At 42.0% G+C, this 881,719-nt stretch overlaps 2 protein-coding genes across 3 annotated transcripts; one reads left to right on the forward strand and one right to left on the reverse strand.

The window, feature by feature from the left end:
• Positions 1-188,462: 188,462 nt before the first annotated feature.
• On the reverse strand, positions 188,463-854,191 carry IMMP2L (inner mitochondrial membrane peptidase subunit 2). 2 transcript variants are annotated; one of them, XM_054989415.1, is made up of 6 exons: positions 854,123-854,191; positions 840,333-840,470; positions 822,988-823,091; positions 428,745-428,810; positions 320,627-320,729; positions 188,463-189,021 (listed from the first exon to the last, which is right to left on the reverse strand). In XM_054989415.1, exons 2-6 carry the CDS (start codon positions 840,465-840,467, stop codon positions 188,902-188,904), a joined length of 528 nt encoding a protein of 175 aa, XP_054845390.1. In that variant the 5' UTR covers positions 840,468-840,470; positions 854,123-854,191; the 3' UTR covers positions 188,463-188,901. The 2 variants fall into 2 exon arrangements, with proteins under 2 accessions (XP_054845390.1, XP_054845389.1); XM_054989414.1 differs by lacking the exon at positions 854,123-854,191 and adding an exon at positions 853,339-853,421.
• Positions 560,541-630,599, forward strand: LRRN3 (leucine rich repeat neuronal 3). The gene is made up of 2 exons (XM_054989413.1): positions 560,541-560,612; positions 627,605-630,599. The coding sequence occupies exon 2, from the start codon at positions 627,973-627,975 to the stop codon at positions 630,097-630,099; it is 2,127 nt and encodes a 708-aa protein (XP_054845388.1). The 5' UTR covers positions 560,541-560,612; positions 627,605-627,972; the 3' UTR covers positions 630,100-630,599.
• Positions 854,192-881,719: the final 27,528 nt, after the last annotated feature.

An 881,719-nucleotide genomic window follows, 5' to 3' on the forward strand; every position in this document is an offset into this window, starting at 1 on the left:
TTGAACCACACAAAGAAAAGTGCAGAATCCACGGTAAGACAGTTTCAAAGTATATTTTGTGTAGAGGTGCCACTACTAAGCCATCTCCACTCCTATTAAAATTTCACATCTATTTCCATCTTTATGTTCTTTCATATCCCAAATCAACTTCCCTTTGACCATAGTTGCTACAGTAGAACAGGTAGGGGCAATATTAAACTCAGTATGCAACTGTGAATATATCTTTTGCGATATACTTTACTAAATTGTGAAATTCTGTAAAGTGATGGCTACTAGAACAGATGCCTTTAAAATGGGATTAGTGAAATTTACGCAGGGCTCGTCAATCAAGAGCTATTTGCCATAATAACTACGGGGAACCTCAATGTTCAGAGGCATTAAACTTCTAAATAGCACCAGCGCCAGAAGCATCATCAGGGAATGGCCTTGTTCTCTTTGCCTTTGGGCCCTCTAGAGCAACTGGCTGGCCATTGTGTGAAACAGGTTGCTGCTGGAATAGATGGACCACTTGCCTGATCCAGCAAACAACCCCTTATGTTCTTGTGCACTCCAATTACACGCATACCAAACACACACATATATTCTGTTTTAACATTTATCCTTTTAATTCCACACTGACACAATATTACATGCCACGCATTAGGTGGCAGCCATTTCTTACCAGAACAGGAAGCTCATTAGATGACTCATCATTTTCAAAAGTCAGTCAAAAGCAAAACTGTCTTCCAAACTGCTTTTTGTGAAAATGTGTAATATTGCTATAAATAAAACATGAAGACTCAACCAATAACTTGCAGTCAATATCAAGAAGTTTTTTTTTACAGTGTTCTCTAAATCTCTGAACAGGCAGGCATCCTTGACAATTAAGAGGAGGAGAAGTCTACTTTACCACTATAGATAGGCACAAAACTACATGCCTCACTTTTTCCTACAGCCTACAACTAGGGAAGAATGGGGAGAAAGACTGAAAATGTAATTCCAAAAATAGCAAAAATGCAATATGTATTTGCTTTTGGAGTTGGTCCCTCTTGCAGAATTTCCCTCTCAGGGATTGGACTTTAATTCTTTTGAGTACCTGGCAGTTTCATACTATGAATTGATTTTATCTGTAAAATTGGAAAATGGTCAAATTTATAAAGACTTGTAGCCTGGGAACTCTTACATTCATTTTAAACTGCACTGTCTTTTAATGTTGTGGCTGGACTTTTAATCATGGATTCTAATTAATAACTTCTAATACTTTATGTTTTTATTATGTTTTATTTTGTCAGCTGCCTCAGGCAGGTTCCTTGAAAGGCCGCATTAAAAAATTCTAAATAAATAAATAAAGCAACTAAATAAATATAGCTTGTTTTGGCCATTTCCAAAGTGCAATGAATCTTTAGAAATGTAGTTCACTGATATCCTAATATCAGGTGCTCTGAGAATTGCATTTTGGAGGGTTATTGTGCCTTGGACAATGCTAGAATAGTGTTCAGGACAAGGATGAAGAAAGAGAGAGAGATGCAGAGAAACTCTCTTTCTGACTTCTCTCCCTCCCTCCCCCTCTCTTTCTTTTTGCAGTCAGAAAAGCCACAGCAAAAATGGAGAAAGGCATAAAGGATGGTAAAGGGGACAACTCAAGCCAAGAAAAATTCTAGGATCATAATTAGGGGTGTGCACTGAGAAAATTTTTGTTTCATTTTTGAATCGTGGGCTTTCAAATGAACTATACTCCATTCTTGGTGTTTTCCAGGTGGGGTGTTGCTGGTTCAGCTCAAATCCATTTTTTTTATTATCATGAATTTTGGCCCCATTCTTTGCAATGAGACCTTCAAGGCTTTGGGGGGCAACTATTTTTGCAGTTAACGGAACCAAAATCTTACGGAACACAGCTCTAAACCATCAATCTACCAAGTCTGAGAACACCAAAATCTTACGGAACACAGCTCTAAACCATCAATCTACCAAGTCTGAGAGCACATACAATAATGAGGTTCGGTGTTTGCAGAACTTGAAGAATGCTTGGAGAAGGCATCGAGTTGAGTGATGGCTGCACATGTGCATACTGTTATTTTCAGGGGGTGGAGAAAAGAGGCTCTGGAACAGAGGCTTTCACTCTTAACCAAAAACTGCATTGACCATTAGTCCCCCTCCTTCTAAACCACTAATCCACCTAGTTGTTCATCAAGTACACTACACAGATACAAAACAGACCTTGAAGAAGATGAGGTGCATCCTCTGGTGGGAAACTGGCAAAATGGTAGCAGGGCAGCAGTGGTGGCAGTGGAGCCCAAGCAAGAGAATACTCCAACCACTGCAGTAGCATTAAAAAAAATTCTGCTTTATGTTCACGTTTTTCTTTTCCTGTGTGATGAGAGTGCTAATAAATTATTGCCTTTGCATCCTGCTGTTGCCTGTTGATGCCATGTTTCCTTGTACTTTCCAGTTTCATTCCCGCAATGAAGGGTGAATCCGTCCTTTGATGCTCAGTGTTTTGCTGCAAAGCAGGGTGTATGTGTGTTCTTGCATTAATCACCACCAATCTTCATCATTCAAGTGCAGGCAAGTAGGCAGGCAGCATGATTGTCTGATTTCCCCTCCCCTAATGAACTATATTTTGTCTTTAAATTGTTTAAATTGTTTTCGAAAAGATGGCGTAGATGTTGGGGAAAAGGGTTAAATAGCTTTAAATCAGAGGTGCAATGGATCTTGAATCAATAGAGAGTCAGCACACAAGTTTAGCTTTTAAAATCATTTTACTTCTAAAGGGAAAAGGGTCACAGGATTGCTACAAAATAACAAATGCCTAGAGCTACATTCTTACTACTTGTTACAAACAAAGAGCTGGGATAACTGAATGGAGAATCTTCTTCCTCCTCCTTCTTCTTGACCCTATAAAGAAAGTCACCTGACCTGTTGACCAATAACAGTTTACAAACACACTTCAGTTTCCCAGGCTTGCAGATTATTGGCTCTGTGCCAGGTTCCCTTTCCAGGTCAATCTAAACAATAACATGGTAGGTAAACACATTAACCCCACAATGACTGAATGTCAGACCTTGCAACACACATATATTCCAACAGTAGACCAGTGGCTTGACTAAAGCTTAATGTACAGATTTTGTTTTTAAATAATGTTTTGGCAGATGCTGGATAATAGGCAATATAAGGGCTCTGTCTCCCCTTGGGATCCAAATGGTGAATGCCAATAACGACAAGATGCTCCCATGTCAGCCCGGTGCCTGCCTACTGCTGCTGTGCTATAAGAACCAAAATGAAACACACAAACTTTTCGGTGGAAGAATGTTGTTATAACTTGGTTTCCCAGATTTGGTTCACTGTTCCGGAAACTGCTTTAATGAAACAAAACAGCTACTTCTATATGTATTTTCTGCTTATTTGTTTTGTTTTGCACACCTCTAGTTGTAATGCTAACCCTGGATTGGACAGGAGCAATCCAAGACACCAAAAATCATACCCTGAGGCTAAGAATTACAAAAGTCGGTGGCATTGCTAATAACAAATAGTTTATGCCACCTCTAGTTTAGCCAATCATTTCAAATACATGAAATAAAATGTCTTGTCTTAGAGTAAAATCTTAAGCATGTTTACACAACCTCACTATACTTATTTCAGTTTACTGTCTAAATATTCTTATTGTAGCTGCTTGGCTAACACAGGTTAACAATATTAAACTTGATGGTGGTGGAAAGTGCTGTCAAATCATTAAATAAATATATGGCAACCCCAGCTGGGGTTTTCAATGCAAGAAACTAACAGAGGAGGTTTGCCATTGCCTGCCTCTTCAACCTGAGTCGTCTTTGGAGGTCCCCCGTCCAGTTACTAACCCAGGCTGCTCCTGCTTAGCTTCTGATGGGCTATTCAGGTGAGGGCAACCTTAAACTTGTTAAACCCAAATTGATATGCATTAGATCACCCTCAAAACAATTAAACATTGAACTAGGCAAGTATCATAATTTACTGAAGATTTTCCTTTCTGAAAAATAACAGATAGAGCACAAACAGAATGCTTCTCTTGAATGGCAGCTTATAGTATACTGCAGTGAAAACCCACAAACCACAAAACTTAGTCAAGTTTTATTTCCCCTCACAAGGCAACATAATTAACTCCTGTAAGGCTTCTAGGACTGAAGTCTATGGAGTATCACCATCTGCCATTGGCAGAATTATTTTAATAGAAATAGAACCCTTTACACTCAGTATTTCATTAATTTGTACCTTGCTAGCATCAGCAAATATTCCCCAGGATATATGCTTTCTGTAATTTGCGGAAAATAAAAAAAAAATACGCTGAATTTATTTGGGGAGAGGTAGTTTTAATATTTGATAGGAATAAGCAGAACTCTGGAGAAATTTCACTACAGTTCTCAAAACATTCTTTGCTTTCCCTTGAATTTCCTCATGTTTTGCATCTGGTGTAATGCCTAAATTGGCTTCAGAGTTTGCTTTAAGCAAAATACAGATGTGCAGAAGCATCTTGAGAAATGTAGCTAGCTGTACTGAAGCTCTTTCAGCTTTCCTTAGACTTCATTTGACACTGTCCAGAGATGCAAAGGGGCTATGCTGAGGATCCAGGGTGGCAAAATGGTTAACACGCCAAACTAGAGGGCTGGGGAGCCCTGGTTGAAACGCTGCTCATAAGGCTCAGTGGATGATCTTGAGTAGGTCAGTCTCTTTTGACCTGGCAAAACAAAACAGGTATCAGCAATTCCAGGCTTTCATCCAACAGTGTACAGTATCTGGACCATACGGGTGCGGCCTTAAAGTAGATTCATATGTGTCATATGTTTGATAGGATGAGAAAGTGGGGAGTCATGAATCATCCCCTGCCCTTCCTGCTCAACAGCTGATTAATAAGATTCTTCTAAGGACTGCATGTTCAGCTGTTGCGTTATGCTCACCAGTCTCATGTGCAACGCCAATTCATGTGTTTGGTTCTGAGGATGCATATGCAGAAGCCTGCTTCCATTTGCATATAGGCTTTGCATCTAAAAATGAGACAAGGATTTCACGCCAACTCTGTGTGTTCAGAACACTTTTCAAAACTGCGGCTGTCACGGTGAGACAAGATCCACATCACCTTGTTTCGCATGTAACTTTAAAAAAAATGGGAGTACAATAACAAGAGTGATTTGTATTTATGCATCCCTGCATTTGCCATTAGGTATTCATTAGCATAGAGAGCCAGTTACGTTAATGGAAGTAGATTCTTATCATAAAAGGTTATCTTTTTTGAGTCTTCTTGCTATTGAATTGTCCTTCAGACTACAACAATAAAATCATGGTATTTGTGTGCGCTGCATCTGTCAGTTTGTATTGCATTGACTAATTTATTTTTATGGCTTTTATTTTAGATAGTCCATCTGTTTCTAGGAAAGAATATTGTCTTGTTAACTGCAGTGTACATTTTGAAAGGGAAGGAACTGAAGAAGTAGATCGTGGAATCTGGTCACCGGGGAATAACTTCCGTATAGAGGTCAAATCTGTCATCCCAAAGAAAAGCTGTATTAGTCTGGCAGCTACAGTCAAACACAACTGTCATTAGAAGGAAGTATTGTGACCTTTTGAGAAAAAATATACATAGTGGTCACAAAAATAGCATCTGAATATGAATCAAAATCTGATCTGAATGCACCTTGTTTGTTAACCTTCAAAGACAATATAAAATATTGGCATGAGGCCAACCATTCTCAGACTTCAACAGCACTTTTCTCATTCCTCTTCCCTCTGCAGCTACTGAGGTCCCCCAAAATTTCTTCCTAGGGATCAGCAGACCTTTAGGAACAGCATAGGGGTCAAAGTGGGGATATGCCAAAGGATGAAGGAATGGGTTGAAAAACCACTACAGCCAGTTCTGCCAATTGAAATGCCATAGACTCGTTTCTGATAGTGCTGTGATGTCTGAAGCTGTGCTCTGCTTTCAGTTTCTATTCCCCTGCACCATCTTTAAATTTCTATTTCTATCATCTGACAAGTGGCAGGGGAGGGGCAATGAGGGTTGAGAATGACTCAGCAGAGATGTTTGTGCCAGGCAGGGATGTTGTCTGATCAGAATGATTAACCCAGGTTGGCATCAAACAGGATCATTCCAAATGACAATATGTGCACAGCAAGTATTTTTTCCTTCACTAAACCAGAGTTTTCTTTCTCAACAAGGCATGTTTGCTTGAACTGTTTGGTTAATATGGGCTTTACTTGTGCTAGGAAGGCTCACACTCTCTCTTTTTCACATACACATAGATGTGAGAGAAATCAATAATGATCATGAGATTTGTTTATTTACTTCATTTGTACTCCACCTTTCTTCTCAAAGTAGCTGACTTCATATGTTCTCTCTCTAAGTGATGGAGAAACGCAGATCAGAATATATCTCCCAGATGTCTTCTTAAATAGTAATTAAAAGAAGCAGCTGTGGTGACTCAATGTACACCTATCTGTTCATGGGTAAAGCAGAAATCTATTTATTTTTTAAAAAGTGGACAGCACAGAGAGATAAAACCCTTCTCATGTGTGGAATGTGTGGAAGTGGGTAGCAGAAGATTCTAATGGCATAAATAACATTATCTGGTAAACAACCTCACATTAAACCTGTGTAAAAGGGACAGGATTTTTTTTCTCCAGGCCATTGGCAATCCTATATCCATCCCCTCACACACACACATCTCAGCTTTCTGTATTGAGACAGTCTGGCTATTGGAGCATTTTTCCTCTCAGTCTGATCTGCAAGTGAGAATTTTAATTGCCTCCCAAATAGAAAGGTCTTCTACCTGCCTGAAGATTAGGAGGAGAGGAAGGATTTATTTACCTCATTTATATCCCCAACTTTTCCCACAATGGGGAAAAGCGGCTTACATGGTTCTCCTCCATTTTATCCTCACAACAATTCTGTAAGGTAGGTTAGGCTAAGAGTGTGTGACTGGGCCAAGGTGATCTACTACGTTTCCATGGTAGATTAAGGATTTGAATTTGGGTGTCTCAGATTCTAGTCTGAAACACTTAAATCACTACATCACACTGGCTCTCAGCTGAGGGCATAATCCCTGAGAATTTCCTTCCAATTGATTGGTGACCACAATATTACAAGTAAAAATGTTTCCTCTGAAGCCAGACTTCATCTGAACATAACGATGTCTCTGAACTCATAAAGAGATAAAAGAATATGGACATCCTTTTAATGAACAAAATGAGATAAATTAGGGCCAAACAATAGTTCAAAGCACATGCAAATGGTCACAAAATTAAAAGGTAAAGCAATATAAAATGGAGTACATATTGGCCGTTTCCACACTACTCACCTTCATCCAGAACGGGGCGCAACATCACGAAAAAACCACGGAAGACAGCATCTTCTCGCGCGAGTTTTGCATGACATAGTGCAAAACTCGCGCGAGAAGATGCTATCTTCCGTGGTTTATTCGTGACGTTGCGCCCCGTTCTGGATGAAGGTGAGTAGTGTGGAAACGGCCATTAAAAGAATATCTAGCAGTGCAGAGTGAGTTACTCCAGACTGAGCTAATGTCAGTGTCGTAGTTTTGTGTTTGATTGCATTATAACAAGAACAATGCAGCAAAGCAGGAGAAGAGATGTTCTTATAGCCAGTGGTTAAAGTGAGTTCTAGAGTACTGGCTAACAAAAATCTGATTCTATGCTGACATCGTTTACAACAGCATTGGTCAGAAGGAAGGTTGAACAGAGATAGGAAGGAAAACGAGGAGACAGAGTTCTTCAGTACGGGAGAACAGATATTTTAGTAGTCAAGAGAAAAAATACAAATGATAATTGAAAAAGGGAAAAGCATGTCGGAATTTATGAATAGAAATGTGCACTGAAAACATTTCTGTTTCAGTTTCAGATCTAGGTTTTCCAAAGAACTATGTACTATTATCAGGGTTTTTTTTCTGGATGGGGCTTTGCAGGCTCAGATCTAATCCATTCGGTTTTTTTTCATTATCATGAGTTTTAGCTGTGTTCTCTGCCATGAGGGCTTCCATGCTCTTTGGAGCATCTGTTTTTCCACTTAATGGCACCAAAATCACACAGAACACAGTCCTCCCTCTAAACCATCAATCTATTGAATTTTTTCTCAGTTACACTATGCAACACACAACAACGGACCCTGGAAAGGGTGAGTGTTGGCAGGTGTGAACTATGGTGGGAAACTGGCTGGCAAAGGAGTATCAGGATGGCAGCAGCAGCAGCATTAAAACAATCCTGCTTTATGTTCACTTTTTTCTTTTTCTATAGTGCCATTAAATTATTACCTTTGCATCCTGCTGTTGCCTGTTGGCGCCATGTCTCCTTGCGATTTGCAGTTTTCTTCCCACAACGAGGGGTATTTTTGCATTAATCGCTACCAATATCCTCCAAGTGCAGGCAGGCAGCATGGTTGTCTGAATCCGCCACACACGCACACACCCCAGCTTAAAAGGACCTGCATTTTTTCGTAAGTTTTCCTTTAGCTGTGTGCAGGCAGGATTGCTTTTGAAAGGGCAGAGTAATCAAATGGCTCGCAGAATGGGGGGAGCCTAAATAGGTCTACTCAGATGTAAGGCCTATGTTCTTCAATAGTGCTTAGTCCCAGGGAAGTGTCTTTAGAATTGCAGCCTGCACACAGCTCTTCTAGGGATTTTATCAAATCTGACTATTTGAACAGACCACTTGCACACACACACCAGCAGCTCTCACTGACACATTTCCCAGTTAGTGTATTTGAAAGACCACATTTCCTGATACTATTATTTATTATTATTTATGTAATTTATAGTCTGCCTTTCGAACTGAGACTCAAGGAGGATTACATAGTGTGAGAATAGTACAGTCCGTATCAAGGTCATTTCAATAAACAATGCCATAGGGTAAATAAATGCAAGTTTACAAAGACATAATATTAGCAAAAATCCAATACAGAGTTGAAGAAATGCTGAAACAGAGCCTAAGCAATTCTAGGACTGACATTAGGCAACATAGACTACCCAGTGGGGTCATCTTTAAAGTGATAGGTAGGAAATAGGAGCACATACTTAAGGCAACAGATAGAAAAGGCCACATAGTGCTGAAGTCTGTCATCCCTAATTCATTAGTGAAGCATCTCTTTGAGACCACCTCCCTACAATATAGCCCTCATATCTAAGTAAAAAGCCCTTTTGAACAATTCAGATTTGTATTGTTTGTGGAAAGCCAGGTGAGTGGGGGCTCTCATGACCTCCTCAGGCAGGCTGTTCCACAGGGTAGGGACCACCACAGAGACTCCCCACATATGGGCAGCTGTTGACTTTACCCATATCCAGGGTGGCGTCTCCAGGAGACCCTGTTCAAATGAATGAAACTGCCATTGAAGAACATAGGGAGGGAGGCAGTCTCATGAGTATGCTGGACCAAGGCTGTGAAGAGCTTTGTAAGTGATGATAACCAATACCTTGAACTGAGCATGGTAACTGATAGGTAGCCAATGGAGTGACTGCAGGATGGAAGTGATGTTCATGTTTCTGCTTGCTCCTGGTAACAGCCGAGTCAGTATTTTGCACCAATTGGAGCCTCCTAGTTAACTTAGACAGGAGACCTATGTATAGTGCATTACAATAGTCAAGTCTTGATGTTACCATAGCATGAATCCAGGTGGCCCGATTAGACCTCCAGCCCAGGTCTCCTGTAGGGAAGTAAGGCCAAGCATTGCTGACAGAAATGCTTAGTGGGGGTGGTATTAGTGTGCCATGATGGGGGATCCAGAGGGCAGGGAAGAGACTCATCGCATCATCAGTAAGATAATCGCTGTAGATGGTTGAGGATTTTGGCTTCTGGAGGCTGCTGCAAGAATTCTGTTGGTACACACCCTCTGCTCACACCACACTCAGCAGGGCTGTGGTGCCTTCCCTTTAAAGGGCTGCAAAGGAGTATGTGAGGACACAGTTGTCCTGTGCTGCTGAGAGAAATATACATTGGACAACTGGACCTGACCTCAGTAGCAGCATGCATTCCTCTTGCTGACTGCACACTGGTGGCAACCCAACAAACTTCTGGGTGGGGATAAGATAGCCGGTGTCAGGCAGGATGAGGGCCACAGGGCCAGCTCCCACTAGGCCTTGCTCCACACCAAGGTTCTCAATGAGGCGCACATGGCGGACAACATCACTGTCACCTTTGAGAGGCAATTAGTGGGATAGATAAGCAGGAACATCACCATGGGATACATGGTGACTGTTGGCAGCAAAAACATCTGGGCAGCAACAGCAAAAGTGGACCTCAAACATATTTACTGTGACTCAAAAACTTCACCTCATAGTGAAGGACACACTTGTTCTGGGTTCTTCCAAGGAACCCAGACTGGACTCTGAGACTCAAGAGTTCCAGCATCTCATCCTGAGATGCTGGTGCATTGTGGGTCACTTCCTGCACTCTGTGAAATCAACTTAGCAACTGCACCCAAAGCAGGTCCTAGCAGGTGTCCTGGAGCATTGCCTGATTAGTGACATAAGCACTTGCTGGAACTCCATCCATGCCCTGCTTGAGTGTTTGGTGGAGCAGCAGGCCAATGTGGCTGTCAGAGAGCAACTCTTGGGGGGTGCAGAGTCACTTCAACCAAGAAGACTGTCTAACCATCTCTCAGATGGTGAATAGCCATAGACTTTTTAAGAACTTCATTGTCATGGCGTCATGACAATGCAACTCTGGGTCTGGTCATTCCTCTGATCCTCACATTTCAGATGGAAGATACCTCCTTCCTGGATCCAGGAGCAGGACACGCAGACCTTGCTTCAGCAGTGCATGTGAGAAGGCTGCAAGGGGGCATCAATTCCAATCTGCAACCTTTCACCAAGGAGTCGTACATGTTGGTGATGATGTGTGATCTGCACATTAAGGGCAGCATCACCAGGAAGCTCGCCAGCTTGAGAGACCATATCTCTCAGTGATTGCAGCACATGCACGCCAAAGAGGGCACACTGCCAGCAGACAGGGAGGAGTGGGAGACTAATGCTGCTGTTCCCCATACTTCCCCATCTTGGCGGGGTTCCCCCATGGCCACTCCCAAGATGTCCATGGAGATGGTAGCCATTGGAGAGGCACCCAGCCCCTCTGAGAACATGAGGCACAAGAGCCAGGATTCAACAGAAGTAATGAGCAGGGGATACTTCTCAGAACCTGGCAAATTGTTACCACCTGTCTTCTGAGCTACTGAGTGAAGAAAGTGGTTCTCATGGTTCTGAAGCTCTCATCATGTTTTCTGATTATAGTGTGTCTTCTCCTATTTGAGCAACATTGTCAGCCCTCATCGCACATGCTTGCTCCTCAGGAGAGTTGAACAGTTGGTCTTCCTCATGGTCAACTTGTTGCTCTTCAATTCCCTGACTCTGGACTTTCAAAATGAGTGAAGTGAGCATACCTTGTGCCTGCATCCTCTATCAGTCTGTGTTGGGGAGGATGGCTAAAGCACTATTCCCAAAGTTAACTCGGGTAGAAAATCAGCAGGATGCTTTATCCAGTTAGCATGGCACACTATATAAAATGCATACTCCAACTTGGAATCTCCCCACACCAAAAAACATCAGCCCAGCCAGCACATTCCTTGGATCTTGGCACAATTCCACAATTCTGTGCAGAAAATTAAGAAAAGCAATACCAAAAATTGTTGTTCTCTTGGCACTAGAACAGGAAAAGAAGTGTAAGGGAAAGTAGAGAAATGAACATGTCAACAAACAAGCAGAAGCAAACCCACAAAAGCACCAAAAATGAAGCTAGTACAAAATGCTATTGAGCTGTTAACTAAACTTTCTTCTTTGCAGGGGTGGGAGGGAACAGGAGGGCCAGTGAAGAAGGGAGCTTCTGCAGCTCTGTCTCAACGTTCCTCTGAGCCAGTGAGTGATAGTGTTGGCTGCAGACAGATAGCAGAGAGAGGAGAACTTAAGTTAACCAAAATTACCGCCCTGTCTCACTTTCTGAGGCCTTCCTTGGGAGAGGGATCCATCTTATACTAAAGTTAAAGCCATTGCCAGGGCTGAGTATTTGTGCAGGGCTGGTGGTTCTGCTGCAGTGCGGTTGGTGTGCTGGTACTTAGATCTGTTCTGTGGTGTGGCCTAGGGTTCTGCCTGGCTTCTGTGAGTGGCACGGTCTCTTTTGAGGTTGCAGCAGTGTCTCTTGTTTCACTTTGGTTCTATTGGGATTCTCTAGTTTGACAGTTCTGCTGGGATTCTCTGATTTGATGTTGGTTCTGCTGGGATTTTTTTGGTTCAGCTTGCATTAGAACACTGGGACTTTGCCCATTTTCTGCCTTGCCCCTGTGTGTTTTTTCCTTAAAGCCAGCGTGGAATTCTCCCCTCCCCCCCCAGGAATAATGGAGACCACGGAGGGCAGTTTGTTCAGGGGACTCTAGAATTGGATCCCTAGGTCCAATCTTATTAAAACTTGTGAAATCTCAGGACTAGGTTCTCTGCAATTTTAATGGACGTTCCTTTTAAAATGTTCCCCTAGCCCCCTGATAGTTTCTTCCACAGGGAACCATGGCCAAATATATTTGGGATACCCATATAAAACTGGATCTAGATACCATACCGGTATATTTGGACCTGAATATATGGGATACCAAATATTTATGGTATTCTAGATACTCAGATCCAAATAATACCTTTTTTTGGTGTACATCCCTAGTAACTTCTAAAATATGACCACTGCATTGCTCTGTAATAACTATCATTTGGCATTCTTCATCAAGCAGAAATGAAAGAATCATGTTCCAAAAAATGTTTTAACTTTATGGTTTTTCCATGGTTTTAAGTATTCAATTGTCTTAATTATTAGAATAAGTAATAGAAACACTATTTCAACTCATCATTTTAACATATAAAAATCTAAAGGAGGATTTTTTTAAAAAAGAGCTATTTGTGCCATTCTGGTTTCACTACTAATATCATTTTATTAAAAAAATATAACCAATTTAATCGACAAATTGATGAGCCAAAGTATATGGACATCAGCCAATTAGATTTGTGACCCTCTGTACACTTAATTAGAAATGTCTTTAAACTGACTGAAATTTAGTTTAAAGTAAGATTACATTCTTAATTGCATTGCTGGTTTCAAAACTGATGTAATGGCAATGTTCAGACATAATGCAAACCATGGTTCAGTGAAACTAAAGAAGGTTAGTAAAAGGTTTTGAACACAGATCACTCTGCTAACTATGGTTAGTTTGGATCCATCAAACCAGGATCTAAAACTGTGGTTTGATATTTGTTTATTGTCCTTTGTTTTCATTATAGTTTCATGAGATTTATGAATGTAGAAATCTTGGGTTGTTCCTTGGTGTTGCACTCATTTACTCTCTAGCTATAGAGATGACCAGTCAAAGGAAAAGTAACTAAAGCAACATTTTTCAAAGTCAATCAGGATCTGAGTGACCATTTGCAAACTGAAGCCTGGTTTCATACACTAAACATAGTTTACATAAGTTATTACATTATTTCTGAGCCAATGACTTCATTGTGACGGGGGTTGAACTTGGAATGCAGGATGTATATTGACCATTTGACTCCAGATCTGATTGTTCAGATGGAGGGATGAAAACAGCTGCGGACTGTATTTTGTTTACTGGTAACTACAAAATGGGCATAAATATCAATATATTAATACTATTATGCAGTGTGTGGGGATAAAAAGGGTAAGACTAAGCAGGTCTACTCATAAGTAAAACCCATTTATTCAGTGAGGTTAACTCCCAGGAAAAGGTCCTTAGGATTGCAGCCTAGGTAGCTTTTTTTCTAACCTGCAAGTCTGGTCATTCTTTTATTATGTAGATGACTTGAAATGATTGGTTGCTGTCTTCTTGGATAAAATTAGGATCTCCAGGAAGGAAAAGGATTTATTCTGCAGTTTGGAAACATTTTGTTCATTTTGTGATTGCAAACTTTACTACTTCATAGATTATCTTATCCTCAGGGCTCATTTCAAGGGGGAATGCACGGGAACACCGTTCTGGCAGTTCCCCAAAGAGGTCACATGTCAGGTGGGTGGGGGCTCTCGGCCATTTTGGGCCCGTTTTGGCCTGGATTGGTGCTGAAACGGCCCGGATATGGCCTCTGACGGGTGCTGGATCACTCTCCCGCTCAGCAGTGGCCTGACCCTGAACATTTTGGGCCCCTTTTCGGCAATTTTCAGCCCCTTTTTTGCCATTTGGGGCCCAATTTTGGCCCTGAATAGCCAGGATTGGGTCCAAAACAGCCAGGATTGGTGATGTCAGGAAGTGTGGCATATGCAAATCAGTTATGCTAATGACACAGTTCTGGTGACTTGTCCCTTACCTGTCAACCCATGACTTAGGCCGATTCCAGACGGCCCTCTGCAATCCAAAACGTTGCACGTTGTCGCGCGTCATCGCACGGAAAATGCGAAATATCACGTTTTCTCGTGCGAGTTTTGCGTGAGGTCACGCAAAACTCGCACGAGAAAACACGATATTTCGCATTTTCCGTGCGACGACGTGCGACAACGCGCAACGTTTCGGATTGCAGAGGGCCGTCTGGAATCGGTCTTAACTACAGTGATCCAAGCAATGGTCATCTCTAGGCTAGATTACTGTAACTCGCTCTATGCAGGGCTGCCTTTGAGCCTGACCCTGAGATTACAGCTGGTACAAAATGCAGTGGCACGTGTTATTAAGAGAGTGCCAAATAAGGTGCATATAACACCATTCTTACGCGAGCTGCATTGGTTGCCAGTGGAGTACTGAATCAGATTCAAGGTTCTGGTATTGACCTATAAGGCCCTGTGTGGACTGGGACCAGAGTATCTATGGGACCATCTCTCCCCATATATTCCCCAGAGGACACTCTGATTAGGGGACAAACAGCTGTTGGTGGTCCCTGGCCCCAAGGAGGCCCGCCTAGCCTCGACTAGAGCCAGGGCCTTTTCGGTCCTGGCTCCCACCTGGTGGAATGATCTGTCTGCTGAAATCAGGGCCCGGCAGGACTTACTATCTTTTCGCTGGGCCTGCAAGACAGAGTTGTTCTGCCAGGCATATGGCTGAGGCCGGGCCTCCGCCGGCCTGGGAAAAAGGGGTGTATAAAACCCTCCCTGTGAAGGCTGTCCACCATCTTGTTTTAAATGTGTTGTTTTAAATGAATATGAATTTTTAACTGTATTTTAATTGTATTTTAATATATTGTTATCCACCCTGAGCCCGCTTGCGGGGAGGGTGGAATACAAATTTGAAATAAATAAATAAATAAAAATAAAGGGACATGGCATATCCTAATGAGTTTTGCTAATGAGTTATGCTAATGAGTTCCTCCAGCTCTTTTTTAATGAAATGACCCCTGCTTATCCTTATGCCACAACTCCTAAATTCTTGGTTTTGATAAAGATAATTTTGGCCTCACTATATTTGAGAATTCTTTGAGCAGTAAGCAAGCGTGGAGATTAAAAAAATAGCTTTTATAACCTACAGTTCTGCTGGCTGATCCCTGATAGGATCTCCAGACATTCTTTATCTTTAATGTAAAAGCAGCAGTGAAGCTGAGGAGAGAGATGATGCTACGGGCTGATTGACAACAGGAGGAAGAAGAACTTTGGAGACTAACTGGTAATAATCAGGTCCAAATCCCCACTCTGCCAGTGAGAGGTTTTGTCTTCTGCTCGTTCGACTACCATCTCTGTAATCAGACAGCCTCCAAGGGTGGGGCAAGAACTCAAATGACTGTTTGCAAACAGGCTCACAAGCAAGCTTCAAACTATTATCTGTGATTTTGGTTCAGTGCCTAGTCTCAAGACATCCTTTGTTGTTTGGATAAAATGTTGCTACATCTGAACTGTGATAATTATAAAGAAAACTATAGAACTCCAGCAGTTGTCTAGCACTAGGTCTACACAGGCAGGAAAGAGATGAGAGATTCTTTCCTCAGTGTTTCTGTTTTTCAACACAAAGTAATCAGAACAAGATACCAGGCAAACCCCCTTTCATTTGGATCCTTTTTCAAATCAAAATTACCCACCCCACATAATTTTTACACTCTCAGGGAACTGGACAGTCCATTTACCTTAACCTGTATCTTTCTTCCTGAAGGTAAAAAAAGAACAATTTAGGGAGGGTAATTTTGATATGGGAGGGTAATTTTGATATGAAAAAAGACTAAAAGGAAAGAGCTAAGCATCCCCCACCTATCTGCCACTCTTTCTCTCAGATGCAGCCAGATTTTATAAAAAACCCTTTAGGTACACCCTATACAACTATATCTTTGTTTGTGGATAAAAGGTATCTTTTGTCTGTGCAAGCACAGAGTCATTAGTGTCCCATGGGGGACGACACATCATGATGTATGCTTTATATAGGTTAGAGAGAAACTGCAAACATACCTTAGCATGGATATGTTTTGTGAATCTGATAGGTTGAAAGAGTTTAGATAGAATCCTTTCACCAGTGACACCAAGAATACTCCATCTAATGGTTTCTGTTTTGTTCATGTTGTACTTGTGGATATGCTAATGTCTAATGTAAATAGCAAACAACTTGAATTCAAATGACAGTCCTAGAAATATTGGAGTACTGGTATTCACCTATGAATGACTGCCATCTGTATTTCTCAGGGTTGCACTAATTATAAGATGGAAGAGACAGAGCCATGTAGCTCTGAGCTCATTGGAGGAAAACTAGGATAAAAATGAAAGAGATCTTGTTTTACTAGCCACAGGCACCTAGTGACTTATTCTAAACAGATACACTGTTTGAGTTCTCCTACAGGAAAAATGTTCTCTCCAATAGCCTAATAATAATAATAATAATAATAATAATAATAATAATAACATTCGATTTATAATACCGCCCTTCAGGACAACTTAATGCCCACTCAGAGCGGTTTACAAAGTGTTATTATTAAGGGTGTGAATGGTTTTTCTAACATCCCCAAAATAATTCTTAAGCATGGTTGTAATATTTTAAGTATTTTGCATTTTATTTCTGTGTATGCAACTGTGAGGTGGGAAACCGCATGGGTGATACCTGTGTGTGTACTGTGTACTGTGACTGGATGGTAACTGTACCCTAGGGAGTGGAGTGAATGGCAGCTTTTAGTCTGAGTGCTGAGGGAAAGTGTTCAGGCAAACTGGGTGGAAGCCTAAGAGGGTCTATGTTGGTGAAAGAATTATTCTGTGTGTGAAGAACTGTGTGGAAGACTATTCTTTGTGACTAGGTCTATGAATGTAAGTTTAAGAATATATAACTATTCTGAATCCACTATGCTTATGGACTTATTCTGAAACCAATACACTTAATCAATACTCTGTAACCATCACACATATTTACTTATAAAAAAATCTACTTCTGGTTAAGCAAAACACCTGCTTCATTTGGAATATGGGATTCCCTTCTTTTACCTTCCAGCCACTCCCATTCACTGACCATTGTAATCTGTAAAAGCCTACCTATAAAACAGGACAAAATGAAGGAGATTTAAGGTGAAAGCCTTTGGTGGCAGCAGAAACCTTGTGGGAACACTGAGGAAGTCATGAAGGCAACAATAGATAGGTCACACAAAGGAGTCTTAAAGCCACAGGTGGTATTAGTGGTGAGATTCAAATCCTAAAGGGAATGTGTTCTTGAGGTAAAAAGCCTGGGTAAAGTAGAGAATGCCTGAAACTTTGGGGGGGGGGGTGTTTGTTGTGACAAGCAGGGCTTTTTTTCAGCAGGAACATGGGGGAACGGAGTTCTGGAACCTCTTGAAAATGGTCACATGGCTGGTGGCCTCGCCCCCTGATCTCCAGACAGAGGGGAGTTGAGATTGCCCTCTGCACCGCCGAGAGGCACGGAGGGCAATCTAAACTCTCCTCTGTCTGGAGATCAGGGGACGGAGCCACCAGCCATGTGACCATTTTCTCTGAGGGCAGCACACTGAGTTCCACCACCTCTTTTCCCAGAAAAAAAGCCCTGGTGACAAGAACCCTCTTGGGGTAAAAGTTTAACGAAATGTAAGAAGGAGCTATAATAATGGTCCAAGGAAGATTAAAGAGAAATACCACAACCTGCAATATAGGTTACTATCATAATTATGCAGGTGCAAGAAATGAAAAGTTTTGTGAAGGTGGCTTTACAGTTGGTGGTATTGGAGGGCATATTTCTTTTACATGTATCTCCTGATCTGAAAATTTTGAAGTCATTGCAGCATTGGAAGCAATGTTGTTAAGAGAATAGAAGCAACAGCTTGGCAGAAACCAAAAGCTTTCTATTAGGAGAGGTTAAAAAAAACAAAACACCAGAGCAGTGAAACAAATAGGATGACTTGGGAGCCAACTGTCACAGAAGTGACTGCATGGTATGAGCTGCTTGGATGTCTGTGGTAAACAGAATTCAATTACTGTTTGGATATGATCAATTATTGCCAAAGGGCTTGCCAAGTCTATTTATTTTGCTGGCACAAATGCAGCCACTCCTCCTCAGAAAGGTTATCAAATGTTTCTGGGATGATGAGAAAAAAAGGAGAGGAAAGCAAACAATATCAAGAAAGACTATTGAAAACATAGTTTTTAAGTTTATTCCAGTCCAGAGAAGCCCATAATTTTGTAATGTAAAAACCACAACGTGTGGCGAGGAAAGCACCAGCACAGAGACTCCCAGATGGTCCCAGAAAATTGATCAGCTGTGCTTCACAAATACTTAACAGCACCAAAAAAAAAAATCCCACAAAAAACATGCAGCTGCTCAATGGAGGAACCACAATAATATTTAGTGTGAAAATGTCATTGGCATCACTATAGCTATTGCTACAATTTACACAAACTCTAGTCTTTATTTTTTTTCAATTAAGCCAAGGAAGTGAAGCCAGCTGCCTGTGGAGGGAAAAGCAATATATGCAGCGATGCCTTTTGACTTTGAACGGAGATGCAAGGTGGGCTGAGAGGTTGCTTGCTCATGCAAACGGGCTTTCATCGTTCACTGTCAAGCGACAGTGTAACCAATATCTACAGGCAAACAGTGTTAAAGAATCATTTAGAAATCATTTGGAGGCTTCTCTCTAATTAACTACCAGAGCAGTGGGGGATTTATCATCATCACAGGCAATGATGACCTTGTGTGAATATGATCATCCCCCCACACAGTAGCCTTGAACTAGGATGTAAGATCACCTTCCTCCAGTTAGAGGAATGAAAGCAGGGGCAGGGGAGCTGATGGTGTAAATATTGTGTGGATTGTGCAGGGCAACAGTGGGTTGCAGTGACACCTCCATCCTTGAAAGAGCCTCATTTATTTGTTGAATTATAGTTCAACAAAATACTGCTGTTCTTCAAAACAGCCTTTGTTAGCAGAACATGGCAACAGCTGCTGAGTTCTATGTTTTTGTTTGCTAGTTAATTTGAGTGATTCATGGCTGCTAATATGAGTCTAAACATATAAACTAGGTTCAGCTTCTAGAGTTGACTTGGATATGGTATGAATGCACAGAAAGCATGAAGATCAGACACCTCAAGCTTCCTATCTGATTATTTTTATCTCTGCCATTTCCAAATAAGAATTTTTGTTCATCTTTACCATCTAAGAGAATACTGACTAAAGAAACTGCATGAAAATCCTAGGCCAGGGAAATGCAAATATATGCTTTTTGGAGATGATGGGTTGGATCTGGTTCAAATAAGGTGCCGTTTACACAATTTACACTGATCCCCACCACCACCTGCAGCATTTAAAAGGCTGTCACTTAGAAAAGGAAAAGGAGCTGTTTCTTTTGGCAACAGAGTACAGGACTCGAAACAATGGGTTTAAACTACAGGAAGGAAGGTACCAGCTGGATGTGAGGAAAAACTTCTTCATGTTAAGAGTAATTCAGCAGTAGAATCAGCTGCCTAGGGATGTGGTGGGTTCCCCCTCATTGGCAGTCTTCAAGGAATGGCTGGATGAATACTTGTTGTGGATGCTTTACTCTATTCCTGCATTGGGCAGGGGATTGGACTAGATGGTCAGTAAGACCCCTTCCAACTCTATGATTCTATGCAATTGGCAGATATGAAAAGGGGTCAGACTTGGCTCTGTCTGTCATAGTAAACATGCTTCTTTTTAAAAAGTTCTGGAAAACTCAAAAGAACTCCTATTCCTCTAAGACTGAGACAGCCATAGGCCTGTAAGCCATTGGCCTGTAAGATGTTCAGCCAGACCTGTGGTTGAGGCATCGGTGAACTACCCACCTGGCCTTCCTGCTGTAGCCTTTCAGGCTGCTCTGCTTAGCTGGCTCAATCGTGGTGACCTGCTGTATCCCACCGCACTGTGCTTGAGTGTACTGATTGAGTAATATTAAGCTCCGCATCCTCGAATAGTTGGTTTTTAACCATCTTTGTACTGTATTTGATTATATTTATTGTATGTTTTTATCTTTCTATTTCATTGTGGATTTGATGTTGTGTGACCCGCCCTGAGCCGGCTTGTGAGCAGGTGGGCTGAAAGTCTAATAAATCGAATAAAAAAAAAATAAAAACCCTCTGCATGAACAATTAAATGCAACCCCAAACTGGGAGAAGCCAACAAGCATCCCTCAAATGTGAAGCCCAAACAAACAGGCCCAAGTGGGAAACATGAAAAAACTAAATGGAAACAATTGCAAATATGAAAGGCCAAACAGAACCAATGGTAAATGTGATTTTCGATCAATTTCAATTTCCATTTGATTTTAATTTAAACATTTAATTTTAATTAAAAATGAAAAAAAAATACAAAATACAAAACCAACCAAACTAAAGCAATGCTCAAAAGTCTAAAAACCACACCAAAATAAAAGGCAACCTACCCAGGAAGAGATTAAAGAATCAACTCCCCTCCCAACACAGCAAATTGATAAAGCAAATCTACAAAACAAAACCAAACACCAGGCTTCCCCCATCCCACTCCCACCTATCAACTCCCCAAAGAAAAAGGAAAACCTAGCTTTTAAAATCCTGTATCAATAAAACTTTGTCTAGGGCAAACAAGGGTCCAGGTCCAGAAAAGGCTGCAATCTCCAAATATTTCCCAAGAGAATGCACACAGGTGTGCTCTCTGGAAAATGGCTGGGCAGGTGTCAAGCCATCCAGAGTTTCCTCCTAGACCTCTCTCTGCCCTAGAGGATTGTCTGATTGGCCGTGTGCAGCTCTCTTCTTCCTTTTCCGGGATCAGATTGCCTATGCAAGCTCTTTTCCTCTTGCCCTTTCCTTTTTGTTTCCCAGTAACCAGGTAAATAAAAGACCAAACTGCAGGAAGGTTGCAGAACTGCAGAAAGGCCTCCCAGGATGATTCCAGATAGTTTCCAAAACTATGAAAAGTGAAAATACCCAAACTAGAAAATGTTGAGAGTGCCTTTCGCAGTATTGGATATTGCCACTATACCATAAATAGTGAACATTTTATTGGGTTAGCAATATCCAGTTGCACTGCAAATGCAAAACTACCACTGAACTACAGCCCTTCTAGAACTATAGCCTTCCTATCACTCTAGGTAGAAGTGGCGGCACTTCCGGATGCCTCTGCACTTGCATCTTATCCAGTCATCATTTACATATGAATTTGCGTATGCAGATACGTACTTTCAGGTGTAGGATTGCAACTTCAGTTGATTAGTACAGCATTTGAAGAAGCTATCAGTACAGACCAAAAAAAATTAGCTTGCTGCTAATTTATTTTATTATTATTAATTACTTACTGCAAAAGCACTTGCATTGTGTTAAACATTAAACAAACACAATGAAGGCCTAATCCCAACGAGCCAGCATTCATCAAATATAAAAAGAAAAAGGAATTGAAGTTAGAAAAAAGGAGAACTTTGGAAAGGAACTCTGAAGTAATTGGGTATCCTGGAAAAGGATTTGTTGTGTAATGTGGTTAAGCTGTTTAGGTAATGCTAACAGGGCCGGTGTGCCCATTGAGGCCAGGTAGGTGGTTGCCTCAGGGCATGGGGTGCCGGAGGGGGTGCCAGAGGAGGCGCTGGGGGCAGGAGCGCGCACCACAGAGCTGCAGCCTCCCAGCCCTCTCGCTCCGCGCTGTCGCCGCTGCCAGCACATGCCTCGGGCTGGGCACAGCAGCCGCGGGCAGGCGTCTGGGGCGGCACAGGGCAACCGAGTGGGAGAGCTGGGACGCCACCCACATGCCATCTCAGCCACCCGCCACAGCAATCGGGCTGGCTCATGCGCACGCCTGTGATGATGTCACGCGTGACATCATCACGCAGGCTGGTGGTCGCAGGCTGGCCGCAGGCGCTGGAAATCCTGGCACTGCTCCTGAATGCTAAGGACATGGATGATTTCCACAAGAACACATAAAGTAATATAACCTCTCGTAGAGTTATTTAAAGACATATAAAAATGGGAAAGGTCTGTTTTTAAGAATATTGCATAGATCTGAGGCAGTTACAACACGCAAGAACATATGAGCCTCATGGATCTCAGCTGCAAAAGAAGCATATATGCAGCTCATCTTGGACACCATCACTGCAGAAAGTATTGGCAGGTAGAAATTATACCTTCTGCTTCCTCCCACATTGCAGCCCCCTGCCCCAAGTATCTGGGTCATTTGGGCAGTGACCCGGCTTTGACAGCAATGGAAGTAGATGGCAGATTTTCCTAGCATAAAGCTATAGTTATGTTATAAATTTAGCATGGATTATGGTGAAATGTTTTCCATACATATCCTTTCCTGTCTATTTTCATAATTGCTTCTGTCCCAAGTCAGAACTCTCAGCCTTATCCCACAAATAGCTGTGCACAGTCCAGACCACAGGAAGGGCTTATATGAAATACTCCAAGAAATGTCAAAAGATGAAAGATGAAGAAAAGGATTGCTAGCTAATCAAACGAAAATTGAATTCCTCTTAATCAAACCTCCAATACAAACAACCCATCATCATGAACAAGAGCAGTTCATGATCTTACATTTCCAGATCTTACATTTCTAGATCTTACATTTCAATGCCTTTATGTCCAAAGTTGCTTACTGTGACCATATGACCATTTCAAGTAACCATATGATCAGGCCAGTGACCTCTAATCTGGCCCTGTAAAATAAGAAAATTTAATATTAAGCAACAAGATTTTTTAAAGGATAAACACTGCAAGATGTCCAAGGGGACTCAGCTGATACTGCACTGAATAGTAGGTTAAAGGATAGTTAAAGAATGGTGCAAAAGTGTGAGCAAAAGCATGCAGAAGCTATATAACCACATTATTGTCATATTTTAAAGTCAGGGCCTGCCAGACTCTGCTTCTAGGTTCATACCCAAGAGAACAAATGCTTGTGATAATGTTTGGTGTATATTAAGGTTTAACTTGATATTATAAGCAGGGTGGCTACATAGCAAAATCAAGCAAAGATATTTATTTATTTATTTATTTATTTACTTAAATTTATAGTCCGCCCTCCCCAACCAAGTGAGCTCAGGGCGGATAGGGAGACATTCCACCGTGAAGACTAAGAGATGCTAACTGGCACTCCTCTTGAGATGTCACTCCATAAGGTGAATTGCTGATCACATGTCTACCTCATTTCCTGTCAGCCAGTGAGATCCAAGGGCCTTGAGGCTCCCCTAACTTTTTAAAAGTTGCTTCAGCATAATTGCATGCAAGCACCGACAGCTATCCATGGGATGGTTACTCACAGGCAGGCTGTTGATTATCTTCAGTATGCTCTATAAGTATATAGTAACTGGATAGGAATTGGCAATGCAGCCCTGAAACCTGAGATAGAGTGGAAGAGGGAAAATAGAGAAAATGTATGTAGATTTCCCAGGTCTCTATACCCTCCCAAAGGGAGCAGGGGATCTGGGACTTACCTGTTTCGATCTCCTCACACATGCGTGAAGTGTGTGCTCCCAGTGAGGTGCAATGATGGCTCCAGCAAAACACAGGAGCATGCCAGCAGCTGGCACAACAGGGGTGCACCCACTGCATGCTTTCCCAGATTGCCTGCCAGTAGCAGGCAATCTCTGGGGGGCTTGCATCAGCGGACAATGGGGCAAAACCCTGGAAGATTGCCTGACGCCAGTGGGTAACTGGAAAGGCTGAAAAGATTCCCTATCTCCTTGCCATATAATGCTCTTCCACATGTAAACCCACTACAGTTATTTATTTACTGCCAAGCCCTGATCCAAATCTGATTTCGGGATTATCACCAGCTGCCCATCACATACCTAATGATGATGATGATGATAACATTTGATTTATATGCCGCCCTTCAGGACAACTTAACGCCCACTCAGAGCAGTTTACAAAGTATACTATTATCCCCACAACAATAATCACCCTGTGAGGTGGGTGGGGCTGAGAAAGCTCCTAGTATCTGTGACTCACCCAAGGTCACCCCGTTGGCTTCAAGTGGAGGAGTGGGGAATCAAACCCGGTTCTCCAAATTACAGTGCCACACTCTTAACCTCTACACCAAACTGGTTTTTGTAATGTCTTTTCTACTCTCCAAAGAAGCAGCAGAACATTCACTGAACATTGATATGTATCCTGGGAAGGAGATATTCAAGGTCCTCCTCTGAGAGCTTAAGAATATAAGAGGTACCCTGCTGACAATTCATTCTAGCCCAGCATTCTCTTTTACACAGTGGCCAAGTTGCCCTGAGGATAAGCAGGCTGTAAGAGCCAGTGCCAGTGCTCTGATGGATGTTCTGCTCATGATTCTGGTTGTCAATCATGGCACATAAGTGTGCATCTATCGGTCCTGAGCATCAGAAGCATTCTGTGCCTGCGATTGTACTTTGTACTCTGCTTGGACTCTGAACTTCATAAAATATTTAATTTTCATTATTGGATGAACCTCGTAAAATATTTAATTTTCATTATTGGATTAATATCCATATTTCCAATAAGGCACTCTAAAAGTTTTCCATGTGTTTATCCTAACTCTGAGCCACAGCTACATAGAGGCAATGGCGCCTCATATTGTGCTGCGCAATAGCCAGCATACAGCATATTTGTTTACCACAATCACATTTCTCTCTGGCATCTCTCTGTACAGTATCTCTTTTTATGATACCTTTGGAAGTGGTAATAATAGGTTCACTGTCTGTAATTCCAGATGGGGAGTTACTGAACACAGCTGCAGTATAGTTTACACCCCAGGAAACCTACTTTATAAATTCCTTATATGGGATAATATAAAACATCACTGCTGGAGCTGATAAATATGCTATTTTAGATTAAGATGCTTGGTGTCATTAAGAACATATTTTTAGTGAACCTGGATTGACTGAAAGTGTAAATAATCTAGAATTTTATACTTCTGTTTTTACATGCTGAATTTACTGTTCAGCAAGCACTGAATTCCATCAAACGTCAGATTCTAAGAAGTACGTTTCTTGGAGCTGGCTTTTAAAAAGTAAAAGGAAATTGCATCTTGTTGAGCAGGATACCATCATTAATTTGTTTATAGACTGTCACCATGATCAAGAGTCCTGTGTACGTTCAAAGAACAGTTTCTATGCAAAAGAATAAATGGACATAATTCTAACATTAAAAATCACAACATTCAAAAACCAGTGAGAGAACATTTTAATCTTCCAAGTCATTCCATTGCTAACCTAAGTGCAGCAGTCCTCAAACAAGGAAGCTTCTAGGGGAGACTAAAGTGTGAAATTGCTGGCCTTGAGTTCATTCACAAATTCAGAACAAAGGACCCACTCAGGTTTAGTAGGATTCTTATCTCACTACAGATGCTAACTTTCTGCATTACCTATCCCTAAGTATTTCTCCCCTGCTCTAATCAAGCTGATTACATTTTGCATTGTACCTTTGAATCCTGACTCCTTTCTCTGTAGCACCCCTCCCACCTTCTGACTTGGAATATAAAGGCACAGGGATCTCCATTCCTAGTTGTAGCTGATGAAGGAAGTTTTGGCTCTCAAAACCTTATACCCTGGAAATCTTGTTGGTCCTTAAGGTTCTACTAGACTTGAATCTTTCTTGTCTACTGCAGACCAACATGGACACCCACCTGAAACATTCATAGAATCATAGAAACATAGAGTAGGAATGCACACTAAAGGTCATCTATTCAACCCCCCTGTATAATGTAGGAAATTCACAGCTACTTCCCCCTCTCAGCTGCTTTAGTGACCTGTGCTCTATGCCCAGAGGAAGGCAAAAAAAAAAACAAAAGACAGGATCTTTGAGCCAACCTAACATGGAGGAAAAGCCCTTTCTGACCCCCAAAGTAGCGATCAGTAAGTCTGAACATATAAGAAAGGGCCTAGCACCAGCAAATCTTCTCATGCTGTTTATATTAGTAATAGAATCAAGATTGCTGATAGATGATCAGTTAGCCTATTCTTAAATACCTCCATGGAAGGAGAGCCCACCACCTCCCAAGGAAGCCTGTTCCATTGAGGAACTGCTCTGTCAGGAATTTCTGCCTAATGTTTGGCCAGAAACCATTTTGCTTTCATTTTAACCCACTGGTGCTGGTCCAGCCTTCTGGGGCAACAGAAAACAATTCTGCTCCATCTTCTATGTGACAGCCCTTCAAACACTTGATGGTAGCTATCCTATCGCCTCTCAGTAATTTCCTCTCCAGGCTAAACATAACCAGCACTTTCAACCTTTCCTCATAGGACTTTGTCTGCAGACCCCTCGCCATCCTTGTTGCTCTGCTTTGGACCCGTTCTAGCTTGCCAACATCCTTCTTAAACTGTGGTGCCTAAAACTGAACACAGCACTCCTGTGAGGTCTAACCAGAGCAGAGTATATACTGAGCTCCTTTGGGGGGCCTAAGTGTGGGAGTGTCAGAGGTCAGACCTGCTCTCATGATATTGGAGATTGTTAAGAATATGGCTATATCATAAGTCTGTCCCCTCATGCGTTTTAAACACAAGCAAGCTGCCTAGCGAGGCAGAAAATGGAAAATTACTGGAAATGTGAGCTGTTAGGTGAAACCAGCTTTCAGCCCCCACTCCTGGATATGGGCAGAACTGAAGAACAAAAATCTCTCCAGAAGCTTGAGTAAATCTCGTTATCCACCCTGATGATCTTTCCTGATCCCATTTCCCCACTTGAATCACTCAGGGATTGATAAACCTCACTCATCTAGCCATCAGGAGTCGCCAATCATCTTTTTACACCTTTAGTTCCTCTCAGGAAGGCACAACCAAACTCTTCCAGTCCTATTGTCCCATCTCCAGAGATAGCCATCAAGCCATTGTTTTAGGAAAGAGACTTGCAGTCCTGCCTCAAGACATGTTTCACAGTATATCTGAAGAGTGTCCTGTCATGTGCTCAGTATATGTTCTGGAATCTCCCTCATGCACACTCAGACTATGACCGAGACCCTTCTCTCCCCTTTCATGAGACGTTGGCCATCCATGCTGCTCCTCCATGGAGCCTTCTTTGCTCTCCAAAGCTTTCCTGGAACTGGTAAATAGCATCCAACCCTTGAACTTCTATTCCCACTTTCTTCACAGTTTCTCTAGTTAGCTCTGTGTGTTTTATGTGTATATTTGCTGTGCATATTTTATGCCATTGATCTTTATTATCTTATGAATTAAAAAAGCACTTTTCGTTGAACATCTGTCTGTTTATTAAAGAGCTCTCTAGAGGAAGGGACCCTTGTATACATAAGTGGAAGGGTCCCTTGTATACATAAGTTACCTACCCCTCACAGGCTCTCCTTGCACGCTAATTCCTGCAACTCACAAGGGGACCTCCTCATTGGGTAACAGGAGGGGAGGGGTGTCTGGGATCCTGCCCTAGGCATGAAACTCATCCGAGCCAATGTAGTGTAGTGGTTAGAGTGTTGGATTAAGGAGTTTTGAAGCCCAGGTTTGACTCCTCATTCTGCCATGGAAGCTTGCTGGGTGACTGACCAGTCACACACTTGGAGCCTAACCTACTTCACAGGGCTGTTGAAAGGATAAAAGTAAGGAGGAGAGACCATTTTAAGACACTTTGTGTGCCTTTTGGGGTGAAAAGTGGGGTATAAATGAAATAATTTAAAAAAGATAAAAGTAATATAGCATATTTAACATATATTCTTTCAGAAATAAAAAAATCTTTCATGACTTATGAAAGTGCATGCATGGGAAAGGATCATGCTGTGTATGAGATCTGTATTACAAGTTTGTATCAAACTTAGAGAAATGATATTTGAACCTGATCATATGCACATGGCATCCCCATTGATTTTTCTGTGTGCTCACTGATAGACAAGGAAGCTGCTTCTATAAACAGAGGGGAAAGTTCCCCATTCTGAGCTGTTTAACTACTCCATCGCATGCACACACACACGTAGAGTTTTATCATTTGCAATTCTTTCTCCAGCCTGTTCTTAGCCCTGGAAGGGAAAAAATAACAGACAGGCAGAGTGTGGCTATCTTTTGTCCTTTCCAAGGCTAATTACAACCTGCCTGGATCAGTTTTCCATCAGTGAAACCATGCAGGAACTGTTACACCCTTTCTTCCACAGAATCAGAGCTCCTGCCACAGTAATTTACTGTAAAAAAATGTAAGGAGGATCTAATTGTGGATCTTCCAGCATCATATCTAGTTTGGCCCTGAGAGAGAGAGAGAGAAGAATTTACTAGTCTCAGCCTGTATTGTAGCGAAACAGCCTTAGGAGTCAGCCTGAGAGTTCTGGAAGTTAAATGGAGGTTGGTGGAGACATAAAACAATCACAATTTTATTATAAATGTGGGTAATCGCTTGTAAGTTTCCAAAGCTGTATGAAGGGGAATTCAGCTGCACAATTCTCACACCTGCTCTGAAAATTTACTCCTTGGAGTATAATTTTGTAGCATTCAATAAATAACAACCTTGAGGTTTATAGCCTGCTATATACTATTTGTTGCCTCTGTTTCATCTTGCTTTTTCAGCTGATGGGAATTAATTTACAACAGAAACACTTGCTAAACAATATCTTTTTTTTCTTGGCCCACAGTGTATTTAGAAACCACAAAAAGCTTTTTACCACTCTGTATACTATGTGGTTGTATTGTTACCCCCATTATTATTATTTTCTTTTAAAAATGGGGGAACAATAAGATCATGAAGCTAGGCTCATCATCTTTTCTTTGGCCAGAGTGCATTGAACAACTGGATGAAAACAATTCTAGCACGTACAGAAAGAGCTGAAACGTTGCATTTGCTAACCACACAAAATATCTATGATAAAAGGACAGACAATTGTAACCAAATTCTGATAGATAGAAAGCGTAAGATCCCTACTGGATTAGAATAGTGGGCCGTCTAAGCCAGCATACTATTTCATACAGCTGTCAACCATTTATCCCTGAGGGCTGACAGACACAGCATGGAGGCCAAATATTCCTCTGAAGCTGCCTCCAAGCACCAGGTCTGCCACCTCTGACTACAGAGATTCCCTTTGACCACCATGGCTAGGTTCCTTCAAAGTATAGAAGGAATCTTTCCACTGTTTTCTTTTGAGCATCACATCATAAAGTGGCTTTATTCACCCAATTATGGCACTCCCTTCTACTGTTCTCGTGTTCTAGACACGAATGGAACACAGAAGTCCTTTTTTAATATCATTATATATATATATATATATATATATATATATATATATATATATATATATATATATATATATATATATACACACACACTAGCTTGATACCCGTGCTTCGCCACAGTATTTATCTGCTTTAAATCCAGTTATAATCCTTACAGGTATGTAACATTTTTTGATTTGTGTTTTTTTAAAAGTTGGTTTTGTAGTATAATAACATAGTACCTGAGCTTCACAAAGGTGTTTGAATAAAGCAAAACATGTTGAGGGGATGAGGTGTGGAATGTTGTGAGCCCCAATGAGCCCACATATGCAAATGACCTTGAAAGGCTGGCCCAATCAGAGAAGATTGGCCAAGCTGGCAGTGGGCAGGGGTGCAAGCAGGCAGCAGCCTTCCAGCCACACAAGGAAGCTGTATTCTTTTGGGGAAACACATTTTACTTCTTTTTACCCCCTTAGGGGGCAAAGTTCTTAAAATCCATTCTTAGTGGATGTTTACATCATAAAAGGAATGTTCTCCCCAAATTTCATGTTTCTAGGTTTGGGCTGGGCGTTGAAGAGTAGACATGGGCACGAACAGCATTACGAACGGAAAAAAACCACAAACAGCCCCTTCGTCTGATCGTGAACAAGCTGTTTGTGAGGCCCCATGGTAAACGAACAAGAGGTCATCACAAGCCTTGTTTGTTGCCTTCTTCAGCCATTCATCAAGCCAGACAGTCTGGCAACTGCAATCAGTTCCCTTGGCTACCGTAGGCAGGGACTGAACTCTGTCTGAACTCCTTCTGGCTTTAACCCTTCTAAGTACTTCCAGCAGAGAGTCCTGTTTTTTCCACTGTGAAGAGAAAATGACAGCAAAGGGGGGGACCCATGCATCGTGCCCTTCCCGGGGTGCAATCTCTCTGAAACTTGAGGAGTCTTCAGAGGAGAGTGAGGACTATGTTCCCTGCAAATTTGGTGGGTATTGAACATTGAGAAGGTCAGTTTGTAACCCCTCAAAGTAGTTTCCAGCAGAGAGTCCCATTTTTGCCATTGTGAAGAGAAAATGACAACAAAGGGGGAGGACCCATGCATCGTGCCTATCCCGGGGTGCAATCTCTCTGAAACTTGGGGGGTCTTCAGAGGACAGTGAGGACTATGTCCCCTGCAAATTTGATGGTATTGGACATTGGGAAGGTCAGTTTCTTGCACATGGCAAGAAAGGGCCCTTTAAACTATCAGCTGGCTGGTGGCAGGGGGGGAATCCCCCTGATAGTTTAAAGGGATCTTTAAAAGGCCACAAACAACGAACATGTTTTTGAACAGGGTCACATTCATTACTGTTCATTGTTTTTCGTTGTTCAAAATCTCTTGTATTGGTGTATAGATTCCCACCATCAAGATTTTACTCCCATTCAGTATAACCTCAACCCCCACAAATCTACCCTGGTTATCTGAAATAACAAGTTATGGTTTCAATATAGGCTTTAAATACAATACCACTCCGTTTTTCTTTTTGTTACCTGCAGAGACAAATTCCACCACCCCCAAAATTTGTAATCTAAATATTTGATATCTTTTTTCCTGATATGAGTTTCTTGTAAGCAGATTATATCAACTCTCAACTTTTTCAGACTTGACTACAGTGGTCCAAGCAATGGTCACCTCTAGGTTGGATTACTGTAACGCGCTCTATGCTGGGCTTCCCATGGGCCTGATTCGGCGGTTACAGCTGGTACAGAATGCAGCAGCATGGGTCATTGCTGGAGCACCGGTGTGGGAGCATATTACACCGGTGCTACGCCAGCTGCATTGGCTGCCAGTGGAGTACCGAATCAGGTTCAAGGTTTTGGTGTTAACCTACAAAGCCCTATGCGGACTGGGACCGACGTATCTGAGGGACCATCTCTCACCATATGAGCCCCGGAGGACTCTCCGCTCTGGTGGAAAACATCTTTTAAGTGTCCCTGGCCCTAGGGAGGCCTGCCTGGCGTCGACCAGGGCCAGGGCCTTTTCAGTCCTGGCCCCGACCGAGTGGAATGCTCTGTCTTGTGAGACAAGGGCCCGGCATGATTTGCTTGCATTTCGCCGGGCCTGTAAGACAGAGCTATTCCTCCAGGCGTATGGCTGACGCCGGGCAGTGCCCGCCCCCCCCCCCCGTGAAGGGGGGTTAAGCCATCGCCCCTATGCGAACACAGAGGCATGTATGAACCACTATGCAGCATGAATTGTAATATTTAATGTTTTTAAATGTATTATTTAATGTTTTTAAATGTTTTTAATGATGTTTGTATTTGTTATCCGCCCTGAGCCTGCAAAAGCGGGGAGGGCGGAATATAAATATAATAAATTAAATTAAATTAATTAAATTAATAATGAAATATTTTCTGTCTTTTTTGAGGAGCATTTACTCCATTTATATTCCACATTATGCATTTGTAATCCATGCTTGAAATGTTAGTTATTGTCAGAGTCCATATCATCTTTTTCTTTCTAATCCGGTACAAGTTGTTTTGAATCTTCTGGCGATTCTTCTAGGTCTTTCTTGTATCTTTCCATAAATTCTCTTGCCTTTGGAATTGAATTCAGCCTAAATCTCTGTTGTTTAAAGTTAAAAATCACTCCTTCCAGTTTGTCCCATGTAAATTGGATTTTCTTCTGTTTCAGCTTTTCAGTTAAAAAGATATAGTCCTTGCATTTCCTCAGAATTCTGAGTGGTATATCCTTTAACACAATGACTGGAACTTCCTGTATGATCAATTTCTTCATGCAGTGTCATTGTAAAATTTGATTTTTTATTGACTTTCTGACAAAATGCACCATGATGAGATTATTCTGTGTTGCATATTTGGTGGAAATTCTATATACTTTATCTAGTTCCATCTCTACTTTTGGGATGCCCCACTGCATAAATTCTGCCAAGGCTTCTACCACCCTGTATTGAACATCTTCATCTTGTGTCTCCGCCACACTTCTCAGGCAGAGCACATATTCTTTCTCCCTTAATTCCAGTAACTCTTTATCCAGCACTGCTTTTTTACAGTCCAAAGTCTGCACCTGATTATTCAGCTCTTTTACCTCCTCAGAGGTTTTCTTGACAACACCTTCAATATTTTTACTTTGCTCAGTTAAGTCTGTTTTGAATTTTGTAAAATGATCTTCCATTTTCTTCTCAAAAGAATCTAGTTTATCATTTAATTGGTCAAGAAATTTTTGCATTAAATCTGTGGATGAGGAAATTTCAATTTATTAACTTGGTCCTTTATGGACAAGCTAAGTCACTTTTGCCTGCGAGGGGGAGATCTTTACTAGTTTGGACTGGAAAGATGCCTTTAACAGAGAACAAAAGATGCCAAACAGCCAGTTCATAAAGTTGTAAAATTTATTCAGATCAAGTTCTTCACAAATCATAGAACAAAGCCTTTTTCAAAAATCATGGTACAGAGCTCTAAGAAGCCAGACTATAATATAGGGAGACATAGGAATTACATAGGTTCTAGCAAGATATAGCAAAGCATAGGAAAGCATGGTAAATTGTCTTACCAATTCAAGATGTCTGTATTGATGGAGAGAGAGAGAGAGAGATTCACCTTTCCTTCTGGACCTGTAAACAAAGGAGACGTGGAGGAAAGTGTAGGCACTTTCCTTCCCCCTCCTTCTTGGTTCTTATGCCTTTTTAGGTTCTTGGTTCTTATGCCTTTATACTCTTTTTGGGAGCATCTGCCAATCTTTTTCAACCAATCAGATCTCCTAGAGTCATCTTCTGGCAGGAAAACCCCAAATTTTCGTAAAATCTGCAAAATGTTTGGGTCAACTCAATCCATTTCAATATTTGCTGTTATTGCCCAAATTACAATAATTCATTTCAACATACATCAGCAAAAATCCCCTGGGTTGTCCTGACCCATTTCTTAAAGCAACCATGCCCCATTGCAACATGTGATTGACTCCATTTTGCTTACTTTATTATCCTAACAGCTTATGGTTAGGGTTGTCCTGACCCATTTCTTAAAGCAACCATGTCCCATTGCAACATGTGATTGACTCCATTTTGCTTACTTTATTATCCTAACAGCTTATGGTTATCTGACTATAGTTATATATGGATGGATACATGATTATGGATGTATGATGTACAATTACTGTGCAATTATTGTAGGATTCTGTGTTAATAGGCATATGTAAATGTGTAAATGTGTAACTGAATGTTAGTACTTGTATGGTATTAATGAACTTGCAGAATGACTACACAACTAACTAAAGAATAGACTCTTATATAGCTATTCTAAATAAAGCTTGGTAAATTATAGAAGGAGGAAAGAGAAAACTTCAAAGAGAAAGGAACTTAAACTAGTTTTATCAGGAGAAGATGGTTTCTGTGCTTTTGTAGCTTTCCTTTAGCTATTCCACTCTCTTCTTATGGATGTGTGTGTCAGCAAACAAAAGTTGGGCATTTCCAATGAAATGAATTGAACATTTTCCCATGCCTTGTGACATTGCTCCACTAGATGGCTCTGTAAGACCTTTAGTTAAACTGTTATGCCAAGTATCAAATTCTTTCTCTTTCAGACAGCATTTGTTTTTCCTTTTGTTTTTGTTTGTTTACATTTCAGGAAGTTTTCAAGGTCATAAATTCAGGCTTAGTTTCTAGTACAGAAGTTTTAATCAATCCAGCAAATACGGCAAATATACTTTCTTCAAATTTCAGTTCACAAATTACTGAGACAAACAAAGCTTTTGGATCCCCTTTAGTCTGCTGAAAACTTTCCTTCTTATATACACTTCAAAGGCTTCCTGATGACACTATACTTCTACTACTCAATTCCAAAGAAAGAAGAAGAAAGACAGAGACATCCAGGAAAGCAGTTTATCCTCTCAACACTCAGTAATTGTGTCGTAGAGCTAATTAGTTCTTTTAAAGTAAACAGAAGATTTAGACTTGAGAGTTGCTTACCTTTAGATCCAATGCAGCCGGGAGTTGATGGAAATTTCCATTTCTCCAGGCAACCCTAAACTTCCTTCCACCACCCAGATTAAAATCTGCATAGTAAAACTTTCAGTAAGGGTGCCAGACAGAGTCCATATGGATTAACTCACGATCTCTCTTTCCTCCAGAGTGATTTATCAACTGGAGAGCTTCTCCAGTCATTAATTAAAGCTGCATTACCTCTCCCCTGCTGGGAAAGCTTCAGGCAGCCATGCCCTGAGGTCATGTGTGCCCTGCAGCTGCATTTCTATATGAGTGGAACATTGTCACTGATATTGCTATAGTTAACATCTGAGCCATCTTCAGCAACATTTATGACTTTGACCATTGTCAAAATGTCAGTGAACCAGGCATGCTTCAGCTGCCAAATACAGCTTCCACAATCACGGAGCACTTTTTTCCTAGCTGTCGTGGTGACACAAATAACATGATCTGTGTGTGTCTGTGTCCTTGAGAACAGCTCGGGCTTCTTATTCATTGATTTATCAAATTTCTATATCATCTCTTCATTAAACTTCTAAAAGAAAGAAAGAAATGAAAATTCAATATAAAGCAAATCAAAAGAAAACTCAAACAGCAAAAGTAATCCAGAATCCAATGAAACCAACGATATCCAGGAGCCAGAATAGCATTAAAACAGCCTAAAAGCAGGCTGAAGTTCGCTCACATCAAAGTGGAAAGGAGCATAAAACCATAAAATATATTAAAATAGCCAACTAAAAGGTAGGATAAAACTCAATTATGAAAGCCTAGACAAACAAGAATTGCCTGAATGGCATCAGATCAAGCACCAAGTAAACTTCTAGGGGGACAGCATTCCAGAGCTGAGGTACCACCACTGACAAAGCTCTATCTCAACCCCATGAGAGGGGCACAGAGAACAGATTTCATCTGGTGAGCAGAACAATATGGAAGCTCACATGTGCTATGAGCTGCGCCATAACCACACAGAGGCAGGGCGGGACTGATACACTATGCTTGCTTTCCCTCACTACACATTTGGTCAACACATGGAGAGGATATGTGCTGGAGGGGTTTAGTCAGAAAGAGAAGGATTCGCTTAACATAGGTGTGGTTTAAAAATCTGTAAAGATATCAGATGTTTGGTTCAGTTTCCTTGTGTGGGGAACTGAAGTGCTACAGTAGGCCAACAGGGTTTGTTGGTTTTAGTATGTAACTTAGTTGCAGCAAAGTGCTGTATTTGTGTGTTATAAACCTGCTTGAGAGAAGGTTTTCATGAGGCATGTTTTCTGGGGGTAGCCTAGGGAAAACAGGGCATCATGTGTAATTAGAAAGCAAATTATAACAGCAGCACCAATGCTCATTTTCATGTTCCAAAGAGCGAAGTTTGCTTATGTTTTTCATGCCCACTTTTCCTTGGTGTTGGTCTAGCAATCTAACAGCAGCCCTCAAACTACTGCTTGTTCAACACATTTCAGTTTCTGGAAAGAAATTGTGCTAAGTGCCAGTCTATTCAAAATCTGTTGACACAACACTTAAAGGCCTGCAGGTTTGCTAGAGAAATCCTGAATAACTACTTTCTCAGATTTGCATACATAAACAGTCCCCAGTCCTTAGCTCATGTCACATTGCTAACCAGAGCATATAAGCCTGGTACTTTCGTTAGACATCTGACTAGTGCTCAAAACTAGTCACTGCCAATTCTTTTGAGATTTCTGGCATTTTTCACTCCCCAAGGCTCTGTCTATTGTGACCTTTTGGCCACCATTATGCACAAGAACATGATGGAAAGCCTCATTTACATGCATGTTTCTCAGAAACTCAATATAATCCTCATTCTTTCCTTAGCTTTAGCTCCTTTTACACTCTTTTCCTCAGCTACAAGTGGAAAGATCCTTTAAATCAAAGATATTGTATTTCAGGTAATGCTATTTCTTATTTATATAGACACCATATTACTGTCTTTATTTTTCTAACTCATGGCAATACATATTTATCAAGATGCCACATGAAAGTACTCCTTGCAGTAAATTTTGTGTTTGGTTAGATTAAAAAATATTTATTTCCTTTAGTCATTTGATATGTTTTTAGAGCTCACTTGTTCTGCAAGTCCAGGTGCACCTGAGAGATGAAATTTTAGTTTCTTACATTATTTTTGGCTGTTTCATACAAAATGAGCAGCATGTTATTCCATGAATTCTCCTAGTTCAATGTGGGTTGTTGTTTTCCCCCCTCTCATTAAATCTTACTGAGAACTGCTAGAAAAGAATGGCCATTATATACTGGCAATCCTATATAGTAGGATTGCTAGTCCCTTGCAGGCAACTCAGGTAAGTGCCTGGTCTCCAGCCTCCCACTAGAAGGGTACTTGGCAACCCTACTACATAGAGACATCATATTATACTAATTTGATGCTAGAAAACCCAGGATGGAAATACATTTGGCTTAATGTACTCAGGAGAGACTCAGCTATATGTGATGTTAAGTATTCCATGATTCAATTGTTTTAAATTTAATTTTCAGGCACACGAGGGCCCATTTTGGATCAGGACTATAGAGGAAGGAGAGGAGAAATTTTAAGCCTCCTTCACTCTGACTTTCCAGTCTCAGTAGCCCCAAGAAACTACTATTTGCCCCGTAGAGGTAAATATGTAAGTACTGAGGGTTCATCTATATGATACAGGTGATACAAGCCATACCAGAGGTCCCTGCCTAGTCTCATAGTCACACACAGTCTCAGGGACTCACCGTTAAAAATCGCTTGATTGCTCAGCATGTCTCCAAGCACTACAAAGAAGGGGAGGGGCTTCTACCTTTCCCGCCTGTGTTATTTTTCCTAGAGGAAATGGCTGTTTTCCCCTTCCTTGAGTTTTGTGCTCAGTTGCATAATCCCAGGACATACGGAGCTCAAGGGGTATGCAAACAGCCCCCCACACAACCATTTCTGTTAGGGAAAATGGCATGGGAGGGAAGGTAGAAGACCCTCCTTCCCCACTCACAGTGATTGGAGCCACACTGGGGGTCCCTGAGAATCTGTGTGACTTTGAGATGGGTCAGGGGACCCTCAATGCATCTTGCACACTAGTATCATTTAGTTGCACCCTGATATGGATAACTGTACCTGTACGAGTACCTGAATGTTTAGCACAATAGGGCAAATATTCCATACCTGGGTCTGTTTCAGATTAGGAAAATGACACAGAAGAATGCCTAACATACTACACACATGCATGTGCACACACATGCACATGCACGCAGACACACACATGACAGTGCCAACTAAAACCAGCCCTTTTCTCATGCCTAAAAATCAAATGACCTCTGTCCACAAAACTCACAGCATAAGGTATAGTTGAACTTGTAACGATTTGCAAAAACAGTGATATGCAGGAAGGAGGTGCTGAAGGCAACCTAGGTGAAAAGGCCCTTGCCTCTTTCCAGAGGATGGTGCAAGGCAACAGTGAAGTCAGAGAGCATCCATGCTGGTGCCCAGCTACTCACTGACTGGGTGTACCCCGATGGACTGTGGGTACTAGTGACCCAGAGTGGGCATGCATGGCTAATGAAGCAGCCTTTCATCTGCATGATATGCCACAGTTTTGCCACAATATACTCTAGTAAGGATGCAAAGGTCCCCTTCCTTAGATTGTGCCTCTTCCAATGTGCTTGCTGCAGATTACACTTGAATGCAACATAATTGTGTCCTGGGTTATTACATAGCATTGTAGAGTTTTATTTGTCAAAGGTTATTTTTATTTAGCAAACTGATTCAGTCTCTATGGATCTGATTGCTGTCATGCATAAAGAGGAAAGACAGATAATGGTTTGAATGACTTTCATATTGAGCTTCAAAATTCTTTTCTCAAAATTATTTGGAAAAACACAGATAAAAATTAAAACGTAATTCACTCTTTTCTTCCACATCACTTCTAAATAGCCCCATTGTTCGTTTAGCCTCTGTTGTTCTCACAGTAAGTAGTTCTAGGTCAGCGCTTCAGGGAGCTGATTTTTAAGACATTGATCCTAACATGCACAATTACTTGCCTGGTGGGGGGGGAAACCTTTTTTGCCAATAATAGACTAAGCATTATTATTACTATTAATGCATTTTTATCCAAAATCATTCCCCCAGCAATAGAACTTCTGCTATGATTTATACAAAAATAACTTTAAGTTATTCACTGTGACACAAGAAAACCTAACAATTCAATGTAGCCAGAGTCACACCTTGTTTGCCAACTGGTCTGGAGAAAATATCCTGCCTCTTTAATGGAAGTTTAATATGTGGGGAAAGACTCTTTTAAGTTTTTCATGGAATAGAGATAAATAGTATCACTTGGTAAATAACATCCTGTTTTAAAAATACAGGACATTTTCTCCAGGTCAGTTGGCAATCCAAAACAAAACAGTTGTGATTAAAAAAACAAGCCATAGAAATCACAGTGTGTTGTGTTCCTTTCATTCTCTTCTCATGCATCAATCCGAGACAGAAGACTTACTAATAAGTTTCTAAAATAACCGTAATTCGTTGTCACTTTTGAATTGGACAGTCATTTGATTCTTGTCTAAAGATCAGATTTCTAAACTGTAGGTTAATCCTTTGTGATTTAGTAAGAGCTAATATTGGCCATTTCCACACTGCTTACCTTCCCTCCGAACAACCCGAAACGTTGCGCAAAAACGCAGAAGATTGCGTTTTCACGCGAGAGATTTGTGCGATGTCGCCATTATATAGTGAAGTCTTCCCAATCCAGAAAGTGTTCAGTCTCAGCACAATGTGTTTTGGGAGGAAGAAGAGGCTGCACAACCTTAGAACTTTTGAATCACCAAAAATATGTGTTTTTCATGATGTCTGAATATAATCTTAGTGTTTCATGGGAGAGCAACTATTTCTCATACAGCAAATCTGCAAATGCTTTTTTTTCCAGGAAGCAAATACACAATTCATCTGAATTTTGCAGGTCACATTCTGCCTGGAATAACCACCCAAGGAAAAGAAAGCTTGCAGACTTACCACGGGCTGTGTTGCAACTGAGGATGAGGCTGAAGTGGAGGTAAAGGTCAGCTCCAGAAGAGAAGAAGTGTAGGAGAGACCCTCTTCCACAGGAAACATAATCAGTGTCATTCCAACAGATCCACTGCAGGAACAGGATGCTTTCCTGCCCACTTACTGCTTGCTAAGGGATAGTCAGTGGGCTAGTCACAATGCTTTTGAGGCACTGAGCCAGATTCTTAGGGGGTGAGCAGTGCTGGTGGCAGAACACCACTTGCCACCACAGTTGCCAGCATCATGGCTGGGGAACAACACATCAAACAGCAAAAGGCCTTTTGATGTCAGGGAATCCACTGACCATATGCCTTGCCAATGCTCCAAAGGACTGTAATTAATAAAGTTGTGGCCATTTCAACCAAATGAGAAGTGTCTGTGTATCATTCAATAGAACCCAGCCAGCATATAACACATAGGCTACAACACCAGTGGGGACAACATGTCCAAAGAGTTCCTGGCCCCTCTCCAAGGAAAGGAGATTATACATTAAAGTATTTCCCCTTTATTTTATATGCATGCCAAGGAACATTTCTCTTGCTAAACATTCATGCACCAAGCTATACAGGAGCCAGACCTGTAAAACCAGTAACAACCCTACATGGCAGACACAGTCTGTGGAAGCAGTCACATCGCAATATCTTTGTTGAGACAGTTTTATACTCTAACATTAAAAGAAAAAGGAGCACTCCTTATTAGAGATGAACAAATTTCCTCTATTCTATTCTGCTACTGTTCCATGATTCATCGTGCCCTGAATTCCATTCTCCTGGTTAACTAGGAGTATTTCTAAAATTGATTTTAGAATCAGCACATGCTCAGTTTATACCAGTTCTCAATTTGCATTTTTTTTTGCTATTATGAGTTACCAATGTGCACCAGCACATGTGTATTGATTGTCACAGCACAAAAAGGAATCTTGATGCAATCCCATCAAGGTACCTTTATGAACTGTGATTTAACTATCAATATCTCTGCTGCTGCTGATACACATGAGTATCCTGTAGATGCAAACAGAAAGCTGCAACAGACTTCACATGTGGAGCTAATGCAGAAAGATTGTAGGTAGCTGAGCTGCTTTATTGGGGGGGGACAAAATAGTTGTAGGATGTATTTTTATTAGAACTGATCAAAATATCACAACACAACGAGCAAGCTTTTGAGTTCATCGGAACACTTTAACAATCTTAATGACAAAACGGTTATGGCAACAGATAAAATCATGTTTAAGGGTATGATGTCAACAATCCACAGTGCTTTCTCAACTGGGGCTGTGACAAACTGAACAGCTGAAGGACTGTGAAGGTTTAATTCTTCACAGAAACAGAGAGCCTTGAGTGACAGGCTAGGCTACTCCAAGGAATCTGACTGGGTAGCATATGGTGAACAGACAAAGACTTCTGAACTGGATGCTAGAGGAGAAAGGAGTCTCATTTCAGCCCTAGCTGAGAGGAGTCACATAGCAACAGTTTGGAGATTCAGCCCTGACTGAGAGCAGTTTAACAGAGACAGGACTGGGGGAAAGTTGGCAAGGAAGTTTGGAAAGTAGGTGAAGACTCCCATTCGGTCCAAAGAAAGGGGATAGAATTTCCCAACCCAATTAAATGGGGAGTTAGTCTTGAAGAGTGAAGAGATCCCTGGTCTGGTGTGGTTAGAAACTGCCTTTGGAGACCTTAAGAGTCAGTTAAAATTGATGATGACTACTGGTGTTCTAAGAGAAGGGGTTTGGGTACTGGGAAGAGAGTACCAGCCTTCTGGAAACCAAAAGAGTAAAAGAATAATCAAAGAAAGAGTACTAGAGTGATTGGGAAACCACTGGAACAAAATCCTCTCAACATAAAGACTTTTTTTTTTTTTTGAAAAATTTTTATTGGGTTAGAATCCATTATTTCCACATTTACATTCAATTTTCCCCAATTTTTTCATCTCTAACCCCCTCCCTTTCCCCCCCCTTTTTGTTGACTTCCAACAGCTTTCCAACCCTTTGTCCCCTTTCCCTTAATTTTATTAGCTTCCTCTATCTAAAACAAATATATATTCTCCATTATTCTAAGCAGTACATCCTTAACTATTTTTAACATTATATGCCCAAACTGTAAGCCTTTGTTTCTATCTTAGATAAACAATTTATCCCAATTTTTCAATTTCAGGTATTTCTATATATCATAAACCATATAGATCATACATTCGTTTATATCAAACAATTTGACTTATTCTCTATATATATTACTCATTCTATCTTTTTATAATAGTTCTATATATCTCTCCTCACGTAGTCAATCAATTTGACCCATCTATATCTTCAGACATTCAGTTTGGTACAAAACTTGTCAGAAAAAAAAGAAAATATTGTTAGTTAATCGCTCCTTATATTTAGTCCTTATAATTAATTATTTTCTCTATGTTCTGTTTGTTAACCTATATATATCTATATATATGTCAATCTATTAATCTGACTGCTTATTAATTCACATTTATCTCTTCTCCCCCCGGTAAAGTCTCCCCCCTCTACTTCAATACTTCAGTAGTTCTCAAACTGCCACAGTTTTCCTCCCACCTCCCATTTCTTCTCCAGGTATTGTTTCAGCTTCTCCCAGTCTGTGTTGAACTGCCCTGAGTCCAGATCTCTCAATTTTCTTGTCATCTTGTCCATTTCAGCCATATACAGCAATTTGTAAGTCCAATCTTCAATAGTTGGCACTTCTTGTACTTTCCTTCTCAACATAAAGACTTAAGTAACTGTGAAGGGCTTGAGAATCTCTAATAGTCTGAAACATAAGAATTAACATCTGTGCATGTACAGATTTTACTTCAGAGTTATCTATATTGAGTTACCTCTGAAATTTTCAACCCTGATTTCAGCTGACCTTTCCCCTCTATGTTAAATAAAATATTTTATTTTTGAATTTAAAAATGCCTCTAGCGCCATTTGAGTTAAGTAAAAAAAAAACCAGGCAGGGTGTCAGAAGTGCTCATACGGGCAATCTTCAGATCTTGTGACTATTCAGAACTTTGGAGGGCAAACTGGGAGAATTGGGGATTTAGGCAATCCTTTTTCCCCACTTGGCCTCTTCTATGTAAAAATATAGTTGTTTTTTAACTGCTCACCTTCCCCTGAGGATCAGAGATTTCCCCCTCAGGTTCTTCAAAAAGTGGCACACAGCAAATAGGAATGAAACTTAACCTTATACAGTTGGATAGTGACCATCAGGATTTCAGTGAATGACTGTCTGAGATCTGAATATTGTATACATAAATCTCATCAATATATCTAATTCTCAACATGGCCCTGTAGCTCAGTGGTTAAAGTGGTTCAGCTGCAAATCAGCACTCTACTGGCTCAAATCCCACTCCTGCCATGAGCTCAGTAAGTGGCCTTCAGTAATCCACTCCTCTCAGACCCAGCTTCCCAGCTGTATTGTGGGGATAATAATAACTAACTTGTTCACCGCTCTGAGTGAAGCACTAATCTGTCTAGAAGAGCAGTATATAAGCATAGTTACTACTACTACTACTACTACTACTACTACTTAAATCCAGAGATTGGGACCATGGACAGACAAGACAGCTCTTCCTACAATCCTCAGAAAATCCCCAGTTTTGCAGAAAAACCTGAAAACGTTTTTTAAAAAATACATTGGGAGTGAGTTGGGCTGCCAGTCACCTGGTGAGAGCAGGGGATACCCTGCTCCCAGCCTCTGCCACCTACTGCCATTCACCTGGCTGGTGTGGGGGGGGGGAGGACCGGGGAACAGGCCTAGAAGGCAAAAAAACCTCTCAGGCCAGCGCATAGCAGGTTCGCTCCCAGTGTGCATGACAAGTGATGTCATTGAACCCACCAGGAGCATGCATGGGCAAGGTCATCACACCCAATAACTGTCCATTCCCCCCTCCCAACGAAAGGGTAAAGAGACCTGGCAACCATAAAACCCTCCAAAATGATACAAGAAACAAGTGCTCTCAGTGGCCATTGCTAGGCAACCACAACAAGGCCTTCAAGCCTATCAGAAAAAGAGAGGGGAAGGGTAGGGACTAGACATGGGCACGAACCAAAAAAATTTAATGAACCAGCAGTTCACGGTTCACTGCCGATGACGATCCCGAAGTCATGAGCCGCAATGAACATTTTCCATTGCCAAACCGGTTTGTGGTTTGCGGTTTGTTGGGCGCGGAATGGCCTCCATGGCACTTAGAGAGCCCATATTCCCAGGGAGTCTTTTGCAGGCTCTCCTACAGCCATCACCCAAGTTTGGACAAGATTGCAAAAGGGATCTTGGAGTTATACCCTCTCCAATCCAAGGCCCCCAGGAAACTCCCACAAAAATCCAAGCTCAATTATACTCTCAGTCTCTCTCCCCAAAGGCTAACAAGTGGCAAGCAAGAGCTCTGTCCCACTCCACTGCTCACTGAAAGTGAAACTCAGCCTGGGAGCCCATGGCTATTTATGAGCAAAGGTCCCATTGAGCAACGCAGGAGGTCTGTGTTTGGCCATCAGAGCTGCCTATCAGGGTTTGCAGGGATGAGATTGGAGTGCCCATGGCTCAGAACACCCCCTTCCCCCTCCCTCCCCTGGGTGTCTTCTCCCAACTTGTAACCGCTTTGCAGCTCCATGGTTGGAAGGAAGACCTGCCAATCAAGGTAAGCTGGGCTTCCATTCGGGTTTCCAGGGCAACAGAAGGAGCGCAGACAGAGTTCAGGCATCCCCCTGGCTCCGTTTCCAGAGGAATTGATTGCTGGCGCCTGAGTATCTGCCTTCCCGAACCGCGGCTGAACTCACCAAACCAGGCCTTTCCCGAATGCTGGTTCGTTGGTCGTGGACAATCATGAACCGCCGGATCGTGGTCACACGATTGCCAATTTCGTGGGTTTTTGAAGTTCGTAATGTGGTTTGTGCCCATCTCTAGTAGGGACTGTTGTGACCTTTGAGAGAGGATTCATCATGACTAGGCTGGCAGCAACCACTGGACAACATGATGGCCCAACCTGGCTACTTCTCCTTTGAGATTATGAAAGCAAGCAGTTAATGATCTCTACCCAACACAGAGATCTTCGTAAGGCAGAGGGCAGAAGAAAAATGAAATAGTTTTTTATAATCAAACTGGGAGTTTATTTGTAAGTGTGTTCTAAGTGTGTTCTAATCTACAAAAGCTAAACTGTGTAATATTACCTATTGATTGGAGGGCAAGCAACTTCCATAAGCAGTCTCATTTAAGATAATCTTCCTGCAGTTGGAATATTCCTCCTTCAAAATGGGGAAGGGAGAGAAAAGAATTGCTTCTTCTCATTATTTCGAGGGAGACTGTTGGCTTTTTGTATTCTCAAAGACAGAGGGGCCATTGGTGCTTCTTTGCCCCGTTGCCTCTGAAGCATCTGGAAACCTGTTCTGCACCTTGCATCCAATTAAGTCTGCATCACATCATGTATTCTGTTTTAAGACTCAACATATGCAGTCTAGGGGCTCCATCATAATGCCCTGAACCATCTTTTTCTCTTCTCCCATTGATACTTTGGTTGATTCTAATGAAAAGGAATCACATGACCTATTTTTAGCAGATGAGGAGAATTTTATATATATCCCTGTTCCTCATGCATAATGCACCCTTACCTCCAAAACAGCTTAGATCCTATTGGTAGTAGCAACGGGTGGCTTGCTTTGCTAGGACAAGAACTAGCATTTGTCAGACTGCAGATTTTAAAATAAGGTCACAGAAATACAAATTAGAATACAGGTATTAGGAGAAGGCTAGGTAAATGATTCTCTTCTGCAAAGAAGCCTTCAGTCAGATTTGTCTGCACAGTCAAAAATGTCCAACTGAAAGGCTGAGAGATTGTTCTTGGAGTACAAAGAGACTCTTGTGTTTCTCTCTCCTGAACAAATTATCAATCAGAAAGAGAATGAAGTTTCAGGTCTTACTGTAGATATCAGTGGTTTAAAACAATATAATACGCCCAATTGTCATATGAATTTCATATACTGAGCACCACTTCTTCCAAGATTTATTGCTGTATTAGACAAAATGGAAATGTGTTTGTATATTTAGTATTTTAAAAAACCCACAATAATTCAACTGAAATTCTGAATTTGAAGAGGAAATAGCTGTTGGTTGTCATCGGTATACTTACTGACATATTGTTCATGGAAGTGCTCATTTTAGGAGAAACTCCTTCAAGCAGTTTTTCTCCATTCTCCTAGTTGCCACAGGAGACCTGTAATTGCTAGAAAGAGAGAAAGGAGACATTTTAATTTCCATACTGTATGTCTTTCTTTCACAATAATACTATGTAGAAATCTGTACCACAATCTTCAGTTGAAGATAAAAGCTTTTTCAACAGTTACATTTCTGTCACTGTAATCACATGTATGGTGTAAGCATGCTGCAGGTAGAGCTGCTGTAGCACAGTGGTTAAGTAGTTTGGCTGCAAATCAGCACTCTACTGGTTTGAATCCCACTACTTCCATGAGCTCAGTAGGTGGCCTTGGGTAAGCCACTCCTCTCAGCCCCAGCTCCCCAGCTGTATTTTGGGGATAATAATAACACTAACTTGTTCACTGCTCTGGGTGAGACACTAATCTGTCTAGAAGAGCGGTATATAAGTGCAGTTATTATTAATATTATTATTAGATCCTCCCGATACATGCAACTGTCATTTTTCTAAAAGGACAGCATGGGAATTTTGTGCCTTTGCACTTGTGTTTTGGAGCTGGAATATATACATGTTGTCCCTTTGAGAAGAAATGGTAATCAGATCGGGTCTAGCCCATTTGTCCTGTATATGCAGTCACACATAACAACTAAAAAGGGCTAAAAGTTCACAGGAAGGTCAAAAAATAACAGAAATCTATGTTTATCCTGACCTGTTCAAACTACTGGACAAAGCAGATGATAATAACAACAACACTAATCTGTTTTATACAGATTAGTGCCCCAATCAGAGTGACAAAGTGAGTGTTATTATTATCCCCCCAAGGCCACCTACTGAGCTCATGGCAATCTAGGAACAGAGATCTCAAAATCACACTATTGAACAACATCAGTTCTCACGCAGCTTGGGAATGCAGCAAATGGGCGAATATAATTTCTGACAATGCCTTTGTAGAAGTAATTATAAGTTGCTGATTTATAGGCCATTTGGGGGTATGCTGATTCAAGTAACAAGTTAACAGAAGTACATAACAAGAAACCTCTTCCATAAATACATTTCTTAAAAAATAAGTGGTATTGTTTTCACTGGTATGAATCCACTGGAGCATTTCCATAGAAGGAAAGATGGGCAATTTTCACTGATTCCCTCACCCACTGTGAGTTCCTGGATATTTTGGGAGTGAAGCCTGGGAGAGGGTAGAATTTGGGTCAGAGAAGGACCTCGGTGGTGTATAATGCCATATAGTCTACCTTCCAAGGCATCTGACGAAGAGAACGTGATTCTCGAAAGCTTATGCTACAATAAATTTGGTTAGTCTTAAAGGTGCTACTGGACTCTTTTTGATTTTCCCTCATACTGTTTCTAGGGGCACTGGTCCCCCAGAAGCAGCCCTTGGGGGAAGGGCATTTGGGCGTCAACACAATGAGAGAGTGAGGAAGTTATATTCAGTGGACAGAGATTCCTTCTTTTCATGGAAATTGCCAGCAGAGCCGATTCATCACCTTTAACAGTTAAAACAAACCAGTGAGCTACTATAAACCGATGGAAAACTGGTGGGCTACTATAAACATCATAACATATAGCACAACCCTTGGTAAGCAGAATTAATTAATCTTGAGTTAAGAACAAGTCACGTCTTGTAAAAAAAAACCCAAAACATTGACAACTCAAACACAGCGCAAGGTTTTATTCTTGTAGCACTTTAAAGACCAACAAGACTTTCCAGGGTATATGTTTTCTAGGGTCAAGGTCCCTTTGTCATATACAAGTAAGAACGAAGATCCCTGAGTTTTTATATCCCACTCAGAAGGTGGAAGGGTGTTGCAAAGAAGAGATTTGTGATGTAATCAGCTTGATTAGAACAGGAAATAGCAGAAAATAGCATTTGTGGTGAGAAAAGAATCCTTTGTCCCTATTCATCTGGGGAGGGGTGGGTCCATGGATGTAAATTTGTGAAAGAACTCAATAGCAGTCCTCAAACCAAGAAAATTCAAGGGGAGATTCAACTCAATTGAACTCAAGGGGAAATTCGACTCAAGATTGCTGAAATTGTGTTCTTTTACAAATTCAGAACAATGGACACCCACAGAGATGAATAGGGACATAAGATTCTACATTTGCTAATTTTCCGCATTTCATGCTTTCCCTAATAATCCTGACTAGAGATGGGCACGATCGGCATTACGATCAAAAAATGCCCACGATAATGGCGATCGCGCGATCGGGACCCGGCGGATCAGTGCCGTCCACGGCGACCGATCCAGCATTCAGGGGGGTGCTTGATCGGGGCGATCAGGCTCGGATCAAGACACCCAGACACATAAGTGCCAGCAATCTATTCCCCTGGCAACGGAGCCAGGGGAATGCCTGAGCTCTGTTTGCCCTCCTTCTGTCGCCCTGGAAACCCGAATGGAAGCCCAGCTTGCCTTGACCAGCAGGGCTTCCTTCCAACCACGGAGCAGCAAAGCACTCACCAGTTGGGAGAAGACACCCAGGGGAGGGAGGGGGAAGGGGGTGTTCTGTAGCCATGGGCACTCCAATCTCATCCCTGCAAACCCTGATAGGCAGCTCTGATGGCCAAACACAGACCTCCTGTGTTGCTGAATGGGACCCATGCCATGGGCTTCCAGGCTGGGTTTCACTTTCTGCGAGCAGTGGAGTGGGACAGAGCTCTTGCTTGCTATTTGCTAGCCTTTGGAGAGAGAGAGAGAGACTGAGAGAGTCAGCCGCTGCCACCACCCACCTTCCCACATAGCTGGGAACAGCGGGGCGCCCCTCCACTTTGGCCTCCCCGATCCACGATCCATGGATCAGAAACGGGAGATGATCGGTGTGGATCGCTAGTTCGGGATCGTCACTGGCGCCGATCCATGATCAGCTTGATCGGTAATTTTTTTTGGATCATGCCCACCTCTAATCCTGACTCCCTTCTTCACAACACCCCTCCCACTTCCTGACTGAGATATAAAGTCTCAGGGATCTCCACTCCTTGTATCTGATGAAGGGAATTTTGTCTCTCAAAAGCTTATACTCAGGAAAATCTTGCTGGTCTTTAAGGTGCTACTGGACTCAAAACTTGCTCTTCTTCTGCAAACCAGCTTGGCTACCCTCCTGAAACTCAAAAGTTTTCCTACAGGGCCAGTACAGGATTTTCCATTCAGTTCAGTTTCAGAGTGGCTTCGTATCTCCACTGGAGATGTATGCATGGATCTAACTATTCAAGAACACTTCCATCCTAAAAAGAATTACATCTTTCTAAGCCTGCAGACTTCAGAGGTATAATTCTGTTAGGATTGCACTGTAAATTGGTGATTTAATGAACTTTCATAACACTTCATTTAAGATTACACTGGATGGCATTTTACTTTTCTGCCCAGTTTAAGATGCTTGGGTTAGGCTTTAAAGGCCTTCATGACCTGAGACTAGAGATGGGCACAAACCGGGGGGGGGGGGGGACGAACCGTGAGGTTCATGGTTCGCCGCATTTCAGGAACCACAAACCACAAACTTTCACCAACCTGCCCCGGTTCGTGAACCAGTTTGTTTGGTTTGTGAAAACATCACATCCACGTCAGCAAATCGTCACTTCCTGGCCAGCAGAAGGCCACTTCTGGGTCAGCAGAAGGTCTGCAGGAAGTCCATCCCCTGTTGCCTAGGAAACTGATTGATTGGCACCAGGCTGTCTGCAGTGACGAAGCAAAAAATGAACCAGCCTAAAATTCATGGTGATTTGTCAGAAATGGGCTCTGATGAAACCGCCAGTTTGCAAACCACAAACTGGCCTGGTTCGTCATGAACTTTGGTTCATATTTTGGTTCATGCCCATCTCTACCTGGGACCATAATATATGATAGACCACCTCCTCCCATATGTGGTCATAAGGCAGCTCTGATCATTGGACCAGGATTTATTAACTGTTCCCCTGCTTAAGTCTTTCTCTGCTCAGGCATCTTCCTTTGTGGCTGCAAATAAGAATGTGAAGAAGGCAAAGGTAAGCAACTATCAGGAAGGTGGTCTTCCATGGTGTCCTACTTTTAGAGCTTCAAACATACCTCCTTCAGTAAATTGAGCTTGCTAGTCTCCCAAAGTGGAAATGCACAAGGTTCCATTTACCTGTAACTGTAATGCCTTGCTAAGATCCTACCCAAATCAGCAACTCATAGAGCCACTTTCATAGTATGTTTTCTACTGTGGCAGGAAAAAGGACTTTTTGCATTTCTTAAAATTGATCATTGCTATAGTGCTGGAATAATCTATTATGCTCCAAGGAAGGAGGTTTTCACAACTGGTTGGTCACACAGCTCTGATTCTGAAAAATCTGAAAGGGGTACTCTCTATCCCTCTGTGTCTATGGTACCCCTTTCAAAGTAGTAGCCTCTAAAACTTCTTTAAGCAGCTTGCAGCAGTGTACAGGATAAGAAACCTCCACCGTTCCAAAGGAAGGGTTTTTAAAAAATCCTTTATGTCATGCAATGCTGATGAATATTTGCAATAATCAGCAATATTGCCAGACATCATGTCATCATAAGTTCTAGACCAGACCCTAGATAGTAAGAGAACAAAGAAAGAATTACATTCTGTCGTTATCTCAGCCTCAAGTTTAAAGCCTTGTGGAGGGAAATACGTATCAGAGAAATACATATTTCCCTCCACAGAAATACGTATCAGAGAAAATATTATAATATTAGAAATAGGCATTTTCTCCATTTTAGTGTATGCTGAAGGTTTTGATTTTTTTTGCTTCTGTCTGATTTTGACTAAAGCAGACAACACAAGATGATTAGAATGTACGGATATATAACTTATGAACAGTTTAGAACAATCAACCCACCAACTACAATATTAGGTGCTTAGTTTGAGGTCCAGCAGCAATTTATTTTTCTCTTAGGCAATGGGTCTTTAATTTAGGTTTAAAATTAAATATATCATTTTTCTATCTAGAATGGGATTACAGATGTGACCAAGGATTCAGTGAATATAAGTACTTGCAGTCAAATTCCACTGGCATTAACAGATATGGCTATATTTGCATGCATCATTTTTTTCCTGAGATTAATCGCATCCAACTTTTGCTACCATGGCAACTGCTTTGTTTCTGCTTCTTTGCACATACATTGTCAATTGAATGTACATACTTACATCTTGGACAACTGTGATCTTGATACACTTTAACTTTGCCAGTACTTTCATATACCATAACACAGGGTTCAGTCTAAGAGAGGTTTTTACCATAAATTCTGTAGAGGCAAGTAAATCTTGGTGTGACAAAAAGGCTTTCGTCATGCCAGCTAGTCTAACAAATGCCTAGTCTTTTTCACATGCTGCAGTGAACTCTGCTGTAAGCAGGCATTTTGCAGTATTGTAATATAAGCTGTTTCACTGGGCCTCCAAATGTTCGTTACAATCATCATTATACACGTCTGATGAAGGAAGCTCTGGGTCTCAAAGGCTCATACCCTGGAAATCTAGTTGATCTCTAAAAAGCTACTGGACCTGAAACTTGTTCTTCTACTACAGACCAACATGGCTACCCACTTGAAACGTTATACACATGTAACCAAATGCATTTTGTCCATGAGGCCTTCCTCAATGGTTTTTATTTGTTTGGTATAGTGGTTAAGAGCGTAGGACTCTAATATGAAGAACCGGGTTTGGTTCTTCACTCCTCCACTTGAAGCCAGCCGGGTAACCTTGGGCTAGACACGGCTCTCTAGAGCTCTCTCAGCCCCACCCACCTCACAGGGTGTTTTGTTGTGGGGATAATAATAACATACTTTTTAAACTGCTTTGAGTAGGCGTTAAGTCATCCTGAAGGGCGGTATATAAATCAAATGTTATTATTATTATATTATTATAAAAAGCATATATTATAGGATGCCTGACCAAGCACTAAATGAACCTAAAAGGAGGAAAGAGAAAGTAAAGGGGAAAACCCATATGATTATTGTATGATCGTCTTCTGGTAAAAAGTAAAAATTAACTTTCTTTCTTTACGCGTCAGGTTGCCAAGTCTTTGAGAATTGGTTCATTTGGAGCCAGTTTCACCCCTAAATGAAGGGCGGGAAAATTCTCATGGCTGGTGCAATGATAACACTTTCAGAAGTAACATTGTCACGTCCGCTGGGAGCACGCACACTGTGTATGTTCCCCTGGTGCCTGCTGGTGGTGGGTGATATCTGGGCAGTCAAAAACCTCCCACTGATTGCAAGTAGGTAAACCGCCATCAGTTGGCGCCTGGGATCCCTACTCATGTGACCAAAATGCATTTGATTACATGTGTATAATGATGATTGTAACAGTACCTGATCATTTTTTAAATGCCTGTAAATAAATGACATCCCCATGTGTATGGGTGCAATTGTTTAAGAATGTGAGGATATTGTTTTAATCGTATAGTTTTAATTCTTGGAATTTTATTAAAGATTTTTGTACTTATTTGTTGTTGTTTTGGCATTGGTCTTGGCACTTATGTAAAAGTTGTTTTCTTTCAACCTTAAAATTCCTGTCAGCCTGGGTGACTTTCAGCCAGACACTCTCTCTCAGTCCAATTTACCTCACGAGGTTGTTCAAAGGACAAAATGGGGTAGTTGAGAGATCCTTGTAAACCACCTCAATCTCCTTGGAAAAACTGTGGACTAAAAATATAACAAACAAATAAAAAGTGTCATTGGTTTCGCTGTGTGTGCAGTTTCTTTCCCAATCACCCTTTTAAATGTTTTCTGTCCACCTCTCTCAATAGTTATTTAAATTTAATTTAGTCTCCTCCGCCACCTCCCACCCCTGAGTAAGTGATAAAAGATAAACTATCCAGAAACGTATGGACATGCCATCTGAGCATTGTATATGTTTATGGAAAATGTTTAAGACCATACGTAACATATATAAATGCAGGGTGCTTATGTGTACATGACACATAGACATGCAAGCAAAACTAGGTATTTAGAAAAGAAATGTACTTATTGCAGAAATTGTTTGCAGGAGGAGAATCAAGCAAGGAAAAGAAGGAACTGTAGTTCTTTATCTTTGATTCTGTAACTTTACTTCCATTATGGAATCAAAGTTTCCATGATGAAATATGACCCAGTTCCAAAGATTAGAAAATAGTTTTGTCCTCCCAAAATATAGAGGCTGAATGGAGAGACACCACAACATATATCTCTAATGCACTTGCTGAAAAGTTGAAAGACAAGTATCCTGTATACCAGTCCCCTTAGCATAACCCCTTCTCAATATTACACTCTGTGCTCTCAGGCTTAAGAAATTGAGTGAATCGAGTTATTTAGGTATTTGCAATTGTTGTGCAATTTATTTTTAGATTGTGCCAGAGGGGGAAAAAGCTGTGTGGGGGCGGGGGAGAAAGTGCGAAGCAAGCAGCTAACTGAGGGTCCATGGATGTGTGAAATTTTAGACTATTTGAGACAAAGTGAAAATTAAAAATGAGCTAAGCAATCCCCTCTGGACCAAATTTGCAGGTTCCATTCTCTTACCACAAAATGATTATAACAAAGCACCTTGTCATAGCACTAATTCCCTGGAGTGTTCACCTCCTTAAAAGATTTCTAAACTGGAGCAAACAAAGTTCTCTGGCTTTTAGTACTGAGTAACAGTACTGATTTAATACTGATTAATAACTTTTAAGTCACAGAAATATCAGTAGGAGAGATTTTAAGCACAGTTTATATCAATAGCTTCCATTCATTCATTTCTCACAGATGAGGAAATTAGGGTTGTATTAAGTTTCATTAAGATGTCGGGACAAGGTAGGATGAAATTAACTCTGGCTTAATACATACCAGCCCCGCTAAGCTTTATTACAACAACATTTCAAGGAGATGTGTGCTTCTAGATAAAATGAAAAATATATGGAATTTTGGAAGAGGCAAAGAGAGTTCATATAATTTAGCAAGTGATAGGTCAAATTCTCCTAGATATTCATCCTAGTTATTAATTTACTTTTTCTGGACTTTTTAAGGTAATTCTTAGAAAAAGCTGCAAGCTCTTTAGGCTTTTTCTGAAAAAGTTTAGAAAAAACAATATTGAAGTTACTTGCCCTCAAGTCTTTTTCTCTCCCTTTCCCAAACAATTTTAAGGTGTCCTTTCAAATAGACACTGGTGATATGTTTGTCTTAAATTTGTCTTGGTCTTGTTTTGCTAGATGTAATTATGTTGGTATTTTGTATATGTCAAACATGTTGAAAGTGGAAAAATACCAAACGGTAACATGAAAGAGAGAAAAGCTCTTCCCCGAACCACTTTCTACATACCCAGCATCTCATTTAAACTGGGCCGCTCCCATGCTTTATTATCACACCGCTGCTGAAATATTTGCTGGAAGACACTAAGAAGACTGTAACCTCGGCAGTAGCAAAATCTTGCTTTTTGGCTATAAACGAGCAGAAGTTTTTAACAAAAGGAGAGACTGAAGATAGCTTGATTTTTTAGGATATATTATCTGCAGAGTATGAATATAGTTTTAACTAGATCTCTTGTGTACATAGGAATTGTGGTTTGCATTTGTGATCCTTTCCTTTTATTGTTATTGCTGGTCAATTGACCGTAATAAATTTGAATTTGAATTTATTAGCACACCAGAACAAAACTCACTTGGGCTATGAATATGGAAGCCACTTAGGCACTTCCAGTGGGAGGGCTCCCTATGATCCTTTCCAATACCCCTTCGCTTCTTTAATGAACATCAGGAGACAATGAGGAGGGGAAAATGGCATTGTGTGATGTCACTTCTAGCCAAAAAAAAGGAAGTGATGTCACCGCATTGAAGTGATAGAATAGGAATACAACAACCCTCTATGGTGCCAGTTTGGAGTAGTGGTTAAGAGCGCAGGACTCTAATTTGGAGAGCCAGGTTTGATTCCCCACTCCTCCACTTGAAGCCAGCTGGGTGACCTTGGGCTAGTCACAGCTCTCTGGAGCTATCTCAGCCCCACCCACCTCACAGGGAGTTTTGTTGTGGGGATAATGATAACATACTATGTAAACTGCTCTGAGTGGGCATTAAGTTGTCCTGAAGGGCGGTATATAAATCAAATGTTGTTGTTCTTGTTGTTGTTATTAAAACCACAGAGATCAGCTGGATTCCTACAGCATCACTACATCATTTTTGGATTTTTTTGCCTGGAACTGGTGTTTCATATCATGCATCTCTGTAGTCTGGAGATCAGTTGCAATTCTGAGAGATCTCCGGGTACCACCTGGAAACTGGCAACCGCAGTGATGGCCTTTATCTGTTGCTTGTCCCAATGATCTGGCATTCAGAGCTTTTTGGAGAGAGGCTGCCTTTGAACATGAAGTTTCTGTTTAGCTATCACTGTATCTCTTATATGGTGTAAATTCTGTTCTAAACCAAACTAACACTCAAGAAAAAGCTAGAAGCCCCCCACCTCCCCGCCTGCCCCTAAGCCCAGTTAGTCTCCTGCCTGTCATACTAAGAATATATTGTTCCTTTGCACAGATGCTAGCTCATTCTGAACAATGCATTTGGTGCATGCAAAGTGGTACAGAAAGAAGATTTTCTCTCACCAGCATTATGCCTTATTCTTAGCAGTGGGAAAAAACCAATACTGTGGAGGGCTCGCTGCAGGTTATCAAAGTCTCATCTTTATTTCTTCCTCAGCTTCATTGGTTATGTAGTTTTCTGTACCTCTAGTTGGAAGAGAATGGAAGGTACAAACTTGTTGCCCTCAGGCAAGAAATGATAGTTCTGAACATGTTCACAAGCATCCAAATCCCAAGAATATGACCACTGAGGTCTTTTCTATCTGCAGCTATAGTAATATTCATCATTTTGCAAAGTACATTTGTTTGGGAAAGGAGGGACAAATACATATGAAGCCCAAACTTTGAAAGTTATTTAAGACCAAATTCAGGGCAGAATTTCTGAATTATGGGAATTCAGTTTTCAAATCCTCCCAATTTTGAATGCACTCCATCATTAAAAAAATTTCATAAAGATTCTGCTAAGTGGTTTATTGTCAATCCCCAATGACTTGCTATTATTATTATTATTTGTCAGTCCATGCTCAGTGTGGTGATGAATTGCATGTAAAAGCAAACAATTCATTAATGTAATACTTCATTTAATTTAGTGCTTCTGTGTGGACAACCATTTTTAAGTGTTTTTAGTGGTGTAATGAACTGGGATTTTAGCAAACAGTGGAGCATTCAAACTTCTTCACAATATCCATGGAGAATATAGTGAATTGAAGGCAGCGCCGGATCTAGGGTTGCCCACACCCGGGGCAACCCTAGGCTGGTGACCTCGCGTGTGTGCACAGCGTGCGCGTGCTCCCCACACTGCGTGATGACGTCACTTAGGTGACGTCATCACAGAGGGCGGAACAGAGGCAGCGTGTGGGGCTGGGAAGCCACCCGCGCCATTCGCCTCCCAGCAAATGGCGCAGGCGGCTTCCCAGCCCTCCGCGCTGCTTTCACCTGCCCCACAGGACAGGGGGCGGCCGGTTTGCCGCACACCCCCTGCCCTGCAGGGCAGGCAAAAAGCAGCGCAGGGGGCTGTGAGGCCACCCGTGCCATTCACCTGCCCCGCAGGACAGGGGGCAGCCAGCTTGCCACGCACCCCCTTCCCTGCTAGGGCAAGCAAAAGGCAACACGGGGGGCTGCGGGGCTGCCTGCGCCCTCTGGCAGCTGCTCCCGGTGCCCCTTCCCTGGGGGCGCCAGGGGCAGACTACCCCCCCTGCCCCAACCTCGATCCGGCCCTGATTGAAGGGAGGGGCACCTGGAACTGAAAATGCATGTCAAGCTCGAGAATATATTTCTTTACTTTCTTCTTGTATGTGGAGTGAGGATTTGTAGATATTCATAAAGTTAGTATTAACATGCTCAGTCTAGATAGATTAACTACTCTGGCAAATTGCACAAACATCCATACTAAAATCAGCAAGTTCAATGGACCTGTTTCCTTTGTTTATCCATTCCTGGTTTTTTTCCCCTCTTCAGTTCCTTTCTTTGACCTCTTCACATTCCCCTGTGAGCAAAAATACATCTGAAGGTGCATTTTGGGGCTGATACATCCATCTTTTCATTGCTTAAAGGCTATCACTAAAATCAGTTTATCCTTTGGAAGTACTCAGAGGATCTGCATGGAATGATGGTCAAAGTAAGCAACAGCTGTTGCTCTTGAGGGAACAGCCTTTTGTGGAGGAAGCCAATGCATTAAATAAAAGATCTTCTGTGCTGACGCATTCCAAGGTACTTTTGCTTGGCTTTTTATGCTTTGCTGTTGATTCCACAATACTATTGCTTGTGCATTAACTCTTAAAGTTTTTGTAAAGAAAAAAAATGATTCATGCCACAATTCTAGAAAAGACAATAGGGATGTGCCATGGAATGCTGGATCATCTATGTGTGACAATTTTATGCAAGGAAGGCGGGGAGAGCATTCACATGTATGAACAAGATGTTAGACTTGAAGTAGAAACACACAGCACATAATACAATCAGTGGCACTGACAAAGTTTTCAAATAATTAGTGAAATACAAATATCAGACACCCTCAAGTTCTTATTTAATTTTTAATTAATAATGATAATTACTTCCAAGAAATATTCTGCTTTTCCATTTCTACAGCAGTGCTACGGTGGATAAAATTCAGGATGTCCGGACAGGACATTCCCTTCTGCACAGTCTATTAAACTGTGCTGGGCAGCTGGGAGGCATGATTTGTAAGCAAGGACTGAATAAAGAAGTGTTAACCATTCCTTGAGCGTCAGAGGAGTTCTTGCAAAGGATGGAGTCCAGACCACCCCCAGTCTGTTGTGCGTCCCTCCACTGCATGTGGCTCAGGGAGCTGCAGTGACACCACACCATCCCTCCACTATCCTTGAACTTTATGCCAAACAGCCAGGTTCTGGAATAATATACAGATATGAAGAGTACTAGATGTGATTAATAATATTGTATATGCCTCTACTGTATTTTTTCATATGTCAATAAATAATTGTGCAGCCCTATTTTGTGTGGTAGACCCCTACTAGAAATTTTGAAATCCTGCAGCTTTCATTCTTGTTTTAGGGGTAAGTGTGATCAGTGGCATAGCATGGGGAGGGCCAGGGGGCAGACACCCCGGGTGCAAAATTTTGAGGGCATGCCACATCCACAGCTCCTTCAGGAGTGCCCCTGCTCACCTCCTCGTTCCTTTGCTGCTGCCGCCAGATCAGTGCCCAGTGAGCCGGGTGCCCTGGCAGCCCACCTTCCCGCTCGTCTCCTGATCCTCCCCGGTCCCACGGTTCGGGCTCCTTGCATCCCCCACCCCTTACCTCTTTGCTGCAGCCACTCATGCAGCTGCCGTCAGCTTAGTGCCCAGCGGTGGCACAGGCAGCTGCGGCAAGGAGGTAGAGGGGCGGTGAGGCGAGCATCCTGAACTGTGGGAGCACTCGGGGGGGCATGCACCTGTGACCCACCTCCCCACTCTTTCGCCACAGCCACTTGCACCACTGCCACCAGCTCAGCTCCCAGCAAGCTGGGCACCCTGGCAGTGCAGCAGGCAGAGCGACAGGCGGCCTGCCACCCTTGCCTTCCTGCCCCTTACCTCTTCGCTGCAGCTGCCCACACCACCACAAGCAGCTTGGCACTGAGTGGTGGCATGGGCAGCTGTGGCGAAGAGGTGAGGCAAGCCTCCCAAACTGTGGGAGCACTCTTGGGCGGGCAGGGGCACACCCTTGTGCGATGATGTCATGGAACCAACACAGCTTCCTATCATTTGATGAACTGGGTTTGTTTTGAATTGTAAAGCTTCCCCTCAGTTGCTAGATGTTCTTATGGTAGCAAGTGTAAAAGCTCTGGGCACACCACTGTGATATAAAATTTGTATTGATCACAGAGGGGAACAAGATCACATAAGCAGGAGGTTTACCTAAACAACAAAGATTTACTGGTTGGTTTTAAAGAACAGATCAGCAGCCCAGGTCTCCCAGTATTCAATGGGGGAACCTGGCTTAATTTGAACAAGTTAAACTTAGTAATAATAATATTCCATTTATACACCACCCTTCAGGACAAGTTAATGCCCACTCAGAGCAATTTACAAAGTATGTTATTATTATCCTCATGATAATCACCCTTTGAGGTTGGTGGGGTTGAGAGAGCTCCTAGAAGCTGTGATTGATCCAAGGTCACCCAGCTGGCTTGAGCAAGTTATGGCTTCAGGTTATAGCTTGAGTTCTCTTTAATGCTTGTGGTTACAAACAGGCTTTCACTGCCTAGCCATCAAGTTAAATCACACACATGGGATTCCACCCACACCAACCTGCTCTTTCTCAAGAGGCATAAAGAGTATAAGAGCTTCTCATCACCAGAGATAGTCCTCACAACTCTGTCTTCTCCGGGGGTAGAGCTGAATCATTCTGCCACACTACCAGGCAGAACTACAGCTGAAACTATCTACTATCTTGCTGTGGCAGCCCTGAATGGAACTGCTGCTGTGTTTCTGTCCAACATTCCATCCCCCTCTGAAAGATGATTGGATACTGGGGCAGCGCTCCCATAGGCTCAGGGAAGAAACAGTTGAGTACCTGTTTTACCTTTCCAGGGGCAAGACAGCCTCCTGCCCATCAGAGCAAGTCTCTAGTCCTTATGATCTTCACTAGATTCCAATTTTTGATTATATGGCTGAATTGCTCACAGACACAGGGCATTGTTCTGTAAATTAAATGGGTACAGACATAATTTAAGGTGCCAGAGCTAACTTTCAAAGATTAAAATGGTCTGGACCAAGGTATGTGAACTTACCCAGTTGCAGAGTGGCAGCCTTTTTCCAGGTGCTTCTATCCTAAGAGGTTATTTGAGTACTACGCCAGGTGCTTCTATCCTAAGAGATCCACAATTGAAGCAGAGGTAGTGGAGTGAAATATTTGTATTTCCCCCTAGCCTCCTAAAATTTTGTTCCTGAAGGCCAGAATATGAATAGTGAAGAGGGTGAACTGGGGATTTACTGTGGAAGGGAGGATCACTCCCTCCCCCCACTTTCCAACAATGGAAGTGCCCTTTTCTCATAGGGTGTTTTAAAACCAGGTGATAAAGGTTTTTATTAACGTAATTGTTTTTATTGATTTTGATTGTGGTTTATTAATGGTATGCTGCTTTGATTACTTTATATATTTTATATTTATTTTATGCCTTGGGGAAAGCTGGACTATTTTGAGCTTTTAAAAGAAAAGAGGTATACTTATATGTTAAATAAATAAATATTTCACAACCCCAAGAAGCATAATTACTGAAAACACTATAATCACTTGTCACGGCCACTTCCCTGCACTATTCCTTGGACAAATTCTACAAATGCACTTAGATCTCCCAGTACAATTGTGCCAATAATTTTGTATAGCAGAGAGACACTTTCTTTTGCCAACGACCTCATAATAAGACCAAATATATGCATAGCATGCCTGGAGTTTACGTCCCTGAAATTATTTTCCAGGCCAATAAAATTATAATTTACAAAGCAGATAAAGAGAAAATAAGAATAGTTTCCAACCCACAAAATAAGAAGGTTATAAAAATGCATAAAACCATTTATGCCTAGGATGACATTTCGATATATAAAATTAACCCATTTTAGAAAAATCTATAGGCGTGGAATGGATAGAATGGGGGGAAATTATGCTGTCTTGTACCTGAAGTTTAACTTTCCATTAGTTTTCTTTGATGATTAAATTATGCTGATCTGAGGGTTATTGTGCCCTTGAGCCGAAAGTTTAACAGTCCACTTACAGGCTCATAATAAAAGACATTTAAGGAATGATGATTCTGTCCTATTGCAACATTTGGAAAGGATATACCTGGATGTCTGTGCACATACAAATGTATTTAAAATGAAATTTATAGCATATCCATCAGCCACTGGAACACATTTAAGCTATTCTGTCACTTTGCATGGCAAATTTATGTTAAAGCTATAAATATAGTAAATAGCCGCCCTGGAATCAATGTTAACGAAATAACAGTGGGGAGAGCTGACACTTTCCTTTTTTTGGCTACCTTACAGTAATCCATGACAAATCAGTCTATGTCATCAGAATTGCTGTACTTTACCTAACTGTAAGATGGGATTTTTACCATCAGAAAGGCTTTCAGAAATGTCCAATGAACTCTTTAAGTACAGAAACATCAGCACTCCTTGGGAAGATGCACACAAGATTTTCTTTCTCTCACCAGTTTTCTCTTTCTTCAAAACCTATTTACTACATACAATACCCAGAAGGCTCTAAACAAATTGCCACACATTATATAAAGGTTAAAGCACAACTTTAGTTATAAATACACCTTGGCACTTAGGATTTTTTTTTCTTAGCTTCAAGCTTTGTTCCAACCATGTCAACCCCCTTGAGATGGAGATTTACTGAATGCAACATCACCAGTGCAGAAGATCAGATGTCACTAAACAACTGAGATCAACCTAGGCCTTTCTCTGACTATGCTGTGAACGGGCTGGTGATTTCACTCTCTTTACCTGACCAATATTTGCCCACTTCTTGGCAAATGATCTATATTAATACAAGATCTAAAGACAATGGAATGAGACATCTTTTTTCTTACCTCCCCTCCCTTTAAAAAAATACAGTGTGGTGAAAAGTTTGGATAACTTAAGAGCTTGCACACTGTTATGTGTCACTCTGATTTGTCTTAATACGATACATTGTGCAAGCTTTTGTTTTAAATAAAAATGGTTGACCATCAGAAAAGGAAACTTACAGAAAGCGACTCATCATAGTAAAGAAAATCCTCGTCATCATTAAACTGTGTATTTCAGTGTTTTCAGAGCAAGAGATGGAGGGAAAGTTAGATTTGGTCTATACCTATGGACATAGACTAACTGCTGAAGTTGGTGGTGTATCATAATTTTTTGCTGTATTTTGAAAGGAAAACAAAAAATAGAGTAGTTTGGCTACAACAAATAAGATTTGGCTACCACCAATAAGATATGGCAAACCAGAGAAGGGCCATTTCCCCATGGCCTAAAAATAGTGCTATACTCATGGAACGCTGCTGGCTTCCTCATGCGATTTCTGACATTTTGCAATGGGTGATGTCAGAAATTGTGTTTTGTAAACGGGAAACGTCAGAAATCACAAGAGGAAGCCAGCAGCAATCCATGAGTATCGCATGATTTGTAGACCATGCGGAACCAGCCAAGGTCAGGATTAGAGATGGGCATGAACCGAAATACGAACCAAAATTCAGCACGAACCAGGCCAGTTTGTGGTTCGTGAACCAGTGGTTCATCAGAGCCCATTTCTGATGAACCACCACAAACTTTAGGCTGGTTCATTTGATTCGTTTTTTGGTTCATCGCTGCAGACAGCCTGGCGCCAATCAGTTTCCTAGGCAAGGGGATGAACTTCCTGCAGACCTTCTGCTGACCCGGAAGTGGTCTTATGCTGGCCCGTAAGTGACCTGCTGGCCTGGAAATGATGATTTGCTGGCTCTGAAGTCACATTTTCTCAAACCAAAATGAACCGACTCATGAACCGGGGCAGGTTCGTGAAAGTTCATGGTTCGTGAAATGTGACGAACCACGAACCACACGGTTTGTTTTTTTTCCGGTTTGTGCCCATCTCTAGTCAGGATCCTTGATGAAACCTTTTTGGACTACTGTAATGATGTCCTATTCCCTCTATAGCAGTCTATGAGAAAAGTAGTCTTCAAGAAAGTGCAGCATCTTAATCATCTAGCAGATGTAATCTCCCTCAGTCATATCCAACTGTTAACAAAGTTATATTGTATCATTTGCCATATCCATGATGTTGATGGTGTACTATATTTCTCCATTTCCATCAGTCTACTTCATAACTTGATCCAGTTTATCCTGCATTACTTTATAAAGAATTTCTGACAATATCCTTAGGCATAACCTCATTTCTATGAAACAAAATACTTCAGGATTTGTTTATTTAAAAAATGCATAGATTTTGTGAACCTCATAAAGCAAAAATCTTCCAGAAAGTTGTGATGATATTTTTTGTAGAATTAATACGCATAATAATCCTTGCTGCAATTGCTAGCCACGGAGAGCAGTATAAAGAAAAGGAGATTTTGGAATTTGTATAGAAGGATCAGTTGTACAGTGACTTCTTGCCAGATGGATGGGGGGAAAGAAAATGCCACAGAAAATTGGCAGGAAAACATCCATATTAACTGTGAAAATTAAAGCTTTATACCACTGTCTTTAAAAGGGATGTTACTTTCTTTATTATGAAGATGTTAATGACTATCTAAGTATCAGAATAAATGTGAATCTAATGATTAAATACACAAAGCAACCCCTTTGCTCAGAAATAGCTTAACTGCAAGCTGAGAGGTTTATAAAAGAAACAAAATTATAGCTATTGATTGTGATGCATTTACCCTTTTTAAAATACATGCATAATGGTAGATTAAAATGATTTATATGTTTCCAAAGTAGCTACCCCTGAACTTTTTATATACTGCTCTTAATTATTCACATAAGGCCACTATACTAATTACCCAGTATAGTGCCCCAACAACATAATGAGAACGTAAGCAGAATCAGATCAAGGGTCCTTTCAGTCCAGCACTCTGTTCCCAGCATTTGATAGCCATATAGATTTGCTTTTTGAATGCTAGTACAGCAAGCATTATAGTTTGTGTAAAACTACTATTGCTAGGATCGTTTAAAGGCAACAGTGAGTTATTCGCTATATGGAATATAAAGAGACAGAGCTGCTCCTCCACCTAAGCAATTGTTTGGAATAGCACAACAAGAAGGGTGCCATGTGTCAGGTCCAGTGTATACCTAAACTGTACTGACTCCATTTTCTAATGCTTTTAGTGTCTAAGTGCTTTCTCCCCAGGTGCACCAGTTCCCAGGCAGCATTCCCACCGGAGGAGACTGTTTTGACTAACACCGTTCCACCAAGCATTGGCCTTGAAGGAGAGCAGCTTCCCAGGACTGAGAGATGTTGTTTTGAGAACTGTGGGGGGGAGGCTAATCCAGATGGGTATTGTTACTCTGTACCTTATGCTTGCTCTTCATTGGTAACAATGATCATGTACCATCCTGAGTCTCCTATTCAGGACAGTGGACTATAATGGACCTTTTCTGCAGTAAAGTTTCCTTTTTCAAACAATGGACTTGTGTTTGCTTCTAAAGGGAACCCTGTAGTGAGAGCCTTATTTAGCCACAGTCTGACATTTTGTTACCAATCATGTCTGAGTCGGGCCCAGCGGAATCCAAGGTAGTCCCGGACAGGGATCCTTTGTTTGATCCGTATGCGTCTCCCGACAATCAACCTGTGCAAGCCCGAGACTCCCAGGAGCTGGGAGCAGCCGGGAACGGGACCGGAGCCTCCACTTCTACCCCGCCTCTCATCGACCTCGGTGCTCGGGACGAGACCGAAGGCGACCTTGGGGCAAGGCCGAAAGCGACCGCTCTCCCCTTGATCTCGGTACCCACCCCGTCGGAGTGGGGAGCCAGACCCCGAGAAACGAGAGAGCGCCGGGCAGGTGGACTACATCCGCGAGCTTCGATGGACGGACGCCGAAGCCTAGAAACCGTCCCTGAGCTAGATAGCAGCCAACCATGGCGATATTGGAACAGGACGTTCGAGCAGACGGAGGGGGACACGTCCCGCCGCGGCGCCCTGAGCTGGGATTATTCCGAACTTGCTCCGTGGAAAGAGCCAACGGAAGTTCCTGAACAAAGTTGGGAGCAGATACAAGGTCGCACCTATGCGGTAGATACCAGCATCTCGGCAGTGACGGGTATGGCCAAGGGAATCCTAGCTGCGAGATCGCGAGTCGTTCAAGGGGACCCTCCTCCTTGGGGCCCCTTTTCCCCGGTGAGTGCAACGAATGGAGGTTCCATGAGCGAGCAACCGGGGCCAAGTCGGATGCAACAGTTAGAAGCTAAGCTGATGGATATGGAAGAAAGTTTGGCTCATGCCATTCATTTAATTTCTGCAATGGGAGCAGGAGAGAGACTGTCTCCTGAAGAGATGGCGATACAGATAGCTACCCTCCAAAGTGTCATCTCCTATCCGGTGGAGGAAGTCCAGCAACGGTCGTCACCTACCGGCGAGGGGGGCACCTACTCTGGCGAATCGGGAGAACAACCCAAGGAATTTCCCAAACAGCAGGAAATTCCACCGAGAAGGGATAACCCGGTTGAGCCACCCGGAGAGACTCCCACCGAACCTCCTAACTCGGGAGGGGATGTGCCGCCAGACGAGACTCCCGTTGAGGGGCCTACGGAAGGGGAAGAAAAGCCAAGTGATACACCGGTGATACCCCCCCGTGCTTCTTCTATAACGGTCCGGCCGGACCAATCGGGAGCACACGCGGCTCCACCCGAGGAGGAAGCCCCTCGTCAACCGCGAGAAACTGTTCCCGTCGGGCAACCTTCGGGAGACGGTCTACCAGCGCCACGAAGCCAGTCTTTGCTTCCCAGAATAACGACGCCCGGAGGGGCAAGCCCGCGCGGACTTCCACCCGTCCGACCCTCGCCGCTGCGGCCCCTCTCACCTCGACCGCAATTCATACCGTTGCAGCAGCCACAGGACCAGCCCGCCTTACCACCCCCGAATCAACCGGGAAGGCCTGCACCACTACGACACCTCCAACCCCCTCCTCAGCGGCCGATCTCCACTCAACCACCCCAGCCTCCTCCACCTCGACAGCTACCGCCAACGCCTCCCGTGTTACCAGCCCGACCAAGACTGCCGCCACCTGCTCGCCCGCCACTGCAGCCTCCGGCCCAACCGAGACCACCCCCGGCAGCTCAACCACGGCAACCTCCGCCGGCACCGCCGGTTCAACCGCCGCCAGTACAGCCGCCACCGTTGCCCCAACCGAGACTCCAGTTACCTCCTCCCGCGCCCCAGGCGCAATTAAGACTGCCGATGGACTTCTACCCAGCACCTGCTCCGAGACAAGAACTCCCGATGGGCTGGGTGAAACTGGAAGCCACCTTCGATGGGGATCCCTCCAAACTGGGATTTTTCTTGGTGCAAGTGGTACAGTTTTTCAACCGGTGGGGACACCTTTTCGGCAGTGAGGCCAGTCAAATTGAACATCTTGGATCTCGCTTACAGGGCAAGGCAGCAGATTGGTATGTAGGACTATACAACGTTGGGGCCCCAGAACTCGATACTCTCCAGGGGTTAGTGGATGCTATCCGAGCACAATATGAAGACCCCTTAGAAGAAACCCGGGCCCGAACCGAATTACAAGCCATCAAACAAGGCAGCATGTCAGCAAGAGACTATGTCACAAAATTCCGGCAATTAGCAGCCAAGTGCCCTAGGTGTGAGGAGTCTACCAAGATTATTCTGTTCAAACAAGGACTTAACCCGAGACTTTTGGACAGAGCCCTCATGCAAGATAATCCCCCCACGCTGTTGGGTTGGATCCAACTTGTTTGCGAAGTGGAGAATCGCATTTTGGAAGTCCGTTTGGTTGAACAACAACAACAAACGGGACAAAGAAAACCATTGACTTTACAGAAGGGAGGACGGGGAGCTGGCTACGCCACCCGTGGAGCGAGAGATGCTAGATGGCAACAAGGGCTGTGTTTGCAATGCGGACAAGCTGGTCACTTTGCAGCACAATGCCCCTACCGGCCTGTGCAAAGACCTCCGCTTCAACTACGGCGTCCAACCCTTGCTCCGTTTCCTAATCTCCAACGCCCGATTCCCGCACCACGAGCGAATAGAGGCCGCGGCGCTTCCCAAAGGCCAGCCTCAGAGAGAGGGCTAGAAGCGGAAGAAGTTATGGAATACGACCCCGCTTCCCCAACCGCAGAAGTCAATCCAGAAAGTCCCCAGTCGGGAAACGAGAGGGATCTGTCGTAAAAGGGCCCAAACGACAGATCCGCCCCGAGCCAGTCCCTGCACGGAACCGGCCGCCTGGGTCCATCTTATTCATGCCAGTGACTCTAATCAACCCAGAGAGGAAGATGCACATACGGGTGCAAGCTCTTATTGACTCAGGCTGTTCGAGAGACATCATCGCCCCAGCTCTAGTCAATGGACTAGTTTTACCAACTCGGGATTTACAAAATCCAGTAATCTTTGAGCAAATGGATGGTACCAGCATGAACCCTGTCATGACTGAAACCATCCCAGTGATTACAGGCATGGGACCACATTGGGAGAAGAGGTCCTTCGTCATCAGCTCTACTGCCAAGTACCCGTTAATTCTAGGCAGCAAATGGCTATGTGATCACAATCCCTACATAGACTGGGCACAAGGATGTATTACCTTCAGTCATGCCAACTGTACAAATCACCGTTGGAATCAAAACTGGGGCGAAGATCCAACTCATAATGAAAAGGCCCTTCTCACCCAAGAAGAAGTCAACCAAATACCCGAACCGTACTGGCCTTTTCTAAATGCTTTCTCTGAGGAGGAAGCTGATACTCTACCCCCGCACCGACGAACGGACTGTGCGGTGGAAATTTTACCCGGAGCCTCACTGCCTAAAGGACGACTCTATCCCATGAGTCTCCATGAACGCGAAGAGCTCCGGAAATTCATCGACATCAACCTCCAACGAGGGTTCATCCGTCCAGCCACTAGCCCCCACGCCGCTCCAGTTCTCTTCGTAAAAAAGAAGGATGGGGGACTCCGACTGTGCACGGATTTCCGAGGACTGAATGCAGTGTCCACCAACAACGCCTATCCTATACCGCTCATCCGAGACCTTCTCAATGTCGTGGCCCAAGGTAAGATCTTTACGAAATTAGATCTAAAAGATGCTTACTTCCACGTTCGTATCAAGGCAGGGGATGAGTGGAAAACCGCGTTTAATACGCCCCTCGGACAATATGAATACTTAGTTATGCCTTTTGGATTGACGGGAGCCCCGTCTGTATTCATGTCCATGATAAACGAAGTTCTACACGAATTTCTGTACAAAGGGGTGGTGGTGTACCTTGATGATGTTTTAATTTATTCGGATACCGAGGAAGAACATATTCAAATGGTACAAAAAGTCCTGGCCACCTTGATGAAGAATAAACTGCCCATCAAGTTGTCCAAATGTGAATTCCATAAAACCGAACTCACTTACCTCGGGTATTGTATCTCCCAAGAGGGTCTAAAAATGGATCCAGCCAAAATACAAGCGATCCAAGACTGGCAAACACCCACCACCCGTAAAGAACTGCAATCCTTCCTGGGTTTTGCCAACTTCTATAGAGACTTCATAGCAAACTTCGCCCAAATCACACTCCCCTTAACAGAATTGCTGAAAACAAAAGATAAAGGGGACCAAGCTAAAAAACCCTCCTCCAAACTGCAATGGACCCCCGATTGCCAAACTGCCTTTGAATGCCTAAAAAAGCAATTTGTAACGGAACCCGTCCTCTCCCACCCCAACGAACAATCCCCTTTCGTAGTCCAAGTCGACGCCAGCGATACGGCGATAGGGGGGGTTTTACTACAGAAGGGGGAGGATGGAAGATTGCGGCCTTGTGCGTTTTTGTCTAGAAAATTTTCGGAGGCGGAAAGGAATTGGAATGTGTGGGAGAAGGAGGCTTTTGCAGTAAAAGCAGCCCTTAGTAACTGGAGACATTGGCTGGAGGGGGCGCGATACCCTTTCGAGGTTTGGACAGATCATAAAAATCTAGAGGCCCTCCGAAGCCCACGCAGACTGAATGCCAAGCAATTGCGATGGGCGGAATTCTTTTCCAAATTCAACTTCACTCTAAATTATCTCCCGGGCAAAACTAACTTTTTGGCGGACGCCCTATCGCGCATGCCCCAACATAAGAGCAAACGGGAGGAGACTGTCGACACGGTCTTCTCGCCTACGCAACTTGGGGGCGTGGTGACTACTCGCAGTCGTGCCAAGCCGCCCCTCCCGGCCAACCAGGAGTGGAAATCGAAACTTAAAACTGAAGTGGAGAAGGAGGGGGACAAAGCTCCGCGAAATAAACTGACCCAATCCTCACACAGGGATTGGCTAGCTGGGAGCAAATTTTATGTCCCAGACAGCCTCAGGCTGGAGGTCTTGCAACGCTGTCATGATGCTCCCACTGCCGGTCATTATGGGTATCTGAAAACTTTGCACCTAATCCAAAGGCAATTCTGGTGGCCGGGCATGCGCAAAGACATTTCCCAATATGTTAGTTCCTGCCCCGTTTGCCTCAGCGCCAAAACCAGGAAAGGAAAACCTCCAGGTCTCCTGCAACCATTGGAAACGCCAAACAGACCCTGGGAAATAATATCTATGGACTTTATCACTGATCTACCCATTTCCAAAGGACATAATTGTATTTTAGTTGTGGTAGATCTGTTCTCCAAACAAGCTCATTTTATCCCCTGTACTGCTATACCCTCCGCTCGAAAACTAGCGGATTTATTTTTAAAACACATCGTAAAATTACATTCTTTTCCGTCCAAGGTGATTTCGGATCGCGGCGGACAGTTCGTTGCCAACTTCTGGCGGGAGCTTTTGAAAATGTTGAATATTGAGCAAGGTATCAGCTCAAGCCACCACCCACAAACCGACGGACAATCCGAAAAAACAAACCAGATACTAGAACAGTTCCTTCGTTGCTACATTAATTTTCAACAAGATAATTGGGTGGACCTTCTCCCTCTAGCCGAATTCTCATATAACAACAGTGTACACGCATCAACGGGAGAGGCCCCGTTCAAAATTGTCTATGGAACCCACTTCAATCCCTTCCCGTTGGACGCTCCCCCTCTCCATTCCTCCAAATTGCCAGATGTGTCTTCATGGTGGGGGGAGGCGGCGCATCAGTGGTCTCTTATTAAGAAACACCTTGAAAAAGCCAAACTGGATTACAAAAAATACGCTGATCGCCATCGTGTGGCCGAATGGGAATTACAACCTGGAGATCATGTATATATTTCCACAAAGAACCTGAAACTAGCTCAAACAAGCCGCAAACTCGCTCTGAAGTTCCTGGGACCTTTTCCTGTGCGCAAGATAATAAATAAAGTGACTGTTGCTGTAACTTTACCCAAGAACCTGCGCCATGTGCATGATACGTTCCATGTCAGTCTTTTAAAGAGGGCTCCCACCGACAACAAATGGCACCTCAAAGCTCCACCCATTCCAACTTTAATTGACGACCAAATACACTATGAGGTACAACAAATTTTGGACTCTAAACTCAAGCGAAATCAGCTTTTTTACCTCATTAGATGGAAGGACTTTGATTCTGGTTACGATGAATGGGTGAACTCTGCACATGTTCATGCTCCTAGATTAACCAAAGCTTTTCATACTCGCTACCCATATAAACCAGGGGGGGATCTGTTTTAAGGGGGGCAGAATGTCAGGTCCAGTGTATACCTAAACTGTACTGACTCCATTTTCTAATGCTTTTAGTGTCTAAGTGCTTTCTCCCCAGGTGCACCAGTTCCCAGGCAGCATTCCCACCGGAGGAGACTGTTTTGACTAACACCGTTCCACCAAGCATTGGCCTTGAAGGAGAGCAGCTTCCCAGGACTGAGAGATGTTGTTTTGAGAACTGTGGGGGGGAGGCTAATCCAGATGGGTATTGTTACTCTGTACCTTATGCTTGCTCTTCATTGGTAACAATGATCATGTACCATCCTGAGTCTCCTATTCAGGACAGTGGACTATAATGGACCTTTTCTGCAGTAAAGTTTCCTTTTTCAAACAATGGACTTGTGTTTGCTTCTAAAGGGAACCCTGTAGTGAGAGCCTTATTTAGCCACAGTCTGACACCATGGAGGCACCAAATTGGACTCAAGCTCTTCTAGCCATCAGCAACATAGCCACAGGAAAGAATTTGCTTAAGCCTTGCTCTGGCTTTGGAAATTTCTGGAAATTTGGGAACAGTGCCTTGGAAGGGCAGATTTGTGGATGGGATGGGATGCCATAGCCACAGAATTCACCCTCTGAATAAGGAAGCCAAGTCTTCTGCTTTGTTGGGAGACCTGCCCTTTGCCGACTCTCTCCACCACTGTTCATCTGGGTGATGGTGGGGAAATGATGAAGGAAATGAGGAATGATTGGCCAGTTTGGTGTAGTGGTTAAGAGCAGCAGGGCTCTAATCTGGAGAGCTGGGTTTGATTCCCCACTCCTCCACTGGAAGCCAGCTGGGTGACCTTGGATCAGTCACAGCTTCTCAGAGCTCTCTCAGCCACACCCGCCTCACAGGGTGATTGTTGTGAGGATAGTAATAACATACTTTGTAAACCACTCTGCATGGATGTTCAGTTATCCTGAAAAGCGGTATATAAACTGAATGTTGTTGTTGTTGTGTCCCTTCTGGTGTGACATCATTGTGTCAGTAAGTGATGCTTCCTGGTCATACCAGAAATGACATTATCATATTGCCAGTGATCTCATGACATTCCTGGCACAGGCCTCCTCCAAGACCAGGCTGGCAACCTTATCTCTGAAGCCGGCATTTTGTGCAGGGGAACTGAACTCTATAATCTGGAGAACACGCATAATTATAGGAGAACTCCAGGCCCCATCTTGAAGTTTGTAACCCCTAGCATGGACTCAGTCAGAGGTGGTTTGGGCCCAAAGAGGATGCATGTTTCACTTGATGTGACAAATATGGGCCGATTCCACACCACCTTGTTTTAGCGCCAGTTTTTCGCTGCCGCAGTGCTACACATTCCTCTGTTCACACGTTTTTTTAAAAAAATCATAATGGTATCGCTACGGCATCGCAGCAGACCACCGTGATTTCCGCTGATCTACTATTAAAAATCAGTTCAAATTTGCCCGCCTAAACAGGGGACCAATCACTGCAAACTGTCGATGGTGGGAGGATAATGAGCCAATCACAGCCAATTAATGGGGTGTCATTTCGACAGGACAGGATAGTATCTTGTCGATATACCGACCAATTGAAGATTTTTTTTTAAAAAAAAAGGTCACAAGACTTTTCACAGCCCAACCATGCCCCCTCTCCCGTTCATTGTGGGTTTTATTGAGTGGATGTGATCGTGGCATCGCGCAAGAGAAATGGGAGTCAGAAGGTGATGTGGACAGGCAGCTGGATATTGCGCCCTCACACGTGACGCAATCATTCCGAAAAAAACGCGGGAGGTAAGGTGGTGTGGAATCGGCCATGATGAACTGCCCATGTAGAAGTGAAGCAGGCCTGCAATCTACAATCAAAAGGATAGAAGAAGCGGACAACAAGATGAGGAATCAAAGGCAGAAGATGAAAGCCAAAGAGAACCAAAAATAGGCTCTTTGCTGACTTGGACTATCTTTGAGAAAACTGGTCCATGCAGAATATGATTGGCTGAGAAGTGGATTGTAGCAGAAGAGGAAGATAGCATATGAGAGAAAGAAATTGACCAACAGCCATTGACTTTTGGATACTGGAGGTGTAGAGGAGAGTGGTGGTAGAGATTGCTGTCAAGTCATAATTAACTTATGGCAACCCCTGGCAGGGTTTACATGGCAAGAGACTAACAGAGGTGGTTTGCCATTGTCTGCCTCTGCAGCCCTGGTCTTTGTTGGAAGTCTCCCATCCAATTACTAACAAAGACCAGCCCTGCTTAGCTTCTGAGATCTGATGAGATCAGGCACACCAGGTCTATCCAGGTCAGGGTGTAGAGGAGAGTAGTGGCTGGTAAAAGCAACACATCTTCAGATGAGCTGTTAGAATTCTTTTCTTTTGCCAGTGCCTTTGTCCATACCCTTTGTTCTTTTTTTAGCAGTCTTGACAAAGATAGACACAGAAACTGGGACAAGACAAAATGAAGAAAATACATTTAACACTGAACACTCACAAAGACTGATATTCCCTTTCCCGGCCGGCGTCCCTGATGCAGCTCAGGGCTGTGCAGAGAACAGTTTTGTTTAAAAAACCCAGCTGGCCAATCAGAACAATCAGGTCCTCCCTTCTAATTCTTAAAGGGGAGCTGGCCGGGGTAAGCTGTCGTTGGGCTCCAAACAACAATCCCTCCCACCCACAGCATTTGTGTTTGGTTTTAGATTCAGGTATCATTCACATTGTACTTACAATTGTTAATTCAAGTTTTTGCATAAAGGTTCTGGCTACTGGTTAGTTGTATTCATGTCACAACTTTGGGGTGATAGTGTGTTTTCTACTTGTTGGAGCACAGTGTTGTACTGGGGTTGATTACTGTAATATCTTGTCACAATCATGTTTGGTGGTTTGGGCATTGGGCACAGATCCCCTTTGGGGAAACAGGGCCTGCACGCACAGTTTCCCCATAGATGGGGGTCCTCATAAGGGACCTTGGACCAAGCATGGGCAGTGGCAAGCTCAACTCGGGGGCTGCCAGAGCATGCCTGCCTCCAGGTGACAGGGGAACCACGCAGAGGCTGCCGCCCTTTGTGGGTCCAATAACTGCCATCCTGTAGTTTCCTTTTTGGCAGGTGGGCTGAAGGGTGAGGGGTCATCAGCTGGCAGGTGGTTCAGCCGATGCTGGGATCCCTGGCCTACGCTGGGCCAATGCTCCAATCACTGTAACCAATAAAGTTGTGGCCTTTTTTCTTCCACACAATATGTTGTATTTGTTTACTGTCCAAACACCCTAAACCCTTAGAGCTGGCCCCGCAAATTCCAGTCAGATGAAGTGCTTATGCAAGTTAATATGAGCCACTTTGTATATTCATCTATGAAATGATAACACACTTCTATAGAAAAAGTGGTTTAGTCAGACAGATTTGACTTGTACCCATTTTCTCTTTCTTCCATATGCCCCTCCTACTGTAGCTATATATGCTTGTATGACAAGAGAATGAGGAGAGTGGTTTGTTTAGCCAAAGTAATTTTGTCTGTGTCGGTTTGCTTCAACTGCTTCAACCGGAAGAGACCTCATCTCCATGAAGAGAAGCGTGCTCAGCTTGACCTAGCACACAAACTTTTTTCAAGCCATTCTCACATGTGCTTTATGAAGTAATATGTTTTATTTATTTTAAATTGGCCCCATCATGAGCTATTTCTAAGAATAAAAATAGATTCTTAGTGGGAACTGGCGGGTGTTATATGTTTTTTCTAATGCTTTTCACCATTTCCAGCTTTAATTTACAAGTTATCCTGCTCTCCAGGTGACCAGCTCTTATAACTTCAAATTTAGTGTCAAAATGCTGTTGTCTTTTGCTAAGAAGCTGAAGTGGGATTTTGTTCTTGTGTTTTACTCTTGGTAGGATTACTGTTTAAGTACTGAACTGCCATTCTTGTCTGAAAAGAAAAGGGCATACTTGAAATTCTAAGATTCCTTGGAATTCCAAGATTTCTTAATGGGTTTTTCATATATATTTTGCTTTGATTTAATGGTATTGTGAATATTTTGGAAATAAAAAAGTTTTAAAAACACAAACGGAAATAATAATATAATGAATACAAATGAAATGAAGTGATACGTAAAAGAAAATTCTCATAAATCCACCAGAGTTGGTGGTGGCTGCCAGTACCTCGATCAGTGCCTGGTACCAGGCATAGTATTTTCTGCAGTAGAAGATCCCTTGTGGGCAGATAGTATGTGGAGCCCCAGGGTGTGCTGTGAGTCCTTGGGACAGCAGATACAGATTCCAGCTTTGGCTGCCATGGAAAACATTCAGCAACAAAATACTAGTCAAGAGGCTCTAGGCAGGCATTGAAACTAGTTAGTGCCATTGCCACATGCCTGGCAACGTATGTTGCATGGATTAGTGAACAGTCGCCCAGGGCATCTATGTGGCCAAGTGTGGGCACCAACTGCACCAAGTGGTAGGGAACAAAACAGACTAGGAAGACACCTAGAACCACCAGCACCATCCATTGTGCCTTGCATCTCGCAGTACATGAACCAGCTTCATCTCTGTTGTTGCCAGCAGCCACCAAGCAATTAAGGCATTCACCAGGAAGACATTGGCTGGAGCACTGGCTGACATGGTCCAAAGGAAGTAGCCCAGCACAAACAAGTTCCCAGCCAGGTCCAGCACAAAGACCAAGCTATAGACTACAGGGAAGAGGATGTACTGGAAGTCAGCACTCTTTGAGCAGTTAGAGGGGCTCTTATTGCTGTTCCACATGGTGCCACCAGGAACTAGCATTGACAGGTTCTGCTGGGTGACCAGGTAGAATACTGAGTCAGACAGATGTTCCAAGAGGGTCACAAGAACAAAGCCTTCTTCGCTTCTTTCTTAACTGCCCCCAATGTTCATCAATCAACAGGGCTTTGTCTCTCTGCATGGACACAATACAACTGCAGTCTGGATCCTCCACCCCAGAAGCACCTCCCCCAGCAGCTGCCTGGTGCATCTGGACCCTTTGTCTGGTGCATCTGGACCCTTTTTGTCAGAGAGCTTTGAAATACTATTAAGAGTTTTGATATTGATTGGGATTTTCTTGCACTTTGTACTTTCACTGATATATTAAATTTATACTTTATATACAGTGGTCTCTTAGGACTGTGTCTTTGTACAGGGTCCTCCATGTAAAATTGCTGCATCTGGACCATCACCTGCTTGTCCCCAGCCCCACAGTGAATTCTTCCACCTCCACCTGGGCAAGCCCCATGTGACACAAGCAGGCTGTGGCAGAGCCGCCCGTGCCTTCTCTCAAGTTTTTGAGTAGAGATCAGCTCATTCCTGGTTTTTCTATCTCTTCTTAGCAAAGTTATTTCATTCTTTGGTTGTTCGAAAGAAAACATGGATCCATCTATGCAAACATGATGAGATAGCAGTCAGGACTGAATGAGCAGCAGCAACTAGAGATCCTATTTCTGCAGGGGAGGTAGGAGATCCCCTGCTCCCAGCCTCCACTTCCCATCACTGCATACCTGGTCGGCAGGTGGAGAAAGGTACAAGAAATGGGCCTAGGTGTCCTGCAGTGCACTCCTGCACACTCTGGAGCACTTTTTATCAAGTCAACCCTGTGTACAACCCTCCACTTACATGTTGTGACATCATTCCCAGCATGACAAAAAAGTGAAGGGCCCCTGTACGGAGCTGATTTGCTAAAAATTGTCCCCCAACACTAGTTTGGGGGGGAAAATTTATCAAATCAACCCTGTGCACAACCCTCCACTTATTTGTCATCCCAGGAATGATATCATTTCCAGCACAATGCAGAAGTGCTCCGGAGCATAAGTTCCCCCAGTGCATCCCACTCCTGGAAACCTCCCCCCCATCCCCCAGTTTGGAAGACTTGGCAACCGTCAGGTTGTCAAAGCAGTAAATAAAGGTCCTTTAACAATTCATGCTGGAATGGAAAATAATGACAGAAATACAATTCTGAAGCACCAATTAAAAGTATCAGTTTGACTAAAGATAACAGGCCCTCACTTAAGACCAGATTATATTTCCACTTTTGGCTCAAGAAGCTGTTTCTCTCACCTTCCATACTGTCATAAGGAAACCTAGCAGCAAAATTTAATCTCCTGGGTAACTCCACTATGCACTTGGATATCTGGTGTGAAATAATTACCTTGTGCAATGCATTCCCTTATAACCTGTCACCTCCTCCAGGTCATTTCCATTTCAAAGCATCATTTGCATAAGATCTAGGTTTTCTTCTTCCAAACAAATTGTGAATTTTTGTCCACCATAGTCCCAGCATCTCTGAATTGCTAAACATCAACCTTGGGAATTTTTTGAAGTCCAGATCTGTGAAGAAATGTATGTTTTATAGAGATTTGAATTATATTGCATGACATTCTTTTGTAAAAGCTCAGATGAGAAGTGAAATCCCTCCTGATTTTTCCTCTAAAAATACTGGCAAAATGTCTGGTTTCTCTACAGTAAAGGAAAGAGCAGTGCCAACTGTTGTCAGGTCAGACCAAGGTGCAATGAGGATGGGAATCTCCTGAGCTGTATCATACCAATATTTTTCAGAATCTTCTTTCAAACAATTGGAATGCTGCTAAAGTCACATGAAGATATGAAGGTGAAACACATGAAGATGTGTCCTACACGTGTACTTAGAAATGTTTTCTATGATATTTTGGGTAAAAGTCTTATAACTTGTGTTGTGGACAGACAGGTATGGCCAGGGCCGGTGCCCCCATTAAGCTGGTGAGGTGGGTGCCGTGGGTGCTACAGGGCAGAGGGGGCGCCGGAGGGGGTGCCAGGGACAGAGGCGTACCACGGAGCTGGCGTGCCTGACTCGCAGCTGCTGCTGCAGCCGGCCAGCCCTGCACCGTCACCGCTGCCACTGCTGCATGCCCCCGGCCAAGCGCAGCAGCTGCACGGCAGGCGGCTGGGGTGGTGTGCAGAGCACGGGCAGCCTCCTCAGGCCTCCCCAGCCACTCGCCGGCCAATGGGCCCTGCTTTGCTGCGTGATGATGTCATCATGTGATGATGTCATCACGCAGTCCGGGGGCGTGCATACGCGTGCTGCGCACACATGCATGAGAGGGTGGCTGCAGGTGCCAGAAACCCTGGCGCTGGCGGTGGGTATGGCATCAGCTTACATAACAAGGAAGTAACCAGCATTTGTAGCAAAACATTTATAAAGTTATTTCTTCTTTGTTGCAAAAAGAGTCCAGGTGAGACATAAGACAGAGTATAAAGTATTAATTAGAAAGTGAGAACAAACAAAAGTGTTTGTTACAAGAATTTATCCATCTGTTTAAATGGAAGTAAAATACAGTATTTCAGATCTCTCAAGGGAGGATACCAACACATTCAGCTGCAGTGAGATGTTTAACACAGATGTGAACTCGGGAGAACAATTAAGTGCCTGCAAACTCACTTGAATAAGTTTACCTCCTAAAGAGAGTTACTGAAAGTGAGAGAAAATTGCAAGTCTTTAATCCAATTACAGCACCTCTTCAATTGCTCCTTAGGTACTTGTGATAAAGCAAGCAAGCGGCATCCATCTCACTTCTGCCACCTAATTCTCTTGTTTCATCTTCATATTTTCCTAGCCTATATAGTTGAGAGAATGGTGATGATAACATTTGTGGATGTGTTTGAAAAATGTGACTCATGATTTAGTCATAAATAGGGAAGCCGTTGACACCAGCCAAAGGTGGGGAAAGACCTTTTATATCCTTGTTGGAAACTTGTAAGACATCTTCCAAATATTTACTTTGTCCCAAATGTATTAATGTAAAGATATGAATGTTTTTGCAATGTATTGTTAGCTCTTTCCAGTCATTATGAACACATGTACAGTAGGAGCCCAGCAACTGCATGTATCGGGAGAGTTCGCTAAACATGATCCCTCCTCAAGTCACACCCTGGGATTCTGGTATCCATGTACCAAGGATGAAAATATGCATATTAACCCTTCCAGTCAAAATGGCAGCCATGTACATTGGGAAGATCCTGCGTAGCATATAGTAAAAGATAGCAACTGAAAAGGTCTATTGCAAAAGAAGGATTCATATGCCAGGAACCCAGTCGTAATCCTCAGTCCCTTGGTATCTGTTAGAATCTGGTTGGCTGATCAGCTTGCAAGCTATCAGCCACTGGAAACTGAAAGGAAGGTGCACAAAGTGGTCGGGTAGGCAGATTTAAAATTGTGGAACTCAAGAACACATAGAAAAGGTTTTCCTATCCACAGGCACTGACTAGATCCTGGCTGCCCTTCTGAATAACATACTGTCAGACCACACCCTGTGACATAACATAGCCCTCCAGTAAAAATCATATGTTTGCTGTGCTCTAGCAGTGTGAATGAACTATTGCAAACAAATATACATATATATATATTCTTGGTAAAGAAATTTGATAGAAGCTGAACCTTTGAGGCAATGGGTTTCACTGCCAGCATGGTGTAGTGGTTAGAGTGTCAGTCTAGGATCTGGGAGACCCAGGTTCTAATCCCCACTCTTCCTTGGAAACTTGCAGGCTGACCTTGGGCCAGTCAAACACTTTCAGCCTAACCAACCTCACAGGGTTGTTGTGGAAATAAAATGGAGGAGAGGAGAATTATGTATGCCACTTTGGGTCACCATTGGGGAGAAAAGTGAGGTATAAATAAAGTAAAAAATATAAAATGTAAGTCCTAGTAAACTCTATGCTCGAGGCTGAACAACTTGTTTTAAAGCTTTTGAGCATATCTGAACTTTTGTAATATGATGCGTCAGATTCCTGCTTGTTGTATGATGTTTCACATCCCAAGGATGACATCTTAAGTGGTCTTTCCCTTCAAGGCTTCAGAAGCAATCATTCAGTCCTCATAAATGTGGTGCGAGGGTGAGAACAGAAATGAGGAACTTATAAGTCAAGACACTCTCTGTTCTTAGAAGTTGGCTTAAACAGATGTTGAAGAAAAACACTGTCTTGCTTGTTTGTGATGCTAACAAGATGGCAAATGACAGCCTGTCAGTCAAAAAGTGTTCCTCCTAAGTAGAAAAGTTCTGCCATTGCAGCTGGCAGGCATATCTTAGATGGCTGTTCCCAAGAGAAAACACAGTACACATTATGCACCTTCAAAACACCTCAGCTAACAAACAATTACTCTGAGGTATTGACAGAGCACTACTATCATGATAAACTGTCACACATTCTGGAAAACAAACATATTGTGGTATGAGTCAAAGTGAAAAAGGATAGACGAGCAGGCATTTTCAAACCAGCATCTAATCTGCCATTAAATTTTTATACATGGAGGATCAAATTTATTCATGAAAAATGTGTGTGAGAATTGCTGAACACCATGACCTTTCCGAGTCTTGGGTCATGCTAAACTCACATGACGCATGTGTGCCTAGGATCACCCACAGAAAAAGTAAAAAGGCCTAGAACCTTCTCTAATTGAGAGAGATTGGTTTCCTCTTGGGGAGGGAAGCAACTCCAAGGAAACTTTTTATTGAGCTAACCCTGCCATTGTTTCCTTCATATAAATTGGTCATAAATAAATGTGTTTCAATAAAATCCTACGTCTAAATAGTCTTTAGTGATGACAGCGGCTGCTGATCAGTTTGGATCAGTAGCATCTTTGTACACAGGCAGTTTTACAAAAACCCAATGGAAACCATATTAGCAGGCATTTGAGGCAGTTCAGTGTGAACTGAACAGGTTGGGTGATCAACTCACATCTGATTGACACCTTCAAACATTGTGAGCAGTCTGCTTAGCTCTCTGCCATTTTAATATCTGATCTAAATGGATTAAATCAATAAATAATGCATACATTACAATAATATAGTAATGGCATCACAGATTATACACTGGATGTTTAGTTTCTTGTGTGAGTCTCTAGCTGTGTCTGAATATATATATATTAGACAATATATTAGGCAATATCTGAAGAATATTGTTCCATCTTTGACTCTCGTAAGCTCTTGAAAAATCTTGTTAGTCTTTAAGGTAGTCTTTAAGGAAATCATGATTTCAATAGGTCGGTCTAGCATGTCGGTCTAGCATGTGTGCCACTTGCATACAACTGCTTTTCTTGGAGTAAAGCAAATTAAAAACACTATGTTCTTAAGATCTAAATGACTAATTTTTTCTGTACACCTTGAATTTGGCAGGTACAAAGTTGCTTAACTTAATATGGTCAACTAAAGGAAGATGAATATTATTTAGGGGAATAAAAGACCACAAAATAGCAATTTGGCTTATTAAATATTCTTTATCAGTCTCCCCTTTTGCCTAATTTATATGCTATTACTTCACTTCAGAAGGATTGAGAGATGCACCAGGTAATATTAATGTTCTTACAAGAGGGCTAGAGTATAGTGAGAACATTGATCTGGGGGGATTTCAGTTATCACCTAAGAGATTGACTGGAACACTAATTGTAAAATCATTAAGTTAAGGTTTTTCTCCTAGAAGTGCTAAAAGCCCACTTCTTTTCCAGTTCATTGAGCAATCAACCTTGAGTCAGAGTCAGGCTGAACATAGTAATTCAAGTTGAAAAAAGGACCTGGTGGGCAAAGGTAAAGTAAGCAAGACAATAAAAAAGAGTATAGAAAATTTGTGGGAGAGAAGAGCGAGTTTGGGATAACCAGTCATAAAACTACATTAGATCTGAAATGAAAGTTGTAGTAATATAATAGAGACATAAAGAAGGACTAATAAAACAGATAGTCATGGTGGTCTACTTACTTGTACACATCTTTTCATCAATAATATAAAAGGGGTCAGCTGCAAATGAACTAAGGAAAACAGCAGCATGCTGTACAAACTCCAATTCCAGAGCTAATCTTAGAAACTATCCTAATTAAACCAGGATAAGGGTGAGTGGGAAAAGCACAGAGTGAAGTTCTGGAAGAATCAAGTAATGAAATGAGGGAGATCTTCTCGGCTCTATTTTTAAATTCCATTTTGTTCAATGGGAGATATCCAGTATATGTCTTACTTCTCTATCAAGAATGTATAGTGCAATCCTAAGAAGAGACTCCAGTAAGCACACTGAAATCAACATGTATATGAAGGATAGCTTAAAATGTTTCTACACTCTCCCTTTCTCCCCGGAAACAGTTGTCCTAGATAAGAAAAATATTAAAAACCATATAAAATCTCAGAAAGTTTCAAACATCAAACTACTAGAAAAGCTCACAGAAACCATAAAAATAACTTCTACGAGACTCCTGCCCTTAAGAACTAAGAAGACTGTTGCCTGCTGTGTGTGTAATATGCAGCAACAGTAAAGTTTCTGATTCTCTTTCAATGACAAATTATGTATGATTTACCCCTTTCTCTGCCGTTGTCCTTATGCAGTTACTCTTATTCTTGAAATGTCTGAGTCAGCTTAGTTTTCACCTTGCTCTATGACTAGATCCATTATATCCCTTTCCTTACTCTAAATTCATACTATGAGTGAATTACTGCACACTTTTAAAAGTATGTCTCATCTTTGATGCTAAGGACATAGCTCCCTTCGGAGGACAAAAATGCAATGGGTTTGTTTCCCTTTGATGGAGAGAGAGAGAGAGAACACTGAAAAATTGCTTCATTTACAAAATATTCAGCTTAGGTACAGCCAAAGAGGCGTTCCTATAACACATCAGAACCATCACTACAACTCGGATCTAGAGAGGAAGGGGGGAGATAGACATCATGTATCTAAAGTCCTTCAGCTAACTTACTGTAGTCTTTACCTGCCTTTCCCTGAGCTAAAGTACAAGAGATGAATTACACGCGGACGCTCATGTAAAGGGAGTCACAATGTTTACTGGGAATCTGAGTACAGATTGGAATGCATTGTCCCCTCTCTATAGAACTAGCAAAGATCACTTCTCAGAGGGTTTGTTAATTTCCTCTTCACCTCCTGAAGGCTCTGTCAGTTTCACCTCCCCTTCTAGGGGAGGAAGAGGAAATAAACAAACCCTCTGAGGAGTGATCCTTGCTGGCTCTGTAGAGAGGGGAAATTGACAGAGCCTTCCGATCTGTCTTTTAAAACTCAGCTTGCCGGCTAACATTGCGATTCCCTTCATGTGAGCGACCTCGTGTAATTCATCTCTTGCAGTTTAGCTCCCTGTTTCTTCTGAAATCAAAACCCATGGTTTCTTTACACACTTGCATGCATGCACTCACTAACCTGGCTCCTCCCCAGGCATAGGAGAGGGTCAGCTTCTCTAAACTCTAATAGATAAATGGACCAGTAACACAGCTTAACCAACATCACGTGACAATAAAATGGAGTCAAGCAGAACAGTATAAGGAACTTTACATTCTTTTTATTTATTTATTTAACATATTTTATCTCTCACCTTTCTGCCCTTAAAAGGGTCTCTAAGGCAGCTAACAAATTTAAACATATATAATAAAATCACATTATAAAAAGTTAAAAACAACAACACAGCAGCAACACATCATTAAAACAATTAAAACCGGAGCTGAAATCATATAAAGACATTTAAAAAAACTAAAAAATTAAAACAATTAGAAACATTGGGCATGTAGTAGGGAACAGTAAATGAAACAAAAACAGCCTTCACCCTCTGGCAGAAGATGGCAACAGAAGGGCACAGGCAAATGAAGTAAGATATATAGTGCAATCCTAAACAGAGTTACTCCAGAATTACCCCAGTTACCCATTGATTTCAATGGGCTTAGACTGGAGTAATTCTACATAGGATTGCCCTGTAAGACGAAGTAAGACGAAATGAAGTAAGTAAGTAAAGGAACTATCTCCTAACATTTAGGAAATATTAGCTGACTATTAAGTCTTCATCTAAGGGCCAGTCAGTATCTAGAACATTAGATTAAAAAAAATAAAGATCAAAAATAAAAATAAAGACCCAAACCCTGACAAGAGGCCAAAATGTTGATGGCAATTTTTCTGTTGAATTTCAGTCCCATGGCCACAAAATGGCCACCAGCATAATGAAAAAAAATAATTGGCCTCCCTATTTGAGATGAATAGGATGTAAAGTAAACATCCTTACCTCTGGCTGGATTGAGCCCCCAGTGTTTAAAAGACCTCTGGCTATAATGCAAATACATATTTCCCATTTAAGCTTGTGGCAAGAAACACAGAAGTAATCTTGTTTCTTCATTTAGAATGGTCTTCCCAGGAGGTTTTATGTTTAAAGACAAATTGTGTGTTCTCGTGTCCTTGTAATACTGTCCTATCAATGTGCTACACGAAGCTTACTGCAGTATCATTAGTAATGTGCCCATCTGTATTAGATTATTTTGTCCCCTTATAGCTCTTTAATGTTTTAGAAAAATGAGAGCCTTACTAGTCCAGGATTGGAAATGTGCTTTATTTTATACAGGTGACCATTCCCGAGTAATGTCCTTTCGCATTGCAGATTGAAGGGTTTTTTTAAAATCCACATTAATTTATTAATGGTATTAATGCACTTCATGGGATGTTGGCAGGGAACTGTTCTGAAAGCATCATATGGATGGGTTTTATGCAGAATGCATGGGGCTTCCTCATGATTTTGGATTACTACTGGTGTGAAAAACAGACGCTATCAGATATTAAAGTTTTAAAGATGCATTTTTAGAAACTATTTAATGTGTTCCAGAAAGCTGCTTCCGGTCAACTAGGATGGAGAGCATGTGTAATGGGAGGGGGGAATCAGGGGGCATTCAGATGAAACAAAAGAAGTAAGGCAGATATTAATCCTCGTAAAACAGTGGTGGCAGAATCATCAAACAAAGGGATTATGACAAAATGAAAATGTGTCATGTCTTTAACTGATGGCATAAAATGAATGAGAAAATGTCAAAGGTTTTAGAGGACGCACACACCTGGGAACAACAAAAAAACCAGATGCACATTTATATTTCATCAAACAAGCTCTAATATTAATCTTTGAATGTGATTTCTAGCAATCAAGTATGGCAGAGAAAATTTCGGTGCTATCTGTGTGAGTGCTTCTACAGCCTGAGGCTCCATCCTGACCCTCGGCTGATTCAGGCTCCTTGTTTCTTGAAAAAAGTCCAGTAGCACCTTTAAGACTAACCAACTTTACTGTAGCATAAGCTTTTGAGAAGCACAGTTCTCTTCATCAGATGCATCTATTTTGCTACTACAGGCTAACATGGCTAACTCTTCTGGATATATTATCTTGTTTCTTGAGTTGCCCACAAATTGTAATATCATATTGAAATAGCCTTGCATTTTTTAACTTTCCACTATACTTCAGAACAGGAGCTGAGGGTACAGAGAAAGATCCCAGATAATATCCTCAGCGTCTTCATGCGAGGACGTGATTTTTTAGTAGGCTTTAAAAGGTCAAAACGAGTTCTGTGAACTGGTCCTGGAAACTAACTTTCAGCTAGTAAATATACTTAAGCAATATTGGAATTTTTACAATAAGAGAGACACCAACCATAGGAAAAAGAACCTAGGAAGTTTCACTAGCTAACACTACCACAATCCTGCTTGTTCTGTTTCCAACCAGATGGCTTCATGTTCCCAGATTGCTAGATACCAGCCACACCCTGTGTCCACCAAAGTCAACAAAATATTCTGCACAGGATGCTAACAAAGAGGCATTACTATCATGGCTTAAGATCTTTTTCTCTTCTATCTCTTTTTTAACATCTAGCCTGATAAAAGCTTCTATAAAACTTGAAAGCTTGTACACTGAGATTGGTCTTATTAAAAGGTATCACAAGACTGTTATTTTTAGCAATATGAATATAAATTAAGGCATGCAAAACTGTAACAGGAGCCCATCTATCCTGGAATTGGGGTTGTCAGCCTCCAGGTGTGGCCCTGAGTTCTCTCAGATTACAACTGATCTCCAGACTACAGAAGTCAGTTCCCTTAGAGAACATGGCAGGTTCAGAGGCAGAGGTGGGCATGAACAGGGGGGAAAAATGAACACGATGTTCATTGTTCATTGCCATCCATGAACAGGGAATCATGAACAATCATGAACATGACCCTGTTCATGAACATTTTCGTGGTTGGCTGTTCATGAGAGGGAGTGGGGAGACTTGGAAAGGAAGAAAGTTCCCTGTGCCGCTTGCAAACAGCATGGGGAACCACCATTTGCAAATGGTGTGGGGAACCTCCTTCCCTTCAAAGTCTCCCTCCAGCCAGCTGGCTGGAGGGAGGGGGGAGATTTTGTCAGGAAACCTCTGACAAGTGGTTGAGTCGGGGGTGAAGTTCCCCTCTCTCTGCTGCTGTGCAGCAGCAGGGAGAAGGGCATTTCACCCCGGCAGGGGTTTCCCTGACAAGCAGCTAAGAGGGGGATTTAAATGTCCCTCTTCCTGTGCTGCACAGTAGCAGGGAGAGGAAAATTTAAACCCTGGCAGGCTGCAATCAGCCCTTGTCAGGGTTTTCCCTGACAAGGGTTTAAATCAGGGGTGAAGTGCCCCTGGGCTTAGATTGGGTTTCCAGGGCAACAGGAGTTCAGACAGAGTTCATAAAGTCCGTGACTACTGTTGCCAAGGGAATTGATTGAAAGGCAGCAGACTGTCTGGCTTGACGAAGGGCTGATGAACACCAGGAACAGGGCTGGGAATGGGGCCTCCCAAACAGCTTGCTCACAAACAGTTCATGGCTTTTTTTTGTTCGTATTGCTGTTCGTGCCCACCTCTATTCAGAGGGTGTACATTATTCCTACTGAGCTTTCTCCCTTCCTAAAACTCCACCCTCCCAGGCTCCACCCAGTAATTTCACAACCTGGAGTTGCAACCCTACTAGGAACAAACACAGTAGGTTATCGCGAGATGTTCATTGGGAACAAACATGCCAGTCATCCCAGATTTCCAGTCCTTCCATTTCATCCACTATCTAATTGAAGTCAGCTTAAATAAGATGAAAATATATTTAAAACTAAAATTGATTACAGAATTTCTTAACCTTGAAAGAAAGCATAAGACAGTGTCTTACCACATCTCTGAAAGATACTTTGAATTCAGTGAGATGCAAGTAAAACCATGTTGGGAGGAGAGGAATGGAAATGGAAATTCCCCCCCCCCCCTTTTATGGCAAATCCATGTAGTGAACATGTTCCATGTTTAGCTCATAACAATAAGAATGAAATAAAAATGGAATAAAATAACGAGACTATTCCAATTTATTATACCAGCCTTGTAGAAGTTTTCAGCTGCTGGGGTGGAATGACTCATCATCATTAGCAATTCTACAGCTAGTCAGTCTATCAATCAAGAAAGTGTCTTCAGTGAAAAGTGGAAGAGTTAATAAGAAAATACAGAATTACAATTGATGCCAGAAATAAAATTACTGACATTGGAAGCCATCACAATGATTATGCAAGAGGTTATACAAAGTCTGCAAAGACCCTTTGTCTGGGTGTCTGAGATACAAATACAAGTCCTCCTCCCTCAACACACCAATTTGATGATTTCTGTTTCTTCAACAGATATATGAACTTACTAATACGAAAGCATGTCCTGTCAAAATGACAATGCACATTGGTTCTACCTATCTAGATGCCTTTGACAGGAGAGCTTATCTAAAACTTTAGAAAATTGTGCTACCCATCGGCATGATTTCATCAATAAATAAAGAAGCTTTTCATACAGAAAGGCTGTTTCCTTAACATAAAATCTAATTTTCACAGTTAACTATTAAATAAATGTAACCTTAATAAATATTGCAACAATGATGACTCACAGGAGTGAAAAATTAGAATAAATTATCAGCCATATAATGTGTTGTAGAAACATTTTTTTTAAAAAAAATCTAGAAATGCCACTTTCTGATCCTCTTTGAGAATCAGTTCAAAAGTTTGTTGGAACACTAATTCATCTAGGGATCATCTTTTAAGGAGAGGCAAGCAAACATCATACTAAACTGCAGCCCATTTACAACTCCATCAGTTCCAATCCACACTGTGACCCCTGCCCCCACTCCCCCCCATTCCCACTGTCACTTGCCCTTGAAGGAAGAGCTGGTTTGGACCGCCATAATGTGTAAAGCCATTTTCTTGCTTTGATTATAACATAACATAACATTTGATTTATATACCACCCTTCAGGACAACTTAATGCCCACTCAGAGTGGTTTACAAAGTATGTCAATATTATCCCCACAACAAAACACCCTGTGAGGTGGGTGGGGCTGAGAGAGCTCCAGAGAGCTGTGACTAGCCCAAGGTCACCCAGCTGGCTTCAAGGGGAGGAGTGGGTGAGCCACCTGCATCATTTCTAGCATATATGACGGACTATGCATATGAATCAGACTTTCTCCATACTGCTCCAGAACATGCTTATCTGTGAAGCAGTAGAGTGCATAGTTGTTGTTTTCAAAATACCCATATACTGCTTAAATTGCTCTCCTTGGGTCTGGTTGCATGCCTTACAGCACAAATCCCGTGAAATGTTTTACACTACAGCACAAAAAAAGTAGTTTAAGTCACACAGTTTAGTTAATGTATGTCTATTACGGGTCTATGTATGTATGTCTAATGTATGGGTCTATTTGCCATAACTTGTCCTCTCTGAAGAAGACAGTGGTTTGCATTTCTATTTCCATCTGTTGGGTCAATAAATACCCCATATAGAAAACTATAATCAGCATGAAAGAGTCAATATCCAGCACTAAAGTAAGGGAAACTTGCTCATTTATGCTGGCACCAGAATCTTTCTGTACATTTGATCACAAGAAAAATTATGCTAATGCCAGGATCCATATGATTCAGCTACTACGCTTCATATAAAACCTATACATCCCTGAGTGAAGTATATATCAGAGATGCAACATTCCTATATATGTATGACACCCCATCTTCTTTTTGATTTAAACAGCTTAAATGGCACTAGAGGTGTTTTTAAATTCAAAACAACAAAATATTTTATTTAACATAGAGGGGAAAGGTCAGCTGAAATTGGGATTGAAAATTTCTGCGGTAACTCAATATAGATAACTCTGAGGTAAAATCAGTACAGGCAAAAACTTAAGGTCTTATGTTTCAGACTAATTAAGCTCTTCACAGCGACTTCAATCTTTATGTTAAGAAGCTTTTGTTCCAGGGTTCTCCCAAACACTCAAGTACACTTTCTTTGAGTATTCTCTTACTCTTTTGGTTTACAGAAGGCTGGTATCCTCTTTCCAATACGCAACTCCCTTCTCTTGAAACGCCCATAGTCATCTTCAGTTTTTAACTGACTCTTAAGGTCTCCAAAAGCAGTTTCTAACTGCACCAGATAAGGGATCTCTTCACTCTTCAGAGTTAACTCCCTGTTTGACTGGGAAGGGAAATTCTCCTCTCACTAGAAGATCTATCCCCTTTGTTAGGCCCAAATGGGAGTCTGCGCCTACTTCCTAAACTTCCTTGCCAACTTTCCCCCAGTTCTCCTGTCAGTGTCAAATTACTCTTAGTCAGGGTTGACTCTCAAAATTGCCAGTATTCAGCTAGGACTGAAATCAGACTATATCTTGCAGCAGTGAATTTTATAAATTAATGAGGAGAGTGAGTGAAGAAGCAGTTTCTTTTGTCTGTGTTGAATCAAACTTCTCATTAAGGCCAGTGGGTGTCCTGATTCTAGAAGCATAGTAGAGGAAGACGGGTCATTTCGTAGAAAAAGAGCTAGAGGAACTAATTAGCATAACCTATTAGCATAACTCATTAGCATATGCCACGCCCCTTGACATCACCAGAAGTGTGTCATTAGCATGACTGATATGTATATGCCACATCCCCTGACATCACCTATCCCAGCTGTTTTGGACCCAATCCTGGCCATTCAGAGCCGAAATTGGGCCCAAAATGGCAAAAAGGAGCTGAAAATGGCCAGAAAGAGGCCCAAAATGGTCAGGATCGAGCCACTGAGTGGGAGAGTGATCCACCACCCATCAGATGCCCAATCCGGGCTGTTTCGGCCTCAATACAGGCCGAAATGGGCCCAAAATGGCTGAGAGGTGGACAGGGCCACCTGACGTGTGACCTCTTTGGGGAACTACCGGAACTGCGTTCCTGCGCATTCCCCCTCAAAATGAGCCCTGGAGGAAGAAAACATTATATCAACTTTCTGTGTTTTGCATAATCTTACATACTTTACTCATTTCCCACTTTGTATTCTTTTACTAATTTTGTTGCTTATGGTAAAATCGACCTTAAGAACGTTCATTTAATGTTTTAGATAAAAATCTAAACCATAAGTTAGCTATGTTTGCCTCTGCTGAGTAAACAGAGAGGTATTCCTGATTCAAATCTTATTTCAGACATGAACTTACTAGATTGTCTCAGGGAAACTATTATCTTTTCCTCATCCAGAATACAGGGATAATCACAATTTAACTGGTTGTTGTGATTAATGTGACAAGATATGTAAAGCCCATTAAAATTAATCAAGGTCCATACGATTAAAAGCACTATAAAATACACTGTACTTACACTAAAATATAATGTCCATAACAGTAGAAATGTTAAGATAACTAGCAGTGCAAAGCTACACCCTTCTAAGGCCATTGAAATCAATGGTATGAAACTGACTAGCAAAGTTCCTTAATTAATGACTGATTCCATAATTCATAGATCTGGTACATGAAGGAGAAGCTGACACAGCTGTTTTGGAGGCTCCAGGAAATGAATTACACCAATTGGAAGATAATCATGGTGTATCAGTAGTAGCATCGGAAGGTGCTTTGGATGCTGACATCAATTCTCCCAGGACAGAAGAGTACATAAGGCCCCCTATGGGGCATTCAAGGTGGAGAAAAGGTCTGTTATTCAGTACCTTGGGAGGAACTGGCTCTACTCTCACTGAGAGCTGAGAAGATGGAACACAGGCCAGTGCCCTAGAAGGCATAGGCTTAGCACCCAACAGGCAAGAAATTATTTGCTCATTCAGAGTAAATGAACTCATCATGAAGGCACCTTTATGACATATTCTTAACTCATCATGGCAGTAGGCAATGGATCTCCTCTCCACAGCAAGAAGGACCCATGATGAAATAAGCTCCCTGCTCATTAAGGAAAATTTACCAGCAGGTTTTCATTTCAGGGCTGACTGTACTCTCTCAAGTTTTCCAAGAAGGCAGGATCTGTCGCTTTCACCACAGAAGGTAGCTTGCATGGAAGGTAGCTTGTCTTCATTTGCACTTTGATACAAATGTCTTGAAAATGAATATAAATACTAACTAAAGCAGTGGATCATAGAGTAGAGGTGGTCAAGGAAAAAAGGAAGAGTTGTGGCTTTTTAAAAGATGGGAGGAAAGTTTATGAAAGATTAAAATGGAGGAGAGGAGAATGATGTAAACCTTTTTTGGCTCTCCACTGGGGAGAAAGGTGGCATAAAAATAAATAAATAAATAAATAAATAAATAAATAAATAAATAATAACTAACTATTGAAAGCAAAGATTAAAAGATTGAAGCTTTCATTTAAAAAATTAAGATGATGACAGAACATGGAAGTTTTAAAAACTGCAAGACTGACTGATGGATGATTTGTCAATTAATTTCAAAAGTTAAGGTGGTTTTGGAAAAAAATTACCACAAACCTGAACTTTCCTGTGAATTTCAAGAACTGAACTCTATAAAAAGAGCTGGAGTGAAGCAATGATGCCTAGTAGGAATTATTTACGTTTATAGCCTGAGCATAAATATTATGTTGCTTAAGTCTGATGTAAGACTTGTGTTCATTAATTCTTTGTTGAAGGGACTGGCCAGTTTGTCCAATGTAGAGGATGGAAGGGCATTGCTGACATGTGATGGCATAAATCACATTTGAGAATGAGCAGGAATATGAACCCAAGATGGCATGGCTGATGCTGTCGGGTCCACTGGTGTTGCTCAGATCTATATGAGGGCAAAGTTCGCTTCTTGGTTTGTTGCAAGCCTTGGTACCAGAGTCCATGCTAGTGTTAAGTAATTTATCAACTACTCACCTACAATGATAAACTACTGAACACTAACATGGACTCTGGTACCAAGGCATACAACAAACCATATCTAGGCCTGTATTCATTAACTTCTCAGGTAGTACCTGTTTTCTCAAAGGGATATGCATGAATAGCTCTAAATTGCCTCCTATACCACCATTTGAGCAAGCAGAAATGTGAATTTTATGCAGACTGGAAATGAGTGTTCATGGTACTGGGTGAAATAATAATCTCAAGAGACAATGTTCTGAGGTCAATTTCTATATACCCATTAGTTTCGGCTTACAGCATATTTTAAAAGGACAAGAAAAATGGGCAATACTTTAGAAACTTTGTCAAAATTATGCACAGTCCCCTTTCTTTAGCTCAGGCAACTGAACATTCATAACTAATGCAATCAAGCATTTCCCGTAATAACCTAAATGAGCATATTGAAGGATGACAGCATTTCCATTATTTGCTGTTTTGTGGCCATTTGTGACTAAGCTTGTGCTTCATCCTTGGCCATTTCTGCACTGGCTACTCTCAGCACAGTTCCTGTAATAGCTTGGTGCATATGTCAATACAAAAGGCTTCTGCTTGCGCTGCACTTTGTTATGGGGGTGCATTCCTCTGACGCTTGGCGGCTTCTAGCCCATTGACAGACACCGCTTTTGTGCGAGCAGAAGGTTCTAAAGTGAGAGGGATGTACTTCTTGCCAGAGGACCCAATGCAAAAAGGACACAGAGCAAGCAGAAGCAATGGTCTAAGCTGGAGATCCAAGCTAGAGATCTATAACTCCAAAACATTACCTTGAAGACTGAGAATGTGCACGTGGCCTACCCTGAGCTCCCTGAAAGGAGGGCAGGATAAAAATGCAATTGAGAGATTTTTTAAAAAATAGGTATTGCTATTTTACAATGGCTGCTACTGCTATATGATAATTCAATTAAGTAGCTTTATGATAGCAATAAAGTTTGGAATCGCTGCCACCTCTTACATACAGCCATGAAATTAACCGGTGTTATCACTACATCAAGGTTAAAGCAATTAGATTTTGAGAAAGACTTTGTTATTAAAGATTAATTTTCTTTCATTCCAGAAGCAACATAAGCTGTTACTCAAATTATACTTCTCACTGCTCAGAACATGTTTTTCATTGACACTTTTGTAACTGTGATCTATAGTTTCTGAGTACACGGTACACTTCCCATAACCAACTGTTTTATTTACTTGTATCCTCTCCCTCTGCCACATAAAGAGTATCTGAGTGAGTGCTTCAATATGTGTTACAACGTACCTATTGATATTGAGGCATTTGCACTAAGAATTTACCTAAGAATTAATACTCCTTATTTAACTTTTTAAAAATTGTTTATATTTTTGCCAGCCATTTCAGTTCTCTTCTTTGTGCTATCGGTTTTTTAGAATCATTTATCTTGTTCATGCATGAAGTATAGTTTTTATATGCAACTGGTATGCATAATAAGCAACATTCATATTTAATATACATATATTGTGTAATGTCAATTAACTGATGGACAAATAATGTTGGGAAAGTGCATAACATTTATAATAAAAATTAGTTCAAGGAAACAACATCTGTGAAAAAATAAAACATCACAGATTCAATTTGCAAAAAGGGAAATTCAATCGAAATGAAGCTGAAATAGTAGGGATAAATCTATGTCTTCCCTGCACTTTGAGTTTATACAATGAAATAACCAGCTAAGTATACAAGAAGTTTTGCTGTGTACCAAACTTTCTGAGATACATCAAATTTTGCAGGCTGGAGGAGTGATCAAAGCCAAGCTTATTTTCTTTTTTTCTTCCTTCCCCCAACTGTTAGTGTGGGCTTGTTGACAAAAGTGGATCCCTCTTGTTCCCCATAGGCTAACCTCTCAGCTATACACTTGTGTTGCATGGGAGAGAAACAATCTCTTTCTCCTCTCCCATTTGCAATGGGGAGAGAAGCATTGCTGCTGTCTCCTCCCCACCGTCCCCTTCCTGCTCCAAAGGATGGAGAAAAGGGAACAAAATCTGCTTCTCCTCTCACTTTTACAGTGGGTAGCTGATCACGTCTGCTGTCCTATTTCTCCTCTACCTTTTTCATGGGGGAGATCAGCACCAATCATTTCTGATCTTCCACTTGATCAGAAACCAATCCCCAGTTGATCCATTACCAAAATTTAGATTTGTATTTTGGATTCAGGATTGTGATGCTCTACATTGAAAACTCAGATTTTTTTAAAAAATGGACTTCCTAAGCATTAGAATTCTAAAAATGTCAATGGGAAACAGCATTTCACACTTCAAAACAAGACAAACCCATTTTTGAGAGTTCCGTTCAGCCCATACCACTTTCTCAATACTTGTGCTTGAGTAGATGTGGCAAACACACAACAGTTCTCTGTATAAATCTGCCTAGCAAACCTATTAAGCCTATTATACCCCCATAAACCCTAATTACATTAAAAATTCTCTTGTCAATTTACAATCTAATTTTATAGTCCACCTTTCTCACTGAGACTCAAGGCAGATTACACAGTGTGAGATTACTACACCAAAAACATTTCCATAAACAATGCCATAGGGTAAACAAAAGCAACTTTACAAAGACATAGCATTAGTAAGAATCCAGTACAGAGTTGAAGAAATGCTGAAATAGAAGCAATTCTAGGGCTGACATTAGACATCATGAAGCACAGGTAACTCATAGGAGCACGTATTTAAAGCAAAGTAAGGCAACATAGTGAAGTCCATGAACCTACTAATCGTAAATCTTATTTCTAAGTATTAAACAAAACCATATACTAAGAGGTAAAGTGGGACTCAAATGTAATGTGATAGGCTTGTGAAAGAACAGGAGAGCTGTTTCGGCATGCAGAGCATGGCCATTTTCACACATCTTACCGGCTGCGCAAAATCACGCAAAATTCTTGGAACGACAGCATCTTCCTGGCGCGATTTCCCGTCATGACTCCGGTTTGTGGTGTGAATTGCGCCACAAACCGGAGTCATGATGGGAAAACGCACCAGGAAGATGCCATCATTCCGGTAGTTTTGCATGATTTTGCACGGCCGGTAAGACGTGAAAACGGCCCATCAGTCAGCATTAAATGGTCAGGGAACTGCAGGGGGAATTATAAAGCAGCTATGTCTACTTTTCAGTTGGAAAGGACTGATATGAGAGTCTTTCTGTTACCTGTGCCTGCTTTGGGATTCCTTACAAGTGCAGACGGAATTCAGCCACTGGCTTTGTCCTCATCCCATCCTACCACAGTAAAAGCCATGGGAACACCAATCAGGGAAAACTAAGCTCACTTTTCTAGGAAATGTGTTTTACTTTCATATCTCAGACAGCTGAGTTGAGGATGTCTTGGGAATATGTTTCACTTTCTTTCCCAAGGCAGCCAGATTTACTTTCTACAAGAACCAATGGGATTCAGAATATATTATTATTATTCCAAATATACAGAATTATATTTAAAAATGGATTCAAAAGTATTCAGAATATTCCAAATGACATTGTTTCATGGATTCCAAATATTTCAGAATCTGAATTGCACATTCCTACTGTAGTATAATTTCAAAATGAAATTTAAATTGAACCAAGAAAAGAAGACTGCTGTTACATTTTCAAAGACCCAAACTACATGTTACACTATTTTAAGAAGAATATTGCTGTTTAAAAATAGCCACAAGGTCCTGGCACAGCAGCACTATATGATCTTGTCCCCCATGCCCCTTTTCAAGAGCTAAACGAAATTCTCCTCTAAAATGGCATTAGTGGCCATGGGCTGGGCCTGTGGCCACCATAACATGTAGTTTGGCTAGTTTGGCAAGGTAAAAGTATTTTAATAAATTAATTAATAAAATATTGACATACAGTAGAGATTACACAAGATAAAGAACAGAAGGTAGAGAAGTTTGAAAAATGTTCCAGGAAAGGCAAGCAACAGAGGGATGTAATGAGCAGGCATGCCATAGTTTTAGCTGCAACCAAAGAGAGAAGAAGGAAATGTATATATTCCAAGATTTAGTCAAGATTTAGTCATTGAGTGGAACTGGCTATGATAATGTTGAGCTTAAGAGATGACAGAATAGGTAGTCTAAACTTAGAGGGGGGGAAGTAAGTGGGCGAAAGACAGCAGGAACTCAGTTGATCAGAATTCAGTTTTAAGAAATGAGAAGTCAGCCAAGAAGAAACAGCAGAGCAAGAATCAGAAGTCCAAATTAAGGAAGGAAGTATGAGATCTGGCACTTGAGCTGAAACTCATCACCATAGAAATGAAATTCCCTTGCAACAAGATTCCTTCTGCCCCTTCCTATGGTAGTGAAGAAGTAATAGGAATAGGAAGAGGTGCATTTTAGTCCACTGTCAACCTGGTGAGTTCTGTTGTAGATGAATATTTCATCTTCTATCTGTTTGGAGAGCAGGCCTTCTATGTCTTGAGAGGTATGGCATTCTCCACATCATCTCAAATGACTGTCAGGAATATGTGGGAGGGGGGAAACACATACACAGTCTACTATGCATACTATGGATCCTATCAAGATAGCTAATGCATTGTCTTCCCTTTGCTTGGCAGCCTCCTGATTCCCCTCAAAACACTAGTGACAGCTGGAGAACTCTCCAGAATAGGGTAGAGACGGGCACGAACAGCAATATGAACAAAAAAAAGCCACGAACAGCCCAATCTGCTGTTCGCGAACAAGCTGTTCGTGAGGCCCCATTCTAAATGAACAGGTGGTCATTGCAAGCCTTGTTCATTGCTGTCCGTTGCTGTTCATCAAGCCAGACAGTCTGGCACCTGCAATCAATTCCCTTGGCAACTTAGGCAGGGATTGTCTGAACTCTGTCTGAACTCCTGCTGTTGCCCTGGAAACCCCAATCTAAGCCCAATTTAGCTTGATAGGCAGGTCTTCCTTTCAAGTGTGGAGCTCCAAATTTGTTACAACCAGGGAGCAAAGACCATGGGGGAGGGGGGCTCCCAGCTCTGACTTTGCAGACAGTGGAGAGACAGTCGCTGTTGGCATTTTGAAAGAGAGAGTGCATTGGAGCTTGAATTTTCTTTGTGTGTGGTGGGATAGGGATCTACACTTTCCAGGGCTGCTGCCAGGCTCTGGACTATTATTTATTATTGGTACCTTTCCTGCTGCCTGCTCAGGTAAGGTTTCTGGGAGTAGTGCGGTATGGCTCTTGACTTGGATGATGGCTGGAGGAGAGCCTGCTGGCCCCCACAAACAGCCAACCGTGAACATGTTCGTGAACAAGGCCATGTTCATGGTTGTTCGTGAGTCCCTGTTCGTGGATGGCAACGAACAACAAACATCATGTTCAGTTTTTTTCCTGTTCACGCCCATCTCTAGAATAAGGTAGAGGGAAATGTAGTAGAAAGAAGTCTTCTGGAATTTCCCACCCTCATAGTTGCCCAAATGCATTTGAGGTTTGCTCCATTCATGCAAAAGGAAGAGAGGGCAATTCTGGCTGAGTCCTCCCCATACTAAAGTCCCCTGTGCTGCATTGCAGCCTGTTCTGGAACTCCTTAGCCCTAAGCAGGAGCATGACAAGAAGTGGTTGATGGTAAAAGTGTTTTAAAGAACACTTCAGTAGACTTGATCTGTTTGTGCAGCATATAATCCAGGTCTCTGTGAGGGGGTTCTAAACATGGGTGCAAACATACTCATACTCTCTTTACCTCTTCTTTTTCTACAGTACACATACAAGACCAGAGTTACTCAAGATGGTAGTGTTGTCATAGCATTTTAGCATCTATAAATAAAAACGAACAGCGCTAATCTCAAACATGAAAACCCTTGGCAAAAAGAATTGTGTTTTTATTTTTATACTTAGCAAAAGAGAATGTGTAATTAAAAGAGTATATACATATACTCCATATGTTCCTATTTACCAGATCCAATTCCAGTAAATAGTTCACATCTCTGTTCCTAGAAAAACTCTGTCCTTATTTTTTTTATTACAGACTTGGCCACTTAACATACCATATTACACACATTGCCCCATATACTATAGGCCTAGGCAACCAAAGGTGTAGGCAAAGGCCTTTTCAGTCTAGCATTTTGACTGCAGTTTCAGTTAGAATGGCACTGTAAACCCACTCAGCAAGATGAGGATTGAACTGGTCACTTTCTGGCTCACGCGCTCAGCTACTATACTACACCTGCAAGAGATGGACTCAACATTCCCAATTCCCACCTACATTTTGCCCATTTAGACCATTGTAAATAAGCTTGCTTCCCCCAAACAATTCTGGAACCTGGGTTGATCTGCTGAAGATGCTGATTTCTTTCATTTCATACAGATGGCATTTTCTACCTTTATTCTAAAAAGGTATACTATAACATTTTTTGTACCAACTTTCTTTTCTTCACGGAACTTGTTAGTGATGATGTCTGGTTTGAATGTGTGAGATCTTTACACCAAGAAAATAAAAAATGGTTTTGTTTACCTAGCGAAAGATGTGGTCTATCACCGGATAAAACAATACCGCATGAGTGCTAACTAAATGTCCACTTTCTACAGCATCTCTTTCCAGCTGTGGATGGTTCTGCGGATGGTTCTGAGGATAATGAAAAGCTTGATCACACTCACAGGCCTGCCCAACAGAGCAAAGGATTCTGAACCAGTTTCACCCTGGCAACTTTATTAGCACCCAAATGATTGGGATAGTAATGGGTGGTAGTAGGACTTGAAGCCATTTATAAAAGTTGCTTCAGTAAGAGATATTTACTCTTGCTATGTGATCACTAGGTTTCTAATCTTACTTTTCTAAAAGCAAAGGTTAAAAAAGAAAACCTTGTGGCTCTGGCACTGTAGATTGTTCAGACTGACTTGCTAGCCATATCACACTTTTCACCAACATCACTTAAACTGACTGGAAACACAGGTTGCTTACCTGTAACCATGGTCACCTGGGCATACTCACTCTGATGAGGTTCATGCCTGTACCAGAAACTGGTATTTGGAACCTTCTAGAGCTCGCTTTTTATTATGAAGACCTTCCCCTCAGGAATGCAGCTTTGGACCACACATGTCCCAAAGTAGGGGAAGCATAATATCTGGCTCAAATGTCTTTCATCTTCTGCAGTGGCTACAGCATTTGGGAACTTCTCTATATTGCTTTTTCTTCGGAGCTACTTTCTCATCAGCTTTTTCTTGTAAATAGTTCTTGTTTTGATCTTTGAAAGCATTTGGTATACTTGGTAGCCCTCTTCTAGTATCCTGTTGGCACTGAGTGCTTAAGCTTGCATGGCTGGAACTTTCTGGAGTGAAATATTGCCTAAAATACCTAAAATAGTCATGTTATGTAGACCAGTATTACCACGCCCCAATTACATAAAGGCAATGGAGAGTGATGTGTTTAAAGACACCTGCTGAGTTCATGGAGAGATGAGATTTGAACAGGGGACAACACAGATTCGTTCTCTAGTTGTTGTGCTACATTGGTATGTGAGGTACAACTATGTTAACCTAACTTTGTTCAAGGTTTACTTTGTCTTCTGAATCTACATAGATTTATTTCATATGCATTTTTAAAAATAATTTCTCGAATGTATGTGAATTGTTCCTTATTTGAATTAAGCCACGAATACTGCTATTTTTCCAGAATTTTTCAGCAGTGTCTGAAAAACTCCCTCTCTGTTGAACTTTTTGGCGATGGCTGCAAAAATGTTCATCAATTGATTAATATTGCCCTCTTTTGCTCTCTTTCTCAATTGCAGAATCAGTAACCAGGAGCAATACTGGCAAGAGGAAAAAATGATACTGGTAAAAAAAAAATCTAAAATTTTCACGATTCGAGTTTTTAAAGAAATATTTCTATTCCTATCCCCTATCACGTTTCAGACTGAAAACTGAACTGGGTGAATATTCAGGTCTTGCATGTTATGAGCAACTCTGTTTCGCCTGTTTTCCCATTTCATGTTGATGTTCATTTGTTTCACACGTACACCTCAGTTTCTCCGATGGTTATAAAGAGGGGATCCCAAGACAATGGCATCCTTCTCTGTAGTTCATTGCCCATTTTATTTTCACCATTTTACATTCCTTCCAAAAGGATCCTGCAGTTCCTAATCATTATCAGCAGTGTTTGGTTATGCCTTCAAATTCAGTTAAGCCTATCCGAACAGCTGCTTTCATTTCATAAGGACAACAACAAAGAAAAGAACATAATTTTGAAACTCTGGCATTTGAAAATTAATTTTCACTTGCTCATAATGTCTGCTGTCCTTCAAGTCAAGCACATCACATGGTTGTTGTAATGATTTCTTTAAAGTTTAAAATGTGCAGTGGTTTTATATCCACATGGGCATAGGCAGCATGGGCGAATGACTGGGGAGCTTGGATGTGCCCCAGGGCCACCATGGACAGGTCATATATCATTTAAAATAGGTTACCATTTGAATATATGAGCAGCATTTGCATTGTCACACCGACTCAATTTGGCTTCCCTCATGATTTTTTGAAATGGATTCAAATTCTTTATTTGCGCCCCCCCCCCCCCCCGATCGAGGGTGAGACCAATGGTATTTTTTCTGCACCTTTTCCTCTTGAAAAGGATACTAGACCAGGTTGTCCTCTTTCTCCTCTTATTTTTGATTTTAATGATGTACATGCCTTTATACACAACTCTTTAGAATTGAAAATTGTTTTATATGCAGATGATCTGCTATTATTTATTTCAGCACCTCAGTCTTCCATTCCCATTTTAATGAGCTTGATTAAGAATTTTGGTGATTTTTCTGGTTATTTAATGGATTTGACAAAATCAGAGTTGATACCACTGGGAGACAATGTATCGCAGAGTGTAATTATTGATGGACATTTTCAATGTACCCTGATGTCATTACTTATTTTGGAATATTGATTCCAAGAAATATTAAGTACATGATTACACTGAATTTTAATGAGTTGATTGCTGATATATCCTTGGATTTGTACAGATCGGCAGCTTTAAATGTGTCATTATGAGGTAAATACACTCATTATGGGGTAAAGTAAATACATTCAAAATGAATATTGTACAGTTTACAGCAAATATTTCAATGGGAAAAGTTGTTTCCCATAAAAATATTTGCATCTTTAATCTCAAATAACTCACTCCTTGCCTTTGACAACTCAAGTGGCATACCGGATCAATCCATTTGGCACACCCCTGTCTCCAAGGCTTAAAAAAATTAATTTTTTAATCTGACTGCCTCTCTATAACTGGAGCCAAAATCCCTAATCACCCTTAGACTTCAGTATTTGGCTTCATTGTACTCTGCCCCGAATGTTTCTCTGCACAACACAACAATGTGTATGTTAATGAATGTAGGCATGATATGTACTGCTAATATTTGAGTTTGTAAAATCTGAAGGTAATTGGCCATTTCAGGCCGATTTGGACTGCTGCGGAGCCCGGAAGCACTCCTGGGGCAGTGCAACAGGACCTGGTGTGCTCTTATGCCCCACAGCGGGCAGAATCTAGCCCGTTTCAGGCTGAAATCAGCTACTATCAGGGATCACACCCCAGGAGGCACATTCCCCTGCCCTTTCCCCCATTGTCCAAGTAAATGGGGGCAGGGGATGGAGGGTGGGAGTGGGGGATCCTCTCTCCCAACAGGGAACTGGCAACCCTACTCAGGTGGCAGGGAAGCCCAACACAGCAGTGCAGCTCTCTCAAAGCCCTGCAGCGGCCACGCTGCCATGCTGGGCCTTCCTGCCACCATGGCAGCCTCCTTGGGGCCTCCAAGGCAAGGCATGTTGCCAACAACTCACCTTTTATCCTCATGGAGAGCAGCGCGAGTGTGCCTGCATGGGGATAAAAAGTGAGTCATCACCAATACAGCTTGTTTTTTATATAGTGGGATGTATTTATATTATATTTTATTTAATTCTTTTAAGCATTTTATATATTGGTATTTTAAATGCTTTTTAATGCCTGTAGAGTTTTAATAGAGTTGGTTTGTTTTAGTGTTCTAACATTCACCACCTTGAGTGGAAAGTCTGCATGGAGATCTTTTAAATACATACATACATACATACATACATACATACATACATACATACATACATACATACATACATACATACAAGCCTGTGAGAGGCCACCAAATGAGTTTCATCAGTACTGGAAATAAATGATTCAAACCCAGTTTTCTAGTCCCAACCACACCACAATAACCTTTATGAGTATGTCACTTGTCAAGTGTATGGCGGTATGAGTTGGCCACTGAAACAATCCTGAATTCATTGGTGATAGTCTTCTCCACCTTATATATGCTGAAATATTTCACAGATGATTTCACACATTCCTATACACACCTGGGCAGGGCCAGGGACAGAATCCAGGAACCCAGGGGCACATTTAGGGTCATGGTCCAATGAAGAACTGTGTCCTACGTGACAACTAGTCATACAGGGCACAAAAGAAATGGGAAGAAATCACCCATTTACTACTGTAACAGAGATAAATGTGGTAAATAGAGTAACCATAATGATTAGCCATGGCCAGCAGCCATGCTCTCAGATAATTGAATACTGCATGCAATAAGGATTCGTACTTATATAGAAAACGGTCCCAAAGCTTGAAATTGTGTGATCATTGGAAGAAAGTAGAAAATGTAGCAGACAGAAAGGTCAACTGGGATGATTCTGTTTATCAGAAACAATTGCTAATTGTTTTGATTCTTGTTCTATCCTCTCAGGCATGGATTTGCTAAGTCACTTCCTATCCTTGCTGACCTAGGAAACTGCAACTAAACAGGGAAGTGCCAAAGTAACTGAGATCTATTTCCAATCATAACGTAGTATCAGAAATTAGTATTAATTGGTTATATTAAATGTATTAAAGAGTAGATATGATTTGAGTCATTCTGACCTGGATGATCCAAGCTAGCCTGATCTCATCAGATCTCAGAAGCTAGCAGAGTCTGTCCCAGGGAGACCACCAGGGAAGTCCAGGGTCACTACCCAGAGGCAGGCAATCTCTTGCCTTGAAAACCCCGCAGAGGTAACCATGGCTATTTTCACACTGCTTACCAGCCACGGAACATTGCACCGAGCTTGCTGAGCGAAATCGCACCAGGAAGCCGCTGTCATTCCGGGAGCTCAGCACGATGTTCCATGGCCGGTAAGCAGTGTGAAAATGGCCCATAAGTCTGCTGTGACTTGACAGCACTTTACTCACACACAATTTGGGACAAAACTTGACTGGTTATGATCCAACTGCAAACCCCTTTAATTGCAAACATTCTTAACATGTAACAATAGCTTTAAAAATTGTAAAAGTCCTTTTCTGGCTTTATAGAAAGCAAAGGGGGAAATGATCTAAACAACAGTCCCTGCAGCAGCAAATGAAGGGAAAGATGTTTGTGGGGGATTGCTTGTTTGTTTTGCTATCTTGTTATATTTTGCTATACTTCTAAAAGAAGTATGTGGTACTTCTTTTAAAGTACCACATAGTCCTCAACATAACCACATGGAAATATATACTGTTGAGATCAATACACCTGGTTAACATTGTGTTGAAAGCTATCTAGATAACTAACTGCTGAGCTTGCTTTGCCACAGGATACACAGTTGTCACCTTTCGATTTTTAATATAGTCTAGTTACTTGGATGCTGTTGTCCAAGCTGTTTGCAGCTACAGTTCACAAGAAACAATCAAACTTGGTGCTATGAGCACAAACGGGTGAAAAGGAATTTGACTGTAAATTGCCCCCATTTAACAAAGTAGCAAGGAAAGGATTAAATGTCATGGGGGTGCAGCTGAAATTGCAGAGATCTTCACAGTCCATGTCCCATCGCCGTAAATATCTATTAATACTCAATAGCAAGTGACTTTTTCCCTTTTAAAAGGCAAGCAGCCCCCTCCCCTTCTTTTTCTACCCCCCTTCCATTATTTGCAGTTAGCACTAAGAATGGGGGGGGGGGTGAGTATTTAAAGTGGAAGGAGTAGCAATACTAGCCTTTGAAAGAATACACATTTTTTTGTTGCTTGTACTTCAGTGAGATTTTATTTGATCACCACAAACTGAAATATATTACAATTTCCTAGGTCTATATGGCTTTCTGCAGAGGACCCCAAATTGCCAAAAATCCATTTCTGAGATAAGAAGATAGTCATACATGAGTCAAAATGTGCTGCAAACACTACAAAGAATCCTCCAGAATTTTACAATGATATATTTCATATTCATGACTGGCAATTTGAGAACTAGTATTGTATAATGGTTAGACTGTTGGTCTCAGACCCAAGAAACCTGTTTTCAAATTCTCACTCATCCATTGAAGCTCACTTTATCACTCTATCTTAGCCTAAAACATCTCACAGAGTTGTTGTAAAGATGAAACAGAGATGGGAAGAACTATACATGTCCTGAGGTCTTTGAAAGACGAACCACTTATATGTTGGCCTTGCTACTATCTAGTTGCTTCTTAACATTCACTTTTGAGTCACAAGTGCAAAAAAAAAGCATTGTAAATAATCCAGTCCCCTATTGGTGGAGAAGAGTGCTTTTTGAAATACCAGTAGAACTCACCCACCTTCTGCGAGCCACTCACTGCCTGAAGAACAGGAGGCAGGGGCAATGAGCTGTGTGGTGATACACGCTTGACTCTAGAGGCATGAGGGTGCGGGATGGACCCAGGGCCCCCTCCATCCTTTACAGTCTGCCACATCCATCTCCCATGGGTCAAGCTGCAGCTATGCCTACACATAGCACATGCTGTTTCTCCTTCTCACCCACTGCATTACCTTTGGAGTTGGGCAGCAACAGCTCAGGCAATCAGCTGTACCCCCCCCCCCCAGTGGCTGCCTGATGTTGTAGCAACACAGAGGGACGCCCCCTCTTTCATTTCCTTTTGAGTTGTGGGAGGTGATGGCCGCTCAAGCTGCAAAACTCAGCCGCAACTCAGCTGCTGCTTTGTCATCCTCAGCAGTAGCAACACAGCATAGCCCCCGCTCTCTCCTGAGGAGATATGGGATGAGCCTGGTAGAAGAAGAGAAGGCAGGGTAGGGCTTAGGATGGACAGCCTCCAAAGGCACTCCCCAGCCAAGCTTGCAGCATTGTTCATGTGCCTCCCTTAAGGTACTTGCTCTCAGGCAGAGGCTTCTCTTAGGCCTTGGCCAAGATTTATCCCTCTTTTCTCCTAGTGCCTGGCAGACTCAGACCTTCAGAGCCAGTTTGGTGTAGTGGTTAAGAGCGCAGGAGTCTAATCTGGAGAGCTGGGTTTGATTCCCCACTCCTCCACTTGAAGCCAGCTGGGTGACCTTGGGTCAATCACAGCTCTATGAGAGCTCTCTCAGCCCCACCCACCTCACATGGTGTTTTGTGGGGGGATAATAATGGCTTACTTTATAAACTGCTCTGAGTGGGCATTAAGTTGTCCTGGAGGGCAGTATATAAACTGAATGTTGTTGTTGTTGTTATTCATTCTCCAAAACAGTCCTAAACCAGCACCCTGGAAGGGGTCACAAGACTCTGGCTTGGCTGCCCAGCTGGACTCTGTTACCCATCCCCCATGCTTGGGGCTTCCTCCCTCTCTGATTAAGCCACCCATACAGAGTTTCAAGGCTGACTGTGTGCTCTTCCAGAAGAACTGTCTTCCTCCCTCTGGCCCAGGGAGGAAATAGAATGGTATACTGAGAGCAAAAGTTGGGTGGGTGGGACTTCCTGGAGATGACCAAGGAGAGGCAGCAGCCCTAGATGCCCTATGGGGATAACAGCAAACTTAAATTGGCCCATCACACTCAAAACCACCCAATCTCTCTCTTTCCAACATGTTTGTATCATGGGCTAGATCATAATGATGGATTCCCCTGCCTCCACCACACACACCTTAGAGATCAGGGAGAAAGGAGGTGGGAAAATGCAAGACCCAGATCCCAGGATGAACAGGCGATGTCTGCCCTCCCTCCACCAGGGGACATGAAATGGATCCTTCTGGTTATTGCTGCTGTCTATGGCTGCCATGCTGGAAAAGCAGAGAAGGTGTGCCTCATGTACCCAGACTTTGTCTCAATTACCTAAATGGCCCTGAGATAGTGGTGGGCAGGAGTAGCAAAGAAAAGGGGCCAGGATCAGCCCCACAGTCCAGATTCAGCACCAAAATTCTCTCATAACAAAGGGAGCATGAAGGAGCAACACAGCCAAGGAAGAGGTCTGGCAGGACGGGAATGAGGGAAAAGCCATAGAAGTATTTTTAAAAGGGCATTCATTGTGGAAACTGGGGTCTTGGTTCTTTAGAATGGGTTTGGTGGGAATAAAACAATTGGGGGGCTATCCTTGACTTTTGCCCAGGGTCCCAGAATCATTTAGAGGTTAATTGGAGGGCAGCTAGTGGTGCTCTTGAAGGTATCGCCATTTTAAAATAGTTCTGACACTTTCACAGTTCCTCAGGATATGAAATCAGATTGTATCATGTCGCCTTCTTTTTTTTGTGAAGATATTCCCCCTCCCCTTTCTCTATTCAATGCAGGCTTTGTGCCAAAGTTGTCTTTGAACATCTGCTATGCCAGATGTCACCTTTTTTTGCCCTTTTGCTCTATCGGCAGATTTTCTTTTAAACTCAGCTGAAGCCTCCATTAGTAAAGAGGCTTTTTTATTTAGTAAAAGAGCTCTTACAAATAACATCTTTTGTATACTTGAATAACAACCAGAAACTCCAGAGTGATGCATGCAACTACAGTGTATCTAAGGCAAGATTACTCTTAAGTCTTTTGCAGTACAGTTCTCCTCCTTTGAGAAGAATTAACTCCTTTTCTAAATTTGTTCTGATGGTATTCTATTTGCTAGCAGTTTTTAAGACAGAAGCATTCCAAAATGCCCGGTCAACAGATAAGTGAGTCAGCGCTATTGCTATGAGTGCCTTCTGTCAATGTCTGCTGAGACATACTATCTGAGATGAGTCAGTCACCATCTAATTCTCCTGCATGAGTGAAGCAGGTCTGAGTTGAACTCTTGCAGACACTTGTCACTGCCCAAGGTCAAAATGAGCAAGGAAACGAGCCACCTCTCGCCTGGGGGAAAGGTGCAGGGAATCAGTCTGGGAGGCAAAAAACCTCCAGGGCAAGCATGCAGCAGGTGTGCTCCTGGTGGGGTGCAATGACATCAGTTCCTCAAGTGATGATGTCATCGCACCCATGGCAGTCATGCTCCTGCGCTTCACAGGGGGTAACTTTGGCCCCCAACAGGCTGCATTGGCCCTGTGCAAAGCATGGGAGCATGCCTGCCACCAGCACAATGACATCACTTTTGGAAGATCCTCCTGGAAAGTACCAGATCCCACCCTCCAACCAGGAGGGTATAGGGACCTGGCAACCCTAATGAGTACCCACTAGTCAGAAGCTGTTAGCCTTTTTTACCTTGAACAGTTTGGGTGTTTGTGTGAGCAGTCAAGCCAGTTTGGTAGGCGATTTTCCACATATTTAAATATATGGTATAGTGAACTGGCAGCATTTCATGCATGTGTGTTCTGATGGGTGATCAATTCACACATCCACTTTGACCTGTCTTTACTATCCACGGCTCTACAACCTATTGTTTTTAAAAGGGGATCAAACCAGCCAGATATTTATAAATAAAAATTGGGATTTTCTTAAGTCTTGTGCTTGTCTTAGCCTGCATTACAACATTATTTCATGCATGCATGTTCACACAGCCTTATGAGAGTTTTAGCTACACACACAAACACACCAGTGTCATTAATTACCCAATAACCCATAACCCTGGGGGATAATTAATTCCCAGAAATGTTGGGAAGGAATAATATTCTTCTCAACATTTTTCAACTTTTAGTCATTTTTTTAAATTCTGTCTTGTCAAGAGTTTGTTGAACCAGAGTAGACAGAAGAACACGCTGAAGTTCTTTAAAAAAAACAGTTCTGTTTATTATTATTGAAATGTACTTGCTGTGTGGTGTAGCTACTGCTGAGGGACTCGTTTATATCTATGAAAATGACTTCTCTGCAGCAGCCATCTTAGCATGATCATACAATCAGCAGTAAGTTCCCTTAAGGTATGCATAGCACTGAAAGAAGCTAATAAATACGGTGAGTAAAACAGTACATATATTGATTTTTTAAACATTAAACTCTCTTTATAGTTTTAGATAGAGAATATTTTATATACTCTTGTAAAATATGCTTCTATATAAAAAGCAAGTGGTAAGGCCTATCATAATGGAAAGGAAACCCCAGTGAATACTATACCTTTTCATGATTGTCCAAGATGCTTAGTTGATTGCTTGCCAAATGGCAAATCTAGAGCTCATTATTAGGTTTGGGAACTCATTATTTTGTCCACAGAAATGAATTCAGCGCTTCAGCAGCACAAATTAAGACTGAATGAAACAGTTGTATAGCTTGATTTGGGTTTCTATCCAAATTCAGTTTGGTTCAATCATTGCATATGATGTTTATTTACATCAAGTAAGGATATCAAGAAAACTACCACAATCCACACAAACACTATAGAATTATGACCCTTCCATATTCAACCCACTTTGACTTCTGAAGGCAAACAGATTTTTAAAAAATAGTTTCACACATCATAAAAATATAGCACCATTGTTCATGGGCGGCGGTGGTGGTTGTTAGTCCACCTTTCTCACTGAGATCCAAGATGGATTACAACAGTGCAAGTGAAAATAAAATATAATCTACAGCGAGGACATTCACTAAGCAAAGTACAATAATGAACAACTTAGGACATTCAGCGAAAGGTTTACAGAAATTTGAAAAACATAAAGCCAAGTACAGAGATGAAATCTTTCCCAAACAAAGCATAACTAATGTACATGACATGTTTAGGAACATGGAAACTCCCTAGAAGGCACATGTCTATGTCAGGAAACACTACACAACTGAGAAGTATATAGTATGCCTGACCCTACTAAGGCATCTCTCTGAACTACTTCTTACAACACTGCCCTATCATTTGGGTACAAAGCCCTCCTGATTAATTCAGTTTTGCATCATTCGAGGAAAGCCAAGACAGTGGGAGTTTTCCTGACCTTCTCAAGCAGGACATTCCATAACGTGGGGGCTACCACGGAGAAAGCCCATGTGACAGCAGTTGTTGATTTTGCCCAACTGCAGGGCAGTATCTTTAGAAGGCCCTGTCCAGATAAGTGGGGCTGCCATGGTGGAACATAGGGGAAGTGATGGTCACACAGATATCAGGGGCCAAGGCCATGAAGAACTTTGAATGTGATAGTCATGACCTTGAATTGAGCCCACTAGCTGATGGGAAGCCAATGGAGTGACTGCAAAACAGGAGTGATACGCATGCTCCATCTAGCTCCTGAGAGTAAATGAGCTGCAGCATCCTGCACCTCTTAGTCAACTTTGGGAGGTGGCCTAGAGCATTACAGTAACTTAGTCTCAATGTAACTATGGCATGACTCTAGGTGGCCAGATTGGCCATGTCAAGGAAGGGGGGGGGGCATCTTCCAGGCTACTCTGAGTTCTGAGAAGGCTTTTTTTGCAGCTGCATTTCATCACTTCTCTAGCAGCAGTGGTGGATCTAGTATAACACCATGGCTTTTAAATGAGTTAGCAAGGGTCAGCTGAACCCCATCAAAGGTCAGAAGTACTATGTCCTCCAAGACCTCTGCCTTTCTAACCAGCATCACTTCTGTCTTGTTTGGATTCAATTTCAATTTGTTTGATTTCAGCCAGTTGACAATAGCTGTCAAACAGAAACTCTACTGCATTGCCAGGGCATTTGGATAAGCAAGATAGGAGCTGGCTGTCATCTGAATATTGATGGCATCCAATTCCATAGCTACAAATGAGTTCTCCTAAAGGCTTTACATTGAGGTTGAATAGCATGGAGAATAATATTGCATTATCTTGTAGAATCGCACAAGATAATTCCCACACTGAAGATAGCTGGTCTCCAACAGCAACCCTTTGAATTTGTCCCATGAGGAATGATTTAAATCAGTCCAAGGCACATCCCCCTGATACCTACTTCTGCATCCAAATGCCTCAGTAGGATGGTGTTGTATACTGTGTCAAAGGTAGATAAATCTAGGAGGAGAAGCAATGAAGCATGGCCTTTGTCTACGTTCAGGTGGGAGCCATCAAATAGAGCCACTAGAGTCATTTCTGTCTCATAGCCTGGCCTAAAACCAGACTGAAAAGGGTCCAAAGCACAAGAGTTGTCCAAGAGGTCCTGGTCACCCTCTGATCTCTCAACCACTTTGCCCAGAAAGGGTAGATTAGAGACTGAGTGATAGTTGGCTACATAATTTTTGTCTAAAGATGGTTTTTTAAGTAGTAGGTAGATGATCACTTCTTTGAAAGGTTGAGGGAAGATACCTTGAGTTAGTGACTGATTTATGAAATACATCAAGGGCTCCTTTATGTGGTCTTTACAAGATTTTAGCAGCCAGGATGGGCAAGGATCCAGTGCACAAGTAGTGGCCTTCATAGATGCTAGAATCCTGTCAATATTAATCACTGTGACTGGGTCAAAATCTTTCAGAAACAGGCAGGACAGTGTGTTAAGCATTACTTCTGGCTCACCTATAGTACTGGAGGCCTCCACATCAGAGTATATTCAAGCTATTTTATCAACAAAAAAACGTTGCAAAGGTGTCACAGCTAATTGTTCTTGAACTAGCAAAAATTCAGACTTAATCCAGATTTTTCAAAAACTGTTGTGATCCAGCGTTTTTCTTTTGTTGTGCTTTATCTTTTAGGTGTCTGAAACCTTTTTATAAATCTTGTATTCAAAAATCAATTTGAATTTAAAGAGCTTCTATGAAAGGGACATTGCTATGATCTTACAATGCAGGATTGGAAAGAGGAAGGGGAAATAGACCTACTGTTTTGAATACGTGTCACCAAACTAACCTTGTTTAGTAACCATTGCATATACATAGTCTTTGTAGCTTTTGGTATTACAGGCCTGGTTCTCTACATGTTTATGAAGTTGCTGGTTGTGTTCCCAAGACTCCCATGTTGCCTTCTAATAGCAATAGTAGTATATTCCAGATCCACTCTTGGTGCTTAAAAGTATGAACTTTTATAATGCAATCTTTCCTGGGAGTAAGTCTAATTTAATAGGCTTAAGAAGGGTTCTGATCAGACCTTTTAAAGTGTCTGTAGTCTGTTGTCGAGCAGACTTCCCCTTGTGCTTAAAGGGAAAGGAAGAAGAGGTAGAACGGGAAAAAATGATAGGAAAAAATGATGGGACAGAGCCTGTAGGAAGTCTAGAAGAATAAACTTGAGAATTCCTCCTCTAAATTCTCTCTCTCTCCCCTCCCCTCAACTCTTTAGCTGATGGTTAATGGTTCCACCTGTCTTCTGGAGGGTAATGGGCATGTTTGGTCATGTTTGGTCCTTATCAGGTCATGGGAGGATGTCCCAAGAATGCAGAACCCTCTACGTTTTTAGGGATGGCTCCACCTTCTCATCCTTCTGATTGGCACAACACCATGGACTAGAGGGAATGCATAGGAGTACATGCATCGGTGATTTATCAGTATTGGTATTGTCTATCCTGGCTGACAGTGGCTTGAGCCTTGCAGCTGGAGATGCTACATTGAACTTGGATGCAATGCTCTCCCATTGAGCCATCCCCTCCCCAAGAGGACAAATATGACAACCACCACTTCTATCGTATTAGCAGGAAGAAATGAATTTTGGTTAAAGCATGAACAGGAGTTGGGCGACCAAAGCCAGTAAGTTGGCTTTGGTTATATTAGCAAACCATATTTTATTTCTGTTGATGTAGATAGAACCTATGACCAACTAAGAACACATTCCACTAGCTCAAAGCTGATGGGTTATGTTGAATGATATATGAACCTATGAAGATGCTTTAAACTACCACACACTAGCACAAGCACACTGTTATTTACTCTGTCTGACAGTCCTTTAACAAGTGACGTTGGGACAGCTGGTCACAGTCAATAGTTGGTACCTCAGATCCTTTAGCTACATGTCCTGGGGATTTAATTTGGGACCTTCTGTATGCGCCTTTCTCTACCACTGACCCAAAGGTACACTCCTTTCCGTATCAGTGGAAAGGAAAACAATGAGCTGAAAAGACTGAAGAGGAAAAGCAAGATAAAATGATAAAAAATAACAAAATAATAAAGATAGATGGCTTAAATTAAATACTATAAAGGGGAAAAGAATGAGTTTCAAATCCACAGGTACATTGAATGATTAGGATAGAAAGAGCAGGCTGACGTATTTAAAATGTTTAAACATACTGTTATTCTATAATGAAGACTTCTATATGGAGATTGGGTATCTGACCCCCTCCCTTATCAAATATTAAAAATAAAATGGTTCAAATAAATATCCTGAATCCATCTGTAGGTTCCCACAGAAGTGAGAAAGGCAGGCTATAAATGGCATAAGCAAACAAACAAACAAACAAACTTCTGCTAGACTCAATTGGAAAATTATACAAAGTCATGTCCTGATATTGCTTACCACATCCACTCCAATTTCATTTTAATGCTATCCCTACACAAAATATGCAGGTTAGCCGTGTCCCTGGGGCCCACATGTTTCCTGTTTGGCTGCCACTCTGTTCATTATGAAAATTAATGTAACATTAAACCTTTTCAGGAGGGATGCAGACTCGTTTTTTACCTTGTAACTTCTGCAGCTAATCTTTGAATTCATGTTGTCAAGCAAGCAGATCAGCTTCGGAGAGTACGAAGTCACAGCAAGTGTTTCGCCAAAGGTCAGGGCATTTTTGACCACGTCTTGTTCCTTCATAGGAGAAATTGTAAAAGAATATGAAATATATTGTACTATTTACCTTGCCAAGAATAAATGTCAGAGAGATATTTAAAAGACAGAACACTGAGCTTTATTTTTCATTGATGGGCAACTTCTAAAATGCAAATTAACACTTGCAAAGAAACGTTGGGCCATTTCATTTACTATGAGCCATGCAAATATGATTTCAGGACTGATGGGAAGTAAAGAAACAATAACTTATTTATTACTAATTATATAACTGCATAAGGAGCAATGGCTGTATATCCCTTTCCATTGAAACACTGGAGCAGCTTCACTAATCTGCACCAATAATATTCAAAAGCCTGCCTGCCTATCTATATGACTGTCTATACAATAATTTTATCCTGCCTTTCCTCCAAGGAATTCCAGTGGGTATGCCCAGTTCTTCCGGCCAAAAGTTTACCAAAAGTTATTAATGGACATTGGAATTCAAATTTACCAATATCCCCTTCATCTGTTTGGTGGCAGACTACCATCTTATAGCAACTGAACCAGTGATCTCCAGCACAGTAACCAGGGGCACTGTGTTGCCTGCCAATGTGTTTCCTGGTGCCCCCATACTTCTTTGGAACAAAATCTGTATGGGACAGAAATAAGCTAGCTAAGTGACTAGTAAGACAAGGAACTCATCCTAGGCAGGTGCATACCTTCAGCTTGGCCATAAACATTGACTGTCTTATGGTTTTGTTTTTTTGGAATCACTCTAGCTTTACAAGGAGCAAATCTGCCCTGTCAAAAAGTCCAGGAGCCCAGACAACACCAGTCTTGAAGCAATTCTACTGGGTTCTTGCTACCAAGTTTAATTCTTACATTCTGATATTCTTCCCTTAATGACCTGGGAATAGGGTTGCCAATCTTCAGGTGAGGGAGTTCTCTGAGAATTACTATTGACTAGATAGATCCATTCCTGTGGAGAAAATGGCAGCTTTGTAGGGTAGGCTCTAGGGCATAACATCCCTGCTGACCTGCTTCCTGCCCCCCCAACTCAGGTCCAAGCTACACATGACGAATGACACTTGAACGGCAAGTGGATTGAGTGGAGGGCAAGTGAACAGGGAGAAATACACTTGCCATTCAAGTGTCATTCGTCAGGTGTAGCTTGGCCCTCTGTCTTTCCAAGGCTCCACCCAAATCTCCAGGAATTTCCCTACCCAGAATTGTTAACCCTACCTAGGACCTACTTCTATGTGTGTATTCAACCTCTATACCAACTGTACCTCGTGCAGTAGTTTTTCCTTTGTACATTCTACCTCTATTTTCACCTGCTTTTCCTGTCTCAGAGGAAGCATGGAAAGTAGCAAAATTGGATGCATTCCCTGCAGAGAGTCTTTTGTGAGGGCAGATTTTATACTGAAAGTATATTCACATTTTCTGGCAGCTGATTAGTCTGATATTGCTTCCTTTGAAAGCCCTGTAACTTTGTGGTGTGGATTTGTTTTATTTTTATCTACACTATTTGGCCTAGCATCATATTGGTGCACAATCTTGTTGTGTTATGTGCCATCAAGTTGCTTCCAATTTATGGTGACCCTACGAATTAACAATTCCAAAACATTCTGTCATTAAGAGTCTTGCTCAGATCTCAAACTGGAGGCTGTGGCTTCCTTTATTGAGTCAAGCCATCTCATGTTAGGTCTTCTTGTTTTCCTACTGCCTTCCACCTTTCCTAGCATTATTGTCTTTCCAGTGAGTCTTTTCATGATGCGACTAATGTATAAGCCTCCATTTCATCATTTTAGCTTCTAGGGAGAATTCAGGCTTGATTTGAACTTATTCATCTTTTTGGTAGCGATGGGCACAAACCTAAATACGACCCAAAAAAACCCATGAACCAGGCTGGTTCAGGCTACGCGAACCAGAGTTCATGGAAGCTCCTTTTCATGGAACTTCCACGAACTGTATACTGGTTCATTGGGTCATATTTACAGGGGCAGTTTAAATGGCCATTTCCCCAGGGGCATTTAAACTGCCCCTTTAAGGGACTTGCAAGGGCTGGTCCCTTTAAATTATCAGCTGGCAGGTGGCAGGGGGGATCCCCCCTGCCAGCTGATAGTTTAAAGGCACCTGCTGTGGCGGGTCCCTTTAAACTGCCCAGGCCCCAGACCCCCAACCCCACCACCCCCCAGCCCCAGCCCCACAGTTACCTTCTCCTATGGCGCAGTGTCCTTCATCTCCTCCTCGTAACTTGGCCTCTTCTGCTGCCCTGTGGGCCCACAGGGTGGCGGCAGAGGCCAAAAATGGCCTCCTTGCCCCTCAAATGGCCATGCAGGATGGCAAAGTAGTCTGAAAATGGCCTCCCTGCCCCTCAAATGGCCATGCAGGATGGCGAAGGAGTCCAAAAACGGCCTCCCTGCCCCTCAAATGGCCATGCAGGATGGCAAAGGAGTCCAAAATGGCCTCTTCCACCATCCCGCAGGCCCCCAGGGTGGCGGAAGAGGCCAAAAACGGCCTTCCTGCCCCTCCCGGGAGGAGAGGAAAGACGCCATGCCACAGGGGAAGGTAAGTGTGGGGCTGGAGCTGGGGCTGGGTGGTGAGTGGTAGAGGAGTGAGAGGGAACCCCCCTGCTGCCTGCCAGCTGATAGTTTAAAGGGACCTGCCACTTGCAAGGCAGGAAAGGGTCCTTTCCCTGCCACGGTTAAGGCTGGAAAGGGGCATTTTAGCCCCACGAACCATGAATTGGTTCATAACTGGTTCAGTTCTGTGGTTCATGGTTTGTGAAACCCATGAACCACGAACCTCCTGGTTCATTTTTTTTATTTGTTCCATGCCCATCTCTACTTTTTGGTCATCCATGGTTTCCATAAAGCTCTCCTTACATTTCAAATGTTAGCCTTCTTCATTGTCCAGCTTTCATATTCATCATAGTAATGATGAATTATCTTGATCTTGGTTCCCAGTGACATATCCATGTCCTTAAGGGTCTTTTCAAGTTCCTTCATGACTGCCCTTGCAAGTCTCAGTCTCCTTCCAATTTCTTGGTTTCAGTCTCCCTTTTGGATGATGACTGAGCCAAGGAATAGAACTTAAACAATTTCAATTTCTTCACTGACTACCTTAAGATTGTGCAGTCATTACTTTTGTCTTTTTAATATTTAGCTGTAATCCTGCTTTGGCACTTTCTCCATTAACCTTTATTAGTAGTCGTTTTAAGTCTTCACTATTTCTCCCAATAATATGGTATCATCTGAATATTTCAAATTATTAATGTACCTTCTACCAATGGTCACTCCATCTTCATCTAAATCTAATCCTGTATGTTCTACATATAGGTTGAACAGATAGATATATAATATACATTCTTGTCTGACATCTTTACCAATTGGAAACCGTTCTGTTCCCCCATATTCTGTCCTAACAGTGAACAAAGTATACCATGTAATCATACAGAATACATTTTATTATGCATTACAAAGGTGAACAACTTAATAAAGGGTTGTCATTTTCTACAACAGCCCTGGTATATCGCAATATTCAATTCCAGTCATATACAACATTTTTCTACTTCTTTTCTTATCCTTTGGCAACAAATTGAATAAAATAAATAAAATAAATAAATAAATAAGAACTTGTCATCTGTGCTGCGGTCAGCAACAATGTAACTACATTTAACGTCAGTATTTTTAGTACTTCTGCATCTCCTTCTGCTCCTCCATTCATCTTCTTTATATTAAAGGATGGGAGTTATGTAAGAAAGGCAGCACTGCATGTGCTGCCTTTGCGTATCACAGTTACATTAATGCACATTTGCTAAAGACTCCAGGGACTCTCTTTCAGGCAGTTTTTTTCCACAAATCATTCATAGTAGCATCATAGATGTGAACATGTCTTGGACTTCTTTCTATATAATAATTGTCTTCAGATACAGTACATCTTTAAAAAAAATTCTTTAACACTTTGAACGGCATGCCGATTTATCAGAAACTATCCTTCTAAAACGGGTCATGTCCTTAACATCATTTACAACTATTATCAGTGTCTGAAAATAATTCTGAATTATGTATGCAAAGCATATTTGGATATTGCCTACATCTGTCTGATACAGAAGGTTAACATTTGTAACATTCTCTGATACAGTTAGACTATATTTCTTTATTACGATAATTAGTAAGCAGATATTACATTCAGCTGCTCATAATATTCATTCATGCTCAGTCCTCTGAAATCCTCCTTCCTAAAATGCAAGCCAATAAAGTCTAATTTAGATCTTCATCAAAAGACATATTATTTTAATAACCACCAAAAATTCGTATTTCTCAATATTCTCATTTCCTATTATGCTATCACCTTTGTTTATAACGTTCATCATTTAATCATCAAACTTATGTTCTAGCTTTGCTAAAAATGTAGTTGAAGTTTAATTAAGCTTTATGCTGCTCTGAAATGGGGAGGAAAGAACTCATTATCTTTATAGAGAAGAAGAAATGGGTCCCATGGGAGATTTAAGGGAAATTAAACTTATGAAGCAATTTGACTACTCATTTAATAAGTTGTTCCAAAACATTATTAAATATATACTGGTAAAGTTTCATAGTGTAATACATGCCACTGTTTATAGAGAAGAGACATAGAGAAATAAGCCAACCTAAGCCAAACAAATCTTATTTAATTACTCTGTGAAGACTAGGGGTGTGGAATCCAGTATTGATATATACCATAATAATGGCTAAATCAGCATTATACAGGTATACTGAATCAAATTAGAGAATCCCAAATAAAATCAGGATACTGAGTATATTAATACTGGATAAAACCAAACATATTTGTCTGGTTTTACCTGTCAAACACCGTTCATCCAGTTTAAAACTGGTCAACTGCTTCTGCAAGCTGTTTTTGTTATTTTGTTTCAGGAGGAGTGAGTGAGCAGCCAATGCATGTACTTTGAGGAGACAGTTTTTTGCTGGTTGTGTTAATTTAAAAACAAGAGTTGCTTACTGTGTGCTTGCTAGTGTTTCTTTATATATTATTAAGAGTTGCTCTTGTTGGGGGGAGTTGCTTAAGTAGTTGCTTGCTGTTTACTTGTTGCTTCTTCTGGAGTGGGAAATTGCTTAAGTGGTTGCTTGTTTGCTTGCTTGCTTTAGTTTTGATTTGGGTGAGATTCTCTGGTTTGATGTTGGTTCCCTTGCTTTAGTTTGGTTCTGTTGAGCTTTGTTGGTTCATCTTGGATTGGGATTGGGACTTGCATTGGGACTGGCTTTTGGAATGTTTTCCCCCATAGGAAAAAATGGAGAGTGGCTGGGGGCAACTTGTTCAGGGGCCCATAGGAAGGAATATGTTCCTGGCAAATGTGGTGGCGTTTCCTTGAAAAATGTCTCCCCAGCCCCTCCCCTCAGATAGTATCTCCCCATATGGAATAATGGCCAAATATAGTCAGGATTCTCTAATAAAAACAAATGTGAATAAAGATTCTGACCGAGCTGTCAGAAATACCAAATATGGTATTCCTGATATCTGGATCCAAATTTTACCACAAAAAAAAGTTTACACTCCTAGTGAAGATACAAGCAAAAGCCCTACATCCTGCAAGAGACATTTCCTACAAGTTATGTACACCTTCATTCCAGATTTCATTTCCATACCCTGTTTCTGTCAATAGGCAATAATATTTCAGAAAAAGACACACACAACCCAATGAAAGTCCACACAGAAAAAAATAGCATATCAAGGTGACAAAAATGATCTCATCACACAATTTAGGTGTGTTTTAGATTTTTAAATATGTGTTTTATCTTTTATAATGAATACCAAGTCCACTCACTTGAAATGGTAAAACGAGTTGTGGAATGATGGTTGGAGAAATGCTGGATGGGAGATTTGTTAGTTACAGGGTGCTTGCTAGACATGAATAGGACAGAGTTATGAAGTGTAGGCACTGCAGTTGGCCGCATAAAAGTTTTTTTTATTATTAAGGCGTGGCATTTAACAGAAACACAATTAACACAATATGTTAAGCTGTGTTATACTATATTAACCTATCAATATAGTTATACAGACTATTACAGGCCAACACGTCAACTCACCTGAAACTGTTTCCTATGTAATGTACTACATCTTCTTTATTGGGAAGTTTTAAAATGGGACCAAATGCATTCTTGATACTGCTCTGGAAAGCAGCTTCAGCTATGTGACTTAACCAGATTGCGCAATAAGATGCAAAATAGCAGCGGTGGCTGTTTTCAAACATTTTAAGAAAGAGATGAACAGGGGGACATGTTCCAACCCCTCTGTGTGGTTGCCAAAAGCACAGATATGGTATTTTCCTCTAACCTGACAGTGTCTCATCTTTTGTAGATTACTTTTGTGAGCCTAACTCATAAGAAATGCCATGCAGCGAGGCAGAAGTAATCTAAATTAGAACATGAGTTATCCATACATTTATTGACTGGTAGCTGAAAGCCACAATGAGGCTTCCCTGCATGAAATGCTTTCAAACTTCAAAGTTCAGAGTGGAAAATTAAAACTGTGATACAAACAGGAAAAAATCTGATTGTTGTTTGCTTTCAGAGAAACAAGCAGTTATATTTTTGCGCAGATTTCCCCCCCCTACAGTATTCTCCATTTCTCCCTCCCTGCTATTATGTTTGGTACTTTTGTATTTTCCTGTTTTTGAGGGTGGGGAGCAGAATTTAATCATACAGTGGTGAAATGCCAAGTTGCAAATTGAAGCATTCCTTAATAGTAAGAAACGATCAATTATATACAGTGCCTTTTAACTGTTGTGCCAAACTTAGTTGTAAGCACATTTTCTAGTATTATCCCAGTTGGAATGACTTTTAAAATACAAAAGTGAGATGAATAATTTAACACCATGCTGGGAGATCTTTATTAATTAAGAACGTCTTCTGGAGGTGTTATTTGCAACCCACACCCCCACATTGGATATGACTGTTCTTCTTAAACTGCAGAAAGAAAAGAATGCGTCTCCAGAATCATAAGTCTTTTCACTGTGCCAAGCAGCTAAATATTCCAAAAGAACAAATGCTTACAACTGAATTAAAGAGTCCATTTTCAGAGGAAACTATCTTGGTGGATGTAATTCTTATAGAAAATCAAATGGATCCTGGTGCCAAAAAACCATTTTTAACTCAAAATGTTTTTCAGTATTGCAACCAACATAAAGCAGAAATGACCTCGCCTTCCACATTTGTTGTGACAAAATAAGTGTGTGTTTGGGGTTGCAAAAACCGGCTACATCATCACAACTTGAATTGTTGCACCAACAACATAATGCTGGTATAGTGCAGTATGAGCCTAAAAGCAGCTGACGCTGAGAGATGTTACCCAATGGTGTCCATGACTCAATTCACATATTACTTTGATAGTATGGGAGATGTAGTAAGGCTAGATAACATGAGAAACCAAGGACCGAGCAGGAAGAACACATGCTGCAGCTCCTCGCTACACCAACAATAACCAAGAAGTGAAAACTCTGGGCTTCTCTGGAAGGCCACAACCCTTGCTTTGCAATCATGTTTCAGGTCTAGCCCATAGACCTTGGATAACTCATCTAGTCCATGGATGTATGGATAACTCATGTTCAGTTAAAGGATCTCAGGTAGATTTCCAGGGTATAAGCTTTCACAAATCAAGCGCCTTTTGTCAGATCTGACAAAGAAAGCTTTAATTTAATTTAATTTATTCAATTTATAGTCCACCCTCCCCACACCAGTGGGCTCAGGGCAGATCACAACAAAGCTTAAAAACATACTACACAATTAATCAACATTACCATTAAAAACATAAATAGTACATATCATTCATTTAAAAATATACTCCATCTATATAAGTATAAAAACAGAGTGCATAGCAGCATGTTAGACGCTCACATTCCACCATCTATAGAGCATTTTTCAGCAAAATACATGAGAGATGGGAGGTGACATTGAATGGGAGGGCATATAGTTTAACCCCCCACTGGGGGGGGCACCGCCTAGCATCAACCATATGCCTGGCGGAACAGCTCCGTCTTGCAGGCCCGGCGAAATACTAACAGGTTCTGCTGGGCCCTGGTCTTGTAAGACAGAGCGTTCCACCAGGCTGGGGCCAGGGCCGAAAAATCCCTGGCCCTGGTCGACACCAGGAGGGCCTCCCTAGGGCCAGGGATCTTTAATAGATGTTTATCTCTCGAGCAAAGGGTCCTCTGGGGTTCATATGGGGAGTGGCTTATATTCAAAAGATTATATTCGCAAAATATTGTTGGTCTTTGAGATAATACTGGACTTGAATCTTCCTATGTACTAGATGTGCTTCCTCAAATGGTTACAATTAGATTATAAGGGGCAAGTATGCCATGATAGATTTGTTCCACTTTCCTTACATAGGTGTAAGCAGTCGGCCCGGCCTCCACCATCTTTAATAGCCAGTTAATATGGCTACCTGTGAGACAAAATCACAAGGCCTCTGGATTTAAAATGGCAGTTTGGTTTGCAATCAGGGGAATTCCAGCTAACAGTTGCTGAATCCCACCCGGGAGACCCAGGCATGAATGGAATGCTGCATGTAAATGTGGAGAGACTAGTGGTGATTAGTTTTGCAGTCTCCCCAGCCCCTAAAGGAATGCAGCACAACAAAGGTCTTGCAGAGTCACCCCACTTAACACATTCCTTTCCCTCCTTCCATGATGACACCTCCTGTCCATGATTGAGGAGGAAATCAACTAGCATTAATAAGTATTTATAATTCATTCCTGGAAGGTACATTCCCCAACTAAATTCATCAACTTAGCTCTGGTGGACTTCATTAACAAACTGTCCCTTTGTGCAGTGTCAGGGCAAATTTTGCATTCTCTTTCACACACCCCGGCAGCTACCAATCAAGGTAGTCAAACCTTTTGTTACTCCCAGGAGCTGACCATTGGAGTCTGTTCTAGTGGCTAGGTGGGCTACCCTACCTCAGGGCACATTTTACCCTATAAAATAGGGGTCCTAGCCCCATTCAAATTGTGCATACTTATTGGATCTGAAGTGCTGCTCCCCTGAGGTTGCTCCAAGCCTCTTGCTCTCCTGGCTGAGAACACTGGTGTTTGACGCTCTTCCTCCACAGACTTCCCTGCTCTTCAGATAGGTAATTATTGCATTGCAATCCTTCAAATCTATTCCACCTTCACCACTGCTTTTCCTAGGCCTCTTGTGTGCTTGCGTGCAATCTTGTGTGTGTGTATGCATCCCTTGAATAAAATTACCCTTTAATTAAGAACACCAGCTTTGTGTGTATCTTTGGGATAGGATCCCGTAAATTATTGGTGGAGATCCTGTTGTTACTGCCTCTCACTTAGCTCTCTTCCTTGCTGCTAATTCCCCCCCCCCCCACTTACTTGCAAGGAGACTCATTCCAGGTAACATAGGATGCCCCTTGAAATCATTAGTGGAAAACAGTAGCCCACTTCATATGGTACTATGCTGCCACGAAAATGTCTTGATGTAAGAGTGGACACACCTATTCACATAACATGGCTGAGGTGGATGCACCATCCTGAAGCCCAATGTGAACAATTCTTCCTTCTCAAAAGGGAACACTCATGTTGAATTATGCACTAGAGAGGAGGAGGGAACCTGTTCTTCCACCACATGAAGAGAATAATCAGTTTTGTACATGAAGGAAACAAGCATTTGAAACTATACATATTTCAGAATTTTAATATTGGGTGAAAAATGATTAAATTCATTAATAAAATGGATGCCACCATATAAAACAGCATAAAAATCAAGCTCTTGCTTATAATACAGTCCTGCTCATTTTAAAAAATCTCTTTGTTTACTTTAAAAATGTCCTCTAGGGTACCTGAATAAAAATTTTTTGAAGCCAATGACAAAAATGGCTTTCGTTTTTTTAAACTACAGTAAAACATAAATGTTACATATTATAGTATTCAAATGGCTTGTAACTACTGGCTTTCACCAATGTTGCAATAATCATGCACAAAGTGTGAGTCACAGCTGCTTCTTATCCACCCACTGCCTCTCCAAACTCTAACAAGAATAGAAATATCTAGCAAGCAAGGATTATCTTACACTGCTATTTTGTTTGTTTGCCTACAGATCCTCTCAAAAACATATGTGTTTACCTTCTAAAATAAACCACAGTGCACTCCCCTTGTACCATCCAGAGTTTCTAAGAACAACTCTCCATGCTAATCCAAAATTTTTAACCATCTGCTGAAGCTGGCAAAGACAAAGGTTACATCTCACACTGTCCACATTATGTGCTGGACAAAATTAAAAAGAAAAGAGGTACTGTTATTTCTGTTGTGTTGTTGACCTTGTTGTACAGACGTGTTCCCCCTTCCCTAACCATGACCCATACATGGAGACCCAAGAAAATGTTGCAATTTCCCTTTGGTCTTACACCAGGCAAATACCTACATCAAAAATGATTAAATAAATTGGGGGTGGGGTGTAAAATAAGGGACTGTGATCCTCATGTTCTGGATTCTATTCTTCAATGTAGAAATCTGATCTTGCTTGAATCAAACAGCCAGCATTACTCATTTTAAAAAATCTATTTGTTTACTTTAAAAATGTCCTCGAGGATACCTGAATAAATACTTTTTGAAGCCAATGACAAAAACAGCTTTCTTTTTTTACAAGGCTGTATTCTCACGGTATATCTAAGCTGTAGCTGAAGTGAGAATCTACTAGGAAGACCCATACAAGTATAACAAAATACGAAGTCAGATGACAACAGTCTCAAGATAAATGTAATTAAAAAATCACTTGGGCAACAGATGACTCTATAAATGTATATAATTTGATGCAAGGTTTTGTATTTCATTGTGACCATAATATGGTGCCTTGGAAAGAATACTGTGCTTGTAGACTGTAAAATGGTCTACATAAGACCGAAGCCCAAGGTGTTAAAACATAAAAGGCACTGAGTGTAGTCCATCTTGAATCCATTGAGTTGTTTAGTAAAAGTTCCTCAGGCTCTCCAAAGAAGACTTAGCACTTGGATCATGAAAAATCCAGCCCCTTATGATTTTCATTACTTTAAAAAAAACAAAACCATAGAGCGTATTGATCTGTTGCTTTGCAAGAATGGTTTCCTTTTATAGTAGGTGTAGAAACTCAGTGGTAGTTTACAGTGTCCTCCTAAGCAGAATTAGATCATTCTAAGCAGTGCTTTTATGTGACAAAAAGGCATCATACTCATATATCAGATTGTTCCAATTTCTACCAATTCCCCTCAGGACTTGGAAAAGCAAAAGAAGCTCGTACTTAGTACCAGTAAGTATCACCACAAAGAAGCTCTGATAGTAAGTTCATGGATTTCTAAGCCCATTGATCCAAACTGAAATAATTGAGAATGGATGTTGAGTAAACCCATGTAAAGCTGAGATGCAAAAAAGAAGTCATGTGATTTGGGGGCCTTGCAACTCAGCACCACTTGACCCATGGTCAGCAGATTTGTAACAGTGATCTAAAGGTGAATTAAGTTACAAATTGCACCCTGGCAAAGAAATCTGATGTTGCAATTGTAATGTCCAAGTTGTATCCGTTTATTCTTTGGGTCCAAAATAAGGAGCAGAAAGGCATTGTTGATACATGATGACATACATTATATGGGAAAACATGTAAGTGGAGGACCCCCAAGATAGTACATCTGATGTTCTCTGGTCCCCAAATGGTACTGCCTGAGGATACAGAGGACAAAGTTGCAATTTAGGTTTGGTGCAGGGTCTGGTTCCCAAGTTTGTCTCTGTTGGGCTGTCCATTGTTGATGACAAACTGTTTTAGGTTGGGGGCTTACTGTCTGTTAAGTGTGCGAAAGCCTACCGCCCAACGCCTGTGAAAGAAAACTATCCTTATCCAGAATGGGCTGAAATTCATGGATGTTGCATTGGAGTGGAGCGAGCAGCTTGTGAGACTCAGAGGCTGACCTTTTTCCTTAAGAACCAAACAACACAACGGCACCTGAAAGTAAAACGTAAACAGCTTTGAAGACATTCACATTAAGTGCTAGATTTCCTCTGATCCTGGGTTTCTCACTCAGTCTTTCATTGGAAAGAGCTTGAAGAGCTGGCATTCACAAAGCCCTGTGTATTGCTGGTTTTTTCCCTTAATCCAGCAAAGCGGACTTTTCTAAACTCATCAGCACATTAATCTTTTTTTTTTTTGCATCAAAGCACTTTAATCTTTGGCAAAGTAACATTCAATAGTTATATTAGAAATCTTATCTTACTAAGACCAGCAACACCAGGAATCAATAAGTGAGAGTCTGCCCACGTTATATCCAAAGATGTCTGTCCTTTTGTCGTAAGAAGACAGAGGAAATCCTAAATCTGAAGATGCCTCTAAGTGGAAAAAACGGCTGAGATTAGATCACAACATATGAATATTTCGGGCTGGAAACGTCTTCAGGGGTCTTTCTGGGCAGACGAATAATCTGCTCACTTTCTGATCATTGTCAGTAATATCTAAGTTTCACTTTGTCAAAGTAGCTTTTTAACTGAGCCATAGCCAACAAGCAAACTAAGCAAGGCAAATGCTAGATATGTGCCAGGCACCACCAACCTAGTAGGACTGGGATAGGCAAGAAAAACATCTCAGTTCATATTGTTTTTTATTGGGTGCTGGCCAATTAGGGACAAGGAGAGTTCTGAAAAGCAGTGTGAGAATACATATGCACAAAGCATCTTTTCCCTCTCCTCCTCCTCACTTGCCTTCTTCTCCTTCTATGGAAATACCCATGAAACTGCCTTACACTGAGTCAGACCATTGGTCTATCCTAGTCAGCAGGGCTTTTTTTCTGGGAAAAGAGGTGGTGGAACTCAGTGGGTTGCCCTCGGAGAAAATGGTCACATGGCTGGTGGCCCGCCCCCTGATCTCCAGACAGAGGGGAGTTTAGATTGCCCTCTGCACCGCTCAGTGACACAGAGGGCAATCTAAACTTCCTTCTGTCTGGAGATCAGGGGGCGGGGCCACCAGCCATGTGACCATTTTCAAGAGGTTCCAGAACTCCGTTCCACTGCGTTCCAGCTGAAAAAAGGCCCTGCTAGTCAGAATTGTCTACTTCCTTTCAACTTGCTTTCTCCTTCTTTCTACCATCTTTGCCTGCAGGTCTGCTTGCTGTTATACCTTTCTCTGGCCCCACCCCTTCTCTCACCTGTAGCTCTGCCCTCTTCTTCCCTGTCTGCCAAGTATTTTTTCAGTGTCATTCTTGTCCTACCCCATCTGAGGTTGCGAGCCCCCAGAGTTTGGGAACCATGATGCTAGACCCCACCCCTAGTAACAAAAATCATAGAATCATAGGATTGGAAGGGACCTCTAGGGTCAAATGGTGTTAGCGGGTAGATTCCAATCCCTTCTGAGAAGTGGCTCTACACATAGAAAGAATGATTGGGCCTTTGGCTTTTAGTTCCATCTCTAGCTTCCACCCATCAAATGCTTAGATATACATGAAATCAGTGTACATATGTCATAATATGTCTACATTCCTATATAAGTGAACTAGTATTTGGAACTCTCTTCGGAAAAAGAGGGTTCCAAATTGCACACACATGACCCTATGCATGTTCAAGGGAACACATGCAAATGGGAGCATTAAATGCTTTGAGCTTGGGACAAAGGGGCAAGCATGATCACTGCCTAAAGGAGTTCAATGAACAGGTTTCAAGGATGGCTACTATAGTGATACTCAACCAGTGGATCTGGGACATAGAACTCATGCCTAGGCAAAGCAGGACACTGAAGGAAGTGAGCCAGCTTGACCACATATCTATTCACTGCACATATCATCATAAAAAATAGGATATCAGTAAAAGACTTAACCATTGATCACACACACCTAACATATTCTCCCTCGAGCTGCTGCGGAGGAAAATGCCACTGTCGTCCATCTGCCAAGAGGAAGCCATACCAAGATGCTGTGCCTAGCACCATCACTTCTGTGTTTTAAATTGAAACTACACCACACAAACACAAGAGCTTCCGGGGCTTCCCTCCCCATGATACCCAATATGAATGCATAAACATAAGAAATACATGTGGCAAACCTGTAGTAAGGGATGAAAAACTCTACTGATCTACTAGTGATTCTTATGTAGCTTTACTTGAAATTTCTTCTTCTGAAAAGAAACACATTTGCTTTGAAATTTACTTTAAGCAAAATTTAATAGTGAGTCGACTATGAAGTAATGAGGAAATGTTTGGATCCTTGCCAGGAAGTGACATCATTATGTACAAAGTTATTATCATGACATCCTGAGTAGGCCACACTTCTGCATGCCAAGTGCTGCCTTCTTAAATAACACATACTTTGGGGAACATGGGGGTAAAAGTCAGATTTGTATTTTGTTCTTATGTCATTTAAAAAAACCTGAGTTGGACTTCTAAAACTATAAGAGTTAATGCATGTCATATTAGGAACTCAATCCTGCAGCTGCTACCATTGGTTTGAATGGGAAACAGATTTCTAGTTTTAACTTCCCCAATGCTTATCTATTAGAATGATGTCATCCCCATCCTCAGAAACCGAACATCCCCTGAGGGATGCTCTCTGCCAAATGTTAGGGAGAATGAGGAAAGCATCCCCGTGCTATGTACAAGATGCAGGTGTGTCCCTGCTTGGGGCTGGAGAACAGTGCCCCAAGAACTAATGCCTACTACTGGGCCTGTCATTGGGCAAGGGGGGCTGGCAAAGCCTCAGAATCAACAGGGAGGCAGTTGTAAGCAGTATACTCTTTAGGGTTGCCAGGTGTCCAGTTCTGAACTAGACAGTCCAGTATTTTCCCCTTCTGTCCAGTAAAAAAGCTGAGAAATTATTGCCCATATAAATGGGACAGTATCTGAAGAAGTGAGCTGTGACTCATGAAAGCTCATACCCTACTACTAGTTTGTTAGCCTTATAGGTACTACTGGGCTCTTTTCCACTGCCACAGACAGACTAACATGGCTACCCATCTTGATCTGTCCCTATAAATGTTCATTATTTTCTTGTTGAGGAAGCCTGCAGCCGTTGAGGCCAAGCTTCATGCATGAACTCATTAGGTGGCCTTGGGTAAGCCACTCCTTTCAGCCCCAGCTCCCCAGCTGTATTGTGGGGATGATAATAACACTAACTTGTTCACCGCTCTGGGTGAGGCACTGATCTGTCTAGAAGATAGTAATTTCAGTGGAAGAGTTAAGCACAGGGCTTTTTTGTGGCGATACTCACCAGTACCTTTGGGAGCAGCTTTTCCAAGTTCTGAGGGGAGAACTGGTAGGAATTAGTGCAACCTTTATATGAATACCAGCACCTTTTTAAAAAAAACAAAAAAGCACAGGTTAAGCTTATGCTGTTTCCCTTTTTGGACAATGGGGATTTTAAAATGCTTAGCTTTGGATGGATTGTGTCTGTTATTATGCCCCTTTTATAATATATAAAATATAATTCGCTAGACTGTATAATCCTATGCAAGTTTACTCCTTTCTAATTATTTCACTGATTTCAATAGGCTTAGATTGAAAGTAACTGCATAGGATTGAACTATACATCATGTTAAATATAATCATGATGTTAGAAATGTTAATTATTTTACATTTAGAAATTTGTAACTACAATAGATTTTTTTTAGGTTTTAAGGTGCCTAGTTCTCTGGCCTAGTTCTCAATGGTATGGTAAACCTGGGTCTGGACTATTACTTTCAGATTCAAAATGGAACATTCATATTAAACACACACACACACACACACACAAATACAGAGAGCCACTTTGTTATAGTGGTCAGAGAACTGGACCAGGATCTTGGATACCCAGGTTCCAATCCCCCTTCTGTCACTGAAGCTTGCTGGATGGCCTTGGACCAATCACATATTCTCAGCCTAACCCGCCTCACACGATTGTTGTGAGGATAAAATGGAGGAGTAGAGAATGATGCGAACCACTTTGGGTCCCCCATGGGGAGAAAAGTGAGGATAAATAAAATAAGATAAATCCTTCTGCACATAGAAAACTGGATGCCAAGGAGAAGAACTCCAGCTTAGACTTTTCCATTGCATGCTAGTTTTCTATGTCTGCTATGTGTAAAGAGCTCTACACAGATGCTGGTGCCATGTTATACCCCCCAAAGGCTGAATAAAGCTGGGGGCAGGGGGAGCTCAAAGAAACTGAGAGAAGCTAACATGAACCAGCAGCTGTGGCAAAAGATGTGCAACAATTAAATATATGTTTACATTTTATTACTTTTCCCCTTGAGTCCATGATATAATCAGGAATGCAGTAGTTTTGCTTTTGAGAAAATATGAAATAGCAATATAAAGAAAACTTTAGTTAGTTTTATAGTTTTAGCTATAGTTAGCTCTGTCTTTTGAATTTTTACCTGATGCACAACCATTTTAAAACCAGAAAACTCTGCATGCATTTTTATTGTATATATTAAATGGAGGGGGGATGTAGTACAATAGAGTTTAGCATGACAACTAGGATCAGATAGATCCTGGTTAGGTTTGCCAACTGCCTGGAGAAAAATGTTTTGACCAACTAATAGATGCTTAATAGGATTCTATTTACCTCCATACCCTTACAGGCTTCAATGGCTCATTTGCCCACATCAGCCTTTATTACAGGGACAGGGTGTTGTTCTTTTTTATCGTGTGTGCATGCATGCACACATGTTGGTCAATAAATTTTTATCAAGTGTGTCCAGTATTTTTATTGAAACTACTTACTAATCCCCCTCCACTACTTGGGCCTCTCCCAGTGGCCGGGAGCAGCCCCAAGCTCTTCCTTCCCGCCTGGCTTTTCAGCCCTTCTTTTAAAGCCCCTGTCCAGGCACACCCTTTTAGCATCTCAGCTCCCTCAAGGGAATTTCCACACCCCTGTGAGAGTCTCAAAGTAGAGCTGGCTATTCTCCTACAAACCCCACCTCTTTCCCAAGCCTGCAAGTCTTGTTTTCTTGCAAGCAGCTCTTCAGTAGCTTCATGCAGCTCTCCTCACTCTGCCCCTGTCGAGCTGAAAGGCAATGAAGTGCAACTCCACCCACTCCGCCTTGGCTGCCTGTTCTGGGTTAGTGGGGGTCTTGCAGTTCCTGCAATGAAGGGAAAGGAGTCTGGATGGCCAGCCCAGTTGGAGTTGGGGCTGGGACTAGAGATGGGCACAAAGCGAAATATGAACCAAAATTAAGCATGAACCACGCTGGTTCGTGGTTCACGAACCAGCAGTTCATCAGATCCCATTTCTGACGAACCTCCACGAACTTTAGGCTGGTTCATTTGGTTCATTTTTTGGTTCATCACCGCAGACAGCCTGGTGCCAATCAATCCGTTTCCTAGGCAACTGGGGATGGACTTCCTGCAGACCTTCTGCTGACCCAGAAGTGAACTTCTGCTGACCCGGAAGTGATTGTTTTTTGATCTGGCTGTGAAATTTTCATGAACCAAATGAACTGGTTCGCAAACCAGGGGCAGGTTCATGAAAGTCCGTGGTTCATAAAATTTAACGAACCATGAACTACATGGTTCAGGTTTTTTCCGGTTCGTGACCATCTCTAGCCAATACTAGACTTGGCACCTGATATGATGCACAATTAAAATGCTCACTTGTGCAAAGATCAGTGGGAAGCCTGAACTGTAACAAGAGTGAGCTTTTCCCTCCTTTCCTGGGAACTTTAATCAGTTAGGAGAAGGGCATCAATTTTTTATAAAAATGGAAGTATGCTGGTGAGGGGAGCTCAACTATATTTCCCTGTGTTGCTTCACTGCTCCATATCTTTTTTCTTCCTGTCTCCACTATTGTAAATCAAGGGGACTGGGGAGAAATGCTGAAAGCTCTGGGAAAAGACCTGGGACGGGGCAGCGCTTAGTTCCCTTAACAGGCAGTCTCAAGAACAGTAAAATTGACTGTCTTTTTCCTTTATTGGGGCTAACAAGGGAAGGGAGAGGTTTTGTATTGGAGAAAAAGTGCTGCTTAATGTTTAGAGGTCTTAGCTCCTGATTCTATGGTTCTTTCATACTTAGAAGATCTGATCTTTCCTTATCACCAATATCTGACATCTTTTCTAATTGGTATTGGTGTGTTTCCTGTTAAGAGGAAAAGCCTTAGCCTGTTTATATCAAGTCTGCAGTGCCTTTATCTCCTCCCGTATTCTTCAGCCCTGCCTGACACTTAAAAAAAAAAGCCTTCATCTCGATCCTCTGCAAAACAGGTGGGTGGACTGTGCCTGCCTGCCTGTTGTACGTGTGTGTGTGCACATCTGTGTTTGCTTGCCTATACTCTTCAGGAAGTATACTGTTTCGGTAGGACAATACTTATTGCTTTGCTATGAAAGCAGTGAATTGCCAGATTTTGAAAAATTAAAATCTTACTAGCAAAAGCTTGCAATCTGATACTCTTATATGGTCATCACAATTAATGTTGGTGTCTAGGTTACCAGCACAGCTGTGGGATTTAGTAAACTTGGCAAAGAGATTACAATTAATACTGAAATCATTTTCTGAGCAGGCTCACCCCACCCAAACACACATTATTGAGATTGTGAGTCACCGACAGCTGTGTCACTGCTTCAGCACCAGGATTCTGCCAAGGGGTGACAGGATCAATCGCCTGACTCAAGTATTTGCTACTCAGAGTCCACCTATACTTATGGCTGTTGCAGCATCCAATAGCAGAAGGTTTCTTGGGAGGAGGGGGCAATTCTGCCCAATGAAGGCAAAATATCATGTTCTGTTTCAGCAAAACCAAGTCTAATCAAAAAAGGGCATTGAAACGGGATCATTCCCACCTCCGCCAGGGCTAGGCAAGGAAACTCCGATCGCCTTTGCATTACAAGTGCTGCAACCTTGTCAACTAATAAATAACATTTGGTGTTTTTTCCTTTCTTCACTTGTTTTTAAATTAATTTCTGTGCAAGTGATAATATGCTCCCAGGTAAATAGATGGAAAATGAGAAAAAGGCAAAATACGAACATCGATCAATTGCAAGTTCTCTGTGACTGTGAAAATGGGGAAAAGAAAAAGTAATACACGCAATCATGGACACAGAGAACTTGCTTTAAAGGAAGCTTGCTGACTTACCAGCAGGCAAGGTTGCAGCCGGGGACAAGGCTGGGGCGGAGGCAGAGAGATGTGCTAGGGCTGCAGAGGGAGAAGTGCAGGTGTGGTCGGGCTCCTCCTCTATAGCCTGCATGGTTGCCACCATTGTCCAGGTGGCAGAAGAGGCAACAGGACACTTCTTCCCCTTCTCTGGTAAGTGGCTGGAGGAAGGGGCCCATTTGCCCATTGTGAGCAACTGGTATGCTGGGGGGGGGGGGGGCATCCAAATAGAGGCCTTGTCTAGCAGATGTGGCCTCCCCCCATTTTTATTCCCTGCGTGGGGCCGGGATGGTGGAGGCATGCTTCACTGAAAATGCACAGAGGTGAATAAGATGGCATGGGGGGGGGGTGTCCTTCTCCTCTGCTCTGCTCCATTCTTCCTTGTCACCTCACGGCAGTGGGCATGCTGATGGAACATTTCTTGCCAGGTTCCAATTCATCTCCATGTTGAGGGTGGGATTGGAGGCTACCAGTTTCAGCCCCAGGGAAGTCCGGTCCCACTCCTTCAGGATTGAAGCAGCCACCTGTGCAATGGAAGCAAGGTTGCCCATGTCTCACATACAATTCATTGGGCACTGGGCCTCAATGATGCACAAGGGATGAAGCAGGTCTGGTGCTATCAGTTTTTTGTTCTAGTTGCAGGCAATTCCTTACTGTTCTTTTAAGAACTTAGTGATGAGCTGCTGAAAAGGAGTGGGTGTAATCTTCTTCACGGTAATTGACCGTCATTTCTTCCCAACCTGGTAACTTAAAATTGAACAAACAATGGGATTTTTTAAGTAGGGAACTTCAAACTGATTATATCACTTTTCTTGCTATTGTAAATAATAATGAAAACAGAGAATCTATTTGTTTAATTAAAGATATGTTTTATTATAATTCATTTTTATAGTGTCAGTCATATTTAATGTAAGCCTTTGAGAAAGCCTTGAGTGAAACAGGAGGAAATGTGCGAGCAAAGCCCATCAGGCTCTGCTAATTAACACTGTTGATTGACATGTGCATTTTGGACTGTATCATCTTTTTTTGTTCCATTGAGTTCCTGGAAAAAGATAAAAATGGAAAGCTTCAAATAACAGAACTTGGATATATGCAGCATGAATTAGTACTCACCTTGTGGTCTTCCTTGGAAACTCTACACCAGTTGGACTTTTGTATAAATTAATGATTTTGTATATCAATGGGATATTTTTGTATAATGTTATGCAATATTTATGGTATATTATATTTATTAATTATAGTATGCACCTGGTGAGTGGTTATGGCAATGGGGGCAGCAATAAGGCTGATGGGGGCTGTTTGTGCTTGGTCAGGGGCCAGTTCCCTGGGTGGTTGTGGCTTGGTTTCCCAGGGCTGTTTGTGCCGGTTGCCCTGAAGGGGACCAGGAAGGATTGTTTACCAACAGGGCCAGATTGGCCAGAGTCCCTAGGGGTTTTTTTCACCTTCCTCCAGGCATCATTGCTGGGATCCACCTGGGGTAAGTGGGAGGAGCTCCAACTTAGCTGCAGCCATTGGAGCGTTGGTGGGAGTTGAAGCTCTGCAGCCCTCCTATGGTGGTTTTAAGACATTGGGCTGGATCCACTGGGGTCGATGGTATGGAGTGGGTAGCTCACCCCACCTCTTTCAGGGTCCCCTTAAGGGATCTGGTGTGAAGCCAAAGGGTATGCACCTAAGCAAGCCATTGCAGGCATTACCCTGGGTGTCAGGGGCCATCTGGCTATGCTGGGACAGTTGTACATCACCTGCCATCCCTCAGTGCCCAGTAGGTGTGCTGGGGGAAGATGACATCAAATGGTGGTAGCTGTTCGATGCTGTGAATCCATTGCCCTATGCCTTGCCAGTGCTCCAATGGCTGTAATCAATAAAGTTGTGGCTCATTACATCCCATCATGCTGTGTGCTGTGTATTCTTTGTCAGGGAACCAGCCTCATCATCACCCATACAGATGCAACTTACATAACAAGTAGTGTACAGCATCATAGAACCTGGAGGTCTTACTGACCTTCCTTATAAGGCTGCAGAGAGAGAAATGATTTTTGGCATTGCAGCATGTGGAGGTGAAGACACTGCCCAAGGCTTCATCTCTTTCAAAAACATGTGTGGCGTCAACATGTTGTAGGAACAAAAACTCCTTGCATTCTGTAGGAATAAAATTCACAATGCCAGCTGGAGCCAACAGCTTCACCCAGACTGCTTCTGACCACTGTGCAAATACAAACAGACCTCTTTGACAATTGAGGATTTTCTTAATGCTGTCAGACTGGATGTAGTTCTTCTGTGTAGTATTAAAACTGCTGGAAATTTTGGAATGGCCACAGTGATGATGATATCGCTAGGGAGGAATGCCGCAAATATTGGGGCAAACATGTTTGAAAAACAATTATGGTATGCTTGTTAGCTAGGATCACTCATGAGTGAATTCTCTGATCTGTTTGGTTCCCCCAATCACCCTCAAACTGCAACTGAACAACCTTGCAGTTATGCAGTCACTGCAATATTTCAGTTTTCTTTCCTTCTGCCTTGCAAAGCTGTTTTTGCACCTCCATGGTAGGTGGAATCCATTCTTCCTGAGGGATATTAATGGACATTTCAGATAATAAAAGGATAGGGTGGAAGTATGACTCTAATAAGACTGTGAAAATGTGAATGCATGAAAAAAAAACTTTATGTGACAATCCCACAAGGCCCCAGAGTAAGGGCACTTATTTCAAGTGTCTGCCACTAAAGGTCATCGTTGGCCACCTCTTGGTGTGCTCCTCACTTCCAGCATCACCTGTACTACCTCCACCTGTGAGATTAGGAGATGCCAGGGACCTTCAGTCAGGCTACCCCCTCCAAGTGTTATGTCCACAGCTCATGAGAGTGGGTTGAGAGTTCCCCTGGGATGGCTCTGCCTCTCCTGGCCCTCTACTGACAGGTCCTGGCGAACTTTGTAAACTGCTCTGAGTGGACATTAAGTTGTCCTGAAGGGCAGTATATAAATCGAATGTTGTTGTTATAACTATGCCTCCTGTGCCTTAGGCCCTCAGTCCTATGTGGTGCCTTGGCCTCCTCCAGCCTCCACATAAGGCCCAGGTCCTTGGAGGCCTCCTCCTGGCACTTTTGTGCCAGTGGTTCCTATCAGATGCTCCCTGCTCCAGCTTGGCTGCTGCCTCCATGCAGGATAGCTGCTGTGCCTTTCTCCCAACTTCTGCTGCTGTGATCTCCATCACCTTTCCTCCTGCTGCTGCTGTTTCCTGCCGTTCCTAGCCTCCTCCAGCCACATGACCCCTTTTAAAGCACATGCCTCCTGGACCCGGCTCTGCCCCTACGGGGGTGTTTCATCACCTTCCCCAGCCCAGCCATGTTCACTTCCAGCCTGGTCATTGGAGACTCAGCAGTGTTGCTCAGACCCTGCAGGCCTGGCACTGGGGGACACGATGGGTACAGTGCCACCACACTTTGATGATAGCATGGACTTAAACTCCAAAATGTATTTAAGTGCATTTTTATATTTAAGCACATTTAATTGCATTGGCGGACCAATTAATTTACTCATTTTTTCATGTCAATTGATTACCAGGTGATGAGCAGCAGTAACAAGTGTGTGTGGAGGGGAGGAAAACTAGGACTCCCATTGGTCTGCTCAGATCCTCTTCTTTAAATTCCTCCAGCTGGGAAAATATATCCACATAGAACCCAGTCTGAGCCTGGTGAGAAGTATAAATTGAACTGTTTTTGTTTGGGCAGTATTACCTCTTTTGATAGGAAAATTCACGTCTTATTAACATTATATGAATTATATAGATATTCACTCATGTATTATAATAAAATTTAATATTATCTGGTAAGCATTTTATTTGCAACAGTCAAGTAACAAGATCCAGTGTGACTTTTTATAAAAGGTTACTTGAACTTGTTACTTGATCAGGAAATTAAATATGAGGAAGGAGTGCAATATTATCTTTAACACTGATTCTTATAATTAACTATTTTATAAATGGTACATTATAAAATTAATAGTTTTCTATATAGACATAAGACTGTCATCTGAGTTCATCTCCATTGTCTTTTTCTACCTGGCATCCACTGTTCCAAACAGTAACTTCAACAGTACAGAGGGGGGAAATACTAACTTGCCCAGTGGTTCTCCTGTATATCCAAATCCCCCTGTACACTCCACTGATAATGACCCTGGGCATAAGAAAGAATATAACCTTCTGCTAATTAAGGAAGTCAAAGGTGTGGATCCAGCAGAGGATTTCCATGGACAGAAGAGTGGGCAATTTTTACTAATTTTCCCGTCTCACTGCAGATCTCTGACTCCACCCAATGAGGGTCCTCTGTCCCAAGAGGCAGCATCTGTAGGACTTCTGGGCTGCAGCAGAAGTGGAGTGGAAATGACAAAGACACAGAACATACCAGTTAATTCAAGCCACTGCCTCTCCTCCCTTCCTCCTTGTCCCTGAGTACTCATAGAAAACAGAAGTTGTTTGGGTCAGACTTCAAAATCATCCCTGTAAAAAACACAGTATGTATGTTCAGAAGATTCACCTTGAGTCCCTTTGTGTAAGAAAAGTAGTTGAAAATGCTCCAAATGAAGAAACTGTAGCTTTGGGTACAGGCATCCTATAGGGGAGAATAAATACAAGTGAGGAGGAAGTAATATTGTGGCATCAGACTTTACTCCCAACCTATGCATTTTAAGTGTGTATAAATTGGGGCCTGAAGATCTCCTGAAATTACGACTGATCTGCGTAGACCAGTTCCCCTGGAGAACATGGCTGCTTTGAGGGTGAACTCTATGGCATTATACTCGGTTGAGATCCTTCCTCAAACCCTGCCCTCTTCAGGCTCCATCCTCAAATCTCCAGGAATTTCACAACCTGGAGTTGGCAACCCTAGTATAAGATGATTGTATACATGTCCACACTAGCTGACCAGTAAGTACCCCTCTCACCTCTTCATTCTCAATTTATTCAGATAATCTGTGTAACAATTTTTTCTGGTCTTTGATCTAATCTGGAGAGCAAGATTAGCTTATTTTTTTCCTGATCATTGAAGAATAATGCCCATATCACAATACTCTCTCACTCTATAGCTTATGTTAATCATTGGAGTCCATCAAAACCCTTCAAGGTACATCTGCATTGGTGCCAGTCATGTTTCCATCTCATGTTTAAACTCAGTCCACAGCCATTTTATCTGTCACCTTCAGTTATGGTCACTGCCTGCAGTTTATCTGTACTGGTGCCATTTTGGTTCGTGTTCCTGCCTTTCTTTCAGTTGATAAGTCTTACCTCTCTCCATTGTGGGGGAAAGCAGTTTTTTTCTTATTTTTATTTCTGATTATTCTTATCCATCATATTTAATGGACTTCTTCAGTAATCTTTTTCTTTTTACAAACACTGGCTATTCTTTATGCAGCTTGGATCTGAAATGATGTTAGCTAGACAGAATGTTTGTTTTTAGGATGAACCTTCTTGAAATGGGAACCTGAAAGTGTCTCTTTGCATTCTATCCATTTTAGTTGGCATTTTTTTCCTCGTCAGACTTTGAATCTGACCAAGGCTACTCCTCCACCTGGCCTTACCTGGCCTTTTGGCATCAGTGCTCTCCTTATGAATGCAGGCATAGGGAGAGTATCTCTACATGGGACTTGACTTGACTTGAAAAGATCTGTCCACCACCCTATATATATCTATAGATATGGATATATGGGCCATGTCTGAAATGAAGTAACTCTTCCATCGCCATCTGAGAAGTTTTTATTGTATGTCGTGTTTTAAATTTTATTTCAATGTTTTATCTGCTTTTATGTGTTTTTATGTAAATTAAAATGTTGTGCTCCATCCTGAGCCTGCTCAGCGGGAAGGGCGGACTAAAAATCTAATATAATAAATAAATAAACAAACAAACGAATGAATGGTGCCTTCCCCATGTCCTAGGGTGTTATAAGGGTCTAGATGTTTGAAGAGATTCTAGGCTAACAAGTAATACCAGTAAAAAAAGGGATGGCTGTTCCCAGGAATTTGGTTGCAATTTGAAATTTTTCACCTTTTTTTATATTAATATAACCTAAACACATGTAAATTGCACTTGGTTATTCCACAGCATTGCCAAAGAAATTATTCTGTTTGTTTAAGATGGTTATAGACACTCTCTCCATTTTTTCCTGTACTATACATACTTTTCAAAGTTTTTTTCTACTATGTACTGCTGAATCCAAGAATTTCCACATTCTTGTGTTGTTTTCACTTCACTAACATTTTTGGAAATATTCATTCAGCACCCGTCTGCATTATTCAAATTAAGCCATGAATTATGCATGCACATACGTTTCTCAATGTTACATCTTATGTGGATTGATGTTTTAAATCTTTCCCAAGTTCTGAAGATTTTTAAATGACTACGGTATATGTTACCGTTAGTCTGTCAAACGTATTAGAATTATTTACAATATCGAACAATTGGAATCCCACACACTTTTAAAGTACACCATGAGTTTTCCAGTCCATTTTTGATAACAGCAGCTCTAATACAATACAGTAGCAGAAAAGTAAATTATAGACAGAAAAAAATCCATTTCCATGCTAATGGAGTGTGCTGCAGACACTGTTAGCATCCTCCCAAAGAGCAAATAGATGCTGTTTAAAAAACCCTCTTCTCAGAAAAAGGAGTATATTAAAATTACTCTTGGTAAGGCATCTAGCGAGCTAAAAATATCTCTTTGCTGTTAAATAAAATTGCTTATTTTTGATCAAAACCCTGGGACAAGTGTTCAATGACCAACCAAATCAAAGTGACTTTCTTCAACACTGAAATGGGTAAGCCTTATAATTTTCCCATAGGAATGTTTCTAAATTGTATCAAATTCTGTGCATAGCAAATGACAGCAGTTTTCTTTACTGAAAGAGAATGACATTCATGATAAAGAAGGTTAAAGAAAATTTCTGCAAAAATTGTGGAATTCATGTGATTTAGGCATAGTGCAATTGCATATATGGCATTAAAGGGGGAGGAGGGTGACAGGTTCATGGGGGATAGAGGCCTCAATGGCACTAGCCACTAGCCATGACAAAAGGAGCCTCTGTCTCTAGGCGCAAGGTATTTCTGAAGCGCATTACTAGGAGACCATGGGCCATTTGCACACGCCTATTAACAGCTCTAGAAAATCGTGCAAATCTCGTGGCACAATGGCCTCTTCATAGCGTGATTTCCTGTTTAATGGTGCAATTTCTGATGTCATCGTGCCATTAAATGAGAAATTGCGCTATGAAGACGCTGTCATGCCGTGAGTGCACAATTTTCTGGAGGTTAACAGGCATATGAAAACGGCCTATATTGGGGAAACCTCGGCCTCTGTTTTTTATTATTTTTTTTATTTGAAAGTAAAGAAAAACAATAAGCAACAAAAACAGTAAACAATGGATAAAATCTTATAAGCAAAATATATAACAATACACTAAAACAATAAAACCAATATATAACAGCCTATTATACGACAAAAATATTTCTCCTCTTCATTCCCTTACTTCCATACACTCAATATTTATAATTAAAGTTTTAAAATGTTAATTTTACAGTTGGTCTACTTTAATAATAGCTATTCTTTATTTTCAGCTACATAGTCAAAAAAGTCTTTCCATTTTTTTCTGAAATTATAAGATTGAGGTATTATGTATATAAGAAGCTAATTTGGCCATAGACACGTATTTATACAATTTATTCATCCACTCAGTCACATCTGGGTGAGATTCTGTCTTCTGTTTTACTGCATGTACTACTCTCACTGCTGTCACCATATATTTAAAAAGTTTACTGTGTGTTCTTATAATGTTATTAGGTAAAATATTTAATAACATTTTTGGGATTCAACTCAAAGCAAAACTTTAATATCTTTTGCATCTCTTCAGGTATTTTTGTGCTATTTTTGTCCTATTTGTTAACTCTCTAAGACTGCTAGCTGGAAACAGAAGGCTGGACAAGATATGCCACTGGTCAGATCTAACAGGGCCTTAATTAAGTCCCTTCTATTCTTTCCTTGCATTTTTAAAGATTTTTTTTTCTGTTTGAAACTGCCACAGAAAGTCATCTTTGACACTAATCAGCTATTATATGCAAACAATTTTCATATTTAAAATTTTTGAGGAAGAGGAATATGCCACTGGTTTTACAGAAGATGTATTGAGACTAAACTTTCTCTACCAAGTTATTTGTTCTAACTGGTGCTGAGATACTTGGAGAGGCATATTATTTCCCACTCAGATTCCAGGTTGTCACATTTTCCAAAAGTTGGTTCTCCATGTTCACAATGTTTGTGGAAGGATATCAAGAAACAGGAATCACACACTGGGTTGATCTTCAATATATGTAATTCCTGAATTGACTGTTAGTTACAGTGGAATACACTCTCAAATAAGCCAACCTTCATGGCTATCTTTTACCTTACACTCAGCTAGGGCTTCTCAACCATAGAATGTTCCAGAGTCACTATTATGTAAGTTATTGGTTTTGCATATACTATTGTTTTTCTTTTCTTTCTTTTTGCCCAGTAACCTGTTATGACCGACACAAAGAGGAGGCTCCTTCAGAAAAGGAGCTGTGCTGTCTAGGCATGTTTGACACCCAGAGTGTGTAAAAATCTCGCTGTGTCATCCTGAGGTTTCAGAAAGAAGATGGGTTGGACAATGTCTTGGTTCATGTGAAAAGCGGAGATGACCTTTGGCAGAAAAGAGAAGTTTGGATAGAGAACAACCGTATCTGAGAACATCTTAAATGAAAGAAGGGTCGGATCTAAGGGCTTGCAATTCTCTCAACCTCCTAGCTGCAATTATGGCAACCAGGAAAGCTATTGTAGCTACCAGCATCTTGAAGGGGAAGGTAGCTAGAGGCTCAAAGGGTTTGCGCATGATTGAGGTGAGATCCAAGGGGCGACTTCACTGGGGAATAGGCCTGGATGCTGGAGGAAATAAGTTAGCTAGACCTCTAAGGAAGGACTTGCATTCCAATGGAGAAAAGAGGGATTTTCCATTTATGTTGTTATGGTAGGCAGACATGGTTGTCAAATGGACCTTAATAGAGGAATTAGTCAAACCCTGATTCTTTAACTGGACCGAATAGTGTAAAACTGAAGGTAATGAGGAAGAGATGGGGTTCAGTTTGTTATCTTTGGCATAAAGAGAAAATCTTCTCCATTTGGCTAGATATGATTTCCTGGTGGACAGTTTCCTAGCCTCCAACAGGACCTTTTGGACTGTGGAGGAAAAAACTAATTCAGGGGAGAGACAAACCAGACTGTTAGTTTCAAAGTGCCCAGGCCATGGTGGAGAATTACATTGTCCTGAAGTAGATCTGGGCTTACGGGGAAATAGTGGATTCTGCCCTCTGTTATCTGAAACAGAGTGGCAAATCAGGCCTGCCTCAGCCAGTAAGAGGCTATTATAATTGCTGAGGAACCTTCCCTTCTTACCTTGCTCCGTGTTAGAGTCATAAGGGTCACGGGGGGAAATGCATACAAGAGGTTACCTGAACAAAGAATCTGAAAAGCATCCCTGAGAGATGTCTTCCCTTTTCCTGCCATTGAACAGTACCATGCACACTTCTTGAAGCTCAAGAACTTCATGCGTATAGACCATTTGTAATTTGGGTTTCTCACCAACTCACAGCATCTGCCAGAACATCGTCCTTGCCTGCTATGTGTATGGCAGAGAAACTGACTCAGTGTTCTATATCCTATTTCCATATTAGTGAGGTGGATTACTGGGAAAGAGCTAGGGAAGCTGTATCCCCATATGTACAAATAATGCATGGAAATTCTATTGTCTGTGCATATCTGAACAATTTTTCCCTCTACTAGGCGTACAAAAGCTTTCAGAGTATACCTTATCACCCTGACTTCAAAGAGGTTGATATGCACAGACAATTTGTGAGAGGACCATGCATCCTTTACCTGGTTGATTCTAGAACAAGCCCCCCCCAACCTGACAGAGAGGTGTCTGTGTTGATCAGGATTTGTATTGGGGAAGAACCAAAGAGGTACCAATTAGGAGGTTCTGCTTGTTGTGCTATTGCTTCAGGGACCTGTGGATGAGACATGGGATAGAGAACAGCTTGTATGGGTTCTGGTTGTGTGGGTGGAACACACTGATGAACCAGTTCTGGGCATGATGAAGTCTCTGTCTGGCAAATGGAACTGTCAGAGTCAGAGAGGCCATAAAAACTAACAATCTTTGTAGTTGTTTTGTGCTTTGGTGCCTGTATGAAAGGATCTTTTTCAGGACAAGGAAGAATTTTGTTATCCTGTCCAGAATAGGGAAGGCAAGGGCTTGGGAGGAGTCTAGGACTGCCCCCACAAAAACCACTCAATATTGTGGAACCAGGGATGGTTTTTCCATATTGACCCTGAGATCCAGTTGGTCCAGGCCAGTCAGAACCATGGATGTGCACTGAGGCAGTGACTTTCTGTTTTGGTCCACAAGAAGCCAGTCATCGAGATAGAGGGAAATGGTACATCCTTTTTCTCTGAGGTGGCTTACCACCACTGCCATGACCTTTGTAAAGATATGAGTGGCAGAGGAGATACCAAAAGGGGAGAACCTTGTATTAGTAGTTTTTGGAGCCACATTGGAAGCAAAAGACGTTTCTGAAGTGACTATTTATTGGGACATGAAAATAAGCATCATTTAAATCTACAGTAGTGAACCAAACTTGAATTTCAACAGGGGTAGAACACCTCTTAACGACAACATTCGAAACTATGAACTTGTTCAGAGAATGGAGGTCTAAAATGAAATGCAAGCCCACTGACTTTTTGTTCATAATGAATTATCAGGAAAACACTTGGATGGAATTGAGTCTATGGCTCCTTTTTCCAGCAATGACTGCACTTCCTCTATGAGCAATGTGAGAGAAGGTGAAGGGTTGAACAGAGGTGGAATATTTGGAGGAGTTGTCTTGAGTTCCAGGCAACAGCCTTGACTGACAATGGACAAAAACCAAGTCTCTTCAGTGATAGACTCCCAGGCCTGTAGAGGGAGTGAGGGGATGCATGGCAGGACAAGAGGTGGTCTGGCATCAAAAACTCCGCTTATTCAGACCAGATTGGTCTTTCAGAGATCAACAACCATCTTTCAACTTGGTTCTGAAATGCCTTCTATGATGGCTGGACAGAGGTAGAGCAGGAAGGCTGTTGAGAACCTTTGGTTGTTGGGTGCATCAGCTGAGAATTTAAGTGATGGTACCTGCTATAAGGAAGGTAAGATTAAGGGGGATACCTTTGCCTGAACCAATTTGGGTAGAGAGGTGTGATACTGAGGGATCTCGCTGTGACCTTATCATCTTTGATCTTCTTCAGTTCATGATCTGTAGTAGACGAGAACAGGTCTGAGCCTTCAAAGGAAAGGTCTTCTACCCTCTTCCTATGGTGGTGGGCAAGTGCTGAAGTTCTAAGCCATACATGCCTAGGAATGACTATAGCAGAGGATATTACCCTGGATGAGCAATCACCAACATGTCTGGCTGTGTTGATGAGTTGTTTCATAAGTTTTAGGGCTTCTCCCTGTAATATCTTAGCTAGCCTTTGTTTGTCATTGGGTATTAGATTTACATATGAGCCTATTTTTCCCATAAGAACAACTGGTAGTGAGTCCTAATAGCCTCATAATTCTTAATTCGAAAGGTTAGTTCTACAGAGGCATACACTTTCCTGCCTAGTATGTTGTGCTTCTTCCTCTCTTTATCAACTGGAACAGAGTGAGCCATGCTTTTCTGGACACATTTCCCTTGGAGGGACTCCATAACAATGGAATTAGCCAGGGGGTGAGTAAAAAGAAAACCTGACCCTTCTTGCTTGGTTTTATACGTATTATCCAGCTTTCTAGATGTTGCTGAAATAGAAGCTGGTTTGGATAAAACATCTTTTTTTACATCAAGCATTCTCTGCATGATCAGAAATGTTACAGGACCAGTGGCTTCCAAGTACATCACCTTGAAGACCTGATCCAAGCAGTTCCGATCAGAGCAGTTCATTTAAATTTCTAAGGACCTCGCCATGCAAACTGTTTGGTGTAAATTCAAAGGTCTTCACTCAGAGTAGAGTCATCTGTAAGGAATTCTGTGGGGATGGTTCTAACACAAAATTGGAACTGACATTGGAGTCATTATCCAATTGGGTGGCTGGAACCATATTGGGAACTGACGAAGATTTTGATTTTAACTTTGGTTCCAAGTGGACATGAATATATGGAACTTCCTCATGGAGGAAATAATGAGGCAGATATAGTCCTGGTGAACTTTCATATTCATAACCATAATAATGACGGTAGGGTGAACCATACTGTGAGTAATGGAACTGATGATGACTTCGGTGGTGAGCCAGTTCCAGTTAGATGTTATTGTCAGACGGAACCAAGGAATCTCTATGGATCTTGGATGTGTGTACAGGAAATGGAAGTAGCAGAAAAATAGCCATGTATGGTTTAATGACCTTGGTAATTGCCCCTTCAGAAAAGGATAGAACTGAAGGGGAACCAAGTCTTAGTGTCAGCCTCGCTGAGGTGAAAAGTATGCAAAGTATGAGGTGAAAAGTATGAAAAGTATGCAAATCTCAAGCCTCAGCCTCGCCAAGTCTCAGCCTCACTGAGGTGAAAAGTATGCAAATACACTAGATAAGGGTCTTGCGCCTCCTAGAGCTTCAGAAAGTCCACGACTGGTATGTGCACATGCAGATCCCATGTGAGACTGCACAGAAGACATGACAATGAACAAGCCATCCACACATGGACTTGACTTGTCTTTCACTGAAATCAGAGCAAAGACCATGTGCGCGGGAGCTCCTTGTCTTCTTTGTATTTTGCAAGGAACCCCAAAGTACAGTATATATCTATATCTACTTATTTTTCTGTTTCAGCCCCTTTTACTTCTACCTATACAAGAAAACACCAAGATTATTTTTTTTTTTTAGAAAAATTTTTATTGGGTTAGAATATTATTATTTTTACATTACATTCAATTTTCCCCAAATTTTTCATTTCTAACCCCCTCCCTTTCCCCCCCTTTTGTTGACTTCCAACAGCTTTCCCCCCCTCTGTCCCTTTTCCCTTACTTCTATTAAATTCCTCTATCTAAAACTGATATACATTCTCCATTATATTAAGCAGTACATCTTTAACTCCTTTACTTACTATACACCCAAACTGTACGTCCTTGGATAAACAATTTATCCCCTTTTCCCATTTTGAATATTTCTATATATCATAAACCTATATATCATAAACCATAAAAATTTCCCACATTTAAATCAAACAAATCAAACAATTTGATTTGTTCTCTATATGTTACTCATTTCATCTTTTTATGGTAATTCTATATAGCTCATCACATAGTCAATCAATTTAACTCTTCTGTACATTCAGTTTGGTGCATATAAATCTTATCAAAGAAAGAAAATATTGTTAGTTACTCAATCCTCATGTTTAAACCTTATCATTAATTATTCTCTATCAATGTTCTATCAATTAACCTATACATATCTATATATATATATCAATCTATTAATCTAACTGCTTATAAGTTCACTTTTCTCTTCCTCCCCCGGTAAAGTCACCCCTCTCTTTTATACTTATATTATACTTCAGTAGTTCTCAAACTGCCACAGTTTTCCTCCCACCTCCCATTTCTTCTCCAGATGTTGTTTCAGCTTCTCCCAGTCCGTGTTAAACTGCCCTGAGTCCAGATCTCTCAATTTTCTCGTCATCTTGTCCATTTCAGCCATATACAGCAATTTGTAGATCCAATCTTCAATAGTTGGCACTTCTTGTACTTTCCATTTTTGCGCATACAAAAGTCTAGCTGCTGCTGTCATATAAAATATCAACGTCCTATGATGGGCTGGAATTCCCTCCATTCCCAAGTTTAGTAGCAGGAGTTCTGGGTTCTTATTTATTTGAAACTGTAAAATTTCACTCATTTCTCTTATTATTTCCCCCCAGTACTGCCTAGCTACCTCACACGACCACCACATGTGGTAGAGGGAGCCCTCATGTTTCTTACATTTCCAGCATTTATTAGAAGTATTCAAGTTCCCTAGCGCAATCTTCTTTGGTGTCATGTACCAACGATAAATCATTTTGTAAATGTTCTCTTTAATATTAGTACATGTCGTTATCTTCATTGTAGTTTTCCACAAGTATTCCCATGCCTCCATTGTTATTTCTTTATTAAAATTTATAGCCCATTTCACCATCTGTGTTTTAACTGTCTCGTCCTCAGTATACCATTTCAGCAGTACTTGGTATACCTTGGATATTCTTTTCTTATCTTCTTTAAGAAGGGTCTGCTCTAGTTCCGAGTTCTCTGTTCGTATGCCCCCTTTTGCAGAGTCCGAATTGTATAAGTCTCTGATCTGCCTATACTGGAACCAATCATAGTTAGGTGATAGTTCCTCTTGCGTCTTTATTCTAAGTTTAGATACTTCAATTTTAGTTATTTCTTTGTACGTTAAGCATTGTTGTTCATTATCAACAGCTCTCGGGTCTATCACCTCATATGGAACCACCCACAAGGGGGTTCCTTCTTGTAGATAAATTCTGTACTTCTTCCAGATTGTATATAAACTTCTCCTTACAAAATGATGCAGGAACATCGAGTTGACCTTCACTTTGTCATGCCATAGGTATGCGTGCCATCCAAAAATTAAGAAAACACCAAGATTATGATTGGTTGACTCTTCAGTGCAACCTCTTTAAGTACTCTCTCCCTCTTTTTCTCTGTCCCTTCATGCATCTTTATCTTTTTTTTAAAAAAACACACAGAGAGAGACTTGAACAGATAATTACTGACATCTTTGCTGTTTACTCACAACTGATGTCTTTTAATATTTTATCTCTAGAAGTAATCCTGGAATAATAGCAACTTTTCTTCTACGTGCTACGTGACAACATGCGGACACATTTCCACCCTCTCTTTCACTGTCCTTAGACTGCTTTGAATATCACTTTTATCCCCCTCCCCCTCATCTTGGTTAAACTAAGACATCAATAATACATTTATTTTATCTATTACTTCCTGGAAACTGCCTACTAATATGTCCCATGACAATATTTTCAGTATACTAAGTTCTACATACTGTTTTCATCAGCATTAATATCTGCTCATTTGTAACTTATCTGATGACTTCATGCCTTTTAGTTCAGCTCTCTTTTTGCATAAATTACCTTATGCTAAAGGTCATACTGTCTGTATTGGCAAAACTAAGAACCAAGTTTCTGAAGCCGCATTAGCAGTGATGTTTTGTAACTATAGACACTGTAATCTGAGGTTAAAATGCCGTACAATGAAACACGGAGGAAAATGTTTTTACTCAAACTTACGATTTATATATAGCTTCAAATATTTGCATGAACTTGCAAATGAGGCTAATGTAGTATTTAAAGCAAGAACTATCACTTTGTAGTTTGACCATATAAATCCTCAGTCACATGATTAACTGTTTGAAAAGATCTGGTGTGAAATACACATTCTTCTTTTCCTGCAATTATGACTGTGCTTTTTTAGGTTATAGATCTCCATGTTTGGCAATACAGAATAGTATTTGGGATACAGTTGGCAACCTGATGACTTTCACCTGGTGGGAGACTGGAGGTGCAAGGGCTTGGGGTAGAGCCATCACATTAATGGTAGGATGTCACTTCCTTCACCCCCCAAATACCATTCAACTGTCAATGCAATGGTGACTTTTGCTACCCTGCCAAGCAGTTGTGGGGTTTGGGGGCTGCCAGCAAGATCTCCCACTGTTTTGGGTTAATGCTTCTCCCCTAAAACTACTTAGAGTCGTATTCCTTAGGTGCAAATGTTAATATTTAAACATGCATAACTGTATGATAAGGTCATGGTACAAATGCAAGAAGAGGGAAGAAGGAAGAAAGAAGCAGCAAGTTCAGTGACACTCAGCAGCTCAGTGATCCTGTTTGATATGGCACCTGTGACTCTTTTGAGCACTATTCCCCAATGTGGCACCCACCTCATGTTTTTTAAAAATGGACAAGGCCCTTGACTGCATGGACTTGCATTTGGCAGGTGGTTGCCACCTTAAAGCTGCTGCTGCCAGAGGAACCAGAAAGCTGCAAGCCTCCTTGAGGAACAGGCTTTATTCCAGAGATGGAAGTAAATGTCACCATAGAGTTTTTGCCCAAATATAAAAGTGGTTCTGGCAGGCTGGCAACCTGATATCAATGGTGGCATAATTGTGTCTCTGGCAAGCACAACCCTCAGCAGGTAAATCCCACCCCCACCCTTGCAGTCAGACCCTTCCACAGCTTGCCAAGGGGGACCAAGCAACCCTGGGGCTTGCCAACATAATGTCTGCAGATGGCGGCTAAGACATTGCATTGACTACCAATATGCTTTGAGACTCACTTCAAGCTGCTGGTGCATAACTTCCCCAAATTTTTCTGTTTCCATACCCTATTTATCTCTTTCACTGAATTCTGAACCTCTGTCCATTATTGGGCTTTGCCCAATAATCATCGATTATATTGTATTTTCACTTGCAATTGTGTAATCTACCTTTGATCCTATGTGAAGCTCTCCAGATTTTTGGAAGAACACAGAAAAGTACCTTTGCGGAATCATCTCTGTGGAATTTGTTCTATGGAGTACTATTCAAGCACTATACTTCTACAGTATTGTTCAACATTTACACAAAACCATTGATCGAGCTAGCAGACCCTCTTGGTTATTCTCTCCAAGGAGGTCAACTAAAATCAATGAAGGTCAGAAACACTGAGGGTTTGTTTTTTGGTAATCTCACCCATTCTTCGGGGGGGAAAACTCCCCAAAGAAGTAACAAAAGCTATTTTATTCCTCTCTTTTGGAGAAAGTGTAATGCCTTGGGCATTTAGCTGAACAGCTGATACGAAATAATCTTCTAGAGCTGCAGAGTTGGGAGCTAATATGCTAACTGACCCATTATGCCTCTGCATCAAGACTGACTTTCAGCCAACTATAATCAATGAGGGCCAGAAACAGTAATCTCACTCAGTTCTTTGGAACCAGGTCCTGGAAGAGATAAAGACGATTTCCTTTCTGTCTTCTGGAAACAGTGTAAAATCTTTTTTATCAGGTATTTAGGAAAATGGGTGATATTTTAAATATGGAGAGAATTAGCCCACTGATGGCTTTCAATCTGTGACTGTGATACTAGCTTTTGATGTTGCTGTATTTTAAATTTTCTTGATTGGATATGTTTGCTACTGTCTTCTTGTGTAATTATCTTTTATTGTCTTGTTTGAATTCTGGGAATGTGCTTTAGAACTCTTTCAAATAAATAAAAAACCTTGATAACTTTTGGCCACATCAACCTCACTAGAACATCTTCCCCTCACAACTGCAAAAAATAAAAATTAGAAACACATTCTAAAGTACTTATTTATCTATTGCACCAAGAAAGAATACATTAGCCTCTGTGGAGCCTGGGAAAGAGCTGAATTTGTGAAACCTTTATTATCTTGCTCATTTCTCCTGTTTAATTGACCAAATCTATCTGGAGGGAGTACATTAAAAACTACAGTACATTTGCTTTATGTAGGACAGAAGTGTACCCTTTCACTTCTATAGCTTGAGGTACAGCTGACAGGTTTAATTATTCCCACTCTCAGTGCTTCTCATTAGTTTACATTCAGCTCAGGGTGCATTATGACAGGTAAATTGCTTGCCACAGTGTATTATTTCCAGAGTGGTTCCTTCCAACACCACTGCTTTAAAAAAAGTCTAACACCCTTAGTCGACCGACTGTTGTAACCTACCCATGGTGAATAAATATTGGTATCAAATTGAAAACTATAAATAACTTGAAATACAATGATAACCCGGCTCTGGGTCCAATTGGCTCCCTACTGCGCATGCAAGAGCAGCCCTAAGCAATTCTACTCAGAATCCTACTCAGATTTATTCAGCAGGGCTTATTTCCAGGAAGGAAATGGCATCGCAAGCCTTCTATACAGGCAGGGCTTTTTTCAGCTGGAACGCTGGAGTTACAGAACCTCTTGAAAATGGTCACATGGCTGGTGGCCCTGCCCCCTGATCTCCAGACAGAGGGGAGTTTCAATTGCCCTCCGTGCTGCTCAGCAGCATGGAGGGAAATCTAAACTCCCCTCTGTCTGGAGATCAGGGGGTGGGGCCACCAGCCATGTGACCATTTTCTCCAAGGGAAACTGCAATCCACTGAGTTCCACCACCTCTTTTCCCAGAAAAAGCCCTGTATACAGGAATGCTCATTCACATTACTAAGTCGTCTCTTCTGTATGAAATGATAAAGTTCCTTTAATAAACTATGATCACATGTCAAAATGAAACAAAGAGGCTCAGGCCAAGATTACTTAAGCCTCACTTGTGGAAATGACCATTATTTTACCATGTAGGCTTTCTCAGGTCAACCAACATTACTGCAGCACTGATGCCGTTTCGATGATTGCTTTATGCCAATTTTGGATTGATCATTCATTAGCACTGAGGCTGAACTGAAGCAAGAGATATTGGCTGCAACTCTGTAGCTCCAGTGTACACATGGAGCTCCTTAGCCACAGCAACTTCCCCATTCACATACACCCCTTAGAAGAGAATACAAAGCCCTGGGCACATGGGAATTTGACTCATGGCTACAGAAGTCAAGTATACCCATTTAAAGCCAGTGATGGAGCAACCACAGTTATTCTTTACTTTAGAAATATGGTGGAAGCCCTCCACCTAACTTCTACATGAGAAATCAAGATGGCGAGATGCTGAGCACTCATGAAAAGATAAGAGCTGTGAGATGATGAATGGTGCCTGAATCATAATGAAAAGTAGTGAGTGTGTTGCCCCATTCAGAATAATTTTATTTACACCATTCATTCATTCATTCATTCATTCATTCATTCATTCATTCATTCATTCATTCATTCATTCATTCATTGTTCACCTTTCTCACAGAGTCTCATGATGAATAACACAGTGTAAGTCAATATAATCAACGGTTGGGACATTCAATAATCAATGCAATAGGTACATAAATGCAAAATTTGCAGTAATTTGAAAACAAGAAGAAATCCAATCTAGAGCTGAAACAATGCATATATAACTAAACTTGGACATATTAAACAGTGCAGAAATTACCCAATAGGAATATATGTTCAGCAACAGACCGTATACTGTAGTATAGTATAGTCTACGCCCTCAATGCATCTCTTTGAAACATTTCTTTACACTGCAGCCCTTCTACTCTGAAAAAAAGCCCTCCTGAATAATTTAGTTTTGCCCAGTTTGTAGAAAACCAGGACAGTGGGGGCTATCCAACTAAGTTTATCAGGCTTACCATTTCTGGAAGGCAGATATGTGAAAAAATTAGAGATGCCCCTCAGTTTCTATTCCCTGTGCTCAGAATACAAGCTGTAAGTGAATCATAACCCTCACCTTCAGTTGAACATTCAGGGGTTTGCCATGGATGGGGGAATGAAGAAATCACCCCTTTCTTCCTTTTCCTCTCCCCAAATCAAATTTGCCTGAATGTTGGTGGCTGTGGCAGGTCAGCTAGACATCTGATGATTGGGCATATAGGAAGACAGACACTTCCTGCTCCTGACTGTACCTCCTGCTTCTCCAGCTGCCTGAAATAGCAGCTCTCTTCCCACCTAGATCTCTTTTGGCTTGGTGGACAGCTTGCCACTGCCATGTACTACAACTGCTGGCACCAACAAAGCAATGAGGGGAAATAGGAAGAGGGAAGGTAAACCGGGTTTGAGAGTTTAGATTTGTGCTTTTAATTTACGTTTGTTCTTTTACTTTTCAGGGATAGAAATTCTCTAAAAATAAAAAGCCAAATAAATTTTTAAAATAAAAAACTACCACTAGTTGTATTCTCTTTGCTTTATTTGCAATTTGATCTTTGATCTAATCTTGTAAACAGGAGATTATTTTAATGGTAAGGCACAGTAAACATTCTTTAAATGAATGTACACAACCATTGTGGTCATCTTTGTGGGGTTTCTTTCAGAATATAGACTTTAAACAGTTTTTTTAATGTTTAGTTGTAGAAGGGAACGAATGTATTACTTTAGGACACTGAGGAAATGATTATTCAAAATGTGTACACATTGTTGATTTTTTGTAAAGTTTGTCATGATTAGACATGAGCACGATCGGAATTACAGTCTGAAAATTGCCCCGATTTTGGCGTTTGCACCATCGGGACCGGGCTGATCGGTTCTGTCCACGGCTCCCGGTTCAGCAGTTGGGTGGGGCGCTCTATCGGGTCTCGATTGGATCGATTGATTTACGTTCGGGATTGTAGTCTGCAGACAGTCTGGCGCTAGCCATCTGTTCCCGAGGGAACAGAGCCCCGTGGAAACAGAGCCTGGGGAATGCCGGAGCTGTTTGCCCTCCTTCTGTCGCCCTGGAAACGCGAATGGAAGCCCAGCTTTCCTTGATCAGCAGGACTTCCTTCCAACCACGGAGCAGCCAGAAAAGTGCGCGCCTGTCTCGTCCATTTGGAAGAAGAGAGGGGAGGGCGGGGGAAGGGGGTGTTCTTCTGTAGCCATGGGCACTCGAATCTCATCCCTGCAAAGCCTGAGAGGCAGCTCTTACGGCCAAACACAGCCCTCCTGTGTAGCAGACCCAGGCTTTATAAATAGCCATGTGCTGTGCAACAAAGTTTCACTTTCTGCTCGCGGGTGGAGTGGGACAGAGGCGAGCTCTCACTTGCTGCTTTTGGAGAGAGAAAGTGCAAGAGAGATAGAGAGGGAGCTTTAGTTTTGGGCTTCAGCGGATAGGGAATTAGGGAATAGGGAGCTATCTCCTCTGGTTCCAGGGCTGCTGCCTAGCTCTGGGGCCAAGCTTGGTGGGCACCTCGGCTGAGGGCTCAGGTCTGGGGGAGAGTGTTGCAGCTGGGGTTGGGCTCTATTCCTATTCTCTCTCTCTGCTTCCAGGGCTGCCGTCTAGCTCTGGGGCCAAGCTCAGTGGGCACCTCCTTGGCTGAGGGCTCACACAGTATTACACACTCTAGTGCCTGGTCACTCTGGTCTGGGGGAGTGTTGGTGGTGGGGCGCCCTCCCGCGTCGGCCTTCCCGATTCCCGATTCCCGATTCTTTATCGGAAACGGGACTTGATCGGCGAGGTTTGGGTACCTGGGTTCGACGCCGCCGCGGAATCATGATCAGCTAAATCGGGATTATTTTTTGGATCCTGCCCATGTCTAGTCAGGATACATAGTGCTTTTGTTATGTCATTCTTTGCTATACCCTATGAGGTAGTTTAACTGAATATTGTCTTCAGTCACCCAGACTCCACACACCTTCTATTGCAACACTATGGATAAAGAGAAACTCTGATGAGAGGAAACAACTTTCCATGCGCACAAAGTAATTGTTTGAGGTTGCCTTCCCTGGCTCTGTACTCACCAACTCAAGGGAGTCCAGGAGAAGCAATGGTGACAGCAGCCACAACTATAGGACAGCCAACAGAGCTACCTTGTCGGGGCTCAGCTGGGACCAGAGAGAGGATCACACCAACAGAAGAGCTCCCTTCACCATCAATGTTGACCCACAGGTGCAATCCATCACTATCCACGATGACAGGGTGGAGTTGCCTCTGACTGCAGTCTTTCAGCAGCTAGCCCAGCAATGGGAGAGAAGATCCCTGGAGCAGACAGCCTCACAGAGCAGTAAAAGGCCCTGGGGCCAGGCCTGAGGGGAGGGGTAGGGCAGGGCAGGGCTGAAGAAGGTGAAGCCAGAGGCAGATGTTCCCCAGAGCCAACAGCTACTGGCAGGGGAAAAGGGCAGGGAGGAGTGGTCTAGAGAAAACCAACCCGGAAGTAGGTCCCAGGGGAGGGAGGGTAGGAAGGGTCATTGCCTTCTCTTCCTATCATGATACAAAGAACCATTGACAGAAGGAACTGGACAGATGAGCTCAGAGTTGTCCCTCCCCTAGAAGTTCCTGCACAGGCACAGGCAGAGGCTAGGGAGGAAGAGGTAAGTGTGAAATGACAGAGTGCTGGAGAGAGTGAGGGAACAACCCCCCCCCTCTTCTCGCATTTCTGAGGTCTCTTCCTTTGCAGCCAGGCTGGATTAGGGTCTGAGGACGGGGGGTGACAGGCTATTACCAACAGTAATATCAAGAAATTTACTTCCATTTTGTAAATAACATCTGCTGGGGCTTTCTAGATGGCCCTCTTTGGATCTTATACTCATGGAATGGCAGATGATCTGTGTTCAGGTTTTCTAGTGATCAGGACCCTGCTTACTGTATCGTCACACATGAGCCATAATCTTCAAACATCTATCTTTTACATATTCCAGTTTCATATGGCATGGGCTTCTATCAGTGCTAAATTTTCTATGTTAGCATATCCTCTACAAGTAAGGGAAACAAGCCAGTTTCTGATCTAAGGTGCCCAGAATGCAATCAAGAGATCTTGCTAGCATAGTTGCTATTAGAGACAGCATATCAGGATGACTAAGGGTAATATCTGCATAGAGCTTTTTTCTAAGGGATTCTGGACGCACTTGCAAGCCCTTCAACACACAGTCACCAAGATGCTAGTAAAGCATTAGTCGTTCACCTCTTCCTGGCAGTCTGCACCACAAAAGGGAATTCTGCTGGTGGCAGCCTTCGACCATGCAGCTGGTGAGAATGAATTCATGATATCAAAGTATTCAGTAGGAACTTGGTTTAATAAAATACTCTTTCTGTGCATATGATGTGCTTTATGATCTAAGAGAGAAGTCAAAATCCAATTAATATAAAAGTACATATGAGTAACCATTAAACATCAAAGTATCAGAAATATTGTATGTGATGTCAGTGCATTTAAAGTATAAGTTAACCTGAATATATTTCATTCCACTTAACTTTCACATGAGTGGATTTAACAAATGCAACATTTTCAATTATCAGTTATGTCTTACAATAGGCTTCTTGCTGACAGTAGAGAAACTATTATGACCCCTGTAAGATGTAAGGCAATTTTCTTCCCACTGAGATATATTGCACAATTTATTCTCATCTGTAACATGGTTGTGTCTCTGAATTTCTAGGGCCTTCAACTGAAATCAGAAAGGGTAGTTCTAATAAATTGAACCACAATTATCATTTCTCTAATGTACCTGAAGATATAGAACTTCACCTTTCCAAGGATTCCCATGAGTTTTTGAACATTCTAGGGAACACTTCAAAGTGTAATTATTTTGGAGGGTACTTGAATAGTTCTGTTGCTCAAGAAAAGCTTTTTTTGCAGCAGTTTGTCAATATTAACTACACACGATCACCACAGCTGTCATCATTTAAAGGTATATGTAGTTATGATTTTATAATTAGCACTGTTATATTAATCAAGTTTAAAATTCCAGTTTGTGTAACACACTCAGATTTCTAGAGCATACCCACTACATTGTGTTTTGTGTAATTGCTTGCAAAATATGACACTGACCTTCTCCAAAGAAGTACAGATGTCAGGGGAGATAGGAGCTCTATACCGCCACCTAACCAGCAAGGTAATTTGTGTGTGTGTGCGTGCATGTGCATGCATACGCACACACGTGCTGCTGTCTTTTGAGTGGCTGAGGAAGCAGTTATTATGCTGAGCTTTCCCCATCAGGGGAAACAGTGTTGCTACAAAGTGGGAGAATTATCCTCCCTTTCAAAAGGTTTAATTGTTCTCATGTAAAGAAATATAAGAGAATGCCAATTGTATGTTACCTTCTCATTTTATCTGGACTGTTTTCACACTGCTTACTGGCCATGGAACATCGTACCAAGCTCCCGGAATGACAGCGTCTTTCTGGCATAATTTCTGGCGTTCTCGCACAAAATTGCGCCAGAAAGACACTGTCATTCCGGGAGCTTGGTGTGATGTTCCGTGGCCGGTAAGCAGTGTGAAAATGGCCCTAGTCTATACTGAGAGAAAAATATAATTCTGACGCCTATCAAGATATGCTATTGAAACAAGATTCTGAGTTATTAATTACTTTGCTCAGCATGTTATTTTTTTATATTATTATCTTGGTGAAGGCAGAGCTACCAAAAGCTTCCGTGAAATTATTTCTAGGCCTGCCCTCAAAACACCTAGGTTTAAACCAAGCATCATAGGAAAATATGTCCAGCTCACCGGGCCACCAAGATTGACTGGACCCCCCAGAATGTTGTTCACTAGTCCCTCTTTCTCAACACCAATGGCAAAGGCATAGAAAAAGTGAGAAAAACAGTAACAAGAAGTACCAAAAAGAAGAGGGCAAAAGAAGGAGGGAGGGCAGAGGAGTGTTTTTGTGAAAAGCTAACAGTGAGATTAAATTATGAACTAATATAAACCATCTCATCAGGCCCTGGGCTGATTTATTTCAGTGCTGAGATGCAATGCAAATTCCTTGTTAAAGTAGTCAAAGAAATAAAACAGAAGTTATAACTTCTTTCTTGTTACTTATACTCACTTCTCAACTAAGAACTGGGTCACCTTTCAGAAAAGACTAATTGTAACTTGATATCAATGTATTTACATTTTCTGCAAGTTTTCCCCTAGAAAAAACGTTCCCGTTTGAAAGCCCGAATGTTCTCCTTACACTTGGGATTCTTTTCTTGCAGAACTGGATTCTTAGACCTGCTGTTTTTCTTTTAGTTTCTCTTTCCTGTTTAGGTTTCAACTGAGTGCCACAAACTGAAACACCAACGGGTTTATTATCTAAATTACGCTTGCAGATGTCCCTTGAACTGAAGAGGGCCTGGAAAGGTAAAATAAGATCAAATATCATCAACTATTTGAAAGTGTTCTATCCCAGCCCTCTACAAATGTGTAATCAAGAAGCCTTACAGCATATGAACTAAAAATAACCAGTTATCTAAAGCGCCCCCCTTGGAAGTTGACAGAACAACATAATAATATAGATGAGATTTTTTAAAAGAGTAAAAACATGTCTAATTAAAAAGTTGGAAACAGAGGGTCCTGAAGCTGGCATTAAAAGCCTAAAATTACTGCAAAAGTAACCCACAGCTCACTATGGAAAAACACTTACATGAATCTTGCATTTCAAATTACACTAAGGTTCACCTTGAGCTCCATTTATATATTACAATACCCCATTCCTGTGTAGTCTTCAAGCCAGGACTTTCAGATTTATGAGCAAGCAGTGGACATATAAACTATGCTAGTAAGCATCTTCAACAAATTAAGACCATGAACTTCATGTTGTGCATGTAGAGTTAGAAATTAAGATACAGGAGTTTTAAAACTGGAATCTAATAATGATAATAATAACTGAGCCTATATACTGCTCTTCTAGACAGATTAGTATCCCACTCAGAGCAATGAACAAGTTAGTGCTATTATTATCCCCACAGTACAGCTGGGGCTGAGAGGAGTGACTTATCCAAGGCTACCTACTGAGCTCATGGAAGTAGCAGGATTCAAACCAGCAGAGTGCTGATTTGCAGCCGGCCTACTTAACCAGTGTGCTACAGCAGCTCTCTGAGAGGTCTGCTTGCCAAAAATCAAGAATTGCTTAAAGATTGTCCTAAAGATTCATATCAACCCCTCATAAATTCTGTGGTTCTTATCTCATAGACTTTCTTCCCATCTTACAAGACTTCCATTTTTACTATCTGAAATTTCACAGTTAACAGCCGTTTTGAATACAGTGAGAATAGGATATAAATATCTAAATAAAATCACATGATTTCTCTCACAAGCTATTCCGGGACGGGTAACTCCACATCTCCACACACATACACATGTGTGTACCATCAAGTTGCAACTGACATATAGTGACAAGTGAGGAGCAGAAGTGGTTTGCCGTTGCCTTCTTCTTCAGAAAGAGCTGTATTGTTTGATAGAACTTCCCAATATACTCCAAGAGGAGATTTTAGCCCTTTTCTTGAAAGACACTACCTTGGTCTTCTTGTAAATTGATGGTAAGGGCTTCTTCTTTGCAATAACTTCCTAGTTGGTGCATAGGTCAATTTTAGTTAAAGAAACTAGGGCCATGTCATCAGTGTCTAACACGATGGAAATTTTTTGCTGGTCCAACATGGGGGGAACAAATTGCAGGCTGGTAAGGCTCTCCACTATATTGTTGGTACACAGATTAAATAGTAACAGAGTCAACACACAGCCCTGTTTCACTCCCTTCCCTGTGGGAATTCTATCTGTCAGAGTGCCAGTGGTATCCACCCTAACTTTAGCAAAAGTGTCATTATGTAACTCTTGCAACAAAAATAACAACCTTTTGTCTATGCCCATTCCTGCCAGCTTTAACCACAGTCGGGTTATCTCAGCAAGTGCAAAGCATAGCTCAGCTCAGCAAACTCCATTACAACTTGCGCAAGCAAGGGGCTCGGGTCTGCAAGAGAGGCCTGTGCAGAAGAGAAATTTGAATTCTAGGGTACTTGAGCAAGCCAAGGTTTTTCTGCTCTACAAGTGGGAAAAAATCGTCAGCCCCCAAGGAGGGAAGAAGCAGGGGCAAAGGGGAGAAGGATAATGGCAGCTCTCTGTAGTTTGGATTGGCTGGGAGTACTCTTTGCTCCTCTCTTGCAAGGGTTTGATTGGAAGGGGGAAATGCCATTTCCAGGAAATTGATACAGAGAAAAAATGTGCTCATGTTGCCTGACTGGTAAGCATCAAAACTTGAAAAAGCCAGAGTTGGACGTGAAGATTCCAGGGAACCTGATGCCTGAATTAAGGAAACAAGCTCTCTGGGAAAACTACAGACTTCATCACTACAAATATTGCCACCATCAGAGAATAAATAAAAATGTATGCCTCGTCTCTAAGATGTACTAATCAGTCCTGGAGCCAAGAACCCCCAGGTCTGTACACTATCACCCTGCAACAGGGAGGATGTATGACAAGTCAAGAAAGAGCAAAACTAACGTGGCTTTCCCCTCTTATCATGTATATAGGATGCTGATTCAGCCGTGCAAGGTATCGCCACATTTCAGCTAATGATTCGTTGGATCAATTTTGAAAGGATAAAAGAACAGAAATATTGAAGACTTAGAATTGTATAAATTCCTAGTTTTTTTATTAAGCCTGTGGCTGTTTGTTTCTGTTTTACTTTGTTATAATATAGGTCATAATCTAAACACACCACTTAGAACTATTCTTAATCTCACAGTTTTAGTCAACCTTGCAGTTACAACTCCTCCACGACTTTCTTCTTAGCTGTTGAAAAATCACTTCTCAACTCATATTTCACACTCCAGCGGTGTACATGAAACACATAGCTCAGTGTCATCTTTAACTTCAGTCAGTGACCTTTTAAAGTTTTGCCTCCATCACTGCCTGAAATACAGGAGCTCTAAGTCCATTCTTTTCTTATTGTCAGAATTTATGGCACCAAACTTCATGACACTTAAATTAGTGGAGGGGGCAGTTCTGAAAATGAAATGAAAAATATGGCCAGCTTTGTATTATAATTTTGAGTGGACTCACTGATTTATTGCTGGCCTCTTTTCCCACTGCTTGGCTTGTCTCTGTGCATCAGACAGGGACCAAAGCTAATGCCTTAATTAATGACACAAAATATTGAAAAAGAAAAGGAACCAAAAGATCCTACTTAAACATAAAACATCCTTTCATTTCATGCCAGGCTGATTACCAGCCAGGTCAGAAGTGGCATAGCACCATGTGCTGTCTTGGGCATTTCAGAGCTGCTCCTGGAGTGACTTGATATGATACAGAGATCTATGGGAATTTCACCTTGGAAAAGTTCACAGACACACACCTGTCACTGTTGAGCTTGAGGTAGCACACTTGGTTCTCCTCCACCATGGTGTCCTCACAACAACCCTATGAGGCAGGTTAAGGTAATAGATTTAATGGCAGCAGAGGGAACAACAAGAAGAACAAAACAGAGATACCGTCATCATAATATCTAGGTTCAAAAATAATGTGTCAGTGCAATGGTTCACATCGAACAAAGCATGGAAGTAACAATTGTCCTTTCGTAATGCCAAGTTGCAAAGACCAGTTCCTATAGAACATTTGGACTTACCTCAGAAGAATGCTTCCGGTGCCATAGGGAAATGCAGCAATTAGCAAAACAGATCTGTGAGAACCAGCCCACCTACTTACAACTGGACTACTTAAAGTCTTTTAAGATAACACCTTTATTCCAAAACAAGTGTCATTAACCTGATACTAGAAAACACAGAAATCTGTTCAACTGAGAATAATATACAAAAGATGAAGCAGTATCTGTATACTGGTGAAACAAAATTCAATCCATAATCCAGTTAAATCAAAGAGTGTTTAAAAGGAATGGCACAAAATCAGTTTACTCAATCTAAACTAGGCACATATTAACCTAAATGTTTCCAAAGTATAAGTATTTGTCATTTATTAGTGGAAGAGCTTCTCTTTCCATTTAGGATTCTTGATATCTGATTCACAAAGTCACATCATCTTAATGGTACCATCCTTCTTCTGCACTTTTATAATTGCAATGAAACATCACAATCTGCTTATCCAGTGAATTGTAACAGAAAATAGGAGGTCCTGCTTACATTATTATTTTTGGTCCAAAAACATCTAGTATTATTTCAAAGTATGCTATGGCAGATCAAAGCAAATAACATTTATTAAATGAAGTTATGTAATTTCTTTGGGGTATAATTTGTACATGTTTTCCTGTAATGGATTTTCCCCATAATAATTCCAATCCTTATATTATACAATAATTCCATTAAAAATTAGTGAAACAATTGCTAGAATAGATTACCATACAGTCTGAGTGAGCATGTCAAAATTAGTCTACCACAGAATACTATTAAAATTTTATCATTTTGAAAAATAGGTTTTGAACTATAATTTTAACTTAAAATGAAATTTGAGGTGAAAATTTATTTTATATGGTTCAGTCAAAACACCTGTACAAATTTCAAGTAGAAGAACTGTATTAAATGTATTAAACATCTGCTTAGGAAAGCACTGAGAGTCTATTTAGGTTTGCCACATGCCTGCTGGGGGCAGGAGATCTTCCACCCCCATGGGCTTTTCCCACCAGCACTCCAGCAGCTGGCGGGATATAGACAAAATTTAAAAATGGCCATCAGTGATAGAGTGATATCACTTCCAGCCATATTATTTTTGATGATTACTAGAGAGTAGAGGTGAGTACGAACCGGAATACGAACCAAAGTTCATCACAAACCAGAGCAGTTCACGGTTCGTGAACCGGCAGTTCGTGGGAGCTCCTTTCTCACGAACTGTGATGAATTTTAGCCCAGTTCATTTGATTTGTATTTTGGTTCGTCACTGTAGACAGCCTGGACTTTCTGGACTTTCATGCGCTTTCACTCTCTGCCAGTTCAAATGGTAATGCTGATGAACAGCAGATCCAGAAACATCATTCCATGTGTTCTGTTGCTTCTGCATTTGTCGACTCCAGAAACATCATTCCATGTGCTCTGTTGCTTCTGCATTTGTCAACTCCAAAAACATCATTCCATGTGCTCTGTTGCTTCTGCATTTGTCGACTCCTTCCTGCTCCCTCTTCCACTCACCAAGGAAGACCAAGAAGAACCTCGTCTCCCATCCACAACGTTCATTAGCAGATTTATGCTATCCACCCCACCTCCAACAATAAGTCCATGAGTTCAATGGCCTTTCATGGAACCATGGCCAGCAGCAGACAAAATTGCTTGCCTCCAGTGCTTTCTTTCTCCTTATGGCACCACAATCTCGCTTGTTTGGTTGGGTGTGCCTCCCGGAAGCAGGAAATTGTGATGAAAACATCACAGAGTGCTGTGGTCTCCAGGAAAGAAGATGGGAGTGGAGTAAGCTAAACACCTGGTCTCCTCCTCCGTCAGTGTACTTGGATGGTCATGAAGCACAATCACTGCAAGGAAAAGTGATGCTGGCCAGGGTCAGTGTAACTTTGTGGTCGATCAATTTTCTGGTAAAGTCCAGAAAGACTTCCTAATCATAGTCTTTCCAGGCTTTTCTCTCACTGAGTAAAATGGCAAACCTGCACCCCAATGAAACTTCCACCTTTCTCTATCATAATCCAAGAACTCTGCCTCCCATCCAACCTTCACAAACAGAATAAGGGGTAAAATCATGGTACAGATGCCATTGATTCCAACATCCCTTGTCATTTGTGCCCTTTCAAAAAGGGGTATCATCATGCCCTGCCATGCAACTGAAGGTTAATGTGCAATTTGTGTACACAAATCTACACATGTAGATTTCCCTCATGTTTTCAGTGTCTGTGATTTGAAGATTTCATTGTGAAGATTTTGCTGCATAAGAACAGATTGCATTTCTGCTTGAGGGAAAACAGAACCAGGAGAAAGGCATTATAGGAACTCTTATGGAAAGCTAAAATAAAAAGCACAATGAGAGATCAATGTATTGAAGCAAGTATCACTTTCAAAAACAGGAAAAAGTTATATGAGTCTATTATTTTAAGCAACTATATTTCATGAAACGATTTTGCAAAGAACGTTCTTAAACTGATTAAAAAGATAGAGTAAACAAAGGTGTACAGAAACTCTTGATCATAACAGCACAGCAACAGCTCTGCTGAAATACTTCTTATTTTTCAACATACACATTCTAATTGTTCATGTCACCTCATGGATAGGTTACAGAATGATGACAACTGTTATATGTATTTTCAATATGTTTATGTAGAGCAGAGTTGCACCTAGTCCACACATGGCAACTAACCATACCCCCCCACACACACCTTTGGTTATCTATCTATGGTAAATGAGAGCTACTGGTGTAGTGTGATGGGCCAGGATCTGGGCAAGGTTCTGTCGTGGAAGCTTATTGAATGACCTTGGGCCAGTCACATACTCTCCCTCTCAGGATTTGTTGTGAGGAAAAAATGGAGGCTTTGGGTCCCTTTGGGGGGGGGGGAGTGGGATATCGATGAAGTCAAAACAAAATAAAACCCTGTTCCTATTTTTGTCTCTTTTTAGGATGGCCTGTTAAAATATTACTGATGTCAGTCACTATCATTGTCCTTTGCTAGAATTCAGCATCCTCAAAAATAAATGAGTATTCTAATACAAAATTAATATGAGTAATGACTGAATAACTGGACATGTCCAAAGCATATGCAGATGGACTTTCATGACCATATTGGACACTGTTCCTTCCCATTTATAATCACAAGAAATTCCTGTTTGTGAACAAATTAGCACAGATCACAGCCAGTATTTTCAAGCATTGTCGGTAACATCAAAGAATAAATAGTAAAAATAGCCTTTTTTCCCTAGAAGGCACATGCAACTACCTTATACTGGTGGTCTGTCAAGGTTGATATTGTCTACTCTGACTGGTCGCAGTGTCTCCCATATCACCTGCTACCCTGTCCTTTTAACTGGAGACGCTGAGGATTGAACCTAGGAACTTCTACAAAAGAAGCAGACATTCTACCATTTAGCCACAGCCCCTCTCCCACCATCAAGCCCCTCCAATGAAAAAACCTCTGTGATAATATAGTAAATACAGGGCTTTTTTTCAGCGGGAACGCGGTGGAATGGAGTTCCGGAACCTCTTGAAAATGGTCACATAGCTGGTGGCCCCGCCCCCTGATCTCCAGACAAAGGGGAGGTTAGACTGCCTCTGCGCCAGCAGTCTCCTGTCTGGAGATCAGAGGGCGGGGCCACCAGCCATGTGACCATTTTCCCCGAGGGCAACCCACTGAGTTCCACCACCTCTTTTCCCAGAAAAAAAGCCCTGAGTAAATAACATTATTAAGACTTCTCACATGCCAGGTGATGCTATAACATTTGTAGCAGCTTTTCTTATTTAGCAGTCTGAAACCTCCTCCAAACTGGGGAAAAAATTCCATCATTATATAACTCTCTAGAGGACAGAAGCTCCTCTAAGTGGAACTTAAAAGGAACAGAAGCATAAGATCATCAGAGGCATTCTTTTTTATTTATTATACATTCTCTGAGAGTGGAAAATTGACTTGCTAAGCATGTATAATAGAATTACTTACTAAGTGATACTATTTCTCTGGTAAGATATAAATGGGAATTTCTGCATATTGAAAATAAACATCATCATTTCTTCTCGCCAAAAGAAAAAGGATCTTGTTCTATTTCCCTTGCAGCCTGCTACTTTCTACATAGAATATTAACAATCTACATCAATTAAGGGAATTACATAATTCCTGTTTGAGCATTGGCAGGCCTTGTAAAGTGTGATGCTTTCGATCAGGCCCATCGACTTTGATTGGAGTGTTACATTGCACATTTCCCTATGCTAGTTAATTATCTTCATTCATATAGTCACCTTTCATCCATGCAGGTGGAAATGGGTAAAAGATGCATTTTTAAATCCTTCCAAATGCTTAGGGGCCATATTATGGTAAACAAACACTGCTCATCAACTGTCCAATATATAGTCAATTTAGGAAATGGGTTGCTCTTCAAAGAGCTGGAGCAGAAATGCTGCTGAATATGGACTTCCTTCATTATCTGTAATTTTAAACCTTTCAACCTATAATTAAACATTTTGACTCCATACACTGCTTTACTCTGTGGATAGTTCCCTTTGTTTGTCTCCTGCTTGTAATAAGCTTGCCAGCCGAGTAAAGAACCCTTCAGAATACCAGAACTCGAGAGATTCAAAGAGAAAGTGCCAATTAACTTGAAGAAATGGCATATAGACAAGGTATATCGGCTGTCTCCTCAATGTTTCAAAGATGAAGAAATCTGCTATTTTGGGATTCACACAGGGAGCTGACCAGGAAACTGGGGTGAGAGGAGGAAAGAACGGACAGAACATCCAAACGAGAAGGAGGTGCCTCGGAGCACCACCGTCTAAGCAACCACAAATTAATTGCATTAAACCACCTTGAGGATCATTCTAGATCAAAGCACACAACACAACATCTGGAACCTTACATAATAATGCAACCCATTTAGCAGTGAAATAGATGAAGACTATATGTTACTCAGATGGATTGATATTTCATTGTCTTCCTTTAAATTTCTCTATTTTTCTTCCGCAGTACCTTTCCTGAGCCGCTGGAGTCTTCAATGGCATTCATTTCCTAATATATAACCATGGTCAGCAGGATATCAAGCAGATTCTTTTAGGCTCCTTCCGTATGGGGATTTTTCCCAGCATGGAAGAGTGAAAGCCTCCAGATTAAAGGAGAATATCCACATGATAACACATTCATTCTAAATATGAATTGAGCAATCCACAAGGCTTTCTCCTTTCAACCACAAAAACAAACAATGCTGTGTTCCCTTGGTTTAAAAGAGCGTCTGCAGAGTGGCATCAGAGACTGTGGCTGTGTGGACACTCCACTAAGGGGAGGGGGTGGAGCTAAGCTCTGTTTTCAAAATGGGGTGAGGTAGCTCACTGTCCTTTGCTAGTCCCTCCTTTAGCTGTCCTTTGCCAGTCCTCTTTTAAGGGCGTGTTTCCTTTTTCCTGCCATGCCATATGGTACTGTTACAGTGTAGATCAATAGGGAAAGGAAAATTGAGAAGGGGAGGTTTCAGGGCTGGGGGATGTGAGGAGCAGGGCTGGGGGCAGTGGCATCAGCAAGCAGCCTGGGATGGGTTGTGTCTGGACACCCTTCATACCCGCTGCCATGCAGCTTGCAGCTGCTGCCCTGAGAGAGGCAAGTTTTCACACACCCCTCTGGAAGCAGCCTTTATTGACACTGCAAGCCCCAAACCTACATTTATCATTCACTCATTGGATTTTTTACCAACACGCATATCAATGCTGTTTAATTAGGATATTGAGCTGTTGCTGAACACTGTTGTGAAATTAAAGGGTTTGTTTTTATTAATCGAGAACTGAAATTTCAAAAGGAGAACTGGAAAACGTTCAAAAAAGCTAAACTGAAATGCTTATGGTTTTTTCCATGTTTGGAATCCATATGATTTCATCTCTAATTCCACACCACTTGACTGGCTATGCTTTCCTCTAGATGACCCACAATAAATCCGTGATCACTCCCACCATATACCATAAGATTTCTATGAGGAGCAATTCTACCTTTATGCTACAAACACACATGCATGCATGCACAAACACACACAAACATAACAGCTTGTACAAATGTTGTTGAAGTTCATGAACAGTGTTGGGCTCCACCATCTGGGGGTTGGAGTCTAGGGAAGGTTCACCCTCCAGGATGCCCTTCCTATCAGGACTGCTGATGGGTAGGACTCCCAAAAGGAGGGGGGTTACAGCACCTACTCACCCTCTACTCACCCTTGGAGCAGCTGGGCTGCTTCTCTTTGGTTCCCGTCAGTGCTGTCTCCAGATTCCTCCCTGGCCTCCCTCGCCTGCCTCCTTTTTATAGGGACCTGCTGGGCATGGCCCCATCCTCCATCCTCCGTTCTCTCCCAGGGCTGTTCCTCCTTCCTCCTGGGGTCAAGCAGCACTCCTGGAAGGCTATCCCAGGGCATTGGAGCCTCCTTCCTGTTGCCCTGCAGTCATTCCTGGCTTCCCACCAGGGTGGGACTGGCTGGCCCCTTCTACATGATGCAGGCAACATGCTAAGCCTGTGTTGGCTTGTCACCTCTCTCCAGTGCCTTGCCAGGCCAGCACTGCTTGAGTCCTTCCTGTGACCTGCCAGGTCTTGCCTTCCTCCTTGGATGGATTGGTTAGCTCACCCATCCCTGTTGAGGTGGCCCTGCAGTGTAGACAAGCTGATTGAGGCCAGCATTGTCCCTGAGCTCTTCTGGCTGCCACAATGGCAAGGGTCTCCTTGCTTCCACAGCATCTGGAGCTGTGTTGACTGGCTAGCCAGATGAGTCATCTCCTAGCCCCTCCCAGTCGGGAGTAGAGCTGCCCCAAGAAGCCAGCGTTGTTCTGGAGCTCTTCTGGCTGCCACCATGGCATGGGTCTCCTTGCTTCTGCAGCACCTGGAGCTGTGTTGGCTGGCTAGCCAGATGAGTCATCTCCTGTCCCCACCCCCAGCTGGTAAGTAGAGCTGTCCCAAGAAGCTGGAGGCTTCCCCTCCAACGCTAGACAAACAGGTTGGAGTGCAACTTTGTTCACCTGGTAACATGTGGAAGATCCTAACCATCAACTTTTATTCTTGATATAACTCTCGATGATTGTCATGATCTTAGTGACCAAACCCAACTTTTGCTTCCTGAATCTCTTTTCACTATTTGCATTTTGACACAGTAACTGGTCTCCATTTGAATGAAAAGCCCTCTCTTGATCCTAAGTATATTTCTTTTTGACAGTGGGGGAAGTGCTTAAATTCCTGTGGCTGGTGCTGAGAATTCTACATGGGATTGCACTATAAATGTTTTAAATTCCGTGGGATGCTAACCCTTGATAACCCTGGGACAGACGTAATCCAAGCAAGTCAATCAATGTGAGCATATGTCAAGAAAGGCCATCCACCATACTAAATGCCACCAACAGCATAGACACAAGTACAGCAACAACAACAACAACAACATGTGTTTATTAGCCAGAGGCCATCACATTCTCAATACTAATTCAAAATTACAAACGATTAAACATCAGCAAGGTGCATGCCATATAAAACAAACAATTAAACAAGCTACGTATTTCAGCGAATTACATACATTTAAAATTTACTTAATAAATCAATCTTAAAAGCACAATTAATCAATCCTAAAAGGATAATTATTCAGTCGACAATATATACTTTAAAATATATCCAGACAATTAGTAAAATTGTACTATAATTTACATCCAATTTCGATTCTTTTATACGCAGACAATGCTCTCCTTATCTCCAAAACAGAATTAGGCTTAAAATAACCAATTAACGCATTTATCACATATTGTAATAATGAGGAACTTAAAGTTAATTATGCTAAATCAAAAGTCCTGAGATTTTCCAGGTCCTTCCATAACGGCTCCAAATTGATAAGAGTACTGGGAGGGGCTTTGGAGAGAGTCCCCTCCTTTAGTTATCTTGGTATCACTTTTAATTACAATCTATCATGGAAACCACATATTTAGACTGCTCTGAAGACCGCAAACATTTCATCAATGGCAATTAAAAAATTCTTTTACTCCGGATTCGGTTTCGTTTTCCCGGCCATGTTGGACGCTCCTCTCCGCAGGTCCGGGAGGAAGCGCCCGAGCAGCCTGACCGGGTGGTTGACCTGCGAGGGTTAACCCCCAGGACTCCCAGTGAGGGGGTCAGGGTCTGGAGTGCTGTGGGAAGAGCCCCCTGAAGTCGATGCAGGGGGTAAATTGCCCGTTTGCTCCAACGGAGGCCGGCAGACTTGCGCAGCACATCGCGTGCTGCCGGGCCATGGAGAACGGCAACAAACAGATTTAAGGTGAAAACCTGTAAGTAAGCGAATCTCTTGTCATTCCAAGCGTATGCAAAGGATTGGTGGGAGTTGAAGCTAAGAAGGTTCGGATATCTTCCCCTTCTTTGAGTTTTGGAACTTAGTTGGTGGACTCCCCCCCCCTAAGATGGCGACGAAAAAGCAGAGCCCTGCTGTGGGCAAATCTGTTTCGGCTGCATTGCTGGGGAAAGGAGAGTCTCTTGAAGAGGTGGTTAAACGGTCGGTAGTTGAAGCTATTTGTTGATAAGCTTTTTTGTTGATAAGCTATTTGTTGATAAGCTAAATGAAATCGGTCAAAGTTTTGACTCAGTTGAGAATGAAGTGAAAACCATTAAAGACGTAGCGTCAGGGGCAGAGCAGTCTGCTCGGGAAAACGCAGTACTCATGAAAACAACAAACAAAGAAATAAAGCTTTTGGAGAATCAATTGATAGGGCTACAAGTGGATTGTGCTCAGACGATATTGCGTCTTCGGAAAGTGAAAATTTAAAGGATTTGGTGTCGGAACTTTTGGCGTCATACGCAAAGGCAACTAAAGAAGAGTTAAAAAGCGATATTCTGGAAGTCCGCCGGACATCTTCAAAATATGCAATGAAGTGTCAGTTGCCTCGCGAGATTATTATTGATTTTTCATCTAAGAAGACTCGGGACACCATCTTATATAATTCGTATAATGTGGACTTGGACTTTCTGGGTAATAAGGTTAAGATATTGAAGGACGTTCCATTTTTAGCTCAGAAAAGAAGATTCAAATATAAAAGGTTTGCAGCTCTTCTGAGGAAGCGTGAAATAAAATACAAATGGTTATTTCTGGAAGGCATCTGGTTCAGTTATAAAGACCAAGCCTACAAGATAACATCGGAAGCACAGCTGAGGGACTTTGTGTTTAAACATCAAGAGTTTCAACAAGGAGAAGATTTAGAATCTGAAGGGGAGAATGGGGAGGAGGGAGTGAGTGCAGCTACTGTAGCTGTTCAGAGAGAGCTGCGACCAAGACGCAGGGGGCGGGGGGAAGAATACCTGATCCTGATTGTAGTTCGTATTTTATAAGATCTACCAATCTAATAGCATATTAGAAAGTTTAACTTTAAATAACTGTATTATGAAGGGAATGCAAAACTTGTAGTTGTTGTGTGTTTTCTGTATGTTGTTTCTTCCCTTTCCCCCTGTTCCCTTTTTTCCTTTTTTGTAGTTTTTGTAGTAATTAAAAATAAAAATTTATTAAAAAAAAATTCTTTTACTCCAAAGGAGCAAAACATATACCAGCAGCCATTAGGATTTTTAATGCTAAGGTTATCCCACAGATATTTTATGGGTGTGGAGTGTGGATTGAAGGTGTATCCGACAACCTTGACACCCCTCTACACACATTTTTGAGGGAGATAGCAGCAGTCCCGAGATGCGTAGCAGGTACTGCACTTAGGGTGGAATTCGCCCAACCCTCAATTGAGAAGAGAGCATGGATTACAGCCTTTAAGTTGTTCTTGAACAAGGAAATTTACAAGGACAATTCAGGGAAAGTAGGTTTTGCACATTTGATCTCGCAGGATACCTATAAGAGTAGCCGAACTAATTTAATTAACCAGAAACTAAAAATTCTGGATATTGATATAACATCTTTACAGACAAATGAGGCCCTCAGAGTTATAAAATTAAAACTAAAGGATCTCGATTACAGCAGTAATCTCCAGGGAGCCAGACGTACATGTTCGGGCTTATCCCTGGGACTTTCACCCCCAGAGGCTATTCCATCTTATTGCTATTCTTTAAAGATTCCAGCTCAACGCAGAGCCCTCACATTGGCTAGACTTAACTCCTTCCCCTCTAAAGTGCTTTCTGTTTGTTTCTCTGGACTCCCTTATTCTGAATGAGTTTGTGACTGTGGACAAGGAAAGTTAGAGACCTTGGATCATATAATAGTTTTTTGCCCTAAGTGGAGTAAGGAAGGAGAGAGATTTATTATTCCTATTATGTTAAAAGAAAAGCTTCCCTTCCTTCCTTGGGCAATCTCAGTGTTATTGTCCGACAACTTTCCTGACAATCAAACCTCTGCTATAGTGGCTTCCTTTTTAGCCACGGTGATAAAGAAACAAGATTTTCATGAGTTTAGATAGTTTAAAGTGATAATGATGAGTTATGTCTATGTGAATTGGGTATGTTCAAGTGTACAGTTCATATTTTGTTGGTGTTTGTATGGCTTATGGCTTCGGCCAGAAAAGCAATAAACGTATTATTATTATTATATAATTTACATACTATAAAGTGCATAGAATTCAAATTACCATATATTATCAAATTATATCGATATTTATCTAGGGTTCACTATTCATAACATTCCTCATTCTAAATTAGTATCTGAGACTTTGGGAAATATAATTTTCTCACAGCACAGATGAGGTCTGACCAGTGTGGAGGAGAATGGACTATTATTTCCCATTTCTTGGAATCTATGCTTATATTAGTTTAGCCTAAAATCACATTAGGGGTTTTTTTTGCCACTGTATCACACTTCTGACTCATGCTCAGTTTATGATCAATTGGAATCTTAAGATTCTTTTTGCAGGTATCCCCAGTCTCCTGCCTAGTCTTTTTGCCTAAATTTTCCATTTGTCTCTGCTGAATTTTATAATAGACTTGATCAGGGCTTTTTTTCTGGGAAAAGAGGTGGTGGAACTCAGGGCCAAACTACAAGTGACGAATGACACTTGAACAGCAAATGTATTCCGCCCTGTTCACTTGCCCTCCACTTGCTCTCCACTCAATCCACTTGCCGTTCAAGTGCCATTTGTCACTTGTAGCTTGGCCCTCAGTGGGTTGCCCTCAGAGAAAATGGTCACATGGCTGGTGGCCCTGCCCCCTGATCTCCAGACAGAGGGGAGTTTAGATTGCCCTCCGTGCTGCTCAGTGGCGCAGAGGGCAATCTAAACTCCCCTCTGTCTGGACATCAGGAGGCCGGGCCACCAGCCATGTGACCATTTTCAAGAGGTTCCGGAACTCCGTTCCACCGCATTCCAGCTGAAAAAAAGCCCTGGATTTGATACATGATATATCAGTGACATAAAGGCTGTCTGAAACTGCTTCAGCATGGTGGGTCTTCAAGCACATCTCTTCCTCCCACGCACAACAGTCCATTAACATTAGAAACAGTTGATGGTCACCAGCTGACCAATCACAAGGCATGGAAATGAACATGAAACAACTTACCACATGGAATAGTTGCCACTGAGAAACAATTTTGAACAGCCTTCATGTGGCAATCTTAGATTAAGCCCTGACACTGACATGCATTATCCCACAGCTCATAACAGTTCTTCATTTAATTTCTTCATCTCCCTTGAACCCAATCAGCATTACAAGGCAAATCTTATGCAAACAGAGAAGTTTCTAATAGCCGTGCCTCTGCCCCTCACACTATGAGACCACAGCCCTCATATAAAAAACAACGGGCAAACATTAACCTCTGATCTGATGTCTCATCAAACAACTGATAAGCACAGACAGAAAAATAAACAACCCAGACTCCTCTTGCTACTGAAAGAGCAAAGGTGATGTATTCACACAGGGGGAGCATCACTCAGGCAAAGGAAATTATTATTATTTTTCTTCAAATCCTACTATTTAGTACTTCATTATTTGCTTATAACGTTAATGGCTACTTCCCAAAAGCTGTTGAATGGAATGGTAAATATAATTAACCAAACGGGACTGGTAACTGCATCTTAAGAGATGTGGAGAAAAGAATTAGGAGGCTCAAGAGAAAATTTAAAAGAAGGGCTAGGAACAAATAGCTTCATTGCAGGCATCTTGATTTTCCCATTGCATTATTTACATAAGAGAATAGCAGCCCAGCGTATGGTAAATTAGTTTAAATGTGCAATTCTAACCCAGCACTACAATCCATTTGTTGCCATTCCCAGCAATCTACCCTTCCACCCTTCCTCCAAGAAATTCAGGTTGGAATGTATGTTTCTCTACTCCATTCTGCCTTCACAATAAACCTGTGAGGCTCGATAAAGTGTGACTGACCCACAGTTGTCCAATATGTTTCATAGCAGTGTGGGGATTTCAGCTCAGGTCTCCTTGAACCTAGTCCCACACTCTAACCACTCAACTACACCAGTTTACATAGGTTTGCCTTCTAGGCTGGCCTTCGAAGTTTCTACTGAGTTCCACTCCCTTTCTTTCAACAATAGCTCCCATGTTATTGCTGTGGTGGAGTAGTACTTAAGTTCCAAACATAGGCCTATTTGGAAGCCAGAGCAAGTCACCAGCAGGCTTTCTGGCTTCCCATACAGCTTTCTGGAAGGCATGCTCCTTTAAGGCCAAGCAAACAGAGTGAGTCTGCAGTTGATTAGAGGTGATCGAACCTGAGTTTGCTCACAGTTGATGGAATACCATGCAATGTATGACCAAAGACATACAATACAAGTTACATCTTCTTGTGATCCAGAACTCTGCCTTCATACTGAAAACATATTTCAGAGCTAAGACCTAAGGAATCTTGTGCCCTAAATTAAGGCACCCAAGCTATACAATAGAAGATTGGAGGAATCTGCTGTTAATTTTACTGCATTTTATGAATCAACATAACCCCAGATATATTGTACAAATGGAAACCATCAACATTTACAAAATGGTTTTAAACTTCTCTCTTTTTCTGCATGTATAACCTGTGCCTGTGTGGGTTCACTGGGGCTACATCAAGAACTGAACTTGCAATATAAATGAATGGAAAACAGAATTTCTTTAACTCAAAAACTTCCACCATATAGGACAATGCAATAAAGATTTTATGACTAAACACATATGCAGAACAGTGAAGAGAAACAGATAGTCCCTCAAACCACAGCTTGACACTCTAACCATGTATCATGCTGTCTCCTTGCTTGAGCTTTCCCCTATTAAAGCCCCCCTTGGGGTGTGGCTGTAATCACTTCCTCGTTTTAGACAGGCTCATTTGCTTGCACATTACTAACTATGACATTACACATGCCTGGCATATTGTAACTTGAAGGACACTTTTTTCATGCAAATTTATCTTTCTACAAACCACATTGACTCAAGTTTGCTACAAGATCTGAACAAGTTGCCTAGAATGGGATTTTATTACATTGTTTTACGCTCTGAGCCAGTGTAATGTAGAGGCTAGAGTGTCAGATTAAAATCGTGTTAATAACGTAATAACATTCGATTTATATACCATTCTTGAGGACAACTTAATGTCCACTCAGAGTGGTTTACACAGCGTTATTATTCTCCTCACGACAATCACACTGTGAGGTGTGTGGAGCTGAGAGAACTTCACGAAGCTATGACTGACCCAAGGTCACCCAGCTGGCTGGGTGGACTGGGGGTGGAGTGGTTTACAGAGCATTATTATTCTCCTCACAACAATCACACTGTGAGGTGTGTGGAGCTGAGAGAACTTCATGAAGCTATGACTGACCCAAGGTCACCCAGCTGGCGGAGGAGTGGGGAATCAAATCCAGTTTTCCAGATTAGCGTCCTGCCGCTCTTAACCACAGCATAAAACTGGCTCTGGTTTGAATTATGTCTCAGACATAAAGTTCACTTGGTTGACCTTGGGTCAGTAATTCTTTCTTTTAGCTTGACCTACCTCCGAGGGTTGTTGTGAGGTTAAAATGGACACAGGGAGAACCATGTAATCTGCTCTGAGATCCTTGGATAAAAATGGAAGACAAAACATTTTGCTTGCAACAGCTCACAGATCCATTTTACACAGAACAGTGGAGATTGTTTCAGATGTTACAGCCCACAGTTTTAGTCTTTGCTAAACGGAGAATAGCGTGAGAAGCATTTAGGTTTGGAACCATCTCAGAATTGTAAACCATACTGAGATACGGTAATACCTGTTGAAAAGATGCAATTAAGAAATTGTTTAAAAGCAAGGCATTTAATCTACTTTTTAAAAAGCTTTCAAAATCCTCCAACACAACTCACTTACTTGGCTTTCACTTACTTGGCTTTCGGAACACCTGTTAACTCCTACACAGCCTGTTTGCCTTTTCAGGTTGTCTGAAAGAATAGACAATGAATATTTGTGGGCAAAGATTTATTTGAAAAAATGAGATTTGTTTGCTGGAAAAGATCAGTCTGTCCCAGGGCTTTTTTCTGGGAAAAGAGGTGGTGGAACTCAGTGGGTTGCCCTTGGAGAAAATGGTCACATGGCCGGTGGCCCCGCCCCCTGATCTCCAGACAGAGGGGAGTTTAGATTGCCCTCCGCACTGCAGCGTGGAGGGCAATCTAAACTCCCTTCTGTCTGGAGATCAGGGGACTGGGCCACCGGCCATGTGACCATTTTCAAGAGGTTCCGGAACTCCATTCCACTGCATTCCTGCTGAAAAAAAAGCCCTGTTGTCCTGAAAATTACTTTTCAGATAATCCCAAAAAGAGAGGGGGAAAGATTGCCTCAGTTATGCAGTCCCCGAAAGTAGAAATTAAAGGAATGAAAGCTGATTTTCCAAACTAGAATCTTTATTTTCCTATACTGAGAAGTTCAAATGAGAGCTCTGTGGTTCCTATGAGTATGACAAAAGGTTGCAAGAATAAGCCAGCAGATGGTGAGTGGCTGCCTTAAGTTTTTCAGTCCTTTTGACAGAACCTGGATTATTTTCTCTGGTATGAAAACCTCATTTTTAGCAAATGTACTCTGGGGCTTTGGATAACTTCATGCAATAGATCTGTCTGCCTGATAACCAACTAGTGAGTTCCTATTAAAAATGGTCTCATTTTCCTTCCAGTGGCAGAGAATACACCATTGGCTGGCCTGCACAGAAACTAAAAGCATATGTGATGATCATCCCACTCCGGGGTGGCTTCCTCTCCATCTCTGTGGTGCCCCAGATCCCCCAGGTACTCAATCGGGGAAAGTATCTGTATGATAGAAATTGGTGAGCCTGAACAAAATGTGAGCAGAGTACCCCAAGCCCTGGAGACGTCTGTCACCATATTACTGGGGCTTTTCACGCACTATGTAGCATGGGTGAAAGAATGAATGTGTGTTTGTCTCGGTTTTGTACCCAAGGAGAAGAACCCTGAAAATTCAGGTTCCAGATTACACAGAAGTACATGATGAACTGTATGGTGGTAAAAGTGTCTTGTACCCATAATGAGTTGAATCCAGCCAGGTTTTTCATTCAGTCTCACCCAATTCTTCTCTCTGATTCTCAGCACAGCTTTTTTGGATGATCCGAGAGGCCTCCTCCTTCCATTATTTTTACCAGCAGAAAAGCCTGTTGGCAAAAATTTAGTTGCTGTTGTGAATGCAAGGAAATAAATTATGCATCAGTCATATTATAATTATTTCCCCAAATTGTCAAGTGTATAGAATGGCTTTTAAAAGAAGTAATATGATAAAAAGCATAGTTCATGGTTCTTTTACACATTTTTCAAGAATACTTTATAGGATTTTTTTTAAAAAATAGTGATTTATTTGTTGGCAGTTTTTATATGCTGGACATCTCAGAATAATTACAGAAAGAAAAAACAATGATTGTTTGGATAGACAGTTTGGTGTAGTGGTTAAGCGCGGGGGACACTAATCTGGAGAACTGGGTTTGATTCCCCACTCCTCCGCTTGAAGCCAGCTGGGTGACCTTGGGTCAGTCACAGCCTCTAGAAGCTCTCTCAGCCCCACCCACCTCACAGGGTATTTTGTTGTGGGGATAATAATGACATACTTTGTAAACTGCTCTGAGTGGGTGTTAAGTTGTCCTGAAGGGCGGCATATAAATTAAATGTTGTTGTTGTTGTTATTATTAAAGTCATTCCTAAATGCTTCAGAGCAGAACTCTGGCTCAGACTTTTGCCTAAATCACAGCTTGGAGAAGCCAGCTTGAATGTAAAAGAACAGTGTTCTCCATTAACTTTGATGGGGCTGAATTGACTTCAATCAAAGTGCTTCACTTTAAGAGAATTTTGGGTTGCGTAGTTGGAGAGCTTATTGATTTAAAGTTTTTCAATTTTCTGTTTTTTTAGATTGCTTTCCCCTTTTTCTTTGGGGGAGGGGATATAACAGCTTTCTTTATCCTGAGAAATGGGGTCTCATAACTGTCATTCTGATGCAAGAGATTGGCTCTGTCATAGTAATCTTGCCTCATGTATGCAAGTAATCCTTCCCCATATCTAGCAGGGGAAAGTGCATCAGGTATTGATTATACTCCATCAGCCATAGTTAGGAATGGAATCCTCATGCTTGTCAGTGGCGGTCTGGATTGCAGCCATGTTGTCCATGACATTGGTATTGACTTTGCTAGTTACATCCAGGGAATAATCTGGCATTCTGTTAATGTTTAATACTGATTATAGAGTACCTTGGCCACATACCAACATTTTTCAGAGGACTAAGTGACATAAAATATTTCATATTTCCCAGAGCAAAGAGGTTATAGACCACAGCATATGTTAAGTTATTTCACATCTTTGCCTGGACATTAGAACAGTGTTGTGCATGCAGCCCGCTTGCGGCACTAACATCAAGGTTGCAATGTCAGTCCTCTTTCCCCTCCCCGCCCAAGACATTCTGCTTCTGCTGATCAGACTTTTTTCCTGAAAAATTTCTAATTTCATAATGGAAGGCATACAAATCGTATTTTTCAGGATTTCCTGCAAGTGATGTACAGACTGTTTAATATTTATTGACATCTGGAGATGACTGAAGGTTAGCTATTGAATCTTTCTCTCACTTTGGTTTCTATGAGTTGTCATCTTAATTCCAAAATTCTCACTATGCATTTACTTTTATATTTACCCTTCTGTTCTGTTACTTTATAACACAACAAGAATGAGAAAATAATATAAATGATAATAAAAGATATTTATACTGCACTCCTAAGAACAGATGCATTGAAAAGTGCATCTAGATTTTTTTTGTTATGGTTTTGTATCTGGAGCTGTTAAGTGAAATGTTTAAAGTGATTAGGTAGTTTTCTAGTGGGGCGTTGCCAGGTCAGAAATCAAAATTTATTCTTTCCCATTCTCATTATATTTGCAGCTGTTTCTTTCACTAGGAAGGGGACCAATTCGAGGCTCTGGGGCTGCTGTTTTTGCACTTAACAACACCACTGTTACACAGAACACAGTCCTCCAACGAATCTGAGGAATTGTCAAGTTTCAAGCCAATTGAACAAAGAGGGTGGAGGAATTTTACAAACCTCCATAGTAGGTCTCTCTCTCTTTCTGCATAGCCACACTAAGTTCTAATGCTTAAAATGACTATCAAGCAACAGCCAGCAGGAAAGCTTCAGCCAGCCACCAGCATTTTAAAAAACAAAGGCCTGCTTGCATTCATTTCATTTCCTACTGTTACAGTAAGTGACAATAAAAAAAAAGATTCCCACTGAAAACTCTGCATTTACCTTCCTTCTCTGTTGTGATTTGTTGTTTCTTTCCTTTCAGAAAATGAAGAAACCTTCCATTGCAGCCCTGCCCCCACCCCAGCCATCATTGCACTTTCATTATTCCATATGGGGGACTTTCAGGGGGGCTGGAGTCATCGTTTTTCAAATAAGTGTCACCAAAATTGCTTCTGAGTGCCTTCTGCCTATCCTTCAAAGAATCCCCAAGTTTCAATGAAATTGGGCAAAGAGTTTGAATTCTACGGTCCCTGAGCAAATCAAGGATTTTCTCTCTCCAGTCCACAAGGTGGGTTGAAGGCGGAAAGTGAGGAAGTGGGGGAAGGTGAATGGCAGCTGGGAATGCTTTTTGTTCCTCTGCAACAATCTGATTGGAAGGGAGACGTTCTTCAGGAAATTAGTTCAAAGTTAAATATAAGCTCATGCTGCATTGCTGGTAAACACCGAAATTTGGCATTTTTTCAGGGAGGGGTTTTTATAACTACAAAGCAGCCAGGACTATTGTTTCCATTCTAGAGAGTCACAAGTATGGCCCAGAAACAGTTATCTTAGTGATTTTTATGGCTTGTGATTTTCATTATGCACACCCCTATTCAGAGACCTGTTTAGGATGACATACTTTTTAAAAAATATATTTTTATTAAGAATTTTCAATTATTTACACAGGGGAGTGGTGCAATAATACTGCAAAGTGATATTCTTATATAACTTGATTATACATCCGATATAATAACTAATATAAGTTTCATGATATAATATACTTGGTTGTCAAATTCAGCCTGACATATATGTCTTTCCATCTTACAAAAGTTTTGTTATTTTCTAAATTCAGAATTGAGGTAAGTCTGTCCATTTCTATACAATGTAACAACTTCTCTATTGATTTTTTCTCATCAGGTACGCACTTTTGTTTCCAGACCTGTGCATATACCAGTCTTGCAGCAGTAATAATATGTTGCAATAAGTATTTTTGTTCCTTTGGAAACTTGCTATCAAACATAAACAATAAAAATATCGTGGGATCTAGGGTAATATGCAAATCCAACATTTTCTTTATGAACAATGAGACCATATTCCAGAATTCCTTAGCTTTTTTACATGTCCACCAAGAATGAAAAAAGGTACCTCTTTCTACACCACATTTCCAACATCTATCGGAACAAGCATACATTTCTGCTAGCTTAGCTGGAGAGATATACCATCGATAATACATTTTAGAGTGGTTTTCTCTGTATGCAGTTGATTTAAAATTTTTAATATCTCTCCATACCCCTTGCCATCTATCTAGAGAGATCTGATACCCTATATTCTGTGCCCATTTAATCAAACAGTCTTTAACTTGTTCGTCAGCCATTTTATAGTTCAGAAGATATTTATAAATTTTACTTAAAAGCTTTTGATTGCTAGATAGGAGGATTTTGTCAAATTGGTTTAAATCTTTGTGGATTCCAAATTTTTTTTTGTCAGAGTTGAACCTTGATTAAATCTGGATATATTGCCACCAGTTCAAGTTGTATCCTTCCAGCTTTAGTTGACTTGATGACTTTAGTATCTCTGCATTTATGAGGAGATCTCTGTATGTGAATGTAGTTTTATATTGTAGTGCATCCTTAGATATGGCTTCCTGAGGAGAGAACCACGGTGGGATCTCAGTGTATAATGACGGTCTTTTTATCTTCCATGTTCTTATTAGGCATTTTCTGATCCAATGTTCCGTAAAGGCTTTTGGTGTTTTATTTGTATATGTCCATAAATAGAAGTGCCATCCTGAGGGGAGGTCATGACCTTTAAGAGTTAGCATTCTTTCGTCTGACAGAGTTATCCATTCTTAGGATGACATAGATACTTAAGATAAAACCCCACAGACTCCCTGAAGTTTAGTGGACACCCAAATTCCCACATAATCATAAAACCAGTGAAGTTTTTATATCACTTCAAATATATGCAAATAATCAGGCTTTGGTGGTGTCTGGGGCTGTCAAGACCCCTAGTGCCAACTGGAGGTTGATGCAAGTTTGAGGATAATATGCCACCACAACACCTGACTGATGGCATCTCAAAGTAGTCTCTGTGGAAGTCTAGGCTTGTGCACAGCTACAGTGATTGTTGGAAAGGTTCTTTTCCTTTCACAAGGAGGTGTGTTCTCAGGGGAGGCCAGGAGAAAGGATTGGGCATGTGTGACTTGCCATGCTGTTTTTAAAACAGTGCATGTGGATGTCAAATAACAAATGTCTGGCTACTTCTCTTCAGGCTGTGCAGGAGGGAAACAATGAAAGGAAGAGAAGGAACAGGATGCCCATAACTTCCCTCCCTCTCAATGTGATGACACTGTAGGAATTGAGCCAGACTCCTAGGAAACATGTTGGAGGCCACAACACCCCACAGGTGCTTTTCAAGAAGGGTGGAAAGTTCCAAAAATGTTAATTGGAATGTAATTTTGTCACTCCGTAATTACCACAAAGGATGCCCGGACGAAACGGTCAAAAAGATTTTTATTTTATATAAAAATGTATCTAGAAAAGGGTATTTGATACACTTGACTTATAAGTTGATGGTAAAACATGTTCATATTTAAAGGAACACTACTGGAAACCACGACGGTGAACCACTCCCACTCTAGGGCAGATCTCCCTGCTCTGAATAAGTAGCAATCTCAAAAATATGAATTCAAAAATAACAATCAGTCAGTGCAATCCTAAACAGAGTTTTACCTTTCTAAGTCCATTGACTTAAATGGACTTAGAAAGGTGTAACTTTGCTTAGGATAGCAGTGTACATTATGTCAGTACCTAAGGTCAATGCTGGAGAGGGCTGCACAAGAACGGAGCAAAGAACAAAAAACAATGATGCAGTGGAAAAAGAGGTTTTTTATTTGGATATAATGCAACTATGCATCCCTTCTTTGAAAAAAAATGTTACTGTGAGAATTCTATGATACTATTATATAGCTCCCTCTGAAGAAGCATAAGCAAACTATTGTATAGTTCAACCAAACCATCAATAATGAATTTACCCACACTCCCTAGACATTAGAAATGTATATTTGAATATTAATTAATCAAAACTGAACTGAAAAAAATCCAGTTGTTAACATCGTTAATACAAGTAAACTTCTTTTTAAAAAAGCACACACAACAAAATATCAAATAATATTTGTAATATTTGTATCTATTCCCTGTTCTAAAACCTGGTTGTCCATTGGAGAGGTCATGAAAGTTGCAGAGAGAGAAAAGGAAATGATCCAAGTGATGTAGAAGTTTCCCCTTTCCCTCCTCACTTCCTGTGGAGGCTAGGACTTAAGGTTAGGTTGCTGCTGCCCAACCCAGCGAGTCAGCTTCTCTCTTCCCACTCCGTACTGTGCCATCTAACTATCTTAAAAAAAACAAATCAACCCATAAGCAGGCCAGTCTGATAAGGGTATGCTTGGTATATGGCAGAGTCCCCAGGGTTATTGTTGACATTTTTGGAAATATATTGAACCCAAATTCAAGCTGCTTTCAACTTGTGGCAACCCTATGCATTATTTTTTTTTTTTGAAAAAATTTTTATTGGGTTAGAATCCGTTATTTTTACATTTACATTCAATTTTCCCCAAATTTTTCATTTCTAACCCCCTCCCTTTCCCCCCCTTTTGTTGACTTCCAACAGTTTTCCAACCCTTTGTCCCTTTTCCCTTACTTCTATTAAATTTCTCTATCTAAAACAAATACATATTCTCCATTATACTAAGCAGTACATCCTTAACTACTTTTCTTATTATATACCCAAACTGTAAGTCTTTGTTTCCATCTTAGATAAACAATTTATCCCTTTTTCCAATTTTAAATATTTCTATATTTCTATATCATAAACCTATATATCATAAACCATAAAAATCTTACACATTTAAATCAAACAATTTGACTTATTCTCTATGTATTACTCATTCTATCTTTTTATGGTAATTCTATATAACTCTCGTCACATAGTCAATCAATTTGACTCGTCTATACATTCAGTTTGGTGCATTATACAAATCTTATCAAAGAAAGAAAATATTGTTGGTTACTCAATCCGTATATTTAATCCTTATCCTTAATTATTTTCTATCAATATTCTATTTATTAACCAATATATATCTATATATATATCAATCTGTTAATCTAACTGCTTATAAATTCACATTTATCTCTTCCCCCCCCCGGTAAAGTCACCCCCCTCTACATTTTATTATACTTCAGTAGTTCTCAAACTGCCACAGCAACCCTATGCTGGGGGGGGGGGCAACCCTATGCATTATTGATCACTTCTACACATAAAATACAATTTGAAAAGTATGTTTAACATATACTTCGAGAGCTGAGGCAGAGATACTACAAGGTTATAGATTGAGTTTTGAGCGACATCACACTGATGTGGTCATCTTTTCTGTCCTGGCTTTGCTCATTCTCTTCAGATCAGATTTGCCCCTTTTTCCTCTAGATGGATAGTTTCCAGATATGTTATCTGTGGCATGATTACCATGAAAGATAAACTTTTGGGGGGTTCTCTACAATGACTCCCTTCTAATAAATTGGATCCAGTGACTCCCTTCTGCTAAAACTTCTTCTGTTGGAGTAAGTTTTGCCACACTGGAGGAAGCTTCAGCAGAAGAGAGTTGTCAGGTCCAATAAAGGCAGCATCCAGTGATGGCTGGACTTTGCTCTTTCATTGGTACTATTGTTATCATTCGTCTCCTGGGTTGTCTTGTCTACAATGGAAAATAAAGTTGAGAAAGATGGCTATAGCACAATGATAGTGAAATCTCCAGTGACATGTGGATGCAGACTGTATGGAAAATACGCAATAGATCCAACCCAATTCTTACTGAGCACCTTCATAGTATACTATCAGTATTGCTTTTATGATATGGGCCCCATAAGGAAAAGTAATACACAGGCCATGTAATCCATTTTGATTACAGAGCCTTTGCTCTCATTAATTATTTGCTAATACAGCATGTGATTATATCAGCCTCATTTGCCACTGTATCATCCTGGGAGCCTTTGTCTAGCTAAACATAAAAAGCCTAATGTGCTCAAAGAAGAAAATGATTCATTTATAAAAGGCAGATTGTGAACAACTGAAAGAGAAAAAGACAAGACTGTATTTATTTATTTTTTGTTTAGAATTATTTATAACCCTGTTTCTTTAGATCTTCATGGGCCACCAAAGCATTTAACAAAACATTAAAAACTCAATTTAACAGCAACAAAATTTTAAAACCATGACAGAAACAAAGGACAAAAATTAAAAGACAGCAAGCATAGACATAATTCAGTCAGTGCTACTCTTCTCTCCATGTAGATCCAAGACCATCTGGAATAAAAATAAATTTAACTTGATCAGGAAGGACTGTTGGGATGCTGCTAATTTCATCTTCAAAGAGACTCTAGTGTATTTGTTTACTTTATTTATACCCCAGTTTTTTCTTTTTCTTACACCCAAGTGGCTTACAACAATACAACATTCTTCCCATCTTCATTTTATCATCACAACAAGAGGTAGGTTAGGATGATGATGTATGATTGGCTCAAGGTCATCCGGAAAGTTTCCATGGCAGAGCAGGAATTTGAACTTGGATTTCCTTGATCCTAGTCCAGCTCTGTAACCACTGCGTTGCATTTGGGAAAATGGTTACCTCTTGGAAAAGGAAGAAATTTGATGGGATAAAAGAAATTGCCTAAGATTTAGAGAATCAGGCTTTTTGGATGGAAATGTTGACTTGTTAAATGTGGATCTTTCCTCCAGCACTAGGAATCTTCCTTTGGAAGAAGAGCCACAGGCAGAAGGCTGTTTACACCAAAGGAAATCACCATCCACTTAGCTGAGAAGATGAAGCAGTAAGAAACAATCCATTACTGAAGTTGGTAATGTTGCTCTGTATCGGGAACTTCAATAATAATAGATACTGAAGATCATAATCAAAAAGAGTCCAGTAGCACCTTTAAGACTAACCAACTTTATTGTAGCATAAGCTTTCGAGAATCACAATTCTCTTCATCAGATGCATGGAGGGCAAGAAGAAACTGGTCAGATATAGAGGAGGAGAGGGGAGGGAGGAGTAGATGCAAACAGCTCCTTCTGATATGGAGATCAGTTTGCTTCTGTAAAGGAAATCAGTTACTTTTGATAATGAGATAACCATTCATAGTCCCTATTCAGTCTCAGCTTGACAGAGTCAAATTTACATATGAATTCCAATTCAGCAGCTTCCCGTTGGATTTTGTTTTTGAAAGGTTTCTGTTGAACTACAGTGACCTTTAAGTCTTTGATGGAATGTCCTGGTAGATTGAAGTGTTCCCCCACTGGTTTCTGGACAAACCAGCCAACCTCTACGCAAAAGAATAAAAGGAGACAAATCTGACATTAGAAATGGCAACATCCAGAAACCAGTAGGAGAACACTTCAATCTATCAGGACATTCCATCAAAGACTTAAAGGTCACTGTAGTTCAACAGAAACCTTTCAAAAACAAAATCCACCGGGAAGCTGCTGAATTGGAATTCATATGTAAATTTAACTCTGTCAAGCTGGGACTGAATAGGGACTATGAATGGTTATCTCATTATCAAAAGTAACTGATTTCCTTTACAGAAGCAAACTGATCTCCATATCAGAAGGAGCTGTTTGCATCTACTCCTCCCTCCCCTCTCCTCCTCTATATCTGAACAGTTTCTTCTTGCCCTCCATGCATCTGATGAAGAGAATTGTGATTCTCGAAAGCTTATGCTACAATAAAGTTGGTTAGTCTTAAAGGTGCTACTGTACTCTTTTTGATTTTGCTACTACAGACTAACACGGCTAACTCCTCTGGATTTATGAAGATCATAAATAACACTAACATTAAAAAAAATCTGGACCTAAAGCTTTTTATACCAACTTACTACTCAGCATCTTATGGTGCAGCCTGGGTCACCATTGTTGTTGCTGCTGAGCAAAATCTTTACACACTGATCTGAGTCAGTAAGAACTGTCCAACTGCAGTAGTGTTCAAAAGGATCACAAAGATGGCCAAGTCACTGAGAACATTCAAGTTGCTCCCTAAATCTATTCATGTATGAGTAAAGCCATCTTGGATGGGCACCTACCGAGGATCTTCTGGAGAATTAACTTGAATTCTCCCTACTTAGAGTGATGCTTGGCAGATTAAGTTTGGGGTATGTGTAACAGGAGACCGGGCTGGTCATGAGGGAGAGGCTTAAGTAGCCCTTCTTTTCCCATCACAAAGGTCTTCCCACTTAAATCACAGCCATTGTGGCTGTCTTGTGTAAAATAAAAAGTCTTTTAAAAATACTGAATGCACCCAAAGAAATGGATAAAATGAGGTACTTATACTTAATCTGGCTAAAATACACACAATGCTTTATGACTTGAAAAGAAGGCAAATACTTTTAATATTATCACTTTATTTTTAAATCTTAGCTGTGGCGTTTCATTAACAAGTTGTTCATAAACAACTACAGAGGCCTCTAGTGCTCTCTGATCATCTCACATCACAGAACACAATGACCAAACTTATTATCAAATTTCCTTTCGAAAAACATTTTTTTACCACTAGCTGTGCTGCTAACAGTGCAATCCTGTGCAGAGACACTCTGGTCCAAGCCTGTTGAAAGCATCATGCGTAGACCGGAGCAATTCTCTATAGGATCACACTTTAAATCACTGAGAAAAGAGAAAAAAACCCTTGTACTTTCTCTTACTTGATGCTGTGAACTCTACTAACTGCTTTAGGTTATACACACAACGGCTATCAAGAAGCATTGGATTAAATTATGCAAGGTAATGCTTTCATTTTCCAGTGGTGGTTATGTTAAAAAAACAGCATATTTGGCATTAAAATATTGAAATATCCTGACAGATAGTGTCTGATTCTTTCAGATCCATTTTTTTTTGTTTTTTAACTATCCTCCAATGTATAGCCAAGACCTGACAAAGATAATGGATCTCCATTTATCTGTGAAAGGCAGGCAAATTGAAGAAAGTGCATTCCCAGTTTGGATTGGAACACATGGAGGAAAAGCAAGGGGTTAGCCCTTTAACCCTCATGTAGTTATGGCAATCCAAAGCTCTTCTCCTTTATATATGCTGTTGTTAACATTTTAAAAGCAAAAAAAAGACATACTTTTTAAAAAATGTATATTCTTGCTTCAAACAATGAATGACAGTGAAGGGGAGCTAGCTTCAAATAGCAAAACCAACCAAGGGTTAGCTTCTTCTCCCTCTTGGGAAGACATACCATGTCTCAAGATTTGTATAGCACTTACACATACTAGCGAATTAGGTGGTAATCCACAGAGGTGATGTGTGTCTAGAGTGTGCATGTTCATAGTAAACAGTTTTACCAAAACATTGCAAAAACTTAAGCAATAAGCATCACAGTGTGTAGCAGGGAAAGAATAAATGTGTCTAATATACTACTAAAAGAGAACCTGTCTTTGGGAAATACTAGTAGGTGAATTCCTAGAGTGCAGCTCTTCAAGTATACTGTATATAAATTATATAACCTATGTGAGTCATTCCTTTCACAGTTTATTCCAAGACCAAATGAGGAATGCTTGCAAGAAACTTGTGTTCAATTTGAGTTACTGCAAAGAAAGAAAGAAAGAAAGAAAGAAAGAAAGAAAGAAAGAAAGAAAGAAAGAAAGAAAGAAAGAAAGAAAGAAAGAAAGAAAGAAAGAAAGAAAGAAAGAAAGAAAGAAAGAAAGAAAGAAAGAAAGAAAGAAAGAAAGAAAGAAAGAAAACCAATCTTAAAAGGAAACTGTGACTAGCAAACTCAACATCATAAACATATTGGTTAATCCATTATAAATTTTACTCAACAGCTTGTAATAAATATGTTTTAATTGACCAATTATAGCATGCTACTGACTTTGGGAAGCAGTAATAGCATTGTGGATGATGATGATTTTTTCAAGTGTCAAATACTGGTAACTTGGACTGAAAAAGACCTGGTATTTCTAGGTTGGGTTTGTTAATGTGATACTGCTTTCTGTGGTACTCTTCTGTACCTCTGGGTTATGGAATCTTGAAATGCACAACCAAGATGCTCATTTTCATATACAGAATGATCCTCCATCATACAGAAATGGAAAATGTAACAGAGAAACTTTTGACTGAATACCTGGAAAACAAGATACTTTGAAGAGGCTCTTGAAATGCTGGTTAATTCTGGTGTCCCTGACTCATCATCACTCCTTTTTATGCTCTTCCAAACTCTTCTTTATGATGTAATTGTGCACAGATGTATTACTGTAAATTCTTCTTCAGATAATCCTATGAATGTTTCGCTAATAACGCTGCTGTGAGGTCAGTGCTGGGTCAAATATTCAAGGGTGAACAATGTTACACTGTGTAAATTTAAAAGCACTTATCCATTGTGTACCTAGTAACCTTAGAATCAGAACGTAGTTGCTTCCCTGGGACTGCTGAAAAGGTTTTGTCTTGCACATTGACTAGAATGTGAGACATAATGGGAAATGATCCTTCCTAATCAAGCAAGAAATCTGGGACAGATCAAACAACATTTTCATCACATCTATAAATCAAAGTTGAATTGGTAACCTTCAAATGAAAAATTATTTTGACTGAAATCTTACCATCTTTGAACTATTCAGTAACTCAAATGCATATACAAACAAACGAATAATCTCAGGGCTATCAAATGCTGGATAAAAAATACTGAACCAAAAATCCATATTTTGACAATTATGGAAATTGTGGGGAAGGACTGGAAAAAGAATTCAATTACATAAAAGCTGGCTCCATAAACATGAGAAGTATACTATTAAAAATTATATATTATATAGCACTTCATGGTACTTATCATATGCATCCACAGTATCCCGAAATATGTTACAGAGAATATAGGAGAAATGGGCTTTGTCTAAAGGCACTAAGGTTCTGGGGCAGGTTAATTACAGTAATTTCAATGGGCTTAGATTGAATTACCTCTGCATAGGATTGCACTGTTAGTTACACTGCAAAACAACAATTTACATAATGACCAATTCCCTATTTGCAATTATCTTAGAGAATGTAGAAGACCTCTATAGTACAAAGATTCCACAAGGAATTAATAGCAATCCTGCTCTTAGGTTAAAAAATGCAAAATTTTAGGGATGCTACAAAGTTTGCCACAAACATGTTCAACAGTCCAATTTCCATGCTCAAAGGCATTGGGCAGACATGATCTGATCCCCTAGTCTGTTCAGTTCATGTTGAACAGCCACAGATGCCTGCCGGACAGGTTGCAGCTGGTTTTTGCAAAACTGCATGTGCAAAGATGCTGCCAATTCAAACTGATCAGCAGCCAGTAGGCTCCATAGTGACTACTTAGGCGATCACCAAAGGGTAGCATTTTATTAAAACACAGCCCTTATTAATGACCGATTTATATGATTTGTGACTGGTTTGTCTATTTAAACAATTGCATGCTGAATGGAGCAGTAACACAATAAGGACAGATTGGTAGTAGAACTTAATTGGGCTGTGTGAGAATGTAAATGTGCAAAAAGCCAATTGTGCTGTACTGAATGGTTAGGAAGGAACATAATAAAGCAACCAGCCAAGCCTCCATGAATGGGCTGACAGACAGTTGAACTGATCATTGAAAAATCAGCTCCTTGTTCATGACCTGCAAACAGGACATGAGACAAACTGGAGGGTGCTTGAGTGTCCCTACAAATAGCTGAACTTCAGTAAAGCAAACTTATACCTGCTATAAATATACTTTGTATGATATGACATGGGAATTTTAATAACTGAAAAAACAACACAAAGCCACACAAAATTCCTGTTATATAAATAACTATATAAAAACATTTTCCCTTTTTATCATTTGGATAGCGAGTGGCTCTCACTAGAGAAATCCTTGGATTTTGTGTGGACCAATATGGCTGTGCAACTTTTTTCTCACACAGGCTAATAACAGCTACCAAAGAAATTAAAGGTAAAGCTAGGGTTCTTGGGAACTATAGAAATAAAATGCAAGGGGTTGGATCCAGCAGTATTTTTCGCTGATTCCTCAATACTACTACAGATCCCCCAATTCACTCTGAACGCTGTTTTTGAGGGTCCCTGGTCCTTTGGGAGCAACATTTCAGGGAGCTCAGAGGGCTGGAGCAGGAATGTGGAGACAAAACTCCACCTTGTGATGGAAATACCTGTGATGGAAATACCACTAGTCCAATACAATGTGTGCACATGCGAATCAATGTCCAAGATTTTCAGTGCCTGAGGATAAAATTGCATATATGTTGTTACAAATAAATGTCCTGAATAAAACACCAAGATTTTGAAAAGTTACTATAAATTCATGAAACAATAAAAAGGGGGAACTTGCTGTGTAAAATGTTACATAACAAAACCACACAGAATAAGAACTACATAAGATCCATGCTGGATCAGACCAACAGTTCACATAGTCCATGATCTATTTCTCACAGTAGCAATCAGAAATCCTGGAGAGCCTTCATGCAAGGCGGGGGGGGGGGGGAGGGGGGCAGGCTCTATCCCCGTTCTTGCATTCAGAAGTATACTACCTCTGACCACGGAGGGCTAATGGTTATTGATGATCTATCTATGCTCTATGAATGTTTCTAATCCTATTTTACAGCCATCGGAACTAGAGGTCATCACTTTAATAAGAAAAAGAGCGCAAGACTGCTGTCTTTGAACAAGAGCCAGGAACATTGACCCTTCAAGTGATTAGAACTTCAGCGAACAACAGCAATAAAAAATACCAAGTCGGTTATCATTTTAGAAAGCAAACAATGAGCACTTATGCAAGCGTGTGGATATTTGTTTATTTAAAATATGTATAATCCCCACTCTTCATCAAAATCACCCTCAGGTGTTTCTGGTTTGGTTAATCCGTTGGTACATAAGCAACATATTTCTCACTTGTGAATCGAAGTGCTCAATGTCACTTTTCAGCAGAAATGTCCACAGAACGTGCCTCCTTAGCACAAAGGAATGTGTGATTGAAAAGAAAATATATCTGCTGCAAATGAAAATTTGTCAACTCTCCTCCACTAGTAAGAAACGTCATTTTGTATACCAGAGCGAAGTATTTATAGAATTAGAAGAGCCCTCAAAGAAATGGGGCAATTATTATCAACTATGATTATACTTAACTCTGATTAAAGTGCAGTTACAGGAATACTGTAGTGGATCTTATGTTTCAGTTGGAAATCTATTCCATTAGTAATGGTATACCAGAAGTATTTATAAAAACATTAATGAAACACAAATGTATGTTCAATTTAATTATCAAACCACTAATATACAAGCAAGGAAAAGCATTTAATAAAAGATGCATTTTTATTTCATTTACGACTGATTTTACAGAAAGACTTCCTCTTTCAGAAATGCTATCCATTCAATACAAACAATTATTCTGCAGTTCAAAACATTATAGCACATATTCCATTTCAGCAATAATGATGAACTTATATGGCTGAATTCCAATTTTCACAACTCAATATTAATTTTAAGATCTGCCACATTGCTGAAGTAAACTAGACCTCATTTCATATCTACAGAGGTATACAGGACTTCAAGCACTTTAGACTGCTTGGAAAGATGATATAGATGATATTTCAAATCAAGACACAATTGCTTCAGAATAACTTACATTCCCTTTAATGTGATTAAGTGAAATCTCTATTTGTGGTTGCATTTGAACAGATCTTTGATTAGTGGAGGTGTGCCATCAATTCCTTTTCCAGTCACTGGTCATTCATTCCCCACCATATACATAGAGGTCATACTTGCTCCTTCTGAAGAGGCTGTCTTTCCGGAGGGAGCTTAGGAGGCAATTTCTGCCAGCGTTCTGGAGGCCAGAGGATATGGGTAGCACGAGCATGCAAGAGTCCAAGGGAGACCTGAAACAGCAATCAAAACACAGATATAATGTGATGTAAGAAGAAATCGCTCAGAGACATGATATCATATGGCATTTTATTAAAAAATGTGAGCTAATTCCCACTGACAGATAGCATTGTATTGGCAATTGGGATTAACCTTTTCTCAAGGGGTGATTTTATTCCAGACAGTCTCTTACTTTCTTATCTAAAATAAAAAGAGGCATCTAAAATAACTTGAGAGAAATAACTTGGTGGAAAGTGACAGTGTTGAAGAAAACTAACTTCATACTGTTTCAAAGACTCGTGTCAAATCTTGAATGCATGACAAATCTAAAATGTTAACAATTCACTTTAGCATCCTCCTAAAACCCACATTATTTGGCCAAGGATTACCATTTGCTCAGCATGCAGCTGTCCCAAAATATTGCCAATTGTTGGCCAACTGGTACTAGCAGAGCAGGCTTGAGAAGAGCCATCAAGCAGCCTTAATTCATTCCAACATGGAGCAGGAACCTGGAGTTTACCAGATGCAAGACTGTTTATTAGAACTGCCATATTTTCATGACTATATTGAAATCTCTGAAAGATTCTAAGTCACATTGATTTATGCATTGAAATTTGTGAGTCAATTTATTGGGAAACAAAGCTAACTAGATTCAGTGATCATTTTTCAAGGTCTTTTTTCAAGAAAAACAAAATTCAACAAGGAAAACTAAAACTCTTAATTCAGATATTTAGGAGATTCATTGCTGGCTCACAAGAGTTGGTAGCCCCCAAGGATGCTGTGGGAGTACAAAGGAGTATAGCCATGGAACATGTGGAGGCATACTTTGTGCCATAATTTGAGAGAATTGTTTTTTGAGTTGCTGCTATCAAGCACATGGGCAATGTAGACAATTCTGATATGGAGGCACATTAGCCTTCCCATGCACTTCTGAAAAATTTATACGGGAGAAGCCAGTTTATGTGAAGCTATCCTCAGATGAGTAGGATCCAAATAACTGAACATAACTTAAGAAGAGCCCTGCTGGCTCAGACCAGTTGTCCATCTAGTCTGGCATCCTGTGTTACACAGTGGCCAACCAGTTACTACGGAGGAACGACAACATGGCATTGAGGTCAATGTCCTTCTCTGATGTTGTCTCCTGGCATTGGCATGAAGAGGTTTATTGCCTCTGAATGTGGAGGTTCTTAGTCCCCATGGAGTAGCCACTGATAGACCTGTCCTCCTTCAGTTGGGACAACTGCAACAAATCCTGCAACAAATCTAAAATTGGTCTCTCCATATAAAACAAAACAAAATATGAGAAATGTTAGACTTGTTTTCATCAAATTCCCATCACTCTTACTTTTCCAACATACAAAATTAAAAGCTAATACTATAACATTTTCTTGTGAAACAACTATTATCAGCAAATTTTCACTTCATTTTCCACAGGGGATGCATCTGTTACATTGCCTATAAAACCACAGTCAGAATTCATTCCAGTCAAATTATGTTACAGATGAAAGTATTTTATCTCCTGGCTCCATCCCGGTTTTGCATGTGCCAGTTAGATTACACATACTCTCTGGGCAGATTTGCCTGCAGATAATATAGATGGCACCACATGTATATATATAGGCTAAGAAACTTTCAATTCTTACTGATCCTATATTGAACTGCTAAATGACAGCATAAATATTTATTTTAGTAATACTTATCTAACTGTTGAAAGTATAACATTACAAAACTGTTTCATTTGTATATATTCAAAGATTTCAATAGATCAAGTACCGCTTCCAAATGCAGAATACAAGAACCCTACAGCCCATTCCCTCCTTTTGTAGGTACGCTGTCTTATAAAGTTTATTTAAGGCGTGCATAAACTAAGGTGAATTTCATGGAATTAAGTTAGTAGTCACTTTTTCTTCTGTTTCCTTTATAATCATAGCCAGAATACTGCTGTAAGATATCTGATGCGAGCTTAAATTAGTAGAACTTTTGCACATATGTCAACATGGCAGAAAAGTCCTATTTCCTTAAGGAGAAGTTGAGATAAATTTCACTCTTAGTGAAAAAAAACCACAAGGCAACCCTACTGAAGGTATGCAATGAATATCTGTTGTTTTGAAATATTGAGACAGGGGTCATCGACCTTTTATTTACTGAGAGCTATTTCTGAGTAATAAAAATTAACCTGTGTGTCTTCCTCCCCACACATTACCCCACATGTTTTGTTCTGTCTTAGAATACAGACTAAAAAAATCAAGCTATTAGCACGGGTGGGAGGGGGGAGGGGCGGAAATTGTTTGTTTTTTAAAAGCACCCTCAAACAGGTCTTTTTTCAATCATTCCCTGGGTCTTCTGGGGGTACACAGCTCCTCTATAGCAGCCGGGAAGCTACTGGTTGCTCACAAAGTACCTGTTGGAGATGCCTGCACTAAGGCAAGCATCATCTATTGACAGTTATATACAACAGTAGGGATGTGCGTTTCGGCATTCAGAATGCCGAAAGAATGCCGAAACAAAAGTGTTTCGGCTTCTTTCGGGGAATGCCGAAACGTTTCGGGGAATGCCGAAACGTTTCGGGTAGCCGAAAGAAAAAAGCCGAAACGTTTCGGGATTCTTTCGGCTTTCTTTCGGCTTTTCTATGGGAAAATGCCTCCGTCTTCCCGGACGTCTGGGGGAGGCATTTTCCCACCGAATAAGCCCAAAATTGGTGGGGACCTTCCTCTAACCCTTCTCTAACAACCACCCAAGTTTCAGACAGATTGGACTTTGGGGGGCCATGTTATGGCCCCCCAAAGCAGGTCCCCCCATCCTCCCATAAGAAAGCGAAGGAGCAGCATATTGTTAGCATGCTGCTGCTCATCTTTCTTCATTATTTCCTATGGGGAAAAAATGAAGAGGCAGGCTTCCTTTGCCAGGGGTGGCATTTTGCATGCAAAATGCCCCCTCACCCTCAGGGGCCCTTCTCCCACCCCTCCTCCCACCCCCCACCAAGGCTCAGCCTGCTCCCACTTGGGGGGGCCATTTCATGGCCTCCCCAAGTAGGTGCTCTAATCTCTACCACTGACAGCTGGGGGAGGCTTGTGTTGCCAGGGGTGGCATTTTGCATGCAAAATGCCCCCAAGCCCTCAGGGGCCCTTCTCCCACCCTTCCCCCCACCCCCCACCCAGGCTCAGACTGCTCCCACTTGGGGGGGGCCATTTCATGGCCTCCCCAAGTAGGTGCTCTTTTCTCTACCACTGACAGCTGGGGAAGGCTTGTCTTGCCAGGGGTGGCATTTTGCATGCAAAATGCCCCCCAGCCCTCTGGGGCCCTTCTCCCACCCTTCCTCCCACCCCCCACCAAGGCTCAGACTGCTCCCACTTAGGGGAGGCATTTCATGGCCTCCCCAAGTAGGTCCTCTCAGCCCCTAAAGTCCATCCCTTACAGCCCCACACAAACCCAATTCCCCCCCAGCTGCCACACACAGACCCAAATCCCCACATTAGCCCCTCACAGACCCAAATCCACCCCCACCTGCCCCACACCCATAACCCCAGGAACAGGCTGGCAAAGGCCAGCCCTCTCCCTTTGTTCCCTATGCTGGGAACTTCTAAACTCTCTTTCCCTGGGCAATTCTGCACAGCCCAGGGGTGCCACAATGGTGGGCACACTTCTGAGTGCCAGCTGGTCCCTGTGAAAGAGCACCTGAACCACAGACACCCTCCCTCAAATTCCCCCACCACCTACAGAGATGGCTGGCCGGCCAGCCCCATTGTTCCCTATGATGGGAACCAACTGCACAACAAAGAATAAAACAAGAACAACACAAAATAAAGTTTTAAATTTTTTTTTCTCCCTTCCAAAGTACAAGTAGGCAAAGCATTATGACACATTACACCAGCAGTCCCCCACACAGAAAAATTAAAACAAAACTCACTTAACATCAGAGAATCACAAAGCACGATTCCTGTCAAAAACACTTTATTTCTTGAACAGCTTTAGGTTACACAGCAGGGGGGAACACCAAAGGGCATGGCAGCACTATCTTACAAAAAAATAACACAACTCACTTAACATCAGAGAATCACAAAAACACAATTCCTGTCAAAAACACTTTATTTCTTGAACAGCTTTAGGTTACACAGTAGGAGGGCACAACAGGACATGATAGCAATGTACTACAAAAAATAATACAACCCACTTCACCGTTTTTGACAGCAATTGTGTTTGTGTGATTCTCTGATGTGAAGTGAGTTGTGTTATTTTTGTGTAGTACACTGCTTTCCTTTTCTGTGGTGCCTTCCTACTGTGTAACCTAAAGCAGTTACAGAAATAAAGTGCTTTTGACAGCAATTATTTGGGGTGATTCTTTAATGTGAAGTGAGTTGTGTTATTTTTGTGTAAGATACTGCTTCCATGCCCTTTGGTGTTCCCCCCCTGCTGTGTAGCCTAAAGCTGTTCAAGAAATAAAGTGTTTTTGACAGGAATTGTGCTTTTGTGATTCTCTGATGTTAAGTGAGTTGTGTTATTTTTGTGTAAGATAGTGCTGCCATGCCCTTTGGTGTTCTCCCCTGCTGTGTAACCTAAAGCTGTTCAAGAAATAAAGTGTTTTTGACAGGAATCGTGTTTTGTGATTCTCTGATGTTAAGTGAGTTTTGTTTTAATTTTTCTGTGTGGGGGACTGCTGGTGTAATGTGTCATAATGCTTTGCCTACTTGTACTTTGGAAGGGAGAAAATAATTTTTTTACAACTTTATTTTGTGTTGTTCTTGTTTTATTCTTTGTTGTGCAGTTGGTTCCCATCATAGGGAACAATGGGGCTGGCTGGCCAGCCATCTCTGTAGGTGGTGGGGGAATTTGAGGGAGGGTGTCTGTGGTTCAGGTGCTCTTTCACAGGGACCAGCTGGCACTCAGAAGTGTGCCCACCATTATGGCACCCCTGGGCTGTGCAGAATTGCCCAGGGAAAGAGAGTTTAGAAGTTCCCAGCATAGGGAACAAAGGGAGAGGGCTGGCCTTTGCCAGCCTGTTCCTGGGGTTATGGGTGTGGGGCAGGTGGGGGTGGATTTGGGTCTGTGAGGGGCTAATGTGGGGATTTGGGTCTGTGTGTGGCAGCTGGGGGGGAATTGGGTTTGTGTGGGGCTGTAAGGGGTGGACTTTAGGGGCTGAGAGGACCTACTTGGGGAGGCCATGAAATGCCCCCCCAAGTGGGAGCAGTCTGAGCCTTGGTGGGGGGTGGGAGGAAGGGTGGGAGAAGGGCCCCAGAGGGCTGGGGGGCATTTTGCATGCAAAATGCCACCCCTGGCAACACAAGCCTCCCCCAGCTGTCAGTGGTAGAGATGAGAGCAGAGCACCTACTTGGGGAGGCCATGAAATGGCCCCCCCCAAGTGGGAGCAGGCTGAGCCTTGGTGGGGGGTGGGAGGAGGGGTGGGAGAAGGGCCCCAGAGGGTTGGGGGGCATTTTGCATGCAAAATGCCACCCCTGGCAACACAAGCCTCCCCCAGCTGTCAGTGGTAGAGATTAGAGCACCTACTTGGGGAGGCCATGAAATGGCCCCTCCAAGTGGGAGCAGGCTGAGCCTTGGTGGGGGGTGGGAGGAGGGGTGGGAGAAGGGCCCCTGAGGGCTGGGGGGCATTTTGCATGCAAAATGCCACCCCTGGCAAAGGAAGCCTGCCTCTTCATTTTTTCCCCATAGGAAATAATGAAGAAAGATGAGCAGCAGCATGCTAACAATATGCTGCTCCTTCGCTTTCTTATGGGAGGATGGGGGGACCTGCTTTGGGGGGCCATAACATGGCCCCCCAAAGTCCAATCTGTCTGAAACTTGGGTGGTTGTTAGAGAAGGGTTAGAGGAAGGTCCCCACCAATTTTGGGCTTATTCGGTGGGAAAATGCCTCCTCCAGGCGTCCTGGAAGACGGAGGCATTTTCCCATAGAAAAGCCGAAAGAATGCCGAAATAATGCCGAAAGAATCCCGAAAGTCGAAAGCCGAAAGAGATTCTTGTTTCGGCTTTCGGCTTTAACGATAGAGAATCTTCTTTCGGCTTTCTACTTTCGGCTATAGCCGAAAATTTTTGGCTTGCACACCCCTATACAACAGTCAAGATTATACTCCCCCATTGCCACAGCCAAGTAAGTTTAGGTAAAGTGAATGATGAATAGGGGTGTGCAAGCCAAAAATTTTCGGCTATAGCCGAAAGTAGAAAGCCGAAAGAAGATTCTCTATCGTTAAAGCCGAAAGCCGAAACAAGAATCTCTTTCGGCTTTCGGCTTTCGGGATTCTTTCGGCATTATTTCGGCATTATTTCGGCTTTTTTCTATGGGAAAATGCCTCTGTCTTCCAGGACGCCTGGAGGAGGCATTTTCCCTCCAAATAAGCCCAAAATTGGTGGGGACCTTCCTCTAACCCTTCTCTAACAACCACCCAAGTTTCAGACAGATTGAACTTTGGGGGGCCATGTTATGGCCCCCCCAAAGCAGGTCCCCCCATCCTCCCATAAGAAAGCGAAGGAGCAGCATATTGTTAGCATGCTGCTGCTCATCTTTCTTCATTATTTCCTATGGGGGAAAAATGAAGAGGCAGGCTTCCTTTGCCAGGGGTGGTATTTTGCATGCAAAATGCCCCCTTACCCTCAGGGGCCCTTCTCCCACCCCTCCTCCCACCCCCCACCAAGGCTCAGCCTGCTCCCACTTGGGGGGGGCATTTCATGGCCTCCCCAAGTAGGTGCTCTAATCTCTACCACTGACAGCTGGGGGAGGCTTGTGTTGCCAGGGGTGGCATTTTGCATGCAAAATGCCCCCCAACCCTCTGGGGCCCTTCTCCCACCCCTCCTCCCACCCCCCACCAAGGCTCAGCCTGCTCCCACTTGGGGGGGCCATTTCATGGCCTCCCCAAGTAGGTGCTCTGCTCTCATCTCTACCACTGACAGCTGGGGGAGGCTTGTCTTGCCAGGGGTGGTATTTTGCATGCAAAATGCCCCCCAGCCCTCTGGGGCCCTTCTCCCACCCTTCCTCCCACCCCCCCACCAAGGCTCAGACTGCTCCCACTTGGGGGGGCCATTTCATGGCCTCCCCAAGTAGGTCCTCTCAGCCCCTAAAGTCCACCCCTTACAGCCCCACACAAACCCAATTCCCCCCAGCTGCCACACACAGACCCAAATCCCCACATTAGCCCCTCACAGACCCAAATCCACCCCCACCTGCCCCACACCCAAAACCCCAGGAACAGGCTGGCAAAGGCCAGCCCTCTCCCTTTGTTCCCTATGCTGGGAACTTCTAAACTCTCTTTCCCAGGGCAATTCTGCACAGCCCAGGGGTGCCACAATGGTGGGCACACTTCTGAGTGCCAGCTGGTCCCTGTGAAAGAGCACCTGAACCACAGACACCCTCCCTCAAATTCCCCCACCACCTACAGAGATGGCTGGCCAGCCAGCCCCATTGTTCCCTATGATGGGAACCAACTGCACAACAAAGAATAAAACAAGAACAACACAAAATAAAGTTTTAAATTTTTTTTTCTCCCTTCCAAAGTACAAGTAGGCAAAGCATTATGACACATTACACCAGCAGTCCCCCACACAGAAAAATAACACAACTCACTTAACATCAGAGAATCACAAAGCACGATTCCTGTCAAAAACACTTTATTTCTTGAACAGCTTTAGGCTACACAGCAGGGGGGGAACACCAAAGGGCATGGAAGCACTATCTTAAACAAAAATAACACAACTCACTTCACATTAAAGAATCACCCCAAAAAATTGCTGTCAAAAGCACTTTATTTCTGTAACTGCTTTAGGTTACACAGTAGGAAGGCACCACAGAGCAGGAAAGCAGTGTACTACACAAAAATAACACAACTCACTTCACATCAGAGAATCACACAAACACAATTGCTGTCAAAAACGGTGAAGTGGGTTGTATTATTTTTTGTAGTACATTGCTATCATGCCCTGTTGTGCCCTCCTACTGTGTAACCTAAAGCTGTTCAAGAAATAAAGTGTTTTTGCCAGGAATTGTGTTTTTGTGATTCTCTGATGTTAAGTGAGTTGTGTTATTTTTGTGTAAGATAGTGCTGCCATGCCCTTTGGTGTTCCCCCCTGCTGTGTAACCTAAAGCTGTTCAAGAAATAAAGTGTTTTTGACAGGAATTGTGCTTTGTGATTCTCTGATGTTAAGTGAGTTGTGTTATTTTTGTGTAAGATAGTGCTGCCATGCCCTTTGGTGTTCCCCCCTGCTGTGTAACCTAAAGCTGTTCAAGAAATAAAGTCTTTTTGACAGGAATCATGCTTTGTGATTCTCTGATGTTAAGTGAGTTGTGTTATTTTTCTGTGTGGGGGACTGCTGGTGTAATGTGTCATAATGCTTTGCCTACTTGTACTTTGGAAGGGAGAAAAAAAATTTAAAACTTTATTTTGTGTTGTTCTTGTTTTATTCTTTGTTGTGCAGTTGGTTCCCATCATAGGGAACAATGGGGCTGGCCGGCCAGCCATCTCTGTAGGTGGTGGGGGAATTTGAGGGAGGGTGTCTGTGGTTCAGGTGCTCTTTCACAGGGACCAGCTGGCACTCAGAAGTGTGCCCACCATTGTGGCACCCCTGGGCTGTGCAGAATTGCCCAGGGAAAGAGAGTTTAGAAGTTCCCAGCACAGGGAACAAAGGGAGAGGGCTGGCCTTTGCCAGCCTGTTCCTGGGGTTATGGGTGTGGGGCAGGTGGGGGTGGATTTGGGTCTGTGAGGGGCTAATGTGGGGATTTGGGTCTGTGTGTGGCAGCTGGGGGGGAATTGGGTTTGTGTGGGGCTGTAAGGGGTGGACTTTAGGGGCTGAGAGGACCTACTTGGGGACGCCATGAAATGCCCCCCCCAAGTGGGAGCAGTCTGAGCCTTGGTGGGGGGTGGGAGGAAGGGTGGGAGAAGGGCCCCAGAGGGCTGGGGGGCATTTTGCATGCAAAATGCCACCCCTGGCAAGACAAGCCTTCCCCAGCTGTCAGTGGTAGAGAAAAGAGCACCTACTTGGGGAGGCCATGAAATGGCCCCCCCAAGTGGGAGCAGGCTGAGCCTTGGTGGGGGGTGGGAGGAGGGGTGGGAGAAGGGCCCCTGAGGGTGAGGGGGCATTTTGCATGCAAAATGCCACCCCTGGCAAAGGAAGCCTGCTTCTTCATTTTTCCCCCATAGGAAATAATGAAGAAGATGAGTAGCAGCATGCTAACAATATGCTGCTCCTTCGCTTTCTTATGGGAGGATGGGGGACCTGCTTTGGGGGGCCATAACATGGCCCCCCAAAGTCCAATCTGTCTGAAACTTGGGTGGTTGTTAGAGAAGGGTTAGAGGAAGGTCCCCACCAATTTTGGGCTTATTCGGTGGGAAAATGCCTCGCCCAGACGTCCGGGAAGACGGAGGCATTTTCCCATTGAAAAGCCGAAAGAAAACCGAAAGAATCCCGAAACGTTTCGGCTTTTTTCTTTCGGCTACCCGAAACGTTTCGGCATTCCCCGAAACGTTTCGGCATTCCCCAAAAGAAGCCAAAACACTTTTGTTTCGGCATTCTTTCGGCATTCTGAATGCCGAAACGCACATCCCTAATGATGAAGTTTTGGTCAAGAGGTTCAGAGTAGTGGCCAAATCTACAACAATTTCAACTTCAGGCCCAGATTACATTGGCAAACAGTTGGAGAACATTCAGCAACAGAACTCTCAATCCCAATTATTTCTAGTGCATACAGAAATGGAGACACCCATTGCTACATGAAATTGTTCAACTAAAAAGAAAGTGTTAGTGTTCAGAACACAGTTACGATAAAATTATTTTTAAAATATGTTTCCCACATATTCATGATTTAGGCCTAACTGCCAAAAGCTTCTTATCATTTCAGTCAGAATATGAGAAATCCGGTTTTAAAAGGTTTGAATGTATGTACCTGATATGGATATTGTCTGGGCATTTATTATGGATATTAATTGGCCAGAGCATCTTTGAGGGCCATTTTGCATCTTGATTAAGAGGTCATGCTGTAAAGCTGAGTATTACATGATTTTAGATGGAAGTTCCTGATGATCCTCTCTCTAACATCACCCAACGCTCATTGGCTGCCCTGGAGGCATCCTGGGGAGGCTCCCCCCACAGGCCTCAGAATGGGTGACTGCAAAGCCACATCTAGCTTCCTCCCTGGTCCACTCCTACAGCCTCTTGTAGGCCTCTGGTCTCTCCTCCTTTTCCCTATCTAACAATTCCGGCCCTCCTGTCAGGAAGGCAAGGAGAGCTGTCTTTGGCTGGCTGGCCGCCTGTCAGTCACTGCAACAACCACCCCTGAGGAGATGTTGCTGACTGGTATGGGGCAGAAGTCTCTTTCTAGACCTGCCCCAGCTTCCCCAGCCCACCCTGGCTGGGTTCCCACCTCCCTCCTGAGTCCATCCCTAGGGGTTATTCCCTTACTTTCCCTGTTGGCTTGTCTCCACGCTGCAGGACAGGCTGTACAGCAAGCTGAACTGGTGTGGTTATCAGGTAGGTGCTAGTGGATGAGTCACTGTAGGTGTGGCCAGGGGAGGCTGGGTTTCAACTGCAACTACTTCAAGTTTCTTCCCCAGCTCAGCCATGCCCAGCTCTTCTCCTCCAAGCCTGGTGCTGCTTTCTCCTTCTCTCCTACAGGTAAGCCGGGCCAGGGAGATACTATTTCTTTCTTCAGCCACTAGAAGGGGTTTGCAATCACTAGTGGTGGGAAAGCTGTCCTCAGCTCAGGTGGCGACCACACAGCAAGTCCAAGCTGGGCATCAACCCCAACATGATGGCTCTCTGCAGTTTCCAAGGACTGCATGGATACTTGAAGACATTTGTCTCATTATAAGTTCACATCTACATAATACTATTTTTAGTCATGGTAAAACGCTACACATTAAAGCTTCAGAGTCTCTCTATGCAAGACATCTTACACAGGGACACTCAAGTGAAAGATCTTACACTTGTTCTCCCATTGTGGATACACATGCACTGTTAGGGAGACAGAGTACGCTTGAATATAAGATCACACAGAAAGAAAGTCACTTGACTGTCCCCATGTAAGATGTCTTGTGTTGAAAGACTCTCAGTTATTTTATCATTCTTCATTATTATGGAGGTCTACAAAAGTGAAAAGCTTAAAATTCTATGCTAATGGACATCAACTACCCCCCTAGGAATAAAATTAGCTAATTCTCATGATGATTTAATTTCCCAGGAATCATGAGCATGCATCCAGTCTCTCTTCTTCAGAATCTAATCACTGAAGTTGAAGTGGTCTGTACCTAATTTAATATTTTTAGCTTGATTAAACAGGTGCTGAATTCCTTGAATATAATTTGGTTTGTTAACAATGCATACTAGATCATTTTGGTTGCCTAATGTATACTGTGGTTTGGATTCTACTGTAAAAGTGGATTTATGTCAGCCTCCCCACCCTCACCCTCCAACTTCAGCCCAAAATTGTCCCTGAAATGCTGCTTCTGTGACACAGACAAGGGAAGTCTATAGTGGAAAGTGGGAATATTATCATCCCTTCCATTAATTGCACATAGAGCTATGTTCACATTTGAGGCTGATCAACGCTGCAACTCTAAACATTTTCACTAGAGATGGGCATGAACCGGAAAAAACCAAACCATGCGATTCATGATTCGTCGCATTTCACGAACCACAAACTTTCACGAACCTGCCCTGGTTCACAAACCGGTTTGTTTGGTTTGTGAAAACGTCACATCCAGGTCAGCAAACTGTCACTTTTGGGTCAGCAGAAGGTTACTTCTGAGCCAGCAGAAGACCACTTCTGGGTCAGCAGATGGTCTGCAGGAAGTCCATCCCCTGTTGCCTAGGAAAGCGATTGATTGGCACCAAGCTGTCTGCAGTGATGAACCAAAAAACGAACCAAACGAACTGGCCTAAAGTTTGTGGCAGTTCATCAGAAATGGGCTCTGACAAACCACTGGTTTGCGAACCACGAACTGGCCCGCTTTGTCATGAACTTTGGTTTGTATATCGGTCCGTGCCCATCTTTAATTTTCACTAATTTATGTGCCTAAAATGATCCCAAATGATCCATTTTTAAGACAGCAGCTGCATTCAGATGTAACAGATAATCATGGTGTGTCATGACAGGAATGAGCACTGTCCTGAAGCTCAGTTGTTACCCTCATGCACAAGCTGAAAATGGAATTCTTCCATATTCCCAATGAATTATAGTTGGCAAGTCATCCAAACTGGCTAAAATGAGAAATTATAGCCTGTTCTTTTGCCCACAAACTAAGATTCCAAACTGCGATTTAATTAGGGTTGCCAACCTCCAGGTAGAGTTTGGAGATCTCCTGGAATTACAATGGAATTACAGATCTCATGGAGAAAATGGCTATTTGGAGGGTGGATTCTATGGCATTATACCCCCTGAGGTCCCTCCCCTTCTGAAACCCTGCCCTCTCCAGGCTCCACTCTCAAATCTCCAGGAATTTTCCCAACCCAATGTTGACAACCCTAGATTTAATGCTGGTTTGTATTCAAGAGTACACACAACAGTTTGTCACTTCATCTTATTCATCTGACAAACCATGGTGTCTGAATGTGTTATGTTAATTCAATGGTCTGCATGCTCTGTCCAAAGTCAGTGAGAACTTTCTACTGGGTGATATAGACGTCTGATCAACTATTTGTAAATGTATTATGTACAATTTAAAAAGTAAGTTTATCCTTGCAAAATAATAGCACATAAACCACATAGACTCCACCAAATATAAACTACCTACATACATAGGGTACAGAGAAATATAAAAAACAGAGCCACCCCAACAAAAAATCAGCCTGATGTAAGAATATACTGGAAAGTTTAAGACAACTGAATGCATGATCCTAAAATGAGCTAAGGCTCTGACTGCAGCAATAACCCAAAAAAGTGTAGATGAAAACCTGCTGGGTCAAATTAGATTGCTTGTCTTTTAGAAAGGCTATTACAATGGATTATGATACTCAGTTGTCAGTGCAAAACTGTTTTATACAGAATTATCTGCCTATATCGCTCTCTTTAAAAATAGTCTGTAGTTTAACTAATGGTAAGCATATTTGCTTTGCTGAACATTGCTAAAATGAGAATGTACCAAGAGCAAGGCAAAAAATAATGTTTCTTCAAGAGGGACCAACATACCCATTAGTAGGGGTGTGCAATCCAGAACCAGGATTCAGGAGCAAACTGGATTTTTGTCAATTCAGACAAATCTGGCTTTCCCAAATCAAATAAGAGAATCTTGGTTCTGTCTCAGGAACCTGGATCCAGACTCCTGGATAAATCCAGGTAAATTTGGGAAATGTGGATTTAGGCTCTGGCTGGCTCCTTCCGGGGCTTCTCGCCATTTTTTCCAAGAGGGGATGGAGAGACAGGAGGGAGGGAGTGGCCAATCTGTGTAGGAACTCTTCTTGTATACCTGGCTTTTGTGAGTTCAGGTGGGCTAAGTTGCAGCAGCTTCCCTTGCTGCAGTTTGGCTTGGGTGGAATTCTTGGTTTTGATATGATTCTTTGGTTTGATGTTGATCCCTTTGATTCACTTTGGTTCTGTTGGGCTCCCTCTTGCATTCAGGAGTGTGCCTTTGGCCACTGGCAGTCTTGCCCCTGAGTGTTTCTGCCTGAGAGCTTGCCTGGAAATGCTTCCCCCTAGGAAACAATGGCTGGGGGTGCTTCAGGGACCCATAGAACTGGATCGGGGGAAGAGGAGGAGGTCCAATCCTCCTGAAACTTTGGAGGTCTTTAGAGGACAGTCTAGAGTTGGTTTTTTGCCAAATTGGTGCACTTTTCTTGAAAAGTGCCACCCCCAGCCCCTTGGATAGCTTCCAGATTGTTTCTCCCATAGAGAGTGGTTGGGGGCACCTTCTTCAGGGGCCCATAGAACTGGACTCATTATTGACACCAAGGTCTGTAGATGTCAGACTTGGCTGTGATTTTAATGCTACCAAGGTGATCCTCCTGATTTTCCCTTTCCTACAAGAAAAAATATACAGTTGTGACAACAGTCATTATTGACCAAAAACTGCAATAGGGCATGTGGTGGAATGACACTTTATCCACAGATGTTTATAAAAATTACAGCTTTGCAAAGTAAATGTTTAATGTGACTCCTCACATTACAAACTAAACATTTACCTTACAAACCATTTTTTATAACAAAAAGCAAGTTTGTCCTTATGATTACATTGAAAATCTAAAATTGTGTTGTTAGATGTTGTTAAAACAGAACATTGTCAAAGTCTTGGTGGGAATTTTAGTGATCCCCAACTCCTGCTGTTGCCCTGGAAACCCCAATCTAAGCCCAATTTAGCTTGATAGGCAGGTCTTCCTTTCAAGTGTGGAGCTCCAAATTTGTTACAACAAGGGAGCAAAGACCAGGGGGGAGGGGGGCTCCCAGCTCTGACTTTGCAGACTGTGGAGAGGAAGAGAGTTGCTGTTGGGATTTTGATAGAGAGAGTACATTGGAGCTTGAATTTTCTTTGTGTGCGGTGGGATAGGGATCTACCCCTTCAAGTTCCAGGGCTGCTGCCAGTCTCTGGGGACAAGATATTATTTATTATTGGTACTTTTCCTGCTGCTTGCTCAGGTAAGGTTTCTGGGAGTGGTGCAATAGGGATCTTGACTTGGATGATGGCTGGAGGAGAGCCTGCTGGCCCCCATGAACAGCCAACCACGAACATGTTTGTGAACAGGGCCATGTTCATGGTTGTCCGTGAGTCCCTGTTCGTGGATGGCAACGAACAACGAACATCATGTTCATTTTTTTTCCTGTTCGTACCCATCTCTAGTTATGGTAATAGAATACTTATTTGATACTGATTTTTAAACACAGAATTTCTTAGCTCTGGCAAGCAGTTCAGCAACTTTCCACAGTACACATTTATAAAATGACAGTAACTTGATGTCTCATTAGTATTACTGCTGCATCTCCAGTTACAGAACAAACCTAAGGTTCGTTCCATTAATTACATAGCATTAGTTTTGCAAGAAAGTTCTTAATTTTGTGCTTGAAAGCTTGCTTGCATCAATGTTCAAAGTATGCAGATTATGGAGCAGAAATTGGGTTACATAAGGTACTTTTGCAAAGATTGTCAACTAGACACAGTTACTGAATTAGAGTCTCCAACTTCTGATTATTTTAGAAATAATGCAGATAACTGACAATTTCAGCTTCTACATCTAGAGGCCCTTTCCATTAATTGAACAGAGAAATCTGACAACTACTCCAGGCATTTAAAAAAATTACAAAGAAAATGCAAGCGAGAAAAAAGTAAACAATGTTTAAAAACAAACTAAAATATGTTTCTGCTAATATTATAAATGTTGTAAGTAACATCCATAACACCTACAATATACTTTATATATTATATATAATAAAAAGACAAATCGATGGATATCATATTGATAGTTATTTTTTCACCAATCAATACATACTGCATTTTTCAACAAATTTATCTGCCAATACATAATTATTTGGAAAGATGCCAATTAAGCCATGAGGGCAATTGATCATCTTCTTCTTCACCAATCATTCAATGAGGATGAGTCAGCAGCTTTTGAAGAGGAAATAACGCTAATCTTACATGTGGTAAACAGATTCAAAACTAATTCACAGCCGACATAATCCACTGCATCTTTCAAACTGCCAAGTAAAATCACCTTCAGATTAAGAGTCAAGGCAGATCCTGTTAATTACGGCAGAATTTCCTCCCAAAATACCTTAATCCTTGGAGTCAGCCTTAAAATATGTTGTAAAAACTCAGAATGTTGGTTTCCGCATTGCCAGTGGTATCTCATGTATTAAGGGAGATTTGACTCAGTCTGCGAGGTGTAACTACTAGAGATGGGCACAAACCTAAATATGAACAAAAAACCCCTCATGAACCAGCCCAGTTCGGGGTTCACGAACCAGAGTTCATGGAAGCTTGTTTCCACAAACTGCCACGAACTGGAAGTTCAATCTGCAGCATAAGACTCACAATGAAGGAGCAGTTTCTTAACCTATTGTAAGACACCAAGAAGGGAATTAGACGAAAAGAAGAAAAGTCCATCAATGGCTACTAGTTGAGGTGAGTAAAGGGAGTCTCCACAGACAGAGGCAGCAAACCTCTGAATGCCAGTACTAGGAGGCAGCATCAAGGGAAGACCTCTATGACCCATATGTTGTCCCTCCAAGCAAAATGGTTTGACGTTGTGCAAAACAGAATGCTGGAGTAGATGGCCATTGGTTTGATCCAGTAAGACTCTTGTTATATTCTTATGTTCTTAACTTGTGTCACATGCAGTTGTTTGGTAGTTTTTTAAAAAAATCTCAGCAACTAGGTATATAAACATTAACTAAGTCAAGTGTTTTAATGTTTCTGATGATGTACTGTTTAATCTATGGGTGGCCCAAAAGATGACAGATGCAAAGCCAAATACTTCAGGGAATGGGTAATCTTCTATTGGCTAATATCCTTATGGTCAGCCTAGTATGAACTGGGTGCATCTGATATGATGGACATCATTATAGATTTATTCATTGTAGCCAGGTTGGTTATCTTACTTCAGAGATATCAGCATGCAAAGGAGTTCAGCAGGGATGTGTGTTAACTCCCGTTATTTAATTTGTACATAAGTGACGTAACTCAAATATTTCAAGCAGACAACATATATGGTCTTAAAATGGGTAGTGAAAGAATCTATACAGATGACATGATAATTATTTCACCAACGAAAGTGGGATTAAAAAGAGATTTTCAGGCATTGTTTAAGTATTGTTCTGATAATCAAATGTCTATAAATACTAATAAAACCAAAATTATTTCTTTTGGTAACTGCCACTTGCCCTCTAAATAGTTGGGAGATAGGGGAATATAAACAAAACTAGTTTGGTTATCTAGGATTTATTTTTGATGATGGGGGAGGGGAGGTAGCATGGTATAGCCTGAACACGTTAGATCTTGGAAGTTAAGCAGGGTCAGTACTTGGATGGGGGAGTGCCAAAGAAGACTCTGCTGAGGAAGGTGATGGCAAACCCCCTCTGCTTCTCACTTTTCACAGCCATAAGTCAGTTGTGTCAATGGCACTTTACACACACATTTTTGATGATAAATTAAGTTGGAAGTTGTATATCGAAATAATTGTAGTTAAAGCCAAAAGGGAAAGTGGGTAATTGTAAAATGTTTCTTTATAACAGGAATACAGTAGTTCCTGCAGTACTTCATGTGTTTACTACAAAGATATTAAATCAGTTTTTTATATGTGGCACGAGTTTGGGGGCAAGTGATTGCTCCTTCTATTGAATTAATTCAATTAAAATTCTTGAGAACAATTTTTGATAGATGTGCACCTTCCATGGCCTTAGATTAGAAACTGGCCTTATGTCATTTACAAATTTGGAAGGCTATCAGCCTTCATATATAAAGTTTGACTTGATCAGAACAATTTTCTTTATAACCTAATATTGGATCCTCATACCCAGGGCCGGAGCGCCCATTGAGGCCAGGTAGGCGGTGGCCTCAGGCGTGAGGTGCCGGAGGGAGTGCCGGAGGAGGCGCGGGGGTCGGGAGCGCACACCACAGAGCTGCAGCCTCCTATCTCTCCCGCCCTGCGCCGCCAACAGCACACACCCCAGGCCAGGCGCAGCCGCTGCAGGTAGGCATCTACGGTGGCACAGGCAACCGAGCGGGAGAGCTCGGAGGCCACCTGTGCACCATCACAGCTGCCTGCCACAGCGATTGGGCTGGCGGCAGCACACGCTCTCTCGTGATGACATCATGTGTGACATCATCACGCAGGCTGGTGTGCGCGCGCTTGTGCGTGTGCAGGAGGGTGCCCGGCTGGCTGGCCGTGAGTGCCGAAAATGCTTGCACCACCCAATCTTGGTTTAACCTAACAGATAAGAAATTGGCCAACTTGGGATTTTCAATTTCCTTTTTTAAATCATTGGGGCCAAGCCAAGCTACTTTAGCAATTAACATCCTTGTAAAGAATCCTTCCAAGGAAAACTGACTAAAGCTCATGATGTGTGTTCTCCTCTTATTTTTGATTTAGCTCCAGTAATCCCATAGCAATACATGTGTTGAATATCATTACTAACTGTCCCAAGATATCGTTATGCGTTTATGCTGGCCATGTTTAACATGCTTCCATCGGCATTGCTGACAAGGAGATATCAAAGTATTTTATTTATTTATTTGATTTTTATATCACCTCTCCCTTGAACAAGGCCTGAATGGGTTTACAACATTAAAAACAATTAAAAACAATAAGGGGATATATTAAAACTAGAAAAAAAACTAAAAAAAAACTTTAAAAGGGGATCCCATAAATATAACCAATAGTAAAAAAAATCCTTCTAATCATATATATTGCTGCTGTTCTAATAAAGTGGTTGTTGAGTCATTAGTTCATGTGTTATTTCATTGTATATTTTATGCCCAAGCTTGCATACTTTTTCTAGAACTGGTGCTTGGTGATAAACAATGGTATTCAGAACAGAGGATGCTTAAAATGCTATTGGCGAAAGTCGACTACAGAATTATAGTCTTTGTAGCCAAGTTTTTGCTTCTGCAATGAAAATACAAGCTGAGTTAATGTCTCATGTGTAATTTGTTTAGGTTTTAATTTTGAAAATGTGATTATGGATTTGGATGAATGTTGTAAGTGGGATTTGTGTGGGTTATTAATTGTTGATAGTTTTTTGTGTTTGTATGGCTTGTAGGCTGCAATAAAGATTGAGAAATTAAATTTAACTATAGATTTAGTCAAACTAAAATTAATCCCTCTTTAAGTAAAGCATTGTTGGCATGGAGAAAGCAAAAAATAAAACTAAAGAAACCCTACACCCAATAGTTCAGATGTCTATGAGATAAATTTCCAAATAATGTAAAGTGATTACTCATAAATAATTTATGACCAGCTCCTCAAGCAATATCAAAATTTGTCATCAGGTGACAGCTTAAGCTGTTTTAGTCCTGATGAGTTGTCCTGACTAATAAACAAACTGACATTTGTATTATTTGTTGACTTGCCAAATCTATCTCAAAAATGTTATTAAGGTAAACTTGTTTCCAACCCATAATCATTTTGAGCCACTCTAAGCATAAAAAGTTTAAATTTAAAATAAGAAATAATGGTTATCCATATTAGCTTGGTTATTCGTATTAGCTTGGATCAACTGGAGATTTCTGTGGGTGGAAGAGATTTCTGTCCATGGAGTGGAACTTCCCTGTCTCTCCCTCCTGCTGTAGCCCAAATTAGCCCGTGAAATACTGTTCCAGGAAAAAATGGGAGCATAGGAATAGTAACCCTGACCTGTGTGGCCCGGGCTAGCCTGCTCTCATCAGATCTTGAAAGCTATGCAGGGTTGGCTCTGGATAGTACTTGGATGGGAGACCACCAAAGAAGTCCAGGGTTGCTATGTCGAGGCAGACAATGGCCAACCATCCCTGTTAGTCTCTTACTTTGAAAATCCAATGTCAGGTCCGGCTAGGGGATTCTCTCAGACTCTCCACATCATCAGTCACAGGTGAATGAGTTAAAGGTCTTTATTAGACATTTGCTCCCTAGAAGTACACTGTACATAGCAATTGCCTGGAATGCCAAAGCAAAGTCCTCCCAGAAAAGTTATACCTCAGTCTCCTCCCCGCCTCCCCAAATGGCAGTCAGTTGAAGAAGCGTGAGAATCCTGGCAGAGATGCAAAGCCAAGCTTCTCAAGGTCGGTCTGTTCCCAGACGCTCAGTTTCAGCGGCACTGATAACACTGCTCAGCTCAAATGGCAACCAAGCCTAGCAAAGACAGAGAAGCAAGAAACTACACTACTACCCATTCCCCCCACAGTCACTAGACATTCACAGGTATGGCAGGCTGGTATGGCGGGCAGGCTGGCTTGCCTGTCTGACACCCTATAAGGTTTCCAGAAGTTAGATGGGACTTGATGGCACTTGTCACTACCAGGAATAGCATAGGGAGGGAAGTCTAACATTTGTAATGGAAAGGGGAAATGAGGGGAAATCAATCCCACAAAAACCCTCTGTGGTAGCTAAGGCATTACTTTTATCACTATAGATGTCTCCTTACAACTTATCCTTATATCTTTATCATTACAATCTGTGCAGTGATGGGAAAAGAGAGAATGCTTCAGTGAAAGTGAAAACTCACAGTCATCAACTACAATAGCTGCAGTCACATGGCAAGGCACCTTCACTCAGTTCAGAAAAAAAAAAACCTCAGCAACACAGAAGCCAATGAGAGATGGGCTTCATGATGAGCCAATAGGAACTGTGAGCTGGGGAGCAAAGGTCAGGTTTTTTATAGTTGAGCTTTGTCAGCTAAAAGTTGGAAGTTGGGAATGAAAGAGGAAAGTTTGCCCAGTCTTCGTGTAACAGAAGACTGGGCTAAGGAGGACAGAGTCATTTAACTGTCCTGGAGTCGGACCCAGAGTGTTACTGAATTACTCAAAGCTGGATGCTGTGGATTAAATGCAACATTTTCACAATATGTCAGTCCCTAGCAAAATCCAAAAACAAAGCCATGGAACATCTTTTATTAGGATGAGCCAAAATAACACAAACCAACATGCTCTAAAATTCAGGGTCTATCTCAACTGGTTAATTGCAAAATATATAAAAATCTGAGTTAGAATAGATAATATGTGCTGGCCCAGAAATGGGCTGTTAATAATAGTGTTCATGGTGCCCTTGCATGACCAAGTTTAGAGCAAGCAACCATCATCACCATCTATGACCAGTCCTACCACCCACTATTTTCAAAACACTTTTTATAAATCAGGTGGGGATTGATGGGTTTCAGATTTCAACTTCTCATTTATTTTTAGGGTTTTCAGCCACAGTCCAACAAAGTTTTCTGAAACATCACTGGCTATAATGGCCCCCATACTATGTGGCATATTGCTTTATGTCTAGTATATTTACCAAGGGAGCTGCTGGGAGAAAGGGAAGGTGAAAAGATTTTTTTCCCCCACAGTTAAAAGCTTGAATCCAACACATGGCGGAAGAAAATAAGAAGAATGAAAAACATACATAAAGCCATTATCATTTCCTCTTTTGTCTTTTTCTGCTTTAAGACATGAATTGCAGTACCCCTGCTTCATTAGTTGCTTTTTAAATGTGCTTTCGCTAAATAAGTAAATTAAATAAGATTTATAGGGGACTTAAAATGTATCTGTCAAACCAAGTCACTGTATTTCTGGCACTTTCCATAAATACCCAGGACACAGCAATATGAATAAGACTTAATAGCTGCTCTACCAAAGATGAGCTTGTAAGAAGACTTCTTTATGGTGTTTTGTTTCTGATGAGGGTGATTATTTCCTATGGCTGTAGCATAGCAAAACCACAACCTGCTCAACTTCATCAGAGAAACATGACATTTATTTATTCAAAAACTTTATATCTCCACCTTTCTTTTGGTCATCTCAAGACCCAAGAACGATAACAATATAAAAACAGTATAGAAACAATTCGATAAACCAACACACCTTAAAAATACATATATATATAAAATACACTGACACCAATATGAAAACATGCCCCATTTGCAGGATAGTCCCCTGTGACCAGACTCAGGCTGCCTCAAAATAACTCATTTTGCAGCCTCCCCAGAAAGCCAGGACAGTAGAAGTTCCCTCTTTCTGGAGGCTATTGCACAAGCATGAGCCCTGCAATGCTGAAAAATCTTGAGCCTGGGCCACAGCAGCATGTACCTTCGACAAAGAGGATGCTAACAATAGACATTACTGGGAAGAACAAAGCTGCTGCTTGGGAATATACAAGAAAAGGTGGTCCTTCGAGTATGTGGGCTTTAGGTCATGAAGAGCTTTAAAGCAGTTAGTGAATGGACCAGACCTCAAACTAGAAGTAACAGAGTCCTGCTGGCAAGCCCCCCAAAACAAATGGGCTATCACATTTGGTACTAGCCGTAGTTTCTAAATAGGTTACAAGAGCAGCCTCACATAAAGCCTCCAGCAATCCAGCCATGAGGTTCCTAAAGCGTGGACTAGCATGGCTAGATTAGGAGTCTGCAAACAGGCTGACAACTTCCTAAATAAATGTAGCTGGGGAGGGAGGATCATTTTTTTACTGTCATAGACACCTGTTTATCCAGCAGGAGACCAAGATCCAGCAAGACTCCAAAGCTCTTAACAGACTCTGTCAGCATATGCTGCCCATCATGAATAGTAGGAATCCCATTTAAAGCAGTAGCCCTTTCCAGCTAGCATCACCTCCATCATATCTAGATGCAAGTTCAGTTTGTTCTCCCTCTGCCACTTGACCACCACATTCAGACACCAGCCTCAAAAATCTTAAGAGCCGTAGAAATGGATAACCACATGTCAGTGATCTATGTGGAGATTTTATGTACTGATATTTTCTTAACTGGCAGCTCTATACATGGCTGACAAGGCCTGGCAAGAAGAGAGAGAGGTAGAATCCAAGAAGTTCTAGAATTTTGAAAGCTTAGGGAATTGTTCGGCATTAGAGATGGGCACGAACCAGGAGAAATCCGAACGGCATGGTTCATGGTTCGTCATGTTTCACAAACCATGAACTTTCACAAACTTGCCCCAGTTCGTGAACTGGTTCATTCAGTTCATGGTTCATCATTTCCTGAAGCCCTGGAATGGCCTCCTTCACAGTCAGAGATGCCAAACTCACAGGGAGTCTTCACCAGGCTCTCCTCCAGCCACTCTCCAAGTTTGGCAAAGATTGCTTTTTGGATGTTCAAGATATACACCCCTAAGCAAGTGCCCCTAAGAAAGTTCCATTTGATATAATGGGAGCCAGCCACGAATGCCAGTTAACTTGTGCCAGGCTCCTGGATGGGTTCATTGGACCCTAGGTCCCTCCAGGTTGGCCTTGGCAGTGCCTACGGCTCAAGGAAAGCCTCAGATATGGAGGGGGATTTGGAGACACCCTGGATCCCTCTCTCCCTCCGCTGGGACTCTTGTCACGCTCTCTCATCTCTCCAACTCACTCGCTCACTCCTAACTACTCATCACTGGCTTCTTGTCCCTGCCCATCTTCATAGGCCTGCCTTGGCACCCTCCCCCAGTCAAGGAGATGTTCTTGGGGACACAGGAATATTCTTTTCAAGGAGTGGAGGACAGAGACAATCTATGAGAGGAGATTAATCTTGGAGGAAGGAGAAGATAATCTTTGGGGAGACAGGATAATTTTGGACAGGAAAGGACAGAGGTGATCCATGACGGGAGGTTAATCCTGGGGGGAAGGAGACCTTGAAGGAACAGCATTGCAATCCATAATGAGGAGCCCCTGGGCCTGGCAGTGTCCCAGAGACTGGTATGGGGTTGGAGCCATGATACCTCCAGAGAGTTGGGGGGGGGCAAGGTTCACTTCCAAGGTAGGGGAACCTGGATCTTCAATCCCTAAGTCCCACTGAGGGGTAGCCCAGCAGGTGGAGGTTGACCTTTATGAAGTCCAATTGATCCACCAGGGCCGGGTCCAGGGGTGAGCAGTGGGCAGAGAGCAGGTCTCCCAGGTGGCAGAATACCCACTCACTCTGGACACTGGTGGGGGGAGCAGGAGAGGAAGTTCATGGCCACAGGTGACAAGTCAGGCCAGATGTCAGCTTTGTGTGCCCAGTACTACAGGGGATTGGAGTCGGGGGACTGGGGGGGGGCTCGGCAAGGTACTCTTGTACCGTCATCTCCACCAAGTCCTCCACAAAGGCATGCATGGGCTCCCCGCTGCCTCCAACCTCCCAGCTCACCACTGAGGAACAGTAGGAGGGGGACTTCTTGGGTGGGCTTGCACGGCCTGGGGCACTGGACTGATCTGCCTCCTCTTCCTCCACTACTGCCAATGATCCCTCTTGCATGCCCTCTTCCCTCTGGCCAGATCGTTTTGCCTGGAACCAGCACACCTCTCCATGGAGGTCCTGCATCCATAGCTGGAGCTCAGCATTGTGCATGGTGACACTGCCCTTTATACAGACATTGCAGATGCAAGCTAGTCTGTACACCCTCTCTTGGTAGAAAGGATGCAAGTGGGTGGCCATGCTTGCCTGCCAGCTCCTCACCAAGTCCTCTACCCTGGGGAGAAGGGCTTCTCCCTATTTCAGTCCTTTGGCCAGCACTTGGTGCAGCCCGTGTATCAGGGGGATGGTTTGCCCCAGACTGAGGAGGTTAGTGGTTTCCTGAAATGGCTTCAGGACACAGACTACTTGGGAGGGGGCTAGCCAGTCCATGGAGCTAATGCTGAACTCCTCTCCCTCCAGCAAAATGGGCACAGAGGACATGATATCCTGCACCACATTTCTTTGCTCCAACAGATGAGTCATCATTATGTCAGTGGAGTTCTAATGGGTGGGCATGCCTTCGAAGAGCTGGTGCTCAGGATGCACCTCCTTCCCCTGCCACTCATACAGCTGGAAGGAAGAATGGATGCTGCAGGAAAAGTGGGCAGCCAGATGCTGGCAGCAGTTCAACAAGACATACGTGTCCAACATTTCCTGGTCTCAGCTGGCCTTGATGGTACTACCCAGCCTAAGAGCATCCCTCATGACCAGGTCAAGCTTGTGTGCCAGGCAGACAATGCCCTTCAGGAAAGTGTCATTCAGGGCTACCACCATGTTTCTACCTGAGTACATGACCAGGTAGCCACAGACAACATCACCCATGGGCACCCACTCCATCAGTCCAGCCTTGATCGTGGTGGCAGTGTTCCTCCCCATGTGGTCCTCATCCATCCTCTGCACCTGGAGCAGAACCACTCTGTCGCCCAGCAGCAGGGTTGACCCCGCCTCCCCAAGCCCTGATTTTTACCCCGGTAGTCTGGAGGTCCTCTGGTTGCCACCAGTGGGCAGTGAGGGCAAGGTAGCCATGCTGATGGAAACTCCTCAGGTCTGCCATGAAGTGCACGGTTTGCCCTTGTGCACTGGACAGCTCATTACAAACCAGCTCTACTACAGAGCAGTAGACGGATGGCAAGACTCGCCGACCAACTGTCCTCTGCGAGGGCATGATATACGAGAGAGCGAAATGACACAGCACCCACCAAAAGCCCACACCCTCCACAACAGATAAAGGTAGTCCATCCAGGGCAATAATCTCTGCCACCATGCAAGTGCTCCTGTGCCCTCCCACTATTTCTTTTAGTTGGCAGTGCCACCAACCCTGAGGAAACAACCTCCTGAAGGGTAGCCTGGCTGGAAGTTCCACTCCCACCTACAGCACCCTCAGTGCGAATACGAGTCTTCTTCCTCGGTGTGGACTCCTGTTCCCCTCCCCCTTCTCCTTGCTCAGAAGCCCTCTTTGTCCCCCCGCTGGATGGTCCTTCTTGCTCCAGAGACAACAGACTCATGTGGTGCCTCTGCAGATGCCTGTGGAGGGCAGTGGATGACAAGTGCTTGTGGTCCAAGCCCCTACACACCAGGACATCGCAGGCCTAGCAACACACCACACGGGTTGTTGCAGAGGGTTAGGAATTGCTGTCAAAGTGTGGGCCTGAAACTGGGACTGGAATGGGTGTGACTGGGCCAGGAGGATGGAGTGAGGGGTGGACTGCAGGCAGGGGCAGCCCCAAGAGGTTGGGATGTGGAAGAGCTGGATGTTTCTCCAAGATACCCTGATGCACCATGAGATTCCCCCTCTCCCTTCTCCTCCTCCTGAAAAAGTTTTAGTGGCTGCTCTGGCAATGCTGACAACTCTTCTGCCTCCTCCTCCATCCCCACAAGTGGATCTTGAAAAAGAGGCTCTGATTCTAAGACCTCCCCATTACTGCTGGGCACCAGTGGGCCAGCAGGATGAGCTTGGGACTTCTCCCCCCCACAACCACCCTTGCCCCTCAGTCTAACCTTCATGGAGCTAATAAGAAGAGCACTCAGCCAAGGAAACTACTAAGCTTGGCCCCAGAGCCTGGCAGCGGCCCTGAGACTGGGGTGGGAGGAAAGATCCCTAACCCACCGCCCAGACACCTTCCCAGGTGGGACAAATACACAAAATAAGAACAAAAAAAGAGTTCTGTGAGCACTCAGCAGAGGAACCCACTAAGTTTGGCCCCAGAGCCTAGCAGTAGTCCTGGGACTAGGGTAGGGGAAAAGGCCCCTAACCCACCACACAAAACACCTTCCCAGCTAGGAAAGGTGCTCTAAATACAAAAGAAACAGTTTATTAGTCTCTTTTAAAGCAGCAATTCCATCAAACCCCTCCAAAATATGCCCTTTCTCACTCCAACTCCCAACAGCAGTTCCTCCCTCCCTCTCTGTCTGCCTGCTGGAAAGTGAAACAACGCACCTGAGAGCTGGGAGTTATATACTCCTTGCTTTCGTAGAACAGAATGGGAGCTCTCTGGTTGGCAGGGAGAGCTGCCTATCAAGGTTTTGAGGGCTAAGATTGGTGTTTCCACAGCTGCAGAAGATCTGCAATGTTCATCCCCTCTATTGCCTAGGGAATTAATGGATCAACACCAGGCTGTCTGGCTTCACAAACTGATTACGAACCAAATGAATCAGCCTAAAAAGTCATGGCGGTTCGTGAAAAAGGGGTCCCACAAACCACCGGTTTGCAACTGTCGAACTGGCCTGGTTCGTGCCAAACTTTGGTTCATAATTTGGTTCATGCTCACCTCTATTAGGCATTCTTAAACTTAGCTGTATAATTCCTTTATCGAAAGGTCTAAGATTCTGAACTACACTAGACACATAGGTGATACTAGGATGTGCTCAATAAGGATAGATAATCCTTTGTGCGACCACAGTACATGTGCAGATGAGACCTCCTTGAATGTGCCAATCACTCAGTAAGTGCAGTCACAGTTAAAGGGGAAAAAATAAAATATATACAATTTGAAAGTTAGTTTCATGTCTTGGAACAAAGAACTTAGAATATTATCAGAACAATTCATGGTGGCCTTGTTACCACCAGAATTCTATTTAATTAATATTTCCACTTTGGGTTGCTTAGCATGTAGCTACAGCATCAAGGAGTAGCTAGGATGGGTAAGCCATCATCAACTTTTAATATTCTTCTTTTCCCAAGACGCTCAGGTGATGTACATGCAACCTCCCATTTTATCACAACAACCCCCCGAGGTAGGTTAGTCTGAAAGAGTATGACAAAGTTTGCAGCTGACAGAGATGAGTTCCTGTAAAGAGGGTGGGCTGTATGGCATTATACCTGCTGAAGTCCCTCCCCAAACCCTGCCCTCTCCAGGTCCCAACCCCAGAATCTCCAGGAATTTCTAAATTTGGAGCTGGCAACTCCAGCCAAGGCTAAGACAATGCAATCAAAAATCAAATATATCTTGGCTGCAACTAGGATATTGCTTATTTTCCTCAGTAAATGTATTAAATTACTTCTTTTTCATTGCAGTATTAAAAGAAAATGATAGCACTCCTGAGAGGATTAGCATGGCAAGGTTATGGAAAGTGTTTGAAATTGTTGTGACCTTGGCTTGAGTAAAATCTGCTTCCAAAAACAATTCATTAAATTCTATTATACTATACAACAATACTGACAGTGAGGGAGTCTGGAAATACTAAAGCCACACTCCCTTGAGGCAGCATGATATAATGAAGTGGAGCTTGTCTAAACACTGTATTTGCCCTAGCTAGAGATGTAATTTGAAAACCCTTTGCTCAGGAAACTACTTGGGTCAACAGCAGAACTCAGTCCAACTCATCTGACACCAGAGAGGCACTGAGCTGAATCTTTCTATGGCACATACCAGGTGAGTACCATTAGAAATAAAAATCAGTATAGGAAGCAAAAAGAAAAGAGAAACTTCACCACACTAAATCCCTTTGAAGGCTAAAGAAGTTATGGGTCATGATAAATACCCTATATGCGGAGTTTGCCAGCCCACCCTGCAGTTCTGCACACACCCCAGCCCCGTGTCATTCCCCGCCAAAACCTGCTCCCATCCCCAAGGCTCTGAAACCCCAAAGGCAGAGAGTCCTGAGGGCAACCAGGAGCTGGGACCAGCTGAGTTTTGCCTGCAATGCAGGCAGTGTGACTGCAGCTGACATAGAAAGCTGTGGTGCTATTGAGGCAGCCATAGCCCCGCCCTGGCAACGGTAAGCCCTCAAGAGCCACAAATGAGCGGGCATGATCGGCCAAGCCTCCCAGCCACACCTAGCCCTGGGTGGCTCAGAGGGGAATATGAGAGGCCACCAATCCAGCAGAAACCCAGCCACTGGGCTGGGCAGGAGAGGGGAGGGGGAGGTCAGAGAATGGCTGGGTTATTTAAGGTTCTTTTGAGCCCAGCTGAGGAGGACGCACTGGGGAATGCTCTCTACTGGCGAGTGGTCACAGAGAGAGTGGCAGACAAGGACAGCCCTAAGAGGAGAGGAAGAGGAACAGGGTGACTTGAACCCTCCTCCCCTCCCCATTCTGAGGCCACAGCAGGCTGAGAGGACCAGGAGCCAGAGTGCCTGGCAGCCCCACAAACCTCCAAGAGAAGGAGTAGAAGCTGAAGGATCATGACGCCCCAGCTGGCCACCTGCAGAGTCACCGCCTCCTCACACCCTAAATATCATTTTAACAGATGGACCACACTTTTGTTAATTGTTTCCTTTTAAGGAAAAGGAATGTCTATTACAAAAACATAATTTAAAGTGATGACTGCAGTTTAAACATACGATGGCTGCATGCATTTGCATTTAACATGTAGTTTGACCCTGCTTGTAAAACCCGCTTTTGCATTAGCTAGAACATGAACTCTCCTTTTCCTATGGATCCTGAACGAGTAATATTGTAAGGCAGAGCCACATCTGGTTTCTCCTAGATGGCCACAGGATCCAGACAAAAGCCTGGACGCCGGAGGGACAGATAACTGAGTAGCCTCTGAGACCTCCACTGCAGACACGCCACTAGGCTGCCTCAGCTGATGAGGGTTCCAAACTCAGGCCAGTAGAAGGCTCCTTTATATGTTCAAATCCAGTCTGGCTGCTTTCCCAAGCAGTGTGGCTTATAAACCTGACCTCCCATTGCATCAACTGGGGAGAAGGATGCTTTACTTTATTAAGGACGCCTCAAGTTATGGGTTTGGGTATTGGGAAAACACACACATCCTCCCTGCCTCTGTTCTCCAGGCTACGATCTTCCTACTGATGAACAATTAAGATGTTGCAGAATAAAAGCAACCCAGTTCCATCGCTTGCAAAGCATTCACATGCCCAACGCCTGCCCAGAATCATGCAGCCACTAGAAAGTATGGAAATAAACAAGTGAGCAAGTATGTCAAAAGCCTCTCTCTCCATCAAAATAAAACAAATTTCACAGAAATTTTGAAAGAAGCTGTAGGAGTCAGTAAAAGACTGGCTTGAACGTATCCGTCTTTGAAGTGAAATGCTGTTCCGCTGATTTGCAGTTACCCTGAATCCTTGCATTTTTGTCGCAGTGATTTAAACACTGCTAGACAGTCTCCGGCATGTCTGTTCGGCAGCTGCCTGCACTCTTGACTATGTGCTATAGCTCACAATGAGAAATGTGTGAAGTGTCGCTAGATAAAGTGCTTTTTTTCCTAAGGGTACAAACAGCAGGAAGTTTGTATCTAATTTGCACAGCCCCCGTTGATCATAGAAATTGTACATATCACCTCTGTATATGAGCGTGAGACTTATGCAGATGGAAGTTGTGTGCTTGGTGTTCCAAGAACTAAATGACCTCCTTGAAAACATCCAATGCCTGAATTGCTGGCTTGGTCTTCAAATTAATATCATGGAGTCAATTCATACTAGTAATTAAAGTGTAATTATAATTAAAACTAGGACGAGCAAGCATGATTGAATGTTCTCTGTTTACATATTTGTTTACATGTTTCTGTTGTATACATATGAGGGACATTTTTATGGTCAATTTACATGGCATTTATAAAATAATGTACATAATGCCTCAGCATAAACTACATATAATGCACAACTAACATTGAGCAATGCATATATTTTATGGGGGGGGGGGATCAGTGCAAGGAAACAGAAAATGGTGTGAAAAGAAAGATGCGTATGTTTGATTTATACAAGGGAAAAACAAAATCAAAATAATTTTTTGGTTGAAAAGGGAGAGATAAGAAACCTGAATCTTTAGAAGGACCCATATGGACTGTCCCATCAATCAGTATGCAATGATTGATTTTTTCACTGTTTATATTAATCTAGCTTCAGTCAGTAACCCCATCCCCATTACCTATCCACAGAAGTTGTTCTATTTCATACACAAAGAACTTCTCACATAATTATGGAAATTAAGTACTACAAGTGGAGACCCAGAAGTCTCATTGGAGGAGTCAATCCCATCCACTACAAACCACCTGCGCTGGACCAACCACTTGCCAGGCAGTTTGCTGCCTTCACCCAGCAATCAAGAAACTCATGGGGAAATTTTGCTTGACCGTTCCCCTCTCTGCCACCCTCCCCACATGCCTGCCTGTCCCCATGCTTGGTTGTGGGGTGATGGAAGGGATGATGGAGGCTCGCCTCCTCCTAGCCCACCTCCCTGCACACCTTCAGCAAGGCTGCCCAAGTGGTTGTCCATCCATCCACCTGTCTGTCCTCCTCATCACCACTTGGTGCTCATGAGTAGAGATGGGCACGAACAGAAAAAAAACGAACATGATGTTCGTTGTTCATTGCCATCCACTAACAGGGAGTCATGAACAACCATGAACATGGCCCTGTTCATGAACATGTTCGTGGTTGGCTGTTCGTGGGGGTCAGCAGGCTCTCCTCCAGCCATCATCCAAGTCAAGATCCCTACTGCACCACTCCCAGAAACCTTACCTGAGCAGGCACCAGGAAAGGTAGCAACAATAAATAATAGCTTGGCCCAGAGCCTAGCAGCAGCCCTGGAACTTGAAGGGGTAGATCCCTATCCCACCACACACAAAGAAAATTCAAGCTCCAATGTACTGTCTCTATCAAAATGACAACAGCAGCTGTCTCTCTCCCTCTCCACTGTCTGCAAAGTCAGAGCTGGGAGCCCCCCTCCCCTGTGCTCTTTGCTCCCTTGTTGTAACAAATTTGGAGCTCCACATTTGAAAGGAAGACCTGCCTATCAAGCTAAATTGGGCTTAGATTGGGGTTTCCAGGGCAACAGCAGGAGTTCAGACAGAGTTCAGACAATCCCTGCCTAAATTGCCAAGGGAATTGATTGCAGGTGCCAGGCTTGATGAACAGCAACGAATGAGGCTTGTAATGACCACTTGTTCGTTTAGAATGGGGCCTCGCGAACAGCGTGTTTGCGAACAGCAGACTGGGCTGTTCGTGACTTTTTTGTTGTTGTTCGTATTGCTGTTTGTGCCCATCTATACTCATGAGCTCCCTCAGCCATCCACCTAAAGCGGGATGTGGGCAGGTGGCAACAGCTCCTGCTCCTCCACACAAACCTGCAGCACTGCCACCATGTCAATGTGGAGTAATAGCTCCTACTTTTCCTCTGCACCTACTAGCTGACCTCCAGAAGACAGGCATCAGGGTGTGTGGTGTTGCCTGGCTCTTCCTTCTCTCTCCACAGCTGGTAAGCTGATATTGTGTGTGCTTGGGTAGACAATGTGTTCCTCTGTTTTAGGGATTTATAAACCCCTCTCCTTAAAAAAACCTCTTCTGGAAACCTTATGGGTCTCCCAAGTTTGTCAAAAAAAAATCTCTTCTCTCTACATAGCCCTGATCCAAAAATTCTGCTGATGGAGCCATATTGACTATTAGATATACTGGTGACTTGTTGGATTTTAAAGATGACAAATATGGGGCAAAACATTGTATTTTAGGCCTTTCACTTTGGAAAATCACAAACTAAAGTCTGATTCACACATTACAGAGCCCTTGTAGCTGCCAAGATGACTTTGGATCACTCATGTACTGAGAATTCCATGCTTCCAAGGAAAGCATGGGTCCAATTCTAATTGGGACGATGGTACATATGGAAAAGAGACTTCACCCACCCCGTTTTCCAGATCTGAAATGGCCCCAGGGAGCTTGCTCTGATGGCAAGTGCAAGTTTCCCAAAGTAGCAAATAGTGACTCTCCTTCAAAGGGAGATGCCAGTATGAAACTGCTGACTTAGGATTTCTCAAGTTTAACACAATCTTTTTTCAGGGACTAAGACTTGGGTTTCCTTAATTATCACAACTGTTCTTAGTACTAGCTTAGCAAAACTAAAGAAATTGCCTATTTCTGATATTGTTAATAATCTCTGTACTTGTTTTGATTATATTTGAATTTTACATTACTTTTTCATTCTATTCTTCCAGCTTTCCAAGGCCTAGACACAGTTTAATTATTTTTTACACCTGATGTATAAATATCTTCCTGGTGAGGGCCCCACCATGTTGTCTTTGACGAAGCACTCTCATTCACAAAAAATGATGCTGGAAAAAAAATCTTGTTAGTATTTAAAGTATTACTAACCTACTGATTAAGGTTGTTGTTATCCTATACAAGTTTAAAAACAAAAGCCACGCAATACCTTTTATCAGGACTTACCAAAAGAACACAAACCGATGTGCAAGCTTTCAATTTATCCATAATGTTCATCAGGCTGGATATTAAAACACAAAAAAGGAAGAGGAAAAACTGAAATCTCAGGTTATGGATTGCAAGGGCTTTTTTCTCATATGAATCTGCTGCAGATCCTTCCACGTCCCTGCAGGTGAAGCTTCACCGACGCGGCCGCTTTCTCCACAGCAGCTCCCCGGGAGCAGGCAGCCCGCTGGATGCCCTTGGAGAAAGTAGCAGCTGCCCGCTCCCAAACGAAGCCCTCTTGTGGCTCTTCAGGCAGCGATTCTCACAGAGAGGGGAAGGACCACTCGGACTTCACTTCCCAGGTAACCTTGCGAGAAAAATCTAGTGTTCTCCATGTGAAGTAAGTCACTTGTAGTCACACTGCTAGATGATACGTTTTTTAAAAAAAATATTCAGGACTTGTACTCTTAACTGAAAAGTAATAAAGCACTAGGAGAGAAAAATTGCTCTTTATTTCTTCTTTTTTTTACCAATAACTGTTTCCGGACTTGTATTGCTACGCATATTAATTTCATTACTTGAACCATTTTCTTACTTAGTGTGTCCTTAGGCTGTAAACTTGTATTCTGTGTGATGTTCAGGCTCTTCAGCACATGCAGCTACATGTGAATGAGTCTCAATAAAATTAATGGCTGTAAGGAAGATTGCTACATTAATGGTTAAATGTAATTGTTAGATGTAGACTTAGATCAAAAAAGACTAAAAGAGTTTAACATTATTTCCCCTTAATAAACATCACTAGCCTTTTTGTAAAGCCTAGAAGTTAGAATGCTACATTTCACATTAATTCTGCTATAGGCAAGAAGCGGTAGCTATTAAGCTGGAGAATTCATAAAATAGTGGTGCCAGACATTTTATCAAGCTCTGTAAAAACAAGCACATTTTATTTTTATATTCAAATTACTATACAGAATAAATGTTGGGTTTTTTTCCTCCATTCAATTGCAGCCAGTATTTGGCTTGTTAAGGAAAGGTAGGTAAACAGAAATTAAATGTCACAGGCCTAGCATCCATAACATTTATTTATAGAGCTACAGAATGGTGTCCATTTAGAATGGATTAAGTCAAAAAATGGTTCTCCTAAACAATACTAGTGAATTAAAGTTGTGTGTGTGTGTGCGCGCGCGTATGGGGGGCATGCACACTATTTTATTTGTAATGATTATATTTCTATATAAGGGCATAGAACTTCCCTACCCAAATACCAAAAATACCAGTATCTTTGAATTAAAGTTCACACAAAACAACCTATCCATAGTCACTACTGAAGGCAGGAAGGGTCAGGAACTTATGGCTTACCACATCATTGCATAGGCAAATACACATTTTGTCATGCAACAGGAACTCCTCTGGGTAGCCATATTTGTCTGTTGCAGCAAAAATAAAAGGAGCCTTGTGGCCCCTCAAGGACAAATAAAATTATCTTCAGCATAAGCATTCACTGACTAGAGCCCACTGGCCAGGGTAGCCATAGTTAAAAGCATGAACCCAGCTACCTTGCATTCACTTTCCTAACATCTATTGGAGGATACTGCCACACTTGTATCACAGTTTTATTTAGACCATGTTACACCTGTCCTAAACTCCTTACACTGGCTTCCTGTCTGTTCCTGCTCTTCGACCTTACATGACCTTGCCTGATATACCCTTGCCCATGATCTTTCCTTCTCCAGCTGTACTTTTGCTCTTTTTCAGTGATGGAACGAAAATGGTTTCCCACAGGAAAGGTTATTTCTCTTGATAAATGGATTTCATGTATATTGAGAAGAAAAGAGGGAGCAGTCAATTGGTTCGTAGGGGTCAGTCATAGATCAGTTGCCAAGTATGTGCTGTACATGTGAGGTCTCAAGGGAACTTTCAGTCATCGCCAACCAATCATTTTGGGTAGAAGGACTGTGTGCACTTTGATACACAGAACAAACATTGGCATTCAAGGCCGTGGGCCAATGCAGAACAGCAGAAGGATGTTTAGAAACCCTCTTATCTTCCAGAATTCTATAAACTCAGGGGCTTCAGTATGTTAATTTCCCCTTCTCCTCTTAACTGACTCTTGAATGATCTCAATATTCTGTTCCTCCTGAACATGCTCATAGAGTCATTTTGGGTTTTCTTCTTCTTTTTCTCCAGTTAATAAAAATAATTATATATAAAATTATATTTTTCTGCACATTTCCTGAATATGCAGAATACTCTAGCTGGTCTGTGTTTTCCAGTTTTGTTGTCTTTGTGATCAGAGCAGAGTGTAGCTACTTCAGTATTCGAAGAAACAAGCTGGGGCACACAGAGAATTGTGGCAGGGAAAGCAAAATCGACCCTCTTCACTTCCCAAACTCTTTTCCTCCGGGATTCTATAAGCTCTAAGAGGCTTCAACAAGCCACCCTTCTTTCTCTTTTTCCTTCTGATAATCATCTTCTCTCACATTCCGTTTCTTCTGGAACATATTCAGTGCTTATTTATCAGGTTGGAATTTTGGGGGGAGGAGGTCTTTTTGTGTTAATTTACCAACTCATCTTTTTCTGCATAGTCCCTTGAGTAGTTAGTCACCCTTAGCTTGTCTGTTACTGGTTCAGTTTTTCTGCTTTCATTATCATGATGGGGACCGATCTGTTTGCCATTAGGAGCTATGATGGTATTCATTTAGGCAAATCAATATAAACGACTTTCTTATAGCCCCAGGATTTTTATAACAACAACATAGAGGGTTACCCTTTATATGATTCACTCATGTAACAAATGAATCCACTTTTTTGCAGGGGGGAAGAGTCAAATAATTAGCATAAAGAAGTTCATTCAGTGGAGGTAATAAGGTGCACTACTCTAAAAGTTTAAGACTTGGTGCTAATTTATACTTTAGTGGGTGCATGATACCCTCCTATTTTACTTAAAATAACAAAAATAATGGTAATAAAAACTCATTTCTAACCTCACAAAAACTGATGCAAAAAGCTTAAACATCTTAGCATAATTTTAAATGTATATTTACTTGCATTTAAAACCTAATTAAGAGGTTTTTTTGGTCATTTATGTCCTTTGTCCCTTACATGATGCAGCACTTCAAATGAATTGCACAAAACCATTCCCTAGCCACCACTATAAGGCATAATGGTTTAACATACATGTAATTTATACTTAGATTCTCTTTGACTTATATAGCCCAGGATATTGACATCTTTTTTTCATATTCTACAGTACTAATTAGCTAGGCTGAGAATAATTAGCTCACAAAAAGGTAATATGAGTTAGGATAGAGAACTGCTGTAGTTAGTGAAAATAATATCTTAGGAAATAAATGCCATAAATGAGAACCAAGCAATTATTATGCTTACATAAATACAAAGCTGTCAGCTGGCTGAGGTATTAGAGAAAACTTGGCTGTAATACGTAAACTTGATTGGAAAAATTGTAAGGTTAACGGATGAGCCACAAATGAAACTGTACCCCAGTGGATTAAACTAAACACCATCAAACTGATTGACCTAAAAAGAACAGGCTTTAATGCCCAATTAATTTGGAATTAACAGAACCTACTGTTATAAGGGCCACTTCTCACAGGAGATTTTGCACTCAGGCATGGACACCCAAGTACAAAATGCATGTCCTCCTGTGTGCATGCACTTAATTTGGCATTTTTCACAGCAAAAGACAGAATGAAACTCCACTCCTGTAAGATAGAAAGTAAAGAAGTAATTTTTTAAAAAACTCTTCAAAATTAGTTCTTTCTGCACCAAAAACCATTTAAAGCCCGTAACAAGCTAGTTTTGATGGGGCTTTCATCTTGTGAGTGAGGAGTCGTGATGATTAGAGTAGTTCAATAAAAACCTTTATTTGGTTAAGCTGCATCAACATGTCTTCACCCCCAGGACTTCTGCTCGGACCATTGCTAGCTCCCTGTACACACTCAGAGGCTCACCAGCTCCCCCCAACAGTTTGGGGTGGTGGCACGCTATCAGGAAGAATCTGTGATAGAGACGAAGGAGGCATGACACCTTGGATACCTGAATCTCAGCATCACAGAAGTACACACATAGGATTTTTAAAAATCCCTGCTGTTCATAGATGATAGAGAAACGGAGGTATGCTTCTTAAAGAGCCACAAAATTCAGTGGGGAATCACTGGAGCAAACACTCCGAGGCAAAGAGAGCACTGTAATTGCTATGACGTGTCCTGGGAGGAGTCTTTTTTAAAACTTTGTTTCACGCTTCATTTCAAAGCAAACCCTGCTCTAACTCAGTAACATTTTTTACTCTCAATTCTCACACCTTATCATCTTTTCCCCTATACACTATTCCTCTATATACCCCACTGTTCATAGATCAACCTCCCCACTGACCACTCATCTCCCAACTTATTCTAAGCTGTCAGATCACAACTGACTGGACTTCCCAGCACTCAGCTTCCATTGGTCCTCTGGAGCTCTGCTTTCATTAGTTTCTGTGTTGTTAGGTGGTTTTTACCCCACTGGCTATCACAATCACAATCAGAATGAAACTGGGAAAATCCACTCATCCCTCTTATTTAACAAACCTTCCATAATCCATCTTGAACTCTTGCATCCCCACTCTTGAAAGTGGTACCTGTATTTTGAGATACAGATATTTCATCTGCATCCACTTGCTCTCTTCGTCAGGTAATTGGATCTCTGTTTGCCTGACTTGAATCCCAAACACTTAGCACTTCTGCATACCAGATATACAGCTCTGCTGTTGTTTGCATGATTCCCAACATGAAAGAGAAACCAAGGAACTCTGATTTATGAAGGATTCTATTCCTTTCTTTCATCTCATATTGAACTCTTATACATCATCAGAGAGGAAAATTGTAAACTTGAAGATGAGAGCTAAGAACTTATTGCCCCAGACATGAATCACTGAGCAACCCTCAGAATTATGCAAAATCTAGTAGGTATTGAATGCACTGAACCTCTGTCAGGTAAAAAAATAGGACTGCTGGTATAAAGTAATGTGGGGGAGGGAGTCTTAAATTTTCAAAGTCTATGGCGCACATAATACAGCCACACTCCTTTGTGGGACAATCAAGACAATACATTAGATATAAACATTGAAGCATGGGATTAGATCCAAGGGCTGCGTGTTAATGTAGCATTTCTCTTTTTCCAAATTCTGCATCCATACCTTGCCCCAGACCTCAAAGCTGACTCTCAGTGCTGAAAGCCAAGTCAATAGGCATGTGGACACTGGAACCTCCTCCTAAGGGACTACACATCTCAGGGGCTTTGCTGTGTTTTGTGTTTGAGCCAAAATGCAGCAGAAAAATTTCTGGTGTGCCTCCAACTTAAGCAGTCACCGAATACCCATGACTGTCAATCATCTTTTAATAAAGAGTGTATGAATGTCATTCAATTGATTGTCTTTTGCTGATTAATTATACCTCCAGGATTCTGGCGGTTATGGAATGTTTAACTCCATGGCACCTTAATGATTGTGGTCCAGTGTTTCTCCTAAGTGGGTCTGGAGGGATATACATCATTTAATAACACAAATATTAGAAGAACAAGATTCAAGTCCAGGAGCACAATAATGACCAACTAGATTTGCTGGGTACGAGTTTTTGAGAGTCAAAGCTCCCTTTACTTATATCAGCAAATAATAAATAAATACTATATATGTGAGTGCGTGTATAGTATAAATATATATAGTATAGTATATATAGTATAATAAATAAATACATATATGCAAACTAAAGGTATGTAAGTAAAAAGATGCTTTCCTTTAAATAATGCTTTACAAACCTTTTTTTTTTTGCCTTTTCTTAATCTTATTTACTCAAGGCATCAATTTTTTTCTCAAACCTTCTACCCTCAAATCTTAAATATATTCTCCAGCCATGCAAGATTTAAAAGCCTGTAGGAAATAAGATGAAACAACAGCCGAAAGACATAAAGGAGAAAACGAGAAATGCAACCTAAGTAACAGAAAAACAAATCAGTTGTAATATTAAAAAAGTGTTTCGTACCCAAAGACATTATGTATAAAACATTACAAAAGATTTAATTTAAATGTCCTTGAAAAAAATCATAAATTACAGCAGTATCTATAACCTCTATAAGTATGGGGGAGTTGGATTTGAGTCATCTGTCCTTTGGGCCTCACCGGAGGAAAAAACAGCCGGCTTTATGAGAACTGACCAACTGAGCCACATTCATTGATCTTTTTCTTTTAGTTAGTATTTATGGTAAATGAAGCATTTCAGTATAATCTGTCACTTTATCCAAAGAGTGTATAAGCAGAAGTAGGGGTTGATAAGACATCACCCATCAATTTCAGCCCTGGCCAAAATTTTATTACAGAAAACAGTATTCTCAGACTCAGTTACAATTCCAACAGCCATGCACTTAATCCAGCGGTGCACACATTTTTACAAAATTTGAGAGGCAGAGAATCTTTGGGTCGAACTAGGATCTGGGTTAGTATAGAAGGAGAATTTGGGGGATGGCAATAAGGTATTAAGTCCATAGAGTTTTGAGTGAATCCTAGATACAATGATGTCACTCCCAGGTTTGTGAAGTTGCATGTTGGTATGACATCAAATCACCCTCCCCATTTTCCCCTTGCAATCTTGCCAAGCAGCTGTGGGGAATGGGGGGCTCAGGTGAGGAGATCTCGAGGAGGTCTCCCACTACAACTGATCCTCCTAATCTGGGGCTATAATTTAGTAAGGAAGAGTGTACTGGAGATCCATTCACAGCACTTTCAGACTTCCTGTGAGGTCCAATACAGGTAGACAAACCTGCTGCCTGACCTCTTCACCCAGGTGAAGATCTCCAGTTGCCATTGAGTGGCTGGATTTTTCCATGCCTGTCTTTGTATATCCACTAATTTACAGTGTTACTATATTGCAAGGCATGTATCTTATATGAAATTCTCTGTCTTGAGAATCTGATTTATTTCAGAAACAAGTCTCTAATCTTTATGGCTACAGGGTTGAACTTGGAAGTGTTAAGTATGTGGCTGTAAAACTGCAGAGTACAAACATGCAGAAGCTGAGAAGAAGGAATAATGGCCAGTAGCTCTCATTTTTCTGCCCCACAGAAGCATTCTGCATATTTTTGCTAGCTTGAAAAACACAACCTGAATTTGCGGACTCTACGGTATGTATGTACAGCTCCATCAATTCCCTGAAAATCACTAAGTAGGAGAGGGCAGTTAGGTTTATTATTTATACTATTTGTGTGTGTGTGTGTGTGTAGATGCAGCCCACTAGTGAGCTCTTGACTCACAGCTTTAGTTACAAATGCTAACACAAGGTATATAAAAGTTGTATTTATGCATTACATAAAATACACTGGTACTTTGGTGGTTTCAACATGGGGATAGGCTTATGTGGTTTCCCTTTTGCTGGTGTACCTACTGATAAAGTGCAGCAGCAACTGGGCTTCCACATGGCAGGTTGCTCTGCAGTTTCCCTGTCCCAGTAGCGATAGGGTTGCCAGTTGCCTATATCCTCCCAGCGAGAGAAGGGACCTGCCACTCATTTGGTTGATGATCCCTGCATGCGTGCTCTCTCCCACTCCTGATGCGATGATGTCACTTCCAGAAGTAACATCATCACATCAGCTGAGAGTGCGCATTGTACTTGTGCCCAAGGTGCCTACCAGTGGTGGGTGATCACCGAGTGACTTGAAACTCCTTGCCAGTTGCCAGAGACTGGTGGGCAAGTGGCAAACTGCCATGAAGCTGCCCATCACTGGTGGGCACCTGGGATCCAATTGCAGCAACCATCCCCCCTCCCTGGGGCCATTGGAGTTTCTGCAATTTTTTTTAAAAAAATAACTGCCCCTAGACTATAGATATATCGATATAATATATCAATATGTTTACCAAGTATTCTGAATTCCCAGATTTTATTTTAAAAAGACTAACAGTGAAATCCCAAACCAGAGTCACTCCAGTATAAGCCCACTGAAATCAATGGACTTAGACTGGAGTAACTCTGCTTAGGATTTCACTGTAAATTTCTAGCCCCTTCCATTACAGCGATATAAGGGGAATAGCATATTTCCAACACCAAAAGGGATAGATACTTTTTTAAAAAGAAAGCTGGGAATTCAGAAAACCAGGTACATAAATGGGTATAATGTTATATTGATATACAAATATTCTAAATCTTTTTTTAAAAAAAATATAAAACCCAAGGAGGCAGGGAGAAAAAAGGCCACCATGGGACAGAATGAGAGAAAATGGCTACCATGTGGGTGGAAAAATCTGAATTTTCCTACCCACATAGTAGCCATTCAGGCTTTACTGTAAGCAAACCAGTTTGAGAAAGACTGGAGAAAAGCCAGGGAAAAACACAAGAGGTGAACAAGTGCCCAACGGGGAAGGGGAAAAAATCCACTCCCCACCAGCACTGAATCAGCAGATAACCCTTCTGGAAATGGCCTTCATGTACTGAAAATGATTTAAGAAACAGAAAACAGTAAGAGTCCAGCGGCACCTATAAGACTAACATTTATGGTAGGGTATGAACTTTCATGAGTCACTGCTAGAGATGGGCACGATCCAAAAAAAATAACGATCCAGCTGATCATGGATCGGCGCCGGCAACGATCTCGAATTAACAATCCACACCAATCATCTCGCGTTCCCGAGCCGTGGATCGTGGATCGAGGATGCCAAAGCAGGGCACGCTGGTATTCCCAGCTATGTGGGAAGGTGGGTTGTGGTGGCGGCCGACTCAGTCTCTCTCTCTCTCGCCAAAGGCTAGCAAGGAGCAAGCAAGAGCTCTGTCCCACTCCACTGCTCGCAGAAAGTGAAACCCAGCCTGGGAGACCACGGCTATTTATAAGCATGGGTCCCATTCAGCAACACAGGAGGTCTGTGTTTGGCTGTCGGAGCTGCCTATCAGGGTTTGCAGGGATGAGATTGGAGTGCCCATGGCTACAGAACACCCCCTTCCCTCCCCCCGGGTGTCTTCTCCCAACTTGTGACTACTTTGCTGCTCCGTGGTTGGAAGGAAGCCCTGCTGATCAAGGAAAGCTGGGCTTCCATTTGGGTTTCCAGGGCGACAGAAGGAGGGCAAACAGAGCTCAGGCATTCCCCTGGCTCCGTTGCCAGGGGAATAGATTGCTGGCGCCTGAGTGTCTGGATCCCCAAACCGAGCCCGATCGCCCCAATCCAAGCCTCTCCCAACCGCTGGATCATTGGGCGTGGCCGATCACAGTCCGCTGGGTCACGATTGCGCAATCGCCATTATCGTGAGTTTTTTTCATTTGTAATGCGGATCGTGCCCATCTCTAGTCACTGCTCACTTCTTCAGCACTGAAGAAGTGCTACTAGACTCTTGCTCTTTGCTACTGCTACAGAAAGACTAACACAGCTACCCATCTTGATTTAAGAATGACATCCAAACCAACATTAAGCAAATTAACAAATTGTTTAAAAGTTGTATGAAAGTGTTACAATTATAACATGATTTCATACAAGTCCATTAATCCATGGCCATTTTCACACGGCCAGGCACCGGGGAAGATCGCATGAAACCCACGCCATAAAAGCGTCTTCCTAGTGCAATTTCTCAGCACAGTCCCGTTTAATGGCCCTTTTTCTGATGTCATTGGGTCATTAAAGGGGATCGTGCCGGGAGATCATGCTAGGAAGATGCTTCATGCTGTGAATTTGCACGATCTCCTGGGGCGCGTGTGAAAATGGCCCATTTTGAAAGTTCCTAAGCAGAGCAAAGTTCTTGGGGTCAGTAAAATGTAGGTTTTCTAATCATTAATGGAGCATGAAACAATGACGTGTGAACATATGAAGCTGCCTTATAACTGACTATTGACCCACATAGCTCAGTATTATATACTCTGAGTTCATCAGTCTCCAACAGAGAAAGGTCTTTCATAGCCCTGCTAACTGAGAAATCCTTTAATTGGAAATACCAGAGATTTAGCTTGAAACCCTCCACATATAATGATTACCAACAAGACATCTCCCTTCTTCAAGTTTGGTAGACATCTCCTTCTAACATTACATTCCTTCATCCAAAATGTCTCTTCACTTTGCATTTGACCTTTTTGTGTACATATTTTAGAACTGGAGCAACGAAGAGAGATAAACAAAAGATCTTCTCAGTGCTCAAAATCTGAATTCAAAGTGTGTATCATGGCCATTCCCCCATTCTATATTCTAAAATACTGTCATAGGCACAAATACTATGTGAAAATGGGATGAATGTTTTTGAGGAGGGCTGATGCATGCATTATTTATTGCTATTGTATTATTTTGAGTTGAAGTGTGAACTTCAAATCTGACATGTCCCTGATAGCAAGCACAATCATTTTCTGACACTGATCCAAGGCAGCTTATTTTCCCAAAGTCACACACTGTAGCAGAGACGACAGGATACTCACCAGCAGTCCATGAACCAATGAGCCTTGAACCATAGTAAATTTATGTTTCTCTTCACATACTATATATTTAGCGAATGGGAACATTTTATTTTGAATGAACAGTTGTGGGGTGTCCTTAAGAATGATGTATTCTATTTCTTCTAAAAGAGGTCCCTGTGAGGTCCTATGTACATTTAAGAATGTTACTGGAATCAAAAGGCAAATTTTAACCACATATTTCTTACTTTAATCCTGGATTAATTTTTATTAACATGAAACAACAGCCTTTAACTTTTTATGACAGATTCCTTTGTTTCTCTGACAGGTACAAATGCCAAATCATCTCTTTCTGTCTTATTCAGATAAACATGACGATTATATTGTTTATGTTTGTAGCACAGGCACTCAATACTTTTAAAATTCCTCATCAAAGGTTCTATTACACAAAAAAATGATTTAAAAAATAACTAGCAACTTGAGGGTATGAGAAACTACAAAATGAGAGAGGATAAGCAAGATGTCTGTTAGAATTTTTTTAGAAGAATGATTTTCAAGATTCTCTCTGTGCCTAATGATTGCAGAGAGAAATCTTTAAAAAACATGATTGCACTATAAGGTCTAATCATTGTTTATCAGTGCAATCAGAGTAGCCACATACAAACATGAAGCACAACTCTGGCAGACACATAACATAAAAAACCTAAAGTACAAGCACAAACCATGAAGGAACAAATGAGTTCATGATCACATTTGCTTAAAAGCCAATTCTGATGAAATCAAAAGAAAAACTAATATATTTAGCAAAGGATAAGAGTTAGTAAAAGGAATCTGGATCTTGTAAAACTTTGTTCATACACAATTAACATTTCTAGTAGTGATTTACTTTCTAAACATTCTCACTGGGCTTAGAAGACCCAAGTTATCAAAAAATGTATGAACCCATCAATAGTATTTGGAAAGAATGCTAGACCTCCTACATCACAAAAACTCTTCTTCTCTGAATAACAAATGGCAGACCTTGAACCATGAACACTTAAAAAACTGAAGCCCATATGAGGTCTTTACATGTACACAAACATTGTTAAAGGGAAAATTATTACAGATCATATTGCCACAAGGATGGGAAACACAATAGAAGGTGGTATTTGGTACCAGCAAAAACTTAAAAGAGGGAAACGATCAAACTCTTAGTTGAATAATGATGGACTTTGAATTGGGTATGGCCAGTTTAAAGCAGGGGTGCCAGGTCTGACTTGTTGAAATAGGAGAAGGCAACAAAGCAGCATAAAACATGCTGGGTGTAGAGCAAGTTAGATCAAAGAATCCCCTGGAGTAATAAACTCCCATCTACCACATTGTTGCACTAATACTTGGGGTTTTATTTCAAACAATAGATATGGAAGAAAACATGTAATTGTTGTTCATCGAATGGTCTTTGTTGCAGTCACGCAATGGGACTGAGTATGTGCAGGCCAGCCACGGAGAAGATTTCCAGAGTTTCTATAAGACCAGGAGAGCTCCTCCCCTCTTTGGCACTTTCCTGCCAAAAACAGCCATGCCAGGTAAAGGATGTTGAACAGTCATGCATCTACCAACCCGTAATGGAAGGATTGTTGTGTGATGATACTGCGAGGTTCCTCTTGGAGCCTGAATGACTAATAGAACTGATAGTGTTGTGAGACATGAGGACTGAAAGTGAAACCCTGGTTGGGAATCTGGGCTAGGGCACTGAACACATTAATATTGTGAAACACTATGAAGGGGGAGGGGGCTATAAGTTAGAACCCACAATGTCCTCATTCCATAGGCTGAAGGGCTGTATGCTAAAATGAAGCACTGAGGAGGTGCAAAAAATTAACAAGGGGTTCCACCCCTACTTTGAATATCTTTGAAGATCCAATAAGGAAGAGGAAAGTTTAGACTGTTTGAGTCCCAATCCCAAACATAATCAATATCACAAGAAAAAGGATCCAAGTTCTGTGATAGACTCAGCAGAGACTCTTACCCACTTAGAGGTGGAAGATATGATAGGCAAGGAGCAGCAGTTGCCACACAGTTAAAAAAAACTGAGACTATTGCAATAATCCAGGAAAAGGTGCTGACCAGAATTGCCAAAGTCATCAGCAGGAGCGAAAACATAACAGATCCACACCAGAAACAAAGAAAACAGTGAAGCAGCCCTGATGAGGCCAAAGAAAGGAAACCAGTACGCACAATCAATTAACCTTGTGCTGCTATCTGAGACCCTGGAGAGCTGCTGGCAGTCTGCGTAGACAATACTGGTCTTGATGAGCCAATGGTGTAATTCAGTAGAAGTCAGCTTCATGTGTGAGGTCTAGATCTGAACCTGGAGGACAGACTCTCCCTTAGAGGAATGGTTCTCCTTGAGTTATCAAGAAGAAAGACAATCCTGCACTGTGTTGGCGTTGACAGCAGCAGGTCACTATCAGTAACACTTTTTTTCTTTTGCATATCCTTTTATTAAAATGTTCACTCAACTCCAATCTCAGGAAAGTATTGTTTGGTAAATTCAGCTGAGAAAAAGATGGGACATTGTACCATGATAATGAATAAGTAGATTATTATCACTCAGAGGTGAAGAACATTGAGTTCACATGCTAGATATGTCTACTTTCCATGGGTCAGGATGGAGCACGTATGTAGAAATTTAGCCATGGATGTGTATAATTATAATAAAATCATCTCAATCCTACCACTCAGCCAATTAACAAGGAATATTTATTATGGAGTTTTCTTACCTAAATGCTAATACAAACTTAATTACAGTTAGCTGTAAGCCTGTACCATTTTCTTTCCCATTTTTCTCCTGAAGCACTGAATCTCTGGACTAGAACATTAGACAGATGGATTAAGGTTTTTTTTCTTAAAGGGAAAGACAGACTTTTAGCACACATATACTACAAACACAATGAAATCTCAAAGCACAGAATTTAAAGGACAATTATATGATCAAGCTAATCTCTGGAAAAAAATCCAAATCAAACTCTACTTAATTATCTCCTATGTCTGCTTCTCCATTATTCCTTAGGTAGAGATTTTGTGTATCCATTTTAATCAACATTCTTACCCAGCTTGATTGCGTGCAACAAAGCTACCACCCTGTGCGTATGTTAATATCACCATGGCAACAGATTATAAAATATAAACACAAGATTTGGATTTCCATGCATGATCACCAACTAGGAGGGGAAAACATGTTTTAAATTGAGGAAACCATGCTTCCAATTTTTGGTATAGGGATGGAAAATGTAATCACGTAAAGTGTGTATTCAGTCCTAACAACACTTTGAACCCAAGATACAAAGATACCAAACACCTTCTATCATCATCATCATCATCATCATCATATTATAATTATTTTTACACTGGAAACGTATCAAATGGTGCAGCTTAGAAGCTATGATCTCAGAATGTAAAAGATCTGTAAATCTACTCCCTCCTTTTCATTACTTCCAACATTGCAAGGACATGTGAATAATGAAAGGTAGATATGGCACAGCCCACCTGTCACAGATTTGACAACTACCCTGACTCTGTCCCCTCTTTTTGAGAGAGCAGAACTTTCATCTTAACAGGCAAGTGCCCTGTAGGCCTACAGGAACCTCTCTGGAGGCTCTCTAGCAAAGGAGGGTGGCAGCATTCATTCGAAGAAGAAACCCATTTTAAAAAAAATGCAGACAGCACCAGCAGAAGAAATTCAAAGTATTCATTTAAAGCTGAAACTTTTGCATTCTGGTGTATTATTTATCATAAACCCCTTCTAGTATCTGATACACCTCTCCAACATTACAAAGTTGAAAACAGGAAGTCTGGCATACTTGTAACATCTTGATTCTCTCTCAAACGTACATACACATATACATGTGACATACTATTGCACCCAGTGCTGAAGACTCTACCTACTGTACACTGTATGAATCTGGAAGTGACATCATCTTGGGGAGAATGAGAGCAGAACCACAAGTGGCAAAAGGCACAGGTTGGACCCTTGTCAGCTTCCCTCAAGTTTTGATGGGAATTGTAGGCATCCTGGTCTCGCAGCTTCGCTCTCTGACTGCTGTCCAATGGACTTTTCAACTGTCACTTGTCCAACATTCCGCCAAGCTGCCTACATTTCCCATCAAAACTGGAGGGAAGCAGACAAGTTTCCAATCTGTGCCTTTTGTCACTTGTGGTTCTGCTCTGAGGTGACTTCATCATCTCAAGCCCAGGGGTGGGGGTGGGGGAGAGAGGATATAAGAAGCACTTGCCCAGCTCTATGGAAGTCAGTCAGCTCCTGCTCAGACAGTCCAAAGAAGACACAGAGCTGCTTAAGCAGAGACACGTCAATGGTTCCTCATATCATATATCATATCTCATCTCAGATCTGATCAGATACTAGCACACTGTATTGCTAAAATAATTGTTATCTGGAAAGCCTATGAGACCTTTATGAAGTACCTGTTCAATCAGTTCATAGGTGAGGTAAACTTTTGAACCAACCTCAGCTCCTCAGCCCCATCTGTAATGTAAAGCAAACAACCCTACCCTATTATACAGGCTTGTTGCCAGGATTACAACATATTACTGGGATAACATATGGAAAGCACTTTGAGTGTGTAGAGAAAACAATATAAATATTTTGGTATAATGTACTGCATGTAATGTATTTACTTAAGATTTTATTTCTGCTTGCTAATGCGGGCTTTTTAAAAATTGTTGCTGTAAGTTTATTCAGGGCTCTAAGAAAAGAAGGAGAGGGGCTGGATGGGTGAGTGGGTTGGACAGTCGCTGTACCATAGGGGGCAGAATGAACTGCAGTTTTTAGTCAGTGCTGAGGGAAAGTTTTTTAGTCACCCTAGGGTGAGGTTATTCTAGTTAAGGCAGGCAACCTTGGTAGTGCCTGAACTGTCTGTGTGTTTCGGAGAGAAAATATTTATTCTGCAAAGTAGAATTAATCTGTGTGGAGTTCTGAGAGATCCTAGTTAAGTCGGGCAAACTGCGTGTGAACATATGAGAGACAGATTATTCTATCTGGGTTAGGCAACCTGTGTGAATCTGTCTGTGTAGTTGAGAGTTTATTCTGTGTGGGAAATTAGACTGTGTGACTGGGCTTGTGAATATATAACTGTCTTTGAAACCACCAGAACTATTCTGAAACCAATACATTTCTCAAAACTCTGCAACAATCACTGTTACGTGCTTAAAATAAAATTCTACTTTGGTTTATGAAAAAAGATCCTTTTTTACCTCACAACCACTCGCACATGCTGTCAAACTACCATCTATAACAAATCCTTCAAGTTAAGCAGAAGAGATCTACTGTGGAAGCCTTTGGTGGCAGTGAAAATCTTTTGGAGAGGTAGCAATATATAGGTCACACAAACAAAGAAGGAAAGGTGTTCTCAAGGTAAAAGCCTGGCTAAAGTAGAGAACAACCTGAAGATCTGTGTGAGTGGAAATTAAAAGAGTATTAATTGTAACCGGAACCATCCTGAGGTATAAGTTTAAGGTACTTTAAGGAGGAGCTGAATTTAAGGTCCACAGATTTTAAAAGATTTTAAAAACAGGTAAATAATTACAGGATGGTTCAAAACTAAGTAAATTGTTACATATGGGTACAGTGACACAATTTTGTTTCTGATAGGGGTGTGTGCTTTGGGTTCCCAGTTCGGAAAAAAAACCCAAACTGGGCCCGATTTGTATAGATTCAGTATTTCTGAATCGAGGCCAGTATGATGGCCCTGATTCAGAAATACTGAATCAAAGCTTCCTGAAGTGATTCGGCTTGCTTTGGGAAGCTTCGGGGCCTTTTAAAAGGGCTCCCTCCCGCCAACACCCTACTTACCTCAGATATCCTGGTAGTGGCAGAAGCGGCAGAGGCACCGGCTGCGGCCTTCTCCACCGCCCTGCTGGCCACCGTGGCAGAGATGCCTTCTCCGGCCTTCAGGAAAGGTAAGTGGGGTTGGGGTTAGGGGGAGGTGGTCTCAAAGGGGAGGTGGGGGTCTCACTTTGGAATGCTCCAAATCATTACGAAGCATACCGAAGCGATTCTGATAACCCGAACCTGAAGCAGCTTCCCAAATATTTCCCCGGTGCACACCCCTAGTTTCTGATAATGGTATCTTTGGGTTTAGTTCTTCCCATTTACCTCCATAATGCCTAGTATTAATCTGCATCACAATGATAGATTTCTTTATTTATACTCTTTTTCTTCCAAATGGAGATACAATGTGGTTGACCTAATTCTACCCTCTTCCACTGTATCCTCACAACAGCCCTGTGAGGATGGCTAGGCTGAGAGAGAGAATATGACTGGCCAAAGATCACCCAGCAAGCTTCTATTTCAGCAAGGGGATCTGAGCCTTGGTCTTGCAGATCTTATTCTGCAGACTAAATGGTACTCACTCTGTGTCTTGCAGACAGCCACATTCACATTTATCATCAACCAAAAGAGCCACATTTACGTCTAACCCTAGCATTAGGACTGAACCTCAGGAAGGCTTGCAGGATACCCATTCTATGAACAACTGTTTCAAGGTGGGAACCATCTACCAACAAGAAGCCCCACTGGGCAAGGGCCCTGCTCACTTTCCTGAAACATGGCAAGTGCCACATGGGGGGACCAGTGATCAGAAGAGCAGCAGATGCTATGTCAAAGAGTTATATGTGACTCTTGAGCCACTGAGTACCACTGGTCTAATAATTACACAATTTTGGCTTTCATACCAAATGTTACAAAAAGATGAGTAGAGACTTCATGGTTTTGATCTCAGGAAGGCCTCACAAGTTCTTGTTATCATTCTAGTGCCATACACATTTGGATGAAGTCGATTAAACACATACAGAGAGACAGGACAGGATGCTGAAACACCCCCCAATCAATGACAATCTCAGTACAAATTGCCCCTCATTTCTGACTCTTCCCCTTGAAAAACCATGCAAATGCATAGTTCTAATGCATCATTTCAGACTCATGATAATTAATTCCTGGAACTGTAAACATAAAATTGATATGCGACAAGATATGTGATACAGGGGGAAACAATGGGGAACATGGGAAGCACTATATATTGATGTATACAGTCAGTCATCCTACTTGAAAGAGTAAGAAAACCTGTGTACACGAAGGCGTCTGACAAAGCCAAATTAAGCTCATTCTTTCTAACATATTCAAAAATACCTAGCCGTGAATGAAGGTCTGAGTTTGCAAATATTTAGCTTTTTCTTCTTTAAATCACAGTAATGTAATATACTGTTTCTTTACATACCCACGGAGTTAATCCTAGACCAGCTATTTTTGTTGCCTCTGCACACACTGTTAGCATGTTTATAATAGGCAAGCTCCCTTCAGCAGCGCAATTACTGACTCATCTGGCAGCTGTCACATAGCTTTCGATGTGTGCTCATCTGTCACACGCTAAGATAAGTTCTCTTTTTCCTAATAGGATAGTTCTGATTTGTGAGGTGATGTGATTATTGACTCTGAACAGAAATCCCATTAGTCACAGAGGGAGGGAGTCTCTCTACACAGCCCTGCACTTTTCAAAGATGTATCTCTGTGAGGTGAATAAATACCTCCACAAGAATTTGCTTACAGTTTAACACCGCTAAAAACCAATGCTCTTCAGTGTGATTAGAACATTTATTTTAAACATTTATTATCCATCTTTCTAATTTGCAGGAACTCAAGGTGGCTTACAATATAAATAAAAACTATCATAAAATAAATAAAAACAAACTTTAAGTTTAAGACCTTCAATAAACATAGAAACAAATAGGGATGTGCAATTTGGGTTTGGTATTTAATTTGATTAGATAAAATTTGGTATTACTGAACTCACAAGGGAATACCAAAACAGATTCAGTATTCCCGAACTCAAGTTTACATATTAATTCAGGTTAATGTGGTAAACTTTGGTAATAGTGGCTGAGCTCTTCCTTTGCTGTTCCTTTTCTATGGCCTCCTTCCTAGACCCAGCAGCAGGTCTTTCAGGGTGAGGCAGGAGGAAAGAATGGTGGAGGAAGAGATGGTGGAAGTGGTGAACCCCACATCTTGCCCCCTTCGCCCTCAACCATATTCTTTTGCCCAGCCTCGACATGGTTTGTCTGGCCTGAGTACCTCACAGGAGGAGTCTGCTAGGGTGCTCATAGCTGCACAGCAGTGTGGGCCCCCTTTGTTCTCCAGCATCTGAGAGCATTTACAGAAGATGGAGGACACTCAGTGTGCACAGTGCCAGCACTGTAGGGCCTGGGTCAGTTGAGGGAAGGATGTGAATCATCTCTCAATGACCAGCCTCAGGAACCACATGAAGAAGTACTAACATGTGGTGCTTCTTTTTGGGAGAGGGAGACTGGCAGCATACATGGCTGCCAGCAAGCTAGTGGGAGGTCGACCTGCAACCACCTCTAACGCTCTTCCCCCAGGTTTCCTGTAGGTCACCAAGTACTTTGATGACCATGGCACTAGCATGCCAAGAGGCGGGATCTACACGGCTTCTAGGCTTGTCACTCAGAAGATTGCAGAAATGGTTGTGGTAGACGGGCAGCCTTTCTCTGTAGTAGAGGACTTCAACTTCTGAGGGTTGCTTCAGCTAGTCTGTCCTTGGTATACGCTCCCTGCTGTGGTGAGTTTAGCCCAAAGGATTGGCTCACCATCTCCAAGACAGTGGAGATCTTGAATCTCTTTAAGGAATTCACTGTTGTGGTCTCATCTGACACGGTGACCATGGGTCTGGTCATTCCTCTGGTGCATACACTTCAGAGTGCTATGGCTTCTGTCCTGGACACAGATGCAGAATGTGTAGACCTCGTTTCAGGAGTGCTTGTGAGAAGGCTGCAACAGGGCTTCTCATTCTGGCTGGAGCCTCTCACTCAGAAGGGGTCATACATGTTGGTGACCATGTGCAACCCATGAATCAAGGGCATTTTCGACAAGCAAGCCAAGTACCTCACCATACAAGAGATGCAAGTGCAGTGTAGGCAGGCCAAAAGGGGCCTCCTGCCAGCAGCAGAGATGGGGGAGGGGCCCAGCTTTGCTAGTCCTCCTCTGGCCCCTTCTCAGCAGGCTCCCCCCAGTGCCAGGATGACCATGGAGATGATACTCCACTGTGCCCTCGGTCCCTCTGGGAATGTGAGGCCCATGAGCTAGGATTCATTGGAGTCCCACAAGTCAGGGACTACCTTGCAGAGTCATGCAAGTTGCTTTCCAGTGATCCACTGAGCTACTGGGCCAAGAAAAAGGAAGTCTGGCCAAACCTCTCTCTCAGGGCTGAGAAGCTCCTCTCATGCCTTCCAACAAGCGTGGAGAGCAAGTGCATTTTTCCCCATGCAGGCAACATTGTTAGCTCACATCGCACTTGCCTGCTCCCCTGTAGAGTTGAGTAGTTGGTCTTTCTGAAGGTCAAGATAATGAAGGCTGCTGCACAGAGGGAATTACTTGGGTTTCCCCCGAGTATCTCACTGTCAGGTTCAAATCCCTACTCTACTATGAAGCTCACTGGGTAATTTACTAACTTTCAGCCCAAGTTGTTGTGAGAGTAAAATGGGAGGGGATCATATTAGCTATCCTAGGAATGGGGTAAAAATAGGAGTAGTAATAACATAGAGCCACTACAGTCCATACCATACCAGATACCAAATTCAATTGAACTCAATCAAGCACATAGGTCCGAGAGTCAGAGAGGATTTAACTACCAAGCATGGCTTTCATTAAATCCTCTGCACATTCAGTTCTCTGTGGTATTTAGAGTGTTACAGTTCTTTGTTTTCAATTCCACTGACAAGTGCTTTCTTTTGTCTCCCCTTGTATACCTCTGCAAAATCACATGAAGCTCAAATTTTATCATTATTTGTAGCTGTTATCGTATTTGCTGTCTGGACTCCCCAGTGCTTTTAAGTAAATAAATGTACTTCTCTGGAGTCAGCCCACATTATCACAGTGGTTTTATACATTTAATGTCCAATATAAAACAGTAGTATTTATTCAAGTTGGTCCTTGCACATCCTACCAGAGTTGCACTTTATTTTAACAATGTATTTATATAGCCAAACCCTGAGGACCTTTTGTCAAATTTTACTCAATGAAAGAGAGTTCAACTTTAAGGGGAGGGCAGCTGAGAAATAAAGTATACTATACAAGCTCCTACTTGGCAAAGCATAGGAATTCTATTTATTTAAAGCATTTACACACTGAGCTTCTTGTAAAATTCAAAGGATTTAAAGTAACGATAACACTATTGCTATTTTGTATTACAAACTCAACAATAGTTAAAATTATTTAAAATTAATCCATCCTTAGAATTTATTATTAAAAGCTTGTTTAAACTGAACACAAGAGGAGACCTGCTAAATCAGACCATGGTCCATCTTGTCCAGCATCCTTTCTCACACAGTGGCCTACCAGTTACTATGGAGGACGAACAACAGGGCATAGAGACCAAGGCCTTCCCTTGACATTGCCTCCAAGCACTGGTATTCAGAAGTTGTCTGCCTCTAAATTTGGAGGTTCCCTTTAGTCACCATGGTTTGTAGCTGCTGACGGAAGAATGAGATCTGAGGGTTCTCTTCAGCACAGCGAAAGATGTGGGAGGGTGACAGAGACTCCCTGTGCACCTGGTTAGTGCCCATTATGCTGAGTGAAGTGCAACCCCCCCCCCCGTGCCCCCTCCCACAGCCAGTGCAGGGGAGGATGTGCTGGGGAGAATGTGCAAAGATGCACAGAGCAGAGTAGCAGGAATAAGAACAAGGGAAGGGTCTGGTGCTGGCGAGACAGATGGATTGGGGTCCCCACTGAACAAGCTAAAAAAAAAACCCTTTCTCCCCCCACTTATTTTCACATGCAACTGGCTATTCTAAGTGCAGTGCTCTGACTCCCTTATCCCTGGACGAGGTCCCCTCAGTTACTCTCTGTTGTCTCCTATAGGGAGAAAATTCCATGTTTTTTCCATGGCAAAGAAGCCAATGCCACAGAAAACAACCACTGACCCAAAGTCTCCCCAAAAGAGCTAACAAAAGCCCAACAAAACCAGAGAAACCCAGCAGAACCCACCTGCCAAAAGCATACACTCTCACTCTGAAGTGGCAGCTTGGGCTTTTTCTCTTTACAAACTTTCCCAAGGGAAGGAGGGAAGGAGGCGGGAGGCAACTCTCAGCAAATGGAATCACATGCTAAAGAAAGCTGAACTGTCTGTCCAATCAGGATGATTCTCTCATACACCACATGAAAGAATCATTGTGTGATTAGCAAATAGCAAGAATGAACTGTTTTAATATATTTTAAGTAGATATTCAAGTACAGGTAACTTTGTATAGTGTTTGAAATTATAAAATAATTAGTTAGCCAAGAATGTCAACACTTATCAAGCGGGACAGCTAATTATGACTGGGAGATGATTTTAAAAACCTATATGGGAACTGGAATTGTTAGGAGTTTTCTTTTGAGAATGGGTTCCTTGTTTGTGACCTGCTTATTTTGGGGTTGGATATTTTAATGGACTCATGTATTTGCTCTCCTTTAATTATCTATGTAGCAGTATTAGATGGTATATTTTTCTCTTGAGTTAGTCAGTGTAAAAGATGCATCTCCAGCCACAACCTGGAAGCTGGCGGGCTTATGCTCCATTAGTATATCCTTAAAGCTGGGTCATTTGGTTCCACCTTACACTTTCCTATACAGAACTTCATATAGAAGAACAGTTTAATATATTTAAACTCATAGCCGGCAAGCAAAAATGAAATCTGTAGATTTTTTTTAGTTCCATATGAATTGCTTGAGAAGTACCTGGTTATTTCAATTAAATCCAAAGCACTGAATGAATTGTAACATAACACCAACAAAGTAATTATGGTAACATTAGAGTCACAGTATATGTCAGACTTAAAATCATACCAAGGTAACAAAGCACTGTTACATCAGGGTCAGTTATTTTCATTCAGCGCTGATATGCTTTTCACATGAAACTTAGACAGGTGAGAAAAAAGATTATGAAAGAAAGCTTGTTTTTGTGGCATACAAGACGCTTTAGTGGAGCAACAGATGCCTGAAGATGAAAATGTGATAGACGGATATTTGCAAAGCTGTAAGTGAAGCTAATCATTCAAAAGTAAATGCCAGAAGAGCCATTTGCTAGCTAGCATGACTTTGTTCAGTATTTAAGGAACAGATCACATTTGTGGTTGGTTTGAAAAATCATCAATTACTTTATTTTTTTAAAAAAAAAACCATTTCTGATTAAATAAAGTAACTGTAACAGAAAAAAATGACTGTGGATCAGAGTCAGAAGGAGCCCAAAGGAAATGAAACTCCACTCAAAGCAAAGTGATTGGGGAGGGGGGATCCATGTGGGTAAGAGTCAATATAACCCAGCATCATACCCTTGTGATTAGACAAGTGCCCTTGAAAAAAAAAACAAGTTGAACTGCAAAATTAATCTCTGAACTGGGTTATTTTGGAAGAGGTACAATCAGGAATGGAATTCTCATAGAAGAAGGTAGCCCCACCCCCAACGTTGATTAGGCTTGCCATCTGCCTTTCCCCAGCCCCAATCCCCCACTCTTGAGAAACTGAGGAGTGGGAGAAAAAAAGGCTGGGAAATGACCTCCATAGTGATGCTCTAGGAATTTCCTAGGAAATTCCAAGAGCTGTATCGGGAAGTCACGTCACATCTTCCCTAAACTCTACCCAAGCCCTACCCTCAAAATCTCCTGGAATTTGCCAAGGTAGTACTGGCAGCCATACAAGATTATATAAAGCCACTACTATCAGTCTACCATTATCCAGACTATTAGAGTGTGCCACAAACACAATACAAGTATTCAAAATGTGACCGGAACCAATAACTAGACATGGGCACAATCCAAAAAATAATCCCGATTTAGCTGATTGTGATTCCACGGCGGCGCCGAACCCAGGTACCCGAACCTCACCGATCAACTCCCGTTTCCGATACAGAATTGGGAATCGGGAATCGGGAAGGCCGACGCGGGAGGGCGCCCCGCGGTTTCCAGCGCTAAAGGAATGGTGAGTGAGGAGGATGGTGGCCGCTGGGCCCGGCAGACCCGTGGAGGTGGCGGCAAGCCGCCTCCCCTCAGGGGGCAGGGGGGGTTTGTCCCCACGGGAGTGTGCCGGTACTGTCACGGGGGGGGAACCTGAGGAGATAGCTCCCTATTCCCTATCCGCGGAAGCCCAAAGCTAAAGCTCCCTCTCTCTCTCTCTTGCACTTTCTCCAAAAGCGGCAAGCGAGAGCTCGCCTCTGTCCCACTCCACCCACGAGCGGAAAGTGAAACTTTGTTGCGCAGCACATGGCTATTTATAAAGCCTGGGTCTGCTATGCAGGAGGGCTGTGTTTGGCCGTAAGAGCTGCCTCTCAGGCTTTGCAGGGATGAGATTTGAGTGCCCATGGCTACAGAAGAACACCCCCTTCCCCCGCCCTCCCCTCTCTTCTCCCAAATGGACGAGACGGGCGCGCGCTTTTCTGGCTGCTCCATGGTTGGAAGGAAGCCCTGCTGATGGGCTTCCATTCGTGTTTCCAGGGCGACAGAAGGAGGGCAAACAGCTCCGGCATTGGTTGTTGTGGGTTTTCCGGGCTGTATTGCCGTGGTCTTGGCATTGTAGTTCCTGACGTTTCGCCAGCAGCTGTGGCTGGCATCTTCAGAGGTGTAGCACCAAAAGACAGAGATCTCTCAGTGTCACAGTGTGGAAAGAACCTCCTCAGGATACAGTGAAGCCTCCCGCCATTAGCATTCCACACCCTGGGAAACTCTTACAGGATGACTCAGCTCAACCCCACCCCTCCTGAGTAGATACAAATGACCTACATCTTTTCCACACTGTGACACTGAGAGATCTCTGTCTTTTGGTGCTACACCTCTGAAGATGCCAGCCACAGCTGCTGGCGAAACGTCAGGAACTACAATGCCAAGACCACGGCAATACAGCCCGGAAAACCCACAACAACCATCGTTCTCCGGCCGTGAAAGCCTTCGACAATACAGCTCCGGCATTCCCCAGGCTCCGTTTCCATGGGGCTCCGTTCCCTCGGGAACAGATGGCTGGCGCCAGACTGTCTGCAGACTGCAATCCCAAACATAACCCAATCGATCCGATTGAGACCCGATAGAGCACCCCACCCGAGCGCTGAACTGGGAGCCGTGGACGGAACTGATCAGCCCGGTCCTGATGGCGCAAACACCAAAATCGGGGCAATTTTCAGTCCGTAATTCCGATCGTGCCCATGTCTACCAATAACTATTTAATTTTCTTTAAAAACAGAGATTAAAATAAAACAACTCCCCCTGAAATTCAATTTTCTAAATATTTCTATTGGTTTTTCTATAATAATGTTTATTACATACATCCAAAGGCCATTAGAACTGAGCGAATAAAACACATAAGTAAACCATGAACAGTAAATGATAAAACTATAATGATAAAAACACATATAAGTACATTAAAACACATTAGCACCTTTGTTATACATAGGTGAAGGAGTCTCAACCATTAAGCACAGGTTGAACCCAAATTTTCTTACCTGGCAGGGTGAACTGTGCTACTCTATAAGAGACAAATGAATCCAATTTAGAAAGAAAGAGGGTTACTTTTTCAACTATAAGACAGGAATCAGTGCCCTTTAAGATTTCCTCAAGATTTTGCCTTCAGACTAGTAAAAAGATTCCTTTGCTTTCTCCAGAATCTAAATAAAGTCAAGTGTAAACGGGCTCTGATAGAAGGTAACCCAACAAGATGTCACCCCAAGACACCTAAAGGTTCTACATTGTTCAGTGGGATTGTCACCTATTGATCATTGAGGTTTCTTCCCAAAGACCATTACTTTGGTCTTGGCAAAGCTGATGTTTACTTAAGGAAAAGGTGCAAGCACCAAGCCATTACTGACCCATGGGGGGATGTGCAAGCACCAAGTCATTACTGTGCAAGCACCAAGTCATTACTGACCCATGGGGGGATGTTACATCACAATGTTTTCTTGGCAGATTTTTTGTTACGGGGTGGTTTGTCATTGCCTTCTCCAGTCATCTACACTTTACCCCCAAGAAACTGGGTACTCATTTTACGACCTCGGACCTCATTTTACGACCTTGAGCCGGCTACTTGAACCCGGCTTCCGCCAGGATCGAACTTAAGTGAGAAGAGCTTACGCTGCAGTACTGCAGCTTACCACTCTGCGCCATGGGGCTCTGCTGATGGTTACTTAACTGAAGTAAAAAGTTGTTTCTTGTTTACCTAACACAAGTAAAAGGTTAAAAAGTAAATCCCAAGATAATAACAATTAGATAGGGTGTTACTTTTAATAACTAGACAGTTTGGGCCACCAGAGTTCCCTCCTTAGTTGCAGTTCACTTAGTACATTGGGACCATTTTATTTATCATTAATTTGTTTGAGGAAAAACTCGGGTAAAGTCAACACTTGCAGTCCCACACGTTGCAGGGTTTGTGGCTAGGCAGTGCTCATGTGCAGGCATCATTTGTAACAAATGGATGCGCATATGGGATGCACGTGGACATCTTGAGCTGCAGGACTGTGGTGGTATTTTACAGGCTGTTGCGTTAACACAAATTGCAGCAGCCATGTATATTGTTTTGGGGAGCAACATTGTTTCTCTGCTGGTTCTTGTTTTAGAGTTCGTGATTTAAAGGGTTTTTAATGGAGGGTGTTTGGTTTTTTGCATATTTTAACCTCAGTTTTATATTGGAAACTTGCTTGGGGCCATCATTAACTTGTGATATATAAACAACAGAAATATGTCTGAATCTTTTACACTCTGAGTGCTTGTGTTCCTTTATTTTTTTCTAGCACAGTAGTATCCAGTCACTACTATAGTGTTTAGAAGTGTGTGAACACAGGATGCAAATGAACCTAAAATAATCCAGCAGTTCCCAACATTTCCAGCAGCCAGAGAAAGAAAACAATGGGACTTGCACACTTTTTATCGTGCACAGATGCTAATAGTATAGAATGAAGAACTATTATTAATCAACACAGCCCAGTCTGGCTGTCTCGAGTGGCAAGTCTATGAAATTGAAAATACTGATTCAATATTTTAGTAAACAGATGTAGGAGATGGATCTGCACTACTGAAGAACGCCCCCCCCCTTTCTTCTGCAGGCACTCAGGTCTCTCATTGCTTTGAGCTAAATTCAGTGCTAAGTAGAATTCAGATCTATTCTGCCCCCATTGTACTTGCATTACACTATGCAAATATAAATAAAATTACTGCAAATTGGTGAACAATTAATGAGATTCATTGCAGGGACATTTCATCACAGAAAGCTATTTTTCCTGCCAACCGAGACATGATGTATTTAATTCGAAATGACACCACCTGCTCCCACCTCTAAGTGAAATGAAAAAGCTGCCATGAGGCATGTTGGGAATTAACTCACATGCTTCTTTTTAATCAGGCATTCCACTGTAATGCTGAAATGCCAACAACATCCACCGGGGTGGGGGTGGGAATCATTGCTGCCTATGTCTATGATGATGTATGCTGCACTAAATACAAGCCCCTCCCTCCTTGTTGGCTGCTGTGTGTTATTGGTTGCCAGCTACATTGCATTGAGTCACCACACAGTGGCCAAAATTGCTTTCTAAATAAGACCTCTGAGCACAGCAGATATTTTCAAACTGAGCTGTGAGCTTCTCTTCGTGTTCATGTGTATTCGCTGTTGCAGGGAGCCAAACTTTTATGGCATTACAAAGGAGGTGTCAAAGACCTCCCAGGTGAGGAAAAAATGGCATTCAGGACAAGCTCACTAACATGGATAGTACCGGTGGGGGGTGGAGAGGGTTGGACACAACCTGCCAATTTGAGCTTTATTTTTATTTATTTAAATATTTGCACTTTTCTCTTCAATGGAGACCCAAAACAGCACATGCCATCATTCACCTCTCTATTTTATCCAAACAACAATAACCCTGAGTGATAGGTTAGGCTGAGAGACAGACTTCCAGATGGGTCCCAGAAATCTCCCAGAGTTACAACTGATCTGCAGACTACAAAGTTCTCATGGAGAAAATGGCTGCTTTGGAGGGTGGACTCTATGGCATTATACCCTGCTGAGGTCCCGCCCCTCCTGAAACCCTGCCCTCCCGAGGGCTCCACCCCCAAATCTCAGAGCTGGTAACTCTAGCAGAGAGGGCTGTACCACTTGCACCTTTTGAAACTCCTGTCCATAACAAACATTTAAAACAATGACACACGATATGTATAAAAATATCTTGTGAAACTTCTCAAATATTCCAAATTAATAAATCTCTAAATCTGAGATAATCTTTGATCTTGAGACCTAAGGGGCCCTCCTGGCCCATCCTCTGATTGGCCATGGACACGTCTACTTTTGTAAAGCCATCTGATAATTCTGCAATTGTGGGGGCAAAATTGAGTGAGGCATGGCCTAGGCGATGTGGCTTTGATAGTTAATGACACAGAATACATTAGAACATGATCCCATCTTAAAGCTCACTGTGGCTCTCATATCTGCAGACCTCCTTTCCTCCTATGTTCTATCACGACAGCTTCACTTATTTGTCCAGGGTCTTTTGCAGGTGCCACTGTGCAAATAAGCAGATCAACACGTGTGTATTCTCTGTTGTGGCCCCAACCTTGTGTAACGGCCTGGCAGAGAAGGTCAGGAAGGCTCCCATGCTGCCCACTTTGTAATGACATAAAAGCTTGGTTCCACACTTTTACACAAACTGTGGAAAACAGAGTTGTTCAGGAGGGCATCTCTATAAAGGTAACAGGCCTATACTATAATGGAATAGTTCAGGAAGGTGCTTTATAAAAGAAAGAAGACTGTGGCACTGTGCATAGGACATATTATCTGTTCGCTATACATATTATCCTGCTGTCACTGCAGTGGTTTTGACAGATGTAATACCATTTTTTTGCATTATATATGCATTCTGTAGCATGTCTAATATTCTGTTGCTTGTTCACCAAGCATATTGATTACTAGATGTCTCGTTATATTGATTGTATCAACATACTGTATAATCCGCTTTGAGTCTCAGTGTGAAAAGTGACCTATAAATGTAGTAAATAAATGAGTATAACAAAAATCCAAATCTTTTCCGAGGTGCAGACCCACTTCATGTCTTCATTAGGGAGGAAGGTATAAATGAAGACAGAGACAGACAGACAGACAGACAGACAGACAGAAACAGAAATAACCATTTCCTATTTACTGGCAAGGAAAGAATTGCTGACCAGACCAGACAAAAAAACAGGCTTATCTGCTATATTAAACTGTGAATTCACCTTGCATTTCCAAAAATGTTCAGCCATGTGACCCCTTCTCCATTGCAAATAAATGTAGTAAATATACTTTAGTGTATCCTAGCAGTACATAATTTACAGTGCAATCCTAAGGAGAGTTATTCCAGTCTAAGCACATTGATTTCAGTGGGTTTAGACTGGAGTAACTCTTCTTAGGATTGCATTGTCACTGTCAGTCTTCTAGTTTTTCCCAGGTGCTTACTCACGTATCCAGGATGACATGCCATAAAAATAAAATCTCTTTGTATAGTGAACATATAGCTTTGGAAACATTTGCAACTGTTTTTGAAATGGATCGCCCCCAGAACAACACATTCCAACAAAGTAGCTTTGAGATTCATATCATTTGATGGCATGGAATTATTCTGTGCAAGGAAGTAGATGGAAAATAAAAACAATCTTGGGTACGAGCCATTTTCATCAGACAAACAGAGAAAAAGAGCTCTAAATTTTTTCTACTCAAGACTATAGCAGCATGCCAATTTAAGTTCATTGACAGAAAATAAGATTTAGAATGTAAAATTAGGTCAATATGGAAGCCACTTAGATTCTGGCTAGTAATATAGGACATGTCAAAGGGTCAGAACAGACATCTGAATCACACACACACACACACAAACCACCACAACAAAAAATGGACACTTGCTCAGATGCAACAACCATGAAACTGCCAGACAAAGGGGTTGCTGAAGGGCTAATGGAATTCTTTGCATTGACTTTCACTATAGAAGATGTTTGAGAGATACCCACATCACAACCATTCTTTCCAGAGAGGGCATCTGAAGAACTATGTCAAAGAGATGTAACAAATAATGGAAGTTTTCAAGTTACTTGAGAAATTACAGATCAAGAAGTTACCAGATCTGGATGTCATTTATCCAAGTTTCCTTAAAAAATTCAAATACAATACTAAGGATTTTTGTTTTAAAAGAAAAACCAACTACCATAACAGAAGACAGGAAAGTGGTCAATATAACATTGAAGCGGGGCTGTGAGGGATTCAGGAAATTACAGGCAAGTCAACCTAACTCTTGTACTGGGACAACTGGGAGAAAAACTTACTAAAATTAAAATTACATAGCATGGAAGAAGTCTTAGTAATGGCAAATCAGCAAGGCTTTTTAAAGTCCTGCATAAACACCCTTTTAAAATTCTTGGAGATCATCAGCAAACAAGTAGACTGGTAAATCTTATAGTCATCCGGGTGCATCCCGAAAGGGCCAGTACTCTACATCCACCCAGCTTACCCACCTGTCTCTATCCAAAGATTCATGCTTGTTCTTACACTACAATCCTAAGCAGAGTTACTCCAGTCTAAGCCCATTGATTTCAGTGGGCTTAGATTGGAGTAACTCTATTTAGGATTGTGCTGTTAGTGTACTTTTCAAGAACACTGTAGCTTGAGAAAACCTGAACAAAAATATTCTTTAGCTACTGTGGCAATGAGTGTACCAATGTTTAATGGCAGTAGACCTCTGAATAACAGACGCTGGGGACATCCAATATAGAAGAGCTAAGCTCCCAAAGACATAGTACTGGTCATTGTTGGAATGGAAACAAGATACTGGATTTGATGTATTCTTAGCAGGGCTTTTTTCTGGGAAAAGAGGTGGTGGAACTCAGGACCACACAATGATGACACTTTGGGTCAGCTTGAACAAGGGGGGAGTTTTTTAAAGTTTAAATCACCCTCGGTGAAAATGGTCTCATGGCCGGTGGCCCCGTCCCCTGATCTATTTAGATCTATTTAGAATTTAGATTGCCTTCTGTGCCAGTGGTGCAGAGGGCAATCTAAACTCCCCTCTGTCTGGAGATCAGGGGGCGGGGCCACTGGCCATGTGACCATTTTCAAGAGGTGCCAGAACTCCGTTCCACTGTGTTCCAGCCGAAAAAAAGCCCTGATTCTTAGGCCCAAATTCTAAAGTGCTGCAGGGGCGTGATTCAGATTGGGACTATGGTGGGGAGGAAGAAGGAGCTTCAGCCTACCTCCTGTGCTGTTATCTGACTCCAAAATGGCCCTGGGGGCATTATTTACCCTGGGAGGACTGCCTGTGCAAGTATGTGCCACTGCAGCTCCCAGATGAGGAAATTACATCCCAGGAGCTGTTTTGGGTCAGGAAAACGGCACCAGGGGAAGGCTAAAGGTCCTGATCCAAATCAGGCTCCTGGGTTCTTCAGAACTGAATCCAGACTGGGCACCACAGGCAATTCATACCTGCTGTTTGGCTGCAAGTCCCTATGGAGATTATGTGTTGCCCAAACTAGAGGCTTTGTGTATTAGTCTGCAGTGCTCCTTTTATTCTTAGGCCATATTGTTACATATTTGATACCCTGTTAGTGAACATACACAGCGAACAGAAACATTGAAAGATTAATCCAAACCCTATGAAAATAGTACTTGATAGTATATTTTCAATCAGGACTAGAGATGGGCCCGATCTGAATTACGATTTCAACACACACACACACCCGATTTTGGCATTTGCACCATCGTGACTCAGCTAATTGGTTCTGTCCACGGCAACCAATCCAGCAGTCGGGAGTTTGCTTGTTCAAGACTTGATCGGATGGGTCAGTTTCTGTTCGGAATTGCAGACACTCTTGCCCCAGTAATTTATTCCCGGGGCAACGGTGTCAGGGGAATGAGCTGTGTTTGCCCTTCTTCTGTCACCCTCGAAACACGAATGGAAGCCCAGCTTTCCTTGATTAGCAGGCTTCCTTCCAACCACAGAGCAGCAACCCAGGGGAGGGAGGGGGAAGGGGGTGTTCTGAAGCCATGAGCACAAAGGAAAGGCAAAAGGCAGCATGGGAGGCTGGGAGGCCGCCCGCGCCGTTCACCTTTCCCCAGGACAAGGCGTGTGGGCAAGCCAGCCACCCCTTGTCCTGGGGAAAGGCAAAAGGCAGCGCGGAAGGCTGGGAAGCCACCCGTGTCGTTCGTCTTTCCCCAGGACAAGGGGTGCGTGGGCAAGCCAGCCACCCCTTGTCCTGGGGAAAGGCAAAAGGCAGAGCGGGAGGCTGGGAGGCCGCCTGCGCCGTTCGCCTTTCCCCAGGACAAGGGGCGCACAGGCAAGCCGGCCAGCCCTTGTCTTGCAGAGCAGGTGGATGGCGCGGGCAGCCTCCGAGCCACTCGCGCTGCTGCCAGCTCCGCAGCACACTGGGACAGCTGGTTTGCTGCGTGGGCGGGGGCGACTCAGGAGAGCGCGCACACGCAAGAGCCTCACTACAGTTGCCCTGGGCGCTGGCCTCCCCGATTCCTGATTCCGGACCGGAAATGAGACTTGATCGGTTAGAATCAGTGACCTGCGTTGGGCGGCAGCCAAGCCTTGATGTTGCCTTTTAGCACTGGTATTCAGATGTTTACAGCCTCTGAAAATGGAGGCTCCCTTTAGCGACCATGTCTAGCAGCCATTGAAAGACCTGTCCTCCATTAATCCATTGAGTCCATTTGAAAGCTATCTATACTTGTGGCCATCACTACATCCACTGATGGTGAATTCCACTCTTTGAATATTCATTGAGTAATAATACTCCAGCATAATGTGTGGCTGGAGCCCTCTGTGGCTTCCATGGGAAGTTGAGGTACACAGCAGAGCAAATGCTGTGGGACAGACATGACAGAATGGATGAAGAATTCCTGTCCTATAGCTTACTATCTGAGATGTTTTTTTGACAGAATGTTCCAGCTGTAAGAAGAAGACCAACACTGGAGCTGTTAGGTAAAATACCTTGGAAAATTACTCTGAGAATAAGTAGTGTGTCATCTGAAACAGCAGAAAGTCACACAACCTTCTAATGCTTTCAAAAGATGTCCAAATATCAGGTATAGCAGCTACTTCCTGCAGATTTCTAGCCTCCAAGGAGAGTCAAACTATTCCACCAAAAAGCTTCTTATAAGCTTTTGTTTGCAATACAGAAAACACAATATAAGGAGAGTTTAAGGACCACATGGTAGAGAACAACCACTTATGAATTTACTTTAAGGAATGGGCACTTTAATAATCCTATAGTAAGACTGTCATAGTATAATCCTATAATAAGACTGAGAGCCAGTTTGGTGTAGTGGTTAAGAGACTGGGACTCTAATCTGGAGAGCTGGGTTTGATTCCCCATTCCTCCGCCTGAAGCCAGCTGGGTGACCTTGGGTCAGTCACAGCTCTCTCAGAGCTCTCTCAGCCCCACCCACCTCACAGGGTGATTGTTGTTGTGGGAATAATAACAACATACTTTGTAAACTGCTCTGAGTGGGTGTTAAGTTGTCCTGAAGGGTGGTATATAAATCGAATGTTATTATTATTATTATTATTCATATTGCTGTGGACAGACTGACTCGCAGTGCAATTCAAAACTTAGTCCATTGAAGTTAATGGACTATAAAGGGTGCAACTCTGCTTAGGACTGCACTGTTATTCACTCAGACTTAATAAATTTGCAGAATATTGGATATCATAATATTAACATTATCAACTTTTAAATAGTTATTACAGATCAGTAATATACAAACCATCTGGGAATGTAATACTTTAATAAAGGTATTAATTAGCAAAAACATGTTGTAATGAAAATATAGTTTCCTGTATTCCTACAGGTAAGGACTAGCCAACTAGACTTATTTTGAGTGGGCTCTGAGCAACAACAGGAACACAATCCAGCCAAAATATTGTCCCATTAATTTTATTGAGCAAGTTAAGTATGTACCTAAATCTGTTCCACTGAAACTTGTGACTTGAAAGTGCTAAGTTTTGTCTTGACCATACTTTAAGTATTTACCACTCCACAAGCAACTTGTAGGCTTGCTTGGACCAATTTAAGATGTGTGCCAAAGAAGACGAGTGTTATCATTAAAGCAGTAGTTGCACAGTCTCTTGAGGGAAAGAAAATATGCCGGCTGTACTTCTCTCTTAAGGACCACTGACAATCTGTTCTGCTGCTGGCATATCAGCCATAGATCAACTACAAAAGCAATACACATAAAAAATAGCAGAAAAGGTAGAAAATGAACACAGGAAGAGATGGCATTAAGCCTGAAGAAATGGGTAAGTTGTTGATGAAAGCCTATCATTTCAGGTCAGAAGTTTGTGATCTTTAATCCTATGGCTGAGATCCTGCTTTATGTCAAGTAAAAGATGAATAGCCTCTACAGGAAATATCTAAAGCTGTTCTCATTCATTTGTTACACACAGCACTCTCTCAGCACTTATACAGTGCAATATATTACTCAACAGTCTAGAATTATTGCTTTGGAGCAATTGAGAGACACTTATTCCAAAGGAAAACATGATATATGACATACAATGGATGAACGATGACAACAACCCAAAAAAATTGGACACTGAGAACAAGAAAAACATACACACATATACTCCACAATGATATAATAACATATTCCTGAATTTTCTCTGCCTTTTTTATATTCATCTGCTGTTTGTAATTCATTTCCTCTTCCCTATCCTATCACAGAAGGAATGCATCTTTTTCCTTACAGCAATTTAAAGTTTACATTCTGTGAAAAACAACTTGGTCAAACTCAACCCATATTCATACCGTAAGTATTAAAAATACTCGAACACTTATCAAAATCTCAGCTGAGATGCATAAAAAAAATGAGCTCAGAGTTTTCAGAAACTACGGCGGCAGCATCTGTCCAAATAATGAGCCCAAATCTACTTGAATTGTCACTGCCACACTGCAACCTATGAAGAAGCCCCATTCCTTTCAAAAGAAGCTTGAGCAGGAGATATGCCCTGCAGATCATACCCTGCCTTTGTCCTTGGAATCTTCACCAAATAATATTGCTTGAGTGAAATAGCAGAGAGAAGATTGGAAAAAGATGTCACGCTGATATTAAGAAACAAAAGCAATTAATCATTCCTGATATTAAATGTTCTGCAGTCACTTGCCATACATAATTTTATCAGCTGTACCGCAACTCCAGCACCTTCCAAATTTCACACTCCACAGCAGAATGCAAAGCTGGGCCAAATCCGCACGCACTCACCATCTGCTCATCTTGCGCAGTCATGGCAGTTGGGTTCATTCTGCTACCATGCTGTGCATCATATTCACCCTCCCAGTGCATCTTCATGGCGCAATCAGTTCTCCACACGCCACTGAGTAAAGCGTTATAGTGGGCAGTTCCCTCCTCCGTCATCAGTGTTGATGGTGAATGTCAGTTCCCTTTTTTTTAAAAAAAAGGGCCAGGCAAAAACAGATTTCCGCCATTATCACGTGGTATGGAAAGGAGGCGCAATTGTGGCGCGGTGGTGGCGGGGAACACACGGAATGGGGAAGCGTGTGAGTATCTGCTTAAGCAGTACTGCGGTTGCGAAAAAGGAGCGGAAACAAAAAGGAAGCGTGGATTCGGCCCTGCTCTGTAACTTTCTGGGTTCAGTTGAGGTGTATTTTTTTCCTCCTACAGTAAATACATTAAAAGTAATTTATTCAAATAATTTGATAGATATTTGGATGAGTTCTGTGGTTTTGTTCAAACACAGACACGTGGAAAGAGTGGTAGGGTATAGTAACAAATTAACCAGGGGTGTTGATGCTCTTTCATTACAGCTGCATTTATGGTATGCCATAAACACAGGGAATGGTGTTGAGAAATTGACTATGATTAAGTTGTAATATCTTTACACAAGAGAACAGAAGGTGATAAAGAGTGCTGATCTGATTAGCCAGTAAAAGCCTAGTCGTTTGCCCTGCTAGAACAGTCTACTCTTTCACAAATATTTATATCATCAAAAGACAAAGTGGACTGTCTCACTGACCCATAAAAGGGGGAAGTGAACTGCCTGTTCCTAGACAAATAATATCTCCATGCAATAAAAGTAACAAACCCAGGAAACAATATCTGGATTTTTTTCTACACTGGTAAATTATTACGAGGAGAAAAAAAAGTACCAACTACTAGAGGCCAAAATATAAAAGTGATGGATTGATAATAAGAATGTAGTTTAAAACATAAAGCAGGAAAACACACGTCTCACTGAATAAATATACACTGGCCAATATTAATAATAATATTGAACATAAGCATGTCAGGTTTCAGTGATACATGGGTGCACTGAATAAATACACCATACCAAATATCAATCATGAGAATAAACACAACATCAATTGTCATTGATGAAAATAAATAGAAAGGCTAACACTACATCATGGGTAATGGGGATAAACAACGTGTCAGCAGAAAGCTAGCTAGAAAATAGCCACCAACTTAGAATGGAAAAGTCTTTTTTGGAATGTACATACTAATGTATTTAAAAGCACATATTCATTTTTGTCCTTGATATTTTCCTAGACACTGAACACAGGAACTAACACCTCAGATGAAAGCCATTCTAGAGCTATGTGCATATGAATGTAGAAGAAAGAACCCCTGCCTGCCGTATTCTAAGGACATCAAACAGGTTACATTGGTTTCTGCTATAACAGTTACGGTAGTTCTATGGATAAGCACAAAATTTGCTTAGGGGGTGATTTCACTACATAATCTTGATTCTCCTCAAGACTTCTCTACTAATCAAAACCAAATATATGGGAGTTAAGAGGAACAAGCCAAGGGGGATTCAAAGTTTGACAGTGTCTTTCCCACTGTCCATCTTCCCCTTTCCCCTTCCATCTCTACAGAGACTATGAAAACTGTCTGAATTTTCTTCTTATAAAGTCTTACAGAAGCATTGTTCCGCAACCCAGAGATGCAGAGATTGTAGGAATCACACATCCATGCATGCAGCAAGGAAACAAACAAAGACAGAAAGAAAATCTTTAAAACGAACCCTTTGGGTGATCAAAAGTATTTTGTTTTGCAGGGAGGGGGATTCATTTCAGCACGCAAAGGACTACTTGTGGAGGGGGCTCCATTTTTCATTTTTTGTGTTGTAGAAGAGCAGTCACATTCTTCCACAATACTAAAGCAATAACAGAACCAACCCCCTTCAAAATCAGCCCTTCCTATACCATAAAGCTTATCTCTAAAGATTTTAAAAATTATTTCAGAATACAAAATGCTAGTTTTGACTGTTTTTAGTTTCATTTTTACGCTGCAACATATGGGTGCATTTTCGCTAGGATTCTTGAATTTCAGGGTCATGAAGAACACGTCATGGGACTTTAAAAAAAATGCGGTCTCCATGGATACTAGGAAACAGGAAAGATGTTCTCGCTTTACTCTTTGAGTTATGTTCCTCAAATTTCTACAAAATATTTGAAAAATAGCTGGAACAAAATCCAATGAATGAATATCAACTGAGGAATCCAATCCCAGATATTTATTTAAGGTTCCAGAAGTATGCCTAATGCAGAGAATGCATGGAAATTTTCAGCCCCATCCAGATCAGGATAGTCTTGCAGGACCCAGCATGGTAGGCTAACTGGGACCACAGAGAACTAATTCCATTTGAGAGGCAGGATTGTTTTTGTTTTCTGGGTGGCATTAATGAGCAGTGGAATTGCTTCCTTAGAGGAAATCATGAGATGCCCAGACTGGTAAGCAGAAACAGACTTGCAGTTTATGACCTGGATAGCCCAGGCAAGCCCAATCTCATCAAATCTTGGAAGCTAAGTAGTGTTGGTGCTATTTAGTAATTGGATGGGACACCACTAAAGAAGACAAAGGTCACTATGCAGAGTCAGGTAATGGCAAGCCACCTCTGCTAGTCTCTTGCCTTGAAAACCCTAGCAGGGGTCACCATAAGTCGGCTATGACTTGATGGCACTCTCTACCAATACAAAAGTAGATCTCTTAATAAACTGTCAAATAACTGTCAAAAGTCAAATAAAATAAATAAATAATAAATAATCACATTATTTGGTGACCCAGTGGCATTTTTATGTAAAACAAAAATTTTACAAGTTGATTTCTTTTACTTGACTTTTGAGTATAGACAGTGAGCAAGTGCGATTAATAGTGGAGAAAAGTGTCCCTGCCAATTTTCCTGCCATATTTCTGCTTTATAATGACTAATGATAAGGCCTTATGTAGCAGTTTCCTCCATAATATACCAGTACACATGGTTCCAGGAGCCATCATTTTCACATATTTAAGCCTGGGGTGGGACACTTTTTTGAAGAGAGCTGGTGATTTCCAGAAAGTAAAGTGTTTTTTCAGAATTTGCATTCAGCAATTTGGCAAGGCGTTGTTTTTATATTTACATCATAAACCTGTGCAGTTTTGCTCAACATTAGATTGGGTGACCAACACATCCTGAAGCCTCAACCCACCTTTGATGCTGAAAGAGCTGCAGTATGCACTCAGGAATGGTTTGTTTGAGTCACTCTTTTCACAATGTGTTCCTCTGCGCAGTAACTGCAGTCTAGTTCGTTGAGTTCAATGATTTACACTGGAGTCAATACATAAGATCACACTGCTATTGGGTCATAAATTTAAGTGCAAGTCTCAGCGGTCAACATTGAGATTTTAACACATTAAAAATGGGTTGTCTCAAAACTGTATGGCGAATATAAGTTGACCTGCTCCTTTCCCAATATAATCTGCTTGCTTCTACGCCTATGTTTAGTCAGAATATGGGAGGGTTCAAAATTAAGTATCAGGAAGCATGCTATGAAGATTACAATACTTACATCAAGCGGGACTTACTTCCAAGTAAATATGCATGGATTGGACTTAAAGGTTCTCCTGGCAGTGTTTCAACACTTCTCCAGTTACTTGTGTGTAAGTATTCGCGTTCTCTCCTTTTCTGCTTCTCTCTTTATAGTTTGCTTTTCATGTTGTTCAAAATATGAATAATATTGTACTTTGCCATACCATACAAACAGGGAACCTGCAAGCAGGGGCGGCGCCTCCATTGAGGCAGGTCCAGCAACCGCCTCCAGCGCTGAGGCCCTGGAGGGGGCGCCAGGAGCGATGGCGCATGCTGCAGAGCTGGCGGCAGCAGCACGCAGGCGGCTGAGCAGGAGGGCTGGGAAGCCACCCACGCGCTGCCCTGGCTGCCTGCCACACCTGGGTCACAGCTACTGCAGCCTCCCAGCCTTCTCGCGCTGCTGCTGCCACCGCCAGCATGCGCCCCCGGCTGGGAGCAGCAGCCACAGGCCAGGTGCAGCAGGCGTTCAGGGTGGCACGTGGAGCAACGGAGCAGGAGAGCTGGGAGGATGCACGTGCGCCTCCCCAGCCACCCACCATGCCTGGCTGGGAGCGCATGCCAGCGGCGGCAGCATGGAGCAGTCTGAGCAGGCAGCCCTCCCGGCCAGCTGCCTGCTGCCCCGCAGTCTGGGTGTGCGCACTTTGTGCACGCGCACGTGCAAGGGGGCAGGAGCGGACCTGAAGCTGCCCCTGGCCTCAGGTGCCAGAAACCCTGGTACCAGCCCTGCCTGCAAGGACTCGCAGGGTCACTTCATTTTCCTTTGTATTCCTCTTCCACATTATTTCCTCATAGTCCTTCTGGCAGTCCCCTTCCCCTGCTTCTATCTTTCCTTCCCACTTACCAACCAATCTTTCTTTTATCTGCACCCTCCCTAGTCTTCAGCTTAATGTTATATTTATTTATTTCATTTATATCCCACATCTCTGTGAAGTAGATTAGGCTGAGACAAAATAACTGGTCCAAGGTCACCCAGCAAGTTTCCATAGCTGAGTGGGGATTTGAACCTGGGTCTTCCATATTCTAGTCCAACACTCTTAACTAGTACACTACACTGAGAAGGTTTCAGGTGGGTAGCCATGGTGGTCTCCAGGAGAACAGCAAGATTCAAGTCCAGTGACAACAAGATCACAGGCCAACAAGATATTTAGGATATAAGTTTTCAAGAGTATCTGAAGAAGAGAACTCTTGAAAGCTTATACCCGGGAAATCGTGTTGGTCTTTAAGGTAGACTTGAATGTTGCTGAATTATACTTCACGGGCTCTCAGTTTTCCCTCCTTCCCTCCTGCTGGCAGTCCCTCAATCAGAAAAGTCTAGCCAAGTGCAAAAGTCTTGGGGTAGGACGTCATTCTCGTGAGTTGTGTAATGGCTACTCACTGGCCCAGCAATGTTGCGCAAGTTGTATGGAGGCTGCTGCTGGACCCATGTGAGTTGTGTGCCATCATGTGTAGAACAGACACCACAGCACCTGGGTGAGTTGCACAGATTGCATTATAGCAAGTTGCCCAGTTGTTGCTGCTGGGCCTGGACCTGATCAGTCCTCCCTCGAGGGCAAGAGAAAAGGAAGCAGGAGTGGAAATGGAAGCCAAAATAGTCCTGGAAAGAACCCTGCTCACTCTTCCTACCTTGTACCAAAACCAAAGTCTGAGTAAGATTTTTTTGTTTGTTTGCCTAACAGTTTCCACAATGGTCACTGAGATATCAGAGGACAGCTATTTCCTAAATTAAAGGCACTGATTCTCTCATGGGGGTGGTGTTTAACTCCTTTTTTTAGATTTCAGATTTTTCTGCAAACTAAGGCTTTTCTCAAGTTTATAGAAAGACCTGGTTTGTCTCTTCATGGTCCCAGTCTCTAGGTGTAAGTATCCACAGATGGGATCATGTTGAGAATAAAGGACACAGAAATGTTTGGCTAAATGAATAGTGTAGTCATACACTGTTGCTCAGTGTTGCGGGTGTGGCAGAGGAGTTTAAGGTAGATGGGATGGACTCCAGCATCAGATACTGCCACAGGACATACAGACTTCTGTGTTTTAGAGCACAGTATCAAGAGAAGTGAAACCTATTCTGTAAGTAAAAGAGTCTGCAGCAAAACAAGGGGAGCAAAAAATTCCCATAATTAAGTCTGTTTCTGTGCTACTGTCTTGTGAATGAACAGATTCAATTTAGTGAGGAAATTCAACAGTAGAGCATTTCCCTAATCAGGCTGTGCTAGATGTAAATTAAGAACTTCAGAGGGTTTGGGCAGTAAATGATGTACAGCAAATATCACTAGTCGATGAGAATGAATTCTGTGAATATGCTTAACTCTCTACTGATGGAACCAATTGGACTTAACTTTTACTGGATTATACCCTTATGTTTTACAATTCGGACAGAACTGTTAGATAATTTCCATGCCTTTGTTATATTGATATGTGGCTTTGAATTTTACTTTCGATTGCATCTTTATTCCTATTGCAATAAAAAGCCCCTCTACATAAATACTACAGACAAAATGATCTGAAACACCTAATCTATCAACTTCATGCAAAGACTGGCACAGATTTTAGCCAAATTTGAGTGTGATAACAGTACAGTAGGTTTAAAAGGTCAAGCTGGATAGATGAACAGTTTTATACAATTTTTTGCAAGAGTTTGCTATACTGTTTAGCTATTGACATTTAAGATCAATTTTCCTCTTAATTTCTGTTCCACCTGATGTTCAGTGCAGATAAATCTTGCCAAGATGGTATTTGGATTTTTTTCCCCATTTGTTACATGCAGCCGTTTTTCATATTGTAGGAATTGAGATTTCAGATATTTCTCATAATGGCTATTAATGGATTAGTACACACTACGAAGATATAATTTAGTTTTAAAATCTAGAATATCTATATACAGTTTTGCTATATTGCCTGCATTACTAAACACAACTGTGGGTGCAATTTGATACTGTAAAATTTTACAGGCAAATTGTTGTGGTAGTTTAGGTTACAATTCAGCGAATTGTAGCCAATTCTCTGGCCCAGTCCTGCACAATAACTGTTACAAACATTCAAATAAAATACAATGAGTGCAAAACATCCACCAATCCCCTCCTGTTATGCTGCCAACATATGATAGCTGCTACAATCAAAACAGAGAGGCTGTGAATTGTTAAGCCCTTTTCCAAATACTCATGTGGATTGTCTAGCATACAGATCTGATCTATATACCTTTTGATTGAATACATATTGGTGACAAAGATGCATTTTACAACTAATAAAAGAATTAGCCTTAAGAGAGAAGGGCTGTGGCTCCATGGCTGAACATATAACTGAGATGCAGAAGGTGACAGGTTCAGTCTCTGGCTTATCCGTTTAAAAGGATCCACAAGTTGGCGATGTAAAAAAAGCTCTGCCTGAGACCCCGGAATCCTGCTGCCAGTCAGAGTAAGCAATACGGACTTTGACAGACAAATTATTTGACTCAGTATGAGGCATCTTCGTGTGTTCAAAATATTCATCATGAGTGAAAAGCAAGGCACAGCAATTGTATCCTGCTTTGGTCACAGAAGCCCTGTCTCAAATCCTAAAACTTAAATGCTTGTTTTAGGAGCTTCAGACACCGACAGCAACAAATATAGGTTTCACTGGCAGTTACCAAAGACAGTTCCAATTAGATCACAATCAACAGTCCTTTCTAGAACCTGGCATGTCGCTGTAACGTTTTGCAACCTATCACTCATTTAATACCAGCTTTAAATTAAACACTTGGAGCTGCAATACACATTGTTTTCGATATCACTCCAGAGTTTTGGAGCATACACCTAAAAGCATGAAGTATAAATGTAACAAAATATATACATTAGAGGAGCATTCATCAGGAACATGGAATTCAACAAAGGTACCAGCCAAATGAAGCAGTATATTTGGTGTCAAGCACAGGTTTGCAACATGCAAACAACTCTTAAGAGGCTTCTTTTATTAGTTATAAAAGCATTTCGGTCTCCAAAACTGTAGGCAAATTCTACTCCTGGGGTCCTCCATGTGGTGCACATAGGTGTCATGGCACCTGATGATACGATTCCTGGCATCTGCCAGGTTTTTTTAGAAAGCAGGCAGGGTCAGGTGGGGCTTTTGCTCAGCAGGGCTTCTTCTGTGAAGATTCAAAAAAACCCTTTGCTTTGGCAGCAGCTGCCACCACAACACATGGATCTTCACTGCATGACTGAAGATAAGCTGTGTGCATGCAAGATTTTTTAAGCAATGTGTTAATTTTAAAAGACACTCTGAAGCAGAACTTCTGCCTAAAATGTTGAAGAGTCACTATTAGAGCTCTGTATAACATCACTCTCTGACATTTTGTGGTAGGCTCCACCTTCTGTGGCAGCCACTTTGTGGTTGTGCTCACCACCCCATGGCAGAATTCCAACATTGCCCATAGGTTCAAAATGGTTGGGAACTCCTCTTCTACTTTATATGCTAGACAATCCATAATGAGGTATCTGGAAATGAGCTTAACAAATTCTGAGAAATGCTTTTCCATAAATGTAATAGCAACTCATTCCACAAGTTCTAGGGCCTGTATCTGCCACGTTGTTGCCTATGCTCAGTTAAGAATTTAAGCTCAGATGCCGAGCCCCCATTGTAAATTCTCTGGCTCTGGTACAAACTTGCAACATTCACCATCACCTTGATTACATCTCATACATAACAATATATTGAGTATGAATGAAAGGAGCAAAGCAATATGCCTATCAAACTAATGTTTCCCTCCCAGGGTTGCTGGTCCCCTGGTGGGGGTGGGTTTCCTCCTGGGGTACGTGCCTGGCATGGCGCAATGGCATCACTTCCAGGAGTGACATTGCGCAGGTTGCGGGAGTGCTCCCGCACTTCACACCAGGCCGATTTGGGCCCCAAGTGGGAGTGTGGGAGCACTCCCATAGCCTGTGCGATGGCATCACTCCTGGAAGTGACGTCATGACACCACGACAGGAGTACGTGCAAAGACCTTCAAAAGATGAGTGCTGGGTTCCCCGTCCCTCCTGCCAGGAGGATAAGGGGACCTGGCAACCATAACCCCCACCCTACCCTGCTATCATGCTATTGCAACATAAGAAGAAAAATAACATGAAGGGAAGAGTAAAGGGAAAGATGTAGAGGAATCTGTTATGGATGAGAAGCTTTGCAAACAAGGTAAATATATCTACTTCCTTTGGTTGATTAAGCAGTCCTGGGTCATTGATCCCATCTAAGAGGTAAAAGAGAAGACAAAGAAAGACCTGGATAGCCCAGGATCGCCTGATCCAATCAGAACTTGGGAGGAAGCTAAGCATGGTCAGCTAAGCAGTACGTGAATGTGACTCGATAACAAAAAAGCCACTCATCTCATCAAAGAGGGAAAAGGAAAGAACAAGGAGTTTAAAGTCCCAGCTTTGTGCCCTCTTCACTCTGGTCATATTTATTTAGAAGTGCTGACACAACTAAACCAATCATAATTAAGTTTCAGCTTTATTAACTCCTGAATACTTCTGCTGAGACCAAGTGTACCAAGGTTTTCAAAAACAGGTATTTCACACTGGGCACACAAGGAACTGTAATTAAGAAAGTCGCATGACATCAATCCTTTGCTTGCCAGTTTTTCTATGGGATAAATAAGCTCACATTTTCAAATGAGTTGTGCTGGGTAAAAGCACTGAGTTAAAAGAAACTTTGAAGACATTAGATCAAATGACGCTTTCAAGTTTGCACTGGCTTGCACGCACGCACACACACACACACACACACACACACACACACAAAGACATATACAAAAGATTTCTCCTTTATTATAAAGGTCACAATAACCTGTCTGCTTGATGTCTATGTACGTAATACTAAAACAGTCACTCACGTAATAGCTGAAAACTTGGTAAATGAGAATTTTAACCTTTGGTTCCCACAAACATGTGACAGATCATATCGTGTATTCAATAAATTCCTAAAGAGATCCCTGGGTTTGCCCTCCAAAAAGACTTTGAAAGCTTGTAGATATGTTACATCTCAGATATGCCTATATCATAGCTCAGAACAAGGATTTAGCAAAGATTACTACAGAAATAAAGTATACGTTTGAATACACTTTATGGAACAAGTCAACCACTGCTGAAGATAGTGAGTAGGTTAAAAAAAATGTGATGAATAGGAATTCAAAAGAAAGCACCTCATGGTATCCCACAAGGGGATAATATAAAACAGATTCTCTTTCTATGAGGTAAAGATGCACACTATGCTTATTAGGTGTGAATCACAAGTATATGGGAATCATTGGATGATATTAATTCCCATGTTCAGCAGTCTATGTGGGTTAGGCAAAACGATGTTAATACCAATCTCTCGAGACCTAGGATAATGTTTGGGTATTGAAAAACCATACCATTCTCAAATTCACAGTTTCTCGGGATGAAGGACAATGGTATCAGTGGCAGATGCTACCTATTGGGTTTCGTGGAGAGCTGGGCAGTTAGTGGTAAGTGGAGCCAACTAATTCCGGTAGGTGGAGTGATCGGTGGAGCCAAAAACCAGATTAAGGGTTGTTGGTTCCAGAAAAGAGACTTTCAGCAGCCCCAGCAATCTTGGCAGAGTTGCCATTCTCCAGTGGGGCACAGGATTAAAGAAGATCACCTTCCGCCCCCTGCCACCACTCACCTGGCCAGCAGGGGGGAAAGGTGAGGGAACTGGCCTCCCACGTGCACTCCCAGGATAGCATGATGACATCACTCCTGGGAGTGATGTCTTCGCACCACCCTGGGAGTGCTCCCATGCTTCGCACAGGGCCAAGGTGGGCCCTGGACTGAAGGATGTTTTGTTTTTTGCTGGGGGAGGGGGAACAAGCTTATATTGAGGGAAGGGAGAAATAGCCAGCTTTTCTACTAAAATATTCTGTTCAACAGCTGAGTTACTGAAGGACTTACGTTCCATCACTCTTCTCCTTCTTTCTTCAACTTCTCAGAGCAAGGCAAAAGGCAGTAGGACAACTCTCTACATCAAAGAACCTTCTCTTTCATTCTGCTGCTACTGCACCAGCAAGATTTCATTTGAAGACTCATATCTGTGTCTCCAGACCCTCTCCTCTTAGTAACAAAATATCCTGAGTGAAAAGGATTTTATACACACACACACACACACACACACACACCTTGGATTTATTCTGCTGTATAGGCCTGTTTCTGAAGAGAAGGAGAAATTGAGTATTAAAATAGGTATTTGGTATTAATCAATTTGGTTAAAATTGGTATTTTTGGATTTCTAGAGACACCCCCCTGAACAAAGCACCCCCAGCCACTCTCCGTTGTTTCCCTGGGGAGAGGGAATCCAAAGCTTTCTCCAAGGCAAAGTGTCCAAAGCCAAACACACAATAGCAGCCACTGACTCAAAGCCTCCAAAAGGAACTAACAAAGTCCAACAGAATCAGAGAATCCCAGAAGAACCAATCTGGCAGCAGAAAGCATGGACTCCTGCAGTCATTTGCAACTCTTTTCCCTTGGCTTTTGGAGGTTTGCTTTCCCAGGCGAAAGGAGGAAGGGGATGTGACTCTCACAGGTAGAGATGGGCGTGAACCAGGAAAAAAACCCCAAACCATGTGGTTCATGGTTTGTCACATTCCACGAAACACAAACCATGAAATTTCACGAACCTGCCTCGTTTCACGAATTGGTTCGTTTTGGTTCATGAAAATGTCACTTCTGGGCCAGCAAATCACCACTTCCAGGTCAGCAGAAGGTCCACAGGAAGTCCATCCCCTGATGCCTAGGAAACTGATTGATCAGTGTCAGGCTGTTTGCAGTGATGAAATGAAAAACGAACCAGCCTAAAGTTTGTGGCAGTTCATCAGAAATGAAATCTGATGAACCGTTGGTTCACGAACCACAAACCGGCCTGGTTCGTCACAAATTTTGGTTCATATTTCAGTTCATGCCCATCTCTACTCATAGGCAAATACAGCAGCTTAGGGAGAGCTCAGCGGTCAGTCCAATCACAATAATTCTCTCATAGATTGTGAGATTCCAGAATACATCCCAAATTACTGAAAAAGTATTTGGACCAGATATATTGAAATGCACACTCCTATTCAGTAAATTAATTTAGCTGAGTCCTAGAAGTCATCAAATTTCTTCATCTGACAGAATCCCTGGCTGAAGAAATATAGACAGGACTAGACAACAGAGCTCCGTCGTGCAGAGTGGTAAACTGCAGTACTGCAGCCCAAGCTCTGCTCATGACCTGAGATTGATCCTGGTGGAAGCTGGGTTCAGGTAGTCAGCTCAAGGTTGACTCAGCCTTCCATCTTTCCAAGGTCGGTAAAATGAGTACCCAGTTTCCTGGGAGTAAAGTGTAGATGACTGGGGAAGTCAATGGCAAACCACCTCATAACAAAAGTCTACCAAGAAAATGTCGTGATGTGACTTCCCCCCATGGGTCAGCAATGAGACTCGGTGCTTGCACAGGGGACTACCTTTTTAGTCAACATATTCTTGTTGATTTATTGACCGATTGGTAATATACTGACATGGACAGACCTGGTATAAAAGCCCTCTGCCCTATGATATTGTATTTAATTTATTTACTTCATTTATATCCTGCATTTCTCCCAAATGGGGACCCAAAACAGCTTGCATTTTTTCCTGTCCTCTATTTTATTACCACGACAGTCCTGTGAGGAGGTTAGGCTGAGTGTGTGTGACTGACCCAAGGCTACCCAGCAAGTTTCCATAGCAGACTGGAGATTCAAAGGTTGCTCGGATCCTAGTCTGATGCACTAACAGCTATACCACACTGGCTCAGAAGGGAGGAACTTGCTTGCCTGAAGTGCTGAGTTCAACAAAGACAGGACAGGGACTGATTATCCAGCTGACACTTCCTGAACTTTCTGGTAAGGACAGTAAAGAAGGACAGTAGCAGCAGGGGGCTGGGGACCACCTGCATTGGTGGGACACTTCCCCATTTGCCCTAATGGACCAGCCTCCACTGAATGGTGTGACTGAGACCTCAGAAGCAATATATAATTCCATAAAGGTAACACATGACTACCAATGCTGTTCTAAGAATACTTTCCTGGGAGTAAACCCCACTCAATAGACCTGAGTAGCGGTTTGGTGTAGTGGTTAAGAGCAACAGGAGTAATCTGGAGAATTGGGTTTGATTCCCGCTTGAAGCCAGCTGAGTGACCTTGGGTCGGTCACAGCTCTCTCAGAGCTCTCTCAGCACCACCCACCTCACAGGGTGATTGTTGTGAGGATAATAATTACACACCTTGTAAACCGCTGTGAGAAGGCATTAAGTTGTCCTGAAGGGCGGTATATAAATTGAAATTTAGATTATATTCTGAACAGAAAAGATGCATCTGACGAAGAGAACTGTGATTCTCAAAAGCTTATGCTACAGTAAAGTTGGTTAGTCTTAAAGGTGCTACTGGACTCTTTTCTATTTTGCTGCTACAGACAAACACGGCTAACTCCTCTGGATCTATTATATTCTGAGTAGATCTGTTTAGGCTTACCTCCTAAATTACTGTATGTCACAGCGACTTCTATACATCATGAACTCCAGTACCTTTCCTTTTGTCTTGAAATGGACCTAAGTCCTTGATTTACACAGCCATCCGAAGCGCAGTTATTTCTCTCAAAGCCCATTGACTTCAGTGAGCTATAAGGATTCATCCTGATTAGGATGGCACTGTTAGTAGTGTTACTAATACCAGTCTCCACCGGGGCAATTGCCAGGGAGCTGCCAGGGGATGCGCTGCCCCAGTTGAAAGGTCAGTTCATCTTACCTGAGAATGTTCCAGAAAAGTGGCCATTCGTGATACAGCAGTTTCCGTTTAAAGAACGAGAGTTTTGTTTTTACAATTGGAAATGTTTGGGGGGAGCATTAAAAACAACAACTGGTGATAGACGGTGACCCCAATGTAGTAGTGTACCATTTCCATGACTGCCCCAGGTCTGCCACACAACCCTCCTGGCCTCTAGGTGAATGATTTTTCAGGAGCACTCTCACCCATATGACACTTACAAGATCCTGGAAAATATCTTTTTTTTACTACTGTGAACATAGCACAGAATGTAAAGGAAGAACAGAAAAGCCTGAGTGATATACTGGTTAGAGCACTGGGCTAGGGGTAGGGATACCTTGGTTCAAGTCCCTGCTTATCATGAAACTTACTGGGTGACTTTGGGCCAGACATTTTCTCTCAGTCAAGTGTATCTCACAGGGTTGTTCTGAGTTAAAATGGAAGACGCTGAGCTTCTTAGACAAAAGGTGGGATAAATACATTTAATAAAGATAAGGAAGTGCACGCTTTTGAGCTTTAAAAATAACTGTTTTTCTTCATTTTATACATTTTTTGACAGTAACAATTCATAGATGTTAAATACCCAGGGCCATGTGGGTTTGGTGTCAGGGTGATATACGTTTTTGTTGGTTATGAGGAAGTTGCTGAAGATCCACCTGGAAATCTGGGCAGCGTGTCCTCATGAGGAAAACTGATTACAGCTTTGGTCCTCGCACTGTGCAGCTGGAGGGTGTCTAGCCTTGTTTCTAGTAGAGGTTGTTTTGACAGGTTTGTTGTCCTGTAGTGCAGAACTAAAAACCTTAACTTCAAGTAACTCATGATGGTTTCAGGTGGATTTACTATACAAAACATTAGAGTTGTTAAGGAATCTCTAGCCTAAAATATATCAATCAGGCTTCTTGATAAAGTCCAAAGCAGTTGTGGGGGGAGGGGGAGGAGTGCAGATTTTCTTACAATGCATCCCTCCAATGTATCCCTTTCATATACATTTAAACTTAAACTTAAAAGTTCCCCTCTTTTCATGATATTTTCATTTCAGATTGTTTCATAAAATCCCAGCAAGGCTGTGGTCATTGTTGAATACAGTTAACTCTAAGAGATTCTGACTGCATCAGAAGAAAATGGAAATACAATATTAACATTCAGATTCTGTCACTAGCATTTAACCTTCACAGCGAGGTAAAATGAGGGCCAGAGACTGAGACTTGTAAACACTGGGCCTCCTTACTTGTAATTACACGCCCCTAAATCAATTTCTGCTCATGGGCCAAGGAGAAGAGACGGCAACAAATTGTGATTTAATCACGAAAAGGTCATTTTAAAATGGGGAATACTAGATGCAAAAATATAGATAAAAAGAAAGCATAGTTTTAATGTAATAATGTAAGCTGTATTTGGATTGTGAGCAGGGTTGCCAACAGCCAGGAGAAAAAAATATCCTATCCTTTTAATAAAGGCTTAAAGGGATATTATTGGATAGGAGATACTGGTAGTCCTCTGATTTAAATAATCTTAAGAATTGTTCTGGGATTTCCATCTCATCCTCTTCCTTGCCTGGGATGTATATTATGTGTGTATGCAAAATGCCTTCAAGTTGCAACTGACTTATGGTGACTGACTTATGGCGTATCAAGGCAAGTGGGAAGCAGAGATGGTTTGCCACTGCCTTCCTCTGCAGAGTCTTTCTTGGTGGAGTCCCATCCAAGTACTGACCCAATTTAGCTTCTGAGATCTGAGAGGATCAGGCTATACTATGCCACCATTCTCCAGCCACCTTCCAGTCAGTTGGCAAGGTTGCCCGAGTCAGCAGGGCAGTTTCCTTGGGTAGGGAAGAATGGTGTCTCTTTTTGGTGCACTTTTTAGCCTCTGATCTTTTTATGCTGTGAATGGCAGCCACTGTGTTCTAGGAGCGATCTGTGCCAATTGCACCCATGTAGTTCCTGGGAACGGTGGTGAGGAGGGCTTCTAGCTCTGCTTTGGAGAGGAAGCTATCACTGCCCTCACGGTTTTCCATTTTATAGCGGTTGGGAAATGCACTCTGTAATGCTTTCAGATTTGGAGAAAATGGCTACCGTGGCCAATAAGTTCTCCTGACTGAAGAAGTCTTTCCCTGAAGTTTCTTTGTGTAGCTATACAAAATACAGATTAGTGAAGGAATCAGAAGGAATTGAAGAAAGGCACAAGAATAAGAATCTAGAATTTGAACTTGAAAAGAAGGAAAGAAAAAATGAATAGGTGAGACAGTGCCTATCCTAAACTGCTCTCCCTGTCGAGGCAGGAAAAGAACTAAGAGATCGGTGACTCCCACCACGGAGACAGGAAGTATAAAGACTTTGTTCCTGCCTCCCTTATTGGAGGGTGGGAATCACACCAAGATGTCCTCTGCCTCAGACGGAGGACTCCCAAATTCAGCGGATAAATGAGAGACAACTATCTATGCAGATTTGAGTGAGAAAAAAAGGCCTGGATGGAATTTCTTTCTCCTTTTTATCGGTTTTTCCTAGGTACTGTCTTCAATTGAGGAAGTCTAAGCCTTGACAGTTTAAGGATCTTCAACCTTTTGAGTTTGTCATTGCCTACTTCCTTTTGAGATTGGTAAAACCTATCTGCTCTGATTTTATGTATTGCATAGAGCTAGTAAGTGAAGCCAGGTCTGTCTGTATTAAGGGGGAATACTTTATATAAATGAACTGAGGAATGTTGGGATTAATTTCTCATGTGAATGGAAAATAAGCCTTGGTTAAGATGGGAACATATTAATAAATAAATCCTTATAAACTATATACCATGTGATATTTACTCTCTTTTCATGGGAAAGTGTCTTCCCCACTTAAGGCTTAGAGAACCCCTTCTGAGTACCTGTTCAGTCTAGAAAGAATGTAGGCTAAAACCAGAGCAAACATATACTTAGGCTACAATCCTAAGAACACTTCCCTGGGAGTAAGCCCCATTGACTAAAATAGGTCTTACCTCTGACTAGACCTCCTTGGGATTACTTTCTTAGACATCATGTTAACTCATTCTTGTATAACAGTTCTTTCTTCTCAAAATCCATATTCAGCTGCTCCATTATATTTCTACCAAATATATAAATCGAGCTCGATTCATTTATTTACCAAATGGTTTGACTCACTATCAGTACGGGCAAAGATATATTTGAAGAAATTTGATTTTTAACATACCTGTCTGTCAACAAGCATAAGCAAAAAGGCAGGAAATGGAGAATGATGAGAATCCAAATTCAGGAACAACTTGCCTTAGGCAAAATCATATTTTTTCCCATTTTCTGTCCTTCTAAAATCCCCCAAAGTATACTATAGGCACATGCACAAAACAGAAAGGAAGTTCCCAGAGATTAGGAGTTGGATATATTTTGTCTCCTGGTCAATAGCCAAATAGAAGGAAATTCATTCCCAGCCCAGTGCAGATGGTTATCTTTGCAACCTTTTGCCACATGCTAAATAGAAAGCATGAAGGTTTGAAGTCAATAAAGCAGCTGGATAGCTTTCAAGACTTCTGCATTTTATGTATAGATATTCAGACACTTTAAATTGAGTTTAAATAAGAAAAGCAACCAATTCTGGAAAAAGCTACAGAAAAACAGTTGTTTCAAAAACAAGGCATAATTATCTATCTGTGTTTGTTTTTCACTCTAGATTGCTTTTTTCTCACAAGTAAATAACCATTGCTGAGGGCAAAAAGGAATGGAAAAGTTCATCTTTTGGTACAAATTCAACTCTAGTGTTCATTTCAAACTCCTTTGAAGAAAAATAAGACGAGCCCCGTCTTTTCAGGAAAAACATGCCAAAGAATTCAATCTGTAAAAATTACAGAATTCTTATAACCATATTTTTCCATACAATTTTCAGCCACCACAGTCACAGAAATTGCTTCCAGAAAAACACTGCTGTATCTGTGGAAGAGCACCATCTCCTGGTTACGTGCTTCGGCTGTGAATCAGCACTCTACCGGTTCGAATCCCACTACTGCCATGAGCTCAATAGGTGGCCTTGGGTAAGCCACTTCTCTCAGTCCCAGCTGTATTGTGGGGATAATAATAACACTAATTTGTTCAGTGCTCTGGGTTGGGCACTAATCTGTCTAGAAGAGCAGTATATAAGTGCAGTTGTTGTTGTTGTTGTTGTTGTTCATTTGAATATATCCCCAGGCTCATGAGAATACACATCATGCAGAAAACATCAGTCTAAATTAATTTAGATTGAGAATGTGTGACACAAATGGCTGAAACAAGATAGAATTTTAGAAACACTTTTTATTATATTAATCTTAGTTCCACCAAAGCACTAGAAAGTCAACAGGTTCAAACTGCCTAAAATGTAACTGCTGCATAAGTGTAAATTATAGCTTTAACTGCAGCCCCATCAGTAATTTTTGACCATTTCAGGTTTTGTAAACATTTGCAAATACATAATTTAAAGAGCATCCAAGTTTTACTTTTCCAGATCATCCTAGAGATCATCTACTGAATTCCCCCCCCCCTACTTCCTATTATCACTGTCACCAAAAGATGCTCCAACCTTACCTTTTTCAAGCAGTTGCCACATCTACCCTACCAAAGCAGTGTACAAGTATCTCCTCCTTATCAACAGGTAATATGTCAATTGGCCCTCCCCTGTTGATAGCCACTTAGCTCCCGCCCTTTCCCCCCTTTTAACTGTATAGGACAAATTAAGTAGTCACACTGAGTGGGATCCCATGATCCTGTCAGAATATAAACTCACTTGCACATGTGTAGAGGCTGTTGTGCCCTTTAACATAGGGTGAGTCAGCAGTTTTTCTGACAGGTTCACACCTGGTCAATTAAGCTGGTGTTGCAGCAAGATTGCATCAGCCGTGTGCTGATTGGCTGACTACACTTCACCCTATAGGCTAGTGGACAATTAAAGGTCCAGCCAAAGGTCTGTACGCTGCTGATCTGCTCAGCTTGGTGCCTGGTGCAAACCTTTGTCGTTCTATATGAACTTGGATACCTCTGGATATTGACCTAAGGACTGGACTCTGGTTTTTGCTCTCTCGTTCTGTCTGTATGTATGCTGAGCACTTTTTGCACCTGTAATATATGGACTTGTAAATACACCATCTGCACTTTATCACAACGTCTTGGCTCCAGTGTTTTTGTTGTTGGGCTAAGCGGGTCGCTTGGAAGCACTAATTACAGATGGCTATTCCGTCAGATCCATGTGCAGAAGGATCAGACATCTTTCCTACATTCCCACTCTCCCTGCAGACCCCTCCAACGCTGGGAAAGTTTGTCTCTGGGTCTTAAGACAGGCATGCACTATTAGTTATGGAACTCAGGCAGCTGGCTGCACTAGGGAGGAATGAAATCTCCTCCCCTCAGAGCAGCTCCAGGGTCAGAAGAGACTGATGGGGAAAAGGAAACATGGGACAGACCATGGCTCACATGTAGCCAACATAGAAACACATTTGTGGCAATAACCCACAGACAGGCCTAAGCACTGCTTGGGCCTACCACTAAATTACATAGAATATCTCTGCTTGAGTCCCCTTTGCTGCCAATTGGTTGTGGTACTGACGTGCAAATATTTCATGTGATCGAGCAAGACCAGTTCAAATGTTACACGGAAAGATGTAAACACTTTCCCATGGGAATCAAGTGAGGTATTAGGGTTGCCAGGTCCCCTTACCCTCCCAGCGGAAGGGGGGACCCAGTGCTTACCTTCCTGTCATTCCTGGCACATGATGCGTGTTATGCACCACTGCGATGATGTCACTTCTGGGAAGTGACATCATTGTGCAAGGTGGGGGTGCATGTGTTCTGCAGCAGGCTAATTTGGGCCCCAAACCGACCTGCTGCAAAGTGCAAAAGCGCTCACAGGGCAGCGTAATGATGTCAGTTATGTTGTCACACTGGCCCCAGGAGAACGCCAGGGAGGCCCATTTCCTGCCCTCCCCTGCTGGCCAGGTAAGTGCGGGGGGGGGGGGGGACAAAAGGTGGGAGCAGGATCTCTATGCAGTATTGATGATCAGATTAGGTTCTGAAACATGTAAACTGTGAACCAGGTCAGCTTCCCCCTTTTGATGCATTTCAATTCTTTGAGCCCTTTAGGCAAACATTCACAACATGATTTTTATATGACTGTAAAGTGTCTAGCACACTTCACCAAGTGCTGAATAAATTACAACAGTGTTGTTGTGTCAATTCACAAAGATTTATAAACTCATCCTCACCTCTGAAAACCTAACATTCTATTTCACTTTTAAAAAATCAGAAAATGAAGAGAAAGCAAAAACAGATAGTGAAGAAATTACTTTTTAATGAATGAATGCAAAACAAGTAAAGATAATATGAGTTACTGCAGAGTTCAGGAGGGCCTGATATATTCTAAAGGAAACAGTTTACAGAAAGATACATTGAGATCAGCAGGGAGAAAAAGATGCAAAAGGAGTATTTTGGGGGAGTAAAGAAAAGATAGGTAGTTTTGTAAACATCTTAATATTTTGCAAATAGGACCTTATAAAGAATACCATCAACATAACGTAACTCCAAATGGACCCAGGGGTTGTTTTTTTTCCCCTATCCAATATGAAAGGATACTCCAGAACAATAAAATCATAATTATGGCTATATTTAGCTTTAAACAAATATTATATAATTCAGAAAGATAAACAACAAAGACCAGATGAATAATTTAAAGAACTAAACAGCAGAGATGAATTAATATTTTAATGTATGTCACTAGCCTTTTGTCAAGATGGAACAGGAAACTATACAATGCATTCTATTTCAAACACATAAACCCTACCGCCACTTATGTCTGTTTTTGAAATACTGCTTTAATGCTACCAGCATCAGAAAATTCTAGGAGTTCTATTTGATAGAACATCTAGCACTCTCTTTTCTGAGTGTTCATTTAACACAAGGAAATCTGATTTTTTTGTTACTTAACTCTGAATGCCTGGGCCATAACTTCCCTTAATTCTATTGACAAAGTCATAAAACAAACTATCCCACAGAGCCAGAGGCCTGCTTTATTCTAACACAGCATCCAGAGACATGTTATTACAAACGGGCTCACTAAATTAACCCATTCAGACTCCTGCTTACCAAGGAATATGCTTCTATTGCTCTGTGCCCTGGGGATTAGAGGAATAAAAGAGCCAGTTGTCCATTTTCTGGTTTGTGCAGAATACCAATTATAATGGGGTTTATCTAATCTTCTGCAAACTGTGAAGAGAGAAACTTCCCCACCTTTTCACCTGCTGAATTACACTGAGCTCCCCATCCCTAATTCTTGTTATTGGGCATCAGAGGACCCTTAAGAACAACACAGTGAGAGCTAGTCTAGTATAATGTCATGGCTAGAGTGATGGATTCGGATCTGGACGAGCCAGGTTTGAGTCCCAGCTCTATTCACTGGGTGACCTTGGGCCAATCACAAACGCTGAGCCTAACCCACCCCACGTTCTAGCAGTGTCTGAAGGAGCTGTGGCTCACGAAAGCTCATATCCTACCACAAATTTTGTTAGTTTTAGAGATGCTACTGGACTCTTGCTCTCTGTTACAGACAGACTAACATGGCTACCCATCTTGATCTACCTCACAGGGTTTGTTGTGAAACAATGGCGGACAGGAGAACGATGTAAGCTACTTGGGTTCCCATTAGGGAGAAAGGTGGGGTATAAATGAAGTAAAACAAAATAAAATCAACAGAGGACAAATTGGGAGTCTGCAGTGGGAAGAAGGAATCAGTGCCCACCCTCTTCTACAAATGGAAATGCTGTTCCATCAGAGGAACTATGTGTTTGGATACATGCCAATCTAGTCAATCAAAGATTTAAGATTAATTTCCTGAGTTCTGTTCTACATCTCTTTTACCTCCTTTCTTCACCCACAATACTTTGGTTCTTTGCCTCTCATTCCACTCACTACTTTAACACTGAACCTACAACATTTAATGTTTCTTTTCTTCATCACTAGGAAAAAGGTGCAGACAAGAGAGTATTGGATGGCTACAGTGGCCACTTCATGTGCTCTTGAATCACTAATCATATGTCAGAGGGGGTATAGGTAAGCCAGAACTTCAGCCAATCTCTATAAAGTTTAGAGATCTTGCATAGTATGGAATGTTTTGTCCTTTCTAAAGATATAGTGCCCAAAGAATGTTCTCTATAAAGTATGGAAGATGATTCAGCCCCTGCCCCAAGGGTGGCCAATATAAATTATGTATCAGTAGTGCAGTTCTAACAAAATTGAACATACAACAGAACCACATCCATAAAATATACATAATAGGTTCTGCAAAAGGTCAGCTCTCCCACTGTTTGATTTTTTGTTTGCTTCCCTAGCCACTCTCTTATTCCTGTTGTGCCTAGAGAAATATTACTGAAAGATCGAGCAGGAGACATGTCCTTTGAGTAAAAATTTAAATGGGCAGAATGGAAAGTCATTTACCAAACAAAATCTGGACAGAGGTTCCAAGCAGCAGAATGAATAGTTGGAATGAAGGTTTTGGGAAGCAGCTGAAAGGATGACAAAATTACTAAGATAGCAATATGTAGCATAAACAGTAAAGCAATTTCACACTACCAATAGTGCTACAGTAATGGCATATGAAAACCCACACTTTAAAAAAAAACAAAAAAACCCCCTGTAACTCTAGTCACAGCAAAGAGCTCAGGCCAGACCGGCTACTGTCATTCCCTGTTCCTAGCTGGTCCCAGCCAGGTATTACCCCTCCCCCTTACCTTCTTCAGCTAGGCTCTTGTTATTCTCATTCTTCTGGACCCACCTACTTCTTACCAGGGCTTTTTTTCTGGGAAAAGAGGTGGTGGAACTCAGTGGGGTTGCCCTAGGAGAAAATGGTCACATGGCTGGTGGCCCCGCCCCCTGATCTCCAGACAGAGGGGAGTTGAGATCTAAACTGAATCTAAACTCCCCTCTGTCTGGAGATCAGGGGGCAGGGCCACCAGCCATGTGACCATTTTCAAGAGGTTCCGGAACTCCATTCCCCCGCGTTCCCCCTGAAAAAAAGCCCTGGTTCTTACTACTCCTGAGTATGCCCTTTCTCCCAAGGAGTTCTTTGCCCTTTTATCCTTTCTGCTCCTGTCATGCCTTACCGAACCCCTGTGTGCCTCTTTCTGCCCATTACAGGGCTGCTGGCATGCTTAGGACAGATCCCATGTGCCACCCCTTCTCTTCCAGGGCTCAGGTGCCCAGGGGTGTGACAAGGTGCTACGTGACTTATACTTTGTGGCGTCTGGGTTTCACGTTAAATCAACTGCTTGCAAAAAAAATGTTTACAGTTCCTATATCTACTCGGTAGCCGGTGGAGAAGCCAAGACACTATCCTTGTGTCATGGATCGGGATGTAGACCTTTTTTTATATCAAACTGGCCTGCGATTCACCTTTCCAAACCCAGCCTGGGGGAAAAGCAGGAAGGAGAGAGGGCGGGACAATTAAAACACCATTTGCTCAACCTGACACCTCTCCTTGGGATGAGCGCGTGACTGACATTCTTGGGATAAATACTTGTTGCTTTATTATAAAACTGACTTTGTGACTTGTGTGTCTACATGACATGGGGCCAGTTTAGCCATGGAGGAGGAGAGAACAAAGGACCTTGGCAATCCTGTCTGTGGTGCTTCTATGGCTCAGAAGGGAATGAAGAATGGAAGGTCCAGAAGGCCTTCTCCTTCCCCAAGCATGGAATGCCCATACCAGCAGCGGATGTCTCGGGTACTATTTGGTAACTCTCAACATAATTAGACATCCTTTTCTTTTACTTAGCCACAAGCCTACTGCAAGGCAACTTCCTATATTCTCTGTAGAGAATAAAGACCTTTCTTTGGTTAAGTTAAACTCTGCCAATAAGTTCTCATTCATGGGCCTTCTGTTCAGGCCATTGCTAGCACTTTGTACACTCTTGGAGGCTCACCAGCTCCTCAAAAAGCTGATGAAAGGTCAAGCCTGTTTAGTTTGGGTGGTGGAACTCTACTGGGAGGAATGTGTGTTTAAGAGGGAGGAGGAAGCAACTCCTCTTGATCATGATGACATCTTGTTTTGAAGATAATAGAAAAGAATTCTTACATTTATTTATTAGGCAAACTTCTACCCTGACCCTCAGCTGTAAGGCTTTAGGAATAGTTTACTACTAAGTTGGCCACTTATCTTGTTCTGGCAGATGACTGCCTGGCTATGCTCATCCCCTACCCTCACTCAATGGAGTGGTGGCAGGGAGAAACCATGCCAATTGATGATATGCTATCACATCTTATTTTGGAAAAGAAAGTGATGTCATGATGACACTCTAGGAATTTTCATATCTTTGCTAAAAAGTCAAGATTTGAAAATTCTGAGTGTGTTGTGATATCACTTCCTGTTTCAGAGCCAGAAGTGGCATAAGGGCATTCTAGAAACGTCCTAAAGGAGCTTAGCATTACTTCTTGATCTGAAACAAAAAGTGATGTTCCAGCAGTCTCCAACTCCACACTACCCCATGCTCCCAGAAATTGCCAGTCAACGGCTGGCAACTCTTCATACAACATATAAAAATGATTGTTTACAATTTTTACAAAAGCTAAACAAATACATTGTTCGTGAGCAGCACCTGTATATCATTATTTCCTGTACTGTAAATATTGAAGGGTAAGGCTATGAAGAGTTGTATTGGTAAATAAGAATTGAACGTAGGCAAATGTATGCTCGTAGGTCAGAACCTATGGTGTTTCATCAGAAGCTGATCTAGGAAAATATAAATCAGTGGGGGGGGGGGGGAATCTTTAAAAGTTATCAAGAACACTGTGCCATAAACAAGATACAGCTGCAATATAGTTAAAACACATCTTTGGGGAGATTTGAAATAGAAGTGGACATCATAGATGTGTTTATCGTAAACAAATGGTTTATAACATTAAGGGATAATTTAATAGAATGGGTAGCAGAACAGTCAATGGGAGTTATCAAAATGAATCATCATACCATTTACAATCATGTCTCTCTGAGTTTTTCATGTCTCAGGAAAACTGACAGGTAGGAAAAACAAGACCACATGCAAATAACACCTATTTCAGGCATCAGATATCAGATGGTCCTTCACGAATCATATTCAATTCAGTTATCAGTAGAGTGTCACGCTGGAGACCATTCCAGAAATGCATCTCTAACTTTATTTTGCACTTCTAAACATTTGTAATTGACACTGATTAATGTCCCATTCAATTTCAACCATTTTAATCCTCACTAACAGCTGATGAAGTAGCAAATCTGTTCTTCAGTAAATCTCAGGGTTGAATGCTGTTGAAAAACAAAATGCCACCACATCTGGAAACCTGGCATGTCAAGGGGGAAACTAGGGCAGGGCTCCTCCCTTCTTCAAGTTTTCCATGTGCAGGATTTTTGTTTGCTTTCTTTTGTTTGTTTTACTCGGTATGTAAATTCAGTAATTGGATCCCTTAGCCACAGCCTGAAGCAGTATAAGTCAGCAAACAGGCTTACAATCTCAGCTGCAGTCTGTGGAAACAGGCCTAAACTGCTCTTCTTTTAAAGCTTTATAAAAATATAAACAGGGAACAATGCAAATTACTGTGTAAGCAGGTTCCAGTTTTTGCAGAGTTCCCAATGATACTCATTCATTCCCCCTGCTTGCCTTTTCGTAGCATTTGTTGCTCTGGCTAAATGCTTCCAATCCTCCTGCCTGACTTTTTTTTTTGTGCTGTTCCGGCGACCATGCTGTTTAATGGATGATGGTGTTTCTTTCTCATACACTTTAACAGAACCTTTGAATTCTACTGGAATTTTAAGGGCTTTTAAAATACCTTGAGTTATGGAAGGTACCGTACAAAAGCAAATTCTTCCATATAAACAGAAACCTATAGTTTCTTTTCCTGGGAGCTAACAATGGCTGCTGTGTCTGACAGATGAAACGCCTTTCAAGAGAGTTATCACGTGAGGGAGCCCTTTCAAATGCATCTGAGATTTCTCAGATGCCGAAAGAAAGGCAACCACAAGTACGCACACAGTTTACTTTAAATCAAGACATTCAGAATAAATGAGACTCCAGTGGAGAATAGATTGTACACAATGATCAGCAATACATTGGGGCTTTATATAAGCTGTCTCTATAATATTCAGGTTTGAATGCTGGCAGATAAAAAAAAAATTAGAAACACATTTTTTGCAGATAAGTCACAATGTACTGGGTAATGCCGACAGACAAACCTGTTGGAAACAGAATGGTCTATTTATGCTCAAGGAGTCTCTCAAGATTACGCAGTCAGATTTGGAAAGAAAAACTGCTATTACCAGAAGCCTGATCTTGCATTTTGTGTAACTGAATAGTTATTCCCTGATTACCCTTTCCCCCCAAAATATTAATTTACAGGTTCACAGTTCCATTTTACCTAGAGTGAGTGTACAGCTTCACAAAGTTATTTTTGATTGATTTTAGCTTCCTTTCATTTATAATATTTTAGAAATAAAACACCTTTACTGAATATTCACAAGCAACCATGGAAGCCAGGTTATCAGATGTCATATGTTTAGACGCTTCCCACTCTCTCCTGTAAAAGAGGAATGATCTGCGTTACCAAGGTGTTTTCCAATGTTCATGCTGGGCAGACAACAGTAGCTTCTACACACATACATGACTCATATTTGGAACACCAGGATTATCTTTGCCTGTTAAAGTCCAAAGGATTTCTAGCACTGATCACAATAGAATACAAAGTAGATGGCAACCTTTATGATTAGCTGTACATTCTGTAACATGAACATTTACAAGAAAATGCAGAGCACGGCATGAGATTGGAAGGTATAATGGCTACATTTTCATGGGTTTAACTTGTTTTTACCTACCTCAAATTTTTGGGATAGGTTATGTTACAGTTTAAATCCCTCAAATTGCAGTAATCTACAGCTACATAGGATAGTTTATTAAAAAGGCTCTTTACTACAAGTGAAGTCTGTTTATCTGAGGTATCAAGCCCAGGATTGTATAATCCAGATGTCAATGGCAAGAAAGCAGGGCAGTGGGGTTCTCAGACAGACTGGCTGGCCAACAGGCTGGAAACAGAGGATGGTAGATAGATGCCCAGACTAAGAGAATACAGCAGCTCTTGGAGACCTTTAACAGACAGTATCTTAGCATTATCTCTGAGAGATCATTTGTTTCCATGGATGAAGAGGATTCTGCTTATGGTGTTTTATTTTGAACTGCATGCCACTTCATGTTGCATTAGAAACGTTTGAAATAGGAAGAATCATATATTTTAATAACCAAGTGTAACCCCACCTACAGACGCTTAAATCCACAGATCAGGCCCACTTGGACAGGTTTTTCTCCAAATTTGGGGGAACCCCAGGTTTGCAGAAAAATATGAAAACTGGTGAAAAAATCAAGGGGAGGTTAAATTTCCCCAAATGCAAGAGCACTGAATGCATAAGTGTAGACAAAGCTCCTACTCCTCCCCTGTGGACAGACTGGGGGAGTTGCCACTGGTGACATTGAGGCAGTGGGACTGGGACTGGGTGGGCTGCTACCCTTCAGGCAGTGAAGTTGGGTGGGCAGGGGGAGGAGTTGCTACCTTCGAAGTGGCGAAGCTGGGGTTTGGTGGGCTGGGGGGGTTGAATCGCCCCATAATTTTCACGTCTTCACTTGTAATTAGTATTCCTGTTCTTATCCATGTTGTATCTGCCTTCTTCAACACCTTGTACCCTGTGTAATTAGCTGAGTAAACGAAGCAAAAGATGGTGTACCAGTCAAAATGTGATACATGTCCATGAATGTAGTCTGTTTTAGGGCTCCAATGTATTAATACCTCAAAGATTCCTCTTAAGGATCTTCATGGAACAGTTATATTTCATAGAGTGATGGAGCAGGAAAGTGATTGACTATCTGTTTCAAATAGGGTAGAATGGGAAGCAAAAGTTGCCCTGGAAATGGTCATGGCCCTTTCCATCCCCCAGTGGAGGGGGGGAGGAGCAAGAGCAAGCTAGCTGCCTCAGCCCCATGCAGCTGGCTTGCTTGCTCGCAGCAGCTCACTCATCCTTGCAGTGGCAGCTCACTTGCAGTGGCAGCTTGCCCACCCTTCACAGAGCTGGGGCAGCCAGTTCACTAGCAACAATGGCTGCATGGGCCTCCCTGAAGGGGGTGAGGGACAACCCTGAATGGGACTAGGAAGGCCCAGGCCGGGGGAAGAAGCCCCCATGCCATCAGCTCACCAGGATCTTCCCTGGTGTCCTTAATTGTCAATCCACCCCAGTCTCACCACAAGACATCCCACCTTCTTTTACTACCCCAACACTGTCATTTCAAACGATCACCTGATGCCATCGTCCTTGGGTTGTATAAACTTTGAACACAGATCAAATATCACATGTTTGCTGGCCCTGAAAGCCATTCATACGAAAGGGACACTTTCTAAATGTTATTTGTACAATGTTGAGGAGGAGGAGGAGGAGTTCCAGCAAGGAATGTATGGAACCCTTCTGTGAAATTTCAATAGGCTTACTGAAACTTTCTTGGCCCCACACAAAATTCATTAGAAGTTTTAACTGATCAGCATGGAATCATGGAACCCTTGGTAGCAACTTGAGAAGTTCCTGCCTTTCTGTCAGACTGTCAAGTTGATAGAGAAGGAAATCTTTTGATTCCTCCCAATGCACCTAAAACATTATTTTGCATATGGTGATAACCTTACATCTAGTTTAGTCTTTATTTTTAGTATGCTAGGAAAAAACAGTTTCACCCTTCAGCAGCCTGTAAGGAAATGTCACTATTGCAATGTTGTTGGAGAAGGAAAGGGTGGAAATAGCCTACACTCCTTGACAACAGCACTATAGGGAAAATTGCCCTAAAGGATTGTAAAGCTGGGTTTGAGCTTCAACAGGATAAAAAGTCAGAAACTTACAGCTTTATGGAGATATCCTTACAGTGCTTAAGAAATAATAAATAAGAACTTGTTGCTCATCTTTCCCATAGGCTTGGCACTATAGGGAAAATTACGTACATGGTTGCAGTTTTTAGATTCCTGCCTTTAGGAGGCTGTTTATTGTTTCAAGATTTCAGAAATAGCAAGAAATCTTCAAAATACATGAAGCCCAGCCTGCTCTTCAACATACACTAACCTGGGAGTATACCCCAGTGAGACAGTTTCAAGTAAACTTGCACAGGATCGTATGTCAGAATTTTCACCCTGTAGGAAACTGCTCTACAGAAGGAAGACGGGGAACTTGTTATTTACCTGCTTCCTAACATAGCAGCAAAATTGCCTAATTGGGCTGTAGACTGAGCTTGGTGGTTCTGGAACACTGTTTGCCATTGAGGGGCTTCAGTAACAGCAGGCAGCCCTGAAGTACAGAACAGTAGGGAAACTGCTCTGTAGGGCTTGGTTAGGTGGTAGACAGTGACCAATCACTCTCCTTTCCCTCCAACTCAAGAAAGTAAAGTATTGTTTCAGTTATCCTCTTGTAACAATTAACACAGAAATTTAGCATTTGACTCATGCTGTCAGTCTTTAAAATGCTTCACATGCATTATCATGCTGAAATTGGGTTGCCAGGAGCCTTTTGCCAGCAATTCACTGACATTGCTAGTGACATGCTGACATCACTCCCTCTGCACATGAAAGTGACATTAGCACATCACTGAGGGATGCTGGGGGACCACAGTTTTCCTCTAACACCAGAGTATCCCTGGCATTCTCCAGTGATGCCACTCAAAAAAAATCTCCCATTCTCTCAGTTTATACAATATTTTTAACAGTGTACAAAGTGCAAAGTGCATCTAATAAATAGTGTGTCTGATAAATAGTACAAAATACATACAATCAATAATAAATACAATAACATGAGCAATAATCCAATGACAAAAGTTCATTAATTGCATAATAGCATGAGGTAAATCACCAGTACAATCCATGTCAGTTTCAAAGGTCGTTTCTGAGTGGTTCTTCCTGTGGCTCCCACTGTCTGTGATGAAAAGTATTCCACCAGACACTGTTTATAATTGCAAGTTCTTATTTCCTGTGCTTCCAGATGGAAAAAAAGCCGTGGGACGCCCCCAAGGAACAAACTACCCAACAAACTGCTAGCCACGGTTGTTTTGCCTGTTGAGCTTTTTCAAGGGCAATTATCTATAAATAAAAGAGCAGACTGACCTCGTAACATTATTGTCTCTAATACCAAAGTACAATAAATGTTGTTCACAGTTTTATTCACATCATAGGCCATTTCCACACATGTTGGATAATGCACTTTGGCAATCCTTTCGAAGTGGATTTTTTGTTTCACACATGAAAACCCAGTTCGAAATGATCACTAAAGAGCATTGAAAGTGCATTATTCAACATGTGTGGAAGCAGCCATAGTGCTGTTCAGTCATACACCGGATGTACCTCCTACTCCCACTGAAGGATGCCATTTCCATAGCATGAAAGGCACATGCTGTTTTTAAATACCCAAGCCATGTAAATTAAACGGACCACTCACTATTAACATTCTTACTAAATAAAGCAGGACAGGTCCCCATCCTGATTGAGTCCAATAAGTGCCCTGGACTCAAGTTCAAAAATCCACCAGGATTCCCATTGGAGCAGCGGCTGTGGTGGGATCCTTCCTTCCCTATCATGAACTACTTCTAACACTGTAAATCTCAATTCTCGCTCATTACGATGGCATTGTAAATAATGTGAGGTTAAAGGTGCCTCCTCTACATGTCTCTGAGTGTAGGAAGTACAAGCAGGGCAGTGAGGATAAGAATACAAGAACGTCAGTCTAAAATCCGGAGACTTGTGGAGTCTAAAATTAATTGAAGAAGTAAACTCATCTCATATTTCATCATTGATACTAAAAAGAGGATGCAATGGAGTGAACTTTCCATAACAGTTAAAGAATTTCGGCGATTAAAATGAATGTTTTACCAAAAATCAATTATTTGTTTCAAATGCTACCAATTAGCATAAAAGATAAGACACTGAAAGATTGGCGAAGACAAATAAATCAATTCATCTGGAACAGTAAAAAACCAAGAGTACAATTCAAGGTGTTACAAGATGAAACTTTCAGAGGAGGGCTGGCAGTCCCAAATATTAAATTATATTATGAAGCAGCTGGTCTAGTTTGGATTATAGACTGGATAAGAAACCCCAAAGATAGATTAATATGACTAGAAACAGTGGACTTGGCAGGTGGGCTACACAACCTCCTTTGGGTGGCAAAAAGATCAAGAAAGAAACAAGAAAGCCATGTCATAAGAGACAGCCTCATTCAAATTTGGGATTCAGTTAGAAGAAGAATAAACCCGTTGATATCACCACTATTTTCACCAATTGATGCTTTTTGTGACAAGAATCAGAGATAAGATAATGACTTTATAACTTACCAAGATATGATAAACCCTCAAGGAAAGATAAAAATATGGCAAGAAATTCATGATGAAGGAAAATAATACAATGGCTGATATATTTTCAGGCAGTTTCCAGAATACAAGAAGCCCTGAAGGAACTCAGAGGACAGTTAAGGAATCTTATCAATTTTGAGAAAATAATCACGCAGAAAAAAGAACACATCTTGGGTCTAATATATAAACTTTTACTCCAACATGATACAGAAACAGAACAAGTTAAAGTGTGCATGATAAAGTGGATGCAAAATTTTGGAGAAGAAATAATATTTCAACAGTGGGAGAACCTTTGGACAAAGGGTATAAAATTTACAGCAAGTCAAACACTAAGGAAGAACTGGTACAAGATGTTCTTCAGATGGTACATTACACCAAAAGACATCAAGAAAATGGACAAGAAATATGTGGGGTTATGTTGGAAATGTAAAGAAGCAGACGGTTCCTTTCGTCACATGTGGTGGACATGCCACAAAAGCAAACATTTCTGGAAAGAAATACATGCTGAGATGCACAAGATTTTAAAACTTGATTTCGCCATGAAACTGCAAACTATGCTGTTGGGAATACTACCAGAAAATGTAGACAGAAAATTACACAAACTATTCAGATATTTACTGACGGTGGAAAGGGTGGTATTTGCAACCAGATGGAAGGAAGAAGAATGCCCAACTAGAGAAATCTGGAAAGATAAGATGGCAGAATACACAGTGATGGCAAAACTGACAAACCACTTAAATAAGACCAATGAGAGAATTTGAAGAGAATTGGGGGAATTATTTTACTCACAAAGGATAAAATGCATTAAATGTTTTAGTTTTAGAAATCTGAATAAGATTGTATACTGATATATTGTTATGTATTGAATATAAGGCTATGATAAGATGGAAAATGGTCAAATATTAATAATGAGGTAGATTGCATGATACAGAAATTTGGCATAAAGTTAAGATAAATAGAAATGATCTGTTTAGAAGCATTAGACCATATTAAGATGGAGACCACTCGTTTTGACCTTTAGTTGATCCAAAATTGAATAGTGAGTAGGGAAAGGCCAGTTGGGAAGGTAAATGTGAAAATACACAGTAGCTGGATTAGTAGATGTAATCTTCACTTTAACATTGATGAACTCTGCTTAAGATATGTTTTGTGTATTCTGTATTTTAATAACTCTTGTAGTGCAAAATCTTACTGTTCCTTTGACCCATTATCCCCCCCTCTTTTTTCTATACCCCTCTTTATTCTGAAAAAAAAATTAAAAAAACAACTCTAAGCCGTGAGACAGCGCCTTCACTCATGCATGGACGTAAATGGGGCACTGCTCCACTCCTCCCTATGGACTTTTGCTGGAGAGTCCTGCCAGTGGCCAAACTCAGTGAGGTGAGACACAGCTGCTGCCAAGAGCAGTCGCCTGTCATTCCCCTGACAACCCCGCCCACACCAGCCAATGGCCGCACTGCTCCCGACAGGTGGGTGAGGGGCAAGCAGAGGCGCAGCCAATGGGGAGGGCATGATCCCCGCTGCCCACCATCACCCCCTCATCAGGGAGCCCAGAGAGGGGGAAAGGTAACACTGAAGGTGCAGATCGGACACCCACCCTCTTGCCCATCCAGCCCCCATTTCTGATAAGGGCCAGGCCGGTGGCTGCAGCTTGACGTGCCAGCAAATCCCCCCATTGCCGCCGCCACTACCACCACAAGAAACAGGTACCCCCTCTCTGAAAAGTAAGACCAGATAGTAGGGAACTGATCTCTGTTGCCTGGAGATCAGTTGTAATTCTGGGGGATCTCCAGCCATCACCTGGAGACTGGCAACCCTAATCAGCCCTCAGGTTCCTGAGAGGCAGGTGGCAGGGAGGTGGGTTCTTCAATGAGTGACTGGAAACCACGCGGGAGGCCAGAAGGCCGATTGGAAGCAAGGGGAGTGAAAAGCACCCACAAACTTGTAGTGGCGCCACTTGAACACATCACTGCATCTCTACGATGCAGGAACGTGGGTTGGACCTCAACAGCCATGCCCCAGTCCTGGGGTGATGCCCCCCCAGCATGGACTGACAGCCCCTCCCCACACCAGGTTTCCAAAGTCCATCCTACCTTCCACAAACGGCGAAAAGGAGGGGGATACACAGAGATTCCAAGATGTAACTTCACATCCCCCACCCCCTGGCAGCAACTTCCCACATGCAGCAACCATCTTCCTGGCTTATCAGATGCCAGCAGCTCAGACTATCAGCAAATGAAAGTCCTCAGTACCTCCCCCCCACACACCAGACATTCATGGGCCACACTTCAATTCCCACCCTACTGCCTGAAGTTACATTGAGGGGAGGAAGGGGGCAGGGAAGCTGGATGGGGCAGCACTTGACACCTGCTCCTCTTGGCAGCAGAGCCTACCCCATCCATCCCAGCTCTGAGCTGGGAAACATTTGCGGGGATGTATTAATTTTAATTTAATTTATTACATTTATATTCCGCCCTCCCCACATCAACGGACTCAGGGCGGATAACAAGAATTCAACATATTAAATATCACTAAAAACTTTAAAAACTCTACATCTAATCATTAAAATTACAGCTATGCAAATATATAAATTTCATATATATACATATAAATAAATAAAGAGGCAGCACACAATTTGAAAATCGACGTTCCATACAGCGGTTCTTCCCAGAGCAAATATATGAAGTATAAAGTATGGACAACAGCATCTGCATAGGAGGGCATATGATTTAACCCCCTTCCCCCTCAACAGGGTGGGGGCACCGCCTGGCATCAACCATATGCCTAGCGGAATAGCTCTGCCTTATGAGAGGACATTCCGAGGGGAAGTTGCGGGGGGGGGGGCGCTACTGGCAATGTCAAGCAAGCATGCAAACACAGCAGTTTGTTGTTTTTCAACACGTTTTTTTTTTTTAAACTGGAAAAAGTGCCAATGTCCCTCGGCACTTTCCACACCCCCTTAGGATTGAGCTGCCCATCCTACAAGGAAATAAAGACCCTTAAAAGTAAAAACTGTCTGTCATTAATGCTGTGTAATCTGGTTATTCTGTGAAGAGTTTAAATTAGTCCCCAGAAAGCTGGCACCATTTCATTTTAAAGACATAATTTAAGTCTTTTTTTTTCCTTTTCAAAACTCTGGCAAACATCTCTGGGCTTTGTCTGAAACTTTGATAGCAGTAGTCCCATATGAGTCTCATTTTAAAATATATGCATTTAAATAGACATCGAGACTTTCTCTGGAGGACTAAGTAGAAAGTCTTTTAAAGTGGAAGTCTGCAGAAGAGTAGAACAAACTTTTGGGGGAGGGGGGATTCCCAAGGTACAAGAATCTTGCAGTCATCTTTGATATCTCTCATTTCATCTGTACTTGAACAGAGAACTAATTTATCCCAGAACCCATTTTGGATTCCAAAGATCCTAGCAAAGCCGTATCATAAAATCTTTTGTTAAATATCTGAAACGTGGCTTCCTTTTCAAGTTGAGCTTTCCTTAAATAGCCTCATGCTGCAGTTAATGTTGTAGCACTGCTGTTTGTTATGGAGGCAAGAGATTTTCAAGAATACAAGGTGCCATTAAGCAAAGAGGAAAATGCTGAGTGAGAAAGGCCAGCAGTGTGCAATAGGAAACAGAAGGTGCTCAATTGCCACTGGAAGGCAATGAAACAACAGCTCTGAGAATCAGAGTTCAATTACATGTGATTTAACTCACATTGCCAGTGATTACTCAGACTAATGATTTGATCTTGACTCAGAGATGAAATTCCAGAGTGGGAAAATTTGTTCAATAATGGTTCAGCTGATAGCCTCAACTAATACCTGTATTATATAACAGAATCTTAGAATGATAGGTTTAAAATGTAAATTTTTCACAACAAACTTGGAAATGAGATTTGAGTAATAATGTCATTTTTTGAAACAGCAAAACAAAAATATAGAAGGGAATTTTAATTCCTTCTTCATCTGTACTTTGCCAGATAGGACCATCTAAAGTTTAAGTACAAAAACATTAGCCGTTCCTGCAGTTACAATAGGTTTTGACTTAACGCAATGTTTGTTTTAAAAAATCATTTATCTAAATGTAATGCCTATCAATAAGAGGCAAATGAAGTAACATGAGCTAATTTGATCGTCTCGTACCTGCCACTTCAGTCTAGGAAAGAAATCCTCTTTGATTAGAATCTATTGCTTATCTCTCTTGAACAGTTTTTGCCTAGCTCCTTATCTTCCAATCCCTCTCAACTAAGGATCCCATTCCACTGGTGGGGGCGGGGGATCCCCCACTCCTAGCATCCGCCCCCTGCCACCACTTACCTGGACAGCATGGAGGGAAAGGTGCAGGAAAAAAGCCTAGAGTTGGAGGCCAATTTTTATCAAATCGACCCCACATGGGGGCCTTCATTTCCTTGTTGCACTGGAATGATGTCCACTTGCCACCCCAGTCGGAATGAAGAGACAGACGCCAGTATTTGGTACTAAGGGCCACTTTATTAATTTAACGATTTTAATAACCATAACTATCAACTGCGGCAAGGGGAAAACTAGCGGTACAGGTCGAGCCACGTGGTCGCACCTTGGACCTCCGCCTCGACCTGTCTGGGCGAGCCCCGAAGCCCCAGGCTTAAGCCATCCACTGGATGGCAGCTACCTGGACAGGCAGGCAAAGTTGGTTCCCCCAATCAAGCTCCCACACCTCAGCCATACAGCAGTGAGGTAGGACTTGCACACAGGGTTACCCAAGGCAGTCTGCCCATGCAGCATGGCAGCCGTCAAGCAGTACCATCCGCTTCTGACAGACCCCTCTTCCCCAGAATGGAGAATCGCCAAGGGTGCTCACCGGCCCGCTCCCTATTTCCCAATTCTATCCTGCCAACGCCAGGCCAAGCCTCTGCTTAGGCCCTGGCGCCCCACAGGTGGCTTAGGGCCAGCCGAAGTCCTTGCCGCAAGTCATCTAAAAATATCTCATTGCCGGACACAGACAGGTGTACCCCGTCACCTCGGTAGAGGTTGGCGAAAGTGGCCCTAATCCTGGGGTGAGGTAAGTAAATACCCAACCCCTCACCCAAAGCTTTTTGAATAGCCCTATTGGCCTTCATACGAGCCCTTTCAATGGCCTGATGGTTCAAGGCCTCCCGCCAAACCCGCCGAGGCAACATGGCAGACCAGATAATGAGAACACCAGGCCACCGCTGAAGAATGAACCGCAGGTCTTGTTTAACTTGCAAAGACAAGGCCTTACCTTGCATCAGCCCCAAATCATTCCCACCGAGGTGAATGACTAACATGTGGGGCGGGAGGCCACTCCTCTGGCTAAATAACAGAGACAGCAGGCCGGGCCACCGTAGGCCCCGACGACCCTGCCACTCAACCCGGGCCCATTCACTCAGACCCAACTGTGACCCAATCCGTGTCCTCCGCGCTTGATGGGCCGCCCAGAAAACCATACTGTGCCCGCAGATCAGAATTCTTTGCTTCTCCCGGCAGGACACATCACCTAAAGAAAATTCAATTAGTAATAGCTTAAAATTTAGCTAAGGGCCGAACATAAGCCCGGTAAGCCGAAGAACGCCACCTGCCCACTCTCTGGATGGCCCCAGTCGAGTAACCCATTGCAGCTGCCGTAGAAGCAGCCCCAATCCTGAAAGAATGTGTGGCGAATTTAACGCCACTCAAACCCAGCCGATCCAGCGCCCTTTGGGTAACTGCCCAAAACTGATAGCGCGTTAAAGGCCAACCATCGTCATGCCTAAACAAAAGCCCAAGTTCCAAGCCCCGCACCCGAAGGAAGCGCCGGAGAGCCCTCACAGGGCACAACTCTCCATCTGCACAAGGCCCCAGCCGAATAACAGCCCCTTTACGCCACTGATCCGTCTTGGATTGACGTAAGTTGATAACGACTACATCCCCATCCCACTGCAAATCACTTACTAAAAGAGCGCGTTCAGACCGGTCCGAATTGGACCGGGCCACTAATTCACTAATACGAAAAGCCCCAAAGAACGCAGTCAATGCCGCTGTGTGAAATAGCCGAGCCTCATACCTAGAATCGCAAACCTCGGCCCACACCGCAAAAAGCCCCTTGAGCACCGAGGGAGAAATAGGCTCCCTGGTGTCAACTCGAGCCCCTGCTTCCCTGGACCAACCTTCAAACATCTTCCTCACACGGAAGTCCCCCGTGGCCTCAGGGAACCCCCGTGCTTTGCTTACATACGCTAACGCCGCAAGCTGACCCCGAATCGACTTAACTGCACGACCCCGTAACTTCTGATGCACACAAAAGCACATCAAGTGCGAAACCGGTATGGGCCAGCGCTGCTGCAAGCTAAGCTTGTCTCTAAACCCCGTAAACTGTCCTACCGCTCTGTTGTAGGCTCTCCTAGTACTTGGGGCAACTGCAAGCCAAATGGCCCTGGACGCCTCGGACTCCCAAGCTGCCAAAGTTCCTGCGGCATCTGCACTGGGTGGGGATCCGCCTCCGAGGCAAGCCGCCTGAAACGCTCCATCTGTAGGCGAGACAAAGTGTCCGCCACCTCATTATCAACCCCTGGAACATGTCTGGCCTTAAATAATATGTTCCATCGGAGGCAAAGGAGGGTGAAGACTCGAACCAGCATCATGACCCTGAGGGACCGAGAAGTCAATGAGTTAACCACTTGTACCACAGCCTGGTTATCGCACCAGAAATGTACAGTTTGGTTCGAAAACTCACGTCCCCACAAAAACACAGCTACCAAAATTGGAAAAAATTCCAAGAATGTAAGGTCCCGAACGAGACCCCACCTGTGCCAGTCCCTAGGCCACTGACCCGCACACCAATGTTTCCTAAAATAAATCCCAAAGCCTAAGGAACCGGAGGCGTCAGACATAACCTGAAGCTCGGCTTCAAGTAATAAATCGTCCCGCCAGAAAGTAACCCCGTTAAAGCCAGCCAGGAAGTCCGACCAAACCTGCAAGTCCTCCTGCATGCCTTTACTAAGCCGCAAGCGATGGTGTGGGGCCTTCAAGGACGACATTGCATCGCAAAGTCGCCTTAAAAAGGGCCTGCCCGGGGCAACAGCCTTACAGGCAAAATTCAAATGTCCCACTATCTGCTGAAGTTCAAGAAGCGTAACTTTATACTTCCCTCTAAACTCCTGAAGCCTGGCCCGAAGGTCCTGAACCTTTACCAGGGGAAGCCTAAAACACTGCCTAACCGTATCAATTTCTATTCCCAGGAACGTGAGAACCTGTGACGGCCCTTCCGTCTTCTCATGTGCCAATGGCACCCCCAGCTCCTCCGCCATTTTAATAAAAGTGTCCAGGAGATGGGCGCACTGTCCAGACCCCGCTGGCCCACAAAACAAAAAATCATCTAAATAGTGCGCCGTGTCGCGACAATGCGCCCGGCGCCGCACCTCCCATTCAAGAAAGGAGCTGAAAGTCTCAAAGGCAGCACACGAGATGGAGCAGCCCATCGGTAGAGCGCGATCCATGAAATATTTTCCTTCAAAAGCAAACCCGAGGAGCTCAAAGTCTTCCGGGTGCACTGGGAGAAGTCTAAAGGCAGACTTAATGTCGCATTTAGCCAGCTCCGCTCCTACACCACACTTGCGCACCATATCATCCGCCTGATCAAACGAAGTATATTTTACAGAACACAGATGCTCAGGGATCGCATCATTCACTGAGTTCCCCCTAGGGAACGACAGGTGATGAATCAAACGAAATTCCCCTGCCGCTTTTTTGGGAACCACCCCCAATGGGGAAACCCTCAAACTAGAAACTGGCGGAGAATCGAAAGGGCCCAAAACTCTCCCCTCCTCACACTCCTTCCTAATCTTAGCTCTAACAACGTCTTCCTTACCTACTACCGAACGCAAAATATCTGAATGAAACGAGGAACGAGGTCCCACAACCGGGATCCGAAAACCATAAGTAAACCCATTTAACAGATACTGGGCCTCACGAGCCTTAGGATAAGACCGTAACAATCCCTCAAGGACCCTCAGTCTTATTGGACTGGGGCCCTTTACTAGCAGACTGCTGGCTGCCACCTCCTGATCCCCCGAACTTCCTACCCCCAGCGCCCTGCCGGGACTTGGGACAGGCCGTGTAGGAGTGGGGGCCCAAACATGATGGGCACTCATGCCTAAACCTACACGGCTTACGGCTGCAGCCTCCTTTAAAGGCAAACTCCCAGCACAGCAGCCGGGTTGAACCTGCTGCCCCGCGTTAGCGCGGGTGCTGGGAGTTGAGGAAGAGCGCTGAACAATATGACCGCTATCTGACCGGTCACTCACACTGGGCCTGGCAGGGGACATAACCGAAAGCCACAGTTGCTGATGAATGCGATCCCAAGGGAGGGCCGGATTCATAGCAGCCCGCATACGGAACTCCTCATCGTACTGCATCCATGCCCCTCCAAGGAATCCTGTATATCCCTTGTAAATAATATCCAAATACTGAAACAAAGGCGCCGCCTTATGTGGCTGTGCCCTTGCTAACACCCCCGCATAAATCAAGAACCCGGGGAGCCAATTGCCCCAGGTTCTATCAACCTTCCTACGCTTCAGCCGTTCTTTATCACAGTCATCCAGATCGTCTTTGTCCTTCTTCTCCAGCTCTCTGAAGAGAAGGGAAAAGACGTCCACATATTCACCTTTCAATATCTTATCACGTGTAGCTTGTGTCAGGTGATCACCTAAGGGAAGGGCTACATCACCAAATGGCAAGGCACTAAAAGGAACGTTGCCATACGCCAAAGCTGGAAACGGGTAATACCCCCATGGACCAGCCATCATCCCAGGCCAGTCAAAAGGCTGCCCAGCACCTGCCAGATTTGCAGAAGGTACCGAGGAGGGCAACGAAGCCGCCCCAAAACCCTGACCTGCCCATGATGGCTGCGCTAGAGGAGGCCAAGCAGGAGAAAACTGGGGGGGAACCCCCGAGCTAGCGCCCTGAGCTCCGCTAAGAGGCCCTTGCCCACAGGACCCCCAAGGCCAGGGGAACCCTGATTGTGCAGGTGCAGCCTTACCAGGTTCCTCGTCTGGCTCCACAGCCAAGGCCACAGGTGCAGCAGCCACGTCAGCTCCCCGACCCGCTTCATCAGCCGCCGAACCAACTTCCTATGTTGAAGACATCTGAGCAGAGCCGGCCTCACCTGTCGCTGAACCTTCCAAGGCAGATAATCGCATCAGAATTTCTCTGTTCACAGCATCCCTGGAGGCCATACGCCTAGCCCGTTTCCTACCCCCAGATTCCCCCGAAGGAGCAGAAACTCCCTTGGCTGACTCAAGGGCCTGCAACCGACGCAGAATGTCCTCCTGACCCTGAACGTCAGCCTCATCCTCAGATGAGGAAATTACTGGAGGGGGCCTTTTGGGGGGTGGGCGTTTAGCCCGCTGTTTCCCCTTAGAAGGGCCACTACCTTTCTTAGGAGGCATGGCCAGCCTGATGTACCAAGCAAATTCCTATACAATTATCCTAGGTCACCCAACACACCAAATGAACTCCGAATCAGATAGCCAAGGGGTACCAAGGAAGCCTAGATAGAGTGAGCCACCCTGGATCACCACTTCAAAATGGCCGCCCAATTCAGGTGAATGGGGAAGGCCTCACAAAATGGCCGCCCCCAACCAAACCACCAGGGAGCCCAAGGGAAGAAACCCCTCCCCAGCCTGGGCCTCCCTTGCTCAGCCTAGGCACCAATAAGAAAAAAGGGGGGGATGCTGAACACCCCAAACCCCCCTATAGACCGTCGTGAAGTAGAAAAAAGGGGGGGTGGCGATGGATCAAGAAAGACCAGGCAAGCCCAAGACTGGCCACCACTCCACCCCCCACTCGCAACAGTCAACTCCGCTATGGGCCTTGCCCCCGAAAGGGCCACCGGCCAACGCAGCCCCACACGGCCTCCACAGCGGGCAGTCCTGCACCGCTGCAATCTGCCTTCGGAAAGGCCCCAGCCGCCGCAGAAACAGCCGCCGGAACCACCGCCGCTGCGCCGCGGGGACTTCCGACGAGGCCGCCGCCGAAACGCCTCCTCAGCCGCCGCCGCCCGCTGCCGAAGCCGCCGCCCCACAGCCGCACCGCCGCCGAGGCCGCCACGCCGCCGCCGAGGCTTCCGCCGCCGCCGCCGAGAAGACGCAGCCGCCGAGGCAGAGCTCGATGCAGCAACCTGCTTGCCGAGCTCTTTCCCGGGCGACTGACGCCTACAGGGGAGCGGAGCAGCCTAACGGCCAACAAGCTCCGCCCCCTCACAATCCCCGGATGTCCAGGGAAAGCGCGCCTTCTCCTCCTCCTTCCGAGGAGGCAAATGGCGACCCCCTGCCCAACAGCCAGGCTGGCGGCAGAAGGGGTCGTTTTTATTTGCCATACGGCAGCATGGGGCCTATTGAGCATGTGAGAGAAAGTCACATGCCATCATAGTCACATGATAGAAAGAGAGAGACAACAGTCTTGGAAGTGCAAAAATGAATTCTGTCCACTGCTGAGTTACCTTGCCTCACCTCCCTGCTACTCCTCTCAGCCTACATGCAAAAAGAAACAGAAGGCATAGTGCCCTTGCTTTACACGTGTGCAGCAGCAGTAAGATCGTTCACAAAACAATCAGAAGTGGCGGTTCTGTTGGGGCTCAAGAACCCCCTTACGGTCCTGACTAATGGGCCAGAGACCAATGATCTAGCTCAGTCTTGATTTCTCTGACTGGTAATGGTTCTCCAGGGTCCCAGAGGAAAACTCTTTCTGAACATCTACTCTCTGAAATTCTTTTTAACTGGAAATGTCAGAGATTAAACCTGAGGCCTTCTGAATGCCAAGGATGTGCTCTTCTCTTCAGCTCCATGTATATTACAGAGGAGTTGGCAGTGTTAGTCTGTAGTTGCAAAATCGTAAAAGGTCCAGTAGCACCTTTAAGACTAACCAACTTTATTGTAGCATAAGCTTTCAAGAACTACAGTAGTTCTCAAATGTATATTACAACTACAATCCGTTCCTAAGCAGCTTTACATCCTTCTCAACCCATCGACTTCAGTGGAATTAGAAGGAGGTAGCTCTGTTTAGAACTGCACTTTTGTTGTCTATGAGAAGGACAAGAATAAATTTAAATTAACAGTGAGTAACATCTGCAGAATCTTGTTTTACATTATGGGCTAATTTAGAATCATTCAGGGAAATGGCAGTTGATTTGCAAATATATGTTAGTATTATCAGCTACTTAAAATTGTGATCGGAACCAGGCAGTAAAAGAATTTAGACCCTATCATTAATTCAAAATCTGGAGTGGCACTAATACTTTTTAAAAAGCCCACAATGTTTCATAATGGATCATTACAGAAAAATATGCCAATGAAATGTAGGGAAACTATCAAATTTCATAAGCTTGCTGAACCCCATTTTGATTTTGCTTTCCCCATGTGTGAATTGAATCCATGACTCTGTATTTTCATGTTATTTTCAATTTTCTCACCCCCTTTGCTGCAAAACGTACATCTTCTTCAATATTATTTGTGCATCAGTAAATGATCATTATATTTATGCATACATTATAGACATTAATGATGCGCACTATGCATATCAGTACTTCTTATGTTGCATCAGTTGTGTAAAAATGCATAGAAGAATTATATAAATCATGAATACCAACTATGAAAACTGTTCTCAGTGACAACATCCAGAAATAAAAACAATTAAAAATGACAAATTCAATCATCCCTCAATCATCATTCAATCATCAAGCACCAATCCATATGCAAAAGAACCTCCTCAGGATATAGTGAAGCCTCCCTCTATTAGCATTCCACACCCTGGGAAACTCGTACAGGATGACTCAGCCCAAACCCACCTTCCTGAGTAGATATAAATTACCTGCCAACATCTTCTCCACACTGTGACACTGAGAGATCACTGTCTTTTGGTGCTACACCTCTGAAGATGCCAGTCACAGCTGCTGGCGAAACAGGAGGAGGAGGGTTTACTCGCAAATGAAATTGATCAAAAAACCTACAATGCCCTCATTAACAACCAACCCCGTACACCAGTTTTCTATATGTTACCTAAAACACATAAACGGGGTTTTCCTCCTCCCGGGAGACCTATTATCTCGGGTTCTAACTCGGTATTAGAGCCCCTGTCCCTTTATATTGATTTCTTTCTTCAGCCTCTGGTGATTTGCACTACAGCGTATCTTAAAGATACTACGTCCTTAATATCCCACCTGGAACCTTTACAGATTCCGGACACGGCATATCTGATGACACTAGATGTCAAATCCTTACACACTTCCATACCGCACAAGAGTGCTAGAGCGGTAGTGGAAAGTGCATTGCTTAAACGTAGTTCTCAAATTCCTTCCACTCCTTTCCTTTTGAATATCTTGGATATAATCCTTGAAAGGAATTATTTTAAATTCAATAATGAATATTTTTACCAGACAAAAGGGTTGCAATGGAATGTGCTGTGGCCCCCAGCATTGCCAACCTCTTTATGTCTCGGATGGAAGAGCAATATATTCTGGCAGAGGCTAACTCCTTTAGAGACTTCATTGTCTTTTACAGGAGGTACATTGATGACATCATCGTCATCCTCCATGCAGAGACTCCAGCGGAAGGCTTTGCTAATTGGCTCAGCACTCTTGACACTGATATACAGTTCGCTTGGGAAGGGAGCGAGCAATGTATTAATTATTTAGATGTCACAATCTACAAATGAACAGCTCGCAGCCTGGGAGTGCGTCCCTTTAGGAAATCCACAGATCGATGTTCGTATTTACATTTTGATTCATTTCATCCTAAACATTTAAAAACCAATATACCGATCGGGCAATTTTTAAGGATTAAACGAAATTCTACCAACAATGATGACTTTAGAGAACACAGTAGACATCTTGACTTAGCGTTTGCCTCTAGAGGATATCCGGAGAGCATGAGAGTACCAGCGATTAGGAGAGCGGAGTTAACAGCACGGGACATGCTTCTCCGCCCAAGGACCCGACAGCCCGATACAAGGATCACTTGGGCGTTCGAATGTACTCCCTTGTCTGGGGCCATTAATAAAATTGTTAAGAGGCACTGGCACCTAGTAAGCGGCATCACCAGTTGTGAGAACCCCCCAGGAGCAGGTCTTAGACGCACCAGGAGCCTGAAAGATCTTCTTGTAAGATCTGAATATCAGCAGCTGAGTCGGGAACGCTCCCTTCCAGGGGGACATTTCCCCTGTGGGGATTGCTCTGTATGCAACCTGATGGTCAATTTATCCACACTCATAGTACCTAGAAGAGGTTACTCTCCTCGTTTCTCTAATTGTAGATCATCGAACGTGGTTTATATAATACAATGCAGTTGTCATCTGAACTATGTAGGGAGCACCACGCGACAATTACGTGTCCGTATACAGGAACATTTGTCACGTATAAGAACTAATACCAGGGAGGCGCCCCTAGTGGAGCAATTTTTGTCTAGACATAATGACACCAAGGAGCTGTCTGTCTCTGTCTTGGAAGTGTTGGACACATATGCCAATATTGATCATACTAAAAAACTCAAAAGCTGTTCCTCATTAGGACAGCATAAAAGGGAGATGCCGAGGAAACCAAGTGTGGAAGCAACTCAGCTTGCCACTCCCTGCTACCAGAGCCCTGCGCCTGGATGCTCTAGCCTTGCCTTGCGCCTTGCTCTACTGCTTGATTGGACTTTGACCCCGGCCTGACTTTTGACTACCCTTCTGCCTGCTTCTCCCTCTGACTGGCATATTGGTCCTGACACTCAGCCTGACTTCTTGACCCTCGTTTGCTGCCTTCTGGACTACTGACCTCCTGCCTGTTGTGTTCAGCCCTGCAGTACCAGTGAGCCTCCTGCCTGCAGTGCCCAGCCCTGTGCGCGACAGCTCATTACTTTATCATCTCAATAACGTCACCCAAGGCGCGATATTTAAATATGGAGTGTGTCTTGAATTAATTGTAACTATCGGTTTCCTTGTGATTCTAACGGCGTGTGGAGTGAGGAGAGATGCTTGTGGACAGTAAGGAAAAAGACTTTTTATTGAGATTATAGTAATTGGACATATTTTACATTTTGTATAATATTTATTATTGATGGGTTAATTTTATTGTAGTCCATAGAGTCTAGCCCAGGAAGAAGAAAAACCGAAACGGGAACTGGTAACAGCAAGCTAAAGCCTGTCGGCGAGGTGTCTCTGGACTCGTCCAATTTCCGCCTTTGGACATATGGACTGTTTCCACATACCAGCAGAATGCTTTCTTTCCATTAATACGCACTCTCTTACCACCAACTTTTTGTACTGAATTTATGTATTTATTTATTATCCGATAGACTACCTCATTAATGCTGACATATGCACTTGAAATTGTTCTTGTACACATTTGCACTTTTGCATAACATAATAATATATGTATTAACATTGTTGTTGAGTGTTTGGTACCCTAGTTGCTGTACTTTTGAGTTGAAACATCAGGAACTACAATGCCAAGACCATGGTTATACAGCCTGGAAAATCCACAACAACCATCAATCATCCCTCATTATGTGTCCATCTTTCATGTCAGTGAAAGTTCCACAACCAAAAAAAATTATTTATATTTATGTCTAAATAGGGAGGAAAACAGCATAGGATAGCCTGTTCTCATCAGCTTTCAGAAGGTAAGCAGGGTCAGTACTTGGGCAGGAGGCCACTGAGGAAGACTCTTCAGAGGAAGGCAATGGCAAAGCACCTCTGCTTCTCACTTGCCTTGAAAGCCCCTTGCTAAGTCAGTTGCAATTTAACAGCACACATGTACATATGTATGTCTAAATAACTAATACTTTCCCAAACAACAGAAGTCTGCTATTGGCCTCTAAATGCAGCTGATAGCACAAGAAAGAAACAGACTCAACCCTCCAAACCTTTGTCTATACAATAATCACTTCACTGGCCATAAATGAATCAAGAGAAAACAGACTTCCTTAAATTACATCACAAATTAGGTATAGGTTTTTAAAGAAATCCGGTTTCTGCTTCCTAAATTTGATTTAAAGGCTGATATTTCAAGTTCTATTATAGCTTGACAGAAACAACAGTCATTGACAAAACCACTGAAAATATAAAGATGCTTACAGAGCAAGCAACTTCATGTAATTTGCTATTATGTTATATTATCCATACAACAGTAAAGCTTCCAATAAAATGCAGAAAAGTAGTGAAAAGAGGTATGTGAAAGGGAATTCTATTTCTTGCCATTTACTGTTTATAGCTACTGTTCTCAAAGCAAATATGCTTCAACAGTTAATAGAGAAGAAATATTCACCCTAGATTAGTTTTCATGAGTCGGGACCAGGAAAGGAATCCCAATTTTCTGTGCAATCCAGTTGGGATCCATTTGCCAGTTAAATGTCCAGCTTGCTATGTCTACCAGTCACCAACTAGCCTAACAGGCCAGTTGCATATGGAATGTTATACGTTATCTTAAGATTAGGCCTTTAAAAATGCAGATTTAGCAGGGAGTGATGCCATTACATTAAAAATGCTGAGATCATGGCACATACTTTTGTACAAACATTAAGGACCAAAAGTCTCGTTTCTGAAACTACGCCATCAAAAGAAAGTTTCAAGATGGATTTTGTGTCTCCTCCACTGTACTAGATTTTACTCTTGTTTTATTTCTCTGCTAGAATTCCTTCCCTTCATCTATCCATGTAGTTCCTCTGACTGAATGGCATTTCTATTTATGGAAGACGAGCAATGATTTCCACTTATTCCCCCCTTCCAGTAAAGACTTTGGTTGGATCTAGACATGGGCACGAATGGAAAAAAACCCTCCGAACAACCTGTTCGTCATTCATTGTAATCCACGAACAATGAACAATGAACATGGACGAACATGAACTGTTCCTGGACATGTTCATTGTTCGTTGTTCACGGGGGCCAGAACCACCCCAACCCCCACCCCACTTAGCCCCCTCCCCTCAAACCCACTTACCTGGCCCTTTAAAGATCCTTTAAACTATCAGCTGGCAGGTGGCGGGGGGGGGGATTCCCCCCTGCTGCCTGCCAGCTGATAGTTTAAAGGGCCCTGTCCTGGCAAAAACAGCAGTGTTTGCTGGCAGCTACTTTGAGGGGTTACCAACTGACCTTCCCAATGCCCAATACCCACCAAATTTGCAGGGGACATAGTCCTCACTGTCCTCTGAAGACCCCCCAAGTTTCAGAGTGATTGCACCCCAGGAAAGGCATGATCCACAGGTCTCCCCATTGGCCTTTGTGGTGTAGTGGAGAGAGTGTTGGGCCAGGATCAGGGGGACCCAGGTTCAAACCTCACTCTGCTACAGAAGCTCACTGGGTGACCTTGGGCCAGTCACACACTCTCAGCCTAACTTTACCTGTTGTGTGGATAAAATGGAAGAGAGGGGAATGATGTCAGCCCCTTTGGGTCCCCATTCCAGACAAAGGAAGGGGCATAAGTAAGTAAACAAACAAATAAATAAAAATGTTCTGAATATGGCAACGTGTCCTGCAATATTTTAAAAGATGATAAGTTGAAAATAGAAAGCAGTTGTTTGTAATCATTTGGAGAGTCTTCAAACTGAACATCTTAATACACAGGAGCAGGAATAAAAGTGTTGTGGCACTTCAGTATAGCTGCTTTATTGGAAAAAGTACTCCAGTGTACTTTTGACCCCACTGAATCTGTTATGAGCTAGTTTGGAAGAAAAACAAAAGAGAGAACTCTGAATGATTCTGTATGTTTTCAGACAATTTCTAGGTTAGAAAGGCATGACCAAAACAGTTGGAAAGCTGCATAAACTTCAACAGTCCTGAAAGAAATTCACTTACTGCTGCTGACATATCTTTTTAAGGTTTTGCATGCATATTTTATTTTTGGAAAAAAATGGCAAGTAGAAAAGTATCTTTTACCTTTTAAAATGGCTGCATTAATTCAAACATAGTGGTTACTAGATCTAAATGTGAGAAATGTGATGTGACTTTTAGGTATGCGAAATGCAACTAAAGGGCTGATATTTTAGGAAGGGTTATTGGCTTGCACGGAAATGTGCAAGTAGAAACATAAATTGACTTAGCAAAGTTCCACTCACACTAGATCCTGTGCAATACTTACATTAGGAGAATAACAAATCTCTAAGTCTGTTGGAGTCAATGGGGTCTGGGCATAATTGCTTAGGATAGCAATGTAAGTAACCTACATGTGTTAAAGAGCTAGGATGAAGCACAAGTACATGCCAGGAGAACAAAAACTGGCTAAAGATAAGACAAAAAGAATTCAGATACTCCCACTAATTCATATGAAAAGCGTTAGTAGTCAGTTTGGTGGCAGAAACTCAGCAACCAAGGAAGGACTCGCTCAAGATACCCTAAAAGCCAAATAGCAGAAGCATCTCAGGGTGTCCACACATATTTTCTGGGACTTCATGATGATGATGATCTCATAGAAATCTAGGATCTCTCTTCACAGATATGTCCAAATCTTTTTCCCACTGAGACAACAAAATGACAGCTTTTAAACAAAACATTCAGACAGTGAAGAAAGAATCTGAGTTAGAAACTAATTCTGGCTATCCATGACATAGGAAAGCAGGAATGTGAATTAAATGGTGTTAGAGTCCCTTTAACCTTGTATGACCTTCTCTTGTACTTAAACAACAGAAATGGCACCAGAGGCATTTTTAAAATTCCCTAAATAACTAACTAGTTTATTTACTTTAGAGGGGAAAAGTCAGGTGAAATCAGGGGTTGAAAATTTCTGAGGTAAAATCAGAACATACACAGACTTCAGTTCGTATGCTGTTCACAGATACTTAAAGGCATTTGTTTTGAGGCTTTGGTTCCGTTATTCCCGCCCGCCCGCCCCCCCACCAAGTACTCCCAGGACAGCCTGATCTCATCAGATCTCAGAAGCTAAGCAGGGTTAGCCTTGGTTCGTAATTGGCTGAGAGACCTCCAACGAAGAGCAGAGTTGCAGAGGCAGACAATGGCAAACTACCTGTTAGTCTCTTGCCATGAAAACCCTACCAGGGGTCACCATAAGTCAACTATGACTTCAGGTCAGGATTTCATTCACTCTAGTATACTTTCTTTTAGTGTTCTCTTTTTTGAGTTAGGAATGCTGGTACCCACTTTCTTGTACCCCATTCCTTTCTCTCCAAACACTAGTGCTTTCCTTCAGTTGTTAACTGAATTTGAAGGCAGTTTCCAACCACACCCAAACAACTCTCCAGAGCTACCTCCCTGTTTGACTGGGAAGGGAAAATCTTCTTTCCTTAGAAGATATATTGCCTTTCTTTGGCCTGTTTGGGAGTCTATATCTACTTCCCAAACCTCCTAGTTCTCCTGCTGGTGTTAAAACTGCTCTCCATTAGAACTCTGTCTCCCAGCTCTTCACACTGGATTCTACTCTCTGCTAGGGCTGAAAGAAGACCCTCCTCTTTCCAAGTCACGCTACCCAATCATATCCCTTGGAGTAGCCTGTCACTCAAAGTCCTCAGTTTCTGTGAGGGATTAACCCTTAACAGTCCTGCAGCTGTGTGTGTACAGCCATTCCGGGCTTTTTAAAATGTGCAATCCATCATACTGGGTTTAAAATCCCTGTGAGTGGAGAGGAAACAGCTGGTGCAATCCTACATTGAATTACACCCTTCTAAACCCGCAACTCTTCTTAGAATTGCACTGTAAGTCTGGTTAACCCATGCACCTGCATTCATACAACAAGGGTAACAGGAGTTATTTTCTACTGGGATTCTGCTCTGCATGGAAGGAAAGAGGATCCATAGACACTAGTCTGACTAGTGCATATGAATACATCCATTCTGGTTTGATCTTTTCCCTTCCAATTTGGATTCTAAACCAGGGTTCAACCAAGGTTTAGAATCCTAGTGTACCGTCAAGCATAAAAATTGCAATGTGTTGTTTTGTTTTGTTTGGATGCCAGGACAAATTGCAGACACAACCAGGAAGCCTTGAATTTTCAGTCATAGACATGGAGAAAGTGCATTAACCAGATTACTTTCTGGCTTTTTCTTGTCAAAAACAACCCAAGGTCTGTTTTTGATATTGTCAGAAATCACCCCAAAAGACAAAACAGCATTACTAACGCACCATTATAAAACACATTGAATATAGTATATACTCCAGTGCCTCAAAAAATAAATAAATAAAGAGGGTGTCATCTTAAATTCTCATACAAGTTACAGTTGTGTCCACCTTTTTTTTAAAAAAAAGGGTATTGCATTTTTTAGGAGAGTCATCTTGTCATCTTACATTCACAGTTGCCTTTCTTTTGAATAAACATGGTAAGTATTGTAAGCATCTTAAATCTTTCCCTCTGGCAATCAAACATTGAGCCTTGCATTTATACATAGAATTAACTGGTATTCATACACAGAATTTTAAAAAAAAACCTTCATTCTTTCAATACCAGTGCTTATGCTGTTGACACAATCTGTTCTGCCACCGCAGACTTTAATAATATTTGGCTTCCCACCTGATGACATAAGCAGCACATTTTAGAAACTGTGACATAACCTAACATGACCCTCACAAGCTTTTGTAACCCTAAGGATTCTGTCCCTGCTACTTGCTCAAGGACTGGAAGTGCCAACTGCATTAGTATTGATAGCATGCTTGCTGACATTTCTTTTCACTGAAGAGGAAGTCAGATTGAAGACAATTCATCACAATGGATTGATTATCAAATCAGAGAACACTGTTTGAGTTAACTGGCAGAATGTTAAAGCTGTTTCCTGACCCCAAAGCAGAAAATGAGTGGAAGCTATAACCTAGGCTCAAGGACATTGTAAATGAAACATTACTGGTTTTTCTGTAATGGCTGCAATGGAAAAAAAGACTATTATTAGAAATAGTCCTCTATGATTAACTCCTACTCAAATGAAGCTAAAAAGTGATTAAGTGATGTCCATATATATTTATTTGGTTGGTGGGATTAAAGAGTTTTAAGCCTCAAGACACAGAAAGCTATATATCAAACCATTCTTTATTTAACAACTGATTTGCATTAAAGCAAAGAGTAGATTCTGTAGGCACTACAAGGTGAGTCCTTTGATAATGAACAAAGATCATCTATCCCAAGAGATCTATCAATCCAGACTCTTCAGGACTATAGAAGAGGAAACATCTAAGGACCTCTCCAAGGAGAGCTGCTTAACAGGCTCTGAGATTGGGAGTTGAAGCTCAAATTCTTCAATGAAAACTCTGAATTATCCCACCCCTAGGCAAGACTGCTTGTTGATCTCCAAAGATCACAATCTGTGCCCCCCTGATGGTGTCAGAGCACAGTGTCCCTTTACATTCTTTGGAGTTTCACATAAAGGGTTAAGACCTTCACTATACATTAGGCTCAGCTAAGCTCTGAAGGTTTTCAGACCAACAGCTATCTTTTCTGACAGCTCAACCAGGTACTGCATACTGCAGAGTCATCTCCTGCACCTGCTTTATCATTTTTCCTGCTCAAAACCCATCCTTTTCAGGACTAGCTTAGTGTCCTGTGGACAGGGTAGTCAGTTCCCAGTTAGGGGCAGGGGATCCCCCAGCCCCCCTCGCCCTCATCTGGCCAGCAGGGAAGAGAGAATGCAGGGAATCAAGAGGCTCGGGGCTGAAATTAGTGTGCGCATTCCCACATTACCAGCCAATGTCGTAATTTCTGGCATGACACAGAAGCGACAAGTCACAACAGGGGCTGGCTGTTAGAGAACAGGCCCCTGGCACAACCCAGTGCTTCTGCTTCACACTGGAAATTGTCATTAGCTGGCATTGCAGGAGTAAGAGGGTGCATGCACACAAAGCATGCACATGGGGTGCTTTATGTGCTCATTCCCATGCACTTCATCTCTCTGGCTACCATGACCTCTTTGCTGTTTAATTGTAGGTTCATTTTAAAAGTGTAAAAGTTTTCAAGGAGGATCTTCTTTTCCTGTAAAATAATTTCTAGGTGATGACTGAACGACTACCTCTGCCCACCAGGCTGAGAATCTATCAGTTACTGGTGCTTCATTTGAATTACCTTCCTGTGCATTCCATTATTGGCTCTTTCCTTCACTGGTAAAAAAGACACTCTTACCAGGCAATACATACTAGAAGAATTTAATCTACCTGCTATCCAAGAACAATATGCGCATTTTACAAAGTATGTTATTATTAGCCCCACAACAATCACCTTGTGAAGTGGGTGGGGCTGAGAGAGCTCTGGGAGAGCTGTGACTGACCCAAGGTCACCCGGCTGGTTTCAAGTGGAGGGGAAATCAGACCCAGTTCTCCCAGATTAGAGTCCTGCCTCTCTTAACCACTACACCAAACTGGCTCTCATTAGGGACAGGACTGTGCCTTGTGGAACCCCTCAGGACAATCCCACACTGGTCTCTGACAGCAACCGGTCCTGCCCATAACAAATGATTTAAACCCATCCAAAGCATGTTCCCTAATCTCTACTTCTCTCTCTAAATGCTTCAAAAGGATGGCATGATTGACACTATCAAAGGCTACTGATAAATCCAATAAAATGAATAAAGAAATAGGCGTGGCCCTTGTCTGCATTTAAATAATCATTCTCTAAAGACATTGGGGTCGAATCCACATTCACCCATTACCCGCATGTTTATCGGATATCTTCCGTTTGCCTCCAATCCGTGATTTTTTTCTCTTCGTTCACATCCCTGCTTCCAATTCGCCTTTCTCGCGCGTCCCTCCGGTCACACGGCCGCTCGAAAACTGCTTTTTTGGGCGGGACCTTTTTTCCCCGCCCATTTTTTAAAAAATTTTTTGAGCTCACTTTTCCGTTATTTCGATCTTGTGTTATAAAGAAACATCATTGAAGATAATGATGCCTCTCTTTCCCCCACTGACAGCACTGATGGCTCTTCCGTTTCTTTTTTGGACATTTTGAAGCATGCGGGAAGCTTTCGTGGGCATTTCCTATGCAGGACAGTTCAGTGCTCGAATTTTACTGAAGTTTCACAAAGCCAAGCTTTGGGCGGGTTCAGGCCGGTCAGTCACTTTGGATGAAGAGGCTGGTTTGAAAGGTGGTTTGAAAGGTGCAGTTTGAAAGGCTGGTTTGAAAGGTGCGGGTTGCATGTCTGTGCGAGTGGAGCGTGCCGAGACGCCACCCAGCCGTCCGCTCCCCCTTCCCCCCTCTCCAAGACTGGAGCGGCAGCGCCTGCGGGGTCAAGCCGGCTTGGTGGCCAGAGGGCCGTTTACCCCAAGGGGGGAAGGCTGCGCCCCCTCCCCTCCCGCGGACCGCCGCGCTGATGGGCGACCTCGCAGGGGCAGGCGCCCCGTGAGCTGGGCCTCTGCGTGGCGAGCGCCTGAGCCGGAGTGCCCACAGTGGAGAGGGCACCTCGCAGCGCAGCGCATCCTCGCCCCCCAGCAGCGCAGCACTGGCTCACTGCAGAGAGAGGCTTGGAGGGACGCGGCTGTCTCCTCGGCCGGCATCCCCGGCCCGCCGCCACCGCTTCTCTCGGCAGCAGTTTTTAAAATCCCTGTTCGTCTTCAGCCCCCCTCCGCAGATGTGCCAGCCCACGGGCCAAGCCACCTTTGCTGTCCCGGCAGCCCCCGCAAGCCCTGCCGTTCGGCTCAGCCGGGGATGCCTCGGCCAGTCCCTTCTCCGCTCTGAGCTGGGAGCCTCCAGCTGCGCCCGGGCTTCGACTCGGTCTGCCGGGCACCTTCTTGACCCCGGCGGGAGAGGAGGCGAGCGATGAGCCCGCCGGCTTCCCAGCGCCTCCAGCCCCGCCGCTGGGGCGGCCCTCGGCAGCGACTGTTTTCTTTATTTTGAATGATTGATTCACTGTAATTTCGATATTACAGTAATATAAAATAAAAAAATAAAAAACAGTTAAAAAGGAAGTTTTGCGAGTCCGTTCTGATGATGGATTCACCCCAAAATGATTTTTCAAACTACCAGATTTGATTCAGAAACAGCATAATCAATAAATCCAATGCTATGAAGTCAAAAACAGTCTTTTGCAGACTACGGAGCACTTGCAAGTTGAATCAGCCAATAGGAACTCTCGGAACGGCCGGAGAGACAGGAAGGGGGGGTGGTTTTTAAAAAAACCGCGTAAATTGCGCATTGGACTGTTCACGGCCACCGTGAAACTCCCGTTGAAAAACTGTGACCACATATTCGGGAGAAATGCGAATGAAATGCGTCTGTTTAATGAGGTAATGTGACCGGCACTCAAGATTGCGGGGAGAATGCGGGGAAAACGCGGAAAAAAAGAAGTAATGTGGATTTGGCCTGGGTCATCGCTATCCCATACTCTGGCTGAAATCAGATTGAAAAGATCTAAGGTAGATGAAGAACTCAAGAAGACCTGGCGTTGTTCTGTAACTGCTATCTATCATCTTGCCCAGGAAGGGCAAATTAGAGACTGGGTGATAATTGGCCACATTATTCTTCCCTGGGGATAGTTTTGTTAAAGTAGTGGACAGATGAGCACCTCTTTTTTAACTAACGAAAGTAGCTCTAAGTACAGATGGGCACAATCGGCATTACGATAGAAAAATACCCAAAATAATGGCGTTCGTGCAATCGGGACCCGGCGGATCGGTGCTGTCCACGGCGACCGATCCAGCATTTTGGAGGGGGGCTTCATTGGGGCTTGATTCGGGCCATTGGGATCTGATCAGGGATGCAGACTATCAGGCGCCAGTAATCTATTCCCGGGGCAACGGAGCCAGGGGAATGCCTGAGCTGTGTTTGCCCTCCTTCTGTCACCCTGGAAACCCAAATGGAAGCCCAGCTTTCCTTGATTAGCAGGGCTTCCTTCCAACCACGGAGCAGCAACGCACTCACCAGTTGGGAGAAGAGACCCAGGGGAGGGAGGGGGAACGGGGTGTTCTGTAGCCATGGGCACTCCAAATGTTTTTGCTTTTTAAAAAAACAGGGCTTTGTAGGAGGAATGGCTGTTTTTCTGTCTGTCACTCTCTGTTTTTAACCTGCTTTTAAAACACTGTATTTTGTAGGAAAACGTCATTCATGGCTGTGTGTGTGTGTTTAAAATATGCTTCTGGAAGACTGGCTGCTTGCTTGCTTTTAAAATAGGGTGGGGAGGAATGGAGGATTCTGTCCCTGCTTTTTTAAAAAAGCTGGCTGAAACATGTAGACGGGGTGTCTCTCTCTCTCTCTCTATTTGGAGAGGCAGGGACGGGTTAAAAACTTTCCCCCCCTCTGCTCTAAGTGTGTGTGTGTGTGTGTGTGTGCGTGCGTGCGTGTAAACGTCCCCTCCCTGAGGGGAGGTGGCTCGTCGCCGGGTTAAAAACTCCCCCCCCTCTGCTCTAAGTGGATGTGTGTGTGGGTGTGTGTGAACGTCCCCTCCCCGTGCCCACCGGACCTGGCAGTCGCTGCCACCACCCACCTTCCCACATAGCTGGGAACAGCGGGGCGCCCCTCCGCTTTGGCCTCCCCGATCCGATCCACGGATCGGAAACGGGAGATGATCCATGTGGATCAGTGATTTGGGGTCATTGCCAGCGCCTATCCCCAATCAGCTTGATCGGTAATTTTTTTTGGATCGTGCCCACCTCTAGCTCTAAGTCAATTATTACTCCTGTCTGCAATTCGTTGTGAGCACCCAGCTAGCTCCCTTCAAAATTTAAATCAAATTACGTATCCTTTCCTGAGTATTGCTTGTTTATGTTAAATACAAGTCATTAATATTATAAAGAGTTATATTTCAGAGTGCTTTCAATGTCCCTTCACCATACCTCTGCTGGATAAACTATTCCTGACAACAGTATAATCAAGATTTACATTTTTTCCTCTCAGAAAATGCTGGATTTTGTGACTGTAAGACCTAAGCAGCAACAAAAATCAGAAATCCTTTTCTTTCACTTCTCCCTTGGGTCCCCTTAAACTTTTTCAGAAAGAGGTCAAAGGTGTGCTAGAAAGGTCAACCATACCTTCTGAAGACCTCTCAGTTAGAATATTTCCCCTTATTAGAGCTAGAGAATTTTTCTTTTAGCTCAGTCAGGTTTCTGTTCTCTTCATTATCAGCTTATATATCTTTTCATGAACCTTTATTCCCGTGGCTCTCCCATGTTGGGCAATTTATCCTCATAATCTATACAACAAAATGTTAGAAATGATGGCAAATGAGCTATGGAAGACTAGTTTCTATAACGCTCATTCACCCTGAATAATTTCGGATTGCCAAGGTAAAAGTCTAGCCCTAATGAACATGGATCAGTCCCTAATGGATTAATAACTGAACTATGCTCATTCAGTCATCATGCCAAACAACTGCAGACTGACTTGGCAAATCTCCTTTCCATCCATCCTGGGAAGTAGTGTGAGGCGCTGCTTCTGAAGTATTTCCCCACTATAGATATATATTGAAACTCTGTTTCAAGAGTATCTATTTTGTCCAAGAGTCTCAACTTTCCACCACTTCCCTCTCAGCTTTGTCCACCACTTGAAGGGACAAATAGGTAGCTCTGTAGCAAGGCTGCCAATTGACACCCTGGCATAAGAACATATCTTGCCAATCCTGAAAGGATTGCGTTGGCAGGCAATTTGTTTCCAAGTACAATTAAAAGTGTTGGGCTTATCTTAAAAACTTTAATGTGACAGAGATACATAAAGGGCCATCCTCTCCCACCCAAACCTGTCCAAATGTTAAAATCAGCCCTGAGACTCTGGCTTTGTTTAGCAGTCAGGTAAAAACACTTCTATTATCCTAGGAATAGAGAAATTTATTCTTGCTCTAACTGGACCTCCATTTCAAAAGGACGGCTCCAAGTTAAGTGCCTCACCTTATGAAAATGCCTGGCAAGCCTATCATATTTACCACTGAGATAGGGCCCTATATGGAGGCTAGAGCAGCAACAAAAGTGATGGGCAGGAAGCTATGAGATTTAAATAGCTACCTCCGAGAGAGAGAAAAAAATCAGCATTAGATGGATGGGAGAGAAGGCAACCGCTCCCAGGGATATGCATTTGGATTGGAGCCCAGATGGTGGGGCAGACGCTGGGCACCAATACACCTCCATGAGACCAAGAAGGTATTGCCTTCTGAGTACCTCCCTTAGTCTGGAGGAGACCAATTCAGCTGTAAGTCTCTAAGCCAGACTGGAGTGGCATAAATGCTGTTTTATTTACTTTGTTGCTGTTGCTGTTTTATGTATTTTGTTCCTTACTTGACTGAAAAGTTTGCTGCAGAATGGCCTCTCCTCCCTTTGTTGTTACACCTCCTAGTTCAGTAAAATATGCAGGGCTTCCATGCAGTTTGGGGAGGCAATGGCCAGCCACCTCAGTCCATTGAAGGTAAGCATCTTTACTGAACAGACACAGCAGCACCTGTTGGAAGCTTTTCCCTGTATTTTGTTTTGTCCTCCTTTTCTACCCCTTCTTGAAACCAACCACCCTTTCCCCCTTTTATAATTTACTTTCTTTTTATACATCGTTTCAGCCACGTTGAGTCCAATGCAGGATTTGAGTCCAGTGGCCAATGAACTTTTCAGGGTACAAGCTTCCAAGAGTCAAAGTTCCCTTCTTCAATATTTTTGGTATCTGAAGAAGGGAGCTTTGACTCTCTTATACCATGAAAATCTTGTTGGTCTCTAAAGCGCCACTGGATTCAATCACTGATGTTTCTTTTTATAAATACATTTTCCAGCTTTGGGATATTCCTCTGGGATATTTCTCTTAATTATTTCCCTAGGTGCCAAGTTGCACAGGCACTGCATTGTTTTTTATAACATATTCTCCAGGGTTTATACCCTGTTATTTCTTTATTGGTCTAGTGCTGTGCAAAAAGGAAATCTTAGCTGGTCAGTCTAGATGTTCACAGGAGATACCTGCATGGTAGTAGCATTTGCCAGGTAATGTACAGGGAACCCTGTCTCTGGGAGTTTCCCCAACAGGAAAGGCACCTTCCCTCCCTCTTTCTGTCACAATTTGCTTTAAACAAGCAAACAAATTAAAAAATATATATAGGGTGTGGAAAAATGAGATACTCATTTGAAGTTCATATGTGCATTTCCCCTGTTGTTACGCAACTTTATTACTTGGGGGGGCGGTCTTTTATCCCTCCTGTCCCATTAAGAATCTAATCTGAATTTTGTAGCCTTACACTAAACTATTTGCATTATATTAAACACCATCTGTCTTCCTAGCTTAAACCAAGACTTGATTTTCTTCAATCATTATAATTTCTAATAAGCAAAAATGGCTTTTTAAAAGAATTTTTATAGACTGTTCTTAACATGTTGTATTATATTGATGACAATCAATCCTCTCATGCTTCAGACTGCCTCTTCCTTAAATAGTTTATTAAGTACCTTACTGTGTGACCTCTGACTCATAAAAGCTCATACTGGAATACGACTTTATGGTACCACTGGATCTCTGTTTTGTTTTGTATCAACAGACTAACATGGCTATCCCGCTGGAATTAAACTAGACTGGACAATTTATAAGTCATTCTCAGAGAGAGGGTTCAAAGTACTGCAAGATACCCTAGTATATAACAGCAGGCAAAGTATTTTGTGAGCAAGCTTATTATAGTCCGTTGGCATTTCTTGAATGCCATGCCCAGCACTACCTATTATTTACATTGCCAAATTCAGCTCAGGTAACATAGCTATCTGTAGAACTCATAACACTTTAATCAGCATATTTTGGGGGCAGTCTGACTGCCTCAGCTGCTTGAGTGAAAATTTAGTGAAGTAATTTTCTAACTCAGATTGTAATCCAAAATTGAGTGTAAAGGTGGAAATGAAAGTATGATGAATGTGTAATCTATAAAACCATGACCTAGGACGTCATATATCAGTTTCTACGTACAAGATCCATGAAAAATCCTTGGAGTGGAAAAGTAGGATCCAAATACTCCCAATTTATACTAAACTAAATACAGGAACATCCTTCTATATTAATGCTTGTTTTGGAAACAAGCCATAATATAGAAGCCATAATATAATATGTTATTAAAACTGCATCAGAAAAACAAAAGTCATTAATGACAAAATCTCGGATATAAACACCTGTTCAAAGTAGCTTCATTGCTTTGCTATTTTACCTTATTTATACTGCAAGCTATAAACCACTTCAGTTTACTTTAACTGACTTGAAAAGAAATATAGTCTCAGTGTTGGCACATTCATTTAAATAGGTCGTAGACTACACTGGTAACTTGAAACCCTTCCCACAATAAAATAGTAAACACAAACATGCAACTGTTGTCTGTGGGATTTCTGAAAATAAAGCTTCATAAAGACCTTTTAGACCAGGACCTGTGAGAATATAGACATATGCAGTCGCAGTGACAGAAGAGATTGATCTATAGTATGAAACTATACTATATCTATATCCAGGGTTTTTTTTCAACGGGAACACGGTGGAACGGAGTTCCGGAACCTCTTGAAAATGGTCACATGGCTGGTGCCCCCGACCCTGATCTCCAGACAGAGGGGAGATTAGATTGCCCTCTGCGCCGCTCAGCAGCAGCTAAGTGTGCTCTAAGACAAAAAATGACTCAAATTGATTATGAATCAAGGCCAACTAGCAAGACAGGAAATCTTTGGAGCCAAACAAGATCATTTATTTAAAATGAACAACCTCAGGTTTTGTTACCTTGAAGCACTGAGAGTCAGCATCATTGACTCACCCTCTATTTCATACCAACCTGCACAATTGCATTAAATAACACTGATTGGTATCACAGATCAGAGGAGTTCACAAATGTTAGCCGTTATAAACAGCTCAAAGCTCTGAAACATTCGTATAAACAGGTTCTCTAGAACCAGTGTAGTGGCAAGTCAATATCTTCTCAACCTCAGCTCTCCTCTGAGCTAAAAATATTGGCTTTCCTTAAAGCTAGCCTCTTCCACAAGCACATAAATATACACCATACTGCATATATACTATTTAGAAGGATGGGTATTCCCATTTATAGCTGATTTGCAGCAGTTAAAGACTACACCCACACCAGCCAGCATTTCCATGGCTGAAAATTCTTAAGAGAAATCCAAAGAACAATAAGGAAAGTACCTCCAAGGGTGCAGAGAGGGATTTTCTCACTAATGAACCGCCACATTCTTCTCTCCTTTAACATACTTAGAATTAAGCAGCAATGTTTATAGAGAGTGCAGATTAGAAACACCTCTCTCATTAGAAATTAAGCCGTGATTCCTACCAGTAAACAAGCAGGGAACAGATACATACTGTTTCCCTCTAAAACACACTCATTTCCCCCTCCAAAAGTCAAGTTTCTTTCCACAATTCTTCCTCCACTCTCCCCTCTCATAGCTATAGATAAGTTCTCCTTTCCTGTTCCTTTCAACCAATTTTGTGACAAAACCTCACTAGGGCTTGGCCTAGAAATCTGCTTTTAGCAAACAGATGGAGAAAAGAAAATGGAAGAACACTGTTTTTGAGAACATGTAGAATGCTTTTGGTTCACTTTTAAATTTGTATCCTGATGCTTTATCAGGAAATAAAGTCTTGAAGAAAGACCTGCCTTCCATTCCTTGCTGGGTTCTCACCGGACTAAGAGAAGGAACTAGCCAACGTCATTAATACTGGCACCTAATTTAGTTTAATTAAGGCTTTGGAAGAGAAAGTTCAGAGAAGAAAAATCAGTAAACCCATCAAAATATTACATATTCTGCCAATGTCACTGAGAACTTATAAAGTAATCGGATCAAAATTTATAATTTTAAGGATCATTATCAACTGTATCTTCAGTATGTATTTCAAAGGTAGACAGTGGCTGTTTTCACACGTCTTACCGGCTGTGGAAAATTGTTCGAAACTCCCAGAATGACAGCGTCTTCCTGGCGTGGTGTGATCTCCCACCATGACTCTGGTTCATAGCTCGATGCCATCAGAAATGACAGAAAATCACGCCAAGAAGATGCCATCGTTCTGGGATCTTTGTGCAATTTTCCGTGGCCAGTAAGACTTGGGAAAACGGCCACAGTTTAGGGAGTCCATTGTTTCTTTAAGGCTGTTCTTGACTTCAGCTAGTCTGAGAGAAAGAAATATAAGAAGAACATGCCGTTGAGTTGCAACTGACTCATCATGTCAATCCCATTCACAGGATGTTCCAAGTAAGAGACAAACAGAGATCATTTGCCACTGTCTTCCTCCATGTAGCAACTCCAGCCTTCCTTGGTTATTTCCCATCCAAGACTAACTATTGCTGATCCTGCTCAGCTTCTAAGTTCTGAAGAGCTTGGACTAAACTGGGGTATTCAGGCTGATACGCCGTTAGTGCATATAAAAAGCAAGATACAAAGCAAAAGGATAGATGTTGCTCTACAATCTGGATGCTTTGAGTCCCAATGTGGGCCCCTGTAAAACAAGGACTTGCTTGTGACGCTTGGTGAGAAAACAACCTTGCTTACTTACAGGTGTCTCTCCAGCAGATTTCCCCAAATAAATGTTACACCTATGGTAAGAACATCTTCCTTGGAATGGCCCATGGCAGTGTACAAAAAGAACTCATAAAGATCTCATCAAATTGCTGTATTATTATACTTCTATTATGTTCCAATTAAATTACTTTTGTCTCATAAGAACTTGAAAACAAACATGGTTAATTTAAAAAGAGAAAACCATCCTAGTCCAGTTAATTGAAGTAAAATCAGCCTATGTATAATTTTGTCTTTGAATAAGAAAAAGAATGGTATGGCAAAAGAGGCATGAATTCTTTTAATGGTTATTGGCTGCTGTTCAGTACAACCCCCCCCCCAACTTTTAGTCATTATAAATAGCTACTATGGCTTGTTTCAAAATTTTAGATTAAACCAGCCAATATCAAAGTAACAGCATTACAGTACATTTACTGCTTTGCATTGCACAAAGCTGCTCTTTAAATAATAAAGTACAATAAGGCTGTTTAATTGAATCCAACATGCTGCAAAGTAATTAACATCTGTAACTGCAGCTGCCCAGTTACATTGTTCAGATACCCAAGTTCCTAATTCACCACATTTTTATTACATTGTTGTTGCCTTCTATCTTCAATAAAAATGTTAGATGTATTCACCTTTTAAAAAGAATAATAAAGCACCCCCATATTTGTCAAATCCCAAACACTTTCCTCTTAGCACCCTTGATAGGTGCTATTCTCTGTCCACATTGTTCTCTTAATCTCCATTTTACTTTAAAATAATTTAGGCAACAAAGTTAAAATAGTCCAATCAATAAAACAATGGAGATTTTGTTTTAAGTACATTTGTTAATTTCCACGGGGGAATTTAGGCCTAACCACATGTTACACTGTTTCTCGGTCCATGCTGGGAAGGGAAGCTCAAACACCTGCCAATTTGGCTCACTCACTTTCCATTTGTTAGTGGTGATCAGGCAGCCAATTAATTAACAGGCTGTTCAGCTGTTTGCAGCCTATTCATGTAAATTCACAGGAACGGGCACCTTGCAGCCATCAGAAGCCAATTCCCAGCTGATGAGGGATCAGCTGGAAGCTGGCTTTTGATCTGCTGGTGAGCCAGCTCCCCAGATGATCACCTGGAAGACGTGTTCTTCTGATCCCCCATCCAGGCAACTCTGCTGCAGGAATGTAGCAAATTTAGTCTGCATGGGGGCATGATCAGAAACCCAGCTGATTTCCATTCTTTTCTCCTCACCCTTAGTTCTTGGCTTGAGCAGCAGAGAAAGGGAGAGAAATGAGCTCTTTCTCCTCTGCATTTAGCAATAGGGAGGTCAGAAGCATTGCTTGTGTCCCATCCAGCTTGGAGGGGAGGGAAGAAAAAGGAGCTCTTGCTCCTCTTCTTCTGCAACTTCATCATTTAGATTTCTACTGACTGGGTAGCATCAGAACTTGACTACCAGATGATCCCCTTATCAATAAATTTGTTCAGCAGCTGTTCAAATTGCTCAATGCAATCCAAATATATCCCTGATCAGCTCACAACTGTTGAACAAAGTTAGTTTGTTGGCTGAAGAGGTTTACTGAGAAATTCTCAGTATCACTAAGGCTAGGTCCTGTCAGATCAGAAATTCTGTGATTGGAGCTTCCACAGATTTTTGAAAGTTAATTCTCAGACACATAGGGACCAAATTCAGATCAGGGCTGCAGTACATGCTTTTAAGCCTTTCCCAGACTGTTCTTCTAAACAGAAAAAGGCCCAGCAAACTGCTCTTTTCCCCACTGAAGAAACAAGTGTACTGAAGGGGCTACATGTAAGTTTCAACACTACTGCAAATCACAGTTCCCCAGACCCATTTCAGTCTGGGACAATTGTAAAAGGGTTGATATTGAAGCCTTCTTTCCCTAAGTGGCATGATCCCAATCCGAATCAGGCACTTAAGTATCTTAGAATTAAGTTTTCAAAAATCATTGGATGGGCCAAACACAAAAGTCCTAGTACACATCTCATTTGACAGGATCTTTGGTACACCCCAAAACTGTGTAACATGGATACACCCATTGAGCCTAATGCAAGAAAACATTTTTGTAATAGATAGAAACCTATTATATATATGTGTGTGTGTGTGTGTGTGTGTGTATGCATGCACGTCTCAAGCAACTTGCTAGCTGAATGAATTTTAAGTATAGTGGTACTTCTATCCCCAAAATTAACATCACTTAGCTACACTTGTCTTATTGTCCTAACATATAATCTCCAAAGGTTATGTTGCAATTATACATTTTTTAAAAAAAGGTTTATTCCCCAGATCTGTTCTCTTTCTGTTTTCCCCCCAAGATTTCAATTTACGTCCCATAAAGCTCATTACATTCATCTACAAAAAATAACTATGTCTGACGTTATCTACATTATGTAAGCTCTTTGGTGAAATTGAAGGCATAGTGTCGAGGTCAGTAGGTGATGAGCTTAAAATGTAATCCCATCTTCAAAAGATAAAATTTTCAATGGCTATTCTTTCAGTGGGAAATGCATTGGTACACCAAAATTAGAGTTTTGACATAGAGAACATTTAGACTCCTCTCTTGGGCAACCTTTGTTATAACAAAAGTAGGACACTGGGTTCCTTTTTACCATAATGCTGTCCTTTCATTTTGCTTTTCTTACAAAATGAAAAAGGTATTACAACATAAAAGAAGATCTGTATGAAGAACTGGACCATACAATTTCAAAACTTGATCTATAAATTAGAGTGTTCCTGGTGAAGAAAATTTGCTCTCCAGTTTGCATTTCTGCAATGACATAGAGTAAAGTTCACTGCCAGTCCCTGACCTCTCTTGCATACATCTAATTTCCAGTATAAAACCCCTGGAAGCTCTGAAATCCTGCGTGGCTGCCCCTAGTCCACCAATTCTCAATAAATGCCAAACTGTAGTAATAGTAATCATAATTAGCATGTTCCTAAAATAACAATTATTACAAAATGATAGGAAGTTCATACTGTTTCAGGGTTAAGTATCAAATATTGCACAAAGGAAGCAGCAGCCCCCCCCCCCAAACATGCCAGTGAAGGAGAAAGTGTTTGTCCCATAGAGGTTAGAGAGATACAACAAAGCAAAGCGAGCAGGTAAATAGCTGACCGATAAATCCAACGCTATGATGGGAAAGGGGCCTCTTCCTGTCTTTCTATTTTTATAGGAAAAAAATTGTCTGTGGTCTTCAAAATAATTTTATTCAAAATATGATTTATATGCGACATATTTTAAAACCTCCTGTGTTATATATCACAGTTAAGATAAGAAACTATAAAAGTAAATGGTTAACCAGAGAGGTTATTGCCAGAAGTAAAAAAACGGTCACCGACACTTAAATATCTGTATTCATGATATTGTATTTATGATACTGTATTAAATGCATGCAACTTACCGGACCAAAAGCATTGCTGTCAAAGCTGTGCCCATGATGATCGCCTTCAACCCATATATGACCATCTGGCACTTTTACATACCTCTTTTTGTAGCTGATGGTTCTAAAGACAAAAGGAAATCTCACATTAGGTACATAAATATAGATTCTGAATACAAAACAAATCCTAATCACATTTCATCATCATCCACCATCAATACCTCCATCTCTCATATTTCCCTGCCAAAATGCTTCGGAGATGGCTAAAAAGGTGGTCGTTTAGATTATGTGCCACTGTGTTATACACACACACACACACATATGTATTTTAATCTGTGTATTTAAGATGTTTTATGGTTTTTAATTGTATATACTGTGAAATATGATTTTAAACTTGGTTGTAATCTGCCCTGAGCCTGCTGATGCAGGGAGGACGGGATATAAATCGAATAAAATAAATAAATAAATTAGTAAGAATCTAAATAATACTAACGATAATCCAAAGCATCCTCATTTTTTCCCTGGACTAACACCAGCACACAATCTGCTGCTCTCTTTCAGATTTTTCATACATTTAAATGTGATATGAATGCAGTTTTTTTTTGTAGATAACTTGCTATCCAAAGCAACCTAAAAGCTGTGCCCCAATGTTTCATTTATGTTTAGAGTTCAGCAGCTCTTAGCTACAATCTCAGCCCATTGTTAAAGAAAAAGTAAGATACCTCTGGGGAGAACCAGTTGAGCAAGAGGTCACATCTTAAGGCAAGCCTGCGCTGAACCAAAGCCCCAGCATGATATCTGATAACATTCCATTCAGTGGCGCAGTTAGGTAATTCTCAGCTCAGGATATAACAGCCTTATGGGCCACTCTTCTCTCCCTTTCAGATGGTAATTACTTAGTTGCATGTAGTACTTCACTTGGAGCAAAATCCTACACAATGTTAATCTAGGCTGAGCCCACTGAAGTAAAGGACTGCAGGAACTACACACAGTGAATTATGCTGGGACGAGGGAGATATCCTGATTCAAATCCCCATTCTGTCATATCGCTCTCTGGGTAACCCTGGGCCATCATTCTCTCTCACTCTGAACTGCCTCATAGGGTGTGCTGGTGATGATGAGGGAAGGCATCTAGGGAGAGTCTAATTGTTGCAGTTAGGAAAGTGGGGAAAGGTGCTTTTTCTTCCTGGAAACTCCTTTGATCAATTTTTTTCCTGGAAAGTAGCCTGGTAATCGGCTGCAACCACTCAGGTACCTCCTGAGAAAATCTAGACTGGCTAGCTGAGAAAGTGGCTTTCCAGCTCAGTCCTAGTACAATAACAAAATAACAGGGCAGAAACCCTGGAAAATACCATATAGCAACTGTAGCACACAGGTGATCTGGCACAAAGGGAAGAGATTCAGAGAAGTATCGCAAAGAAACGTATTGTGAATCCAAAACATGTCATCATAAAAAAAGGTTATTATAGGGGGAAAGGGAGAAATGTTGAGTGGAAAGGGGAGAAAATATAAATACAAATCACAAGGAAGAGTGCACTATTGCACAACACACAGTCTCTCAGATAAACGCAATGCTGTTGGTCTGACTCAGCTAAGAACACTTAGCCAGTAAGGTGCAGTGGCTAGAATGGAGGGCTATGATCTGGAAGACCCAGGTTAAATTCCCCACTCTGCCATGGCAGCTGGCTAGGAAGCTCTATCTTGCACTTTCTGCAGATCCTAGGGAGAAGGTGGAAATTCCACAAATCACAAATCATGAACTTTCACGAAATTGTCCTGTTTCGTGAAACGACTAGTTAGTTTCATGATTCATCAGAACCCAGGGCACTTCAATGGCCACCTTCATACCCAGAGATGCTAAACTTGCAGGGAGACTTCAGCAAGCTCTCCTCCACCCACCCTCACCCAACAAGCCAGCAAGAACAAATGCTCGAAATAAGAATATAAGCAAAGAAAATTAAAGAAAAAAAAGGTAGGCCTCAGTCAAGCTAGGCCCCAGAGCCAGGCAATGCCCTGAGACTGGGGTTGGGAAGGGTGGAGGAAAGAAGGCACCCTCACTTAACGACCTTCCCAGCAAGGACCTGAAAATAAGAAAGAGGCTTTTCAGTCTCTGTTAAAGCAGCAGCAAATCCAGCCCAAAGCTCCCAATTTCACTCACTCCAAATCCCAGCAACAGGTCCTCCCTCTCCCTCTGTCTACTGGAACTGAAAAGCACGAAGCAGAGAGCTGTGCCTTATATAAGAAATGCTCACATACAGCAGAACAGGAGGTCTCTGATTGGCAGACAGACCTGCCTAATAGGGTTTGGAGGGATGAGATTGGTGTTCCCATGGCTACAGAAGGCCCATCTCCTCAGTTGCCTAGGGGATTAACCCCCCTGTTCCTTGCCCGTATAGGGCAGAATGAAAGCTCTCCAGTTGGCAGGGAGATCTATCAAGGTTATGTGGGTTAAGATTGGGGTTTCCAACAGCAACAAAAGGTCTGCAGACATTCTGGGCCTATGTTGCCTAGGGAATCAATGGATCAGCACCAGCCTGTTTGACATCACAAATCATTCATGAACTGAATGAATCAGCCCAAAAAGTCACAAATTTTGTGAAAACCACGGCCCCATGAAACGCATTTTACAAAACATGAATCAGCCCAATTTGTCACGAAATCTGATTCGTATTTCGATTCGTGCCCATGTCTAATTGTTGACTGGAGTAGGTTGTAGGACCATATTATACCATCTCTGTTCCATCTGAACTTGCTCCCAATTTGCTTCTGGACACAGTTCAAAGTGCCTGGGGCCAGCATACTCTCATATGAACCCACCTAACTTCTCTGATCATCTTTGGAGGCCCTGCTTTGGGTGCCTCTGCCATCTGAAGCTTGACAGAGGGCAACCCAAGAAAATCATTCTAGGTCACAGTGCTGAAAGTTTCGGATTCCCTCCCCAGGGAGGTTCATCTGTCTCCTTCCATTCTTCTCTTCTACCAGTGGGTGGAGTCTTCTTTGTTTTCTTTGTCAATCCCTCACTAACTTTTATTAGCCCTCCTCCCTGGTTATTTGTTTTTATATGTTTGTTTGATTGTATCATGTATATATTCATCTTTTAAATGCTATTTTAAATGTTTTAATATTTAACATACTGTAATGTTTTAAAGTTCATCACCTTGGGACCCTGAATTCGGTCAAAAGGTAGCACAGAAATGCTTGTAATGAAATGAATTTCCTGGATTTCCCCTTCCCCCAAAGTGTCACAGCAGATTTTCTAGCATTCTAGGGTGTATTTTCATATTTCAGTTTTCCATATTTCAAAACAACATAATTCCTGACTGTGGCAAATCAGGCTTGTAGGAGACCCCAGGGAAGTTAAACCCCTCCCTGCAACCTAGGCTAGCTAGAAATAAAGAATAATGGAGGAAATTGAGAATATATTAGTATTTAAATTACTGTAGAACTATATAAACTAATCAGAATTAGCCAAAAAAAAAATCAAGCTTCTGAGGAGAGGAGTGATGCCTGCCAAAATCACAAACCACAGGTGAAGAACCACATACCAGCAAATGCTGGTAGACCAAAAGAAACACCAGACTGTAGAGGCTGAAAGTTCAAATCCGTCGCTTCTGCTACCGTGTTAAATGACAAATACCTTAAAACCTTAACTATCGTTAAACACCAGGTGGAAGTTTGCAATTCAACCCATGATACATTCTTCATAAATGTGAAACACAGCTGAGCTTCCCTGAAGCTATACAAGTTGTAGCTATCAAAACATACCTGGCACAATAACAGATGTTTTTATTCTATTAAGAATTCTCAGAGGAAACTGAAAAGAAGTTTAATGCCTCCAAGCAGTTGTCCTTTTTTCCCAGTAACAGTTTTATAAAATACCATATGAAGTCATTTTTCCCCATCACATATTAAGTCTCGAAGGGTTGAGAACCTCCCCTTGTTTTTAGTCTGTCACATTAGGCATTGTACAAATTATAAAATGGTCATTAGCATGATAAAAGCAAATATATTACTCAAAGCCTTTAGCTCGGATTCTCCTGTTCCATGCAGTTGCTGCCGTATTTAAAGCCGTGCTGTACTACATTTCCGAACTCCACCAGGCCAACAACTTGCATCTTAATCTAGCAGGGCAGGTGAGAATTCATTGATCTGAAGACTTTGCGCTCTTTATTCACACAGCGTAAATTAATTTGGAATTCACGTGGTCTTGCAAGGGCCTGCCAAGCCTAAATTCAGCTTCCTTATATATTGTGAATTCAATAATGTGTTCAGCTCTGCGAATCATACATTTTACAATGCCACAAAATCTGTTTTGTGTGAGACCTGTACCTTCTTTTCCACAAAGGTTTTTATCACTGGAATCTCATGCCCAGAATATGAATCCACAAGAGTGATTATGAGATTTACATCACTAGCATATCATTATTTATAAATAACTTTGTCGTGGTGGTGGTGGTGGTGGTGGAAGTAGTAGTAGTAGTAGTAGTAGTAGTAGTAGTAGTAGTAGTAGTATTTCTATACCAGTTGAAGTGTTCAGAGTATAAACTTATTTGTTCAAAGCACAAACCTCCTTTAAAAGCATGTACATTTATAATGCTGATCTGATACACTGAGTTTGGTGCGAACCAACTTGCATATCAAGTTGTGGGTGATCTGTTTTGCTTTTTTGCAGAATTAATAATACCGTTTCCAAGTCTGCCGCCTTCTAGGCAAGAGTGAATGTGTGACTTTCTTATCAGTACCAAAAAACCCATGGATATTTGCAGCAGCTCTCATTATATGCATAAAAGATTATTGGGGGGGGGGGGAACAGGCTCTACGGTTTGCCTTAATTTTACTTTATTTCAAATTCTACACCATGTCACCATTTCTCCTATTAATTAATGAAATGTGAACAGTAAAAAAAAAAAATCCAACCTCAAGTGGCACTGGCAGGGAGAATATTCAAATATATTCAATGTTCTCCTGGTACTAATATCCCCAAACACAAGGAACTCAAGTCCGTTTTAGAGCTGTATTCTTCTTTGCTTTTAGTTTATTATGTTCTTCCCTGGCACTTCCCCAGTACTTCAGATTTTTGGGCCAGGCAAAGAGAATTTGAAAAGAATTCAGGGGGAAAGCTGCTATCACTATCAGATGGACACTGATGCACGAGAGAAGGGGAGATGTGTGGGGGGGATGGGTTAATAAAGAGCTTGGATTTCTGTTGTGCTGGTCCTGGCCTGGCCCCTACTGCCTACAACTGCTTTGGCGGATTTCATATGTTGATGCTACCCGGGGACAGATGGACATAACAAATGGCAACTACTTCACTCGGGTCACTTTCTCAGATATTTCAGATGGCTGTTCTAAATCCCGAATGCTTACACTTCAGTAGTGTTCATTCATTTCTCCAGGGTTTTGACTATAGGAAGCTTTCATTAATCGATCTTTGTGCTGAACTTCTCCTCAAAGTTTATTGTATTATAACCAGTGCATTTTTCTGGGGGTATGCAGGGGGACACGTACCCCTAAACAGGAGAAAGTAAAAATTTTAAAATGTTGGAATTCCTGCTAAACCAATTCCAAATGTATTATTATGGATATTTATGTGATTTGTTAAGTTTTATGTAGCGTATGTTGGCAACAAAGATGTTTAGTTATATTTAAAGTCACTAGGAGCGCTGTTCATCGTACAAAAAATGGAATGTCTTTGAGCATTGAACACGCCACCGAGATCGCTGGCATAATCAGTGATCGTTTGGGTGCAGACAAATACAAACCAGTCTTCTCTAAGCCACTTGGAGCTCTGGCAGTTGGAATCTAGCACAGTGATTGGTCAGTCTTGTTGCTACCTCTGATGGCGGCGACCAATTCGTGTACATTTTGTGCAAAGAGTGCAAAGTCTGTCTATACTGAAACTATACTTAAGCCTTCAGTGTATGTAAATTCATGGTTTTTGAAAGGACGACATCTGGCGACGGACACCAAAAGCAAGTAGAGGAATCAGGAAGATGTTAGTGAACATAACCTCATGCCAATCTGGAAGTTATTGTGAGCTGTGTAATATGAGGTAATGCATGTTCTTGGTAATTTTGTCCATTGACTGCATTTTTTTTTCTGATTTGAACTATAAAATGGTGATTTTCTTCAGTCAAACAGAGTACTCCTAAACATTTTTTTAGAAAAAAAGCACTGATTATAACAACAGTGAAGTTGTCTACTAGAGCATTCTACACACTGAAGTGTGTAGATGACTGGGGAAGGCAATGGCAAAGCACCCCATAACAAGAGTCTGCCAAGAAAACGTCGTGATGTGACATCCCCCCATGGGTCAGTAATGACTCAGTGCTTGCACCTTTACCATTTTACTTAATGTCCACCAAAAACAGTCAGAAAGTTGATCTTGCATTTCTAGGAATGCAGCTGACAAACCCAGTCTCCAAAACTATATTGTTGTGCGAGAATAACAAAAAGATTTACACAATCTATCTTGAATAGATTGTACATACAAATTATAAAATAAATATATATCCATCAGCATAATTTTGGGTTTAGCTCCTCCTTTCAAATGAACAAATAACTGGTTACTGACTAAGAAGCTCTCTACATGAGACATCTTATACGGGGATGCTCAAGTGTAGGGAGACACAATTTTAGCCCTTAGCCAGGAAGCGTAGTTTAAGGGTCTGTTGATTTCACCTCCTCTTTGGGGAGGCAAAGATTAAATTAACAAACCCTCTGAGGAACAATCTCTGCTGTCTCTGTCTTTTTAAACTACTGTCATGTAGAGAGGTGAAATTGCCTGAGCCTTTGGCTCTGTCTTTTTAAACTACGCTTCCTGGCTAACATTGCATCTCCCTACTCTTGACCGTCCCTGTGTAAGATGTCTCGTGCAGAGAGACTCTAAGAAAAGAAATGCATTTCTTGCTAAATCACAGCATTTCAAGGCTCCTCTAAAGCTGCCATAAAGCATGCTGCTCAGGAATTCTGTAAAGCACAACAATTACTACACTCAAAGTTCTACCAGCTTCTATCTATGAAACTGTAATAAAAGTTTGTGTCTGTTTCATATGTGTATAGATGACCTTTTTTCCCCTTCCCTGCTCCCATTTTGGACCCCACAAATTCTTTCATCAACAAGGAAACATTTTGGAATGTAATGCTCGGCATCAGGAGAGGAAACGACCAGTACAGGACCTTGGGCTGGCTGCCACAACATGCCCCTGGAGCTAAGAACAGACAAAATGAAGAAGGCTCAGAGAGGGATGCTGCAGGATGCTATACAATGGCTAGTTGGGTGATGGACATAGAGCTGGCTGATTCAAGTTCTGGGAACCAGTGGGCCTAACACAGCACCAGCAGCTGAATGAGGGAAGGCAAAGAGTTTGGATGATGCAGGCCTACCCAACTATACTCAGCCATTTATCACTACATTGTACATCTGATGGGAGATAGAAGAAAAGTTGGCCCTTGGAACACTGAATTAATGAACCCATTATGTTACACTTAAGCAGTCCATGCTGTAGAGATGATTTATTGTATTGGATTAACTTGCTTTCAGGTATCTGCCAGAAACTCCAAACATCATTCAGTTTACTCCAATCTATACAAGCTAGTCTTCTAGAAAATCTTAAAAGCACAAATGCATTGTAAGACACTCCTCCCCCACTCCATTCTGCACACAAACTAAACTTTACTGCTGAAATCCCAAGGACTGGTTTGATATAGGATGCATTATGGACATCACATTTCTGAAAAGAAAATGGTTTTTGATATTACAGGTTGTCATCCTTCTCTGCATCTCAAGAGTTGGTGCAAGGTATTTTTGTCCCTGACAGAAAATTCAAACAATAGAAAAACTGACAATTTCCTGGTCTTTAATGGTACCCCCCATACCTGCCCATCTGAGGTGAGCTGTCTTACCAGCCTAAGATAAAAACAGCCCTGGAGCATCTCATAAATATTCACAGCTGTGTGTCCACCATACACATACAAACACCCTCAAAAACATGCCAAAATTTCACTCCTTGAGAAATAAAGAAAAGTACCAAAGCCATTAAAATAGATGTAAGGAACTGCAAAGTACTGGGAATGATGGTATATGAGATGCTTGTAGTCAGAAAAAAAATCAAAATTGAAATTAATGATAATAATAAACAAGAAAAATCAAGTTGGGAGTGAGGAGCAGAAAAAAAACCCATAAAAATCATTTTTCATGTTATGTTCTAATTATAACATTGAAAACATAAGTGCATTCTGGGATAAACTGAACAGATACAGAACTTTTCACTATATCCTCCATTTGCTTCATGAGGAGTGTCAGTTTAGACCCAAACTTCAGCAACTGGTATTTATTTATTTATTTTATTTATGTCATTTATATTCCTCCTTTCTCACTGAGACTCAAAGCAGATTACATAGTGTGAGATTAGTACAATCAGTGGCAAGGAGAAGGGCAGGTGTTTCCATACAGTATCAAGAACATCTTCATAAACAATGTCATGGGGTAAAAGAATATAAGTTTACAAAGATATAGTATTAGCAAGGATCCAGTATGGGAAAATAGATTTTTTTGCGGGGGGGGGGATAGATTTTTTATTTATAAATACCATTCTACATACATACAAGAAAACAACTTGATTCGGCATTACAGCAACTTGCCGTCACAGAAGAATACTTAAAGGAACTTTTTAAAAACATGAAATAACTTTTTTTAAAAAAAACTTTTAAACTTTTAAATAACTTTTAAATAACTTTTAGCAGGACATTGAAACTTTATGAAAAGTCTATCAAAAACTACAAGAAGAAAAACTTCAAGAAGAAAACATCAGGTGCAGCAGAAATTACAAACCATAATTGTAACAAATAAACTACATTATATATTTTTATATTTTTATATTTATTTATTTTTTGAACCACAATTTTATGCCTCTGTGTCAATTTATTGAGTATTATTAAACACTGATGTCTATTAATTCAGGGTACTGGGGGATTGACTTCTGCAAACCATCTCCATCTATTCCACCACAGTCCCTTCTTTGTTGCTCTTAAGGTCCATTCCTCCCATCTCCTTACCTTCCCCAAATAATTAGTTACACAAGAAATGGTTTGCACCAATGGAACTGATATTTTAGTGTAATTTTCTTGCTTCCTGTTCCTCATAATAACGCTAAGTAAAATAATAATAATAATAATAATAATAATAATGATAATAATAATAATAATAATAAAAACAAAAAACAATGTCATAGGGTAAATGAATACAAGTTTACAAAGACACAGTATTAGCAAGGATCCAGTATGGGGTTGAGGAATTGCTGAAACAGAACATAATCAGTTCTAGGACTTACATTGAACAACATAAAGCACAGGTAGTATATAGGAGTATATATTTAAAGCAACAGATAATATCTAAGGGAACAATGGTGAAATCGATGGTTTCTAACTCATTAGCGAAACATCTGGGATCCCTTTCCTACAATCCTGCCCTCTTAGCTGAGAAAAAAGGCCTTTTTGAATAATTCAGTTTTGCGTTGTTTGCGGAAAGCCAGGAGGGTGGGGGCTCTCCTGACTTCCTCAGACAGGCCGTTCCATAGGGTGGGGGGGGCACCACAGAGAAAGCCTGTGTACGGGCTGCTGTTGATTTTGCCCATGTACAGGTTGGCACCTGCAAGAGACCCTATTCAGATAAGCAAAGCTGCTGTGGAGGGACATAGGGAGAGAGGTGGTCCCATAGGTATGCTGGACCAAGGCCATGAACAGCTTTGTACGTAATAACCAATACCTTGAACTGAGCACGGTAACTGATAGGTAGCCAATCAAGTGACTGTAGGATGGGAGTGATGTTCAAGCTCCTGCTCACTCATGATAATAGTTGAGCTGCAGCGTTTTGCACCAATTGGAGCCTCCTAGTTAACTTAGATTGGAGACCACTGTATAGTGCATTACAATAGTCAAGTTTTGATGTTACCATAGCATGGATCCAGTTGGCCAGGTCGGCTGTGTTGAGATAAGAAGCCATTTTCCAGGCTAGAGTGAGATTGTAGTAAGCATTTTTTGCAGCTGCCTTAACATGTTTTTTAGTAGTAGCACTGGATCCAGTATAACCTCTAGGCTCTTAACCAAGTCTGCAAGGGTCAAACGAACTCCATCGAAAGTGGGGAGTACAATGTTTTTCAAGATCTCTGACTTCCCAACAAGCATCACTTCAGTCTTGTCTGGGTTCAATTTTAATTTGTTTAATTTTAATTCAGCCATTTTACTATGGCTGTCAGGCAGAGATCTAAGATTTCTACTGCATCCTCTGGGGACCTGGATAGCGAAATGTAGAGTTAGGTATCATCTGCATATTGATGACATCCAACTCCACAGCTGCGAATGAGTTCTCTTAAAGGTTTTACATAGAGGTTGAATAACATGGGAGATAAGATTATGCCCTGAGGGACCCGACAAGATACTTCCCATTCTGGAGATAGCTGATCTCCGACGGCAACCCTTTGAGTCTGTTCCATGAGAAATTATTTACACCAGTCCAAGGCACATCCTTTGATGCCCACTTCTGTTTCTAAACGCCTCAACAGGATGGTATGGTCTACTGTGTCAAAGGCTGTAGACAGATCCAGGAGGAGCAATGAAAAGGCATGGCCTTTGTCTATATTCAGATGGAGATCATCCACTAACCACTAACGCTACTAGTGCTGTCTGTGTCCCATGCCCTGGTCTGAATCCAGACTGGAAAGGGTCTAGACTAGAGCGCTAGAGTTTTCCAAGAAGATCTGGAATTGGTCAGCTACTGCTCTCTCAATCACTTTGCCCAGAAAGGGCAGATTAGAGAGTAGACAATAATTGGCCACATCAGTTTTGTCTAGAGATATTTTTTTTAATTAGCGGACAGATAACTGCCTGTTTGAGCGGGTTTTGTATTATGGTGCACAAATGTGTTAGCATTTTGTGATTGTAGCTTTAAGTGCCAGAGAAGAGAATTCTTTGGATTTCTATGGGCTCCTCAAAAACAAAAAAATTACTGCAGAGTTAATGAGAAGGGCAAAGGAAAAAGACGACCACTAATGTTGTGTAGTACCTACTTCTTTCTCTTCATTTAAAAAAAAAAAACTTTATTTTTATCCCACCTTTCTCCCCAATGGGGACCAAAAGCAGCTTACATCATTCTCCAATCTGCCATTTTTTTCCTCACAATAACTCTGTGAGATAGATTAGGATGAGTGGGTATGACAGGCCCAAGGAAGCCCAGCAAGCTTCCATGGAAGAGTGGGGATTTGAACCTGGGCCTCCCTGTTCTGTGTCCAACATTCTTACCCAGGGCTTTTTTTTCTGGGAAAAGAGGTGGTGGAACTCAGTGGGTTGCCCTCGGAGAAAATGGTCACATGGCTGGTGGCCCCGCCCCCTGATCTCCAGACAGAGGGGAGTTTAGATTGCCCTCCGCGCCGCTGCGGCACGGAGGGCAATCTAAACTCCCCTCTGTTTGGAGATCAGGGGGCAGGGCCACCAGCCATGTGACCATTTTCAAGAGGTTCCGGAACTCCATTCCACTGCGTTCCAGCTGAAAAAAAGCCCTGTTCTTACCACTACACCACACTGGCTCTCAGTAGCTCTCATTTCTGCTGTTGCTATCACTATTTTCATTGTCATGCAAGCTTGAAGGATTTTTTTACACTTCAGCACTCATGGAACGAGGGAGGAGGGGAGCAAGAAGAAGCTTGATGCCACTTGACAACATGAGATGCCTCACTAAATGGCACTGCATTTGAGTGACACACAAGGTGACTGATTTGCGTCAGTGGCTGGGATATATTGGATTAGTTATACAAGGACTGCATGGTGTAAGGAAGCAAGACCTTGGGATTTAGCTGAGAAATCTGCAAAATAATGGCTTGGACTATGGAAAGTATACAGTATCTAACTCATCCAAGTATAGAATGTGTATACCTTACGTTGGAACCCTAAAATAGACTGTACAAGGAAGTTCTGGGCAATGTAATTTCTCAATAGTGGAGGGCCACTGAGAATGGTCTCATTGGCTTTATAAACCTTGTTTGTAAAGGCCAAAGTTAAGCAGGTATGAAAATATTTAATGTAGTATTGTGTGCTGTCCTATATGTGTCAATGGGTATTTTTAAAAATTAGGCCAGTGTTTTAAATTAATGCAGTATTATCTACTAGAAATCCCTGGAATAGAATTTAGAATACAAATAAATCAATAAACCTTTGAAGTCGCTGTGATACTTTTGATGCTACAGAGAACCATGCGCTGCACTCCTTCTCTCATCTGGCATTATAATATGACCGCTCAATTAAGCTGTCTATATCTGGAATTGACATGTCCCTTATGCAAGTACACCAACAATATTTGATTTAACCAAATAAATTCTGTTTTTTAAAAATCCTGCTTAGCAAAGTGGTGTCCCCCCCCCCCCGCCACAAAAGGTGTATTCACGATGATAACCTACAACCATAAACTCATGTCACAGCAAACTGGATCATCCATTATTTAATTTGGGAATTTTTTTTACATTTTCAAGGTAATTTTATTATTGGATTACTTTGCAACAAAATCAATAAATCATTTGTGCATGTTAGCTTAAGCAGCAGACTTCGGAAACCTGTATTTAGTTAATGATTGCTGTTTGACTTTAATTATTATTGTGAAGGATGCTTTCAGTTTTACTTGAAAACACAAAAACAAGATGCAGGCATTGTCCTGGCACCTCTCCCTTCTGTAATTAAAAGCGTGACAATTAATTATTGACATTGCTATATTCTTGCAAACTACATACGCAACATTTAAGCAAGGCCTAGTTCTCATTGAGTATGCATGTGACTCAGGGAATCCTGTATAGGTCTACCCAGAAGCAACGGCTTCCAGACTCACCTGGGGGACTGGATTGCGGGCGTTTTGGGGGAGGCAAGTGGGGAGATGGCATGGTGGCTGCCATGTTGTGGAGGGGCTGGGAAAGACCAGGGGCCAGGGGTCATGTCCAGGTTCATCCGGTGCAGCCCCAGGCCTGGGAAGCTGGCCCCTGCCCTTCAGCACTTGGCCCATGGCGGTAAAAAGGTAGGATGTGCCAGGGGCTTGCTTGCCAGTGCCGCGCAAATGCCACGAGGTCTCGGTGCCAAGGGAAAGGAGGCTGCGCGAGACGAGGAGACCACGAGGCAAGAAGGCGACGAGGCGGCTGCGAGGCGAGAAGGCTGCGAACAGGCCGCAAGGAGAGGAGGCCACAAGCGGGCAGTGCGAGTTGGCAGCGGCGGCAGGAGCGTGCCTGCCGCACAAAGCCGTTTAGGTGGCACCAGCAACATCAATGGGAAGAGGGCCAGATGGCCATCGCGCCGGAGCAGGGAAGTGGGGCCAGGCGCTTTACATGTGCCTGGCCCCTGGTGGTAAGGAAGGGAGCAGATGCTGAAGTAAGAATACTCAAAATATTTTGATATACAGAAGTATTGAATCATGTCTGCAGTGGGAAAGTCTTCATGCGGTTTATCTGCTCAGTGATGCTCAAACTTCCCAATGTTTTTCAGATTTAATTCTCAAAATGAGGGGTCCTTATTCGGACAGGGATTGTGGTTTAAGGGGAGAAGAGTTAAGCTTTCTGTCTGTACTGTTTTAATGACCTGAAATGCCCCTGGGGATCTGCTGTTTGCCCACTGGGGAAAGTTACATGCACCTGTATCAGTATATGTAAGTTTTCCTAATGAGGCAAATGGCTGCTTCTGGAGCTCTTTCGGGTCCAGGAAACCCCGCTCTTCTTGCACGACAGTCCCAATCCAAATGAGGCTCATACAAACCTGATGTGTATGTTTAGAAAACTGCATGTCAGATTTGACCCTGTGATGGAAGCAGGAGGAGGCTATTATTTGCACAAAATAGTTGATAACCTCTTTCTCAAATGCATCAAAAGACACTTCAAAAATTCTCTGATTTCTTGCCAAGTACAATTTGAATGATAATCGTTACCCGACTTTTTTCCTACAATGATAAGCAGGGGACCCACAAGGACTTGTGGGTAAGAAGAATGCCAGTTTCCTTGGCCCTTGCTTCCTAACCTCTTGCAATGTTCTCTAATCCTCCTGTTGCATGCTTTTGTTCCCTGCTGCTGCCTGCCATTCCTGAGCCCCAAGTGACCCTAGAAAACCCTTCTGGCCAGTTGATTAGACTGTCATGGGGCTTAAAATCTTCACAATATGCTTTTCCAAAGACACTTCTCAAAGGCCGTCCCCTAAGATCCCACACGCTACAGGCTGGCACGAGTTTGAAAGTTTAACCCACCTCCTCCCACCCAGGGCCGGATCTAGGGTTACCAGCATGCAGGGCAACCCAAGTCTGCCCCCCCCCACAAAACGCAAAGCACGTGCTCACTCCCAGTACTGCATGATGACATCACTTCCGTGACATCATCATGCAGGGAGGAGCACTCTGCCCACATGGTAAGCCAGCTGCCCCGGTAAACCATGGAGCTGGTGGTGGCAGCGCGGGTGGCTGGGAGGCCGCCCATGCCATTCACTTGCCCTGCTGAGGGGGCAGCCAGCTTGCCACGCACCCCCTGTCCTGTGGGGCAGGCGAATGGCATAGTCAGCCTCCCAGCCATCCGCGCTGCCGCTGCCAGTTCCACAGCGTGCCAGGGCAGCCAGCTTGCTGCACGGGTGGCACGCTGACGGGGCGGCAGGCTTGCCACATGCCCCCTGCCCTTGGGGCAGGTGAATGGCATGGGGGGGCTCCCAGCTGTCTGCTCAGCTGCCCACACGCTTCTGGTGGCTGCGCCAAGCACCCCCTCTTTGATGGCGCCAGGGGCAGATTACCCCCCTTGACCCCCTGTCGATCCGGCCCTGCTCCCACCTCAAGAACCAATGTTGTGTAGTAGTTAGAGAGTGTCAGACTATGACCTGGGACATCCAGGTTTCAGCTCCTGCTGTGCTGTGGAAGCTTGCTGGGTGACCTTGGACCAGTCATTCTCTCTCAGACTAATATACCTCACAGGGTTGTTTTGAGGATTAAATGGAGGCAAAACAATAAAATAAAAAATAAAGTAAATAAATAAATGAAAGCCCCATATCTACTAACCCTCCCTCTTGCAGTCCTGCATGTACACACATCCTTCCCTCCCATTCACAGCTCCCAGCAATCTCTGACCATCTATTCCCTTACTTGATTGATTACATTTATAGCCTTTCTTCCCCATGAGCGGGCTCTGGGCGGGTTATAGCAATAGATAGATTACAGAGTTAAACAAGTAAAATAGTAAACAATAAAATCACATCTTAATATAGCAGCATACATTTCAGTATCTCAGATGGGGCGCCATTCCCCTTTCCCTGCACACCATACACACGGGGAAAGAGAGCAGAGGTGTGGCTGGTAAACTCTAACTCCCCAGCACATAGGGGGCAGATGGACCATATAGCTCCCCCCACTTCTGTCCCAAGACCACCTAACCTTGACAGCCAAGTTGGGTCACTACATCAAACCCAAATGCCACCTGAATGTCATGTTTTTCATTTTGTATGGCTTGCACATGCACAAACAATAAGGGTCATTTAGTTTCCTCCCATGTTTTCAGATTTTTGTCTGCAGATAGATTCCTCCTATCCCATGGTGTCCCCCATTTGAGGAGTTTTTGACCCACACAGTAATCGGAATTAAATATATGATGTGAAGCTGAATCACCAACACCCATGCAATAAAAAGGAAGAGGACATAATATTAAGGTGGGTTTCTTTTTTTTCAGAGATGTTCTGCAATAATGTTCAACTCCATTTCCAATTTCATTGTCATACGAACAGTGATTCAAGGGGAAAAAATGATAGACGCTGATGCTACAAAAGGGAAAATTAGGCAACAAAAGTTATAAAAGAAAAATGTATGGGATTAAGATATGAACCTTCAAAGGCACTGCTGCATTTAACAATAATGGTTCTACCATTCATTGTACCTTGACTTATACTAAGACAAAACTTGTTCACTTCATTTTGCAGTGCTTTCATAATACGAAAACAAATTAACCACTTGGTTTCCTTCTCTAAAGAAGGACTTTCTTTCCGTTCAGATGGCAAAGTATTCTTAAAATTTTCACTTGCTAACAAATGCTGTGATTTAGAGCACATAATTACATAGATAACAGCAAATAGATAGGCTTATGAAAACAACAGTATCTTCCAAGGTATGGAGTGGCTCGACTAGCATAGCACCATTTCATGTCAAGAAGAAGTGGTGTAGAATGTACAGGAGGTTCAGGTTTGTATATATTCAAGAGCAGGGCTTTTTTTCTGGGAAAAGAGAAACTGGTAGAACTTAGTGGGTTGCCCTCGGAGAAAATGGTCACATGGCTGGTGGCCCCACCCCCTGATCTCCAGACAGAGGGGAGTTTAGATTGCCCTCCGTGCCGCACGGAGGGCAATCTAAACTCCCCTCTGTCTGGAGATCAGGGGGCGGGGCCACCAGCCATGTGGCCATTTTCAAAGGGTTCCGGAACTCCGTTCCCCTGCATTCCCCCTGGAAAAAAGCCCTGTTCAAGAGTATACTGCCAGAGAAAAAAACAGCCAACCCATAAAGCATAAGAAGAAGATTGGCTGTGACTATTTTTCTAGACTGCAACTTTTAATATTTCATAATAAGAATGCATTCAGATTCTCCTGAGAAGGGGCTATGGCGTATTGGGTAAAATAGCTGCTTGGCCCAGGTTCAATCCTTGGCCTCTCCAGTCAAAAGGATCAGATAGCAGGTGATGGGCTTGGAGATCCATGAGAGCTGCTGCAAGTAAGAGAAGACATTACTGACCTTCATGTGTTCAGAATATCATGTGGTGTGAAAAAACAGACAAGAAAGAGATTGTTTCCTGCTCATCCTAAATGGTGTGTTAACATGGGGAGATTTTTTTCAAGTGCATTCTGGGAGGAAAAAAAGAACATCCTTCAAAATGAATCTTCCATTTTAAGTAATCATTCATTTATCTGTTTCATTCAACCATTTGAGATCACTGGACATTAAAAAAAAAAGATAGTACCCACGAAGAAAGAAAGTCTTCAGCGTCTTTTGTTTTCTAGATTGGCATTGATAGAAAGGCCAAAGATAGATTTTCAAAACTTTTGTTTTTCAAGAGACTGTTGCTTTCAGTGTAAGCAGCAAGCTTATTCCTCTACTATCATGGAAGAATATAAAAAGCACAGTGTATATTTTAATATTTGTGTTCATTCAGGTCATAATCCACACGCTGGTTCAAATGTGTTCAATTTATGCTGTGGAAATTTGTGCATATAACTCCTGAGTCCAGGGCTTTTTTTCAGCTGGAACACGGAGGAACAGAGTTCTGGAACTGCTTGAAAATGGTCACATGGCTGGTGGCCCTGCCCCCTGATCTCCAGACAGAGGGGAGTTTAGATTGCCCTCCGTGCCACCAAGCAGCACAGAGGGCAATCTAAACTCCCCTCTGTCTGGAGATCAGGAGGTGGGGCCACCAGCCATGCGACCATTTTCTCCGAGGGCAACTCACTGAGTTCCACCACCGCTTTTCCCAGAAAAAAAGCCCTGCCTGTGTCCCATGAATCATGCCAATTGTCAGGGCTTGCCACAGCTGCCGCTGGGCATGGCACTGGGCAGTCTGCTCCTGACGTCACAGAGGGGCCAGGGATTTTGCAGGACCCTGCTCTGTGGAAGGAGGGGCGGTATACCTCACCCAGACTCCCTCTCAATCCACTCGCTGGCCTGCTCAACCTGGCCTGCTTCCCCCCTGCATCTTCCACCATCTCTTCCTCCCAAGACTCTCCTTCAAGCCTCCACTCTTCTTCTTGCCTTTTCCTTGGCTTCTCTCCACTCCAACTCTGCTCCATCACTCCTACTCAAACCCACCACCTCAGGGCTCTTCCCAGCCAGCTTTTATAGGGCTTCCTTCTACTGTCCCACCCCTCTTCCAGCCTGGTCTTGGGCTGCACCAAGCAGTTGCAGCTGGGGTAGCTGATCTGGCCCCACTGACCAGCACCAGCTGTGCCTTGTTCCCTGGCTGCCTAGCCTCCCTGCCTTGGCTGATTGCTGAAGGCCTGTCCAGCTGCAGTCCCCTGGCTAGCAGCCCGCCCTCCCTGGCTGAGCTGATGGCTGAAGGTGGGTCCAGCTGCGGCTCCTTGGCTGGTTGCCCAGGGCTTCCTGCAGAGTGCCTCCAATAGCCCCACCTGGAGTGGCTTGGCTTTTGGCAACTCCTGGGCCAGGCTACTATTTTCTAGCTGGGGCGTGGCTTTGGGTAGTTGGGGCTGCTGCTGCTTCTCCTCCTCAGGTAAGGTCTTTGGGTGGGTGACTGCTGGGCCCCCAATCCCTCTGCCCTTGCCCCCTTCTGCCTTGCTTAGTCCCCTTTCCTTCCCCAGGGGAGTGGAACTCGCTGGCCTCTCTCTGTCTCCCCCTGCCTCCTGAGGCCCTGGGCCTTTGCCCCTTGCCCCTGGCACAGGCAGGTTCTGGCTCCATTTGCCCGTGGGAGGGGTTGACCTGCTGTCTCCTGGCTGCCCCCTCTGCTTGCCAGTCAGACTGGTTGACCTACTGTCTGCTGGCTGACCAGTTGACCTGCTGTCAGCTGGCTGACCAGTTAACCTGCTGTCTGCTGGCTGACCAGTTGACCTGCTGGCTGCTGGCTGCCCCCTCTGTTTGCCCGTCGGCCCGGTTGACCTGCTGTTCCCTCTTGTCAAGTCTGGGGGCTGGGGCTCAGACCCCGGACACCAATGACATGTAACAGTAGCATGCTAGAGTCAATTGCACCCCCTGAATACTTCGGGTTGTGGGTTAAGAAGGCAGGATGCACATTTTAAAAATAAATGTATCATATCCCCATTTTCAATGCATGATAGGAATTTAGATGCATCATAGTGCCAGGATGTCAGGCTGAACTGAAATATTATTCTGCTTTATAAGTACTAATATATTAGATGCATCTCCTGCTCACCTGGCTGGATAAAATTGCTAAATGAAAATGAAACTTGAGCCACTTGTCAGCTTGAATTTAAACTCTCATAGGTCTGCATGATCTGAGATTTGAGCTATATTTTTTGTCTTGATCTCTCAAGCTCAGGTGATCTCCTGGGTCATCTGCCTTAATTGACCATGATTACTTATGAAACCCACAAGGATGAATCTGCCCAGATCAGGGCAAAGTTGGAAGAACAATTTGTAAAGTTGGATGTGAGGGTAAAAGATTAGCTTTAAACAGTCCTTTTTTTTAGTTAAAAAAAAAAGGATCGTAATCATATATAAGGTTGCATCAGTTTCTACCAATTTTCCCCTGCAGACTTGGGAGAGCCCCCCCCCCCAAAGGTGCCAATACTCAGTACCAGTGAGTGCCATCATACACACACACACACACACACACACACACACACAAAAGCCCTGGCTTTAAATATGGACCATCTACAATGCAGGTATTAGCCACCCTGCACAAGAGAGTTTCAGGAAGAGTTTCAGGAAGAGAGTTCATGAAGACATAAATACACACAAGTCGACACTGGGAGATCTATAAAAAGTAGAGATGGGCATGAACTGGAAAAAAACAAACCGTGCAGTTCATGGTTCGTCACGTTTCATAAACCACAAACCACAAACTTTCACGAACCTGCCCTAGTTTGTGAACCAGTTTGTTTGGTTCATGAAAACGTCACATTCAGGTCAACAAATAATCACTTCCGGGTCAGCAGAAGATCACTTCCGGGCCAGCAGAAGGCCACTTCCGAATCAGCAGAAGGTCTGCAGGAAGTCCATCCCCTGTTACCTAGGAAACGGATTGATCAGCGCCAGGCTGTCTGCAGTGACGAACCAAAAAATGAACCAAATGAACCAGCCTAAAGTTTATGGTGGTTTGTCAGAAACGGGCTCTGACGAACCGCCGGTTCGCAAACCACAAACTGGCCCTGTTCATCACGAACTTTGTTTCATATTTCGGTTCATGCCCATCTCTAATAAAGAGTCTCCTCAGCAATTTTAAAGTCCAACTGCTATGGCAGGAAATTCAGACAGTTGTGATGGTTTGGGGTGGCAGAAGCAGGCACTAAAATATTTTGGCAGAAAAACCACCACACAGCTCAATGCCATTGTCGTTATGGTGGTAGTGCACACTGATTTGGGGATTAAATAAGGACCATCTGCCCACACCGCAATTCCCTGTCACAACACCAAGCACACTTAAGAAAGAGGCCAAAGTAATGGTTATTTACTGGCCTGCTGGTGCTTGGCACTATTTACTGCTAGCTATGCCAAATATAAATTTTGATGGTATTCTTGAGTTACCTTCTCCCCAATTATAACCTTTTCTCTCTCTTAATACCAAGGAAGGGGACAGAGAGTGAATACAACAAGAAAAAGGCTTATTTACAGTGTGTGAGAGAGGGGAATAAACTGCAGATATTCTGGACCAACTTTATACTACTGAAGTGTGTGTTGAAATATGGAGAATGTACTGTTAGCCAGGAATTGTCAGGTTCTCTTCACTTGACCATAATTTACAATAACACTTACCATGACATTAAACATGGTGATTGGTAACCATGGTCCTCCATGATTGTGTGTGTGGGTTAAAGTATTTCAAGCAATATTTTAATGTTCTGTTTCATAAGGAAGCAATATGAGCACATCTAAACCATATATTCTAAATCATAATTTACAGACTAGGCAAGAGAGGGAGAAAGTATTTTTGGAAAGGGATAAAGGAGGAAATAAGTGTGTCCAGTTCTGCAACTATTTTATTTATTCATTTATTTGTGTCATTTATAGTCCACCTTTCTCACTGAGACTCAAGGTAGATTACAAAGTACTAACTAGTTCCTAAATAGTATAGAATCAGAGTTTTTAGTGGAATCTATGTAACATGAACTTCTGTATGAATTATAGAACCTAGATGCCTTGACGTGGATGGCCTAGGCTAACCCAATCTTCTCCTCCTCATCATCATATGAATAACAACAACAACAACAACAACATTCTATTTATATACTGCCCTTAACACCCACTCTGAGTGGTTTACAAAGTATGTTATTATTATCCCCACAACAACAAACACCTGTGAGGTGGGTGAGGCTGAGAGAGCTCCTAGAAGCTGTGACTGACCCAAGGTCACCCACCTGGCTTCAAGTGGAGGAGTGGGGAATCAAACCCGGCTCTCCAGAGTACAGTCCTGCATCTTAACTACTACACCAAACTGGCTCTCATCAGATCACCAGATTTTGGAAGCTAAGGAAGGTCAGTGCTGGTTAGTACCACTAAGGAGACCACTAAGGAAATCCAGGGTCACTATGCAGACGCAGAGAAAGGCAAACCATCTCTATCACCTCTTGCCTTGAAAACCCCAGCAAGAGTCACCATAAGTCAGCTATGACTTGATGGCGCGCGCGCGCACACACACACAACATACCAATTATATAATGACTGCTGATAAACCAGTCTGATCATTTGTAACCTTTGCTAATACAGATGACTTACAAAATAATTAAAATAAAATGGAACTTTAGGGGAATCAATGAACCTACATTACTCTATCATTCTGAAGCCTGCTGAATAGTTTCAAATGTAAATTCCTTAAAGCAAATTATTGCAAAATATCTGCAACCCAAAGATTGATATCTGTGCCCAGCTTAATGTTTTTATGTCTCAAATGATTTAAAAGTTAACAGATGCATGTGTGCTTATTCTTTGCTAGGGGATAATTTTACTCTTGACATGTAGAAATTAGCGCTGTCTGGTATTCTAACCACCTGTCCACCAAAGAAGAGAAATCTCCATTTTTTAGGACCAGCTGTGAGTGCCAACAAGAGTAACTGAGATCAGGTATAATGAATGAGATATGATTAATCTTGAATTGACCTTGGGAAAAAATCAGAAAACCTCAGCTGTCCCTGTGCCTTGAGGAGCCATCTGGAGGGCAGATTAATTTAAATGATTCTGCCCATATTCCTAGCATTTAATAACAAAGAGTCACATATTCAGCAACAAAAAAACTATATAAAGATCAATACTAGAGAACATTTGTTCTAAACCCTACTTGAAATACAGCCTCCTGACTAGACATGGGCACGATCTGAATTACAATTTCAAAAAGTCCCCGATTTTGGCGTTTGCTCCATCGTGACTCAGCTAATCGGTTCTGTCCACGGCAACCGATCCAGCAGTCGGGAGTTTGCTTGTTCAGGACTTGATCGGATATATCGGTTTCTGTTCGGAATTGCAGACACTCTTGCACCAGTAATTAATTCCCGGGGCAACGGAGTCAGGGGGGGAATGAGCTGTCTTTGCCCTCCTTCTGTCACCCTCGAAACACTAATGGAAATCCAGCTTTCCTTGATTAGCAGGCTTCCTTACAACCATGAAGCAGCAACCCAGGGGAGGGAGGGGGAAGGGGTGGACACAAAGGAAAGGCAAAAGGCAGCACGGGAGGCTGGGAGGCCACCTGCACCATTCGCCTTTCCCAAGGACAAGGGGCGTGTGGGCAAGCCAGCCACCCCTTGTCCGGGGGAAAGGCAAAAGGCAGCGTGGGAGGCCACCCGCGCCATTCGTCTTTCCCCAGGACAAGGGGATGATGTGATGACATCATGTTAGCAGGATGCTGATTGAGTAGGTCCCTCCCCCTGCAATCTCTCGTTGTGTGCTAGTGGTGGGCTGGGAATGGGCACAGCAACCCTAGAGTAGATGCCAGAAACCACAGATGAAGATCTGAGATATCTCTGCTTTTTTTAAAAAAATCGTTAAAAGTTGTTATGGTGTCCCTTCTGTGCTACTTCACTAATTTTTTTAAAAAGTTCCTATGAGAGATGGGCACAAACAGAAAAAAAAAAGAACATGATGTTCGTTGTTCATTGCCATCCACGAACAGGGACTCATGAACAACCACAAACATGGCCCTGTTCACGAACATGTTCGTGGTTGGCTGTTTGTGGGGGCCAGCAGGCTCTCCTCCAGCCATCATCCAAGTCAAGATCCCTACCGCACCACTCCCAGAAACCTGACCTGAGCAGACACCAGGAAAGGTACCAATAATAAATAATAGCTTGGCCCAGAGCCTGGCAACTTAAAGGGGTAGATCCCTATCCCACCACACACAAAGAAAATTCAAGCTCCAATGCACTCTCTCTATCAAAATGCCAACAGCAACTGTCTCTTCACTGTCTGCAAAGCCAGAGCTGGGAGCCCCCCTCCCCCCTGGTCTTTGCTCCCTTGTTGTAACACATTTGGAGCTCCACACTTGAAAGGAAGACCTGCCTATCAAGCTAAATTGGGCTTAGATTGGGGTTTCCAGGGCAACAGCAGGAGTTCAGACAATCCTTGCCTAAGTTGCCAAGGGAATTGATTGCAGGTGCCAGACTGTCTGGCTTGACGAACAGCAATGAATGAGGCTTGCAACGACCACCTGTTTGTTTAGAATGGGGTTTCATGAACAGCTTGTTTGCGAACAGCAGATTGGGCGGTTCGTGGCTTTTGTTTGTTTGTATTGCTGTTCGTGCCCATCTCTAGTTCCTATTAGTTGCTGTTAGCCCAGTAGAATTAATAACCAAATAGGTGACCAAATTAAAGACCAAGGGGGATTCTTTTTTATTTTATTTATTTAGGAGATTTCTAGGTTCCCTCTTCAAAGTACTGCTTGAGGCCGCTTATAATTAAAATAATAAATTATCAATATAAAAACAAGTCATTAAAACAAACCGAGGGACATAAATAGCATAAAACGATCCATAGAACAAATGTCTGATTAGAAACAGACCACTGAAAAGCTGGAAATATTAGGCCCTAATGAACCTGGGGGAAAAAGATAGGTTTTGGCCTTGCACATAAAAGACAGTAAAGTAGGTGTCAGGTTAGTATCAAGGGGGTCCATAGTCCAAAAGTGAGGTGCCACCACAGAAAATGCCCTGTCTTCACCTGCCACAGATCTGAAGGTGAGGCACAGAGAATAGAGCTTGAGAGGTAGAATTTAATTGGCAGGCTGTACAATATTGGAAGAGGTGGTACCCTGACCCCAGTCCATTTAGGGCATGTAAGATAAGAACCAGCACTTTGAATTGTGCTTAGAAAGTGTTGATGTGGATAGAAGGCAGGGAATATGATACAGCAAATTGGGGTACGGCGGCTAGGAGAGTGAAATCCTTGCCCTTTTCCTGCGTTATCTCACTGTGATGCTGACAGGATAGGGCTACTGGACCATCCAGGTCAGGAGTAGACATGGGCACGATCCAAAAAATAGTCCAGATTTAGCTGATTGTGATTCCGTGGCGCCGCTGAACGCAGGTACCCGATTCTAACCGATCAAGTCTCGTTTCCAGTCCAAAATCGGATCCAAAATCGGATTATTTTTTGGATCGTGCCCATGTAGACAGTGAAGAGATAGTTGCTGTTGGCATTCTGATAGAGTGCATTGGAGCTTGAATTTTTGTGTGGGGTGGGTTAGGGATCTACCCCTTTAAGTTGCCAGGCTCTGGGCCAAGCTATTATTTATTATTGGTACCTTTCCTGGTGTCTGCTCAGGTCAGGTTTCTGGGAGTGGTGCAGTAGGGATCTTGACTTGAATGATGGCTGGAGGAGAGCCTGCTGGCCCCCACAAACAGCCAACCACGAACATGTTTGTGAACAGGGCCATGTTTGTGGTTGTTCATGAGTCCCTGTTCATGGATGGCAATGAACAACGAACATCATGTTCTTTTTTTTCTGTTCGTGCCCATCTCTCATAGGAACTTTTTAAAAAAATTAGTGAAGTAGCACAGAAGGGACACCATAACAACTTTTAACGATTTTTTTTAAAAAAGCAGAGATATCTCAGATCTTCATCCGTGGTTTCTGGCATCTACTCTAGGGTTGCTGTGCCCATTCCCAGCCCACCACTAGCACACAACAAGAGATTGCAGGGGGAGGGACCTACTCGATCAGCATCCTGCTAACATGATGTCATCACATCAGCACAACACTATAGGATTTGCTAAAAATTCACACACACACACCCATTTCCCCCCTCTGCTTTAAGGAAGGTAAACATAACATTTGCCTGTATCATTCCCTTTCTGGAGTGTTCCTTGTCAGGCAGCAGCAGTGAATAGAGAGGGATCCTGGGCAGGAGACCTGGCTGCCCTAGTAATCTCTGGTTTGGCCCGAAGTAACTCTCTCTCTTGTGTTACTGTCACTGAGAGTCTCTCTACATGAGACGCCTAGGCACGTGTTCGTCATGTGCTGGGAGATGCAATGTTAGCCAGGAAGCATGGTTTTAAATGACAGAGCTGGCAGAGATCACTCTGGAGGGGACGGATTCTCTCACAGCCCTCCGCTGCCTCTGGCGTGCCGCCCTTGCTGCTTAAAACTTTGAATTAACCAAGCTTTAGCAGGGCAAAGGTTCCAGAAGGGCAGACAGTCCGGCATGCCAGAAGCAACGGAGGGCTGAGAGAAAAGCTGTCCCCTCTAGAGCAATCTCTGCCAGCTCTGTCATTTAAAACTATGTTTCCCTGCTAACATTGCATCTCCCAACATATGAAGTCCTGTGTAGAGAGACTCTGATTGCAGGTTCAAAGATAATAACATCAGGGCAGATACTACCTGGCATCTGGTAGGGGAGACAGCAAGTGTAGCATTTGCCTCTGTTCTCGAAGTCTCCATCAGCACTGCCTGCTGGTACTAGGAGTGGAACAAAACGTCTTCCTCTGTTTCTCTGATTCTAGTGCCTATTGCAGGGGAGGTGGGCAAGCATAACATTTGTCTCTATCATCCCCTTTCTGCAGTGCTGCCTGCTTATCTACTAGTATGTGCAAGAAAAACATTTGTCTCTGTTCCAAACAGGTACACACCGAGAGAGAACAGAAACAGAGCAAACAGACGCCACAACCATGTATACAGAAGCAAATCTGAGTCTTTCAGAAATGCGTTTCGGAAAGACAGGCCTATCAACAATCCTCTTGTGTGGAATCTATGTATTACTTTGCAGATCTATGTACTACTTTGCAGAAATATCCTGCTTCATTTAAATGCCATGTCACCTACACATTTGCTCTGTCTCCCTCTTCTCTTCCTTTCCTCCCTGCGATCTTCTTGAACTCTAAACCATACAGCCACAATAACATTATAAAATAGTGCCGAGTGTAATTAATTTTTAAATTTGTGATAGCTATATTAATTTACAGAACATTTTGGTTCACATTTTGATTAGTTAATTAGTTAATATCCCATCCTGCCTTCTAACTTAGCCACACTCATGAAAGCCTCAATAACTTCTGAAACAATCTTCTAACAATCAGGCCTCCAGAGGAAAACTATTTAAATGAATACACAGCAGTTTTCAGACAAAGCTATTTTCACACCGTGCGCAACTGAATATTACTAATATAATGAACAATTCCATCATTGCAAACCATGACAAATATCATCAAGTTTCCAAGCTATGGCCATTACCAGACAGGAGACTAACTTTTGGCTCATTAATCGGAGTAGGCTTGTTCCTAATATTAATGAGACATCACTAAGTCATGGTTATTTAGGCAATTTCTGTGGACCAATAGAAGAATATTCTCAACAGTCACCTTAACATAAAAATATCTGCTTTCATCGTTTTGGAAATTTATCAAAGGGAATGTAAGGGGGAAATTATAAAGGCCTCTATGCTTCTCTGATACACATCTGTTTGGACTATGTCCAGATTATTTTTGCCCAAATGCAGAACACCTTCATACAGTACTATGCACCATTTAATCACCACAGACTGCCTGTTTAAATCTGGACGGTGATCATCAAAGCAGCAGATTGCAACTGATTGCCTCTTGGCAGAGGCATACCTTTGTGATGAAGGCATTCAAAATTTCTAAATCACTCTGGAGGAGACAGATAGGAAGGCAAGAGATGAAGGGTAAACAGGAGTCTTGGCAATTTCCTGCCTTAACACAAACATGGCCGTCTATTTAAATGTTTAAGAACTAAGGTTGAAATCCTAAACTGACGTCAATGGGCTTAGGAATGTACTACAAGTGTTCTGCTTCAGCAACAGTGGATGCTTGGTGCAGACTGCACATTTGTTCATGAACAGACCTTAACTTGCTGTGGTTTAAGAACATCAGACTTGTGTCTTCAGCCTCTTGCACAACAAAGATATGTCCAAATCTGGATATTTTGATTGCAACAAAGTTCTACGTCATAACTTCTGGTCTTACAAATAGATTAGTATTTTTATATTTATTGCTTTAATTCAAGCCATGCTATTTTGAATGGGTTCTTTTAGGGTGCAGGTAGGGTTGCCAGCCTCCAGGTAGTGGCTGGAGATCTCCCAGAATTACACAACTGGTCTCCAGGCCACAGAGATCAGTTCACCTGGAGTAAATGGCTACTTTGGGGGGTGAACTCTATGGAATTATGCCATGCCAAGGTCCTTTCCCTCCTCAAGCCCCACTTTCTCCAGGTTTCTCCAGGTTTCACCCCCCAGATCTCCAGGAATTTCCCAACTTGGAGCTGGCAACCCAGCAAGGAAATTCAAGCAGGGAATGGATGTCTACACAAATAGTTTTCTGTATTTTGATATTTAGAATTGATCAGTTCTTTTTTAAATCCTTTCATCCTCTTTTGAAGCACAAAGTATCCTGTTCTGTTTGTTGAGCTGTTCTTATGTAATGCAAATTTCTTGGTGCAACAAAAACACTGATGCCAATCACCTACAAATTACAGGTTTTAAGGCCTCAGACCAAGTCTTCCCTTCTGATCTGAATATATTTTTAAAAAAAACAAAACTATTGATGGTGCACTGCATACTATGTTCAGGGGTTGTTTCAAAACGCATACAGTGGTTTTATAAAGCAAAGACTATTTTTCACAATGAGATTTACACTGACAACTAAAAATGTTATTTTAGAAATGTTATGTAGGTTCTGTTGCAAAAGATACTTTAGTGCAAATGACACATAAACCTGAAGCTACTTAGCATTTCAGCCTCTCCCCCACAATATCATTTTTAAAGCATGAAATATTCTGCTTCATTTGTTTCCTATAATGAAAACTTCTTGGTGAAAGATGGATGCCTTGGGTGCCGATTTTCTATAAAACAGGCTCCAGTACCCGTTAAGGTTGTAACTCCTGGTGAAAATTTAATTTGGTCACGCCGATCAATTTAAAAGTTTTGATGCCTGCCTTAGAAAGAGAGGTCACCCAAAATATTTCCAACATGAACATTTGAAAGCAGTTGTGAATTTAATTGGGTTGATTTCTAAAGAATAAAGTACAATAAATGACAAGGAAACATTCACAGTAGGTGGGAAGGGGAGATTTAATTTAAATGATAGAAATAGCCAGCTCCAAGAGTAGAAAAAAGCAGAGAGAAATGATGTAGAGTTATACCTCCTTTAATGCTACTATTATGCTCCTGGAAAAAGAGTGTTAAATGAATCAGTTCAATCAGAGTTAATGCTGGCTTTGATAAGGACATGTGCACAGTTACACTATTTCATATATGCCAGTGCCATAAGGAGGTGCTAACCACCAGCTACCTGTCTTGCTCCTGTGCTGGAGCATCCTGGGAAGCCCCTGTGGATTGCTTTTTCCATCAAAGCTCTCTCCTAGGAAAGCCAGAAACACCTTCTGCTTCAGCCTCACAGCTCCTATTGAGGCCCCGTTCCTCAGTAGGGATGTGCACCCGAAAATTATTCGGGTTTCCTGCTTTGGATTCAGGTTTCTAAGTCGCTTTGGTATGCTCTGTAAAGATTCAGAGCATACTGAAGTGACAGGGAGGGGGAAAGGGAGGGGAGGCCCACCCCAGGCCCACCCCACCCCCACCATTAAACCCCATCGCACCCCCACCCCACTTACGTGGCCAGGCAGAAGGCTGGAGCTGCTGCCATGATGGCCAGCTGGCCAGCAGAGAAGGCCTTCTCTGCCACCACGGCCTACTGGCATGTCCACATGGGCAGTAGGCCTTCCCCACTGCCACGCCACCGCAGCCAGCATGGCCAGCTGATCAGGATAGAGGGCCTTCCCTGCCACCGCTGCCATGCCGCCATGGCTGGCATGGCCAGCTGGCCGGCAGAGAGGGCTGCTGCCACTGCTGGAGTCCAGCGGGGAGGGGGGGGGCTGCCTCCTCCAGCACGGTGCCAGGTAATTCCCCCCCTGCCTGTCAGCTAAAGTTTAACGGGCCCTGCCGCTTGCAAAAGGGCCCTTTAAACTTAACCCCCTGGGGCCCCCAATGCTTCCCAAAGCATTACTGGCCCCAATCTGGAAATATCAAAGCTTTCCGAATTGGGCCCGATTCAGGTATTTTACCCAAATTGGATACCTGAAGCACACACCCCTATTTCTCAGCCATGCAGGTCTTTTATAGCTCTCCAACGTAGTTGGGAGGTGGTCATCCTGGCTGAGGTGGTGCCACATCACTTCCAGCTAGGCCAATCATGATGCAGAGTGCTGCCCAACCCCAAACTGCACACAGTATGAAGAGCGCTATCATGAAACAGAGGAAGCAACTTTATAGGAGATATTACTATAACAGGAAGAGAAATGTAGTTTGCCAAAGAGAGAGAAACCTGAACAACAAAGGATAAAATGAGCCTATTCACATCCTTGGGAAATGGATATTCCAGTCAGGCAAAGAATATTTTTAACGCTTCACATAAAGAACAATAATAGATTCTTTATTGAAAATGCTAAAAAGAAAAGCATGGACCAAATGTACTAGTCATTTAAAAGCGTCTGGAAAGTAAAGCAGGGCTCCTCAAATATTAACAAACCCCCAAAGAATTGCAAATGAGGGTGCAGATTCATACACCCAGATTATGAGAAGACCCTAGGCTTTGGGTGCTGAAGTCTATAGACTGGTAGTTTTCACCTACTGCTAAGGTATAACAAGCAAGGTACTATTTGAGGAGCAGTTACTCCTCACCCCCATATCCCACACCACCTATGTGGTGTTTTGCTCCCTTTTTGAAACCTGTGATATGTAACACCTGTAATGGCATCTTGCTATAAGGCACTGAAATGGCTTGTATTATGCTGCCTCCCTTAGTGTGCCCAAATGATTTTCCTACCACCAAAGGCTCTCATGGCTTAGATCACTAATTTTGACTTGTAGTATAGGAAGGCTTTGTTATATCTGGTAGAATGACAGAATGGTTAGCATTAGGGATGCCATTCTCAGAACAGATTTGGTGATACTTCCACGTATGCTTTTAGTATGGATTGGATCAAACAGACTTTTACACTCAATCCAGTCCAGTACCCCTCTTCATTGCAGAACATGTTCCATGTAAGTTTTGATCACATGGGTGCTATGATACCTTCTACAGCTTTTTTCATGTTCAAACATGACTTTCTTTCACCATTGGGCTTTCATCATTTTCAGACATGTGGACATTTGCCACTGCTTCTGCTTCTTCTTGTATTTTCAACTCTCCTGGGTTGCCAATATTGTGTTAACAAGGACTAGGTAGGTGGACTATAATTTTTTTAAAAAACAGTTGTTTCTGCTAAGGAGTGGATGCAGTCTGGTGTAATTAAGTTATCTTTAGTGAAATGATATAAAATAAGCTGAAAGGCCACTTCTCTGCACTGTAGACAGAGCCATCTAAAGATATGGGTAAGGGATTAGGTTCACATTAGTTCTTGTTGCCTCTTTCCAGTGCTCCTCTCCTACTCCATATTCATATACAGGGTTGCCAGATGGAGTCTGGAATAATACCAGACCCTGGGGAGAAGGCGGGGCACTAACATTATCTTTGCAACAGTTACATGCATACACAGTGTGCACAAGGTCTCGTCCCAGGTAATGATGTCATTATCAGAAATGAAGTCATTGTTCCAACCCCACTTCCAGGCACCCAGGTAGCTGGCTACTCATGGGCAGTGCCACACAGCAGCAGGAGGTCAGATGGGTGACCCACTCCAGCCAGCAGCACGCAGGAGGTAATGAACTCTACACTTATAGGCCTATATATAACATAATATATAGGAGGAGCCTAGGTTGGCAGGCCACTTCCTTGTGCCTGATGTGGCACTGCATAGCCACAGGAGGCCAGCTGGACACCTGGGCTGGGCGATGAAGCTTCCAGAGGTGAGAAAGAGGGTCCAGGTGTCTGATATTTGGGGAACATTTCACCGGACAGTACCCCAAAATACTGGACTGTCTGAGTGAAAACCGGACACCTGGCAACCTTATCCATATATTGGACATCATGTTTACATTGGGACCTACAGGCATAGAAGCCAATAGAAAATTTGTACACCACCAAATGGATTGTGGTAGGCCCGGCGCATCCATGGAGGCGGTGTCAGCATCCACCTCGAGTGCTGAACTCTGAAGGATTCACCGTGCTGGCCCCCAACACACACACCCTGACCTGGAAGCAGGCCATGTCTCCACTTGCTTTTCCACCCCTTCGCCACTGCCGCATGCCTCGGCTCAGCTCTCGAGGGAAGTGGGGAAGCGGGCTGCCTCTCTGCCCCTTCACCGCTGCCGCCTGCCTCAGGTGAGGGGGACGCTCCTGAGTGATGATGTCACAAGTGATATTACCATGCAGGGCCAGAGCATGTGCACGCTTTGCGCAGATGCATGGGGCAAGGTATCTTGCCTCAGGCAGCAGAAACCCTGGCACTGGCCCTGGATTGTGGTGAAGCCTACAGGTAATGAACTCTACACATATAGGCCTATATATAACATAACGCCCAATGTACAGTTATGAGAGGCATGCATGCCAGATGTCAAGTCAGGTCGAGAGCATGATCTCAGTCCATGTCCTTACTGTTCTTCAATGTGTTGTATAGTCCATGCCACAAAACCATCTTATTGTTAGAGAAGAATGAATATGTAAAATCAGCTTGGCTGTATTCCAGTTTACTCAGATAATAATCAGCTAACAGCTAAATTAGAAGCCAAATAGAGCAATAAATGATAATTACCAGTATCTTATATGATAGTAATTTTACTAATAGGAAACAGTATGTACAATTAGTCACATTCATAAACTCAAAACCCTAGAGGTTGTATGTGCCATTTCCCATACTTGTGTTGAAACATATTGGGATGACAATAGTGTAATCAGTGTAAGCAGGTGTGCAAGAATCTCCGCCAACTTCTTATTATAGCTCAAGTTGCTCATTTTTCTTTCAGTGCAAACAAGGAGCCAAAACCCGCATTCTACACTGAGCTTCTAATTTTTTTTCATTCTGCTGCTATACATGCCTGGTGAATGCCTAATGGTGGAGGCAGACACATCTTAAGTGTGGTGGTTTGAACATGTTTTTGACCCTGAAAACAAATGCCTTGGAATGTAGAGAACATTAAAATTAGGGACAGTGAGAACTTTGAAGCAGAAACCACTACTGAAAAATTAAACTTCTGAGCTCAATTGATCATTGAATATTTAGCTGAAGACAGCCATTGATTACATCAATTATTTGCTCAAAAATCAATGTAAGCAGAATTTGGAGTAGCTTTACAGTTGTGCAATGGAGGCATTTGACATCATGGCTCATGTATACTCAACAATATAAGTCCATGTGCTATTTTTGCACTTGAGTAGCTGATGCCATTCATCATCATGTTAGCAAGTGCTTAAAGGTTTGAAATACAGCTTCCAGGTGGCAATGCCAGAATATGTTAATATTTTGTGGTTCCACCACAACAAACATGCTCAACTGGGCAGCCAAAAGGAGCAAGAATGCAATATAGAAAAGGCTTGCAGCTGCCTTCCCCTCCCCTTGAAGAGAAGCACTATTTTATGAATGAAATCATTTATTTTTTTGCCAGGAGAGTGTCACGGACAGAGGTGGGGAAGGGAACATGCTTTGTGAGAACAGCAGCAGACACATGAAAGTAGAATTAGAAAATAAAGGTTTGAAAAACAAAGTAATGACAACATTGGTGATCAGAGGTGTCCCGGGGTGAGTTTTCAAGTACAAACATGCTGGGGGGGGGGGGGCAGCAAGAGGCCCTTGCACTACTGGGAAGAACACTGCCACCACTTTTCTCTAACTAACCCTGAGTATTAATCAAGAAACCATTACTGCAAGGTAGGCCACCTGCAGACTGAGTTCCACAAAACCTGATAACTTGGCCAAATAGACCAAAGTGCTAGATTCAGATTGAAATCCCAAAACCCAGTAACACAATTCAGAATTGTGCAAGAAACTACGCAAGTTTTGGGCCGATTCCCCCCGCCCCCGAGACCCTGTTGTTTCCCTTTTTCAACTGGAAACCCAAGAAAATGCACAATGAAGAGGCAGAGGCAGTGGACAAATAAAGAATGAGTGACTAATTGGCGGCTTCACTGAGAGAGTATGCGAAACTGTTCCACAGGGATTTAACTACATGTGCCTGCTGAAGAAGTGATCCATTCACGAAACGGGCTAATACTACGTATGCTGGCAAATCCCGTCCTGTGGCTGATGAGGCGGCTGAATTTGCTGACTTGGCGTTGGACCCCTTCAGCTCTTCACAGCCTCCTTTCTTCAATTGCAGCTTGACGTTATTGGACATTTTCGCCCTTTAAATGTTTTTGCTGTGGACGGTATTCCTTGTAAACCATTTCATGGCTGCCTAATTGAATGGAAGTGCCAGTGTGCACCCTTGCATTGTTGTAATTGAGTGTTGCTGCCTTTAGGTTGTATAATTCTTAGGAGGTGCCTGCATGCACCCCTTCTTTACTGTTTTGTGCCAGTGAGCACTTTTGTGATGGATTTACTGAGATGGTCGTTGTAATACTCACATCTTGGTTATTTTAGCACTTGGACTATTTTGTATATACACATTATAACTATATTTTTGATAATTTGAGTGTTCTTAATGTGTATTCATTGAGTTTTCACTTAAAAGCCTCCAGGTAGTGGCTGGATATCTCCCGGAATTACAACGGGTCTCCAGGCCACAGAGATCAGTTCACCTGGAGAAAATGGCTACTTTGGGGGGTGGACTCCATGGAATTATGCCATGCCAAGGTCCTTTCCCTCCCCAAATCCCACTTTCTCCAGGTTTCTCCAGGTTTCACCCCCCAGATCTCCAGGAATTTCCCAACTTGGAGCTGGCAACCCTAGAATCAGCACTTTACTGGTTCGAATCCCACTACTGCCATAAGCTCAGTAGGTCGCCTTGGGTAAGCCACTCCTCTCAGCCCCAGCACCCCAGCTGCATTGAGGGGATAATAATAACACTAACTTGTTCACTGCTCTGGTTGAGGCACTAATCTGTCTAGAAGAGCAGTATATTAGTGCAGTTATTATTATTATATGTTGGCATCTCTTTGCTACTGAGAATTCTGTTCCGCGAAGCTTGTTCGAATCCAGATCTCGGCACAGCCAGCATCAAATTTAGATATCTGAAATCCTTTTAGCTGTAACCACCCTCCCCTTTGCTAATTCCATTGTCTTAAATTAGGATGGCCTTAGGCTTAATGACATTCTCTTTTCATTCCTATCTGCCATCGATTAAAGTTAGCTTTAAGAGAATTACTTAGCCCTCTATAAAATCATTATTTTTGTTTTGCTTGTAAAGTATCAGTTGAGTTAGTATGTTCCGGAAATGTTAAAGACTTTTCTCAAAAAGCTGTTGTGTCAATAGTATTGATCTTATGGGATAAATCCATGTTTCAATATTTTCTTTATTTATTAATAGTGACTAAATATGCCCAAGAGGGAGATGTGTGTTCAGTAACCTCTCCGGAAGTTTTCTTTGGAAATGAAACCTCCAAATCTTGAAAACTTTTCGTATTTTCCAAAAAGGGGAAACCACACAAAGGGTATATGTGAACAGAATGTATACGTGAACTGAAAAGAAATGGAGACGAGACAGGAGTTTCAGATAAACATACATGAGCATCAAAGTGTAGAGACAACGAGACCTCAAAGAGGGAACGAGCATATTGCCTAATTTATTCTAGTAAATGATGCTGGTCCAGCATCTAAAACTAAATGAAGGAAGACTGGTCATAATGTTAAAATGCACGATTGGATTAGATGTTATTAAACACGTGTACTCTGTGGTGTGTGTGTGTTTATGTTAGAAATCTGATGATTTGCTGATAATGTACATAACTGAGAACAGGAGTCAGGTAGTATGGAGGCTGTCTGACCTGGATTGAAGCAGTTGGGATTTGAACAAATAATGTTCTCATAGCTTCCTCCTGAGATACCACTGTATTATTCTCCCCCTTGGTTCTCATCCTTATGACCTTCAATGTCACCATTCTTCAGCTGTACTTATCTAACAGGAGCAGTTGTGAGGATTCGCAGAAATATCCTCTTTATGTCAATCTAATTCACTTGGAGGAAGAACGGAATATAAATATGCTAAACAATCATATATACGTTTTTGAGTGTTATGCTTATTTCATGAAACCAAATTGATGCTTCCCCAAAATTGCAGCAACCATTTATCTACCCAGCAATGGTTTTTCCTACAGAATGCTAAACAAAGGACAACTCATCTCCTGCCTCCCACTTTCAGTGACCCTCTTATATAACCTATACCAGATGCAATAGGACTAAGCCTCACAGAAATGTAGTCCAGTTCTCTCAATAGGCAGGCTGTAATAGACATGGAGAGGGCCGAATCTAAGACTCCAGGAGGGTGAGGAGTATCCCATACACTGGGCAAGAGAGTTTGCTGCAGCCTTTACTTGTGTGTGTGTGTGTGTGTGTGTGTGTGTGTGTGTGCGTGTGCGCGCGCGCGCGCGTGCCTGCGCGCGCGTGCGTGCGTGCGTGCGTGTGTGTGTGGATCCTCTGTCAAGGAGTTGCCCACTTGTCTCGCTCCCATCCTGAGTCAGCAACTGGCTGCTTAGACTCCTAGGAGACTCTGGAGAAGCTGGGGGGCTCCACTTACTAAGGCTTTTTAGCCTGAAAGAGAGAGTGAGTTCACCCAGGTGACACAATATACAGTGCTAGAGACAAGGTAAAAGGGTTTTTTTTTACTTTAAGAAATTAAAGAGGGTTAATACAAAAGGTGGTGTTACCCAGTCAAGCTTTGCAAACACATCATCATACTATATAAAAGGCTAAGCGTATTCAAGACAACTCACTTCCTACCCTGGTGCCCCACTAGAGGGTGCTGCTGTGGAGGGAAGCCCAAATGAGGCAGCCAGATCTCCAGAAAGCATGTGGAGATGGGAAACCCAGGCCAAAATTAGGAGCAGAGCAGGCAGCAATGCCCACCCACTCACCCCCGCCTTCACCCAGCTGGGATCAGAAGAGGAGCAGGTGGCAATGACCATCCCCCGCCTTCACCCAACTGGGATCAGGAGGGGAGCAGCTGGAATCAGGAGAGGAGCAGGTGGCCATGCCTGTCCCCCACCCCCGCCTTCATCCTGCCAGGATCAGTGACGGAGGAGGAGGGAATGCCTGCCTGCCTGCCCTCCCCTTTCTAGAGCCCGTTGTATTTCCCTCCCACAATGGGCTTTGATGTTCGAAACAGAGTGGTGGTTCAGTAGCAACAGGAGAGGGAGCCACCCCTATGGCTGGAAACAGTCATGTCTTCAAGCAAATCTAACCAATCAGGGCATAACGCCAATTCACAATTACTACCCCGAGAAACTTGTGCAAAAAGATAAGACATGTTAATAACACACAAGCCCTGCCAAGGTCACACAGGTCTGGGCGATTTGCCTGCTGAAGCTTTTCTCAAGCATGTGAGACTAATTTTACTCATGAGACAGTCCTTAAAGCTAACCTGTCATAACAACATGTTTTCTCAGGCCCAGACAGCCTCATAACAAGGACTGGAGGATTGGCTGGCTACAGTGTAACAACCTGATCATAACAATCAATCTAGTGGCCACACTGGTAGCTTGTTCTCCCCGCCCTCCCCTCCCCACCAGAAAACCTGCACAGTGGCCCAGGAAAAGGTCTCAACCCCCTCTCTTCTTGCATGACCAAAAAGCATTCCAAACACTACATATCGTTATAAGGAGGTTATTGGGAGCAACTGAGAACCTGTGCCATCCCGCCTCAAAGACTGTGCTTGTTATATCTGAACGACATTTTTCATCAGCAGCAAGTATAGAAAGCTCCGCTATTTCTTTAATTTAAAGCGAAGAGGATTCGCTTTTCAAAACAGCTGTTATATTTTACACCCAGTTCGTGAAAGCTCTTTTTAAAAAATCCTCTCACATCTAATATCACCTGCACCACTTTGTACATTTTCTATTTTTTTCTAGTGTGCTTTTTCATTGTCTCCTGCACACACCATTTACTTTCTGTTACATCCACAGATCCATTTGATCTCCCAAGGGTGCTGCAAAAGGTGATACCTTTGTAGATAACTTTTTTCCTTAGCTTTTTATCATTGCCCAGAAGTTTTAATGATAAAAATGCAGAGATAATGTTTTTATGCACCTTGGCATTTTTTATTGTATACAAATGGTCACCAAAAAGAAAAATGTTCAGTTTAAAAATTCTTGAATTGTAAACTAAACTTGTAAACTACTTTATCAGTGGAACCAAAGTTAATGACATCTTGGCCAAAGGAGTTGCAAAATCATGACAGATAGAATTATTAGAAATGCAGCTGTTATCCGAAAGAAGAAACACCCAAAGTAAGAGAGATTATGTATTGACTTTCCCAAAGATTAGAACCTCATTTATTTTCATATTCTATTCTATACTTTCCCTTTCTCCTCAACCCCAGTTTGAGGCAGCATAGTCTAGTGGTTATAGTGTTGAACTAGGAACTGGGAAGCTCATATTCAAATTCCTGTTCTGCCATAGAAGCTTGCTTGGGCCAACCTTGGGCCAGCCACAAACTCTCAGCCTAACCTACCTCACAGGGGTGTTGTGAGGATAAAATAATGGAGAAGAGAAAAATGTCAGCTGTTTTTAGACTCTCTTGAGGAGAAAGACAGGGTATAGATCAAGTAAAGAAAGAAAGGAACTCCAGTTTGTATTTTTCTCTTGTTTAGGCTACAATCCAAAGCTGAAACTTAAAACCAACAGGCCCAGGCCCAGAAACATATGTCTTTCATCCAAAGATAGGGCCACTTGGCTATTAGTATATAAGATATCATGTCAGTACAATGCTCTAGGATTCACCGAAAACTCTGAGGGTGATATGACTCTTCCTTCACAGTTTGAGGCCATCTGTGCGATAGGGTGGGAAAAGCGGACAGACCGGGTACAGTAGTATACTCTCTCCTACTGGCAAAAGTTCTGAATGGGGCCATCTTGGGGACTGACACCTCAAAGCAGCTCCTTACACAGTGCTTTAAGTAAAAAGCATCTCCACAAAATATGTGAAGTAGCCCTCAGTGAGAAGAATACTTCAACAGACAATACAAGTGCAAGGTTTTCATTACTGTTTAAAAGAAAACAAGGGAACTGTAATTTTCTATAGAAGAAAGAACAGCAATTCTGGTTTTCGATTCACCTAATTTAAAAGGCTAATGCACTAGCAGATTCAGCAAAAAAGAAAAAGTAGAAGATAATAAAAATCATATTTTCTCTATTGTGTCTGTTCTTTCATGTCTGAGCCTTTAATACCACAATGACAATACAACATCTTGCCAGTTAAATTTATGAAATATGTTCTACTTGCTAGATTTTGTTAGAAGGCTCCACTATCATATCTTTCCATTATCAGTTTACAATAGTGATCAAGCACACTGATTTGACTATTGTCCCTCACAACCAAGAACAGAGTAAAAGAATTTTATATAATAGCCAGCCACCAGACAGCTAAACTACTGCCAGCCAACTTCTTAATCACTATGATAGTTCATTGTACATATAAACCACAGTTCACCATTGATTTAAGCAAGGATAATCCTATTGAAACCAACAGGCTTAAGAATCTCTAATCCTGCTCTGGATTCTGACCTATTTTTATTTTGCATGGTTGGTAACCAAGTAAAAAACAGCAAATTTCAAAGGATTGTTGAACTGAACTTTTTCAAAGACATAATAACTAGGAACTAGAAGGGGCCAAAGGGTCATCTTCAACATGGCACTCCATCCATTCAATCCAAACTGCAGCATACCACAGCAAAGGCATCCCAGAAATATGTCCGAAGAATAAACAGACAAGCCAAGGAGGCCTCCTTGATCTCCCCCCAACCAAATTATTTTCAATCATATTCCCATTTATATACTGACCCCCTTAACTTATCCCATGAGGTATGTTCAGCTAAGAGATGAAGACTGGCCAAGTGGATTTCATGCAATCTGAACTAAGGTGGCCAGCTGATTGCTCAGGGCTCATGGTACCCCCACCCCTGCTCATCTGGCTGGCAGGGGCATAGTGTTGGATGCTGGCTGGAGCCCCTGAAGCACGTGAAAAAATGGCATGTGCACACTCCAAAGGCTTTGGCTGAAGTCAGTTCGGGTTTAAAACAGAAGCTACAGGAACTCAGCGGGGCCACATTGGCCCCCAAACAGCAAAATACGTTTTGAGCCAATTTGCCCTCTCTGAGTCCCGGTCATCTCTGTTTTAAACTGGAGGTGATGCTGCCAAAAGCCTTCAGAGTGCACACCAAAGACAAAGAAGAGTCACCCCACACCGGCCAGTAGCCCTACCCACTGCTTTGAAGGTAAAGGAGGGTGGTGGCAACTCTGTTCGAACCCAGTTCTCCCCTGCTTAGTCCAAGCATTGACTTGCAGTCTGTTCCGTGGTCCAAAGGAATTAAGCCTGTTTCACCTACAAGGCAGGGCTTAAACAAAACGCTGCTGATTTTGCATCAATTCATGTACGTTTCTCCCACAAGAAAGAAATAACTATTGCTTCTACAATGATCTCACTAATATCAGTTTGTAATTCACCATTCACTATTTTTATAGATCTCTTTTGACATTTGAAACACTGCACTCTCCCCTCCCCAACATTGCTCCTAGTTGGTTTAGATCAGTTCTTATACTGTCTCCATTCTATGGAGATTCCTGGGTTTAAACATAAGGACAACCGATCAACAGCGTAAAAACAAGAGTTCATTTTTATTATTCTTTTAAAATCTCAACAGTATTCTGTTTCTCAGTTTCTATAGGATAACCCTTGAACTTACATATTAAACAGGGTATTCTATAATGAATATAAATCTTACCCTCTCATTCAAAAACCTCAACAACTGTGGATGCCTTTGTGTGTTTTTAAGTAGAAAAGACATTAAATCAGTAACAGTGTGAAACGAAGGACAGACAATAACGCAGCCTCGAAAAATAAATATTGCCTTTTGAGAATTATATATTCCTAAGTGAAGTGTTGGGAAACTGTGCCACTGATCTCCAAGAATACAACTCTGCTGCTATTGAAGTCAATAGCAAAGTCCCATTGATTTTAATGAAGGAAGATTACAGCCCAAGGCATCAAAGTGATCAAGGACCATCACTGAGATGCATAAATGTGAGCATGGACAGATAGTACATATTAAAAGACTTGAATTATCACTGCCAATTGATACAAAGGCATATTCAATATGCTGTTATGCATTCTTAAGACCATTCTTTTACAGATGGATATCAACAAACTAAGAACTTACTGAACAAGAACACAACATCGTTTGATTGTTGTTGATGGGCAGTTAAACTCTCCTAAACCCATTGACTTCAATGGACTTGAAAGGTGTAACTCTAGCTCATTCTGCATGGCACATTTTAGGTCAGTGATGCTGAACATCCACGCTGATCAGTGCTGAAATGGCTTGGGGTCCCATCGTTCTGCAGTGCACGACCTAAAGGTGATTTGGTTTCTGCTGACAAGATGAGATGTGTCTGTTTGGAGATGCATTTTGTGGGGGCTGGAGTTGACATCATTTTTTAAAATTATTTTTTCACATGCATGGAAAAGTTGCAGAACCCATTCCCCCCCACTCCATATTTGCTGACTGGCCTGTCATGTGTCCACTGGAAAGGCAATTGGTGGGGGAGTTGTGAGGGAAAACATACTTTTCCTGCTCGTTCCACACTCATTTATATTTTAACTGAAGCCAGGAAATGGTTAAAATGCTACTGCTTCATTCCCTCCCAGCAGCTTCCCTGCCGCTTTGTTTCCAAAGGGCTGTGCAAAACGCTTGGGTTTTTTTCCCACTTTGGCTTTAGCAGAAGCCTGAAACATGCTAGGAGGGAGGGAAAAGCAACCATTTAATCCTTTCCTGGCTTTTAAAACCAGCAGGGAATAAGCAGTAATGTTACAACCCATTCCTGACTTTGGAAAAAAAAGAGTGTGTGTGTGTGTGTACACATACTCCCAAGGGAGGAAGGGGAAAGCAGCCATTTAACCCTTTCCTGGCTTTTAAAACCAGCAGGGAATAAGCAGCAACATTAGGACTCATTCCTGGCTTTGAAAAACAAAAGGGGGAGTGCATGCATACCTGGGAGGAAGGAAGCAAACGGAGAAGCAGCCTTATGGTCCTCACTCCACTTTACTGATAAAAATGGTGGGAAAGGAGTTCAGAGAGCTGAAGAAGGTGGAAGTGGTTACCAGCGGACAGACTAATCAGCTCCCGGAGAAAGGAGGGGGGGGGAGAGAAACAGAATGGGAGTTTGTGATTCTTCACAGACAGAACGTGCGCCAGCAGCGACTGGGCAGTAACTTTTTAAAAAATCGTGGAATGTGTGCATGGGGAAAAATGGGGAAAAGAAAGATAAAAATCATTTTTATTTCCCAAAATTCCCTTGCAGGTACAGAACTCGGGACAACATGGGAAGCAGAATAGATTCTGAAATGCTGTAAAGTAACCATGCAGAAAACACCTCTGTTTAGGATTGCACTCAGGGAACACTATTTTGAAAGGGGGGGAAACCCTAATTTATTTGGCCAATATCTGGAAAATTAAAATTCTGGAAAAGATACACATTTTGAAATGTTATACAATAACAATGAATGAATGAATTCATAAAATATTTTGCAAATTTTTAATTGGGGGGCAAAGTAAGATTCGAGAAAAACATTTATCCACCTTTCATGTGAAAGTAAACATCATTTATATAATATGAAAATATTCCAGAGCGTCTAGTATAATCAGTTCTGAACTGAACCAAACAAACAAACGAATAAGCCTCTGTGATTATTTTCAGTATCTCTGAATGTTAGTTTTCAGGCATAGGACTCCGTAAACATTTTGAAATAACAAATGTCACAGGTGCTTAGTGCCATGATTTCTTTACCATTCTAATTAACGCCATTAATGAAACGGTGGTATTGTCAAGCCTGACACTTCTGCGCAAAGAACATAGAGAGCATGGTATACAACATCTGGTTCTAATTTACAGCCAACTGTCTAAGCATTTGGCACAACTGCAATATGCACACATTCAGATTTTCCTCCCCCCTTCACATTCCATAATCCAGATTGAAGTGAAAACTGAAGAGTACAGAAAGAATCAAGTATCAGCTCCTTATTAGGAGACAGGGCTCAGGTAGCAGTCAAAAAACACTAGAAACAATAGAAAGAAAGAAGTCAAATTCCAGCTTCTTATCAGCATCAATCTGGAATGATAATCAGGCCTTACCAGATGTTCTGGGTTGGTCTACGATGACTGAGTTAGCCATACAAAATAGCTATATTAATATCTCACAATTTACATGAATCCCAACATAATGCAGCAGTAGCAGCATTTATATAGCCCTTCAATATTCAAAGTGCTTTATACGTATTTTTGTAATCCTTATAATATCCTTATAATAGTGCAGGCCAGCATTACTATACTCATGCTGCAAATTGGAGTGTGCGGTATGAGTACAGAAAGATGAGTAAGTGGAGAGTGAATTATGTTTGCTGAGGTAACAGCTAAATAAAACAAGATTTGTATCAGTTGGGAGTGTGCCCAACTATTTATTGACAGTTTCAATTCTTATGATTACTAAATTCAAGGCCAGATATTAACAGTATCATCTTAAGCAAAGTTTCACCCTTTTATGACCATTGACTTCAACAGACTCAGAAGAATAATTCTGCTTAGGATGGCATTGTTCTAAAAATTAATTTACATTTACTTAATCAAAAAGTATTAATTAAAAACAAATATTACTATTATCAGACTTCAGACACAAGTACATAAATGCATGTGACTACTAAAATACAAACCTGATTATAGCATGTAGGCCATTTCTGCACAGCCCACTCATGGAACACTGAAGGCTTTTCCACAGGAATTCAGATGTCTCCATTTGCAAAACAGTAGCAGGCTGTTTGGTTTCCATTTTTTGGCATCTTATCTGGGACTGTGGGAAAGTGCGGTCCCAGAAAAGGCACCAAAAATGCAAACCAAACCGCCTACAACCATTTTGCAGAGACAAATGGAGACATCTGGATTCCTGAGGAAGAGCCCCAGTGCTCCGTGAGTGGGCTGTCCCTATAAGGACGTGCAGAAATGGCCATAGTTGCAGAAACACTGAGGTTCTAATTCTTTTTCTACTATTCAAAAAAGATTGTTGTGAATGCAGCCTCTGAAATGTCCTGAAGCCTTCATGCAAGCACAGATTCAGCCACTAGAAGCAGTTGCTTGAAAAATACAAATTAGTTGAACCCTAGGCTAACTGCATAGGTGCAAAAAAAACCCCAGACAACGCACTATATCCTATGTCAGCCATTCCAACAAAACTGTGCAGGTACAAAAATGGAATGAACCATAAGTGATCCCAGGCTTTATATAAGTCAATTAATTTCATGACCAAGTGTCCAAGAAGAGAGTGTTGCCAGGGACCCCCCCCCTCACTTCCTGTTATGGAGCCTGCTCTGAACTGTGCCAGTTTCCTGCCTTGCTGTTTTTAGGCTCTGCCAAAGACTCTGGTAGGGGCAGCATTGCCCATGCCTGCTTCCTGCCTCTCTACTAGTATGGACTGTGTTCACCAATGCCTGTTTCCTGCCTCCTTGGACACCTACCCCACCTGGGCCGAGAGCCATGCTACTAGGAGCACAGTGCCAGCCGGAAGGACCCTCCACGAGCCTGGCCAGGCATCCCATGGTCAGTTCCCACGGGGAGTTCCTTGCAGGACAGTCACTGGGTCTGCCCTTGCCACTAGGCAGCCTGCTAGCCAGCCTGCAAGACATACCAAGGAAGAAGCCATGTTCCAGGCAGCAGAGATTCACCATGGACAGGTTGCTCTGACGCTGCCATTTCAAGACCAGGTTCCTGTCACGTTCACGGACCCCAGCCTTACCCTGATGTGCATAGCACTGCTATGGTTAAGATCCGCACTAACTTAAGCCAGACTGCGTGCTAATTTCCCCATAAAATAGCAGTTCTGATAACAAGGGAAATATCACCTCTTCTTCTCTGGGAAAAGATGATTTTGTTCTTGGACTGCACAAAAGCAGCTGCACATCACAACGGTCAAGGGACTACTGTCCAGGCACAATGCTGCTCAGCACAATACAATGCTCAAGATAAACTTCACCAAGTAACATGGAGGCAATTCTATCACATGCTAGCCTCAGATGTTATCAAAATTCAAATTATCCCTAACAAGAATACAACTATTTTGTAGTTGTATTGTTTTGTAGACTTTATCCAGATCTTCAGATCAATGGCTAGAAATCACGTTCGGGGACAGCATGTCCTGCCCTGCCACTCCATGCACTGAAATAACATCTGAAAAGCAGCAAATGAATCTTCTGACATGGACAACCAATTCAGATTCCTTGCTGTGGGGAAAGTAGTTATCTCTAAAGTAGGAAGCATTTGACAACGCCTCTGAGTAACTGGGACCTCTTCCACAAAACCTTACACCACAATATATTTCTTAATATTTGATGTGTTGCACAGAACCTGGCACCTAGTGGTTGCTTGGTGCTCATGAGGGACATCTCAAATGCTTTTCCCCAGTATTGTTTTTAACAGCTGCCAGATTGTTCGTATGTTTTTCAGTCTCTGTTTCAGAGGTTTCATGCTGAAGCTTTCCAACGTTAGATAGCACAATATTTGCAAGGCTCTTTTCTTTGCTTGCAACACAAGCCTTGTGCCCTTGACTTAAATGTGGGCAGGGCTTTTTTTCAGCTGGAATGTCGTGGAACAGAGTTCCGGAACCTCTTGAAAATGGTCACATGGCTGGTGGCCCCGCCCCCTGATCTCGACAGAGGGGAGTTTAGATTGCCCTCCATGCCGCTGCAGCGCTGCAGCGGCACGGAGGGCAATCTAAACTCCCCTCTGTCTGGAGATCAGGGGGTGGGGCCACCAGCCATGTGACCATTTTCTCCAAGGGCAACCCACTGAGTTCCACCACCTCTTTTCCCAGAAAAAAGGCCCTGAATGTGGGTAAGAATCATGCTGGGGGTAGCCAGCCGTTTGATAGCTGTGACGCAGGGGGGTGGGGAATGCTGTTACCTTCTATCCAGAAATGCCCAGGGCATGAGCAACGACATGAAGGGAAGACTAATGACATCCGCCTCCTGCCATGTTTTGTTTCAGGATTCACCGTTGTTCTTTTTTTGCAAAGCATATAATTTATTTAATTCTCTTTTTAAATCTCTAATGACTTCCATGTCCTGGAATATATACGGTTTTCCACAAGAAAGGACCAAAAAACATTTCATTTTCAAAATTCACTTTTACAGTCATTTAAAACAAACAAAAACTCTTGCTTGGCAAAGGTTAAACACGGCTATCTCTTGGCGCTGCAACAGAAAAGCAAATATGGGTTGCTTTATACAAAATTCTTCACTTAAATCCTTTCTTATGATTTTCTGTCAAAAATCACCCTACTCGTAGGTATATCTAGAAGTATTCATGACTCAGTTTTTTCCCCTTTATCCTTGACCTTTTCCCTGTCAAATTAGACCTATATTTGCTGAACATTCTTTGAGTTCGTGCTCTCTTGACTTAAAAAGTTAGAAAAATACAAAGCGTTTCACAGACAGAAGCACTGCTTAATCTAGGAGGATTCTAACACTTTTCAGACCTAACTAGTAGTTGTCACTTCATTCCACCTTTATGCATTTTCTTGAAAGCAATCATTTGGGCACAATCCAATACTGAGCATCATGAAGGAGTAGCTTAGCCTTTAAAAATACTTGCATAGAGCTGATCTTTGCTGTAAGAACCGGTGGCATCAATATTGCTGTCCTTCCCCTCTCCCCTACCCCCCCAGATTCAATAGTGGGATTTCCTGTTACTTTGTTAATACAAACAAAACCCTGCAAAGCACATCAAACTGGAAATCTTTAAAGGAATAGGTTCAATCATCTAGGAAGGGGAGGATGGCATTATCTTCCTAAATACTATCTCTGCAACCAGTAACCTTGCAATATTGAGTGAATTGATCGCTCATTAAGCTGGGTGACTTCTCTCAGTATCAGCATGGTTTTACGGTTTAATGTTGCTACACAAGCCAAGTGGTCTTTCTGACATTTGTCCATGAAGGAAGATTTGGAAACACTCTTTGAAGAGCTTTTTTAATATCAACAAAGGACCCAATCCTGCTTTCATTCAGATCAATGGTGCACTTGACATGATAAATGCTCATACCAAGCTTTCTATTTAATTCCTCTACTGTTGTGAAAATCTGGTCAAACAAAGGGACACTCCTCCATTTATATTTTATATTGTGTTTAATTGGGACTGTCCCTGCTGTGTAGCCGAGCACAATCTTTTCTACTCTTTCATGATTCACCCTCAACCCCTGTTGTAATTATACTCTTGAAGAGATGCAGGAGAACAGAACATTGCTCAAAGGAGGGGGAAACAGAAAGATAAAACCTGTTTCGAAACAATTTCACCTGAAGTCCATTCCATCCGAGCCTTTTATGAATTAACAGCTGTGAATTCATAATGTGAGTACTCTGAGCTGCAGATCCAGAGGTGGTTGAGAGAAAATACTATAGGTTTGGATATTTCTGAAATTTACCAAAGCCTGCAGACAAACTCTCCCCAACTTGGTTCCTAGGGCATGAGGGACACCCAGGAAATGCATGAGGAGAGGGGAATCAGTGAAAATCCTCCCTGGCTCATACACATCGGTTTGATGGGATTCAACCCACTGTATTTTTGTAATATGTTTATGCACAAATATGTAAGTTGAGCAAAGAGGAATAGACCAGGACTTACAGGTGCAGTCCCTAAACAGAGACATACCCCTTTAAACCAATTAATTTCAACGGACTTAGTCGGATGTAACTCTGCTTAGAACAATTAGATAATGTTAGTCTGCAAAGCAGAATACCTTTGAGTCTTCCAGCACAATAGACCATATTTTCAAAGTGCCTAAAAACACACCTGCACAATGTCCTGTCTCTCGTCCTGGCTACCTTCCAGTTGCTTATTTTTCCTCTGCCACACACTCACCGATCCCAAACTTCCATCTTATATGTTCATTTCTCATTCCAAAGTTTTTCTAACTATTTGCTCCCATTGAGAAAATATGAACTTGTCATCCTTGACCATTAGCATGCCATCAGCCTAAACAAAAGATGGCCAATTTTTTCTTGACATGCTAGGATAGCATTTAGGTTCCATTAGGCTGTAAAAATTGTGCTAGTAATATCAACATTTGACAGATTTTCATCTATGACCTGAAAGGTTTGTCTGGCAGTTTTTCATGATGTGAGAAATAAACAGCAAAATGGCACATTACAGAATCTCAGCACATCACCTCAGCAAGCTGTGCTTAAATATACATGTTGAATGACCCCGACTAATTAATGTAGTTGAGCATAGAAGCTTCATGCACTACCTGCGCCATTAGAAACAATACTACAATGGACTTATTGTATAAACAATAAACTCAATGACTCATGAATTGGTCCACTTATGTGATGAATATAAAATGTGAGGACTAGTGGACTTCCTCTGTGGCTTTAGAAGAAATGCCACAAATTGACAAGGGCACTAACAAGACCATCACCCCAATAAGAGTTGGTGGAAATGTAATTACTGAGATTAACTAGCATTACAGACTTGGCAGAGGAACTGAGGTGCTCTTACAGGAACCCATTTCCATAGCAACCCACTATTTAGCTTTACATGGAAATTGCAGTGACAGTGAATGCTGCAGCTTCCATTAACTCCTATTCTTACTTTTCTGCTATTGAAGTAGGAGATGCACAGCTTTTTCAAGAATCATCAAAAACATGCGATGGTCAAACAGTCTTGTGCATTAGCTGCCAGAGCCACGTTGGGGAGACTAGAGCAACCCTCATCCCAGTCAACACAAAGTATAGAAAAAAATATCATTACAATCCATAAATGTTGCATTTTACAGGGGTGAGGAGAATACAGTGAATATAATTCACATCCTTCTTATTGCCACTCCAGTCGGAATAAAAGACAGAGACCATATTGGGATATAAACAGGGCCACTTTATTAATTAACACCAACATAACATAACCTGTCATTGCGGCAAGGGATCTAACTGCGGTACAGGTCAAGCCCTGGGGTCCTGCTGGACCACCGCCTTGACCTGTCTGGGTGACCCCAGCTGCCCCGGGGGTGTTCCATCCGAAGGATGGCTGGGACCCGGCGGCCAGGCGAGTGGTTCCCCTTTAAAGCACCAGCCCCCACTAGCCGTGGAGCCTAGGGGCGGCCTTGTCAGGGTTCCCCACCAGGCAGTCTGCCCTCACAGCTGGCAGCCGTACAGCCTCACCAGCCGCTCCTGACAGACCCCCATTTCCCAACTAATGGGAATGTGTCAAGGGGTCACCGGCCCGCTCAAGCTATCCTACCTGCCAGTGGCCAAACTATATACAATCCACCATACCACCAATTCAAAAATTTTTTGCAGTGCGAGGTAGGCGAAAAACAACTTCCCAGTCAGCCAATTGGGGAAGAAGAAAAAATTCCTACCTGGCCCCGTAAACCGGCGACCGGCTAATCCCGCACTGTAACAGGGAGAGGTGGGTGGGACGAGCAGACACGCGGCGACTGAGGGCGTCCTATGGGGCGGAACCGGCTAACTAGCCGTTTGCTCCGCCCCTAGGCTGAATGCCCGGATGGACAAAAGCGCGGGCTGCCTTTGCTCCTTCCGGAGCGGCAAACCCGGCCCCCATTCGAGCAGTCTTTCTGCCGAATGGGAAGGTGCCGTATTGCCACTCCAGTCGGAATAAAAGACAGAGACCATATTGGGATATAAACAGGGCCACTTTATTAATTAACACCAACATAACATAACCTGTCATTGCGGCAAGGGATCTAACTGCGGTACAGGTCAAGCCCTGGGGTCCTGCTGGACCACCGCCTTGACCTGTCTGGGTGACCCCAGCTGCCCCGGGGGTGTTCCATCCGAAGGATGGCTGGGACCCGGCGGCCAGGCGAGTGGTTCCCCTTTAAAGCACCAGCCCCCACTAGCCGTGGAGCCTAGGGGCGGCCTTGTCAGGGTTCCCCACCAGGCAGTCTGCCCTCGCAGCTGGCAGCCGTACAGCCTCACCAGCCGCTCCTGACAGACCCCCATTTCCCAACTAATGGGAATGTGCCAAGGGGTCACCGGCCCGCTCAAGCTATCCTACCTGCCACTGCTAAGGGTCAAGCCTCTGCTTAGGCCCTAGCACCCCACAGGTGGCTTATGGCCAACCTGAGCCCTTGCCGCAAATCCTCCAGGAAAATTTTGTTGCCACTCACCGACAGGTGGACCCCATCACTACGATAGAGGTCAGCCACCTCAGCCTTAATAGAGGGGTGTGGCAGATAAATCCCCAGACCCCGGCCCAAGGCCTTCTCCAAGGCCCTATTGGCCCTATGACGTGCCCGTTCAATCCCCACAGGGTCCAACGCTTCCCTCCAAACACGGCGGGGAAGCATTGCCGACCATATAATGAGTGTGCCAGGCCAACGCTCTCTAATCACCCAAAGGTCGGCCTCCGCTTGCAAAGATAGGGCCTTACCCTTCACCAGGCCAAGATCATTGCCACCGAGGTGGATGACCAGGATGTCAGGCTGAGGGCCGTACCTTCCCTCAAATAGGAGTGGCAAGAGACCAGGCCACCTCAAACCTCTGCGACCCTGCCATTCCACCGTAGCCCACAAACTGAGGCCCAACTGCGAGCCGAACTGGGTCTTCTTTGCTTGATGAGCAGCCCAGAAGACCATACTATGGCCACAAATCAAAACCCTCTTCCGCGTGTAGCAAGCCGCTGCACCTGCAAAGAGACCAAAATCAAGAAGTGTTCACCTCTCCGCCCAAAGGGCGAACATAAGACCGGAAGGCCGCCGACTGCCAGCGTCCCAGTCTCTGTATAACTGGGCCTGGGTACCCCATGGCCGCGGCCGTCGAGGCCGCCCCGATCCTAAAAGAATGAGTCCCAAATTTCAAGCCGCCGAGACCCAGTTCCGATAAAGCCTTCCCAGTGACAGACCAAAACTGATATTTGGTCAACGGGGAGCCATCTACATGCCTGAAAAGTGGCCCGTCACCCTCTCCCCGTAGATCCACGTAGCACCTTAAAGCGCTAACTGGGCATAAACCCGGCTCTGCACAGATGCCCAAACGTAACATGAACCCCTTCCCCGACTGGTCAGTCTTGGACCTCCGTACCCTGAGGGTAACCTCGTCACCTTCAAATTTGAGATCCTGCGCCCTCAAGGCACGGCCCGAGTGATCAGCCCGTGACAGAACCACCAGCTCGCTGACCCTAAGCGCCCCAAAAAACACGGTAAGGGCAGCCGCATGAAACAACGCCGCCTCGAACCGAGAGCGACATAACTTATCCCAAAGCTCACCTAAGCCCCTGAGAATAGTAGGGGAAATTGGCTGTCTGTCATCCCTACGAGTCCCTGTTTCATGGGTCCACCCTTCAAGCATTTTCCGCAAACGGAAATCGCCTGTCCTATCTGCAAGACCCCTGGCCTTACTAGCGAAGGCCAAAGCTGCTAGCTGACCCCTGATGGACTTAACCGACAACCCGGTACCCCTCTGGGCCACGCAGAAATGCATGAGGTGCTGCACTGGTATGGGCCATACCTGCTGCAAGCCCACATCCCGCCTAAAACCCGCAAATTGACGCACTGCACGATCATACGACCGCCGCGAGCTGGGGGCCAGTGCTAGTTGAATAGCCCGTTCAGCCTCTAGCCTCCAAGGTTCCACAGTTCCCACGGCATCGTGGTCGGCGCGGCATCCGCCTCGGGGGCAAGCTGCCGAAACCGGGGAACCTGAAAACGAGACAGAGCATCTGCCACGCTATTGTCCAACCCAGGGACATGCCTGGCCAAAAACAAAATATTCAGGTTTAAGCACCGGAGGGTGAAGGCACGAACCAGCCTCATGACCCTCGCTGACCTAGATGTAAGAGACCGGAGGACATGAACCACCGCCTGATTGTCGCACCAAAAGTGGACAGAGTGGTTTGCAAATGCGTCCCCCCAGAGATGTACCGCTACGAGGATCGGAAACAGCTCCAGGAAGGTGAGGTCTTTACACCATCCCTTCCTGACCCATTGTACTGGCCACCGTTCGGCACACCAGTGTCCTTGAAAATAGACACCAAACCCAAGGGACCCAGAAGCGTCGGACGCAACCTGCATATCAGCCGCTAACGTGAGCGGCTCCCTCCAAAATGAGACCCCGTTAAAGTCCCGGAGGAATGCCTCCCATACTTCCAGGTCTTCCCTCATCCCCTTATTAATGGAAAGGCGATGATGGGGGAGACGAAGCCCCCCCATGGCATCACACAAGCGCCGGAGGAAGGCCCTGCCGGGAGCCACGACCCGGCAGGCAAAATTTAAATGCCCCACCAGCTGTTGGAGCTCGCGCAACGTGGCTTTCTTTTTTCCTTTAAAAAGAGCCAGCCGAGTCCTAAGATCAAAGAGCTTCTGGGCTGGCAAACGGGAGGCCTGCCTGACTGTGTCCAGCTCAATCCCTAAAAAGGTGAGGGTAGTGGCTGGACCTTCCGTCTTCTCATGGGCGAGAGGCACGCCCAACTCCTCCGCCAAGGCAATAAAGCCCGTCAAAAGGCGGTGACATTGCCCCACCCCGGGGGGCCCAACGAAAAGGAAATCATCTAAATAATGGGCCGTAGCGCGGCAGCGAAGCCGTGACCTGAGGGCCCATTCCAGGAACGAGCTAAAACGCTCAAAGGCAGCACACGAAATCGAGCAACCCATCGGCAATGCCCTATCCATATAAAACTGACCATCGAACGAGAAGCCAAGCAACTCGAAGTCGTCTGGGTGAACTGGCAGAAGACGAAATGCGGACTTTATGTCGCATTTCGCCATCTCGGCCCCCACCCCGCATCGCCTTACAATCTGGATAGCCTGATCGAAAGAAGTGTATCGAACAGAACACATGTGCTCCGGGATGGCATCATTCACTGACCCGCCTTTAGGGTAGGACAAATGATGAATGAGCCGAAATTCCCCCGCGGCTTTCTTTGGGACCACACCTAGGGGAGACACTCTCAAGCACGGGACCGGGGGGGCCGAAAAGGGGCCCAGCACACGCCCTTCCAAACATTCTTTAGCTATTTTACACCTAACAACCTCCTCCATGCCCACAACCGAACGTAAATTAGAGGACATGAAGGGGGCCCTAGGACCCTGAAAAGGAATCCTAAAGCCGTAACAAAAACCTTCCAACAAAAAGCGCGCTTCAGCGCGCTTAGGGTACTCCCCAAGGAGGCGTTTAAGGACCTTCAGGTTTATGGGGCTGGGGCCCTTTTCCAGCATTAGCTGGGGGGCCCCCGCCCCCACTCCCGCCCCCACGTCTTCCCGCCCTCTTGGATTGCCTGGTGCAGGAAGTGAAAGGGTGGGGGCCACCACAGATCGGGCACTGGTGTTTAAAATTACACACCTTTCTGGAGCACACCCCTTGGGAACTAAAGTCCCAGCACAGTAGCCGGGGTTGAACCGGCTGCCCCGCGGGTGCGCGGGTGCCCTGTGCATTCTGACTCCTCTGCACCAGGTGGCCGCTATCCGAGCGGTCACCCGCATTTGGCTTGGCCGGGGACATAACCTGCAGCCAAAGCTGCTGGTGTATCCTGTCCCACTGCCAGGTCGGGTTGAGAGCGGCACGCATACGGAATTCCTCATCATATTGCAGCCAAGCTGCACCAATGGAGTCCGTATGTCCTCTGTAAATTATATCGATGTATTGAAATAACTGGGCAGCCTTCCAAGGCTGGGACCTAGCCACCACGCCAGCATAGATTAACATGCCTGGCAGCCAGTTGTGCCAGTTTCGCTCTATCTTCCTGCGCTTCAACCTTTCCTTATCGCGATCATCTAATTCCTCTTTATCTTTCTTTTCTAACTCTCGGAACAAGAGATTGAAAACATCTACATATTCACCACGCAGAATCTTATCCCTGGTGGCGGGCGTTAAATGATCACCTAGGGGCATCGCTGTATCCCCAAAAGGCATAGCCCCAAATGGAATGGTGCTGTAACCATGCATCCCCCCTGCAGGAAAGCCCCATGGATAACATCCCCACTGATTAAAGTGGCTCACCGGTGCTTGGGAACCAGAGACCGGTGGGGCCTGTCCTGAAGACGGGCCAGCTACGTCGCTACTAGATCCCTGAAGCGCATTCCATGGCGCTTGCAGCCATGCAGGACTAGCCCCATAGCACTGAGGGGTGACTCCCATCGTGGAAACCATGTGCCCCTGGGGTGCAGAGGGTAAGGCAGGTACGTGACCCCATTGCCCCCAGGGCCAAGACCCTGGTGTAACAGGTGCAGCCGACTTACCATCACCTTCGGGAGGTTGAATTGCCACTGCCACCTGCCCAGATTCCTCCTGCCCGCTGTGCTCCGCTGTGCCGCTTTGTTCACCTGCTGCGGTTACCGTCGCTGACACCTCGCAGGCTCGCTCCCCAGCTGCTGGTGTACCTGCACTTTCCAGAGCAGAAAGCCTGTTAAGAACATCCCGCTGAAAGGTGGCTGAAGAGGCCAAAAGGGTTGAGCGAGCCCTCTTAGCCCTGCCCAGTGCTGGGCCACCTGCTCCCCTGGCTTGTTCTAATGCAGCCAAGCGGGCCAAGATGTCTTGCCTGCCCTGCAAATCACCCTCATCTTCTGAAGAGGATGAAACTGGGGCAGGCCTTTTTGATAGGGGACGCTTCGCCGGCTGTTTTCCCTTAGACAGCCCTTTACCTTTCCCAGGCATAGTGCACTGCTGGACCCGTATAACTAACAGGAAAAAAGGGGGGGGCACTCAAATACCCTGCTCAAAAGGCTGTTTGCCACTCCCCACAGCAACAGGAACAGAAAAATTCAAGGCCAGCACCTAGCCCCCACCATGTAACACCCACCCTGACAACGGGGGGGGTGAGATGGTACCACTTTACTGGGGGGGGGCGACACACCAGTCCCTACCCCGCTGCTTTCCAGGGGGGGGGAAGGGTTGAAGTATGAGGGAGATACCCTCACGGATAGCCACCCACCGGGGGCAGGGGGGAACTCGCCCGCCACCCAATACGGCCCCCCTCAAGCAAAGATCCCCCGTCCCAACGGCCCTGTTGGCCCACCACCAATCGCTGCCAAAAGGGGACTCACAACCCCTTGACTAATTAACGCCGCGGCGGCGCAAGCCGCGGCGGCGAAGAGGCAGACAGGCCGCAACGGGCCGAGCCGCAAAGGCAGATGCCGGGGCTCCTGCCCCTCTTCCGCAGCCACGGGCCGATCGCTCCCTCGCCGCGGCGTAAAACGCCGATGCAGCCGGCCCGCTTCCGACGGGCCGCAGAAACGACGCGGGCCCGTCGGCACGCTGCAGCCACGGGTACGTTCGGCCGACGGACGGCAGCACCTTCCTTCGAGGCCCGCTGAGGCCGCCGCCCGTCCCCCGATGAGGCTCTCAAGGCCTGCGCGCTGGCCTCGCAGCCGCCGGCCCTGCTCTCGGAGAGCTGCGAAGAAGCACCTCTCCCACGAGCAGACACGCGGCGACTGAGGGCGTCCTATGGGGCGGAACCGGCTAACTAGCCGTTTGCTCCGCCCCTAGGCTGAATGCCCGGATGGACAAAAGCGCGGGCTGCCTTTGCTCCTTCCGGAGCGGCAAACCCGGCCCCCATTCGAGCAGTCTTTCTGCCGAATGGGAAGGTGCCATATTATCATAGAGCCTACAAACACATATTGTAGTTCTGTTGAGACTTCCATTTTCATACAAACTTGGCAATATCCTGTCCTCCATCCGGGCTTAGACAACTCCCAGCATGTGCTAATCAGGGGCACACAAGGCCATTTTGCTCTTCACACAGAGCTAGTTCTCATCTCAGGGGACTGAACCTAACTCCTGATGCTCTAGCAGCACCACAGCACTTCAGCTTGCTCCCACCGCCCCAGCTTCCCCTCTCCACGCCCATTTTGTTTCAGCACATCTTCACGTGTAAACAATGTTGCAGTTTTAGCTCCTGGGCATAAAGATTACCTATCCCCTCTAACACAAAAGGAGAAACTGACAGTTCTCTCAATGGAAAAGAGTGGATTTCTCCTAGATCTGTATTGATACCATGCTATTTAACATTCAGAAATGAATCAAACTCAGGGTGAACAGTGAAGTAGCAATTTTGTGGATGGTATCAAATTATTCTGGATGATGAATCTCCAGAGAGCTCCAAAGAAGCTTTCCAACCTAGTTCAATGGCTATCAAACGGCAAATAAGGCTTTATGTAAATAAATGCATCCTAGGACAAATAAATAAAAAAAATCCATTCACTGATGAGGTTTGATCTTGCAGTGACTAATCAGGAAACAGATGCTAGGGTCATGGCTCAGTAAAAACGGTATGCAATAGTGATGAAAAGGGTAAATTCCAAACTCAGTCTATTTGAAAGGGAGTGAAAACAAACAGCCAGCACCAGAATGCCTTTGTATCATCTACAGCGCGGCTGCACTTGAAATAACTTTTCATAGTTCTATTGAAAATGGATACTGCAGAGCTGAAAAAAATTGCAGAAAAGAACCAACAAAAAGTTCAAGTGGCTGGATCATCTTCCCTCTGAGGAAAGGGTATTTGGGGTATTTTTAATTTAGAGAAAAGAATAACTAAAGGGAGGGGGACTAGCAGTATATTCAGGACCGACAAAAGAAAAAGTGCGTGTTCACACACTGCATAATAAAATGTGAAGGCAATTGGCTTATATGGACTTAAAAGGGAATTAAACAAATTCATGATGTATACCAATAGTTATTATTTACAACAGCCAAATAGACACTCCAGGCTCAGAGGCAGCACACCTCTGACCTCCACTTACTGGGAGGCTTTTATGCCCTCTTTGCGGGCATCTCCAATGCATCTGACTGACCACTATGGGAAACAAGATGGTGGACTAGATTACCCTGGGTCTGATACAGAAGGCTTAAATGGTCAATGTCTCTTGAAGCACATTTTTAGGCAAAATCATTTAATCAAAGTTCAAGCCCCACCTCCAATGAAATGACTACTGGCTCAAAGTTGCCATGTCTGGATACAGAAGCAATTTCTTCAATGAGGTAGTGCTCTTTCTTGTCTTGTGTATCATGTGTAGTCAGTTATGAAGATCTTATAAACTGCAATGGACTCTGAGGTGGAGAATATAGAATCCAAGTAGGAAGGTAGGGTTGTATCCCAGGGTAAGACTTCTGGGACTTACCCTGGATATCCAATGGGACCTCTTGGATGCTTCATTCCCAAGATCTCAGCATCTCCCTTGTCTCTTGCCTGGTGATAAGTCGGCGCAGGGATCCATGACCTTCTGCTCATGGCAGATGCTTTTCTACTTTCAGAGGGGGTCTTCAACTCATGGGAGGACCTTTGGATCCAGCTGTATATATAGGATCCAACACATTCATTTCACTCACTAGGCAGATTATCATAATCATAATGGTATATTAATCAAAATTAACATTTTAAAACGTAAAAAAACATTTTAAAATTATGGAACAACATTTTTTTTCTCACTGGAAGAAAAAATACATTTTACCTGAAAAGGCTTTATTATGGGGAAAAATCTATAAGGCCAGTTCAGAAAAGGTTTATACTCACAATATAGAGTAGGAGATAGACACAAAGTAATAGATCATAAAATAAAATTTTATTACAAATCATGCAGGCCTTTACATTATTCAGACAGAATCTGCCCCAAGCTAGATTTAGAACCATCCAGATTTGTAGATGGAACATTCAAAACCATTTATTAATAGTCTGATTTTTAAAAGGCAACCATACAAACATGAGCTAACTTTTTAAAATTAACTATTTTATCAAGATGTATTGTCGAAGGCTTTCACGGCCGGAGAACGATGGTTGTTGTGAGTTTTCCGGGCTGTATTGCCGTGGTCTTGGAAGACCACGGCAATACAGCCCGGAAAACCCACAGCAACCATATTTTATCAAGATTTAAAACTTAAAATAAATACAAGTGGCAAACAAGCTTGTTTTAAAAGGGGATGGAAAATTTCCTGTGTGCCTGCTGCCTTTCATTACTACTATATAATGAATATATGATGCAAAATACATATTGTCCCTAAATAGAAAAATAGGTGGTAGAAAGGACATTATGAGCCTGTCTGTACTACTTCAGAGTGTCAGGTCTGCTACCCACAGTACTGCCATATTACTTTCCTCAGTTATGTATTTCACTACTGTAACTTTCCAGTGTTGTTTGTCTGCAGGTTTCAGAAGACAGCTGTGGTTCCCAGGACAGTCTTATCTAGCATGGCTAGCCACAGACCTTGGAGAAGTTACTTTCACATTCCCAAACCTCTACAATGGCTGGGCATATGGGGGGAGAATGGAAAGGAGGATTTGATATACTGCTACATGTAACCATGCCATTCTCAACAAAGCTTTGTGTTCAGCCAGAAGCTTGCATAGCCTTTGGATTATCTATGGACACCTGTACTTTGAATATAATCTTTCAATAAATAACCTTTGACTCAAGAGACCTTGGATTTCTTGCTGCAAGGGGGTGGGAGATGAAATCAGAGTAACTTGAACTCCATAGACTGACACAGAGTACAGGTGTAGATGCCATTTCCAACTACTCCCCCAAGTCCCTGCAAGTGAAAAACCAGCACAGAGGAAACACTTCTAGCCCAACCCAATCCCTGCTAGGATAGAGAAAGCAGGTTTTTTTAAACATAATGACGCATTTCAAAATGTTCTTCTCTACCTACACCCTGATATGGCGCAGTCCATTCTGCCTCCAGAGGAGCCCACAATTTGATTCTCCTACATGCCAAGATCAGTCTACAAATATTGCTTTGCTTTGAATTTGAAATTTTAGTTTCTAGGAAATGACCAATATATGGATGATATTCTTAAAATGTGCAAACGGGTTGGTTCCAGTAAAGAAACACTGTACGAGGCACCATTGTTGTTATTGGTATTAATATTCTGAATGACAGCAGTAGCTGAAGTGAGGAAAGAACCTGGGATAAAAGGAGGGTACCAAGAACAAAACCGGGCCAGGGGGGCTGTACGATGGTCTTTAAAACTCTGTAGTATGTCACTGAGTGGTGGTACCAGCCATGTGATACTCCTCTGAAGTTTTAACTATAAAAGTGAGCAAACGCTGAGCCATGGATAACATTTACATTTGGGTGATAGACAGATGCCTGGAGTCTGAATATAATGCTCTGTGAATACCATGATCTACCTTGAGTTGTCATCTTCAGGAATATAGGTCCCAACATCTGGGTCATACCAATTTGAAAAATGCAATTTAAAGAGCTAACAAAGAAGCCCTTGTAGACCAGTCATAACTTAGACCTTCCAATATGTCTCCTGCCTGTCAAATATATAGACCTCAGTGAGGATTTACTATGAGTTGAGAATAACCTAATTATTCCCAGAGAAGTAGTATTGGAACATTAGAAGGCAAAGGGAAAGGGATGTAACTTTCTATACATGCAGGCAGGGCTTTTTTTCAGCTGGAATGCGGTGGAACAGAGTTCTGGAACCTCCTGAAAATGGTCACATGGCTGGTGGCACGGAGGGCAATCTAAACTCCCCTCTGTCTGGAGATCAGGGGGCATGGCCACCAGCCATGTGACCATTTTCTCTGAGGGCAACCCACTGAGTTCCACCACCTCTTTTCCCAGAAAAAAAGCCCTGCATGCAGGTATACACCTCACACAAGAAAAAGGAAGGTACATACTATAGAATAGGTTGAAGAAGGATTTTTACTCACTTAACTAATAGTATTATCGTGAGAGCTTAATTCAGGAAGGGAAGAAATTCATTAGCTCTTCAAAGAAACAGAGTCACAGTATGATTATGAAATGCATCTAATTTGGCACTCATCCTCAGGCAAGACATCTCTGTAGAAACAGAACTTCCAAATTTCTTACCATGCTCCCATCAACTACACACTGCAAAAAATTGATGTTATGGGTTGACAGCCGAATATTAAAATATTATCTGGCACATTTTGAATATGAAAAATCTACAAAGATTCTCTCTCTCTCTCTCTCTCTCTCTCTCTCTCTCTCTCACTCACTCACTCACTCACTCACTCTCTCTGATGATTCCAGTTTTCCATTGTCAACTTTTTCATTTACTTAAGTTTTATGCAAGGTTTTTAGCAGGGGAATTGTTACAATGTATAGGGAAATACACTATTTTTGTCACATTGTCAACATTTTTTATAATCCAAACTATGAAATGTGCAAACTGACTTGTTTAGGAAGCAGACTAACTAGACTGAAACAATATTGACAGTTCCTTTCAACATCAGAGTGCGGACTTCACTTCTGAGCAAATCAACCTGATTGTAATCTGCCTAAATGATTTTAATTATGGTCCCCAGCAAATTGCTGCCTAGCTCTACCATAGAGGGATATGGGATTTACTAAATTGACACAGGTCACAAGCTGCTACTTCCTAATGAGAAGTTCATCTCTCTAGTTTTGTTTGATCTCACATTCCCCTAAGAGAAATAAGATTCCTTTTATTGACACTAAAACAAGATACTTTTAGAAGCTTAGTCTTGCAGAAACTATAAATTCTCTACTTCTGGCTCTTAAAAGAATGCTGTTCCAGGCCTACTCGTATAGACATTTCAGCCAAGCCATGCCTTGGCCATACTTCCCCAATCATTTATTTAAAGCATTACTATCTACTTCCTTCTAAAGCTTTCCTATTCCATAATCAAATCCAGGGTGGACTGCGAAGATAGAACAGTCTAGGAGAAGCGCTCTACCCTTCACCACAGAGGGAGGTGGGCTGGTGGTGGCAGCTGCGGGTAGCTCGGCCAGGGGAAGAGCTGCCATATGTGAGACTAGACTCGTTTTGCTGCCCTGGATGAAGTGAGGTTCTTCTTTTCAGCACCATCAGACTCCTTCCACCTTACCTAATGGAAAATCCAAGAGATTTCTATAAGTCCATTGCTCATGAATTCACAGGAAGATTTCTTTTGTTCTGATGGTTGGGGGAATAACATTTTAAAAGTGATCCTCCACACACTGGCAAAGCTAGCTAGAAAAATCTGTCTACCTTGTGTGAAAGAGGTTGGAGGTTAACTTTCCAGAGTGTAAAATAAACATCTATCTCAACAGGTGTTATTTTTACATATAGATGTAATGGTACACTGCCACCGCACTATCAACGTCAAGATTATTAGCCTTAGTCAGACAACATAGTACACAGAATGAATCCGTGGAAACAGATTCAGGTCATGGAAACAGATTCATGCCCATTACCTCCACATAACAGCTCATGATCAGAGCCTTCACACACAAACTCAGCAAACATGATCCTAATTATTTTTATTTGATTAAATTTACAACCCGCTCAGATCATCAATTCCGTGTGGCACATTGTCTAAATTGTTTAGGAAGTATTAGCACAGCTGAACAACATGAATGGTCCTAAATCATGAACTGATTTTCAGCAATCCCTCAAATGCTTCCCACTAATTCACCCATTGTTAAAATGATTTTAAATGATGCAAACCCAAAACATCCTAATAATTGGTTTTTGTGCATTTTCTAGGCTGTATAGCCGTGGTCTTAGCATTGTAGTTCCTGACGTTTCGCCAGCAGCTGTGACTGGCATCTTCAGAGGTGTAGCAACAAAAGACAGAGATCTCTCAGGGTCACAGTGTGGAGAAGATGTTGGCAGGTCATTTATATCTACTCAGGAAGGTGGGTTTGGGCTGAGTCATCCTGTAAGAGTTTCCCAGGGCGTGGAATGCTAATGGAGGGAGGCTTCACTGTATTCTGAGGAGGTTCTTTTGCATATGGATTGGTGCTTGATATGCTAATCTTCTCTGCAGGGCTATTGTAGGGTGTAGAGTATTTTGTTAGCCTGGTGTTTTTCAGGACTGGAAACCATACTCTATTCATTCTTAAAGTCTCTTCTTTCCTGTTGAAATTGTGCTTATGCTTATGAATTTCAATGGCTTCCCTGTGCAATCTGACGAAGTAGTTGGAAGTGTTGTCCAGTATTTTAGTGTCCTGGAATAGGATACTGTGTCCTGTTTGAGTTAGGCTATGTTCAGCCACTGCTGATTTTTCCGGATGGCCAAGTCTGCAGTGTCTTTCATGTTCTTTTATTCTTGTCTGGATGCTACGCTGTGTGGTCCCGATGTAAACTTGTCCACAGCTGCAGGGTATGCGGTATACTCCTGCAGAGGTGAGGGGGTCTCTACAGTCTTTTGCTGATCGTAGCATCTGTTGTATTTTTCTGGTGGGTCTGAATACTGTTTGTAAGTTGTGCTTTTTCATAAGCTTTCCCATCTGATCAGTGATTCCTTTGATATATGGCAAAAACACTTTTCCTGTGGGAGACTGTTTTTCCTTGGTTTTGATTTATCCTTGGTTTAATTGCTCTTCTAATTTCATTTCTGGAGTAGCCATTTGCTTGAAGTGTGTGGTTTAGATGATTAGTTTCCTCGTTGAGAAAGTGCGGTTCACATATCCATCTTGCATGGTCTACTAATGTTTTTATTATGTCTCTTTTCTGTCGAGGGTGATGATTGGAGTTTTTGTGTAAGTACCGATCTGTGTGAGTTGGTTTCCTGTAGACCTTGTGACCTAACTGAAAGTTTGCTTTGCGGATGACCAAGGTATCTAGAAATGGAAGTTTCCCTCCGATTTCTTTCTCCATGGTGAATTGTATGTTCAGGTGGATATTGTTGAGGTGGTTTAAAAACTCCATCAATTCTTCCTCACCGTGGCTCCAAATGATAAAAGTATCATCTACGAACCGGAACCAGACTGTAGGTTTGTGGGGTGCTGATTCTAGAGCTGTTTTTTCAAAATGTTCCATGTAGAAGTTTGCTATAGCTGGGCTGAGAGGGCTTCCCATGGCCACCCCATCCATCTGGTCACAGAATTCATTATCCCATTGGAAGTAACTGGTTGTCAGACAATGGTGGAATAAGGCTGTTACATCCTCTGGAAAAATCTGATTAATAAGTGCAATTATGTCTTTTACCAGAACCTTAGTAAACAGGGATACAACATCAAAACTGACGAGTCTTTTGGTGCTACACCTCTGAAGATGCTGGCGAAACGTCAGGAACTACAATGCCAAGACCACAGCTATACAGCCTGGAAAATGCACAACAACCATCGTTCTCTGGCCATGAAAGCCTTTGACAATACATCCTAATAATTGACTGTGTCTCCTCATTCCTCAGAAACTACTGTGGTAGCCTCCAAGAATGTCAAAGATTTGGTTCTCTGGTTAACTTTATCATTACCATTATCAAATGCTAAGCCTGTGTTTTATCATTTAGTAACATCATGGGAAACTATAGTTTATGGCATTTTACCTGGTTGATTTGTCTTAATTCATAAACAGAAATAAAACTAAAGTTACTACGCAAATGTTAAAATGTTCAAATTAAAGGAAAAGTACCCTTGAAATGGGAAAATTTAGCAAGCTAATTTTACAGCAGCCACAGCCCGTTTTACTATTACACATTTCTTAGATAATTTTTTGTGGTATTAAAGGTTAACAGCACGTGCATTGAGCTACAGTTATGGTTGTTATGGGAACTGTAATTCTTAATTTCATTACTTACGTATATAATTTGTTAAATATAATGCTCTATTAACAACTTTTTAAAAATTATTGTTTCTTTTTCATACCCTATACTATTTGGAAGAACTACTGCTGTTGAAGGTTTGAAGACAAAATTAACAACAGGCACAGAAATTCTGTTTCTCTCCCCACCCTCACCATCAACTCTGATTGGCATTTAGCTAATATATTGACATTTAACAAGTAAATGTACGGAGAGAGGGAGAACCAGCATTTGAAACATTAGAATGATCCTCTAAATGCTATATACAGAAGTGAAAGTAACAGTATGGAGTACTGGTAAGAAAATGGCCAAAGTGATACCTCCCCATCTTCTGTTTTGAGACTTCTGAGAGAAACAGTATCAGTAAGAAATGTAAATTTCTTTCACCCCTGGCCATACTTGGAGTTGGCTACATTCTTCCATTGAAACAATCAGAGGTTTGCCTATGATGGGCACAAACATAGGCTTGCATCCCATTGGGCATTTCCACTAGCAGATTGGTTTCCATTATCTTGCCCACCTCCTCATTTTGCAATCCAACTGCCCCTCCAAATACTGTTCCTGAGAAAGCTGTTCCTGGAAGGAAATGCTTCTATAAGAAGAAATACTCCATGGGACCCTGTTTACAGTTGCCTGTTGTATTCACACACTCCCTTTGCTTGTGTTCACACACTCTACATGCACAGAGCAGGAGTGAACTGGGAAGTGAAAATGGTCCTGGACTCCTGGAGCAAGCCCAATTGAGTGGCTCCAGGTGGTGCTGCAAGCCAGCTCTTCAGGGCTACTCAGTTGATTGGGGCCAAGAACGGGCATTAGCTCACCCATTGCTTTCTCTCCTAAACTGGCAGCAGTGCAGGAGGAGAGCTGATACCAATAGTAATTGCTACTGAAGGGCCTAAGCCCAGTGGCCCCTGAAACACTGGCTAAGTTGCTGGGACTTGATCACCAGCAGCCCTCTAGAACAGTGGCCAACCAGGAACTTTCCCTGTAAGTTAAATGGCCATTCCACCTCTATCAGCCTGCCCCTACCTCCACTCACCCAGCTGATTTTCAGTAAAAGAAAAATGCAGGTGTTATCTCCTGGATCTTGAACAGTTGGATCCTTGGAACTGTCAACCAAAAGCTTAGTACTATAAACTAGAAATGCTCAAAATACTCAACATCAACACATGTACTATTCAGTTCTGGGACCTGCTCAGCTCCTCAACCTTCATAGCAAAAGGCATTTTAGAGACATAGCATAATAAATACTGAGGGGGCCTGCATGCAATTTTCTAGGTGTGCACTGAGGTTTTTCCTCCCCTCCCTCCTCCGCTCCTTGCTCCCCTATTGTACCCACCTAAAAGCTGATCCTGATATTTTTCTCCCCAAAAGTTCAAGACACAGTATAATGCAGCATGGAAGAAAGTAATGAAGGACTTAATGATCCCTTGGGTTGCCACTCTCCAATAGTGGTGAGAATCTGCTGCCTAGGGGTGTGCGCTTCGGGTTCCCGGTTGGTAAAAAAACTGAATCGGGCCTGATTGGTAAAGATTTGGTATTTCCGAGTCAGAGTCAGTATGATGGCCCAAATTCGGAAATACTGAATCAAAGCTTCCCGAAGTGATTCAGGTCACTTCAGGCAGCTTTGGGGCCTTTTTAAAGGGCTCCCTCCCAACACCATCCCACTTACCTGAGACATCCTGGTGCCACAGCCTTCCCTGCCACCCTGCTGGCCACCGCAGAGGTGCCAGCTGCTGCCTTCCCCACCAACCATCTGGCAGCTGCGGCGGCAGAGGTGCCTGCTCCAGCCTTCCCCACCACCCAGCTAGCCGCTGCAGAGGGAGAAGTGGCGGCGTGGGCAGCAGACGCACCAGTTCTGGCCTTCCCTGCTGCCCAAATCTTTTCCCCGCTTCAGGTAAACCTGAAGTGGGAAAACCGAATATTTTCCCAGTACATACCACTACTGCTGCCCCCAGCTCACCACTCTAAGCAGTGGCAGGAAAAAAACAAAATGAAAAATGGTTGTTGGCCCTATGATGTGGTGTCAGTTCCAAGAAAACCTGAGAAGTGATATAATGCTTCTCTAAAAATTGCCAAAAACTCAGCCCCAGGACATGAGACGGAGACGCCCTAACAGATGAGTTTCGCAGGCACCTGGATCGATATGGATTGGTGCTGCTGATATTATTCTATCATTCTGTGGTGTTTGATACAGTCGATTATGATCTTCTGACCCACTGCCTCACCGATGTGGGGATACGAGGGATGGCCTTACAGTGGCTTGTCTCTTTTCTCCACCATCAGGGACAGAGGGTGGCAATAGAGGAGAAGTTGTCATCCCACCACCCATTGGTGTGTGGTGTCCCACAGGGGGTAATTCTCTCCCCATTACTATTTAATATCTATATGCACCCCCTTGTCCAGTTGGTGTGAAGTTTCAAACCTGGTTGTCACTAATACACGAACGACACCCAGTTGTATCTGCTGATGGATGGATGGCCTGACTTGGCCCCAGAAGTCCTGGAGCATGCTTTTGAAGCCATGACTGGATGGTTGAAGCAGAGTCAGCTGAAATTGAATCCTACGACAATGGAGGTCCTGCGCTTGAGTTGCGGGTGTGTGGGTTTGGGACTTCAGCTCCCGGACCTTGATGGGGCACTGCTTGCGCCAGTTCCGAAGCTTAGGAGCCTGGGGTGATCCTGGATGCCTCCCTGAAAATGGAGGTGCAGGTCACAGCGGTTTCCAGGTCCTCTTTTTTCTACCTTCAACGAACCAGGCAGCTAGTCCCTTACCTTTCAACCTGCGACTTAACTACAGTGATCCAGGCAACAGTCACCTCTAGACTGGATTACTGTAATTTGCTCTATGCAGGACTTCCCTTGAGTTTGATCTGGAGATTGCAGCTGCTTCAAAATGCAGTGGCCGTGTTATTGTGGGGGTGTCGAGTGGGACACATTTAACACCTGCACTGCGTCAGCTGCATTGGCTGCCAGTGGAGTACTGAATTAGATTCAAGGTTCTGGTACTAACCTATAAAGCCCTATGCAGACTGGGACCAAAGTATCTGCAGGTCCACCTCTCCCCATATGTACCCCAGAGGATGCTTCGATCAGGAGATAAACAACTATTGGTGGTCCCTGGCCCCAGGAAGGCCCACTTGACCTCAACCACAGCCAGGGCATTTTCAGTCCTGGCTCCAACCTGGTGGAACTCTCTGTCTAGTGAGACCAGGGCCCAGCAGGACTTACTATCCTTCCACGGGGCCTATAAGACAGAGATGGACAGAGGAGAATAGAAGATCTAAGCCCTCCCTTCAGAGTCATCTACCATCTAGCTTTTAGTGAATTGACTGCTGCTGTCTTGTATATTAGCTTTTATAGTGCACTGTTATGTTTATTTGAATGTCTGAGTTTTATACTGTTTTATTGCTTTTATGATGAAAGTGTATGAATGTTTTTTATCTGATGTAATCTGTCCTGGGCCTGCTTGCGGGGAGAGCAGAATGAAAGTGTAAAATAAATAAATAAATAAATAAAATTATAGATTTTCTGGCCATTCCTAGAGAGGTATGATGCCACTTTTGGAGTTTTCTTAGAAGTGATATTATTTTGTCACTGATAGTTGCCACCTATGTCCCACCCCCTTCAGTCTCTGGCTAGTTGCCAGGCCAGGTCTGGCAACCCTAGATCCCCTATGTAGTCCAATCCCAGCTGTGTTTTCCATGTGTGATGTATGAGGCTTTAACAATACTGGCTACTCTTTATTCAAATTAAGCACATGGAAAAATCTACCCAACCAGTTAAAAATCCCTTCATACATTCTTTTCCTATAAGAATTACTCTGCATGCTCACAGTAATACTTTTAAAATATCAGGTACTTCCCTTCCCCCCCCCCACACAAATTTTATATTTCACCGCACAAGGAAGATTAATAGCCTGACACACCACTCAGTTAGGTCTAAGAACTTAGATTTAAGTTGATTTAAATCTCTGTGAAGTTATGGATTGGCCTATGTGTAATGCATTGCTTCTTATGGGCTCAGGAAAGGTCAGTCATGAATGGAAAGAATAAAGTCCAGGACTGATGCTTGATATTGGATGCAAAGAAATCTACAAGTTGAACGAACACTTTGTTTACAGGCTTGCTGCAGAAAGAAAGGTGCAAATATTGAAAGGAGTCTCAGACAGTTCAGGTAGGTCATCTCCACACTATGTTCACTAAACTACGGATTAGTTCAACACAAATGTATATCAACACAGAAGTAAGTTGAAAATTCTGCATCATGGTAGTAATCATAATTTGACATACGACTGATATGTGGGATACAGGCAAACCTGATTAAGGATACAGTTGTCCTGCCTTCCTACACTCTTGTTTCAAACGTGTGATCCCTTTGAAGCAAGCGTTTGGTACAGCCACTACAGCCACAAAACCAAAAGATACCTGAGATGATTTGCCTGAAGACCCATAAAATCTAGGACAGACTCAATAACCTTCAATGATCAGCTGATACCACAATGCTAAACTAGTCAACCATGAGAGATGCCGAGACAAGCCAAAACCAATTTAGATTCTTTAGAGAAGAATTCATTACAGGACAGTGACTTTAATGTGACTTTTCCCTGGCAAACATGTTTATCCTTTCTAGCAAAGACTGAAACAGGTAATTGGAAGGTTCATCTTCAGTTGCAAATTTTGTAAATGGAAGTACTAAAGTCAGCTATAAAGAGGGTTTAATTCAAGGAATTCATCTAATAATGATAATACACAAAAAAAGAAAGGATGGGAGAAAAAGAAAAAAAAAATGAGTGCAGGAACATTAGAATTTAAAAGGAGGCTAAAAATCTTTGAACAAAAGCTTTAGTATATGGAGTGGGGGATTTTTCTCAGTCAGTGATCAGGAGTTGGGATGTATACTAAAAACCATATATTTTGTATTTAGGTATTTGGAAGGCAATAAATATTGGGGTCCTTCCACACCAGTTTTTTATTCAGATCTGGTTTGTAGAGGGGACTCCTAAATTAATCAACTCTATTATTCCCGATGGTGAAATCTTTCCATGAAGCTGGAGGGGCTGTTTTTCATGCCAACTATACCAAAATTGCAGCAGAATGAGGGTTACCTATTCCCCCAAGTTTCAAGTATATTAGGTCAAGGGGTTCCATTCCCTTGGTTCCCTCAGGCACTCTCCGTGGTTTCCTATGGGGAAAAAATGCTTTCTCCAGGGCACAGAAGCCTTAGCCAAATAGACAAGAGCAACCCTTGACCCAAAGTTTCCCAATGCCAAAAGAACCAACAAAGATCAACAGGATTAAAGCCAAACCAGAGCACACCAGCAGAACCAACCTGGTAGCAGGCAACAGAATAGAAGTAAGGCATTGATAGAACAGAGCACAGCAGCCAAAAGCACACACTTCAAAACAGAGCTCCCTGAAGCTGCAGCCAGGAGGCAAGTTTAAGGGCTATGAGAGAATCACTGTGCTTGGACAGTTGAGCTCCCCATAACATGCAATGCCATTCACCTGTGAAAACCTCCTCCCGACCCCCTCCCTCCTTTTGCCTGGGCTATTTGTTGTGCGACCTTTAAAATGGCAACCCTGGTTATTCTCAACTATTTCTGAGATTATTTGGGACTGGCAATAACAGTATATCTGACAATCCAGGCTATGATTGGGATTCTTGACTATTTCAGAAATACTGATAAGGTATTTTGGGGTTATATCTTTGGATCTGATATACAGAATAACACAACTCTAATCTGGGCTTAATTGCAATTGTAATTCATTTGATAGCTGGGGCAGTGCCTGGTACTTTTTTATGAACTGAAGAACGACTCTGAATCAGGAAACAAAAGCAAGGAAGGAAACAAGCTATGAAGAATCAAGAACAAGTTGCCAGGCACCAAACAAACTACCCTGATAAGTTCCAGTCAGAATATATCTCCCATCGATACATCATTCCTGGTCTTCATTCCCCTTCTGAGAAACATGGGTCTTTACAAGTGTCGTTCTATGCCCTGAGCCCTGCACTCAAAGTTCCATTAATAGGAATAGAGTAAATAGATCTTGAACATTATGTGCAAGTATTATTCAGGGAATCCTAGCTGGTCAGCTTTGTATCGCAGCCCATGCCTACCTCCTCTGCAGCCCATCCCACCACTTTGTAGTGTTTTGCCTTCTGAATCAGTGTCCAGGACACTGCTTGATTCTTGACCATGAGATCAAAGAGTATATGTTAGCTCTAACATGTAACCCACAGAAATTCTTCCAAAGTTCAACATTAAAACTATATTACCCTTAAAAATGCATAGAGTAAAGCAATGAAAAATATGCTTTCAAACATTCTTTTATTATAAATAAAAATATTCTTAATCAATCAAGGTATACAAATTACTACACGGTGGAGTTGCAAGTTCCCTGTCGCGCACAGGGCTGGGCCCAGCAGGCAGGAGGCCCACTGGTACTGCAGGGCAGAACACAACAGGCAGGAAGTCAGTAGTCCAGGAGTCAGGTCAGGTGTCAGAGCCAATATGTCAGTCAGAGAGAGGAGCAGGCAGAAGAGTAGTCAGAAAGCAGGCCGGGGTCAAAATCCAATCCAACAGCAGGGCAGGGCACAAGGCAGGGCAAGAGCGTCCAGGCGTAGAGCTCTGGTAGCAGGGAGTGGCGAGCTGAGTTGCTTCCACGCTTGGTTTCCTCGGCGTCTTCCTTTTATGCTGTCCTAATGAGGAACAGCTGTTGCCTCTCTCTCTAACAATTCAGTTCGGTGTTGCGCCTGTAAACGGGCGCTCCTTCGCCTATCCAACAGAGCTGCCTTATCTCTATGTTTCCTCCTTTCAGCTGGCCCCAGGTGCTCAGGTTTCGCTTTTGCCCTGTGGGAGTCTTTGTCTCTTACAGCCTCTGTGGAGGTTTCTGGCTGTTCCTCATCCCTGACAGTCTCTGCAGAAGCTCCAGGCTGTTCTTGCTGAATTCCTCCTGGAGCAGCAGCAGTGGTTTCTGACTGCTCTTCCTCTCCAATAGCTTCTGCAGGGGCTTCTGGCTCTAGAGAAGACCCTTCTGGCCCTTCCTGCTCATCTTCTGAGGAGGACTCTGAAACAATAGGTAAGGTGGCCAGCCGGGGCTGGGGCTGACTCATGACACCATCCCCCCTCCCAAGGCCCCCTCCACCCGAAGGTCCGGGTTTGTTAGGGTAGGTCCGATGGAATTGGCGGATGAAGCGGGGTGCGTGGAGGTTCTCGGCCGGTTCCCATGATCTATCCTCGGGTCCATAGCCCTTCCATTCCACCAGGTACTGCAGACGGCCCCGGTGCCAGCGAGAGTCTACGAGCCGTTCTACCTCGTACTCTTCCTGTCCGTCCACCAGGACCGGGGGAGGCGGTGGTACAGGTTCACGGAGGGGGTGTGGAGGTGCTACCGGGGTGAGCAGGGAGCGATGGAACACGGGGTGGATCCGGAGTGTTGGTGGGAGCTCCAATCGGTAGGCAACAGGATTGATCTGGGCGGTAATTCGGTAGGGCCCGATGAACCGGTGGTCCAATTTCTGGGAGGGCCGCTGTGACCGAATGTGCCGAGTGGAAAGCCACACCGAGTCCCCCACCTTCAAAGGGTCCCCTTCCCGCCGTCGCCGGTCCGCGGTTGCTTTGTAGGCCCGTTTGGCGCGGTCTAACTGTTCCCGCAGAACCAGGTGTAGGGCCTGCAGCTCCCGGACAAAGTCATCTGCTGACGGTACTGATGAGTTTGGCGTTGTTCTGGGAAAGTAACGTGGGTGGCGTCCGTAGGTGGCCAGGAATGGGGTCTGGCGTGTGGAGGTGTGCACTGAATTGTTATACGCAAATTCGGCCATGGCTAGGAGGTCTGCCCAATCATCCTGCTGGTAGTTTATATAGCAGCGCAGGTATTGCTCCAACGTGGCATTGGTCCGCTCCGTCTGCCCATCGGACTGTGGATGATGGGCCGAGGACAGGTGAACCTGGGTTCCGAGCAGTGTCTGGAGGGCCTTCCAGAAATGCGACGTAAATTGCACCCCCCGATCTGAGACCAGGTGCCGGGGAATCCCATGGTGCCGGAACACGTTTTGGACATACTGGTATGCCAAATCTTTGGCCGTAGGCAGCGATGGGCAAGGTACGAAGTGGGCCAGCTTGGTGAATAGGTCAACAAACACCGCAATGCATGTGTGCCCTTTAGAGGGTGGCAGGTCCGTGACAAAATCCATGGAAATGGTTTCCCAGGGCCCCTCGGGTGTGGGCAGCGGTTGTAACAGTCCTGTTGGCTTCCCTGGAAGGTCTTTGGCCCGCCGGCATGTATCGCAGGACTGCACGTAGCGAAACACGTCCACCTGCATACGGGGCCACCAGAAATCCCTGGACAATAGGTGCAAGGTCTTGTATCTCCCAAAGTGACCCGCTGCTAGGGTGTCATGAGCAAGCTGCAGTGCCTCCCCTCGTAGAGCACCCGGGGGAACATAGACTCGGCCTTCATATGCAAGGAGGCCCTGCTGCAGGAGATAGCCTGGGGGGTCTGGCTGCGCGGGGTCCTGTAGTCCCTGGGTGATGCGTTGTGTCCAGGGGTCCGTGCTTTGAGCTTGCCGGATCCGATCCTGCAGGGCATCTGGGGCATTGGTGGCTGCAAAGCACTCAGGAGCCAGAATGGTTGTGGCTGGCGGCTTCTCTCCTGCCTGCCGGCTGAATTCAGGTTTCCGGGACAGGGCATCCGCCAACTTGTTCTGTGAGCCAGGGATGTATTGGATAGTAAATTGAAAGCGGGAGAAGAACAACGCCCATCGGATTTGGCGTTGCGTTAGGTTTCGGGTGATTTGCAGATGTTCTAGGTTACAGTGGTCTGTATATACCACCACCGGGTGCCGAGCTCCCTCCAAATGGTGCCGCCAGGTCTCAAAGGCAGCCTTGATGGCCAACAGCTCCCTCTCCCAGATAGTGTAATTCCGCTCAGCTGGAGTGAGCTGTCAGGAGTAGAAGGCACATGGTTGGGGCACCTCGTGGGAGGAGCGTTTTTGTGCTAAGACTGCTCCCAAAGCGGTGTCAGAGGCGTCAGCCTGCACTATGAACGGGAGGCTCGGATCTGGGTACACAAGGACCGGTCCAGTCGTAAACCGGGTCTTCAGGGTTTGAAAGGCCTGTTGGGCTTCCTGGGTCCATTGGAATGGCAGGCGGGGCCGTGTCAATCGGGTCAAGGGGACGGCGAGTGCAGCAAAGTCAGGGATGAACTGTCGGTAGTAGTTTGCAAACCCTAAGAAGCGCTGAACCTCTTTACGGTTTCGGGGAGCCTGCCAGGAAAGTACCGCCTCGACCTTAGTGGGATCCATCTGTACTCCTTGGTTGGACACTCAGTGTCCCAGGAACTCAACTTCTTCCCGGTCAAATTCGCATTTCTCGAGCTTGGCATACAACCCATGCTGTCTAAGTCTCTCCAACACAGAACGCACATGCTCCCCATGCCTGGCAGGGTTGCGGGAGTAAATCAGAATGTCATCCAGGTACACGATGACATAGTGGTCGAGGAGGTCCCGGAACACGTCGTTGATGAAACGCTGGAAGACCGCTGGCGCGTTGCATAGGCCAAAGGGCATTACCAGGTACTCGAACTGGCCGTAACGAGTCCCGAAAGCTGTCTTCCATTCATCCCCTGACCGTATCCGGATGAGGTTATATGCTCCCCGCAGGTCTAGTTTAGTGAACCGAGTTGCTCCTCGGAGCCGCTCTAAGAGGTCAGGGATCAGAGGTAGTGGGTAGCGGTCTCTGACTGTAATCTGGTTAAGGGCCCGGTAATCGTTGCATAACCGCAAGTCCCCTCCCTTCTTTTTGACAAACAGGACTGGTGCAGATGTCGGAGAGGCTGAGGGTCGGATAAACCCCCGCGCTAGGTTTTTTGCCAAAAAGTCCTTGAGGGCCACTCGTTCTGGCTCCGACAACGAGTACAGGCGTCCGCTGGGAAGGGGTTTATCAGGAATCAGGTTGATGGCACAATCGTACGGTCTGTGCGGAGGTAGTTGATCAGCCCCCTTCTCCTCGAACACGTCCGCGAACTCTGCATAGCGGGGTGGCAGCAGGGATCCCTGGACCTTGGCGTCTGTGCTGGCGAGCAGCTTCGGGAGGGGATCCGGCTTCCTGGTCGGGAACTGGACGACTTGGCGCTTCCAGTCGATGAGCGGGTTGCTGCCCACGAGCCAGGTCAGCCCCAGCACCACCGAGAAGTGCGGCATGCAGACTACATCGAACTGGATGCGGTCCTGGTGGCCTTCCACAGCTACCTCCACCAGCTCAGTCTCGTGGGTTACTGGACCGGATTTCAGTAGCCGCCCGTCGATGGCCTCCACTAGGGCAGCAACAGGTTTTTCGTGCAACGGGATGTGGTGCTGATGGGCAAACTGCCGGTCCATGAAACTCCGGGAAGCGCCGGAGTCGACCATGGCACGGGTTTCCACGCGCCGCCCGTCTGGCAACTGGATTTCTAGGTAGAGGAGGAGGTGTCCCCCTCCGACGTCAAGGGCCCCATTGGTGTAAACCTCTCGTCCCGGTCCGTGTGGGTCGCCGCGAGCCGGGGCCGGTCTTTTGCGGCACCTTCTGGGTGGCGCTTTTCCGGGCAGGCATTGGCATAGTGGCCGGCCCCGCCACAGTACAAGCAGAGCCCCTGGGTGCGTCGCCTTGCTTTCTCTGCGGCCGTAAGACGGGGTCGGGCGCTGCCCAGCTGCATGGGCTCCTCCCCCTCCGCCCCCTTTGGAGCAGTGGGGGCAGAGGAGGGGCCTGCAGGCACCAGCCGGGGCATCCTTCCCCGCCAGGCCCCTTCGCTGCGCGCCTGTCTCCGGGCTTCCAGGCGCTGGTCAATGCGCTGGCACAGCACTACAAGGTTTTGAAGGGAACTGGGGCGTTCTGTTCGGGCCAGCTCATCTGCAACCGCATCAGACAAGCCCTCTATGAACTGGTCCTGCAGCACTGCCTCGTTCCACGCAAGGTCCTGAGCCAGTAACTGGAATTCTGTCGCGTAGGTGGCCACGGACCCCCGTCCCTGGCAGAGCCGTCGGATGCGCCGGTTGGCACTCTCAGCCTTAACGGGGTTGGCGAAAGTTTGCTGGAGCCGCTCCACAAACCCAGTATAGTCTTGCAGCAGCGGCGATGATTCCAGGAGCAGAGGGGTAGACCATTTGGCCGCCTGACCTTTCAAGAGACTCAGGATGAAGCCCACCTTGGTCTTATCATCAGGAAAGTCTCGGGGGCGCAGGCTGATGTACAACTGGCACTGGGCTAGGAAGACAGGAAACTCCTCCACATTGCCCGCGAACTTTTCTGGTGGACTCACTGGGCACTTGGGCGTGGCCGGCGGCGGCACTGCCGCAGCTTGCTGCTGAAGCTGTTGCTGAAGCTGAGCCACAGCATTGCTCAGTTGGGTCACCGTCTGCTGCAGCGTCTGGTTCTGAGCTACAAGTGCAGCAGCTGTGGCTGCATCCATGCTGCCAGTAGCTGCTGAGTTGTGGGTGGAAGCAACGTGTCGCGCACAGGGCTGGGCCCAGCAGGCAGGAGGCCCACTGGTACTGCAGGGCAGAACACAACAGGCAGGAAGTCAGTAGTCCAGGAGTCAGGTCAGGTGTCAGAGCCAATATGTCAGTCAGAGAGAGGAGCAGGCAGAAGAGTAGTCAGAAAGCAGGCCGGGGTCAAAATCCAATCCAACAGCAGGGCAGGGCACAAGGCAGGGCAAGAGCGTCCAGGCGTAGAGCTCTGGTAGCAGGGAGTGGCGAGCTGAGTTGCTTCCACGCTTGGTTTCCTCGGCGTCTTCCTTTTATGCTGTCCTAATGAGGAACAGCTGTTGCCTCTCTCTCTAACAATTCAGTTCGGTGTTGCGCCTGTAAACGGGCGCTCCTTCGCCTATCCAACAGAGCTGCCTTATCTCTATGTTTCCTCCTTTCAGCTGGCCCCAGGTGCTCAGGTTTCGCTTTTGCCCTGTGGGAGTCTTTGTCTCTTACAGCCTCTGTGGAGGTTTCTGGCTGTTCCTCATCCCTGACAGTCTCTGCAGAAGCTCCAGGCTGTTCTTGCTGAATTCCTCCTGGAGCAGCAGCAGTGGTTTCTGACTGCTCTTCCTCTCCAATAACTTCTGCAGGGGCTTCTGGCTCTAGAGAAGACCCTTCTGGCCCTTCCTGCTCATCTTCTGAGGAGGACTCTGAAACAATAGGTAAGGTGGCCAGCCGGGGCTGGGGCTGACTCATGACATTCCCCACCCTTATTTCATTAGTGGCAGTGAGGTAATGATTTTCTTAAAAAATGGCCATCAGGCTACTGAAGTGTCTTTATTTCCAGGAAAAACCGGGAAGCCATAGTGCACCTCTCTAGGAGTCACTGAAAACTCAATGGTAAAACCAATGAGTTTCTGGAGATACTTAGAGAGGTGTAATGTCACTTCCAGGTTTTTCCTGAAAGTGACACCACGCCATTACCAATGGACACTCCCACCCACCACCCACCCCTGGTCTCCCACAAGTTGTCAGGCTGGGCTCGACAACCCTACTGCAGGTTCATGGGGAGAACTGATGTGACCAAAGTTCCTCTAAGGCCACCACATCTTTTCAATGCAAACTGGCCTGTTTTATATTACCTCTCTAAAAGGAGGAGCTGTGCTACCTTGCTTCAGCTAAAACTCCCTTTGAGTCTGATAAACATAATCCTTTTCTCCTTGCCACAATCCTCTTCCTCTTTTCCTTCAAACGCAATTCAATGCAAGAGCTTCTAGGGAGTCAGCTGAAGACACCTGCCAGGCCAGGAGACTTCTCTCCAATACCAATAGAACATCTTTGAGTACTGTGTATTTTGTGGCATTATTCGCTTAGAACTGCAGTGCTTGATTAATGCAATTTCCTTTGCTAAGCACTGTAAATAACCATGACTACAAGCTGTCAAAAAAGTATGTATGTTAAGGGGATTCACTAATATTATGCTCCCACTTCTAAATCTGAGTGGAATGTTCTTTCCCTTCCTCCTCCATCCACCCCCTCACTAGTATACAAATGTACATGAAACAGACCCAAAGATGAAGACCCCATCAAATACATGTTGTAAGATTCAAGTGTTCCAGGGGAGAGGTAGGCTCTATTCAAGGGCCTTTTGTTTCTCTCCCACCTCCCATCCTTGCAGAGCTTGCAAGCTTCCACAACACATTTACATTCATTTAATAATGTGACTCACATCCTGAAATGCTAGGCAGAAGCAGTCGTAGGGGGCGGGGAGAGAGACATGGGTAACAAGCTATTGTAAACCAGAAGAACCAACCAAAGCTCTGTGTCTGTGTGTTTATGCATGCCCAAAAACATTGAACCAGAAATCACTCTAACATAAAAGCCAAGCTTTTGAATGATAATGATGAAATGGTAGAAGCATAAAAGGACTCAATTTTGTCTTTGTCCTCTACAGACACTAGCCATTTTACACTCTGATTCTAATTTGTTCAGTTTTTCAACTGCTTAGACATTGTGTGCCTAGTACTGCATTATCAACAGAAAATAAATTTTGTAAAGCTATTGTTAGTCAGAGCCCCATTAAAATCAATAGAACCAGAACCTTCACAGCTACCTGCAAATGATGTTAAAAATTCTAATAAGCATTATATTTTTAAAAACCAAGCATATCCATTTTTACAATAATGATGAGAACTACTCACAGGGTTTTATAGGCTGGGGTTGGGATGAGAGTGTTTTATAATTATTTGTATTAAGCTGTTTCATTGTGATTTTATTGAATATTATATTTTTGTATTGTTTTTAATGGTTGTAATGTGAACTGCTTTGAGATCTTAACTGCACAGAAGCGGTATAAAATTTGAAGGAAGGAAGGAAGATATTTCAGGGAGCTATGTCAAACTTAGGGTTCCCATACCTTCACCAGCAAATATAGGGAGATATTTGTTACGATGGCTGGGATGGATAACCATGGATGACCAAGTTTTAATTCGGCTCCTCAAACGGCCTGCTGCCAGTAGGCAAATGGCAAGCTTAGTGAGCATGTAGCAAACTTGCTAGTAGGGTTTCCAACCTCAAGGTGAGGCCCAAAGTTCTCCAGGAATTATGACTGATCCCCATAGTACAGTTCTCCTACAGAAAATAGCATCTTTGGAGGACTGGCTGTAAGGCATCACATCCCTGCTTAGCTTCTTCCCCTCCCCAAGCTCTGCCTTCCCCAGGCTGTCCCCAAATCTCCTGGAATTTCCCACACGAGAGTTGGCAATCTACTTGTTAGGTATCCCCATGCAAGGTTGGCTTTTTTATAAAAAAAACCCTGTTTTATAAATTAGATAAGAAAGCAAGGGGTTCACCGTATGAGGGCCAAACTTAGAAATGCCACATGAATCTGCCTCTTCAGAATTCTTTCCACGCTCACTGTCTTAATTTCTCTCTCCTTTTTGTCCTTTAATTGACATCCAACATCTCTCATTATTTTGTGCTCTTGAAGTAGTAACTAGGCCCAGGCCAAATCTCCTCCTTTCTTGTTTCCTGTCCTACTAAATTACATCTCTTAGTATGCAGTACTTTCAACTCTATTAAAATGGCTGACCCCCCCCCCCCATGATAATAAAATCAGCAAACTGGGTTACCTGCAGACAGAGGGGTCTCACTCTCTACACACACACGGGGACTTCCTAGCTCTGATGTTACAGTAGTGTCTATACACAAGAATACCATGCAAAGGGAGTAGGGAATATTCTTGCCTTTCCTGTGGGTAACCCAGCTTTGCTGATTTTGTTAACATGATGGGAGACAGCTGTATATACTAATAGGCAGGGTGGGGGAACACACAATGTATCATTGGGGGAAGATAAACAGTTTGAAATTCTCATCTCAAAATGTCTCCTTCTAGGATTCTATGAATTCTTAGGGACCAGAGGAAACTAATTTTCCCTCTGTCCTTTATTCTTTTTGCTGACTCTCAAGTGCAGTTAGCATTCTGACCCTTCTGAAGCATTTTCAATTTTCAGCTGGTTATTGGGTCCCCTCCCCACCACCACCCGGTTAATTCACAAAGCCGTGTTTTTTATGCATACTTGGATAGTCTTCTGAGTAGGTAGATGCCCCAATGCCGTCCTTCAGTGGCACCATTGTGCAGTTTTTATCATCCTCTCAGGTGCTAGGCAATTTACTCTTCTCCTCCATAAGCTCCTTGAAGTAAGTGCTCCTATTTATGCTACATATTCTTTGGTAAATTATTGACAAAAATGAATAAGATACATCAACACAGGTAACAGTCTTGCAGTCAGGTGATAAACAAGCCCTTTCAAATGAGTGGAGTTAACACAAGAAGCGAAAATGTAAGGTTGATAGTGGCCTATTATACTTCTGGGATGTGGAAAGGGTACTTACTGGGAGAGCAAGGCTCTTCACAAGCATCCTTGCATTAAAAATCATTTATAAAGTTTCATAATAATACCAGTGTACATTGCTAGTAAATTGCTAACAATAAAAAGGAAACACCAAGGCCATCTCTTTGCAGTCAGAAAACCTGTTACAGAACCTATTGCAGAGGATGAAGTTTGTTTACTATATATGTTGAAAGGTTCCAGACTAAGATCTGTCCAGCTCAGGCTGTTGGATATGGGGCAAAGGCTGGGGGAAACTGACCCGGAGGAGGAGTTGATCATAGAGGGAAAGATGTTCTAACTCACATGCTCAGCAGCATCTGGGAGATCTTCCAGGAAATACGAGATTTATTACAACCAGCCCCAGAAGATGTTCTTAACTAGGGAAACAGGCCTACCCTCACCCTTCATCTTAAAGCTGACAGAAATTTACATGGGCCAGGCCACATGTGAAACCACGTGCAGTATCACTGACTGACATTCACGCACAGCCCAAATCTGCAAATGCATAAATACTTGTGTCATCTAGAAATTAACTTTGTTATTGAAAACCTAGCCCTAAAACAGGGCTACAACCTGACTTATATTAAGTCCTAGATAATTTCCTTTCCAATGTGTGAAGTTAAATAAAAATTCATACCTACCTTAGAGTTATTGGCACTCCATCTAAAATCATAGACCACTAATTTCTGCACAACACCTTAACACAAACTAAACAAAATGAACTAAGAAAAATAAAACTAAAGTCCAGTGGTTAGAGAAGCCACCGCCACTCCAACCTTTATGAATCTGCAGACGCCTTTGGAATTTTGACACAGCATGGTGGGTGCAGCAAAAAAATGGCTGCCACAGAAGGATCCAGCCACAAAATGACTGCCACAACTTACCTTCACTCACACAGTGAAAATCCTTGTGCTGTGATGCCTGTTGGTGCTGCTCAGGTTATTTGCTCACGCCACAGTAGCAGCTGTCTTATGCTCCACTGTGCCATGCCCAATGCTGCTCTGGTGGCATTTGCACTGCTCAGCATTTGTGCCCAGATTGTAGACATTTGTGCCCAGATTATAGACAGGTAGGCACAACCACCTGTTGCTGTGTGCATTTGTCACATCTTTTCAGCTCTTTGGAGTTGGCACGGGCACTGGGAAATGGTCAAGTAGGCAGAGGGAAACTTTTTAAAAATGTTTTGGTCTTGTTTTTTAAGTAGAAAATGATGTTAATGGAGTTCTGGATATTTGGAAATGTCAGAATTTCTAATTCAAAATTTGAAGGGTCTAAATTCTGAATCTAGATTTTTGTGTTAGGGCACATCCCGTCCTAGTAATAAATGAACCTTTTTTTAGCCAAGCAGATTTCCTAAGCAATATGGTACAGTCTAATCTTCAGTGATAGAATTAGTATAAAGGAAACAAAACAAATGTATATGAATAATTTATCTTATTAGCATTTCAATATTTTATTACTGATTTCTTATCTTCCTACATTTGCTTTCTTAATACAGTTAAGAAAAGAGCATTGAAAAAGTCCTCTCACTTCAATTTCTGGGCCATATTTAGAACAATGTGACAGACCTAGCAGTCATAGCATAGCGGCACACTATAAATTAGGAAGTCCCAAGTTCAAATCTTACCTTTCCAATGAATTCACAAGGTGGTTTTAGATCTTTCCTTTAAGCCATAGCTACAATATATGTATATGTAATATTTTCAGCATTCAGAAGTACAATACAAAAGGTGATTATTGACTTGTGTTTAATTTCCCAAATTCTGTCCCCAAATGGAAATATATGTGTGGTCATTTTCAACATCAGTTTTTATTTTCACTTTACAAGAGAGCCCCAACAACCTATTTGTCATACGTAGTCTTACTGCTGTTGCCACAGAGGCAGAGGACTCTATAGCTATAGACAGAAACCTTTTACTGTATAGCCCTCTGCAAATGGAAGCCCAGCAGCCACATGTATTGTGATACATGTGGTCAATGTCTTGTGTGAACTGAATGTCTGCAGAAGGCTTAATTCTGTCAAACAAGATAGATCAGGCAAAGAGAACATAGGAAAAGTCCATCACTGCAGCAGCAAAAACATATACACTATCTCCTGTTTATACATGACGTTTGATTGGCAGATATGTACAGCAGCAATAAAGTCCTCCTTTGAGGCACAGAAGGAATTTTATACCATGTGGAAATGACTACTGCATGCTTCATTGGTCAGCATTTAACATTCAGCAGGTGACAACAGAGAACAAAAAGGCCAACCACATGTTTAAATACCTCGCAAGAATGAATGGGATGGGCTGGAGGCCCCGGAATCTATTTGAGCATGCAATGCCATTTTCAACATAATTAGTTATCTAATTGCAAAGCCAAGCCTAGTCGATGCATTTACACATGCAATTAATTACAATTTACTTAAAAGCACTCAATTGCAGAGCCTCATTATTTATTTTCCCAAAATGACATTACCAAAGGATGGATCGGGATTTTGAAATCAAGGGGAGAATTATGCATGTAGAAATAAAAACAGAACATTTAAAGAAGAATCCTCTCAAGGTTAATTGTTTAAAATGATCAACAGCGTTTCAGGACATGCTCCTTTTTTGCCACCTTCAGACCTGACTAATTATACCTGTTTGTTATTGCAACTGTTGTGGGGGAGGGGGTACTCCTCCAAAGCACCAGAAGGTTCCCCTTGAAGCAAAGACCCAAAGATAGTTTAGCCTTCTGTATGAATATGGACATCATACAGATTCAGATGGGTTAGTCCTTACCTAAATTGACAGTATAGCAATATGCACAAGGCTGCACAAGTCATGGGAACTACATGTAGTACAGACACTGAGAACACCTGTAAGTTTGAATTATCCAGGGCTTTAGAGATTTCAGCTATCTGCATAGTGTAGATCAAGCCATCTGTGCCTTAGCCCATGGTGAGTTTTGATTGCATTACCACTTGGTTCTAAGTTTTCTCCAAAGGTAACGATTGCCAAATTCTCTCTCACATGAATACATGGCTGCCTGTACTGATTCGGACTGCTGGTCCATCACAGTCAGACTGGCAGCCACTCTCAAGGGGGTCAAGTAAAAGTAGGCTAGCCAGGTGCCTGTCAGTAGAGGGCAAATTCCCAGCAATTTGCTGGATTCACAACCCCCCGTCCCGCTCAGTGACTCTAGCTCAGAGGATCCTGGCTCACAGTGGCCTGAACAAGTATCCAGGAGAAGGGCCTGAAGAGCCTGGACCAGAGAACCAGGTCATGCATTTAACATTCGGTAGGAGACAACAGAGAACAAAAAAGGCCAACCACATACTTAAATACCTAGCAAGAATGAATGGGATGGGATGAGGGGCCTGGAATCTGTTTGAACATGCAATGCCATTTTCAAAATATTTGGTTAGGATCCTTGAGGGCTTGATATTGCAGAGGCACCTGCTGACCATGCTCCAGTATTATTAGCAGCCACCCAGCCAGAGCTTGCAAGCAAGCCCCCCCCCCACTGGTTCCTGAGTAGAGGTGGGCACGAACAGCAATACGAACAAAAAAAAGCCACGAATAGCCCGATCAGCTGTTCGCAAGCAAGCTGTTCGTGAGGCCCCATTCCTGACGAACATGTGTTCATTCCAAGCCCTGTTCGTGGTGTTCATCAGCTGTTCATCAAGCCAGACAGTCTGGCACCTTTCAATCAATTCCCTTGGCAACAGTAGGCACGGACTTTCTGAACTCTGTCTGAACTGTTGCCCTGGAAACCCCAATCTAAGCCCAGGGGCACTTCACCCAGACAAGGGCTGATTGCAGCCTGCCGTGGTTTAAATTTCCCACTCCATTTAAATCCCCCATTCAGCTGCTTGTCAGGGAAACCTCTCACAAGCAGCTGAGTGCAGCCTGCTGGGCTGAAATGCCCTTCTCCTGATGCTGCACAGCAGGCTGGAAGGAGACTTTGAAGGGAAGGAGGTTCCCCACGCCACTTGCAAATGGTGCAGGGAACTTCCTTCCCTTCCAAGTCTCCCCCCTCCCTCCCATGAACAGCCAACCATGAACATGTTTGTAAACAGGGCCATGTTCATGGTTGTTTGTGATTCCCTGTTCATGGATGGCAATGAACAACGAACATCGTGTTCGGGTTTTTTTCCTGTTTGTGTCCACTTCTATTCCTGAGACAACCAGTTGGCCTCTGCCGAGCAGGAGCTGTCCCAAAGCCCACAGTCCCTCAGGACTCCCTGCCACTCTGCAGGAGGAGCAGTGGCAGAAGGCCCAGACCAAAGTGGCACAGAGGAGGAGTGCCAGACTGAATGCATGCAGCCCCCCTGTAAACCCAGAGCAGGGGGCTGAGTGGCATGAGTTCATGCAGGATCTTGACTAGAGCCCAGCACAGCCTCCAGAGCCTCCACACCTGCCACCGGTTGTAACTGAGCCAGATGAGCTCTCAGCCTATTTAGGCTGAGGTGTGAGAGGACTGCTTTGCTGGATCAACAGGTCTACTAGGCACAAGCCCCTGTTGTTCTGTGCTTCTGAGCCCAGCCCACCATGCAACTGGCTTACTCCTCAGAAGTCCAGCCCTGCAGAGTGCTTTGCTTGGCAATTGCTGATGATTGACAGGAGAAGCCAGGCCTCCTGGAGATTGCCCACCATTGGCGGGCAGCCCAGGCAAATGCTGTGTTTGCACTACCATGAAACTATGCAATGATGTCACTTCTAGTTACACTGGAGGTGACAGCAATGCATGAGGACCAACATTTTAATAACTGGCCCCAAGAGCTATGTTTTGGGGCAATTCTGAAAGGATTGGCCATGGCGCAAACACGTATGCATGAAGACTGGTCACTGTAAGTATCCCGCAGACCCCTCAAGCCCTTCCTGACAGTTGCCTGGGGACCTGGCAACCTAGGCAGAGGTCTTTCACATCATCAGCCACCAGACCCTTTTCTACTGGAGATGCTGGGGATTATTATTGGGACCTCCTCTGCTTGTCAAGCACATGCTCTAACACTGAGCTATGGACCCTCTCCTCTCCACAAATTTTCATATTCCTATAGGTGAGTTTAGCCGCAGCGGCACACAAAGTGTTCCAATCATGCTTCCTTTCATGATGCAACTAATCATGTCTGATGTCAGCCCTGGGGGGAAAAACCAGCAACAGCAGAAGCAGGAACAGGAGAGCGTTCAAGTAATGACTGATGCAATAAATGTGTATCATGTGCCAATTTGCATTACATTTTGCAGGATTTTGAAGACCGAAACCCCTATTTGCATACCTGAATATAATAAACAAAAAACATAAGTTTTAATAATTCTGTTTGAATCTCAGCAGCAATAAGATCTGTATATTAAAACCTTTATTCTTGTTGTTTGCACATTTTTTAAAAACATGACTAGTGAGCAGTTTTCTTACCTGGGCTCCTTCATTTATGATGAGTATAAACTGAACAGAAATTAAATGTATGTCAAATTAACTTGTTGCTCTGGTTGTTTAAATATGCTGGCTAGTAAGACTGGAAAGATTCTGCTGTGTGGGTTTGGGGGGAAGAATTGTCCATTTCATTTCCAGTGTATAAAAAACACATCATTAAGGTAATTTAAATACATTCCCATAAACCACTTCTGCATTATCTTATCAGATCTGACTTCATTCACCGAGCAATTCATTGCAAAGTTAAAAATGGCTAGCTGCTTATAATGTTTAGTAAAACGACTAATGGGGGAGGGCCCAGCATAGTTCATAAACTGGTGAATTTCACATTCTCTGCTTTGCATTTTCATGTGACAATCAGTTGGACAGCATTTTGCACTGAAACAACATGTGCAATGTTATTAGACAGAGATGCACATAAATCCTTTTTGCTCAACTGATTGCTACATTGCCATAATTTTTCTTCACTGGTTCGTAAATATGCAGAATACATTTTACACACTGGGAAAACATCTGCACTACATTTTTGCAGACTTTAACCAGAGGATACATTCACCTGAAGAGCATGAAATGCTTCTGAGTGGTTGATTCAGAGGCAAGCGGTTAGCTATTCAGATGTCCTTCTTTATGTACAAATGTATGATCCTGATTCTGCCATAAAACTCAGAGGACAACCCTTGGGCATGTGACTCTCTCTCAGCCTAATCTACATTGCAGGGTTGTTGTGAAGATAAAAAGGAGGAAGGGGGGAAACATGGACTCTTCTTTGTTCTTTGGAAGAAGAGCAGGATCAAAAGGCAATACATTTTGAGCACATGCTCTCAAATATATTCTGGAGCAATTAGAATGCCATTTTCTGGAGGCTGTTATCACAACGAGGTCTTTTGTTAAAGTAGACTCCAATTATGGGGCCTGCTGATAAGGCTTTTTAGAAAAGTTTTAGGAACAGAGGTGTCTAGATACACATGGATTGGTTCCTAAGTATGTCTTGATATAAATAGCTATACAAATCAAAATTGTCAGCAGAATATCTTTCAAGCCAATCCATTTGTTTCCAGAGATATTCCCTCTTGTTTACAAATGTAATGACTAGCGATGTGCATGAATGAAATCTCGAGCCATAAAATCACAAAAAATCCCTGGTTTTGAGCCTTACCTGTGACTCTCCAGAGTGGAGATGCTGGTCCAAACATTCGGTGACATTTTTCAATTTCAAGTGCTTTTGATTACTGCCATTGAATCACAGCAGCACACAGGCACTTTCGGGTTATCGCCTTTCCCACCCTCACCCCAAATTATTTTCCCCAGGCAACCATCTGCATGTATTCTTTCCATTGAGATAACAGAGCACAGAGCTGTCCCCTCTCAGCAAATCACCAGAGACCCAGAGTGCTCGAAACAAGGAGGGCATTGGGTTGAGGGGAGCCTGTGTTCAGAGCAAAAGGATGCTTGGTTGCTGGTGCTACACCATGCCCCCTCCCTGTTTTTAACTCCAAGAAAAGTCCATCAATGCAAGAGGAAGTCTTTGTAATGGATTGCTTGCAAACTTGTAACTTGGCTCTGAGGGATAGCAGAAAAGTGGATTGCAGTTGAATGCACAAGCACATGGCATAATTCTTCTCCAAAGCATGTATTTCCTAAAGCAATAAGCTCTATGTCAATTCTCTAATCACATGCTTTCATACAACGGACACTCATGCCCCTGTGTTCTCTAGTGGCAGAAAAGTTCCAATTTTAATGTATGCTGATGATGCTGTTCTTTTATCTCAGACCAAAGTTGGCTTGAAGCGAACTTTAGAAAAATTTAATGATCAATGTAACATTGAATTGTTAACAATCAATTTCTCTAAAACCAAAATTGTTCGTTTTGGCAGCTCATTTAGGAAATATATCTGGAATATGAAAGGAAATGTCATAGATCAAATTAAGAACTTTCAGTATTTAGGCATAACTTTTTCCTATAATGCCAAATTCTCAGCACATCTGACCTCATCACCCACTTCAGCAGAGAGAAGTGCAAATGTCATCCTTAAATTGTTTAGAAGGAAAGGCGCTGGCTTTCTCCCTATGGCCTTAAAAACTTACCAGGCAAAATCTTTGGCCCAATTTTTGTATGGCTCACAAATTGGACTCTCTGCCAATCTTAAGATTCTTGAAACAGTCCAATCAAAATTTCTTAGATCTCTATTTGGTGCTCCCAAGAGTACATCTAATGTAATACTTAGACAAGAGGCAGGATTACCCAGAGTTGAATTAAAAGTATGGGAACAGGCAATATTCCTCTGGCTGAAAATTCATTATAATCCAAAGGGAATGATAACTCATCTCCTAGCTGCGAACCCTTATCCACCTTGGTTCACACAAATCTTTAACAAGATCAAGCAAATTGGCCTAAATCCTGAAGATCTTTTTAATGGAACCCTGAATATGGCAAAAACAGCTATTACTCAGAGGCTTCTTGATATTGAACTTCAAAATGAAGAAGCTTTACTTCCCAAGAACTTCAGGTGCTTAAAATCTTGGCCTAATTTTTCAGCTGCCCCATATTTATCCAGTATTACCCATGAGTCCTACAGATGGGCATTTTCTAGAGCCCGGTTTGAGGCATTGCCTTCAGCTGTATTGTACGGCAAATTCTGGCAGATACCAATGCATGAGCGCTTATGTCCATGCATGGACAATATGGTGGAATCGGTTACTCACATACTTTTATTCTGTGCATTTTATTGTGAAGAACGGTCTCGCCTCATACTACCTCTTTTGTCTAAATTCATCCCTTTGCAATCCTATTTGGAATTTAGACCAGAAGTTCTGTGCAAATTTCTTTTAGAAGATTCTCAGAGCTCAGTAACCTATGCTGTGGCCAAATTCTGCTCTTTAGCTATCAGAAAACGTAAACTTCTCTTAGTGGAAAAAACATTATAAATTTTTTTTTCTATTTTCATTATTGTTATTCCATTTTCACTCTTATTCCTTTATGCCTGTGGTTTTCCTGTATTGATAATATTGATTTATTGCTTGTAATCGTATTGTTTTATATTGCTGGCTTTTGCTGTAATAAATTGGATTTGGATTTGGATTTGAAAGCAATAAGCAAACTCATAGTTCAAGGCAAGCAGCAATGACCTTCCATGAGATACAGGGAAGGAAAGTAGGAGGGAAAGTGGTGGTTGCATGTGCCTGCTTCTGTCTTGCTTGGTGGTGAGATGAGGCTGGTGGGTCTGCAACTGAGTAAAGAGTAGTAAGCGTGAGAGAATGGATGCTCTCCATTTGGCGCAGAACACTGAGTGTCAAATGTAATTCGATATTGCATTTCATGACATGAAAAAACTGCACCTGGGAACTTTTATGCCCTCTTAAAGGGACCTCAACAACAAGAAGGTAAAAAGCAGGATTTCTTTTCCAAATGTTGCTGGGCAGCACACGCAAGAGGTGCTGCTCTCCTGCTAACTGTTTGCTTGCTTTTTCCTGCCATTGGAGTAAGTGAAATCATGAGACTGCACGGCTGATACTTGCATATTTCGGGGTCCATTAACACCATCCCCCTTGTTTGTGTGTGTGCTAGAATCTTGGTGAGTTAATAGTTCAGAGGGAGGACTGTATTCTGTGCAATTTTGGTGTTGTTGAATGCAGAAACAGGTGCCCCAGAGCCTTCAAGTGCCCCCCTCCCCTTCCCCATTGAAAATAATGGCCACATGAAAACAAAAGAAAACTAATGAATTTTGAGTCCATCTCAGCAATGTCCCATCAGAAAACTACCCAATTACAATAAACATTTCACTGAACAGCCACAGATTCAAAAACATTAGAAATTGAATCAGGGCCTTCTAAGTTGTAGTCCCACAGAATTAACTACCCTCTGAGATAGGCTTGCCAGGCCTCCTCTTGCAGAAGGTCTCCTGCTGACAAGCTCCATTGCCTCCTGCTGCTTGAAGCAATAGTAGGAGTTTTTTTTTTTAAAAAAAGCAACATTGCTGACAGCACTATATCATTTCCAGATAAAAGCCAAAAGTGGCAAAGGGAACCTCTAGGAATTTTTGGAAACTCTATGGTTTTATCACAGAGTTTCTGCTAACTCCTTGAGCTACCCCCCAAAGTCAACCCCCACCCATGTCCATATCATCAGCCCTCCCACCAGTAGCCAGTTTTGGCCTGGCAACCCTACTCCAAGACCTGACCTTGTAAAGCCAAGTGCAAAAAATGAAACATTATCCTTAAACATGAATTAAATTGAAGCTAATATGGTTCCCACAAGAGGATGGAGGCCTCCATTGGGCATGCATGGATTGCCAAATGCATTCTGAAAATGGGCTGTCAAACCTATAGTGGGTGCTGAAGGAAGAGGAGCATGGTGGTACATGAACTTTTTAAAATCAAATTGGGGGTCTCCAGATTGCTAAAGATTGGGAACTGCTACCCTAGGCTTAGCTATAGCTCCTCCCAGAGGCATGAGGAAAAGAAAAGAAAATAGGGTGGAGTTCTCCCTAGTTAAAAAGACAACGTAATGCTTCACTGATTGCAAAACTCAAACATTTTATCAGCTTTTATAAACATTGCCTTGTGTTTTGTAGATTATAAAACCTTTTCAGGTCAAACCAAATGTTATGTCGGAGATCTGTGACTGGGTCTCCTGACACATAGTTTAAACTTTAAACAGTTGCTGTAACAGAGCTTCCATTTGTAATTGAGTCATGGCATGCAGAATAAATAACAACAACAATAACAATAAAAGCTTCCATTTGTAATCAAGTCATGGCATGCAGAATTATTATTATTATTATTAATAATAATAATAATAATAAGCTTCCATTTGTAATTGAGTCGTGGCATGCAGAATAATAATAATAATAATAATAATAATAATAATAATAATAATTTTAAAGCCATTTTAACCCTTTCTTCTCTGTGCTATTTCCACAACAGAAATCCCCACCCCCACCCCGAGCTGCTATTACTCCCAATAGGAATAAAAAAGGACAGACACCATATTCAGTTGCATTTTTCCCCTATCAGGATTAAACAGCAGTTTGGGGGAGACACCGAGGAAAGAGTTAATCCCCATTTCCCATCATGGCCTCAGTATAAATGAAATCTCCCTGGGGCTACTCTTTAAAGTTTAAACTACTTGTTGGGGGATCCAGCCACAGATCCCCAAGGAAATGTGTAGTTTGGCCCTTAGGTGGTTTATTTCTGGAGTTACTAATGAACCCTTAAATATACTGGGATGAGAAGTGAAAGAGCTATACATTCATGGAAATGACCGCTGGCAAGCTTGTATAATAAATTTCAACAAACATCTCCATTTCCAACAAATCCTTCAGGTATTCAATGACGTTAAATTATATTCTTGCTTCTGAAAATGATCTTATCACTAGAGACAGGTATTTAATAACTCACTGCAAGAAAAAAGTCACATGTTATTACTGTTAGCTGCACTATTGGTACTCTAGTGACTACATCTAACAATGTTCAAATTTGCAGGGGATTGATAAAAATACTTGTAGTTCAAATACACTGTACTGTCCTGTAAATATTTTTATTTTACTGTCTAATAAAATCATAATGTTGTAGTTAAAGAGACTATAGTCAGAAATGAGCTTTGTTATTTTCCCATTATAACTGGAATGCATTCTAGGATTCCAAGTGTATGATACGGTATCTAGATGCACATGGATTATTTTCCTTAATGCATACAAAAAGGGAAAGCAATCCTTTCCCCAAAGGATGTACTTCACTTACTAATTCAGCTATAACTATAAACCAGCCAACATTACTTTGATTTTTGTGGATAAAAGTATTATTTCCCTGGCTCCCCATCTTGTTGCAGATGCACCACAATCACATACATGCCAGTTGAGGTTTTCAATTTCTGCGCATGGAGCACCTGATTAGGATCAGGACTTCAATGCCCATGGTTTGTTTTTGTTTTTTAAAAATTATTGGATGGTTAACATAACATATATAATGTTATTACATCTTACTTACTAATTATCCCCTATAGATATAGTATGTTCCCCACCCCCTCCCCACCCCCTTTCCTCTGTTGACTTCCAACAGCACTGCAACCCCTCGTTTCTTGTTACAAATACTATCTCTTACTTGTCATTTTAAACTTAATGGTAAAGATTTACATTATATCTTATCTTACTTAATAACACTCAAAAGACCTGGACTTCAATGCCCATGGTGAAGGGGCTTCAGCCTTTTGCCATGCAACAATTTTCCAGCCTGAAACTATCCAGGTGGCAGAGTTGGGCCTTTTGGGGAAACCCACCCATATCCCAAGAAACATGGGTTTTTCACAAATAGCAAAGGGGTAAAGCCTCTTCTCTATATGCACAGTGATGCTTATCCTAATCAGGTAAAGGAACCCCACAACCGATGTGTGACTGTGTTACATCTCACCCAGCATGTGGGCTCAGATGCAACCTGTGTAAGCCATAATATATGAAGAAGGAAAGTTAAAGCCAGGGCTTTTTTTCAGCTGGAATGCGGTGGAACGGAGTTCCGGAACCTCTTGAAAATGGTCAGATGGCTGGTGGCCCCGCCCCCTGACCTCCAGACAGAGAGGAGTTTAGATTGCCCTCCGTGCCACTGAGCGGCGCGGAGGGCAATCTAAACTCCCCTCTGTCTGGAGATCAGGGGGCGGGGCCACCAGCCATGTGACCATTTTCTCCGAGGGCAACCCACTGAGTTCCACCAGCTCTTTTCTCAGAAAAAGAGCCCTGGTTAAAGCAAATCAGGAGAAGAAAGTGCCTTCTTTCTTCTCTTGCAACAAATGCTGACTTGGACATATTTCAACATATTTAACTTTGATAACACTTACAGAGTGCAGAATAGCACCAATAAAGGAACCAGAATATTTTAACCCAAGGCAAAAACAAAAAGGAAGGAAATCATGTATCTTTCTGTCCTATTTCATAATTGATTTCTTTTTTGATATTTAAGCTAATTATAGGATGTCCAAAAACATTACTATCTTCACTTGTAATTGAAATGTTAAATGCTTTTCATATATTTGCATGCAAATAATTCTGTACTGTAAAACTGATACACTACAAGATACAATTGTTCTTGTTCTTTCTTATCTCCACAAAATGATCTGATTGTTTTCCTAATTACTTTGGACTGGCATTAGTACCACACAAATGTTGGTGATATGGTTATTTAACTGTTCAGGTCTACACAATAATTGCATTATAACACACTGAATAAAAGATAAACTCTGAAATTTTATACACATCGATCTAGTTTGTGATTTATCTTAGCCTCTAGGGCCAAACAGTCAATAGAGGAATGGATATTATATAGTTATTAAATGCATGGGAAGGTGGTTTGCAGTGCATCAGATTTACCTCACAAGCTTACCTGAGGTAGGAAAGTTGCCCATCTACAGGTCTTATTATACATAACTCATAGAAATGGTGACAGAAAGGCCATTTTGTACATTTATGAATATCTTCCTGATACATGTGTCTGTCTGTCATCTAGGTATTCAAGACTAGAGATGGGCACGAACAGCAATACAAACTTTAAAAAGCCACGAACAGCCCAATCAGCTGTTCACGGACAAGCTGTTCGTGAGGCCCCATTCTAATCGAACAGGTGGTCGTTGCAAGCCTCCTTCGTTGCTGTTCGTCAAGCCAGACAGTCTGGCACCTGCAATCAATTCCTTTGGCAACCGGAGCAGGGACTGCCTGAATGCTGAACTCCTGCTGTTGCCCTGGAAACCCCGATCTAACTTTGCCTCTGAGGTGCCTGGCATTAATAACTTCTGATTTGGATTATTATAATATGGGGCCACCCTTGACAGACGGTCATTTCAAATATTGAGAATGTGGCAGTCACATTAATCTGAGTCCAAAGCCACAGAAAAGGATAATATTGGCTCTCTCTCAGCCTCATTGGTGGCCATTATGCTTCCAGACTCTTCAGTTTCAGTCTAGGATTATAGAGCTCTTCCTAGTCTTTATCTGAGAAAGAGCCCTATCCCACGTTTCCCCAGACTTGTTGAAATTTCTTGCAGATGTTGGCCATTTTCACGTCTTTAAAATAGCGTGATACACACAGAAGGCTGCCAGCTTTCTCACGTGATTTTGACGCCACCTGTTTACAAAACACCACGAAAGAGCCATCATCACTGTCTGCCTCTGTTTTGTAAATGGATGTGTCAGTCTATGGAAAGCAGGATACTCTGATTTCATCTTCCACCCCTTGCAGCAAGAAATCCAAGGTCTCTTGAGTCAAAGGTTCTTTATTGAGAGATTATATATTCAGAAAGTACAAGTGTCCATAGGTTATTCAAAGGCTAAAGCAAGCTTCTGGCTGTACATAGATCTCTTGTTGAGAATGACATAGTAAGGGCTTGCTACAGTATATCAAACCCTCTAAACCATCCCCCACCCTCTATCCAGCTGGTACAGAAGGTGGGAAAGTGAAAGGAGCTGTCCCAAGGCCACTGTGGTGAGCCATCTCAGATAAGGCTATCTCGGGAACCAAGCTGCTCCTGCTGACATACACACAGAAAATGTTACTGGAAAAGTACAGCAAGCAAGCAATATGGAAAAACTGTGGGCAGCAGACCTGACAGGATGGTGGCAAAAATCGTGTGAGGAAACCAGCAGCCTTCCGTATCATGCAATTTTAAACATGTGTGAAAACAGCCGTCGGCTTGGATCCATTGCATTACTTCCACATGTGCAAGTCGTAGAGATGCCATTTCTCCGGTGGGGTGGGGGATCTCCCGCTTCCACCTTTCACCCCCTGCCACCACTGAACTGGCCGGGGGGAGAGGGGAGGTGGAGAATGGGCCTCCCAGGTGTGTTTCTGGGACCAGCATGACAATGTCACTGATGACATTGCACCACCCCAAGAACACTCCCACACTTCGCAGCGGGCTGATTTGGACCCCAGTTGGGCACACACTTGTGCGATGACATCACATCCCAGAAGTGACATCATTGCACCAGCAAGGGACTAAGTGCATGAAACACACATGCAAGGAGACTCCCAGGAGCACCAGGAAGGTAAGTGCCGAGTCCCCCGCTCCTGCCAGGAAGGTAAGGGGACCTGGCAACCATAGCAAGTCAGGAATTTTCACTTGTTCTCCCCTTCTGAGATAGAGGTAGAACACTGACTGTCTCCACATGCTGTTCCTGGCAGTCCCATTCCCTAGGCATAGAATTTCAGGGGACATTTTAGACAGGAGCATGAGGGGAGAGGTAGAGAAGATTCTCTTTGTGGATAGAAGGGCTTCAATCTGCAGAAATCTTGCCGTTGGTCCAAGCTAATTTATTGGTATTCCTCAAGCTGTAAAGGACTGGTGACTCCTTCAGAATGCATTTCTTCAGTTCAGATTTATATGATCTAGGACCTGATTATTTTAAAAAAGATTCTAAAAACCTATTTGTGCAGCACATTGTTTAAAAACTATATAGAGTTAGTTGCTGCCCCTGGATTTACTTAGTTGTTCGTTTTAGATTTGTTCTTTTACAGTGTGTGATTTTATTGTTTTGTAATTTCATTTTCTGTAACATCTTAGGAACTTAACAGAAAAACAAGATAAACATATTTTAAATAACTAAAAGAAATGGCTACTATCAGCAAGCCTCTTAGGTACACTGAACTAACATGCTGCAAAATATGGTTGAAATTCTTTCTCCCATGATTTTTAAGAGGCAGCTTGTACTTTAGAGAAGGAAAATTATTAATAATACAGAAAAGAATAAATTCCTCCTGGGTATACAGAACTAATCATACAGTTTTCTGATGAATGGGACCAGTGGCCATGGCCATACTCCAGAACTGTTCACAGTTCTTATCTCCATACCAAACTCTGCATGTGGTGGAAATGCTCCATGAGCACACCCACAATGAGCATATAAGAGCATTTACCAGCACTGAAGAGGGTGGAGGAGGACCAATACTCACACAAGAGCTTCTAGATTGAGGTAAATGCATTAAAACATATTTTTATGGACTCAATATGGACTTTATAGATATACTTAAAATGTCAATTGCTATGAAATGTGCAGCACAGTAAAACTGTGTATAACTGAATGAACTGTGATTCAGCTGTGTGCATTATTTCTATTACCTAGTTTAACTGGCATGCTTTATAACCGTTCTAGGGTCTCGTGTACTACATATTTTCATACTTTGTTTGTCTAACAGCACAACAGGTCCCCATTCTAGGTCAAATAATATTTATAGTGCAAGAAGACAGAACTAAAAAAAAATAGTTTACAACTTCTATTCAGTAGATTTCATATTTCATTCAGACACAAGCTTTCAACAGCATGAACATTTGGGTGACTGCTGTTTACCCAGTTCCAATAATCTACATAGCATATGCTCTGCATTAGACAGACCAACTTGATTCATTACCAAAATCATAGAAAATGGGGTGTGGAAGCATAGATTCCCCAAAGAATTAAAAAGAGGGCAAATTTATCTTTCAAATAAGGTAATGGTATAACTAGAAAAATTGTACTTTTGGTATATGCCAGAGGACACCATCAAAATAACTTTCACATTGGAGAGCAAGCTCAGTCTCTGCCATAATATTTAGAACTACATACCACACAAAACTCTCCCAATGCATTAAATGTGTTGGTGTCCCTGTCTAATGATCCTGTTCACTGCCTTGAGGACCATATTTGGGTGTAAAGGAAACACAGTTTTTCAAAAAATAAATAAAGCAGTGCTCTGTTCACTCATGGGGGGGCAGGTTTACAGCATCCATACGGCAAAGGTAAATATGCACATGTTCTTAGTGCTCTGTGGTTGTTGTTCATATGTCTTCGATAGAGTCTTCTTCCACCATTATAAAATAGTCTGATTTCTTTTTTGAGCAACACAAATCTTCAAATCTGTTTAATACATTATAATCTGTGTTCATTACTATAAACCATAAAGCTTTTCCTAGTTTGAAATGATCTTGAGTTTTTAGCACCAATGTTTGTTTGTTTCCATTTTTAACTCATGACATTTGAAGTTACTGAAACTCAAGACTGCTATTTGTCAGAAGACAAAATATCCTCTTAGCTTGAGAAATTTTGCCCCTTTGATCCCAATGAAGCTAAATATGCTTGATATTTACCACTCATTCCAAAGCTTATAGGGTTGGGATAGAGTTCATTAAAATAATAAACGCCTTGCTGGATAAAGGATTTTTAAAAGTAAACTATATGCACAAACTCTCATTTGGTTTCTGATTGCATAGAGAAGTTCTCCCATTAGCATATATACTTGTACGGAGCTGCTGCTAACACAGGATGTTTACATTACCCCTTAAAGCCCAATAGGAAACATTACCAACCAAGTGAGAGTCAGAGAGCAACCCTAAGCAGATGTGCTCAGAATCCTACTCAGGTCTACTCACAGTGTTGTTTAGTAGGTGGCCTAAAGAGAGTTGGAAGATGCCTACAAAGACACTGACGGAAAACTTGCGCTGAAACTGAGAGCGTGTGTTACAGAATGCATTGAAGGACCTATGAAGCGGAAATGAAATCTGCAAAGTTATTTCTTGGCAACCATTGAGAGCCAAGCTACAAATGATGAATTACACAAGGACTGCACATGAAGGGAGTTGCAATGTTAGCCGGGAAGCTGAGTTTTAAAAGAGATCAGAAGGCTTTGTCAATTTCCCCTCTACAGAGCCCTGGAGATCACTCCTTAGAGAGTTTGTTAATTTCCTCTTCACTTCCTAGAACAGGAGAGAAACTGACTGTGTTTTCTGGAAGTAGAGAGGAAATTAACGTGCAGTCCTCATGTAATTTGTCATTTGTAGCTTGGCTCTCAGTCAGCTAGTTCATGACCATCCCGTTGTTCAAGGCATCTTGAAATCTTCTAAACCCTAAATCTGACCCTTTATAGTCTTGAGAACAATTACCCTTTGTGAAGCTTTTTACAGATAAAATAGCACGAATACAGTCTGATCTGGATGCTAGTTGTAATACAGACGAGATGGAAGAAAGATGGAGTCTGGCTCACATATGGATTGCCTTGAACCAGTTACAATGATAGATCTTAACAGAATCTTGACATCTGTGAAAGCCAATATGTTTGCACTGGATCTTTGCCCATCTTGACTGTTAAAATCAAGTAAGAAACACACAAAAGAACCACTGAGGTCTATTGTAAATCAATAAGTAACTCAGGGCACCTTCCCCCAGCCGCTCAAACAGGCAGTTTTCCATCAGATAATTAAAAAAAAACATCCCTAGACAAAAATGATGTGCCATTTATCACCCAGTCTCTAATCTGCCTTTTCTGGGCAAAGTGATTTAGACCAACTCCAGGTCTTCTTGGATAACTCTAGAGCTCTGGGCCCCTTTCAGTCTGGATTCAGACCAGGTCATGGGGCAGAGATGGCTCTAGTAGCTTTAGTGGATGATCTCTATCTGAATATAGGCAAAGACCATGCCTCGTTATTGCTCCTCCTGGATCTATCTGCAGTCTTTGACACTGTAGACCATGCCAATCTGTTGAAGCACTTGGAGACCGAACTTGGTGTGAAAAGTTGTGCCTTGGACTGTTTTAAATAGTTTCTCATGGAATGGACTCAAAGGATTGCCATTGTAGATCAGTTATCTCCAGAATGGACATTATCTTGTGGGGTTCCACAGGACTCAATCCTTTCTCCCATGTTACTCAACTTCTATGGAAAGCCTTTGGTAGAATTCATTTGCTGCTATGGATGCCATTAATATGTGAATCCAACTCTATATCTCACTATCCAAATCACCACAGGATGCATTAGAAATCTTGGCCCACTGTGTGACAGCTGTGGACAAATGGCTGAAAACAAACAAATTGAAATTGAATGCAGACAAGACAGAAGTAATGCCTGTTGGGAAGGCAGAGATCTTGAAAGATCCACTTTTGATGGAGTTTATCTGACCCTTGCAGACTCTGCTAAGAGCCTAGGGGTTATACTGGATCCAGCGCTACTGCTAGATATGCAAGGCAGCAACAAAAAATGCTTTCTACAACATCACTCTAGCCTGAAAGATGGCTCCCTACCTCAATACGGCCAATCTGGCCACCCGGATCAGTGCTATGGTAACATCAATAACAACAACATTCGATTTATGGACTGCCCTTCAGGATGACTCAACACCCACTCAGAATGGTTTACAAAGTATGTCATTATTGTCCCCACAACAAAACACCCTGTGAGGTGGGTGGGGCTGAGAGAGCTAGAAGCTGTGACTGACCCAAGGTCACCCAGCTGGCTTCAAGTGAAGGAGTGAGGAATCAAACCCGGTTCTCCAGATTAGAGTCCCATGCTCTTATAACCACTATACATAGGTCTCCCATCAAAGTCAACTAGGAGACTCCAGTTGGGGCAGAATGCTGCAATATGGCTGTTATTGGGAGCAAGCAGGAGTATGCATATTACTCCCATTCTGCAGTCTCTCCATTGGCTACCTATCAGTTACTGGGCTCAATTCAAGGTATTGACTGTCACATGCAAGACTCTTCATGGCTTTGGTCCAGCATACCTACGGGACTGCCTCTCTCCCTATATTCCTCCATGGCAGCTTCACTCACCTGAACAGTGTCTCCTGCAGGTGCCACCCCATGCATGGGCAAAGTCAACAGCTGCCCATACAAGTGCATTCTCTATGGTGGCCCCTGCCCTATGGAAAGGCCTGCCTGAGTAGTTCAGAAGAGCCCCCACTCTCCTGGCTTTCTGCAAATGATGCAAAACTGAATTATTCAAGAGGCCTTTGTATTCATATAGGAGGGCTGTACTGTAGGGAGTTGGTCTCAAAGAGGTGCTTCACTACGAAGATAAGGACCATAGACTTCACCACTATCTACTATCTGCTGCCTTATGTCCTAACTGTTGCTTCAAGTATGTGCTACTATGTATTGTTGCTTTAAACAGGATCCCACTGGGTAGTTCTATGTTGTTTAATGTCAGTCTTAGAATTACTTATGCTCTGTTTCAGCATTTCTTCATCTCTTTATTGGATTTTGGCTGATGTTATGCCTGTGTAAATTCACATTTGTATACCCTATGGCATTTATTATTGAAATGTCCTTGATACTGACTGTACTAATCTCACACTATGTAATCCACCTTGAGTCTCGGTGAGAAAGACAGACGATAAATGATATAAATAAAATAAATAGTTCCAGGGAAGTGTTCTCAGCAATGCACTGCCAATTTCTATATCCAGTTCTAGGATTCATAGGATGGAGGATGGAGTAGGACACAGAAACTCATGGACCAGGATTGCATGTGGTTTGAAGGGCTTTCCTCCCGACCAAGTCGCAATCCCATGAACCCCCTTTTTTATGCCATTCAACAGTTTTCTCTAGTAGGAGCTAAGAAACAAAGCATCTTTTACCTCCTTCTTACCAGAACATCAAAGGATGAAGGTTCCATAAGAGAGTTATAGACTTCAGACTCATTCTATTCAGTCATGGCGATTTGGGCAATCCAGCCACACACAAGTGGAGATTTTGCTACATTCAATACTCTTTAAATGGGCAGTTGCCATTTTGTGTGAGAAGGGTAATACAGATGTTTTTCAGCTTCAGTCCACGAGACTGAAAACCAAGATTTTTGAGAGCATGCATTAACACTTTCTGAAGAAAAAATGTGTGCTTCCCTGTATTGTATTGTTGTAGGACATTGTGGCAGCAAGGGCCACCTAGTAGCACATTGATCTGTATTTTCTACACATTTTGGTTTTAGGGCCAAGCTACAAGTGATGAATGGCACATGAACAGCAAGTGAACAGACTCACGTGTATTCCTCCCTGTGATCAAGTGGAGCACAAGTGGAGCGCAAGTGAACTGGGAGGAATACACGTGAGTCTGTTCACTTGCCATTCAAGTGCCATTCATCACTAGTAGCTTAGCCCTGAGTTACAGAAAATAGCATTCTTTAGGAATTATGGGCTGTACATGGGGAGGCAAGGTTGACAAATGGTATATGAACAGGGAAACCACAAGACTGGGCAAATTTCAGCATTATCATGAGGCAACACTAAAGTCAGCAAGAGCAAGAGGAGGTGAGCTCTACATAAATGAATAAACATACACAGTATTGGCCTGTGTCTCCGTTTAAAAGGAATTAATTAAATCTAACATTTATAAGCAAAGCAAAGCAAATGGAATGCTCCAATAATGCTCAAATACTTACTTGGTGAGTTTTATGTTCAGTTAAAGAGGCACAAGATTGAGTTCTGCAACCTACAGTAAACCTTGATTGTCAGAATAAAGGTTCGGCATTAAACCAAATATTTTGTTAAAGACTGGACACTCCTCTCTCACACACACATGCCCTGTGCAGCTCTCTTCTCTCACTTCCTTACTAACACAGTAGGCACATTCACTCACAGCAGCGTTTGTCTCTTCCTCCATTCCCACCTCTCATCACAGAAACAGCAGCACTTCTCCAGAGAAGCAATTTTCCTTTCCCCAGCATATGTATTTATTTATTTTACTTATTTTTATTACTACATTTATACCCCACCTTTCTCCCCAGTGGGAGGTGAGGGAGGTTAGACTGAGAGTATGTGACGGGCCCATGGTCACTCAGCAAGCTTCCACGGCAGAGGGGGGATTTGAACTTACATTGAGAAACACTGAGAACTTTGCTTTTCCCCTCTTTTTTAATTTGTAAGATCTGACCTGATGAAGAGTTCTGGGGAACTTATAGCCTGTACACTGTTATATGTCAATGGATAGGTAGGTACTAATAAATGGTGTTACATGGATTGGGTTCTTGGCTTTTGGGAACTTTCTTTTGGACCAACTCTCTCTCTCTCTCTCTCTCTCTCTCTCTCTCTCTCTCTCTCTCTCTCTCTCACACACACACACACACACACACACACACACACACACACACACTTTATTATGGGAAATAAATTCTACCAAACAGAATGACAGTGCTTTTGATTCCCTTTTGTTAAAAACTGAGATTTAGAAACTTCTTGTTTTAGAAATACAACGGTGATTGGCACTAGATGAGTAAAGGTAAAATCCTTGAAATTTTGAATTAATCTAAACCTGAGAAATTTTTTTAAAATGAAAATATTGTTGGGCTGGCACAAATGCGTTGCAAACATGATAACTGGCCTATCAGAACAGATTCTTCAGAAATGTTGCCAGATTAAAACACTCGCAAAACAGATTCTTCACATTAAATTTCTGATTAAAGGAACATATCTTATAATGAATAGATATTTTTAAAGGCACTGTAACAGTAGAATATTGAAAAATGGACTCAACTATACAGTCATTCTTGGCAGGATAAGAAATATGCTGAAGGAATTTGTACGGCATACATAACTATGAGAAATTGCTCTTCATTTCCCCCTGGGCTAAAGAAAATTATATTGCTAGACAGCCCTGTCTCACTATTATTTGACCATCAGTATGCACCAGTATGCAAATGTACACATGCTCACACCATTTTCTCAGTTATGTACTTCCCATCTCAAATCACAAGAACCTACCAGGTTGCCTATAAACCCACTAATTGTAACCAAAGAAAGCACTGGGTTACTTCTTTTATCATCAGGACCCAAAGAGTTAAATATGGAAATAAATATTAGCATAATGCCTAAGGATATAATTTTCTTACCTAGCTAGGAAAACTTGGCAGCAAATATGCTGAACTTAAAATTGTAGAACAACTTGTTAGGAAATATGCAGTCCACATGGCATGATTTACTACAAATATGCTAGAAGTGCTTTTAAAAAATTAATATTATACTGCTATGCTTGGTTTAATTAGCTTTCTTCTTCATTTACAAAGCATATCTGTCTCGTTTATGAACTCAGTCTCTCTTCCCTTCCTTGTAAACCTGTTTAATTAAAGTTTTAACAACGGTGTAAGGCTTAGGAACACTAGAATGATTTTTATCACTTAAGACCCTAAATCTTCCTTTTACTTATGCCTGTTACATTGGGAAGGTGACAAAGGTGTGGAATGGAATAGCACAAAATTAAGGCGTGCCCCTTTGCCTGATCTCATTGTGAAGTGCATTTGATTTCTGGTGTTCTGCTGGCATGTTCGTTTCAATCTCTAAAAACATTTTTGTTAACATTGAAATTCCGATTAAATGCATTGGATGCCAAATCTATCCTCTAAAATTCATCAAAAGTCACCTTTTCTTTTAGCATCTACCTTTGTCTAATCTGTACATTGATTGCTTTACTTGCCAGTATATTCCATCCTTTGAAAAATTCTATCACTTATTAGCCTCTAATCGGAGGTCACTGCGCTTTGGTTTTCAATTATAGAAACTTCCATTAAAATCTGTTTCAGCATGTATCATTTGCCCTTTGTGCTACAAGGAAAGATTTAGCAGTAATTTACTTTTTTGCTATACGCAAAACTAAAACCTACTCACCAGAAATACTGATTAGAACACATCTGGAACTTCAGCATTTGATTTCATTTTTTTTTATTCAGTTGGCTGCCTGTCTATTTCAAAGTTCAGAAAAGTAACAAATATCATAAAAAATGTGCATATAAGAACCAACTTAAGCAATGACATCTCTTCCAGAAGCGACGTCTTTGCTCCCACCATTAGCGTGCATGCAAAAAGTGACTTAAGGAAGTTACGGTGTTGGACTCAAGGTTTCAAAACTCTACATAATGGGCACCAAATGCAGATCTGAAATAAGCCACTAGTGGGACTGGTAGAAACCCAGAAGGCAACAAGATGAATGCCCTGCAAAGCCTATATATTCTCCTCTGCCACCATCAATTTGTTGGTCTTTCTAGATCAAGTCTGAGTTGGCTTGCTGATCCATAATCCAGGAATACACGACTATAGAACTTGAGCCGAATCAAAAGAAGAGATCTAATTCAGCCAACTAAAACCACCAAAGCCTTATTGCAACAACAAGGCACAACTGTGGGTGGGGTGGCTGGGAGCTGTCCCTCTGTACGCCCCTGTTAAGGTAGGACTCATTCTCTCACAAGATCAAAGCTCCATACAGGAGCAGGAACAAATCAATCTGTTGGATGCCAGCAACATCTGCCTCGGGGGGGGGGGTCCTGTGACCCCCCCATGAGGACATGGACCCTCCTGAGGCACAGCAGACCTGAGCCCTTTGCCATCACTGCACATCTCTGTTTTCCCTCAGGCAGGTAGTAATCCATCAGGGAGACTTCAGAGTATCACCTTCACAGGCCCTGGTAATTCTGTCAGATGGTATTTCCAACCTGGTTCCAGGAGCATTCTTTCTCAGGCAGCCATTCGACCTGCGAGTCTGGCTCACTCGCAAGCAGGCAGCACAAGGGATAGCTCATTCTGTCTCCCAAAGGGCCCTGGAAGTAGCACACACCAGCACAGTTGCCGTACCAGACAAAGGGAGTTGGCAACCTGCGTCTAATCATCCCTTTCATGTTTGGCAGTTCAATAAAGTCTGTGTTGTTCAACAATTCTCTCCCTGTCTGTTTTACTAACTCCACACCCCTCTCTTCCCTAACTCCTCCCCCCATCTGTCACTTTCCCATAGGGCTTCCCCTTCATACAACCCAGAGGGTGGGCTCTGGCTCAGGGTGGTAATGCAGGGATAGCCTCCATAGGTTTTCCAATGTCACTGAACCTCTATTTTGTTCTGGCACCTTGGAGGCTGAGCCCACACTTGTCTCCCCACCCCACTTCTTCCCCTTCAGATACACTGCAGAGGGCTGGATACAACTTGGTGGATGTTCAAGATGGTGTGTGGCTGCTCTGGAAAGGGGGGCTCTGAGAGGGTCCCACACTGTCCCACACCACTGCTGGAGTCTGATAAGCCATACAGATAGATAGGGCCTGGGGGGAACCAAGGTGAACGTTAAGGTGCCACTGCCATGGATGCAGCAGAGCGGTAATTATGGAGACTCTTCCTAGTCAAGAAGATGGATTTCTGGGGCACCCCACAAGCTAGGCCATCCTGCTCTCCCATCTGCAGTTTGCAGGAGGCATAAAGCGAGACTCAGGAATTTAGCCTGCCTCTCCCTTTTGCCCAAGTGGGATTTGAACCAGGAGGCCCAGCCATGCTATCCCAATGCCTTTCAACTGAGCCATGCTGATTTGTACGATATTCTCTGCCCCCTGCACATGTGGCAGATGGTTATATCAGAGTGGCATCAGGGTGGCATGTCTCTTTGGAACCTTCTCTCCTGGCCCTGAGATTAGGGGGCTGGTCCTGCTGGGTGCTGTGAGTTCAAGCCTGGTTTAGGTAATTTGGCCCCTTTGACTTTCTGTTTTTACTTTTCCAGGAGAAGGGGGGTGGCTCAGTGTAGGAGTATTTGCTAGAGGGTGACACTTTTGCCACACTGCCCCTGCCACCAATGGGGTGGATACCCTGTCTGCTGCTGGTGTGTGTGTCTATTTCTTTTTCTGGCTCTTAAGAGGGGGGGAATGGTATTGAGAGGCAGCAGCCATATCTGCCATTGGAGATTGGCTCTGCCTGCAGCTGCTACTCACAGAACTGTCAATGGCAGCTGTTGTGTGATTGATGAATGCTGCCGATCTTTCTATGGATACTGGAGGGCTTGCCCTGCTGCCCGTACCTGGTCGAGTTCCTATGCCAGTGTATCTACCTGTCGAACATCGTGAAGGAGCAGACTAATCCCACCCAAAGTTACATGGGCATCGAGATGCCTCCGCCACAGTATTCCTTAGGATTACACAGTTTAGGAGCAAAATAATAGAGTCCAGTAGCACCTTTAAGACTAACCAACTTTATTGTAGCATAAACTTTCGAGAACTACAGCTCTTTTTGTCAGATGCATGCAAAGTGTTTTTAGGACTGCAGCCTAAATTGGGAGACAAAGCTGCAGTCTATCTAGATATGATGGGCAGTTAGTGAAGCAAATTTAGACTTCATCATCTACGCATGTAACTTTTCTGCTTTGACATTTAGAAAATGCACTGGAAAAACAAATACATTTAATTCTTAACATTATGCCATTAATTCCAAATACACAGCAAAAAGTTGATAAACTTTACTTTATGACTGTTGAGCTTTGGTTGGGGAACATGATTACAAAGCTATGAAGTTGTGTTATACCATGGCAGGTCATTGGCCCCTCTAGCTCAGTATTGCTGGACTGACAGCATTTTTCCAGAGTTTCATGCAAGAGAAAGAATGTAAAAGGAAATCAGGGGAAAAGTTCTATATACATTCCATTTCATTTTCAACATACAGTGTATTCCTTTCCATGGAAATGCACCTTGAAGACTATGGAGACAAACTGAGAGTATGTACTTTCAAGGGAAACAAAGCACTTATTTCTGTGTTCCACTTCAGTGTTGACTATACAGAACAGAAGAAGAGGAGAAGAAGAGTACAAGGGTTCTACTCAAAATATGAGAATTTTGACAAAGCACTTGGACCAAATCGTTTGAAGTACAGAGGGAACAAATTGTTGATGAGACAGATATCCGGGAATCTGATCATGTTTATTTACCATGCGGTAAGTCGCACTGAGCCCTGACCAGGATAGCCCAGGAAAGCCCCATCTCATCAGCTCTTGGAAGCTAACAAGAGCCAGCCTTAGTTTGTAATTGGATGAGAGACCTCCGACGAAGACCAGGGTTGCAGAGGCAGGCAATGATAAGCCACCTCTGTTAGTCTCTTGCCATGAAAACTCCACCAGAGTTGCCATAAGTCAGCTATGACTTAATGGCACTTTCCACCACCATTAAGTCTCACTGAACTCAATGGGCCATGTCTTAGTAAACATATTTAACATTGTGCACTAGAGATGGGCACGAACCGATATACAAACCAAAGTTCGTGATGAACCGGGCCAGTTCGTGGTTTGCAAACTGGCAGTTCGTCAGAGCCCATTTCTGATGAACTGCCACGAGCTTTAGGCTGGTTCATTTGGTTCATTTTTTGGTTCGTCACTGCAGACAGCCTGGTGCCGATCAATCAGTTTCCTAGGCAACAGGGGATGGACTTCCTGCAGACCTGCTGACCCAGAAGTGGCCTTCTGCTGGCCTGTTAGTGACCATTTGCTGACCTGGATGTGGCATTTTCACGAACCAAATGAACCGGTTCGCGAACTGGGGCAGGTTCATGAAAGTTCGTGGTTTGTGAAATGCGACGAACCACAAACCGCACAGTTCGTTTTCCCCCCGGTTTGTGCCCATCTCTATTGTGCACTACAGGGGACGAGAAAGACTGCAAAGTGAGTATAAACTCTAAATACTTAAGAACTGACAAGTGCCATGAAAATAATGAATAATAACACATGGCTAAAAACAACTGGAGTTCTTCTCCATCTCACTAGTAAGATTGTATGGATCATGGGCATGCCTAAATATAAAACAAACTGAAGAAGAGCTGCCTCGGGGCACAAGTCCGGTAACAGAAGGCAACCCCCCCCCCCAAAGTATACAGTCAACAGAAATGAATGAAATTAACAAAATAATCAAAACTAATTTATATAAAGTGTCCTACATCTACTGCAACACTGCAGGCTTCCACCCTTTCATGAACTTTTTCCTAACAGTGTTAAATAATATTGGACTGTATATTTATGTTCCCACCATTGTGTATTGCTGAAATTTGCATTTGTATACTTGTATACTTGTATATATGTCTAAATTTATTTTCATTGATTTTGATTTTTGAGGCACTATTGGCACGTTATATAAATTTGTTTTGATTGTTTTGTTAATTTCATTCATTTCTGCTAAATATAAACCAGTGCAATTTGTGTGAACCTATATTATGGATTTCATAATCAGACATTTTTCCTTGCCACTTTTTTGCGAGGTTTATATTCATAATGAGAATTTCTTATTTGGCTTCCCCCTTTTATTTCTTTTTCTTTTAAAAGTTCTTTTCAACCTGAATATCTGAACTACAGATGAAGGAGTATCTAATGGGAACAGAAGAAAAACTTCACTTCTGGCCATAAATGCATGATTTGATGAATGTCAACAAGGCATTGCTAATGCAGGTCATCTTTAGAAAATGGAAATCTGCCTCTTTTCCTTTATACTATGAGGGCTAACTGAATTAAAAATCAACATTCTCATAAAAAGGCTGACATTAATTCAAAGAGGAGCAAAACTCAATTACTAGAAATAGTGCTACTGGTTTTCAGCCTTAATTCAGAAGGGGTAGAAAAGAGGAAAAGTTCATTCAATTATTTTTTATATGTTGTATATGTTACGTTTGTTAGTATAGTGTAAAGCTATACTAACATCGGGGATGCTTTAGGCTGTTTCTGGATTGGGCAGAGGTTGGACTAGATGGTCTTTAAGACACCTTCCAACTCTATGATTCTATGATTCAATATGTTAAAATACCTTATATGTTATTTTTAATGTCTTTTGAAATAAAGTCAGTGGGAATTGGCTGGAAATCAAGCATTTGATCCATATTCAGTATCAAAAATTATTCAGTAGTATCAAAACCCACAGGCCTCAGTAGAAACCAAAACTGCATCAGAAAAAAAATGCCATAATTGCCAATTAGGTAGGTTGCTCCATTTTTCAATCTGTTCTGAACCATTTTTAAAACCTCAAATCTGTAAATCATATTACTTCACCCTCCTGATGAACATGCTTTTAAATGCATCTTCTGGGCATTCAAAGGATTCCTTATCTTATATTTACTATCAAAGTTTGTATTTTGTAATGGTTCCTAATAACATTAATACATAAATGTCAGGAACTGCCTGGGGTTTAACATGGGAAGGAGTCTTCTTTGGAGGAGGAGGAGAATCTGCTTCCAAGGCACAGCCAGGCAGACCCTTCCTGTGATGTGGGACCCTCAAGAGTCCCCCAAAGAGACCATGAGCCAGCACTGGCCCCAGCCCCTAAGCCAGCAGGGTCCTCAGGCTTGGAGGCCTCAGCATGAACCTATCTTCTGCCCGTCTCCTGAAGGATCCCAGAAACAGAGAAGGTAAAGGGTTAGGGCACAGACCTGGACCAGGTGCAGGAGCATGCACTTGGCAGCCCGAGACCTTCCCCCTGCTAAGGAAGTATCAGGAGACACCAAGTCACTGCAAGATCTGAGTCCCAACACTCCTCAGGAATAGTGGAGATGACTCAGCTTGTAGAAAGAGCCTAATGAGGAAGCCGGCCTCTTCAGTGGGGGAATTCCTTACATAAGGCTCCAGTGAGGCTGGAGCCGGGGTGGGAACAACTTGTCTGCAGGTTTGTTGCTTGGTATACTAGGCATTTGATCTGCTTGTTAGTGGATTTCTGGAACCCCATTGCCTGGCCTTTTGACTTGCTTTTGGATTGTTACCTGTCTCCAAACTGTGACTTTGGACTTGCCTTTTGCATTTGCCTTTGAATTATGTTACCTGAAACTAGACTGTGGCTTTAGACTGAGAACTACAGCTGTTGGAGATCCTGTAAGTTGCTGGGACTTGTATTCCTCCTGGACAGCCAGGGCTGGATCGAAGGGGGGGCAGGGGGGTAGTCTGCCCCCAGCGGTGCCAAAGAGGAGGCGCCGGGTGCAGCTGCCAGCTGCACGGGGGGCTGGGAGGCCACCCGTGCCATTCACCTGCCCCGCAGGACAGGAGGCAGCTGGCTTGCTGCATGCCCCCTGTCCTGCGGGGCAGGTGAATGGCAGTGTCGGGGGCTAGGAGGCCATTCGCTGTGGGGCAGATGAATGGCGCGGGCGGCTTCCCAGCCACCCACGCTACCTCTGCCAACTCCACGGCACACCGGGGCAGCCGGCAAGCCACGTGGGCAGCACACTCCTCCCTGCGTGATGACATCATGGAAATGAAGTCATCACGCAGCGCCAGGAGCGCACGCACGAGGAGCCGGGCTTGGGTTTCCCTAGGTGCCGGCAACCCTAGATCCGGCCCTGTGGACAGCAGGAAAACAAAACAAGCAACTATACTTTTTCTCCAGAGTTAATGCAGTGTTGAAATAGTTACTCATTTTATCTGCAGCTCTGAACAAAAAATAAAAAGCTAACTATGCTAGTTTTAGTAAATAACATGAAAATACTGCAATTTGATGAGTATGGTTTTTGGCATAAAAAACTAACAAAATCGACTTTAGAAAGAGTCTTAAAGATATATTTCTGTTTTTGAGCACTGGAGGCAGATATCTAAAGAGGAGGAAGAATTAACAACCATTGTTAAGGCTGTTCATTTTAATGTTTACATTTTTATTATGTTTTTCTTTTTTTAATTAATGCTGCTGATATCCAATCTATGCACTTTGAGGTAAGTTGACATTACCAACTAACGTATATATGTAAAAGGTGACATGACTTCTTGAAATCAATCAACACTTTTTTATCTAAAAAGGAAACCAACTTAATAATGCTTTCTTGGAGTTTCTGACCAATTCTTTGTATGGCTCCATATCCTGTCATTAAAGGGGATCTGGGATTTTGGATGCAATGCCCATTGCTAATGTTTAATAAGGCACTTATTAACTTGAATTCATAAAGAAGTATTCACTAATTTTGTATCTCTACAACAGGCTGACAAAGCTATACAACTACTTCCTATGTTCAAATCCAAAAATAAGTGAGTATCTTTGTATTGTACTTCTCATCTCATTATGAAAGGATATAACATTGATATCTCTGTTAGTAATACAGAGCACCAAAATGACAGAATGCCATGGTTGTCTAGGATACCAACTCAAATTGTACTGAAAAGGTGCTGTATTATTATAAAGAGTCAGAGGAGATGGTGTACAATACTTACTTGATAATGTCTCCTTCAAGAGCAATCACTCGCTTAATGATCTTCTGCTCTGGGTTTCTTGGAGACCTGCAAAAAGCAGAGAAAGGTTATTCAACGTGTAATATCCTCATTGTTTTAAGAAAACAAAGAGAAAAATCCGCTATGAAATGGAGATGGTTTAAATCACTAAGAGAATTTATTATTTTTCTAACATGGCATCCGTCATATTTCTGTTAAGTCACTGCTGTCATTCTGTGAAGTCACTGCTGTCACTGCAAGCCGCCTGTGGCAGAGAAAACCAGGTGCTGCAATGCTAGCTGGCTGCAAAGACCTAGATAAGTCAGTCACCATCTTGCTATTGAAAACTCAATGTGCAAAATATTCAGCGGTTATCAAATTAGTGCCCTGTTTTAAATGATGGAGAGTTGATTGCAAATTGATTCACATACTTAAAGATGAATGTACTATTAAATGCCAACATAACCACATACATAAACATTTGCTTCAATAATTTATTTTAGAAAATAAACTCAGAATGAGATGAAAATTAAATCAGCTGATGAATGCAAATCTTCTCGTGAGGTTTTGGAACATCATTTAAAATGCCCAAACATATTATTATTGCCATTGGGCAATAGTAATAGGTCTTTGTCGAGAAGAACAGCCAGGGAATACTTTTTCTATATGGCAGTAAGGAACAGGAACCATTAAAGTTGTCCAGTTGACCAGGAGGGGAGGAGTCCTCCTGGCAAGCCTAGATATAACTTAAAGAACACAAATCCATGTGTTTCATGGATTCATCTTTCTTCTGAGAGTGCTGATAAAATTTTAGACTATTCAGTGCCTAATGAGAGTGAAAAGATCATTAGACTGGCCCATTGAGACAAGATTTTCTCTCAAATATTGGAATCTGGGCTCTCTTCTGAGGTAGATTTTATGTAAATTGTGGGCCACTTTTGATTCACCAAGGTACTGACTTCCTGGGGCAGTTTTAGGCCATTTCCACACGTCCTTAAAGGGACAGCCCACGCACCAAACGCAAGCCACCAGCGTTCAGTGAGTGGGCCGTCCTTTTAAGGACTTGGGGAAACAGCTTTAGTTAAAGCTTTTAATGGATCAGTGAGATCCAGAAGGAAAGACTGAGATGAAAGCCCTTATAAGTTAGAGGGAAACCGCTGTCAGACGAGAACAGTTAACAGACAAGAAGAAGAAAATATATTACAGTCTTTGTTTAAGAATAAAATTTCAGTTACTGAAATGAATTAAGCTCCCTTTTTAGTATCAAGATTGTGTACCAAACAGGCACAGTGGTCCCTGATGGACTCAAAGGGACTGCTTAAAGCCATGAAAGCAAAGGAATCGAAGTCCATTAAAAGAAAGAGCTGAAAAGTTGTTTATCACAAGTGTGTGCTATTTTGAAGCATCCTTGTGTATGAGCTCTCATGTACATACCAGGGCTTTGTAGAATTAGTATTTTAATGCGCTACCCTTACTGAGCTTGCTAATCTGTGGTCTGCTGCTTGGCCAAATGGGAATGAGCTCAGGGATCGACATTGTTCCTGTGTATATTGAAAAATAAGTACATCGAATAAGAATGCTTGATGTTGTGTACTTTTAGGGACTGGGATGGACAAAAGCTTAACTGAGGTTTTGCTCCTCAGTTAAGAAAGTTTTACTACAGCAACGGTCACAAAATTCTGGTTGACTAATATCATAATTCTATATGACTCAGCTAGAGTTGCAAATCTCCATGTGGGAACTGGAGAGTATTTACAACTGATCTCCAGCTTTCAGAGATTAGTTCCTCTGGCAGAAGGGGTAGCTTCATTTCAAGGCATCACAGCCTGTTAAAACTCCCTCCCCTATCCAAACTCTGCCCTCCCCATGCTCCACCCCCAAATCTCCAGGAATTTCCCAACCTGGAGCTGGCAACCCCCAGTGCAGCCATTTCTATCTTGACCCAGGACAAATATGAGAAGAGCTAGTCTGGTATCAAATTATTTCCACAGCTTCTGGGTGTTTTAGCAGCAGGTGGAACCCACCCAGAATCCTTAGTTTAGGCTGCCATTCCCCCGTTGACAGCAAGGGACCCCCCACTGGCAGCAGGCACTTCTCAATACCATTCAACTGGCCAAAAAGAGAAAAAATGGCAGAAAAGGGGGAGCATCAGATGGGCACGATCCAAAAAAAATTAATGATCCAGCTGATCGTGGATCGGCGCCAGTGACGATCCCGAATTAACAATCCACGCCGATCATCTCCCGTTCCCGATCCATGGATCGTGGATCATGGAGGCCAAAGCGGGCCGCACTGCTATTCCCAGCTATGTGGGAAGGTGGGTGGTGGTGGCGGCCGCCAGGCCTGGTGGGCACAGGAATGGGACCCTCAGGTCCCATTCAGCAACGCAGGAGGTCTGTGTTTGGCTGTCAGAGCTGCCTATCAGGGTTTGCAGGGATGAGATTGGAGTGCCCATGGCTACAGAACACCCCCTTCCCCCTCCCTCCCCTGGGTGTCTTCTCCCAACTTGTGACTGCTTTGCTGCTCCGTGGTTGGAAGGAAGCCCTGCTGATCAAGGAAAGCTGGGCTTCCATTCGGGTTTCCAGGGCTACAGAAGGAGGGCAAACAGAGCTCAGGCTTTCCCCTGGCTCCGTTGCCAGGGGAATAGATTGCTGGCGCCTGAGTGTCTGGATCCCCAATCCGAGCCTGAACACAACGATCCAGGCCTCTGCCGATCGCTGGATCGTTGGCCATGGATGATCACGATCCGCCGGGTCATGATCGCGTGATCACCATTATCGTGGGTTTTTTTTATCGTAATGCGGATCATGCCTGTCTCTAGTCAGAAGCATGACAACAAGCTGATATAATTCCCCATGTGCCCAGAAGTGAGGTCATCACATCGCCAGGGGATGCCAAGGATGCACTGGATTGGGCCAAACTCCTATGGCTGAATCATAGATTTTTCTCCCCAAACACCAGAACATCCCTGGTGTCTCTGATGACATGATGGCATCATTTCTGGGTGCATAGGTAGTGACATCAGCACATCGCCAGTGATGTAATAAGGTCACCACTGACCCCCCCCCCCCCAGTTACCAGGGAGGAACCTGGCAACCCCACCTTAATGATTTGATTTTTAACAACACTGAAAATGTTGGGAGCAGACAACTTTGCTTGATAAGGAAATACAACAACACTCAACTAAAAGCTTTTCTTTTTCTCGTCCATCTACTCCAGAAATTGTACTGGACTTGTTTTGAATAGTTTCTACAGGCTACCAGCAAGCAAAATAAAGCTGTTTCCCTCCTACTGGCTCAAAGCCTGTTTGTACTGAGGCCTTCTGGGCTAGCATCTTTAAAGAGGCAGTACACTACACCTGAGAAACCCCATCTGGTAGCATCCTTAATCCTTATCCGAGTAAGATAAATTCAGCAATTAGTTCAGCAATTCTTCTGAGGGCCAAGCTACACATGACGAATGACACTTGAATGGCAAGTGTATTTCTCCCTGTTCACTTGCCCTCCACTCAATCCACTTGCCGTTCAAGTGTCATTCGTCATGTGTAGCTTGGCCCTGAGTCATTCCACTTTCAAAAATGTTTACAGGAACTACTAGAAAAAGAGAGAAATAAGTTGATCACACTGGTTTCACCCACTTCATTACTGGAAGTCACACTCTTTTAGCAAAATTGCTTTTAGGCCACTTTATATATAGTACATTTGCACTAATGAAAACAGCCATCAAATTTTGAGTGTATCCTTTCAAAACTCTTTCATAGTTTCACACTTTATTTTAAAGGTTCTTTTGAATCTTCTCTCTGAAACACTTCTATCTGATTAGTGTATACATTTTGTAATATAACTACTGACCCTGTGGTTTAATTTAAACCCACTCCGCTATAATCATAATGACCTTGAAGAAACATCCTTCTCCATCCAATGAAGGAACATTCATGACAAAGTGATTATTTTTATGCTAGTTATAACAATTTTTTCTATCTATCTGTCAGAGTATTCAAAGAAGCCACTGTAAATTAAACTCAATCATTAATGATTTGAAGAATGAAAACCAGAATAAAATCATAACAAAGGTGTTTAAGTTTGATTTCTAATTCAGATCTTATTTGGGGAAAGTATATTACAGAATTCATTTAGTCGGCGTAGCACTCAACAGGCCTAGCAAGAGATTTTCTGGCAGCCCCAACCCTGGCTGTCACTCCTCAGGCTGGGGGAGCAGGAATAATGCAAAAATTGCCAGTGTACCAATGGCATGATGTCATTTTCAAGCTGGACCTTAGAGTGGTGTGACATTACTTCCAGTTTTGCTCCAGAAAGGATGTCACACACCAATCTCCTGACAGATACCAGCCACTGACTAGCAACCATACCTAAAAATAGAGGGAGGTATCCCAAGGAAAAAGGACTAGGTTTCTCCTAATATCGATTCACTGAGTTGTGCCAGTCCTGATCTATAATTTGGAAAAGGAGAGCTTGGAACAGTTCCAGGGTGGCTTATTGACAGTCTTGCCAGCTGCCTGGCAAGGGCAGGCAATCTCCTGGAAATTCATGCCTCTGTTTACCAATCTCCAGCTGATCAGCGGGAGGAGGCAGGCCCAGGAAACTGGATGCATAGGAAGAGACAGGCTGGGGAAATGGGTGTATAGGTGCCAATGCCAATCCTCAGCCAATGACATCACGTCCAGCACAACTTGGAAGTGACGGTGTCATATCAGGGCCAATTTTTAAGAATCAGCCCCAAATGTAGCAAAAATGTCCTTGTGTAACACTTTCAGGCCACAACAGGAAGTGACATCATCAGCTGGGAATGTGGGCACACATTTACACTAGGAAGTACCTGCTGCCCCCCACCCCAGCTCCTGCCAATTGCCAGGGAGGCCAAACAATGTATCAACCGTGCCCGTCTAACTAAGCAGCCTACTGGCTGTGTAAACAATAATAATTTCACAAGTCAAAGAATTCATCACTTGTTTAGTCACCAGTACCGTACCACAACTTATATTTCATAAGTATTTGAAACTGTGTGTTTATCTTCTAACCACTAGGGTATTAGTGGTTAGAACCTAATGGTTAGAACCTAATGGTTAGAATAACCATTAGGTTATTCTGTGCCTCTCTCTCTTTCTAATTGCCAGGGAGGACCTGGAAAACCTACTTATTGAATCAGCGCACTTGATGACCACAAACACATTCCACTTGCAAGTACTGTAGAAAAACAGAATATATATTGGGGCTAAACCAGACATGAAGTGAAAAGCACTTTAATCTTCTATGCTATCTACCAGGCATATTTGGTACTACCGCCCCCGCTTCCCACATTCTGTTACGATGAGAACAAGTATCCCAACCTTTTTGTTTCTCTATGTTATTCCAAGCTTTTTTATTTTATTTCTTTTGCATCATTTATTATCAGCTGACATAAAAGTTAATATTTTATAAAAGTGCATACATTTAACAGTAAAAGAACTGGCATAAAGAATGGCATGAAAACGAAGACTCACAGGTTCAGTTTGAGCGAGGTAGAACTACCAGTCCTATATACTCCATTTCCATTAAATCACTTTATAGAATTAGGCAGCCAAATACATTTTTCTTCTACTCATTTGCCTTGAGAATGCTCATCTTTCTAGAATCTGAGAACTTTCCAACCATCTGAATAATCCTGGGAGACCAACATTTCTGACAGGGCAATATACATGTACATGTATTTGAACAAGAGCTAAAGCCAACTATGACCAAATACGACACACTTTTCATAGAGATGTTCTTTGACAGTTAGAACTTATTTAACTGTACTGGATGGGCACTATTCTGCTTAAATAACCATCACATAAACATGTATTAGTCATTGCACTTTGGTAGTTCAATCCTCTTTAACTTTCAAGTTTTTAATTCTTTCCTTAATTTCTTAATTCCTTTTTACTATCTTCTTTCTAGCAGCTGCTTAAAACAAATTTATGCTTGGGAGGCTGTGAGAAGTTACTACAGACCTTTCTATCTACACTTGACTGTTGGGGGTCTCACTAAAGATTCCCACTAAGTGAAGGAAGCGCTTGCTTTATTTTCACTTTCAAAAGGGATTTAAAGAAAATCTTCAAATACTCTTTCCTGCTGGGCATGCTGTCTTCCATACTAATAAAAAGAGAGAGTAACCCAGAGCTCCTAGATAATGGCTGGATATGATATTCAGATCCAACAGTGAACCTAACGCAATTATTTTCCAACATACATTGGCTCTTTCACTATCTGAAGAACAGTCAGTCCAAATTACAACTACATCATAAAAGCACATTCTGTTTCAAAGGGCACCCAGAGTTCATGGGTATAAGCTGGGAACAAAGAGAGATGATTTTATACTATTTGTTCATTATTAAGAATCATACAATTCAATTTCAAAAGGTCAAGATGTCCCCAAAAGAACATTCTCCCCAGCTATGTTCCATCATGATCTTCAAAATCAATCAAGAAATCTGTCTCAAGAATACAATTCATGACTCAATACAGATATATGTGCTAACCATCATCCCTAGTAGCTATTGTCTAGTTCCTCCTTACATTACCTTAAACGTATACCTCATGAGGGCTCTGGTCACAACAAACTTTTTATTTCCATTCACACAGAGCTTCAGGTGTTCCCTACTTTACTCAAGATTTTACCTTGAGAACACCTTTCCTTTTGTGTTTGTGTGACCCTTATATTGCTGCCTCCCTGGCTCCCTCAAAAGGTTTTTGCTGCCACCAAAGCTTTTGCCTTAGACCTCCTCAGTTTAATGGGTAATATAGAAAGGCTTGTTATAGATAGTAGTTCGATAGAACAGTCAGCTCATGAGGGTAGATGTGAAGGAAAAAACGGGATCTTTCTTGCTTAAATGAAAGTAGAATGTATTTATAAGCATGTAAGTGAAATGGTTGCAAAGTTATGATAAGTGTATTGGATTCAGAATAGTACTTAAGCTTGGTGGTTTCAAAAATAATTATATCTTCTCAAAAGTATATTCACAGACTCAGCCACACAGACTAATTTTCCACACAGATCTTCATTAACAGAATAAATTCTTTTAACATACACACATAGATTAATTCAGGCCTTTCCACACAGCTTGCCTCACTGAGATATATACAAACTGGCCTAGGAATGCACACAGTTTGCCTGACTTAGGATTCCACACAGTAAACCTGATTTAGCCAAAATCCTTTTTCTGAGATATACAAAGACTGACTTAACCAGAATCTCATGGCTGGTTAACTTTCTTTCAGAAACACACAGACACAGACTTTTTCAGGCCACACAGTTTGCCTGACTTAACTAGAATGAACACTTTCTCTTAGCACTTTGACTAAAAATTGCAGTTCATTCCACTACCTAGGGCACAGCTACCATTCAATCAGAGCAAGCTCCACTCATCCATCCAGCCCTCCTCCTTCTTTCCTCAGAGGCCTGAACTTAAATTCACAGCAGCAAATATGAAAAAAATATTAACCAGTAGAAAAAAAACCCAAATTAATTCTATTACATGCAATTAGAGATGGGCATGAAATTGGGGGTGGGGAGAACCCTGAGTTTCATGGTTTGACACGTTCCATGAAACATGAACTTTTACGAAATTGTCCCGTTTCGTGAAACAATTTGTTAGGTTCATGATTTGTCAGATCCCAGGGCCCTACAATGGCCCCCTTCATACCCAGAGATACCAAACTCACAGGGAGACTTCAGCAGGCTCTCCTCCAGCCACCCTCCAAGTTTGATGACAATTGCAATATGATGACCGAGAATGTGAGGCCTCAACGGATGAACCCAGAAAGAATAAGAAAAAACAAAGAAAATCAAAGAAAAAAAGAGAGGCCTCAGTCAAGCTAGGCCCCAGAACCAGGCAATGCCCTGAGACTATGCGGGGTGGGGTTGAGGAAAAAAGGTACCCTCACCCAACAATCTTCCCAGCAAGGACAAGAGCAGAAAATAAGAGGCTTTTCAGTCTTGTTTAGAGCAGCAGCAAATTCAGCCAAAAGCTCCCAAATCCACTCTCTCTCTCACTCCAAATCCCAGCAACAGTTCCTCCTTCTCCCTCTGTCTACTGGAACTGAAAGCAGGAGGCACAGAGCAGTGCCTTATGTAAGAAACACTCATATAGAGCAGAACAGGAGCTCTCTGGTTGGCAAACAGACCTGCCTAACAGGGTTTGGAGGGATGAGATTGGTGTTCCCATGGCTACAGAAGGCCCATCTCCCCCTCTGCTTGTTGCTCTCATAGAACAGAATGGGAGCTCTCAGGTTGGTAGGGAGAGCTGCCTATCAAGGTTATGTGGGCTAAGATTGGAGTTTCCATGGCAAAAAAAGGTCTGCAGACATTCTGGGTCTATGTTGCCTAGGGAATCAATAGATCAGTGCCAGCCTGTGTGGCATCATGGAACATTCACGAATTGAACAAATTGGCCCCAAAAGTAGAGGATTTCGTGAAAAATGCGGCCCCACAAAATGCGTTTTCGTGATACATGAATCGGCCCGATTTGTCACGAAATTTGATTTGTGTTTCAATTCATGCCCATGTCTACAGGCAATACATTACACCATCCATCTAAGGTGGCTTCCAGCTGTAAGAGTTAAGATAGGGAAAGTTCTTTAGTTCCCTTATATGGTGCATCCAAGATAGGCTGTTAGATATTTTACCTAAGAACATTTTTTAAAATTTATCTATTATCTATTTCTTTCCTGAAAAGGTTTAGTAAATAGTGCTTTATAGACTTTTAAGAATTTTTCTTGGAAAGAAGGAGTTCTACAGCTTTTCCAGACAGAGTCTGATAGATGTTATATACATTTTAAACCTCATGAGCAGAACCTATGAATGATTGGCATGTAGTGATGTTTATACTGCTCACTGCAAAATCTGCCTTCCATTTTTCATTACCATAAGGGATCACATACTACCATACAGCAGAAAAATTGTTACAGTGAAGTCTATGTTACATCTGGGGCCTGGGTTGTCTACCACAGAAAAACACACAATTCTTGGATCAATTCCAACCAATTATCTGGACAGAACACCTTATCTGTCTTCAAAAAAATTAAAAAGCAACTAAGAGGTTGAGATAAATGAGATTTACTAATAAGAGGCAAAAAGAAGGGCTTTGTCCTGTTTTTCCTTATGAGATAAATGATTGTGTAAAAAATAATAAGGTTGACTCTCACAAGCCAAGTTAGGAAAAGTCATTACTGAAAGACCTGAGATAGTGAAAAGGTGTGGTGGTTGTTAAGAATTACACATTAATGAAGATACAGCATGTTGTTTCAGGAAAACAACCTTGAACTAAACGTCTCACAACATCCTCAACCATCCCACAAAGGGTGGAGGGAGGCTTTAATCAGTAATACATAATCCTCACTCTTTCATTAGCATTTGATGTAGTATATTGATTTGCTTAATAAATATTCCACAGAGCTACCGAACAGTATCAGCATTATTAGCAGACAACAAGAGCAACTGAAGTCGTTTAGCTGGTTTAGGATTCTCTCTAGGCGATGCATTACAAAATGGACTTCAGTCTTAATGAACACTGCTTCGATGAAGCATATGGCAAAATCCCCACCATTTCTTATGCATGTCTCAACGTAGATATTCATTTAAGTGAAAAGGGAATTATGCCAACAGGATGAGTGGAAACATCATTGATGCTTGACGAGTACAACATTTCCAGAGAAAAATATGTTTTAATTGATATATTTAACAACATTAGGCAAACTATTTTTGTCACAATAGTAATTCATGAATTTCATTCCATAATGAGATGTTGTGAAGTTTAGCTGATTTTTTTAAAACCATGCACAGAAATACCCAGACTTATTACTATACAATGGGAATAAGACAAGTCCTAAATGTGTACCAAGATGTAGAAAAAAATTACACATCATGAGTGCCATCGAAAACATGAAGAACTGAACAAATGATAGAATTTTCCTGATTGACTGAATGTAGCACAACTCATCACAAAGTGTGACTGCTTGGATTAAGCTGAAATTCAACTGAATCTCTGTTTAGCAGGCTTTGCAAATACATCCCGTGCCCAGATCTATAATGGCTATTGTGCTGGTGTTTTCCCCATTTACTTGTTGACACACAAGATCTCTATGGTTGAAACCAGGACACAAGTCAAGAAAAATACCAAGCTGAGCAAGCCTAGCAGAGGGCACGCGTCTATTATTGCTCCTAACTGTATCATCTTGTAGCTTTTTCCTTGAACTAATTTCCTTTAGTATCTTTGGTAGGCTAACAATTCCATTGTTCCATGGATAATCTCGCAGCATTTTGATCATTGCTGTCATTTCAGGAGAGGAAGAGTTTTTTTCAAAGCTATTTCTCATCGGAAGTAGTTATGGGCAGAGTTCAGGAAATAATCCAATCCACGCTTTGGAATTTGCTTTTAATGGATTTACCGCAACAGGATTTTTGCAGAAGACAATAACTGACTGCAGGCCATTAATGCAACAGAGAGGCCTTCAGAGCACAAGCACTAACACATACTAACACAAAGCAGAGAGAGAAAACAACAAGAGGTAGTGTCTGAGGCAGGCCCTCCCTGCCTCGGACTGGACCGGAGCCGCCCCCTTTTCCTCCCCCCCTCTGCTGGTGGGGCCAGGCCCCCCGAAGACCCCACCGCACTCACCGGTGGACGCGCCGTCCCTCAGGGGCAGGAGTGGCGGGGAGACACGCTGGCGGAGCGGCGGGCCAGTGGGAGAGCCCTTGAGCCAGCTGAGTGGCATGAAGAGGCCACCACCACCGGGCCTTGGAAGGCACGAGGGGGCAAGCCCGGCAGCGCGGACGAGCGGCGGGAGGCTGGAGGAAGCGGCCGCAGCCCCCAACCCAGCCCCAGGGAGGGGCGAAACCGACACCAGGTGGTGGGCGGGCCCGGAAGCCCCGGGAGGAAGCTGGGCTGGCGGGCCACCTGCCCACCCAGCAGATTGGATGGGAGATGCCGGGTGGGGGCCAACCGGCGGGGGAAGCACCCAGGGGGAAAGGAACGAGGGAAGGGGAAGTCAAAGGGGATTGGTGGAGGACAAGGGAGGTGGGACAGGGAGGCACTATAAAGGGGGAGAGTCCCAGTGACGCCAGGGAGGAGAAGTTGGATCAGAGCAGAGCAGGAGAGATAGACCACAGGCTCACAATCCAGCTGGCAGGAACGGCCCACCGCCGTCCCTGCCGTAGTCTGAGGCTGAGGGAACTCTCCCCCCCCCCAGTGCCCGGGTAGGTTAACTGCAAGAGAAAACATTCAATAAACCCTAAACACTAGAAAATTCTCCACAGCTCCCCCTAGAGTTCAAGTGGACTGAATAGTTTTTCATCAGCATTTACAGTAAATAGACTCTTAGTAGCCTGTCACTTATCCAACTGTAATGACAAGTGAAATAGCAACAGAGTGCAGCTTTCGCATCGACTTCAGAGTACAGCAAATGAATCCACTCTTATGATCTTAGTTTTAGAAAGCTGAAGAAAAGTGTTGCCCTGTTTATACAAACAGAGACATAAGATCCCCATAGGCGGTAAATGACAGCAGCGATTAACATCAATATAGCACAGGTAGGCTTCACCAAAGCTTGGTTTTGCAAGATGTAGTAGAAAAGCATAAAATGAGAAGGGTCTAAGAGCTAAGAATTATTGTGAAATTGGAACACACACACAAACAAATACAATTGTGTAGCGGTTCAAATTGTCATTGAACGGCAAACTATTTTATGCACTGTCTCTTACAAAAATGACTGTTCAGTCTAGCATATTATCCTTGGTGCTTATTGCTATTGATGTTATGGTCATGGCTAAGGTGCCTTTCCTAAGTCTTTATTTTTTATTTAATTTCTTTTTATACACCTCACTGTATAAGATTGTCAAGGAGGGGCACACAGATAAATTTGCACAGAGAACCAAAAACAATCAAAATCAGTGCAATAAACAAAAGTGGGAGTAGGGATTCATTAAAATACTAGGCAATAAGAACAGTAATAAAAATTCAAAAAAGAAAATATTGTACAAATAAGTAATATAAAATTTGGCAACAGATAAGAATGCAACAACAACAAGGGATACCCCGGATAGTGAAAGCTACAGAGAACAAGTCTGGGAATAAATAATCAAGAAATAATCAAATTTTGTAAGCAATGTATTAGTGCAAAAGTGCAAGAGTGCAAAGTGCTAATTTCAGAATAAATATTAATAGAGACAATATATACAGAATCAATAAATACAATAAAACATCATCTGTCTGTCCGGGTCATTATTACAACAGTATCAATGTCCATGAAAAGTTCCGTGCAAAACTGCAATAGGAGATTCACCAATGTACAAACGGAGAGTCACAGCAACAAAAAAGGGGGTGACCCCAGTCCAAGCCGAAGTGGAATCTGGGTGTGCCACACTTCCACTTCGGCTTGGACTGGGGTCACCCCCTGTAACCAAAATGTATTGATCATGCATACGTTCCCTTACAATTGTTTCTGCTTTTGTTTTAAAATTTGATGCCCATTATGCTGCTTGTAGTGTCTTACTGTTGATTTTTACTGGGAAACTGCCTTCGGCAAAGTGAAATGTTTTGAAGGTTGGTGGTGAAGCCTTTAATGTCTAAAAATCTTTTAAAGAGGGGATTCGGTTTCGTTTTCCCAGCCATGTCGGACGCTCTTCTCCGCAGGTCCGGGAGGAAACGTCCGAGCAGCCTGACCGGGCGGTTGACTTGCGAGGGTTAACCCCCAGGACTCCCAGTGAGGGAGCCAGGGTCAGGAGCGCGGCGGGAAGAACCCCCTGAAAGCAATGCAGGGGGTAAATTGCCCGTTTGCTCCAACGGAGGCCGGCAGACTTGCACAGCACATCACGTGCAGCCGGGCCATGGAGAATGGCAATAAGCAGATTTAAGGTGAAAGCCTGTAAGTAAGCGAATCCCTTCTGATTTCTAAGCGTATGCGAAGGATTGGTGGGAGTTGAAGCTAAGAAGGTGAGGATTTCTTCCCCTTCATGGAGTTTCGGAACTTAGCTGGCGCCCCCCCTCCTAAGATGGCAACAAGAAAGCAGAGCCCTGCAATGAGTAAATCGGTGATGGCGATGTTACAGGGGAAGGGGGAAACTTTGGAAGAGACGGTCAGACGAGCAGTCTTTGAAGCTGTGCAGCCTTTTGTAGCGAGGATAAATGAAATGGGGCAAAAGGTTGATTCAGTGGAAAGCGAAGTGAAAACCATTAAAGAAACAGCGTCTCGAGCAGAGCAGTCTGCACGCGAAAACGTAGTACTCATTAAAGCAACAAGTAAAGAAGTGAAGCTCTTGGAGAATCAAATAATAGGACTGCAAGTGGACCGTGCCCAAACGGTACTGCGTCTTCAAAATGTAAAAGAGGAGCAAAGTGAAAATTTAAAAGATTTGGTGTCGGGACTTTTGGCGGCATTCACAAAGGCAACTAAAGAAGAGATAAAAGGCGATATTTTGGAAGTCCGTCGGACATCTTCAAAGTATGTAATGAAACGTCAGCTGCCTCGCGAGATTATTATTGACTTTTCATCTAAGAAGACTCGGGACACCATCTTATATAATTCGTATAATGTGGACTTGGACTATTTGGGCAACAAGGTTAAAATATTGAAGGATGTTCCATTTCTGGCTCGTAAAATAAGATTTAAGTACAAAGGACTTGCGGCTTTCCTGAGGAAATGTGATGTAAAATACAAATGGTTGTTTCCGGAAGGCGTTTGGTTCAGATATAAGGATCAAACCTACAAAATTACATCGGAAGTACAGCTGAGGGACTTTTTGTTTAACCATCAGGAGTTTCAGCAAGAAGAAAGTCCAAAGTCTGAAGGGGAGAGTGGGGGGGGGAGGGAACGAGCGCAGCTATTGTAGCTGCGCAGAGAGAACTGAGACCGAGACGCGGGGGGGGGGGGGGGGAGAAGACCTGATCCTGAATGCAGTCTGTATTTTATAAGATCTACCAATCTGATAGCATATTAGAAAGTTAACTTTAAAGAAAAATTGCAGCATGAAGGGAATACAAGACATGTAGAGTAGTGTTTTTTGTTTATATGTTGCTCTTCCCTTTTCTCCAGTCCCCCCCTTTTCCCCCTATATCTCTGTAGTCCTTTGCAGTTTTCTATGTTAGATATTAAAAATAAAAAAATTTATATAAAAAAAAAATCTTTTAAAGAGGGGCTAATATGCAGACAATCCAGTAAGTTCACCTGCATTTTTATCAGAGATGGAGAAGCAATATTTTTTGTTTCGCCGTTGCTTCAATCCCATACGTAGCGTTTACAACATATCTAACGTTAAAAGAAATCAGTTGCAAGTACATTGAGCCATACCATTTCCATATTGCATTGACATGATTCAAGATACACTAAAAAACCAAATTCCAAACACTAATTAAAATGCTTTCGTGCAATAAAACTAACTGGTGGGTGGCAAAGCAATGTGACCAGTCAATCTGAAACCCTGAAAGCACTGGAAACATCTTGCAAAGTCTTCTGAATTAAAATCTCATTTTAATTAGTTCCTAGGCTTCCAGTCTAATCACTTTGAAGTTAAATGACTTGCTGTTTAGAATGCAGGCAGTGTAATTACTACAGTTGTGTGTATTTGACCTTTTCCCTGTTAACAGCAAGACTCAATTAATTATTTGCTGTTTTAGCAGGTTGTTTGGCCTCACCTCAACCTTTTCCTAAAAGGGCCGAGAAGCTTGATCACCTTAACCTTTGCCTCAGAAAATACAGTCAGAACTACATTTTAGTTCACACTAAGCCATCTTAAGCCATCGTTGTCTATCAAACTCCTCTGAAAAGTGCATCATATGAACTTTTTATATTACAGACCCCCAACTTAATGTATTGTAATGAGTTTGCTGTCTGATTAGTTAAAGTGATGCCTGATGGGAGTCAAGACACTTTGATAAAGGAATTTTAGTGGTCTTTAATGACTGTGGATGTTTCCTCACTGCTGGAAGAGCAACTTGGAATAGAAAGGGGGGGCATCAGACATGAGATTTGCCAATTGCTTGAAAGTAAAACTCCTTAGGTGGCTGGATGTCTCACTGGGGATCTGTAGCCCTGTAGGAAAGGCATGACCCTTTGTCTCCACCTGCTCTTTAATTTTATATTTATAAAATAAAGACAGTACTATAACAACACACTTTGTATTCAGAAAACCCTAAAGTTAAATGAGAAATCCAGGAAGCCTCAATATAAGAGAAAAAACAGTGTTGTAATTACCTGTAACTGTTGTTCATCAAGGTCTTCCATTCAGGAACACATGGGACTGCGCAGTCGCAGGCCTGCCGACTCAGATTTTTCTAGATGATAAGCCACTAGGGGGCGCCCTCGTCTCTATCTGCGCAAGCATGGCCACTTTCCTGCTGAAACAGCCCCTATAGAGGTGGGGCTCCCCCCGCTACCCTCAGTCCTCTTTCACCACCATACCCCAGATAAGTAAAAAGAATCCAAGCAGGGAAGGAGGGAGGGTATATGTGCCTGCACAGAAGACCTTGATGAACAACAGTTACAGGTAAGTGCAACACTGTTTTTCATCATTAGTCTTCCAGTGCAGTCCCACATGGGAGATTAACAAGCTGATTACCTGGGTGGTGGACTTGGTTGTCTTTACAGGAAAACTGATTAAAGGACTGCTGTACTGACTGCTGTCTCTTTTCTGTCCAGGATGTCCAAGGTGTAGTGTTTGACAAAAGTGTCCGATGACACCCACATAGCAGCCTTACAGATGTCCTGGATTGGAACACCTTTCAGCAGTGCCGCAGATGAGGCCTGTGACCTGGTGGAATGAGCATGAACCTCCAAGGGACATGGTAAGTTAGCATTTTTATAACATAGTAGCATTGCCTGAACCACCCACCTAGCTATAGTTTGTAAGCTAGCCTTCTTCCCTTTTGGGGGGCCTGAAAGGAGACAAAAAGCTGAGAATCTGACCTAAAAGATTTTGTGCAGTCTAAATAGGAGTGCCCTTCTAACATCTAATGTGTATAGGGCTTTTTCTGCCTCAGAGGTCTGGGTGCGAAAGAACACCGGCAACACAATCTCCTGGGATACATGGAATTTAGAAACAACTTTAGGCAGAAAGTCAACCTTTGTACAAAGCACCACCTTTTCCGAGTGAATTTTTAGAAAAGGTGGTTCAATACTCAATGCATCTAGCTCACTGACACTTGTAGCTGATGTAATGGCTACCAACAAGGCAACTTTCATAGAAAGTAGTTGTAGATGGCAAGTTGCCAGCGGTTCAAAAGGTTTAGCCATTAGCTTGGCCAGAACTAGTGTCAAGGACCATTGGGGTACTATTGTAGTTGCTGGAGGGACTAGGTTATTCAAACCATTTAGAAACATCTTAGACATATAGTGGGGAAAAAACTGTTTTCTTATCAATAGGGGGATGAAACATAGAGGTGGCTGCTAGGTAGACTTTTATGGAAGAGTTAGAAAATCCTTTATGCAGAAGACCTAAGAGACACTCCAAGATAAGGGGTAAGGAACAATCATTAGGGTTTATTGCCCTATCCAGTGTCCAAGTTCTGAATTTCTCCCTTTTCAAGGCATAAGATTGCCGTGTGGACAGATGTCTAGCGTTCAAAATAATGTGGGCAACTCCCTCTGAGAGAGCTTCTCTTGAACCACAAGAGAAACTTTCAGTTTGAGTTTGTATGTGTTGTGATTAAGGACCTCCCCCCCCCCTCCAGGACAGGAGGTCTGGTTCTCTCGGCAAGTGACGGATCTGAGTTTGGAGTCTCATCAGTCTGTGAAACCAGGGCTGCCTGGACCAGTAGGGAGCAATGACTATTGCTGCTGTTTTGTCTAGCTGTAACTTGCTCACCACCCTGGTTAGCAATAGTATAGGCAGGAACAGATAATAGAAATGGCCTGACCATTGGAACTGGAAAGCGTTTCCTAAGGATCCGTGGTCTGTACCACCTCTTGAGCAGAAGAGCTCGGTTTTATGGTTCTCTTCTGAGGCAAACTAGTCTATTTCTGGGAGACCCCGTTCCAGCAAAGATGGGTTCTAAATAACAGTCCCTGAGAGCCCATGCCTCCTAGCCTGCTGAGATGATCTGTGAGGACATTTTCTACCCCAGGAATGTGCACAGCATGAAGCCAAACTGCATGATCTACTGCCCAAGTCCAAATCTTTATTGCTTCCTTGCAAAGAGTCATGGACGCAGTGCGCCCTTGTTTGTTGATATAGAATATGGTGGTAGAATTGTCTGTGAGGATCAGGATGGATTTTACTCTCACTGCATCTGTAAATGAAATCAAGGCATAAAGCACTGCCTTCAGTTCTAGAAGACTGATGTGATAACCTTTCTCCTCCTCCTCCCATGTACCATGGGCATAGGAACCATTACAATGAGCCCCCCAAACCCAGATTGGAGGTGTCTGTGGTGATAGTTATGTCAGTCCTAGTATGGCTAAATTAGATACCAACTAGAAGGTTAGATTCTTTTATCCACCACAACAAGGAACAGATGACCTTCCTCGATATAGTGAGTTTTTTATTATCTTAGTCCCACTAGCCATTAAAGGCTGAAAGGAACCACAACTGCAAAGGTCGCATCTTCAGTCTTGCTAAAGGTACGACCACAGTGGTGGACATCATGAAGCCCAGGAGGGTTTGAATGTCCTTAGCTGACTGAAACCTGCATTTCTGGAACCTTCCTATCAGACCTTCTATCTTTCATAGCCTTTTCCATAGCAAGAAAGCCCTATTCTGATTACCATCAAAAACTGCACCTATAAATTGCACCTCTTTGGAAAGTGTCAGTTTAGACTTTTTTTGGTTTACAAAGAGTCCCATCTTGAGCCAAGTGAGAAGGGTTATGTGAACCTGCCTGGCTACATCCTGTGCAGATTGGCCGGTAATAAGTCCATCATCCAGATAAGGATATATGCAGCAATTTTTGGTTCTAAGGTAAGCAATAACAACTGCGACATACTTTGTGAACACCTGTGGTGCAGTTGACAGGTCATAGGGAAGGACCTGGTATTGGTAGACCTTTTTGTCATAGATGAACCTTAAAAACTTTGTATGCTCTTGAAAGATAAAGATGTGAAAGTAGGTGTTCTTTAGATCAAGGACTGCAAACCAGGAATCTGGTGGAATGAGAGTCATAACCGTCTGCAAAGTTGTCATGCGAAATTTATGTGTGTAGACGAATTTGTTTAGTTTACATAAATCTAAAATTGATCTGAGCCCTCCATTCCCCCCCCCACTACAAATAACCTGGAATAAAAAGCCTAGCCATGCCTCCATATCAGTGACTAGTTGAATCATGCCTTTACCCAACAAAGCTTCTAATTCTGCCTGTAAACCAGGGCAAGTTATGGATCCAGAAAAAAAAAGAAGGCCCAGACAAGGAAAATGTATAAACTCAATTTTATAACAATTAAGAACGATGTTAAGGACCCAAGCATCAGAGGTAATATTACTCCAGACTGCATGAAAAGCACGTAGCCTATCCCCAAACAAAGGATCAGGAGGACCCTGGACTAGTCAAAATTGCTTCTGATTTGGAGGTTGATTGTTGGGGTGCTGATGCTGTGGCTGTTTCTGTCTATGATTCCGTTTCCTTCTTGGAAAGGTCTGAGGGCTCTGATAAGACCATTGGGTAGAATATGCATACCCTTGATATGGGTGAAAGTGATGGGATTTTCCCCTGTATTGAGCCCTCCCTGGAGCTTGTTGTTTAGGGGGTAAGACCCCATAGGAGTGGCTCATGAGTCTATCCTTCCTTTTTCGGGAGAGATATTCATCTGTCTTCTCAGAGAACAAAGTTTTCCCTTCAGAGGGGAGGTCATCTACTCTGTTCTGAGTCTCGTTAGGCAGAGCTGTTGCATGAAGCCAGGCATATCTCCAAAGAACCACCACAGAAAGCTAAGTCCTGGTAGATGTATCAGCTGCATAATAGCATGCATTAATTTGGTGGTGAGCCTGTCTGACTGCTTCTTCCTGGATAACTTTTAGGAATGGTCGCTGGTCCTCGGGCAGCCTAGGAGTAAAGGATGCAGCCTTGTTCCATAAAAATAATTGATAGGCTGCCATCATGACAGAATAGTTTGCAATTTTGATATTTAAAGCTGCAGAAGCGTAGAGCTTCTGACCCAGGGAATCCAATTTCTTTCCTTCTCTGTTGGATGGTGTTGAATGAGGACTCTGCCTCTTGCAGGTTTGCATCTCCTCAGTGACTAAGGACAACAGAGGAGGATAAAAAGACAGATAAGGTTAGGCCTCATTTTTAGTCTTCTAGAGACTCTCAGATTTTCTGGTAGTAGCCGGTGTGGAAGCAGGTTTCAGCTTCAGGTTATTCATCAGTTCCACAAAGCCTTCTATGATTGGGAAGGCAATGTTATTAGAAGAGCTTCGGTAAAGACGCTGGAGGATTTTGTCCTTCAGCTTTGGCTCAGTTGAGGATATATTGATTTCCAAGGCTCTGGACATCCGGAGAAGCTGCTTGGTGTAGGCCCGGAAATTATCCATCAGCAACACTTCTTCAGTGGTTCCCACTGCTTCATCAGGCGAAGGTTCCAAAGGAGGGCTAGGACTATCTCCCATGCGAGAAGGGTCCATACCACCGTCTCTGTCAGAGAGTTGGAACACCATCTGAGAGCTCGAGAAGGAACGGTGGCGTCGAAGATGCACAGGAGATTGATCCCTAGAGAGGACATCCAAGCCATATGAGGAAGATCCTTCCTGATGCCAGTGGTCATCATCGTGTGAGTAATAATGTTCCTCCCTGGAGGAGAGGTAGGAATGTTTCCTCCTACTGGGAATCTTTCCTTCTTCTTTGGAAGACTGGAGAGACCAGGACCTGGAACCTCCCGACGGTGACTGAGATTGGCCAGTAGGTGTTAAGAGGATGGTCCAGTACAATAACCTCCTCTTCAATCCAACCTTCCTTGGGGGATGTCAAAGATTGCCTGAAGGAGAGGTGTTTCATCTTCCGAAACTTCTTTTGTGGTGGTTCCCTTCCTGAAGTCGACCCTGCCACATCAGAAGAAGGGTCTGTCAAAGATGGCTTAGGTCCTTTGCTAGAGTGATGCTTCTTGGAAGGAAGCCTCGGATCCTCCTATGAGTGTTTGGACCTGGTCGGCTCTGATGTGGAAGCATTAGACTCCAAGGAGTCTTCAAGCCAGGCTGGTCAGGAGCTGGGAGAGTACATACTTTGGGTGCTAAAGAGAGTGTCCGACTCCGGGGAGTCTTGGAGCCCGATCTATCTGGATCTGGGAGCAATTTCTTCAGTGTGAGGACTTTTGATGTGCTCGGGTCTGAGGTAGATGGATCTGAGACTCCAAGCAGGTTGGCTCCGACTGGTGATGATTGGCTCCAAGGAGTTTTAGAGCCCGAGTTGGATCGTGGCATCGAGGATAGTCTTGGGGTCAAAGCAACCTTTGGATCTGACACTCCTCGAGTGCCAGTCAAGGCAGATTTCTGTGCCTTTGTCCATTTATCCATGACCTCCATGGCCCTCTGCCACAGGGAGGCCTTCAGGCAACCCAGTCTCTTTGATCTGTCATTCAGTGTGAAATTCTGGCAATGCTTGCAAGACTGGGTGTTATGGGCCTCACACAAGCATAAAAGGCACAGAGAATGACCATCGGTGTGGGTCATCTTAGCGTTGCATGAATAGCAATGTTTAAATAAGGCCTCAGACTTCTTTAGTGGCTAAGTAAAAAACATGAACAAGCTACGTATCGTAGAGAAGAAACAAGTTAGAACCTTCTGCAACAACGGCAAAAGAGGAACTGAGGGTAGCTGGGGGAGTCCCGGCACTATAGGGGTCGTTTCAGCGGGAGAGCGGCCATGCTTGCACAGATAGAGGCAAGGGCACCCTGTAGTGGCTTATCAGCTAGAAAAATCTCTGAATCGTCAGGCCTGTGCGCACGTAGTCCCATGTGGGACTGCACTGGAAGACCGACAATGAACTAGGCAGTTACACTGGAGACTGAAGAGGAAATCTACACATAATGGAAATACCTTGCTTTGTTTAAAAGATGAAAATGTCAGTCTCGCTCATCACCTTGAGTATGGAACAATGAACGGTTATATTTTGTAACCAACCCACATATTTTCCAATCAAAGGCTACAAATAATAGCATATGCAATTAAAGTCCAAGGCTTCACTTCCAAACAGTAGTTTTTTTGGACAGACTTAAATTATTTTTGCAGTCATAACAAAGACACTTTCATTGAAGGAACAATCGGCTGCAAATGTGTGCTCATTACAGCAGGATGATAATATATGAACTTTGGCAGGGCAAAAAAAATCAGAGACGATCAACAAGCATGAATGAAGGGGGATGGGCAAATAAAAGAGCTGTCTTGATGGATATGCATTGATAGGTCAGGAAACTAAAATTTCAATTGTGAAAGGAATTCAGCATCTTCATCTAATTTGTATGGAACCAGAGGCATAAAGCACTGTGGGGAAGCACTGAGCAGATTGCTGTTGTGTATCTTGAGAAAGAAATACTAACAGACATTTAAATAGCATAGAGTAAGATGAATTGGCTTTACAAAGGATTAAGGCCTGAAGCTTTGCACAAAATCACAGCACCCCTAACAACCTATGTCTGCTGTTCATCTCAGGTCCATATTTAGTCTGCTCCAGGCTTGCAAACCATATGATCCTGATAGGGTCAATCTTAATGAGATGTCAGATAGTCCTTGATAGAGCATTTTTGTTACTAAACAGCAGCCATTATGGCACTCAGCTTGGATCAGAGCTATGGTGGGATCAGTACATGGTTGGCTCTTCCGCATGCTTTTTTTCCAATCTCAACTTCTTCTCCCAAGCTGTCCTTTTGGAGGACACATACACAAGCACACATATACACAGATTGTTGTATGTTAATTGCAAGTTTCTACTAACATGGCAAATAGCAGTTATGGGTGTGTATGTCATTTGAGGACAAGAAATGGTACAAGGTGAAAGAATTAATCCCCTCCTCCCATGCCATATTGAACAGCCTTCCTTCTCACAGCTAAAAACTGGTCACAGATCTTCCAGCATCTCGTCATGTTTGTGTTAAAAGAACAACAGAATGCCCTGAGACATTACTGTAATTATCTCAGAACTGAATTATTTAGCTAAAACAAAAAACTTTGAAAGGATTCATGGCAAAATCCATACTTGTGCAATCAACAACATTTATTTGGGTTGGCTGTCTCACTATTTGTCTTTCAGCCGAGCTCAGACACCTGTATCCATGAAATGATGATAAAGCAAACTTATTCCATCCTGACTGAAATCAGGAAATTAGTAGGATTCAAATGCCACAAGACTCTTGTAACTAAAATAGTGATTCTGCAATAACTACTGTGAAACTACTGCTAAGATGTACATATCTGCAGCACCGAGATTACCAGGAGTTCATTAAGCTGTCAGTTACTGCAGCGTAACTGTTGTTGTAAGCCACTGCCTGGAACCACTGCCTGACAGCGGTGGTCCATCTTTCTTGGTCCAGGACATGTCAACCAACTTCCCAATACCCACGTCACCTCCCCTGTTTCCAGAGCCACTGAAGCGTAGACAGAAGAGGGTCTGGCGTGAACTACTATTTATCAGTGGGCATTATCAGTAGGCTAACTGTCCAGCTTCCATATGGAGAATGGAGTAGTACAGTGATTAGTTGCTGGGTCTCAGCACGCAGTAGGAGATGCCTAACTCCTTTTGCTCTGTTTGTGTCTTCTCAGAGTAATTTGGCTGGTCTTATCCAGCAAGAGAGTTCTTATCATTTAGGCATATATTGTTTGCCATTCCCTGGACTTGCAGTGGAACAAATATTCACACAGTGCTTCCTGCCTGTAGGCATTTCCATGAAATTATATATTTTGAAATGTGATTGTTTGATTTTTGATTTTTGCAAAAGGATGGAAGTGGTGTACCTGCCATGCAGATTTTTGAAAACTCACAGATGTACTTATTTCACCTAGAAAATGTATATGTTGCCTCTCCAGAAACCTGCTTGACGTGGCTTAGAGCAAAGATAATAAAACAAAGCCATTAAAAGAAAACTGTGTTTTAAAAACACCAAGCCAACACCATTAAAATATAGCCATTAGAAATGGGCCAGTGCCATTATATACTGAGCCATGTGTCCCGGATCCTCTTGGATGCCAGGCAGCACAGAGCTGTTGTTCATCCATACAGGTATGAGCATGGTCAGAGTCCAGCCTGTGGCTTATGCATGAGTCACAATCTAGAGCAGTCCGAGGTCGCAGGAGCAAGGCAGTCAGGATCAGTGGTGGCTGGGTCAAGGGTGAATTGACTCGTTGCTTCCACAACCGGTCTCTCCCCCTCTCCGTCTTTTAAACCCTAGGTGATCGTTTTGCTACTGAGCTGCACCCAGCTCCAGGTACCTCTGAGCCACTAATTGCGCACTTTAGTTCCCCTGCACTCCAGAGTGCCCGAAAATGGGGCCGTTCTGTGCAGGAGTGCTCTGCAGCACCTCAAAATGGGCCCGTTTCAGCACGGATTGGCCTGTTTTGAGCCCCTGCGGAGCCTGGACATGCTCCCAGGGGCTGCGCGATGACATCACTTCTGAAGTGATGTCATTGCGCCTGTGGGGGCATGCGTGCTTTGCATGCACTTTGCGCACACTCACCCACTTTCCCCTCTCCCCCGCCCAGAGGTTGAGGGGGCCTGGCAACCCTAAATCATAGATTTGGAAGGGGTCTTACAGATCATCTGCCCGATGCAGGAACACCCTAAAGCATCCCTAACAAGTATTCATCCAGACGTTCCTTGAAGACTCCCAATGAGGGGGAGCTTACCACATTCCTAGGCAGCCAATTCTACTGCTGAATTACTCTTAATGCAAAGAAATTTTTCCTGAAGTCCAGCAGGTACTTTCTCTCCTGTAGTTTAAACCCATTTTTTCAAGTCCTATCCTCTGATGCCAACAGGAATACCTCCCTTCCCTCCTTTAAGTGACAGCCTTTAAATATTTAAAGAGAGTAATCATGTCTCCCCTCAACCTCCTCTTCTCTGAACTGAACATTCCCAAGTCCCTTAGTCTTTCCTCATGGGGCTTGGTCTCTAGGCCCCTGACCATCCTGGTTGCTCTCATCTGCACTGTTTCCAATTTGTCCACATCTTTTTTGAAGTGAGGTCTCCAGAACTGCACACAATACTCCAGGTGAGGCTTGATCAATGCAGTACATAGTGGGATAGCGACTGAGGCAAAGTAGGCACTGAGTCTTTCTGCCCTCTCTCTGTTCTCTGTCACAGTTTCTTCATTTGGGGTATCACCTCCTTCACCTTCCATTTGCTCCTCATGTATCTGAAGAACATCTTTTTGTTGTGGTGAACCCCCCTGGTCAGTCTCAGCTCATTCTGAGCTTTGGCCTCCCTGACTGCTGCCCTACAGTGCCCAGCTACCCTTATATAATCTTCTTCAGATGCATTTGCTTCCCTCCATTTCTTGAAATGTCCTTTTTCTTCCTTAGCTCATCACAGAGCTCTCTGTTCATCCACATTGGTTTTTTAGATCCCGCATTTCCTTTCTGCTGGAACGGTGGTAGCATGAGCCTGCAACAGCTCTTCTTACGGACAGACAGTCCTACATCTCTTCTGACATACTGACAGTCCTACAGACAAAAGTGTTAACAGAAACTGCCTGCTTGAAGCACTGGTCTATTATTTATATTCTGAATGCATAAGATTCTCAGCCTAATGCCCTATCCCCAAACCAGGTTGTTCTTAAAGTTTTGGGAAACCATCTCTCTAAACTTGTTCATTACAGGCATGGAGACTTCTTAAAAGAGAGGGCAAAATTGTGGAGCGTACATTACTTTGGATAAGTTATATTACACAGTAAAATGTATGATGGCTAAACATCTTCTTGTCTGGGATATTACTGACAGAAACTGTGAAACATGTTGACAGGGTATGCAATGGGGGTTTGAAACACAAAATATCAAAACAAGCCTTACTAAGAGTAACCCAGCTAAGGCACTCAAGACAATATTGCCTTTGGCATACTAGAATTATGACTTTCCCCTCAAACCCCAGAGAAATGAATGACGAACTCCACCGAATAGGTTGCTTTCCCTCCCCCCCCCCCACTTCCTTTTTTAAAGGAGCAATTTTCAAATTCCCGGGAGTGGAAGAAAGTATTGGTGGGAGTGAAAATTACAGGAGAGAGATGAAATGCATACAGATCTTTCATACTTTGAGTTTAGATAGCGCTGACCTTTTCTCCTGCACTCCTCCCACAAGTAATATGCTCCTATCTACTTCCAAATAAAAAAAGAAAAGTTGTGATTTCCGTGCACAAAAATTATACTATGGCTGCAGGACTGCTTGGAGATACTGACTTCATCATTCTGGTGCCCTGTCTACTGGCAGCTTTTGCTCATTTTTTCCAAATGAATCCTCAGTACTGAAAGAAGTATCCTAATTTATATCATCCCTTAAATCTCAAAGAAGCCATGAAGCCAACAAATGAGTCTTTTGAGTAGCCATACGAAGAAGACATCGTTCTGTCTGTTGTGGTAAATGCACACTATAACTGAAAAGCCTGATTACGAGCTAAGTGGATCATCATTATTTACATGCAGACTACAGTTCTTTCTCAGCTGAAAGGGTACAAGGCATATAACCTCTATAGAAAAAATAAAAACATCAAGAATAAATAAAGTGCCTCACATATTTATATATCTACATCATATAAGCTTTTTCTGTCTATCTTGTAAGATACACCTTTGTCCCCTAGAGTTAACAGCCTCCAGGTGGGGGCCTAGAGTTCTCCTGGAATTACAACTGATCTCCAGACTACAGAAATCAGTTCCCCTGGAAGAAATGGCAGCTTTAGCAGGTGGTCTACCAAGGTCTAAGTGAAATGGAGCTCCTAGAGGGACAGCACATTTCCACGGAACTCCCTCTCCTCCCTAAACTCCATCCTTCCCAGACACCATCCGAAATCCCCAGGAATTTTCCAGACCACAGTTGGCAACTCTGCTGCCTCCTGAAACAGCATCAGCCCATAATCAGTTTATTAACATCATTTTAATAGTTTCCTTTTAAGAGCTCTGAGATGTTCAAGAGAAAGGTAGCCTTTGAATATTTTAAATACATAAATATTTTTTCACGCATTTGAACGCACTTCTGCATTAATTGTGATGGTTACCTCATTGCCCACTGGCTTCAGTGGACTTAGCGGCCTCTCACTCTGATCAGGATGATACTGTATATATTTAGAATTTAATCTCACTGAATTCAGTGGGACTTATTTCCTAGCAATTGTGCATGCTTCAGTATGAAATGCTCATAAGCAGACGGTTCAGAGTTCCCACTTGCCAGACTGAGAATCTTCAACAACATTCTCTCAGCTTTATCTGACGGATGAGTTTGGTGTTGGCCTGATACACATTTGTCTGCAAATACTGTGGAAAGGATGGTATTTTGTAATGTGCGTGGATTTAACATTTAACAGTATAGAAGCTAGAGTGTGAGGTAACCTTCCATATAAGCATGTTTAGGAAATGCCAAGTATTCAGCAGTTGGATGCTCCAATAGATACTAAATTATTAGCCTTTTAAAATCTTACTAGCAGTCTATATCTGCAGGCCCAGTACCAGAAATGTTTTGATGAAGGGGCATAAGTACATTCTGAGGGAGGCAAGTTTGCTGTATCCTTGTCATCTTAAACCCTAAAACTTGTTGGGGAGAGCCTGATGACCTCAAGGACTGGGGCCAGGTGACATCACATGTAGTTGTATTAATAATAGTATCTATGTGAAGTCACGACTCTGAGCAAGTGGCTTTGAAGAGATAGGCTATTTACAAGCCTAATTAATAAAAGAACGTGGAAATTAATTATGTGCTACATGTAGTTGCGCTTAGAGTGCCAAATTATTGCCTCCTATCTCCAATTTACAAGTGGAATAGATACCGTAAGAAAGCATGTATAGAAGTGTAAGCATGTATAGAAGTGTTAGAAGAATGTGACGCACCATCAGGTATCTATGAATAACTGCTTTGCGTATGATTATACCAGTCCTTTGTGCACTCAATCAGCTGATTTAATTAGTGTACCTACATTCTCCTCTCAAGTGATGTTGTAGAGTATAAGGCTGCCACGCAAAATTCTAAATTGTGTTGGGAAAGTGGGGCAAGGGTAATTAAGATTGTTTAGAATTATTGTTTAGAAACAATAGTGTAATTAACAACTTCCCAACAATAAACTGCGGGGATGGACAGAGGAGTTTTGAAACATCACCATTAGGCTGGACTGCTCGGCATGTGAGAGTTTTCAGAAATGCAAATACATCATTATAAGTTGAGGAAGGGAAATGTGATTGTCAGTCTCTAAGGTAGGTCTCTTTTTCTTGGAGTCACTCTCCATTTGTCTGGAGAACTTTTCTTTCCCTTTAATTTTGGCAACTTATGATGAGAATTTACTCTTCTGCATTAAGCAGCCGCAAGGTCCTCAGCACCCCTTAAAATGAGTACAGAGAAAGCCCCCAAAGTCATTCATGGGGGATGAGAGTTCTCTCCCTGCACATCTGGCACTGTCACAAATCACTCCACTTTCGCTACTTCCCCTTCCCCTTGGAGACAAAGGCTAGAGTAAGACAACACCTGCTGCCTCTATAGTTTGGTTAGTTGAGACAAATGTGTTCTCTGTCTGGAATAATAAATGTTTTCTTTTAGCTTCTGTGCTTTTCCTTAGTGGAAAACGTATGGGGAATTATATGTAAAAAGGAAGCGTTAAAAGACCTAATTTGGCACATTTTTATGCTGTCTCCAATTAAAAGAAAAAAAGTACACCACAAGATCCCTTCAAAGCTGTTTCCAAAACTCCTGAGAGGATTAATGTATACATCAACTCTGTGAACACCTGCAACAGAATTAAGTCTCCTATTTCTAAATCTCGAAGGATTTTGCTAATTTGTGCACCTTTGGCATTCCTGTGTTTTAACAAGGCAACAATGAATCATTTAAGCAACGGCCACTTCTTCGTCATATGTGCTGCCACCACGTATACTGATCAGCTAACAGGTCTCAAGCTAAAAGCAAAGATGGAGCATGGAATGAAGGTCAACAGACTCGAAGAAAATAGCCCGAAACAAATATCAGAGAGTACTGTTGTAACTGGAGCATGCTATCCAGGTCATTGGTTTGAATCCCGTCCAGCTGGAGAAAAACAGAAAATTAGGGAATGACTGATGCTTGGATTATGCATTTCTATAATGGGACTAGGCAGATAAAAGCCTTGCTTTTAATGGGTGGGAATCTGCACTATTACTAGTTTATGAATAAGAATACCATTACATGGAACGCACATTGGCAACCTCAGCATACATTACAAGGGTATCAAGATGGCAGAGATCTAGCTGGACGCATCCTTTTGATTTCTCAATAACTTTTTATGTAACTGAAATGGTCGGTCTTTTTACAGTACTATCACCAAATGGATTCTGTGAACAAATGGAAAATTTTCACCTTTTAATGTAACAATGTTACTGGGGGGAAACTCCAGATTTTATTACAGAAATCAGGTATGAAAGATATCTTCAATATTTCTAGTCTTTGACACAAAATATAAAGTGTGGATGAAAAGCTTACAATCTGTGGTGGAGTTCGCTTATTCCATTCTACTAAGATTTAGAACTTTTCAGGTACAAACACAATACAGGCTTATGTGAAGCGTGTAGATGAAAGAAACAGGGGAAAGATCTCCAGCAACTGGCCGGCCATTGGCTGCTTCCACACACATTGGATAATCCACTTTCAATACTCTTTAGTGAACATTTGGAACTGCAGTTCCATGTGTGAAACAAAAAATCCACTTCCAAAGAATGGCTAAAGTGCATTGAAAGTGCATTATTCAACGTGTGTGGAAATGGCCATTGTGTGATACCAGATGCTGGACTGGCAGGACTACTGTTTGGATCCAAAAGGGGCTCTTCTTGTGTTCTAACAAGGCTGGAATTATTGGAAAGAGCAAGAGGAGACAGCAGGTAACAATAGCAAGAGGTTGGAATCAAGAGCAAGTGATGCCATTAGACATGGCATTAGGACTTCAGAAATCTGAGTACGACATGCTCTGCCATTGCTAGTGTGTCTTCTGTTTAGAATGTTGTGTTTTTCTTATTCTTTATGTTTATTGTTTATAATTTTTGTTTATAGTTTATAATTTAAATAAAGAAAATTCTACGACCAAGGGGGAAAAAAAGCAATCTGAGTACTACAGTATCACCACAGCCAGAAACGTGATAGCAAAACAGTTACTGAAACCTGGAGTTAAAAAATTACATTTTTAAAGCATACGGCAACTCTTTAATTGCCGTATCTCTTTCAAGGCTGAAATAATGTTACCAACTGTGGGCCATACAGAGTTGGACATCATACTACAATACAGAACCAACACAAGTGCCTTTCCCTGCCACCATGTCTAAGCCAGGTTTGGGCAGTGCAGCCACTGTGTCTATGTAAGCCAATGACAGCAGCAAATTTGGCTATCCAAGAAAAAACATTCTAAAAAACAAAAGGTAAACAGATTCACCACTTATCATGCTTCATTGTACAAACCTATTCTGGGGACTGCCATAAATTATTATTGAAATCTGATGGAGAAGCAAGTGAGCAACAGAAGGCTATTCAATCATAAACATAAACAATACTTTCATGGTAAACATTCTGAAGATATATGTGCATGTTCGGTACAAACATTCAGTGCACTTGGATAGGTGCCTAATGTGGCATCTTTGACTCAGTAACCTCTTTTAAGCTAATATTATTCTGAAACAGCTCTGGAAATAATACAGAAGGAATAGAGAAAATCTGAGATGCAGAATATATCCTACGTGCTGCACTAATGTTAGCCATTCATTCCTATCTTTCGAAAGACATGAACCCAGGAAAATCAATAAAAGAAAAATTGCTGCAACTTAAACTTGTCATAAAAAGATACAAAGTCCTTTCTCAAATAGAAGGACCAGGACTAGACATGGGCACGATCCATAAAAAAATTCCGATTAAGTTGTTCGTGGATCTTGGCTGCCACCGAACGCAGGTCACCGATTCGAACTGATCAAGTCTCATTTCCAGTCTGGAATTGGGAATCGGGGAGGCCAGCGCCCAGGGCAACTGTAGTCAGGCTCTTGCGCGCGTGCTCTTCTGAGTCGCCCCCGCCCCCGCAGCAAGCCAGCTGTCCCGGTGCACTGCGGAGCTAGCAGCAGCACGAGTGGCTCGGAGGCTGCCCGCGCCATTCACCTGCCCCGCAAGACAAGGGGTGGCCGGCTTGCCTGTGCGCCCCTTGTCCTGGGAAAGGCGAATGGCGCAGGCGGCCTCCCAGCCTCCTGCGCTGCCTTTTGCCTTTCCCCAGGACAAGGGGTGGCTGGCTTGCCCACGCGCCCCTTGTCCTGGGGAAAGACGAACAGCGCGGGCGGCCTCCCAGCCTCCCGCGCTGCCTTTTGACTTTCCTTTGTGCCCATGGCTTCAAAACACCCCCTTCCCCCTCCCTCCCCTGGGTTGCTGCTCCGTGGTTGGAAGGAAGCCTGCTAATCAAGGAAAGCTGGGCTTCCATTCGTGTTTCGAGGGCGACAGAAGGAGGGCAAACACAGCTTATTCCCCTGACACCGTTGCCCTGGGAATAAATTACTGGTGCCAGAGTGTCTGCAATTCCAAACAGAAACTGACCCATCCGATCAAGTCCCGAACAAGCAAACTCCTCACTGCTGGATCGGTTGCCGTGGACAGAACCGATTAGCTGAGTCACGATGGCGCAAACACCAAAATCAGGGGGGGGGTTGAAATCGTAATTCAGATCGGGCCCATCTCTAACCAGGACCAAGGCATGGCATAGCAACAATAGGAGATGTGAAGTAACTATTTACCCTATGCACATTTACCTGGGAATAAGTCCTACTAAACAAAATGGAGCTTACTCTTGAGTAGCACACCTAGAATTGCACAGTAATGGGGACAGAGAGCAAGCAAGCAAGCATTTGGGGAATACACTCGCATAATACCAATATCACCACACCTGCCTAACTAACAACAGCATCAAAGGAAACAGTTGGAAATGGAGTTCTGGATTACCTGCAATTTAAATAAATAGTTTGACTATCATCTAAAGAGCACTTCAGGTTTACATTTACAAACAGCAAACCTCCATATTTCTCATTATGTCAGATTCCCCTCTTGAATCTTCTAAAATGTTCACCATTTCTAGACTCAGCGCTATTCTATGCATGTTTATTTTTTTAAAAAGTCCTTATAAATTCATCTGGGTTTACTCCTTGCTAAGCATTCACAAGCTCGCAGGTCATAACAATGTAGACAGTTAATGACTGGATGCTGCATGGAAGGGTGGATGCATAGAAGATTACATCCAGATGTCAAAATGATCCATCTGGATCCCTGAGTGTCTACAGCACTAGGCTTTTCTCCCCTGCAAAGTAATTCATGTACTATCCTGAGCAAAGTTATACTCTTTTATAGATCTAGAAGACAGTAATTCTGTTTAGGATTTCACTGTCAGTCCACTTTCCCATATTGTTTAGCCATGGTTGAGCTATCCTACTTTTGACAAAGATAGCATATCCACCCACAACAAATGAGACTCTTCTAGGAGTATAATAAGAGATTTATCACACTGAAGTTCATTTTGAAGAAATATACATAATTTGAATGGGATAGGGGAAGCCACCTCATAGAGGGGATGCTCATTAAATTTGCAGATGGTACTAAATTGGGAGGGGTAACAAATACAGTGGAAGACAGAATCACAATTCAGGATGATCTTGACAGGCTGCAAAATTGGGCTAAAACTAACAAAATGAATTTTAACAGAGATAAATTTCTGTACGTTCTGTATCCAGGTAGGAAAAATCAAAAACATAATTATAGGATGTGGAAGACTTTTCTTGGCAGTAATACATGCAAAAAGGATCTAGGTGTCTTAGTAGATCATACACTGAACGTGAGTCAGCAATATGATGCGGTAGCTAAAAATGCAAATGTGATTTTGGGCTGCATCAACAGAAGTATAGGGTCCAGACTCCAGATTAGACTTCACTTGGAGTAGTGTTCAGTTTGGGGCACCCCAGTTTTAAAAGGATGCTGACAAACTGGAGTGTGTCCAAAGGTGGGCAACAAAGATGGTGAGGGGTCTGGATGCCAAGTCCTATGAGGAAAGGTTGAAGGAACTAGGTATGTTTAGCCTGGAGAGGAGATGACTGAGAGATGACAGATAGCCTTCCTCAAGTATCTGAAGGGTTGTCATACAGAGGATGGAGCCGGGTTGTTTTCTGTTGCCTGAAACGGCTGGACCAGAGCAAAATTAAATCAAGTGTTTTTGGCTAAACATTAGGAAGGACTTCCAGACTGTCAGAGTGGATTCTCAGTGGAAGAGGCTTCCTTGGGAGGTGGTGGGCTCTCCTTCTTTGGAGGTTTTTAAGAAGAGGCTAGATGGTTATCTGACAGCAATGCTGATTCTATGACTCAGTATAAATTTAGATAGATTGGGAGAGGGAGGGCAGGAAGGGATGACTTGATGCTAGGCCCTCATGGCCCTTTCTTATAGGCCCAGGGTAATGCCAATCACCACTCTGGGGGAAGGAAAGAATTTTCCTCCATGCCAGATAGGCAGCAAGGGTCACTGGGGGAGTGGTGGGGGGAGCTGTGAATTTCCTTCATTGCAGGGTCCCTTCCAGCACTATGTTTCATGATGTCTTGACACATAGAAAAATGAATCAGACCTTAATTAAAATATATGCCCACCCATTTTATAAATCACATTTTTAAAGCATAGTTCCATCAGTTAATTGCCTTACCAGCAGCCACAGTGGTCATGCAGCTTCTAAAAATTAATTTTTAATTGATCTGGACACCAAGTTGCGTTTTGGAGACATTTCATGATGTGATCTGTGTGATTAAATCAATGGCATTCACAATAAACTACAGTCTTAATATAAAGTACAAACATTTCAACAGCTATTTAGACGTGGGTTTAAAAACTGATGGGTGGCATACTCTTAAATGCATACTTTGATAGTTTATTGTAGCTCTTCAAATGACAGTTTGGCTGCATTCATCAAATACATCACCATCCAATTCCATTATGCAAGATGCTTAATTATTACCACTGATATGTCATAATGTTTTTTTCAGGTATGGAAATGCCATATTAGCAATGTTCTTTGGAGCAAAAATTAAATTAATGTATTGTCATATATAAGTATATTTTAGCTTTGATATGGATAACTGCCATTTCATTATATCTTCGGCATTTCAATAGTATTGAATAATTTCATTAAGTGACAATAACGACGTTCAATCAAACAGTTGCTCATGTGAAAAGAGTCTCTTTCAGTGCAACTATGAACAGATGTTATGCTTTTTAACAAGTTTTAACTCTCATTCCCCTCAGTCAGATGGCAGCTACTGGAAACTAATTCTAATTCGGATTGGGACTATGGCACAGGGAAATAAGTGGCTTCAACTTCCCCCCAAACATTTTCCCCAATCGAAAACAAGGCCAGAAGTGAAATTTTCCCCATTGGATGGCTACATGTGTACTGTGGGCTGCATATGTAACCCTCCAATGGGGCAAATAAAGCTCTCGGGACAATTTTGAGTAGAGAAAACAGCACAAGGGGAAGGCTGAAGTCTGTTCTTCCCTCAGGCCTTCAACCTGAATAGGATCCCTGCAGAACTTGTAGGTATGCCAACCTCAAGGGGTGGCCTGATGATCACCCAGAATTACAACCAATCTCCAGGCTACAAAGACTAGTTTCCCTGAAGAAAATGGCTGTTTTGGAGGATATACTCTGATGCATTATACCCTGATCAAGTTCCTCCCCTCCCTAAACGCCGCCCTCCCCATGCTCCATCTCCAAAATCTCCAAAACTTTCAAAACCTAGAGCTCGCAACCCTAGGCACATGGGAAATTGTTTCCCTGCAGTAAAAAGATAAAGGTGGTCCCCTGTGCAAGCACCGAGTCATTACTGACCCATGGGGGGACGTCGCATCATGACGTTTCCTTGGCAGACTTTTTGTTGTGGGTTGGTTTGCCATTGCCTTCCCCAGTCATCTACACTTTGCCCCCAGGAAACTGGGTACTCATTTTACCAACCTTAGAAGGATGGAAGGCTGAGTCAACCTTGAGCCAGCTATTTGAACCCGGCTTCCGCCAGGATTGAACTCAGGTCGTGAGCAGAGCTTGCGCTGCAGTACTGCAGCTTATCACTCTGCACCACGGGACTCTTTTGTTTCCCAGCAGTACCAAGGGGAATGAGAACAGCGTTGCAGGAACCTCAACCGAACTCATTAAAAACGTAAGTCATTGGGCTTAAGACAGATAGAACACTGCTACCATATCAAATTTCTGTGCCGTTATGAAAACATTTATGATTAATGATACAGGCAGACATAATACTATTTTTGGCATTGGACTGTCAACTTCATAGCGAATACATGCAGGCCGTCTTTGTGTATCCCTTGTACTCAGTCCCTGGAGTTCAAATAACTTGGCCATCATCCAGCTGCAAAACACTGTGTCCAAAACCGTCATTTCCTTGGTGAATATTCATTTCGTCAGAAAAGAAATATATTATGCAAGGCAATTATAAACAACGTGTAGTTCCTTGAGCTTTAACCTAACCTTATTGTTATCCTGGAATGTTTACTTATTTTGCAGACAGAGAATACGGTGCACTGTTAGTAATTAACAGACATACAATGGATTACATCGAAGACAAAAGTTTAACAAACTACACCACTCAAAATATACTAAGATTAATTTTGAAAATAGTCATTTATGAAATTGCTTCAGGAGAGCAGGGCAATTGGCAGACAAGGGCAGTTGTATGCAAGTCTAACCAAGACCATGTCTGAAGCAGTGCTGGGCATTCCACTGAACCACATTTAGAAGAACTTTGTACAGAAATTCAGCAGCACTTTGTTCCAAGGTTACAGCACTAGGTTTCCATAAATTCACTCTCCAATCATGTTGGCTTATCCATGCTAGAGAGTGCTCAAGTATATCTTGTAGGAAGACAGAAAATCTAAGTTCAAACCAATAGACCCCAAGGTCTCTTTAGGCATAGCTCAAGTGCTCCCATATATCTTCCTTGGGGGTTTGGGATCCCTTTTTCTGAGCTTCAACAGCACCTTGTTAGACTGTTACAAGTGGGGAATCCACAAGGAATTGCAGGGGGCATCTTGTTTTCCCCTCCCCCACTACATCTTCTTTTCCTTCCCTGACCCACCCCCATAGCCCGTCCCCCTTTTCCTGCTTCCTTCTCTCCTTCCCACCCTTTCCTGTCCCCTTTTCACCTTTCCTCCTCCCCCTCAGCGGCCTCTCCCCTATGGCTCAGTTGCGTAGTGCTGGTTGTACCAGGCCCATTTGAATCATGGGGAACCTTCAAGGATTTGTAGGGGGTACTTCACTTTTCCCTCTATCCTCTCCCTCACACAGTAACTTCTTTCCCTCCTCCTGGCAGGCTCCATATGCTCACCTTTCCTTGTGCCCTTTCCTTGTGTCGTTCTCTCCCTCAAATCCACTATCTACCCAATTTGCATCTATATTGCTTAATTTACTTCATTTATACACTGTTTTTCTTACCATGGGGACCCATAGCAGCTTACATCATGCTTCTTGCCTCCATATTCTCCTCACAACAACCCTGAGAGGTAGGTTAGGCTTGAGAATGTATCAAAGTCACCTAGTGAGCTTCCACTGCAGAGTGGTGATTTGAATTTGGATCACTGAAATCCTACTCTGAAACTCTACACTTCACTCCACTCCACTCCATTGGCTTTTGGGGGGAGCTGTTGAACCGTAGCAAGCAGCCAGGCCTTGGTGAGTCATGGAAGTCATCCGGTATCAAGTTGCCTGGTGGTTGCTTCTGGGCCTGGCCCCAGTGAGTCCTCCTCCAAAGGCCAAACAGCCCCAGATGTCCCATCCCCCTGCCTTTTACTGACAGAAACTAAGCCTGGAATACTGGCTAAACTGTTATGGTTGCCTAGCAACAGCAATGAGGGCACTGGTTAAAGCTACAGGTACTCCTTTTACCATTTAGGTTTTGTTTTAACCCGCCCCCAATGTATTATTTTAAATTTCAGATTTTTCTGCAAACATGGGGCATTTTTCAAGTGTGTAGGAAGATCTGTCTTATTTGTCCATGGAACAAGGCCTCTTGGCCATTAGTATGTAAGATCTTTGTAACAGCCATTCCATGGCAGAATAGGGATTTGATTCTCAGTTCTTATGATCTGACAGAGTGCTGCTTTGCTTTCAACATGCATAATGTCATATGTAAAGGTGATACAGTATGTACAATGAAATCAAAGCTGCATGAGTGCACTGGCCTTGCCTTCCATCAATATGTCTGGGGACAGACACAGCTGGCAAGAGCAGAGGCCACAACAGAGGTTGCAGTGGCCTTGGAGGGGTAGAGCCAAGGAAAGCTTTGTGTACAGATGAGCTGGCCAGCTGTGGCCCAGAACCAAAGCAGGATGGAGGATCCCAGCAAATGGGCCATAACATAATGTCCCAAGGGAAGGGGGTCCCAAGAGAGGGGAGAGAATCTCAGGCCCCCATTGCTGTGCCCAGTAGGGATTTCCACCCCATAGGAGGGACAAAGTCCAGGGTGGGACCACGCCAGGAGCAGCCTTTAAATACATGGGGAGTGTTAGTCCAGAGAGAAAGGGCACAACCTCTGCCTAGGGCCCAGAAAGAAAGAGAGCAGCAGAGGCTCTTTGCTAAGGAGAGAAAAATGGAGCAGGGTGAGCAGAACTCCCTCCTCTCCCCCATTTTCAAAGACACACATAGCCCCCAAGGCTGGAGGAGGAGCTCCTAGTGGGGACCACCCCAGACTCTGACTCGACGGTCGCCAAGGTGGACACAATGGCCCATGAATCATGATCATCAAGTTTATGTGCAAGGAAAGTGAATGCACATAGGCATTCCATGATCCATGATCCATGATTCCATGATCAGGAACAACACCGTTTTGAATGTGTGTAGATTCCTTATTCACATGCTGGTGATCAGCATGCTCATGCCTGCTCACCCTCTACAACCTTGATTGCAATGTGAATAATGTTATGTTTAGAGAGTTACTGGCAAAATTCAAAGAACTTGGCCTCTTGACTGAGCAGAAGGCGGTGATCGATCCCAGATATAAATACTCTTCCCTCCCCCCACCCCCGACAGACTGCAAGGTAGTAAAAATACAGCTTTTGAACTATAACTATACAAAATGTATGGGTGCAAAAATCACAATACATATTTTTCAGGAACAGAAGAGAAGGCCAAGAAAAATAAGCACTAACTGACCAAAATGGACTGAATGTGGATGGGTGCTTTAAAACACTATTGGAAGCAACAGGGATCTACTTTTTCTTAAAGGAACCTGGCAGAGGCTGAAAGCTTCACTCTCATCCCCTTGAAAATTAAATGAGTCTTCACAAAACGGTCCTCTGTCTTTAAATCCAAAGACCATCCTTTCCAATTGTCAGTATTAGGAAGAGGTTAATAAACCATGAAGCAGAGTAATGAGACGACACAGAGAGAGAAGCATTAGCTATAGCTGAATAGGTGGGGAAAGGAAGACAAGAACACCTTTTCTGAAGATTTTTTTCTTTTTTTTTTACACTGTTCTGGGGCTCTCTGGTACTTGCAGCACCTGTTTAGTACATAGATTACATCTCATGATTCTGAACTCCCTTGACCTTGCTGCAAGTCATTATTGAACACAGATATTGTGGAAGGCGTAACATTTAGTGAGGGATCAATAAATCTTTGTAAGCAGCAGCTTTTATACACTGAACAGCTACTGCCATATATTAGTGTTTGTCATTACCAAAACCCTAAAATATTAATTAGGGAAAAAGCCCATCTCTAGGTAGGTAGGAGTGACTTTCAAAGGAAACTCTTGAAGCAAACAAACAAAAAGGAACCTAGCGAAGCAGGAAGACTATGAACCGGTGGAGCTGCAACACTCTCATTCTTGTACAACCAGGGTTAGGAGCTCAGGAGTTGGCTGCATGCTCTTATACTGGCTTCCCCCCTCTCTAGGGATCCCATTCACCTGGGGAGGTGGAGTATCCCCTGCTTCCACCTCCCCCCCCCCACTTACCTGGCTGGCAGGGGGAAAGGTAGGGAACGGGTCTCCCAGGCACGCTCCCAAAGCAGGCACGAATCTGGCCACAGCGAAGCGCACAAGCATTCCCCAGCCTTGCACGATGATGTTACTTCCCAGAAGTGATGTCATTGTGCTGCTGAAGGGCCATGTGTGTGCACAAGGAGCATCCTGGAGCACCAGGAAGGTAAGCTCTACCCTCCCATCAGAGGGTAAGGGGATCTGGCAACCCTACTCCTCTTTCACTGAACGCATTATCCGTAGTGTAGCTTTGCATGTACACCTGCAGTACTCCTGCAGGTTAATTTCAGCTAGGGTTTCCAAATCCTGACAATGGTTGGATCCAAACAGGTTTTTCACTCATTGGCACCTAATTCTCCTTAATACATGCCCCACTGCACATGCTTTTTGTCTGTGCAAATCTCCCCAGCATAGAACTTTTTTATGCTCACAGGGGACCCTTTTCACTCTTGTACTCCACAGGAAAAGCTGGTTGGATCCAACCCAAAATTGATATACACATCATATTATTCAATTTGTAATAAGTAGCACAGCTAAGAGAAGAGAGGATGGAATTTGCATATGATACAATGATTGAAGGAAACAGACTCACAGCTCATTCTTGATTGCTTAACTATGGTTGAAGGAACAGCAGCATTATGTACTGATGTTGTCAAAGTTGGTTGATTTGGAACATAAACTTTGGCAAATCCCTTGGTTTGGAGCATAAACCTCAGCAATTTGTAATTCCTCATTTTCAGTTCAAAGGAGAGCTTTATGGTCTTCATCCAGCTCAGTCTAAGATGGAGAACAACCTCTCCTTCCCATTCATCTTGTTGGCTGCTGCAGTGGTAGTCTGGCTTCACCTCTCCTCTTGGACCCCACAGGAGATGGTGGTAGTTCTATGTTTATCTTTCATTCTCTGTCACTTTCTATTCTACTATGGCTTTGCCTGGTGTCTACCTAGGTTACTGTTCCATCTGCTTGGAGCACTGGGATTTGTAGATTTGCTAGAATGCATGCTAATGCTATGTCTTTGTAAACTTGTGTTTATTTACCCTATGGCATTGTTTATGGAAATGTCCTTGATATTGACTGTACTAATCTCACACTGTGTAATCCGTCTTGAGTCTCAGTGAGAAAGGCAGACTGTAAATGACATAAATAAAATAAATAAAATAAACAGTCAAATATCCTGAACAACTACATATCCCTGCTTCGTTAGCAGAAATTGCATTCGTCACTAGAAAGGGAAAGAGAAAGCAACGCAGGGAGAAAGGAAGACAAATTGAGATCCACTGATATCACTGCCCACGGTTAGTGTCGGCACATAGCCAAGGCCTGTGGCTTCTGGTGGGGCCCAGTGCCACTGACTTCCTACTCACGCATCTCCTCTGATGGCTGCACTCACACCCCTCCACCGCTTGCTTGTGAGTGTTGTCACCTCTGTCACCAGCTGCATATGCTGCCTAGCGCTGCTGGAGAAGGCTATGTGGGTAGTGCACAATGCATCCCAAGTGGCCATGGCAGTGGCACTCCAGCTGCACCCACCACCCAGCACCATTGGAGAAAGGGTGTGCACGCAATGTGGGCAGCTGTGATTGCAGGAGGTGAGAGAGCTCGCAAGTGGGAAAAGGAAGGACACACAGGCAAGTGGGGGGGCACATGGGAGGGAGGGCAAGAAGGGAAGCCTAGTAGTGGGCATAGGGGGGCTCTGAGCAGTCTTTGCCCAGGGCCCTCATGTTTAAATAGGCGACTCAGCCTGCCTTTGGACACTGGGGGGCACTGCACGTCTCTTTGAATATAACATATAAGTCTAGCATTCTGCCATTCTCTTGTCTAAGTTGGGAACGCCTCCTGACTCCTTCTCTCTTGCCTCTGTGCCTCTTGGGAAATCTCTCTCTCTACATGGTCTTCCAAGAAGAAGGATGCAAATCCTCCATGCTCCTTATGGAGCCCCCTTTTATCCACAGACCCACCTCCAGCCTCACTGCCTATATTTTCAGGCCGTGGTATTAGAATAGGGAATGTAACTCTTTAGATTAGGATCTTTCCCTTCTTATTACCAGAAGATATTGCTATGGAAGAAATCTGCTACAATAAACTTTCTATGATTTTGTCTGAAGATTAATTAATTAATGAGCACGTTTTTAAGGGTTTAAACGCTTCTGACTAAATAACTCTGCTATGTTACTCTGCTGAGTTACTCAACTAAACCAAACTAAATATATATTCCCAATACCCCAAAACCTGGAACCAGCCCTGCCATTGCCAAACGGAACGGGGCAGGGGAGAGCAAGCTACCGCCATGGAAGAGAGAGCTACAGCTTCCATGAAGTAAGGAGGAGAGAGGCACTAGAACACCTGAAACAGCCCCCAGTTCGCTCGTGGTTGTGAAGCTCACGGAATAGAGCAAGCAATTAGGAGTCAATTTATAACCTTCGAGGGCAAAAGTAGCCTTTTCCTGAGCATTCTATAATGTTGTTCATAACTGCTGGATGCAATCTGAGCAAAGGCCTGGGAGTTCATCCACCATGAGTATTATGTCTGCATCAGGCTGGTATGTTTGTTGTAATGAAGGGTTACAGCTGCCTTTCCTATTTTGCTATTTAGTGAACAACCATTTCCAGCAATTTCAGCTTATTTAGTAAGTTAACATAGTCTATAAAGCCTAGATGATAGTTGGCTATAGAGACTTTATACGGAACATTTCATTACCTTAAGTGGTCAAACGCACTGTCTTAATGCAACATTTATTTGTGCTTATGCCAGGGGCCTGGAAATCTGATACCATGGACTAATTAAACCGTGGCATACCCAATCTGCACAAGTCACACAGTTGTCAAACGAGAGGTCTTTCAGCCTCCAGCAATGCCACAATTTCGGACTATTTCTCTTGTAAATGACAGATAAAATGTGTGAAAGATTCCTTCTTATGAAAGCTATTGCTTTCAAACTTCCCCCACTTTCATTCTGCCATTTCAATCAGATTGTTAAATAGATTCCTCGTAGTTCTATATCTTCCAACCTCTTTATTTTCATGCGTTTCCTCTTAAATTTTTGTGTGTGTGGCTTGATTTTCTTTCTTGTTAGTCATATAAATCACATTACACTATTGTCTAGACTTGCTTTATATGTTTAGAATAGTAATGTGTTTATGAAATGTATGTAAGCAAACAAACAAAAAAGATTTTTTAATATCTGTGATAAGCTTATGAAGTATTCCATGCTGAACTGAAAGGCTCCAGTATTCTAACTGTCTTTGCCTCTATAAATAGTACGATTCATTTCCTTCAACCAGTATTGCTTTGATTCAGTGCTATAAATCTGAACTGTCAGGTACCTTTCCCTCCTTGTTGCTTGTACACCGAAAGGGACCAGATGGCTTTTGCCCACGTTAAAAGGTTGAGCCAGTCCTGCAATTCTTTCCATCATGCAGTGGGAAGAGCAAAGATAAACTTCAGAACAAGATGTGCATCCCATTGGTAACAAACTATACCATGACACAAATAAGCCTTTGGTATGATGACTGTGGCTCTTCTGAGAACTGCCCTGTGTTTCAGAAAAGTAGGCAAGACCCTTGTCCTGTGGGGCTTGTGGTTGGCAGGTGGTTCCCACCTTGATTCATCCACTGCTAAAGAAACAGGTAAGTTGCAAGCTTCCCTGAGGTGCAAGCTTCATGCCAGGGATGGAGTTAAATGTGGCTCTTTTGGTTGACGGTAATTGGGAAAGTGGCTCTCTGCAAGCCACAGATTGAGTGCCGCTGGGCTATATATTGACGCAGCTACGTTGATGCTAAGGTAGACAGAATTTCCATGTAAATTCAGAGATATTTGGAACTATTAGATTATTAATAATAGTGACAATAATGATGAAGATGGAATAGAAATAGGAACCCCTCAGTTTTTCCTCCTTCCATTGCAAGCCATGCAGGGTGATGCAGAGAAGCACAGCTGGAAAGCAAAGAATAGCTTCCCCTTCCTCGATTGCAGCTACTCCTGATCTGATTTAATCAGGTTCCTTTGCGGGATTTTCTCTTTCTGCAAAGCTTTTGGGAAGGGAAATAAAAACTCACAACATTTTAACAGGAGACATGCAGAAAGTGCAGCGGAGGTACATAGCTGGGCTCCCTAGGGCTACAGACTCAAGGAATCCTCTCCACTGCTTCGCTCCCCCAAATGTCTCCCCAAAATTAGCCTGGTCAACTGGGGGGAGGGGAGGGGAGAGAGAGAAAATCTGAACTGTATTTTCACTCTACATGCAATATGGCATGTTTGTTACATTATGAAATTGCTGTGTTCTAAGAGAGCATCCATTTTGATTTCTCTCCACCTTAGGCTTAACCGTTGTCTGCTTCTGACAGGAAGGCTCCCACTGGTGGGCCCTCCCTCCTGCCCCCATTCCCCACAATGACAGGAGAAAGGTCCAGGGGTGGGAATGACATCACACAAAGCATAGTGTCACATCCACCAAAAGCCAAGATGTGATGTAAGTGTACTGGGGACCAATCTGGCCATGACCAACTACTCCACTGTAAGTACCAGAATGTCCCCCAATGTGCTTATATCATGTCCAGGACTTGAGAAAGATGTGACATAATAATGTGGCATCCAGTGTCATGTGACATAATTTCAGCTTCCACCCCAATGGTCCTGGGGATGCCAGCCTCCGCCAGCAATCCCAATCCCGCCCCCCATGAGTTCTCTCACCCCTATGTTGATGTAAAGACCAGAATCTTTCTATAGGTCATGGTCAGGACCAGTAAACAATTTTTCTGGCCATTACCAAGAAAAAAGGTGCAGAATAACCAACAGAAGAAATAGGCCTGCACCTACTACAAAAACCAGTTCAAACTGGAGTCCCTAACCAGCATAACAGTTAGACATGGGTTGTGAACTTTCTGCAGTTCCCAGACACATGGTACCTGATTCGTGGACTGCGCTGTGTCTTGTACTTCTGCTGACTACACATTACACAGGTACATGAATCTTCTGGCCACACATAATAACAGCTGTTGCAGGTAAGTTTCCAAAACAGACATTAGGTTAACAATATTATTAATGGATCCAAGGAATAAAGGGGCATCTGGATGCACAAACTGTTGACCCATTAAGCCAACTGCATATCACTAAAGCTAGCAAGTCATCCCAAATTCATTGGAAACACAACAGCTGCTTCTTGAAACTTGAATGAAATGATACTTTACAGCTCAAGTTAGGATGTCAAAAGACAGAATAGCTTATATATGACTTGCATGATAAAGAATAGCTTTTATGCAAATTTTATCTGTCAGGATTTTAATTATGGTTACTGATTATATAAATCAACACATGCATTTTGCAATCTGAAACTTTCTCAGAAGAATAAAGATAAGCACTAAGTGGAATAGCTAGCTTATTGTCACGGAGCTCAATAGAACAGTGACCTAATCATAAACATTAATCTGCCAATAGTTTTGATGAGTAAGGAACCCACAAGAACTTGAGGGTGGGGCATCTCATTTTCTCTTCCCCCACTACTTCCTCTTTCCCTCTTCCCTCTTCCTGCTTTTCTCTCTCCACCCACTAGCCAACTTACTTTTATCTGCTTCCATTTCTTCAGCTTTCTTCCCTCTCCCTGCTAGCCTCTATGCAGGAAAATTATGGCACAGTTGTGCAGTATTGGCTGCCAGGCTGGTCCCAGTGGCACAGTGCAAGCTGCTAAGCCAGGCCCAGCTGCTCAGTAGGAACCTGCAACAACATGTGGTGGGCACCTCGTTTCCCCATATCCCTTTCCCCACACTATTCCCCTCTTTCCCTCTTCCTGGCAATCCCCGTATCTTTCTTTGCTTTCTTATCTCCTTCCCACCCACAAAACAACCTACCTTTATCTGACCACATCTTGAACTATATGTCTTACTTATTTAATTAATACACCACCTTTCTCTGTAATGGGGATCCAAAGCAATTTACATCATTCCCCTCTCCTCCATTTTATCTTCACTACAACTCCATGAGATAAGTTAGGCTGAAAAGAGTAACTGACCAACGATCAATGAGTTGCATGGTATTTAGGTCAAAAGCAAAATCAAGGTAATCAGGTGAGGGCAGCTTGATTTACATGCAAGTGAGGAGTTTGCTCAAGATGCGTTTGGCTGGCAATCACCCATCACAATTTTCAGCATCCATGATTATTTAATGATGCTGAACATTATATATGTAATAGTCTGGATGCACTGGCCATGGCATCTATAACGATCTATTGGGTGATTGTAAATCAGATTTCCCCCCCTGCTGTATGTATAGATTTCCTTTCTTATCTATCCAAGCAGAGAAGTTTCCTTCTCTAGACAGATGACTTAAAAGGAAGTTAGCAACCTCAGCTCTATGTATTTTGATGGTCACTTAATATCACTATATTTAATTCTCAGCATGGCCTCCGCTGTGGATACTGGTGATCAGGGTCATGGTCAGACCAGAGAGATATGTGAGGTCACCATTGGTGCTGCAGAGTCATGGTTTGGTAATGCCTTGATAGGTAAGTTTAATTTCCTTCTGTGTTGGAGCTTGCAGAAGCTTTTGTGCTTGCACAGTCTGCAAACTTAATCTTGTTGGCCACTGGAAAAGGAGGCATATATCCTCAGGGTCATAGTCAAAGTCAATAAAATCATCTACTTTTAAAGTACAGATTACCAACAGTTTGCCTCCTCTGTGTAAATCTATCCCTGATTGGGACAATTTGACTGCCTTTCCTTTCAGTTGTCAAAGCCAGTACTGTGTGCCAAGAACACAAAGTAATGGTCCACCATGACCTCTCCCCAGTCTCCTTGCTCGAGAGACTACCAACAGGCAGTGGGGGATATGCATAGGTGAGAAGGGACTTGCCCATTTGCCACCTTCCCTCCTTTCATACAGGGTAGGTTGCCACCACTCAAATTCTGCCCTTCCTTCATTATCAGTGGCTTGAAGTGCTCATAGAGGTGACTGTGTGTGTGTACATGCGCACACACCATGCCCCTCTCTTCCCCCTCGCCATCTAATCTAACTAGCCCAGTCAGGAATTTCAGTCTATGCATGAGTGAATGGCCAGGTCCTTTGGGTAAGAATCTTTGGTTACAGTCTAAGATCTTTTAAATAAGAAAAAAAAATCTTTATTCACTGTCAAACATTTCTAATGTCTGTGAGCACAGACACATAAGAAGATCAGAACATTAGCAAGAATGCTACAGAAACTAATCAAAAGGAAAAAATGAACTAAGAAGCTCAGCAGGTTATACGAGGCACTGGCTTTACTTTGGAATTCAGTTCCAAGAAACAGACCCAAGGCAAAACTGGAACTCTGAAATAGAGTCTGGTCACTCCATTTCTCTCCATTCCCTAGTCCCTGGCTTGCGTGCCTTTCATAGACTGTGTTAAAACTTTTAACTTCCCAGCTGGAATTATTTCTTTCTGATCTATGCTGTCTGTGTTACCCTGCACCTTTGGCCAATCATAACGAAGTACACATCCTCAACTTTTATGGCTCTAACTCAGGATATCCAAACAGTAATATATCTTGCTTACTCTTGGCAGGTGGGCAAATGTTCATCTCTATTCTACTCCTTTGTCTCCATAAAGGAAAACCATCTCCTCTGATGCCCACAATCTGAGTTTATTGCTTCCTTCCCAGGGTGACCTATCTGGCAGGCAGTCCCTCTTGAACATTAATCAAAGTATCTTAGATTTGTTTATCACAACATACAACAACACAATAAACCAGAAGATACATTCCTTTTAGTAGTTTTAAAACTGTTAAAACAAGTGCCCCCCACCCCCCAAGATTCTGGGGTGAGAAAAGGGGAAATAAAATTCAACATGTGAACTTGCATGAACACATTGATCCTGATAGCTGAGCATCCATTAAAGGCCAGTTAGTTCTGTTACCCCAATAAGGCAAAGCAACACTAAAAGTATAAGTTTCAACATATATGTAAAATCTCTTTGTTGTTGTTGTTGTTGTTGTTTAACAATGTACCTTGTAAGTTGGAGGCAAAGGTAGTGCCAGATGTGGAGGCACAGGGTGACAGTTGCAAGAAAACAGCACATACTTGTGCCTGCACAAGGTGTTTTCCCCACAATCAGAAAGGGTTAGGTGATTCAGATACAAACATCAAATGTTCGGCTCATGTGATTGCTAACCACAAACCAGAATGCAAACTGAACCAATGGGTAATAGAGCATCTCTGAAGCAGCAAGAAGAATCAGTGGAAATCAGGGGTCCCAGCCATTAATCTTACTAAACACTAAGAAGAAAGGCAGGGGGGGGGGGATACCTCACAATACACTGCACGTACATACAAGGGGGCAAAGGGGCCAGGGAAAAGAAAAAAGTAAAAAAAGAAAGTTGAAGCACAGTTCCTTAGCTGCTCAGACTTAAAACCTACTAGAACCCATTTCTGCCTGAATTTCAAATAAATAATATAGGAGTAAAAAGAAATGTATTCTTTAGCAGTATGTGCTATTTATGACGTTGCATTTATTATGTGCATGAACATACATCTGGTGGATGTCTCATGGGAAACAACAGTATTTACAAATATTTTAACACACACAATGTTATCAGCACGGTTCCCCCATCCCATATTTTGAATCTGCTAAAAATATTGAAAGTAGACAGATGCTTAAGCAGTAGTCCCCAAATCATTTTTTGCCACAGAGCTATTTTAAGTTCCTTTAGGTAGGAATTTGCTGAAAAGTTCCTTTAGGTAGGAACTTGCTGAATTCTAGTGTTTGAATCAAGGTTTTGGCAAGATGCTATTACAAAAAAGCACTTAGAGCCGCTCGTAACCTCCAAACATTTTTCACAACTGCGAATGTGTATTAAATATGTAGTTAGTCCTGAAATACAATGAAACCATTTGGTATCCTAGTAAACATTTCTACTAGCATGAACTGAATACTTGCAGATGCTCTATTTTAGAAACAGTTTTGTATCAAAATCCGGGGGGGGGGGGAGGTGTCACATTACTAGTTTCACAGCACATCGTTCTATGTGATGCAGAAAACAACATTTTAGAATTAAATTTTCAAAGATTTTCGAAGAATTTATGCCCACTGCAACTCCCTGTGGGGACCCCGAATACATCACAACAGGGGATCTTTGTGGTTATCTCCTATCATTTTTTGAGGGGCCACTCCACTTTTATTAAACAGTGTTCCTATTTTGTGAGACATGCTCCCTCTTTTCAGAAAACTTCTGAAGTCAAACTTTTTAAGAGAGCATTTGAGAACATTTAGCAATTCAGCTGTCTATCTGGCATCACAAAATAATTGTGCAGAGGGGTGGCTGTGTTGTGGGTTACGCCTTGTTTATTGCTGTTTGTCCTCCAATTTTATGTTATTGTATGTTAGTTGTTTTTGTATTTGATACATTGTAATTTCATTTTTGCTGTCAGCTGCCTTGGATCGCTGTGAGGAAAAGGTGAAATATAAATTTCCTAAATAAATAACATAAGTTTAACCATGTGTCATATATGCCTCCTGCATATCTGCCATGACTGTAGATGGGTTCGGCCTCTGGCTTCTGAGAGTGTGGGAAGTTCTTTATTGCTCCATGCCAGTGGGTTATCTTACAAATGTTTACTTTCTCTTTCTCACTCTGCTGAGCCAGTGTCCTTGACAGCCAGCCGAAGCTGGCTTGTGGTGTGCTCTTCTTGACAACCAAAGATGTCCATCTTTCTCACTGCCTACGCTAAATAATGTCTCACCCCAAAACTCCCCCGTTAATGCTCCTTGCCCCAAAGGTGGGAATATTCCCTATAACTAACATGGCTAGCCCCACCTACGTCACTTCTGCCAATTTCCACTGTCTATGCACCTTGTACTGAATGGATCTCTAATAAAGTTACTTCAACTGGAACACCTGTGTGTTAACTGTGGAGAACTTGAAGGACCTAACTGCCAGGGACTGACGCCATGTTCTTATCGTTTTCTTACTAAATGTATTCAGTCCTTCTATGATAAGTTAATATTTCCTATATTACAAAATAATTGTGCCTATTTCATATAGCCAATATGGGATGATATGCCATCAATATTATCTTTACAAGTATCTGTACCATACACGACTGTCTTTGAATGAATGGCACAACACAGTACAACACAATACAGAAAGGAAGTGTCAGAGTGGACAGATAGGTTTCATAAGCCTCAATGGCCAAATTAACTGCTTATGTATATAATAGACCAGTAGCTGAATTTTGGGGGAAATGGAAGGATTTCTTTGATTACTTGGACCAGAACTAATATCAATTAAGGTAACTTAGTATAAAAATAAAAGGATGAAACACAGGGAATGATTAGTAAAATAGTTGCTATTAAATTCTGTATAAGTAAACAAGGAGAGGGAAGGAGATTTATTATACAACTAAGTTTGTTATTTAAAATATATATATATATTTATCAGTTTAACTCAATTTTAAATATAGCGCTTATTTAAGTTACAAATTAATTTCAAATGTACTATTTGTATGTTAGTATAAGTCTCAAATTAATTTCAACTACTGCCTGTATAAACTTTAGTATGCACTTTCTATTGTCATATCCTATATTTTCTTTTAAATAATAACTTCTATTTTTTAAAAAAAAGGATTTAACCAGATAATGGATCTACCTGGAAAGTTTAATTCAAAGTTACCAGCTTTTATCTTCAGTGATATCTTATTTTCATTGCTCACAATGAAGCAAATGCTTAATAGATTTCAAAACTCTGCACGGGGAAGCTGAAAGGCTTGATATAATTAAAAGCTATCGGTGCATAACTTTCAACTTACATGTTTTGCATACCTCAAATTATTGTGCCCAACCAGGTGTGAAAATGCTATGAAACATCACAGATTTCTATAAACTAGTCAACATCTACATAACTACAGACATAAACAATGACATTAAGCAGGCAATGAAGTCAAGAATACAGGGAAAAAATACAGTTCTGAAAGAACAGCAGCCTCCATAAATTCCACAGGTGATCCCTTTTGTACCTTGAAAGTTGGGAATACAATAAGTAAGTTCACTATTTTTATTACCTGGCAGATTATAACTTTGGTTATTTTCTTTGCAATGTGTCCTGTAGCCACAGTTAGAACAGAAAATCTCCTCCCCGCCCACCCACCCCCAAGATGGAATCCAAAAAGTTATTTTAAATTGGCCCGATGGGATTTTGAAGTTTGAATAGTGGATCAGCATTTCCTTTCACACACCGCTTTGTACATCCTTTTAATGTCAGAATGACTTACTGTACTGTCAGGCATGCTGCTCTTAGAGGAAAACAAAGCATAAGGTTCATGGGTGTTTCTATGAATACCAGTTGCTGGGAAGGGAGGAGGCTACAGATACTGAGAAAGACAGCCTACGTGCTTTACTTGTGGGCTTCCCAGAAACAACCTGTTGACTATTGTGGGAAACAGGGGATTGGATCCAGTCTAAATTTTCCACTAATGGACATAGAGGTAATTTCTGCCGATTCCCAACTGCAGGCCTTTTAGTGACCTGTACCACAGGAGCAGTATGGCCAGAAGGTGATCAGGGGGTTGTAGCAAAAGTGGATGTAGGGTTGCCAGCTTGAGAAATTCCTGGAGATCTGGGGGGTGAAACCTGGAGAAAGTGGGGTTTGGGGAGGGAAAGAACCTTGGCCTGGCATAATTCCATAGAGCCCACCCCAAAAGTAGCCATTTTCTCCAGGTGAACAGATCTCTGTGGCCTGGAGACCAGTTGTAATTCCAGGAGATCTCCAGCCACTACCTGGAGGCTGGCAACCCTAAGTGGAGGTAGGAAAGTTCCATCCCATTGATAAAATGCCTTCCGTCGATGGAAAATGTAGTCTGGATCCAACTGCAGATGCTGGACCAGATGGATCTTGACCTTATCCTGCATGCATTATACATATATTATGCGCAGCATACAAAAGTAATTACATGAATCTTTGGCCTATAGTCCCTGCTAATAAGGAAATATGGCTTATGTTACACGATGTATCACTCTTTGTTTGATTCTGTGCAAGGCATAAACCATTGTCCTTGCAGCAGAAATTTGAACACAGGCATGGTGGAAGTAGTGCGAGAAAATAGCGTTTCATCAGATTGGAGGGAGGTGTCCAGTGCGGTGCCGCAGGGCTCAGTTTTGGGCCCGGTACTTTTCAATATTTTTATCAATGATCTGGATGAAGGAGTGGAAGGGCTGCTCATTAAATTTGCTGATGATACCAAATTGGGAGGGGTAGCAAACACCCAAGAAGATAGAATTAAAATTCAACAAGACCTGAATACTCTGGAGAAGTGGGCAGCTGTGAATAGGATGCAATTCAACAAAGACAAGTGCACAGTATTACATCTGGGCCACAAAAATGAGAAGCACAAATACTGGGTGGGGGATACACTTCTGGGCAGTAGTATATGTGAAAGGGATCTTGGGGTAAGAGTGGACTGTAAACTGAATATGAGCAGTCAGTGTGATGCGGTGGCAAAAAAAGCTAATTCAATCCTGGGTTGTATCAAAGGGGCCATAGCATCAAAATCGCAGGAGGTCATAGCCCCTCTCTATAGCCCCTCAGGCCACACCTGGAGTATTGTGTGCAGTTCTGGAGGCCTCACTTCAAAAAGGATGTGGACAAAATCGAGAGGGTGCAGAGGAGAGCGATGAGGATGATCAGGGGTCTGGAGACTGAGCCCTACAAGGAAAGGCTGAGGGCCTTGGGAATGTTTAGTTTGGAGAAGAGGAGGTTGAGGGGGGACATGATTGCTCTCTTTAAATATTTGAAAGGCTGTCATTTGGAGGAGGGCAGGGAGCTGTTCCAGTTGGCAGCAGAGGGTAGGACGCGAAGCAATGCGCTAAAACTACATGCACAAAGGTACCGACTGGATATTAGGAAAAACTTTTTCACCATCAGAGTAGTTCAAAAGTGGAATCAGCTACCTAGGGAGGTGGTGAGCTCCCCTTCACTGGCAGTTTTAAAGAAGAGGCTGGATGAATACTTGTCAGAGATGCTTTAGGCTGATCCTGCACTGGGCAGGGGGTTGGACTAGATGGTCTGTATGGCCCCTTCCAACTCTATGATTCTATGATTCTATGATATACTGGCAACCAGAGTAAGTGAAGCCCTGGGAACATACAGGTTATGTCTCTCAGATCAACATGTATGATCTGGACTTGGATGCAATTGGGGTAGATTTCAGAAAAATTAAGTAACAGGCCAAATCTCATTTTACTTGCTGCCGCAGGATGTGGTGATGACCGCCAGGGTTATCACAGAAACACAGAGCTGAAGGGACCCAGAGGGTCATCTAGTTCAACACCTTGCACAACACAGGAAATTCACAATTCCTCCCCCACCTCCCCCAGCTCTATGCCCAGACGAAGGCAAAAAAAAAAAAAACCCTTCAGGATCCCCAGTCAATCTGGCTGGAAGTAAAATTCCTTCCTGACCCTAAAGTGGCAGTTGGCATTGCCCTGAGCATGTAAGAAGGAGCCAGCAGAGCCTTGCGCCAGTTCATCTCTTCATGCCCTCCCTCTCCTGATCTGTGTACATTCATATTAAGTCATCTATATATGTAAAGACAAGGGTCCTGACTGACTCATCAACGCCCAGCCCAAATCCCTGTTCAGGAGTCTTGTACTGTCTTTTTTCAACTGTCTGCAATTGATCTGATTTTTACCTCAGAACACAGAGTCCCACAAGTGATCAATCAGAGAGGGGGGGGTGCGAGCAAGCAGGAGCCTGCCAGCCACACAGGAAAGCCAGGCCCCACAGGCAGATTGGCAACCCTAGTGAACTGGACCTAGAAACAGGAAATTTGGGGAGAACATTCCTTTCATGATGTAAACACCTACTAAGAAGGGATTTTAGGAAATTTGCCCCCTAAGGGGGTAAAAAGGGATAAAATGTGTTTTCCTAAAGGGATACAGCTTCCCTGCAGACAGTTGAAAAAAGACAGTACAAGATTCCTAAATAGGGATGTTATATAAAAGACAGTATGGCAACTGAGTTTTAAAACGTTAAAATGTTTTAAGATGTTTTAAATGTTAAAACACAAACAAAAAAAATCTTATATACCCTTAAGTATTATAACTGGATTTAAACTAGTTAAATATTGCAGCAAAGCACAGGTATGAAGCTAGCAGAATCATATAGCTGTCAGGTGGCCATCTAACTTCTTCTTAAATACCTCCAAGGAAGGAGAGCCCACCACCTCCCAAGGAAGCCTGTTCCACTGAGGAACCACTCTGTCAGGAAGTTCTTCCTAATGTTTAGCCAAAAAAAATTTTTTGATTTCATTTTTACCTGTGGGTTCTGTTCTGACCCACTGGGGCAACAGAAAACAAGAACACTATCATATCACCTCTCAGCCGCCTCCTCTCCAAGCTAAACATACCCAGATCCTTCAATCTTTCTTTATAGGATTTGGTCTTCAGACCCTATACCATCTTAGTTGCCCTCCTTTGGACATGTTCCAGCTTGTCAACATCCTTCTTAAACTGCAGTGCCCCAAACTGAACACAGTACTCCAAGTGAGGTCTAACCAGAGAAGAGCAATGTCATCACTTCGCGTGAGCTGAACCCTATAATTCTGTTGATACAGCTTAAAATTGCGTTTGTGTTTTTAGCTACCGCATCACACGGATGACTCATGTTCTGTATATGATCTACTAAGACCTTTAGATTCTTTCGCATGTATTACTGCCATCCTATAATTATGCCTTTGATTTTTCCTATCTAATGCAGAACTTTACATTTAAATTCATTTCATTACTTTTAGCCCAATTTTGCAGCCTGTCAAGATCACCTTGATTCTGTTTTCTACTGCATTTGTAACCTTTCCAAATTTAGTATTATCTGCAAATTTAATGAGCATCTCCTATAACAACAACATTTGATTTATATACCACCCTTCAGGACAACTTAATGCCCACTCAGGTTGGTTTACAAAGGATGTTGTTATTGTTCCCACAACAATCACCCTGTGAGGTGGGTGGAGCTGAAAGAGCTCTAAGGGAGCTCCAAGGTCACCCAACTAGCTTCAAGTCAAGGTGTGGAGAATCAAACGCAGTTCTCCAAATTAGAGTCCACTACACCAAACTGGCTCTCTAGTCCTTTATCCAAGTCATTTATAAAGATTGTCATGGATATAGCTAGAACTATAGGAGAATAGTTGCTGGATATGACCAAGAAAGTCATTCAAGATATCTTTGCACACTGAAACAGGGCTAGCTCAGCCCCATAACTAGACAGGCCACGAAGGGAGTCTAGAGTCCTAGAATCTAACAACAATGAAGAGGGGAATAAAACAATAGAGTTACAAGATGTTGAACAACTCAGGGCCCTGGACAGGTCCCTGCAGCTCTCCACTTGCCACTTCTCTCCAAGAAGATGAGGAACCATTTACAAGCATTCTTTGGGTGTAATCTATCAACCAGGTACAAATCCACCTAACAGTAGTAGGATCCAAACCACATTTAACCAACTTGTATCAATGGCTACTAGTCATGATGGATATCTACTCCCTCTTGCAGCCGAGGCAACAGGCCTTTTTATATCAGTGGCTGGGGAGCGTGGCTGGGAGGATGTTGCTACAGTCAGCCTGCTTGTGGGCTTCCTCGAGGCAGCTGGTCAGCCACTGTGAACAGAATGCTGGACTGGATGGGCCTTTGGTCTGATTCAGCATGGCTCTTCTTATGTTCTTAAGATCTCTTCTCAGTAGCAAATGAAGAAAGGGCCAGGATACTAGCAGACTGGAGAGTTGTAGAGTTTGGTAGTTAATTGCTATTCAAAGAAGTAAGCATCTTAGAATGCTGACTCTGTATGTGGAGAAACCAGGTTCAGACCTCAAAGCTTACCTGAGAAAATCACTATGTCTCAAATTAATTTACCTCACAAGAAAAAAAGCAGGATGTGCTTTAATCCCTGCTAAGGTCTCAAGAGAGAAATCTGGATGCATGCATTAAACCTTCCTGAAGCATCTTGCACTTGCAATGAACTTGGTTCCTAATGGCATTAAATGAATGCAAGACTGCATGGCCTAAATGATCGTAAAAGGTAAGGGATTGTCAATATAATATTGAGTAAAACTCATTTCCACAAATAAATCTACAACTAAAATACATTTGGAACAAACAAAGCACCCTGAAGGCAAGCTAAAATCACGAGATTTTCTCAAGCAGTACAGCTGGCACCGAGCACAAATTACAGACAAGCCCAGAGCTTTGTTTGTGCTCTGCCATACTGCTTCAAGGAAACATTTTTATTTCAAAGGTATTTTCTCATTTGCATAGTAAATTAAGAAATAAAATCTCTGCGCCTGTGTGTCCCCCACTATTAAATCAACTAGCCACCGGCTCATTTTCAATTGAGCTCTAATTGGACAGATACAGTTTTAACTATCTCAACATGCTGGTAGACTCCCTGGAGAAATATTCCTAAATTTCCATAGATGTCAATGGCAAAGAAAACCCATGAAAGTAAAAATTAGGGACTGTGCATCTGAACATATCTTTAGCATAGCAAGCCAAGTTAAATCTGCAGTTGGGCAGAAGCCTTTTGTCAAAACTGATCTAATATTCTTGCATCATTGTGTGTGACTGAATCCATTACACTGACAATGCAGTGGTTTTCTTATTAGTCCCTATAACTGGCAAAATCAAAACAATAAAAAAGATCTGCCATGTAAGAAACGAACACTAGATCACATCAGGGCTGCACAGAACACAGAGCTCCATATGTTATATGGTCAGGCTGATGTCCAACACAGAGCCCATATTCATTACTGTTATCTGAGGCTTGGTCTATCCATGACAGCCTCTTGAAATGCAACAGAACCTTGAAAAGCCTCCTTCCAATTGAAAGCAGGTTGCGTGACAAAACTGCCCACATGGCTGTGGCGATTTTGATCACCTCAGTAAAATGGCACTTTTTCAGAGCCAGAGGTGGCATGGTGAAGCTCTCCACAAAATGCATGTAATGCAAATGGGATCTAGTGTTTTTAAATACCATTACATTCATGTCTTCTAGAAAGAGGCTGGTGCAGACACACTGGCTGTCAATCCTATTTCTGTAAGGGAGCAGGAAGTACAGGGCACTCTCAGCGATGTGCATCAAGTAACATGTGATGCCATATTGAGTAAGTTACAGAACCGAGGCTGGTCAGAATATGCTCCCCAAGCACACACAGCATATGATAGACAAGTGTAGGATTGTTCCTGCCTGGAAGAGAGGTAAATGTATTGCTTGTCTTTGCTGGAAGGCAAACATTGGGAAAGAGGAATAGACAAAGAGGCAAGACATGTCCTACACATATACCCATGGCAGGCATAGATGTACAGTATTGTTTGCATGCTCTTATTCAGGCAGGAAAGACAGACACTCTGAAAATGGGGATTTGCAACAAGTGCTCCCCCAAACACAAGAGACAGGACCAGAGGAGAAGTGTGATGCAGAATCTGGGCTTTCTTTTTACATGATACCAGTGATGAAGATTGCATTTCTAAGATTTCAGTTTCAATGTGATTTTAATTTCACGTAAAAGCATTCATGCATACAATCAGAACATTTCCCCATGTGTATCCTGAGACTGCAACACTGCTATAAGACCCCGTAAGGGAGAGAAATGGGCAAGCTCCCATTCATGCATAAAGAAAGCTGCAATGGGGTATTTTTAACAGCACTGGAAGTAGGCAGATGTGGGGAGATCAACCCTGCCTTCACTCACCCCTTTCTCTAGTACTTTCAGCATTTTTCTCCCAGACTCTCTAGGAGCCAGGCTGGGACGAAAATGCTGAAATTACCAGAGAGCAGCAAAATGCTGTTCAGATTTAGTTTCCTTCTCTTGTATGTTCCATTTTTATAATAAAAAAATAGATCACTCTCGCGCTGTTTGTACATCCCAGGAAAGGAAGAAAGACTTGATCACTCATATGACGGTGTTGTCATGCCTGTTTGTGCCCCTTCTGCATGGAAGAATCTTCATGGACTCTAACACGGGCGTGTAGTTTGGCAGAGCGAAAGGCATGAGCCTTAGCATGTCATTCTGAAAGTGGAGACGAGGGTTCCACTTGGGAAGGTGGGAACGGCTGTTGGTATCATCTATTAACACAACCAGATTTAATTTTAATATTAAAGAAAGCTATTAATATTTTTAAACGATAAAACGATTTGTTTCACACCCCTAACTTCTTGCATATTCAGATCTGCACTGCTATTTTTTAAAAAGTCAATATAATTTTACATGGTTGGTTGACGGATAATTTCCTGTATTAATAGTATACTTCATTATGCAGGAGATCATTGACAAGCATTAATAAGTTCATTCCCTAAATCTCTTTCATAATTTACAATGCCCTTAATATTATTATATAGACTATAAACATTATTTATTTCAAAGATCAAGTCTTAATAAAAAATAAACAAATTGCTCTTAATAGTTTGTGGGTGCATCTATGAATAGCAAGCTTTCATTAGCATCTTCTTGATGTTACTAGATTTGATAAGGCAAACATTACATTTTACAAAATGCACAGAAATTGTACACAGAACACATATTTGGCACCATGTTATGGTGCTATGGTACGTATTCTATATCACAGTGCCAAAGCCAGAAATGCTCATTTCTATAGCCACTCTGCAAATTACTACATTGCTTTTTGATTTTCTAAAAACCTACCAGGCTCTTAATTTCAGACTATGTAGGAACAAGTGGGGACTTGCAATAATTTGCATTGGTAGAGGAGATGTATGGAGCCAGAGACTTTTCACACTTCTACTTCATGCTCCTTTCAGTCTTGTCAATAGTTTTCTAACACCTCCACAGTTAGGGACTCAGCTGCCCCTACCATGGTCATTCTGAACAAATTGGGAGATGCCACATCAAACAGCTTTGATGTGTTTGGTGAAATTTTTGGCAGCTGTTGTTAAGTTGTTAAGCTGTTGTTAAGTTACATGATAATTAACTTTTAGGTTCTCCTCCCATGGGATGAGGGTTTTGGTTATAAAAGTAGTAAGAAGTGAAGTAAAGTTTGCTCCAGAATGAGCAAGTCCTTCTTTATATCTTCTTCAATGAGATGGCTGCTAGGGAGACTGAATAAACAATCCCTCTCATGACAGGGAGTTACCAGGTGCCACAGTCTTGTGTATCAAACACTCGATTCCTGTTCCCTAGATCAGTGTAGGTGCTGATCAGAGAAGGAAACTTAGGGCCAAGCTACAAGTGACGAATGACACTTGAACGGCAAGTGGATTGAGTGGAGCTCAAGTGAACAGGGAGAAATACACTTGCCGTTCAAGTGTCATTCATCACTTGTAGCTTCGCCCTTAGAGGTCATTCCAGCTGAGAAGTTAGAAAAGCAACCCGTAAACTACCTGGCCTGGCTAGTGATGCTGAAGGATGAATCATATATTAGCGAGGTAAGTAAAAACTGGACAGGCCACAAAATTCTCCTCTGCACTGCCATCAGACTTCTGGTTTCTAGCCAGCATTTCTCTATCCAGTTCCCACTGCTTCCTGCCCACCAGTCTGCCTCAATCTGTCTTCCGCTCGTCCCTTTTCAGTCTGCTGGATGTGGTCCATCCCTCTATGCCTCCAGACTTCCCAATAGCCTCTCCTTTCAGCTTGGTTCGTGTCTGTCTCCGGCCTTTAGTTTACCTGCCTCAAAAATACCTCCTGTCCTCAGCCAAGATGTACTCAGGAACAAAGGAAGCTTCTTAATGGAAGAAAATTAAGAAAAGATTCTATTTTCTCCCCCAGTCTAACAGAGCCTAAACCTTTCCTCTGAGAGTACATGGTCCCAGCCTCAAGTACATGTACTAAATACAAGGATGTCTGTGGAAATGGTCTTATGAATCTCCTAGATTCTCAAACACCCAACTATCCTCTTTGTTAATAGCCCTTTTCAGACATTACAATCATGTGTACTGAGATCCTGGCAATGACATGTATTGCCATCTGCAATGCTCCCTATACACGTTGTTGCCATGTTGTCTGAGCACAGGTCCTGTGTATATTTTGCATGCACAAACTGGAATCCTGAAAAATATATACTGAAGCATTATGCAAATGCAAAATACACACTTTGCTCCTGATCAGACAACATGGAAGCCACACATCATAGGTAGCGCTTGCTCCTGATATGTGCTGCTTCCCAGCTCCTGGTGCACATGGATGGAACATCTGAGGACAAATATGTTATAGGCATCCTAGATATGAAAACTTGGTGGTCCTGCTCCCAGTAACAGAATCAACTTGTGAGCAAGAGAAGAAATCAGGAACTCCAACAACCAGACCTAATGCCTCTGTTCTTTGCATCACCGTACTAGAATGGTCGAGAGCTAGTTTGGTGTAGTGGTTAAGAGTCCTCCACTTGAAGCCAGCTGGGTGACCTTGAATCAGTCACAGCTTCTAGGAGCTCTCTCAGCCTCACCAACCTCACAGGGTGATTGTTGTGGGGATAATAATGATATCAGTTGGCCAAAAAGAGGTAGCCTGAAGTACAAATTAGATTTCTTAAAGGCTAAGGGTGCAGCCAGGAACATCTCATAGGGAACCTAAAGCCAACCACAACAATACCTGGCTGATGTCTTTCTGCCCTGGGCCTGCCCTGTCAGTAATAGCCTTCTTCTGGAGGCATGACTTCAGACCTGCAGCATCAGCAAGAAGTATAGGGGTTAATAATGTAAGAAAATTAATTCTAATTTTACCTGACACTTTTTAAAAGACAAAATAGTATGATACAAAGCAGAATGGAACAATATTCTAGTCTTACTGCCTAAGATACTAGTATTTTCACACCACACGTTTTTCCAAAAAGTGTATGTTCTTTTTAAAGTGTATGTTCTTTTAAAATCTTATTGTTGGACCATCATAATTGCCCCAAAACAAAAACCCCACCAACAACAAGGCAATCTCAGTATATAAAGGCAACAACAATTATGACAAGATGCTCCCCCACCCCACCCCCTGCTGAACATGAAGGAGTGGATAACTGTTGCCAGTGAAGGATTTAATTTGTTTTTATGCTTGTCAGATCTAGGTTTGATCAAAGCCGGCTGAAAACAAAGACCAGTAAATCCATGGCCCATTGAACAGTTATTGAAATGTCAGCTTACTTCACTTGTTTAGTTTGACAAATTGGAGTTAGAACAATGAAGCCATGAGGAATAACAGAGTCCCTTTGTGGGTGTAAATTGTGATACATGCTTTGAGGAATGGATGTTCCCACACACATGATAGCTATGATCAGGCGCATGTGATCAGAGGGTAAGAAAATGAAGAGCGAACCATTAGTAGGGTTCAGAAAGTGTCAGGATCTTTGTTTCCCCAAGTTATGTTGGTCTTTATTTTTCTCTCTTCCCTCTATCACAAAATGGGGACATTACAGATCTAAAATCTTATTTAATGCTACCAACATCCAAGAGAAAATACACAAGAAAATTACATTGTGATGCAAATGAAAATGCTATTGTAGGGCAGTAAACTTCTTTTTAACCGTACTCTGACACAAGGCTATGTTTCAGTTGCAGGACACATAGTTCTAACATTATTCAGACATTAATAGGCCCGAATAACCGTTTTGCATTTTTTTAAAAAGGTGTTTTATTTAAGAATTTTTTTCAATATAATTGCCAACGTGACTCATGGAATTTCATGGGCAGTATCTTACCACTGCAGTCAGGGAACAGCAGCCTATTCCCCTGGCTCAAGGAACCTTATGCCAGCTGAGTGGTAGGATATAGCCCCATGGATGAAATCCTTGCCCATGAGTAAATCCCATAGAGTACATTATTCTGATTGCACTACATGTCTACAAGCCATCCTCAGCAACAAATACAACTGAACTGGAGACATTGCTAAGAACTAGGAGTGTACAATCTCAGTCTGGGATTTAAGTAAAAAGCCAGATTTTTGCCAGTCTGGGTTTCCCAAACCAAGTTAGAGAATCCCTGATTCAGTTTGGGAACCCGGTTCTAGACTGTCATGAGTCAGCCAGAGCTCCGTGATAGGGAGGACTCCTCAGGGGAAGAGGAGCCCCATGCAGCCAACCCTGAACTACCTGAAGCGAAGGACTCCTCAGGAGAAGGGAAGCTAACAGAAGCTGACCAGCAGGGGATGGCAGCTGATCAGCACACACAACCAACAGCTGGGGCACAGCCAACACCCTCTAGCCCTGATCCAGCAGGTGAAACTCAGTTAGCTAGTCCCAGCCCTCCAGCTTCACCTCCATCCTTAGAGCTCCGTAGCTGAGAACTGAACTGCAGGTAAGCAGGCAACGTGCATGCCTCTTGAGCCAGCACCAGCTACTCTCTGATGAGGAGAAGTAGTGGTTGCAGGATCCTTTCCCAAGCAATGGGCAGCACGCATGGCCCTTAGCCACGGGTCTATAAAACCAGTCAAGAGAGGCTTCTGGGCATGGACGCAACAAGTACAATTGCTGTGAAACCAGTCACTTGGTCTTGCCTTAACTGGTTCCTGAAAGCCTAACCTCAGACTGCCTGACCCTGCCTAGCCTGACTGCCAGAACCCTGACCTTGGACTGCCTGACTTAAGCTGATTGCTGGAACCCTGACCTTGGACCGAATGACCACACCATCATGGGCAGGGTGGCCCGGTGCAGGCAGTCTTGCCTGGCACAGAGCAAGGTAGTCAGGTGCATGGGCTGTGGGAGAGTAGTCAAGAGGCGAGGGAGAGGAGGTAGGTAGGGAAAATTAGGTGGGGGGAATGAATGGCTAATCCATGCAGGAGCTCTCTTTTACCTTCCTAGTATCTGTGAGTAACACTGTTTCAGTTGGGCTATTTTGCAATACTGTCTCTCACATCATTATGCTATAGATGGAATTCACTGTTCTGACTTGATTCTCTGGTTTGATGTTGGACCCTTGATTCACATTGGTTCTTCTTCCTTCAGTTTGGTTTAGATGGAATTCTGTTTTGACATGATTCTCTGGTTTGATGTTGGTCCCTGTGACAGAATGGATTTAAATGCAAGAATTGCCAGATCCAGGGAGTGGAAGGTAAAGGGTCAAAACAACTGCCTGAAGGGAGGATGATTGACATGCTGTTCCCCCTCTCTGTGATTGGGAAGTGAGAAAGTAACAAATTGGTGTTGACAGGATTGTTAGAGAGAGTTGAAGCTTGGAATCTGACTGGGGAGAGTCACACTGAAAATCCTCCATGTGAGGAAAAGAAGGAAAAAGTCCGCCCTAACAAGGATAGCTTAAGTTTGATGAAAAACTTTTAGTCGATGAACAAAAATGGGAAAGCCAGCACTAACTTTACTCAGACAAGATAGAACTGGGAGCATGTGGTTGGCAGAGGAAGTGGGTAGCAAGGAGACTTTCTTTCAGCCAAGCGGGTAGCAAGGAGACTTTCTTTCAGCCAAGAGATCAGGATTATGTCTTCAGTAGAAGAATAATTCCTGCCCAGTGTCTGGAAAGGGGTTTGGGGCTCTGTGGAGTACCCTGAGTCTGGAATAAAAGGAAAAGAGTGCTGTGTGGAAGTCATAACACCAAAGTGAAATCTATGAAGAAACTTTAAGTCTGAAATTACCAACCTCTCACTTCTAAGATATATTTACACATATCTGTAAATATGTGATACTAAGCTTCAAGAAGACTATTGTGCCTAATGCTTGGCAAGTATTCTGTTAAACAAACAAAATTTACCTCAGCTTTCCTTTCCCTGCCTATCTACATACCAACACTGCCTGTTGAATAAACTTGCTGTTATCTTTTTGTACTTTACTTAGCCTCTAGTGCCATTTTATTTTAAATAAGATGTGGGCTTCTGCTTTTCCCCTGCTTAATTTGGGCTGGAATATAAGCCAGATATATACATTTTTTAAGTGTGAGACAAAAGAAATTCTAAGTTTTACCCAGATACATGCTACTAGAGGTTTCCCAGCCCCAGCAAACAACCTTGTCTGTTTTGGAGGGAAAATCTACCTCACAGTGGGGGAATGAGTGGGCATGCACATTATAGTCACCTTGCTTCACTTTGTTTCTGGGGGAGTTTCATCCATTCTCATTTTTCAGTTTGATTCTGTTGGGCTTCCTCTTGCATTAGGAAGTGTGCCTTTGGCCACTTGCAGCCTTGCCCTGTGTGTTTCTGCCTGACAGCCTGCTTGGAAATGTTTCTCTCACAGGAAACAATGGAGAGTGGCTGGGGGCACCTTCTTTAGGGACCCATACAATTGGACCCTGGGTCCATTCTTCCTGAAACTGAGGGCCAGGTATTTATAGAATAGTCAGGAGTAGGTTCCTTGCAAATTTGGTGGAGTTTGCTTGAAAAATGCCCCCCACCCCCCCGGATATCCACCAGATAGTTTTTCTCTTAGGGAATAATGACCAACTAAATCCAGGATTTGCTGAACTGTCTTAACTGGATCAGAGAATCTTTCCCAGACTTTTTGAGGATCACTGAAACCCAGATCTAAATTTCTTCAATTTTTTGTGTGTGCATACACACCCCTACTAAAAACATTGTAATGATCAGGGGAGAGGGAGTTAAAATTCAAGTATTTATTTTCTTCTGTACTCCAAAGGACATTCTGTATATGTGTTAGGCTTGGAAAGAGATACTAGAAAGCACAGAAATAGCAAAAAAAGGTTTAGTACCATGCATGCAAAATTAGACTAGTGGTGAAAAGTGCCATCAAGTTGCAGCTGAATTATGGCACCCCCACATGATTTTCAAGGCAAGAGATTAGCAGATATGGTTTGGCCATTGCCTGCCTCTGCATAGTGACCTTGGACTTCCTCAGTGGCCTTTCATCCAAATGCTAACCATAGTTGACCCTGCTTAGCTTCTAAGGTCAGGCTAGCCTCAATCGTCCAGGTTAGGGCAAGATACAGGTATTTAGGCAGTATTTTCGACTTTCCAAAATACATAGCATCAGGCCTTCTTGCAAAGACTACAGTAGAAGGGCTGTGCTTAAGATCTGCAAGGAGGCAGTGTTGCCTAGCCTTGACAGTTCCCTTAACACTAAACTGTGATAATGTATATAAAGCATTTTAAACATTCTAAAGTGCCATATGGTTTTAAAGAATTATTGTCCTCCAAACACAATCTAGCTCCAATCGGAGTGAATTCAAATGAACACTTGGGGTGTGATGGCCATTTAAAATATCCCGTGTAGCAGCTTTAATAGTGCTAAGTGCCAGTCATCTCTAGCTTCTGGCCGCATAAATGAGGCAACTATCACTATACTCCCACAACAGCTCAGAAATCTGGGCAAGAGCGTAGGTGGTAATAGTCTCTTTGATGCATAGCTGGAAGCTACCACTGCCAAGTTCTCTATACAGCCACGGGCTCCACGTGGTAAGTTTTTAAGCAGTTATCACACCAAAAACATTTCCATGAAGTTCTGCTGGAAAAGAACAGGTGATCAGGATTTCTATTTCCTAAATACTTACGGGTCTCAAATATACATTCCTAGCAAACTAATAGTGTGGGAATTGTGTTTAAGGGGTTATCACATACAATGATCAGATTGAGATGAAGATCTTCAATAGCTGTATAGAAGAGATACAGCTTTCCTCACTTTTATATGCCGATTTACAATTGCCAATTATCCCTTCTACCCAGTATTTTATTTACCAATTAACATGCTCCTTTGATGCTAATACACTCAAGATTTTACAAGTTAAAATACTAAAACTAAAAAGATGCAAAAACAAAAGGATAAATCACTCATGAGCTCCCTGGCCTGGGCTTCTCTGTTCATGTCTTCCTTTAGAGCTCTATTAAGGATACAGTTGTCTGATCTGTATTTGATCTGGTTGCCCCGCATATAATTCAACAGCATATATATATATATATATATATATATATATATATATATATATTTCAGAATAAATACAATGCAACACCTTGGACAACTATCAAAGATGGGGATCCTAATATTTACTTAGAAGTAGACAAACATTAAAAAAATACACCCCAAATCAATATTATAAAATGAAGGCAGAGTTAACACTTACAGGGTTAAAACAGACAAAACTTTGGGAGATTTGTGATCAGATCTCCTCAATGTCTTTAATCACAATTAGAACCACATAGAATCTCGATTTGGACAGAGCGTTCGGACCGAGACCATGCCTTTTAATTCCTGCATGACTTCACAAATCAAAACTGTGCTCAGAGCATTGTAATAAACCTTTAAAGAAAAAAAGAATGTGTAGATTTTTCTTTCCCTTTAAATGGCTAATAAGAATGCAAAGGTGGTTTTGCTTAACAATATCATGCTCCTCGTTCCACATGGCTTAACACAAACTGGAACTACACTTTTTAAAACATTGGAGAGATCAGATAACAGATTTTCCAGCACTTCAGCTACTTTGACCCTAAAGTCCTTTTAAAAGACTGACAGAGATGAATGATATCTGACACATCTAGTCTGACCCTAAGACAAGAACACCTACCTGTGCCATGGAGTCAACTTCCAAGTCCGGCTGTCTTTCAACACTAATTTTCCATCTGAAACCTGGGCATTTTTCCAGAACATGCATGAGATTGCACCTTTATCTTTTACTCTCACTTTGTAAACGGATTTCCCACTGTCAACCCACGTGCGTGTATTTATTTCCAGCACTTTCACTCTCCATTTCATATACTGGATGAAGAAAGCCCTTTCCTACAAAAGGCCTTTTTATTTTTAGTATTTAAAGTACCAGAAGACTTATTTTAGTTATACAACTGCTCTTCAGATACTTCATTTTTGTAATTTAGAAGAAGGATACAAATGCTGGAACAGGGTGAAATCATCAAGGTTGGCTTTGTATTTATGACTGTGATACCTCATCAAAAACTGTTAAGCCAATTTGTTTCAGCAGTGAAATGTGATCGTATATTATTACTCCACTGTAATAAAATGGAAAGCAATTCCGCCATTTTAGATAAGGATCTTATCTGTAATGACAAACTTCGCTTTAAAAAAAGGCAGTCAAAATGAAACCTGCAGCAAATTTCAAGTTTTGAACTGGCTCACATCAATAAGATGTATTATTACAGCCTGGCTATGATAAAAGGAGCTCAACTATTATATTGGCTATATACATTGTAAAAACTAAAGGGACATTTTCACAAAAACATAATATTCTGGAAACCAGAAGAAATAAATCTCCATGCGGCATGACTGAAAAAAGTACCTAATGATTCAAACCTCATACTTTGAATTCGAGAACTATTGCAAAAAGCTCTCGACCAAAATTGACAATTTCAGATAACTATTTCTACTTTTGCATTCTTGAACTTCTTTTTTATTTCTTTTAAAATAAGAATTGTGGTATTATACCCCAAGAATCCTGCCAGTCCATATTATAATGCCACTAATAATATGGCCAGGAAATTTCAAAGATGAAAATACAAAATTTGCTTTCTTTCATAAAACTGCCACCTGCATACTGTTTAAAAAAGATAACCTGTATATTAAAAAACAGAGAACATTACAGTGATATTAGCAACTTAAACTCCCCACAGGCCAAAACTGCAAGCTGAGCTCATCCTGGAGAAAGCCCAACAGAAGCAAACTGAAACAATGGAATGGAATCCCCCCAGAACCAAAGTGAAGCAGGGGGAACAACATCACACCAGAGAATCACATTCATTCTTCCCAAACCAAACTGAAGCAAGGGACACTGTTGCAACTTAGCCCAACAGAACCAAACTGAAACAAGGGAATGCCTTGTGCTTGCGGCTGAGTACTGCTTAGTTCTGTTCTGTGGTGTTCTTCCACTCACTGAACCCAGTGCCTGGTTGCTGTGCATGACACTGGTTCTGTTGGGGTCAGTTGTAATAGTGTCCCTTGCTTCAGTTTAGTTTTGGGGGGATTCCATTCCCTTGTTTCAGTTTGCTTCTGTTGAGTTTTCTTTGGGATGAGCTCAGCTTGCATTTGGGAGTGTGCCTTGGCCATGGCAGCCTTGTTCCAGTGCGTTTCTGCTGTGGAAGTCAGTTTTGACTTTTTCGTCATAGGAAACAATGGAGTAGCGGGGGGCACCTTGTTCAGGAGCCCATGAAATTGCATGTAATTGGCTCCCCAAGTTCAATCTTCATGAAACTTGGGGTGATCGGCTTTAGAGGACAGTCAGGAGTAGGCACCCTCCAAATTTGGTGAAGTTTGGTTGAAAAATGATACTATGCCCCCAGCCCACCAGATAGTCCTGGAATTAATTTTCTGATAGGAAACTAGCTGATTCTTACTGAATTAACAACAACAACAACTTTCAATTTATATACTGCCCTTCAGGACAACTTAACACCCACTCAGAGTAGTTTACAAAGTATGCTATTATTATATCCCCACAAAAATCACCCTGTGAAGTAGGTAGGGCTGAGAGCTCTGGAAGAGCTGCGACTGACCCAAAATCACTCAGCTGGCTTCAAGTGGTGTAGTGGTTAAGAGTGCGGGACTCTAATCTGGAGAGCCGGGTTTGATTCCCTACTCTTTCACTTGAAGCCAGCTAGGTGACCTTGGGTCAGTCACAGCTTCTAGCTCCCTCAGCCCCACCCACCTCACAGGGTGTTTTGTTTTGGGGATAATAATAACATTCTTTGTAAACCGCTCTGAGTCAGCATTAAGTTGTCCTGTATATAAATCGAATGTTGTTGTTGCTGCTGCTGCTGTTATTATTACACCAAATTGGCTATGGATTCGGTAAAAAAAATCCAGAACACCGAATCTGATTTAATATTTGATTCAGAATAGCCATATTCCACTGAATTAGCCAAAATTTAGTGTTGTAAACTGAATTTCAAACCAAAGTGCACATTCCTACATCTATTCCTTGCTTTGCTAATTTCCTACTTGTAGTAGTTTTCTTTTTATGCAAGGAAGCATTAAAGAAATTTTGTCCTCCTCCTGCAATTTGAAATTTCTACCACTTTAGGACTATGCCATTATATTACCACCTCAGCCAATGTCAGGGAGGGAAGGCTTTAGGCTTGACCGAAATATGACCACAGTGAAACAAAAATTATCACTTCTGAAACTTGGTATTCATCCATAATTCCTTGAAAAATTGTGGCATAGGTATTTCTGTCTCCATCTTATACACTGCATTTTCAAATTGTTCAAAATCTAGTCAGAATAATGCATTAACATTGGTATAATAACTGGAAGAATTCTGAAAAAGTCCCACTACACTGTAAATTATTTGTTCTCTACACTGGTCTTTAGACCAAGGTACAACTTTGAAAGCAATTTTATTTGGCCTCCTCAGAGTCTTCTCACACTTAAAACCAGATATGGTCAGAATACTGTCTATAGGTTCTGCTTGTGAGGAAAACCGTACCAGTACTGAAAGGTGATGAGGTGGGTAGGAGACTCAGAATAGATGAAAGAATACATCTATTAAAGACACGTGGAATTCAGTACCATGGAATGTCATGAATGTTCTACTGGAGTTAGCCTTAGAAGGGAGTAAGACAAATTCATTAAGAAGAGGTCAATCAATGGCTATTAGATGAATTAGAACCTGAATGTTCAAAGGGAATAACCTTCTGAACAAAATTATTGGGGAAGGTTGCCATTGTGTCCTGCTTTTCTTGGGGTGTCTGGATGGCCACTGTGTGTATGTAACAGCATGCTGCACTAGATGGACTGCTCTTCTGATCAAGTACGACTGCAGCTTACATTGTTCTTCTCTTTAATATGCATCACTGAAATGTCATTTTTATTTGGTTCCACTGCCACCACAGTGGCAATTCCACACAATTCCACTTCTGGATCCTGAGCATTATTCTTGATGTTTTTAGTGGTTTTCCTGGATGTTATAAATACTAAAACTAGCTAGATCTAAAACTTTCTGCAACACCCCCCCCCCCAGCAAGAATCTTTCTGGCCTGCTCAAGGGTGAGGTTGAGGAGTCTAGGCAGGGTGTGGAATCCAACAGTATTAAAGCATGGGTGTTGTTCTAGCAACCAAGTGAACCAAGGTCTTAAATGGTTTTTTTTCTGGGGAAAGAGGTGGTGGAACTCAGTGGGTTGCCCTCGGAGAAAATGGTCACATGGCTGGTGGCCCCACCCCCTGATCTCCAGACAGAGGGGAGTTTAGATTGCCCTCCACTCCCCTCTGTCTGGAGATCAGGGGGTGGGGCCACCAGCCACGTGACCATTTTCAAGAGGTTCTGGAACTCCGTTCCCCCTGAAAAAAAGCCCTGGTCTTAAATATTCTCTCAAGGAGATGCACAGGCCCTCCAGGAGAAGGTTATCAGTACTTAAAGGTGCCGTGCCCAGTGATAGCGACAAATACTGTAACAAGACTGAGACCGTTCAGGGCTTTGAGAGGCTTGTGGGCTCAGTTGGGGGAGAGACCTCTGGTTGAGCAGCAGGCTCAGTGGCGGAGAGTTCAGGATCCAAGTCTGAATCAGAGGACAAGACTAACTTGGTCTTGGGGCTTCTCCTGCACATCAAAGGAAGCTACTGGAGCTGGCTCAACTGTCACCTTCTGTGGCAGTGCTGGCTCTCCAGCTGCCTCTTCCTCGGGGTCTTCTTCATCTTCACCTGAAAAGGATGAGTCCATATCCTGGTACATGTAATTTCTGTGAACTGCGAATGTGCGAATTGTGAATGTGCGAATTGTCTATTTTTCAACATGATTCAGGATTTAAAAGTGGTATTCTCTCCCCACCATGAAGTGTCTCAGTGCACTCTCCCGCTTCATTCTGCAGCATGTGCTGAGCCAGCTTGTGGCATGATTTTAATGTAATACTGGTGAGGCAAAAGAATTCACCTGCGAGGCTTTGTACTCACACACCATCTCATTTAAACTGCTTCCTATGAAAAACACTGTGCCTGCTTCATTAGCACGCCAGAGGTCTCCAGCCCCAGCAGTGTTGTGCTGGCTTGCTACTTAAGCATGTATTGCAGCTCTGCATAGGAAGCACGTTTGTTTAAAAGAGGGCACTCTGTTATTGTGAAGCCACACAAATAAGCGCCTAGCAAGCAGTGCATTTAAACCCAGCCTTTGTAATAACAGCTGAGGGTGAAGTGGAATGGACAATTACAGCTAAGAACAACTGTTCCTGATTCATAAATTAGACTGTGGTCTCAGAGTAGGAATCCGTCAGTCCTAACTCGCCACTGTGAAATGTTCCACAGATCATTCCCAATTTTTCAGTAAGGGGAGACAAATGCTTCTTCATCTTATTGTGAGAGCAAATTTTGACTGCTTTCAAGTACTGAATGTCACTACACTGCATACTGGATTTCTCTGCAAAATTCGCTTGAACGATCCAAGCCTCTTTTGGGGCAAGATTTTCTGCTCTGGGATTATATGCTATCCAGTCATCATAAGGAGAGATAACAGGAGAATCATCAGCAACTTGACTACATGGCTAGAAAGTGTGCATTAGACATCTTTTCTTTCAAATCCACTTCAAACCTTCGTGCTTTCATTTGTGTAACATCTCCAACCGAAGATGATTACTCTAATGCAATTTATCTATCAAATCTCTATGTGGAAATTGCCACCACCAATCAGCAGAATATGGGGGGGGGGGAAACACTCCCCCAACCACTGTGGTTCATGAATACTTCATTCATCATTACTGTCCAGACACTGTAAACAGTCAGTAACTTTCTGGCACTCATGAAAATTTCATGAGAGGCAACGAACACAAAATGAGATGTTTTGCATCTTTTAAAATATTGTGCATCCAGATTCATGGCAGAAGTACATAAGTATTAAGGAAAGGAAACTAATGTAAACAGCCGTCCTTAGAATAGTAATTTTCATACCTCTCCACATTTCTCCTAAAATATGATTTAGGCAAACTGCAGAGTACAGGTTGCTTACTCCAGGCAGTGAACAAGCACACATCATTAGAAGTATAAATGTTAATGATATGATATACATGTTAATAATAATTCCATCACAAGTTCATTGACATACACTGCACTGATAGCTTCCTACAAGAGAACCTGATATGCTCAAAATGATGTCCAATTTATTTCAGGAAGTATCCCAAGATCAACGATTTTCTTGCTGTCTTGTATAAGTAATATGTGTACCCTGATTCTATGCCCATGTAAATGGAAGTTTAATAGGACTTGCTCCCAAGTAAATGTGCACAGGGCTGAAGCTGTCTATGCCTATGGCCATCACTATCTCCTCTGGCAGTGAATTTTCACATTTCAATCACTCCTTGTGTGAAGTATTTCCTTTTGTCTGTCCTGAATCTACTGCCCATCAGCTTCACTGAATGTTTTCAAGTTCTAGTATTTGGGGAGAGGGAGAAGAAGTTCTGTCTGTTCACTCTCTCTACCCCGTGCATACTTTTATAAACCTTGTTCATGTTCCCTCTTAAATCATCCCAGATTCTGCAGCCTGTCCTTACAAGAAAGGTGCTCCGCCACACTAATCATCTTGGTTGCCATCTTTTATACCGTTTCCAGCTCTGCAATGTTCTTTTTGAGATCTGGCAACCAGAGCTGTACAAGGAGCCTCCTGCACAGAGCGGTAAACCGCAGTACTGCAGCCCAAGCTCTGCCCATGACCTGAGTTTGACCCTGGCAGAAGCTGGGTTCAAGAATCCGGCTCAAGGTTGACTCAGCCTTCCATCTTTCCGAGGTCGGTAAAATGAGTACCCAGTTTCCTGGGGGTAAAGTGTAGATGACTGGGGAAGGCCATGGCAAACCACCTCATAACAAAAAGTCTGCCAAGAAAACGCAATGATGCGACATCCCCTCATGGATCAGTAATGACTCGGTGCTTCCACAAGGGACTACCTTTACCTTTTTAAACCAGAACTGTACACAGTACTACAAATGTGACTGCATCATAGATCTACACAGCAGCATTATAATACTGACCATTTTATTTTCAATCCCTTTCCTAATAATCCCCAGCACACAGTTTGCCTTTTTCACTTCGGTCGCACACCGAACTGACACTTTCATTGAGCTATCCACTATGACCCCAAGATCTCTTTCCCTCTCAGTCTCAGCAAGTTCAGACCCCATTAGCCTATACTTAAATTTGGAAAGTCACATAACTACAGGGCAACAGTTTTAGCTATTTAAGATTAAATATCTGGGTAAAACAACGTTCATTTGAATTTTATTTTCCAAGCATGTTATTTTTGTAAATAAACTAGCCTCTCAAATTCTAGCACATTAGTTACAAATATAAACATATCTTAAACAAAACAGTCTACCTGTGTATAAAACCTATATGTAAAGCCCCAAGAGCGTTGTTCAAAAGTAATGTCAAGTTTAATTAGGCTTTATTTTTTAAAAAAATATTTTCTGGGTTAAGAAACAAAATGTGATTTCTCCCTTTTGTGATACTACATTGTCCATATCTCTGCAGTAAAGACACACAAAAGCACACCTTCTAATTAGATTCAATCCCATTGTCAACTATGTCCCATTTTCTGCCTGGGTGTTTGAGAATCAAGCCACTTACATTCTTTCCTTTTGCATTTAAAAGCTAATTGTGGCTTCTTGGTCCCTAATTCAGGTGTTGTGTCATGCCTATCTGTGAAGGATAAGGGAAGGAAAAAAAAGTTACATTTAATCTTTAAAACAAAGTTTCCTTCTCTTTCTATTATTGCACAGCAAAGTAATGTTGACAGGAGGATCAAACAGTTTGCCCTCAAATGCCATTATGAATGGATAACCAAGGGGGGAAGGTGCAATTTAGATTAGATTATTGGGCTGCTAGAAAACTATTTGTGTGCCAATTACAGCAGGCTCACCTATTTACATATAAATAGCGCGGATATTCCAAAACAGAAGGTACCTGAAAACACTGCATTCCTAGTTCAGTTAAAAAGAAAGATTAGGTGAAACACAGTTTAATCTAAAAACAATTACAATAAACATGCATCTAACAAATGAAACTTGGAAAAAAATCATTATAAAATAATTTTTTATTAGGGAAAAAGGAGCAATGGATTTCTTTTAAAGGCAATCCTACATGTATCTCAGACTCAACATAACAAATAGGTAGAGCTCTGGATTTTAAAAAAAAGCTTAACTGCTTTTTAACAGATTTAATTTGCCATTAATCTGCACTTGGGAGAAAACAAAGGCAGCCATTTCAGCAACCCAATATCATCACATATTCAAAATATAATTTTTACAGAAACTAGTTTGCAAAACTTGAGATCAGTCATGAAGAGGGTTTTTGGAGGGGGGGGGGAATACTTAAGACATAAGCCGGATCATAAACATGTCTGAACTGAGGGTGGAGGATATTTGAAAATGTGGTAAACCAAAATACTAAAGTATAATAAAAGGTTTGTTAATTGGCATCCAGTTATCTCACTAACTGGCATGCTTGCCAAGTCACTGAGGGCACCACCCAAGCCACACTGCCACATACAGGATAAAAGCTTTGTTTACCAGAATATTTGGTTAAATGGTAACCCCAGTATGTTCCGGATACCAGTTCATAAACTTTTACTCTAAGTGGGTACAGAAATAATTTTAAATGCATAAATGTTCATGCTATTCGAATAATGACCTAGTCACAGCCATTACAAGGAATAAGATCAGTAAACAATCAACTGTTCCATTTAGAAATTGACTTCTTCTGTGCCACAAAACATATGTTAAAAGCCCCTGAGTTTCAGCTTTTCATCATTGGGGTCTTTTTTCTCAAGTGAATACTTTCTGCAGTCATCCAAACTAACTTGCTGATCAGTGTGGTTTTACTGGCTGGTGCCTGAACTGCCCCTTTCCCAGAGATCCATCAAGTCGAAGGGTCTTCATCAATTCACATTTGGAAAGTAACGTTGGTGAGCCTTGGAATCTAAGCACTGAGAGAGGTGTGGTGGAATGAAAAGGGACTGCAAGCCTTTGATGGAGAAGGTGGAAAGCAGATGCTGACTTTATTATTTTTTTAAGGAAAAAATTGTCAATATAAATATGAAAATAATGAAAAAAATGCCTGGTATCTAATTCCAAAATAGTGTAAGGTGATCTGTGCAAAATAACAGAGGAGAGCTTTTTCAGTTGGAGTGCTGAACAGTTTGTATGCACAGTTTCTGGAGATACAGCACTTCTTACTTTGTGCACCCAGGTAAAAGTAATGTGAATGGAAATTAAGTATATTAATACTTAATGTGACAAATTCTTAAAACCAAATTCAGGTAATAAACGCCACAAAGGTATGTAGAACATAATGATTGTGGTCAATATGTTCAGAGGAGCACAAGTCTCACCAGACTTTTATTTAAATCTGTATGATTCATTTTGTTTTATGAGTTGGCATTCCTTCTCTTTATTACAGACAGCATACCTTTTAAAATTCCTTTTTCTGTTCATTATTTGCATTCACTAGTTTCAGTGGGGAGCCACATATTTGCCTTTTTTTGTTTTCCACTCAAATGTTCAAGAATTGTACTCTTAGACAAAGATAAACTCCCTGCCAAATTTCAGCAACATAGGGGGGGTTTTTTTCTGGGAAAAGAGGTGTTGGAACTGTGCTCCCAGGACCACATGATGACATCACTTCCAGGAACTGACATCATCACACAGGATATGGCCACCCCAGGAGCACGCCCACAATTCGAGTCTGCTCACTTCCCCGCCGGAGGTTAGTTCAGACCAGATCCTGGCCTTTTGGGGCTCATTTTGGCCCAATTTGGACCTGAAGCATCCAGGATCAGGCTGTTGCTGGGTGGGGGAGTGTTCCTCGCCTGGCAACGGCATGATCCTGGCTGTTTAGGGTCTGATCCTGGCCATTTTGGGCCCATTTTGGGCCGCTTTCAGACATTTTTGGCCCACTTCGGGCCCAAATCGGCCAGGATTGGGCCACTGCCGGGGCAGAGGAGTGTTCCCCCACCCAGCAGAGGCCCAATACTGGCCATTTCGGCCCCGGTTCTGGCTGTTTCGGGCCCAATCCTGGCTGTTTCAGGCTTGTTTCGGCCATTTTGAGCCTGAAATGGCAAGGATTGGGCAAGAAATGGCCAGGATCTGGCTGCTGCTGGGGGAACATTCCCCTGAATGTTCCTCCACCTGGCATAGACATGATCCTGGCCATTTCAGGCCTGATCCCGGCCCATTTTGGCTATTTTGGGCCTGTTTTCACCCAATTGAGCCTGAAACAGCCAGGATCGGGCTGCTGCCAGGTGAGGGAGTGTTCCCCCGCCCAGCAGAGGCCTGATCCTGGCCATTTTGGACTCTATTCTGACCATTTCAGGCCCAATCCAGGCACTTTGGGGGCATTTTTGGGCCCATTTCTGCTCAATAGAGGCCCAAAATGGCCAGGATCGGACCACTGCCAGGTGGAAAAGTGTTCCCCCGCCTCATACTGGCCAGTTGGGGTCTGATTCTGGCCATTTCAGGCCTGTTTCAGCCATGTTGGGCCCCAAAGGGCCAAGATCAGGTCCAAAAAGTCCAGGACTGGGCTGCAGCCGGGCGGGGGAGCGTTCCCCCACCCAGCAATGGCCTGTTCCTGACTGAACTGGGCCCAATCCTGGCTGTTTCGGGCCCATTTCGGGCCCAAAATAGCTAGGAGTGGGGATGCAGTTTTAAGAATTGCCAGAATGCCGTTCCACAGCATTCCGGCATAAAAAAAAACCTGTGGGGAACCATTTTCATTTTATAGGTAGCCGCGTAGCTGCAAAATCTAGCAGCAAACTAAAACAGTGTTACAGTGGCAAGAAATCACTGCAAGTGACCTCTGAGTCATGAAAGCTTATGATGGAACAAATGTCTTTAATCTTTAACATGTTGCTAGATTCCTGTTTTGTTTTGTAGGTAACTATTTTCTCCTTTGTAATGGAGTCAGAGGGCCAGGCAGGGGTGAACTGGCATGACAGTAAGGTCCTCAGGGGTGCACAAAATAGTGCATCTACCAAGTGTTTTTAGAAAGTGAACAGGGCTATGTGTGGCTTTTTGAGTTTTTGATGTTTATGATATAAAGCAGCAAATGGAGTTATAACTCAGTATGTATACCTATTTTGTGAATATGCAAGAAAACAGTTTTAAATAATAAAAGGCAGTCTGTTAAACAGAACTTCTGCCTGAAATGTTGTAGACCTACATCATAGTTATTCTCCACTTCCCATTGCAGCCATTTCGTGATTGCAGCCTACGGTTGCCACCCTCCAGGTGGTAGCTGGAGATCTCCTGGAATTACAACTGATCGGCAGCCAACAAAGTTCTATTCCCCTGGAGAAAATGGCTGCTTTGGAGGATGGGCTCTATGGTATTATACCATTCTAAGGCCCCTCCCCTCCCTCTCCAGGCCCCACCCCCCAAAATCCAGGTATTTCCCAGCTTGGACCTGGCAATGCAGCCTCCACCCTGTTTCAGAATTCCCAAAGTGCTTGCAGACAGAAAAATTTGTTGGTCCCTGAATTACACAATCTATGTATTTTCTGTCAATCCATGTCTCTTTTTTGTATCTGTAAGACAGGTGGTGAGAGGACAAGAGTCACATTATACTTGCATGAAAAGTTGACAAGAAGAGGAGGGAGGAAGGCTATTCTCCCTTTCGTTTCCTCCCAATGATAAGGAAATTGCTTGCCAATCTGGAGCCAAAATATTAATACATCAAAAGAGTAATACTTTTGATTTAGATTTTTTTAAATTGCAAATCTAGGGATCTAGAGATCTAAGATCACATACAGATATATACATTTTTTAAAAAATGCCACTCTTTTATGTAAAATAATGCTTGGAGTCCAAAACATTACACTGGCAGGCAAACAGGGTTAGGACAATTAAATTCCATAGCAACAAGTCCCCTCAATGTCTCTAATTACCCAGACATTCCTGGTGTTGCTCTTGTTAGCCTAGGGTTACTCATCCCCTTGCTGGGGTGGGGGATCCCCCCCTCCCAGCCTTTGGAGGAGTGGGTAATCAAATCTGTTTTTCCAGATTAAAGTCCTGCCGTTCTTAACCACTACACCAAACTGGATCTCTGTGCAGCCCTTCGTTTTGTTCAGCTAAAACAATAAAAGTGCTTGCCTTGCATATGCGATAGGGAATGCTTGTTGCCTATTGCCAGGGAATCAAAGCCTGGGCAGCTTCCTCTGTTCACCAGCTCACCCACCCACCCACCCACCCTCTCTCTCTCTCTCTCTCTCTCTCTCTCTCTCTCTCTCTCTCTCACACACACACACACACACACACACACACACACACACACAGAAGTGCTGACTGCATTGCCTTGCCTTGCCTTTCACTAACAGACACACAAAGCTTTACTTCTGCCTTCAGATGCAGCACTAGATATGGAATAGCTCATGTAAATGAGACTCATACTCAGATAATGCTGGCATGCTAGCCCTAATAGTCCAGGCAGAAAATGTACAGAAATGCCAGTCAAGATTATCCTGCTTAGTGGGAAAATGAGCAAGATGTTCTACTTGGTTAACATCCCTTTCAGGCAGGTATCTGTTGAGTCACTCTCACTCCCCGTTGCCAAGTTACTCTCTCCATTGTCCAGAAAATCAAAATTAAAACTAGCCAGCAAAGTACCAGCATAATAATTAGGTCCAAATATTTCTGATCATTATTGAATGTTGTTATTGAATTTTCTTAACTGTAGTACACATTTTAGTCATTAATTAAATTATAGAATAGACATGATTTGCTTCAGATTCTGATTACTTATACTTTGATCCCTAATTAGAGTATAATGATAGAGAGAGGCCCTGGCTCAGAGCCCCCTGCAGCCACATGATCAGTTGGCAGGGGGAAATGAGGGACAAAGTAGTATCCATGTCATCACTTACAACTGCATAATTGAAGGTGATGCTACCATGCCACTGGACACTCTAGGATTCTCCTGAAACTCTATGGTTTACCACAGAGTTTCAGGGAAATCTTAGTGTGCCCCACAAAATAGTGATGTCACTTCTGGTTACCCAGCCATAAATGACATCACAGCACCACAGAATGCAATTTGAGTCCAACTTCCAGATTGTGATTATGCTATTGAATACAGAACTAATAAATATTCTCTACTCATCTTCCCACAGGGAGTCGAGATATTGTAAATAGACAGAACCCTGCTTATGCATATACCCTGCTTTGCCTGAAGTCCTAAATACATGAAAAATGAAACATTGTTTCCAAGTCCACTCCAGGCAGTTAGAGTGAATTTAAATCCCCCTCCCCCCGGACCATTTTCTCAATCTGAAATGCCCTAGGGAGCCACTGTGTGCCCTTTGGGGGGGCACATGTACTGACAGGATACATGTAAGTTTCTTGAATGAGGCAAATAGCTCCCCAGACTATTCCAGGTCATGAAAACAGCACAGGGGGAGAAGGCTTCATCTCCCTCTCACATGCCATAGTCCTGATCTGACTTGGGCCATGCACCTTAGCATCTTGAGGTTACCTGAGAACCTGAAGTGCGTGTCTGCTTAACAATCCTTGGAATGGACCCTGGGACAGACCAAGGAACAATGCATTATGTAGTTAGGCCCTGAGTTTATGGGTTTTGCCACTATGAAAAATGAGGCTGTCTTGCAGTTTCTTTTATTACTGAAGAGGACCAAACTATCCCTTCATAACAGAACTCACTGACAGACCTACAAAATTCAGAATTCCAAAACCAGCTTGAGAGTTCTTGGATCTGTTAAGGAGTCAGATCCCCATGATAGATATTATGAGAGCATTTGTCCATGTAGACACACTCCTGAATTACCTGATGTCTGCAAAAATGTAATGCAACAACTGGCACACATCCATGCTTTTGACTTTATAAATCTCACTCCTAATTAGATCACTTGGGTCTTACGTTTTTCACTTAGACAATCCTTCAGAATCTCAGAAGGCCTACTCAAAGAAGGGTGCCTCCCGTCTCCCTATCACAGAACTCAGAATCACGCCAGAAACCAATTACGGGCTTTTTCTTTCCCAGAATGTACTGATGAGCTTTGCAGAACACCCTGAAAGGGAAGTGAAACCCTCATCACAAAGAACAAAAACCAAAACTGAAAGGGAATAAAATCATCGCACTTTAAACTCTAGTGGTGGTTAATAATAAATAGTGTGTCTTGTAAATGTTAATTCATTTCCCCTTCCAGTTATTTATTCATGTGCATTAAATGGTTTCTCTAATGACAGAAAAAAGACCTAGCACATGCTGAGGAATGGACTCTTGCATTCTCTTTCTGCCATTCCAGGGATTTTGCAAAAAAGGAGACCATCACAGGGAGTGAATCTTTATTAATGTTTTCAAATAAATCACTGATTGCAACTTTCAAATGCGCTACATATAGTATTAGGAAAACACTCTGCAAGCGCTAATGAGACTATTATTTCTAGTATCATAATAGTTGAAAACATGGCTGCTTTGTTGTCATTCTCTAATATGCTAATATTGCTAACACGCCATAATTTGATGGAAGACAAAGACAACATGCCAGTTGTCGGAAATTATTCTTGAAGTCCTGAAGACAAGACTACCTTTGTCTGGCAATTATACAAATTAGAGTTCTAAATTCCTACCACTATTCCATGCTTTGTGGGTTTCCACAATGGGTAAATATATCACCTAAGGCATAAGGAAGCAACAGAGATGTGCAGCCTGAACCGAGACCCACAGCTTAGGGATCACTTTCTTAATGTAAGATTCAAAAATAAAAGCCACATAATATACACAGGAGGATACATACAAGACAAGGCCTTAAGGATGTGGCCTGAGACCATTTTTCCTTCTGCACTCCCTTTAAAAAAATCCAGTCCAATGAAGAGTTCTTGAAAGTTTGCATACTTTTTTGTGTCATTTTAGATCATCACAATAAAAGGTATTATATGGCTTTTGTTTTGGACTGTGCTTTGGATCAATACTGCTACCTGTGTCTTCTTTCAAAACAAAGATTTCATTTATTTAAGAAATTTCAGATAGCAGCAATTTTGTCCTATCAAAAAAAAAAAAAAACGACAACATGCTCTGAAAGGATTCTGAGTAGAAGGTTGTGGTGCTAGCTGCTGGGATGTGACCACCATTGCTGTCCAGGCATCTTTGAGCTTCTATGACATTCAACTCCTCACCTCTGATAAAAAGGGTTGGATTAGACGATGTAGAACCAAATCATTCTCCCACACCTAACATAAACGGATAGCATGTTGTATGGAACAGCCTGCCTAAAATGGCTCTACAAAGATTACACAGCTGCATGGACAACCATACAGAGGTGACAGGTGTTGGACAGGTGGACCAGGTGCCAGAGAAGTAAGGAATGCTTTGACTCCTCACTGTACATACAGGAGCAAATTGGAATCGGTATCTTCAAACTTCACCTAAAATAAAGATTCATAATAATGTTTGAAACAAGACATGCCACCATCTGAGCAATTTCTGATCAAACTGATAATTTTCAAATGTAGGTGAACTGCTATTACCTACATACCACTTAACCAACCTTCTTCTGTAAATATCTGAATTCTCACTTTGCTATTCTGAGGAGTGGGGATCATCTTCCAGCCTCCCTCTTGGTAATTGTATATTCTATCTTATCAATAGCTCCTTTCCTTCTTTTTAAGCCTGTGAATCCTTCCTTTGCTTTTGTTCCCTCCTCCCCTGGTATCTCAGTATGTTGCCATGGAAAAGTCTGTGTGAACCGAGAAGGAACAAAAGGCGCATGTCTGCAATCTCAAATAAGAAACAATCTAAGACAAGAAAATCTTTAAGGCATCACCTTGAAAAAGAAGTTTGTTTTAAAAAGCAGCAATTTTTTAAAACACGGCCTGTATTTTTCTCTGGATGGAAGTGAAAGCAACAGAAAAACAGTTTCAGCTAAGAGTTTCCTTATGCAAACTGAAAGGTCAACTGGGAAGCGGCAATCTTTAGTCCCTTCCACTTGGGGAAATAAATTGCCGACCTCTGAATACATTGTAAAGATGACACCCTTCATCTCCTGCATCCCCAAGGCACAAATGAGCACATCCCATCGTCTCTTTCATTCAAAATAACAGAAAAACTGATGTACTGCCTTGAAAATGATTTTTAAGAACTTTTTAAAGCTTTAAAGCGGAGGCAACTTCAACTCGCACACAAATCGATCAGTATGTAAAGCTGCCCCCATTCTATTACTGGCAAGCAATACGGGGTGGGGAGGAACTGCCCCTCCCACAGCCTGCAGAGAGAGGCAAAGAGGGTGTGCCTTCAGATAACTGGGGTGCTGCTAGCAGAAGCGCTCCTGAGGACAGTCACTCCCTCCTGTTCTCAAGTGAGAAAGCACACAGGAAAAGACTGTAGCTGCTCCATCAGCTTTGGAAGAGGCTAGAAACAGCCTGCGAGAGCCAGTTGCCCTGTGTACAAAGAGGCCTTCCATGAGCTGCACAGGCAGGCAGGCAAGCAGGAAGATAGCTGGCCTATGCTGTGCAGAGGACAGCAGAAATAGTAGAAAGGCACACTGGGGCTGTAGGTATAGAGAGGGCAGGTGAAGACAACAGCTCATAGCAACCTAGCCATCTTGGGGAAGCACTAAGGTTGCCATTTCTGGGTTGGTAATTTTTTTGCAGATTTAGGGGTGAAGTCTGAGGAGGGTGGGGTTAGGGGAAGGGAGGAACCTCATCAGGGAATAATGCCATAGAAGCCACCCTCCAAAGCAGCCATTTTCTCCAGGGGAGCTGATTCCTGTAGTCTGGAGATCAGTCGTAATTCTGGGAGATCTCCAGGCCGTACCTGAATGTTGGCAACCTTGGGTAGTAGCAGGAGTATCAGCAGCCCAAAAAGAACTGTGCAGCACAAATACTACTGCAGTGGCCATTACATGGCATCAAGCAGAGAAAGCAAATGGTCAGCTAATTATAGGAGATCCAGTTTGGTATAGTGGTTAAGAGTGGCGGGACTCTAATATGGAGAATCGGGTTTGAATCGCTTGAAGCCAGCTGGGTGACCTTGGGTCAGTCACAATTCTCTGGAGCTCTCTCAGCCCCACTCACCTCACAGGGTGTTTTGTTGTGGGGATAATAGACACTTTGTAAACCGTTCTGAGTGGGTGTTAAGTTGTCCTGAAGGTCAGTATACAAACCAAATGCTGTTGTTATTATCTGGCAGAAGAATTGCAGCAGCTCACAAGAACCACTTTTATCAGGGCTGTGCTGTGACTTGCAAGAAGAGGTGGTGGCAGCAGATGGGTGGTTCAAGGGTGGGTGGGGAGCTGAAAGGGGCTGGCTGAAGCGGGCTGGCTGACTTGCTCACCTCTTTGGGGGAGGGTCATTTTACATTGGGAGCTTTTATGTGTTGGTATCTCTTTTTTGCGGGAGGGAATCTTCAGAGCAGTCTTCCTTTCAAGTAAATATGGTATTATGAGTTCTACTCAGAGTACAATTATTAATTTTTCCTCCACACGGCACATGCAATGAACATCAGGCTTCAAACGAAAGCCATAGCTCCACGTGTACCTTGTGTACACTTACTTCAATGGAAGAGGCAAGTCTATGTTTAAAAAATGATTCATTTGTGGAGTGGCTCTGTCTTCTGCAGTGTAATGTGGAAGTAATTGCAAGAAGGGAATTTGTTTATCTACAAAAATTCCATACTCACTTTGTAACAGGATGACTGATTCTTTAAAAATTGGCATTTAACTTCAAGGCAGCATCTGAATACCACATTTAATTTTTTACAAATGCAAAAATATAATGACAAAAATCTAGACATAAGCATTAATACTGTAAGTACATCCCTATATGTATCCCATAATCAATTTCTACATTTCTATCAATGCTTTGCATACTCATAATCATTTGTCTACAGATATTTATATTCCATAAACACTTTGGTAAATAAGTCAGTCTGACCATACATTAAATGTCCTTCAGTTTGCCCAGCTGTTCTTTTCGGCCAGAACTTGAAACATTCTATTGATGGGCAAAACCAGCCATGCAGCAGTAAGCACAAACAATACAAAATCTGTCAATTTACGTAGAATTTCCATCACTTATTTCAGTAGCATTGGTTCTGAAACAGATGAAACATGATAACCAGTATCAAAGGAGAGACAATCTGACATCATTCGTCAAAAATGAGATACTGTAGGCCATTTCCATTGCATATGAAAAAATGGATTTAATGCCACATTTCTTCTTGCAACTAGTAAACTGCCTTTCATTAAGAAATACAACAAATCTGTATTTATACTACAAGAGAAGGAACCCACAAGGACTTTTGGGACAAAAGAATACCATCCCTCCTTGCTGGTCCCTATTTACTCTTCTTTTTCTTGCTCCCATTCTCCCTTCACTGTTTTTGTCTCCTCACAATTCTCCCACGCCCTCTGCTACTGTTTTCTCCTACCAGCAACACTCTCTGCTCCTCCTCCTCCTCCTTCTTCTCCTCCTCCTGCCTTGCCTGTTACTGCTTCCCTCTCTGCCATTTCTACTTCCCTCGCATCCACTTTTTCTCCCACCCACACCCATTCTTCATGTGTGTTTTTTAAAGCCTTGTGTACAGAGTTATTAGGTAACCCCATAATGCCAACCATTATCTCATGAAATCTTGGCCAGAAGTTTTTTTTTTAACAGTGACAATACATGTAAGCACTAGAAGCCACATACCACACCTTTGTTTAGAGGAGATTAACCCCAATTTTTAAAAACTTTTGGGATTGTTTTGCATATCTGAGGATGCCCATAGGTTTGTGGAAATATCTGCCATTTCTGTACCTGGACCCATTATGTAGATTTTTCAACTGTATGTTGAGGCCAAGTTTGGAATTAGACATATGATAAATGTTTCTATATTTAAACATTTAGCACAACTGCCACTTTTTTTAGTGTATCCACAATATTTTAACATCTTATATCCATTCCCCAGAATTGCTTTGCTAGATGAGTTCATGAATGATCACTTGTTCTTCTGGCCCAGAACCATTTAGCATTTCTATCCCAAATGACTGTGCCGATCATTTCAGATGTATTTTCAACCGTGTTCATTATGACAGTTCTCCCTCATTCAAAAGAAATGAAGAATGTGTTATTTCCTTTTTTTACTAGCAGAAAAAGGCAATACAGGCAAGGGAGCGAAAGCAGAGCACTGTTTCATGATCATATTCTCATGGGAAGATGATTACTCTCTCATGAAACAACTGCAGCAACAAACGAATTGCTTAATTTGTAGAGACAGGATAAATGCCCAAAAGCACAATCGTGAGAAGACCCGTATCTCTTCAGAAAAGAGTAAAGGAATACTGAACTGTTCTCTTCCAGGTCACCACTTGAAGTTAGCACAAATTATTAATACAGTTGTCAGTGATCTAGTTACAACACACATGGGGTTAACTGCAGTGGTATTTTAAGAAAAAAATCAGATTATTGGAGTTTCAAAGAAAAACTGGTATTGACCCTTGGTATACGTGTACACCAGTAAAACACAATCTTTTCCTCCACTTCTGAGCATAAAATGCTCAGTAGTGAAACAGTTAAATGCCCCTTCACTGCAGCTCTGACATGGTGGTGGCCAATAGTCTCCTACCTGACACCCAGAAGATCCTCAGCCTCAGGCATAAAAGGTAGAATGTTAAACTTCCCCCATAAACTCTTTCTATGTTCCACAATCTAGAATTTAGGAGGAGCTCATGATTCTCGCCTTCTTTGAAATAAACATGCCAAGCATGAATTCAATCTGGGTCTAATCCCAGAAGGAACAATTCAATGATCCTTCATTTTGGCCTTTGGGTATCAACATAATGTAATTTATTTAACATGTTGTATAGAGCTTACAACAGCAACAACAAACATTTCTACTCTACCTACTTTACTAAACACCAATCACAACTCAAGTTTGGTCTTTGGCAGGCTTTTAGAACAAACAGTCCAAGCCATCGAATTCAGATAACTTCAAAGGAGAATGGGATTTAAAGAGTCTACTACAACAGGGGTGCACAACTCAGTTATAAAGTCCAGAATCAATCTTGCTTGGAACCAGAGGGCTATATTTTGAAAGCATGACATCATTACGCCTTGCCCTATGGATTTCAGAGTTTGGAATACTGGCAATTTGGCAACACTTAGGACTCAAGTAGATACAACCAGCTCATTTTGTAAACAAGACCAGCTCAGCCTCCCTTTGCCTTAGGTTTGTGCAGGAACTGGATTTGGTGTTTAACCCTTCAACTCTCACACAGTTTCACTATTTGAAACCTGCCTTCTTGATAGCATTTGGAGGGGAAGCATCTCAGGTGCCAGTGCCTCTCAGCAGCTTGCCTAAGATTGGTCTTATATTAATTGGCATTGCAAGGGCTTGACACTGTTGAGAGTTGTAGCCAATGGCATGGAATCTAGCAACGTCTGCTGAGGCACCAAATTGGCAATAGTCAAACTGCATATGTTAATGGGTCACATGCAGCCCCTGAGCCAATCTCTAAAGTGATGCAGGATGTGCTGATTCTGACTGCTAGTTGTCCTGGAAATTGTACATACATAAGTCATGTTATTTTTTCACAGTTGTGAAGTACAATCCAGTTCTCAGTCCTCCTGGACATAGTAATATGCCAGGCCCAGTGTCGTGGGCCGGGCCAGCACAGGCAAGATAGACGGAGTCTGGTCCAAGGTTGGAGCACGAGTTCAAAGCCAGGTGAGAGTTTCAAGTCCAAAGTCCAGAATCTGAAAGCCAAGTCAAGAGGTCTGTAGGTCAGTTCCTAGTCAGAGCAAGGACTATCCAGAAGCAGAGTCAAGGCACGGTCCGGTGGTCACACGGCAAGTCAAGGGCAGGGCAAGGTTCAGCAGAGTGGTAGCAGCAGGAACAGGACTCTGATGTGTTGCTTCCATGCCTCCGGGCTGTCTGTGGCAGGCTTTTATAGATAGGCTGGGCTTGCAGCCAGCTGCTTGGGAGCTACCCTGTGCTCACTCCTCATCACTCTCAACAAGCAGCTGGCGACTGGCCAGAAGGCGTGCACTTTGCCTCCTTGCCTGCAGTTCAGTTCTCAGCTTCCGTCTACGGTGCTCGAAGGGTGGAGGTGAACCTGGAGGTCTGGGGTTGGCAAACTGGGTTTCACCTGCTGGATCAGAGCTAGAGGGAGTTGGTCCTGCCTTAGCTGTTGGTGGTGCTGGCTGATCAGCAGGTATTCCCTGCTGGTCAGCTTCTGTTGGCTCCCCTTCCTCTGAGGAGTCCTTAGCTTCCGGTTGTTCAAGGCTGGCTGCATGGAGCTCCTCTTCCCCTGAGGAGTCCTCACTATCACTCAGCCCTGGCTGACTCACACCACCAAGGCTCTACTGTCTATGGCATTTCTTCAGTGCAGTTCAGGAGCCCCCAATTTTTTTGAGCCTGCAAGCATCTTGGGAATTTTGAGGGTGGGTGGTGGTACCATCTTAAAACGGTTGCCATAAGATGGAGAGCCAAACTTAAATGGCTGCTTCAGGAGGTGGAGCCAAATGGAATCCCTCACTCTGCACACCTCCTGGGAAGAAAAGCTTGAAGGAGGAATGGAAATGCATACCAACTAGGGAAAGCCCAGATGTTTACCAGGCCTAATCCTCCAGTAGAAAATCTTTCATTTGAGTGAGGGTAGCCAAAAACAAATCCTGCCTTTCAGCAGCCCTACCCACTTTCTGAAAAACATAGCAGGTGCCAAGAGAAGTGCACCATGGTGCCCACAAGCACCAAACTGGGGGACTCGGGTGTGGGTCAACACAGGAGTTCGGTATTCATTTATACCATTCTGGGCTGTTTCAAGATCTTCATATTGACTTTCAAAATACAATTCTTAAAACGTGGTCTTGGTTTTGCTACGATACAGGCATGGAGAAGTACCTGCTGATTCTGTAACAAGAGAGCAATCTGGAAAAGCTTTCTAAGCACAACAAATACCTTGAAAATACAAAAGCCTCTCAAGAAAGATGCAATATGTAACCAAAGAGAAGCTGCTATATCTTTGTTGCAAAAATTATAGCTGTGCTTTTGTTTTTCTTGGCTAGCACCCAAGTACAGTTTAGACAACCTAATACAGATCAACTCATTATTGCAGCACATTTGTTCGTTCCATGAGGACACCTCCTGATGTGAAATCAGAACTGATGATCCTTAACAGGCTAAAACAATATGATACTGAGTGAAGACACCAGAAGCATTTTATATAACTACTTGTTAGGCAACTGGTATTTTGTACGTTGCAAAAGCAAAGTTTATAGTAGCAAAAAAAAATCAAGCTAGCTGATACCTAAGAGAAAGAAATCCCTTACAGCTTAGTTAACAATGCACAGTAATTATGACTAAAGGCATAAATTGGGGTGTGGGGGGGGGAATCCAAAAATGTAAGAATTCTTAAGATGTGATCTTAGGCTGCAGTGGCAGTTAAAGATCTTTCACTTCCTGTCATCATGGACTGTCCTGGTATTGTGCTGGAAGACGAGTTATCATCAAAGCAGGAGGATGACTTGGCCCCAAGCCCCACCTTGGCAGACCCCTTCTATGAGACGGGTTCCTCTAGGCAACCCTCCAGGGGAAACTAAGCCAGCACCAGTGTTGCTCTCTGATTCAGCAGAGCCCTCAAACCAGGAGACCGTAGCATGGACCTGCCTGCTGGCAGACCTGTCACAGTCTCCTGAAGGACCCCAAGGGAGGAGAAGGCGAAGGGACAGGGCAGAGGCCTGGAGCAGGTACAGAAGGGTGTGCTTGGCAGCTAGAGACCTTCCCACTGCTGAGGAACTGCCAAGAAAAACCCAAGTCATGGCAGGATCTGGCCTCACTACTCATTAGTAAAGGAGCTGACTCAGCTTGTGGAAAGGAGCATAACATGGAACAGAATGACCTGTAGGGAAAACCCCTGCTATCAGGCTACAAGGAGGCAGTTGCCAGTGTGGGATTAATTTGTTTTCAGTTCTGTTGCTGAGGCTACTATTTGCTTGACCTACTTGTTGCTAAGTTCTTGGAATCCTGTTGCCTGAACTATGGACTGATCCAGGGCCTTGACTTTGGGATATGCTACCTGATCCTGGACTGCTTTTGGATTAAGTTACCCAGATTTGGATTCTGACTTTAGACTTCAACCTGAGAACCCTGGTTGTTGTTGCCTCCAATCCGGTGAGCAGGCCACTGAAGTAGCACCAACATTAACCACCACCCATCTCAAATGTTCCTTCAGCAGTACTAGCAGCCTCACAGTTGCTGCTGCTGCTGCCACCCCGTCAGCGGGTGCCCAAGCTGCCTCCACTGTCCTTGTCCTCTTTAAAAATAACATGGAATATAATGTCATATCGTTTCTTGAATTCTGACAAGGCCACTTCCTCTCATGGGAATTTGGTTGCCATAGCAAAAGTGGTGGCTGAACTTTCTCAAAAAGAAGGAATCTCTTCAGAGTTCAGGAACTAGCATGTACTGCTTGATGTGCGTATTTTTTAAAGAGGCTTGAGCAACAAGCAAGTAAGGAGAATGATGTCCTCTGGCTCCTAGGGGATGATGGCACTTGGATAGCAGGAGGGCAAACACTGCCAAGGTCCCTCACACATCTTCTGCCTGTAGCTTGTCTGAGTATATAGCTGCCTCTGTCTGGAGTAGGGTTGCCAGGTCCCCTGGGGCCCAAACTGGGGGAAGGGTGTCATGGGGGGTTGTGCTGGGAATGATGTCATTCCCAGTGTGACAATGACGGCTCCAGAGTATGTGGGAACATGCCTTGGAGCTCCTGTTCCCATTCTCTGCATCTTCCTCACCCCCCACCCTAGCATGACAGGTAAGAGGTGGCAGGTGGTGGCTGGAAGTGGGGGATCCCCTGCCCTGACCAGGAGACTGGGAACCCTAGTCTGGGAGTCGGCCTTCTGTCATCAATCATGTTTTTTTTAAGGGGCGGGGGGAGATTACAGCTTAAAGGTATCATTACTCAAGTGTCTTGCTATTGAATAGTATAGTTGCATTAGTCATGGTACTTTGTTGTAAGCAGCTTACAGAGCACAACTTCTGTCATGAATCAGAACAGAATCCTTTACTGAACTCATCCCTTCAGAAAATAGTCTTAAAAATCAAATGTTGTTACAATATTTTCCCCCTCACTCAAGGGTAAAGTAGCTGAGACAGTGGGAGATCCACAAATGGATGTCCTGTGTTTTTGTTTTAAATTTAAACTGCCAGGAGAGTGGAGTGGAACTGGGTTAGGAAAGCAGTGATGGGAGAAGAGTAAACACTCTTCCTACCCAACACGACTTTCTCAAGTTGAGCTCTTTTCCACCTACGTTTTCCTGAACTAAATAGCAGTCCGAAGACACCCACACCTACTGCCTAATGCTGCAGTTGTAATTGAATTTGTCTTCATTCTCATACGGCAGAAGATATTTTCATAGAATCAGAGAGTTGAGAGGGGCCTTACAGGCCATCTAATCCAACCCCCTGCCCAATGCAAGAACAGCCTAAAGCATCTCCAACAAGTATTTGTCCAGCCATTCCTTGAAGACTGCCAATGAGGGGGAACCCACCACATCCGTAGGCAGCCAATTCCACTCCTGAATTACTCTTAATTTGAAGAAGTTTTTCCTAATGTCCAGTCAATAACTTCCATCCTGTAGTTTAAATCCAATGTTTTGAGTTCTGTCCTCTGTTGCCAACAGGAACAACTCCCCTCCTCTAAGTGAGAGTCTTTTAAATGTCTAAAGACATCAATCATGTCTCCCCTCAGCCTCCTCTTCTCCAAACTGAAAATTCCAGGCCCCTCAGTCTTTCTGCATAGGGCTTGGTCTCCAGGCCCTTGATCATCCTGGTTAATCTCCTTTGCAACATATCAGGTGGTTAGATTGATCAGATGAAAGTCTTGACACCTGACATGGCCCTTAGACTACAATCTTATGCACAGTTATTTGGGAGTAACTGACTTTGAGGAAGGATTTACTGTGGAAGAAACAAGCATAGGATAAGATTGTTAGTGCCAGGCAAAATCAGTTAAAAACTAATAAGATTAGGACCATTCCATATTCCATGTTCTGTTTAAAATGTCACTAAGATTATCAGATGGCAGTGGGGCCACAATGTACCTCTCTTAATACAAAGGGCACTTCCATAAGTAATGTTAAAGCAGGCTATTTTTTACTTTTAATGTGGCAGACATGGAATGTAATATGGAAAGCAGTCATTCTCGGTTTGAATTATAGTCCCTGAAAATACAGCTATTCAGTTCAAAATGATCTGATGGGTAAGCATTTTTCCCATCATTGTGAACACAACATCCTTCAAGATGTGCCATATGACTAGCCAAGTGCAGTATCTTCTGTACAGAAACAAATAACAAATGGTATAATTAAGACCAGGGAAATGTTATTTGAATATATATTGAGTTTGGAAGTTGTACAATATTGGGAAGAAACTTAAAGAGGTCGACAGAGGAAGCCCAAATAGAGGGATACCCTTCTGAGCCTATCGAGGCTGTCAGTGGGCTTTATAAAGGTGTAGCTAGGATAGGGCCACTAAGGACCTAAGATAAAAGTGCTTCCAAGAGTCTAAGAGCTGCTCCAGAGAGTCAAGATCTTCTCCCCACTACTTCCAAAGATGTATTTATATGAAGAAAGTACCATTTATGTATTTCTAAACATTTATCAGCCCCACTTTGTTAAAAGACAGGACCTAAAGTGGGGTAAAAATGAATAAATACCAAAAAAATTACTAGAACAACAAAACATACATAATCTTTAGTAAAACTGTCAAAACAGATAGTGGAGTCAGAAAAGAGCCAGAGCCTACCAAGATACAATTGTAACTATCCAGAAATTATTACTGTTATTGCAACAGCTGAAAAATGAGTTAGTGCAATTGTGGAAAGGAGTAACTAGTAGTATCTACAGACGCTAATTACACTCCCAATGTGACCGTGGCCCTGAACTTAATCAGAATGCATCCTGTGCCAGATGTTTTGACTGTACAAACAGGAACATATAAAAAGCATTTGTAGAGAAAATAAATAAGCACAGAGAGAGAGAGAGAGAGAGAGAGAGAGAGAGAGAGAGGAGTACCTCTCCTCCCTTTGGAGCTTTCCTGCCAAAAACATCACATGACCAGCAAGAGGGGTGCTATTACCTCAGTTCTCTCCATGCCACTGCCAGAGATCCCCCCCCTCCAGAAACTAAGGTTCCGCAGAGTTCACAGTGGGGCAGGAGGGCGGGATGTGTGCATGCACAGAAGATCACTTGAACAACAGTTACAGGTAAGCGCAACCCTGTTTTCATCTTTGTGGCTTCTGTGCAGTCCCAAAAAAGGAGAGTAGCAATCTCACTAACTGAAGGAGGTAGTCTCAAAGTAAAAGACTATGGAGGGCCACCTTCCCAACAGATGCTTAAGGTCTCATTGAAATTCACCCAGAGATGCTTCTAAAAAAGCTGGGAGCTCTCTAAAAGTGGCCCTGCCAAAGTACAAACAGTGCTAGTAAAGGGTATTGAACAGTCATGTGCTCCAGGAAGAATGTGATAGCCTCTACCAACCAACAGAGGAAGGGCTGAGTGGGGAAAGTGCCAGGTCTCTCTTGGAGGCTGAATGACTAATACAACCAGTAGTCTTGTGAGATATGGCAGCTGAAAGACAACTCCTGGATTGAAGAATTCAGGGTTTCTGTGTGAAGTCACAACAACAGCCACTACTTTTTTTTTTAAGTCCTAGCATGGACTAGGGCAGTGCAACTCCAGGTTAAAGGAATAGACTTGTCACATACACTAGAGCTATAGGCTGTGAAACACACAGATATCTGAGGGAGTAAGCTGAACTCACAAAAGCTCATAGCAAATAAATGTTAGTCCTTATGGAGCCACTGGGCGTTTATAGAATAAGATAAACGCTCAGTGGCTCCCTAAGGACTAACAGTGGCTCCTTTATAGAATAAGATGCAATCTGCTATTGGAGATGTTCTATGGCCGCAATTTATAACACTTTGGCCAATACCCTTTATGCCCCAGGATAGGGTTAACAAATATTTCATGTTTCCTTCAAAGGAGATAGAAAAGGGGTCATAACGACCTGATGATTAGCAGCTTAAAGGAAAAATTGCAGCAGGGGAATTCTGCTTCCCACATAGGCCAACTGTTTAGAGCATTCACACTCTACAGGCCATCACCAACATCAAGGATGACCAACAGGAATGAAGTATAAATTTGCTAAAGAATTGCAGCAGGGGCCCTGACAACACTGAATTTAATTAAAGTTTGTGTGTCAAGGACTTCTTGTGCTGGGAACCTCTTTCTGAGTAGGAACATACGATGAGCTTTAAAAACATGGGTGTGGAGTTTATTTAAACCCCATCTTTCAGTCCCAGTGGGAACTGAAAGTGGCTTTAACATTTTATACATTTCCATTCCATCCACCTAACAACCCCAGAAAGCAAGCCAGGCTGAGAGAATGCAACTAGCCCAAGGCCACAGGCAAGCCTTTCAGGCAGAATGGCATTAAAATCTGGATCACCCAGATCCCAGCCCAATGCTCCAACTGCTATACCAAACTTTGTCTTGTTATAAATTGTGAACCCAGAGACAGGACACCATTGCAATTGTAATGCTGTGGAGCCATAACGACAAAGGGAAAGTCAGAAACTTTTCTTCTTTAAATGTAGTTGTAGTCTTCACTCGAATGTCTATTGAGAATTTAAATTTTTAAAAGAAACTATTCTCCTCAGCCTTAAGGATGAGGTGAGGGAAAAGCAGAGAACAGCAACAGAGATCCACTCTCTGCAGCAGCAAAAAGAGAACTGAGAGAATCGTGCTCCTCCTCCAGATCATGTGACGTGTTTGGGCAGGAAAGTGCCCAAGGGAGAAGGGGGTCTCCTAGTCTTCTAGAAAGCTGTGGAGATCTTCTACGTGGCTGGCCTGCATGAGTGCAGACCCAATGTGGGACTGCTCAGAAGTCACGAAAATGAACTTTTAGTGACCTTGTGACTGGTCCTGGAAAGAACACACCTTGTACACCTTCAGGGATTTCATTGCCAAAGAAATTTTACCAAAACATGTAACTGTTGTTTCCAGGGCCAATCTAATTCCTTCTCCTTGAGTGTTAATGAGAAAGATGGACAATAAAAAGAAGCAAATAAAAAGGTTAAAAGAAACATAAAAATCAAAAATACTTTTTCAAAAGTCAGAAATACAGCAACTGTAGCTATATCCCCCCCCCAAAAAAAATTAATGGGGAGAAGAAACAGGAAATAAGAAGGGAAGAAGGGGGCAAAATACTCTCTTCTGCTCAATCAAATATTGGATCTTTTGCACCCGTTTGAAAGGCTTTCTAAAAGATTGAGATATCCTGTCCTGAATTTCCAGTGTCATATGTACTTGTGGCTCTCAGTTTGCTACATTTTTTCCCTTTTAAATGAATGTTTTAAAATCTCACACCTATCACATATAAAATAAATCCCCCTGTATAAAATTGCAGCATTAAAAACAGGAATAATGAATGTAGGAAGGAATGGTTAGGACTGCAGGATCTTAAGATGTAATTGAGGCCAAAAGCAGAAGCCATTAATTTCACAACAGCGCTTTGGACAGCTTTAAAATCCACTCCAGATGCATTAGTTGGATTTCATTTTCTGTTCCAGTAGGAATAAGATGAAATCAAGGCAGCTTCATAGTAAATGAATCCTACAGTTATAGTTTGTGAAGAAGGGTCATTTTAATTTCAGGGTCTTTTATTACACAGCAAGGTAACTGACAGAAGTGTGAAATAACATTTACAGCATAAATAAACTCTGAATTCTTCTCTTCGGTGCCTTAAGCAACAGTTCAAGGATTTTCTTCTCTTGTACTTAAGACTTATTTGCATGATTAAATTTTGGAGTTGTATGTGTATAATATCATACACATTTGTTATCAATGTACACATATGTAAGATCTCGGTGTTCAGAGTTGCAGTCTATCTTCCTTCTACTTTCACAGCCATAAATATCACAACATCCTCTCTTTAGAAAGGAGGTAAATAAACTGGTGGCTGATCAGCATCAGGGGCCTAAAGGTAGGGATGTGCAACGGAATGATTAATCAAAATCAGATTGTCATGATCCCCTCTGACCAAACCAGCAGTGACTCTGCCCTGGAGGCCTCAGAGGAGGAGCCTGAGGAGCCAAGGCCAGGGGACCAGGAGGACGAGCAGTGTGTGTGTGTGTGGGGGGGGGGAGCTGATGCTGCAGAACGTCTGCTGACCATACTCCTGCAATGCCAGAGACCGTTCAGCCAGAGCCTGCAAGTGACCCCCCCGCCCCAGCTATCGGCCCTTGAGATAACCAGAAGGCCTCTGCCAGGCAGGGTACAAACCTGGTCCTACAGCCCTCCAGGATCCTTTCCCACTCTGCAGGAACAGCGACGGTGTAGGACCCAGGCTGAGGTGGCACAAAGAAAGCAAATGCCAGAGAAGGCTGCATGCCATTTCCCTGTAGATCCAGAGCAGAACGGTGAATGTGGTAATTCCTCACAGGATCCTGGCCACAGCCCAGAGCAGCCTCAAGAGCCTCATCACCTGCCAGCAGATGCATCTGAGCCAGATCACCCTCGGCCTATTTAGGCTGAGGCCTGAGAAGGCTGCCATGATGCCCCCCTTTTGTCTTAAACAATTTAAATGGCCCTAGGGGTGTTTATAATTTCAAAAATAACAAAATATTTTATTTAACATAAAGGGGAAAGATCAGGTGAAATCAGAGGCTGGAAATTTCTACGGAAACTCAATACAGATAAAGTTATCTGTATTGAGTTTCCGTAGAAATTTCCAGCCTCTGATTTCACCTGATCTTTCCCCTTTACGTTAAAATCAATACATGTACCGACCTTAGTTCTTATGCTTCAGACTCATGAGAGTTTCTTAAACTCTTCACTTAAATCTTTGTTGGGAGGCTTTTGTTCCAGTGTTTCCCCAAACACTCAAGTACACTTTCTTTGAGTATTCTCTTACTCTTTCCGGTACCTAAAACCCTTCTCTTCAAACACCAGTAGTCATCTTCAGTTTTTAACTGAAGGTCTCCAAAGGCAGTTTCTAACCACACCAGACCAGAGATCTCTTCACTTTTCAGAGCTAACTCCTTGTTTGCCTGGGTAGGGAAATTTTCCTCTCACTAGCGATCTATCCCCTTTCTCTGGCCTGAATGGGAGTCTTCGCCTACTTCTCAAACTTCCTTGACAACTTTCCCCAAGTTCTCCTGTCTGTGTTAAACTGCCTTTAGTCAGGGCTGAACCTCCAATCTGTCAGGGCTGAAATCAGATTCCCCTCTACCCCAGCATCCAGTTCAGAAGTCTTTCGCTGTTCAGCTGATGCTACCCAATCAGATTCCTTGGAAGCACTCGAAAGGGAACAAGTGGGCCTTTTGAGCCAGCATACAGCTATCCTACAAGGAGAGCTCCAACAGCAGGCTGGTCTTTATTTTTCATTTTAACTTCCAAGTGACATTATAACTTCCAAGTGACATACATTCCCACCTTGCTGAACCAGAGGGCTGATGCATTATTGTGGAAGCCTGAATACATCTGCCAGGTCCCAGAGGACATGCAGGCCACCCTTCTCTAGTCAGAAAACTTTACCACAACATGCAAAAGGGTGGGAGTTGAAAGGCTCTGAAGGCGCCACCAACAAGACACTCAGGCACAGGTCTTATGGGTTAGTCCCTCTCAGGCCCCAAGGGCTTTTTGGAGGAACAGGGTCTAGTGAAGTTCCAAAACAGGATCTATGTGCCCCCAGGGAATTCTCCATAGACATACTGCCTGTGCCATTATTGATTTCACTTTCCTCCATATGTGTGTGTATGTATGTATGTAAAACATATTCCCCTCTAAGTGTGTGTGTGTGGGGGGGGGGTTAAGATGCATTTATTTATTTAAAATATTTTGTCTCAAGCCTTTCCCACAAAAGAGGGATCCAAGTTGGCTTACTATATCACCATTGAAACATACAAACAATAAGGCAACAGCAGATTATGAATCAAACATCACAATCACTTGCCAAACTTGAGTATCACAACAACAGAATCTCACCATCCAGTTCAACAAAAGTGCTTTACGTTGCCTTCTAAGCACTAGCAGACGGAACTGAAAAGTGGTCAGGTCGAAGTCACACAAACAGCTGCATGGAGTGGAATGGTAAGTAAGAGCCACTCAGGGGAACAAAGCTGGTACACAGATAACACTAGGAAAGATGGTCCTTCAGATACATGGAACTCAGATGAGAAATGGCTTTGAAGATAAGAATCAGCACCTCAAATGAGTCTAGAAACAAACAGGCAATCAATGAAGCTGCCTAAGAACCCTGTTACATTCACATCTGTGTCCTTTAGTTGGAAGATGAATTAAAGGAGATAAAGTGGTAGCACTGGAAGAAATTGTCACCAGTGGTTTCTCAGGATGATCTGATCCATGGAACATTTTAGTCTGATAATATTTAAGACTGTAAAGATAATAGAGTTGTATATTAACAACAATAGACAAATCAATGTGGCAAAACTTTCTTTGCAGTTTCTTTTTATATAATGTTTTCGTGATTCTGTTGACCATGTTCTGTGCAGCAAGACTGATTACTGCAAGTACTAGTTGCACTCTTAGAACTGATGTTACCCTGCAGGACTGTTAGGTTGGCCCTGTCTCCCTATCAGTGCAGGTGCTACGAGTTCAAATGTTGCTTCAGACCTGAAAACCTGCTTTTGTAAGCAAGCTATGGACTGTTTGCAATGGAGGGATAAAAATGGCCTATTTTGCAAAGGCATAGTAATAATTACCGATATAATACCTCTGAAACACATGATTCATTTGAACTGTACACTTCCAATGCTTACAATTTGCTACAATAATCAACATGGGGATCTGGCATAGGCAAACAGGCAATACCTGTTTGCCCAGGTATTTGAGTCTGAAGGACATCTTCTCTCCACTTCTTAAGACATACTTACGGATAATTCCATCACGCATTTACGTCCATATTTTCTTTCCCTCTCTCCAGCTCTCTGATCAGCAAAGCCAGTCTTTAGCATAGTGAGGTGAAAGTAATTCATATTATACACAAATTAAATTTTATCATATCCAAGTGACTGGCTGTAGCTACTATATCTGTATTTTTACTTTGGACAATTGCTGGATTTGTGGAAAGACATATGATCATCTTGTTAGAATTCATAGCAGAAATGTAGATGGTTAGTTTAAGAGAGAATGCAAAGTTTTGCATGAATGATTTACAAGTGAATGTTTTAAAAGCAAAGATTCACATAAACACATTTGAAATGCATTAACCTGTACTGAATGAATGAATACAGAAAACTTTCTGCTAACCTCAGTGTATGTGACTAAAATGCCAGTGTGTTAGCCATACCAATTTCATTCAAACAGCATTACCTTTAAATGTGCAGGTTTGCAATTGCTACTAAGCCCTAGATTTTCCTCACCATAACTAAAATTTGGGTTAGTAATTGGGGGTACTTTCATCTACTGCTTTGTTTGTTTACCAGGACAAAAGTTGTTATACTAACATCTATTATGGAATCTCAAGTTAAGCACTTCTTTCACTGCTATTGAACTCAGAGTATAAATTACCAAGCACATCAGCTAGAGAGAGCTATCAACTTAATTTTGTCCCCAGGAGAAGAGGGGATGGAGGCTTTTCCTGGGATAAGATATAAAGACTAACAAAAATAATTTACTAAGCCAACCTAATAGTTTAATGTGGGCTGTTCAGTAACAGAGACAGGCTACAAGTACATTTTTGGCATAGGATGGCATCATACTGAAGAGAAACCTCTTTTTAGCCACATGGGCCAAGGGTACTTTCTCTCAAGTGAGTCATATAATTATAGACAATACGAAATTATTGGATTATTAGTGAAATACATCACAAGATGGAGGAAATGCTGGTCATAACAGCCAATGTCCTTGACAGACTTGTACTTTCTACTGTTGATGGGATGCACATTTTATTAGATCCAACCCATGCCTTACAGAAACAGGTTAATACAGTGGGTAGAAATACATTTTTTTCCAGCTGTATCTGACATCTGTGTTATCTCACTTTGGGACTTGGGAGATGTGGCCACAAATACAGTACGCTCAAGCTTGTCTAATGCGACATGCTTTATGTGGGGTTGTCCTGGAAGATAATCTGGAAACTGCAATTAGTTCAAAATGCAACAGACCAGCAGGGATCGGGACGGAGTCTATCACTTTTCTCAAGGTGCTACAATTTTAAAAGTGATTTTGTTTATGAATTTGATTCAAGGTGTTTGTGCTTGCCTTTAAAGTCCTTGACGACGTGGGACCCAAATGTCTGGAGGATTACTGCTTCCTGTATGAACCTGCACAACAACTGCAACAAGTTCTGTGCTCTTCTGTGCTGAGGTCAGTAGAACTGGAGTCCATTCTTAGGCTTTCTCTGCAACTGCTTTGGTGCTGTCGAACTGCCCCCTAAGCGTGTGAGGTGCCCCCCACATGCAAGAGACAAGGCCAAGAGAGGGAATGTGCGAGTCTTTGAGGACATGAGTGCCTAAAGTTGTTGCCTATCTGGGCTTGCTTCAGTAGCTGCTGTTGTGGGATATGAAATGTGTATTTTATTGTTTCGGATTCTGTTGTGATCTTCATTGGTTCCTAACAGATGGTGGGAAAGGTGGATGTATAAATATTTTAACTAAATAAACATGAAGTTATCTACAATATTAAGCTTTTTAAGGTTTAATTTGAATGGAGATTTGAAAAAAAAAATAGCCTGAAATGGTATTGATATATAGAACATTCCGTTATCAATTTAACAAACAGTTAGGCAGCAAAATAAGAGAAGCCATGATTTAAAAAGAAAACGGGAAACCGAAGGGACTCCCAAAAGAAGTTTATGACACACATGGGGGCCAAATGTTGAAAGGAAATGTCTGATTTCCACTGGAAAATGCAAGCCTCTTTGGATCTTCGCCATGTCTTCTACTATTGGCCAGCTTACATACAAAATGTGACTTGGAAAGTGTTTTGTGAAATACACATCCAGAAAAATCCTAAGCGAAACTGAGGAAATGCAGTTTCCATCCAGTAGGCCAAGTGTATCCTACTTGTACATTTCACAGAAAACCAAGTGCTCTTGTAACACTTCCACCACTATCCATCCACATTCCTTTCATAAGCCAGTTGACTAAGGGTTGCCTTTTGTACGAAAACACTGTTCATTACTCCTTATGGACTGTCGCTGTGACCTGTGTCCAAATCAATTGAGTTGGCAGATACGTAACATAGGGCAGAGTTGCATTGTCCCTACTGTCATGCTGCCTTCCAGCTTCAATTTGCCTCTTCACTCCTGGATTAGAAAAGATAGCACAGTTGGGAGTCTCCCAGACAAGAAGAGACTGAAGAAAAGACTGAATTGAGTTGTCAGGCCAAACAAAGTAAAGCAGTCTACCATGAATGCAGCAGACAATTAAAAGGATGGTCCATGAAGGAGGAACAGAGTTTCCAGTTGTACAAAAGACATAAAGGGAGGAACCTAAAAAGCTCTCTTGAAACAAAACATAGCCCACATAATGTTCAAGGCAAAATTCAATAGGCATGACAATACTTTTTTTCACTCAAATACTGACAGGCCCATGCTAAGCAAGAACTGAAATATGATTTGTTTAGAGAATTTATATTAAACCCTCTAATCAGAAGAACATTCAATAATAGGTCTTTCTAGAAAAGTAGCTTCAAATGAAAATCTAGCCTATCTTGTTAGACTTGAAGATCTTCAGCAAATTCTCTACTTTGTCCTCATATAAGACACCCATTCAGGATGATTTGACACAATACAGCAACCACATCAAAGGCATGGGAAATGGTTTACAAAGAAGGAAAGCCAATATGGAGCATAACACATAGAGAGGACTATCACTTAGATTCCCCAAACTGCATGGAGAGACACCACAGCCATTTGTTACCAGGAACGCATGCTTCTGGCATGAGGAGAATCTACAGAACTCCGTGAATTCAAGTCATATGTCTCATCTCTTAAATTCACTCGAAGTATGGAACTGCTACCAAGTGCGTTTCCCAACTGATGTAATATGGTGGGTATAAGGTTTATATCGACCCTGAGGCTCCCTTAGAGCTTCATGTGCAGGTAAATTGCCAAGAATAAAATTGATGCAGCTAACTTTTGGTCCATAGAGTGAATTCTATGGGTTCGGATATACAGTATCTCCAGCGATAACACAGTCAGAACTCACTATGACTCACAAAAACTTTTGCTGGAATGATGTGGTTAGAATTTAAGGTGCTGGCGGATTCCAGTTTAGCATCTCGTGGTTTTTGCACCCTTGACAGTTAATATATTTCAATGTATTTATTTATCCATGAAATTGATAGGCTGATATTTAGTAAGCTGGTATTTGCTTTTTAAAGTATTTCCTTTAAGATTATTCTCATTGCATACTAACAAGGCCCTATGAACCACAGCATAGGGCTATTTTACAGATACATGTTCATCTCTTCATCAGTGCATGGATAACTGGGGTATCAAAGATTGATACAGTAGTATATGCAGGGCTTTTTTTCAGCAGGAACGCAGGGGAACGGAGTTCTGGAACCTTTTGAAAATGGTCACATGGCTGGTGGCCCCGCCCCCCTGATCTCTAGACAGAGGGGAGTTTAGATCGCCCTCTGCACCACCGAGAGGCACAGAGGGCAATCTCAACTCCCCTCTGTCTGGAGATCAGGGGGTGGGGCCACCAGCCATGTGACCATTTTCCCCGAGGGCAACCCACTGAGTTCCACCACCTCTTTTCCCAGAAAAAAAGCCCTGAGTATATGGATATGAGATATCACTCTTCCTGGGCTATGCAAAGCCCCCTCTTGATGCTCCCAGTTCTTGGATGCTCCTACCTACTTAGCATCAGATGAAAGAGATTTCTTTCCCAAATAACACTCTCCTTCTCTCCATACTCTTTTCAATCTGAGAACCTTGGAGTCCTCTTCAGCATAGCTCTGCCCCTGTCCCTATACTACTTGTGCCCTAATCCTGCCAACTTCCCAGACTCTGCTGGCAGGGCAGCAACCTTGTCAGAATAAGAATGGTATCATTTCCAGTGTCAGCTTCAGATCTGCTAGAGTGTTCTTAGGTCATAAGTACCATTTCTTGACACTCTCAAGAGCTGCAGTATGGTGTTGGTGGCTTCTCGATCCTCTTGATGTGATGCTGTACGCAGGCGAGTGCTGTTTTGAGCATTGCCTCAGACTGGCCTCTGGTCAATGGATCTGGACTTCATATCAGCTTGTCACATTACTATATAAAATCAGTGTTGCCAACATGACCTTAGCTGAGCATGATGAATAGTTGAGCATTCAGTGTGAAAACCAGCTCCTTCATAAATGTCAAGGAATCCTGAATTTAGGGATTTTAGATGAGCCTATATTGGCAAGGCTGCCTACAATACATAGATAATATCTGGAAACTTTAGATAAGGAGCTTCATATTTTAGAAAAGAACTTCTACATCTCCTCACATTGCCTGAAATGCAATGCTTTTTGACTTAAGTTTGCGCATTTGGTGTCAGTCATCCAAAATAATCAAATGTGGAGAAATCAAGTGATGCACATGTATGTATGAACCCAGGAAGAGCATCAAGGGTAATATTGATGGGAAAACATCACACATAGTATACTATACAATTCATTTCTTTAAAGCAGTGCTATGAATTTTACTGGGAAAACCTACACATTTAAGAAACGTTGTGTAGGAAATCAAGCTGAACTTCTTGTTAGCAGATTTTTACGTTCTGGTTCAATGTCTAGTGTTTTGTCAGTGACTTATTTAACATGCTATATGGCTTTTACTATTCCCTTAGGGAGATTATTTCACAGTTTAATGCAAACCATTCTCAGAAAGATTTTTAAAAGAATATTCTACTGTTTCAGCCTAACCAGCTTCCGTTCATTACTTTTAATTGTTCCCCTCTGGCACTTGAAATATTCCCCCTCATTCTTTGTTTTTAAAAGGTAGGTTCTTCTCCATAACATCTGAGCCAAACTACAGACATGACTGTAACTTTTTGATCAATCTTTATGATTAATCCCTCCCCCATCAGCCTACCATTCTCATGCCTTTTAAAAAGTATTATAACCCAACTCAGCTAAGGACAGCAACAACATCAGTATTTCCTCCATCAACACAAACAAGTGTAGATATAACATATGTAGCAGATATGTAATGTGTGAACTGTGTATATATGTTTTTAAAGACACATGTTCATAAATCTATAAAATCTGGTCCAATCAGGGTTCTCATTTATCAGGAATATGTATAGTGGCCGAAGGTATTTGTGCACACATGGCTTCTTCACAAGGCTGGCTCTATAAGGGAAGATGAGACAGTGGTCTCAGGAGGTGGATGTGGAGTGAGTGATTGCCCCCCATGTCCATCCTCAAGTGAGACCAGCGAAGGCTTCTTCCCTCATTTCCAAGGCATCATGAAACATGGTGAGCAAGCTGTCCACACCCAATAAGTCTTTCTGAACTCTTGCAAGCATGCCCTGTTGAGCTACTACTGTATCTACATTTTATACCTTTTAGAAATGATAGTCATACGTGAAGCTATGACTAGGGGAGAACAATACTTTTTGCTTCCACAAGTTGGTACCTTTCAAAGGATTTTAATAGATATATTATATCTGACAAAGAGGTTGCCAGAAACTATCTACTTGGAAACCATCTTTCACATGACTGCAAAAGGGAGAGAAGGTAAAAAAACTGCTGCTGGTCAATATTGCTTGCATTTGCAGAAAAATAGCAGGACCAAAGCAACCCTCCCAAGTCTCCTCCAAAATTAAGCTTCCTCATGTTGCCAGACAATATCCAAGGCAGTAGTGTTAGCAGTTGAGCCTGACCCTCATGCTAACAGGGCAGCTTATGAATATGACTATATCAAAAGCCCCTTTCCTCATGTGTTTTAAAAACACAGAAGTGCTGCCTAGCAAGGCAGGAAATGGTTCCCAACTCCTGAGCAGGAGTTGGAAAATTACTGGTATGTGAGTCATAGGAAAGATTGGCTATCAGCCTCACACGTCTGCAGATGTGCAAAGATATTAAGACAAAGGGTCTTCCAGGGGGTCCTGAATTCATCTCCTCCACACCCTGCCGGTCTTCCCTTATCCACTTTCCCAACCTGGGCTATTCAGCGATCTAATAAGCCCCACCTGTCCAGCCATCGTGGATCATCAAACACCTTTTTACCTTTGGTAGCACCCAGGAAGGTTTAATCAAACCTTGCCCATTTTATTGTCTCACCTCCGGAGACAAGAGTCTCTTTCCTGCCATGGCACACTGGTCACTCAAAGCTACTTCCTCATGGTCATCCCCTGCCTTCTAATCTGGTTAGTATCACCTGACCCTGTACTCCTCTCCGTTTTCCTCTCTGTTTTCTAATTAGCTCTGTGTATATGTTGCTTGTGATTTCTTGTGTGTTTGCTTTTGCTATCCCTTCAATTAAAAAAACAATTTTTGTTGAACATTCGCATGTTTTTATTAAGAGTTCTCCAGAGGAATGATCCTTGTATACACAGGAGGAGAAATCTCACGTAGTTACTCCCTCTCACTGCTTCTCCTTGTACGCTAATTCTCCCAACTCACAAGGAGACCCCATTTGGGTAACAGTAGGTAACAGCGCTTGGAAATAGGTTTGGAATGACAAGGAAATTTCCTAGCTGATGATAAGAGTACAAGGGATCCATGATTAGGACCTCTCATGGGGTAACTTGAAAGCTAATTGGCAGCCCCAATTGGCTGCTTTGAAGATTGGGGAAGAGGAATCGGACAAGAGAGTGTTTCAGTCATTTCTCCCATGTACCTTCTATCATTTCAATCAACCTCTCTCAAAGATGCTCTTCAGTTCCAGGAGATATAGTTGAGTAGGACTGCTAACTACTTCTAAAAACATACACACAAGAGGTCATAATTATACATCTCTTCAGGCATGATTGTTCTGTCCCAAAGTGAGCGCATCTTGTTCGGCCTCATCCAACATGGACCCACTAGGTCCGTTCACCTGCCCATTCCACAAAGATGTTGGGCAAGATGAGTTTCTGTCAGGTGAAATCTGCATCCTCTTGCCTATTGTCTCCGATTGCCACACGAGGGTGGGGGTAAAGAGAAGAGGGAAGACAGCTTGGAAGGAAATGAGGCCGAGCTCAGGGAATGGCTAAGAAAGAATGAAAAGTGTGAACTGATGTTGAGGGTAAGGGATGGCAAGGAATTAGAAAAGTGAAGGAAAAAGAGGGGCAAGGGAAGTAGGGGAGGAAGGTGAGGAGAGATCGATGGAAACAGACACTCAGCCTAACCTCCCTCACAGAGCTGTTGTAACTAAATAAGGAAGGTAAGCAGGGAATTGAAGGTGAAGGTGGGGGGAGACATGAAGGCAAGAGGTGCTGGGAAAGAAACAAAGGAGACATTACACTTTTGCAGAAAACGTTCATTCTGCTCATTCATGTATTCTGAGTATTCACAGATGTACCTATAATGATAATAATTTTTGAGTCACTTTCAAACATCCAATATAAACTGTTTCCTCATCTTTAGCCACTAAAAAGCAACTTCCGTGACACCAAGGGTAGAATTCTCGTGGCTTGTGAAATGCAAACAGCAGTGTGGGAGAAGCATTATGCCTTCGTTACACTTGATTAGCCAACAGCAACTGTAGCAATTTGCTGAAAACCTTGAAAGGTTTGATGAATCAGTGGGAATGAATATCCAAAACTTTGCATACTATATCGACAGTTTACCCAGCATCTTGTGATATGGAAATCAGGATGAGAAAACGACACAGAAAATGCAGAGTAACCGTTCGGATTGAAACAGAAGAAAGCCTTACATGCTTCTGGTACCTGGTATTTTACTCCTAAAGGAAACAAAGAACCTCTTGTGTAAAATTTTTGAAAAAGATTACCATTCAAAACACAGAAGGGGGAAAAAAAGTTAAAACTCTTTCTGTAACTTCTGAAATCGTTAGTGCTTATTTCCTCAGCAACTTGGTTGATATCTCTATTGTTAATACTTTGCCTCTTCCATCTTACATTCAAGCCTAACATTAAGAATTAAATTAGTAAACAGACTGCCCTTTTACTACAGCCCTGGAAGTTATTGTCTCATTTAGCTTCTTAAGTTCTGAAAAATATTTATGACTAAGCTACTTTGATTTCAATTTATGTTTTTCTCTTCTAAATGTTACCAAACCAGATACCTAGCTATAGTTTCAATATGTTTATCTTTTGTTCTCCCTCTCCCTTAAGGCAGTTTGCTTTTACTTACACTGAACAATGGGCTTTGGTTACTAACCCAATTTTCCTACCCACTAGGGTCTAAAATAACCAACCATTGCTCCCCACGAAGAGACCGAAATTATACTGGCAATGAATCCTTGGCTGCTTCCACACACATTGGATAATGCACTTTGAATGCTCTTTAATGATCATTTGGAACTGGGTTTTCATGTGTGAAACACAAAATCCACTTCTAAAGGATTGCTTAAAGTGCATTGAAAGTGCATTATTCAACATGTGTGGAAATGGCCCTAGTGTGGGTACACCAACATACAGATGTAACTATTCCTCTTCCGAAGGGAAAAAAGTACAACCACAGAAAATTATAATTAAACAGATGGGGAACCCAAAAGGCAGGGATACAGCCCCTCTGGAGGTGATCTCTGGAGGTCCTGGTATCAGTTTTAGATGAGCCCACCAAGAAAAGACAAGTTGTATGTACAATTTTTAAGTCCTTAATTCAGCATAATCCTGTTGAAGCACACTTCTGAGTTTAGCTTTTAAGATAAGAGATTTGAAAGGAAATCTTTGCTTCTGACTTCAACCAAGAGGAAAGTATTCCAAGGGCCTCCGAGCTAACAGTGCTATTAATATGTCACCCTGAATGCTGCAAACATGGTATGGTAAGCAGAAGACAGCTACACTGAAATTGAATATATATCCTACTACAAGAGGGCCGACTTTTCAATTACAGTTAGGTTACACAGAAGAGGAGATTTATGGAAGCACAACTTTTCAAACTCCTGCAACAGTGGCTGCTAAACCCTCCAAACATTCACAATGGTTTAAAGTTTCAGGTGGATAACTGTGTTGTTCTGCAGTCGACGAGCAAGATCTGAGTCCAATAGCACTATAATGACCAACTAGATTTCCAAGGAATGAGCTTTTGAGAATGTCCCTCCGTCAGATATGAGGAGTCTTTTTCCACTCCTCATATCTGACAAAAGGAGCTTTGACTCTGGAAAGCTAGTTGGTCTTTAACTTGCTATTGGACCCTGAGAATGGTTTAGAGGAACAAGACCCCCTGATATTTAATTGTCCATCAACCCTCTTTTAGTCAATGCCAGTTCTTTATTCAGTTACAGATACATGATACAGAAAAAACTTATTTCAGTGTCACATGTGTGGGGGAAAGCTAGTATTACAAAGTGGTTCAAGAATTTAGAAAATAATTTAGAAAAAAGTTCTCTTACACACTACTTAGGCTTACCATTTGCCCATCTATGTTGGGCAAACTCCCTCCATTACCTGAAAAATTGGAGATACAACCACTAATCTCTAATGTCTTTACCATAAAGATTGGGGAAATTCGTAGAGCATTACAGGAGTTGGTCATCCAGAAGCGATGTCACAGCATCCACAATGCTCCCGCTCGGCAGGCACATCCTCCAAAGCTCCCAGAACTGCTAGGCTCAGGGCTGGCCACCCTAACATCACTATATCTATAGAGAAGGTGTCATTTTCAAGGCATACTTGGGTAATAGATTTTGACTTAAGCGGACTGTGCGAAATGCTGCAACTCAGTGGTACAGCATATGCTTTGCATGCAAAAGCTTCCAGCAGAATCTCCAACAGGCAACATTGGGAAAGGCTTCCCTGGAGTGCCACTGCCAGTCCAAGGAGACAATAAAACAGGTATCCAGTGGCACTCTAAAGACTGGTAAAAGTCACTCCAGTGTAAGTTTTTGTGAGTCACACCTCACTTCATCAGAAGCATGAAGTGTTGGTCCATTAAGCAGACATCAATAGCAAGCTAAATAGACCAATGGTCTGACCATGTAAGGCAGATTCGTATACTCATATGCATGTTTCCTATAATTTAAGTAAGGAAGCCACATCGCTTGAGAAATGTCTGAGCTCCCTAACTGTACCAGAAAATGCTTTGCATATTCATGTATATAAAATCTATTTAACATTGATGATCATGTCTGGGGATGTTAAGATTATTAACAAATGCTCGTAACAACATAATTAGTAACACAATGTCACACGCTTATAATCTATAGTCATCTATAAGTGTTATCAGCTTTCCATCCAATTATTAGAGAGAGAGAGAGAGAGAGAGAGAGAGTGCAATGTTAATGTCATCTACAGAGTCAATGCTTAATAGTAAGGAACCTCTGTGATGTCTTGTTTCATGATCAGTGGCCCAACATTATAAAGCAGCCACTGAGCTGCAAAAAAAAGTTAAGTGTCCTGGAACTGCCAAGCAATCTGGATTTATGCCGATCCAGCATAATCAAACTATGCCAGAAACCCAGATTGGATCCAGGTACCCGGACTCACTGGGCCAGATTACCTGGTTGTAGGCAGCCACTGCAGGCAGCTGCAGCAAAGGTGGAGCAGCAACAATACTGAAAGGGCAGTGGCACAAACAGAACCAAGCTCTACACTGCCGCAGGAGAGCAGTGCAAGGTTGGTGAGATGGGGGAAGAGACAGAAGGCAGCTGCAGGCAGTGAGAGGGGCAGCGGCATGAAGCCAAGCTGAACCAAGCTCTATGCCACAGCAGGAGAGCAGCACAAGGCTGATACAGCTGGAGAGGAGGCAGCAGGCAGAGTATATTCCCATCCCATTCTGTCTCCCACTCCCAAGCTCCAAACCAGCCCTTTGAAGATGCTGCCACCACAGCCAGCTGCCTTTTAAACTCTGAGGTTCAGCAAGCCTCCCCCCACCGCCTTGCTTCAGTAAAGGGATTTTCTATGGTATTCTCTGGTTTAATATTGAGAATCTCTGGTTCAACATTGGGATTCTCTGGTTCGACAATGATAAGCTTGCAAAGGAGTTATGTTGAACCAGAGAATCCCAAGGGAGCGGGAGTCTCTGGGTTTAAAGGGCTTGGTAATGTTTCCTCCACAGGGGCAGCTTGTTCAGGAACCCATAAAACTGGACCCCAAAATCCAATCCTTCTGAAATCTGGGAGTTCTTTAGTGGGCAGTCAGAAGTGAGTTGTCTCCAAATTTGGTTGCTCAAAAAAAATGCTCAAAAATGCCCCCCAAGCCTCCAAAGGAAATAACAGCCAGTTATATCCAGATTCTCTAATACAGATCAGAGAATCTGACCCAGATTTTTTTGGGTGTGCATCCTAATAAAGAGTGGGCAGATTTGCCTTGAATGCACATGTTCAACTCGATCTTTTGAAACCCTTAATTATGTGAGGCCTTGTTGCCAGATTGTCGTGCTCCCGCACGGTGCCTGGAGCACGGGCAGGGGCCAGGCAAGGCTGCTCACCTAGGCTAGTGCTAGCTATAGAATGTCCGTTCAGGCAAAGTCCAAAGTCAACAGTCCAGGTCAAATCCAGCACAGGCAGTCCAAACAAGGGGCAGGCAGGTTCGAGGTCCAAAGCAATCTGAGGTCCAAGTCCGGGAATCAGTCCAAGGAGGCAACAAGTTTCAAAGGAGGTGAGAAGGTTTCCAGGCACAAGGCTTCGGTTGCAGAGTGGATAATGACTGAAGTTGTTTCCACGCTGCTCTGAGTTCACTGTCTGTTCTTATACTCCACCTTGTTTAAGAGGCGGATGGGCCAGGTGTTTCCTTGTCCACTGATTGCCCTGCCTCATTATCCTGAATCGGCTCCAGCTGCCTCTGCGCTTGTAGTTGGGCGCTGCAGCGTCTTTGCCAAACCGCCTCCGCCCCCGTGTCTTTTTTCGGGCTGCTGGCTCTGATGGCTCCCCCCGACTGGCGGCCAGGGTTGTTTGTACTTTGCTCACTCCCTCAGCCCCGGCGTCTTCCCTGGAAGACACAGGCTGTACCTCTGGCTGCTGTGTGGCTGGCTCCACTGGTGCCTCTTCATCCCCTGCTGCCGGTTCCACTGATTCTGGGGCTGGATTTGCCTGCCCAACACAGTCCTCCTCCTCCGACGAGGACTCGCTGGCAGGCGGCAAGGGCTCGGTCCGGGGCTGGGTCACGACACAGATATATTAAATCCACACAGTGGCCAGTCCAGTTTGGAAACTGAGATATTCTCCCACTGTGGCTCAGTTGTACATCATCTGCTTGACATGCAGAAGGTCCCTAGGTTCAGGCTCTGGCATCTTCCATGAAAAAAAGGATCAGGTGATAGGAAATGTAAAAGATCTCAGCCTGAGACCCTGGAGAACCATTCTTCATCAGAACATGGATCAATGGTCTGATTGAACAGAAGGCACCTTCACGTGTTCAGTGTTCAAAAAGACTTTAGAAAGCCAGTGTGGAATAGTGGTTAGAGTGTCTGACTAGAATCTGGGAGACCCAGGTTCAAATCTCCCCTTTGCCATGGAAACCTACCTCACAGGGATGTTGTAGGGATAAGATAGAGGAGAACTATGTATGTCACTTTGGGCTCCTATTGGGGAGAAAAATGGGGTATAAAAAAAGTAAAATAAACAAATTAAAGGTAAAAAATTAATGGACTGTCTATTGCTAAACATAGTTATATATAGAATTTCTTACAGATACATTTTGGTTTCCCTCAGTATAGCAACATCACAGAGATTAAATCTATTTGCTTTCTAATGGATGATGTTATCCAGTACAAAAGACAATTTTGCCTGATCTTTTCTCGAAAAGAAAAAAAGCAAATTAAAACATGCATTTAAAAGTTTATATTTGCAAGTTATGCTGCTGCTGCAAACATTAATTTCTTTTTAACACTTATTACTCAGTCTGGTGTGTACAGATATGCGGAGGCCACCTGCCTCAAGCTAATTCAGATTTCAGATATAAATGAATATATTTCTTGCATACCAATGAAAGCAAATTTCAGCCATTACCAGAAATCTTTCCGACTCCACATTTATGCCAAAATGGATGGGAAAGATTTCCAGCAATGTTAAGCATAAATCCTTTGTTCTAAATTGCTACAAATATTGTCTGCACATACCATATTAATGGTATCATTTTATCATATACTACAGCATAATGGAAAGCAAACCAAACAACAGCGTTCAACAAAATCTTAGCACCTGAGATCAGAAATTAATTCCTGAGATTTTGCTTTCGTATCATAGTTATGCCCAGTACCAACCTGAAAAGATTTATAGAGTCATTTCAGTTGTTTCACAGTTGCACAGGTCCCACCAAAGTGTGCAGATCTGCATATCTCCAGCAGGGACATGCACTTTCTCCTGAGGCAAGGACAAAACATACATCTCCTCCTAAGATCAAAGTGTGTTTAAGTACAACTTAGACTTCCTTTTTTGCCTCTTCTATAGAACGTTCAAAACAGATCTAGGGCGCTCGGGATTCCTGATGGCAGAACACATGGCAACAAGTAAACTAGAGAAGGGGGGGGGGAGGTTCTTATGTGGCTTGCGTGGCACTCCATCAGAAGAGGATCCAGGGTTTATGCTCACTTCACTTTCTAACATAATGCAAGCCAAAGAAATGGCAACATCTCTAGTCCTGCTTCCTGTCTTTATGTATATGATTGTCACAAGAAAGCAGCTTCAGGTCCAGATTAAATATTCCCAACAAAAGGCTAAATAACTTTTAACCGTCCACAGTATGCTGGGTGTTTATCTTTCACTAAGATGCTACAGTCTGTGGAGGGGAGAAGTGTTTGATTGAAGAATGTGTGTCAAACAGAAAGATAATTCATTTATCCTTTAAATAGAATGCAGAGGAAGGCAACAGCAAACTGCCCCTGCTCATCTTTTGCTTTGAAAACCCCATGCTCACCATAATGTATTATGATGGGATGCATTACTATTAATTATTAAGTGGGATGCATTAGTCTGCAGTGGAATGGGTTAAGGGTAGGCTGAAAGCGTGACAAGCCAAGCTCCCACATGTTGCCCTTTGTTTGTTTGGTGCCCCAAGCAACTGCTTGGGAGATGAACAGTTCCCCAGTCAGGCCTGTCTTTTACCTGGTCAATAGAACAGCTGACTTCAGGGATTCTGTGCTGGAAGTTTAGATTTTAGCAGGGCTGACTCTGATCATATCCTGGCCTGTCCTCAGGTTTAATTCTGTGCAGTAATACTGGTAGGTTCCCCTCCCCACCCTCGCAAGATTCTGTCATATGTACAAGCAAAGGCTGAGAATTCAGCTACTGCGGAAAAATACAGAACCATCCATTGGCATGATTTTTTTTCAGAATCACAGAACTAAGTATTATTGCTGTTCCAAGTATTTTGGGATAGTTGCCTGAAGAAAAAGGACACATTTTTACTTCCTACTTCCTTTTCTAGGACAGAACAAATCTGGTAAGTTCTGCAGCCATATGCCACCTCATCTCAACATTTAGTCTAAGGACAGGAAATTCTCAAGGGACAGCAAATACTTAGAAAGACAGGGAAAGCCAAATTGTTGAGGAGTCTGCTAATGCTCTTGCCTCTGTGGAACTTCTTTGTAGCAATCTGCCATTTAATTCTACTGCATTTTTAAATGCCTCACAAGAAGACAGGCATTACCTATAAAGCTATAAAGCGTTACCTATAATATACTTTATTTGCAAACTAAATATCTAATTATGACTAAAGCCTTTTGATATTAGAAGCTGAGCAATGTTCAAGGAACAGGGACCAGTTAATGTTGCCAACCTCCAGGTGGGGCCAGAAGTTCTGGAATTACAGCCTATCTCCAGTTACAGATAAGCTTTGTAACCGCAGAGACCAGTTCCCTTGGAGAAAACAGCAGCTTCAGAGGACAAATTCTATGGTATATCATAGATTCGAGGTAGGGTTGTCAACTCCAGGTTGGGAAATTCCTGGAGATTTGCCTGAAGAAGGTGGAGTTTGGGGAAGGGAGGGACCTCAGTAGGGTATAATGCCAGAGTCCACCCTCCCAAGCAGCCATTTCCTCCAAGGGAACTGATCTTTCCCTAGCTTGCTCTAGGAGAATACCTCTAATGAGAAGAAAAGGAATCAAACAGCCAATTCATAAGATTATAAAATTTATTCAGACCATGTGTCTTCAAAAGGTATAATACAGAGCTCTAAGAAACCAGATTGTGGAAAAATGTGAAGCATACAGAGTAAAACACTAGAACTGAGGGCCAAGCTACAAGTCACGAATGACACTTGAACGGCAAGTGGATTGAGTGGCGAGCAAGTGGCAGGCAAGTGAACAGGGAGGAATACACTTGCCGTTCAAGTGTCATTCGTCACTTGAAGTTTGGCCCTCAGTTTTATTTCTACTAATAAAAGACCAGTAGAAGCAAATGTAGCAATACTTGAAATGTATACTGTCATAGCATAGCAGGGTATCCCACTTATCCAAGTAGTCTGTGTTGAGGAGAGGAAGAGTTTCACCTTCGCCTTTTGGACAGCGTACCCGCAAAACAGGTGAGGTGGAGAGGAAAGTGATTTCCTCCCTAACCTAACCTCCATCAGGTCTCACATCTACCTTTATACTCTTTTGGACACATCTGCCCACCTCTCTCAACCAAACAGATCTCTCAGATTCTATCTCATCTTTCGCAGGAAAGTCTCATAATCAATAAAACTTGGCAAAACAACTGTGACCTTTTCTGGACTTCCCCTGTTTGGGGATTTGGCTTGCCTTGTGGCCATTTTGTTTTCCTTTTTCAAGGCCATTTCTCTTCTTTGGGTCACTTTGACCTATCACAGAATTTGCCATTAGTGCCCAAATCATAACAACTCATCTTAACAATATAAATTATCTGGGTTAATTTGGCCCGTTCCTCGAGCCAACTATGCTTCATTGCATATCAATGTTGCAATATCCTGAACATCTGTTCCTACTTAAGTGTACCTATGTAAATATCATCCTATCATAATTCTATTATATAACTACTATCTTGGTAACTTATTGGTAACTATGAATATACCTCCATATGTATGAACATACCTATATCTGTGTAAAATTGATACACATATGTGTAAATGAATGGTTGTGCTTATAATTTGCATTATTGAACATAATTTCATAGCTAACTGACTCCCCTAAACAAAAGTTAGCAATCTGAAAAAGGAAATGATCTCTTAGTGCTCAGATTAAGAGCCTTTCTTTGTTTAAAGAGAGAACTTCAAACTTTTTCTATCAGAGAAAGATATTCTTTGTGATTTCGAGATTTTCCTAACAATAATTCCTTTCTTGTATATGTGGGTGACAGCACCCAAACTGGGGATTTCCAAATAAATAGATTCTACCAAGTGTACAACTTTGACAAGTATGAATCTTAAAATTGCAGAGAGGAGAAAAAGCAAACCGTCAAGGCTGTTCCCATTTTCTCTCAACTCAGTCCTTGCAACCACTATTTTGGGGTCTTCCAATAAACCCCTATTAGAATAGAACTCTGTTTCTCAAATAAGGACCTGTTAGGGTAAAGTTATGAACCGTTGTCCGGCATTTGAACTGCTAAAGTTATTCCCAGGCCACCTGCCAAAATATTCAAGCTACTTCACATTTCAATTGCAGCCAGAACTCTCTCTGTCAGGTCACAGCTAAATCAGCCAGGACCCTCTTTAACATGTCACAACAACTTTTCTGATTATGTCTTCTCTCAGTAACATCCACCAGATGTTTGGCACGGCTCGCTTCAGAGCAAAGGTTGTTATTTGCACACAGAAGAGATCAGCTCTATGGAGCATCATATTAAAGATATCAGATATATAGATTTGATTTGTTAGGCTTCGTTCATTAGGTCTAACAAGATCCAAACAGGATTAACACATTCCAATGATATTCAATATGTAAACTTTTATGAAAGCTGTGTAGAAAGGTACATAACTATTAAAGTGACAAGTGCTGATAATAAATAATGGTTCCTCTAGTCCCATACAATAAATAGCTATGAACATTGAATACAAAATCTAATCCACTTAATAACAATACAATAATTCTAACAGTTATTGGCCATATGACCACTAGCTGTAGTGGTAATTTATATAAAAATTATGGTAATCAGTCTCTTTTACTCCTTTTTAGATGCACCAGGATGGAAATCTCACATCAGGAGGTGTAGACAATGGAAATCTCACAGGTAAGTATAATCCTCATTTGATATTAAATTTGTAATAATCTGTTTGTATTCATTTCCACAGGTAGGATCATCATAAAGAAGGAGGCATATATGTCCCCTGCCCTACGAGATGCCAGCAAGTTTAACTCATTTCACAGGAAAACTTCCTCAAGGGCAACACAGTGATTCTCTATTCAGCCACATCCAAGGAATTATCAAAGCTCAAGTCAGCATACTGCTGAGCGACAGCCATATATACTGGATCAGTTCAGTATATATCTCCATTTGTGGAGTTTACTCTTAGTGTTCAGCAGCCACCTAGAGGCTGGAAACCCTAATTCTAGGTGAAATACCTCTTCAAATTCCCCCCACTCTTACCGGAATTGGTCTCCTTGCAAGTAAGAGAATTTGTTGGGGGAATTAGCAAGCAAGGAAGATAGCTATGCGAAAGACCGGTAACTACAGGATCTTGTTCACCAATGTTTATGGGGTCCCTTCCGAAATAGCAAACGAGGCTGATGCTTAAATTCAAATAACAATCTTTTATTAGAAAGGAAAAATGCATGCACATACACACAGAAATGCCGGGGGAAATGTATTGTCGAAGGCTTTCACGGCCGGAGAACGATGGTTGTTGTAGATTTTCTGGGCTGTATTGCCGTGGTCTTGGCATTGTAGTTCCTGACGTTTCGCCAGCAGCTGTGGCTGGCATCTTCAGAGGTGTAGCACCAAAAGACAGAGATCTCTCAGTGTCACAGTGTGACACTGTGCAACACCGTGACACTGAGAGATCTCTGTCTTTTGGTGCTACACCTCTGAAGATGCCAGCCACAGCTGCTGGCGAAACGTCAGGAACTACAATGCCAAGACCACGGCAATACAGCCCGGAAAACCCACAACAACTATCGCAGGGGGAAATGGTTACACACACAGAAAGTCCTAGGAAGCTAGCCAGAAGTTGAGATAGAGAGAGGGGAATAAGTATAGCTACATATCCTGAAGAGTAGTCCAGTCCACGGGAGAGTAGCTTCAAACATCCAGTTGCCTCAGCCAAGAGAGAGCAAGAGGCTTGGGGTAACCTCAAGGGAACAGCTCTTAGGATCCAGTACACGTGCTCGGAGAGAGAGAGGCTTAGGGAAGTGACCCTAAGGGAGCAGCCAGGAAGCATGCACAATTTGAATGGGGCCAGGGTACTATTCTTATAGGGTAGAACATGCCCTGAGGTCAAATAGCCCGCTAGCTGTTAGAACAAAGACTCCAACGGCCAGTTCCCAGGAGTAACAAAAGGTTTGATTGCCTTGACTGGTCTCTGCCAGGGTGTGTGAAAGAGAACGCAAAATTTGTTCGGGCACTGCACAAAAGGGCAGTTTGTTAATGAAGTCCACCGGAGTTAAGCTGATGACTTTAGTTGGAGAATGTACCTTCCCAGGAATGAATTATAAATACTTATGAATGTTATTTAATTAGCTCCTCTGTCAAGGACAGGAGATCTCACCACGGAAGGAGGGGAAGGAATGTGTTAAGTGGGGATTACTCTGCAATACCTTTGTTGCGCTGGACTCCCCCCGGAGCTGGAGGGACTGCAAATCCAATCAGCACTGATCACTCCGCATTCCTATGTGACATTCCATTCATGCCTGGGTCTCCCAGGCAGGACTCAGCAACTGTTAGCTGGAATTCTCCTGGCTGCAATCCAAACTGCGATTTTAAATCCAGGGGCTTGGTGACATTTAATATTACACATAGCCATATTAAATGGCTATTAAAGATGGCAGAGGTCAGGCTGACTGCTTACACCCCCACAGGCACCACCCCCACAATCTCCAGGACTTTCCCCAGGCCAGTATTCAATTCACAAGTTACCTAAGTTCCGCAATTCAACAAGATTTTAGATGTTTGTTGTTTAGTTAATGTGATCGCCATCAAAACCAAAATTTCATACATATGAGAGCATAAAAATCACACACACTTTTTTTTCTGTTCAAACATCTTTAAATTTCAAGCCTCTGACTGATAATTTAAAATCACTAAAAGAAATCAGTTGCTCTCTGTTTGGAGATATATCTTCTACTGTTTGCCAAGCACAACACTAGATGTTTCCCAGTTATTACATAAAAATCTTGTTTTGCTTCCTGTACATTCCTGATGTGTGTGTGTTTTTATATTGCATAAGGGTATGTTTAAGTTAATGTACAATATAATACATTAAACAGCATTTTTTGCATTTTGCCATTTATGCACACTTCAATTATCTTCAGCTTTACTAGCTTTCATAATTAAGGAAACTATAAAAACACATCTCATAGATTTACAGAACTAGTTTATATATATATATATATATATATATATATATATATATATATATATATATATATATATATATATATATATATATACCTTACTTGATTTACTACCAACACCATTCCTGGTCTCTTTGAGTGGGAAAGGAAAAAAATATCAGTATGCTTATTTGTACGTTACTCCTATTTATTTCTTCCCATGAAAGTCACCCATTTTACAACATTTAGCACCATTCAGCCTTTCTTCAACTATTCACTTGGTATACTGTGATTCACAGGTGGACACTGTAGGTTGCATTTGTCTTCCAATCTCTCTTTTGACACATAGGAAACAATGAGCAAGAAGTCAGAGTGACACCATCAATTGCAGCAGGAGACTCTAGTTTCCAAATGACACAAGCCGTAGTAGTTGACATCTATTCCAAACTGCACTGGCTTCTCGTGGACCTGCCCATGGATACTAGCAACTGCTACCAATCAAGTGGCAAAACCTTAACTTTCCACCCTTGGCTACAACAGTGCCCAGACGTGCTTTTCAAAAAGCAGCAATGAATACACCATTGACAAAGGAAGCCCAAATAACGCTTGTTACCTCAAGATGATTGCAGAGATAGTGGTTGTCAGAGAAGAAATAACATCTCTCTGGAATCTTTTAAAATCCATTCCATCTGGCCTGTATGCAATTCAAAAAATGCAAAGACTGAATACTGCCCCTGTTTACTGGGGGCAATACAATCGTAGCCCAATAAATCACTGTTTCTATTTTTACCATTTTCTGCATTTTGACTATCAGGTATTAAAAATGAATTAAAGTAGCCATTATTCAAGATTCAGATCCCTCCCAAAGGTATCTAGAAGTTAAGTCTCTGAGTGGGAAACAAATCCATGGGAGGGACTATTATGATCACTAAAAACTGGGCGACCTGATTCAAATTCCCATTCATCCCTAGCTAATGGTGTGACTTTTAGACCAGTCTCTCTCTCTCTCTCAGCCAAACTTCTCACAAGGCTGTTGCAAGAGCATTTGCTGCATGCAAACATGATGCTTGTCCCTCAGCCATGGCCCCGCCCAACCTTCAGAATGGCAGGATGGACTTAAGTGCTTCAGGTTGCAGACAGGAGGCTCCAACTCAGAATGTTCCTTTGCATCAGCCTCTTTGTGCCAATAGAAAACTAGCTCAGCAGGGAGAAAGGACTGACCCCTTCTCTTTGCCTCCTGTGCTGGGAGATACCAATATTAGGAAGTGTTCCAAAACTGATCTTCCACTTACATTCTGAAATGCATTCTACCTTCAATGCCTGCCTCATTCTCCTGCATGTGTGAACGAAGCCTAAGGAACTATATTGCACACAGTGTGCTTTTTCACATTATGCCACTGCTGGTATATTTTGAGCTGTTAATAAATACCCTGTCGAATAATTATATTTTTATTTATCAAAATCATCTTCTTGGGTGGATTTTTCCAGAATAAATACTGCACAAAACAGGTAAGGAAGTGAGGGGAAGGATCATACCAGTAATGTTAGGCAGGGCTCATCAAGTGGTGCTTGGTATGAGAATAGGGTTATTATAAATATGTCCTTACTTCCATCTGTGATGTTTCAGAGTGTATGAAGTTGTAAAGCAGTCTGCACAACACAAGCTGCAGAAATGCACTTTCAAGGACTCTAAGGTTGAAAGCAAGGGTTAGAAAACCATCTATCATAAATGTGTTCCGAATGGGACATTTGCCTAAAAAAACCACTGGGCTAAAGAAAAGAAAGGGCACCTCCTCGGTTTGAGAGACACTCAAGGACAAAATGTCTTCTAGCTCACCCTGTATTGGATTGACTTGTCTACCACATTGGCATATGCAGACAAATATCTGTGGAACGGTGAAATGTATATGCTGTCACTTGGTTAATTGTGACGCAAGTGTATTTTGCTGCATGTGCAGAAAGCAAGATAGTTGTGTAATTGTAAGACATATCATGTGGGAAGCAGGCCTCATTTTTTCTTGAGGAAGGGTTCTATGAAACACAATATCTTCAATACTATCTTTATATGACAAACTGGGTTCAGTAAAATATGAAATTTCATTCCTCTTAAGGCTATAATGGTAAATAATTTCTTCCTCATTCACTGTTTTCCCAGTCACTACATATTCAATCAGCCAACCAACAATTTCTCTCTAGTTACCTTCCCCATAGGCTACGTATAGTGGCATCCACTTGGTACTTTCAAACTTACTTTCACAGAAAACAAAATAATCCTCTGATTAAAGTATGGGAGAGATAACTATGCAAATAAGAGACTATTAATTTTGAGTGCTATACAGAAAATAACATATGGGAACATGGCTTTGGGGTGTTACATCCCCTCAAAGTGTGAACAGACTTAGAATGAATTTTATTTTCAAGGTGTAAACATATGGATATTTCTTCTACTGTTAAATGTGACAAGGAATAGACAGTGAAGCTCCAAACCACACTGCCAGCTGATCAGAAATTGCATACATACATTATGGCCCTCCACTGCTTCTATGGAACAAATAATGTGGGGGAGACATGCATACATGTGCCTGTATGATTCTCATGATCCTTCCAACTGAACAAAATGGGTAGCAGAATCACAGAAAACAGAATATCATACATGCCTAACCCACTCACTATGATGTACATTCAGTAATAGGCCGACACATGTAAGTGAATCGAAATTCTGCTTAGCCAATCATGTGAATAACACCTCATACAAAGTTTGATTCACTAAGGCATACAATATTTCAGACAAGGTTCCTACTTTGGAAAAAGAATCAGATTCAGAAGTTTTCTTCCCTGTATAAACAGGGAAGAAAATAGAAAACAGCATATTTTAATGATTGTTTATTGTTTCTGTAAAGTATTCTTTCCAATCCTTTTTATTATGCACTCATAATTTTGGCACGCTCTGCCTTCTGTAAAGCACTTTCATACAGATTACCAATACCTAGGGAAATCCTCCAAAAGGTTTACTTTATTGAGCATTTTACCCCATTCCAGTATAGCTTTCTTTATTTTCTAATATTCTTTCCTTCAAGCTTCTTATTTTACCATTAAGGGTTTTAGCACTTAATAACAGCAATGAATTTAGTAAATTCGTTGTCCTTGGAATTGCTGGCTATACAGCAAATGGAATACTTTTTAGTGGCTATACGGCAAATGGAATACTTTTTAGTGTTAAATGCAGTATTATTGTTGAGGATTTAAATTCTTAAAATACATTAACCAAGTAGGAAATTTCAAAGAAGTATTAAGCTATATCATATGGCAATATTGCTAGTATTTAACGTCTGTGAATATACTTAGAGAATCAAAGTCTGCCGCTTGAAAAATTAATGGATACTCCATTACTACCAGCTAGCAAATACCGTATGTATCTTTCAGGTTTAGATTAATTCTTGGCTGCCTCTGGTGATTACCTCTGCTTTATTTAAGAATTGTTAAAACATCTCGTTGAGTTACCTGGAGGCAGAAGTGGGATGTGCCTTGGACTAGTTTAAACCATTTCTCATGGAATGCACACAAATGGTTGCTGCTGGAGACCAGCTATCTCCAAAGTGGGAATTATCTGGTAGGGTTTCACAGGACACAATTCCGCCCTTCCCCGCAATGTTATTCAACTTCCATGTAAAGCCTTGAGGATAACTTATTTTTAACTATGGAATAGGATGCCATCAATATGCAGATAACACCTAGCGCTATATCTTGCTATACAAATTACTGCAAGATGCAGTAGAGATCTTGGGTCACTGCCAAAGGCTGTGGTCAAAGGGTTGACAGCAAACAAACGGAAACTGAACCCAGACAAGACAGAAGTGATGCTGGTTGGGAAGGCAGAGATTTTGAAGGGCATCATACTTCCCACTTTTGATGGGAGTTCATCTGAGTCTTCAGTCTCAGTTAAGAGCCTAGTGGTGACACTGGAACCAGCGCTGCTGCTAGAAAAACCAAGTTAAGGCAGCTTCAACAAATTTTCCCACAAACTCAGTTAAGCCTGGAAGATGGTCCCCTCCCTCCCTCACCATGGCCAATCTGGCCACCTGGATCCAGGCCATGGTAACATCGAAACTTGAATACTGTAATGCATTGTACATAGGTCTCCCCTCTAAGTTAATTTGGAGACTCCAGTTGGTGAAGAATGCTGCACTCAACTATTATAGGGGAACTAGGAGGAGCATGAGTCCATTCCATGAGAAACAATTTAAACCCGTTGAAGACACATCCTTTGATACCTATTTCTGCCTCCAGATGCCTCTCTACAAGATGTTTTAACCATTCTTAAACAAGGCAAGGGGAATTACCAGGGGAATTATCAGGGGGGGGGGGGTTAATCTATACCTGATTATATTATCAGGAGCTTGGAGGAGCAGTCACTCAATTGGCTACGTATGAGTTACTGGGTTCAATTTAAGGTATTGGCTATTACATACGAAGCTCTTCGGAGCCTTGATTCATCATGTCTATAGGTGCCTCTCTCCTTTTGTTCCACCAGAGCAGCTTCATTCATCTGAACAGGGAGTCTGTTTATTTTTTCTGCACTAGAAAAATGCCCCATTTCTGCTGTGGACTTTCTGTTCCATCAGTTGATTGGTTGGTTGATTGATTAAATTTATAATCCACTCTCCTCGTGAATGGGCTCAGAGTACATAACATCATATTATAATTGCAATAAAATTTGCTTTAAAACCATAAATAAACATGCATACAATTCAGAAAAATAAAACAGCTCTTGATGGCGGCTCATATTTACATCCCAACCAGTTGAGCAGCTGAGGAATCGTCAGTTGATCAGCTAAGGGCACAGTTTTTGCGGTTGAAGACTTGTCAGTTTCATCAGTCTTACAAGCTAAGGAAAGTTCATTTTCCTTAGTCGATCAGCTGAAGACAGGTCCCTTTCCTCAGTAGATGGGCTGAGAAAACTTGCAAGGCTTTTTTTTAATGCACCAAAATCACAACGTTGTTAAGTTTAAAAAAACGAATAAAAGGGATTTACTTCTTACTGCTGAGATTAGCGTGCAAAGAAAAAACACTTTTTAGTCTATTCTTAAGTTTTCTCTTAGCTATATTGCACCTGTTAAGCTTAGGAAACTTGCAAGTTTTTTTTTAAATAATGCACTAATGTTGCAACAATGTAAACATTTTTAAAAGAAAAAACTGGATTTGTTGCTGTTAAGCCAATAAGAACACAGAGAGATAAAGGGGAGGTAAAAGGCAGGGCCAGGGTGAGGCCTCACATCGAAGAAAGCATTCTGCACTTCAAAAAAAAAATCCCTGGCTTGACTTCACTGGGAAAAAAATGGGGTATGTGCACAGGGAGAAAAACCACAGAAAACCCAGGGGGAAACTGATTTTGCAGCTGATGCAGGCTTTCACTGTGCATAATGCAATAAAGTCTGGGAAGCAGTTTGGAGACTGAATCGGGGTATACTTCGTACTTCCAAGAGACATTGGTCCAATTTGTAACAGACTTTGAGGGACTCAGACTTTGTTACCATGACGTAAAACAGATGTTCTGACACAGAAGCAATAATGTATCTCTGAAGCTTCTGCGTCTGTGTCTTTTCTACAGCATAATCCATCCCAAGCTTTTATCACTATCAAAACCGTGCTTTACTTTGTTGTGTGATTCCTGCCAATCCATGCAGTACAGTCTAAGCATAAATCTTCAAGTGATAGTGAAAAACAGCAACATGAAATAGCACGCATTAAAAAATAATATGTCACAAGGAAATTAGAATGAGTCTGGTCTTTGTTTATAAAAAAATGCCCCCTTTCAATAACAACTTATTGTGGTTTTGCTTTTTACAAGCAGCCAGTCCCTGAGGAATTGTTTTCCACTTTTGAAGCTAGGTAGGCTTTAGCGTTTTCAAATGTTTTATTTTATTACTCAGACAGCATTTATCCTGGCTGCTAGCTGTCGTAAAGAACCTCAATCTTCAGCTTCATTTTAATGGAGACTTTTGAAGGCTATTCTGCAAGAATCCTAAATTGAGCTCAGCTCAGCCTTAACAGTATTTTAAATTTCTTTGAACGCTTAGCCTGGTATCTCTTCTGTGGTCTCCTTGAAGAAACATCTCATCACCATCATCATCGTTATAATGGGTGAAGCTGGAGGCATTTCTCCCTCAGAAAGGTTTCTGGTTTTGCCACTTCTGAAGCAAGGCCTGAGATTTGCTTTGCACAAACATGGTGGCCAGGCTACTTAAATCTCCATTTGAGCTGTTTCATGAGGGAATCCTGTTGCACACAGCAGTTTGTCATAGTAGTTTCATATAACTTTCTCTACATCTGTAGCCATACCAACACAGTACTATGGCATGTTGCTGGCATGTTTATGAAATGACTCACAACCTTCTCACACAGAGTTGTCTTAAAAATAAATCATTAGTTTCTTCTCTTGGTAAGATTATCTCCTCACTTTGGCTGTATTAAAATGTCACGACAAATAGAGATTTGTCCACGATGCGCATGAACAAAGCTTGTTGCTTTGTTGGGGCAGGATCAAATTCCATTTTGCCCAGGTGCTCACATTCAGATATCTCAGCAGAGGAAGATGTAAGATGAACACAAGAGTACAGCATCAAGTTTTGTTCATGCCTGCCATGAACAAACCTCCATTTATATGATGATGTCTCAATGCAATAATTGTACAGCTTTCCATATATTCTTACAAATGATTACTGGGACCACTAGTTTTACAGATCTTTTACATATTTCAGCTCAGTTAAGAGACTAGGAGTTATACAGGCTCTTGCCTTACTCTTGGAGAAGCAAGTTAATCTGGTTTCTACCCATTCAGTTCTAACCTGGAAGATGGCTAGTGAGCTTGACGAGGCTGATCCAGCCACCTGGATCCATGCCACAGTAATATCGAGACTAGGTGACTGCAATTGCACTCTACATTGGTTAACCCTCAAAGTCAACTCAGGGCCAAGCTACACATGACGAATGACACTTGAACGGCAAGTGGATTGAGTGAAGGGCAAGTGAACAGGGAGAAATACACTTGCTGTTCAAGTGTCATTCGTCATGTGTAGCTTGGCCCTCAGATACTCCAGCTGGTGCAGAATGTTGCAGCTCGGTTACCATGGTCTAGGTGGAGCATGTTTATTACTCCCATTCTGCAGTTACTCCATTGGCTACCTGTCAGTTACTAAGCTCAATTCAAGGTGTTGGCTATATCATACAAAGCCTTCATGGCCTTGGTCCCTCATATTGCAGGATCGACTCTCTCCCTATGCTCTGCCATGGCAGCATCACTCATCTGAACAGGGCTGTCCGCAGGTGCCATCCTGCCCATACACGTCCATTCTCTGTTGTGGCTGTCACCTTATGGAATGGCCTGCCTGATGCAGTTAGGAGAGCCTCCACTCTCCTTGTTTTCCACGAAGTATGCAAAATTGAATTATTCAGGGAGACTTTTTGAACAGGTAAGAGGGCTGTACTGTAAGGAAATGGTTCAGAAAGATGCTTTGGTAAAGGGATAGGAACTGTAGACTATGTTTACTGTCTGTTGCTATAAGTATGCTCCTACCATGTAACTTCTGCATTGTTTAACATGTTGTGTTTAAATATGCTTATGCTTAGTTTTTAGTTTTGTTTTCAGACTTTTGCCTGTTGACAGATTTCTGCTCTCCAAACTGTCATGGCCCAGCCTGGGCTCAGTGAGAGTGAGGACTCCTCCTCAGGAGGAGAGGGGATTCGTGTAGCCAGCCAGGACTCCTCAGGAGAAGAGGAGCTCCATGCAGCCAGCCCTGACTCAGCAGAGGCTGGTAATCAGGAGCCACAGCTGTTGGCTAATCGGAGCCTACAGCCAGCAGCTGAAGCAGAGCCATCAGTACTCTCCAGCCCCAGCACCACAGGGGAAGTGCAGCCAGGGACTTCCACAGGGGAAGCTCAGTCAGGGACTGCCAGCACCACAGGGGAAGCCCAGCCAGAGGCTTTCACCCCCCCCCCAGGTTCACCCACACCCAGAGAATGCCGCAGACAGCGCCAGAGACTGGAGCTGCAGGAGAGATGGCGCAGTGCTCGTCTCCTGAGCCAACGCCAGCTGCTGGAGAGTGATGATGAGTAGCTTCAGGATGGAGCCCCAGCAGCTGGCTGAAAACCATGCCTGGCTATAAAAGCCAGTCAGGAGCAACAGCCAGGCGTGGAAGCAACGTCCCTACTGCCTGCAACCACTCCGTGCTCCGTGAACCTTGCCCGTGCCTACTGTTGGACCTCACACTACCGGTAACTGACCTTGGACTGTGCTGACCTTGCTCTTGGACTGTGGACTCACCTCTGGCATTAGCTTGTGCTCTGACCACTGCTTTGACTTGGCTTTTGGCTCCTGAAACTCCCTCTGGACTTGGTATCAAGGTTTGGACCTGCACCACCCTGCTTGGGCTGGCCCAGCCTGTGACACAAACCTACTGCACGGTTCACTGGATATTCCAGCCATTAACCGTATTTGTCTTACACTGTGTAAACCACCTTGAATCTCAGTAAGAAAGGTGGACTATAACATTCTTCTTCATCATCATCATCACCACCACCACCACCACCACCACCACCTTCTTTTTCTTCTTCTTTTGGAACTTAAGCATTTTATTATGATAGTATAATATGAACTTCTAAAAGTGTTCTCTTAATATTAATCCTTATGTGACTACTTTTAAGATTTCCCCTGATGAAAAGCTTATACACTCATAATGCACTGGTACATGTTGCACTTAATAAAATTAGTTCCTGTAACCACTGAGTCATTCTTTTCATCCATAATTATGTAATTGTTCTATTTGGACAGTATTTCTTAGATTTTGCTAAGATCTACTATCATCTAAGCAACTCAGGACAATTTTACAAATTGTATACTCTATGCCTAAATAAGATATGTTTGATGGTCTGTGTTATGCCATTTCATACAGATAATCATATAAGAACATGTTTTAGGTCTGTCATGTAATTCAATGGTACAGAATAATGACTTTTATGGAAGATGCAATCATATGATCTGTGCATCCTTTGATGAGCATGCACCAAATTCTGAATGATGCTGGGAAAGGTACATCCAGTATATTTTTCCTATTTAAAAGGACATACCACTATGTCAGTTTTCTGAAGGTAAATGTTTTCCAGTGTAATTGTTACTTAAACCTAGAGGTGTGCGCTTCGGGTATTTGATTCGGGTAAAATACCCAAATCGGGCCCAATCTGGAAAGCTTCAGGATTTCTGAATCAGGGCCAGCATGCTGGCCCTGATTTGGAAATCCCGAAGCAAAGCTTTCCGAAGCATTCGTAATGCTTCGGGAAGCTTCAGGGCCTCTGGGGATTAAGTTTAAAGGGCCCTTTTTCCAGGTGGCAGGTCCCTTTAAACTTACCCATTTCCCACCCTTACCCCACCACCCCCACTTCTCCAAACCCCAACTTACCAGTTGGCCAGCGCAGCATTGGGCCGCTCCAGCCTTCTGCCAGACCAGGTAAGTGGGGTGGGGGTGGGGGATGGAGTTTAAAGGTGAGGGTGGGAGTTTAAGAGTGGTGGTGGGCCTCCCACCTCCTCTGTCACTTCAGTATGCACCGAATCTTTCTGGAGCATACCAAAGCTACTTGGAAACCCACTTCAGATTTAAAGACTTTTTCCAAAGCTTTTTCCAACTTTGGGTAAACTTGAAGCGGGAAACCCTAGTATTTTTCGGGTGCACGCCCCTACTTAAAACATAATTGGCCAGAATGGTGCTCTTAATAAAAGTAAACCTTGTAACAAAAAGTCTACCAAGAAAATGTGATGCAACAGCCCCCCATGGGTCAGTAATGACTCGGTGTCTGCACAGGCACCTTTACTTTTTTAAAGAGGATTGTATTGTAAGGAGATGGTCTCAAAGAGATGGCTCACTAAAAAGATAGGGACCATAGACTTTGCTATGTGCTACTATGTCCTATCTGTTGCCTTATGTCCTATCTGTTGCTTTAAATATGATCCTACTTGGTAGTTCTATGTTGTTTAATATCAGTCTTAGCATTCCTTGTGATCTGTTGCAGCATTTCTTCTACTCTGTATTGGATTTTTGCTGATGTTATGTCTCTGCAAATTTGCATGTATATACCCTATGGCATTGGTTATTGAAATATCTTTGATAGTGACTGTACTAATCTCACACTGTGTAATTCATCTTGAGTCTCAGTGAGAAAGGTGGACTATAAATAAATACGTTTCTCCCCCACCCCAGGTTTTCTTCAAATTATTCACAATTGACTGTGTTTCACCATAATCAGGACTTTGCAGACTTTCTGTGATGGGAGCCTGGATCTAGTGCATCACTTGCATCATGACCAGCCTTGTTTTCAAGATGCACCGTCTTGATGGATTACATAATTGTAACACAGTTTGCCAGGTCATTTGGATTTGCCTGAACTTATGTTGAAGTCCCTTTAGCTCATCTTCACAATTTGTTTACTGACCTACATGCCTCTATTCCACAGCCACTCTCTGCTTTTTGCCTTCTTCAGTCATATCTTTTTGTGTTTGCTCTACTATGATTTCTCTTACCTCATTTTTTTCTTAAGCTTCTTAAATAATCTTTGAACTTGCAAGCCAGATGGATACCTGCAAGCCCCATTCCCAAACTGAGCACTAATTTACCAACCATAGAGGTCAGGTCCAACCACTGATGTCTATGACTACCTACCGCATAATCTCTTTTGTACCTACTGCGTCAAACTTCCATGGGTTTCAGAAGTGGTCTATCATACACCCTAGCTGCTACCTGAGAAAAAGAAGCTTAACACCCTGCTGGAATCAAGAGGTTAGGTGCTAGAAAAGCTAGAAAGAGGAGGAATAATTTACACTCTTCCAGAGAAACCCATCCCCATGCGCCTAGCATGGAATCTTCCATTTTTTCTCTGAATATCTAACTGAAACTTTGTTTCAAATTATATATGGAGAGGGAGGGAGAGAGAAGGATCAAGGCCCCACACGGCAATTGTTTTTTGTGGGTGGCTACTGCACTTTCTCAGCATTCCAAAAGTGCCTGCAGACTCAACAAGGTTGAGGAGCTCCTGCTTCAGACTGTAAGGTCCTTTGGGACATCACCCGTCTTCCTTTCTCTTTCTCTCTGGCTTGTGCTGTATGGGACAATAAACACTGATGGTGTTTATACTTAATGGAGGACAAGATTCAAAGATCTTTTACAGCAGATCCAGGTGCTTCAGCATATGTAGTGAGCTGTTTTACTTCTTCCTTTTAAAAATAGTAGATCCCTATACCGTGTGAAGTCTCTTCAGTTTGCCATGGCATAGACCAGGGGTGGCCAAATTTGCTTCATGTAAGAGCCACATAGAATAAACATCAGATGTTTGAGAGCCACAAGACATGATGCATTGAAGTGACTTCAGATGAAGAGTCGGGTTTGGGGGAGTGTCCTGAAAGTGACATCACAGGAAGGGGTGGGGTTTTGGTGCAGTATGCTGGAAGTGAAATCATTGGAAAGGGTGGAGCTTGGGAAGAGCCATCACCTGACCTTTGACTTGGAAGTGACAGCACAAAAGTGATTTCACATTCTTGCTAGGCTTCCCCCCACAAAGTCTCCAGGTATTTTCTGAGTCAGACCTGGCAACCCCAACATTTTTATTGAAAATATGAAAGCCATGGAAGGAAGGAAGGAAGGAAGGAAGGAAGGAAGGAAGGAAGGAAGGAAGGAAGGAAGGAAGGAAGGAAGGAAGGAAGGAAGGAAGGAAGGAAGGAAGGAAGGAAGGGGAGAGAAAAACATGGAAAGAAAGAAGGAAAGGGAGGGAGGGAAAGACATGGAAAGAAAGAAGGAAAGGAAGGGAAGGGAGGGAAATAAACTAAAATAAAATAAAATGTATGGCCATAGTGATACTCAGAGACCTCTGGGAGGTACACAATATGTTTAGAAGAGCCGCATGTAGCTCCCGAGCTGCAGTTTGGCCACCCCTGGCATAGACAGAGGGGCTATTCTTGAGGAACACAAGCCTCTTCGGCATGTAGAACTAGTCAAATAGTTCTCTAGATCCTGACTAATGATATTTACTAAATTAAAAATCCACAGCCTGTGTGGTGAGGTGAGTTGGATTTAGAACAGGCAAGCTCAGATTAGAATCAACCTCAGCCAAGTTAACTTTGGGTAAGTAATTTCTCAACCTGTGGTATTCACAGGGTTGTTGTTGGAGGGAGAACCCAGAGCCCGCTGCTCTGAGATCTGTGGTGGAATAAAACAATACAAATCTGAATAATATTTTCTATTTACAAGCAATACTGCTAGACTCTCATTTATTAGCTGTTTAAGTGCATCTCTTTATATTTTCTGTTCATATCTTTGTTCAGCAAGAGACCATCTACATTCCACAGGAGCTGTGAAATACACACATTGTTTATTTCTACATGCAGCAAGTTAAAAAGAGCTGTATACAGCAGTTCTCTCCATACAGTCTGTACCAACTAAGCCAAATATGGCCTTCCCAGCCATATACCATGGTATGCTGGGTGTATGAAAATACACACTGCCGTTTTTGTAGATCCAAGTAGGCAACAAAAACAGAAAGCTTATTGAGGACTGTGGGCCAAGGTAACAGGTAAGGTGGATTTGGCATGGCAGATCACAATATATGCAGGTCTGATCACAAATTCAAGAGCTTTAGAAATCCAACAAGTGAGAGACTCCAAAGACTGTTTTTAATGCACATTTTTAAAACCTTTTAATGTAAATCTGGGTTTCCCCCTGAGTTTGTAGAAAACTTGCCTTGATCCAAACCTTGCCGTTGGGTGGTAGTATTCACACATGGATGCCAGGTTTGGAATTATATATATGATATATATTTGAAATGCCATCTCTCTCTTTATACAACTCATCATATTACTAGTCCCAACCCACATATTAGCAGAAAAAAGACTACTTTTCTACAAACTGCATGTTTTGTGGAGTGAATGGTATCTAATGTTTTGCAGTTTGCATGTGTGTAGCTTCTAATTAGAAATTCTATTGAATGCCTACATTCTGGGTTCAGGGCTCTCTTCACAAGTTCATTGTACATGCTGAATTTCATGAGCAGGTTTGCCAACATGAGGGAGATACATTCAAAATGATCCCCATATCCCCATCCTGTCTAACTGTAAATAGGAGCTGATAGTTGAAGCCCTTATTCAGCACTCTCCCATCTATTATATCAAATTAAATTTCCCTAGTTAAGCAAAACATAGGTTGCATTTCACTGAGAATGTACAACATACATACATACATATAAAACTGCTTGGTGCATCTTATTTGCTTCCACGTTTAGTCCCGGATTCAAATGTTAAAGTATGTAAAATATAACATAAGCACTGCCACAAATCTATATATAAATTTGACTTTAATAGAATACCCAGCTATTTTAAAACTACAAATCATCGTGGTGAAATCAGCAGGAAAAGAACTCTAATGAACCTTAATCATCATAATTGTCCCAAGTTATAAAACCGATTTTGCCCTGCAAGCATTCTGAAACATCTTTAAAACATCCTTGAAAATAATTCAAATGAAAATTAAAATATTTCTCTGCTACGACTGGCGCATGTTATTTAAATATTGCTTAAAGAGTTGCCACATACCTGTAAATCAGGCAGGCACTTTAAAATCTAGCGGTTAGACTCATATTCCCATTATGCAAGCGGCATTTGCATTGGTTTAATTATTTACCCCTCCAATTATAGAGTCCAGAGCAATCAACCAAAACGAACCATTTATGTAGTAACTTAACAAGTGTATAATCTGAATTTCATATATCTAATTACTCTTCCAGATTTTTTCTTACAAACCTCACATACTATGTATTACTTACAACGCTAGTATGAAAAGTGTAATGTGTGTCATATAATAAATGCTGCCTGGATATTATACTGGTGCTTTCAGGCAGCGTGACGCACACTTGAAGCATTCGTGCACGTGAGCATCCTCATTCACTTCAGTGAAGGAACAGCTCCCTTGAACATGCAACACTGTTGTCACAAATCACAGCATTCATGGAGTTTTTTAAACAAAATTGTTCATTGGCCTCCTCCATTGAGTCTGTAGGCCAAAGTCCCTTCTTTCCAGCCTTTCTCTCTGTCAGAAACAAGTTTACTAGTTTGTAATTATTATACTTTGCTATCTAGAATTCAGAACATTAATTCCTTTCTTATGAAAATGTAGTGCTAAATACTACGCAGTATTTTTTTTTGACATCCAGTCATATTTTATATAGAGAAAATGTGAAATATTTTCTGCCAGATTGTTCCAAAAGCGTAAAGTAGGATCCACAGATGATGCCACCCACGGTAGACGCTTGCCTTGGGTGCATTAGTGCATTAGTCTGGGTGAGCGGCTGTTTTTTGTTTCATTGGCTAGGAACCATTGGCAGGGAACCTTTTAGCCAATTTCAGGGATCACACAGCCCCATGGCACAGAGTGTTAAGTTGCAGTACTGCAGCCCAAGATCTGCTCACAACCTGAGTTCGATCCTGGCGGAAGCTGGGTTCAAGTAGCCGGCTCAAGGTTGATTCAGCCTTCCATCCTTCCGAGGTCGGTAAAATGAATACCCAGTTTCCTGGGGGTAAAGTGTAGATGACTGGGGAAGGCAATGGAAAAACTACCCCATAACAAAAAGGCTGCCACGAAAACATCGCAATGCAACATCGTCATCGTCCCCCCACCCCCGCCATGGGTCAGTAAAGACTCGGTGCTTGCACATTTACCTTTTTTAAACCAGGGATCACACAGAATTTATAAGGAGTCTGGGTTCAGCATTCTTTAGATGTTTATTGGGTGCTGAGAAGGGAAGGAGAGTTGGCTTAGGCTACATGAAACAGCTTTTCAAAAGTTACTGTAACTTACATACTATAAGTATGTAACCCTCCCTCAAAAATCACAGGTAACAGTTTAGTAAAGAGTCCAGTAGCACTTTTAAGACTTATCAACTTTACTGTAGCATAAGCTTTCAAGAAGCACAGTTCTCTTCATCAGATGCAGGGAACAGTTTAAAATTCTAATTTTTGCAAGAAAACACGGTATTGACTCCTCATTCTGAACATTTTTCAGTAACAATTAACATTTTAGCAGGATTAGTAGATTGTCATAAAGATGCAGTCATTTTTTATTTTTTTTAAAAATGTTGCTTGTTATGACAGAAAACAATGCTGTTTCTTTAACATGACTAGAAAACAAAACTGAAGGGAATAAATGGGAATTAGCTTTTATTTTATTCCACTAGAGGGTGACCTCTCTAAAGCAGGATTTTAACATTGAATGCATTCAATAAATCCAATCCTTTCCTATTTTTGACCTGTTCATGAGCAAATTTTTTTACTATTATTCTTACTCTTGATCCTTAAGTTGAATGTTCGAATGTTTTAAAAGTTTGTTGAATGTTTTAAAAGTTGCAGAATACTTTTTTGTTTTACTTCGTAGTATTATATTTCAACCCATTTGTAATTCTGTAAAAGACTATGCTCGTGATGAGTTGCCATGGGTTAGGAAATCAAGAAATAAATGAAAGGAAAAAGTTGATCTTGCCCATTTCTTCACAAAAATGCAAGCCCATAGAATCTATCCATCAACATTACAAGTGTGACAACAAGCAATGCTGTTATTTGCATTCCACTGATTTGTTTTTGTTTAGCATCTTTCTAATCCATATTCAGCAATAGGTATAAATGTTTTTCTCAATCAATTTATGCAGCAAAACTTAATAGTTAAAGGGGGGGAGGATAGGAAAGCTCCAGAGGCTTTTAAGATTAATGATTATACTTCATACTTGCATAAAAATAATTTTCAGAAGCAAGCAGAAGATCTACCCAGTTGTCTCTCACACAAGAGATTCATTCCGTTTCCCCTTGCTTTGAACACAGATCTCTTGCTATGTGTAGCTTCACAGAGGCTGCAAACCACGCTGCTTTCTTTTCACCTGCGGGAAAGAATGCCACAGAGCACAAAAGGGGGCTGCTCTGTTCTATTTGTACCCTAAGCAGCAATGTCATCTAACAGACAGGTTGTCTCAACCAACCAGACTGGAGCAGTTGCGAGTGCTACATCTTGGCACTCTAAAGCTATTGGCTCCTCTCGGGGGAGTGGAGGGTGTTCAGTTATTAATGACCGCTGAGCAGGCAGCACCATGTCAGTGTGACAACTGATCGGGTGAACGATGCACCACTAACCACCATGGAAACAAGGAGAAAGAAAAAGAAACGCTAGCAGGCATTTCTCTCTCTCTCCCCCTCTCTCCCCAGCTCGAGTGGATTGTGAGCTTTCAACAGCCAGCAACAGAGCTCTGGTAAAAGTAAAGGATCTTGGACAGCAGCACAGACTTCCTCACATTACAGGATTTATAGATAACCGTACCGTACGCTATCTGTGCATGCGTCTCCTTGGCTCTCTAACCTTAGCATCAAGATGTGGTTACCTGAAGTAAGAAATCCAAATGTGCAAGAATATTTCAGGACTCATACTCTTCTTGTAAGGTAAGTATCTTGTTTGTATTAAGTTGTGTTCCATGCTGTTTACTATTGATGCATTTTCTCTCTCTCTTTTTAAAAAAAACTTTAAATTCTGATTGACTTCCCCCTCCCTCCACATTTTACTCTTTCGGAGAGAAATACAAAGGAACCCCTGTCTGCTTCAAACCACCCACCATCTCCACAAAATCATCATTAATCTAATGTCCCCCCTCCCCCCCGATTCTCAAAGGGCTGCTTTTACTAGCTGCAAGAACAGCACACACAAAAAAAGTGGTAATAATCAGATTTTCAACTCCTTCAAGTGCAAAATCAACTGCACAGTTTCTCTGGGTACGGAAAGCAATTAGGTAAGATGCTGGACAGCCTTTTTTAACCTCCTTCCAATGGCTGGATTACAGCAAATACCATTGTGTGTCATGTCGGAACCTAAAAGCCACCAAGAACGAAGACTGAATGAGAATATCACCCATAGTTATTGAATTTCTGCCAGGCTACATTTTAAGGATTGTAGCAAATGATTCTGCGCCCCCCCCCCCCACACACACACATACCCTTGACAATTGGAAGGGCTGGTAGAAATGTCTGGTTGCTGATGCAGCTGGGACTGACATATGCAAAGGGTTTTTTTTTGTTTTGTTTTCTTCTTTTAAAGGAGAGCATTAATCAGGAGAGTTTTAATTTCTACAGTGATTAAAAAGATCACAGTACAATTCCCCGAAGTGCTTTTTCCAGTAGAACGCTGTTAGTTCAGATCTTTCACAATACACCCCTTGTTGCTTTTTTAAAAAAAAATAAAAGCTAAGGACTGGCTGCTTTTTAAAAACAAATGGAAGTGGGAGAGAGGCTTGGGTTGGACTAATTTTGCCAAGCACTGCAGTTTGGAATTGCATGTGTGTGTGGGGGGGGGGAGCATTTGTTAAGAGAGAAAGAAGGAAAGAAACCTGTGTAATAGGTAAGGACATAGGCTTGGTTTGTGTGTGTGTGTGTGTGCATGACAGAGAAAGAAAATAATGCTCCTCATGGAAGCAAAACCTTGTTACATCTCTTAATACACGTTCAGTAAAGTGCAACAGCAAATATAAATAAAAGGGTCATTCATTAATGTGAACTAGGTTGCGAAATATCACTTTGCAGAAAGAGGGAGAGAGAACAGATGGCAGCAGTTGAGTAACTGGAAAGGGAAAAAATAATTAATTTTTCCTCAGATAAATAGACCTGTGGTTTGTTTGTGGCAACAAGGTGCAGCTTTTAAAGAGAATGAGGAGTCCCACGCTTACTCATGTGGCTTCTTCCACTCTTTCCTTTACACATATGTCTGCTCCCCCCTGTCAAAGTATTTCCCCCTCAACAACTAAGCTGAAAGTTAAATCTTGGTTCTGCAGGGTGCGATGAAAGCATCCCCAAAGCAAGTCATCGCCCTCGTACCTGTCATTTCCCTGTAATTATATCAGGACATGGGAAGCTTAACAATATGTTTGGTAAGAAGTCAATTAATTCAGTTGACCTTTCTTAATGATGCCAGTAAAGCAGCTCTGACAATATGCCAGAGTATTTTGATTGTCCCTCTGGAAAAGGAATAAATTGGAGGCAACATTTCCTTTTCAAACTGCACAAGGAAAGGTTCTGAAGTGCTAGCCCCTCTTATTGGGAAGCTTGCTTGTCTTCGTTCTTCAACAGCTGCATGAAATCTTTCTTGTTTTACAGAGAACAAAAAAAATCCCCCAATCCAAACCGGATTCATCTTGCAGTGAGAACACAAACAATACACAGTATCAGTTATCAAATCTACCTTCTGGGGCAGATGTTTAGCTCTTCCAAGGAGACCTGCATGCTTCTGCTTTCAGCTCAGGCAAATATGTTACACTGCAGTAATGAAATAAATCATACCGCATTTTGGGATGATGTATTTAGTACATTGCATGCATAAAAGGAGGAGGAAATACACATACCAATACATAACACAGGACTTTTGTGACTCACATTTACATAATCAATAAAATTCCAGGCTATCTTTGAGAACTCCAAGCCTATGCTAACTCTTTTGTAAATTTTACTTAATGCAGAGTGGGCAAATATTTTGAAGGTATGCCAGGCAGCTTTTTAAAAGGCAGCTCAAAACAAAAATCATCCCTTAGAGAACAGCAAGCAGAGACACTCACAAGTCTCCAAAGCAACAACCAAAGTGGTCTTCCCCACGAACTTAACCAAGTTGTAGAGGTGATCCTTTGTTTTGTTTTCTTTTTTTAAAAAAGAATGTTCCCTAAAGCCTGTAAAAGATCACTACTTTCATATAAACCTAGAAGATGTGTTTTTTTCAGGAACAACCAGTTCTGTAGCACTTTTAGCACTAACACTGAACATGTCTTCTGAAGAAGCATAAGGGTAACTAATCAATTAAAAAAAACATTGCAGCCTAGATTCTACACAAAGGTACTATGGACCCATTCATACCTTCTTAAAATAAGTTTATAAAGACACAAGGGTGTTGCTAACTGTAGCAGAATACTTTGCTGGAGAAATTAAGAAGATGGTGTATCTTGTAGTTGTGAGAGGTTTTTGTACGAACTTCTCAATGAAGCCAGGAGCACCTGTGAGCTGTAGTAGCAGAAACTATGGGTGGCAGGGGAAGGGGAATGAGGAAAAGCTAACATTCCATGTCATTCTAGAATACTGCTTTTTAAATAAACTATATGGAAGAAATTCAGCTTTAAGTCTTGAATGTGGTATTGATTGCTACCTACTTTCTCTAAATCAAATACCTACCCACATGCAGTACTAAATATTTACTATGTCTAGAAAGGCTGCTACAACTTCTTTACATAATTTGCACAGAAGAGCTCATTTAATGGCCAACTTTGGTAATAACTAACAGAATAAGATAAACCAGGTTGGAGTTAAAATAACTGAATATCAAAAGTAGATCTGGTTTCTGTCTTTGTAAGAAATCCTTGAACTGCTTACAACGTACATTCATGAGTAATATTGCACATTCATCATATAATGGAACATTCTGGTCATGAAAATAGACATGAAAAATGGAACATACCTCAGGAGTGGATTGCTTGCAAACCAAACACGTAATGATAATTTAAAAAACGGACACACCCTAAAATCAGTCATAGAATTCTTTACACTTGCACACACACTTGAAGAGCTTTGAAATGTTATAGAGAGCATATATGTAATGTTTATCTATCTGTTCTGCATACCTTAATTGACAACAGAAAACCAAAATCAGTTTTATTCTACAGATATCAGAGAAACCCATTATCATACCAGAGGGAAAGTTATATTAAATCATTAAAAGCTTATGTATGCTTGGTAAATTCCCTTGTGACATGAACATTAAAAGTCCTGGTTTATGCCATTCAAAGAATCATTATATATGTTAACGCTGATATTAAAAAATAGAGTTTATTATAAGGTCTGGTAAATGTTTATGGTTTATACATTTGTAAACAGAAGGGTGCTAACTGTGCATCTTCAGGTTACAGTAAACACTGACACATACTTTTGGGTCAACAAAACAGTTGTTACGTCATCTCATTCATGGTGTAATACAACTACCTCATACTGCTGTTTAGTTATTAGGGTGAAACACAAGAAACACTTCAAACCTTACTAATGCCATGTTTAATCAACTGAGAAAGTTCCAGGCTTGGCTACATTGGCATATACTCAGCAAAAGGACTTCTGGGTCCAAAATCCAACAATACTGGATGCTTGATCTAGTTCTGAGAGTGACCTACTTGACTCCTGAATGATCCATTACCTAAATCTTCTGGAATTCCTTTATTACAAATATAGATACTGCAAGCTTACTTCTCATGGGGGGTGGTCAACTGGTACCTGGGCTGTATAACTTGAGGCTCTCATGCTCTTCCAGACCCCCCTCCAAATACTCTCAGATAGAAAACTGGCCAGCTTTTTTTCCAGACATGCCAATGTGGAGAAAACTTTTTGTACAGAGGACAAATCAATCATTAGAATGTGCTGCTTAGAATGATACAGGCTCGTCTCTTTTAGGAGAACAGGAGAAACTCGCAAGGCAATCTAAACAAGAGTTACACCCTTCTAAATCCACTGGGCTTAACTCTGTTTATTGCACATATGACTATTACACCTGCATACAGATCTCCCGTATGAAGCCCATCCAGCATCTAGGCCTCTTCTTCATCCCTTATTTTCATTCCCTGGGATAAGATCAATTGCAAACTCTAACAAGACTGCATAATACACTGGGCAGCAGATCGATATCACCGCCCAAGCACTACAGCACTCTTTCTGGCAAGTTTTGCAAAGTTTGGGGATGCTGCTTTGTTCTTCCAGGGCAAGGTAACCTTTGGAGAAAGCTGGAACACTTTCATCAAAACATAATTTACCATTATGGGGGTGGTCAGATCAAAACATCGTTTACTGAAATATAATTGTGTGTCCTGTTAAAGTTTTCTTTTTTTGTACTCAACAGTAAGAGTGTGAATGTGAGTGTGTGTGTTGGGCCTTTTAAGCAGGTAGGCCTGCTATCAATATTTCCCTTGCTAACTGCTTTTGCCCTGCCAATGAAATTACCCACTTTATACAAAGAATCAGGCATCATTCAGTTGTGGCTGGGAAAATATGCCAAGATCCCTGGAAAGTATGGCTTTCAACTCCAGCTTGGGAAATCCCTGGTTTTTGAGGGTTGTGCCTGGAGAGAGAGTGGAGTTGGGGAGGGGAAGAAGCTCTGCAGGAATGTGAAACTATAGCGTCTGCCCAAGGGTTGCCAGCCTTCAGGTGTGGCCTAGAGAGCTCTTAGAATTACAACAGATCTCCAGACTAGAAAGGAAAGTTCTCCTGCATACAATGGCTGCTTTGAAGGGGGGGGGGCTGTATGGCATTATACCCTGCTGAGGTCCCTTCCCTACCTGAGCTTTGAAGTCTTGAGATCAGTTGTAGTTCCATGAGAATTCGAGGTTCCACCTTGAAGTTAGTAACCTGATTGACAAACCATTATTCTACAAGCAGGAGGAGAAGAGTTGATGCCTGAATCTTCTGCAATAGCGTATCTTGACTGGGACAAGAAGCAGCGTTCCAGTCTGTGCAAATGAGGAAAATGTGCACCATGCTCCTAATGTTACCTACTAGCCTTGGAAGGAAAAGTTGCTTTTTAGTTTCATGCTGAACAGAGTTATACCCATCTAAGCCCGCTGACTTAGAAAGAATTGCACTGTACTTAGGGTTGCCAGGACTCCTGGAACCCAACCCAGGGCATCGTAGGGGGGCACAGGTAGTGGGAGGGGGGGGGAACTTACCTTGGGGGTTGATCTTCATTAAATCTGCGCTGGGTGGGTGCCTTCCCTTTCTTCTTGTGCCTGGAATGATATCATTCACAGCACAACAGGGAAGAGCTCATGCTCCAGAGCTCCTGGGCCCATCCTCCTCCCCTGCCGGCCAGGTGAGTGCTGGCAGAGGACAGAGGCTGGGAGCGCAGAATCCCCCACTCCCACCAGGGGAATGGTAACTCTAACTGTACTTCACTTATTATGCCACAACAGGACAGTATTTACACTCATACGTTATGCCTTCTACTAGTGCTACCCTATCTGTGGGTATCTCCTTTAGCATGGACCACACATATAATTTAGTTTAGATCTAGGTCTTTTGCAAGCTCATAGGCAGACAGTTAACATGAGATCTTACCCACTGAAACTGCTAATATATTATTCCCCATGGCTGTCATCATAACACCTACTGTTTTATTGTGTTTTACAAGACAGTGAATATATATGTATTTACAATAGACAGCTGTTCTTACTGGATTACAATCTGGTTATCAAGCATATCATCACTGCCTTCCAGAGGCAGCAACTAAGCCTGCCATTCTTTCTTTTGCACCAACCCACAGGAATTGAATTTAGCATCAGGGATAAGAGGCATATCTTATATTATGTACCTTGCCTAGGACAGTTTGAACCATGCCAAATCACTAAAACTAAATAGGTGAGTGTGTCTCCAGATTTTTCTGTACTGAAAGATTAAACTTTTTGCAAGAGCCAGAAAAAAAGGGATGAGCCTAGGGATCTCATTCCCCCAGTGGGAGAAGGGGATCCCCTGCTTTCACCCTCCGCCTCCCACCTCCACTTACCTGGCTGGCGGGGGAGGAAGGCACGGAAATGGGCCTCCCAGGTGCGCTCCCAGGGCAGCATGAGGTGCGCTCCCAGGCCTGCTGTGAAGTGGGTGCACCCCCTCTGCCTATGTAGTGATGTTACTAGAAGTTATTTACTCCCGCAGCTGCAGGACCACCTGTGCTGTGAAGAATAGATGAGGCAAGAAGAAGGTAAGAGCCAAGTCTCTCCCCCGCCGCCCGCTGGGAGGGTAAGGAGACCTGGCAACCCTAGATGAACCACATCAAAAGGATCCTATCTCAACAAGGCCCAGAAGCTCAGTGGTGTACATTAAATTCCAATTGACTGCTCCAGCAGGCTTGAAACCCAATCAAGAGTTGACAACTTGTACAAATATTGCCCTGACCGTTACAGTGGTATGAAAAAGGCAGCTGCAACTGTGCAAATCACAGAGGCTGTGTGTTCTGCTTCCAGCTAGAGGCACCAGTTCATAAAGATCAGGGACTTTGTAGAGTCTCTTCCATGGTTGCCATCCTCTGGGAGGAGGCCGGAGTTGATCTCCAGACTACAAAGATCAGTATTTCTGGAGGAAATGGCAGTTTGGGAGGGGCAGATTCTGTGGCATCACATCCCCAGTGACCTAGCTCCCCTCTCCAAACTCCCTAAGCATTACTCTAACATCTCCAGGAATTTCCCAAGCCAGCATTGGTAACCTTAGTTTTGTTGTAGGCCTACAGGCGGCCAGCCTCAGAGATGATCACAAGGGCCTACTGAAAGCTGAACCAGGTCTCAGGCTTCCTGACCGGCATGTTGGTTGTCTAATAATGTCTTCTACAAAGAATTTATGGGTGGAAAAACTAGTCCAAAGAAAATAGCACAGATCCTGTGCATCTCACATTATTAGCAACAGTTGCCATTCACAGAAACGTTCTGGAAAATACTGTTCAAGCATAGGCCTCCTCACTTCCTAGACACTTGCATCAGAGAGAAATGCCTTTTCAATGTTTATATCAAGCTGGGTAACAGTTTTAGATAGTGTGCCTGTGGATATATTACAATCACATTAGCGAAAAAGAAACCACTTGCCAGTATCCCTTGCTGTATTAAAAAAAATCCATTTAAATGCTGTGAATAAAATGCTAAAAGGAGGGGGGAAAGCATTTCAAAATGCATACTATTTGCTTGCCATATCCCAGGAGTCTTTTTTCCAGGAGGGTTCGTGTCATGTGAATAACTACTCTGCAAGGAAATACGTTATAATCTACAAAACATTTTAAAAGAAAAAGGTTGAATTATCAATTTTAAGTTCAGTGACAGAGTGAATTCCCTGGATATTTGGCTACCTGCATTAGGAAAAAAATGACTGTTTGCACAGCGCTGTATCTAGGGGCCTGGCAATTTCTGCAATGCTTTGCTGAATAAATTAGAGGCGCACAGCATGCAACTTACATATGAACAACTACCAAAAATATCCACTGGGAATTGCTTCACTACTCCACTTAGAATTGAAAGCCACAACAGTGTAGGAAGTGACAAAGAAAGGAAAGCTGAAACAATTTCTTTGCACTCCTCAAACAGACAGGCAGCGTGGTAGTATTAAGATCAACTTCAAGGGCTAACAGAAGCTCTGTATCACCACCTAGGAAGAGAGAATGAAAATGCCCAAACCTCAAAAAACCCAACTTAAAATGTTTCTTGGATAAGAACGGACCTAAGATTTAAAATATCTTCCTAACCCAGAACTTAATGGAAACTTCAACATCATATGGAATAAAAATTGATTTTTGTAAGAGGGTAAAAGGGTAGATTTGGGCTGGGGTACTGACTGTAAAATGTATTTATCCAACTGGTACAGTTAGAGTACCATACTTCGAAATCCCTAAATCTGATAAGGTCCTTGATTATTTAATTTCAGTTACTAATACTGATCAGTTTGGTGAATTTGGACAGCAAACAAAGTGTGTGGATACATATATTTGTTGCTAAACTAAAGCACAAGACAAGATAGTATACCTTGTGAAAACTGAGATTCTATAAACCCTAACCGAGCAGGCTATTTCCATAGGATCTAGTGGAACACTAGGCCAAAGACATTTTAAAATTTTTAATTCCAAAAACACATTTTCAGACACCAACTACTGCTGTTGGGGAAAGTAAATTTGCTACACTTAGGCGGCAATCTTAAACAGGAGGTAGGAGAACATTTCCTGTGATGAAAGGCTGAAGAATCTGCAATTTTCTGTTTAGAAAACAGGCTAAGGGGAGACATGGTAGAGGTTTATAAAATAATGCATGGGGTAGAGAGAGTGGACATTGAGAGCTTTTTCTCCCTCTCCCGTAGAGTTGCCACTTGCCAGCCTCCAGGTGGTGGTTGGAGATCTCCTGGAATTACAACTGATCTCCAGGTGACAGAGATCAGTTCCCCTGGAGAAAATGGCTGCTTTGGAGGGTGGCCTCTATGGCATTACACCATTCTGAGGCCCCTCCCCTCCACAAACCCCACCCTCTCCAGGCTCCACCCCCAAAATCTCCAGGAATTTCCCAACCTGAACTTGGCAACCCTACTCTCCCACAATACTAGAACTTGAAGACATCCAATGAAGCTGATGGGCAGTAGATTCAGGATGGATGAAAGGAAATACTTCTTTACACAACAAATAAGATGCATAATTCACTGCCAGAGAATGCAGTGATGGCCACAGACATCAATAGCTTTAAAGGAAGACTAGACAGATTCATAGGGGACAGGTCTGTCAGTGATTATTAGCCATGGTGACTAAAGGGAACCTCCACAGTCAGAGGCAATAAAACTCTGAATACCAATGCCAGGGGCAACATCAAGGGAGGGCCTTGGCCTCTATGCGCTTTTGTTGGTCCTCCAAAGTAGCTGTTTGGCCACTGCGTGAGACAGAAGGCCAGACAAGATGGACCACTGATCTGATCCTGAAGGGCTCTTCTTATGTTCTTAGGTTTACTCAGGATCCGACTGTAATGTACTCAATGGGGTTTACTCCCAAGAATGTATTCTTAGGTTGGCACTGATGGAATTATGGCATTAGAAGAAGCCTTACAGGCCATCTCATACTGCATGAGCAGTTAATCTGGATTATTTGGATTTATATCAGAAACTTATGTTGGCTAGGAGAGCATCTGTCAGTCAAGCTAAGTCTGAAAGAGATTTTCTTCTCAACAACTAGACAGCTTTAGCTCAAGGACAGGAGACAGTACAGCTTAATTCATAACATTGTTTGCACGTTTATAATTCCATAGATGAATGACTCTATAGCAAAGAGTTTCCCTGTACCAGTTTCTGTCTGAAATATGTGCCACTAACATGTCCCTCTTGCTCCTTAGAAGAATTTGGAAAATCTGTGCCATTTGCAGTTAAATCAGAACATAATTTAACCATTCCGTAACCAGTTTACCTTCTGGGTATAGTAATACCCTATAGGACTATCCAGTTAGCACCCTTTATTTTCCCCCATCTAATGGTTATTCCCATGTCCTGCCCCTACACTCCCCAGAAATACACAGGCTGCACAATAGTGTTGTGTTACAGGACATGTAAAGATAAAAGGGCAGAAGGAAATTCACATCACATTGGGGACTATGTGAGTTAGCAACGTCATCCCACTATTCATAAAGGTTCACAGAAACTTGACTGGTAAAGGGCCAAGGAAGACCACACTGAATGGGCTTCAATTGACCTAATCTGTACAACTGGACTAGGCCCTCGGGCATATGAGTTCATTATGAAGTAGAAAGCAGCCAATGTGTCAAATTCAGATTGCCTTTGCCAAAGTAGGGTTGTTATGGGAGTGGGGGAGGGGGGTGGCAGTGGAATTTTTCCTGCCAAAATTTTCTACTTTAGATATAGCAATTGGTTCATCTTATTCTCTTGTCCTACTTCAAAAGAGGAATTGTCTTTTGCTTCTCATTAATTTATCACTGAGGGTTTTTTGACCATGTGATAGTGTTGATTTCCTCACTGCAAGGACCCCACCATTCTGGCTGTGTTTAATTGTTTCTTTAATGGTTCAATATGTTCTTAATTTTTCAACTATGCTCATAATAAATAAATAAATAAATAAATAAATAAATAAATAAATAAATAAATAAATAAATTCGTAGAGGTCTAAATTAAATCTCCCTCTTCAAAGAGGAAATGATTTGAAACTGACTCAAATTCCTAAAAAGATTAAGAGAAATGAATTGCTGGATTTCAGGGAAAAAAATTGTAAAGAGCAATTAAGAGAACTGCACTTAACAACCCTTTGCCACAGTACTGAACAAACCCTGGATTAGGGGGGAAGAGGGCTTATAAATTTACTACTGCCTTGAACATTATGGTGTAAAGTAGCATTTGCATGCAGGGTTAACAGAAAGGAAATCTGAAGGACAAAAGAGATGGCGTTAACTTAAGAGAGACAGAATGATTAAGCAATATTGGTAAATGAAAAGTAGTGATATAGATATAGAGATGAAGAGTGCCCTCAAGTCATAGCTGACTTATGGCAACCCCTAGCGGGGTCTTCAAGGCAAGAAACTAAGAGAGGTGGTTTGCCAATGCCTGCCTCTGCAACCCTAGTCTTTGTTGGAGGTCTCCCATCCAATTACTCACCAAGGCCAACTCTGCTTAGCTTCTGAGATCTGATGAGATCAGGTTCATCTGGGCTATCCAGGTCAGGGTATATAGATACAGATATATAGTAATAAAAAAATCCAACTTATATTACTACATATATACTGCAACATGGTGATTCTCAACAAAGTGTTTTTGTCCCACTGAAACCAGTAAAACTTATTGCGAAGCAAGTGTGCTTAAGCTCTGCTCCTGAGGCTATATCCTAACATTATTGGATATTGTACTATCGTGAATGTTCATGTTCAGACAAAAAAATCAGAGAGGTGAGTGGTCACAATGGCACAATGGCATACAGGTTCTGCTTAAGTCTTATCCACTTAAGAGTTTTCAATTGGCCTAGAGGCTTAATGGGGGATTAAGCACTGGAATATGCTTTCAAATTCAAAGTTTAAATGCTTGGAGTAGGGATAGAGAGCGGTTGAGGAGGTCGAGAGTGCATCTTCCAATTCAACAGATATAACTGGATTTATGGACAGGCTTGAGTTTCAGTACTTCTTAAATAAAGCCCTTATTTCAACTGGCTCACAGAAGTTGCTCATTGCTCTCATTTAGAACCTAAATGCAAAGAAATGTGAGTATACATCAGTTAAGTTTTTAACTGATGTAATCTGCCTGGAGCCCATTCATGGGAAGGGCGGAATAGAAATATAATGAAATAAATATGCGTATTGCCTGTTCATTCTGTGGTGGCAATTGCATGCAAGGTGGTGCAGAGTAAAGAATGCAAGATTCTGCTTCATAGACTGTAGAAAAATCAGCACAACAATTGTAGCAAGCATCTTCTGGGAGCAAGGACAGATAAGCTGCTTGATCTGTAGAACTGCAGATCTAAAGTCACTGTTCCTCCAGAAAACTAGAACAAGTTTTTATAAGTCTTGCAAAGCTTTCTTGATCTTCTTACACCTTTGCCTTTTCTCCATAGCCAAGGCAAGGCAACAAGCAGGATTTAGTCCAAGCAACTCTGGCTTTTTAGAATACCGCATAAACCTTTCCTCAGGCAAATTTGTCACAGCAAATACTAAGTTTCCCACTAGCGTTTACATTTTAACAGATGCATTTTCAAAAGTGTTCACTTTCTGACACATACAACAAGGACTCACTTCTCTTCTTTTTTCTTTCTTTGGTCATCTGTTAATTTAGACACAGAGTGCAATCTAGAAGCCACATCTACAACTCCATTTTCCTGTCAAGGGCTAATGGCATCATAATTTGTATCTGCATAGAGCAAGGCAAATATGACGGGTTGAAAAAACAGCCTTCAGTTCAGATCTTACATTCCATAGTAGGCCTTTTTTTTAAAAAAAAAGCATATAATCACATTATTCATAGTAACTTAAGAATAATACAGAAGATACTATAAAGTAACTTCTTGCATGTAGCTAATTCAATGGTCCATCTATATAAATGGTTGCCTCTCAGAGGAACCTCTAAACACAATACTGACCAGAAGAGGTTTGTGTTTCTGTGAGTGTCTCTGCCAAGATTGAGGGCAATGTGTAAATGACGTGATCACATGGACTGCAACCTGCTGTGGGTCTTTTCCACAGAATTGGCGCTGAAAAGGGTTCTGAGGCCTTGGTCAGAGAATCTGTGCAATCCACTCATGCGACAAGCTTAGGTCAATTTAATTGATACCCCAGCTGTACAGCTATAAGCTCATAAAAAAAAAAGAGCATCTATATGGCTAATGTTTACTTCTGTCACATCTAATGTGGATTGTGATTGATGTAGTATCCCAACATAAATATTGCTTCGAACTGTACTACCTCCAAGCTGAATTATAGGTTCCTAAATTGAAATCCTCCTCCTTAAAATCGCTCCTCATTTTCATTAATTCCGTTGGTTTCTTTTTCCTCATTAGTAACACTTTTACACAGTACTGTGAAGAGGCTAATTATCAGGGAATTTTATACTGAAAACAAACAACAAACCATGATTACTATTAAATCTCAATAGAAGGCGAGGCTATTCAACATTATAGTCACACACCACAACCCTGAGAACTACTGTTACTGGGCTCTGGCAACAACTTCAGTTGCCAAAAAGCCCATTATTTGCAAGAAGGACCCTTCTTTTCTCTCCTTTATTGGTCGTTTACATCACTTTTTCCTTCTAGAAGTCTTCTCAATTTGGCTTGACCCAATTTCAGCTTGTGAGATTACATTTTAAAAGTACGGAACTCTTCAGAGCTGTGATATCCATTTATCTTTCTAAAAGCGAGTTGGCTGATTTCCCCAGTGCTTAGGGACTATACACAATGAAGATGAACCCAGCTGGGGTTTACGGATAACAATGGCTGAGCCAAACAGTGATGGCAAAGAGAACTCTTCCTTCTCTGTTTCTACATACACATAGAGATACAGGGAGAAAAGTCTTGGACCTTTTGTGAATGATGACATAACCATTGGAATCAGCTGCTCAGGGAGGCTGTGGTGCGGGGGCTATTTCAGTGTTGTAAGATTTTTAAAAGGTACACAATACCCTCTCGTAAAACAGCATAATGGACTGCTTGATCCACTGGTTCCACCTATATTGGTCAGCAGTGCTCTGAGGCTATAAGAACAAGGGAGGTGCCTTTAAAATAAGTACTACAGATCAATCCTACTTAATCTCTTATAGAAAAGTACCAGGGCTGAATCCACACACCCGTGGAGCATCCAGGCATTGTGCTAAATGTTCGCTAAACACCCGGAAGTGTAGCGTCTTTCTAGCATGATTTCTGAATCGCGCTAGAAAGACACTACACTTCCGGGTGTTTAGCAAACATTTAGCGCAACGCTGGGACACTCCGCGGGTGTGTGGATTCAGCCCAGGTACAGAACAATTGTGCGTAGGTGTCATCTCTGTTTTTGTTCACTTGGGGATTTTCACAGGGTCAGCTTCTTCATAACTGAAACAACTTTCTAATGCAGGAAAGCTGTTTGTATCTAGCTTGCAATGGTGATAGTACAGAGACATTATTATCATGGGATTCTGCCACTGGCCAAGACTGGCAGAACTACATTTCTGGTTCACTTCAGAAAAAAATACTTCTTTTTTAGGATTTCATGTGAATGGAGCCCTGAGATTTTTATAGAGATGGCACGCTTCAAAGTGATATGAACATTTAAAAGTAATGTTAATAATTTAATACCAATAATTTTGGGGCAGTTCACACAACCAGAGTTGTGATGAGAGAATACCAATGCAATCCTTAGCACAGTAACATTTTCCTAAGTCAATTGAAGTCAATGGGCACATAAAGGTGTGACTTCATTTAGGACTGCACTGTACAGGAATCAGTTGCAAGAGCCTGGGTCTGAACTGAGCGCACAATTACAAAAAAACACAACTCAGTCCATATTTAACAGAAGCACTACAAAACTGCAAAATGGTGGTTTGACAAACAAATATATGTTCTGCAGAACATCCTGTTCCATACTAACAAGCAAGTTACACATTTACGAAGTAGTTTTACAGGCCTCGCTGCCTCTGGTGACTTAGCCATATACATTAAGCAAAAGGATAGTTATGTTCCCTTTGGTGGTAGAGGAAATAACACCATTGTCTTGTAAAGGCTGTTAAGAGGACTTAGGAGACCAAGGCTGAATCCACACACCCGCGGAGCATCCCAGCGTTGCACTAAATGTTTGCTAAACACCCGGAAGTGTAGCGTCTTTCTAGCGCGATTCAGAAATCACGCTAGAAAGACACTACACTTCCGGGTGTTTAGCACAACACCTGGACACTCCACGGGTGTGTGGATTCAGCCCATATCTTTCTTTATTTGGAGACACCAATACAGAAGCGTGAAGATTCCACTGTTCACATTCTGAGCTGAGTCTTTTTTCTCAAGTGTTGGCCTTGACTGTAACCTTCCATACCATCGGCTCACTGGGCGAACAGTTCAGCTATTCAGTCGGCAAACGCCCCCTCTCATAAAATAAAACACTAAAACACAACAGGATTTCAGACGAAAGAGAGCCCCAAAGTCAAAATACCTGACTTCAAGAGCCACAAAGAGAATTCCAAGAAGCACTGCTCTCCAGGAGCCTCGCTACCACCAGGATTGCAGTTCATCTGTTTGTGGATAATTGGGTGTTGATGAGACGCAGCTGTACTAAGCGTCTGCCTACTGTTGAGAGGAAATAACTGTGCAAGCAGTCAGCAAATGCAATAGGCTGCCATTACTAAAAGTATTACGCTCTCGGTGAAGGAGAGTTATCTTCCTTAATATTTAATAACTTGGTGGGCCTGGGAAAAATCATGAGGAATTAAAGACATATTTCATAATAAGTACAGTACATGGGAAATCATCAACACACTGGCTATATTGGTAGAGCTTTCATGGATTAAGATAAGAACTGAATACCATCCTTCTTGATTTTTATACTGGGAAATTCAATGCAGTGTGATGGAGAAAAAATATTTTAACTGCCAATATGAGTGTTTTCATGTCCAGTTGTATGCCTCAGTGGCCCTACCTTAATAAAAACTCTTGTTTTAAAAATATAATCATTTGTTCCAAAAATTTCCAAGGAACTCACTCATATTTTGTTCAAGAGCTCTTACTGGACCACACCGTAGCAACAATTTTCTCAAACTTCAATTACCTTTAGTATTGAGTTTATTTTAATTTTTCTTTGTTTATATCGTGCTTTTCTCCCTTGCAAACAGCATTGCTACCCTCCTGCATTTAACTCATAGCAACCCTGTGAAGTAGGCTTAACTGAGAGAGAGTAACTAGCCCAAGATCTCCCAGCAAGCTTCCATGGCAGAGGGGGGATTCCATACCTGGGTTTCCCGGGGTTTCCCAGGTCTCAATGTGATATTCTAACCACTAGACAAAACTGGTTTTCCATTCAGTAATCGTAGTGCTAGAGTGTACATGCTGATTTTCTGATTTCCCGGAATACTCCAGGTTTTTGTAGGCTGCAGATGGAAACTCAAAACTCTGCCCCTAGTTCTTACTAATTTTCAACTAGTTGCTAAATTGTCTCAGGCTGTGAGTGCTCCAGAGGGTGGGTACAAAGGCCAAGGAACACGGCACAATGGAACATTAAGATATTTTGGACTTAAAATTTTTAAAGTGAAGTGGGATCATGAAAAGGAGTGATGTTACTGTTTGCATGGAGTGCAGAGAGATTGTGCTTATGTCCTCCTGACTAAGAAACCTGCTAGTGGAAAGGGGAAGAAAACAACATCAGCCATTCTCCATGGCATCCGGTTACCAAACTCCAGGTGCAACCTGAACTACAGCTGATTGTCCCAGAATTACAGCTGATCTCCACAGAGATTAATGATCCTGAACAAAATGGCGCCTTTATAGGGTGGACTCTGTGGCATCACATCCAGTCTGAGCTCCCTTCCCTCTCTATTCTTTACCCTTCCCAAACATCACACCCAAATCTCCAGAAATTTCCCAAGCTGGAGTTGGTAACCTTATGTACTACCCTGTCCTTCTCTTTTCCAATGACACTGGCCAGGGGGTGGGAGGGATAAATGAGAGTGCCCTTGAATAACATCCAACAGAATTGCATTTTATTGTGATATCAAGACAAAAGAATTCCACATTGCACCAGCATACGCAAAAAGAGCTCATTTCTATGCCAGCCTTTGCTTCTCTATTTGCAACATTTGTGGTTTTTGCTAAAGCAGTCAATAAATTGAAGCTGCTTTGCACGTTAATATATCCCAGGGCTGCAATGAGCATTAGGACGGGTGGATCTGCTGGAGAATCTCGCCAATTTAAACTGAAACTCTGTGCCAAGTAGGTTTCTCAGCTGGAGCGCTTGCCAAAGTAGAGATTCATCCAGTCTATAAGGGTAATATAGAGGGTGCAAGCAAGACAGCTTAGAAAGAATTGTGTACATTATAAACTAATGTCAAATAACTTGTTCACACTCACTGATCCCCCTCCCCCTTTTTGTATAGCTCCTTGTATATGTTATTATTAAACATAGCATTGAAAGCACTAAATATAATGGAAGTGAAACCCCCCAAAAGCAGCGGTGCTTCATATGCAAAAGGAGAAGTTTCATGGTGTAGGACTGCCTGGAAATAATGTTCCCATACAAATGAAGGTTAGTTGTGGTGACTCAGTTTTAAGGTAAGGGGGATCTGCACAAGCTCAGAGGCATTCTCTTCTTCTAAACGGTAGCAAATAAAACAATCCCAGATAAAGTTTAATGTAGAACATACAGGAATAATTGACTTCTGAAACATATTCCAGGCTCCAGGAATCTCCTGGTGGTTTAACTGTTTGAGGCCGCCCGGAGATCACCCACCACAGTCAGGCACTGCAGGAATAGGTGCAGCACACATACATCCAGCGGATTCGGCAACATCATTCCAGAAGTGACATCGTTGCTCCCACAGCCCGGTATGATGATGTTACTTCCTGGAAGTGACATCATCACGCAAGCACAGGGAGCATGTGCAAAACCGAGCACGTAGAAGGCACAAGGTAAATGCCGGGTCTCCCCACCTCCTGATGGGAGAGTAAGGGAACCTCGCAACCCTACTCCAGTACCAACAAGTTGGACTTAAGTAAAATTGGAGTTGGCTGGTTTGGAAGACAGGTAGAGGTGGAGGTGCCTTGGTCAATTCCTTCAGGGCCACAAAAACCTCTAGTGCTGATTATTATTGCTCTTGCTGCCTCACAGAACGAGGGGTCACAACAGAGAGAGAGGATAGGAAGGGGCACTGTTAGTGATTTTGGAGCCCTGATTAAAGGTCCAGGATGGAGACCCAGAATCACTGCCACCCACAGCCAGCCCCACTGCTGGGGCCAAGCAAATGACGCTCACCCAATGTGGAGCCACCACTGCCTCCAGAAGCCAGAAGCCAGCTGCCCAAGCCCCAGGCAGGGCAGATGCAAGTGGCAGCAGGAGCCTGCTCTTCTCCTTTTCCCCTTTCTTTCAGGGGTTGAGGCTGTGGACAGTCGGGCCCCTTCCAGAGCAAGGCCCAGGGCAGCTGCCTTTGCTAACCATTGGCTAAGACTGGCCCAAGGATGGGCGAGTGAATGATTTCACTGAAGGGCAATTGTAGGAAATCTTTGTAAAGCCAAAAGCAAGCACACTTAAGGCTCTTTGGGAGGCCCATTCTGTTCAAGGGAAGAATATCAGCACTCAGTGCACATATCCATATAGGGCCCAAGCATTATTATTTTAGGGCCTGGTACAAACATGTAGCATGCCCCCCCATAATGCACACTGACACCACAATCCCTCATCCATACATACGATCTTATGATTGCATGTTTGTTTTAATTCTGAAATTAGTGTTATGGGTTCTACATTTCTGAAAAATGCCAGCTTCTGCTTTAATTACACCCAGCCAAAGAATCCTACAAGGTTGTTATTGTGTACTGTTTGGGCCATTATCATGTCAATTTCTTTCTTTAAAAATTTTTTTTATTGGACCAATGTGGCTGCAAACATTTGGCAAATTAACTTTAAAGGTTTATTTTTCTGTCTTTTTTCATTGCAAAACAATTAATCCCACTCCTGATCCCCAACTCAATTTCTCTTGTAAGTTCACAGTCAATTGACAAGACGGCTAGGTGGTATAACCATTTGTGCCTCATTGTAGAACACCTGCGGTTTTTGATGAGCACTAGCTTGCTGAAATGTCTTTCAGCTTCTGCCTCAGTCACTGGAAGTGTGCAAAAAGTCCAGAGGGCTATGCACACTTTTAATTTTTTCTTTTATTTATTAACGCAAAACAAAACAAACCGTTACTGGCATATCTATGCATAAGCTTCTATAAAAGTTTTCCAAATATCTAAAAATAAGTCCATACGAAACTGCCATCTATATGTGATATGCACACTTCATTGAAAATTAGTTGCAGTTGTTTCTTTTAAATCTCATTTAATGATATAAGCAGAGGTGGCTCCTATTCTTTCTCAAAAGTGAATGTGAAGATTTTTTTCAGGCGCAACATTTCACAAGGAAAATTCTCAAAAAGATCAGTGGGATACTTGTAAAGTAGACATTTAGAAGCTTCTTCCAGTTCCCCAGACTCCAGTGTCACATATTTTAGAACTGAACAAAATGTAAGACAAATGTTATTCATCACCCTGAATCTGTGCTCTCATGGGAAGATGACATTGTCCAAAGTTGCATCGAAAACATTTATTCTGAATAAACAGTCTGCTTCACCAGATATTGTAGGACATGATTCATCAGGCTCAGATTTCTCGTCATGAAATTGTTTACATTTCATCTCTCTCTTCTTTGGCAATTGTGCCAGAATTCCCATGTCTTTGGCTACAAGGTGTGCTTCCTGCAGAATTTTGGGTCAGTGATCTCTACGTTGTTTTATTTCTTCAATAATATCAGTAATGAACATAAGCTACCTCTGATTGAAGGGAAATCCCTCTGGCTTGTACAATCTTAACTCTGTCTTCAGTACTTTGTACCAGAAGCAACCCATCAAAACGGTGTCCAGAGATGGACAGAGGAACTTCTGGCAGGGGGCACTTCATCTGGGCACCACAAAGATAGGCCTCTCAATGAGGGATGTGAGAAAGGAAGCAAGAGCAGTGCCATGCCCAGAGATGCCCCAGCAGCAGTCCCAGAGCACTGCAGGTCCTATCCAGGGCTCAGGAGAAAGGCAGGGCTCAGGTGACAAGCTGCAGCTGGGAACAGTCTAGAGGAAGAGGCCCGCAGTACATGGGGCTTCTCGGGGCCTGAGCAGGCAGGCACAGGATCCCTTCACTTGTCTTCGGCGCCATCTCTGAAGAGAAGGTATTGGGGGAGTCAGGGTCAGCCTGCCCCCAGGCGATCTTTTATTAGGCTGGCCTAGGGAGATGAAAGAAAGAAGGGCTAGACTGCTCCCATGATGTCAGTGCAGAGCAGGAGAGCTTGAGAGAGAGGAACCGGGGTGCAACAGAATAATCCTCCTCCTTCCCTCCCCTCCATATCCTGAGGTTCATGCTGGGGCATGAAAAAGGGGATGCTGGAGGGCGCTGCAGCCCAAGACTCTACGCTTTCTAGGAAGGAGTCTGACAAAGGCATAAAAATGAGCTGCAGTACATTCCCAGTGATTCTACATGCGATTACATTTCATGTTTCAAGTTTAATTCTAGAGCACATTCAAGTGATTCTAGGGAACCTGGAAGATACTTTGACTGTTTCCAAGATACTTTGACAGTGGATGGACAGTTTTGCATGTACACTCCAGCCTGTGTCCGACTGAGAATGCTATTAGAATGGTGTGAGCAGTGAATCCTATCTGCTATAATCTTCTATCCCAAAGGGCTAGCACTGAAAAACACAAAAAAAAGTTGCTGAACACAACCAAATAATGTTAATGTTTCAGTACAGGCTGCAGCAGCATTAACCCCTACAAGACTGAGTGAATGGCAAGTTCAAAGTTCATAAAGTCAAGAAACCTTTCTTTAATTTTAAATTCAGAGGAGTTAGCTGTGTTAGTCTGACGAAGAGAGCTGAGCATCTGACGAATACAGCTGTGGTGCTTGAAAGCATATGCCTCAATAAAGTTGGTTAGTTTTAAAGGTGCTACTGGACTTTTTAATTTTAAATGTATCACTCTCTTTGTTGAGAACAACAAATTACAGTATTACCACATACTGTTCATGCTTAAAGGCATCAGGAGTAGTATCACACATGATAGTAGTAGTAGTAGTAGTAATAATAATAATATCATTCAATTTATATACCACCTTTCAGTACAACTTAACACCCATTCAGAGCAGTCTACAATCCTTGCTTCATGAGGGTACAGATCAACAGAATTGATAAGATCTTTGGGAAGCAAACCTAAACAGGTCTCCTTGGAAGTGAGCCAGTTTGGTGTAGCGGTTAAGAGCGGCAGGACTCTAATCCGGAGAACCGGGTTTGATTCCCCACTCCTCCACTTGAAGCCAGCTGTGTGACCTTGGGTCAGTGACATCGCTCTCAGAGCTCTCTCAGCCTCACCCACCTCACAGGGCGATTGTTGTGAGGATAATAATAACACACTTTGTAAACTGCTCTGAGTGGGTGTTGTTGTCCTGAACGGTAGTATATAAATTGAATGTTATTATTATTATTGTCTTCACATCATTCAGTAGTTTATAAGCCTCTATATTTACACAGATTTATCTATCTATATAAGCCTTCATAAATGTGTAAAAGGAGCACAGGCAGCTTTCCTCACCTCTTTCCAGCAAAAGTGTTCCTGCCAAAAATGCCCTCCTCTTCTATTTATTAAAGATTATGAAAACTCCCCTATTCTTCTCTATATAGCCATGTGCCTAATTTTGTAATTTTATATTTACACACAAACACACACACATATCTACCAGTACAGGATGTACTTCTTACATCTGATGAAGTGGGCCTAGGGTTCCCAGGTGCCCGCTGGTGGCAGGCAAACTCCCAGGGATTTGCCTCCTTGTCCACCGATCGCCCAGCAATTGGTGGGAGGGGCCAAGCTCCCAGAGTTTGCCTGCCATGTGCAGACACCTCAGGAGCGTGCACTGTGCATGTGCTCCCATCCAGCATGGCGCCGTCACTTCCACAAGTGACACTGTTGGACCAGCTGTGAGAGCATTCTTATGCTTTGTTTGGGGCTGATTTGGGCCCCAAATGGGCTGAATCGGTTCCGTGCCAAGTGTGGGAGCTGTCGCAGCCGGCACAACAACATCATTTATGGAAGTGATGGCGCCACGCAGATGGCGTGATGACATCACTTCCAGAAATGACATCATCACACTGGCTGGGAACTAGCAAAAGGTAGGTGCCAGGTCCTAATCCTCCCACTGGTAGAGGGACCTGGAAACCCTAAGTGGGCCCCAGTTGAATCTAGCATCCCACCAATACAACAATAATAAAAACCCACTGTTTGAACAGTGCTTAATGTGCAATTAAAATCACTTCTGATTATTGTGGGGTGAGAGCTGTTCTAACTTCTAATCTCAGACTTCATATGTGCTTTAACTCAGTCTAAACACAATGTATTTTAAAACTACAAACAATAATTACAGACACATAGTTAAGCTAGAATATTGTTTGCTTTGATACAAACTGGATCTAAGGCATTCAGTATTCCACATTCACAATGCATACAAAGTGTTATGTCTGGGATGGGGGGATCACACATACCCTTTGTGAACGTAATATGAATAAAGACTTTCTGTTTTGCAGTTTTAACTCCCCAGCCAGGGAGATACAAATGCAGGGAGAATTAGAAAGTGGGGGAATTAAGGCATACCAGGCAGGCTGATTGGACCATCTTTGCTTCAGCCTTGCAGTCATGGAGAGCTTTCTTTTTTAAAAAAATTGCTGCCAAAAAAAAAAAAAGCAGCATACTGGCTACTGAAAAGCTGTTTGCTCCCTGGGTTCTGAGCCCCCCAGCGGCTGCATTTGAAACAAAAAAACCGAAAAGCATTCTCTGAATGCATGATTTATCCAGGTTCCAGGGGCCTCTAGAGCTGAAGAAACCCCCCGAGTTTTGTCCTCCTTTTCCTCATCTCTCAGCAGCCCTGCACGTACAGGTCAAGGACACTGATTGGCAGGGCTGGGCACATTTTGGGCGGCGTATTTCACTTGTAAGCCCCACCCTAGCTGCAGGCTTGTACCTAACTGCAGAAAGGCCTTCTGATTTGAAAAACTGGAGGACAGATTGGTTGTTGGGGGTTTTCCGGGCTGTATTGCCGTGGTCTTGGCATTGTAGTTCCTGACGTTTCGCCAGCAGCTGTGGCTGGCATCTTCAGAGGTGTAGCACCAAAAGACAGAGATCTCTCAGTGTCACAGTGTGGAAAAGATGTAGGTCTTACAGAATGACTCAGCTCAACCCCACCCCTCCTGAGTAGATACAAATGACCTACATCTTTTCCACACTGTGACACTGAGAGATCTCTGTCTTTTGGTGCTACACCTCTGAAGATGCCAGCCACAGCTGCTGGCGAAACGTCAGGAACTACAATGCCAAGACCACGGCAATACAGCCCGGAAAACCCCCAACAACCATCGTTCTCCGGCCGTGAAAGCCTTCGACAATACATTGGAGGACAGATTGGTTTCCATTAGTTTCTTTTTGTTCCCTTTCTTTTACCGCCTTACGTTTTTGGCTGCCTGATTTGTATTTATAGCCACCACCAGACATGATAGCAGGGAGCATGTGTGTTTGTGCTTGTGAGTGAATTAGACACTGACATAAATTTAGGCCCATAAATCCTACAAGGAAAAAAACCAGCATTTGCTCCCACTGTCTTACAGTGTTTTGCTTTGCTATTTCCACCAGTCCCAAGGAACTTCGGGACTGGTGGTTCTTAATATGATAGACCCAGAAGGCCCAGCAGTTGAAATGTTGCTTGAGGTTATAACACTGATTCTGATTGACTCCAACAGATCTCTCAAGATCACGACAACAGATACAAAGAAATGTTTCTATAAATATTCTTTAAGTATGATCTAGAGTTTATCCCCAATTTTTCCCTAGATGTAGTGGGAATTACAGCCTGGGCCAGACCTCTCTGTACCTCTGTGCCCCAGTGAAGTGTACCCTTCCTCTACCATGTGGTGGTCTTGTACCCCACATCTGCCTAACAAACCAGCACTCTTAAAATTAAAGTATCCATCACAGCACTATCTAAACTGAGCTGTGAATTCATTGTCAGGTTTTTGTTACATTAAAAGTGTAGCAGTTTTATTTATCAGTAGAGAGGTAACAGAAAGAGGAAGGCAGACACAAATGTTTCTGTCCTGCCTTGCCATCTGGAATCTTATTGTTCTTATTGTGAGAAAATTGTGCACTTTCCATAAAAGTTATGATCTGTAAGGGTTACTCTCCTAAATAAATTTTACTAAACGAGGAACAGAATGCACAGTGCAGAAGTTAAAATAAAGTGCAAATAATTTAGAAATAAACCCTTCCTTGCTGTTTAATAATTACAATAATTAAAAATGCCAGCATATTCCCCAGCATGAATCATGAAATTTCTTCTGGAAAAGTCAGCCAAGGAGGGCATTCATTCACACAAAATAGCTTTCATTTCTTTTGAGTAAATGCTGGCTCTTCTCTCTGTGTTAATTGCACTTCCTGTAGATAGCAGAAACAATGACATCTATTATGTAGCCATGATGACCCAGCAGCCTTTTCTCAATGGAATGTTTCACCTCCGCAATTGAGATGTTTCACTAAAGCAGAGCAGGTCCAGGTGAGGCCCTATCAAGCTAGTCTTTACTTCTGATTTACTCAAACCTAGGCCTCGTCTATCTTATTAACTAATACAACTGCTTACACAATATAATTAACATAAGATGATATTCACACAAAAAATGCTCAAAAAACAGGAAAAGCAGGAAACAGCACCAAAGAAAGGGAAAGTATTATGCATGGGATTCTTTGTACCATTCTTGCTTAGTTCATGTATACTGGTTTTGAAATTCTGAAAACTTAATAGTGTGAATTGTATGCCATATCCATGACAGTGGACAATATACAGATTTTTGGTATCCATATCTGAAACCATGTGCTTTCTCAGTGATACAGAAATGCAACAATAAGAGTTGCATGGCACTTTTAAGCACAGGCAAAGAAGTGTGAGCCCAGGAGAACATATGAAGCTGCCTTTATACCATTTATCTATCAAAGTCAGTATTGACTACTCTGACTGGCAGTCACTGACCAGGGTCACAAGTAGATGTCTGCCGCGTGGATTATTTTTACTGGATATATTAAAAGGTACTATCTAATTTTTTAAACTAGAGATTCTGGGATTAAGCCTGGGATGTTCTGCATGCAAAGGAAATATTCTGACACTGAAAACAGGCTCTGCTCCAAGGTGGGAAGAGGGGAGGGTCTCTGAACAGCCTTCTACACCTTGTTGCAAACTGCCTGTGCATGCCACCTGAATTCAGTCTGAATTCCAGCTATTCAGCCTATTCAATCTACTAATCCAAAGCACCATATGCCAACTAAACACTGAGATTAGATCATATTATCCAGACTATGAAATACATGACTGCAGACCTCACAAAGTCAGTATCTTAAATCCTGATCAATGTACCACCTCCTTATATGGTACAGTAAAAGTAACATTATAAACATTTTTCTCTCTAAGGAAATTTCTTTAGATATCCCAATATCAATTCTTAAAAGAAAAAGGTGACTCAATTAAAGCATACAGTACTATTTTCAGCAGTAAGTTCCGTTTTTCATACATTCTACTCTATCACTTACTCACACCAAACTGTTTCCTTAGCAACTACCACACGTTACTCTGCTCATCTCTGCATTTCAGAAGGGCATCAGTGTAAGATATACTGCTGTTACTAGCATTTTGGAATACTTCCCAAGGATGTAGCATCTTGAGTGACTGTTTTGCCAAAACGTTAACGATTCAGACAGTCAAAAGGTTGTATCTAATATAAAGCTTTGACTTTCTCTCTTTCTCAAAGTCCACTTTGTCTGAGAATAGATGTAAAGAGAAATTCACAAAAGGATTTTCTCATCTAGTCTGATGGTTCTACTTGCTCTTTCTTTTGCTCTGCCACAGAAATATATAATCTGTACCTGATTATATATCACTCCAGTACCCCACATCACTTCATATTTAACCAGAACCTGATGCTGGATGGTGCAAGGCAGGGAAAAGAGAACAAGTTCAAATAGTCTAAGATTTGGTGTTGAGGCTGCAATATATGTCTTTGACGTGCAGATGGGCAGAGATGGAAAGAAAGATGCTCACCTGCTGTCCCATAAGCGTTTGGGATGTTTCTGTGATTTGATTTTAGTTTGTACATTTGGTCATGATGAAACAACAATCACCTGTAATGCCACAAAGCATTCTGAAATCATTGCACAGCAGCCTGAGAGAACTAGCCCAAAGCTTTTTGGCACCCTAGGCCAGCCGGCCAGCCTGCTGTGGTCCCCCACCAGCTGGCTCTACTGCTCTCCACCAGCCAGCTGGCGCAGATGCACCAGCTGCTCTGACATGCTCTGGGCTGCCAGGCACACACATACAAATACCCCCCCTCTCCGCCAGCCACGTGTGCTCTGAACCTCCAGCTGACCTGAGTGTGCCCTGAGCTATTAGGTCAGCCCAGGCCACTTCCTCCTTTGTGAGGAGTGGGACACAGGAAGGAGAATTGGGGGAGCTCCTCAGGGCAAGTCCCTTTTGGTGCCCCTGCCATCCTTGGCAATTGCCTAGGTTCTCCAGCTGGCTGCCCCAGAACCAGTCTACATTAGCTATTAACCAAAACTACATTTACAGCTCAGGCGTTTACAGGTCTATGTCTTAGCTGGAACTTGCAATTTTAACTCCCACAGTTTCAGTTCAGTGCAAAAATTGTTCCTGGAGACAAGCAATCTACAATCCATTAGCAGATATGTAATATGATTTTGGAATTGAATAGACATGGAAGTTGTCAATTAGGCACTGAACAGACTGCAAATAAATAAGAGATTTAGTAGACCGCATAATAATAATTTCTCATAATGCTAAATTTGTAAACAGAGAGAGAGTGAGGAATCTGTCAGGGAACAAATATGCCTGAAACTTCTAGACTCTGGTATGGATACCAGGACTTCTAATCCTAAATGAATTTAGGGTTAGCTATAATTACCCACTGCCTGATCAAGGGAAGGATCTTTGCACATGCTAAGACTCACTCTCCTTATGCCAGCATAGAGGAGCAAAGGGAAAAGCTCCAGATAATGAAACAGGATAGATTCAGGTTCAAGCAATGGTTTCTGGAATGGATTCTTCTGACTGTGAGAAGTCAATCTAGCCCTGAAACTGACTCAAAAAACACATCTGGAATATGCAATGTCTCCTAATATCAGAACCTGCCCTGACCTAGATATTCCAGGCAAGCCAAATCTCATCAAATCTAGGAAGCTAAGATGGGTCAGCCTTTACTTGGTTAGTAAATAACATGATCAGAGGGTCAGCCTTGGATCTGGGATAACCAGGTTCAAATTCCCACTCCACCATGGAAACTTTGCTTGGTGACCTTGGGCCAGTCCCACTCTCAGATTAACCTACCCCACAGGGTGGCTGTGGGGATAAAATGAAGGAGAGGAGAATTATATAAGCCGCCTTTGGTACACATTGGGGAGAAAGGTGGGGTACAAATGACGTAAATAAAATAAAAATAGCTTGGTCATGATTTCCCCCCTTTCTTTGATGAACAGGCTGATTAGCATGGAAATCTGATAACTAGTCATTGCTTCTATGTGTATAGCAATGTCACTGGAAGGACATCTTTGACAGACAACCACTAGTGAAGGTTTAGAAAGACAAGCAATCAAGTTAGACAAAACACCTGTAATATGTATTGCTCTTCCTTTAACTCTTCTGTTGATGCATTTATTTTCAAATATACATATGATGCTAAAACCTCAAAGCATTCCACTGTTAATTTATCTGTTTTAAGTAGAAGAAGGTGAGAAAGTTTCCAAACCCCAATGGTAGATTGGGGCAGGGGGAAAGCGTTGATTAGTTTTGGTTTAAACACCATATCATCATCATGTGCTGACAGTAATCAGATAATGGTGAAAATGGTGTCTTCTTTAGGTAGTCAACATCAAGCTCATATTTATTTGGATGCCTGTTTTGCTAACCCAAAACGTGATCATTATCATATGCAAAGCATTTAAACAACAACCCAGAATATTCTATGAAGAATTGCTCTAGAATAATCACTGCAGTGTCACAGTCACCTTTAAAAGAATCACAGAAGAAGGTGAATAAATTATCATTCCAGCATTTAATTAAATCGAACAGAAGAAATGCAGCACATACAAATACTATGCTTGTATTCCCTTGGGCTACAATACGGAGCAATCAGTTACAGAATAATTGAAGAAAATTTGTGTTGTGTTCAGAACAGAACAGCAAAGCATTCATTCATGCTTTCATTCAACAATTCCACAAAGAATCATTTGCTTAATGCCATTTCTAATATGCTATGTATTTATTCAAACTACTTTGTGTATTTAAAAAAACATAACTGTGCACGTGAATCCTAATAAAATACAACCAAAAGGAAAGCTAGGCCTGCAAATTGCACTTGAAGTCCCTTTTTGTGCCTTACTTTTCCAACTAGTTACAGCCTAAATCAAACAATTCAAGATACAGCTGGGAGAGATCAAAAATGCATCATGTACCCATATGTTTAAGGGAAAACCCAAGTATACAGGTCATTAGTAAAGTTGCTTTAAGCATTGTTCTAGGAATTCATTCATTCATTCATTCATTCATTCATTCATTCATTCATTCATTCATTCATTCATTCATTCATTCATTCATTCATTCATTCTTTCATTGTCCACCTTTCTCACTGAGAACAAAGGCGAATTACACAATGTATGTGAATACAATGTAATCAACAGCTAGGACATTCACGGAGCAAAATAAAATATGAAATACAGTATGATCCATAGTTAGAATATTCAATAAACAAATACAATAGCATATAGTAGCAGAAAATTTGAAAACAAGTGTAACACCAGACATGGAGATAAAACCTTTCTGAAACAAAAGCGTAACTAATTAACATGACATCTTTAGCAACATGGAAACTACTCAGTAGGAGCATATGTACATTAGCAGACAGTACCCAATAGCAGCCTGTAGTCCCTGTCCCTTAATAAGGTATCACTTTGAGCTATTTCTTATGACACAGCTCTATAATCTGAGTAGAAAGCCCTCCTGAAGAATTCAGTTTTGCATAGTTTGCGGAAAGCCAGGAGATTGGGAGCTTTCCTGACCTTATCAGGCAGGCCATTCCATAAGGTGGGAGCTAACAGAGAGAAAGCACGTGTATGGGTAGCTGTTGATTTTGCCCAACTGCAGCACGGTTTCTATAATAACAACAGTGTGCTTATACACTACTCTTCTAGAGAGATTAGGGCCTACTCAGAGTGGTGAACATAGTGTTATTATTATCCCCACAATACAGCTGTGGAGCTGGGGCTGAGAGGAGTGGCTTACCAAAGGCCACCTGCTGAGCTTATGGCAGTCGTGGGATTTAAACCACCAGAGTGCTGACTCGTAGGTAGCCCAACCACTAACTACTATCCTACAGATGGCCTTGTTCAGATGAGTGAAGTTGGTGGGGCAGAACACACAGAGAGATATAGTTGTACAGATGAGGGGACAAGGGCATGAAGGGCTTTGAATGAGATAGTCATGACCTTGAATTGAGCTCCTGAAAATGAACACGCTGTAGCACCAGCTGGAGTTTCTGCGTTTGAAGGGTGTGATGGATAGGACTGGCTCCAGCTCCACCTTTCCTGAAAGACAGTCAGACGGAATGCTGGGCCAATCAGAGGGAGGGAAAGGGGGGCTTTTGAGAGACTGAGCGCCAAGCTACAAGTGACGAACGACACTTGAATGGCAAGTGGATTGAGTGGAGCGCAAGTGGAGGGCAAGTGAACAAGGAGAAATACACTTGCCGTTCAAGAGTTATTCGTCACTTGTAGTTTGGCCCTGAGAGACAGAAGGGTTTGAGGTACTGCTAAGGGAGGCAGCAGAAAGGTAACCGGCTGTAAATCTGTTCTGTCACACTGAAACCTTCCCTGTTTAACCCTAGTTTGGTTTTTAGTTTAAAATCCATTCACTCCTATGTTCCATCTTGTAAATAAAGATTGTTTTTGTTTTCTTTAACTCTGGTTGGCTTGAAATCATTAGCTAAGGGGAAATTCTCTCTCTCTCTCTCTCTCTCTCTCTCTCTCTCTCTCTCTCATGCACACACACACACATGTGCCATGTTAAATGGACCTACTCTAAATGGTGGCAGCATATATATTTATTTATTTTATTTATATTTATATAAGGAAAGTACCTCTGAATTCCCTTTTCCTCAAAGCTCTGGACTGTAGCTGGGTGAGAGGAGGTACATACAGGGAACAGGCTGCCTGTCTAGTGGAACCTCTGGAAGAAGAGAGAGAGGACCTTGTGATAATTTGGGTCAACAATCTCTGCCTGTTGCAATGGAGGCTAGATAGGTAGCATGTTGTGGTACCAGCCTGGGGTGGCAAGAAGTGTGAAAGCCTTGTGACTGTGAGGTGGGGTCTACACACCCTCCGCCATAAGGGAAAACCTATGTAGAGTTCATTACAGTAGTCTAGTCTCGATGTCATTGTGGCATGAATCCAGGTGGCCAGATCAGCTGTGTCAAGGTAGGAGGACATCTTCTAGGCTAGTCTGAGTTGAGAGAAGGCCTTTTCTGCAGCTGCATTTACTTGCTTCTCTACAAGCAGTGCTGGATCCAGCATAACCCCTAGGCTCTTAACTGAACCAGAATAATCACTACAGTGACACAGTCACCTTCAGAAGAATCATAGAAGTAGGTAACTAATTTATTATTCTACTAGTTAATTAAATCGAACGGAAGAAATGCAACACACAAATACCAGTCTATAATTCCGAATTATAGGGTTATCGGTTTTTGAACCATCTGCTGCGCCTCTGCCTTTACCATGCAGAGATGTGTGGTTCATAATGTTTATGTCCATGCCACAGCAATATTCACCAGTTGATTTCTGAAGATCAAACTGTTACTAAAGACACAAAAGCAAACCAGCATACAACTTTGCACAAGAACTAGTCAACCCATATAATTACACCACCCTTGAAGGTTTTATAGCAGGCTGAAGTAGTATGTAGCATGGGTAACATATGCTGAGTTAGTCGACAACAGGAGTTTGTTTTCCACACAAAGCGTACAGTCTAGCATACATACCCATATCCAGAAAGGCACACAGAGGGAGGGAGAGATCCTTTACATCCTTTAAGGTCCACCTTCTGGGAAAGGATCAACAATATGTTTGATAAGTATGTTGGTGCTTGGGTAGAACTGAATGCAAATCCTCAATCAGCTATAAAGCTCAGTGTCTTTCTTAAGAACAGTTATGCTCTCTCAGTCTAATCCAGGGCTTTTTTTCTGGGAAAAGAGGTGGCAGAACTCAGTGGGTTGCCCTCGGAGAAAATGGTCACATGGCCGGTAGCCCAGCCCCCTGATCTCCAGACAGAGGGGAGTTTAGATTGCCGTCCGCACTGCTGTGCGGTGCTGAGGGCAATCTAAACTCCCCTCTGTCTGGAGATCAGGGGGCAGGGCCACCAGCCACGTGACCATTTTCAAGAGGTTCCGGAACTCCGTTCCCCCGCGTTCCCCCTGAAAAAAAGCCCTGGTCTAATCTATCTCAGAGTTGTTGTAGGTACAAAATGGAGGAGAACTGCATTCACCACAATGAGTTCCTTGAAAGAGGTATGGAATAAAAATACAATTTAAAAAGAACAGCATATGTGCAATAATCAACATTACACTGGTAAGACATGGATAGAGGACAGAATAAGACAGACAGATACAGCAGAGACAGTGCAGGTCAACAAGGTTAGGCCAGAGCATGTTGTTGTAGAGTAATCCAAAAGGGTATAAAAAAAGCCTATTATAGGCTTTTTGGCATGCTTTATCATGCCACCCATATGCTCATGCAGAGTCCCTGTACATGAAACGCCGGTGTGCGTGTCTGTCAAGTGTCGGGAGACACAATGTTAGCCAGGAAGTGTAGTTTTGACAGACAGAGCCAGCAGAGATCGCTCCAGAGGGGACAGTTTATCTCATAGCATTCAGCCACCTTGGGTATGCCAGACTGTCTCCCCTTCCAGAGCTTTTACCCTGCTACCCTCACTGCTTAAAAATTTGAATTAATCAAGCCTTGGCAGGGCAAAGACTCTGGAAGGGGAGATGCCAGTGGAGGGCTGTGATTCAGGATTATTAGGGAAGATTCGGCCATTGTTTCCAATGGGAAACGCTGCTCCTGGCTATCCAGGGGTCTGGGGAGGGGTCATTTTCTTCCCTAATAACACCAAATTTGCAGGGACCCTCTGCCAACCCTCCTCTCATGGCCACTCAAGTTTCAGGAATACTGGACTTTGGGGGGCCATGTTATGCCTCCCCAAAAAGGTCCCCCCAACCGCCGCCTATCCCCATTGTTTCCCATGGGAAAAATCGAGGGGAAGGTTCCCAGGAGGCTGGTGGTGGCGTTTTGCAAGCAAAATGCACCAAACCTGCAGAGGACCATCTCCCAACTCTCCTCCCATGGCCACCCAAGTTTCAGGGAGATTGCACTTTGGGGGGCTATGTTATGGGCCCCCAAAGAAGGTCCCCCCCAGCCGCATTATTCTCTATGAGGACTAACTTTACACCAGAGAATCACAATAAGAAAAATTTGATTAAAAATACACAACAAAACCATATGAAGCAAGTGAATGAGCAACTAGAAGTGAACTAATGAACAACCTGGTGCCTATGAAGGGTGAGAATACACGGGCTGTGGGCTCCTGGCCTGTGGCTCACAGCAGGATGTTTGATGAATGGGTTGTTTCAGTGGACGTGGGAGAGACGGGGGTGAGATTTTTCAAAGATGCCCAGTATCTGGCAAGAATTCTCTCTGCCTGTCTAATTTCTGTAGCTTCTGGAGAGGTGACACTGCAAGGCCCCTCTTTCCCTCACCTTTTTTCTATACCAGATCAGTGAGGCACAAAACTGCATGACTCTCCAAGATGTTACAGAAAGAGGAAATTGATCTGGCTTGCATAACAGAGACACGGTTAGAAATAAATGATGTAGTGTGTCTGTCCGAACTAACTCTGCCTGGTTATGCAGTCCTCCACCAACCCCACACAGGTGGCTGGGCAGGAAGGGCTGTCATTATCCTCCTTGAGTCCTTCAACTTCTGCAGACTCCTGGTACAAACTGTAGGTGGCATTGACTGTATGCTTCTTTTGTTGGGGGCTAAGGACAGATTATGCCTTCTGCTTGTTTATTGGCCATCAAGTTCCTCATTGGGCACCCGGACTTCCGGTTTGGGATCCATGGAGGTCTAACGCAGCTCTAAGTGCAGAGCTGACCGGGCTGCCGTTTCAGCGGCCGGAGGGGCACAAATAGCCCCCGGCCACCTGCTCTCAGGCGGAGAACAGGCAAAGAACGCTCAAAGACCTCAGGGCGCGTCGATCTCGGGCGAGGGGGGGTTCTGCGCTAAGGATTCTCTCTCGTCCCTTGAGGTCCCACCCTAAGACAGGTCGGCTAAAATCTCTGCGGCAGAACCGGGGCCAGTGCGGCTGGCATAAGACCTACATGCCCAAGCTTCAACAGGGGAAAAGTAGGTGGAAAAGAAATTGAGATCGAAGCAGTGATTACAACCCAGAAAGACGCTTGAAAAGGTAAAGATCACTATCTCTCGAATTGGGATGGATTGCTTAAAGTAACGAACTTTTAAAGTGAAACTTTAAACTGCAACAGACAGAATATAATGAGGGGAAGACTCGGCAAGAAATAGTTTAGAAAAAGGACTAAGTTAAATGAAGCTATTAAAGAAACTGGACAATTGTTTTTCATACCTGTGGTCAGAGAGTGATAGCAGGCTGTGAGAAAATTTATATCATCGCGAGAGCTGCAGTGGAGAGACGGGAAACAGGAAGTGCGTCACAGTGATAAAGCTGCTGGAGAGAGACGACCCTTATTGGAGACAGGAAGAAGGGAATCACCATTTTTGAAAAGGGAAGGACTTTGACTTCAACAGGAGAGGAAGTAGGACATCTTGGATTGCAAAAAGACTACAGAAAAACCATAGAGAAAAGACGCCCGACATTTTGGACTTCTTGAAACATCCTTTGCTTTTTTTAAGAATCGGGACAGTCAAATTAATTTAGAGGGACATAAATTTAAACGCCACGGAGCTAAGGAAACGTGCAGACTTGTGGGAGCGAGGTAAATCAAGCCCCACGATGTCGAAAAAAGAGTGGCAAACGGCTATTGAGAACCTGGATAAAAAATTTCTGGAAATGTTAAAGGAATTGAAGGAGACAAAACAGGAGTTGGTGAGGGAAGTCAAAGATGTCAAAGAGACAGTAAAAAATGAATTGGCAGAAGTAAAGAAGGGAATGGAAACAATACAAAATGACTTGCAAGCAGCGCAGCAAAAAGTCAATGTAGTCGAGAAGGTGGTGGAGAATCTTACAGAGATGCAACGTACGGATATGAGAGCGATGAGGGGAAGGATGGCAGTGGCGGAGAGTAAGTACATGGAGAAGCAGCTGAGGTTTCGAGGTTTGCCGGAAATAGATGGAAAGACAGCACAAGAACAGGTTACAGAGGTGTTAGCTGAATACCTGGGAAAGGAGGAGGAGGAGGTTGTGGCTATCCTTGATGTGGTGTATCGAATAAATTCCAGATTGGCGACCCAGAGGAAACTACCAAGGGATATGATTGTGCAATTTACGACAAGGAATTCAAGAGAAATGATAGTGAGTAAGCAGTTTCAAGATCCATTGATAGTTGATGGCAAGACAGTTATCATCATGAAAGAGTTACCCAGATCGGTGCTGCTTGATCGGAAAAAATATAAAGTCTTAGTTCAGAATTTGAAGGACATGAAAGTAAGATACAGATGGGAATTACCGGAGGGGATATCCTTCGAATTCGGAGGAGCAAAAAAGCGAATCAGATCTGAATTTGAGATGGAAAAGTTTATGAGAGACAATGAAAAAGACTTACCAACAACAAGGCTATGAATATGGAGTGTAAAGTACTATCTTGGAATGTAAATGGACTTAATTCACCTAATAAGAGAAAAAGTATTTTCCACTGGCTATTAAAACAAAAATGTGATATTGTGTGCTTGCAAGAGACCCATATTAGAAATCAGGATGTAAAATATCTTAAATTGGGCAAGTTGGGCAATGAGTTTGTAGCGGCCTCAAAAAAGAAAAAAAGGGGAGTGGTATTATACATAAGAGAGGAGCTACAGCCAAAGCTAATGATTAGAGATGCGGAAGCCAGATTTATAGCAGTGGAATGTACATGGAATTTAAAGAAAGTGTTGGTGATTGGAATTTATGCACCAAATGGAGCAAAAGAGAGCTTCTTTGACGATTTAAGGAAGCATTTAGATGAACTCTCTTATGATCAGATAATCCTTGCAGGAGACTTCAATGGAGTTACAAATTTAGAACAAGATAAAAAATCAGTAACTGCACAAAAGAAAAGAGGACTATTACCAAAGACTTTTTTTGCATTAATGCAACAGGAAACTCTGGAAGATGTGTGGAGAATGCAGAATCCCACAGGTAGACATTATACATTTTTCTCCGCAAGGCATTCTACCCTATCACGAATCGATATGATCTGGGCCTCAAAGGACTTAGTGCTTTGGACTAAGGATGTAGAAATAATGCCCATGGTAGGCTCAGATCATAACCCAGTAATGTGGAAGTTTGGAAAAAGAATTAAGAGGAAAGGATGGAGAATAAATGAGGACTTGTTACAAGAGGGAGAAAATATGGAGATGTTGAGAAGGGAAACTAAATTCTTCATACAGCATAACATGAATCGAGAAGTACCAACCAACAAGGTATGGGATACATATAAAGCAGTAATTAGAGGCATACTAATGGAATTAAATGGAAGAGCTCGAAAGAAAAGAGAGGAGAAGAGACAGGAGATTATGGAAAAAATAAAAGCAAAAGAAACACAATTAAAGAAAAGACCAGGGGAAAAGAAAATCTATCAAGATATTAAAATCCTTCAAGAGCAGTTGACGGCAATGAATAATAAAGAATTGGAATGGAATCTTAAAAGAATGAATCAAAAGTCGTTTGAAGGTGCAAATAAACCTGGGAAATACTTGGCATGGCAATTGAAGAAGAGAAAGGAGAAAAAGACAATTAATAAAATATGTGAGGACAATAAAGTGCATCTGGAACAGACTGCTATAAGTAGAGCTTTCTATAAATTTTATACTAAATTGTATGACAAAAAAGAAGTGAATAAAGATTCAATAGCGACATATTTGGGGAAAATTAAGCTTCCAGTAATTTCGGACGATTGGAGAGCTAAATTGAACAGTGAAGTAACAGAGGAAGAGATAAGGAAAGCAATACAGTCAACAAATTTGGGGAAGGCGCCAGGACCTGACAGACTTACAGCTAAATTTTACAAGGTAATGGTCAATGAGCTGGCATCATTTCTAAAAGAAGTGATCAATGGTGTTTTGAGAGATCAAAGAATTCCAGATACCTGGAGTGAAGCTAATATATCATTGATCCCTAAAGAAGGACAGGACTTGACTAATGTTAAAAACTATAGACCTATTTCCTTACTTAACAATGATTACAAGATCTTTGCGAAGGTCTTGGCAGAGAGATTAAAGGGATGGCTTTCCGAAGTTATTGGGGAAGAACAAGCAGGTTTTTTACCAAACAGACAAATCAGAGACAACCTAAGGACAGTTATAAATGCTATTGAATACTATGATAGGCGTTGTGATAAGGAGGTTGGTTTCTTCTTTGTAGATGCTGAAAAAGCATTTGACAATTTGAACTGGGACTTTATGTTTGCCACTATGGAACAGCTACAAATGGGAGAAAGATTCATAAGAGCAGTGAAAGAAATTTACAGAGACCAGAGTGCAGCAATTGTGGTGAATGACGAGTTGACTAAAAAACTGACTATTGGCAAAGGTACTAGACAAGGTTGCCCGTTGTCTCCACTGTTGTTTATTTTGGTTTTGGAAATTTTAATGATACAGATTCGAGAAGACAATGCAATCCGTGGAATAAAGATAAAAGACTTTTCCTACAAGGTCAGAGCATTTGCAGATGATATAATGTTAACTGTGGAAGATCCAATTGAAAACATGCCTAAGGTACTAGAAAAAATTAAAGAATTTGGAGACTTGGCAGGTTTTTACGTTAACAAAAAGAAATCAAAGATATTATGCAAAAATATGACTAAGTTAAAACAGCAGCAATTGATGGAACTAATAGACTGTGAAGTAACAAATAAGGTGAAATATCTGGGAGTTGAACTGACTGAAAAAAATATAGATCTATTCAAGAATAATTATGAGAAATTATGGACTCAAATAGAGCAGGATTTGATTAAATGGAATAGACTGAACTTGTCATGGTTGGGAAGAATTGCAGTAGTTAAGATGAATGTGTTGCCAAGAGTGATGTTTCTGTTACAGACAATACCAATCATTAGGGACTCTAAGCAGTTTGACAAATGGCAGAGGAAAATATCGGAGTTTGTGTGGGCAGGCAGGAAGCCTCGAGTGAAAATGAAAGTATTACAGGATGCAAAGGAAAGAGGTGGAATGCAATTGCCCAATTTGAGACTTTATTACGATGCAATTTGTTTGGTATGGTTGAAAGATTGGATGAAGCTGAAAAATCGCAAACTGCTGGCCTTAGAGGGATATAAAAAATTATTTGGATGGCATGCATACTTATGGTATGACAAAGTAAAAGCAGATTCTATGTTTTTGCACCATTACATTCGGAGAAGCCTCTTCTCAACTTGGAAGAAGTACAAAGACTACCTGCAAGAAGGAATCCCCTCCTGGGTGGTTCCATATGAAGTAATAGATCCGAGAACGGTTGATAATGAACAACAGTGCTTAACGTACAAGGAGATAACGCGAATAGAACTTTCTAAAATAAGAATAAGGACGCAACAAGAGTTGTCTCCAAATTATGACTGGTTTCAATATAGACAAGTTAGAGATCTTTACTATTCGGACTGTGTGAAGGGAGGGATAAGAATGGAGAACTCAGATTTAGAGAAAGCAATTCTACAAGAAGAAAAAAAGGAAATCTCTAAGATATACAAAGTACTGTTAAAATGGTATACGGAAGATGAAGTAGTTAAAGTGCAAATGGTGAAGTGGGCTATAAATTTTAATAAAGAAATAACAATGGAGGCGTGGGAATATTTGTGGAAAAATACATTGAAGATTACGATATGTACCAGTATTAAAGAGAATCTCTACAAAATGATTTATCGTTGGTATTTGACACCAAAGAAAATTGCGCTAGGGAACTTGAATACATCTAATAAATGCTGGAAATGTAAAAAGCATGAGGGATCTCTGTATCACATGTGGTGGACTTGTGAGGTAGCTAGGCAGTACTGGGGGGAAATAATAAGAGTAATGAGTGAGATTTTACAATTTCAAGTTAATAAGAACCCAGAACTCCTGCTACTGAACTTGGGAATGGAAGATATTCCAGCACAACACAGGACATTGCTATTTTACATGACAGCAGCAGCTAGACTCTTATATGCGCAGAAATGGAAAGTACAAGAAGTGCCAACTATTGAGGACTGGATTTACAAATTGCTGTACATGGCGGAGATGGATAAAATGACAAGAAAATTGAGAGACCTTGACCCGGGACAGTTTAACACGGACTGGGAGAGGCTGAAACGATATCTGGTGAAAAAATGGGAGGTGGGAGGACTGTGGCAGTTTGATAATTACTGAAATATAACAAAAGGAGAGGGGAGTGACTATACCGGGGGGAGAGAGTAAAGTGAAAAAATTCTAAGCAATTATTTTATTTGATTAGTATGAATAGTTGGGTATCAATAGTGTTACTATTATAAGGATTATAAGGATAGAATTTAATTAATTTTTTTAAAGTAAGCAGATAACTGTACAATGGAGAATTAATATACATTAGCATACATAATATAGGTCTAATTGATAGACCTTTGTTGAATGTGTACATGAATTGTTTGTTGTGTAGTTTTACAATGGAGAAATTAGTTAATCAAAAAGGACAAGACATGTAAAAGAAAGTAAAGAGTAACACATAGAGCACAAGTCTGATTGATTTATAATAAATGTATGCAATGTTTATAGAAGTATGTGAAGTTATGCATAAAGAGGGACAAATTGTTTGTCCCATTTTGAAGTACTTAGAAAGAGTAAGATAGAGTACAGAATACCAAAATGATTATTATTATTATTATTGAAAATGATAAGTTAAGATTGTCATACTTTTACCCATTTGGGAAGGAAATTAGAGATAGCACTATGTTACTATAGAAAAGCTTAGAAGAGTTTGAAAGTATATTATAATAAGTACAATAAGTTTGAAATGAGTAGAGGGAGAATAGACAAGGGGTTGGAAAACTGTTGGAAGTCAACAAAAGGGGGGGAAGGGAGGGGGTTAGAATTGGAAAATTTAAGGGAATGTGATTGTAATAAATTTTATATGTGTCTAATCCAATAAAAATTTTTATTAAAAAAAAAGTTCCTCATTGGGCACCCTCTTGCGACAGAGGTGCTCTCCCATCCAGTGCTGGAGACATGTAGACTGAGGTTCTGCAGGGGCAAAATTCAGGCCCAGGATTTTATAGTCTCTGGGCCTCTCTCCAATAACGATGGGCCCAGCACATTAAAGAGGCTACACCTTAGAATTAATCTTTTCCACCAAGTCTTTGAAGGGGAAGCTTGTTTCAGGGTTGGAGATTTAACCTGAATCAGGATCTACTGAAGGCAAGGGTGAATTTGGCACTGACACCACACAAAGGGGTGGGGCAGTTAAAATGATCTGCCCATTGAAAAGCATAGATCCTTGTAGATTCCAACACCAGAGCATCACAATAAGAAAAATTTGATTAAAAATACACAACAAAACCATATGAAGCACGTGAGTAAGCAACTAGAAGTGAACTAATGAACAACCTCCCTCAGTGCAGCCAAACTGATGAAAGGGGATCAACTTCTTTCCAGAGAATCATCCATTGAATTCAACCCAAACCAAACTGAACCATGTGTTGAAAACTAGTGGGCTGTTCTAGGAGGCTGGGGGTGGCATTTTGTAAGCAAAATGCAAAATGCAAAAAACATGAAGGGAACCTACTCCTAGACCTGGAAAATTTGCTTTTTTCCTCCCCCTTTCAAAAATGCTTGTAACGTCTAGCCTGAATTCTGATGAGTTTTAAAGCTTGCACAATATTTTATGTCGTTTTGGTTGGCCCTAATAAAAGGCATCCCGTGGGTTTTGTTTCTTTTTCTGGATTTTGTGTGGTCCAGTATGGTTAATAACAACTTTTTACTATCTATGATAGTCTTTGAAAAGCTGCTTGAAATGGCAGGAAAATATTACTGCTGTAACAAGGTAAGATATAACTGCCAACAAAGCCATTAGTATGCTCCATTCTATGTATTGGCAAAGTAACATTTAGGATCAGGCTACTAGATACTTTAATCTCTTTCTCTAATTCTGAAACTATACGTCATTATTATTTTTTTTAATGAATCTTATTTTCAGTGTCTTGTTTTAAACTTTCATAGCCTTAGTCTCTTACTCCCCTTCTCACTCAAATTCCAGTAAATACTTCGTATTTATTATAACATTTAAAATGGCATTTTACAATTAATGCGCTCAAATAAGCATCTGGAAGATAAAGGACTTAATTTTAAAGTCATAAATAAAAATTCCATGCAACAACAAGAATTTTGTCTTTACAGGCTTTCAAGGGACAAAAATCATTTTAATTGGTGAGGTACTGAAATAATAATCCTGATTATGAGTTTCTATAAATGCCATTCTTGCTCTGATTAAATGTCACCGGCATGGACTTGTTATTTAAAAACCAGTGAGGCGTAATTTGATAGCGGTAATGAAACCTCCTAAAGATTTGTCCCTGGAACGCTGTTCTCTTCACAGCAAAGAGAGTCCTGGCCAAGTGCTCCAGTGTTTTGTCTCTACAACTGGTGTTTGCAGGAGGAAAATAGGCCAATTTGCTCATCTAAATGGATTTGCTGATAAGATGGAGTGAGTGAATGTATGCCAGCTCATTCACACTCCCATCTTACAAATTCCCATTAAAGCATTTCCTTAGAAATAGAACCACACAAGTGAATGAGGCTAAAAGGCTGGAGAAAGAGCATTTCCACTGGCACTAAATGCTGCTTGGATTCACTGGATCCACATTCTTAACCTGCCATTTTGTGTTGTGTGAATTAGTCCTGTGACTTTAGAGAACTAACACTTGCCAGATTTATGTATTTTTTGCAAAGCTGTTTAAACAGTCCTTTTTAGAATAAAATACCCTTTGCTGTTAAGCAACCATCTTATGACAATGTTTTCTTTATATTACAGTGAAAGGGAGACTTATGGTCCAAATTGAACCATTAGGGTGCCATTGTGGTGGATTTGAAAAGTGAGGTACATAGGGATATATTGTCAAACATACCCAAGACTTGAACACTGTCTTCTTATTATGCACACGTTCTTGTAGTGAATAACTTGGGTACAGATTGGAGGACAAGGCACATGAATCCAGTCCCAGAGGGAGAAGAAAAAGTATGGGCTTACTGCCTTTCTGAGAACCGGCCGGACTCCTCCATCTACAGCCCTTTACCAGAACTGTGCCTTTTTGAGGGTGCCCTGACCTTTTAAAGTGTTCCCTATAGGGTTCAAGGGATTCTAGAGGGAAAAGAGAGGACAGATGACAAACACCCAGAGCAGATCATTTCAGTCTTTTTCCAATCCTTACAACCATGTGTATTCCTAAAATTCTATCTATTATCAAAAGGAGTTTGGAGCAGTACTGCAGCCCAATCTCTGCTCATGAACTTAGTTCAATCCTGGTGGAAGCTAGGTTCAGGTAGCTGGCTCAAGGTTGACTCAGCCTTCCATCCTTCTGAGGTCGGTAAAATGAGTACCCAGTTTCCTGGGGGTAAAGTGTAGGTGACTGGGGAAGGCAATGGCAAACCATCCTGTAACAAAAAGTCTGCCAAGAAAACAACGTGATGTGACATCCCCCCATGGGTCAGTAATGACTTGGTGCTTGCACCTTTACCTTTACCTACATTATATGAAGGTCCCCAATCTGGCACTCATGGCCTGGCACTGCCAGCACCTTTCCTGGTATCTGCCATGTGTTTTTAGAAAGCAGCCCGGGCTAAGCACTGGCCATTAGATCTCATATTGCCCTTGAATATTTTTTAAAAGTTGCTTCAGCATCAGTTGCCAACACGATCTTCAGTGTATGACTGAAAGTAACTTGTGTGAATGCAGGAAATATTTTAAACAATATGTTCATTTTAAAAGGCATCCTGTTAAGCAGAACTTCTGTCTGAAATGCTGAAAAGTTACTATTAGGGTTATGCTTGACTGCTCTCCCTAACATTTTGTTGGCTCCACCTCTCATGGCATCTATTTTATGGTTGGCTCCTCCTCCTGCAGCAGCCTGTGTAAGAATTCCAAAGGTGGCTGCGGGTTTAAAGGGATCAGGAACCCCTGCACTATATTCATCAGAGAGGCAGGACTGGTTGGTGCTACTTCGGAGATTAGTATTGCATGGTATTGCTGCCACCAAAAATAGTATCCCTGGTCCTCTTTCTCACACATAGGTCAACTTATCTTGTGTCCTAACTTCTGTACTGTGCATTTTATTGCCCATCAATGGTATTTAATTCTGGATGAGAGAGCTGACCTGGCATATGTCAGAAAAACCTGGCCGGGTGAGGTGAGAGGGGTTAAGCTTTCCCAACTATGCCCTCCAGGGTATTCAGTGATATATCAGCATAGGCCTAGCAGGTGGAACAGTGGCGTTACTGTAATCTCTCAGGATTCAGTCCCCCTGTCTCGATGCCCTGTCCAGGATGCTGCTAGTTTTGAGGCGGTGTATCTAGTGCTGGGAGTGCAAGACAGGATTGGGATTGAGACACTGTTGTCCAACAGTCTTCCTATCTGGGGTGGTAGAAATGGTCTCGGAATTGTATCAAAGTCTCCTAGGATGGCTGTCTTGGGGGGTTTCAACACCTATTCTGAGGCTACTTTGGAGCAGTTCAGGATTTTCTGGCCTCCATGACAACCTTGGACCTATCTCAGGTAACAACACACCCCATGCTGTTGATCTGTTTTACTCTGTACATGAAGAAGGTGATCTGAAGGTAGGAGGACTGGAGACAGTTCCCCCTTGCCATGGGCAGATCACACTTGCTGGGATTTGAGCTTACCGGGATACCAATGTTCTAATGTTCTCTGCCTTGAAGCTACTATTTGGATAACAAGGCAGCATACAAATGTTTTAAAAGTTAAAAATATGGCAGACTGCAATGGTGAAAAGAACGCAGCACAATTAAGGTAGAACATGAGGTCAACATTATAAAAGTGGGGAAACATGTTTCTGTTAAATGCAGTTCCACCCTTGCTGTGCATGAGTTGACCAATTCAGGTTTTCAGCTGTACAATATTTGTTTTTCAGAATTCAGATATACCCTGCCAGACAGAAGATTAAAACTGTAAGGTAGAATCCGGGGTCTCAACTTCCAGGTGGTGCCTGGATATCTCCCAGAATTACAACTCATCTCCAGATTACAGTTATCAATTCCTCTGGAGAAATTGGCTGCTTTGGAAGGTGAACTCTATGTCATTATACCCAAATGAAGTCCCTCCTGGCCCCAAACCCTGTCCTTAAGTTCCATCCCCAAATCTCCAGGAATGTCTCAACCCAGAGCTGGCAGCCTAGACAGAATAGAGTGGAGAGATATTTTTTTCCCTCTGTGATCAATGTAAGATACCTAAGCCAACCTTCTACTACATGCAAGTCAAGTTTTTATCAGACAAAACGTTGACCTCTTCATTTGACTTCTCATGCCTATCCCCCATCCAATGTTTTCCTCCTGATAATACGTCTTAAATGAAATAGTTATCAGAGAAACAGAAGTAGCAAAGGTATAGAGCATCACTGTCCCTACTAATTCCATCACAGCATATTAAAACATTCAGAGAGAAATGTCATGTTTGATAGATAAATAATAATGACTTACTTTAATAGTTATTGTTTTGAAAGCATGTTGTTGAGATGAATAGCACCACATGATTACACACCTTTTCTTTACTATCTTCATTAGGTGGAAAAATCCATCTATTGCTGCCTATACCGAAGGAAGTCTAGAGCCAATGCAAACAATTAAGAACTAGTATGCAAGCGTTACGAACTTAAATTAATTTTTAATGAATTAGGATGCAGTAGCATGCTTGGAAGCAATATTAGACAGACAGAGAAAGAGAGAGGGCAGTTTAAACGACTAAGAAAAATATATCCATGATCAAGAATACCATTAGGCTTATTATGTTACTTTAAAAGTACCCATTTAAATAAATTAAATAATTTTGGCCATGTTAAATCTTATTTAGCACTCTACAGATCAGTGTGAAAAGTTGACTACTTATCAGCTCATTAACAAATCTTCACCAAAATTCATGACCTGCAAATACCTTTCCTTCCAAGGGCAGTTTGAGTGTTAGTTCAAGCAAGCTAATAGCCAAGGAAAAGTTTTTATTCATCCTGAATGTACCAGAAGACTTCAATACTTTACAAATATCTTTTACAGACAAGACCATTTTGGAAAGATCCATAGACGTAGTTCTGAATGTTCAAGAATTGAGTTTTCTGAATTGTGCCTTTCAACACTAACAAATTACTTATGAAACTGAAAAAAAATTCAAAAGCAGTTTGTGAAATGGCACAGTGATCTGATGTTCAGAATGAATGAAGAACATGCCAAGCCAATGGGCTCACCTAACTGCACTTTATGGACCTTGCCATGGTACACTGAGCAGTAATCCTGTGAACCAACACAAGTAGCAAGTGGAGATACAAAATTGCATATTCCTAAGGATGAACTGGAGTTCCATGATTGAATCTCCTAGTGGGTTTTCTGGCTCTAAAATACCAACCAAGTAGATATGGATTGGGCCCACTTTGGATACCAAATTGGCAGGAGGTGCCACATGGGTGAAAGCAACAAGCCATGGCATGTGTCTGTATTCACCTCCTTGCCATCTGGCACCCTGCAGATTTAAGACCTGTTGCCTGTTGGAACTGGGGGTGCCCCTGCTGCCTACCTTCAAGGTTTGCTGTTTAGCAGCCAGGCGGCAGCAGCATGAGTGGGAAGTTCACATACCACACTTCCACCCCTTGGGGCAACTAAATGAGATGAGCTGGCTCTGTTTCGGCCCATGACACTGCAGAAAAACCCTAGGCACCATTTCCCTGAAATGTTTTTGGTCCTAGTAAGGTAATAGACATATATGTATATTGTGCTTTTCTCCCAAATACCGAGTTTAAAAGAAGCATACTGTTTTGATTGGGAGAACAGCATGGGAGAAACAGTTAATTCCTCCTTTACTAACAGTATAGCCCTCATTTATAGGGTGAGGGGAGCACTGCAGCTTTAGTGACAAAACACATGTAAGGCGATGCAGTCACAGAACTCCAGTCAATGTCATACTTCATTTACTCCTAGCTATGTGTCTAGCACTTAGATCTATGGTGCTTTGATTGATATACTAGAGGCAACTAATTTCTGAGCACAGCTATCAAACATGTTTTTAAAATACATTTAAAAAACAGATAAAAAGAAGATATTGTACAAAACGCGGCTACAAAACTATTGCTTTCATAAAGGTAAATTTTTCAAAGGGTAAAAAAAAAATTAAAATGGTATTGGACAGTGACATTCCCAGTGAGCAAAAATATTAAAGGATTTTCAGTGATCCTGTCAATTTAAATGAAATAGGAAAGTGCAACTACAAACGCTAAAAGAATTATATTAAAATGTAGCCTTAGGTCTGAACATCATAGGAAGAAACACTGGGGTGACTGAGTTAGCCAGCGAGATTATACATTAGCATCAGAAGCTTTAAAGAAAATTGGCCCATGTTTTTAGAAAGGTGTTTCTTTCACTTTCATTACTGTAATCCAACCGATTTTATTTTATACCCAATGTGACATATTATTATTATTATTGTACATACAGGGGAAAAAATCTTACGTAAGTGGGGTATTTTGCTATTGTTGGCAATAAGATCTTGTTCCGGTAAGCGATGGGATATGTTCCTGCATTTCCATATGGGTCTACCAGGCCTACACACTAACAAGTAAGGAAACATATACGTAGACTTGGAGCCTATGAATGAGGAAAAGGAGAGAGTTCATGGAAAGGAATGCTGCTCGGCCTCATTCTCAGTACAATCCAAAAAAACGTAACTCAGAGGACATTCAGAAATGAATGGGTTGGTGCAGAGGGCAGCAGCTGAAAGAGAATCATCCCTCTCTTGCAAGTGATCTTGCTCTTTTGCTGCGAAGTAGAGGAAAAGGTTTTTCCTCCTTACCTCTCCAATTTCAGAGGGAAAGAGAAGGTGACAAAGATCTCATCCATGAACTGTGCTATGTTCATTGTTCCTAAGATCTAGACCATGGCCGTTTTCACACGTCTTACTGGCCGCGCAAAATCGCGCAAACCTCCTGGAACAATGGCGTCTTCCTGGCACAATTTCTTGCTATGACTCGTTTGTGGCACGATTTGTGCCACAAACCGGAGTCATGATGGGAAATTGTGCCAGGAAGACGTCATCGTTCCAGGAGGTTTGCGCAATTTTGCGTGGCCGGTAAGATGTGTGAAAATAGCCCTTATTAGATTGCTCCTTGAGAGCCTCAGCCAAGCTCTGCACCTGGGGAAATGTTTATTATGAGTTTTTTGGAAAGTGAACAACCTTTAAATGTTTTAGAAAATGTTCTATCAACCAAGGCAAACATAACATGGCATTCTATCTTTGCTGCGAATAAAGCATAACCAGTTTGGTCCTGTGGATTAGAGATGTCAAACAGTTTAAGTATATTTATATAATCATGAGTAGATGACAGCTTTAGGTTTGAAAATATCATTTGTTTTGCCAATCATGTACAAAAATCAACTGAACATGCAATATCGTTAATGAAGTGCTCAGCTGAGCAAAAACTATAATTAAAAATAAATACAAATCATTTTTTCCTGTAATTAGATATGGCCATTTCTCTACAAGCTGATAATTTATGAGCATGCAAAAATCACTCTAGCTAATACAAAACACTGCAGAGACCAGAACTTTAATTTCCTAGCTTTTACAAAAAGCATTCTAATGATTAATATCCGTTTTGCCAATTATCACTTGTCAGTTCTAGTGTCCCACAACTGCCTTTGCAACACTCCAGATGTCTTAAGTAAATGTAAAAACACTCATTTATGTTTATTGCTCCACAGTGAATCCAATGTGTTATCCCTTCTGGACCAAGACTTGTCTCAAAATTGTTTTAGTAATTATGAAATAAATGTATCTTTTATGACTGGGCTGCCAAAGTACATCAAGATGGTCTAGAGATACTTAACTTTCTTCAGATATGTTTGTGGTGATTGGAAACAGCAACTCTAGTTGCCCGTTATACAGATCTCTCAGGACTGCCATTTTCTCCTGACTCTTGATCAACATCGGATTGCCGATCCTCAGATGTTTGTTTACAAACCTTAGGAGCCATAACAAATATATCTAACAGGGAAATTCAACCCCATAAAACAGCATTTCTTTCCAGAAGGAGGGGTTTTGAGGGGGATGGGTTGAAAGGGGGAATCAGTGATGACTTGAGCTGAAATCAGATCATTTGGGTCAACCTTAGATACTGTAGATGGCCTCCGGCAAATGGTCTCAGTTTGCCATCTCTCCAAATGGAGGTGGTAGTTACCTAATTTAAAGGATCTTAAGCATCATAATTTTAGCATATGTAGTAATATTTAGCAAATTTGGGTGCAATGTTAATTTTTTTAAATAGTAAAATTACTACTTATTTATTCTACCTTCTCCTATATAATTTTTAGGAGTGTATATGTCAACATGTGAATACTGACAACGCAGATGAATTTTGTTAATTTCTGAGAATAGTTATATATTTGTTGCTTTTTAGGCAGATACTGTTGCATGTTTATTGTCACAAACTATTGGTGGTACGAGTAAGTTGTATGAAGTCAGGATGATTCTGATTTTTTTTACTTTAAATTGTACTCAGAAATTAGTAATGCCTTCAAAAGTTAGTTTAGTAGATTAGACTCTACCATTCTGCTCAACTAGGTGTGGCAATTTCCTCTAGCATGAAGAGTCTTCATCTGCCAGAAGAAGGCTCCTTGCCCTAGAGCCACACTTAACTGAGAGGAGAGGACCTAACCCAATGATTTTATCTTATGATCACCAGAGTTGGTTATCAGAGAAACTTAGGTTCAGCACTGTGATTCTATATATATTATTGCGAAGACGGACAGCATTAATGAAATCCCCCTATTCTTATACCAAACATAATCACAGAATCAAAACTGTCATAAAAATCCATCTCTGGTTCTGCCTGAATTGAACCAGGCTCTCCAGAGCTGGGTACATTAGAAGCAGCGCTAGTATTTTAGTATGTGCTTGAAGTGATTCAACAAGAGAATTTTTGTGAATGATTGAATATTCCATACACAAAACATACATTACTGCTGAAAGGAGGGAGGGGGACCCTAAAAGTCTAGGATCTGAAGCCAGCCAAACATTAAGAGTGCTGCCAATATAAAAATGAATGAATAGCACTTTAAATGAGTCCAATCAGATAAGTGCTGTGCAGGCAAAAGACTCGCTGAGATGAATGGGATTGATGAATGCCGAGAGCAGCCTAGCACGTCTTCCATTCGATGCATCAGTAGCCTGGCAAAGCGGAAGCCGCCTCCAGAAGCACTACTGTGTAAGTCTAGTCTCTGCCTTTTCTCTTGCTCTTCCAAGCACTATTAGGAATGGCGGCATTTGCTTATTTTCAAATATCCCAATCAGGTTTACAGAGTCCCAAATAAACTACCAAAAGGGCTTCACCTACAAGCAATCCTCTTCATCTATTTCAATTAATCCTCTGTAAGAGAATGAATGAACCTAAAGTGAAGTTTGAACATTAGGAAGCAAGCAAACTTTAATGGGGAGATTCTTCTTGAACATGAGATTATGGATTCTTAAACAAAAGAATTGCAGTAAGCAATCTGAGAAGGACAATACAAAAAGGGATCTTACAAAACAGTATTCTGGCAGCTCTCTAGCCAAATAACCCCAAACCAGCCCATGATATAAGACCAAAAAAAATCCAACGTTTACAACATATAAAAGACCCCTTTAAAACTCCTTTTCCCCATTCTTAATAAATCTTTTGGTGACTTTCTGGGAATATCTGTTATTAAATGTTATGTGCTGCCCACAAAAGGAGTTCCCCAAATTATTTTGACATAGCTAACTTCCCTTCTAAATTAGTTCCCAAGTGAAAAAGTCTGGGATGTACACTTCTCCAAGAGCTTCAGTTTTTCATAAGAATAGTAAATATTACAGTTTCTTTGTGGTATATTCAAAAGAAAGGCTCCCCAGTTTTATTTATTTGGCCCTCCAATTCCTATCCACTTCAAGTTGCCTCCATGTAGAAACAATGACATTAATTTCACTATATAGTGGCTACATTAATTCAGGGCTGGCTCACATCTGCATCACTTCATACTTCTACAGATGATGACAGGCATCTCTATTAGATCCATGGAAAAAATGCCCCATGGTGTCAAGTGTTGCCAGGTCCCCTTATTGTCCTGGTGGGAAGCTAAGGACCTGGCACTTACCATTCTTGTGGGTCCACCATGCTTCCAGTGATGTCACTTCCAGGTGACGCCATTGCACAGGTGCAGGACCACGTATGCACTTCACAACAGTCCAATTTGGGCTTCAAACAGGCCCAATTTGGTCCATTTGGGGGCCAAATCAGTCCACTGCAAAGCATGCACACTCTCGGGGCAGCACAATGACATCACTCCTGGGAGTGAGGTTGTCGCGCTGCCCCCGGGAGCTTACTTGGGAGGCCTATTCTCGTACCCTTCTCCCCCACTGGCCAGGTGAGTGGTGAGGATAAAGGGTAAAAGCAGGGGATTCCCCCACTGGGGAAATGGAATCCCTACACAGTGTTCAGTCAGTGATGGCCTGTTTAGATGCACAAACTTGGATGTTGCAATTGAATGTTATGAAATGCATCTTGTGAAGCAAGCCTTAGTGCCTTCCATATGTAACACTGTTCACATACAAAGGTAAACATTTCATGATAGAAAGAAATTAACTTTATGAAACCAATATAGGCAAGATAGTGCAGATTCTTTATTAAATTAGATACCCTTCATATTGCTATACTACTGACGTTCACCTATTTATTACATTTCTATCCCATCCATCTTCCAAGGTACTCAGGCAGGTTCAGGAACTGCCCTCGCCACAAAAGTTCCTCCCTTTGCCTTCTCTTCTAAAAGCACCCCATTCCCGCCCTCAGTCCACCTATGCACTTGCAGTCCAAAGCTCTTCTCTGTATCAAGAAGCCGTCATTCTGGTTCTTCTTTCTGCCATATGACTCTGATTTCACAGGACTTCACATCCTAGGCTTGTGAGTGTTGTGCACCACATGAGGCTGCCGAGACTCTAGGTCTGGAAAGACTGAAGACCACTGCACTAAATTATACTGGCTCTCATACAGGTATACATTCCCATCTCCATAAATACATCCTCAACCATTGTAATTTACCAATCAGCACTTCATCACCATACAAGTGAACTAAATTAATGCAAATGGCAAACTTTCTCTCTCTCCCATATTCAGACTTAATTGAACCTTCTGCTTCTAAGCAAGTCTGCATGTTTTATATCCTTTCATTAAAGCACTGCACCTACCAAACTATTTTGTTTTGCACATTACAGAGGTCACTAATGAAATGTGGCTGTTCACAATTCAGCACATGGAATGACTCTGCAGCTAAAGAAATGAAATTTCCTCTGTCAAGCATTCCTTAAGTGACTTTCACTGTTGTTCTTGCTAATGGCCAGTAAAGCCGACAGGATCCAATTACAAACACACAGTTTATAACAAAGGTCTGAAGAGGATAAATCAAGTTTAATATTAGATTACCAGTACTAGAAAGGCTAAGGAGAAAAAATGGAGGTGTGGGGGAAAGAAGGCAAGGAATGTCTTCCATGTAACGTCTAGGGAAAGGAAATACAAAGCGTATTTTATTTGGTATAAAACATCAACAATACAATGAATAAAAATTAAGTATTAACAGGTCTGCAAAACCAGAAAACTTATGCTCCATATCCAGAAACATCAATACACCCTGGATGCCAAACTTTTCCTTAAATGTAATTTCTCTTTTAGAAAGAGAGTTTTACACAGAAATAAAGAAAGGAATGCTCAAACATGAAAAAGACTGAGATGTTGGATCCAAACGTTATGGAACCAGAGAAAACCAGCTTTTTCTTATGCCTTTCTTACTCTGTTGACTCCCCACATTGCTCCCCATGCTGTTTTGGGGGGCAGGGCTGTCATGCAGTCCTAACATTTTGGGAAGTTTAGTGTGTTATAGCAAGAGGCAGAAGAGAAAGTTCTGTTCTATTAGCAGAACTCCAGCAAGAACATTTGTATCTAACCCTTTAGGGGCAACTGATAAAGGCCTAATACTTGTGTCAAGGCCTGCCCCAAATCTGACAAAAAGAATTAAAATGATTTTTTTTTAATGACTATGGATGTTTCCTGAATGGAAGTCAGATGTTAGGGAGGGTCTCCTTTGTTCAGTGACCCATCCGAGTGTGGTCCCTTCAAGCTGAGGGGAGGTCTGGCTTGTGAGCTAACAGAACCTTTGCAAATTGTTGGTGTACATGTAGTGAGAAGCAGCTAGCTGATGATGAAGCGCCTTGGCACTTCCCTCCCCAGAATCCTGATGAGGGGTAGTGAATCTGTTGCCTTGCAGATTACCTCTTTGCCTCCAACTGTGCAAATATGACACAGACATCATAAATCTCCAGCGCTCCCTCATCCAAGGAAAGTCGACCCTGAAGTTTGTCACTATATATAACAAGTGCATAAGGTCTCCTGGGAGCAGGGCATATATAGTGGCTTATTTTGTTTTTAAGACAGGGAGCCTCAAAATGAAAACTCTTCTGTTATCTCCATATGGAGGAACCTAAGAAATATAATAAACTAGAGTGGTGTGATGAAGAATAAGAAAATTACACCAATCAACGAAGACATCTGTGTACCTGTAAATAAGATAAAGAAAATAATAAATTATTGAAGCGGGAACATTTTGAGCGGCAGAAAGAAACTGTTAGCAATTAGTAGTTTACGCTAATTTCGAAATCCATAAAATGCAAAACACACGGGCAAAAAAGACTGGACAGGCTTTTACTTAAAGTGCTAATGAGGAGCTACATTGGTTGCATAAATTTCTTCCTTGGAAGTTAAAAAGTTAACCAACAGTAACTTCCTAAGCAGGGTTACTTCCTTCTATGCCCATTGACTTCAGTGGACTTAGAAAGCTGTGACTCTGCTTAGGATTTTATTGGAAGCCTCTATCATAATAATGCCCCTGGGGAAACTATAATGTCTCTTGAATTATCTCTTGATTATACTCAATCTTGAGCCCTCATTCTAGAAATCTTTTTGCATATATAATAATGTAAGTAAGATCCTGAGGGAATTTGAAATAAATACAAGAGTACCCATCTTTTTTAAAAAGTGTACCCATTTTTTAAGTAATCCCAGAAACTGTTGTGCCATAATAGTGAAAAATGTCTAACTGTAAACATGCAGGCTCATCCTAATTTATTTTTAATTTTTGGTTTAGCAACTAGTCAAGTGCTTTATAAAGAAACAAGCAATAAAAGAACAGGCGAGCTTTGGTAACAATTGAACAAAGATTTATCTTAGCAAGTAAATACGGGCAAAGCCCAAAGAAACATTTTATGCAGCTTTTGTGACATTCATTGCTGCTTTGATTTATCACGATTAACTGTGGTATAAAGAGGGGAACAGCAACACTTACAAGTGTGCACTCTCTCTCTGACACAGCGATTCTCTGGTTTGACATAGGCGCTCTTCCTGTAGTTCAGTTCTGTTGGCCTTTGTGATTTCAGCTTGCAAGGGACTGGAACTTGCATTGGGACTGGCGTTTGCATAAGGATTGCCTTTGCTTAAGGTTTCCATTTGCCCGGAAAGCCTCAGGAATGTTTCTCCCACAATAAACAAGGAAGAGTGGCTGGGGGCAGCTTGTTCAGGGGCCCATAGAATTGCATCCTGGGTCCAATCTTCCATCATTTTAGAAGCAGCTTTAATGGACTGAACTAGCAATTTCTGTGTGTATTTTTTGCTCACTTTTTCTGCTATGCACACCCCTGCATCTGGGTCACCACCACTTAAGTTAGGTATGTTTCTCATTTTGTTTGTGGCACTGTTTCATTTTGTAAAGAGGTTTATCCAACAGCAATGGCTTTAAGAAGGAGTAGGTTAGGTATAGTCACGTTATGATGCTGAATCAGAAAGTGTTTATACTCCCAACAATATGGTATGGGGAAACTGCTCTGCAAAAGTGGCTGGCGTACATAGTAAAATATTTAGGTCCTAGCAACAGTGCAGCTATTGTTATTTTACAAGAGTATTTTACTGCATTAAAATATGCAACATTTCATACCAGAAAACCTGGCAACATGATACCACAGGAACTGCATGACTCACTAGGCCTTGCTGCTTCCTACTCTTTGACAAAGCCACCCCCCAAAAAAGCGATGGTTAAGAGTTTCAGGTTAGGATCTGGGAGATCAGGCCATGGAAGATTCAAGTCACCACTCTGCTGTGGAAGCTCACGAGGTGACCTTGGACCACTTCCACATTCTCACTTATGTCACAGGGTTGTTTTGAGGATGAAATGGAGGGGAGGTAATTTGTTTTAGGTCCATTGTGGAGAAAGACAGGGTATAAATGAAGCAAATTAATAATAAATATAACTCAAGATAGGAGGCAGATAAAAAGTTGGAGAGGTAAGGATATGCGTGTTGCTTGGAGGAGGAAATGAGGAAATAGCGTGAGGACAGGGATGCTCAGGAAAGTGATATGCCTCCCACAAATCAAAGCAGGTTCCTCACCATGAAACTGGGCCCAGCAGCCAGCACTCTGCAACTGGGACATAGCTTTCCCAGGTAAGGAGGAAAGAAAGGTAAAGAGGGGCAAGTAAAGGTTGGGTGGGAGGGAAGGAAGGAAGAAAGGAAGAAGGAAAAAGGGGTAGGGGTCTTTTGGGGAAGAACAAAAGGAAATAGTGGGGGAGAGGAAAATGAGACAGATGCTCCCTACAAGTCCTTGACAGTGCCCTGCTTGTAAGAAGTCTTATGTCTATAATGGTTGGCTCATCTCCAGCTACAAGAAGCTTTTTGCAATATACAGACTTTCCAGATTGTTTGCCTGGAATGGTCCACAAACTGGCAGCTTTCCTGTCTTACATTCAATACAAAACATTTTAAGTCTTTGGCTCTCCTTCAGGCAACATCTAGCCCAGAGAGTAAAAAGAGAAAGGCAGAAGAACATGTTAGGGGTTCAGAAAGTGAAGTATTGTAACTGTTAACTTACAGTAAACTATTTCAAGTACAAGCAAAGTCAAGGGAAAGGGATGAATGCATCCAATTACTTTCACCTTGCAGGCAAAAAAATTCCTTTACCCAGAAATCAATCCTGGTATGAATTATAATTTGTGTCTTACCCATGAACCTGAACACCAACTGCGTTCACCAGGAAGAGGCTTTGTAGAAAGGTTATTCTGGAAAACAAAGGCCAGCAACTTCAAAGCTGATCTATACTTTGCAGAGAATTAGTAGCAGCATTCTAGATTGCACCACTTGAGATGGCAGGTGTAGGATCACATTTTTAATGTTCAGTCATACACATAAGATTCCCACAGTCCAGTAAACTAGCACTTCAGGTTCAGGACCATGTAAAACCTATCAGTGAAATTCCATCAGGTAGGTTGTCATGTTGGTCGGAGTAGAATAGCAGGATCTGAGTCCAGTGGTACCTTAGAGACTGACAAGATTTTCAGGGTATAAGTTTTCAAGAGTCCAAGCTCCCTTCTTCAGATCTGCCACTGGACTCAAATCCTGCTGTTTGAAATTCTAGTCCACTACATGGAAAGAGTTTTGTATATGGGAGCTTTGTACATGGGAGAGTAATGAAACATATGATCCTCAAACCAGCAGTCTAAAGTGGAACAGTCTACCTTAGTACCATGTCATTCTATAGAAGCCATCAAGAATTAGGATGACAAATAGTTATTATCCATGGTAGTTTTTCTCTTTATCAGTATTTATGCTGTGGTCCCTTATTATTTTTGGTTTTTTACTTGGTACTCTCAGCGAGACCTCCATCCACAATTCTTCATATTTGAATAAACATATAATTCCCTACATAGAGAACACCTAAACAGGTCTGCCTATTCAGAAGTAAGTCCCATTTTATTCAATGACCCTTACTCCTAGTAAAGTATATTTAGGATTACAATCTAGGAGAAAGAATGTTCTGAGAAAGGAAGTCCAAAGTTTGGACTGAAGGAAGGAATGTTGCTCAAGGTTGTTATGTTACATGCCCCTGTCAGGTTGCCAGGTCCCCCTACCCCCCAGGTGGGAGGCCTGGCACTTACCATTGTGGTGTCCTCATGTACGCACATGCTCCCAGCCCATGCAATGACATCACTTCCAGGATCAGGCCAATATTGGACTGCTGCGGAGCGTGAGAGTGCTGCTGTGTTTGGCAGAGGCCCTATTTGGCCCCAATTTGGCTCAGATCGGCCTGCTGCAGAGTGTGGGAGCACTGCTGCACTCCACAGCAGCCCAATACAGCCCCAAATTGGGCCGCTGCAGCATGCAGGAGTGTGCTGCACTGCCTAGGGGCACGCCCTTCCAACCTCCGAGAGCTTGCTATCTCCCGCCAACCTTGGTGGATCGGCAGGCAAGGTGGCAAACCCCCAGGAGTTTGCCTGCCACCAGCAGGCACCTGGGAACCGTAGCCCACCAAAATCTTACTCTTTTCCCAGACATAACACTTAACACCTAAATTGCCATATATTTAGATGCTAACTATGAATATGAAATAATTCAGACCTGTCAGTGTTAACACTAAGGATATCTGTTTTCCCTTTCCACAAACATGTCCCCTCCACTTCAGTTTAGTGATTTAACAAGTTTATCTGATGTTCTTAGATTTCCCTCATATAGTACCGCCAAGGTTTTACTGAGGTAAATATGTCTCTTGCTGTGCCAAGTGGTTTGCACATTTGAGTTCTCAGGAAAAAGATAATGTAGTAAACTGAAATTCACATGATCATAAAACTAAAACGGAGTAAAAAATAATAATGACTTCCTTCTGACCAGACAAGCAGCCCACTCTTTCCCCTTTTTGTTAGTAATCTTTTCCTGTCCTTACACAAGAGCAGCAATAACATAAATTATGGAATGCCTATTTCAACAGTTTTCTTTGAGAGGTAGCTTTGTAAATACAGCTGTGTTTTGGGAATCCTTACCACCTCTAAATAGGCCCATGTGAAATGAACTGTTTTCCTCATTACCAGCAGGGCATATTGCATTCAAACTGACACACTGAAAAAAAAAACATTTATGTCTGCTAAATTGGGAGACGAAGAGAGACTGTTAGTGTCTTACATTTTCTTCTCAGTCCACTCTAAAAGGCTCTGAGCTCCAGAGATGAAAAACAATGTTCAGTTTTATCCATTCCAGTTCAAATATGAGATACACACATCCCTCGAGAATGATGGCATGAGTCACCAGTGACAGCAAGAGGCGCAAGCCTAATTAAGGCATACCAATCATCGTCTACAAGAGAGATAATTAGTCTGCAAAGGGTCACACAGTTGGAAAATCCAGAACATATTTGTTTCAAAAACATCCTGTGTTACTGTCATTGTTAACAGGAGATGCTTTTTGACTATGAGAGATTCCACTGCAAATTATTTTTAATGGTGATTACAGAAAATAATATATTTATGCTAGAAGTTTTAAGGTTCATCCCGTCAGGCACTTCTGCAGTGCTCCCTCAATTTTTTTTTAAAAAATGAGACTTGTTGAGTGATCTTATAAAGCCAGTGCCTTCTCATTCACAAATGCATTGCTGTTTTCAAAACATCCCTATGCAGCAAATCATTCTTTCCCCCATTGCACAGATGAGACAGACATTGTGGTGTACCGGGTATAGTACTGGACTAGGACCTGGGAGATCAAAGTTCAAATCCCCCATTGGTCACAAAGCACACAAGGTGACCTTGGGCTAGAGATGGGCACGAACAGAAAAAAACCCGAACATGTTGTTTGTTGTTCATTGCCATCCATGAACAGGGACTCAAAAACAACCACGAACATGGCCCTGTTCACGAACATGTTTGTGGTTGGCTGTTCGTGGGGACCAGCAGGCACTCCTGCAGCAATCATCCAAGTCAAGATCCCTATTGCACCACTCCCAGAAACCTTATCTGAGCAGGCAGCAGGAAAGGTACCAATAATAAATAATAACTTGGCCCAGAGCCCGGCAGCAGTGCTGGAACTTGAAGGAGTAGATCCCTATCCCACCACACACAAAGAAAATTCAAGCTCCAATGCATTCTCTCTATCAAAATGCCAACAGCAACTGTCTCTCCACTGTCTGCAAAGTCAGAGCTGGGAGCTTCCCTCCCCCCTAGTCTTTGCTCCCTTGTTGTAACAAATTTGGAGCTCCACACTTGAAAGGAAGACCTGCCTATCAAGCTAAATTGGGCTTAGATTGGGGTTTCCAGGGCAACAGCAAGAGTTCAGACACAGTTCAGACAATCCCTGCCTAAGTTGCCAAGGGAATTGATTGCAGGTGCTAGACTGTCTGGCTTGATGAACAGCAACAAAAAGCAATGAACGAGGCTTGCAACGAACACCTGTTCATTTAGAATGGGGCCTCATGAACAGCTTGTTCGCAAACAGCAGATTGGGTTGTTCATAGCTTTTTTTTGTTCGTATTGCTGTTCGTGCCCATCTCTACCTTGGGCCAGTCACTCACTCTCTTAGCCTAACCAATCTCACAAGTTTATTGTGAGTAAAATAGATGCCTGGAGAGAATCCTGTATGCTGCTTTGAACCTTAGCAGAAGAGTAAAAAACATTATATTAAACAAGTCTGAAAAACAATGATTTGCCACACTGTGGCAATGGCTTGACATAGACTTCAATCAAGTTCTTTATCTACAATGCCATGACGGATCTTGGGTGTGAGTGAATGATGACTGTACTACCACTACACATAGCATCATGAAATTTCATTTTAAGACAACAGCATGCAAAGAACTAATAACAACAACAACATTCAATTTTTATACCACCCATTCAGGACAATTTAACGCCCGCTCAGAGTGGTTTACAAAGTCTGTTATTATTAGCCTCACAACAATCACCCTGTGAGACAGGTGGGGCTGAGAGAGCTCTGAAAGAGCTGTGACTGACCAAGATCACCAAGCTAGCTTCAAGCGGAGGAGTAGGGGAAAAGTAAAAGGTACATAGACAGATATTTTCTGGTATGAATTAGTTGTCTCTTATTTGTATGAAATATTATAGGGTTCCATTCCATATTAATGGAATAGAACCAAAAAACAGAGATACAAGTGGTTCTCTACAAAAAAGGATTTACAGAAGCACAAAAAAGAATAAAAAATCAAGTTGATTCAAGAAAATAATGTAACATATATGTACGCATCTATGAGTGTGTGCATATGAGTCTGTATGGTAGGGAGGCTTACACTAACTTGCAGGTCCAGTGCCACCGTTGAGGCGGTGAGGCAGGGGCCGCAGGGGCCGCAGGGCTGGAGGTGGCGCTGGAGGGGGTGCCGGGGGCGGAGATGCGTGCTACGCCAACACCGCCCAGCCCCATGCCACCGGCGCCACACGCCCCCGGGCGGGCGCAGCAACCATGGGCCAGGGACAGCAGGCGGCTGGGACGGCATGTGGAGCACGGGCCATCACATGATGATGTCATCACGCAGTCCAGGGAAGTGTGCGCACTCTGCACGTGCGCAAGGATGGCCTCAGGCGCCAGTAACCCTGGCGCCAGGGCTGCTTACTTGTCTCAATGAATGGAGTAGTTCAAGCCGGCACAGTCAAGATGCCCCACCTTAGTATAATGCTATTTCTACATCCAACAACTGTGTATTAAGCCAGAACTGTCTTAAAAATAAGACAACAAGGAAATGAGAAGCTTGATCATTTCCCAGCATGCCATTTGTAGCTGGCAACTAGTGATATAACTTCTTTGCCAGAGGCATATTATCTTATAACAAGAAATGTTCTAGTATATAGTAAAGTATTTATGTTCACTTTACATAATAAACTTGCATTCTTACTGACCATTAGAAAATGTGCGCAAAATGTCTCTAATTAAAAGCATTTGTACCATTTCATTCTGTAATATCGAAGCTATGAAACAGAGATGAAATTTACCCCCCCCCCCACACACACAATTAAAAACAAAATATCCGCTTGTTCACAGCCTAGCTTAATTTTGAACAGTAGAGTGCGGCCAACTCTCATGCCTTAAGTATACTGTATGCTTCCCCCCCCCCTTTTTTTTTTGGTTCAAGGTGAGAAATTAATCTCAGGTGCACAAATGAAAAATCAATACAACCAGCTGACACAGGCAAAGCCCACAATAACTTGTCAAAACAATTCAACTTCTCCTTTCCAAAGATCATTTCATAAAGAATGAGAATATTGCTGCACAGTTGATTGTGGGCTTTGATTTCTTTGAACAGGTTAAAAATATCTTCTAGTTAGGTAGCAGAGAGTCGCTGCATGTTCTTCACTCTGGTATAAAAACATGCAGGCATGAAATATCTGCACATTAACAGTAAATCACCACTCACCGGGCTTGGCACATATAAATTTGCTCAAGACTCAGTTATTAGCATTTCCCTTTAAAACCATGTTGTATGGCTTGACCATAAAGTGCAGGAAAGAGGCTCTTTTCTTAGTATTTTCAATGTTTTTCAACAAACCCCTACTTTCTTTCTCCAGAGTTCATATGCTGTGTATGAATAATTCTTCCAGAATCTAACCTAATTCCCTAGATTAGACAATTAGCTAAAATAATTAGAGAAAAAGGAAAAGGATTATTCTTTCAGCTGAAGATCAAAATTTGAGTCCAAGGAATTATAAACAGAAGAAAAATAAGTGCTAGTGGTGTTCCAGGCATGTTTACACAAGAATTTGCAAAAGAGTTCTCAGTGTTATGCTAAGCAGGCTTCTTTAATTCTCACATGCAGCAGCTGGACAAGTTCTAGTGTAAGATCTTGCACAAACATGCAAGTGCTGCTATGCCACTGAATACCATTTGGTGGGGAAGAACAGCAAGAGGGCTTGTTGACTTCATGCCCAGCTCACAAGCATCTCGCTAATCACTGTTGGAAATATGATGTAGGACGTGTTCCATAAGGCACCCATTTATGTTCTTAATTCTTCAAGACACACTAAACACAATTAACCAATTCCATAACAAGGTTCCATATTGCTAAAAAACATGAGAGCTTTCAGTGTTAGACACTTTCTGTTTAATTGTGAACATTCATTTTCTAATTGCCATATTGAACACAAACCAAAAAGGCACGTGAATGGCAGAAGTTTAGATACTTATTTTCAGTCTTCTGTGTATAGATCCAGAAGAGAACAATGATCTTTGTCTCCCTCCTTTCTTGATGCCAAGGTTGCAGTGTAGTGAGAATAGGGTTGTGTGGAAATGCCCCTCTTTGTACAGGTAACACAAATATTTGTTCCAGAAAGCAGATTTTCTGCTGATTACCACTACAGCACCCCATACATCTCACACTATTCCCAGGGGTGCCATAAATCACAGGAATAGCTTTTTGGACTGAGAATAAGGGGCTAAGCTAAATCAAGAAGGGGGCAGATAATGGCCATTCATTTTGAGAAAGCTGCACCCTTCCTGCCAGTGACTTTTTTTAAAAAGTCCAAATATGCTAGAGCCTAATAAAGGTTTATTTACAACTCCAAGGTAATTCTGACCCCGATAATACACTTTTATTTTACCTTCATCCCCACACTGTGTTGCTCTGAATTTGAAATTTTTCAAAGAAATCATGCTAATGTTTCTCCCATAAAGTCTGTTATGGAACAGTAAAATACTTCTCAAGATTCAGTTCATTTTTAAGTCTTTTGTGCACAGCCAGAATAGGCTGATGAGGAATGTAGCTCATAAAATTAATGCCAGATTTTGATGCACAGACTATTTGTGCATTATGTTTATTTCACCAATGGCCAGAAGTGTACCTAATTCAATGGAACAGATATATTTTGATCATTATGTTTTGTACCAATGTTAGTTTGCATTGCAAATTAATTGGCTTGTCATCGTAAAATTACATTAGAAAACGTCAAGGCAGCAGAATGTTTCACTTGTATATCTAGCTCACACATGGTTCATTTTATTTATGTACTTTAAAAAACACTGCAAGTTAAAACCCTTAACACTTACATATCAAAGGAAAAAAGGCGATAGAGCACAACAAAATCTCGTTTTAGAGATACTATACAAAAGCATCTGTGTGAATCAAGTGCCTCTGTCCTTTCAGAAGTAATTATGTGATTGTCTGTTTAGCTGTGGAGGAGTTCTGTCTGTACGAAGATGACTGAATTAGATGTGTAGTGATTCAATCTGGAATACCTCATATTAACTGAAAGCCAGTGAAATGTAGGATATGGGCAGTACTGGAGATAGCATTATTATGCTGTTATGGTCCACAGTGTACAATTCATTTTGTGCCTTGTTATGATAACAGGTCAATCTATTTTTAATAGCGTTTCAAGTTGTGAAGCACTTTAAAATACTGTAAAATCATACATCTAATTTTGAACCTAGCCCCCAGCATGTGGATCAAACAATCTGCCCAGTGGTACCAGAGCCATACAGGAAGGAATCCTTGCACAAAAATCCCCAAGGTTCAGAAAGATGGAATAAAACCCTGCAAAACGGATAAGTGATATATGCAGACATGCTCACATCACAACTTCAACAACAAAAAAGTTCTTGCAAGATAGTGCACAGCATTAGCAATCCCATATAAACAGGAATGCAGGAGAGAAGATATGGGAGGAGGGCAATAAGTGGCGACAGGAGTGTGGAGTAAGCAAGAGGGAGCAAAGTGAGGTCAGATGAGAAGGATGGGATCACCTCTCCCCTAAAAGTTCCTGTGGGTCCCCATTTTGCACTACATAAGAACTGACAAATAACAATGGTTATATTTTTCTGTATATATGTAAAAATTATTGTATAGAGAAACAATTGACAACAACTTACAACTATATGGTTCAGGATAAAATGTTTCAAACAAAGAAAATATAGATGACTTCTAGAAGCACTGTATGTTTCTCTCACTGGCAGCAGCAGTTTTCATTTCAGATAACATTTATCACTGGCAGAATAGTTACTAGTTATCGGAAAGTTGTAAGTCAGTTTTACAGATAAGGACTCAGCAGCCAACAAATGAGAAGAGAGAGAGCCAAATCAGATGTTAGTAGAGACTTTTATATGCTTTACATCTTTGATGTCACCCTTTGCCAAGGATGCTGCAGTTCCGGTCCATTTTTTAACCAACAACATCTAAAAATACATTCATCAATGTCAACAAGCTACTGGCCTTATCTTATATTTTTTAAACAGTGCTACCATTGTGACTTGTAGTTGTTAATGCAAGATGGCATAGTGAAAAACAGAGAAAGGTGTAATATGGTGTGACTGAATCCTTTAAGTATGTAGCATTTACTCTGTGGTGTGTACTGTAAGTTACATTGAAGTTAGCCCAGGTTACAGTGCAACTTGATGCAGTCTAAACTCATTAATTTCAAAATGGACTCAGACTGGAGCACCTTTGCTAGGATTACACAGTTACAATGCAATCTAAAGCAATTACACCATTCTATGTTCATTGAAGTCAATAGAATTCCAATGGTGTAACTTTGTTTAGGACTGTAATGTAACAGAGGGAGAATAGTGACATACCACATGCTCTGCATGCAGATGGTACCAAGTTAAATACATAAGAAGAAACCTGCTGATTCAGACAAGTGGTCCATCTAGTCCAAACTTTTTGCTGCACACAGTGGCCAACCAACAGGGCTGTAATGTTTAATTTGGATTTTATTTCTGCTTCCTAATGTGGGGTTTTTTTAAAATTGTTACTGTGAATTTAAATGTAGGCCTTTAAGGAAAGAAGAAGAGGGGCTGGTTGACTGAATGGATTGCAATTTGATTGGATGGCAGCTGTAATCTAAAGGCAGAGTGAACTGCAGTTTTTAGTCTGTGCGCTGAGAGGAAGTGTTAATTCTGGAAAAATCAGGCAAAGTGTATGGAGAAAGGATTCTTTCTAAAGCAGACAAACTGTGTAGCATCCTGAGAGCCTAATCTTGTTTAAATCAGGTAAACTATGTGTGCACTTGGGTCAGTTTGTGTATATCTGTGAGAGAGTGTCAGTTTGGTGTGGTGGTTAAAAGGGGCAGGACCCTAATCTGAAGAACTGGGTTTGATTCCCCACTCCTGTGCTTGAAGCCAGCAGGGTGACCTTGAGTCAGTCACAGCATCTGGGAGCTCTCTCAGCCCCACCCACCTCACAGGGTGATTCTTGTGAGGATAATAATAGCATACTTCGTAAAACACTGAGTGGGTGTTAAGTTATCCAGAAAGGTGGTATATAAATTGAATGTTATAATTATTATTATCTAGGTCAGGCAAGCTGTGTGGAAAGACCATTTATGTGGATGAGATGAGAGTGAAGATCCATGTGGAAAATTAGTCTGCATAACAGTCTGTGGATATACCTTTAAGAAGAGATACTTTCTTTGGAAACCACCAAGTTTAAGAATCATTCTGAAACCAATAACAAAAATTTCAACGATCACATTTATGTACTTATAAATAAATTCCACTTTTGTTGAAGAAAAAAAAGATTCCCTATTTATCTCACAGCCACCCCCATGCACTGACTGCTCTGTCACACTACCATCTACAACAAGTGTTCCTAAAATACCAGTTAAAAAGCCTTTGGTGGCAGCAAAAACCTTTTGAGGGAGTCATGGTAGCAGCAATATAAACGTCACCGGGGTCATTTAGTAGAAAAAGAGCTGCAGGAACTCATTAGCTCAACTCATTAGCATAACTCATTAGAATATGCCACTTCCCTTGCCATCACCGGAAATTTGTCATTAGCATAATTGGTTTGATCAGGCCCAAAATGGCTGGGATTCGGCTGCTGCCAGATGGCAGAGTGTTCCCCCACCTGGCAGTGGCCCAATTAGGGCCGTTTTGGCCCCAATCCAGGCCAAAAAGGGCCCAAAATGACTCAAAACGGCCAGTTTGGGCACCTTTTGGCCTGGAATGGGACCAAAACGGCCCAGATTGGGTCAGTGCCGGGCAGGGGAGGGGTTCCCCGCCATGCACTGACCCAGTCCTGGCAGTTTTGGCCCTGATCCCAGCTGAAACGGGCCCCCAGTTCCTCATTTTATGGCCCCTAGGGAATCTAGATATGTTATGGGTATGGCCAGATATCTCACTCATTTGGATGTCCCATCTTATAGAAGAGCTTTCAGCCTGGACCAATGTGAAGTTATCCCTTTAATGGTCATTGAAGGAAAATATAGAAAGATCCCATATGAGGACAGATGCTGCCGTTGGTCCATTGGTGAAGTGGAATCACTTATTCATATGTTCTTTCGCTGTCCTTTCTATCAAGTCTATAGGGACAAGTTTATTTCCCCACTATTAGACAGACCAATTGCAGAGGCAAATAAGGCCTACCTGGAGAAATTCCTAATTGATGAAAATCCAACTATCTCCAGGCAAATAGCCAAATTCTGTCTCTAGTTGGTTAAATTCCATAATAGAAAGAATAGCCATACATAGTCTGTCCTGCTCTTTTTACGATTTTAACTATTTTAATGTCAATGTTTTAAATATTAGAATTACTGTGGTTCCCAGACAACTATATACATTTTAAGACAAGATTTTAAATGCTAAATATATTTTTCTATGTCCTTTACATTTTTACGCTGGATGTAACTGTTCTATTGATTGCTAAGGATGGTTTCTGACTGCAAATAAATTCATTCAAGATTCAGGCTCCAAGTGGCCAAAAATGGCCATTTGGGGCCCATTTGGGCCAGGATCAGGGCCAAAACATCCTGGACCAGGTCAGTGCCAAGCCAGGGAAGCCTCCCCCTCCCAGCACTGACCCAATTGTGGCTGTTCCAGCCCCAATCTCAGCAGAAATGGGATCAAAATGTCCGGAAATGGCCATTTTGGTCCCATTTGGTCCCAGATTGGGGCCAAAACATCCTGGATCAGGTAAGTGCCAGGTGTGGAAGGGTCCCCCTGCCTGGCACTGACCCGATCTGGGCTGTTTCGGCCCTGATCCGGGCTGTTTCGGCGCTGATCCAGGCCAAAACGGGCCCAAAATGGCCAAAAATCCAGGCCAAAACGGCCCCAAATGGCCTAAAGTCAGGTGGGCAGGGCCACCTGACATGTGACCTGTTGGGGGAACTGCCGGAATGGCGTTCCAGCACATTCCCCCTCAAAATGAGCTCTGAAGATCACACAAACCAAAAAGGGAAGATGTTCTCAAGGTATAAGTGGTATACAGAACACCTGAAACTCTCCGTGTGGAAATATAAAGAATGTAGATTGGGACCAGGGCCCTCCTGAGGTAAAAGTTTAAGGTAATGTAAGGAGGAGCTGATATAAAAAGCAAGATATAAAAACAAAAGGTATAAAAACTAAGTAAATCATTACAAGGGCATAGAGGCCAAGGCCTTCCCCTGATGTTGCTTCCTGTGACTGGTATCCAGAGGGCTTCTGCCTCTGAATGCGGAGGTTCCTTTTAGTCACCACAGTTATTAGCCTCTATTCAGTTCCCAGTAACCCTACCTAGTCTAAAATAATAGAAAGAATAGAGTAGGGAAAGACTTGGAGAGCCACTACTCTCTCAGAGGAGAGCATTCTAAACTAGATTAATCAATGGTCTAACGCTCACCACAAACAATTTTGGTTGAACTAATTATTTTTATCATGTACACAGTAGTTTTATAAGACTTCACAAATTTATTGCAGTCATTTTCATAACCTAGGCCAGGTGTGTACTATTTCTTTGTACTAGTACATAAATTGCTTCAAAATAAGCCTATGCTGGTTAGTCTCTGCCAAGTGGGAACAGTCTAGCCAACATCCACAAAATCACACGAGTATTTTGGTATGCCAAACTGGGAAACTGCACTTCTGTTTCTCTGATACTATCCAATGCCCACAAAGCAAGCCTTAAGAGTTTCAAACACAGTTTGGGATATGGTGGAGGGCATTCACAATTTAAAAGGGAAAAACAACAGAATTATTTGTTGCTCCTGTAGACCCAGGCTAGATGAAACACTCTGGAATAAAGATATAAGATTAACACCAAGAAGATAGAATGGGTCACAGTGTTATTGTCATTTATTACAAGGTGCTACTTCATGCTTTCTCAGATTTCAGACTCCCTGACTGGGCATAGAAACATTAAAACATTAATAATTTACAAAAAGTATTTCCAAACATAATTAAAAACATTTGCAAAAAGCAAATATTCATGCTCCTTCAGTTTTAGCTCCTTGAATAACTCTTTAAAGAAAGTACACCAGAATTTTGCATCTACTAGAAATTACAGCAAAGGTGAAAATATTTAAATATTGTTTTTTAAAAAACACTCAACACCTCCCACTGAAATTATGTCCAGTATGACTTCACTAACATAAACTCATTTTCCACTTTTCAGCCACTTAATTTTCAAAACACTTTACATCACTAATATTGTTCAAGAAGAAGCAAAATGCAAATCGTTAGCTATTTATATTAAAGAAGAGAAACTGAGAGGTTCAGAAATATCATAATACATCTCCTAAAAACTTAGCTGGAATAAGTCTTGGAAATTTCTGTGAGAAGAAAATTGTAGAAAATTCTACAATATGGGTGAGCCCATTTGTGGGGAGGGCGGGGTATAAATTGAATAAAATAAATAAATAAATAAATAATCTCTTCAGAAGAAAGATACTTCAGATGGTGGTGGCAGAAGACTGGAAGCACCATCTATCCAGGAGACTCAACTCACTGTTGGACAAGGTGTATAAATGGGTTAAGGCATTATTTCTTCTCTTTCCTTAGACTTGAATATCTCATGAATTCAAGACAAGCTATAAGCTTATAAGGATATTACTGTGTCAACTACATTTAAAGCTTGTATAAACATGTAAATGCCTAAAATTTTGCATACTCAGTGCTTTCCTGATACAAGCCCAACCTGCGTTGCCAACTTCAGCTGGGGAAATTGCTGGAGATTTGGGGTTAGAGCTTGGGAAGAGTGGAGTCTGAAGAGGGAAGGGATGTGATGCCATACAGTTCACTCTCCAAATATGCCATTTTCTCGAAGGGAACCGAACGTTGCAGTCTGGAGGACAGTTGCAAATATGAGAGAATGACTGGCCCAGCCTGGAGGTTGCCAACCCTAAGCCCGACTCACAAATTTATTTCTCTTATACTGGCATTATAAATATCAATGTCCACATTACAGAAAAATGTAGCAACATAGATATTTCAGATAAGTCTGTCAGTTTGCTGCATTATAGGCAGCATATTGCCCACCCTGCCCCTCACAAATTACTTATGATTATTTTATATATGCAAGTACTAATTATTCTCTCTTTTCATATTGCAGGCCTCTCTTCCATAACAATAAAAGGGAAGATATCATGGACTATAAACTCAACATTACTATATAATTGCTCTGCTTCCTTTTCAACAACATTCTGAATGGACTTCATTTTTCAAACGCATCTCAGTATTTGTCCCTATGAAGAGAGTAACGTCATTCCCAAAACATGCCTCTCATAATGAGAGAGAGTGATTGCAAGCGTGCCGCTTCTTTCCAAGAAGAAGGGGATTGTTGTACTGCGTCATCATGTGTCATTTGACAAATGAAAGTATTTGTCTTATCAAATGACTGACTCTTACTGAACTTAAAAAAACAAACTGTAATTGCGCAATCCTTAAGGGCCAATTACTTTTCAGGAATACTGAGCTAAGATGAAGGACATGCCACTCATAATTCACTTTTTACTTGGCCTATCAATCATTGCACTAGTACACGCTGTGGATAAAAAAGCAGACTGCCCTCAGTCATGTACATGTGAGGTAAGGCCGTGGTTTACTCCAAGATCTATATACATGGAAGCTTTGACAGTAGACTGCAATGATGTAGGGCTCTCTGCCTTTCCAACCATATTGCCTACTGACACCCAGGTTCTACTCCTACAGGCAAACAACATTAAAAACACTGAATATGCATCAGACTTCCCAGTAAACCTTACTGGCTTGGATTTATCTCAGAACAGTTTGTCTTCAGTGGCCAATATTGAACTTAGGAGGATGCCCCATTTGCTTTCAGTGTATCTTGAGGAAAACAAACTTACAGAGCTGCCTGACAAATGTCTGTCTGGACTGACCAATCTCCAAGAACTCTACATTAACCACAACTTGCTTTCCTCAATTGCACCAGGAGCTTTCATGGGCCTTGATAATCTTCTTAGACTTCACCTCAATTCAAATAGTCTGCAACTGATCAACAGGAAATGGTTTGAAGCTATCCCTAATCTTGAGGTTCTAATGATTGGAGAAAATCCAATAATCAGAATTGAAGATAAGAACTTTAAGCCCCTTATCAATCTGCGCAGCCTGGTTTTAGCAGGCATAAATCTCACAGAAATACCAGATAATGCCTTGGCTGGCCTTGACAATTTAGAAAGCATCTCTTTTTATGACAACAGATTAGTTAAAGTGCCCCACACGGCTCTTCAGAAGGCTACAAACCTTAAGTTTCTGGATCTAAACAAGAACCCTATTAACAGAATACAAAGAGGGGATTTTAGCAATATGGTACACCTCAAAGAACTGGGAATTAATAATATGCCTGAACTTATATCTATAGATAATCTGGCTGTTGACAATTTGCCAGATTTGAGAAAAATAGAAGCTACAAACAACCCCAGATTATCATACATCCACCCAAATGCATTCTTCCAACTTCCCCGTTTGGAATCACTCATGCTCAACAGTAATGCGCTTAGTGCCCTGTACCGCAGTACAATTGAGTCTTTGCCTAATCTCAAGGAAATCAGCATACACAGCAACCCAATCCGATGTGACTGCGTCATCCGATGGATTAACATGAATAAAACTAGCATTAGATTCATGGAGCCAGAGTCATTATTTTGTGTGGACCCTCCAGAATTTCAAGGTCAGAACGTGAGGAAGGTTCATTTCAGGGAAATGATGGAAATCTGCCTTCCACTGATAGCTCCAGAAAGTTTCCCCTCAAGCCTGAATTTAGAAACAGGAAGCTACATTTCCTTACACTGTAGAGCGACAGCAGAACCAGAACCTGAAGTGTACTGGATAACTCCATCAGGACACAAGCTATTGCCAAACACGGTTTCTGCCAAATACTATGTGCATTCAGAAGGAACACTGGATATCAGTGATATAACACATCAAGAAAGTGGCCTATATACATGTATAGCAACTAATTTGGTTGGTGCAGATTTAAAATCTATTATGATTAATGTGGATGGTTCTTCTCCCCAGGATAACCATAAATCTTTGTCTATTAAAATAGAAGATGTGCAATCTAATTCTGCACTACTCTCCTGGAAAGCAAATTCTAAAATAGTGAAATCAGCCATTAGATGGGCTGCCTTTCCAAAAGATGGAAACTCTCAGCCTTTTTGGAGCGCTCGTATCCCATCACACATCAAGGTCTATAATTTTACACATCTAACCCCATCGACGGAATACACAATTTGTATGGACATCCCCACTGTCCAACTGCGGAACGCGAGGCAATGCATCAATGTCACCACAAAAGGACTGGATCTGGCAATGACAAATTATAAGAAAAGGAACATCATCACATTTCTGGCCTGCCTTGGGGCTCTTTTGGGATTCATATGCGTGGTATCTCTCTTCAGCTGCATCTCTCGTGAAATGAACTGTGATGCAGGACACAGCTATTTAAGGAATTACCTGAAGAAACAATCTTTTTCATTCATTGAGCTTTATCCTCCTCTAATTAGCCTTTGGGATACTGACAAAGAAAAAAGCACATCGCTTGAAGTCAAAGCAACAGTAATAGGTGTTCCGGCTAACATGTCATGAAATATCAGTGTTGCTGTACTTAATGTTTAAAATGACATGCATAGGACTACAGTTGTGCTTAACAAAAAGGCAGAAAAAAGCATTCCTCTATAAGCGTCACACAGCCTTGGACTCAGCTACTGGAGAAGCTACAAATGAGGATAATTTACTGGTGTGGATTTTTTTAAAAAAACAAACAAACCCCTGTCTTCAAAGTACTGTGCCAACCAAATTGTTTTATAGGACTTTATAGTGTTACTTCTTATAATCTAAGAAGCACTTAATACTGTCACAGCAGTGAAAGTAGGAGAGAAAATTTTCTGTATTTGTTTTTTATTATTATTAAATGTAGGAATAGTAGAACTGAGTAATACCCTCCTCCTCCTGTGTTGTATGACACACACTAGCCACGAGGTTTTTTTTTTCTTTTGCAGTGACCAGATGAAACTAGAATTGATGCGTGGTGTAATGAAATGGAGAAATTCTGTAGAGTAGACACAGTGACTATGTGAAACTTTTTTATGAGCAAAAATACATTTTTGATTACAACCAAAATAGCTTGGTTTTATTTTTTTTCTAAAGAAATTCTTCTGTAACCTACTGTCTAACACATACATTTCAATGTTGGGTACATATACATATATTTTCTTGTTGGAATTAGCATCCAACTGCTTAGAACATTCTGCTTTAAAACAAAAAACAAAGGTTCTGCTACTGCAATAAAACACAATAAACTGCTATCCTCTATATGCTTAGGAAAGGAATAAGTTTCATTACTAATATCTGAACACCAGGGCACATTTCTACAATCTGACCACAGAAAAAGCTTCTACAAATTCAATTTAAGTTATAATCTATGAAGCACTCAATATTGTCTAAATTGTACTTTGCTATTATCATTTCTGTAGGATTTTCAAGGTGTTCAGTGTTTTACAGTTATGCTTCCAATGTTCTATATTCCATGTTCACAGCAACTTAAATTACCTTCCAAGCAGAGGAACACTTTTCAAAACCAATGCTCTTAGAAGGGTGTAACTTTCTTTAGGATGGCACTGTAAGTAGGGTAAATCAGGTGTATCTCTGTCTTAAACCGCGGAAAGTGACGCTGAAAGAGAGTGATTTGGCAGTGGCTATGACTACGGAGAAATTTTAAGCCATGTTACCCAAATCTAAGACATGAATTGAATTTATTGTTTCATGCTGCTTTCTTAATAGATGCTCCAATAATAAATGTAGCTGTAATGCTCAAATTAAATTTACAACAATCCTGTGAGTTTGCAACTCATGAAGGAACCACTGCTCCTAAGGAACATTTTCTGTAACTCTGCCACACAAGCAAACCAGAAGAACACATTATGTGGCTGAATGAAAACCCACTCAAATGAGTTGCAGAGTTCCAGCATAACTTGAAAATAGAAGTTCTTGGTCTTAAGTTAATGCTTGGTTCTATTTAGGGCTTTTTTTTCAGGGGGAATGCGGGGGGATGGAGTTCCGGAACCTCTTGAAAAAGGTCACATGGCTGGTGGCCCCACCCCCTGATCTTCAGACAGAGGGGAGTTTAGATTACCCTCCATGCCGCTGGAGCGGCGCGGAGGGCAATCTAAACTCCCCTCTGTCTGGAGATCAGGGGGCGGGGCCACCAGCCATGTGACCATTTTCTCTGAGGGCAACCCACTGAGTTCCACCACCTCTTTTCCCAGAAAAAAGCCCTGATTCTATTCATGTCATGTTATGTTTCATGAAGAAAATCTCAATCAGTAGGCTCATAACAGGAAATAAAAGGGAAATACTGCTGCTTAGTTATCTTATTCCCATGTACAGATGCTACATTTAAAATAAATATTCTGTCCATAACATCTCATATTTGTATAAAGGTACTGGCTTGGGTATAGAATTATGACATTCTTATTAATCTTTATGCAAATATGCCCATCCAGATTTGGAAATCAAATATATGATTCTAAGACAGCGGGGTTTTTTCCTCACTAAAATGGGTCTGAGATGTGTCCTGTTGAATATGCAGCAATAATAGTAACAATATAAGGACTCTTCCACTTGAAGCCAGCTGGGTGACCTTGGGTCAGTCACAGCTTCTGGGAGCTCTCTCACCCCACCCACCTCACAGGGTGATTGTTGTGAGGATAATAATGGCATACTTTGTAAACCGCTCGGAGTGGGTGTTAAGTTGTCCTGAAGGGTGGACTATAAATTGAATGTTATTATTATTATTATTTAACCTGCCTTTTCTCCCAGAAGATATCCAAAGCACCTCACATCATCCTGGGCTCTCTCATTTTATCCTCACAATACCCCTGTGAGGTAGGTTAGGTTGAGAGTATATAACTGGTCCAAGGTTACTCAGCACGCTTCCATGGCAGAGTGGAGATTTGAATCAGGGACTCCCAGATTTCAGTCCAGTACCACTATACTGCACTGGTTCTCACGCCACACTGCCTCTTACCAATTCAAAGAGAAGGAAAATAAACTGATCCTATTTAAGTGGCAGTAACTAAAATAGTCGCTAAAATGTAACTCATCACAAAGTCAAAAAGGTATGGACAAATCCAGGCAAGCACTTGTTAAGGAATTGGGATAATGAAGAAGGATAAGCAAAAAGAGAAGACAATGATAGCAGTCTGGCAACAGTTTGGCTCTGAAACAGTGCAAAATCTGTAGATTAAAAGCGTATATTCATATTGGTGCATTATCTCCTGCAGATTGCGAAATCAGCAAAGCTATAGCTGGCTGCTATGTCTGCAAATCTCCTTTCTGGGCAGCTGAAAGACTAACAGGTCCTTGGTTGATATATGTGATGTTACATCTTCTAGCCTGCTGCCTCAGAGCACCTGAAAGGAAAATACGTGAGAGTGGCTTCCAGGACCTGCCAGATACATGCAACCTTTCAGAACCATATTTCAAGACAGGAAACTAAACAGTAAGGCTTGCCCAAAGCTCAGCATTCAAGTCTGGAACCCAAATTCACAGTGTCTTAAAAGGTGAATTTGTTATACCATTTTCATCTTTCAAAATCTCCTTAGGACTCCAGTAATAGAAGCAGATTTTGCCTCATACTTTAAGAAAGATATCTCACCATACTACTAATTCATTAACTGTGGATTTTGGAAAAGGAGAGTTTAATATAATAAAAAGACTTGATAAAAAAAAGACTTGTATTACGCACTTTTAGCTGCTAAGAGATACATGGAGAAAAATTAGGTGAAATGCAGTGTCACATTAACGTGTTTATTTATACAGGCTATAGTATAGATGAACTAATAGATTACCCCTCCCCCATAATTAAAATGATAAAAAAATCAAGCAGAGGAAAAAATGTTTACCATATTTCAGTATTTTTTAAATTCTGAAATAAAACCAACTACATTTTGTTGACCAGGAGCATGACAACAGAAAGTCAGTATGCTTTCTTATTATTTCCATGTATTCTTGCTGTCAAACATCCAATTTTTCCATTAATCCATAGACTGCCCCATACTGTCAATTTGTGCTCGTTGATTACCATTAATTGACAAAGCAAATGAACACTTTGCTTAAAAATATAACACTTCTTAGTGGTTGTGTGGAAAATGTAAGCTATTTCTAAAATGATTTTTAACCAGAAGGAAGGAGAAAATATCTCACTGCTACTCCTAAAATATCCTAAATCTGAATCTTTATGAATTCAATATGTTTCTCTGAGCACAGTCATTACAAACCTGATGAATCGCTATCACATACATGGAGACATTAGAATTTATCAGACAGACTTGCTCATATATCATGGGAGATTTCAGCACTGAGGACAGAGCTCTTAGAGGCAGGCTATTTATCAAACACACAGTAGCTGAAATATGACCCATTGTAATACATGTACTGTATAGGTCACCAAGAACTTGTTCACGTATCTTGTATGTTTTTCTTTGAGCTGAAGTACATTTAAAACCTCTTCAATGATATAGCTCTGAGGTCAAAATACATTTTTTACAAGCAACCACAATTTAAATCAATGGCACAGGATAACCACATACAAAACACACCTAACTGAAAGAAATTATTTCTACATCAATGAGGAAAAGTCAGCTGGTCTTAATTAATCATCATGCAATTGATTATAAAGCACAATTATCATCCAGAGCTGTCCTTAGAATAAATGCATCTGTATAAATGTGGTTTTTTTATTTTACATAATGAATACTTGAAATATGCAACAGCTAAATACTCAACCAACATTCAAACCATTATGTGTTTTAAAGACATTTTGTATACTATGCCTAGAAACTTTGCCTAGAAACTCATGACTCCATTGGGTACTGTTTTGGTACAGAAAGCTCATAGGCGTTGATTAAAAGTCCTGCAATAATGACTTTTAAGTCCTGCAATAATACCTGCAACAACGAGCTCTGTTTATTATTGCGTGAAGGGGATGAGGGCAAGGGGGCAGAACACACAGGACAATTTTGCTGAAGTAAAAGAGGCCACACATTTATTGGTATACAGCTTATGGAGCATTGGCATTGCATAGGACCAGATCCAAGCATAGGATGACCTAACAGGTAATGACCCCATGCACTCCCCATGCTGTCAGTAGAGGAGGGAACCGCAGGATAACAATTAGTAGGATACCATATAGGCATATATCTCTCTGTGGATCCCTTGCCACCAGGGAGAGAGGCTACCTCGACAGCCCCTGAGCTGGGCATGCACTTCCATGCCTCACTCCCAAGATCCCTTAAGGGGACCCTCAAAATGGGGAAACTGGGCTCGAAAGGGCTGCTGAGCACTGGGGCCTCACAGACAGAACAGCCAGTTCTACAGCAGAAACATTGGCATTTGCCCTCGTTGTACTCCTAACAAAGGCCCCTGACCCATTCACCAAAAGGGGGGTCAACAGGCACTGGAACACCAGCTGCTGAACCGGACACAGAGGCCCCAAGCTTCTCCACTCTCTCAGACAGGAGCTCCAAAGCACAAGTAAGGCCTTGTAGAGTGCACCTGCCCATGGCCTTGTGGGTCAGCCCCTGACAAACCTTGGGCAGCAATGTGTGGTAGCTTGGCCCTACCTGTGCACACACCACCTGGGGCACATCCATACTGGAACCCCGATGCCTGTGGGGGGTGCCAGCCCTGTCTACACCGATCGCACTGCATCCTGACAGCCCTCTGCCTTAGCAGCCTGCAGGAACGGCCTGGCCACCACATCCCTTTTGCTTGGTCTTGTTTTCACAGCTCCTTTTACCAGAAAGGTGGTCCTGGAACCCTTATTGGATGGCTTGGCACAGGTATGCCTTTAGGAGGCACGGCTGCACTTGTCATAGGCTGGGGGCCACCTGGCTGTACTTGTTGCAACAGGTGTGTAGGCTCCCAGCTGACCTTTAACAAGCAAGCTAGGAGGGGGAGAAACATAGAACAAAGCCTCTCCTCTCCCTTCTCGGTCTCTATTCCATCTTCCTCCCCTTTTTTTGATTGTTAACAGTCCAGCTCCCCTCCCCCATTAGAATGCTGCTCCAGGGGAAAAAACCTTCCCAGGAGCTCACTCCAAGAGCGAGACTGCCTACAACATCCCTCTTCAATAGGAGCAAGAGGTCACTGCTGTCAGCATGGCCACTGGAGTCTGAGTCTCTGCAGGCCGCTTCTTCCCCCAGAAGGCCAAAGTGAGGGGGAGCTGCCACTGCCCACGGGTCCTGCTGCTAGTGCGTGCAAGACGGAGGGTGAGCAGAAACACTGCAGTCTGCTGCTGGCTGCTAGAGTGGGGCTGCTGCTACGAGACATTCTTGCTTCCACGGCTTGTCCTCGCTGTTCCCTTTCTGCCGCCACTCTTTTACTGCCACCGCTGCTCACCAGGCAAGAGCCAACCGATGCAGATGCCTGGTCCACTCCTTTTTAAATATGCTGGCAGACGTCCTCTCAGGTCTGTCACCAACCTCATCCCCTGCCACGCCAGCCAGTTTGCCCTGATTGGCGAGCTGAGATTTGAATCAGGCAGTACATGCTGTCTGGCAGGAGGCTTCTGGGAGCAGTTGGGCCAAAGAGAATATGGGGGCTGCCATGCCACACTCCCCTCACCCCGCAGCCTGCAACCAGCTTCCCCAAGCGAGTCTTGGGGCCGGCATATCTGTGGGTCAAGCAGAGGGCTGGCTACGCAAGCAAACAGTTGTATTGTCCTTTTGTATTTGATGATATCCTCCATCAAACTGTGGATAATATTTATGAAAATACAGCTTGTCCAATGTGAGTACACAGCTACATTTTGGAGGGGCTGTGGCTCAGTGGAAGAGCATCTAGGCACCAGGTTCCATCCAGTTTAGAATAAGAAATTAGATGATGTGAAAGATCTCTGACTGAGAAGGTGCTGCCAGTTTTAGTAGACAATACTTGACCTTGATAGACCAACAGCCTGACTCAGTGCAGGCAGCTTCGTGGGTTCACTATATCTCCAGTTACTTTCCTGGGATTATTCAGTGGTTATCACATCATGCCACTATGAAAATTAATGATACAGAAATGTGGTAATTAGGACTTGTCACTCTCATTCACATCATCAGAGGTCCAATATTACAGTGGAATTATCACTCCCTTGTCACCACGAATGCATTTGTTGCAGGAGCTTTATTTCCCTTTTTAGTTCAACTTCGGTGGGTAACCAGACCAGCTTCCAGCATATACATCACTGGGCACTCTCCTGAATATTGTTTTGCTTGAGCAAAGCTCTAAGTTCCCGAACAGGTTATGTGATTTGGAAATTTAAAAAAAAAAAAACACCCTGACAAAACCAAGGCAGAACCTTCCATTTTTAACACAATCCATCACCTTACCCCTTTCTGGGCTTCTGCCTGTAATAAGCATAACAACATTCACAGTGTTTCTTCTTACCCAACAGCCCAGCCAACAATCTATGCTGCAATGGTAAGTAAATACTGTCTGACATAATAAATACATTCATGCATAGTTCTGAGTATAAAAGAAGTGTTTTGTTTTCTTTACTGGTGATTAGGATTGCTGTGAGAAAATTCTCTTTCGTATATAATTAATTGTCATATTTGGAATAGACAAAACCAGTTTTTTTTAATTTATTTCAAGGAGAGAAAACTGTCTTTTTAAATTACTAAAATTTGCTTCAGTTATGTCAGTTATCGCATGCATTCATACATTATATCCCCAATCCCACTTAATCATGCACATGTTCCAAAGCAGCAGCATGTTAGCCAATTTAAATATATATATATATATATATATATATATATTTTCCCATTCTAAATGTGCCAGCTGCAAAAGGTCTAAACAAATTTTGCTAAATAAAGTCATGCTGATTACTAAGACGTTACTTTATGCAGATTTATTTATATCATACTATATTTATTTAGTACATTTATATCCCACCCTTCCTCAAAGAAGCTCAGGACAATGTGCATCATTCTCCCCTCCTACCAGTTATCTTCACAACAACCTTCTGAGGTAGGTTAGACTGACTGGCCCCAGGTCATAACAGCAGGCTTTATGGCAAAGTGGAGATTTGAACCCAGGAGTCCCAGATCTCAGCTCGATGCTTTATGCATGACTTCATCCTGAATATACTGTAATATATACATTTGGACTATATGTTGTATCTTTCTTTAAGTAACTATACTGCACACAATGGCTTAAAATTATGTTTTTGGTTTTGCATACAGAAGCTTACAGCACCAACTCAATTTAAAGCATCCAAAGTAGGCAATATTAGGAAATAAAACAAAGATTCTCTTTGTGCATACATATAAGCTCAGTTGTGGGTAGCTTCAGATGTGGTACCAGATTGAAGCATGATATTATATGCTGAGGCCTCATCCAAAAACCAGAAAGAGAATGTTCATCTCTCCTTTATGGGAGACTCATGTTCACCATATACAGTGAGGTGAGGGAAGGCAAAATGGTCATTTATAATTTTGAATACAGACTAATCACCATTTCAAATATATATGTGATTATATGCTATTCAGAAAAACTATCATGCCTTTCCCAGGGTTCAATCTCTCTGAAACTTGGGGGGTCTTTAGAGGACAGTAAGGACTATGTCCCCTGCAAATTTGGTGGGTCTTGGACATTGGGAAGTTCAGTTTGCAGCCCCTCAAAGTAGCTTCCAGCAGACCCTCCAGTTTTTGCCAATGTGAAGAGAAAATGACAGGAAAGGGAGGAACCCATGGATCTCCTGGGGTTTGATCTCTTTGAAACTTGGGGGGGGGGTGTCTTTAGAGGACAGTGAGGACTAGGTCACCTGCAAAATTGGTGGATATTGGACATTGGGAAAGTCTTATTTAGTTTGGCTGTAAGCGTGAAGGTGCCCATTCTGGGATCTCTCGAACCTCAAACCGGTTCGGAACCGGCCCAAGTTTGGCTAATTTGTGGTTCGTGTTCTGTGAAAATGAACAAACAACAAATCATGTGGTTCATTTTTTCCCATTCCATGCCCATCCCTAATCCTGAGGCATCATACAGTCACGAAGGGCAGTTTCTGCAACAGTCTGTCATTCACTACATAGCAGGGTGGGCTCAGAGGGAATGCCCTTGGTGTTAAGAAGCAACAAATAAACCCTTAGTTGTCTGTGTGGTACGTTGGGGCAAGAGGATCAAGACTGGCACCTTTCAGCACAGTTCATATGAAGGCAAGAATAAACAAAGCCAGCAAAAATAGCTGGCCAAGAAGAGAGCCAGGGTAAAATTGCCCAAACACTGATGGGCTGCTTAGTCCATCCTACCCTTCAATATGCCAGCAGGTTATGATAGAGACCAGCCATATTAATTAACTACTAAAAATGACACAGAAGGGAAGAGCACAAAGATGTTTCCAACCACGTCCATCAGCTGGCATCCTTCCTCTCTGTCTGACTATGACATGTACTTGTCATAGTAGGTAGTAGGTTTAATTGTATATGGCCAAAGGTCGTCACAATACAAAGTTAAAAACAGTAAAAATAGAAATCTATCTTACAAGCATAAGATACAGTTATTAAAATAATAAAAATAAAATACAATTAAAATGGGACCTTAATAAATACCAGATAGTTATGAGAAAAGTTAGGTTTCTGAGGAAACAATCTTTGCCCTAATCTTTTTTGCAGCTAAGGCAAACAGGGATACTCTGCTAGTGACAGATGAATCAGTATCAGATAACAAAAAAATGAATTTGTCAGTATCAGAGGTAAAGTTACGCCCCACTAACAAGTTAGCAAGAAATTTAGCTCTAACCTCTGCATACATGGGACAAAATAAAGTGTAATGTAGAAGATCCTCAGGAACTGAGGCACCACATATGCAGAGACGGAGAGCCATTGGGGTTTGATGGTATCTTCCTGTAAGTAAAGCTGTCAGCATTGTTTGAAAGCACAGGGAGGTAAATGATTTTCTGAGATTTTGGGATGTGATATTCACTAAATAAGGAGATCTAACATGATCTCTTTTGATCAGTTTAAACCAGGGGAGAGATCTGGACTGGGAAATTGTAAGACTGTCCAAAAGAGCATAGTACTACTACAGCCTAAACACTTATTTCTTTATATTTATACACAAAGTACTTTCACACATTGAACAAAAGTTTAAGAAGTTTTGGGAAAGTGAGGGGAAATGGCCTGAGTCAGCATCTGCAAACAGTTTTACTAAAAACCCTTCTGAAATTCATACTCCCTTGACTTGGGAAGCCACAATTCCAAGACAGATGTGCCTCACAGTGGCCAAATTCTTCTCTGATTCAGAGATTAATCCCCCTCCTCTCTCATTCCTACTGCTGAGGAGTGATGTGGTGATGCCAGTCCAGATCTCTAAAAGGAGGAAAAATTCTTGCAGTCACGTGGTCCATTCTCCTTCCCCCCCTGCTCACAATGACCTACACATATAGCCCCCATGATGCCCATTCATCCAGGGAACTGAACTGGATATCAGGAATTATGGAAACGACAGCTTCCAGAATGCCGCAGGTACTACTTGTGGCACACAGTATTCATGGTGTCTGGTGCATTCTAGGAAATCTAGTTCCTAGACCACCTGGCATCCCGTCTTAGGCATTCTGATAACTATACTTCCAAGAACACACCACAGATGTTATATGTTCAAGCATAAAAATGGATGGCAGTAGCAAAAATTTTCCCTTTCCTCAGCTGCCTGTGAGCATTACTACATTGTTTTTCAGTTGGACAGGGATGAAAGGAAGAGAGGATAAGAGGGAAAATTCTGGAGGTGGCACTTGCAGTGATGTTACTGGGTGCACCGTGGTATCCTGTGAACTCTGAGTGCTTAGAATCAATTAAAACAGACTGTTTTGTGGAGCTGGCAACAAACAGATTTTTCTCAGCTTGGTTCCAAGGAGATCTCATGCATTTCTGTATTTGCAAAGGTAAAACAACAGTAAGATCAAGGAATATTTTCTAGGTAACAGAGAAGTGAAATAATTATAATAATGAAACACAGATAAGTACCACATAAACACAAATTTGATCTATGATAATGTGTTTCTTTGCAGAAGAGAAAGGTACCTCAAAGCTGTTATCTTCCTCTACTGAAAGGTGTGCGTTTTCCATGTAAATTATGAGGTAGATGTTGTTTGTTGTTTCTATGGACTATTTGATTGCTTATTCTCACAGATGTGTGCGGGTACCTGCCAATGGTAAAAGAAAGATAAAGAGTTGTTGCTTTAAGAGACTCTGCTCAGCTATAGTGCTCTCCCTTGTCCCCAAATATGATAAATATTTTGGGAATCAAGGAGGGGACTGAAACTCTTCATGGTCTCTCCTAGCAACAGCTCTTTATCTTTCTTTTACCACTGACAGGCAATCACACGAGGCAGCAAGAACAAGCACCCAGACAGCAAGGTAGAACAAGAATCTATTTATTTACATGGTAAAAAAAAAAAACAGGCATTATCTCCATTCCCTTTAGGGAGCCCAGGATATGTCAACCGTGTTCTTATCCATTTCCATTGATGTCTTTTAGAGTAAAATTAATATACTCACACATCACTTGGATAGCCATTTTGGCTATCTAATTATTTTACCTAATTATTTCCACTGATGCCAACCGCTTGCACAGAGGTTGCAAGTCCCAGAAGCGTAGAGGCCATGAACTTTCTTTCTTTTTTCTCCTAAAAATAAAGCAGTTTTCTAACAGCCATGATTTCTTCTTGCCCTTCTAGCTAGAAAAGTCACTGAAGTCAATGGGCACTATAATTGTATTAGAAGCCAAAGATGACTGCTGCTCACTGAATTCTTAAAGTTGTTGCTTAACTGAATATCACCCCAAGTGTCCAAGTTCTCACTGTACTTTCAGGACCATTGATCATGAGGTTATCTTCCAGAGTTGTTTGGTCCCCTTATCTTAAAGGTGGGCGGTGGTGGGTCCCAGTGGGGAGGGGGTGCTAATATTCTCTGGGCACGTACTTCGAGCATATGCACTCCATGGTATGCCCCAATGACGTCACTTCTGGCGTGACCCTGTATTTTTATCATAGCAATATTTTTGCTATTTTGAACCAATTTCTATCCTAAAAAAACCATCACTTCCAGATCCATCACTTCCAGATCACAATGGAAGTGCTATTATCAAAGCCTGCTGTGGAACATGCACCCATTCAACTGCGTGCCTGTGGCCTGCATTCCCCGCCCCCAGCCAGGTGAGCAGTGGTGGGAAGGGAGGTGGCGGCTGGGGCAGAGGATTCCCCACCTACAGTGGGGTTGGCAGCCCTAATCAAGACATACTTTCATGCCTGAAGTAACATAATCCAGCTTCCTAAAATGGCTCCTTTATCCAGTCACACACATTATTAATCCATCCACATTTTAATCTGAAAGTAGTAAAACAGAGCCTTTTGAATAGACGGTATCCACTCAAGTTCTTCCAGGTCTTGACTATTAAATGAACCACCAGTGGCTGATTAAGTTGGAGGTAAGCTCCTTAGGCTGGAGGAAGCCTTGGACAATGGATGTGTCCACCCCCATTATCTTTTTTGTAACCTTTACAATATTTGTGCCGTTTAAGATACAGATGCGGGGTGAGGAGTAAGAGAACACTGCTTGCCAAAGGCTACCCAATGAACTCAAAGGGCAACAGGGGTGGTATTTAAATCAAACGTAATTTAAACTTCCTGATCTGTAGCACAGGTCCCTGCAAAGATGTGACACCAGTGCTCAAAGTATGACAGTTTTGCAAACTAAAAGGGGGGGGGGGGAAGAGCTGCCCACTAAACAAGGAAGCAAAACAAACATTTTAATGTAAATTAAAAATGAATCAAAACAGAACTACTCAGGAGCATGAGTACAGCTGAAAAGAGGCCAGATGGCATCTTCTAGATCCCAAATTAGCCGATGTCCCTTTTAATGCTACAGTTTACAAGAGTGGAAAACAACCCCATCTGCTTCACTTGAAAGTATCTACTCTTGTTCACCATGATCAATTCATGCTGTATTCCAAATGCTTTGCTCTTTCTCTCTTCTGGGGATTTTAAAGCTCCTTTACCCAAGAAAATGTTGAGGAGCAACTTTTTAAATAGGAAAAAAAACCGCTCAGTGCTTGTCACAGCAGTAAGGATACTATCAGGCACAATAAGTATCAGTTCAAGGACTCGAGGTCTCAGGGACAAGCTATTTCCTTGGAATTATATATGCTGGGAAACCACAGGGGATAAGAATTTTCAGCAGCTACTGATGCTTAGGTTACAATCAGTTTGATTTTGCAGGTATGTTTCTTATGAGAGTAATCAAATAGTACTGGACAGCATATGTGTAGTCTACATGTTAGACATGTTCATGGAGAGTATGATATTGCCCATGAGGATTAAATGGAGCCTCTCTGTTCATAAAAAGTAACCTTTAGGGTTACTTTTGGGTCAAGCACTGAGTAATTAACTAAAGATACAAACAAAAAAATATTGCATGTAGGAAAAGGTGGATACCATGGACAGCCAAAAAGACAAATAAATAGGTTCTCAATCAAATCAAGCCTGAATTCTCCCTAGAAGCGAAAATGACAAAACTCAGGCTATCGCACTTTGGTCACATCATGAGAAGACAAGATTCTTTGGAAGAGGCAATAATGCTAGGAAAAGTGGAAGGCAGTATGAAAAGAGGAAGACCTAAAACGAGATGGCTTGACTCAATAAAAGAAGCCATGTCCTCTAGTTTGCAAGATCTGAGCAAGGCTGTTAACGATAGAACATTTTGGAGGTCTTTCATTAATAGGGTCATTCATAGGTTGGAAGTAACTTAACTTCACATAACACACATTGAGCCAAAGGGACAGGGATTAGTGAAGGTCAGAATCAGACGAAAGACATTATCTTAGACAGAAAGAGCTGGCAGCAAAGCACAGGGTCTTCTGAAGCAATTAGAAAGTCAAGTCAAGGACTTGACAACTAGGAGACATAGTGATAGATAACTTTGTTGACTGGACATAGCACAAAAGCCTGCATGTTCCAACCCATCTATCTTTGTCTCATCTTTTCATGCTTTTCCTTTACAGACCTTATGGTGATGAACACGCTTCCCTTTTTCTTCATCAACAACACTGTACAGTAATGGAAAAGAGCAAGAGTAGAGTAGCACCTATAAGACTAACAAAATTAGTGATAGGATATGAGCTTTCGTGAGCCACAGCTAACTTCTTCAGATACAGCCGTGATGAGGTGAGCTGTGGCTCACAAAAGCTCACACCCTACCACTAATTTTGTTAGTCTTATAGGTGCTACTGGACTCTTGCTCTTTTCTACTGCTACAGACAGACAAACATGGCTACCCATCTTGAACCGTAAGGTAAGTTTGTCTAAGAGGGTACAGTGAGCCCAAGGTTACCCAATGAATTTCATGGCCAAGTGGAGATTTCCACCATGGTCTTTAAGTTCTAGGCTGACTCTTTAACAGTCCTCCACACTGGTTCTTATACTTCATACTGAGGAACAGTTGCCAGTTCCCACCCCCTTTTTACTTCCACTTCCAGCCTGAGTGTATGTACTGCACATGAAACACTGTGGGAAAGATTCAGTTCCTGAGAGGAGGACACAGAACATGCAGAGCTATTGCCATGTTTTACATCTCAAGAAGGATCTTGCAGCAACGGTACTGCCAGCAATAGCAATAATATTTCAGCAGTGATAACTTTTGAAGAAAAAAGCTTTTTTTGCAGGAAAAACTGGTGCAAGGTGCAAGGTGCAAAACAGGACTAAGGACATCAAGTCCCGCCAGGTTGGAAGACAGAGCCTCTTTTTCCTATATTATCATGTACATGGTATGCCCCTGTACACATGGTACTACTGACCATTCATGTAATCTGGATGTTAAGTGCTCTGTGACAGCTGAGGATCCCCAATTCAAATCTTCCCATTGTTCCAAAAATTGCCACCACAGGTATGGCTCAGTATCATACCTTCAGAGGCAGTAATGCTACCTCTGAATCAATCCCTGCTCTTCTGAAATGACTCTATGAGCTCTGGCTAGTTTTACTTGCTTCCTCAACTAGACTTTTTGCGAAAAGATTTTCTTTATGTGACTTTCTAGTGTGTATTTTTAATCAGAATTACTTGTACATTTATGATTGGTTGTGCAGGCACACCTGATGATTCTTTGCTAAGTTTAATAAGAGTTGAATATTAAGTTTTGATAGTCTTAATAGTACAATTTTTTTTAGTATGATTCCAGTAAAAGCCTAACCAACTTTGGTGAGAAATTTCCTGCTCTTGTCCTTTCCTGTCTCTCTCTCTTCTGTCTCTATCAAAAGTAAGGCTACCTCTTCCACAGCCCAGTAAGTACCCCATCCCTCTGATTATTTCCTTGCAAACCAAGTTATCCCAAATTGTTCTGCTTTCACTCCCCTAAAATTCAAATCCTCCAATGAGATTCAAAATTTCTAACCTGGACCCAATTCCGTCACAGCAGATAAACTGTCCTCCTCTCAATGCAACTAGAGGTGTATAAAAGCTGCTTCTCAGCCCCTAAACTTTTGTAGCTGGTCTTTGGATCCTACTTGCTACCCCAACCCCTCAGTTGGTCTACTCTTGCTGAAATCACTTAGTCTCCTCTTGGCTTCCCACAGAATGCAACTGGCTTCCCACGCACTGGATCCTTCTTCCTCCTGATTTCTATGCAGAATAGGAAAAGTATACCTTTGCTCCCCATCTTATCTATCTCCCCTTATTTTCCAATTCACAGTGCACCACACAGAGAGCTGGCATTCCGCTTCTCTTTGCTAGTTAGAAAGACCAGATTCTCAATTCTCATTTTCAAATACCTGGTCTCGCACCATACAGAACTTTGATTACAGCTATGTAACAGCACTATAACCACACATAGCAAAACCCTTGGCAAAATCACAGCCCTGTATGGTCCCTTATACGGGCACTCTGTATAAATAGAGAAGCAGCATGGCAGTTCCATTTCTACGGTTCTATTCCTGGGGGGCGGTTGTAATATTTGAAGTCTCAGTACCACTTGAGTGAAGCCAGTTGCACAGTTCTTTACCCATGCAACTTTTGCCCAGCCAAAACTGTGGACTCCAGTTGAGTAGAAATACTCACACCGATGGTCCCACTCACATGAAGCTGGGCTTGAAACATTAGCGTGACCCTGTAGGACAAAACCATGGGGAAGTGGCTCCCAGACCACTGGTGCAATATTTACAGGCCCCTTAGTCTCGGAATGAAATATTCTATTATAAAGATCTGGTTCCTCAAAAACTGTATATGAGGTTTCCTCAAGTCTCTTATTATCCTCATAATTTCAATCAATTGTGGGACCCATTTCTGGCTTCTGAACATGGTTGGGCAAACTGTCTGTGTAGTTAGCATTTTCTACAAATTTCAGTCCCTATATGCAAGAGGTCAGTCTCAAGGTAACTAACATTCACTTGCCTGTGGCATAAATTCTATCTGTTCTTAAACTCAGTTGAATTACATTCAATCACCAATTAAATGTACTATTGTTTGGAGTTCAGCAAATGCAACAAGATAGGTCATTGTTGAAATTCCAGTAGTCAGAGAATTATTTCAGATTGCTGCAGAATAAGACAAAGAAAGAAAAATCTCTCACCCTGCATTTTAAATCAAAGGTATGTGCGGCACTATGTATCTGGCCAATTGCAATGCTTCTGCCACCTTCCTCAGCAATTGTTCCAAATCAAAACAACAGCTGGAAAGCATATTTAATAAAAATAGCTCACTATCCCTGAGGCAGGGTGTTATGTCTATTCCATAACAACAAAAGGTTTCAAAGAAATTAGATTATTTGCAAGAGTCTCCTTTTTGTTTTCAAATGAGCAAGCAGCAAAGAAATAAAATAACCCCTCCCCCCAAAGCTAATTACATATCATTTAAAGCTCATGGTATTCCTGTCCATTTAATATGACTATTGTACATTCAGAAATATAGCTGAGGCTGGTTCTAGGATTAACAGGTCCCCTTACCCTCTTGGCAGGAGGGAGGGGCACTTTGTCTTTACTCCTCACACACACACACACAAAGTGCACATATGCTCCTCTGCAACGATGTCACTTCTGAGAAGTGACATCATCATGCAGGCACAGGAGCATGCACGTGCTCCGTAGCAGGCCAATTCGGGCCCCAAATGGGCTGAGTTTGGCCCTTTTGGGGCCCAAATTGGCCCACTGCGAAACATGGGAGCTAGGGTTGCCAGGTCCAGGTTGGGAAATTCCTGGAGATTTGGGGGGGGGGGGTGAAGACTGTAGAGGGTGGGGTTTGGGGACAGGAGGTCCTCAGAATGGTATAATGCCATACAGTCCATCCTCTAAAGCAACCATTTTCTCCAGGGGGACCGATCTCTGTTGCCTGGAGATCAGTTGTAATTCCAGGAGATCTCCAGCCAACATCTGGAGGCTGGCAACTCTAATGGGAGTGCTCTTGGGGCAGCATGATGATGCCACTCCTGGGAAGTGATATAAATGAAAAGAGTAAACCTCACGGGGGCAAGGTGATGAAAAAGCAAATACTATATATTCTATTATAAATGTTAAAGTATTTTCTAATACATTTACTACTAAGCTTAATAAAGCATAACTTGCACAGAAAGAAACGATAAGGATTGTCCAGGACTTCCACAGTCTATGTGAGTTCCTTTGTAGCAACGTTCAGATGAATCTTCGCAAAGACTTCTTTATATTGAACTAAATAAGGTAACAGTCATGCCCATGGAAAGGGCCACGCCCAATCTGGGGCCGGCTGCGTACAGATTTCGTCCCCGCACTTCTTCAAGGGCATGGTTCACAGCTGTAACATAAATTACATCCTTATATTTAATATACAATATACTTAATATAGGGATATTTATATACAGCATCAAAAGAACTAACCTGTTGCATACACATAGAATGTATTTTCATAAAGGATTTTCAAAGGCACGTGTTTTCTCCACACCTGGACGGCGGCAGCAGTATCTTCTCCTGCGCGCCGCTGGGTCGCCCATTCAGGAATTTAATAGCGTCACAATTATCCACTATAACCATTCTTAAAGGGAACACACCTAATTACAAGAAGCAATTCAATGAGAGCTCACTATTGAGACCATGAGGTCTAACGGTCTGTAAAGAAACAATCCAAAAGGCTTCCCTTCTTAATAGAGTATTCTGATTCATATTTTCTTTCGTTAGAACCTCAAGTACCGTTACTCTAAATGAGGTCTCATCGTGCTGATGTTCCACAAAATGTTGAACCATAGGTGCCTCAGCTATTCTGTTCCTAATCCGAGACGTATGTTCAAAAATCCTAGTTTTTAAAGGTCTAGCAGTCTTTCTGTGCAAGTTATGCTTTATTAAGCTTAGTAGTAAATGTATTAGAAAATACTTTAACATTTATAATAGAATATATAGTATTTGCTTTTTCATCACCTTGCCCCCGTGAGGTTTACTCTTTTCATTTATATTGCTTGATACGGGAACAGCCTTTCTTTTGCGCTTTGTGACATTATGGCTTCCTTCAAGGACGTTCTTGCCTTCACGGCTGAAGAACAACAAGAGATTTTGTCTGGTATGACTTCCATCTTAAAGGAGACAGATAATCCACCCAAGGATGATTGGGACACACTATCCTTCCTAAAATCCAAGAAAGTAAAATTTGATCTGCATGCTTCCACTTTATATGACTACCATACGTCACAACACATCCCACGAGGTTTAAGAATCCAAAAACCTCCGGGGATGTTTGGTGACGATGAATCATTCAAATCTGACTGGGCATCTATTCTAAATAAATGCAGCTTTGGTCTCATGCTTCTGGTAATTAAACGTTGTAAGAAAGAAAGTAATTCATTAGCAGAGGAAATCCAGAACATGGAAGCTTCTATTAAAGAAACTATGCCCGCTTCAGATTTTGAGGTACGCCTCCAACAAATAGACAAGCAAGTGGTGGAACGGAGTTCTGGAACCTCTTGAAAATGGTCACATGGCTGGTGGCCCCGACCCCTGATCTCCAGACAGAGGGGAGTTTAGATTGCCTTCCACGCGGAGGGCAATCTAAACTCCTCTCTGTCTGGAGATCAGGGGGCAGGGCCACCAGCCACGTGACCATTTTTGCTGAGGGTGATTTAAACTTTGAAAAACTCTCCCCTTGTTCCAGCTGACCCAAAGTGATGTCATTGGCCTTAGCAGCATGCATACACTTTGTGCACGCCACATGTGGTACCAGGGGCACCACCTTCCACCAAGAGTTGCCCCCTGTGCTGGCAACCCACTGAGTTCCACCACCTCTTTTCCCAGAAAAAAAGCCCTGGTTATTAGTAATATTGAAACTATTCTAGCCTCAAGAATTGTAACAATACAGAACGAGGACAGGATCCTCCATCTTAAAAAACTCAGCTAATTAAAAAAACACACAAAGGAAATCACTTAAGATATTTCAACAAGTAATCAAAATGCCATTTTCAGCAACAGTTAATCGATGGAGAGAGCAACCATTTCACCGTAAATGCATTAGTCTTATAACCTGATTGATGAAACACTAGTGGATATGCACATGGAAAACATCTTGAGAGTTTCAAGATGTTTCTCAGATTCCAAGCTAGTTCTCGGGGCACAAACACACAACGGCAAGGCTCAGAATCTTTCTCGTCATAAGGAGAATGAAGAGTGACTATGGGCAGTTTGTTCAGGAGCTCTTGCGTAGTGGAGGAGGGCCTTCAGTTTGGTTCTGTTGGGCATCTGAGTGTGGAGCTTGCATTTGAGACTGTGCTTTGGCCATGGCAGCCTTGCCTCAGTGTGTTTCTGCAGTGGAAGTCAGCTTTGACTTTTTCCCCATAGGAAACAATGAAGTGGCTTGGGGCACCTTCTTTGTAGACCCATAGAATTGAATTCCAGGGTCTAATCTACCTGAAACTCTGGGGGTCCTTAGAAGACAGGCATGAATAATTTCCCTGCAAATTTGGTGGAGTTTGCTTTAAAAATGCCACCTCACCCCCCCCCCATCATAGCCTCCAGATAGTTTTCCCCATAGGGAATAATGGAGAGTGGCTGGGGCACTTCCTTTTGGGGCTCATGGAATTGGCCCTGGGGTCCAATCTTTATGAAGCTTGGGTGGTCCTTAGAAGACCGTCAAGAGTAGGTTCCTTACCAGTTTGGTGGAATTTGGTTGACAGGCGGCTAGCAGCGGCAGAAGGCTCTCTTCGGGCTCCCCTTGCTGACTCTTTCCCTCCCGTCCTTCATGTTCTGCTGCTGCTGCTCTGCAAAAATCCACTCCACTTGGAGCTTGGGAGTGGGGGGAGGGGATGTTAGAGCTGCCAGGTGGCTAGCAGCAGCAGAAAAAGTTGCTGAGGCTCTCACCACCGCCGCTAGACTCAACCATCTCTTCTCACAGTCTCCTTCCCCTCTCTATGAGAAAAGATGGTTGAGTCTAGTAGCAGCGGCGGCAGTGGCAGCTCCTTCTGCCACTACTAGCCACCTGGCAGCTTCGGGCTCCACTCGCCGACTCTTTCCCTCCCGTCCTGCTGCTGATGATGGCCTGACTACACTACCCAGGTAAACTTGCAAGAAACCAGCTCCATCGGGCATCTCATGTAGTTTAGCCCTGAGAACTGCTGTTATTTGAGATAGACATACTAGGATTAGGATTTGAAGGATTAATGTTTAATTGCACATAATTACTATTTCACTAATTTTGAGACTGATATCAAAATGTAAGCTGCTGAATTATACTTTTGGACAAGTTCATCTACAGTCAGCTATAAATCAGCCATGGTAGAAACTCACATAATCAAGGCACAGGCACATTTTTATGTGCAGACACGATGTTAAAAGAACATAAATGCAAGAAACATTGAATTAACATTCCCTTTTCAGTATTAAAAAAGCCCAGATTTCCTGAGTAAGCACACTAATTTAAATCCTATTCAGTCCTACAAGTCTGCTCAAAAGAGGGTCAAGTCCCATCAAAAATGTCCACTGTCAGCAGAGATTCCCATTTTATTATTAATTTTTACCAGGTAGGACTTTCCCTCTTCCTTTTGTGTCTTGACATCACTGAAACACATTAACCTCTTTTACTTTCCAGCAGGATTTTCATTCAGAACCACCGGATTGAAAGAAAGAAACTTGCACTTGACAAAGGAACATTTGTATTTGTAGAAGCATATGGGGGGGGGGGGGTGGATCATCAATGATATCACTTTACAGCATTGACTCCAAAGGCAGTTTAAAAAATGAAAAGAAAGAAGGAGCTGGTTATTTGCAATGACCCAGTATTTTAAGAGTTTCTTTTCATTTTTCTTCCACCTGAACTCCTGCTCCTCCTCTTTGGCATTCTAAACTCATTTAGATGGAAGTCCAAATTCCCCATGGCCCCATTAAATATGTTGCTAAGCAAAGAGTCCAGCAGCCACTGTAAACAGGAGGCTTGGAGAGAAGCCAGCTTTGAAAGTTGTGTGTAGGTCAATGCATTTTAAACCCTCGCATCACTAGAGAAGAAAGCAGCCTTGCCAACGGCTTCAGAGCAAAGCCAGTTCCATTTTTTTAAAAAGATGTTCTTCAGAAAATACAGAATCACTGATGTCCACGATCGGTGCAGTCTCTGACTTCAAGACCTTGCCTGCATTCCCCCCAAGCCTTATGACAAAGTCGGGTCATTTTGAGCAGGGTAATCCACATGGGGGAAGGAGTAAGGAGGATACACAAAAGACGATACTGCTCTTTATGACATGAATGCTTCTTTGCTGTATGATCTGATGGGGCTTGGGACAGAATACCTTCTTGAGGATCTACTTAATGAAACCCTGTCCTTAGACAATCCCACTCAGTCCCACTACCCCTTGACCTATTCTCAACAGTTACATCAAGACCCTTAAAACATAATTCAAGGGTAATACTAGCTTTGCTTTAGATTTCTAGCCATTAGTTTTATTTTAGAAAAATTCTAAATACTTTTAGTAAACGGCTAAATAATTATCTTAGTGAATACACTGGCATAGATTGATTTACTTGATTTTAATGTTTTCCAGAGAGACTTAGATTTTATATTTGCTTGGATGCAGGCCCACAGATGCATGGGAGTCCATTCTTGCTAATTTCCCCTCCTTCCACAGGAGACTGCTGCTCCCCTACCTCACACAATGTCTTGGAGTCCCCAGGAGCTGCATTTCAAGGGGTGTTTTGGTCTGCCATGGGAGGGAGGAATTAGCGTAAACCTCTCCTTCCATGTGCCCACAGAAATTCTAGGCATGAACCAAACCATTGTGTGTTACTTTGATTTTACACAGCAAGTTGCCTTGAATTCCTCATGAAAAGCATCAGAAATGACTGTCATCCTCCACTGACCTAATCTTAGGTTTTGACCTTCCTGGGAAATAAAATGGATGCTTGAACAAAAGGATGCTTAGCTCGCATTGTGAGTTCCACAATATAATTCTAAGCAGATTTATGAACATCTAAATACAATGGGCCAATGAAGATATAACTCTGTTTAGGATTGCATTGTCAGTGGGGCTGCCCGAAGCCTCCTGATGCACAGCAAGCAGAGCATCGTGCTGCATATACTGCCACAGCATCTTATAACACCATTTGTCTATGAGCCTGTATAAGGTAATGCATAGGAATAAAAATCAATCCTGTGAATTAGAAATGGCAGCTTCTCCTCTCCCAGTGCTGCTTATGCATCCAGAGATGGGTCTCTCATGTTGCATCCAATAGTATCTACCAACAGAAACGGAAACATTATGAACAGCAGTACCCTTATGAAGGAAATCATAGTTCATATTGACATTAAATATGGATGAAATATCTCATTTATTTATTTATATTCTTCAAAGCAGCACCAGTTTTTTTAAGAGCACTATGTTGGAACTGTTGTACACAAACTAAGAAAAAGAACAGCACTGCGAATAGAACTCTGATGTCCTATTATGAATTCTCTCTTTATATGAATATATATTTTCATCAACTCAAAGCTAAAGGTATGTTTCACACGTCTAGGTGCTTACTTGATGCAGATGTCATTTTGTGATGAACATAAAGCTGTCAGCTCACCTAATGGCAATCTTGTCAGGTCTCCCACATGAAAGGCCAATCGCCACCATCCCACCCCACCCAAAGCCCTATTGCAATGGCAGAAAAACAAACCCTGCCACAGGAGCTTTAATATATGCCAAGCTAACGCAAACAAATTGCAGAAGTTCCATGAATTTGTCACTTGGTGACACACAAGAAGTGGCTACTACATAATGATCCACCCTGAATTTATGCCTGATGGGTGGGATAGGATCACTCCAAAATCCTTCGGTAACAACAGTGCCCAAAGATGTATAGACGCAACTCCATCAAAGTCAGGAAAAAGAAAGCTACACCAGTAAGGTTCAGTAAGAGAAAAGAGAAAAAACGAAGTGCAAATGGAAAGTTGTTTCTTTATTCTTTTAGGGGACTAAAGGATGGGAGTAAAACTTACTCTCTATTCTACTCTGCCTCACACACACATATAAATATTAGCTCTCTCATTGAAATAAAGATAATAATAGCAATAAAAATAACATTGTACTTATATACGGCTCTTCTAGACAGATTAGTGCCCACTTAGAGTAGTTAACATAGTCAGTGTTGTTATTATTTCCACAATACAGCAAGGGAACTGGGTCTGAGAGAAGTGGCTGACCCAAGGCCATCTGCTGGGCTCATGCCAGTAGATGGATTCAAACCAGCTGATTCAAAGCCCAATTTGAGTGCTGACTCAAAGCCCACTTACTTAACCACTATGCTACAGCTCCTATCATTTACCACTTCTGTCATGGAGGATAGGATTCTGAATAATTCTGTAGGCAATTCCAGTAACCACCGGCGATATAAAAGACCTGACAAGACATGACACAGCAAATATATCTAGATGAATGGCATGGGATTAAAATCAGTAGGGTTCCCATTTTCCAGACGGTAGCTGGAGATCTCTTGGAATTATAACTGATTCTCCAAGTGACAGAGATCAGTTCCCTTGGAGAAAATGGCTGTCTTGGAACGTGGACTTGAAATACATTAACTTGCCTCAATTTCACCTGCAAGTGGGACTCCACAGAGGTAAGAAAGAGAGAGAGAGAATATACTGCAAAACACGACTCCTGAATTCCTTTACCAAATCTTCCCAAGATACAAGACAAGAGCACAGACAAAACATACATGAGAACGCATCACAGAGTCTCTCTCATCTTCCAGTTCAAACAAAGAAAACAGTATTGACTTATCAGTCCTTCTTTACACCAAGAGGTTGCTGCAATATCCCACACACAGATAACAGAGAATAAATATACGCTATCCACTAGGCTATGGAAGGACTTATTCTGATAAGGGAGGAGGCGCTGAGCTAGTCCTGGCTGCTTGGTTGTTTATTCTCATGGCTTGGGATTCATGATGTCACTATGGCATTCTGCACTTGATTAGTATACTCTCCATTGGAACAGAGCATTATCATTAGTGGCAGTAGCAGAGTTGCCTGAAAGGCTGTGAGGGTGTCTGTCAGTTATGCAATTTTAGCATTTATATCTCTTCAGCGATGTTTTTATTTTTTACAGCATTGCTCAGACTATAGTCCCTATAGTCCCATAGTGGGACTATAGGATCAGACAGCCTGACTCATTTCTCAAGGTGACTGATACAGTAAAAGCAACGGATCATCAAATTAGTAATGTTTGCCGTTGAGTTTAGTGAAGAATTAAACTTAAAGTACATAAAACTGTTGCACTCAATCAGCTGAAACAAAGCTTTCTTCCTCAGCACCAATACTGCATGTCCAAGGCCTATGATGCAGTTTGATTTTAATGACTTGATAAATACCTTCTTCATAATACTGAACTTCTAATTAAAACTGAATGCCCTAGGGACCTAATCTTAGTTGGTAATACCTTAAGTAGTATTCTGATGAACAAAACATTAATTCTTTTAATATATTGCCTGCATGTCTCAATTTTCTTTCCATCAGTAAATAATGTGTGTATGTATGTAACATAATGTAATGCATATGTCTGTAATAAGAAACATATAATAAGAATAAAATTACAAAGAACTTTAGGACAATATTTAGTAATTGTCACAATTTATTGTTTGTTTGTTTGTTATTTATAGTCCGCCCATCTTACTGAGACTCAAGGCAGATTACACAGCATGAGATTAGTGCAATCCAGGAGAGTGGAGGCTCTCTTGACCTCTTCAGGTAGGTCATTCCACAGGATAAGGGTCACCACAGAGAAAGCCCGTGTATGGGCTGCTGTTGATTTCATCCGTGTGCAGCCTGGCACCTGCAAGAGACCCTGTTCAGATGAGCGAAGCTGTGGAGGAACATAGAGAGGGAGGCAGTCCTGTAGGTATGCCGGACCAAAGTCGTAAAGAACTTTGTATGTGATAACCAATACCTTGAACTGAGCACGGTAACTGATGGGTAGCCAATGGAGTGACTGTAGGATGGGAGTGATGTTCATGCTCCTGCTGGCTCCTGAATACAGTGGAGCTGCAGTGTTTTGCACTAATTGGAGCCTCCTGGTTAACTTAGATGGGAGACCTATGTATAGAGCATTACAATAATCAAGCCTTGATGTTACCATAGCATGGATCCAAGTGGCCATGTCAGCTGCACAAGTTACTCAGTGAGCATTAAATGTAGATGGAGACATGAACCCTGCATACCAACCATGCTGTGCCACCCAGGAAATGTGAAGAATCCATACACTTTATTATACTTATAAAAACTTTTAAGCCCCTTTCATAATTTGAATGCCTTATGAATCTCCAAACTCTCATATTGTAATGCCTATAATGTACAATTCCTTTTGTTATACAAACAAACCTTATACTGTCTGACTCTTAGAGCTTCTTTCATCTAGAAAATAAAGAACTATTATAATGGCTGTCATTGTGGCTTTCTACCATTATAGCAACTAAGGGGGCATATATAACGATGTATAATTCTGGGCTGTCCTGGAAACATAGGAAGCCATGCCCCACCCCCCAAAGGACTGGATAGACAGGAAATAGAAAGAAGAGATAAAGAGATAAATAAAGTCTAAAACAAGGTATAATGCACTAGCTCGCTCACTCCCCTACTGTGAGGTAGACTTTCCCTTCAAAACTGGTAAGGTTGTTTGCTGGGGCTGGGAAGCCCTGGTAGCTTGTATCTGGGTGTAACTTAGAATTCCTTTTGTTTCACTCTTAAATACATACATACATACATACATACACATACACATACACATACACATATATATATATATGGCTTATATCCCAGCCCAAAATCTTATTTAAAATGAAATAGCACCAGAGGCTAAGTAGAGTACAAAAGATAACAGCACGTTTATTCAACAGGCAGGATTGGTATGTAGATAGGCAGGGAAAGGAAAGCTGAGGTAAATTTTGTTTTTTGAACGGAATACTTCCCAAGAATTAGGTACAATAATCTTCTTAAAGTTTAGTAAGTACAGATCTTAGAAGTGAAAGGTTAGTAGTTTCAGACTTAAGTTACTTTAACAAGGTTCCTTCACAGATTTCACTTCACAGCTTAGGTGTTCTGACTTGAACACAGAACTTTTTTCCTTTTACTCCAGACCTAGGGTACTCCACAGAGCCAAAAACCCCTTTACAGACATTGGGCAGGAATTATTCTTCTCCTAAAGACATAATCCTGTTCTCTGGGCTAGAGGGGAGTCTCCTTTTACTACACACTTCCTTTGCCAACCACATGCTCCCAGTTCTATCTTGTCTGGGTAAAATTAGTGCTAGCTTTCCTACTTTAGTTCACCAACTAAAAACTTTTCAAAACCTAAGCTGTCACAGTTAGGGCAAACTTTTTCCCTCTTTTTTTTCCTCACAGAGTGGATTCTTAATCTGACTCTCCCTAACAATCTTGTCAGCACCAACTTGTTACCTTCGCACTGGCCATCACAGAGGGGAGGAGCAGCATGTCAATCATCCTCCCTTCAGGTACTTGTTTTAACCCTTTACCTTCCGCTCTCCGGATGCAGCATTTGATAATCCTTGCATTTAAAATCCATTTCATCACAGAAGGTAAAGGAGATGCAAGAAATGTCCCTGTCAACAATGAATGGCAACATTCTAATTACTGTGATGGAGAGTCAAGCTGAAGCATGAGGCAACACACTCAACAGACACTGTTTCTTCCCATTTCACAGCTTTTATACCCTCTTTTCTCCCCTTTGTTGCTTGATATACAGTGATGTCTACATTCTAAACCTCTTTTCAGCTGTGAATATAGTCAATCACTTTTTCATTCTGCAGAAGAAAGCCAATTTAAACCTCATGCTGGTGAGCCAAAATAAACTCATTCGTGGGACTTTGCTCTGCTGCAGCTACCCATGCAAGACAGCTACACATGCTGAATATGCACACTAGTGCAGTGTCTACCCAGACGACCTGTCTCTGGTGTACTATGCATGCATCACTGCTTTGCTTGGGTAGCTGTCCAGTTTAAGATGCTGTGCAAGCACAAAGTCCCATGGGTGAGTGTTTTGCATTGCCAACAATATGTTTAAATCAGACCTTGATACAAGCTATACAGATTTTAATAAAGTCCAGTGCAGTATATATGCAGGGAAGCCATAAAGACCTGAACATGACAGAATCCCCAGAGTTGACAAATACTTAATATTTAATGTAATACAGTAGTTCAGAAACTTAATTCTAATCCATGAAGTTCTCTCCTTATGCTTTTTAAAGCACCTATTTTTGGGGAAAAAATTAAATCCAGAATGTCTCCCACCAAATGAACATAAAAGGATACATTGTTTGTACATAGCTAATGAAGTGCACAATAGACAATAAGATACCTTGCCAGTGCCTCGCAGGTATCGTTTGAACCAACAGAATTTAGGGAACATATAACTTCTTAATGGCAAGTGATTAAAAATAAACACAGCTAATCAATAACAAGTAATGACCTTCTACTAAAATATATATAGGCTTTAAACAGATTTTATACACGTTTTTAGTTAACAAAACAAAAAGATCATACTATGCTAAAATTACACAGATGTATGCCATTCAGGTTTTAAAAAATTATCACACAGAACATCAGCTATACATTTTATAGCAATATAAGGTAGCCCAAGTCTTTAAAATATTGTTACTACATAAAGATTGCCCATAATGTTTGTGACAGGCCATAAATAAACTGTGCTTAAATACAAACCTTATGCATTTAGAAGAAATATTTACAGTAGCATTAATATGCTCCTTAGCCAATGAAGTGTAAAATAGTATCTATTGTCTATTGCCTTCCCTTCTTTCGGTAATACATAAATAAGCATTAACACTATAAGGTTTTCCTATATTTTTCATTACTTCAGCAATGAAAGTGCTCAATTTAAATCAATGCACACAATTCAGAAAAATAAACTTCCCCATAAACTTCCATCAATGGGAACTATGTTTGTCTATAATGCTTTGAGGTAAAACTCTACACAAGCAGACATACAAATAAAATGTGGCAGTGAGCTTCAGAGAAATTGCATGGCGTTTGAATGATGAGTCCAAACTTCAGACATAGTGAAGAAAATTCTAGAAAAAACATTGCCAACACAGATCTTTAATGGCCAAAGAAGTACAAAGGCAAGGTTAAGGCTGCTGTAGAGGAGACTGGGGTATTCCTGGGGCCTAGGTTGGCCTAAAGTCCCTGGAAGCCAGTCAAAGTACTTCTGAGGGAAGTAGTATTCTAATCAAGCATCTGGTTGTGTTGTTCTGAATGTGGAAGAAAGTATGACTGATGTAACCGCTCAGGATATCATAGTCTGGGGGACTTTGAAAGTTCTCAGCAACCTTGGTCCATATTTTTTTTTTTAATCCATCAAACGATACCAGGGAATAGAAATATTCCAACATCACTCAACGTAATCATGAATTGCACAAGAATGCATCTTTGCTCATCAAACCCCTTATGCCTATAAAATCAACAGAATCACTGTGATTTGGTGGTTTCAGGAAGTCATGCAGCTCTCGTTCACAAATGAGCACCAGAACCTAACCAGTAATACATTCTGATAATTGTCACACTTTAAAAAGTTCAGAATACTGTTCTGTTTACAGACAAAATTATAGCAAGATTTGAGTCCAGTAGCACCTTAAAGACCCATAAAGTTTTTAGGGTACAAGCTTTTAAAAGTCAAAACTGCTTAAAAATACAGGCCATAATCCAGGAAGCTACAATTCCCAGATCTGAAAGAGCATTAGGGGAAGTCTAACCTATATTTTTTGTGTATTGGTACTAATTTATAATATTCTACTGGCTTACAAATTCTTTTCTAGATATACAAAGAAACTCAAGAGAACGTACATGTATTTGCAGAGCCTTAAGGTTGTTCCGACTTTGCCGTTTGCAAGGGAAACTTTATCCAAGCAAGAACTAAAGTGCTTTTAAATGCGAAATGTGTTTGTTTTCACATGAGTAAGCAGCCTAAAGCTACAAGCCAAGCAACAGAATGGACAGATAATGGTAGGTTTTCAAGCTCTCTTTTCACTGGTGTTCTATTCCAAACACAATCTGCTATACAGAAACACGGAGAAATTACTGGCTTTGGAAGAAAACATGCATGAACTAATAACAAGGCATTATTTGGGCATTTATTCTCACCATCATTTGTTCTTTGAAATGTTTCTTACCTGCTGCAATGTGCATAGTGAATTAAACTTTGTGCATATAGGTATGGCGTGTGTATAATGATAAAAATCTCCAAACTAACAAAACCTTTGACATTTTTTAATTAAAATGGAATCTTTCTCTTCTAGATTGCTCTACCAATTCAACAATTATTTCATGGGCTGTCACTAAAGACACTAAAATATGCATCTGAACTCTCATGATAAAGAGAAATTTGTCTTCCATTACACCAGGAGAGGAGAGTGAATGAGTCACTCTGGAACAAACTGTCTATGTGTGTAAGAGCTATTTCAGAAATGTCAGAAGACGCACATATAAAGTGGGACCCACTTTGGCAGTGAGGCTCTTCCTTAATCCCACAGCTCCAGGAGTTTTGATTGTTTTTACAATATCCACAATTTTTTGCTTGACAATGTGGGACACCAGAAACAGGAAGAGGGTACTCAGAAGTAGAGGTGGGCACGATCCAAAAAAAATTACCGATCAAGCTGATCGGGGATCGGCGCTGGCGACGATCCCGAATTAGCGATCCACACCAATCATCTCCCGTTTCTGATCCGTGGATTGGGGATCGGGGAGGCCAAAGCGGGGCGCGCTGCTATTCCCAGCTATGTGGGAAGGTGGGTGGTGGCGGCGGCCGCTGGGCCCGGCGGGTACGGGGAGACGGCGACGAGCCGCCTCCCCTCAGGGAGGGGACGTTCACACACACTTAGAGCAGAGGCGGGGAGTTTTTAACCCGGCGACAAGCCGCCTCCCCTTAGGGAAGGGATGTTCACACACACTTAAAGCAGAGGGGGGGGAAAGTTTTTAACCCAGCGACGAGCCGTCTCCCCTCAGGGAGGGGACGTTCACTCACACACACACACACACACACACACACACACACACACACACACACACACACACACACACGGTGTAAGTTTTTAACCCAGCGACGAGCTGCCTCCCCTCAGGGAGCGGACGTTCACACACACACACACACACTTAGAGCGGGGGGGGGGAGTTTTTAACCCGTCCCTGCCTATCCAAATAGAGAGAGAGAGACACCCTGTCAACATGTTTCAGCCAGCTTTTTAAAAAAAGCAGGGACAGAACCCTCCATTCCTCCCCACGCGATTTTAAAAGCAAGCAGCCAGTCTTCCAAAAGCATATTTTAAACACACACACAGAGCCATGAATTAGGTTTTCCCAGAAAATACAGTGTTTTAAAAGCAGGTTAAAAACAGAATGACAGACAGAAAAACAGCCATTCCTCCTACAAAGCCCTGTTTTTTTAAAAAAGCAAAAAACGTTTGGAGTGCCCATGGCTACAGAACACCCCCTTCCCCCTCCCTCCCCTGGCTGTCTTCTCCCAACTGGTGAGTGCTTTGCTGCTCCGTGGTTTGAAGGAAGCCCTGCTGATCAAGGAGAGCTGGACTTCCATTCGGGTTTCCAGGGCGACAGGAGAAGGGCAAACACAGCTCAGGCATTCCTCTGGCTCCGTTGCCAGGGGAATAGATTGCTGGCGCCGGAGTGACTGGATCCCTGATCAGATACCGATGGCCCGATCAAGCCCTGATCAAGCCCCCCACCCCTGACTGCTGGATCGGTCGCCGTGGATGGCACCGATCAGCCAGGTCCCAATCACGTGAACGCCATTATCGTGGGTATTTTTCTATTGTAATGCCGATCGTGCCCATTTCTACTCAGAAGTTGTTGTTTGTGGCACTGTGGAAATGCAGGTGTACATACCTTTCACACTGGGACTTTAAAGCGTTTCAGCATCTTTTCTGCTTCCCATGTTTGCAAGACTTTCAGACTTGCAAGATAGTCATGGGATGCAAAACTGATGTTTGTTCACAGTTTAGTTTAGTAACATAGCAGAATAGCAGCAGAGTTATTTAGGCAGAAGCATTTAAACCCCTTAAAACATGCATTAATCAAAGAAAGATACAACTTACAGTTTTATTGCAGTAGATTTCTTCCATATTAATATCCTGTAGTAAAAGGGGAAAGATCCTAATCTAAAGAGTTACATTCCTATTCTAAGACCACGGTCTGAAAAGTAGGCATCAAGTCTGGAAGTTTGGGTCTGTGGACAAAAGGGCTCTATTTGGAGCGTTGAGGATTTACATCTTTCTCCTTGGAAAACCACGAGGGAAGAAGAGATTTCCCAAAAGGTATAAAGGCAAGAAGGAGGAGGCGTTCCCACCTTAGACAAGAGAGTTGCAGCTTGCTAGAGTTACATTGACATACAAGAGAGACATGCAGCGCCCCCCAATGCCTAAGGCATGCTGAGTCGCCTATTCCAACAAAAGTGAGGTAAGGGTCATAAGGCTGCTTCTCTGTTGGTTTCCTTCCTCCTGGGTATGCACCCACTCTCTTATTTTTTTCCCAGAGCCAGGAACAATTTCTAAGCTTGCTGCTAATTCCCTTCTGGCTTTAAAATCCAGGAGTTAAATGGCCGCTTTCCCCTTCCTCCCTTGGGGTATGCACACACACACTTTTTTTTCCAAAGGCAAGAATGGGTTGTGAGGTTTTAACTTTATAATATTGTAACATTGTAATGTTACTGAACTTTCCTTTCAGCTTTAAAAGCCAATAAAGGATTAAATGGCTGCTTTTCCCTCCCTCCATGCCAAAGAGGGGGGGGGGAAACCCAAGCATTTTGCACAGCCCTTTGGAAACAAAGTTGCAGCTTGTCAAGAGGGGGTGAAGCAGCAGCATTTTACCTCCTTCCTGGCTTGCTTTTTTTTAAAAAAAATGAGAGTGGTACACGTTTTCCCCCAGAACTCTGCCACCAATTGCCTCTCCAGTGAGCAGGGGACAGCCCAATCAGCAAAAGGGGTGGGTGGGTTCCAACACTGCAACATTACTACACATGCTCAAAGTTTTTTTAAAAAAGTGTGACGTGAATTGCAAAGCCCCAAAAGCCCGAAACTGCACTTAGGCTTCAAAGTGGGTCTGAAATGAAGCACAGCCGCCAAATCGAAACTGCAGAGGACAGTGTGAAATGAACAGGTGCAGTGCCGAAGCCACTGTGATCGGGACAAATGCTTATAAATGGCGGTTTAAGCCGTAAGTGCGGAAAGGGCCATAGCTCCTGGCCATAAAATAGTACATAGGCTGTTGCAATGTTTTATTTGTCTATTGGAATCAAAATCCACTATGACGGACTCATGCAGTTCTAGCAACCTTTGACACTGACTTTTGGCTTCGATGGTTCTTGCCTTGTGAAGAACACAGTGACTTTTGAATTATTTTAATTCTTTGGTGTCATCCTCTGTGTTTTGACAGAGCATTTGTTTTTACTAAATGCTCTGTTGAGACTCGAGGCAAGAAGTGTTAGGTCATTATGAGGTATGATTCTCAGGTGAAAATTGTATATGGAACAGGAACCAAACAGAGAGAGAGAGAGAGAGAGAGGAAGAATGGCCTACAGAAGGAACTTTACTGGTGCTTTAACTTTGTGTAAATATGTGCTATGGTAAAGAAGAATTTTAAACGTGCCTAACTTGAACCCAAACATTTTATATTAGAACAACATTCATCCAGGAATGGGTCTCCTTCTGCTAGAGAAGTTCAAGCAGGAAAATATTTGGGCTTCTCTTAGAGATCTTACCTCTGGCAACTGCACTTTCTTGAACTGGCAATATGTGACACCAGGAATATGACAACTAAATTCCATGTTCCAATACTCCTTTAAAAACTGTAGAATCATCAGCAGAATATTAAAATGAAAGTATATCAAATCAACCTGCATCAGTTTTCAGCTACTACATTTGGCAAATGTCCACTCATATGGCAAATGCTAATGGAATACATGTGAAGACTTTGCCTTGATCCAAAGAATACAGTTAGAATGAGGGGGGAAAAAACATGGTTTTCACATGTAGATTAGTTGTACCAAGTATATAAAAAACTTGTCGTTGGGGGGACCAGTAAAAACTATATAATTTCATAAGCATCTCCATGTGCATGGCAATGCACACATTTGAGTATGTGCATTAAGCATCAGCGTGATCAGTGTGTCTTAGAGCTTCTACCACAGTTCACTGAATTAAGGCATATGAAAAGGAATCAACAGCTATTGCAAGGTAAGACAACAAATCCCAATTTCCAAGAAGAATTCTAAAGAGCATTTCCTTAACTATGCTTTGCATTGTATCATCACTGAATTTGTTCTCAGTACTGTGCTAGATTTGGGCACTTGAATAAGTCAAACCTCAAGAATTTCAAAGTGTTTTTTGTATCCAAGTAAATGTAATACATTTTTACTAGCATTGAAAAGACTATTTAGTGAAATTAATGCATTAATTAAACACTAAAAAGCTTACTGTTTAAGAACTATTAGAGGTGCTGATGTCAAAGATTATATACAATACTTTTATGTTTCTGAATATAGGGCTGTGTATATAATTTTTTTTTTACAGTGAATAATTATTTGCTTGAATTCTTTCGCTCATCTTTGTTAGACATTCTCTAAATTTTTGCATAGGCCAGCTGGATCATATTTAAACTATGGGTATGGAAATATTGTTTTAAAAAAATAACCTGATTGAGTTGAAGACTTCTTTTTTCTCATAGGTTCAACAACCAAAGGTGTGGGTGGGTATACCATACTGATTTAAAAGTTACGTTGTAACTTAAATGAGTCCTAAGAGGATTCTAATAGGCACATACAGTTCCAGGCCTTCTTTCATTTTGTAGAGATCCCATTATTTCCCATGGTAACTAGCTTATTGTGGAGTTCTTCTTACAATTAAGATTTTTTCCAATTAGATGGCATAGATCTACCCTGCTGCAACCTAACAAAGAAGGTAGACAATCAGTGAAATTTTTTTAGCCATGGAAGAGAGCTATAATGGTCATCACATTGAAAGTGTCAACCCAACTTTAAAAATAATTTGTACTAAGACAGCAAACCAGAACTTTTCTAACTGTTCCTCTGTTTCATGGGACAGGGGGGCCTTCAGGGGGCTGTTTAATACAAGCATCCCTTTCCACAAACACACCCCTTCCCTCCTACACCCTTCAGTCCTGAAGCAGGAAGTCCTTACTGGCTGCCACCACTCTGGTCTGGGATTTCAACTAGGGAGGATCCAGTTACCCCACACCACACTTCCAAGCAGCGTATCTCTATTGAGGAGGGCATTGTCAGATGACCAGTCAAACTAGAGATATGAGAATTCAGGTAGATTAAAACAAACTTTTATTTAATAAGATGGGCAATCATCAAAAAAGTGGGGGGGTGAGCAACACATTTAACAGTGAATACTTTTCAACAAGCAGGGAAAAATTAACACACGGAGCCTGCAAGAAAACAATAAAGCATCCTAATGCAGCTACCAGTCAGGACCCTACAATACCCACCCTTCCTAGGTCCAACCGATCCTCCCTGGGTAAGGGATCCTCTCTTGCTGGTAGTTGCTTCTCCGCCTCACAGCTCCTGAAGAATGCCTTCCCCTTCAAGGGGGTGGGGCTTATATTATATCCCATGGCCCAGCTTCCTTGGTGCTGATTGGCCATGCTTTCCCCTCCAATTTCCCTTAGTCCTGTCTTAAAGCTGGAAAGGATATTATTAATAATAATAATAATAACAACAACAACATTTGAGGAGGATAATAACACACAGGCTTTGGCAATCACATCATGAGGTAAAAGCTGCCATTTTCCTAACCCTTACAAAATTTAAGTTTCTTACGTTTGTATCAGTTTATACTGCATACAAAACCAAATCTGAATTCTGCCTAGAAGCTAAAATGACAAAACTGAGGTCATCGTGCTTTGGTTACATCATGAGAAGACAAGATTCTCTGGAAAAATCAATAATGCTGGGGAAAGTGGAAGGCAATAGGAAAAGAGAAAGACCTAAAGTGAGATGGCTTGACTTAGTCAAGGAAGCCACGTCCTCCACTTCGCAAAATCTGAACATAGGATGTATTGGAGGTCTTTCATTCATATGGTCACCATAGGTCGGAGGTGACTTGACAACACATAACACACACACACACACACAAAATCATATTCTAACATCTACTTTTTAAAAGAAGGAAAGTTAATTTGCAATTGCAGTTCAAATAAGTCCCCCACGAGGAACTGGGGGAGAGCCCGCTTCCCCTCCCTGTGACTATTTCTTCCTCCTCTACTTATCCAGGAGAAAGGATGCTTTCTACTCAGTAAGCCTTTTTGCAGACACCAAGAAAGTCAACAATACCAAGATACTTTCCCATAACCACCCTGCTTGCAAAGGAAATTTCAGAAGACTCACTTGAAACAAGATTTGGAATCTATTTCAATAAATGAGTTTCCTTAGTCCAGCAGCTTTCCCCAGACACTTTAAAAGCCACTCAATTCTCTCTCCTGCAAAGGCTGAGGGAAAGAGGGGGAGGGTCTGCATGGATTGGGAGGGAGCACACCTAGTGGTGAGGATGGCAGAGGAGACTACATAAGACACCATCACACCATCACCCTGCCTCATTGATCCCACTCTAGACCTTGCATCCCATCAGTTGGTCACACTGTGATTAAATATGGGACAAGTTCTGCCCTTTGCTGTTGCAGTTCCTTATGTTGCTTATAAAATAAAGTTGGCCCTTGATTATCCCAGCTAATGATGTCTGCTCCTCTTATTCCATGTCCATCAACAAGAGGACAACTCCTTCATAGATCCTCACTATTTCATTCCATCCTTCAACAAGCTCATGATGGTGTACATAAATAGAATAATCCCATCAATTTCTTTACAACAATCCTGTAAAACAGTTTAGGCTGATGAAGAAAGACTGCCCCACTTCACCCAGTTGGCCAAAGTGGGGACTGAACCCCTGATCTCTTCAACGTATGGCCAATTGTTTAACCAATACACCATTCTGGCTCGTCTACTAAAGTAAATTAGAGAAGCCTCTGCAGGCTGAACAGCTGGACCACAGCTCCCTGGCCTATAAAAATCAGGATGTTTGGCTCTAACGTTCCAAATCGCTTAATGCCTGGAGTGAACTAATATTAGACATTGCCTCAGTGAGTTCTGAGCTGCCTGAAAGGCACTGGAATAATTATCTTTTGAGATTAAAGGTTGTAGCCTTTCCAACCGCTTGCACAGAAATTAACTGCTATCATTTGTTAGGTTTTGTGTGACAACTTGTATACACGTGTGATTAGAAATTATTTACAGAACACCATTTACTGCCAGGCTTTGTTGATAAGTCAATGGATAATTCTTAATATCTTCTGCTGCGTGAAATTACACAAAGTTGCCAATTTTCAGTGTCAGAACAAACAATCACAATGTATTTTCCTATAGATTTTATGTTCCGAAACACAATTTCACACAGTTTTCATGCTAAATTAAATATTTGGCCAATGGCTAAGAACACGGATTTCTGAGCTACTTGGCACGAGCTGTTATATCCTTGTTGCTTTTTATGGGAAACTTGCTGAGTAGCATGTCTCTCAAATTTCCCATGTACGGTGTCTTTTTTCAGGCTCTCGTTAACTTAAGATCAAAATGTTATCTGCTGCCACTAAAGAACAGACACATTTCCAATGTTTCTATTTAGGTAATTACCATGTCCCAATTTTGTTTCAGATGTAAACACTGTGCTACATTTTACCAGCTCTTTTGGAATTCCAAAAGTGGAATTTGCTATACATACTCTATTCTTATACTTTGGAGAAAGTATAAGACATGCCCTTGGGCAGAAGGGGTGCAGTCAATGTTTTCCTCCTTTTGCACATTGTGTTAACCTTTGAGTAGAATTTTGCTGAGTTTGATGCCCTAAAAGCAAATCTATCCCTGCTTCCTTTCCTGTGCTCCTTATTCACATCTCACCTCCTTGTACCAGCTTGCCAGTTTTAGATCCGGTTGTACTTCTAAGCAGAACCCCATGTGCTATTCACTCTTATCTGTTAAGTGCCCTCCCCTTCGGTTTATGAACATACTCTAGCAGCATAGGAAGAAATTCAATCTGCCAAGCCTTATGCTCCTCTTGTAGTAAAGTGCCAACTTGTAACGATGACAAGCAATACTGAAGAAGCATGGCATCTTTAAGTAAGACAAAAGAAAGTAAAATGTAGGGTAATGGAGAAGAAAAGCAATCTGTAGACAAGAGTAATCAACAAATGTGTCTGCACAGAGGAAGACATGCTCCTTCCATCATACCAGCTCAGACATTATCAAAGATATCACCTGTCTTCAGCCTGCTTTATACATTATTTATTCTAATGAAGACATGAAATGTTCTGACGTTACATTTTCTTATTTACAGTGAAACATTTCTGTCAGGAAGCAGTGAGAAAATGGACCCTGAAGCACCTCTTTGTAATGTGGGAATGATTGGATGTGCCACAGGCTGTTCTCCATCATTCATCTTGAGCTTGAGTCAGACTATTCCTACATGAAGGTTCATTGTTTCTACATTTCCCCCACAGTTTCTTTTTCCATAAATGTAGCAAAAGTTATGGTGAGGTGAAATTCTAATGCTTACAGTGAGGAAAAAGTTTTAACTCAGAATGTACAAAATGGTTGCCCTCACAGACACTGTATGGGTTAAATTCCATATGTCTGAATGAGAGACTTTCAACTTCAATCCCACCTCCATTTTACATCATTCTGGCAGGTCCCAAATTGAGTTTATGACTGACTCATCTGGACCCATAAAGAGCAGCCTGAAGTGAAAGTTTAATTGGTAAGACACACCAAGGCCTTCATTCAAATTTTGTACAAATCAGAAAATAGTCACCGGCATGTTGCAGTCGGAAACATATGTCAGGGTATTTATATCTATTTCAGCATAAGAAGAAATATAATGCAGAGAACTGTAATGTTATTTTGCTGGAAGAAGTGACAGACATGTCTGAGTCACTAAAATAGTTATGCTCTGTGCCTTCTAGCAAAAGAGATAACATTGATTAATAGGAAAGCAGAGATCTGAGGCAGTGGAAGAAATAGCATGAAGCGTAATAAAGGCTCTCTTTAAGTTATTACATAAGCTTACAGTCATAGATGCCCAAGGAAGGGTGGTAAGATGAGACTTAAGGTAGCCTCTTAGTTATAGTCTCAGGAGCTTTGCAAATTCAAACGAGTTTTATTAACGAAAACTTCTAAGGGGGCTTTTCAGCACATCACAAATCACAGTTTCATATTGATTAGCTTGAAAGAAGCCACCCTCTTCTTAAACTCTGTAAAAGAGGGCAATCAAGTCAGTGTCCGCTCCAGGGTTTTGAGAACCTTTGCAGGGCAATGTCAGTGGCCTCCATAAGTAGGGAACGGTTTCTGATCTTCTTGAGTACCTCATGCAAAGAATGGGGACTCTGTTGGCACAGGGCAGTTTGTGACTTTTTGTCTCGGCAAATTCTGCTACCAGCGCATTAACTTAACCCACCTTTACCATATAATTAGAAATGGTACAAGCACTTTGGGAAAGATAAATTTTAAAAAATTGCATGTTTGTCACAGTGGGTTGGATCCAGCCAGCTTTTCTGCTAGGGTTAAAGCAAGAAGATGTCGCCTTTGATCATCGGACTTAAGGGGACCTACATTTAGAAAACCCATGGCAGATAGGGAGCATAGTACTGAAAGGAAGCATGGGTGAGACTGAAAGAAAAAGCTAACGGGATCCAATCCAATAACTGCTAATTCATTGGTTGCACCAATGTAAATCAAGGGACTTAGAAGGGCATAATTCTTCTCACGACTCGACTATAAATGTACGTGTAACTGCTTTTTACATTTATTTCCGATTTTCTGTCTTTCAATTTTCACAGAGGCTTTTCTGTACTTTATTGACATCAACTACGAGTGCTCTATAATTTTAAAATTTTTTTTATAATATTTTTTATTTTTCAATATCTAACATACAAAACTACTACATACATACATAACCTACAAAACAGTAACTACAAAAGACTACAATAGCACAAGGGATGGGAAGGAAAGGAGAAAAAAGAGAAAGGGAAGGGGGGGTGGAGAAAAAGGGGAAGGTAACCTACAAACACTAAACACTACGTTTCAATGCTTTCCCTTCATACTGCCACAGTAAAAAAATAGCTTAATAAGATAGTGACGGAGTGGTTGATCATACAAATTACAAATTACAGTTCAAATTAAATCTTTTTCCCTCCCCTGGGCCTCGGGCGCAATTCCCTCTGCGCAGCTACCGCCGGAGCGCTCACTGCCTCCCCCCTCCCTTCAGGCTTCGGATCCTCTTCTTTTTGCTTGGTGTCTGGTCCAAATTCTGGATTTTTATCCACAAAATCCCTTAGCTGATCTTCCGAATTAATCTTGTAAGCTTTATCTTTATAACTAAACCCGATTCCTTCCGGGAGTAGCCATTTGTACTTTATGTCCCGTTCCCTCAAAAGAGCTGCCAACATCTTGTACTTAAATCTTTTCTTCCGCACTAAAAATGGAACGTCCTTCAATATCTTGACTTTATTTCCCAGAAAGTCCAATTCCGCATTGTATGAATTATATAGGATACTGTCCCGGACCCTCCTAGATGAAAACTCGATAACAATCTCGCGAGGCAGCTGCCGCTTCATTGCATATTTTGAAGATGCCCGACGGACTCCCAAAATGGCGCTTTTCACTTCTTCTTTAGTTGCCCTCGCGGGTGTCTCTAAAAGTTCCGAGGCAAGATCCCATAAATCCTCTTTTTCCTCCTCCTTAACATTCTGGAGACGCAAAATGGTTTGTGTTCGCTCCACTTGCAGTCCGATCAGCTGGTTTTCCACCAACTTTAATTCCCTGTTCGTTGCTCTCGTAAGTGACGCACTTTCCCGGGCAGACTTCTCTGCCCCCCCCCCCCGCTGCTTCTTTAATGGCTTTCACATCGCTTTCAATTAAGCTCACCCTTTGATCTGTTTCATTCAGCTTGTCAACAAAGGGTTTTATGGCTTCCATAACCGCTCTTTTAACCAGTTCTTCAAGCGTCTCGCCCCTCTGCAAGGCCGCCGTAACTGACTTGCCAAGAGAAGGACTCTGCTTTCTCGCTGCCATTTTAGGGGGGGGAACCGCCAATCTTCCGAGACTCTATGAGGGGGGAAAAATCCGAGTCTTCTAACCTTCAGACCCCACCACTCCTCACAGCGCTTGTAGTAACAGAAGGGATTCGCTTACTTGCAGGCTTTTCCCCTAATCCTGCTCCTTGCCGTTTTCCATAGCCCGGCAGCACACTGGGTGCCACGCTCGTCTGCCGGCCTCCATAGGGACAAGCGGGCGATTTACCCCCTGCCTCGATCTGTCAGAGGGCTCTTCCCGCCGCGTCCCGGACTCAGACTCCCTGCCTGAGAATCTGGGGGCTAACCTTTGCAGATCAGCCGCCCGGCCAGGCGGCTCGGCCGCTTCCTCTCGGACCTGCCGAGAGGAGCGTCCGACATGGCTGCGAAAACGAAACCGAATCTATAATTTTAAATTTTTGATATGAAATTCTTTAATTCAACATTGTTCGAAGCTGAAGGTTTTGTTAAAAAGGACAACAAAATGCTCCAAGTATAAATGTCTGCCACAGAAGCAACCTTAAGCTGGTTTACTCAGAAGTAAGTTCTATTTTAGTCTATGAGGCTTACTCCAAGGATTTTTTTTTTTAGGATTGTGCATATATTTTTTATGCTTAAGCATGGACTAGAAGAAACTAAAATATCTTCAGTTCCTACCAGACAAGCTACCTTTTCCTTAACAGAAAAAATAAACAAAGTACTATAACAGAATTATACTTAGAAGTGTCAGTCAACATATAATACAAATTTCACAGGCAGTGGATTAGAAACACAACTTTTAAGGTGATGGGCTCATTGGCTATACCTTACATCTCATTGCAAAGAAAAAGGACCATATAATTGATTAAGTCTTACTCTGAAAGTGGCAGCCTGCTGTTTTTTTGCATAGTTATAGAACTTCACATTCCGTGCTTACGTAGTACAGATAGACAAGAAAGAAGCTAGCAAAAAAACACATTTCTACTGGTAACAGTACATACGAATCTTATAAAGCATCATTGTCAAAAAACAAGAACTGTCTTGCTCAATCAGATGAGGGATTTGTCTTGATGAAAAACAAGCCCTTCAGAACATGCCTATATGGAACGTTCCAGAGCAAGGTATAAAGCAATGATGGGGAAAAAAAACATTTAAAATGATCAGCAAGGAACATTGTCTTCAAACTGTGTTGGCATTTTTATCTACTGGCCCTAAGCACTGACTTCCTATTCCTAAATATATTTTCTGCAAAACATGGAGCTGGATACTGCAGATACATTTTTACTAAAAAGGCAGTGGAAGGAGTGGAAGGGCAAGCCATCCATTAGTAGCAGAATGGATCTGTGAGATCCAGCCCATGGACTTTTCAAGCTACCAATCACCATGCAAAGAAAATTCTCATTAAAAAAACTGAAAAAAAAATCACAAATAGCCACTCATATCCATTGCAGTGTACTTACCCAAACAGCCTCCATTAAGAAAGTTTTAATGGCCAGACTGCCTCTTCTGGCTTGGGGAGGGGCGGGGGGGCGGGGACATTAGGTGGTTATGTCTCATTTTGGCTTTTAACTGAGGGTCCTGTGTTCCTGTCTGCCCATCCTCTGTCTGGCTATGGGGTGTTGAAATGGAATGGGGTCCAGGGGGCTTCCATGACAGATCTTCAAAGGATGATCAGAGTCCTCTTGGCCTGAAGAAATTCACAAGTATCCACACATATCCACTATAGAGTACTTAATGCTTTCAAAATGAGTGCCAAAATGAATAAAATACCCTGGTAAGTCACAAATCTAGGACTAAAGCTCTCTCTAAATACCACTCAAACACCTGTATGTGAAGCATTTACACTGCAAGAATTTTTGTAAGTTTTTCATTTGTTTCAAATAGTAAACTCAAACATACACAAAAAGTATAACTACCTCATATAATCATCCAAATTATATCTCTACAGTCATCCACTACCTCAATCATCAAAAATCATCCGGATCATGTGAGAATCTACACACAATAGTAAAGTTCACATTAAAATAATATACATCCTACAGAATACAAACCTTATCTCTAATAGTTTATACCTAAAGAAACAAATAAATACAGGGACCCATGACGAGGAGAAAAAAAGACCAGTAAGAGATACAGAGAATGCAGTCTGTTCTCCTTAGCTTTAGTTACAGATCTAACAACTTACTTGTTTACATTTTCTTTGTAAAGTTTTAATCTTTACATTTTCTTCTGGTTTTATCTTGTTCCACTACTCAAGGTATGGTGTCATTATCTCATAAAGCTACTCATTGTGGATAATTTCCCTTCCCACATCCATTTACAAGTCATAATTTTTCCAAATACATGGTAAACCTTACCATAACCATAACCACAGTCCTTTAGGTGATAACCAAGACTGTTTCCAAAATTGTACCATCAATAACCTTGCTGTTACAAGTAAGTTCCTTACTTGATGTTCCTTCCTTACTCTTATCTGCTGCCACAGAAGTATAGCTATATGCTTGCACATGTACAAAATAGTCACTGTACAAACAAAAACATCTGTGGAAAGTGGCACAAAGAAGCTTAAACTGTAGTACAAATTAGCTTTCCCTCCTCCAAAAAGAAACCTCTCTGTTATTTCCTGAGAAGCAATTAAGAGCAATTAAACTTTCCCCTTCTCTATTTATGGCTTGGCATGGCTGGGCAAAGTTAGTGGATCAACAAACTGCGCCAAGCGATGAAGGTCATCATCAGCCCAGGCTAGTTCATCTTGATCTTTTGTTTCTTCTCTAATGAACAGTCTAGCTATTAGCTCTTTCTTCCTGTTCACAGATCCACTGCACAACAATGATTCCACAACAAAGTCTTCTTATAGTGATCCAAAAAAACCTGCTACCACTGCAGAAGAAGCTAGCGGACCAAGAAATGGCTCCTTGATAGCTGTATGTTGTTTTGGTAGCTATAATGTGTCATATGACCTCCTCCTGGCTCTGGCTCCATGCTGCCCCAAACACGCTGTGCTGCTGCTGAAACATTTTGCCTCAAGGTGACTGATCTCTAGCTTCTACTCCAGGGCTAGCACTGGGTCACAATTCACCACAATAAATGGCTCTAGTCCCACCATATGAGAGTAAAGTATTTGACCCAAAACAGCATGTTATAGTGCAGAATTGAAGTAAGCATCTTGATTTTCAGCCACAAATCTAGGAAAAAAACATTAAAAGAGTAATGACAAATTACAGAGATGATGAGGCACAACACATACATAGCCATGACAGGTCCTTTTTTGAAATAATAAAGAAAGGAGGTAATGTTGCCTAAATAAATACTTTTTTTGGATTGAATAATTCCAAATTAGCAAGAATTAGTTATAAAATATGTTATGGAGGGGGGGGTGAGGAAGGTTTCTCTGTTTTACCACTATTTTACTCTATTGGACAGAGGACTTATTTGGAGCCCTTCTCTAGAGAATTTTAGGTTTGACATGATAATATTTTGCATGACCCTGGAACCAAAATGGCAATGAAAACACTAATGAAACATGGCAACCTTAACTAATATCCAGTAAGCAAATAATTTTCTATGTAATTGAATTTGCAGTTGGGGTCCCTTACAGTAGTTTTCTATTCCATCCATGGTCAATATGCCAGCAGTCACCAATAATATTCACCAAGTGGACGAGGAGAGGGAAAATGATCATTGCAATGATTTTCCTGTATCAGCAAATATAGACATAGAACCACAGTTTCAATTTTGTATTTATTTTCCCATATACTGACATTTTTAATCTCGATTTTCTGGAATGTGCTTAATAGGCAAAAGCACCAAACTCTCTGGTTGTCTACAATTAATTGCTTGGATTTCAAAGAGTAATCTGCCATAATTCCAGATGTAGGAAAGAGTCACATGCACAGAAAAATGTACATGAGGCAATTTTTTGTAAGCAATCCAGAAATGCATTAAAAAGATTGTGACAATGCAAACAGATGAAACAGAATGTTTCGCAGTGGCCCACAACTCCTTTTATTGACAACAGTAAAGAAAAATTGATGTTAACTAGAGAGGTAGGTAGGAAATTGTAAGTATTTATGTACTTAGCAATTAGGTTAATTCTCCTTTTCCAAACCTTTGCAACTCTGGATTCAGGATTAATTAACTAAGAATTCACTGGTGTTGTGTGTGTGTGTGGGGGGGGGGTGTTGGTGTGATCTGTTTCAAACTGGCTTGTAAGAAGAGAGATAAAATGGGATTCGTCTACAGTTATCACTGTTCTACTGAATCTCAAAGTGCTACAACTTTACTAAGGATGCTCGAACACTTACTGGTTCAGTTTAAGATCTGTTCCCTTACTTATGAAGAGGGAGCTGATTTTTTGCCAGTTTGATTGTCCGTTAACAGTTTGGACCTCTTTGCTGTGTTACTTTCATGTATTCACACAGTACAGTACAGTACAGTACAGTACAGTACAATTAGAAGTATTTCAAGCATGTGTGTATTATCAGTCCAATAATAGCCCTACTTCCCCCTTCTGCACAAGCCTGTTATAGCTAAACATTATTCAGAAGCCAATCGCATAAATAAACAATGAGCAAATGAATCTATCAGCAAGCAATTAAAAACAAACACTGCATTTCTAAATAAGTCAGTTTCATTTAAGATTGAATTTGAAATTGCCCACTGTACAAGTGAAGAACATGTTATTTCTAACATGTATAAACTTTTGTTGATGTTTGAGACAGAAGATGAGCAAGTAAAAGAATGTATGATTAAATGGGCAAAAAATGTGGACATGATATATTAATGGAGCAATGGGAGGGATGAAATTTATATTAAACTCTGGTATTAAGGAGAACTTTTATAATGTATCGCTAGTATATGACTCCTGAAAAATTGACTAGAATATACAAGGATACTTCAAACGTATGTTGGAAATGTGCTAAACAAGAAGGGTCATTTTATCATATGTGGTGGACATGTAAGAAAGCAAAAACTTTCTGGTCGCAGATACAATCATTGGTTCAGAAGATTTTGAAGATTAAGGTCCAGTTGAAGCTAGAGACTTTCACGTTGGAAATGACGGACAGTCAGTTGGAAAGAAATTTTGGAACATTATTTTTATATCTGATCATGGCAGCAAGAGTACTGTATGCACAGAAAATGGGAAGCTTCAATATTGTCTACAATGGAGGATCGGGAGATAAAGGTTTTGGAGTTTGTGTTAATGGCAAAACTTACTTCGCTGATTAGAGAAAGAACATTATGTGCATTTTTGGTTGAATGGAAACTGTTTATAGACTTTTTTACATGCAGTAGATAACAATGATTTGATATCTGGATTTATGGATTAAGAATCATGCACAATAGAAAAAGAGGGTTTTTATTTTAACATAGAATAAGTGAGACTTTTAAAATGATATAGATTTGTCACAGAGAAAACTGGAATCCAACTTGTAGTTTAGTTTTTTCCCATCTTTCTTTTTTGCATCTTTTTCTTACTATTAGTTGCTTTCCCTGTTTGTTTTTTCATATTAATATGAACTGTTAGTTTGGTTTTTAGATTGTTGTGCCTTTTCTTCTCGTTTATGTTTACTGTTTATTGTTTAAATAAATAAATTTATATTTAAAAAAGACTGTGTTGGCGACTATTTCACACGTGCATATTTTTGCAGACTTATGGGAAACCCATGTTATTGAATTACCTGACCTGTCCATCCACGATCCTGGTAGAACTGTTTCACCTACTATGTAGATGCAAAAGCCCCGACATTGCAATGCCATGAACCTTCACCACCACAACTACCATTTAGCTGTAAAGCTGTACAACAGCCCTTCAAGGAGGATGGCAAATGGGCAAACAGATCAGATGTTCAGCTCAAAGTGATCCAAGGTGGTAAGTTTGCCTATCAATTGTGTTTGCTGCAAAGTTTGTACTGTACAATCTATTCCCATGTAAATTCCAACATACGCTACTCAAACCATCTTACATAATGCTCTGCTCCATATTATTAATGCACACCAGATTATGTTTGACACATCAGGAAGCCAGAGAACTGCTATATAAAATAGACTACATCTTCAAAAGCACTAAAACAATCAGTGTGAAGTCCAGTAATTTCAGCCTCACCAGCCAGAGTTGCTTGGGTTTTCCCTTCTGCTCAGATGTATCACGGCATGTTGCCACCTTTATTTCTCCAATGCTGGGTCAAAATAGAGCATGCTATTCTTGGAGCTGATTTGATTGATGCCAGGTGTGATTTGATTAGACACCAGATTTCACAGGCTTTGATTTGATGCCGGCATTGATTTCTCTTGACAACTTTCACTTGCCAAAACCAATAACATGTGTATAAAAACAAACATAGGATAGTGTGTTGCAGAGCACTCTGGGATAAGATCTAGGGGCACATAAGTCAGTGTGCTTGGCATCATCATTACCCCATATTAAGAGGGCCAAACGGACAAAATGCAGGGAGATCACTGACTGGTCTAGTAAACAGCAACAGCATGTCCATCAAGTCGCTTCTGACTTATGGCCATTCTATGAATGAAAGACTTCCAAAATATCCTATCATTAACAGACTGCTCAGATCTTACAGATTGGAGGTCATGGCCTTCTTTATTGAATCAAGCCATCTCATTTTGGGTTCTCCTCTTTTCCTACTGCCTTCCACTTTTCCAAACATTATTATGTTTTCCAATAAGTCTAGTCTTCACATGATTTGACCAAAGTATGATAGCCTCAGTCTTATCATTTCAGTTTCTAGGGAGGATTCAGGCTTGATTTGATCTAGAACCCACTCTTTTTGGCAGCCCATGGTGTCTGCAAAACTCTCTTCCAGCACCACATTTCAAATGAATCAACTTTCTTCCTGTCAGTTTTCTTCAGTGTCCAACTATCACATCCAGACATAGCAATGGAGAATACTATAGTGTGGATTATCTTGATCTTCAGCCCCAGTGACAATTTAAGGATTTTTTCTAGTTCCTTCATGGCTGCCCTTCGGATTCTCTTGGTTGTAGTCCCCCTTTTGATTGAGGATAGAGCCAAGGAATAGAAAATCTTTTAACAATTTCAATTTCTTCATTGTCAGTCTTAAAATTGTATAATTCTGTAGTTGTTGTTACTTTTGTCTTCTTGATATTCAGCTGTAATCTTGCTTTGGCATGTTCTTCATTAACCTTCATCAGTAGTCCTTTAAGTCTTCACTGATATAATTAGCCTGGAAAATTTTTAAAAAGGCAAGCAAAGGAAGGGTTGCCTGTTTTTCTTCTTCTTTTCTTTCCAAGTATAACAGCAAGGGCGGGAAGGCCAAAAAGTGAATTGACAGGCTTTAACTAGTGAAACGTATACTCTACAACAGACCTGTGGTCTAGGATGCATCACTGTAGGTCATGTTGCTCCACACTGGAGCTGATTTTCAGGAAAACTTTTCAGCAATTCCATATTTTCTCATAGGAGAAATGTTGATAAGTGTCTGAAGAACCACAGGATTTCCAAGAATACATTTTTTAAACCACTAATATATACTGAAAAATTTAGGGTGAGGGGAGGAGAGACTGCATTCTATTTGTCTACTTTGTCAAAAATCTGCACTAATCGGAAGCTGTAATCTTAAAACTCCAGAGCAGTCCATAAGGAATTGTATTAAAATAATCTGTCTCATTTTTTTGGACCTCACAACAGACATAAACTACATTACTATACATAAAGTGTTACTAGCTTCTCCCCTAAGAAATCCAACCCCATCAAGAACTTGGAGGTAGTAGTTTTAATAAAATGGGACTCATAAGTTTTTATTACATTTATAATGAATGCTTTTCCATTTTATTGGCTCTTGGAAGGAACAATTTAGCTGTTCTATTAAAATGTGACTTTATAACCCTCACAAGCATACAGGTTTCAATTTTGTGTTTCCAGCATTACAAATATAAATGCAGATGCTGAGGTTTTAATAATGGCAAGAAATACCTTTCATAGAGACATATAGAATGAGAATTTAGAACATTACAGAAAGAACAGAAGATTAAAATCTGTTTTAGTCTGATTCATTCAACTTTATTGTAACAGAGCATATAATGTCACAAAGGTTATCTACGGTCATATAGAATTATGTAATACATTCAGATATTATTAAACTTGGATTCCGGCTATTTAGGTTTCTCTGCAGAAAGCAAACTTGTTTCCTTCAAATTTCCTAATAATATGCTCTAAAAAATAATTTTAAAATTCTTAGTTTCAATAAGTAATGATCTGCATGCATTCATGTACTTGAACATTTATGGAGGCTTGGCTACCGAAATTGACTTTAATTTCAAGGAGATGAAGACCTGCCATCAATACTATTTGGCATGATTACGGCAATTCTAACCTGATTGTCAACATTTAGTAAATTATCAACTCACACTAATATAGGATTTTGGAGTACTACAAAAACCCAAATCCAGTAAGAATACGCTTCCGCTACTGCCATCAACTTTCCATGGTATTTCTGTAAAATAATTTTTATTCTTTCTTTTCTGACAGGTTCCAAAAATGATGCATGCAAGCTACAGGGTGCTATGAGAAGCTGCTGGGAGAAGTAATCCACAGTAGAGATGAGCACGAACAGGAAAAAAAATGAACATGATGTTCATTGTTCATTGCCATCCATGAACAGGGACTCACAAACAACTACAAACATGGCCCTGTTCATAAACATGTTCATGGTTGGCTGTTCGTGGGGGCCAGTAGGCTCTTCTCCAGCCATCATCCAAGTCAAGATCCCTACTGCATCACTCCCAGTAACCTGACCTGAGCAGGCACCAGGAAAGGTACCAATAATAAATAATAGCTTGTCCCCAGAGCCTGGCAGCAGTCCTGGAACTTGAAGAGGTAGATCCCTACTGCACCACTCCCAGAAACCTTACCTGAGCAGGCAGCAGGAAAGGTACCAATAATAAATAATAGCTTGGCCCAGAGCCTAGCAGCAGGCCTGGAACTTGAAGGGGTAGATCGCTATCCCACCACACACAAAGAAAATTCAAGCTCCAATGCACTCTCTCTATCAAAATGCCAACAGCAGCTGTCTCTCCACTGTCTGCAAAGTCAGAGCTGGGAGCCCCCCTCCCCCCTGGTCTTTGTTCCCTTGTAACGAATTTGGAGTTCCACACTTGAAAGGAAGACCTGCTTATCAAGCTAAATTGGGCTTAGATTGGGGTTTCCAGGGAAACAGCAGGAGTTCAGACAGAGTTCAGACAATCCCTGCTTAAGTTGCCAAGGGAATTGATTGCAGGCGCCAGACTGTCTGGCATGACAAACAGCAAGACGAACAACAATGAACGAGGCTTGCAACGACCATTTGTTTGTTTAGAATGGGGCCTCACCTACAGCTTGTTTGCAAACAGCACATTGGGCTGTTCGTGGCTTTTTTTTTGTTCGTATTGCTGTTCATGCTCATCCATAATCCACAGACCTGTCTTCCATATGCTGATTGCTGGAATAAGCAAGGGGCTATGCCTCTCATTGTCTGCAAGAAACCCAAGTATTTCCTTTAGTCTTGTTGGTCTCTACGGTGCCACTAGATTCAAAGCCTACTGTTCTACTGCAGACCAACAGCCACCTACCTGAAACTATCCTTTAGTCCAGTTCTTCTTCTTCTTCCTCTTCCTCCTCCTTTCTCTGTTTCTCTCGGTGCTGCTTCCAAAGGAGCAGCATGCACTAAAGCAAGCTCAGATATGCCTGCCATGCGAACTTGCCACAGACATGGCTGGCTTTTAGGGGCCGCTTGTTGGAATTAGACTGATTAGATGGGAATGGAAACTACCTCAATAAAGTAAGTTCTCTATTTTTATTCATTATAACTTTGTGTTTTATTATTTATTCTAAGCTTATGCTTTACAATAGTATACTTAAGTGTATTCAATAGATAATCACGAACACTGATGATTAGGGGTGTGCACGGGTTTCCCGCTTCGGGTTTCCCGCTTCAGGTTTCCCACTTTGGAAGGTAATGTGTTAGTAGAATTCCCCCTGAGAAATGTTATCGTACTTATTGTAAGGATCAAGTCAACTCATATCCCATATCCTTTTTAGCTGCCCCCATTCACTTTGCAACCAATATATTACTCCATGGACTGAACGTCTACAGAACATTTCTGAACAACAGAAACTAAAGATTTTACTATCAAGTAAAATAAAAAAGTGTACGTGTGATTTGGCCATATTTATCTATGCAATTATAAATTACTTATAAAATACTCCGATGTATGGCCTGTAGGCTCTTAAGTTACAGAGAAAGGAAAAGATTTATCTTAAACAGTACCTTCTATTAAGATAAAGAGATATTAAAAGCGAAAACTAAATCAGTGAATATTTGCACTGACCTATTTGCCTACAAGTATCATCTCTGAAACTGCAGCTCACTCCGGATTGCAGTTTGGAGGTGAGTATCAGGGCCCAGGCAGTGCGGGATCCTGGGCAGTGACCCTTCCCTCACTTCTCCATCCCTTCATGTACTCACACAGGGAGCATGCCTAAACAGGTCTACTTAGAAGTAACCCATGGGTTATTTAATGGGGCTTACTCCTAGGAAAGTGTTCTTCAGATTGCAGTCACAGCCAGCTTCAGTAACAAAGCTGTACACATGCTTTTAAAACATCCTTTGGACTCTTTTTTCCCATTCTTGAATCACAGTGCACCGTGTCCTCTGAGACAACATTGCAAGCCCCATTGCAAGTTCCCTGCCACGTATCTATAGTACCAGAAGTAGCTTGTCAAACTAAAACTGGAGTTATTGTTTACATTAAAAGCTTAAAAAAATATTTAAGCTGGTAGTCGCTGTATACCATCTTTCACAGCAATCAGGGATGTGGGTTGTATAGAGCAAAGGGCGAGTCAGTCCACCTGTTGACTAGTTTTGGTAATCACTCAGCTGTTACTTGTGGACATGCTGCCCCTAAAGTATTTCTGCAAGCCCAATTTGGGATTAAAGCTTGTTAAAGTTATAGTTCTTATCACGTAAATAAAAGTTGTTAAAACTAAAGATTGTGACTACCATTCCATAATATTAGTTCTAGCTCATTATTTTTCTGTACAACAACTATACATCTTCTCTCATATTCATATTACTTTTTTTTAACTTCTCATATATAAACAGGCTCTTAATAAAGGTTTAGTGTTCTTCACTTTCTTTCCCCTAAGAAAATAAATAACACGAGCAAAGGCAAGAGGCTGCTTTATCATACCTTAATTACCTGGCAGTAAAAAAATGGAACCAACATAAGAGAATACACATGAGTGGGGTACGATGACAAATACACAAATGTAACACAGACAAAACAATATATTGGAGTAGATAACTCTCAACATGAACCAAAAATCAAAGAAGTTAAATGCAATACTGAATCATACAATATCGTCAAAGCTCAAGATACACGTCACACAGAAAATCACAGTGTAATGAAATACACAAAGGAAGACATCCAACAGGTAAGCTCCCAATGAAAGATGGAACAGTCAATATAAGTCCCAATAAACTTTATATTCTTTTTCCTTCCAGCTGGAGTTGATGAAGGTGGGATGCTGATAGCAGAGCCCACGAAGCCCTATAGGCAGCGCCATCTGAATCCACTGTTTCGTATCTATAACCTCTTCAGGGGCGAGAGACTTCCACCAAAACTATGAGAAACATCAATTTACATAACACTGCTGCATATTCCTAAAACATGACTGTATCAAAAATGTATAATAAATATTCAATACATCTTTAATAAATAGAATCTTACCAATAAATAGTAATAAATATTATTCAATGTTAACCATCATAATCAATTTCAGAATAGTCACATTCAGCGTCCTCACGCACAGTTCATTACAACAGGGCAGGATTATATACAGCACGTGAATTATAAACACTTCTTTGTGTCCCTGCACACCTACCAAAGTAACCATTTAAGGGCAGATTATTGCATTATTCCACCATGATTGCCAACCGTCTTCCTTGAACACATGGCACAGAGTCTGAGTATAGGCAACACACATAGGGAGAAAATGAGTTTCTGCCTGCTAACTCTGTCCCTTCTCACATACATTCAGAATGATGTTGGCACAAAGCTTAAATGTCAGCAACAGTTAGGTGGTTTGCAATAGAACAGCAGAATTATAATCCAGTGACACCTTAGAGACCAACAAGATTTTCAGAGTGTAATCTTTTCTTACCTGCAACGGGGAATCTCAGCCTTCCCAAATATGTGGACAGGCCACATGCACATATAGTTTATATAGGCATAGGTGTTGCACCTGTGTGCATTGTATTTACAGCTAAAAGAAAAACAAGCCAACACACACAAAATCTTCTCCCCAAAAGAATTATGCACACAAGCCAATTATCAAAAACATTAAAGCACTGCTAGGTAAAGCATAAAAAAATACAGCAATAATCTAAAATTAAAACAAGAAAGAAAACTTATTACTTGACATTTCTAATTAACCAGTGACAGCATTTGCCCACAAACAATGTAGTTTTTGAAGTAGGTCTAACAATATCAGGACTTTCATTAACATAGACAATAACATTAATCACCATTCAGTGAATATAACAGATTTCGGGTAACCTTTCAGACACTGTAAATGAAAAAATTTCTTCTCTGTCAATGCCCCATCCCACGCTACTTTGTGCCTGGGTTCAACACAAAGGCTTGGTGTTATTGTTCAGTTCTATACTTCTTCTCTTTAGACGCAACACATTTTTACTTTGTCTTTTTAAAATCCCTACTAACAACAGATTTAAATCTGGGATGACATTTTGTGCATTTATCCTACCGATTTCATAGATTAGAACTTGGAAAAGCTGCACATTAGATGACCACAACATCTGATGTTTTCTGCAGTCAGCAGCTTCTTTTGCTATAAGGGGAAAGATAGCTGAAATGCAATGTACATTTACTGGTGCTGAATAGCACCTATGCATTACTTTTAAGGACATTTTCTGTTTCTTAATAGCTATCGTCTTAAGACTTAAAATGAGAATGTCATGGCCACTACTGGGTGGTTCATGGACTCAGACTTAAAATCCTCAGAAGAGGAGCCCGAGGAACAAGTATCATAACCTGATGAAGATCATGCAAGCCCCGCACTTCTGACCCATCAGCACCAGAGACCAATTTTGAGGAACCAGCTGAAGAGTACTACCACCAGAACCTCAAGGTGCTCTTCCAGATCCTGAGACAGCTATGCATCAGCCTTGCTAGATCAGAGCCTGAACCACTACTCCTCCAAGATCCACCTCCAGCAGGAACAACGGAGGATGTGGGCTTGCACAGAGGGAGTGGAGAGAAGACAGTGTCAGGCTAGCAGCCCATGCTCCACCCAGTGAGTCAGACCATTGCCTTAGCTGGCAATCCATGGCCTTAGCTGGCCCCTTTACGACCTAGCCAATTGAATTCCAGAAGCTCCCTCTAGAACAGCTGGGGGTGCTCCTCCCCCCACCCAATTTAAACTGAAGGCAAGGAAGGGAGCTTTGCTGTATCAACTAGTTTGCAAGGCCGCTAGCCTTCTGCTTGTCAAGCTATAGACTAGTAGACTGAAGCCTGAGGCCAGAACAACTTAATTGAATTTGAAGCTCCAACAGAATTATCTACACTGTCTGAGAATTCATTCACATCTGCTGAGCCACCACTGATTTTATACATTCTAGAGACCACATTTTTAGTAGCCCTGTTCATGTAATGGTGAATGCTCATACAATCCATGTACAGCATACACTTGATTGTTCTTTGTATGAGTCTTGAGTGCTTTGCATGCTACAGCCAAAGAATATACAGCTGAACGTGTGACAAGTAGTTTATCCAGCTACTTGTCCCTGGTTTCATTCCTAAAATAATCATGTGTTAGCTCCTTCTTACAAACAGATGTACATGCATACAGGCAAGATGTACATGCATTCACTGTAACATGTGAAACAGGACTAGTACTCTTAGATGGAGTAATAGAATGAATTACCCAGTAGCGCTAAAGCTACTGGGATATTAATAAAATGCCTGCGAAAATGGAGATGAGCCAAAATTATTTTTTTCTGCCCTGCAATGTAACAAAATCAATTTTTTAATGTTAACAGGATGACCTAATTAAACAGAATCTTCACATTCAAACACTTCTACCAATCATATAATGAATATAAACAGGGATTAGTGCTCTCTTGCTGTCTCTCTTTCAGGCATTGCTTGTTCTACTGTAACGATGCCATTCCTTCACTGGGGGGGATTCCCCATTCCCATCCTCCACCCCCTGCTTCTACTCACCTGGCCAGCAGGGGAGGAAAGATGGGGGAAGGTGCTTCCCAGGCATGTTCCCAGGGCAGCGTAATGACATCACCTTCAGGAGTGACATCATCAGGCCCCCTTGAGAGTGCTCCTGCGCTTCTCAGCGGGCCAAATCAGCCCACTGAGAAGTGCGCCAGTGCTCCCATGCCTGTGCAATGTCACTGCTTCCCGGAAGTGATGTCTTTATGTAGGTGCGGGAGAAGCAGCAGGGAATGCTGACAAGGTAAGCACCAGGTCCCCCCTCCCACTGGGAAGGTAGTGGGACCTGTCATTCTTATTCAGTTTGAGAGAGCAGAGAGACAGTTTTGTGTAGTGGTTAAGAGCAGCAGTGCTCTAATCTGGTGGTCCAGGTTTGATTCCCCACTCCTCCACTTGTAGCCAGCTGGGTGACCTTGGGTCAGTCACAGCTTCTTGGACCTCTCTCAGCCCCACCCACCTCACAGGGTGGGCGTTGTGGGGATAACAACATACTTTGTAAATTGCTCTGAGTGGGCGTTATGTTGTCCTGAAGGGCAGTATATAAATTGAATGTTGTTGTTGTTATTCTACTGCTATAGAGTATCTCGAGGGTAATGGCTGACCACTGAATTCATGGTCCTGAAATCTGATTTACTATGACAAATCTTACAATACCAATATTTATTTTAAAACTGTGTATTTTTGAAAAGTGAATTTCATGCTCAAACCAACTTCCCCTAAGATACACCTTGCCCTAAACTGCACTAGACTGAAGCATATTTTTGGCCGATTTTATACTTTTCAGATTTATGGCTCTTAGAGTTTTCTGGCTCTTCATTGGCACATTATATTTATTGTTACGTTTTTAAAAAACTGAAGACAACATTAGTTATATTTATTGTTACATTTTTAAAAAAATTGAAGACAACATTAGTTTTAACACCAAGGAGGAATCCTAAGCAGAGAAACATTTCCCTCAAATTATGCGAAGGATAACTTATTCCCTTCTCCAAGTCTATTCTGAATGCTGTCGCTATTTATGTCTGCCACTCATGCCAAGTTAACAATGACAACTATCACTAATGTTTCCCTGATGGATTATACTATCATTTGGGCCTCCTTGACAGGGCAAGGGCAAGCTGACAGATAGAAATCTGCTGCAATTGATTCCCAGCCAAACCCTTGAGCATCACATACATGCATTTGACTTGTCTCTGCAGATACAAAAGCTACATTTACCAAGTGTAATGCAAAAGAAAATACCCATGAAGGTCTAGTGGATCCGTTCAATATTTTTAAAGTACCATAAAACCCCTGCATTTTATCTCTAATAACAATGGCTTATTGCTTTCTAGCTATTTTCAGACTGTCATCATACGTCCTGGAACTACCGGAGCTAAACCACCAAACTTGTCTCAGATTTTAAGTTTGATATTTCAACCTTTAAGAAAAGAGATGTAGAATGAAATATATCAAGCTTCCTGACCTGGGAATAGGAAGAAAGTAGATTTATAGTATCAATATAAATGTGTATTTATTGCATTTTCATCTTTTCTGAAAATAAAATGTATCTTTAGTTGGAGAAATCAAACAGCAGTAGCCCAATGGACAGAGTCCTGGTTACTGGCTAGCAGCTATCCCCAGCACAAGGATGATAATCCAGGTTTCAAAGGAGCTACTTGGCTCAGACACTCTACTAGCAATGGAAATCAGTGTTAGCTCAACAACTATTTCTACTGGCACAGATTCTGAGAGGAAGCAGTGGGTGAGCAATGGGGTCCCTTTGGGTTCCAATGAGTCAAGCAGTTTATACCACTGCAGGGGCGATTCAGCTTGGCTTGCTCCAGGGCCATTTTCATTTCCCAGTCCACTCCTGGGACCTATATGGGAACCTGATTAATAGTACAGCTATGAAACACTTACAAGGTTTGGACAACTATGTGCCAAATAATAGCATCTGGGGGCACCTACGAGTCACTGGGACGGGGCAGAGTAAGGAAGAAGCAGAATTGCTTGTGAGGAGGCCTTTCTGAGGGCCAGATGGATGCCTGCAGTACTTCCTTTTGATCTGCAGCTGTTTATCATTTGGATCCCAGGCACAAAGCCCCCCTCCACCCCCCTCTGTCTCTTCACAGGTAATGCTGTTTGCTAGCTTGGCTGTTTAACTGGGGCACCATGCAGGGAGGCGTGAGCCTCTTGGTGCGAGCCGAAGACCCTTAGCCGGGGGCGCGCAGCCGGGAAGCAGTCATCAGCTACAAGAGAGAATAAGAGCAACATAACTTTATTATGAACTGATTCTAGGATGGGTGCAACACCTGCTCGACACTGCTTGCTTAATTGTATCATGGTTGTAGCCCTAGTCTGTTGCCTGTGTTGAGACCACCAATATGTCTGATACCCCAATACATGGTTGTGGGGTCCAATCCTGAGCTTCTTTCTTACCACTTACTTGTGTGGTAAAAATGTCTGGCAAATTTACTATTCAAGGGCAGTTTGGAACTGGGTGTAGGACTTACCAAAGGCACCCAGCATCAAGTAGTTATGCTCGCTGCTTATCCAACCTCTCTAGTATTCCACCTGCTAACAACAGAGCCACTTCCACCACTCCCCGCTACACTAATACTGTGCAATACCAGATCTGTTAGAAACAAGGTTTCATGCATTGCTGGGATGCTGCAGGAAGAGAAAATTGATATGGCTTACCTAACACAGACATGGCTGCAGGAAAATAACAAGGTGTGTCTAGCCCAACTAAATCCTCCTGGCTATGCAGCCCTACACCAACCTCATTATGGTAGCCAGGGTGGAGGAGTTGCTGCTATTCTTTGCGAGTCCTTCAATTACCACAGATCTCCAGGACAAGCTATAGCTAGTATTGACTGCATGTTCCTGTCTCTGGGAATTAAAGATAGACTGAGTATCCTGCTTGTTTACAGACCACCCAGCTCCAGCAAAAGCACCCCTTCTGAGTTGGCAGAGCTGCTAGCAGACATGGTGTTGGAGACACCTAGACTTATTGTTCTGGGAGACTTCAACATCCATGCTGAGTATTCCAAGTCAGGCCAGGCAACCCTAGGCCTCTCTTAAATAGTGTCAGGACTTACACATGAAAGAGGCCACACGCTAGACTTAATATTTTACACTGAGCCTTTGAAGGAAAATCTTGTCTCAGCGTCTGCTGAGGGCAAAAGTGAATATAGCCACAACACCCCTCAGAATGGGAGGTCCAGTTAAAATGATTTGCCCACAAAGGCTCATAGACTCTTACAGATTCCAAAATGCCTTGGGGGATTTTAGAATTCCAGGCACATGCTCCACAGAAGCTGCTGTAGGAGCATGGAACACAAAGCTCTTTGAAGCGATTGACACCATTACTCCTTGTCAACTCCTCCGACCCTTGGGATGGAAGCCGGCACCAAGGTTTACCATGGAGCTGGCTGACCTGAAGAGGGCCAGAAGACGTCTAGAAAGACGTTGGTGAAAAACTTGCATGGAAGCTGATAGAGCTTGCTACAGAACACACTGGAAGATCTATTAAGCAGAAATGAAAGTGGCAAAGAAACGTTATTTCTCAGCAACCGTTGCATCAGCTAGTTCACGACTGTCCCAATTGTTCAGGATATCCAGACACCTTCTAACCCCTAAATCTGAGCCTTTAAAGTCCCAAGGACAATTAGCTGTGAGGCCTTTTCTAAGTTTTTCGCTGATAAAATAGCATGAATGTACTCTGATCTAGATGCTAGCTGCAATGCAAATGAGATAGGAGAAATGCTTAATACACCATCTGGCCTACATCTGGACTGCTTTGAACCAATTACAATGACAGACCTCAATAGGATCCTAGCATCTATGAAAGTCACTACTTGTGCACTCAATCCTTGCCAATCTTGGCTGTTAAAATCAAGTAAAGATCACGTAAGTGAACCACTGAGATATATTGTAAATCAATCGCCAACTCAGGGCTCCTTCCCCCGGCCACTAATTAAAAAACCATCCCTAGACAAAACTGATGTGGCCAATTATTGCTCAGTCTCTAATCTGCCCTTTCTGGGCAAAGTGACTGAGAGAGTCACTTTGACCAACTCCAGATCTTCTTGGAAGACTTTGACCAACTCCAGATCTTCTTGGAATAGCGCTCTAGACCATTTCCAGTCTGGATTCAGACCAGGGCATGGGACAGAGACAGCACTAGTCGCATGTTTGGATGATTTACATCTGAATATAGGCAAAGGTCATGCCTTCTTATTGCTTCTACTTGATATAACTGTAGCCTTTGACACAGTAGACCATGCCATCCTGTTGAGGTGTTTAGAAACAGAAGTGAGCATAAAAGGATGTGCCCTGGACTGGTTTAAATCATTTTTCATGGGACGGACTGAAAGGGTTGCTGTTGGAGATCAGCTATCTCCAGAATGGGAACTATCTTGTGGGGTTCCACAGGGTGAAATGTTATCTCCCATGTTATTCAATCTCTACCTAAAACCAATAGGAGAACTCATTGACAGCTATGGAGTGGGATGTCATCAATATGCAGATGACACCCTATATCTCTATATCTCACTATCCAGGTCCCCACAGGATGCAGTAGAAATCTTAGATTGCTGCATGACAGCCGTGGTGAAATGGCTTAAAAATAACAAATTGAAATTGAACCCAGACAAGACTGAAGTGACCCTTGTTGGAAAGGCAGAGATCTTGAAAGACATTGTACTCCTCACTTTCGATGGAGTTTGTCTGACCCTTGCAGATTTGTTCAAGAGCCTAGGGGTTATACTGGATCCAGCGCTACTACTAGAAAAATAAGTTAAGGAAGCTGCAAAAAATACTACAATCTCACACTAGCCTGGAAGATGGCTGCTTACCTCGACACAGCTGACCTGGCCACCTGGATCCATGCTAAGGTAACATCAAAACCTGACTATTGTAATGCACTATACATTAGTCTCCCTTCTAAGTTAACTAGATGCAAAATGCTGCAGCTCAACTGTTAGCAGGAGCAAGCAGGAGCATGAACATCACTCTCATCCTACAGTCACTCTATTGGCTACCTATCAGTTACCATGCTCAATTCAAGGTACTGGTTATTACATACAAAGGTCTTCATGGCTTTGGTCCAGCATACTTATGAGACTGCCTCCCTCCCTATGTCCCTCCATGGTAGCTTCGCTCATCTGAACAGTGTTTCTTGCAGGTGCCAGCCTGCACATGGGTGAAATCAACAGCAGCCCATACACAGGCTTTCTCTGTGGTGGCCCCCACCCTGTGGAATGGCCTGCTTGAGGAGGTAAGGAAAAACCCCACTCTCTTGGTTTTCCGCAAATGATGCAAAACTGAATTATTCAAAGGGCTTTTTATTCAGATATGTGGGTGGTATTATAAGGAGGGGGTCTCAGACGATTCGCTAATGAGTTAGGGACCATAAACTTCACCACTATGTTGTCTTACATATTAACTGTTGCTTTAAATTTGTACTCCTATATACTACCTGTGCTTCATGTTGTCTAATGTCAGTCCTAGAACTGATTATGTTCTGTTTCAGCAGTTCTTCAGTTCTGTATTGGTCCCTTGCTAATGCTATGTCTTTGTAAACTGTCCATATCCTATGGCGTTGTCTATGGAAATGTCCTTGACACTGTCTGGAAATGTTCTTAACACTGTATGGAAATATCTTTGATACCGACTGTACTAATCTCACATGCCTTGAGTCTCAGTGAGCAAGGCAGACTATAACTGTCATAAATAAAATAAATAACAGAAGATGACTTAAGGTACCTTTTGCATCTTCTGTAGGGACCTGATGAGAAAGAATGAAAAGAGCAATAAAATAGGAGAGCAATAAAACAGGGGGTTCCCTTTGACACAACCTTCTTGGGATCAAGCAGAACACATACATGTTCTCTCCATGAAGGCGGTTTCAGCAGTTGTGGACCCTAACATATTAATTTCACTGGTCCAGCAGCATTTCTTTTTCTAGTACCTTACTTACCTCAGAAAAGGTATACACATACACATTCTGTCTGTGTGTTTAGTTAAATAGGCTAGATGTCAACATGGCTGCCTGTGGCTTCTGGGATAGTGTGTCAATCTTCAACATCATGGGACATAGCTTGGGAGTCCGAGGAACTCTAGTATCTTATTTATTTGCTGATTGATTGGCATCTGTGGATATCTTACCTCTTGCAAGGACAATGAAGAGAAAGACGCCAGGTTCCAGGAATACCTAGTGCTATAAACACTTCTGCCCTGACCTGGATAGCCCAGGGTAGCCTATTCTCATCAAATGTCAGAAACTGAGGAGGGTCTGCCCTGGTTGGTACTTTGATGAGAGACCACCAAGGAAGTCTAGGGTTGCTAGGCAAAGGCAGGCAATGGCAACGACCTCTGAATGTATCTTGCTTTGAAAACCCTATAGAGTCAAAATAAATCAGCTGCAACTTGATGGCAAAAAAGAAAAAAAGAAAAATCCGCACAGGAACATTATTAGGCACTTGGAAGCTGGGACCAAGGGGACAGTGGTGAACAGATTGGGGGCAGGTACTTAATGCTTTGAATCCAAGGGGTGCATGTTCCAGCTGGCAGCTGCGGGGATATAGCCCATTTTTCTCTTTAAAATATCTATATCCCGCCTTACCTCCTCAGACTCATGGAATCTAACAATGCAAAAAAAGTTGCAAGGACACAAAAATGTCATAACCATCTAACAAGATAGAAACAACACACAGTTGAAGAACACTGCATACCCCAGATGTAAACTGCTAACACATACAAGAAGATTGCATAGTATATAGTATGGTTTCTTTGCTGCAACCTCCTGAATATATAAGCATCTGTCACTGAATGCAATATTGCTCATTTGTCAACTCTGCTTGGGGATGGGCTCCATTCCTTCCACAGTATACAGTTATTATTGGAAATATACAAGGTTGAACCATCCCTTCTATGGGTCACTGATGTTGCTAGACAGCACTGTGTTGTGCAGTTAAGCAACCCTGCCCTCCTTCTTCCAGACATGTATTCTGCACAGAATGAACTGCACCAACAAGAGCTGACTGGGGAGAGGAGCGATATTGAATTTGCTAGCTGCATCTCTTCAATAAATATATCTTATGTGTCCAGTATACTGTACCCTTATTTGTACAAGTGGGCCAGGAATAACTATAATGTCCAGACAGTGGAAAGTCTGCATAAAAAATGATAGCTCTTTCTATCCTGTCAAATTGCTAGAAGGCTACAAAGAAGAGGTCAAAATAAATGTACATAAATCAGGCAATTTGGATAACAAAGTTGGAATAATAGTTTATAATCTAGTTAGCAGTACATTCTTAGAATTGCTAAAGTATTATGAATAATACATTTTCAAAAAATTAATGATTTCTGAATAATTCACAAACAAAAGAGAGCTAACTTTACAGAATACATTATTCATTGTGAATTCTTCTCTCACCTCTATAATTATCCATAAACGCTAAAAATATGAACACAACTTCTAAAGACTGGGGTGCTATTTTTAAAGGTTTACAAAGATATTCAATGAATGTAAAAAACTGCGAAGTTTATAAAATTAGATAGAACAGTTGAAAGTAGGGGTGGGGGAGGTTATCAAGTATACAGACGGTTACAGAAATAAACATTGCTTACCTGGGGTGGGAGAAATCACAACAGCCTGGTTCAGAGACAACATGATCTCTGTGAAACCATCAATGGGCCTGTACCAGGGATACCCCGCCTCTGCCTGCTCATCCGCAGCCACACGTGGGCAGCCAGAAGGGGAAAGTATTGGTGGAAATGGGGGGGGGGTAACTGGCAGTGCACCAACACTATAGCATCACTTCTAGCACACCCCAGAACAGTTGTCATTACTTTAGTATTCAACCAAAATGGTTAAACTATACATGTTTGGCCAAATGCTAGAGTGAGGCACTGGCACAACGATATCACTTCTGGATTGCACCAGAAATGATATCATAGCGGTGGTGCAACACTGAAGAGTCTCCCTGCCCTGTGATCTCCCACTGGTTGCCAGCTTTGAGCTTGTCTCACAAACTCCTCATTTCAGTGTTGTTATTTTCCCAGCCTCCCAATCAAAGACCCAAGCTGGTAGTATCCAAGCCAGATTCATGGCACTCAACTCGGGGCAAAGCCTTGCTACGTCATCATCTTATTTACCATTAGTTGATGGCTCAGTTACCAAGGACTGCAAAAGTGAGAAAGCTTTGCTTGGTAATCTTTAGCAACTCTTGGAACAGCAAACAATTTATTTATTTACTTTATTTACAAACTGCCTTTCTCACCTAGACTCAAAGTAATTTGCACTATGATTCTTGGCAGCTGTATAAAAAAAAACCCTACCAAGCATTTCTATCAGAGATAAGGGGAAAGACAGGTGTCAGTGCACTTCCCCAAATACTCTGAAGGCTTCTGAATTCTGCAGCAGCCTATATAAGATGTTTGCGGCAGATATTCCTTACCTACCTTCCTTCCCACATGCTCTTTTTACTCATATGCCTGGGCAAGTTTCTGTGTCCCCGGAAACACCACCTGCCAACAACATACCCTGAGATTTGATCACATTTCTTCCTTCATTAAAATTCCATTATGCTTCATTGTTTGATTATCTCAGCTTGAATCATCAAGTTCAATAAAAAGGGGATTTAAAAGTGATTTCAGTGGTACAGATATTAGTTTAAAAATATATGAAGAGTGTTTGGTACAGTAAAATGAAGTCCTTTATCATTTTTGTTTTAAAAACAGTATCTGTACTTTGTATCACGATAACCTTCAGCTAAAGACCACCTTTCTAAAATTGTGTCATGACACACTACTGTGGGTTTTGTTTTTCCAGAATGAGCACACTGCACTCTTCTAATTGAACAAAATGAATCAAAAAAGTTGTAACGCACTGTAATTATGTGCACTTAAGGCTGAAATGATGTTTATTTTACCTTGAAACTAAGTGGCTTAATTGTAAATTAGAATACAGGGGATCAGACTGCATTTTTGAGGTAAATTTAAAATCAATACTTTTCTGGAAGTAATCACAGAAATTCTGGGCTATTTACAGATGACCTTTGAACGTAACTCCATGGCAATACAGTCATATCAGGAACATGTTTTCCTGGAAAGGAGGACTGTAAAAGGATTAGAACTGTGTAAGTCTTTGCAGAGTTAACTATCTCCAGTGGAAATGTTAAACTTTTCCAGGGAAGATTAATCAGGTTTTTCTCACGATAAAAGAAAGAACTAGAAGAAAGAACTGAGGAAAGAAATGTTAAACTGGAAGAGTGGAAAAGGTAAGAGCTGCTGTAGTATAGTGGTTAAGCAGCTTGGCTGTGAGCAGCAATCTGCTGGTTCAGCTCCCACTACTGCCATGAATTCTGCAGTGGCTTTGGGTAAGCCACTCCTCTCAGCCCCAACTCCCCAGCTGTATTGTGGGGATAATAACATTGATTTTGTTCACCGCTCTGAGTGTGGCACTAATCTGTCTATAAGGGTGGTATATAAGCACACTGTTGTTGTTATTAAACTAGAGAGAAGCTTAGGGCTGCCAGGTCCCCCAGTGAGGGCAGGGGATCCCCCACTCCCAACTTCCGCCCCCTGCCAACACTCACTTTGCCGGCAGGGGGAAAACACCTGAGGAACAGGTTCAGGAGGCAAAAAACCTCCCGGGCCAGTGCGCAGTTGGCACACTACCACTGGTGGCAGGCATGCTCCTGTGCTTAACAGAGACCAATTTAGGTCCTGTGACGGAAGTGGCATCATTGTGTCCAATGGTATGTGCGCACTTCACTCAACAAAGACATCATGATTAAGCGCCAGTTCCCCCTGTCCTCCCTCCCCCCACCGCCGCTGAGAGGATAAAGGGACCTGGCAACTTAAAATTTTGAGGGATGCTTCTCAGGAGACTCTTTTCATATGAAGTCAATTGTGATAGGTGCATGCTATCTTTCAACTTAAAATAAATATTTCACTATGTCCTATTTGCCCCATGCATCTGTTCTGAAGAAAAAAAGCTGTAATTTATAGTAGAAACATATGAACATCACAGCTAAGGGAGATCCATGCCACAATTATTGAAAGCAGAGTTTAACATACCAATGAAGAACCAACCTCTTGTTGTATAAAAACCAAAAGCAGGGGTGTGGGGTATGCCTGAAGTGGGTTTGCTGGCTGAATATACAGCTTTTGATGTTGCTTCAAACAAATTAGTGGGAGCCAAGGGTTTTTTTTTTATTTAGACAAATGTGCTTTCCACTGACTTGAGCAGGGCTCTATGAAGTCAGATTATGTCCTGGGCCTGTGTAAACACAGTAGGAATTGTGGTTGATGTGGCTTTTCCGGGCTGTATAGCCGTGGTCTTGGCATTGTAGTTCCTGATGTTTCGCCAGCAGCTGTGACTGGCATCTTCAGAGGTGTAGAACCAAAAGACAGAGATCTCTCAGTGTCACAGTGTGGAGAAGATGTTGGCAGGTAATTTATATCTATTCAGGGAGGTGGGTTTGGGCTGAGTCATCCTGTAAGAGTTTCCCAGGGTGTGGAATGCTAATGGACGGAGGCTTCACTGTATCCTGAGGCGGTTCTTTTGCATATGGATTGGTGCTTGATATGCTAATCTTCTCTCCAGGGCTATTGTAGGGTGTAGAGTATTTTGTTAGCCTGCTGGATTTTTTTATGTAATTTTTTTTATTTTTTAAATAGAAAAAAGGGAATAAAAAGTAAAAGGAGGGGGGATAGAAAGAAAAGAAAAAATTAAAAAAAAGAAATTGCATATCTATTACATAGCATCTGTTGTATTTTTCTGGTGGGTCTGAATACTGTTTGTAAGTTGTGCTTATCCACCTGAACATACAGTTCACCATGGAGAAAGAAATCGAGGGTAAACTTCCATTTCTAGATACCTTGGTCATCCGCAAAGCAAACTTTCAGTTAGGTCACAAGGTCTACAGGAAACCAACTCACACGGATTGGTACTTACACAAAAACTCCAATCACCACCCTCAACAGAAAAGAGGCATAATAAAAACATTAGTAGACCGTGCAAGACAGATATGTGAACCGCACTTTCTCAACAAGGAAACTGATCATCTAAACCACACACTTCAAGCAAACGGCTACTCCAGAAATGAAATCAGAAGAGCGATTTAAACCAAGGATAAATCAAACAACTAAGGAGAAACAGTCTCCCACAGGAAAAGTGTTTTTGCCACATATCAAAGGAATCACTGATCAGATGGGAAAGCTTATGAATAAGCACAACTTACAAACAGTATTCAGACCCACCAGAAAAATACAACAGATGCTACGATCAACAAAAGATAGCAAAAGACAGTAGAGACCCCCTCACCTCTACAGTGAAGCCTCCTTCCATTAGCATTCCACACCCTGGGAAACTCTTACAGGATGACTCAGCCCAAACCCACCTCCCTGAATAGATATAAATTACCTGCCAACTGTGACACTGAGAGATCTCTGTCTTTTGGTGCTACACCTCTGAAGATGCCAGTCACAGCTGCTGGCAAAATGTCAGGAACTACAATGCCAAAACCACGGCTATACAGCCTGGAAAATCCACAACAACCATCGTTCTCTGGCCGTGAAAGCCTTCGACAATATACAGTAGGAATTGCCCAGCTTTGGCCAGCTGTGCCATACTCAGCAGATCCCTGGACATGACGAATGATAGGAAAAAAAGAACTGTGGACAACTAAGACAAATTTTGGACACAGCAGGGCCTGCCATGTAAGACACTGTCACAAAATGCTGACCGTGGCCAGGGACATATTGCTTTGTAATTTTTGGAAAGCCCTTTCTCTTGATCTTCTTCCAGAGCCTGAAACTCTTCCAGCAGTAGCATGAGACCTTTTTGTTTGAGCTCTTATTAAAGTGACCATCTGTTACAATTCTGACTGATCCGATTAGAATGTTTGCCTTAAGCATCCTTTTTTAATCTTAATCAATGACTTGTTAAAAATTTGATTAAAATTAAAATAATGAAAATATACAAACAAGCAAGGGCCAGTTAATTTCCTGCTGTTAAAACAGGTACTTTCTTTGACTTCTGTACAGTGAGTACTTAGGTGATCAGCTTAATACATTTCATTTCAAAACTGTTTGCATATAAAATGCCCTATCTTAGAATAAGTTAAAATGTTTAATTCCTTGTACATTCTCAGATGTTCCCAATATTACGGTTGGCCATTTTCATACATCTGAACTTTATTGGATGATGACTCATTCTGAAACCTAGCCCCAAATCCATATTGGATTAAAGAAAGCACATCACTGAGCATTAGAAAATTATTTACACAACATAAAAGTGCCATCGATAGCATAATTTAGCATTGCATCCATAAACACACAAATGGTTTTACACCACTAAGTAAATCCAAGAATGGCATTAATGTCAGAGCAAGCTCATTTACTTACGAATATTCAGTAGGGAGCACTAAGAATAAATATTGTTCTCTATTCCTCACTTTAATACAAGGAAGTCCAATCAGACAATAAAGAAATCTGCCCTGTCATTCTAACAAATTACATTACCAAGAAACAAATCTCTCTCATTTTTTTTTAAAAAATCATGCTTGTTTATTAAAACAGAAAACGCTTCATATCAAGATATCATACCATTGATCTAATACAATCTCCTAAAACCAGCAAATTCAATTATTGCAGTTCCACTAACATTCCAAAAATGATGCAACATGCAGTTCAAAGATACTATGAAAGGGCATGATAGGTCGAATGACAACAGAGGTGGGCACCTGACTCTCGTCTGAACCTTGGAAGAGTTCACATCTGTGCCACTGGATTTCCACACTACTGAGCCAAGACTGGTTCTTTCTGGGCAGGACCAGGTGAGGCAACAGTGATGCAAAGACAAAACAGTAGTCCCCAAACTGGGGGAGGCAAGTGTGCATGCTTTGTGATGATGTATTCCTAGGACCTTCTACATTGACCATGTACATTGTCACCTATGTGCTATGTCAGTCTGAGTTCCAGCAAATAACACACAGACACCATCTCTTGGTTGGAATGGCCACAACTTTATTGATTATAGCTAGATGGAGCATTGGTCAGGCATATGGGCAACGGATCCTCATTGGCATCGGAAGGCCCAGTCGCTGTCCGATGCATATAACTCCAGTCCCATGCTGGTGCATCATAGCAAGCATTATTCCATCACCAGCCATGCTGGTCAGCCCTTGCCTCCCAATCCACAGGAGTGAGCTGTCCAAATGCCCCACTCACCCTTTTAGGATCCAGCCCAATGCCTCAAAAACGCCAAACCCATAAAGTTGTGACAACCCCCCTGCTGCCCAGAGAGCGGGGGGTGGGTGGGAAACATCCTGCTCCTGCCGAAGAATCTCCAGGAATGGTGCTGACCACGTTGCTGGTCAGGAGGAGGGCTAGCCACTCCTCCTCTTCCGCCACGGCCACACCTCCACTTCATCCTTTCCCTCGGATTCCCACTTAATCGGTGGTGAGTCTGCGAGCTTCTTTTACAATAGTTCTGACTAGTAAGGATTAACTTTCATATGAAGTTTCCACAAGTTGTCACTTGTCAGAATTTCAAAAGCAACATTATTTAAAAGATATAAAAGCAACATGGTTTAAAAGAAACATTATGAAACGGCAGAATATTTAGTTTATATTTTATTTCATTTTATGTATACCATTTCTCCCCAATGGAGACCCAAAACAGCTAATACCATTCTCTTGCCCTCCATTTTATCTCACAACAACCCAGTGAGGTAAGTTAGTCTGAGAGGCCTAATTTACCTCTCCCAAATCCACCCATCAAGTCTCCATGGCAGAGTAAGGATTTGAACATGGGTATCTGAGATCATAGATTAATACAGATCATAGATTAACATATATTATCACACCACAGTGGCTCCACTGATGAACACAAACTCACAGACTTCTCCAGCTCCCAAATGCCTATAAGAAGGGGATCATAAAAATGTGTAACAATTGAAAGATAAAATTAGGAATCCCACGAAGATTCTACAAAAACAAAAATGTTCCCAGATTGTACTATTTGTTATGCCAACTCTATGGTTCATTGTAATAATTTATTTCATAAATAAATGGTTCATTGTAATAATTTATTTCATAAATTATATGTAAAGTGCATAAAGCACGGGAAGGGAAGACAGGAAACTACTCAGGCAATGTCAGGGCTCCAAGTTATATATACTTTTTTGCAGCTAAAACAGGTGAAAGGATTTTGCTTCAACTGTTCAACTTTTTTCTTTCTCCCCAATTCAAAACAACCCTCCTCTAGATTCAGTTTAGTGCACTTCCCCTATAAACCCTCAATGAAAAGAATGGTGTTTACAGAGCAGCAGAACCTGAAGCACTTAGTATCATCCTGTTCCACACAGCATCTCACATCCTGGCATGAAGGCATATGCTCAGTGTGTAATATGGTGCCTTGTTTCCATAGCAACAGGAAAATGAAATGCTTTTTCAAGCATATATTTGAAAGAACAGTCAAGGGGAAGACAGGCAATGAATGGCAAAGCAATATATTTAGTGTAAAATCACCATAATACAAGGATACCAATTTGTGTTTAAATTTGATTCAGAGAGAAATGGAACTCTCAAAAACAAACGTAACAACCATTTCTCAAGAAACATCAGGTGCTAGTTGTCTGCTTTTATTCAAATGTCTTGCAACTAAGATAAATTACTGATCCATAGAATGTAGAAAACATTCAAATAACATGGTGATTGGTGTGTCACTAGATACCAAGAAAGTCTTAGATAGTTGTGTTCCAATCAATAAAGCCACCTGAATGGCTTTGGAGCCAATGTTATCCAAATAACTACCACTTACCTTACATGGGAATTTTTTTATCAGTCTGCAGATTTCTGCAACTGTCCTAAATTACAAATCACTTTGTAATTTAGGACAGTTACAGAAATGAACAACCATCCTTCCATATTATATAAAGCAACAGTTTTAAAACTAGGATCCAGTGATGTCCTGGGAAACTTACAGAGCAATCCAAATCAGAGTTGCAACTTATGCCCAATGAAGTCATTAACAGGCTTTGAAGAGTTGATTAACTGCAAAGTAATAGTAGTCAAGCTTGTTTGAAAGATAGCTTGCCCACTATCATCAATTTATACAATGGATAAGTACCTACCGTACTCCAAGATATTCATTTAATTCACACTGCAACATCCAATAGGCATATTCCCTGAACAATCCTTCCTTCCCAGAAATCTCTGCAACAAGCAGATTTTTTCAGTAGCTAGGCTATTGCGGGGGCAGGAAGTCCTTAATAGCAGCAACTTTGATCAGTACAGGTATCACCATTGGGTAGGAAAAATTAACCAAGAAACTTAATTCAATTTTGGTTCTCTAAGCACCAAGTAAGGAACAATATAGGCACAATGATGTAAACTGGTAAGATTCTTTCCATTTAGTTGTTTGTTCTGGTTGTACATGCACTTTTTCTTGGCCCCCACTAAGAAGGGTTTGGTCAAAGTGAATTGATTCCCTCCTCTTGGAGAACTCTTGAAATGTACTTTTGTGAGGAATGTGTGCATGGAAAATAAGATCTTTACAAGGAAATGTTCAACTATCAAATGATAGTTCAGGGTGGGGGGGGAGGACCAACAGCTAATGTGGTATAAAATCAATCTGTCTGCAGCATAGATATACCCACCCAATACCTCCTTAAAGGCTCATCCTAGCAATTAAGTTTGCTATCTATTAGTATCACCAAAATGAATGGTAGTTGCCCTTATTTTATGCACAATTTGACTGGAAGCTATCTATTGCTGAAGTCTATTCAGGTGAAAGAGCCATTCAATAATTTGACACCAAGTCCATCAATTTTGCCATTGACATTACCCATAGATGCCTATTATGATGACACTAAAAGAAATAAAATAGATTATGCAAACTATGAATATATGATGGATAAGCAAGGAATATAAAAACATGGCAAGAAATTCACTCCCAAGGAAAAAATATCCCATGGTTGATGTACTGTCAAATGGTGTCCAAACTCAAAAGAACAATTATCAAAAGAAGATGGCCAATTAAGGGAGAAAACAGTGTTTGAACAACTGATCAGTGGAGATTTAAAGCACTTATTAGGAAAAGTATATAAAGTTCTACTGCAATATCCCACAGAATTGGAATGTTTAAAATTGTATGATAAAATGAATGTAAAATCTTGGAGAAAGTGCTTCTATGAGTTAATTGGAAAACTTATGAGCAAAAGAAATCAAACTGACTGACTCTCAAATATTACGAGAGAATTGGTACAAAATGTTTTAGATGGTATATCACTCCCAAGGATCTTACAAGAACCAATAAGGATTATAGTGGAAGGTGTTGGAAATGCCAATGCATGGATGCAACGTTCTACCATATGTGGTGGACATGTAAGAAGGCGAGAAGATATTGGATACAAATTCATGAAGAGATGCAACAGATATTAAAGTTTTGCTTTGTGCTGACTCCTAAAAATATGTTATTAAATATCTTGCCTAGTGACTGTGGTGAGGGTAGTATTTGCAACAAAACGGAAGGCAGATTCTTGTCCAGATGTGTCTGAGTGGATGAACAAATTGTGTGAATATGCATCTATGGCTAAATTAACTTCCTATATGCATAACAGACCAATCTTAGAAATTCAGGAAAAATGGAGAGTCCTTTTTGACTATATGTCTGGTAATTTAAAAAAAATGAGAATAGTTTTTACGGAAGCAGATTAATTAGAAAATTAATATTTTAAAACGTTGAATATGAAATATTTAGTATAATGCTGAATATAAAATGCTGTATAAAGTAAGCAATGAGATGGAGAGGAGCAATATTTTCTAGCTAAAATGTACTGTTAGCTATTTTGTTTATGCCTTTTTATGTATTGTTATTGTCTTTTTTTCCCAATAAACATTTTATCTGAAATAATAAATAGACACTGAGATTGCAGGATGATCAGCACATTTAGATATGTTTTCAACATTTTAAAGATGTTAACATTTATTGTAGCCAAATAAATGTTCCACCCCCTTCCCCTCAGCATTCAAAACCTTGACACGGAAAGGTGGAAAAAATAATTGGCATGAATAAAAGCTACATTCCCACCAGGTGCCCTGGCGATGTTCAAGTCCTTGGATGTAAATATTAGCCAGGAAAGTAATAGATAAGGGACAACTGTCAAGAAGATGAAAGAAAATGACTGATATGACAGTGATGCATAAGAGTTTTGTTCCTTTTTATTCTCCATTTTGGGAAAATCAGATCTACTGTAATAGATTCAGCTATCATCTCTGTGATGATCACTTAAAAATCTACTTGTCAATTCCTGACAAGCCAAAAATCACAGACTGACTCCAAAAATCTCAATGTCAATGGCTCCTTGTCCCTTTGTATAAAACACTTGCCAAAATAAATACCCAGCCAAAATCCTCTTGTTTTCTTGCAATTGCTGTCAAAGCCATCTGATCATGACAGACCCTCAGAGAATTTTTTTCTTTTACTTCAAATTCTTATGCTTTTTTTAAAAAAAAAATCTCAACTCCGCTGCTCTTTCTTGAATCAAAATATAATAGAACTTCAGACCTAAGTGCATCTCCTTGGAACAAGAAATGTCCAGATATAATCTGTACTGTGCAAAACGTAAGGATGCTGCAGCACCACTAGATCTCCCTTTCAACAACTGAGCAGAATCTGGTTCTCCTACTTTGCCTGTTAAGCTGTTATTGAGGAATAGTATAAAAACCCTTCTCCAGACAAGTAGCTGGACTACCTGAAAAAGGACATGCCAGTTCTCTCTAGTTGTCCTTCCCTTTCTCAGATTCTCCACAAATTAAAAGAGTTAAGGGCCAAGCTGTTGTATTGTAACTGCACAGACAAGCCTTTCATTTCATTCCCTCCTCCCCACAATCCTTTTCAAATCATAAAATCAAGCCAGTTTGCACAAATGAGTTGACTAAGAAATCCTACATAAATGCATAAATAATTTGTTTAAAAATACCACTAATTTAAACACTGAAAAATAATACCAATCCAGGGCATTAAAACTAGACAAATATGCTTTCATTTGCCCTTGGAAGACCACTACTTTGACAGTTTCATGGTTATTTGGGTGCATTCCAAAAGAACAAGAGCTATTTCTCCACAAAAAACCTCTCTTTTTTATGTTCATAATGAGATGGGTCCAGCAAATTTCTTTTCATTCAGTCTTGCTTAATGGCCCATGTTACTACAGAGCCCACCACTCCCCACGCAGCTTTTGTATGTTAAATTCCATAGTCTCTCAACTCTTTATTATAGTAAACATCTTTATTGGAAGCTGAAAGAAGACAGACGGAAGACAGGCTCAACAGTAACTAATTTATATTTACAGAAACCACACCCACTTTTAACAACAACCAATACAAGGTAAGCAGCAAGAATCCTTCATTTGCATGAACTATATACCAAGTAACTACTTGCACCACAGCGATTAGACTATAAGGCAACCGTTATGATTGGCTGTTACCGGTACAAAAGACCAATAGTCTTGTAGGCCACAGGAGCCTTCGTTCCTACTCAAGCAATACGTAACATCTAGAATAGCCTTTTTGTTCATCAAAGGGGATTCCCGCCCACACACAAAAAGTTGTTTGGGCCCAGCCTAATATGAATGATGTTTGAAAATGGAATTAGAAGTGAACTTTTAACTCCCAAGTACTGTATCTGTTTGTTTGTTTCACTCCCATTAAATGTTCATGTGATCCCGATAGAGCTAAAAACAACTTTAGACATAAATAAATTATTTTGGAGAAGAAAACAAAAATCCAAAGTTTCATATTCATATTAATGGTACCATAAAGCAAAGCCTTGGAGGAGCCATCCTGAGAAGATATATATTAGCATTTTTAGACTTATTTGTCCTGTCAAAGTCCTTATCCCCAGACCATGCAGCCTCATACTGCCTCCATGTGGAGATTCATAAACTGGTCATGTGGGAGGAAAAAAAATGACTGAAGACAGCACTTTTTTTCCTAAGAAAAAAGGCTTGATGGTCCTTAGTTTCCCATACCTTTAATCAATAAGGCACTCATTTGATATGTTCAAGATAACAGAAAAGACAATGCAGCAAGATCATGTAAACACTGCATTTCAAACTGATATGGTTTCTGATATCTGGAGAGACAAACACAGAAAGCATCTCAACTGTTTGTGCTTATACATCAAAAAAGACGGCTCTCTCAGTGCTGCAGTTTACATACACATTGCTGTATACTTAATTTTCAGGGAAATGCCATGAACAATATAAACTGCTATTAAGACAAACAACACAGAAATATAAGAAAAATGTTCCAGATTTAGTTCTCACTCATCGAGTAATATAGACACATATACAGAAAGTGTCTTTTACAGTATTTTTGCGAAGGAAAAAATTAAGTTTTCTGTTCATTTTTACTCGACGCTTGCTCAGAGTGCCATACATGCTCCCGCAATCCTCTGTTTTATTTTACAGCAGCCCTTTGAGGTAGGTTAACTTGGGAGAAAGAGTGATGGACCCGTGGTCATCCAGTGGACTTTGCAGCAGAGTGGAGATTTGGATCTGGGTTTCTCTTGTCCTAAATTGACAGTCCAACCCTTTATACTACACTGGTCCTCGCCAGTTTCTATTTTTAAAACTTTTCCTTTTATAATGAAACTGTTTAGAATGGTACATCCTCTGTCCCTTCACATGTTACACTGATAGTAGAAACATTTACGTCAATATTTATTTTTTCTTACATCTCAGAAAGCAGAAATTAAAGTGCTATGGCATACATACTTGTGCTATGTGTGTATACATGTGCTATGGTAGCTCAGGGTGCAGCAATCTGCAACTCTTTCTCATGTATTGGATATCACTGCAATTTTTCAAGTAATCCAATTTTATATGCTAACTACCAATGTTCCCTCTAAGCTGTGCAGTGTTGTGAGTTAAAAATCTACTTTGTGAGCCGAAACAACTTTCATTAAAGTTTCAAGCGCACCTCCTTTTTAATTTTTTTTATTTCAGTCTACAAACATACAAAACACAAACAAACTACAAACTACTTTAATTTGTGTTATTTCTTGCTTAGAAGCAACAACTCAAGCAGTCATTCAAACATGGCTTCTAAATATCAAACTAAATTACTCTGCAGGTAAAGTTGTTAATACTTCTCCTTCCCAACTATTTGATATACAAATATAAATATATCTGAGAACATGTGCTAGGGTCTGCATCCCATCCTGGGCACATGTTAGCTTCTCTATTCCAACAAGATTGCAGCAGGTAGGTGGAGAGATTTACAGTACAATCCTGTACAAAGTTACTCCAGTCTAAACTCATTGATTTCTAGCCTCTGTAGAATCCAAAAACAAAAACCATGTAATACATTTTGATTACAATCTGAAGAGGTCATACTGAAATAAAAATTAGTCTTTAAAGCGCTACTGGACTTTTGTTTTACATTCATGCTGACTGGCTTTCTTGTGGTTCAGGTGGGATTCTGACTTGGTTTTCTCAGCTCAGGCAGTTAGCCATTACCCTGTACAAGCACCTGGAAATCTGACACCATAGAACATTTGGAACAATTGTGCTTTAGACAATTACAAAATACATAAACGCAGTTTCTCTCTATTCTTCTCCATGTCGCAAAAAATGTGGCTCATCTACCCCTTTCATTTTAGACAAAAACTGAGGAATGGCAAACCTGGCGCCTTAGTAACTTTGTGCATGCAACTTCAATAGGCTGAAGTCCATTTGCCAGCTTTCTGGGGCAAGTAAACAATATCTGCACAGTGTTGCAGCTCAGAGGAGTAGGACGTGCAAATACAGAATTGTAAGCTTTGATTTTTCTTTAGAATATTTATGTACCACCTGTGCAGAGAGCTGCTTCAGGCGGCTCACAAACAGAAAACAACATAATTTTTAAGAAGTCAGGATGACAGGAGGAAATATTTCCAGAATGCTTCGATCTATCATCATTAGGATACTCTAAAACTGGGCCCATCAGCAGGTTGCAAGCCAAGTTAACATGAACAGGATCAAGACTTAAACCCCTGGAATTGGCCAGTAACCACTGGTTTTGGATAAAGTGAGAGACTTTGTGGCACCAAAAAAGTTTCAGTTTGGTAGCCATCTTGGTCTGCAGTAAAACAGCAGGATCAGAGTCCAGTAGCACCTTAGAGACCAACAAGATGTTCAGGGTATAAGCTTTTGAGAATGAAAGTTCCCTTTTTCTTTGTATCTGAAGAAGAGAGCTTTGACTCTGGACAGCTCATATCCTGAAAATCTTGTTGGTCTCTAAGGTGCCACTGGACTCAAACCTTGCAAAATATTTGAGACTTCCTGTTTAACTCTGTACCTACAAACTCCTCTGTGAATAAGGAGGCCTTTCCTCGGCTTCTGCTGCAGGAGAGAAGGCAAGTCAGGCACGGCTGCCCTTGGAGGCTCACTTTAGCTTCAGATCCAGGTTTGGGGTGGGGGGCAAAGAATGACTGTGAGCCTGCAAAGAAGAAGGCAGCTTAAAAATAGAAAATGAGAGAGCTAAGCTGGAGCCAGCCTCAAAGCGGCTACACTAAAAAAAAAAAACCCAACAATGTGATCCTATGCACAGTTACTCTGGTCTACGTTCAGTGATTTCATTTTAGATGGAGATGCTCCAGTTCTTGGCTGAGTCTGCATTTCAGGTTGTAAAAGCTACTTTGGAAGAGTCCTAGAAAAGGTGGCCTTATCAACAGTAAAATCCAAGCAGCCTCCTTCAGCACCACAATTGTCTTCTCCTCTTCATCAGGTCATCAGCAGGCATGATGAGCACCTGGCCCAGCCCTCCTTCCACTCCTCATCCTTCTTCTTTCCGGCCTCCTATTGCACCAAGGCCCCATCGCTCAGCTCTCCTCTGTTCCCCAGCTAGAGAGCTGCTGGCAACTGGAGTTGCTCTCTGGCTCCACCCTGGCGCCAGCTGAGTCGGAGGGCGGGGCCACCTGAGAGTTACCTGTGAGCTACAGCTGAGAATCTGTGAACGGAGGAGTCAGAATCTGTGAGCAATTGCTCACGTGCTCACATTAGCGGGAACGCTGCTAACTACATTATAAAAGATGTGTCTTAAGTTGTTAAATCAATAAAAGAAGTTCGGGTTTTATGAGAAATAAGTACTGCATAATTTTGTGTCTCTCAAAATTTTCAGTTTAAAACAAACAACCAAAAAAAGCAGGAAGTTTTTCTTCCTCTCAACACTTGAAAACTTCTGGATATTTTACATTTCTAATTCTGTGTTATTCCACCTGTCTGTGAATTTATCCCAAATATTTGTATTTAGTATGTAAGCTTAGTAATAAAAACCTGTAAAGATTGATACAGGAGGTAGCAAAGAATTCTGGATTAACTTATTCATGATCTGGTTGCTATGTCACACTTTAAAGAGCAGAGTAAGTGTGAATATGGAGTCTCATTTCTCCTATGTGCACACACTAGAGTTGCCAGTCCTCCACTGGGGGGGGGGGAATCCTCCACTCTCACCTTTCATCCCCACTTACTTGGCCTGCAGGGGAAAAGGCGGGGGAATGCGCCTCCCAGAGTGCACTCCCAGGGCGCACCTGCACTTTGCAGTGGGCCAGTTTGGGCCCCCAAAGAGTCAAATCTGGCCCGTTTGGGGCCTAAATTGGCCCACTGTGAAGCACGTAATTGCTCCAGGGCCCTCTCAGCAGCACTCTCATGTTCTGCAGAGCACATGAACACTACCGGAAGAGCCCTGGAGCACTCCTGCACTTTACAGTGGGCCAATTTAGGCTCTAAACAGGCCTGATTTGGCCCCATATGGGCCAAAATTGGCCCACTGCGGAGCACAGGAGCGCTCCCAGGGGGAGCACAAGACCCTGTGCAATGATGCCACTCCCAGAAGTGACATCGTTGTGTTTGTGTGCACGTGGTGTGTACAAAGACTTCCACAAAGGTGAGTGCCAGGCCTCCAGCCTGGAGGGTGAGGGAATCTGGCAACTCTAGCACACACATGCAGGCCCACATGGTGCCCATGGGTTCCATGACACAAGCTGACATCTCAGCTGCCTCCTGCCAATTGTTTTTGGAGAGCGGTTGGGGCCAGGTGAGGGTTTTGCCCACAGGTCTTCTGATAGGCCCATGGAGGTATGAGTGGCTGTGCAGATCTTTAAAATGTTGCTTCAGCAGCAGCTGCCCCCACATCACAAGAATCTTCATTGCGTGAATGAAAAGATATATAAGAAAATACTTCTAAACAATATGTTAATTTAAAAAGGCAGTCTGTTAAACAGAACTTCTGCCTGAAACGTTTAACAGTTACCATTAGAGTTATGTGTCACTTCATTCCCTGACATTTTTTGGTTTGCTCTACATTTTGTGGCAGCCATTTTCAGGTCAATCCGACCACCTTGTATCAGAATTGGTGCCTGCAGACTCAGAACGATTGGGGATACCTGTAATAGAGAATACATAATCTGAGCTTAGAGACATCTGTCAAGTTTTAATATTTGTCCAATTTAATTTGTATAATATTGACATGAATATTGAAGATATTCACAAGTTGTATTAGTGAAAGAAGACCAGAGTCCCTTGGTTTGAGCTAAAATTCTTAACACTGGTAGACAGCACTGCAAACCATTTCAGGGACACAGGGGTCAGTGTTAAGAATTTGTATCACTTTCCATATCAGTACAACTTTATTTGCTTCAGTCTACTCATGGCTGCCATGGCTGCCCCTGTCTAGGAGTTCAACCTCCTGGCCACTGTTCCAAGCGCTGCTCACAGCCACTCAGACCCCTAGCAGCCCTCCTGGGAGGTATGAACTACCTGTTTCACTTGAGACATACCAGTCTCCAGGTTCTTTCTTTGGGTGGATTTGCACACAGCTGGTCAGTAACTCAAGACATAGCCTTACATATAAAGGTTGTTTATTCGCTTAGAAGAGTGTATGCAGGGTTGCAGGAACCACTCTATTAAGGCACAAGCAAAAAGGAAATAAAAAACAAAGAACTTCCTTCACTAAACCTATCTGACTAAAAACATAAGCTTGCTAACTTGCATTTCTCTGAAGAGGCTTGAGGCTCATACTCACAAGCAAAGTCCATAAACCATGCCAGGCAGATCTGGTGATTTCAGGCCTGGCATGGAGCAAAGCCTCTCACATGCTGATAGAATAAGGTAGCAGAGAATGATCCAACGAAGTGAGAGCAGTGAGGAGCCATCTTTTCTACCAGTGTCAGCCAATCAGAGGCACACGTGCAATCAGCGCTGCTAGCCTGAGAACCGGGAAGGAGGACATGCAGAGCCAAGACTCCTCTGCGTCTCAAGGTCACCTTGCCTGGGCAACAGCTCAGAAGTGCAATTAATTAACTGAGCTGCTCATTCCACTCCCAGGGTGACAAGCCAAAACTGGGCCTGTGAGATCTTAGAAGCCCGAACCAATGTACTCAATTGGGCTCAATGTGACTCTGCTAGACAACGCCCGCCACCCCCCCGCCCACCATACACACACTATGCCACTGGAGGGTTTTCCCCCATGCTTTACAAAATCAGTATTGCTAGACCACTATAGTATTACAAAAATTGTTATTAATTTGCATGATAATTAAAAGAGGAAAGATTCTTTTTTTAAAAAATGAAAGCTGGGAATTCAGGTTAAGTAGACTGTGGCAATAGATCATAGAACAGTATAGAACAATAGCAACAGAACAATATATAAAACAATTGCAATTATAGATTTTTGAATAGCCTGCCAGTGGCAGGGCAGGCAGAAAATGCAGGGGAGATCGCCGCTGACAGAGGACAGTACACACAAAATTACAATGTAGACACACAGTTGCCAGTGCAAATGTTTTTGCATTCATGGTGACAATTTCAGGGAAACAGAGACTCTTTACTGTGTGGATGCAGACTAGGTAATGTATATTTGCAAATAAGGACTAAGCATATATCAAAAGCAAAGTAAGTATATTAAAAAAAGGAAAATGCAGACACAGTCCTTTTGATAGCAGGAAAATATATGCTTCATATTTTCTAGCGACCTAAGGCAGAACATAAATTAAAGGTATGCACTGACCTAACTATGGAAATGACAAGAACCAATCTATGAAATGATGTCCTCTACCCCATCCCCAGATCATGAAGAATTATGTTATAAGAAATGGGCATCACAGAACTATATATGAAAAAGGCAAGGGGGGGGAAAGGAACTGTAGTTTCCTTTACCTTAGAAGTTCTGCTGAATATGCTTTAGGGAAATAGCGATGGCAACAGCACAGCAGAACAAGGACAGGTGTGCGTTGTTCAGTGATCATTCAAGTGAGCAATGATTCAGCCCCTTCTAGACGCTGCTAGCTTAATGTACAGCTGAAGTACATAGGCGAGGAAAGAAATCCAATCTCCTCAGTGATTATTTATGACAAAGCACACTTAACTGAGTCCCAATTTGTTTTTGGGATTGCAGTCATTCTATTTCAACTAAACAATAAATGAATCTACCTTCCACAGGCCCAGCTCAAGGTATAAAAGAAAACAAGAGGGAGAACAGACATAACACTTCATTTATCCTCCAATCTGGAAACTCGCTTAGAGAAATGATTGGATAAGGCAGTTATTTGGAAGTAGAGCAATAGTGGTGCTCAAAAGAGCAATTTATCAAGCCTTATCTACCATATTGCCTTATTATTAGCAATGCTTCATTAGCCAGCATTTCTCACTGCAGTGTCGAGAGATACTGTATTAAGCAACTTCATGGAACTCCAGAACAGGTATGTCTCAAAATGCAATCTATGATTTAGTGATTATCTATATATCTACTAGAGAATAAAATACCATATGGACATCTAGAATGGTGAGTCCAAATTAGCAAAGCTCACATAAATGTAGAACTTTGGCTCACTTTAGTGGAGTGGGTAGGTGACTTATGCTGGATCCTACTAGCTCTCATGCAATAGTAAGATATCACCATGGTTTTCCACAGAAAGTACCTGATACCTGAAATGTATCGCATTAACACTGAAATGGACCGTTGTTTTCTTCTTGTCTACAATAATATCCCAGGGTCTTTTATCAAACACACATCATTCTCATTACACTGCTGCTACTGATGACTAGTTGCATTAGCTAAACCCACTTTAAAGCATATAGATAGGGAGAGAAAGCCAGCGTTTGATAACTGGAAGAAGTTTTATGGGAGATGTCCACCACAAGGAGTTGCAATCTAACATAAACTTCAAATTGCCTGCTGGGAACTCAATTACCAGGTACATGATGCCCTGATTAGGTCGGGAACCTGGCTTTCAGGGAGAGAGTGCCTTCTTCTTGACCTGAAATGGTGCTGGGCAAGCACTCCCTTCAGTATTTCTGGAGTCCGCAACGGGGCAAATGGCACTCCACAAGGTAATTTCAGGCTGTGAAAGCAGCATACGGTGGAATATAAACATCCACTCTTCCTACATGCCATGGTTCCAATTCAAATCAGATTTCTGTATACCTGGAAATTGATTTCCTAGTCCTAACAGATTACCCAAAGACTTTGTAAATTGTAGCTGGAAAGCCCAGTAATTTGATGAAAAGAATAAGGCACTAACATGGGGTGAGATGAAATTATGTAGAATAATGAGCACACAATTCTACCTAAACAATTTATATTTATTAATAAAACTGAAGTAAGTACAATTGTCAGTAAGGAAACCAAGTAGCAAAATGCTGGTTTTATCTTCTAATATAATAATATATTATAATATAATAAGCATCTACGTCATCTATATGGCCATGAAAAGCCATTGCAATACTCAGCAGGGTGAGTCGAAGAGCAGAGTCTCTTTTGGATGAAAATGCAATTTGTAATTGAGGGATCACAGGTTCTGCTAACTCCAGTCTAAGAACCCTTAACAAAAGACTTTGGTGTGTGTTTAACTGAAAAAATGATTTAATGACAGACCCTGTTTTAGGAAGGATCATGACATATTTTGTCACAGCTGGCTGAGGCCCAGGGAAGCTATCTGTAGGCTGCCACCACTTTGGTACAGGTTTCCTCGGAAGGGCCCAGAGCACCCAACCAACCCCTTCTGTTTACTCTTTCCCAGTAGGTTTGATTTATTATGTGACCAAATGAGGCTTGAGGACCCAGGCAGAATAATAAAGAACTTTATTTTAAAGGTTTATTAATAACTGATGTTCAAAACTTTGTAAAATAAAGAGACTAGTAAAGGTTGGTGAATAAACAAACGAACACCCTAACACATCTAAATAGACTGTTATTAACTGTCTCCTGTCGATTGGCTTCCAACTGTCTTACCCCTTCTGGATAAGGGATCACTCCTCTGCAGCAGCGTCTCCTCAGCTCTGCACCCTAGGCATGAACAATCTCCTATACGGTGAGGGCTTTTATACCTTCTTCTCAGGCACCACCACCCTACTTTCCTATTGGTGCAATTTTCCCCTCAGAATCCCCTCTTATCTAGGGTCCAAATTGTAGGACCTGCAGTCACTTCAGTTCAGGCTTTCTCAGAGCCACTAGGCCTCACTAGACCCAAGTTCATAACGTATTTATATTGGACAACAGTGTACAAACTCATCCCTTAAAAACATTCAGTGGAATAAATGTAATTTCTATCATTTAACATAATGCAGTCGTTATTCTTTATTTTAATTTAGAGGCTGATTGCAATTCCATTTCTATTTAATTCCAGGCTTGCAAAGCCCAGAGATGACATCATGGTCCCACAGCTCCGACAGCAGAATCAATAATCATTGTTGTGCTACATTATTAGAGAGGAAGCAGAGGTGCAAATTATTCTTGCGCCTGCAATTTGTAATAATATCTGAATTGGCTACCAAAAATTGCTAGCTGCCACAGAATCTTGACAATCGAAGCTAAGCATTGAGCCCATATGACTGGAATGCTGTGAAGGCTGAGTCTGCACACAGTTTCCCATGCTAAAGCAGTGGTGGCATTCTATTCATCACACTCTGTTAATATGCCCTCCCCACTACCCCTAGCCTTTCTTGTATAGACATCAGTAATTCTGTTACATGTAAAGATCCCTTTACGTAAGTGTATGAATACTAAGATAAACTGAGATACTACAACTTTTGCTGAAATGGTGTATTGTTGGCAAAAAACACTCATCAGCAACAACCAACAGATATCCTTTACTGGGGAGATCATAATAAAGATCACAGACTTCCATTCATGAGAATGTTGGTAAAGAAGAAACTATATTCCATGGGGTGGGGGGTGGGGGAGAAGGAATAAAGGCAAGAGAAAACATCTATTTTTTCTGTGTCTAGTGAAGCCTACTCTTATTTTTCCTAGTCATCACTGCTTCTTGTGTCCATTAATGCATTATTACCTGAAAAATGTAATAGCATAGCACACATGGGTGTGGAATTATCTTTCTTTATTTGCAAGAAACACATTTTCTAGCCTTTTGATCCAGTGCTCTGGTCTGGACCCTAGGGTATAATGAGACCCATGCACAGGAAATTCAAAAACATTTGAGAACATGTCAAAGGCAAGATATCCAAAAGGAGCTTGGAAAGCAGTAGTTAAAAGTGGAATTAGCTTTGCAGGGTTTTTAAAAATTAATATTATTTGCTTTAGTTGTTATAAACTTCCCATATTTCTGGATGAAAAACCTATGAACTCACAACAGCCAAAACAACTATCACTATACCTCTCCATGCATCATGAAAGATACCTACAAAACACAGAAAGGAAAAATAATGAAAACTTTGCGGGCAAATGATAGAACCCTCAAATTGCAGATCCAGCAGCTCTGCTGATGCAGTAAGAGTGGTGACAGAAAAGTGATTGAGTACCTCAAAAGAAAGATCCATTTGAGAAATTTTGTTGAACTGCAGGAAAAAATTAAACAGGTGCTGGCTTGTGTTCCTCCCTCTTTGCTTCTGTTTTTGTTTTTGTTTTTTTGCTTTCTAGCTTTAATGTCCATGCATTGACTGAATGGGTGGAGAGGGGTAGCAGGCATGAATGTGCTGTCCCACCTCAATAAAGTCAGGAGCTCATGAATAGAGATGGGAACGAACAGCAATATGAACAAAAAAAAGTCACAAACAGCCCAATCTGCTGTTCGTGAACAAGCTGTTCGTGAGGCCCCATTCTAAATGAACAGGTGGTCGTTGCAAGCCTCGTTCATTGCTGTTCGTCAAGCCAGACAGTCTGGCACCTGCAATCAATTCTCTTGGCAACTTAGGCAGCAATTGTTTGTGAGGCCCCATTCTAAACAAACAGTTCGTTGTTGTTCGTTGCTGTTTGTCAAGCCTGACAGTCTGACACCTGCAATCGATTCCCTTGGCTACTTAGGCAAGGATTGTCTGAACTCTGTCTGAACTCCTGCTGTTGCCCTGGAAACCTCAATCTAAGCCCAATTTAGCTTGATAGGCAGGTCTTCCTTTCAAGTGTGGAGCTCCAAATTTGTTACGAAGCAAAAAGCAGGGGGGAGGGGGGCTCCCAGCTCTCGCTTAGTTTGCAGACAGTGGAGAGGGAAAGACAGTTGCTGTTGACATTTTGATAGAGAGAGTGCATTGGAGCTTGAATTTTCTTTGTGTGTGGTGGGATAGGGATCTACCCCTTCCAGGGCTGCTGCCAGGCTCTGGGCCAAGCTATTATTTATTATTGGCACCTTTCCTGCTGCCTTCTCAGATAAGGTTTCTGGGAGTGGTGCGGCAGGGATCTACCCCTTCAAATTCCAGGGCTGCTGCCAGGCTCTGGGGCCAAGCTATAGCCTCAACTAGAGCCAGGGCCTTTTCGGTCCTGGCTCCCACCTGGTGGAACGCTCTGTCGAAATCAGGGCCCGGCAGGACCTACTATCTTTTCGCCAGGCCTGCAAGACAGAGTTGTTTCGCCAGGCGTATGGCTGAGGCTGGGCTTCTGCCGGCCCGAAAAAAGGGGTTTATAAAATCTTAACCCTCCTGTGAAGGCTGTCCATTATCTTGTTTTGAATGTGTTGTTTTTAATGTACATGAATTTTTAATTGCATTTTTTTAAAAAATATTTTTATTCAATTTTAGAACTGTAACAATAATTAAACAACAAACCAATATAATACATTGCATTTACAAATATTAACACAGTGCTTCAACTTTAATACATTAACAATGAGTGGTGTGAAGAGGGAGGTTGCAGATCTCTTGCTTCTATGAATTCATAAAATGGGATCCATTTTTCCCAGAAGTTTGATCCCGAAGATTGATATTCCGTCTGATGTAGATTGTCAGTTATTTTTTTCAATTATCAAATGGTTCCAGATTTTTGTAAACCAAAGTTCTGTAGTAGGTGGAGATTGGTCTTTCCATTTGGTTGCTATTGCACTCCTAGCTGCCACCAGGAGAGAGTTGATAAGGTCTCTTCTAACATTTGGGATCGATGTCTGATCCCACAGTCCCAAGAAGATTACTTTTGGTGACATAGGGACACTGTATCCTGTTATTTCCTTAATAATATTTAGTATTTTTAATTGCATTTTAATATGTTGTTATCTCCCCTGAGCCCGTTCGCAGGGAGGGCGGAATAGAAATCTGAAATAAATAAATAAATTATTGGTACCTTTCTTGGTTCCTGCTCAGGACAGGTTTCTGGGAGTGGTGCAGTAGGGATCTTGACTTGGATGATGGCTGGAGGAGAACCTGCTGGCCCCCACGAACAGCCAACCATGACCATGTTCATGAACAGGGCCATGTTCATGGTTGTTCGTGAGTCCCTGTTCGTGGATGGCAACGAACAACGAACATCATGTTCGGGGTTTTTTTCTGCTCGTGCCCATGTCGACTCATGAACACAGGGCATATGCAGGAAGGAAGTCCATGCATACACTCCTTTCATATGAATGGGAACATTTGGAAAGTAGTGACTGTGATCACGAAGAGGAAGCATACGTGCAAACCCTTGCTGTGTGTGTAGGTGCCATAGAGATGACACAGCAATTGTGCCCATGCTCCCTCCTCATTCATTCAGAGTCTCTATACCTGAGACATCTTACACGAGGATACTCAATTGTAGGGAGACGCAATGTTAGCTAGGAAGCATACGTTAAAAAGACAGAGCCAAAGGGACTGTCATTTTCACCTGTCTACTCAAGGGTGGTTTTAAAAAGAGAGCCTATGGAGATCGCTCCTCAATTTTGTTAATTTCATCTTCACCTCTGGGAAGGAGAGGTGAAAATGACAGAGCCTTCCAGAGGCAAAGATGAAATTAACAAATCCTCTGAGGAGCGATCTCCACTTGCTCTGTCTTTTGAAACTATCCTCATGTAGAGAGGTGAAATTTAAACTACGCTTTCCAGCCAACATTATGTCTCCCTACACGAGTGCCCTCGTGTAAGATGTCTCGTGTGGACAGACTCTCAGTCAACATGTTTAAAGGGCTTGTGACCTATCTGCTACTTTTGTCACTAGGGTTGTATCTCTCTACATTGGGGACCTCAGAACTAATAGACACCAACACGTTTCTCCCCTAACTATACCAGCTTCCATTGTTGCTGACAGTGATGTAATCCCCCATTGCCCAGTGAGAAACAATGGATAGTTTTATTGAATCATAATTCACACATGCACACATACAGTTCATTAGACCAACAATCTCAAATACATTAGTTTACAACCAGGATTTTCTAAAGTAGCCTGGATCAAGGAGGGATCTCTAAAGTAGTAATTTTTCAATCACGAAGGCTACCCCTTATCATAATGATATGTATGTAGAGTAAGTCACAATGATTTCACTTCTAGCTAAATGTTCTTAAGATCACCGTCATGCAATAAAGAAAGTGGTACGCATAGCAGAGAAGACACTTCAAACCACTTTTTCTAGAGATCTGTTCATGTGCAGTGTCTCACATTTCTTCAGTCTGGTGCATGAAGAAAGCCATTATACCCTCATGACAAGTCGCTATACATACATACTTGGCAATATGATGTAGGGTCAATGGAGATAGGTGGAAGCCAAACTAGTCTTTAGACTACCATAAATGCTCTCACTACGGTCCAGTGGTGATATCACAATTGTTTTGATGTGTAAACTGTTATTCCCAAGATGCACTGGCATCTTTTGACCTTTTTACATCCCTGCACAAGACTTTCACCTAAAACTTTGATGCTACCTTCTTAAAAATAATTTCTGGAATCTGGAAATATAATAAACCAATTAACAACAGAGAAGGAGGTTTCGATGACAAACTGCATGTCAGAGAGAAATTTCTGCTTGGTTCCTGGAGGAGCTACTCTATAACCTGCTTTCCTCATGCATCAGTGTTAGGGCAGGACTGCAGACCAATTTTGTGGGCAAATATGGGAATTATTTGAAACTTTAACCTAAGCCCCCAAATGCATTGATTTGAAGAGGTGTATGAACACATATTCTGCAACATATGGAAATGTGTTTTTTGAAGAGAACTAACAATGCTAGTTATACATTGACTTCTGAATTCAGGATAGGATTTATAAGTTAGGCGTGCATGGCAATAAAGCAATCAGATTTTTAACTTATATGTACTTCTGTATCTACACAGAAGCTTGTTGGGTGACCTTGGGCCAGTCACACACTCTCAGTCTAACAGGGCTGTTGAGAGGGTAATATGGAGGAGAGGAGAATGATGTAAGCAGCTTTGGGTCCCCACTACAAAGAAAGGTGGGTTATAAATAAAGTAAATTAAAAAATAAAAATACATATATAAAAGTTCATGTTTTCTTTGTGGTAAGGAAATTGCCCTTTTCAAAGATTCCCAATATTTTTATATATATATATATATTTATTCTTTTTAACATCTAAAACAATAAACTACAAAAAACTACAATAGTACAAGGGAAGGGAAAGAAGGGAGAATAAGAAGAGGGGGAAGGGGGGGGTGAAAAAAAGGGGAAGGCAACTTACAAACACTAAACACTACACTTCAATGCTTTCCCTTCATACTGCCATAATTAAAAAAATAGCTTAATAAAGTAATGATGGAATGGTTGATCTTACAAAATACAAATTACAATTCAAATTAAGTCTTTTTCCCCCCTCTGGGCCTCGGACGCAGTTCTCTCTGAGCAGCTACAGCGCTCGTTGCCTCCCCCCTCCCTTCAGGCTTCAAATCTTCTTCTTTTTGCTTGATGTCTGGCCCAAATTCTGGATTTTTGTCCACAAAATCCCTTAGCTGATCTTCCGAATTAATCTTGTAAGCTTGATCTTTATAACTAAACCAGATTCCTTCCGGAAATAGCCATTTGTACTTTATGTCACGTTCCCTCAGAAGAGCAGCCAGCTTTTTATACTTAAATCTTCTCTTCCGAACTAAAAATGGAACATCCTTCAGTATCTTGACTTTATTTCCCAGAAAGTCCAACTCCACATTATATGAGTTATATAGGATATTGTCCCGGACCCTCCTGGATGAGAACTCAATAACGATCTCGCGAGGCAGCTGCTGCTTCATTGCATATTTTGAAGATGCCCGACGGACTCCCAAAATGGCGCTTTTTACTTCTTCTTTAGTTGCCCTCGCGGGTGACGCTAAAAGTTCCGAGGCAAGATCCCACAAATCCTCGTTTTCCTCCTCTTTAACATTCTGGAGACGCAAAATGGTCTGTGTTCGTTCCACTTGCAGCCCAATCAGCTGATTTTCCACCAACTTTAGCTCCTTGTCCGTTGCTCTCATAAGTGACGCATTTTCCCGAGCAGACTTCTCTGCCCCCCCCACTACTTCCTTGATGGCTTTCACATCGCTCTCAATTAAGCCCACCCTTTGATCTGTTTCATTCAGCTTGTCAACAAAGGGTTTTATGGCTTCAGTAACTGATCTTTTCACCAGTTCCTCGAGCGACTCGCCTCTTCCCTGCACGGCAGCCAAAACTGACTTGCCCAAAGCAGGACTCTGTTTTTTTGCTGCCATTTTAGGGGGGGGGACCGCCAATCTTCCGAGACTCTGTGAGGGGGGAAAAATCTGAATCTTCTAAGCTTCAGATCCCACCACTCCTTCACATGCACTTGTAGTAACAGAAGGGATTCGCTTACTTACAGGCTTCCGCCTAATCCTGTTCTTTGCCGTTTTCCATGGCCCGGCAGCACACGAGGTGCCGCGCACATCTGCCAGCCTCCATAGGGACAAACGGGCAATTTACCCCCTGCCTCGATCTGCCAGAGGGCTCTTCCCGTTGCGTCCCGGACCCAGACTCCCTCCCTGGGAGCCCTGGGGGCTAACCTTTGCAGATCAGCCGCCCGGTCAGGGTGCTCGGCCGCTTCTTCTCGGACCTGCCGAGAGGAGCGTCCGACATGGCCGCGAAAACGAAACCGAATCGATTCCCAATAATTTTTCATGCTTGTCACCAAACCCCCATAGTTGAGGATGCATTAAACAACAACAAAATGGATATTTAATATTGTAATTTACACCATTGTAATTTACAGCTAAAGCTGCATCAGCTTGCACGCATGTGTGTTTAATCACTTATACAAGGTTTGTTTCCTTGCTCTAGCATGAACCTTGGTCAAATATAATGAAAGCTAACAGGCATGTTTCATATTGCTAGATATGTTTCCTTGTGGACATACGGACAGCACTATGAAATTATAATGTCATAACTTTAAAACTGCAACATGAAAATAACTTCAAACATGAGCCATTCTCTGAAGTATTAGAATTCCACTGTGATTGGAAAATTCCTTCACAGTGAACAACAACAGAAAAGCAATTTCTCTGTAGGTCCATTACACTTGTACCATTATAATGTTAGATGATGTTTGGGAAATGATTTCAATATAAGTCAGGTCAGCAGTGTACCACAATATGACATGACTATTCCATCATAAGTTTATGAAACTATCAAGCAAATAACAATGTGAAATAATGCTGTGGGTGGGGGAGTTAACAATAAGTAGGCTGTAATTCTTATCTAGTATATATAGCTGAAATATTTTGATCCCAGAATATAAATCAACTTTGCAGTGCAAAAGATCCCTTATTTCTGCTTCAATTGTAAATGGTGTTAGGACATTACAACACAATCTTTTTGTTCAACACTTCAGCCATATTTATATAAGCAACATACAGATTTATGTAGGGCACAAGATTGGCCTCTCATTTCTGATCTTTTGGTTTTCCATGACGAGACTATAGTATACCGGATAAGCTGAGTGAGATGGGTACGCACCTTCTCCTTTCCACTGTCTGAACACTTGTTCATGCATGTTTGTGCACTTAAAGTCTCTAGAACATTTATATATGACACGTGCATACACTTACTATGAAAAATACACAAATGTATGCAATTGGCAAAGACGACAAGGAAAAAAGGATCTCTCCTCACCATATGAATTCCTGACTCTTTTCTTCTCCACTCCTCTCAATCAGGTGGATTGATAAAGACAAGAGCAAAGTGGAAGAGAAAAATTGGTCATGAAACCGAATCCAACTTTTAGCATTACATGTACACACAGGGCATTTTTTGTGGGGGTGCTCACCAATACTGAGTACTGGGACCTTTTGAGTAAGGGCTCTCCCATATCTTGAGAGGGAGGGATTGGTGGAAATGGGTTCAGCCTTATATATGAGTGATCTCTCTCTCACTTTCTCTCTCGTTATATAAAAAAGCACTGTGTACACATGCACATTTTCCTCTTTCCTGTACAATTCCCACAATTTGTCCTTTTTTATCCACTGATCCATTTCAGAAATGGGAAACAGATGCCACTTTGTATTTATAAAGCAGCGTGCAACAGCATTAAGGCAGAGCATAGCTTTTGTCTACCCATTAGAGGGTGGATTGAAGCTAGGAGGTAGTGGATTAGTGGGTTCCCTAAGGCCATCTAACCAATTCTCAGATTCATTTGGGCAAGGCCACTTCAGGAATCCCTGATCCTGTACCCCTAAATAAGTATGTTTCTGCATCTCTCAAGTAGTTTTGTTGTAGTACAAATAGAAAGATGTCTTTGTGCTACATTCAAGCACAACAGGAAGGTATATGCACAAATGAACATCAGCACAATTACTGCACAAATGAGCATCTCTATCCACTACTGGAGATTGCAGGCACTGAGATCAAAACATGCATCACAACAGCCTGCTGCCCAGACTTATCTTCTGTAGAACAGGCTTCACAAGTAGGGAATCCACAAGGATTTGCGGGGGCATCGCATGTCCTGCACCATGTCCTCTTTCCCTTCACTGTCCCCCATAGCCTCTTCCCTTTTCCTGCTTCCTTTTCTCTTTCCCACCTGCCTTTGTCTGCCCCTCCGTTTTCACCTTTCCCCCTTCCACCTCAGGCAGCCTTTCCCCTATGGCCCAGTTACATGATGCCAGCTGAGCCAGGCCCAGCTGCAAGATGGGCAACCTGCGAGGACTTGTGCAGGGTACTCCTTCCCCACACTATTTCTTCTTTCCCTCCTCCTGGCAGTCCCCATATGCTCACCTTTCCCTATGTCCTTCTCTCCTTCAATCCCAATAAACGACCTGCCTTTTATCTATCCAGCATCTTCATCTATATGTCCTAATTTACTTTATTTGTATACTGTCTTTCTCCACAGTGGGGACCCAAATCAGCTTACATCATGCGTCTTGCCTCCATATTATCCTCACAACAACCCTGAAAGGTAATCCAGTCTGAAAATGTGTGACTGGATCAAAATCGCCCAGTGAGCTTCCACAGCAGAGTGGTGATTCAAACCTGGATTCCCAGATCCTACTCTGAAACTCTTACCACTACACTACACTGGTTGTTGTGGGGAGGGGCTGCTGTAGCAAGCAACTGGGCATGGGTGAGTCATGAAAGTCATGTGGTATCAAGTCTTGTGGTGGTTGCTGCTGGGCCTGGTCCAATGAGTCCTCCCTCAAAGGCCGAAACAGTCCTGGAAAGGACCTTGCCCTGCCTGCTTTCTCTGCCTTTTCCTGGCAGAAACCAAGCTTGGAATACTGACCTGTTACTTGGTTACCTAGCAATAACCAGTGGGGGCATCTGGTTAAAGCTACAGGCTTTAATCACTGGGGGGAGGGTGTTAACCCCCAATTATTTTTCTTAGATTTCAGATTTTTCCGCAAACCTGGGATGTTTTTCAGGTGTGTAGGAAGAACTGTCTTGTCTGTTCCTGGCTCCAATCTCCAGATTTAAGTATCCTGAGATCAGGGCCATTTCGTTATTAGTGTATAAGATATCAAAACGCCAATCTGTGCAGGAGCTTTCCTTGTCTGCCTGCCGTCTGGGAGTGGCACTGGTTCAGATGGGCTAGGCTGCAACAGCGTTCCTTGCTTCAGTTGGATTTGGGTGGAATTCTATGTTTTGACATGATTCTCTGGATTGATGTTGGTCTCTTTGAGTCAGATTGGTTCTGCTGGGATTCCCCTTGCATTTGGGAGTTTGCCTTTGGCCAGTGGCAGCCTTGTCCCTGTATGTTTCTGACTGACAGCTTGCCTGGAAATGTTTCCCTCATAGGAAACAATGGGGAGTGGTTGGGAGCACCTTTTTCATGAGCCCATAGAATTGGACTCCAGGATACAAACTTCCTGAAACTTGGCTGGTCTTTAGAGGACAGTCAGGAGTAGATTTCCTGCATATCTGGTGTAGTTTTCTGGGAAAATGCCATCCCCCCAGCCGCCCAGATAGCCCCCAGACAGTTTTTCCCATAGGCAATAATGGAGAGTGGCTGGGGGCACCTTCTTCAGGGGCCCACAGAATTGGACCCTGGAGTCCAATCTTCCTGACTTTAGGGGGATCTTTAGAGGACTGTAAAGAGTAGGTTCCCTGCAAATTTGCTGGCATTTGCTTGAATAATGCCACCCCCAGCCTCCTGGAGAATCCCAGGATAGTTTTCCCCAGACCAGAGAATTTTAACTGGATTTCAGGAATCCCATATTTTGAGGGGAGCCCTGAAACCCCAATCCAGATCTCCTGGTGGAGGGGTTTGTGCACACCCCTAGCCACAATGCTATACATGACTTAACCAACTTTTGCGCTGACATTATCATTATACAACTATTTTACACTGTTCTGTTAAGGTTGCTACACAGTATTCATTAGTATACCACTCATGTACCTTCTTTGAAAAAATATATATCTCTATATATGGAAGAGAAAGTCAGCCTACTACTGGACTGCTGAGATTACTTTTAATGGCCTTTCGGGTTATATTATGTGAAGAAATGTGACATTCAACAACATGTCATAAAAAGTATTGTAATATGAAGGAGGCAGATGAACACACAACCTAAAGTGTTTTTAATCATTTGATTTTCTTCTTAATGCACAGTAAGGTAAGTTATACTACCAAGGTTTGTCTGCCATTTTGAAGAAAGATGGGAGAATACTTGAAAAAGCTATTTCACAGACAATAAAATCCTTTGAATCAAGAATGGCTACAAAAACTTCTTTTTGTATTCCAGGTAAAATAAATTTGTCTCTTTGACAGATTGCTGGAATACACAATACCTTTCTGATCAGATATAATTGATAGTATCAGGACATCAGAATGCCATGTTTGCGACAACTTAAACTGGTTTCCAGCTCACTGCAAACTGGTCAACATTGTTCTAATAAAAAGTTATCTTTGCTTGTGTCTCCTAAATTTTGAACGGCTTTTCACTATAGGGGAAAAAGTTCTGGAATTTATGGACATATAAAAAGTATAAATCCAAAAGCAAAATTACAACAATCCATTTGCTATTTCTGAATTTGGACAAAAAACCCAGTGCTAGGTCTTTGATAAGAAATCAATTCCTGAGGCATACACCACATAACAAAAATAGCTATTATGCTTTATCAACACTGTTATTCTATTACCTAGTTGTTACAGATGTATGATTGGCCTGTGTGAATTCACCAATTGGCTTTCAATCATTCCCCTTTTCACCAAACAGAATAAAAACACAAGACTTTGTCAAAAAAATGTGGGATGACTTTCCCCACCTTAATGACACAGCAGGAGAGAATTTAGGATGAAGAGACAATAGATTATTCCAGTTAAATGCCAGCTAGTTGACTGGTCACTGTATTCCATTCAAAAACCATAGTATTTTCTGCAAGCACATAGCTTCACAGCTTCATATTTAAGCAGCTGTGTATTTCATCCACTTTATCTTCGGGGCTAGATGTGAGAAAATATGTATTTTAATGGAAGGATGTCCAGTGGGTATCCGTGCACCATGAGTTCCTGGTCTTTGGGGTCTCAAGAAAAGATGCTGACTATAGTTAAAAATGGCTGTCAGAGCTCTGGTATAATTTGGGCCCTAACTATTATTTCAGCTCACAAACAACTATAACTTCTTAGTCAGAATAGGGTTGCCAGCCTCCAGGTGGTGGCTGGAGAGCTCTCAGAATTACAACTGCTCTCCAGGCCACAGAGATCAGTTCCCCTAGAGAAAATGGCTGCTTTGTAGGGTAGACTATGGAATTGTACCCTACTGAGGTTCTTCCCCTCCCCAAACCCCAACTTCTCCAGGCTTCATCCCCCAAATCTCCAGGAATGTCCCAGCTTGGTGCTGGCAACCCTAAGTCAGAAGAGGCTATCTATAACTTCTTAAATATTTTGAGCTTGTTTGGGATCTAATTAAAAAAAAGTTCTCCCAGATGAATCTTCAGTCTTTACTAGAGATATGAAACCCTGGAAGGAGGGAGATTCTGGAAAAGAGTTCCCCCTCCCCAACCAAGGACTTTCTAACTTTTTTTATTTTAGCTGAATAATTGGAAATGTTGAGAAGCACTGGGGAAAAAAATCTAGAAGTAGATGTGTGTGTTTGTGTGGTCACTTTCTTTCTGAGTGAAAGACAAGTTTTTACTTACTCAAAATATCCAGTTTGAAGGTTTTTTATATTAGACTATCTATGGCATTAGATAATAATTCCTGTGTATAGACAAGTATAACGTATGTGCAACAAAATGTTTATTCTTTAAATTTCACTTATTTTGTTCATAATTAATATGCTACAAAGTGATTTATGATAATACATATATAGTGTCTGATGATAACACGCTACCTGAAGTGTTCCACATTTTCAACGTTATAAAGTTTAACTCAATATCCAAATAGCCTGATGGCCCTATTGTAACTATATGAGGCTGTTCCTGCACAAATAATATGATATCTTTCCTCTACTAGAAAATTTGTTCCTTCTGTTTTCAACTTCTATTCATTTCTCATGGCAGAAATAAAAATTCAAAGGAAGTATATAATGCAGCAATATGCAGCTCTCTTATCTCCCTAATATATTATATACTTGTAATTTTAGTTGTTGAAAATGAAGCCGTTTATGCTTTCAAACTTCATGCACAGTACAATTTAAATACTATTTTAAATGTTGCACTCTGTGTCTTTAAAGCATAAGATAAGTTTATGGTTGATAAAGTACTGAATATATTTTACTTTCCCCCAAAATTTCTTTTCTTTCCCAAAAATTTCTCTTCCTTGTTTTGGTTTCCAGAACCTTTACATCTCTAGCAGTCTTTCCTACTTCTGTCATCTACTTCACCACTTCACTAGCCATCTTATTGATCCAAAACCACAGCATATGTCCTTGAACAATTAGAGTTCTACCTTTGATTTAACCCACCACTGGACAGATGTCTCCATTTCAGCATATGGCACACAAAATGTCTCCACCAGACAGCTTCCAGACACATTCTAACTCTAATATTCATACAACTGATGCTATTATGAAGTCATGAAAAATAACTGGTATGTTTTAATTTTAAACAGATGACAACCATCTTAGCATTATGAAGAACAGAATGCTATCTCTTTGTTGTTCCTAACCAGCAAGATTATACAGCAGTGTCAGATTTCCAAAAGTTTTTGAATATGTGTGACTGTACTGATAATATTAACATTTACAGTCTACCCAAGCTTTATCGCTATGATGTTCCATTTATAGGATTGCCAACGTCCAGGTGGGGGTTGGAGTTCTCTCAGAATTACAGCCGATCCCCTGAAGAAAATGGCAGCATTGAACAGCAAATTCTATGGCACACCATGCTAAAGAAAACTCATTTTGAATGTACTGATCAAATGTAGCATACAGACCAAAATATATTTTAAAAATTCCCAACTTCAAAAAGAATTAGTGGAATTAACTTTGATTTTTAAACCTAAGCCTAAAAAGTATTACAATATGAATAAGCAGACATTTTTAAAACAAAACCGTGCCAGTGCATTTTATGCAACCTCTTTAACATTTAAATGAACCTTTAAGTTAAATAAATACGTAACACAACAAGCTTAGTGCCAGAGGGACAAGAACTTTAAAAAGATACATTCAAGTTAAAATTGTTCCATGGTAATAAATTTTTAGGAGAATGAGGCAGTGGGGCAGACACTACTTTTAGATCTGTCTACCTCATCACAATGGCCTTGTGTCACAGTGTCTAAAATAAGAGGCTTCATCTCCTCTCTCTCCTCTGGTTAAGTCCCCTGGTGAGGACCTGATCCCTTTTGAGTTGTTTAAATCCTTTAATAAACCTTCCACATTTATTCTTGACAAAGGGATCAATGTTCATCTGAACAAGGTCTCTTGCAGGTACCACTCTGCGCATGGGCAAAGACAACAGCGACCCGTACACGTGCATTCTCGGTGGCCCCCACCCTATGAAACAGACTACCAAAGAGGTCAGGAAAGCTCCCACCCTCCTGGCTTTCTGCAACTGATGCAAAACTGAATTATTCAAGAGGGCCTTCTACTCAGATAGGAGGGCAGTACTGCGGGAAGGTGGTCTCAAACAGAGGCTTCTCTCAAGAGACAAGAGTACTATGTACTATCTCTTGCTTTAAGTATGATTCTACTGGGTAATTCTATGTTGTTTAATATGTTCGTCTTAGCTGCTTACCTATTACTTCCAGATACTTTTCTGGAAAAGCCACGCTTTAATGCACACTTCATAGCAAACTGACAAAAGATGCATGGGCAGCAAAAGTAGGTGTGAAACAAAGTGACTGTAGCAATCAACCTATTGCTGGAAGACCAAAGCAAGTAGTCAAAAGCTGTATCTTTAGGAACACCAAATATCGGGGGGGGGGGGTTCCTGTTTATAGTCTAGCCACCTATTCCTTCCTGAGTAGCTCTAAAGCAGCTAGCAAGAATCCCAGGACAACTTGTCTAGAAGTCAGGCTCAGTACAGCCAGCCTTAGCTTTGCTAACTCAGCAGTCTGTTAGGGAGGCATGCTGCAGTGGAAACCTCAAAGCCTGTATTTATACTTTGTGTCCCTGGTGGGGATGGAGCAGTAGCTCGATGATCTACCTCTTACCTAATGTCTCTGCATCTGTCCTCTGTTCTTGCCTTGCTCTACGCCCCCTATTCTGCTTATCTGACTTTTGCGCTGATGCGCTCCATCTTTCTTACTTTGCTTTTGATCACCCTTTCCTGATGATCACAGTTCTTTCCTGCATTCCATTCTCCAGTTCTTCCCAACATTGGGAAAGTTTATTTCCATAGTCACAATGTGGTATAATAACCACACAGGTCAGGAGCGTGCAGCGGTGAGAGAGATAAAATCACTCTGCTGGTGGAATAGGAGGAGAAAGGGCCTCCCATCCTGCATTGGTATTAGGCCACACAGGCTCTCCTGAGACCCCAGGAATAAACTTTCCTGGGACAGGGCCACTGAAGAGGAAGAAAACACAAAAAAGAACTGTGATCCTTGTGTTTGTAGATCGCAGGATCCAACCTTTTGAGTGGAAGTCACAAAATGCTGCTTTTGAGGGGCAGGAAACCCTGGGGAACTATGTGAGAGGACCTATGCAGCAGGAAAGGGGGGGCGGGAATCAGTGGAACTGATAATTAATAGGCTGGATCCAACCTGGCTATCAAATCCTATGAGCTGTGGTAGGGGCAGAATTACAGGCAGCACGGTGGGTATTTTTTAAAGTATTTGTACTTTATTTCTTGAATGATTAGAGGCTTTATTGCTGTTAATTCAAGTACAGCAAAAGCTTCATGCCCAAATCCCTCTCCTATCCCGGTGTTTTTGATAGGCTGCTCTTAGGCTCATTTACTCTAAAATAATAAAGATCCCCAAGTAGCACTTCCTAATCCCCCAGAAAGAAACAAAAGGTTATCTACTGTCCCTCAGAGGACTATTCAACTGTTACTAACAAGCATCCCAAATTAAAATAGCTGTTATATAGCAATTAACAAACAGAAATAAATCACCAACATAGTTAATTCCCAGAAAGCAGAGAAGAGGATGTTCAAATACATGGCTGTGATTGTTTTCTTAACTCTGTTTTGCAAACCTGAATTCAAAGACCATTTTTCAAGCAAACAGAAAAGTCTCTTAAGAGCATGAAACATAAATAGAAAAGCTTTTTGTAACCAGTTCCTAATTGAAAGGGTAAAACTATAGAGGGTTTGAAACATTAACACTGCAGTAGCATAAAAAGACACCCATGTTTCCCCATCAGGCAGTAAACTATTCTATGTTCTGTTGTCTTCAGATGTGACATCCCCACCACATTCCCCATAAGAGCACAAATGAGGCACAACTCTGTCGCTTCATCTACATGTTTAGTCTAATCTTAACACTTCAAGAATATAGATACAACAAAAAAAGGAGGAACCCACTCAAATTAAAGCCAACGTATGAGAATACACATGAATAGGGAGCGATAATAAACAAACAAATATAACACAGTCAAAATAATATATTGGAGTATGTAACTCTCAACGTGAACCAAAAATCAAAAAGTTAAATGCAATTCTAAACCATACAAAAGCGTCAAACCTCAATATAACAATATAAGTCACACAAAAAATCACAGTGTAACAAAATACACAAAGGAAGACACCCAACAGGTAAGCTCCCAATGAAAGATGGAACAGTCAGTATAAGTCCCAATAAACTCTTATTTCTTTTTCCTTCCAGGTGGAGCTGGTGAAGGTGCGATGCCAATAGCAGAGCCCACGACGCCCTACAGGCAGTGCCAGCTTGAATCCACTGTTTCGTGTCTACAACCTCTTCAGGGGCAAAAGACTTCCACCAAAACAATAAATAGTAATAAATATTATTCAAAGTCAATCATGATAATCAATTTTTTGAACAGTCGCATCCGGCGTCCTCATGATATGATCACAGTTTGCCAGCTGAGGTTTATGCAGCTTCTTTCCAGCAAGAAAGCAAACAAATCATCACAAATATTCACCCAAATAACAGGAATGTAATTACTTTCAGGAAATACTCAAAACTGGGCTTTTGGTATCTCACAAGGAGGAACATCCCAAAACTTGGGGGTCACTCTACCCTACTGCACCCCAAGGACTGTAGACATCCTCACTGTTTTGGCTTAGTACATAGAGAATGCAATATTTGGTTGCGTAATTTTTCTAACCCCCCCCCCGCAAAAGTCCCCAAACGTATATAAGAGTTAATCTATAGCCCACATCCTCTCTCACAGAAAGCAAATTGCCCAGTTGTCTTAGAAGCAATCTGCAATGGAAAACCCATGCAAATCTAGTTAATCTTTTCCATCAGAAACTAACCTGAGGCAAGCATCCTGCACATGGTGGCAGCCAACTAGACCAGGGCTGAATCCACACTTACTGGCACAGCGCTAAACAGACGGAGTGAGAGCGTCTTTCTGGAGCATTTTATGACATCATCGCCCCATGATGCCGCTCTCGTGGCACAATGATGTCATAAAATGTGCCAGAAAGACGCTCTCACCCTGCCTGTTTAGCACTGTGCTGGTGAGTGTGGATTCATCCCATATGTCCCAAGCCCAGGGACCTCTGACCCACAGATATGTATTATTCAGTGCTTACATTTTTTGTACTTATCTGCAATGCAGGCATAGTTATATCCACAATCATCTAAAATATCGGGCTGTCTAAGCAGAATCATTAGTCATGTCAACAGAATGCATCTCTTGTCAGACAGATCCAAATATAACAGCAAAATGTGATGCAAGGTTTCCAGGGACCAAATACATATGCTACTTGTCACATTCAGAAATTCTAGTTAGTCACTAGAAATGGAAGAGTTCTTGTAGAATATGGAATCACTCAGCAAGATGGAAAAATATAATGAGGCATTATATGGAGTCATCTTCTGCACTCCAGATTTATAGAGCAGGTTCAGAAACAGATGTCAGCCTATGGGACAGTTTCCATGAAGGTCTGATTATCCGTGCTTATTAATCTGTTTTTGTTTAGATATTGGTACATAACTCAAGAATCAAATGAATGGTAAAAGTTCAGTGGTGTACAGGAGAGGATCAAAAGTGTTTACCCAAACTTTCATCAATAACAACAACAAAAATCATTATTCTATTAACTTAGAGGTGTGGGAAATCATTTTTACAAATAGATTATTATACGACCAACAACAAATTATTATAAAAGTTAAGTTTTTTGTATTTCCAGTGTTAACTGCATCCAAAGTACCAAAGGATCATTAAAATAAAGTAAAATAATTAGGATTCTGCAAGTCAAACATAACAGCAAGTCCATGTCCTAATTCTTCAACTATGAACTTCCACACAGCCACCAGCAGCAACAGAAGTAGCACCATTTGCCAATGACCACTCCAAGTAACCATCTGTCCCTCTGGAGTACAAAATCCTGCTAATGTTTCATGCAAAGTATCTTTTAATTCTGAAACAGTAGAAAGTTAGCAGAATATCTCTTTTCTCCAGAGCACACAGAAAATGATAATTTTCTTATTGCAGGTTGTGTAAACAGAGAACAGGACAATGTCTGCTGCCAGGAAGTCTTTACCAACACAACGATTCCCCATTCATATGAATATTTAATCATCCACTCATGCAGATCACTTCCCACCAGCAATTCTTTCCATCAGCAAACTGATGGACTACAGTTAGGAAGGAGAAGTGGCAAAATGGTTCCTTTCTCCATCAGTGTGTCTACAGACAAAAGAAGCAGGAATGACAATCCCAAGGCAAGGGGTCAGACGTGGCTGAAGAGGAAATGGGGAGGACCGACAACCATCAGCACCTTCCGCTGAAATCACTGGATCCTACCCACAGTTCTGTTTGCACACTAGGGTGGGTCAGTAGGAGAGTAAGATAGATCCCTAAAGCCCTGGCTGCAATCCTATCATTCCAGAAATTGCTCACACCTTCAGGAGTGGCCTTTCTGGGCTGTAGCATGAGGGGAGATGGGTTCGGAAGCTCTAATTTTGTGTGTGGTGCTTCGGATAGAATCCTGGCAACCCTGGAAGCATATTGTTCCAAATATGGTATTTATCATATGTAAATAATTTAGCAATTTGAATTTGTGCTTATTTTTTAAATATTTTTTGAAGCGGAATAACATTTCATTCTACAGGCTGCCTGAGCTTGCAGAAAATATTGATTTTTACACTGGGTAAATAAGATGTTTGTTCGTATGCAAAATAAATAAAAGAAACTTCCAGAAAACGATGCATTGCCTTCACAGTCGTATAACACCTTTTTTTCTCCTTAAGTGTGATCTTTGTTAAATGTACCGATTGCAAAATTGAACACTAAACTAAGGAAATAAAGATTATATAAAAAAGAAAATAGCCACAGTGCAAGGGTCTTCGCAGCTTATAATTTGACATCTATTACAGATTTTTAACTGTTGTTCCTGGAAATATCGCATAGCACTGACCTTTTTGGTTCTGTAACCCTTTGAGCTAAATTTTAAAACCATAATTACCCTCTTCCCTTTATAAATAGCAAATATGAGTAAGGGAAATTAGGAAAGAATAACAGTTTTGTATTTTTATTTTCATAATCCATTCAATCCACTCGATAATATAATATCAATTCACTTTGCAAAATGAAGTTGAATATCTTTTTATTAAGTACATGAAAATATCAGTGCAATGACTGAAATGGCTTCTTCTTGATGAGCCGTGAGGTGAGGCTTTGGTCATAGCTGGAACACGTCACATGTCATGAGTAGAGATGGGCACGAACAGAAAAAAAACCCGAAAATGATGTTCGTTGTCATCCATGAACAGGGACCCAAGAACAACCACAGCCCTGTTCACAAACATGTTCATGGTTGGCTGTTCGTGGGGGCCAGCAGGCTTTCTTCCAGCCATCATCCAAGTCAAGATCCCTGCTGCACCACTCCCAGAAACCTGACCTGAGTAGGCACCAGGAAAGGTACCAATAATAAATAATAGCTTGGTCCCAGAGCCTGGCAGCAGCCCTGGAATTTGAAGGGGTAGATCCCTACCGCACCACTCTCAGAAACCTGAACAACTAAGTTTGCCTAGTGTATAACTATATTGTTTGGTGTGATTTAAAGATACATGGAGCACTGTTGTTCACCTTACGGGAACTGAGCATTTTTAGTTGTCTCTCCCCTCTCACCTCATGGCCCTAGCCTATTGCCGTCAGCATCATCCTTTACCCCAAACCAAAAGTTGGGTACTCACATATGTGGCTCTATTAGAGCCATAAAGGTTTTAGGATAGCACCTTGGCAGGATCAACTAGGAATGCTGAAGCAAATATAATGTTCAAGCATTTTTGTGTGCCATGCAATACTTGGGCACTTCGCCAGATACTGGACTATTCCCAAAACAGCAGTACCAATTCTCCCTATTACACTTGTGTTATCTTGACTCCTCTGCAATAGGGTGCAACATTGTACTGCCGGGGGCCCCAACATGGTGCCCATCAAGAGTGTTCAAAAAGTGGATGGGGACAGGTGGGGCTTTTGTCAACTATGGCTTCCGACTGGCCATTGGAGATTTAATTGGCTGTGTAAGTTTTAAAAAAGATTGCTTTGGCAGAAGCTGCTTCCACAGCACAAGGACACAAGGATCTTCACTGTGAAAGTGAAGATAAGCTGACTTCATCTCCTGCAGCGACCATTTTGTGGCGGCGATTTTGCAGCTGCACCCACCGTACTGTGTCAGAATTCTAAATGGGCCCACAGGCTCAAAAAGGTTGAGGACTCCGGTTGTACTAGATTAGCCCTCATTTCTTCCCATCTGGACATTTTTTGTTAGGGCAGTGGCTGGTCCACTTGAGCTCTAAAAGACAGATTTTTTAAAAAAAAAACTGCAGGAAAATGACCCAGACTGTTGACCAGAATTAAATCTAATATCTCCGCCCTTCAGATCACCACTTGTATGTTTAAAGTTTGTTTTAAAATATCTTTAAAAAGACAAAATGTACAGCTTCGTACATTATTTTTCCAAGCAAAACAGTTGCATAAAGACTAAAATTTTATGCAAAACTTAGGATATTTCAAGGAAGTGTTGACATCATTTGATGTGATCACCAATATCACTTAAGCCATGAATATGACAAGTGTGAAAGCCTGCATTGCAAACGAACACTCCAGATAGTTATGAGATTCCAGAAACATTACCATTAAATTAATGGATTGTACCATGTACCAAAATATTTTTTAAAGTCCAGACTGAAACTGAGAACATTCTTAATATTAAGATAATTTTATCCCAACTGCAGACTTTTAGGAGTTTCCCCATAGCCCACCTCCAAGGAATTTGACCAATACACTAAATATAAATCAGCTCTAACAACCAAACCATTACTATCTTTTACATTTTTGACCCACGCTCAAGAGGGCCTCAGAGCAGCATTCATGGTTCTCCCTGCTCTGCATTATACATACATACATACATACATACATACATACATACATACATACATACATACATACATACATACATACATACATACATACATACATAAATGTGGATGGGTGTAATGAGCTGCTTATAGCTTAGAGTTCTTCCTTACCCATTTGTGGCAAAAGTCCTTCCACTGATGCTCCCAAATTCCCTCTGCTCAATCACAGAATTATAGGGTTGGAAGGGACCTCCAGGGTCATCTAGTTCAACTCCCTGCACAATGCAGGAAATTCACAACTACTCCACACACATGCACACGCGTGCACACACACATACACAGAGTGATCCCTGCTCTGTGCCCAGAAGATGGCAAAACATCGTCAGAATCCCTAGCCAAACTGGCTTGGGGAAAATTGCTAATGTGGCAATCGGCATTACCCTGAGCATGTAAGAGGCCACGAGAACTAAGCACTGATTCAATACAGTAGTGAGAAGGAAATGGGGCTGGGAACAGCATCAATCAACATCACTATGCCACTTCAGGGTTTTACCTGGAAGTGATATCATGTCCCTTAGGAAGTCTCCAAAATGCTATGAGATCACAACAACTAGAGATGGGCACGAATAGCAATACGAACAAAAAAAAAGCCACGAACAGCCCAATCTGCTGTTTGCGAACAAGTTGTTTGTGAGGCCCCATTCTAAACAAACAGTTTGTTGTTGTTCATTGCTGTTCATCAAGCCAGACAGTCTGGCACCTGCAATCAATTCCCTTGGCAACTTAGGCAGGGATTGTCTGAACTCCTGCTGTTGCCCTGGAAACCCCAATCTAAGCCCAATTTAGCTTGATAGGCAGGTCTTCCTTTCAAGTGTGGAGCTCCAAATTTGTTACAAGGAAGCAAAGACCAGGGGGGAGGGGGGCTCCCAGTCTGGCTTAGTTTGCAGACAGTGGAGAGGGAGAGACAGTTGCTGTTGGCATTTTGATAGAGAGTGCATTGGAGCTTGAATTTTCTTTGTGTGTGGTGGGATAAGGATCTACCCCTTCAAGTTCCAGGGCTGCTGCCAGGCTCTGGGGCCAAGATATTATTTATTACTGGTACCTTTCCTGGTGCCTGCTCAGGTCAGGTTTCTGGGAGTGGTGCAGTAGGGATCTTGACCAAACTTGGATGATGGCTGGAAGAGAGCCTGCTGGCCCCCATGAACAGCCAGCCACGAACATGTTCGTGAACAGGGCCATGTTTGTGGTTGTTCGTGAGTCCCTGTTCGTGGATGACAACGAACAACGGACATCATGTTCATTTTTTTCTGTTCGTGCCCATCTCTAATCACAACATTGAACAATGCTTCCCCTCAGAAGCTTCCAGGGATTGAGGGCAGGGGCCTGGTAACCCTATTATAGACCCTTTTTCTCTGACTCGGGCTTTGTGTTCTGTCACTTCCTGGGAACGCCTCCCAGGAAAACGTCCTTTCTGGCTCCACCCACTCTCTAAATACACTTGGAGACCACCAGGAAAGATGTTGGCAGGCACCACCGTGCCCACAGGAACCACACTGGGAAACCATGTGCTTCACTGTCTGCCATTATTTGGGTACCGAAATGGTATTGTATGCACCAGTGGGGTGTGAATATGTATAAAACATTTAATTACTAATATACTAATGAAAGTGTATTGTAATTATTAAAATGTTTAACAATGTATTGCATTAAAATTGCAATAATCAGTGATGAAACTTTTTAAGATGACTCTTCCCAATATTAAAAATATTTTAATATCTGATCTTCCACAATAAATGCTTTACTTTTCTAACTGAACTATTGAATAACAACATATCTAGGTAAACAGCTTGCATCATAAACTAGTATTTTCAATTAACAAGAAATTTAGTATTTTTGCTTTTGAGATTATTCTGCAAATTCAGCTGCTTTCTACTACATAGGCATTGCTTCAAGCAGCAGCTAAAAATAAGATTCCCCCCCCTTTATATAGTTATAAGACCTGCATACAACTGCATTTTGAGTCATATTTATATAGCCATATTTATATAGCCAATCGTTTTGGGAATAAAACCTTCAAATTATCATTCATATTTTAGATACTGCTGTGATGCTCACCTTGCCATCTGTTCTTATCAATCTCAAGCAAATAAGGTACAACAAACTGTTTAATAGATTTACAATAATATAGTAAAAATAAAACAGAAATGTCTGTGCAGTGTTGATAATTAAAAATAGATTTATGCAAAATAATTAATTCAAGCAATAAAAGCAGTAAAACCCTTATAATCAGTACAGCAAGCACAAGATTATCTTTTATATATATATATATATATATATATATATATATATATATATATATATATATATATATATATAATTTTATTTTGTCAAAGTAAAAAAAAAGGATACAAAAAGAAAAAAGGGGGAAGGAAAAAGTTAATAAGGTCAAGAAGATTTTACAACTTTTCGCTACAAGAATTCTTAGAATATAGAGTGCACAAAAATTTAATCCTTTTCAATATTTATCCATATAGCAATGAAGATTGTAGCTGTTAAGTCCCATTACTATATATTATTCTTCTATACTACACATACTTAACGCCTCCCACCTCCTTCTCCACACTTAGTAATAAAATATGATACAGAAACAGAACAAGTTAAAACTTGCATGATAAAATGGGTGCAAAATTTTGTAGAAGAAATAACATTTCAACAGTGGGAGAATCTTTGGACAAAGGGTATAAAGTTCACGGCAAGTCAAACTGTAAGGGAAAACTGGTATAAGAGGTTTTTCAGATGGTATATCACACCAAAGGACATTGAGAAAATGGATAAGAAATATATAGGGTCATGTTGGAAATGTAAAGGATGGCTCTTTTTATCATATGTGGTGGATATGCAAAAAAAAAAAAAACATTTTGGAAAGACATACATGCTGAGATGCAAAAAATTTTAAAATTAGATTTCGCCTTGAAACCCCAGACTATGTTGTTGGGAATAATACCAGAAAATATTGATAAAACATTACATGAATTATTCAAATATTTGTTGATGGCTGCAAGAGTGACATTTGCAAGCAAATGGAAAGAAGATGAATTCCCAACCAAGGAAATCTGGAAAGACAAGATGGCAGAATATGTAGTGATGGCAAAATTGATGAGTTATATAAATAGAAGACCAATAAGAGAATTCGAAGAGAAATAGGGGAATTATTTTGCTTATAAAGAATAGAATAAGATGTTGCAGTTTTACAAATTGGAATAAGATCATATGCTGACTTACTGTATATATCTTATAAGAGGTTATAGTCTGACAAGGGGAGAAATGTATAAATATATAATCGAATATATAATTGCTAAAAGTTTGTAGATACGGAAACATTGATAAAGCTAGGGATAAGTAGAGAGGGTTGCTATATTAATCAGTTATATAAAGAGATAAGATGAAATATTGTAGTAATAATGGAATGAGTTTTTCCTTTTTGATTATTAATTTTTATTACAAGATTATCTTTGATACCAGTCAAATAATACCTAGAAATACCATTTCACTTTTTAAATGTTACAGAATGGTTCAAGTTTATAATTTAAATGGTTATCTAGAAATTCAAAATCATAAAAACAATTATACGTATGTATCGGTTATAACTTTGCAACTGACTGATAATGACTCCAAAAATGGGTTTTCAAGGAGTATGAGTAGGAGTGATTTTACCATTGCCTTCCTCTGCGGAGCAACTGCAGTTTTCCTTGGAGATTTCCCATCTAAATACTGACCAAGATTTACTTTGTTTAGCTTCCAAGATCTTGCCAGGATTTGGCTATACCATGCCATCTTCCCAACCATATAAACAATGAATTATTTAAAATAGTTGTTTGCCACTCTTTCCAGAAAATGCTCAAGATAGCTTGACATATTACCATCACATAACAAAATATTGAACAGATGACAAGATGAAGATGCCTTGCGCTGAGTCAGTTTGTTTAGTGTGACTGTCAGTAGCTCTGCAAGGTCTCCAGAAGAGGCCTTGCACATCACCTAATACCAAATCTTCTTAACTGGAGGTGACGGGGATTGAACCCTCCACCACCAAGCAACAGCCCATTACCCCATTTTTTTTTCCTTTCAAAAGTTAATAAAAGCTGCAGACAAACATTTGAGGCGTGACAGAAAACAAAATGCCTAGGGGGGAATTTCTCGATACCAAACTAGGTTTCGGAACAACTGCTATGGAGATGGCATCCCACAGTCAAGATGTTACTACAGAAAAGTTCCTACCAGTAATCCATTCATATGAACCTACCTGACCATTAGTATCATCTTCAGGGTCTCTACTTCAGATGCCTTCCATTGTGTGAGGCTAAATGGGCAGCAACCCATGAAAGGGCCTTCTTGATCATGGCAGCAAAATTAGGGAATTCCATCTCTAGGAAGATTCATCTATCCCCCTCAGTCATTGTCTTCCACCGAAGACCTGTTTCATCTGGTATTCCCTTACTGGCCCTCCTTCTTGTTTGCTTTTAATTGCTGGTTTTGTATATGTGTAGTTCTTTTAAAGATCATTTTTAATGTCTTTTAAATTGTTTGCCTTCTTGAAGAGCTATAATTGGGCCTAAAGATGGGATACAAATGTTTAAAATAAAATTAAATAAAATATGTAGGGTGATCTTAAGCATATCTTGATGTTCAGGTGACTACAAACAGGTGGAAGTGGGGCAAGTATATCCATTATGGCTTCCCGTTTACATGTTCTGAGGTCACTCTCTCTCTATATGTGTGTGTGTACAAGCCTCCTGGTTAGAAACTCAGAAAAGGGAGCTGATAGTAGTCTTAACTGGCAGGCAGATTTATATTGCAGAAGAATAAGAATCTGGGAAATAAATTAGAAAACCAGCAGCACGATGCCCAAACGTTTTAAATTTCAGCTGCTTTGGTCAAATCAACATAGTAGAGCATTATCTTCAATTTTAAAAGTGGTACAATTCTTTTACAATTAATAGGACTACTCGAAACCAATACATCATGATAACTGGCTTACACACAGGACTACTAATTTTCTAATTTATTTGCTGAAGTACTATATTATTTCAAGTCTCCGTTACTCCAGTTTAACTTGTTTGCAGTTTGATTTCCTATTAACTGATAAAGCTTCACTATTACCATACCACGGAAATTATACCTGGAGTTTTATCATCTTAATTCTGAAATTCTGAATTCTGAAATTCTGAATTCTAATTTCTTTTTTCTGAAAGAAATTGTTTTTCTTCATCATATGTTAAATTTTCAATCATCAGATCAGATTTCACAGTCCCACAGAAAACATAAACACCCTAATTAGATAGTGGGCTATCAGTAATAGATACAACTGGCCAAGTAGGGGCTTTTCTGGTCATTATTTGCAATCGTCAAATTCGAAATTCATGAGAACCATCACTTGCCACACAATAAAGGATCCTTGAGCCAAAGGAGCAGAGTTAAATGATGTGAAAGGTAGGGGAGAAAGAGTGAGGGAACAGTACTTCTCAACTGTTCTGAAATAGTTAAATTGTCCATGCTTCAACATAGTTTCACTCCAACATACATTAGCTGGAAACCAAGTTTAACAGATCAGTCCTTCGAGTTTATGGATGAACTGGGGGCTGGTATCAAAGTGACATGGTTGGTCATTTGCTCCCCCCAGGAACAGAAGTTCACTTCTGAGATCCTTGTAATGGCAAGGGGTCATCTCCTACTTCCCGCTGACAGACATGCCTGAAGGCAGGAGATTGATTTCTTGCACTGTTGCCCTTCAGGTCTGCTCAGATGAGAAAAGTCGTGGATTTTCCCAGAGGCCCCCTGCAACATTGCAGAGGCTCCAGACTTTAATTTCCCACTTTCTGCTTGATAAATCAGAATACAGTTCTTTTGCACTCCTTGCTGGCACCAATGGAGTTTAAAAGAATGTGCAACAATTGTGGCCTGCTCTCTCTTTGATGTGCAAAAACAGTAACACTAGTTAGTTGACAGGAAACCACTAAAGGACACTAAAGAGCGTCTTGCTCAGGCACACACACACACACCCCAAATCAGGAATTATAAAATTAGGTGCCATATATTTTGTGATAATATTTATTGAAGGAGCCCCGTGGCGCAGAGTGGTAAGCTGCAGTACTACAGTCCAAGCTCTGTGTCACCTGAGTTTGATCTTGGCGGAATCCAGGTTCAAATAGCCGGCTCAAGGTTGACTCAGCCTTCCATCCTTCCAAGGTCAGTAAAATGAGTGCACAGTTTCCTGGGGGTAAAGTGTAGATGACTGGGGAAGGCAATGGTACCCCCGCCCTGGTAAAAAGTCTGCCAAGAAAACATCGTGATGTGACGTTCCCCCATGGGTCAGTAATGACTCGGTGCTTACATAGAGGACTACCTTTACCTTTTTTTAAATCATCTATTGAAGCATTCAGAACTGATGCAAATGTGCAACGGACTTCATCTTCCACCACAAGATAACCTAAAAGATCTGCCTCATCGCATCCAACAGCTGCCACGGATTCATATTGCACTTCTCTGTTCCTTCTCTTTCCAGGACTATTTGTTCTTTTTCTTTGGATTGATTCTCCCAGACCACTGACCAAGCTAAATTCCTGACAATGACCTCCACTAGAACCTTGTTTTTGACACGGTGGTAAATTACTTTGTTTTCCATCTATATACCCTACCTGTCTGTTAGCAATTGAACAAGCAGATTATCTGAGAGAAAGCAGATTGAGGGCACACATTCTGTGGTCAGGCTCCTGACATCTTTCCTGTGCGATTTCATTATTTATTACATAGAGCTCTTTGAAATGTGGGTAAACAAGGAAAGTTCATTCCTTATCCTTACAAAAACGAACCAGAAATCAGAGACCATTCTGAACACTTACTGTGCAATCCTAAGCAGAGTTATTCCAGTCTAAGCCCATTGAAATCAATAGGCTTAGACTGGCGTAACTCTGCTTAGGGTTGCACTGTTAGTTTTGTACTGCTTTGTAAAAAGGTGTGTTTGTAAAATGTGTATTAATATGCAGATAGCAGGTTTACAGAATACAACCAGAGAAAATTTGCTAGTAATAAAAGACACAGAATGAGGATATATAGTTGCTATAAAAAACAAGGGATTGCTGTCTATCACAAAACAAAATCTGGGAATTACAAAGAATACTAACAGGCAATATTTTAAAATAACTTTTTTTTTAAGTTATGCTTGGAGTTTTTAACTGGTAGAGAAGCTACAATTCCAGGCTTTCCAAGAGAGACGCCATTTATCAATCATTTGTGCTGTTATAGCCAGCCCCTATAAAACCAAAGGCAATAAAAGGACTTCTCATTTCTAACAAGTACAGCACTACTGTGTCTCAGGCAAAGGAACAAGAGCTAATAATTATTGGAGCAAGGCTGTGGGCAAAAAATGGTGGTGATGAAACAAAATTGTTGAACGCTTTTTGTTGCTGACAGATACTGCAGAATGATTTGTTTCAGGATACAAATTCTGTCTGTCCAACCACACCGCTCCTAGTAGAAATACTTCTGCCAATGTAATTCTGATTACATTGTTGGTGGCCATGTGGTCCACCTAATGACAGGAGAAGAGCAAGGATTACTACAGAACCCACAAAGTGACAGCAAGGAAGCCTGAAGTAGGAAAAAAGCTCACTCATGGAAAGCAAGCATGCATTCACTCTTGGACTGCAGGTGAAACTTCTGTGAGCAGCTAAGAGAGGCTTACTTAGATCTGAATTTTGAGGTTAGCTTCAAAAGCATTTTGAGGCAAGTTTTTGACAGCATGTTCTAAAGAAATTGTCTAATTGTCACTTTCTGTGTCTTATAATTGCTTTGACTGCTGTGAACCACCCTGGACATTTTCTTGTAAAGAAGAAGACAGAGTAAGTATCAAGCAAAACAACTTTTGAATCAAATGTCATTATGGGAAAACAGAGAAAAACATTTTGAACTGTAAAATTATGCCTTTTATTGTAGTTCCTGCTCTAAACATTATGAGAACACGTCTAATTATCCTGTAAGGTTACCGCAGTGAACAAAGACTGCTGAACACACAGTCAGCCAACACATGGCCCCAGCACCTTACTCTCCAATCTGCCATGAGTTGGAATATGGGGTGAACTTATGGGCCTGTTCAAAAAAGGTATGGACTCCATTTAAAAGAACAGCTGAAAAGCTGTTAGCCCAAGTGGAATGTATAACTCAGTGTCTGTCACCTTGGCAACAAATGAAAGACCTGGCAAGATTTCTCAAAGAGCTGTCTGCTAGAAACTCTGTTCTTCCTGGAATTCTGGTTTATAACCAGGCAGAAGAGGGTTTATACTGGGTTCAGTGATGATGTCCTTCAAGCCCCACCTGGCTCTAATTGGCTTTTCACAAAGCCAGCCTCTTGCAATCTTGAAAAATATGGATTATTAGTTTTGGGGGAAAGGGCTAATATTTTGTTTTATCTGACAACTTGTTTTTATTTTATTTTTGAGCCCTAACCCTAAATGACTGCAGTATGGAATCTGCTGTTTTAAACAGATTGTTTTAAACTCCAGGTGATCTAATTTCCTAACAACAAGCCTATTCTTATCTATTCTATTAATCTGCCTCTAAATTTAAACTCTCTGTACCATGTCCCACTGTGCTACACGTTACAGCTAAACATGCTTTAGTTTTTTGATAGGAGAAATTAATATTGCAATCCTAAACAGATTTACAGCCAACAGGTTGTCAGCCCAACTGGAATGTGTAACCCTAATGCAATGTACTTAGAAGTGTTTTTAAAAAATACAGCAAACTACATAAAGAAACATAACAATTCAGTTTCTTTAGAATATTCAGGTTTCTTTGCTATCTTGGCAATCAGGGTGATCATTTCTTTGTCTTCTTCTCTAAAATGCACAGATGGCTGCATAGAAAATTGTTTAAAATGCTGGGAACCACAATTAGAGGTCTGTGATCCAGGTCTGTGATTGGGGGGGGGGGGAGAGACAGATTTTAGCCAATCCAGATAAATCCAGCTTTCCCTAATCAAATCAGAGAATCCAAGATCCAATCTGGGAACCCAGATCCAATCTGGATCCCCAGATCCCCAGATAAATATGGGTTAATCTGGGTTTATCTAGGAAGAGCTGCTTCAGACTGGCTTCTTCCTAGACTTCTCCTACATTTTTTCCCAAGAGGGGAAGGGCAGAATGGAGGGGAGACTGAGGCAGAGGCATGAGAGAGGATTCTCTGGTCCTCTTGGTTCTGGGGATTCTATTCCCTTGCTTCAGTTTGGTTTAGTTGAGCTTCCTCTGGGTTGAGCTTGCATTTGGAAATGTGCCTCTGCCAGGGGCAGCCTTGCCCCTGTGTGTTTCTGCCTGGGAGTCAGCTTGGAAACTTTTCCGCCATAGGAAACAATGGAGTGTGACTGGGCATCTTGTTCAGGGGCTGCTTGGGTAGTGAAGGGCGTTCATTTAGTTCTGTTGGGCATTCTGTGCATTGAGCTTTCACCTGGGCCTTGGCCATGGAAGACTTGCCCTAGCGTTTTTCTGCAGTGGGAGTCAGCTTTTACTTTCATCCCACAGGAAAGAAGGGAGAGTGGCTGGGGGGCACCATGTTCAGAGGTCCACAAAATTGGACCCCAGGGTCCAATCTTCCTAAAACTTGGGATTCTTTCAAGAATAGTCAGGAGTACGTTCCCTGCAAATTTGGTGGTTTACTTGAAAAATACCCTCCTCCAGCCCCTCGGATAGCCCTCAGATAGATTTCCTCACAGAAAATAATGGCTGGATAAGTCTAGGATTCTCTAATCTTGCTGAACTGGATTGGAGAATTTTACCCAGATTTCAGGGAACTTAAATTTTTGTTTGTTTGTTTGTTTCCCTGAAACCCGGATCCAGATTTCTTGTATTTTGTGTGTGTGTGCGTGCACGCGCACGTGCATGCATGCGCGCGCACATGCGCGCGCACACATGCACTCCTCATTATTTTTTTCTTTTAATAAAATATTATTGAGAAACATCTTTACTAATCTCCTACTTTTTGACATAACATCCACAGCATTTAGTAAATACAGACAACAGAGATGTCTTTTTTTACTGCAAGCATATACATCTCACAACTAGGCAGGTACAGCAAACAAAGCTGCCCAAGGAGCTACATCTTTCCACACCCTAGAAGAATTTACTCCTTCTCTCTCTCCCCCCTTATCTCTCCATAGTTTTTTCAGTATTTTTTCTAATATATTATAGGAGGGCCGCAATGGACAGTGGGAGAATGTCCACTACCGCTTGTAGGTTGGTAAACTAAACACATACACAAAAAGGACAAGTGATTTTTAATTATTATTCCACAATTACTCATAATCATGTTTTATAAGTGAAAAAAACACTGGAGTAGCATAGCTATCAAGACCACTGAGATCAACAAAAGCAGCCAGAGGTACATCATAAGTAAGGAGAGGGAGAACTGAATCGAAGAAACCATACCATGGCACTAAATGCAACATCAATATATAGAGCGGCATACTAGGACAACATACCAAAGGTGAGAAAGGATGCAGAAAATAAACTCAGAATTAGGAATTCTTGAACACCAACTATTCTGCAGTCAAGCCACTGGCTTCCCATCAGTTACCAGACTCCATTCAAGGTCATGACTAATCTATCACATTCAAGGCCCTTCATAGCCTTGGCCCCTCATATCTATCTCCCTATATTCTGCCACAGCAGCTTTGCTTATCTGAACAGGGCCTTCTGCAGATACCAACCTGCAGTTGGACTAAGTCAACAGTTGCTGTATACATGTTTTTTTCTATGGTAGCCCCCATGTTATAGAATGACCTGCCTAAGGAAGTCAGGAAAGCTCCCAGTCTCCTGACTTTCTGCAAACTATGCAAACCTCAATTATTCAGGAAGGCTTTCTGCTCCGTTTATAGGGTTGTGCCATAAGAAATAATTCAAAGAGATGCCTTGGTAAGGGATAGGGACTAGAGATGGGCATGATCCAAAAAAAATTGCCGATCCAGCTGATCGTGGATCAGTGCCGGTGACGATCCCGACTAAATGATCCACACCAATCATCTCCCGTTCCCGATCCGTGGATCGTGGAGGCCAAAGCGGGGCGCGCTGATATTCCCTGCTATGTGGGAAGATGAGTGTTGGCGGCGGCCACTGGGCACAGGGAGACAGCGATGAGCCGCCTCCCCTCAGGGGGCAGGGGGTCTGGCCGCTCGCCAGCGGCACCCCCCATGTGCCCGCCCGCCAGGCCAAAAGGGAGTGCGCTGGTGAGAAAAGGTGGGTGATGCCAGCGGCATCTGTGTTTGTGTTTGGCCTTCTCTGTTTGACCGTCAGAGCTGCCTATCAGGGTTTCCAGGGATGAGATTGGAGTGCCCATGGCTACAGAACACCCCCTTCCCCCTCCCTCCCCTGGCTGTCTTCTCCCAACTGGTGACTGCTTTGCTGCTCCGTGGTTGGAAGGAAGCCCTGCTGATCAAGGAAAGCTGGGCTTCCATTCGGGTTTCCAGGGTGACAGAAGGAGGGGAAACACAGCTCAGGCATTTCCCTGGCTCCGTTGCCCCGGGAATAGATTACTGGCACCTGAGTGTCTGGCTTCCCGATCCGAGCACGATCCAGCCCCCCTCCCGATCGCTGGATCGTTGGCCGTGGCCGATCACGATCCGCTGAGTCACAATCGTGTGATTGCTATTATCGTGGGGGGGTTTGGATCGTAATTCGGATCGTGCCCATCTCTAATAGGGACTATAGACTATGCTACTGGGTACTGTCTGCTTGTGTAGATACGCTCCTACTGGGTAGTTTCCACATTGTTAAAGATGTACGTTAATTAGTCACACTTCATTTAAAAAATGTTTCATCTCTGTGTTTAGGTTTATGCTTGTTTTCAAATTGTCTGCAACTATACCCTTTTTCTTTGAATGTCCTAACTTTTGATCATATTGTACTGACTTGAATGGTGTAATCTGCCTTAGGTCTCAGCAAGAAAGGCAGACTACAAATAAAATATCAACAACAATATAATGCCCTGTTTGCTAGTTACAAGCAAGGAGCTAATTTTTGGATGGACTCTTCATCGACTTGCTTGCGGCTGTTTAGTAGATTGTCCATGATATTCCTCACCTTAGGTCTTCATGTATGTATGTTCTCACAGAACCTGAGTTCTAATCTTCCACTCATCCTTGCTGCACCACTGCTCTTCTTGACAAGCAATTGTTTAAATATCTAAATCAGTCACAAATCATACACGTTTTTAAAAAAGTTTTTTTAAGTTTTTTAAAAATATTTTTTGTGGTATTTGTCTAAGTAAGACTTAGCAATGATAAATAATCACCAGTCTGTTTATACTTGCAACATTTTCAGCACATACAGTTTTGGAAGAAAAAAAGCAAACCTATTTGACAGGTGCCTGAGTTGTTTGGTGCTAGACCTGGCGAATCACAATCAAACACAATAAGGTTAACTGTTAAATACATCTGCTGCAACATTTTCGGCACCCGTAGTCAGAATCAAACATCTGGACCAGGAAACTTGGATCAAGGTAGAATCACGATTTACAGTGCGGAGATAACCTAAAATGTGAGAGAGACTCAGTGGAGAATAACAAGAGCTACTGTTTCAGACATCCGCTCTGTATTTTTACATACAATCAGGTTTATCATCTTGCAAAAGTAGCTGCAGATTTGATGCACTGCACAGCCACTAACTGTAGCATACCTGAGAAAAATGAAAGCTGACCAACTGGACAGCAGCGTAAGCAGATAGGCAGAAATAAAAGGACGTGCAGTGAGATCCTAGATTAACCAATACATTCATTTTAATTTTTAAATGTAGGAAAAGCAGCAGCTGCTGCCAACAATAAAGAATTTCAGGATTCTACAGCATTTTTCAGATTTGGTACCAGGTGTCAACTTTTGTGTGCGATTTTTACACATGCTGTCAGGTAAATCAAGCAAAAGAAAATAATTATGGGGAGAGAGCAATTCATTAAATTACAATTACACAGGGATAAAACATGGTTGCTATATAATACTTTCTGGCTCCTTAAACTTTATGTTCATATTATGTGATATTATGACTAAGGTGAAATCAATGACAATTTTTCAGAGGACTCGGAAACAGAATCATACAAATGCCGGCCAGAAGAAGATGCATCTTTTTTTTGCATTTTGTTGCTGTGATTCGTTTTTGGAAGCTTTCTTGTTAGGCACTTTCAAACTGTTAATATAGGTTTTATACCAGAGAAAATATTGATGTTGTACACACCTTTTCAAGTGCTACAATACGCTTTTGTTGATACCGTGACCTGGGATTTGAGATTCCAGACCAACATATTCTGTGGGTATAAGAACTTCTGCCAGTGGTGCACAATATTCCAGCCTCCCCTTTCTGAAGCAGCCCAAAATGTCTTCCAAATTCCTGGATTTCAGGATGCAAAATGGACTGCTGCAGGAGGGAGAAAGCAGGAAAAACAAGTTTCATGGGCAGAAGTGCGTGCGCCCCTGGAAGACTTAGTCTGGATTAGAGCTGAACTCCATCCAATAGCTGAAATGCAAGACAGATGTATACGAATTTTATTATAATCTTTGTTTCTGTACATCACTTTCCTAACAGTAGCTAGCACAGAACTTGCCCTTTACACCTCTACCACACACTGAATCAACATTCAGACCCATTAGCATATATTCAGAGTTAGGCTTTTTTGTGCCAGTGTATAACACCAACACCCGCAACTGCTCATTTGTCATGATATTACTTAGTCACCCAGTTTGGAGAGATCCTTTTGGATCCTGTTGCTCTGGTCTTTACTGTCATGAATGATTGCTGTCATCTGCAAATGTGGCCACCCAGCTAGTAACCCAATACAAGATTATTTTTAAGCAAATTAAATACCACATGTTCCATTACCAATCTCAGAAGAACCCCACTGATTAGATTTGTCTATTCTGAAAATTATCCATTTCCTCCTGCACATCTGCCATTTAAGCATTTTCTGATCCATGAGAAGACCTGGCCTCTTTTCCCATGATTTCAAAGGCTACTCATGAGGAAGTCAAATGTAGCAATGTCTACCAGATCACCCTTGTCCATACATTTGTTAACCTTCTCAAAGAGCTACAAATGGTTAGTGAGACACATCTTCCCTTTACAGAAGCCATGTTGATTTCTCTCCAATAGAGTTAGCTTCTCTTTGTATTAAATAATTCTGTATTTAAAAACAGTTTCCACCTATTCATCCTGAAGAAATGTTAGGCTTACATATCTCCTAGATCTCTTCTGGATCCCTTTTTAAAAACTGATGTTATATCTGCTATCTGTAAGGAAGGCTGATATCGACAGGTGTCATCTAAGGATGCGCCTTTATACTTTCCTTCCATTAGCTACATACCTATTTGACAACAGTGTGTATCAGGCACAATAATGATCATCCACAGCTGTGTCGCTTTCCTGTGTTTCCATCATTGTATTTGAAAGAGAAAATGTAATGCATTAATCACCTTTAGCATGAACTCTGATTTAGAGAGTGCATTTTGTGCTATTTAGATAATATACTACTAAATAAGGTTTTTTTCCCACCAAGATGGCTAAATTCAGGATTTTACCATAAAATATATTTCTAGCTTTGAATTGGGTCATATTCAAGTACTGTGCCATGTACCTTATTTAACAGATATAATCCTGCATGCCTCATATTTACAACCATCGTGATATGCATTTGTTTTTTAAATAAAAAAGTTCTCAAAGCAAGTGTGTGCTATGCAATTTTTGCTTACATTAGGAATAGACTGGCTTTCCACCAGTATTTTGTGAATTTACTGATACTTGGTATAGCTCTACCCAGAAAACGATCGAATAGTTCTAAGTAGGTTCATTAGTTCCAGGAGCTGTGCTTTAATAATCCATTACTGGGTAATGCTTTTCATAATTCTATTGGTTCACATAACCCTCCAAGGGATCAGAATGATCCTTAAAAGTTTGTTATAGAAGGGCTTAATGTGTGGGCAGTCTAGTAATAAAGCACAGGTTAGGATCACTGGTTACTTTCAGCTAGTTTCAGGAATTATGGCAGCATAGCATTACTGTTTCAAATGTTTGTCATAGTTTTCATTAAAACTTGCTTCTGTGCAGAAGATACGTTGCACCCTGTTGTCAACACTCGCTCTATACAATATATGTATTTACATTATTTGCCCTACCTATACAGCTGATATGAAACAGGCCATCTGAATGCAGAATGCAGAATGTTTAACTCAGAGAAACCAACAAGATTGTATTCTAATAGCATACTGTCTCATTTACAACTTTTCTGAAGTAGGTATGTTAGAGATTAGTAAGGGTATAACAAAAGTCGACAATTCTTTTTGCACAGGCTTTGTATATTATGTGGCATCAATGGAGGAAACCTGTACCTGTATTCAAAGTACAGGGCTGCTATTAGTGCAATCTAGAGAAAATATGAAAATGGTGCTCTTCCCATGCATCAGACCATAGACTATCCCCATATTTATTCTGATTAGAACTTTATCCTAACTCTTTTATATGCATGTTCTATGTCTCTTAGACACATGCAGGCATTAGCTTTTTCAGTCTAAAGTGAACTATTTAAATCCCATGCACCAAAGCAATGCTCCTGACATTAAGGAGACAGTTCTTAAATATGGGTCATGTAATCTGCACTTGCTCTAACCAGGCTAGCCCAATCTCATCAGATTTTGGAAGCTAAGCAGGGTTAGCCCTGGTTAATACTTGGATGGGAGACCACCAAGGAAGTTCAGGGTCACTTTGCTGTAGCAAGCAATGGCAAACCATTTCTGTTCATCTTTTGCCTTGAAAACCTAATAAGGTTGCCATAAGTCAGCTGCAACTTGACTACACGTTATACACATACAGTTTGCACTTATCATGACAATATATGTAAAGGAAGGAGCCCCATGGCACAGAGCGGTAAGCTGAAGTACTGCAGACCAAGCTCTGCTCACAACCTGAGTTCGATCCTGGTGGAAGTTGGGTTCAGGTAGCTGGCTCAAGATTGACTCAGCCTTCCATCCTCCCAAGGTTGGTGAAATGAGTACCCAGTTTCATGGGGGTAAAGTGTAGGTGACTGGGGAAGGCAATGGCAAACCACCCCATAACAAAGAGTCTGCCAAGAAAACGTAATGCGATGTCCCCCCATGGGTCAGTAATCATTCGGTACTTGCACAGGGGACCACCTTTACCTTTATATGTAAAGGAAAAAAAACACCATGGTTTTCAGAACAAGTGAACAGTGTGTTTCATCTTAGAGATGTGCCATGCTATAGCACAAATTGATAAGTGATGTATCTATGGTTGTTTTATGCTAGGCACTACATGTTAATTGTGGGTCATGATGTCTTTAAGATATTTTAGTTCTCAGTTTTATTCAGTTAGTTACATTATTTATAAACTGCCTTCCTCACTGAGAATCAAGATGGATTACACAGTGAAAGACATTCAATAAATAATACAATAAGGACATTCAATAAATAATTAAATAAATAATACAATAGGGTATTGCTTGCAAAAAAATTTAAATCCATGTTTCAGGCACAATCTCCCATCTTGAAAGATGACCTCCCCTCAAAGGCTCGATATAAAAAGATTTCTACCAGATTTTATTTGGCTTAGCTGCTTTTCTTTTTCACTCATCAAGAAGAATGAAGTGCTACACAAGATACCAAAGACTGACAGACATATCCAATACATGCAAAAAGTACAAAGAATGTCAGCATCTTATATAAGTAGCAAGAAGATCTTCTGAAATCACTCACGGCCATTTTTTTTAAATAAAATTTTATTGGTGAGTGGAAAAACAAAAGAAAATTTTCCAAATTTAACACATATAATCCCATTTTTCCCCTTACTCTGTCCCCCAACCTTTTCCTCCCCCCTCCCTATTGACTTCCAACAGCTTTCCAACCCTTAACCCTTCTTATTACTTAAATCTATTTCATTTATATTTTCCTACCAACTTTGAATCATAATATCTCTTACTCTAAGCACATTCTTATTCTTTTATACAAACTCTATCAAACATACTATCAATATAGTATATCTCATATCAATATAACATAACAATATAGTATAATATATAGCAGGGATCGCACTATCTCTTACTTTAAACTTATTCTATTTCTTTTCTTTTAAGCATATACTCCATCAAATACACTATCAATATAGTATATATTATAGTAATATATTATATATATATTGTATGCTATGCCACCAATGTAGCACAGCACACAACACCATATAGCATAACCACATAATATGTTATAATGTAAAGTCTGATCCACTAACCCGTTATTTTATGTTATATATCATATATAGTATACCTCATTGAGATATCTATTTACCCCTTCTCATTATCTCATATATTCAATGTAAAATTCCCTTAAATATTATATTAGCTTAGATTATAATTACATTCCCCCTAAATGGTAAGATCTCTTCTCTCTTCTCATTGCAACATTGTTTTTTTAAAAATTTTCAAACTGCCACAGTTCTCCTTTTACATCCCACTTTTTTTCCAAAAATTGTTTCAATTTCCCCCAATCAACAATATATTGTCCTAGGTCAAGATCTTTAAGTTTCCTTGTCATTTTGTCCGTTTCTGCCATGTACAACAATTTATAAATCCAGTCTTCTACAGTTGGTATTTCTTGTGTCCTCCATTTCTGCGCATACAAAAGTCTTGCCGCTGCAGTCATGTAAAATAACAATGTTCTATACTGCGTTGGAACTGCCTCCATTCCCAAGTTCAGTAGCAACAATTCTGGGTTCTTGTTTATTTGTATTTGTAAAATCTCATTTATTGCTTCAATTATTTCTCCCCAGTACTGTTTAGCTACTTCACATGTCCACCACATATGATAAAATGATCCTTCATGCTTTTTACATTTCCAGCATTTGTCTGACATATTAGTATTTCCTAGCGCAATTTTCTTTGGTGTTAAATACCATCTGTAAATCATTTTGTACACATTCTCTTTAATGTTCGTACAAGTTGAAATCTTCACTGTATTTTTCCATAGGTACTCCCATGCCTCCATTGTTATTTCTTTATGAAAGTTTATTGCCCACTTCACCATCTGGACTTTTACTGTTTTGTCCACCGTAAACCATTTTAAAATTAATTTGTAAATCTTGGATATTTCTTTCTTGCCTTCTTGTAGTATCACTTCCTCTAACTCCGAATTTTCCAATCTTATTCCTCCTCTCTGGCAGTCCGCATTGTAAAGATCTCTGATCTGTCTGTACTGGAACCATCCATAACAAGGAGACAATTCTTCTTCTGTCTTTATTCTCAGCTTTGAATATCGTATTTGTGTGATCTCCTTGTAGGTTAGACATTGCTGTTCATTATCGACAGTTCTCGGATCTATTACTTCATACGGAACCACCCATGAAGGAATTCCATCTTCCATATACAACTTGTATTTCTTCCAGACGATGAAGAGGCTTCTCCGGATATAGTGATGCAAAAACATAGTCCGCTTTTACTTTGTCATACCACATGTATGCATGCCATCCAAATATTTTTTATGTCCCTCCAGGGCCAGCAACTTACATTTTTTTAACATTATCCAGTCTTTCAACCATACAAGACATACTGCCTCATGATACAGTCTTATGTTGGGCAGTTGCAAGCCACCTCTTTCCTTCGCATCTTGTAACTCAAGGCCATTGTTGATGGCTCTTTGCCAGGCTGGGAGTTCTCATATTTGATCTAGGATCAAAAAGTACTTTTTGCACCTTTTTCAACAGGTTATGATTCCATACTGACACTACATAAGCTCCAGAAACACCGGTATTTCAAATTCTGGATGTATTTGAAAAAATAATTGTTTTGAGGTGGGATCCAAAGACACTGTTCCACCAGCATAATGACACACGACGGTAATGGAACTGCAATTTCACTGGAGAAGAGGGGACAATTTTGCCAATTACTCCATCACACTGCAGATTTAACTTTGCCTTATCTACACGGACTGTGGGAACTCCTAGACCTCTAAGAGCAGCAGACCTTTATTCCCCATACTACTTAAGAATGTCTTGTCACTTCCAGAAGAATCAGGGAGGGTGTCAACATGCTTACAGGAGGACAAGGAGAGGTGACAGTGTTGTATTGCAAGCTTTCATCCATTCAGGGTGATCTGTATGCAGTCTGTTGTCTCTTTAAGAAAGGGTGGTGCCTAGGACAGAGAGGAACAACACAACTCTGGCAGACAAGTTTGATTACTGAAATCCTTCTCACTGCTAGCCTCTAGTACACCAATGCATAATTCTCTGTAAATTAATCTCACTTCAATTATTAATCATAATTCAATTATTAATCAAATTGCTATGCATACTATTGTATATTATTTCCAGCTCCTTAGGCATTTTCCCAAGTCATGTCATTAACTTTAGAATATCAAAGAACAGTTTAATTACACATACCTTTACAAAAAGAAGAAAACATCATGCACAATTCTACTTGCTTATTTCAGACTGTTCATAATTTTTTTCCCAAGGAACTGAGTGAAAATTGTCTATTATTTAAATATCACATCGTTTTTGTATCAAGAGGTTTTTTTTGAAATTGCCACTAGCTGTTTCTTCTTATACTTTGATTAGCTTGGTGTTATTTTGTCACCAGCATCTCAGAAATCATTTGCAAGCATACATTAATATTCCTTCTTTTTTCCTATAGCATCAAAAAAAAATTATGTCGAGAACAGTGGGAATAAAAAAAACCCCAGCCTTTTCTGATGAATATATCACTGTTTTGTATTTCTCTAAACCATGCTACAATATCATATGAAGCAGAATGATCTTATTGTCTCTGCTGCTAGTACAGTTTAGTAATTGCCAATGAACTTTAAGGTGCAATATATGTGCTAAGCCATTTGGGAACATACTTTGAGTCACACCCACTTGCAGGCTGATGGGGTGTGAAACTGCTTAGCCAAGAGAAGTGCATGCAAGCAGTACTTGAAAAGCTGCATTTGTATAAATAAAAAAGCTGCATATAAAAGCTACATGGTGTATAAATTCCAAGGCATTCCAAAAAGATTCCTACTTCCAAGTAATCCCACCTACATGCCATGTAGCAATGAAGATTTACGAAGGAGGTATAGTGTGTAAAGTGCCGTCAAGTTCCAACTGACTTATGGGGACCCCTGCTGGTGCTCTCAAGGCAAGTGAGAGGCAGAGGTGGTTCGCCATTGCTTTCCTCTGCAGTCTTCCTTGGTGGTTCCTCCATCCAAGTACTGACCCAGCTTAGTTTCCGAGATCAGGCTATATCACACTGCCCTCCCTCCCACAAAGGAATTAGAAACAATGCAAAAACATGCAAGACTATTCACAAGGTTCTCTTGATTTGTAGTAAACTATTAAACTTAGAAATAAATTGGGGGAATCTTCTCTATTTGTACCATGATTTTTCTCCTACTGGGAGTGGTAGTGAATATACACAGATATTGAAAAGGTGGGGAAAGTTACTTTTTCCTTCTTCAATCTGATATAGCACCACTACTATGGCACATCATTTGCAAGTTTTCTAAGATTATGTTATATACAACAGTCTCTCACACTATCTTGAACAAACACCCATGGATCAACAACAACAATAAAAAGTGGGTTGTTCCGTGCAATATAACAAAAACTGTGGCAGATTGTCACTGATCACAATTATGAATTAATCTAAAGTGTGGGTGAACAGTCCTGTTAAATGCTGCAACTGCCTGCCTTAATTCTACCATTTGTTCTAACCCTCTGCTCTCATATATTTATTACTAGTTCTTTCTTTTGGATATTTCTATGCTGACTCTTCAGAGTTCTGCTCAAGGTGGCTTACAATTAAGTAACATTTCACTATAAATTGCACCACTACAATTATTCAGCTTCTCTTAATCAAGCACTATTTCTTAACACTCTCACAAGGTGTTAGCATATGTGCATAAACTACTGTATGCACTCAACATCCTTGGTGGTTCCCTTCAGGATTTGGGTTATTTGGGTTAGTCCAAATTGTTTTCCCGCTTTGAGTAAACCCAAAGTGGGACACCCAAATCTTTTTCAGGTGCACACCCCTACACATCACTACTACTTTCTCCTGATGTAGGGTTGCCAACATTCGGAGGGACCTAGAGATCTCCCAGAATTACACCTGATCTCCAGACGACAATGATTCGTATCCCTGGAGGAAATGGTTGCTTTGGAAATAGAGTCTATGACATTATACACCACTAAGAACTCCCCAAACACTGCCCTCCCCAGGCTCCATGCACAAATCTCTAGGAATTTTTGACTCTGAACTGCCAATCCTATCCAGCTGTCAGGCTTCCATAAATCTGAGTAGTTCCACCACCAACCCACCATCCATAGGGCTGCCAGCCTCCAGGTGAGGCTTGGAGATTCCTGGAGTTACAACTTATCTCCAGACAGAGATCAGCAGCGGAAAATGGCTGCTTTGGAGAGAGGACTCTATGGCATTATACCGTGCTGAGGTCCCTTTTCTCCCAAACCCTGCTCTCTCCAGGAATTTCCCAACCCATTGCTGGAAACTCTAATCATCAAACATAAAATGAGCTTGTACATTCGTGTTCTTTAATAATTTAAGCATAAATGGGAGAAAGAGAGAAGACATTTCAAGGAATAAACTGCAGACAATAGCAATGCTAACAATGGTAACATTGCTACTTATCCAACAAGAATGCATATCACACAATACAATTGTGAACAATACAGATTGGAAACCAAAACAAGTATCTAGTTGCTTTCAACTTGTTGTTTCGCTGCTCTCTTACAAAACAATAAAGAATTCCGAAGATGTCATTTTTTTAACAATAGGCATGAAAATAACATGTACATATGTGAAATTATTTTAGATACTGCGCACAGTGACTACCTGCTATGATGCAGCATTGACTCCATGAAGCTTTCATCAATATAATAGCCAGTATAATTAGCAATTATTCACCGTGCATTTCCCTTTCCCCTACTTTATGTTATTAGAGCAAGCATTCCATAGCCTCTGTAATTTTCTCCATTATCTTGGCAAAGAATACAGCTGATCTCTGTCTGTTCAGTATAATGACTTTTGAAAGCTTACTTTCTAATGTAGAATAGTTGGGGATATTTTATGTATGCTCAGCCCAGAATCTGCTGATGAAATTTAGTTTGTTTGGACAGATTCCAAACAAAGATTTCAATTTCATTAATTGCTTTCAAACGGAAATATTAAGCACATATGTATATATAGACATAATACTTATATCTACACTATATCTACACTTTTCTCTCAAAACAGCTTATGTAAAAGAACACAAAAATAACCAGCAAAAGCAAATAGCTTCCTTCTGGAATAAATAGTGTTGTTTTTTTTAATGACAAGTTTTAATCATGCAAAGTATGCAATATAAAGTTATTCATTTATAATAATGAAAAACATTACATTTCTTCATATACTGCAGACACATACGATATAGCAGATTTCAAAAGATATGTTTATGGTTTCAATGTGTCTAATTTTGTCCATAAAAAAATTGTGTGTATAATGGTATCAATGAAAAGTTCAATGTTATACAGTGCCTCAATATCCAAATATATTGCAAATCCTACTGCAACTTTTGAGATTGTTTTTCAGTCATTATTTTTTGAGTGGCTTTTATTTCCTCCTGTGTCTTTGATGGCAAAAACTAAAGTACTTGTGCTATGGTAGCATAGAATATAGCTCACTTGGTCTTTTTAGTACTAAATTATTTTACTTTTAAATTTCAAATTTTGGTACTTCATGATGCTAAAAGCAGTAAAACAGTTTCAGGCTTGGTTCAAAAAAAGGATTGTGTGTATAATATTTCTGTATGTGCCACCCAAAAACACATACAGAAGATCTGTAGAAATTACACCTATTCAATTACTTACTTACTCTTAACAGGAGGGAAAATGTTCTTATGATTGCAGTCTATATTAACTAACCAATACTTTTTGATCACATTTCTAAAATATTTCATTTTTATTACTTATTTAGCAAAATTTATATCCCACTTTTCTGCCTTCATAAGGGCCACGAAGGCGGCTCATTTCAAGTCAATCCATTCAAGATCTTCTGCAGTATTATCATTAGAGATGGGCACGAACAGAAAAAAAACAAACATGATGTTCGTTGTTCATTACCGTCCATGAACAGGGACTCACGAACAACCACGAACATGGCCCTGTTCACAAACATGTTTGTGTTCGTAGGGGCCAGCAGGCTCTCCTCCAGCCATCATCCAAGTTTGGTCAAGATTCCTACTGCACCACTCCCAGAAACCTGACCTGAGCAGGCACCAGGAAAGGTACCAATAATAATAGCTCGGCCCCAGAGCCTGGCAGCAGCCCGGGAACCTGAGGGTGGGTAGATCCCTACCGCATCACTCCCAGAAACCCTACCTGAGCAGGCAGAAGAAAGGTAATAATAAAAAAATAGCTTGGCCCCAGAGCCTGGCAGCAGCCCTGGAACTTGATGGGGTAGATCCCTACCACACCACTTCCAGAAACCCTACCTGAGCAGGCAGCAGGAAAGGTACCAATAGTAAATAATAGCTTGGCTGCAGAGCCTGGCAGCAGCTCTGGAACCTGAAGGGGTAGATCCCTATCCCACCACAAACAAAGAAAACTCAAGCTCCAATGCACGCTCTCTATCAAAATGCCAAGAGCAGCTCTCTTTCCCTCTCCACTATCTGCAAACACTAGCCAGAGCTGGGAGCCGAGCCCGCCCCCCTCCCCATGGTCTTTGCTCTCTTGTAACAAATTTGGAGCTCCACACTTGGAAGGAAGACCTGCCTATCAAGCTAAATTGGGCTTAGACTGGGGTTTCCAAGACAACAGCAGGAGTTCAGACAATCCCTGCCTATGTTGCCAAGGGAATTGATTGCAAAACTGTCTGGCTTGACAAACAGCAACGAACGAGGCTTGCAACGACCACCTGTTCGTTTAGAATGGGACCTCACAAACAGCTTGTTCTCAAACAGTAGATTGGGTTGGTTGCTGTGGATTTTCCGGGCTGTATAACCATGGTCTTGGCATTGTAGTTCCTGATGTTTTGCCAACAGCTGTGGCTGGCAGACAGAGATCTCTCAGTGTCACAGTGTGGAGAAGATTATTTTAGATACTGCACACAGTGACCTGCCAACATCTTCTCCACACTGTGACACTGAGAGATCTCTGTCTTTTGGTGGTACACCTCTGAAGATGCCAGCCACAGCTGCTGGCGAAATGTCAGGAACTACAATGCCAAGACCACGGCAATACAGCCCGGAAAACCCACAACAACCATCGTTCTCCGGCCGTGAAAGCCTTCAACAATATATAGTTGATTGAGTTGTTCGTGGCTTTTTTTGGTTTGTATTGCTGTTCGTGCCCATCTCTAATTATCATCCTAAGGAGGTCTACTCAGAATCCTACTCAAGTGACAAGTCTATTCAGTGGGCTTTACTCCTAGGAAAGTGTTCTTAAGAATTGCATTGATTCTTTTCTTCCAGGTACAATGAGATGAATCTTTTACGTATATTGACTCACAACTATTATTAAGCAACTGCTGGTATTATCAGTCCTAGATCCCCCCCCCATTATATTTAGAAATATCAGCTCTGAAATTTTATTTATTTATTTATATAAATACAAATTTGCAAAGAATATATCAGAATATATTTTGTCTCTACCAGGTGTATAATGTTACTGTGACCAGGGTGGTCTAGTAGTCCTATCTCGTCAGATTGTAAACAGTGAGCCCTGCTCAGATTTAGGGAGGGGGGGAACTACCAAGGAAGGCCACTGTTTTCCAATGCTGATATATCACCAAATACATTGCTTATTTGTTCATTATATTAACAAAAGGTGTAAGGACACAGACTCAAATTCAGTTTTATTTATTTCAAGTATTGTACTGTCGCATATGCTTTATAAAATGGTTAACTGTCTCTTTGATCCAGTTGTTCTAATCCCAAGGGTTTATCAAAATTTTAAGAACAAACATGAAGGTTAATAACATTTGTTGCCATATGTTTAATAAATATAAAGCAGAACACTGACACTCTTTCAATTCAAAAGGTTTTTAATTTGCACCACTGCTCTAGATTTTATTAAACTTTTTACCATACAGAAGAACTAGCCTTTAAGTACAGCTTCATTTTTAAAAAATTGTTTATTTTATCCACAGCAGGTACCCTAAGTGGCTTACAACATTATTCTCCCTCCCTTGCTTTATCATCAAAACTCAGTGTGAGGTAGGTTAGGCTGACCGAGAGTAATTGTTTTAAAGTCATCCAGCAAACTTCCCCAGGCAGAGCAGAATTCGAAATCAGGTCTCTCCGATCCTAGTTCAACACTCCAATCACTACACAACACTGATTCTCTTTATTATGTTAGATAATAAAGTTGTGGGTGACATTTAAAAGAAGGCTAGCAGAGAAAAACGAGAATTTAAACCCTTTCCAAGCTGGAAAACTGCTGACCCTGCCCTCCACCCTAAGCACACAGACAAGCTGCTTAGGGAAAGCACAGACTGTGAACATGTACTAGGATTATTTCTTACTCATGATTTGTGTTTGTTTCTAAGTATAGAGGCATTTTACATATAAGTCTAATAGATCAGAAATGTATCTCTTGAGGGTTCCCAACCACCAGATGGAGCCTGGAGATCTCCTGGAATTACAACTGATCTTCAGGTTACAGAAATCAGTTCCCCTGGAAAAAATGGTTGCCTGGAGGGTGAACTCTATGGCATTATACCTTGTGGAGGTCCCTCCCCATTCCAAACACTGCCCTCCTCAGGATCCACCCCCAAATCTTCAGGAATTTCCCAACACAGCATTAGCCACACTGTATCGCTTAAAGAGTTGATATCTTTGGGGTTTCTCGCTAAGACGTGGTGAGTGCTTCTTGCTAGAACCTGTGTTTTGGAAATTCAGTCAAAGAAAGCCTCAAGATCATCACATACTTGGCCCACAGCAGGTGGTTTTGCAGGGCAGAAGGATTACCATGTATTCTGTAGGCTTGTTGGGTATGTCATCATGGGACAGGCTGACAATATTGCTACGGTTATTTTGGTTGTGAATGCAGTTTTCTTTTCTATGTAGTAGGATTGACATAATGTGAAGAAATAAATACAATTTGCTGCTAAAGCAGCCAGTGCATATAAACAAAAACATTTCGCCTTTGGGCATAAAGTACACGGAAATTGTCAGACATTAATAATGTAGACTAAACTGTTTTCAGCACAAATGAGGATCTGATGGAAGAGAAGATAAATCATACTGAGCTTCACGTGCTTGCTGTTTGACAATCTGCTGTGTTTTATCAAATATAAGTTGTAGAGCTTCATTAGTTTTTTGGGGGTTTTTATGAAGGAAATACATAAATTACAATACTGCTAGTCTCGGATGTTATTTCATTCAGTTGGATTCATTGATATAATACCTACCTTTATGAATTTTTCAGATGTCATCCCAGAGAGAATGCAATGTTTATTGAATTCTATATTACATGAAGCTGCCTTGCATTATCTAGCTCAGTATGATGGGCAGCAGCTCTCTGAGGCTCTCAGAGAGAAGAGACACCTGCTGAGATCTTTGTAACTGGAGGTGCTGAGGATTGAATCTGGAGCCATCCCCCACACCAAGCATGTGCTCTGCCATATGATTAAAAAGTCAAACGTTACATGTTGAGAAATGACAGCACTGCATTCTATTAATGGCCACTAGCAGTTTTTGCCTGTCACTTTAGGTTGCTGTAGCCCAAACTCCAGCATTTTGGTTTTTGAAACATGCATGCATAGTTAAGTTAGGTAGGTAGGTAGGTAGTCAGTCAGACAGACAGACATTGCAGAATTTTAACTGGTTGCTGTGGCTATACTAGTAGCATGGATTTTGCTATCTTTTGGGGAACTTCTAGATAAACTCAAACAGTGCAAACTCAAACAGTGTTATACCCTGTATTGTCGAAGGCTTTCACGGCCGGAGAACGATGGTTGTTGTGGGTTTTCCGGGCTGTATTGCCGTGGTCCAAGACAGCCCGGAAAACCCACAACAACCAGTGTTATACCCTCCTAGGTCCACTGTAGTTCATTATAAAGAACTTTACTTAGGATTGCACTGATAATGCACTCTACTAAAGCCTAAACTGAACAACTTGTCTTTTTTGTTTACAGAAATTGGAATATTAGAATAGACCTAATCAGCTTTGACGGCATTGTAGTCCCAAATATATTGTTGTTGTTATTTCTGTATTTGCCTCTATGCTTCTTGCATTACTGCTTACTTCTATTCTAATCGATTCTTAACTGGCATAGGATGCCCCTTTAATCCATTCTTCAAACTTCTATTTATCCTCATCTCTAAGTATTAAAAATCAGGTAGTTACATAGCTGATAAGTGACTGCAATAAGTATGCAAACTAATAAATAGGAATTTTATTATTTCCTTTGAAATCCAATGAATAACATAATTATGTTCAGGAGTACAAAAGTAGTGCTGACAGGACTCACCCTTATAACAAAATGTTTTGGCTTCACATCACATAGAAGGAAGCAGAACATATTTTCAACTTGCAAAGGATCATTTTATGTCTGACACCAGAGGCCTATTCTGTGGTCTGCTGCTCTGCAATAAACAGCTGTTTAATTATGCCCTGTGTTAGTGGTTGCCTTCTGGGGTTTCCAAGGCATTTGTTCCTAATGACTAAATATAACCCTGTGGGAGAATACATGAGAATCATAATAAATAGTTACATGCATGTGGATTTATACACAGCTTCGTCTTTGCCCCAAATTCCCAAACCACCTATAAGCCAGCAAGTTTATTGTACTTGGCCTTTTTTCTTAAGTTTTGCTTTCCTAAAAGATACAGTATGAATATTCCTAGAAACAAAAATGTGTAGTGCACACTCAAATATGATAAAGAATAACATTTCCTTACTGGATCCTTCAGAAATCATTTCTCTTGTGACAGCATGAAGTCAATGCTGGTCCATTCTATATATTATCCAAAATGAGGGTAGTAGATTTTGGATTTTACCAGTTCAGACGGCAACTGGGTTTTCATATCTGATTTTGAACACAGTCCTAGATGTGATATTTAAACCTGAAGATTAGAGCCACGTACAGAGGGTGGAGATCTTTCCACAAACTTGGGGGGAAACAGGCTTGCAGAAAAATCTTTAACTGCAAAGCTGTTTCAGTTAGACACTGGAGGTGAATTGGGGGGAGAAGGAAGAAGGCAATGGATGAGGAGATAAAATGGAGCAAAACAGGGAAACGGAGGAGTCAAGGAAGTAGGAAAAACTAAAAAGCTGCAAAGGGGAAGGGAGTGAAAATGGCAGATGTTGGGATGAGATAAGCAGATGTGAGGGAAGGGGGGAACCGTGAAAAGAAGCAAAGCTGTGCATTCTATGGTGAGGAAGGGAGGGAAAATAAAAATAGCTTGAGTGGGATGGTCACCTGGGGGATGAGTCCCTGCAGGTCCCTACAGCCCCCCCCCCACTTGTGTTGTAATATTTGTGAATGCTCCCCTAATTTAGAAAGCAAACAATTCTTCTTGCATATTGTAAACAGCTTCAATGAGGAGTATGACATATTCCTCAAGTTTAATTCATTCAGGGAATATTTTAATATGAAGAACATTCAAATTATCTCATAGAAGGAAGGATCCACACATTCGGAGGAAAAGGGGAAACTAATTTGAATTTGTTCCTTGGGCCATATGAGTGCTGACTATCTAATTTTGCACAGGAGATGGGTTTTGTGATTATGTAGCAGTGAACTATTTCCACAATTTCAAAACCCAAACCAAATAAAAAGTCAATTGTCTCTTCTTCCCTCTTTTGCCCTTGCCCAGAACCAGCCTTTGATGAACCCATTACATTCCTCAGCTCTCCCCACACTCTGCCCCAACCACCACAAAATACTACATTTCTTGTATCATTATACTAGTTTCACAGTCCGTCTCAGTCATGATGGAGCCATTTGATAAAATCGCTGTAGCTATCAACTTCAGAAAGAGAATCAAGCTAATTTAAAATAAAGTGGATTCTTTCAAAAATATTTTTTAAGCTATACTACAGGATATGTGCCTGATAGCACATCACATCAGTGAATACACAAATATGTAAGAACACTTGAGAATTTTCCAAATGGCACCCTGTCAAGTATGATTGAAGTAATGCTCTTTTCTTCCACAAATCCTTCCAAATAAATCTTCATGTTTCTTGCTACTTGTAAATTCAGATGAGCTCTGCACGACTATCTATGTGAAAGACTGCATTTTTGAGGTCTTATCGTTCGTTAATTCCTTCTGCATTGTGTTAGTGGTTCAGCTTCTCATTTTAAGAACCACAAGGAGTGACAGACACATCTACATTTTGTCAGTGCTGCATCACATATTCATTATACAGCATTTTACACTTCGGAGGCCAATCACATTTCAAGGTACGCATGACTTTACCCGTCAGGATATCCCACCTGATTTATTAACAAAACAGAATATGATTATCCTGCCACAGCCAAATGAAATGATGTTCCAACTACTTTAACATCCATTTCATTTCAACAGAATAGGTATTGATATGACAGTTTCCCTACAGTGAGTATATCAACATATTTTATACTCTTGCATTCTAGTTCTCTCTAAGAGAAACAGAAAAAGAGAATCTACAAATTTCTTAAGGTTGCCAACCTCAAGGTGGGGCCCAGAGCCCTCCCCGAACTACAACAGATCTCCAGACTAGATATCTGTTCCCCTGCAGGAAATGACATTATCAGAGGGGGGGACTCCGAAGTATAACATCCCTGCTGAGCTCTCTCTTCGCCCCAAACTCCACCTTCCAGGAACTATCCCCAAATTTCCAGACTCTTCTCATGCCAAAGTTGACAGCTCTAAGCTTTCTTCTTATTCCAAGTAAATCGATAGCCAAATTTTTCAAATATGATTAATCAACATAAGCAGGACAACTGATTACATTTCTGCCTATGTAATTATTTCATAAGATCCCTAACCCACCATTGATATTTTAATAGTAGACACTCCAAAAGTTGTTTACATACCAAAGATAAACATGCAGCTCTGTGGATAAAATATTTTCTCTCTCTCTCTTTTCTAAATCAAGCAAAGCAAACATCTAAAGTAACCCTACAAGATGTGATCAGATTGACCCTGGAACGGCACAGAGAAATATGATGCATGAACTGGATCACCAAATAGAATCATTTCCTATAGCAATTTCCATAAGCTTGGCCGCTTTGAGACGTCTCACTGAAATTCCAATGGGAATGTATTTGTGAAGCTCTGGTTGTGGGGCCAGCTTAGAGACACGGAGACCAAAGTTGGAGTTGAAAAGGTGACAACTCTATTGATTATAGCTCACAGGAGCATTGGCACTGCATGGGGCATGGATCCCAAGATCAGCTAAACTGCTTGCTAGCAAATGACCTTCTTGCCCCCTCAGACTGCCAGCTGAGGGGGGCTGACATGATAGTAAGTGGAATTCCACCTGGGCATATGCCTCTGTATGATTTCCCTGTCACCTGGAGAGAGGAGGCCCTGATGACCCCCCATCCCTGCCCTGCATCACCCCCTTAAGGGGATCCCAGCTATGGAGAAACAGTACATGCAGGCTGAGTTTTCCCCAAGCAGATCCGTGCCCAATGTCCAAACTGCAACAAGAGCCACAAAATGGCTCTGGCCAATGCTCTTAGAGCTGCAACCAACCCCGCAGCATGTCCCACATGTCCTGTAACCAAATGACCTGTCACCAGTGGGACAAGTGCACCCCATCAGGACAGTACAAAGCCTCAAGCTGAAAGGAAATGTCTGAGTGGTAAATGAAACAATCCTCTATCACCTCCACACAGTGTGTGATGTTCTTCACAGCCTGTTGCCTGGCCAAAGCCACCTTTGCAGGCAAAGAACCTCCAGCCATGAGGGTCTCTCTATCAAGTCTACAGCTACCACAGCCCCAGGAAACACTGCTGCAGAGTCCTCAGATCCTACAAGATTGCTCATGGTAAGTCCAAGCCTGGCCGCAAGACAAAATCATTCTCCCCCAGCAGAATAACCATGGCGTAAGGGGGCCCAGAAGTTGCAATGTCGCGCTGCACTGTAGTCAAGAAGTTGTCCTAACACGTACTCCTCAAGTTGATCCACCTCACAAAGATGTTGCCCTGAAGCCCCAGATGTTGCCCCCCGCCGGATTCCTTCGTGTAGTTACCTGCCCAGTGAACAATGCTGTGGCCAAATATCCACACTGACTTCCACTGTCCTGTGGGAACTACAAAAGAGGAAAATTGAGGGAGAGCCTAGGATGGATATAATCCTTATATGCCCAAGACCTCAACCTGCCACCTGCCTGTATCAGCAAAGGGGGAAGTCCCAAGTCAGCAGCCATGGTTGGCACCCAGATGCGGAAGGAGTGGACTTCATATTTGTTAGCAGGTAGGTCTGCAGCTACCAGGCAAAACCTGAAAAGCTGACAAACTGAAAGTGAGTGAGTGGTGCCCCGTTGGTGTAGGCTGGCAGCTGGCCCTTCCCAGGTGGGCGGGTCGACAGGCAGTCTGAAGTATGTACTGCACAGCAGGTCCTCAGCAGACCCCAGGGAAAAGTGAGCCCACCTCCACCCCGACTGGTTGGTGTTGGACTGCCACAGGTAGATGTAGATGAGCACGACCACTTCCTGGAGTGTGAGGGAGTGCCCAGAGGCATCGTGGTGATAGCTAATGACCAGCTCACTGACCTGAAATGCTCCTCAGAATGCCAGTGTGAATGAGGTCTCAAACAACCACAACTCAAAGAACAAATGACAGATGGAGAGGGGCTGTCTGACCACGGCCCTTAAGATAGGCCACATGATGGACCTGTGGTGATCCCAGGGGGAGGCAGCACCTCCTCTAACCTTCAATGGCCCGTTGCAATGCAAAGAAACTGCAAGGACTGGGGAACCTCCACTATACTAAAAAAGGAAATGGCTGCCAAATGTGGCATGGTCGTGGAGGTCATGCCCCATTCTCTCAAAGAGGCAAGATATCTACGATCATGGTTTTAAATGTTAGCACAGAGCCCTCCCCCCTGACACATTCACCAGATGAGAACTCTAGGCAGTTTGCTGGGGCTCCCTGCACAATTATGTGCTGCCAAATTCCCACAGGTCCTCCAGAAGGTGGTCCAGGTCCAGCCAAAACTTCAGGGTGAGGGTGAAGAACCTTTCTATTTGGGAGCAAGACAAGGTGTCCACGATGCCATTAGCCATCCCTGCTATATAACACGCTGAAAATGTTGTTAGTGGACAAGCAAACCAAGACCAGCCTGCATGCAAGGCACACGACCAGCTCAGAGCATAAAGATTGTCTGTTCAACACCCCCACTACCATCTGGTTGTGGCACCAGAAGCAGACCTTTTTATTCCTGAGCCTCTCCATCCATATGACCACCATAATTAACATAAGAAAAAGCTCCAGGGAGGTGAGGTTCCACCACAGCTCGGACAGAGCCTAGGCCTCCATCCACCTCTAAACACACACAGATGCAGAACCCTGGTACATCAGAGTACACCTGAAGCTCCAAACAGCTCCCAAACCTCTTGCCAGAGAGATACCCCATTATACACTTCCAAAAATGAAAGCCAGACCCTGAGGTCCTCCCTGATGCCCTTGGATTCCCAGATGTGATGGTGGGGGGGCGGTAGCCCTCCCCATTGCCCTGGCAAGGTAGGAACAGAACACTTTCCCTAGAGAAACCACCCAACAAACAAAGCTGAGGTGCCTGTTCAAGGACTCAATACCCTTGAGAGTGGTCTTGGGATGAGACAGGGTGTGACGGAGGAGCTCCTGGAGGGCCTGCAGCTTGCCATTGGGAAGCCACAAGCACCCCACCACGAAGTCCACTTCAATGTCCACATAGGTGAGATTTGGGGGGGGGGCATCCATTGTTTCCTGTGCCAATTAAACACCCACCTCAAATGCAAGGGCATGTGAGCCAGTTTGGTAGGGAGCCAGTTTGGTGTAGTGGTTAAGAGTGCGGGACTCTAATCTGGAGAACCGGGTTTGACTCCCCACTCCTCCACTTGAAGCCAGCTGGGTGACCTTGGGCTCGTCACGGCTCTCTGGAGCTCTCTAAGCCCCACCCACCGCACAAGGTATTTTGTTGTGGGGATAATAATGACATACTTTGTAAACCACTCTGAGTGGGCATTAAATTGTTCTGAAGAGCAATATATAAATCGAATGTTGTTGTTGTTATAAGGAGGCCAATTTGACAGCACAGACTGTGCCACCCCACTATCAAAAAGTCACATGTGGGCACCCCATGCAAGCCTTAGCCACCAATTCCAGAAAGTTGCTGAATGCCTCAAAGTTAGCACAGGACACTGAGCTCCCTGTGGGCATGGCTTTGTCGATATACCAAAAACCCTGAAATTTAAAAACTAGTAAGCAAAAATCATCAAGATGTACAGGCAGCAGTCAGAAGGCTGACTAGACATCACACCTGGCCATGAGGGTGCCCACACTGCATGACCTGATGAGATGGACCACATGGTCAAAAAATGTTACAGAACAATACTCAACTGGTATTGCCTCATTCACTGAGGAACCCCAGGGAAAGGATAGGTGGTGAATCAACTGCTATTCTCCCATGGTCTTTTTTAGGACTACCCCAACTGGGAACATTCTTAAATTGGAGAAGGGTGGGCTGTCAAAAGGACCAACCACAGGGCTGGCTGCCATTTTCTTAGTGATTTTTAAGGCCATGACCTCAGGCAAATCCCTGGCGGATATAAGATTACTTGAGGAGGTGGCCACTCAGAGACTCATGATTGGTATGTGAAACCCATTGCTGACCCCTTCCCAGAGAAAGGAGGCTGACTCCCTGTTGAGGTAGAGCTTCAGCAAGGGGCGGAAGGCCTCCCTGCATATCGGAGTAGGCACCAATGCCAACCCTATATACTGTGGACTACTTACCTGCTGGTTAGCCTAGCCCAAGAGCCCTGACCTCCCCCCAGTTATGGGGTCTGCTGCGGACTTCCCCAAGGCTCTGATACCCCTCTGGGAGCCTGAGCCTCCATCCCCTTGAGAAGTGGCAGCAGTTGTGGAGGCTGCTGCATGCTTCTCCGTGACCCCATTGGGAGCCTGACCTAGTAGGCCTCTTGAGCAGCATGGTGTCCACTCAGATACCTCCCAGCCTGTGAAAACAGGGCTCCAACAACCTCAGGTGGCAGTGCCTGGCATCCTGCAGCACCCTGCCACCACTACCCCCACCCGCCTTGAAAAAGCCCTCCCTCCTTGGAAACCACCCAGGGGAGTCTCAAGCCCCTGTGTTGCCGAGGAAGCTCCCCTCAGGCCACTGGGCATCCATACAGCAATGCACAGCCTGCGCCACCCCTGTAATCACTAGCTGCTTGTGAGCCCCCCACTGATGCTTCCCAACTCCAGACGTTGAGTGCCCTTTGCAGGCTCAAGCATGCTCACTGTTACCATCACCTCCACTCTGCTGCAGCTCTGCTCGCTTCCACATGGGTGCAGGCCTCCACTCCTCTGCTGCTGCTCTGTTGCTTCTGCCATGAAGCTGCCTGCAGCAGAATTTGAGTGGGGCCAGGGGAAACCTGCCTATAAGCTTGCCTTGTGGACCTGAGAGGAGACTGCTACTCTTAGGTCCACCGGCCATGCTCGCCCCCTAGTGCCCAGTCAGCCCTGATTGGCTGGCTAAACAAGTCAAACCCATTGGCTCCCGTGCAGTAACACAGTGCCTTTGTGAGCTGCCCAGGCCCAGACACAGCAGCGGGAGCCCTCGCCTTGCACTAGCAGCCTGCAGCCCACAAACCAAGCTCCTCCCTGTAAGTCGGGTGGGCAGAGGTTTAATACAAGACAATCCTCAGAATCCCTGCACCTTCTGATTACAAAACAAATTTGTAAGGCACCATAAAGATCCTATCCCACAACCTGGAGCACCAGTTCACAGCCATTTTAACCTGCATCATTATTTCCAAGTCCAAGATAATGCATTGCCTTCCACAAGATCCTAACTGCTCCCTCTAACAGTGGCTACCTCAGTTTTGAATCCAACTCTTCCCATGTCTTGTTGCCACTGCTAGCAGAGCTACATGAGGGTTAGTGGGGCACAGGCAAGGTCATGAGGCAGAGGTTGGCAAAGGAGGCCTTTGGGACATTCCAAATCAATGGGTTTCCATACTTATATCCTATTACTGTTTTCACAATAATTCTACATATTCATTTTCAAGTGACAGAAATTAGACCAAAGTTAAAGATGGGGGGGGGGGGAGGAGACATTAGCAGATGGTAAGTATTTGGGATCTGATAGTGTGTACTAGCTTCAAGGTTGTTGTTTTAATCTTGCTTCCATATTAGCACAGAAAGTACTGCATCCTAGGACCAACAATAAGGCAAAATTAACTGTCCACAAGTGACTATGAAATTAATTCATCCATGTCACATTAAGATGACCATAAACACTGTTAATTTGCATAGCTTCTAACCATGCTTAATTGCCACATTTACAGGCCTAAATGTGTTCAGCTCAGATACTAGTTGGTACTTTCAGAACTTGGAAGAGCGTCAGCTGAATTAACCTGTTTTATCTACATGTTGTATTGCTCTTACAAAATTATCTACAGTTACTGTTAAGTCCTTCTATGGCTGTGCTTTTTATTTGTGTTTTTTTTAATAACTCAGCTTCAATCAATACAGTAATTAAATCTATAGAAGTACTTTCCACTGACATGAACAACACAATTTCATTTTCCCTTCAGGCTACAAATTCCATTCTGATTAATCTACAGTAAACAAATCTCAGTAGAAAATAGCGATAATAGTAAATGTTCAATTTATATCACTGTCATTGTTGACATTTTGTTTGTCACTTTACTGCTGCTTGTAGACAGTTAAGAAAACTCTTCTGCCTTATTTATACCTTGCTCTGAGGCATCAGAGGCTGTCAAGACTTTCTTAAGACACTTTGAGCCAGGACGTTGTTTTATATTTCAAACCTCATCTCATTTCGCATTTGTATAAATACAGGTCAGCTCTAGCCCGTGAGGACATGTGTGTTCTGCATGTAAGAATAAATGTTTCTCAGCCTACACACACATCTTAAATCTGATTTCTATGTTTATATTTATTATTTCGTTTATATTTATTATTTAATTTGTAGTCCATCCATTTTACAAAGACTCAAGGCAAATATAAAAATTAAAAATAAATACAGAAAAAAACATTTACAATGACAGTAATATCCGATTCATAACTATGCCCTCCTTAACAGTTCTTACACGTTCTGTGGAATGAGTGCCAGTCTCATGTAGTGGTTAGAGCAGTGATTCCCAAAGTGAGCAGTACTGCCCCGTGGGGGGCAGCGGGATTAGAATCATAGAGTTGGAAGGAACCTCCAGTGTCATCTAGTCCAGCCTCTTGCACAATGCAGGAAATTCACAACTACCTCCCCCCCCCCACATACACACACACAGTGACCCCTTGCTCCATGCCCAGAAGATGGCAAAACACTGTCAGGATCTCTAGCCAAATTGGCCTGGGCAAAATTGCTACCTACGGGGGTGCTAAAACACAAGGGAGTGGCAGGACACTCTGGAGATGGGCCCTTCTGAACATGTTGCATTCTTATTTACAACTGGCCACGCTAGAGCCTAGAGCAAAACACCTTCCTTGCTTCAAGTTTCTGCCTTGGCATGGTACTGAATTGGTGGAAACTATAGGAAATTTTTAGCAAAGATAACAACAGAGCTCTAGTTTCAAGAAACTGTCATCACCTACCATTTTCATTGGATTTTGAATAAATGGGCAATTAATTGTTACTATTTTGAGTTTTATTATTATCTTCCATAGTGGGTCATGCAAACCACCGTTCTGAATAATACTTTTTACAGGGTAGGGGGCCTGGAGATGAGTTTATGGAACCAAGGGGGTGGTGTCCAAAAAAAGTTTGGGAACCACTGGGTTAGAGAGTCAGACTAGGATCTGGAAGACCCAGTTTGAATCCTCACTATGCTATGGAAGTTTGCTGGCAGACCTTGGATCAGTCGCTCCATCTTGGCCTATGTACTTCGCAGGGCTGTTATTGTGATGATAAAATGAAGAAACCACTTGGAGTTTTAAACCACTTTGAGTCTCCATTGGAGAGATACAGGGAGCTAACATATTGAAATAAATGTTACTGTAAGTACCTTCCTAACTTTGTCAGATAAAGCAGATTATTCCACCAGGGATTAAAGTACACTGCCCTATGACACAGAAGACATTTTTATCAATGCTTCCAGGTCAGAGGTCCTAAATTCAAACATGAGGAACTGTTGTTTAGTTAATGTAAAAAAAAAAAAAAGGTAAAGGTGCAAGCACCGAGTCATTACTGACCCATGGGGGGACGTTGCATCACGACATTTTCTTGGCAGACTTTTTGTTATGGGGTGGTTTGCCATTACCTTCCTTAGTCATCTACACTTTACCCCCAGGAAACTGGGTACTCATTTTACCAACCTCAAGAGGATGGAAGGCTGAGTCAACCTTGAGCCGGCTACCTGAACCTGGCTTCCGCCAGGATCGAACTCAGGTCGTGAGCAGAGCATGGGCTGCAGTACTGCAGCTTACCACTCTGCGCCACAGGGCTCCAAAGGTAAAGGTACAAGCACCGAGTCATTATTGACCCATAGAGGGATGGACCCTTTGCTCAAGTTACAGTAGGACATTTTCTGCTATAGGTTAGAGTTGTCATAAAAATTATACTGCTAATATACCCTGGAAACCCACAAGGACTTGCAGGGGGCACCTCATTTTCCCATTATCCCCCTACCCCACACTATTTCCTCTTTTCCTCCTCCTGAAATCTTCCATATCTTCACCTTTCCCTGCTTCTCTCTCTCCCATCGCAACAATGTTCCCTACCTAGACTTCAGCTTTATTATTCATTTAATTTAACCAAAGCATGTTGCACTCCTCTCCTCCACTGAATCCTCACAACAATCATATAAGAGTTACAATTAGAGTGAGTGCCTGGCCCAAGTTCACCCAATCAGGGCAGAATGGGGATTCAAAACAGGGTCTCCTAGACCCTAGTCTGACACTCATACCAATATATCACACGTTATGGGTTTTGTGTGGTAGCTGAGGTCAAATACCAGTGAGTCGTGAGTTGCCAGGTGCTTGTCACTGAGTCTGAATTAGTTATCCAAGATGTGTGATAGTGAGTCACTCGGTGGTTGCTGCCTGGCCTGGTCCTACTGAGTCCTCTCTCAAAGGCAAGGGTGGCCTGTGAGGCCAAAACAGCCTTGAAAACAGCTCTCTCCACCTTTTACTGACTGAAAGCAGAAGACTGGCAATATTATTGTGGTTGCTTAGCAACCCCCACAATGGCCACTTAAAGGGGATCCGTTTCTTAAAGCTACAGGTGCTGCTTGCATCATTTTGGGAGCTTTAACCTGCCAGTGTGCCCTGACTTGGATAGCCCAAGTAAGCCCAATCTTGTCAGATCTCAGAAAATAAGCAGTGTCAGCCTTGATCAATAATTGGATGGGAGACCTACAACAAAGACCAGGGTTGTAGAGCCAGGTACTGGCAAACCACCTGTTAGTCTCTTGTCATGAAAGCCCCACCAGGGGTTGCCATAAGTTAGCTACTGATAGCACTCTCCACCAACAACAACCCTCAATGTTTTTTTTTCTTCAGATTTTCCTGTAAACCTGGGGCTTTTCTCAGGTTTGTAGGAAGATCTGGCTTGTCTTTTCATGGTCCTAGTATCCAGGTCTAAGTATCCACCAATGTGTCCAAGTTGAAAATTAGATATATTGATGCTGTAACATAAAGCAATCAAAACGTATCACAAAAAAGTTATATTTGGGCAGGAAAATGTTCGAAGCGAAAGAACTGTAGCCTGGGGAAATCAAGAGTTTCAAGGACGATCTGTTAACAGATTAGAAGATCTGTACTGCATTTGGAAGCCTTCCCCATGTTCTCCTGTTTTTATTGTTTCACAAGTACTACAGAAAGCATTTTCGGCATAAAAAGACGAGGCTTTCAAGGAGGCAGAGTCCCAGATATAATTTGACAAATAAAATAATAAAAATGGTAGAAAGCCTTCCAGAAAATACATCTCAAACATTTTAACTCAAATACCTCCAAAATAATATTTTTGCCAAGCATACCACAACTATTTTTTTCCCCTTGAGGCAAAATGCCACCATTTCCATTTTGAGGATAGGAAATTAAGGCTCTCAGAAAATTAAGAGATGCATCAACCCAGGTGGCAAGTCCGACGTTCTAGAGACTAGAATACACTGCCTGAAAATAGAAATACCAATCCTCATCCAAGCAGCTGATTTTTATTTTTATTCAGCGCAAATCTAAACCAATGAAACAGGCTTAGCATAATTCTAAGCAGCTGTACCTTGCTTTATTTCGAACATGAAGCAGAGGAAAGAAACGGTTATTTGAAACTGACAGTGTTTCCAAACCAGAACAGATGCCATGAATCTATTGACTAGATTCTTATACTTATTTCCAGCAGTCCTTCCTCATAATTGTTTACTCCACCTATTTGTGACAGAGATCATTACTGTCCTTATAAACCTGCTCATTTCATATCACACCAAAGCTGCTATTGAATTTTCTTGCCATTTAATAGCCAACATTGTTACACCAACAATAAATACTAATAAGTAAGTACACAAAAATGTGGTGCTAAGGATACAAGGGCACTCTACTGAAGCTTATTTCCTGTTCTTATTGAAAACAAACAAAACAAAACTGCTGCATGAATTCACAGTAGGAACTAATTATTCAAAATATGATTTAACAACAATGTAATAAAGGCCTTTGTTCCGCTCGCTCTCTTTGCATGCAACAGAGGGCTCGCATTCAAATGAATACATTTTGGTGATTTGTATACATTTTCATTAAAAAGATATGAAATTTGCTTCTTCAAAATGACAGTGGAATTAGGATGGGAACAGGAAGATAAACATTGCTCAGGATGTCAGCCACTCCTTGTCTCAGGTCCCATAAATAATAATGGGCATCACAAGTCCGTTATAAGGATACACAAGCCAACTGTTTGAAATAATTTGTATATTTAAAGTATTATTTAAAACCATCCATCTGTAAAATAAAACTAACATTGTTCTTCAAGTCACTTCATATTATCCTCACCCGCCCCCGCCCCCCAAGGAACTCCTTGGCAGATAGCAGCTGGCTTGATCTACATTTCTCTGTAGGGTTCTCTGAAACTAATGCGTCAACAGTGACTGGTGTGTGTGTGTGGGGGGGGGTAACCTCCACCCCAGACACTGGCATCACCAGCTGAGAAGAGAACATTAGGACCCATACCAACTGTGTTCCTAACATACCACTGAACACTTTCTCACAGGAATAAGGAGATAAGTACAGATAAGTTTCTGAGAAGAAATGCCACACAGGGTAGCAAAGACAGCAATAAAGCACCAACTTGATCCTTCATTTTCCCTCCTCTCCTTTCTGTTGACAGCATGGATGGGCTTTGAAATGTTATGAATTCAGTATGGTATGTTACCAGAGGTGGATTGGACAATATGTTATTATTATGCTCACTATATGTTGTGGATATAATAATAACATACTTTGTAAATCGCCTTAAGTGGGTGTTAAGTTGTCCTGAAGGGAGGTATATAAATGTTATTGTTGTTGTTGTTATAACTATCTGCTAATAAAATTATCTAGTATCTTTTCTTCTCCCCTATATTTTATTGCAATCAGCAAGGTTAACCAAGAGTATTCTCTTGTTTACCAGCTCCATGGACTTGTGAAAAATGAAGTATTCTCAGAGGCTCCATCAAAGTTCTTTTCAAGATATAGGCTTTTCCTACATCTGCAGGTTTTTGAAGACCAAGATGAAACACCTACTTAAGTAAAATGTTTTCTGAACTTATTGTAGCTGAGGCAGTTGATTTAGCATTTTATTTTGAAATATGCTGCATTTGGTTGTTAGATTTTTTTTTTAAGCGATTTTATAATTTTTTACTTTTAATTATTATGAACTGCCACTGCTTTCGGACAAACATTAAAGTCAATTTCAGTTATCCGTCAGCTCCAATATATAATTTTAAAAATATATGCATGTTATTCATGTCTAGGGTTCAATCCTACAAGTTAACTGGCATTATTTCCTATAATACTTCACCTTCCATGAAAATAATCTTTGAATGCAATTTCTAGCCTGCTAGTTAGTCCTCCTGCTTAAAATGTACTGCATGGCATCTACTAGAGGCCATTCCTTTCCCAAAGCGGTTTCCACCTTGTGGAAAGGGCTCCCTGTGGAGGGAAGGAGAATGCAATAAGGCTGTTAGATTTGCTTTTAATGGAGTCTGAGGGCCAAACTACAAGTAACGAATGACACAGGTTGGACACTTGTCAGCTTCCCTCAAGTTTTGATGGGAAATGTAGGCAGCTTGGCGGAATGTTGGACAAGTGACAGTTGAAAAGTCCATTGGACAGCAGTCGGAGAGCCAAGCTGCAAGACCAGGATGCCTACATTTCCCATCAAAACTTGAGGGAAGTTGACAAGTGTCCAACCTGTGTCAGGTGTCTCTTGTAGCTCAGCCCTGAGACCCAAGCCCCACTCTGGCTTGAGAAATTCCTGGAGATTTGGGAGTGGAGCCAGGGGAGAAGAGAGTGCTCGGGGAGGGGGCACTGAAACTTCCATCTGCAGATGCCGTTACCTATGGGGGAACTGTTCTCTGTTGTATGGAGATCAATTGTAATTCCAGGCTCCATGTGGAAGATGGCAACCCTAAGAGCCAGAGGCATTTTCAGGGGGGAAGAGTAAATGGAGTCTTACTGTATTTTCCATGTGGAATTGGAAACTGCCTTGAGCCACAAAGGTAAAGGAGAGCATAAATATTTTAATAAAATAAACAAAATAAATTATTCAAACAAATTATTCAAAGACTCAAAATATTCTATAGACTTTTATGTTTAAGCATAAATGCATGCCACATGTGGGATATAAAACTTCAAAAACAAAACCCACAATGAATTCACAACTGAAGCTTTGACAGATATTTTGCATGGGTTTCTGCTTGTGCACCATTATGACTGGTGCACTTACTGTGTAATATATTCATAACAGTTCTTTGGAATCTATTTCTCCTGGTGAGAGTGTAAAATAGCTAGTGTCAGAGACAGCCAGAACTCATCTTTCAGTGGTAATAACCATGGCTGTTTGAGTACCTGACAACCTGAACATTTTCAGCTAGAGGTTATAGTCAGAAATGTATTTCTGTAGATGGTATGATGAATTGGATCCTGACAAAGGATAGCTGTAGGTATTTTGAAAAATTAAAAACTAACAGTGCAAGTCGTAAGAGAGTTGCATCCTTCTAAGCCTACTGACTTCAACTGATTTAGAAGAGTGTAACTCTGCTTAAGACGGCTTCTGCAAGTTATAAAACTAGTTGTATCATATTTAGGTAGGTGGGAACTATGCTAAGACCACAACCATAAGTTATGCCACAGCACACATCTTAGGGTAAAGGAGTGGTCAGAATGTTTTAAAATTACAACCTTGCATGAGATGAGAGGAAAATCTTAACTCAGCTCAAATTAAGCACTTTCAAATCCAATTGATTTCTGTGGAAGAATTAACCACACGATCAAGCCTTGTAATGAAAATTAATGGGACTAAAAGTGCTTAAATTTTTCTGAATCACAGCCGAAATAAATAATTACTTTTTAAACTTTTAGAAGAAACCAAGAAATAACCTTCTGCACTGACAATGACCTTCCAACGCTTATCTTTGTTGGCCTAGAAACCATTATAGTGACGTTCCTTCCTGTGTCACTTGGGAATGTCAGGGGTCTGAGGTCTTGTAGAAATTTGTGCTGCAGCTCCTTCCATGGGAGGAATCAGATTTTACGAGCCCTGGAACAAACAGAGCCAAGTGGCCCCTGTAGCACTTGGCCAGAAACCAAGTAATGAGCACATACCGATTGTTACCACTGCTGCAGCCGAGATCCAGACCCAGTGGCCCCTGCAGCACTATTTCCTGGTCACCAGTGGCCATTCCGGGCAGCAGTTCTCCAGTTCCTAGGAAGACCAATACATGGGAAAGAGCTGCAGCATGGATTCCTCTTTCATGACCCTAGTCTTCGAATATTATTTAATGGATAGCAATCATGCTGCTGTGGATCGCCTGTTGTTCAAAAAAAAAAAAGTCAGGAAGAGCCCTTGAGTATAATGAGCATTCTTACTGTTCACATATGGATAAGAAGAAATCAAATTATTTGCCACAATTTGCAAATAATTAATAACCAGAAACCAAAATGTACTGACAATGCTGAAGTAATTGTTTCATAATTAAGTGTAACCAAAGCTGTGTGCCAAGTTCAGAGCATGATAAATCAGGGTATAAAAAACATTTTAATGAGGGTGCTGTCAAGGGATAAGCGTACTCTCCCTTGTTCAATGTAAAATGCTTTAAACCTAATTAGGAGCCATACGTATCTCTCTCTCTCCCAAGGACTGTCCAGCCACTCATCTAACAGTGCCTCAGATGCTACAAGTTTTGATTTGTTTGTCATTTGGTGTGTCATTTCTTACTAGTGCTTCAGGCAAACAAGCTCGAGCAAGTGACAACTTAAACAATATAAGTTCAGCTGTTTCAATACCCAAGGAGAAACGAAGAACAAACAAGATACCATATGTCAAATTTCACATAAATTTCAGTTCTTAAAACTGGCATGCACATTCCAGCAGAACTATTCAATAATACCCTAACAAAATAATTGATACTCATGTTGATGTACTTGAAGTAATTATACTGAAATTGGAACCATAAATCTCCACTGTATTTATGCACATAAAATATAGGTTGTGCTGCTACCAAAAATTATAATTTCCTGGCTTCCATAAACATAAATGTTGGCGATTTGCAATGCTTCCCTGCAACCCAATGTGAACATCATGATTAGAGAGGTTCTCTCTCCAGATGGTAATCCATGCCAGTGAACTCGCCCCAATGCATTCACCCAACTGGCTGTTTTGGCAGAACGGAAGGTCTCTCTCTCTATCTTTTCATTCTCCTGCTGGCAACTACTAGACTGCTGCCATGGCAGCATCCCAGACACAAGGAGCCCTGGAACCTACAGAGATGTTTCCCTGTCTAAATCACTCTCACTAAATGCTGCTTGCTGCTTTTAACAACTTCATGGCAGGAATACCCCAGGAGCAGAGACAATACATATGTGGAGGCTAGAGTCACACTTTTTTTTTTTCTTGGAAGTTTTATATGGCAAACCCAGAGCTTCCCTGCTAGCTCCAGTTTGGGCCATTTATCTTTACCATTCTGCAGATTCTGTTTTCATCTCAATTTTTATATACAAAATGTTTTAAACATTGTATCTTGCTCCGTATGTATTAACTATTTTTATATTACTGTATTTTATATGGTTACATAGTTCTTATAGTCTCCTTACAAAACAGAGATTCAGTGGTGACATTTTGAGAGTTCAATGGGCTTTTTGAACATTTTTTGCTGACTTAACTGAACGGGACTGATTGCTATAGAGAAGAGCAAAAGTCCAGTAGCTTCCGTGAGCTGTGCGACTACCACAAATGTTGTTAGTCTTACAGATGCTACTGGACTCTTGCTCTTTTCTACTGCTACAGACAAACTAACACGGCTACCCATCATGATCTATGTCCAAGGACTGATTACTGTGGTTCATGGATGCAAGTGGGTTGCTCAAGTCAGTTCTCACTATGTTCCCAGTGGTGTTACTGGCCTTGGTGCTCATCCAGAATACATTTTCTGAGCCCCATTCTGAACGGAAGACAACAGACGGAACTCACCAGTCTTTAGCTAGTGAAAATTACGTATGAAGAGCTGTCCCAGCATCGCAATATCATTCCTAACAGACTAATCTCTTGCTGTACTCTACCCTTCCACAAGCTAAGGCACAATTCTCTTGAAATATGAAATACAATTTTGCGACATCGACTTATGCCAGAGTTCTTAACTGGCAAGCAAATGAACTTTTTGTTTTAATATGCTTGCTTGGAATTCCATTTCAAAGTTTTCTGTAACATAATAGGGCAGGGTTGCCAGGTCCTGTGAGTCCCCCGGCAGGAGACTGCGACCCTGGCACTTACTCTGTGAAGTGCCAAGTCTGTATCTTCGTGCGCACGACATCACTTCCAGAAAGTGACATCATCACACAGATCAAAGGACAGCCCGGGAGCGCTCCCGTGGCAAGGAGGATGAATCCCCCCGTGGGCCCAATTTGGCCCGAAACAGGCCCGTTGTGGGGCGTGGGGGCATGGTGCACCACCCAGGTGTGCACCGCACTGCTAGGGGGCACCCCAGGGGGCACCTCCCGCTGACTAGGTAAGTGGGGGCGGGGGAGGAGGTGGGAGCAGGGGATCCCCTGCCCTGGGCAGGGGATTGGCAAGCCTATAATAGGGACTACCGTGCTTTGAGATACTGAAATGAAATCCAGTCACATGCTCAGGATAAGATTCTATGTTTTCAAATTCAAACAGCAGGTCAGCTTTCATGCCTGCACTCTAAAAGGGAGGAAGAAAATGCATCATGTACCTAATATTTCACTATGTATGAAAAATAAATGAAGGTTAGCACATTTTAGTTTGTTTATTTATATCCTACCTTTCTCCATGAGGCCCAAAGCAGCTTGCACCATCCTCTCCTCAATTTTATCCTGACAATCCTGTGAGATAGGTTAGGCTGCGAGTAAGTGACTGGTGCAAGGTCACTCAGCAAGACTCCACGGCAGAGTAGGGATTCGAACCTGGGTCTCCCAGATTCTACTCTAACTCTCTAACCACTAAGCCACACTCAAAGCCATTTCAGTGTTTCTGGCTTCAACCTCAACTTAACCACTGCATAGTTCCAAAAGCATCATGAACAATGCAAACACAGACTGCAATGAAGTGTCTTCCTGGAAACTACCTTTGAGGCTGTAAAATTTGGTATGCACATCTGTCAGGCAACTCCCTAAGAAGAGAGCTGGCCCACGTATACCACACTGCCAGCTTTAGACGGACTCCTTTCCTGAAGCTACACTGAATGACTGATTTTGTCTTCCACAGCATGGATGACCATTCTGAAAGTGGACAAAAAACAGAGCACATTAAAATTAAGGAGAGAAAGCTATATTTTCTCTTGATTTTAAATAGCCCACATGCAGGACTCAAATTTCACACTATGGTTACTTAAAAGTGTCTGTTGTGATGTGCACTGACTTCAAAGGATTGAGATGAAAGGCTTAAATCATCTGCATACTTACTTGGGAGTGGGTGTCAAAATAAATCAATGGGGCTTACTGCTGAGTAACTTTGCAAAAGATCAGGCTGTACAAATAGGAAAATACTGAGCAATGTATGTGATAATGGGCCCATCGATGTAGTTTAGAATGACGGAAGAGGAATAAGAATTAAATGGAGGTACAGATAAATGAAAAAGCTAGTATTTTAGCTCAGAACTGATTTCATTTTTTTCTGGTCTAATGTAATGAAAGAACATACATTTTACTCTTTACTGTAAAACTCGTCACTGGAATGCTGTACCTGAAACACTGGGATCAAGTGCTCCCATTCTACAATAATGACAACGCCTGGTTAGATAAACAAACATCGCCTTTATAGATCACGTTCCAAAATCCTTTCATGTTGATCAGCAGATGCTTTCTAATTAGGTCCCCCCATATATGCATATTAAGAACGGGATATAAGCAACAGATCAATTCTTTCTGAATCAGCACAATGAAGTCCTAAATCTTATTTCTATGCCACTTTTTATGCATGAGGTTACAATATTGATTTTTTCCCCACTTTTGTAGCAAAGGTGCATTCAAATGTATTCCGAGACTACTGTGTTCATAGACTTGAGATCTTTAAAAGGGATGGCAGCATAATGGAGTGACCTTCTAAAAGCTGAGGTTGTTTGATATAAAAAAAGCATACCCACAGTGCTTCACTACTACCAGAATATAGACTGTGTCAGCACAGAAGTGAATATACTGCTGCTCATCTTTACACATTTGCTAATACTAACATGGACGTTTATTGTTCTTTTGGAAGGGGAAGCCAAGTGATTCTTAAAGTACCACAAACTATTTGGTCATTATGGAACCTACAGTATTAAACACTCATGGAATGCATGCCATAACCCATCTGCAAAATACATAAACTGCTTCTGAAAGTCTCTTCAGTTCTAAAAGTGAATTGGCATGTGGCACAGGGGAGTTGCCCGTTGAGAACTACAGATTTCTTTGGGCATGTACAATTAGTTGGATCCTGATCGCTTGGCTTCCCAGTCCCACAGCATTTATGGATTGGTTTAAATGCCTTCTGTTTAAGAAAATGTAATGGGGAAAAGGTCCAGAGAAAATTACAGCAAAACATTATGAAATATCCTCAAGACAAAATTACACTGTATCTTATCTAATCGCATTCAGTTTGAGTTAATGCCACCTCATTTAACTATCACTGCAGGAGATCTATTCAATCTTACAAATACATATAAATACATATTCTGCTACTCCAATGATCCATTACGTTGGCTTCTGAAAGAAGTAAAAATCTTGTTAAAATGTTCTTACAAACCACTGTCTGCAGAAATACTTATTTTGGAAATAAAATCTCCTCAATTCTATTTTCAATTTAATTTATCATCATGCTCTGTTCTCACAAGGCATCCACTTATTATTTTTACATTTTAAAAAATTAATTTTAATTTTTTTTAAAAAAAAATTAAACTAATGCAGGGGGGATGAACTACAACTACAACTGCAACGTTGGAGATGGACTGGCTCAGTGGTAGACCATCTCCTTACCACCATATGTTGGGAACCACATATGTGGTTCCCAACGTATGGTGACATATAAGTCCAAATTTCCTTTGTATGGTGACCCATCCAGGGATGGCCCAAGATTCTGAGAAGATGTTGGGGGGCATCAGGTTGAGGAGATATGAGAAGATGGTAGATGACTGCAAAGAGGTGGCTCAGTTCAGTACAGCTCCCACAGCAGGTACAGGGAACTGAATAACAACAGCATTCAATTTATATACCACCCTTCAGGACAACTTAATGCCCACTCTGAGCGGTTTACAAAGTATGTTATTATTATCCTCATGACAATCACCTGTGAGGTGGGTGGGGCTGAGAGAGCTCTGAGAAGCTGTGACTGGCTCAATGTCACCCAGCTGGCTTCAAATGGAGGAGTGGAGAATCAAACTCGGTTCTCCAGATGAGACTCTCACCGCTCTTAACCACCACACCAAACTGGCTCTCCAGCAGCGTGCTGGGCAACAAGTTGGGCTGCTAAGGAGCAGCACCAAGACAAAGTCTATGCCTATACATGCCACGTTCTCTCTTCCTCTTGCTTTTCCATATGCTGAACAGCTCCTGCCCACAATTTTCCACCTACTATCATAAACTTACTAGTTGCCATACAGCTTCCCCCCTCCCGCATCATTGCTGTCACAAAGAGGAAGGGGCAAGGTGAGAATGTGAGAAACTAGAAAGGAAGGAGAGGAGAGAAAAAGAAGGGTGCAAAGTGCAGGAGCCGCCATTAGGGATGGCAGGCCTGCAACCCACATTCAGAGACTTCACGACTCACTTTTGAGTCCCGACCCGTAGGCTGGGAACCACTGTGTGAGCCCAAAGAAAATCCCAGTTTCAGTCCCCGACATCTCCAGGGGAAAAGGATCAGGTAGCAGGTGATATGAAAGTCCTCTGCCTCAGACCATGGAGACCTGCTGCCAGTCTAAGTAGACAATACTTGAGGAACTTTGATGAACCCACAGTCTGATTCAGCATAAGGCAGCTTCAAGTGTTTATACGTTCCCTGAAATTGTGCAACACACATACATGAACCACTCGGGATCCAGGCAGTTCAGAAACTATGAACATTGACGCAGTAAAACTTAGAATATCAGAGACATCCAAACATCAAGCAAAAAAGTCTTTTTTCAAATTTGATATTATAATTCTTTATTTAAACTATTAGAGGTAGCATGTTGCAGCATGAAAACGGAGGACAATTATTACATTTCTGACTTCGCCCAGATATGACAATTCTCTGCTGGACAGATTCAAGCTGCTCACATGCAAACCAAATAGAAGAGTGCATATTTGGCTCCCATGATCACAATGTGCACCAAATCAGTGGGTGCTCAACCATGTCTGATGTTAAATAGTAATAACTGAGTAAGACGTGCTTTGTTATACATTGAAAAAGCTTGTGCAGCATATATATGTTTTAATAAAAAGGTTTTATTTTTTCTATACAAGAAATATACTTTGGAGGTAAGGAAGCTTAGGAAACAGAGAGACTAAAGGAAGTAACCCTCATGAAGTAACCCTCATTGTAACCCTCATTGTCAAGATGAAGTAACCCTCATTGTCAAGATGAAGTAACCCTCATTGTCAAGATGATAGAAAATTTACAGCACAGAGAAGACCGGTACATAAAATAATTTTAAAAAAATAAACTTCCCTTTATTTATTCGCAATAGATATGCAGGATAAATTCTGTAGTTTAACCTCATTCATGATACTTCAATATTGTGGCTCTTTCAGTGAAAAAAAATGGGACTCTTCTAAGGGGGAGGGTCAGCCAATACGTTAACAATGCAATCCTATGAAGAGTTACACCAGTCTAAGCCCATTGAAGTCAATGGGCTTAGACTGGAGTAACTCTCCATAGGATTGCACTGTAAATTACCTGGACCCCACACCAGAAGAGAGGCAGGTCGGATTACACAGGGGCTCCTATGTTAGTCCTGTTGATTAACATCCAGGCTGTCATTTCATTTATATTTTCCTACTTGGAGCAGAGAGTGAAGGATAAGGCAGATGGGAACCTTTTTGACAAGGAAGAGGAGTTGATTATGAAGTTTCAGACTTTGCGATTAAAAATGGCCACAGTAAAACTCTGGAATGAGAGAGAGTAATAGGACAGCTGACAGATTCTTAATGTTAACACTATTACTGGGCTCCCCTGTAATGAAGTGAAAAGCAAATCTTATTACTTAATGATAGCAAGGATGTGCTACCTTTTGACTACTTGACAGAAATTAAATGTTTGCAACATGTCAGCAAGATATAATGAATACCAATGGTGTATACAGCTTATTCTAATCAAATTTTTTTTACACAAATAGCTCTAGATAGTCTGTCTTTGGTCATTTCTCTTCATGCATTTAGCCTTCCTATTTTCATTTTCAACTAAGCAGCTGTGGCCATTATTGATGATACAGTATCAATTTCTGCTAAGACAAAAAACAAACTATGTATCAACTGGAATCAACATCTTTCATGCCAAGGATAGGAGAAATTACGCCAATTTTCCACTGCATGTTAAATAGGAGGCTACAGTGGAAATCTCCCATAAGCCAGCAAAGTCCATTTAGCTGAATTCAAATCCTGGACAAGTACCAATGAAGCTTCTTCTGCACTCTGAACCAAGAGCTCTTCCAAACCCCTGAATTTCCACATTCCTGAAAAACTCTAATATGAGGCTGCTACTTTACATTTCCCTAAAGGAATGATGTCAATTGGCATTTTAAAAATGAATTCAATGACCTACAAATAATATGAGTTTCTTATGCACAGTATTTGTTAGCGGGCAGAGGAAGAAGTTCAGAATTCATTTTGAGTTCCAATGCTTTATAAAGGCAAACAAAAGAATACTTGAGCTGCTTCCTCTGGTGTGATAAGTATCGTGCACTGAAGGGGCTGCCCGCACCATACGAAGGATGAAAAAATGGTATCAGGACAGAGAGCAGCTCCTGGCACACTTAAAATTCAAGGAACAGGAGGAAGAAAGCCCTCCAGATAATATGCTCAAACAGCTGCCATACTGACCTGATGAGAAATTTAAAGCTTGTAGCAATTTTAGAGTTTTTTTGCCATTTTTTTTAAAGCAAGTTTTACTGGGTCTTGTTTAAGCTTTCAAAGCTTATGTTTATTCACTGAGTAGATAATTGGCAACTGTAACTACCCTTTTATTCCCCTTAAGCAGATCTTTAGGAACAGAAACGGCCATTTGGAAAGGGCTTAACATTCAATTATCCCACAGTCCCTCCCCTTTGGTTTTTTACATTCCACCATGTCTAATGGCATTTGTGAAATGCCAAATACAGCACTTAGCTGAAACGACTGTTTAAAGGGTATGTGGTCTAATAAGAGAGACCACTAACACTGTCACACTTCTGCTAAAAGAAGAAAAGTGCATCAGAGAAATACATCAAGTGACTTCCCATCTGTGCTATGATCCAGATACACATGCACATACAGAAGGGGAGATGTCTTCACCCAGAATCCTCTTTCTAGCAGAAAGTGTCGAGAGTTTACAATGCAGCAGCAGTATGCTTACTTCTGCTAGAAACTACACGTCTTCAACCAGGGAATAAATTATTCACAATACTTCATGTAACTACTGTTATGCACACTAGATGTTTGCTGGGCAAGAGTGAGATGAACTTTAGTTGTGATAAGAAGCCAAAAACTGTAAGCCTAGAGATGTTGCAAAAAATATAATGTGTGTACAAGCTCCACTTGTTTTTGACACTGTTACGGTTATGCCAATAAAGGTTCTGTCTTGAAAATATAATGTGTGTGCTGTTTGACTACAACGTTGTATGCTTTCAAAAAAGAGTGTTTGTGCCAGCAATGACCTTTTGTTATCAAAATATAAGATGGTTAGCTCCTGTTCAGGAAGTCCTAAGACAAGGTCAGCATCTAGTACACTCAAATGTTCAACTCCATGGACCTTAAATTCATTGCTGAATGTACAAGGTACCCTAACAGCAGAGAGTGATTTTTAAAAAGTCCATAAAGAAAATTATCAATACGTAGCTATAAGTGCATCCTGTCATATATAGCAATTGTTTTTCTCAAGTAGTAAAATGATATTTCTTTTTTCCTTATGTGGTAATGATGATTTAATATTAGATAGTGGTGATCCATGTTCTTAATGTGGTTTTAATTATCACCAGATACTTGCTTGGATTCCAGTACAAGAACTTTGCAAGGTCCACAAAGGATCGCTGCTTTTCCTTACTTTCTCCTCCCCTGAGTGGCCATTTGCAATCCTGAGAAAATTTACTGTGGGCGCATGGGACCCACAGTGAGTAATAGAATGGCTATGTGCGCTGGGAGGCTGCAATGGGAAAGAGGAAGGGGGCGAAATCATTAGGAAAAACATTATACTACATTTTCTCCCACAGAACAAATGGTAGCTCAGGGAGGTGATCATTTAAATTGGAAACACGCCACAAGTGAAGAATTAAATCCTCCTTTCTCTAGTTAATACCTCCTTTCAGTACCACAGTTCTGATCTGACCCTCCCTGCTATTACCTTTCAAAAACAACAGTGCAGGATGTCTGGCCCTGGATATCTCACCAGAAGGGGTAGTCTAGATTTCTGAGCCACACTTACTGCTTACATCTCTGGGAAGCCATAAATGTTCCACTTAGGCCACACAGGCCAAGTTCACACTTCACATGAAATCTCTACCTATATAACAGAGCAGAGGAGCAACTTTTGGGTCTGCACATACTACTACAGGCAGCATACAGAAGCGTAGAGGGAAGGAGGCGGGACGACAACTATGGCTGACATATTACAGCCTGCAAGCCCAGACAGAGCGTGAAGCCAACAACTCTGTTCTCTCTGCTTCAGCTTTCCTGTATATTATATTTGTTCTTTTAGGACAACTAAGCAGTACCCAGTCCCACTATCAGAGCAAGTTCCAGAGGGATTGCCTTCTGGAATCACAAACAACAAATCATTTTATTGTTGTAGAAGTTTTTGTTACTATCCGGATGCCTGAAGTGGGTTCTTGTGTACCCAATAAGCAGGCTCTAGCTGCCATAATAAACCTGTCAGTCTTTTATGATGTCACAGCACTCTTTTTAGTTACTGTAGCAGTATTTTTAAAAAGGAAAGCATACACTGCACTATTAAGACTTTAAGTTCACTTTACCACTGTGCAACACTGAAGAAGTCAAAGTACACAATCTCCTTTGAACTCAGCACATAGATGTATACATGAGAGTTATTTCATTAGAGTCCCTAAGTAACACCACAGACAACACCCATAACACAAGTTACCCTCCCCACATGAGCTACTGACAGCCAAGCTACAAGTGACGCCTGACACAGGTTGGACACTTGTCAGCTTCCCTCAAGTTTTGATGGGAAATGTAGGCATCCTGGTCTTGCAGCTGTAATGGAGAGCCAAGCTGTAAAACCAGGACGCCTACATTTCCCATCAAAACTTGAGGGAAGCTGACAAGTGTCCAACCTGTGTAAGGCATCACTTGTAGCTTGGCTCTAAGTGTAAAGAAAATGCATCTTGCATTGCCTTCTCTGTGTTTCATGTATCATCTTAAAATATCTCCCAAACAAAGGTTCACATTAAAAGGTCAAGACCATTCTTTCATCTTTTGAAATATACTGTTGACCGGGTACTCCAACTTTAAATCCTGGGAAACATTTCACACATACGTGTATTATAGCCAAATGGCTTCTATAGTGAGAGCAACTATAAGATTACAACAAAAACAAAACTTCTCAACCATAACGCTCCGTTCCTGCATTTTCACTGACTTATGAAGCAATTTTTTAAAAAAAATCCATATCTTTCATATGGTTCTTCTCTCCTTTTCCAGTCTACGGCCAACAAGCTTACATTTTGTTGGTCATTCTCTCTCCTCCCCACACACATCTTGACAAGTGAGATAAGGTATTCTCTGAAGCACAGAAGAAGTTGAGTTTTAGGCTGTTTCCAAGAACACCACTGAGACTGAAAGTCAACAGGGAGGGCAAAATCAGGTATAATTACACATTGTCTTGTGATGCTGGGATAAAAAGTACTAGAAAGAGACAAACATTTCACATTACCTAGTATTCAGCCCATTAATCAGGAGCTCTCAGTGATTAATTGAGAGTATTTTCGGCCAAAGAATCTACCTGCCTTAACTCGGGTTGCCAGGTCCCTTGACTCCCTGATGGGGGATTGGGAGCCCGGCACTCACCCTGCTGTTTCCCAGGATTGTTTTTTTTTTTTTTGCATGCGCACACACCACGCATACAGTGCTTCCAGCTTGCATGATGATGTCACTTCCAGAAAGTGATGTCATCATGCAGTTCACAGAGCAGCCCCACAGGTCAAAGGGTGCTCCCGCACTCACCAAGGGGCACAATTCAGCCCCAAACTGACCTGCTGTGGGGCACAGTGGGGTGCAATTCAGGCCGCTGTGGGCACAGGAGTGCATTGCACCACCCGGGGAGTACTGCGCCACTCAGGGGGTGCCCCAGGGAGTGCTCCCCACCGCCAGCCAAGTAAGTAGGTGTGGGGGGAAGAGTGGGAGCAGAGGATCCCCCACCTTGGGCAGGGGAATGGCACCCCTAGCCTTAGCAGTCAAGATTTAGAGAAGACTAAAAGTCTGCATTAGCATTTCCTGCCAAAAAGTCCACAACGATGTAATTTGGAATAGTCAGAAGTCCTCTTTCAAATCCCCAGGCCTGCTTCCCAAACACCTCATTCCTTCTCTTTCATTATTTAGAAATATTCCCAGGACCTTCAGCATCACTCCTCCTCACCTTTAGCAAACCAGGACAAATAACTATTATGGCTCACCTACTCCCAACTTTACAGTTCAGAGAAAAGAGATTTTGTTCTGGAAGTTAAGTTTCAGGCCTCATAATTTAAGCCAAAATCTATCCCAATAATTCTCTGCCTGTTGTGTCTTACCATGTACCCTGAGTGTGATGCCTTGCAATAATTCAGTCCTTTTTTGCGTGGCTTGCATGCTTTTAATATGCTCCAAATCACCTATATTGATAAAGTGGTGTACACTTGTACCTGCACCAATGCCACATGGATCCACGCCCCCTCTTTGGATTTATCTTTTTGGATACTTGGCTGTCTAGGCATTTGAGATCTCTGGCTTTGGATCCTTGTCTATAAAGGGAAGGGATTAGTAGCTATCTGTCTATAACCAGCTATCTATAACCAGCTCTGTTCTACAGTATCACTCTACCTTTTTGGTCTTTGCGTTCTTTTCCTGAGCGAGTCACATTGCAGTGAATGTGGGCATTTTGGTGTAGTAGTTATGAGCGCGGGCTCTGGAGAGCCAGGTTTGATTCCCCACTCCTCCACTTGAAGCCAGCTGGGTGACCTTCGGCTAGTCACAGTTCTCTGGAGCTCTCTCAGCCTCACCCACCTCACAGGGTGTTTTGTTGTGGGGATAATGATAACATACTTTGTAAACCGCTCTGAGTGGGCATTAAGTTGTCCTGAAGACCGGTACATAAATCAAATGTTATTATTATTTGGAATATTTGTATTTCATCATGGGAGTAGACATGGGTATAAATCAAAATACGAATTAAATTTCATGACAAATCAGGCCGATTTGTGTTTTGTAAAACGCGTTTTGTGGGGCCATGGTTTTCAAGAAATTCATGACTTTTTGGCCTGATTTGTTTGCTTCATGAACAATTCATGATGCTAGACAGGCTGGCACTGATCCATTGATTCCCTAGGCAACACAGGCCCGGAATGTCTGCAGACCTTTTGTTGCCATTGGAAACCCCAATCTTAGCCCACATAACCTTGATAGGCAGCTCTCCTTGCCAACTGAAGAGTTTCCATTCTGGCCTATACAATGAAGAGCAGGGGGGTTAATCCCTTAGGCCACTGAGATGGGCCTTCTGCAGCCAAGGGAACACCAATCTCATCCCTCCAAACCTTGTTAGGCAGATCTGTCTACCAACCACAGACCTCCTGTTCTGCTCTATTTGAGTGTTTGTTATATAAGGCAAAGCTCTCTGCCTCTTGTTTTTCAGTCCCAGTAGACAGAGGGAGAAGGAGGACCTGTTGCTGGGATTGGAGTGAGAGAGTGGAATTGACCTTTTCACTGCTGCAGCTTTAAAAGAGGCTAAACAGCCTCTTATTTTCAGCTCTTGGCCTTGCTGGGAAGGTTTTTGAGTGAAGGTACCTTTTTTCCTCCACCCCACCCCACCCTAGGCTCAGGCCTTTGCCTGGTTCTGGGGCCTAGCTTGACTGAGACCTCACTTATTTTTTTCTTTGCTTGTCTTTGTTTCTTCTTAATTTTTTGTCTGCTCTTTTGAGGGCTCACATTCTTGTTGTTTCCTTTGGTTTTATTTTGTGCACCTCTCCTGCCTGGGCAGGTGTCTGTGAGGTGGTTTTGGGGCCCTCCTCCCAAGCCCAGTCTCTCTGGGTATGAAGGAGGCTGTTGAAGTGCTCCAGGTTCTGACGAATTACAAAACTAACGAATCATATCATGAAACAGGACAATTTCGTGGAAGTTCGTGATTCGTGGATCGTGATGAAATCTCCCACTGTCTGCTTGGTTGCTTGCCAGTGACTGGTGTTAGCAGGAGGGAACTGATGAAAAATATAGGTGTGCACTAGCATTGTGTTGGCATGCTGACATCACTTCCATCAAAAACTAGGACAGATGTCATGATGTGGGGGTGCTAGTGGATTTGCAAAAGCTCTATGGTAATGCCACAGAATTTTTGCAAATTCTAGAGCATCACCCCAACGTCATGATATCACTTTCAGTTTTTGACAGAAGTGAAGTCAGCATGCCAGCTCAAGTCATCATCTCCCAAAGGTTTCCAGGGGTTGCCAGCTGTAGCTTGGCAATCCTAGAATCAGGAGTGGTGAAAGGAAGGTTGTCTTCCTTCCTTATGGTAGAGCTGTAATTGAAACTTTACCTCATTTTGTATTTAGTTGTGGCTTGTATTAATCTGTAAGAGCTAAATTTATACTGCCCTTATTGAGCAGGTTTCTCGTGGTTCATATGATTTCCATTTGTTATAACTTTTGGCTGGTAAAGACAGGCGTGTCACTGTTGTCTATGGTAGAGCTTATATTTTGTCCCTTTAGAATTAGGAAAGCACATGTTAAAATATCTCTGTGGTTAAGTATTAGTGGTCTGCTGATTTTATTTATTTTGCCGAAGTGTTTTGGGGTACATAGGCATTCTGATTTTGAAACAGGAACAAGTTTTCTTTCATAGACGATGGCATGATCTTCCAGACATTTTGGACTGCCATGGACATTATTATAAATTGTGATGCTGGACAGCATCGTTGCACAAGTCGTACACTGCAGACCAACCCCCCCCCCCCCGTTTTTATTTGATCCTACTCCTGGTAGAACCTTACTTCCAAATTGGCTTCAAGTGAAACCTGTATCTTTCAAGCCCAAAGTTATCATCATACAAGAACAGTTAAGTTGTGACAAGCATTTATTAATTATACACGGGGGGGGGTGTTATTGCAAGGTTAAAGGTCACTGAGAAATCTGCAGCTATGGGGAGCTAGCTTGAGGCTCTATCTTCAAAATTCTCTTGAATCACCAATCACTCAGACTTTGCTACATATGGCCTAGAAAAGGAATATATTTCAAACCTAGGTTTATAACACATTTATCTATTTTCATATAAAGCATCTCACATCAGCCTACCTCAATTCTAAATTTGGAAATAAATTCCTGCCCTTATAATTTATCAACAGCAGTCTTATAGTTCAATCTGGATATCAGCCTACAGCTAAAAGTTTGCACATCTATATAACTGAGCACACTGAACCGTCCTCTGGGGTAACGTATAACCAGAAGTGACTCTCATAATTCAGCACACACTATGGGAAGACCTATTACAACATCTGCTCACCCGTTTTTAAATCCAATCCATTTTAAAAAATGCTGTGCTTATCATGAGCATAATGAATGAAATTACAAACCTCCTTGTAAGTGTTCAATAGCTTAAAGGGTTTTTATACCTTCCATGTGAAACTGTACGCCATATTTCTAAAATGAAATGGTTTCTGAAAAATTAAAGCCATGAGTTTTGATATGTCTCTTTTTATTGACGGTATCATCGTTCTGTAGAATCCCTGATCAGTAAAAGCCTTCTGTAGTATTATAGCTTTTTCTCTTCTACTTTTTAAAATTAGGTTTATAAAGAACTCATGCAATTTGCTCCACCGACCCACCATTCTAATGTTACCTGAAGGGAATATCCCTATGTGTGATTCTGCACCTCTCACTACATCTTTGGTTATTGCTTGTTCCATGTTGAATTAAATATGACAGCTACAAAAGAAAAAGTTACACAAATATACTAACTACATGAAGGCTTATTTTAAAGAAATTGATCTACTGCTAGGTACATATATCTGATGTTAATTTTCTTTATAAAAAAAAACAGTGCCATCTGCCACTCTGGATCCATTATGATTATGTGCAGGACTGTACTATGAGTGCTGCTGAAGGAGGGTTGTGGAATCACAACTACGTTGTTGCTGCTACCAGTTTTTAACTGTCTATAATGTATTTGATGTTTTAAAAAAATTAATCGTCATCGTATATTGTATTGTTTTAATCTGTATGTCACCAGCTCTGAGCCTGCTTTGCGGGGAAAGTGGACTACAAATCCAATAAATTAAATGAGGAACTGGAGTTCAGATCAGTGTGGAATCTGAGCTATCTAGCCTAAATGTTCTCTCTACTTTCTACAGATGTACTGATTTTAAGAACATAAGAGCCCCTCTGCTGGCTCAGACCAGTGGTCCATCTAGTCCAACATCCTGCCTCATGCAGTGGCCAACCAGTCACTGTGGCGGACCATCCCCCTGATGTTGCCTCCTAGAACTGCTCTTCAGACGTTTATTAAAGATTTTCATATTTATGTCATATGATTCAGGTCAAAACGTTGAGCAGGTTTTGGCTCAAAGTAAGCCTTATTTTCATCTCAATTCTGAACATGTTAACCCAGCAGTAACTTCCATCAGTTTCAACTTCCAACTAAGCCTATAGACCATGAACAAATAAACAGTTGTAAATAACCTATTTTCAATACCCTGAAAGCTTCAGGATTTTAAAAACAGCATGCTTAGCCTATGTAATAAAAAGATACATCAGAATCCTGATGGATTCTTTTATCTAAATTCCAAAAGGTGGACAGAGGGGTAGAGTAAAATAGCAAAGACTCCAGTAGCACCTTTAAGACTAACCAACTTTATTGTAGCATATGCTTTCAAAAGCCACAGCTCTCTCGTCAGATGCAGGGTACAGGGGTGGAGGTCATGCATATTCAGGCTCTCCCTTTGTCCTTTCCTCATCACTAAGGCAAACAATTTTTTTTAAATCCAAAAAAGTAAACATTAGATTAGTAAATTTCATATATTACGCTCACGCCTCCCACTGCTATCTTAAGAGAAAGAAATCCAGTATTGTCAGAGAATAATACGTGTACCTTAATATGTTTGAACTATGAGATTTTCCAATTGCAGGACCCTTTAGCATTCATATATCCCCAAATGCAGGTGACTTCTTGTTGGAATCTTTTTGCAAGCGTCCTATGCTCAGTCATGAAAGAGTTAAATTGTTATTCTGTTGGTTTAGTCAGATAGCTATTTAGCATAGGACCACTTAGGCTTCGAGAGAAGTTCCTGCCAGAGAAAGTGGGTGTCTTTAGTCTTAATGAGGGAATCCAGGAATGTCTATTGGATGAGCCAATGTATTGGGGGGCAATTAGCTAGCAACATATACTAAGGTTTTATTGCTCTTTGTTCAGTCGGCTACACTTCTACTACTTCACTAGACCATGCAGTCTACGCTTTTCTCTCTCTAGTACCTAGTTGAGACTATCAAGATGTAGTCAGAAACTGTTTGTTGTTTTTCCTACCAAATGTACCCTTTTTACCCTATTATGTACTAAAGTATTTTTATAGAGCTAGAATCACAGAAGTCTGTCTACTTATTTCCACTGTGCTATGATCAAACTCTGCTACTCTGCAAACTTATATCTCATTGCTGCTGCAACTCCCAACACTTCTGTTTGTCCCCATCCAGATATGAACACCAATTATTCTTGATGGATCGAAGGAATTGTTTGTGAGAGTTCTCTACTCTGACCACAATCTCTTTTTCAACAGTTAACTGTTTAGGAAATGTTCCCGTCTTTTTCAAAGGTGTCATTTGAAATCTAAATACATTTTTTGCACAGATTTACTGGCACACACTTTATAGGCTGATAAAGAATGATTGCCAGGAGCTACTCTGATTGTTCTTAAATATGGAGTTTGACCCATGAGGTTAATGCTGTCATCATTAAATTATGCTTTCAACCGAGTTACCAGAGAAAGACCTTACATTATGTATTCAGTTTCCTAGATGGCCCCTAGGTCCTCTTTGGAATAGGGGATTATATTGGCCACTTTCCAGTCATCTATTATGGAGGCAGATTTTAATGATGTAGCATACTTCTGTTAACAGTTTTGCAAGTTCACATTTAAATACTGAATGAATTCTAGGGTGATTGACACCCCATACAAGTTCCGTTCTCTTTTCAGTTCTGTTGTCAAGTTTTTTAAATCCTGTGTGTTACCACCATATGGTACAAAGATTTGGATTTATTATTCCCAGAATAACTGTGAGTTTGTCATGGCTTCAAGCAGTTCCAGAAGAGATCTTTGGTAGGGAAGATACTTACTGCAAAAGGCAGGCTTAATAAAAAGTCTGCTTTTGCTACAGTATTGTTATTATTTTTAGCTCAGTTAATATACTTGATCATACAATATCATCCTTGTGTGCAAGTGCTTAAAGAATTATGGCAAAACAAAATACATGTATTCATACATACGTTTGCCAGCTTACATTAAACCAAAGTAAAAATCTGCTTTAAAAATTAAAAAAAAACTAAAATGGGAACTAAATCTTGCCTCAGCTTACCTACAGTATTGCTTTCAGCATTTTTATTCCAGTCCTTGTCCAATACCAGAAGTGAGCCAACCAAGAACTAGTGAAAACAAAGGGGCACAATTGCATAAGTCAGAGCATAGGGTAGAGTTCAGTTTCCAATGTCTACACATTCCATTGTTGTTTAAAATACCCAAAGCTCTAGACAAGAACAGGCAAACATTTCAATAAACACGGATTGCTCCCTTGATCACATCTATACTAGGCCATACTGTGTCTTTATGGAGTCACACACAGATTCAACAGGTAAAGCCTATCAGAAAAAGCAAGATCAAGATGCTAAAAAATGACTGTTTCTGTACAATGGAGGTGGGAACTGTATTTGGCAGTTGTTGCTGTTGGAAACAGTCAAAAGCAGGAGACGAATGGGGAGTTCTCTGGCTGCTACAAAGGAGTATTGTTTTACCCTGGGAATTCTTGCCCATATTGCTGCTCTGATTTTCAGGATCCCTAGAGAAATAAACTGAGTAACCAATAAATTAATTACACTAAAAATTAGAACTGGACTGAAATCTATTATGGATGGAAATGTTATGTTAAACAAATCTTCTTGTTATTTAACTATTTGAGCATTCAATGCAATTAACATTATGAATGTGAATTTAAAACGCTATTCACAGCATTTGGTGTTCTTTACATCACTCAGGCAATGCTCTGACTGTGCCATATCAAAATTATAGATGCTGCATTCTACCTTGAATAATGTCCAAAAGGCATTTGTCTTTGCTGTACAATCTCCAAATGCAAGGGAATATAACAACCAGAGGATAAAATAACAGCAATGCCTTTTATTTGTAACTGATTTATGATTATAATCTGCAAGCAAATCCAAGTTCCTGGCTGCCACTCCCATACACATGTGGCTTGTCCCATTTTCAGACATTCTTGGCTGGCACCGCAAATCTCATCTCCAAAGGTACTTTGGAACTCCCTCAGCCAATCAATCTGCCCCATCTGTATCCTGACAGCTCTATGCTGGGTGCTTTTATGAGGCACAGCTTAATATCCCAAGTTTCATATGAGAAAGATTGTCACTGTTGCATTGATTAAGTAGAATGCACTGAACTAACAGTGTTATACAGTCAGTTTTCTATGTATTGGTGAACACTGGGGTTGCAAGCCTCTAAGCTGATCTCAGTTCCCCTGGAGAAAAGGGTAGGATGAATTCTTTGACATTATATGCTGCTGAGGTCCCTCCGCTCCCCAAACCCCACCCTCCCCAGGCTCCACTCCCAAAATCTCCACGTATTTTCCAACCTAGAACTGATAACCCTAATGAACACCAGCAACAATGCTGATCCCCAGTAAAGTAAATACATGTTCACTTATACCAATACTTTGATATGAGCAATATTGGACTTTGTTAATTTTATTTTACTATAGTAAAATTCTATTTTACGATAAGATTTCTAAGTGAGCTACTGGTGATGCGAGGAGTTACCATAGAGATCAGCAGAATTCTTGCAAAAAAGATGTCCTGTACATTGCATGCTTACCGATAAAGGTATCCTAAGAACTTTTGGCAGAAACAGAATGTATCGGGTTTTAATTAAACTAAGATTACTTATCAAAAAGCAACAGAAAATGTACGACAAAGTTGTACAGGTTGTGACAAAGTTGTAAGCAAATTTTTATAGTACTTCCATTGATTCAAATCTTTCCCTTTCAACTGTTTATATTTTATCTCTTTTTTTGTTTCAGAAAATTCTACCCTTTCAATGTATGTACGAAATGCCTTTCAGAAAGGGCCTACTATCCCTACTGGAAGACATATGCACTCCTATCACTGTATCTTATAATAATTATACTGGAAGCAACGTAACACTTGTATTACAACCAATGGTCAGATCAAAGATCAAGACTGAAATTAAGATCAATGTAACCTTAGGAAGATCAGTACAATGATATTCTCACTTTCAACTCAGTCTTCAGACCTGCAGCTCCCTACTTCTAAACAGCAATGGCTATGGATGGTGATAGATAAAAGTACAGTATTTCTGAATGCTGCCAAAAATGACATATAAATATTTAAAATAATTACAGCTTCTGCTGATAGCCGAGATGCAGTACATGACGGCAACAGTATACTTGCGGTATTAGCACCTGTTCCTACATTTCAAAACTCTCTACAACTAAATGAGTAATACATCCCTCCCTAAAGTATGTTAAGAACTGGTAGAGCCATTTCTGCCGTCAATGTCTGCATCCACAACTCTAGACAGATATAGTTTTATCATTTTTTTAAAATAAAGTACATTGAATTGATACAATTTCTGCAGTAAGTAGCTTACTTCCATTTTGGTGAAATTCACACCTGCATATATATTTGGTCAAATCTATTACCCACAAGAAAAGGGGAAACAAGAATTAAGGGTAGCTTTCCTTGTGGTTTACTATTATTTCTATAAAACATGTTTCAGATAACCATGTTAACTTGAACTATGGCTTAATATGTGCTTGCAGAAATGCATCTTCCAAAAAAACTGCATATTTAATAATTTTCCACACAAATTAACCTCTAGAGGTATCAAAGTCAGTATCAGACAGCTTTTTATTTGGTAGTAAGAACAGCTTGAAACAATATGAAGTCTAATGAATACGCCAAAAAGTTGCACACGAAAGATGAACGGTTCACTTTTTGATAGCACCATTCTTTATTGGGACATATGGCTGAAAACAGCACAGAAGGCAATTTTAGCAGATACTGAAACAACTGTTCAAACTAAAACTCATCATTTCACATAATTTAGTACAGAATATAGTATGAATAAAATACCATTAACAGAAAAATCCATCCCTAAGTAACACCATAAATGTTAGTTAGGGAAGACAGTATATTTGCTGCCTGCTGTATGAAGGAGAAACAGAGCCCAAAAGTTCTCAATAAAGAGCATATGTGCTAATGTTTTGATTTGTCCTACTATCATATAGCCTCTTAATTAAAAGATTTCTCGGGGCTTACCCTCCGGCATAAAGCACATTCTATATCTACCCATTAACACAAGGTTCCATAAAAACATTCAGTACAGAGACCAGCTCACAAAGCAAATGATCGATTATATGAGAGGAACGAGTAGACTGCTTCCATTTCCAGAAAAAAATCCTTTCCTTTTCACCCTGCTAATTTCTTTGCTTTACCCAAATTTTCCCTCATTCATACACACCTCAAGACCTTTAACCTCGAAATGCTACAAGTTTCTCCATCACAATCCTCACAGACCATAAGGCTTCACAGTTGCCTGCCCATGGCGGAAATCTTCTCAGGGTTTGCCCTATTGCTTGCTAATCACTGGCAATCGATGGGAAATGGCAGACCCTCTGGAGATTGCCAGCCACCAGTAGGCAACTCTGGAAAGCACGCACCTGACACGTGCTCCCAGCAGGGTGCAATGTCACTTTCAAAAGTGATTTTATTGCGCTGGCTGCAAGAGCGCTCCAACGCTTCACTCGGGCCAATTTTGACCCCCAACAAGCTGAACTTGTCCCGTGCAAAACGTGGCAACATACCTGTAGCAGGTGTGATGACATCACTTCCAGGAAAGGACATCATCATGCAAGTGCCGGGAATGCACACACGCACAACGAGAAGACTCCCGGGAAGTGCAAGGTAAGTGTCAGGTTCCATCACCACCAGGAGGTTACAGGGACTTGGCAACCATAGAGACCATGACCAGCTGTACTTCCATTAACATTTTTTGTTTTTCAGATTCTCAGTCTAACAGGGACATCATTTTTAAAGAAAAAAAATTTAGTTTGAACCTGCTACTCAGTAGACATGGGCACGAACCAGTAAAAAACTGAACCATGTGGTTCGTGGCGTTTTCACGAACCAGGAACCACAAACTCATACGAACTGGGGCAAGTTCACGAACCAGTTTGTAGTTCAAGAGGTTTAAATGGCCTTTTCTGGCAGCTTAGCAGCAGCAGGGGAAAAAGCATTTAAATCCCTGGATCAGCTGGCAGGCGATGGGATTCCCCCCCCCCACCTGCCATCTGATAGTTTAAAGGGACCTGCTGCTTGCAAGCGGCAGGGCCCTTTAAATGGCCCAAAGCCCACAAACCGCTTGCAAGTGGATCCCCCCACCTGCCAGCTGATCCTGGTTTTAAATGCCCCTTTCCCTGCTGCTTTGTAGCGGCACAGAAGGGGGCATTGCCCTTTAAAATGAAACAAGCGAACCAGTAGATTAGTTCATGGAAGCTCGTGGAAACAAGCTTCCATGAACCACTGGTTCGCAAACCACGAACCGGGCTGGTTCATGGCTTTTTTTGGTTCGTATTCAGGATCGTGCCCATCTCTACTACTCAGCCAATATAGGATGGCTTAGTTTATAACAGTCTTTGATTAGACAGACTCTTATGACATTTAATGTACTCTGAATCTTTAGAAATTAAACCCTGTTGGATCAGACCTGTAGTCCATTTAGACCAGAATCCTGTCTCACACAGTGGCTAACCAGTTACTTTGGAGGGCCAACAACAGGGCACAGAGGCTGAGGCCTTCCCCTGAAGCTGTCCCTTTGCTCTGGTATTCTAAGGTTTACTGCTTCCAAATGTGGAGGTTCCTTTTATTTCCCCTGGCTAGTAGCCACTGATAGACCTCTCCTCCCTGAATCTGTCTAATTCCCTTTTAAAGCTGTCTGTGCTAGTGGCCATCACTACATCCTCTGGCAGTGAATTCCGCATCCTGACCTTCAGTTTGTCATCCCACTATAACATAATGAGGCAAAGGGAGTCTCTCTCTATTATAAGAGGTCAATTTTTGCTGACAGAGCCATTTGCCAAGGACTATCTCTGTTAAAAAGTTTTAAGTTTCACCACCACATAGCAATCAGCAGTTTGGTGTAATGGTTTGTATTTGTTTGTTTGTTTTAAAAGTTTATTAGCCGCCTTTCCACCTTGCAGAAACTCAAGGTGGCTTACAATATAAATAACAGTCATAAAATGCATTAAACAAATTTTAAAACAGTCATAAAATGAATAAAACAAAATTTTAAAAGCACAATTTAGGACTGCCAAGAAAAATAAAAACAAAGTTAATTAAAAAGCAGTCTTAAATAAAAACATCTTCACTTGATTGGCAGTGAAGAGGCCAGGCGCACTTCCATGTGGACAGTGTTCTACAGTCATGGGACTGCCACCAAAAAGACCCTCTTCTCTTGCATTCAGATGAGCATCTTTAGCTGATGGGACAGTCAGGAGGGACCTCCCATGAAACAGATCTATTTGCAAACCTCTGTGGAGACTTAAACAGGCTTCATGCTGTTGGCATATATTTGTTTACCTAGGAAACTTCCATGAGATGGTGCAGTACGCAGGTATGGGCATCTTTGTAAAAAAGAGGGTTTTATTAAATGCATTTAAAATGCTTATCATAAACTAATAGATACAAGACAAATTATTGATGCAATGGTAGCACGTATCATTTCTGTTTTATGGAGAAGCACTAAGGATCATGCTAATTAAAACTCTAGTGTTAGGGAAGAATGAACTTAGGGATGATAACAGAAAAACCTCATCCTGAATCTTTAGAAATATTTTATTACCTTCCAAGCTACTTCATTTATGCTTTAGACACTTCAGGAGCCAAAAAAATCTACCTCTCTGTTCTGGAAGTCTAAGGCTACACAAAATCCATAGCCCAAAACAGCACCGCTTCAGTAGAGAAACTAACATGTAATCTAGAAACAAATGAATCTGAAAATAAAAATAGCAGTTTCCCTTTAAAAATGCCCTACAGAAAAACTCTGCTTTAGACAAGTGCCATGGGAAACTAATTAAATTAAGTTACTGAACTGTATCAATAAACAGTGGCTTTAATTCTGTCAACTTAATACCATAAATGCCAACCATAAATTTATAATGTTTACAATAAAACCATGAAAAAGCCACAGCTTAGCAACGTAACAAGTAACCCTCTCTCATGTGACATTAAGAGACTCTGGTTAACATCACAATGGCAGCCTGCTAACTTTAAATGTTCAGGTTTCATTTTTGTCACAGTCTTGACTTCAAGTATTATTCATAGTTATGACTCCCCATCACATGCTCTCCCCAAAGCAGTTTGCTAATGCCACGATCGCTGTATGCAAAATCCCTCAGAGTAGAAAAACTCTATGAAAGAATAAACAAGATTACCCAAGCAGCGTAGAAGTCCGAGTCATTAAACCAGTAATTTATCAAAACGGTTGAAAGACATATGGCAACATTAAACGCTCTTACTGATGTTCTGTCATTGAAGTTACTTTTTAATATCATGGAACAAATCCCTTAAAGAAGTTTCCAAATATAGAAGGAATTATTAGAGAAGCAGACACACTTTAAACAGGAGAAAAGGAATGTCATCTGTCAAGTACCATTAAGAACAAAAGCAGGTCCTCTAGGAAGAACCTACAGTCTGGACACCAAAAGTATGATGGTGAAAAATCACATCTACTTATTGGGTGTTTAAAAACTACAGCCAAAAATTAAAGTATTTTCAAGCCCTGTCTAGAACTGATTTTAAAATAGAAACAGAAATACCAGTAAGGAGAGAATGTCATCTTTAAGCAGTCTCATCTCTGGAGTTGCCAGAGCAATAAGAAAAACTCCTATCAACCTAACCCCAACATGATGGGTAATTCTAATGATCCAGTCAAGGGAAAATGTGGTGATTATTTATTTATTTAATTAATTAGATTTCTAAACCGTCCTCCGCCTTAATCAGGCTCAGAGAAATGTGTGTCGTGTATGAGTCTTGGCCCGACACCTTAGCCCCCGCCATCGGGTCCTCAATGGAGGACGAGGATCTGGAGGAGCCAGTGCAGCCAACCTCTACACCAGAGGAACCTGCACGAGATCCGGCTGTAGCGTCAGAGGAACGGCAAGAAGGGCAACCCAGGGACTTCGGGGGATGCCACCGGAGGTGAGGGCGCCCACAGAACAGAGGAGAGATCAGCTTCTGGAAAGTCTGAGCCTTCTGAGCCAGCCACAAAATGGAGGAAACAGGCACAGGTGGCTGTTTGGGAAAGGCATAGGAGCACGCGCTTGCAGGCTCAGCATTGGGTGGAGCTGCTCTCGGAGAGTGAGGTACCGTAATCAGGTGAAGAGGAAACACCTGCCCCTTGCTCTCCCACACCAACCTCAGCATAAAAGGGAGACACTGAGCAGAGATCAGCATGAAAGCAACTTTGCTCACCCCTCCCTATGACTAGCAGCTCTGTGCTCGTGATCCTACCTTGCGCCTTGCCCTGCCCTTCTAAATAATGTACTATTACTAAAAACATTACAGTATATTAATTGTTGTCAAAATTTACATTTAAACAAAAAATGCATAAAAACACTATGTATGTCTACAGTAGGAATTGTCATCTAATGACAGACTTTCTTACATGAAATGTCTGAATTAAAAACTTAGTCTTTCTTCTCACTCATTTCAAAGGGTGGGGGGGACATAGCTTTTTAAGTGCTCCCCAAACTATCCCAATGCTTCCAATTTAAACGCTGAACAAGTCTCCAGACCTTCTCATGCTATACATTTTCAATGAGCAAAATGCTTTTTAAGACAAGCTGTTTCTCGCTCAAAAAGATAAAATATTTCACAGCAGTCCCCCCCCCCGCAGTATTTAGCATGTGCTTATCTAAATCCTGGTGGGATTCTCATAACCCTCTCTTTGGGATGAGAGCGTGGCTTCTTTCCCATCACCTCAGGGTAATTATCAGGACCCAAGGGCGAGTGTATTGCATCATCACTGAATCATCTACCCGATTTACTCTTCTTATGACACCCTCATTAACTCAGGTAGCCTTCTCCCCACCGGATCTGTTTCCCCCATAAAGCAACAACAAAGGCATTAACATGGTAACTGACATAGTAAATGTTAGTCTAGCCTAAGCATGAACACTTTCACATAGAGTAAGTGGGTGGGTGGGAAGGCCCTGTCACTCTTACTCACTCCAAGTATCATCACAGCAACAAGGGCTGACAGAAATATCATAAACTATGTTTCTCATATCAGCTGGATGATCAACTGACATGGCCCAAGGATTTCTTTTCAGGGCCAGTTCAAACTTGTCAAAACACCCAAACCAACACCATCATCACTTACCCCATACATACAATCTCACGAACCGTGAAAAAAGTATCAGTGATGAAATTATTGTTGCATTATATTCTACATTTCTGAATGCTGCCAATGTTTGCAACTTCTGTTTAATAATCACACAAGCCTGAGAGTCCTACAAGTTTATTTTGTTATTTTCGGTCACTAAAAGGGATTATTCTTTAAAAAAATTCTAATGGACCAATGTGGATGCAAAGTTAAGGCCAAATTAATTTAATTTTTTTATTTTTCTGGCCTTTTTCTCTGCAAAATCATGAATTACTGTCCCTTCCCCAGACAATTTCTCTTGTAAATTTAACCTCAATAGACAAGGTGGCTAGGCGGCTTAACTGTTCTTGCCCCATTGTAGAATGCCTGCAGTTTTTGATCAATGCAACCTTGCTGTAACTTCTTACATCTTCTTCCACTGTCACTGACAGTGCACAACATATCTTCAGCACTATGCACACTTCACTGAAAATTAGTTGTCATAGACTCTGACTCACACGATCTGACCAACAGATACAAAGAAGTAAGTTTATATAAATATTCTCAGACGTGATCCAGTTTATCCTCATTTTTTCCCTCTTGGTAAAAAGGATTACAGCCTTGGCCGAGCCCCTCTAAACCTCTTGGCCCTACTAAAGTGTACCCCTCCCCTCAATGTGGGGGCCCTAGCAACAGACCTGTTTACACAGAAATTCTACGCAATTATGACTGTATTGTCTAAAACTGTCACCATTGCCATTACACAGATAAGCGAGTGCGTCACAGGTCCCTTGACTGTCTATTTGGCAACAGCAGCCTCATTACTGAAAAGAATCCTCTAGGCAAGTTGTATCCATGAGAATAGGCTAGAATCGGTTCTGTCCCTTGCTTTGCCAGCCCACACAGCGTTATCCTTCAAAGTCCATTGAACTCAACAGGCTAAGAAGGGCGTAATTCTGCTTGGAAAGGTACTGCAGGTTACAGAAATATTCCATATGTGGTATTACACTTCATTTAATGAACAAAAAGAGAATATGCAAATGAATAGAAGGATTTCTATAAATCAGAACATTTGTTGTTAGCTCATTCTAAACAGCAGAAAAGAATGGAGGGGTTAAGCTACTCTGTGCTGAACTCCCCTTACTTTTCTATGGATTCTCCATGGTTCTAATGCTGCACATCTGCTAAAGACTAGAGTATTATTCACAGAAAGGAAGGGTTCTATGACATTTTCTATTTCAGTAAACTTATGTGAGATGTCACAACTAAGTTCTATGAAAAGCAAAGCTACAGTAGAATGAACTGAGAATGTTAAGGGGAGGGTTACCAGCTCAGTGATTTCTTGGAAACCAAAATATATGCCAGTTTAGATATGGCTCATAAAAACTGAAAAGAAATCCATACCAGAACTTTTCCTCCAAGGATCATAAATGTTCAAATACATTCAAAGTCACATTAAGGTAAACACAGACTCATTGTGGTTTTGATAGCTACACAAATAAAGGCCTCTTTATTCCATAAGAATTATCCCTCTGTGTCCCAGATTTTAAAGATGGTGACTGATGAATTTTTCTACCATACATGCCACAGAAATAGCACATGAACACTCCTTCTAGAATAAAAATAATTGTCATAATTTCCAATTAAGGTGGCCTATTTGTGCCAGGGTGAGGTAAGTCTACCTTGCTCTTAAAAAATTCTTGAAGGAATGCAGATAAAAGCCTCATTCGTTAATCTGAAAAACAGATAATACAGCTGAATACAGATATGAGGAGATGAAACTTGGTAGTTAACACAGTACTTCATGCATGACAATTCCTTCTGTTCCCCTCCTATTACAATTTAGACACAAACCAAATACTGTAGCCAGCATTGTGTAGCCAGTATCAGACTCTAACCACTAGCAATGGGAGACCAAGGTTCAAATCCCCACTCTATCATTGTGTGCTGCACTCTGCAGTCAGTCCCATTCAGGTTTTCTCAAAATGGTGCCAGTCCCTTGGAGACGAAAATACAAGGCTTGTGCCTGGTGGATCAGTTGATCCAACAAGGCAGCTTTCCCAAGCCTCAGCCTAAATAGGCTGGGAGTTAATCAGATTCAGCAGCATTTGCTGGCAGGTGTCAAAACTCCGGAGACTGTGGTGTGCTTTTGCTAGGATTCTGTGAGGTAGTAGCATTCTCAAAGCACTGTTCTGAATCCACGAAGGGATTGTGTACAGCCAGTGAAGCATTTTGCCTCCCTTAAGCTATCTTGACCTGAGCCTTTCACTGACATTGTTCCTGTGGAGTAGGTCCCGGGGGGGGGGGGGCTATAGACCTAAGTTCCCATCCTGCCTGGGGGAGGCCTGGTGGCTCAGAGACCGTTGGTGAGGTCTCTCTCACAGGCTCTGGAAGGATAGCCTCTGGTGCTGCAGGAACATGGTCAGCAGGTGCTTCTGCAGTGTCAGGCTCTCCCTAACCCCTTCATTCCTTCTCAGCCACTGAACCTGGCTCCTCAGAGGACTCTGAGTCGGGGTAACTCAGCTGGTCAAAGGGGGTCATGTCACATGGATGCTTGTTGGGTGTCAGCCTAACTAAGAGGGGTATTAAGATACTTTGAGTCCTTATAGAGGAGATAAATGAAGCAAACTGCGTGATTTTTCAGGCTTCATGAGCCTCCACAGCAATTAAGAGCAAATCCCGCCCTCCCTTCTCAGGATCCCAACTTTACTCAAGTTGTCCAGGCCAACTAGGGTAGGGGTCCCCATAGGTGTGTGCAGTGGGGAAATATTAGGTTTTACCGCTTCAGGTTTACCTGAAGCGGGAAAACAATCCGGAATAACCCAGTCATACTGGTCCCAATTCGGAAATATCGAATCTTCACGAATCAAGCCCAGTTCGGGGTTTTTTTCCCAAACCAGGAACCCGAAATGCACACCCCTAGTCCCCAACACTTTTGAGCCTATAGGCACTTTTGGAATTCTAACAGAATCCAAATGAGGCTCCCTCGGTATAAGCTACAAGTCCATGGGTGATGAAACCACAACTGGAGGAATAAAGATAACCACAATTCAAAATCAAAAGCCAAATTTCAAAATTTATACCTACTATCAAACAAAAACATCTGGCATTTTGACAGTGTGGTGGGCACAGTAACAAATAGCCTGCTACAAAATGGCTGCTGCAGGAGATGGAGCCAGTCACAAAATGGCTGGTACAGCCTACCGTCTATACAGTGAAGATCCTTGAGCTATGGAAGCAGCTTCAGCCAAAGCTATATTTTTAAAAATCTGCACAGCCAATCAAATCTCCAATGGCCAATCAGAAACTTTGCTGAGCAAAAGCCCCACCTGGCTGCATCCACTTTCTAAGAACTCTTGGGAAACATCAGGAAAGGTGTTGGTAGGCACAACTGTGCTCACGAGCACTACATTGGGAAGTGTTTGTGCATGTGTGAATAAATGGAAGTTGCTGGAGATCAGAGACCTAGATTAACTGTGCAATCCCAAAAAGAGTTACATCCTTCAAGAGTTACACCCTCCATGTGAAGTCAACTGGCTTACAAGAGTGTATCTCTGTCCAGAATTTCATTAGGAGCATCCTGTATAAATTACTGTGTAGCATCAGTAGTCTCCAGTTTTTGTGCAACACTTGTTTATGGCACTGACAAAGTAGAGAGATCACTTCAAGCATTCATGAGTGCAATTAAAAAAATATAATCTGAACTACTGAACTACTTTCTGAAATTGCTAGAAAGGTCTAGCCAAGATCTCACATGTGTATGAGTATGTGATATAACTGAACGAATTAAGGTGCAACACAGAAGCAGGTCTGGTCTCACATTTTGGGGGGCACCGGGCAGAAAGTACACATACAGCTGTCCATAGCTTCTTTCCCTAATGGTGCCAAGTAGTGCATGACTAGGAGTGCTGCTGCAGTGGCTGCCAAAATCACCATATCATATACCCCCTGCACAATCATCCCCAACAGTGCTGAGAAGTACACGCAGCCCAAAGCGTTGGTGGTAGAGTGTTTATAAACAGAGAGAGAAGGGTGCACTGATGATTAGCAAGGCAGATATGTGGGGAGTCAGTTGCAGTGGTTCCTGCTAGAAGCCCTGGGCCCTGTCCGCTGCCCCAACTCACGGTATCCTGATGCTGGCCATGCACAGTAGTATTCTTCCGTTCAGTAACAGCAGCATGTAAAATAACGTGATATGTTGAGTAAGACTAAAAATAATAGATTTAGGATACCCAGATGGCATGTGTTAGCCTTAAGAAACACTCTGAGCTACTAAGACAGCTAAATGCACACTACTTGTTTTGATGACTTCTACAAGCTTTCATACATGAGGCAGCTGTGGCACCTTCAGAACAAGACAGACATAGCACCCCAAGGGCTCCCACAAATTCTGTACCGCAGAAATATAGCACCCGAAGCTGACAACAAAACACTGTGCTGCAATATAAATGGTTGCTGGAAGAAATTTCTGGAACACTACCCCAGGAGGCCTTTTATAAATTGTGAGATGAAGAGTCCCTTCAACTTTAAATTTCCCATGGTGGTTAACTGTTGCTGTATTAGCAAAACCTGTGAACTGAAAATGCTGCTGAGTTGCTTTGCATATCATTACACCCTCTATTTCCACTCAGCTAAAATACATTTCACACAAACAAAATTTCTTTAAAATCCACTCAAACATATCCGGGAGGTAATTTTAACACCTCTTCCATTAAGCATTTAACAGATATGGAGGTGCACAGATTTGCCAATTAAAACCAAATATTTACTGGGGGGGGGCGGGGAGATGCAAGAAAAATTCTGACACTCTTGTGTCCTATTCAACCTGATTTAAAAAATTTCAAATCCTATGCTCTAGTACACTATTTTTGCTGCAGTAACTTTAAGCAAAATGATGCAAGTTGGCATCATCTCCATAACTGGGGACAGAAAGAAGGTATTGTTTCCATTATTTTTAGGGTTTATTTTGCCCCTCATGAATCTACCAAATAAAAACACAAATAGTTATTCTGATGTTTATGTATTGAATTTGTATTTTTTATTTAAACTTTTACATTATATCCTCCAGAGACTCTTATACAGTGCCATTGAAGGGACGCAAGCAACAGGGGTAAAGACTTCTATCCGTTCTGATAGACTGTTACCAGTAATTGACTGAAAAGCTGTACTTTAGTGTTTGCCTCTAAGACTCATAAAATACCAGATTGTGAAATTTTGCCCATTGTTTTAATTTAAATGAGTGCAAGTATCTGAATTCCTAATTAACTTGGCTCTTGATAAATCACTGCTGAATTCCTTCATCTGTCCTGTATGCCATTTTAGATGATGCAGACCCTACTAAGAATATTTTATTAGTCCACTAGGGTTACTACAGCACCTTACTTGTGTTTTATAAAAAACTATAATAAGCCTGATAGAATGACACTTCAAGGTCACTTTTCAGTCTAATGTGCAATGGATGTCAAACATCCATGATTTTTATTGTAGAGTTCACTGTTTATGAGGTTTGAAATCATTTTAAGGTGGCTAAGTTACAAAATGTCACTTTTAACTTACTCCAGACATAACAAATTCTGTATCTTTATGAAAAATATTCCTCTGAGATCTGATCATTTCTACAGAAATCCTTAATTCCTTTCAGAAACTTTTACAATGTTCCACTACAGGAAAATACACAACAATATTATTTATGGGATTAAAATCTAGAAGAGGAATATCTGAATGGTCCAGATCAAAAGGGGGGCAAGGAAAGCCAATGCTTCTTTAAATAGCTCTCGCCTGCCAATTCCCAACCCTGACAGGATGCAGCTGCACTCACTGATGTCCAAAGCAGAGATGGGCATGAACCTGAATACGAACCAAAAAAACCCTACAAACCAGCCCGGTTCGTGGGTTGTGAACCAGTGGTTCGTGTCCACGAATTTCCACGGAACTGGCCTACTGGTTTGTTTGGTTCGTTTTAAAGAGTACTGTCCCTTTTCGTGCCGCTGCAAAGCCATTTCCCCGATGCTTGGAGCGGCGGGGAAATGGCCATTTAAACTTTTCCTGCTGCTTGCAAGTGGCAGGTCCCTTTAAACTATCAGTTGGCAGGTGGCAGGGGGACAGTTTAAAGGGACCTGCTGCTTGCAAGTGGCAGGGCCCTTTAAACGGTCCAAAGCCCACAAACCCCAGCCTACACACCCCCAGTCCCCCACCACAGCCCACACACACCCAGCCGCAGCCCCTCTGCCCAGCCCGGACCCAGCCCCCCATTTACCTTGGCTCTGCTGCTGGGGTGGTGGAGGCCGCTGCCCAGCAGCAGTGGCTTCAGCCTTCTCCACCACCCTGCGGACCCACGGCCTCCTCCACCTCCTCCAGCAAGGGGCGAGAAGGCCCTTCTTGGCCTCCTCCACTGCCCTGCGGGCCCACGCAGCAGTGGAAGAGGCCAAAAACACCCTTCCTGCTGCTTCTTCTTTTTTCAAAAAAGCAAATTTATTACACACTCTTCAAAATAATACTTTATCATTGGCTCAACGTGAACCTGGAACTTAGCAGAGTAATCAGCTTCAGCTGTGAATCATGAGCTTTTGAATAAAATGTACTTAAAAACACTGAGTATTTTCAATACTTACAGTGAGCTGAAAACAATTCTGGCAGTCTTCTAGGTTAAACAGCTTTGCAACAATTCCAAGCAATATTGATATAATTAATATAATATTCTAATCATAGGATTATTAGCCATGAGAAAAACCCTGATTGGATAGTTTATAATAATAACAACAACAACAACATTCAACTTATATACCGCTCTTCAGGATGACTTAACACCCACTCAGAGCGGTTTACAAAGTATGTTATTGTTATCCCCACAACAAAACAAACACCCTGTGAAGTGGGGCTGAGAGAGCTAGAAGCTGTGACTGACCCAAAGTCACCCAGCTGGCTTCAAGTGGAGAAGTGAAGAAGAATCAAACCTGGTTCTCCAGATCAGAGTCCCACACTCTTAACCACTACATCAAACTGGTATTTGCGTACAAATGCCTTGTACGCAAACAAATACCTTGTTTGTGTACAAGGTATTTGTTTGCCCAATTCATTCTTCTACAAATAGCTTAAATACTATCACAGTCACAGCTGACCTCACATTTTTTATCATGGTAACAAGTTTCCCATAGGCCTGCTTAGCTATATCATAAGCACTCATAAAATTAAATTTCAGGATGCTCCATCTAGCAGCCCTTCAATGAGACTTATTTAACTCAAGAATGTAAATTCAGCATATGCATCCAAAGTATTTAAAACCTAAATGATGCAACTGAAAGAAAAATAGTATTCTGAATCAATGTTTTATATTTTTAAACGTGTATTTTGTATACAACAGATCTGTTTATGTAGCAAAAGAACACACTACTATGTAAGAATTAACATTAATGCTGTTATCTGCCCTGAGCCTGCTTGTGTGGAGGGCGGAATATAAATATGATAAAATAAAATAAATAACATAAATAACATAAAAATAATGGGAAATCAACACTGTGTTTATGATGTGTGACAATGGTAAATGTGGATTTTTTTTATGGCCACATATGCATACGCAGCAAAAATAATAAAAGTCCTAACCACGTGTACGTTGGCCTTGGTGTCTCGGTTTCTAAGGATAATAGTTTATTACCAGAACACTGCGAGGTGCACTCAAGGTTAAATTGTTTAAATACCAAGGAAGGACAAAAAACTCAGGGTAGTACAGTTTTATATAACTTATCAGTAGTATACATTAAATATTCCAACAAATATTATCTTTCACTTACAGGAAAACCTGTAAATGGTGTCTGACCAATTTTCCAATGAACAGCTGTTAATATTACCCCATTATAGTATAGTATGACTACATTGTATGTATTGCTGATGAAACCCATCAAGTTTTTAAAAACCTTGCAAAGACATCAAGCAACTCAGTAAAGATTTGTTTTCTAGATTATCATAGTACCATGGTTGTTGTGGGTTTTCCGGGCTGTATTGCTGTGGTCTTGGCATTGTAGTTCCTGACGTTTCGCCAGCAGCTGTGGCTGGCATCTTCAGAGGTGTAGCACCAAAAGGCAGAGATCTCTCAGTGTCACAATGTGGAAAAGATGTTGGCAGGTCATTTGTATCTACTCAGGAGGGGTGGGGTTGAGCTGAGTCATCCTGTAAGAGTTTCCCAGGGTGTGGAATGCTAATGGCAGGAGGCTTCACTGTATCCTGAGGAGGTTCTTTTGCATATGGATTGGTGCTTGATGTGCTAATCTTCTCTGCAGGGCTATTGTCGGGTGTAGAGTGTTTTGTTAGCCTGGTGTTTTTCAGAACTGGAAACCATGCTCTGTTCATTCTTAAGGTTTCTTCTTTCCTGTTGAAGTTTTGCTTATGCTTGTGAATTTCAATGGCTTCCCTGTGCAGTCTGACAAAGTAGTTGGAAGTGTTGTCCAGTATTTTGGTGTCCTGGAATAAGATACTGTGCCCTGTTTGAGTTAGGCTATGTTCAGCCACTGCTGATTTTTCAGGTTGTCCAAGTCTGCAGTGTCTTTCATGGTAAACATGGGGAAACTCTTACAGGATGACTCAGCTCAACCCCACCCCTCCTGAGTAGATACAAATGACCTGCCAACATCTTTTCCACACTGGTCGAATCCACATTACTCATTCTAAGTCGCATGTTCCCCGCATTCCCCACGCAATCCCGAATGCCGGTCACATTACCTCATTAAGCAGACGCATTTCATTCGCATTTCTCCCAAATATGTGGTTACAGGTTTTCAACGGGAGTTTCACGGTGGCCGTGAATGGGCCAATGCGCAATTTACGTGTTTTTTAAAAAAACCACCACCCCCTTCCTGTCTCTCTGGCCGTTCTGAGAGTTCCTATTGGCTGATTCAACTTGCAAGTGCTCCGTAGTCTGCAAAAGACTGTTTTTGACTTCATAGCATTGGATTTATTGATTATGCTGTTTCTGAATCAAATCTGGTAGTTTGAAAAATCATTTTGGGGTGAATCCAAACTCAGAACTGACTCGCAAAACTTCCTTTTTAACCGTTTTTTATTTTTTTTATTTTATATTACTGTAATATCGAAATTACGAAATATCGAAATAATGACACTCCAAGGAAGTGAAACTTCAGTAAAATTCAGGCACTGAACTGTCCTGCATAGGAAATGCCCATGAAAGCTTCCCACATGCTTCCAAATTTCCAAAAAAGAAACGGGAGAGAGCCATCAGTGCTGTCAGTGGGGGAAAGAGAGGCATCGTTATCTTCAATGATGTTTCTTTATAAGGCAAGATCGGAATAACGGAAAAGTGCCCTAAAAATTTTTTTTAAAAAATGGGCGGGAAAAAAAGGCCCCGCCCAAAAAAGCGGTTTTCGAGCGGCCGTGTGACCGGAGGGACGCGCGAGAAAGACGGATTGGAAGCAGGAATGTGAACGAAGAGGAAAAAATCGCGGATTGGAGGCAAACGGAAGATATCCGATAAACATGCGGGTAATGGGTGAATGTGGATTCGACCACTGTGACACTGAGAGATCTCTGTCTTTTGGTGCTACACCTCTGAAGATGCCAGCCACAGCTGCTGGAGAAACGTCAGGAACTACAATGCCAAGACCACGGCAATACAGCCCGGAAAACCCACAACAACCATCATTCTCCGGCCATGAAAGCCTTCGACAATATATCATAGTACCACTTGATATCTGCCTTTTTGTTCATTAAATTTTCATCCCTTCATCCCAACCTACAGTCCGAACACAAAATGAAACAGACCTAGGATGTGAACTGTCTCAACAGACTTCCTTCAATTCCTCTCACTCAATATTTCTCAATAGACTTCCTTCAAATCTTTACGTAGTTGGTTCAGAATGTAGCAAAAGCAAATTAATGAGATCAGATATTTCTTCCACTACACCAGCTACCTGCTTGTTTGCAGGCTGGACATTATGTCTAAAGCCTTAAATGGGCTATTTAGGTCGCTAAAGAACTGCCAACTCTGATATGCGCCTGGCCATACACAAGTCATTTGTTGCACCCTTCTCGTGGTGTCTCGACCTTCTAAACTGAGGGGACCAGCCATCAGAGAGAAGGCTTACAGGAGTGTCTCTGAAGTGTTCTTCCCTCAGCAATTTACCTGATCACCAGTCTTCCTAGTTTCACATGGCAGGCAAAGTCATTTTTCATTTGTCCAACTGTCTGTGTTGTACTTTGATCTGAGAACCTTGTGCCTGACACACTGACTGCTATCACCACAGCTACTGAGTGGGAGAGGGAAACACTGAGAAGAAACAAGAAGCAAAGTACTATGAGGTGCTAAATGAGGAAGCCCCAAGATGTTATAGATCTTTTTTCAGGGACTTCTTAAAAATATATAGACAGATAATTAATCATTTTTTAAAAATCAGCAACAGTTACATAATCTAAAACATTAAACTCATTAGTTTTAGTTTACTCTGAATACTTTCGCCTGATTTGTATTTATATGCACATGTTTTTATTGGCCCCAACCTAAGCAAGTCCAACAAGCCACTGTGCTTGAGCAAAATAACTCCAAGAAGAATAAACATGAGAATAAAATTAGTTATAAACCCCCCTCAGACTGTTTATTCAGTCAGACAAACCTTTTTTTGGTAAGACAAAGAAACTGAGAAGTACCAATTAACTGCATTAGTGCAGAAGAGAACTACAGAATGTTCTAGCTTGGATTTTGATATACAACTCATCCATGATCTGCTTTAGATATACCCAGAACTAATGCCACTGAGGAATTACAGTTACCCAGTCTTCCATCTGTGCCTCCAGACATCTGGTTCCTATCAGCCTATCTGGCTCAATCATGTTGGTCTTCAAGAATATTGTCCATTTTGGACTAAAACTTAAGAGTTGTCAGCTTCAGGTTGGGAAATACCTGGAGATTTTGGGGGTGGAGCTTGAGGAGGGTATGATTTAGGGAGGGGTGGGAGCTCAGTTGGTTATAATACCATAGAGTCCCCCCTCCAAAGCAGCCATTTTCTGCAGGGGAACTGCTCTGTCATCTGGAGATCTGCTATAACTCTGGGAGATCTCCATGCTCCACTAGGTGGTTAGCAACCCTACTAAATATTTGGAACTCACTTTTATACTTCACTTTTTATTGCTGTTTGGGGTTTATATTTTATTACAGGGCTTGCCAAATCACAGGAACCAGGTCATCATGGTGTCTTGAAATTTCATTGTGGCACCTGCTATTTTTGTGGAGATCTAAAACTGCCATACACAACCCTGCAGGCTGAAAGAGGAGTGGATCCTAAATTTTTGAGCTGACTTCTACAGACATTTTTTCCAACTCCTGTTTTATTTTACATACACATAGACACACACAGTCACCCGGAAGGACAGGTGGATCAATGGTTGTTGTGGGTTTTCCGGGCTGTATTGCTGTGGTCTTGGCATTGTAGTTCCTGACGTTTCGCCAGCAGCTGTGGCTGGCATCTTCAGAGGTGTAGCACCAAAAGACAGAGATCTCTCAGTGTCACAATGTGGAAAAGATGTTGGCAGGTCATTTGTATCTACTCAGGAGGGGTGGGGTTGAGCTGAGTCATCCTGTAAGAGTTTCCCAGGGTGTGGAATGCTAATGGCAGGAGGCTTCACTGTATCCTGAGGAGGTTCTTTTGCATATGGATTGGTGCTTGATGTGCTAATCTTCTCTGCAGGGCTATTTTCGGGTGTAGAGTGTTTTGTTAGCCTGGTGTTTTTCAGAACTGGAAACCATGCTCTGTTCATTCTTAAGGTTTCTTCTTTCCTGTTGAAGTTTTGCTTATGCTTGTGAATTTCAATGGCTTCCCTGTGCAGTCTGACAAAGTAGTTGGAAGTGTTGTCCAGTATTTTGGTGACCTGGAATAAGATACTGTGCCCTGTTTGAGTTAGGCTATGTTCAGCCACTGCTGATTTTTCAGGTTGTCCAAGTCTGCAGTGTCTTTCATGTTCTTTTATTCTTGTCTGGATGCTACGCTTTGTGGTCCCGATGTACACTTGTCCACAGCTGCAGGGTATACGGTATACTCCTGCAGAGGTGAGGGGGTCTCTACTGTCTTTTGCTGATTGTAGCATCTGTTGTATTTTTCGGGTGGGTCTGAATACTGCTTGAAGGTTATGCTTTTTCATAAGCTTTCCCATCTGATCAGTAATTCCTTTGATATATGGCAAAAACACTTTTCCTGTAGGAGACTGTTTTTCCTTGGTTGTTTCCGGGCTGGGTACAGCCCGGAAAACCCACAACAACCATCGTTCTCCGGCCGTGAAAGCCTTCGACAATACATCGACAGGTGGATCGCTCATCCTGTTGGTAGATATATAAATACAAACATAAATAAAACAGAGAAATTGGAGAGGTAGGGAAATCACTGATTTCTAAGTTATGGCATAAGGCAAGAAAAAACTCAAACGCATACTATAGTGTATTTCACAACATTAGTAAAACTGTTCAATACCTTCAAAAAATGAAAAGGCACTGCCCACATTTCATATATGAAACATGGGTTTACAAAAGTTACAACAGCTGTGTGTGCAAGCTATTAATTTTTCAAGATTAATAATAATTCAAACTTTATACTTCTACACACGGACCTTATTTAAATATTTCTTAATCTTAATTATGACATGTAATAATGAATTGTTATTAGTAAAAATCTCTGTCCTTGATTATGTCTTGCTGCAGCTCAGTTTAAAGACTAATGAAGATATATGTTGAAATGCCTTGCTTTCTCACTGTAAATTGTTCTGACTGTATTCCTTAACTTAACTCAGCTTGTAAGAAGCTTTGCCTTTGAATAGATGGGCGGCTAAAGTACGCATAGCTCTTCCGGACATGCAGTTTACCTGCCTAAGCATACAAACTCAGAAGAAAGTCCCACCGAGGTCAATGGGGTCTCGTGCTCAGTGAACTTTAGAATTTCCAAGTGCACATTGTTAAAGCCTTATCTACCCAAAAAATATATTTTAAGTAGATTTTCTAACTCATGTAACATTTTATGGGTTTCTTCCAGCAACAAATTACCAACACTTGAAAACTATCTCGACTGGTTCACCAGCTAAAAAAGCCAGATTGAGAGGAGCGTGATCTTTGCTTGCTGGCAATATATTTTCTCTCTCTCAACAGCAAAGCATAATGGCATCCCGTATACCCAGGAGGTCTGTTTCCATTGTTTGTGACTGCTTAAGAACCCCTTTACGCTCAACGTGATCTATTTTTAACTTGCCTTGGGATGTGACCTTACAGCTGAGATGCCGTAGAAACATATTTAAAATGCAAGATCATGTGCTCAGTCCTCTTTAGTACTAGGGATACTGACAACTAAAGACTTTCTTCCCAAAAAAACCAAAAACACTAGCATTAACACATTTCCTTCAATTTCAAAATGTTCATTTGCTAAACATTAAAAGCAAATTTTTAACTAAAAAATTGTTCCAATCCTACATTTTTAAAACTTTTTAAAATGTATTTTTGTATATTTGTAATGAATTGCTGTCTTCTCAGAATCTTTTAGCTTGGCAAACTAAAAAATCAACTAATTTAAAACCAATCCTTTACTCACCCTAAAGGTGCTTGTCCTTCCGTAACCTTTTTTTAAAAAAATGTGTTCATTGGGTCACTCGGGTGGTGTACTGACTAGAGTTTAGGACTGAAGAGACCCAGCTTCAAATTCTCACAGAGCCATGATGGGCCAGTCAGTCACTGTCAGCCTACCACATCTCATAAAAGGAAATAAAGTCAGTCTTTATCGCTTCAGTGAATAAGCCATAGCGACTACACAACAATCCCAAGGAAAGACATTTGTGTGTTGGAAGTGAAGGACTCTGTGCTGTCTCTTAGCCCCAGACATCAGAGGGGGATTCGAAAGAGTATGCATGATAGATAGGTTGGGAAGTGTGTGTTCTTTCTTCCTACTGCACTGTTGGTGTGCTGTCCCTTTAATGTGTTGCTTGCTGTTCTCTGGGATCTTCCTTCCTTCCGGCTTAACCGCCCCCTTCCATTTTCCAACAGGAAAGCGAGACATGTTTCCTACATCTCTCTCCATCCTAGTATAGCTGGCTTAGATTAAATGCTATCTCTACTCTATCCTATCCTGAACAGAGTTCCTTTAAATAAAGGAATTATATTTCTCTACCAAAAAACAAAAGCAGACTCCTTGTGAGCTTTATTTCCTCGGCAGCACACACATGCTGCTTTCGTTGTGCCAAATGGGCTCTGTTCAACATTATGGACACCACTGTGAACTCCTTGGAGGAAGTGGGGAAGGATGTTGTAAAACTATCATCTGCAGAGACATATTGCATTTCGGATATATTTTCATCCCAAACAGAATTCCCCAAGTATTTAAGGGTAAAAATGTCCCATTAATTATTGTTTGTTTGGTGGTGGTTTTCATGAAGGGTTACGTCTCACCAGAACACTTAAGAACAATTTCATGGTTCACAGTTTTCTTAATAAATTCATGGAACAGAAAAATATCTCAATAGTGTATTTTAGTTATCCAGGAGGTTAAAAAATACCCCATGGGTTAAAAAAAAAGTACTTCAAAGACGAAAAAGCAGATTTATTTTCCATCTAAGTGCTTTAAAAAAAACCCAGAAAGTAAACTGTAAGTGGCTGTACTTTGGAGATATTGTTACTACAATACAGGCAACAATGTCCTAAGAGGAAAGGGTTCTACAGCCACTTTCCCCTGAACTCTAAACAAAAAGTGAAACTGGAGTTGCCAATTCTTCCTAATTAACAGCAACAGGCCAGGGCCCCAGACGTTTCTTCTATGGTGCATATAACCATGACAGTGTGCTTACTGGAGAACCATGGCTTACTGGAGAACCATGGCTTACTGGAGAACCCATGGTTGATATAGTGATTCAAGTGTCAGTAAAGACTTCTGTCTTCGTGACAGCTTTTAATATGATGAAGTTATGCATGTCCCAAAGAGACTACTTCAATATATACATATCCAGTCATTAAGAACCACATAGGAAGACATTTTTACTTGGCACTGGGAATAACCAGTGAAGATGATGCAAACTCAAGAATGTGAAAAATGGATCTTGTCTTCAATGGGTTGGATCAAAAGGTACTGTTTTGCTTACAGAACCAGTCCGCTTCTCACAAGTGAATCTTTCACTGAGTGGAAGGTTATCTTTGAATCCAAGCAGTGCTTGATACTTAGACATTGGGGTAGATCCTACCCCTATCTTACCACTCCACTGAGCAAAGTCTGGGGACTAGAAGAAAGCTACTTGGATGATGGTTGGATCCACCCCAGTAACAACATTTCATATTAACATAGCAACAGCTGTGTTTTTCTACTTTAAATTGGTTATTTATGCAGGAGGCTTCCTGCCTTTTAGAATTCCTGAACAGACATATCTTTTTTAGCAAGGAAGATAGTGACTGCAGAGGAAAAACTGGCACACTTGAGAAACAAAACAGAGTGGGTAGCTGGATGTACTTAGCTGATGTTAAAATTATTCTCTTTAAAGCTAGAAATCTTTTAGAAGAATTTTTTTTTGGCTTCTAAGCTTTCCTGCTAATGAGGTTTTTTTTAGGGAGGGGAACTATCACAGATCAGAACAGCACTACTTTTGAAAGGTGCTTCTAATGGTTTTGGGATTCTACAAGTAACATCCTATCCAAATTACCTTTTTTAAACCATAATCACAAATCTTGAAGGAATACTTGTTGTTACTACTAAACAGCAAACATAAAGACCTGGTGAACTGACTTTACTACTAATCCAGAATCAAGCATAATCTATGCATGGTTTAATTGTTACCTTCTTCCTGGCCATGGTACTGCCACCAACTCCAGATTTCAACAATCTAGTGCAACTTCTACAGTATGCAAAGAAAGCAATTACAAGAAAAAACTACCTTATGGCTCAAATGCAAGGCAATGGAATATATATTAACGTTATAACCGAAGTAAAAGAGGACCAGGCAGATTCTGGAATAGCATTATCAATTTCTGTTAATCGAGATGTTATACATCGTGTTCCAAAGGATACTTTTTATTCTGAAAAGCTTTATGTTCTTTTTAAAACTAATACTCAATGAAGTACTTAATAGGAAAAAATCAGCTAGAAGCAGGAAGTAATCAGCACTGGAAAATCAGAGACTCAGTTTCTCTGTAATTTGCGTTGAGAATATGCATCAACAAAATTTATTATTTTTAGAGTTCAGAAGCTATCTTATGGCCCAATCCATTAAAACCTCTCTATTACCCATGTGTAAATTAATGGCCTCCATTCAATACAGTATCTGTAGTCTTAATTCAAAACTCTGACTCTGTGAAAGTTCAAGTTCCAGCCACATTATTGGTATTCCAAATCAAAACTGTAGATTTCATCATTATATTGGATAAATAGTGCAACAACAGAGTAACTGGTGTTTATTGTAACTGTACTGGCCTGCCACATGTTCATTGCTTTCAGGAATAGGCCAGAGCAGGAGCTTTGCAAATCAGGTCTGTTCAAGGACAGAAAAATAAAAGTTATATATGCAACTCATTTAAGTTGTTTGTAAAAATTTTAAAACTTTTATATTTAAATGAGTATTTAAACATCGTTAAAAAGTAGCTCCTCAACACTTTTAAAGAATGTCAGGATTCAGGGAGCTGGATCCTACAGTTTTATGAGTTTTGCTGGCAGAATAACAAGGAAAAACGTTTTTGTCAGATTCCATCTTGTTACTGCAGACTTCTGAGCCGTGCCATATTTTTATTTATGGGGATCCCCTGAACTCTGAAGTGGAAGGTTTTCAGGGGCACAGGGAAGGGCTAGGAAAAGGAAATTGTGGAGATCTTCTCATGTGTGCCATTTAATTCTGTAAAACCAGAGAATCTAACCTAGCCCAACTTAACAAAATGGTTACTGTATCGAAGAAAGAAGGTTTTTATCTGCCAACCACAACAACTAAATGGTGTATTCCAATATTAGCTACATGGATAACTAGCACCTAACAATGAGAAAATGAGTGCTATAGGTGACCTTAGCCAAGTTCCTTTAGCTCAGTTTTAGTTCATCTCCTGGAACAGAACTACTGTTCTACTTCACAGATATACTGCAAACTTTTCTAAGAATATACATGAAGCCCATTGTGTATGCAGAAAAATCAACAAACAATGCTAACTATTATTCCATTAAAATTGCTCTTTTCATATACAAGCTTTATAGGCATATCCTCATACAACTTCCAAAAGCTAAGTCTGAATGTCAGAACTGGGCATGCAGATTATTTTATTACTTGCTCTCTGCATGTAGAATAAGCCACACAAGGGGATGCAACCAGCGCAGTGTTTCCGCAGGCAAAAGGACTTCCGCTGGCAGAAGGCAAGTTTTGCAAGCACGATTCCCTCAGCAGTCTAAAATGCCCTGAGATTTCCTTGTGCCAGCAGAAACCAGATGACACAGCTTGTGAGAGATGATTCTGATGGCAGCAGGAGCTTCTTCATTTTGCTCCATCAGACACCTTCTCTCTATTCCTACTCCCTATAAGGACCAGGGACAGCTCTGGAAGCGGAGCAAGCAGAAATAGTGCCAAACTTGGCAACTGCTTACACACTGCTGCCTAATAATTTTCAATAGCTTGCAAAGGAAGCGTCTTGGCAGTTCCACCAAACAAAGCTGCAATACTTTCACTTATGTCCATGAAAGCAGACTCTAAAAGGCACCAGTAGACGTGAAGTTAACATTCACCAGAAAAACCAAGGGAGAGCCTGATCTAATTGTTTCTGGACCATAAACTTTTCCCTTCTAGACTTTCAGAAAAAACAGGGTTGCTAAGCTAGCCCATTAGTCTGGGAGAGGTAGGGACTGATATCAATAGTTTTAAAAGCAAGCAATCCTAGACATAAGAATTATATAAAATGTATACTTATGTTCGAACACCGATATTAACTTAATAATCGAAGGAAAATCTATTCTTCTTCAACACATGGGCAGAAGCTTCAACACATGGGCAGTTGTGATCCATAACAAAATTAAGGACCCCGCCAAAGTAGATGTATACAGACCAATAGCATTGTTAAATTGTGATTATGAAATATTTATTTTCTTATCAGATAATGGAAGTCAGGTAATTAAAATTATAGCTAGAAAAAGAACAATGCATAAACCTATAGCATTATATTTTACAATACCAAAAATCTATCCTACACTTCCAGCTGTTCAATAAGACAGAAGTGCTACTAGTAAACTGAAAGTCTGAGCCAGGATTTAAGGTGTCATTCATTCTGGATCTGGCTGCACTTAAAAGGAACAGGTCCAAAGTTTGGGGGTACTCTTGGACTCAGGCCTACTCCTAAATTAGCAGGTGGCAGCTTTGGCCGGGGGGGGCCTTTTACCAGCCTTGACAGGTTGCCCGGTTACAGCCTTTTCTGGGCAGTGCATGCAGTACATGCCCTGGTTACATCTAAATTAGATGGGAAAGTGGGAATAGAAGTTCAAGGATTGGGTGAGATTTACCAAGAGCAGCCTGGACAGCTAGCATCTCATGAAAGGAGAGACAGGGGACTCAGACATAGTCGGAGGATGCGTAGGGGAGATTCCAGAACACACATTGACCACATGGCAGGACAGTCAGATATACTGTAAAACAAGCCCTGAGGCAGGACTGAGAGTCTCTGCCCTAAATCTATGGCTTGATGACTCTCTCTGGAGGTGGGACAATAGGACTGGGAAAGCTTGACTGTGCCTTCTTGAGAGGAACTAAAGACGTAAAAAGATGATTAATGACTTCTGATGGCTGGATGGGTGAGGCGTATCAGTCGCTGAGTGACTTAGATGGGGACATGGGATCAGGAAAGATCGGCAGGGTGGATGACGAAATTAACTCGAGCTTCTGGAGACATCATGGAATTCAAAGCAATGAAATACAGGAAATGTTCTATGTTTCACATCAGACATACTTAGCTTCAGTGCAGTGTTGAAACTTTGTGGTATTTCAATTTTTTAAAATGCAGAATTTTTAACATTAATACTTCTAGATAATAATTCAGTAACAAGCCATTATTTATGGATGCTCTGGCAGCAAAGCTCATTTCCCACAAAATCATCATAATTGTATTCTACGTTTAGTTTCCTTTGTATATTTATAATTGCCAGGAGGGGACATTTGTTTTTATCTATATGAAGTTTTATCTGTCTGTGTTTGTTATGAGTCCTGATTGTGCTCATAGATCTGGAGATGTTTAATGTTAAATCAACGAAATTTAAAGAAAAATGAATCATTCAAAATTCTAATTTTGAACATATTTCCCAAAAGAACCTCCTCAGGATACAGTGAAGCCTCCCGCCATTAGCATTCCACACCCTGGGAAACTCTCACAGGATGACTCAGCTCAACCCCACCCCTCCTGAGTAGATACAAATGACCTACATCTTTTCCACACTGTGACACTGAGAGATCTCTGTCTTTTGGTGCTACACCTCTGAAGATGCCAGCCACAGCTGCTGGCGAAACGTCAGGAACTACAATGCCAAGACCACGGCAATACAGCCCGGAAAACCCACAACAACCATATTTCCCAAACTTTTACAGTAAGAGTTTCGCCCTATGTTTGACATAGGTTACAGGTAATCAGCTTCAGCTAGCCTATCACCAGCAGCACCAAAACTACTCTTAGTAACCAGCTGTTCAGAAAATCCAACAGAAATCCACTTTCAGTTACTTATTTGCGATCTAGCAGTAGGGCTTGCTGGCCTCCAGGTAGGGCCTGGGGATCTGATGGAATCACAACTGATCTCCAGACAACAGAGATTATTTCCTCTGGAGAAAATGGCTGCTTTGGGAGGTAGATTCTCAGCATTATTTCCCACTAGGGTCCCTCCCCCCCCAAACCCCACCCTCCAGGCTCCACCCCCAAATCTCAAGGATTTTCCCAACTTGGAGAGGGCAACCCTACCTGGCGGTAAATTTTAAACAGATAAATACAGCCAACCACTAAAAACTAGATTTTGTACGGTAAACATGTCAGGTTTTGTTGCAGTAGGTAAAAGGTTAGGAACCAATTAAGAAGAAAGAAGATAGTTGTTGTGTTTGTGTTTTTTGCTGGGTAGTGCTTACACCTGATCCTCCTTGTTTGCCTGCGTCTCCACAATATAATCATTTTTCTCACCACAAGGGCATTACAGAGGGGTCACTTACAAGCAAGTTCACTGCATCTAATTTTTGGAGTAGAATTTTTGAGGCTTGTCTGACATGTAGCATTGTAGCAGCCATGCATGTAATGAACTCATTGGAATGGACTTCACGAAGTCCAACAATGAAAAATGATTACCCAAAAGTCACTATGAGCAACCCTTCTCCCCATGCCCCACACACTATTTGTAACAATAACAACTACAAAGACTCAGCAGTATTTGCAGAGTTTCAAAGTTGTATATGTGAGAATACACCGATTCTAATGTGAACTATTTCCCACAAGGAGAATCAAAGCCAGCTCTTGTAGCTGACTATGTAATGTGTACTTTAATTATAAAGCTAAAAAAACCTAACTTTGTCATCAGAGCATGTACTATCAATTTGCTTAATGTCATTGTGTCTGTTATGCACATTTCCACATTCCATTTTCTACATTCCATTAAGAGGAAACAGTTTGTATCATTTAGACGCTAGAAAAGGATTGAGCAGAGAAACAGTGCCACCTTATGGCTGATCAGTCCACAATATAATCAAAACACTTTTTTTCTCCAGACACATCCCTTTAGGAATGACCAGCGTTTGTCTATCCTTCCCATTTCCAATTACACAACAGTTGAACCATATCAGAACAGATCAAATATTGTGTTCCATTATGCAAGGAAATCTACTTAAATGCCTAAAGCATAATTCCATCCCATTTAACAAACAAGCTATATTTTATGTCATTTCCATTATTACTACAGACTTAATTAATATTCATAGAATTATCATTGCTACCACAATACTGCATGTTGCTTTAATTATTTATTCATAGCCATATACTATCACATAAACAGGCATGCTTTTTTAATACATGCTAATAAAACTTTTGAATATACGAGGATCTTGCAGTTAATCATAACAACTTTGCTTTTTTTTAAATTCGAGCAATAAATCAAGCATCATATTTACAACTGTACACAAACTACACAATGCCATTACAAATGAAACTTTCTATGCTGTGTTTATGCAAGAAAAAAGGAACAAAACATTTTGAAATTCATTTGAAGTTACTTACACCAATGAAACTATGTCTCCCCGTTGTACTTCATAATTTCTAATACTCCAGTGGTTTAAAAGTACGATATCAGATACCTGTTTTCCTCCAGGATTCAAAGAAGGCTGAGCGGGAGAGAAGATAAAGAATCTAAATCAACTTGCAGTGAGTGACAACAAAATGCATGTGTATGACATACTAAAATTATTAGGGATCTGTAGCTCCTCCCTTACTGCGATTTATGGTCCCCCACTCTTAAAGAACAGTTCAGAAATAGGACAGAAGAGCTACCAATTGGGAAATTGATTCAAATACATGTGTACGCCATTATCTTTATTGAATTTCCTAACCTGCATAACTGCACCACTGACAGCAAGCTTGTCTTTAAATTCAAGATGTTAAAAAGACAGTTTTGTTATTTGTTGAGGAAAGTTGATGAGAATAGCTTGTATGCTGCACATACATTCATCTGGTCCATGTACACTCGCGCTTAAGGATCACAGGAAATTGTACTGTTTAAAGAAAACAGTGTTTTCCAACTTTTTTTGCCCATGGAGGAACCCCTAAATTAATTTTTTTAATTCCAAAGAATCCCAACGTATGAAAATGTTTACAGGCCAGAAAAGGTTGAGGGCAAGGAGAGCAATTCAATTACTGCTATTGTCAAGAGCTAAAAAAGAGAGAGAGAAACTTGGCACACCACTCCCCACATACCGGAGAAAGTTCCAAGCATCAAACTCCCAGAACACATCTGTGAACAAGACAAGCAGGAGGCAAAGGGACTTTGTAACATTTGAATGGGTTCTGAGGCACCCAAACCTGGAAATCGGTAACAAAGAAGTGCCATGTTTATTTCAGCTCTCCACAAAGTAGTTCTTCATACTAACTGCTGATTTATTTTATTTAAAAAGTAATGCAAATTCAATAATGGATAAAAGAAGGCACCCATATCACACAGGAGATTGCACGAGGTTTGTAAGAACCATGACACCTGAGGGTCAAACCACACTTGAATTACACTCAAATACATTTAAATTACAAAATACACTTGAATTACTTGGGTAATTCGAGTGTTTTTTGTCTTGTGTGGTAAGACCCTCAGTTGCATCCACAATTCTTCCACAGCCATCTGTACTAGCAGGGATTGGTAGAAATGCCAGTCAGTTTAGAAGCTCTGGATTAGTACAACACCCTACCAAAATCCATGCCCAAATTCACAACTTAAAAATCTACATGCAGGATTCATGGGGCGGGGGGAATGGTTGGAGAACATGGGTAAAACCTGTTTTAAAACCTGACAGTTCGTGTTGTGAAAACTCAGCAACAAGAAAAAAATTCCATCTGAATTAATAGCAGAGAATGAGGAAATTGATCCAAGTATTATGCAGAATGCTTTTGTACAGCAAGTAAGGGATACGGGCAAAAATGAACCACCAGATTAACCCAACTTTCCAATGTTCAGTAGATTACTAACTGATTTATTAAGACATCATCCAAAGAGTATGGCTCTGAAGTAAATATACAAAGACTGTTAAGAATGATTAAGTGCTACGATGTTATCATAATATGCAGTGCTAATATAATAAGCAGTGATATCAACAGTGATGTTATCAAAATAAAAGTCAGTATGAGAAAGTTATAGGCTACAACAGTGTTTTCATTTTGCTGTTCACTTGCAGCACAACCTTTCTCCTTAGGAGTGTGCACTAAAAAACTGTTTGGTATTATTCGGATGGGGGTATCCAGAATACTGTATACATTCAGTATTCCTGATATTGGGTCCAAAAATACTGGTATAGTATTCCCTACGGCGGAAACTCTTTGGGGAGCTGGGGGGGGCTTTATTGTGCAAATTCCGCCACAAGCACAGGGAACTTAGTCCTTCCTGTCCAATACAGATTCCCCCAAGTTTCAAGAAAATCGAACCAAGAGATCCAATTCTATGGGCCCCTGAACAAGATGCTCCCAGCCACCCTCCACTGTTTCCTGTGGCAGAAAAAGAAAACTTAACCAAACACACAATGGCAATCCCTGGCCAAAAGCAAGTCCCAATGCAAGCTGAATAACATAGACCAACAGAACCAAGACCAAACCAGAAACTCCAAGAACAAATGTCAAACCAAAGTGTCAGAGTGTCAGTTTGCTAGTCAGTTCTCAAGCCATAGCAACGCCATGTTCTCATGTTATAATCTGTAGCTGTTTAGTTCTCTCCCTCCAGGCCCAGGTGCTGTCCAGGCCGCATATATCCATGGGAACGAAGAATTCTTATCAACCCCTTCCGGCCCAACTTGACGTTCTCGCCTTCCCAGGCCTTCTAGACAGGACTAAGGGGGGAGGCTGGGAATGGGTGTTTGAAGTGCTGTTACTTTCATTTTGTGTGTCATTCTCAACAAAGCTTTCATTCAGCCAAGGCTTTTCTAGTCCTTGGAATATGGCTACTTGTATCCTGAGCATTGTCTTTCAATAAATCTTTTGGAATTAAGAAACTTTGTGCTTCTTGCAGAAGAGGGGAGACGAACTCTAGATAACTGGGATTCCATTGACATTTTGTTGAGAATCTCTTTTTACTCCCCCGACCCCTCAACTGGGAGAGATGGATACTGGATTACATCCGACAGACACGTCTGATCCAGGCACAGAGGGTGAGGGACCGACCAGGCATGAGCGAGCAGGGAAGGTGCTAGGCTTTGGACCAGCGTGAGAAGAGGATTTACCCCACAAACGTCCGGGCCTACGCCTCGGCAGGGGGGCCTGTGGCCCCGGGATATTGGCGTGGGACGAGGTATTCTCCCGCGGATGTTGCCTACACCCTGGCGGCGGGATTCAAGACCCCTGGACGCTCGCAAACGACTCGCCAGCAGCAGGTTCTCCTGCTCCGTGCTCAGTTCTTTCCTGGGCCCCGTGCCAGAGGACTCGAGGGGGCTGGAAGGCAAAGATGACCGGGACCGGGGAATCCTCCAAGTCGACACCCAGCCCCGGGACTATTGGGATGAGGAGAGCCTCCCAGATTGGGAGGCGCTGCGCGCAGAGCTAGGCAGCTGCGACAGTGTGGATGCTAAACCAGCTGGGGCTGCGCAAAATGAGCCAGCAATACCTAGCAGAGAAGGGAGTCGGAATGGTGTGAACCAGCGAGCCCAAGTAATACAGTATGGAATACGTGCAGGGACTGGGGTCGCTAGTGCGACTGAGATGTCGGACCAAGTCCTTTCGGGGGCAACTGCTGCATCTGGTCCCCAAGCCCAAGTTCAAGGAGCCCAAGCCACAGAGGAGGCGGTGGAGAGAGCTGACCGCCAATAGAGAGCTTGAGAGGAGAGTTTGCTCCAGCTGCCCGGAGAGGAAGAGACAGAGCCCGACCTCAACGTAGAGGAGGAGAACTGCTGCCAAGCCTTGGAAGCGCAAATGGAGACGATGCGAGCAGATTTAGCGCAAGCCACCTATTTGATTGTGTTGCTGGTCCAGGGAAAAGAAGGTGCGGGGCGCACCGGGGCCCAGGCCCCATCGGGACTACATCAGTTGCTTGAGTTGGCAGCAGCCAGGGGCAGCGCAAGACCGGCCGCCCCACCCGTGCAAGGCCCACCACTCCCATTGCCACCGCCACTGGGAACAGCTGACCCCGCCGGGTCGGGAGGAGTCGCACCTGCAAAAAATGGTGAGCAAGGGGGGGTAGCGCCCCAAGAACCAGCACCAGGAGTCCCTCCAGCGGGGGAGCCCCCAGCACCTATCGTCGGAGGAATGGCCCCTGTGGGTCCAGGGCCTGCTATCCCTGCGGCAGCCGTGCCTCAACCGCAGGGGCCGGCGCAACCGCCGAAGCCGAGGCCGCGACCGGGACCAGGGGGATTTGGGCCACCAGGGAGATTCCCAGTTCCACCTCCACCTCAGTCGCGCCCGGTTGCTCCAGGAGTGCTACCACTCCTAGGCTGCTGAGATCTGCGCCGGTTCAGCCGCGTCCCCAAGGCATACCTCCTGCACCACGACGGCCACCTGTTTTGCTTACACTCAGGCCATCCTCCAGGCAGGCAGCAGCAGTAATACAAAGCACAGATTCAAAAGGCAGTGGTAAATTCAAAAGGTATACTCCCAGAGCAGCCAGAAGCTAAGGGAACCCACAGCACATCCTCCAAAACTCTCAATCAAAATGGAGTCTGCTCTAAGTAGGGCTGCTTTTATGTGCTTGCAAGAATTTGAAAAAGGCTCTCCTATCAAAGAAGTCCTGTAATTGGCCAGCCAACTAGAGCTCCTCCCGTTGGTCACTCACTCATTCACCCACCCTTCCTCCTGCCTCATTCCTCCCTTTTCAGCCTGCTGCGGGTGGGAAAAAGCCCAGGAAAGTATAGAAAGGAGAAGCCAGCCAGCTTTAAAATGGCCAGTGCAGTGATTCCTGGATAAACCCAAATAATGTTGGTATATTTGGGAAACCAGTATTCTGTATACCCAAATACATCCAGAATTATCCAGGTATGCTGAATATCAGTTCACACCATTCAGTTTATTCAAATTTAACAGCCAGTAGGCTATCAATACAAAAAAATTCAAGAATTAAAAATAACAGTAAAATAAAAGTTTGCCACATCTACAATGCAGCTTCTGCAAAGGCTACTCATAATTAATCTTAATCTTACAGAGTCAGGAATGACCAAGTACTTCAGTAGCCATTTTTTAAAGAAATCTTTCTCTGGCTATTGCATGCTTTTGACAGAAAAAAGCATGAGACAATGAGTCAACTACAGTCAAAAGGCAGCCACAGAAGTGCTGATTGGAAGGTGCCTTGAGGAAACAGCTGTTCATCTGGGCTGTTGGAAATGTGTTGAAATGTCCTATCATGAATGACCGCCTCGGTTTTGGAATTGCCAGCACATTGATATAATGAGGCGGATCAAACTTAGTAGAATAGTTAATTCCAGGGCTTTTTTTCTGGGAAAAGAGGTGGTGGAACTCAGTGGGTTGCCCTCAGAGAAAATGGTCACATGGCCGGTGGCCCCGCCCCCTGATCTCCAGACAGAGGAGAGTTTAGGTTGCCCTCCGTGCTGATTGGTGCAGAGGGCAATCTAAACTCCCTTCTGTCTAGAGATCAGGGGGCGGGGCCACCGGCCATGTGACCATTTTCAAGAGGTTCCGGAACTCCGTTACACCGTGTTCCAGCTGAGAAAAAGCCCTGATTAATTCCCACATGGAGTGGGGAACATTTTGAAGCAGCATCCTTTTGAAGGGAGTCCTGGTCCTGTTTAAGCAGTGTCTCTATAAGTAATGCTTATCTTCTTTCAGTCAAAATTCTTGAATTCCATGACTCTAGTCGGTTTATTTCCATATCCACAGTTCTTTCCACTTTGACCATGCTCATGGGTTGCTGATCTAATCTGAAAAATGGAAGGTCTTCAGGTCGCTGACCTGTTGTAATTCGTATGCACTAATTTTCTTTGAGAACACCATAATTTTGGATGTATCTTAATTTATCTCTGAAATAAGCAATGAATGCTTTTATAGTGCGCTTTAGACCTATCTGAGTTCTGGAGAGCATGTCAAGGTAGTCAGCATATAGCAAGGCGGGCCCTGGGCGACAGGTATGCCAAATATACCTGAATAATAATACTAAGGTATTATTTGGGCATATTTTCTATTCTGGAATACTAAATTGGTCACCCCTATTTATCTCACATTTCTCTGCATGTGAATATTGACTATGTTATTGAATAGCAACAAAAAAGGACACCAACCAAGCAAAGGACTTTCTTAACACCATTTTTAATTATTCCACATATCTGAAATAAGTGATTTTAAAATTTTAGATAACTAGTTAAAATTTCCAGCCTAGTAGGCATATGCTTTAATGGTTGCAAGAAATGCAATTTATAGGGTTTCAAGTAAAGAATGTCATTAAAAAATCCACAAGGGAGATACATTTTTGGAATTAATCTATTGTGGCACCATAATCACAATAAGTAATACACTAGTCATAAGCCTATGTGGCCCTTTTCATTTTTGTATGATGATATTTTCAACAGTTTAAATATTCTGCATTTTTGTTGCTCATGCAATAGGGGCAATCCCACCCCTCCACTGGTCCCCACATCCTAGCTGCTTGATTTCCCATCGCCCATGCCTAACACACACCCATGTTCTCACTCTTCCAATCAAGTATGTCCTTCTCCTTCCTCAACCCAACCAATCACTGCATTTCCTGTACAGCCAGCCTTCCAGTTGTCTGTTTTCCTCCGGACTCCCCTAGCCAATCTCTACCTTTGTTTATGTTTAACAGCTTCTTTTCCCTCTGCAGGTACTGCACATCCATAGGTTATTTTAGAAGGATTTCAAATCCATTATTTTTAATGTTCTCATATTCTTCTGGGAACATGGGTATGCATTAAAAGATTTAAAAGCCAGAGCTTTTGAAGGAGCTTTAAAAGATTTAAAAGCCACATCTTCAGAATTAAGAAAGTCAACAAGCATCTTGGAGAGATAAATACATGATAGCATGAAGGTTAATTAAGAATTAACTACATTTCAATAAAGATATATACATTTTATGCAACATTTGGGACTCAGTCAGAATATAGTTTTAACAATCTCTAGAAACATCTAGAAGCACATCAACATGAGCACCTGTCAATTAGAAGGAAAAATTGTTATTGTTCTTCCTGACTGTTCTCATTTCTAGGACATAACTACAGAAGCTGGTTTTCTGTCAACTGTGAACTGTTTAAGTCTTGACTCTGACAGCATCCAAGAATGGACTGGTATATTTTCTGATTGATACAATACATTTCATTACTAAAATTCAAGCTTTGCATGAATTTCTGTCCAGCTGTTTAACTTAAGCAGACTGATATAGAATCTATGTGCAAAACACATACAAATTATGCTGTATATTCTGATAAAGAAAATCATCAATAATTGATGGCAATATTATCAGTCTTACTCAGTAAATTATGATGCTTCACCTTTATTCCATATCTAAACGCTATTAGATTTTATCTTCATACAGATATTTTTATAAATCAAGGAGCAATTTATATTGCTTTTACATAGTTGCTCAATATCAGAGTTAAACAGAGGGCTGAATCAGATTTGTTATGGCCTTTGAAAAACATAATTTAAAAAGGAATATATTGAAGTGAAAAATCACTCAAATTGCCAGGAATAGAAGGCATGTATCTGAATGCTTGTCAAGACAGAATAGCACACATAGTAATTTATCATATCTTCCCCCACTACTCAATAAGTATCACATTTTAAAATGGAAAATGTGAGTTTTCTTTTGAGTAAGCCACTGACAGTGATTGTATTATATATACTGTATAACCGTAAGAAAAGCTATTAAACTCAATGCATCTATCTCTTCACCTTTGGAATATTTATTTTAGTAAAAGTACACACACACACACACACACACACACACAGCTTAACTACGAAAAGGGGCGGCACCAGGGTTTCTGGGGCCCAAGGCTGGGGGCAGCATCAGGTCCATTGCTGCCCCTACGCGTGCGGACAGAGTGCACATGCGCGCCCCGGACTGCGTGATGACATCACTGAGTATGACATCATCACACAGCAAGCCAGCTCCATTGGTGCGGTGGGCAGCTAGGACAGCACACGGATGCTGCCCATGCTCCCAGTCAGGCGTGGTGGGTGGCTGGGAAGGTGCACATGTATCCTCCCAGCCCTCCTGCTCTGTTGTTCCACATGCCACCCCAGATGCCTGCTGCACCTGGCCCACAGCTGCTGCGCCCACCGGGGGGGGGGGGTGTTGGCGGTGGCAGCGGCAGCAGCACGGGGTGGGAGGGCTGGCAGACTGCAGCTGCTGCAGGCTAGGCTCAGCAGGCAGCCGGGGGGGCGCGCGGGTGGCTTCCCATCCCTCCCAGCCAGCACTGCTGCTGTCAGGTTCTGACTGTGTTCAAACCAAAGAAACTCCATTTTGATCCTGTCTGTATATTAAGTGTTTCCTTTGCAGGTGGCAAGCCTTCCACTGGAAGCTCACAGAGAGAAGAGGAATGTTGTGTCTACATATATCAGCCTTTCTGACACCCTTGAGAAACTTTCACTTTCTCACCCTCGGGCCGATTGTTTTGAGAACCGAGGGGGAGGATGGGGCCCACAGGGAACTGCTATTCTGTACCACTGCTTTTGCCTGTCATTCGTAACAATTTCTAAGCTCAGCCCTGATCCTTGGATCTGGGAATGTGGACTTATATTAGTTGTTTATTTTCAGTAAAAGCCTTTTGGAATCAATGAACTCTTGTCTCATTGCAAGGGGTAGTCTGGATTGCAACTTTTATTCAAGACTCAGTCTGACAGCCGCCACCAGCTCTGTAGCGCACGCCCCCACATCCAGTACCCTGTCCGGCACCCCCTTTGGCACCTCAGTACTCAAGGCAAGGGCTGGACCTGCCTCAATGGGTGTGCCGGCCCTGACTACGAAGCATTCCAAGCAGTTTAAGAACAGAATAAAATAAACTTTCCTGCATTTACAGAAATGCCAACTCTCAATTAAATCCCATTAGTTGAGAACCAGATGATTTACAGCACCTATACAACAGGATCCTGGGTCTGGCCAAGAGACAGTTCAATTAACAGCTAATTCTACTGCAGCTGACCCACCTCATACTTCTGAATTGATGGTGGGCAACTACTCTTCTCTAGAAGCCAGCCCGACATCCCATTTATATGGACCAGGAGTTCCATACTTGGATCCAAATTAAAAATTCTGACAATATATTCATACGTCTGCTTCCTGATGACTTCTCGTCCCTCCGAAAACTGTGATGTCATACAACAGAACACCTGGACAGTCGCACAAATAAGCTCCAGTAAATCCTTGTTGCTCTAGATCCTTCAAAGAAAAAGCAAGGTGGAAGATAAGAGGGCAAAAGGGCATCTTAAATTTCACTGAAGGACAATCTGCAACCAACAAAGTAATAAACTCTTCTAGTAAGCTTTTAGTAAGCTTAATTCTTTTAGTAAGCTTAAAAATATTTACACCTGGCTATAATTAACTCCCAACGTGGCATATAACCATAAAAAATTAATATAGAGAAACCCTATATATGAATACATAGGCATAGGGATATGCACTTCGGATTCAGGAGTCAGGTTTTGGACCCGAATTGGGCCCAATCCAGAAAGATTTGGCATTTCCAAATCAGCCTCAGCGTTCTTGAAGCGATTCGGAAATGCCTACGCAAAGCTTACCCTAAGTGCTTCAGAATGCTTTGGTAAACTTCAGTTGGCACAGCAGCAATCCTTCTCTTGCTGACTGTTCCTGCAAACTTGCAGGAAAAAAGCGCTTCCTGCTAGTTCCCACCTTTTTTTCACCTGATGGGAGAGGAGGAGTGAGTGAGTGAGTGAGTGAGTGAGGGAGGGAGGGAGGGAGGGAGGGATTCTCTCTGGAATGAGAGTGCCTTTTTGGAAATGCTGCAGAGATTTAAATTGGAGACTTGCCTTTTAGCCACCCTCCATTTTGCCATCGCCTGGAGACATGAGACTGGTGTCTGCTTCCTGCTGGCTTGCCTCTGTCTCGGTGGACTGGGCTGTGACTTGACTGGCCTGCCTGGGACTTACTGCTGGACCTGCTGTGCTAACTTCTGAACCTGCATCCAGAGTCTGGTAGGAGAGTCACTAGATTCACTCAGTTTTTTTCTCTTTGGGGGAAGGTGAATAGGGGCATCTTCTTTGGGGGAGCCATAACATGGCTCCCCAAAGTCCAATCTTTCTGAAACTTGGGGGAGGGTGTTGAGAGGACAGGTAGGGAGTAGGCCCCTGCAAAATTGGTGCATTTTTCTTACGAAATGCCACCCCCAGCCACCCAGAAAGCCCCCCTAGTTTTCCCCATAGGGAATAATAGGCAATAATGGAGATTCCCTATAGGGGAGAAAGGAGATTATTCCCCATAGGGAATAATGGAGATTGGATAGAGGCACTTTTTTGGGGGGACCATAACATGCCTCCCAAAGCCCAATCTTTCTGAAACGTGGTCATGAGAGGAGAGTTAGGATAGAGGCCCCAGCAACTTTGGTATTATTAGGTAAGAAAATGCCACCCCCCCCGGGCCCCAGATAGCCGGGAATGGTGTTTCCCATTGGAAAAAATGGTTGATTCTTACCTAATAATCCCAAAGAAGTTTAAATACCCGATGCCTAAGCGGTAAACTGCTTCAGGACTCAGGTTTTCCCGAAGTTTTTTTCCGCTTCAGTAAACCCAAAGTGGGAAACCCAAATCTTTTTTTGGTGCTCAACCCAGTATAGGCACAATGGCGATATTTACCAGTTCTGAGTATTAGCACCTTTGCGGTGGAGGAGGCTCTCTCAAGTGGAAATCAGTGCAACTGTATATATGAATATTAATACATTTTTTAAAAAAGCACTTGGCACAGGATAGCATCGTTTAATCTTGGAGGACGATGGCATAGTCTAAGTCCCAGGATTTTTCCTCCAAAGGGGTCAGAATAAGACAAAGGTGAACTCTGGGGCTGGCTGATGGGAAACAAGCCAAACTACCAATGCAGCTCTTCTGCCAATCTTAATAAAAATTGTCTAATGTAACATCACTTTATATATTTAAATTATGTATGTACACATACATGTAAATGTACATGCTAGAAATCCATGGTGTGAAAGAAGAAACAAGTTCCTCCTACACAGCTTCCAGGATTTTATGAGTTCTCAGGGACTTGAACATTTTTGTGTCTACGTATTTTTTGTTTCTCAGCTGCTCTCAATGTCTATGCCACCTGAAACATACCTGGATCTAGGGAGGCTGGAGCTTTGGGTTGTCTTATTTTTCTTTTAATTCATAATTCACAACAGGGATCCGCAACCTTTTTGACCTTGCATGCAGCTTTGGAATTCTGACACACATTGGTGGGCACAGCCATAAAACAGCTGCCACATGAGGCACAGCTAGCTACAAAATGGCTGCCATAGCTTAGCTTTGGTCAAACAGTTAAGATATATGCTGTGGTGGCAACATTTTTAAAAATCTGCACAGCCAATCAAATCTCCAATGGTCAATCAGAAGCTGTGCTGGGCAAAACTCCCACTTGGTCCCACTAACTTTCTAAAAACACTTGGCGGTCACCAGGAAAGGTGTTGGTGGGTGCCAAAATGCTCACGGGCCCCATGTTGGGGACCCCTGATGTACAAAGTTGTTTTTTGCAAACCCCTGAACTTGAGTAGTCTGAGTATATAGTAGGGTTGCCAGGTCTCCCTGCACTCCCAGTGGGAGATGGGGGGCTGGCACCTACCTTTTGGTCATCGTGCAAGCTCTGGCCGCCCTGGGAGTGCTCCCACGCTCCATGGGGGTGCCTGACTTGGACCCGATTCGGCCCAAATAGGGCTGAATTCGGCCCAGATCAAGCCCAAATCAGCCTGAAACAGGCTGCTATGGCATGGGGGAGCACTCTCCCACCTGGCAGCAGCCCAATCTGAGCTGTTTTGAGCCCGAATTGGGTCATTTGGGGCCCAAATCAGGCGGTATCGAGCCCGAAACAGCCTGGATTGGGCCTAAAAGAGCCTAGAACAGGCCACTGCCATGGGAGGAAGCACTCTCCTAACTGTCAGCGGCCCGATACAGGCCAATTTGGGCCCGATCCAGGCCATTTCAGGCCCGCAGGAATGCACCGTGCCACCCGGGAGCACGTTCATAAGACCTGTGCCTCACCCGCTGATCAGGTAAGTGGGGGCAGGGGGTGGAAGGTGGGAGTGGGGGATCCCCGTCCCCAGCAGGGGAGTGGCAACCCTAATATACAGAGACCCCTACCTTGTCAGGGTGTGGCTTGGTTCTTTGCTATTAGTTACTATAATATATCATTACTGTTTTCTGAAGGGTAAAAGAAAACTATCACAGTATCTAATATCCACTCAAACTATTTATTTATAATAACATTAAAATACGTTTAAGTAGACCCTTCAGCCACAAATATTTGCCATAAATAAACATTACAAGTTAAATAGGTCAGAACAGTAGTTTAGGTCAGAATAGCAGCCCAGTGAATAACAGGAATTACAATAAATGTGTATCAATATGACGCGAATAGAATTCTTACTTGATTTAATTTTTTAAAACCATTTATACCTTGCTTTTCTTCTATAGTAGCGCTTAAAGCAGCATACAGACAATAACCAGGTTTCTCGTTCAGGGAACTGACCAGACACAGGCCTGATTATTTTCAGCAAGGTCACCACATCATGCGTTGTTCAATATACTACAACCATCTACAACCAAAGGCACTAAAAATAGCATAACACAATAAGAAATACACCATCCATTTAAAAATCTAATAAAGCAGACAAACAAGGAACAGTGGCCGGCACAGTCCCTGCTGGGGAAGGAATAATGCAAGAAACACTACCTTTCTTCCCAATACCTCAACATGTTTTCATTTTTAAACTTCTGTTTCAAGCACTTTGGGGCATCACCTCAAGCCTAGAATGAACTAAGGCTGCAATCCTATCCATACTTACTTGGAACAAAACAGGGCTTTCATCTGAGCACATGTACATAGGATGAAACTTGTATGTTGCTTCATGAACTACCACTGGTGCTATTGCCTGTAGACCCACAGAGCCAATATGCACTAACACCATGATGTACAAACCAAGGTCATTAATTAAAATGAATGAAAGACACAGCAATTTGGGAAAAGAAAATCACAGATGGTTTATAAACTCTGAATGGTTGTATTTGTATGAAACAAAAGCCCAATAAATGCATAGTGAATAATCACCTTTACATGAAAGAAAGAAATCACAAAATCCATAGCAACTAATAACGAAAATGAGCTCAACAGCTGTTTCTATTTCACATGTAAACAAATAATAAACCTTTTAAAATATATTAATAATTTGTAAAATTATTACTTTTCTCAGCTCCAGCTGGTACTCTAGCTGCAGTCCTTTTTTAAAAGACTGAAAACCAGCAGAGGCTCTCGCAGGTGTGCAACTGCTAAAAGGCACGATTTGGCCATGGTTAAAAATGCTCTAATCATAACCAAATGAGGTTACTATGAAGTGCTCTATTGGGGAGACCTTTGAAGACAATCCAAAAGTTTCAATTATTGCCGAACACCAATAACAGTCAGTGTGGTGTAGCACTTAGACTGTTGGACTAGGATCAGGATCCAATCCCCACTCTGCCATCAAAGCTTGCTGAGTGACCCTGGGCCAGTCACACACTCTCTACACACCCTATGTCACAGGTTATTTTGTGAGAATAAAATGAAGAAGGGGAGAATGATGCAAGCTTTGTGTGTGGGGGGGGGTGTCTCCATTGGGGAAAAGGCAGGGTATAAATGAAGTAAATAAATGAAGAAATAAGCAACAGCATAGCTGCCAAATTGTTAATTAGTACCTCCTATAAAAAGTACACTTCTGCAGTGCTGAAACAACTTGACTGGCTGCAGAATCACTTCCGGGCCACTCCAAAGTGCCGGTTATCAGCTTTAAAGCCCTAACTGGCTTAAAACTGCTAATACCCAAAGGACTGCCTTTGGGTTAACATTAGTAGCAGGGCCTTTGCTGTTGTGAGGCCCCAGACGTGGAGGACACATCCCTCAGCTATTTCCCTGGCACTGAACCTGTTGAACACCAGGGCACCAGGTATTTGTCCAGACCTTTAGTATAAAGTATATACCTAGTAGCGCCTTGCATTCCAAGGAATTTGTATTAAACAAAAAAGTGAAATGGTTTAAGCACCTGCTCTTTTAATGAACAATATTCTCCAGCCACTGTGAAGTAGCACCCTACACACCCCAGTGCCTCAGTTCAAAACAAAAAAACAAATACAAATGAAATGAAGAGAAGTTAAGTCATATTCCTAGGTTTTGAAAAAGACTTTTAATTTCAGTCTCAGCATGACACAGGATAATGAATGCACAAAACCAGTCAGGAATCTAAAAGGTCTATTACAAATCCAATTCCTGTGGATCATATGGTGAAAGCTTCAAGTTAAGAAAATCATATATCCGACACAAGTGTGTTATTGATGAGTATAAGGCTTCATGCTGACAAAACCTCACTCCCCATCACATCATCTAGCTTTTCAAACACACTGAACATAATTCACTCTCTGGAGTGCGAGATAAAGAAATGGAGATGAATTTGTCACATTTTCCTACTGCAAGCTAAACATGTAATTTCCCCCTTGTAGTCTGAAAAGGTTAGTGCTGCCAAGCCTGTACCTGCAACCCCTGAGAGATTTTAAGGGCAGGGATGTATTCATCCCAGGAAGCTACATCACTTCTGGTTGCTGCTCTAGGAAACTCCTCAAGTCTCTATCGTAGGAACCATAAAGATGGGAGGGGTACACAGGCATCTCCTGAACATGACATCACTTCCAGGATTTGACGTTCTCTGCCCTCTTTTCTCCAATAACAATCATCAGTGGTGGCATGAAATAAAAATGGGCTACATAATGATTGATTTATTCAGCACATGCTAGAGAAGTTTATGATATGGCAAACAAGTTCTGCCGAACAAAAGCCTGGGTTGTAACCTTTATGCTCGACAAATTACTTGCCCCAAGTTCATTGGTTCTAGTCTGCTGCAATGGGAGGATACAAGTAAAAACAAAGGAGTTAGTAAGAAAATTCCATTCTAGTTAAAAAAGCACATTTGCGGTCACTAGGCTAGCAGGTTGCTAAGGGTCTTATCTGTAGTGACCCTGAAATACAGACCATTCTGAAACAAATCAGTTGCATCATCCTTGAATATACGGAATAGATGACACAAAACATTTTTGGTTAGGAAATCCTGCTCCCACATAAGTAGTATAAATAGAACAATTAAAAGCTATTTGAATTGAACAGATTTTAGATGTTTGGATTCTGGTGCCTTTGATAAGAGTTTAAGTTCCGAAGAAAGGGAAGAGTAGGGAAGAGTTACTAAGCAGGTAACCTAAATAAAAAATACATGTATATACTAATCAGCAAAACTACAGAGATCTGGGCCATTTTCTCACATCTTTCCCCCTTGCACAAAATGGCACAAAACTCACGGAACAACTTCGTCTTCATGGCGCGATTTCCCTTCATGACTCCATTTCATGGCACGATGACATCAAAAATCATGTCATGAAATGGAATCATGACGGGAAATCGCACCACGAAGACGCTGTTGTTCCATGAGTTTTGTGCGGTTTTGCGCAAGGGAAAGGTGTGTGAAATTGGCCCTTGTTACCAAAGGAGATTTTACTGACTGGTCTGTCTTTACAAAATGATTATTATACTAGTCATTGACATAGACGGAAGGTCTTGATTTGCTTTTAACTAAGCACAGTGGCTCCTGTTTGTTTGTTACACTGTTCTCTCTTGGCAAAATAATTTGCAAAGCCAGGCTGAAAAAATACCTCCGATACAAAAGCACAGCAAAGTTAAGATGTAGGAGGGACAGGATTTCAATTTAGAAGTGAACAAGTAGAGTCATGCATAAGATTTTCCACTTTACTCTTATGCCTCTGTCCATTGTGCAAGGGAGAATTTTTATTGTCTGTGAACCCTTCAGCATTTTACCTATCTGCATGATATTTGGCAAGGATGTAAAATCCTGGAGAATGCCATTACAACTGGGTGCACAGTAAAGAAGTTACAGTAAGAAATGCATTCCCCTGTTAACACCAATTAACAAAATGAACGCAAAGCCGTAATAAAGAAAAAAATAAAATCAAAATGAAGTATTTTGTGCAAACGCCTGCAAACAAGATAGTGATTGTTGTTGTAAAGGAAGACGTTCTACTCCTACTGAATCATTTGTATTTTTGGAATGAGAGAACGGCAAAAAAATAGGAAAACAAACAAAAATAAGCCAGATGTTTATATGAAAGGTTAAGTACCTCAATAAGTAAAAGAGTAGAAGAGAATAGAAACTGTGACCCTGGAGGGTAATGCATAACAAAACAGGGAGACTAATGATAACGGACATCTGTTCTTTGTAGACCAGTTACGATGAATGACAGAACTTGAGGGTTGGATCTCACAGAAGATCTCTGCATGTACAAGACTTGTCGAGCAAAAAGAAATGCTAAAGTTAATCCTTGCTGTCTGCTTTCCCTAAGTGAAAAGTATTTGCCGCCTAGCGCTGATGGGGGAGGGAGGAGGACGCTTGAACAAACCCAGACCACACAAAGCTTGGAGAAAACATGGCCACAACTTTATTGAAACAGCAGCAAAGGAGTATTAGCGCAGCATGTGGATCAGATCCCAGAAAAACATCGGCTGACCCGCCTGCCAGCCGATGGACCTCAACCCCCCCCCCAGACTCTAGCTGGGGGAGGGAACCATAGGAGTGGCATTTGAGGGAGATCACCTGGGTGTACACCCCTGAGTGATTCCCCTGCCACCTGGGAGTGAGGATGCGGTGGCAGCCCCCGAGCTGGGCATGCACCCCAAGCCTCACTCCCAAGATTCCTTATGGGAATCCCCTAACGGGGAGCCTGGGGCGCGGAGGCCCCCAACTCCCCAAAAAGTGATCTGATGCAATGCCCACCGCCTGACAGTTGTGACAAAATGGAACACAGAAAATAAGGGAGAGGTGGGAGGGAGATGCAACGAGCCGAAGTGAGGGTGGGCGGGGATGGCAACTGGTTAAATACCCAGCTGCCGGACCTGAGTGAAGACTGCGGACCTGAGGTTCGCAGTCCCCGCCCCGCCCCTCCACGGAGCCAGCCCGACCGCCCTGATTGGCCGGCTCCAAAGTTTGAATTTGATTCGTCGGCGGCCCACCTGGGGATTCCCCGGATGAGCCGATGCGACAAAGACGCTGACCTCACTCCCTCCCAGCTCGACGGCAGCAACCAGGCGCCCGGTAAGTCGGACGCCTCCGCATCCCACTATCTTTTCAATACGTACAAGATATAGCACATGGTATTTCTTCTGATACAATTTCAAAGCAAAGAAAGAGTATGCACACCTACTGTATATGCTCCATACCTGCACTGCTTCATCATTAAACATTATACCGAAGAGCTAAATGTTGTTGCAGCCCTTGAACGAAACTAAATGTCTTAAACAAACACACACACTTTCTTTCTGCTTGGATATTTCTGGATCCAACCTATTAGTTCTAACAATAGTTATATAAAATTTAAAATATAGTTTTAAACATCTCAATGAAGTGTAGATCTAACAAAAGTTTGGAAGGTTAATTAAATATGTTAGCTAAAATTAGGATGAGTTGTGCATATCCCCATACAACACAAAAATAGCCAAACACATCAGAAACTTTCCATTTTGTGATGATAATCCTTACCCATAAAGATAGGATAAAACAAGTGCAATGCTGAAAACCATGTATCCCCCTTGCTTCTGAAACTGGATTGTCAGTTCTTTATCATTCAAGACTTGCACAGGTGAAAACAAAGAGGGAAGAAAGTTAATTTATTACCTGCATGGAAGAGCCTTCTACTCTTGCTATGCAAGCCACTCTGTCGAGAAAAGTTACAGTCACAGGAACAGCAACAAAGAATCCTTTCAAAAAGGCTTTAATATACCTTCGCCCAAAGCCTTGCATCTGTGCCATTATCTGAAAGACAGAAAAAGGGTAATAATTGTGTTTAAAAAAAAGCTTCAGAACAATACAAAGTGTTTTCCATGGCATCCAAAGAAACCAACACTATGCAGTAATAATTTGTCAATGATCTTCAGAATTTGCTTGTAAAAAAAAAACTTTGTTCAACAGAGACAAATCTTAAGTAGCTGAAATAATAATTGGTTCAATCAATGACGAGTAAGTGGCAAAACTGAACATCAGTATTTTGTAGCAATTTATTTTTTAGCTATTCGTGATTGTATTGTTAGAAATGATTTTCATAAATCAATTTCTACAGTCAGTTTACAACAACTTAACAGAGGGAGAGACGAGCTGTAAATTCTTATAAACAAGAAAGTTTCCAAAAATATGACTTGGAGAATCAGACCGATCATCACCAACTACCCAAAAGTTAATCATCAGAGGAGGCTGGCAACTAAAGATCTATGCCAAGTAAGAAACATTTGTTATGCATATAAATGATTATGTGATCCGCTCAATAAATTCATTCATTAAATTTCATCTATCACGTTAATCTAGAAGCAGACCAGCTCAATTCACATGATCCTCTAGACCTCAGTCTGGAAGATCAGAAGGAAGCCAATGGGTTTGCATACTTCCTCCTAGCTCTTCCCTCTTGCCTTCCCGTTAGGGTTATCAACCTCCAGGTGGGGCCCCGGAGTTCTTCTGGAATTACGACTGAACTCCAGACTGCAGAGATTAGTTTCCACGGAGGAAATGGCAATGTCAGAGGGTAGACTACGGCATCCCGTTCATGCTGACATCTACCTTCTCCATGCACCAGCCACCAGTCTCCAGGAACTTCCCAAGCCACAGCTGCTTTCCATTTGCTACCTTGATGTTAAATTGAAAACCTGTCTCAAATAATGATTTTCATTGCTGGTTTAGAGGGCAAACATGAATCATAGTTCAAAAATCCAGATACCAAGGAAAACTAGGATTTGTGTTACAGAGCAAACTGAAAGTAAAATTGCGTCTGAGAAGAGAGGGAGAGCGCTTAAGCCTGCATTGCATTCATAATTCTCTAAAACCATGGTTTGCAGAAACTTCTGCACCAAATTTGTACCTATGGTTCCTATAATCAAGTTGCTTAAATAACAGGTAACTAGTTGGCGTAACAGAGTAACTTATAAAACTAACATGCTAGCTCTGGACATGCGTTTCAGTAATAAGGCTCAGTTCAAGGCACACAGCATAGTAGTTGTTTGATTATCAACAAACGATCAATCGATCACAATTTCTACAGATTTTTCTGAAGTGATCTCACAGATTTAACGTCCTCAATGACAACCATCTCCTAGAGAAAACGCAACCAATTTAATCTTATTTTTAGCAAAATAACCAAAGAGTAAAGAGATCTGTAGGATAAAGTCCTTTTTTGCATAGGTGGTTTTTGCCACATTTGGCTCCGTACCTCTTCGGATTTTCTTCCTTATTCTGGATGATCAACTTCCCCTTCAGATTTCAAAGATTCTCTTCCAAATTTTCTCTCTGTGCAGAAAAAGCACAGTCAGAAAACTCGAAAAAGAACCCTTGAAACGTAGCCTTGAAATCTGAAGGGTGAGTTGATCATTCGGAATTCAGAAGAAAATCCAAAGAGGTATGGAGCCAAACACACCAAAAATCACCCTTGCAAAAAAAGGCCACAGTCAGGAAAAGATGGAGGATTAACCTTTGTACAGGATTAGCCCAGCACCGGATTATTTTACACGATCAAACTGTTTGCCCAGAAAAAAGGAGCAAGTACGTAAATTACCTTTGCATTATAATAATACAACAAACAAGTTTCATTCTAATAATCCTCCTGCTGCCTGAAAATGAAGATAAAAAACACAGCAGCTTTATATCTGCCTCAAACTTGGCAGTATACATTTTTATCCTGTACTTTCTGCAAGAAACTCAGGAAAGCATGCATGGGTTCCTATCCTCATAACAACCCTGTCAGGGTATACGAGGCAGACTGAAACAGTAACTGGCTAAGGCGACCCAGTGAGCTTCAGAGCTGACTGGAGATTTGAACCGGGATTTCTGGGTTCGGACTCAACATTCTGTGACTAAACAGAACTTCCACATTCGAAGGCAGTAAACCTCTGAATACCAGTGCCATGAGGCAACATCAGATGTGTTCTGCAGTGCACAAAACAATATATTTACTGTTTTACTCAACAGAGTGCAAACTGTTTCTGTCCATTGCACCTGTGTTAGACAAACCCAAACCCAAACAACCAGAACTGCAAAGTGGACAAAGCATCCATTCACAAAGAAAAAGTACTGCGTTTTAAAGTAAATTATTCAGTGGTTCTCTGACAGCACAGAGCCAATTGCGATTAGCTGTATGTTTCCAAACTCTGCTATTCTGCAACAAAAGAATATTTGCAGAGCAAGTGGACCGACTTACTGATTAACATATAAAAACCTCATTTTATTGAGCATGAACTTTTTATATTAAAGGTTTTTTTAAAAAAAACATTAGTAACTGAACCATGTGTTCATATCTGAATGTTGTGTTAATATTACCAATTAATTGCAACTGATAATACCCTCTCTTTAAATATTGACAGGGAAAATCAAAGTATTAGCAAATTAGAATACTCAGAAGCATGTAGAAGTCTAGCAGCCTTTTATGATCTCTTTAGTACGAAACTTCACTCCCCGAAGTCATTAAAAAAAGAAGAAATTTTCCACAGGCATTTTAAGTTTTATGTCAACAGGGTTCCATCCTCAATGTTGCATCCATGATCAAAGCCAGGTGTTCATTCCTTAGAAGGGTTATTTGCGGGGAGGGGGTGATAGGACTATGAACAATTTTCAGGGACAGCCTATATTCCTAGCTTGATGTCCACCCAGCAGCATGCAGCTGTTTAAAAAATTCATACCTCACGAAGATCCTAACAAGAATGCCAGAAAGAGAAAACATCAAAGATATGTGATTAGAGATTACACATTTTTATTTGCTTTAGACATGAGCAATAAAGAGCTGTAACTGTCTTATCTTCTCATATACAGCACTAAAGGGAAAAGGGGAGAAAATGGCACGTTACCTAGACTAGCAGAGATGAAACTCACCAGCAAATAACAGGTCAGAATCCAAGGAAGCCCACACTGAGCAACACAGAGATTAAGGCAGATGGAGCACAGCATTATCTGGAATGAAGTGCTAGTGTACAAAAGGTCCAAGGACCATAATGGGTCTCCAGCTGGTAATACAACATATGGAGGAGAGATGCTATTTAGATAACTCTCTTCCATTTAAAATGCTTCTGTTTATTTCTTTCACTCACCTGCGCATTTGAAGGCTCTAAAAAAAAATGACCCCCCCCTCAACCAAATACACTCATGAAGTAATACATGAAAAATCAAATCACAAAGGTACAAATCTCAGCACTTAAAATTTACCCACATGGATGACATGAATGTACATCGATAAAATCACAGCATTCAATCCCAAAAGAAAGAAAGAAATGACCTCTGATGTGCTTTTCATAAGACACAGGGTGAAAGGCTGCCAAAAGGCTGCAAGATCAAACATCATCAGCTTATTTCAACAGTCCACAGAAGTCAGTAACTACGTTGCCGTTGTCTTATCATTGCTTGTACATTAAGTGCCCAGCATCTTTGTAAATTTATCAAAAGAAATGTTTTCTTCCAAGCTACTACCCCTGAGAAGACTTTTCCAGTGCATATAATATGTGCAGAAAAGTAAGCTGGAAACAGTCTGGTGCATCTAGAATAGGAGATCTATTAAGTCTACATGCATAATTACAGGGACGTTATTTATCCCAAACCAGCTATCTTTCTTCTGTCTTATTTATACCAGGGTTTCTCCAAAGGCAGTGTATAACCAAAGTCAGACAAGTCTACTGAAGTGAGTCAAGTGAACTGATTTAGAGCTGGGAGAAATAAAATGATATGATTCTCCCACAGCACCTTGAAGTTACAGAAAGGTATCAGCAGAACAAGCAGTTCCAACCAATTTCAGTAAACAACCTTAGTATAAAATAGTTTAAGCATTCATTCAAAATAATTATCTTTTGTACAGTCATTTCAACTGTTGAGGTGCTTCATGTATCATCGTATTTTTGCATTCCTTATAATAACCCTGCAAGATAGGTCTGTATTACTAACTCAGTGCTGTCAATGGGAGGGAGCTGAGGCTATGACAGTATCTCTAAAGACTGCTTTCAGACCAGGGCGGTCGTCACACGGGCTTCTATTTAGCACGAAAATGGGGCAATTTCCCGGCAAACACCCACCTTATTCCAACACTGATGCGATTTTCTCTCTTCTGCTTTGTGCTTGATAGTTGCGATATTTTGCGCCTCAGTGTGAATGTCTCACATCGATGTTTTTCGCCTCGCCACGCCATAGGCCCACCCTTTTTTTCTCTCCTCAATCCCAGAATCCATTTCTCCCAAGACTCCCCCTTTTTTTTGTAATAATGTCCTTATATTGCTATAACGACATCACACAACGAAAATTTTCTGCTGAAGAAAACAAGTAAAAATGACTGAATTGCCATTAGAGAAATTTTTATTTTAACCCAGAACCACACCTCGCTAAAAATGGCCGTGTTCAGTCATTTTCCAGGTTTTTTAAACATTACAGTTGGGCTACCGGCATGTTTATCTAATGTTATTCCATTATAGCGGAATTAAACGCCAAAAAAAATTTTTTTAAGGGGGAGGAGCTGCTTCTGCGCCTATTAGAGAGAACGGAACAGAGCGCTTAGGTGTGGACAGCTGGGAACGCGAAGAAACGCGAGGTGACCCAAAGAAACGTTACTGTGCCGATATCAGCCATGACGCTATATGCTGTAAATTTAACAGAACAGATGCCCGTGTGACGACGGCCCATTAATCAATCTCCAATTAAACCAAGATTGGGTACAAACAGGACTTGTTGCTGTGTTTGCAAATACAAGGAGTCCTAGTTTGAAACTCTGATTCCTTGTGTGCTAAAAATGCAGGCACTTGGATAAATGACAGCTTGTTTATTCTCCATAACCCTGGATTAAATATGTTTATTTCAAAACATGAAACCTTAATCATGATATAACTCTTACCTCCCTTCTTGTGTAGTGCATAAGCATAGCAATGAGCCATATTCATGCACTCTCTCGGCTTAATAGGGGCTTGTTGTGACATCTAACTTCAGCCTAAGACGGGAAACCATACTAGTTGTCAGGAAAATAGGGATGATCTCTTCTTTCAGAAACAGTAGAGCACAGATAGCACAGAAGTAAACTTGTTTATGCGGAAGAGTGACAAATTCAATACCAGCTAGTATGGGGTTACTTCTGAACCAAGGAATGTTCACCCCCTGCTTCATATTTTAAGTTCCTACCAACCAAGACACACATAATAAAAACAAAAATCAATTAAGATACATGTAATAAATTACTTCGCTTTCCATCATCTAAAAAACAAATAGTTGTTGTGGGTTTTCTGGGCTGTATTGCCGTGGTCTTGGCATTGTAGTTCCTGACGTTTCGCCAGCAGAGCCTTCGACAATACATAAAAAAGAGAGCCTTCGACAATACATAAAAAACAAATGTTTGTAATCCAGATCGGTTACATCAACTGATTTTAAACAAGCTGCCAAACAATTTTAAAAACACTGCCCGCCCCCCAACAAAAAAGAGCACAAAGCATATATTTCATTAAATTATATTGAATTCCTAAGAGAGTCTAATAGGAAGAATCAGGCAACATTTATGCATTGGGAAGGGGGGCAGGATTTTATCAAGGGCATTACTATGCATAATGATTAAATCATCTTTATCGGTAAACAGATAAAACAAAACAAAAAAAATAAAGGGGGGATATGCATGGTTTTTTATAAGCACAGGCAAACAATATGATCTCTAAGTTCAACATGAGCGTTAAATGAGCATTCTGCAAGATGTGTCATGGAAAGAATGTGAATATGTTTCTTACAGTGTGTGTCAAAAGATACTTCCCCAAATGTATACTCTATGGCCACCATCCAGCAGAGACAACGTGCCAGCATGCTTTCCTCTCCACAGCACACAGCCTACAGAATTATCTCTAAACAACATGCAGTTCCACTTCCTTTCAAGATGAAGGGGGACTCTAAAACAGCAAAGATCTCAAATTCTTCCAAGTTTATCAAACACCATAAATGCATGTTTTCAAAGGAAAACAAAATAACTAAACAAAAGCTTCCTTGGAGTACCCAGACAATCCAGCTAAGCACTAGATATAAAATCTTCAGTACAAAGATGACTATCTGCTTGGATCCACTTGCTGCTGGATCCTCCAACAGAGGATCCAACGTGTCAGCCTTTCAGACTTGCACATGGCTCTTTGAAAAAAGATTTATGGATCTGGACTTTGTGGTTGTTTGAAAGCTCAGTTCTCAATATTAGCTGTACAAAATGACACCTGGTGACTCACTACGGCGTCTTAGTAGCTGAACATGACATTACTATGCTTAATATTATAGAGATTTTTGAAGACAGCGTGAGGAAAATTGGTTTTTCAATGTTTCAAAGTAGAAAAAAAAAATTAGTATTCTTTTTCTCTGAGGCACATGTTTTACTCACGTGGCAATACTCTGAAGTGTGCCAAACACCCTCACAGTGATCTCAGTATATCCTCAAAGCACTGTCGCCTTATTCTTTGACACATTATTACAACTTAAATTAAATTAGAAGACACAGTACAAATCTATTTGAGAAATCCTTTGGTGTGGCACTGATATGGAATGTATTTATTCTAAGACCAGCTTCTAAAAAAAATTATGCCCTCAAAAAGCAGCTACAACACTGAACAGGCTCAGCCTTAAATTAAGATAAAATAATATCTTCAGTGTTTTGGAGTCCACAGATTCATTTTATTTATTTTCATCTATAGTATTCCCCCCATCCTTGGTTTGGGGCAAAAAAACCAATCATGTTGATAGGTTGGAATTTAAATGTACATGGAGTCACTGAATTTCAAATTCTCTAAAATCAAGTTTACAGAAGCATTTATTCAAAGTGTATTATAATACTGCCACTCTAAAAAACCCAAGTAAGAGAGAGCCTCAAACAAAAAAGGAAAATATGTAAATACACACACACACGAATAGGAAATTAAGAGCTTACAGAAGTTTTGACAAAAACAGTGGTGAAGGTATCAAAAAAATTTTCACTGAAAACCAAAATAGAAATGACATATTGCTACTGATATAAGGACAGTGTTACCAAAATCTCAGGAAACAAGTGGACTCTTTCTCAGTGGGCCAAAATTAAATTATTTCTATCTCACTTTTCCTAGTAACTCAAGGAATGTAATACTGCAAGATGGAGAGAGGATTATGGAACTTAGCTGCATTAAGAATGTGTTCTCATACATTTCTAGTAATGACCAGTGAAAGAAAGATAGTAATATGGTTTAACAGCAGGATCCTGTGAAAATTCCCCAGGTAAAAGCAAATGCACTCCTTGATACCAGCATCCCAACAGCAGAAGCAGGCCGCTTACAAAGGGTCTTTGTAAGACTGAGTTTTGGGGATAAATGCATCGAGCTACTTCTTTCCTTGAGCCCAAGGCATCTCAACTCCTGTAAAGGTAAGGTTGCCAGGTCCCCCCAGCAGCTGGCAGGAGGGGGGGGTGGTACCCACCGGTGCTCTTTCCTTTGAGCACTCTCCCAGTGTCTGTGCAAAGACATCACTTCTAGATGTGATGTCATCACCACACTGGCTGGGGGAGTGCTCCTGAGCTTCACATCGGCCAATTCTTCGAAAACTGGCCTGTTTGGGGCCAAAATCAGCCTCACTCGAAGCACAGCAGCACTCCGCAGCCAGCACAAGGACATCACCTCTGGAAGAGGCATCATCACATTCTGCTGTGAGCACCTCCCCGCCCCCCGCATGTTTTCCCAGGTTGCCTGCTGGTGGTGGGCATAGGGTTGCCAGGTCCGGGTTGGTAAATTCCTGGAAATGTTGGGGGTGGAGCCTGGAAAGGGTGGGGTTTGGGGAGGGCAGGGGCCTCAGTGAGGTATAATGCCCCACTGAGCCCACCCTCCAAAGCAGCCATTTTCTCCAGGGGAACTAATTTTTGTCACCTGGAGATCACTAGTAATTCCGGGAGATCTCCAGCCACCACCTGGAGGCTGGCAACCCTACCATTGGCAATTGCTGGGCCCCACCAGGAGTTTGCCAGCCAGTGCCAGGAGTTTGCCAGCCACCAGCAGGCACCTAGGAACACTATGTAAAGGGTCTGGGAGTTATAAGGAGTTGTTAACCAGATCAAACACCCCCTTTTCTCCAGAAATCATCATGAATCTTGCGCTAGGTTTGTGCACCCATGTTAGCTCCCTTACAGAGAGAGAGAAAAGGTTTTGAAATAATTTATTAAAATATTTATATTCTGCCCTTCTTCATGACTCAAGGTGGCTTACAAAGCATAATAAAATATCACTATTTAAAGCCAACAAAATAAAATGACAAATAACTTCCCTCCAAGATACCTGCAGTTTATAGCCCACTAAAAGCCCTAGCAAATAAAATGGCCTTGCAGCGTTTTCTGAAAATTTTTAAAGGTAGTGCACCAGCCAGTTACACAGAGTGTGAGCTACAGCTGAAGGAGGCAGGTTCTGGTTGATGCTAGGTGGGCTACATTCCATGTGTGGAAACAGCCAGTAGGCAGCAGCTTAGGAATGTAGCTGGTCCACAGGAAGATATGGGGTGAGAGTGTTAGGTTAACAGAAACAAGCAACAGAAGCAACTTGCTTTCCTTGGCAGCCTTTCCAAACTTCAGCTTCTCGATTTTTTATCCCAACAGTGCTTGTGCCCTGCTCTCTACTTCCAGAGATATTTCAAGCTTTTAGAAAGCATGGAGAAAGGCATGAGGGCACTCCAACATTCTGCTATTTCTTCTGCCAGGGTAGGAGGTCCCTTTACTGAAGTATCTGTTCACAGTCTCATTCAAGATACTGAGCCCTACCAATACATACAGTGATCGGCTAACATATAGCTTCATTGTCACCCATTTGGATGGCTACATTCAGTGTTTTCTATTAAGACCGAACTACACTTTCACAAACTACAGGGCATTCATGGAAAAGAAGAATTCAGATCAGGGCTGTGGCACAGGATGAGGGTTAGGTGTCACTCTCTCCTGTGGATTTTTCTCCCTACCTCAATGCTGCCCCACTAGCCATTGTTATTCAAGTGCCATAAAAGTTGTTCTACAAAGGGAGGGGGAGACTGTGCCACTCCTTGGTCCTTGACCCAGATTCCTCCCCACCCCCCGCCCACAACAGCATAAGGCATCTGAATATAGTCTCTGTAGTTATGCAGACATTTATAAAGAAACAACATAGAGCTATATACCAGCAGGGCCAGCGCCACCATTGAAGCAGGCGCCGCGGGCACTGAGGCGCTGAAGGGGATGCTGGAGGGGGTGCCAGGGGCGGAGGCGCGTGTCACAGAACTGGCGTGCCTGGCCCGCAGCTGCTGCAGCCGGCCAGCCCCGCGCCGCTGCCACCACCAACACACACCCATGGCCGGGCGCAGCAACCACAGGCCAGGCACGGCAGGCATCTGGGGTGGCATGCAGAACCTCCCCAGCCACCCACTGCACCCGACTGGGAGCGCGGGCAGCCTCCACGCACCGTCCCAGCCACCCGCTGGCCAATGGGGCCGGCTTGCTGCATGATGACATCATCCAGCAGTCCGGGGGCACGTAGGGGCAACCGCCGGCACCAGAAACTCTGGTGCTGTCCCTGTATACCAGCAACAAATATACATGGATCAAGTTCATGCGACGAAAACAAGACAGGCTTTGGACTAAGGTCTCAAAATATATCACAAAGATGGATTATGTTACATTTTCAACTCTACAGCCATACAAAGTCCTGCATATAATAAATGCCCAGCCAGTTTGCTATGAGGGCCAGTTTGGTGTAGTGGTTAAGAGCGACGGGACTCTAATCTGGAGAACTGGGTTTGATTCCTCACTCCTCTATTTGAAGCCAGCTGGCTGACCTTGAATCAGTCACAGCTCTCTGGAGCTCTCTCAGCCCCACCCACCTCACAGGGTGTTTGTTGTGGGGATAATAATAATATACTTTGTAAACCACTCTGAGTGGGTGTTAAATTGTTCTGAACGGCAGTCTATAAATCAACTGTTATTACTATTGTACAACTAACCAGTCAAAAAAGCAGGCTACTTAAAAACTAGCAACCAATATTCACAGCCTTAAAAGTAACAAGGGGGTAAAAATCAGGGTATGATTGTAAAGTAAGTTAATTAGAAGTTAAGTCCGCTGAGATTAGCTGGAAGTAAATCCCCTAACATATTTAGGAGCAGGGTAGCAGTCTGCTAATGAGTTCCCTTGAGACATATTCCAGCAAAGATTTCTCTCCTCTTCCAATTACACTCCAGGACCTCAGATAACTTTTGTTCTTCTGGTGTCTATTATGACACTTTCAGGCTGCAACTCCTCCAAAGGAGACAAAGAAGAGGTACTTCCTAGCACTGAGGTTTGGCACTGCAGTGGCTGGTTAAATGCTACCCTTGCTGTGACATGCAACACCTATCCACAGAATATATTTAATTGCAAAGGTAGGAGAGGGAAATGTAGTTACAATATGGTTACAAACAAGATTTTCCTGAAAATGTTTGTTTCCACTATGAAGCATAAAATATTTATGTAACGCGCCACTGACTAGGGAGCTACTAAAATTATGTAATTAATCACATACCCTTAAGCATGCTTTGAAGGAGTGGGAGGTAAGCTGCCATTCTTTAAACATCTTAAGTGGCAAATGATTAAATTTCTCCCCGCTCTTTTAAACATGCATAGGATTAGCTGCTTAAACTGTGCATGTTAGTGTCTGTAACTAAAGAAGAAATTATTTGGGGAATACAATCAGGGAAATGTAGATAAAGCAAATTAAATGTTATTTCATTCTACCGTTTCTCTGAATGGTATGTGGTATACGGTATGTGGTAATTTTAATCAGTGTCAATGATGGCACAAACCAAACTGGAAGCATTTAGGACCTCATGTGGTGGGGGGAGGGGGGGAGATGGGATATCAGCATTTTTTAAAATAATTAATTAAAACTAGAATACAAGTTGAGAATAACAGAAAAGGGTTTGCCAGGTTGCTTTTTAATAGTTCTGCATTGTTAATTTCCATGGGTGAAAAAATCATGTACTAAGTTTCTGAATCAGCCAGATATTCAATGACGTTAAAATGGTGGCAGTTCTGATTAATAAGAAGGATGATGCAAGCTATTGGCTACTAATAATTTTTCCAGTACTTGCTGAAAAATTAAATTGGTATCTTTAGTTATTCTATTCAAATATGTTGGAAATACCAGAAAACTCAACATTTGGCAGCTACAGTTCTGACAGCAGGGCAGGCGGCTGAGTACACTTTGTCTTGGACGTCTAGCTCTGCTCCATAATGTGAAGATGAAGGAAGAAAAAGGGCAGATTCCTGTCACTCTATGGCACATGGAATAGAGCATTAGAAGCTTTTTTCAGAATTTGGACTGAAAGGAGTCCTGGCACAAATTAACACCCAAGTAGGCATAATTTCATTTGTATTCTGACTCCCTTCTCCTTGATCACAAAGAAATAAATCATGTGAGACAATTCATCTACAAAATAGGATTATATTATTTAATACCTATATAATCCCACCATGCTCCTATGTAGCATCAGCAACCCTTACAACCACTGTAAGAAAGATCAGCAGTTGTTCACGGCTGACCTGCAATTTGAGCCAAAAAACTTTCTGCACATACTCAGAACATTACATCATGTCTTTATAGGTTTAGAATACATTTTTTAAAAAAGATGCATTTCATAGGAGCTCTGCTTAGGTGCAGGAGCAGTTGAGAGAGTAGACCATCTTGTGGATCTCCATCAAAGGAACCTGCATTTGCGTATCTTGGGAAACAGCGACCTCTCTCAGAATGCAGCACCACTCAACTACTTCCTTGGCTATAAAATTTCAGTAAAAATTTCAGATTTCAGACCAGAGAAAAAACACGATGGATTTTAGACACTTGGTATGTTTTGTTAGCTTGAAAATCCCAAAGTCTGTGTCACCTTGTTCTCCGGTGTAAATACATATGAAAAAAGGGGGTATAACTGCTTTGAGTATACACTGTAGCCCCCCCCCCAACTGTATTGACTTAGTGTAGTGCAAGAATTGCCATCTGTTGGGCAGGATAATGTTAGGCGAGTAGCTGCGTTGGTCTGCAGTAGACCAGCAGGATTTGAGCGGCTCCTTAGAAACCAGCAAGATTTTCAGGGTATAAGCTTTCGAGAGGCAGAACCCTGGAGATGATGTTTGGCTCCGGAGTCACTTTGTCTGGTTGTTGAGGAGCAGTCACAGCGCAGATCGCTGCTCCGAAGCAAAGCCCGCTTTATGAACTGGAGTGCATAAGGCTGCGAGCCTGTGCAAAATCGCACGTTCGCGGTTTTCTAATCTAGTCACCACCACCGACAGGAACCGGGGTCTGCTGCTCATTTTTTATTGACGGGGCAGCTTCCTACGGAGCTTTCCCGCACGGCGCTACTTGCGTATTTTGAGCCTGCGGTGTATATTAACTCGCTGTTGGCGTGGCCGCTCGCCACTGGTCCAGCGGGAGAGGAACCAGCTAACCAGCAGCAACAGCTCCTGCCTGAGGGACCTGACTCTTTCGCCCCACCGCCCTCCCGCTCTGGGGCTGGGCTCTCTCCCCGCCACTCCTGCGCGCCGAAGGGCTGCGACTGACCCGGCCCCAGTCACCGCCCCAGCGCCGCTTCTCCGCTCCGTCCCCTTCCCAGCCTGCGGGCCAAACCAGCCGCTCGTACTGCGGCGGCTCAACTCACCGCTTTTCTGCGGTGAAGAAGAGGAGGCGGGCACTCTTTGCGTCTCTCCTGACGTTCGGCGGGGCGAAAAAGAGCGTGCGCGCTCTCGCTCCCTCTCGCGGAAGATGAAGGAGCGTAGACCTGAGGAGCAGGACACGCGCGCTTGCGCGCTCACGCAGCTTCTGGCGAGCCTGACGGTCACCGATACCGGTTGTGGAACCAATCGACTTCCTTGTTACAGTCTTTGAGCCGAAAGCAGCGAATGAGAACGAAGCCCTTAGTGGGCCTAGCCGTCCAAGGGGATGGCCGCGTTTACAGCCGAGGCTGGAACAAGGGCGACTGAGGCTCCAACGAGTTTTACAGTTACCGAAGCTTGTGGGAAGGCTCCTCAAAAGGCGTGTAGATTCCTAGAGCTATTAAAAAGTAACCGGAGTCCGTCTTCCTGAAATAATTGCTTTGAATGAATTTAATTGCAAATCTATCTCGAAGAGCTCCCCGGTGGTTTTTTTTCCCTTTTCTGCCAGCATCTGACGGAATTCTTGCCTGCTGTGCTGGTGTCAAAATATCCTGCCATCAAGAAATTTACAGCTTTATGCTTTTTTTAAAAAAATCTCAGTAAGAAGTCAGATGTATAAAAAAAAAATCCGGTGCACAGAAACTGGCAGGGTTGGGAGCAGTGAATAGATCTTGGAATAGACAGTTTTCAGAGAAGGGGAGCGCTACAGCGTTAAAAAAAACCACTTTCCTGTCACACTAGGCCACCGCCAGGCTAGGGTGTGTAATAGCGAAAAGAAAATCTTCATACCAAACTCGTGACTGCAGACTTGCGTGCTCCATGGGTCCTCAGGCACCGCTCACATGGGGCCAGGTGGCGGCCTCAGGTGGCAGTTTTTGGGTACAGTAGCAGTCCTCCAGCCCTGCTTGTTCTAGTCCGTCCCAGGTGAGTGACAGCACCCCCCTCGCCCCTCAGCGAAGCATGCCTAGGGAGGCAGATAGGGGGCTTATTGGTGAACCGTGAAGCCTGCATGCGCTGTAGGGCCAAGTGGGGTCCAACTTTCAGATGTGTTCTGAGGCTGCCAAATGACATCCTTGACCTGGTTGGTTACAGCAAAGTTCAGTGACCCAGGAGTGAGTCAAGTGTAACTGGTAAAGAGTATCTCTGAGCAGGTGCAGTGTGCATAGGCTTCTGGACTGCTCTGTCAGAAGGGCCAGTTTCTCATGAAGTCTTGAACTCCAAGACCTGCCTCTAGGCAAGTGATATTTTAGCTCTGTCGCTTATCTGTCTGGGCCAGCAGGAGGACAGAATGAGTTGCAGCATCTCTGAGGCCAAATTAGAAGGCATCTGTCACGGGGAAACTGTCCTTTTAGGCAGCACTGAAGCACCCTTCTGACTTTCTCTCCAGCTCTAGGGCTCAGTGGTAGAGTGGCAGGTTCAGCGCTCAATTATTTAACTTGCTTGTGAGGTGGTTGGTCACTCTCCCCTGTTCCTGAGTTGCCCTTCATTGCATTGTCCCACTGGCACTGTTATAAGGCTTGATTTAAGCATGATGCTGGTGTGAAGCAGAGAGCTTTCTTATGTAATGGGTAGCTGATTCATGGAACTCACTGCCACAAGAAACAGACTCATGACTGTGATCTTAGATGGATTTGGAAAGGGGGATGGACATATTTATGGAGGGTAGTTCTGGCATTGGCTATTAGCCATGCTAGCCAGTTCAGAGGCAGCATACCATTAATTGTGGGGAACAGTCAGCAGGTGAGAGCTGTTGTCCGGGGGACTTGCTTGTGGGCTTCCCTGTGGCATCTGACTAGCCACTGTTGGGAACAGGAAACTGGGCTAGATAGTTCATGGGGTTGATCCAGAAGGTTAACTCTTACCTTGCATAGGCTCAGTGTCTCATTTAAAACATACTGGCTTGGTCTATATCCTTCAGCAGCTTTTCCTTGTCAGATGTAACTTAATTTTTTTGTCTGTTTGTTTAAGACATGTCTATCCTGCCTACCACCCGAATACGGTCCCCAAGACAAAGAACATCATGAATACCAGCACGTCTTTTTTTATGGAAAAATAACCACTGCTTATAGCCCATCCAATTTAATTCTTTGCTCAGTCCAGTTCAACTGAATTATTTTTCATTAACTGTGTTAGATTCATATAACAATACCTCACATTTGTACAGCAGGTTTCAAACACCTCCACGCACATTGGCTGTATTCCTAAAGACACATTTCTGGGAATAAGCCCCATTGAATGGGGCTACTTACTTCTCAGTAGCCCTGAATAGGATTGCTCCCTGTTATCTTCCCTCAACAGCCCTGTAAACCAGTATGATGTTGTATTTATTCAAAATATAGACTAGGGTGTCCCCCCCTCCCCAGGTGTGCCATCAAGAAAATGAGGAGGCCCGTCTTATATTTGCATGCAAATTACAAGTATGTACAATAATAGATATTTTGAGCATCACTATTTTAGAGAGGTGTTTCATCTCACATTCAAGGCCATCTTCCTTCTGAGTAAATATAGTAATCCCCACATAGCATCTGGAAGTTGATGCCAAGTGACCAATGGCTTGCCTTCCTCCCCCTAGTGAATTCTGAGCTGTGGGATTTCCAGTTCCATCCTAGACCAAGTTACATCCTTCTAAGCCTATTGACTTCAATGGACTTAGAAGTATCTAAGTCTGGTTGCGACAACATAAGATACTTTCATAGCCAATATGCTACACAAGCTCTCATGTAATAATTAAAATATAGCTAACCATTTAATATGTACGTTTCTGAGATCCAGTGGCATAGGACAAAAGCAACTTGTCTTATTTTTCCACATCACTTCAAGGGGTAGAGGCCTTGTGATTTAGAAGGAGCATTAGCATTATCCTCCATGTCTCATTAAAAGAGCTTAGTTCTGAATCATTTCTCCTTATACGTATCAGTTAAGGGTATATAATTAACTGGTTACAAGTTGTTAGGCAGTTGATGAAGTGTGAACCGACCAGTGATTTGTTTTCCCTTATTTACATTCCCCCCCCCCTGCCACTCAGAGATGACAGCAGGATGTTTTTCATCCTCTGCTTACTTCACCAGATTAAGAAGTGATTTGTGAGGCCATTTTTAATTCTTGCAATCCCATTAAAACCAAGTATCAAGGGAATCATAATCATAACATAATAGGCGCTAAAACACAGAACACCACTTCTGGAAAAAAATACGCCTAATTGCATAGCTTGCAAAGATGCTGTTAAATGAGTATTCTGTAGAACTTCTCAGCTTACAATTAAGAAGTGTTCAGTGTGCCCTTCTGTGAGCTGTATCTGTGACTTAAGATATTGTTATAGCCATATTATGCAAAAGTCAGGGAGGAGCCATGGCTTAGTGGTACAGCATCTGCTTAGCATGCAAAAGGTCCCAGGTTCAATCCCTGGCATCGCATTACAAAGGTCAGGTAACTGGTGATATGAAAGATCTCTTCCTGCAACCCTGAAAGCCACGGTCAATCTGAGTAGACAATACTGACTATGGTGGATCAATGGTCTGACTTAGTATGTGGCAACTTAATAGGTATAAATTCTTGCAGGATCTTCAATAAATGTTCGCTTTATAGACAGAAATGACCCCGCATGCCAGTCTTTATCTAAGCGTCTACTGCTGCACCTACCTTCTGGGTCACAGCCTAGCCATCTTGGTACTTGGCTGCCCCAGCCCCCGCATTCCAACTTGTTTTTTGAATTTTTCTCTGGCACCAAGTTTTACCAAAAGGGGGTTGAGTTTTAAAAAGTGAGCAAAAATAGACCATAACAAAGACAGTGCTACCATCAAACCCTTTATGACATTGGTGCTTACATTTCTCTCCAGTCTGTCCTGCAGAAAGTGAAGAATATGTTGTACTTTCTTGTGGTTGATCCTTGTTTCTTTGAGTAAACCTCTCCAGACATACCTTCTGTGGTGCCTTATATTTTATTGGTAAAAAAGTAATCAGCACTATGTCAGAGTAGCCAGATGGTTTCAACCGCTGCCCCCTCACCTTCTAGAACTGAGGGCAAAGGTACAGAGGGACCCCTCTAGTCCCACCATTTCAGGTATGGCCTGACTGACATTGTTATCAGATCTAGGAACCACAATTTGCTAGGACAGCGTTGTGCAATAAGAGAACTGCTTTGCTTTGATATACTCCTCAGATCTACACATCTGAAACTATCCTCAGAATTCTGGGTGTAAGGTCAAACAAACTGTATAAGGAAGACCTCGGGCTACTCCTCTGCTGCAGTAATTATTCCTTCTCTACACTTGTGCCTTAAGATCAGGCACGGGCAGCCAGGACTCGCCAAGTTTCCAGCTTCTTATCCTGCTGGTCTACTTGGAGGAGCCAATGTGTCTAAGTCAGTGGATCTCACCTCTAAGGAACTTTGCCTCCCAGCATGCTTGTCTAGAGGTACTGATAGAAAATGGTCCCTCCATCTAGAGACAAAATAGCCTTACTAACGCATAGCCTATCAATCAGAAGCTAAGGCTGGGTAGGGCAAGCGGGGAGAGTTGTAACCAGCTGAACTAGCCCATGCAAAATCCAAAACAAACAAAAAAATTGGGGCAGCCAGAATGACACAAAACTAGGGTTGCTACCTGGGAGCCTTTGGGGGGGGGGGATGGAGACTGGGGGAAACTGTGTCATGTGTTGTCATGACATAATTCCAGCATTATGCTATGTTTCCACCCCACCCAGTTTTGCCCCTGCCAATCCATTGAACAAGAGTGGAGGTTTGCCAGCTGTGGCAGGCAACTTGGACAGACTACATAAAACGTTATCCAAATGTTTTTCCCTTGCCAACCTGGCAAGGAGACGGGTTGAGTCAGGGCATCAAGACACACTTCCCTGCCAGTCCATGTTGTCTTTGTGCCAGGGCTCCTCAATCACAACACTACTAGCCTGGGATAGAAAAGAAGGGAATTGGGCAGGAAAAGTGTGGCACCAAAAGAATTGTGGCAGGGTCCTGAAACCTGCTTATGCTGCAACTGAGGGTGCTTTAATGTCCCCTTCCTGCCAGCCAAGTGGAGAAGGTTTGGCTTGGGATGGTGAAAGAATGACGCGTCATTCAGCTGCATCCCCCCCGCCCCCACCGCCCATCCCCACTGATGCTCTTGGCTGCAAGGTGCCACGGCTGCAGGGAGCTCCAAACATCTTCCCTTGCCAGCCTGCTGAGAAAGCACAGCTAGGGGAATAGCAACAGCCTGGTTATGGTGCACCAGGTATTACTCCTCCCCTCACCCATGTAGATTCCAGGGCTCTGCTGCTGCCAGGTGAGGAAGTAATTAGAGAAGGAAAATGTTTTTAAACATTGCAAGGCAATCAAATGTTGAGTTGTTGGCTGTTTAATCGAGTGTGTGAATGAAGCTGGACATGAGAGCTGGATATTCACAACATTTCAAATGCCATCAATTTCTAATGGAGAGACCACGTATGCCAAGAAAGGTGCCATGTTAGGATTTATCTGCCAAAGTCACTATAATACGCCCATTTGAAAATGTGTTAATGTTATCCATGCATTATCTTTTGGAAAGTGGGGGAGTATATTCAAATGCTTTGGCCACAGTCTAACACAGAGGTGTGCTCTTTAATAGACTTACAGTGCAATCCTAAGCAGAGTTACTCCAGTCTAAGACCATTGATTTCAATGAGCTTAGACTGGAGTAACTCTTCTTAGGATTGCACTGTTAAGCACATTTCTTACATGGAAACAAGACAATATAATTACAAACAAATTCATTGAAATCAAAAGACTTAATTGTATATAGATCTGCCTAGAATTGGCCTGTATGATGGGATAGGATTGCTATGGATGCACATTAAAATGTAATGTATGAAGCTAGGACATTTCTAGCCAACAGAATGTAACATTTAGACTCTTGGCCATGATCAAGACCTTTTTTTAGTTTTTATATAACCTTATATTGTTTCTCAGTACCACCTGCCAATTATCAACATATTTTTACAAGCAAAACCAGAATAATATATTGGTTCAAAAGAGTTTTGAAACATTGAATTCCAAGGAGCCTGCAAAGAGATAAGTATTCTCACTTTATTCTGGCAATTCAAGTGCATTTATGCAATGCAGCACTGGCCCTGGAAAGTTGGGCATTATGTTCGATGAAGAGGTGAACTTTTTGTTCCCAAATTTACCCTTCTGGCCACCGCATGACATCAAGCCCAGCATGAGTACCCTTTCACAGGTGGTTGGAGCTAAAATAGGGCTATAGAAGCGGGCTAGAATTATAGGCAGGAAAAATAGAACTGTAGAAGTACAAAGGTTTTAATAAATGCAAACATAAAAGGCTCAATTGTTTGAAGAGGCAAATAGGGAAAAATTAATAAGAGGTATGTCGGTATGTACACGGTGAGTAATAAGCACGTAGGTGAGACTCTGAAAGGACAAACGGCAGCATAAGCATTCCCCAAACCACGCAGAAACAATTGAGCTGTAGAATTATCAAACTCCACTGTGATTAGACTCCTGTAGAATTACTAGGTGGACATTGGCCCCAAAAGCAGCACACCATTTGGGAGGATGACAGCAATGGGTTTTCCTATTGCACTTCACTCTGCCACCATCTCTCTGAGCAGCAGCATACGGCTGTACCATTGTTGTCCGCAAACAATAGCCTTTCATTCTTCAGTACAACAACACAGTGATGGTTAATCAAAATGTTCTCAGAGCAAACAACAGTGGAGGTGTGGGGGGACAAGTATAATTAATTCAAGGTCAACAGTGAGTGGTGTGCTGCTTCTGGCGGAACCAAAAAGGGCTCCAAGATGGTTTTGCTTCTCTCATTCCACATTACTGTTTTATTTGCAATTGTGGGAATCAAGAAATTTTGTAACTGCATATCTGTGCAATCACACTATAGAAAATGGGACTTTTGAAATTTGACAGTTTTTGAGAGTGTCTCAATGCTCTTTCTTTTCTAGTTAGGACTAATTGTTGGGATTTCCAAGAAAAAAAACACCTGTGGAATTGCTAGGCCTTGTCCCAGCTGGAAGAGCATATCGGTTCTGTATATAGTTCAGCAAAAAACAATTATGCTTTTGCATGCCCTCCAATATTTCACAAATGGAAACAGGGACATGCTTTTAACATCCCACTTCTCAGACCAAGGCAATGTTGCTGAAGGCTATTTTCTGACTGTTGAATGTTGTGCATTGTACAATGGTTTGTCCTGCATGGTGGTTCTAAAAGTCAAGGAGGTGGTGGTTCTTTAGGCTACAGCAGATTTGTTCCAATGACACAGTTGGCCTACAATACAAACAGTTTTCAAAATGAGCCTCAGCAGCAGCACCTGAAATGGCAAGCCGTACACTGCATAGTGACTTAGGATCCAACTGGTTTCTGGAACTGTTTTCCATGAAATGTAGTCAGTGGCTTGAGTAGATTTAAAAGGAAGTGGAACAGCCTTATGGAGACAAGTTCTCTTTCTGGCTGTGAGTCAGGACACCCGAACTGGAGCTCTGGGTTCAGAGACAGAATGCCTGTGTGTGTCAGATACTGGAGAGCAGAGAGGGCTACTATCTGTGGGCCCTGCTTGCGGGCTTCTCTGTGGCCCCTGGCTGTCCAATGTTAGAAAGAGAATGCTGGGCTAGATGAACCAGCAGTCTCTCTCTTTTATTCCACCTCACACTGACAAAAGTTTAACATGGCCAGGTCCCCAAAGGCAAAATTAGTGACAACGGTTTACTGGGACTGGGAGGAAAAAAAGTCTGCCCAGTTAAATAGAGACAGTTGGAGCATACCATTGATCACTGGGATTGGGGGAGTTCTGCCCCCAGCAGGCCCTTGCTGCCATCACTTAGCTGGGTTGTAGGAGAAAATGGGAGGGGGGGATGCCAGTATCCTAATGTGCTGACATCACTTCTGGTGCAACTGGCAACTCTGTAGCAATTAACTGTAGTCAAAACTATATGGTAAATTGATAGAATTTTAGCTAATGCTGGGGGACGAGACAAGGGTGTCCACTCTCTCCACTGTTATTTGTGATGGTATTAGAAATTCTACTTAGTCAGATACGTGAAGACGATATGATAAGAGGACTGAAAATAAAAGGTCATTCCTATAAAGTGAGAGCCTTTGCCGATGATGTGATGGTAATAGTTGAAGATCCATTTCAAAATATGCCAAGATTAATGGGAAAAATAAAAGAATTTGGTGACCTTGCAGGATTTTATATTAATAAGAATAAATAAAAGCTACTGTGTAAAAAAATGACTAAACAAAAACAAGAATTGATGGAGATAACGAACTATGAGGTGGTGCATAAAACAAAATATCTAGACATTGAATTAACTGTGAAGAACATTGATTTATTTAAAAACAATTACGACAAGCTACGGCAACAGATAGATAAAGATATGTTGAAATGGAACAAATTGAATTTATCATGGCTGGGTCGTATTGCTGCGATTAAGATGAATGTACTTCCAAGGATAATGTTTTTGATGCAAACAATACCAATTGTGAAAAATAATAAGCAGTTTGATAGATGGCAAAGGAAGATTTTGAGCTTCGTTTGGGCAGGGAAGAAGCCTAGAGTGAAAATGAAAGTGTTATATGACACCAAGGAAAGAGGTGGATTACAATTACCAAATTTACAACTTTATCATGAAGCCATTTGCCTAGTTTGGCTGAAGGAATGGATTTTACTGAAAAACCACAGATTATTGGCTTTGGAAGGATATAAAAAAATTTTTTGGATGGCATGCATATTTGTGGTATGATAAGATTAAAATGGATGCTATGTTTTTGCATCATTTTGTGAGATGGAGTTTATTTAGAGTGTGGCAAAAATATAAAAGATATTTCGAGGAAGAGACTCCATTGTGGATTATACCAGCTGAAGTCGTAAACCCGAATGTGGAACATGGTGGAGAGGAGTGGATGACGTATAAAGAAATTGTAAGAGTGGAACAAAATACATATATTATGAAAACTAACGAAGATTTATCATTTCAGTATGGTTGGTTTCAGTATAGACAAATTAAAGACTTATATGATGCAGATTGTAGGAAAGTAGGATTTAGGGTTAAAAATTCAGTTAGAGGAGTGTTTACTTCAAGAAGGGAAAAAGTTGATATCTAAAATATATAAGATTTTGTTGAGATGGTATACAGAAGATGAGGTGGTTAAAGTTCAAATGGTTAAATGGGCAATAAATTGTAATAAAGATATTACAATGGAAGCTTGGGAACGATTGTGGAAAAATACAGTAAAAATTTCAACATGTTCCACTATAAAAGAAAATGTTTATAAAATGATTTACAGATGGTATCTTACACCAAAAAAGCTAGCTAATAGTAATAGCCAAATGTCAGATAAATGTTGGAAATGTAAGAAACATGAAGGTTCCTTCTATCATATGTGGTGGACGTGTGAAAAGGCAAAGCAGTTTGGGGGGAATATTGTGGATGTTATGTCAGATATTTTGCAGAAAAATGTTGTTAAAAGCCCAGAACTGTTACTGTTATGTATGAATTTAGAAGAATTTGATAGTATGGACAGAACAATGGTGTTTTATATGGTGACAGCAGCTAGGATGTTATATGCTCAACTTTGGAAGACTCAAGAGATACCATCGGTGGAAGATTGGATCCAGAAGTTATTGAACATGGCAGAAATGGACAAATTAACAAGGAAACTTAAAGAACAAGATATAGAAGAATTTATTATGAACTGGGTGAAACTTAAGAACTATATGGAAAGAAAGGGGGACATGAAGGGGAAAATCTGGTCTTTGGATAACTTGTAAAGGGGGAAGGTAGTTCTTTGCCGGTAGTTGAAATATTTAAACAACAGATAATGATAGATAAGGGATTTTTATTGTTAAATATAGTTTAATAGAAGAGATAGCAGATAGACTGCAATTTAAATAGGGGGGTTGGAAAACTGTTGGAAGTCTATTATAAAAAGAGGGGGGGAATGGGGGGGGAAACCGAAATGGGATTGAGATGTTAATTGAATGTTATGAGTGATATATGTTAACCCATCCAATAAAAACTTTTTTTTTAAAAAAAAAGAATTTTAGCTAATGCCTGACAGGAAGTGACATCAACACATTGCCAGCAACAGCATTGCATCACTGGTAAGGCCCCACTTCAAGAGGCGAGTCTCCCACTGGTTGCCAGCCTCATGCAGGCAACCCTGTTTTCAGCGGGTATTGCCTCACTCATCTCTCTTTCTGAACTTCTGTATCCTTCTCTAATTCCATGTGCCAAAGGCATATAGTCATTTATTTCCTTTTTTTGATCCTGCCCTTCCAGGAACTCAGGGAAGCACACATCAGCCTCCACTCCACCATTATACCCTCACAACAACCCTGTGAGGTAAGCTAGGCTGACAGTGTGTGGCCGGGCCAAGGTCATTCAGCAAATATCATGGCTGCTTGATATTGTAACCTGGGTCTCCCAGATCCTAGTCCAACACTTTAACCGCTATATCACTTCTCTCTAAGAGAAACATTATTATTTTGCAACTACAGACTAACACAGCTAACTCCTCTGGATTTATGAGTCAGTGTGTAGCATAGTAAAAGGCTGAAACTTCATCTTCAGGCTTCTGAGCCAAGAAACGGGATGTCTGCTGTTTTTGATGGGGCTGCACTCCCCCTAAAGGAGCAGGTGCTTAGCTTGATGGTGCTGCTGGATCCATGACATCCATTGAATAAACAAGTGGCAGTGGTGGCCAGGGGTGCCTTTCTCTAACTTTGCCTGGTGAGCCATTTGCCTGGTGCATTCGTTCCTGAGGAGGCAAGATCCTACCACTGTGGAGAAGGCCCTGGTAACATCTAGACTAGTCAATACGGCAATATGCTCTATGTGGGGCTGTCCTTCAAGACAGTCTGGAAGCTAAAGTTGGTACAGAATGCTGCAGCCAGGTTAACTGGAGTGGGTCATTGGGACAATATACTCCTTCCATCTACATTGGCTCCCGATTTACTCTTGAGTCCAGCTATGGTGATGGTATTGACTTTTAAGGCCCAAATGGTTTGGGGCCAACATACCATAAAGGACTTCTTACTACCCATATGAAGGTACCAGACCACTCAAGCCATCTTTAGAGGTTTTGCTTTAGAGGCCTCTTCCATCTGAGGTTGTATGGGGTAGGCAGCGATCTAAGAAAGGGCCTTCTTGGTTGTGGCACTGAAACTTCAGAAGTCCCTTCCCAAGGAGATTTATCTGTCTCCCTCTATCGTTTTTTTCTGCTAGTGAGTGAAGACTTTGTTTTTGTGTATTTATATGTTTTTTGTTTTATACACACATTTGTCTTTTAAGTACTTTTCAATGTTTTAATATTTGTTGCCTTGGGGACCCTGAATTGGGTGGGAAAGTAGCATAGTAATCTTCTAAACAAACAAACATCCTAACATTAACAGACTTGCTCAGATCTTGCAAACTGGAGGATGTCGCTTCTTTTATTAAGTCAAACCATCTCATTTTAGTTCTTCCTTTTTTCCTATTGCCTTCTACTTTTCCTAGCATTATTGACTTTTCCAGAGAATCTAGTCTTCTCATAATGAGACCAAAATATGATAGCCTCGATGTATTGTCGAAGGCTTTCACGGCCGGAGAACGATGGTTGTTGTGGGTTTTCCGGGCTGTATTGCCGTGGTCTTGGCATTGTAGTTCCTGACGTTTCGCCAAGCCTCAATCTCCTGATTTCCTCATTCCAGTCTCCCTGTTGGTTGATGATTGAGCCAAGGAATAGAAAATCTTGGACAATGTCAATTTCTTCATTGTCAACTTTAAAATTGTGTAACTTTAGTAGTCATTACTTTTGTCTTCTTGATGTTCAGATGTAATCCTGCTTTAGTGCTTTCTCCTTTAACCTTCATCAGTAGTTGTTTTCAAGTCTTCACTGTTTTCTGCCAGTAATGTGGTGTCATCTGCATATCTCAAATTGTTAATTTTCCTTCCACCAATTTTTGCTCCAGCTTCTTCTAGATCTAATACAGCTTTCTTTATTATATGTTCTGCATGGAGGTTGAACAGGTAGGGAGATAATACGCATCTTTGTCTGACACCTTTGCCAATTGGAAACCATTCTGTTTCCTCATGTTCTGTCCTAACAGTAGCCTCTTGTCCAGAGTGCAGGTTGTGCATCAAAACAATGAGATATTGTGGCACCCCCATTTCTTTCAACACTATCCATAGCTTTTCATGATCCACACAATCAAAAGCTTTGCTGTAATCTATAAAACACATGTGGATTTTCTTTTGAAATTCCCTGGTGCATTCCGTTAGCCATCGTAAATTAGCGAGATGATCTCTAGTGCCTCTTCCTTTCCTAAATCCAGCTTGAACATCTGGCATTTCTTGTCTTGTTCCATAAATGGTAAAAGTCTGTGCTGTAGAATCTTGAGCATCACTTTGCTTGCATGGGAAATTAACACATAGTTGCTGCACTGTTTGGAATCCCCTTTTTTGGAATTGGAATATAGACTGAACGTTTCCAGTCTGTGGGCCATTGTTTTGTTTTCCATATTTGTTGACAGATTCTTGTTAAGATTTTGATGGACTCCATTTCTGTAGCTTGAAATAGCTCTATTGGTATTCCATCAATTCCAAATGCTTTGTTTCTCCCAATTGCTTTGAGTGCAGCTTTCACTTTCTAAGATTTCTGGTTCTTCATCAAAAGATTCTTTTTCAAAAATATCTGTCATCCTTCCATCTCTTCTGTATAGTTCTTCAGTGTATTGTTTCCATCTTTCCTTTAGTTTGTCCTGATCAGTTACTGTATTTCCATGTTGATCTTACAGCAGCCCAAGCCGTGGCTTGAATTTCCCTTTGATTTCCCGGATCTTGTGGAACAGATCTCTTGTTCTTCCTTTTTTTTGGTTCTCTTCTATTTCTTTGTACCGGTTATTATAATACATACCTTTGTCTCTGCATGTAGATCACTGAAACGCTGCATTTAGAATTCTGACTCTATTTCTGTCACCTTTTGCTTCCCGTCTGTCTTTAGCAATTTTAAAAGTTTCCTCAGTCATCCATTTAGGCTTCTCCTTTCTTTTGGCTACAAGAATAGTCTATGCACATTCTTCCTTGATAATATCTTCTGTTTTCAGCCCCCTCCTGGATAAACACCTTAATGTGGTGGGGTGGTTTGAGTGTGTCTGTGAAGCAAAGAGCAATACTGTCAGGAGCACAGGCTTGGTCAAGAGTCTAAACTCCTGGAAGAGTCACTCAAGGCAGAATGATCAAAGCTGAGACACCAGACTAAGTTGTATACATCAATTTCAGGAATCAACAGTCACATCAGCAGAAGAGAATTGAATATTCTTGAAGGTTAGCTACTGGGCAGCAGCAGCAGTGGAAGGTGACACTGGTGGAGGATCTTTCACAGACAATGGCAGTGTCATTTCAACTAACCCTGGTTACTACTGTGAAGCAGAAGAAGGCAATGGTAAACCACTTCTGCTAATCTCTTATCTTGAAAACTCTATGATGAGACAATCCAGAATGAAAAAATGTATAGCTGTTGCTCTATAATTCATTGTCAGGCTCCACATAGAAGCAAGGGGTTGCACCAAGAGGAGATGGTAGCAAGCAGGTTTCTTCTTCTATTTCTTTCATTGCGGTAGCATAAGCAACTGTTTGGGCTGCAAAGGCTGAAGTGTAGGCTCAACATGATAAAATTTGTCTTAAGCACTCTGAGGTCAGCTCAAAAACTAGCAAATTTTATTTCCTAAAGTAGTTGCTGAATTACAGTTTTGTTGTACCTATCTCAGATCCATAACAGTAATCTAGTACACATGACACATTGGTGCACATTTCCTGTGAACACACTGGTTCTACCCTCATGTTGCAACTGAATGCACTGGCCCCACCCACTTCCACCTGCATTCACCAGCACATGGGCACCACACCTCCATGCATGCCAGCTACATCCTTGTGTCCACAAAGACCAGGAAGAAACATTCCCAAATAAAAGCAATAACAAAAATAATAACATTGGATTTATATACTGCCCTTCAGGACAACTTAATGCCCACTCAGAGCAGTTTATAAAGAGTGTTATTATTATCCTCACAACAATCACCTTGTGAGGTGGGTGGGGCTGAGAGAGGTCTGATAAGCTGTGACTGACCCAAGGTCACCCGGCTGGCTTCAAGTGAAGGACTGAGGAATTAAACCCGGTTCTCCAGATTAGACTCCTGCTACTCTTAACCACTACACCAAACTGGCTCTGTGTGAATACATTGCATCTACAATCATATGGTGGGACGGAATCAGCACCCTCTATCACCAGATGTGGTTGGGCAGACTTGTTTCTGCTCCACCACAGCATTTATTTTTAAGTTCAGTGTTTGTCTCTCTCTATAATGAATTACTAGTACCACCCTTACTTTTTACACCAGTAAGCCCTCTAATATGCTAATTCTGAATATCTAAAGAAGAACTTTTTCAAGTAACTATGATTTTAAGATATCCACACTGCATCTGGAGGAATCTTCAGTGGACAGAACTAGGTTACACCAGGAAGGTGAGTCTGGAACTCTACCACCTTTAGGGGAGGGAGCAGCAACAGAGATGTCCCTATTTTACAAGCTCTCATTTTGCTGGTGCAAGGTGTCCTATCACAAACTTTAAAGCCTATTTTTTAAAAAAAATTAGATGGGATGAATTTTTGACCTAGGAGGAAGTATGTGTTTCTGAGCAACAGCCTGAACTCTCTACTACATTAACTAACCAGTCTGACATAATACATAGTCTTTTTGTCTCCCCCCACCCCCTCAGAACTTTTTGTCTTATTTTTTTTCCTGGGAACACTTATCTTCGTATTGTAAGGTTATATAATTATTCTGCTTTGGTCTTAGAAAACAGCCAAATCCCAGCAGATATGAGAGAACAGCACAGCTGTTGCATTTTTAGTAATTTGTGAGACTAATTGCACAATTGATTTCCACATATGCTTGGAGGAGGATCTGTTGGGTAGATTAAAACCATTTTTTGATTGCATCAAATTTCACAAAGCTGCGCTTGCTAAATCTGTCAAAACATTGGCAGAATACAAAAGGAGGCTGATAATGTCAATACCATTGTTTGCAGAGTAAAATTAGGAGTTCAGAACAGATAAAGGGAATTATTTTGATTGGTTTTAAATATTGGTGCGCTAATCCAGTGTCCCACAAGAACCATGTGTTAAGGAATAAAACTGCAGCAAGAGGACTCCTGTGTAATAGAAAGTTAAAATAAACTTTCAGTCGTCCTTTTCAAAATAATCTTTGCTGGCATTTTATTCCTTAGCAGATTTGGCATAACAAAACGGGAGCAGGCCCTACATGGCTGACACCCTAGGGGAACACAGCTGGGACTGGTGAATATTTCCAGGTTTACTACCGGAAACCTTCTAAGTGGCTGTCCTAGTTTTTTGCTAGTTGCAGCAAGGTCTGGTAAACAACAAAGACTGTAAGATTATTTTCTGATCCCTAGGGTGTGAACAACAGGAAGAGGCTATCAGGCATCCTCAGAGCACAGTTAGCCTATGTACTGCCAGCACTGGATCCCAAGGGTCCCAAGGATGGGCCAAGAGAGCCCACTGTATTTCCAAGTATCTTCCAACTTCACTTATCTGTGGTAGCAACCTCTTGTTTGAAAATAGGTTACAAAAATGGGATCTAAAACTTCTCAGTGTGACTCCTTTGATAAAGGGAGTCCTGCACAAGCATGTGATAAGGATGGGTCACAACCCACTGCTGTGATAAGGATGGGTCACAATCCACTGCTACTGCAGGATCCCTAACATAACCTCTTAGAGGCACCTTCAATCGTGACATTCTAAAAAATCTCAGGAAATGCTTAGAAGACAAACATCCTAGACAAATAGATGGTTGGTATCTCTGGGAAACTGAATCAGACCTCTGTAAGCAAAAATCCATTATTACTAGTCTAAAATACAATCAGGAGAGAAGGAAAGCTCAATTCAATGATTTAAAATGACAAGCCTCTTTGTCCCAACCGCCTGGAGGCTTCACCACCTCCAAAAAATCCTGGCCTCTGTCCTACCTTGACTGTTATTCTGGGAAGTGAAACCAAGGATCCATTGGATCTCTGGTCTTTCCCCAGTTCCTCCATTCCTCAAAGCCCTGTCCCTCAAGCCTCAGAATGGCCTCCACAGCCTATTGTCTGGTTGGAAGGTTATTATTGTCTTTCAGCCAGTGTCCAGCCAGAGGACCCTATTAGTGTTGCCAGTCCCAGCCATGAAAATTTTACTATTTTGCCACCTCCAAAAATAAGAATGAGAAGTTGCAGAAACACGACTTCTGGTTTGGGATCCATGGAGGTCTAACGCAGCTCTAAGAGCTGAGCTGTCTGTGCCACTGTTTGGAAGGCTGGAGGGGCGCAAACAGCCCGCAGCCACCTGTTATCAGGCGGAGAACAGGCGAGTACGCTCGAGCACCTGAGGGCGCGTTGATCTCGGGTGAGGGGGGGGTTCTGCACAACAAATTCCCACCCACCCTTGAGGTCCCACCCGAAGAAAGGTAGCCTAGATCTCTGCAGTGGCTCTGGAGTCAATTTTTGGCATAAGACCTTCATGCCCAAGCTTCAGTAAAACAGCAGTGATTGGATTTGATCGGATAAAAGAAGCAGCGATTACAACCCAAGAAAAATGTTTAAGAAGGTAAAGATCGCTATCTCTCAGTACGGGACAGATTATAAAAAGAAATAAGTGGTTAAAGTGGACTTAAGAACTGCAACAGATTGGTTATATAAGGGGGAAGATTCCGGCAAGAAAAAATTTGAAAAAGTAACTTTGTAAAGTGAAGTTAGAGCGGAATTTGGATTATTGTTTACATACCTGCGGCGAGGAAGAGATAATGAACTGTGAGAAAGTTTAAAAATCGCGAGAACTGCTGTGCAACGTAGGGGAACAGGAAGTACGTCAGAATCATAAAGAGACTGGCCAGAAGGGTCTTTGTTTAAACGCCGGAAGTAGGGCAGCGCCATTAAACGCCCGACATTTTGGACTCTTTAAAACAGCGTTTGATCAAAATAAACTGGATTTGGACTTTTAAAAGTACCAGAAAGTATTAAATCAACGCCACGGATCTAAGGAAAAGGGCAGACTCGTGGGAGCGAAGCAAAGCTAGCCCCACGATGTCGAAGAAAGAGTGGCAAACCACGATGGAGAACTTAGATAAAAAGTTTCAGAGGGAAACAAAGAGCTTAAGGATATGATGTTAGAGATGGCGAAAGAATTAAAAGACTTTAAAGAGACACTTAAATTGGAAATGGCAGAATTGACGAAAGGTATGGACAAAATACAGAATGACCTGCAAGCTACACAGCAGAGAGTCAACGCAGTAGAGGAAACGGTAGAAACCTTAGCAGATGTGCAAAAGACTGAAATGAGGGGAATGAGAAGGAGAATGGCCATTGCAGAATGTAAACAGATGGAAAAGCAACTAAGATTTCGTGCGATTCCAGAAGTAGAGAGAAAAACACCCCAAGATCAGATTACAGAGATTTTGGCAGATTACCTGGGGAAAGAAGAGGAAGAGATTGCAGCTCTTCTGGACGTGGTGTACCGAATTAATTCCAGATTTGCAGCCCAGAGGAAACTACCAAGGGACATGATTGTGCAATTTACGACTAGAAATACAAGAGAATTAATTGTGAGCAAACAATTTCAGGATCCACTAGAAGTCGATGGAAAAGAGGTGAGAATCATGAAAGAGTTGCCCAGATTGGTGCTGTTGGAGCGGAAAAAATACAGAGAACTGGTTCAGATGTTAAAGGAGCTGAAAATCAGATACAGATGGGAAATACCAGAAGGATTGACATTCGAGTTTGGTGGAGTAAGAAAGAGCATCAGATCTGGCCAAGAGATGGAGACTTTTATTAGAGAAAATGAAAAGGACTTACCAAAAACTACAAGAAAGTGATCATGGAATGTAAAATCATATCTTGGAATGTTAATGGACTAAATTCACCTTGCAAACGTAGGGCTACTTTCCACTGGCTATCAAAACAAAAATGTAATATAGTCTGTCTGCAGGAGACACATATTAGAAAGCAAGATGTAAAATATTTGAAATTTGCTAAATTGGGAAAAGAATTTGTTGCCGCTTCCAAAAAGAAAAAGAGGGGAGTTGTATTATATATAAAAGATGAGCTGCAGCCCAGACTAGTGCTAAATGATGTAGAAGCCAGATATTTAGCAGTGGAAATTATATGGAATTCCAAAAAGACATTGATGATTGGGATCTATGCACCCAACAGTGCAAAAGAAAATTTCTTCAAGGATTTAGAGAAACAACTAGATGAATTGTCCTATGATCACATAATTCTGGCGGGTGACTTCAATGGAGTTACAAACTTGGATGAGGACAAGCAGTCCAAAGCTGCTCACAAAAAAAGAGGACTATTGCCAAAGACGTTTTTTACGCTTAAGGAACAGGAAAACTTAGAAGATGTATGGAGGAGACAATATCCTAAAATAGACAATATACTTTTTATTCTGCAAGGCATTTTACATTATCAAGAATTGATATGATTTGGGCCTCCAAAGATTTGGTATTATGGACTAGAGATGTGGAGATAATGCCTAAGGTAGGCTCAGATCATAATCCAATTATGTGGAGATTTGGGAAAAATAATAAAAGAAAAGGATGGAGAATAAATGAAGATTTGTTACAAATAGAAGAAAACATTGCATTGCTGCGGAGGGAGACCAAATTTTTAATACAATATAACTTGAATAAAGAAGTGCTGACTAATAAGGTATGGGACACATATAAAGCAGTGATAAGAGGCGTACTAATGGACTTGAATGCAAGAAGTAGGAGGAAAAAGGAGGAAAAGAGATCTGAAATTCTGGATAAAATAAAAGCCAAAGAGATACAGCTTAAGAAAAGACCGGGGGGAAAGAGAATATACCAGGACATTAAAATTTTGCAGGAGCAATTGACAGCAATGGATAACAAAGAACTTGAGTGGAATCTTAAGAGGATGAACCAGAGATCGTTTGAGGGTGCAAATAAGCCCGGGAAATATTTGGCGTGGCAATTAAAGAAAAGGAAGGAGAAGAAAACTATAAGCAAAATTTTAGAGTAGGACAAGGTGTTGATGGATCAAGCTGCCATTAGTAGAGCCTTTTTTAAATTCTATGCGAAACTGTACCAAAAAAAAAGAAGTGAGTAAGAGTTCAATAGCGGAATATTTAGAGAAGATGAAAATTCCCACAATCACTGAAAAATGGAAAGAGAAATTAAATAAGGAAGTGACAGAAGAAGAAATAAGGGAAGCTATACAATCAACCAAAATAGGAAAGGCGCCAGGACCAGATGGACTAACGGCAAAGTTTTATAAAGTGATGGTTAATGAACTGGCGCCTTTCCTGAAAGAGGCAATGAATGGAGCAATGTATGACCAAAGAGTTCCCGATTCATGGAATGAAGCCAACATATCACTGATCCCGAAGGAGGGCCAAGATCTGACCAATGTTAAAAACTACAGACCAATCTCCTTGCTGAATAATGACTATAAAATATTTGCAAAGGTGTTGGCAGAGAGGTTGAAAGGGTGGATGTCGGAATTCATTGCTGAAGAACAGGCGGGATTTTTACCAAATAGACAAATTAAAGACAACTTGAGGACAGTAATAAACGCTATTGAATATTATGACAAGCATTGTGATAAAGAGGTTGGTTTCTTCTTTGTGGATGCGGAAAAAGCATTTGACAATCTGAACTGGGACTTTATGTTTGCCACTATGGAAAAGCTGCAAATGGGAGAAAAGTTCATAAAAGCGGTTAAGGAAATTTATAGAGACCAAAGTGCAGCAAGCATAGTGAATGAGGACTTGACTAAAAAATTGAAAATAAGTAAAGGAACAAGACAGGGTTGCCCTTTGTCACCATTGTTGTTTATTTTGATTTTGGAAATATTGATGATTCAAATACGTGAGGACGATACAATTCGAGGTATGAAAACAAAAGAGTTCTCCTACAAGGTCAGGGCTTTTGAGGATGATATAATGTTGATAGTAGAGGACCCAATTGAAAATATGCCAAAGGTAATAGAGAAAATAAAACAGTTTGGAGACCTGGCTGGATTTTATGTGAATAAAAAGAAGTCAAAGATTTTATGTAAGAATATGACCAAGCAGAAGCAGCAAGAGCTAATGGAGATGACAGACTGTGAGGTAACTAATAAAGTAAAATATCTTGTTATTGAACTGACTGCGAAAAATATAGATTTGTTTAAAAATAACTATGAGAAACTGTGGATACAAATAGAGAGAGACTTAATAAAATGGAATAAATTGAATCTATCCTGGTTGGGAAGAATAGCAGCAGTAAAAATGAATGTTTTACCACGAGTGATGTTCTTGTTGCAAACCATTCCAATTATCCGAGACTCCAAACAATTTGACAAATGGCAAAGAAAAATTTCAGACTTTGTGTGGGCAGGCAAGAAACCACGGGTGAAAATGAAGGTTCTACAAGATGCGAAGGAAAGAGGTTGCTTGCAACTGCCCAATATAAGATTATACCATGAAGCAATATGTCTGGTATGGTTGAAAGACTGGATAACGTTAAAAAACTGTAAGCTTCTGGCCTTGGAAGGACACAAAAAAATATTTCGATGGCATGCATACATGTGGTATGATAAAGTAAAAGTGGACTCTATGTTTTTGCATCATTATATTTGGAGAAGCCTCTTCACGGTCTGGAAGAAATACAAGGTGTACATAGGAGATGGAATTCCTTCATGGGTGGTTCCGTATGAAGTAATAGATCTGAGAACTGTTGACAATGAACAGCAATGCCTAACTTACAAGGAGATTACACAAATACAATATTCAAAGTTGAGAATAAAGACAGAAGAAGAATTGTCTCCTTGTTATGGATGGTTTCAGTACAGACAGATCAGAGATCTTTATAATGCGGACTGCCTGAGAGGAGGTATAAGAGGGGAAAAATCGGAGCTGGAGGAAGTGTTGTTACAGGAAGGCAAGAAGGAAATATCTAAGATCTATAAATTACTTTTAAAATGGTTTACGGCGGATGAAACAGTAAAAGTCCAGATGGTGAAGTGGACAATAAACTTTCATAAAGAAATAACGATGGAGGCGTGGGAGCACCTATGGAAAAACACAATGAAGATTTCAACTTGCACGAACATTAAAGAGAATGTGTACAAAATGATTTACAGATGGTATTTAACACCAAAGAAAATTGCGCTAGGAAATACTAATATGTCAGACAAATGCTGGAAATGTAGAAAGCATGAAGGATCACTATATCATATGTGGCGGACTTGTGAAGTAGCTAAGCAGTATTGGGGAGAAATAATTGAAGTAATTAATGAGATTTTGCAAATTCAAATTAATAAGAACCCAGAACTGTTGCTACTGAACCTTGGAATGGAGACTGTTCCAGTGCAGTATAGAACATTGTTATTTTACATGACTGCAGCGGCAAGACTTTTGTATGCGCAGAAATGGAAGACACAAGAAATACCAACTGTAGAAGTCTGGATTTATAAATTGCTGTACATGGCGGAAATGGACAAAATGACAAGGAAACTCAAAGATCTTGACCTAGGGCAATACATTGCTGATTGGGGGAAATTGAAACAATTTTTGGAAAAAAAATGGGATGTAAAAGGAGAACTGTGGCAGTTTGAGAATTTTTAAAGAAAAAGGAGGATAAGGGAAGAGAGAAGGGATCTTACTATTTAGGGGGAATATAACTATAATCTAAGCTAGTATAAGGGTTAGGGGAATTTTATTTAGAATTAATAAATATGATGAGAGCAGTTAAATAAATATATTAATGTGGTATATTATATATAATACATCATGTCAGAGGATCAGATTGTATATTATATTATGAGATTGTGTTATATTGTGTTGGGTGCTGTGCTACATTGGTGGCATGGCACACAGTAGGGGTTTTATAATACACATTATATTTGATAGAATATATATTTAAAAGAAATAGAATAAGTTTAAAATAATATCCTTGTTATATATTATACTACATTACACTGGTATGCTATATCGAGGGGTATAAGATGTATATTATATTGATAGTATATTTGATAGAATATATGTAAAAGAATTAGATTGTGCTTAGAGTAAGGGATATTAAAGTAATAAGAAGGGTTAGGGGTTGGAAAGCTGTTGGAAGTCGATAGGGAGGGGGGAGGAAAAGGGTGGGGGATAGGGTCAATTAGATATTAAGGGAATGTATGTATTAAATTTGGAATTTATACTCACCAATAATTTATTTATTTTTTTAAAGAGAAGTTGCAGAAACACTTTTTGATGCTTTAGGAGGAACCCCTGTTAGGATGACTCTTAAATATTGTACTACCCCAGACAAACAGGATTCCTGGACAATTCCCTGGGGCAGAGTTTGTAAAGCCCCAAGAGAGAGATGGTTTTGAAACACAGGCATCTTGGCGGCAATACCCTCCAACCACTCCTGTAGGCAATCCTGTTCAAATCCATTGCCCTGAAGACATTGTTAATTGGTTTAATACTTTTCCAAAACTACAAGTGATTCCGCACACGTTGGATAATGCACTTCCAATCCTCTTTATAGATCATTTGGAATGGATTTTTTCATGTGCGGAACAAAAAATCCACCTCAAACGATTGATAAAGTGCATTGAAAGTGTATTATCCAACGTGTGTGGAATCAGCCTACATGAAGATCCAACCCTATTTAATTCAAAACTTGAGCAAATCTTCAGTTTTCAACCCAGCTTCAGCTGATATCAACATGCTTCTGGCTGGCTTCCTGCCCTCAGACTAACGAACTGCCTTAGAAACACAGGCTAACTGCCCAGCAACAGATTCAGGTGCAGGCCAAGAACTTGATATGGTCCGTGCTCAACTTTTGGCTGCTGTGTTAACTGCCTACCCACCCTGAAATGACTGGCATAAAATTACTGCATGCAAACAAAAGCCAGAGGAACACCCCACTGACTTTTACAGTTGCCTTGTGACTGCTTTTAAAAAATATTTTAGAAATGTAGATCCAAAAACTAAGCTAGCTCCTGTATTGATTCAAAATTTTGTTATGGGCCTACAACCAAAAAAAACCTCTGAAGCAGTGCAGAATGCTATTATTGGCTGGGAATCTAAGGATGCTAAAGAAGTCACAGCAGCTACAATCCATTTTCATAACAAACAACAGCTCCAGAAAACTTCTGCTGGTGCCAAAGTTATGGTTCATCAGATTAAAGATCCTAAACAACACCCTACTGCTTCCTGTTTGGAGCCGCCAATTTGCAAGTCTAGAGCACCTCCACAGCATGACATCTGCAATTACTGTAAAGAAAAGGAACACTGAAAACATGCCCTCATTGCCCCAAATCTTTATCCACTGATCATAAACTTACCCCTCAACTCCTCCTTCCTTGTGCCTCTCCACTGGAGACTCTCCATTAGAACAGCCCAGAGGCCTCTGAGACATCTGTTTGATACCATTTGTTTCTGGTCAGCCTGCTAAATTTGTGATTGATACTGGTGCCACCCACTCCATGCTACCCCATGATTTTCTTCATGTTCCCCACTTGAATAAAACTATTTCTGCTATCGGTATAGAAGATTGACCTATTGTGCACTGTGGTGGATCCCCTAACTGTTGACCAAGCTGTCTTATCCTCATGCAGTTCCTTCAGTTTGCTCAGTAGGGATCTCCTATATAAATTAAGTGCCACCATCTTTTGGTCTGGTGACAGCCTCTATTTGCAATTGCCTGACACTAATATTCCTGCCTTGATGGCTGCATTCTTTTCCCATGCCCTGCCTGACAACTCTTCCTTGTTGCAACAGGAACCATTGTCAGTGGTCCCAGACAAGTTTTGGTTGAAGGGTTCTGCAGCAGCAGGCACTCTTAGATCAAGCCCAGTTCAAATCAAGGCTAAAACAGGACAATCGCCTCTTTCTGTTCCTCAATATCCCTTTTCACGACAGGCAATGGAGGGCATCTGCCCAGTGTTAGAAGCCCTCTTGGAACAGGGCATTCTAATCCACACACATTCACCATGTAACACACTTGTTTTGCCTGTTTTGAAACCAGACAATTCATACCTGATGGTAACCTGTTTATTGACTTGTTCAGGATCATCATGGTATATATAACTATGTAATTAAATCCCATCCCATAGTCCTCAACCCTGAAGCAATTTTGGCTTTGATTCCTGCATATGCCATTCATTTCTCGGTCTTAGATTTATCGAATGCTTTCTTTTCTGCAAAGGTTCATGAAAATTCACAGCAGCTGTTTGCGTTGACATTTGATGGCTATCAATATACCTGGACATACCTACCTCAAGGTTTTACAGACACCCCTTCTCTGTAGCGCCCAAAACTGATCTTGATACCATGGTTCCACCTACAGTCAGTACACTGGTGCTATTCTGATCGCCCCCCACCTTCTGTAGAGGCTTGCAGGATGAACACTCTGCACCTTACCACTTCCCTGTCTAACCTGGGACATAAAGGCTCTTGCAGTAAGTTGCAATTTTGTTTCACTGAAATGAAATACTTGGGACATATTATTCTGTATGGTTCTTGTAAACTCTCCCAGGAATGCGTTCAATCTGTCTTGATATTCCCTGCCCCCTCACTAAGGAACAACTGTGTGGGTTTTTAGGCACTGCTAATTATTGCTGCCGATGGAGTCTTCTCCGTTCTCATTAAGCCTCTTGCTGACCTTACAATACTATCCCAGACCCTCTTCCTTGGACTGAAGAGGCCAGACAGGCTTTTCCTGCTGTAATAGCTGCTCTTTCAGCCCCTCCTGCTCTGGATCTTATGCTAAACTCTTCACTCTTTTCTGTCATGAGCAGGCTGGTGTCACTGCTGGAGTGCTTACCCAACTGTTTGGGGGTTAGTCGCTCACCACCACTACCCTATTGCCTATTTCAGCTCTCCCTTAGACCTTGTTGCTGCTGGCCATCCTCCGTGCCTTCACACAGTCACAGGAGCTTCCATTTTAGTTGTAAAAACCTCCTCCCTGGTCCTGGGCCATCCTCTTATGATGGCTGCTCCTCCCCCCCATCATTCTTACCTTATTGCAACACTTTATCTTCTGCTCACCTTATCAGGTATGAAAGAAAGCTTCTTGCTCAAGACAATACTCACCCTGAACGAGGTCATAGTCTCAATCCCGCTTCTCTGCTTCCTGACCTCATGATGGTGATCTCCACTCTCTTACTCAACAAAACTGTGCGTCCATTACTGATGCCTTTTATACTTCCAGCCCTGATCTTTATAAGGTTCCTTTACAAAATCCGGATTGTATTTTTTTTGTTGATGGCTCCTGCCTCCATGACAACTCTGGTGTTCTTTGTGCAGTATATGTTGTCTGGCTTCCCTTTGGGGTCATCAAAACTTATCAAATCTCTGTTGCTAGCAAGCAAGCTGCTGAACTAATCGCTGTCACTCACACTGTTATCTTGGCTACTAATGTATCTGTCAATATCTACACCGATTCTCGCTATTCCTTCAGTGTTTGTCCTCCTTTTGGTCAGATCTGGAAACATCGAGACCTCCTTACAGCCTCTGGATCTGTGATCTCCCATGCCTCGATTGATGCCCTACTGGTTACTATCCTTCTACCTTTCTCCCTCTACTGTAAAGCCCATACTGATGGGAAAGACGGTGTCTCTGCTGGGAATGCCACAACTGATGTAGTCGTTTGCCATGCAGCACCCCATGGCCTCAGCTTCACATTCTGTTTAGGCTATACTCTGTCTCCAAGTCCCCTCTCTCCTCCCTCTCCAAATTTACTTCTTCCAGGACCTCACCCCAGAAACTGAAAATGATGTCTGAATTTGTGCTGGCTGACTCCTGGGTCCCAATTCCATCTAGATGCCTGTCCAATGGCTTCTCACTTCCTTCTTCCTTTATTGTTTTAAGTATCTCACAATGTGGCTCACACCACCAAAGGGGGAATGCAACATAATGTAGAAAAATTCTGGTTTGCACCTGGATTTTCTACCATTGCTGCAAGATAGTGTGATACTTGCCCTATTTTCCTAGCACACAACCCTGGGAAATCAACAAATACCAGTCCAAGACACAGGCCAGTGGGCATAGCCTTTCTTGAATTTGCAAATTGACTTTATTGCACTTCCACCTGTCAATGGCCTAAAATATGTGTTAAATGTTGTGACAGTTTTCTCCAGGCCTCAGAGGTAGGATGCTTGGTCTTAGGTTGCCAGCGTCTCTGACTTCTTATCCCGGCCTCATCTGGATGTGCTCCCTCCATCAACCAGGACATGCTTCATGTTGGTTAGGATCTCCTGCGCATCTTCCATGTGGGTAGAGAGAGGTGAGTGAGGTCCCAGGTTGTCCTTCTTATGCCTTTGCCCCCTTGGTGGCGTGTCCACTGCCTCTCTGGCAAGCCAGACAGCTCCAAGTGCTCTTGCACGCTTTGGTCCCTGGGGACAGGTGAGCCCCTGCCAAGCAGTTGCAGGCTCTTAGCTCTCGATGGAGCCCGTGCGCCTGTTCCTTCCTCCAACCTTCTGCTATCTTGCTCTTGCCTTGCGCCTTGTTCGTGCTCTACCTCTCTCCTTTCCACCCATTCCCTTTCTTGCCTTCTCCCTTTTAAACTTTCTGCCTCCCCGGCAGGTCTCCTCCCCCTCAATGGTGTCCCACCACGTCTCCTGGCCCATCCAGTTCCCTTCCAGCTTGACCACACGAGGTGTGGTGGTGCTATTTAGCACTCTGCTGCCTAGGGGACCTAAGGCCGCCCCCTGGGGCTCTCCCCTCTGAGGTCATGCTGAAGACCGCTGTGCCGCGAGCCTACAGAACTATTTTGCTTAGACCTTACGGCAGACATTACTCCCAGAATCCTTTTCACGTGGTGTGCACATAGTGCTCCAGGGCACACAGTGTACACTCTTCCATGAAGCCGAAAAATCTGCAGTTCTATGTTCTCCCAGTGCAATACATGAGGAAACTCTTGTAATCAAGATTGCTTTTCTGTGCATTGGATGAACAATGTAATTCCTAGAGGGTAGGTCCATCAATAGTTACTTGCAAGGATGCCTAAAGGGAACTTCCATATTCAGAGGTAATAAACCTCTGGACACCAGTGCAGAAGGCAACATCAGGGAAGGCCTTAGCCTCTCTGCCCTCTTCGTTGGTGCTCCAGGGCAACTGGTTGGCCATTTTGTGAAATGGGATGGTGGGCCAAAGGGACCGCTGGTCTGATCCAGCAAGGCTCTTGTTGTGTTCTTATATCATAAGTAACAAAGCTGTAAGTTTAGTATTTTATAACCACAGAAAATTGTTAAATGGAAACAACCACGATCAGCGGAATCCAGGGGAGCTGCTCTTGCTGAACAGCACCACTTCAAACAGTATATTATGAACAGGGGGAAAAACTTCGTAACTCTAGCACACAATTAAGTAAACACTAGCCAAAACTGGGTGGCTCAACCCTGAGTGCTCTTTCCTATTAACCTTCCCATCTATTCCTGGCAGCTGGAGTCGATTCTAGCAAAGTCAAGTCACATCTCACATTTTCAGTTTGTGTACCAATTAAATTATCATAGCTGTTTTTCTTTTCTTTCTGGCACTCTTTGCTCTTCTATAGAGTCATTCTCGAATATCAATTATGGTCAGGCAGAAATTCTGACAGCTGATTTTTACTTGACAATGTGAAAAGGTTTTAATTGGGTAAATGTAGCTGACCTTCCCCATCTGCCAACAGCTTTTTCATGCCTTTTTCAAAGAACTCGTTACTTTAAAAAAAATCTGACTGGTGTGCAGAAAACTGATGTGTTCGTCTCAAAGCAAGGAGAAAGCAGAAAACTAGAATGTTTATCCGGGCTACTTAGAAATTAGTGCATGTGAGTCTTTTAACTGGGAGAGAGGATAGAAGGGAACCCAACTCTATGGGCAGGTAATGCTATGGCAGGATATGGTCATACTGTGCTGATGGAGTTTAATGGGAGACAGTTGGAAGGTAAAAGCACGTTAAGGCAGTTAGAGGAAGAGGTGCTTTCCACCAGGGAGAAGTTTCTATAGTTTGCCATTGCTGCTACAGTTGCTGCTACAGCACAGCAGCAACGGGGCTTCCTTGTGGCTGCTTTCCCTGAAGATTCCTTCCCCAGTTCCCTAGCAGTAGCCAATCCCCCCCCCCCGCTCCACATCCCACCAGAGATTTTTCAGTGTTTTTTAAAAAAATAAGCAAATTAATATTGTTAATATCAAGATAACATAACACTGAATCTCTGTGCAAAAGGTGGACTATAAACAACATAATTGCATAAATTATAACAGTTTGCTTACCATTTTCTATTAATTCCCAGCTTAAAAATAAACTTTTTAAAAGCCTTTAGCCTCTTCTATTGAGGAGATATAAGGGGAATGGCATGTGCCTGTATACG

Source organism: Eublepharis macularius, chromosome 9, assembly GCF_028583425.1.
Source record: "Eublepharis macularius isolate TG4126 chromosome 9, MPM_Emac_v1.0, whole genome shotgun sequence".
NCBI lineage: Eukaryota > Metazoa > Chordata > Lepidosauria > Squamata > Eublepharidae > Eublepharis > Eublepharis macularius.

Coding starts and splice junctions, on each gene's coding strand:
- IMMP2L (XM_054989415.1), bottom strand. CDS start 840,467: ATGGCACAGATGCAAGGCTTTGGGCGAAGGTATATTAAAGCCTTTTTG. Junction 428,811..822,987: donor GGAGACATAGTTTCATTGGT/GTAAGTAACTTC, acceptor TGCTTTTTGCAG/GTCTCCAAGAAACCCAGAGC. Junction 189,022..320,626: donor ACAGCAATGCTTTTGGTCCG/GTAAGTTGCATG, acceptor TTGCTGTTTCAG/GTCTCCCTTGGACTCTTGCA.
- LRRN3 (XM_054989413.1), top strand. CDS start 627,973: ATGAAGGACATGCCACTCATAATTCACTTTTTACTTGGCCTATCAATC.